The sequence below is a fragment of the Rhinatrema bivittatum genome, chromosome 4, assembly GCF_901001135.1.
Source record: "Rhinatrema bivittatum chromosome 4, aRhiBiv1.1, whole genome shotgun sequence".
Taxonomy (NCBI): Eukaryota; Metazoa; Chordata; class Amphibia; order Gymnophiona; family Rhinatrematidae; genus Rhinatrema; species Rhinatrema bivittatum.
The window spans coordinates 236,124,531-237,196,416 of NC_042618.1; the positions used below are offsets into that span (position 1 = coordinate 236,124,531).

General features: G+C 44.9%; 3 protein-coding genes across 7 annotated transcripts; 2 read left to right on the forward strand and 1 right to left on the reverse strand.

Moving 5' to 3' along the window:
• Positions 1-59,352: 59,352 nt before the first annotated feature.
• CCDC77 (coiled-coil domain containing 77) lies at positions 59,353-364,749 on the reverse strand. Of its 4 annotated transcripts, none has more exons than XM_029599936.1 (12): positions 364,589-364,749; positions 318,682-318,737; positions 307,893-308,136; positions 278,326-278,468; positions 260,553-260,649; positions 230,852-230,924; positions 214,694-214,788; positions 188,472-188,620; positions 162,859-163,141; positions 138,165-138,290; positions 99,769-99,921; positions 59,353-61,261 (listed from the first exon to the last, which is right to left on the reverse strand). In XM_029599936.1, the coding sequence occupies exons 2-12, from the start codon at positions 318,711-318,713 to the stop codon at positions 61,115-61,117; spliced, it is 1,542 nt and encodes a 513-aa protein (XP_029455796.1). In that variant the 5' UTR covers positions 318,714-318,737; positions 364,589-364,749; the 3' UTR covers positions 59,353-61,114. The 4 variants fall into 4 exon arrangements, with proteins under 4 accessions (XP_029455796.1, XP_029455798.1, XP_029455797.1 ...); XM_029599938.1 differs by having other exon boundaries at positions 307,893-308,118; positions 364,589-364,747; XM_029599937.1 differs by lacking the exon at positions 364,589-364,749 and adding an exon at positions 356,289-356,477 and having other exon boundaries at positions 307,893-308,118.
• A 16,124-nt stretch (positions 364,750-380,873) lies between these two features.
• On the forward strand, positions 380,874-712,378 carry KDM5A (lysine demethylase 5A). 2 transcript variants are annotated; one of them, XM_029599940.1, is made up of 28 exons: positions 380,874-381,290; positions 391,501-391,578; positions 399,767-399,889; positions 401,378-401,548; positions 420,530-420,664; positions 444,740-444,845; positions 462,984-463,072; positions 464,229-464,387; positions 501,856-501,975; positions 506,407-506,565; positions 544,135-544,316; positions 545,495-545,657; positions 567,668-567,787; positions 586,255-586,449; positions 588,317-588,498; positions 602,968-603,092; positions 608,921-609,071; positions 614,866-614,983; positions 626,591-626,946; positions 627,192-627,330; positions 639,764-639,943; positions 641,504-641,653; positions 651,661-652,212; positions 658,149-658,292; positions 681,015-681,174; positions 689,992-690,212; positions 703,159-703,572; positions 711,227-712,378. In XM_029599940.1, the coding sequence occupies exons 1-28, from the start codon at positions 381,144-381,146 to the stop codon at positions 711,434-711,436; spliced, it is 5,049 nt and encodes a 1,682-aa protein (XP_029455800.1). In that variant the 5' UTR covers positions 380,874-381,143; the 3' UTR covers positions 711,437-712,378. The 2 variants fall into 2 exon arrangements, with proteins under 2 accessions (XP_029455800.1, XP_029455801.1); XM_029599941.1 differs by lacking the exon at positions 420,530-420,664 and having other exon boundaries at positions 711,227-711,436.
• A 74,047-nt stretch (positions 712,379-786,425) lies between these two features.
• LOC115090602 (sodium- and chloride-dependent GABA transporter 2-like) lies at positions 786,426-990,685 on the forward strand. Its single transcript, XM_029599942.1, has 16 exons — positions 786,426-786,494; positions 790,959-791,177; positions 798,100-798,234; positions 830,807-830,947; positions 835,314-835,395; positions 859,641-859,773; positions 860,504-860,638; positions 901,161-901,264; positions 902,682-902,689; positions 909,001-909,126; positions 925,025-925,137; positions 930,973-931,110; positions 937,649-937,751; positions 942,364-942,464; positions 954,267-954,437; positions 989,926-990,685. The coding sequence occupies exons 2-16, from the start codon at positions 790,964-790,966 to the stop codon at positions 990,061-990,063; spliced, it is 1,842 nt and encodes a 613-aa protein (XP_029455802.1). The 5' UTR covers positions 786,426-786,494; positions 790,959-790,963; the 3' UTR covers positions 990,064-990,685.
• The last annotated feature ends 81,201 nt before the right edge of the window (positions 990,686-1,071,886 follow it).

Below are 1,071,886 nucleotides of genomic sequence, written 5' to 3' on the forward strand. Positions count from 1 at the left end.
CTTGCACTGTCCACAGGGCCCCACCCCTTCTCTCCCCCCCCTGCTGCACATACTTTCATAGCAGGGCTGGCAACTGGTTCTAGTTTTTCAGGGCACACTGATTCCGTTCTAGTTTTACACCACTGCATATGTGGATCTGTAATCCAGCCTTTCTTCTGAGAGTCAATGAAGAAATCACAGCTGCAGCATACAACTACATTACAAGAATATTAGAATTCAGCATATACAGAAATCCAAATGTTCCAAACCTATAGTACCCCTATTAGTAATCATTAATCCCAGTTATATTTTTAAATTAAAGTTGCTAAACAAAACTGGGCAAATATTCCACCCATGAATATCCCATGTAAACACCCCAACAACTCGCATTTGAAAAATATCTGTGCCAAGAGATCTTGTGGGAAAAAAATACCACCCCTGTGTTTAAACATTAACAAAACCACCAACTGTCCTCTTAACCCAGTGCCAAACCTCCCTGGCTTCATTTTTTCAATCGCCATGAAAACTGGATATTCTGCACATGATGTCAAGCATACAGTTGGATTGGAGAATGAAAGTAACTAAACTATTTACAATAAGGCATACTAGCCAATCAAAAACAACTCCAATAAAGCTTCTCAGCTGCTTTTCACACTTTCTCACTGACTGAAAATGATGGGAAATGCCACCATTTTGTGCGCATTCAGTAAAATCCACTGCGATTCATGTAAACGTCCAAAAAACACCAAATAGTTCCAAACCATCTTAAAACCATGCAAAAAGCCACCTGGACCCCATATTGGGTCCTCCTTTATGTAGTTGGTGTGTTGGTGTGTTTTAGGTTTCCTAAAATTAGTACTGTATGTGAATTCTTGGTAGAGTTGGTCAAGAAAGTATTATAGTAGATCATAAGTGTCAAAGCAGACTACACAGTTCTCAGGGCAAATCTGTGCTCTCATCCTGTTATTCTTTTCTACAAACAGACCACTTGGTGGTTGTGTTCCGAATATGGCTGATTTATTAATTGAATATACCAAATAGGATTTTAACAGGAGTCAGTACTTTCATCATTTTTCAGTCAAATTCCTTTCAAACACTGTACACTGTTTAAATAGATCATTCCTCACCTTTAGAAAGCAGCAGAGCGCAAGCATGCATGAAAAACAGGAATTTTATTCATTTCTTTTTAAATGCTTAAATATCACACCCTGAAATCTGATCAGTGTGGTGTACAACAATGAGAAAACAACAAAATACAATAGAAACATTAAAAGCAAAAGGACTTTTTTCTCAACCACCTCTTTCCTGGTCAGTATTAGTATTCCTGAAGCTCCTCAGGTTCTTCTTGGGCTTTTTACATAGTCATTGACAGGGGCGCATTGCTAGGTGCTTCAAAGATCTGGGCTTAGGTTCACAGTCTCTCTCCACACTAGAGCTGCTAACTTTTCCATAGACTAGGACTGGACACATGATGATCAGGAAGGGGAGGTGGGGGACATGAACAATCTACCAATGGACAAATAGAACCAACAGGGCTATCAGTGATGAGTGATGCACTCATGAATCAACTTGAAATACCATAAGAATGACTGAGCTTAATCTGCAGATTGTTGCATTGCATTAATTATGTGCGCACATACCTGTATTATGGGTGCATTGTTCATTTTTCCAATTGTTTATTTATTTATTTATTTAACAATTTTATATACCGACCTTCATAGTAGATTACCATATCGGATCGGTTTACAGTTTAACAGAGGGAAAAAACTAGAGTAACAAATTCACGTAAACGAAAGATAACCAAAGCAGGAATAAGTCAAAGTTACAATCAACAGGGGGCGGGAACTTGGAAGCTTGCAACAAGCTGGAAAGAAGAAAAGGCCAGTAAAGTAATTTTACCGTAGAGTACAAGTTACAAACTTAAGAACGGTGCTTTAATCTGAAGTCTAAGAATCCATTTTTTTTTTTCTTTGAGAAACGGAGTGACAGGCTGGGTAAGAAAGAAGGCCAGCTAGTGATTGTCTGGTGGTTCAGGGAAGGCTTGGAGAAAGAGCCAGGTTTTAAGTCTTTTCCTGAAAGTTAATAGGCATGGCTCCAGTCTGAGGTTTGATGGGATACTGTTCCAGATGGAAGGGCCTGCTGTTGAAAAGGCTCTGTCTTTGGTCGTAGCGAGGCGTGTAGCTTTAGTGGGTGGAACATTAAGAGTGCCTTTGTAAATGTCTCTAGTTGGTCTGTTAGAGGAGTAAAGTTTGAAAGGTATTTCTAGGTCAAGTTGAAGTTGATGATGGATGGTTTTATGGATTAAGGTGATTGATTTGTATAGAATTCTGTAATTTACTGGTAACCAGTGTTGGTTCCTGAGAATTGGTGATATGTGTTCGTAGCGGCTGGTACTGGTCAACAATCTTGCTGCCGCATTTTGAATCATCTGAAGAGGTTTGGTAGTGGATTTGGGGAGTCCTAGTAGAAGGGCGCTGCAGTAGTCTATTTTGGCGAACAGTAGCGCTTGGAGGACTGTCCTGAAGTCGTGGAAGAATAAGAGAGGTTTAAGTCGTTTTAAGACCTGTAATCTGTAAAAGCAATCTTTCGTTGTTGAATTGACCATTTTCCTTAGGTTTAGTCGATTGTCTAGAATCACCCCAAGATCTCTAACCTGCTTACATGTGATGTGGGGGTTGAGTGGTGTTGGTTGGTGGATATTGATATCATTTGAGGAGATGAGGAGAAGCTCTGTCTTAGAAGCGTTGAGGACCAAGTTTAAGCTGTTGAGTAGGTTGGTGATGGATAAAAGGCAGTTATTCCAATGGGAGAGCGCTTTTGAGAGTGATTCTGTTATGGGGATTAGAATCTGTACGTCGTCTGCGTACAGATAATGAGTTAGATTGAGATCTGTTAACAATTGGCTGAGGGGGAGGAGGTATATGTTAAAGAGGGTTGGGGATAACGAAGATCCTTGTGGTACGCCCAGATTAGATTTTGTTAGAGGTGACTCTTTATTATTGATTTTGACTTTGTAAGTCCTATTGCTGAGGAAGGACTTGAACCAGTTGTACGCAGAACCAGAGATGCCAATATCTGCTAGGCGATCCAACAAGATGGAGTGATTGACGGTGTCGAAAGCCGCCGAGATGTCTAATAAGACTAGTAAGAAGGAGTGTCCTTTATCTAACCCTATAATAATATGGTCTGTTAGTGAGATGAGGAGGGTTTCAGTATTGCGTGATTTACGGAAACCATATTGCGAAGGGTGTAAGATCTTGTGGTCTTCCAGATAGTCAGAAAGCTGTGTGTTTACCAGTTTCTCCGTTAGTTTAGCGACGAATGGGAGGTTAGAGATGGGTCTGAAATTTGCTGGTACGTTTGGGTCTAGATTGTGTTTCTTGAGGAGGGGCTTGAGTGAAGCGGTTTTTAGGATATCTGGGTAGCTTCCTTGGGATAGGAGGCTGTTTATTATGTTGGTCAGAGGTCCTGAGATCAAGTTTGGGATGAGAAGCAGGAGTCTCGATGGAATATTGTCAGCTGGATGGCTAGAAGGTTTCTGTCTTTTTAGAAGAGATTCAATCTCTTTGGTGGAGATTGATTCGAAACAGTCAAATTTGGGTCTGTTTAGAGAATTGGAATTCTCACCTGACTTGATGGGAGTTGTATTTGTAGGAAGGAGGGCGAGGGTATTTAAGATCTTCTGTTGGAAGTAAGAAGCAAGTTCTATGGCTTTGGAGAGAGCTTGTTCATCAGGAATAGGTGGTGGGGTTGATTTGGTGATTTGTGATACGTAAGAGAAAAGGGCCTGAGCATCATATGTAATATGAGTAATGTAATCATATGTAATATGAGTTAATGTAATATGAGTGTATAATCATCCATACACTTTACTGATCTCTTTTTAGGTAGCTCTCACTAGGGATGTGAATCATTTTTTGACAATTTAAAATATCGTCCGATATATTTTAAATCGTCAAAAATCGTTAGAGCCGCGATACAATAACAATTCCCCAGATTTATCGTCAAAAATTCATAAATCGGGGGAAGGGGGAGGGCGGGAAAACCGGCACACTAAAACAACCCTAAAACCCACCCCGACCCTTTAAAATAAATCCCCCACCCTCCCGAACCCCCCCAAAATGCCTTAAATTACCTGGGGTCCAGAGGAAGGGTCCCGGTGTGATCTTTTACTCTCGGACTTCCGGTGCATTGTAGAAATGGCGCCGGCGCTACCTTTGACTGTCATATGACAGGGCAAAGGTAGCGCCGGCGCCATTTTGTTTTTTTGTCCCCCGACGGCAGGAGCGTAGGAGATCGCTCCCGGACCCCCGCTGGACCCCCAGGGACTTTTGGCCAGCTTGGGGGGCCTCCTGACCCCCACAAGACTTGCCAAAAGTCCAGCGGGGGTCCGGGAATGACTTCCTGCACGCGAATCGTTTTTCCGTACGGAAAAACGATTCGCGGTAGGAGATCGCTCCCGGACCCCCGCTGGACCCCCAGGGACTTTTGGCCAGCTTGGGGGGGGCCTCCTGACCCCCACAAGACTTGCCAAAATCCAGCAGGGGTCCGGAATGACCTCCTGCAGTCGAATCGTGTTGCCGTACGGCCGGCGCCATTTTGCGCAAAATGCCTTAAATTACCTGGGGTCCAGAGGAAGGGTCCCGGTGTGATCTTTTACTCTCGGACTTCCGGTGCGTTGTAGAAATGGCGCCGGCGCCATTTTGTTTTTTTGTCCCCCGACGGCAGGAGCGTAGGGGGTCAGGAGGCCCCCCCAAGCTGGCCAAAAGTCCCTGGGGGTCCAGCGGGGGTCCGGGAGCGATCTACTACAGCAAATCATTTTTCCGTACGGAAAAACGATTCGCGTGCAGGAAGTCGTTCCCGGACCCCCGCTGGACTTTTGGCAAGTCTTGTGGGGGTCAGGAGGCCCCCCCAAGCAAGCCAAAAGTCCCTGGGGGTCCAGCGGGGGTCCGGGAGCGATCTCCTACGCTCCTGACGTCGGGGGACAAAAAACAAAATGGCGCCGGTGCTACCTTTGACCTGTCATATGACAAGGCAAAGGTAGCGCCGGCACCATTTCTACAATTTAAAATATATCGGACGATATTTTAAATCGTCAAAAAACGATTCACATCCCTACTACTTTGCACCTCTGTTAAAGCACTCTTGCCACTCCTGGTACCCCTTTGCCTCTTTACATTGCCTTAGGCTATTCATGCCACTTTGGTGCCACTTTGCCACAGTCTAAGTACCTTGGAGCTCTTTTCTCATTCTTTTTTTTTTATAATTTATTCTTTATTAAATTTTTCAAAAATTATTACATCCAAAAATATTCACATTACAGTGCATAATCCAGGAATATAAATATAACAGCAATAATTTTCAAATATCTGAAAATATTCTTAATACAATAAAACAAAACTACTGTTATATTTAAACATATAATGTGGGGGCCCCATCATATAAAGAAAACATTTCATACTAAATAACATACCTTCAAATAGGTTGGAGCTATGACAATTTATTCTATTTGGCTCAACCTAGGTGATACATCGTTCTCTAATTTTTCTTGATTTTTATCTCTCAAGAATTTTTCCAAGTGTGAGGGCTATGAGAAAATACATTTTTTTCCCTTGAAAATTAATGTAGCTTTTGCTGGGGTACTTTAAGAAAAAAGTAGCCCCCAGCTCTAATGCTACATTTTTCATGGCTAAAACCTGCCTTCTCCTAACCTGAGTTGGTTTGGAGACATCCGGGAACATAAAAACCTTCTGTCCACAAAACAATATATCTTTATTCTTGAAAATGTTTTCCATAATTATCTCCTTATCTTTCTAAGACAAAAGACACAAATAATGTTGCTCTTTTATTTATCAAATCTATAAGATTCCTCCAAAAAGGTAGATATACCTGGAGTATTCTTTCCCTCCCTTCCAGGTGTATTGCCTATTTGGAGGGGAAAATAATACATTTTCGAGATAGCTAGTAACTCCTCACATGCCAAGATTTCTCTTGCATACTTCGCAAACATCTCGAATGGTTAAAGCAATCTGGTAATCGGGAAATTTACAATTCTCAGATTTTTTATTCGCATAAAATGTTCCACATTTGCATGTAAAATAACATTATCTGTCGTATGTAGCACTTCCATTTTCTTAACATTATCTACTTCCATAGTTAGATTCAACACAGATCTTTCAATACCATTTAACCTTTTCCCCTGCTCTTGTATAAGAATCTTATTTCGATTAACAATAGCACCTAGAGATAGATTCATCTGTTGCATGTTAGAGTCCAATCTAATCATCATCCTCCAAATATACCCCAACATCACATTGGCTGCATCAACGGTATCCAACCTTGCACTACCAATGCTAGGTATTGGAGTATCCTCTACTGATCCTTGTTGATCTAATTCTGGGCAGGAGGACCCAACAACATTCAGTGACTGAGAAACTAAGTCTAAATCACTTACTCTTGTGCGATCTTCAAAATTGCTTCCTCCTGATGTTCCAGGTGGGGGTTGTAGAGGCGTTGGGCCGGTGCCGGGACTCAGCGAGGCTTCAGATGAGTCCCCATTGCAGTCCCTTTGCGGCAAAATCCTGCAAACATGAGCGTCGATGGGGCAGGATCTTTGTGGGGCTGGGGAGGAGGTAACAAATTTTGCCTTTCTTTTACGCCACATAAAACAACTATATTTCTCCCAAAGCGATCCAAGGCAATCAAAGTTGATCTAAGTCGCGCACACCAAAGGGGCGTGCGCGGCTTAGGTGACGCGCCGCTATCCTTCGGGCTTTTCAGCTCGCAGTCACTGGCGGATGACGTCAGAGGCAGGAGACCTACAGCTGTAGTTGATCTTTCAATAATTCTCACCACTTCTCTGTGCCAGGCAGGCCGGGTCTGCTCCTTCCCTCCTCACAGGTCAGGGCCCTACTCTCAGCTCTATCCTGCGGGCTTTTCAGCTCATGGTCACTGGCGGATGACGTCAGAGGTAGGAGTCCCACAGCTGTAGTTGCTGCAAATACTTCCCTCCCCCCCCCCCCCGCTTTGCCCCCCCCACCCCTCGTTACCGCGGGATTCACCATTCTGTGCGAAGATGGTGAATCCCGCGGCTAGTTGGTTTATTTTAGTTATTTATTTATTAGTTTGATATACCGTCATTCGGTAAAACCATCATAACAGTTTATAAAATAAAAACAGAAGGCAACAGTACAATATATTATAAAAAATAAATTATTATGAAGTTTAAGAGCAATTTTAAAACAAGGAGTAAAAAGCACTAAAAATAATATAACAATTCAGAATAAAAGGGAGACAAATCTGGGCTATGATATAAAGAGTCTCATGTGTTTGGCAGCACCACACTAATTTTGCCCTTATTTTGCACTTGTATATAGAGGGATCTGGTCCATTGTAATGAGTTCATATGTATTTTTGCTTTGTCGCTTCATTATAAAATTTGGAAGAGAGAATGGTGGGGCTTTCAGTGCTTCCCTAGGTCTTCTTTTGGCGATATGAGTCCTCACCATGTCCTCACTGCCTACTCCATGCAGGTTGGTGTGCCACACAACAATTTTGTAAATGTAGGTATGCCTTGGGCTTGAAAAGGTTGGGAAACACTGGCCTAGAGGTTTAAAAGCAAGGATGATCTGGAAGATCAGCTGGAGGATCTTTAAAATTTGTATTACTAAATTATATTGCAGGTTTGCATTTATATTTCAGTTGGGAAGAGGACAATTTTCCATGTTGTTTCCATGTGTTAGCGCTTTGTGTGCATACATTGGCTGTCTAATAATGGCCTTTCCTTAATATGGCTCAAAGCATATGTGTTCTCACATTTCAGGGGCCTTCCCAGGGATGTGGATTGGGTGGGATCGGAAAATGATTTCTAAAAGTTTTAGCCCACACAATCCAAATTATTTGGTGGGCTAAAATTAAACATACATAATAATGCTTATAGATTATATTTTAGAGTCTTCATAGGTTATTGTTTGTTAAAGAAAAACAAATCTACCTGCAAAGATCTGCACGTACTTTCTACCTGCAGCAGTTTTCAAAGTGAAAGTAACAGTGCAAGGTTTCTGATGGAAAATCCTACCTATGGGCTTTATCCCCAAGTGGAACATTTCAAACTAACCCTCATATTGATATCATATCTAAAATCACAGAATGATAAATGGCATAAGACATTTTCTTATCCTGTTTTTAACTTAAAAATAACTCACTTCAGTTGCCATCGACTGGAATGGAGAACTTAAAAAAAAAAATACTGATTGAAATAAATTACATAATTAAAGAAATCCACATGTAGAATTGGAGAAATCCCATTTCGCATTAACATATAACAAGTCATATTCTTTCTTATATTTTTTTGTACTTACTATATTATAAACAATTTCTTGTCTGGACAGACATATCTGAGATTATACTGGAGCTATTTATGCTGGGACAGCTGATGAGTAATTTGCATAAAATATGCAGATATAATTGTAATGAGCAGATTCTTGCCAAAAAAAATCCCACACTGTTTTTGAAATATTAATTTATTAATTTTATCTGTCTGTCATTAATTGTTAAAAGGTTATATCCTTCCCTTCTCACAAGATTTCTTATGATGCTTCTAGAGATGTGTGAACATTTGACAAAAAAAAAAAAAGTTCACAAACCAGTTTACAGAACCTGTAAGAATGGTCAAGCTTAATCCCATTATTTTGGAAAACTCTCTCCCTTCCCTCCCCAAAAAAGCTGATGCAGAGTCTTAAAAAATGATGAACCTGCACTGGCAATCGGACAGATTTGCCCGATTCACAGGGATCTGCAGCAGCCTGATTCAACATAGATTGCCATCAGTTGGTGATCCTACATCAAATTTATTGGATCTTCTCCAGATTCAATGGGAACATTTTCTATAAATCTGAAGAAAATCTATAACTTCAGACAAACTCAAACCAGACAAAATTCAGACTGGAAATTGGTTCTGTTTGGTTTCGAATTATTTGCACTTCCCTAGATGCTAGTAGATTAATTCATCAAGAAAGGGTGGTTCCTAATACCAAAACAGCAATAGCTATATAGTCTGTGGTCCCTCCACCTCCTCCTCTTCTTGCTTATTGATGCACCAGGGCAGCAATGAGATGAGCAAGAAGGAAGGAAATTGAACAGTTTTGGGGGGATGTGGCATAGGATTAGAAACTGGAGCTGTGGAGAGAGGGGCAGAATGTGGGGAGGTGAAGAGAGGAGCAGAATTTTCACACTTGCCTATAGAGTAACAAAATATTTGCGCTGTCCCTGCCTCTACTCTGTTCCATTTCCCTGCCCCATGGCTTATCTGAATCCCTTTTTCTATTTTACTGTGCACATCAGTTTAAGTTTGATCTGTGTGGTAGTGCTGACTGAGCTGGCACTGTAACAGTGCCATGATGCCAAGCTCAAATAAAAAAAAAATACACAAAAATAATCAGAGTCCTTTTATGCACGTGATTGGTGGCGGTGGTGGCTGGGTTAGTTAGTTTAATTTATCACCACTTCCTTAGGAGCATTAATGAATTGTAGGACCTCTAACATCTTATGCCTAGAATCTTGCTCTGTTAAGAGCTGGAAAGGCACTGACTCCACCATGGCCTTTAAAAATCCAGCAAAGGTCAGATCATCTGGCCTCTCCTCTGGTGGAGAGGGTTCAGAAGGCAAGTCCTCAGATTTGTCGGTCGAGGAAATGGATGCCTCTCCCTCCCAGGGATTGTAGGGGGCATCCTCCTCACTCTGAATGCCTGGAGACACTTGAGGTGGGGCCCCCAGTAGGATTTTATGCCGAGACCCCAGCGGTCTCAGGACCATTGGTGAAACTGGTGTAGGAACAGAAGGCACCAAGGGGACCTGTGGGTGCATAGGCACCGATAGCCCCATAGGCATCAGGAGCGCCGGGGGAATCGGCGGCTCTGATGGCATTAGGTCCGAAGGCCCCGGTAGGGCTAGCACCAGCCAGGTGCCTTGTGCGGCAGGGGTGCCGGTGACCCCGATGAACCTTCCTCATCAGAGGAATCACTCAACAGGATAGGCACCGGTGGCGGCTGCAGTGATGCCCCCTTCAATAACGAAGGGACTTGAGGCATCTGGACAGGCTGCATTAGTTAGACACTGAGCAGCAGGTCCAGCCACTCCAACAGAGGTGCAAGCATCAATGGAGACGGCTCCTGTGGCATGGTGGTCCCAGTGGAACCGGAGGCTCGATGCCCTCCAGGGTCCAGCTGACCACCAACCACACATGTCTCTCCAACTCCTCCTCAAAGGCTGCCGAGGACAGGACAGTTTGAGGAGGAAGAGGCGGTGAAATCAGATCGCCTCCGGAACAGTGGCAGGGAGCCGTATCCTTCACTGGTATCGGTGGGGATCGCCGTGGTTCCTCAGGCTGTTCGAAGAGTACATCCTCAACCCGGGACCGCTTAGAGGGAGGCATGGACGATGTCAGTGCTTTCCCGTGGTTCAACGCCTTTTATGACGAAGACCGGTGCTGGAGCTGAGGCAGAAGGAGAGGAACCCAATCTGGAATGTGAGGACATCGATTTCAGATGGTCCCCAGCCCCTATTTCTGGACTGGGAACTGTTATCAGAGGGGACACTGAGGAGGTCATGACCGAGATCTCCTTACCCTGTGGTGTCGAAGTCCCGGACGCCGATGTCGACAGCTCCGATTTCTTGGCACCGAATAATTTCTCCATTTTATCCAGGCATGCCCAACGATCCTTGGGGTCATCTGGGCATAAAGATTGCAGCCACAAACATCATGCAATGCCTCCAGGCACAGGACACAGACCTCGTGGGGTCTGTGATGGACATAGTCCGGGGGCACTGGGGGCAACAGTGGAAGCCAGATGATGCCATGGGGGAAAAAACACGGCACATGGTCGATGCCCTGCGGCCACTGGGAGGCGACACTGTTGGTAATTGACCACAAACTATGAGGGAAATTTACCACAGACAGAGAAAACACCCTGAAAAAACACAGAGAGACCTGACAGAACGAGAGGAAAAAAAGAAGATAGTTTTCCACAGCAAAAAAGTGTGAGCTCCACAGCTGTGAGGCATCAGCATCGTAGAAAAAGAGAGACTGAAGAGGGACCCCGCATGGACGCATGGATAATGGCATGCTGGGCATGTTCAGTGTGTCAGTCAAAGTTTCTAGAAACTTTGATAAATGTTTTCTGTGCTGGGCTCCATCTGATGATGTCATCCCATATGTGAGGACTACCATCCTGATTGTCCATGGAGAAATCAATGGGGCGGATTTTAAGAGCCCTGCTCGCGTAAATCCGCCCGGATTTACACGAGCAGGGCCCTGCGCGCCTATGTTCAATAGGCCTACCGGCGCGCGCAGAGCCCCGGGACTCGCGTAAGTCCCAGGGTTTTCCAAGGGGGGCGTGTCGGGGGCGGGCCCGGGGGGGCGTGGTTTCGGCCCGGGGCGGTCCAGGGGCGTGGCCGCGCCTTCCAGAACCACCCCCGGGTTGTGTCTAGGTGCGCCAGCGGCCCACTGGCGCGCGGGGATTTACTTCTCCCTCTGGGAGGCGTAAATCCCCCAACAAAGGTAGGGGGGGGTTTAGACAGGGCCGGGGGGGTGGGTTAGGTAGAGGAAGGGAGGGGAAGGTGAGGGGAGGGCGTTAGCGAATTCCCTCCGAGGCCGCTCCGATTTCGGAGCGGCCTCGGAGGGAACGGAGGTAGGCTGCGCGGCTCGGCGCGCGCCGGCTACACGGAATCGGTAGCCTTGCGCGCGCCGATCCAGGATTTGCGCGGCTACGCGCGTATCTACTAAAATCCCGCGTACTTTTGTTGGCGCCTGGAGCGCCAACAAAAGTACACCAACGCGCCGTTTTTGAAAATCTACCCCAATGTGATTTACAATAAAAACAAAACATATTAGATTATAAACTGACTCAAGACCAATGCAATTTGTAAGGTATGGAGGAGGTCCGGGCGGGGGAGGGGGGTGTCACTAAACTACCAGGGACCTGAGCTATAGAAGGAGGGGCAGGGGAGGAACTGGGAAGATATTTTTGGAAAGGGGTGGGGATTGGGAAGAGGGCAGGGTAACACCAGGATTATTTTTTTATATTTTTTAAACTTTTCAGCCTGCTAGACTGTCTCTAGAAGTGGTGGGAGGGGGTGGGTGGGTGGATGGTCTTCCAAAACCCCCTGGGGGATTTTTTTTCACTTTGGGAGGGTTGTTTTTTTGGGTTTTATGGCCCTTTAAATTTTGCTGCGGGAGCATCGGGATGTGCTCCCAGGCATCCCAATGATTCCACTGCAAATTATCTACACTTCCTCAATTTTCTTTAAAATAACATGGCTTCCCTTTTTTTCACAAGCCCTTCGGGAGGAGGGGAGAGAGGACTGGCAGTGTAAAGCAACGAAGCGACTTACTTTTTTTGCAGCCCCCCTCCGGAGACGGCCATCGGCGAAGACGACCGCGGTTCCCCTGCCTCCAGCTGCCCGCGAAGATGGACGCATCGCACGGGCGAAAGCGGCCCCTGTGCGTTATTTTATTATTATAGGATTACCTGTTCATTAGCTGTTTTTCATGCATTTGAAAAATGTATGCATGCAAATGCATACAAAGCAGTTCATTTCAATAGGGGCGGATTTTTGAACAGAATATAACGCAATATTGTCACAATATGGGTATATCATACGATAAACAGCATTTTTATTGCACAACAAACATTGACACAGATATTAAAAAAAAGCTGAGCTCCTAAATTTAGGCCTTTAAATTAGGTCCCTAAGTTAGGCACCCATTTTCAGTTGAATTTAGATCCCTAAGTTTTCAGCTGAAAGTTCACATACATTTAAAGGCCTATAAGTTAACCCCCTAAATTTAAGCCTGGTATTTATTTTCCTAGATTTAGGTTCCTAAATTAGATGCTTAATTCTGAAAATCAGTGCTAAGTTCTTAACTTTGTTTCCTGCCCTAACTCCACCCCCATAACCACCTCCTTTTTAGGATTTAAATTTAGGACCTAATGAAACTAGGAGCCTGAATTTAGGTACTCAGCCATAGTAACTTTCAAAAGGGTTAATTTAGGGACTTAACTCTAAAACAGGCCGATACAGTAAGGAGCGGTAGGAAGAGCTGGGTTAGTGCCGGGCGCACCCGTAGTTGCCGCATGCACAGTCCAGCTCACTTACCGCTCGATACTGTATATAAATTGTTTGCAAATGCAAGCCGCGTCTAAGAAGCATCCGTGAAGCATTAGGCCCGCGCAACCCATTTTACTGTATAGAGCACTATACAGTATCCTGGGTGCGCTGGCCTAACGCTTCACGGACACGCTGGTATCTGTCATTTCAAATGTCATTTCAAATGACATTTGAAATGACAGGTATCAGGAAGTGGACGGTTCTCCGACGCTCGGGATTGCCAGTCCTCTCTCCCCTCCTTCCGAAGCAAGCAATGAAAGCGGAAAAAAGCGAAAAAGCGAAAAAAAAAAAAAAAAGTGAAAAAGCGAAAAAAAAAAGAAGCAAAAGAGAGAGGGGAGAGAGGACGGGCAATCCTACGCTCGGGATTGCCAGTCCTCTCTCCCCTCCTCCCGGAGCAAGGTGCGAAAAGCAGCCTTGCTTCGGGAGGAGGGGAGAGAGGACTGGCAGTGTAAAGCAACGAAGCGACTTACTTTTTTTGCAGCCCCCCTCCGGAGACGGACATCGGCGAAGACGACCGCGGTTCCCCTGCCTCCAGCTGCCCGCGAAGATGGACGCATCGCACGGGCGAAAGCGGTCCCTGTGCGTGCAATTGGGCCGCTCAAGACGTGACGTCACATACCGTGATGCCAAACGTCGTGACGTCACGCCTTGAGAGGCCCAATTGCACGCATAGGGGCCGCTTTCACCTGTGCAGGCGTCCATCTTCGCAGGCAGCTGGAGGCAGGGGAGCCGCGGTCGTCTTCGCCGATGTCTGTCTCCGGAGGAGGGCTGCAAAAAAAGTAAGTCGCTTCGTTGCTTTACACTGCCAGTCCTCTCTCCCCTCCTCCCGAAGCAAGGCTGCTTTTTGCGCCTTGCTTCGGGAGGAGGGGAGAGAGGACTGGCAATCCCGAGCGTAGGATTGCCCGTCCCTCTCTCCCCTCTCTCTCTTGCAACTTTTTTTTTTTGCTTTTTCGCTTTTTTCCGCTTTCGTTGCTTTGGGAGGAGGGGAGAGGACTGGGGCTGCCCTGGAGACCAGCACCCATGGAAGCGGCCAGGGCAGGTGAGCGGGGCTGGGGGAAAGTTTGCCGCCTACCCTTACCCCTGCCTCTAACGCAGGGGGGTAAGGGTAGGCGGTAAGTTAGCAGGTTAAAAGCGCGGCAAAATGGCAGGGTAAAAAAGCGATAGTCGGGGCACGTGTTACTGTATGGGAGGGAATAGCTAATTCGATCGTTTACATGTAATATACATGCCGCGGGCGGAAGGGGTTACCCGGTGATTTAAGGACGCGGTAAGAGTAGGTTAAAGGGGATAGTGTATTAAGGGTTGGACTAATGCGGCCAAAAAGTGGGTAGAAAGCGGGTTAGGAGCAGGGTAACCACGGCCGCACTTTACTGTATTGACCTGAAAGTTAGGAGGCTAAAGCCTTTGAAAATTGTCTCTCACTGTTTTTAGTGTGTTATAGCCTTATCACAGCTTAGTAAATGACCCCTTAACAGGCCGATTCAATATAAAGTGCGGGAGAGCCAGCGCTCCGTGTTGAGTGTCTGCTCTCCCGACCCGCGCCCAGGCACCTCTGCTGGGCGCGCGATTCTCTATTTAAATTAGGGCCCATGCTAATAAAGAGGCGCAAGGGACAATAACGCATCCCTAGCGCCTCCTTATTAGCGGAAGTGGCGGTTGTCAGCGGGTCCTACAACTGACGCTTAATTTTACCGGCATTGGTTTTTGAACCCGCTGATAGCCACAGGTTCGGAAAACGGATGCAAAATTGAGCGTCTGTTTTCAAACCCGCCGACTGGCGGGCAGATTTTTTATTTTTTTGGGACCTCAGACTTAATATCATTATGATATTAAATTGGAGGGTGTACAGAAAAGCAGTTTTTTCTGCTTTTCTGTACACTTTCCTGGTGTTGTCTTTGATTAACGCCTGCCTTTGGGCAGGCGTTAATTTCTGAGAGTAAAATGCGCGGCTTGGCCGCACATTTTACTTTCAGTATCCCGGGCGACTAAATTATAGGGTCATCAACATGCATTTGCATGTGATGAGTGCTATTAGTTTTCGCAAGATTGGCCGTGCATTTTCAATGCGCTATTACCTCTTACAGTATAAAGGGTAATAGACGCGCGTCGAAAACACACGGCCAAACGGGTGCTCGAGCGCACCATACTGAATCAGCCTGTAAGTTAGGTAAAAGCAATAAATAAAAACTGCGAACAAAACAGAGGACAAGACAGAAACTAAAAACTAAAGACAGTTGGGTGATAATTTTTTCATGTTTAGCTCATCCTCTGTGGAAGACAATAAGCTAGGTAGTAGGTTCAAATTGGCTTTCAGCCTGCCAAGACTCAGCCAGGTCTACACCTAATTATTTAAAGTAGTAGTGCTAGCATAAAAGTTATTAAAACAATTGTTGAAAGGTAAACAAAGTTATAAATTTCCATCTTGTTTTGCTCTAAATTGTCTGTCATTTGAAATTTTTCATAACTCCTCTGACTTAACCACTGCTACTATTTTGAATCTAAATAAATTAGGAAGTTTTTCATTCTTTTCTGAATCCCATATATACATAAGGCAGAAACAAGGCGTGATCATCTGAAAGGAAATTGATTAAAGCAGGGGGGTAGAAGTCACTATTTTTTCATTTCTCATTTTCCCTATTCAATTCTCTGCCTTCCCCAGCAAACTGTATGCCTGGGCAACATACAGGATCCCTTGCTGGCTAGGAAGGCTGGAGCAAAGTCTCCTCTAAGATTTACCCTCAGTGCCGCTCCTTTGATCAACAGAAGTGTCAATCATTTTTCCTTCCTCCCTGGGATCGAGTGTGTCATCTCCACAGTGCAGTGCAGTGCAGCCAACCCTAGCCAATCTTGAAACACTGGAGTCTCAAACCTCCTGCAGCTTAAGTTAAGGGGCTAGTTCCAGAGATGCATGATTTTTAGTCAAATAATTGTAAAATGTAAAAATATAAAATACATGCAAGATAGGACCCACCTGGCGATTTGCTGTGGCATGGAAAACCCAGAGTTGCTCCTTTGTCTGCTGAGGCTGGATGGCCCTGGGCAGGCCACTAAGGTGATGCACTCAGGGCCAGGGAGGGAGGGAAGGCAGATGCTGCAGAGGTGGCAACTGCAGGCCAACAGACAGTGCTGAGGAGGTGCTCTTCCAGCTCTGAGGCCAGCAAGGGTCACCTGGATAACACAATGACAAAACAAAAATATTAGGGCGAAAACGGTAAAAACCTAAAAGCAAAACCAACAAGGGGAAACAGCAAAGTCCAGAAATAGATACGTTCACATTTTGAAGAGCCTAGCTTGTATTGCTTCTTTACAAATCACTGGATTACTGTGCGGCACATTTTTCTCCAGATTGTAATGGCGACCTCTGCTGGTTACTAACATTTAACTTTTTTTTTTTTTTTATATATACCGATATTTATTGGGATCATATCGGTTTTCATACAACATTAAAATAGCGAACATAGCTTTACATGGAACAGAAATAAACTAAAATATTTGTAACCATAATGCTTAGACAACATGGAAATTAAATTAGTTTAACATGACTATAATAGGGGTCGAAGGTAAAAGAATAGTATTTGTAATAATAGGCTTGGGTAACTATGTTAATGAATTGAGATTAAGAAAATTTTAGTTGTTATGAAAATAGTATTTATAGTTATTTACAATTATGAAAATAATATTTACAATTATGAAAATAGTATTTACAACATTAGGAGCGGGTGAAGAAGATGTTTATGAGATAGCAGCATTGGGTGTGTGGGAGAGGCGAGATAACAGCATTAGAGGTGTGGGAGAGGCGAGGGGGGATGGGAAAGTGATGAAATGTGGAAGTATTAGCCGAAGGCTTGCTTGAATAGCCATGTTTTCAATTTATTTTTTAATTTCTTAGGGCAAAGTTCTTGTCTCATGTCTGTTGGCATGGAATTCCAAAGTGTTGGTCCCGCAAGTGAGAGTGCATGTTGTTTCGTGGTATTGTAGTGTGTTGCTTTGTGATTTGGCATGCACAGAGTAAGCTTGGTATTGTGTTCTGGTGGGTCTGGTGAAGGTGCGAAATTTCAGTGAGTCGTTGAACCATTGCATATTTTGATTATGTAGAGATTTTTGTATTAAAGTTAGGGCCTTATATTGTATTCGGTATGTTACTGGTAGCCAGTGTAGATCCCTGAGAATTGGGGTAATGTGTTCCTTTTTATGGGTGCTGGTGAGGATCCGTGCAGTAACATTTTGTAATATTTGTAGGGGGTAAGTCGTGTTTTTAGGAAGGCCTAAGAGTAGGGTATTGCAGTAGTCGATTTTTGAGAAAATGGTGGACTGTAGAACTGTCCGGAAGTCGTTAAGGTGCAGCAGGGGTTTTAGTTTTTTTAATGTGTGGAGTTTGAAGTAACATTGTTTAATAGTAGTGTTGATACATTTTTTTAGGTTAATTTGGTCATCCAATGTAACGCCTAAATCTCTTGCATGTTGCGTAAAGGATAGTGGAGTGTGAGGTACGTTGGGAGGGTGAAGGTTGTTAGAGATGTGTTGAGGTGAAATTAACATGAGTTCGGTCTTGGTTGCATTGAGGGCAAGATTGAGGTTCGCGAGAAGGTCGTTTTCCCATGTTTTGATGGCTTTGGGTAGGGTGTCTGTGACGGGGATGAGAATTTGAACGTCATCCACGTATATGAAGTGTGGGAGACCCAGCTTGGATAGTAGTTGGCAGAGAGGAAGTAGGTCTATATTAAAAAGGGTTGAGGATAGGGAAGACCCTTGTGGCACACCTCTTGGTAGATCAATGGCTTTGGATTCATTATTGCCTATTTTCACTCTGTATTGTCTGTTTTGTGGGTAGGATTTGAACCACAGTAGTGGGTTCCGGTGATGCCAATATCTATGAGTCTTTCAATTAGTATGTTGTGGCTTATAGTATCAAAGGTTGAGGAAATATAAAGTAATGTGAGGATGTATGTATGGCCTTTGTCTAGGCCTTTGAGGATATAATCTGTTAGTGAGATGAGAAGTACCTCAGTGCTTTGGTATTTTCGGAAAGCGTATTGAGATGGGAATAGTATGTGTTTCTTTTCTAGGTGGTCAGTGAGTTGCATGTTAAACCGTTTTTTTCGAGGATTTTTGCCAGGAAAGGTAGGTTGGATAAAGGGCGATAATTAGAGGGATCGGCAGGGTTGAGTTTGGGGGTTTTTTAGTATAGGTTTAATTATGGCTTGTTTTAGTGAATGTGGAACTGAGCCAAGGATAAGAGAATAGTTAATGATGTTTGCAATAGGTTTGGATATAGTATTTGTGATGGACAGTAGGTATTTGGAGGGTATCATGTCTATGAGTGAGAGGATGGTCTCACTTTCTTCAGAATGGCTTCTATTTCTGTGGAGGCAGTGGTTTCAAAGGTATTTAGTTTGGTGTTAGGGTTGATTGTGAGGGTTTTCATGGGGTGTGGTATAGTGGGAAATTGGGTTGTGAGTTTTGTGATTTTATTGTGGAAGAATAGGGCTAGATCATCACATTTAGATCCGGTGCTCTCGTCTGGTGTGGGTGTAGATAAGGTTTTAGATAAGGTTGAGACATACTCAAAGAGGGCACGGGCATTGAATTGTAGATTATGAATTCTTTGAGCATAGAAATCTCATTTGGCTTTATTTATGGTTTCACGGAAAGTGTGGAGGGCAAATTTGAATTTCATAAGTAGTGTGGTGGATATTTCTTTACGCCATTTCCTTTCTTGGTTTCTTAGATTGTGTTTCATAATCTTGAGTTCTTGAGTGTACCAGGGTTTTCTTGTGTTATGCGATGGGTATATTTCTTTAGTTTGTAAAGGACAAATTTTGTCAGAGGTGATCTTGGTGGAGTTGTTCCATGATGTGATGGCAGAGTCCGCATCAGTTAAGTCTAGGTTGTCAAGTTCGTTAGTCAGAGCTGAGATTAAGTCGTCTCTATTACATGGCTTTCTGAAATGGATGGTGGTTTTAGAATGTGAGGAGATGGGTGTGTTTAGTATGGAGCAGGTAGTTCTAATGATGAAGTGGTCAGACCAGGGAACAGGTGTGAATGAGGGGGTGTCTGTGATGATTTGGGAGTTTTTAAAGATAAGGTCTAGTGTGAGACCTAATTTGTGTGTGGGTTTTGTAATGATCTGTTTGAGGCCAATTGCGCTGAGGAAATGAGCGCTTCGCAGGTGTGTGATAGTGGTGATGAGTCAATGTGGATGTTAAAATCTCCTAGGATAATTGCAGGGGAGTCAATGGTTATATTTTTTGTGATGAATTCAATGAGGATGGGTCCTCTTTCTACAGTACCTGGTGGGGAGTATATTAGATATGTTGCTCGGGACAGGCCTCATGTCGCTGGGCGGAGCAGGCCTCAAATGCCTCGGGAGTCGGCCGGGAATTGCTGCGGCGGTTCGGTGCGGCCTCCACCGACCCCGACGGGTCCTCACCGATCGCAGTGGAGGGAGACGGATGGTCTGAGGGCAAAGAGAAGGAGCCTGAGGTAAGGGCAGGGATTTAAATCCCCTTATCTGGCGTTTCCAGTGACGCATTGCTCGGGGCGGGCCTCATGTCGCTGGGCGGAGTAGGCCTCAAATTCCTCGGGAGTTTGCTGGGGATCGCTGCGGTGGTTCAGTGCGGCCGCCACTGACCCCGACAGGTCCTCGCTGATCGCGGTGGAGGGAGATGGATGGTCCGAGAGCAAAGAGAAGGCGCCTGAGGTAAGGGCAGGGATTTAAATCCCCTTACCCAGCGCTTCCTGTGATGCATTGCTCGGGGCGGGCCTCATGTCACTGGGCTGAGCAGGCCTCAAATGCCTCAGGAGTCGGCCGGGGATCGCTGCAGCAGTTCAGTGCGGCCTCTACTGACCCCGAAGGGTCCTCACCGATCGCGGTGGAGGGAGATGGACGGTCCAAGGGCAAAGAGGGACAGTCCGAGGGCTGTACAAAAACTATTGATGTTTCCTGTCCTTCCACATATTTTTGATGTCTTACGCCTTTAAATTGAAATCCTCTAACATGCTCTACATAATTCTAGCATTTGAGATTGCAAAAATGGGTAGTTTAGGCAGATGAAAGGCTTGAGGTACTAAATACTTTTTTCCCCCATTTTGGGGACCATTTTCATTACTGTCTGTGTTAGGGCAAAGACCTCACATACCTTTTACCCAAGGGCTTTGCACCAACTTTGAAAGCAACAGTATGCTTCAAAACTTTCCATGGGTCCAAAGTAAAATGCAGGTCACCTACAACTTTTTTCTGCCCTTTAGATCTTTTGCTGGGAAAGTAAAGGCAAATATTAGGAAATGATGGTAGAAAAAGATGAAATGGACCATCCAGTCTGCCCAGCAAGTTTCTTATGGTAGTAACTGCTGCTTTGTGCAGGTTATCCGCAAGCCTTATGTTAAGGTTGGTAACATTTACAATCAAAACTAAGCAACTGTCAAACTCATAACTAAATTACTGCTAGCAACATTTTTTTACAGGGCAAGTAGCTTTCTCAATGTTGCTTGAACATGCTTTATTTATTTTATTTATTTATCGAGTTTTATATACTGTCATTCGGTTTCGCCATCACAACAGTTTACAAAGTTTCGATTTTAACATAGTTTCCAAAGAATCATGTGATTGTGGACATAAGTATTATAGGCTTTATGCACGTAGATCGTATTTCGAACTATGCGGTTTTAGTTATTTTTTGTATTATGTGCTTGCATTGGTCCCACATATTTGTATAGGGCTAGGAGGAGTGAAGTAATATCTGAGAATCATTGGGTATGCTTTGGTAAACATCCAGGTTTTTAGTTCTTTTTTGAAGGTTTTTAAATTTTCTGTGTTCTAACTTTGGTTGGAAGGGTGTTCCAAAGTTTGGGACTTCCTAGAGATATGGCTCTCTTCCGAGTTGAGGTAAGTTGTTTGGAGCGAGTCGGTGGAATCTTTAGTAGACCTTTGTTGGCTGAGCGGAGGTTTCTGTTAGGGGAGTGTAGTTTTATGGATGTACTTAGCCAGTTTGTTTGTTATTGTTGAGATTACTTACCTGATAATCTCCTTTTCCTTAGTGTAGACAGATGGACTCAGAACAAGTGGGTATAGTGTGCTCGTGCTAGCAGTTGGAGACAGATCTGACGTCAGCATGGGTACATATACCCCCACAGGAAGTGAAGCCACTCAGTAATCTTCCTTGCAAAAGCTGTTATGGATATATGTGTACTGACCGATCAATTAATTAGTGAAACAGGATTCCCCTGACCGATTGATAGTAGCTGGAGACCGCCAGTGTTCCCAACCGAAAGACGTCGACACCTGGTAGAGTGGACGCACTCATGTAAGAACTGATAAGGCTTACCTTGAATCGGTGAAACCCCATGTATACTGGCAGCCGGGCGGGATGCTGAGTCCATCTGTCTACACTAAGGAAAAGGAGATTATCAGGTAAGTAATCTCAACATTTCCTAGCGTGTAGCCAGATGGACTCAGAACAAGTGGGATGTACAAAAGTTACTCCCGAACTGGGTGGGAGGCTGCCTGAGGACCACATAGGACTGCCCTCGCAAATGCTGTGTCCTCCCTGGCCTGGACATCCAGACGGTAAAATCTGGAAAAGGTATGGAGGGAGGACCACGTCGCCGCCTTACATATCTCCGCGGGCGACAGCATCCTTGATTCTCCCCAAGAGGCCGCCTGCGCTCTGGTAGAATGAGCCTTGACCTGCAGAGGCGGTGACTTCCCGGCCTCTACATAGCCACTCTGATAACTTCTTTGATCCAGCGGGCGATGGTGGGCCGTGAGGCCACTTCTCCTTGTTTCTTCCCGCTGTGAAGGACGAACAGATGGTCAGTCTTTCGTACTGCTTCTGTCATTTCCAGGTATCTGGGCAGCAATCTGCCGATGTCGAGATGGCGTAGCAAACGCCCTTCTTCTGATTTCTTCAAACCTGCCTTGGTTGGCAAGGATATGGTTTGGTTGAGGTGAAATTGTGAGACTACTTTAGGTAGAAAAGAGGGAACCGTGCGAAGATGGATAGCCTCAGGAGTGATTCTGAGAAAGGGATCACGGCCGGACAGCGCTTGTAGCTCCGAGATGCGGTGTGCTGAACACACAGCCAGCAAGAACACCATCTTCAAAGTTAGCGAACGGAGAGACAGGCCCCGAAGGGGTCTGAAGGTGGATCCCGCGAGGAAATCCAAAACGAGGTTGAGGTTCCACAGGGGCCCTGGCCACTTCAGTGGCGGACGAATGTGCTTGACTCCTTTCAGGAAGCGAGAAACATCTGGGTGCGTGGCAATGGTCTTGCCATCCCTCCTGGGACCGTAGCAAGACAGCGCAGCCACCTGAACCTTAATGGAGCTTAGGGAGAGACCCTTCTGAAGCCCATCCTGCAGGAAATCCAGAACAATAGGGATAGTAGTTGCATGTGGAGTGGTGCCACGAGTGTCGCACCAGGCTTCAAATACTCTCCAGATCCTTATGTAGGTGAGGGATGTGGAAAACTTGCGCGCTCGGAGGAGTGTATCTATCACCGGCTCCGAGTAACCTCTTTTCTTCAGTCTAGCCCTCTCAATGGCCAGACCATAAGAGAGAATTGAGCTGGATCCTCGTGGAGGATGGGACCTTGACACAGCAGGTCTCTGAGCGGAGGCAGGGGAAGAGGCTCCCCTGTCAGTAGTCTTCTCATGTCCGCGTACCAGGGTCTTCTTGGCCAGTCTAGTGCCACTAGAAGAACTAGGCCCCTGTGCCTCTGAATCTTGTGTATAAGGGCGCCCAGCAGGAGCCACGGAGGAAAGGCATATAGCAGGGTCCCTGGAGGCCATGGCTGAACCAGGGCGTCGATCCCGTGAGAGAACGGATCTCGCTTGCGGCTGAAGTATCTGGGTACTTGAGCATTGGACCTGTCCACTAGTAGGTCCATGTCCGGAGTCCCCCACTGATCCACGATCATCTGGAAGGCTGTGGGGGACAGCTGCCATTCTCCCGGATTTAGGCTTTCCCGGCTGAGGAAGTCTGCCGCGGTGTTGTCCCTTCCGGCAATGTGGACGGCGGAGATGTCCTGGAGATTCGCCTCTGCCCAAGCCATCAGTGGGGCTATCTCTAGGGACACCTGTTGGCTTCTGGTTCCGCCCTGTCCGTTGATGTATGCCACCGTGGTGGCGTTGTCGGACATCACTCTGACTGCTCTGTTCCGCAGTCTGGGAGCAAATTGCAGGCAGGCTAACCGGACTGCCCGTGCCTCTAGACGGTTGATGTTCCACCCCGACTCTTCTCTGCTCCACCGCCCCTGGGCGGTGAGCTCTTCGCAGTGTGCTCCCCATCCGCTCAGGCTGGCATCTGTGGTGAGCAGAGTCCATGTGGGGGAGGACATCTTCGACCCCTTGCTCATGTGGTCGGACTGCAACCACCACCGTAGCTGGGTCCGCACTCTGGCTGGTAGAGGTAGATGCACGGAGTAATTCCGGAAGCGTGGGCTCCATCGAGAGAGAAGGGAGCGTTGTAGTGGTCTCATATGGGCCCGCGCCCAGGGTACCACTTCCAGGGTGGATGCCATGAGACCGAGAACCTGCAGATAATCCCAAGCTATGGGCCAGCTGGCTCCCATCAAGAACCGTAGACGCGTCTGGAGTTTTAATCTTCTCTTGGTGGTGAGACTGACTTTGTCTGCCTGGGTGTCGAACTGGACTCCCAGGTATTCCAGTGATTGGGAAGGCTGTAGGCAACTCTTGCTCAGGTTGACTACCCATCCCAGGCTTTCCAGAAGGGCGATCACTCTGTTGGTTGCCCGATGGCTCTCCTCTCGGGATTTCGCCCTGATCAGCCAATCGTCTAGGTAGGGATGGTCAAGGATTCCTTCCCGTCTGAGCGCCGCTGCTACCACTACAATCACCTTGGTGAAGGTCCGCGGCACCGTGGCTAACCCGAAGGGCAAAGCCCGGAATTGGAAGTGTCGTCCCAGAACCTTGAAGCGTAGGTAACGCTGATGATCCTGATGGATCGGGATATGCAGGTAGGCTTCTGACAAGTCTAAGGCCGTGAGGAACTCCCCTGGCTGTACTGCGGTCTTGACTGAGCGCAGAGTTTCCATGCGAAACCTCGGGACCCTTAAGTATCGGTTGACTGACTTGAGGTCTAATACGGGCCGGAAAGTGCCCTCTTTCTTGGGCACTATGAAATAAATGGAATAGTGCCCAGAATCCATTTCCCATGCAGGTACTGGGATTATGGCTTTCAAGGACAGGAGCCTCGCCAAGGTAACTTCTAATGCCGCCTTCTTGTGGATTGGACACGGAGACTCCACAAACCTGTCCGGAGGGGTGTGATGGAAGTCCAGATAATAGCCCTCTTGGATGATGGCGAGGACCCACTGGTCCGACGTAATCTCGACCCATCTGGGGTAGAAGAGGGTTAACCTGCCCCCTATGGCTCCGTCCCCCAGATGGATCGGCTGATTCTCATTGTGAGGCGCGGCCGGGACCTGAACCCGAGCCGGCTCCCCTCTTGCGCTGCTTGGTGTGAAAGGACTGGTTCCTGGCCTGAGGACGAGGTGCCTGGTAGCGACTCCTATAGGGAGTGAAGCGTTGGGAGCTTCTACCTCTGGAGGGCCTCGGAAAGATGCGCTGGTTCCTCTTGGACCTGTCTTCCGGCAGTCGAGGTACTGGAGAGGCGCCCCATGTGCTGGCCAGTTTATCTAGGGCGCTGCCGAACAGGAGAGAACCCTTGAACGGCATTCTAGTGAGACGTGTCTTAGAAGGAGCATCGGCTGACCAATTCCAAATCCAGAGCTGCCTCCTGGCTGCTACTGAGGATGAGACCCCCTTGGCTGTTGTACGGACTAGGTCGGAGGCGGCATCTGTAAGGAACGAGAGAGCTGACTCCAAGTCCGCTGCCGGAGCATTGTTCTGGACCTGTGACAAACAGGAACGCGTCACCACTGAGCAGCAGGTTGCGATTCGTAGAGACAGAGCTGCCACCTCAAAGGTTTGTTTCAGGATGGCGTCCAGGTGTCGGTCATCAGCCTCCTTGAGGGCCGCCCCCCCACCCTCCACTGGAATGGTAGTGCGCCTGACCACAGCGCTAACCAAGGCGTCCACGTTAGGGCACGCCAGCATATCCTTGATTGCCGGGTCCAGGGGGTACATGCCGGACAGGGCCCGACCCCCTTTGAACGAGGCCTCCGGCGCATTCCACTCCAAATCTATCAGCTGTTGCGCCGCTTGCAGGAAGGGGAAATGGCGGGCTGTGGGACGAAGACCCTCCAGCAGGGGTTCTGCGTAGATGCCTCCATGGTGCTGGGGCCTGGAATAGCCAACTCCATCAGGCACTGAGAGACCAGGTCGGAGAGATCTTCCTTGGGAAAAAACCGCCTCATAGTTCGATATGGCGCTATCCCCGAGGGAAGTTCCCCCCTCCTCAGGGGGTTCGGACTCGTCCTCCGAGATATCAGGGTCCGCATGAGCCAGACTGCCCGGAGGCTGGTGCTCACGATAAGGGCGAGAAGGTCCGGGGGCAGAGTCAGCCGGAGCAGCAGCGGGTCCAGGACGGGAAGCCGACTGCATCTGTACAAAGGCGTAGATCCCCTTAAATAAGTCCACCCAGGAAATGGAAGCGGTCTCCAGCCATCGGGATACCAGGTCCCCCGGGATTACTGGCTGTTTGAGACGGCCCACTAGATCCGGGGTGGCCCCTGGGGAACTGTCGGTAAACCTCGGTTGAGACTGGTCCTGGCCGGAGGCTCTCGCTGCCTCCTCACATTGGGCACAAAGGGAGTCTGGCTCCTCGCTCTGCGTGGCTCTAAGCTGGCACGCTGAGCACAGGCCAAGAGCTTTCACGCCGGAATCAGGAGGTGCCGCCTCTAGAGACGCCGGGGCGTTTAAGTGTTCCATGGCGCCGGCGCTTATGCTGTCAGCAATATGCGCTCAAGAATAATATGAGCCCAAGAACAATATGCGCTCAATAGTATGCGTTCAGCAATATGTGCTCAATACTCAACAGTATGCGCTCAATAATATGCGATCAGCAATATGCGCTCAATAATAAACAATATGCGCTCAATAATATGCGATCAGCAATATGCGCTCAATAATAAATAATATGCGCTCAATAATATGCGATCAGCAATATGCGCTCAATAATAAATAATATGCGCTCAATAATATGCGTTCAGCAATATGTGCTCAATAATAAACAATATGCGCTCAATAATATGCGCTCAGCAATATACGCTAAATAATAAACAGTATGCATTCAATAATATGCGTTCAGCAATGTACGCTAAATAATAAACAATATGCGCTCAATAATATACAATATGCGCTCAATAACATACGCTTAGCAATATATATGCTGCGTTGTGCGCCTATCCACAGGCGCCTATCCGTGGGCGCTCAATACCTGAACAAGGCAGACAAAATGGTGACCTCCACGGCGTACCGCATGCAGGCAACGCCGCCGATCCTCGTACCTCGGAGACCAAAAGTAAGAGATGTACGCCTTACCTGATCCTCGGCGCTTCCCGGCTGTAACCCGGGCGGTCTCCGGCTGCGGGGGGAGGGGAAATACCTTCACCGCCGCGCTTGAGGAAGTGCACCTGCTGCCTCTAAGCCGCCGAACTCGTCTCGCTCGGGGCTAAGTCCACGCCGGGACCGAGGCGCCTCTCAGCCAGGCCCGAGCCCTTCTCGCTCGGGGGCTAGATCCCTGCCGCGATTCGGCCACCGGACCGAGGCCTAAAACCTCCGAGGGACCACGGAAATCACCTCGGGAAATTCGACTGGGGGAGGGACCCGAGGGTATCACCGCAGGAGTGCAGGGCTCGTCGTCTGAGAAATTTGGAAAGTAGAAAGTTGTATTGGAAAACGCGCTCAGCGAGCGTGCAGGCTCTCCAAACTGCTTTGAAGACGGAAATTACTGAGTGGCTTCACTTCCTGTGGGGGTATATGTACCCCTGCTGACGTCAGATCCGTCTCCAACTGCTAGCACGAGCACACTATACCCACTTGTTCTGAGTCCATCTGGCTACACGCTAGGAAATCATATATTATTTTGTGTAATATGGATAGTATTTTGTATTCTATCCTGAATTTTAATGGGAGCCAGTGTAGTGAAATAAGAGTAGGAGTAATGTGATCATGTTTTTCAGTTCCAGTGAGTATTCTGGCAGCTGTATTTTGGAGTATTTGGAGTGGTCGGATTGTGGTGAGAGCTAAGTTGAATAGCAGGGAGTTGCAGTAGTCCAGGTTGGAGAAAGCAAATGTTGCTTACCTGATGTAACAGGTGTTCTCACAGGACAGCAGGATGTTAGTCCTCACAAATGGGTGACATCGAGGATGGAGCCCAACCACGGAAAACTTCTGTCAAAGTTTCAGGAACTTTGACTGGCCCCTACTGGGCATGCCCAGCACGGCACTAACCCTGCAGCCAGCAGGGGTCTCCCTTCAGTCTTGTTTTCAAAGCTACAGGCAGTGCCGAAAAGATAAATAAAAACGAACCCAACACCGCGGGGTGGCGGGCGGGTTTCGTGAGGACTAACATCCTGCTGTCCTGTGAGAACACCTGTTACATCAGGTAAGCAACATTTGCTTTCTCACAGGACAAGCAGGATGGTTGTCCTCACAAATGGGTGAGTACCGAGCTGAGGATGTCCTGACTTGCACCAAATGTACCCAACGGCGTGCAACAGGCACAACAACTGGGGTGGAATTTGGTAAGGACATCCGCACCCTACCGGGAGGTGGAAGGGTGTTGGTACATCAAGTTGGAAAAAGGTTATGCAAGACAGATTGGCCGAAGATGGAATCCTGTCTTCCAGCTTTATCCAAACAATAGTGGGCTGCAAAGGTATGGAGGGAACTCCAGGTTGCAGCTTTGCAGATGTCAGGAAGCGGCACCGATCGAAGGTGTGCTACCGAAGTCGCCATGGCCCTCACAGAGTGTGCCTTAACACGGTCTTGGAAAGGAATGCCAGCTTGCTGATAGCAGAAGGTAATGCAGTCCGCCAACCAGGAGGAAAGAGCCTGCTTACCCACAGGTTGTCCTAACTTGTTAGGATGGAAAGAGACGAATAATTGAGTGCTCTTTCTGTGAGAAACTGTGCGGTCTAGATAAAAAGCCAGAGTTCGTTTACAGTCTAGGGTATGCAGAGTCTGTTCCCCTGAGTTGGAGTGGGGCCTGGGAAAGAAGATAGGTAGTATGATGGATTGATTGATATGAAACTCCGAAACTACCTTAGGTAAAAATTTAGGGTGAGTGCGGAGCACCGCCCGGTCCTGCAGGAGTTTAGTGTAAGGCGGATAGGTAACTAGGGCCTGTAATTCACTAACCCTGCGAGCTGAAGTGATAGCCAAAAGGAATAACACTTTCCATGTGAGATATTTTAGGTCACAGGAGTGTAGAGGTTCGAAAGGTGGTTTCATAAGGCGACCAAGAACCAGATTAAGGTCCCAAGATGGGGCCGGAGGATGTAAAGGTGGCTTCAAATGGAGTAAGCCTTTAAGAAAACGTGTAACAAGGGGTTGCCCTGAGATAGGGACACCCCCGATACCTTTATGGAAGGCGGCTACCGCACTAACATGCATTCTAATGGAAGAGGTCTTTAGACTTGATTCTGATAGATGCCATAAATAGTCCAAGAATTTAGAGATTGGACAGGAAAGGGGATCAAGGGACTGAGAAGTGCACCATGATGTGTACCGTTTCCATTTGTATGAGTAAGATTTTCTTGTGGAAGGCTTTCGTGAAGCGATCAGGACACGAGAAACTGAATCCGAAAGGTTAAGTGGCTGAAGGACTAACCTTTCAACATCCATGCCGTCAGTGACAATGCTTGGAGGTTGGGATGGAGGAGGCATCCGTCATTTTGAGTGAGCAGATGCGGGTCCGTTCCCAGAGGAATGTGTCTGCGGATGGAGAGATCCTGTAGTATGGGAAACCACACTTGGCGTGGCCAGTGTGGCGCTATCAGGATCATAGTTCCCCTGTCCTGACGCAGCTTCACGAGAGTCTTCGACAGAAGAGGAAGTGGAGGGAATGCATAGAGCAGACCGGTTGTCCACGTGAGGGAGAACGCATCCCTCGGCCGAGAGTGCTGACTCCGTATAAGAGAGCAGTAATTGTCCACTTTGTGGTTCTGAGGGGACGCAAAGAGGTCTATGTGGGGATAACCCCACTTGAGAAATAGAGAAGTCGCTACCAAGGGATTGAGTGACCACTCGTGTGGTTGGAAGACACGGCTCAGTTGGTCTGCCAATACATTGTCCACTCCCGGGAGGTAGGTGGCTCTGAGGTACATGGAGCGGGAGAGGGCTTCCGCCCAAATCTGCGCAGCTTCCTGACACAGAAGGAAGGAGCCTGTGCCTCCCTGCTTGTTTATGTACCACATGGCCACCTGGTTGTCTGTTTGAATTAAGATTGCGTGGTTCGATAGGCAATCTTGAAAGGTCCTGAGAGCATAGCGGATTGCTCGTAGCTCCAGGAAATTTATCTGGTGTTTGGCTTCCTCTAGTGACCAGCATCCTTGAGTTTGCAGATTGTGTAGATGCGCTCCCCACCCGATGTTGGAAGCGTCGGTGGTGAGGATTATCTGGGGTTCTGGTGGAAGAAAGGACAAGCCCTGTAGGAGGTTGCTTTGATTTGTCCACCAGGCAAGAGACAGACTGAGTGCGTCGGTGATTGTAACAATGGAGGACAGAGGCTGAAGAGCTTGTGTCCATTGCTGTCTCAGAGTCCATTGTGTGACTCTCATGGCCAAACGGGCCATGGGAGTTACTTGAACTGAGGAGGCCATATGTCCTAGTAGAATGAGTAATTGGCGAGCCGTGGCTGTGTGTTGAGACCGCAGCTGGCGAGCTAGGGACACCAGAGTCTTGGCCCGTTGATGAGGGAGGAAGGCTTTTGTTTGTAAGGTGTCCAAGTCTGCCCCAATGAAAGATAAGGTCTGAGATGGGACCAAGTAGGATTTCTCGTAATTGACAAGAAATCCTAGAGAAAGCAAAGTATGAATTGTTAGAGTCAGGGAGGACCGAGCTATTTGCTGGGTTGGGGCCCTGATTAACCAATCGTCCAGGTAGGGGTAGACGTGGACACCTTCCTTCCTGAGGAATGCTGCTACCACCACAAGGCATTTGGTAAAGACTCGTGGTGCGGACGCCAGGCCGAAAGGTAGTACTCGGTATTGGTAGTGGTTTCGGCCTACTAGAAAACGCAGGTATTTGCGATGAGATTCTGTGATCGCAATGTGGGTATATGCGTCTTTCAGGTCTAGAGAGCATAGCCAATCCCCTCTTTGCAGCAGAGGGAGCAAAGAGCCCAGGGTTACCATCTTGAACTTCTCCTTGGAAAGGTACTTGTTCAGGGCCCGTAGGTCCAGGATTGGACGAAGTCCTCCTGACTTTTTTGGTATCAGGAAGTACCTGGAGTAGAACCCTAGCCCTTGCTGTAAGGGAGGAACGGGTTCTATAGCGTTTGACTGTAGGAGAAGAGAAACTTCCTGCTCTAAAAGAACAGAGTGATCGGTGAGTCTCCACGCCTGCAAAGGTGGGGAGTCGGCAGGAAGGGATAGGAAGTTGAGGTGGTAACCCTGTGCAATGATTGCTATCACCCATTGATCTGTGGTGATTTGATGCCACTTTTCTAGGAAGAGGCACAGCCGCCCTCCTACCGGTATGGCTGGAAGAGGGGTTTGGCAACTGCTCTCTAAGTGAAAGTCAAAAACCCGCCGCAGGGCCCGGTTGTGGAGCTGCTGTAGGTTTTTGTTTACGAGCCTGGCGAGGCTGAGTCTTATGGTAAGACCGTGCAGGCCTAGGTTTTGTTGATGGGGGATAATACTTTCGTGGCCTAAAGAAAGACTTCTTGGAGTCCTTTCTAAAGGGCTGTTTAGAAGGCAAGTCAGGAGGAATGGATGAGAGCTGTTTAAGTGTCTCATGATGATCCTTCAATTCAGCAACAATTTGTTGAATTTGCTCACCAAACAAATTATCCCCTAGGCAGGGTAAATCAGAGAGCCTGTCCTGAACTTCTGGACGAAGGTCAGATGATTTAAGCCAAGCCCAACGTCTGGCAGAGATGGCCGTAGCAGAAATTCTAGTGGAAGCATCAAAGATGTCATAGGCTGTTCGTATTTCATGCTTCCCAGCTTCAAACCCTTTATTTAGAAGGGATTGAAGCTGTGGTTGGAACTGCTCAGGCAAGGCATCAGTATATTCCTGCATCTGTTTCAGGATGACCCTATTATATTGAGTCATATAAAGTTGATAAGAAGCTATTCTGGAAATCAGCATAGCTCCATGATACACTTTCCTACCTATACTATCTAGGAATTTGTTTTCCTTAGTAGGAGGCATGGAAGAGTGTGGCATTAGTCGCTTAGCTTTCTTTTGAGCTGATTCTACGACTACAGAGTGATGGTCTAACTGAGGTTTTTGAAAACCGGGTGCTGACTGTACAAGATATGTAGAGTCAACTTTTTTGTTGAACGGGGAAACAGATCCGGGAAATTCCCAATTCTTTTTAAGAAGGTCTAGAAAAACCTGGTGAATGGGAATAGAAGTGATGACTTTTGGGGCATCCAAAAATTGGAGCAATTCCATCATCTGGTGCCTGTCATCTTGTTCAGATTGAAGTTGGAATGGGACCAACTCTGACATTTCCTTCACAAAATTTATGAAAGAAGGTCCTCAGGGGGAGAACGCTTTCTACTCTCCGCAGGAGAGGGCGGTGAAGGCAAATCATCGGTGTCAGTAGAGGTATCATTACCCCAAGTATCATAGGGATCTGGATGATGACCTGCAGGACCTCGAGGGGGCTGAACACCTGAAGGCCCAGGCTGAGGTTCCGAAATATCGATTGGAATCACCGGGGGCATCGAGAAAATCCTCGAAGGAATCGGTGCCGGTGTAGGCATCGAGGGAACCGGTGTCGGTCTCAATGGAATCTGTGTCGGCATCGGAAACCTCGGTGGAGCAGAGGTGCGTATCGCCCCCGAAGAAGAAATCGGTGGCGAGGGACGAACTGGCATCGATTGAACAATTCCCGAAGGGGGAATTCGATACGGTGTTTCTCCGCTTGATGATAAACCTGTCGGTGACAGCGGTCTTACCGGTGTCGGTGACTGAGGTATCACCGGTGGAAGGGCTGTCATGAGCGCCTCCATGCGGTGTAGCAGCGGTGCCAGTGCTGCTGCAATCGGCTCGGTGACCGGTTCCACTCTCTGTGCCGGAGTCGGTGCCGGAGGAGTCTGGAACCGTAGCATCACCTTGTCGATGGCCTCCTGGACCAGCCGGTCCAGTTCTACCCGGAGACCAGGGGTAACAAGACCCGGCTCGACAGGAGAGGGAGGCTGAGGCTGAGCCGGAGGGACCACCGTCACCGGTGGGATCACGGCTCCCAAACCCTGAGGGGGTGAGGGTTGCCTCGGTGCCTGCGAAACAGTAGTGGACGGTGCCACTTCTGATCGAGACTTTTTTGGCGGTGGCTCGGTCGGTGCTGAGGTCGATGACGTCGATTCCTCGACAGGCCGAGACTTATGACGTCGATGGCGATGTTTTTCTTTCCGATCCCCTCGATCATCAGGGGAAGGAACGGGAGTCTATGGCCGCGAAGTCATCGATGGCGGACGGTCACCGAAGGGTTGTCGATGATGATGAGACCTCGACGGTGCCGGTTCCGATGACGTCGATGCAATCAATGGCGTTGGGGTACGAGCTTGGAAGAGGAGCCCCATCTTCTCCATTCTGGCCTTGCGACCCTTTGGTGTCATTAGGGCACATTTGGTGCAAGTCAGAACATCATGCTCGCTCCCCAAACACAAAACACAGACTCTATGAGGGTCTGTGATTGACATAGTTTGGGTACAGTCCGGACACCGACGGAACCCCGACGCCATGGCGAAAGGCCAAAAATTTAGCCGCGGGACTGTCGAGTGCCAACGGGCCTCAAGGGCCAAACTCGACGGAAGTCGACCAAACGACGGCAAAAACTTATCGAAGTTCCACGGACCGAAAAATTCGTCGAAGGGAGACCCCTGAGGGGCAAATTTTTCTCAGAATTAGTTATTCGAATTTCCTGTCAGGAACGTGGTTAAGAGCTCTTCTACCACGTGGCTACTGCTGCGCGGAAAAAAGAAGACTGAAGGGAGACCCCTGCTGGCTGCAGGGTTAGTGCCGTGCTGGGCATGCCCAGTAGGGGCCAGTCAAAGTTCCTGAAACTTTGACAGAAGTTTTCCGTGGTTGGGCTCCATCCTCGATGTCACCCATTTGTGAGGACAACCATCCTGCTTGTCCTGTGAGAAGATGAGTAGTTGAAGGACTGTTCTGAAGTTGTTGGGGGATAGGAAAGGTTTTAGACAGTGTAGGGTTAGGAGTTTATGATATCCATCTTTGATTTTAGAAGAAATGTGGTTCTTGAAGGATAGTTCATTGTCAATTATGACTCCCAGGTTGCTTTACTTTAGGACTTGGCCATAGAAGCAGTCCTGCGCTTTATCCCTGTCTGTGTATCAGTACCCCAGACCATAAAAGTCTGGGCCCAGCGTTGGCTGTTACCTGAATCCAATTCCCCTCCTCCGCCATGCTGAAGTGGAAAGCAATGTTGCTTTTGACTCAACTGTATCAAGGCTAATTGGTTAAAGATAGTAATTCTCTTGCCTTCTATTAAGGTACTAACTGCCACTCCGTGCAGGTTACCCCCATGCACTCTTTTCATTTTCAACCTCAGTGTTTATCCCATGCCCTTGTGAATTTGTCTACTGCTTTTGTCCTCACCTCCTCTTCCGGAAGAGCATTCTAGGTACCAACCACCATCTTCATGAAGAACTATTTCCTGATGTTGGTTCTGAGTCATCTACCCTGGAGTTTCATTTCGTGACCCCTAGTTCTACAGTTTGTTTTCCAACAGAAAATATTTGAAGTTTGTGCATCATTAAAACCTTCCAGGTATCTGAAGCTCTGCATTTTATCTTCCCTGCACTTCCTCTCTTCCAGGGTAAGCATATTTAGATCCTATAAATCTTCCAATACAAACCACCCACAAACATTTTGGTCACCCGTCTCTGGATTGCTTCTGTCCTATCTCTATCCTTTCCCAGCAAAAATACAGCCCCGGGAACACCTCCTCTCAATATGGCTAAAAGTCTGTGCAGTGTGTAGCAACACATGCACTGCTAGCCGCATTGAGGGAGGTCAATTTTCAGATGGGTAGAATTCATTTTTGCTTGCATAAATTGAATTTGAACATTATCCACTGTGTCTGAGAAAAAGGCTTAGCACATAAGGCCCCTAAGTGAGTGGACTCTCAAGGGGGATGCAGGGCATAAAGACAAACAGTACAATTTTGTCTGCCTCAAGAGTACATTCTAAGCAGTCTGGCAGAGTGGCAGGGGAGGAACACAAAATGAGAGTGAGAGGAGGCTACTGGTTACTCTTGAGAAAGACTCTAACCTTCTGCCATGTACTCTTTCATGTCACTTTCAAAACTGATCCATGTGAGTTATTGGTTGTCCCCAAAACATCCAAATAGATATAAGACATCCTGAGACATGAATCAGGTACAAGATGTTAAAATTAGGTCCTGAACCTGATACAGCCTCCCTAAGAATCTCTTTTTGTTGAGGAATTTCTTGGAAAAAGCAAATGTTGCTTACCTGTAACAGATGTTCTCACAGGACAGCAGGATGTTAGTCCTCACATATGGGGTGACATCACAGGTTGGAGCCCAATCACGGAACACTTTTGTCAAAGTTTCTAGAACTTTGACTGGCACCTACTGAGCATGCCCAGCATGGCACTAAACCTGCAGCCGCAGGGGTCCCCCTTCAGTCTTGTTTAAAGCTACAGGAAGTGCCGAAAAATAAAATAAGAAAACGTAACGAACCCAACACCGCGGGGTAGTGGGCGGGTTTCGTGAGGACTAACATTCTGCTGTCTTGTGAGAACACCTGTTACAGGTAAGCAACATTTGCTTTCTCACAGGACAAGTAGGATGGTAGTCCTCACATATGGGTGAGTACCAAGCTGAGGATGTCCGAACATGCACCAAATGTACCCAAAATGTACAACAGGCACAAGGACTGGGGTGGAATTAGGGTTCAGGATGCCCTCTACCAAACGGGCAGGTGGAATGGTGTTGGTACATCAAGTTGTAAAAAGGTTGCGCAAGACAGACTGGCCGAAGATGGAATCTTGTCTTCAGGCTTTGTCTAAGCAATAATGGGCTATAAAGGTTTGGAGAGAACTCCAAGTAGCAGCCCTGCAAATGTCAGGAAGTGGCACAGAGCATAGGTGTGCTACTGAAGTTGCCATGACCCTCACTGAGTGTGCTTTAACACGGTCTTGAAGTGGAATGCCTGCTTGTTGATAACAAAAGGATATGCAGTCCGCTAACCAGGAGGAGAGAATCTGCTTACCCACAGGCTGCCCCAATTTAATGGAATGGAAAGAGACAAACAATTGAGTGCTTTTCCTGTGGGCAGCTGTACAGTCTAGATAGAATGCTAGAGCATGTTTACAGTCAAGGGTATGCAGGGCCTGTTCTCCTGGATTGGAGTGGGGCCTGGGAAAGAAGGTAGGTAGAATAATGGATTGATTAATGTGAAACTCCGATACTACCTTAGGTAAGAACTTAGGGTGAGTGCGGAGTACTGCCCGGTCCTGCAGAAGTTTAGTGTAAGGCGGATAGGTAACTAGGGCCTGTAACTCACTAACTCTGCGAGCAGATGTTATTGCCAAATGAAAAATCACTTTCCATGTGAGACAGCAAAGATCACAGGATTGGAGAAGTTCGAATGGTGGTTTCATGAGCCGACCTAAAACCAGATTGAGGTCCCAAGAAGGGGCCGGAGGGCGCAGGGGAGGCTTGAGGTGAAGCAAGCCCTTCAGAAAACGTGTTACGAGGGGTTGTACTGAAATAGGAACATCCCTGACACCTTTGTGGAAGGCAGCCACCGCACTGAAATGCATTCTGATGGAGGAAGTTTTTAGACCTGATTCTGACAAGTGCTAAAGATAGTCCAGAAACTTTGTGGTGGAATAGGTAAAGGGATCAAGGGATTGAGAAGAACACCATGATTTAAACCTGTTCCATTTGTAAAGATAATATTTTCTTGTGGAAGGCTTCCATGAAGCAATCAGGACACGGGAAACTGGCTCCGAAAGGTTAAGTGGCTGAAGAATTAACCTTTCAACATCCAGACCGTCAGGGACAAGGCCTGAAGATTGGGGTGGCGTAGGCACCCGTCGTTCTGAGTGATCAGAAGCGGGTCCTTTCCCAAGGGAATGTGCCTGCGAATGGAGAGGTCCTGAAGTATTGGAAACCACACTTGGCGAGACCAGTGAGGTGCTATCAGGATCATGCGTCCCTTGTCCTGACGTAACTTCACGAGAGTCTTTGAGAGAAGTGGAAGTGGAGGGAATGCATATAGGAGACCGATTGCCCATGAGAGGGAGAACGCATCTCTTGGCTGAGAGTGTTGACTGCGAGTGAGAGAGCAAAAGTTCTCTACTTTGCGGTTTTGAGATGACGCAAAGAGGTCTATGTGAGGATAACACCCAACGTTGGAATATTGAATCCGCCACTGTGGGGTCGAGGGACCACTCATGCAGTTGAAAGGCGCGACTCAGCTTGTCTGCCAACACATTGTCCACTCCCAGCAAGTAGGTGGCTCTGAGGTACATCGAATGGGAGAGGGCCTCAGCCCATATCTGCGCAGCTTCCTGACACAGTAGGTAGGAGCCCCTCCCTCCGTGTTTGTTGATGTTCCACATGGCCACCTGGTTGTCCGTCTGAATCAGGATGACCTGGTTGGAAAGGTGATCCTGAAACACCCTGAGAACATATGTGATTGCTCACAGCTCCATGAAATTGATTTGGTGTTTGGCTTCCTCTGGAGACCAAGCTCCTTGTGTCTGCAAATTGGTGACATGAGCTCCCCAGCCGAGGTTGGAAGCATCAGTGGTGAGAATTATTTGAGGGTCTGGAGCCTGGAAGGGTAGGCCTTGGAGGAGATTGATCTGATTTTACTACCAGGCTACAGACTGACGAAGTGGGTCGGTGATGTGGACAATGGTCGATAGAGGTTGGACAGATTGAGTCCACTATGACCTTAGCATCCACTGCATGACTCATGGGCAAGCGGGCCATTGGGGTAACCTGTACTGAGGACGCCATGTGTCCCAGCAGGATGAGGAAGTGGCATGCAGTCGAGCGGTGCTGAGACTGTAGCTGGTGTGCAAGAGAAATGAGAGTGAGAGCTCTCTGTTGAGGCAGAAATGCCTTTGCTTGAAGGGTGTCCAAGTCTGCCCCTATGAAGGACAAAGTTTGAGATGGAACTAAGCAGGATTTCTCGTAGTTGAAGAGAAATCCTAGCGAAATCAGAGTGTGTAAGGTAAGATGTAGGGACGACAGAGCAGTTTGCTGAGTGGAAGCCCTGATCAACCAATCATCTAGATAGGGGTAGATGTGAGTACCTTGAGTCCTGAGGAAGGCTATTACTACTACGAGGCACTTGGTGAAGACTCGTGATGCAGATGCCAGGCCAAATGGTAGCACTCAGTACTAATAGTGCTTGGGACCTACCAGAAATCTCAGAAATTTGCGATGAGATGGAGTTATCGCAATGTGTGTGTTTGCGTCCTGGAGATCTAGAGAGCAGAGCCAGTCTCCTCTTTGCAGAAGAGGAAGAAGGGAACCCAAGATTACCATCTTGACCTTTTCTCGGCGGAGGTACTTGTTGAAGGCACCTAGGTCCAGAATTGGACGAACGCCACCTGATTTTTTGGGGATTAGAAAGTACCGGTAATAGAATCCTAGGCCTTGTTGGGAGTAGGGCACTGGTTCTATTGCCCTGGACTGGAGGAGGAGGGAGACCTCCTGTTCCAGGAGTGGTGAATGGTCGGATGTTCCCCACGTCAGCAGAGGTGGGGAGTCCGGTGGGATGGAGAGAAAGTTCAGGTGATAACCCTGAGAGATTATGGCAAGGACCCACTGATCTGAGGTGATTGTGTGCCACCTGTTGTGGAAATGTCACAATCGACCTCCCACTGGTATCTGAGGCCGTGGAGGCTGGCTGATGCTCTCTATGCAGGAGTCAAAAACTGGAAGCAGGGCCCGGCTGAGGAGCTGCTTGCGGCTTTTGTTTCCGAGGTTGACGAGACTGGGCCTTTTGGAAAGGTCTCGTGGAACGAGTTCTAGACGGTGGTGGATAGGTAAAGGGACGGAAGAATAACTTTTTAGTATCCTTCCTGAATGGCTGTTTGGAGGAATAATCAGAAGGCATCCAAGAGAGTTGACGAAGGGTCTCATGATGCTCCTTGATTTCTGCCACCATCCGTTGAATCTGTTCGCCAAACAGATTGTCTTCTATGCACGGCAGATCAGACAATCTGTCCTGTACTTCAGGGCGCAAGTCTGAAGACTTAAGCCAAGCCCATCTTCTTGCAGAAATAGCAGCTGCAGATACCCTAGAAGTGGTGTCGAAGATATCATAAGAGGATCTTATTTCATGCTTCCCAGCCTCAAAACCCTTGTGTACCAGGGTTTGAACTGTTCGTGGAATTGCTGAGGCAGGGACTCTGCAAAGTCTTGTATCTGCTTGAATAAGACCCTATTATATTGGGTCATATAGAGCTGGTAAGAGGCGATCAGAGATGAGCATTGAACCCTGGAAGACACATCGGCCAATGGCATCCAGGAATTTCTGCTCCTTACCTGGGAAGGAAGGAAGAATGGTGTTTTGAGCATCTTGCCCTCTTTTGGGCAGATTACAACCACAGATTGGTGATCCAGCTGAGGTTTCTGGAACCCTGGGGCTGACTGTTCCAAGTAAGTGGTATCTGCCTTTCGGTTGACTGGGACTACGGAACCAGGGTGTTCCCAATTCTTTTTGAGAAGATCCAAAAGAACCTGGTGAATAGGAATGGAGGTTATTTCCTTGGGAGCTTCCAGGAATTCTAACAGCTCCATCATTTGGTGCCTATCATCTTGCTCAGTCTGCAATTGGAAGGGAACCAATTCAGACATGTCCTTCACAAAATTTATGAAGGACAAGTCCTCTGGAGGAGAATGGTTCCTACTTTCAGTAGGAGAAGGTGGCGATGGTGAATCATCGGTGTCTTGAGATGAATCATCAGTCTAGGGGTCATAGGGATCAGCACCTGCCCCTCTAGGAACCTGAGAAGGACAGGACGATGGTATTCCTGAAGGTCCCAGTTTAGGCTCTGAAGGCATTGAGGGAAGTACTGGAGGCACCGGTGCAGGCATTGAGGGCATCGATGGATGGATCGGTGGCGCCGATGGGCGCATCGGCATCGATGGTTGAGGCATCGGCAGGACTCCCGATGGAGGAATGCAGAATGGTGTTTCTCCTCCCAATGACAGGGTAAGCAGGGAAGGCACCAGAGCCATCAGTGACCCAGGATCATCGGTGGAAAAGCGGCTATAAGCACTTCCATCCTCGAGAGTAGTGGTGCCAATGCTGCCGGAATGGGATCAATGGTCGGTTCTGCGACCGGCACCGATTTCGGTGCCAGGGGAACTTGGAGTCTGTGCATTGCTTTATTGATGGCCTCCTGAACCATCCGGTCCAGTTCTTCACGGAGACCTGGAGTAAGCATCCCCGGCTCTGGAAGGGAAGAAGGAGGCAGAGGCATAGCCGGAGGGACCCCCATTAAAGGCAGAGTCGTGGCTCCCGATACCCGTCCAGGTGAGGGTTGCCTCACTGACCTAGTCGCAGAAAGGGTCGATGCCTTTTCTGGATGGGGTTTCTTCGATGGCGGCTCGGACGATGGCGAGGTCGATGATTTTCCTTCATCGATGGTCCGAGACTTCCGGTGTTGATGCCGATGTTTCTCTCTATGATCCCCTCAGTCCTGAGGGGGAGTAGAGGTAGTTGAAGGCCGAGAAGTCGTCGATGCCGGACGGTCACCGGCCGGTGGCCGATACTGGCGTGAAGTGGACAGTGCCGGTTCAGACGACGTCGATGCAATAGACTGCATCGGAGTTTGAGAACGGAAGAGAAGTTCCATTTTCTCCATTCTGGCTTTGCGACCTTTTGGTGTCATTAAGGCACATTTGGTGCAAGTCAGGACATCATGCTCGCACCCGAGACTCATTACACAGACTTTATGAGGGTCTGTTATGGACATGGTGCGAGTACAGTCCGGGCACCGACAGAACCCCGACGCCATGGCCTTTGAAAAATTGAGCCGTGGTGCAGTCGATGGCCAGTAGGCCGCGAGGGCCAAACTCGACGGGAATTGACCGAAAACGGGTAAAAAAACTTACCGGAGTACCGCGGAGTCAACAATTCGAAAGAGGGACCCCTGTGGGGTATGAAAGTTTTTAGTAATTCTGTGAGGAAAATTCCTGTCAGGAATCTCTGTGGAGCTCCTTAACCTGCTTGGTTACTGCTGCGCGGAAAAAAGAAGACTGAAGGGTGACCCCTGCTGGCTGCATGTTTAGTGCCATGCTGGGCATGCCCAGTAGGTGCCAGTCAAAGTTCTAGAAACTTTGACAAAAGTGTTCCGTGATTGGGCTCCATCCTGTGATGTCACCCCATATGTGAGGACTACCATCCTACTTGTCCTGTGAGAATATAGGTTAATCTGTGATCAGTCCTATGCCCTGTATTCTTATGCATCTATGTACAAAACAGAGATGCCCCATTTTAAAATTTATATCATTACTAATTTACAGGATATTATTTGTTTACATTTTATTGTATTTTTTGCCATGCAGTTTCTTCCTGATCCTTTGGACTTGCAGCTTAACTGAAACTGATGTCTATTGGGCTATTGCCGCATCATGTGGAACTACCTATTTTTACAATCCTCCTCTTCCCCTAAATAAACCTAACCCAGTCATTGCAGTGATAGTCCTTAAGGAGCATGTTACCTGTACACACTAAATCAGAGCAGCAGATGTCACCATTGAGCAATGATTGGAATCCTGTTCGCTCAGGACCTATGAATTCTGTTTCTACATTTATCTGCTGCTATAGTCTATGTTTCTCCATTTATTAGATTACTAAATGATTGATCATTTACTTATAAAAGAAAAAAATAAATCAGTAGCTAGCTAGTTCATAAATGTACTGTAAAATGAAAACAGAAATGCTTATGTAATTAAAGCACAACATAAATGATAATAATGATTATGATGGTGAATTGAGCAGATGAATATTCCCTTACAAAGAGAAAACACTTCATATCTTTTTATTTATAATCATGCTTTTCATATAAGAGAGCTCAAAGCATGTTATTGCAAATTAGGATTTACAATGGGTACAACTAAAATAAGAATGGTCCAGTACAGTACAAAGGGTACTGTTATGGCAGGTAGAACGATTAATATAAATTAAATTACAATACATTACTATAGGACTATGACATTATATAATGTATAATACATAACTACTATAGGACAGTGACAGTACAATAAATAGTACAATACAGAGAGTTCATTAGGTTACTATTGAGGAGAAACAAACATAAGACCAGCTGCAGATACAATGAATGAAATACATTGAGAAGGTAGACATTTGAGGTAGGGCCTCAGTCATATTTAATTTGCTTGGGGCAGTTTTTCTGTAGGTATCAGCTCTGATAGATGTGCTAATGATTAGGGGTTCACCTATAATGAGTGGGCTAAGAAGGGAGAAGAGGAAATAAAAGCCAGGCGGCAAGAGATCCCTACATAGAAACTACACGCTAGCAGAATACCTCACCTCAGTCATATATGCAGGACATAGATATACCCTCTTCAAATACAGAATAAAGTGATAAATTATAAATAGAAATGTGCAGACAAAAAGTAAACTAGAAACCGCAACAAGGCAAACTCTGTTTGCAGTACAACAATGGAAAAACAGAAACATCACCATTCCTCATTATACATCAATTAATAAAATCAAGAAATATAAATTATCAATAATAGTAAAACCATTCTAATAAACATTTAAAAAATAGCTGAGTAGAATAAAATCCACTAATTAAAAACTCAATATTTAAATTTTCAAAACAGCAATACAATATTTCAAAACATCAGACACAACACTCAATTAAAAATAAGAATAAAAAATTTCCCCACTCTCCATTCTCGAGAACCTTTGATTTCAAGTTGCCCTATGATTATTGCAAATGAGCAGATAGAGATGGTTGTTGTACACTTTCTCCTCTCTCATGTACACACTCGCTCTCAGACATATGCTCATCCACATGCACACAATCTCTCTCTCTCACACACACACGCTCACATATTACCTCCCTCTCTTTCACATGTTCTCACCCACAAACATGCTCACTGATATACTCCTTCACTCACACTCTATCATGCTTCTCTAGTTCTGACATAAATGTTCACTCACTGTTCTTGTCCTCTGGAATGCATAAGTGGCAGCAGTTTCTTCCTTCAGCCAGCATGGTTGACAGAATTTCTCTTCTTTCTTCAGAACATGCAGGCTGATGCTGCTCCTTTCTTTGGCTGTGTGGGTTGATGCTGCACCACCTCTTGTAGTTGGCCAATGCAAATGCTGCAGCCTGCTTCTGCTTATTCCAGCAATTACATCTCCTTTCTGCCTGCATGGCTCCAGAAGAGGAAGTCATGTCATGTGGATAGGAAGGAGGAGATACAATTGCTGCGGCATGCCAAAAAGGACACTCTAGGTAGCTGACTAGTCTGCCTAGAGCTTCCAATGGCCATGCTCTGTACTTTTTGGCATTGGATCTTAACTACCAAACATTCAATCACTCCTCAAACTTTTATAGATCACTTCTCATTCTATCTACTCCCTCAGGGAGGTCCACTCTATTGCAGATCTTTGTGTCATCTGCAAAACAGCAAACGTTTCCTTCTGACTCCTCTGCCATATTGTTCACAATGATATTGAACAGAACCAGCACTAATCCCTGAGGCACTCCACTAATCATCTTTCTCTTCTCAGAGTTAATTTCAGTTACCATTATACTCTACCATCTTTCAACCCATTTTTGATTGTTACCATCTTGTGACTCATCTCCAGGCTACTCAGTTTATTGAGTCTCCTGTGTGGGATAGTATCAAAAGCTTTGCTGAATCCAAGTGTAACCCCCTTTTGAGGCACATAAAATAATATCATGTCTGATGCTGGATTTGGAGCCTCACACCAGTCTCTATGGGTTTATAATACAAAAATGGTTGAGGGGATAGTGAAGCAGACCTGGACCAGAGGCAAATGCTGTGTTTCTCCATGATTCCTCCTAGGTGGCTCAATGGTACTGCTCACTCATCTAGTCTTCCAATCCTGGAGCCATGGCCTTGCTGGACTCTGGCCAGTTGCATTCAGGAAAGGTGAGCAATTTCCCCACCCTAGATCCACTCCAGCTTCTCCAAATCTAGCCCAAAGAATGAGAAATTTCTACTTACCTGATAATTTCCTTTCCTTTAGTATAGACAGGTGGGTTATGTATCTCTACCAGCAGATGGAAATGGAGCAAAGCTGACATCACAGTCAACAGTAACAGCTTGCCCTGTTTACTTCCACTGTGGAGAACAAACAGGCAATCCGTCTTCCTGAGAGGTTTAGAAACCTCCAGATATCTCACGATATATGTCTCTTGACATCCAAGGGCTGCAACTGGCAAAATTTCCCTGACAAGAGATAGCTGGGAAATGAACTGATTTAAGTGAAAATCTGAAACCACTTTTGCCAAAAAGGAAGGAACAGTACACGCAGCTGTATCGCCCCTAGAGTCACCCGAAGGAACAGCTCCTGGCAAGACAAAGCCTGCAGTTCAGAAACTCTATGTGCAGAATAAATGACCTTAAGAAACACCGATTTCAAGGTCAGTAACCACAAGGAAAGGTTATGCATTGGTCAAAAAGTAGGGCTCGCTAAGAAATCCAAAACCAGATTAAGACTCCACAAGTGCACCAGCAACCGCAAGGGATGACGAAGATGCTTCATTCCTTTCAAGAAACGAGCCACAACTGGAAGAGCCAATAAGGTTCCACCGTTCACCTGACCCCTGAAACAGACAAGAGCCGCTACCTGTACCATTATGGAATTAAGGGCCAATCCTTACTGGCTTCCCAGTCTTTTGCATCGAGTGTCACATGTATGATTTTTTACCCACCGGTGAGAAGTTGTACATGTGCATGCGATGCAAAGAGCTCCTAGCTCTCAGAGAAAGAGTCCGATCTCTGGAGGCTAGAGTGGCAGACCTGGAGGAGCTGAGGCAGACAGAGAGGTATATAGATGAGACCTTCAGGGACATAGTAGTCAAGTCCCAACTTCAGACTGGCAGCCCTGGTGCTGCCTTGGAGGAAGAAGGTCTCATAATGGGAGAGCACCAACCAGGTGTAGCAGGAAAGGATCCTGTAGCAAGGACCTGCTCTCTAGGTGATGCATTGTCCTTTCGCACTGAGGATATCTCCCCAAGGCCTACTGCCCAGGAGGGAAGGATTAGGTCAGCCGTCATAGTTGGTGATTCGATTATTAGGAATGTAGATAGCTGGGTGGCTGGTGGGCGTGAAGATTGCCTGGTAACATGCCTACCTGGTGCGAAGGTGGCGGACCTCACGCGTCACCTAGATAGGATTTTAGACAGTGCTGGGGAGGAGCCGGCTGTCGTGGTACACGTGGGCACCAACGACATAGGAAAATGTGGGAGGGAGGTTCTGGAAGCCAAATTTAGGCTCTTAGGTAGAAAGCTTAAATCCAGAACCTCCAGGGTAGCATTCTCTGAAATGCTCCCTGTTCCACGCGCAGGTCACCAGAGGCAGGCAGAGCTCCGGAGTCTCAATGCGTGGATGAGACGATGGTGCAAGGAAGAGGGATTCAGTTTTGTTAGGAACTGGGGAACCTTTTGGGGAAGGGGGAGTCTCTTCCGAAGGGATGGGCTCCACCTTAACCAGGGTGGAACCAGACTGCTGGCGCTAACCTTTAAAAAGGAGATAGAGCAGCTTTTAAACTAGAACAAAGGGGAAAGCCGACAGTCGCTCAGCAGCGCATGGTTCGGAGAGATGTATCTTTAAAGGATACTAATGATGCATTAGAATTAGGGTATCCCGACAGTGAGGTTCCAATAATTAGAAAAGTAGTCCAAGTGCCTGTAACTAAAAACTCACCTGAGCTAAAAAATTCTAACTTATCCCTATCAATTAAAAAGCAGAATAAAAATACAAACAAAAAACAAACTTTGAAATGTTTGTATGCTAATGCCAAAAGTCTAAGAAGTAAGATGGGAGAATTAGAATGTATAGCAGTAAATGATGACATAGACTTAATTGGCATCTCAGAGACATGGTGGAAAGAGGATAACCAATAGGACAGTGCTATACCGGGGTACAAATTATATCGCAATGACAGAGAGGAGCAGTCGGGAGGAGGTGTGGCGCTTTATGTCCGGGATGGCATAGAGTCCAACAGGATAAACATCCTGCATGAGACTAAATACAAAATTGAATCTTTATGGGTAGAAATCCCTTGTGTGTCAGGGAAGACTACAGTGATAGGGGTATACTACTGTCCACCTGGTCAAGATGGTGAGATGGACAGTGAAATGCTAAGAGAAATTAGGGAAGCTAACCAAATTGGTAGTGCAGTAATAATGGGAGACTTCAATTACCACAAAAATATATCAAGGAGAGTCAACACAGTAACCCAATAGGAAAACTGTAAACAAAAAAGGGGAACTGTACTTTAATTCAAAATATTGCCTATAGTGACGGTGTCAGCAAGCCAGACATTGTGATTCAATCCCGAATCCAACCGGACCTCTAATCATTCACCATCACTTAAAAAACTCTTTAATTATTTTTGTATGAAAATATTTTTTTTATGTGTTTTTCTTTTTATTTTTGTATGAAAATATTTTTGTATGTGTTTTTCTTTTTCTTTAAAAATTAGTCAAAACGACTTATATATTTCACTCCATTAATGACGTGAAGACAAGAAGTGGATGGCATTCTCTCAATGTGTTGTATACAAAAACGCCCAACACGGCCGATGTTTCACTTATTTAAGCTTCCTCAGGGGCATCTAGATGGATATCAACATAGGAGTGTTTTGCCTAGAAATTTAAAGAGACAGTCTTAGCAGCTTTCAATAGGGAAAAATAAAGAACAGTACTTATCTGACCGCCGTAGGCTACCGATTCAAAATGCTGATCTGGAATTACATCCTTTTTTAGGATAAAGAAAACAATTCTTTTCTTATACATTCACAATGTTTTAATTTTTCCCAGGATTTAGTGCTTGATTACTAATCAATCAAAAAAATTTTGACACATGATACGTCATCTTCATGACGTCACACCTGTTGTATACTTAATAGGATGTAAACGTTAGCCTCGTTTCCTCCCTGCGACGCAGAAGAATGATTGAGACGTCGGGTCCATTTTGAATCGTTCGATATGGCTCAATCCCCGAGGGAAGTTCCCCCTCCTCGGAAGGTTCGGACTCGTCCTCTTAAACATCAGGGTCCGCCTGAACCGTACTGCCCGGAGGCGGGTGTGCTTGCCCACGATAAGGGCGCGAAGGTCCAGGGGCAGGATCCACTGGAGCAGCAACAGCAGCAGCAGCAGGGCCTGGACGGGAAGCTGATTGCATCTGTACAAAGGCATGGATCCCCTTAAAGAGATCCACCCAGGAAATGGAAGCGGTCTCAAGTCGTCGGGGTACCAGGTCCCCCGGGATCCCAGGTTGTTCGAGACTGCCCGCTAGATCCGGGGTGGCCCCTGGGGAACTATCAGCAAACCTCGGTTGAGACTGGTCCTGGCCCGAGGCTCCCACTGCCTCCTCACATTGGGCACAAAGGGAGTCTGGCTCCTCGCTGTGCGTGGCTCTGAGCTGGCATGCTGAGCAGAGGCCGAGAGCTTTCACGCCAGAATGAGGCGCCGCCGCCGGAGATGCCGGGGCGTTCGAATGTTCCATTGCGCGCTGAAGAATATGCGCTCAATAATATGCGGCAGCAATATGCGCTCAATACAATAAGCGCTCAATACAATATGCGGTCAGCAATATACGCTCATTACAATATGCGCTCAATAATAAGCAGCAGCTATATTCGCTTAATACAATATGCGCTCAATAATATGCGGTCAACAATATACGCTCACTACAATATGCGCTCAATAATATGCGGTCAGCAATATACGCTTAATACAATATGCGCTCAATAACATGCGGTCAGCAATATACGCTCAATACAATATGTGCTCAACAATATGCGGTCAGCAATGTACGCTCAATACAATATATGCTCAATAAAATGCGGTCAGTAATATACGCTAAATGATATACAATATACGCTCAATAAGCAATAAGATACAGGCGCCTATCATGGGCGCTCAATACCTTAACAAGGCCGACAAAATGGCGACCTCCGCGGCATGCTTCATACAGGCAACGCCGCCGATCCTCGTACCTCGGAGACAAAAAGTAAGAGATGTATGCCTTACCTGATCCTCGGCGCTTCCCGGCTGGAACCCGGGTGGTCTCCGGCTGCGGGGGGAGAGGGGAAATACCTTCACCGCCGCGCTTGAGGAAATGCACCCGCTGCCTCTAGGTCCACGCCAGGACCGAGGCGCCTCTCAGCCCGACCCAAGCCCTTCTCGCTCGGGGGCTAGGTCCCTGCCGCTATTCGGCCACCGGACCGGGCCTAAACCTCCGAGGGATCGCGGAAATCACCCCGGGAAACTCAACTGGGGGAGCGACCCGAGGGTATCACAGCAGGAATGCGGAGCTCGATGTTCCTGTAGAAAATTTAGTAAGTAGAAAGTAGAAAATAGAAAGTAGATTGGAAACACGGTCAGCGAGCGTGCAGGCTCTCCAAACTGCTTTGGAGACGGAAATTACTGAAGTGCTTCACTTCCTGTGGGGGTATATGTACCCGTGCTGACATCAGATCCGTTTCCAACTGCTAGCACGAGCACACTATACCCACTTGTTCTGAGTCCATCTGGCTACACGCTAGGAAATCTAATTTGCCATAGAATCTTGAAAAATCTGCTGCACAAAACCAGAGTTCTGCCTATAATCTAGATAAAAATTACTTTTGTTTTCCTGTTCTGTTTGTACACATTTTTTATACCAGCTGTAGCCACACTCTGTTCAAGGATACACACACAATCAAATGCTCAAAAGGAAAATTGGTATATATGCACATTCAAAATAAATGACAATTCTAGTTTAGAGCATTGTTTATACCAAAGTGACTGTTCTGACCAGATAATTTTGCTATGGAAATTATTACTGAAATGAGGTAGCTGGCTGTGTAGGATGGCTGGAGTATGGACAATAGCATGGTGTCAAAGGCTAGTTCAAATGGGACTGGGAAAATGTTTTTTGACTAAGTTAGATCAAGGTGGGTGAATTGAGATTAGTTCAGTATGAAAAAAAGAGAAAAACCTGTAGCACTGTACTCTCTCTCTCAGGTTTGATGATATTCGTGTTTGTAATTTGAGCCTGCGTGCCCAAGATGCTATTTGAATTTGTGAGCAGCTACATAATAAACAATGTGTTGCAAAAAAAAAAAAAAGGTATCAAATATATTGGATGGAAAAAAAATCTCTCTCCAGTATTTACAAAAGGAATGTTTATTGTTTAATTAAGGAATGTAAAGATTCCACACATTTCAATATTTTATAGAAAACAATTCACAATTCCACTAAAGCATAAACTGAAAGGGAAGCAGAAAATCTGGACACATTTCTTATATCTAAAATGAAACTTAGCAGTTGCCATGCTAGAGCCATCCAGATTTATTTTATTTCATCCACATGAGGAAAATGAATTTTATACGTCATGGGGAACAACCTTTAGTAGCCTTCACACAGGAGGAGAGAAAATGGTTGGGATATGAACTATTCCAAGGAATCTGTTTCAGCAACCTTGTTTAAAAAGTTTTCTAAAGCAGCGCAAGAGTTTTAAAAAGAATGATTTATCTTTCCTTAAAAAATAAGCTGTGATTTGGTCAACCCTGTTATACACTATAAATATCCCAGCAGACATAGTAAATACCTTCTCTCTCAATAAACAATACACTATAAAAATTTATATTATGTAAGGATTAACACACCTCACCTTATGCTTCCACCAATGAAAAATATTTCTCCAGCATATAGGCCAAACAGTAGCACAATTCTGTTGGTGAGAAAAAAATATTCTTCGTTATCCTGCTACACCAGTCCAGACCTATGGGTGTATTCCAGCAAATAGAGTCAGACCTATGGGTGTCTGCCAGCAAATAGAGTCAGAGAACAGAGCTTTTCCAATGACACCATCATTGCTCCTAATAGCGATGCAGCACAGTGAGGTGCCAGATTCTCTGTTTCCAGCAGATGATATGAACTGGTCTAGTGCAGCAGGTTAAGCTCTCAGAGTGGGCTCAGGCCTTCTTTGGTTGAGACCGGACTGAGGTCTCTCCCATGGTATCAGTCTTTTGGCTGTTCTACCCTGGTAGCAGGGAAGTCCAGGCTCCCGGTGCAATACTTTCGGGTGTTTCCCCAGTGAGCAGGCTGGGGTTTAGCTAAGAAATATCTCCTAGTTGACCATGGTCCTAGGGGCTTCCTGGTGCTCCAGCCCTGGTTAAGTTGAGAACTGGATGGGCACAGGAAAGTCTCTAGGAGTTCTCTCCTTTTTAGTATTACTTTCCTCATAGCCCTCTCCAATTCCCTTCCCCCAATACCTTGGGCCTTCATTCTGTACAAGGTATGATGAGCAACATACAGCTGTGGGCTAGGGGAAGGGGAGGATCAGTTTGTTTGTTTACCATAGCATTTTCAGCAGCACCCAAGAGTAAGACCTTGCAGCAGCATCTTGTCTTGTGCAGGCCAACATGGCGGAAGGTACACTACGCTGCTAGCACTATTGCCATGCTGTTAAAGGGAGGAAAGATCTTTTGGGGGAGGTGGGGGATTTGCCCTTGGTAGCTTTATGGTTTAGCTGGGTGGTGAAGGAAGTATGCTGGACTGGGACCAGCATTAGGAGTGTGTGCGGAGGCCAGCATCTGGTAGGTGCATTGGGCTCTTCCTACCCCGCCTGTAATTCATCTTCATCTGCAGGTAATTCAACAGCAGAGTAGGAAGTTCTACAGCCACTACTGTAGGAGAGTCAGTTATGGCAGGAACAGCCACCATTTTAATTTTCCTGAGCAACTTGATTCAGTAAGAAGAGGCCCCAGATGGAGTCCCTAAGCCAGGGGTCAGGAACCTTTTTGGCTGAGAGAGCCATGAACGCCACATATTTTAAAATGTAATTCCATGAGAGCCATACAATATGTTTAAAACTAAATACAAGTAAATGTGTGCATTTTATGTAAGATCAACACTTTTAAAGTACAATAAGTCTCTGAAAATATTACACCAGGCCTTAAGATATAGAGTCCTACACAGAAACTACACGCCAGCAGAAAACCTCACCTGAATCACGTGCTGACCCTCACCTAACATAGAATAAAGAGACCAAAACGCATAACTAGAAGCATGCAGAAAAAACTGAATTGGAAACAGCAACAAGCCAGAGTCTCTGTATGCAGTGTAACAAAGGAAAAAAGAAACATCACCCATCCTTATAAAACAAATCAAGAAATATAAAATCATCAGCAGTAAAACTGCACTAACAAAAAGAACATATTTCGAAACAGCTGATGAGTGGAATATCCAATAATTAAAAACTCATATAAAAAATTTCCAGATACCAACAAAATATTTCAAAATAGCAGACACAAAGACCCAGTAATGAAAAATAATAAGGATACAAAACTTTTTTTGCTCTGCATACCTGGGAACGTTTGATATCCAGGTGTCCTGAGATTGTTCTGAATTAGCAGGAGGAGGGGTGGTTTGCTTGGAACTTTCTCCTCTCTCTCAGTCACATACCAGCACTCTCTCTCACACTGGCTCTCAATTACACATCTATACACACATGCTCTCAGTCACTCACTTATACACATGCTTTTTCTCTCACTTATATAGGCTCTTAATTACACATTTACACACATGCTGTCTATCTTTTCACGCTTACACACACACACACAGGCTTTCAATCACAAATACATGCTGTCTTTTTCTCTCACACACAGACTCTCATTCACATGCTTACAAACATGTCCTCTCTTTCTCTCATTTACACACAGACTCTCAATCACATACTCAAATGCTCCATCACCTAAACCAGCTCTCAATCACACACAGACACACATGCTCTCTCTTACTTCTACACACAGGCTCTTAATCATACATACACATGATCTCTCTCACACACAAAGGATCTCAATCATACACACATACTCTTTCACACAAACATGTTTTCAATCACAAACTTACACATACAGGTTCCCAATCGTAAACTTACATTCATGCTCTCTCTCACAGGCAGGCTCTCAATCACTCTCTTTCACAGATACAGGCTCTCAATCATTCACGTACATGCTATCTCACTCACACAGAAAAGATCTCAAACACACATGCTTGCTCGCTCATTCACTCTCTCTCTCCCCCACCCCGGGAACTTGCGGCAGCAGCAGCCTCCTCCCAAAGCTAACCTCCTTCATTTTCAGCCCTCGTGGAGGAGGAGTCCCATCGGCTGCGGTTGAAGCTCTTTATTTTCCTCCGAGCCGCGCTGCACAGTCTTCTTTTCGTCGGACCGACGCTGACCACACTAGCGTGGTCTCTTCTTCCCGCGCATGCATCCGATGCTCACCACTTCCTCTTCCGGGCCGCGTGGGGGGGGGGGGGGGAGGGAAGAAGAGAGCATGCCGGTGCCGCCGACTCCAGCTATTCTGCCGCGTTCTGCCCGGGCTGACAGCATTTTAAGCTCGGGCGGAGGAGGACCGGGGAGCAGCTGGGTCAGCGGGGGACTGGAAAGTGTGGCGACACACTGATTTAGTAGATTTGTCTGCAAGCCAGATGCAGCCATCAAAAGAGCCATATCTGGCTCGCGAGCCATTGGTTCCCGACCCCTGCCCTAAGCCCTTTGATTTTGACTCTGGAGGAGGAGGGGATGGTAAAATCAGATCGGAGTCCTTGCTTCCAACAGGAGTCATTTGCTGGATATATGGTTCAGGCCCTAGTGCACTAGTCCCAGCAGTTCCCAGAAAGTTTGGACATGACCCTGCTAGAATCCGGGACTGCCTTTGTGGTAGACACTTTATATGACCTAGTTAGGATATGTTCTTCAGTGATAGCTGTAGTGGTTCCAGTACACAGGTTACTTTGGCTGTGCAATTGGGCTAAACACACAGCATCTAAACAAGATTCCGAAGCAGAAGCTGCTATTTAGAGAGGGTATGGAGAAGTTAATTAAAGATCTGGAAGAACATCTGGTTATGGTGCCTCACTGAGCAGATACAGAGGGTTGAAGCTCCCACAGCGCTTCCCACAAACTTTAAAAGCTATCAGGCCAATACAGTAAATTGCGCGGGAGAGCCGGCGCACAGAGGCGAGCGCCTGCTCTCCTGGGCGCGTGATTCAGTATTTAAATTAGGGCCCGCGCTAATAAGGAGGCGCTAGGGACACTAGTGCGTCCCTAGTACCTCCTTATTGGCAGAAGCTGCGGCTGTCAACGGGTTTGACTGTCAACGGGTTTGACAGCCGACACAATTTTACCGGCGTCGATTGTCGAACCCGCTGACAGCCACAGGTTTGGAACACGGATGCCAGCAAATTTGAGCATCCTTTTTCCAACCCGTGGGCAGATTTTTATTTATTTATTTATTTATTTAAGATTTGTTTGGTTTTTTTTTTTGGGGCCTTTGACCTAATATTGCTATGATATTAAGTCGGAGGGTGTACAGAAAAGCAGTTTTTTCTGCTTTTCTGTACACTTGCACAGTGCCGTCTGAAATTAACGCAGGAGTTAATTTCTGAAAGTAAAATGTGTGGCTTGGCCGCACATTTTGCTTTTTGTATTGCGGGTGAATACCTAATAGGCTCATCAACATGCATTTGCATGTGATGAGCGCTATTAGTTTCGGGGGGGTTGTCCGCGCGTTTTCCACGTGCTATTACCCCTTACTGTATAAGGGGTAATAATAGCGCGTCAAACACACGAGTCCAAACGGGGGCTAACTGTGCACTCGGCCGATACCGTTCTGTATTGGCCTGTATGTGATGGGAACTAACCGCTGTCTGAACAAAGCTACTGTTCTCCCTTATCATTACGGAACAGGAATTGCAAAGCAACAACGTATATCAAGTTTAGAACGACAATAAAATTATGAGCACCAAACAAGGGAATATGCGACAAGCTGAAGGTCAGAGAAGCTAACAGGGCCAGAGGATCTCATCCAGCAGATTACTAATATTGTAACTGCGGCATTGGATAAGCATCTAAACTTCAGACATCCATGGAGATCAAGGAGCGGCTAAGAAAGCCACTCTCAGAGGACTGAGACTGCAGACCATCATATCTCCTCTCAGGATAGAATAGCTCAGATTGAGGCACAGATAGAGTTGCAAACGCGAAATGTACCGTTCCTAGATTGTTTAGATGATCACGAGAACCGAAGGAACAACCTATGTAATGCTTGGCCTTCTTGAATCTGTGAAGGACCTGAGCTAGCTGCATTCATTGAAAACTGGTTACAGGGTGAACTGGGCCTCGTAGCCCCTGAAGATAAGCCATGCTGCGAAAGGCCCTACAGAGTAGGGGAGAAAAGAGAAAACAGTGGTAGACCTTGGCCAGTCATCACCTTAATTCTTAATTGGGTGCACAAACTCAAAATATTAAATACCTACCGGAAGGCTGGAACACTTGAGTGTGCAAGGCAATATATAATACATAGCAACTGGCATTAGCTACTTATACAGTTTGCAGATATGTTCTATGTTGTGCTCCTGCAGACGGCAGTTTCTGAAATACTAAATATTGGCTTCAGAAGATAACTGGTAAGGGGGTATTCTATACCTAGTATTCTAACTCAGGGCTACATACTTTGTTGGTGAATGGGAAATTTGTTGGGACACACCATAGAGTGAGAGATGATGGCAGGGTGCGTGGGCCTTCGGGGAGTGATGAGAAATGTAACTGGAGTGGGATATGTGTGTGTAATGAATGTGTATGGATGTTATGTATAGAGTATGTTTGTGAATACCTGATGATGAATGCAGCAAACTGCAGGGAAAAATGTAAAAGGGAATGGAGACGCAGTCAGAGGCTTATCAATTTCTTGTGATCTTTGGGTTGCAGTCTCAGGTACTTATAGACTGAGGACACTCAGGGCAAGGTTAAATATCATGGGTTATTTTGGTGAGTCATGAAGTTGTTATAATTGTATTTTTCTTTTTTCCTTTCACAAAATGGTGTAAGCCTTGTGAACCATTGTGGCTGTGGTAAGGTTGATGCAGCCTATGGGGCAAAACCATATCGACAGCTGGCGGAGGATGGCCGGCAAGAAACTGGTCTAAGGCTTCACCTATATCAGCCCCTTCCTTCCCTGAAGAAGTTCAGCACTTGGGATTGCTGCAGGAGGCCATCAGGTCCATCACTGGCTCTCCTCTTCTGTCCGTAGTCATTGAAATGCTTCCTTTGACAGAGACCACTCTCTTAGATCCAAAGAGTTCTGGCTGAGAAAGTCTGCCTGCATATTCTCTACACCCGCTATGTGAGGCACTGAGAGAGACCTTAGATGTCTCTCCAACATCATCATCAACTGGGCAGTTTCCTGCTCCATCTGCAGACTTCTGGTCCCTCCTTGATGATTCACATAGACTGCTGCCATTACATATTGGACAAGATCCTCACCTCACCACCTGACCCTTGAGAATAGGGGTAAATTGCAAAAGAGCTCATTGCTCTTATGTCCAAGAAATTAATTTGTCACTGGTCTCCTCCAACATCCATACTCCCTGGGCCATCTGACCTTGACAATGCACCCCCAACCAAGGAAACTGGAGTCTGTTGTTCCCATGACCAACAAGGGAGACTTCAACTTCCAGATTCTCGGCAACTAGCCACCAAGCCAAGCTCTGCCTAGCTCCCTCCGGCAACACTAATCTTTTGCAGTAGGTATGTGACTGACGAAACCACCTTAACAGCAAGGACCTCTAACAGGCAGCAGATTCAATGTCACCACCCTTGAAACCACCACCTATAGATAACTCCAGGCTGTTGGGCTCCAAACTTTCATTAATGCTCTCACCTGTCTCTGCAATTTCCAAATCCTCTCTCCTGTCAGGCGAAATCAATCTTCCTTCGTGTTGAAAAATGCTCCCAAATATTCCAGGGTCTTGGACAAGACCAGCCTATTCTTCTGAAAAATATGGATATGCATTTGTTTCATGACATTTTCAAAATGAAATGAAAGAAAAACCAATGAAATTTCAGTTTACTTCCATTTCATTTTGAAAATATAAAAAAAGAAAAAGCCCTCCAGGGAAGATTGGATACTTCCCCAAGGCCAAACAAACTGCACTTCCAATTTTTCCCACTCTCACACCCAAAAGGTACTGCTGGACTTGCAAGAAAATGGCATTGGCCAGCCCTGAGAAGGTGCCAGTCTCAGGGCTCTCTGCTTCCATTGCCATATGGTCGACCTCAGGGCAGATGAGTGGGCATCCCTCCTGTCCCACTAGACTTCCATGGATAGGGTAAGTGGAGACTGGGCTGCTTCCTAGCCCTGGGACTATTTTGAGGATGGTAAGTGGGAACAGGGAGGCCTGGGAAGGCACTGCTTAGTTTTCTTGAGGGGGGGGGGGGTGTTAATTTTATTTTGTTTCTGCAAAGAAACAGAAATAAAATAAATATTAACCAAAATGATACCTTCTTGATGCAGGACCATTGCCACCACTACCATCACCTTAGTAAAGGTTTTCTTGGGGCAGTGCCAACTTAAAAAGCAGAGTCTGAAACTGATGATCCCTTCTTATTTGGCTACAAAATAAGCTTCTGAAAGATCCAAAGATGTTAGGAATTCTCTTCATCTCAGTGCTACCATTACCATCCCTTCAAACTTTTCATCTTCAAATGAGTGAGTCTTAAAGCCCTGTTTGAGATCCAGTATGAGATGAAAGGTACTCTTTGTTTTTTTGGGATCACAAAGTAAATGGATTGCCTTCTTTGACCTCTCTGAGGGGCCGATGTAATAAGACCCGTGGCAAAACAGGTGGTAGGTGTGAGCGCGGGTTTTGATCACCGTGCACAGCTGAATCTGCTGCTTCTGCAGGATGTAAAAAAAAGTAATTATGCAAATGCTTTGCACGCAGAAATCTGCGCACATACGAGAAAATGCGTGTACCTAAGCGTGGTAAGGCCCTGTGTAATAAGTGGCCACATCAGTGTTCAAAACCTGCACCGATAATCCATGCATAAAAGCGAGCGAACGGGTCCCTATTACATGAAAGTATGACCCTGGAAAGTAATTTTAATATTTCTACTAACTGTGCTACAGAAAACATGCAAATATTTTTGCATGCTAATTCACACTAACATAGTAGTGAGATAGGTACTCAGTTTGGATGTGAGTTAATTAACAATCTTGCCGCTCTTCTGGCCGTTTATCTGTCGCTCAGGGAAGCGCCTACCTAAGCTGACCATTCGGATGCCAAGAAAAGCACCTAGCTAAGCTGGCCACTTGGGTGCCGAGACAGGCACTCAACTAGGTGGTTTTCAGGATGCTCAGATGCCAACTTAGGCCCCCCGAGTCAGCGCTGACATTTAACTTGTGCCCTGACTGTGGCAGTAAATAACCTGCATTAAAAAAACCTGCACTGGCATTAGCGTGGCTCCCTGCATTACTTATGATTAGCTAATCGTTTCCTTTGCATGCTGATATTAAATTTCTTTCTTCCTGACAAAGTCTTCAACATTTATTCCCTTCCCCTTGCTTAGACTTAAACATGTAAACAAAAAACAAAGAGCCAAAATCGATCCTGCGTATATAATAACACTAAAAACAAAAGGGATCCGCCAATGCACTAATTCAAAAGATGCTCATCACCATCTCAACAGGTTTATTTCAATCTATGTATAGGAACCGCATCAGAAAGCCTGGCAAACATGCTTTGCAAAATTCAAAGCCATCCAAGTCTGTTCAATCATCTGCGGTTATAAAGGATCACCAAAAAGTGCTTCAGACAATTTTTAGAAATATTTTTAAGCAAAGATTATTGTCCATCTGTGCCTGTGAGTGTTTGACAATAATAGAAGGACTAGGGGGCATTCCATGAAGTTAGCAAGTAGCATATTTAAGACTAATCGGAGAAAATTCTTTTTCACTCAACGCACAATAAAGCTCTGGAATTTGTTGCCAGAGGATGTGGTTAGTGCAGTTAGCGTAGCTGGGTTCAAAAAAGGTTTGGATAAGTTCTTGGAGGAGAAGTCCATTAACGGCTATTAATCAAGTTTAGTTAGGGAACAGCCACAGCTATTAATTGCATCAGTAGCATGGGATCTTCTTAAAGTTTGGGTAATTGCCAGGTTCTTGTGGCCTGGTTTGGCCTCTGTTGAAAACAGGATGCTGGGCTTGATGGACCCTTGGTCTGACCCAGCAAGGCAATATATGTTCTTATATTCTTATGTTCTGACTGCCAACTGGTTTTGTTTAATTTCTCTTTTCACTTTATTTAAAAGGGAAGCAAAAAGGAGGATGAAAGGGGAGGCAAATTCAGGAGAGACCATGGAAAATAGACAGGCAAGACCCCCAAACAAAGACAGAAGGGATGTTGGGGGGGGGGGGGGGGGAGTACTCACAGCCTAAGAGACCCAGTTTTAGTTCCCAAAGGAAGCCCTGTAGTCTTTAAGCTAAGCTCCAAAGGGGGAGAAAGTCATAAGACTATTATCCTAAAAGCAGCTAAACCACAGGACGGAGTCCCGAGATTAAACTTCCCAGGAGCAAGCTGTATCCAGATTTCCTCTTCATTTGGCCTAAAAACCAGGACTCACACAGCATGGGATGTTTGTCTACCAATTGCTGGAGAGAGAATACTGGTAGGCTGAATGCAGCATGGGGCCCTATAAGGGATGATGTCAGCGAGCCTTTTGCTCTCTGTCTCCATCTGCTGGCTGGACAGCATAACCCAAGCATCTGATCTGGCTGGATGAAGAGGAAGGAAATGTTTCTTTACAGAGGGGCTAGTGGATGCATGAAAGAGCTTCCCTGTGGAGGTGGAAAAGACAAGGGCAATATCTGAATTCAAACACCATGGAGAAAATAGAGGATTTCTGACGAAGTAGTAGGGATTGTAAAGCTGAATGGTTTATCTGATTTTTATATTCTGCTTTTTGGAACATCAAAGTGGATTACATTCAGGTAGTGTAATTGGAGTCAATGGGCCGACTAGATAGGCAGTATAGTCTTTTTCTGCAGTCACGTTTATGTGGTGGTACTCACGCTTCTGGACTGCTGTAACAAGATAAGGAAGGAAAAATGTAGTTTTATCTGTTAATATTTTCTTGAATTCTGTTATATCCCGCCTAGGAAATAAGAGTCTGTGGATGGCACTTGCTCTCATAGAGAGCCTTATGATGTCACAAAGTTCATACTAGTGTTGCCTCTCCTCCCAGAGAACCCGTCTGAATCTGTCATGTCTGTTTTTGTTTGATCCTCCTACCCTGCAGGGTCTGCAGAGAGGGTTTTTCTTGAGTTCTCCAACTGTGTTCTTAAAAAGAAAAATATATATAAAAATGGGTTTGGTAAGAGTTTTCTAACGGGTTGATTTAGTTTACTCCATGGCTTTGTCAAGAATATACTGGCTCCTCACTTTGATGCACCACTACTAATACCGATGTTATCACTGGAAAAGTTGTGTCCTCTGTGTCCATCTGTTGGCAGGATGGAATATACAACTGGACTGGTATAGCAGGATTCAAGGAAAGTAAATTACAATTAAGACTAAGTTTCTCATTTTTCTTTAGATCTACTTCCAGCGCTGCCATTTGACCTGTGTCTTAACTGCTGACTTAAACAATACTAGACTATCTATCATCCGGGGCTAACAGGGCAACTTTAAAAAATGTTAAAATGTGAAGACCTAATTTTTTTTACATTTAACAAGTTTAAGAAATTACTTTCTTATTTGCTTGTATTTTGAATTGTAACTGTTGATGGAGGTTGCGTACATTGTTTTGTATTTTAATTTAATCTTAAATTGGTCCCGCCATCTGATTCATGTTTAACTACAACAGCATTATTACAAGGTTGTAATCTACTGAAGCCTCTGCATGGCACAGCAATGATTATAAATTCAATAAATACTAAACTGTAGACTACCCTCCAAACTTTACTCTTTTTGGATATAATTTTTTTTTTAAAAACAAAATCTCCAATAGCCATAGAGGAAAATTAACTTCATTTTTAATTGAGGCTAATCAAGTCACACAGAAATATTAACTCTTGATGGAACCAAAACAATAACTAATTTATATGCTATGATATAATTTCATTATTTACCATTCAGTTTTTTTAAGTAGTACATGGTGTCTTTACTACTACCTTTGCCTTGCAAGATAGATCAGTGGAATGAGATCTGCCAAAGACAATTGCCTGCAATGATCAAACATTGTTGAAAATTGTACATAAGTTTGAAGCAGCAATATCAACTTGTCTGTTTCTTCATTGTATTGCTTCATTCTTTGGTCTTGGTCATGGGTTGTCTTTGATAAAATAAAATATATAATACAAGAAATAAAATATGCATATTAAGGTCACATCCTCTATTTTTTAAATCTCCATTCTTGAGTTCACTGTTCAGTTGCTCATGCTATACTCATTTTTCATTTTGACACCTGCATAGTTTCTGATGAGGGGCAAAATACCATTACAATTTGTATATATTTGTAGTAGAGAGAGGCGCTAAATAGAAGACACTGAAAAACATATCAGGCATGAGTAAAAAAATATGAATGAAAAAGGAGATCTTTTATCTGACAATTGAATTATTAATAATTTTGTAGCACCATTGCTTCAAAAGAACCACTAATTGGTTGTATTATTCTTGCATGGTGTTGAACACTGTGCAGAGTTCACCAGTGTTCGGGCCTTTTGTTGTACTTATTGTTGAAATCAATAAAAAAAATGTAACCATAAAAGAACCACTATAAAGCTTACTTAGAGGAAAGAACTTCTGAGAACTGGGCTAAAACAGGGAACTTCAAAGCAGTCCTATAGGCCTCCCTAGGCAGTTGGATTTTCAGGAAATCCCTAATGAATATACATGAGAAATATTTTGCCCATAGGGCTGGTTTGAGCATTCTTGGGCTAGAAGGTGGTTTGTTGTTATGATCCTGCAAGCTGATATAAGCCTTACATCTTTAAAAGAAGACCTTTTAAAAAGCACAAAAGGTAGACTTTACAAAACCTTACATCTCATCCTAAACTTGGAAGTGTGTACATACATAAAGGTTGAAAGTGTGATCACTGTTTAATAATGTCTTAAAAAACAGGCTGCTCTCTATAATTATCAATAAAAATATGATTTTAAGATGACCCTGCAGCTTGGAAAGAATGAGGAGGTATATTTGTATTTCCAATTGGGGGGCAGCTACATAAGTGGTGCACACTGGTCTTAGGGAAGGAATCGTACTTGTGCATAGCTTAGGCACAAGTGGCATAATATGAAATCAACCCTTGAATATTTCCTCTCTAGTATTCTGCCAGTTGATAAGCTTGGACTTCCTTCTGTAGTTTTGTACTTTGTTCAATTTTGCTTCATGGTTAGTTGAATTTTGTCTATTCCATTCTTTTAACTGTAGCCTTGACTAGCAGAAACTGTATTGATAAGAGAGGATGCACACAACTCAGCCTGTGAATATTTAAGGGTTGTCAGGAAGAAAAATGGAATAGCAGCATTATAAGAAAGAGGAAGACATTGCTGTAAAGGAAAAATATGCCTTGACTGAATTTTGACTTAGCAGACTGAACCTGCATTTACTCTCCTACTGTCCATTACTGCTATTTAATATTCTGAAGCTGGAGCAAATCATTGTTCAGTGTTCCATAACCAATTAGTTGCAATCTTCCACACTGCAAAAGATCTGACACTCACATTGACTAAAATAGTAATAAAATGATCATGAGAATATTGTCACTCAAGATTCATGTCAACCAATTCGTAGGTCATTCTCTAAACCGTAGATTTTTGCCTTGAGGTTTCTCAGCTCCTCTTGGATTTTTCTTGTTCTCACGTTACCCTGGCGCACCGCGTGCAGGATTGCAAGGTCCTGGTCAGGACCTATGTTCAAAGTTACCTGGAACAAAATATAAAACCACCAGTAAAAAGTCAGTTGCAGCAGATGAAAGAATGGGAACCAGTTTCCCCACAATTCATCAAAAGTACATGAAGGAAAATCCTTTTTGAAGCAGTTGTGACCATGGGTTACAGAGGCATTGATAGTATTTGCATGAGAATTAGAAATTCCAATTCTCGTGTCCTAAAAAAGGTCTAGTTTTCACATTATACAAAATCACAGCCATTATATGTAAATAAACCTCAAATATTCATTGTGGATGTTTTGAAAAAGCAAAGGTTGCTTACCTGTAACAGGTGTTCTCACAGGACAGCAGGATGTTAGTCCTCACATATGGGTGACATCACAGGATGGAGCCCAATCACGGCACATTTCTGTCAAAGTTTCCAGAACTTTGACTGGCCCCTACTGGGCGTGCCCAGCATGGCACTAACCCTGCAGCCAGCAGGGGTCCTCCTTCAGTCTTGTTAAAAAGATACAGGTAGTGCCGAAAATAAAATAAGAAACCCAACACCGCGGGGTGGCGGGTGGGTTTCGTGAGGACCAACATCCTGCTGTCCTGTGAGAACACCTGTTACAGGTAAGCAACATTTGCTTTCTCACAGGACAAGCAGGATGGTAGTCTTCACATATGGGTGAGTACCGAGCTAAGGATGTCCGAGAATGCACCAAATGTACTCAGGCATGGAAGGCATTAGGCCTGGGATGAAATTTGGGTGAGGGCATCCTGAACCCCACCGGGCAGGCGGAAGGGTGTTGGTACGTCACGTCGTAAATAGGTTGCACAAGACAGACTGGCCAAAGATGGAATCTTGTCTTCCGGCTTTGTCTAAGCAATAACGGGCTGTAAAGATATGGAGAGAACTCCAGGTGGCAGCCCTGCAAATGTCAGGAAGCGGCACAGAGTGTTGGTGTGCTACTGAAGTCGCCATGGCCCTCACAGAGTGTGCTTTAACACGGTCTTGAAGTGGAATGCCCGCTTGCTGATAGCAAAAGGATATGCAGTCTGCCAACCAGGAGGAGAGAGTCTGTTTACCCACAGGCTGCCCCAATTTGATAGGATGGAAAGAGATAAACATTTGAGTGCTTTTCCTGTGGGCAGCTGTACAGTCTAGGTAGAACGCTAGAGCCCGTTTGTAGTCAAGGGTATGCAGAGCCTCCTCTCCTGGATTGGAATGGGGTCTGGGAAAAAAGGTAGGTAGTATAATGGATTGATTGAGATGAAACTCCGAAGCTACCTTAGGTAAGAATTTAGGGTGAGTGCCCGGTCCTGCAGAAGTTTAGTGTAAGGCGGATAGGTAACTAGAGCCTGTAATTCACTAACTCTGCGAGGCAAAGTGATTGCCAAAAGGAAAATCACTTTCCATATGATGTATCGAAGGTCACAGGATTGAAGAGGCTTAAATGGTGGTTTCATGAGCCGACCCAGAACTAGGTTGAGGTCCCAAGAAGGGGCCGGAGGACGCAGAGGAGGCTTGAGGTGAAGCAAGCCTTTCAAAAAACATGCTACAAGAGGTTGTACTGATATGGGAACATCCCGACACCTTTATGGAAGGCGGCTACCGCACTGACACGCATCCTGATGGAGGAAGTTTTCAGACCTGACTCTGACAAGTGCCAGAGATACTCCAGAAACTTCATGATTGGACAGGTAAAGGGGTCTCGTGGAAGGCTTCCATGAAGCAATCAGGACAAGGAAAACTGGTTCAGAAAGGTTAAGTGGCTGAAGGATTAACCTTTCAACATCCATGCAGTCAGGGACAATGCTTGAAGATTGGGGTGGCGTAGGCACCCGTCGTTTTGAGTGATTAGAAGCAGGTCCTTTCCCAAGGGAATGTGCCTGTGAATGGAGAGATCCTGAAGTATTGGAAACCACACTTGGCGCGGCCAGTGGGATGCTATCAGGATCATGATTCCCTTGTCCTGACGTAACTTCATGAGAGTCTTCGAGAGACGTGGAAGTGGAGGGAATGCATCTAGGAGACCGGTTGCCCATGATAGGGAGAACGCGTCTCTTGGTTGATAGTGTTGGCTGCGAGTGAGAGAGCAGAAGTTGTCTACTTTGCGATTTTGAGGTGACGCAAAGAGATCTATTTGAGGATAACCCTATTATTGGAAGATCGAGTTCGCTACTGAGCGGTTGAGACACCACTCGTGCGGTTTGAAAGGTGCGACTCAGCTTGTCTGCCAACACATTGTCCATTCCCGGCAAGTAGGTGGCCCTGAGGTACATCGAGTGGGAGAGGGCCTCCGCCCATAACTGCGCAGCTTCCTGACACAGAAGGTAGGAGCCCGTCCCTCCCTGTTTGTTGATGTACCACATGGCCACCTGGTTGTCATCTGGATCAGGATGACTTGATTGGAGAGGCGATCCTGAAATACCCTGAGAGCATATCTGATTGCTTGCAGCTCCAGGAAATTTATTTGGTGTTTGGCTTCCTCTGGAGACCAAGATCCTTGTGTTTGCAGATCGGCCACGTGGGATCCCCAGCCGAGGTTGGAAACATCGGTAGTGAGAGTTATTTGAGGGTCTGGAGCCTGGAAGGGCAAGCCCTGGAGGAGATTGACAGGATTTCTTCACCAGGCGAGAGACTGATGGAGTGAGTCAGTTATGTGGACAATGGTAGACAGGAGCTGAGTGGATTGAGTCCATTGTGACCTTAGAGTCCACTGCATGACTCTCATGGCCAAGCGGGCCATTGGGGTGACCTGAACTGAGGACGCCATGTGTCCCAGGAGGATGAGAAAGTGGTGTGCAGTCGTGGAGTGCTGAGACTGCAGCTGGTGTACAAGAGACACGAGAGTGAGAGCTCGCTGTCGAGGCAGAAAAGCCTTTGCCTGCAAGGTGTCCAAATCTGCCCCAATGAACAATAAGGTTTGAGATGGGACTAAGTAGGATTTGTCATAGTTGGCAAGAAATCCGAGTGAAATTAGAGTATGTAAAGTAAGATGTATGAACGACAGAGCAGCTTGCTGAGTGGGAGCCCTGATTAACCAATCGTCTAGATAGGGGTAGACGTGAACACCTTGAGTCCTGAGGAAGGCTGCAACTACGATGAGGCATTTTGTGAAGACTCGTGGTGCAGGTACTGATAGTGCTTGGTATTTACGATGAGATGGAATTATCGCGATATAAGTATATGCGTCCTGGAGTTCTAGAGAGCAGAGCTAGTCTCCTCTTTGTAGAAGAGGAAGAAGAGAGCCCAAGGTTACCATTTTGAACTTCTCTCGCTGGAGGTACCTGTTGAGGACACGTAGATCCAGAATTGTACAAACGCCTCCCGATTTTTTGGGAATTAAAAAGTACCGGGAATAGAACCCTAGGCCTTGCTAGGAATAGGGTACTGGTTCTATTGCCTTGGACTGGAGGAGGAGGGAGACCTCCTGTTCCAGAAGGATGGAGTGATCGGATGTTCTCCACTTCAGTAGAGGTGGGGAGTCCGGTGGAATGGAGAGAAAGTTCAGACAATAACCTTGAGCAATTATTGCTAGGATCCACTGGTCTGAGGTGATTAAGTGCCACCTGTTGTTGAAATGGCACAATGACCTCCCACTGATATGTGGGGCAATGGAAGCTGGCTGCTGCTCTCTATGCAGGAGTCAAAAACCGGAAGCAGGCCCCGGCTGAGAAGCTGCTTGCAGTTTTTGTTTTTGTGTCTGACGAGACTGAGCTTTTTGAAACGGTCTCGTAGAATGGGTTCTAGTTGGTGGCAGGTAAGACTTCTTCGGGCGGAAGAATGACTTCTTAGAGTCCTTTCTGAAGGGCTGTTTTGAAGAGTACTCAGAAGGCATCAGAGAGCTGTCTTAGGGTCTCATGATGGTCCTTGAGTTCCGCCACTGTCCGTTGAATCTGCTCGCCAAACAGATTATCTCCTACACAGGGCAGGTCAGATAATCTGTCTTGTACTTCAGGGTGAAGGTCGGAAGACTTGAGCCAGGCCCTTCATCTTGCTGAGACAGCAGCTGCAGATACCCTGGTAGCAGTGTCAAAGATATCGTAAGATGATCTGATCTCATGCTTGCCTGCCTCAAAACCCTGGTTTACTAGGGTTTGGAGTTGCTCTTGAAATTACTGAAGCAGGGAGTCTGTTAAGTCTTGTATCTACTTAAATAAGACCCTATTATATTGGGTCATATAGAGCTGATAAGAGGCAATTCTGGAGATGAGCATTGATCCCTGGAAAGCACAGCGACCAATGGCATCTAGAAATTTCTGTTCCTTGCCTGGGGGAAAGGAAGTGTGAGGTTTTGATCTCCTTGCTCTTTTCTGGGCAGATTCGACAACCACAGATTGGTGATCCAATTGAGGTTTGCGAAAGCCTGGAGCTGACTGAACGAGATAGGTGGTGTCAGTTTTCCTGTGGACTGGAGCCACAGAGCCAGGATGTTCCCAGTTCTTTTTAAGGAGATCCAGAAGAACCTCGTGGATAGGGATGGAGGTTATTTCCTTGGGAGCATCCAGGAATTGTAACAGCTCCATCATTTGATGCCTGTCATCTTGTTCAGTCTGTAATTGGAAGGGAACCAATTCAGACATCTCCTCTGGAGGAGAACGCTTTCTGCTTTCAGTAGGTGAAGGTGGTGAAGGCAAATCATCGGTGTCTGGTGAAGAATCATCAGTCCAGGTGTCGTAGGGATCAGCACCTGCTCCTCTAGGAACTAGAGGAGGACGGGGCGGTGGGATTCCTGAAGGTCCTGGTCGAGGCTCCGAAGGACTCGAAGGAATAACGGGAGGCACCAATGAGGGCATCGAAGGCACCTGTGCAGGCATCGAGGGCATCGATGGATGCGCTGGCACCAATGGGTGGATCGGTGGCACCGACGGATGTATCGGCATCGACAGCTGAGGCATCGGCAGAACTCCCGATGGAGGGATGCGGAACGGTTTCTTCTCCCGATGACAAAGCAAGCGGGGAGGGCACCGGAGCCATCGGTGACCTGGGGTCCATTGGTGGAAAAGCGGCCATAAGAGCTTCCATCCTTGAGAGCAGTGGAGCCAACGCTGCTGGAATCGGGTCAGTGGTCGGTTCCGCAATCGGTCCCGGTGTCGGAGGAACCTGGAGTCAATGGCCTCCTGAACCATCCGGTCCAGTTCTTCTCGGAGACCTGGAGCAAGCAGCCCCGGCTCCGGAACAGAAGAAGGAGGCAGAGGCATAGCCGGAGGGACCACCGTTAAAGGCGGAATCGTGGCTCCTGATATCCTGTCGGGTGAGGGTTGCCTCGGTAACCCGGTCACCGAAAAGGTCGGTGCCTTTTCTTTACGGGGCTTCTTCGACGGCGGCTCGGACGATGGCAAGGTCGATGATTTCGCTTCCTCGATGATCCAAGACTTTCGATGCCGGTGGCGATGTTTATCTCTACAATACCCTCGGTCCTGAGGGGGAGTAGAGGGTGTCAAAGGCTGAGAAGTCGTCGATGCCGGATGGTCACCAGCCGGAGGTCGATGCTGGCACAAAGTTGACTGTGCCAGTTCTGACGACGTCAATGCAGTAGATGGCATCGGGGTTTGAGCATGGAAGAGAAGTTCCATCTTCTCCATTCTAGCCTTGCAACCTTTTGGTGTCATAAGGGCACATTTGGTACAGGTTAGGACATCATGCTCACATCCGAGACACATTACACAGACTTTGTGAGGGTCTGTGATGGACATGGTGCGATTACAGTCCGGGCACCAGCGGAACCCCGACGCCATGGCCATGAAAAAATTGAGCCGCGGTACGGTCGACGGCCAGTAGGCCGTGAGGGCCAAACTTGACGGAAAACGGGTAAAAAACTTACCGGAGTACTGCGGCTTGAAAAAGTTGAAGGAGGGACCCCTGTTGGGTAAATTAAATTTTAGTAATTCCGTGAGGAAAATTCCTGTCAGGAATCTCTGCAGAGCTCCTTAACCGCGTGGCTACTGCTGTGCGGAAAAAAGAAGACTGAAGGGGGACCCCTGCTGGCTGCAGGGTTAGTGCCATGCTGGGCATGCCCAGTAGGGGCCAGTCAAAGTTCTGGAAACTTTGACAGAATGTTCTGTGATTGGGTTCCATCCTGTGATGTCACCCATATGTGAGGACTACCATCCTGCTTGTCCTGTGAGAAACTGATCTCTTTTTGGCATTCAAGGACAAACAATGCTAACCCACGCACTCAAGGGAGACATCTAAACATATCTATATAGCGTTTATTAGATAATTGGGCACTTTGATGATGATATTCAAAGACCGACTGAGAAGATAAAGATAACGGACTTATTTTAGCTGGTTATTTTTAGAGGACTACTGCACGGAGCGGCAGTAGCCACAGAGGCATTCACGGAGCGGGATGCCAGTGGCCAGTGGTTGGTGTTCCACCTTCACGGAGCGGAAGGATGGAGGGCTGCCATCTCAAAAAAATAAAAAACAAACAAGCAAGCAAACAAAACAGGGGTGGGTAAGGGGCAGGGGTGTGGCCTGCTGGTTGCGGCAGTTGCTACCCCTGATTGAGCTGGATGTTCACTAGGATGGCGCTGCTCTCTGCATTGGTGGAGGGGTGGAAGGGAATTGGGGCCGGAGGGTGCTGGAAGCCAATAGAGACGGGTGGGAGGGAGAAAAAAGGGGGGGGGGGGGGGAATGGATAAACTGCGTAGCTTGCTGGGCAGACTGGATGGGCCGTTGGTCTTCTTCTGCCGTCACTTCTATGTTTCTATATGTTTCTATATATTCAGCTGAACTTAAACCAGCTAGGTTTTCAGCTAAATATTACCTAAATCTAGCTGATCAAACTTTGACTGGTTAGATTTAGTGCAGCTGGGGTTCCCTGGTTAAACTCAACCAGTTAGTGCTGCAAATTGAATACTAAGTTTTCTTTTACTTTGGTTTTCTTTTTTTTTTAAACTGCATCTCCTTCCCTCCCTCCTCACTCTTAGGGGCCGATGCAATAAAACACACGCCCAACCACCTCTCCTAGGCGCGCAATGCATTATTTTAATGAGATGCTGCACTAAAAAGGATGCACTAGGAATCAATTGTGCGTCCCTAGCACGTCTTTGGCATTGGACACCCAGGAGGCGTAGCTGTGCATGGGTTAGGAAAACAGCCATTCATAAACTGAGTGTCCGTTTTCCTAACCTGACTGCTGTCAAGACTTTTTTTCCTGATGATGCTGCTTTCTGTAGGTTCCTCCTTAGCATTCTGACTAGGGGTGGATTGCAGGAAAATATAGGCCCGGGTTTTTTTTGCAAAACTGGCCCATGAGGTATCTGATGCCCTCATGCTCTTTCCCTGCAGCACATGTATCTTCCGGATGCGACAGGATGGGCTCTTCCATGGCCTTGCAGGCCTCCAGGGCCGGTGCTAGCTTTTTTGCTGCCCTGTGCAAACAATTACTGTGCTGCCTCTCTTCCCGTGCCCATCAAAAAAAGCCCAGCTCCCTCCAGCAAGCTATTTTTTAAAAACTGATACCCCCCCAAATGGAACCCATGGTCAAGCAAACCTTACAGCCTTGCGCACACATATATCCTCACCAGACACACACACAATTCATTATGCATTTATAACAGATTTTAAATGAAAAATAAACATTCACAAGTACAGTCTTCTGGGCAAAATATCACTTACAACATGCATATTATATTTATACGCACTGCTGTGGTGCCAACCAGAAAATCCTGCAAAAAAAGACACATGAACTCCTATGAAATTACATTTTTGTAATGCGTGATATTGGCCCTGAGAAAGCCATGAATAAACGGAATTACAATTACAATATAGTAAACTTCCCATACCAAAACAACTCTAACTGCCAGCACTCAAACAGTAACAATCTTTTCTATGAAAAGTAACACTGTTCATATTACACCATGCCCTAGAACACCAATACACTTCCTATTAGGAAAACAGAACAAATCAGATTGCTATAGATCACTACAGATAAATTATATGGAAGCCGAATATCTCACCTCGGTCACATATGGAGAACACTGTCAGACCCTGACCAAATACAGAATATAGAGACCAGAAAGAATAAAAAGAAACATGCTGAGAACTGAAATGGAACCCACAACAAGCCAGCCTCTATATGCAGAGCAACAAAACATTATTATCCTTCATAAAACATTAAAAAACAAAATCAAGAAATATAAAACATGAGCCAGGCCAGTGGCGAAGCCAGAACTGAGTTTTTGGGTGGGCCCAAGATTAACAAGGGTGGGCAGTAAGCATACAGTTCTGAACCCTACTAGCTGTACTCTTATTGATAAATAATATCTTAGCATCCATTTTACAAAAGGTTCCTAATAGTCTACAACAGCCCTTATGCATCATGAGTAAATTTTTTATAATATTTTAACTTATTTCAAGCACTTATCAACATTAACAATTCCTTATTAATCTGTATTAATTTATTTTATATTTATTGCAATTGATTACATAAACAAGAATATCAGGTAAAAAGCAAAGAACACAAACATCAGATCCAATCAATTATGTCATAAAATAAATATCAATGTATTCTCTCTCAAATACTCTTTCCAGAAAGGCAGAGATCACCATAACTAAAATAAAATAGCAATAATCATAAGAATGAGTGCAGAGCAAAACTATGACATTTCACATTACAACTCAACATGAAAAAAAAAGCTGTATTCAAATTCTGGGGTCACCTCACCCAAAAAAAAAAGACCCCCTCCACTACTATACATTTTGGGATAGATTTTCAAAGAAGAGCATGCAAGTCCATGTGCGAGCACTACCTGGCGCACACACATAGCTGCCTGATTTTATAACATGCACGCGCATGTTATAAAAGCGGGGGTCGGCGCGTGCAAGGGGATGCACACTTGTGCATTCTGCGCGCGCCGACACCCACGGCCTTCCTCAGTTCCCTCCCAGTCTGCTCCAATTTCAGAGTGGACTGAGAGGGAACTTCCCAAACCCCCTACACTAACCTCCCTTCCCCCTAACCTACCCGCCCCCCCCAAACTATCTTACCTTTTGCGCCTGCTTCAGGGCAGGTTGCGTTTGCCGGCAGCCTGCCGGCACGCGATCCCCCAGCACAGCAGCAAATGGCCGCTGTGCTGGGGCCCTCTAGCCCTGACCCACCCACCCCCCAGACTGCCCCACCCCTTTCCCGAAGCCTTGGGACTTACACGTGTCCCGGAACTTTAAGCGCATGGCCAGGCCTTTGAAAATAGGCCCAGCGCGCGTAGGTCTTTTAAAATCCGGCCCTTTGTGAAGTAACACAAACCCCTGCAAAAAAAATAGGCTCCTAGAACCTTGCAATACCATAACACAGAACTGACTCTCAGAACATTAATACACCACCTACTGGGATAACAGAACAAGCCAGACTGCTACAAATCTCTACAAAGAAACTACATGCTAGCAGCAATACTGCACCTCAGTCACACACAGGTAGAACACAGACTGACCCTTACCTAATACAGAAATAAGGGACTATAAATTAGAAATAGAAACATGCAAACAAAACCGAAATAGAAAGCCTGAGAAACCAGACTCTGAACAGTGGAAGGCTAAAGAGCAAAATACAAAATTATAAGAAATGCATATACCCAAAGATGGCATATTCCAATTGCTAAAATCTCAAAATATATATATTTTTTACCTTTGTCTTAACTTTTTATTTTTCTAATCAATTGGTCCAGGTCTCTTTTTTCCACTTTCCCCTTGTCAGTCTTTTCCTAATTCTTTCTCCAGGGTCACTCTTCTCATTCTGCTTCTTCTCTCTCCTATCTTCTTCCCTTCCTCTCTCTCACACTCACACAAAGGCTCATGCTTTCTCTCAAAGACTCCCTTACACACATAAGCTCTCACTTTCATATGTTCTAACACACAAAGCTCTCTCTCACACACCCAGGCGCCCATTCCCTCATACTCACACCCAGGCACCCATTCTCACAAGCACACACCAGGGCTCACTGTAAACCTTCTTCGCCGTTACAGGGATGGGCTCCTGTGGCGGCCTTACTTTGGCGGGTCTTCACCGCCACGGGGACGGGATCCCATGGCAGCTTTGCTTCGGTGGGGGGTCTTCGCCACCACGGGGATGGACTCTCGTGGCGGCCTTGCTTTGGCAGGTCTTCGCCGCCTTGCAGCCTCTCCTGCTACTGCCTCCGCCCTCCCAATTGTGCCGGTAATTAAAAAAAAAAAATGACATGATGGGAGCGACTGGCCCACCTGGGGAAGCCCGATCCTCCGATAGGGCAATCTGCCCCTAACTGTGACTATATTAAGTAGGAAGAACCAGAGAAAAGCAGTATTTTTTGCTTTTTGTTGAGGCTTGGGGCACATCATGACTTAATGCCAGCTCCGGGGCTGGCATTAATTTTTGCGTGTTAAAACATGCACATCAGGCGTACAGAGGTTTTTTGCATTGGGGTTATAGATAATAGCCTCATCTACATGGCATTTACATGTTATAAGTGCTATTAGCTACGCATTGGTTTTGACTTGCGTTTTGGATGCACTAATCCCATTATTGCTTTAGGAGTTATTCTAGCACATCCAAAACGCACATCCAACCGCATGTCAAGCTGTGCGCTAGACTGAGAGCAGTATATTGCATCGGCCCCTTTAAATTAAAAAAATTACCTCCCCTGCAACCTGAATCCTTCCCCTCCCCCCCAGCTCTCTAAAATGTAAAAAATATTATCCCCCCAGTCAGCTTTCCCATTCCCTCTTTCTCCTACCCACCAAAGAAATGAATGGCACCCTGGTATTTCCCTCCTGCCCCCACAATAATTTAAAACAAAGATAGTGGCCAAAAAGTAACCTGCCAAGATTTAAAAAAAAAAAAAAAAAAAAAGTAACAGCCAATTGGTACCCTGCTCCTGCCGCCTTTTCGGTCACTTAAGAAAAGTTGAAATTGGCTGAATATTAAATGTCTGTAAGTTTGACAGCTTCCAGCACTTAATATTCATGTATTCACTGTACTTGGGGTGAATATACCACTCCGGTTCAGAAGTCAGTGCTGACTAGCTAAAGTTTAATTATGCCCTAGGAATGCTCCCAGGTAAATTTTGAGGGGACAACAATTTGCTTGAATAAAATTTAGCTGAGAGCACTGGGGTTCATTTTGCCAACTATAAAAGTTAGCCAGAAAAACCATTTGAATAACAATATCTCAAGAACGGCAGCATCTCCCAAGTACTGAGATAAAGTTTGCACTATCAAGAGCACCTCTTAACACCAATAAGATGAACTTTCATGGAACTGATGTTAAAGAATTTTTGAAACTCTGCAAATAAAAACAGCAAAAGAAAGGTATTGCCTCTAGGATACAAGTTCCAATGAAGGCATTTTTTCCCATGTATTCAAACTGAGAAGCAATTAAAACAAGACCTCAATGAATGCATGGATTTTTCATCTCTTTCTGGGTTAAAGCAACTCCAAAATGAAGTTAGGAGACCTATTTGTACCAGGTGTGTTTCAGGGGAAACTACCACAAGAGTACCAGATATACATGAATTGAGTGCGAGTGGCCAGGATCAGGGCCAGCCAAACAGAGAAAGATGGTATTTTTGCTCTCTAGTGATTTTTTCCTAATGTGAAGAACAGCACCGGAAATGATGTATTTTTTTTACATCATGGTACTGAAATTGTCTTATTACTGCACAGCAATATAAAAATGCAGAAAATGTCAAACACCACCACCAGGATGGATACCAAATCTGATTTATGTCTTAAATTGATATGTTTTCTCCTCTTTGCAGATATAGGCAGCATGATGCTCAAGGAATAGAAACCCGAGCATGTAATGCAGGATATCTCCCAATCTCAATTGAGATGAATGTCGGTATATAAAAATAATTAATAAATAAATAAATAAATAAATAAATAAAATGGTACTAGCAAATATTCCTCCCTTATTAAAGTACGTAAGGGGAGTGCCTTGCTAAAAAATTACAAGGGTAGTGTTGTTATGATTTTTCCATTTGTCCAGCTCAGTCATCCCCACCCAAACACTTGTGTGCTATATTAAATAAACTGGTATTGAAGTGTGTGTGTGTGTATATGTGAAATTGGAAAAGGGAGCTTACTTTTTCAGCAAGGAAACTGTCTTCCTTAAAGTAATCAGATTATATAAAATGAGTATTGAGATTCTCACAACTGAGATTCTATGCTCATAATGTTGCTAAATTAGTAGGGGAATTTTAAATCTGGTTTGTGTGGCACAATTGTAAATAAAGAAAAACTTTGGTGAATTCAGATTGTATGTATCTAGGCCCTCAAAAAAACTTGTGTGTCAGAAGTCCAAATGAATCCTGTTTTTTTTTAATTTACATATACCTGTGGACACATGTACAGTACATGCACTCTGGGAAGTGGAGACATTTAGGTCTGATAATTTCCTTTCCTTAAGTCCAGCCAGACCAGTCCAGAAACCAACAAGCATATAGACAGACTAACAGGTTTGCTGACATGACTTCTTAGAGGCCTCTGTGCTGATCATAGCTGCCATTATACGCTAGCAACCTAAGAATAATTTACAAAAACTCCCCCTCCCCCTAACCAGGAGGCTTCCCAGAGAGAACAGAAAAATCAGAGGGAAAACAACCAACATGATGAAACTAATGCAAAACATGAACCAGCTAAAAATATGTTTGGCAGAATAGGGCAGATTCTGGACTGGTGTGGCTGGACTCAAGGAAAGGAAATTAAGTAAGCCCACATTTCTCCTTCCTCTTCATCCAGCCAGACCAGTCCAGACAAATAGACAGTACCCAAACGAACTCTGGAATGGGTGGGACATTATTAAACCCACTCTTCAGACCAAAAGGAAGCTTTGAAAAAGAATTTAAGAAAGGCCAGGTTGCCGCTCTGCAAATTTCTACCAGCAAAACTAAATGAAGTTCCTCCCAGCAAGTCATCTGTGCTCTCACAATGTTCACTCATGTTTTTGGGCATAGACAACCTTTATTTATGTGGGCTGCTTCAGTCACTTCATTAGCATGCAATTGAAGCCTTTGTAACTGCCTCATCTTTTCTAGAGCTACCAAACAGCATAAAGAGATGATCTGACTTTCAGAACCCACTTGTAACCTTCAAATATCAAAAGAGTTCTAACATCCAAACAATGCAGCTGAGTATTTTCTTCCCCATATGAGTCCCTACAGAAAGGAGAGATACCACCTGATTAAGCTAAAAGCAGTAAATACCGGTACCTTTTTCACCATTTCCTCCAAGATGATTAAAATCGAGGGCCTGCATCTCCAAAATATGCCTAGCTGAACAGATCACCATCAAAAATACCACCTTAAGAGTGTGAAGCTTGCTCGAAACTTCCCTCTAAGGTTCAAAAGGAGAGCCTGCCAAAAAGGTAAAGACCAAATACTAATTCCATGAAGGGATCGGATCCCTCATCAGAGGTCAGATATGCTTCACACTCCTAAGAAAACAGGACACATCAGGAAACCCTACCTCTGTAACAGGCAACTGTCGCTACTTAAACCTTTAAGGAATTAAAAGCCAAACTTTTTCTCAAACCATTTTACAGAAAAGTCCAAAATGTAAGGCACAGAAATACTTCTGGGAGATGAAATTTCAAAAAAATCTCCAAATTCTTATATACGCCAAGGAAGTAGGCTTTATTCTTGAGCGCAAAAGGGCATTCATAATTTCACAACCATAGCCCATCTTAATCAAACAAGACTTCTCAAAGGCCAGGTCACAAGATAAAATTGATCCACTGAACTGTGGACTAACAAAACCCAATCCTGAAGCAACATCAAAGGATCTCCATTGAATATTTTGATCAAATCAGCATACCAGGGACACAGTGACAGTCTGGAATCACCAAAATCATGAGCCCCTGATGTAATGAGATCTTCTGCAGAACCTTGCCTACCAGAAGGGGAAAGCAAGAAGGTCTTTTATCAGCCAGGATTGTATTAGGGCATCCAAACCAAAAGATCTCCTTTTCTTTCTGTGACTGAAAAATCTTTCCACCTTTGCATTTTTGCTATCACCACTGCTGGCTCCCCTATCTGTGAACAATCTTCATGAATGCCTTCTGTGACAGAGTCTATTCTCTGGGATCTAGAGAGTTGCAGTGGAGAACAGTTTGCAAATCTCCTCCACTCTATGTGCGATCCAGAAATTACACTTAAGTGATTTTTCTGCCCAAGACAACAGAAGTCTTGCCTTTTCTGCCACCTGTGGATTTTGGTCCCTCCTTGGTGATTTATATATGCTACTACACCACAAAAAGTGTGGAGAACATACAGAACACACCAAATAGTATAAAAAAAAATTAGTGTGTTGCAAGTAATTTTATGGTCTGATAATTCATTTCCGACCTGATTTTTAATCCCCCATGCACGTAAAAAATGAGGGTTACGTGCGTGGCTAGGCCTTGCGTGCCGCGTTCATCTAAAAAAAGGGCACTGCCATGCACGTAACCCCCGTTATGCACCAAAGTGCCGGGTTGTATAAAGGGGCGATCTGAGGGGCAAGGAGGGGCGGGGCTCGAGGCGGCCGGACAGCAGCACATGGACACTCGTACGCACCTTTCAAAATCTACCCGATAGTGACCAAAAACGTGACTGTAGTGCCAAAAATGTAATTAGTGATAATCAGAAGGAACAAATCTACAGAGAAAGCAAATGCTGCTTACCTGTAACAGGTGTTCTCACAGGACAGCAGGATGTTAGTCCTCACATATGGGTGACATCATCAGGATGGAGCCCAATCACGGAAAACTTCTGTCAAAGTTTCCAGAACTTTGACTGGCCCGTACTGGGCATGCCCAGCATGGCACTAACTCTGCAGCCAGCAGGGGTCCCCCTTCAGTCTTATTTGAAAGCTACAGGCAGTGCCGAAAAATAAACAACAAAACGTTACGAACCCAACACCGCAGGGCGGCAGGCGGGTTTCGTGAGGACTAACATCCTGCTGTCCTGTGAGAACCCCTGTTACAGGTAAGCAACATTTGCTTTCTCACAGGACAAGCAGGATGGTAGTCCTCACATATGGGTGGGTACCGAGCTGAGGATGTCCGAATATGCACCAAATGTACCCAACGGCGTGCAACAGGCACAACAACTGGGGTGGAATTTGGTAGAGGGCATCCTGAACCCCACCGGGCAGGCGAAAGGGTGTAGGTACGTCACGTTGGAAATAAGTTACGCAGGACAGACTGGCCGAAGATGGAATCTTGTCTTCCGGCTTTGTCCAAGCAATCGTGGGCTGCGAAAGTGTGGAGAGAACTCCATGTGGCAGCCCTGCAAATGTCAGGAAGCGGCACCGATCGTAGGTGTGCTACTGAAGTCGCCATGGCCCTCACAGAGTGTGCTTTGACACTGTCTTGAAAAGGAATGCCTGCTTGCTGATAGCAAAGAGATATGCAGTCCGCCAACCAGGAGGAGAGAGTCTGCTTACCCACAGGTTGCCCTAATTTATTGGGATGGAAAGAGACGAACAACTGAGTACTCTTCCTGTGGGCAACTGTACGGTTTAGGTAGAACGCTAGAGCCCGTTTACAGTCAAGGGTATGCAGAGCCTGTTCCCCTGGATTGGAATGGGGCCTGGGAAAGAAGGTAGGTAGTATGATGGATTGATTAATATGAAACTCCGAAACTACCTTAGGTAAAAATTTATGGTGAGTGCGGAGTACCGCCCGGTCCAGCAGGAGTTTAGTGTAAGGCGGATAGGTAACTAGGGCCTGTAACTCACTAACCCTGCGAGCTGAAGTGATAGCCAAAAGGAAAATCACTTTCCATGTGAGATATTTTAGGTCACAGGAGTGAAGAGGCTCGAATGGTGGTTTCATGAGCCGACCTAGAACCAGATTAAGGTCCCAAGAAGGGGCTGGAGGATGTAAAGGTGGCTTGACATGGAGCAAGCCCTTTAAAAAGCGTGTTACGAGGGGTTGTACTGATATAGGAACATCCCTGACACCCTTATGGAAGGCGGCTACCGCACTGACATGCATTCTGATTGAAGATGTCTTTAAACCTGACTCTGACAAATGCCAGAGATAGTCCAAAAACCTTGGGATTGGACAGGTAAAGGGATCAAGGGACTGTGAAGTGCACCATGATGTGTACCTTTTCCATTTATAGGAATAAGATTTTCTTGTGGAAGGCTTTCACGAAGCAATCAGGACACGAGAAACCGAATCTGAAAGGTTAAGTGGTTGAAGGATTAACCTTTCAAAATCCATGCCTTCAGGGACAAGGCCCGAAGATTGGGATGGCGTAGGCATCCGTCGTTTTGAGTGATCAGATTCAGGTCCATTCCCAAGGAAATGTGTCTGCGGAATGAGAGATCCTGGAGTATAGGAAACCACACTTGGCGTGGCCAGTGACGTGCTATCAGGATCATGGTTCCCTTGTCCTGACGGAGCTTCACGAGAGTCTTCGAGAGAAGAGGAAGTGGAGGGAATGCATAAAGCAGACCAGTTGCCCACGAGAGGGAGAATGCATCTCTGGGCTGAGAGCGCTCGCTCCGAATGAGGGAGCAGTAGTTGTCCACTTTGTGGTTCTGAGGGGACGCAAAGAGATCTGTCTGGGGGTACTCCATTGGCGAAAGATTGCCGAGGGGTTGAGAGACCACTCGTGTGGCTAGAAGACACGACTCAGTTTGTCTGCCAAGACATTGTCCACTCCAGGCAAGTAGGTGGCCCTGAGGTACATCGAGTGGGAGAGCGCTTCCGGCCAATATGCGCAGCTTTCTGACACAGAAGGAAGGAGCCTGTGCCTCCCAGCTTGTTGATGTACCACATGGCCACCTGGTTGTCCGTCTGAATCAGGATGACGTGATTTGACAGGCATTCCTGAAACGCCCTGAGAGCATATCGCATTGCTCGAAGTTCTAGGAAGTTTATTTGATGTTTGGCTTTCTCTGGAGACCAAGACCCTTGTGTCTGTAGATTGTCCACGTGGGCTCCCCACCCGAGGTTGGAAGCGTCGGTGGTGAGAATGAGTTGAGGATCTGGCACTTGAAAGGGCAGACCCTGGAGGAGATTGTTGAGATTTTTCCAAAAGGCGAGAGACAGCCGGAGTGAGTCGGTGATGTTGACAATGGTCGACAGAGGCTGAACAGCTTGAATCCTCAGAGTCCAATGCATAAGTCTCATGGCCAGGCGGGCCATTGGTGTGACATGGACTGAGGACACCATGTGTCCTAAAAGGACGAGGAATTGGCAAGCTGTTGCTGTATGCCGAGACTGCAACTGGTGAGCGAGACACGAGAGTTAGCGCTCGTTGTTGAGGGAGCAAGGCTTTTGCCTGCAAGGTGTCCAAGTCTGCCCCAATGAACGACAAGGTTTGAGATGGGACTAAATAGGATTTTTCGTAATTGACGAGAAATCCTAGAGAAATTAGAGTGTGTAGGGTCAAATTGAGGGACGACAGAGCGGCTTGCTGGGTTGGAGCCCTGATTAACCAGTCGTCCAGATAGGGGTAGACGTGAACACCTTCTCTCCTGAGAAAAGCTGCAACAACTACGAGACATTTGGTAAAGACGCGTGGTGCCGATGCTAGGCCGAACGGAAGCACGCGGTATTGATAGTGCTTTGGGCCTACTAAAAACCTGAGGTACTTGCGATGTGCTGGAGTTATCGCAATATGTGTGTATGCGTCCTGAAGGTCCAGAGAGCAGAGCCAGTCTCCTCTTTGCAGAAGAGGTAGAAGAGAGCCCAAGGTTATCATCTTGAACTTTTCTTGCTGTAGGTACTTGTTGAGAGCACGTAGATCCAGAATTGGATGAACTCCCCCGGATTTTTTGGGGATCAAAAAGTACCGGGAATAGAACCCTAGGCCTTGCTGCGAGAGTGCGACGGGTTCTATTGCTCTTAACTGGAGAAGAAGGGAAACCTCCTGCTCCAGAGGACAGAATGCTCGGATACTCTCCATGCTTGCAGAGGTGGTGAGTCCGGTGGAAGAGCAAGAAAGTTTAGGTGGTAACCCTGAGCAATGATTGCTAGCACCCATTGGTCGGTTGTGATTGATTGCCACATGCCGTGAAAGTGGCACAATCGACCTCCCACTGGTATGCTTGGCAGAGGAACCAGGCTGCTGCTCTCCAAGTGAAAGTAAAAAACCTGAAGCAGGCCCCGGCTGGGGAGCTGCTTGCGGCTTTTGCTTTCGGGCCTGGCGAGGCTGAGGTTTTTGAGAAGGACTTGTAGTTCGGGACCTTGCTGATGGAGGATAGTACTTCCTTGGACGGAAGAATGACTTCTTAGAGTCCTTCCTAAAGGGCTGTCTTGAGGAGAAGTTGGAAGGTATCGATGAGAACTGTTTAAGGGTCTCATGACGGTCCTTTAATTCAGCCACTATTTGCTGGATCTGTTCACCGAACAGATTGTCTCCTACACATGGTAGGTCAGTTAGCCTGTCTTGTACTTCTGGCCGAAAGTCAGAAGATTTGAGCCTGGCCCATCGTCTTGCAGAAATGGCAGCTGCAGACACTCTAGTAGAGGTGTCGAAGATTTCGTAAGCTGTTCTTATCTCATGCTTTCCTGCTTCAAACCCCTTGTTGACAAGGATTTGAAGTTGTTGGAATTGTTCAGGCAGGGTTTCAGAGAAATCCTGTATCTGCTAGAAAATGATACAGGACTTGAAAATTCTGGAAATGAGCATGGCCCCTTGGAACACTCGTCGACCAATATTGTCTAGGAACTTGTGTTCCTTAACAGGAGGGGTAGATGAGTGAGGCTTCGTCCTTTTTGCTTTCTTCTGAGCCGATTCCACCACAACTGAGTGGTGGTCAAGCTGAGATTTTTGAAAGCCAAGGGCTGACTGTACTAAACAGGTAGTGTCAGCTTTTCTGTGGACTGGGGCAATGGATCCTGGGTTTTCCCAATTCTTTTTGAGGAGGTCAAGAAGAACTTGATGAATGGGAATAGAAGTGATCACTTTAGGGGCATCCAGGAATTGGAGGAGCTCCATCATCTGGTGCCTATCATCCTGCTCTGTCTGAAGCTGAAAAGGGACCAACTCAGACATTTCCTTCACAAAATTAATGAAAGAAAGGTCCTCTGGAGGAGAACGCTTTCTACTTCAGTAGGAGAGGGAGGTGAAGGTAAGTCATCGGTGTCTGTGGAAGTATCATCACCCCAGGTGTCATAAGGATCAGCAGACTGACCTGTAGGACGAGAAGGGGGGTTGGATACCCGAAGGCCCCGGCTGAGGCTCCAAGAAAATCGAAGGAATCGCTGGGGGCACCGTGGACGGCCTGGAAGGCATCAGTGCCGGTATCGAAGGCATCAATGGCGCCGATGTGTGTATCGCTCCCGATGAATGAATTGGTGGTGAGGGACGAAATGGCATAGATGGCTGAGGCAATACTCCCTAAGGAGGAATGCAGAATGGTGTTTCTCCTCCCGATGAAGCTGTCCGGTGTGTACCGGAGCTGTCCGGTGTGTACCGGAGCATTCGGAGACCCGGGAATCACCGGTGGAAGGGCGGTCATGAGCGCCTCCATCCGGGATAGCAGCGGTGCCAGCGCTGCTGTCATCGGGTCGTGGCCGGTTCCACTCTCGGTGCCGGTGCCGGAGGAACCTGGAGCCGTTGCATCGCCTTGTCGATGGCCTCCTGGACCAGCCGATCCAGTTCTTCCCGGAGACCTGGAGCAAGCAGCCCCGGCTCCGTGATGGAAGAGGGAGGCAGAGGCAGAGTCGGAGGGACCACCTTTACAGGCGAAATCACAACTCCCAAACCCCTATCGGGTGAGGGTGGCTTCGATGTCCCGGTCGCAGGAATGGTCGATGCCATTTCTGGACGGGGCTTCTTCGATGGTGGCTCGGACGGTGGCGAGGTCGATGATTTCGTTCCCTCGACAGTCCGAGACTTACGATGTTGATGGCAATGTTTCTCCCTATGATCCCCTCGATCTTGAGGGGGAGTAACGGGAGTCAATGGTCGTGAAGACGTCGATGGCGGACGGTCACCGGACGGAGGTCGATGCTGGTGCGACTTCGACGGTGCCGGTTCCGATGAGGTCGATGTGATGGACGGCGTTGGGGTGTGAGCATGGAAGAGGAGTCCCATCTTCTCCATTCTGGCTTTGCGACCTTTTGGTGTAATGGGGGGCACATTTGGTACAAGTCAGGACATCATGCTCATGGCTTAAACACAGTACACAGACTCCATGAGGGTCTGTGATAGACATGGTGCGAGTACAGTATGGGCACCGATGAAACCCCAACGCCATGGCCATAGAAAAAAATCGAGCCACGGTACGGTCGATGGCCAGTAGGCCGCGAGGATCAAACTCGACGGTAATTGACAGAAAACGAGTAAAAACTTACCGGAGTACTGCGGCCTGAGAAAAGTTAGAGGAGGGACCGCTGTAGGGCAATTTAAGTTTAATTAACTCTGTGAGGAAAATTCCTGTCAGGAATCTCTTCAGAGCTCTTAAACCGCGAGGCGGAAAAAAGAAGACTGAAGGGGGACCCCTGCTGGCTGCAGGGTTAGTGCCATGCTGGGCATATGCCCAGTACGGGCCAGTCAAAGTTCTGGAAACTTTGACAGAAGTTTTCCGTGATTGGGCTCCATCCTGATGACGTCACCCATATGTGAGGACTACCATCCTGCTTGTCCTGTGTGAAAATTAATGTAAAAAAATTGTTTGTAAGTATATTACAATAAATAGACCAGAAATAGGCTACAACAATTTTTTCCTTTTGCTGTAACCTATTTCTGGTCTGTTCATTGTAAAATATTTACAAACAATTTTTCGACATTTTCGCTGTAGATTTGTTCCTCCCGATGAAGCTTTGGCGAAACACAGTCCCATGTTGGGGGACAGAGGACCTTTAATACACATTGTTGATTTTGTTTTGATTTACCTACAATTGTCACTAATTAAATTTTTGACATCACAGTTATATATGCTACTGCCATCACCATTGTCTGACAGAATCCTGATTGGCTAATGCAAAAGAAGAAGGGAGAACTAAAGCAGAGCCAATCTTATTGCTCATGTTTCTAAGCGATGAATAGATCACTTGGCTTCCTCCACCATCCAAGTTCCTTGAAAAACAAGACCCTGACAATGAGCCTCCCAACTCAACTGACTAGCATCTATCATCACTCTTATCTGGGAAGGAGACTTCAGGTCTCCCTTTTCCAGATTCTCAGTTACAAGTCACTAGTTCAAGCTCCTTCTCACCTGTGTTGGCACCGAAAGCCTTAACCTGAGATTGAGGGTTCCATCTGGAAAGTAAGTCCTTCTGAAGGGCCTCATATGGGCCCTTGTCCAGGGTACAAGATCCAGGATCACCATCATGAATCCCAACACCTGAAGGTAATTTCACATGGTAAGAATCTTCTCCTTCAACAACAATCTTACCTGACTGCAGTTTCTGAATTCTCATCATCAACTGTGTTGAAACAAACTCCCAAATACTCCTGTACCTGAGAGAGCTGCAATTTGATCTTGGAAAAGTTAATTATCCAGCCCAGCTCCTGAAACAATTGAAGCACTCTGGCTGTGGCTATCTCACTTTCCTAAGCAGACTTTGCACAATCGTCCAGATAAGGATGAACCAGAATTCCTTCTTGGTGCAGGGCAGCCCTTGGTGCAGGGCAGCCCTTTTGGATTGGCCACAACCCCAGGAACCTTGGAAAAGGTTCCTGGGGTTGTGGCCAATCCAAAAGGGCACAAAACTGAAAATGGCCCCCTAGCACCACAAAATGAAGAAACATCTGATGACTATCCCTTATTGGAATGTGCAGGTAAGCTTCTGTCAAATCTAAGAATGTTAGAAATTCCCCTGGTCTTACCGCCACAATGACCAACTTCAAAGTCTCCATCCTGAAATGAGGTACTTTCAGGGCCTTGTTGACCTGCTTCAGATCTAGAATAGGACTAAAGACTCCTTCCTTCTTTAGAACCACAAATCGAAATCAAATACCAACCCTGACCCCACTGCACTACAGAAACTTATATACCCTATACGTAGAAGCTGATTGAGAGTTTCACTGACTGCCTTTATTTATTTTTAGAGTGGAATGACAAGGGGAAACCATAAAAGCATCTGAAATATGACATGAAAACTCCAAAGCATACCCATCTCAAACTATGTTCAAGACCTGCTGGTCCTGAAGTGATGTGGGCCCATCTTCAGTAAAATTCTAATAAATGATTGCTGATCATTTGATCCAGAGAAAGGGTCCCTAAATCTTCCTTGCGAACTATGGGAGGTCCTTGAACTTCCCTCTTTACCTCCTCTCCTGGAGTTCCAAAAGGACTAGAATCCGCTGAAGAGTCTACATTTCTACCCACTCAATGGGTGATTCAACTTATTCCTTTCTCAAGTCTCAAAAATGATTCTGGAAATACACCTGACAGGACCACTTTATGGCTTATCTTCTGGCAGCCTGGACACTTTAGATCCCACCCAGGCTTTCTCCATTTTCTCAAGTTCTTCTCAAAAAGCAGATGCTCCTTAAGGTTTGATCAAATTCTTCTTGGAAATTGTGTCTGCTGACCAGTTCCGTAACCAAACTAAGAGCCTAGCTGCCATAATAGAGGTCATACTACTGGCTGAAAAGGATACTAAATAAAAGGAGGTGTCTGCCATATAAGGTTGCCTCTAGTTTCGTTTGAGATGCCTTGTCTAGAGCCCAATACTTACTCTCCAAGGAACCTTTCTGAACACGTGGAATGGAAACAAATGCAATTCTGCCCTTGCCACAATGTAGCTATATACTACTGCTGCATTGCCATACTAGATCCCCTATGTGGAAATGCTAAAGAGGTTACGGCTGTTCAGGTTGGAGAAGAGATGGCTGAGGGGGGGGATAAGATGTAAATATGTTTTGTAAATATGTTTTGAATTGTACTTTATTTTAGCTAATCGTGTTTTTGAATTGCAGTCCATTTGTTTCACTGTAAGTTCATTTTCAACCTGTTCCAATGTATCCGCCCCAGAGGCGACAGTTCAGTTCTCTGTAAACCGGTGCGATATGTATTCTATACAGGAACATCGGTATATAAAAACTTAAAAATAAATAAATACATAAATAAGATAGAGGTCTATAAAATCATGAGTGGATTAGAATGAGTAAAAGTGAATTGGTCATTCACTCGTTCAGAAAACGCAAAGACCAGAGAAAACTCCATGAGGTTAGAAAGTAGCACATTTAGGGGAGGAGGTGTAGCCTTCGCGCATGATAGCTGCTTGAATCTGAGCTCCAGCAAACCTCGAGACAATTTTACTGCAATCCCTGCACATCTCTTAGTATCCAGGCTGATCTTGGGGACCAGACCATGCCAGCACACAATGCTAATGGCTACTAAAAGAAAAGGACCGGATTTCAAACCGTATTCTTACATTAAATGACTCCAGAGACACAAGAGCCTGTAGGCCCCGATGAGACCGTGGAACCGAGCACCCCGACCATGGTGGACATTGCAGAAAATGACAGGTTAGAGACGCAACATCCAGATCTCCTGACCCGGGACGAATTCTGGCAATGGTTCTGTGAACTGTGAAAGGATATGCACAATTCCAAATGGGATCTTATGGCTATGATCTCCAAATTGAAGGAGAAATGGCGGATATTGGCTGCAGGGTGGATGAATGTGATGTGCGCCTGGAGGTCCACATGGAAAATTGAAGAAATTACAAAACAGCTACGATCATCTGTCTCTGGACTCCATAGATGTCCACACAAAAATGGAAGACCTGGAGAATCGGAATCGCTGTTGTAATCTTCGATTTTGTGGTGTATCCGAGTTGGAGGACTATAAAGATTGCTGCGAAATGGTGCAAAATGTATGTGCATTTTTTCTGGGCCAGAACAAAGACCGAGTCTCTCCCCATTCTATAATACTGGTGGAAACAGAGAGCACATCGATCCCTAGGCCCGAAAGTAGGGAACAGGCCCTGGGATATTGTGGCTTGTTTTCTCTGGTTCCCAATTAAAGAACAAGTTTTGGCGGTGGCCAGGAAACAACAAACATGGCTGTGGGAGTTGCACTCGATAACAGCTTTTGAAGATCTATCACCGATTACTATAAAGAAGATGTTGGACTTCAGAGAAGTGACTTCTGCTTTGTGAAAGGAGGGATTCTGATACTGGTGGCTGTATCCCCTAGGTCTAGCAATAACGTACATGGTACCACCTATAAGGCCAAAACTGTACCAGAAGCGGAGGCCATCTTGGCTGCAGTAGGTGTCATGGTCAAGACCCCATCCATGCCGAAAACGCCGGCACTCACTTCTAAAGGTGATGTACCTCACTTGCAAAGAGTGAAGAAGGGAGGTCGCAGACTATGGAGAAACTCTGGACAGTGGGAAAGGCTGAAATGCCCGCTCCAATTTCTAATTGCCTTTTTTCTCTAGGCTACTAGTTTCACAAATGGCCAGTATTTTTGGTTACCTTTCTATTAATATAATTAGGTGGCTTGTTTATTAAAAGGTGCAGGGATTCATGCTGCCTGTTTATCATACTGATATTCCTACATTGTGGGGGTGGCTTGGCTCTGCTGTTTGGGCTCAGTTTTATACCTCGTTTTCTAAGCTGCTATTGTTCTCTTCCATGACTGCATTTGCGGTTCTGCTAGAGTGTACTAGCAGTTGGATTGGGGGTGGGGAAGGGGTTTTTTAGGTATGTTTCTTGGTCACCATGGGGACATTGATGTTGTTCATAGATTTTACGAATTGGGGTGTTTTTCTGGTGCTTGTTCATTCTAGATGGCTGATTTCAGAATTTTATTTCTGAATGTACAGGGAATCAATACATCTTGCAAGATGCAGCTCTTCAAATCAGATCTTCTAGCTGGGGGGGGGGGGGGGGGCATCTATACTGCTTTTCCAAGAAACATTATGAACACCTTTTGCGCTGGCATGTTTTTCTTCCCAGGTTTTTGCTGCTTTACTAGATCTTCAAAGTTTGCAGGTGTGGGGATAATGTTTCACAAGGATTTTAAGGGAACAATTGTTAAAAGTGTTGCTGATCCTTTGGGGAGGTTTCTTCTGGTTCAGTTCCAGTTAGAGGGGGAGCTATATTCTCTGGTGAATGTCTATGCTCCCATTGAGGGGAAAGGAGCTAGGTCCACCATTAAAACGTTAATGAAGAGATGGGATTTGGTAGTCTCCTGGCATCATTTTTCCCAAGTCTAGAAACTATTCTTTCTATTCCATCCCTTATGAATCCTATTCTAGGATTGGTTTTTCCTAGTGGACAAAATATTGCTTTCCCGGCTTTCTCAAGCAGAGGTCTGATCATGCCCCAGTGTGGATGGCTCTGCACTATCACTGACAGGAGGAGGGTGGGAGATAAGGAAAACTGAATGATACCCTGCTGGGAGATGAGATCTTTTGCTCTCAACTCCTGCGTGATATTAGGGATTATAAGGTAATGAATGATGTGGATGGCATTAAGCCCTCTCTTCTCTGGGATAGTTTGAAGGCTGTTCTTTGGGGGAGATTGATCTCCAGGGCAGCTTTTGTCAAGAAACAGAAATTGCAAAAGAAAAAGCAACTGACGGCGGAGCTTCTGCTCCTGGAAAAGAGATATAAAAATACCTTGTCTGATTCTGTTTATAGACAAATTTTGCAATTGAGGGACAAACTGTAAGCTCTGAGATTGATCAGATAGTGCTTCAAATACAAAGGGCCCAGCAGGAGTATTTTGAGTGGGGTAACAAAGCAAGCCGACAGTTGGCCCGTCGGCTAAAGAAGTGTGTATCCCAACAATTGGTCACCAAGATCAAATCAGGTAGGGGAGAGCTGCTTATGTCACCCAACGAGATTCACCAATAATTTATACTTTTTTTATGGGGATTTTTATAAGGCAGACTCTTCCATATCTAGGGCTCGGATGGACCATTACCTTCATGAGATCAATATGCCTTCCCTCTGTCAGAAGAGGAATGACAGTTTTTTGATGCCGAAATATCCTTTGAGATTTCTCAGGTGATTAAAGATCTAAAGGTGAATAAAGCCCTGGGTCTAGCTGGTTTTACTGCCCTTTTTAAATAAAAAGTTTTCCTCAGAATTAATACCTCTCCTACTGAAGTGGTATAATTTATTACGTATGGGCAATTCGCTAATTCCAAGGTCTAATGTAGTTGGGATAACTATTCTTGCTAACCCAGGGAGGGATCTGACCTTATATGGTTCTTACCTGCCTATTTCATTGCTCAATGTGGATCTTAAGATTCTAGCAAAAATTTTGGCCAACCGCCTTAACAGGATAATGGCTCGTGTAGTGCATCCTGACTAGTCAGGATTTAGACTTGGCCGAATGGCCGCCGACAATGTGCGGAAGATCATTGTCTGCTCTTTAACAGGGACCAGTGCTGCTATGAGTACATTCAGTGGAGTCTCTGGCTTTAAGTTAAAAATAGAAAAATCTGAATTACTTAACCTTACTGTTCCTAGTGACCAGCTTCCACTGCTGAAAAATATGTTCTCCTTCAAGTGGGCTAGAAAGTGCATTAAGTACTTGGGCATACGGATTAGCAGCTCCCTGGATGAGTTACTTGAGTTAAATTACTCCCTGCGCCTAAAGAATATATTTCATGATTTAGATTTGTGGTCTGGCCCCTCATTGTCCTGGCTGGGAAGGATAGCAACTATTAAAAACTATAAAAAAAAATCGTGGCTGGGATATTTTTTCCAGTCTCTCCCAATCCATATGCCCACTGCTATTTATTTATTTAACAGATTTTTTTATACCGACATTAAAATGCACATCATATCGGTTTACATTATAACAAAAAAGAGATGGAAATGGAAGTTACAATGAACAGGGGAAAAGGGTAACAGGACAAAACAATAAAGGAGATTAAAGTAAAGGCAGAAGTGAGATTAAAAGAGAGGTACAAAGGAACGAAAGGTAAAAACTAATGGAAAACAAAACTATTTACAGAATGCAGCGAGAGGCATAAAATTACATATTTACAGAATTGTTGAAGTGTTGGCAAAGACAAATATATTTGCCTTCATTTGGAAACACAAACCACAGCGAAGAGCCAGTAAGGACATGTTCCGTCAAATTCCAGGGTGGTTTGGGTGTGTCTTATATTCACTGGTATTATGCGGCAGCACAACTCCACGCTATTCTGGACTGGCACAGGAAAAGAGAAATTAAGCATTGGGTTTGGAAAGAATGGGCTATGATGGGAGGAACACCTTTAAGGGTTTTAGGTGGCAGCTAATATCCTCGTGGTCATCGCTGCATTTATGCCCCTAACTACCAGCACTACTTTGAAGGTTTGGCGACAATGGAAAAATAAACTGGTGGGCTCCCGTAGATATTTTTTCAATTCTGCAGTTAACTATAATTCTTGTTTCCCAGCCAGACAGTCCATTACTTTCAGCATTGGGTGTCTAAAGCTCTTACCTACTTTGAATCCTTTGGGGGGGAGGGGCACGGAGCTATGTTACTTTTCAGGAGCTACAAGATAAATCTGAATTAGGGCGGGGAAATTTTTTTTATTTCTTCAGATTAGGAATGTTCTAGTTTCGGAAAGGGATGGGGGTCAGATTTATCATTGGGAAAGACTCAATTGCAGCATTAGTGTGATCATGCCGACTCCATGAAAAGGATGATCTCAAATCTATATAGATTTCTTAATCAGGACCTATTTTGGAAATTGACCTTTACTGTGGCCTGGGAGGATTTGGCACGAGAGCTATCGGATGAAGCTTGGGACCAAATTTTCGTATGAATGAAAAAGTTCCATCTCTGTGTATCTGCAGGAAAACAGTTATGAAGTCATGTTGAGGTGGTACCTCACTCAGGTGCACCTTCATAAGAGGCCTTCCCAGTTCAGACTGACCTTTGTTGGAAGGGATGTGGAGAAAGGAGGTCTTATTTTCATATGTGGTGGCAGTGTCCTCAGATCAAGGTGTTTTGGGCGGCGGTTTTCTCCCTTGATCATAAGTTACTGGGTACTCCTATAAACCCTCTCTCCTGAAAATGCCTTATTGAATTTGCCCCTTGATGTAGACGCGCATAAGGGGGCATTGTTCCATCAGATTATGCTCCCAGCCCGCTGTGTACTGGCTCACAGGTGGAAATCTGATCTTGACCCACCTTGGATGATGTCCTGTAGAAACTAGATAGGATATGTCTCTTCTCCAAATTGAAAGCGATTAAAATCCATGCTTTCTACGTTTCATAAAATATGGGATCCATGGTTAAGGAGGGGGGTCGGTCCACCCATAGATTCCTCCCCAGACTCTTATTTATAATAGTCCTTTTAGTTCCTTAGCATGCCTTATATCCCACGTGCTTATCGTCAAATTGCTATACATAGGTATCCTTTGTATTTCTTTTATCTCTACCGGCCATGTTTGATATACAAGGGGGAGAGGGGAGGGGGGGGGGGGATGTACTGTTTGTAACTTCAAGCATTGGTTCACTTTTGGTATTGTGTCCTTATCTGTAGGCCAGTTTGTTATGACCGTTTTTGTTTGTATTGTATTTACTTGCTGTTTCTACAATAAAACTATAATTTATAGAAAAAAGTAGCAAATTTAAAACAAATAGGAGAAAATTCTTTTTCACTCAATGCACTATTAACCACATCCTCCGGCAATGAATCTGAATTTAACACAGTTAGTGGAGTTGGATTTAAAAAAGGTTGGACAAGCTACTAGAGGAGAAGTCCATAAACTGTTATTGACCAGGTGGACTTTGGGAAAGCCACTACTTAGTGCCGAGCATTAGCAACATGAGATCTTGCCAGGTACTTATGACCTGGATGGACCACTGTTGGAGATAGGATACTGGGCTTGATGGACCCTTGGTCTAACCCAGTATGGCAATTATGACCACCAAGGATCCCTCTAACCTGGAAGATTTACCTTCTTCTACCTTGTTGTATCCTCTTTCTGCTTTACTCTCTTCTGACCCATGCCCCCTGAATTGGAAAAGGGGGAAGACATGACAGAAGGGATTCCAGAAACTGAACTCTGCCTTTGCAGGAAGGCTAATGTAGATAAGCAAATGTTGCTTACCTGTAACAGGTGTTCTCACAGGACAGCAGGATGTTAGTCCTCACATATGGGTGACATCACAGGATGGAGCCCTGTACGGAAAACGTTTCTGTCAAAGTTTCTACAAAGCTTTGACTGTCACTGAGTGCACTGAGCATGCTCAGCCTGCAATTATCCCTGTGAGACACAAGTGTCTCCCTCAGTCTCGTCTTATAGCTAAAAGTGCAAACAAAACTAAAATAAAAGTAAAAACGTATACAGATCCAATTCTGCGGGGTGGCGGGTGGGTTTCGTGAGGACTAACATCCTGCTGTCCTGTGAGAACACCTGTTTCAGGTAAGCAACATTTGCTTTCTCACAGGACAAGCAGGATGGTAGTCCTCACATATGGGTGAGTACCGAGCTGAGGATGTCCGAGAGTGCACCAAATGCACCCAAGACGCGCGAAAGGCGCAATGATGGGGGTGGAATTTGGAACAGAGGGCATCCGGAAACCCTTAATGGGTTGGTGGAAGGATGTTGGGTAGTTAAAAGAAAAGAATAAGAGTAGACGGACTGGCCAAACATGGAGCATGACGGCTAGTCGTATCTAAGCAATAATGGGCTGCAAATGTATGGAGAGAGCTCCAGGTTGCAGCCTGATAAATATGTACAAGCAGCAGCGGCCGAGGGGAAGCTATTGAGGCTGGGACGGACACAACAGAGTGTGGTTACACACAGTGTTGTAGTGAAATGCCTGCTTGTTGGTAGGAAAAACGATACAGACCGTCAATTGGGAAGAATAGGTCTGTTTGCCCACTGGAACTCGCAGCTTGACTCTTGCCACAGAAGGAAAGAGTTAGGTGGAATTCCTATGGAATGTAGTGCGATCTAGATTGCAAGTGCACTATTATTGTCCAAGAAGTGGAAAAACCCTCTTGCTTTGGTGAGAGAGAGAGGTGTTGGGAAAAATGGGCAGAGTATATTCTGAGTAAGGTGAGATGCAACGTCTACCTTAAGAAGGATATGAAGTTGAATACGTAAAACCACTCAGTCACGGAGGAACGCAGGGTCGGATGAGTATGTAATAAGGTGTGTAACTCACTGAACCTGTTGGCAGAAATGACATTTATGAGGGAAAGAATTTCCCATGTCAAATTGTGAAATGAGAGGAATGGAAAGGCTCGAAAGGAGAACATATGAGACTTATAAGGATAAGATATAGGTTCCATTCCGTGACTAGTGAAAATAGAGGCGGCTTGATCAGTGGATAATCCATGATAAGCTGACTCAGAAGAGGTTTACCGTTAATTGGGTATCCCAAACAATACACCAATTGGAACAGAGGTGTACCTATGTGGAGGATGTCTGGGGAACAGAATCCAAGGGAGCAAGAGAAAAGAGTGGTGTAGAAAAAGAAAAAGGGTAATACCCTTTTGTATGCGTGATGTGGTAAATCATGCCATTTTGAATGGTAGGATTTATGTGTGGAAGGTTTTGTGACGCTACCAGTACCTGAGAACATCAGTGAGTCTAAGATTTGAGACTGACTTGTGAGAAGGCAAATTGGTTACTCGTGTGATAGACTGAGAAGTATGGGAAGCATACTGGTCTCAGCCAGGACGTGGGTCTGAGGAACAGTGAACCCCCGTCCAGGTTCAACATTAGAAGAGTGCTGGCTATGAGAGGCAGCAGAAGAGACACATTTAAGAGGCCCTTGATGGAAGAAAGGCGTCTATGGAAACGCATTGGAAACATGTGTAGGGAGTAGAATCTGTGCACCATATGGTTCGATTCGGACACAGAGGGCAAGTTCGGTTGACCTCAGCATTAGAAGATTTTTCCCGCTACATATGTAGTCTGAGACCATTCAAGAGGATGGAAACCTACATGGAGAAGGTCTGCTAGTGCGTTCAGTGAATCTCTTAGATAAGTGGCCCAAGGATGCTTGAAGTGAGCAAGGGCCAAGGGTAGAGCTGCGCAGCTTCCTTGCAGAGCAGTGAAGAGGTTGTGCGTGCTTGTGTGTTGGAAAGCACATTGTCCCTATGCTGGCTGTCTGTCTGTATGCACAAAGATTTGCTGCAGAGGCAGTATTGAAAGGCATAAGGGTATAACTCATGGTTACAAGCTCCAGGAAGTTCATGTGAAACTGTGCCTGGAGTGGAACAGACGCATATTGGGTTGAGAAGCTTTTAGGTCAAACTTTACAACCCTGAATAAATGCGAGCATGAGCAGAATCAGACTAGGTTTTGGTTCTAGATCTGCAATATGGATGAGGGACGAAAGCGGTTGAACAGCTTAGACCCACTGATAATGGAAATTCACTGAATCTAACCCATAGCAGTTTTGGATCTATGAGGAAAGTGCATAGTGAAAAAACCCCATGGCCCGACAATGAAGAATTGAGGGGCTGAGGTTATGGAAAATGCACGCAGGGACATGTAAGAATTCATTAGAATGTCTGCGCAGTTGCTGGACAGGAAGGTCATTGTGACTGTGGTGTCCAGAAGTGTTGTATAAGGGATTTATGGCAGTGACATAATCCCAGGTAGTAAATGTATAGTGAGTCATGAAGAAGTTAGAGCTCCTTGCGTGGACTGACTGTGGTTATGCAGCTGTGCATGCAAGGAAGGGGTGAATGATGTTGCATTCCATAGAGAAACAGCAGTCACCGATAGTGATTCAATGAAATACCCTAGTTGCCGAAGCTGGTGCAACCGGCAGAGCTTGGGATTGTAATATTGTTGACTCACCATGAAGCACATAGAAAGATTAGAGGTAATGTATTTACTGCGATATGGAAGCATGGTGACGAGAGATACCATTTTACCTGTGCCTTCTGAAGAAAGTTGGTATTTCTGAGGTCCAGGATGGGCGGAGAGTAACTACTTTCTGTTGAAAGAAAGAATAGTATAATTAAAACTCCCCAAACCCCCCACCCCCTGCGCTTTGTAGCATCTGGGGGAGTGTACTGGGAACCTTGGTACGAAGTGGGGTGGATGCTCTGATATCTGGCCAGTTGGGAGACCAGAAGGTTTCCAACTGGAGGGGCTGATGTAATCTGGATATCATTTAACCTCCCATGGGAGCGTGAGCGGTAAAGTCTTACCCGCATTTCTGTATTCTGTACAAGGAGACATCTAGACCTGTCATCAGGCTTCGAGGTGTACTTGCACTTGAGGTAGTAGTTGCTGGATCTCGTGTTTAGTTGATCAGCGAATGCATCTGGAACTTTAGTTCTGAATTAGGAACCAGAAGCCAGAGTATTAATCAGCATAGAGCCCCGTTGCTGAAAATGGGAGGATGTCCTGATGCAATCCCAAGGAAATGATAGAGGTTCTCTTGGTATTGTGGCTGATATAGCTGGCATAGCGATATGTGACACTAATACGGTTCTTGGAAGGTACATGACCTAGAACTTTTTGAACCATGTGGTCCGAATTAGAGAACACATCTCAATGGGAATGCCGCAGAAGCGGGTACTTACCATCCGACGTGAATCGCCGAAGGACGAGCCGGTGAAGTTTGCTGGCTCCGTGGATTTCAGGAGTCATTGAGGGAATAGACGCCCGTCTCAACTCTGATGCCTGATATGGTGGCGCAGGTATAGAAGAAACAGGCTGAGCGTAGCTGGCGCTACCACCGTAATTAGTGGAGGGCCACAATCCCACACCCATGTCAGTGGGGCATGCCTCGGGAACAGGGGAGCCAATTAACAGCTCGTGAACCTGGCCCTCGTCACAGCGGCTCGATGTCTCGTGACACCAGTGCAGAATTCTTCGGAACTTGTTCTGGTGTTTCTGGAGCACTAAGGACTGCCGATACTGTGCGGAACAGTGTTGATGGCAGAGTGATGTTGCTCGGCCCGAGCATTCTCCAGCATCGAGAAGGATAGCACCGATGTGCTGGATGGCGTTGGTGGCGGACTGTCACCGTGTCGGTGACGATGCATGCCACGGTGCTCGGCCTAGTCTTTCCCCATCACCGAGATGGATTCCCTCGCTGTCTTGGATGGCGACTGATGGACTTGTTAGCATGCCTGCACTGCTCCTAGCACTATATAGTGTTGAAGGCTAATATGGGGCTTTAATAAGAACCCAAGCATGGAGCACTGTTTTTATCGAGGGCATTAATGGCTATGTCGGTATTGACGGTGTCGATGGCGGCCGAAGCAGCCTCGAGGGTATCGTTAAAAATATATATGAAAAAACATCGATGATCCGGGCAGCAATGATGACAGTGACAGAAGCACTGATGGCATCGGCGTAGGTATCTATGAAAATGATGTGGCATTGAATAATTGAAAAAACATCGTTGGTATCGGAAAAATAATACCGGCATCAACGGAGTCGATGACCGCATCGATAGGAACGAAGACACCGATGGAAGCAACGTGGGCCTCGACGCCCATCGATGTTGGCCTCAACGCCCATCGATGGAATCGATGGGCGTTAATAAAAAACAATGGCATCGATGGAAATGACCCTGGCATTGATGGAAGTGCCCTGGTCAACGATGGCATCGACCCGGGCATGGATGGCACCGACGACACAAAGTGTGGGTCAATGGCATCCATCCGGGTGATGATGGCACCGATGAAACCCAAGGAAAAATCAGTGCCATGGATGAAAACATGGATGGCACTGATAGAAATGATGCAGGGACCGATGGCATCAGTGTACCGCAGGGGGAGGGGTACCGATGGCATCTAAGAATCCAGGATGGTCTGAAGGGGGTACCAACGGTAGCAATGGGGGCATCGACTGCGCGAGGGTAATGAGGAAATCGAAGGACCTGAAATCGACAGGGGCCCTGGCGGCAACGGAAACCGTGGAAGTCCCTGTCCCACTAGCGCTAATAACCAGGCAGAGTGTAACAGAGGATCACTCGCAGGCTAAGTGTGGCTAACTGAAAACATAGGGAGAGGGAAGGCCGCAGTCGGTTGGCAGGCCAGGGAGGTGACAGGAACCAACCGAAAAAGCAGGGAATAGTACTCACCGAGCATCGAATAAACATACGCGAAGGGAAACCCGTGCAGGGAAAAGTGTTTGTGAAGTAAAAGTTTAAGTGTTTCCATGTGGAAAAAGTGTTAGAATTTCTCACAGAGCTCCTAACCGCTATGCTTACTGCAGAGTGGAAAAAAGAAGACTGAGGGAGACACCTATGGCTCACAGGGATAACTGCAGGCTGAGCATGCTCAGTGCACTCAGTGTGCCAGTGTCAGTCAAAGCTTTGTAGAAACTTTGACAGAAAAGTTTTCCGTACAGGGCTCCATCCTGTGATGTCACCCATATGTGAGGACTACCATCCTGCTTGTTCTGTGAGAACTTTAAAAACTGTGGAGATAGAAGCCTAAGCAAAGGGAGACATTGACTTGGGGAGAGAGAGAAGGAGCTGTGTCTGAGTGCGGTTAAAACCTCAGCTCCAGACAAGATAAATGCTGAATACTGACTCACAGGAAGCAAGGAGGGAGGCCCTGGATCAGATTCTCCTCCCTGCTGCACTTATAATATGGAAATATCAAAAATACACCTGTACAGCGAACTACTATACCAGTGATGGCCAACCTTTTGCGCTCAGTGTGTCAAAATTCATAAAAAAACCGAGCATAACTCAGGTGGTGTGTCACTTCTAGAAAAATCCATAATTTTGTGATATTTGTAGCTCTAATATTAATAACAAAAAGTTTTAATTAATATATGTTCTGTATTTATTAATAATGCAAAAAATAAATAATTATTTACCTTACCTGCTTAGTGACTTTTTTTTGCTGAATTTCATTGGCTAAATCTTCAATTAAAACACTCTCTCCCCCCCACCCCCCCAAAATCTCACTCCCCTGGATTTTCTCACACACTCATGCTTTCACACTCACTGGTTCCCTCACACACACACTGAACCCCAGGCAGGCTCCCATTCATTTTCACACCACTCCCTCCTCATCTCCCATTCATTCTCACACACACAGACCCCCAGGCAGGCACCCATGCATTCACACACATACACCCCCATGCAGAGTCCCATTCATTCACATGCACACACTAAAGGCAGACCCCCCTTCTCTTTTGCCAGCAACCTCAGAGCCTCTCTCATTCCTCTGCTGCCACTGTCACTGCTGCCGCATGGCTATTGGGGAGGTGCCGATTGCTGCTACTGACACTGAAGCCCATTCTGCTGCCTCCTCTGTGCAGGCCCCGTGGGCTTCCATTTTCTCCATGCTGATCTCGTACATTGTGAGATCTGCATAGAGAAAGTGCTATTCTTGCACATTCCCAAAATTACATGTGCCAATCACTAAAAAGTAATTTATTTTGTTTTTTTTACCTTTGCTGTCTGATCTTCATTTTCTAATTGGTTGGTCACAGGCTTTTTTTTCCCACCTTCCCTTTCTTATTTTTTTTGCCAATTCCTTTTATATTGTCTTTTTTTGTTTCTTTTCTCTCCATCTTCTTCCCTCACACAGGTTCTCATTCTCACATGCTCTTCTCTCTCTCACACACAGTCTCTCACTGGCACATGCTGTCTGACTCTCACACACACAGGCTCTCTCTCACTCCCACATGCTGTCTTGCTCAAGCACATGCCATCTCTGCAAACATTCAGGTCCTCACTCACACACAATCTCTCAACTCATCTCATACACGCACACACACACACTCTACAGACCCTCAGCCTCTCTCTCTCACCTCTGGGCCTCCTCTTCGCGGGTCGTCGCAGGATGGGCTCTGCGGCAGCCCTGCCACCAGGCCTCTTCCTCTTCTCGGGCCGCTGTGACTTGGGATTCGCGGCTGCCCGTAAACGCAAGCACTACTCTTCTTCTGCTCGCGCCGATGCTTCACCTCCTTCCAGCCCACGTGGCTCCGGCAACGTTTACTTCTGGGGCCGCACAGGCAGGAAGGAGGAGGAGCATCAGTGCGTTTAAACGTGATCTTTTTCTTCGGGCCGCAGCCCTGCCTATCTGCCTTTCGCTGCGCCTGGGGGCATACTAAAAAACTAGTTTTAAAGGGTCGGCACAGCCGATAAAAAAAAAAAAAAAAATTCGATAGTCCACGCAACGCTGCGCGTGTCAGCAAAAAGTCTCGGCGGGTCACCTCTGACACGCGTGTCATAGGTTAGCCATCACTGTACTATACTAAACAAAAACAATCAAGAGCTGTGCTCTGTCGCTGACATTAAAATGAACTTTTAATAAATAATGTATTTATGTTTTATGTTTGTTTTAATAAAGTGAATACCTACACTATAAATGGGAAATTTTGTGAAAATTGTGTGTATGAATTCTTCCCGGCGATCGACAGAGGAAGATCGCCTAGTGGCAAAAGCTCTGGAGGAATCGTCGAGCAAAGGGGCACAGACTCCATGAAGTTGGTTCCAGTAAACATCAAACTCCCTTAGGAAAGGCACTCATGTCTGAAACATGTCGGGATAATTTACAACGAGATGGACACACCAACTAGAATCGGGGAAGTCTGTTTTTATACCCTTTATTGACATTTCATAGAGTTTTATTTAGTTAATTTTTGCGGGTATGCATTTGAAAACATTACACTGCCACGGAAGAGTCTTCAGGTGTCCTTCGGGACAACACTAATTACAAACAAAATTCTTAAAAAACAAATGTTAAAAACACTTGAGGAGGAGGAGGAAGGTTAATGATTATAAGATCACCTTACAGAGGTGCTGGGCACCTACACTACGTATGAAACCTTTCTCTGACTCCATTCACCATTCGTCAAATTAATTCATACACACAATTTTCACAAAATTTCCCATTTATAGTGTAGGTATTCACTTTATTAAAACAAACATAAAACATAAATACATTATTTATTAAAAGTTCATTTTAATGTCAGCGACAGAGCACAGCTCTTGATTGTTTTTGCACTTATAATATGGCCATTGTTCCTGCTGCAGCAGCAAGCTCACCAGCTGGAACAGGCCTCCCCAGGCAGTTATTTTCCATTTTTGCCCATGCTCCTCTTCCTCCTCTCCTTAAGCTCTGCACAAACAGCCTCCCCCTCCTACCTGTCGATGAGATCCATATACTGTACACAGCACAGCTGTCTTCCTGTGCTAAAAAGCAGACATTTTTTAATTATCCTAAACTCCACAAACTGATCAGCTGAGTTAAAGACAGCACTCCGCAGAACACTGCACTGCTGAATGGGAATCCTCCAGAAAACAGCCTCTTTGTTGTCTTTTTTACTTCTTTTAAACTTTGTCAAGGGCAGGAATAGCAGGCAGAGAAAGCAGAATAGGAATAAATTCCTTTTTTTTTATATTGGGAAGGAGAAGTCTACAGAACAGGACAGCCTAGGACAGAAAGGGAAGATGGAAAGGCAAACCACAGACTTGATGTCTTGGTTGCTTTATTCCAAAAATGGAAGCCCCTGGTTTCAGGATTTTCACTTTAGATTCTTTCTTCACCTGGCCTAACCAGCCCTGACTCACAGAACAAAATACTCATCTACCATCTGCTGGAGAAAGAGAATACTGGCAGGTTCAGGTCAGCACAGGAGCCTATAAGAAGTGATATCAGCAACCTTCAGGTCGATACTGTAAGACCGCGGGAGAGCGGACGAACACCCGCTCTCCCGGCGCGCGCACCGGCCCTTCGCCGGTGCGGGCGATTCAGTATTTAAATGAGGTGACGCGGGAAAAACGGGGAAAAGGAGGCGCTAGGGACACTAGCGCGTCCCTAGCGCCTCCTTTTTGTCAGGAGTGGCGGCTGTCAGCGGATTTGACAGCCGACGCTCAATTTTGCCGGCGTCGGTTCTCGAGCCCGCTGACAGCCACGGGCTCGGAAACCGGACGCCGGCAAAATTGAGCGTCCGGTTTTCAGCCCGACAGCCGCGGGCCGAATTCAAATTTTTTTGTTTTTACTTTTTTTTACTTTTGGGGACCTCCGACTTAATATCGCTATGATATTAAGTCGGAGGGTGCACAGAAAAGCAGTTTTTACTGCTTTTCTGTGCACTTTCCTGGCGCTGGAAGAAATTAGCGCCGACCCAAAGGTTGGCGCTAATTTCTTAGAGTAAAATGTGCGGCTTGGCTGCACATTTTACTTACTGGATCCCGCGCGCATACCTAATAGGGCCATCAACATGCATTTGCATGTTGAGGGCGCTATTAGGTGCCGCGGGTGGGCCGCGTGTTTTCCTCCCCTTACTGAATAAGGGGTAAGGGAAAACACGCGTCCAGAGCAGGCTGACAGTGTGCTCCGACGGAGCACACTTTACTGTATCGACCTGCTTGTTAGTCTGTCTCCATCTGCAAAACAATTACACCTGGACTGATCTGGCTGGCTGAAGAGGAAAGGCTCTATTAGTTCCGTGTGGAATTAGATTAGTTCCATCACAGTGCCTCGCCATGATTAATATTAGGTTATTGTAACCCTACCTTCTTGAGTTTAATTATTTAAAAACACTTGGTAGCGTTTTCAGTTTGCACAGTGGTTAATATGTACATCCTATCAAGAAGTTGAATCTTAAAGCTTTATTTACACTATTTTCCTCTCCTTGTGGTCAAATATTTAACTATAATAAAAGGCTCAGAGTAAGCCAGCCTTGTTAGACAGAAGTGTTTCTATTTTCACCCATATCTAGATGCAGTTTTACATTTCCAGCCCAGCAAAATCCTTTACCTTGAAGAGTTGTTTCTCCACCTCCTTCAGCTTTTGTCGAAGGTGTTTGATGTCTGTTTTGAAGCCCTCCACCTCCATACACCGGCGTTTCTCTAGAGCCTCATAACGCTGGGTCATTAGCTGCAAACGTTTTACTGCCTTATCAGACCTCTCCTGCAGTAGGAAGTTAGAGCCAAGTAAGAGTCACAGAATGCACCAACATTTTTGTCTGTATTTGAATTCAGTTTTATAGTTTTAGTTCAATTTTAGAGCTGATAAAATTTTCTGGAAGATCACAGATCAGTAAAAATAAAAGGTCCCTCTCTCTTGTCCCCTAATCTTCACATCCAAAAGAACTGGGCATCCTCACACATCCTCCCTCTACTACTTCTAGCTAGTTAGTTTATTCTGTCCCTTCTAATAACCTTCAGTTATTAGTACAAATACAGAATATAATTCAAGCTCTGGTCCAAAGATATAACATTAGCTGGCAAGAATCTGGGATTGCTGATTAAAGCACAGCAGCTTGCAGATAAATTACTGACAAGTAATAACAAATTCATATTTCTCTTATTTTTATTCAAAACATTACTTTCAGAAAATATCAATATACTTGACTTACAAGTTTCTGGAACACAAATTAATTTGGTATTTTAGTATGAGGATCATCACCTTCGTGATTACAGATTAAACCATATCTCTGTGTACTTTTTGAGGGGGAATATAGACATTGAATAGGTTACTATTTATCTTACTCCTTCTAAAAATGTGAGTTATATTCATGAAGGTAAGACTGAAAGTCAAAGGCAAACATGATAAGATAATTGAGAATTAGGACATACAGGTTAGTGGAATATATTCCTTTGCAGACGGCTGTGACCAATTAGGTCTTGTACTGCCCTGCTTCCCTCTCCAGGTCTGCTCGCGGTGGCTGGGACGCTGCTGCTATCCACGCCGACTCTGGGCCTTCCTAGGTGCGCGCCACCGGGCCCTCTTTTGAAGTTGCTACGGCGGGAACCTCAGGGGCGTCTCTGACTGATGACATCACTGAGTCAGGGTTCTTAAGCACCGCCTTCGCCCCCTACTAGCCGACTTGGCAACAAGTTCCATCGCTACTCTACTAGCTCCTGTCTCCTCGGACCTGTGGTGAATGCCTCGGACCCTGGTTCAGGTATCCGATTCTCAGGGGCCTGTGTGCGCTATCTCTGGAGACCTGGTCTCCTGGCTTCCCCCGCTCCTCGGGCTAGCCCTGCGCCTCTCAGGAAATCTATACGCCAGCTTCCTGCACCTCGGAGTTGCCTTAGGGAACACTCTCACCACTTGGGAGACCTATTTCCACACTTCCCTGCTCCTCGGGGCAGTGCTGTTTTACATCAGAGACTGCCTGTGCTCCCCCGCTCCTCGAGGCAGTGCCTACGTTCTACATCAGAGACTGTCTGTGCTTCCCTGCTCCTCGGGGTAGTGCCTACATTCTAAATCACACACATTCTGTGCTTCCCCGCTCCTCAGGGCGGTGCCTACGTTCTACTCCAGAGACTATCCAGGCTTCCCCGCTTTTCAGGGTTGCCTAAGTCATTACTTGTAGACCAGACTCGGGCTTCCCCGCTCCGCGGGTTAGCCTACGTCATTGCATCAGTACCTTCCTCGCTATGCAGCTCCGCCCCTCAGGGTTGCCTCTGCAATATACCTCTTGCTCTTTTGGCCTCGCACTTCCTGCTCGTCGGGCCTGCCTAGCACCACCCTCTCGGAGGTCTTCACCCAGGTACTGCTCTCCACTCCAACCTGCTTACTGTGGGGTCCCTCACTGCTGTACCTCCCCACAGATTCTCTCCCAGAGCTCCACCTGTACTTGACTTTGCCTCCCGACGGTGTGAACATGTGGGGCTTCTCCCCACAGGCCATAACAACTCTCACCTTGGGCCAAGGGTCCACGAAACCCACAAGCCATAACAACTCTCACCTCAGTCCAAGGGTCCACGAAACCCACAAGCCATAACACCTTTTATCTCTGAATTTGCTGATCTATACAGAATCAATTGCCAGATTACTGTCAGATACTCTTTAATTTGGTATTAGTTTTTCAAAATAAAAGCCTATATTTATAACAAGTTTTTCACAGATTAGCTGTAAGAAAAATAGGGAACAGTCGATTATAAAAGAGTAAAACAAAGGAGGAGAGAGACTAAACATCCAAATAAGAACTTTCTCTGTCCTTGTAACTTCCTTTGTATGCCGTTGCTGAGGAAATGACAAACTCAAATCATGTGAGATGTTTTTCAGAAACTTGCATTATCTGAGAACTCACCTTCTACTTACTAAATTATAGCGGTGATTGCATTGCTTTCTCTATATAATATCTATAAGGAACTGTCTTTTTTATTGGTTATGACAGGGTCCATGTAACCCTGCACAGAATTATGAAAATTACAGCCCCAGGGAAGAGTTAATCTTTAATTATGCCCTAAGAGTCTAGCCTCTACAATGGGTCTCTGGGATAGAGTTCCAATTTGGTAGGCTTCACAAGGAGAGAAGAGTCTGCAATTAAAGGATTGCAGCAGACAATCTGCAAGCTGCTGATTCACCTTCTAGTATCTTCTGTGGAACAGGAAACTGTTCAGGAAGCAAAATGCTAGTGACAAACTTCTCAAAACAGCCCTTAAAATAAAAACAGCCCCCCCTCCTGAATCAGATGTAAGGCTGCCTTCACACTGCTCTCCCCTTTTTTCTTTCCTCTTATATATTAAAAAAAAAAAAAGACAGAAACAAAACACTTTACTCATCAAAATCAAGAGTGAAGACGTTGGACACATCCATAGTAACAACAATTTGAAATAGAGATGTTTGGATTGGTATACCTCTTGTCACACTGAAGTTGTCCTACACTCAGGACAGATTATCTGAGCGGCTGTGTGACATGGATGCTGTCTTGGAGATCATGAGTGGCCTATAGCCACTGAGATTGGAAGGTCCATTGGGCTGTTCTCATGTGGAGACATGCCAAGGAAATGACATGTACTATGGACGCCATATGGCCCAAATTCGTCAACATAATCCCATGCTGAAGTCCATGGACTCATTTGTATCCTTTCCATGGTGGACATCAAGGCAATAGCCCTCTGTTTTGGAAGAAAGGCTTTTGCCTGATTCATGTCTAGCAAAGCCCCAATGAACTCCAGTTGAGATAACGGGTTCAAGTGGGATTTCAGGTAGTTCACAGTGAACCCTAGTAACGCCAACATCCGGATGGTCTTGTGCATTAATTCTGTGGCACCTGTCTGTGATGTGCTCTTGGACCAGCTAATTGTCCAAATAGGGATACAAATGTATCCCAACTTGTGTACATGCATCACCACTATGACAATATAGTACATCAAAATAATCCATTTTGAAGTGCCAAAAGGCAGACTATATTTATTTAAAAAAATGTGTAGCCTGCATGTTTCTGTATAGTTCACAGCAGTTTATATATTACACATATAATTAAAAAAGACAAATTACATTAAAAGCATCTAAAAAGACATGAAAAATCATTCTGAACAAACCTGCAATGTACTTTAAATCATGCTGATGCTCCAGAGTCTTTAAAGGCAAGTGTAAATAAATGAGACTAAAGATCAAATAAATAAGGCATTTAGTAAAGGCACATGGGGTTAATGCTAGGCCAAAAGGCAGTAAGTGATACTGGTGGTGATGGTTCCCCATCATGAATCTCAGATATTTCCTGTGATGAGGAAAAGTTATGTGTGTGTGTATAAGCATCCTTGATATTGACAGTATAGTCAGTTCCCTTTTTGAATAAAGGGAATTAAGGTGTCCAGGGAAAACATCTTGAATTTTTCATTTTTGATAAATCTGTTCAAAGCCCTTAGGTCTAGGATGGAATGAAATCCCTCCTGATTTCTTGTGAATCAGGAAACATTTGGCATAAAATTCCCACCCTCTTTCTCCTGGTAGAATAGGTTCAACTGTGCTGGGCTCCAAAAGGAAGGAGAGTTCCTTTTGCAACACTTCCTAATGTACATATGATCCCATTTTGGGTCTACAGGATGAGTTGCTGGTATATCTAATAGATTCAATTCTTATGATGTCAAGGACCCACTAGTCTGAAGTTATATGGGGGTCAATGGTTTATATGTAAAACCTCAACCTGCATCCGACCAGGAGGTCCTCTGGCAAGGTACTGGGATGCAGGCTAAGCTCTTGGCGATTTAGTCAAAATCCCATTCCAAGAATTGACTGGGATTGCTGGCAGTGGCTTAGAGGTCTCAGGTACCACCTCGAAGAGGATGATGGGTCTGGAGCAGTCCCTAGTGTTGCTGCAGTGCTCACTGTGGCCTTCACCTTATCTCTAAAAGGATTCTCTAGTACATGGCATGTTAACAAGTCTTTTCTGGACCTCAGGTCAGAGATGTGAGGTCTGCAGCCAGGCAAGTCTGTAGATACCAATCCCTATGGCAGACACTCAATTCCCTGACCACCAGTGACTGGAGGATGTTCTTGCTGCTTCTAAGGAAGCTGATCAGCTACCCCCTGCATCTACTTTAGTAGGTCCTGCATATACTGGCTCTTGGTGTTTGGGTAATTGCCAGGTTCTTGTGGCCTGGTTGACCTCTGTTGGAAACAGGATGCTGGCCTTGATGGACCCTTGGTCTGACCCAGCATGGCAATTTCTTATGTTCTTATGAAGTGCTGGTAAGAGACTATGCGGGCATTCAGCATACCTCACTGAAAGACTTTTCATCTAAGAGTGTCCAGGTGCCAAGATTCCTTCCCCCAGGACACCAGTGAATGAGTTTCTCTGCCACTTGGTTCTCTTGAGAGCAGAGTTGACCATCAGGGATTAGTGTGGTAGTTGTCTGGCTTAAAATTCCGGAGTCTTCTGGACAAGGAAAACCGAATCCAACTTCCTATTAGCAAGAACCAGAGAGAGGGGGATTCTTCCACATCATCATATGCACATCCTGAAGGATTTCATGGACTGGAACTGCCATGACCTCCTTAGGCAGCTTCACAAACTGGAGGATGTCCAGCATCTTGGTCCTAGTTTCATCCTCCATCTGCAAAGTAAAGGGAATGGCTGCCTTTATTCTTCAGACAAAAACTGTGAAGGTCCCCAGAAGGGGATTCATTCTCTCTGCGGTAGGAAAGGGCTTAAAGGGGAGACCCATTGATGACTATTCTTCGGAGGCATCATTCAATCCATAGAAGCACTCCCTTGAGTACTCACAATCCGATTTCTTGTGGATCTGCTGGGGGTGAGGATTCCAATGGTGTCCTCAGCCAAAGTCTCAAAGGGGGGGGAGGGGGGGTACTTGGCTATTTTGGCCTGGACCCTAAGGGACTCCAATGCCCCGGGGAAGCTTCCTCCCCAATGAACTGGAGATCACAAAAAAACAGCAGGAATCAACCCCAATCCCCCTCTGGGAATCAGCATCAATACAGACATCAGTGCTTATACTTGGCTACCAGGCAATTGAAGGGACTCTAGCAGCACTTCAGGACGGTCAGTGCTGGTCCTGGTGCTCTTGATGTCAATGAATCAAGGCCCTGCAGCACCTTCTCCAAGGCCTGCTGGATCTTCTTGTCCAATTCCTCCTTGAAAATCGCTAATGCCAACACTAACTGGGAGTCAGAAGGGGTGGCCATGTCATCCTTAGGTGTATCTGTGCTGCGAATCCCAAAACTTTTGGGAGGATGAGCTCTTCTCATCACAGATCCGCTTAGGGGGATTTCTCGGCAGCCATCACACCATCCTCCCTCCTGGCATCACACAGAGTTATTTGCTGATGCTTCTTTAGCTTCCCTCTATGTTTGGCATTAGAATTCCACAATGCCAATATCATAGAAGCAGAACCCATCACAGTCTTTGATCAGGAGGAGTCAGATAACGCCTACCCCTGGGTTCCCTATTTGCAGCAATGGCTTCTCCAATTCCAATGATGCTTTATCTACTGGTGCAGTTCCGAGGTCCTTCAATGTCAATACGTCTGATGCCAGTAGATCAGACTTCCAATGCCCAAAGTGCACCTCCCATCAGTTCTTCAGGAGAATCATCCTTTTGGGGTCATGGCCACACACTCATGACATCCCCAGACATCATGAGATGCCTCCAGGCACAGGACATCTATTATGAGGGTGACAGACATGACCTTGGCACACCGGCACATTGGAACCTGCTAGACATATTTTACTGAAAAATAATCAAACTCGAGTAGCAGCAACTGATGCCAGCAAGGCACAGACAGCACACCGACCCAGCATCGAGATAAAGAAAACTTTTAAAACGCTCAAAAAATATATCTAGGGAAAGTAAAGGTTTAGCACAATACTGCAGGCCCCACGATGAATGATCCTGCTTCCAGAAACCACAGAGACCTAAGCAGAAGTGAATAAAACCATGAGCGAAGGATCTGTGGCAAAAAAAAAAAAAAAAAGACTGAAGGGACCCCTCTGTAAATACATGGTATGTTAGTAAGCATAAGCATGCTCTATGAGACACACTCAAAGTTCTAGAAACTTTAACACTAAAGTTCTGTGCTGGGCTCCATCAGTTGATGTCACTCGTGTGAGGACTGCTACCCTGCTTGTCCTCGAAGAATAAATAAAAAGACCAATTCTGATTTTTTTTTTTATTTTTTTTTAAAGTTGCTACATTTTTTTTAAAAAGGTGCATTCTATTGGGCTTGCCACTGGGCTAAAGCAGCAACAGCAGCAGCTGCACAGGGTACAACTGCAAGGAAGAGGTGAGCACAAAGAAAATGGGAGCACATGACCTTGCAGGTCCTGACAGCTACACAAAGATTTGCTAGTGCTTATATTGCTTCATGTTTATTGCACATACAAACAACCACCACATCAAGTACTGCTTTTCATCATAGTTTTACCTTTCTTTTAGGCATTTTTTTAAACTGATTCACTTTGAGGTCAACATTCAAAGGGTTTGTTAACTTCTGCAGTTACATGCACAAAACCTGAGATTTGAATATTCCCCCCTCCCCCCAGCTAAATTTTGTGTGAATATCTAGTTACCTGTGCAAAATTTACCTGGGTACAAAGAGGAAGCATTGGGATAAGTTCTTGGAGGAGAAGTCCATTAATTACTTTACTGGCCTTTTCTTCTTTCCAGCTTGTTGCAAGCTTCCAAGTTCCCGCCCCCTGTTGATTGTAACTTTGACTTATTCCTGCTTTGGTTATCTTTCGTTTACGTGAATTTGTTACTCTAGTTTTTTCCCTCTGTTAAACTGTAAACCGATCCGATATGGTAATCTACTATGAAGGTCGGTATATAAAATTGTTAAATAAATAAATAAATAAACTGCTATTAATCAAGTTTACTTAGAGAATAGCCACTGCTATTAATTGCATCAGTAGCATGGGATCTTCTTGGTGTTTGGGTAATTGCCAGGTTCTTGTGGCCTGGTTTGGCCTCTGTTGGAAATAGGATGCTGGGCTTGATAGACCCTTGGTCTGACCCAGCATGGTAATTTCTTATGTTCTTATGATTTCGTTTTGTCCAGGTAGCACTGATATTCAGTGTGGACCTCTTTGGATCTATAACTCTAACAAGACCCTAACTGGTGTCTTTCCTTGGGATCTTTGCACTTTTCCCAGGGGATTAAGAAACAACCATAAATTCTCCCTGGAAAGGAGGCGTATAGAAAGTTATAACTACTCTTTTTAGTCTGCTTTCCTTTTTTCCCTCTACAGCCATAGTAATTGGAGATGGAAACTGTAGCGTTTCAAGTCTCTCCTTTCTGCATTAACAACTCTTTTTCTTTGCTTGGGAGTTCCTAACTGCAGCAAACCCTACTCACCTTCTCTCTCTTCTGAAAGGGGCCTGTTTTGAAAGGCAGTGCCATATTTCTTCTCTTGTGAACAGGGGCTGCTCGAGGGCAAATAGTGCCTTAAGTGAAAATTGTTGATGGCTTTATACCTGGAAAGCTCTTCTTGCGCTCCCCTCTCTCCCACATTCCCCACCTCCCCTCCCTCCAGACATTGTCCCTCATCCCTTCCCTCCATGAACTTTTTCCCCTTTCACATTAAGCCATTCCCTCCCCCTTCCTCCACAACTCCAGGTATTCTCTCTCTCTTTCCTCCCAGCACTCACACTCTCTTAAAAAAAAAGGGGGGGGGGGGGAAGAGCAGCAGCAACTATGCAGGCTTCCTGTAATCTCCAGGCCCTTCCCTCTTACTTTTGCCTGGTGGTTCCTCTTCTTTCTGCTTGTATAGGTGGGTGCAGCCATTGATTCTTCTCCTGCCTACCCAAGCCTGGCTGCTCTGCTTCTCCTCACTCATGGTAGGTGCCCCCTTCTATCTTGGATTGGGGCAGCTGCACTGCAGACTGTGTCTCTTGCTCCTCGTTCATGGTCAGTACTCTTCCTGGTGCCACTGAGGAACTGCATGTTCTCTTCAAATCTGCCCCCTTAAATGATCAGGGACCCATAGGCCAGTGGTGTTTATAATACTGCCAGCCTGGAATCACCTGCACCTAGGTTTCCTTGCAAAAGTTGCCTCTACCACCAGCCCCATGTTCAGTTGCCTAGCCTGCCTGCTGACCAGCCAAATTGAGACACCCCTCGTCTCCTGGCACCCTGGGCAACCACCCTATTCACTTACCAAAAAGGCCAGCACTTTGCTCAGCATATAGTGAGCACATAGTGCCAGAAGCTGGACACTTACCTGCTAAGTACCTGAGCTCTGATGTGTGTACATAGATAAGAGATGGGCAAACTATATTGTCTGAGGGTCACATTAAAGGCTCTTCCTGGAAGAGGGTGGTTCAGAATTCCAGCTGAAATGTTGGGGGGGGGGGGGGGGGGGGGGAAATCTCTCCAAATTCCAGCAGAGGCATGCAGCAGGGTTCTGCTTGCCCTGCAACATCAACATCACTTCTAGCCTTCTGATGTCACTTATGAGGCAGAAGTGACATGCTCTCACCAGTGTAGTGCGCGACCCATCTTGTCACCATGGCCTGTGACCGTAATTTGCCATCCTCTGATACTGAAGGACTTTGTAAGAGAGTATGCTGGACCTAAAGAACTGGGAACTATTTAACAAACTATAGTTTGGATGATAATGAACCATTACTATCTCTGGACTTGTATACTAGAAAATTTATTTTTCTGTTTGGGAAAAAAAAAGTTCTAGATTGCAATTTAAAATTCACATCTGAGTGAAAACCTCTGTTTTGACTACTGATAACAGCCTGGATTAAATAATTAAACAAGGAAAATTAATGGAACAGTTTTGCACAAGAAAAAGGAATGTGTTTTTGTTTTTAACAGGCAAAACAGGCCTGGCATGAGAGACGCAAGCAGTTTGTGTGGAGCCAGCTCAAGGCCTAGGATACCAGATAACGGTACTTTTACATCATTAATTTAGGTAAAAGATCTCCGCTCCAAAAAAGGGAGCCTTCCCAAAACAAGAGATAACATTGTATTAGTATATAAGGATGTAAAGTATAGCTTAGAAACTGAGAAGGCTTTGGCAATACATCACGATTAGACACTCCAAGCTACTCCCAGGAAACTGTATCTTTCTTGTATTCCTCTTCTGGCTTTCCTTTGCTTACTGTAATAAAGAGTATTATTGAGAAATATAAAGGTTGTGAGTGTTTTTCTATAACAAACCAGCCTGCGCAGCGAAACCTCTGAGTGCCACGAGTCTCAGATAGTAAATTGGGAACTTTCTGTGAGGAAAGAAAGGTAAAGTCCCTGCCCTGCTGGTAAGGCAGGTAGGGAAGTAGATAGTCGCTGAGACAGTCTCCCTCAGGACACCAACATAGTGGTGCATGTGACTCGGATGATTTAAGGCGGCTGCTGAACTTGCTGACGAAATGACAGGTGCCATCACTGGGGTAAGTTTCAGTTTTGTTTTAATTAATTCATGCGCTCTACTTCTTAGTTTAGTGATTTATCTTTTGCATTTCTTACTTAAAATGAGACAGTTTTGTTCAGAGAGGGCTGCCCCCGTCCCGGCAGTGGTACAAATGCCCACACCGGTTGCACAAATAATTAATTGCTATAAAAAGCAGGCTAACACCCTGCCGAGAGCCCTTAATAGATTTAGAGGGTTTTTTTTCCTTCTTCGTAGCTGCAGGAGCTGTTATGCTTAGCTTTAGCATACCCCATCCTTAGGAATTCACTTATCTCAGTAGTATGAAAAAACAAAAGAGAAAAAAAGCTAGAAGCACAGAGCAGGCAGTTTGTGTAGAGTTAAAGCGTGAAGCAAACGTAAAGCTTTTATTAATGACACGATTCAGCAACAATTTGCTTTGATTAATTTTAGGTTATTAAGGTGCTTATCTTAGATGCATGTATAATCCGTCCTTTATTTTCATTTTCTTTTTGCTGAATTCTTGTTTCATTACTGACTGTTACATAGTAGCTTAAAGTTGGTAATTTGTTTTTCCTAAAGCATTCTACATTTAAATTTATTATATCACAAGGTACAGGAAAATTACAAGCAGTGCTAAGTATCAGGGTTTTTTTCTTCCCAAAAGTTATCCCTTCCCCCTTACGAGAGCAGAAAGCAAATAAGTTTAGAACTTGAAAGGACAAGGCAATTAAGGGTTAACAACAGACAATCAGTAACAAGAGAAGGGGGGCGAGCCAGCGTGGGGGAATACAGAGAAGTATTTTTTTTTTTCAAGAGAAGATGAACAGAAAAGAAAAGAACTCCATTCAATGAATCAATCCTTTAAGTTTAGAAACAGATTCGTGAAGAATTTAAAGATATTAAAATTAATAATAGCTTTGATCTAGCAAGAAAGTTAAATTTCGTTTACAGTGAATAAAAAATCTGTGTCTTGCCAGTGCAGGAAATGCAAAGTTGAAAAGGCTTTTTCCTTCTGGAAGAAGATTTGTTTGTTTAAAAAGAGCGTCATTATTGGAAGTTGTTTGAAGGTGTGCATATGTGAATAAGATAGAGTTGTGACATGGTAATGTTAATTATGGGAAAAAAGAAAGAGAATTGAGATTGTTTTGAAAGTACAGAGAGACACTGAAAGTTACGATTCCTTGGCATGCAATCACTGGTGGTGGTTGGTATAAAGCAAACCCCCAGGCCTTTTTCTTGCAAATCCAAATTGATTTCATTAAATTGTATAGTAGAATTTATTCTCCAAGGTTAAAAACTAAAACTGATATTATTTCACAGAGCAACTTGCGGTAGCGCCTCCTAGAGGCATAACAATAGAAATAAGAAAATAACTTCATGACTGCTATTTGCTGATCAGAATGTTTAGATTTTATATTTTCCAGACTGACAGCCTTCCTGCCATGAAAGAAGTGAGGCTGACATTTTTTCCAAATTTTTCACAGTTTAGTTTATTTTTATTTTTAAACAGAATTCTGATTTTTGTTTTACCCTGGATCGATCCAAACATTTTTCAAACATTTTCCACACTTTTTACCCCCAAATATTTCCCAAACACTTTTTGATTTAATTTTTGAGCTCAAATATGTGTTCATTGTTTGTCTTCTGTCCTTTGTCTTTTATGTTATGAGTTCTATGTATTGTCTGGGTACCTGAATTGTTTGTGGTTCTGATTATTGCAAATTACCTTATAATAAAGTGGGAACATTATATAGATTAGAGTTATAGCCATAATGGAATCTTCTCATTGATTAATTTGAATTTGTGCTGCTCTCATATTAGGTTTTTTGAATCCATAAACACACACATATCATTTATGCTTCGATGACAAAAGAAATACACCATACTGAGAGAACTGAATACGCCATTGATTTTCAGAAATCATCCCATGAAGCCTTTTCCATGCCTTTGCCACAGAAGACATCTTGCACCCTTCATTAATTGAAATGAACTGTTACTGCTTTTTGCCTGATTTTCTATTTGTGTTTGTTTTGCTCTAGATGATTGTTTCCCTTCTTAAAGATTGCAATCAGTATTATCCTTTATTAGATGCACTTAGTTATACCTTCTGCTCAACCCGCAGTAGCTGCTGAATTAGGAATGACTACTAGAAGATTGCAATCAGTAGTGCATGTAGTGAAAGCTTTGCAACAAACTGTTGACTTACTATTGTTTCTATGTATAACCGACATGGCTTAGATTATATGCTTGTAGCACAGGATGGCTTATGCACTACTGTAAACAGTTCAGAGTATTTTGAGAGAAGATTAACAGTGCCAATGGGACATTCTCTTTTCCTGGTTCTCTAGGCCTTGATAGTTTTATTTTTTTATCCTATGCTTACTGTTATGTTTCTGTGTCTCATGCCTTTGCTCATGCCTGTAACTCCGATCAAGGATGCCTTTCATTATCTCTCAGAATACCGTAGTGCAAACCCAATATGCAGAGCCATGTGCTCCTGATCCAGAATCCCCTATATAAACCTGGTGGTAAAAACAGTATGCTAAGGCAAGGATGGGTAAGATCTGGTGAGCCCACCACTAGGATGGGCAGTGCTGGGCAACCTAAGACAGCCAGGTACGGGCCATTCGGAGAGAAGAGTTAGTAGCGTTAATTCTTCAAGAGGGGAATGATAATAACCTGGATTAAATAATTAAATAATGAAAATTAATGGAACAGTTTTGCACAAGAAAAAGGAATGTGTTTTCGTTTTTAACAGGCAAAACAGGCCTGGCATGAGAGACGCAAGCAGTTTGTGTGGAGCCAGCTCAAGGCCTAGTATACCAGATAACGGTACTTTTACATCATTAATTTAGGTAAAAGGTCTCCGCTCCAAAAAAGGGAGCCTTCCCAAAACAAGAGAGAAAGTTGTATTAGTATATAAGGATGTAAAGTATAGCTTAGAAACTGAGAAGGCTTTGGCAATACGTCACGATTAGATACTCCAAGCCACTCCCAGGAAACTGTATCTTTCCTGTATTCTTCTTCTGGCTTTCTTTCGCTTACTATAATAAAGAGTATTATTGAGAAATAGAAAGATTGTGAGTGTTTTTCTATAACAAACCAGTCTGCGCAGCGAAACCTCTGAGTGCCACGAGCCTCAGATAGTAAATTGGGATCTTCCTGTGAGGTAAGAAAGGTAAAGTCCCTGCCCTGCTGGTAAGGCAGGTAGGGAAGTAGATAGTCGCCAAGATAGCCGCCCTCGGGACATCAACACTACCTGGGCAGAGGACTGTCACAAACATCTAAATTGGAATAAATCAACACATTAATGTAAAGGTGGTGGCAGAGGGACTATATATTGAATGCTTTTCTCTCCCCAGTAAGTGTGCACACCCTCACATCCCACCCTGGTGCAGCTCCTTCACTCTTCTCCACTCCATCCCCCATACCACCCACCCTGATACAGCCTTCTCACTTTCCTCCTCCACTCTCCTCCTCCACTCCACTCTGGAGCAGTGCTCTATCACTCCTGCACACCACATTCCCTCCTTTCCTTATCTCCCAGGATCAGCTCTCTTTTTCTTCCTCCAGCCTGCCCCCCCCCCCCCCCCATATCAACAGCTCTTTCGTCTCTCTAACTCCTCATTCTCTTCTATCCCCTCAGCCCTCATTTCTCCCCAGGACCTTGATCAATTCTGAAGATGCTCCCCTCCTCCCTTACTGGTCCCCCATCCTTAGGCTGAAGATACTACTGCTGCCTTTCCCAATCCTGGCTCTTGTTTCTTTATCCCCAGTCAGGGTCAAGGTACATCTGTGGTCTCTGCTGTTCAATCCAAGCGAGTAAGTGCATTTTCACCATCCTGCTGAGAGAAATGCCATCAGTAACCAGGGTCTCTGAGACAGTGTCACCAAATAGGTTTGTTTTGCACAAGCCTTGAAGAAATGAGCCTCATTCCTAAGCCAAAGTATGCAGGGAATGATCTCAACCTCTCAAATTGATTGCTGGGGTTCTTCTTAAATACTTGCATGGTGCCAAAGAGAGCCTCTTCCTGGAATTTATACAATGTAATACATATAGACTATATATATCACGGTGCACCAGGAAATTCCTTTTAATCAGGCTGGTGGTGCTCTATGCACTTGGGACAATTTCTGTACTGGATCTTTCTGCCACTGAGTAAGGATAATTTTAGGCAAGCTAGTTAGATCTCAGGAAGATTTTGTAACGGAAATGACAGCTATGGATCAGAACAGACTTCACTGATTGATAAGTATGAATCAATATATTGCATATGATTTGAGTGCAGGGATGTTACAAAGGCATGACACCATTTTTTCCCTCATTCCTGACACTTCCTGGCACCAATGTGCTGATAAAGAGTAGGAATGGCCCCAAAGAACATTTGGTGTCCTTGGGAACATCAAAGGCCATGACATTTGGTATTTCTTATCACCTGGGAAGATCAAATTCTAAATACTAGTACCTATACCAATGAGCTAATAAGTTAAACTGGTGACCTTTACCAAATAGAAGATCAAAGGACTGATACTGAAATACCTTCTTGAGTAAAAGTGCAAATTGAGGCACCTAACTTGCAGAGAGGGATATAAGACTTAGCATTTGCTAATTTTAGTTAGATAAGCTGAGGAGGAACAGAGAGCGGACAAGCTGGTTCTTTCTTCAGAGTTTCCTGGCCTGTAAAGTCCTCCAGATTTCCTATGAACGCTGGCTTATAAAAAAGGAGTTCCCTGATGTGTGGTGATGTGCGGTCGCTACTTCTAAGACAACCACTTTGTGATTGTCTCAATAGATAGCTCCCGTATTTATTTTTCAAATACTTTATTGTATAAGTTTTTCAATTTTTTATTTATTTTCTACTTCCATGGGCTTAATATCCTCTCCCTGGTGGATAGCCAGACCCTCCCTAAGCATTATCGCTTTTCTGTGAGTACTTATCAGTTTCCTTTGATCCAAATAGATTCCTGCTGCTTCTGTGTTGGCACACATTCTAGATGAAGTTTCAAATGAGTCATAGGCTGCACGGACTTCATGTTTTCCAGCTTCTAGACCCTTATGAATGATGGAGTTAAAAGTCTTGATGCTGTTGTGGAAGGGTTTCTGAAAAGTCCAGCATTTGTTTCCATAAATTCTGCTGGTATTGTGCCATATATAGTTGATATGAGGCAATACAGGATAATAAGAGAGAACCTTGGAACATTTTACGACCTAAAGTATCTAAGAATTTTTGTTCCTTTCCAGGAGGTGTGAAGAGTGTGCTTTAATCCTTTTTGATCTCTTCTGCGCAGACTCTACCACCACAGACTGATGTGGGAGTTGCGGCTTCTGAAACCCAGGAATATGTTGCACTAAATAGGTGGCATCTGTTCTCTTATTTACAGGTGGCACTGTGCATGGATGCTCCCAAAGGCATCTTTGAAGATCAACTAGAACCTCATGCACAGTTATGGCAACAATCTCTTTAGGAGCCTCAACAAACTGTAGGACTTCTAACGTTTTATGTCTAGTGTCCTCTTCTGTAGCCAGCTCGAAAGGAATCATAGCAAACAATTCCTTCACAAAGTTAGAGAAGGAGAGATCTTCAGGAGGTGATTTTCTCCTTTCTTCTGGTGGTGACGGGTCCGACACGATGTCCTTAGTGGAGGAATCAGAGTCCACATCCTCCCAGGTGTCTGAGAACATGTGTGGACGTGGACTAGCAGGAGGAATGGAGAATGGCATCGATGGTGACTTGATTTTTGATGGTTCCATCAATGATTTTTGTTTCTTTTTACCTGGCATTGATGATAATGGAATTGGCATCGATGGAATCGGTGCTGGAATCGGGCGGCTTGATCCTGAGAGACCCTACGGTTCTGGTATTGGCTGATCGGAGTCGGTAGAATCAGCATCCGAAGAGTCCGGAATAGACACCGGTGGAGACTGATGCTTAATCAGTGTCTTTGGCCTCAATGGCATCGGTTGAGTCAGCAAGGCACCGATCAAGGAATCGAGCCAGGACAGTAATGGCTGAAGCATCAATGCCTCTGGAGTCGGTGGAGGTATGGGAACCGGCACCGGTGGATGGAGGTCACGGAGGGCACAGACTACTGCCTGGCGGATAAATCCGTCCAGTTCCTCCCTGATAGCTGATGTGGACAGAACAGCTATAGGGGGTGGCAGAGAAGGCAAAACTGGCTGCACCACAGGGCCCTGTGGGGGCTCAGTAACCGGCACCGATGTCGGTGGGGGTCGCCTCGGTTCTGGAATCGATGGCGTCGAAGCATCTTCAATCCCGGGCTTTTTAATGGATGGGTCGTTAGGAATTGAACTCACCCTCTGATCGGAATCGTCACCAGGCGGTTCCCATCTATGCCGATGAGTGTTTGTCATGGTGATCTCTTTTTTCAAGCACCAATGCTGACTTCATCGATGCCTTCGATGGAGTTGGGGATAGTAGGTCCCCACTACCCCTATGCACCCGGTTGGTTTTTAGGATTACCTTTTTTGTAACTCCTGCTGGTGACGACTGCGTCGATGACGATGAAACGAGCTGGATATTGAAAAGATGCTCCATTTTATCTAAGCGGGCCCATCTACCTTTGGAAGTCATCTCAGCACATTGGGGACATGAGGAAACATTATGTCCGGGGCGGAGGCACAAAACACACTCGATGTGTGGACCAGTAAGACATGGTACCGGGGCAATTAGGGCATTTTTTGAAACCGGTTGCCATTGTGAAAGGCTGGACAGCCGTCGATGGCCTGTGATCACCGGTGAAATCAAAGAATGGAATCGACCGCAAATATTAGATTAGTCACCGATCAAGAAAAAAAAATTGATCAGAGACTGGGAGACCCCCAAAGAGGGGATTTTTTTCTGAGGAAAATAGTAATTTTTCCGTGAGGAAAAGTTGTGTGAAAATACACAGGGCTCCTTAACCACGAGGCTAACTGCAGCGAGGAAAAAAGAAGACTGAAGGGAGACCCCTGTGGCTCAAGGGATAATGGCATGCTCAGTGGGCCAGTCAAAAGTTTCTAGAAACTTTGACAGAAAGTTTTCCGTGATAGGGCTCCGTCCACTGATGTCACCCATATGTGAGGACTAGCATCCTGCTTGTCCTGGGATAATGATAATTCTGCGCAGGACTGCCTTAAAGGCATCCCACCTGAAGAAGAGGAAGCATCTTCTATATGATTAAACTGAAAATATTCTGTGAATTTATCATTAGTGACGGCTGAGGGGAGATATGATAGAGGTCCTTAAAATCATGAGAGGTGTAGAATGGGTAAATGTGAATCGGTTATTTACTCTTTCGGATAATAGAAGGACTAGGGGGGGCACTCCATGAAATTAGCAAATAGCACATTTAAAACTAATTGGAGAAAATTCTTTTTCACTTAACGCACAATTAAGCTCTGGAATATGTTGCCAGAGGATGTGGTTAGTGCAGTCAGTGTAGCTGGGTTTAAAAAAGGTTTGGATAAGTTCTTGAAGGAGAAGTCCATTAACTGTTATTAATCAAACTGACTTAGGGAATAGCCACTGCAATTACTGGCATCAGTAGCATGGGATTTACTTAGTGTTTGGATACTTGCCAGGTACTTGCAGCCTGGATTGGTCACTGTTGGAAACAGGATGCAGGGCTTGATGGACCCTTGGTCTGAGCCAGTATGGCAATTTCTTATGTTCTTATGTTTTTAGCAAAGTTGGGGTGTCCAAGCAAATCTGTATTAAATCTACATTAAGTAGAAGGCCTTTAGGGGCAGTCACACTCAAAGACTAATCCTATGAAGGCATGGTCAGAAACAATACTATTAATAGTGGAGTCGTGGATACTGGGCAGTAGAAAAACCAGAAAATCTATCAGAGTGAGATTGATGGGGCAAAGTAAAAAAGTATAAGCCTTATCCATGGGATGCTGAAGTCTTCCCGAGTCAGAAAGAGCTAGTGAACCAATTACAGACTGTAGAACAGCATCAGAACAGGAACACCCCAGTCATACCTTCAACTGCTGATCCAAAACCAGATTAAATGGAATATTAAAATCACTCCCTGCCAAAAAGAGAACCACTCCCTCTTCAGCAACCACAGCAGCCAATGTATGAAAAAACTCAGGATCATTTGTGAGGGCATAAACATTTAACAACAACAGAGGTTCCTAATGAATCTCATGCTTCACCTTAACCCATCTCCTTTCATCTTCCAAAGTCTGTGATTATTAAAAGGACATCTAATTACTTCTTACACAGTATGGCCACCCTGTTCTTTTTACCCAAGACCTTAGAGAAAGCTAAGACTATGTAAACATGATGGGAACAGCTTAGATACATTTCCTGTAAATAAACATCATTAGGGTGGAAACGTTTTAAATGCAGTATCACTTTTTTCTCTTTGATGGAGTTCTGCAATATTTAACATTCAAGGAAATAATTTTCACTGAGGGATCCTTTACAACAACTTACGTCGGCACTGTTGGAATCAAGGTGGTTTGCAACAAGTGTAAGTAATCATTGTTCAACATATCACAAAGATGAAGCCAAGCAGAAAAACATTAAAAAAGAAAATTGTAGGGAACAACCCATTCCAATCCCACCAAGACTAATATTACCGGGTCTTGGCGAGCAGCATAAGGGCACCCAGTTCCCATTCCCATAATCCGCTCCCTTGTAAACTGTGTGGCACAAATTTGCCGTTAAAGCAGTTATAATGTAAAGCAAAGCAGTCTCCTCTAATAGACAACAGAAGTAAGCACTCTCCTTTCTCCCCAGCTACATTCGAAACATTTGCGGTCACAAAACAAAAAATCAGAAAAGAAAAAAAAAAGGGGGGGGGCAGGGGCATATCTCAGGGAAAGCCAGCAGATCATCACCAATCACACAACATTGGTTTTTCAAAACACACTGCAAGCAAGCCATCCACTCACTACCACTAAACAATCACACTTCAAACATCCAACAACAAAAAGCAAATAAGTCAAACTACTCTGACACAAACACTAGCAGCCCCCAAAGTTAGACTGAAGAAATATTCTAATCAGTCAATTAATAAACAATCAACTAGCACAGAAGATTATCAGAATGCACCATGACTGGCATTGAACTACACAGTCAAAAAGTCAACGAATAATCCAACTTTAACAGCTGAGCCTTCAGGCCATGCTTCCTTGAGGACAGTAGTAATATTTACAATCAAAACCAAGCAACTCAAACCCATAAATATTAATGCTAGCAAATTTTTACTGGGTGAATAGCCTTCTTGAAAATTCAGACAATGCTGCTTCACAAGTTTTGCTTTTGGACTTAGCCATAGAAGCAGTCCTGTATTTTTTTCCCTTATGTCTGTGTATCAGTACCCTATACTGTAAATTTCAGGGCCAGTGTTGGTTGTCTGAATCCAATTCCCCTTTTCTTCCCCTGCTGAAACGGATAGTGATGTTGCAGTTGTATCAAAAGCATCAAGGTCTACAGTCACTCTCTGGCTCCTCCCTGGGACACCAGTTGCAGACCCTCCGGTTGGCACGCTTATGCAAGGAGGAGGAGTTTCACTCTATAAAGAGAGGTGCCCAGTGGTGCATCGAAGCTGCCTGCTTAAGGGGTACGCTCCTTGGTGCCTAGTTTTGTTTTTTTTGGATTGCAGGAGCTTTTCCTAACTGACTGTTGAGCTACTGTTCTATTTTTTTTTTTTAATAATATGGTGACGAGACAGGGTCGGCTTCAGTCATCCTGTCCAATGCTTGTTTCTTCTCAAACTATCATGCCTCAATTTTTTGGAATTTCAGGCCAGTAATAGTCAGGAATTTCACTTGTTGCAGAATCAGCTGTTACTACAGCTGTTGCTCTGCCAGAGCATGAAGTGACCTTAAGCTCCAATCGTCCTCCTCCATTGTCATTGGATATGAGGAATAGTGCTGAGTCTAACTTAGCTTCAGAAGAGGGGGCTGATTCTGTGGGTTTCCGCTTCTTCGGAGAGAATTTCTTCTTTATCTCTGCCAGCACTCCCTTGGAGGTCCAGTTTGAAGAGAACAGCAATTATCACATTTGGAAGACTATCACGTCTTTGGAGAGAACAGTGAGTAACAGACTTGAAGATGTGTCTTCTTCTGTGCAGTTAGTAAAGGGACAAGTGACAGTTCTACAAAACACTTTAAATGATCACAATGAAAAATTCAAGACTAGAGTCTCACAACTCTCAATTGTTGGAGTTTAAAGCAGCTGTGGCTAATGATTCTGTTGTGAATCACAGGAAATTGGATACTTATGAGAATAGTCTCGTTTGCTAAATTTGCAAATACTTAATTTTCAGTGTACCCTTCTGCTTTCCCTGTTAGATTTGTTACAGAAATACCTTAAAAAGTCTTTGTACAGTATATCTGAGGAGTCTCTTCCCTCTTTTGTGATGGTTTTTTTTTAATCTTCTAAGATGAGAGGATAATGCTGAAGGAGATTTACCTTTGCAAGAAATTGATACTTTCAAACTTACTGGGGTATTTTTTGGAAAATTTTATGGTTATTCAGAAACAGGCTACATTATTAGTTACTTGTGTGTGTGAAGCTGATGAGAATCTTATGTGGCTTTTTTTTCTTTAACAGAAAATTTTTTTCATGGGTCAAAAAGTTTGCGTATTTCCAGATTTTTGTAAGTAAACCCAGGTTAGGAAGAAGGTTTATATATTGGGGGCACTTTTTCTTTAAGATATGCTTCAACATAATGTTGCGTTTCGCAGTCCAAGGGTCTTCCCTGCGAAATGCTGTACTTACCTCCAAGCCCGAGCCACGGCCACTGGTGCCTGACACAACCAAAGATCACTCGTGCAGCCATGTGGTGAGTCGCCGTGTTCCGACAGGTCAAATGCTTCCGATGTGGCTCATGGCAGGATGCTGCCAACATTCTCCCAGGCCTCCCCTAGGCAGGCATCTGTCACCATATTTAAAGGGCCCGCAGCGGAAATCCCCTGCAATGCCCATAGATGACCTCAAAAGCTCTGGCCTATAAAAGGCCTTCACTTCCCTACAGTCCTCGCCTTGGCAACAGGTCTCCCTATGTTCTAGTAGTGAGTTACCCAGTGTTGCTTGTCCTCATTCTCCAGCTCCTGTATGTCTTCAATTCAGTGGTCCTTTTCATTTTCAGTTCTAGTGGTCCTTGTCTTCATCTTCAGTATCTGTGGCCCTTCTTTAGTTCTTCGCCTGCCTGTTCTGCTCCTTGCCTTTCTGCCTTGCCTATCCATCCCTCCCTCCTTCCCAATGGACAGATACCCAGTATTGACCTCGGCCTGATTCCTGGACACTCTTGCCTGCCATTGACTACTGCCTGACTCCTGGACACTCCCGACCGCTGCCTGTCTCTAACCATAGCCTGCCACCAAATATGCCTTGATGGATCTCTCCATTCACAGAGGCCCCCACCTAAAGGCTCAACCCAAGGGAACATAGACTGGTAAAGGCGAAGCTCCAGCTGGGCCTCTGCCTCATCTGGGTCCGCCTACAGACAGCAGGGACCTGCAGGGTTCCTCCATATAGGTTGCATTAACCCTGCCTCGATCTAAGGGTCCATGTCTGCAACAGATTGCTGAGGCCATGATCTTGGCAGATATGACATCCTTGCAAGCTATCCTGGGTCTCGCTCAAAAGTTGCAAGAGCAGCAGAAATTTCTGGAGATCCTGGCTGCTTCTATGGAATGAATCTCCACATGGCTGGATGCATCCTCTAATTCACCAGCCCCATCAACTCCTGCATCTGTGCCATTGCCCATGGCACCTTGCCACCCCATATCGCAATTGCCAGCTTCACCCCGGTATGCTGGGAATCCCAAGCAATGCCAGAGTTTTCTGAACCAGTGCCACATGTACTTGACTTTGCAAGAGCCATTGTTCCCAGACGACCTGACCAAGACCACAAATATTCTCTTTCTTTTAGACGGGAAGGCATTGGTGTAGGCCTCTCCTCTCTAGGAACATAAAGACCCACTCTTGCACAGCATGCAACAATTCAAGGAATTAATCAAGACGGTCTGTGAGGAATCTGGCCAGATGGCTACCATGGGGTCCAAGTTACTCCACCTCAGCCAGAGCACTAGAACCCTGGCAGAGCATGCTATTGAATTTAGGACCTTGGCTACAGAGCTCAATTGGTGAGAGGACTGTCTCCTCACCATTTTCCTCGAAGGTGTGTCCCCCAGGATAAAGATGAGCTTGCTGCTTGAGACCTCCGAAGTTCCTTGGAGGGACTTATCGAGCTGATCGGCAATATCGACCACCTACTCCAGCAAAGGACACGAGAGTTTCGCCTTCTTCAAAGTAGCATCATGCTAGCACCTACATTCCAGCAGACGTTTTCATCCCCGGCGCCTGCTCCTCCAATAGTGATTTCTTCTGAGGAACCTAATCAGGTAGGCTGCAGCTGATTAGCCCCCGAGGAAAGGCTCTGCTGGAGACAATTGGGCCTGTGTTTGTATTGCATGGGCCGAAGATATTTACTAGCTCAATGCCTGCTGAATTCAGGAAACTCTAGCACCTAGGGTCCGGTGGGGTATGACCCTAGGTCTTTCTATCCCAGCTTCCCAACTACTATTTCCTATGACCTTAAACTTGGGTTCCATAAGCTTCGCCACACAGGCATTTGTGGACTCTGGTTCTGGTGGAAACTTCATCATGCAAGAACTTGTGGACCAACTCTTTATTCCCACCATACAGAGGACTTTGCCCTTGATAATCTCTTCTATTATGGAGATCCTCTCCCTGGCCAGATCACCAGACTACCATACCACTGACCTTATGCACTGGTCTCCTCCACCAAAAAGAGATTAGTTTATATGTAATTGCCAGGGCCATTCAGCCCCTTTGACCTGGGATTACCCTGGTTCCAACATCGTCCCCAATTTGATTGGACTACCCGACAACTCACCAGGTGTGACCGAGTGTAGGGATTCTTGCATGGAGCATGTGGAACCTCCTCGCCACCTGACTGTAACCATAACACTTCCAGGTCTCCCTCTGCAGAACACAGACTTCGAAGACAGAGTCTCAAACTTTTTCTTTGAGAAGACATCTCCCCAACGCTCATACGACTGCGGAATCAAGCACCTCCCAGATACCAAGTCCCCACGAGGAAGGGTCTTTATTCCTTGTCACTTTCTGAGATTCGATCCATGTCGGACTATATCTGGGAGAAGCTGGAAAGGGGGCTTTATCCGACCTATTTCCTCCCCGGCAGGAGCCAGGTTTTTCTTCATGGCTAAGAAGGACGGCTCTCTCAGGCCTTGTAATGATCACCAGGGATTGAACACCATCACTAAAATGGACCATTTCCCCTTACCATTAATATCAGAGCTCTTTGACCACCTCCAAGGTGCAAAGACTTTCAACAAACTGGATCTCAGGGGAGCATATAATCTTCTCCGAATCAAGGCTGGCGATGAATGGAAAACAGTGTTTAATACTCAAGCGGGCATGAGTACTTCGTTATACCCTTTGGGCTTTGCAATGCACTAATAGTCTTCCAAAAGATGTTCAATGATGTCTTTTGTGGCCTACTCTATACTTGTGTGATCATTTATCTAGATGACATACTGATCTTCTCTCAAAACCCCAACACCTACCGCACCATCCTGCAATACTAGCGAAAGAACAATCTGGTAGTGTGTTTATTTTTTAAAAGTCTGCCTGACTATTAAAGTGTCCTCCAGACTTTTAAAGAGCTAAGTGTTTTATTTAATAAATAACTGAGTGCATTGTATTGAAAAACAAAAAAAAACACAAACCCCCCCCCCCCCCCCACAAAAAAGTAGCCAGAAGCTAGAAATAAGCTAGGAGCAGTATATACCAAAGTAAAAAAGTTGAATAGTTCAGCTCAGTTACTCACCTTGGAAAGGTGTTGAGGTAGTGTGATTAGGTTTGAATAGGGAACAACATTTGTTAATCAAGGGAGCTGTGAGTCACTCAGGCTGACTAACTAAAGTTAGCGCATGGTTCGGAGAGATGTATCTTTAAAGGATACTAATGATGCATTAGAATTAGGGCATCCAGACAGTGAGGTTCCAATAATTAGAAAAGTAGTCCAAGTGCCTGTAACTAAAAACTCACCTGAGCTAAAAAATTCTAACTTATCCCTATCAATTAAAAAGCAGAATAAAAATACAATCAAAAAACAAACTTTGAAATGTTTGTATGCTAATGCCAGAAGTCTAAGAAGTAAGATGGGAGAATTAGAATGTATAGCAGTAAATGATGACATAGACTTAATTGGCATCTCAGAGACATGGTGGAAAGAGGATAACCAATGGGACAGTGCTATACCGGGGTACAAATTATATCGCAATGACAGAGAGGAGCAGTCGGGAGGAGGTGTGGCGCTTTATGTCCAGGATGGCATAGAGTCCAACAGGATAAAGATCCTGCATGAGACTAAATACAAAATTGAATCTTTATGGGTAGAAATCCCTTGTGTATCAGGGAAGACTACAGTGATAGGGGTATACTACCGTCCACCTGGTCAAGATGGTGAGATGGACAGTGAAATGCTAAGAGAAATTAGGGAAGCTAACCAAATTGGTAGTGCAGTAATAATGGGAGACTTCAATTACCCCAATATAGACTGGGTAAATGTATCATCGGGTCACGCTAGAGAGATAACGTTCCTGGATGGAATAAATGAGAGCTTTATGGAGCAATTGGTTCAGGAACCGACGAGAGAGGGAGCAATTTTAGATCTAATTCTCAGTGGAGCACAGGACTTGGTGAGAGAGGTAACGGTGGTGGGGCCACTTGGCAATAGTGATCATAATATGATCAAATTTGATTTAATGACTGGAAAAGGAACAGTGTGCAAATCCAAGGCTCTCGTGCTAAACTTTCAAAAGGGAAACTTTGATAAAATGAGAAAAATTGTTAGAAAAAAACTGAAAGGAGCAGCTACAAAAGTAAAAAATGTCCAAGAGGCGTGGTCATTGTTAAAAAATACCATTCTAGAAGCACAGTCCAGATGTATTCCACACATTAAGAAAGGTGGAAAGAAGGCAAAACAATTACCGGCATGGTTAAAAGGGGAGGTGAAAGAAGCTATTTTAGCCAAAAGATCTTCATTCAAAAATTGGAAGAAGGATCCAACAGAAGAAAATAGGATAAAGCATAAACATTGGCAAGTTAAATGTAAGACATTGATAAGACAGGCTAAGAGAGAATTTGAAAAGAAGTTGGCTGTAGAGGCAAAAACTCACAGTAAAAACTTTTTTTAAATATATCCGAAGCAGAAAGCCTGTGAGGGAGTCAGTTGGACCGTTAGATGATCGAGGGGTTAAAGGGGCACTTAGAGAAGATAAGGCCATCGCGGAAAGATTAAATGATTTCTTTGCTTCGGTGTTTACTGAAGAGGATGTTGGGGAGGTACCCTAATGGAGAAGGTTTTCATGGGTAATGATTCAGATGGACTGAATCAAATCACGGTGAACCTAGAAGATGTGGTAGGCCTGATTGACAAACTGAAGAGTAGTAAATCACCTGGACCGGATGGTATACACCCCAGAGTTCTGAAGGAACTAAAAAATGAAATTTCAGACCTATTAGTAAAAATTTGTAACTTATCATTAAAATCATCCATTGTACCTGAAGACTGGAGGATAGCAAATGTAACCCCAATATTTAAAAAGGGCTCCAGGGGCGATCCGGGAAACTACAGACCGGTTAGCCTGACTTCAGTGCCAGGAAAAATAGTGGAAAGTGTTCTAAACATCAAAATCACAGAACATATAGAAAGACATGGTTTAATGGAACAAAGTCAGCATGGCTTTACCCAGGGCAAGTCTTGCCTCACAAATCTGCTTCACTTTTTTGAAGGAGTTAATAAACATGTGGATAAAGGTGAACCGGTAGATATAGTATACTTGGATTTTCAGAAGGCGTTTGACAAAGTTCCTCATGAGAGGCTTCTAGGAAAAGTAAAAAGTCATGGGATAGGTGGCGATGTCCTTTCGTGGATTGCAAACTGGCTAAAAGACAGGAAACAGAGAGTAGGATTAAATGGGCAATTTTCTCAGTGGAAGGGAGTGGACAGTGGAGTGCCTCAGGGATCTGTATTGGGACCCTTACTGTTCAATATATTTATAAATGATCTGGAAAGAAATACGACGAGTGAGATAATCAAATTTGCAGATGACACAAAATTGTGCAGAGTAGTTAAATCACAAGCAGATTGTGATAAATTGCAGGAAGACCTTGTGAGACTGGAAAATTGGGCATCCAAATGGCAGATGAAATTTAATGTGGATAAGTGCAAGGTGATGCATATAGGGAAAAATAACCCATGCTATAATTACACGATGTTGGGTTCCATATTAGGTGCTACAACCCAAGAAAGAGATCTAGGTGTCATAGTGGATAACACATTGAAATCGTCGGTTCAGTGTGCTGCGGCAGTCAAAAAAGCAAACAGAATGTTGGGAATTATTAGAAAAGGAATGATGAATAAAACGGAAAATGTCATAATGCCTCTGTATCGCTCCATGGTGAGACCGCACCTTGAATACTGTGTACAATTCTGGTCGCCGCATCTCAAAAAAGATATAATTGCGATGGAGAAGGTACAGAGAAGGGCTACCAAAATGATAAGGGGAATGGAACAACTCCCCTATGAGGAAAGACTAAAGAGGTTAGGACTTTTCAGCTTGGAGAAGAGACGATTGAGGGGGGATATGATAGAGGTGTTTAAAATCATGAGAGGTCTAGAACGGGTAGATGTGAATCGGTTATTTACTCTTTCGGATAGTAGAAAGGCTAGGGGGCACTCCATGAAGTTAGCATGGGGCACATTTAAAACTAATCGGAGAAAGTTCTTTTTTACTCAACGCACAATTAAACTCTGGAATTTGTTGCCAGAGAATGTGGTTCGTGCAGTTAGTATAGCTGTGTTTAAAAAAGGATTGGATAAGTTCTTGGAGGAGAAGTCCATTACCTGCTATTAAGTTCACTTAGAGAATAGCCACTGCCATTAGCAATGGTTACATGGAATAGACTTAGTTTTTGGGTACTTGCCAGGTTCTTATGGCCTGGATTGGCCACTGTTGGAAACAGGATGCTGGGCTTGATGGACCCTTGGTCTGACCCAGTATGGCATTTTCTTATGTTCTTATGTTTCGCCAGCATGGCTTGTCAAAGCACATATTGTCAGCCCGAGGGGTGAAATTTACTGCCAAATACTAGCACTCGCTCTGTAACAAATTTGGTATGCTAGACTACACCACGGCTTATCACCCCCAAGGAAACTGACGAACTGAATGCACAAACCACACCCTCAAGACCTTCCTCCATGTAAAGGCCAACAAGCACCAGACAACTGGGCTACCCTCTTACCCTGGGCGGAGTTCTCTCACAATATCTATATTAATGCAGCCACTGGGTCCTCTCCGTTTCAACTGGTTTGCAGGAAACAGCCTCTGCTGCCACTCCATGTGATAGCTCCCTCACCAGCGGTCCAACTGTCTGCCCAGGAACTGCAAGAACTAAGGGCACGAACCAACATCTGCATTCAGAAGGCCGCTGACAGGGCCAAGAGAACTACAGATACCCACAGAAGACCAGCTCCTTGGTTTAAGATGGGTGAAAAGGTATGGCTGAGCACATGGTACCTTTGCTTGAGAGTTTCTTCCATGCTTCTAGCTCCCCACTACATGGGCTTTTTTCAGTACTCCGGTAAGTGGGACCCATTACATATCAATTGAGATTATCACTCACATCAAGGATACAGAATGTTTTTCATGTATTGTTACTTAAGCTGGTAATACTCTCATGGCACTCCAGGGTATCCCTGGAACCACAGAAGGTGATCAGCAATGGTGTCACAGTTTATGAAGTCGAAGAAGTCTTGGACTGACACTGCAGGGGCAAAAGGATCAAATATTTCCTATCTTGGTAGGGATACGGCTGGAGGAGAACTCGTGGAAGCCAGCCTCCAACATCCTGGATCGTAACCTACTATCTATGCTACCCCAAGAAACCTCGAGCCTCAGGAAGGGGGCTTAAGAGGCGGGTACTGTTGAGTTTGGCAGTCCACAGGTCTCTCCCGTGAACCGCTGCACTTACCTCCAGGCCCAAGCCACCATCATTGGCCCCCAACACCACCAAGGATCCTCTGTGCAGCAGGCTGCCATGTTCTGACAGGCCAAATGCTCCCAATGTGGCAAGTGGCAGGATGCAGACACTCTTCCAGGCCTTGCCTGACATCACCATATTTAAAGGGCTTGTGGTGCCTACAGATGTCCTCACAAACTCTGCCCTATAAAAGGCCCTCGCTTCCCTACAATCCTTGCCTCAGCAACAGGTCTTCCTCTGTTTCTGTAGTGGGAGTTGCCCCAGCATTCCTTGTCTTCATTTTCCAGTTCCTGCCTTCTGAGTCTTTGGATCCAGTGGCTGTGGCCCTTCTTCAGTTCTTTGGTTCCTCTCTGACCTATTCTGCTCCTTGCCTTGCTGCCCTGCCTATCCATCCCTCCTTCCCCATGCACAGATACCCAGTATTGAACTCAGCCTGACTTCCTGGACACTTGCCTTTCTTCCAATACCATATTTTTTCTTTTTTCATGGTACATTCATTTGTAATCCTCATTCCTGCCAAGTACAGTTTACTTATGTATGTATGGTTTATACATAAATAAAGAGTTAAAAAATACATTTTGCAGCACAGTACTATATCCAGGTACTGTATTTATTTCAATGTTATTGATAGATGGTATTTTATGCAGGTTATGGCATTGTTCATCTGAGTTATCATGCTTTTTACTTTGGGTTTCAGGTTTATCTTAGGTAGTCTCTCTCTCTCCTGAACCCATCTCTATGTAAGCCAGGAGCTCAATTGCCAACTCCTCAATTGCCTGGTCTCTTTCCTGTCTTTCCTTTTCACTTTGTTTCCTGGCCCATCTTACACTGCTCTTGTTCTCCTGTGTTGCACCATTATCTTTCACTGTAACCCACCCACTATTCTCTTCCAATTGCTCTGGCTATTCCAGCACCTCTCTTCTGGTACTTCTCTCCAGATCTCCTTTTTCACTTGTTATTTCTCTTTTTGCATGATCTATCAGCTGTTATAAGATGTCGTCACTTAGGTACTTCTATTTTATAATTTGTCCAATTAAAGATCCGTTGCCTTTTGCAGTTTCGCATTTGATATTATTGCTTTTTTTCCATTTTTTGGTAGGCTCTCTTTGCATGCCCTACAGTTTTTTTTTTTTTTTTTTTTCGATTTAAAATTTTTATTAGAAACATCATGAACAGAAATACATGACAAAATATGCAGCAAACGTGAAATGCCGAAATGCAATAAACTTCAAAACACAAAAATGAGTTTCTATGTAATTATTGTGTTATTGTGTTATTCCCCCCCCTCCCCCCCCCCATCTTGCAGAAACCATCATATCATCACATCCAATCTCAATAGCCTGAATACATAGCATAACAAAAAGCCCAAGATCAACCCCGTACCCTGGACAGAATAATAAAGAGGCAACCACTAGTGCGCAATCTTTAAACTGTGACACTCACTGAGCGAGAAGCTCCGCTCGCCAGCGCTGATATGGCTGCCAAACCTTCTGAAAAGAGGGCAAACTGTGTTGTTTATGAGCTGTTATCTTACACATATGATAAACCTTATCCACTCTCGCCTTAATAGCCGCCAATGTGGGGAATACTGTGCCCTTCCAATGGTGTGCAATTACACACCTGGTAGCCGATACAACAAACTTGACAAACCTTGAAAGATACATATCCCCGGACCCCAGGTCCCCATTGAGAAAGGCCTGCATTGGTGTAAGTAGCACAGACTCCCCCAATACTGTTGAAAGCCAGGCAGAGACGTCCTCCCATAACCGGGATATCATGGGACATTCCCACCATAAATGAAAAAAGGTACCCGTCGCCCCACAACCCTTCCAGCATTTGTCCGACACCTGAGGGGTAATACGGTGAAGACGTTCAGGGGTGTAGTACCATCTGTAGAGTATTTTAAAATCATTTTCAATGAGAGTGGCGGATATGATTCCCTTCCCCATCTTTGAATAAATATCAACCCAGTCGTCAGTCGCCAGGGTCACCCCCAAATCAGTTTCCCACGCAGCAACATACGCCGGGGGGGAATGCAAATCCCGATTGAGCAATTTATATATTTTGGATAATAAACTGGGGATTTTCTCTACTGCCCTGCAATACGATTCGAATAGAGATACCGGAGACTGAAGGTCGCTCCTCAATCCGGAATGCGCACTGTAGTTTTGTAGCTGACTATAACGATAGCGATCCCAAGGATCTAGGCCAAATTTAGTCTGGATAGTCTCAAAGGGCAACCATCTCCCATTATCCCATAACTGGCCACAATTAGTGATACCCCTATCGAGCCAGCCTTTAAAAACCTTATGCGCTTTCCCGTTTAGGAAATCCGCATGATAGAAGGGGGAGGAGTTAATAGACCCAATCCGCTTACCTAGGAAAACTCGCCTCCACGCGTACCACATTTGAACTGTATGCTGCATAGGCAGGGATATCTCCCGCATATTAGGCCAATCCGAGCGAGGCCGCCACACCAGAGAGGATAACGGACGGATCCCCACAATTGCTTGCTCTAGAGCTATCCAAGGCTTCCCCCTCTCCGACCTGTGCCACTCCGCGACTATACGTAGATGCGCTGCCGCATGGTACCACACCAAATTGGGAACAGCCAGCCCCCCATGTATTTTGGGGCGATAAAGTACCTTACGTGCCACCCTGGGACATTTGCCCTGCCAAATATACTTCATAAAACGTCTTTGCCATTTCACCAACAGCACCTCCGGCACCCTGACAGGTAAAGTTTGGAATAGGTAACATAATCTTGGCAAGATATTCATTTTAAAGGCTGCTATACGCCCTAGCCAAGAAATGTGGTATCTGCTCCACTCTTCCAGTTCTTTGTATATTTTGGCCAGCAAAGGGGGGTAATTAAGAGTAAAAGCATCTCCCTTATTTCCAATATACACCCCCAAATACTTCAGTTTATCCTTAGCCCACCGAAAGGGGAAAGCTGCCTTAAGTTCAGACACCTGTGAACCCGAAAGGGAAATATTGAGGATCTCAGTTTTATCCCAATTTATGGAATATCCGGAGACCTTACTAAAGGCTTTTATGAGGTCCACGACCACTGGGAGTGAGCGCAGAGGGTGCGTGAGTGTTAAAATCACATCGTCCGCAAACATTGCCAATTTGGACGAAAAGGTCCCCACCTCAATGCCAGTGATGGTCGTATTCTCCCGAATCTTCTGAGCTAGGGGTTCAATAAAGATGGCAAATAAAAGAGGGGACAGCGGACACCCCTGCCGAGTACCCCGCTCCACAGAAAAGTAGGTAGAGTACCCGCCATTTACTTTTATGCATGCCTTGGGCTCCTCATACAATCTTTGTATCCATTGGGTGAAAAAGGGGCCAAAACCCATAGCGGCTAAAGTCCGAAAAAGAAAGGGCCAATGGACCAGATCGAAAGCTTTTTCCGCGTCCATGGCCATTAACAAAAAGGGAAGCTTGTTATGCTGAGCCCACCATAAGGAATCCATGACTTTCCGAACATTGTCGGAGGCCATACGCCCCGGGATAAAACCCGCTTGATCAGGATGTATCAGCTGCGCTATATAATGATTAAGCCGGTTGGCCAATATTTTAGCCAGTAACTTAAGGTCTATATTCAACAAAGATATAGGCCGGTAGGAGCCACACTGAGTGGCATCTCGGCCCGGCTTTGCCAATATGGTGATCCCGGCTACGTTGGAATTAGCGGCTAAATGACCCTCTCCTCGCAGGGCATTAAACATCCGTGCCAGGGGACCGGAAAGCTCAGCCGAGAAACATTGATAAAACCGAGCTGTATAGCCATCTAAACCAGGAGCTTTGTTCACCTTCAGCTGCTTAATGGTGAGGGAGACCTCCAAAGGAGTAATAACAGCATCCAAAGCCGCGCTTTGGTCGGCCACTAAACGGGGCAAGGAAATATCCCGCAAAAAGGCCTCTATGTCCTCCCCTACAATATGAGGATTCCGTTGGTATAGAGTGGCATAGAATCTAAGAAAGCGAGAACGTATATCCTCGTTGGACGTAAGGGGGGTACCCTGTTCATCTTTAATTTTAGTAATAAGGTTCTGCATGCGCTTCACCTTTAATTTATTGGCCAAGAGCTTACCAGCCTTGTTACCCCCCTCAAAATACGCTTGCTCCACCCGCTCCAAAGCAAGCGCTATCTGAGCAGCATCCAAGGCTGCCACTTGTGAGCGACAGCAGTCAATCCGCTCCTTCACGGACTCCATGGGCTGTAATTTATGCCGTTGCTCCAAAGCCACTAAGTTACGCATAAGGGCCACTCGTTCTTGTGTCTCAGTCTTCCTAACAAATGAGGCACGTGCGATAAGCTCTCCCCTCACTACCGCCTTCAAACAGTCCCATATAGTGATAGGAGAAATATCCGGGGTCTCATTAAGATGTAAGTACTCTTGGATACGTCTCTTACATTGTGACACAAACACTTTATCCTCCAGAAGGCCATCATTCATCTTCCAAAACCTCTGACCCTTATCATATAGAGGAAACATTAGATCCACCCACTGAGGTGCGTGGTCGGACCACGTAATGGCATCTACTGCGGGTCTGACCACCCTGTGGAGAAAACCCCTATCCACAAAAATATAATCAATTCTCGTATAGAGATTATGGGGGTGGGAGTAAAATGTATATTCCCTTTGCTGGGGGTGAAAAAATCGCCATACATCCTCCAACATAAAATGGTGAAGGAAAGTTATAAGGCTACGCCTATCCTTCTTAGGGATAGATCCCCGTCCCGCCGAAGAATCTAGCTTAGGGTTAAGCAAAATGTTACAATCCCCCACCATTAAAAGATGGCCCTCTAGATGGTTCTGTACAGTCCCAAGTAACTTAGTAAAAAAAACTGCTTGACCCGTGTTAGGAGCATACACGTTAACCAACGTGTATTTTTCCCCCGCCACCAAGATATTAAGCAAGAGGAATCGCCCCTCAGGATCAGCAACACATTTGAGTAGTTCAAAAGCAAAGTCTTTCTGGAACATAATTCCCACCCCTGCATAGCGAGAAGACTTGGAGCTCGCCGCCCAGAACTGATGAGGGTAGTACGGAGAACGCATCAGGTGTTCATGCCGTCGCTTAAGATGAGTTTCTTGCACCATGGCCACGGCCACCTGCCCCCTCTGTAAGTCTTTAAACAAAAGTTTACGCTTACGTGGAGAGTTTAATCCCTTCACATTCAGAGAAAATAGCCGAAACTTCGTCATGGCAGGATATGATAAGAAAGACACTGGCTACACAGCCCAACCGGGGATAGGTGCAGAATCCAGGGCCTCATAAGAGGAACCAGGCCCGCCAGAGAGATTGGATACCAGAAAGCGTAACCCACAAAGGCCTGCAAGATTAGAAAACCCCATTCCCCCCCCCCTCCTCCCCCACTCGACCGCAGTCGATGGGCACACAGCCCAACGATTAGAGGCATGGCACAGCAGAACTCCCGCTGCCCCGTCCGGTGGGAATCATCAAAGAAAAATAAACAGCTTTCAACAACGCAGCCATCCAGGTTGCAGTGAACAGGAACTGAAGAAACTTCTGAATCCGCCGATCCCTTCAAGTAGTATCAGCTGTCGGCTGTATTGGATCCGGCGTTGGAGTACGGCGCAATCTTTTTCCACCCTTTCCCGTCCTCTGCCATCGCGGTTCCTCCCTCTGTTGGTTCGCGGGGGATGGCGGAGAAGGGAAATCCGGAACACTGAGCCCCGCTTCCTTCAGACAGCCAGCCGCTTCCCGGAGAGACTGGGCTTTATAGGTCCGACCTTGACAGGCAAAGCTGATCCCAAAAGGAAACAGCCAGCGGTACCGGAGGTTCTCTTTCACCAATATCTCTGTGACAGGTCGCAATTCAGCGCGCCGTTTTAGCGTAATAGGGGAAAGGTCCGCAAAGAGCTGAACCTCATGGCCATCCAGCATAATGGGCCCCTGTTTTCTTGCCGCCAGCAGCACCCTTTCTTTCACAGCATATTCATGGAAGCAGACAATAATGTCCTTCACTCTGTTAGCAAGCCGAGGTCCCAGGGCCCGATGAGCCCTCTCAATTTTCACTGTATGATGTATAATTGACCCATCGCCTCCCGAAGATTCCTGCTTTTGCAGAATAGTAATGCAAAGTTTGGAGATAACCTGGACGCAGTCAGCGTATTCTGGAGTGTCCGGAATGCCGCGGAATCGCAAATTCATCCTGCGGCTCCTATTTTCCAAGTCCTCCACTTTCAGGGCAAGTTGCTGGAGTTCCTGGGAGGTATTTTTATTGTCAGCAGCTAGGGTTTTCACTGCTTCTGCCTGGGCTTCAGTGAGAGTCTCATACTCAAAAATCCTCCGGCCCATATCACTGACCTCTTCCCGGAGCTCTCCCACCACCTCCCGAATTTCTTTCTTAAACGCCTGCAAGTCGTGTCTCAACTCTCGGAACCACATTTTAAACTCACCCCGATTAGGGATGTCCGAGTCGGCCGCTGCGTGCCGATCTTCCTCCCCCTCAGAAAGCTCCGGGGCAGTCGCGGCCGCCATCTTGGATTTTTCGGCCCGATTTTCACGATCCACTTTTTGATAGGAGAATTTGTGGAAATCAATATCTTTTTTGCGGCACGACATGGGCTGAGTGCTGCCTTGAATTTCGCCGGGTTTTTCGCAAAAAATGAGCCCTGGATGGCCGCAGATTAGGGCGATTCCCACCGGTTCAGTCGGGAGCCGTGGGTTAAGCTACCACTCGCTCCGCTGACGTCATCAGCCTCCAGCGCATGCCCTACAGATTTAAATGCAGAGTTGTTGACATAAAAATAGCAGTACATTATGTCCATTTGATCTTCGGAGGTCCACCTAACTGGAGTTAGTCCTCCTAATTTTTTTCATTAGCTTCTGTAGTCTGTCTTATTTGTGCTGATGCAGGTACGAATCACAGTATGTGATTGTGAAGGGGTATACAAGAAAAAACCCGTAACACCTTAAAAGACCGGCTTCAGAAATCTGGTCCGGTCCTTCTTAAGCCCTGTAGTAGGAGGGATTCCTGGGCCGTGGGCAGTTTCCAAGAGAGAGAAGGAACATAGGGAAGACCCAGATTGTGAAGTTGTAAACACCAATGGGGTTTTCTTTTGTTTAAGACTGCAAAGGTAAGCATAGCTATTTTCTGTTATTAATGAAAGTTTATTAAAGACAATCCAGAATCTAGCCTAGGTCTAGTCTCTGGCCACAATACCACAGTGATATTGAAGGTAGTGTTTCCATATTAAAATCTGAGATAATTCCTATGACTTGAATGTCTCTCTATGTGGGTGTAAATACTCTCCAGGTCCAGGGAACATAGTTTATCTCCTTTTTCTAGAAACGGAAAACCATTTTGAACTTTTCCTTCAACAGGTACTAGGTCTACATAGGAAGGAGTCCTCTTGCCTTTTTAAGGGTCAGGAAATACTTGTACTAAAAACCTGCCTTCTTTTCCAAAGTGGAATGAGCTCAACTGCTCTGACCACTAAGGGGGAGACTTCCTTAAATGGTTCCTGATGCTAAGAGGTGCACCAAGATGAAGTCTGCATCCATTTTGTATTACACCGAGGACCTAGCTGTCTGAAGTTATACTGGGCCAATGGTTTACCTAAAACCTCAGCCTTCATCTCACAGGAGATTTCCCTGGGAAAGATACTGAAATATTGGATATGTTTTCCTGGATTCAGTCAAAACCCCATCCCAAGCTTTGACTGGCAATCTGTCTGTGGCTTTGAGGCACCCTGCTCTCCAAGATGAGATTGAGGGAGACAAGGGGGCAGCTTCTTGAGGAGAAAAGTGCTTCCTCGTTGCTTGAATACCTCCTAGATGTGAAGGGCAGGTCAGAAGTGGCTGCAGAAAATATGAAGCTTAGCACAGTGATTTATTTGATCCACCACTTTCTTGACTTTAAAGAGATTTTCTCTCTTGCAGAGTATATCCACAAACGTATCCTGAACATCTGACTTGAGGTCTGAAGACTACAATCTTGAGCGTCTTTGGGTACAAATACTAATGGCAGAAGCTCTTGGTGCCATTTTGAAAACATCATAGATCTGACAGTGTTTTCCACTCTCTACTCATATCCACCAGTGATTCTTCGTCATCACATTTGTTCTAAGGAAGAAACTCTGACAAGCATTTCAACTTCTGCAGGGTGTCATGCATATATAGGCCACTTAAGAGTTGGTGAGATTCTATGCGAGGGAGTATAGCATTTTGATAAACCTTTCTCCCAATAAGTTCAGAAGTACGATGATCTCTTCTTGGAACAAGAAGTGCGACTCTCTGAACTTCTGGCCTTGAGAGAGAATTTACTACTGACTGATGTGGCAGCTATTTCTCAAATCTGGGAGCCCTCTGACATGATACATAGCAACCACCTTCTTGACGACAAGTGGTTTGGCGGGGGGGGGGGGGGGGGTGTCTCCCACATTTTTATCTGCACCTTTCTGAGGACGTTATGCATGGGCATTGCCATGACATTCTTGGATAGGAGTTGCTGAACTGGAGAATGTCCAATAAATTTGGGCGCAGTTTCCTTCTTCAATGTAAATGGAATAGTCTATGCTATCTAAAATGAGACCTGTTGACTTCTCATAACGGGACTAATTCTCAGATTCATATTCATACTCCCAGGGGTGCACAGTCTCTGAATCAATACCATATACTGTGGAGCTGTCAGAGTCTGCACCCAGCTAGCAGCTAAGGCCTTGGTGAGGATTCTCCTTGACTGCTGGGGGTCTGATTCTGATGTTAAACAATGCCTTGGTGAAGCTTCCTCCCTGGTGTACTGAAAATGGACACCAATACAGTTGGTACCAATGCCCCTTTTATTAATACCATCAAGTATTGCTAGAGTTTTCAGGATATCATGTCCTTGGAAACTGCCAGAGTTTCCAGAATAAAGAGCTCTTGGAGACTGATTCAATCCCCAAGAATACCTCAAGGGTGAGTGGTTCTCTTTGTTGGTTGTTTAAGAGGATGTATTGAACTGCCATTATCTCCCTGCTCTTGGCACCATACATTAATAGGGATGGATGCTGATGCTTATTTATTTATTTAAAAGAATTCTTACCTGCCTTTCCAAGGTTCAGGGTGGAGTACAATAAAAACATCCATAACAGGTCAAAAAACATGGCAGCAACAAATACAAGTAATCAAATAGAAAACTGCTGTAAGCATTAAGCAGATCAGTTATTGGAATTATAAACCATTTAGAAAAGATAAGTCTAATGCTTTCCTGAAGAATTTAGTATCTGAAATGGATTGTATCTCTCTTGGGAGAGAATTCCAAAATGTGGAAACAGCCATCGAGAAGGAACAATCCCTGGTCTTATCGTCTGCTTCTTGGCTTTTGCCTAATACCGATGAAGCTAAACCCTTTGCTTTCATCAGGTAGAAGGAACTAGAGAATGCTCTGTTCCCTTTTTCTTTACTGTTGTTCAATTCTGCGAGGAGGATCAATGTTTTTCAATGCCAATGCACCACCAGAGCCCAAGGTCCAGGGACCTTGAAGATTGATGCTGCCAATGCCAATAAATCTGGATTGAAAAGCCTGTCCATGTGCTCTTAACAGTTACAAAGACCTCTAGGAGACAGCTTCTGATGGACATTACAACTAGGGATATCATGTCTAACAGACACAGCACACACATCATGAAGGTCAATTATGGACATTATGTGGCTGCACGAGCTGCATTTCCTTGAAGCAGCTTGCCGCCTTCTGCTAAAATGGATGAAAAATTGCAGCAAAATCAAATAACTCAATTAAAAAAAGGCTGTCTGATGCAGCTCTTTGCACCTGCAGCTACAAAAAAAGAAAGCAAAGTTTAAAAGTTGCCAAGAAACTTACCTCAGGCAATCTAAAGGGAGAGGGAATCCCAAAGTGAAGGAAGCACACAGTAAAAAAAGGTTACTTACAAACAGGTCTGAGAAACCAGCACAAAAGAATTTCCTACTGTTGGCACTTTGGATAAAATAGACTGAGGGCACCCAAGCAAACATCATGATCTGAGACAACCCTCCAAGCTCAGTAAAACAGCTTAGAAAACTCTAGTAGCTTGTCAGTCATTTCTCTGGCTCAGGCTCCTCAGATGGCATCCCCCATCTGTGACTGATTACCCTATTTATCCTCATAGAAATTGTGATTTACCCATTTACACTGCCTGTCTGAAAATTACCCTCCCCAATGCAGCTAACAAAATGCATATCGCTTCACAATATCTGTACTATTAGCTACACAGTCATCAATCACGTCATATAAAACTGGAATTTCTTTTGGTCTCTTATTGTTTTGTGGCTATATAATACTGGTTAGAAATCCATGCTGAGAAAGACAAAGTAAATCTTCTTTGGAGACTGACCCCTTCACATGTCTATTTTTGTCAGAGGTGTTCAGCTAGACAGTATGGAGTTGTCACTTTTCACCCATGCCTTTAGCAGGAGTGCCATCATCTTCCCTACAAGCAGCATTCCTGCCTGACAAGACAGACATAATACCAGTCTGATTTATTTTGTTCTTTTTTACCTTAAAGATTTCTCTTCCAACATCACCTTCCTCACGCATACGAGCCAGCTCATCCTCAAGGGTGACACACTGCTCCCGGTACATATCTGCTAGTCGATTTGCTTGTGTCAGTTGATTCTCTAACAACTGAAGCCAAATAGAATGAACAAATATTAAACAGGAAAGTATTACATGTGACAAGTTTTAGTGTGAAAATGGTACTGAGATAGAAAGAAAACTTTCACATTCAACCCTGTAAGCTACTGTCAAAGTGTGGTAGCTATAATGACAAAAGCAAGTTTGCTTACCATAAACAATATTTTCCATAGATAACAGGATGAATTAGCCATGCTTCATGGATGACGTCATTGAGTGGCACTAGGCAGAGCTGTCTCATAAGAACATGCCATACTGGGTTAGATCAAGGGTCTATCAAGCCCAGCATCCTGTTTCCAACAGAGGCCAATCCAGGCCATAAGAACCTGGCAAGTACCCAAAAACTAAGTCTAGTCCATGTTACTGTTGCTAATAATAGCAGTGAATATTCTCTAAGTAAACTTAATTAATAGCAGGTAATGGACTTCTCCAAGAACTTATCCAATCCTTTTTTAAACACAGTAACACTAACTGCACTAACCACATCCTCTGGCAACAAATTGCAGAGTTTAATTGTGCGTTGAGTGAAAAAGAACTTTCTCCAATTAGTTTTAAATGTGCCACATGCTAACTTCAAGAAGTGCCCCCTAGTCTTTTTATTATCAGAAAGAGTAAATAACGAATTCACATTTACCCGTTCTAGACCTCTCATGATTTTAAACACCTCTATCATATCCCCCCTCAGCCGTCTCTTCTCCAAGCTGAAAAGTCCTAACCTCTTTAGTCTTTCCTCTACTGGCATGTGCGGCGGTTCCCATGTAAACCATAATTCCAGAAAGCTCTTCAGTTTTTATTCAAAGCAAAAGAAAAAAAAATCCAGATGTGTAAAGAAAGCTGTCCAGGGAGGAGGGCAGGAATGCATGGCTAATTCATCCTGCTATCTATGGAAAACACCATTTATAGTAAGCAAACTTGCTTTTTTCTGTTGCTAAACAGGTTGAATTAGCCATGCTTTATGGGGAGTCCCAAGCTGAGGGTTGTTAAAGAAAAACAAACTCCAAGTCATTTTAGAAGCCTAGTGTTTCTTTCCTTTATTTTATTTTTTTTACAACCTAGACTCCTCTGTGAACTGCATTTATCTAGATGAAAGTTGGTTCAGTATTGCTTTTCCCAATAAGCCATCCTTGGCTGTCATTTTATCTAGGCAGTAATGGGAAGTGAAGGTGTGCACAAAAGACCAGGTAGCTGCCTTACAGATTTCTTCTATTGGTATATTGTGCAAGTGCGCTAATGAAGCTGCTGAGGCCTGTACCTCGTGAGTTTGTACAGGATATTGTAATGGAATAGACCAGGACTTGTAACAATACTGTCTGCATGAGGTTATCCAATTAGAAAGATTTTGTTTTGCAACTAGAGTTCCCAACCTATTGGGATCGTGTGACACAAATAGTTGAGATGACCGTCTATGACTTTGTGATCTCTGCTTCTAATAGGCCAATGCCCGGTTGCAGTCTAAGATATGAAGCTGGCGGTCCCAGTCTTGTGTGTGAGGTTTTGGAAAGAAAGTGGGAAGCGTAAGATTGGTTCAAGTGAAATGCTGATTCTACCTTTGGTAAGAATTTGGGATGGGTCTGTAGGCCTACTTTGTCATGGAAGAATTGTAGATATGGAAGGTAGTGTACAAACGCTTGCAACTCGTTCACTCTTCTGGCTTATGTAATTGCCACTAGAAAGACTATCTTCCAAGTTAGATATTTTAATATGGCCGATTCTAGAGGTTTGAAGGGTGGATTCATCAATGCGGTGAGAACTATGCTTAAGTCCAAGGTAGTGGGGGGTTTTGTACTGTAGGATGAATTTGAATCAGGCCCTTCATGAACCTAGAGATAAGGGAGTATATCGATATTGGGCTTCCCTCTTATGATCATAAGCAGCTATTGCACTTAGATGCACCCGGAATTGATGAAGTAGCCAGACCTCCTTTGGAAAGTAGACAGAGTAATCCAATAACTGTTGAGGTTGACAGAATAGTCTTTACACCAGGTGGAATAACAAATCCACTTAGAAGCATAGTTAAGGTGTCTGGAAGGCTTCCTAGCAGATAGTAAAAGTTTTCAATGTCAGTAACTAAATGTAAATGCGCTATCATCGAGCATTCAAAATCCATGCTGTTAGGCTGAGTAAAGATTTAAGGGGATGAAGGAGCGACCCCCCTCCTCCTGAGTCAGTAACAATGGTCTGCTTTCCAATCTTTGAGGGGGGAGTTCTGACAGTTGTATGAGATATGCATACCACTGTTGTCTCGGCCACGCTGGAACTATTAATATTAGTCTGGCCCGATTTTGCATGCATTTCTGTATTGTTTTGGCTATGAATGGAATCGGAGGGAATGCATAAAAAAGCACCCAAGCCAAGAGACTGAAAGGCATCCAGGGCTTTCCTATATAAGATGGGACAAATGGAGCAAAAATGTTCACTTTTTTGTTCTCCTCTGTTGTGAAAAGGTCTATCCAAGGTCATCCCCATTTTTTAAAAAGGATGTTTGCTACAGTCTGTGACAGGGACCACTCGTGTGGTTGGAATATTCTGCTGAGTCTGTCTGCTTCTATATTTGCGATCCCTGGAAGGTAAACTGACTGGAGAGTCACTCAATTCAACTTGGCCCAATTCCAGATCTTTAAAGCTTCCTGGCAGAGGGCCCAAGAACTTGTTCCTCCTTGCTTATGTAAAACATTGCTAGTTGGTTGTCTGTGTGAATCATATTTTTGTCTTGAAGTGCTGGAAGACTTGAAGGGCAAGTTGAACTGCTCTGAGCTCTAGCAGATTTATTTGGTACCTGGGGGGACCAGAGTCCTTGTGATTTTAAGTGAATGAGGTGGGCTCCCCAGCCCCAAGTGGAGGCATCCATGGTGAGTATGATCTGATGAGTTGTGGCTGGAACAGGGCTCCAACTTCCAGTACTCCACCATTTGACATACATTTTCATGAAACTGGTAATTTCTATTTTGAATGACAGAGATTGTAGCAACTGATTCCAGTGTGTTTGTAGGTCCCACTGGAGAAGTCTCATGTGTAGTCTGGTTAAAAGAACCATATGGGAAAATTAATGGAGACTCTGCTGAAGGAAAGGATAGTGAACTATCTACAGTCCGATTGCTGGACCCAAGGCAGCATGGACTCACCAGGGGAAGGTCCTGTCAGATAAATCTGATTGATTTTTTTGATTGGGTGTCTAAAGAATTGGATCGAGGAAGAGCACTCAATGTGATCTACTTGGATTTCAGCAAAGCTTTTGATACGGTCCAGCATAGGCAGCTTGTGGCCTGTATTACAAACTGGTTGATGAATAGAAGTCAGCGCGTAATGGTAAATGGAACCTACTCTGAAGAGAAAGCAGTGTTAAGCAGAGTGCCACAAGAATCAGTGTTGGGACTGGTTCTGTTCAATATCTTTGTGAGCAACACTGCAGAAGGGATAGAAGGTAAAGTTTGTCTATTTGCAGATGATACTAAGATCTGCAACAGGGTGGACACACTGGAAGGAGCAGAGAGAATGAGACGTGATTTAAGGAAGCTTGAACAGTGGTCAAAGATATGGCAGCTAGAATTCATTGCCAAGATGTGCAGAGTCATGCATAGGGGTCCCATAATGAAACTCGAGGGAGGACGACTCAGAACCAACATCTGGAAATATTTCTTCATGGAGAGGGTGGTGGATGCCTGGAATGCCCTTCCGGAGGAGGTGATGAAGAGAAAAACAGTGAAAGATTTCAAAGGGGCATGGGATAAAAACAGTGCATCCCTAAAGGCTAGAGGAAATGAAGAAAAGAATACATGGGGATAACTTGCTGGTGTGGCTGTTACTACCCTTAACCAATAAGCCTTCATACTATTGATGCAATTCAATTATTGATCTCTGCTTCAACAGCAGGGGGAAAAGGGGAATTAGATTCAGACAGCAACCAACAAGGACATTGAATTTTATGGTCTGGGAAAACAAATTAGCATAGGGGTAACTTGCTGATTACTACCCTTAACCAATAAGTTTGATATTTTTGATGCAACTCCAACATTGCCCTCTGCTTCAACAGCAAGAGGTAACAGGGAATTGGACTCACACAGCAACCAACAAGGGCCCTGATGGTCTGGGAAATTAAGTATGGGGGTGGGCAGACTGGATGGATCATTTGGTCCTTTTTCTGCCATAATTTCTACGTGTCTTTGTCCGACATATAAGAGTGCTGCAGGATGTTGTTTGCCAGAAGTTGAAGCTTGATTGCTCTGTCCTCTAGAAGGAAAGCTCTGGATTGTAGGAAGTCTATTCATGCTCCTATGAACTGGAATGACTGGGTTGGAAGCAAATTTGACTTTTCGTAATTTATAACAAAGCCTAGAATGTCTAGGTAATGTATGATGGATTCTGTATGAAACCGTAGAATGTTTTTTTGGGGGGGCCATTATTAGCCAGTTGGACAGATAAGGAAAAATTCTTATCCCTGAACGGCATAAATGGGCTACCATCACAGCTAGGCATTTCGCGAAGACTCTCATTACTGATAACAGTCCAAAAGGGAGTACCTTGTACTGGTAGTGCTCGTCTCCCACTGTGAAACAGAGGTAACACCAAGAACATGGGTGGATAGGGAAACATGCATATGCATCCTTGAGGTCCAGGAAACATATCCAGTTGTGTGGTTTGATAAAAGGCAAGATGCTTCCCAGAGATGTCATTTTGAATTTCTATCAGTGCAGGTATTTGTCGAGAGAGCTGCGATCCAAAACGGGACGTAAACCACTCGACCTTTTCGCAATGAGGAAGTATTTTGAGTAATAGTCCTGACTGTATTCTGAGTGGGCTAATTCCCTGATGGCGTTCTGCTGTAGAAGTGATTGAACTATCTGCAACAATGGGATCTGAGAATAGTTTGGCGGAAGCGATGCCAGTAGAGGTGCTGTGGCTGGCTGTCGAAATTCAGATAATATCAGTTTTGTACTATGGCTAGAACCCATTTGTCTGTCATTATTTTGAATTAGTAGTCTTTGAAGTGATGAATTCTTCTCCTGACTGGCGTGCATTGCTGTGGTGGTAATGGTTCTAAAAACCCTGTTGCGATTTTGAAATTGACTATGACAACTCTTTTTGCTGGGATCTATCCCTCTGCCTTCCATCGGGTTGAGCAGTTGATTGTTTAGAGTGTGGAGGATGGCACAGGGTTTGACGGTAACCTTGGTTTAGACTGTATAACCTCTTGGGGAAGAAGGGTCTCTTGCAAGTAAAAGCACCGAGCCCCGGTCAAGTAATCACTGCTTGAGGAGAGGGTTTGCACAGCAACGTTCTGTTCTTTCAGTTGCGTTACCTTTTCTTTTAGCTTCTCTCCAAAGAGATTGTCTCCTAGACAGGAATGATCAGACAACTCGTATGTCATGCAGCAATGGATGATTCTGAGATTCTAGCTGCTGAGTCAAAGCCCTCATATACCGCTCTTAGAAGATGTCTGAAACCTTCATCCATGTCATGTAGTGGTTGTGGTGAGGAAGGTTGGCCATCCTCTGATATATACAGTTTCAGGGTTTGCAATGTTTCTTAAAAAATACCAAACAATGTAAAACTGGTGTTGTATGCACATGCTAAGCATGGAGCTTTGGAATACCTCCTTGCGAAGTCATCCAACAGTTTGTGGTCCATCCCCGGGGGTAAGTTTGAGTGAAGATGTGATTTTTTTTGCCTTCTTCATGGCAGATTCTACAAATACTGAGTTATGGGGTAGCTGTACAATTCGGTAGCGTGGTGTTTTTTGTAACCTGAATTTAAGATTTAGTTTACGGGCAACGATGACTCTGAAGGAGGGAGATGCCCACACTTTCATTAGAGCTTTTTGAAGTACTAGGTGGGATTGGAGAACAGCGGGCTCTGATGGAAGCTCTAGAATTTTAAGGATCCCCATAACCTCTGAACGAGAGTCTGGTTCCTTCTTTACATCTAGCTTCAAGGTGGTGCCTACTTTTTTTTGACAAACTGCAAGTAGGTCAGAGCCTCTATAGTTGAGGAGTGTTCTGAGAGTTCCTCTTGAGGGTCTGAAGGAAGGCCCAAAGAGTTTGCTGGAGACTCCTCTGTTCCAATGGGCTTTCTCATCTCAGAGAACTTGGCAGAGAAGGTACCTTTGAAGGTGTGAGAGGAAGAGGGGGTCCTTCCTCATTACTCTCTGACTCTGATGCTGTCAGCAGAGTTGCCCCCCCCCAATATAACCAGTATTTTTTCTTTAGGCATTTTTGTTGCCTGAGTGGTAGGTAGCAATAACTCTGGCGCTGAATGGGTTTTAGAAGCTGGTGTTGATTTTAAGGATTGAGACTCTGCATTGGGGAACTCATGTGCCATTTTTGACTGCTGGTGCACTGTTATAGATACATCATCTTTGCCACTTTTTGCACCGTCTTTGATGCTCTGTGCACCACCTTTGTCGCTTCATGCACTGTACTTGGCGTTCCATGCACCATGCTTGACTCCTCGCTTGTTGTCTTTGATACTTCATGTGCTGCCTCCGATGCTGCGTCATGAGTTGTATGGCGCATTCTCAATGAACTCTGCATTGTTTACGATGGAAGAAGCACTATACTGGAAACTATGCGAGCTGTTGACTCTTTAAGAGCCCCTGACTGTCTCGACTTCATTCTGACCTCTCCCACAGAGGCTGGCCTGCACTGCTCAATGTGAGAGTGCCTTAACTGATCTGGGGGAGATTTTGTAGATCTACATTGGTCTTCCTAGCCAGCTGAAGAGGATGTGGAGGCCGACGAATGCTCAGATGATGGGGCGTTGTTTGCTTTCAATCTCACTATTTTTTCCCTCTCTCTGCCGTTGAGCTCTTGGGGACATCTGTCCACAGTCTACTCCTGGGGGAATTCTGCGCACAAAAACTGAAAATTCTGCAAACTTTATATTGGTCAAAATAACACAATTTACATGACAGTCTTTAAGTAATTACATTTTAAATTATGACAGAAAAAAGTTATTACTTAAAGTTGCAGAATTTCCCTAGAAATTCACTGTAAGAGTATCCCTTCCACATACACACACCTTCATACAGGCTCCCTCACTCTCTGGAACACACACACATCCCCACATACAGGGCCCTCTCTCTTGCAAACACACCCACACAAGCTCCCTTTCTCTTTCACACATACATCCTCACACAGGCTACCTATGTCTCTCTCACGCAGCCCTGTACACAGGCTCTGTTTCACACATACACAATCCCTTCACACAGGCTAGTACCCTCACATACACACAATCCCTTTTTCATACACAGAGCTCTCAATCTCTCACACACATACACACTCCTTCACAATCTCCTCATATAGGCTCCCTCTCTCTGAAACCCACATTCATGCATCCCCCAACCCCTCTCTCTTACCTCCATTGCTCTCACACCCTCCTGCTCTCTGTCACCCTTCCCCACATTCCTCCCCTCATATAGGCTCCCTCTCTGAAACCCACACTCAAGCATCCCCCCCACTCCCCTCTCTTACCAACCAAGCTGTCTCTCACCCTCCCCCACACCCCCTTCTCCTCTCACACACACACATTCTCTCTCACTGGCATCCCCCTCCCTTCATATAGGCTCCCTTTTTCTGAAACTTACACTCAAGCATTCCCCCCCCCACCCTCTCTTACCTCCCATGCTCTCTCTCACACCCTCTTGCTCTCTCACCCTTCTCACCCCCCCTTACCAACTATGCTCTCTGTCACCCTCCCCTCTCTCACACACACATTCTCTCTCTCCGGCATCCCCCCCCCCCCATGCTCTCTCTCACCCTCCCCTCCCTGACACACATTCTCTCTCACCGGCATGCCACGGGACATGCTCCGTTTGCGGCGAAGATGAAGGCCCGGTGTGCCGTTCGCAGCAAAAAAGGAAGGCCCCCGTGTGCTGCGGGACACGCACCGTTCGCGGCGAAGATGAAGGCCTGGCGCGCCGTTCATGGCACGTGGGGGCCTTCCATTTTCACCTTGAGCGGAGTACAGTCCGTTCATGGCACACAGGGGTCTTCCCTTTTCGCCGTGAAAAGGGAAGACCTTTTCTGCACAGAAAATGGCAATTCTGCGCAGGGGGGGAATTCTGTGCAAATTCTGCGCTCTGTAGTAGCGCAGAATTTCCCCAGGAGTAACAGTCGCAGCAGTTTGCCTGATCGTGGTCAGCCCCAGGCAGAGGTAAAGCAGAGTTGCTTACCTGTAACAGGTGTTCTCCCAGGACAGCAGGATGTTAGTCCTCACATGTGGGTGACATCATCAGATGGAGCCCTGTCACGGAATACTTTTGTCAAAGTTTTTAGAACTTTGACTGGCACACTGAGCATGCCCAGCATGCCACTAACCCTGTGGCCACACGGGGTCCCTCTTCAGTCTCGTTTGTAGCAAAAAGTACGAGCGAAAAATAAAATAAGAAAATGTTATCGAACCCAACTCTGCAGGGTGGCGGGCGGGTTTTGTGAGGACTAACACCCTGCTGCCCGGGGGGAACAACTGATACAGGTAAGCAACTCTGCTTTCTCCCTGGACAAGCAAGATGGAGGTCCTCACATGTGGGTGAATAGCAAGCTCTAGGCTGACTCATAATGAAGCAGGCCATCCAGCACCGAACATGTGCAACAGGCACAACAACTGGGGTGCTGTTAGCAATGATAAGGCAGTCTGAAATTCACAGCAGGTCGAGGTAGGAAGAGATGGGTTTTTACACTGGGAATAAGTTCCTTAGGACAGATTGGCCAAAGACTGAGTCTTGTCACCCAGCCTTGTCAAGACAGTAGTGGGCTGCGAAGGTGTGGAGAGAGCTCCATGTCACAGCCCTGCAGACGTTGGCAATCGGTACTGAACGGTAGTGTGCTACTGACGTTGCCATGGCCCTGAGTGCGCCTTCACTCGTCCCTGAAGTGGAAGGCCTGCTTGTTGGTAGTAGAATTTAATGCAGTCTGCCAACCAGTTGGAGAGAGTTTGCTTGCCCACCACAACTCCAAGCTTGTTTTTGTCAAAAGAAACAGAGTTGTGTGGACTTCCTGTGGGCCGTAGTGCGGTCTAAATAAAATGCCAGCGCACGCTTACAGTCCAAGGTGTGCAGAGCTTGCTCACCTGGATGAGCGTGAGGCCTTGGGAAGAAAGTGGGCAAGACTATGGACTGATTTAAGTGGAAATCTGTTACCTTAGGAAGGAATTTAGGGTGAGTTCGGAGAAGCACCCGGTCATGGAGGAATCTTGTGTAAGGTGAGTAGGTCACAAGGGCCTGTAACTCACTTACCCTGCGAGCAGATGTGATTGCTACTAGGAAAATTACTTTCCATGTAAGATATCGGAGTTCGCAGGAGTGCAGTGGCTCAAAAGGAGGACGCATGAGCCGTGCAAGTACCACATTGAGGTCTTATGCCACAACTGGCGGACGTAGAGGCGGCTTAAGCTGTATTAAGCCTCTCATGAATCGACTCACCGGGGATTGAGCAGTTATCGTGGCAACCCCTACTCCTAGATAGGAAGCAGAGATGGCACTGAGGTGTACCCGTATGGAAGAAGTCTGTAGGCCAGATTCTGAGAGATGCCAGAGATAATCCAAGAGTGCTGGTGTGGAGCAAGAAAAGGGGTTTAGGGCCTTCTGTGTGCACCACACAGTAAACCTCTTCCACTTAGAGAGGTAAGACTTCCGCGTGGAAGGCTTTCGTGAAGCCACAAGGACTTGAGAGATGCTATTAGAAAGGTTGAGAGGCTGTAGTATCAACCTTTCAACATCCAGGCCATCAGGTAGAGTCTGGGGTTCGGGTGGCGTAACTTACCGTAATTCTGTGTTATGAGGTTGGGCGCTGTGCCCAGGCGAACGGGTTCCTGGACAGAGAGGTCAAGAAGTATGGGAAACCAGACTTGTCGAGGCCAATACAGGGCTATGAGTATCATTAAGCCTCGGTCCTGTTGTAGCTTCACAAGAGTCTTGCTGATTAGCGGAATTGGAGGTTACACATATAGCAGAACTGCGTTCCAGAGGCGAGCGAAGGCATTCATGGTTGGTGCTCTTCGGTCCCTGTGTAGGAAGCAGAAGCGTTCCACTTTGCGGTTCTGATAGGATGCAAAGAGGTTGATGTTTGGCTGACCCCACCGGTGGAAGATTCTGTTCGCAACATAGGGATCCAGAGACCACGCGTGGGGCTGGAAACTTTGGCTGAGGCCGTCCGCCACTGCATTCTGTGTGCCTGCCAGATAAGTGGCTCGCAGTAGTATTGAGTGCGACAGGGCCCAGGCCCAGATCTGTGCCGCCTCTTGGCAGAGCAGGTAAGAGCCTGTGCCCCTCTGTTTGTTCAGGTACCACACTGCAACTTGGTTTTCTGTTTGAATCAAGACTACTTTGTTCAAGAGGCAGTCCATGAATGCATGATGTGCGTACCACATCGCTTGAAGCTCTAGGAAGTTGATCTGATAGGTCACTTCGGCTTTTGTCCAAGTCCCTTGGGTTTGAAAGCCTTCGATATGGGCCCCCCAACCTAGGTTGGAGGCGTCTGTGGTTAAGGTCACCTGAGGAGCTGGTTACAGGAAAGGAAGACCTGGTTGTAAGTTGTCCTTGTGAGTCCACCAGGCAAGAGACAGTCGAAGCTGGGTCATTATGTGGACAAGGGACAAATACGGTTGAGTGGCTTGATGCCACTGAGATTTTAGAGTCCATTGGGGTGACATGGACTGTTGACGCCATGTGGCCGAGTAATGTGAGCAACTGGCGAGCCAAGCCTTTTCGTTGACTGCGGATAAAGCTGCAAGGCTGGACAGCGTAGTTGCGCGGTTGTTGGGTAAGAACCCTTTTGTCAGTTTGGTGTCTAGATCTGCTCCTATAAAGGAGATATGGTGAGACTGTGTGTAGTGGGATTTTGAGTAGTTGATCAGAAATCCAAATGATCGTAGAAGGTTCGTGGTAAGGGCAAGGGAGTCTAGGACTCCTTGCCTGAACTGGCTTTTTATGAGTCAGTTGTCGAGATATGGAAAGACGTGAACGTCCTTGCTGTGCAGCTGTGCCAAGACTGCTAGGCACTTTGTGAATACTCGTGGAGCTGAAGCCAGGCCAAATGGCAGTGCCTTGTATTGATAGTGTCCGTGACCTACTATAAATCGCAGGTATTTGCGATGAGGAGGGAAGATGGCAATATGGGCATAAGCGTCCTGAAGGTCCAGAGAGCAGAGCCAATCCCCTTGCTGTAGGAGGGGGAGCATGGTACCGAGGGATACCATTCTGAACCGTTCCTTGTGAAGAAATATGTTCAGGGCACGGAGATCTAGAATAGGCCGGAGGCCGCCGGTCTTTTTTGGGATTAGAAAATAGCAGGAGTAGAACCCTTTCTCTTGTTGAGTCGAGGGAACCTGTTCCACAGCCCTGGCTGAGAGAAGGGTCGAGAGCTCTGACTCGAGAAGCCCTGTGTGATCATCCCAGCTCCAGGCTGGAATGGGCGGGGAATTCGGGGGTATAGCTGATAAATTTAGACTGTAACCATGGGTTATTATGGAGAGTACCCATTGGTCCATTGTGATTTGGTACCAATTGGTTATGAAGTGGCATAAGCGGCCTCCCACTGGTAAGTTGGGTCGAGGGATTAGGGTGCGGTGGCTGCTGCTCTCTGGAAAGAAGTCAAAACCCAGCCGCAGCACCAGCCTGTGGGGCTGGATGCGCCCTAGGAGTTCGTGTTTGACGTGCTTGTCCTCTCTGAGGGGCCTGAGCTGGATGAGCACAAGACGCAGGAGGATAGTACCTGCGTGGTCTATAAAATTGCTTTCTGCGGGCTATAGAGGGTGCTTCTGAGGTGACAGTTGAAAGCTGACGCAGGGTCTCATGTTGGTCTTTCAACTGGGCCACTGCGTCTTGAATCTTGTCCCCGAACAGGTTTTCACCTGTACATGGGAGATCAGCTAGTTTATCCTGCACTTCGGGACGTAGGTCTGAGGTATGAGCCAGACCCAACACCTAACACTGATGCCTGCTGCTGAGACTATAGATGCTGTTTCAAAAGAATTATAAGCAGCTCTTACCTCATGCTTATCAGCCTCTAATCCCTTCTGAAGGATGTAGGTTAAGGTCTCTTGATATTGTTGAGATAGGGTGTCTGTGACTTGAGATAGGGTGTCTGTGACTTGAGATAGGGTGTCTGTGACTTGAGATAGGTGACTTGTTTCCTTAGATTTCTCTTATATTGAGTCATGTATAGTTGATATGCAGCTATGTGTGCGAGTAACATGGACCCTTGAAAGACTCTCCACCCCAGTGCGTCCAAAGCCTATTGTTCCTTACCAGGAGGAGCAGAGGAGTGTGGACAGGACCTTTTAGTCTTCTTTTGGGCTGATTCCACTACCACAGAACGGTGGGGTAGTTGGCTTTTTTGAAATCCTGGGGCCTGCTGAACCAGGTACGTAGCATCAGTTTTTCTATTTACTGGTGGAACAGTACCCGGATGATCCCATAGGCTGTGCAAAAGGTCCAGTAGAACCTCATGGATTGGTATTGCCATTATCTCCTTTGGAGCATCTATGAATTGTAAGATCTTCAACATTTTGTGACGAGAATCCTCATCTGTTACTAATGGAAATGGGATGGTTTCAGACATTTCTTTGACAAAGCTGGCAAAGGAGAGGTCTTCTGGAGGAGAGTGATGTCTTTCCTCCAGGGGAGAAAGCTCTGAAAGTAGGTCCTCGGAAACTTGAGAGGAATGGTCCGAGGATGCATCCCTCCCATGGATTATAGGGAGGTTCTCCTTCTCCCGGTGGACTTCCTAAGGGAGGAAGTGTACCAAAGCCGAGAGGCCGAGAAAGCATCGATGGATGACCAGGTGGCATCGATGGAAGTTGACCCGGCATCGATAGTACCGAGGCAGATGAGGTGCGGTTAGGCAACGATAGCCCCGGAATGGGTTCCGGCATCGGGTGGGGAATCGCCTTGTGGTCCTCCGAGGAATCCGGAAGGGGGATCGATACCGGCGGAGGCTTTGATGTTCGACTCTGTGCCAGCGTTTCCGATGGCGCAGGTTGAGTCGGCAGGGCACCAATGAGCCTATCTAGGCGCTCGAGGAGTGGTGCGAACATCGATGGCACAGGTGCCGACTGGAAACCCCAAAAGGCATTCAGCACTGCCTGTTGGACTAGTTTGTCCAATTCCTCCCTAAAGGCTGGTGTGGATAACACTGCACCAGGGGTAGGAGGCAGGCTAGGCGTTACTGCAGCTTCCACAGGGGTCTGTGGAGGCTCAGTACCCGGCACCAATGTTGGTGGGGAACACCTTAGGGTCCCGAGGAGGATGGGGGCTCCTCTCCCCGGGCCCTCTTCGCAGGCGGCTCAATGGAAGTCTATGCAGCTGCGGTATAGGCGATGATGTTTCCCCTCAGTGCTCGGTCCGGTAATTTTCTGGCACCGAGGATGATGACGCCGATGCCTTAGATGGGGGTCGGTGACAGACGGCCACCCACTTCCCCACTGTTCCTGGCGCGGTGTCTCAGATGTCGATGGATGTGCTCCGGCTGGTGTAACTTGAACTGGAGTCAATGGAGCAGAACGTTTTGAGCCAAACGGGTGCTCCATCTTGTCCAGTCGAGCGCGGCGGCCTTTGGGAGTCATTTGTGCACAACTAGGGCATCAATGGACGTCATGCGACAGGCCTAAGCACAAAACACATACATTGTGTGGGTCCGTTATGGACATGGTCCTCTGACACTTGGGGCACTTTCGAAAACCGGTCACCATGTCGAAAAATTGGCGGGCGAACGGTCGGTGACCTTCGGGCACCGAAGGAATGCCGCCGGGAACCGACTGCAACTGCGGTTAAAACACTTACCAAGCTTCGAAGGAAACGGAGCACGATGGGGGACCGCAGCGAGGGTAAATTAGGAAGATAAACTTCAATTTTTTCCGTGAGGAAAATTGTGAGAAATTTCTCACAGAGCTCCTAAACTGCAAGGCAACTTGCTGCGCGGAAAAAAAAAGAGACTGAAGGGGGAGCCCGTGTGGCCACAGGGTTGTGGCATGCTGGGCATGCTCAGTGTGCCAGTCAAAGTTCTAGAAACTTTGACAAAAGTATTCCGTGACAGGGCTCCATCTGATGATGTCACCCATATGTGAGGACTACCATCCTGTTTGTCCTGGGAGAACAGTAGTTGTGGCCATCTGTTATGGACATGATATGGTCACAACTACAATATTTAAACCTGAATGCTTTCCTTAGGGCCATGAAAAGCACTGAAAAGTGCTGTTTTGAAGTTCGCGGAAGCAAAGTTTTTTGTTTTTTTTGAGGAGCTGAATCTGAGAGACATATTCCTCCATCCATACTCTGCGCAAACAAAAAAGAACTGAGGAGCCTTCTGGTACTATCATTTGTGCAGGAACTGCTGTGCATGTCCAGTAGGGCAAAAGCTCCAAAGCTTTGAGAGACAGCTCCACCTAATGCCTCTCAATGACATCACCCATGACAGCATGGCTAATTCAGCCCTGCTGTCAACGGGAAAAAGCACGTTTGCTTACCGTAAACGGTATTTCCGTAGATAGCAGGATGAATTAGCCATGCTGTCATGGGAACTGTCATTCAGGGCCCGGGAGGCGGAGCTTCCTAAGCAAAGGTTACAGCTTTGCTCTCTGCGGTTGCACGTGTGTTCCCACGCAGGAAAACAGAATCTCCTCAGTCCGTAATTAAGAATTGTCTGACTAACCAGGGAGGAGGGAGGGTCAGCATGGCTAATTCATCCTGCTATCTACGGAAACACCGTTTATGGTAAGCAAACTTGCTTTTTCCCGTTGACAGCAGGGCTGAATTAGCCATGCTGTCATGGGTGTCCCAAGCTCCCGATCACGCTATGTCATCTGTGCCTTTATGTCCATGCGTGATCTGTTCATGGTGGTAGTCGACATGGTTATGATAGAGACTGCAGAACTGCTCGCCCTAATTTGGCGTCGTCAGCTGTCTGCTGATCTAGACAGTAGTGGGACATGAATGTGTGTAGGGAGGACCATGTAGCCGCTTTGCAAATGTCCACAGGTTGTACCTGTCTCAGATGTGCTACTGAGGTGGCTACTGCTCTGACTTGATGAGCCTTTGGATGGGAAGTTAGAGGTAATTTTTGCTTTTCATAGCAGAATTGAATACATTGTGCAATCCAGCTTGAGATCGTTCACTTGGCCACCGGAAGGCCCGGTGCATTTGGGTTGAAAGATACAAACAATTGAGATGAATGGGAATCGGATTGTATCCTTTCGCTTGCAGTCCAATGTGTGTAATAAGAGTTCCCTATCATTGTGATGTGGTTTAGGGAAGAACGTTGGTAGTTCTATTGATTAGTTCAAGTGGAACTATAAAACTACTTTTGGAAGAAAGGCAGGATGAGTTCGGAGAACTGCTTTGTGATGATAAAACTATAGATATGGACTGTAATGGACCAAGGCCTGGAGATCCCTAACTCTGCGAATGGAGGTTACTGCTACGAGAAAGACTACTTTCCACGTGAGGTACTGTATGTGGGCTGAATCCATTGGTTCAAATGGAAATAGCATGGAGTTGCTCTAAGACAAGGTTCAGGTTCCACGGTACTGGTGGCTTGGAGGTCAGTGATCAAAGGTAGGATAGACCTTTGAGAAATCGAGATATCAAAGGGTGAGTGGAGATCAGTTGACCTCTGTGTAGTCTATGATATGCTGCTATAGTGCTAAGGTGAACCCTGATTGAGGAAGTTGCTAAGCCAGACGTATATAACGTATGGAGGTAGTCAAGAAGCAACTCAGGTGAACAGTCTAAGGCAGGGGTCGGGAACCTTTTTGGCTGAGAGAGCCATGAACGCCACATATTTTAAAATGTAATTCCGTGAGAGCCATACTTACTACAACCCCCTACTCTCCTGACGCCCCCAAGACCTGCCAAATTAATTTATTACAACCCCCCATCCTCCTAACCCCCCCCCCCAAGACCTGCCAAAAGTCCCTGGGGGTCCGGGAGCGATCTCCTGGACTTGGGCTGTCGGCTGACAGTAGTCAAAATGGCGCCGACGGCCCTTTGCCCTCACTATGTCACTGGGGTTGACCAATGGCGGTGGTAGCCCCTGTGACATAGTAAGGGCAAAGGGCCGTCGACGCCATTTTGATTACTGGCAGCCGACGACCCTTTGCCCTTACTATGTCACAGGGGCTACCGCCACCATTGGTCGACCCCAGTGACATAGTGAGGGCAAAGGTCCGTCGGCGCCATTTTGACTACTGGCAGCCGACAGCCCAAGTCCAGGAGATCGCTCCAGGACCACTCCTGGACCCCCACTGGACCACCAGGGACTTTTGGCAGGTCTTTTGGGGGGGGGGGCGTCAGGAGGGTGGGGGATTTTGTTAGATTTTTATTTTTATTAAAGATTTATCTGCGAGCCAGATGCAGCCATCAAAAGAGCCATATCTGGCTCCCGAGCCATAGGTTCCTGACCCCTAGTCTAAGGCTTGAACCCCTTTGGACATGCCCCAGGGGAGTAACGTTTCCATTTAAAACTGTAATTCCTTTGAGTTGATGGTTTCCTGGATTCCAACAAGACATTTTGTGCTGCGATGGAGATGCCCTGTTCCGTCAGGAGGAATCACTCAATCTCCATGCTGTTAAATGGAGAGATGAATGTAGTGGGTGGAGAAGGGTTCCCCCTTCCTGCGCTAAAAGATCTGGTCGATCTGGCAACCAAATTGGTTCTTCGATGGAGAGTTGTAACAGGTAGCTCTACCAAGGCTGTCTGGGCCAAGCTGGAGCTATTAGTTTTAGTTGAGCTGCATCTGCTATGCATTGCTGTATTGTCCTTGTAATAAGAGGTATGGGTGGAAAAGCGTACATTATGCTCTCTGTCCAAGGGACGAGAAAGGCATCCTGCGCTGTCCGTCTCTGACTGGGCCATACTGAACAGAAACGAGGAATTTGCGCGTTTGTCTCGTTAGCGAAGAGGTCCATCGTTGGAACTCCCCACCTGATGAATATCTCTTGAGCCACTTGTTGGTTGAGTGACCATTTGTGGGGGTGGAATATTCGGCTTAATATGTCCACCCGGGTATTGACAATTCCCGGAAGGTATGTCGCTTGCAGATGGATCGAATGCCGATGTTCGTGATCGAAGATGAGAAGTGCCTCCTTGCATAGGGACCGTTAACCGGACCCTCCTTGTTTGTTTATGTAGAACATTGCTCCTTGGTTGTCCGTGTATACCATGACCCTGCGGTCCTGCAAATGATGTAGGAATCCTTGCAAGGCGTTTTATATTGCTCTGAGTTCCAACAAATTGATCTGTAGGTTCTGCTCTTGGTGAGACCACAGTCCTTGTGTTTGCTAGAGGTCCAGATGTGCTCTCCAGCCCTTGCGAGAAGCATTGGTGGTAAGCACTGCGTTGTGCGGGGGGAGACTGAACAACAGCCCTTTGGATAGTGTCGATTTGCTGAGCCACCAGTCTATATCCTTCGTCATTTCTGAAGTGAGTAGTAGATGTGTCATTAACGGCTGTGAGTGTTGTTTCCATTGCCGTTTCAAACCCCACTGCAGACGACGCATATGCAACCTGGTGTTGGGTACCGTAAAAATGGCTGCTGCCATGTGACCCAATGCTGTTAGGATTTGACGTGCTGAAGGTCTGTGCGTAATTTTGAGGGAGCGCAGTAGCTGCTGCATCTCCCATTTCCTGTCCTCCGGCAGGAATGCTCTACTCCTTGTGGTGTCTAATCGAGCTCCTATGAACTGTAAAACTTGTGTTGGGTTCAAGGTCGACTTCTGGTAGTTGATCACGAGTCCCAAATTGTCCAAACATTTGATCACCTGTTGAAGATGCTCGATGAGTGTTGTGGGAGTCGAGGCTACTAGAAGCCAATCGTCCAGGTATGGAAAGATTCTCATGCCCCGTTGCAAGAGGTATGCTACCACCACCATTGCACTTGGTGAAAACTCTGGGGGCTGCCGATAGGCCAAACGGAAGAACCTTGTATTGGTAGTGCTGATCCTTGTATCAGAAGCTCAGGTAGCGATGATGGGTTGATAGGAATGTGGGTATAGGCATCCTTCAGATCTATTGAGCACATCCAGTCGTTGGGTTGAAGGAGTGGTAGAATGGATTTGAGGGATACCATTTTGAATTTCTCCTTGATGAGACACTTGTTCAACTCGCAGAGATCCAGAATTGGACGAAGGCCACCGGATTTCTTGGGAATTAGGAAATACGGTGAGTAGAAGCCTTTGTCCCAGGCAGAGATGGGATGACTTGAATTGCCCGTTGTTGTCGGAGTGATATCTCTTCTCCGAGTCGAGGATGTAACACGCTGGCTTTCTTAACTGCGAGGTGAGAAGTGAGGGTTTCTTTGTAAATTGGAGCTGACAGCCCTTCTGTACAATGCCTAGAACCCAATGATCAGTTGGTTATTGCTTCCCACCTGAGCCTCCAGGCTAGCCAAGGACATTGTTTTCTTTTTTTCTATTATCTATTTTTCTATTTATAATCTGCCTTTTCCAAAAGGAGCCTAAGGCAGAGAATATCAAACAGTACAATAAATGACAAAACAAATTCTTAAAAATCATTAACACAAGACATAATGTAGAGATTACTTACCTGATAATCTCCTTTTCCTTAGTGTATGCAGATGGACTCAAAACAAGTGGGTATAGTGTGCTCGTGCTAGCAGTTGGAGACGGATCGGACGTCAGCACGGGTACATATAACCCCGCAGGAAGTGCAGCAATTCAGTAATCTTCCTTGCAAAAGCTTTATGGATATATTTGTAGCTGACCGATCGATTAAATGAACAGGATTACCCTGACCGATTGATAGTAGCTGGAGACCGCCAGTGTTCTCAACCGGAAGGAGTTGACTCCCGGCAGGGTGGATGCCCTATCATAAGAAAACATGGCTTACCGTGAGTTGGTGAATCCCCATGTATGCCGGCAGCCGGGCGGGATGCCAAGTCCATCTGCATACACTAAGGAAAAGGAGATTATCAGGTAAGTAATCTCTACATTTCCTAGCATGTAGCAGATGGACTCAAAACAAGTGGGATGTACAAAAGCTACTCCCGGACTGGGCGGGAGGCTGCCCGAGGACCGCTTAGGATTGCCCTCGCGAATGCTGTGTCCTCCCTGGCCTGGACGTCCAGACGGTAGAATCTGGAGAAGGTATGGAGGGAGGACCACGTCGCCGCTTTACATATCTCTGCAGGCGACAGCACCCTAGTTTCTGCCCAAGAGGCTGCTTGCGCTCTGGTAGAGTGAGCCTTGACCCGTAGAGGCGGTGGTTTTTCCTGCTTCTACGTAGGCTGCCTTGATAACTTCTTTGATCCAGTGGGCAATGGTTGCCCGTGAGGCCGCTTTCACTTGCTTCTTCCCGCTGTGTAGGACGAACAGGTGGTCCGTCTTTCGTACTGCTTCTGACATTTCCAGGTATCTGGACAACAGCCTGCCGATGTCGAGATGGCGCAGTATTCGACCTTCTTCCGACTTCTTCAAACCTTCCGTGGTTGGCAAGGATATGGTTTGGTTGAGGTGAAAGTGTGAGACTATTTTGAGGAAGAAGGAAGGGACCGTGCGAAGATGGATAGCCTCTGGAGTGATTCTGAGAAACGGATCACGGCAGGACAGGGCTTGTAGCTCTGAGATGCGGCGTGCTGAACACACAGCCAGCAAGAACACCATCTTCAAGGTTAACACACGGAGAGACAGGCCTCGAAGGGGTCTGAAGGCGGATCCCGCTAGAAATTCCAACATTAGGTTGAGGTTCCACAGGGGCAATGGCCACTTCAGTGGCGGACGAATGTGTTTGACTCCTTTCAGGAAACGTGAGACATCTGAGTGTTTAGCAATGGTGTTGCCGTCACTCCTGGGACCGTAACAAGACAGCGCTGCCACCTGAACCTTGATGGAGCTGAGGGACAGACCCTTCTGAAGTCCATCTTGCAGAAAATCCAAAATGATAGGGATTTTAGTGGCATGTGGATTGGTGCTGTGAGTGTCGCACCAGGCTTCAAAAACTCTCCAGACCCTTATATATGTGAGTGATGTGGAGAACTTGCGTGCTCGGAGAAGAGTATCTATTACCGGCTCCGAGTATCCCCTTTTCTTCAGTCTAGCCCTCTCAATGGCCAGACCGTAAGAGAGAATTGAGCTGGATCCTCGCGTAGGATGGGACCTTGCCGCAGCAGGTCCTGTGTGGAGGCAGGGGTAGAGGACTCCCTGCCAGTAAGTAGTCTTCTCATATCTGCGTACCAGGGTCTTATTGGCCAATCCGGGGCCACTAGAAGAACTAGGCCTCTGTGCCACCGAATCTTGTGTATAATGGCGCCCAGCAGGGGCCATGGAGGAAAGGCATATAGCAGGATCCCGAGGCCATGGCTGTACCAGGGCATCGATTCCCCTGTGATAGCGGATCCCGCCTGCGGCTGAAATATCTGGGTACTTGAGCGTTAGACCTGTCTGCTAATAGGTCCATGCCTGACGTCCCCCACTGATCCACAATCATCTGGAAAGCTGTGGGCGACAGCTGCCATTCCCCTGGATTTAGGCTTTCTCTGCTGAGGAAGTCTGCCGTGGTGTTGTCCTTCCCGGCGATGTGAACGGCGGAGATGTCCTGGAGATTCGCTTCCGCCCAAGTCATCAGGGGGGCTATTTCTAGGGATACCTGTTGGCTTCTGGTTCCGCCCTGTCGGTTGATGTATGCCACCGTGGTGGCGTTGTCTGACATCACTCTGACCGCTCTGTTGCGAAGTCTGTGGGCAAATCGCAGGAACGCTAGCCTGACTGCCCGTGCCTCTAGTCGGTTGATGTTCCACCTTGACTCTTCTCTGTTCCACCACCCTTGGGCGGTGAGTTCTTCGCAGTGTGCTCCCCATCCGTTCAGGCTGGCATCTGTAGTGAGCAGGGTCCAGGTTGGGGAGGACATTCTTGACCCCCGGCTCATGTGGCCGGGCTGCAACCACCACCGTATCAGATTCCGCACTCTGGCTGGTAGAGGTAGGTGTGTGGTGTAGTTCTGTGATCGTGGGCTCCACCGAGATAGGAGGGTGCGTTGTAATGGTCTCATATGAGCCCGCGCCCATGGTATCACCTCCAGAGTGGATGCCATAAGGCCGAGGACCTGTAGGTAATCCCAAGCTGTGGGCCGGGTGGCGCTCAGCAGGGCCTGCAGACGATTCCGGAGCTTTAATCTTCTCTTGGAGGTCAGGCTGACCTTGTCTTCCTGGGTGTCGAATCGGACCCCTAGGTATTCCAGCGACTGAGAAGGCTGTAGGGAACTCTTGTTCAAGTTTACTACCCATCCTAGGCTTTCCAAAAGAGCAATAACTCTGTTGGTTGCCTGGTGGCTCTCCTCCGGTGACTTTGCCCTGATCAGCCAATCGTCCAGGTAGGGATGGACGAGGATTCCTTCCTTCCCGAGTGCCGCCGCCACTACTACTATGACCTTGGTAAAGATCCACGGCGCGGTGGCTAACCCGAAGGGTAAAGCTCGGAACTGGAAGTGCTGATTCGGGACTTTGAAGCGTAAATAGTGCTGGTGATCCCAATGGATTGGGATATGCAAATAGGCTTCCGACAGATCTAGGGAGGTGAGAAACTCCCCTGGCTGTACCGCATTCTTGACAGACCGCAGAGTTTCCATGCGAAAGCTGGGGACCCGTAGGTGTTGGTTGACTGACTTGAGGTCCAGGACGGGCCTGAAAGTGCCCTCCTTCTTGGGTACTATGAAATAAATGGAATAATGCCCAGAATTTATCTCCACTGCAGGCACTGGGATTATGGCTTTTAGGGCCAGGAGCCTCTGCAAGGTAACTTCTAGTGCCGCCTTCTTGAGAGGTGAACAAGGAGATTCCACAAACTTGGCCGGCGGAAGCCAAAGAAAATCCAGGTAATACCCTTCTCGGATGATGGAGAGGACCCACTGGTCCGAGGTAATCTCGACCCACCTGCGGTAGAAGAGGGTTAGCCTGCCCCCTATGGCTGCTACCCCCGGATGGGTCGGTTGAATGTCATTGTGGATTGCGGCTGGGACCAGAATCCGAGCCGGTTCTCCTCTTGCTGTGCTTAGCCTGAAAGGGCTGGTTCCTGGCCTGAGAACGAGGTGCTTGGTAGCGAGCCCTGTAAGGGTTGAAGCGCTGAGAGTTTCTACCTCTGGATGGTCTAGAAAAAGAACGCTGGCTCCTCCTCGACCTGTCTTCTGGTAGACGAGGTAATGGAGAGGCACCCCATTTATTAGCCAATTTCTCGAGATTGTTGCCGAACAGTAAGGATCCCTTAAAGGGCATTCTTGTGAGGCGCGTCTTGGAGGAAGAGTCGGCCGCCCAATTACGTAGCCAGAGCTGTCTCCTGGCTGCCACTGAGGATGACACTCCCTTGGCTGCCGTACGGACGAGGTCGGAGGCTGCGTCAGTGAGGAATGCGAGAGCTGATTCCATGTCTTCTCCCGGGGTGTTGTTTCCAGCTTGCGATAAACAGGAACGCGTCACCACGGTGCAGCAGGTCGCGATTCGTAGTGACATGGCTGCTACCTCAAAGGCTTGTTTCAGAATGGTGTCCATGCGCCGGTCATGTGCATCCTTGAGAGCCGCTCCCCCCTCAACCGGAATGGTGGTGCGCTTCACAATTGCGTTAACTATGGCGTCTACCTTGGGGCATGTCAGCAGCTCCTTGGATGCCGGGTCCAGAGGGTACATGCCTGACAAGGCCCGACCCCCTTTAAATGCGGCCTCCGGTGCAGTCCATTCCAGATCCATTAGCTGCTGTGCTGCTTGTAGGAGGGGAAAATGTTGAGCCGTTTGGCGCAGGCTCTCTTAACAGGGGGTTCATTTTAGGGTCCCCTGGGGTGTCCTGGCCCAGAATAGCCAGTTCTGATAGGCATTGTGAGACCAGGCCTGGAAGATCCTCTTTCCGAAAGAAGCGTCTCATGGTCCGATAGGGTTCTATCTCCGAGGGAAGTTCTCCCTCCTCGGGGGGCTCCTCATCTTCCTCGGAGCAATCTGAATCCGCATAAGTGGGGCTTCCGGGTGGCGAGTGGCCGTGCCTAGGTCTCGAGGGTCCAGGGGCCGGATCATCCGGAACAGAAAAGGCCATTCGAGGAGCAGATTGCATCTGGACAAAGGCGTGGATCCCCTTGAATAATTCCACCCAGGAGAGTGAGGCCGGATCTGGCCTTAGGGGCACCAGGTCTCTCGGGTTCCCTGGCTGCTCACCGCGGCCTGCTAAGTCCGAAGTGTTCCCTGAGGAACCGCTGGGCTGGGACCGGTCCTGTCCTGGAACTCCCATGGCCTCCTCACATTGGGCACATAGTGAGTCTGCTTCCTCACTCTGTGTGGCTCTGAGGTTGCATGCTGAGCAGAGGCTTAGAGCTCTTATGCCTGATTCTGGAGGTGCCGGCTCTGCGGGCGTATGGGCTCTCTTATGCTCCATATGCTTTGCAATATGTATCGCCTACTAATATGCGCTTGTCTTATGAGTGTGCACTTATCAACCTGCGCTTAGCTGCATGTGCCTATGATCGGGCGTCTTATGGACGTGCGCCTAAGAACGTGCGCCTCCCAACAGGCATCTTATGGTCGTGCGCCTAAGAACGTGCACCTCCCAACAGGCGTCTTATGAATCTGCGCCTACAAACGGGCGTCTTATGAACGTGTGCCTATGAACGGCATCTTATGAACGTGCGCCTATGAACGTGCGCCTACCAACGGCGTCTTATGAAAGTGCGCCTACCAATGGGCGTCTTATGAATGTGCGCCTATGAACGTGCGCCTAACCTAGCGGCGTGTGCCTATCCGCATGCGCTTAGCGACGGGCGCCTATCTCAGCATGCGTACAGCAACGTGCGTCTAGGTGGCGAAGGCGAGTAGGCAGGTAAAATGGCGACCTCCTTGGCGGGCTGCCACGTAGGCAGGCCCCGCAAATCCTCACTTCCTCGGAGACCACAGTAAAGATGTACGCCTTACCTTGTCTTCGGCGCTTCCCGGCTGCGACCCGGGCGGTCTCCGGCTGCGGGGGGAGAGAGTAAGTACCTTCACCGCCGTGCTAGAGAAAGTGCACCCGCTGCCTCTAGGCCACACCCGAATTCGTCTTTCTAGGAATTTAGTCGTTTAGAATTTGGAAACACACTCAGCGAGCGTGAGGTAGCTCCAAACTGCTTTGGAGACGGAAATTACTTAATTGCTGCACTTCCTGCGGGGGTATATGTACCCGTGCTGACGTCAGATCCGTCTCCAACTGCTAGCACGAGCACACTATACCCACTTGTTTTGAGTCCATCTGCTACACGCTAGGAAAAATATATTTATAAAACTTCCATAGCCTGCCAAATAATTCCAAAACACTCAAAAATACATACTTCTAATATCCAGCCCTAAAACCAACTTTTAATCTTCAGTTATTTAATTCTTAGCCACAGCTCCTTCTGAGCAGTAGGATCACACTTAATTTTGCAAATCCCTTATCCATAGCATTCTACTGACAACTGTATGCTGCTAACTATCCCAGATCATTTGTTTCCCCCATCTCAATATATACAAGTAGAAATATTTTGGAAAATACTCTTTTGCCTTGTGGTACTTTTTTTTTTTAATACTATTGCAAATGAAAGATGATAATTTTTAGGAAAAGAGACTTTACCTGGATTTCTTCCATTTGTGCATTACGAGCTCTACACTCTGCTTGTGAAAGGCGCAGAATTTCTTGTTCATGCTCTCTTTGACGTGCCTGTTCTTTTTCACGCTCATGTTCCCTTTCGCCTTGGGGATCTATGCTGAAGCAAAGGTGATCCTTGCATTTGTCCAGCTCCCTCAATAGGTGATCCTTCTCAGCCATCCATAATTTCTCATGTGCTCTTCCATCAAATTTCAATTGCAGGTAATCCCTGGTGCTCTCATATAACAAATTCTGGGTCTTGTGGAGCCTAGAAACAAAAATACATCACTTCCATATCATCCTCCATAGTTTCCTTCTTTTGGAGGGGTGGGACAAAGCAGCGCATGTTGTTGAATCTTTGCACCAATTTATTATTTCTTTAAATTAAAACATCCTTATGCAGGAAGACCATTGCTTCCTTAATTAAATGAAATGTGAAGTTATCAAAGGAAAACATAATCCCTCTACACTCTTATGTAAGTCAATACCGTACCTTGTAAAAGTCTTCACACACTTGTTAATTTTTTACATTCTGTCTAACAGTCGCCATTAGTTTAATTGTGGCTAGTCTAGATGCTGAAAAAGCCTTTGACAAAGTCCAATGGCAATATATTTTTGGGTTTTAGAGAAATACGGCATACCAGATTATTTTCTCTCATGGATTAAACTACTATATGCTTCTCTCCAGGCCCATCTGCGGGTGAATAGATATGTCTCAGATAAGTTTCCATTATTTAGCAGAACCAGACAGGGTTGTCCTCTATCCTCGCTGTTATATTTATTAACTATTGAACCTCTTGCAATCAAAATTAGGGAATCGCCATCTAATTTGTGGGCTTACAATTGGTGGAGATGACTATCATATTTGTTTATTTGTGGATGACATTTTTTTTAGGTAATCCGCAAAATTTGATTCCGCTTGTGCTTCGTTTATTTCATAGTTTTGGGCCAAGTATTACCCCTTTATGAGGCTGCAAAAATACAGTGGTCAGGCGAATTTCCCCGAGTTGGGCCGACAGGAAAATAAAATATTTGGAGATTTGGGTGCCACAAGAAAAAGCAGATTGTATTCTCTTAACATCAGTAGTACGATAGTGGAGATTGGGTCTCAGTTTCAGGCCTGGAAGGACTTACCTCTTTCTTTATTGGGGAACAGTGCATTATTTAAAATGTTTTTTTCCAGAACTTTTATATAAACTTCAAATGGTACCATGCTGTGTTCATAATAAGGATATAACAGCTCATGAATCTATGCTAGGCCAAGTCCTTTGATGTGGGAAAATAGCTCGTCGGTCTCCTAATGCTAACCAGACCTAGATGTTATGGGGCCTTAATTTCCCTGATATTCACGTCTATAATGTGGCGGGCCAACTATGCTTTTTTTGGGAATGGTATACCTCTTATCATCAATTTTGTACTCCTAACCTAATTGCCTCTAAAGCTTATCCCCTTTCCCTTCTTGGCCTTCTCCATGTGGAAGACTCAGAACTGCCCGCTATCTTGTGGAGTTGTTTATTTCGTCCAGTTTGGTTGGCTCGGCGCTATGTATGTAAATGGTGGGGATTTTCTCAATGTCTCTAGGTTTCTTCCACTACAGGGCAATTTATCCTTTGATTATCAGGACAAATTTTTAAAGATTGGTACACACAAGGCATTGTAGATGTATCATATCTTTATTGTTCTGATACAGAAGCAATATATTCTTTTTAACAAAGCAAGAACAATATAATCTGCCCCAAATACAATTTTATGATTTTCTTCAAGCTAGACATTATGTGCTACCTCTCCTAAGAATTCTGCTGATTTAATTTACCCTATGGCATTGAATTCAGCACTTCGCACTTTAGAAGAAAAAAAGAGAAACAAGTTGTCTGGCTGGTATGAATTACAGTTATAGATGTTTACCAGTGACTCTTTGTTAGACAACACATTATTGGACTCACTCATTGGGGATTACAGTATGTACTTCCATATTCAATGATTTTTTTGAATATACATCATTATCTACAGATGCCAAGTACCAAGAAATTTTCTTTAAATTTTTGCATCATAGTTATACTGATAATGTAAAAGCTTTTAAATTTGGCATTGCTACTAATGCTGTATGCAACAAATGCACAAAGTGGGGAGTAGCTGGCTTGTTACGGCGGTTACTACCCCAAACCAAATGTGCCTGATACTTCACTTTCGATGCATATCCAGCATAGCTCTCTGCTTCAACGGCAGGGGAGAAGAAAAAACTGATACTTCACGCATATCCAGCATAGCTCTCTGCTTCAACGGCAGGGGAGAAGAAAAACAACCAATAAGGGCTGTATAACATAGTCTGGGTTAAAACAAATAAGCATGGGTGTAGCTTGCTTATTGCGGCAGTTACTACCCCTACTACCCCCTAACTAATCAAGCTAGATATTTCACTTGGATGCAGCTCCATCACTGCTCTCTACATTAATGGTGGGGGAGGAAGGGAAATAGAACCAAGAGCTAAAAGAAACAGATAAGTATGAGAGAAAAAATGTGTGAAGCTTGCTGGGCAGACTGGATGGGCCGTTTGGCCTTCTTCTGCCGTCATTTCTATGTTTCTATGTTTAAGGGTTCTTCTCATCCATAAATTCCTCCTGTGCCATTTACTTTTCCCATTCTAGGTGGTGGTTTTTTCAGTGGTGGAAAAAGTAACCTACTGGCGGCCATCATTTGATGGTCGATTAATATTCTTGGGGCCATCCCAGTTTGCTCTGCCCACTCCCAAAGGATGTGAAAAGTTTATTTTTGCGGCATTACTAATGGCTTTTGTTATGATTCTTAAATACTGGTTACAACAGGAGGCTCCATCTTTTGAATCCTGGTGGAATACTATGGCGGAATGGATGCATACTGAAAGATCAGATGCAATATTTCTACAATGGTCTTTGCCTAAGGATTATCCCAGAGCAAGGGCCAAATTATCTGTGTATTATTACCTATTGATATACAGGATAAATTTCAAGTTTTGAGTTACAGTACTTATTGGGGACCATAATCTTAATCTCACTAGACACATTTTGTTATATGATACTGGTGCATTTCTATGTGCGATGTAATTAGTTGGAATGGATGTGTGAATGGGTGTGAATGTCTTGAGTTTATATTCTGTATCGTGAGAGTCACTTTTTGTTGTTCAAGTTGGCTGAGGATCATCTATTGACTTTAGTCTTCAATTCTTGCCACAGATTTTTCATTGGATTCAGGTTTGAGCTTTGAGTGGGCCACTCAAGGACATTCATTTCTTCTTGCTGACTCACACCATTGTTGCATTTCCTTTGGATCATTAACCTACTGAAAGGTGAATCTTCTCCCCAGTCCTAAGTCTATGGCAGACTATGATTCTCTGATGACATCACTCTTCCTGCCTTACAAAGTTAAAAGACAACCCTCAGGATCTTTTAAAAGCACGTTACACTTTTTCCTGAACACTGCTAATGTGACCTCTCTGCTGCTGGTGAACTCCAACTTCCAGCTGGAATCCTGACCCTCTGCTGGCTTATTCCATGCCAGGCTCTAAGGGCACTCTCTGATGACATCAGTCTCCATGTCTTACAAAGTTTGAAAGGATGACTGATTGGCAGGTTTTCCCACCAGAGGGCTCTGTCATAGGGCCTGCAAAAGGGCCTGTTCCTTTGAGCACCCCTGCCAGCAGACCCTGAGAGTTTTCATTTCATATACTACTGGCTTTTTCTGGTCCTTTCCTTTCGGAATATTAAAACTAAGATTTTACAGTAACATTGTTTTCACTAATAAGAGGGTCATTCCTATCACCAATTTACAATTTACCAAGCAAATAGAATTTTATTCACCCTGTTTAACACCTCCCACTCAAGTTCCTTCAATTTCTATATTCTCTCATTTACATGTAGAAAACCTTTAAAGCTAAACTGGCAAAAAATCATTTTTGTGTCATTTAATCCCAACTTGTAGTAATCAGAATAAATGTAAGTTCCAATCAAGAAAATCTTGATGTTAAAAGAACAGGATTGTTAAATGTGCATGCTAGGACGTCAAAGGGGTAAATTTTAGAGCCTGCTCATGTAAAAGTCCCATATACGCAACTATCTGGGCCATGCATGAGCAATGTGTATTTTAAAAGCCACAAATTACACACATATATACCCAGGTGCAAGTTTTAAAAAGGGCAGAGTTAGGACAGGTCAGGGCGTTCTGGGCTCCCTCCCTCTCTCACACACAAATATCCCCTCATACAGGCTCTCTCTCATGTATCCTCACCTTCAAACAGCCTCCTTCTCTCTCTCTTGCACTCACACTTTCCTTCACAGGTTCCCTTTTCTCTCACACACCCCCTTCACACAGGCTCCCTTTCTCGCAAGAACAAGCGCCCTTACTCTCTCACATACACACAATCCCTATTTGACACACATTAGCTCCCACTCTTTCTCTCATATATACACACTCCCTCAATCTCCTCACATAGGCTCCCTCTCACACAGACACCCTTGTACACAGGCTCTCTCTCACACACACACACACACCCATGAACACAGGCTCCCTTCTCTCAAACAGCCCCCCCCAAGCTTGTAGTCTTTCACACACACCTCTACATATAGGCTCACTCTCACTGGGGCCTTCACCATCTTCGCCACAAGCAGGATGGGCTTCACTCACAGCCATCGAGGCCTGCAACATCTTTGCCATGAGCAGAACGGGCTCTGCTCAAGGCTGCCTGGGCCTGCCTCATCTTTGCCACATGTGGGATGGGCTCTGCTCACAGCCTATAGGGCTTTCACCACTTTTTCTGCAAGCAGGATGGGTTCCACTCGCGGCTGACAGTATCTATTCCATCTTCACTGCAAGCAGGATAGGCTCCGCTCGAGGCATGACGGGGCTTGCTCAGTCATGCCTCGAGCGGAGCCTATCCTGGAATTTCTGCACAAGAGGGAATTCTGTGCAAGTTCTGCTCTCCACAGTAGCACATAATTCCCCCAGGATTACATAGGAAGAAATGCGAAGTAGGTTTGCTCAAGTAATGGCTCAAAATACATGTGGTAGTTGTATTTAAAATCATACGCATGCAACTGTGCGCATGATTTAAAATTCCAGTATATTTCTTACACGCTCATATGCATGTGTATGGATGCCCTCGTGCTTGTTTTAAAGTTACCATCTCAATGTGCACTTATTTCTGACCTCATTGTACATCAGCTTCACTTACTATGCTTAGCTGAAATCTGGGTAATGAATAGAGAAACAGTCTGCTTAGTTCAGGCTTGTCCTTCTAGCTATTCATTTATAAGTAAAGAAATTGTTGTATTTATAAACTTTTCCAAAATTTACAAAGCAAGCAAAAATGTTCTTAAGAAAACAGCAGGTAACAAAAAAAATTTATAACAAAAAATTGATCTAAAGGTAATTACTGCAAGATGGTACACAAAATATAGGCTAAAGGAGAGTTGGAACAGAGAAAATAAAAATCAACATAAGTAACTGTTGTATCCGTTGCTGCTCGACACCCTCACTCCGCTTTCTTTACCTCTGTGGCGACTCCCTCCGGGTCTGATGGACGGCTGGCTGCCGCGGCGTCTCCATGCCATCTCACTCCGGCGTCCCCGGACCAGCTCGACATTGCAGATCTGCCAGGTTGCCTGATGACCTAGGGCGCGCGCACTCTGACTGAAGTACCAGCAAGGGTGCAAACCTCAGGGGCGTCCCAGAAATGACATCATCCGCTTCCAATATTTAAAGGTCTCCAATTCACTATCTAACTGAGTTAGCAAGGAAAGGATTCGGATACGGATTCGGCTACGTTTCCTCCAAGCTACTCTGCCTCCTCGGACTTCCAGAGGTACCCGCTCCTCGGGGGCCTCGCTCTTTTCTTTACTTTCAGATTACAGATAGGAACCGGTACTCGCTCCTCGAGGGCCCATGTTCCTGGATACTCTGAAGATTCTCTACTGCCTGGAAGCTATCGCTGCTACAAATAATTGTGAGTTACCATCGTTCTCTCAGAGCTTTCCCTGGAACCAGGTACTCGCTCCTCGAGGGCCTAAACCTTTCCAGCTCCTGAGCTTCCTTGAGACCTTATGTGAGTTTTTGTCATCTAGTTCTATTCATGAACCTTGTCTACTCTACCTACTCACTTTCTACAGTTTCTCAACAGCTCAGCCATCCTGGATCGCGATTCCAGAGCCTGAGGGACTACAGCCCTGTCGGGCATATCAGCTCACTACTGCCACCTCTGGTGGCTTCCAAAACCTGTTTAATAAAAGAACTAATGTGTGTCTGTCTCCATACTCAAGCCTAGCAGGTGGTCCCTCTCGGGATATCCTCCCGGGGGCGTGGTCATCTGCCACCAGCCCAGGGATTCACCACTACTATCTCAGATTTAATAACAGATTGCTAACTACCAGCATAGCGGAATATAACAAAATCTGAGACACTACAAGATAGTGACTCCTTCTTAGGAGCCATTCATTTAGATTGCTCCTCCCTTCTACGCCCAGTTTTCTTAACAGATATAACAGATTGCTACTCCTCACGGAGAACCCTAACAGATTGCTACTCCCTAGCAAATTCACAATAGATTGCTAACTCTCTAGCAAATTTATAACAGTAACCCTAGGTGAGCTGGCTATAACAATTCAAAAGGCAGAAAAACAATGAGCCTAGGTAGTCTATTTTTCTGGAGAAGATGGCATAATTTTATTGGCCAAGAAAGCTGACAATTGTGGAAGGTTAAAAAAAAATCTATATCTATATCCATCTATATACATACATACACACACACACACACACACAATATATATATATATATATATATATATATATATATCACTATTGTAGGAACCCAAAAATCTTTTATCATCTTTTCTTTTTATTATATATAATACAGTATTCAAACATAAGAACACTTATTCCTTAAAAAATACATAAAAGGGATTTTTCACAAATTTTTAAATACCCATTTCCTATGGATCAATATCCAAAACTTAACACACTGTTCTGCTTATAATATTCATGAAGCATAACCTGTTTAGCTGGTGTGTGAATTCTTTAATTTAAGAAGTTAATAACTATTTTAATTTATTTATTTTATTTAACACTTTTTTATACCGACCTTCATAGTAATAACCATATCGGATCGGTTTACATTTAACAAGGATATAACTGAAGCGCCAACTAAAGTAATTAAACAATAGAGGTGAATAAGGCAAAAGTTACATTCAACAAGGAGTAAAGAACTTGGAAGCTTAGATAGCTGGAATGAAGGTAAAGGCAGGTAATAATTATGAATACAATATAGAATACGGGTTAAAGCTTAAAGTGCTTTAACCTGGAAGTGCCAGAGTCCATCGTTCATGAAGATAAAAGACCATCGTCCAGGTAAGAGTAAGGGCAACTAGTGATTGTCTGGGGGATCAGAGAAGGCTTGGTGAAAGAGCCACGTCTTGAGTTTTTTTCTAATGTTAAAAGGCAGGGTTCCAATCTGAGATCTGATGGGATGTTATTCCAGATAGATGGGCCTATCGAAAACGCTCGGACTTTGGTCGAGGAGAGGCGTGTGGCTTTAGTAGGGGGAAATTTCAGAGTTCCTTTGTGAATATCTCTAGTTGGTCTGTTGGAGGAGTGTAGTTTGAAGGGGAATTCAAGGTCAAGTTGAAGCTGATGGTGGATGGATTTGTGTATAAGGGTGATTGATTTGTATAGGATTCTAAAATTCACTGGTAACCAATGTAGGTTTCTGAGGATGGGTGAGATGTGTTCACTACGGCTGGTGTTGGTCAGCAATCTCGCTGCGGCATTTTGTATCATCTGCAGTGGTTTGGTGGTAGATTTGGGGAGGCCTAGGAAGAGGGCACTGCAGTAGTCTATCTTGGCGAATAGCAACGCTTGGAGGACTGTCCTGAAGTCATAGAAAAATAGGAGTGGTTTGAGCCATTTTAGAACCTGTAGTCTGAGAAGCAGTCTTTGGATGTGGTGTTGACCATTTCTTTAGGTTTAGTCGATTATCTAGAATTACCCCAAGGTCTCTAACATGCTTATGGGTGATGTCGGAGTTGTGTGGGGATGGTGGGGGGATATTGTCTTCGTTTGAAGAGATGAGGAGGAGCTCCGTCTTCAAGGCATTGAGGACCAAGTTTAAGCTGTTGAGAAGACTGGTGATAGATAGAAGGCAGTTATTCCAGTGGGTGAGAGCTTTTGAGATAGAATCTGTTATAGGGATTAGAATCTGCACGTCGTCTGCGTACAGATAATGAATTAGATTAAGATCGGTTAGCAATTGGCAGAGGGGGAGGAGGTAGATGTTAAAGAGGGTTGGAGATAAGGAGGATCCTTGTGGTACACCAAGAGTGGACTTTGTTAAGGGTGACTCTTTATTATTGATTTTGACTTTGAAGGTTCTGTTGCAGAGGAAGGACTTGAACCAACTGTGGGCTGATCCAGAGATACCGATATCTGCTAGGCGATCCAGAAGGATGGAGTGGTTGACGGTGTCAAATGCCGCCGAGATGTCCAGCAGGACTAATAAAAAGGAGTAGCCTTTGTCTAAACCCATTATAATATGGTCTGTAAGAGAAATGAGGAGGGTTTCCGTGTTGCGTGATTTGCGGAAACCATATTGCGAAGGGTATAGGATATTGTGATCTTCTAGATACTCTGAAAGCTGGGTGTTTACCAGTTTCTCCGTTAGTTTGGCTAAGAATGGGAGATTAGAGATGGGTCTGAAATTGGCTGGATCATTAGGGTCTAGATTGTGTTTCTTAAGGAGGGGTCTGAGTGAAGCGGTTTTTAGTCTGTCTGGGTAAATCCCTTGAGTTAGAAGGCAGTTTATGATACTTGTCAGAGGTCCTGAGATCGTGTTTGGGATGAGAAGCAAGAGTTTCGACGGGATATTATCTGCTGGGTGGCTAGATGGTTTCTGTCTTTTTAGGAGGGATTCGATCTCTTTGGTGGAGATTGATTCGAAACTGGCAAGCTTGGCTCTCATGAGGGAATGAAGATTCTCGCCTGAAGTGAGAGGTGTCGTAGTTGGAGGTAGGAGGGCGAGCGTATTTGAGATCTTCTGTTGAAAAAATGAAGCGAGCTCATTAGCCTTGGATAGTGCTTGTTCGTCTGGAATAGACAGAGGGGTTGATTTAGTGATTTGTGCTACGTATGAGAACAGTGCCTGGGCATCATACTGGAGATGGTGTATTTTGTTGGCATAGTATTCCCTTTTTGTTAGTAGAATAGAGGTCCTGTAGTGATGTAGAAATCCTTTGTAAGTTGAAAGGGTAGATGTGTTGGGGGTTTTGCGCCATCTATTTTCCTTATGACGTAGGTCCTGTTTCATGACATCGTTGGGGTGAAAAATCTATCTAAGTGACATTGTTGTGGTAGAAGATCTTTTTAAATGACAGCATCGAAGTAGAAGACAGCCTTAGAAGATTATGTTTCTTGAAAACTTGGAAAATGTTGGTGTTATGAAACTTTGTGGTTCTATATACTTGAAGAAATCTTAGTACTATTAGACTTTGTGATCTTATTAAATTATATATATATATATATATATATATATATATATATATATATATATATATATATTGTACTCCTCTGAAACTAACCACACCTTTACTTTGAAATCAAAATAAACGAGACACCCATCTGCAATACCTGAGAATGCATTAGCAAATACAATTCTTTATTGTGTATCCTAAGCTATATCATTAAACATATGAATTTTAAATCTCCAAAACTCAACATCTCTATTTTTAAGAAACATCTTAAGTAGCAACTCACTATCTGAATCCAAGGTTAAGTTAGTTGCTGAAACAGGAGACTCAGAATCTGACCATTCTAAAATAGCAGACAAACCTAGGCAAAACAAGAGAAACCGAAGCCTGTCTACCCTCAGAAGATTCTTTACATACAAGCAGGGAACATCAATAAGCAATTTATTAGCATATACAATCATATATAGTATCCCTAGAACCCATTGTAATACCTCATATTAATACCTTCAGAAGAAACAATTTTGCCCTAAGGAAATAGCAGAGTTGCTTACCTGTAACAGGGTGTTCTCCTAGGACAGCAGGATGCTAGTCCTCACAGATGTGTGACATCATCAGATGGAGCCCAGCACGAAAACACTGTGTCAAAGTTTCTAGAACTTTGACTGGCATGCTGAGCATGCCCAGCATGCTACTATCTACGCGTCCACGTGGGGTCCTCTTTAGTCTCGTAACATAGGATTTACGAGCGAAAAACAAAATAACAAAACTCAGGAGAACCCAACTCCACAGGGTGGTGGGCGGGGTTCCTGAGGACTAACATCCTGCTGTCCTAAGAGAAAGCATATGTTGCTTACCTGATGTAACAGGTGTTCTCACAGGACAGCAGGATGTTAGTCCTCACAAATGGGTGACATCGAGGATGGAGCCCACCACGGAAAACTTCTGTCAAAGTTTAAACAGAACTTTGACTGGCCCCTACTGGGCATGCCCAGCAAGGCACTGACCCTGCAGCCAGCAGGGGTCTCCCTTCAGTCTGGTTTTCAAAGCTACAGGCAGTGCCTAAAAAGTAAAAACAAAACGAACCCAACACCGCGGGGTGGCGGGCGGGTTTCGTGAGGACTAACATCCTGCTGTCCTGTGAGAACACCTGTTACATCAGGTAAGCAACATATGCTTTCTCACAGGACAAGCAGGATGGTTGTCCTCACAAATGGGTGAGTACCGAGCTGAGGATGTCCTGACCTGCACCAAATGTACCCAACGATGTGCAACAGGCACAACAACTGGGGTGGAATTTGGGAAAGGGCATCCGCACCCTACCGGGAAGGTGGAAGGGTGTTGGTACATCATGTTGGAAAAAGGTTACGCAAGACAGATTGGCCGAAGATGGAGTCTTGTCTTCCAGCTTTGTCCAAACAATAATGGGCTGCAAAGGTATGGAGAGAACTCCAGGTTGCAGCCTTACAGATGTCAGGAAGCGGCACCGATCGAAGGTGTGCTACTGAAGTCGCCATGGCCCTCACAGAGTGTGCTTTGACACGGTCTTGGAAAGGAATGCCAGCTTGCTGATAACAGAAGGAAATGCAGTCCGCCAACCAGGAGGAAAGAGCCTGCTTACCCACAGGTTGTCCTAACTTGTTAGGATGGAAGGAGACAAACAATTGAGTGCTCTTTCTGTAAGCAACTGTACGGTCTAGATAAAACGCTAGAGCTCGTTTACAGTCTAGGGTATGCAGAGTCTGTTCCCCAGAGTTGGAATGGGGCCTGGGAAAAAAGATAGGTAGTATGATGGATTGATTGATATGAAATTCAGAAACTACCTTGGGTAAAAATTTAGGGTGAGTGCGGAGTACCGCCCTGTCCTGCAGGAGTTTAGTGTAAGGCGGATAGGTGACTAAGGCCTGTAACTCACTAACCCTGCGAGCTGAAGTAATAGCCAACAGGAATAATACTTTCCATGTGAGATACTTCAATTCACAGGAGTGCAGAGGTTCGAAAGGTGGTTTCATAAGACGACCAAGAACCAGATTAAGGTCCCAAGATGGGGCCGGAGGACGTAAGGGTGGCTTCAGATGGAGTAAACCCTTAAGAAAGCGTGTTACTAGGGGTTGTACTGAAATAGGAGTACCCCCAATACCTTTATGGAAGGCGGCTACCGCACTGACATGCATTCTGATAGAAGAGGTTTTAAGACCTGATTCAGAGAGATGCCATAAATAGTCCAAGAATTTGGAGAGTGGACAGGAAAGGGGATCAAGGGACTGAGAAGTGCACCATGATGTGTACCTTTTCCATTTGTATGAGTAAGACTGTCTTGTGGAAGGCTTTCGTGAAGCTATGAGGACCCGAGAAACTGAATCCGAAAGGTTAAATGGTTGAAGGACTAACCTTTCAACATCCATGCCGTCAGGGACAAGGCTTGGAGGTTGGGATGGAGGAGGCATCCGTCGTTTTGAGTGAGAAGATGCGGGTCCATTCCTAGAGGAATGTGCCTGTGGATGGAGAGATCCTGGAGTATTGGAAACCATACTTGGCGTGGCCAGTAAGGTGCAATCAGGATCATGGTTCCTCCGTCCTGGCGTAGCTTCACGAGAGTCTTTGACACAAGAGGAAGTGGAGGGAATGCATAGAGTAGACCGGTTGTCCACTTGAGGGAGAATGCATCCCTCGGCCGAGAGTGCTGGCTCCGAATGAGAGAGCAGTAATCGTCCACTTTGTGGTTCTGAGGGGACGCAAAGAGGTCTATGCGGGGAGAACCCCACTTGTGAAACAGAGAGGTCGCTACTAGAGGATCGAGTGACCACTCGTGTGGTTGGAAGACACGGCTCAGCTGGTCTGCCAAAACATTTTCTACTCCCGGCAAGTAAGTGGCCCTGAGGTACATGGAGTGGGAGAGGGCTTCCGCCCAGATCTGCGCAGCTTCCTGACACAGAAGGAAGGAGCCTGTGCCTCCCTGCTTGTTTATGTACCACATGGCCACTTGGTTGTCCGTCTGGATTAAGATTATCTGATGGAATAGATGATCTTTGAAAGTTCGGAGCGCATAGCGGATTGCTCGAAGTTCCAGGAAATTGATCTGGTGTTCGGCTTCCTCTTTGGACCATAACCCTTGGGTTTGGAAGTCGTCCACATGGGCTCCCCAACCGATGTGAGAAGCGTCGGTGGTTAGGATTACTTGCGGATCCGGTGGAAGAAAGGGTAAGCCCTGAAGGAGGTTGACCTGAGTCGTCCACCAGGTTAAGGATAGGCGTAGCGCCTGTGTGACTGTGATAATGGAGGACAGAGGCTGAAAAGCTTGAATCCATTGGTGTCGTAGAGTCCATTGCGTTACTCTCATGGCTAGTCGGGTCATGGGAGTAACTTGAACCGAGGATGCCATGTGTCCTAGGAGAATGAGGAACTGGCGAGCCGTGGCAGTGTGTTGCGACTGGAGCTGGCGAGCTAAGGACATGAGAGTGTGGACTCGTTGAATTGGAAGGTAGGCTTTTGCCTGTAAGGTGTCCAAGTCTGCCCCAATGAAGGATAAGGTCTGAGATGGGACCAAGCAAGATTTCTCGTAATTGACAAGAAACCCTAAGGAAAGGAGTGTGTGAATTGTCAATTTTAGGGAGGATTGAGCAAACTGAGGGGTAGAGGCCCTGATGAGCCAATCGTCCAGATAGGGGTAGACGTGGACACCTTCCTTCCTGAGAAATGCTGCTACTACTACGAGACACTTGGTAAAGACTCGTGGAGCAGATGCCAGACCGAAAGGTAGTACCCGGTATTGATAATGGTCGTGGCCTATCAGAAAACGCAGATACTTGCGATGAGATTGTGTTATCGCAATGTGGGTATAAGCGTCCTTGAGGTCGAGAGAGCACAGCCAATCCCCCTTTTGCAACAGAGGGAGCAAGGCGCCCAGGGTTACCATCTTGAACTTTTCTTTTTGCAGATACTTGTTGAGGGCTCGAAGGTCCAGAATTGGACGAAGCCCCCCTGATTTCTTTGGTATTAGGAAGTATCTGGAATAGAATCCTTTCCCTTGTTGACAAGGAGGGACGGGTTCTATAGCATTTGATTGTAGAAGAAGGAATACTTCTTGTTGTAATTGAGTCAAATGGCTGGTTAGACTCCATGCCTGAAGGGGCGGGGAGTCTGGCGGAAGTGTTATAAAGTTGAGGTGGTAACCCTGTGCGATAATTGCTAGCACCCACTGATCTGAGGTGATCTGTTTCCAACGGTGTAAGAAGTGGTACAGACGACCTCCCACAGGGATGTGCGGAAGAGGGATTTGGCTTGTGCTCAATACAGGGAAGTCAAAGGCCCGCCGCAGGCCCAGGAGGTGGGGCTACAGTAGGCCTTTGCTTTCGCGGCTGACGAGGCTGAGGCCTGTTAGAGGACCGTGCAGGACGAGCCCTAGTTGACGGAGGGTAGTAGCGACGTGGTCGAAAGAACGACTTTTTAGAGTCTTTCTTTTGCGGTTGCTTGGAGGTCACCTCAGGTGGGATAGACGAGAGTTGTTTCAACGTCTCATGGTGGTCTTTTAACTCTGCCACAATCTGTTGAATTTGTTCTCCAAACAAATTGTCACCTAATCAGGGTAAATCAGCAAGACGATCTTGGACCTCTGGGCGAAGGTTGGATGACTTTAACCAAGCCCAACGTCTGGCTGAAATAGCTGTGGCTGAAACCTTCGTGGAAGCATCGAATATATCGTAGGCAGTCCTAATCTCGTGCTTCCCTGCCTCAAATCCCTTGTGAAGAAGGGCTTGAAGCTGCGGTTGGTACTGGTCCGGTAACGTGTCAGCGTAGTCTTGCATCTGCTTAAGGATAGCTCTGTTGTATTGAATCATATAGAGCTGATATGAAGCTATGCGTGAAATCAACATAGCTCCATGGTACACTTTTCGTCCCACACTATCCAGGAACTTGTTGTCCCTGGTAGGTGGGGTAGAAGAGTGTGGCTTAAGACGCTTGGCCTTCTTCTGCGCAGACTCAACTACAACAGAGCGATGATCCAGTTGAGGCTTTTGGAAACCTGGTGCTGACTGGACAAGGTATGTGGAGTCAGCTTTCTTATTAACTGGAGACACCGATGAAGGAGATTCCCAGTTTTTCTTGAGCAGATCCAAAAACACCTGGTGTATAGGGATGGAAGCGATGATTTTTGGAGCATCCAGAAATTGAAGTAGTTCCATCATCTAGTGTCTATCATCGGCTTCAGATTGTAACTGAAAAGGTACAACTTCTGACATCTCTTTTACAAAATTAATGAAAGAGAGATCCTCAGGAGGAGATCTTTTTCTACTCTCTGTAGGAGATGGCAGCGAAGGCAAATCTGTGTCAGAAGATGTATCATCATCATCACCCCAGGTATCGTAGGGATCATGTGGGGCTTGTAGCCCTGATGGACCTGGCTGAGGTTCTGAGGGCATCGATGGAAACCGAGGTGGAATCGGTGCCGTAGGTGGAATCAGAAATGGCATCGATGGCTTCGGTGCTGCCGATGGAATCGGTGCCTGGCGCGGAATCGATGGAGCCGAAGGATATATCGGTGGAGATATGCCAGGAGGTACCGATGGAACCACCCCGGAAGGGGGAATCCGAAACGGTGTTTCTCCTGCCGATGAGAATCCAGTCGGAGACGGTGGTGTTGTCGATGGCACTGGAATCACCGATGGAAGGGCCGTCATGAGCGCCTCCATACGGCTGAGTAGCGGTGCTAACGCTTGTACCAACGGCTCGGTGGTCGGTTCCCTCCTCGGTGGCGAAGCCGGTGCCGGTGTCGGTGCTGGGGGCGGCACTGGAACCGGTGCCGGAGACGGTGCCGATGGAGGTTGTAATTTCTTCATCGCTTTCTCGATGGCCTCCTGGACCAGCCGGTCCAGTTCTGCCCGGAGACCAGGGGTAACTATACCCGGCTCAACGGGAGAGGGAGGCTGAGGCAGGGCCGGAAGGACCACCGTAACCGGTGGGATCACGGCCCCCGCACCCCGGGAGGGTGAGGGTTTCCTCGATGCCGGCGAACGAGACGTGGAGGGTGTCCGGTCTGTTCGCGGCTTCTTTGTCGGTGGCTCGGCTTGAACAGAGGTCGATGGCTGTGGATCCTCGACAGGCCGAGACTTGTGCCGTCGATGGCGATGCTTTTCTTTCCGATCCCCTCGCCCATCCGGGGAAGGGACGGGAGTCGACGGCCGAGAAGCGATCGATGGCGGACGGTCACCGGAGGGTTGGCGATGATGGTACAACTTCGACGGTGCCGGTTCCGATGACGTCGATGCTATCGATGGCGTTGGGGTGGGTGCATGGAAGAGGAGCCCCATCTTCTCCATCCTGGCTTTGCGACCCTTGGGTGTCATTAAGGCACATTTGGTGCAAGTCAGGACATCATGCTCACTACCCAAACACATTACACAAACCCTGTGGGGGTCTGTGATGGACATAGTCCGGGTACAATCCGGACAACGGCGGAACCCCGTTGCCATGGCTGGAAGCCAAAATTTAGGCTGGGGATCGGTAAGTGCCAACAGGCCTCAAGGGCCAAAATCGATGGCAGTCGATGGAAGAAGGCAAAAAACTTACCGGGTTCCGAAAGATGACTAAAAAATTTGTCGAAGGGAGACCCCTGAGGGGCAAATTTTCTTAGGAAATTAATTTCCAAATTCCTGTCAGGAACGTGGTTAGAGAGCTCCTTTCACCGCGTGGCAACTGCTGCGCGGAAAAAAGAAGACTGAAGGGAGACCCCTGCTGGCTGCAGGGTCAGTGCCTTGCTGGGCATGCCCAGTAGGGGCCAGTCAAAGTTCTGTTTAAACTTTGACAGAAGTTTTCCGTGGTGGGCTCCATCCTCGATGTCACCCATTTGTGAGGACAACCATCCTGCTTGTCCTGTGAGAACACCTGTTACAGGTAAGCAATTCTGCTTTCTCCTAGGACAAGTAGGATGGTAGTCCTCACAGATGGGTGAATACCAAGCTATAGGCTGTTCCCGGTAAGGCTTATGACCAACAGGCACCAAACCAGGTGTCAACGGACACAAAAATAACTGCGGTGCTGTTGGTAACACAGGGAGACAGCATGAACCCAAACAATGGGCCCTAGGTAGGGAGAGCTGGGTTTTTAAGCCTAGAAGAGGTCACAAAGGACAGATTAGCCAAAGTTACTGTCATGTCGACCATCCTTGTCCTAGCAGTAGTGAGCAGCAAACATGTGTAGGGAACTCCACGTTGCGGCTCTGCAGATTTCAGCAATAGGAACCACTCGCAAGTGGGCTACTGATAATGCCATGGCTCTCAGCGAGTGAGCCTTATCGCGGCTTCCAAGCTGAAGGTCTGCCTGCGATACCAGAAGGAGATGCAATCCGCCATCCAGCTGGACAGAGTTTGTTTGCCCATCACAGCACCCATTCTGCTCTTGTCAAAGGATATGAAGAGTTACATGAACTTCCTGTGGCCTGCAGAGTGTTCGAGATAGAAGGCCAAAGCCCTCCTACAGTCCAAACTGTGTACAGCCTGTTCGCCTTGGTGAGAATGAGGTCTTGGGAAAAAGGTGGGCGGAACAGTAGACTGATTAAGATGAAAATCAGTCACCACCTTAGGCAGAAACTTAGAGTGAGTACACAGGACTGCCCTATCATGAAAGAACTTCGTGTAGGGCAGATATGTCATCAACGCCTGAAGCTCACTAACTCTGCGAGCTGAAGTGACCACCATGAGGAAGAGAACCTTCCAGGTTAGGTACTTCAGATCACAGGAGTGCATAGGCTCGAACGTGTCACGCATGAGCCATGCTAGCACCACGGTGAGGTCCCAGGACACAATAGGACGACGTATGCGGGGGCTTCATCTGAAGCAACCCCCGCATAAATCGTCCTATTATGGGCTGCACAGAGATGAGCATACCACCAATACCTTGATTGTAAGCGCTGATGGCACTCAGGTGGACCCTGACTGAGTTGGTCTTCAACTTCCTGAGTGGTGCCACAGGTAGTGTAGCAACTGCAGCATGGGGCAGGCGAATGGATCCAAGCCATGACCCCCTCCACTTTAGCCTATAAGACTTCCTGGTGGAAGGCTTTCTTGAAGCTACCAGTACCTGACACACGTCAGAGAGGGCGAGGGACTGCAGGACTAGCCTATCAACATCCAGGTTGTCAGAGCTAATGAACTGAGATTTAGATAGCGCAGCCTGTCCCGCATAATCAGATCAGGGAAGATCAGGGAAGAACCACAGACAGATGGGCTCTCTGACCAACAGGTCCTGCAGGATTGGAAACCAGACCTGCCTCGGCCAATATGGGGGGGACCCAAAAAACAAACCGGAAGATGGTCCATCAAAGCCAGAAGGCACAATGAAAGCAAGAGAGACCTGTCGCCTTAGGATCAAGAGATTTTATTTGTCCAAAATTGTAGTAGTTAAAAGAGCTCAATTCTGGCTGAGTTTTGCACATTGGCTGCGTCAGGGGCTAAAACATGAGAATAAAAAGAATAAATGAATAAAAAAATAAATACATGAAAATATATGACAAAACTCAGACACAGGATGATAAGCATATAGATATAAAATAATAAAAATACGCACACAAGGAAACAGAATACACTGATTAAATCATTAATATGTAAAAAATGTAAAAGATATTACTATGTGATAAATATTATACAGTAATCAATAAATATATACATAAAAATACATTGATAACCTCTTGTTACTATATTATGTCATTTTTACATGTATAAGAAATCGACACAAATTATTTTATAAATAGTGGATAATTCATAAAATTATTATTTCTAATCAGACGGCGAGGAGGCAAATAAATACCTTATCTGGAATCAAGTACTCTTATTGACCCTTAGGAGTAGTGCCTGATCATTAGGCAAAGTTACTATTGCTAGAGAGATGAAAAAATAAACGCTAAAACTAGGCTATCAATTGCAGAAAAATTATATGAAAGAGAAAAAAATATATTACAAAATATCAAGAATCCATATGTATAAGAAACAGATAACCGTGGGCAAAGGCATCCGAGGCTGGCTTCCTATTGCTCCTGTACAGGAAGTGTTATGGTTATTGATGTTTGGGTGGATCCTTGGACACTGTGGCAGCTGACCACGCCCCACAGGGGGCAGTCCCATGAGGGACCACAGTGTCAGGCTAGACCAGGGGTCAGGAACCTATGGCTCGGGAGCCAGATATGGCTCTTTTGATGGCTGCATCTGGTCCGCAGACAAATCTTTAATAAAAAAGTAAAAATCTAACAAAATCCCCCACCCTCCTGATGCCCCCCCAAGGCCTCCAAAATTAATTTACTACACCCCCACCCTCCTGACCCCCCCCAAGACCTGCCAAACGTCCCTGGTGGTCCAGTGGGGGTCCAGGAGCGATCTCCTGGACTTGGGCTGTCGGCTGCCAGTAGTCAAAATGGCGCCAACGGCCCTTTGCCCTCACTATGTCACTGGGGTCGACCAATGGTGGCGGTAGCCCCTGTGACATAGTAAGGGCAAAGGGCCGTCGGCTGCCAGTAATCAAAATGGCGTCGACGGCCCTTTGCCCTTACTATGTCACAGGGGCTACCGCCGCCATTGGTCAACCCCAGTGACATAGTGAGGGCAAAGGGCCGTCAGCGCCATTTTGACTACTGGCAACCGACAGCCCAAGTCCAGGAGATCGCTCCTGGACCCCCACTGGATCACCAGGGACTTTTGGCAGGTCTTGGGGGCGCCAGGAGGGTGGGGGGGGGGGGTTTATTAGATTTTTACTTTTTTATTAAAGATTTGTCTGCGAGCCCTGGACCCCCGCTGGATCACCAGGGACTTTTGGCAGGTCTTGGGGGGGGGTTGTAATAAATTAATTTGGCAGGTCTTGGGGGCGTCAGGAGAGTAGGGGGTTGTAGTAAGTATGGCTCTCACGGAATTACATTTTAAAATATGTGGCGTTCATGGCTCTCTCAGCCAAAAAGGTTCCCGACCCCTGGGCTAGACTCTGGACACACAAACACAGATTTGAATCTTTTATTAAACAGTTTTGGAAACCACCAGAGGTGGCAGTAGTGAGTAGTGGATGTTAAGCCCGGCTGGGCAGGTCTCCCACAGAACACTGGAACAGCAAATCCTCTGCTAGGCTTTGCTGTAGTGGAAAGAGACTGAGAGTTATGAGTACACAATAAGAAGCATTCAGAGTCCCAGGTAGAATTAGGAGAAGCTCAGAGACAGGGAGAGCAAGCCCTCAAGAAGCGAGTACCTGATCCCTTAGAGCAGAGAGACTCAGCTGTATTGTACTTATGTAGCAGTAACAGAGATTCCACTAGACGAGAGGTCTGGCACAGGAACAGAGGGCAGGCCCTTGAGGAGCGAGTACCTGATTCCAGTGAAGCAGTACTGTGGAATAGATGGTAGTTGTACTGACAGACGGAAACTGTTAGTGAAGTCCGCCAAGTAGAAAGGTTTGAAGATGCAGGCAGCGACTCAGGGAACATGGGCCCTCAAGGAGCGAGTACCGGTTTCCTGATAGCACCTGAAAAAAGTAGAAGAGGCCCCCCGAGGAGCAGGTACCCCATTAGCAACCCCGAAGGGTGTAAGACTTCCAGATAGAGCTGGAGTGGCAGAGCAGCTTCGGTACGGAGAGCGAATCCCATCCGTAGAGTTACCGTTGCTAACTCGATGAGCTAGCAAATACTGTAGGCTTAAATATCCGGGCAGCGTGACGTCAGATCAGGGGGACGCCCCTGAGGTTCGCGCCAACGTGGAAATAAAGATGAGGGTGGCATGCGTGCCCTAAGGTACCTTGGAGGAGCATGGCAGGAGGCAGCACCAAAGCCGGTCCGGGGACGCCGGAGAGGACGGCAAACAGACGCCGCGGCAGCCAGTAGTCCGAGGTGAGCAGGAAGAGCTGCAAGTAGTGAGAGGTAGGCGGGGCAAAGCCGTCGAAGACCGACGATCGCAACAGGAACCAGAAGTGGCTCATTTTGCTGTTGCAAGAGGGAGACAAAGAGATCCACATCTGGGGTTCCCCACAGGCAGAAAATTTGGTCCACTACCGAGGGGTCCAGCGACAACTTGTGTCGTCGAAACGTCCAACTCAAGGTGGTCCGCCACCACATTTTCCATCCCAGCCAGGTAAATCGCTCGTAAAAGCATGCCTTGGGATAGGGCCCAGGACCACATCTGTACTGCCTCCTGACAAAGGTTGAAGTAGCCCATGCCTCCCTGTTTGTTGATGTACCACATTGCAACCTGATTGTCCATTTGGATCAGGACAGCTCTGTGGGACAAACAGTCCCGAAACACCCAGAGAGTGTAATGGATTGCTCGGAGCTCCAGGAAGTTGACCTGGCAGCGAGCTTCCTGTACCATCCATTGACCCTGTGTATGGAGGCTGTCCAAATGGGCCCCCCAACCCAGGGTGGATGCATTGGTGGTGTGGACAAATCTGGTGCGGGAGAGCTTGAAATGGAAGTCCCTGCTCCAGAGTGGAAAGATTTTCCCACCAAGAGAGGGAGCCCTGAAGAGGCTGTGTGATGCAGACACATGTGTTGAGGTCCTGGGCTGCCTGCAGGGTCCATTAAGCACTGCGCATACACAAGCGGGCGAATAGACAGATGCAGGCATGTGACCCAGAAGACGGAGCAACAGGAGAGCGGAAACCTGATGAATGCGACGGACCAAACCCGGCAGTGACGCCAGGGCAAGCGCTCGGCCGTGGGGCAGCAACACCTTGGCCTGAACCGTATCCAGTCTGGCTCCAATAAAGCCCAGATGTGGAGATGGGCTGAAATGGGACTTGGGGTAGTTGATGACAAACCCCAGAGACTGGAGCCCACAAGCAGTTAGCGTCAGGGAGCGGAACGCCTCCTGCTGGGTGCTGCATCTGCTTAACCAATCATCCAGGCACTTGGGGAAGACCCATGGGGCCGAAGGGCAACACACAGTATTGGAAATGCTCTTTGCCCTCTAGAAAGTGGAGATACTTCCTGTGGCTGGGGAAGACCTCGATGTGAGCGTAGGCATCCTTTAGGTTGAGGGAGCAGAGCCAGTCTCCTTTTTGCAGGAGAGGGATCAGGGTGCTCAAAGAGATCACCTTGAACTTTTCTCTTTGAAGAAACTTGTTCAAGGCATTCAGATCGAGAATAAGGTGCAGGCCCCTTGTTTTCCTTAGTATGAGGAAGTACTGAGAGTAGAACCCCTGGCCCCGCTGGTGAGGGGGGACTGTTTCGACCGCCCCCACCATTAGTAGGGCGAAGAACTCTTGTCATAAGCACTTCCTGATTTGAGGACAAACCCCACGATGGACATGGGAGAGAGTCCGTGGGGACAACCCTGAAGTTCAGCTGGTACCCTTGGCGAATGATAGCGCGAACCCACTGATCTGACATAATGCTGGGCCAGGGGTCCGCAAATAGACGTAGGTGGCCCCCAAATGGGGGGCGGGGGCAGAGGGTACGGCAAACTGGCACATGCTCCCTCGTCTGCAGTCAAAACCCCGGCTTTGCTGGGGGGCAGACTGAGGCCTGAGGGTCTGTTGTTGACGTGAGCGACCCTGAGAGCTGGCACGTGACATGCGTGTCCATGAGGAAGGAGAGTAGTACTTTCTCTGGTGATAAAAGGACTTCTTGGAGCCCTGTCAGAAGGATTTCCTGATCGAGGACGGAAGATCTGAGGTACCCAATGAGAAGTGTTGCAGGGTCTTGTGGTGTTCTTTTAACTGGACCACTGCATCACTAACTTTATCTCCGAAGAGATTCTCCCCTCTGCAGGGTAAATCCGCCTGTTGCCTGTCTCCAGGCCTTGCTGCACTACAACTATGAAAGCAACCTGCTCCTGCTGGCGCAGGTGCTCTGACAATTCCTAGACGTGTTTCCACAGGTTCCGGTGGTATTGGGTCATATACAGTTGGGTAGGACGCAATATAGGTGATGAGAATAGCACCCTGAAAGACCTTCCTACCCAGGGCATCTATGGCCCTGTGTTCTCGACCTGGCAGGGCAGAGGCATGGGTGTGAGAGCGCTTGGCCTTCTTGAGGGCAGAATCCACCACCACAGACTGGTGCGGGAGGTAGAACCTTTCAAAGCCCAAGGCTTGTTGCACCAGGTAATTGGTGTCGCCTTCCGACTGACTGAAGGAACGGACACAGGGTGCTCCCAGATCCTAAGAAGTTCCTTGAAGATCTCATGGGCTGGGACAGCTACTATTTCCTTTGGGGCATCAACAAACTAGAGGACCTCCAGCATTTTGTGCCAAGTGTCCTCTTCATTGAGGAGCTGGAACGGGAATGGCCTCGGCCATAGCCCAGACAAAGCCCACAAAGGAAAGATCCTCCGGGGGGAGACAGACGCCTCTCATTCGGCGGAGACGGCTCAGAAGGAAGGTCGTCTGGATGTTCCGAGGAAGACTGATGTGTCATCTGCCCAGGGATCATACAGGGGCTCCTCCTCGCTAAGGTCCTTTGGGGATTAGCATGGAAGGTCCCTGCCCAAACCACTCGGTTTTGGCATTGAGGGCACCATGGGCATTGATGGCCCCGAGATCCCCGGTGGTCCGGGAACGAGATCAGGGAACCCCGGCTGCAGTACTAAGGGCCCCGAGGGCACCATTGGCCACATGGATTCTTCCTCCTCCTCGGACCCGATAATGGGAATTGTTCCGGAGGGGGGCATCAGTGGCCTCTGGGGAACCGATGGTCCCTGGGCACCAGCTTGATCAGAGGTACGCCCAGAAGAACGTCTAGATGCTCTAGCAGGGGCGCCAAGAGAGATGGCGCAGGCTCCAACACCGGCATGGAGATCAGTGCCAACGGCAGCTTGATACCCCTCAGGGCTCGGTGCACTGCCTGCTGAACCCTGCAATCCAACTCATCCTGAAAGTCCATTGTAGTTAAGACGGATAGCGGAGGAGGCGTCACACCAGAGCCTCCTTGGAGCCCCGAAGAGGCTTGGTGTCCAGCACCGCAACCGGTGGGGAACCCCTTGGACTCCCGGGTCTGATAGAGGATGGTGCCTCTTCCTTATGGGGTCACTTCGGTGGTGGCACGGTGGCCGCCGATGCTGCACCTGTCCCGGATCGATGTGCCGATGGCAACTGGTGATGATGCTTGTGGGACTTCCCTCAGTGCTCAGCCTGGTCTTTCCCCGGAATGGAAGAAGGTGAAGATCCTGATGTCCTTGAGTGCGACAACACCGTAGATGGCCTATCGCCGGCTCCCCTCTCACGAGAGAGGCACACTGAAGGGGGATGTCGACGTCCCCTGATGCCGGAGTAAATGGATCAGACTTTCTGGCAAAAAGCTTTTCCATCATATCCAGTGGGGCATGACAGCCTTTGTATAAACAAAGGACATGAATTCCATAACATTCGGCCTGTGGTTGAGGCGGCCCTTTTTCTGGTTTCTTCTAAATGTACTATTCTAAAGAAAAGAACCTTTAATGAGTGCTGCTTAGATGACCTAAGGTTACGTGATGGAATGTAAACTTGCAGTATGGCAGCAATCCATGGGGATGAGACACTAGACAGGAGATTGTGGATAACAGCCATTTTGAGCCAATGCAGTAAGTGTAGAACAGGAGTTATGTGATTGTGAATTTTTGAGCCAATGAACAATCGAGCAGAGGAATTCTAAACAATTTGCATGGACTTAAGGGTATAGATAGGCAAACCAATAAATAGAGAGTTGCAGTAATTTAATCCAGAAAATAACAGCGATTGGAGAATGGTATGGAAATCAGAATTATTAAGAAGTGGCTATAGGTGTTGTAATAGACATAGCTTAGCAAAAAGGCTTAATGTAAGATTTAAAGGAAAGAGCTGGATCAAGAATTACGCCTCCCTTTTCCTTCAGAAAGAATGGGAATGTGCTGATTGTCAAATACCAGACTTGATGGTATATTTTCTGTGGAAAACCACGATAAAATAATGATTTTGGACTTGTCGTCAACATTTAGCATTAACCTGTTATGACAAAGCCAGCAATGAATAGTGGACAGACACAGAGAGCTAACTGAGTAGTCAGTTCTCGAAGATTTCAATAGGAACAGAAACTGGATATTGTCAATATATAGTTTATAGTGGTCCCCAAGGTTCCAGATTAAACAAGAAAAAAAAAAGGAATTATATATAAATAAGGTGAAGTAGGTGGAAAACTGTCCTATCAACTTTTAAAAATTGTTGCTGATTTATCAAACAGTTCTAGAAATAGGCAATCTTTCTGCAATTATTTTTCTGAAATTTTTAGCAAAATAGTAAAGGTACAACAGGTTTGGTCCAACTTCAACTCTTCAACAAACTAAGAACATAAGAAGTGACATGCAGGGTCAATCCAAAGTCCATCAAGCCCAGCATTCTGTATCTGACAGTGGCCAGCAGAACCCCAATAATTGATCTATTTTTTTATATCTCATTCCCAGAGATAAGCGCTGGCTTTCCCAAGTCTACCTGGCTAATAACTGTTTATGGACTTTTCCTTCAGAAACTTGTCCAAGCCTCTTTTGGGTTAAGAAAGCAGCAAGGAAGGCTATCTAACAAAGCCGTGGGGGCAACAAAATGAGGATCAGAAGCCAAGATGTCCAAAATTCAATCCTTTATTGGAGACTTAAAATCTTAAAAACGCCCGACTCAGGCTGAGTTTCGCCCTCTGTCAAAGGGGCTGCATCAGGGGCTTTGTTATATCAAATAAAATTCATATATTGCACAGATGGAGTGTGGAAAATACAACATATGGTCTCTTTATAGAAATGTCATTCAACATATGAGCAATGAACTGTGATCAATTGTTGTTCATTAGTGGATACATAGACTGCATACCATTCATTTGTAAACAGTAAGTCACGTATAGAAACATAGAAATGACGGCAGAAGAAGACCAAACGGCCCATCCAGTCTGTACGTGTCGCACACACGTACAGTGTCGCACACACGTACAGTGAAGTTACTGGAATTGGCATTCTTTCTTAATATGATGGAAACTGGTTTTAGAAAGCTGTCTTTGAAGGGACTATGTCAATTTAGTGAGAGAGACAAATTTGTGGGACAATAATCAAACTATCCACATAGTTTTGCTTTATATTGGCAAACCACACTGGGTAAAACCTACTTACATGGTTTACTTAGACTACGGGTAGTTAATTATCTATCCCTTCGTGTACTCACTTATCTGTGAGGGTTTTGATTCTCTCCTGGTCTTTCTGATGCTGAGCTTTTGTCTCTTCAACACGAATACGTCTGTCCTCCAGGAGTCCCTCAAGCTGTTCCTTAGATAAACGTGTCTGTTCCTCTAACTGGGCCTGGAGTGCCTCCACCTGGGAATTGAAAACAATCAAGCACTGGTAAGCTCAGAGAAGAGATGATACTTCCTTCTCTTGAAACACTAGAATTACCACTCTGCAGACTGACATCGTACTAGTCTGAATGGGTCACAAGAATATTCCTACTCATTTCCACCAGTTTCATATCAGTTTCTCTCTCAAACATTCTTTATAGGAACACGATGGCAGAAAATGACCACATAGCCCATCTAGACTGCCCATCTGTCCAATTTATGTAGCCCTTATTATTCCCATCACTCCCTCAGAAAACCCCTGTATTTATCCAATGCTTTCTTGAATTCAAAATTTATTAAAATTTGTAAACCACAAATTTTAATGTTATTGTATTAAGTGGTATACAGTTAATGCATAGACCATCAATTTTCACAAATTCATAAAAACAATCATATTAACTAAAATCATATAAAATACACTATTCAATTTTAAACAGTAACTTCCAATTCATCTAAATGCCTCCATGAATAAATACAGTTTTTCTCTTCACTACCTCCAGTGAGAGGCCATTCCATTCATCAACTACTCTCTCTATAAAGAAATACTGACCTAAGATTACGCGAGTCTACCCCCGTTTCACACATCCCATAATCCCTTGTTCTAGAGCCTCCTTTCCACTGAAAGGGGCTAGCCTATTGGGTATGGCAACCTTTGAGATATGTAAATGTCTCATCATATTTCCCTGAACTCACCTTTCCTCAGTCTAGGATATACGTTTAGATCTTTAAGTCTATCACCATATACTTCAGAAAGAAGACCACTGATTATTTTAGAAGCCAATCTCTGGGACCGAATTCAACTGATTTATATCCTTTACTCCTGGGGGAATTCTGCGCAAAAAGATTTAAAATTCTGCAAACTTTATATTGGTCAAAATAACACAATTTACATGACAGTCTTTAAGTAATTACATTTTATGTTTAATTATTTTTATTGAGAAATCAAAAGATAGGTACAGAAATGGTATCAAGGTGCACATGGTTTAACACATCATAAAAAAACCAGAGAAAAATTGTATGTTATTAGATGAGGAGAAAGGGAGAAGGAAGAAAGAGAAAGAAGAATTAAAGAGTTAGAGCAAAGAGTAAGAGCTGGCTGCCGATCTAAACAAACATTTATTACAATGAATCAATGTATATTACAAGAGGCTTCCACACCTGCGCCCAGGATGTCATTTTATTGAATTTAATCGCCATTGCTTTTTTGTATTTACTGTACAAACAGATGGAGTTCCACCATAAGTGTGCAGAAAGCAGATCACTATGCTTCCAGTTAGCCAGGATGTTATGCTCAGCTACTGTTGTTAAAAAAATCTAAAAGTTTAAGATGGGTAAGTGGAAGACCTAAAGACTGATTCGCCCCACGGAGTATAACTATAGAATAAGTTACAGGTTGGGCAAGACCAATTATTGCTGAGATAATGGTCCAGATTTGTTGCCAAAATGTGTGTACATAGGGGCAGGAGAACAGCATATGTGATAGGGTGGCCTTAGTAGCTAGGCAGGACCAACAAGCATGCGAGTTAAGCAAACCCGCTCGGTGTAATTTCCATGGAGTCCAAACCGCTCTACGGAACACAAAGAAAGAAGTCTGGGTTAGGCTGGAAGATAGTGAAATGCGTAGATACATTCCAAAAATAGTCCCATTTTACTGGGCTAGATACATTGGTAAATTCAGATAGCCACAACGGATATAGGTCTTGTATATGCCACGAAGGAGAGAGAGATTTAAGAAACTTGTATAACCTAGAGGCCAGATATCCTAGAGAGCCATATTCCTGATAAATAGTAAAAATAAAAGGCAGGTTATCACTAGATATATTAGGCAGAGAGATAGTTTGTAGCGTGCTACGGAGTTGTAGCCAGGCATAAAACTGAGATGTATGTAAGTAGAACTTTTCTCTTAATGTAACAAAAGAGAGCAGGGCGTTATCCTGTATTACAGATGAGAAGAGCCAAATTCCTTTACGCTGCCATATCGGCCAATAGAGTTATCATAGGGTTATGCCATAGTGGGGTAAACTTAGACGCTCGCCACGGGCAGGTATTAGGCAGACGATTGTGGTCAAACTCTGAAAATGCCCAGTGCAAGCACTGCAAGATAGAGTTGGAAGCATGCCTGGGAATAAGCGACATACCTGGAAAACTTTCAGACGGGTAAGGGAGAAGGAGTTGTTGTTCAATAGATAACCAGCGAGGGTGTTCAGTTGATGTATTCCAGTGTATATAAAGGTGGTATAGATAAAAATCTGGAAAATTGACCCCACCATTCTTTTTCCCCGCCTTTAACTTAGATAATGCGATACAAGAGCCTTGTTGCGCCACAAGAAGCACCTTAAAAGTCTGCCCACTTGTTGGTAAAAATCTCTAGAGAGAAAGATAGGAATCATGGACAGAACATAGTTTACCCTAGGAGTAAGAACCATTTTGATGGTATCAAGTCTTCCCCACCAGGTTAGATGTAGAGGAGACCATTGTAATGAGGCATCGTGCAACTGTTGCAGTACAGTCAATTCACACTGAGTAATCGTGGTCAAGCTATCCATGTAGAATCTTATACCCAGATATTTAAGGGCTTGGGCCACCTTTTGTATAGGGTAACGAGAGAGGTCTACTAAAGCCCCCAAGGGGTTTAAGGGGAGCATCTCAGTTTTATGCCAATTTATTTGATAGTCAGAAATATGAGAGTAAGAAGATATTAAAGCAAATAAGTGAGAGAGTAACGATTCAGGATTAGTTAAGAAAAGGAGATCATCAGTGCATGCAGACAGTTTATAGGTATCTGGACCCATAGTCACTCCTCCTATTGCATTCTCTTGCCTGATAGCTAGAAGTAGTGGTTCCAAAGCCAGGTTACATAGTAGCAGCGAGAGAGGGCAGCCTTGCCGCGTACCTCTAAACAAAGAAAAAGAGTTAGTGGCACGATTGTTGATATATAGGAATGCTGACGGGGAATGGTAAAGAAACTGTATCCAGGACAAAAAATTGGGGCCAAAGCCAAACCAACGAAGCATGTCAAACAGAAAATTCCATTTGACACAATCGAAGGCTTTTTCCGCGTCTAAGGAAAGGGCAACCACAGGTGACTTAATTGAAAGAACATGTTCTTGAATATGGAAAAAGAGGCGGGTATTATTAACAATAAGTCGATTTTTAATAAATCCCGATTGTCAGAATGGATGAGAGAGCACATAAGCTGGGAGAGCCTAGTGGCCAAAATGTTTGCAAAAATTTTATAATCCGTATTCAACAATGAAATGGGCCTATAGTTAGATACATATGTGTCATCTCTACCTGGCACTGGAAGCACCACTATGCAAGCTTCGGTGAAGACGGAGGCTGCATTGGATTGGGAGAGCACTGAGGAGGAAAAACATGCAGATGTGGAGTGAGATCTTTCTTAAAGGCATGGTAAAAGTCAGATGTGAAGCCATCGGGGCCAGGTGCCTTTCCACTAGAGAGAATCGAGATGGCCAAACTTATTTCTTCTGGAGAGATGGGATTATCCAGTAAAGCTTTTTGAGCCCCGTTGAGAGAGGGATGAGAGAGTTTCGATAAAAACTGACTGATAACATTACTAGATGCTGCAGTTTCTGACAGGTACAAGTTAACATAGAAGTCTCAGAAGGCTTGTAGGATTTCTTCATCTGAGGTTAGAATTTAACCAGAGGGAGACGAAACTTTGACTATATGCTTTTTCTCTTTCCGTTTTTTAAGATATGAAGGCTTAAATTTGTGTACTCAATAGTTGATTATAATGGTATCGGGCCTTAAGTAGACCGTTCATAGAACTTGGCGTTGGGGATGCCATATGAGATTTTTCGAGGCGAGTAACTTCCACCTGGAGAGCATTTAAAGCAGTTCTTTGGGTTTTCCTTTGTTGTATAATATAGCTAATGTCATCAACCCTTATGGTAGCTTTAAAAGCCGCCCATATCGAAGCTTCCGAAATATCAGGGGTATTGTTAAATAGGAAATATTCTGAGATTTTGATCCTGAGAGTTTCCATAAAGGATGTATCAGCCAGCAAGGTTGAGTTGAAGCAACTTGTATTGGGGGAATGAAGCTGATACGTAAGCGTCACTGCCGCGTGGTCTGATATCAAGATGGGACAAATAGTAGCAGACTGTAACAAGGGGACCATCTTATGGGAAATGAGGAAATGAGAGTATGATGAGTGTGGAAAGGAATAGAATGTAAAATCTTTGTCTGTGGGGTGTAGTATTCGCCAAGGGTCAGACAGGCCAAGAGATGTGGTAAGATGATGTAAGGCTTTGCAGGATTTAGAGATAGAACGCCTGATGGTGGATTTTTTTTAATCTAAAAAAGGATCCAATGGTTGATTAAAATCTCCTCCAATGATGTGATTTGAAGAATCTGTAACCAGTAGTTGTGCAAAAACTGTATGAAAGAAATCAGGGTCATCTGCGTCTGGAGCATATAGATTGAGAAGGTTAAAGGATTCTGTGCCAAGATCCACCGGCCATCCAGACCTGCAGTATGTTGAGTTATCTGAGCTCCCAGACCTTTATGAAGTAGAATAGCTACTCCTCTCTTCTTGTATAGAGCAGGGCTGTACAGAACTTGGCCTACCCATTGTTGTTTTAATTTAAACGATTCAGATGAAGAGAGATGGGTTTCTTGGATAAAGGTGATGTCCGTATGAAGAGATTGCAGATAAGTCAGTATTTTCTTACGCTTGATGGGGTGTGAAAGGCCATTGACATTCAGGGAAACCGTCGTAATGGAGCTAATGTTTGACGCCATGATAGAAAAGTAATGTTGAGATTACATACTTGATAATCTCGTTTTCCTTAGTGTAGACAGATGGACTCAGAACAAGTGGGTATAGTGTGCTCGTGCTAGCAGTTGGAGACGGATCTGACGTCAGCACGGGTACATATACCCCCACAGGAAGTGAGGCAATTCAGTAATCTTCCTTGCAAAGCTGTTATGGATATATGTGTACTGACGATCAATAAATTAGTGAAACAGGATTCCCCTGACCGATTGACAGTAGCTGGAGACCGCCAGCGTTCCCAACCGGAAGGCGTCGACACCTGGCGAAGGGGATGCTCGTATGTAAGAAAATGACATGGCCTACCGTGAATCGGTGAAACCCATGTATACCGGCAGCCGGGCGGGATGCTGAGTCCATCTGTCTACACTAAGGAAAACGAGATTATCAGGTAAGTAATCTCAACATTTCCTAGCGTGTAGCCAGATGGACTCAGAACAAGTGGGATGTACAAAAGCTACTCCCGAAGCAGGCGGGAGGCTGCCTGAGGACCACGTAGGACCGCCCTCGCAAATGCTGTGTCCTCCCTGGCCTGGACATCCAGACGATAAAACCTGGAGAAGGTATGGAGGGAGGACCATGTCGCCGCTTTACATATTTCTGTGAGTGACAGCATCCTAGATTCTGCCCAAGATGCTGCTTGGGCTCTGGTAGAATGAGCCTTGACTTGTAGAGGTGGTGACTTCCCGGCCTCTACGTAGGCCGCTCTGATAACTTCTTTAATCCAGCGGGCGATGGTGGGCCGAGAGGCCGCTTCTCCTTGTTTTTTGCCGCTGTCTTTTCCAGATATCTGGGCAGCAATCTGCCGATGTCGAGATGGCGTAGCAAACGCCCTTCTTCTGATTTCTTCAAACCCGCCGTGGTTGGCAAGGATATGGTCTGGTTGAGGTGAAAGTGTGAGACTACCTTAGGCAAGAAGGATGGAACCGTGCGAAGATGGATAGCCTTTGGAGTGATTCTAAGAAAGGGATCATGGCAGGACAGCACTTGTAGTTCCGAAATGCGGCGTGCTGAACATACAGCCAGCAAGAACACCATCTTCAAAGTGAGAGAACGGAGAGACAGGCCCCGAAGGGGTCTGAAGGTGGATCCCGCGAGGAAATCCAAAACAAGGTTGAGGTTCCACAGGGGCACTGGCCACTTCAGTGGCGGACGAATGTGCTTGACTCCTTTCAGGAAGCGGGAAACATCTGGGTGCGTGGCAATGGTCTTGCCCTCCCTCCTGGGACCGTAGCAAGACAGCGCAGCCACCTGAACCTTAATGGAGCTTAGAGAGAGACCCTTCTGAAGCCCATCCTGCAGGAAATCCAGAACAATAGGGATTGTGGTCGCGTGAGGATTGGTGCCATGAGTGTCGCACCAGGCTTCAAATACTCTCCAGATCCTTATGTAGGTGAGGGATGTGGAAAACTTGCGAGCTCGGAGGAGTGTATCTATCACCGGCTCCGAGTAACCTCTTTTCTTCAGTCTAGCCCTCTCAATGGCCAGACCGTAAGAGAGAATTGAGCCGGATCCTCGTGAAGGATGAGACCTTGACGTAGCAGGTCCCTGAGCGGAGGCAGGGGAAGAGGCTTCCCTGCCAGTAGTCTTCTCATGTCCACGTACCAGGGTCTTCTTGGCCAATCTGGTGCCACTAGAAGAACTAGGCCCTTGTGCCTCTGAATCTTGTGTATAAGGGCGCCCAGCAGGAGCCACGGAGGAAAGGCGTATAGCAGGGTCCCTGGAGGCCATGGCTGAACCAGGGCGTCGATCCCGTGAGCGAACGGATCTCGCTTGCGGCTGAAGTATCTGGGTACTTGAGCATTGGACCTGTCCGCTAGTAGGTCCAGGTCTGGAGTCCCCCACTGATCCACAATCATCTGGAAGGCTGTGGGGGACAGCTGCCATTCTCCCGGATTTAGGCTTTCCCTGCTGAGGAAATCTGCCGCGGTGTTGTCCCTTCCGGCAATGTGGACGGTGGAGATGTCCTGGAGATTGCCTCTGCCCAAGCCATCAGCGGGGCTATCTCTAGGGATACCTGTTGACTTCTGGTTCCGCCCTGTCGGTTGATGTATGCCACCGTGGTGGCGTTGTCTGACATCACTCTGACTGCTCTGTTCCTCAGTCTGTGAGCAAATTGCAGGCAGGCTAACCGGACTGCCCGTGCCTCTAGTCGGTTGATGTTCCACCCCGACTCTTCTCTGTTCCACCGCCCTTGGGCAGTGAGCTCTTCGCAGTGTGCTCCCCATCCGCTCAAGCTGGCATCTGTGGTGAGCAGAGTCCACGTGGGGGAGGACATCTTCGACCCCCTGCTCGTGTGGACGGACTGCAACCACCACCGTAGCTGAGTCCGCACTCTGGCTGGTAGAGGGAGATGCACGGAGTAATTCCAGAAGCGGGGGCTCCATCGAGAGAGCAGGGAGCGTTGTAGAGGTCTCATATGGGCCCTTGCCCAGGGTACCACTTCCAGGGTGGATGCCATGAGATCGAGAACCTGCAGATAATCCCAAGCTATGGGCCGACTGGCTCCCATCAAGGACCGTAGACGCGTCTGGAGTTTTAACCTCCCCTTGGTAGTGAGACTGACTTTGCTGCCTGGGTGTCGAACTGGACTCCCAGGTATTCCAGTGTTTGGGAAGGCTGTAGGCAGCTCTTGTTTAGGTTGACTACCCATCCCAGGCTTTCCAGAAGAGCGATCACTCGGTTGGTTGCCCGATGGCTCTCCTCTCGTGATTTCGCCCTGATCAGCCAATCGTCTAGGTAGGGATGGACAAGGATTCCTTCCCGTCTGAGCGCCGCTGCTACCACTACGATCACCTTGGTGAAGGTCCGCGGCGCCGTGGCTAACCCGAAGGGCAAAGCCCGGAATTGGAAGTGTCATCCCAGAACCTTGAAGCGTAGATAGCGCTGATGATCCTGATGGATCGGGATATGCAGGTAGGCTTCTGACAAGTCTAAGGCCGTGAGGAACTCCCCTGGCTGTACTGCGGTCTTAACTGAGCGCAGAGTTTCCATGCGAAATCTCGGGACCCTTAAGTATCTGTTGACTGACTTGAGGTCCAATACGGGCCGGAAAGTGCCCTCTTTCTTGGATACCATGAAATAAATGGAATAGTGCCCAGAATCCATGTCCCATGCAGCTACTGGTATTATGGCTTTCAAGGACAGGAGCCTCGCCAGGGTAGCTTCCAATGCTGCCTTCTTGTGGATTGGACACTGGGATTCCACAAACCTGTCTGGAGGGATGCGATGGAAGTCCAGATAATAGCCCTCTCGGATGATGGCGAGGACCCACTGGTCCGACGTTATCTCGACCCATCTGGGGTAGAAGAGGGTTAACCTGCCCCCTATGGCTCCGTCCCCTGGATGGATCGGCTGATTCTCATTGGGAGGCGCGGCCGGGACCTGAACCCGAGCCGGCTCCCCTCTTGTGCTGCTTGGTCCGAAAGGCCTGGTTTCTGGCCTGAGGACGAGGTGCCTGGTAGCGAGTCCTATAGGGAATAAAGCGTTGGTAGCTTCTGCCTCTGGTTGGCCTTGGAAAGGCGCGCTGGTTCCTTTTGAACCTGTCTTCCGGCAGTCGAGGTACTGGAGAGGTGCCCCATGTGCTGGCCAGTTTATCAAGGTCGCTGCCGAACAGGAGAGAGCCCTTAAAGGGCATTCTGGTGAGGTGTGTCTTAGAAGGAGCATCGGCTGACCAGTTCCGTATCCAGAGCTGCCTCCTGGCTGCTACTGAGGATGAGACCCCCTTGGCTGTTGTACGGACTAGGTCGGATGCAGCATCCATGAGGAACGAGAGAGCGGACTCCATGTCCGCTGCCGGAGCATTGTTCCTGACCTGTGACAAACAGGAACGCGTCACCACTGTGCAACAGGTTGCGATCCGCAAAGATGGAGCTGCCACCTCAAAGGTCTGTTTCAGGATGGCGTCCAGTCGCCGGTCGTGAGCCTCCTTGAGGGCCGCCCCCCCCTCAACTGGAATGGTAGTGCGCTTGACCACAGCGCTAACCAAGGCATCCACCTGAGGGCACGCCAGCATATCCTTGATTGCCGGGTCCAGGGGGTACATGCCCGTCAGGGCCCGACCCCTTTGAAGGAGGCCGCTGGCGCAGTCCACTCCAAATCTATCAGTTGTTGTGCTGCTTGCAGGAAGGGAAAATGGCGGGCTATAGGACGAAGACCTTCCAGCACGGGGTTCTGCGTAGCTGCCTCCATAGTGCTGGGGCCTGGAATAGCCAACTCAGTCAGGCACTGAGATACCAGGTCGGAGAGATCTTCCTTGGGAAAGAACCGCCTCATAGTTCGATATGGCTCAATCCCCGAGGGAAGTTCTCCCTTCTCGGGGGGTTCGGACTCGTCCTCCGAGACATCAGGGTCCGCATGAGCTGGACTGCCCGGAGGCGGGTGCCCACGGTAAGGGCGAGAGGCTCCAGGGGCAGGGTCAGCTGGAGCAGCCGCAGGGCCTGGACGGGAAGCTGACTGCATCTGTACAAAGGCATGGATCCCCTTAAATAAATCCACCCAGGAAATGGAAGCGGTCTCTAGCCGTCGGGGTACCAGGTCCCCCGGTATTCCTGGATGTTCGAGACTGCCCGCTAGATCCGGGGTGGCCCCTGGGGAACTGTCAACAAACCTCGGTTGAGACTGGTCCTGGCCCGAGGCTCCCACGGCCTCTTCACATTGGGCACAAAGGGAGTCTGGCTCCTCGCTCTGCGTGGCTCTAAGCTGGCATGCTGAGCAGAGGCCGAGAGCTTTCACGCCGGAATCAGGAGGTGCCACCGCAGGAGACGCCGGGGCGTTTAAATGTTCCATCGTGGCTTGCGAATACAGGGCGCCGGCGCTTATGCAGCCAAGAATATCGCTCAATAATAATATGCGCTTAACAATATGCGCTCAATAATATGCGCTCAATAATATGTGGTGAGCAATATGCGCTCAATAATATACAATCTGCTCTCAATAATATGCGGTCAGCAATATACACAATAATATGCGCACAATAATGTGCGGTGAGCAATATACGCTCAATAATATACAATATGCGCTCAATAATATGCGGTCAGCAATATACGCTCAATAATATGCGCTCAACAATATGCGATCAACAATATACAATATGCGCTCAATAATATGTGGTCAGCAATATCCGCACAATAATATACAATATGCGCTCAATAATATGCGGTCAGCAATATACATTCAATAATATACAATACGCGCTCAATAATACGCGCTCAATAATATGCGGTGAGCAATATACGCTCAGTAATATACAATATGCGCTCAATAATATGCGGTCAGCAATATACATGCAATAATATACAATATGCGCTCAATAATATGCGGTCAGCAATATATGCCCATCAACAGGCGCCTATCATGGGCGCTCAATACCTGAACAAGGCCGACAAAATGGCGACCTCCACGGCGTGCCGCATGCAGGCAACGTCGCCGATCCTCGTACCTCGGAGACCAAAAGTAAGAGATATACGCCTTACCTGATCCTCGGCGCTTCCTGGCTGGAACCCGGGCGGTCTCCGGCTGCGGGGGGAGAGGGGAAATACCTTCACCGCCGTGCTTGAGGAAATGCACCCGCTGCCTCTAAGTCCACGCCGGGACCGAGGCGCCTCTCAGCCACGCCCGAGCCCTTCTCGCTCGGGGGCTAGATCCCTGCCGCGATTCGGCCACCGGACCGAGGCGTAGACCTCCGAGGGATCGCGGAAATCACCCCGGGAAACTCAACTGGGGGAGGGACCCGAGGGTATCACCGCAGGAGTGCGGGGCTCGTTGTTCTGTAGAAATTTAGTAAGTAGAATATAGAAAGTAGAAAGTAGTATTGGAAACACACTCAGCGAGCATGCAGGCTCTCCAAACTGCTTTGGAGACGGAAATTACTGAATTGCCTCACTTCCTGTGGGGGTATATGTACCCCTGCTGACGTCAGATCCGTCTCCAACTTCTAGCACGAGCACACTATACCCACTTGTTCTGAGTCCATCTGGCTACATGCTAGGAAAAGACAGTTGAATGATTATGATCGGTAGTGGCTTCCACTCTCTGCATAGCTGTAGGAAGTAGCATGGTGAGGTCATAGTTATAGTGTCTTGGTAGAGAAAAAAAGATGAAGAAGAAGAAAAATAAAGAACAAAAATTAGGAAGTGCACAAGACAGCAAGCATAATAGTCCAAATAGCGCCAAAAATGGCACCATGCACCAAAAAGAGCCTCAGGGTGGGCCAGTGGCTAGCAAAATCTCGTAGCTCAACTTGTGTAACAGACAATTGCAAAAAACCCAACAAGGTAAATATTGTGGAATAATTAGTCGTGGCTGTCTCACAGGGAAAAAGGAGTTCCTCAAGACAAGTGTCAGCCAGCAAGAGAAAAGAAAAGTAAAAAAAGGGGCTCACTTAAAAATAGCGAACTCTATTGGAATTAGGAACTCGCTGTTCGCATTATTTGAATGTTAAAAAGTAATCAGATGTTCAAGTGATCATGCCCTGTGTTTGTTCTTGTGACAAAAGGAACTCTTCAAGTTCTGCTGGCTGGTGAAATAATTTAGTTTGGTTATGGCAGGTAACTTTCATTTGAGCTGGATATAATAGGCCATATTTCGCCCCTAAGGCTTGTAGCAGAGGGCGCAAGGCCAAAAAGGCTTTCTTCCTAATGGCCGTGGTTTTTGCCAGGTCTGGTACAAAAATAAGCGAATTGCCTTGAAAATTAATGGGAGACTTACTTCGAGCCGCCATGAGGGTGGTAAGCACCTGAGGGGATCGCAGTTCTTTGAATATTATAGGCCTGGGATATTTTGTATTACGAGGAGGCTGAGACGGCACTCTATGCGCCCTTTCAATTTCGAACGGGTGATCAAATTTTACCTGCAAACAGGAGGGCACCAAATTTGAGAGAAAGTCCATCAGGTCAGTTCCTTTGGCATCCTCAGGGACACCGAAGATTCAGATATTGTTGCAGCGGTTTCGGTTGGAAAGATCCTCAAAGTCTTGTTGCAATCTCTCTACATCGCGAACAATGCGAGGAAGCGGAGCGGTGGCCAGCAGCAACAAAGAGGTTTGTGATTCTACATCGTCCAGCCTCAGTTGAAAGGTTGACATCTGCTGCGCCATAGACTGCAAATCTCCGCGGATAGCTGACATTGCATCTATGTTAAGTTGAATCATGTCTTTCAATTGTTTCAGTTCCAACAGAACTAAATCTACCGACTCCATTGCTTTGGGTGTTGGCAGCTTCTTATCTTGCTTTGCTTGTGATTGGGTGACTAGGGAATTGGATCGAGGAAGAGCGCTCGATGTCATCTACTTGGATTTCAGCAAAGCTTTTGATACGGTCCCGCACAGGAGGCTTGTGAATAAAATGAGAAGCTTGGGAGTAAGTGCCAAGGTGGTGACCTGGATAGCAACATATTGTTTTCTGTCCTTTCTGAAGGACAGAAAACAATATGTGATGGTAAATGGAATTTACTCGGACGAGAGAGCAGTGATGAATGGAGTGCCGCAAGGGTCGGTGTTGGGACCGGTCCTGTTCAATATCTTCGTGAGCGACATCGCAGATTGGATAGAAGGTAAGGTTTGTCTATTTGCAGATGATACTAAGATCTGCAACAGAGTGGACTCGCTGGAAGGAGTGGAGAGAATGAGACGGGATTTAAGGAAGCTGGAAGACTGGTCGAAGGTATGGCAGCTGAGATTCAATGCCAAGAAATGCAGAGTCATGCATATGGGGTGTGGAAATCTGAAAGAAATGTATTTGATGGGGGGTGAAAGGCTGATGTGCATGGAGCAGGAGAGAGACCTTGGGGTGATTGTGTCTAACGATCTGAAATCGGTGAAACAATGTTACAAGGCGATAGCTAAAGCCAGAAGAATGTTGAGCTGCATAAAGAGAGGAATATCGAGAAAGAAAAGGGAGGTGATTATCCCCTTTTCAGGTCCTTGGTGAGGCCTCACCTGGAGTACTGTGCTCAGTTCTGGAGACTGTATATCCAAAGGAACAGAGACAGGATGGAGGCTGTCCAGAGAAGGGCGACCAAAAAGATGGATGGTCTTCATCAAATGACTTATGAGGAGAGATTGAAGAACTTAAATATGTATACCCTGGAGGAAAGGAGGAGCAGGGGTGATATGATACAGACTTTCAGATACTTAAAAGGTTTTAATGATCCAAAGTCAACGATAAACCTTTTCCGTTGGAAAAAAGTCAGCAGAACTAGGGGTCACGATTTAAAACTCCAGGGAGGAAGACTCAGAACCAATGTCAGGAAGTATTTCTTCATGGAGAGGGTGGTGGATGCCTGGAACGCCCTTCCGGAGGAAGTGGTGAAGACCAAAACTGTGAATGATTTCAAAGGGGCGTGGGATAAACACTATGTTATTTATTTATTTAGAGCTTTTTTATACCGGCATTCATGATACAATCATATCATGCCGGTTTACAGATAACAAGGGGTGCAGTAACTTCGTACATATAGGGTTGCTAGAACTGGTGGAGCAAGGAGACAATAATTAAAGAACATTATACAGAAGTAAAATATTTACAATAAGCAGTATTTACATTATGCAGCAATGGTCTGTTAATGGATATTAGACTCGGGAAAAGCTTGTTTAAATAGCCAAGTCTTAAGCCTTTTTCTGAATGTTAATAAACATGGCTCTAGTCTGAGATCAGGTGGTAATGTGTTCCAGAGAGAGGGGCCCGCCGTGGAAAAGGCCCAATTTCTGAGTTGTAGATGGTGTGTGGATTTGGTAGGGGGAATGAGCAGGGACCCTCTGTAGGCTTCTCTGATGGGTCTGGATGATGTGTGTAGTCTAAGGGGGATTTGGAGGTTGAAAGGGGCTTGGGAATGGATGGTTTTATGGATGATGGTGATGGACTTGTGTAGAATTCTGAAGTGTATAGGTAGCCAGTGTAGATTTTTTTAAAATAGGAGTGATGTGGTCTCTTCTTCTGGCATTTGTCAGGATTCTAGCTGCCGCATTCTGGAGCATCTGAAGTGGTTTTATGGATGAGGCCGGGAGACCTAGCAAGATAGAGTTGCAATAATCTATTTTGGAGAATATAACGGCTTGAAGGACTGTTCTGAAGTCATGAAAGTGTAGGAGAGGTTTCATTCTTTTTATTACCTGTAGCTTGTAGAAGCAATTCTTGGTCGTACTGTTGATAAATGTTTTTAGATTCAGGTGATTGTCTATTATTACTCCTAGATCTCTTGCTTGTGTGACAATGGTATTAGAAGGGGCAATTTGCAGGGAGTTGCTGTGTTCGGGAGTGATGAGGAGGAGTTCTGTTTTGGCTGAGTTTAGAATTAGGTTTAGGTTGGCGAGGAGACTATTTATCTCTCGGAGGCAGTTATCCCAGTGTTTCAGTGTTTTGGTGATAGATTCTTTGACGGGTATCAGAATTTGCACGTCGTCGGCGTATAGGAAATGTTTTAGTTGTAGTTTGGTTAGCAATTGGCATAGAGGAAGAAGGTAAATGTTGAATAAAGTAGGGGATAGGGAGGAACCTTGAGGAACTCCTAGCGAGGAATTGTAGCGGGGGGATTCTTTGTTATTGATTCTCACTTTGTAACCTCTGTTACAAAGGAATGTTTTGAACCATGTGTGTGCCGAGCCTGTTATTCCAATGTCTGATAGGTGATTGAGGAGAATGGTATGGTTTACAGTGTTGAATGCCGCCAACAGGTCTAGGAGAATTAAAAGAAAGATTGTCCTTTGTCCAAACCCATGGTGAGGTGGTCTGTTAGCGATAAGAGTAAGGTTTCAGTGCTTAAAGCCTTGCGGAACCCATATTGGGAGGGGTATAGTATTTCGTGATCTTCAAGGTAGTCTGAGAGTTGTGAATAGACCAGCTTTTCCAAAATCTTTGCTACGAAAGGCAGGTTGGAAATTGGGCGGAAGTTGTTGGGATTCTTGGGATCCAAGTCTGATTTCTTCAGTAGAGGTTTAAGAGAGGCAATTTTTAGGGGGTCAGGGAAGATTCCCTGTGTTAAGGAACAGTTTATGATGTCTGCTAGTGGTTTGGCGATTGTTTCAGGTATTAGCAGAAGGAGTTTTGACGGTATAAGGTCGAGGGGATGGGAAGAAGGCTTCATTTTCTTTAATAGAGACTGGATCTCTGAAGTGGTGGTGGGTTCGAATGCATCCAGCGAGGTTCTTTTGCTGAGGAGGTGGTAGGAGGTAGTCGGCGATGTGGGGCTAGGAGGTAGGCAGGTTAGGAGATTGGAGATTTTGCTTTGGAAGAATAGGACTAGTTCGTCGGCTTTGGCTTCTGCTTGTTCATTAGGGATAGGTGGTGTGTTATGTTGAGTTAACTCGGAAACGAAAGAGAAGAGTGCTTTTGCGTCAAAGGTAAGGTCGTGAATCTTGTGGGCGTAGAAATCCCTTTTTGCCTTTATGGTTGAATTCCTGTAAAGATGGAGGGCAGCTTTGTAGGCGGAAAGTGTGTTGGGACAAGGAGTTTTGCGCCATTTGTTTTCCTTTTTTCTAAGGACTTGTTTGAGTTTCCATAGATCATTAGTGAACCATGGTTGTCTCTTAGGGGAATTTGGTTAGAGTTTTTTTGTTGATAGTGGACATAATTTATTTGCTATTTCCTCTGTGATATTGTTCCAGGATGATAAGGCTGAGTTGGGATCTGAGAGGTTTAAGTGTGGAAGTTCTTTAGCCAGGTGGATGCTGAGGTCAGCGGAAGAACATGATCTTCTGAAGGTAAATGAAGATTGATGGGGGTGAGGGTTACAGGATTCAGATATTGAGAAAGTACCGGATATTAGTGAGTGATCAGACCAGGAGACCGGTGTGCATTCAGGAGGGGACGAGTGCTTGATGCCAGCGTAAATGAAAATGAGGTCCAGAGTGTGGCCTGCTTTGTGGGTAGGTTCCTTGATAATCTGTTGGAAGCCCATGGCTGTAAGTGTGGAGAGTAGGGATTCACAGTTGGTTGAGAGTGTAGAGTTGTCAACATGTAGGTTGAAATCTCCTAGTATCAAGGCGGGGGAGTCGAGGTTTATGTATTTTGCAATTAATTCTACTATGGGGGAGGCATCTGAGTCAAGGAGTCCTGGTGGGGCGTAGACTAAGAGGATTTGGAGTTGGTCTGTTTTGAAGAGGCCTATTTCTAATTTCGAATCTGATCTTACTGGAAGTTGGGAGACTCTCAATTCTTTTTTGGTTGCTAGAAGGAGGCCCCCGCCCCTTTTCTTTGGTCGTGGGAGGGAAAAGAAGTCATACATCTGTGTGGGGAGTTGATTTATTAGAGCTATGTCTGTTGGTTTCAGCCAAGTTTCTGTTATGGCGCAGATGTCCGGTTTGGCGTCTAGGAGATAGTCATTGAGGACCAGAGTTTTTTTTGTGATGGATTGTGCGTTGAATAGTGTCAGGGAGAATAGAGTGAAACCTAGGAGTTGGGTAAGAGGTGAAATCAAGATCGGAATGAGAGATTTAGAAGAGCGTGGGTGGTATTGCATTGTTGCTCTTCCTGTGTTGTAGAAGTTGTGGTGAAGAATAGGGATTGGGAGTCCCGGAAGCATTATGATCTAGTTGTGTGCTAGATGATTGCTGGATTAATGCTGGAAGGCGCTGGGAGAGGCTGGATGAATGCTGGAAGAGGCTGGATGAATGTTGGAAGAGGCTGGAAGAGGCTGGGTGAATGTTGGATTAATGATGGAAGAGGCAGATGAATGCTGGAAGAGGCGGGTGACTGTGTTGGCTGCGTGTTGCGTGTAGCAATGTTGAGGCGAGGGTGTCTATCAAAGGGAGGCCTTTGTCCTAATTTCTTAGGCTCACAAAGGGGCGCACTAAGGGGCAGGCCCCTTAGGTCGCGCTCCTTCGGGTGCGCGACGCCGCGGGGATTGAGCATGCGTTTAAAGGGGCAGTAGGCGCCCTTCGATTGGCCCGGTGGCTGCTTTGGGGGTGCGGCTCCCTCCCCGCGAGGCTTTCTGGGCCTGGAGCAGGTTTCTTTATTTTTTTAGATTTCAAAATTTTTTCTTTTCTCTTTTCCCGTTCACTTCTGTCTCCCCCTGCATGGCTTACCTGATTTAATTGGAGATCGGACGGAAGGTGAGCAGGCTCTCGCCCCGAGTGGGCCGCGCCGAAAAGAACGCCGCCGGGATTGAGCCTGCGTTTAAAGGGGCATTAGGCGCCCTTCGATTGGCCCGGTGGCTGCTTTGGAGGTGCGGCTCCCTCCCCGCGAGGCTTTCTGGGCCTGGAGCAGGTTTCTTTATTTTTTTAGATTTCAAAATTTTTTCTTTTCTCTTTTCCCGTTCGCTTCTGTCTCCCCCTGCACGGCTCACCTGATTTAATTGGAGATCGGACGGAAGGTGAGCAGGCTCTCGCCCCGAGTGGGCCGCGCCGACCACGTGAGCCTCGGCAGGGGAAGTGGAGAGAGCTGGACGTCGAGAGCGGGTGGGCACCGAAAAGTCTTATGGATCCATAAAGTCTTGAGAATGTGAATGAAGAGAAGATGCATGGGGGTGGCTTGCAGGAATGTCGGCTGCTACCTGGTGATTAATACCCTTATTGAATCAACATACACACGGTTAATGAGACTCCAACATTGCTCTATGCTTCAACGGCAATAGGAAATGTGGGAAAAAGGATTTGCATTCACAAATAAGCGTGGAAGTAGCTTGCTTGTTGTGACGGTTACTACCCCAAACCAAATAATCCTTATACTTCACTTTCAATGCATATCCAGTATAGCTCTCTGCTTCAATGGCAGGGAGGAACGAAGATAAGAGGATTTATATTCCGACAACAACCAAGGACTAAATTGCACAGGTTGGGTAAACAAATAAGCGTGGGTGTAGCTTGCTTATTGCAGCAGTTACTACCCCTAACCAATTAGGCTTGATACTTCACTTTGATGCAGCTCCAGCACTGCTCTCTACATCAATGGTGGGGATGGAAGGAAATTAGAACCAAAAAGTTACCAATAAGGGCCCTGACCTCAGCGGTCAGATAAGTATGAGAAAAATAAGTGTGAAAGCTTGTTGGGCAGACTGGATGGGCCGTTTGGTCTTCTTCTGCCGTCATTTCTATGTTTTGAGCCCGATGATGCCGCGAAGGCAGCTTCAATTTTCCCAAGATTTGGGGGTAGTCATTCTAAAAGCAGGTGGAGATATCCAGCAACTTAAGTGCGACAGCAATGTGGGTTTTTTCAGATGATAGCTCTGAGATTGTGCGGAGCCACGAGATTAGGCAGCCATTTTGGTCGCTGCTCGAGAGCGCCCCCAGTAATTACGTTTTAAATTAATACAGAATACAATTACAATACAATTAATACAGAAAAAAGTTATTACTTGCAGAATTTTAAATATTTTGAGCAGAATTTCCCTAGAAATTCACTGTTAGAGTGTCCCTTCCACTCTCTCTCCCTACTCCCCTGGCCACTTTGCCCTCTCAGGCCTCAATTCCACCTGCCAGTATCTCTCCCCTCCACCTCTAGGCTCAACCCGTTCCACTCTATTGCCAGTCCCAGAGTTTGACCCCGTTCTCAGTACTGCCCCTCACACAGGCTCCCTCTCTGTCCCTCCCTCTCTCACACACATGCTCCATCTCTCTAATACACATACACACACACACTCTCATACATGCTCCCTCATTCTCTCGCACACACACACATCCCCTCATACAGGGCCCTCTTTCTTGCATACACACCCACACAAGCTCCCTTTCTCTCTCTCACATACCCCTTCACACAGGCTCTGTTTCACACATATACAATCCCTTCACACAAGCTAGCACCCTCACATAAACACAACCCCTTTTTCATACACACGAGCTCCCAATCTCTCATACATATACACACTCCTTCACAATCTCCTCATATAGTGTTCCTCTCTCTGAAACTCACACTCAAGCATCCCCACCCCGCTATCTTAACTCCCATGCTCTCTCACACCCTCCTGCTCTCTCTCTCTCCCCTTCCCCACACCCCCTCTCCTCATATAGGCTCCCTCTCTCTGAAACCCACACTCAAGCATTCCCCCACTCCCCCTCTCCTCGGGAACTTCCATCTTCGCTGCAAGCGGAGCACATTCCGTTCGCAGCACATGGGGGCCTTCCATCTTCGCCGTAAACGGCGCGCCGGGGCCTTCATCTTCACCATGAACGGAGCGCATCCCATGGCACATTTGGGACGCGCTGGCTTGCCAGGGTCTCCTCTGCTATTTTCTGCGCAGAAAATGGCAATTCTGCGCAGGGGGAGAATTCTGCGCTCCGCAGTAGCACAGAATTCCCCCAGGACTAATCCTTTTGAAGGTGTGATCTCCAGAATTGTACACAGTATTACAAATGAGGTATACAGGGGCAATATCATCTCCTTTTTTCTGCTGACCATTCCTTTCCCTATGCAGCCAAGACTTTTTCTGGCTTTTGTCATCACTTTAACCACTTGTTTGGCCATCTTAAGATCATTAGATGTAATCACTCTGAGATGTAACTCTTTTGTGCTTAGAAGAATTTCGCCTCCAATACTACACCTCTCCCTTGGGTTTTTGTATCCTAAATGTATTACAAGGAAATTGGTTTTTACCTGCTAATTTACGTTCCTATAATACCACAGATCAGTTCAGACAAGTGAGTTTATGCATTCCTATGAGCAGATGGAGGCAGAGAACAAAACCTTGAGGAACTGCTACATAACTAAGTGTGCCACCTGCAGTCCCTCAGTATTGACCAGTACCCAAGACAAGATTCTAACAAGAAAAAAACATTCCCCTAAAATAGGGTGAACAAAAACCCCAGGATTGGAAACACCGGAAAAAAATTGCTAACAACTCTTAGTAACAGTTGAGCTTGAAAGTACTAGTACGTTCTATTGAAATAACTTCGGAAAGCATTCAAGTGAACAACAGGACAATCAGTCTTTCGGAAGTATCTACAGGGTGGGCCTCTGGAATGATCTGTAGTATTACAGGAACAGAAATTAGCAGGTAAGAACAAATTTCCCTTTCCTGAACATACCCAGATCAGTCCAAACAAGTGGGATGTACCAAAGCACCCCTATACCGGGCAGAACCCAAAAGACCCGCTCCTAGCACACTCTCACCAAAGGATGCCACCTCTGGCTAGCGCACGTCCAAACGATAATGCTTAGAGAAAGCGTGTAGTAAGGACCACGCCACGGCCCAACATATCTCCTGAGGAGAGACCAAATGACACTCGGCCCATGACGCCACTTGGGCGCACGTAGAATGAGCTTTAAACCCCACTGGCACCGCACGGCCCTTAGAAACATAGACCGAGGAAATAGTTTCCATCAACCAGCAGTCTAAGGAAGCCTTAGACGCCTTCTCTCCCTTCTTAGGACCACCAAATAAAAACAAAAAGTTGATCTGATCATTGGAAAGAATTGGTGACCTTCAAATATCGCAACAGGGTGCGCCGTACATCCAAAAGATGGAGATCCCTACTCAGAGAGGAATCTCGATCCCAGTCCGGAAACCCCAGTAACTCCACTGTCTGATTCACATGAAAGGCAGACACTACCTTGGGAAGGAACGAAGGCACCGTCCATAAAGAAACCTTGTCTGAGGAGATCCGCAGGAAAGGATAGTGGCAAGAAAGGGCTTGCAATTTGGAGATCCTCCTGGCTGAGCAAATGGCAACCAAAAAGACAGTCGTCAAGATAAGGACTTTTAAAGATGCTCAACACAAAGGCTCAAAGGGGGCCTCACAGAGGACCCGCAAAACCAGATTGAGAATCCAGTCAGGACACACCTTCCGGGCCAGGGGCTTCAAATGCTTTACCCCTTTCAGGAAACAGACGATGTTGGGATGAGAGGTCAATGGCCTGCCCTGAACCTTACCCCTAAGGCAACCGAGGGCCGACACTTGAACTCTCAGCGAACTATAAGGCAAACCCTTTGACAAGCAGAAAAGACAAAGTATGTGGAACAAAGGACACCAGCGGATCTATTCGTTGCTGAACACACCAGGTCTCAAACACCTTCCATACTTGGACATATGCCATGGAGGTTGCCGGATGCCTGGCCTGAACAAAGGTAGTAATATCAGACTCAGAAAAGCCCTTCAGTTGCAACTGCCGCCTCTCAAAAGCCAGGCCGCGAGACAAAAGTGATTCCTCCCCATCTGAGAAGATGGGACCTTGACGCAACAGCCCCTGCAGATGAGCTGAACGAAGGGGTCCGTCTACAGCCAGATAAACCAAATCCATGAACCACGACCACCACAGCCACTTGGGAGCCACCAGAACCACAGAGCCAGGATGGGTATTCTATGTGCTGTAGCATGTGCCCTATAAGGGGCCACGGTGGGAAAACAAAGAATAATCCCCCTCAGCAACAGGCACACCAGAGCGTAGAGACCCACTGAACCAACATCCCGCTACAACTGAAGAACCGAGCCATCTTTGCATTGAGCCACATCGCTATGAGGTCCAGTAGAGGAATCCCCTACCGGGCACAAATGAGTTTCCAGGCTTCCAGGGACAGCTCCTACTCCCCTGGATCCAGCTGATGATGGCTGAGGAAATCCGCTTGCACATTGTCTACTCTGGTGACGTGGGAAGCTGCGATCCCTTCTAGGTGTTGTTCCACCCACGCAAACAGCAATTGAGCTTCCTGAGCCACCGCTTCACTCCTGATGCAAGCCACCATAGTCGCATTGTCGGAGAAAACCCAAACCATGTGACCTTGCACCATCGCAGAAATTCTTCCAAGGCTCTGTGCATGGTCCTCGTCTCCAAGTGGTTGATTGACCAGGACTTCTCCTCCAGTGACCAAAGTCCCTGAGCCGAGCGACCCAGGCACACTACTCCCCAGCCCCTGAGACTGGTATCCGTGGTCACCACACCCAATCCGGGATTTCAAAACTCACTCCTTTCTCCTAATGGGGCCGGGATAGCCACCACGACAGGCTGGCCCTGGCTTCCCTTCCCTAGTGGCAGTTGAAGGTGGTATTACTCAGACATTGGATTCCAGCTGAACAGGAATCTCTGCAGTGGATGCATGTGAGCAAATGCCCATGGGACCAGCTTCAATGGCGAGGCCTTAGAGCCTAGGACCTGTAATCCCATACCTTCGGAACTCGGAGGTGTAGCAGCTGCTCAACCTGCCGATGCAACTTGGTCAACCTGTCTGCTGTCAGGAACACCCAGCCGGACCAGATATCGAATCGGGCCCCAAGGTACTCCAGGAATTGCGAGGGTGTCAGCTGACTCTTCGCCAGGTTGATAACCCAACCCAGAGAGGGTAACGTCTGGAGAACGCGGTCCACTGTCCGAACACACTCCTCCTGTGTCTTGCCCTGGATGAGCAAATCGAGGTACGGGTGCACCAGCACCCCTCCCCTTCCTTAAGACTGCCGCTACCACCACCATCACCTTGTTGAAGGTTCGCGGAACCGTGGCAAATCCAAATGGACACGTCCAGAACTGGAAGTGCTGCCCCAGCAACTTGAACCATAGAAACCTCTGATGACCCTGCCATATGGGGATGTGCAAGTAGGCCTCAGTGAGACCCAACTATGCCAGAAACTCCCCCTTGCAGACTGCCGCAATCACCATGCGTAGTGTCTCCATCCGGAAGCGTGAGACCTTCAAGCTCCTGTTCACCTTCTGGAGATTCAAGATGGGACGGAAGGTTCCCTCCTTTGGAACCACGAAGTAGACGGAGAACGATCCTTGACCCTGCTTGTTCTTTGCCACCAGGAGAATAGCCTCCAGACTTAATCTCTGCAGGGTTCCTTCCACGGCCTCTCGCTTGCTGAGGGAAACAGTGCGATTCCAGAAAGGCATCTTTGAGCGATTGAGAAAACTAAGGCGCAGCCATCCCTGATCAGCTCGAGAACCCACTGATTGGATGTATTCTTCACCCACTCCTCGTAAAACCAGGACAAGCGGCCCCCGACCACCGGAGAGGAGTGGGTGGGCCGGATCTCATTGGGCTGGCTTACTGCCTCCAACCCCCTGGCCGGAGCTGCCCCTGGAGGGTCAAATGGAAGATCAAAAGGACTGCTGGCGGCCGGCCAGCTGTTTAGATCCCGAGGGAGCCGCTCCTCTTCCAGAAAAAAAAAACGCCTCGACTCCCGAAAACGAGAGCAGCCAGAGAAAGACTTCTTAACATTCTTTCTATCTTCTGGCAATTTATTGCCCTTAGTTTTTCCCAAGGACTTCATAAGCTGGTCCAGATCCTCCCTGGGGAGAAGCTTCCCCTTAAAAAGAAGGCGACATAACGAGGACTTGGACCACGTCTGCCAATCAGTTGTGCAGCCACAAAAGGCACCTTGCCACCATTGCCGAAAGAATACTGCGAGCCGCTGTGCGCACCAAATCATACAAAGCGTACGCCACAAAGGCCACCCCCGCCTAGAGACGGGCTGACTGAACAAGGGAGAGTACTCCTGAAGCCGCTGGTTCCTGAGGCATCTGAATCCAACATAGGCGGGTGTGCTGAATCATACCAGCACAAACCGCAGCGTGGAGACCCAATGCGGAGACCTCGAACATCCGCTTGAGTTGAATCTCCAGGTTGCGATCCTGCACATCCTTCATAGTGGCAGCCCCTGCCACCGGAATCGTTATCTTCTTGGTCACCGCCAAGACAGCAGCATCCACATTAGGAGTCTTAAGGCGGTCCAAATGCTCCTCCAATAGGGGGTAGAGCTTCGTCATCGCTCTCCCCACTTTCAATCCCGCTTCCGGGATATCCCACTCCCGGCTAATCAGCTTTTGAATCTTCTTTGGAATAGGGAAATTTCTTGGCGGGCCTTTTATACCATCCAGGACTTGATTAACTTCTTTGCTATTTGACTCCTCCTGAGCCAGCTTTACTCCCAATTCCTCCAAAACCTGGGGGATAAGAGGTCTCAGCTCCTCCCTCTTAAATAGGCAGACCACCAGGGGGTCGTCTCAGTCAGGCCCAGCACCTTCAAGGAGGGTCTGATTGTCTTTACTGGCATCCGTACCGTGGGCGAGATCTCCATCTGGCTCATCCGGGTCCACTACAGGAGAGGAGTCCCCCTCACCCTGCAGATCTTCTGAGTCCATCCCGTCCTCCCTGTCCACTTCTGGACATCCAGGACGAGGTTCCCGCATCTTTGGAGAGATCACCTAGGAGCAACAAGGCCTCTTAGAGGAACCCAGCCTGTCTCCCTGGGTCTACGCTTAGCTGCCTTCTTAGCCAAGAAGGCCTCATGTAGTAGGATGACGAATTTGGGCGAAAACCCCCCAGGGCCCAGAGGCATGTCCTCAGAATCACTGGAGGTCGATCTAGGACCTACATCATCCCCCTGCTCGACACCCTGGACCACAGGAGAGAAGAGTGGGAGGGCCATCGGCCGAAGCTCTGTCGGCTGAAACGGTGCGGTCACAGCCCCTTCAGAGGTCTCAGGCACAGAAACCCTCACCTTGGGCCCTGCCGCAGTCCCTGAGGACCAAAAATCCTTCCTGAGGCTTCTGAGGCTTAGAGGAGGATCCCTCTCTCCCCAAAACACAAGAAGAGCAAAGGGAGAGGGAGTTTAGGTGGGCAGACCACACTCCATAACTTTGCAAGCCGCCATCTGCGGCTTGTTCACCATCTTGCCAACCCCACAGGAAAAATCCGTTCCCAAATGGCTGGCCCACGTAGCCTGAAAGTTGCCGGAGACACTGCCGCTCTAAAACTGCAGGCACGCGGGAGAAGTGGCACAGGAGAGGAGAAGCGTGCACGTGTGCCAAAAATAGCCTCACTGAATGTGGTGCAGGTCGGCGCATCATCCCCAACCTCCCCGGGGAAAATACCACACCATCCTCTGCCAGCATGCCTCTCTGGTGTGTCGTCTCCCCCCGACACGGCCCCGTAACACCGGGCCCGCCTGCTCGCGGCACTGCCATGCAAGCCGACTGTCCCACTGAGCCTCGCTAATCCCAAAGATAAGAAAACTTTTTTTTTTTTTAAACAAAATTTTACAGAAACTGAAGAGTCAGAAAGAAATAAGAGCCCCAAAGGGGAATATTTTCCTGAGTGAGTCAGCAGCAGCTAAGAGGGGACCTCAGGACCCCAAGAGGGAGCTAGTCCCCTGGCTATCAGGGGCCTTGGGACTTACGGACTAGCACAGGCAGGGGTATCCCACCCCCATTCGCCCAGCTCGACCTGTGGGATGGCCCAAAGAATGGAACTTGCCACCTCGGGGAGCACTTTCCAGTCTCCAACACCAAACCAGTCAGGACTGCAGGGATTGCACTTCTACCATCTACTGGAGACAGAGAAATACTGAGGGACTGCAGGTGGTACTCTCGATTATGTAGCAGTGCCTCAAGGTTTTAGGAATGCATAAATCCACTTGTCTGGATTAAACTGGGTATGTTCAGGAATCTGCATTTTTTCAGCATTAAATTTTAGCTGCCATTCTCTAAACCATTCCTCAAGCTTTACTAGATCCCTTCTCCTTTTCTGCACAACTTCCTGGCTGTTACCCTGTTGCAGATTTTAGAATGATTGGCAAAAAGACAAACCTTTCCTGATAATCCTTCCGCTATGTTGCCCACGAAAATGCTGAAAAGAACTGGCTCCACTAGTAACAACCCCCTCCTCCGAGTAATCTCCATTTACCATTTCCCTTCATCGCTTCTCACTCAGCCAGTTTCTAAACCCAGTCAGTCACTCTAGGTTCCAAAACAAAGATGCTCAACTTTATTTGTATGTTTCTTATGCGGTATCGTGTCAAAGGCCTTTCTCAAATTCAAGTACACTACATCTAGCACTCTCACTCAATCAAAGAAATTCATCAGATTCGTCTAACAAGATTTACTGCTAGTAAAACCATGCTGCCTTGGATTATGCAATTCATTGGATTCCAGAAACTGCACTATTCACTGTTTTAGCAGCAATTCCATTAATTTGCTCACGACAGAGGTCAGACTAACTGGTCTATAGTTCCCAGCCTCCTCCTTACTTCCACTTTTTTGAATAGGAACCATATCTGTCCCTCTCTAGAACTGGTGGAAAGGAGAGGCAAGACAACTGCATCATTACAACAAAATCTATTAAAGTTATCAACTAGCAACTGCTAGCCAATATTAAAAATTAAACTGGTAGCTTTCAGTTAATGCTAAAGTTTGCTATAGTCATCTCTTCCCAGTTGTTAGTGGACTTGATGATTTTGTATATTCCTTCTCTACAGTTAAGAGTTTGGAGGCATTGAACATCTTTTCTCGTTATAGTATTATTGCTTTAGGTATTTTGGTTGTGATCCACACTGAACAATACAGATTTACAGAATACAAAATGTGCAATAAATAAATTCTTCTTGGTGACAGTCTTTACCTGCAGCAATAGTGTTTGGTTATCTCTCTGGTAATCATCAGAACCAGCTGGTTTTGCTTCATTTGTTGCTGATTTTGAAGTGGTCCTTTTAAAGCCTATTGTAGAAAAGATTTAGAATTCAATTTTAACTCAAGCATACCCAAAGATAATGGAAGCGGTGATGTAACTAGACATTTTTGCACCTCAGGCTCCACTCACCTCCCACCATGGGCCTTTATAATCCCCTCACCTTATAGCTCTTGAAGTGGGAGAAGCTGTTGGGGGCTGGTCCTGGACCTGCCAGCAGTGGTAGTTAATGAGCATGAGGCCTAAGCCAGTATACATCTAGAGACCAGCCTCTCCCTTATGCACAGTCTTTCTGCTTGGAAAGGAGACTTGAGAGGAAGACCAAACAACTTGTTTAGGCTCCATGCTCAGGGATTCTACCACCATTACTGCTGACCCTACGGCAAGTCTCAACAGCTTCCATTTCAACATATACAAGATGGAGAGAGGCAGCAGCGCAAAGAACTGAAGCAAAGGGGAGCTCTGTACCCAGGGCAGCTACTCCACTCTTGTTATGCCACTAGTTGGGAGTATTTGATATCCCTCTCAAATACAGACTGATCTACGAAAGATGAAATTATCTTATTATGAAAAGCTTTAGGCAGGGAAAGAAATAGGAGCTCTTGCTGGAATAGAGGCAGTGTGATTAGCTTCTCTGAAGCCAGGCTTTCTGATCAAGGATATTATCAGTGTGGCCCTTGATTCATGAAGGTAGCCTGCAATGGATGCAGGGGACACAGTTTCAGGGATGAGTTCTCAGACAGTCTTACAATAGTCCTGGGGTATGGTGGGGGGATGGAGAATGAACCTCTAGGACCCAAGGCTTACAGGGGAAATCTCTCTTTTTAATTACACGGGTGTACTCAGTTGAATGACCTCTTCGCACTATTTCTGCACTAGTACCAATAATTCACAGGATACTCAATTGAGGTGTTCGAAAAAATAAATTTTACTGTAACCAATTTTGAAAATCAATCAGCAGGATGCCTCTCATTTAATCTTTAAAAATCAAATTCAGGTGTGAAAACGGTCTCAGTCCTGTTCCTCCCAGCAAGTGCCCCTTCAAGGCAGCAGGCATGAGGAAAGCCCATTCTTTCAGAGGGTGGAAACTAGGCTCCTAATGGGGGTACTACTGTCTCCTCTGATGTTTCCAGGGACTTCTTTGGTGGAAAGTCCTACAGGCAGCAACTGAAGAACTCCTCAGCTCTTTGTCCTTGGATAGAATGGTGGACAAAAATTCCTCCCAACAAGAAGGAAAAAAAAAAGTTCTCTAACTCAGGAAAATCTTCTCTGATGGCAAAATAATGCTGTCCCCTCCTTGTGTTGCAGGATGGGAATCACAGGGTTTTTTTCCCTGACCTCATCCAGGCAAGGAAGAAAAAAAAAAAATCCTTCCAAAGGCAAAAATCCCACCAAAATCACAAAAAAACCCCCTCCTCCACAATTACTCATGTCACTTTGAGATAACCAAATGCAGACAAGTAAGTTACTGGATAGGGACATGCCTCTTCCCCTCTCTCAAGAATCAGGCTGTAGCATCTATTTTTGGGGTCTAAGAGTGCTCAAAAAAAAAAACAAAAACCAAACCCCAAACACACAGCACTGACCATTCCTCTTTCCATAAAACCAACTTAAAACTAGCACACTGCTTTCATACTCTGCCTGTTTTTATACAGACTGTGTTGATCAATTCAGCAGTATCAACGGAGATGCTGGTCCACCCGCTCCTCCTCCCTATATCCTAACCTAGGGCTTGAGCTGTGGCCATATAGTGGAGACCTAGGGGTTTCTACATCAGGAGTGAATCGCCTTAGCAACAAAAGCAAAAAATAAGCAAAGCCACCAATAGCAAAACACTGACCCCGGCTAATGAATCAACCATAGGGAAAATTACACCTCGAAAAATAAATGAAGCAAGCTAGCAGATCACCACTCAAGTATATGAATGAATATAAAATAAGCAATCTAAACATACAATATCAGCATTAAACCACCAGGCAGGGAACAGAAAAAGGAATCATGGTAAAAATGGGAGGCATATAAAATTGTACTTTATAACAATGTGCATCCTAATCAGGCCTCGAGAATTTTACTGTTTTCCATAAAAATCTTATTTTTATTTGATTTGATTTTTACATCTTTTTTTAATTTTATTTTTAAATCTTTTTAAAGTGTTGCTGAATACCTGTCACCTTTTCTGTCTCGCTGAAGGATGCCACTGTCTCAAGACTTTGGACTCAGTAACCAACAAGGGCCCTGACTTTAATGGTTTGGGAAACTAAGTATGGGGGTAACTTGTATGCCATGGCAGATGCCACCCTCTGATGCTACCATTATAGGGGAGACCTGTATGGTGCAGCTAATGCTACCATAAGCTTGCTGGGCAGACTGATGGACTGTTTGGTCCTTTTCTGCAGTCGTTTCTATGTTTCTAAGACTTGACCAACTAGAGCTCTATAAGCAGCAAGATTTTCATTTAAATTTTAAAAGATTTGTTACCCACACTCTTCAAGATTCAAAATGGGATACAGTGCAACATGCCTAAAAGCTCTCCAACATACAAATAAACAGTAATAAAACTGAATAGTTATACAAACAATAAATCTTAAAATTGCAATGAAAAATTTTAAAGACTGCAGTTTAGCCACTCACCAAGGCCGAATAGAAGGAGCATATTATTTAAGGAGCTGGAAAAATCAAGGAGTGAAACAGCCGTTCAAAAATCAAATCATGCTGATAAATTAAAAGCATCCCTAAAAAGAAATCTCTTTAGAGCTTTTTTAAAACCTGGATTATCAGCTGAGAAAGGTGGGCACCGACAACTGCCAGACATTTGGTAAACACTCAGGGCGCAGATGCCAGGCCGAAGGGCAGGACTTGGTATGGATAGTGGGTGACTCGCCAGAATGATGGCTACTACCTGGAGACAATACCCTTATTCAATAAACATACACATGGTTACTGTGACTCCAACATCACTCTAAGCTTCAACAGCAAGAGGAAATGTGGAAAAAAGGATTTGCACTCACAAAGACGGGAGTAGCTGGCTTGTTACGGCGGTTACTACCCCAAACCAAATATCCAAATTACTACCTCCACCTTCCTCTATTCCTGATGCCTTTCAACTAGCTTGATCACTCCATTCTTATACTTCACTTTCAATGCATATCCAGCATAGTTCTCTGCTTCAACAGCAGGGGAAAAGAAAAACTGTTACTTCACACATCCAGCAGAGCTCTCTGCTTAAACGGCAGGGGAGAAGAAAAAAGGGTTCGCACTCACAAAGCGGGGAGTAGCTGGCTTGTTACGGCGGTTACTACCCCAAACCAAATGTACCTGATACTTCACTCTCGACGCATATCCAGCATGGCTCTCTGCTTCAACGACATGGGAGAAAGACTGATACATCACAAATTTCCAGCATAGCTCTCTGCTTCAACGGCAGGGGAAAAGAAAAACTGATACTTCACGCATATCCAGCATAACTTCAACGGCAGGGGAGAAGAAAAAAGGATTCACACTCACAAAGCGGGGAGTAGCTGGCTTGTTACGGCGGTTACTACCCCAAACCAAATGTGCCTGATACTTCACTTTCGATGCACATCCAGCATAGCTCTCTGCTTCAACGGCAGGGGAGAAGAAAAAAACTGATACCTCACGCATATCCAGCATAGCTCCCTGCTTCAACGGCAGGGGAGAAGATAAACAACCAATAAGGGCTGTATAACATAATCTGGGTAAAAACAAATAAGCATGGGTGTAGCTTGCTTATTGCGGCGGTTACTACCCCTACTACCTCTAACTAATCAAGCTAGATATTTCACTTGGATGCAGCTCCATCACCGCTCTCTACATTAATGGCGGGGGTGGAAGGGAATTAGAACCAAGAGCTAAGAGAAACAGATAAGTATGGGAGAAGAAATGAGGGAAGCTTGCTGGGCAGACTGGATGGGCCATTGGTCTTCTTCTGCCGTCATTTCTATGTTTCTATAGTGTTTGCTGACCAGAAATCTGAGGTACTGCAGATCCCCATGGAAGATGGGGATACGAGTGTAGGCATCTTGCAGATTGAGGGAGCAGAGCCAGTCCCCCCCCTTTAAGAAGAGGAATTAGGGTGCCCAGCAAGACCATCTTGAATTTCTCCTTCACCAAGAAGCAGTTTAGAGCTCTCAGGTCCAGTATGAGCTGGAGGCCACCCGTTTTCTTGGTAATTAGGAAATACCTGGAGTAGAACCCTCTGCCCTGTGGGCCAGTCGACGCAGGCTCGACTGCTTGAGCAGCAACAAGGGCAGAGTGCTGTGCTCGAAGTATTTGATCATCCCCTGCTGTTCCACAATTGGGAGACGGAGGGGAGCAGAGTGGAAGTCGCTTAGCAAATGATGGACAGGACCCAGAGGTCTGATGTGATTGAAATCCAACAATCCGCAAAAAGTTGAAGATAACATCCAACCAGAAGGCCAGGGAACTGTGGCTGGCTCATACTCCCTCACCGCCAGTCAAAACCCCATAGCGGGATTCTGTGGCAGAACCGTGGGCACCCAAGGGGGCCTAGATTGCCTTTGTCTGTTCTTTACAACAGGTCTCTGAGACCTGGATCTTGCAGCAGGAGGGTAATACCTGCGAGGTCGGTAGAAAGGCCACTTCAAATATTTCCGTGTGGGTTTTCTGGTGGGCTGGGTGTCAGAAGTACTAGCCGACAATTGTTGAAGGGTCTTGATAGTCCTTCAATTGAGCTCCCGCCTCTTTAATCCGTTTGCCAAACAAGTTCTCCCCCGTACAGGGCAGGTCGGCTAGACTGTCCTGGACCTCTGGACGCAGGCTGGAGGCTCATAACCAAGCCGTTCACCGGACCCCCAATGCCTGCTGCAGCAGATCGAATGGCTGTTTCAAAAACACATCATAAGCTTCACGGACCTTGTGTTTATCACACTCCAGGCCCTGCTGGACGACAGCCTGAAAATTCTCTCTGGAATTTGTTGCCAGAGGATGTGGTTAGTGCAGTTAGTATAGCTGTGTTTAAAAAAGGATTGGATAAGTTCTTTGAGGAGAAGTCCATTACCTGCTATTAATTAAGTTGACTTAGAAAATAGCCACTGCTATTATTAGCAACAGTAACATGGAATAGACTTAGTTTTTGGGTACTTGCCAGGTTCTTATGGCCTGGATTGGCCACTGTTGGAGACAGGATGCTGGGCTTGATGGACCCTTGGTCTGACCCAGTATAGCATGTTCTTATGTTCTTAACTGTTGAGGCAAGTACTCACTGAATTCCAGGGCCTGCTTCCACAAATTCTGAGAATACTGCCTCATGTAAAGCTGATAGTAAGCTATGCAGGCAACCAGCATGGCACCCTGAAACACTTGCGGCCCAAGGCATCTAGAGCTTTGTGTTCACGCCCTGGCGGGGCTGAGGCATGGGTGCGAACCCTCTTAGCCTTTTACAGGGTTGACTCAACTACCACCGATTGGTGGGGGAGTTGGTGGCAGTCAAACCCAGTAGATGGTTGAAACAGGTACACCGCATTGGTCTTCCTACTGACCAGTGACACAGAGATGAGATGCTCCCATAAGCGGGTCACCAAGTCTTTGAAAACCTTATAGAAGGGTAGTGCCACCATCTCCTTCGGGGCATCCATGAACTGCAGGATCTCGAGCATTTTGTGTCTAGAGTCCTGTTCCATCAGCAATTGAAAGGGTACTTGTCTCAGCCATGGCTTTGACAAACCCTGTGAAGGAGAGATCCTCAGGGGGGAATCGTCGCCGTTCCTCCGAGGGGAGGGTTTGGAAGGCAAATCCTCCAATTCCTCTGAAGAAAGTACGGAAGCTTCCCCTTCCCAGGGGTCGTAGGGGGCTTCCCCCTCGCTGCGACCCTCCGGGGATGCAGGAGGATAAAGGCTCACCATGGTTGCGTGGCCTGGTCCTCAATGGCAGAGGGAGGCACCGGAGGGCCTCAAATTCTCGAGGGATCCGATGGTGGCATCAGGGGCACTGAGGGAATCTGTGGAATCGACCTCCAAGGGCCCTGGGAGAGCTGGATGGTGAAGTCACCGCAAGCCTCTGGCACACCATTGAGCCCAATGGCCTGTCCTCTTCTATTCTTGGTAGAATTTGATGTCAGGACAGGATTTTTTATTTTTGGTGAGTAGACATTTTCTCAATGCCTCTATTTTGCAGATAGCTTACAAATTCTCCATCCCATAGATTGCAGAAGGTAAAGAGCAGTTTAAAATGACAAACACCCTATGCTTTCTGTCACTGAAGGAATTATTCCTTAGGCATGCTTTTCCCAATCTTGACTTATCTTAAGACAACCAGCAATTTTTTTCACTATTGGGCTGAGCAAGCCCCATCAGGTTAGTATATGATTTTACAAACTACAATGACAATTTTCTTTAGAGCACTGTGAATTTCCTCCTGACCCCTGAACAATTAACACTTTTTTTACATTGGTTTTTTTGTAGTTTCTCTCTCTTTCAATCATCTCTTTCTCCCAGTAATTGTTTTCAACAGCTATTTTTTAGTATGGATTTCCTGTTTAATGTCTTACAAATGGCCCATGAGTAAAAAACAAACAAAAAAAAAGCATTTTTTTAAAATTCATAGGACATTTATATGCTAATAGCTTACTGTATCCTGTGTTCTACTACATGCTATTTATATATTTCAAATGTATAGACCACCCATCTAATATTCTGAGCAGTTTACAAGTAAACATTCAAAACTGAGTAAAAACATTAAAAAAAACTTATACAAAGGCAACTTATATAACTATATAATACCATAGAACACAAAATAAAAACAATTAAAACAAAACAAAACCCAAGAAAACAAATAACAGGTTGCATATTTCTGTTTAAAAAAAATAAAAAGTCCTCACAAACGTTTAAAAAGCTATACATTTCCCTTGGGGGGGGGGGGGGGGGGGGGTTAAGGGACCTTCTCATCCGGCAAGTTAAAAGCGTTTTTAAAAAGAAATGCTTTCAACAGCTTCCTAAATTTCAACAGTGAGCTCTCTTCCTTTAATCCTAAAGGTAGAGCATTCTACCACAGTGGATGCTCCTGGGATTGAGTCTTATCTGTTTAAATATGAGAACATTCAGAAGGTGCTGGGAAGCTGATCTTAATGATCTTGACGATTAATCAAGCTTCAAGGCAGCATTAAAATAAGGGGACACCAGGCCATGGAGCCCCTTAATTACCAGCAATACAACTTTAAACTTTATTTACCACATGACATATTTTCCAATGATATTTCATTAGCACAGGAGAAATATGTTGGCACAATAGAATTCTAGACACAACTCTGGTGGCCACATTTTGAACAAACTGCAATGCTGTAGTGTGGTCTGAGGCAATACTAAATATTATTTTATTTTATTTATTTAACGCTTTTCTATACCGGCATTCATGATACAATCATATCATGCCGGTTTACAAATAACAGGGGGTGCAATAACTTTGTTCTTTTAACAAGTGCAGAGGAAGCAAAAGTTACAATATAACAGGGTTGTTGAAACTGGGGGGGGCGGGGGGGGGGGGGGAGGAGACAAGAATAGACAAGTATAATAGAAACTTTACAGAGGTAAATTATTTACATTGTGCAGTAATGCCTCTTTATGGATATTAAATATAGAACATTACAATAATCTAAAGATGGCCAGACAAAGGAATAAGTCACTGTTGTACTCATTTTAAAAAAGGCCGTAATCTACAAATCATGCATAGCTTAAAAAAGACATTTTTGACCATCTTATTAATTTGGGGATGAAGAGAGTGCGCTAAAGCCATTATAAAACCAAGATTCCGAACCTGATTAGAGATGGGTATCTGAATTCATTCCACAGATAAATGCTTTGGTAATTCATCTGGGGGGTATTTTGCAAAATATAAAACTGCGGTCTTTCCCATGTTCAATGATAATTTATTATTTGTTAGCCAATTTTTAAGAGTTGCCAATCAAATCTTTCTCAGGGCCTCAATGAAAGAGTGTTTAATAGCAATATAAAACTGAATATCGTCCACAAAGATGCGATATTCAACGTCTAGACTGGAAAGCACTTGACAAATAAGAACTGTGTAAATGTTAAACAGGGATGCAGCACATAGTTAAGCTCTGGAATTCATTGCCAGGGGATGTGGTTATGGCAGTTAGTGTAACTGGGTTTAAAAAAGGTTTGGATAAGTTCCTAGAGGAAAAATCCATAAACTGCTATTAATTAACAAGCAATAGTAGCTTGAGATTTATTTAATGTTTGGGTACTTCCCAGGTACTTGAGACTTGGATTGGCCACTGTTGAGAGGCAGGATGCTGGGCTTGACGGAGCCTTGGTCTGATCCAGTATGGCTTATCTTATGTTCTTATGAGGAACCCCAGTCTTAACCTCAAAACACAGAAGATTTGGAATTATGGATGATTATTTGTTGCAATTGTCCTTTCAAAAAGGACTCAAACCATCTGAGTACACAACTACCAAGACCAATGGGGTAGATATTAAAAGCCCTGTGCGCTGGCGCGCCTATTTTGCATAGGCCGCCGGCGTGCGCAAAGCCCTGGGGCGCGCGTAAGTCCCGGGTCTTCGTAAAAGGGGCGGGAGGGGGCGTGTCCGGGGGCGTGTCGGGCAGCCGGGGGGGGGTGTCCGGGTGAGGGGGCGGTCCGAGGCGGATCCGGGGGCGTGGCGACGGTTCGGGGGCGGGCCGGGAGAGTGGTCCCGAGTCCCCCGGCACTGCGGCCTATGCCGGGGGATGCTGAGGCGGCGCGCGTATCTTATAAAATCCAGCATACTTTTGTTTGCGCCAGTTGCGCGTACTTTTTAAAGATCTACCTCAGCATCTCTAAGCCTTTTTAATAAAAGCTCATAGTCAACGGTGTCAAATGCTGCTGGGAGATCGAACAATATTAGGAAAAATGTTTGGTCTTTGTCAGATCCTCTTCTAAATATATCAAACAGGGATAGCAAATGTTGCTTACCTGATGAAACAGGTGTTCTCACAGGACAGCAGGATGTTAGTCCTCACAAATGGGTGACATCGAGGATGGAGCCCAACCACAGAAAACTTCTGTCAAAGGCATGCTCAGCACGGCACCAACCCTGCAGCCAGCAGGGATCCCCCTTCAGTCTTGTTTGAAAGCTACAGGCAGTGCCTAAAAACGAAATAAGAAACGAACCCAACACCGCGGGGCGGCGGGCGGGTTTCGTGAGGACTAACATCCTGCTGTCCTGTGAGAACACCTGTTACATCAGGTAAGCAACATTTGCTTTCTCACAGGACAAGCAGGATTGGTTGTCCTCACCAACGGGTGAGTCCCGAGCTGAGGATGTCTGAACAAGCACTAAATGTACCCAACAGCGTGCAACAGGCACAACAACTGGGGTGGAATTTGGTAGAGGGCATCCACACCCCACCGGGTAGGCGGAAGGATGTTGGTACGTTATGTTGGAAAAAGGTTACGCAAGACAGATTGGCCGAAGATGGAATCCTGTCTTCCGGCTTTCTCCAAGCAGTAGTGGGCTGCAAATGTATGGAGAGAACTCCAGGTAGCAGCCCTGCAGATGTCAGGAAGCGGCACCGATCGAAGGTGTGCTACTGAAGTCGCCATGGCCCTCACAGAGTGTGCTTTAACACGGTCTTGAAAAGGAATGCCAGCTTGCTGATAGCAAAAAGCGATGCAGTCCGCCAACCAGGAGGAAAGACCTTGCTTACCCACAGGTTGCCCTAACTTGTTGGGATGGAAAGAGACGAATAACTGAGTGCTCTTCCTGTGGGCAACTGTACGGTCTAGATAGAATGCTAGAGCCCGCTTATAGTCGAGGGTGTGCAGAGTCTGTTCCCCGGTGTTGGAGTGGGGCCTGGGAAAGAAAATAGGTAGTATGATGGATTGATTAATATGAAACTCTGAAACTACCTTAGGTAAGAATTTTGGGTGAGTGCGGAGTACCGCCCGGTCCTGCAGGAGTTTAGTGTAAGGCGGATAGGTAACTAGGGCCTGTAACTCACTAACCCTGCGAGCTGAAGTGATAGCCAAAAGGAAAAATCACTTTCCATGTGAGATATTTTAGGTCACAGGAGTGAAGAGGCTCGAAAGGTGGTTTCATAAGGTGACCAAGAACCAGATTAAGGTCCCAAGATGGGGCCGGAGGACGTAGTGGAGGCTTCAAATGGAGCAAGCCTTTAAGAAAGCGTGTTACAAGGGGTTGTACTGAAATAGGACACCCCCAATACCTTTATGGAAGGCAGCTACCGCACTGACATGCATTCTAATGGAAGAGGTCTTTAGACCTGATTCTGATAAATGCCAAAGATAGTCCAAAAATTTAGAAATTGGACAGGAAAGGGGATCAAGGGACTGAGAAGTGCACCATGATGTGTACCTTTTCCATTTATAAGAATAAGATTTTCTTGTGGAAGGCTTTTGCGAAGCGATCAGGGCACGAGAAACTGAATCCGAAAGGTTAAGTGGTTGAAGGACTAACCTTTCAACATCCATGCCGTCAGAGACAAGGCTTGGAGGTTGGGATGGAGGAGGCATCCGTCGTTCTGAGTGATCAGATGCGGGTCCTTTCCCAGGGGAATGTGTCTGCGGATGGAGAGATCCTGGAGTATAGGAAACCACACTTGGCAGGCCAGTGCGGTGCTATCAGGATCATGGTTCCCTTGTCCTGACGTAGCTTCACGAGAGTCTTCGACAGAAGAGGAAGTGGAGAGAATGCATACAGCAGACCAATTGTCCACGTTAGGAAGAATGATTCCCTGGGCCGAGAGTGCTGACTCCGAATGAGAGAGCAGTAATTGTCCACTTTGTGGTTCTGAGGGACGCAAAGAGGTCTATGTGGGGATAACCCCATTTCTGGAAAAGAGAGGTCGCTACCAAGGGATTGAGTGACCACTTGTGTGGTTGGAAGACACGGCTCAGCCGGTCTGCCAAGACATTGTCCACCCCCGGCAAGTAGGTGGCCCTGAGGTACATCGAACGGGAGAGGGCTTCTGCCCAAATCTGTGCAGTTTCCTGACAGAGAAGGAAGGAGCCTGTGCCTCCCTGCTTGTTGATGTACCACATGGCCACCTGGTTGTCCGTCTGAATCAAGATTATGTGATTTGATAGGCAATCTTGAAAAGCCCTGAGAGCGTATCGGATTGCTCGAAGCTCCAGGAAATTTATCTGGTGTTTGGCTTCCTCTAGAGACCAGAATCCTTGGGTTTGTAAACTGTTTACATGGGCTCCCCAGCCGACGTTGGAAGCGTCGGTGGTGAGAATTATTTGAGGATCTGGTGGATGAAAGGGCAAGCCTTGTAGGAGGTTTGATTGATTTTTCCACCAGGCAAGAGACAGACGGAGTGCATCGGTGATGCAAACAATGGTCGACAGAGGCTGAGTGGCTTGGATCCATTGTGATTTCAGAGTCCATTGCATGACTCTCAAGGCCAGACGGGCCATTGGAGTCACAAACTGAAGAGGTCATGTGTCCCAGCAGAATGAGAAATTGGCGAGCTGTTGCTGTGCGTTGAGACTGCAACTGGCAACCTAGGGACACAAGGGTTTGGACACGTTGATGAGGAAGGAAGGCTTTTTCCTGTAAGGTGTCCAAGTCTGCTCCAATGAAGGATAAGGTTTGAGATGGGACTAAGTAGGATTTCTCGTAGTTGACAAGAAACCCTAGAGAAATTAGAGTTTGAATTGTCAGGGTCAGGGAAGACCGAGCGACTTGCTGGGTTGGGGCCCTGATTAACCAATCGTCCAAGTAGGGGTAGACATGGACACCTTCCTTCCTGAGGAACGCTGCAACCACTACGAGACATTTGGTGAAAACTCATGGTGCGGATGCTAGGCCAAATGGGAGCACTCGGTATTGATAGTGGTTTTGGCCTACTAGAAATCGGAGGTATTTGCGATGAGCCTGAGTTATCGCAATGTGGGTATAAGCGTCTTTCAGGTCTAGAGAGCAGAGCCAGTCCCCTCTTTGCAGCAGAGGGAGAAGCGAGCCCAGGGTTACCATCTTGAACTTCTCTCTGTGAAGGTACTTGTTGAGGGCCCGTAGGTCTAGGATTGGTCGAAGTCCTCCTGACTTTTTTGGGATCAGAAAGTACCTGGAATAGAACCCTAGTCCTTGTTGTAAGAGTGGAATGGGTTCTATAGCGTTTGACTGGAGGAGAAGGGAAACTTCCTGCTCTAGAAGAACAGAGTGGTCGGTAAGTCTCCACGCTTGCAGAGGTGGAGAGTCCGAAGGAAGAGTTAGGAAGTTTAGATGGTAACCCTGTGCAATTATCGCTAGCACCCATTGATCTGTGGTGATGTGATGCCATTTTTCTGTAAAATGGCTTAATCGACCTCCTACTGGTATGCTTGGTAGAGGGATTAGGCATCTGCTCTCTAAGTGAAAGTCAAAACCCCGACGCAGGTCCTGGTTGCGGAGCTGCTGTGGGCTTTTGCTTTCGAGGTTGGCGAGGCTGAGGTTTTTGATACAGCCTCGTTGACCTAGACTTGGTTTGTGGGGGATAGTACTTCCGTGGACGGAAGAATGACTTTTTAGGTTCCTTCTTAAATGGTTGTTTAGAAGGGAAGTCAGAAGGAATCGATGAGAGCTGTTTAAGGATCTCATGATGATCCTTTAATTCAGCAACTATTTGTTGAATTTGCTCACCAAACAAATTATCCCCTTAACAGGGCAGGTCAGAGAGCCTGTCCTGAACCTCTGGGCGAAGGTCAGAGGACTTAAGCCAAGCCCAGCGTCTTGCTGAGATGGCCGTAGCAGACAGTCTAGTGGAAGCATCGAAGATGCCATAAGATGTTCTTATCTCATGCTTCCCAGCTTCAAATCCCTTAGTTACGAGGGTTTGAAGGTGTTGTTGGAATTGTTCTGGTAAGGTATCTGAAAATTCTTGTATCTGCTTGAAAATGACCCTGTTGTATTGGGTCATGTACAGCTGATAAGGAGCTATCCTGGAAATGAGCATGGCCCCTTGATATACTCTTCTGCCTATACTATCTAGGAACTTGTTTTCCTTAGTAGGAGGTATGGATGAGTATGGCTTCATTCTTTTAGCTTTCTTTTGAGCTGACTCTACCACAACAGAGTGGTGGTCTAGCTGAGGTTTTTGAAAGCCAGGTGCTGACTGTACCAGGTAAGTAGAGTTAGCTTTTTTGTTTACTGGAGCAACAGATCCAGGAGTTTCCCAATTCTTTTTTAGAAGGTCCAGAAAAACCTGATGAATTGGAATGGAAGTGATGACTTTTGGGGCATCCAGAAATTGGAGTAATTCCATCATTTGGTGCCTGTCATCTTGCTCCGATTGAAGCTGAAAAGGGACCAATTCCGACATTTCCTTCACAAAATTGATGAAAGAAAGGTCCCTCAGGGAGAGAACGCTTTCTGCTTTCAGCAGGCGAGGGTGGTGAAGGTAAATCATCGGTGTCTGTGGAAGTATCATCACCCCAGGTGTCATAAGGATCAGGTTGCTGACCTGTATGACCACGAGGGGGTTGGATACCCGAAGGTCCTGGTTGAGGCTCCGAGAAACCCGAAGGAATCACCGGGGGCATCGAAAATACCTTCGGAGGCATCGGTGCCGGCATCGAAAGCATCGGTGGAGCCGATGTGCGTATCGCCCCGGAGGAATGAATTGGTGGCAAGGGACGACACGGCATCGATGGAACCACTCCCAAAGGAGGAATTCGGTACGGTGTTTCTCCACCAGATGAAATTGCCACCGGGGAGCGCACCGGTGCTGTCGGTGACCCAGGTATCACCGGAAGGGCGGTCATGAGCGCTTCCATCCGGGAAAGCAGCGGTGCCAGAGTTGCTGTAATCGGGTCGGTGACCGGTTCTATTCTCGGTGCCGGAGTCGGTGCCGAAGGAATCTGGAACCGTTGCATCGCCTTGTCGATGGCCTCCTGGACCAGCCGGTCCAGTTCTTCCTGGAGACCTGGGGTAACGAGACCCGGCTCCGCGGAAGAGGGAGGCTGAGGCTGAGCCGGAGGGACCACCGTCACCGGTGGAATCGCAGCTCCCAAACCCCGACGGGGTGAGGGTTGCCTCGGTGTCTCAGAAACAGAAGTGGACGGTGCCGTTTCTGATCGAGACTTCTTCGGTGGAGGCTCGGACGGTACCGAGGTCGATGACTTTGATTCCTCGACGGTCCGAAACTTGTGATGTCGATGGCGTTGCTTCTCCCTCCGATCCCCTCGATCCTCGGGGGAAGGGACGAAAGTCGATGGCTGTGGAGACGTCTATGGCAGACGGTCACCGGGAGGTTGCCAACGATGGTATGACTTTGACGGTGCCGGTTCCGAGAACCTCGATGCGATGGACGGCGTCGGAGTGTGAGCATGGAAAAGGATTCCCATCTTCTCCATCCTGGCTTTGCGACCTTTTGGTGTCATAAGGGCACATTTGGTGCAAGTCAGGACATCATGCTCACTCCCTAAGCATAATACACAGACTCTGTGAGGGTCTGTGATAGACATGGTGCGCGTACAGTCTGGGCACTGACGGAAACCTGACGCGATGGCCACTGACCAAAAATTTAGCCACGGGACGGTCGACGGCCAGCAGGCTGCAAGGGTCAAAGTCGACGGTAATCGATGGAAAAAACGGCAAAAACTTACCGGGCACCGCGGGCTAAACTTAAATAGAGGAGGGACCCCTGTGGGGCGAATTTTACTTCAAAGAAGTCCGTGAAGAAATTCCTGTCAGGAATGTGGTAAGAGCTCCTTCACCGCGTGGCTACTGCTGCGCGGAAAAAAGAAGACTGAAAGGGGACCCCTGCTGGCTGCAGGGTTGGTGCCATGCTGAGCATGCCCAGTAGGGGCCAGTCAAAGTTCCAGAAACTTTGACAGAAGTTTTCCGTGGTTGGGCTCCATCCTCGATGTCACCCATTTGTGAGGACAACCATCCTGCTTGTCCTGTGAGAAAAGAAAAGTGTCTTGGTATATTGCCTTGCCCTGAAGCCATACTGATGGTGGTCTAAAACGAAATGTCATTTAGGAAAGACTGAAGTTGTTTAAGTACAGCTTTCTCTAAATGTTTGCTTAAATTAAAAAAAAAAAAAATATGGGGATTCGAGATAGGGTCATAATTTTTCAAATATAAAGTGTCCAAGGACTTTTCTTCTTTTTTTTTTTTTTTTTTTAAAACACAGGTTGCACTAGAGCTCTTTTGAGGCCAACAGGAATATGGCCTTTGCTCAGAGAAAAATTAGAGATTTTATATATGGGCCGATTCAGTAAAATTCGCGGGACAGCCACTCTCCTGGGCGCACGATTCTGTATTTAAATTAGGGCCCGCGGTAATAAGGAGGCACTAGGGACATTAGTGCGTCTCTAGCGCCTCCTTATTGACAAAAATGGCGGCTGTCAGCGGGTTTGACAGCCGACGCTTAATTTTACCGGTGTCAGTTGTGGAACCCGCTGACAGCCACGGGTTCGGAAAACGGACGCCGGCAAAATTGAGCATCCGTCTTCCAGCCCGCGGGCAGATTTGTTTTTTTATTTTTGGGGCCTCCGACTTGATATCGCTATGATATTAAGTCGGAGGGTGTAGAGAAAAGCAGTTTCTTCTGCTTTTCTGTACACTTTCCCAGTGCCGGCCGAAATTAACTCCTGCCTTTGGGCAAGCGTTAATTTCTGAAAGTAAAATGTGCGGCTTGGCTACACATTTTACTTTCTGTATCTCGTGGGACTAACTAATAGGCTCATCAACATGCATTTGCATGTTGCGGGCGCTATTAGTTTTTGGGGGGTTGGACATGCGTTTCCTCGCGCTATTAACCCTTACTGTATAAGGGGTAATATTAACGCGTCGAAAATGTGCGTCTAGACAGGGGCTAATGGTGCGCGAGCGCACCATACTGAATCGGCCTGACAGTTTGCTAACTTGGAACTCAAACATTTAATTGAAGCATTTGAACTTTCATTCATTGTGCAAAAATTAGTTTTAAATTTCTCATGTCAGTTGCCTCATTTGATATTTCTTGAAATGTATCCCATAAAATGGGAGATTTGTTGCCATTATTTGATGTTAAAGTGAAGAGAGAACTCACAGCTATTTTGTCACCTTAGAATCTTATTGTATCCATCTATACAACTCTGAGCAGGAATCATTCATACTTGTTTTGTACCTGTTTTGGATACTTGTGCATTTTTTCTTTCATAAGGGTCACCAGGCTGGGGTCTGCGTTGAGGAATAGTTACCTGCAGAACAAAAAGGACTCTTTAAGAGTTTACTAGTTTGCCTTCTTTTAAATGTATGTCTTTATTGGCATTTAAACATCAAAGAATAAAACAAGAAAAGGAGATGTCCTACCAGAATAGAGAAATAATCAAACCTAAGTGCAAGAGGTTAAACATTCCCACAAAAGTCCTCTTTACATTGGAACTCAATAAAAAAATTAACTAAAGGAAAAACAAATTTTCTTTTAATCTCCAGCTTGCAGATCAAATAGTAATAATTGATCCCAAACTATTTTCCACTTCTTTCCATTTAGATAATAATGCTAATTTACTAAAGATTTATCAACAATAAAGGTTTCCAAATGTACAGAGTCAGTGAAAATAATCTTATTACCCTGATGGGTTATTAGATATTTGCATGGAAATTAAAAAAAAAAAAAAAAAAGTTTCCCCAATGGAAAGAACCAGAGATTTCAATTGCAAGAAAGATCTCCTGCGCATTTGAGTTTCCAGGGAAACATCCGGAGAAATCTGCACCTTATATCCACAGAAAGCAATGTCTGCATACTTAAAATATTGCCAAAGGACTAGTTCCTTATCCAAATCTAATATAAAGATAACAACCAGAGTAGCTCTAATAGCAATATTATCCTGTGAAGCCTGCGAGAAGGCAGTAAGATTGGAACTATCAAAAGGAGTCCAAATATCTATACTACCTTCCTCTTTAGTTTCTTTCTTCAACACAGGGACATAAAAGTATCTTGATAAAGCTATTTTATCCTAATAATTCCTAACATTCTGTTTGCTTTTTTGACTGCCGCAGCACACTGAGCTGACGATTTCAATGTATTATTCACTATGACGCCTAGATCTCTTTCTTGGGTGGTAGCTCCTAATATGGAACCTAACATTGTGTAACTATAGCATGGGATAACTTGCACTTATCCACATTAAATTTCATCTGCCATTTGGATGCCCAATTTTTCAGTCTCACAAGGTTCTCCTGCAATTTATCACAATCCACTTGTGATTTAACTACTCTGAATAATTTTGTATCATCTGCAAATTTGATTACCTCACTCGTCGTATTCCTTTCCAGATAATTTATAAATATATTGTAAAGCATGGGTCCCAGTACAGATCCCTGAGGCACTCCACTCCCCACCCCCCACCCCCTCTCCACTGAGAAAATTGGACATGTTATATATTTTTATACACTTAAAACATACACTTAAAACATACACTTGTAAGTTTTATAAAACAGATAGAGAAAGTAAAATGTCTGGCATTGGAAATGTGTGTGTTTACTATAACATATGTGCATACTTTCAGGCAGAAATAGGGAGAATTTCATGAACCCGCCACTCAATTCATAAAATAATTGTATAAATCTCTGCATGTCCAGTTATGCACACAAATTGTGTATCGTGGACAGTTTTGAAAAGGCTCTATAAGGAAGGAGAACTTTTATTATCTATTACACCAGTTCAGACAAGTGGGTTATGGCCCCCTACCAGCAGATGGCAGCAGAGCACACAGCTTTCTTTGTGACATTGCCACTACTTAGGGATGTGCAGCACAGAGAAAACCCATATTCCTATGACAAAGCACTAAACATGACAAACATTCAACTTGTTTAAAAACTTCAAAATTGGGAGGAAGATCTTCTTAGATATGGACAGATATCCTGAAAAAAAAAAATAAAACCAGGAACAAAATCATGTCATAAGAGTAACAGGAATTAGCAGATAAAGACAAGTTTGCTTACCGTAAACGTTGTTTCCGTAGATAACAGGATGAATTAGCCATGCTGTCATGGGATCTGTCCATCAGGTCCGGGAGGCGGAGCTTGATAAAGCAGAGGTTGGTTTTTGTATCCTCTGCGGCTGCGCATGTGTTCCCGCGCAGGAAGTACCGATTCTCCTCAGTCTGTGATTAAGCAGTAATGGTATGAAGTAGTATGTGATTGCCAGGGAGGAGGGTGGGTCAGCATGGCTAATTCATGGCTAATTCATCCTGCTATCTACGGAAACAACGTTTACGGTAAACAAACTTGTCTTTTCCCGTCGATAGCAGGGCTGAATTAGCCATGCTGTCATGGGAGTCACAAGCTCCCAATCACGTTTAGTATTATTATTAATCTTTTTTTTTTTTTTTTTTTTTTTTAAACGTGATGACAGAGTGTGGCAATCACTTGGTATGCTCTGTTGCAGATTGCAGGACTGTTTGACCTAAACTTGCATCTGCTGAAGTTTGTTGATCTAGGCAATAATGCATAGTAAACGTGTGTAAGGAAGTCCAAGTAGCCGCCTTACAAATGTCTATGGATTGTATGTTCTTGAGGTGAGCCCATGACGTCGTCAGGGCACGAACCTGATGAGCCTTTGGCTTGTGCGAAAGAAGCTTATTTTGTTTGTCGTAACAGAATTGAATACATTGGACTATCCAGCTGGATATGGTACGTTTCGAGACTGGTAGTCCTGGTGCCTTAGGATCGAAGGATAGAAACAGTTGCGATGGACGTGTTGAAGAGGTCGTCCTATTTCTGTAGTAAGCTAGCGCCCTTTTACAGTCCAGGATGTGAAGCAACGTTTCTCTAGGCGTTGTATGGGGTTTTGGAAAAAACGTCGGTATTTCTATACTTTGGTTAAGGTGAAATTGAGAAATGACCTTCGGTAAGAAGGAGGGGTGCGTTCTAAGTACCACTTTTTGATGAAAGAATTGTAAGTATGGTTCATAGTGTACCAGTGCTTGCAGTTCACTGACCCGTCTAGCTGAGGTGACTGCTACTAGGAATACAACTTTCCATGTAAGGAATTTCATATGCGCCGATTTCATTGGTTCAAAAGGGGAAAGCATTAGTTGTTCTAAGACCTTGTTGATATTCCAAGGAATCGCTGGTTTGGCAGTGGGGGGTCTAATGTGTAATAGTCCTTTGAGGAAACGTGCAAGCAAAGGATGAGCTGCTATAGTGCCTTGATTATATGGCCTGTGGTAGGCCACGATGGCACTGAGGTGAACTCTAATCGAAGCCGTGGCTAAGCCTGTTTCGAATAAGGTATGAAGATAGTCCAACAACTGTTGCGGTGAACAATCTATAGGTGATATGTGCTGGGCTACACACCATGTGGTATACCTCTTCCATTTGTAATGGTAATTGCGTCGGGTGGAGGGTTTCCTAGATTCTAGTAGGATACGTTGAGCGTTACGGGATACGTTTTGTTCTGTTAGTAACCACCTGTCAATCTCCACGCTGTTAAGTGGAGGGATAAATGCAGTGGATGTAAAAGAGCTCCCTGGTCCTGCAACAGGAGATCCGGTCGATGTGGAAGTCGCATTGGTGTGTCGCTGGAGAGGTGCAGGAGGTAACTGTACCATGGCTGTCGTGGCCAACTTAAAGAACATTTCTAAGTCTTCTTCAAATAACTACTTTCCCTTGAAAAGGAGCTTGCTTAGACAGATTTTGGAATACATATTTGCCATCCATTGACATAACGGCAACTGCAGTCAAACTGCCATGGAAGAAGCCATCAATGTAGAAGAGGCTTAACGAGATCATCTGCTACGTTATCTCTCTAGCGTGTCCCATTGATATATTCACCCAGTCAATATTGGGGTAATTGAAGTCTCTCATTATTATCGCACTACCAATTTGGTTAGCTTCCCTAATTTCTCTTAGCATTTCACTGTCAGTCTCACTATCTTGACCAGGTGGACGGTAGTATACTCCTATCACTATAGTCTTCCCCAACACACAAGGGATTTCTACCCATAAAGATTCAATTGTGCATTTAGTCTCATGCAGGATGTTTATCCTGTTGGACTCTATGCCATCTCGGACATAAAGCGTCACACTGCCTCCCGGGTGCTCCTCTCTTTCATTGCGATATAATTTGTACCCCGGGATAGCACTGTCCCATTGGTTGTTCTCCTTCCACCATGTCTTTGAGATGCCAATTAAATCTATGTCCTCATTCACTGCTATACATTCTAATTCTCTCATCTTACTTCTTAGACTTCTGGCATTAGCATACAAACATTTCAAAGTTTGTTTTTTGTTTGTATCTCCATTCTGCTTTTTAATTGATAGGGATAAGTTAGAATTTTTTTTAACTCAGATGAGTTTTTAGTTACAGGCACTTGGACTACTTTTCTAATTATTGGAACCTCACTGTCAGGATGCCCTAATTCTAATGCATCATTAGTATCCTTTGAAGATACCTCTCTCCGAACCACGCGCTGCTGAGCTACTGTCGGCTTTCCCCTTTGTTCTAGTTTAAAAGCTGCTCTATCTCCTTTTTGAAGGTTAGCGCCAGCAGTCTGGTTCCACCCTGGTTAAGGTGCAGCTTAACTTATAGACCTCCTGAACAACAGGATTCCATACCGGAATCTTCTGGCCTAGACAGATAGCCTGAGAGATGTAGTTACAAGCAAAATAAAAAGCAAATTCATTTGCAAGATAAAAAAGTCATTTCATCTTCAGATGATTGTTCCCCCTCCTCCACAGCTGTGTATAACCGGGTTTTCCTCATGGACAGAGGCCAGTGGCATTGTCATAGTCAGGCGGCATAGCTTAAAACAGTTTGCTGTTTCATGCTCAAGTCCATGACTCTGAAGTTGTTCACTAATTAAATTCTTGATTCAACAGCATTAAAATAACACACGGAAGATTCAAGAAATAAGGTTTAAAAAAAAAAGTTTAAAAAAAGGAGGTTATAAGACTGGTGATTGCAATGACTAGCCAATCAGTTTCTGTATAAATCAGATTCCTTGCCAGTACTGAGGTCTTTCCCTTCTATAAAAATCTTTAATAAAATTATTTCAAAACAAAAAATATTAATACAGTCATGATTTAATAATAAAGGAAAAACATTTTAATTGCTTATAACAACTTAATTTAATTGATGGAGACATTTTTTGTCAACTATTGGTTGCATTAACTAGTCATTGCAATAGTTTAATTAGAAACTAGTTTAATTAGAAACTGAATTTTCATATAGTATTAAAGTGAACAGCTCTGACACCAACTTGGCCCAATTAGCTGCCACCTTGTGCAGGAAGAGTAGTGCAATGAGCCTTGAGCTGTAAGAAAGAAGCTGCTCTTTCCTCATCAAATCTCTGGAGCAAACAAAAGACCTGGTGCAAAAAATGAACAGACTCTGGTGAGAAATTTCTTTTGGAGGAAAACCTATTGTTCTGTGGACTCTTGGTCGTTGCAGCGATGACTCCTCCCATGGGGAGAGGCCCCGTGGGGAACCACAACGATAGGCTGAACTCTTGAGTAAGCGGACACAGGAGAAGGAAGTTTTATTATACAGCAAAAGATGCTGTCCGAGGGACAGACAGTGGTTGTTGACTGAGTACCTCAAGGAATGATTCCAGTCCTGACACAGGATGTTCAAGTGTCGGGTAGCTCTCACCCAGGCAGGAGACGAGGGTCCGGTAGTGGTCCGCGAACGGGGTAACCCGAGAACCCAGGTCCCAGTAGTAGAATGGCAGAGACAGATCTGGTAGTGGTCCGCGAACGGAGTACGCCAAGAATCTGATGGGTGAAGCAAAACAGAGAGTCTGGAGAGGAGAGGTACTCACAGAGTTGGTAGCTGTAATCAAGGCTGTAGCTTCTCTTGTAAAGCTGAGCAGATGCAGGACCCGAGGTCCGTGGTGCAGGAAACCCAAGGTGTAGGAGCAGGTAGGCCCTCGAGGAGCGAGTACCCAGGTTTCCTTCCGGCAGGGTTCCTGAAGAAGAACAGACAAGACCCCTAAGGAGCGGGTGTCCTGAGTAGTTAGAGCGAGGCAAACCCCGGAGGGTGGATGGAAGCGGAAGAGCCCCTGAGGAGCGGGTACCCAGAACTTCCAGGAGGCAGCGAATACCCCGGAGGGTAGGAAGCGGTGTTCCAAACGGGCAGCTTAGAAGCGGTCAGAAGTAGCTGGACCATAATCCTTGCTAACTCGAAGCAATGTTGGAAATCGGATGCTAAGTACCCGGAGGTAGTGACGTCATGCAGTGGGGCCGCCCCCGAGGTTCCCGTCATGACGAATTCAAAAGCGTGGGTGGCACGCGCACTCGCACCCTAGGAATCCTCAGGAGGAAACATGGCAAATGCAATCACCCATGCTGGTCCGGGGATGCTGGAGAAATCGGCAATCAGCAGCGGAGGCAGCCATCTTTCCCAGAGGAGAGAAGAGAGGAAGAAAAGAGGTGAGGCAGAGAGGGCACAGCCGTCTGCGACCGACGGACGCAACAGTACCCCCTTTCAAAGGGCCCCCTCCAGGCCTCCTTCCTGGAGGTTTGGGTTTCTAAGGATGCGTCTGATGGAAACGACGGATCATGTCCTTGGTTATGATGTTGACAAGTGGTTCCTATGAATTATCCTCTGGTCCATATCCCTCCCAGGGGATGAGATACTCCCAAGTCTTGCCTCTCTTGCGAACATCCAAGATGTCATCAACTTTGTACTCTATATCTTCTTCAGCATCCAGATCAGTGGGTTCCGGAGTCTTTTTAGAAAACTCAGAGTATAAGTGGCTTTAGCAGAGTCACATGAAAGGCGTTGTGTATTTTCATGGATGGAGGAAGTTTCAGGCTGTGCGTTAGATTCCCCAAGTGTCGGAGAATAGCAAAGGGTCTGACATAGCAAGGTGTAAAACGTGCCGAAGGCAGCTTGAGGCAGAAGAATTTGGTACTAGACAAGACTTTGTCTCCAGGTTGAAATTGAGGTGCCTTCCTAAGGTGAGCATCATAGGTCTTCTTGGCTCTTAGGCCTGCTTTAAGAAGCAGTTCTTTACTTTCTCCCCAGAGTTTGCGTAACTCCACTGCAGTGGTCTGAGCTGCTGGTGAAGCCACAGATAAGGGTAGCGGCAGAGGAGGTAGATGTTGACGACCGTAGACGACTTGGAATGGAGTGGATCCTGTGGATGTGGCAGAATGGGAATTTATGGCGAACTCTGCCCATGATAAAAGTTCTGCCCAGTCGTTTTATCTTGAACCCACATAAGACCGCAGGAATTGTTTAAGCGTTCTATTCATCCTTTCGGTTTGTCCATTAGACTGTGGGTGATAAGCAGAGGTTAAATCCAGGGATATGTCAAATTTTTGACAAAGAGCTTTCCAGAATTTTGCGCTGAATTGAACACCTCTGTCGGACAAGATGTGTTTAGGCATCCCATGGAGGCGGAAAATATGCTTGACAAAATGCTTTGCAAGTTCAGCAGCAGATGGTAAGCCTGGTAGAGCCACAAAATGTGCCATTTTAGAGAATCGATCAATGGTGACCCAAATTGTATTGTTCCCATTGGAGAGTGGTAAATCTACAACAAAGTCAGTCACTATATGTGTCCAAGGCTCATCTGAAACTGGCAGAGGTTGTAGGAGACCCCAGAGATGTCCAGTAGGAGGTTTTTGTTTTGCACAGGTAGCACAGGAAGATACATAAGCTTGCACATCTTCCTTCATTGTTGGCCACCAGTAGTATCGTTGAAGCATGGTAAGTGTACGGCTCTGTCCAGGGTGGTCAGCCAAGCAAGAGTCATGTACCCATCTCAATAATGTCTTCCTCAGGTTCCGGGCCACAATAGTCTTCCCAGGAGGTATAGTATTTGTGGCTGCAAGAATCACCTTTTCGGGGTTGATGATATGCAGAGGTTCATCCGGCAGATCTTCTGGGGAGAAGGATCTTGAGAGGGCGTCTGCTCGTACGATTTTGTCTCCTGGACGTATTTTAGCAGGAAATCAAACCTGTTGAAGTACAGTGACCACCTAGCCTGTCTGTGATTGAGCCGTTGAGCATGTCGAAGATACTTCAAGTTTTTGTGATCGGTAAATACTAGAATTTGATGTTGAGCACCATCCAGCCAGAGACACCACTCCTCAAAGGCCAGTTTTATAGCGAGCAATTCTTTGTCTCCGATCTCATAAGTGTTTTCAGGGCGAGAAGAAGGAACAAGGATGGAGTACATTGGATTTGCTGTACTGACTTAAGACCACTCTCACGCAGACATCAGAAGCGTCGACCTAGACTATGAACAGGCGATGCGGGTCTGGATGGTGGAGACAAGGTTTCTTCTGAAAGGCTTCTTTGAGGATCTGGAAGGCTGATACTGCCTCCGAAGAACATTTGGCTGGGTTAGCTCCCTTCTTGGTCATGGCTGTGAGTGGAACTGTCAATGAGGAATAGTTCTGTTGCGACCGGTCTCAGACGGCTTCGACCTCTGTGTCTTACCTTTTTTTCGCCTCTCTCCTCAAGCCTTGGGAAGATGGCTGCCTCCGCGTCTCCTTGCCGCATTCTCCAGTCTCCCCGGAGAGGCTCTGACGATGGCGTCCATGTTGTTCCCAAGAGCCTCCTAGGGTGTGCGCGCGCACGCCACCCACGTCTAAATGCACGTAATGGCGCAAACCTCAGAGGCGTTCCCTCGGGGTGACGTCACATGCTCCATGTATAAAGCCTCATTTAGTTTGCTAGCTATTTGAGTTAGCAAGGATCGGACTTGTCTCCATCTACGCTACTCTGCTGCTTCCAGTTGCGACTACAAAGCTTTACCTAACCTACTCTAGGGTACCCGCTCCTCGGGGGCCCTCTTTTGCTGTCTTACAGGTGCCTGACTTGGACTCTGGGTACTCGCTCCTCGAGGGCCCAGCTCTTCCATCCTGGCTCCTGCATTGGATCACCAACTACCACCGAGACCTTACCATCATACAGCATTCTTCAGGCAGTGAGTACAAGTTCTATCAAGTCTGTCTCTGCTCAGCTACTATTTGGCGTCCCTACATCCGGGCTCTGCCCCATGCCAATACGCTGCTTCTTCTGACTATCAAGACAGAGACTGACCTCCGCCGCCGAGGATATCTGGGTGATCTCCTGCTGGATCTCTATACCTGCTACTGTCCGCTCCACGGACAGCACCATTGCTGTGTAATAAAGTCTGAACCTCGGTGTCCCTGTGTATCGAGTCTAGCCTGCTCTGCGGTTCCCCTCGGGGCTCCTCCCCGTGGAAGTATCCAACTCCGCAGAGCCCAAGAATCCACACTACCACCTCACAAACACTACAAGTTCTTAATGAAGGAACGGTAGTAGTTCGTGAAGCCCAGGAAGCGGCGTAAAGTCTTTAGGCCTGTGGGTTGAGGCCAGTCTTGAATATTCTTTAGTTTCTGGGGGTCCATTTGAAAACCCATCTTGGAGATGATGTAACCCAGAAATGGTACAGATTCCTTAAGAAATTCGCATTTCTCAAGTTTCGCGTACAGATGAGTCTCACACAACCTCTTTAGTATTTTCTTAATATCCTCTTAAGAACATAAGAACATAAGAAAATGCCATTCTGGGTCAGACCAAGGGTCCATCAAGCCCAGCATCCTGTTTCCAACAATGGCCAATCCAGGCCATAAGAACCTGGCAAGTACCCAAAAACTAAGTCTATTACATGATACCATTGCTAATGGCAGTGGCTATTCTCTAAGTGAACTTAATAGCAGGTAATGGACTTCTCCCTCCAAGAACTTATCCAACCCTTTTTTAAACACAGCTATACTAACTGCACTAACCACATCCTCTGGCAACAAATTCCAGAGTTTAATTGTGCGCTGAGTGAAAAAGAACTTTCTCCGATTAGTTTTAAATGTGCCCCAGTGCCCCCTAGTCTTTCTACTATCCGAAAGAGTAAATAACCGATTCACATCTAGACCTCTCATGATTTTAAACATCTCTATCATATCCCCCCTCAGCAGTCTCTTCTCCTAACCACTTTAGTCTTTCCTCATAGGGGAGCTGTTCCATTCCCCTTATCATTTTGGTAGCCCTTCTCTGTACCTTCTCCATCGCAATTATATCTTTTTTGAGATGCAGCGACCAGAATTGTACACAGTATTCAAAGTGCGGTCTCACCATGGAGCGATATAGAGGCATTATGACATTTTCCGTTTTCTTCACCATTCCCTTTCTAATAATTCCCAACATTCTGTTTGCTTTTTTGACTGCCGCAGCACACTGAACCGACGATTTCAATGTGTTATCCACTATGATGCCTAGATCTCTTTCTTGGGTTGTAGCACCTAATATGGAACCCAACATTGTGTAATTATAGCATGGGTTATTTTTCCCTATATGCATCACCTTGCACTTATCCACATTAAATTTCATCTGCCATTTGGATGCCCAATTTTCCAGTCTCACAATGTCTTCCTGCAATTTATCACAATCTGCTTGTGATTTAACTACTCTGAACAATTTTGTGTCATCTGCAAATCTGATTCTCTCACTCATCGTATTTCTTTCCAGATCATTTATAAATATATTGAAAAGTAAGGGTCCCAATACAGATCACTGAGGCACTCCACTGTCCACTCCCTTCCACTGAGAAAATTGCCCATTTAATCCTACTCTCTGTTTCCTGTCTTTTAGCCAGTTTGCAATCCACGAAAGGACATCGCCACCTATCCCATGACTTTTTACTTTTCCTAGAAGCCTCTAATGAGGAACTTTGTCAAACGCCTTCTGAAAATCCAAGTATACTACATCTACCGGTTCACCTTTATCCACATGTTTAACAACTCCTTCAAAAAAGTGAAGCAGATTTGTGAGGCAAGACTTGCCCTGGGTAAAGCCATGCTGACTTTGTTCCATTAAACCATGTCTTTCTATATGTTCTGTGATTTTGATGTTTAGAATACTTTCCACTATTTTTCCTGGCACTGAAGTCAGGCTAACTGTTCTGTAGTTTCCCAGATCGCCCCTGGAGCCCTTTTTAAATATTGGGGTTCCATTTGCTATCCTCCAGTCTTCAGGTACAATGGATGATTTTAATGATAGGTTACAAATTTTTACTAATAGGTCTGAATTTTCATTTTTTAGTTCCTTCAGAACTCTGGGGTGTATACCATCCGGTCCAGGTGATTCACTACTCTTCAGTTTGTCAGTCAGGCCTACCACATCATCTAGGTTCACCGTGATTTGATTCAGACCATCTGAATCATTACCCATGAAAACCTTCTCCATTACGGGTACCTCCCCAACATCCTCTTCAGTAAACAGCGAAGCAAAGAAATCATTTAATCTTTCCGCGATGGCCTTATCTTCTCTAAGTGCCCCTTTAACCCCTCGATCATCTAAAGGTCCAACTGACTCCCTCACAGGCTTTCTGCTTCGGATATATTTTAAAAAGTTTTTACTGTTAGCTTTTGCCTCTACAGCCAACTTCTTTTCAAATTCTTTCTTAGCCTGTCTTATCAATGTCTTACATTTAACTTGCCAACGTTTATGCTTTATCCCATTTTCTTCTCTTGGTGTGTTTGCAGATCTTGAGAGAAGATCAGGATATCGTCAAGGTACACCACTACACACTGATATAGGAGATTACGTAGGATGTCGTTCATCATATTTTGAAACACTGCTGGTGCGTTGCTCAAGCTGAAAGGCATGATGAGATACTCGAAGTGTCCCTCGCGGGTGTTAAAAGCTATTTTCCACTCGTCTCCTGAACGGATCCGCACCAGACTGTAAGCCCCCTTAAGGTCCAATTTAGAGAATATCTTGGCTCCCTGAAGCCTGTCAAACAATTCCGATATTAGCGGTAAGGGATAGCGGTCTTTGATAGTAATGTGATTCAGATCTCTGTAATCAATGCAAGGACGAAGGGTGCCATCTTTCTTCTCAACCAAGAAATATCCTGTGCCAGCCGTGGATTTAGAGGGTCTGATGAATCCCTTTTGGAGGTTTTCTTGTATATAGGCTGATATGGCCTTAGTCTCTGCGGACGAAAGGGGATAAACCCTTCATTTGGGAGGCTCAGAGTTGGGCTTTAGGTTAATAGCGCAGTCAAAAACTCTGTGAGGTGGTAATATGTCTGCTGCTTGTTTCGAGAATACATCTTGGAATGAAGCATATTGAGGCGGCAGACCAGGCAAAGATGGTGTAAGTTGGCATACAGGCCACTTGAGAAACTTCTGAAAGGCATCTGCCATGACAGCCAGGACCCCATCATGATAGTTCCAGCATTGCCCAGTTGAACTGCGGCATGTGGTTCTGTAGCCAGGTCAACCCGAGTACCACTGGGTGCATAGCCTTCTCTAGTACCAGAAAGGAGATGTTTTCTGAATGTAGAACTCCGGTGCATAGGCCTACAGGCTGTGTGGTTAGCGAGACCTCCCCAGGAAGTGGATCTCCGTGTATAGACGATAGCAGCAGTAGCATGGCCATAGGCGGCATAGGAATTTGCAAATGTTTCACCAAGCGTTTTAAAATAAAATTTCCTCCGGTCCTGGAGTCCACGAGGGCAAGGGTTTGAAATTCGAGATTACCGCAAATAAGTGAGACTGGAATAGATAATGGAGGAGTAGGAGTAGTCGGACCTAGGAAGAGTCCTCCTGCGTATCCTAGGTCTGCAAGTTTCCCGGACAGATGGGACAAGTCTGGACATCATGGCCGGATTGACCACAGTACATGCATAACCCCATACGTTTGCGAAAACGTCTCTCCTTTGAAGTTAAATGGCTGCGGCCTAGTTGCATAGGCTCGGCTCTTCAATAGGAGAAGATGGTGGGTTAGGAGCAATGTGCAAGGCTTTAGGATGATTACCTCCCGGGACGTGCTTACGAGGGCTCTTAGTCTCTTGAGTTCGGTCTCGAATGCGGCGGTCAATTCTCCCAGCCAATTCCATGAGAGACTCTAGAGTATCGGGTAAATCTCGAGCCACCAATTTGTCCTTCAATCGGGAGTTGAGACCTTCCAAGAAAATAGCATGCAGACATCCCAAGTCCCAATGTAGTTCGGATGATAAAGTTTTGAATTCAATCACATAGTCTGGTAAAGGTTTGTTACCTTGCTGGAGATGTAGCAGGGTGGATCCTGCAACGGTTTGACGAGCTGGGTCGACAAATACAGACTTGAAAAGATCCAAGAAGCCTGTCAAGTCACTCAATATCGGGTCACTGCATTCCCATAGTGGTGAAGTCCAGGCCAGGGCTCTTCTATCAAGCAATGATAAGATATAGGTGGTCTTAGTGATAGCTGTGGGGAAGTAGTTAGGTTGCAAAGAGAAATGCATACTACATTGGTTAATAAATCCTCTACACAATTGTGCATTCCCAGAGAAGCGTGTAGGCGCAGACAGAGGTACTGTAGTTCTAACAGTAACTACTGGAGATATAGGTTCTTTAACTGAAGCTGTCGGAGGTTTCAGTTGTGCGTGCAACTGATTGAAGGTGGCCGCCAGATTTTCCAAGGACATTTGTTGCTCGGTGATCCGCTGGGCCGGGCCAGACCAGGAATGGCCTGTAGTGCTGTGAGCTGAGCCGAGTCCATGGAGTTAGCAATCTGTTGTGTTTGTGGCATGTTTTGTGGACTCTTGGTCATTGCAGCGATGACTCCTCCCACAACGATAGGCTGAACTCGAGTAAGCGGACACAGGAGAAGGAAGCTTTATTATACAGAAAAAGATGCTGTCTGAGGGACAGACAGTGGTTGTTGACTTTGAGTACCTCAAGGAATAGATCCAGACCTGACACAGGATGTTCAAGTGTCTGGTAGCTCTCACCCAGGCAGGGAGACGAGGGTCCGGTTGTGGTCCGCGAACGGGGTAACCCGAGAACCCAGGTCCCAGTAGTAGAATGACAGAGACAGATCAGGTAGTGGTCCGCGAGCAGAGTACAGCGAGAATCTGATGGGTGAAGCAAAACAGAGTCTGGAGAGGAGAGGTACTCACAGAGTTGGTAGCTGTAGTCAAGGTGTAGCTTCTCTTGTAAAGTTGAGCAGATGCAGGACCTGAGGTCCGTGGTGCAGAAAACCCAAGGTGTAGGAGCAGGTAGGCCCTCGAGGAGAGAGTACCCAGGTTTCCTTCCGGCAAGGTTCCTGAAGAAGAACAGACAAGACCCCCAAGGAGCAGGTGTCCTGAGTAGTTAGAGCGAGGCAAACCCCGGAAGAGCCCCCGAGGAGCGGGTACCCAGAACTACCAGGAGGCAGCGAATACCTCAGAGGGTAGGAAGCGGTGTTCCAAGCAGGCAGCTTAGAAGCGGTCAGAAGTAGCTGGACTGTAATCCTTGCTAACTCGTAAGGAGGCCAAGTACCCGGAGGTATTGACGTCATGCGGTGCGGCCGCCCCTGGAGGTTCCCGCCATGACGTATTCAAAAGCGTGGGTGGCGCGCACTCGGGTGTACCCTAGGAGGCCTCAGGAGGAAACATGGCGAACGCAATCACCCATGCTGGACTGGGGACACCGGAGAGGTCGGCAATCAGCAGTGTAGGCAGCCATCTTTCCCAGAGAGGAGAGGAGAGAGGAAGAAAAGAGGTGAGGCAGAGAGAGCGCAACCGTCTGCGACCGATGGACGCAACACCTATAGCCTGAAGTGAATCAAAGACAGAAAACTCCGACAGGAATTAATACTGGGTCACCCGGAGTTACTGGCATAGAAGGCACAGGAGGGAAGGCTGCCTGAGGAGATGACAAAATGGCAGCTGTTCCCACTGAAATCAGTGCCTCAGTCTCCATTTCTAAAGCTTTCCTCAGCACAACTCTCCAAAGTTGCCGCTAAAAGAAGAGGGCCCTGCTGAATCCATCTGCCCTGCTCTGCCGGGTTTAGAATAAAACTCAGGCTCCGAGGAACAGCATTACTTTCCCTGCATAGTGGGCAGTAGAAGCCAGCAATTCTGCAGATGGGCAGGCTCACTAGCACTGTGGTGCTGACAGGTAGCCACCCCAATTAGAGGCCTCCCAACAGCTGAGGAAAGAACTGGAAGGAATAAACCCAGAGGCCAATGTGGGAGATGGGACTTCACTTCCTCTCCACATCACTGAGACTTACTGCCAGCAAACAATCACAAGGACCCAGCAGACATTGCCTGAAATTGTTCTGCTTTTCCCCCCCTCTTCTTTTAAGTTTCATTATCCTTTGGCTGGCGAAGTAAATAAGAAGCAGAATAGTGGGAGTGGGGGGGAATGGGAGAGAAAGGAACAATCTTCTCAGAGAATCAATTCAAGCCTAAAGCTCTCCCACTATTCTATCAAATCCTCTCTAGGACTAAGAGTTTCCATAAATGGGCATCCTGGCCTGTAGCTCAAGCAACAAATGCTCAAAACACTCAAGTAGGCTGAACAAGCCAAACCTGGAAACCACAGATCTGCTGCACCAGATGAGAAAGCAGAGTTGCTTACCTGTAACAGGTGTTATCCCAGGACAGCAGGATGTAGTCCTCATGTATGGGTGACGTCACTGCACGGAGCCCTATCACGGAAAACTTTCTGTCAAAGTTTCTTGAAACTTTTGACTGGTACACTGAGCATGCCATTATCCCTCGAGCCAGATTCTCCCTTTAGTCTCGTTTGTAGCAATAAGTGCGAGTGAAAAATTTGAAATAAAAAACGTTTCGGACCCAACTCCGCGGGGTGGCGGGTGGGTTTCGTGAGGACTACATCCTGCTGTCCTGGGATAACACCTGTTACAGGTAAGCAATTCTGCTTTATCCCAGGACAAGCAGGATGATAGTCCTCACATATGGGTGATTAGCAAGCTACAGGCTGAGTCATCTTTGGTTTGGACCAACAGCATACAACCTGTGCAACAGACACAACTGGTGTACTGTTGGGAAAAATGAGGCAGCCTGAAATCACAGCAGGGTGGATGTGGAAGGAGATGGGATTATACTGGAAATAAGTTCTTTAAGACAGATTGTCCAAAGGCTGAATCCTGTCGTCCTTCTTTGTCCAAGCAGTAATGAGCTGCAAATGTGTGAAGAGAGCTCCATGTTGCAGCCTTACAAATCTCAGCAATCGGTACTGTGAGTATGTGCGCTACTGAGGTTGACATTGCTCTGAGTGCGCCTTTACTCGTCCTTGGAGAGGAAGGCCTGCTTTCTCATAGCATAACTCTTTACAATCTGCTAGCCAGTTGGAGAGAGTTTGTTTGCCCACTGCCCTACCTGGTTTGTTTTTATCTAAAGAAACAAAGAGCTGGGTGGATTTCCCATGGACTGCAGTGCGGTCTAGGTAATAGGCAAGTGCACGTTTACAGTCTTAGGTGTGTAAAACCCTTTCACCTTGGTGAGAGTGAGGTCTTGGGAAGAAAGTGGGCAAGACTATGGACTGATTCAAGTGGAAGTCAGTAACCACTTTGGGAAGGAATTTTGGGTGAGTACGTAGGACCACTCGGTCACGTAGGAACCTTGTATAGGGTGAGTATGTGACAAGTGTTTGTAACTCACTAATCCTTCTAGAAGAGGTAATAGCTATTATGAAGAGAACTTCCACGTAAGAAATTTAATATCGCATGAATCTATAGGCTCAAAAGGAGAACGCATGAGACTTGTTAATACTACATTAAGATCCCATTCTGTGACTGGTGGCTGTAACGGGGGTTTTAACTGAATTAAACTCTCATGAAACTATTGACAAGGGGTTGCACTGATATCGGGGCATCCCCTACTCCTTTGTGGTAGACTGAGATAGCACTCAGATGCACCCTTACTGACGTACTCTGAAGACCAGAGTCTGAAAGGTGCCAAAGATAGTCTAATAAAGATGATGTGGGGCAGGAAAAGGGGTCAATACTGTTTTGCGTGCACCACGTGGTGAATCTTTTCCACTTACGACAATAGGATTTTCGTGTGAAAGGTTTCTGTGAAGCTACAAGCACTTGAGAGACATTAGTTGAAAGCTTGAGTGGTTGAGTGGTTGAAGGATAAAGCTTTCAACATCCATGCTGTGAGGGATAGGATTTGAAGGTTGGGATGGCGTAACCTGCCCTGGTCCTGAATTATGAGAGTGGGTGCTGTGCCCAGGCGAATTGGTTCCTTGATCGAGAGGTCGAGAAGTATGGGAAACCACACTTGTTGAGGCCAATACGGGGCTATGAGTATCATTGATCCTTCGTCCTGTTGTAGCTTCATGAGAGTTTTGGTTATCAGTGGTATCGGGGGATACTCGAATAGGAGGCCTGAGTTCCAGGGGAAAGCAAAGGCATCCATGGCTAACTGGTTTCTCTGCTTGTGTAAGGAGCAGAATCTGTCCACTTTGTGATTCAGTTCAGATGCAAAGAGGTCTATTGTTGGTTGACCCCAACGCTGGAATATTCTGGCCGTTACTAAAGGATCCAGGGACCACTCGAGGGGATGGAACTGATGACTGAGGCGATCTGCAATGCCTGCTAGATAAATGGCCCGGAGACACATGGAATGTGTCAGGGCCCAGTCCCAAATTTGCGCGGCTTCTTGGCAAAGGAGATAAGAGCCCATACCCTCCTTGTTTGTTCAGGTACCACATGGCAACTGTGTTGTCTGTTTGTATTAGAACAGTCTTGTGTGAAAGGCAGTCCTTGAATGCATATAGAGCATAACGTATTGCTCGAAGCTCCAGGAAGTTGATTTGAAATGTTGCTTCGAGACTTGTCCAAGTACCTTGAGTCTGAAGATTGTTCATATGTGCTCTCCAACCTAAGGTGGGTGCATCTGTAGTTAAGGTCACTTGTGGGACTGATTGCTGGAACGGTAGGCCTGTTAGTAAGTTGTTTGTGTTCATCCACCAAAGGAGAGTTGAACATAACTGGTGGTTTATTTGAACTGGAGACAACAGTGGTTGAATGGCTTGGTGCCACTGTGATCTCAAAGTCCATTGCATTATTCTCATGGCTAATCTGGCCATAGGGGTGATGTGGATTGTGGAAACCATGTGGCCCAGCAGAGTTAGGAACTGATGGGCTGTAGCTGTTTTCTTTGCGCGCAGAGATTTCTCTAATCTGGAGAGTACGTCTGCGTGGTCTTTTGGTAGGAAGGCTTTTGATATGGTGGTGTTCAATTCTGCTCTGATGAACTGTAGAAGGCGAGATGGTATAAGGTGGGATTTTTGGTAATTGATAAGAAATCCCAAAAAGTGAAGCAGATTGGTTGCGAGCTTGAGAGAATCGAGAGCTCCTTGTTTTGATTGGCTCTTGATGAGCCAGTCGTCCAGATAAAGAAAAATGTGTATACTTTCCTTGCGTAAATGGGCCGCTGCCACTGCTAGGCACTTTGTGAATACTCGGGGTGCTGATGCAAGTCCGAATGGCAGAACCCGGTATTGAAAGTGTTGATGACCCACCAGGAAATGCAGGAACTCGCGCTGAGGAGGGAATATAGAAATGTGAGCGTAAGCGTCTTGAAGATCCAAGGAACAGAGCCAATCTCCTGCTTGAAGAATGGGAATCATGGTGCCTAAGGACACCATCCTGAATTTTTCTTTCGTAGAAATTTGTTGAGATTTCGGAGGTCTAAGATGGGACGTAGTCCTCCTGTTTTCCTTTGGAATGAGAAAATAGCGGGAGTAGAATCCTCTGCCCTGCTGAGGTCGAAGAACTGGTTCCATGGCCCTGGCTCTCAGAAGGGTGGATAATTCTGTTTCTAAAAGAGTGGTATGGTCTTTGTGTACCCAGAGGGAGTTTGGTGGGGAATCTCTGGGTACTGTGAGAAAATACAGATGGTAACCTTGTGTTCTAATGGATAATACCCATTGATCTGTTGTGATGTTTATCCAATTGGTAGAAAGAATGAGACCCGGCCTCAAACTGGTAAATTTTGAATGGGGTTTTTGGAGTGGCTGCTGTTCTCCAGTAGGTTTTCAAAACCCAGATGCTTGGCCTGTCTGAGGGGGAGGTTGAGGTCTAGATGCTTTTGGCTGTCTGGGATGGCTCCTTTGTGATAGCCTTGTAGTTCTACCATGAGAAGCTGGTGGATAATATCTTTGTGGTCGATAGAAAGGCTTTCTTGTATCTTTTCTGGATGGGCGTCTTGCAGAAGATGGAGTCTCTGCAGTAATTATAGAGAGTTGGCGCAGAGTTTCGTTATGAACTTTCAGCTGTGCAACTGCATCTTGCACTTTTTCACCAAACAGGTTCTCACCTGTGCAAGGAAGATCAGCCAATTTCTCTTGTACATCAGGCCTGAGGTCGGATGCCTTCAACCATGCCCATCTTTGGGCACTAATTCCAGTCGCTGACATTCTGGAGGATGTCTCAAATGAGTCATAGGCAGAACGTACCTTGTGTTTGCCAGCTTCTAGACCTTTGTGTATGATAGAACTGAAAGTGTCTTGATGCTGATGTGGAAGGGTTTCAGATAATTTTTGCATTTGTTTCCACAAATTTCTTTGGTATTGTGTCATATATAACTGGTATGAGGCAATTCTTGATAAGAGCATGGAACCTTGGAACATTTTACGTCCTAAATTATCTAAGAATTTTTGCTCTTTTCCCAGTGGTGTGGAAGAGTGTGGTCAAATCCTCTTTGATCTTTTTTGCATGGACTCTACCACAACAGATTGATGTGGGAGCTGAGGTTTTTGAAACCCATGTATGTGCTGCACTAAATATGCGGCATTTGTCCTCCTGTTTACCGGTGGCACAGTGCAGGGATGTTCCCAAAGGCGATGTTGAAGGTCAACTAGCACTTCATGTACTGGTATGGTGACAATTTCTTTAGGAGCATCCACAAATTGAAGGACTTCTAAAGTCCTGTGTCTTGTATCCTCTTCTGTTAGTAATTGAAAGGGGATTGTGTCAGACATTTCCCGAACAAAGTTTGAGCAGGAGAGGTCCTCAGAAGGTGATTTTCTCCTTTCCTCTGGTGGTGAAGGGTCCGACAAGATGTCTTCAGTAGAAGAATCGGTGTCCACATCCTCCCAGGTGTCTGATAAAGTGTGTGGATGTGGACTGGAAGGAGGAAGTGAAAATGGCATCGACGGAGGCATGGTCTTCGATGAATCCATCGGTGGTTTTTGTTTATGCCTTGGTAGCATTGATGGTGATGGATATGGCACTGATGGTATCGACAGTGGCATCGGGCGTCTCGATCCCGAGAGTCCTGACAGTCCTGGCATCGGCAGAGGCATCAATGGCTGTTGGTCAGAATCGGTGCCTCCTTTGTCCGAAGAGCCCAGTATCGGTATCGGGTGCTTGATCGGTGTCTTAGGCATCGATAGAGCAGGTTGCGTCGGCAGGGCACTGATCAATGTATCAAGCCTAGATAGCAGTGGAGCAAGAATTGATGGCTCCGGCACCGGTGGAGGAATGGGAACCGGCATTGGTGGATAAAGTTCTCGGAGGGCATCGATAAATGCCTGGCGGATAAATCCATCCAGTTCCTCCCGTATAGCTGATGAGGACAGAGCAGCTATAGGGGGTGGCAGAGTAGGCAAAACTAGTTCCTCCACAGGTCCCTGTGGGGGCACAGTACCCGGCACCGATATCGGTGGGGATTGCCTTGGATCTTGTGGCATCAAGGGCATCGACGAATCGCCTACCCTGGCCTTCTTGGGAGGTGGCTCAATAGCCATCGAGACCGCTCCCGAATCGGATCTGGCACCAGATGTTTCTCGTCGATGTCGGTATCGATGCTTTTCTCTGTGCTCGGTTCTTCTTTCAAGCACCGAAGCAGACTTAGTCGACGCCTTAGATGGAGTCGGGGATAGTGGGTCACCACTACCCTCGTGTACTCGGCAGGTTTTTATGATTACCTTTTTGGAAACTCCTGCCGGTGAAGACTGCATTGATGTCGATGGAAGCAGTTGAATTTTAAAGAGATGCTCCATTTTTTCTAGACGGGCCCGTCTACCTTTTGAAGTCATCTCAGCGCATTGAGGACATGAAGAAACATTATGTCCTGCGCCCAGGCATAGAACACATTCGATGTGAGGATCGGTGATCGACATCGTGTGAGGGCAATTTGGGCATTTTTTGAACCCAGTTGCCATAATGACAAATTTAAGGCCGGACAGCCGTCGACGGCCTGTGGTCACCGAGGAAATTTAGGACCAGTATCAACTGCAAATAATTGGTTTTAGTCACCGATCGAAGAAAAGTAACCCGAGATTGAGAGACCCCTATTAAGGGATAGTTTTCTGAAGAAAATTATTACTTTTTCCCCTAAGGAAATATTGTATAAAAAAATCACATAGGGCTCCTGACTGCGAGGCTAACTGCAGTGCGGAAAAAAAGAGACTAAAGGGAGACCCCTGTGGCTCGAGGGATAATGGCATGCTGGGCATGCTCAGTGGGCTCAGTGTGCCAGTCAAATGTTTCTAGAAACTTTGACAGAAAGTTTTCCATGATAGGGCTCCGTCCAGTGACGTCACCCATATGTGAGGACTATCATCCTGCTTGTCCTGGGATAATGTCCTATCTGCTGGAAACATTGTTTTTGTTTTTTCTTCGGTGCAGCACCACTCCTCAGTAGAGGTGGTGATGTTACAAAGAAAGCTATGTGCTCTGCCTCCATCTCTTAGGAGGAGACATAACCCATTTGTTTGGACTGGTGTAGCAGAATGAAATGGAATGTTGATCTTGTCCCCTGATGCGGGCATTTAGCCAAAACACAGAACATACTGGGTTCATGATATCTGGGAGACCGTATATTTCTGTGATGTTTTGTACATAGACATTTTATTTTTCACATTATTGAATAGTTTTCACTAGTTTAATTTCCAAAACTTTGGGATGATTGGAGAAATTTTAAGATGACAAAATTATTTTCATCACAAATATGAGTCCACAGTGTATTTTACTAATTTAGTTTCTATCACTGTTTTGTAGGACAATCTTTCAGTGGAGGTGAGGGGGTAAAAATGGTATCTAAATTCCAAAAAGGAATGGAACAGGCACAGAGGATCCATACAGATGGGAATATGAAAACAAAACTGGAATTTGTTACATCTGTGACATTGCAGTAGGCAGGGAAAATGGGCCGACTGAATTGTCCAGGCAATTTTCTTCTCCCATCAATTTGTGTTTTTAGATTCTGCCCTTATTACTGTTTTCTGGCCGACCTTTCTCCCTTTAATCCTTGGATTTAGATTTCCTCAATGAGCATTCAAGTTTGTGGACATAGATAGAGTGCTTCAGTTTCACAGATAAGCACTTAAACAGCGTGCTGGATCAAACCAAGGTCCATCAAGCCCAGCATTCTGTCTCAGAAAGTGGCCAGTCCAGGTACCAAGTACCCATCGTATCCCAAAAGTAGAATTCTTGTTAATCACTCTCAGGGATAGAATTAGCTCTCTCTAGTCTACCTGGTTAATAATGTTTTAAAGACATTTCCTCCAGGAACTTGCCCAAACTTCTTTTTAACCCTGCTATGCTCCTTGACCACATGCTCTGGCAACAGATTCCACATTTCGTGCGCTGAGTGTAAAAGTACTTTCTCTGATTTGTTTTAAATCTGTTAGTTGTTAGTTTCATGATATGTCCCCTTGTTTTAGTATTATTTGAACTATCTTTTATACTTACCTGTTCCACTCAACTCATGATTTAAAAAAAAAAAAAATCGATCATGTCTTTTCTCATACTTTTATTTTCAAAGCTGAAGAGCTTTAACCTGCGAAGCCTCTCATCTTAGGGAACCCATTCCATCCCCTTTACCATTTTTGTCACCTTCCTCTGCACTTTTTCTGGCTCCACTATGTCTCTTGAGTGGCCACACTGTTTCACTGATCATTTCATTGCTCCATGGATGAAATTTAATAATCATGGACCAGAAGTGCTTTTGAACCCATACTAGGACGTGGCCTGTTTGGAGATCTAAGAAGAACCACAAGTATGAAGCAAAGAAGGATCACAAACTTGGTCTTCCCAACGATATGTACTACTTCTTCCACTGCATCCTCCTGTTTAATGTTTACTCTGCTACTATTAAATGTCAAACTATATTTTAAAAATCCCATTGATTGGTGACCTGCTAGAAGATTTACAGTCCACTATTTTTTGCATCTCTGAAACCTGTTTGACTGAGAAAGATAATGTAATCCTTAACTAAATTTCCCACCCTAAATATGAAGTATTTCACTTTCCAAGGCCTAATCGTAAAGGTGGGGGGTCTACAAATAATTATTTATTTAACTTTTTTTATATACCGTTATTCGTGGGAACATCATATCGGTTTACATATAACTTGTAACAAGAAGGCACATTGAACAGGGAGAATGTAACTTGGGGGGGAGCAGCAGAGCTTAAGACAGAACATTGCAACTTTATTTACAAGTAGCGACAGCTATTATTGCTGGCAACAGGGGAGAGGGGCAGAATGGGGGGGGAGGGAAGATGTGGAGAGATACTGGGTAATGGGGGATGAGGAGGGTGTACAAGAAGTGCGAGGGAGGGGAGAAGGGTGCATAGAGAGAGGATTGTGTGGGCTTGATGGAGGCACTGGGATCAGTGATGCTGAACATTGAGGAGTAATTGCAGTATAATTGTGATGGGCATAGGGTAATTGTGGAGGGCATAGAGTTTAGTCCGGGAATGCTTGTTTAAAAAGCCATGTTTTTAGCTTTTTTTTTTTTTTTAAACTTTTGAGTACATGACTCAAGACAAAGGACTGGCTATAGAGAAGGTGCACTCTTTTGTGGATGTCAGGCGATATCTGTTCTCTACTCTTCCCATACTAGTGCCGAAAGCGGTCCTCACAGTCTGGCAAAGAAAGCTCTTTGGCTACATATGGAGAAGGTGACTGCCCAGGGTGGCGCGAGCTGTTCTCTACATCCCTCGCAAAAGTGGCGGGAGAGGGGTCCCAAATTTAGCCTGGTATCATGGAGCAGCCCACTTGTGAGCAATTGTTGCCACTTACCAGCAGCGCGATATTAAGCAATGGGTCCGTCTAGAGCAGGCAATGATAGAGGTAATGCCCATTCAGGCGTTATTTTGGCAGCCTAAACATACATATCGGCCTTTAGCTTTCTTTCCGGTGGCGCTATGGACCACTCTTAACATATGGTCCCAGTGGCAAAGTCAGATTGTGGGTTCCCATACCTATTATCAGCTGACGCACCTATTCCTGATGGGCTGGAGCTCCCCGGTTTTCCACAACTGGATGCAGCAGGGAGTAGTAACTATCAGTCATCTGTGGCGGGAGGGGGACTTGATCTCAGCGCATGATTTCACGGACAGATTCAAGGGGGGTATGAGGGACTTTTTGGGGGTAGCTCAGGTCCGACATTTCTTACAAAAGGTCCGGGACACACATTCAGTGCGCTCTACTTAATCATTATTCGAGAACTACTGTGATCATGCTGATAAAATCCAAGGAGTAATTTCCAAATTGTATTCTCTCCTAAACCCACAATCACCCTACGCTTTTGCACATATCAAAGCCTGGGAGACTGAGTTGGGTGTTGTAATTATGGAAGAGGAATGGGATGTTGTGTTTCAGAAAACTGCAAAAAGTTCTATTTCCGCTGCAGTTCAGGAGCATTGTTATAAATTATTGTATAGATGGCATTTGACTCCGGTTCGCTTGCATGCTATGTTCCCCCACATTGCTGATCAGTGTTGGAGACATTATGGACAGGTGGGCTCCTATCTGCATATCTGGTGGTCATGCCCAGTTGTGACTATCTTTTGGGATAAACCATAAACCATATCCTTGCCAACTACGGCAGGTTTGAAGAAATCAGAAGAAGGGCGTTTGCTACGCCATCTCGACATAGGCAGATTGCTGCCCAGATTCCTGGAAATGACAGAAGCAGTACGAAAGACGGACCATCTGTTCGTCCTTTCTAAACGCCCTTCTTCTGATTTCTTCAAACCTGCCGTAGTTGGCAAGGATATGGTTTGGTTGAGGTGAAATTGTGAGACCACTTTAGGTAAAAAGGAGGGAACCATGCGAAGATGGATAGCCTCTGGAGTGATTCTGAGAAAGGGATCACGGCAGGACAGCGCTTGCAGCTCCGAGATGCGGCGTGCTGAACACACTGCCAGCAAGAACACCATCTTCAAAGTTAGAGAACGGAGAGACAGGCCCCGGAGGGGTCTGAAGGTGGATCCCGCGAGGAAATCCAAAACTATGTTGAGGTTCCACAGGGGCACTGGCCACTTCAGTGGCGGACGAATGTGCTTGACTCCTTTCAGGAAGCGGGAAACATCTGGGTGCGTGGCAATGGTCTTGCCATCCCCTCCTGGGACCATAGCAAGACAGCGCAGCCACCTGAACTTTGATGGAGCTTAGGGAGAGACCCTTCTGAAGCCCATCCTGCAGGAAATCCAGAACAATAGGGATTGTGGTCGCATGTGGATCGGTGCCATGAGTGTCGCACCAGGCTTCAAATACTCTCCAGATCCTTATGTAGGTGAGGGATGTGGAAAACTTGCGAGCTCGGAGGAATGTATCTATCACCGGCTCCGAGTAACCTCTTTTCTTCAGTCTAGCCCTCTCAATGGCCAGACCGTAAGAGAGAATTGAGCTGGATCCTCGTGAAGGATGGGACCTTGATGTAGCAGGTCCCGGAGCGGAGGCATGGGAAGAGGCTCCCCTGCCAGTAGTCTTCTCATGTCCGCGTACCAGGGTCTTCTTGGCCAGTCTGGTGCCACTAGAAGAACTAGGCCCCTGTGCCTCTGAATCTTGTGTATAAGGGCGCCCAGCAGGGGCCACGGAGGAAAGGCGTATAGCAGGGTCCCTGGAGGCCATGGCTGAACCAGGGCATTGATCCCGTGAGAGAACGGATCTCGCTTGCGGCTGAAGTATCTGGGTACTTGAGCATTGGACCTGTCCGCCAGTAAGTCCATGTCCGGAGTCCCCCACTGATCCACAATCATCTGGAAGGCTGTGGGAGGCAGCTGCCATTCTCCCGGATTTAGGCTTTCCCTGCTGAGAAAGTCTGCCGCGGTGTTGTCCCTTCCGGCAATGTGGACGGCGGAGATGTCCTGGAGATTCGCCTCTGCCCAAGCCATCAGCGGAGCTATCTCTAGGGACACCTGTTGGCTTCTGGTTCCGCCCTGTCGGTTGATGTATGCCACCGTGGTGGCGTTGTCTGACATCACTCTGACTGCTCTGTTCCTCAATCTGTGAGCAAATTGCAGGCAGGCCAACCGGACTGCCCGTGCCTCTAGTCGGTTGATGTTCCACCCCGACTCTTCTCTGTTCCACCGCCCTTGGGTGGTGACCTCTTCGCAGTGTGCTCCCCATCCGCTCAGGCTGGCATCTGTGGTGAGCAGAGTCCACGTGGGGGAGGACATCTTCGACCCCGTGCTCGTGTGGTTGGACTGCAACCACCACCGTAGCTGGGTCCGCACTCTGGCTGGTAGAGGGAGATGCACGGAGTAATTCCGGAAGCGGGGACTCCATCGAGAGAGGAGGGAGCGTTGTAGAGGTCTCATATGGGCCCTTGCCCAGGGTACCACTTCCAGGGTGGATGCCATGAGACCGAGAACCTGCAGATAATCCCAAGCTATGGGCCGACTGGCTCCCATCAAGGACCGTAGACGCGTCTGGAGTTTTAACCTTCTCTTGGTGGTGAGACTGACTTTGTCTGCCTGGGTGTCGAACCAGACTCCCAGGTATTCCAGTGATTGGGAAGGCTGTAGGCAACTCTTGTTTAGGTTGACTACCCATCCCAGGCTTTCCAGAAGAGCGATCACCCTGTTGGTTGCCCCATGGCTCTCTTCTCGTGATTTCGCCCTGATCAGCCAATCGTCTAGGTAGGGATGGACCAGGATTCCTTCCTGTCTGAGCGCCGCTGCTACCACTATGATCACCTTGGTGAAGGTCCGCGGCGCCGTGGCTAACCCGAAGGGCAAAGCCCGGAATTGGAAGTGTCGTCCCAGAACCTTGAAGCGTAGGTAGCGCTAATGATCCTGATGGATCGGGATATGCAGGTAGGCTTCTGACAAGTCTAAGGCCGTGAGGAACTCCCCTGGCTGTACTGCGGTCTTGACTGAGCGCAGAGTTTCCTTGCGAAACCTCGGGACCCTTAAGTATCGGTTGACTGACTTGAGGTCCAATACAGGTCGGAAAGTGCCCTCTTTCTTGGGTACCATGAAATAAATGGAATAGTGCCCAGAATCCATTTCCCATGCAGGTACTGGGATTATGGCTTTCAAGGACAGGAGCCTCGCCAGGGTAGCTTCCAATGCTGCCTTCTTGTGGATTGGACACGGGGATTCCACAAACCTGTCTGGAGGGATGTGATGGAAGTCCAGATAATACCCCTCTCGGATGATGGTAAGGACCCACTGGTCCGAAGTAATCTCGACCCATCTGGGGTAGAAGAGGGTTAACCTGCCCCCTATGGCTCCGTCCCCCGGATGTTTCGGCTGATTCTCATTGTGGGGTGCAGCCGGGACCCGAACCCGAGCCGGCTCCCCTCTTGTGCTGCTTGGCCCGAAAGGACTGGTTCCTGGCCTGAGGACGAGGTGCCTGGTAGCGAGTCCTATAGGGAGTGAAGCGTTGGGAGCTTCTACCTCTGGATGGCCTCGGGAAGGCGCGCTGGTTCCTCTTGGACCTGTCTTCTGGCAGTCGAGGTACTGGAGAGGCGCCCCATGTGCTGGCAGTTTATCTAGGTCACTGCCGAACAGGAGAGAACCCTTGAACGGCATTCTAGTGAGACGTTTCTTCGAAGGAGCATCGGCTGACCAATTCCGTATCCAGAGCTGCTTCCTGGCTGCTACTGAGGATGAGATCCCCTTAGCTGTTGTACGGACTAGGTCGGAGGCGGCATCCATAAGGAACGAGAGAGCGGACTCCATATCCGCTGCCGGAGCATTGTTCCTGACCTGTGACAAACAGGAACGCGTCATCACTGTGCAGCAGGTTGCGATTCGCAAAGACAGGGCTGCCACCTCAAAGGTTTGTTTCAGGATGGCATCCAGGCGGTCATGAGCCTCCTTGAGGGCCGCCCCCCCTCCACTGGAATGGTAGTGCGCTTGACCACAGCGCTAACCAAGGCGTCCACCGTAGGGCACGCCAGCATATCCTTGATTGCCAGATCTAGGGGGTACATACCAGATAGCCCCGACCCCCTTTGAATGAGGCCTCCGGCGCATTCCACTCTAAATCGATCAGCTGTTGCTCCGCTTGCAGGAAGGGGAAATGGCGGGCTGTGGGATGAAGACCCTCCAGCAGGGGGTTCTGCGTAGATGCCTCCATGGTACTGGGGCCTGGAATAGCCAACTCCATCAGGCACTGAGAAACCAGGTCGGAGAGATCTTCCTTGGGAAAGAACCGCCTCATGGTTCGATATGGCTCAATCCCCGAGGGAAGTTCCCCCTCCTCGGGGGGGTTCGGACTCGTCCTCCGAGACATCAGGGTCCGCATGAGCCGGACTGCCCGGAGGCGGGTGCCCGCGATAAGGGCGAGGAGGTCCAGGGGCAGGGGCAGCCGGGGCAGCAGCCGGGCCTGGACGGGAAGCTGACTGCATTTGTACAAAGGCATGGATCCCCTTAAATAAATCCACCCAGGAAATGGAAGCGGTCTCTAGCCGTCGGGGTACCAGGTCCCCCGGGATTCCTGGTTGTTCGAGACGGCCCGCTAAGTCCGGGGTGGCCCCTGGGGAACTGTCGGCAAACCTCGGTTGAGACTGGTCCTGGCCCGAGGCTCCCACGGCCTCCTCACATTGGGCACAAAGGGAGTCTGGCTCCTCACTCTGCGTGGCTCTGAGCTGGCATGCTGAACAGAGGCCGAGAGCTTTCACGCCGGAATCAGGAGGTGCCACCTCTGGAGACGCCGGGTCGTTTAAATGTTCCATCGCGTCTTGCGAATGCAGGGCGCCGGCGCTTATGCTGCCAAAAATATCGCTCAATAATAATACGCTTTCAATAACATGCGCCCAATAATATGCGGTCAGCAATATGCGCTCAATAATATGCGGTCAGGAATATGCGCTCAATAATATACAATATGCGTTCAATAATATACAATATGCGATATGCTATGTTGTGCGCCCATCAACAGGCGCCTATCATGGGCGCTCAATACCTGAACAAGGCAGACAAAATGGCGACCTCCACGGCGTGCCGCATGCAGGCAACGCCGCCGATCCTCGTACCTCGGAGACCAAAAGTAAGAGATGTACGCCTTACCTGATCCTCGGCGCTTTCCGGCTGGAACCCGGGCGGTCTCCGGCTGCGGGGGGGAGAGGGGAAATACCGTCACCGCCGCGCTTGAGGAAATGCACCCGCTGCCTCTAAGCCGCCGAACTCGTCTCGCTCGGGGCTAAGTCCACGCCGGGACCGAGGCGCCTCTCAGCCAGGCCCGAGACCTTCTCGCTTGTGGGCTAGATCCCTGCCGCGATTCGGCCACCGGACCGGGGCGTAGACCTCCGAGGGATCGCGGAAATCACCCCGGGAAACTCAACTGGGGGAGGGACCCGAGGGTATCACTGCAGGAGTGCGGGGCTCGACTTCTGAGAAATTTGGAAAGTAGAAAGTAGATTTGGAAAACACGCTCAGCGAGCGTGCAGGCGCTCCAAACTGCTTTGGAGACGGAAATTACTGAGTTGCTTCACTTCCTGTGGGGGTATATGTACCCGTGCTGATGTCAGATCAGTCTCCAACTGCTAGCACGAGCACACTATACCCACTTGTTCTGAGTCCATCTGGCTACACGCTAGGAAATATATGACATTCTTTTATTTTACAAGCAGTTGAAAGCATTCCTGTTTTTAACAGCCTGAAAATGGTTGCCAGTAGCTGAAAATATTGTATAAGATTTGCCTTCAGAAGTATGGATTACATGTAGATATTAATAATGTGTATCTATTTTATGTAATTTGTTACACAAGTTGATGTGATTTTATTGTAATTTTTATTTCTCCATTTGCAAACTTACCATTGAATCCTACCCTCTATTTCATGGGGTTTTTTTAACCAGTTATCAATCCATAATAGGACACTGCCTCCTATCTCACGAGTTTTAAATATAAAAATATACATTCTTCACCTTGTTTGGAGGCTCCTTGAAAAAATAGGTCATTTCTCCAGTGTCATTTCCCACAAGGGCCAACAGTTGTTGAATTTTCTTCCTGTCTTCCAGCTCCCTGTAAATCAGGAACAAGGATCAAAATTACAGAATCCAAAAGGAAACAAAAGCCCAACAAAAGCACTGACACGTTCACTTACACCCTCAATATGACCACATGCCAAACACTCCATTTTTTTCAGAACAAGTTCATTCAATCTTGATTTTATCTCACTGCATAAAAAGTAGGATGACAAACAAGCAGGAGATGGGGCAACTCGATTATTAGAAATATAGATAGCTGGGTGGCTGGTGGACGTGAGGACCGCCTGGTAACTTGCCTGCCTGGTGCGAAGGTGGCAGACCTCAATCGTCACCTAGATAAGATTCTAGACAGTGCTGGGGAGGAGCCAACTGTTGTGGTACATGTGGGCACCAACGACACAGGAACATGTGGGAGGGAGATTCTGGAAGCCAAATTTAGGATTTTAGGTAGAAAGCTTAAATCCAGAACCTTCAGGGTGGCATTCTCTGAAATGCTCCCTGTTCCACGTGCTGGTACCCAGAGGTAGGCAGAGCTCTGGAGTCTCAATGCATGGATGAGACGATGATGCAGGGAAGAGGGATTCAGTTTTGTAAGGAACTGGATAACCTTTTGGGGAAGAGGGAGACTTTTCCAAAAAGACAGGCTCCACCTTAACCAGGAGTAACAAGGCTGCTGGTCCTAACTTTTAAAAAGGAGATAGAGCAGCTTTTAAACTAGAACAAGGGGAAAAGCCGACAATTACTCAGAAGTGCATGATTTGGAGGAAGGTATATCTTCGAAGGATACTAATGAAACAGGAGAGTTAGGGGAGATAAGGTCATTGCAGAAACACTAAATGCCTAAATCCACAATACATCTAAAGCTGCAGGCTTTTCACCTCCACCTTCTGCTGGAGACAGAGAAATATTGAAGGGCTGCAAGGTATAGAGTGCCCTATATTGTGCGATGTCAGCAAAACACTTGTTCTCTGTCTCCATCTGCTGGCAAGGGGAGGGGTGGGGGGAACTCAGGAGTTCTGAACTAGTCTGGTGTATGATAAGGAAACTGAATTTACAATGCAGCTTAACCTATGTGGGCAACTAAATGCAATTTTGTTTTCTTTTTAATAAAATGTTTATTGAAACAATTTCACATATCAAGTAACTATAGAACCTCCAGACAACATAAAACAAAATAGCACAACATCCCACATTGTACTCACATTATACTATCATTTCTTATCCACTATCCCACCAACTCCCCCTTTAAACACTGACTTCTGTGTGCCCTTGAGTGCCTAGCGGAAACCAGTCTAATGGGTGCTCCCCTCTGAGTGGCTGAACTTGATTTGTTTCCTTTCTTTCTTATTTCGAGTGGATCTTCCTCAGATATCGTTTCTTTTCAAACTTCAGTCCTCACTCCCAAAATCTGGAGCACTAATAGCTGCGTAGGATTTTCCATATTTTGTTAAATAGCTGGAGGGTGGGAACTTTTTTGTGTGGACCCCTATAGGGTAACTAGCCCAGGGTTTCTAGGTTGAAGTCAGCCTTTACCCTAGCAGCACAAGGGATCCCCGTCACAGTGAGTGCAGGGAAGCTTTTCAGTTCATTTCTTTTCTGGAGTTTATATTGTGTGAATTTTTGTGACTTTAATCATTTCTATAATAAGGGGGTGTGAGTGTGCAAGGAAGGCAGCACAAATGCATTGGCCCCTGTGCATCAGAGACCCTTGGTATGCCTCTTCAGGATCTGTGTGCTCTTATAGACCCTGAAATATCAGACTGCATTCCTGAACAGCAATGGGTCCTTGCTCAACAGCCTCACTAGATCTGCATATTAGGGTTGGCAGCATCATGATTACGAGACCCCGATACTTTTTAATCTCCTGCAGGACCCTGTCCCCCAGGGGGGAAACATAGTAGACCTGCCACCAGCTAGATCTGCATTAAGGCATCCAACCCTAAGGATCTCCTCTCCTTCCTTTGACTGAATAACCTGTCCATCTAGCATTTTTGATGGTCAAAATTAGGCCCATCACCTGGTTCCCCCACCTACATACAGAGGGGCTGATACAAAAATGTTGTGCTGAAAGAGGGCGCTGAGTGTTTTTTCTGCTTTTCTGTACTAATTTTAGGAGCGCTCAGCAATTAACGCCTGCTCTGGGCAGGCATTAATTTCTGATCACTAAAATCTGCGTCCTAGACGCTAAGGATGTGCATTCGTTCAGGACGAATTAGACAATTTCAACGAAATTGCCTAATTCGTCCTATTCCAGGAAAAATATGTTTTAGGGTTAGCGCGCACTAACCAGAAATTCGGGTCCCCCCGAATTTTAAAGGCCCGAACCGCGGGAAATACAATATTTCCTGCAGCGGGCCAAAAATGAAGGTTTGGGCTTTGCACATCACTACTAGACGCACATTTTTTTTTTTTTTGCATTGGGAGTGGATAGCTAATAGCCTCATTCACATGCATTTGCATTTGATAAGCATTATTAGTTTCATTCCGTGTTGGACGCGTGTTTTAGAGGCGCTAATCCCCTTATTGCATAAGGGGATTAGTTAGCGCCTATACAACCCTCGTCCAACTGCGGGTTATACAGTGCGCTTGGCTGAGCGCACTGTATTGCATCGGCCCCAGAGTGAACATATTCTGGGATCCAGAGAATTGTGGATGAGGAAATCCGCTTGTACGTTCTATTCCGGCTATGCGAGCTGCAGAAATTGCTTTTGCATTCTTTTCTGTCCAGAATAACAGATGTTCTGCTTCTTCTGCCACCTGAGTATTTTTGAGCAGTGGTTTACATATGCCTCCTCTTGGAGGAGAGATGCCAGCCAAAGGAGAGTCAATTTGATCACTCTGGTTTTCAAGCAAATGATAGACCACTTGTCCTCATCTGTCCAAGAACCCTGAGCCACTAGAACATAGGCTTCCCAACCCAACAGGTTGGCATTTGTCGTCATTATCACCTAAGAGAAGTAATGCCAGGTCCACTCCCGTCTCCAAATTCTGATTGACAAGCCACCAATCCTGCTTGCTCTGGAACTGAAAGCCTCATCACAATCTTGTGACCAAGTACCCAATCTGGAAAGCAAAGCCTTCTGCAAGGGTCTCATAGGGACCCTTGGCCAGAGAACTAGATCACAAGTTGCTGCCATAGAATCCAACACCTGTAAATAAGAGCAAGTTTGCGTACTGTAAACGGTGTTTTCCATAGATAGCAGATGAATTAGCCATGCTGTATGGTACGTCCTCCGTGCCACTAATTGGCAGAGCTCTCAAAGTCTAGTAAAGACTTTTTGCCAGGTACTCCCTCCCTCCTGTATCCTGACAGGATCACCTCAGGCTCCTCAGTAGTATCAAAGCAAGGTAGGTGTGCTAGAACTGTCCGGGGAGGCGGGCGGGTCAGCATGGCTAATTCATCTGCTATCTACGGAAAACACAGTTTACGGTAAGCAAACTTGTTCTTTTCAAGTAGATAAGCAGCTGAATTAGCCATGCTGTATGGGAGTCCCCAGCTGACGTATTGAGCAGTTAGTATGTGTTCTTTAAAATTTTTTTTTTTTTTTGCTCAATACGATAATAGTGGCGGACAGTTCCTATGAAGGCTGTATTTGTTTGGAATTTTGCACTTTTGTAGGATAGTCCGTCGCAAAGGGAGCATCCTCTGTCTGTGTAAACTCTGGTGGAATGTGAAAAATGTGTAGCGGTGACTGTGTCACTGCTGCACAGATGCCTATGAAAGGCAGTTGACAGAGAGACAATCGAGGTGGTCAACTTATGAACATGATGTGTTCTTAGGGTCATAGATAATGTGTGCGACTTTGTATTTTCTCTGAAAAAAGGATAGAATTGGATATCTCTTTGGATAAAGTTGTTCTTGTCACTGGATGCCCTTTGAGCATTTGGATTGACGAAGAATATAGTTATGAGGGTCGATTGGGTGACAGAGTGCACTTTCGCAACATGCCAGCGCACAGTTACCAAAGGTATGTAAACTTGTCTTATTGTCAATTGCAAGATCTTTGGATGGGCGTGGGTAAGGCGATGGCTTGGTTAATGCACAAACCGTACATTACCATTAGTAGAAATTTCAGGAAGTGTGCAAGCGCAGCTTGCCGTGGTGAAATTAAAGATAAAGAGGGCAGTGAACCAAGGTTTGTAATTCACTTGGTCTTCTGGAAGGAGTTAAATCGACCAGGAAATGCACCTGCTATGAGAGGTAGCGAAGGCGACAAGTGTGTAGAGGTGCAAAGGAAGAAGTATTAGCTGCTCGAGATTCATGTTAATGCGCCACGTAGGGGTAATAGTCCCTACATGAATCTGTATACCAAGAAATAACATGAAAGAGGTCCTTCCTCTAGATAAAGGTGAGTAACTGTAACGGTGTGTACAGGAACTCGTAGCGAGGAGTTGCAATGTCCTTACTGCATCATAGATGGAGGAAGGACAGAAGTTGGCCAGGTGGGAAGAAGCAGTGCAGCGGGACAACCTTCCTGGTATTTTAATGTGATGGAGAGTTGTCCTGAGGATAGGAGAAAATGTAGATAAAGGAGCTCGTTTAATCTCCATGCCATAAGGTGTGGGTAGGCGTGGAGAGGATGTTCCCTCGTCTTAGGGAAGAAGCTATGAGCTGCATCCAGGCGAATTGGGTTGCGAATTGAAAGCCGTCATGGGTAACAGTACCATGAACGTCTTGGCTATGCTGGTGTGATGAGGAACAGATGCGCTGTCTTTTTTTTTTTTTTAATGCATATCCGCTATATGGCAGATTCGCCTGGTCGTGTATGCATCTCTGGAGAGTTCGAGAGATGAGTGGTATCGGAGGGAATGCAGAAATATGCCTTGTGACCAATCAATGAGAAAGGCGTCTGAGTGAGCTCAGAGAAATCGAATAAAGTTCTCCATTTTCTCGTTGTACCATGGTGCAAGAGATCCTCTGTAGTGAGACGTCTTAGTGAGAGTGGTTTTTGAGTTACCTTTGCAGTTAGTTTCCCTTTGTGGGAGCGAAACTGATGTTGAGTTTGTCTGGTCTGGAATCGTCAATTCCGGGCAGATAATTGAGTGAAGTGAGATGGATATTCGATGAACGTGATCCAAACTCTGAACTGCCTCTTCGTAGAGGATCCAGGGGCCGGATACTGTTCTTCTTTTTCTTTTTTTTTTTAAATAATGGAAGTCAGATTCTGTGTGAATGATGACTATCTTTCCCTTGTAAGGAATCGTGAAGGTTTATGTGTAAGCTTGTACGAAGTTGATAGAACTTGTGTCTGAAATTCTGGCAGATGCTGTGGTGAGAATTATTTGAAGGCCTAGGGAAGGCAAGGGTGAGCATGTTGAAATGTCAACAGGAGTAGCCACCAATCCCTTTTTTTTTTACTGCAGGCCAAGGAATGTGAGTAGTCAATGCCTGAGGCCGCATGCAGTCGGCGGATATGGCGGCGCACATGCGGAATGATGCATGTAGCTGCCTTTCGTGGTCCAGAAATAGTGAAGTAATTGGATGTTGCGGCGAGGTTAGGAAAGAACCGCTGTTTTCTGCTCTTTAAGTTTTGTTACGGTAGCAGTGAACTGGTCTCCAAACAAATTTTCTGGACGACATGTTAAATTTGCCAACTTGTCATGGACATCGTCCCTTATGGCACTAGACCGTAACCATGCAAGGCGTCTGGCTGCTAAGGAGTTTGTTGAAGTCTTAGATGAAACATCAAAGCCTTCGTAGATGGATATCAGTAAATGATGTAAGCCTTCCTCAAGGTTATAGTAATGAGAAGGTAAGGAAGTGTCTGCAGAAGCTTGCTGTAGATGCGGTTGCAAAGCCTGCAGATTCTCAAATAGATATTGTGTTATGTAAAACTGATGGTTTTGAATGCGGGCATTAAGCATCGCAGATGAATATGACTTCTTTGCGAAGGCATCTAATGTCTTATTATCTTTAGTTGGTGGCATGTTGGAATGGAGTCTGGATTTACGAGCCTTTTGCATTGCCGACTCAACTACCACTGACTGGTGTGGAAGTTGAACAGCAGTATAGAAAGGAGAATCTTTCATTCTGTATGTTAGGTTAACCTTGCGAGATGTTGGAGGAACTGTCAAGTGAGTATCCCAAGATTTCTCCATTAAAGCTGTCTAAGCAGTGTGCTGTGGGAGGGCCATTGGCTCAGCTGGCATGTCCAAATCTTTAGGATACCTAGCATCTCTTGATGAGGATCTGGTATCCTCTTAGTTTGTATGTTAAGTAATTGACCCACTTTCTCTAAGAATTGAGAATAGGTAAGGTCCTCTGGAGGCGAAGAAGGCTCAGGAGATATTTCATCTTGGCCAGACTGGTAAGCAGTTGATGAATTGGAAAAGGATACCTCCAAATAAGACGCTGGGGAGGTTGAGACGTCCCTTGGCGCTGGAGGAATCTTTGAAGGTTGTACCAGATCTGCTTGTGGTATGGAAGGAAGCAGCCTTCCATACCACAAGCAGTAAATTAGGTTTCTCTATTGACCGTAGAAATTGAGTCAGAAGAGTAGTAATCTGAGAAATAGCTTGATTTGCCAACCCTGACGTAGACTGATCTGGTGGGGGTCTTACGACAGGTGGAAGAATGGGTGGAAGTAGATCTTTTTGTGGTGAAGGAGAATCGTCAGCACCCTTGGAATTAATGGAAGTATGAGACTTACCCATTTGCTGCCTATGTATATACCTCTTTTAGTGGAACGTGTGCTGGAGCACGAGACGTATGCATCATCGACTCAATTAACCTGGAGAGGTGGAAGGTGAAAGTTAGTGTGGAAAAACAAAACTTTCAGTCGAACTTCTAGGCAATGTTAGAAAATAATTGGAGGATCCCACAAAGGAGTCTTTCAGGGAAATTCCCTGAATGCTGTGTGCACTGGGAGTTATGATAGGTTATTGGTTCAGCAGGAACTCTAAAGTCCAAGATGCCCCCAGCCACGTCCGTGGAAGTGGAATGCAACTGCTGCTTAGAATAGTCATTGCTCGACTTATATTGACTGCATAGGTGGTATACTGTTTTTTCTTTTTTTTTTTAATGCCTAGTGGTAGGCTTTGCACTGGTTTGAGGGGCCTTTCGCCCTCTTTTTTTTGGCAAACGTAGAAAAGATCGTTTGCGTTTGGCGGGCATTAATGCGTGTGCAAGCCTGGCACCTGCATAGAAGTTCTGGCGCAACCGGCGTCCACGCCTATGTTCGGCGTGCTCGGTGAGCCCTGTGCTCACAAGCCAGCTGTGTGCTGCGCCCCCTTTTCCCTTTTTTTTTTTTTTTTTTTTTTTTTTACACGCCTTGGTGTCAGGAGACGCTTGATGAGCACAATTGCGTTTGCATGCTCTGCAGTTGTACAGATGTCTACTGCCCATACCAATGCTCCGGCGAACTTGGTGAGCCGTGCTTATCTTCCAGCTTGCGCTGTGCCGCCTTACAATGTCGAAGGCAACAGTGGGACCATGGGTCATCTGCGTCAATGTCTCTTGCGTCGGGGCGCCCGCATTGATGTGTCGGCATGCCTGCAGTCACACCGATGTGCCGGTGCTGCGTGATTGCGTCAGCGCCTGCGACGGTATTTCGGCGCTCTGGCGTTGCACTGATGGGCTCAGCTCGCCCATGGCCACGTCGATGCGCCGGCACTCACTTGGATGTGTCTGTACTAGCGTTGATATCTCGGCGCTCCGGTGCCTATGCTGACGCTTCGGCACTGCAGCGGTCTCAGCGCGCCAGCGGCCGCGTCGATGCGCTGGCGCCGCATGGATGCGTTGGTGCCCATGTCAAACAGTTAGGCACTCCGGCGCTGCATCGAGGTATGAGTGTGTCTGAGCATGCCCTCGGGCGTCGGCACAGACTCCAGGCATTGGCACAGGCTCTGGGTGATAGCGCAGGCTCCAGCCATCGGCCGTATGGTGCACGCTCCATGCGTTGGCGCCTTTGGCGCACTTTCCGGGCATCGGCGCCTTCGCCGCACTGTCCCTGCAGCAGTGCCTTTGGCACACGCCCCGGGCATCAGTGCTTTCGGCGCACACTGCAGTCTTCGGCACGCCTGCGGTGATTTGGCGCTCTTTTCTGCCGGTGAGTTGATTGGCGACCCTCCCCCCCTCTCTACTCGGTACCCGCCCGGTGGAACCGAGGAGACGAAATAAGAGCAGCAAGACTCAGGAAGGGGAGGGTCGAAGCAGAAGTAATGTTCAGCGCTTCCAATCATGATGTTACCCTTCTTCAGCTGGTAAGAGAAATATGCGGCTAGAATCGCACCCCTCCCCCAGTCTCTACTCGGTGCCAGCCCAGGTAAATCGGGGGGCAATCCGAGGAGACAAGTAGGTAATAGTCCATCGGAGGGGGAGGGGGTGCCCCGAGAAGTTTGTAGCATCTCGTGAGGGCCGTGCCAGAGAAAGATTTTTTTTTTTTGTAGTTTCCTCCTCTTCTTTTTCCTTCTTATGAAGAAGTATCTTTTTTTTTTTTTTTTAAACTTTAGTAAGGTTAGTGAGGAGAGATAGAGAGCTCTGCGCACTATGTTGCGCGGAAACATTTAGACTGAGGAGCCTGAGGTGATCCTGTCAGGATACAGGAGGGAGGGAGTACCTGGCTAAAAGTCTTTACTAGACTTTGAGAGCTCCGTCACCTAGTGGTATGGAGGACGTACCCATACAGCATGGCTAGTTCAGCTGCTTATCTACGTGAAAACTCCACATTACTGATTTCATAACCTCCAAAGACCTTATTTGTCTCTTCAGTTTCTGGATCCTCTGCAGTATTAGCTGAACATGACCTACAGTATCTTTATATCAAACTGATCTCCCAAATAATGTCAGAGACTACGAAGGTGACAACCTGCTTTTAGCAAAATTTATCACTCAACCCAGGTCTTCCAACAACTGAACCACTCGAAGCTGCTGTCTCGCTCTCCTGAGTGGTCTTCGTATGGATCAACTATTTGTCCAGATATTTATGCACCAACATCCCTTCTTGGCAGAGCGCAGCCACCACCCCCATCATGACATCTGAAAAAAAGTCAAGGGTTCAAAACTGAAAATGTTCTCACAATACAGCAAAACAAAGATACTTCTGATGGCTCAGTTTTATGGACGTGTAGAGATATGTCTTAGTCAGATCTAAAGACATCAGAATTTCCCTTGCCCCACTGCCACTATAACAGACTTTAAAGTCTCATCCTGAAATGAGGCACTTTAGGTTCAGGATAGGATGAAAATTCCTTTCCTTCGAGGACCACAAAATAAAATGAATACCTGCTGTGACTCCGCTGCGCAAAAGAAACCACCACTTCTCTATAAAGGAGCCACCTAAGCATTGTCCTGACTGCTTCCTTCTTCAGAGCAGAATAAGGGGAAACCATAAGTATCTGAAAACAGGTATGAGAGAGTTCTATGACATAACCATCTCAGACTATGCTCAAGACCCACTAATCTTAAGTTAGGTGGATCCATCACCAGTAAAAGTCTGACAACTGACCTTCAATTTCTGAACTAAAGAAATGGTCTCTAAACCTTTATTGAGGAAGTTCCCACAGTCCCTGAACCTTGTTTCTTACCTCTTCCAGAGTTTCGAAAGGACTGGTATCTTCTAAAAGGTTTAGACCTCTGTCCAGTCAAAGATTGAACTAACTTATTCCTCTGAGTCATGATGATGATTCCGGAAAGTCGCCTGATGTGATAACTCCCTCAGTCTATCTTCTGGAAGCCTGGACACCTCTGACGCCCCCTAGGCTTTCACCATCTTCAAATTCCTTGCCAAAGAGTAAGGACCTCAAACTCTGTCAAATTTGTCTTAGAAATTGATTCTGCTGACCAGTTCCACAGCTACAGTAATGGAGGTCATAATCCTGGAGGAAGTGCGCACCAAATAAAAAAAAAAACAGGCATCTGCCAAAAAGGCTGCTCTAGGTTCCATATAAGATGCTTTTTCTAACACTGAGCCCTTGCCTTCTAAGGCATATGCTGAGATAAACACAAACCTACCATTGTGATTATACAGATAAATGCCACAACCTGTAAAGCTATACTAGAAGCTTCAAAATCTTGTTTGAGAACAGCTTCTATCTTCCTGTCTTGAACAATCTTCAGGGCAGCACCTCCCTCCACAGGGATGATTGTCCTCTTCATACCTGCACATAGCTTCTCCCTTTCCTGGGAAACAAGGGATATAACTTAGCCATAAACTGTCTCTTAATAGAAAATATTTATTAGGCTCAACATATTATCATAATTGGGTCCAAAAGAGAATCAGGACCCTTCTCTCCTTTCTCTTCCATAATATTCAACACCTTAAAAGGAGATAGAAATCGAAAAAGAGAACTCATTCCTGAGAAAGAAAGGAACACAGCTGACCCTTCTTCATCTACTAGAATGTCTCCCTTTACCTAACTCCTCTTTGCTGCCGTTCTCTCTTGGAAATCCATCAAAGCCCCTTCTGACTTGGAAGATTTCTCTTCCTCCAAGAACTCCCAGAAGATAAATTATGAGGGGGAGAAACCAAAGAAAAGAGCTCAGGGGAAAGTCTGGTGTAAATACTTCAAGATATCCACATGCAGAGAAGTCCAGGCAAAGGAAGACACTGCTTCCGCAATTGCAGCAGAAGAGGGCACTGTCTCTTTAAGAGATGCAGCCAGCGCTGTCCTTGAAAAGACAAACACTGTTTCCTGGAGCAAAGGAAACAGAGAGAAAGGCCCAGGATCTGAATCACAAGAGTGCTGCTGCTCTAAAATGGCCATCATTCCCTACTGCGGCAGGCAGCCTGACGGCAGGAATTGGCTACACCACTGACCCTGCCGATGCGGTCCCTCCCCCAACCCCCAGGACAGTCATTACTTCTCTTTGTCCATTCTCCTTATCCTCCCCACACTGTCATAAGAACATAAGATATGCCATACTGGATCAGACCAACAGTTGATCAAGCCCAGCATCCTGCTTCCAACAATGGCCAATCCAAGTCACAAGTACATGGCAAGTATCCAAACATTAAATGGATCTCAAACTACTATTCCTTATTGATTAATAGCAGTTTATGGATTTTTCCTCTAGGAAATTATCCAATCCTTTTTAAACCCAGTTACACTATTTGCCGTAACCTCATTCTCTGGCAGTGAATTCCAGAGCTTAACTATGCACTGAGTGAAAAACGTTTCTTCGATTTATTTTAAATGAGCTACTAGCTAACCTCATGGAGTGCCCCCTATTCCTTCTATTATCTGAGAGAGTAAATAACTGATTTACATTAACCTACTCAAGTCCTTTCATGATTTTCTAGGCCTCTATCATATCCCCCACTCAGTCGTCTCTTCTCCAAACCTAACAGCACTAACCTCTTTAGCCTTTCCTCATAGAGGAACCATTCCATTTTGGTCGCCCTTCTCTGCACTCTCTCTAGTGCAACTATATCTTTTTTTGAGATGCAGTGACCAGAATTGCACACAGTATTCAAGGTGCGGTCTCTCCATTGTGACAACCACTGTTTTATTTGCCATTCCCTTCCTAATAATTCCTAACGTTGTTTGCTTTTTTGACTGCCACAGCACAAGATGACGATTTCAGTGTATTATCCACTATGATGTCCAGATCTCTTTCCTGGGTGGTAACTCCTAAGGCAGAACTTAACATTGTGTAACTACAGCAACGGTTATTTTTCCCTACATGTATCACCTTGCACTTGTACACATTAAACTGCATTTGCCATTTGGAAGCCCAATCTTCCAGTCTCACAAGGGCCTCCTTCAATTTATCACAATCCACTTGAGATTTAACTACTCTGCACAATTTTGTGTCATCTACAAATTTAATCACCTCACTTGTCTTACCCCTTTCCAGATCATTTATAAATATATTAAAAAGCACCAGTCCAAGTACAGATCCCTGAGACATGCCATTGTTTACCTTTTTCCACTGTAAAAACAGACCATTTAATCCTACACTGTTTCCTGTCTTTTAACCAGTATGCAATCCATAAAAGAACATTGCCTCCTATCCCATGACTTTTTAGTTTTCTTAGACACCTCTCATGAGGGAATTTGTCGAACGTCTTCTGAAAATCCAAATATGCACCACATTTACCAGTTCACCTTTGTCCACGTTTATTCAACCCTTCAAAAACTGTAGATTTGAGAGGCAAGACTTCCCTGGGGTATATCCATGCTGGCTGTGTCCAATTAAACCATGGCTATCTAAATGTTTTGTGATTTTATTCTTTATAACAGTTTCCACGATTCTTCCCAGCACTGTTGTCAGGCTCACTGGTCTATAGTTTCCAGGATCACCCCTGGAGCCCTTTTTAAATAACGGGGTTATATTATCCACCTTCAAGTCTTCAGGTACAACAGATGATTTTAATGATAGGTTACAAATTAAGGGCCGGATTTTAAAACGGTTATGCGTGCTGGGCCTATTTTCAAAAGGCCTGGCAATGCGCATTAAGCCCTGGGATGCATGTAAGTCTCGGGGCTTTACTAAAGGGGCGGGGCGTGGGCGGGGTCAGAGGCTCCAGGCACAGCGGCCGGAGGCAGGCGCAAAATGTAAAATAAAAATTGGGGGGGGGGGAGGGGGGGGGTTAGAGTAGGGCTAGGGGGAGGAAAGGTTAGGGGAAGGGAATGGGGGAAGGCAGTGTGGCTCGGCACGTGCAAGGTGCACAATTGTGCACCCCCTTGCGCGCGCCGACCCCTGATTTTAAAATCGGGTATACATGAGCGCTCGCCGGGTAGCGCATGCACATATATGCCCATGCGCACCTTTTTAAAATCTACCCCCAACTGCAATAGGTCTGAAATTTAATGTTTTTTTTTTTTTTTTTTAAATGTTTATTAATTTTCAATCAATGATTAACATCATGAACAGGAAAATATGTTTTACAACAAAAGCAAAGTTATATAAATATAAACTATTAACACCAATTCCAGTTGTAACATATTCCATAATATGGGGGATAATTCAAGAAAAAATAAAAAGAAACATTTCATACCTTAAGGAGAAGGAGAATACATTCATTTTTTACACACCATTGACCTTTAAAACCTCAGCCGGTGCCTGACTCTTATCAAAAAGAAAAGTTTCCAAGTGTGTTGGGTCTACAAAACCAAATTTTTTACCCCTATAATTAATTAAACATAAACACGGAAATTTAAGAAAAAAGGTAGCACCTATAGCAATTACCCGCTCTTTCAAAGACAAGAAGTGTTTTCTTCTTGCCTGAGTGGCTCTGGCCACATCCGGAAATATCTGCACTTTTTGTCCGCAAAACATAATATCTTTATATCCAAAAAATTTTTTAAACAATTTCTCCTTGTCTTGTTCAACTACAAATGAGATAAATAAAGTAGCTCTATTATTTATAACATCTAATGATTCTTCAAGAAAAGTTGATACACCCAATGTATCTGGGGCATCAGCATTATCTTTTTGCCCCTCTGTACCTTTAAGTGGATTTTTAATTAGGTAATAAATCTTCGAGATACTAGGGAAATCTTCCTCAGAATACATTAGAAACTCTCTTAAAATTTTTTTGAACATTTCCCAAGGTGAGAGTAGTCTAGTAATTGGAAAATTTATTATTCTTAAATTTTTTGATCTTTGTAAATTCTCTATGTGCTCTATTTCCTTATGCATAGTGATGCTATCCCGAATAAAAACATTTTCTGAAGATTGCATCAGTTGTATCTTATTAGTCATCTTTGTTATTTCCTCCTGATGTTTTTCTAATTTCTTCCCTTAGAATTAATAGCTAACAACAAAGATTCATTCATTTTAGCAACATTATTATCTAATTTACAAATCATCCTACCCAAATCTACAAGTGTAACATTTTCAGGAATAACCATCGGTTCGAAGTCAGGCACTAAATTAACAGGTGGAATAGATTGTTGTATATTTAAAGTAGAAGTAATAATATTTTCAGTTCCTTGAAGCACCATCGTACTTCCTTGAACTTTTCCTACCAGTACTTGTGATGTTTCCGCTGCTGATGGTTGCAATAAGGGCAAAGATGTTTCGCCGGGACTAGAGGAGGATACAGACGAACCTCCTACTCTGTCCCCTTGTGGCGTTTCCAGCCGTCTTATAACGTGCTGGTCCATCGGGCCTGTGCGATGTTGCTGCACTGGAGAGGAGGTGGTAAACTTCGCCTTCCGTTTCTTTCCCATCCGGATAACAAAAAACAAAAAGTCCAGCCGGCCTCCGGCCTTCGCCGGCCTAAGCCGACCAAAGCCGCTCGCCCCTTCGGCGCGAGCGGCTTAGGCGTCGCGCCGGTGGCGGCGGGGCGCCGCCCAACCGCAGTTTAAGTAGTCAGTCGGGACGCGCACAGCTGACGTCACCCGCCGGCGACTCAGCCTCGCCCACTGCCAGGTCTTAACTCGGAGTCCGGAACAAAAGCAAGGGAGGGTGAGCACCTCCTCCTTCTCCTTCACACTCTCCCCCTGAAATTTAATGTTTTAGCTCTTTCAGAACCCTGGGATATATATACCATCACCAGGTGATTTACTACTCTTCAGTTTAACAATCTGGCCTACCACATCTTCCAGGTTCACCGTGATTTGGTTCAGTTCACCTGAATACTCATCCTTGAAAACCGTCTTTGGAATGGGTACCTCCCCAACATCCTCTTCAGTAAACACCGAAGCAAAATATTTGTTCAGTCTTTCCGTGATGGCCTTTATCTTCCCTAAGTGCCCCTTTAACCACTCGATCACCTATGGTCCAACCAACTCCCTTGCAGGTTTTCTGCTATGGATATTTTTAAAAAGGTTTTATTTTGATTTTTGCCTATATAGCTGACTTGTTTTAAAATTCTCTCTTAGCCTGTCTTATCAATGTCTTACATTTAACTTGTCAAGGCTTATGCTTTATCCTATTTTCTTCAGATGGATCCTTCTTCCAATTTTTGAATGAAGATCTTTTGGTTAAAATAGCCTCTTTCGCCTCACTTTTTAGCCATGCCAGCAATCGTTTGACCTTCCTTCCACCTTTCTTAATGTGTGGAATTCATCTGATCTATGCTTCTAAGATGGTATATTTTAACAATGTCTTCGCCTGTTGCACACTCTCAACCTTTATAGCCGCACCTTTCAGGCTTTTTTTTTTTTTTTTAACTATTTTTCTCATTTTATCAAAGTTTCCCTTTTGAAAGTTTAGTGCTAGAGTCGTGTATTTATTTACTGTCCCCCTTCCAGACATTAATTCAAATTTGATCGTATTATGATCACTACTGCCAAGTGGCCCCAGTACCGTTCCTCTCTCACCAAATTCTGCACTCCACTGAGAATTAGATTTAAAATTGCTTCCTCTCTCGTTGTTTCCTGAACTGTCATTTATTCCATCCAGGAACATTATCTCTGTATTATGTCCTGATGTTACACTTACCACGTCAATATTGGGTTAATTGAAATCTCCCACTAATACTGCACAATCAATTTGGTTAATTTCCCTAAGTTCTCTTAGCATTTTACTGTCCGTTTCATCATTTTGACCAGGTGGATGGCAGTATACGCCTATCCCCTTATCTATGTTGGGCAGTTTATCGTTATATGTAAACCGGAGTGATTTATAGTCTCTATAAGAACCTCGGTATATAAAAATTAAAAATAAATAAATAAATAAATCTCTATACTCTTCCTCAAAACACAAGGGATTTCTCCCCATAAAGCTTCAATTATGCATTTAATCTCTTGCAGGATCTTTACCCTTTGAACTCTATACCATTCCGGACATAAAGAGCCACCCCGCCATTCCTATCATTAAGATATAATTTGTACTCTGGTATAGCACTATCCTATTGGTTATTCTCTTTCCACCATATCTCCGAGATGCCAATTAAGTCTATGTCATCTTTTACTGCTACATATTCTAACTCTCCCATCATACTTTTTAGACTTCTGGCATTAGCATACAAACATTTCAAAGTGTGTTTTTTGTTTTATTATCATTCTGTTTTTCAGTTGACAGGGATAAATTTGAATATTTTAGCTCAGGTGAGTCTTTAATTCTAGGCACTTGGACTACTTTTCTTATTATTGGAACCTCTCTGTTGGGATGCCCTAACTCTAATGCTTTATTAGTATCCTTCGAAGATACCTCCCTCCGAACGGTGCACTGCTGAGCTGTCTGCTTTCCCCTTTGATTTAGTTTAAAAGCTGCTCTATCTCCTTTTTAAAGGTTAGCACAGAAGCCTGGTTCCACCCTGGTTAAGGTGGAGCCTATCCCTTTGGAAAAAGACTCCCCCCTTCCCCAAAATGTTTCCCCACAAAACTGAATTCCTCTTCCTTGCACCATCATCTTATTCATGCATTGGGACTCCAGAGCTCTGCCTGCCTTTGGGGACCTACATGTGGAATAGGGAGCATTTCAGAGAATGCTACTGTGGAGGTTCTGGATTTCAGCTTTCTACCTAAGAGCCTAAATTTGGCTTCCAGAACCTCCCCTCCCACATTTTCCTATGACGCTGGTGTCCACATGTATCACGAAAGCTGGTGCCTCCCCAGCACTGTCTAAAATCCAATCAAGGTGAGACGTGAGGTCCGCCACTTTCGCACCAGGTAGGCGATACTCACACCCACCAGCCACCCAGCTATCTACATTCCTAATAATCAAATTACCAACTATGATGGCCGACCTAACCCTTCCTCTCCTGGGCAGCAGCCCTGGAAGACATATCCTTGGTGCAAGAGGACAATGTAGCACCTGGAGAGCAGGTCCTTGCTACAGGATAATTTTCTGCTACACCAGGTGCTGAGTGCAGTCCACTTCCTGAATGAGAGGAGACACCATTGCCTTCCTTTCCTGCCCCAACTGTTCCCAATTACCGCAACCCAATAGGAAAATTGCCACAACCCAATAGGAAAATAGAAACCAGGTACATCCTGAAGCTGCTGACAACTGATCCAATGGAGGAAAGCACTGTCCTTGTTAACCCCAATCATGTTTACCCCCCCCCCTTTATTTTTTTTAAATCAACTTTAACAACAACAAAGGGTTAATCAAGAGCAGGAAGGGATTTTTTTGTCTTAAAGTATGAGGAGGAAGACCAAAAAAAAGCAAAAGCAAAAAAAAAAAAAGAAAAGATAACAAAGATGAGGAGGAATGGGGGGGGGGGGGGAGGCAGACAGAATAAGTCTGAAGCCTATAAGATCCAGAAAAATATTCCTGGAAGCCCCCTTCTCTAAAGGTTATACTCATCTGAGAGATGGAGCCCAGGTTTTCACTGCAGGAGCTTCCTAAATTCAAAATTGTATTCTCTTCATTCAGCCTAACCAGGCCTCAGCTTAGAATGCTTGCATACCATCTTCTGGTGACAGAGAATACAGAAGATACTGGCAGGCTGTGGTCAACAGGGAGACTATAAGGATAAGGAGTGATGTTAAAGTTTCTGTCTCCATTTGCTGGTTAGTGGGCATAACCAATGTGTCTGGACTGGTCTGGCTGAATGATGAGGAAAGCTCCCTTTTTCAGCCTAGTATAAATCACATTCTACACTAGTCAGTGGGTATCACTACTCTGGACAGCCAGAACTCCCTCCTCTCCACAGGCTTTGAACACTATTCTCCACAGCTGTTCCAACTGGCCTGAGGAGCAGGAGCTGGGTATGAAACTGAACCCCCATCTCCCACAAAGAAGCACAGAGCTCTGCTAATGACTAACTTTATTACAGCCAAATTCTTAGAAGCATCATATCAGCTCAGCTAAGAAATACGAACTCTCTTCCCAGTCCAGTAATTCAGTCTGTCCAATTCCTTTGTTCACCTGATTTTCAGCCTGTCGTTCTCAGAGTAAAGGCGCAGAACATGTTCCCTCTCTTGGAACAGGTAAACCTGCATATCGCCTAGAGCAGTCTGCAACTCTGCTAACTCCTCTTCTCGCTGGTGCAGCTCCCACTGCAGCTTATGCTGTGAAATGAGATAAAGTGTTAGATTAAGATAGCCCAGTATCTGAAAGACAGCATTTAAGATTTGTTTAAAAAGAGGTTTGTTTTGAATTCCAATTATATCTATAATTACTCCTGGGGGAATTCTGTGCACAAAAACTTAAAATTCTGCAAACTTTATATTGGTCAAAATAACACAATTTACATGACAGTCTAACTAATTACATTTTAAATTAATAAAGAAAAAAGTTATTACTTAAAGATACAGAATTTTAAATATTTTGAGCAGAATTTCCCTAGAAATTCACTGTAAGAGTGTCCCTTCTATTCGCTCTCCCTACTCCCCTGACCACTTTGCCCTCTGAGGCCCAAACTCCTCCACCTGTCAGTTTCTCTCCCCTCCACCTCTAGGCTCAACCCCTTCCATTCTATTGCCAGTCCCAGAGTTTGATCCCATTCTCAGTACTGCCCCTCACACATGCTCTCTTCTGTCCCTCCCTCTCTCACACACATCCTCGTACAGGCTCCCTCACACTCTCGCACACACACATCCCCTCATACAGGGCCCTCTTTCTTGCATACACACCCACACAAGCTCTGTTTCTCTCACACAGGCTACCTATGTCTCTCTCTCTCTCTCATGCACCCCTTCACACAGGCTCTGTCTCACACATACACAATCCCTTCATACAAGCTAGCACCCTCACATACACACGAGCTACCAACCTCTCTCACACACATACACACTCCTTCACAATCTCCTCATATAGGCTCCCTCTCTCTGAAACGCACACTCAAGCATCCCCCCCCCCCCGCTCTTACCTCCCATGCTCTCTCTTAACCTTCCCTCCCCCTCTCCTCTCTCACACACACACATTCTCTCTCACCAGGGCCTTCCTTCTTCGCCGCAAGCGGAGCACACTCCATTCACGGCACACAGGGGTCTTCAGTCTTCACCGCGAATGGTGCGCCGGGGTCATCTTCGCTGCGGAGCGTGTCCCGCAGCACACGCTCCATTTGCAGCATGCCGGATCTCCTTTGCTATTTTCTGCGCAGAATTTGGCAATTCTGCGCAGAGGGAGAATTCTGCGCAAATTCTGCGCTCCGCAGTAGCGCAGAATTCCCCCAGGACTATACAATACATTAAACGAATCATTCCTTCACTGTCCTAGCAGTGATTCCCTCAAAGTCAAGACCTTTAAAAACAATATTAGGAAAGGACAGTTTTACCTGAAGATTTCTTTTTCTTGCATCCAGTCAGAATCAGTCCAGACGAGTGGGTTATGCTCAACTGCCAGCAGATGGAGACAGAGATCAAAAAGCTCGCTATAACACCATTCCTTTTAGGAATCCGGGCTGACAGCCTGCCAATATTATCTATAATGATCGAACTCTAATATGTAACAACAACCAAAGGACTTTCAACATATATAAACATTACAAGAACACATTTACTTTGAAGCTAAGCAAGATTATGCACCTGCAGCTCCTAGCAATACCTACCTGTGCCTATCTTCATAATCTACATTCTTTATTTTTATTTATTTTTAAAGTGACTGGAAATCAGAGAATAGTTTGGGAGGAAGACTTGGAGAATTCTGGACCAGTCAGATGAGTGGAATATATTCAAGCTACCACTGCACGAGGTGGGAACCTACCAAACCTATTCAAAACCACTGGAGCAAAAACAGCTTCTTCCTTGGCCTGCGCATCCAAACAATAATGCTTTGAAAAATAATTAAAGGAGGAACACACTGCTGCCTTACAAATCTCCTACAGAGATACCAACCACAATTTAGCTCAAGAAGCTGTTTGTGCTCTAGTGGAATCTGCATTAATATGCCAAGGAAATATCTTCCTTGCATCAACAAAAGCTGCCGTAATGACCTGTATAATCCAACACGCTTTCGTAGCTTTCATTGCTGTGTGAACTTAACAATCCCCTGCCAAACAAAATAAAGGATAAGTATTCTTGTAAATTATTAGTTATCTTCAAATAGCACAATAGAACACTTCAACCATCTAGACAAATCAGAGTGATGTACTACCTATGATCTTCTGTAAGTTTATTAAAAGACAGTAGACAGAACATCTTGATTCAGATGGAACACCAACACTAGCTTCAAAAGAAATGAGGGAACTGTGAGAATCCTCACCATGTCCCTTGAAATTTCCAACAAGATTCCCTACAATTCTGAAATCCACCTGCCCTAAAAATCACTACCAGAAAAAATGCCTTTATGGAAAGCGAATTCTGGGAAATCCCCTTATGACGTTCAAAGGAAGAACCTGTTAAAAAGAATATTATTATGGAACTCCATGCCTGAAAACCTTAGATTATTGTTAATTATGAATGCTTTTAAGAAATCAATAAAATCTCGGTTACATAATCAAGCTTTTGAGTCTGTGACCAAGAGCAGTGACGAATGATTAGCTATGTGACTAGCTGTGATCAGAGCATGTTCTGAACTTAGGTAGATGCAATGAATGCAGTATATGAAATTTAAAATGACAGGATACGGGGCCAGTATGTATGAGTTATAGCAAAAAACTATTCAAAGAGCACCAATGTAAAATATGGAGCTGAAACAGGACAATGCAGACATCTGGAATAATAAGCTGCTTTATTATTCAGAAGCAGTACTACAGTTGTGCTCATAAGTTATATACCCTTGGCAGAATTGTAACATGTGTAGCATTTTAAGATAACATGAGTGATCAGACAAAACATCAATTATTTTATGCATCACAGAATAGCACAATCATTAAACAAACCAAAGCAATAAAGGATAATAATAAAATGGTCCCATTCAAAGGTTTACAAACCATTAGTTCTTAATATCATGTATTGCTCCCTTCTGCATCAATGACAGCTTGCAGCCTTTTGTGATAGTTGTGAATGAGGCCCTTTATTTTCTTATGTGGTAGGGCTGCCCATTCCTTTTGGCAAAAAGCCTCCAGATCTTGTAAATTCTTTGGTTGTCTAGCATGAATTGAATGCTTGAGTTCTCCCCAAAGTGGCTCAATGATGTTGAGGTTAGGAGACTGTGATGGCCACTCCAAAACCTTCACTTTCTTCTGCTGGTCAACTTGGCCTTATGTTTCAGATCACTGTCATGTTGGAAAGTCCAAGTGTGCCCCATGCGCATCTTCCTGGCTGATAAATACAAATTCTCCTCCAATATTTTCTAATAAGATGCTGCATTCATCCTGCCATCAATTTTGCTAAATTCTCTGTGCTGCAGTAGCTCACACACTTCCAAAATAGCAAATATCCACTTTTCCATGCTTCATGGTAGAGATGGTGTTGACTCCTCTTCAAACATAGCATTTAAAGTTGTGACCATAAAGTTCCATTTCAGTCTCATCACTCCAAATTATTTTGTTCCAGAAATTCTGAGGCTTCTCTTGGTACTGTTTGGCATATTGCAGCGTTGGTGCAGGAATGGCTTTTTTCTGGCAACTCTGCCATACTTGAACAAAAATGCGCTGCATCTCCTTATTGTGCATGCTGAAATACCCACACCACTTTGTTTCGGAGAGACTTGTATTTCAGCAGAAGTTGCTTGTGGGTTTCTCTTTGTATCCTAACAAATTATCCTGGCAGTTGTGTCTGTAATCTTTCTTGGTCTGGTTTGGTATTAACCGAACCCATAATTTTCTACTTCTTGATCAGAGTTTGAAGAGTACTGAGTGACATTTTCAAATCTTTGGATATCTTTTTATATCCTTTTCCTGATTTATAAAGTTGAGCTACTTTTGCTCGCAGATCCTTTGACAGTTCTTTTGCTTTTCCCATGCTTCAGTAATCATCAGTCACTGCAGCCCTAGATGAAATGCAAAAGGGTTTCTCAAGAGCTAAGAACATAAGAACATAAGAACATAAGAAAATGCCATACTGGGTCAGACCAAGGGTCCATCAAGCCCAGCATCCTGTTTCCAACAGTGGCCAATCCAGGCCATAAGAACCTGGCAAGTACCCAAAAACTAAGTCTATTCCATGTAACCATTGCTAATGGCAGTGGCTATTCTCTAAGTGAACCTAATAGCAGGTAATGGACTTCTCCTCCAAGAACTTATCCAATCCTTTTTTAAACACAGCTATACTACCTGCACGAACCACATTCTCTGGCAACAAATTCCAGAGTTTAATTGTGCGTTGAGTAAAAAAGAACTTTCTCCGATTAGTTTTAAATGTGCCCCATGCTAACTTCATGGAGTGTCCCCTAGTCCTTCTACTATCTGAAAGAGTAAATAACCGATTCACATCTACCCGTTCTAGACCTCTCATGATTTTAAACACCTCTATCATATCCCCCCTCAGTCGTCTCTTCTCCAAGCTGAAAAGTCCTAATCTCTTTAGTCTTTCCTCATAGGGGAGTTGTTCCATTCCCCTTATCATTTTGGTAGCCCTTCTCTGTACCTTCTCCATCGCAATTATATCTTTTTTGAGATGCGGCGACCAGAATTGTACACAGTATTCAAGGTGCGGTCTCACCATGGAGCGATACAGAGGCATTATGACATTTTCCGTTTTATTCATCATTCCTTTTCTAATAATTCCCAACATTCTGTTTGCTTTTTTGACTGCCGCAGCACACTGAACCGACGATTTCAATGTGTTATCCACTATGACACCTAGATCTCTTTCTTGGGTTGTAGCACCTAATATGGAACCCAACATCGTGTAATTATAGCATGGGTTATTTTTCCCTATATGCATCACCTTGCACTTTTCCACATTAAATTTCATCTGCCATTTGGATGCCCAATTTTCCAGTCTCACAAGGTCTTCCTGCAATTTATCACAATCTGCTTGTGATTTAACTACTCTGCACAATTTTGTGTCATCTGCAAATTTGATTATCTCACTCGTCGTATTTCTTTCCAGATCATTTATAAATATATTGAACAGTAAGGGTCCCAATACAGATCCCTGAGGCACTCCACTGTCCACTCCCTTCCACTGAGAAAATTGCCCATTTAATCCTACTCTCTGTTTCCTGTCTTTTAGCCAGTTTGCAATCCACGAAAGGACATCGCCACCTATCCCATGACTTTTTACTTTTCCTAGAAGCCTCTCATGAGGAACTTTGTCAAACGCCTTCTGAAAATCCAAGTATACTATATCTACCGGTTCACCTTTATCCACATGTTTATTAACTCCTTCAAAAAAGTGAAGCAGATTTGTGAGGCAAGACTTGCCCTGGGTAAAGCCATGCTGACTTTGTTCCATTAAACCATGTCTTTCTATATGTTCTGTGATTTTGATGTTTAGAACACTTTCCACTATTTTTCCTGGCACTGAAGTCAGGCTAACCGGTCTGTAGTTTCCCGGATCGCCCCTGGAGCCCTTTTTAAATATTGGGGTTACATTTGCTATCCTCCAGTCTTCAGGTACAATGGATGATTTTAATGATAAGTTACAAATTTTTACTAATAGGTCTGAAATTTCATTTTTTAGTTCCTTCAGAACTCTGGGGTGTATACCATCCGGTCCAGGTGATTTACTACTCTTCAGTTTGTCAATCAGGCCTACCACATCTTCTAGGTTCACCGTGATTTGATTCAGTCCATCTGAATCATTACCCATGAAAACCTTCTCCATTACGGGTACCTCCCCAACATCCTCTTCAGTAAACACCGAAGCAAAGAAATCATTTAATCTTTCCGCGATGGCCTTATCTTCTCTAAGTGCCCCTTTAACCCCTCGATCATCTAAAGGTCCAACTGACTCCCTCACAGGCTTTCTGCTTCGGATATATTTAAAAAAGTTTTTACTGTGAGTTTTTGCCTCTACAGCCAACTTCTTTTCAAATTCTCTCTTAGCCTGTCTTATCAATGTCTTACATTTAACTTGCCAATGTTTATGCTTTATCCTATTTTCTTCTGTTGGATCCTTCTTCCAATTTTTGAATGAAGATCTTTTGGCTAAAATAGCTTCTTTCACCTCCCCTTTTAACCATGCCGGTAATCGTTTTGCCTTCTTTCCACCTTTCTTAATGTGTGGAATACATCTGGACTGTGCTTCTAGAATGGTATTTTTTAACAATGACCACGCCTCTTGGACATTTTTTACTTTTGTAGCTGCTCCTTTCAGTTTTTTTCTAACAATTTTTCTCATTTTATCAAAGTTTCCCTTTTGAAAGTTTAGCACGAGAGCTTTGGATTTGCACACTGTTCCTTTTCCAGTCATTAAATCAAATCTGATCATATTATGATCACTATTGCCAAGCGGCCCCACCACCGTTACCTCTCTCACCAAGTCCTGTGCTCCACTGAGAATTAGATCTAAAATTGCTCCCTCTCTCGTCGGTTCCTGAACCATTTGCTCCATAAAGCTATCATTTATTCCATCCAGGAACGTTATCTCTCTAGCGTGACCCGATGATACATTTACCCAGTCTATATTGGGGTAATTGAAGTCTCCCATTATTACTGCACTACCAATTTGGTTGGCTTCCCTAATTTCTCTTAGCATTTCACTGTCCATCTCACCATCTTGACCAGGTGGACGGTAGTATACCCCTATCACTGTAGTCTTCCCTGATACACAAGGGATTTCTACCCATAAAGATTCAATTTTGTATTTAGTCTCATGCAGGATGTTTATCCTGTTGGACTCTATGCCATCCCGGACATAAAGCGCCACACCTCCTCCCGACTGCTCCTCTCTGTCATTGCGATATAATTTGTACCCCGGTATAGCACTGTCCCATTGGTTATCCTCTTTCCACCATGTCTCTGAGATGCCAATTAAGTCTATGTCATCATTTACTGCTATACATTCTAATTCTCCCATCTTACTTCTTAGACTTCTGGCATTAGCATACAAACATTTCAAAGTTTGTTTTTTGATTGTATTTTTATTCTGCTTTTTAATTGATAGGGATAAGTTAGAATTTTTTAGCTCAGGTGAATTTTTAGTTACAGGCATTTGGACTACTTTTCTAATTATTGGAACCTCACTGTCGGGATGCCCTAATTCTAGTGCATCATTAGTATCCTTTAAAGATACATCTCTCCGAACCATGCGCTGCTGAGCGACTGTCGGCTTTCCCCTTTGTTCTAGTTTAAAAGCTGCTCTATCTCCTTTTTAAGGGTTAGCGCCAGCAGTCTGGTTCCATCCTGGTTAAGGTGGAGCCCATCCCTTCGGAAGAGACTCCCCCTTCCCCAAAAGGTTCCCCAGTTCCTAACAAAACTGAATCCCTCTTCCTTGCACCATCGTCTCATCCACGCATTGAGACTCCGGAGCTCTGCCTGCCTCTGGTGACCTGCGCGTGGAACAGGGAGCATTTCAGAGAATGCTACCCTGGAGGTTCTGGATTTAATCTTTCTACCTAAGAGCCTAAATTTGGCTTCCAGAACCTCCCTCCCACATTTTCCTATGTCGTTGGTGCCCACGTGTACCACGACAGCCGGCTCCTCCCCAGCACTGTCTAAAATCCTATCTAGGTGACGCGTGAGGTCCGCCACCTTCGCACCAGGTAGGCATGTTACCAGGCGATCCTCACGCCCACCAGCCACCCAGCTATCTACATTCCTAATAATCGAATCACCAACTATGACGGCCGACCTAACCCTTCCCTCCTGGGCAGTAGGCCTTGGGGAGATATCCTCAGTGCGAAAGGACAATGCATCACCTAGAGAGCAGGTCCTTGCTACAGGATCCTTTCCTGCTACATCTGGTTGGTGCTCTCCCATTATGAGACCTTCTTCCTCCAAGGCAGCACCAGGGCTGCCAGTCTGAAGTTGGGACTGGACTACTATGTCCCTGAAGGTCTCATCTATATACCTCTCTGTCTCCCTCAGCTCCTCCAGGTCTGCCACTCTAGCCTCCAGAGATCGGACTCGTTCTCTGAGAGCCAGGAGCTCTTTGCATCGCGTGCACATGTACAACTTCTCACCGGTGGGTAAAAAATCATACATGTGACACTCGATGCAAAAGACTGGGAAGCCCCCCTCTTGCTGCTGGACTGCTGCCTTCATCTCAATTTTGATCAGTTCCTAGTTAAGTTTTAGGTTGCTATGGGATTAGGAATGTGTCTAAGTTCCTTTAAATGTATTAGTGAATTCACTATATGTCTGGTAGTGGCCTACTGGGGTCTGATCGAATTCTCAATAAAGTTTTTGTTGATGGGGTTTTTTTTTTTTTTTTTTTTTTTTTTGGGGTTTTTTTTTGTGCAAGTGGCACCTGCCTATAAATTAAGGGATGAGCTTGGGGTGGGTGGGCGAGGGGTGGGAGGGTTGGGAATTACAAACAGTCTAACTTTAGTTAGTCAGCCTGAGTGACTCACAGCTCCCTTGATTAACAAATGTTGTTCCCTATTCAAACCTAATCACACTACCTCAACACCTTTCCAAGGTGAGTAACTGAGCTGAAATATTCAACTTTTTTACTTTGGTATATACTGCTCCTAGCTTATTTCTAGCTTCTGGCTACTTTTTTGTTGGGTTTTTTTTTTTTTTTTTTTTGTGGATTTTTTTGTTTTTCAATACAATGCACTCAGTTATTTATTAAATAAAACACTTAGCTCTTTAAAAGTCTGGAGGACACTTTAATAGTCAGGCAGACTTTTTAAAAAATAAACACACTACCTACTGCTACCTTATTGACTGACTATTTAAAAATGCAAACAGTCTAACTTGTTTTATTTACTGACTGACTATTAAAGGCACAAACACACAAACACACTAAATAATATTCCCAAATAGTTAACTTTGCCCCAATACTTTTAAAAAAGTCAATGTCAATGTCCCAAGCAAAAACTTACTGATTCCTTTCAGCCACCAGCAAGGTGATCCTCTCCTCTCAGTGTTTCCACTGGAATGTGGGTTACTGAGCTCTTTCCTTCTAATTTATAATGTGCTTCTAAAGTAAATTAGTGCAAAATAATCCCTTAGGAGATGTACACGTCAGTTAGATTTCCTGAGTGACCTTTCAGTTAGATTTCCTGCGTGACCTTTCAGTTAGATTTCCTGAGTGACTCACTGCTGTGCTGATTAACAAAGAATAGCACCTATTCACAAATACACAATAGTACCTATTAACAAAACACACAATCTTCACACTTAGTTAGTCAGCCTGAGTGACTCACAGCTCCCTTGATTAACAAATGTTGTTCCCTATTCAAACCTAATCACACTACCTCAACACATCATTGACTACACAGACACTAATTACAATCAAACAAGGAACAGATGTGGATACCTACCCTTCATTGCCATCATAACCTGTGCATATTATCAGCCTAATCATTCAAAGGTATGTAAACTTTTGAATAGGGCCATTTTATTATTTCCTTTATTTCTATGGTTTGTTTAATGATTGTGCTATTCTGTGACGCATAAAATAGTTTAATTTGAAACATTAAAAATAGATTTACTTTGTCTGATCTCTCATGTTTTCTGCCAGGGGTATGTAAATTTATGGTTACGAATGTAAATTTATGGTTACGAATGTGGACAAACACTGACGTAGAAATTTAAAACAGAAGCACTACAATATCATTGTTTTATAATTATATCGTTTGTAATTATGTAGGTTTTTTTTAAATGTCTTTTATTATGTGAGCCACCACGATCTTGGGTGTGAGCGGCTGATAAATACATTTTTAATTCAAATTCAATAAAAACTAAAATTTAAGTCCCACAAAGGAATCTGATTCCTAACCAGAGGCCTAATATGTTAACTCCTCTCAAAAATCAGGAAACATCCATCTGAGTTGACAAGAATATGCTCTGCATATGTCCTCTATCAAATGCAATAGCTGTTACCTGTACCTTTAAGGAATTTTAGAGCCAGCCCCTTCACTAGACCATCCTAGGATACAGGAAATAAAAGCATACCTGAGCACTGTTTATCAGAACACCAATACTCACATGCCTTCCAAACTGAAATGTATGCCCAAGACAGAAGTTTTCCTAGCTTTCAACAGTGTCCACTACTTGCAGGGAGTAGCTCTTCTTAATTAGTTGCAACCTCTCTAGGGCCAGGCCATAAGACAAAATCAAACTGTGACCTTGTGAAGAACCAGCCACTGCGACAGAAGATTCCCATCCAAATGCAGCTGCAGAGGATGTCTGTCCAACAAATGAATGAGGTCCATATACCAGGGACGACTCAACCAATCCAGAGCCACCAGAATCACTAGCCCCTGATGACAGGAAATCCAGTGAAGAACTCTCCGTAACGTAGGCCACAGTGGAAGGACATACAGGAGTACTCCTGACGGCCAATACTGAACTAAAGTATCTAGACCCGAAAAGCTTTCTTCCCTTCAGCGACTGAAAAAAATTTGTACCTTTGCATTTTTGGAAATCGCCATTATGTCCATCACCGGAGTGACCTATCAGTCAAAAGACTTCCTGAGACAGGGATCATTCCCCTGGACTGATGACATTCCAAATGGGCTAATCCACCCAAACATATTCCACATCGGCTATGTAGAAGGCAGAGAGAAATTACAGATTTACCTCCGCCCACTGAAGATTCACATCAATTTCCTCTGGCACCTGAGGACTCTTCATGCTACTCTGATTCACATTGTCTGAAGAATCTTGACAGTCTGGCCCCTGAGATCTGTAAAACTTACCAGAACCAACTGAACTGCCCTGGTTTCCAAACGATTGATGGACCACTTCACCTCATCTTGTGACCAAAAGCCCTGCAGATACAATCCAGACAATGAGCTCCCCATCCAGATAGGCTGGTATCCATTGTTACTATGATCCCACCAGTGAGTCGAACTCCTTTCCTCCATCCAAGTTTCTGGTGTTCAACCACCAGCGAAGTCCAATCTTCACCTGTAGTGGAACGGGTAAGGAGTAATTCTGACTCTGAGGCTCCCACTTGGATAGAACACTCTGAAGAGGCCTCATATGAGACCTTGCTCAGGGAATTTTATTTATATATTAAGAGATTTATATGCCACAAAATATACAGCTCTAACTGGCTTACAAAGCACATGTTCAGAGTTAAAATAAACAAATCAAACAATACCCACACTCTGATGCCATGGAACCCAGAAGCCGTAGATAACTCTACACTATCTGACATCTGTCCAAAATCAAAGAATGAACCACACTGCAACATTTGACATCTTTAACTTGTCAATCAAACACGCCCTCTTTCCATGTCAAAGACGGTTCCCAAGTACTCCAATATCCGAGATAGAACAAGAATGCTCTTGGAGTTCACCACCCAGCCTAATTCTGCAACAAGTGAACCACCTTTTGGGTAAACTCAATTCTTTCCTCTGCCAATTTTGCTCTGATTAGCCAATCATTCAGGTAAGTCTGAACCGGAACCCCATGCTTTCTCAATGCTGCTGCCATCACCACCAGTACCTTTGTGAAGGTCTGTGGCACCACTGCCAGGCCAAACGGTACAGACAAACTGAGAATGATCCCCTAATACCACAAGCAAAGAAACATCTGGTGCTCTTTATATCCTGATGAGGATATAAAGATATACATTTGTCAGGTCCAAGGAAGTAAAAGAATTCTCAATTTCTTTCTACATCTCCTCCATTGGACTGCTGGAGATCCTCCTGAACATACTGAGATAAATGCAAACCAGATCTGGCAACAATGCAGCTACACTGCCCAGCCAGATCTTGTTTGTATTTGTCTACAAAGCCATGCTTGTTAGTTCAAAGACTTGTTTCAAAACAAACTATCTTCCTAATTTGTGCATTTTCCAAGGCAGCTACACCTTCTACAGAAGTAGTGGTCTATTTGATTATGGAGCATAGCAAGGCATCCACCATTGGGAACTTTTGCTGGGATGCCAAAGGATATAATTTAGACAAGAGCGTCCTTTTTTAAAGTCACCTCAGTGGAACCTACTCTAAATCATTAAGTCTTGGACAGCCTGATGCAAAGGAAAACCCTTTAGATGGCTTTCTGATGCTGACCATAATGGTGTCCTATTCTAAGGAAGCTGCTCCTTTCTTCTTCTCATCCTCAATATTCAGAGTCTGCAAGGACTGAGTTATTGAGAAAGACCACTGAAGATCCATCCTCCCCCACTTGAGGGAATTCTTCCTCTTCTAGCTCTTCCAGACCTCCAGTATCGCTTGGAACTTGAAAACTTTCCAAGGAATCCTCAGATCTATAGAAAAAAAGTATTCCTATGTTCTTTTTTTTGGGCTCCCCTCTGATTCAACTAGGGCAGAATTAAAAAAAAACAATGAAATTACTACTTATCTGATAATTTCCTTTCCTCTAGGACAGGCAGGCCAGTCCACACAAATGGGGTTATGCATGCCAACTGACTTGCTGATGTCCCTCTCATATAACACTGCACTGACATGAGCCTGCCAGTATTCCTAGAAAAGCCAATTATGGACAACTGAACAAATACTTGAACTAACTTCAGCAATATATATTTCCTCCCCTAACCATTTACTGTTTTTTGGCTTTTTATCTTCCAGTGAGGAAAAGCACTAGACTCGGAAGAGAAGGAAATGCCATAATGGTAACAGGTAAAAAAAGCACATACTAGGTCCTTCAGTGACCCAGAGATATGCATTGGCCTTAGATTTATGCATCTGAGAACATTCCTGAGAAGGTTAAAGACAATAGAGCACAGTACAATACAATACAAGCAGCCCAGGGAGGGAGTGCAAACTGACTTGCCTGTCCTAGAGCAAAGGAAATTATCAGATAAGTAGTAAATTTCACCACCTTCTGCATTCTGTTCTGCCGCCGTTACTATGTTACTGAATTCAGGCAGACCAGTCCACGCAAGTGGTGTTGCAGTGCTTACAGCCCCCATCACAGATATGAAAGCAGTGAAGAGGCAGTGAAACATTTTTTGACATGTTACACATGAAGTCATTATTCTTGTTCTCCTAAGTTTTTGATTTTTTGATCTTAGGCAGTTTTGTAATTACTAACATTCAGCCTTGTACTTGTTTTCCTAGACAAATAGACGCTCTAAGTTAGATAAAGATGCTGAGCTACAAGGTTATAGAACATTTTTGGGCAAACAAGGCCAGTGGACATTCCATCTAAGATTATAGAACATTTTTGAACAGAGATAAATTGTCTCCCAACATGGACACCATGTTTCGCCCCAAAGGCTGTGTCAGGAGGGACTCATGTGTTCATTTTTCTATTCACAGGAGTGAATAGAAGAAGAATGTACCTATGACAGCATATGAACCTTGGTTTCTTGTCCCTCCCGACGCAGCCTTTGGGGCGAAGCTTAAGAGTTTCTTCTGAATAAAGATATAAAAGACTATGAACTTGTAAGGACTATTTCATTCTCTCTACATTCATCTTTTATTGTGTGATTATATACAGAGTGTGGGTTTATTCTCTGCCTTTTTCTTTGAACAGAGATAAGGCCAGTTGACATTCCATCTAATTGCAAGCCATAGATATCATCACTTACATATGAGGTGGGGAAATTAGCATGGAGACAGAGAGCAAATTACCATATGCCCATTCAGATTAGTTGTTTATAATAGAAAACCAATCATAGAAATTTTGACATTATTAAAACCTAGTTTAGAGGTGGATGAAACATGTAGAAATCTTACATATAGCCTTGCTATCAGTAAAATCACTTACATATAGAAACATAGAAAGGGCGGCAGAAAAAGACCAAACAGCCCATCCAGTCTGCCCAGCAAGCTCCCATAGTTATGTTTCCCATACTTATCAGTTTCATAACCCGCCAAGGTCAGGGCTCTTTGTTGGTTACTGTTTGATTCCAATTTCCTGCCACCCCCTGCCAATGAAGTAGAGTAATGTTGGAGTTGCATCAAAAGTGAGGTATCAGGCTTATTGGTTAAGGGTAGTAACTGCCGCATCAAGTAAGTTACCCCCATGCTTATTTGTATTCCCAGACAGTATAGTTCAATGTCCTTGTTGGTTGTTGTCTGAATATAAATCCTCTTTTCCATATTTAAATGTTATATCGATGCTTTGCGTAGAATGCCACATCTCTCTCTCTCTCTAAGGTATAGCTTATATTATTTTGCAGCATTTTAATAAAAAAAAGTTTATTTTCTCTACAGCTGTTAGCTTTAAGTATTTTATTTCAGTGAACCTTATTAACTGGTGCCCCATCAGGACATGGAAACCCCTGGAGACTGAATAAAACTGCATGCTTGGCTACTCTGTTTAAGAGAGACATGATCTTTCTCCCCTGTTGGCTGGCTTGCTCTCTCTTTTTCTTGATTTTAGTTTTTTTCTTGCAAAGTCACAGCTGGAGAAAACTTTATTAGGATAAGTTTAAGATTTATAGAGTTAGGCAGGGATGGTATCCTCAAGACCAGAAGACTGGCATGCTTGTACTTGTACTGAAGTGACCATGGATGGAGGAGGACAATGCACTCAGGCTGGCCGTGGGAAGGTTATTCTGTAAATAATTAGATTAGGATAAGATAGTAAGATAAGTACATCACAAAACTAACAGGTTTATTGAATACTCCCTTTAGTTTCGGCCAAATATCGTAAAGTTTTTCTTCGCATAAAAGCATATAAATGTGATTCAAATTTCTAATGAAAATGTTTATTACCTAATGAACAAGGGGTTTTTTTGCATGCTTTTCCTTTTCCGAAGTATGCATGTAATATTTTGTGAAAATTAATAAAGTATTAATTTAAAAAAAAAAACTAACAGATTTAAAGTTTTAAGGGTACAGTGCTCAACTTTAGGATAAGGCATAACGAGACATCTAATATGATTTAAATTAATAATTGCAGTGTGCTTGCTTATTAGTGTGAATGTATTTTAAATGGTGGCTTTTTCTGGGTAATGTGAGAAAAATTAATTATTTTCAAAGCAGTAACAGTTTTAATAGTTTTTCTAAATTTAAGGTAATGATTAATACTTAAGTTGTTTTCATGTTTGTCTGCCAAATGATAAGAAATCGATAACTGAAAGTATTATGTTCTATGTGTTTTTGTCCAGCCTGTCTGCTGGCCAAAAGGCACGCATGACTTTGAAATAAGAGAAAAATAATAGCTAGGATTAGAGGAGATTCCTTACTGAGAACGTGCATATGGTTCTTCACTGTGATTTACTTGTAATTTACAGTACAAGGAAAAACTGCTGACTCAGTAAGCAGGCTAAATTCTGTCTAAGATAGTTAGGTAAAATAAAGACAGAACTAGCAAGATTTTGGACATTACAAAACATTATAATGCACTATGAATACACCTCTGATAATAGTTAATTAGCGAGATAAATAACGCAAAGGGTCCATTGTGTTGACATGAACACAATATGAGAAAATGCAGCGATAATTTATACACAACTAGCTGTTTATCCAAGTAAGATTAACTAAAAGACGGATGTCATGAAATATGAATATAATTCATTGCAGAGTAAAATTGCTTAATTGAAAAGATACTTGGTGTGTCTATGTTTACATGCTTGACAGTGTGCTGCAGAAAGCTTCTGAGCTTCCATTTAACTCTCTGTTTTCCTTTGCTCTTCAGCGTGTGAGTAAAAGCAAGTTTGCTTATCCTAAATGGTGTTTTCCATAGATAGCAGGATGAATTAGCCAAGATGGGAGTGCCCCCCTAGCGGCTTGAGGCGGGAACTTTTCCTAGCATTAGCAGAGCTTTGCTGGTGCAAGCCCGCGTGGTGCCTTCCCGAACGATTACTGACATCTTATCAATTGGTCTCAAAGCACAGAAACGGAGTGCAGGATAGTAAGGTAGAGTAGGAAAAGGTACAGACTGTCCAGGGAAGAGGCAGGGAACGTATGGCTAATTCATCTTGCTATCTACAGAAAACACCGTTTACGGTAAGCAAACTTGCTTCCCCCCGTAGATAAGCAGGCTGAATTAGTCATGCTGTCTGGGAGTCCCCAGCCCAAGGATTCGGAGCCCAGCTCAGTGTGTATTGTATAGAACAGAAGTGGTCTTCTTTTCAGGTTTTGTCCAGGTTCAGCTGTGCAGAGGATCCCATAGTTTGGGGGACAAACAAGTGTTAGTGGAATGCTGCAGTATTTCCTGCCCCATGAGCGAATCCAATCTAGCGTGTTGCTGGAGGTAGTAATGGGAGATGAAAGTATGTAAAGACAACCCTGTGGCTGCCCTGCATATGTCTTGAACAGGAACCTGACATAGGTGTGCGATGGAGGCAGCCATCGCTCTCAGTTGATGCGCTTTCACCTTTGATGTTAAAGCTTCTGACCAATTTGCACAGCAGAAGTGGATGCACTGGTTTAACCAATTAGCTAGTGTGCATTTAGACACCAGAAGTCCTGGAGCATTTGAATTGAAGGAAAGAAAAAGTTGTGAAGACCTGTTTGGCATGTGGGTTCTCTGCTTGTAGTAGGCCAGCACGCTCTTGCAATCCAACGTATGCAGCAATGCCTCCCATTCGGAGGCATAAGGTTTCAGAAAAAAGGTTGGTAGCGTGATTGTCTGATTTAGATGGAAGGCCAAGACAATCTTAGGGAGGAATGATGGATGAGTCTGTAAGGTTACTTTGTCGTGGGAGAATTGCAGATAGGGGAGTAGTGTATCAGCACTTGCCGTGATGGCCACTAAAAAAAAGCACTTTCCATGCAAGAAAATTCAACAAGGCTGTCTGCATGGGCTCAAAAGGGGAAAGCATTAAGGCCTTTAGGACTACATTCAAGTCCCAAGGAATAGCCGGCCTCAAGACTGGAAGCCAGAGCTGCAGAGTGCCCCTCATGAAGCGATATATTAGTGGGTGCATGGAGATGGAGGTGCCCTGAATAGACGAATGGTATACCACAATGGCACTAAGGTGGACTCTTACGGATGAGATTGCCAATCCAGATATGAAGAGTAAGGGGCGGATTTTCAGAGCCCTGCTCGCGTAAATCCGCCCGGTTTTGGGCGGATTTACGCGAGCAGGGCCCTGCGCGCCGGGAAGCCTATTTTACATAGGCCTCCCTGCGCGCGCAGAGCCCCGGGACTCGCGTACGTCCCGGGGTTCTCGGAGGGGGGCGTGTCGGGGGGCGGGGCCGGAGCGCGCGGCGTTGCGGGGGCGTGTCGGCAGCGTTTTGGGGGCGGGTATGGGGCGTGGCTACGGCCCGGGGGCGTGGCCGCGCCCTCCGTACCCGCCCCCAGGTCGCGGCCCGGCGCGCAGCAGGCCCGCTGGCGCGTGGGGATTTACGTCTCCCTCCGGGAGGCGTAAATCCCCCGACAAAGGTAAGGGGGGGGTGTAGACAGGGCCGGGTGGGTGGGTTAGGTAGGGGAAGGGAGGGTAAGGTGAGGGGAGGGCAAAGGAAAGTTCCCTCCGAGGCCGCTCCGATTTCGGAGCGGCCTTGGAGGGAACGGGGGGAGGCAGCGCGGCTCGGCGCGCGCAGGCTATACAAAATCGATAGCCTTGCGCGCGCCGATCCAGGATTTTAGTGGATACGCGCGGCTCCGCGCGTATCTACTAAAATCCAGCGTACTTTTGCTTGAGTCTGATGCGCAAGCAAAAGTAGGCTGATCGCGCTTCTTTTAAAATCTACCCCTAAGTGTAGGTACTTGAGCAACTGTTCTGGTGAGGACCGAAAAGGGTCAAGGGAAGCCGCAATGCACCAGTGACGGTACCTTAACCACTTAGCAGCATAATTCCTTTTTGTGGAGGGCCTCCTTGCCGAGATGAGGATGTCTTGAATTTCTCATGTAATGGAAAGGTGACTTAATAGTTCCCTTTCAATCTCCACGCTGTCAAGTGAAGGGAGTCCTGCATGGGATACAGCAGTGTCCCACCTTCCTGAGTTAGGAGATCGATTCTGTTTCAAAGGGGAATTGGCTGCTGTATGGACAAGTGTATCAGGTAGGCATACCACGGCTGTCTGGGCCATGCTGAGGCAATCAGGATGAGGTCTGAGTTGTCTGTGATGCACTTTTGTATTACCCACCCTATCAGCAGTATTGGAGGGAATGCACAGAACAGATTTCCGGACCAGGTTATTAGGAAGGTGTCTTGAGCCATTCTTCGGTCGCTCAGATATAGGGAGCAGAACTGTGGTATCTTTGCATTGTGCTCGGTGCCAAAGAGATGAACTTGAGGTATCCCCCAGCCGTAGAAGATGTTGGACGCTATGATTCTGTCTAATTCCCAATCGAGTGGATGAAATATTCTGCTCAGCCTGTCGGCCTCCATGTTTCTTATGCCCTGTAGATAAGTGGGCCTGCAGCTGTATTGAATGTGTTAGCACCCACTCCAGAAGTACTGATTCTCTGCACAAAGTCCTGGAACTGGACCTTTCTTCTTTGTTTATGTAATACATAGCTACTTGATTATCCATGTATAACATGACTGATTTGTTTAGGAGGCGGCATGAGAAAGCGTGGATGGCATAAAGAATGGATCGCAGCTCCAGGAGATTGATTTGGAATCTTTTCTCTGTGGGTGACCATTGACCCTGGGTCTTGAGGTGGAGCACATGAGCACCCCACCCTGTTGTGGAGGCATCTGTGGTTAGAACCATCTGATAAGGCGGGTGCCGAAAAGGCACACCAGACTGCAAAGTATCCATCTGTCCACATCTGTCGCCATTGATTTTGTGAGTCACCTTGAGTGACACTGGGTGAAAATGCTGGGGCAATTGGGACTTTAAACCCCATTGAAGACCACGCATGTGGGACCATATATGTTGCTGCTGCCATGTGACCCAATAATATGAGAATTTGATGCGCCGTTGGTTGTGCTAGACTTCTCAGAGTGGTGGCCAGGGTTTGAAAGGTGGAGATCCTGTCTCTCGGAAGAAAAGATTTACAGAGGTGTGTGTTGATGAGCGCACCTATAAATTGCAGTGTCTGAGAAGGGTCGAGGTGAAACTTCTCATAGTTCACAAGGAAACTCAGGCTTTCCAAGCAAGTTAGAAGCCAAATTTGATGGCTACAAATCAACTCCCGGCTCGGGGATTCTAGCAACCAATCATCAAGATAGGGAAAAAAGTTTTATGCCCTCCCTTCGTAGGTGGGCGACAGCTACGGCTAGACATTTGGTGAATACCCTGGTAGAACCTTGTACTGATAATGTTGATTGTGAACCTGGAAGCACAGGTAGCACCAGGAGGAGGGGTGCATAGGTATGTGAGCATAAGCATCCTTGAGGTCTAAAGCGAGCATCAAAGTCATTGGGTTGCAGGTATGGAAAAATGTTCTTGAGAGAGGTCATCTTGAACTTCTCTCACACAAATTTGTTGAGTGCTCTGAGGTCCAGTATGAGCCGCAGCCCCCCGCTTTTCTTGGACTGAGGAAGTATTGGGAGTAAAATCTCCGAAATTGGTGAGAAGGGGGCACCCACCTTATTGCCCCTTGTTGTAGCATGGATTTGACATCTTGCAAAAGGGGAAGAACATTGCCTCCTTGCGAGGGGAAGGCGACCTGCGGCAAGAGGGGGAGGTCTTCTGAAATTTAGACAGTGGCCATTCCAGATGTTGAGAACCCAACGATCATATGTGATCTGGCCCCACGCTGATGCAATTTAAACACGGCGACCGCCTACTGCTTCCTGTAGCTGTGGCCGCTATAGAATAAAAAAGACAATTGGGTTTTGGTGGCAGCACCCGGAGTTCTTTTTGAGACTGGACATCCTGGTGCGTTTGGATTGAAGGAGAGAAAGAGTTGTGAGGCTCTGTTGGGAGAACGGGTGCGCTTTTTGTAAAAGGCAAGCTCACGCTTACAATCCAGAGTGTGAAGTTTTATTTCGTTGTCATTGGCGTGAGGGCTTTAGATAGAAAGTGGGTAAAGTGATGGTTTGGTTAATGTAAGAACATAAGAACATGCTATACTGGGTCAGACCAAGGGTCCATCAAGCCCAGCATCCTGTTTCCAACAGTGGCCAATCCAGGCCATAAGAACCTGGCAAGTACCCAAACATTAAGTCTATTTCATGTTAGCCACTACTATTACTAGCAACGGTATTTTCTAAGTCAACTTAATTAATAGCAAGTAATGGACTTCTCCAAGAACTTAACCAATCCTTTTTTAAACACAGTTATACTAACTGCACTACCAAATCCTCTGGCAACAAATTCCAGAGTTTAATTGTGCGTTGAGTGAAGAAGAACTTTCTCCGATTAGTTTTAAATGTGCCACATGCTAACTTCATGAAGTGCCCCCTAGTCTTTCTATTATCTGAAAGACTAAATAACCGATTCACATATACCCGTTCTAGACCTCTCATGATTTTAAATACCTCGATCATATCCCCCCTCAGCCGTCTCTTCTCCAAGTTGAAAAGTCCTAACCTCTTTAGTCTTTCCTCATGGGGGAGCTGTTCCATTCCCCTTATTTTGGTAGCCCTTCTCTGTACCTTCTCCATCGCAATTATATCTTTTTTGAGATGTGGCGACCAGAATTGTACACAGTATTCAAGGTGGGGTCTCACCATGGAGCGATACAGAGGCATTATGACATTTTCCGTTTTATTCAAAATTCCCTTCCTAATAATTCCCAACATTGTTTGCTTTTTTGAATGCTGCAGCATACTAAACCGACGATTTCAATGTGTTATCCACTATGACGCCTAGATCTCTTTCTTGGATGGTAGCACCTAATATGGAACCTAACATTGTGTAACTATAGCATGGGTTATTTTTCTCTATATGCATCACCTTGCACTTATCCACATTAAATTTCATCTGCCATTTGGATGCCCAATTTTCCAGTCTCACAAGGTCTTCCTGCAATTTATCACAATCTGCTTGTGATTTAACTACTCTGAACAATTTTGTATCATCTGCAAATTTGATTACCTCACTCGTCGTATGTCTTTCCAGATCATTTATAAATATATTGAAAAGTAAGGGTCCCAATACAGATCCCTGAGGCACTCCACTGCCCATTCTCTTCCACTGAGAAACTTGTCCATTAAATCCTACTCTCTGTTTCCCATCTTTTAGCCAGTTTGTAATCCACGAAAGGACATCGCCACCTATACCATGACTTTTTAATTTTCCTAGAAGCCTCTCATGAGGAACTTTATCAAACGCCTTCTGAAAATCCAAGTACACTACATCTACAGGTTCACCTTTATCTCCATGTTTATTAACGCCTTCAAAAATGTGAAGCAGATTTGTGAGGCAAGTCTTGCCTTGGGTAAAGCCATGCTAACTTTGTTCCATTAAACCATGTCTTTCTATATGTTCTGTGATTTTGATGCTTAGAACACTTTCCACTATCTTGGAATTGAACTGAGCTTCATGGTATTCCAAGGACAGAGTACAAAGAAGTTTGCTCTTGGCAAAATTGTCCACCCCGTCCAGGCCTTCTAAATACTCAGACTACTCTGTTGGACACCTGAAGGCCTTCATGACAGAACTTGGCCCTGATCAGCCAAGCTTCTAAATAAGGAAGAACCATAATGCACGCTCTCCTCAAAGAGGTTGCAATAAACTAGCACCACTCTGGAAAAAGTTTGTGAAGCCGTGGCAAGACCAACAGAAAGGCGCTCTGAACTGAAAACAATCCAGCAGAAGAGCAAGTTTGCTTATTGTAAACGGTGTTTTCCATAGATAGGAGATGAATTAGCCATGCTGTATGGGTACGTCCTCCTTGCCCCTAGGTGGCGAAACTCTCAAAGTCAAGTAAAAGCTTTTAGCTAGGTGCCCCCTCCCCTCCTGTATAGTGACAGGATTACCTCAGGCTCCCTCAGTCAGTATCCAAGCAAGGTAGGTGCTAGAACTGTCCGGGGAGGCGGGCGAGTCAGCATGGCTAATTCATTTGCTATCTACGTAAAACACCGTTTATGGTAAGCAAATTTGCTCTTTTCACATAGATAAGCAGCTGAATTAGCCATGCTGTACAGGAGTCCCCAGCTGACATATTGAGCAGGTAAGGTATGTAATTTAAAATTTTTTTTTGCTCAATACGATAAAAAAACATAGCGGACAGTTCCCATGAAGGCTGTAATTATATGGAATCTGTGCTCTTCTGTAGGATAGTCCGCCCCACTAGGGCATCATTCGCCGTTTGTTTGTCTAAACAATAGTGGGATGTGAATGAGTGAGGCGACGACCATGTCGCCGCTTTACAGATTTCTATAATAGGTACTTGATGTAAAGAGGCGATCGAGGCTGCCATTGCACGCACTTGTTGGTTATCTCTGTGGATAAAGTTCTCTTTATCACTGGACACCCTTGTGCATTTGGATTAAATGACAGAAATAGTTGGGAAGGTCGGTTAGGCGAAAACGTGCGGTTTTTATAGTACACTAGAGTACGTTTGCAATCTAAGATATGTAACCTTTTCTCATTAGCGTTAGTATGAGGTTTAGGATGGAATGTGGGTAAGGTAATGGTCTGCTAATGTGGAAACTGGAGATTTATTTATTTAAGTCATTTCTATACCGTTTTTTCAGCAAAAAATTACTGTTCAAAGCGGTTTACAAATAGAGATCACCTTTGGTATAAAATTTAGGATGAGTGCACAGGTTCACCTTGCCATGGTGAAATTGAAGATAAGGAGGGTAGTGAACTAAAACTTGTAATTCACTAACTCTCCTTGCAGAAGTTAAAACAACCAGGAAAAGCACCTTCCATGAGAGGTAGCGAAGGTGACAAGTGTCAAAAGGTTCAAAGGGCGAAAGCATCAGTTGTTCGAGAACTATATTAATGTCCCACGGTACTGCTGGTTTATGTACAGGTGGGCGGAGATGTAATACTCCTTTTATGAACCTGGATAGTAAGGTATATATGATATGATATAGGTTCTCCATCTAGAGGTGTGTGATACGTGGCTATTGCGCTTAGATCAGGAGATAAGCCGTTCAGGTGGACAAGTTAACAGATCGATACCTAGTGATGTACACCAGGAAGTGTAGCGTGATCACTTTCTTCGGTAATTGAGTCTGGTTGACATTTTTCTAGTGAACAATAGGATGGCCTGAAGGGTAGGAGAAATGCTTAAACGCAGGTTCAAGGAGAACGACCAACCCTTTTGATGGCCCAGAATCCATGTTCTGACCAAGCTAGCCACTGCTATTAATTGCATCATAAGAACATAAAAAATTTCCATGCTGGGTCAGACCAAGGGTCCATCAAGCCCAGCATCCTGTTTCCAGCAGAGGCCAAAACAGGCCACAAGAGCCTGGCAATTACCCAAACACTAAGAAGATCCCATGCTACTGATGCAATTAATAGCAGTAGCTATTCCCTAAGTCAACTTGATTAATAGCAGTTAATGGACTTCTCCTCCAAGAACTTATCCAAACCTTTTTTGAACCCAGCTACACTAATTGCACTAACCACATCCTCTGGCAACAAATTCCAGAGCTTTACTGTGCATTGAGTGAAAAAGAATTTTCTCCAATTAGTCTTAAATGTGCTACTTGCTAACTTCATGGAATGCCCCCTAGTCCTTCTATTATTCGAAAGTGTAAATAACCGAGTCACATCTACTCTTTCAAGACTTCTCATGATCTTAAAGACCTCTATCATATCCCCCCTCAGCCGTCTCTTCTCCAAGCTGAACAGACCTAACCTCTTCAGCCTTTCCTCATAGGGGAGCTGTTCCATCCCCTTTATCATTTTGGTTCCCTTCTCTGTACCTTCTCCATCGCAACTATATCTTTTTTGAGATGCGGCGACCAGAATTGTACACAGTATTCAAGGTGAGGTCTCACCATGGAGCGATATAGAGGCATTATGACATTTTCTGTTTTATTAACCATTCCCTTTCTAATAATTCCTAACATTCTGTTTGCTTTTTTGACTGCTGCAGCACACTGAGCCGACAATTTTAAAGTATTATCCACTATGATGCCTAGATCTTTTTCCTGGGTGGTAGCCCCTAATATGGAACCTAACATCGTGTAACTACAGCAAGGGTTATTTTTCCCTATATGCAACACCTTGCACTTGTCCACATTAAATTTCATCCTCCATTTGGATGCCCAATCTTCCAGTCTTGCAAGGTCCTCCTGTAATGTATCACAGTCCGCTTGTGATTTAACTACTCTGAATAATTTTGTATCATCCACAAATCTGATAACCTTACTTATCATATTCCTTTCCAGATCATTTATATATATATTGAAAAGCACCGGTCCAAGTACAGATCCCTGAGGCACTCTACTGTTTACCCTTTTCCACTGAGAAAATTGACCATTTAATCCTACTCTCTGTTTCCTGTCTTTTAACCAGTTTGTAATCCACGAAAGACATCGCCTCCTATCCCATGACTTTTTAGTTTTCGTAGAAGTCTCTCATGAGGGACTTTGTCAAATGCCTTCTGAAAATCCAAATACACTGCATCTACCGGTTCACCTTTATCCACATGTTTATTAACCCCTTCAAAAAAATGAAGCAGATTTGTTAGGCAAGACTTCCCTTGGGTAAATCCATGTTGACTGTGTTCCATTAAACCATGTCTTTCTATATGCTCTACGATTTTGATCTTGAGAATAGTTTCCAATATTTTTCCAGCACTGAAGTCAGGCTCTCTGGTCTATAGTTACCCAGATCGCCCCTGGAGCCTTTATTAAATATTGGGGTTTCATTGGCCACCCTCCAGTCTTCAAGAACAATGGATTATTTTAATGATAGGTTACAAATTTTAACTAATAGATCAGAAATTTCATTTTTTAGTTCCTTCAGTACCCTAGGATGCATACCATCCAGACAAGGTGATTTGCTACTCTTTAGTTTGTCAATCTGCCTACTACATCTTCCAGGTTCACAGTGATTTCGTTCAGTTCGTCTGACTCATCACCCCTGAAAACCATCTCCGGAAATAGTATCTCCCCAATATCCTCATTAGTAAACACTGAAGCAAAGAATTCATTTAGTATTTCTGCAATGGCCTTATCTTCCCTAAGAGCCCCTTTAACCCCTCGATCATCTAATGGTCCAACCAACTCCCTCAGTAGCATGGGATCTTCTTAGTGTTTGCGTAATTGCCAGGTTCTTGTGGCTTGGTTTGGCCTCTGTTGGAAACAGGATGCTGGGCTTGATGGACCCTTGGTCTGACCCAGCATGGCAATTTCTTATGTTCTAATGCATATTTGTGTTCAGCTTCTTAAAATCTACTTGTTTCACTGAAGGTCGTGGAGGAAAGAAAATGTTCCCACAAATTTGTTTACCAGTGATCGAGGAACCGATGATTCGCACCACTTACTGGACAGATTCTCCAAATCGCTCCCAAAGAAGAGCGAGCCTTTAAAGGGCAATTTTGTGATTAGCCTTGGAGGTCGCATCAGCCAACCAATTTCTCAACCATAACTGACACCTGGCCACTATTACCAAAGCCCCTTTGGTTGAGATGCGGACCAAATCGCAGCCTGCATCTGCCAAGAAGCCAGCTGCTGGCTCCATATCTGCCTTGGAATGCACCTCAACCTCTTGAGGTGAAGTAAACAGAGCGAGCCACCAGGGAATAACAAGAAGCTACCTGCAATGTCATTGCCACTGCTTCAGATGCCTGCTTAAGGATAGTTTCAATCCTCCTATTGTGTATATCATTTACATAAGAACATAAGATATGCCATACTGGGTTAGACCAAGGGTCCATTAAGCCCAGTATCCTGTTTCCAACAGTGGCCAATCCAAGTCACAAATACCTGGCAAGCACCTAAATATTAGATAAACCACAAGCTACTACTGTTTATTAATTACCGTAATAGCAGTTTATGGATTTTTCCTCTAGGAACTTATCCAAACCTTTTTTAAACACAGTTACACTAACTGCTGTAACCACATCCTCTGGCAATGAATTCCAGAGCTTAACTATGCACTGAGTGAAAAAGAATTTTCTTCGATTTGTTTTAAATTTGGTACTTGCTAACTTCATGGAGTGCCCCCTGGTCCTTCTATTATCTGAGAGAGTAAATAACTGATTTACATTAACTTGTTCAAGTCCCTTCATAATTTTGTAGACTTATATCATATCCCCCCTCAGTCGTTTCTTCTCCAAACTGAACAGCCCTAACTGCTTTAGCCTTTCCTCATAGGGCAACCGTTCCATGTCCCTTATCATTTTGGTCGTCCTTCTCTGCACTTTTTCCAGTGCAGTTATATCCTTTTTGAGATGCGGTGACCAGAACTGTACACAGTATTCAAGGTGCGGTCTCACCATGGAGCGATACAGAGGCATTATGACCTCCTCTGTTTTATTTGTCATTCCCTTTTTAATAATTCCTAACATTCTGTTTGATTTTTGATCGCCACAGCACACTGAGCTGACGATTTCAATGTACTGTCCATTATGATGCCTAGTTCTCTTTCCTGGGGGTAACTCCTAAGATAGAACCTAACATTGTATAACTACAGCAAGGGTTATTTTTCCCTCTATGCATCATTTTGCACTTGTCCATGTTAAATTTCATCTGCTATTTGGAAGCCCATCTTCCAGTCTCGGAAGGTACACCTGCAATTCATCACAATCCACTTGAGATTTAACTATTCTGCATAATTTTGTGTCATCCACAGGTTTGATCACCTCACTCGTCGTACCCCTTTCCAGATCATTTATAAATATATTAAAAAGCAATGGTCCAAGTACATATCCCCGAGGCACTCCACTGTTTACCTTTTTCCAGCGTGAAAACTGACCATTTAATCCTACTCTCTGTTTCCTGTTTTTTAACCAACTTGCAATCCACAAAAGGACATTGCTTCCTACCCCATGACATTTTAGTTTTTTTTAGAAGCCTCTCATGCGGGACTTTGTCGAACACCATCTGGAAATCCAAATACATCACATCTACTGGTTCACCTTTGTCCACATGTTTATTCACCCCATCAAAAAAATGTAGGAGAATTGTGAGGTCGCTCCTCCCTCTACAGCAAACGTCATCTGCTTGAAGATTGCACGTACAAGTGCATCCATCTTCGGAAAACATAAACACTCACTCACCACCGGATCCAGAGGTACAGGCCTTCCAAAACCCGACCTACTCTGAAATTAGCCTCTGGGGTACCCCACTCAAGATCAATCAATTCTTGAATAAACTCCATCACAGGAAAAAACAAAAGGCTTTATGCAGAGAAACCAAAACGGAATTTTTAATTGGCTCAGACATGGAATCTGCCCCAGGCACTCCAGCATTTTCAGGGTCTGGGAAATCAGGGCTAGCAGTTCATCTCTATGGAAGAACCATAGCATGGTTCTATACGGTTCTAATCATGGAGGAATTTCACCATCCTCAAAAGAGTCAGGATCGGCGTAATCATCCGTGCCATCTGTATCTCTATCGGGCAGTCCCGCTGCCGCTCTAGGAGTACTCCGGCACTTAACAGTAAGTCCAGGCAAGGTTTGTGCCTGCGACTCTGCCCTGGAAGCATTGGATGGGGCTGAGGACTGCACCTGAAGAAAGGATTGCAATCCCTTGAAAAATTCTACCCATGAAAATGTAGAAGTAACCAGACCAGGAAGCACATGAGGCAACAATCCTGTACAGGGCAGCCTAAAGAAAGTGTGCAAAACTCTGTTGAGACCCACCACCCAGCGCGCAGTGAAAAAGCCTCAGAGCAGGACCTAGCCTACACCAGGGCCTAGCCCCCACCAGGCTGCCCCTCATCCTTCGACCTCCCATGGAGCAGGACGGATGTTGGAACAGTGCGCCAAGCACGGAGAGCAGGGGAAGGAGGAAGCCCTACAGCAAAAAACCCTCCTTCTCTATCTCTGTAATTTGTATTTATTTATTTTTTTAAACTTATTTTAGCTTAACTTTACCTGGCTGAGTACAGAGACAGTCTCCGGTTGCAGGGGGAGAGGGCATATGCCATCACTGCCACGCTCGGCTTCCTGCACCCGCTGCCTTTCAGCTGCTTAACAGCTAAGTCCACGCCGGATGAAAACCCAGCTACTGGACCAAGGCACTCATCTGAGGGATCACAGAAATCACCTCAGGAATTCTCAACTGGGGGCGGGACCTTTTGGTATCACCGCAGGAGAGTGGGGCGAATTTATTTTCCTTATTTCTCCTTCTTAAAACTGAAGCAATCCCCAGTAGGCAGATGCATGTCCACCATCTTCTGGAGATGGAGAATAATGGCAGGCTGTCACTTCAGGGGTATATATACTGTGCCGCCAGTTTGCTCCATCTCTATCTGTTGGTAGAGATGCATAACCCACTTGTTCTGAGTTCATCTGACTGGACGCTAAGAAATCATGAGTCCCCTCAACTTTGGGAACAGCAATTCACAACAATGAAACAGATTGAATAGTGTCCCAATCTTATCCTTATGAAAGAGACAAACAATTGTCTCCAAGGGCTTCTTTCCCTCCTCCAAGGAAGCATAGCTAGCTTTCTCAAAGAGTGTCTCGTCAGTAAAAGAAAAAGCAGCCTTCTGAAGAAATTTTGTTTTAGGTTTACAGGGCATTTAATCCCCACCTGAGGCCTGGAGCAAAGCTCTGGATCTGCAGATCTCCCCTTCCAAACCAGGCTTCTGAACCATAGAGAACTGGTGCATAAATCTAAAACAATTCAGGATAATCTTTCAGAGAATGCACACTCTGAGGGAGAGGTGGACTTGCTTTAACTCCAACAGGGGCTAACACCAGGGGATCCCCCAAAGAACCAAACCCCTCCAAATCATTCTCTTGGAGCTGGGAGGTTGGGAGACTCACCAAGAGAATCCAAAAAGGCAGCCGAACCCACCAAGCTAGCGATTCTGCTCTGACCATGGCATATCTAAGGAGTCCTTTCTTCACTGGCCAAATATTTCAAGGCCCAAGACGACTCCTCAGGAACCTCCCCATTTCAGGGGCACAAAGCACAAATGAGGCCTATCACACAAGCAGCGCATTTCCATCTGCAGGTTCCTTAGTGGCAGCCAAGCTTCATTTTGTTCACGAGGAGGCCAAGGCATATTTCCCTCCCTCACACAAGCAGTGCGGGACAGACAAATCAGAGCCAGATGAAAAACAAAATCTTTCCCAAATCACTTACCCAAAGCAGGCAAGTCACCTCAGCTCCTTTTGTTCCCTTTTTCTTTTCCCCAACTTTAGCAAGCCTTCAAGTCTGAGCTGAAGTAGATGGGGGGTGGGGGAGAAGAGGGAAGTAATTTGAGGAAGATCTTTTAAACACAGGACTCCTTCACATATTTTAATACTTTCCAAATTAAACCCCTCTGGGCTCTAGCAAGTCCCCTTTGAAACAGAGCTCTCATTGCGGGCTCGCAACACTGAGCATACCTGGCGCCTGGCCCTTAACTACTGCTGCTGCCGCCGAACCACAAGAAAAAAGGGGAGGCAGGCCTAGTGAAAATCCTGCTGCATACCAATATATCCTATCATCTGCTGGAAGCAGAAAATACTGAGTTACTCCTGTGCTGCACCACTTCTAAATAGTGGCAATGATGTCACCAAGGAAAATTGTATTCTCTGCCTCCATCTGCAGGTAGGGGGACATAACCCACTTGTCTTAACTTGACTGGTGTAGCAGGATGAAATGGAATTGTGATTCATTTCAAAGATCCTATAATAAAGTCTCTTTCATTAGTGAGCAGAGTGAAGAGGGTACAGAAACAGGATTCTCTCCCAGTGTCCTCTCTCTCACCTGCTCCTCATTGGTTGATTTGTATTTCTCTAGTCTCTTCACAAGCTCTTCATGCTCTTCATCAAACTCAGCAATTTTCTTGCGATAGTATTCCAATAGTTCTCTGGATGGACGCAAGAATGCCAGACGCTCATTGATGGAGGGAAGTGGAGTAGAATCCCCCCTTTCTGGAGCAGGAAAAGCAGAGTACCTATGAGACGAGTCAAGTGATGATCCTGATTGGTACCTGTACAATGACAATGGACTAACTCAGATATGAGAGATCTGAAAAAGAAATACTAGTTAACAACTGACAATAGTCTAACAAACTACAGAAATATTACATCTTGACTCCCTATAGTATACTGTATTTGTACTTCCATTTTCATTGAACAATTACATATTTTTCACTCACTACTGTACTGCAAATTTTAGTAGGTTTTGTTTGACAGTAAAAATGTTAAGGCATTCTTTTACATCTTTCTTTCAATTATATTTCTAAAAATAGCAGCACTTTTTCAGCAGGCCATACTATTGAAATGTCCCAAAACATTGGTTCAGCAGGTATAACTTGGGTATAATCCTCTTACAACAGGTAATGTGGAATCTGTTGTAGAGATTACTTACCTGATAATCTCCTTTTCCTTAGTGTATGCAGATGGACTCAAAACAAGTGGATATAGTGTGCTCGTGCTAGCAGTTGGAGACGGATCTGACGTCAGCACGGGTACATATACCCCCGCAGGAAGTGCAGCAATTCAGTAATCTTCCTTGCAAAAGCTTTATGGATATATGTGTAACTGACCGATCGATTAAATGAACAGGATTACCCTGACCGATTGATAGTAACTGGAGACCGCCAGTGTTCTCAACCGGAAGGCGTCGACACCCGGCAGGGTGGATGCCCTATATAAGAAAACATGGCTTACCGTGAGTCTGTGAATCCCCATGTATACCGGCAGCCGGACAGGATGCTGAGTCCATCTGCATACACTAAGGAAAAGGAGATTATCAGGTAAGTAATCTCTACATTTCCTAGCGTGTAGCAGATGGACTCAAAACAAGTGGGATGTACAAAAGCTACTCCCGGACTGGGCGGGAGGCTGCCTGAGGTCCGTTCAGGATTGCCCTCGCAAATGCTGTGTCCTCCCTGGCCTGGACATCCAGACGGTAGAATCTGGAGAAAGTCTGGAGGGAGGACCACGTCGCCGCTTTACATATCTCTGCAGGCGACAGCATCCTAGTTTCTGCCCAAGAGGCTGCTTGCGCTCTGGTAGAGTGAGCCTTGACCCGTAGAGACGGTGGTTTCCCTGCTTCTACGTAGGCTGCCTTGATAACTTCTTTGATCCAGCGGCCGATGGTTGCCCGTGAGGCCGCTTCCCCTTGCTTCTTCCCGCTGTGAAGGACGAACAGGTGGTCCGTCTTTCATACTGCTTCTGACATTTCCAGGTATCTGGACAGTAGCCTGCCGATGTCGCGATGGCGTAGTATTCGACCTTCTTCTGACTTCTTCAAACCTTCCGTGGTAGGCAAGGATATGGTTTGGTTGAGGTGGAAGTGTGAGACTACTTTGGGTAAGAAGGAAGGAACCGTGCGAAGATGGATGGCCTCTGGAGTGATTCGGAGAAACGGATCACGGCAGGACACCACTTGTAGCTCTGACATGCGGTGTGCTGAGCATACGGCCAGCAGGAACACCATCTTCAAGGTTAGCAAACGGAGGGACAGGCCTCGAAGTGGTCTAAAGGCGTGTCCCGCTAGAAATTCCAACACTAGGTTGAGGTTCCACAGGGGTACTGGCCACTTCAGTGGCGGGCGAATGTGTTTGATTCCTTTCAGGAAACGTGAAACATCTGGGTGTGTGGCGATGCTGTTGCCGTCACTCCGGGGACCGTAGCAGGATAGAGCTGCCACTTGAACCTTTATGGAATTGAGGGACAAACCCTTCTGAAGTCCATCTTGCAGGAAATCCAAAATGATAGGGATCTTAGCGGCATGTGGATTGGTGCTGTGAGTTTCGCACCAGGCTTCAAATACTCTCCAGATCCTTATATATGTTAGTGATGTGGAGAACTTGCGTGCTCGGAGGAGTGTATCTATTACCGGCCCCGAGTATCCTCTTTTCTTCAGTCTAGCCCTCTCAATGGCCAGACCGTAAGAGAGAATTGAGCTGGATCCTCGTGAAGGATGGGACCTTGCCGCAGCAGGTCCCTGTGTGGAGGCAGAGGAAATGGAGTCCCTGCCAGTAATCTTCTCATGTCTGCGTACCAGGGTCTTCTTGGCCAGTCCGGGGCCACTAGAAGAACTAGGCCTCTGTGCCGCTGAATCTTGTGTACAATGGCGCCCAGCAGGGGCCATGGAGGAAAGGCATATAGCAGGATCCCCTGAGGCCATGGCTGTACCAGGGCATTGATCCCCTGGGATAGCGGATCCCGCCTGCGGCTGAAATATCTGGGTACTTGAGCGTTGGACCTGTCTGCTAGTAGGTCCATGCCCGGCGTCCCCCACGGATCCACAATCATCTGGAAAGCTGTGGGCGACAGCTGCCATTCCCCTGGATTTAGGCTTTCTCTGCTGAGGAAGTCTGCCGTGGTGTTGTCCTTCCCGGCGATGTGAACGGCGGAGATGTCCTGGAGATTTGCTTCTGCCCAAGTCATCAGGGGGGCTATTTCTAGGGATACCTGTTGGCTTCTGGTTCCGCCCTGTCAGTTGATGTATGCCACCGTGGTGGCGTTGTCTGACATCACTCTGACCGCTCTGTTGCGAATTCTGTGGGCAAATCGCAGGCACGCTAGCCTGACTGCCCGTGCCTCTAGTCGGTTGATGTTCCACCCCGACTCTTCTCTGTTCCACCGCCCTTAGGAGGTGAGTTCTTCGCAATGTGCTCCCCATCCGTTCAGGCTGGCATCTGTAGTGAGCAGGGTCCAGGTTGGGGAGGACATTCTTGACCCCCGGCTCATGTGGCCGGGCTGCAACCACCACCGTATCTGATTCCGCACTCTGGCTGGTAGAGGTAGGTGTACGGTGTAGTTCTGTGATCGTGGGCTCCACCGAGATAGGAGGGTGCGTTGTAACGGTCTCATATGAGCTCGCGCCCATGGTATCACCTCCAGAGTGGATGCCATAAGGCCGAGGACCTGTAAGTAATCCCAAGCTGTGGGCTGGGTGGCGCTCAGCAGGGCCTGCAGACGATTCCGGAGCTTTGATCTTCTCTTGGAGGTCAGGCTGACCTTGTCTTCCTGGGTGTCGAATCGGACTCCTAGGTATTCCAGCGACTGAGAAGGCTGTAGGGAACTCTTGTTCAAGTTTACTACCCATCCTAGGCTTTCCAGAAGAGCTATAACTCTGTTGGTTGCCTGGTGGCTCTCCTCCGGTGACTTTGCCCTGATCAGCCAATCGTCCAGGTAGGGATGGACGAGGATTCCTTCCTTCCTGAGGGACGCCACCACTACTACTATGACCTTGGTAAAGGTCCGCGGCGCGGTGGCCAACCCGAAGGGTAAAGCTCGGAACTGGAAGTGTTGGTTCAGGACTTTGAAGCGTAAATAGCGCTGGTGATCCCGATGGATTGGGATATGCAAGTAGGCTTCAGACAGATCTAGGGATGTGAGAAACTCCCCTGGCTGTACTGAATTTTTGACAGACCGCAGGGTTTCCATGCGAAAGCTGGGGACCTGTAGTTGTCGGTTGACCGACTTGAGGTCCAGGACGGGCCTGAAAGTGCCCTCCTTCTTGGGCACTATGAAATAAATGGAATAATGCCCAGAATTTATCTCCCCTGCAGGCACTGGGATTATGGCTTTTAGGGACAGGAGCCTCTGCAAGGTAACTTCTAGTGCCGTCCTCTTGAGAGGTGAGCAAGGAGATTCCACAAACTTGTCCGGCGGGAGCCGAAGAAAGTCCAGGTAATACCCTTCTTGGATGATGGCGAGGACCCACTGGTCAGAGGTAATCTCGACCCACCTGCGGTAGAAGAGGGTTAGCCTGCCCACTATGGCTGCTACCCCCGGATGGGTCGGCTGATTGTCATTGTGGGGTACGGCCGGGACCCGAACCTGAGCCGGTTCCCCTCTTGTTGCGCTTAGTCCGAAAGGACTGGTTCCTGGCCTGTGGACGAGGTGCTTGGTAGCGAGTCCTGTAAGGGTTGAAGCGCTGAGAGTTCCTACCTCTGGATGGTCTAGGAAAAGGGCGCTGGCTCCTCCTTGGCCTGTCTTCTGGTAGACAGGGTAATGGAGAGGCGCCCCATTTATTGGCCAGTTTCTCGAGGTCGCTGCCGAACAGGAGGGATCCCTTAAAGGGCATTCTCGTGAGACGTGTCTTGGAAGAGGAGTCGGCCGACCAATTACGTAGCCAGAGCTGCCTCCTGGCTGCCACTGCGGATGATACTCCTTTGGCTGCCGTACAGACTAGGTCGGAGGCTGCGTCAGTGAGGAACGAGAGAGCTGATTCCATCTCTTCTCCCGGGGTGTTATTCCTAGCCTGTGATAAACAGGAACGCGTCACCACTGTGCTGCAGGTCGCAATTCGTAGGGACATGGCTGCCACCTCAAAGGCTTGTTTCAGAATGGCATCCATGCGCCGGTCATGTGTATCCTTGAGGGCCGTCCCCTCTTCCACTGGAATGGTGGTGCGCTTCACAATTGCGCTAACTATGGCGTCTACCTGAGGGCACGCCAGCATTTCTTTAGCTGCCGGGTCTAGGGGATACATGCCAGCCAAGGCCCGACCCCCTTTGAATGAGGCCTCCGGCGCATTCCATTCCAGATCGATTAGCTGCTGTGCTGCTTGTAGGAGGGGAAAATGGTGAGTCATTTGACGCAGGCCCTCTATAACAGGGGTTTCATTCTCGGTTCCCCTGGGGTGTCATGGCCCAGAAGAGCCAGTTCAGACAGGCATTGAGAGATCAGGCCTGGAAGATCCTCTTTCAGAAAGAAGCACCTCATGGTTCGATATGGTTCAATCCCCGAGGGAAATTCTCCCTCCTCGGGGGGCTCTTCGTCTTCCTCAGGGCAATCTGAATCCCCATAAGTGGGGGTTCCGGGTGGCGAGTGGCCGTGCCTAGGCCTTGAGGGTCCAGGGACCGGGTCATCCGGTACGTATGGACCCGTTCGGGGCGCAGCCTGCATTGTGACAAAGGCATGAATCCCTTTGAATAATTCCACCCAGGAAAGCGAAGCCGGATCTGGCCTTAGGGGCACCAGGTCTCTCTGGTTTCCTGGCAGCTCCCTGCTGCCTGCTAGGTCCGGGGTGTTCCCTGAGGAACTGGCAAGTACGCTGGGCTGCGACCGGTCCTGGCCTGGAACTCCCAGGGCCTCTTCACATTGGGCACATAGGGAGTCTGCTTCCTCGCTCTGTGTGGCTCTGAGGTTGCATGCAGAGCAGAGGCTTATGCCTGATTCCGGAGGTGCCGGCTCCGCTGACGCATGGGCTCTCTTACGCTCCATCTCGTCTGTTAACTCAGCTAGAGTCTGCGCTTTGTAATATGTGCGAAAGATGTGCGCCTACCAATATGCGCTACGTGCGCCTATCAGCAGGCGCCTATCAGCGGGCGCCTATGAACGTGCGCCTATCAGCGGGAGCCTATGAACGTGCGCCTATCAGCGGGAGCCTATGAACGTGCGCCTATCAGCGGGAGCCTATCAGCGGGCGCCTATGAACGTGCGCTTAGCAGCGGGCGCCTAACAGCATGCGCTGAGCGACGGGCGCCGAACAGTATGCGCTTAGCGACGGGCGCCGAACAGTATGCGCTGAGCAACGGGCGCCGAACAGTAATGCGCTTAGCGACGGGCACCGAACAGTATGCGCTTAGCGACGGGACGTGCGCCTATCCAGAAGCAGACAGGCAAAATGGCAACCCCCTTGGCGGGTTGCCACGTAGGCAGACTCTGCTACTCCTCGGTTCCTCGGAGACCAACAAGAAAATGTACACCTTACCTTGTCTTCGGCGCTTCCCGGCTGCAACCCGGGCAGTCTCCAGCTGCAGGGGGAGAGGGTGATTACCGTCACCGCCGCGCTCGAGGAGGTGCACCCGCTGCCTCTAGGCCGCGCCCGAACTAGTCTCGCTCGGGGGTCAAGTCCACGCCGGGACCGAGGCTGCCTCTAGGCCGCGTCCGAACTCGTCTCGCTCGGGGGCCAAGCCGCGCTTGAGCCCTTCTCACTCGGGGGCTAGGTCCCTGCCGCGATTCGGCCACCGGACCGAGGCACTTACCTCCGAGGGACCACGGAAATCGCCTTGGGAAACTCAACTGGGCGAGGGACCGAATGGTATCACCGCAGGAGTGCGGGGCTCTTCTTCAGGTAGGTGTCTTCTATGAATTTAGACGTTAGAATTTGGAAAAACGCTCAGCAAGCGTGAAGTAGCTCCAAACTGCTTTGGAGACGGAAATTACTGAATTGCTGCACTTCCTGCGGGAGTATATGTACCCGTGCTGACGTCAGATCCGTCTCCAACTGCTAGCACAAGCACACTATACCCACTTGTTTTGAGTCCATCTGCTACAAGCTAGGAAAAGTTCAGTTATTAATTCCACACACTATATCATTCATAACAGATGACTCATAGGAGCCATGAACAACTGTTAAAACTTCTTTATAATATAGGGGATCCAAGATGGCCGACCCTGCTGGCAGTGCATGAGCGAACTCTGATCGAGTCTGGGGATTAATTTCCAAAAAATGCCTCATTCTACAACAAAACACTGAGCTAGGGAAAGAGAACCCCTGCCCGTGCCCTCCGGGAGCTTATGAACCTTATTGTCCCCCAAGGAATCCTTAAGCTTCTTGAGGTCCTCACCAAAAAGGAGCTTACCTTTGAAAGGCAACGTGCCCAGCTGGGCTTTGGAGGACGGATCGGCTGACCAATTGCGCAGCCAGAGCAGTCGTCTGGCGGAGACCGCCGAGGCCATCGCCTTAGACTGAACGCGAATGAGGTCGTAAAGCGCATCAGCCCCATAAGCGACATAGGCTTCAAGACGCTCAGCCTGTTCCGCCTCTGCCGACAGGAGGTCCTGGTTGCAGAGTAACTGTTGAACCCACCTGAGACATGCCCGTAGCATGAGACTGCTGCAAAAAGTCGCACGAACCCCCAGTGCCAAGACATCAAAAATGCGCTTCATATGGGCCTCGAGCTTGCGGTGCAGGGCGTCTTTCAGGGCTGTCGATCCCTCCACAGGGATGGTGGTATGTTTGGTGACCGCAGAGACAGAGGAGTCCACGGAGGGATTTTTTTAAAATTTCCAAACACTCCTCCGGGAGGGGGTAGAGCATATCCATGGCCCGCACCACCCAGAGGCCCGCTTCGGGAGCCTCCCATTATTCCCGCAGGAGCAACAGCTTGTGCATGGGATGAAAAGGGAAGGCGTAGCCGGAGCCCTGAGTCCCGCCAGGACCGGGTCCATATCTTTAGGCAAAGAGGCCGTAAGGGTTTCCATGGGGGGCCCCTCCAACCCCAATTCCTGGACGACAAAACGGATGAGGGGTTCCAGCTCCTCCCTGCGGAACATCCATAGGACCCTGAGGTCGTCCCCCTCCAGGGAAGGAAGGGTACCCTCTGCATCAAGGGAGGAGTCAGGATCCGGGAGTACCGGGTCCACCGGGGGGGGGGGGCACTCCCGGTACCACCCGCATCCGAATAGGCCCTGGGGGCTCCGCAGCCGGGCCAACAGTCAACGGCATGGAGCAGGGAATTTTTTTATTTTTTTGCTGGGGGGGGGTCAAGGGGGGGGACCTTCCTCCTCCTGCAGGCTGGCTAAATAGGATTTATGCAGGAGGAGGACAAATTCCCTTGAAAAACGGGCCCTTGATTTCCCGGGTGGGGGAGGGGGGGCGAGGGGGGTCAGGGAATTCATCCTGGGGGCCCACGGGGCCCAAATCGGGGAGAGACTGAGAAAAAAAATCGGCCCCACCCCCAGGCAGTTCCGAAAACAGAGCCGCTGAAAAATCGGCCTGGCCATGCTGTGGGGACTCGATCCCCAGACTAAATTTGCCTGCCCTGCCGGCAGGCAAGCAGAACAGAGACCCTCTCGCAAAAATCGCGACAAGGGCTGACCACAGGAAAGGCAGGCAGCCTGCCTCGGCATAAAGAGAGCTGCTCTGAAGAAAAAAACTGCAGAAAAAAAAGTTTGATTGGCAGCTTGCAGGCCCGGAGTGAAGCAGGAGGGAATCCTGCTGACTCCTGCCTTTCTGGCTGCTGGTTGAAGCTCTCTGAAGACCAAAATGAAAAACAAAATGGGTCTACTGCTGTAAGGTAAGTTAAAAAGCACTTTGAATACTTTTAACTGTTTTTTTGGTCTTTTTTTTTTTTTTTTTAAATACAGACTGAGCACAGCAGAGGGGAACTAAGCCCCTTCAGCAGCCAGAGGAGGGGGAGACTAGACCTGGACCTTCAGACTCGGTCCCCACACCTGGAAGCGGCTACGAACTCAGGCTATGCAGTGCACAAGGGGCAAAGCCCCCCTGAATCCGGCAAGAGCCAGGAGACGTGACCGTCTCCTGCACCAAAGAAAAGCTACAACTCCCTGTCAGAGTTTTTTTTTGTTTTGTTTTTTTTACAGGAAGAAGATCACACTAGATCCCTAAGGAATAAGTACTTGCTTGATCCATGAAGAAAAGAAAAGGCTGACTAGCCTAGAGCAGGAGACCGAAGGGTGAGCTGCTACACCTGCTGGAGACAGATGAATACTGAAGGGTTAAAGGATAGGCTCTGTCCTCATATAGGATATCCTTTCAGTTTTAGTCTGTCTCCACCTGCAGGAAAGGAGGCTCAACCCACAGTCTGGACTGATCCGGGTACGTACAGGGAACAGGAGTTTAAAAAGAAGGATTCTGCAGATCAAAAAGTAGTCCTTTAAAAAAATCTTTTTAAAATCCTTTTAAAAAGAAGGATTCTGCAGATCAAAAAGTAGTTCAGGTTTTATCTCCTGTAGTGACTCCTCAATTAAACCTTACGGAAATTCTTGAAACATCGCAGAAGGATTCTGTCTCTTCATTTTGGAAACTGATAAAGAATGGAAATTGAAAATGTTTTTCGATATTGTTTAGAGACTTTTATGGGTCTCAAAATTAGTATTTTCCCAAATTTGTCTAGGGCAACGCAAAAAGAAGAAAACAATTTTTACTGTTAAGGCCTAAGGTTATAGAGCTTGGAGCAATGTTTTTGCTTAAATTTCCTTGTAAATGTATTATTAAGTATCAGGGTTTTTCCTATTCCTTTTTCCTGCCAAACCAGCTCTCTACTTTTCTTTCAGATAAAGGTGTACCAGCTCTTAGTTCTTCTCCTATCATGTCTGAGTGAGTGTAATTGCCAGCACTTAGATCCGTATTAATAGAGTAGCACTCCGTACAGCAGGTTTTTTCCTCTCTCTTTGATTAATTTTGCCTGAGGTTGTGGTATTGGATGTTGCGCACCCCATCCACGCACAGGTCAGCTCACCTCACTAACTCCTCTGCTGGCCCCGGGTCGGCCTCCCCCGCAGCGGCTACAAGTTCCACGAGGCCTTGGCGTCCCGCGGCGGCGGTTGCCGGGCCTTCAACACGGCCGTCCTCACGCCGAGGTGCGGCGCCCTCCATGACGTCAGCCCCGCCCCTAGACGCACCCGTGTGGACTGCCCAGTCCCTTATAGGGCCAGGGGTGGGTCCTAGCTCCTCAGCGTGCCCTGATTGAACCTCGCATATAAGGAAGTACATGCCTGCACTTCCTTGCCTTGGCAATTGGGTCAACACTGTGTGTGTACTAGTTTGCCTACGTGTCTCATCGCTTGTTCCAGTCTTGTTCCAGCGTCTGTCTTCTCCTATGTCTCCCCAGGTAGTACCTCTCGGACTGACTCTCTGGTACTGACCTCGGCTTGTCCTTGACTTCGTTGACCACTGTCTGCTTCTTGTTCACGCCTACCCTCCGGAACCTGACTTCTGCCTTTCTCCTTGACTACATCTGCTCTCTGGAACATGACCTCGGCCTGCCTCCTCGACTACGCCTGACCCCTGCTTTGATTGACTACTCTTGGACTGACCTCTGGATCTTGACCACAGCTATTCCTGACCACGCCTCCTTGAGTCTAGCTCTGCTCCTCGCCTTGTCATCGCAGACTCTGTTCTGACCTTCCTTGTGTCCACAGACTTCCAACCCGGACATCGACCGCACACCCTTGATTTTGGTGGGCACACCTTTGAATTTCCTTTCTGGGAGAACCTGCGAGGCCCACCTAAGTCCAAGCAGCCCGGTCCCTACAGGCTCCACCCACCTCGGGCTTCCAGTGGTGAAGCTCCAGCTAGCCTCTGTCTCCTCTTGTGCTCCGCCCCCTGGTGGCAGGAGCTTCCTGGGTCCGACCAGGGAGCCGTCCCCTACTGTCCCAGGACAAAGATCCACCTCCAAGCGCTACACTGGATCCTCTTATTGAGGACTTGAAGTAGGAACAGAGATATTAAGAATATTTACCTTGTTTTTGCATTGTTCTTTTCCTGTGTTATCTCTGATTTCAAATCAAGATGTTTTTTCTTAAAGTATATTTGTTAAAATTATAAACAATAAAAAAAAATTCTTTATAATATTAACTTTTGAAAGTATCAGACTTCATTTTAGAATTTTTTTGTTCAATCTAAAGGGCAGTTATGGATTTTTAGTCTGATAATAATGAATGCACATTTCACCTACTCTGCTGCAGAAGGAAAAGAAAGTTTATGTCTCGATACTATCTTAGCATTTATTTGAAAATCCATAATTTGCTCCTATATCCTGTCAAGAGCTACTGAGCTTCTCTGTTCTAATCATTGTCATCGACTGCCTTAAGGTAACCACATGTAAGAATGATCTTACCTTTTGGGGATGGAATTTTGTGGGGTATCCATGTTTCACAGTGTTTTTCTAATTACCTGAATATGTAGAACAAAGACCAGAAAAAATCATTTTAACTTTAGTTACAGTAGCAAAATATATGAAAAAAGTAAGGAATCGATGGGCAAGGCCTTTAAAGCTAAGAACATAAGAAAATGCCATACTGGGTCAGACCAAATGTCCATCAAGCCCAGCATCCTGTTTCCAACAGTGGCCAATCCAGGCAATAAGAACCTGGCAAGTACCCAAAAACTAAGTCTATTCCATGTTACCATTGCTAATGGCAGTGGCTATTCTCTAAGTGAACTTAATAGCAGGTAATGGACTTCTTCTCCAAGAACTTATCCAATCCTTTTTTAAACACAGCTTTACTACCTGCACTAACTGCACTAACACTGTCTTATTACTAAAAATTAAATTGACGACTCCACATGGGTTCCTAAAACTTGCAACCAGATGACTATTTATTTATTTATTTAAAAACTTTTCTATACCGTCGCTAAGTTATATACCATCACAACGGTTTACAAATAGGCACATAGACTAAGGTAAGTAAATGTAGAATATCTTACATTCTAACAGGTGCCAATAAAGTTCGGTTACAATTTCATAAATAAAATCATTATTTGAGTAATGTTGGTCAAGTCCAGGTATATTATTGAGTTACTATCGCTTTGAAATATTACTTCTTAAAAGTAGGATTGATTAAATTCACTCTCATCTGCATTGCCTTGTACTTTCATTCTCTCTCTACCCTCCCCACTCTTTAGTGAAGGCTTTTTTAAAGAGCCATGTTTTTAGATTTTTCTTAAAAGTTTTGAGATTATTCTGTAATTTGAGTTCGGGTGGCATCGTGTTCCATAGTATGGGCCAGCCAATGATAAAGCCCTTTCTCTCACTTGGGTTAATTTTGCTGACTTTACTGAAGGGATTGTTAGTAGTGCTTTGTTTGCTGAGCGGAGGTTTCTTTGTGGAACGTGTACTCGTAAGGCTGTGTTTAGCCAGTCTGCTTCTTTATCATATATTAGTTTGTGTATGGTGCATAAGGCTTTGTATTTTATCCTGTATTCGATGGGTAACCAATGTAAGTCTGCTAGAGTTTCGGTTATATGGTCCCTCCTCTTTTTTCCCCGTTAGTATTCTGGCTGCAGTATTTTGAAGTATCTGGAGTGGTCTTATCGATGTGCTTGGGAGTCCTAGTAAGAGTGTGTTGCAGTAGTCAGTGCTGGAAAAGATAAGTGTTTGCAATACTGTTCTGAAGTGGGCAGGTGTGAGTAATGGTTTCAATCTTCTGAGGACCATAAGTTTTGCGTAGCCTTCTCTTACTTTTATAGATATGTGTTGCTTCAGGTTGATTTCTGGGTCCATTATTACTCCCAGATTCCTTACTTTTTCGGCTAGCTCAATTTTTTGGTTATTTCTTAGGGTTATCGGTGTTTGAATGATTTTAGTATGTTTTCTCTCAAGGTGAAGGAATTCAGTTTTGTCAATGTTGATAACCAGTTCCATTTGGTTTAGTAGTTGTTTAATTATGTCTAGGTACATGTTAGCTAGGCTTAATGTTTTTTCAATTGTGTCGTCTATTGGTAGAATTAATTGAATGTCGTCTGCGTAAATGTAATGTATTATCCCTAGGCCTGCCAGCAGATGACATAAGGGTAGCATATATATGTTAAAGAGGGTAGCAGACAGCACTGAACCCTGAGGTACTCCTGTTTCAAGTTTAAATTTTTCTGATAATGTGTTTTTTATCTGGACTTGAAAGAACCTGTTGTTTAGGTAGGATCTGAACCAGTTAATTGTTTTGTCACATAATCCAATTTCTTCAATTTGTCACATAATCCAATTTCTGATTAATACCTGACAAAAATAAACGCCAGATGGGCAAGAGACCATTAGATGATATAGCAATGCAATGACTAAATGGATTATTAAGATACACATATTTTTCAGTATTACAGTTTTAGGATTTGCATTGGTTTAGAGAGGCAGATTAATTATTTGTAGGGGCATTTGTTTTCAGTTATTTTATTTTTCCTGGGAATTTCAATGTTACAACAAAAAAGAAATTAGTGGATAAAAGCAAGTTTGCTTACCGTAAACGTTGTTTCCGTAGATAGCAGGATGAATTAGCCATGCTGTCATGGGAATTGACAATCAGGGCCCGGGATGTGGAGCTTTACCAAGCAGAGTGTTGAGTTTTCAGTCTCTGCGGCTGCGCATATGTTCCCACGCTGGAAAGTAACAGATTCTCCTCGGTCTGTATTTAAGCTTGAGCGTTGCTGAATAGAAGTAGACTACCAGGGAGGAGGGAGGGTCCGCATGGCTAATTCGTCCTGCTATCTACAGAAACACCGTTTAGGGTAAGCAAACTTGCTTTTTCCCGTTGATAGCAGGGCTGAATTAGCTGTCATGGGAGTCCCAAGCTCCTGATCACGCTGTGGAATAGTCGTAAAAGTTTGCGTGATCACTGAAGTGTGGTAGTCAAGTATGTTAAGTTGAAAAAGCCTGTAGTACTGCCTGTCCTAACTTCGCATCCGCTACTGTGTTTCTATGCAGTAATGAGAAGTGAAGGTATGAAGCGACGACCACGTGGCCGCTTTGCAGACATCCATTGGCTGTACATTCCTGAGATGTGCTATTGAGGTTGACATGGCTCTGACCTGATGAGCACGGGGAATGGAAGGGAGGCATAAGTTTCGTTTGTTATAGCAAAACTGTATACACTGTACAATCCAACTGGATATGGTTCTTTTGGCTACTGGTAATCCCAGGGCGTTCGGGTTAAAGGAGACAAAAAGCTGAGATGTACGATCAGTCATTTGTGTTCTTGCTTTGTAATACACCAATGCATGTTTACAGTCCAGCGTGTACAATAAACGCTCCCTATTATTAGAATGAGGCTTTGGGAAGAAAATTGGAAGTTCTATTGATTGATTGAGGTGAAATTGAGAGACTACCTTTGGAAGAAAAGTTGGATGAGTTCTGAGGACCATTTTGTTGTGATAAAATTGTAGGTATGGTTCCTAGTGAACCAATGCTTGAAGATCACTAACCCGTCGTGCGGATGTTACTGCTACTAGGAAGACAACTTTCCAGGTGAGGTATTTGATATGCGCAGAATCTAGTGGTTCAAATGGTGCGAGCATTAATTGTTCTAATAGTATGTTGAGGTTCCATGGAACCGGTGGCTTAGCAACCAAAGATGTGTTAAGCCCTTGAGAAAACGAGATAACGGATGTCCAGCGACAGAATGATTGTTAACTGGTCTATGATAGGCGGAGATAGCACTCAGGTGAACTCTAATGGATGATGTTTCCAAGTCTGCCCTGTAAAGGGAATGGAGACAGTCCATGAGTAATTCCGGCAAACAGTATATTGGTAGAATACCTTTTCTTATACACCAGATAGAGTAACGCTTCCATCTGAAATTATAACTGCGTCTGGTCAATGGTTTTCTGGATTCCAGAAGAATCGTTTGGGCTGCAGGTGAAACTCCTTGGGCAGTTAATAGTGACCGTTCAATCTCCATGCAGTCAGATGGAGGGATGAGTGAAGTGGGTGAAGGAGCATGCCCTGTTCTTGAATTAAAAGATCTGGTCGATCTGGTAATCGAATCGGAGGTTCGATCGAAAGACGTAAGAGATAGCTGTACCATGGTTGTCTTGGCCAAGCTGGGGCAATGAGAATCAGTTGACTTCTGTCCGTTATGCATTTTTGAATTGTCCTGGTGATAAGTAGAATCGGCGGAAAGGCATATAGGAGATTGGATGTCCACGGAATGAGGAAGGCGTCCTGAGCTAACCGCAGGTGACTGGGTTGAATCGAACAGAACCTTGGAAGTTGAGTGTTTGCTTCTGTAGCAAATAGGACTATCAACAGAACACCCCAGCGAGAGAAAATAGTCTGTATTATTTCTGGATTGAGCGACCATTCGTGTGGATGGAATATGCGACTTAACCTGTCCGCTCTGGTGTTGGCCACTCCTGGCAGGTAAGTTGCTTGTAAATCTATGGAATGCCGATGTGCATGGTGGAAGATCTGGAGGGCTTCCTTGCAGAGAGACCATGAACTGGACCATCCTTGTTTATGTAAAACATCGCTACTTGGTTGTCCGTGTAGATCAAGACTCTGCGACCTTGTAAATACGCTTGAAAGGTCTGTAGAGCATTGCGTATCGCTCTGAGTTCTAGCAAGTTTATTTGAAGGGTCTGTTCTGACACTGACCAGAGGCCCTGTGCTTCTAACCGGTCGAGATGTGCTCCCCAACCTTTGCGCCAAGCATCATGGTGAGGACTGCATTGTTTGTCGGAGGGTTGAATAGCGCTCCCTTGTCTAATGTGGGCTCGAGGAGCCACCAATTTATGTCCTCCTTTATGTGGGCTGTTAGTGTTAGACGTTTCATCAATGGTTGTGATTGTTGTTTCCATTGGCATTTCAGACCCCACTGTAAGAGTCTCATGTGAAGTCTCGTGTTCGGAACAGTGAAGTTGGCTGCTGCCATGTGGCCCAAAACTGTTAACATTTGTCGAGCCGTCGGGTACTGAGTTGCATGTAGGGAGCGGAACAGATAACACATTTCTTGTTTCCTGTCATCCAGGAGAAACGCTCTGTTGCGTGTGGTGTCCAGACGAGCTCCGATAAATTGTAGAATTTGAGTAGGTTGCAATGTTGATTTTGGAAAGTTGATTACCAACCCCAGATCCTGTAAACAACTGATTACTTGTCGAAGATGGATCCGCAGTAGGGTCGGAGTTGAAGCTACTATTAACCAATCGTCCGGATATGGAAAGATAGTCATTCCCTGCTGACGAAGGTAGGCCACCACCACTACCATACATTTTGTGAATACTCTGGGCGCTGCAGAGAGGCCAAAGGGGAGAACTTGGTATTGGTAATGCTGATGTTTGTATTGAAAACAAAGGTATTGCCAGGAGAATGGATGGATTGGAATACGGATGTATGCATCCTTCAGGTCTATGGAGCACATCCAATCATTGGGTTGTAAGAGGGGGAGAATGGATTTCAATGATATCATCTTGAATTTTTCTTTGACAGTTAATTTGTTCAATTCCCGAAGATCTAGAATTGGGCAATAGCCTCCTGATTTCTTGGGAATTAGGAAATATAGGGAGTAGAAGCCCTTGCAACGGGTCGCCCAAGGAATCTGTCTGATTGCTCGTTGATGTTGAAGTAGGGGTATTTCTTGGGCGAGCTGGGGGTGAAGTGTTGTTGGCCTCCGAATGGACAGATGCGGAAGTGTGGGCTTGGCTATGAATTGAAGTTGATAGCCGTTCTTTACTATTTCTAATACCCACTGGTCCGATGTTATGGCCTGCCAGGCGGAAAAACGAGCTCTGATCCTTCCCAGGGGTGCTTCTGTAGGGAACGGTGGTGGCCGGGCATTTAAAAAGACTGAATCATTTTTAGTGGGGCTGTTTGTTGTCGTTGAGACCTAGGTTTGCCCCTTCTTTGTTGTTGCTGTTGAGGTGGATGTGATTGTGGCCTCTGATACGCAGAATATGAAGGTGTTCTGAACTGTTGGTAAGAACGGTATGGTCTGTGTGAGAACTGTTGTCGACGAGAAGAATGAAAATATCGTTTGGAAGATGGGAACGTAGTCTGAGTCGTTAACGACTGAACTGCAAGAGCTTGGTCTTTAAGCTTGGTGACGGTGTCATGAAGACGTTCTCCAAACAGATTGTCTCCCGTACATGGCAAATTGGCCAATTTGTCATGCAATTCTTCTCTTATGGCACTAGCCTTTCGCCAAACCAATCTGCGTGCCGTGATCGCTGTAGCTGATGCTCTGGATGAAGTTTCAAAGCCTTCATATACGGTTCTTAAAAGATGATGAGAGCATTCCTCCATATCTAGAAGTGGAGATGGAATATTTTCTCCAGTTGAGGTAAGCATACCCTTGGTTGCTTGGATGCATTCATACATATACTGGACCATATAAAATTGGTGATGATGGATGCGAGCGATCAACATCGCATTCTGATATATGGGAAGCCTAACATGAAGACTTTGGCTCAGACTTTGGTTCACTCAGCTTATCCAGAATCCTTTGCTGTCTCTGGCCTAACTGAAAATTCTGGCTACAAAGAACTCAGACTGACTCGAGCTTGAACAGACATCTGGAATGAATGTAGAGCTGTTTGAATATGATGAAGGATCATGAGGTCACAAAGAGCACACAGATGAGGCCAGTCTCACAGAATTCCATCTTGACTGAGGTGCCCAGTGTAACTGGAGATCCCCCGGAGATTAGGAGTCTGATCAAGACACTGAAAAGACTGACAGCACAAAGAACTACCAGAAAATTGACAGTAATCAGCAGACACGTGGGTCTCTTCTAGGCTTAATTGGATCTCAAGATGGGAGGCGGGACCAGGGCATCTTAGACACAATTTGTCTGATTTGGACACAGGACACGTGGTACCTGATACTCAAATGTATGGAGTCCTATCAGGGATCATTGTATGTTTTACCTATAAAAACCAGCACTTACTGACAAACGCTGAGACACACAGGGAGAGCTTTGAAAAAGCTGGAGCTCTCACTCCAGGTCTTCCAGAGGTCTCCTGATTTAAGTTTATTATTGCATATAAAAGTAATTTGTACGTACTAAATTTGGTATTGGACCTCTGTATTATTGGGGCAGCACAGTTAAGCTGTTTCTAATGGCCCCAAAGAATAAGAGAAAAGGCTTGTGCAGAGGCAGCAACAGTAACAGTCATGTATTTAACATAAGCTGGCATAGCAAAATAAAACAAAATAAATATATATATAAAACTCCCAAAGAAATCTTTGGGGAAAAAGGGGGAAAAAAGCACTACTGCTTATAAATTTACCATACCAAAAATTTCATTTTTTACTAAAATTATAATACTTTATTGAAAATACAATGAAATATTAATTTTTCCAATTTTTACATAAAACCAATATCAATCCCTAATATGGATATGTTATTTACTACTTCATTTCAACATAGTAACAATTTTCAATAAACATATCATTTTAAACCCAACTACTGATGGCCCTCAACTCTATTCTACTTCTTACCTCAATCTTTCCCTTAACTCCTTTTACATCCCCAGAAATTTAATATTGTTGTTGGTCTTCTATGATGGAAAACACCACTCTATATTGAAGATCTTATACAGATATCCCCATCGTCAAGTTTAAATCATATTACAATGTGATGCCTAGATCACTCATCCTATTCATTACCACATTTGGATATCCAAAAACATAATTCTAAATCCCTCATCTGTGGTGTATCCCACTTATATGATTTGTCTTCTGTCCCAACAAGGGCCTTGTTTCGCCGACCTGGCTTCTTCAGGGGAATTGACTGGGAGAGACCAAACACCAATAAAAAATTGTCACTCCCGCCTCACGGTTCTGAACAAAAAGGAGTGGATCAGAAAAAGCACACTCGATTCACTATGGCCATACGGCTCCCACTGCTCTGTGTGATCAACAAGAACTCCTGAATCCAAGTGTGCGCTGACACAACGGCTCTTTAACCTCTCTATATCGTCAGAAGCAAACCTCCACGCACATCACCATGTATATACAGAGGGCTTTTATGCCCTATGGAATATCACCTTGATGTGAACTTGAAACTTTAAATCTTCAAAGCAGGATCAGGGTTTAAATTAACGGCTAACACTTCCTCCTTAAGCTATTAGATTCAACTCGGGGTGAGCGTTTTAACACGTCTTATTCAAAGATATCCCGGTTGTCCTTTGCCATTTAGATGTTTATACAAGTACCTCACCGTCCTTATGGCGGCATACGGTCTCTCAGCATTGATTCATAACATTAGGAGGTGGAAGTACCAGTGATGGTGAAGGTTCCACCGGAGACGTATTTGCAGTCTTTGTTGGCTCTTTAGGGCTGGACTGCATGTCTGGAGGTAAGGTGAAAGAGGACTGTAAAGTCTTAAATAATCCTTTTAGTGACCGAGTCAAATCCCAAAACGCCTATCGAGTTTGCGGCGTCATTTGAGGTTTGTCGTGATGTGTCGATAATGGTAACGCTTTGTGTGGTTCTAATTTTTGATGATAAGACTGTGGGGTTTTATCCCGTGAACTCCTGTCGACGATGGAGGGATCAATGTCGTTTCCCAACGGACATAAGGAGGAATCTCCTGTCCAATTGGATGCGAGGAGGAAGAAGATGGAACATGTATTACCCCCTTTTTGAAAGGGCCTGTAGCCCCTGATAGCATATTTTATTTATTTATTTAACACTTTTTTATACCGACCTTCATAGTAATAACCATATCGGATCGGTTTACATAGAACAAGGGTATAACTGAAGCAATAAATAAAGTAATTAACAATAGAGGTGAATAAGGCAAAGTTACATTTAACAAGGAGTAAAAACTTGGAAGCTTAAATAGCTGGAAGAAAGGAAAAGGCAGGAGGTAATTATAACATAATACAATAAAGAATATGGGTTAAAGCTTAAGGTGCTTTAACCTGGAAGTGCCAGAGTCCATCGTTCGAGAGGATAGATGACCATGCGTCCAGGTGAGAATAATGACGATTAGTGAGTGTCTGGAGGATCATCGAAGGCTTGGTGAAAGAGCCACGTCTTGAGTTTTTTCCTGAACGTTATGAAGTAGGGTTCTAATCTGAGGCTTGAAGGGATGTTATTCCAAATAGATGGTCCTGCTATTGAAAAAGCTCGGACTTTGGTCGAGGAAAGGCGTGTGGCTTTAGTTGGGGGGAAATTCAAAGTACCCTTGTGAATATCTCTTATTGGTCTGTTGGAGGAGTGTAGTTTAAAGGGGATTTCGAGGTCGAGTTGGAGTTGATGGATGGATTTGTGTGTTAGGGTGATTGATTTGTAAAGGATTGATTTGTAAAGGATTGATTTGTAGGATTAGGGTGATTTGATTTGTAAAGGATTCTATTGCATAGTATTGCGGGATGAGCCCGATGCCGGTGGGCTTACCGCAGACAGTAAATGTCGGGAATATTTAGAATGATGTTTGCGTTTATGTCTATGGACATGTCTGTGGTGATGTTCAGAAGATGATGAAGTCCGATGATGACGTCTCGGACGTTTAGAGGAATCCTGTGAAGTGAAACTCCTTGAGGAAGAATGTCTTCTCTTCAAAGGAGACGTCTGTCTTGTATCTATCTGCCGTTGATTGGCTGGCAGTATCGTGTCATCTTGAGACTGAGGTTCTTCAGCCCTCTGCGCCGTTCCCGGCACCATGTGCGCCATCCCCGGCGCTGTGTGCACCTCAGAAGGTAAATTGACCATTCGTAGTTCCTTCATCTTGTAGGCCCGATGACGCTAGGCTCGAGGCGACATTTGCCGACAAAATTCACAGTCCGCCTGACTGTGGTCCGGTCCCAGGCAGCGGTAACAACGGTCATGTCAGTCAGTGACCAACATGACCTTACCGGAGGGACACAGCTTAAACCCGGAGGGGTTTTTGAACATTATTTGTGACAAGAAAAAGTTAGAGAAAGGAGATTCAAGCTCCACGAGCGCTCCCGCGCGCGGAAAAAACAGCCTGTGGAGAATCTGTTACTTTCCTGCGCAGGAACATACGCGCAGCTGCAGAGACTGAAAACTCTACACTCTGCTTGGTAAAGCTCCGCCTCCCAGGCCCTGATTGGCAGTTCCCATGACAGCATGGCTAATTCAGCCCTGCTATCAACGGGAAAATGATTTTTCCACTGACTTTTCTCCCGTGCATTGTATCAAAGTCATTATTCTACTGAGATCTTATGTTACAACTTTGAAATTCCCAAGCAAAATAAAATAAAAACTGAAAACCAAGGTCCCTAACTATACTTCTGCATTTCTAGGTCTCTTGATAATATATCTATTAATCAAGTCTATGATCCATGGTTACCAATTTAATATTGAATAGCAGAATGAATCCTGCTCTATAGTACTTTGCCTATCTTTAGGCCTAAAGAGAATACTTCTGGCTTAAACCTGGCACAAGCATATCGTCCCTAAAATTTTCTCAAACATCTTTGTACTGTTGGATACACAAAAATACAACAAACTTTGAGAACTGTATTACTATGCCATCAGGGGCGGCCCATGGGTTATCTGACACACGCATGCACTTTCCCTGAGGCACATTGGTCAACAGCTCCCAAAAGCATAGCCAAGTCAACCTGAAACCCAGCAGAATTGAGCCAAAATATCTACAGTAAGCAAACTTGCTTTTTTGGAAACGGTGTTTTCCGTAGATAGCAGCTGAATTAGCCATACTCTCTGGGTACGTCTTCCGTGCCACTAGGTGGCGGAGCTCTCTAAAGTCTAGTAAAGTCTTTCAGCTAGGTACTCCCTCTTGTATCCTCCCTGGTTTGCCTGAGGCTCCTCAGTCCATATCAAAGCAAGTTAGTATGCCATGTCGGAACTGTCCGGGGAGGCGGGCGGGTTAGCATAGCTAATTCATCTGCTATCTACGGAAAACACCGTTTACGGTAAGCAAACTTGCTTTTTTCATGTAGATAAGCAGCTGAATTAGCCATGCTGTCTGGGAATCCCCAGCTGTCGTATTGAGCAGGGATATCATTGCAGTTTGTTTATTGTTGTGCTCAATACGTGAATTATAGGCGGACAGTGAATTATAGGCGGACAGTCCATCCCATATGCGCATCGTCCATCGACTGTTTATCTAAACAGTAATGGGATGTGAAAGTATGCAGAGATGACCATGTCACAGTTTTACAGATGTCTGTGAGAGGCACTTCATGGATGTAAGCGATTGATGCAGCCATTGCACGAACCTGATGAGCTTTCGGTGTTGATGATACATGTTCTGAATGTTTCTGGTAGCAGCACTGTATGCAATTGGATATCCAGGAAGATAAAGTTTGTTTTGTGACTGGAAGTCCTGATGCATTTGGATTAAAGGGTAGGAAGATTTGTGAGGATCTGTTAGGCATGTGGGTGCGCTGTTTATAATAGGCAAGTGTCCGTTTACAGTCCAGGGTGTGAAGTTTTCACTCATTGTCATTGGTATGAGGTTTTGGATAAAAAGTGGGTAATGTGATGGTTTGGTTTAAGTGAAAAGTGGAGACCACGTTTGGTAGAAAACTTGGGTGTGTACGTAATGTCACTTTGTCATGATAAAATTGTAGGTAAGGAGGGTATTGAACTAAGGCTTGAAGTTCACTAACCCATCTGGCTGATGTTAGGGCAGTCATGAAGAGAACTTTCCAGGAGAGGTATCTTAGTTGACAAGTGTCCGTTGGTTCAAAGGGCGGTAGCCTTAATTGTTCCGGGACTATGTTAATGTCCCAGGGCACTGGTGGCTTTTTGATGGGGGGGCGTAAGCATAATACCCCTTTCATGAATCTGGATACGAGAGAGTGACAGGATATGGGCTCATCGTTCAAAGGGGTATGATAAGCTGCTATAGCACTTAAATGTATTCGTAGAGAGGCTGTCGCTAGGCCTTCTGTGTAGAGTAAATGAAAGTAGGAGAGAAGGCGTTCTGGTGGGCAGGTAAATGGATCAATATCTGCCTCTGCACACCAGAAGCATAGCATGACCATTTTCTTTGGTAGTTGAGTCTAGTGGACAGTTTTCTAGAGGAAACTAAAATGCCTTGAAGTGGAGGAGCAATGTTTAAGTTTTTGAAAGTGAGCCGCTCAACCTCCATGCCGTGAGGTGCAGGAGGAATGCAGTGGGTGAAGGAGTGATCTGTTATACTGTGTAAGTAGATGAGGATAGTTGCCCAGAGGAACAGGGTTCATCGTTATTAGTTGTACTTAACACTCAGCATGAAGAAAGACCTACAATGGTGGCTACTACCATCAACACTCTCTACGGGATCGCCTCTACGACCCCTGTGACATCAAGTAATACTCACCACAGATGCCTCCCCCACGGGCCGGGGAGCCCACCTAAACCATCTTCAGACTCAAGGGTTATGGTCCACGATGGAGCGCAACCAGCACATAAACCTATTGGAGCTCTGAGCGGTACGAACAGCCTTCGAGCACTTCTTAAAAGGACAAACAATAATGATTCACACAGACAATCAAGTCACGATGTTCTACATAAACAAAGAAGGAGGGTCAGGTTCCTGGAACCTGTGCAGAGAAACAATACAGATCCTAGAATGGGCTCACAACAGATCCATCCACCTACAAGCAAACAACTCAAAGCAGACAAATTGAGCAGAATATTTCATCCTCACGAATGGGAACTGCATCAGGAGGCAAGAGATCACATATTCTCCATATGGGGTCTCCCCTGCATCGATCTGTTCGCAACAGAACGCAACAGAAAAGTGAAAGCCTTCTGTTCAGTGTACCCAAGCACTTCTCGACTAGCGTTTCCTCCAGTACCACTAATTTCTCACACGATTCAACGATGCATCGAAGACGAAGCACAGTTGATTCTGATAGCACCAGCCTGGCCAAGACAACCCTGGTACGACGAGTGAGATAATCAAATTTACAGATGACACAAAATTGTTCAGAGTAGTTAAATCACAAGCAGATTGTGATAAATTGCAGGAAGACCTTGTGAGACTGGAAAATTGGGCATCCAAATGGCAGATGAAATTTAATGTGGATAAGTGCAAGGTGATGCATGTAGGGAAAAATAACCCATGCTATAATTACACAATGTTGGGTTCCATATTAGGTGCTACAACCCAAGAAAGATCTAGGTGTCATAGTGGATAACACATTGAAATTGTCGGTACAGTGTGCTGCGGCAGTCAAAAAAGCAAACAGAATGTTGGGAATTATTAGAAAGGGAATGGTGAATAAAACGGAAAATGTCATAATGCCTCTGTATCGCTCCATGGTGAGACCGCACCTTGAATACTGTGTACAATTCTGGTCGCCGCATCTCAAAAAAGATATAATTGCGATGGAGAAGGTACAGAGAAGGGCTATCAAAATGATAAGGGGAATGGAACAGCTCCCTTAAGAGGAAAGACTAAAGAGGTTAGGACTTTTCAGCTTGGAGAAGAGACGACTAAGGGGGGATATGATAGAGGTGTTTAAAATCATGAGAGGTCTAGAACGGGTAGATGTGAATCGGTTATTTACTCTTTCGGATAATAGAAAGACTAGGGGGCACTCCATGAAGTTAGCATGGGGCACATTTAAAACTAATCGGAGAAAGTTCTTTTTTACTCAACGCACAATTAAACTCTGGAATTTGTTGCCAGAGGATGTGGTTAGTTTAGTTAGTATAGCTGTGTTTAAAAAAGGATTGGATAAGTTCTTGGAGGAGAAGTCCATTACCTGCTATTAAGTTCACTTTGCTAATGGCAGTGGCTATTCTCTATGGTAACATGGAATAGACTTAGTTTTTGGCTACTTGCCAGGTTCTTATGGCCTGGATTGGCCACTGTTGGAAACAGGATGCTGGGCTTGATGGACCCTTGGTCTGACCCAGTCTGGCATTTTCTTATGAAATAGGTTCACCATTAAGAGGAGAGTGGTAAGCTGCAATGGCGCTTAAATGAACTTGGAGGGAAGAAGTGGCGAGGCTGTCACTGTAAAGCAAACGAAGGCAGGATAGAAGTTGTTCTGGTGAGCAAGTGAATAGGTCATTACCCGTGGAGGAACACCAGGAATTGTAGCAAGTCCATTTTCTTTGGTAATTTAGCCTGGTGGATAGCTTTCTAGAGGATAGTAAAATGTCCTGGAGAGAAGGAGAAATGTTTAAGTGCTGGTATGCGAGCCTTTCAATCTCCATGCCGTGAGGTGTAGGGAAGAGTGAAGGGGATGTAACAGTGTTCCGTTGTCCTGGGTAAGAAGGTGCGTGCTGTCTCCCAGGGACATTGAGTTGCGAACTGATAGACGTAGGAGGTAGCTGTACCATGGCTGTCTGGGCCATGCTGATGCGATTAGTATTAGATCCGCTTGGTCTTCGATACATCTCTGTATTGTGAGAGAAATGAGCGGTATCGGAGGGAATGCATACAGTAGACTGTGTGACCAACTTATCAAGAAGGCGTCTGGAGCAAGTCTGTGTGGGCTCGGGTAAACTGAACAAAAGGGTTTTAGTTTCCTGTTTTTCTCTGTTGCAAAGAGGTCGATGGAAGGGAGCCCTCAAACAAAGAAAATGTGCTGAGTCTCCTCCGGATTCAGTTCCCATTTGCGGGGATGAAAAATCCTGCTGAGTTTGTCTGCTCTGGAATTGTGAATCCCAGGTAGGTAAGTCGCTTAGAGCAAGATGGATCTGTGGTGGGCCCATTCCAGAATTTGAACCGCTTCTTTGCAAAGGTTCCATGAACCAGACCCTCCTTCTTTGTTTATGTAAAACATTGTAACTTGATTGTCCGTGTGAATCATAACTATTTTCCTCTGTAGGGAGTCCTCGAAGGGCGTACTCGAAGGGCGTAACGCACTGTGTAGTGCTCGCTCTTATGAAGTCCACTGACCCTCTTATGAAGTCCAGGTGTGCCCCCCATCCCTTGGAGGACGCGTCTGTGGTTAATACGATTTGATGCCACAAGGAGCGAGGGGCGAACCTGTTAGAAGCGTTAATGGAAGTAGCCACCACTGTAGGTCCTGTTTCATGCTACTGGAGCGCACTGTTAACCTGCCCTTGGACATGCATTTTCCCTTACCCCTTATTCAGTAAGGGGCGGAAATCGCGCGTCCAACCCGCGGCACCTAATAGCGCCCTCAACATGCAAATGCTTCATCTATCAGTAGCGGATCCCATGCTACTGCCAAACAGGGAAGACCTTCTGACACAAAACAGAGGAGCCCTGGTACATCCCATGCACACCTCCTTACACCTGACGGTGTGGAGATTGAAAGGCGTGTTGCATGTTGATGGCCCTATTAGGTATGCACGCGGGATACAGTAAGTAGCAGTTGGTGAACAAACTTGCTGAATATCCAGGGAGGTGGGTGGGTCAGCATGGCTAATTCATCCTATCTACGGAAACACCGTTTATGGTTAGCAAACTTGCTTTTTCCCATTGATAGCAGGGCTGAATTAGCCATGCTGTTATGGGAGTACTAAGCTCCTGATCACGCAATTACAGCACTTCATACGAAGACTCTCTTTGTCCTCTTTCCTTCCTCTTTTTGTTTCTATTTTTTTTTTTTTTGCGTGATCCAAAGCGTGGATAGTCAGGTGCAGATCAGGAAGATATTGTCTGTAAAACCACCTTCCCGAGGTTGGCGTCCTTTGATGCCTGTTGATCCAGGCAGTAGTGGGACGTGAATGTATGTAATGAAGACCACATAGCCGCCTTGCAGATGTCTATTGGTGGTACTTGTGCAAGATGAGCCAGTGAGACGGACATTGCTCGTACCTGGTGCGCCTTTGGGTGAGAAGGTAAGCTGAAGTTCTTCTTATGGTGTCAAAATTGAATACATTGGGCAATCCAGTTGGATATAGTCTGTTTGGCTACTGGAAGCCCTGGCGCGTTCGGATTAAAAGAGACGAACAATTGCGATACACGGGTCTCTGACTGTGTGCGTTGTTTATAATACGCCAACGCCCTTTTGCAGTCCAAAGAGTACAACAATCGTTCTCTATCGTTCTGATGCGGTTTGGGAAAGAACGTTGGTAATTCGATGGATTGCTTCAAATGGAATTGAGTGATTACTTTCGGTAGGAAGGATGGATGAGTCCAAAGTACTACCTTGTTATGAAAGAACTGCAGGTATGGAGAGTAGTGTACTAACGCCTGCAGTTCACTCACTCTGCGGGCTGTCGTCAGCGCGATTAGAACACCACTTTCCCGGTTAGGTATTTGTTGTGAGCCTCTTCCAATGGTTCAAATGGTGCCACCATTAATTGTTCCAGCACCAAGCTGACATTCCACGGAATCGGAGGCTTTGCAATGGGAGGTCGGAGATGCATGAGGCCTTTCAGAAACCTTGAGATAAACAGATGAGCAGAAATAGGATGTCCGTTGTATGGTCTGTGGTAAGCGGTTATGGCATTTAGGTGTACTCTGATTGACGAGGTGGTGAGACCCGCCTGATACAAGGTGTGGAGGTAATCCAATAAATTTCCGGCGAGCAATTCAAGGGAGTTATCCCTTCCGAGGAACACCATGTCAGATAACGCTTCCATTTGAAACTGTAGTTGCTACAGGTAATGGGTTTCCTTTATGCTAGAAGGATGGTTTGCGCTGAGTGCGATATACCTTGTTCCCTCCATAAGTGCCTTTCAATCTCCACGCCATCAGGTGTAAGGAGGTGTGCATGGGATGTACCAGGGCTCCTCCACTTTGCGTCAGAAGGTCTTCCCTGTTTGGCAGTAGCATGGCATCCGCTACTGATAGATGAAGTAGATGAGTGTACCACGGTTGACGTGGAGGGAATGCATACATGAGGGCTTCCGTCCATGGTAGGAGGAATGCATCCTGATCTGAGTGTCGCTGGCCCACACGGAGCAAAAATGCAGACGTTTCGTGTTGAATTCCATGGCGAAGAGGTCCATGGTCGGAACTCCCCACTGCTGGAACAACCCGTCCGTTACTTGTTGATGAAGGGTCCATTCGTGCGGATGAAATATTCTGCTGAGGCAGTTGGCTTGCGTTTTACTGCTCCCGGCAGGTATATGGCCTGCAGACATATGGAGTGTTGGGCCGCATGTTCCAGGATTTGCAGTGTTTCCCTGCAAAGGGACCAGGAACCAGACCCTCCTTGCTTGTTGATGTAGTACATCGCGACTTGGTTGTCGGTGTAGACCATCACCCTGTGGCCTCTTAAGTGCGGAAGGAATGTCTGTAGGGCATTTTTTATTGCCCTGAGTTCCAAAAGGTTGATTTGTAGGACTTGTTTTTGTGGCGACCACCTGCCTTGTGTTTGTAGGTGGTCTAGATGTGCCCCCCAGCCCTTCCGGGAAGCATCTGTGGTAAGGACAGTATTGTGCTGAGGAGTGGAGAACAACGCTCCTGTCCGTAAATTTGTCCCTTGGAGCCACCACTGAATATCTCATAGCATTGCCTGTGTGAATTTCACCCGGGTCGAGAGTGGTTGTGTGTGTTGCTTCCATTGTCTTTTGAGTCCCCATTGCAGGCGACGCATGTGAAGTCATGTGTTGGGAACGGTGTAAATGGCCGCTGCCATGTGCCCCAGAACGGTTAATATCTATCTCGCGGATGGTGTCCTGATTAGGCTTGTGGCTCGAAAGAGGCGGCACATATCTAGCCTCCTCTCTCTGGGTAGGAACGCCCTGGCTCTGAGGGTGTCGACAGCCGCTCTGATGAACTGAATAGACTGTGTCAGAACGAGAATGGATTTCTGATAATTGATGAGGATCCCCAAGCCATGCAGGCACTGCATTGTCTGATGCAGGTCGTTGCGGAGAATCTGGGGTTCGGAGGCCACAATCAGTCAATCGTCCAAGTAGGGAAAAATCGTTATGCCCCGTTGACAAAGGTGGGCCACCACCACTGCCATACACTTGGTGAAGACTCTGGGGGCTGCTGAGAGTCCAAAGGGGAGTACCCGATACTGGTAATGTTGATTCTGAAACTGGAACGACAGGTATTGCCATGACAACTGGTGCATTGGAATACGCGTATAGGCATCTTTCAAGTCTATGGAGCACATTCAATCCCCGGGTTGCAGAAGCGGAAGGATTGTTTTCAGGGATACCATCTTGAATTTCTCCTTGACCAAGTGTTTGTTCAATTCTCTGAGATCTAGTATAGGCCTCACACCCCCTGATTTCTTGGGAATTAGGAAATATGGTGAGTAGAATCCCTTGTCGCGAGTCCGAGTTCGTATTTGCCCGATCGCTCGCTGTTGGAGGAGGGATGTGATTTCCTGTTTTAACTGTAGCTGCCGGCCCCGGGCTTGGGGCGGCAATAGGTGTGGTAGATTGGGTTTGACCTTGAAGTGGAGTTGGTACCCCTGTCTTACTATCTCCAGAACCCATTGATCCAATGCGATGGCTTCCCAGTACGGTAGGCATAATACAATCCTGCCCGGCGGGTGTGGTGGCAGCGATGATGGCAGTGGCCCTAAAAAGAGGGCATCGACTTTGCAGCTACCTGCGGTTGTTGAGGGGTTTGTCTTTGCGGTCTCGGTCTCCCTCGTCTAGGGAGAGGAGTCTGTGATGCTGTCCTCTGCTGATGCTGAAGTGCGTGCCGATTCGAAACCCTCATACACCGTCCGGAGGAGGTGCCGAATCCCTTCGTCCAGGTTTTGAATTGGCAGGTGTATTGCCTCTGGTGCCACGTCGAAGTTGGGTAACGCCCCTTTCAAGGTCTGTAAACTTTCATAGAGGTACTGCACCAGATAAAATTGGTGCTGGTTGATCCGAGCCGAAAGCATTGAAGACTGGTACTCCTTCTTACCAAAGTCGTCCAAGAGGTGCTGTTCCTTTCCAGGCGGTGCCGAGCCATGTAATTTGGATCTCTTGGCTTGTCGCATCGCTGATTCTTGTTGCATCGCTGATTCTACGACCAGCGACAAGTGTGGAAGTTGAGGCGAATAATAAAACTGGGACTTTTGCATGTGGAATTTCAAATCTAATTTCCGGGATACCGGTGTTGTAGTGTAAGGGGACTCCCACCTTTTCTCCAGGACGGAGTCAAGCACCTTGTGCGACGGAAGTGTGGTAGGTTCCGCCGGAACATCAAAAATCTTTAGGATTCCCAGTGTTTCCGCCCGTGGGTCGGGTACCTTCTGTACCTCTAGATTGAGAAGGGTTCCCATCTTATCCAGAAATTTGGGGTACGATAGATCCTCTGGAGGCGAGTACGGTTCCGCCTCATCCTCTGTGGGATCGAAAGGATATCCCGTGGATGACGCCGGGGACAATGGCAGTGACTCCGGATCCCTTACCGGGGGTGACCGCACCCTTCTCGGGGCTATGGGAGAGAAGCCCATGGAGAGAAACCTTTGGGAGTCTCTGCGAATGATGTGCTCGGTTCTGGTTCCCCTTGAGGGGAGGGGGGGCGTGCTTTCCTTAGAAGTCGGCGAAAGATGGAAAGTGGAGTCGAGAACTTCAAAGAAACCCACTAAGGGCGGTGGATAGCTGAGAAAAAGCTTCCTTCGTCTGTGGGGGCATTTTCAGCTTCCGGTCTGCGCCACTGGCAGGTGGTGCTGGGGCGTCATCCCCAATTCCAATCTTCGCTTCTTTGGTACCGGTTGATCTTTGGCCGAGTCATCCGTGCCATGATCGGAGCCCTGTGATGGAACCGGCGATCTTCCTACCAGGGAGAACGAAGACGAGGAAGTAAGATGGACATACTCCTCGTCCGAGTGCATCGAGGATCTGCCATATCCCCCACTCCTACGAGACCCCGACCTGTCTGACGCCCTAGGATTAGGGTGCTCTTGTCTCGGGGAGGCTTCACCCGATGTACCCGGCCCCACGTGAGGCTGGTGTTTCAGCTTCCCTTGCCTTTTATGCTTTTCCGTCCTCCCCCGACTATGTGGGGCATGTGGGGGCGTGTATTGGCTCTTTATCAGTGAATCCGGCGAGGTTGACCGGATCCCGATGTTCTGCGCTGTCTTTGAAGGGACTGAGGAGCCTGAGGCAATCCTGACAGGATGCAGTAGGGAGCACCTAGCTGAAAAACTTTACTAGACTTAGAGAGCTCCGCCACCTAGTGGCACGGAAGACGTACCCAGACAGCATGGCTAATTCAACTGCTTATCTATGTGAAAATGTTTATCTCCAGTAGGAGAGGTCTCTTGTGCACTGCTCGATGTTTCTGTGACACTAAGTGTGGTATGGCTGGAACCGATGTAAAATGAAGAGAATAACCTTCTTTTATTATTGTGAGAACCCATTGATCAGATATGATTGTGGACCATGCTGGGAGGAATGTGGTCAATGTCAAAGCCGGTGGCGAAAGCATCCTCAAAAAGATTGCTGAGTTTTTGCTAGTTGGGATTCTGTTGCTGGGTGAGCTTGTCTAGGTGCTCTTGGTCTAGGACGCGAACCCTGTTGCTGGTAAGGTTGTTGTCAAGTTGGCTGAGGCCTATAATAAGAATATGGCCTGTAGCTGCGCTGATAAGTTTGTTTTCTGTATGTTGGGTATTATCTCCTAAACGATCCAGGTTGATGTGGAGATGTTAGGGATAATACAGCCGTCTTGTTCTTTCAGCTTTGTGACTTTCAGTAAATTTGTCACCGAATAAATTATCCGGTCGACATGGGAGATTAGCCAGTTTATCGTGGACGTCGTCCCTTATTGTGCTTGACCGGAGCCATGCTAAGCGTCTTGCAGCTATAGAATTTGCAGACGTTTTGGAAGACATCTCGAAATCTTCATATATGGATCTTAGGAGATGTCGTAAACCTTCCTCTATATTATGGAATTCAGGAGGCAGGGTAGAATCTGAAGAGGCCTGTGTCAGGTATGGTCTAAGATTCAGCAAAGTTTCGAAGAGGTACTGGACAATAAAAAACTGATGGTTTTGTATTTTGGCGCTGATCATACTGGATTGATACGATCTTCTCGCAAAGTCGTCTAATAATTTGGCATCTCTGGATGGTGGTGTATTAGAATGCAATTTAGACTTCTTTGCCTTTTGCATTGCCGATTCTACCACAACTGTATGGTCGCATAATAGGAGTAGTCCCTCATGCAATATTTAAAATCTGTTTTGCATGAAGTGGACGGAGTGGTGAGGGGTGTGTCCCATGACTTCTCCATGAGGGCATTGAGCACTTTGTGTTGTTGAGACAGTGCAACTGGTTCACTTGGATTTTCAAATATTTTTAAAATGCCCATCATTTCCTGTCTAGGATTGTGGTGTTTTCTTGTCTCCACATTTAGAAGTAGACCAAATTTTTCTATAAACTGGGAGTAGGTTAAATCCTCCGGTGGGGATGCCGGCTCAGGTGGAACCTCAGCTGGGTCTGAGGGGTATCCTGTGGAAGAATCATCTGAGGAAGATGTCAAATTAAATTCTTCTAGTGGTGTTGACGGCTGTCTTGGTTGTTCCTTCAGTGATGGACCCTGAATGGATGGGTCTTCCGGTACAGAAGGAACTTCCACTGGAGGAGGTGGTGAAGGCGGGATTTGTTGTTGTTGTTCGATCGATTTCAGAAAATGCAATAGGAACTCAGTTATCTGGTCATAGCTTGTGAAGCTAGTCTAGACGTTGATGGTGTAAACGGCAGAGGTTGTATCGGTGGTAGCGTAGGAGGTACTGTGGTTAATGAGCCTTTTGGATGTACTGGTGTGTCTGGTTCGACCCTAGGGGAGGATGAAAGACTGTCTGAAAAATGAGTTGGAGACATGTCTTCATCAGAGTCGACCAGTAGTAATGGAGAAGGCTCCCTAGGTCTTTTATGACCAGAAAAAATTTTTTTGGGCGCAATTGTTTTTGTTTTAACCCTGCGTCGACGTGCGTCGGTTGCCCTTGTCCCTGCAAACCTGCGTCGACTTGCATTGGATGCGGTGTTGCGTCGACTCGATGCATCTGCGACGCACCTTGCGCCAGTGCTTCGATGCTGTTTTGGTGCGTTGATGCTTCAATGTTCGCGAGGCGCGTCGGTGCTTTGGACACGGTTCCTTATCTTTGCTTCGGGAAGCCGCTGGCGTCAATGAGGCATGTGGCCATGACGCCATCGACACATCTCCCGATTTTTGCCCTTGATCTTGAAGGGGCATCGTTTGTGGGTATTGTACCCTGGAGGGTTTGACAGAAGCAGCCCTTCTGTGGGATGTTGCCTTCTTTTTCCTCTCTGGCCCCGGAGCTGACCTAACAGAAGCCTCTGAAGGAGCATAGCCTGATGGTGGTGCTGTAGTTGCTGTATTCGAGCAGCGCGCTGTCGCTGCGCTCTGGGGAACATACATCCGCAGTCCCTGCAACTTTCCTGATCATGATCAGGTCCCAGGCATATGTAACAGGACTGATGGCCATCAGTCACTGACATTATTTTGCCACAAGCGCAGAATTTAAATTCTGGGCGAGGCATGATGATAATTTTAGCCTTTCTTGTGGTAAAAAAGTTTTATTTTCTTCTTGTTTTACCTCACAACTGTAACTCAGAGTCTGGAGAGACAGAGCTCCGCATGCTATCAGTTGCGCGGAAAAAAAGGATTGAGGAGCCTCAGGCAAATCAGGGAGGATAGAAGAGGGAGTACCTAGCTGAAAGACTTTACTAGACTTAGGGAGCTCCGCCACGTACCCAGACAGCATGGCTCATTCAGCTGCTTATCTAAGTGAAAATAAACTTCATCTTTCCTAAATAACTAAGAAGTTAAATAACTAAGAACCTAAATAACTCCACAACCTTGCATCCACTAAAGCTCGCTCACTGTCTATTGCCAGTCCTGCGCTTTGGAACTCTATGCCAGCTAGTCTATGCCAAGAATTCTACCCAAAGAAATTTAAGCAGAACTTAAAGACCTGGCTATTTAAACAGGCATACACCTAAAACAGGCAGACTCTTATATTCTTACATCTTGCCCCCTCAATTCAGGTCCCCCCGGTCTCTTTCCCTCTACATCTCCTTCTCGCAATGCCCCCCCCCTCCCTCCATCCTCTTTCACTCATCTGTAAATCCCCTCTCCCCCTGCTTCCATATATCTGTTCTATCTCCCCTGTTTTTACTCTTCTATATTTCCCTACACTCCATGCTATCAAATTCTCCAAATAATTGCCTCTGTAACGTAGTATTCAGTTGCTCAAATAACTATTCGTTGTACTTAAAACAGAAACCCTGTCATCCTTAGTTACCTTACACTCCTCCTTATAATAATTTGCACTTATAGTTCATGTTTCCCGCTTTAAACTAAGTTAAGTTCATGTTTTGTTTGCATTTATAATTAGTTCATATTACTCGCATTTATCAAGAATTCTCTGGAAAGCATTTATAAGCTAAGTTCTGTTTAATGTAAACCGATGTGATACTCACAGTGAATGTCAGTATATAAAAACTTTCAGGGGAGTGGAGAGAGTGGGACTTAGTGCTGGAGGTAGCCCTCCCTTTACCTACCCTGCGCTGAAAAAGATTTCTTCAATTTCTCTGTTTCTGCCTGGTGGAGGAGAGATTCGGGCTGGGGGCGGAACCCGGAAGTGACATCACCGGGAGGCACCCCGAGGCCCGATAAAGAGCGGCGTCCCACGGCACTAAAGTCGGGAGTGGAGAGAGTGGGACTTAGTGCTGGAGGTAGCCCTCCCTTTACCTACCCTGCGCTGAAAAAGATTTCTTCAATTTCTCTGTTTCTGCCTGGTGGAGGAGAGATTCGGGCTGGGGGCGGAACCCGGAAGTGACATCACCGGGAGGCACCCCGAGGCCCGATAAAGAGCGGCGTCCCATGGCGCGCAGCCGAAGCCGCGCGCCAAAGGGGCGCGCCCCTGGAGGAGAAAATAGCATGGGAAGGAAACGTAAGTCAAAAAATTATACCTCTTCTCCTACATCTCTGGTGTCAAAACGAGTAGGACCAATGGACTCGCACATTATTAGGGTGTGTGAGTCCACTGAAGGGGGAATAATAGAAGGGGCTACAAATATAGGTACCACTTCTACCCCCAAGTCCTCACAACATCCATCAGAATACCCTACTGAGCCTGCTGTTATTCAAGATATAATTGATTCTAGGACTGAGAACATGGTGAGGAATACCACTGTCCCTTGTCCAAGGGCTTTGGAATTTGAAGTAGTGGTGGAAGAAAAAGTTGTGGAACCAGAGAGTGTTTCACTGCTAGACTTGTGGAGACTGATGTCGAATTTGGATAAAAAGTTTACAGGGACGATGTCTAGAGTACATGTTTTCTCGGAAGAAACAAGGAAAAAACTGGAGGATCTAGACATCAGAACTGAAAAAACTGAATTATCTCTGGTGAGTTTAAATCCAATAGTTAAGAACATTCAAGCGACTAATGTGACCTTTATAAAAGATAACCTTGCACTTCATACCAGAATGGAAATAATGGAAAATGACATGAGATCTTGTAATTTGCGATTATTGAATTTCCCAAAGTCCAGACTAATGTCAACAACCTTCTATTTCCATCACAATACGGATTCCGTAAAACCTTAAGCACGGAAGCCCTCCTCATCTCTATGACTGACCACATCATCCTAGGATTAGACAAAGGACAAGCCTTCCTTCTGATACTACTCGACCTCTCGTCTGCATTTGACACGGTCAATCACTCCCTTCTCGTCAACCAATTATCAGCCATAGGTATCTCAGGCACTGCCCTATCATGGTTCAGAACCTTCCTCAGCAACAGAGGTTATAAGGTTAAGATTCATAATAAAGAATCCTCTATACACCCCGCATCAGTAGGAGTCCCTCAGGGCTCATCCCTGTCTCCTACATTGTTTAACATTTATCTATTACCCTTATGTAAACTTCTCACTGACCTCAATCTCAAACATTTTCTCTACGCTGACGATATTCAGGTCCTGATCCCCATCGACGAGTCGCTCGCAAAAACACTGTTGCACTGGGAATCCTGCCTCCAAAATATCAAACAACTTCTTACAAGTCTCAACCTGATACTAAATTCATCAAAAACAGAACTTCTACTCATCACACCAGAAAACAGCTCCATCTCATACACCCATCCTACCGTACCAAACACCACACAAGTGAGAGATCTAGGAGTTCAAATTGACAATCACCTAAACCTGAAAGCTAACATCAACAAAACCACCAGAGACTGCTTTTATAAGCTCCAAGTGCTGAAAAGAATACGACCCCTCTTCCACACACATGACTTCAGAACAATCCTACAATCAATCATTTTCGCAAAGCTGGACTATTGTAACACCATCATGCTTGGTCTCCCTTCATCACACACCAAACCATTACAAATGGTCCAAAACGCCTCCGCCCGTATACTCACCAACACCAGGAGAAGAGAACACATAACACCTATCTTGATGGACCTCCATTGGCTGCCCATCCACTTCAGAATAATCTACAAGGCCATTCTCACCATTTTCAAAAACATCCATCAATTAGCCCCAATCGATCTACATATCCCCCTCCGATTACACCATTCCACAAGACCGACAAGAGATGCTTACAAAGGATCACTTCAAGTACCTCCAGCCAAGACTACCTGACACATCACGCTCAGAGATCGGGCATTCTCCACAGCCGGTCCAATATTATGGAACTCTATTCCCCCGGATCTTAGAATGGAACCCAACATCTCAACATTCAAGAAAAGACTCAAGACGTGGCTGTTCACGCAGGCCTTTCCTAACTCCAATTCCATCTAACTTCCTTCTTTCAACACGCTCCGCTAGCATTAGCGTTAATAGCCACCTCTTACAATGTTATTTATACTTATATATAACTATCTGATCTTCATTTCCCTTCTCATTCCAAGTTATTGTTTTCCTTGTTATTTGTAACTGCTTTTCTGCACTATTGTTTAAATGGTAAAGTTTATTATAATTACACCCCTGTTTCTTGTGAACCAGCATGATGGGACCACCGTCTTGAATGTTGGTATATAAAAGAGTTAAAAAAAATAAAAAAAATAAATGTCAGAGGTTGAATTATTTAGGAAGTATACATTGGAAATCCTTTCCTATGATTCTCAGAATATACCTATCATATCTATATTGTATTATTTACCTCTAAGGAGAATCAATCAAGTAACTGAAGGAGGTGTGGATACACTAGAGAGTCCGGGTGTATCAACCTTCCTTGAGGATTCTTTAGATAATATTGAAACTCGTGCCACCTTGCTTGTGACATTTTCATTAAAAAAAGATAAAGATTTGGGGTTTTTTTAGCCATTTTCTTGAAATTCCCATGTAAATGTCAAATTACGTATCAAACTAATAAGTTTATCTTTTTTGATCCTTCACAATTGCAACGTTTTATTGGGGATAAAAGTTGAAAATTAATCAGTGGGATTAGAAAGTTGGATGAAAAACAAAAAGATTGACAGAAATGCACTTAGTCTTTATAGCTCCTTCTCCCCTAGATGTGGGCTAGATCAGATAATTTTTCTTGAAAAGACATGTATAAAATGATAATTACTTTTGGATTCTGTATTCATGATTATATCATTGGATGTAAATGTTATAATTTGAAAAATTGCAAATAAAAAAAAAAACCAAAACTTTCAAATAAATAAATAAATAAGTTGAATACATTCTGGACCAGGGTTAAGCAGAGCTGCAGCCCCCATTCCATCCATGCAAATTGATTGGACCCCTTACACATCTGCTTATATCTCTTATAGATTTATATCCTGGATTCCCAGTCTGGCTTTTGAACCAGTTGCAAGTAATGACATTGCCAGCCAGTCTGCTCAGTAACAAACAGATTTTTAGATTGCAGAAACTTTACTGGCACATACACTAGTACCTGGGATCCTGCCAGGTACTTGTTACCTGGATTGGCCACTGTTGGAAACAGAATACTGGGCTTGATGGAGCTTTGGTCTGACCCAGTATGGCAAGTCTTATGTTAATATATAAATCAAAAACAACAAAACATCAGGACTTGTTAGAAAAACCACATAAATCAAAGTATGTTAGAATATAAAAAGACTGGCAAACTTTGGGAGATTTTGGACACTATAGAATAGAGACAGTATTTTTTTGCTCCATAAGACTTACCTAGGATTCAGAGTGGGAAAATTAAAAAAAAAAAATGGTGCGCTAAACCGGCTCTGTTCCCTGGCATCTGTGCGTCTTATGGAGCAAATTAGGGGAGGGCATAAAATATTTTTTTTGTCCCCATTTCATTTTCGAATCTAGGGAGGGCCATTTCTGTCCACTCCCCAGATCAGAAAACTTTTATCGTTCTTTGTTGGGAAAAAAAAAATACAACAAAAAAACCCCATCCCAACCCTTTAAAATGTAATTAACTATAACCTCCCCCCCCCCCCCCACCACTTGCCAAAAGTCCCTGGTGGTCCAGCGGGGGTCCGGAAGCATTCTCCTGCACTTGAACCGTTGGCTGCCAGTACTCAAAATGGCGCCGATAGCCGTTGCCCTTACTATGTCACAGGGGCTACCGGTGCCATTGATTGGCTCCTGTCACATGGTAGGAGCAATGGATGGCTGGTGCCATCTTGTGGGCCATCCATTACTCCTACCATGTGACAGGGGCCGACCAATGGTAACCCCTGTGACATAGTAAGGGCAAAGACTGTCGGCACCATTTTGAATACTGGCAGCTAACGGCCCACGTGCAGGAGATTGCTCCCGGACCCCCGCTGGACCACCAGGGACTTTTGGCAAGTCTTGGGGGGGGAGGGGGGGGTCAGGAGAGTGGGGAGTTGTAGTTTTTTTTTTAATATTCGCACAGAAGTGTGTCTTATGGAGCAAAAAATACGGTATGTAGTATTTGTGATCTATTACAACTTGTCACTGTAATAGAGTTTTTATGTAAATCCCCTGGAATCCTGCTGACTATGCCAAGTTTGTTCTGTGTCATGCCATGTATGTGTGTGGCAAACACATGAGCACACAAAGGGGTCCGAATTCTGCAGCTTCCCTATCTTACAGGCTTCGGTGCACTTCACAGCATACATTGTACACATGCTAACGCACACATACACACACGCTGGAATGATAGCAGATCACAATGGATATTTATTATATGTGTCCAGTTATGAAAATAATGCAAGAAGAAATATATAGAGTAGGAAATAGGAATAATAATGATACAGTGTAACAAAAGCTGCCAAGTCTGTGGAAGAGAACAGGAGCACAGGATGTTTCTCAGTCTATCTGCTTTTTTTTTTCTTTCTTGATGGTGTCAGTCTGCTGAGTCTCTTATTATACTATGCTGCTGGGGGTGCTATTCCCCCTACCCGAAACTTCAACACACAGAACAACTGCCACGTAGTTATTCTGTGCATGACGAAAGCAAATTGTGTCAGAGGTCTGTTAACCTATAAACTTAAGTGTATGTGGTTTTTTGCCTGCAGAAAGCAATTGAGTGGGGATTTGCAAGCAGAACAATTGTGTCAGGAATTAACTATTAACCTGGGTGTTAGGGACAGTTCTCTGTGGCCCTGTACTTTTGTAAGTTAACCAGTTCTTGTTGGCCAGGCCTGAACCAGTATCCTTAAAGTACACTGGAGGAGCAATATCATAATTACTATCCAATTACAGCTAATCAAACTGAAGCACAGGGAAATAGAATTTTTACTATTTGATTTTATGTTTATTGCTTTGATTTATGCTAGGAAAGGAGTATATTATATAAATAAAATAGAATGATGACTCTAGGGTCACAGAAAATCAGTGGCAAAGTAAGAATTGGATTATAAGAGTTCTTCTGACTCCCAGTCTTCCAATGGCACTTATGGTTTCCCACCATAATTAATGTAATTATAATCCCCAAATAGCACATAAAACAAGAGAGTACCTGATGCTTGTTTTGGAAGTACCAGTCTCTGTGGGTTCAAAATCAATTATGGTGAAACAGATGGCACAGTAGACCTGGCACAGAAGGCAAGATTTATCAAGCTGGAAAGGGAAACCCAAACACCCCGTTTCCCCTCTGTGACCCCCCCTTCTGACTGCTTCCCCATTCCTTTGGTACTGATACAAACTGCTGACAAATCCACACTTTGGGATAAAGAAGGGTCTCACACAGACACTGATTTGATCAGGGTTCATAGGTTTCTACTGAAGACTGTAGCAGCTCCTCCTTGAATACATAAAGCATGAACAAAATGCTACTTAACCCCTATATACGCAGTATCCTCTATATGAAAAATACTAAAAGTACACTCCAACTCTCCTCTTCACTGGAAAAGACTATTCCCATTTCTCTCAATGCTCACTTCACATATAAACACTGCATTACTCTCCCACTTGAAAAATGTATAACTCATCTCACCATCTAAGGCAATCCAGCATCCTTTCCAAACAGGCTCCTGATTCCTTCTTAAGGCATTTGCAAGGGATTCCCCAGCATCCCAACTTATACCCTGATGAACCCCTGTACTCTTTGGTCTTCCCCTGATGATGGAACCTCCTCTCACCCCTCAATCTTCAGGACCAAATCATGATCACCAAGTTGTTTCCCCTTGGGAGAAACGTTCCTCCCTCCTTGGGCCTTTCCTCTTCAGGGGGGAAAGCCTCTGGTGAGCCCTTTGCTCGAGAGGTGACACTCTGGGCAACCCACCCTTCTCAGAGTACCTTTATTTTTCCCCCATCAAACTCTGAACACAGGCTTATATCAGTCTCAGAATACTCCCATTAGAGGATCCTCCTCCCCACAACTAAGAGGACACTAGGTAAATCATCTAAAGTATACCCAGCATGACTTTCCCATTCACTTACATACAGAAGAAAGTTAAGTAACCTCCAAATACCATTTAACAGAAAAACTAGACCTCATGGTCTCCTCATTATTCCTTACTAACCCTTTCCATAGTCTCTCACATCTCTCAGCAATATACTGTACTTCCATAATTCCAAGGAATCAGAAGTTATTTTAGCTATTATTCAAAACAATCAAACCAAAACCCAAAGTAGAGATTATGTAGCTCCCCCACCCAAACTCTTTCCAAGGGCCATGTAAGATGACATGGAGGTAACATTTAGTAAGCCAGTGAGCAGACAAGATATCCTGCTACAATTAGCCGTATAACTTGTCTCGGATACTTAGTGGAATAAATTCCCACTGAATATCATTTATACTGTATAAAGTTATCCAGCTACTTATAGCCAGAGAACTTTAAAACCTAACTGGATATCTTTTGAATATTGCCACTTGTTTAAAGTTATCAGGCCCTGTGGGACCAGATAGCTAAAAAACAACCAACTATATTCAAAAGAATTTAGCTAATTAAGTGGAGTTACAGGTTTTTTTTTGGTTTTTTTTTAAAGGTCACAGGCCTAGTGGCTCTGTCCCAACCCCCACCCAAGCTCTAAATCCAGGGCCCTGCCAGGTCAACCATGTGCCCCCCCCCCAACCCCACTCAAGTTCATATATAAAAAGTTAATTTTAAAGGGTTGGTCCCAGCCTTCCCCACCTGTTCCTGGTGCTGCCAAAATGAATTAAAATTTGCCCTCTCGGGCCCCCTCCCTCCCCAGCCCCCCACTCCAACCTTAACCCTTCCATCTTCCCAGTAGCTTAAAATTGAAAGATTTTCACTCCAGATTGTGGTAGTAGCCTACAACGGATCCAGGCCCAGTGCTTCTAGCATTGCTAGGAAAGCTACTCTGGAAGCAAAAATCGGCCTTTTTCCTTTAAATTTAGCTGATTAGGTCTTTAGTTATCTGGCCATACAAAGCCAAATAATTTTAAGTAAGTTATCCAGCTGAATGGCTTTCAATATTGTTAGGGAAAAAGTGATATAGCTGGACTTGAGCCAGTGTTTGCTCAGTTAATAGCGGGTATGTTATGCTTGGATTCACAGAAATCCAGGCTCAGACTACTTATAGCCTGGTGTCTTGCTCTACCTCTGAGGCTCCAGATTGGTCCTCAAGAGATTCAAAAGGTATCCTAAGACACCTGGAAAGTTTTCCATGTATTTAGATGGCTAGGAGGCCAAATTACAGTGTGGAATCCTGGAGAAAGACCCGTGAGCTCATCTCCCTGTGTATACTAATGTGTTTATGTGATATGAAAGTCTTAAAACTCTATATTGTCCTGTAAGTAGAAGTTGTGTCAATTGTGTCCATGAAGAGGAATTACTGTGGAAACTGACCTGAAACTGGGTAAGTGGATTGGATTTAAGCTTTACCTTAATTCAGAGTTTTGCAACCCTGATTGAAGTTACCTGTTGATTTGTACCTGACCTGCATCGCAAGTCAGGGAATGTTTATGCTATTGCCTTATCTAGTAGTAAACCAGCACTGAGACACCATCCCAGCATAGCTTCTAATGCAGGAGCTCCCAACTTGACACACAGGGCCCGGTTTCAAGCACCATCACAATGTTTTGTAACCAAGAATAAGCAACTAGAGAGCAAAGTTTTGAGGCTTAGCATTTCTCAATTTATGTCAAGTTGAATTCTGTAGTCTTATTGAAAAATGTACAACTATATGTAAAGCTGTCCAGGCATCATTGCAGATTAAATTGGCAACTTTCTAGTAATGGGAGGTTCTATGGGCATAGTGTCATTTAGGAGCGACAGGAGAGTTCATAACTTAACATTATAACTTGGTTAACTTGATTAAATTGAACTGGTTGAATTGGCTATAGCTGGAGACCGCCAGTGCCCTCAACCGGGAAACGTAGACACCTGGTAGGATGGGTGTCCTAGGTGAAGGAAGCATGACTTACCCATCAATCACTCGCTCCCGGGGATGTCCCCCGAGAATTCCATGCGTAACGGCAGCCGTGGGTGGGATGCTGAGACCATCTGTCTACACTAAGGAAAACGAAATTATCAGGTAAGTAATTTCTCTATTTCCTAGCGTGTAGCAGAAGGACCCAGGACCAATGGGATGTATAAAAGCTACTCCCGAACCGGGTGGGAGGCTGCCCGTGACCCACTTAGTACTGCCCTTGCGAATGCTGTGTCCTCCCGAGCCTGAACATCCAGGCGGAAAAACCTGGAGAAGGTGTGGATGGAGGACCATGTTGCCGCCCTGCAGATCTCGGCGGGCGACAGCATATTGGTTTCCACCCAGGACACTGCCTGGGCTCTAGTAGAGTGGGCCTTGACTAATAGAGGCGGCGGCTTGCCTGCTTCTACGTAGGCCGCCTTGATAACTTCTTTAATCCAGCAGGCAATGGTTGCTCGCGAGGCCGCTTCCCCATGCTTCTTCCTGCTGTGAAGGACGAATAGGTAGTCCGTTTTCCTTTCGGGTCCCAATATTTCCAGGTATCTGGATAGGAGCCTGCCGATGTTGAGGTGGCGAAGACTTCAAGCCTCTTCCGAATTCTTATGTTCATCTGGCGATGGTAGCTAAATGGTTTGGTTGAGGTGGAAGTGAGACACCACTTTGGGGAGGAACGAGGAGACTGTGCGTAACTGGATGGTTCCCGGGGTGAGCCTGAGAAACGGCTCACAGCAGGACAGTGCTTGTAGCTCGGATATGCGACGGGCTGAACACAATTCCAGTAGGAAGGCTATTTTCAATGTTAATAGTCGGAGACACAGGCCGCGTAGAGGTCTGAAGGAGGCTCCTGCTAAGAAATCTAGAACCAGGTTGAGGTTCCAAAGAGTTACTGGCCACTTTAGGGGTGGTCGGATGTGCTTGACTCCTTTCAGGAAGCGGGAAACATCTGGGTGTGAGGCTACGCTGTCGCTCTGGTTCTTGGTTCTGTAGCATGAAAATGCGGCCACCTGTACCTTGATGGAATTGAGGGACAATCCCTTCTGTAGGCCGCTCTGTAGGAATTCCAAGATCGCAGGAATTTTGACTGAGCGCGGTATGATGTCGTGGTCCTCGCACCAGGCTTCGAATACTCTCCAAATTCGAATGTATGTTAGAGATGTGGAGAACTTGCGTGCTCAGAGTAGCGGGTCAATTACCGCTCCCGAGTATCCGCTCTTCCTCAGGCGAGTCCTCTCAATGGCCAGACCGTAAGAGAGAATCGAGCTGGGTCCTCGTGGAGGATCGGCCCTTGTCGGAGCAGGTCTCTGTGTGGAGGTAGTGGCAGGGGGGGGGGCCCTGTCAGTAGTCTTCGCATGTCTGCGTACCATGGTCTTCTTGGCCAGTCCGGGGCCACCAGAAGAACTGGTCCCCTGTGTTGTTCTATCTTGTGAATGATTGCGCCCAATAGAGGCCACGGCGGGAAGGCGTATAACAGAGTCTCCTGTGGCCAGGTCTGTACCAGGGTATCGATTCCCTGGGACTAAGGTTCCCGCCTGCGGCTGAAGAAACTGGGTACTTGTGCATTGGACCGGTTTGCCAGAAGGTCCATGGTCTGTGTTCCAACGGTTCACTATCAGTTGGAACGCTGCGGGCGACAGCATCCATTCCCCTGGGTCTAGACTTTTTCTGCTGAGATAATTTGCCATGATGTTGTCTTTCCCGGCGACAAGGACGGCCGAGATCTCCTGGAGATTTGCTTCTGCCCACGCCATTAGGGGGTCTATTTCCAGAGACACCTGTTGGCTTCTGGTTCCTCCTTGACGGTTGATGTAGGCCACTGTTGTAGCGTTGTCCGACATTATTCTGACCTCTTGGAGGGATCATGGCAGGAGGATTCCAAGAACTTGTCCGGAGGGGTTCGGAGGAAATCTAGGTAGTACCCTCTTGAATGATGTTTAGGACCCACTTGTCCAAAGTTCTCTCGACCCATCTTTGGTAGAATAGGGCAAGTCTGCCCCCTATGGCTTCTTCCTTTGGACAGGTCGCCTGATTCTCATTGTGGAGTGTGGCTGGGGCCTGGTCCCTAGCTGGTTCCCCTTTTGTTGTGCTTGTTCCGGAAGGACTGGCTCCTGCCTGTAGGACGAGGTGCTTGATAAGCATTTCTGTATGGGTTGAAGCGCTGTGAACCTCTGCCCCTGGAAGATCGGGGGAAGGGTCACTAGTTTCTCTTATTCCTGTCCTCCGGTAGTCGCGGCAGTGGGGACTCGCCTCATTTGTTAGCGAGTTTCTCTAGTTCGCTTCCTAACAGGAGGGATCCCTTGAAGGGCATCCTTGTGAGTCTCGTTTTGGAAGATGCATCGGCTGACCAGCTTCGGAGCCAGAGTTGCCTCTTGGCTGCCACGGCTGATGACACTCCTCTAGCTGCGGTGCGCACCAGATCGGAAGCAGTGTCCGCGAGGAAGGATACCGCTGATTCCATGGCTTCCCCAGGAGTATTGCTCCTGGTCTGAGATAGGCAGGCATGTGTCACCACAGCACAGCAGGCCGCTATCTGTAGAGACATAGTGGCGACGTCAAATGACTGTTTGAGGATGGATTCCAGACGTCTGTCTTGAGCATCTCTGAGTGCTGCACCTCCCTCCACTGGGATGGTAGTGCGCTTCGAGACTGCGCAGACCATGGCATCCACTTTTGGGATGGGTCTTTGGCCGCCGGGTCCAGAGGGTACATGGCTGCCAGAGCTCGTCCCCCTTTGAATGTAGACTTTGGTGCAACCCATTCCAGGTCGATTAGCTGTTGGATGGCTTGTAAGAGGGGGAAATGGCGGGAGGTCTGACGGAGTCCCTCTAGCAGGAGGTTCGTCTTAGGCTCCCCCGAGGCACTTGTGTCCGGGATAGCCAGCTCCTTCAGGCTGTGGGTGACCAGTCTGGAAGCTCGTTCTTGGTGAAGAAGCGCCAATGGCCCGGTGAGGCTCTGTCCCCAGAGGGAGTTCCCCTTCCTCCAGGGGCTCTGATTCCTCCTCCGAGTTTTCCGTGTCCCCGTAAGTGGGGATCCTGGGCGGTGGATTCACATCTCTGGGCCTAGAGGGGCTCGGGGCATAAAGGTCCTCTGGTGGAGGCTGTGGCTGTGTTGCTGGGGACTCCGTCTGCGTGTGAACGAAGGTGCGCAGGCCTTTGAAGAATTCCACCCAGGAGATAGACGCTGGGTCCAAGCTAAGAGGCGCTGTGTCCTGGGGGGGGGGGGGGGGTGTCTCGCTGTGGTTCGCTAGGTCCGGGGTACTGGTTGAGGAGCTAGACCCCAGTCCCAACTAGTGCTGGCTCTGGGCTGGATCCCCCATGGCCTCCTCGCACTGGATACACAGGGCGTTGGCCTCTCCGTTTTGTGCGGCCCTGATGTGGCATGCTGGGCAAAGGCCCTGAGCCTTGAGCTCCTTTTCCGGTGGTGCCATGGATATAGGCGCGTAAAATCTGTTATGCGCTCCAGTGCGTGGATTGTGTGCACTCAGGATGTGCGCGCTGGTGTGCGCACAAGTCGCAGTTATGCGCTCGACCCAGTAAGCGCGCGATATGCGCCTATCTTGTGCGCCCAGTACTTATGCGTGCAAGATTGTGCGCACAGGTAAATTTGTGCGAACGGATCGAGACGGCGAACAGGGCCAAAATGGCGACGGCGACCACACGGGCAATATGGCGACCACCTCGGAGGGTCTCCACATGGGAGGACCCTTGGATCTAACCGGGGCCTAGCCCTGCTAGGGCAGATCAACCCGATGGCACTGGTCCCAGCCGGCGACCTGTGCAACTCCTCGACCTTCGGAGACCAGAGACTTTAAAGAAGATTTCTACCTTACCTTGTCTTCGGCGCTTCCCGGTTTCGTTCTGGGCGGTCTCTGGCTGCGGGGGGAGAGGGCAAATACCTTCACCGCTGCGCTCTAAGTTGCACCCGCTGCCTCTCAGCCGCACCCGAAATTGGGGGCTAGGTCCCCGCCGAGGGTCGGCCTCCAGTCCGAGGTTTACCTCCGAGGGACCATGGAAATCACCTCAGGAATTCTCAACTGGGGGAGGGACCCGAGAGTGTCACCGCAGGAAAGCGAGGCTCGCCTGTAGAGGTAAGATTTTCTTCGTATTTTGGGTTTTCTCCGTTGAATTTACTCTAATGCTGTGAGAGCGTGCAGGTAGTCCCTAATTGCTATGGAGACGGAAAATACTGAAGAGCTGCACTTCCTGCAGGGGTATATGTACTAGGGCTGACATCAGATTGAAATCTGATCAGTCTCCAACTGCTATCAGGAGTACACTATACCCATTGGTCCTGAGTCCATCTGCTACATGCTAGAAAATGTTAAAATTTCACAAACACCAATAAAACATTTCAAAACAGCAAATACATCAAATAAGCAATAATCAAAATAAGGATAAAAAAAAATCACCTGCTTTCCATACCTGGGAACATTTGATTTCCAGTCATCCTGAGTCTGTTGAAGATTAACAGGGGAGTGGGAGGGAGGCATGCAGACTTTCTCCTCACACGTATTCACACACATTCTCCCTCCCCCATATGTTCTCTCATGTTCACTCTCACGTACGTACACAAACAGATGCTCTCTCTCCCGCTAATATAGAGGAGCAGCAGCTTCCTCCTTGGGCCTGGTGCAGCATCTCTCACTCACACACATGCGGTCTCTCCCTGGAAACTGTAGGCAGCAGCCTCCTTGGGCCCACACAGCATCACTCACATACACATACATGCTAATGTTCATATTCAAGCTCTCACATATGCTATCTCTCTCACTCACTAGTTCTCATATGTCACTCACATATGCTCTTGCTCATAGACACACACACAAGTTCTCATACATGCTATTGCTTACACACACACACATGCTCTCATCCTCTCGCTGTCCCTGGAATATGCACAGTACACCAGCAGCAGTCTCGCCCTTTCTTCAGCCGCATGGCCCAGCCCATTGCAGCAGCCTTCTCCCTTAAGTAGTGCGGCCCAGACTGAAGCGGCAGCCTCATCTCTTATGCGCAGGGGTCGAACAGACGCCAGTCTCTCTCACTTACTCACTGGATTTCTTCATCAGTGCCGGCAGCACAAAGGAAGTCCCGTCTGCCACCAGCTGCAAAGAGGGGCTTCTTCTTTTGCCACCTGCTGAAGGTGAAACACCGGCAGCACCACTGGACTGCTTCTGCTGCCAGCTGCAAGAGAATCTTCTGCTGCCAGCTGCAGGAGAAATGCCAGCGGCCCCGCTGGATTTTCCTACTGCTGGCAGGGAGTGGGAACCCTGCCAGCACATCATTTCGCAGTGCCGCAGGACCTTCTCTAGTGTAGAAGGGAGTAAGAGCCTCTCCAAAACGTCATTTCGCAGTACTGCTGATTTTCTTGCCAGCAGGGTGTAGGAACCTCTGGCTTTAGTAATCAAAAACCATAGTGAGGCAGCTACCACGGGGTGATTTTTTTTAGGAGAGATACCTGCTTCGCCCAAAATTTTGCCACCTGAAGTGGCTGTCTCACCCTACCTCATAGAACCACCCGTGGCAGCCTTGCAGACCTCTGTTGGGGCGCAGCAGTCCTTTTTTTTTTTTTTTTTTGACAGGAAAGCAGAAAAAAACACCCACATGATGGGAGCGATCAGCCCACTGGGGGAAGCCTGATCCCCCGATAGGCCAGTCCGCCTCATATGCCATCCACAGAACCCAATATTTGATGATCCTCTGTAAATTCAGCCTGGTAATGGAACAGTTATTTGAAACTGATCTGTCTGAGTAAAGTTATTTTTTAAATTTGACTGTTAATCAGCTTGCCTGGGTTAGGGTTTCCAAACCAGGTTTGTCTGTGTACCTGCCACAACCGGGCAGGGAAGTAGAGGGGAAAAAAAGAGGACCAATGCTGGACCCCTGAGGAAAAAGAGATGGGATTCACCCTGCCTGCTAGAAGGAGGGAGGCAAGAGACAGATATACAAGTTGTAAGTGATACACGGTAATACAGCAAATGTTGGTGGTCTATTCTTCTGCCCAGCAAGTTGTTTTATGTTAAAAGTAGTAACTACTTCTCCCTGCAGGCTACCCCTTTTCATTTCTATTCTTTAGCCACTTGGGATCCTGTGTTTATATGCTATGCCTTTTTTAATTCCCTTACCATTTTTGTCTTCACTGCCTCTTCTGGGAAGGGTATTATTCCATGCATCCACCACCCAGTGAAGAAATATTTCCTCTTTTAGCAGACTAAATCAATATAAATGCTTCCTACTTTTCATCAGATTTGCGTAAATTGAAACATTAATCTTAACTTTTCCAAGGTTAAAGGTACTCTATAAACAAGAAAATTAATTCTAAAGAGAAAACGCAAACTACGTACTCCCCCCGTTCCCCTACAAAAAAATGTAAAAGGATCTCATAAAACATAAGCTCACACTCTTTTTCGAAGGGTTTGACTATTATTGTCCGAGTAGGACTCGTACCTCAGCACAGAAATAAGACAGGTTATTCTAAAGGGAGACCCATAAGTACTGGAGGACTACAGACACCAGCTCCCAGCCACACTCTTTGCTTCCCTCTTCAGTAGGATGAGAAGTGGCTTCAGCTCTCAACCGAAACAACCGAATTCGCAGACTTAACCCGCCTTCCCTTCGACAGCCAATCAGAGAGGATTTTACTGGCTGCATCATAACTCTTCAGATCTTATCCAATTGACACTAAGTCTTCTGGTGAATAGCGACAATGCACCTCTCCCATGAGTTACTGGGACTTGTAGTTTGGGTCCAGTGTTGCCAACCTCGCTTATTTACCGCGAGATTGGGCTTCTTTTTGTAGTCATTCGCGGGGTTTTTTTTCCGATTCGCGGGTTGCTTTTAATTGGGCTATTTTTTCTGCCAGTCGCGTTTTTTGGGGCTTGTTGAGCGGGACTTGTGCTCTGAATCATGTTACAGTGATTGGCTGCTGCTGCTGCTGCGATGAAGCCTGTCCATAGCAGGCGCACCCTATTCCTATATTGCAGCAGTAAGCCAATCAGAGCAGAATGCAAGCCTTGTTGATGCACACGACACATTTTGTGGGCAGACCCAGCCAGCACAGCATCGCACGTGGGCGGAACGGGAAGGCCAGTAGTACAGCATTGGAGTGCAACAGCAAAGGAATCCAGAGTGTGCAGCTACAGCCAGGTATCAGGAGGGAAGGAATTAGTATGTTGGGAGGGGGAAATGAGAGTGTGGGGGTCAGAGATGTGCTTGGAGGGGGCTGGGGAGAGGGGAATGAGTATGTGAGGGACAGAGATGTGCTCAGAGGGGGGAAATCAGTGTGTGTGGGGCCAGAGATGTGCTCTGAGGAGTTAGGGAGGGGGGAAATCAGTGTGTGCGGGGCCAGAGATGTGCTCTGAGGGGTTAGGGAGGGGGGAATGAGAGTATGGGGGCCAGAGATGTGCTCGGAGGGGGGAATGAGTGTGTGGGGGCCAGAGATGTGCTCGGAGGGGGGAATGAGTGTGTGGGGGCCAGAGATGTGCTCGGAGGGGGGAATGAGTGTGTGGGGGCCAGAGATGTGCTCGGAGGGGGGTGGGGAGAGGGGAATGAGAGTGGAGGCCAGAGATGTGCTTGGGGGGGGGAGAGGGGAACGAGTGTGTGGGGGCCAGAGATGTGCTCGGAGGGGGGTGGGGGGAGGGGAACGAGTGTGTGGGGGCCAGAGATGTGCTCGGAGGGGAACGAGTGTGTGAGGGCCAGAGATGTGCTTGGAGGGGGGTGGGGAGAGGGGAACGAGTGTGTGAGGGCCAGAGATGTGCTCGGAGGGGGGAATGAGTGTGTGGGGGGCCAGAGATGTGCTCAGAAGGGGGTGGGGAGAGGGGAATGAGTGTGTGAGGGCCAGAGATGTGCTTGGAGGGGGGAATGAGTGTGTGGGGGGCCAGAGATGTGCTCGGAGGGGGGAATGAGTGTGTGGGGGGCCAGAGATGTGCTCGGAGGGGGGAATGAGTGTGTGGGGGGCCAGAGATGTGCTCAGAAGGGGGTGGGGAGAGGGAAATGAGTATGCGAGGGCGTTAAATGCTATAAAAAATAAAAAGTTTCAATCTCACGTGTTTTGGGCTTGTTTTTTTGGAAAAAAGTGCTTGTTCTTTCATGAAAACCTGGCAACACTGTTTGGGTCTATAACGCTCTGTGCACCTGAAAATTGCTTTAAGTCTAGAGGCCTTTTAGTTTCGCAAGGGGGAACACTGAAAGAACGTTGTTTGAAATCACGGCTCAAGACCGCTATTGCACATTGGGAAGGGCCAATAAGTCTTCATCTTTAAAAGATGAGATATCGCATCCTGCCTGTATCTTATCTTAGGATGAGGCTATGATTTTTTTTTCTAGACAATAAATAGATCGATCATGGTTCTGATATTTAGAAGGGTAATGTCACTTAATTATGGGATATGCATGCTATATTTTGTATTTCGGTTGCTAGTAAAACTGAATAAAGCAGTGTGATTACCTGGTCAGACCACTTCTATATTGTTACTCCAGTAAAAAGCATTTATAACTTATTTGTTTACCATTATTTCTAAGCATAACTGGATAAATTGGTGTGCTTGCCAAAGTATAACCATGTAACTGAAATATATATAATGACAGAGTAACTTAGTAAACAACAGCAGATAAAGACCAAAATCGTCTACCCAGTTTGCCCAGAAAGGTTATAACTGTTGCTCTAAACAGGCTATCCCAATGCTTTCTGTTTAGGGTTATAACTAGGGTTGCCAACTTTTCTACGGAGCAGGACCAGACACTTAAAGGAAGTAGGCCAATACTAGATGCCAGAGCAAGGGCTAAAGATACAGATGCTAGAACTAGGAACACAAGACTTCTAAGATGCGGCAACGAGTAACTGGTGAGGCAGGCTTTAAAAGGCGAGGCAGTGCAGTGCCATGGAGTCTTCGACATGAGTTTCTGCAGCTCAGACTGCTGCTCACTGATGGCCCCTACAGGCAGGAGGGCCGCACTGCAGTCAGGGTTCTCAGCCTGGTATTTGCTTGGGCACTTCTGCCATCTCTCCTAGCCCAACCATGAAAATTTTAGGGTATGGTTTGATAGCTTATGGAAAATTAAAAAGCTCTGTAGTGCAATCATGCTTCTTTCATTTATGGAATATTCAATCTCTTCATTTTTTAGGAAAGAAGATTTACATTCATTAATACAGGCAGTAGTAACAGTGCAAATTTATTATTATAATTCTTTATTGGCAGAGCTGCCAAAATACAAACTGCATAGACTACAACTGATTCAGAATACTGCAGCCTGGCTAATTGCAGGTGCAAAAATGTATGAGCATATACAGCAAGTATTTCAAATCCTGCAATGGTTAACACTTATTGCCCAGAGAGCTGATTTTTAAATATGCTGTATGATTTTTTAATTGACTATTTAATTTAGCTCCATTATACTTACAAAACGAAATTTGCCATTATCAGCCAGATCATTTACTGCATTCTTCTCAGCAGTCTTTACAGAGGATTCCCAATATTAAGTTGCTAGATACAAAATAGAGGGCCTTTTTTTGTGCAGACCTTTTGTTGTGGAACAGCTCACTATTGATATTAAGATTGGAAAGTGATTATGCTTTCAGAAATCTTGTAAAATATGGTCATTGTCATGGCCATCATGTCCCTGGATGGGGGCTATCACGCTCAGGGGTGGTGAGCTCTCAGGCTGCTGCAGCGTTGATGCTGCTTAACCCATGTAAACACAAGCTAGGTCCCAGCAAGCAGCAGCAGATATGCCAGCAAACTCAGTATGGAGGATGGGTGTCTTCACCTGTACCAGTCACTTCCTTCCTTGGGATGAGTCTTTGGATTCTGGAGGCTGGCAGCATTTAGAAGAGTACAGAGTCTGGGTCCAGGCATAGGTCAAGGGAGGCTGAAGACAAGCAAGGTCGGTGTCCAGGCAGAGATGAAAAGCAAGATCAGAAGGCAATGCAGGTCAGCAACAGTAGAAACAATCCAAGGAAGGCAGACAGGAGAGGTAAGACAAAGCAAGGCAGAACAGGAGAATGGAAGTGCAAGACTGAACAAAGGCAGGACTAGTGCAAGGCAAGGTACGAGCATAGCAAGGTTGGCCAAGGCAGGAACACAGTAAGGCACCACACACTGCAGACAAGAGCAAAGCAGGAGACCTGTTGCTGAGGCACTGGCTAGAAGCAGAGAGTTTGCATATATAGTTAGACAGGATGTGATGTCATTAGCCAGTGCCCCAGAAAGTCCTGGTAGCAGGCCTCTAAGAGGAGCTCCTGGCCCAGGAAGTGATATACATGGCCCTTGGATGCTGCACGGAGTGGGAATCTATGCCAGAAGCACTTGGAGGTAAGGGGCAGTACAGGGACCTAGGGCTGCAGGGAAGGTCTAGGTCATAAGCTGAACTCCAATGGAGTTAGATAGGCCTTCACAGGTAGTAGCTGATGGGTAGGACCTGAGGCGTGGTCATTCAATCTGAGGTCAAGGTAGCCAGTGTTCAGACATAAGCAAGAGACAGTCCAAGGTCAGGGCAGGCAGCATTCAGGTACAGGCAAGAGTTATTCTGAGGTCAGGGCAAGCAGTGTTCGGGCAGAGGTGACAGTCAGTTTGAGGTCAAGGCAAGCAGGGAGCAGAACAAGGCCAGGACACAAGGAGAAAGAACAGGTACAGCAAAGAGATACAGGAGCAGGGAGCAAGACCTAGTGCTAAGACACCCGCTCAGTGCAATGGGCTTCTATGTATACAGGAGTAATGGTGACATCAGCCAGTGCCACAGTAAGTTCAGGAAATCAGACCTATCAAACCCAGAAGTAATATTGTGCCCCAAATAGAGTGACATGTAGAGCAGAAGCCAGATGCAGGGAGCCTTGCTGGAGGACCTCAACAGGCCGCAGGTTTCAGCAGCAGAACCTTGATGATGAGTCAAGAGCATGTGTTACAGTTATTTTCCAAAGTATTTAATTGATGTATTTTATTTGTGTATTGTTTTGATTTTTTTTTTCATTATTTTAGATTTGTATTTTATACTGTTGTATACTGCCTTTCAGCCTTCGAGGAAGAGGCAGTTTATAAATTTGAAAATAAATACATAAAATAAATAGGTATAGACAGCAGGGGATTTCTTTAATCCTTATTAGTTGTAATTCTTTGGTGTTATTTTGTGTCTGCTCTTTTGAAACATTTTATTGGTGTTTGGTAAATTTTTAATTCTCCATCGACAAGCATGGCTGAATTAGCCATGACATGTGGATGACATCATCTGATGGTGCCAAACGGACCCTTCCTTCTTAGCTCATAGAGTGGGTGTTGCCTCATGAGCCCCTCAGTCTTTTTTTGGCCAAGCATTTATATGGACATGTACCCTATCTTTCATTTTCATTAAGTGACATTTCTTAGTATCTTAATTTTTTCTCTAAATTATTTTATTTCTACATTGTCTCACTACCTCAGCAGCCCCCAAAACAGTACTTTTCAGTGCTAATATTAAAAAAAAAAAAGTTCTTCGGAGAAATGTCCCGCTCAAAGAAGTCTATCAGCAGTGGCTTCAAGGATTGTGTATGTGACAGATATTGTGTCCATTGGTAATGGACATTTTCCTGTTATTGTTGCCTAGGACCAAATCATGACAGTCCAGAGCTTGGAAAATGGAAGAGCTGTAGTCATTCTTCATCCCAGAGCCTATTCTATCTTCCCGGGTGCAAAGTTGAGCTGGAGCTCTTCAAATAAGCCTCTCCTCATTGGAGCAGGCCTAGGGTCCCTCTACCTTGTCAGGGTTAAGTAAACAGAAAAAAGGCCATTCAAGGCATTGACAAGCCCTTCACATACATAGTGGAGCTCAGGGCCTAGTAAAAAGAGGAAGTGTCATTCCTCGGAGCGGCCAGTGCAACAGATGCTGAAGAAGCACTAAGTCAACAGAGTTGATGCACATAGCGCCAGTGCACCATTCATCACCTCATTGAGCCCCAGTGCCTTCAATGCATCAAGCACCAGTGCAGCTGGAGCATCAGGCTTTTGTGCTGATGCCGCATCCTACTTCAGGGTCGTTGAAGCATCAAGCTTTGACACACATGATGCTTCCTCCATTCATGCCACACGCCTTTGAGAAAGAATCGGTTCCATCGACACTTAGGGAACATGGCAGGTACACAGGCAGATATGGTCCATTTACCTACTCTTATCTCAAAGAAAACGTCCCCATTGAGTCTTCGGGAGCAAGGCCCATATCTGGATATTCCAGATCCCATCTGTTATTTGGTGTCAAACTAGGGCCCAGGGCAAATTTTGCAAAGTCCTGAGGGTTTTCAAAAGATTCCATCTTGGTCTCTGAAGAGGAAGTTTCATCCCCAACACCTGGCCAGAGAGCATGCTAGCCCTTGGACCAAGTGGCAGAGTTGGTGAAAACTTTCTTTACCTCAGTGCTCCCTCGGAAAGGAGTCCCTTCTACACTTGCTCCAAAGGGTACATGCAAGGTGATTCCTCATCATTCTCTTGCAGTGAAGTCTAGCCAGTCAGAGTATGTTCACTAGGAATACTCCCCTCTGAAGCAAGCAAAGACCCTTCCTCAGTCATCTACTTCATCACTGGGGGTATTGTGTCCGTCGCTGCTCGACGCCCTCACTCCGCCCTCTTTACCTTTGTGGCGACTCCCTCTGGGTCTGATGGACGGCTGACTGCCGTGGCATCTCCATGCCGTCTCCCTCTGGCATCCCCGGACCGGCTCGACGTTGCAGATCCGCCATGTTGCCTGATGACCTAGGGTGTGCGTGCGCTGATTGAAGTCCAGCAAGGGCGCGAACCTCAGGGTCGTCCCCCTGAGATGACGTCATCCGCTTCCAATATTTAAAGGTCTCTAATTCACTATCTAACTGAGTTAGCAAGGGGATTGCTTCGGCTTTTCTCCCAAGCTACTCTGCCTCCTCGGACTTACCAGAGGTACTTGCTCCTTTTTCCTAAATTGGTACTGGCGGGGCTCAGTGCGGAGTTCAGTGGGGAGAGCATTCCAATGGGAGGGTCCTGCAACAGAAAGGGCTCGCTCTCTTGTGGTGGTGAGATGAGCATTCTGGAGGGAGGGGGTGTGGAGGGTAGCTTTGTGGGTAGTTCTGTTGGGGCGCTTGTGGAGGATAAGAACATGCCATACTGGGTCAGACCAAGGGTCTATCAAGCCCAGCATCTTGTTTCCAACAGTGGCCAATCCAAGCCATAAGAGCCTGGCAAGTACCCAAAAACTAAGTCTAATCCATGTTACTGTTGCTAGTAATAGCAGTGGCTATTTTCTAAGTCAACTTAATTAATAGCAGGTAATGGACTTCTCCTCCAAGAACTTATCCAATCCTTTTTTAAACACACTAAGAGGTAGATTTTATAAATTTGCGCGAGGGCGTACTTTTGTTTGCGCACCAGGCGCGAACAAAAGTATGCTGGATTTTATAAGATACGCGCGTATCTTATAAAATCCGGGGTCGGCACGCACAAGGGGGTGCACATTTGTGCAACCTGCGCGCGCCGAGCTCGGCGCGCGTTGCCTGTTCCCTCCGAGGCCGCTCCCAAATCGGAGCGGCTTCGGAGGGAACTTTCCTTCGCCCTCCCCCCACTTCCCCTCCCTTCCCCTCCCTAACCCACCCCCCCCCCCGGCCCTATCTAAACCCCCCCTACCTTTGTTGCCAAATATACGCCTGCCAGCGGGCTGCTGGCGCGCCATCACCCGACCCGGGGGCTGGTCCGGAGGCCTCGACCACGCCCCTGGGCTGGCGCCACGCCCCTGGTCCCGCCCCGAACCTCCCCCGCCCCTTTTATGAAGCCCCGGGACTTATGCGCGTCCCAGGGCTGTGCGCTCGCCGGCAGCCTATGCAAAATAGGCGTGCCGGCGCGTGAGGGCCCTGCGAGCGTAAATCCAGTCGGATTTACGCGCGCAGGGCATTTAAAATCCGGCCCTAACTGCACTAACCTCATCCTCTGGCAACAAATTCCAGAGTTTAATTGTGCGTTGAGTAAAAAAGAACTTTCTCCGATTAGTTTTAAATGTGCCACATGCTAACTTCATGGAGTGCCCCCTAGTCAATGGCTCCTCAAGCCAATTGGAATTGTGATACATAAATACAGAATAAAAGACCACAAATTACAAATGTGGAAACAAAAACTGGAATGGAACCTCCAAGAGGATCTTCTGCATGCAGTGCAAAACTGAAGTACTAGAAACAGAAATGTATTTCCTCCTTCATTAAGCAAACTTCAAAGAGAGAAGAAATGCATATTCTCAAAACTGACATAGTATGACTCTTATACCTAGTCACTCCCTTCCATGCACCCATCACCCTTCATTTCTCCCAACTATTCAATCATCTCTTCACATGTTCATATCCCTGTCCAACATTCCTGGCACCTCCCACCCCCACATCCTCTTCCCCGTGCTCTCTCCCTTGCTTTTCTCCCTGCCCAGCATACATCAGACCACCTCTTTCCTACTCCATCCTGCTCAGCATTCTCCAACTTCCCCTCTCCCCCAATCCAGCAGCCCCACACCACCATCTCCCTCCACTTCCATCCACTCCCCCCTTCACCTCTCCCTACTCAGGAACCCCAACCTCCTTTCTCTCACCTTTCCTCCCTATCTTCAGCGGCCTTCCTGCCCAGCACATTTCCCCTTCTGGCTCCCAGCCAGCAGAAAAGCCTTCAATCCAATCCAGAGTCTCCCTCACTCTTTACCAGCAGCAGATGAGGGCAAGAAGCATTAAGGAGAGGAAGAGGTTGAAGCAGTGGAAGTCGGCAATGGATTTACACAGCACGTACCTCTCTCCATCATGCTCCTGCTTTCACATTCAGGCCCCCATGGGATAAAGAAAGCATCAGCAGCTTCACTGCCAGGTCAGTCAGGGGAAGATAAAGTTGGTGTCCATCTGGGCCCCTATGAACAGGAATTAGTGATATTTCGCTCTGATCTGGGTGAAGAAGGAAGGAACAACCTCCCACTGGGCCAGGAAAAGAAGGAAGCAAGAACAGCTTCCTGTCACACCCAATAAAGGGCCCAAAAAACAGAGAGGAAGGCGATCAAGAAAAGCCGTGAGGAACAAAAAAGAAAGTGACCGGAGGTCCTTCAAAAGTTCTTTATTAGTTGCCCGACTCTAGGCCTGAGTTTCGCCTAAAAAGGCTGCTTCAGGGGCTTCTTTAAATATCTCCAATGGATTTAGAGATATGTTCTTTAATGCAAGCGGGTGTTATTTATCCTTACATCAATCGGGAATTCCTCGATTGTGGTCAAGAGCAATTTAAAATTCAATGCGCGTCTGGAGTCACACAAAATTAAACCAAAAAACACCCAATAAAGGAGAAGTCAGCCAAATCCTGCCCAGACTGATGAGGAAAGAGCAAACATCTGCTGGCCTTGTGACACACCCTCCGGCACCTTGTGAAACATTAATGTGTCCCGACACACCTGTTGAGAACCACTGCCTTACGGTATAGTTTTTTGGGTTTTTCTTTACTTGTTTGCATGTATGTCTGCTTGTTGTGGTCTGACTGTAATGTGTTTGTGTTTGTCTGGTTGGGGGGCATCTCTGTGGATGGGACCCTTTCTTTGAAGCAGCTCTCTCTTCGGAGGTTTGTTTTTTTTTAAATGATTGGCTTGCAGCAGCCCTATGGAAACTTGTTCATGTTACTCCCTTCCCTTGGGAAAGCATGCCCTGTTTATGCCTGCCTGCCGTAAAAGAACTAATTGGGCTGAGATGAATATCACCCCCCCCCCCCCCCCCCAAGTAATGTCAAAACTCTGGAGGGTTTCCCGCACTGCCTCTTGAAGCAGCCAAAGTAAAAGAAAAACAATTTTAGAAATTTTCTTCCCTCCCAGGAGCACATAAAAACATATTCTTGCCATCCTAGTTCAGACCAAACTTCCATCAAACCCAGTATCTTGTTTCCAACAGTGGCCAATCCAGGTCACAGTACCTGGCAGGATCCCAAAAGCTAAGTAGATGCCATACTGCTTATTCTAGGCATAAGCAGTGGATTTTCCCCAAGTCCACCTTAATATCGGTTGAAGGACTTTCCTTCCAGGAACTTGTCTAAACCTTTTTTTAATCCCAGCTATACTAACAGTATCACCAGCAACAAAATCCAGAGTTGAATTGTGTTGAGTAAAAAAATATTTTCTCCTATTTATCTTAAATATATCACCTAGTAACTTCACTGAATGACCTCTAGACTGTAGTTTTTGAAAGACTAAATAACTAATTCACGTTTACCCATTCCATTCAATTTTTAAAACAGTTTATTGACCAACGAAAAGAAACATATGCTCAACATACATTGGTTTCTGATACATATCAAGCAAAAAAAGAACAAGTCATGAAGAACAAGTTTTTGTTATAAAAAAATTTTCATCCCATCCTCCCTGCCCTGTCCTAGTGACATGGTGTCTAGGTCTCCTATACCTCTAGAAAACAGAAGTATGAAAACAAATGAATCCCAAACATGACTTGTGCATTTCTATTTTTATTTTTTTTCCTTTCTTCTCTCTCTTCTATGGACCATGTGCAGCTTTTAGACTGGGACGATAGCCAATGCTTTAAGTAAGGTATGAAGCAGATAATGACCTTCACCTTTACTGTAGTTTAGCCTGGCAAAGCTCCCAGAGCTTGGGTCATCATTGGCACCAGACTTCAGATAAAAAAGAATGAGCTTTCAACTGTTAAAATCTGTTACAGACATATGCCTGCTAAAAGCAGTATTACACATTTATTTAAAAACTTTTCTATACCGTCGTTAAGTTAAATAACCATCACAACAGTTTACAGAAGGGCACGATAAAGAGAAATATGGGTGGTATAGATTATAAATTAATTATGTGCCAACCTAGTACGGTTACAATTTAAAATAATAAACTAAGTGTGTAAGTTAATCCTGATTGTTAGGAACAAATTAGGCAGGCGGTTTGTTTATGAGATTATAACAACATTTCTTTACTTATGCGTTGAAGCTAGAAAAATGTAATCAGTGCTCTTCTGCTAATAAAATAGATTAAATATATAATTAGAATTAGAAGCATTAATTAGTTGAATAATAATGAAGCAAAACAAAGCACTCAGCTTGACTAAGCATATATGATGCAAAAACTATTATATCTGAGGTCAATTAATTTTTATAGCTAAATTCTCCTGGCCACGTAACCTGATTTATATACACTGAATATTGGAAATTATGTGATTTTTAGTAAGAAAAATTTGAGGCCATGTGTCTGAGATAATGACAACCTATATTGAAATAAAATCACTACTTAAATCTTTGGACCATGAGTCCATAAATGGTCAACAAGAAAAAAAAAAAGAGTATATATACAATGAGACATAAGCACTCAAGGCTGCTATACTATCCAGAGTATAGTATGCCAGAGATTCTGGCCAACTTAACTCATATGGTAGGAAACCATTTTTTATTTTTTAAATATTTCTGTATCTATGACATGACTTGATCAATTAAATAAGTTCCTCATAGAATATGATTTTTATTTTACTTTTTAAGAATATATCTGCATTATTGAAGTGGCTCTGATCTTATAAAAAATAATTAACTGAGGTCAACATAATGCATCATTTCTAGGAAATGCTGATATGTTAGATCTCCATGTCACATAAGTTTAAGTAAAAGAGAATAACTCTTAAGGGAAATCTTTATTAACTTTTTTCTTACTTAGATCTACCTATCAGAGCAGAACGGAGACACCAGTACTCCCAAGCATAGGTAGACAATCAAAACATGCAATTGCCCCTAGGGGCTTTGGACACTCCATCAAAACCTGAGGGTGATAATCCCCAGAAATACTGTACCAAGAGTCAATCATACTCCCCTCCCCCTTTCCCTCCCCCCTCCCTTTTGTTGAGAAGGTCTATAGTGGGGAGAAAAATACCTAAGAAACCTGTACCTTGCACCACATTCGTGTCATGTCGTCAGGATAATTAATCACCTTGCTTCTAGCTTGCGGAGAGAGCTGCTGTAATTGACCCATACCCTGATGAATTTAAGCTTGCTTTAAAAAAAAAAAAAAAAAAAAAGGGGGGCTATTTTTTTATTTTTCCATCTGCATTATTTTATAGACCTCTATCCTATCTCCCCCTCAGCCATCTTTTCTCCAAACTGAAGAATCCTAACATTTTTACCCTTTCCTCATAGGGGAAGTGTTCCATCCCCTTTATCATTTTGGTCGCCCTTCTCTGTACCTTTTCTAATTCCATCTTTTTTGAGATGCAGCGAGCAGAATTGCACACAATACTCAAGGTGCAGTCGCACCATGGAGCGATACAGATGCATTATGATAGTTTGTTTTATTCTCCATTCCTTTCCTAATAATTCCTAACATTCTATTTGCTTTCTTGGGTATTGCCATAAATTGAGCAGAGGATTTCAACATATTTTCCACTATGACACTTAAATCCTTTTCCTGGGTGGTGATTCCCAATGCGGAACTTTGCAATTTGTAGCCATAATTTGGGTTGCTCTTTCCTAGGGATGTGAATCGTTTTTTGACGATTTAAAATATCGTCCGATATATTTTAAATCGTCAAAAATCGTTATAAGTGATATTTAATAGGAATTCCCCCGATTTATCGTCAAAAATCGTAAATCGGGGGAAGGGGGAGGGGGAGGGCGGGAAAACCGGCACACTAAAACATCCCTAAAACCCACCCCGACCCTTTAAAATAAATCCCCCACCCTCCCGAACCCCCCCCAAAATGTCTTAAATTACCTGGGGTCCAGTGGGGGGGTCCCGTTGTGATCGTCCACTCTCGGGCCACGAGTGCGTTGATAGAAAATGGCACCGGCGCTACCTTTGCCCTGTCATATGACAGGGCAAAGGTAGCGCCGGCGCCATTTTGGTTCCTGTCCCCGACATCACGAGCGTAGAAGATGGCTCCCGGACCCCCAGGGACTTTTGGCCAGCTTGGGGGGGCCTCCTGACCCCCACAAGACTTGTCAAAAGTCCAGCGGGGGTCCAGGAACGACCTCCTGCGCTCGAGTCGTGTTGCCGTAATGAAAAATGGCGCCGGCCATATTGCCATATGGCCTTCCAAAATTCAACTCCCTTTGAAAATAGCCTCTAGGGTGCTCCACTCAAGATCAATTAATTCCTGAGTGGCTTCCATCACAGGGAAGAAACAAGAGGCTTTCTGCAAAGAAGCCAAAATGGGATTTCTCTTTGGATCAGACACCGAATCTGCCCCAGGAACTCCAAGCAATTTTCAAGGTCTGGGAAATCAGAGCTGGCAGTTCATCTCTATGAAAGAACCACAACATAGTTCCATATGGTTCTAATCCAGGGGAATTTCACTAGCCTCAAAAGAGGCAGGATCAGTGTCCTCATCCGTGCTGTCTGAATCTCCATCTAAAGGACCCACTGCCGCTCCAAGAGTACTCTGGTGTCCAACAAAAAATCCAGGCAAGGTTTTCCCCTTGCACCTCTGCTCTAGGAGCATGGGACAGGGCCAAGGACTGCGCCTGATTAAAGGACTGCAACCCTGGAAAATTTCTACACATGAAAAAGTAGAAGCATCCAGACTGGGAGGACATGAGGTGTACTCACAGAGCTACCTTCCCCTGCTGAGGAACCAGTTAGGGTTTCTTCCCTGTGATGGAAGCCATTCAGGAATTAATTGATCTTGAGTGGAGCGCCCTAGAGGCTATTTTCAAAGGGAGTTGGATTTTGGAAGGCCTGTACCCTCTGGATCCAGTGGTAAGAGAGCACTTATGTTTTTTCCCAAGGTGGAAATGTATGCAGTCTTCAAGTGGATCACTATTCGCATGGAAGGAGAAGTGGTCTTGAAGGATGCTCATGCTAAAAAGATTGAGACTATCCTTAAGCGAGCATTTGAAGCACTGGCAATTACCTTGCACATTGCTTCTTGTTATTACTTGGTGGCTCGCTCTTGTTTGCTTCTCTCCCAGGAGGTTGATGACTCGGGGGTAAACTCAGGGCAGTTGTGGAACCAGCTGCTGCCTTCTTGGCAGAGGCGGGCTGTGATTTGGTCCGCATTTCAGCCAGAAGGATGGCTTCGATGATATTGGCCAGGTGTCAGTTATGGTTGAAAAATTGCTCAGTTGATGCAACCTCAAAGGCTAACCTTACCACATTGCCCCTTAACGGCTTGTCTTTGTTTGGTTGCGAGTTGGAGAAACTAACCAGTATTTGGGTGAATCACCGGTTCCTCGTCTGCTGGAGAATAAGAAGCAGGCGCAGCGCTCCCTTCACATGAGAGGTCATGCTATCAGATCCAAGCGATTTCAACCCTATAGAGCAGCGATTTTCAGATGACTCTTTGGTGGGTCTCAGTCCTTTCATCCCCGACAAGCCAGAAGAGGTGCAGGCTTAGGTAGTGGAACCTCCCGAGCCTCCCAATGAAGGTTTGTTGACCCACCCCCGGGAACAGGAGATAGGGGGACACGTCTCTCTATCAGAAGTGGGTTGAAATCACATCGAATCAGTGGGTCCTGGAGGTAATACGAGAGGAATATGCGCTGGGGTTTTGCAGAGTTCCAAAATCAGGTACCCCATTTGAATAGTCTTTACCCAGACTGACATCTAGCTAGGAAGAACCAGGCATAGTGAAATCAGAGGAAGACAATTTACCCTAAGCCTCCAAACAGTGCTGGCACAAATCAGCGGGCACTCCTGGCTGAGATGCCCGTAAATAATAAGCAGTGCAAAGAGAAAGATGCTTAGGTTTCTTAGGAACAGGGGCCATGATGGCCCACAATGCACTGAGCAGCAGCCAAAGGCGTGCATCTAGCTGTTTTTTTTTCTTTTGAGATAAGTGCTCAGCTAGGCACCTAGAAATTATGCATCCAACACTTATGTGCACACACCCAGGTGGCCAAAAATTACACCCACAGTACCACTTGTGCACATAGGTAAGCGTGCGACCACTACATGTCGCTTAACTTGGGCGCACAGACTACAAGGCCCCACTGTGCACCCAAAAAACGGGCGCATAACCTGGACGCATAGTGAGACGCACACACTGTACCAACAATCCTGTAGAGGGCAGCCTTAGAAAGCGCGTGAAAAGCCTTTGTGGTCTACTGCGCAGCAAACAGCTGCTCAACCCGTCAGGCTGCCCATGTCCCTTGATCTTCCACAGAGCGGAACGAACGTTGGACTGGCATGCCAAACACGGAGACCGGGGGAGGAGGAAACCCTGTACAACAAAAAAACCTCCTAAGTCTCTGTATCTCTCTTTTTTTTAAACTTACCGGAGCTCAGCCGTACCTGGCTGAACAAAGAGACTGTCTCCAGCTATGGGGGAAGTCTGCTCAAGCAGCTTAAGTCCATGCCAGCAAAACCAGCTACTGGACCAAGGCACATATCTGAGGGACCACGGCAATCACCTCAGGATTTCTCACCTAGGGAAGGACCATTTGGTATCATCGCAGGAGAGCAGGGCGAATTTTATCCTTAATTTTCTTTTATTTTAAAATGAAGCAATCCCCAGTGTGGAGATGCATGTCCACCATCTGCTGGAGATGGAGAATACTGGCAGGTTGATGTAACTGCAGGGGTGTATATACTGGGACGTCAGATATTCTGTCTCCATCTGAGGGTAGGCATGCATAACCCACTTATTCTGCATTCATCTAACTGGACGCTAAGAAAGTTAAAATTTAAAGAAAATTAGGTAGATCTGCGAGGGTTTTAAGGGTCAGGGCTAACTTGGGGGCTGTGATGGCTATCAAATTGGGGTGGGGGGAGGGTTGGAGGACATCTCTCTTAACTGGGCTAACTGGGGATGAACGTCTAAAATGGGAATGGCGTTGGTGCACACCCCTTTTAAAATCCAATTTATGCGATAGAAGTGGGATTTATGCACATGCCCATTTATTTTATAACATGTATGCGTATGCACATGTATGTTATAAAATGGCCATGTATCTGGGCATGGGCAGATGTCTGTGCGCAAGTGCGACGGTTTGAAAACTACCATCCTTATAGGTTAGTTTAGGGATTTGATGATTTTGCCATGAGAAACTTCATACTATTTACCTTCAGTAAGCAATCAATTATTTCTACCTGGAGATCTTTACCCACTGTTTAAAAGATTAGACACCGCTCATTTTCATATCACAACGTAGGATCTATTTGGCTAAGCTCACGCCTAGTGAAACTTGCTTAAAAGGTCTGCAACATTGGGGGCCACACCTTGTGGTTGTGAGGGGTAACTCAAAGATTCTGGCCAAGCTTCTCTCTTATATGGGCGAGATTCTTGGTTTTCGTATTCCTTGTAATCCAGTCTTTGTTTTGTTTGAAGATTTTTCTTCTTTTCCTGAAGATAACAAATATAATAAATTGTGGTTGTAGAAAGGGGGTTTTTCCCCCTAAGAAAACCTATTTTTTATTTTTGGCATGTTTTACTTATTAGAAGAATCCTCTATTTACGGTGGCGGTAATAGAGAAACTGAGCAAAATAGTTCACTCGTAACTAAGGCAGAATTTTTATTACAGACTGGGTTTTCTTATTTGGATCCTGTGTCTTGTAAAGTGAGAAGCCTAATCCTTAATAATCTTGGCTGAGTAGCTCTTTGCACATAGTAACAAATCTTGTAAGAAGATGTATATCCAGCATGGCTCTCTGCTTCAACATCATGGGAGAAGAAAAACAACCAATAAGGGCTGTATAACATAGTCTGGGTAAAACAAATAAGCATGGGTGTAGCTTGCTTATTGCGGCGGCTACTACCCCTAACTAATCAAGCTAGATATTTCACTTGGATGCAGCTCCATCACTGCTCTCTACATTAAGGGTGGGGGTGGAAGGGAAATAGAACCAAGAGCTAAGAGAAACAGATAAGTATGAGAGAAAAAAATGTGTGAAGCTTGCTGGGCAGACTGGATGGGCCATTTGGTCTTCTTCTGCCGTCATTTCTATGTTTCTATGTAATCTAGGTCACTTATCAATTTGCATTAGGGCTTTAACGTGTGTGTACAAATCAACTCCTCCAGTTATACTTTTCATCCATTATAATGACTACAAATCTTTAGTGATGTCAATTTTACTACAAATACCTCAGAATGTTTCTGTAACACCACCCCCCCACCTTCTAAAACCCACCGCGATTCAAAGGGCCCCTCTACAGTGGTACAGAGTGTCAGACTGACTCTATACAGAGGCATTCTCTCTCTCTGCGATGTATTAGTCAGCGTGCGAAGTGAAAATGTTCGCACTTGCGCTATTTTATCATGCCTTGTAGAAATTGCTTAAGCGATGCAAGAGCAGAATAATTAGCCTAACCACACCCCTTTTTATCATGGGTGCTATTTCTGCTGTATTTATAGCATTTTGATAAATCTAGGCCTATGATTGTAACATGGATTTGTGCTTTTATTATTGGTTTGCTACTGAAATAGCTTGGGGGTGGGATGGATGGATGTTGGGTTTATGTTTTGTATTGTAGCACATTTATATAATGTTTTCTCTCTTTTTTTTTTTTTAAGATATGATAGGTTTTGAACATATCACTTCCATGTTATATGTTGATTGGATCTTTGCAATTCTAATAAAAATATTTAAACATAAAAAATTAGATCAGGAACTAAGGTAGTTTGGAGTTTTATAAGAATACAGTTCCCATACAGTCATTTATTTAATTTTTATATCTAAGTTTAGATTCTACTACGTCCAATATTTAGTTCAGGGTATATTAGAACATCACAGTCAAATCATAAAACATTATGACCAATAAAATATCTTGTCATTGTATCAAATTTGGGCTTTCACAGAAAAGATGTTTTCCTCTCTCCAAGTTCAAAATTTTATTTCTACAAGATTTAAAGACACAGTTACCAATTGCATATAATTTATTTTCTAATCCGCCTTTAAGCCACTTCAAAGCGGATTATATTCAGGTACTGCAGCTATTCTGCTGCATATAAAAGATCATTACATAAGCTTCTACCAGTTGTATAATTATCACTACATCTTTATACATTTATTCACACTTATAATGTATACAACTCTTTAAAAAATCTAGCAGTGTGAAAAATAGATCTTAATATAAACATAAATGAAGGAAATGTACAAATGTAATTTAATGATATATGAAATTACTGAGAATGTAGCATTACATGAATTACAGTTGAGAACTGTGATCAAAACAATGTTTTCACCTTATAAAACAACAAGAGCCAAACCATATAATTGTTTAAAACATGCCAAACAAAAAGCCACTCTTTCATTGTCTGTATGAATGTCCCAAGATCCAAAACATTTGGCAGGATATTTTACATTTTCTGGCTGTTTCAAAAAAAGTGTTCCAGGATCTTCTGCCTTTGTCAGAAAATATACTTACTGGCAAATATCACAATTTTTTTATTGAATAAAGGGAATCTTATAGCAAAGCAATGCATTTTATTATTTATTTAAAAATGTTTATATTCTGCAAAATTGATACTATTCAATGTGATTAGCAATATTGCACTCATAGGGACAGATTTTATAACATGCGCGCGAGTGTAGATTTGTTCGCGCAACCCGGCGAACAAATCTACACCCGATTTTATAACATGCGCAGGTTATAAAATCCAGGGTTGGCGCGCGCGCAAGGGGTGCACAATTGTGCAACTTGCGCGCGCCGAGCAGCCTTCCTCCGTTCCCTCTGCCCCCCCCCCCCCCGCACCTTCCCCTCCCCTATCTAACCCGCCCCCCAGCCCTAACTAAACACCCCCCGACCTTTGTCGAGGAAGTTACACCTGCCGGCTCTCCATCCCCTGGCCCAGTGGCTGTTCCGGAGGCCTTGGTCACGCCCCCGGAACGTCCCGGGGCTGGCGCCCCGCCCATGGCTCTGGAACGCCCATTTTTTCAAGCCATGGGACTTATGCACGCCGCCGAGCCTATGCAATATAGGCTCAGCGCGCGCAGGGGGAGGCAGGGGGAGGTTTTTGGGGGTTGCGTGCGTACCTTATGCCCCAACCCTTTGAAAATCTACCCAATAATTCATAAAGCATAGAACAAAAGCAATATATAAAAATCACTTAAAACTAACCGATTTTTAAAAAATGGTATAGGCAGTCAAGTTTCATCAAAAGTTTTCCTAAAAAGCATTTTGGCAAAAATAGTTGGATAAGGAAGGACCTGACTGTCGGATATGGAAAGCTGGCATGTGGATTTATTTCTTTTAGCATTCAGGACTTTGGTTACAAAATCATTTAAATCTAAAAATGATACATTTTTTTATTCTACCTGTTGATGTGTAAAATAAATTGAGATCTTTTGTACATAATCTTATCTGTGAATGTGTTATCTAAGATATATTGGGTTTCTTTTTAATCTATTTTGATTTGTGCCCTCCCAGTGAAAGTAGAATTGTTTTGTTTTGCCTGTGTTGGGGATTTTGTTATAAATTGGGAAGAAAATGGAAAACAAATTGAGACTGTGGGTTCAAATTAGACAGCAGGGAGTGCTGAAGTCGACGCATATGTGTCTTCGCCTACTGCTCCACTTCTAGGGTTGCCGCCATTAACCAGATACCTGTAGATAGGACCACATAGTCAGGCATATAGTGCTGACCAAGAGATGCACCTGAGTCATCAACTTTTGAGTACAAGCTTCTGGCTGAAATACTTTGCCCTGCATCGTGTCGAATCGCACAACCAGATACTCCAACGACTGAGATGGCTGAAGACTGCTCTTGGCTAGGTTCACCACCCAACCGAGCTCCTTTAACAGGGCGATCACTTTGTGGGTCACCAGACGGCTCTCTTCCAGACACCTGGCCCAAATCAATAAGTCATCTAAATACAGGTGTACTAGGATTCCCATCCTCTTAGTTCTGCTGCCACCACCACCACCATAATCTGGGAGCAGTGGCTAGACCAAAAGGCAGTGCCCGAAACTGATAATGGCACCCCAACACCACAAAATTCTGAAAAAGTTGGTGCACTAGTTGGATTAGAATATGGAGGTAAGCCTCAGACAGATCCAAGGAAGTCAGAAATTCTCCAGACTGCATGGCCATTATCACTGAGCACAATGGTTCCATGTGAAAATGAGTCACCTACAAATGATGCTTGACCCCTCTGAAATCCAGGACGGGCCGAAAGGAGCCCTCCTTCTTGGGCACAATGAAATAAATGGAATATTGAACTGTATTTTCTGGACATGGATACTGGAATATCAGCTCTTAGGCTGAGAAGCCTTGACAGTGTACACTCCACCACCTGCTTCTTCTGCGGGGAGTGGCAAGAAGACACCATGAACACATCCTGAGGAACACTGAAATTCCAGTGCATATCCTTCTCATATCATATCATTACCTCCACGAGAGAAAGGGCCTTTACCATAGCAGGCCCTTCACTCTGGAACACCCTCCTCACCTTTCTCCGCCTTGAACCCTGCCTGGCCACCTTCAAAAAAGGCATAAAAACGTGGCTTTTCAGAAAGGCCTATCCGGAAACCAATCAAACCTAGACACACCTACCTAGATCCTCACATACAGTCCCTCAGCCTCAATCCCTCTCACCCTGCCCGCCCTTTCCCCCCCCTCTTAAGGCAATTTCTCATCGCCCTTCCTTTGCCCGCCCTCGTTCTGCAAATTTACAAAATTGCGCATTGTGTCCAATGTAATTAATCTTATCCCAATTGTAACTACTGTATATAGCTCCTTCTGTAAATAAGTTCCTCCTATTTCTTATTTTGACGGTTGTTTTTTACTCTCTCTCACGCTACCTATCTTTCCCTCCCTTCTCCTGTCTCCCTTACCCCCCTCCTTTTTTCTGGCCTGCTCCCATCCCCGCCCCCTGTTTATTGTAATTTCCTCCTTTAATTGAGTTACTTGTAAACCGGCGTGATGTGCCATACGAACGTCGGTATATTAAAAGTTGTTAAATAAATAAATAAATAAATATCATTTCTAGGACCCACTCCTCTGATGTGATCTAGATCCACCTGTGATAAAAGAGAGAGGCGTCCCCCTATCTCCTGTTCCTAGGGGTGGGTTGGCAAACCTTCATTGGGAGAGTCAGAAGCGCGCACAACCCAAACCCCGGCCTCACCTGGGACGAAATGACTGAGATCTGCCAAAAGGCAGAGTTCTCTGAAAGATCTTCCCTCTGTAGAGATGAAAAACACTTGGAACATCTGAGACCCCTCATACCAAAGGGGCATGGCAACTGCTTCTTATCCTCCGGCAACCAAGGAATTGGAGATTCGCCCCTCTTACTGGCCACTTTCTCCAACTCTATCCTAAACAAAAGCAAGCCTTTAAAATGCATTTTTGTATAGTTAGCCTTAGAGGCCACATCGGCTGACCAATTTCTCAGCCATAACTGGCGTCTGACCGCTAATACCAAAGACACTCCTCTGGCTGAGGTGCGGACCAAATCGCAGCCAGCAACTTCTAAGAAGGCAGTTCCACAACTGCCTTAGACACTCCAGAGTCATCAACCTCCTGAGAGAGAAGCAAACAAGAGCGAGCTACCTGGGAACAACAGGAAGCTATCTGCAAAGTCATTGCCACTGCTTCAAAAGTCTGCTTAAGGATGGCCTTAATTCTCCTATCATGCACATCCTTCAAGGACGCTCCGCCCTCCACAGGGATAGACATCCGTGTAGTGGTGGCACAGACCAGCGCATCCACTTTTGAGAAACGCAGACACTCTCTTGTCATTAGATCCAGGGGGGGGGGGGGGGGGGGTCGAGGCCTTCCAAGGACCGACCCCCCTTTAAAATTTGCTTCTGGAGTATCCCATTCAAGATCAATCAATTCTTGAATGGCCTCCATAACCTGGAAAAAACAAAAAGCTTTACACAAAAAGACCAAAATGGGATTTTTCATTGGCTCAGACATGGAATCTGCTCCAGGAACTCCCAGCATGTTCAATTAGGAAATCAGGGCCAGAAATTCATCTCTATGAAAGAACCACAACAGAGTCCTACACGATTCTAATCTCGGAGGAATTTTCCCATCTTCCACATAGTCAGGATCCTGACAGGAACACCTACAGCTCGAGGAGTACTTTGGCACTTAAATGTAGGACCACAAGAGGAAGAGGCCACCGCTTGAGGAACTGAACTAACAGGATTGGACAGGGCTGAGGACTGTACCTGCAGAAAGGAGCGGAGGAGCAGCCTAGTGGTTACAGCAGCAGGCTATAACCCAGGAAAACCAGGGCTCAAATCCTGCTCCTTGTGACCTTGGGCAAGTCTGGAAGGAGCATCAGGGAATTGTTCCTTGGGGAAGGCATTCTTGCTGCTGGCTTTTCAAACACCATCAACCTCTGTATCCAGCATTTCCAGCCCTGCAGGTTCTATCACCTGGGATTCTTCAGTTTGGAAGAGCACCTTCCACTTCCCTTCCCATCCTTTATATAGTGCTGCAGCACACTTTCTTCCTTTTCTGTCTTTTAAATTTAGTCTTATTCATTTTTGTTCTCCTTAATTCACCTTGTCCCTCTCCCTCCTTTTCCCTAGGTGTTGCCCTCTGAGGTCCTTAGCCTTTGTCTCCACTGGGGCGGAGACGCTAAAGCCTTGCTGAGTAAGAGCAGGAGGTAAGGTGGAGAGGGGCTGCCTTAGGGCCATTCCTTTCTTCTTCTTCCCTCCTTTTACTTTTTCGTTAGCTTTGTCCAGGCTCAAGGTTTATTCTTTTTTTCCTCTTCTTCCCCCCCCCTCTGGCTAATCGAAAGATGAAAGAAGGAGTCCCTTTTTCCCCTGTCCCTCCGTGCTGAAAGGCCATGGAGGGAGTCTTTTTCCCCCTTCTCCTGCCCACAGAAAGGAAGAGGCAGGAGGCCCCTCTAGCCATCCCCTCTGAAAAGTGGAGGGGAGAACATTTTCTTTCTTCTGGTCCGCTGTAAAGCAGGAGGAAGAATTCCTTTCCCTTCCCCTTCTTCCGGTTCACTGAAAAGTGAAGGAAGGAGTCCCTATTTTCCTTGTCCCTCCCTCGGTGACAGGTTACGGAGGGTGTCTTTCTTCCCCTTCTCCCGCCCACCAAAAGGAAGAGGGAGGAGACCCCTCTATCCATCCCTTTCCCACTGAAAAGTGGAAGGGGGTCCCCCTTTTTCCTCTCTTCTGGTCTGCCACAAAGCAGGAGGAAGAGGAGTTTCCCATCCCCCTCTTTCCTTCTTCCGGTTCACTGAAAAGTGATAGGAGACCCTTTTTCCCTTAACCCTCCCCGCTAAAAAGCAATGGAGCGGTTTCTTTTCTCCCCTTCTCCCGCCCTGCTAAAAACCATGGGAAGAAGGTCCTTCATTCCCTTCCCTCCCCTGCTGAAGAGTGGAGGGTGGAAATCTCCTTTTTCTCTTTTCATCCCAGTCTGCTGAAAAGCCGGAGGGAGGAGAATACCCTTCCCCTTTTTCAGAAGAGGAAAGGATTTGGTAATAGTATGTAGTAAGAAATGATTTGCATGTTTGTCTTTGCGACTCAAAGTTGAGTAGCTTGGTCTCCTATCCCGGGGGGGGGGGGGGGGGGGGGGGGAGGAGGAGGAGGGAGTCCTTCCCTCCCTGCTGAAAAGCAGGGTGGGGGGATTTACTCTCCTCTCCTTCTGGACTGCTGAAAAGTGGAGAAAGGAGATTCCCTTTCCTGTTAATTAAAAAAAATAGTTTTGGACCATAAAGTTAATATAAAAGAGTAGGGAGAATATTCTCCCTCCTCTCACTGCAAAGTGGAGAGAGGGGACCTCCCAAGCTTTCTTTGTTCCCCCTTTCTCCCAATCCACTGAAAAGCTGAGGAAGAGACCTTGTTCCTTTTCTCCTTCTGCTGAAAAGCAGTGGAGAATTTTCTTTCCTTCGCTGAAAAGTGGAGGATGGGACTTTGGGGTTTCTCCCCCCCCCCCCCCCTCCTCTGCTGAAAAGCAGGGGAAGACTTGTTTCCCCTCCTTCTGGACCACTGAAAAGTGGAAGAATGAGAATTCTTTTCCTACTGTCCCTCTCCACTGAAGAGCAGAGGGGGGGAGGAAAAACTCTACATATTATTGAAATATAAAAGTAAAAAAGAATTAGATAACTTCAAAGCTGTTTTGAAACATCAAAATAATTTGATTTCAGCCTTAGTTTTGAGGTTATGTAGTTTTTTTTGTTTTAAAGTAGTCCTGGTGCCTCATTAAGGGAAGCAGAGGAAAATAACCATAGAATTAAGAAAAAGAGTAGGTGGCTTTTCGGGGGCGGGGGAAGCTCGGTTGATTCATTAAGCAGTCAGCAGATGGGCTGATGCTGGCTCAGTGAGCTGAGTGCCTTTTTTTATTTCCCACTCCACACAATCTAAGGTGGGACGTGCAGAGAAAAAAAATAGTGTGAGGATTAAACAAAAATCCAGCTTTCAGGGCTTTCTGTAATTGAAAGTGAGTTTAAACTATCTGAACTTAAAGGTGAGGGAAAAAGGAGCAGGAGGTACGGAATCTAGGATGGGGGAATAATACAGCATTAACAGCTAAAATCAACGCATTCCCTCTCTTCAGTTGTTACCTGACCGTTACGTTGCATCTCTGCCTGCAGGACTTGCTGTACCTCCTACTCCCTTAATATAACCCCAGGAGGGCTTGTGCTGTAAAAGGAAAGTGGTATAAACATGAGGAGAGGTATGGGAGGAGGAGTTGTTAACAACAAAAAAACCCTAGCTGCCGCGGCGGTGTTTGAGGGAAGGGGAGACGCTTCGGTTTTTTTTTTCTTCTCTGTCCTGGGAGGGAGGGCTGGTAAATTCCGCAACTTCTTTCTGCTCTCTCCTTCTCTGAAGTTCTGGAGCTTGTAGGAAACTGACTTCTGCAGTTGCTGGGATGGATTCAGACTAGAGACGTCCCTATTCTTGGTCAGCTGCTGAGAAAGATGAGGAGGCTGCGCTGATTCCTGAGTGTCTCAGAGAAAAATCCCTCCTCTCCTTCTGCAGATCTGGGGCTTACAGGGATTTCCAGTCCTTTGTTTTCCTGTCCCAGGTAGCAGTTGGGTTAGGATGAGAGGGGAAGTCAGAAAGTCCAGAGTTAAAAGCAGAAAGCTTTGCTTTTAAAACAGAACTGATAACAGCGCAATGCTGCGAGCTCTCCCTCTATGCAGCTGCGTACACCCTCCTCCTTCCTTCCGTGTCCTACAACAACAACCGCCTTCAGTTCCTTTCACCTCTGATTGGCTGCTGCTGACGATGAGTCATCACTCTGCGACTGCTGGCTGGGCTACCCGGGGCAAACAACAAAAGGGCCCAACAACATAGAGGGCCGCTAGCCCTCAGCTACTCAGTCCCCTAGCCTGAGTCGCAGAAAAATATTTTTTCAGCACAACGGGGGGGAAAAAGTAACTCGATTGGGCCTGAAATAGCCCAACCTGGCAACACCGCCTAGGGATTCCTTCTTCCTATTAGTCACACTCTCTCTCCTACCCCCGCCACCCAACATGTCCGCTTACACGGAGTTCGTGCCCCCGCCGGAGTGCCCCGTCTTTGAGCCCACCTGGGAGGAGTTCTCTGATCCGCTGGGCTTCATCGGGCGGATTCGGCCCATCGCCGAGAAAACAGGGATCTGCAAGATCCGGCCCCCCAAGGTACAGTGTCGGTCATGGGGATTGGTATCGCTGAAAAGGAGTGGAAAGAGGAAGAGAGAGGTTCCTAGGGCGATAAAAGGGTGGCAGTTGTAGGGGGCATCCGAATAAAGAGGAAATCGCGGACTAGGGAAGGGTCTGAAATAGAGCTGGGGAGGAGTGGTGGATGGAAACAAGTGCTGGCGTTGGTTGTGAAAGGGGAGAGAGCTGGGTGTCTGGAAAAAGGAGTACAAAGAGCTACCGTAGTAGTATTTGGGTGGGGCAGGCACGAGTGGGTACGATGGGACGTGTGTGAGCACCCCATCAAATTTTCACTCAGGTTTGATTAAAGCAGCAGTACTAATTAGACTTAATCTTCCAAATATTAACTTTTTTTTTTTCGCTTGCACTATATTGCTTGATTTTTTAGTTTTATTCTTAGGTCCTTTTTTGTCTTAGTATTTGAGATTTTATTTTTTAACATTTATTTTTTCTTTCTTTTTATAGTTCTTATAATCCACAATTCTAACATTTATTACACAGTAATTCTGAATATTGAAATAACACAAAAATTAATAAATTAGTCGTATCTATTTAAAAAAAAACCCAGTAATGTCATTACAATGAAATTACAAGTTCTAAAAGGAATGGCATAGTAGTACTTTAATTTGAAGTCACTCATCCCATAAGTAATTTAAGAGGTGCTATCAGACGCTTCAAACTCCAGTATCTTCTCAGGAATAAAATAAAAATCAAAATGGATGAAGGAAATCTTAAATAATGTTTTTGTCAACTGAATTGTCCTTTTTTTTTGGCTTTGTATTGCTTTAAGAGCGGCCTTGCTGTAGAATTACAGGCTCAATCAGGAAACCAAATAAAAAGGTAGTGGCTGTAATTCCTGAGAGAGGTATGTGTGTGTGTGTGTGTTGCAGTAAAACTGCCAGCTTGTGGTGATGCAGCAAAAGTTTGCTGGCTGCAGGCTAAGTTGTATCTAATGAATAGAGGTCTGTTTATTAATAAGTAGGCATGTGTGACAGTGTTGGAAGCAGCTTTGTGTGCAGAATGTTAGATTTAGTTTAGGGTCTGGCTCAACTTTTCTCCACATGCTGTATTTTGAGACATAGCTTTATGGAAATTAAAGGGATGTGAAAGAAGGTCCTTAAGAATCTTTATATAGCAGCAGGTGCACCTGCTTCGACTCCTTACTTTACTTTTTTCTCTGCATTCAACCCTGTGTCCTTACAAAAACCCTGTTTTTATAAGGACACAAAACTAAAATACTTGTCATCTTGTTGGGTATGATTTAATGTTTTGATATTTTGGTTGTGTCTGCATTGTACCTCCCAAACCTGCTTGTGCCTGCAGTGACATCTGCTCTGCACCCTTCTTTGAGAAAGCTTGTTGGTTTTTATTAGGACAGGGTGCTTTGCCCATAAATGGATCATGTATAACTTTTCAGTTTTAATGCATTCATTTTCTCTCCCCCCCAAACTTAACCAATGTTCTCAGAATTGTCAGAATGCTGAAAGAGAGTCTCTAATTGTTATTGCTTAATGTATTTCCAGATGCTGTTGCACATTATTTTGTAATGCACCTTCTGTTTGTTACCAGGTAGTTTTTAGTGATATCGTTTGAAATGTTTACATTTAACAGAATCCATGCCGCGAATTGAATCCTTATGACTGAGAGGTTTTTAAGGAACAGCAGTTTTCAACTTTGAGGTGTGTTTAAAAAAAAAAGCCTATGAGTGCCAATGAGCTGGTAAAACTCCGAAGTTGGTTGGAAGTACAGTTTTGAAGCAGCTCCAGGATAAAATCTTTGAGTTTAAAGGGTCCCCTGATGCAGGTGGCAGAACGGCTGCCGAAACACCATGGCGTCGGGCAGGTTGTAACGTACACCATTTGATGAATTGCAATAAGATGTAATTGACAGTGCGACACATGCAATGCAGGTTGTTATATACACCTTTTGATGAACTGCATTGAGAGTTATTTGACAGTGTGGCGTATCCAGATGTTGTAAAACAGCTCAGAATGAAGCAAGCACGAATTGCAAAAGTGGAGTTATTGCTGTTCATCTTCTAAAAATTATTTACAATTAAAGGGGTAGATTTTCAAAGGGTTATGCGCGTAATCCCCGAAAACCTACCCCAAACCCCCCCCTGCGCACGCTGAGCCTATCTTGCATAGGCTGCCGGCGCATAAGTCCCGGGGCTTTCCTGTGGGGGGGGCGTGTCGCGGCCGGCGTGGCCACGGCCTCCGGACCATGGCGCGCCAGTGGCCGACCCGGCGCTCGCAAGTTTCGCCTGCCTCGGGCAGGTGTAACTTGTGCAACAAAGGTAGGGGGGTTAGGGAGGGGAAGGTGCGGGGGGGGGGTGGTGGAAGAAAAGTTCCCTCCGAGGCAGGCTGTGCGGCTCGGCGCGTGCAAGCTGCCGATTTTGGGCAGCCGTGTGCGCGCCGACCCCGGATTTTAACAGATACGCGCTGCTACGCACGTATCTATTGAAATCTGGTGTACTTTTGTTTGCACCTGGTGCGCGAACAAAAGTGCACGCGTAGTTTTATAAAATGTACCCCAAAACGAATAAGACTTTATTCAAAAGCTTTATTCCATGAGAATTTTGATCTAGTACATTCATGTTCAGGATACTTATGCTGTAAAGGCAGAAAAGTGTTGGGTAAATCGCCGTTTAAAGAATATACCTATTCAAAAGATATTGTGATGTGCATTGATACTGATCATGTATGAGCTAATATTTTACAGGGGTTTTGGGGATGTAGTGTGCATGGGATATAGTTGTGAAAGGTATGTGTGGGAATGATGGATGAAACACTTTTGAAATATATTTAAGGGAATATTAATATATATATATATAAAACATGTAAACATTTTTTTGAATAAATAAATGACAAAGATTTGATCTTGAATATAGAGCCTTTAATATATAGGTATGTGGTGAGCATTAGATGTGATGACCTGTTGGTGATTCATTAGTTGTTACCAGGCAGTGCCAAGAACACTTTTAGAGGGGCACATTCAGGAGGAGTTGGCCTATTAGTGAAGGAAAAGAAGGTTTATGAGATCAGTGTCTGTGGATATCCTACCCAATAACTTTTTGTTTTGTATCTAGTCCACAATAGATTTTCAGGAAATATCAGGGGGACATGAGAACTCTGTCAGAGAGGTCCTTCTCCCCCCTCCCCCTCGGAAAGTAGGTTTCTTTAGTTTTGGTAGAAGTTATACAATAACAGATTGTACAGATTTTGTTGAAAGGAAAGATCATCTTATTCTGAGTATTTTTAAAATCATTTGTGAAGCCTTGCATTGTTTTGTAGCTCTGTTAATTTTGCTTTTCTTTTTTTTTTATATAAATTTCAGGGCATCAGCTAATTAATGTGCCACTACTTCAGCACCTGATATTTGCTGCCAAGTTGAGTGTTAATGTTTTTGGAGTTCAACAGGCTGGCCAGTCAGTTTTCATATATTTGCTTCTATACCAATAGAGGAAGTTGTAAATAATGAAATTTGCAAAGAGAATTAATTACAGTTAAAACTTAGAATTAGAAATTAAATACATGTCTGTTCATTTTGAAGCAAAAAGCTCAGTATATATCATCTGTGCTTGAATTTTTCATTGTGATGCATCCTTGTGACTCATTTTTCTAATGAGCTGCTATGGAAATTTTCTTTGATTTGCATATGTTTGCTGCTTTAGTGTGGTTGTGAACATATGGCAGATCCTATTTTTCAAGCCCTGCCAATCTCCCTTTAATGCAGAGCTGCCAGGTGGCAGCAAAATATTCTAAACCTTAAGTAAGAATGGTCAGTGCTTCCCAAAATGAGTATATGAAAGAGCTGGAAGTCATCTCATGGAGCTCCTGAATGGTCTTTACATGCAATATGTTTAGAAGAAGGGGTGAAATCTAAATATATATATTTTTTTATACTTTTAATCCACCCTTTCTCATATATAACCCAGTACAGGAAAACTCACATTTATGTAAAAATATTGCAAACAAAATAATACTTATTAAGAATGGGTAAAGGCAGAGAAAAGAGAAAAAGATAAAGATAGAAGGGAAAGATCATTGTCTGATATATGTAGGAGAGGAAGTGAAGAAGATAGAATGAGAAGAAATGGAAATGCTAAGGAGATTCTGAACAGGGTTCTGTAGAAAACTGACAAGGTGAAAGCAGAAAAAGAGTGGAAACAACCTGATTAGAAAAATAAAATGTCCAGATAACAAAGACAGAAAAAACCATATTTTAGATTTTTAGTAACAGGAATATGTTAGCTTTGGAAATGTGCATCTCTTATACTTCCTAATTTTGTTCCATTTAAAAAAACTAATTCATTTCTGTTTACTTTTCTCCAGTATTGTACTACATGTTGGCTTCTTGGGGTTTCCAAGAATTTCTAATTTGCAATTCCTTATTCTGTATTAGGTGAGGGTCTGCCTATATTCTGCATGTGTGAGAAAGAGGAGAGGTATCTTACTAATGCTTAATTTCTATGTAGATATCTGTATCAGCCTAGCTGATTTGGTTTTTCCAGTAGGAGGTATATTGGTATTAACATATAGTAACATAGTAATGATGGCAGAAAAAGACCATATGGTCCATTCAGTCTGCCCAGCAAGTTTCTTATGGTAGTAACTGCTGCTCCATGCACATTACTCCTGAGCCTTATGTTAAGGGTAGTAATATTAATTATCAAAACCAAGTAACTGTCAAACCCATAAAAAAATTACTGCTAGCAACATTTTTACAGGGTAAGCAGCTTGTTTGAACATGCTTTGCTTATGGACTTTTAGACTTGGCTGTAGAAGTATTCCTGCGCTTTTCTTCTAATGTCTGCGTATCAGTACCTTGGACCGTAAAAGTTAGGGCCCAGCGTTGGGCCTGAATCCAATTTCCCTTCCCCTCCCCCTGTTGAAGTGGAAAATGATGTTGCATTAAAGTCATGAAAACTAATTGGTTAACAATAGTAATTCCCATGCCTTCTGTTAGGGGTATTAGCTGCTGGTTACCCCCATGCATCCTTTTCTTCATTTCTACCTCTAGCCTTTAGGGCTCCACAGTGTTTATCCCATGCCTTTTTGAATTTATTTACTGTTTTTGCCTCATCACCTTCTCCAGAATAGGATTCCAGGCATCCACCACCCTCTCTGTGAAGAAATACTGTATTTCCTTATGTTGATTCTGAGTTGTGTGTCCCCTCCCCCTAGAGTTTCATTTTTACTGTTTGCTTCCAATGGAAAATGTTCGAGGATTGTGCATCATTAAAACCTTTCAGGTATCTGAAGGTCTGTTTCATATTTCTCCTGCACCTCTTCTCTTCCAGGGTTTACATATTTAGATTCTTCAGCCTCTCCTCATAAGTCTACCGCTACACCATTGTGGACATCCTTCTCTGGGCCGCCTGTGTCCTGTCTCTCTGTTCTTTTTGAGATATTGTGTCCAGAACTGAACTTAGTATTCTAGGTGAGGCCTCACCAAGGACCTGTACAAGGGCATTATTGCCTCCCTTTTCTTACTGATTATTCCTGTCTCTGTGCAGCCCAGCATTCTTCTGGCTTTAGCTATCGCCTTGTCACATTGTTTTGCCGCCTTTTGATTGCCAAACACCATTATCCCAAGATCTCTCTCCCAACCTGTGATAATTACTTTCATCCTCCATCACATACCTTTCTTTATCTCTTAAGAAAACTTGAAGAGTTTGTAAGACTTAGCAACTGGGCTTCAATACCAAGAAGTGCAGAGTTATGCATCTGGAGTGTGCTAATGGAATGTTCTAAGGCCTGTAGTAATATTTGTAGTGTAGCTTTTTCTTAGGTAGGGTTAGTGCTGTTATGATATGAGAGGTTTGTTACATATATATCAAGTGGTTTTTTTGGTTGGTTTTTTTTTTTGTTTTTTTTAAGGGTTTTGTGTTGTCACATTTGTGGAGGGAGTTTGTTAGAGTGATGTAATTAGAATTTGAATATTTTTTTGTAAGATGAGTTGTTAAGAGAAAAAACCCTAGTCTGCTCTGCACCCACTGTTGGGGGAGTTTCTATGAATGCATAGGGCATGTTTATAGAACTCGAGATGCAGATTTTATATTGAGGTTCTGTCCCAAAGGCTTTCGGGATTTTTTTCTCTTGTCGTGTTTTTTGTATAGCCAGCCTAAAGGCCGAGGGTGAGTGTGATTTGTGGAAATGTCACTTTGCCCCTCTCCATATCTAGTTTTTTTCCTGTTGTCTCCCCACTACTTCTGTTTAGAGATGTCACTAATCCAACATTCCGTGTTCTCATCTACAAAAAAAGTTCTAAATGAACCATTCTATTTTTATCATTTATAATAAAATATATATAGAAGAACGAGGCTAGTTTCATATTATTGGTGCATACCTCCACGGCCTTGCATCCTTCTTGTGCTATAATCAACTTGCCTCCTTCCTCCTTTTGTTCTTTTTATTTATTTTATAAATTATTTTAATGTGATATTAATACAAAAAATTTTTTTTAAAAAACAATTGTAATCTCCACTGTGCATGAAAAAGGATAATCTAATTTATATTTTTCTATCGAATACTTCAATTACGCTATCCCCTTGCTTGTGGAAGATTATATCTTAATCTCCGTTTATATATACGCCTTACGCCTTTCCTTTAAATTCCCCAAAAGGGTTTTGTGAACGCCATGGTCTTATATCTTAGACTACCAATGTCCAAATAAAAACTGTTAGAGACTTATCTCCCGACACAGCTGCGTTTCGTTTGGACATTGGTAGTCTAAGATATAAGACCATGGCGTTCACAAAACCCTTTTGGGGAATTTAAAGGAAAGGCGTAAGGCGTATATATAAACGGAGATTAAGATATAATCTTCCACAAGCAAGGGGATAGCGTAATTGAAGTATTCGATAGAAAAATATAAATTAGATTATCCTTTTTCATGCACAGTGGAGATTACAATTGTTTTTTAAAAAAAAATTTTTGTATTAATATCACATTAAAATAATTTATAAAATAAATAAAAAGAACAAAAAGAGGAAGGAGGCAAGTTGATGATTATAGCACAAGAAGGATGCAAGGCCGTGGAGGTATGCACCAATAATATGAAACTAGCCTCGTTCTTCTATATATATTTTATTATAAATGATAAAAATAGAATGGTTCATTTAGAACTTTTTTTGTAGATGAGAACACGGGAGTTTGGGAAGACATACATAGATATTTCTCATCACATGCGGAGAAGGATACGGACTAATCCAACATTGTCATTTTGTGAAAATTGACACACTTTGATCTTCAGTATTTGTATTTCTGTAAGTGTTAGATCTGCTTCAATAGTTTAAGTTAATTTATAAATGTTGTTGCAGAAAATTGGTGTTCCTTGTTGTTTGCTTATCAGAAAGCTAATAAGCCAGAATTTCCCAACTGTTGTGCCATGGCTGCAGTCTCATTTTCTATTTCCTTCCTGACCTGCAGGAGGTCCTCCTGCCAGGTGGGAGGGGGGTGGGGGGATGTTGGAGAGCAGTGCCTATCGGCAGCTGCTTCTGCTTTCCTCTGCAATAGAAACTGCACATAAGAACTTGATGCTAAGGCACAGTTCCGTTGTTCCTTCCCAAAGTGGTGTCTCACTTCCATCTCAACCAAACCATCTCGCTACCATCGCCAGATGAGCATAAGAATTCGGAAGAGGCTCGAAGTCTACGCCATCTCAACGTCGGCAGACTCCTAGTCAGATACCTGGAAAGGTCGGAATCCGTACAAAAGAAGGACCATCTATTCGTCCTTCACAGTGGGAAGAAGCAAGGGGAAGCGGCCTCGCGAGCAACCATAGCCCGCTGGATCAAAGAAGTCATCAAGGCGGCCTACGTGGAAGCAGGCAAGCCACCGCCTTTACAAGTCAAGGCCCATTCTACTAGAGCCCAGGCAGTGTCCTGGGCGGAAACCAAGATGCTGCCACCCACCGAGATCTGCAGGGCGGCGACATGGTCCTCCATCCACACCTTCTCCAGGTTTCACTGCCTGGATGTTCAGGCTCGGGTGGTCACAGCATTTGCAAGGGCAGTACTAAGTGGGTCATGGGCAGCCTCCCACCCGGTTCGGGAATAGATTTTATACATCCCATTGGTCCTGGGTCCATCTGCTACACGCTAGGAAATGGAGAAATTACTTACCTGATAATTTCGTTTTCCTTAGTGTAGACAGATGGACTCAGCATCCCACCCACGGCTGTCGTTACTCATGGAATTCTCGGGGGACATCCCCGGGAGCGAGTGATTCATGTGTATACAAGCCATGCTTTCCTTCATCTGGGACACCCACCCTACCGGGTGTCGACGTTTCTCGGTTGAGGGCACTGGCGGTCTCCAGCTATAGCCAATTCAACCAGTTCAAATTAACAAGTTAACCAAGTTATAAAGATAATCAAGTTATTCAAATTATTCAGTCATACATATATCCACAATGCTTTTCGAGGAGAATACTGAAGAGATGCACTTCCTGCAGGGGTATATGCACTAGGACTGACGTCAAATTGAAATCTGATCGGTCTCCAACTGCTATCAGGAGTACACTCTACCCATTGGTCCTGAGTCCATCTGTCTACACTAAGGAAAACTAAATTATCGGGTAAGTAATTTCTCCATTGGGGCATCATTGGTAAACAGGAGATATCGCCCTACAGGATGCTGAGCTTGATGGACCCTCGGGCTGACCCGATATGGCAACTTATGGCAACTTATGTTCTTATAGTGATAATGCTTTTGTAGTGTACTCTTCAATTATGATCATTGGTTATGTAAATAAGGGTGTTGTTTCTGTAGATAAGGGCTTTTTTTCTAATTTATATTTTTTAACTGGAAAATGTATTTTCTTGCTTGTTTGCTTCATAACTTCTGATTTTAATGTGTCTACTTGTTATAAGTAAGGATGAAAATATATAAATCTATTTAATGCACTGTAGTGGTAGAAAGTTAATTGCCTCTTGTTTTGTTTACTTATGTTCCTTGCCAGATTTTTTAAAATGTTGTTTGATGGTTATGCTCTTTATGTATGTATATGAGAAGAAAACTTGGGCTTGTAGGTACAGCAGATTTTTCCAGGAGGGACTCCTCTGGTCTCTTCCTTACTTCTGCTGGTTTCCTCCCTATGGGGCCGATGCAATAAAAAGCGTGGAAAGCGGGCGCTGAAAAGTCAGCGCCCGCTTTCCTAATGTGTGCATGGCGCCCGCAAGGGGGTCGCGCTAGCAAGGGGGTGCTAGGGTCGCTTTCTGCTTTTCTGTACTTCTTTTACCTGCGCTCAGCTATTAATGTCTGCTCCAGGCAGGCGATAATATCTGAGAGCAAAATGTGTGTCTGAGACGCATCCTTTTTTTTTGCATGCGGAGTGAATGAATAATAGCCTCATTCACATGTATTTGCATGTGTTGAGCGCTATTGCATTCACTCCGCGTCCGACTCGGGTTAAATAGGTGCTAATCCTATTCATTGTTACCTTTATTAATTTACACGTTGTAAATTGTTCTCTGTAAAGCTTGTTGCTATTTTTAGTTATCTGTAAACCGAGATGATGTTCCCAACGTATCCCGGTATATAAAAACACTTAAATAAATCCCCCTATTGTATTAGGGGGTGGATTAGCGCCTATTTAACGTGCATCGGAGTGCGGGTTATACAGTACACTCGGCTGAGCGCACTGTATTGCATTGATCGGCCCCTATGTTAGAAATGCTGATCCCTCTCATCCTGTGAGTTGCTAGTGAGAGAGTCAGCTCTTGGGCCAACAGAGGTCCACTGAGTTACCTAAACATACCGTCTAGGTGGGAAATGTCAGAATTAAAGGGAAGAACCCCTGCCCTCCCCACCAAACTATAATCTCTTTATCTCCTAGGATTACTAATTTTTTTGTTTTTCTCCATTGTAAACTTTCATTGATACCAATTTAGCCAATTTCCCCATTAAAAATATAACCTGCCATTTGGCATGATATGTCCTAAAATCAAGGACTTCGATACATGTTGTCATGGTTTTGTTTTTTTTTAACTTTAGAAGCTTTTTCAGTTTCTGTTTTCAAAACATAACAATAGCTTATTATCTGAAACTAAATGATGATGGCATTAACTTTCAAGGATGGAACTGAGAATAAATCATTAATCAATACTGAAGATTTTCCATTTTTGAGCCTCTTTCTATCATGACAGAAAAACATTTGATTTTTTTTTTCTCTTTCATGCTTTTTAGGATTGGCAGCCTCCATTTGCATGTGAAGTCAAAAGTTTTCGGTTCACTCCAAGAGTCCAGCGCTTGAATGAACTAGAGGTAAGGGAGTGTGAATTACATCATTCTCCTTGCAAAGAAAGTGGGGCAGGTTTTCCATTTGCATCTGGTATGTTATTAAAAATGCATGGAAGTGGATGAGTTAGTGCAGGAGTATGAACTGCACAATTATATAGGAATTTGTGCTAAACATATTTACTTATTAGATTTGCACAGGATTACAATCTTGTTAAAAGTTGAAACGGGAAATAATGCAGTGGTCCTGGGAATGTAACAGTTTTCTGTTGATTTAAGCAGGGTTGAATTAGCCAAAACATGTGGGTGACATCCAGTTGCACCGAACGGATCTTTCTCTTATAGTTAGTAGAGCTTTTGCTTTACTGAGCATGTTCCCAAATTCCTGCCTTTTTTTTTTTTTTGGTCCGAGCACTAGCGCAGACGTATATCTTTCTCTCTCTTTTTTTTTTTCTTTAAATCTTTCAAAACTTTACCTCTAAAGTTGACTTGCCTCAGCAACCCCCCCAAAACAGCACTTTTCAGTGCCACATTTAAAAATAAATAAATAAATAACAATTTTTCATTGGAATATCTTCCAAGAAGAAAGCCACAGTAAGTAGGTTTAAAGACTGTGTCTGTGGCAGGAAAATGTCCATTATGGATTGACGCAAACTCTGCTATTGCTGCTTGGGTCCAGATCCTTGCAACCAAATTGCTACAATTGCAGACGGATGTTCCTGCAAATGCAACGGTCCAGGGCCTGGAAAATGGAGGAACTGCATAAGTCTCATATAAGACGCAATAAGACCTCTTCTTGAACTGCAGTCTCATCTACCTCACCGGGAATAGAGCTGAGCACCAGCTTCTCTAAAATATATCTCCTGTCTGTCACTGGTCAGGGCAAGCTTTTCACTGGAAAAAAAGGGGATATCATCTCCCTTCTGCCACAGATTACTAGAATACTCTTTCCAATGAAATTCTCACAAAGTCTGATTCTAGAAAAACTAGATCCTATAGCTGTCTGGTGCCTCTTATGTCCAGTCAGCCTCTAGTCAAATTCTGCAAAGCCCAGAAGATGTGTAACATTCCATTCTATTATCTGAAGAGGCTGTTCCACCACCTACACCAGGTCAGAGAACATGCCAGCCACTTGACCAAGTAGTAGAGTTAATGAAAGGTTTCTTTACCTCATTGGTGGCTAAGAAAGGTACCATTCAATCTTTTCTTTCCAAGATGTCATCTTTACTTCCATGAGAAGGAGTCACAGAATCCTCAATACACGTGGATTCTCCATTGAAGCCTTCACAAGGGGTTTCCAGCCCATGGCATTTGCATGCAGCAGACTCTAGCCACTCTGCAGATATACACCAGGTGTTCTCTTCTCTGAGGTGACTTAAGGATCCCTCACCAGTCACCAGTTTCATCAGTGGAGTTCTGGATCAGGGTTCTTTCACCTCTAGGCTCCAAAGAGGGATCAACAGGAATTTCATGGGATACTCCTCCAGGACATTCATTTTCCCTGGAAGACATTTCCTACTCCAGGATCTTGGGCAAATTAGGAAAAGCTCTTGCAATGAATGTATCTAAGGGCAAAGACCGTCATGCAGATGTTTTTGGGTCTCTGGGTTCAGGAAACTCCAACAGATCAAGCAGTGATCCTGGTTCATCATACCATGCAAGATTTACAATTGAGAATATGGGGGAAATCCCATTTCCTGTGCCCCAGTAGCAAGGAAACTTGACCTCAAGTAGAGAGTTAAAAAAAAATCCCAGAGCTTCAGAGTAATACAAATACCCCCATCAGTCATTAGTGTTAGAATTAGCTCTTAAAAGAGAGAAGAAAACAAAAATATATTCAAATACACCTCCAGGGAAGGATACCACGCTACTGTACAATTTTGGCAAAAAGATGTTTCAAAGCTTTTTAATTAATGCTTGGATCATTGCTCATCAGTTGTATATGGTTCAGTACTTATATGATTGTATAAGGAATCTGGAGCCATTTCTTCTGGTCGATGATGCTATATCCTCAACCACTATTGGATGCCGATGAGTATATATGCCATCTTCTTTGATCTGCCTGAGGCATTCAGTACACGTCACACTCCTTGTCAAAATCCATTGCAGCTTGCCTCTTAGCCTGCTTGAGAACCACAATCCTAAGCAAGGATGTTCATGAAAAGTTGCCTGACATGGCTTCAGAGATGAGCTGAGAGAAACAGTGGCCCAGATTAAGGAGCAATAAATAGTGATCCAGTCCTTCTCCATGGAACCAGAACAGTAGTCTTCTACAAAGTGTCCATTCTATGCTTTTAAAAGACCTTTTTCCATAAACTCCCCTTCTGGAAATACTAATACTACTGGATGCCATCCCTTCTTCTGCAACAGCAACTTCTGACTTGCTTCGACAACTTGAATACCGTCAAAGCAGCGCAACAGGTGCAGCGCAAACCTGGGCCAAGTTTTTGACCTCTTTAGACCCAGGAAGGTATGCCCTCTGGTAGGAGATCGAATCCACCACTACCTAGAAGAAGAATAGTGCAAGATTACCAAAAGACAGCTGGCTTCTGAAGATTATGGAGTCTGGATACTGCTTGCATTTCTCCTGGCTTCCTATTCTTCCTCACCGCTCAGCTTTCAATCTGGAACTGCCTCAATTGACACTGTTCTGCCTGGAAGTGGAGTGGCAGTGGCTCCTCAAATAGCGAGTGATGGAACTGGTTCCTCCCCATTTCCATGGCCCGGGGCTCTACTGTGGAAATGATATTGAAAGGGAAATGACTAGCAAGGTGTTAATTTTGTGTTTACAAGTTTTATTTTGAGCTGTTAAATCGCAAGTGGATTGTAAGAAATTGTAGGAGGATCTTGTGAAACTGGAAGACTGGACTTTCAAATGGGAGATGAAATTTAATGTGGACAAGTGCCAAGTGATGCACATAGGGAAATGTAACCCACATTATAGTTACATGATAAGTTTTACATTAGGAGTTACCACCCAGAAAAAGGATCTGGGAATCATTGTTGTCAAACCTTTGAAATCCTCAGCTCAGTGTGTGGCAACAGTCAAAAGTATCAAACAGAATGTCAGAAGTTATTAGGAAAGGAATGGAAAATAAAACAGAGAATTTCATAATACTTCTGTATTGCTCCATGGTGAGACAGTCCCTAGAGTCTGTGCGCAGTTCTGGTTGCCACATCTCAAAATATGTATAGTTAAACTGGAGAAGGTACAGGGAATGACTACCAAAATGATAAAGAACATGGAACGATTCCCCTATGAGGAAAGGCTAAAGAAGCTAGGGTTTTTCAGCTTGATGATTGAGCGGGGATATAATAGAGGTCTATAAATCATGAGTAGATTAGAATGAGTAAATGTTAATTGGTTATTTACTCTTTAAAAATAATACAAAGATGAGGGGACACTCCAAGAAGTTAGCAAATAGCACATTTAAAACAAATAGGAGAAGAATCTTTTTCACTCAACACTCCATTAAGCTCTGGAATTCCTTGGCAGAGGATGTGGTTAAGGAAATTAATGTAGTTGGGTTTAAAAAAGGTTTGGACACGTTCCTGGAAAAGAAGTCCATAAACTGTTATTGACTAGATGGACTTGGTGAAAACCACTACTTATTGCTGATCATTAGCAATATGGGATCTGTTTACTGTTTGGGATCTTATCAGGTACTTGTGACCTGGATTGGCCACTGTTGGAGACAGAATACTTAACTTAATGGACCCTTGGTCTAACTTACTGTGGGGCTGATGCAATATTATTTGCGGAAAGCGGGTGCTGACTTTTCAGCACCCGCTTTCTTAACTCATGCATGGCGCCCGCAAGGCAGGCAGGCGTTAATAGCTGAGCGATAAATGTGTGTCTGAGACGCACATTTATTTTTTTGCTTTTGGAGTGAATGAGTAATAGCCTCATTCACATGCATTTGCATGTGATGAGCACTAACTCATTCACTCTGCGTTGGACGCGCGTTAAATAGGCACTAATCCCCCTATTGCATTATGTATTTCTGCTATTTCCTCATCCCCCAAAAATATGGGGGACTGAGACCAATCCTGGATTTAAGAAGCCTGAACAAGCATATACTCTAAGAGAAATTCAAAATGAATTCCATTCAAACAATTCTCCCCTTTATCCAGAAAAGGGAGGGGATGTGTGCTCCTGATCTAAAAGATGCTTATGCTCACATCCCATCCACCCCCCCACTGACAATTCTTATGTTTTTGGTGGATTCTTCTCACTAGCTTTACAAAGTGCTTCTCTTTGACCTCTCAGCTTCACAAAGAGTTTTCACCAAATGCTTGCTGTAGTAGCAGCGCATCTATGCCGTCAGGGCATCCAAGTCGTCTTCTCTTACCAGGATGACTGGCTTTTGACAGCGAAGGAGTTCTAACCTCTCTGGAGAAACAGATACATCTTACAGTTGCTAGGCTTCCTTGTGAAATTCGAGAAATTGACTGATTCTGTTCCAAAAATCAAGTTCATTGGAACATGTACAGATTCTCTGCAGGAGAGAGCTTTTCTTCCTTCAGATCGAGCACACACTTTGGAGACATTGGCTTACAGACTGTTGAACGCTGATCAATCAACTGCCAGAGAAGTGCTGGTTGTTCTTGGTCACATCGGCGTCTGTCAAAGTAGTGTTACCGACTCGCCTACACATATGTTGCCTATAGTGAGGCCTTCAATTCTAATGGTACCAGCTTAACTAAGCCCCTAACAATCAAATATTTCAACAGAAATGAATCAGGAATTAACTTGGTGGATGGATCCCTTCGTTTTACAGGAAGGAGCACCGCTGTGCTTAAGCTCTTCAGCAAGTAACCTTTTTAATGGATGCTTCCACAAAGGGTTGGGGTGTCCTCAGAGTCTTCTTTCAAACTCAAGTTACTTGGCCATTCCTGGAGAAACCATTTTAAGTCTATTTCCTGGAGTTTAGAGCGATTAGGTATACTCTAACAACTTTCAGTCACCTCCTTTAAGGAAAAAACATTCTTGTCCAGATAATCAAGTAACCATATTCTACATGGACAAACAAGGAAGCATGGGATCTTGAACTCTGTACCAGGAGCGATAAAGAAATGAGAGTGGGAATGCAGATATCAAGCGGTACTGTAAGCAGTCTACCTTCCTGGAATCTCCAGCCCATTGGAATCTTTCATCCATGCAAATAGTTCCTTCAGCAGTCCACAGCTGAGAAACTGTTCAGTCTCTGGAGATTTTCAGCAATCAACCTATTTGCGTCAGAAAAAAACTGAAAACAGAAACGTTTTTCTCCATTCTTCCCAGCAAACTTGGATCCACTGAAGATGCTATTCTGCTTGACTGGAATACAGTTATCATCATGTATGTTTTCCCACCAATTCCGCTAATAGCCAGAACTGTGCAGAAAGTACTGAAGGACCATGCCTGTCTGATCCTCATATCTCTAACGTGGGTCATATAAGTCTGGTTCATTTATCTAGTAGCGCTCTCCAATCATCCTCTGCTTCCTCTCGGATCAGATCCTTACTTATTAACTCAAGAAGAGGGGCATCTATTTCATACAAATCTTTTCTCAGTCAGCTTGATAGCTTGAATATTGAATTCTCAACGATAAGGCTTCTTATGTAAAACAGTGGAGGACATATTAGTGTCTGTGAGAAAAACTTCAACCAGAAGAGCTTACAGTTTCAAATGGAAAAGGTTTTTCATGTAGTGTCAACGCAATAATTTGGATCTGTACATATATGAACCACAAAAAGCTAATAAATGATCTTCTCTCACTTTCTGAGTCTGGCCTTATCACCTCATCAGTAAGAGTACATCTCACTGCCAAAGCAGCTTATCAAGCTCAAACCAAAGGTAAGGCTATATCCATTCATCCATTAGTATCAAAATTTATGACAGGCTTGTGGCATGTAAACCACTAGTTGTAAAATCTTCTGTTGTGGGATCTAAATGTTATCTTGGCACAACTGATGGAGCCCCTTCCCTTTGAGCTCATGGAGACTGCCTCACTAAAATTTCTAGCAAGGAAAGTAATATTTCTGATTGCTCACTCTTCTGACTGAAGTTATTGCTAACTTCAGGCTTTAGTTCATTATTTGACTTATATGCAGTTTCTTTTCACAATAGGGTGCTCCTCTGCACCCACCAAAATTTCTGTCAAAGATTGTATCAGCATTCCATATTAATCAAATCATTGTGCTACCTACGTTCTTACCAAAAAACTCCACACATGAAGGCAAAAGAGTCCTTCTTGCCTTGGCTTACTAAAAGCGAAGAACTTAATCTCTTTGCCAGGCTTCTGAACTACTTGTCTCTTACGATCCCAATAGATTGGGCAAGGCCATGGCCAAAAGTACATTGTCTAAATGTATTGCAGACTGCATCTTGCACTGCTATAGGCTAGGAGGCCTACAAAGTACAAAACGTCATCAAATTAGAGCTATGGCTGCATCAGAGGCTCATCTACAAGCCATGCCTCTCAACATCTGCAAAACTGCAGTGTGGTCTTTAGAACATACCTTTACGTTCCATTACTATCTGAACAATTTCTCAAAGAGTGACAGTAAATTCAGGCAAACAGTTTTGCACAGCCAGTTCACCCAATAGTCTACTCTGCATGGTGGGGTCCGGGCTGCTTATTCAATAAAGTTCTGTAACCCTCCACGTTGGACTCCCCACATGTTATGGCTAATTCAGCCCTACTTTTCGACGGAAAAAGCAAATTAGCCGTACTAAATATCCGAATGCTTCCCTGGAGAGTTGACTGCCTAGCTAGATTTAGCTCTAACATCAATTGAGGGGGCTCATGAGGCAACTCCCAAGCAGTAATATCTGCACATACTCAGTAGAGCGAATGCTCCTCTAGCTATGAGAGAGTGGTCTGTTCGGTGCTGCTGGTTGATGTCACCCACATGTTATAGCTAATTCATCCTGCTAGCAACAGAAAACAGTTTATGGTAAACAAACTTGCTGTTCATGCAATGGGTAAACAGGGAGGCTGAAGGAGGGGGTGTTTATTGCTTCTAAATGCTGCTCTGCTTGAGTCCTGGTTCTCTAAGGTGGTGGTAGCTTTATTTTGTTGCACAAGAATTCCCCAGAAAAAAAGTATAAAAGTGCCTTAGAGTTTGGAATGGCTAGTTTTCACCCTCATGTTTTTTTTAAACACTCACTCTGCCAGGATTGGCAACTTGCAACAGAAGTGCCCAGAATGTCCCACTTGCACTTTTACCTGCCCTGTACATGTAAAACCCTGCTTGTTGGTTGCTTGCATTGCTGTATAATAACATTTGTGTGACGCCTGTGAAATTTGAATGTGGGCAACAAAGTGGGCAGAGATAATCTGAAACTTCTAGGATCGTAAGGCAAGTTAGCAATACTGTTGCATTGTTTTAACCAGTTCAAGAGAATAGGAACAAAGGGCTTGGTAGGCTTCATTCTAGCAATTTTTTAAGCTGATTGATGGCTTAGGTGTAAAATGATCTTATCTGGTTGTGCTGTGTCAGTGATATTTTATTGAACACTTGTTACAAGGATCTACTCTTCATTCTTTGTTTAAACTGCTTCAGCTATGAAAGAAGCATGATGGTAGCAACTCAAGATCTGGTGAAGGATAAACAGGAAGGGAATGGAAATAAATAAATGAAGAACCGAAACAGATAGTGGGGGTCAGAATCTGTTTTAAAAGACTGAATTCATGATTTCGTGTTGAATAATACCAGCCAGACCACACTTAAAGTTGATGTTTCCTCTTGCCCAGCATCAGCTGAAGTTCATTGCATTGGTTCATGTGAAGTGAGATGATGGCCTTGGATTGTTCATGTAGCTAATGTTGACATAACAGTTAAGCAGCCTCATGGTGTCCAAGAATGGAATGACTAAGAAGGTAAAGATACCCTGCGAGGTAGTTCAAAGTGGGAATGAGGCAAATTGGTTGAATAGTATGTAAAGTGTGTCCTGTTGCTGTTCTGTATAGCTTTTTGCTTGACTCAAGGGAAAAGGGCGCATTTCTAATGCTCTGTTACTTTTTTTTTATTAATATTGAATTCCATAAAGAAATATTTCCTTTCTTTCTTGGGATTAACTTGTTGCTGATTTTGGAAATTGAAGTCGCTGGGAATAATTAGGATGGATAATGTCCATGCTGTGTGCCGTAATATATCTTCATATAGGTTTGACCCAGAGAAGCAAGAGTGTGTATGTATATATCCATTTCTACTCTCTTTGTTGTAGGCAATTACTAGAGTGAAATTGGATTTCTTGGATCAGTTGGCAAAATTTTGGGAACTTCAAGGATCTACTTTGAAAATCCCTGTGGTGGAGAGAAAACTCTTGGACATATATGCACTGAGCAAGGTAGGTATGTTGGAAAGGCAGGTAATTGCTGAGAGAATGTATTGCAAGGGAGTAAACTGGAGTATGATTTGTTAGACTAACTTGGAAGAGAGGTTATCCTATGTGTGCACAGTGATAAGGTTCTGTAATGAGAAGTAATGTTGTGTTGATGTTAAAATAGAACTGTCAGATATTTGCATATCCCAGGCATCATTTAGAATATTTCCATGATTGGCAGTAGTATCAAGCCATGGTGCAACTGCACTGTGAGTACTGTGTGCAGGTCTGGTTGCCTCACCTCAAGAAAGACATAGCGGAACTAAAAAAAAAAAAGGCACAGAGGAAGGTGACAAAAATGATAAAGGGGATGGAACATCTCTTCTATGAGGAGAGGCTGCGCAGACTAGTGTTCTTCAGCTTGGAAAAGAGATGGTTGAGAGGGGACATGATAGACATTTATAAAATCATGACAGGGTGGAAAGGGTAAATAAAGGACTATTTGTCTTTTCAAATAATAAAACAAGGGAATGTTCCATGAAAATAACAACATAGCAGATTCAAAACAAATTGTAGAAAGTATTTTTTCTCTCAACACACTTTGAAGCTGTGGAATCTGTTGCCAGAAGATGTGATCAAGGCGACTAGCATAGTGGGGTTTAAAGGAGGTTTGGACAAGTTCCAGGAGAATAGTCCATAATACAGTATTGGCTTTCTTTAGTCTACCTGGCTATTGCTATCCCTGGGAGCGAGTAACAGGAATTAGATCTACTTTATGGTATCTGCCAGTACTTGTGACCTGGATTGGCTAATGTTGAAGACTGGATGCTGGGCTTGATGGGCTTTGATCTGACCCAGCGTGGCAATTTTCATGTTCTTATATATTATGTTTGAGTTTACTTGTGGGTAATGCTGTGTATGGCCAATATTTTGGTCATAAAAGAATGCCCATAACTTATTTCCAGCTGAATATCTTTATGGACATGCAGTTTGTTTGTATCTTGGTTCCCCATTTTCTAAGAATAGAAGAAGTCTGTTTTTAGAATATGGAACTGTTCCAACAGTGGCCTGTCCAAATTGCCTGGAAGTACCTGGCAGATCCAAATAGGGAGTCATTCTTTGTTGCAATCCCCGAAGCCTATCTTGGTGTTAATTGTTAATTCACCTATCCTCCGGAAATATTTTCAAACCTTTTTAAACTCAGCCTTGATCACACCTTCTGGCAATAAATTTGACAGTTTGTGCTAACTGGAAAAAATACTTTCTTAGATTTATTTTAACTTTCCTACCAGTAATTGTAGAGTTTATTTTTGCATGTATTTCCTTTTTAGTCAGAGCACAGTAGTAAAATCATTTTCTTCCTTTTATTGATTGGAAGGTGCCTGGACTTCAGTTGACATCAACCATGTATTCTTTACATGATTAGGATGATGATAGAAAAAGGGAAACGTTTAATATCTTAAGAGACTGGTCGTGTTCTGAAATGCTGAAACCTTATTTATTGTATTTAAGGTCGTTGCCAGTGAAGGAGGGTTTGAGATGGTCACCAAAGAGAAAAAGTGGTCCAAAGTTGGCAGTTGCCTAGGTTACCTGCCAGGGAAGGGAACAGGGTCTCTGCTGAAGACACATTATGACCGAATCCTTTATCCATATGAACTTTTCCAGTCGGGAGTGAGCCTCATGGTGAGTGTAAACGGAGGCAGGAATGATGACAAGCTTGAAGATTGGAGTATATGTAATATACTGTTTTATAATTGATACTGCTGAACCAGTTCCCTATCCTTTTGTCTTTGTTGTGTACACAATTTGAATGTAATTCTGAATAGTGGTGATTTGAGAATTAGCATTGCTTCTATTAGTACATGATTGAAGGTGGTGATTTTTGCTATAGTATAGATGATATATCATATCTAAAGTGCTGAAAATATATATTCTGACCTAGAAAAGAGGAGGACTGATTTATCAAATATTGGCTTTCTGTTCCATGTCTGTAGATGAGGTTGGGCCTACAGTTAAGGTTTGGGTTTCACTGGGAATAGTATGTTCCCTTCTTGGTTTTGCACTTCAGTATGACCTTGGGAAAATATCTTTCTTTTTTCCAAAGGCGTGCAGTCTTGGATGGATTCACATAGCTAGGTCATATGACTGATTTCATGCCATCCTGAGAAACTTACCAAGCTAAGAATTCCAGAATTTAGAACTGTTTCATACCAATTGCCTTTTGCTCTTTCCAGATATCTGTTCCTTTTTGGCTCACAGGTGAATGAGGAGCTTTGTTCATTTGCCTTGATTTCTCTTAATTTATCATAAAATACTTTGGTGTACTTAGGTATTTGAAATAGAGATTTGTCAAAATGTCTTCTCCTACTGAATATTTCTCTTTGGGAGTTTACTGCCTTGGCTAACTGTTTTGCTTCTTTAGAGTTGCTCATGCAACTGTCGTCTTAGCATTAGTTCATTTAGACCTTGACTGTGCCTTTCATATAGCACTTCTGGTCCCTATGTTTTCTGTTATCCTTCTCTGATGTCCACATGTTCATAGGAGAATGGGTTCCAAAAGTGTTGGCAGCTTGAGTCTGTCATGCACATGACCCCTTCTTTGAATACTTTGGCTTGTTATCAGTGCTCTAGACCAGTGATTCCTAAACCTGTCCTCAGGGATTCCCAGCCAATTGAATTTTAGGATACCCACAATGAGTATGCATTTGAGAGATTTGTATGCACATCTCAGGTATTTTCACTGTGGATATCCTGACAACTTAGCTGGCTGGGGCTGCTTAATCAGGTTTGGGAACCACTGCTTTAGTGAGTTAATGTACAGCACTTAGTGCCGTAATGCCTCAAGCTTACTTAATCAAGTACATTGTTATCTTAAGAATACCGCCACACAGTGGTTTCTTGAGTGCTGCTTCTGTTGGTGTGCTTTCTTTGTAAACTCTCTTAATTTTAAATAAAGGCTTTGTGGCATATAAAAGCAGGGGTCCAACTCTTAGTGGCCTGTCACCTGCTACAGTGGGTCTTTGAACAGGGTCACCATGGCCTTCCGTTGAGACAGGGTTGTTTATCCTCATGTGCAGGTTCTGCACTATCACTAACATCATGATTAGCCTTACTGGTGAAGCTAAAGATGGACACGTTTTTTGTTTTTTTTAATCCTGGGCAAAATGTGGCCAGAATGAATGTTTCTTTTTCCTTCCTGTCATACTTCAACAGTAGTGATCACCTTGCTGAGTTTTGGTCTAGATGTTATATAATGTGTGAAGATACTTGGCAACACTTGGTGAGAGAAACTTACTCTAGTCAATTCTTCTCTTCCATTCAAAACTTTGTTCCTTTGTTTCTCAGGGGTAATGTCTCCAGATGGGTCAGTATACGATGACAGGAAAGAACCTTGCTCGTAAACCAGTGTATGTTGGATATGAGGTGCTAATATACCCTTTTTGATATTTGTATTGTACCAAAGAGAGCTGCCTCCTAGAGTTCATAGGATGTGATATGCATAGACAACATATCAAGGGGTACTTGGGAGTACTTTCGGATGAGGCCAGTGGCACGCAATACAGTTGGGATTTGTGTCTTTTTGTCATGTTTTCTGATTGCGTCTTTTGGTATTTGAGGATCTTTTCTCTCTCCATATGTTCCACAGAATAATGGCTTGGTACTGACACTTCTTTGAGCAATACTACAATGTCTGGTTTTCTTGTATAAAACTTTTTTCCCGTCGATAGCAGGGCTGAATTAGCCATGCTGTATGGGAACTGTCCATCAGGGCCCAGGAAGGCGGAGCTTTGTAGCAGAGTGTAGATCTTTGATCCTCTGCGGCTGCGCGTGGGTTCCCGCGCAGTATCAACGGTTCTCCTCAGTCTGTTTTTTTCCGCGCGCGGGAGCGCACGCGGAGCCTTTTTCTCCTCAGAAAAAAAAAAAAGAGAATGTCAACGCAGAAGTCGGGGTTCAAGCCGTGTCCGTGCGGTAAGATCATGTCCGTCACTGACGGACATGATCGCTGCTACCGCTGCCTGGGACGCGATCATGACCAGTCCGACTGCGAACATTGTGCGAAAATGTCCCCGAGGGCCCGTCGACACAGGAGCTACCGTTGGCTGGCGCTCTCTGCGGAGGACAAGGTGTCCACAACTCACTCCTCTCCGGCCCCAAAATCCAAGACATCAAAAGCGGGTAAGAGAGCAACTTCGTGGGACCCACAGTCGCCAAAAATCCGAGAAGCAAAGCGGAAGCCCAAGGAGAAAGGAGACCAGGGACCTGGTCTTAATTCCGAGCCACTGCACGTGGGGAAACAGAGGCCTTTCAGGTTGACTGAGCCTAGTACCCTAGCGCCTAGCAAAGACAACCCGGTCCGATCCTTATTGTTATCGCAACGGGAGGACCCACATAGAGGCACAGAACCTCTGAAAAAGGTTCAAAAGAGGGCCGAAAGGGCGCCGGAGAAGTCACAGGCGGCGCTGAAGCGTTCAATGAAGCCCCAGTTGGAGCCCAAATCTTACTCGGCGCCGAAACCTCTGTCGGCTCCGAAGACTCTGTCGGCTCCGAAGACTCTGTCGGCGCCGAAGATCCACTCGGCGCCGAAACAACAATCGGCGCCGAAACCGCACCCGGCTCCGAAATCTCAGTCGGCGCCGAAATCTCGATCGGCGCCGGAGTCTCAGTCGGCGCGGGAACCTCAGTCGGCGCCGAAAATTCAATCGGGGCCGCAGCCTCAACCATCGCACTCCAGATCAGCAGCAGCACCAAGGCCTACATCTCGCCAAACCGCTGCAGCGGACACCGGGTCATCACTTGCACCCAAACAACGGGAGCCCTGGTCAGAATCCCTGACAGAGGACAAAAATTCCCAGGGGGATCGACTTTTTAAAGATCCAGGGCGGAACTCACGGAGTACCACGGGCACTCACCATGAGCACTCGGATCACACTTCAAAGCAGTTGATAGGATGGGCGGTATCCCCTCCTCAACGGAGTGCTGACTCGCATAGGGACAAAAGACAAGATTGTCACCAGCGTGTAGAAACGCATGCAGACAGGAAATCCCGAGACAGTACACGGTCTTCAACTCAAAAAAGGCATCGGCATCATTCGGGCTCTTCCAGATCCACCACTAGAGAGCCGGGTCCTGCAAAACGACATCATGCCTCTCATCATAAAGAAGGGAGATCCTCTTCTTCCTCGTCTTCACGCCATAAGAGTAAATCTGAGAGATCGGGCTCGATTTCTCAGGGAATTATTCCAATTTCTTCATCATCATCAAGCAGATCGAGGAGTATACAGTCCACTCGTCAAGGAGGAATGGAGTGGAGTGAAGATTCGGACGGGGAAGGTACTTATGGTCCTCCACCAGGAGACGTACCATATCAATCCACGCAGATGGAAAAACCCCCATCGATGCCGCCCCATACATCGAAAGCTTTTTGGGACTTGACACACTCCCTAGCCGGGTTATTTGAAACATTACAGTCGACATACACTCTACCACCAGAGTCTACGAGCCCGGCAGGCAACACTAGCCCGGCTCCACAGTATGCGCAAGGGGATCTACCATCTTCCCGATCCCCATCTCCACAGGGATCGGTTATCCACTCACCGTCTCCGACAAGGGCTTCAGAATCTATGCATTCCTCGCCCCTCTCTTCAACGGGATACCCGTCTGATCCTCCAGAGCAACCAGCGGAACCTTATTCCCCTCCGGAGGATCTCACCTATCCCAAGTTCATTGCAAAGATGGGAAATATCCTAAAGTTAGAGGTTCAAAAACTACCGGAACCAAGGGCAGAAACATTGGGATTGCTAAAGATTTTTGATGCGCCTGGAGAGCCGGCTGCTCTCCCACCTCATGCAATACTCCATGGTGTCCTGCAAAAATCATGGGAGACACCATTTAATCTACAATCTGTATCCAGAAAGACTGATTTAAAATTTAAGCTCCAAAAGCCTTCAATGTATGCGACTCCACAACTACCACATGACTCCATTGTGGTGGAATCCGCCTTACAAAAATCTAAGAAAGCGAAGACGCATGCATCCGCCCCACCGGGGAAGGACAATAAGTCCTTGGACGACTTTGCCAAGCGCGTCTACCAAAACGCTATGCTGACAGCGAGAATTCAACACCATAATTTTTATATGGTACAATATATGTATGAGTGCCTGCAAGCCACTAAGGGTCTGTTCACGTCCTTAGGGGAGTCAACACCGGCAGTGATTTCGGATATGGAGGAGTGCACTCGACATATGCTGAGGGCAGTATACGAGGGATTCGAAAACTCATCCAGGGCTTCAGCCATGGCGATAGCAGCTAGACGTCTGGCCTGGCTCAAAGCTAGTGCTATTAGAGAGGACCTTCATGAGAAGCTCGCAAATTTGCCATGCACGGGGGAGAACCTTTTTGGAGACCGCCTCCAGGACACTGTGAGTAAGCTAAAAGATCAAGCGCTGGCGGTCCAGTCACTCGCTGCCCCAGTGCCAGTGAAACAATTTTTCTCCTCAACGCGCCGACAACAGTTTCCCAGGAAACAGTACAGGAGCTATCAAAATTTTAGACAGCAAAACTATCTACCGTACAACCGGCAGCCAACCAGCAACCCTCCACAGCAACAACATCAGAGGAGGGGATGGCCGCGCGCTCAACGCCAACAACAGCCGCAACAGTCAGCAGTTCCGGCAAAGACCACACAGTCTTTTTGAACTCCCGGCCACCACCAACACCCAGTTTACCGGAACATCCCCCGGGCAGGTTAACGGCTTGCCTGACCGAATGGCAGGCCATCATGACGGATCAATGGGTACTCGACATCGTAAAGGAGGGATATCGGTTACATTTCCTATCCCAACCCGTCACACCTCATTGCCCCCTAAATCAGAGACACCTAACACATCCACAACTGGCCCAGGAGTTAACCAATCTTCTCCATCAGAACGCCATCCGCATAATCCCGCGGACGCTGAAGGGCCAGGGTTTCTATTCTCCATACTTCCTCATTCCAAAGAAAACGGGGGGCGATCGACCCATCCTCGATCTCAGAGAGCTCAACAAGTGCTTGGTACGCGAGAAGTTCAAGATGGTATCTCTGAAATCCATCCTACCTTTAATTCAACCCAAGGATTGGATGTGCTCTTTAGACCTCAAGGATGCGTACACGCACATTCCTATCCACAAATCCTGTTGGCAGTACCTATGTTTCCAGTATCGCAACAAACATTACCAATACAAGGTCCTGCCGTTTGGACTCTCAGCAGCCCCCAGGGTATTTACCAAGTGTATGGTGGTGGTGGTGGCCCACCTTCGTCTACAGGGTCTGACCATATTTCCTTACCTCGACGACTGGTTAATAATAGCATCGGACCCGAACGTCCTGAAGTCGCATCTCAGCATAACGATAACATGCTTACAACGCCTAGGATTAATGATCAATTATCCAAAATCCCACTTACAACCCTCGCAGATCCTACAATTCATAGGAGCTCGACTGGACACAATTCGAGTCAGGGCTTTTCTGCCAGAGGACAGGAGATTCCAGATGTGCTCATTACTCAGGGCTCTACAACACATAAGATGTACCACAGCCCGGTCCATCTTGAAAATTCTGGGGCATATGGCAGCAGCGATATTTACGGTCCCGAATACCAGACTCCACATGCGACTCCTGCAGTGGGGTCTCAAGAGACAATGGGCACAACACTCTCAACCATTACACAAACGGGTTCAAGTAACCAACCCGATGCGACAAGATATCGACTGGTGGCTCAGGAAACCCACTCTCGAAAAAGGGGCACCGCTAAACCCCCCACCTCACAATGCAGTCCTCACGACGGATGCTTCGCGGAAGGGATGGGGGGCACATTTAGACCACCTGGAGACGCAAGGCCTCTGGTCCCCTTCAGAACAGGAGCTGCAGATAAACCTCCTAGAACTCCGGGCAATCCGGAATGCCCTACTCACGTTTCAAGACTATCTGCGGGGGCGAAGAGTGATGGTTTACACGGACAACCAGGTGGCGATGTTCTACATAAACAAACAAGGCGGGTCGGGATCATGGCCCCTTTGCAGGGAGACTCTTCAGATCTTTTCTCATGCTCACAGACATTCCATTCATCTTCAGGCGACCTATCTTCCGGGTATAGCAAACACCAGAGCGGACAGATTGAGCCGCGTCTTCTACCCCCACGAATGGCAATTGAATCCCGAAGTACTACAAGGGATCTTCAACAGTTGGGGAACACCAACCATAGACCTCTTTGCCACGGAAGAAAATGCCCAACTACCACAATTCTGCTCAGTCCGACCCAGCCCGTCCCGCTTAACGCAGGACGCCTTCCTAATTCCTTGGTCGTCAAGTCTCCTATACGCCTTTCCGCCAATCCCATTAATAACGAGAACCATACAAAAATGTATAGCGGATCACAGTCAGCTCATACTCATCGCGCCAGCGTGGCCTCGACAACCGTGGTACAGCTATCTGTTACGGCTCTCAGTGACGACCCCAATCCGCTTTCCGGACAGGCCAGACCTTCTCCTACAAGAAAACTGAGTGCTCATTCACCCACTTCTATCCTCCCTCCATCTAACTGCATGGAGATTGAGCGGGCATCTTTAACGGAGCAGGGGGTATCTCAGACGGTACAAACCATTCTTCTCGAATCTCGGAAACCGTCCACAAGAAGGTGTTACTCGTTCAAATGGAAGCGCTACTACAACTGGTGCAGCGAAAGGAGTATCTCACCTACGGACTGTTCCCCAGCATCGTTACTGGATTATCTACAGTCTCTCTATGACTCGGGGTTGGCAACCTCGTCGATCAGAGTGCATCTCAGTGCAATAGCGGCATATCATAAACCAATGAATAGCCACTCGGTGGCGGAACACCCGTTGCTATCCAGATTCTTTAAAGGTCTTCTACGTTTACGCCCACCGGTTGTAAAACCACCAATACCGTGGAATCTTAATGTAGTCCTAGAACAACTAACCCTACCGCCATTCGAACCCTTGGAATCGGCACACCTGAAGTTTCTCACCTGGAAGGTAGTGTTTTTGGTAGCCATAACGTCAGCACGACGGGTCAGTGAACTACAAGCACTGGTACACTATGAACCGTATTTACAATTTCATCACGACAAAGTTGTCCTGCGAACTCACCCTTCGTTCCTACCAAAAGTTATTTCCACATTCCATCTCAATCAAACTATAGATTTGCCGATATTTTTTCCCAAACCACACGCTAACGACAGGGAACGCTTGTTACACACCTTAGATTGTAAAAGAGCATTGGCATACTATAAAAGGAGAACACACTCCCCGAACAGGACATCACAACTGTTTGTGTCATTTAATCCAAATGCTCCAGGCTTAGCAGTAGCTAAACGTACCATAGCCAGCTGGATAGTACAATGCATCAAGTTTTGCTATTCCAAAAAAGGAGCTCCGCTACTTGCACAACCCAAGGCTCACCAATTGAGAGCCGTGGCGACATCGGTAGCACATCTCCGCAACGTTCAGCCAGTAGATATATGCAAAGCAGCCACTTGGTCTTCACTGCACACCTTCACATCTCACTACTGCATAGATAAACAATCGGCGGGAGATGCAATTCTGGGTCACACAATTTTACACACAGTCGCTAAGTGATCTACGACTGCCACAACAACTCACGCTACCGGAAGATAACAGCGTGTAAGGAGGCTTGGGACTCCCATACAGCATGGCTAATTCAGCCCTGCTATCGACGGGAAAAAGCAAGTTTGCTTACCGTAAACGGTGTTTCCGTAGATAGCAGGATGAATTAGCCATGCTGACCCACCCGCCTCCCTGGCAGTCGACATGTCCGCGATACGCTCTAGCTTAAATACAGACTGAGGAGAACCGTTGATACTGCGCGGGAACCCACGCGCAGCCGCAGAGGATCAAAGATCTACACTCTGCTACAAAGCTCCGCCTTCCTGGGCCCTGATGGACAGTTCCCATACAGCATGGCTAATTCATCCTGCTATCTACGGAAACACCGTTTACGGTAAGCAAACTTGCTTTTATCAGTTGGAAAATGAATTTCCTGTCAAGAAGCAAGATTAAATTGGCCATAACTAGTAGGTGTAGGTGATGTAATCTGATTGACAAGGACACTGCTGTCAAAGTTCTGAAGTCTTTTGGAGCATGTGTGGTATTGCGGTCACTGCTTTGTGAGCTCCTCAGTTTTTTTGTCTGAGTTACATGATGGACATATTCCCACATTCTTAATTTTCTCCTGTGTTTCAATTTTTACCAATTTTTGGAATTTTATTTCTTCATCACTGCTTTGACAGCTTCTCAAACTTTTTTTTTTTTTTTTAAAGTACTGAAAAGTTTTTAGTATGGAGAATCCGAAGGCAAAGAAACCCACAGCGGGTTCAAGGCTTGTGGGTATGGGTACTGTATGTCCATCATGAACACCCACACTGGGGTCGATGCAATAAAGTGCACCCAGCCCAGTGCACAGGTTAACAAACGTTTGGACATGTGTTTTGGATGTAATAAGGAGATCAGTGCTTCCAAAATGAGCATCCGAACTCGCATCTAGCTAACAGCACTCATCACATGTAAATTTCATGTAGCTGAGGCTATTAGCTATTACCTCATGATGCAAAAAATCCCCGCGCGCCCGAGGTGCACTTTTTAACTCATTAAATTTTACACCTGCCCTGTAGCAGGCATAAAGTCTTCCCATATTTCAAGGGCTCCACTTAAAAATAAAGTACCTTTCTGTGGTTCCTCCTGCTTAGTATCATGGTGATACTAAGTAGGAAGAACCACAGAAAGCAGCACCATGCAAAAAAGTCTTGATGTAAAAAAAAAAAAAAAAATAAAATATTGGGGGGGGGGGCGCGCACAATATATACCCACAATATACATGCTCCAGGTCGTGATTATTGTGTGTGCATATTATACTGGTAAATTAGCTGCCGCAGGCTAAAACAGATGCTCGTAAATTGAGCATCTGTTTTCCTAACCCACATATAGCCACGTCTCCTTGGCGCCGGATGCCATGGATACGCTAGGGATGCACAATTTATCCCTAGTGCGTCCTTTTTTTTTTTTTTTTTTTAGCGCAGCTGCTCATTTGCTTATTGAATCTTGTGCCCAGGAGATGTGATTGTGCATGCGTAAAAAAAACCCCAAAACGTGCCCAGTTTGGATGCATGTTTTTAGCGTGTCCGTATTGCATCAGCCTAAGTGTACGTTATTGCTGCCTGTGCCCTGACCACAGTGCTTCGAATTGACCCAGTTGTAATAGGATGTCTGCCTGGGCACTTCAGAATCACACCTGGAAATGAAAGATCTCCTGAAGTTTCTCTTGGGTAATGCCCCAAAGACTCTGTGTAAGAGTGGCAGCACAAAGTATCTGATGGTTCTAGCCATGCAGCTATGGAAGCAGGGAGTTTGTTTGTTCCCCTAGTTGGATGATTGGTTAGTGATAGATCCTTTCCTATTGGGTGATCTGGAATCACTCTGCATGATGATTCTGCTAATGCAGTCACTGGGATTCACTATCAATTTTTCAAAGTCCAACTTAATTCTGATCCAGATTACCCAGTTTAGAGGAGTCTGGATTGATTCCAAGCCTTTCTGCCTGTCGAGAGTACCAGGACTGTAATGGGTCTCTCAAGTCCCTTTTGAGGCAGGATCGTATATCCGCAAGATTGGTCCTTGTCTAGCTGGGCTATATGGTGGTAGCAGTCCATGTGCTTCCTCTGACGTGCCTTCACATGTGGAACCTCTAGTGGACCTTTTAGCAGCAATGGATCAATTTCTTCAACTGTTATCTCATCAGGTATCTGTGACTCCCAAGATGCGAGCCTCTCTTCAGTGGTGAATGAACCTGGAGATTCTGATGATAGGACTTCTATGCATGTCCCAGGGCATCAAATGGTGCTATCCACCAACGCCTCCACTAGAGGGTAAGGGGCACACATCAGTCTTTCGTGGACCCAAGGGATCTTGTCCTGAGTGGAAAGTCATCTGCAAATTAACTTGCTCGAACTGTGGGGCCATCTGATATGTGTTTAGAGCCTCCTGCCTGAGATTCTTGATCTAAATGGCAATCGGGCGGCCATGTTTTATATAAGCAAACAAGAAAGCACAGGCTCGTATGCCCTCAGCAGATATGGTCATGGGCCTATCATCTCAATTCCATACCTTCAGGTGACCTATCTTCCACACATTCAGAATACACTTGTGGATCGGCCCAGCAGAATTCTCCAACCCCATGAGTGATCCCTAGATTAGTAGGTTGTAGGTGACCTGCTCTCTATTGGGATCCCTGGTGATCAACCTGTTTACATCGGAGGACAACTGGAAGGTAAGTTGCTTTTATTCTCTGAGACTGAGCAGCTACAGATCAGGTCCTAATGCTTTCGTGCTAACCTAGAGCGTTGGTTTGCTCTATATATACTCTACAAATCCTCTCATCACCAGGACTTGTCTGGAAGATTCTTCAGTATATGGCAAGGGTCATTCTCCTTTATTGGCTTGGCCACATAAGGTGTGATACCCTTTCCTCTTCCATCTGTCAGTTCAGTCTCCAATCCACTGGTTTATTTCTGGCTTTCTTCAACCAGAAAAATGGGAAACTCTGCTACCTGCATCTTCCATCCTTGGCACTCACAGCGTGGCTGTTGAGTGCAAGTATTATCTTTCTTGCTCCTTCCAAGGGACATGGAGGACATTCTAATCTCGATGTGGTTAGTGCAGTTAGTGTAGCTGTATTTTAAAAAGGATTGGAAAAGTTATTGGAGGAGAAATCCATTACCTGCTATTAATTAAGTTGACTTAGAAAATAGCCACTGCTATTACTAGCAACAGTAACAGTAACTTAGTTTTTGGGAACTTGCCAGGTTCTTATGGGCTGGATTGGCCACTGTTGGAGACAGGATGCTGGGCTTGATGGACCCTTGGTCTGACCCAGTATGGCATGTTCTTATGTTCTTACCAGGAAGTCCTACAGTGTCAAGTGAAGAGGTTCTCTGCATGCTATGAGACCAATCATTTGGACCCCTTGTGGTCCAAGAGACCTTCTTCAGTATGCTTTCTTTCTCTCATCATTAGGCGTCAACACCTCTTTGGTTAAGGTACATCTCAGTACAATTTGTGCACTCCTTCGTGTGTGATGAGTGCCTGCGATTGTTTCTCTTGTCTCTACTACGGACTCGATTTTACCATCATCTGCAAATGAGGTATGTTACACAATTCCAGTTCTGACTGGCCATGGGAGATATGGTGATCTTCAAACAGTATACCAAACTAAGCACTTTCGGCAGCCATCTTGTCTAACCCAGATCGCGATCTTGTAGCTCTTTCTTAATGTCGAATCCAAATCGATCTGTATCTACCTGATTTTAATGCTCAATCGGTTAGAAAAAAATCTGCCTTGCTACATGACTTATTGTTAACTGGTTCACCAGCATGCTCTGTATCACTGTCATGGCTATTAGATTCAGATGCTGTGATCATTAATCAGATATGTCCTCCAAATTATACTGCTGTGTCACAACCACGCATGAAGAAGTGGCGGGGTGGGCTACTCGCTGTGTTTAAGTCATGCTGGGATTTTACCCATGAAAACTTGACTTTTGATACACAATATGAGATGTTTTTGTCATCTGCTGTTAGTGTTTGCTGGGTGTTATGGAGCATAATTGCTCGCCTATTTTTGAGCAATTCTTGAAAACAATTGCTGACCTGAACATTACCTTTTTATTAGGTGACTTTAACTTACATGCCAATAAGTATCCTTTATCTCCTACATGTCTCCTTCTTAGACATCATAGAAAGTTTAAGCTGGTCCCAAATATCAACAGGCCCTACACATTCTGGTGGGAATATTCTTGACTTGGTTTTTATTAATTCTTCTTTGGTCACAACTCAGAATTATTCTTGGTCTGCTGAATCTGTACCTTGGTCAGATCACTTTTTGTAGGTTTAGCTAGAACAGCAGATACAGGTAAGGAGCATGATAATGTAGTTCTGAGACAAGGAATGATTGACAACGGAGGCTTTTAAGTCCACTTTAGAGATCGATTTTGACCTGACCTCATGTTCTGACAGTGAATCAACTTTAGCTACATAGAATAAAACTTTGAATATTCTAGACAAGATTGCTCCAGTTCATGTTAGTAAGTATAAATATACAACAACACAGGGCTGGCTCTCACAGGAACTCAGATCCATGAGGCATCAATTGAGACAGTATGAAAGGAAATGGCAGATGAATAGATCTGAGAGCAATTTAAGTGCATTCAAATACTTTTTGAATCAGTATGAGAATCAGACTGAGGAAGCAAAAAAGCATTACTTTACATCACTGATCTGAGATGCAGGAAATAACATGAAGCTTCCGTTTAGTATGGTCAAGAATCTAACATCTACTGGATATCGATCTCATGAACAGCACAATATAGCTGCTCAAACGATTGAGGAGAACGCATTTATGCAATTTTTAGCTTTAAAGCTAGCTAAAATTTCAGCAACACTTGCTAGTGCTACTGTCCCTGATGCGAGGAGCCATAAAAAGATGATAGCTAAATGGGACTCATTTGAGCCATCCTCTTATCAGGGAGGTGTCTAATACCATAATGGCTATGAATGCAGCTAATTGCCCTGCAAGGTGAGTGCCCTAAAAGAGGCTAGAGAGAGCAATGCCCCATCAATTAGCCATCTGATTAACTTTTTCCTGTTGGAAGGTTATGTCCCTATCTCTCTTAAATCAGCTGCTGTCCAACCTGTTCTTAAAAAGTCTGTCCTTGACCAGACTGATCTTTCAAATTATAGTCCTGTTTCTTCGTTGCTGTTTTTGACAAAGATTCTTGAGGCTGTAGTTTTGACCCAACTAGAGGAGTTTGTGGAGGAACACATGGTATTGACTCCGTTTAATTATGGCTTCAGAAAATCCTTAAGCACAGAGATCCTGCTGGTTTTTTTGACTCAATCAAACGTGGCTTTGATCAGGGACAGAACTACATTTTTATGTTGGATCTGTCGGCTCTTTTGATTCTGTCGACCACCAGGTTCTTTTGGGTCGCCTGCAAGATCTCTGTATTACTGGCTGTGTTTTAGACTGGTTTGGATCTTACATCAGTGAGAGAAAACAGGCCGGTATTAATGAAATTTGGTCTAAATGGTTTCTAATGCTTTCAGGAGTCCCTCAGGTTCATCCTTTGATTTTGGCTGACCTCTGTGAGGGTTTTTGAATCTATGCAGATGATATCCAGGTTTATATACCAGTGAATGGGACTTGGTTGGAAATGCAAACCAGGATTTCCGCCATTATGGCCACAATTAATTCTTGGCTAATTTCAAATAAACTAGCTTTGAATTTATCAAAGACCAAGATAATACAGCGTCGTTCTTTGGTTCCCACTCCATTATCAATGCCGATTGATGACAACAAGATGAAAATTTATGACTAAGCAAGAAGCCTAGAAGTCGTGTTTTACTCAAAATTGTCATTCATTCCTCAAATTAAAGCAGTAGTTAAATCTGGATTTTTATAAGCTATGATTACTGTGACTAGTGAAAGTCCTTTGCCAACCTACTAACTTTCGCTTAGTAGTCCAGGCTTTACTGACACCACTGATCGATTACTGTAACAGTTTGTTTTTAGGTCTCACTGTCTGTGCTATCCAGTCTCTGCAGTTCTTACAGAATCTGCTGCCCATCTCATATTTAGCTGCCCAATTAGATAGCATATAACTCCGATCTTGGTTACCTTACATTCGTTACCTATTGCTTCCAGAACTAAATTTAAGATGGCCTGCTTGGTCTACAGGCTAAGAACTTGCATAGCAACACTATGGATTTCAATGATGCTGAAGCCTTATTGCCCATCGAGATCCTTGTGCTCTTCACAGAGACCTTTGCTAGAGGTACCTTCCATTAAGCAAGTTCATCTATCTGAAATTCGAAAATTGGCATTTTCAGTTGCAGGCCCAGATTTTTGGAATAGCCTATCAGATGGGGTGAGATCAGTAGTCTGCCTGAAAGCTTTTTAGAAACTTTTAAAAACCTTTCTCTTTGAGCAGGTATTTATTAAAGATATCTTCCTTTTGAACATTAATTGCTTTTTTTATTTTTTAACCTATTCCCCTCTGTATTTCGGTTGTGGTACTTTCACAGAACAACTTTGATTTGATGTGATTTTATCTTATTATTCTTATTATTGTGAGGCTTGTTATACCTTTTATATTGTTTTTTACAACCAACCATTAAGGGAACTCCCCAGTGTGTGGGATGTGCGGTAGCTGCATCTAAGCTGCATCTACTCATTGAGACAATCACTTTGTGATTGTCTCAATGAGTAGCTTCCGTGTTATATTCTTCAAATACTTTCTTATTTTTCTTATTTTTTATTTTTTCTTTCATGTGCTTTGTTAATATCCTCTCCCTGGTGGATATCCCGACCCTCCCTGAGTGATTTTGCTTTTCTGTTGGTACTTATCCGTTTCCTTGCTCCCGAACGGAGTCCTGTCACTTCTATATGGTTGGAACTGCCTGCCCGACATCGGCCATGTTTCGGCAGTGATCTGCCTGCTTCAGGGACCTCAGGAGGATTTGTCTTCCAATGCACCGTATGGTTTCAACGCTACTAAAGCACATGAAGGCGTCTGCTCACGAAATTGATTTTTAAAGAAAAACTATATGTGCTTTAGTAGCGTTCATCTGGCATTCATGGGGTATTATATGCACAGGTAGCATATCTGGTTGCACCTGGAAGTTTTTTTAATCAAGCCAATGGGACGCAGTATGATGGGAAGAATTTCTGTATCTTCCTCCCACATTTTCTTGGTCTCTCATTGCATCATTTGGTACTTGAGGATCTTCTCTTTTGCCACAGAATAGTCGCTTGATTCTGACACTTCTTTGAGCAATGCTTTTCTTGCATCAAGCTTATCTTTTGGAATAAGAATGTTCCGGGTGATAACTTCTTCATCATCTACAATTCACTCTTGGTTGTGGTTCCAGTGATGTTCTAGTGTTTACACAATTTCCAGTGGTTGAGCCATTTCACCTTATTAAGCTTTTATGTATACAGGTACATATGATATTCAGCAACAAGTTGTATAACACTTGACATACATTGATGAGGTGTGTTACTGCTTCTAGTTCTGTTTTACAGAATCTGTATTTATTTTACTGGGGCTTTTTTGGTGTTTGTTTTCTATATTGGCTGTGATCCATCTTTTCCGTACAACACTATCCTGTGCTGCATATAGCTCTCATCTTCAGGTTTAAGCTCACCTTTCCTTAGCCATTCCTGTGTCAGGTTTTGATCCAAGTGCGTTTCTGAAGCAATTCTGTATTTCCTGCTCTGTTTATGTTTTTGCCAGTTGATTTTCCTTGTTTGCTAGTCAGATTCTTTAAAAAGTTTATTTTCTTCTTGTTTTGCTATGCTTCTTTACCATCATTCTCACTCATTCCTTTCACTTAACGAAATGATTATTCAGCCTTAAGGATGGAGACCAGTTTGGCTGTTTGCTTTTGTACTTCAGCACTTTTTAAGTATGTGGGTCTGTTGATGCCGGCAGGCATATTTGAGGCCTGTAATAGCAGTTCTATATAAATAATCTATTTCTATAGGGCCTATATCGTGTTCAGCTCTTGGAATGTACAATCTCGCTGTACACTGATTCTTAGAAATTACTTGATATATATGGATAAGTTTTCTTGTTCTTACATCTGTTTAAGATCTTTCAGACCGGTCTACTGTGTCAGTTACATTTTGCATCTTTTCTTCCAGGTTTTGGTGTGCTCTCTTTGTAAACCATCTTGAGTTGTGGCATAAAAATAACAATATATTAGCTCTTTTGTGTCCTCGGGGGAGAGGAGCACATAACTATATATCGTTTCCTCAATTTTGTTCATTAAATTCCATGGTCTTGTCAACTGCTACAACTGGTCCATGATCAAGATCACCATGGCCTATTGCTGTACCAAGGTTATTATCTTTGCTTGAAGGGTCTGCACCATCATTAGCCCTATTACTGAAGCCAAGGGTGGGCACCATTTTTTATCCTGGGTGTTGTGCAGCCAGTATGCATTCTTCTTTCCTGAGATACTTTAGTAGTGTTCATTTTGCTGTGATTTAGTACAGATGTTACACAATGAGATCACCATGTGAAGGCACTCAGGACATGGTGAGAGAAATTTTACTCTTTTCAGTTTTCTCTCACTTCTGACCTCCAGTCTAATGTGCTGTGAGAGTGCTTTGATATCTTGAGAGCCCTAGCATAGCAGTATTTTATTGAAGCTCTGCTTTGAATTTACCTCTGTGATGTAACAGATCTGGTCATCATTCTTGCTATATTCTGCTGATTACTGGCTCTTGATACTAAAATTTTGACCCATGTATACTTTGACCTGGGTATGTAGGCTATGAATTTCCTGCAAACTCTGCGTTTACAAAATGCCTTAATAGCCTGTTTTAACAACGATAAGGTCTAAGAAGCCATTCTCTGTTTTCATGATGAATTTGAGCATTTCAGGATTTCACTTATTGCTCACGATGTTTTCTTCACAAGCTTCATCTTTGCCATTTTGGGATGTGTTACTGTAAATGCAGGCCTACTTCTCTCCATTCTATTGTTTTGGTTGCTTTCATGCTTTGAACATGTAGGGAGTTCTTATTCCTTGAGGGCTGATTTGTGACTCTTAGCCTTCAGCACAACTAAGAGGTTTTGGTTTCCTTCTGCAGCGTAATATGTTTGTTTTCCTTTCTGCACATTCAGGGCCTTGACATGCTGCAGCTTAAATGCGAAAGTCATGTTTTCAGAATGCTTTTGGTGTGTATGGGGGGGTGTCTGAAACTCCAACCTATAATTCATTTGAATTATGGTGTTTGTTTGTATTGCTTTTTCTTATTTACTTTGTGTTGATTTGTGGTCCCTTTTCTTGCCTAGGTATTTTGTTTTGATTCCAGGATCAGATATTGATGAGCCATGTGGCTTATGTTGATTTGTGCCCTGTTTCAGTAGCTATTTAAGGAATTTGCATGTGCATTTCTTGATATTTAGTGTTACCCTGGCCTATTCCATTTTGGGTTTGGCCCCTGTTTTTTTTTTTCCTTGTCTTGTTTCTAAGGCCCCGATAACTCTTAAGTATGTTACACTGAGGGAGGTTTTACTACCAGCTCTCCAGTTATTTTCTGAGATGGTCTGATCTTAAACCTCAACCGGTACACTTTGTGTAAATTGGAATTTGCCGAAACATCCCATCTTCTGTGAACTTGCATGACTGCTGAAACATAGCCATATGTTTCATTTTCAACAATTGTTTCCTTTCCTGTGCTAAGCTTTATTCAGGAGAATCTCTTCTTTCAAGTTACGCACTTATTTGAGAGTACATCACTATTTTACCATAGTTAACGCCATTGTATTTTTATGAAATCTGTAATATTACAGCGCACACAACTCGCTTTTCCGCATGAGCTCTATTTTATTTCAGAGGGAGGTCTTTTGAGATGGGTTGCCTTATTATTAGAAAACGTTTGAGTGCTAATCCCCAGAGCAGTGCAAGTCCATTGAAAATATTTACCTCCAATAGTAGTGTTTTTCCTGAATTCACACAGCTGTCCTGCCTTTCCTTTGGGAGTTGTGCACATTAGGCCTAGCTTCACTTAAGTTGAAAAGAAATTGCTCTTTGGTGTGAATAGCAGGCAGTTGGTTTAAAACCTAGTGCCAAGTTCTGCTATTCTAAGTTTGGGAAGGTTCTTGGGATGGCACATGACCTATCGGTGTCAATCCACAAAAATATCTGCAGAGGTAAGTAATTTATACTCTTGTTAGTCTGCAGTTGGGTTTAATAATAGGAGTATAAACTCCTATGGGAGAAGATTAATGTTCTGCAAAAAATAATAACAATATTAGAAGTTGTAACAATTCTGTTTTGGTCAACCACTCCATTTTCAGGGATAGGGAAAGGAAACTTTTTATTACAGTCCACTTAATTGGGGCAGATGCTTTTTTATTTCTGCTGGTGGAAAACCAATTTATTGACTTTGACAATTTAATATTTAATAAATAAATTTAATATTTATTTCTACGTTAAATAGTTATACTGCTTATATTAAATAATATAATTTATTTATTTATTACCAGTTAAACTATTATTTTAAGTTATCATTATGTTAAATTGTCTAACAGTTATACTGTTCCATATGTTCTACAGTTCCATGTAAAGCTCCGCTCTCTGTTGAGCAGTTCTTTGTTCTATGTAAACCGGAGTGATTTGTAGTCCCTACAAGAACTTCGGTATATAAAAAATTAAAAATAAATAAATAAATAAAATAAAAATCACTTTTGTATTTATGGTGTGTGCACAAAGCCTTGCGTGACTAAAGTAGATTAAAGTGCATGTTTGTTGAATGCATGTTCCTGTGAGTCAATAGCGTAGCCCAGCTTATCTTTTTGTATTTCAGACCACCCAAAATTCCTGCTTGGGAATGTTGGTCTGGGTTTAGCTCTCATCTTATTCATGCACTAGCATTTTAGAGCTTGAGGGATTCCTTTAGCGGTGCAGGGAGAATGGATCAGAAGCCATATAATTTTAGTAAAAGGCATGATGCTGTAGCTGTGGCTTGGATAGCCAGGCCCTTCATCAGTGAGCCTGATATCCTTCTGTGCTCTGGTCCTTTAGGGTATACAAAAGCCAAGCTTGAAACTTGATGAAAAAGTGGAGGTGAACGAGCCCTGCACTGACATCCGTGCTTCCCCAGATCAGGGCATGCGAATGAACATCCCGCTGAAAAGAACCAGGCGTGTCAAGTCAGAGGTACGCACATTGTGTATCCAGGATGCAGCGGCCCGACAATTGGAATTGTTTCACCAGTGCAGTTATGCTACAGCTATTTTGGCAATTCTGGGATCCTGGGACTGTTAGGTGCCACTAGGATTTTCACAGCTTTATAGTATCCTTGCCGTTTCCTAGTTTAAATATAACTCTGAAAAGAAATACAAACCCATCTTTGGTTTCAGACATTTGAAGGTATCTGCTGGGGTTTTTTTCCCGGGAGTATTCCTCTTAAAGCGTAGAGAGCCCAATTACTTCACTTTGACATTCCTTTATTCAAGCCCACAAAATAATAGTGGCATAGTAAAATCATCCTTTCTATTAAACTTAAAGGAAGATAGTTTTGCTTTCAGAGGGATTATGGTAAAATTGGAACAGATTCCTCACTGCCGGACTAGTAATATCAAGTCTCTGCAGTTGAGAGGACATTTAAAGCCAGGCAACCTGCTCTGTAGGGGCAGGAAAAGCAGTGGGATGTGAGGGTACTTTGAGGGGTTAAATTTAGGTTAAAGGAAACAGTACTCATACTGAGATTTTGCTTGTTTCTAAATTTTTTAGGTGTTTCAAGGCCTCTGGAAGACTTGAAGGTCTGCTGTACTCCTTGGTTTATTATGAATAGGGTCTTTCGTTTTCAGTTTAAACCAATATTCATCCATAAATTCCTCGATTTCTCCTAAGGTGACAGTTGATTTAAATGGATATTCACCCTAATTTTAAGCTGATTAAAAAGCTGCTCCAGAGCTGTAGAGGCTCCAGAGCTGTAGAGGCTTCAAGGCCTCCAGTCACTGCTGGAAGCCAGTGTAGACCAAAGCACCTGCTGTGTTTCAAGTCCCACCCCCACACCAATGAAAGCACTTGCCCTCTAGTGCTACCCATGCTATGTCAAGTCCCAGCTCCTCAGCCCCTAAGCAATCACAGTGCCTGCTGGCTGGTGCTGCGAATACATTTGAAGCAGGCCCTGTCCACCAGAAGCACTTCTGTCAGGCTCCCTGGCCCTACACAATTGCAGAAGTGCAGTGCTGCAGAGCACAGGAGCATCAGTAAGCAGGCTGCTGAAGGAGAGAGGAAAAGCCTAGAGCCACCACACCAGTAAGGATAAATGTTGTTGCAGTGCAGGTTTGGGGGGGGGGGAGGGATATTCTCGGCAAGGGTGTGGAAAAAGAGAGAGGGACATGTTTGTCAGGGGATGGGAGTAGAGATGGGGATTCTACTGAATAGATGGGTGGGAGAATCTGCTTAATATTGTTTTGTTCTGGCTTCTGTCCACCAAAATAAACTCCAGTATTTACTCTGAAAAATGAGTCCCTTTTTTTCCAATTGATTTTCTCCAGTTTTGTTCTTGTCATAATAAACCCTGATGAATTCCTAGGAAAAATAAAGAACCTAATTGTGAAGTATTTTGAAAGCCTTAATGCTTGCCCAGAGTTGTTTAGAAATGTTACTGTTAATTCATTAATTTTGAAATCTTTATATTGCTTCCCTATAATTGCTTTGAACCCCTAGGGATATCAGTAGACAATTTGGGCCAGTCTGAACCTATGCCACATGAGAAAATTGTTAATTCATAAATTTATTTTATTTTTTTATTTTAAGTCTTTTCTATACCGTCGTTTGGTGGGGACCGTCACAACGGTTTAATATCAGCAGCAAGTTTAATATCTAGGGATTTAAAAAATCTTCTAGGATTTATGCACCAGGGATAAAAGAAACTTGCCATGTATATGTGCCTGCGTCCTTCCCATCCCATAAATTTTGTTTTCTAGTGAGGAGAAGGGGGGCAGGGTGGCGAGTACATTTCTTCCCTGGTGAAGCGCACATCAGCTCCACCCCACCCCACCCTGCTACATTCCCTTCTTTTTATTTCTCATCCAGCCTCTCCCTACTGCAGCCCTTGCTTGCTTGCTTTCTCTTTCTCACAGTTTTCCCCCTCCCCCCCCCCCCCCCCCCCCCCACACTCTCTCTCTCTGTTCTCTTCTCCTTCTTATCTGACTCTGTCTCCTCCTAGACCTTGATGCCTTTCTTGGGGGCCAAAGCCACGTCTGCCACCATCTGCTCTCCAGGCCGTCTGGACGTGTGTGTTTTCAAAACATTGTTAATATGCATTAAATGTGAATACTTATTCTGTGTCTATAAACTCCTTATTCAGAATATTACAGTATGAGAAATATATTACATAAGGCTTGCCATACTGGGTCAGACCAAGGGTCCATCAAGTCCAGTATCCTGTCTCCAACAGTGGCCAAGCCAAGTTACAAGTACTTGGCAGGATTCCAAAGGGTGGACAGATTCCAAGCTACTTATTTTAAGAATAAGCAGTGGATTTCTACAACTCTTCCTTAATAATTGTTAATGGACTTTTCTTCCTGGAACTTGTCCAAACCTTTTTTAAACATTTCTACACTAATAGCTTTCACCACATCCTCTGGCAATGAGTTCCAGAGCGTAATAATGCGATGAATAAAAAAATATTTTCTCATATTAATTTTAAATGTATTACCCAGTAACTTAATTGTGTCTCCTGGTCTTTGTACTTTTCGAAAGGGTAAAAAAGATGAATGTTTATTTGTTCCGTTCCACTCATTATTTTACTGACCTCTATCATATCTCCCCTCAGCTGTTTCTTTTCCAAGCTGAAGAGTCCTAACCTCTTTCGTCTTTCTTCACAGGGGAATTGTTCCATCCCCTTTATCATTTTGGTCACCCTTTCTGTACCTTTTCTAATTCTGCTATATCTTTTTCGAGATGTGGTGACCAGAATTGAACACAGTACTCAAGATGAGGTTGCACCATGGAGCAATACAGAGGCATTATGATATTCTCTGTTTTATTCTCCTTTCCTTTCCTAATAATCCCTAGCATTCTATCTTCTTTCTTGGTTGCTGCTGCACACTGAGCAGAAGATTTCGATGTATTTTCATCGATGACACACAGATCTTTTTCCTAAGTGGTGACTCCTAATGAGGAACCTTGTGTTTTATAGCTATAATTTGGATTACTCTTAAGTGCATCACTTTGCACTTGTCTACATTTAAATTTAATTTGCCATTTGTTTGCCCAGTCTCCCAGTTTTGCAATGTCCTCTTGCAATTTCTCACAATCCTCTTGTGATTTGACAACTTTGAATAATTGTGTGTCATTGACAAATTTAATCACCTCACTTGTTCCCATTTCCAGGTCATTTATAAATATATTAAAAAGCATCTGTCCCAGAACAGATCCCTGGGATACTCCACTATTCACCTTTTTCCATTGGGAAAATTTACCATTTAGCCCTACTCTCTGTTTTCTATTTTTTAACCAGCTGGCAATCCACAAAGGATACTGCCACCTATTCCATGATTTTTTAATTTCCTAAGAAGTTTCTCATGAAGGACTTTGTCAAATGCTTTCTGAAAATCCAGATACACTATATCGACTGGCTCACCTTTATCCACATGTTTGTTTACGCCTTTAAAAAAATGATGTAGCAAATTTGTGAGGCAAGTCTTAATTAACCAGACTGTGTTCTAAAATAGTAAGTGAATGGAATATACAATTTGCATGAGATGTGGGGAACATGGCAGCATTCCAAAATTTCCTTCCGTCCAAAATTTCAGTGAGGGAATATTTTGCAGTTTCCTTTTCGCATACTAGACCTATTCACTACTCTTGGGATTTCCCCCCTGTTTCTCAGCTGTCATAGACAAAGGGCACACCCTTTTTATGATCTCACTTCTGGTCATAAAAGAGGAGTGGTCGTAGCCCCTGCCAGTTGTTTGTCTCCTGCAGCTGTGGACAAGGGTACTCCGATTCATCATGCTCCCAGACAAGCTAATGCATAAAGCTGTGCATTCAAATTGTGCACTGAAATTCAGCTTACAGTTTCCTCATGTACAAGCTACTTTTATTGTTTTGAATTCCTGATGCAGTAAGTTAATGCTATGCTAATGCATCGGGAATTTAAACATGCACATGCCTAGTTAAAATGTGCATTCAGCACACCCTTGAAATGAATAGCTGGCTTTGGCAGTGGCAATGTGTGGGTGAGTTTGCACCGTGTAAAGAAAAAAAAACAAACAACCCTGAATGCAGAGGGTTTAATAAAGTGGGTGGGCGGGAGAAGGTCCTGTTTTGAGCAGTTGAAAAAGTTGTGCTTAGGCAAAGGCTGCCTGAAGCGGGGAGGCCCTTGCAACAGGAATGGAAGTGGTGCAGCAGCAGCAGCCTTTTTGTACGGGCCAGTCCCCATACGTGCCAGCACAGCAGTGCTGTGGAACTTTACATTATCTCTGACCAGGAGAAAAGTTGCCAGCACATCTCTCTGCATTGGCAGGTAATGCTTAATGCCCTCATTTGCATTGGATTGCCATGCGAGGGTGCTAAGAAGGTCACGGTTTTAGATGCACATTCTGCGCATGTAAAACTCCTTGCTACATCTGCAGTTAGGTTTACATACGCAAAATATGCGCACAACCACTGGTAAAATTGTGCGTTCTGTTTAATGCATCTTATAGAGACCATTGAGCTCCTGTGGCAACAATCTCTTAGGGTTGATTTCCTCAGTGTAATTGCCTCAATAAGGGGTCTTCCTAGAAGGGGCACTCAATCCCTGCTCCCTCCTAGCAGGACCCTTCACTTTCTAGAGATTAGGGGATCCTAGAAGGACGTAGGCCTATTGAAAAGAAAAGTAGATAAGATGCTTATTGGCTTGTGGTCACTCTCCCCCACCTTCCACCTCTCTCTCTCTGTCTCTCTCTTTTTCTGCCCCTCTTCTCCTGGGTGCTCTTATTGGAAGCCTCTTAAAAAAAAACCAAACAAACAAAACACAGCAAATGGAGCAGGTCAAGAAGAGAGAAGCCATGCGCCCAAGACAGGAATGTGGTCATGGCATGCAGGCCAGGTGGCTGCCAGTATCCAGCATTTGCAGTCTCCCCAGAGAGGTGATGAGTTTTCTGGGGGCCAGGAGTGGGAGGAGAAATGAGGGCTGCATTTAGCTGCACAGCTGTAACATTTGGCCGACCATGGCATGCCTACTGCAGCTGGCTATCTCTTATCCCGGACTCCAGGCCAGAATGAGGCACCTCTGAAAACATTCGAATGCTGTCTGAGTTTCTGCCCTGCTCCTCCGTGAGGTGTGCACGCATCTTTATTAAAGATCCTATGGCGAGAACAGACTCCGTGGTGCACACCAATGATGTCATCGTGCTAGGGTATTTTAAATGCACTCTTACAGCAGTCTGGCAGCTCAGCAACAGATTCTCCTGCATTCTTGCTGGTGTTTGTTGCTCTCCAGTCCTGCCTTGCTCCAGTTCCTCCCGCGTTCCTTCCTCTTTCCAGTATTGCTCTGCTCTTGCCTTGCTCTCCTTCCTGCCTTGTTTCTAGTCCATGCCTTTCTTCCAATCCTTCCTTGTCCACTTTTTCTTCTTGCCTCCTCAGACTATTTCCTTGTGCTTTGACCTCTGTTATGATTCAGATCCTGCTTGGACTGCCATCTGACCTGACCTAGACTTGAATCCTGTTTCTGACTGCCTCGACCTATTGCCTGGACACTGATGATGCCTGACCTCCGCCTGCTTCGACCTATTGCCTGGCTACCACTCCTTTCTGACCACTGCCTACCTGATCTGTGGAGCGTTGTTCTGCTGTGGAAATTTGCTCAAGTCCTGCCAGCCTCTGAACCCAAGGGTTCAACCTATGGGGGAAGAGACTGGTATAAGTGAAGCCACTTTATCCCAGCTGCAGCGGGCCTGCCTGCTGTTGACGTGGGCCCAGCCATTTTCGCAATCTGGGTAATACCAACCATGCCTCAGCCTAAGGACTCGCACTCCATGACAGTAGCAGATTGAGCACAGGGCCATGGGACTGCTGCAGTTTAAAAAAAAAAAAATTAAATAAATGAGGAAGTAATGTGTTAGCTTCTCTGATGTAGTAGCTGATATTCAGCGTGCAATAACACTGCTAGAACTTAACTTAATGAAGCTGGCTCCTTCTTTTTCACCTATGATAATGGTCCAGGGCTTGACCCTTCAGAAGTAGTGTGAACTATGCCCTTTGCAGAAGAAGGTCGGTGAGAAGGAATAGGACTGGTATCGAATGTTCCACCCCTGGCTATAGGGAAGGAGGAAACATTGCCTCCGGGGCAAATGGGGCTGATGCTCTCTTCAAGGGAAGGGAACCCAAGGCTTATAATAGGAGACCTAGTACAAAGTATCACCTTAGATCTCATTAGGTGCCTAGCAGAGGCCTATAATATGTGTTTTTCACCAGGCTTTGTACTGGTAATACACCATGCCTTTTGTGCAGTTAGAGAGCAGATTCCCTGGGGGATTCAAAATGCTGGAACTAGGGTGCTGTAGAAGATAAAAACAGAAGGCTTAAGTGCCTGTGAGAGATGTTGGGATGGAAATCCTCTCCTGCCTTGACTGTTTTGTCAAATTCAAGTGGGGAAGAGTGGTTAGTGGATGCCTTAGGGTCCAGTGCACCCCTGATCTCCAACGGGGAAGGGGAATATTTATTGAAAGAGGCGGATTTCTCGATAGGTTGTCCCAGAAAGAGGAACTTGCAGCCCTTATTTCCAGTGTGCAGGTAGCTTTGAAAATTTAATGATCCAAGGCAGAAGACTCGATGGATGGGGATCCCCATCCTTCAAGGAATAAGGAGGCCATCTAGGTCCTTCCCTTTGCCATGAGGCTCTAAGACAAATGATTCTGACAGAATGAGACTCCTCTCAGAGAAGGCAGGATAATGGATAAATTATACCCCCTCCCTGTGAAAGAAAAGAACAGGCTGTGGCAAGTCCTGAAGGTTTTGGCAGTGGCCTGTAGTACTACCATCCTGGTAGAGGGAGGTACAATGCTAAGAAACCTTTAGAATAGGAAGATAAATGGTCCTAAAACAGTTCTTCTCCATGAGGGCCATGGCAATCCAGACCTTCATATATGGAGGCCACATGGCATGTGCAGCTTTATGCTGGGTTCAGCAATTGCCCGAGAATCAAGAAGCCACACATCTGGAATCAGCAACAAACGTTTTGGTGGACACCTTTTACGATCTGGTTAGATTAACCTTCAGGTCAGTCACCTTTAGGGTGGCAACCATGAGGTTTCTTTGACTCCGTAATTGGGAGGTGGATGTAGCCTCCAAGTCATGTCCGTAGAAACACCTTTAGAGGGGGGACTCCTAGTCAGAGAAGACGTTGGAGAAATTAGTAAAGGTCTTCTGTGCAACCAAGCCCCAAAGACTCCCAGAGGATAGAAAGCACAGAGTGCCTATGGCTTTAAAAGACAGCAGTTCAAATACCAAAGCAAGGGTAAAGCATCAGGCATGACAGCAGCATACACATCAAGAGGTAAATCTCAGTCCCTTTGTGGGGCCAAGAGGTCAAGGTCAGATCTGCCTGCAGCTGCAGATAGTGGTCACCCTCCACAATGATATTAGCCAGGTCCCTCTGTTGGTAATACCACTAGGCGGGCGCCTAGCCCAGTATTACATGGAGTGGGCCCAGATTACAATGGACCGGTGGGTACTTGAGATGATCTTAAGGGGGCATGCATCTGAGTGTATTTCCACAGGGCCAAACTATCTTCAGATTCCCATGAAACATTTATTTCAAGGTTTCCTTTATTTTTGTGTTTTAGGCCAGCCATTTCAGTTTCAAGCCTTGCCCTTTGGATTTTTGATGGTACTGAGGTCTCTCCCCAAAATAATGGTGCTGTGGTGGCAGCTCTACACATGCAGTGGATAACAGTTCATCCATACTTGGACAATTAACTCATCAAAGCACAATCTGCCCAGGAGAGCCAGCAGGCTTGGCCATGGTGATCAGCTCCTAGAAAGACTGGGTTGGTTAGTGAACTATGTAAAAAGCAGCCTGAAATCTTCCCAGTCACTAGAAGTCTTAGGTGCACACTTCATTACAAGGGAAGTGGTGTGTACTTGTCACCCAAAAGAATCTTCAAAATAGTAAAACAAGTGAAGACATTTTCATGCCAAAGAAGTATGCAGGGTATTGAATTAACCTTCAGGTACTGGGATTAATGACTGCTGCATTACACTTAGTCCCATGGGCCAGAGCACATATGTGTCTGTTGCAGCAGTCACTACTAATCTGTTGGTTGCCAGCGTCCCAGATGTACGATCATCGTCTACAGGTTCCCTGGGTGATGAGAAAGCTTGAACTGGTGACTGGAACCTAGCAACCTCTTAAAGGGGGTAGACATATCCACCTGACTTTGTCATGCTAATAACTGATGCCATTATGGTCCAGTAGGGAGCACATTGCCAAGGTCAAATGGGTCAGAGAACGTGATCAGAAGAGGAAGCTCTATGGCCAATAAATAGGTTAGAGTTGAGGGCACTTCTCTAAACTTGGCACTTAAGGCCTTCCTGCCAAGGTTACAGGAGAAAGCAGTCTGACTCCTGTTGGACAGCGCCATGGAGGTAGCATATGTGAACAAGCAGGGAGGCGCACACAGCTCCAGGTTTGCAGAGGAAGTGAGTGAGATAATTATTTAGCAAAGAAGTACCTAATCCAGTTGTTGGTGTCCTATATTGTAGAAGGAAAAATGTGCAAGCAGATTTTCCAAGCAGGAACCAACTGGATCCAGGTGAATGAGAGCTCAGCTGAGAGGCATGCCAGATGATAGGAATAATTGAAGCTACTATGGATGGACTTAATGGTGACTGAAGCCAACACCAAGACAGACTAGTTCTTCAGTCAAGGGAAAGAAGCAGGATCCAGGGGGCTAGATGCCTTGTTCAAACCTTGGCTCAAGAGTAGATTTTGCTATGTATTTTTACTTTAGTCATTGATAGGCAATATGATGGAGGGTAGAATGTCATCCCTCAAAGGTGATGCTGGTAGCCCCGGATTGGCCAATGACACTGTGGTATGTGAACCTAATAAGGCTGTTAGCAGTGATGCCCCTGCAATTTCCCAGAGACCAGGGATTGCTCTGTCAAGGTTCAGTACCAACGGAGGATCTATCTTCATTTTGTCTTACAGCCTGGCCCTTGAAAGGGCCCGGACGCAAAGCAGAGAGTACTTGTAAACTGTAGTGGCTACTATGCTGAAAGCTCATAAAAACTCAACCTCGTCAATGTTTGGAGGGGAGAGAGGTTGTCTTTCTGTGTGTATGTGGAGGAGAAAGCCTGTGTGTTTGTGGGGGAGAGGGAGAACTTGTATGCATGTATGTGTGTGTGATAGGGGGGAAGAGAGGACCTGTGTGTGTTTGTGAGAGAGAGAGAGGATACAGTTTGTGTGGCCCGCCTCCTTCCCAATGTATGACAATTATAGGGTGGCTGGAAATCAAAAAATTCCATGTAGGGAGATTTTTTTAAAAACCTTATTAATTTCATTATTGGATGTTATTTGATGTCTGCTTTTTTGAAATATTATATTGGTGTTTTGGAACATTTATAAACATTTTTGAGGTTTTAATTATTGGATGCTGTATTCAACTACACTAACAGCTTTCACCACTTCCTCTGACAACGAATTCCAGAGTTTTAATTATTCCTTGAGTAAAGAAATATTTTCTCCTAATTGTCTTAAATGTATTACATAGTAACTTCATTGAATGTCCTTTTAGTCTTTTACTTTTTGAAAGAGTAAACGACTGATTCGTGTTTACTTGTTCCACCCCACATTATTATTTTACAGACCTCTATCATATCTCTTCTCAGCCATCTGTTCTCCAAACTGAAGACCCCTACCTTCAGAAGGAAATCATTCCATCCTTTTTATCGTTTTTGTCTCCCTTCTCTGTACCTTTTCTAATTCCGCTATATCTTTTGTGAGATGCGGTAACCACAATACTTAAGGTGCGGTTACACTATGGAGCGATACAGAGGTGTTATGATATTCTTCTTTTTATTCTCCATTCCTTTCCTACTTATTCCTAGTATTTTATTTGCTTTCTTGGCCGCAGCCACACACTGAGCAGAGGATTTCAACATATTATTCACTTTGACGCCTAGATGCATTTCTTGGGTGGTGACTCCCAATGTGGAACCTTGCATTGTGTAGCTATAATCTTGGTTGCTCTTTCCTACATGGATCACTTTTTATAGATGTTGCATTCCTTTCTTCAGGTGCAGTCCTCTACCCTGTCCCATGCTCCTAGAGCAGAGGTGCAGGGAGAAAACCTTGCCTGGATTTTTTTGTTGGGTGCCAGAGTATTCCTGGAGCACCAGCTTGTCCTCTGGATGGAGATCCAAATGGCATAGATGATGATGCTGATCCTGCCTCTCTTGAGGATGGTGAAATTCCCCTGGATTAGAACTGTATGGAACTATGTTGTGGTTCTTTCATAGAGATGAACTGCCAGCTCTGATTTCCCAGACCTTGAAAATTGCTTGGAGTTCCTGGGGCAGATTCAGTGTCTGATCCAAAGAGAAATCCCATTTTGGTTTCCTTGCGTAAAGCCTCTTGTTTCTTCCCTGTGATGGAAGCCATCAAGAATTAATTGGTCTTGAGTGTGGTGCCTCAGAGGCTATTTTCAAAGGGGGCAGATTTTGAGAGCGCTTATGTTTTTCCCAAGGAGGAAATGCACTTGTGTTTGCGGTTTCCAAGCAGATCACTATTCCCGAGGAAGAAGTGGTCTTGAAGGATGTTAAAGCTAAAAAGATTGAGACTATCCTTAAGCGAGCATTTGAAGCCATGGCAATTACCTTGCAGATCACTTCTTGTTATTCCTTGGTGGCTCACTCTTGTTTGCTCCTCTCCCAGGAGGTTGATGACTCTGGGGTAAACTCCAGGGCAGTTGTGGAACCAACTGCTGCCCGCCTTGGGTAGAGGTGGGCTGTGATTTGGTCCACACTTCAGCCAGAGGGGTGGCTTCGATATAATGTCCAGGCATCAGTTATGGTTGAGAAATTGGTTGGCTGATGTGACCTCCAAGGCTAACCTCACCTTGTTGCCCCTTAACGGCTCGCTTTTGTTTGGTTGTGAATTGGAGAAACTGGCCAGTAAGTGGTGCAAATCTCTGGTTCCCCGTTTGCCAAAGGATGAGAAGCAGGTGCAGTACTCCTTTCACATGAGAGGTCATTCTAGAGGATCCAAGCGTTTTCGACCATGTAGAGGACCCGACTCTGGTGGGTCTCAGTCCTTTTGTCCCAGACAACCTAGAAGAGGTGCAGGCTCGGATAGTGGAACCTCCCGAGCTTCCCAATAAAGGTTTGCCGACCCACCTCTGGGAACAGTAGATAGGGGGACGTATCTCTCTCTTATCAGAGGTGGGTCAAAATCACATCAGATCAGTGGGTTCTTGAGGTGAAAAGAAGAATATGCACTGTGGTTTCACAATGTTCAACTGAACATGTTCATGGTGTCTCCTGCCACTAGCCACAATAAAAAAAAAAAAAAAAGAGCAGTGGAAACTTCTTTGGCTATGCTCCTCAGTATGAGGGTTGTCGTCCCAGTGTCCACGTCTCATGAAAATATGAGGCGATTTTCCATTATTGAGTTATGCCAAAGGAGGAGGACTCTTTTCATCCCATCCTGGACCTCAAAGGCATCACTCATCACCTGTGAGTGAAGCATTTTTGCATGAAGACATTGCGCTTGATGATATTGGCTGTGCAGTCGGGGAAATTTCTTACCTTTTTAAGGATCTGTCAGGGGCATATCTCCACATTCACATCCGACTAAAACATCAACACTTCCTGTGGTTCGCAGTTCTGGGACGCCACTTTCAGTTTCGGGTGTGGCCCTTGGTCTGGCCACTGCTCCCAGAATCTATTCCAAGGTAATGGTGGTAGCTGCAGCAGAGTTGAGAGAGGATGGACTCCTAGTACATCTGTTTTTGGATAACTGGCTAATTCGCACCAATTCGCTGGAAGAGAGCTGCCTGGTGATTCGCAAGGTAATTTTTCCTGTTGCAGGAGCTTAGCCAGGTGGAGAACCTAGCTAAGAGCAGTCTTCAGCCTACTCAGTCACTAGAATATCTGGGGGTTCAGTTAGACACGAAGCAGGCCAAGGTGTTCCTGCCAGAAGCTCGAATTGAGAAGTTGCTAGCTCAACTCTCAGTTGAACACTCTGTGCCCGACCGTATGGTTTTACCTGCAGGTCCTTGGCTTAATGGTGGCGACCCTGGAAGTGGTGCCATGAGCAAGGGTGCATATGCATCCTCTTCAGTGCTCCCTGTTGTCTTGGTGGAATCCACAGTCTTAGGACTATTTGATTCGACTCCACCTGCTGATGGAGGTCTTCTTCCACCTGCAGTGGTGGCTGCAGGCAGATCACCTACAGAAGGGAGTTTCGCTGTTCTCTCCGGACTGGCTAGTCCTGATAACGGATGTGAGTCTCCTTGGTTGGGGAGCTCACTTTCAGGAGCTGACGGCGCTGGAGTGCAGAGGGTCTCTCTGGAACATTGATCGCCTGGAGGCCAGGGCAGTCCGGTTGGCATGTTTACAATTTGGCGACAGGCTGCAGGGTCACTCAGTCCACATAATGTCGGACAATGCAATGACTATGGCTTAAATCAGTCGGCAGGCAGGTACCAAGAACCAGCGAATGTCGTATGAAATAGATCATCTTATTGAATGGGCAGAAGTGCATCTCCAGAGGATCTCAGCCTCGCACATCGCAGACTAAGACAATGTAGGAGCAGATTTTCTCAGCAGGGAGAATCTGGACCAGGAGAGTGGGCATTGTCAGGTGAGCTGTCTCAGCTGATTTGGGATTGCTGGGGGGTCTCGATTTTGCGCACTGCATAAGTTTTGAGATTCTTTAGCCGCAGAAGAGATCTGAGGTCATTGGGGATCGATGCCCTAGTGCAGGAGTAGTTAAAAGACAAGTTGCTGTATGCCTTTCCTCCATGGCCCAGGTTGGGCAGATTGATTCGAAGGATCGAATGCCAAAGATTGGATGGTGCTCTTGGTTGCTCCAGGTTGGCCTAGGAGACCATGGTATGCAGATCTGTGGAGGCTCTTAGTGGATTTGCCTCTTTAACTTCCAGTGCACAGGAACCTATTGCACCTCTGTGGCAGTGATCTCCGCCTTGCTAAAAGCTAGAAAGTTCTCCTCTTCCTTGGCCTATGTGTGGATTTGAAGAGTGTTTGAGGCCTGGGGTGAGGATCGCGGTACTTTTCCTTGTTCGGTCAAAATACTGTTCATTTTGGATTTTTTTGCAGGATTGCATGACTAAAGGCTTGACCCTTTATTCCTTAAGGGTACAAGTAACTGCTCTCACCTGTTTCAGGGTTTTGGTCAATGGTGGATCCTTGTTGGCTCATTTTCTGAAACAGACCACATTTCCAGTGCTCCTATGGAGTCTCAATTTGGTTTTGGTATTTTTGGTAGGCCCTACGTTTCGTCCACTATGTACTCTGCCCTTGCAGGTTCTGACCTTGACAATAGTGTTCCTTGTGGCAAATTATTCTGCGTGAAGGGTTTCCGAGTTGCAGGCCTGGTCTGGTCAGGAGCGATTTCTTTTTTTTACCAAAAGTGGTCTCTGAGTTTCAGTTGAACTAGTCTGGTCAGGGAGAGAGATGTAGAAGAGTCTCATCTGTTGCGGCCCTTGGATGTCAAGTGGCATATTGTGAGGTATCTAGAGGACACTGAACCTTTGCATGGGTTGAATCACCTGTTTGTCCTCCATGGCAGTTCTAGACAGGGAGAGCCAGTCTTGCGAGCTACAATAGCTTGCTGGATTTAGGAGGTAGTCATGACCGCATATGTGAATGCTGGGAAGCCATTACCTAGTCAGGTTCGGGCTCATTCCACTCCAGCTCAGGCATTTTCATGGCCATGAGTTAGATTGTTGTCTCCCGTCGACATTTGCTGAGCTGCAACGTGGTCCTCCTTACACACCTTTCCAGGTATTATCGTTTGGATGTGCAAGCCTGGGAGGATGAATCCTTTGCATGTGCCTACGGTCCAGTTTTGACTGGTCCGTGGGCAGCCCCCGCCCTATTCGGGAGTAGCTTGGGTACATCCCATCTGTTTTGGATTCATCTGACTGGACGCTAAGAAATGAGAAATTACTACTTACCTGATAATTTCCTCTTCTTTAGGACAATCTGATGAATCCAGCTTCTCTCCCTTCGCTGCTATATGATTGTATGATGATCCTCCTGTGTGTCTACGTGTTACAGGGCTTACTGGTAAGTGTTACTCCAGTCCCTAGATTAGTGTTATTACATTCTTCTCTGAGCTCAATGTTACCTATTGGCTGATTATTGCAGTGGTTACCTGTTTTTCATCAAGTTTTTTGCTAGTCTGTCCACAGAAGCGTTTGAAGAGAATACTCGTAGGCTGATGTAACTGTAGGGGTGTATATAGTGTGATGACAGTTTACTCCACCTCCATCTGCTGTTAGGAATACATAACCCACTTCTTCTGGATTCATCCGATTATCCTAAAGAAAAAGAAATTATTAGGTAAATAGTAATTTCTCAATATGTTAAAATGCAGCAGTGCCCTTTCAGATCACCTTTCTCTTTTGAGAAAATTGACCATTTAGCCCTACTCTGTCTTCTATCGTTTAATCAGTTTTCAGTCCACAACAAAACGTTGCTCCTGTCCCGTGACTTTTTAGTTTCCTCAAGAGTCTCTAATGAGGTACTTTGTCAAATGCTTTCTGAAAATACAAATACCCTATATCAACTGGCTCACCTTTATCTACATGTTTGTCCATACCTTCAAAAAAAATGTAGCAAATTGTTGAGGCAAGAATTCCTAGTTTTAAGTGGACAAGATTTTCAGCTTGGTATTGAGCAAGTTTCTTTGACTTGTTCGCTTGCAAGCTAAGGGAGAAGGGAGTTGCTTCTGTACTTATTCTCCTTCTCTTCTTTGGGTCTTAGTATGTCATTGGCCATAATGCATTTTGGTGCCATAGCGGCTTATCGTGTTCAAGTGGATGGCATGAGGCCACCATTGTATTGAGATCTAATTGGGCTGCAAAGCAACTAATGCCCATCAACTTTGTAAGTTCAATTTAACAAAGCCACAGAAATCTTACCTAACCTCTAACATAGCAGCTAGTCACTGAAAGCCATTGCAAATAAATAGGTGTTTAGCTGCTTTCTAAACCAAGGCAGTGATGATTCATTTTTAAGTTCTTCTGGAATAGAATTCCAGAAAAAGTGGTCAGCAATTCCGAACAGTCATTTGCGTGACTCAACAAGATGGAACAGTTTGATGGACGAAATATCTAATAGACTCAAAAGGGATAAGTGGAGCATACAACAAGGCTGATAAATCTTAAGCACAGCATTAAAACATCTGATGCTAAGCAGTTAATGACTTTAAAGATAAGAATAAGCATGTTAAACTTGATCCACCACTCGCAGTAACATAATAATGATAGCAGAAAAAGACCAAATGGTCTATTCAGTCTGCTCAGCAAATTTTTTATGGGAGAAACTGCTGCTCCGTGCAGGTTACCCCATGTTTCTGTTAAGGGTAGTAACAGCCATTTTTTGCTGGTTACCTCCAAGCCTTATGTTAAGGGTAGTAATATTTACAATCAAAACCAAGCAACTATCAAAACCATAACAAAACTACTGCCAGCAATATTTTTATGTGGTGAGAAGCCTTCTTGATAATTCAAAGTTGCTTGAAATTGCTTTGCTTTTGCCCTTGGCCATAGAAGCAGTCCTGAGCTTTTTCCCTAATGTCTGTGTATCAGTATCCCAGACCATAAAAGTCAGGACCCAGCGTTAGCTGCTGTCTGAATCCATTCCGCCCCCCCCCCCCCCCTCAGTAGGGAGCCAATGCAAGTTGGAGAGTACACGTGATGTATGTTCTCCCGTTGGTGTCCTAGTTACCACACAGGCAGTGATATTTATGGATTAGTTGTAAAGCTGTCTGTGATGCATGTGGGAGACCCAAGCATAAGGCGTTAGAATATTTGATAAGTGAAATGATTAGAGCTTGAATAGCTAGTCTCAAATCACTCAGTAAGATGGGGTTTAAAATTCCACGGAAGACAGTGTTTCCAGAATACATTTTTATTTTATTTTATTTATTTTTTTACTAGCTGAATGTGTGACTGCAAAGAAAAGAATCAATAAGAATTCCCAAAGTATGAGCCTGATGGGAGATAGGAATATTTGATTTCTGAAAAGAGAATGAATAAGGCAGCTGTCAGTTTTATTCAGATTAAGAGCTGGTCTATTTGTGGCTAAGCAGTTGTGGACTACAGTAAGGCAATCGTAAATCTTGGTCAGAACAATGTGAATAGTGGAAGTGACAGGAAAGTGAAACTGTAGTTAGTATAAATTCTCTAGCTGACATCCAAGTTGGCTGGGTCCTGACAGATAAGAGAGATTTTATTTATATATATGTATATGCAACAGAAAGAGTTGGCCTCCAGATTACAGACTCTGTCGAGGCTCATCAAGGGAGAGCAATGGCTCCCTCAGTGGCTCACCAGTGAGCTGTGCCCGTCGAAGAAATTTGTATAACTGCAACTTGGTTATCAGTTCATATCTTCACATCCCATTACTGTCTGGACAGTCTATCAAGAAGTGACAGTAACTTTGGACAAGCAGTTTTGCATAGTCTGTCCTTCTAGGACAAGCAGGATGGTAGTCCTCGCATGTGGGTGACATCATCCGATGGAGCCCAGCATGGAAAACTTTTTTGTCAAAGTTTCTAGAAGCTTTGACCAGGACACCTAGCATGCCCAGCATTCTGCTATCGCATGTCCATGTGAGGTCCCCCTTCAGTCTCCTCTTTTCCGAGGTGCAGTTGCCTTACGGTTCATGGAGCTCTCAGTTTTTCTTTTCTTTTCGATATTTTTTTCCTAAATTCCTCATCTGGTCCCCCTTCGCGGTCTGTGCTTTCTCAGTGTGGTAGGTCGTTTTTCTACCTTTCTTCCAACTTTGCAATCGATTCCCGACTTTTCACCATATGGTGACTGCGTAACCAAATGACCTCCAAGGGGCATCGGGCACACCTCGATAAGATGGAGAAAGTTTTCGGGGACCCAAAGTCTGCTTCTTCTACTCCTGCGTCAGCTTCATTGACGCCGAGAGGTCACGGGGAGCTCCTTGACATGCTTCTCCTGCCTGTTCCTCTCGTCAGTACCTCCAAAGATCGCGGGGATGGTGACAGATCATCAATGATTTCTCCGCTCTCCCGAACATCAGGATCTTCCACTTCCTCGGCACTGAGGAAAGATCGGGCCGAGCACAGAGTGAGATCCCACAAGCATCGCCACCGGTTGCCATCGACATACGGCTGTGGTTCTGTGCAGCACCAGCAGCTGTCAGGCCGCCATCGAAGTGACACCAGCTCTGCCCCTAGTAGTCTTAGGCGTTCCCCACCAATACCAGTGCTGGACACCGTGCCACCTCGGAGGCCCGAGGAAGAGCTGGTGACACCTCGTCCTTCTCCCTCAGTCCTGGCCACTCCGCTTTTAGGAGGAGTTGGACCGCATGGTGCAGTCTGTGGTGCTTAAGGCTCTCCAGAGCTTTGAGCTGCTGGTGCCACCGGCCCCCATGCTGGTGCCCGAGCCTCTGCCATCGATGCTAGCACCCCTGCTGGAGTGCCTGAACATCCTCCTGGGCACCCTTCCAACACAGCCAGTGCCCGAGGGACCCTCTGTTCCCCAGCGGCCACCGATGCCCCTCATGGAAGTGTTCCCTATTCTTGGGTCCTCTGAGGAGGAAGATACGGCTGGTGCCGTGTTTCCTAGACCACGGTTCCCCGAGCCCTTTCCGGGTCCTTCCAGCCTCCTGCAGCCTCTGGTCCCCTCGATGCCAGGGGAATGGTCTATTCCCGCAATGCGCTCAAGGCCTCTGACATCGGAGCCCAGGACTGATGCCCCTCACGGACCTCACCCATGGCATGCTGGTCCCAGTGAGAAGGAAGGGCCTTGTGACCCTTGGGATGATGACTCCACGGAGTTGTCCTCAGTTTATTCAGGCAACCCCCTCTCGGAGCCCTCCCCTCCAGAGGAGCGGTGCTGGTTGCCCCCCGAGGACCTGTCATTTGCAGGATTTGTCAGGGCTCTAGCTGAGGCCATTCCCTTTCAAGTGCTCACCGTGGAGGATGCGTGACAGATGCTGGAGATTCTCCAGTTCGTCGATGCTCCTAAGGAGATCGTGGCTGTTCCTATCCATGACATTTTCAAGGACCTCCTCCTCCACATCTGGGAGCACCCCATTTCTATTTCTCCCATCAATAGAAAGGCTGATGTTACCTACTTGGTGCAGTAGGCCGTGGGGTTTGAGAAGCGGCACCTCCCCCACTAGTCTGTGGTTGTGGAGTCCGCCCTAAAAAAGGCCCGACACTCTCACACCCATGCCTCCAGGATGTGAGCACAGGGAGCTGGATGCCCTGGGGCAGGAAAGTCTTCCAAGGCACCGTGCTGGTGGCACGCATCGCCGCCTACCAGCTCTATATGACCCAATACTACCGCAGTCTCTGGAAACGGGTCCAGGACTTTGCAGGGGGCCTAAATCAACAACAGGAGGCCCTCTTGGTTATTGTCCTGCTGGGTCTCCAGACCGGGAAGCATGAGATGCGTTCCACCTATGATGTTTTCAAGACTGTGGCCTGTGGAGCTGTGGTTGGCATCCATGCCAGGAGAATGGCATGGCTCAGAGCCTCTGACCTCCAGCTGGAGGTCCAAGACAGGCTAGCCAATCTCCCCTGCACAGGTGAAAACCTCTTCGGGGATAAAGTCCGGGATGTAGTAGCGCAATTGAAGGACCATCATGGCACCCTTCAGCAGCTTTCCGCTAATGCTTCTGATGCCTCGTCCTTGGCCAGGATCCCGGAAGCCCTTCTACAGGCAGAAGAAGTGTTATCCTTCAGCCTCCAAGGCTTGCACACCTCGCACCAGCTCCAGGGTTTGCCCTCGCCAGCAACAAGCGCCTATGCCCCAGCTAACACCCCAGCAAGCCCTGACCACGGGCTTTTGAGTGGCGACGAGGGAGCAAAAGTCAGTTGACTATACCCCTGACATCTGATCCCCCGGTCGGATGCTGGCTCTTGCACTTTTCCCATCGCTGGGAAGAGATCACTTCAGATCGATGGGTCCTCACTATCATCCGGGAGGGGTACTGTCTAAACTTCAGTCTGCTCCCAGAGACCTTTCCCCCATGACCATTGTGGCGTTCGACCGCCCACCAGGTTATACTTCAGACAGACCTCGCCACACTCCTCGTGGTGGGCACAGTTGAACCAGTCCCTCGCCTTCATTGGGGCCGAGCGTTTTATTCGAGGTATTTCCTCATTCCGAAAAAGAATGGGGGCTTGCGCCCCATTCTCAACCTCCTGGGCATTGAACAAGTTTCTCGTAAGAGAAAAATTCAAGATGGTCTCTCTGGGCATGCTGTTTCCGCTCTTCATAAGAGGAGACTAGCTTTGCTCCCTTGATTTCAAGGAGGCTTACGCACACATTGCTATCTGTCCCAGCCACTGGAAGTTCTTCGGCTTTGTGATGGGGAACCAGTACATTACCAGTACATTACCAGCATATTACCAGTACAAAGTGTTGCCCTTCGGGCTGGCATTGGGCCCCCCCACGTTTTTACCAAATGCCTAGCAGTGGTCACCGTCTACCTCAGGCATTGCTCGGTGCACGTGTTCCCCTACCTGGACGACTGGTTGCTCAAGAGCGACTCCCACTCAGGAGCCTTGCATGCTCTGGTCCTGACGGTGCGGACGCTGCAGACTTTGGGGTTTGTTATCAAGTTCCCCAAGTCTCATCTCAGCCAGTTTCCTCAGCTGGACTTCATAGGCACCAGACGAGATATGGCACAGGCAAAATTTTTTTTGCCCAGGGACTGAGCAATCGCCCTTGCCTCGCTGGCTACCCTTATCTAGAACTGCCGGGGGGTACCAGCCCACCTTCTGCTCCACCTGCTGGGCCACATGGCAGCTTTTGTCCATTTGACCCCTCTGGCTCACCTCTGCATGAGAAGGGCCTTTTAGATCTTGCAGTCCCAGTGGTGACAGGTTTCTCAGGATCTCGAGGATCCTGTCATGATCACAGACCCTCCGAGTGTCTATCCTGGTGGGAAGATCTTTCCAACCTGGAAAAAGGACTTCCCTTCCAGACCTTTCCGCCCTAGGCGATTCTCACTACTGATGCTTCCCCTCAGGGCTGGGGAGCCCATATGAACGGTATCCACACGCAAGGTCTCTGAACTGCCTCCAAAGCCCGCTGTCAGATAAACTTCCTGGAGCTTTGGGCAATCCGGTACGCCCTGTGGGCATTCAGGGAACAGTTGTCATCCAAGAAAGTCCTGATTCGGACAGACAACTAAGTTGCAATGTGGTATATCAACAAGCAGGGGGGCACAGACTCATTCCTGCTGTGCCTGAAGGCGGTGCAAGTGTGAACTTGGGTCCTCTTGCAGGGGATGTGTCTGCTTGCCACATACCTGCCGGGTCACCTGAATGTCCTGGCAGATCGCTTAAGCCGCTCCTTTCAGCCTCACGAGTTGTCCCTCCACCCGGGGCTGGCAGCTGAGCTGTTTCGCTGCTGGGGCATGCTGGATGTGGACCTCTTCGCCTCCTCTCACAACTACAAAGTGAGCAAGTTCTGCTCCCTGTTGGGGGACAAGCATCCAGCCTGTGATGCCTTCTCCCTCCACTGGGGGAGAGGCCTGCTATGTGCGTACCCACCTCTGCCGCTTTTGCTGAAGATTTTGCTGAAGCTTCAACAAGACAGCGGGACCATGATCCTGGTGGCGCCCTTCTGGCTACGTCAAGTCTGGTTTCTGCTTCTGCAGGACTTGGTGTGGGCCCCCATCTAGCTGGGGACGGCACTCGATCTCATCTCAGAATCGGGGCACCCTATGCCATCCGAACCTCTGGGCGTTGGCCCTGACATCTTGGATGTTGAGTGCATAGTCCTTCAGCCTCTGGCACTCTCGGACTGCATATCCCAGGTACTGGTGGCATCCCGAATACCCTCCATCAGAAAGTCCTACAGCTTGAAGTGGAAAAGATTTTCCATCTGGTGTGCAGGGTATGACTTGGATCCCTTCTCCTGCCCCTTCTCTCAGGTGTTGGACTGCTGTGGCACCTCTCCAAGTCTGGGCTTTAGACCAGCTCAGTCAGGGTCCACCTGAGTGCTGTTAGTGCGTACTATCAGGGTATTTGCTGGCATGCCGGTTTCCATGCAACCTCTGGTAGACCGGTTCATGTGGGGTCTCCTCCAGCTGAAGCCTCCTGTCACAGCCTGGGATCTCAACATGGCTCATGCGACCTCCTTTTGAGTCAGTGCACTCTTGCGACCTGAAGTTTCTCACCTGGAAAGTTTTGTTCCTGGTGGCGATTACTTCAGCTTGTAGGGTCAGTGAGCTTCAAGCTCTGACCTACCCACCATATATGAAGCTCTTCCATGATCATGTGGTATGCATCCGAAATTCCTGCCTAAGGTGGTATCAAATTTCCACCTTGATCAGTCCATCGTGTTACCCACCTTCTTCCCCAGGCCTCGTTCCCACTTGGGGGAGTGAGCCTTTCATACCTTGGACTGCAAAAGAGACGGCTTTCTTTCTGGATCGTACAGCAAGCCACAGACAGTCCACCCAGCTCTTTGTATCTTTTGATTCCAACAGACTGGGAAGGGCGGTGGGTAAGCAGACCCTATCGACCTGGTTGGTGGATTGCATTGCCTTTTGCTAATACTCTGCTGGTGAGCGGGAGGCCTGCCTGCTAAAGACTCACTCTTTGCAGGCCATAGCGGCATCAATAGCTCATTTGTATGCAATCCCCGTTGCCGAGATTTGCCAGGCTGCAACCTGAAGTTCGCTTCACATGTTTGAGGCTCATTACCGTTTGGACAAGAACGGATGACAGGACAGTGCCTTTGGTCAATCCGTCCTCCGCAACCTGTTCCAGTCCTGAACCCAACTTTTCCTTCCATGCTTTGTGGGAACCAGACAGTCCCTTTTTGGCCCATGACGCCGCAGTTGTTGTTGTGCCCATTGGCACTTTGGTCGGTTGCTCTGGTCCCTATGGTGGCCAGGGAAAGTCTGGAGCTTGGTACTCACCCACACGTGAGGACTACCATCCTGCTTGTCCTAGGAGAAATCGCAGGATATTAGTCCTCAGTAATCCCGCCCACCTGCCTCCCCTCAGAGTTGGGTTCTCCTTTCGGTTTGTATTTATTTTTTTTTTGCTCGTATTTTTTCATCTGTATTACGAAACTGAAGGAGGACCTCTCGGACGCGCGGATTGCAGCATGCTGGATATACTCATTTTTCTGGTCAAAGCTTCTAGAAACTTTGGCAAAAGTTTTCTGTGCCAGGCTCCATCGGATGATGTCACCCACATTTGAGGAGTAACATCCTGCTGTCCTAGGAGAACACCTGTTACAGGTAAGCAACTGCGCTTTCTCCCAGAAGTCTACTTTCTACAGTGCAGTCTGGGTTTGCTTTTTCAATAATTGCTCCTCCATGCAACCCTTGGCTTGGGACTTCTTACGTGTCATGGCTAATTCAGTCCTGCTTGTCAACAAAGAAAGCAAGTTGGATTACCATAAATAGGATTCTCTGTAGACAGCAGGATGAATTAACCATGCTTAATACTAACTCACCTCGTTGGAGAGTTGGCTTCTGAGCTAAATCCAAATTCTACAATCAACTGACTGGCTCTTAAGGCATCACCGACATGGGAACTCCCGTGCATGCCCAGTAGAATAAAAGCTCTATGAGTTGAGAGAAGAGTCCATTTGATGCCATTAGATGACATCACCCCTTATGTTATGGCTAATTCATCCTGCTGTTAAGGAGACCCACATTTATGGAAAGTAAACTTGCTACATCTGAGGCAGAAACCTAGGCTTGTTTCTTTATCTCAAAGACTGTTCATAGGTGCTTGAGAAAATATAATATATTACTAATGGGCATTTCTTTATTTTCTTATTCATATATGTCTGCATGATAGGTAGATTGAAGTCAATCGTGGCTAGTATAATCATATTCATCTTGGAACAATCCCTGGGGATGTTCTGACAGCACCTCTTTGAATAAGATTTCTGCATTTCTCCATGACTTAATCGTACCTTTTCTATGTCTACTGAATCACTTTGATTCAAGCCATCTAGAAAACTTTTATAACCTCATTTTTGTAACATGTCTGCCTGACTTAACCTTGTTAACTGGTCATGTTTTTATCCAAGACCACAAACCTTGACCAGTTCCCAAAGACAATTGTGTCTGTTTTCAATCCATATTCAGGTTAACAAACAGCATTGTTAACAACCCCTATATGTCAACATCCACAAGGTTATTTCATTCTTTCAATCTTTTCAATTTGCAGGCACATACAAAGGTGTTTACTTTTCAGTATTTTATTTCACAGAAGTTACATTCTAACATTCTCCCTCTTTGTCAATTCATTGAATATCTCTTGCATCCAGTATTGTAGATGGCTTTTCTTTCTTTCTGGTCATTTATCTCCCATTCTTTTTCTCTTCTCACTTAAATCATGTCAGTCCTCTAGGCAGATTGGGATTTGAATTGGAAACCTTATCTAAAACTCAGCCCATCAATCCCTTTATTACAGTGATTGAAGTATTCAGGCTAAGTTTCATCTCTACCACCAGGGATGTGAACCATGGGAGCAAGATGCTTTGAGCTAGAGTTTCCATCTGATTCTATGCCTAATTTTCTTTCAGTTCTGCTTTTGACTCCCTAGGGTTGGAAGTCGGGGATGCACAATGATTTGGGGTGGGAAGGCATCTAGCACTGTAAATTAGGTGCATACCATATGCATGTGAAGTGGTGAAAATGCCAACCAAATCCCAAAATTCTTCACCTTCAATATTCCATTGAGTGGATAATGATTTGCAAAATTTTCTGACTTTCTGTGTTTTTAGCGTTACTGTTTTTTTGTAGAATTGTCAAATTGTTTATATTTCATACTGGCTTAAAAAAAAGAATAAATGCATACAAATGAGCCTTGTGCTTCGATTCTTTTGAATGTTGTATGCATTAGTATGGTAACATCTGACCTGAGTAAGAGGCCTTGCTTGTCAACCCTGGTTTCTAGGGTAGGGTAAGCATAAAAGACTGTAGTTGAAGTCATCTGCAGGTGAGGGAGGTGGAGCAGAATCCCAGTAGAGAAAACCCACAAGTTTGCTGATTTTATTTTGGTCTTATTTACAGACGGATGTAGGAGAAATGAGTAAAAATACAGAACTAAAGAAACTTCAGATCTTTGGAGCAGGTCCCAAGATGATGGGCATGGCTGTTGGCATAAAAGAAAGAGCAGGTAAATGGCATACTATGTATTATGCTTCACATTTGGTCTTAAAGATGTGTGTACCTGTGGAAGAGAGTACTGTGAAATGCTTAAGAGGCACTCTTTTTCAAACTTTGTATTATGTCTAGTCACAACACTCCTAAACACATTTTTTTCTGTCCATAAGCAGAACTTAATTAGCCATAACGTGGTTGATGTCATCCAGCAGCAGCGAATGGGCTCTCTGTAATAGCTAGTTTTGCTCTGTTGAGTATGTGTGGGAATTCCTGCTTGGGCATTGCTTCTTGAGCCCTCTCAGTCTTTTTTTTTTTTTTTTGTCTAAGCACAGACATGTACGGTACCTCTATCTCTTTTTTGTTTTCTGTGGAATACTTCTAATTCTATCTTTAAAAAAAAAAAAAAAGCCCTCAAAACAGCATATTTCAGTGCTATCTCCTAAAAAAAAAAAAAAAAAAAGAAGGAAGAGAAGAATTTTTTTCTCAGAATGTTTGGAAAGAAAAAGACCACAATAAGTGGGTTTAAGGACTGTGTGATAGAAAAATGTCCTGAGCCCCCTCAGTCTTCTTTTTTTTTTTTTTTGTCTAAGCAAAGCACGGACATGTACCTCTATCTCTCTCTATTTTTTACCAGTCGATAAGCAGGCTGAATTAGCCATGTTGTCTGGGACATCCTCTGGTGGCCCTGGGTGAAACTTCTTGCCAAGATCACAGAGCTTTGACTGTGCTCCTGCCTCAGTCTTTCTTCTTCAACACTGCTAGCTGCACACGGAGCTCTTCTCTCCTCTCCTCAGAAGACTTTTTCATGCAAGTAAATCACCCAAACAGCACTTTTAAGTGCTACCTTGGTGCCCAAGCTGCCTGGATTTAAATATTGTCAATGCAGCAAGATTATGTCCATCACAGATGGGCATAATTATTGCTACATTTGCCTGGGCCCTAAACATGACCAATCCACCTGTAGGGACTGTGGTTGGATGTCGCCCAGAGACAGAGGGCCCAGAAAATTGTGAGACTAGAGGAGGACGCTAGCTCTTATGCCCCAGCGTTGGGGCATTTATCCCCGGGGCCAAAGACACATCAACCAGAAAAGTCAAAAAGAGCCTTCTCCCTGGGCCCAGAGATTGGAAAAACGAGGCAGAGCCAGGTGGGACATGTTCCTACAGCCCTCCATCTCTCCCATCCCCCAAAGAAACACCAGGCATTGGAGGATGTGTCAGCAAGACCTGCGCCAAAAACAGCGTCAACAGCTGTCGGCAGCGTCGAGATCCACGGACCAACGTAAGTATCAAAACAGAGTAAGCATGACACTCGACGCAAGACCAACTTGACACTTGTGTTTGAAGAAGGAAGGTCCCAACGCACAATGCAGGGATACGTTGCAGAGCCACAATACACTAAAGCATGGCTCCCGAGCCCTGCTTACATTGATGCAGATACCTCCCAAACATAGGACGATACAGAACCACGTATCGAAGCATCTATCCATATTGCACACGACATAGACGGGCCGTGTGTTGAACCCGATGGTGGGGAAGCACAAACCTCTCAAGAAGCAGGCTTCTAACAAAGGGAAACCAAAGAAGGATCCTCAAGTGATGGTCTTGCCGGAAGAGCTCCTTGAGCTAGGTTCTTAGATGTGGAGCCGCTCTCAGATGACCATTTTTCTGTGGGATCCTCTGGTTCAACCCAGAGAGTGTACTCTGAAATATCTTCGGTGTCAAGAAGGAAGAGGTACTCGCCTCAATTACAGGAGCCCCTGGCAAAAAGGCACAAACTGTCCTACAAGGACGAGAATCCAACAGAACACGGTAGGGGGCCTGATTCCACCATCCTCTTAGCCTCTGTGCCTCCACCAACCAGAAGGGCCAAGTCTACCCTGGACAAAGGGGCAGGAGGAACTCACACCCACTGTCCAGAAGAAGAGACAGCAAAATCCCCAGAGAGGGGAGGATTAGCTTCCCAAGCGATGTCTCAGATCGCCTGAATTCTGAGCAATTTCTTCACGTCCCAGGAGAGTGGCAAGCAAGGGTGTCAACCACCCAGCCCCTCGATGGAAGAATTCTCCCCTACAAGGGAGTCCCCATCCCCACAATGGGAGGATTGTAGCCCACAGGATGAGACGGTGGACCCCCATCCACAGTTCTCCCTGCAACCAGACTCGGAACCCAGGGACTCCCCACCTCCCCACCCCAACTTCACCGGAATCCTCCACGTGAATCCCATTGGACCCGCCAGAGGAACCACCGGAACTGTCTTTGCCCCCAGAGGACCTATCATACTCTAAATTAGAGAAGATGGGGGCATTTCTGAAGATCAAGACCAAAAAGGTGCCAGACCCAAGAGCGGAGGTCTTGAGGATTTTAAAGATCTTCTAGGATCCAGCTGAGTTTACAGCCTTGCCCTCCCATGCAGTCCTGGACGCTATAATGGACAAGACCTCAGAATCCCCCTTCTCGGGGCCAGCAGCGATCAGGAAAACTGACCTTAAGCTCCAGATGAGGAAGTCCCCTTATGCCGGAACAGTGCAACTGCCACTTGCTTCTGTAGTTGTAGAACTGGCCATGAAGAAGTCTAAAAAATCTAGGCTACACTCGAACCCTCTGCCAGGTAGGGACAACCATTACCTGGATGAGTTCAGAAGGAAAGCCTTCCAAGTGGTAATGCTGAATGCCAAGATTCAGCAACATCAATTCTGCATCACTCAATACTTATACAAATGTCCACAGTCCCTCAAGCTGCATTTCACGGCTGACACATCAGACAACGTGCTGCCTCAGCTCTTCATGGATCTGGAGGAAGGATTGCGCCAACTCCTTTACATGGTGTATGAAGCGTTTGAAACATCGGTGGTGGTCGCTGCAGCTTGCAGAATGGCCTCGATGAGGGCCAGCAACATACGTGAAGATGTCCATGAGAAGCTGGCAGATCTGCCATGTAAGGGGAGACAAGCTGTGGGAGACAGTCTCCTAGTCTTGTTCCTAGCTTCCCTGATGGAACAACATCCCACTGCCAGGAGATATTACTCAAACTACAGGAAATCTTATTATCAAAGGCGCCCTTTCTGGATGGTTATGTTTAGTTAGCACCTAAGTTCTATGTAAACCGGTCTGATATGAATCTTGTCATGAAGTTCGGTATAGAAACATGTTAGTTAAATAAATAAATAAATAAATAAATAAATAAATAAATAAATGTACACACCTTATCTTACACTGGCATTCCAGCAGCCTAGGCAGCAGCCACAGCCTTCACAGCCCAGAAATAGGCCAAGGGGCCAGCGTCAGCAGAGGCAACAACAAGGCACCAACTAGAAGCCACAACAGGGTTTTTGAGGAAAGCCCGACCATGGCTACCACTATGGGTTGGGGGCAGAATATACAAATTTTATGGCTCTTGGGCGGCAATCACATCGGACCATTGGGTATTGAGCATTGTCCGCGAGGGGTACAGGCTGAACTTCAAAAGGAACCTGACTCTCCTGCAACTGGTTCCTTGACCACAGGACTGCCTACACGAGTGACTATTGCTAGAGGAAGTGAACTCACTACTTCAACAGCAAGCAATCCAAATGGTGCCTTCACACCAGTGCAGTAAGGGTTTCTCTTCCCAATACTTCCTCATTCCAAAAAAATCAGGAGGTCTCGGTCCAGTTTTTTGGATTTACTGGCCCTCAATAAATTCATCGCAAGGAGAAGTTCAAGGTGACATCCCTCAAATCCATTCTGCCTTTTCTGCAACTCAACGATTGGATGTGCTCACTGGATCTCAAGGATGCTTACTCCCACATTCCAATGCACCATTTTTTATGGTGTTACCTATGTTCCGGGTCAGTGCACGGCATTACCATTACAAGGTCCACCCTGAGAATTTTCATAGTGTTTTGTGGTAGCAGTGGCCCACCTGAGAAGGAAGGAGATTAAACTGTTCCCTTATCTGGTCAGTTGGCTTCTGGTGGCATCAGAGGCGAGTATTCTTCAAACACATTTAAGGGACACAATAAATTGCTAGAAGGGCTAGGATTCCTAATAAACTACAAGAAATCCAGCCTTTAACTGACACGCATTCTTCAGTTCATAGGAGCCATTATGAACACCATCGTGGGGAAAGCGTTCCTGATGGGAGACAGGGCTCAGACCCTTCGCACTCTAGCTACACAACTGAAGAATTGTGTATGTCCCTCTGCACATCAAAATTTAACTCTTCTGGGATACATGGCAGCGATATGTGGGTCCCACACACTCGACTACATAAAGGCTTAATGGACCCAATTCACTTAACCATTGTCCAAAGTGGTGATACTAACCCGGGCCATGCAAAGAGACATTGCATGGTGGCTGTTCCCGCCAATCCTTACTATAGGAGCCCCATTCCGCAGCCTGGCACACCAACTAGTTCTGACCACAGATGCATCAACCAGAGGTTGGGGAGCTCATTTAAAGCAATTAAAGACGCAAGGTTTATGGTTGCCATCAGAGAGAACCCAACAAATCTCCTAGAGTTGAAAGCGATAAGGAATGCCCTCCAAATGTTCTGCAACCATCTTTGAGGAAGAAACATCATGGTCCACACAGACAACCAGGTGGCCATGTTTTACATAAACAAAGAAGGAGGGTCAGGTTCCTGGATCGTATGCAGGGAATTGATTGAGATCATGGAATGGGCAGAGGCACACTGTCTCCCTGCAGGTGACCTTTCTCCCGGGGATTGTGAACACTGAAGGTGGCAGACTCTGCAGGATATTCCATCCGCACGAATGGGCTCTCAACAAGAAGGAAGCGGATGATTTCTTCGCGGCAAGAGGTTTCCCAAGCATGGACCTCTTTGCAACAATACTCAACAGGAAGGTTCGAACGTTCCGCTTGGTCTATCCCAGCCAGGAACGATTTGCACAGGATGTGTTCCTCATCCCTTGGTTGGAGGGACTCCATTATGCTTACCCTCAGATACCGCTAATATCCCAGACGATCCATAAATGCATTATAGACATAGCAGACCTGATCCTTATCGCTCCAGCATGGCTAAGATAACCTTGGTACGCCTATCTAGTTTGGCTATCCATCTCGTTGGGAGACAGCAGGGATCTATTGACCCAGGAAGGGGGCATGCTGCTACACCCCATGCACTCCTCACTTCATCTCACCGTTTGGAGATTGAGAGGTCAGTATTGAATCACCTGCAGTTGTCCACAGGAGTCCAAAACATTTTAATCTCAGCTAGGAAAGTTTTTTTTTTTTTTTTTTTTCCCTTGTGGAAACTATCAAGGCAAGTGGCAGCATCACATGGCCTAGTGTTTGAACAAGGGAATAGACCCATTCTCCTCACCCGAAGCTCTATTAGAATACCTGCATACACTCTTATCAGTCAGGGTTGGCGACAGCATTCATCAGGGTCTATGTGAGTGCCATAGTGGTGTATCATAACCCATGCAATGGCCTTCATGTTTCGAACCATCCTCTGGTGTTATGCTTCATGAAAGGGATCTTGAAACTGAGGCCATCCATAATAAAACCTCCAGTGTTCCTTGGGACATAAATCTGGTTTTCAAGCAGTTCATGCTGCCGCCCTTTGAACCCATGGACAGTGCTCACATGAAATATCTAACTTGGAAAGTAGTATTCCTGGTGCCATTGACTTTGGCAAGACGAGTTAGTGAGCTATAGGCCCTAGTTTGCTACCCTCCATATTTGCATTTCCACTGTGATAAGATTACCTTGAGAACTCATCCCTCTTTCTTACCTAAGGTAATCTCCGCTTTCCACTTAAACCAAACTATCACATTACCTACCTTCTTTCCGAAGCCACATAAAAATAACGGGGAGAGACTCCTCCACGCAAAAGGGCACTGGCTTACTACAAGCAAAGGACACAGCCAGAAGGGAGAACTTCACAACTTTTTGTGTCCTTCAACCCAACTGCACCAGGACTTCTGGTTGCAAAGCAGACTTTATTGAATTGGAAATCCCAGTGCATTCACTTAGTACTCAAGTCGCTTGACACAACTTTCTGACCCGGTCAAAGCACATCAAGTAAGAGCAGTAGGGACTTCAATTGCATATCTTCATGATGTGCTGGATATATGCAAAGCAGCCACGTGGTCATCTTCTGCATACTTTGACATTGCACTACTGTCTGGACAAACAGACATCTTTGGACACAACTCTGGGTTCAGCAGTATTGAAGCACACAACCAGACGATGAGGCTATTCATCACAGTTGTGGGTTGCGCACTCGAGGACAATTACTTCTCTGAGGGCTAGACACCCACTCCTGCATCGGCATACCACAGTGTGTGGCAGTCAACCCTGAGCTGGCAACTCCCAGACAGCATGGCTTATCGACAGGAAAAAAGCAAGTTTGCTTGCTGTAAACAGTGTTTTCCGTAGATAGCAGGATGAATTAGCCATGCTAACCCCCCCACCTCCCTGGGTAGCCTCCCCATTCCTGCTGTGCTGGATAAGCTGTGTTACAGGCTGAGGAGAAGTGGAAATCGCGCGGGAAGACCCGCACAGGCGCAGAGTGTCAAAAGCTCTGTGATCTTGGAGAGGAGCTCCACCCAGGGCCACTGGAAGACACCTGAGACAGCACAGCTAATTCATCCTGCTGTCTACGGAAAACACAGTTTATATTAATCAAACTTGCTTTTTTCTGTGGAATATTTCTAATTTTATCTTTAAAAAGAAAAAAGCAGCCCTCAAAACAGCATATTTCAGTGCTATCTCATCTCCTAAAAAAGAAGAAAGTGAAGAATTTTTTCCTCAGAATGTCTGGAAAGAAAAAGGCACAGTAAGTGGGTTTAAGGGCTGTGTGGTAGAAAAATGTCCTTTACAGATGACCACGACTTCTGTTACCTTTGTTTAGGTTCAGACTATAAACAAGCCAGTTGTTAGATTTGTGGACAAATGTCCCCGTCAATGCAAAGATCCAGGGTCTGGAAAATGTAGGAACTGCACAAGTGTCAAAAGCCACAGGGAGGGGGTTACAGCTGCATATGCTCAGGAGAGCATGCTGGAAGCTCTGTAATCTTTGAGATCAAAGTTCTGTGCCGGGCTCCATCAGATGATGTCATCCATGTGTGAGAATTGACATCCTGCTGTCTTCGGAGAACACCTGTTACAGATAAGCAATTCTGCTTCACAAATGAGAATGTGGTAAAATTCCATTTTTGGTGCCCGAGTAGCAAGGAAACTTAATCTCAAATACTGATTAAAAAATCCCTATGTTTTGGAATTGTACAGTTGCCCCACCAATCAGTTGTGATGGAATCAGCTCTTAAAAGAGTAAAAAATAAAACAAAACATATTCAAATACTCTACCAGGAAATGATCCTAGGAAACTGGACAATTTTAGCAAGAAAATATTTCAAAGCTCCATGCTTAATGCACAGATTCCTGCTTTACCGCTACATGGTTTGCACGATTGTATACAAAAACTAACCCTTTTCTTCTGGCCAGTGATGGTGGAATGTAATACCCTCAGCCGCACTTGGATGCTGAAGAGTGTATACTCCATCTGATTTGATCTGTCTACAAAGCATTGGATACTACTAACTGCTCCTCCTCCAATTCCATTGCAGCTCACTGCATGGGCTCTTTGTGAGCCGATATACTTTGCAAGGATATCCATGAAAACTTATCAGATGTACCCTGCCTGGGTGATAACCTTTTTGGAGAAAAGCTCAGAGAAATAGTAGTTCCAATAAAGGAGCAGCATGTGGCAGTGCAGTCTCTTTCCACGGGACCTAAACAGTCTGGTTCGGCATACTTACCTTGCTTTTAAAAGACAATATTTCCAGAAACTTCTCTTCTGGCTATTGCAGTGCTACGGGATGTGGTCTCTATTTCTGCAACATCAACAACATCCAACTCATCCTTGACAGCAAGAACACAGTGAACAAAAACAATGCAACAAGTCCAGTCCAAGTCTGGGCCAAGTGTTTTTACCAGCTTGCAGACCCAGCAACTATCCTCCCCAGTAGGGAAGAGAATCCATCACTACCTAGAGAAGTGGCACAAGTTCAAAGGACAGCTGGGTTTTCAAGATTGTGGAGTTTGGATGCTGTTTGCAATTCTCCCAGCTTTCCATGCTTCCTTATTGCTAAGCCTTCAATCCAGATCTGTCTCACTTGACGCAACTCTTCCTGGAAGTGGGCTTGCTCCTCAAACAGTGAACCAATAGAACCAGTTCTACTCCTGCTACTTCCTCATACCCAAGAAATCTGGGGAAATGAGATCCATCCTGGATTTAAGAAGTCTGAACAAGCATGTACTCTGAGGAAAAATTCAAAATGAATTCCCTCCAAACAATTCTCCCCTTCATCTAGAAGGGGGGAGTGGATGTGTGCTCTAGATCTAAAAGATGCTTATGCTGAAATTCCTATCCATCTTTCCCACTGTCAGTACCTGCACTTTATGGTGGATTCTTCTTGTTGAATACCTTCAGCCTGTCAGCAGTTCTGAGGGTATTTACCAAATGCCTAGTTGTGCATCTATGACTTTGGATTATCAGTCTTCCCATACCTCCTTGCAGAAAACCATACAGCTCTTATAGTTGTTCGACTTCCTCATGAACTTTGAGAAATCGACTTTGATTCCCTTCCAGAAAATCAAATTCATAGTCATAGATAGATTTTCTGCAGGAGAGAACTTCCCATCAGATCAAGTGCTAACTCACTGGGCACTAATTGACTGTTGAACACAAATCGGTCCACAGCCAGGAAGGTATTCTTGGCCACATGGCAGCAGCAATCCCTGTAGTCTTACTGACACATCTACACATATGTCTCCTATAGTGTTCCCAGGGGACCAGCTAACTCAGTTCCTAACAACCAAAGTGGAAATTTCAACATAAATGAAATAGAAATTTTTGGTGGCTAGATCTTCTTCTTTAGGAAGTGGCACCACTATAACTACCTCCTCACCAAGTAACCGTGGCCACAGATGCTTCTACAAAGGACTGAGGGGCTCACACAGGCCTTTTTAGGATTCAGGGGACATGGTCATTCCTAGAGAAACAATTTCAAATCAGTCTCCTTGAGCTGAGAGTGATAAGATATCCTCTAACAACTTTCACTCCCATCCTTAAGGGGAAGAGCATTCTCATTCAAATAGGCAATCAAGTTACTATGTTCTAGGTGACCAAATAAGGAGGCACAGGATCATGGCATTGTTGCCAAGAAGTGTTAAAGAAATGGGAATGCATGCAAATATTACACTGTCCTGTAAGTGATCTGTCTTCCTGGAATCTCCAACACATTGGCAGTTCACTTTAGCAGGATCTTTCGACTATACAAGTGGTCTGTCCAGCAATCAACAGCCAATAGACTGTTTAGTCTCTGGGGATTTCCAACAATCTGTCTGTTTGAGTTGGAGGAAAACAGAAAACTAGAAAAGTTTTGTTCCATGCTTTCCAGCAAACTCAGATCCACTCAGGATGCTTTTCTTTCTTTCTTTCTTTTTTTTTTTAATGTAATTAAAGTGTTTATTCAAACCAGACAATCAAATACAAATTGTCAAAGAAAAGGAAAAAAGAACTACAGATCACAATACCAAAACATAGCCTAATACATTGTCACAATTCCTTCCCAACATGGCTCATTTGTCAAATACACATTACATAACTCAAAGATTCCCTTTGTCAAACAAACAGACTACATTTGGTATTTTTCTGGGAAAAACCAGCATAAGGCTAAGAAGGTTATATTATACTATATAGTAAAACACAATTCTTTACTACAATTTTTACCTTCCTTCCCTTTCATTTTCTTTTTTCCCATATCACCTTACCCTCCCCCTCTTTTTAATATTATCATCTTACCAACAAAGGGAATTGCACAACTGATTAGAGAATCAGTCCGAAGCCAGTGGGGTCACTACTTTTAGATGGGCTTTACCAAAGATCTTTCCGTTCACATAGGATGGCCAAAGTAATTCAAATTTACCCACTTGCTTCTTTTTCACTGCTGTTAGTTTGCTCATATAGTACTCTACCTAGTCATAACCCACCATTGACAGCGAGGTTAATGTGGAATCCTTCCATTGACAAATCACTTCATATCTGGCTGCCAAAATGATTTGTTGTGCCACAAATCATATTTATCACTTTCAAAGTTGAGTACATTCAAGAGCAGGGGTGGGCAATTCCAGTCCTCGAGGGCCACAAACCTGTCGAGGTTTTAGGATATCCTAATGAATATGCATGACATAGATTTGCATACAACTGAGGCAGAGTGCATGCAAATCTCTCTCATGCATATTCATTAGGGATATCCTGAAAACCAGACTGGTTTGTGGCTCTCGAGGACCGGAAGTGCCCACCCCTGTTCAAGAGGTAGACTACTGGACTCAGGAATTTTCTTTCCCAATATATCATATATAAGTTGAACAATCATGTCCCAGAATTTCTCCACATAAATGCACTCCTACCACATATGAAAAAAAAGTTCCCTGCTTACCACACTCTCTCCAGCACTTGTCCTCAAATTTAGGTTATAGCTTATGCAGACTGACTGGAGACATATACCACCTATATAGCAATTTATAACTATTTTCTACAAGATTAGCGAAAATAGAGCCCCCCCTTTTTTTTTTTAACCTGCCCAAAGCACATCCCCCGCCCATTTTCACCCAGATCCATCCCTAAATCTTTCTCCCACGCCACAATATGAGAAGGCTTATATTTCAAAACTCCATTTAGTAAGGCATAAAGTTTAGATATATCCCTAGTTACCCTATGAGCTTGACCAAAATAACCTTCAAATAGTGATTTTTCCCTTTCTTAACTCTTCTGCCATCTCCTTAGACTATACCTAGTTCTCCACCTGCAAGTAAAAAATAGTGGTCTGCCTTAGAGAGACCAAGGAACCTCTGAGTCACCTCAAAATACAAAATCTGATGTCCATCCCAAATGTGTTAAAGCCTAGAGCAGGGGTCCCCAAACCTTTTACACAGGGGGTCGGTTCACTGTCCCTCAGACCGTTGGAGGGCCGGACTATAAAAAAAAAATCTATGAACAAATCCCTATGCACACTGCACATATCTTATTTTAAAGTAAAAAAAAACAAAACAGGAACAAATACAATATTTAAAATAAAGAACAAGTAAATTTAAATCAACAAACTGACCAGTATTTCAATGGGAACTATGGGCACTATTAGCTTGGCAACTTGAAAACTTGCTCGCAGTGATGAAATATTTAGCTGCTTCTGCTTCACAAAAGTATTTTACTGAGTTGTCAATGTATTTTTCAGTTTTAATATTTTATCTTTTCTCACATCTCCGACCAAACAATCATATTTATCTTTATGTTGAGTTTGATAGTGTCGACGCAAATTGTATTCTTTGAACACAGACAGTGTATTCTGGCATATCAAACACACAGCTCTTTCCTTGTACTGCATGAAAAAGTAATCATAAGTCCACTGTTCTTTGAATATCCTACATTCCGAGTCAATTTTTCTCTTTCTTGACGTCATTGTTTCCTAGGGATTCAAAATTGCTATTAGTAAAATACCAATAGATATATATATATACAGCCCTACAAAAACAATATACCAACAATAATTTTGCCCACACAGAGGCATACAGACTGCACTGCCCATCAATGCAGTCTGATCTGGGTCCATCAATGCAGCCTTCCCAGTCCACATCATTTCAGCCTCACCAGTGGCCATATTGGTGGAACTCCACTTTTACCTCAGGCTCACACTGGTGCGGTGATGTGGGGCGCCGCAGTCGCAGACTGGATGTGTGTTATATGATGCGCTTCCGGAGCCGTGACACATGCGTCCTGCGTCACCGGAAGTAGTACTTGTACGTGAGCGATGCCGCGCTTTGCGGCGCCGCCACATACAGTACTCCAGGAGCACAGGATGCGGATGCATCCTGTGCTCCTCTCACTGACCACCAATGAAAGAGGTGCCCCTTCCGGAAGTGTGGCGGGGGCTGGATAAATGGCCTCAGGGGGCCGCATGTGGCCCGCGGGTTGTAGTTTGGGGACCCCTGGCCTAGAGCATCCCTTATTTCTCCACCTTGAGGCAACAGCTGATGTATAACCTTTAACAAATTGCTTATTATGGTGAAAAGAGGTGCTAGGAAAAAACTTCTTTGTTCTACCAAATGTATCATCCATCTGTCCCACAAATCAAGTGTTAGGTCTATTACTGTAGAAAGCACTCTGGGCAACATTCTCACCTGTTTTGGTAGCTACATCATAACTGCGAGGGATATATCATTCAATATTGTCTTTTCCATATTAATACATCTTTTGCAGCTTTCCCCCTTATACCATTCCAATACCATTTTTAGTTGAACTGCCGCATAATACCACTGCAAACTAGGTGCCCCTAGCCCCCTCCTGTATCCTTGGGTAAATTTAATACAAGTCTCTTCACCCTGGGAGGCCTATGTTTCCAAATAGATTGAATCAATTTGTGTTGCCGTAAGCCCATGCAACCTTCCAAAATGAAAACTGGTAGGGTCTGAAATAAATAGGAAATCCTAGGGAGCACATTCATTTTTATAATGGCAATCCTGCCTGACCATGAGAAATTACCCCTTTCCCACCTTATCAGATCTGCCTCCACTTTTTTCCAAATATGCCCATAATTTAGATCAGATAGATCTTTCAACTTGGAGCTGATCTTCACTTCCAAATATTTCACCCTTTTCTTAACTAATTTAAATGGGAAATTAAGTTTAATGCGAGCCTCCTGCTCTTCTGAGAGAGTGATATTCAAAAATTCTAACTTAGCAGCATTCATTTTAGACCCTGATATCTTACCGAATTGCCGCAATTCAGTTAGCAAAGGGGGTAGAGACTGCTCTGGTTCTGTCAAAGTAAATAAAGCATCATCTGCAAACATGGACAATCTATAAACCTCTTTCTCCACTCTGATTCCCTGTATTTCATCTAGATACCGTATTCTCACAGCCAAGGGTTTTAAATATAATGCAAAAAGCAAAGAACACAAAGGGCATCCCTGTCTCATGCCCCATTCTGTCTGAAACATAGGTGAATATTCCCCTTTATCCAATATAGGCACTTCGGTCGATATACAATTTTTTAATCCACATTGAAAAATTTCCCCCTAAAACCAACTTTTCCAGGACCATAAAAAGATAATCCCATATCAATTGACCATATCAAAAGCTTTTTCAGCATCTACAGTTAATAGGAAAGCTGGGCATTGCTGCCTCTCAGTCCACCAAACCAAATGTATCACCCTCCAAACATTATCTGATGCTAGACTCCCCGGGGCAAACCCTGTTCGGTCTAGGTAAATTTAACCCTGGAGCTACAGATCCCAATCTCAAAGCTAAAATGTTTGCCAGTATCATCAGGTCTAAATTAATTAAAGAAATTGGTCTATAAAACCCACAAAGTGTTGCATCTGTACCTGGTTTGGCCAGGATCATGATCCCTGCCCTATTGGAATCCTTTGCTATATTATTATCCCCTCATAGGGGAGTTATACAAAGCTGCCAAAGGAGCCACAATAATTTTTGACATAGAAACCTGCAGAAAACCCATCAATACCTGGGACCTTCCCGTTCTTTAGATCCTTACTCACTTGTTGAACCTCTACTAGTTATTTCCTTATTTAGCCTTAAATACTGATCCTCATTAACCTGAGAAAGGGAGACACCTTTCACATAGCCTTCTATATCCTCCCAGTTGACATCCTTCTGTCCTGCATACAACTCCTGATAAAACTGGGAAAACGTCTGCTATACCTTGCCTTTAATTTTCAGAATCTGATTTTGAAATTTGTTCTTTCCGTTTCTTAGCTAGTATAAGACCAGCCCTATTCCCTCTTTCAAAATATCCTTGCTTCACTTTATCTAATTGGAAAAGTATATCTCCCATATTCAAATACCTTAAATCAGTTCTTAGAGACTCCAATTTTGAGCCTATAACAGAAGAAGCCCTCCACATGTTCAAAACTTTCGATTTACCTATTTCTCGCATTATCAATCTTTTATGTTCCTTCTGCTTTTTCATCTGGGACACCTTTGCTATAATCTTCCCTCTTAGCTACTGCTTTTAAACTGTCCCATAAGATCACTCTGAGATCTCTCCATTGTCATTAACCCTCAGGTACTTCTCTAATTCCAATTTTAACTGTGTGCAGTATTCTACATCCTCCAAAAGGCTTTCATTAAGTTTCCAACACTGTCTTCCCAGTGGACTCCATACCTATTACAGTCATCCATTTTGTGCATGATCTGACCATGTTAACAATATACTTTGCGCAGTTTAGAATAAAAAGTATAATTACGAGCTGAAGGGTGCATCAGTCACCAAGCATTGATCAGCCCCCACTCTGTCATCAAAGTCTTTAAACACTTCTATGTGAGCTGGTGGGCAGATGATGGCCTCCACTGTTATCCAAATATGCATAACATATTAAATGAATATCGCTTCCATTGATCCAAGACCTTTGATAAGTTCTCCAGAAAGTGCCCTTGTGAGATATTAGGCACATTTACATTTACTAATGTATATGTCTTTATGCATTCTAAATTTTACTATATTTTACCTCCATATCTTTAACAGTGGATAGAATATCTACTACTACCCTGTTTCCCCGAAAATAAGACAGTGTCTTATATTAATTTTTGCTACCAAAGATGCGCTAGGCCTTATTTTCAGGGGATGTCTAATAGAGCTGCTGGCTGCCCCTGCGTCAGCCATGCCTCACCAGTGTGCTGTCAGAGAGAGGTAGGAGTGTGCAGCATTCATGGTAGTCAGCTTGGGCTGACTCTGCTGCTTTTGAACCTCTGCACACTGCTTGGAAGGGGTCCCCTGACTGGTACTGCCACCATCCCCAGATGTCAGTAATCTTGCTGCCACTGTCACTGATGCCGCGTGGCTATTGGGGAGGCGCCGGTTACTGCTACTGACACTGAAGCCCATTCTGCTGCCTCCTCTGTGCAGGCCCCGTGGGCTTCTACTTCCTCCATGCTGATCTCGTACATTGTGAGATCCGCATGGAGAAAGTGCTATTCTTGCACATTCCCAAAGATTACATGTGCCAATCACTAAAAAGTAATTTTTTTTTTTTTTACCTTTGCTGGCTGATGTTAGTTTTCTAATCGGTTGGTCACAGGCTTTTTTTTTTCCACCTTCCCTTTCTTATTTTTTTGCCAATTCCTTTTATATTGTCCTTTTTTCTTCCGTATTTCTTTTCTCTCCATCTTCTTCCCTCAAACACAGTCAGGTTCTCATTCTCACATGCATTTCTCTCTCTCACACACACACAGACTCTCACTGTCACATGCTGTCTCTCATACAATCATTCATACACACAGCCTCTCACTGGCACATGCTGTCTGACGCTCACACACACAGGCTCTCTCTCATTCCCACATGCTGTCTTGCTCAAGCAAAGGCTCTCACCGTCACACGCTGTCTCTCTCACACACACAGAGGCTCTCACATGCTGCCTCTGCAAACATTCAGATCCTCACTCCCACACACAATCTCTCAACTCATCTCATACACGCACGCACACACACTCTACAGACCCTCAGCCTCTCTCTCACCTCTGGGCATCTCTTCGCGGGTCGCCGCAGGATGGGCTCTGCAGCGGCCCTGAACTTCTCGGGCCTCTTCCTCTTCTTGGGCCGCTGCGACTTGGGATTCGCAGCAGCCCGCGGCGGCTCCTCTTCTGCACGCGCTGATGCTCTCTCCTTCCTGCCCATGCGGCTCCGGCAACGTTTACTTCCGGGGCCGCACAGGCAGGAAGGAGAAAGAGCATCAGCGCATTCGATTGCGCGATCTTTTTCTTCGGGCAAGGAGGCTCAGCGGCCGCATGAGCCTCCTTGCGCCCGGGCGCATCGGCTCCCCTCCGGATACCACTGCAGGCCTTCTCTTCGCGGGTCGCCGCAGGATGGGCTCTGCAGTGGCCCTGAACCTCTTGGGCCTCTTCCTCGGCCCTCTTCCTCTTCTTGGGCCGCTGCGACTTGGGATTCGCAGCAGCCCGCGGCGGTTCCTCTTCTGCACGCGCTGATGCTCTTTCTCCTTCCTGCCCATGCGGCTCCGGCAACGTTTACTTCCGGGGCCGCACAGGCAGGAAGGAGAAAGAGCATCAGCGCATTTGAACGCGATCTTTTTCTTCGGGCAAGGAGGCTCAGCGGCCGCATGAGCCTCCTTGCGCCCGGGCGCATCGGCTCCCCTCCGGATACCACTGCTCGCGTCTGCCCCTAATACTTTGGCAAACTTTATTTTAAAAAAATTAAAAAAAAATGACGTCACAGGATTGACCGGCCCACCGGGGGAAGGCCGATCCCCCGATAGGTCAATCCGCCCCTGTTTACAAGGGATGTCTTACTTTCGGGGGAGGTCTTATATTTAAGAATTCGGCAAAATCCCTACTAGGTCTTATTTTTGGGGGATGTCTTATTTTCGGGGAAACACGGTATATCCTTTGAGAATAACACCCCCACCTCTGAATGTTTATTTTTCACTGTGGCAGGCGCAAAAAACTGTTGGGGGGAAAAGCCGCATAGCTATTAGCCTCTCATGTTTTTTTTTTAAGTGTGTTTCCTGACACATCAGTGTCAGCCTGTATTTGTACTACATCCTTCAAGAGGAACTTCCTCTTTCCAAAAGTATTAAGCCCCTTTACATTCCAAGAAACAATCTTTATTGGCCCCATTTTCCCAAACCCATTACATTGAAATACAAACACCTACTTGATAATTCCCATCTCACTATTCCCAAAACATCCCCGCTTCAACCATGTTCTCTTCCACAATTACACCCCTCCTCCACCCACTTACCACCCACCCCACCTCTGCCAGCCTTCCACTTCCATGAGGAATAAGTTCACTCATACCGAATACACACCCATCCATACTCCCTCCCACGATTGCAATCTTACAATTTTCCAACTTGATCCCTAAAAGGATCTGCAAACTGTTTTACGTAGCTAGCAGATTGAATTAGCCATACTAAATACCTGCTGCCTTCCTGAAAAGTTGACTACCTAGCTAGATTTAGCTCTAGAATCAACTGAGGTGGCTCACGAAGCAAAGTCCAAGTGGGAGTTCCCACAAATGCTCTGTAGAGCAAAGGCTGTACTAGCTATGCGAGAGAGAGAGAAGTCTGTTTGCTTAGTTCTGCTAGATGGTATCACCTCCAAATGTTATGGCTAATTCATCCTGCTATCTATGGGAAAAAATCATATACAGTAAACAATCTTGCTATTTTGGGAGTGTTTTTTTGTCTTTCTGCTGGAATCAGCTCCCCAAAACATGACGGCTTATGAAAGAATTTTCAGTGTTTTCTGTTCTCACTAATGTCACAAACTCTGCATTACTTACATTTTTACTGCCTTCAAAATTCACTATTATAAGAGGCACTAAACATCTTTAAAGGTGAATTAGATTGGGGTTCTCAACTCAGATCCTTGGGGGCCATAAACAAACCTGATTTTTAAGGTGGCCATAACAAATATTCATCAGATATATTTGCATAGTATTGGTTAATTTGCACATTTTGGTTATTCTGAAAACAAAATGTGCTTGCTGTTCTTGGGGACTGGAGGTGAGACCCACTGCTTTAGCACTCACAAAACCTGAATTATGAGGATGGTGCTGTGAAGAGGATAGTTTGCGAGCAGAAATATGCATGGATATGAACTAGTCCATGCTAACATTTTTATGAAAGTTGCCTGAATTTACTCTAGGCTCAGAATCAGAGCCATTGGGAAGGGTGGACAAGGTAGATGTTTGCCTGGGGTTGGGGCCCATCATGTCACTGGGGTGAACCTAAGGTTTGTTGCGCCTGCTTCCTTGTGTCATAGGAGTGACTTTCTTTATTGGGGCCAACTGTGTTATTGAAGCGGAACCTCTCTCCCCTTCCCTATACTCCCACCCGGAGCCACCCAGTGCACCATTAAGAATTCTGAAGACTGTCACCAGCCTTATCTTTCCTCCCCTGCCATCCCCTCCTACCTACCTCTGAAATCTTGTCACCTTGTAGGGAGAAATCTCAGCTCATCAAATCTGCTATAAGGAGGATTTACTGCTAGGGGTATTTCAATAGAATTGATGGAGTTAAGGACGGGAAACTACAGCTTGTTACTATTGGGAATTTTCTAATGTGGAAGGGAGCCTACTAACTGATGTATAACCTTTTTTTTCAGAGGAGGTCTTGAAAAAGCGTAAAGGGTTCAAACTGGAAGCCTTTGGCATGCAGATGAGGCATCGGAAAGAAACCCTTTCTGTCAACTTTGTAAGTTTGTTTATATTTTTCCTTCCAGTTCATGCATAACCAGTGAATCTTCATTCACAACTTCCTAAGGATTTTGTCCCATATTTTAATGATTCTCACTCCTGCTGATCCTTGTCTGGTCTTTGTAACAATTGTCTTGAGACCAGGAGCCATGCATCAGGACACCTTCTGGAAATCCTGTAGCATGGACTCTAAATTCAGCCTTCAGGTGTCTCCCTTAATGATGACCACAAATCCCATTCTCCCGGGGCTGTGAACACTGCCTGTACAGCTTCTCTAGCTGACTGAAGATGTGGAAGACCCAACTTGGGAGATCATACCAGGGATCTTCTGCATAGCTGTGTTCAGCATTACCATTGGGCCGGCAACTTTGTAAGTTTCTTTCCATCCCATCCCACAGTTTATAATATACTAGCATAAATCTCTGCGGGTCCACTTATGTGGGCAAATGTCTATACTCCAACCAGTTTTGAAAAACTGTGCTCTGTAATGCTAATCCAATACAGCCTTTCACTTAGTGCCGAGCTGCCAACTGTCTAAGTTCTTTTTTTGCTGCATCACCATTTGAAACTTCTCGTCCCTTTTATTATTCCTTTCATTTCTCAAGTTTGTTGGATTGCCCCTTGGAAACTTTCCTTCCCTGTGACATAGGTTTTGACTTGCCTGTTTGAAGTTTTTGGTTCATTTCCCTTTTACTGCTCTGAACTTTGTTGTTACTCCTCTTCAATTTTTTTTTTTCATTCTGTTACCAAACCCATTTAGTTTGTGAAGTGTCATAGATTTTAGAAGCAAGCTAGCAGTTCAGATTGTGCATTCGCTCCTCATGACTCCTCATGACTTGTCATGATTAATTTTCTTGGCATTTGGGGAAGGATCAAGCCTAAGATTTGCCTTAAGAAGAGTTGCGTTCATAAGAAGCTCCTCTCTTGATGTGACAGAGCAGGTCGTGTGCCACCCCTGTCTCATCAGCCTGGCAGTGGCATTGGAAATTCATGTAAGGCATCACCACCTTGTGTGGTGCTGGAATATGCCGGAATTTTCGATCTGTTTCAGTTTGAACTGCGTTAACTGCCAAGAAATGACCTGAGCAAGAAGGTGCTTTATCATGCAGCCTGGATATAAATGTGATGGTTCATCCACTTTTTTTTTTTTCCAGGTCGATTTGTATGTATGTTTGTTTTGTGGTCGAGGAGACTGTGAAGACAGATTGCTGCTGTGTGATGGGTGTGATGATAGTTATCACACGTTCTGCCTTATCCCACCACTCTCTGAGGTGCCCAAAGGAGACTGGAGATGTCCCAAATGTATTGCTGAGGTAAGTTAATCAACTCCCATCCCCCACCCTCTCCCCCAGATTGAAGCAAAGGAGCAAACCCTTTTCTTCTGAAAACAACGTTACATGAGAAGGAATCAGCATAGAAATAGCTAAGCTCATCAATTTTTGTTAGTCTGATCATGTATACTTCAAGGTCTTCATTATTTATGTACGACTTTATTGGTATTATCATTTCTTTGCTACTTGTACTCTGATCTTTCTGTCATTACCTGTCCTTCACTAAATCTCCTCCTGACTCGCAGATATATAATTAAATGACTACCATCTGGACCTTAGCTTAGGTAAAAAACAAGCTTTTGTCTTTCCCCATGATTTCTCCTACTGCTTGTGTCGTCCTTTCACCATTATTTACTGCCCTCCCACCCCACCTCAGCATCATCATTTCTCATTCAGTTCTGGTCTGCGGTCTTCGTATCATTATGGATCCTACATTTTTACATAGAAAAGTGATGGTAGAAAAAGTCTATATGGCGTGTCTTTTCTGCCCAGCCACTCAACTAATCCAGCTTTACAATTTCTACCACACCCTCTGAGATCCCCTGTGTTTATCCCATTGAATTCAGATACTATTCTTGTTATATTCATGGTGAGGTCCATGCATCCATTACCATCTCTGTAAAGACATATTTCCTTAGAGTATTCCGAGGCTATCCCCTTTCACCCTCATGCCATAGTCCCTTGTTCTAGAACATCACTTCCATTGAAAGTTTCTGTACATATAAACCTTGGAGGTATTTAAATGTTTTTAATATATCTCCCCTATTTTGCCATTCCTCTAAGGCAGGGATGGCCATCGCCAATCCTTGAGAGCCATAAACAGATCCAGTTTTCAGGATATCCACAATGAATGTGCACGAGATAGATCTGCATGCACTGCCTCCATTCCGTGCAAATCTATCTCATGCATATTCATTGTGGATATCCTAAAAACTTGGCTTGATTGTGCCTCTTGAAGACTGACGTTGGCCATGCTCTGCTCTGACCATTTTAGTAGCCACCCTTTGGACCAAGTTTATATTCTTTTGAAAGCATGGTCTCCAGAATTTTACACAATATGCCAAATGAAATTTCACCAGAGACCTATACAGTGACAGTATCACCTCTCTGTTGCCACTGAATATTGGTACTTTTCTCATAATAGGCTTATTCTTCAGCATGCATCTTCACCAGTGCATTAATTCTCTCCTTGTCGTTTGTAATGACTGACTTCTGGCATACTTCGGTATACATGCCCCTTGCAAGGCTCACATATCCACTGTTAAAAAGGAAACTGTATTTTTTATTTACAGTTAATCAAAAGGTACATTTGACATGCATACCCTGTATATAAATTTCAATATTGGGTCAGTCACTTTGAGTTTCTTCTTCACAATTACCCTGCACCTGTAGAATTAGCCATGTTAAGAAAAGTGTAACAATTTACTTCACATTCACTATATCTGATTGGTCCCTATTGGCTGTGATGTCATAAAAGATATACAATTCTTTCAATGGCACCCAATAAATTATGAGGGATTCCTACCAAAATTTGAATAAACCACACTCGAAACCCTCTTGGAAATTTTTTTTTACCACAATTTATATAATATTGATTGCCCCAATCCAGGGTAAAGCATTCAAACTAGCATTCAGAAAAAATTTTTTTTAGTCACAGAAAATTTTTTTTTGATAAGAAGAGGAACGTTTCTTATATTGGTATCATGAACCCCCCGAAGGGTGATACAGTTATATTATATTCATAAACTGACCTCCTCCATCCATATTTTTTTAAAAGTATAGTGTAAAAACACCAAGTGATGAAATCCTTCATTTTTTTTTCAAAAAGAATTTTTGCTGAAACTGTGAATTTCACATCATAAGAAACTGAAACAATTAATGTAACTGTCCCGGTAATCTGTGAAATACCCCAATATGTTTATAGTGCTTAAACAAGCTGTATCGACCTCTCAAGCATTATAAATGTGAAAAAGGCTTGAACACAAGCTCAATCAACATCCCGACTTATCTGATGTTGTAAATCAATGACCGACGCAGCCACGTTTCAAGTCTGTCCAGGGACCTTTCATCAGGGAATTCGTCCTCGTTAAATCCTCTGTCGGTGAGTGTTGAGATGTTGCCTGATCAATTTTATATGTAGTCTTCAACGTGAGTCAGAAAATGACTCTACCCAAATCAGAGTTCCCTGTACGTACCTGGATCAGTCCAGACAGTGGGTTATGTCCCCAATCCAGCAGATGGAGTCAGCCAAAGCTTTGAGGGGGCGTCACCAGGAGTGCTACTACCCCCTCTGCAGGAGTTCAGTATCTTCTGACTCCAGCAGATGCGAGTAGTGAATCCGGGTTGCTCCCGATTACCTCAGGCAGTTCTTGTATTTCTTCTCTGATTTGCTTTTCTCTCTGCCTACTTCTTTTTGGATCAAGTTTGTTTAAAAAAAAAAAAAAAAAAAAAAAGTTTAGAGGGCTCTAATTGGGAGGCGTGGCTTCCCTCGGTGTTTGTCTTGCTCTCTCTTCTTCTTCTCTCCTTGCGAGCGGGGTAGGTAAGTGTTGTTTTGCCTTTACTTTTCTCCTTGCTTGCAGCTGATCTTCGACGGAGGGGCTCGCGGAGGACATTAGAACCGGCCCCTCCGCGTTTTCTCTCCCTTGCCCGCGGCCATTTTCGCGGCTCCTCGTGGGCTGCAGAGGCAGGCAGGGAGAGCGTCGTCGGCGGGTCGCGCGGCCAGGAGGCCCCCCCGCGGTGCCGTTTTTCCTCCTTTCGGGTTGTGCAGGCCGTCCGGGCCCCCTCCCGCAGCGGCGCTTCCGTTCTCGGCCCCCCCCGAGGCTCTGCCGAGTGGTTTATTCTGCCGGGCCTGTTTACCTGCTCAGCCCCGATGCCGCGGCCAGAGCGCTGCTCTGCTTGCGGCGAGCTGGGCTCGCGGATCTCGAGGGAGGGCATTTGTGCGAGGTGTCTCCCCGGGGGGGAGGGCACCTCGCGGCCCCTCATCGATTTCCCCCGCTTAGCAGGTCTGCCCGGGCGGCGGGGGCCGGCCCCTCCCCCATTCCTGGCGGGAACGGCGGCCATTTTACACTCTGCACCCCCTGAAGGGGAACAGACGGCGTTTGGGACCGGGGATGCGGGGGAGTCCCCGCCACATTTACTCCCCGAATCGGACCCGGAGACAGTCCCACCGGGGGCCCCCCCCTCGGAGCCCCCCTCCGGGAGACAGGGGTTTTCCCCAGAGTTTATACTTTTGCTGCACACGGCATATCTGCAGAGCCTTGAGCCTCCCACGGGGCCTCCTCCACACAAGATACCGCGGCCCTCCCTACCCGCGGGGGCCCCTCTGCCTCCCCCGGCCCCCCCCGCTCCGGCGGGTGTGGGGGCCCCCCTCCCTCCCGCTCGCGCCCGGCTCCCGGGAAGCTCGGGGACTGCGGGCACAGGACCAGGTTCCCCTGGATCGGATCCGGCAGACCCGGGTCAAGGGGACTCCACTTCAGAAGGTGATGATCCGCACACGCTGCGTCTGTTCCAGAGGGAAGAGCTGGAGGACCTCCTGCCACAGGTTATTAAGGAGTTGGACCTCGATCCACCACCGGAGCCGCCCGCGCCCGTAGCGCCCGCTGTGGTCACTTCCTCTAGGAAGGGGGATCCGGTCCTGGCAGCCCGGAGGCCGAGGGCTCGGGCTTTTCCCATTCATGATTCTTTCCTCCAGCTTCTCACCGGGGAGTGGGATGCCCCGGAAGCTTCCTTCAAGGGCAGCCGGACCATGGAGAGGCTCTACCCACTGCCGGACGATTTTCTCGATCTCATCAAGGTACCGAAAGTGGACTCCGCGGTGACAGCGGTCACGAAGAGGACAACCATCCCAGTGACAGGGGGTGCGGCCTTACGAGACGCACAAGATCGCAAGTTGGAGGTCTTCCTCAAGCGGGTCTTCGAGGTCTCCGCGGTAGGCTTGCGAGCGGTGATGTGTAGCTCGCTGGTCCAGCGGGCCAGCCTTCTCTGGGTTCAACAACTGCTCACCTCTCAGGTCCTACCGGCTGGGGAGGCCGCCCAGGCGGATAGACTGGAAGCGGCGGTTGCTTATGGCGCTGACGCCTCCTATGACCTGTTTCGGGTCCTCGCCCGCTCCATGGCCTCGGTGGTAGCGGCACGGCGCCTTCTATGGCTCCGCAACTGGGCGGCGGACACATCCTCCAAGTCGAGCCTGGGCTCCCTGCCATTCAGGGGCAAGTTCCTGTTCGGGGAGGATTTGGATCAAATCATCAAGACGCTGGGGGAAAATGCGGTTCATCGCCTGCCGGAGGACAGGTATCGTTCCACCAGGACTTTTCCGTCCACTCGGACCAGAGCCAGAGCGCAACGGCGCTACCGGAACTACAGACCGGCGGCAACCAGGCCCTCTGCCCCCAGGTCTCAGCCCTGGTCTCGCTCCTTTCGCGGGCGCCGCCCCGCGCGTCCCGCCCCCGCAGCTGGACAACCTCCGCCCAAGTCCTCGCAATGATGTTCAGCTCGCCCACTCCGCCGTCCCCAGGATCGGGGGGCGACTGGCGTTCTTCTACGAGGAGTGGGCGCGAATCACCTCGGATCAGTGGGTCTTGGACACCATCGGACAAGGTTACGCGTTGGAGTTTGTACGCGCTCCAAAGGGACGGTTCATATTCTCCCCTTGCGGCTCGGACACCAAGCGACAGGCGGTGCAGTTGACCCTGGACAGACTTTGGGAGATAGGCGCCATTGCGCCCGTGCCCTTCGGAGAGGTGGGATCGGGCCATTATTCCATCTACTTCGTGGTGCCAAAGAAGGACGGTTCCTACCGGCCCATTCTGGACTTGAAAGAAGTCAACAAATCACTTCGGGTGGTTCGGTTCCGCATGGAAACGCTGCGGTCCGTGATCGCGGCGGTGCATCGGGGGGAATTCCTGGCCTCCTTGGACCTGACGGAGGCCTACCTCCACATCCCCATTCGCCGGGAGCATCATTGTCTACTACGGTTCAAGATTCTGGATCAACATTTCCAGTTTGTGGCTCTCCCGTTCGGGCTGGCAACGGCTCCGCGCACTTTCACCAAGATCATGGTGGTGGTAGCGGCTGCCTTGCGGAAGGAGGGGATCCTAGTTCATCCTTACCTGGACGATTGGCTCATTCGAGCGAAGTCTTTTCGGCATGGACAGGAGGCGGTGGCCAGAGTCATAGAGTTTCTGCAGTCCCTAGGATGGGTGGTGAACTTTTCCAAGAGCTCCCTGGTGCCCTCGCAGCGCTTGGATTTCCTGGGGGCGACCTTCGACACCCGTGTGGGCGCGGTCTTTCTACGCCAGGACAAGGCGCAAGCTCTACGGGAACACATACAACGGTTTTCTGCGTTATCGGTTCCCACCTCCTGGGACTACCTGCAGCTCCTAGGGGTGATGGGTTCCACCATCGACATGGTCCCTTGGGCATTTGCGCACCTCAGGCCTCTACAGAGAGCGCTTCTATCCCGCTGGAAGCCGCTTTCGCAGGACTACCAGGTGCTCCTTCCCCTACCGCTGTTTGCCAGAAACAGTCTGACCTGGTGGATGAATCCGGAGAATTTGGCCCGCGGCGTGTCTCTCGATCTGCCAAATTGGGTCGTGGTAACCACCGACGCCAGTCTTGTAGGCTGGGGAGCGGTCTGCGACCGCAGCGCCACGCAAGGAACGTGGTCCTCGGAGGAATCAAAGTGGTCCATCAATCTACTGGAGACCAGAGCGGTCAGATTAGCGCTCCAGCACTTCCTGCCTCTCCTCCAGAACCGGGAGGTCAGGATCTTATCGGACAATGCGACAACGGTGGCCTATATCAACCGGCAGGGCGGCACCCGCAGTCCGCAGGTCGCGCTCGAAACAGAGATGCTGATGCAGTGGGCGGAGCGGCATCTGGCCCGTCTGGCGGCCTCGCACATCGCGGGCGTGGACAACATCCAGGCCGATTACCTCAGCCGTCAGTTTTTGGACCCCGGGGAATGGTCCCTCTCCGACGAGGCGATGCAGCTGCTCGTTCGGCGGTGGGGATCCCCCCACCTCGACCTCATGGCGTCCGCACGAAACACCAAGGCTCCCCGGTTCTTCAGCCGCCGGAGAGAGCGGGGAGCGGAGGGCGTGGACGCTCTCGTACTCCCGTGGCCGGCCAACCTGCTCCTTTACGCGTTCCCGCCGTGGCCACTGGTGGGAAGACTACTCCGCCGCGTAGAGGTCTACCAGGGACCGGTGATCTTCGTCGCCCCGGAGTGGCCAAGACGACCTTGGTTTGCGGACCTGATCCAACTGGTGATCGACGGACCCATCCGTCTAGGACATCTCCCCCGCCTCCTTCACCAAGGCCCGGTATTTTTCGACCAGGCAGAACTCTTCTGTCTTGCGGCCTGGCTTTTGAGAGGCGCCGCCTCCGGCGCCGGGGCTACCAGGAGGCGGTAGTCTCAACACTGCTGCGTTCTCGGAAGACTTCGACGTCGGTAGCCTATGTGCGAGTCTGGAAGGTGTTCGAGCTGTGGTGTGCCGGCCTGAACACGAGTCCCGCTGAGGCTTCGGTTCCTCAGATACTTCAGTTCCTGCAAGCAGGGGTGGACAAGGGGCTTGCATACAACTCTCTCCGGGTTCAGGTGGCCGCCCTTGGCTCGCTCCTGCGGGACGGGGGATCCCGGCTACAACACCCGGATATTCTCCGTTTTCTCAAAGGGGTCAAACACATGCGGCCTCCGGTGCGGAATCCTTGTCCTTCCTGGAGTCTCAACCTGGTGCTACGGGCCATGTCTGGCCCTCCGTTTGAACCACTGCGGAATGCGACGATCAAGGATCTCACTCTCAAGACGGTGTTTCTGGTGGCTATCTGCTCCGCTCGGCGCATCTCGGAGCTGCAGGCCCTGTCGTGCAGGGAACCCTACCTCCGGTTCTCGGACTCCGGGGTTTCGATTCGCACTGTTCCCTCCTTTCTCCCGAAGGTGGTGTCCGCGTTCCATGTGAATCAGACGGTGGAGCTCCCTTCCTTCTCCTCCTCGGAACCGAGGTCTCTCCGCCTTCTGGACGTCAAGCGCACCCTACACCTCTATCTGGAGGCTACGAATGATTTCCGGACTTCTGACCATCTCTTCGTCCTCTGGTCCGGCCCTCGGAAGGGAGCTCAGGCCACGAAGACGACCATTGCCAGATGGTTGAAGGCTGGCATTGCCGCTTCCTACATTGGGGTGGGACGGACTCCCCCGCCCGGTATTGTTGCGCATTCTACACGCTCTCAGGCGGCCTCTTGGGCGGAGACCCGCTCGGTCTCCTCTCAAGAAATCTGTAGGGCAGCCACCTGGAAGTCGTTACACACGTTCTCCAGACACTATCGTCTTCACCTCGCTTCCTCGGTCTTTGGACACTTTGGTGAGCAGGTTCTACGAGCGGGTCTCGCAGGACCCCACCCGGTTTAGGGACGCTTGGGTACATCCCACTGTCTGGACTGATCCAGGTACGTACAGGGAAAAGAAAATTATTCCTTACCTGCTAATTTTCGTTCCTGTAGTACCATGGATCAGTCCAGACGCCCACCGCATTTGGGTCCTATTCCTGCTCGACGGGGTTTTTTTCTCATACGGGACGGTAGTATTTTCTGTCTCTCATGATTGCTCAGTTCTTCCCTGTTTTGTCACAGTTCTGTTTTGGGGCTGACACGCTGACCTTTTTGTCCCCCCACCCGTTGGTGGGAAGGGTTCTACGGCTGATTGTTGCCGTTCATTAAACTTGATCCAATATGGGGGTTCTTGTTTTTACTCGGGCTTGGATATTCTCGATACTGAACTCCTGCAGAGGGGGTAGTAGCACTCCTGGTGACGCCCCCTCAAAGCTTTGGCTGACTCCATCTGCTGGATTGGGGACATAACCCACTGTCTGGACTGATCCATGGTACTACAGGAACGAAAATTAGCAGGTAAGGAATAATTTTCTTATATACATTCACTGCAAGAACAAATCAAATCTCATTTCATGCAAGTCAATTTAGGATACTGTTCCCAATTCCCAAAAAAAATTGACTTAATAATCAGCAGACTTTGACCAAGTAATATTTCCCATGAAAATCTCAAGTTTTAAATTTCTCACCTTGCCAGGGGCTAAATTTTTACCCGAGTAAGTCCTTATCTGGATACAATTTACTCAGATAAAGCCAGGCATGGCAGGAGGCATTCGGAGAACATGGCTAGTACTGCCGAAATCCATCCAACATTATTCTGTACAAATCCCATGATGAAGAATCAGGTTGGATAAAATTAGATGCTGGACAAAATCTTAAATTATTGCTTACCAGTGTTATCAGAAATTAAAGCAATTGCTTATATAGAATCTGATATAGCTAAGGACCATAACACACAACTAGCTTCCCCAATTTTTTTTTTTTTTAATTTAAAGATTTTTATTGAAACAACAACATAAAGCAACCTACAGACCGGACCATATAATCAGGAGAACAACATGCTTAAGAAACAGCCCGGATATGAAAACAAAACCGTTATCTGCTGTAGGTTATACATCAAAGGTTTGCAACGAAGTTGTTCACATTGAATTTATATAATCCACCCCACCCCCCACCCCCCATGCTTCACAGTTACAATGTCAAAATTTGCACAAACATAGTATAAATGGTGTCACACCAGAGAGAATAGATATGCCTATAGGGTTACCCCCAAGAGGATTAAAGGAGCCAAAGGATTTCCGCTACACATTCACTATTTAAGTCGGAATACCCAGGGATACACTAGAAAGCCAAGTGTGATAGGGATGCCAAATTGATGTAAAGCGAGAGACTTTCTTATGTTTAAATGCTGTGATTTTGGATAATAAAAAGATTTTACGCACTCTGTGTTGAATGTCCTCTAACTTGGGAATACTAGTAGCCTTCCATAAGCGCGCTATCTCACAACGACTAGCAGTGGAGATATACTGAACTAACTGATTGGAGTCCTGCGACAGCCCTGGGGGTGCCTGACCCAGCAATGCCTGTGCCGGTGTGAGAGATGGCAGCCCTGGAAAAAGAATACTCAGCCATTGAAAGACCTGCCTCCAAACCACCTGAATTTGGGAATAGGTCCACCACATATGATAAAACGTGCCCTCCTCTATACAGCCTCGCCAACAAACATCTGGATAGAGAGGCATGAATTTGTGTATCTGTGAAGGACACTTGTACCAGCGGTATAACATCTTGTAAGAGTTCTCAATAAGAGAAGCAGCAATATGCCCCTTACCCATACTTTGAAAAATAGACTTCCATATCCGGGGCGACCAGCTTACCCGAAGGTCCTGCTCCCAAGCTTTCTGAAAGGTATAACTGGGGGGGTCTTGTACCAATAACAATTGATAAAGTCTGGATAATATTTTAGGGTAGCTATGAGCCCTCTCACATAACTTCTCAAAGTCGGATTGTTCCTGAGCAAAGTGAGATGAAAGCATATTGGCCTTGGCAAAATGGGCTAGTTGCATATAAGAGTATATTGCTGATTCAGGTAAGTCATAAGTTCGTTTAAGATCAGCAAAAGGACGTAAAGCTGCAGAACCCCAAATATGTCCCCATGTTGTAATGCCCCGTTTCCTCCAAGCTAAAAAAGCCGAGCTCTCATAGCCTGGACGAAAAGCTTTATTGTGGAATAAGTGTGTACTGAGATGGTATTCCCTATTTCCCACCAGGAATGTACCATAATGCTGCCACAAATAAAGCAGCAGAAGCGTAGAGGGAGGTAACACCGCACCCAGGTCTACCACCCAGGTGTGCTTGGGCTGCCATATAAGACTACCAAGAGGAACAGTACCTAGAAGTTCCTGATTAATAAGAACCCATGGCTTCTGTCTGCGAGACGAGTTCAGGTCAACCAGTTTTTTAAACTGAGCAGCACGGTAGTAACGGATCAAATCCGGTACGCCCAGTCCACCTCTACTTTTAGGTTGTGTGAGTGCCCTGCGGGCTACCCGGGGCCGCCTTCCTGCCCAAATAAAAGCCATACACCGTCTTTGCCACTGTTTTAACATAGACACAGAAACCAGTACTGGGAGTGTCTGAAAAAGATACAATAATTTCGGAAGTATAGTCATCTTAAAGACAGCCATTCTACCCAGCCAGGATATCTGATAGCGATTCCACTCTTCCATATCCTTGGATAGTTTGTTCCAAAGCGGAGTATAGTTAATGGGAAGCAAATCGTGCGTAGCGCTGAGCTGAATGCCCAAATATTTAATTTGCGTTTTGGCCCACTTAAAGGGAAACAGCTCTTGAAGTAGACGGACCGTACGGGAGTGTAAATTGATATTGAGAACTTCTGATTTATCCCAATTTACTGTGAAACCAGAGACCTTACCGAAAGTCTCCATCTCAGCAATAACTGATTCAAGGGAATTGGCTGGGTCGGAGAGCGTAAACAAAATGTCATCAGCATAGAGGGATATCTTAGTAGAAATATTACCTATAGTCACTCCGGAGATATCAGCATTTCCACGAATAGAAATAGCAAACGGTTCAAGAAATAAAGCAAAGAGTAGAGGGGACAGCGGGCAACCCTGTCTAGTCCCCCTTCCCACCTCAAAAGGAGCTGAATAGCCTCCATTTACCTTCAAGCAGGCCCTGGGGGAATGATAAAGCTGCCCCAGCCACTGTAGATAGGAGGAGCCAAATCCCATATACTCCAAGGTTTGAAAAAGATAAGGCCAGTGCACTCGATCAAATGCTTTGTCCGCATCGATTGACAATGCCACGGCAGGGATTATGTGTTTTTGGGCATACCAGATAGTGTCCATAATTTTGTGAACATTATCAGCCGTAGTTCTCCCAGGGATAAAACCTGCCTGATCTACCCCCACCAATTGGGTTATAAAACAATTTAAACGGTTCGCCAAAATTTTGGCCAGTAATTTAACATCAATGTTCAACAAAGAAATGGGCCTGTATGAACCACAGACTGAGGGGTCCCGGCCAGGTTTAAGTAAGAGCGTAATCCCCGCTAAATTGGCCTGTGTAGACAAGGTAGACCCCGCCTTCAAAGAGTTAAAGTAATTCAACAGCAAGGGAGTAAGGGTTGTAGCAAATAATTTGTAAAACCGTGGAGTATACCCATCGAGGCCTGGTGATTTTCCCAGTTTAAGTGAGGCGATAGCTTCCTGTACTTCTACAGCGGTAATGTCCCTGTCTAAAAATTGTCTCTGAGCCGTCGTCAGAGTAGGGAGGGGAATCCGAGAAAGATAGGCCTCTATCGAAGCTATCGGTATGTCAGCGTCCCCACAATATAGATCAGAATAAAACTTTTGAAAGCAACTCCTAATGGAGGTATTATCTGTGAGGAGCCCCCCAGAAGAATCCTTAATTTTTGAAATAGTGGCCTGTGCCTGCTTCCGTCTGAGGCTATGAGCTAAATACCGTCCTGCCTTATTCCCACCCTCAAAAAATCGCTGTTGGGCTAATTCCAAGTGGTGGGCAATACGAGCTGAATCTAACGCCATGATCTTATCCCTCAACTCCTGAATGGGGCCCCGGGACGTAGAACTAGCTCCATCCCTCATATGGGCCCGCTCCAACTTAGATAAAGACATCAAAAGCTTCTGGCGCTCTCGCTCTCGTTGTCGTTTAACATATGAAGCCCGCGCAATACAGGAACCTCGGATTACACATTTTAAACAGTCCCATAAGGTCCCAGCTCCCACCTCCCCGGTATCATTATGACGGATGTAATCTTGAATTTCCTGAGTCAGCTGCTTCTGGAAGGTATCATCCTCCAGCAGCGAATCATTCAGCCGCCAATAACGTTGACCTGAGTCAGCGAGGCCAGTAGTTAGTTTAAACCAGATAGGTGCGTGATCGGACCAAACTATGGGCTCAATATCTACCGCAGTAACTGTATTAAGTTTAGTCCGATCAAGCAAAAACATATCTAAGCGAGAATAGCTGTTATGCGGGGATGAGAAATAGGTATAGCTACGAGAGGTAGGAAAGCGAGAACGCCAGATATCCACCCCGGCAATAAGCGTGATCACCTGTTTAAACGCCCTCCGAGCCAAAGCCGGGTCAGAACTGGATCCCGCCGAATTATCAATCCGAGGATTGAGCGTCAAATTAAAGTCCCCACCCAGGATAACACTGCCTTCCATGTGGTCTGCTAATATCTTATGCAATTTAGTATAAAAAGCTTCCTTCTGAGAAGTAGGACCATACACGGAACAAAGTGTATAAGACTCCCCACCCAAAACCACATGAAGGAGAAGGTATCTGCCTTGTGGGTCAGATAGTATATTCTGTACCTCAAATTGAATATCTTTGTGTATTAAAATACCCACACCCGAATATTTAGAGGCAGGTGTTGCTGCCGCCCAGAATTGATTCGGATATTTGTCAGAACGTAATAGGCCCTCATAGCGCTTAAGAAGGTGAGTTTCTTGTACATAAACCACGTGTGCTGATAGCCTTTCCATTTCCTGAAATAAAAGTTTCCTTTTCCTACCAGAGTTTAAACCCTTAACATTAAGGGAGAGGAAAGTAATTGTGGCCATATTCTTAGTATCCCATCTCCTCCCCTCTACCCAACCCATAACCCAATGCCAGGAACCAAAGAGGCCAGCATGTTTTGTGCCAAAAAAGAAAATTCAAACCCTGCGGTGCCATAAAAAGGCTCTTAACTCCATCCAATATAAGGGGAACCCCAGACCATACCACCCACCTAACAACTCTCCATATATGTGCGAAACCGGTCAATGTGAAGCCCAACTCCCCCCTCCCCCTCCCCCCCCCCCTCCCACCAAGTATCCTGGAGGGTTTCTCTCCCTCCAGAGAGGAATATGGAGGAAGAAACCATGCCGGGTAGTGGATTCTACCCCTCCCCCGGAGCGGTCACCAAATGATCCAATAACAATAGCAAACATAACAGTAACTGAATGTACCCACCATATGGTATAACTGACCATATATGCTAAAGCAAAACTGAATAAGCAACCAGTTTTTGAAACAGTCATAAAGACCCTCAACAAACAAACTGTCTAGTTATATCAGGTGAGAGTCTCCGCCACCCCGATGTCGCTGGCATTCCGTCGAAGTCTGCGGCCTCCCTTGGTAACACGTTGCCAGCGTGGCGCTGCTGGTCTGGAACTGGAAGGAGCCATCTCTTTTGGCACAGGTATGTCCGCTGTGATGCCCGCCGCCTTCAGGGCTTGCACCGCTGCATCCAAACTACGGACCTTATAAGATTTCCCATCCACTTGGAACCAAAGGTTGAAAGGAAACAGCCATCTATAGCGAATGGATGCCTGAGCCAAAGCAGTGGTAACCGGTCGAAGAGTCATTCGCTTGCGTAGAGTGCTGGAAGCTAAATCTGCAGAGATAGAAACTTCATTCCCTTCCCAACTCCAGACCCGCTGCTTCCTAGCCGCTGCTGCAAGCTTTTCCTTATAAGCATAGGAATGAAAGCAGACGACAATGTCACGTGCCTTATTGCCAGGTTTAGGTCCCAGTGACCGATGGGCACGCTCTATCCCAGGGTCAGATGTAGTGTCCCCAGGTCCACTCTCAGGAGTCCCCAGAATCCAAAGACAAATTTTTTGAATAATTAATGTACAGTCCTGATATTCCTCGGTTTCTGGAATACCCTTAAATCTTAAGTTACAGCGCCTGGATCTGTTCTCCAGATCTTCAAGTTTGTCCTCCAATTCCGTTTGTGTTAATTTTAGGGCTTTGACCTCCTGCTGTTGCTGCTGCCATCGCTCCTCGTGTTCATCCAAGCGAAGGTCTGCTTCGTCCACTCTGCGGCCCAGGGCTGCGTTATCCTCCCTCATTTCCTGGAGTGTTTCTGTGATCTCTGTTTTGAACCCCTTAATATCACGCCGCAGCTCCATAAACCACGCTCGCATCTCTGAGCGAAGGGGGCGCTCCGAGTCCGGGAAGTCCGGATCGGAATCCACATGCTCCGTGTCTTCCATCGCGGCCGCCGCCGACATTTTAGGGTCCTGGAGCTCCGAGGCATCTCCCCCTTTCATGTAGGAGAACTTAGCAAAATCCACGGGTTTTTTTTTTTGCGCCATGGTCCTGGTTGCTGTCCGCTTGCAGAGCGCGAAGAAACGCTGCGATTTGGGTGGGTTTTCAGTTTGGTTGGCAAAAAAAAACCCAAAAAAAAAACCGCTCCGGGGGCAGAGAGCCCCGCTAAGAAGCAGCCGGCATGGGAAGTGATGTCACCTCCTCCTCCCTCCCTTTTATCTAGTAGAATACACTACTTTAAATCACTCAAGTAGTCAGCCCCCCCCCCCCCCCCCCCCCCCCCCCCCGCAGCTGACCCACTACGGAGACGCTGCAAGATGGTGATTAGAGGACTCAGATATGCAAACAGTCCTGGCTCAATTTTTTCATCTCAATGTGTGCTGACCTTTGTTTTCTGTTTATTTTCTTCTTTCCTCTCCTCTCTCTCTCCCTCCCTTCCCTCCCCCTTTGAGACGAAAATGCCCCACAGCACTTGCTCAGTCTGTTCCTGCAATTAAGCTCCGCTTGTAGATGTATTTGCTGCGTATATTTAGGGCATCGTTTATAGGTGTTGTAGAGCCTCAGACTCAAGCAGCCCTCCTCCTGCACAGCGAACAGCCGGGTCCCGTGCTAGTGATTTTAAACTGCCTGCTTGCTGGGACTTTTTACCTCAGGTAATCACCGGAACAAAATGAAATTTCTTTTGGAGCTTCAGGCTGTGACAGCCAGCTTTGCACGCAGCAAACATCTATGGCTGCAGTACTTTGTCAGCGGTAACTCCTCTCCGACTCCTCTCAACCCTGTCGCCCCCACGACAGTCTCGAGGGAGGGAGCAGGAGGACAGGAGTCTCCAAAAGTCAGTTAGTTATGCCGATCAACTCTGTTTATCTCCAGCTTCCCCAATTTAATGCCTGTTGTATTGTCCCCAGTTCATATGTCGTCCCCTTCACACTTTTGTAACTAAGGATCCTCTGTGTTTATCCCATGCTTCATTCAATTCTTGTAAAATTTCCACATTTGTTGCATCAACTCCTGAATAATGTTTGTACATATTTTGTCACATTCTTCTGTAGATAAGAAGTCCATTTTCTTCTCTCCAAGTAGGATGGATCTTCCCAGTTGTGCCCCTTAATACTGGAACTATTAAGGCACAGCTTCTAAGTGTGACCTAGTTGTGCATGTGCAGTTTATACTATGCATCTGCAAGTTAAAAAATAATGATATACCCTAACAAAGATATCTCTTGAGTTGAGCCAAAAAAAGTATGTCTTGCTGCTAAATACTAGATTAAAACCACAGAACATAATTATTGGTTAGATCCTTAACCAAGAAAGGTCCCATTCATGGTGATCCTACTCAGGAAAGATTTGGTGCCAAAGGATCAGTCTTATGTAATTAGTGTCACCTAAATTTATTTTATTTATTTAGATTTTTTATATTCAGCTTTTCACACTTTTTTTCAGTGCTTCAAAGTGGATTACATTCAGGTACTGTAGGTATTTCTCTAATTCCAGAGGGTTTACAATCTAAGTTTGTACCTGAGGCAATGGAGGGTAAAGTGATTAGCCTAAGGTCACAAGGAGCGACAGCTGCTCTCAGCAATAAGTCAAAATTGGGCATTTGCTTTTAGCTGGTATAGATTCTGACTATGGAACAGTTTCATTTTCTGCAGAGTGTTGATGTGATTGGAAATTTGTCTTGAAATATAGAGGGCAATATCCAGTTAACTTAGTTGAAATATTCAGTGGCGTAGGCATGCCAATTAATATAATCTGCTGTCTTATAGTTAGACAGATAAGTTTGTCTAGCTATATATAGGATAATCAAATAACTGCCCTAGACTTATCTAGCTAACTAAGGGGATCATTTTCCAAAGTGATCGCACGCGAAAAGGGACTTTCGCTCGTGATCACTAAATGGGGGCGGAGTCGGCCCCGGAAGAGGAGGAATTGGGGCGGCACTGGGGCTGACTCTGCGAAGATGTCAATGACTGCGAAAAGTAAGGGCCCTTTTCTCCGCTAGTTTCACACCCAATAGCACCACCTTTTACAATGGCGCTATTGGGTGCGAAAGCCGGCAGCGATTGCACCGCGGAGGTGCGATCGCTGCCGGCTTTCGCAGGCCTGCCTCCCGCTTCACCACCTTGTCCCCCGTTATCGCTGGATTTTCTAAGGTCTGTGACCTTAGAAAATCCAGGCCTAAGCCAGATATGGCTGAAAATTGGCACTTATCTGGTTAAATTAGCCAGATAAATAGCTCCACCCTGGAACTCCCCCATTTTAGCTGGTTAAACAGCAGGCTAAGTAGCAGGCGGACAGTGTGGCTGAATTTTCTGCCAGCATCACTTATCTCGCTAAGAGGTGCAGAATATCTACTTCATAGTTTTTAAACCATTATACTAAATGTAGAAGTGAAAATAGAGCAGCGAGAAATCACCTGATTTTGGCTCGTCTAAATTTCAACACAAACTCTGCAAATTATTTGTCAAGTTTTCTAAAGCAAAATGTAGGCTTCATTACTGGAAGCACTGAGAATAAATATAAAATACTCATCAGCCAGATGATTTTTAATTGCATTAATTCTTCCTATCCAACTAACAGTTGTAGTATGCCATCTAATTGTGTCTCTATTCGCTGGTCCAGTAATAGGGGATGGTAGCTATGTATAATTGTCCAGATCCAGTGTTACACAATTTCCCATATTAGGAGACCAATAGTTATAATATTTATGTTTATATTTATTTATATATATATATATATATATACATATATATAGGTTATAGTATGTAAATCAATACCCCCCTCCAATGTATTTCTTCCTTGGTTTTTGTTAAGGGCTATGCCCTAAAGTTAACTGTATTTATCTGTTCCTTGTAAGGGCTTCGCCCATAAAGTTCATGTTTTACTGTGAACCGATGCGATGTGCAAACGGACATCGGTATATAAGAGACATTAAATAAATAAATAAATAAATATAGTTCTTTGGTTTTCATCTCTAGCCAAAGGTGATTTTTCATATTTGGTAAATTGATTTTATAACTGTATTTGTCAATATTTGCTAAAATTTGGGGACTTTATCATTTTGTTGGTGCCAGATATAACTGTATGTCATTGGCATGCAAAGCAAGTTTATTACCAGATTTAGCTTGGCTGAGTCTCCCCTTATGTAACTTATTTGCTTAATTTTTGCAGCCAGGAGCTTTACGACTAATGCAAGTGCTAGAGACAGAAGGAAAGATCCTTATCTTGTGCCCCTACCTAGTTCAAAAGGTTTTAAATTGACATTGTTTACCTAGATCTCACATTAGGTTTTTATAAAGAGCTACTACACATTTATAGAAGCTCAAGTAGAGTCAAACTAGACGCTCTACATGAAATTCCATTCTGCCCTGATATCTGTTTCTGCACTTAAAGGTATACCAATTTAACATTTCAGCTCTTGACTTGGCAAGGTAGACTATGCCCAGAATATGATAGAAAATCTTTGGATAATCTCGATCTGGAGTTCTGGTATTTTAATGTCCATATTAAGAAGAGTATATTATCAAATAATTGGACTAGGAATGAAGCTTCTCTCTTTGTATATTTTTAAGAGAATTTAATTGTAAACTCGTATGCACTTGGTGCTTTGCTCAACTTTAAAACATTTATTACAGTGATATTGTCAGTGATAGGTGGTTTGAAGGTTTCATTATCCTCTACAGAAATCTGTGAGATTAAGTAGAACTATTACTGACCTCAGGAGCAAGTTTACTGGTTAACTATCCTACTTGATGTGTGCACTTTCTTAGTAACTTGATAGCAAGTAAAACCTCTTAATAATTTGGCAAAAAATTCCTCTGGTCCAAAATAATAAAGCCCTTTTGTGCATTCTATATAGTATTTTAACATATTTGAGAGAATATTATTTTATTTCTGCTTGTTTTGATTAGCTGTCTTAGTAATGCTCAGTTTTATCAAGCTGTTTTCCTTCTAACTTTAGTGGCGTCTAGCGTGGACTACTGTTCCCTTTTGTGCCCTAGAAGATAGTTGTATTAAGTGTCGTTATTTTACTGCATTTCCAAATCAACACACCTTGCCTTTAAATATGAGTATTCCTCATCATCCTGCAGACCAGTCCTGGCAAGTGGGATATGGCCTCTGGCCAGCAGAAGGCAGCCGAGACAAAGCGCAGAGCTGATTTCAATCTTCATAGGGGGTCTGATGCTGCCTCAGCTCTTCACTATTGTCTCTGCCTTAGCAGTTGTGCAGATATGTTGACTGGTGCTGCAGCTAAGAGTAGGCTGCTCCTGAGGAGGCTCAAATCCCAGATTCCAGGTAGGAAAAATCAATCACAAGACAAAAACAAAATACCGAGGTGCAAACAGTACTAGACAAAAAGAATAACCATGCATAACAGAGCTTATGAAGAGACCATCATATTAGGGGTATAAATATTCGCTAAAGGAACAATTTCACCCAACACGGCTGGATCATCCAGCGTAATTATTTTCCCCTGTTTTTTCTTAATCATAGGTCTCAAAGAATGTCCACAGCACCAAAAAGGCTCTCTACATTTACAAACGTTTTTTTTTAAATATTTTCTTTTTTTTTATTATCTGACTCATTATATATTTATTAAATCTTCAAAGAAGAAATCACTTATCTTTGCAAAAATGCCAGCATGGTTGATATACTTTTTCTGTCCTTTTGAAATAGAAACACTAACAGGAACTGCTGATATTGTGCCATGAAAACACGCCATTTTGTTTCATAAGAAGAAAAGAGTGGAACTTGCAATGCCCCTGATGAAGAACCGAAACATGTAGCGCGTTAGCTGTGTTTTCATGGCATAATATCAGCAGTTCCTGTTAGTGTTTCTATTTCAAAAGGAAAGAAACAAAGTGGACCAACTATGCTGGCAAAGATAAGTGATTTCTTCTTTGAAGATTTAATAAATATATGTCAGATAATAGAAAAAGAAAATATTAATACTTTTTTTTTTTTGTAAATATAGAGATCCTTTTTGATGCTGTGGACATTCTTTGAAACCTATGATTAAGAAAAACAGGGGAAAATAATTACGCTGGATTGTTCAGCCGTGTTGGATGAAACTGTCCTTTAGCGAATATTTATACCCCTACTATGATGATCTCTTCATAAGCTTTGTTACCCTTGGATATTCTTTATGTCCAGATTCCAGGAAAAGCATGAGCCAAGTCCGGGGGGTGCTTTAAGCAAATGACCAGATGGATTGACTCACCCTTCCCCCACCTTGGAACAGTCACTAGGAAGTCTGAATTCCTACATCAATGGGTCAGGCACTGGAATAGCCAATAGTTGTTTTCCCTTGGTGTCGTCAGCAGCAGGAGCTGCGGACTGGACTCCCAGGGCAACAGGCAAAGGGCACTGAATTTCCTGGTAGAGTGGACTCCCAGGACAAAAAGCAGCGCACAGTAGAGCAGGAGCTGAAGAAGATGACACTACAGGTAAGTCTTAGAGGTGTCAGGATGTGCAAGCTACTATAAGCAAACTGGGTGGGTTCCCCAGTTCAAGCTGGAGCCACTATGGGAGATATGTGTGCTATAGTACAATTTGGCTTGGCTTGTGCTGTTATATGACTAGGTAACCCTGTGAGCCGGCTTCAGGTAATCAGGTAGAGACAGTAATTGACTGCTAAGTTTTGGAGTTGTCGCAGCTGTGGGAAATTCCTTGATGAGCGTGTCACAGCAGCAGGCTGGATAGACCAGTTAGGAGGTTCAGAGCAATTAAACAGCAGCTTTAATGACGAGGCTTTGCAGCTGGGTACATTTGCACTCAAGTAACCTTCTAGCATGATTCAGAACCACGGCTGCAATCTATCATCCTGGAATCAGGCTTTGAGCTTCAAGTTCCAGTGCCTTGCTTTACTCCAGCTCCTTGCCAGATTCCCATTTGCCTGATCCAGATTCCCTTGCCTGACCCAGAAGTTCCAGTATCTTGTTGGGAAAAATATCTTAGGTTCTATAGACGGGGCTAAACTGAGTAAGATATAAGCAACCCTCTGAAAGGTAGGGGTGCCTCATTTTTGGCAGGTTTTGTGGCCTCCTGGTGCCAAGAAAAGTGTGTGTATGTGTGTAGATATATATTAAGGCAGTCAAGCCACATTCTTTCCTCTCACTTCTTTCCTGATAGTCTATTGGAGAAGTGCCGTAGGAAGGCTATATAATGATTTTCAGGCATGGTAGAGCTGCACAGCTCCTGTTCTCTATGGAGTTGTTAGTGCAGCAAGGGTCATTCAAGCGTGTTGGAGCTCTTTTCTCTCACCCTCTCTGCCAAGGAAACAATGGTGGGAATAACCTGTGGAACCGGCTCTCTTCCCCTTCTGTATGAAAGAGGCTTCCTAGAAGAATAGATTAAGCTGGTACTATTGAAGATATTGACAGGCTATTAAAAAAAAAAAAAAAAAAAGCAACTTAATCCTATACCACATCAATATCTTTAATGAGAGATTCATTAGATTTTTCCAGAATTAGAACTCTAGATTCAACATTATTAATCTTATAGTGTTGGGGGAGGAGGTGGAACTTTTAGGAGGGAATGACTACTCCCTTATGGTTAGGGCTTCTGGATTTTAGGGATTTTCATTTGAGCATGGGTGGAGCCCAAGGGGAGCCGCAGGCAGCATGACAATTGTGAGTACATCACAGACATCACTGTACTACAGCAAGCATTGGCAGCTGTAAGAATTCAGCACTTCCTGCAATTTCGAGCTTCCCATAGGCTCTGTGGATTGCTAAAATAAAATCCCCAAAAATCAAGGCCCTAGGTATAGTGTGGTATTACTATACTCCTAGAAGAATTTGCACCAAAAATTAAAAAAACATTTTGCATCTTTGAATAAAAACCTCTTTGTTTTGAAGTTTAAATACAAAAACACAGTGATGAGATTGCATTATTTTGATAAATATAGTAGCAGAATTTTGCAGAATATTAAAAGATCATGTCTAGAATGTGTTAAAACCTTTTGTGTATAATTCCCACTGGAGTAGTAACTGTCAGTGTGGGCCATACCAAGTTATTTTCTCCCTTAAATAGAGTGTAACATTTCCCTTCGTTACTCAAAACTTCAAAGATAATAATTTGTATGCAGGCTTGAATTGGAAACAGATTTAAGTATCTCAAAACTAGGGTCATCCTTGAGCATTCAAGACAGCTGTTCACCACTCTAGCAAATGCATTCTGAGTAACATGTAATTTATACAAGAGCCTCACTGGCAGGCCCATCATAAACAATTACAATAATCTAATTGTGACATTAAAGCTTGAACTACTATGTGAAATGACTTGCAATCTGAAAAGGGGTGATGGTTTTTAACCAACTTCAATTGAAAAAGAAACAAAACCCTTTTTACCATCTGGGAGACTTGAGGGATCCAATTAATTCTGTATCCAATTTTTACTCCTTAACTCTTAACTATATTTGATGTTAGCTTATTCAGTTCAATCTCAGTGGCGATGGGAGCTAATTCTGTTTTATAATCCAGCTCTCAAGAGTTTGGTTTTCTGAACATTTAAAACCATCTTGCTCTTAAGGAGCCAGTTCGCAATCATCTCTAGATCGAATTTCAGTTTTGTCATGAATTAATTTTGCTCCTTATCCAAGGTAACAAGAATCTGTATGTTATCGGTATATCCTTTTTAAACCCAACTCTGCTAATAATTTCCCTAATGGCTTCATAAATACTAAATAAAAGGGGGTGATAATGGAAACTTTCTGGGACTCCACAGGTCAGTTCAAAAGAGGCAGAACATATACCCCCTTTGAAGACACTGCAGTTCTCTCAGAAAGAAATGACTTCATCTATTGAATCACCACAACCCCTAAACCCACCGTTTGACATCTTTCAAGGAGAATTGAGTGGCCAACCAATATAAACGCTGCGGTTAAATCCAAAAGGATTTACAGCATTTGCCCCCTTTCCCCTATCCAACTGCCTATGCACATCATTAGTAATATCAGGAAGGTTTCCATGCTTTGGCCTGCACAGAAACTTGTCTGAAAAGGGTCCAGCCTACTCTACTCCGCTACTGAGCGGTAGCTTGAGCATGCTGAAATGTCTAATGAAGAGTTTTTCAAAATAGGTATATCTAGTGAATTACGCCAACAATTAGCCTTTTTAAAGAGAGCCATCTTAATACATGTTAACCATTCTTAACACATATTTCGGAACCCAAATCTGAACATTTTTTTTTCAGCAAGTTAGTAAGACATGAATCTAATTTGCAATGAGTGGCTCATTGCTCATATTTTAACTAAACATTTTTTTAATTTTTTTGTCCCTAATAGAATTTAAGATCTCACCATAATTTGCTGATCTACCTCTTCCTGGATTACAGGTTTTGTCCTCGTTCTGAATCAGTAGTGGACCTCCCCCAGTCTGAATTGGGGGGGTCCATTTATAACCTGTGAACTATTTAAAATCTTTGTCTAAAGTCTTCAAAGCATTGTTCACCTTGGTCCTGAAAAATAAAGTAAGATCTTCATTCTTTGATAATACTGAAATACACCACCAAGTCCTTGCCCAACAGACTATCAGCTCTAATGAATACTTCTCTCAAGTCATTTTTTGCCCTCTTCATAGCTTCCATATAAAATTTCATTTTTGCTTTTACTGTTTATAATAGTGATTAGCTGCTGTCTGTCACTCACTTCTAACATTCAGCTCTTGCATTTCACCTACTTTATTTCTAATTGATTAATTCTGGAAATTATTTTTGCCCCATTTACCCATGGATGGGGTAAGCTAGATTTAGGGGTGGGGTTAGGTATCAACTTTTAAAGTTTGAATCCTGGAGGGAGCTAGACTTTCAGCAAAGAAAGATTGGGGGGGGGGGGGGGGCGACAGGGACCAGGAACTGAAAGAGAGAAAAAGAATGTGTATGTAGGAGGCTGAGACACAGACTTTCTATTGTGTGATGGTTATTGGAAAACCAAAAAGAAAGCATTAAAAAAAACGAGAAGAGGCAGCAGAGTAATAGGTTATACAGGGCAGCAAACAAGCTAGCACTGGCCCTGTGAAGTGCAAATAAAATTTGGCTTTTTAGAGAGGAGAATGGCCTCTCCTTGACATTTCAAAACCATTTTTCCTCTTCTGCCCACCTTTTTCAAAGTGCTTTTTTTTTTTTTTTAGTTTTGGACCAGCAGTTTTTTCCTGCTCCTTTTGTACTTCAGGCTCAGTCAGAACTGGAGCCTTCATTCACAACTACCTAGAGATTTTTTCCCTAATTTTATATTTCCCCCTCCCCCCAAGCATACAGTACATTCAGAAAGTATTTAGACCCTTTCGCTTTTTCCACATTTTATTTTACAGCCGTATCCTAAAATGGATAATATACATTTTTCCCTTCCTCAATCTAAACATAATACCCCATAATGACATAGCAAAATCAGGTTTGTAGAAATTTGTGCAAATTAATTTAAAAAAAAAAATCACATTTACATAAATATTTAGACCCTTTGCTATGACACTCAGAGTTGAGCTTAGGTGCATCCTGTCTCCATTGATTAGCTTTAAGATGATTTTCAAACTTGATTGGGTCCATCGCTGGTAAATTCAGTTGATTGGACACGATTTGTAAAGGCATACTTCTGTCTAGATAAGGTCCCACAGTTGACAGTGCAAGTCAGAGCAAAATCAAAGCCATGAAGTTGAAGGAATTGTCTGTAGACCTCGGAGACAGGATTGTGTCAAGGCACAGATCTGGGAAAGGGTACAAAAAAAATTGCTGCAGCATTGTGAATCTCCCGGAGAACACAGTGGCCTCCATCATTCTTAAATGGAAGAAGTTCAGAACTACCAGGACTTTTCCTAAAGCTGGCCACCCACCTAAACTGAGCAATCAGAGGAGAAGGGCCTTGGTCAGGGAGGTGACCAAGAAACCGATGGTCACTCTGACAGAGCTCCAGAGTTCCGCTCTGGAGATGGGAGAACCTTCCAGAAGGACGACCATCTCTACAGCACTTCACCCATCAGGACTTTAAGATAGAGCAGCCAGACGGAAGCCACTCCTCAGTAAAAGGCACATGACAGCCTGCTTAGAGTTTGCCGAAAGGCACTTAAAGGACTTAGAGGATAAGAAACAAGATTCTCTGATCTGATGATACCAAGACTGAACTTTTTGGCTTGAATACCAAGCGTCATATCCGGAGGAAACCAGGCACTGCTAATCACCTAGCAAATACTATCCATGTGGTGAAGCATGGTGTTGTCACCATCATGCTGTGGGGATGTTTTTCAGCTGCAGTAACTGGCAGACAAGCCAGGATTGAGGGAAAGATGAACCAAACAAAGTACAGAGAGATCCTTGATGAAAACCTGTTCTAGAATGCTCTGGACCTCAGACCTGGGTGACAGTTGACCTTTTAACAGGACAATAACCCTAAGCACACAGCCAAGACACAAAGCAGGAATGGTTTTGGCCCAAGTCTGTGAATGCCCTTGAGAGACCCAGCCAGAGCCTGGACTTAAACCCCATCAAACAATTCTGGAGAAACCTGAAAATAACTGTGCATCTATACTCCCTGCAGAGCTTGAGAGGATCTGTAGAGAAGAATGGAAGAAAATCCCCAAATCAGGTGTGCCAAGGTTGTAGTATCATACCAAAGAAGACTTGAGGCTGTAATAGCTGCAAAAAGTGCCTCAACAAAGTAGTGAGTAAAGGGTCTGAATACTTATGTAAATGCGAAATTTCAGTTGTTTTTTTCAATTAATTTGCCAAAAGTTTTACAAAACTAATTTTGCTTTGTCATTAATGGGGTATTGTGTGTAGACTGAGGAGGGAAAAATGCATATCATCCATTTTAGAATAAGGTTGTTACATAACAATGTGGAAAAAGTGAAGGGGTCTGAATACTTTTTGAATAAATTGTATCTAATCTGGTCATTGCAACTTGGGCCTGTGAGGTTATGGAGCAAGGCTCCTTCTAGAACCCTGCAATGTGGCCAGTAGGCTGGGGAATGCAGCTCCCACAGCATCCCCAGTCCCAGCCAACCCTGGGAGTGGATGACCTGTGATTGAAGTAGGGACTCTCCTCATTGCCACCAGGTTGGCCCATTGATTAGTTTTAGATAAATGACCAAATAAATAATATTTTTTTCTTTTCATTTTGACTGTTTAGAGGGACCCTTGACATTCCAGGATAAATTCTTAAGTGCATCATTTGTAATTTAACTTAAAGGGCCAGTATGGCAATTCTGGCCACAGAAAGGAAGAGACAGGGACCCTAAACCTCTTTTCAGAAAGCAAAGAGTTAAATAGTTCCCCTCAGTTCTCCCTAAAGCTTCAGCCTTCTACCTATTGGAAAATAATAATACCAATCAGAAAACTAAATTAAACCAAACAACTTGTCTACACAGTATCATCTGCTTTTGCCCCTCCCCTCCCCCAGAAAACAAACATTAATACCTGGCTATTCTGAGCAGCATGTTAATTTCCATGTGGGCATTGCCTCATGAGTCTTCTCAGTCATTTTTGTCCAATCACAGTACATGAACATGAACTCTCTCTCCTCTTAATTTTTCTGTAAAAATCTTTAAAACTTTTTTTAATTCAATATTTTTTCTTAAGTGTCTTCTTAAGTTGCCTCACTGCTTCTGCAACCCCCCAAAACAGCACTTTTTCAGTGCTACTAAAAAAAAAAAAATACAAATAAAAAAAACCATCCCACTGAAATGTGGCCTTCTCTTATAACATGTCTGGATGGAAAAAGAAATCAACTATGGTTTCAAAAGTTGTATCTGTGGGAAAATTGTCCCTCACTGATGGGCACAAACTGTATTAACAATGCCTTAGGATTAATAACCAGGGTACTCATCATCCCACTGCCTAAGATTAGTGGCAGAAGGATTTTGCGTGGAGACTGCAAAACCAGTGACCTCCATAATGCCACATACTTCTAACAGGCTGCCCATTCTCATGCAGGAGCCTATCCTCTGAAGAGGATGTAGCACCACTAATGCCAGACCAGAGGACACATCAATCATTCAACCAGATCGCAAACTTGGTGAGGAATTTCTTTACTCCTCTATCTAACCAAGGAGATGGAAGAAACTTTCCAGCCCCTCCTTTCATTTAGCACTACAGTAGTACCACAGACCGGAGTCCCGATATCATCTATAGGGTCTCTTCATCTATTGCAGTGGATTCTAGTAGGTCAGAGGTGTTAGCCCAGGCTGCTGTTCTCCGAGTCAATGAGAAGCTCCTCCCAATTTACTCTTGTCTTCACTGGAGTCCTGGGTAAACAACTCAGTACCTTGAAGCTTAGATAAAGAATCTATGGTGTATCCTTTGATCTTCTTCCAGATACTCCGGACTACACTTCACTACCAGAGGATCTCACCTGTTCTAAGTTTATGGAAAAGAAGAGTATAGTGCTGGGTATCCATGTCTGCTGTGAGCTTCTTGGACTTCTTTAAATATTAATTTCCTAGCATGTAGCAGATGGGCTCAGGACCAATGGGAATAGTGTACTCCTGATAGCAGTTGGAGACGGATCAGATTTCAATCTGATGTTAGCCCTGGTACATATACCCCTGCAGGAAGTGCAGCTCCCAAGTATTTTCCGTCTCCATAGCAGTTCAGGACTCTATGCACGCTAGCACAGCGTTAGAGTAATTTAGCAAAGAAAACCAAAACAAGAAGAAATCTTACCTCTACGGATGAGCCCCGTTGTCCTGTGGTGACACCCATTGGGTCCCTCCCCCAATTGAGAATTCCCGAGGTGATTTCCGCGATCCCTCGGAGGTAAGCCTCGGTCCGGCGGCCGATCCTTGGCGGGGACCTAGCCCCTGACATCGGGTAAGGCTAAGAGGCAGCGGGTGCAAATTCGAGCGCGGCGGTGAAGGTATTTCCCTCTCCCCCCGCAGCCGGAGACTGCCCGGAACGAGACCGGGAAGCGCCGAGACAAGGTAAAGTAGAAATCTATTTAAAAGTCTCCAGTCTCTGAAGCTCGAGGAGTCGCACAGGTCGCCAGCTTGGACCAGTGCTACCGAGTTGATCTGCTTTAGCAGGGCTAGACCCCGGTCAGATCAGAGGGTCCTCCCACGTGGAGACCCTCCGAGGTGGTCGCCATATTGTCTGCGTGGTCGCTGTCACCATTTTGATCTGTTCGCCGCCCTGTCCACCGCCCCGATCTGTGCGCACAGAGGCGAACTATGCGAATAAATACATTGTGCGCACAAAGTTCAGTGCCCAAGTACCATGCGCACAAGCGACGCGCATAGCCACGCGCTTACTGTGCCGGGCGCATAACTTCGATCTGTGCGCACAACAGCGCGCACATCCCCTGAGCGCGTACCAATCCTACGCGCACAACTTCGACGCACTGGAGCGCATAACTGTATTTTACGCACACAAGCCATGGCACCACCGGAAAAGAAGCTCAAGGCTCAGGGCCTTTGCCCAGCATGCTACATTAGAGCTGCACAGCATGAGGATACAGTGTCAGGAGGCCCTGGGGGATCCAGCCCAGGGCCATCCCCAGCCGGAACCGGGTTCCAGCTTCTCAAACAGTACGCTGGACCTAGCGTTTCCCAGCGGGACCCTCCCTCAAACGGGGCTCCCCAGGGACACAGCGCCTCTTAATTTAGACCCAGCATCTATGTCCTGGGTGGAATTATTCAAAGGCCTGCATACCTTCATCCACATGCAACTGGGGCCTCCGATAATACGGCCACAAGCTCCGCCAGAGGACCTCAACATCCCGGGACCCTCTATGCCCAGGGAAGCGATTCCAACACCCAGAAGCCCCACCTTCGGGGACATGGACAACTCAGATGAGGAATAAGAACCCCTGGAGGAAGGGGAACTCCCTCCGGGGACAGAGCCTCACCGAACCATGAGGCGCTTCTTCACCAAGGACGAGCTTCCAGACCTGGTCATACAAAGCTTGAAAGAGCTCGCTATTCCGGGCACAAGTGCCTCAGGGGAACCTAAGACGAATCCCCTACTAGAGGGACTCCGTCAGACTTCCCGTCATTTCCCACTATTGCAAGCCGTCCAGCAGCTAATTGACCTGGAATGGGATGCCCTGGAGACTACATTAAAAGGGGGGCGTGCCCTGGCAGCCATGTACCCTCTGGACCCAGCTGCCAAAGATCTCTTGGCATGTCCAAAAGTGGATGCTATGGTCTGCGCGTCTCGAAGTGCACTACTATCCCAGTTGAGGGAGGAGCAGCACTTAAGGATGCTCAAGACAGATGTCTGGAATCCATCCTCACAGTCCTTTGATGTCTCCGCTATGTCTCTACAGATCGTGGCCTGCTGTGCCGTGGTGACACGTGCCTGCTTATCACAGACCAGGAACAACACTCCTGGGGAGGCCCTGGAACCAGCAGTATCATTCCTCATGGATGCCGCTTCTGATCTGGTGCGCAACTCAGCTAGAGGAGTGTCATCAGCCGTGGCAGCCAGAAGACAACTCTGGCTCTGAAGCTGGTCGGCCGACGCATTTTCCAAAACGAGACTCACAAGGATGCCCTTCAAGGGAACCCTCCTGTTCGGAAGCGATCTAGAGAAACTAGCCAACAAATGGGGCAAATCCCCACTGCCACGGCTACTGGAGGACAGGAATAAGAGAAACCAGTGACCCTTCCCCGGAACTTCCAGGGGCAGAGAATCACAGCGCTTCAACCCATATAGAAGCACATATCAAGCGGCTCGCCCCACAGGCAGGAGCCAGTCCTTTCGGAACAAGCACAACAAAAGCGGAGCCAGCTCGGGCCTAGGCCCCAGCTGCACCTCATGATGAAAATCAGCTGACTCGTCCAAAGGAAGAAGCTATAGGGGGCAGATTTGCCCTATTCTACCAAAGATGGGTCGAGATAACTTCGGACAAGTGGGTCCTAGCCATCATTCGAGAGAGATATTACCTGGATTTCCACCACCTCCCTCCGGACATGTTTGTGGAATCCCCCTGCCACGACCCTTCCAAGAGGATGGCAGTGGAAGCTACACTGACCAGATTGCTAGCCTTAGAGGCTATAACACCGGTGCCCGCACAACAAATAAATACTGGACATTATTCCATCTATTTTATCGTTCCCAAGAAAGAAGGAATGTTCAGGCCCATCCTGGACCTCATGTCAGTCAACCGCCACCTGAAGATTCCTCGCTTCCACATGGAAACCCTACGCTCGGTAATAAGGGCGATACAACCGGGAGAGTTCCTTACATCCCTTGATCTGTCGGAAGCCTACCTACACATCCCGATCCACCAAGAGCATCAGCGTTTTCTACGCGTCACGATCCTAGACAGTCACTACCAGTTCCGGGCACTACCATTTGGGTTAGCCACAGCACCCCGGACGTTCACCAAGATCATGGTGGTAGTGGCAGCAACACTGAGGAAGGAAGGAATCCTCGTACACCCTTATCTAGATAATTGGCTGATCCGGGCGAAATCCCCAGAGGAAAGCCACCAGGCAACCAACAGAGTCAAAACTCTACTGGAGAGCCTCGGGTGTTACGATCCCGGTCACTAACCTAGTGACCGGGCTCTTACCTTCCTCCGTGGCGCCGCGAACCGCCGGGTTTCTGGCCTCCAGGGCCGCATGGCAGCGGCGTCTCCTCGTGGAGAGGCTGTCAGGAACTCCTCCCCCCAGCCCTGGTACGCGCGCGCGAGGAGCCGTGTTTTGAGGCGTCTGCACCCGGATGTGCAGACACGCCTCTTTTGACGTCAGCTGATTGAGCAGGGGATTTAAGCCGGGACTTCTGAAGTTGCAATTCGCCTTGCAACGAGGTTTCTCTTCGGAGTGCTAGTTGCCATCGTTTATCTGCCTGCCTGGTTCCTGACTTCTGCCTGCCTGACTCTGGTATCGTTTATCTGCCTGCCTGGTTCCTGACTTCTGCCTGCCTGACTCTGGTATCGTTTATCTGCCTGCCTGGTTCCTGACTTCTGCCTGCCTGACTCTGGTATCGTTTATCTGCCTGCCTGGTTCCTGACTTCTGCCTGCCTGACTCTGGTATCGTTTATCTGCCTGCCTGGTTCCTGACTTCTGCCTGCCTGACTCCGGTATCGTTTATCTGCCTGCCTGGTTCCTGACTTCTGCCTGTCTGACTCCGGTATCGTTTGCCTGCCTGGTTCCTGATCTCTGCCTGCCTGACTCCGCTCTCTGCCTGCTTGTACCCCGGTTCGTATCGCTTCCTTGGATTCTTCTGTTTTCACCTAAGACCCAGCGGTCCGGGTCCCTACAGGCTCCTCCTGGGGGGATCTCGGGCTTCCAGGGCGAAGACTCCTAAGCCCTAGCGACCCGGGCCTCTACAGCTCCTCTGGAGGGGTCACGGGTTTCCAGGTGAAGATTCATCGTTTCATCTAGTCTGCCTCCCGTCCGTCTCCCTCCGGCGGTCGGCCCAAGGATCCACTTCCGGATTGGTCAATCACAACATCGGGTGGGTGGTCAACACAAATAAGAGCTGCCTGCAGCCCTCCCAATCTCTAGAATACTTGGGAGTCCGGTTCGACACCAAACAAGACAAGGTCATCCTGACACGGACAAGGAGATCAAAACTGATGACCCAGTTGCGAACCCTGTTGCGCGAGCTTTGCCCCACGGCATGGGACTACCTCCAAGTCCTCGGCCTCATGGCATCCACACTGGAAGTAGTGCCATGGGCAAGAGCTCACATGAGACCCCTACAGCGCTCACTACTATCACGAGGGAACTCGCTGTCCCAGAACTACACCAGAAAAAGTTCGGACCCAACTACGATGGTGGCTACAAGAAAGCCATCTGAGCCAGGGAGTGAGACTATCCTCACCAACCTGGATCCTACTCACCATGGACACCAGCCTTCGAGGATGGGGAGCCCACTGCCAGGACCTAACCGCCCAGGGGCAATGGAACAAAGAAGAGTCGGGATGGAACATCAGTTGCCTAGAAGCCCCGGCAGTCAGACTAGCCTGCCTTCGGTTCGGTCACAGACTACGAGACAAATCTGTCAGAGTCATGTCGGACAACGCCACAACATTGGCCTACATTAACCGTCAGGGACCAGAAGCCAACAGGTGTCTCTGGAAATAGACCCCCTAATGTCAAGAGATCTCAGCCGTCCACATCGCGGGGAAACACAATGTCACTGTGGATTACCTCAGCAGAGAAAGTCTAAATCCAGGAGAATGGAGGCTGTCGACCACCGCATTCCAATTGATAGTAAACCGTTGGGGAACTCCAACTATGGACCTCCTGGCAAACCGGTCCAATGCCCAAGTGCCCAACTTCTTCATCCGCAGGCGGGAACCTCAGTCCCAGGGAATCGATGCCCTGAAACAGACCTGGCCACAGGAAACTATTATACGCCTTCCCACCGTTGCCCCTATTGGGCGCAATCATCCACAAGATAGAACACTACAGGGAACCAGTACTTCTAGTGGCCCCGGACTGGCCAAGAAGACCTTGGTACGCAGACGTGCGAAGGCTGCTGACAGGGAGCCCCCTCCCGCTACCCCCACACAGAAACCTACTCCAACAAGGACCGATCCTCCGCGAGGATCCAGCTCGATTCTCTCTTATGGCCTGGCCATTGAGAGGACTCACTTGAGGAAGAGCGGATACTCGAGGGCAGTAATTGACACCCTGCTCCGAGCACACAAGTTCTCCACATCCCTAACATACATAAGGATTTGGAGAGTATTCGAAGCCTGGTGTGAGGACCGCGACATCATTCCACGCTCAGTCAAAATTCCTGCGATTTTGGAATTCCTGCAGAACGGACTGCAGAAGGGATTGTCCCTCAACTCCATCAAGGTTCAGGTGGCCGCATTGTCATGCTACGGAACCAAGAGCGAGAGCAGCAGCCTAGCCTCCCACCCGGATGTCTCCCGCTTTCTGAAAGGAGTCAAGCAGATCCGATCACCCCTAAAATGGCCGGTGCCTCTTTGGAACCTCAACCTGGTCCTAGATTTCTTAGCAGGAGCCTCCTTCAGACCTCTTCGCGGCCTGTCTCTCTGACTATTAACATTGAAGACAGCCTTCCTGGTGGCAGTCTGTTCGGCCCATCGTATCTCTGAGCTACGAGCACTGTCCTGCCGGGAGCCGTTCTTAAGACTCACCCCAGGAGCCATTCAGTTATGCACAGTCCCGTCCTTCCTCCCCAAAGTGGTTTCTCACTTCCATCTCAACCAAACTATCTCGCTACCATCGCCAGATGAGCATAAGAATTCGGAAGAGTCTCGCAGTCTACGCCTCCTCAACATCGGCAGACTCCTAGTCCGATACCTGGAAAGGTCGGAATCCGTTCAAAAGGCGGACCATCTATTTGTCTTTCACAGCGGGAAGAAGCAAGGGGAAGCGGTCTCGTGAGTAACCATAGCCCGCTGGATCAAAGAAGTCATCAAGACGGCCTATGTAGAAGCAGGCAAGCCACCGCCTTTACAAGTGAAGGCCCATTCCACTAGAGCCCAGGCAGTGTCCTGGGTGGAAACCAAGATGCTGTCACCCGCAGAGATCTGTCGGGCGGCAACATGGTCCTCCATCCACACCTTCTCCAGGTTTTACCACCTGGATGTTCAGGCTCGAGAGGACACAGCATTTGCAAGGGCAGTACTAAGTGGGCCACAGGCAGCCTCCCACCCTGTTCGGGAGTAGCTTTTATACATCCCATTGGTCCTGAGTCCATCTGCTACACGCTAGGAAATGGAGAAATTACTTATCTGATAATTTCATTTTTCTTAGTGTAGACAGATGGACTCAGCATCTCACCCATGGCTGCCGTTCATGGAATTCTCAAGTGACATCCCCGAGAGCGAGTGATTCATGGGTAAGCCATGCTTTCCTCCAACTTGGACACCTATCCTACCGAGTGTTGACATTTCTCGGTTAAGGAAACTGGCGGTCTCCAGCTATGACCAATTCAACCAGTTCAAATTAATCAAGTTATTCAAATTATTCAGTCATACATATATCCACAATTGCTTTTCGAGGAGAATCCTGGAGAGCTGCACTTCCTGCAGAGGTATATGTACTAGGGCTGACGTCAGATTGAAATCTGATCCGTCTCCAACTGCTATCAGGAGTACACTATACCCATTGGTCCTGAATCTGTCTGTCTACACTAAGGAAAACGAAATTATCAGGTAAGTAATTTCTCCAACATTCCAGATGAATCAGCAGCATTTCCATAAACAACATCATTAATGTTCTACAGATGAGAATGTGGGAAATGCCCACGTCAGTTGCTCCTCCAGCTAGAAAGTTGGATCTCTGTTTTAGAGACCGGCACTTATCGGGTTTTGGCTTCATCCAGCTGCCACACCAGCCCTTAGTATTAGAATCTACTGTGAAGAAAAAGAAAGAAAACACTGATTCATTTAAATTCTCCCATAGGAAAAGACAAACTTTTAATAATAATTTTGGCAAAAAGATTTTTCAAAGCTCATTGCTTTCTGCATACATTACCATCCACCAATTCTACATGGTACAGCATATTCAATTGACTACATTCAAAGGTTGAAGCCTTTCTTGCCTGCCACGGAGCGATGCAATTACTATCCCCAACCACTCCTGGAATGGAAGAGGGCATTTGCCGTCTTCTCCAATCCAATTCCAATACTGGAATCCAATATATGAATCCTTTGATTCCATAAGTATTCTTCCTCTGCCTCTATTGGGGCTAGATGTATGGCGTGGCTTTGAGCGAGTAGCATCAGAGAAAACATTCACGAAAAACTTGTGGAATTCCCTTACTTGGGAGTCAGTCTTTTTGGTGAAAAGCTTCAAGAGACAATCGTTCAGGTAAAGGATCAGAATGGGGCAGGGCATTCACTCTCAACAGCTCCTGAATAGCTCTCCAATGTGCAATGTCACTTCTACCCATACAAATAACCATACTTTCACAGGATGCCTTATCGTTCTTTTCAGTAGTACCGTCTGTCATGCCTTCTGGCTCAACGGCAACTGCCACTTAAAGCCAGGCCTTGACAAAGAGACCACCTTCAACGGAAAACTATATAATAGGCCCAGCCAAACCGGAGCCTAGTTTTTGATCCCTCCAAACAATGTTTGTGACTCTCCCAGTAGGGGAAATAATCCAACATTTTGTGGAGGAGTGGCATCAGATTACCAAGGACTCCTGACTCTTCCAAAATGTGCAGTCTGGGTACCAGTTGCATTTCTTTCAGCCTCCACATTGCTCAGCACTCCATTCTAATCCCTCTCATTTACTGCAGCTTCGACTGGAAGTCCAATCGCTTCTGCAACAACGAGCAATAGAACTGTTCCTATTATCTCAACTTGCTCCCAATTTCTATTCCCGATACTTCCTTATCCCCAAGAAAAAATAACTTTAACATATACTCAGAAAAATTCAGTGAACCTCCCTCAGCTCAATCCTGCTTTATATACAGAAGGACAAATAGATATAGATGTTCACATATCCATCCACCTGTCAAACTGGCACTCTCTCAATTTCCAGTTGGATACTTCCTACTACCAGTATAGAGTACTCTTTTGGTCTCTCATCAGCCTCAAGGGTCTTTATGAAATGCCTTGCAGTAGTGGCAGCTCATCTGTGTCATTGTGGAAAGCAAGTCTTCCCATACCTGGATGATTGGCTTATGTCAGCAAACTCAATGGGTGCTCATAGCAGATTTTAAGAAAACATTCATAGTAATATCATGACACTAAAAATATAAAAACAACAAAAACAAGTTCAAATTTTGGCCCTATAATCAGACTTCAAGGCAGAAATAAAAATGTTTTCAACTGTTGTTTTCTTTTAAAGATTTCAAAGTAGGAAAACGTCGTAACTGTTCAGAGATTCTGTTCCATAATCAGGGCCCAGCAACTGATATGCTCTGTTTCTAGTGATGCCTAGTCTTGCTAGTTTTATGGTTGGAACGTCAGGAAGGTTTTTTTATTTTGGATCGTAGTTGCCTTGAACATTTATACCTTCAAAGCATGGGCATAAGCCAAGCAGATGAGTTATTATGAATAAGGCAACCTCCTCTGCTTTTCATGCTCATCCACCAGACAACTCCTAGTATTCCTTGATCACCTGGCAGCAGCCATCCTTGTGATTCTGCTGACCCGTCTTCACATCTGCTAACTTCAGTGGGTCTATGTACCCAGTAAGATGAGCTAACTCAACTATTGTCAATCATGAAGTTACAATGGTGACTACACCTGCAAGTTCTCAAGGAAAGAGCCCCTCTTTGCTTGGTCCCCTGTCAAGTGGTTCTGGCAATCAATGCCTCCACCAAAAGTTGGGAAGTGCACACAAGATCATTTCGAACATGAGACTCTTCAAGAACATAACTATCAAACCAATCTTCTAGAGTTGAAAGCAGTCAGATATGCTCTTTCAACATTCACACTTCTTCAAGGGAAGAGCATCCTGATTCAAACAAACAACCAGGTTGCAATGTTTTACATCAATATGCAAGGAAGAACAGGATCATGGCCTTTGTTCCAAGAAGCTCTGAAATTGGGTAGAATGAAATTGAGCTGTTCTACAGGCCACCTTTCGGCCAGGCATCGCCAACATGCAAGCAGATTGACTCAGCAGAGTGTTTTAGCCTCACAAGTGGTCTCCGCAGTAGTCCGTGACTGACGAACTTTCAGTTCTAGTATCTACCATTGGTGGACATCTTTGCATCACAGCAAAGCCCAAAACTAAATCAATTTTGCTCAGTTCTGCCAAATGATCACAGACTAATTCAAAACGCTTTCCTCCTCAATTGGAGATAATGCTTCAGGTATGCTTTTCCACCATTACTGCTTATTGCCAGAACAGTGTAGAAGGAGGTTCAGGGCTGCGCTCATCTGGTCTTTATAGCTCCAACATGGCCCATAGATTTCTGATATGTGTATGTAGTACAACTTTCCAGCAGGCCTCCCATACCTCTGGGAACAGACCCTGCATTGTCTTAGGAAGACAGGACTTTGTATCATCCCAACTTTTCAACCTTCAACCTCTGTTTGGATGTTGAGCTTTCAGTGATCGCTGACCTTCACTTATCTACAAAAATTGTGGACATACTAGTCTCATCTAGAAAACTTTAAACTAGAAGAATATGTGCCTTCAAATGGAATAGATACTCCAAATGCTGTCAAAATGCTTTAGACCTATTTTCTTGTGACCTTAAGCACCTGCTGAAATACCTTCTCCACCTTTCTGACTCTAGTCTCACCACCTCTTAAAAGCTTTAACGGCTTACCATACTCATATAGATAGCAAACTGATGTCTATTCATACACTGATATCTTGTTTCATGAATGTTTTATGGCATTTCAAGCCCCTGGTACAAAAGCCACCTGTTTCATGGGACTTGAATGTGGTCTTTCTCAATTAATATGCCTTCCTTCGAGCTATTGGAGTCAACTTCTCTTAAGTACTTAACATGGAAGACTGCAATGACTTCAGCTAGGAGAGTCAACAAACTCAAAATTTCTCATCCACTATCCTCCGTACATGCAGTTCTTCCATAACTGGGTTGTTCTCTGTATTCACCTGAAATTTTTGCCAAAGGTCGTCTCTGATTTCCATATCACTCAAGCCATTGTATTGCCAATCTTCTTTCCTAAGTCTTATGCGCATGAAGACAACAGGCTAGGAGTAGCGATTGCCAAGCATATCATATCTTATTGACTGGCTGAATGCATTCACCACTGCTACACTTTGGAAAAATTGTAAGTCACGGTCTCTGTAAAGGCTCATCAAGTGAGAACCATGGCTGCTTCCATTGTTTATCTTTGAGAAGTTATCTGTTGAAGATATCTGCAAAGCTGCAACTTAGTCTTCCATTCATATCTTAATGTCCCAATAATTTCTTAATAACTTTTCAATGAAAAATGTGGATGATCAGTTTTGCAAAATCTCTTCTCACTATAGTCCACTCTCTACAGTGGGGGCTGGGCTACTTACTAAGTAAACACTCTGCTGTAATCTTCAGTTTGGAACTCTGCACTAATTCGGCCTGCTTTTCAATGGAAAAAGCAAGTTTGTTTTCTGTAGATAGCAGGAAGAATTAATCATGAAATACCCACCTGCCTCCCTTGGGAGTTGACTACATGTTTAGATTAGCTCTGGTACAGAATGAAGAGTTTCATGAAGCAATGCCCATTTGGAAACTCCCGCATGTGCTCAGTAGAGCTTAAACCACTAATAGTTTGGAGAGATGAATCCATTCAGTGCTGCCAGATGATGGCACCCCCATGTCATGCTATCTACGGAAAACGCGTTTATGATAAGTAAACTTACTGTACCTTCATGATGGCAATCTGAAAATTTTATTTTTACTATGATCTTTGTTGCCTTCTGTAATTGAGGTTATGGTGCATATATAAATATAAAGTGCAAGAAACACTAACATGCTGCTTTTAGCTCTTTGCTTTTTTTTGTCTATTTAATTATTTTTATATAATTTTCTAATATGATTTATTAGCTGTTTTATGTAATTCTGTCTTGATCTATACTCTGTGATACATAATATGCTAGTTTTCTGTTGCCAATAAGATGACATTTTATATTGCTCTTTATAGGAGTGCAATAAACCAAGAGAAGCATTTGGATTTGAGCAGGCTGTGAGAGAATACACCCTTCAGAGTTTTGGTGAAATGGCAGATAACTTCAAATCTGACTACTTCAACATGCCTGTACATGTGAGTCTTCTGCAATCAGTTTCGTATTTCTCTTTTAATAATGGTGTAGTTTATATATTGAGACCAGAAGGCTTGTAGCTTTAATATCTTCTGCAGCTTTTGGAACAAAGCCTATGTTAGCTTGAAGAGTAGAAGCCAGGACTAAAACATGACTCTCCCTTGCACTGCCTTTGAACTGGTCTGTGAGTTTGGAGAAGTGGGGTGGGGGATGTTGTTGCATTTTTAAAAATGTATCCTAGAAGACCATTTCTTATTGGGTCTTTATGGAATGAATTTTCTCAGAGGTCAAGTAAGATGAATCAACTACACAAGTGGGTAGCATCATCCAATGACATGTGGAGCATTTCCTAGAGAGTTCTGGAAAAGCCTTAAAAAAAAAACTTTGCTGTTCACAAAATTGTGGCCTAGATGGAAGCTAGTCACTGGAGACTGAGCCTGTCCTTCTTCCTCAGTTTCGATGCGGAAAAAGCATTTGCATAGATTGGTCTTATATGTTTGCTACTTTTAAGGAGGTTGGCTTAGAAGGGCAATTCCGACAGGTTATTGAGGTTTTGTATAGTAAGGCAATAGCCTCTGTTTTGGTCAATGGGACCCAATCAGAGTACTTTCAATTGGAAAGAGGCACACGGACAAGGCTGCCCATTATCTCTTTTATTTTTTCTCATCTCCTTGAAGCCGCCTTTGAAAAGCATATGAGAGAATGGGCCCATTAAGGGGATACCCGCTGGGAATAGAGTAGCTGCACAATTTAAAGTAGCAGCCTTCGTGGATGACATCTTTGGTGCATATCATGGATCCAGAAACATCACTACTAGCCCCGTTAAAAGAATTTTCCTCTTTTGGGAAGTTGGCTGGGCTAAAACTAAACTTAGGGAATCTAAAGCCTAGCCAATTATAGATTTAGTTAAAGAAATGTTTGGGAATGATTTCCCTATACCTTGGGCTCAAGGAATACAATTACACAAGGAGCCCATTAAGATGCCGACTATGAATTACAAAGTCTAATTGCAAAATTAGATGGATTATCCATTGTACTTGGCACATCTGGTTAATCTCTACCAAATGATTATTCTCCCACAATGGTTATATCTAATGCAAACAATATCTATTTGTTGGAAAAAACAAGAGATAGCAGAGATAGGGACTTTGTCAAATGCCTTCTGAAAATCCAAATACACTACATCTACTGGTTCACCTTTATCCACATGTTTATTAACCCCTTCACAAAAATGTAGCAGATTTGTGAGGTAAAACTTCCCTTGGGTAAATCGATTCTGAATGTGTTCTTATCAAACCATGTCTTTCTATATGCTCTGAGATTTTGATCTTTAGAATAGTTTCCACAATTTTTCCCGGCATTGAAGTCAGGCTTACTGGTCTTTAGTTTCCCAGATCACCCCGGAGCCCTTTTTAAATATCGGGGTTATGTTGGCCATCCTCCAGTCTTCAGGTACAATGGATGATTTTAATGATATGTTACAAATTTTAACTAATAGATCTGAAATTTCATTTTTTAGTTCCTTCAGGACCCTGGGTGCATACCATTGGTCCAGGTGATTTTGCTACTCATTAGTTTCAGTCTGGCCTACTACATCTTCCAGGTTCACAGTGATTTGGTTCAGTTCATCTGACTCACCCTTGAAAAACATCTCCAGAACTGGTACCTCCCCAACATCCTCATTAGTAAACAGAAGCAAATAATTCATTTAGTCTGTCTGCAATGGCTTTATCTTCCCATAGAAGAAAGACAATGACTTCAGTAAGTGCCTTCATGTCTTGCACAGATTCCAATGATAGATTTGTACTCTGCCTAGGGGATAACCATGACATCGAGTAGTGCTTTATATGACATCATTCCCATTTGGAGCTCATGGATTAGCTCTTAGTGGGGTCTAAAGCCAGCCCATTAGCATCAGTGATTGAAGGGCTCAGAAGCTTCATGGGACGCTGGCGGTACATTTAACAGAGCAAGTATCTATCTCCCCTGACATTGTACACCCATAGAGGCCAGGAAGACATAGTCTAGCTTCCCCCATCCAATGAAAGCAAAAATTCTGCTTCATTGGTACCAGCAATGAGGAGCATCATTTCTGGGCAGCTAGCAAAGAAGAATTATCGGTATTGGTCCCCATTGGTGCATAATGCTGGGAGCATGGAACTTCTGGCTGTGGCCCTAAATCTTCTGAAGCCTTCCCTTATAGAGGAAGCTCATCCTCACATTGGTCTTGGGAATTGTAACAGCTTTCAAGGGCCTGGATACAAGCCACTAATCTTCAAGTAACCTAGAAAGAATTGACTATTCCTCCAGCTTCCCATTCAGTATTGACATTGGCAATTTTTTAGGAAGATTTCTAGAAAAAGATCCTCACAGCATTATATTGCAGAGCTGCAGATGCCAGTGCATCAGCATTGAGAGTTGGTTATCATGCAGACGGAGGTCTATCTGCTTCTTGACTCTGTTAGCATAGGGTGGAAGGGCCCTAATGTTGGTTCTGGAGAGGCATCAGTACCAGTGCATCAGTGTCTATTTGCAGTGCATTAGTGGGATAGGGGGGGGGGGGGGAGCTTCCCCAGATCTAGATGCATAGACAAGGAATACCATCACTGAGGCCGTGTGTCATGTAGTCAGATGCAAATGGAGCCTGAATTGCCAACCCAAGATTCTGGTTTCACCTGAACAGTTAACAGGACTTCCCTCTGATGCAGTTCCTCTATAAGAAAGGAGAAAGTCTTCAGAGAACCTTGCCTTTGCTGATTTTTGTTAAAGCATGGTGGAGACCATTCTCTTTTGACTTATAAAAAGAGGAAAAGGCCAAGGCAAAAATGATTGAAATTCTCCAGTTTATGCCTCTCCTCCAAAGGAAATTGTGGCATTTCTTGTCCTTGAGATCTGCAGGAGATGCAGATGAGAATGTGAGAGCCCTTCCCCACTCTGTGTCTCCAGTGAATAAGACAGGAGACACATTATATCATGTCTAGAAGGCTCCCACATTTGAAAAGCAGTCATGTTAGAATCTGTTCTCAAAAGGGCCAAGATATTTAGACCCACTCCTCTGTGCCCCTGGGGGAAGGCTTTCCATACCCTTGACCTTCTCAGGAGATAGGTTTATCAGAGAGCTATGCTCAATACCTGCATAGCATTCTACTAACTCAACATGGGGCAGTATATGCAAAACATACTGAAAGAGGTGAAAGGTTTGTCATAGCATCTCCTCAGGAGATGCATGATGCCCTAAAATCACTGGAAGAGAATGGAGTGTGAAAAATGCATGGTTTGTTCAACCTACGATGTTTTCAAAACTGCATCAAGAGTGTCTGCAGTAGGTATTGGTACTTGCAGACTCGCAGCATGCTTCAAGCCTTAGACAAAATGTCCAGGAAAAACTCCTCTATGCAGTGGAGAGAATCTCTTTGGAGATAATGTCAAGGAAGCGGTGACTCAAAAACCACTGTGCTATGCTTAAGATTCTCTCCACTGCCACTCTAGATCCACCCTCCACATTTATTTATTTAGACACCAAGAAAACCCTTCTATCTTCCAAGGAAGCATTATCCTTCAGGACTTTGTCTCCCTCAGCAACACGGACCTTGCTCTTGTCCCTCACAGCAGAGGGTCTAATCCATAGCCAGCATCCAACTAAAACTTGTGATGGGGTTTCGACTGCATCCAGGATAGCGTAGCCAGAGTCCCAGTATCCATGCCAAAGAACCTTCCTGTATGGGGGAAAGTGGAATTTTTATGTAAATTGTTGGCCCAGAACTGGGTTTTCATCATAATGAGAAAAGGATACAGATCATGCCTTTTGGAAATGTATATTAAAAAATGTTGTTCTAGTCAATTCATAATGCACAACCGTATACAGATAGAACTGAAGGGCAGAGTTGGGCTTACGATGCAAAGAGAAGCTTACCATGCACACTTTCTATTGTGTGCTTGTGAGAGGTGTGTGGAAAGGACACTAATGTAAATGAGCTTGGTTTCCAAATGCTAGAGAGAGTCCATTGGTTTTAGTAGATAACTCACTCTTATTTTAAAGCTCGCATGATACATTGTTGCATGTCATTGATTACGTGTTTTAAAACCATGCCTTGTCATCCTTGGTTGTATTTTCAGTTCATTGCTACTATGTTCCATAATTTTTCAAATTCAGGAAAAATGTTTTCACTGAACCTCCGTATGGTTTTTTTTTTTTAAAGTGCAGATTCACTGAAACATTTATTTTTTAAATTTTCTCTGAGGTTCTCATTCCTTGATATCTCTGTAAGGTACTGGAGCCCAAAATAGTTGAGCACATCTTGCATTAAGTCTGGGAAGCAAGAAGGTTATTAGCTAGCCTCATGGCCTGTTGGTGATACTGTAAGCTGTGGGTTTTGTTGACTTGACAACTGATCTTTCTTCTCCCTCCTATCTTCTGGATATTGGTATTTCAGATGGTACCCACAGAGCTAGTGGAGAAGGAGTTCTGGCGTTTGGTGAGCAGCATTGAAGAGGATGTCATTGTGGAATATGGGGCTGACATCTCATCAAGGGACTTTGGGAGTGGCTTCCCTGTTATGGATGGCCGAAGAAAGCTGATGCCAGATGAAGAGGTGTGCATAAATATGATCTTATTTTCCTTGTGTTATGTTGCACACTCTCCTACTCTTTCTCTTCTGTCTTTCCTCTCGCTCCCCTATTGTCTCAAGTGCAGCCTGTTCAATTTAAATGGCATCTTTAATACACATAAATCCAAAACATTTTTGACATATAAAATGTGAAAATCTGTAGTGTAAATCAAAAGTTAAAATGGGAAAGAAAAGAGGTTCCCAGCCTTTTGGAGAGTGTGGACCCCCTTTTTAGCCTCCAAAAAATTCACAGACCCCCCCCATATGCATTTCTTTAATTTTTATATGTATTTAAATGTCATACGAACAACTGATTAGAGCAATAAATATTATGCAGTCCAGAATTATTTGTAATGTATACAACTTAATATTAAATAAGGAATGGCTTCTGATAAACTGCGCTCTCCCTCTTGCTCTCCCTTCATGAGTGCTATTCCCCATCTCCACCATAACCTCTTCCCTCATGCCCTGTTTCTCTCCACTTATGGACCTTTCCTGAGTGCTCTCACTCTTGTACTTTCCTCCCTGCAGTCCCTTCTCTGGTTCTGTCCCTCCTGCCTTTCTCACATGACCCTTCTGTGAGTGCTCACCCTCCTGCCCTCTTCCTTTCATGTGCTTTTTCCTCCTGCCCTGTTTGCCTTCACCCATGACCCTTTCCCAAATGCCTTTCCTTCTGAACTCTGCCTCCTGTGTCTTCTTCCCTGATCCACCCCCTCAAGGTCCTTTTCTAAGTGCTTCCCTTCCTCCATTGTCCCTTTGTGAGTGCTGTAACCCCCTGCCATGGCCCCTTCCCAAGTGAGTTGCCTCACGTTCTTGTACCCTTGTGGTCCCTTCCATGGTCCTCTCAATCATGATACCATCTCAAATGTATGTCTATTTATTTAGATTTATTACCCAGCTCTTCACACTTACAAATGTCTGATATAACCATTAGAGAGAGCAAATAATTTGCCCACCTCAGGTGGTCACCGCATTTAGATCATGCAAGAAAAATCTAACAGCTGTGTTTTGCCACCATAACATACTTTTAATTTTGCAGGGTATTGTAAAGCAAATCTAACATTACACTGAACCAGTTATGAGCACACCTGCAAAAACTCTTTGTGCTTGTTCACAATGCTACTCAAAAAGTCCTGGAAAATAAGGATTTTTTTGCCCTTGGTGCAGGACCCCTTTACATTTTCTGTATACTTGCAAAATCTCAACTTTGTAAGAATAATTTAAAAATTTGGCGATTACTGCCCATGGTCATCCTTGGCCTCTGATTTGACTCCAGTTCTATGGGCCTGTTTCACATTCAGGTTATCCATCAGGTCTGCAGCCTCTACTTTCCATGAAAGCCATTTCCAATAACCTAGGTAACACCGATTCCCTGTACGTACCCGGATCAGTCCAGACACCTGGGTTGTGACTCCGCACCAGCAGATGGAGACAGAGCAAAACTTGACGGGCTCCCTACATATAGTAAGGTGCCACCCACAGCCCCTCAGTCTTTCTCTGTCTCTAGCAGATGGGGCAGGTCCACCCACAGTCTCGGGGATCCTTGGTTGTTTTTGTGGCTCGGGGTAGGCAGTCAGGGATCTATTTGTATTTAAGCCTAAGTTGCTAGGGCAGTGTGTGTTTTAAAAAAAAAAAAAAAAAAAAAGAAGAAAGAAGACATAAAGAAGAAGACAGAAGTCTCCCGTCGGGGGAGCCTCCCAGGAGGGTTGGAAGGTCCTGAGAGGACCATCCCCTCCAGGTCGAGGCCGCTGCTGAGGGTCGAGGACCCGGCCTGTGCTGGCAGCAGCGTCAGGGGTGACACCGGGGAGCCCGGTTCACTCACCCCCGCTGGAGCTGAAGACTGCAGGACCACGGCTAGCGGCTAAGTAAAAAAAAAAAACAAAAAAAAAAACAGCGTGTTTAATTTTGTGCTGCCGGCTCTCTCTCCCTCTTCGCCGTCCCTTCGCCGGTCGGGTCGATCGTTCGCGGAGAGGGGGCGCTGGTTGGGGAGCCTGGTCGCCGAGGTGGTCCAGCATGCCGAGGGGGACGACTTGCCGCGCGTGCGGCTCTCCAGGGACGGAGTCTGCTCCGGATGCGTTGCAGGTGGCGAGGGTTCGTCTGAGGTCGCCTGGGGGGGTCGATCGCGGGGGGCCCGTTCGCCATCGCGCGCCGGAGCTTCAGAGGCCGCGACCTTTGATCCGTTCCCGCTTAGCGCGGGAACGGACGCCATTTTGTCTACAGTAAGGGAAGCCACGAGGAGGGCACTCCAAGATGGTGCCCAGCCTCCCGCGCTGTCGCCACAGCCCAGGGTTTCGGGGGGAGAGCCCCCAGGGACCCGTGGCTCGGGGAGCCCTTGTGCAGGGGAGGACTCCTCCGGATCGGAGGGCTCGTTTTCGGAGGATTTTTCCCTTTTGATGCAGAAACTGGCGAAATATAAAAAGTCAAGAATAAAGGCTGGGAAGGCTTCAGGGGGCAGGGAAGCACACTCCCAGCCCCGGAAGAGAGCTGCTCGGACCCGGGACGCCCGGGGGGTGCCACGGGAGAAGAGGCAGCCGCGTGGCGACCTGCAGGAGTCGGAGTCAGCGTCCACCGCCTCCTCGGACGAGGAGGCGCTGTTGGGAGCCCCTGAGGGCCAGGAGGGCCACGAAAACGAGGGGCAGGCCCAGCCGGGAGCCGGCAAGGGGCCGCAGGCGGCAGAGGGGGATGACCCCAAGGTCGTCCGCCTGTTTCGTCGGGAGGAACTTTCTCCACTTATCCCAGCCATTCTGGACGAGATCGGCGTGGATCCTCCTCCAGTGGAGTCCAGGCAGGGGGTCAAGATGGATCCGGTGCTGTTGGGCCTGGCGGGCCCTGCACTGGCCTTCCCTTTTCACTTCTCGGCCTCTGATATATTGTTTCGGGAATGGGATACCCCGGAACTGGGGCTGAAGGTGAGTAAGGCTATGGACAAGCTTTATCCCCTCCCAGAGGACGCGCTTGAACTGCTGCGTCTCCCGCGGGTGGACGCGGCGGTGTCAGCGGTTACAAAGAGATCCACCATCCCGGTTACGGGGGCTACTGCCCTCCGTGATATCCAGGATAGGAAGCTGGAGGTGCAATTGAAGAAGATCTTCGAAGTGTCCGCACTGGGAGTGCGGGCAGCCATTTGTAGTACCTTTGCACTGCGAGCGGGGCTCCGGTGGGCCCAGGTACTGCAAGCGAACGCCGACCTCTCCTCGGGGGAGGCTACTCAGGCGGATAACTTGGAGGCGGTGATTGCCTACACCGCCGATGCGATGCACGATTTAATCAGAACATCGGCCAGAGCGATGGTGTCGGCGGTCTCGGCGCGTCGTCTCCTTTGGCTTCGCAACTGGGCTGCTGATGGAGCGTCCAAGGCCCACCTGGGGTCCTTACCATTTAAGGGTAAGCTCCTGTTTGGCAAGCAGCTGGACGATCTGATGCAGTTCCTGAGCGAGAACAAGGCTTTTAAGTTGCCGGAGGATAGGCCCAGGCAGCGGTCGTCCTTTTCTGGAAGGAACAGGTTCCGGTCCAACCGCCGTCAGCGGCCGCAGAGGGCGGCGGGGTCGGGCCAGTCCTATCGGTCCGGCTCAGCTAGATCGTCCTCCTGGTCCCAGTCCTTTCGAGGGAAGAAATTCAACAGAACCGGTGGACCCTCGTCCGGCTCGGGGGCCAAGTCGTCCCAATGAAACGAGACGGGTCCATTCCTCATTGCCCCCAGCCCTCGTACCTTACGTGGGCGCGAGGCTCACCTTGTTTTACGAGGCATGGACCAGAATAACTTCCGACCAGTGGGTCCTCGCTGTGATAAGAGACGGTTACGCGTTAGATTTTGTTCGGCTCCCGGTGGACAAGTTCCTCGTCTCACCCTGCAAGGCCCTCGTCAAGCGCGCCGCTGTCCGGACCACCCTTCGGCGTCTAGTGGACCTGGGCGCAATTACTCCCGTGCCGCAGGATCAGCAGGGCAAGGGAAGGTACTCCATTTACTTCGTGGTCCCAAAGAAGGATGGAGCTTTTCGGCCCATTCTCGATCTAAAGGGCGTCAACCGGTGCCTGCGGGTGCCGCGGTTCAAGATGGAGACGATCCGCTCGGTGATTGCCGCGGTTCGTCCGGGCGAGTTCCTCGCTTCGCTGGACCTTACGGAGGCGTACCTTCACATCGGGATTCAGCCGGCTTATCACCGGTACCTGAGATTCTGCATCCTGGGCGGCCATTACCAGTTCAGGGCTCTTCCCTTCGGCCTCGCCACGGCTCCACGCACTTTCACCAAGGTGATGGTGGTGGTGGCTGCTCAGCTCCGGAGGGAAGGGCTGCTGGTGCATCCTTACTTGGACGATTGGCTCATCCGGGCAAAATGGGAGGCCGAGTGTCGGCAGGCGATTGCCAGGGTCCTACAACTCTTGCGATCGCTCGGTTGGGTGGTCAACTTGTCCAAGAGTCATCTGCAGCCTACGCAGCGGTTGGAGTATCTGGGGGCCCTGTTCGACACCGAGAGGGCCATGGTGTCGCTGACTCAGGAGAGAGTGGTCAAGCTCCAGCGACAGGTGCGCCACATTTTGTCCATGCGGTGCCCGCTGGTCTGCGATTACCTGAGGGTCTTGGGTTCCATGGCGTCGACCCTCGCTCTGGTTCCTTGGGCATTCGCTCACCTGCGACCGTTACAATCAGCGTTACTTTCCCGCTGGAAGCCGGTTTCGGAGGAGTTTCATCTTCCGTTGCCTCTCACGCCCTGTGCCAGGGCCAGTCTGCACTGGTGGCTCTCCCGAGATCATCTGTCCTGCGGGGTGTCTCTGGTCATGCCCACCTGGACGGTAGTGACGACGGATGCCAGTCTACTCGGCTGGGGGGCGGTCTGCGGAGGCCGCTCGGTCCAGGGGCAGTGGTCGAGCCAGCAGTCAAGGTGGTCCATCAACCGCTTGGAGACAAGGGCGGTGTCGTTGGCCCTGCAAGCGTTTCTTCCGTGGATACGGGGCCAGGCGGTTCGGGTGCTCTCGGACAACACAACCACGGTGGCGTATATCAATCGTCAAGGGGGCACGAGGAGCCAGCAAGTGGCGGAGGAGGCAAGGCAGCTCATGATCTGGGCGGAGCAACACCTCAGCGGCTTGGCGGCGTCTCACATCGCAGGTGTGGACAACGTGCAGGCGGATTTTCTCAGCCGGCATCGGCTGGATCCAGGCGAGTGGGAGCTACCAGACATGGCGTATCGCCTCATCTGTGCCAGGTGGGGAACGCCACGCCTGGACCTGATGGCCACCGCTCACAACGCAAAGGCCCCAAGGTTCTTCAGCCGTCGGAGGGAACGGGGCGCAGAAGGAGTCGATGCTCTAGTACTTCCCTGGCCCACGGACGTGTTGATATGTGTTTCCCCCGTGGCCGCTGATAGGCAAGGTTCTTCGCCGAATCGAGTTACATCCGGCGGACGTGATCCTGGTGGCGCCGGAGTGGCCAAGGCGCCCGTGGTTCGCGGACCTCATTCAGCTGGCGGCGGAGCCTCCGCTTCGGTTTCACGGGGCCGCATCTCTTCTGCGACAAGGACCCGTCTGTTTGGAGGATGTGGATCACTTTTGTCTCGCGGCATGGCTTTTGAAAGGGCGCGCTTAAGGACTAAGGGGTACTCTGAGGCTGTGATTGCTACCTTGTTGAGGGCTCGAAAACAGTCTACGTCCTTAGCCTATATGAGGGTGTGGACGGTTTTTGAGGACTGGTGTAGTACTCATGAGGTGGATCCTGTACGCCCACCGGTGCCGGGGGTCCTCGCCTTTCTTCAAGAGGGCCTCTCGAAGGGGCTGGCCTGGAGTACCCTGAAGGTCCAGATAGCTGCGCTTGGTTGTCTGCGCGGTAAGGTTCGCGGAGTGTCCTTGGCGTGTCATCCGGATGTGGTGCGTTTTCTTCGCGGGGCTAAGCATTTACGCCCTCCGGTACGGAATCCTTGTCCGTCTTGGAATTTGAATTGCGTGCTCTCGGCGCTTGGGGCAGCACCGTTTGAGCCTCTTAAGCGGGCGACGCTGAAAGATCTTACTTTGAAGACCGTGTTTCTAGTAGCCATTACGTCTGCTCGTCGGGTCTCGGAGTTGCAGGCCTTGTCCTGTCGGGAACCGTTCTTGCGATTCTCGCAGGGCGGGGTTTCCCTGCGGACTGTGCCGTCCTTTTTGCCTAAGGTGGTGTCCTCGTTTCACTTAAATCAGTCAGTGGACCTTCCAGGTTTTGAGGTCGGGGATCAGATGGACAAGGGGATGAAAGAGTTAAGGAAGCTCGATGTTCGCAGGGTCCTGCTTCGGTATCTGGAGGTTACGAATCCTTTCCGGGTTTCCGACCATCTGTTCGTCCTCTGGTCCGGGCCTCGCCGGGGGTCTGCTGCGTCGCGGGCCACTATTGCGCGTTGGCTCAAAGAGGCCATTAGCTCCGCATATCTTCTGCACGGCAAGGTGGCACCTAGGGGGCTTCGTGCTCATTCCACTCGGGCGCAAGCCACGTCCTGGGCCGAGGTCTCTCAGGTGTCCACGCAGGAGATCTGTAGAGCTGCGACGTGGAAGTCCTTGCATACTTTCACTAGGCATTACAGGCTTGATGTCCAGGCGTCTGAAGCGCCGGGGTTTGGAGCGAGTGACCTCCGAGCGAGACTCTCTGCTTCCCACCCTCGGTAGTTGGCTCTGGTACATCCCAGGTGTCTGGACTGATCCGGGTACGTACAGGGAAAGGAAAATTAGTTCTTACCTGATAATTTTCGTTCCTGTAGTACCACGGATCAGTCCAGGCTCCCGCCCGTCTGTTCGGTACGATGAAGAGAGAGAGAGTCCGCTCGTTTGGTTATTTGTACTGCAATTGTTCCAGTTCTTGGCATAAAGCCGCTTGCCTCTGGTCTGATGTTTTCGGTTTTCAGCCAGGGGGTGTTTGAATTGGTTTAAAATGGTTCTAGTTAGTTAGTCGGGCACTGGTTTGCTTTGACAGTTCGTTCGACTGAGGGGCTGTGGGTGGCACCTTACTATATGTAGGGAGCCCGTCAAGTTTTGCTCTGTCTCCATCTGCTGGTGCGGAGTCACAACCCAGGTGTCTGGACTGATCCGTGGTACTACAGGAACGAAAATTATCAGGAAAGAACTAATTTTCCTATTTGCCACAGTTTCACTAATGCCTATAAAATACACATAAGAACATAAGAACAGATCAGTTTCAAGGTCTTCAATTTTATCCACTTGTCCCATTATCGTCTATCATTCCTTTGTTGGAAGTTACAGTGACTTTGGGGGTGGCATTGGAATGCAAAGAATGTGACTTTCTGACTCTCACAGGAGTCCACGAAAGGTTAAAGTTCCAGAAATGGATTGCATTTGAGGTGATATAGTGTATCTGTTGTGGAAGGTGGGAGTTGGGGGAGGGGGGGTGGAGCTTGGGGTATTGGAACATTAATGTCCTGTTTGATTTTTCTTTGCTCCTGATGTTTATATCTGCAAGAGCTGTTGCTCATTATGTAACAAGACAGCCCCTGCAATGTATCGTTTGTAATTTATGCAGTATCTTGTGGATTTGTTCTAGAGCTGCAACTTAAAGTGATATCATGGAATGTAACAGGGCTGAGAACTCCGATTGAAAGAGAAAGTTTTTAATCTCCAGAGGCTTAAGTGCAATTTAGCACTATTGAAGAAAGCACGTCTCTCTGATGGGCTTGACAAGTGTTCTTTGGTACTGGGAATACAAAAAGCAGTGGAGTAGCAATTCTGATGCACAAAAATGTCTCCTTTAAGTTGAAAATTTCTGTCTCAGATCTGGATGGGAGATATTTTTATATTGGAGGAATTACAAGGCCAGCTAGTTATTTTGCCGTTTATGCTCCCAACAAATACGATCATGGCTTCTTCTCTGCAGTGGTCACTAAGCTTCTACCCTTAGGATTATGTCCTATGATAGTAGGTGGTGACTTAAACTGTGTAGTAGATGCTGAATTGGACAGATGGCCAGGAGCTGCAATGAATGTTGTATTTGAGTATAAGGGGGTTCCATTTTCGAGTAAAAATCTGGGAGTGCGCTTAAGCCATTTGTAGAAGATTTCATACACCTAGCCAGAGTACACAAACGCAAACATGAATAGAGTTTAAAACCGATGTCAGAATCCTCAAGATTAATTGGCACAAACATTGAGAGCCAACGTATTTCTGATCATTGTCCATTATTATGTATTCTGCAAATTGGTGGTTGGTCAGAAACAGCAGCTGTTTGAAAAATATCTTTGAATTTGCAGCCAGATAAGGATTGCTAAGGGTTTTCGGTTAAAAAAAAAAAAAAATGGCAGCAATATGAAAACACTAATGAACAATTTAGAGACAACCTTATAATGTCACCCCTTAGACATTATAAGGTTTGTGCACATTCAGAGAAAAAGGGTACAGTTCCCGGATTTTGGAATTAGGCAGACGAACTCTGCCAAAAGACAGATGATTCTTATCAGATTTCAGGAATCTTGAACAATTTTAAACAACTTCAAAGTATTTAATTGATCTTTTGCAACAAAAGATGGAGTGGTCTTATAGTCCTTGCAGCACAAATTTTATCTATATAGTAACAAGTCTAATAAATTCCTGGCTAATGTTGTGAAAAATCAGGCTACTTCCAAATTTATAACCTTCATTTGGGATAGAAGAGTGCTAGTAAACACATAGGGGTAGATTTTCAAACCGCGCGATTTGGCCTACTTTTGCTGGCGCATCAGGCGCAAGCAAAAGTACGCTGGATTTTAGTAGATATGCGCGGAGCCGCTAAAATCCGGGATCGGCGCGCGCAAGGTTATGGATTCTGTATAGCCGGCGCGCGCCAAGCCACGCAGCCTACCTCAGTTCCCTCCCTCCGAGGCCGCTCCGAAATCGGAGCGGCCTCGGAGGGAACTTTCTTTTGCCCTCCCCTCCCCTCCCCTCACCTTCCCCTCACCTTCCCCTCCCTTCCCCAACCTAACCCACCCGCCCGGCCCTGTCTAAACCCCATCCTTACCTTTGTCGGGGGATTTACGCCTCCCAGAGGGAGGCGTAAATCCCCGCGCGCCAGCGGGCCGCTAGCGCGCCGGGACGCGACCTGGGGGCGGGTACGGAGGGCGCGGCCACGCCCCCGGACCGCCCCGGGCCGTAACCACGCCCCCGTACCCGCCCCCAAAACGCTGCCGACACGCCCCCTAAATGCCGTGACGACCGGGCCCGCCCCCGACACGCCCCCCTCGGAGAACCCCGGGACTTACGCGAGTCCCGGGGCTCTGCGCACTCCGGTAGGCCTATGTAAAATAGGCTCACCGGCGCGCAGGGCCCTGCTCGCCTAAATCCGCCCGGATTTGGGCGGATTTAGGCGAGCAGGGCTCTTAAAATCCGCCCCATACTTTTTAGGGATGTTCAATCGTTTTTGCCGAATTGGAAAATTTCAAAGAAATAGTCCAATTCGGCATAGGTTGGAGGACCCGAATCCCGAGATGGATTTTCCCAGAACTTCGGGGAACATTCGTTGTTCGGGTTAGCGTGGGGGGGAGGGGCACGTTTATTTAAAAAAATAAAATAAACTCACCCAACCCTTCAAATTTAGTTAATTACAACCCCCCCCCCAAAAAATAAAACTTGCCTAAAGTCCCTGGTGGTCCAGCGGGGGTCCCTGGAGCGATCTCCCGCTCTCGGGCCATCGGCTGCCAGTAAACAAAATGGTGCCGGTGGCCCTTTGCCCTTACCATGTGATGGGCTACCGGTGTCATTGGTCGGCCCCTCTCACATGGTAGGAGCAATGGACGGCCGGCGCCATCTTAGAAAATGGTGCGGGCCATCCATTGCTCCTTCCATGTGTCAGGGGCCGACCAATGGCACCGGTAGCCCCTGTCACATGGTAAGGGCAAAGGGCCACTGGCGCCATTTTGTTTACTGGCAGCCGACGGTCCGAGAGCGGGAGATCACCCCCGGGGGGGGGGGGGGGGGGGTCGGGAGGATGGGGGGTTGTAATTAACTAAATTTGAAGGGTTGGGGTGGATCTTTTTTTTTTTTTGGCGAAAATTGCCGAGAAAAAAAAAAGACCTCTTGGAAAATGAAATTTTCCATGAGTCACCCAACCCGTAGCCCGACCTGTCAGAAAAAAACGATGCACATCCCTAATACCTTTACCAACTGCTCTAAACAGCAAAAAAGGAGAATTTGTCAACTAGACAAGTTTACGCAGTGTGTCCATCTTCCGAAAATTTCAAATGGAGATTTGGCGAAAATTAATGCTCCAATTTTCTTCACTAAAATTGGAAGGAATATTAAAGAACTGCCTAATTTTAAATCCCCAGGGTCATAAGAACTTAAAAAGTCACCATACTGGGTCAGACTGAGGGTCCATCAAGCCCAGCATCCTGTTTCCAACAGTGGCTAATCTAGCTTACAAGTACCTGGCATTTATCAGTCGATAAGCAGGCTGAATTAGCCATGCTGTCTTGGGTGACGTCATCCGACGGCACACGATGTGGAGCCTTCTCAAAGTAGTGGAGGTTTAATGCTCTGCTCAAGCACAGCAGTTCCCACGTGATTGTCCAGCTCATAAACTCTTCAGTTGCTTTTTTTTCCATGTCAAGGTATGGACATGGAGATCCTTCAACTTTTGTTTTTTGCTACTGCGATCCCCAAAACAGCACTTTTAAGTGCTCACTGTGTCGAAGAGGTCTGCCAGTGCAGACACTTTATATCTCCTACAGATTGCCATAATTATTATCTTTGTTTGGGCCCAGACCATGACCAAGCCAAATGTCGCCTGGGGCCCAATGTCAGTGAGCCCAGAAAATTGTCCGGCTATGGGATGAAGATATCTTATCCTCTGCATCAGGCAGCTATGTGCCCAGCCTTCGACATTCCACACCGTCTTCGCAGGGCCCACAGTCTCAACATCGAGACTCTGAACAACATGCTGCAGCCATAGGACCGCCAGCAGATCATCAGGGGCTTTGAAACTGAAATCGAAACATCTAAATCCTCCTGGAGCCAGACTTCCTCCAGTGCTTCAGTGACGGGGCTGGCAGTGCATAAGAAAGGAAAAGCACTATCAATTGTGTCCTCCAGTTCATCCTGCTGAAAGGCCGCATTGAAAGACTTGCCCCACAACACATCCCAGCCCTACACATCTCGATGTGACTCTCATTCTTATGTCATAGAGCAGAGCATCGACAAAAATCGACAATGCACCTACAACAGCGCTGAACGATGCATCTTCCATACCAGCGAAGCATGCGATGTACCACGTGACCAAAGCTGCTTCAGTTTCTAAACACACAATACACCACAGCCCAAAATGACCAAAAGTCATTTGTGTTACACTCACTGCCCTCGGCAGCCCCACGGTGCGGCCCTTTCACCTTTCCAAGCAACTTCCAGGCTCCAGCTCCCTGTCACTGGCGGCAGTGGCTGCCTGCTCCGACCTCGGGCTCCTGCCAGCACCTCCGGCCCTGCTCCACTTCCCGGGACTTCCAGCCAGGATGCCTCCATCTATCGGGCCTCTCCACGGGGTTCGCGGAGTGTTATTATTTGTGATAGTTGTGGGTGGATCCTTGGGCCGGTGGCAGATGACCACGCCCATGGGGGAAGATCCCGAGAGGGACCACCGGTCAGGCTCAGAGTTGGGAGACAGACACACACTAGTTCTTTTATTAAACAGTTTTAAGAACCACAAGAGGTGGCAGTAGTGAGCTGGAAGAACCCGGCTGGGCTGTAGTCCCTCAGGCACTGGAACAGCGATCCCAGGATGGCAGAGCTGTAGAGAAACTGAGATAGTGAGTAGGCAGAGTATGCAGAGTTCAGGAACAGAACCTTGATGGTAACACTCACACAATAGTCTCTTCGAACAGCCCCGGAGCTGGAATGAAGTAGGCCCTCGAGGAGCGAATACTTGGTTCCAGGGAAAGCTCTGAGAGAGAGATGGTAACTCACTGGTGTTGTAGGCAGCAGTGACTTCCTGGCAGAAGTTATTCGGTAGCGGGTTTGGGAACATGGGTTCTCGAGAAGCAAGTACTGGTTCCAGACTGTGACCTGAAAAGCAAGAGAGAAAGCGAGGCCCCCGAGGAGCGGGTACCCCTGGTAAAGTCCGAGGAGGCAGAGTAGCACGGTAAGCAGAGAGCGAATTCCATCCGCAGCGATACCTGGAGGCAGCTAGGTAGGAAACCCTTTGCTAACTCGATTAGCTAGCAAAACAAGAGACCTTAAATATCTGGTGATGATGACGTCATCTCAGGGGGCCGCCCCTAAGGTTCGCGCCACAGCTGCTACTTGAGTCAGGGCTGCAACGCGCACGCGCCCTTAAGCCTCAGGAGAACATGGCGGAAGGCAGTGTCTAGCCGGTCTGGGAACGCCTGAGGAGGTCGGCAAGATGACGCTGCAGCAGCCAAACTTCCATCGACCAAAGAGGGAGTCGCCAAAGAGGTTAGGTGGATGGAGTGGGGATGTCGGGCAGCGACGGTCGCAACACGAAGAGACACGCCGCCAGGAGCTCTATACTCCTCCCTAGGCGTGCGCGTGCATCAGTAAAACTTTTAAAGGGCCCGCGGTCGGAAACTGGCCACAGACCTGGATGCTGACGTCAGATCTTTCAGCGTATTTAAACTCAATCCGAGCACCGAAGCTTTGCCTTTGCAACCGGTCTCCTCGGTTCCCTGTTTGGTTCTAAGTACTTGTTGCCTCCATGCTTCCTCGTTCTGTGTTGCTGAGTGTCTTCCTGTTCCTGTGTCTTCGTTCGTCTCGTCTGTATTTCGACTGATCTCCTGGTACCGACCTCTGCTATGTCCGACCTTGCCTGCCTTCTCCAAGCCTGACCTCTGCTACGTCTGACCTTGCCTGCCTTCTCCAAGCCTGACCACTGCTACGCCTGACCACACCAGCCTTCTCGTGCCTTGACCTCTGCTACGCCTGACTACGATTGCCTTCTCCGTGCCTTGACCATTCCTATGCGTGACCACGCCTGCCTTCTCCGTGCCCTGACCATGTCTACGAACGACTATGCTATAGACTTTGTGTCCAGAGTTCTACGATTACTTGCTTTATCCTTCCATTGCCACCAGCTCTCATTTGAGTTTGATAGTGACACCTCTTTCCCTATGCTCTGGACTTGGACTCTGAAGGCTCCGGCCTTTCTCTGTTCAAGCACAGTCAGTCAAACCTCATTCCTTGGTGCTTGAGTTCCTGTACTGGGACCAGTCCAGGATAACACTACGCCACCTGCTGGCTGCTGTCCCTGAGCTAAACTGTTTGCCTTTGTTTTTCTACCTCGAGGCCTGCCTAAGTCCTGCCGGCCCCGGCACCCAAAGGCTCAACCAGAGGGGAACGTGGGCTGGTATAGGTGAAGCTCCAGTGGCCTCTAGCTTCAGCTCACACCACCTGCTGACGGTGGGGACCCGTAGGCCCTTGCCTACGGGTTGCGTCAACCCCACCTCAGCCCAAGAATCCACCTCCAGCGCAACAATTTTGTCCATAGAAAAGCAACCTCCAACTACAGAAACCGCTAGGTCTCTTGATTGGCAAAGGAAAAAAAAAGCCATCTTGGTTAATGTGGAGCCTGTTCTTCACATCATATTCTCAAGGATCATGGACGTCTCCTCTGAGACTGCCATCAGTTGTCTGCTCTGGCGTAGACACTCATTTAAAGGAGGAACTTCTTTCTGAGAGACAGAACACCATGGGAAGAACCTTTTAGAATATGTCTTGTCATTCTCCAGCTTCAGACATCCAGCTAGTGGCTATTCCTCTGTCCAGGGTCCACAGATGTCCTGTAAATTCCTCACCTCACATTATTGCACCATTGAAGAAGGGCCTGCCATTATCTCCAGGGTCCAAATCCACGCAGGTAATGGAACAGATCTCTTCGATAATTAGAAATCTTTTCATGTCCCTACACCCACAAATGTAGCCATCAGAATTCCATTTACAGGTTCAGACCGAGAATGGGATGAACCCCAACCTCAGCGTGCACCACCTATAGTGGAGAGTCCACAAACTTCTTCACCATAAGATGGCTACCCTAAGCCAAGGGAAAAATCCAGTCCACTGGTCTCTTCTCCATTAGGCCAATTTCCTCATCTATCTCCATCGTCTACAGACTTTCTTTCAGGCATTCGTGATGAAACCCCCCCCCCCCCCTTGAAAAACTCATCACCACGGGAGGACCTTACCTACTCTAGATTCATAGAGAAAAATGGGTGTTGCATTGTGGGAAAGAACAGTGTTTCCCATAGGCCTGGAGACATGAAGGCATCAGACTCCAGCCTTTCTTAAAACATAATCTTTATTCACAGCTTCAGTTATATACACACAACAGTAGACTGCCTTTACCTTCAGCTCAGTGAACTCTCTCTTCTCACAGTTTGTACTTCTTTGTCTCAGCTTAGTGTTTGGACAGTTACATTATAGGAGTTGCCTTTCTCCCAGAGACCTGGACCTGTTCTGCTTTTTCCCACCTGGACCCCAGCTGTTATTCACCAGTCTCTGGTTATGCCCTCTGAACCCCACTCGCCTGGCAGGATCCCACCATACAGCATATGTCCTTAAGGCAATTAAGGTGGACCAAGCATCTAGCACAGGTACATAGGGGAACACTGTGGGCACTGCCTCATATACCCCTCCCCTCATCTTGGACCCATGGGGCAAAGCATTCCTATTCCCTCCTGGATCTCATCCAGGAGAGTCCAAGACATCCTAAGTCATCCCATTCCCCTTCCTCTGGCTTCCCACCAGCTATGCTTGGGAACAGGGAGCTAGTAACATGCTCACCCCCATCTCTTAGGGTTTCCTTTGACACTCCCAACAGACACCTCCTTGGAGGCTGGGGGTTTTTTTCCTGTGCAAAGCTTTAGAAAAAATCCCATGCATGACATACAGAAATGTTTGGTATCTTGAAAATATTAGACATACCGTCCAAACACACGGAGTTTCCATCTCACACATTTCTTGATGCCGTCTTACTGAAGTCAAGGGATTCCCCACAATCTAACCTACCAGTGGCTAGAAAACTGGACCTTAAATTCCATCTAAAAAAAACAAAACTCATGGTTCGGTGATGGTGGAGTCTGCCATGAAAAAGCCAAAGAAATTAAGACTTCACTCCAGGACTCCACCAGGCAAAGAGAACACCCTTTGAAACGTTTCATGAGGAGCTTTATCTCCATCCTCCAGTAGGAAAATCACCATGCATGACACTATCTGAAGGAACGAGTAATGATTCCCACAGGCCTGGAGACATGAACTAGTCAGTCTTAAAACATAATCTTTACTCACAGTTTCAGTCATATACACAACAGTAGATTGCCTTTACCTTCAGATAGTATACTCTTTCTACTCAGTTTCTTCTGCTTCATCTCAGCTTAGTGTTTGGACAGTGTTACGTTACAGGAGCTGCCTTCCTCCTGGAGACCTGGGCCTGGTCTGCTTATCCCCATCTGGATCCCAGCTCTTATTCACCAGTCTCTGGTTACGCCCTCAGAGCCTCATCTGCCCCGCAGGATCCCGCCCATAGAGCAAACTCTCCTTAAGGCATTCTAGTTGCACCAGGCATCTAGCCTGGTCCTGCACAGGTAAATAGGGGAACACTAGGGGCACTGCCTCACATGCATTAAAGGTGGAGATTTGTAAGATACCCGACTCACATACACTTTCTGAAAATCCAAATACACCACATATACTGGCTCACCTTTATCCACATGTTTATTAACCCCTTCAAAAAAATATAGCAGATTTGTGAGGCAAGACTTCCTTTGGTTATATCCATGCTGACTGTGAACCCATTAAACCATGTGTATCTATATGGTCTGATGGCCTAGATGCCTTTTACAAATCCTTAAGTGATAACCTTTACAGTGACCTCCAAAGTCTTTTTGAAGCAGTGGACTAACAATGTGTAATGCTGTATACATTAAGTGAAGCTATTATAACAGTTATTTCTAAAGCAGGTAGAAACCAGGTAATCTGGCATCGTATAGACCGATCTCCCTGCTAAATCTGGACATAAAACTTTATGCAAAAAATCTTAGCAAGAAGGCTAAAATAAATCATGCCTAAATTTGTATCTCTTGATCAGGCAGGATTTTTGTGTCGACGGTGCTGTAGTGCCAAATTCATAAACTTTTGCTATCCCTAGAAACTTGTTGTAGGGGCCTTGTGGTAGACCCTAGGTTTGTGGGGTGTGATGCAGAAAAGGCCCTTGACGGGGTTTTCCTTTTTTTTTTTTTTTTTTGCATTACATTCTGCATTGTTTTGGGCTTCAAGGGGAATAAATGAGTATTAACTATGTTAAATAATGATCCAAGTGCAAGGGTCTTTGCTAATGACTGTTTATCCAAACAGTTTAGTTTACAATGTGGCACTAGACTAAGTTGCCTGCTATCCCTTTATTGTTTATATTGACCTTGGAACTCCTAATTGAAAAACTGAAGCTAGAAGAGAAGTGATGGGGGTAGGGTTGAAACTCTCTCCTATTTGCTGATGATATGTTACTGCTTATTTCAAATGTGAGGGATACTAACTATGGAAAATTTCAAGTTTTACATTAAACTTGGCAAAACTGAGGCTTTGGATATATGGGATTCACAACAAGATTGCTGGGATAATTTTCCTTTGAACTGGATGAGATTAAATATTTAGGGCTACAAATACATAGGATTCCAAAATATTGGTACTCGCTTAATATTCATCCCATTATTTAGAGTTTAAAGTGATAATAGAGAGCTAGAAGGAGTTTCCGCTTTCTTTACCAGGTAGGATACTGCTAGTTAAAATGGTTTTATCCCCAAAATTGTTATATGTAATGCAAATGATCCCACTGACTGTTTTCAAGAAAGGTATTAAACTCATTAATTACATATGCAATAAATTTTTGTGGAAAGGGAAAAAGTTGAGGATCCTCATATGTAAGTTGATGATTTCTAAGGAGGGAGGAGGGATGTTTTTTCCTAACTTCAGATTTTACATTATGGCATGTTAAATGCATTACTTGGGAGACTGATTGTTAGACCATAGTGATTACACAGCAATAGAAGTGGAAAGGACTACATTTCTCCCTTTTAGGTTTAAAGTATATATTGCATGCCCGTAATGGTGCACTACCCAATTTGGTGGCTAAAAATCAGTGGTAATTAGATCAGTGAGGGATACATGGTGATTGATTAGACACTTTATTTTCTTGACTGGCCATATTTCCTCTTACTTACATCTCACAAGTAACTTAGATTTTCCCCCAGGATATGTGTATGCTATCTATAAAAAAATAAAATAAAAATAATAATAACCTTCAAGACCAACTGTGGGTTATTACTGACTTTATTGACATAGTTACTAAACAGATACACAGCTTTGAGTATTTCAAAACTCGGTTTGCTGAAATAGATTTTTTTATATATATCTATCTACAAGTTAGGAACTACAATACTCACCTGACACAGGGTGTCCAATTACCCATTACGTCCTCTGCATTTGAGGCTTTGATTAAACTGCTTCCCATAAGTGTGCTGTCTCTTGGCTGTATTACTTTCTTAACTTATGCCATGCTCAGTCTTAGCAGCAGTATGATAGAAAAATGTGGGTACCCCTCTAGAAGAACATATCAGAGACTGTACCCTGTTAGTTTATCATAGCACAGAAAATGCGGTATGGTGGGAAATGCAATTGTGGATTTTACAAAGAATGATATTTTTACCCTTAAGAGCACATAGGATGGGATTTATTCAATCCAGCCAGTATCTGAAAGGTCATAAGCTAGAAGCGACTTTGTTGCATTGCCTGGGAATGTCCATTGATTCTGGGATTTTGAAAGGCCTTAATAAGAGAGTTGGCCATTATGACCCAAAAATCCATAACTATATCATGCATATTTTCAATACTAGGTCATGTGGCTGAAGGAACTTTTCTGGGTAAGTCACATAAAGCTTTTCTAGTTAAAGTGGGTGTGATTGCACAAAGATGCATTTTGCTCAAATGGCTAAAAGAGGATCCTCCAGATTTAGCAATGTGGAGACTGCACATGCTGGAGATGTTATCAGTGTCATTGAAAAAGAATAAAGCAAAATACTTTTTCTGTGTAACTTGGGACCTTTTTATAAAGTCTCTGGCCATGGAAGTACAAGGTTGTTACTGTTTCTCACAATAAAACATATTTGAGAGGAGGCTCTATATCTGTCTTCAGGGATGGATATTAGGTTTAATCAGCTGTGCTACATCTGTTGGATGCATTCATGGACTCAGCTTTTGGTATTTGACACTACTCTTGTGCAACTATTTTTGGTTGATGCTATATTAGTTATTGGTATGTGTGGGGAGGAAAGGGTGAAATTGGTTTGTACTGATATTATGATAAAGTTTGTTTTCTGAATAAAGATGGTTTAAAAACAAATCCAGCCAAAAATTGCAGTAGTTCAGAGCTTAATGGTTTTAATGCTATAAAAATTATCGAAGGTAAAAATAAAGGGAAAAAGAACAGAGTTCAAGAAGTATAAAGGATTCCAAAAAGAGGAACATAGGGAAGAATACCTGGTATAACTGAGAGTGACAAAGAAAGAAATCAGGAGAGCAAAAAGTCAAGCAGAAGAAAGGATTGTCAAAGAGGGTAAAGCAAGGTGACAAAACATTTTTCAGATATATCAGAGAAAGAAAGAAGGTCCAAAGTGGTATAGTGAAATTGAAAGGCAACAAGGAGCCATGTGTGGAGAGAGATGAAGAAATGGCAGAAATATTAAACAAATTATTCAGTTCGGTGTTCACTAAAGAAGTCCCTGGAGAAGGACCATTGCACATTAACGAGAATGTAAATGGAGGGGTGGAGTAGACGAAACTCAATTTACAGAAAATAATGTATGGGAAGAACTAGGAAAACTGAAAATGGATAAGGCCATGGGGTTGGATGAGGTATATCCCAGGATAATGAGGGAGCTCAGAGATGCTCCAGGAGATGTATTGATCTCTCGCACTGAGGACAAGTCTCCCAGGGCTACTGCCCAAGAGGAAGGGTTAGGCCGGCCATCATAGTCTGTGATTCAATCATTAGAAATGTAGATAGGGTGGCTGGTGGACATGAGGTCCGCCTGGTAACTTGCCTGCCTGGTGCGAAGGTGGCAGACTTCACATGTCACCCAGATAGGATTATAGACAGTGCTGGGAGGAGCCGGCTGTCGTGGTACATGTGGGCACCAACGACATAGGAAAATGTGGGAGAGAGGTTCTGGAAGCCAAATTTAGGATTTTAGGTAGAAAGCTGAAATCCAGAACATCCAGGGTGGCATTCTCTGAAATGCTTCCTGTTCCACGTGCAGGTCCCCAGAGGCAGGCAGAGCTCCAGAGTTTCAATGCATGGATGAGATGATGGTGCGGGGAAGGGGGAAACTTTTCCCAAAGGATGGGCTCCAGCTTAACCAGAGTGAAACCAAGCTACTGGCACTAACTTTTAAAAAGGAGAGAGAGTAGCTTTTAAACTAGAACAAGGGGGAAAGCCAACAGTCACTCAGCAGTGCATGGTTCGGAGGAATGTATCCTTGAAGGATACTAATGAAACAGGAGAGTTAGGGCATCCCAACAGAGAGGTTCCAATAAAAACAAATGTAATCCATGTGCCTATATGTAAAAAAAAAATCACCTGAGCTAAAGATTTTCAAATTATCCCTATCAACTGAAAAGCAGGTTGTTAACACAAACAAAAAACACACTTTGAAATGTCTGTATGCCAATGCCAGAAGTCTAAGAAGTAAGATGGGAGAGTTAGTGTATAGCAGTAAATGATGATATTGACATAATTGGCTATGATAGGGAGGATCAACTTGGTGGCAGTGTGGCACTTTATGTCTGGGAGAGTATAGAGTCCAACAGGATAAAGATCATACAAGAGATTAAATGCTCAGTAGAATCTATATGGGTAGAAATCCCATGTGTGTTGGGTAAGAGTATAATGATAGGAGTATACTACCGTCCATCTGGACAAAATGGTCAGACAGATGACAAAATGGTAAAAGAAATCAGGGAAGCTAACCAATTTGGCAGTGCAGTAATAATGGGAGATTTCAGTTATCCCAGTATTGACTGGGTAAATGTAATATCAGGACTTGCTAGAGACATAAAGTTCCTGGATGTAATAAACGACTGCTTCATGGAGCAATTTGTTCAGGAATCAATGAGAGAGGGAGCTATTTTAGATTTACCGTATTTTTCGCTCCATAAGACGCACCTGACCATAAGACGCACCTAGGATTCAGAGGGGGGAAATAAAAAAAAAAAAAAAAAATTGTGCTAAACCGGCTCTGCGTCTGGGCGTCTTATGGAGCAAATTAGGGGAGTGCATAGCTTTTTTTTTTCTCCCCATTTTGTTTTCGGGTCTGGGGAGGGCCATTTCGGTCCACTCCCCAGATCAGAAAACGTTTCTTTCTCTCGGAACCCCCCCCCCCCCCCCCCCCCCCCCCCCCCATCCCAACCCTTTAAATTAACAACCCCCACCTCCTGACCCCCCCCAAGACCTGCCGACTTAATTTACTGCAACCCCCCACCCTCCTGACCCCCCAAGACCTGCCAAACGTCCCTGGTGGTCCAGCGGGGGTCCAGGAGCGGTCCGGGAACGATCTCCTCGGCTTTGGCTGTCGGCTGCCAGTAATCAAAATGGCGCCGACGGCCCTTTGCCCTCACTATGTCACTGGGACCGACCGCTGCTATTGGTCGGTCTCAGTGACATAGTGAGGGAAAAGGGCCGTCGGCGCCATTTTGTTTACTGGCAGCCGACAGCCAAAGCCGAGGAGATCGTTCCCGGACCGCTCCTGGACCCCCGCTGGACCACCAGGGACGTTTGGCAGGTCTTGGGGGAGTCAGGGGGGGGGTTGTTAGATTTTTGTTTGGTTTTTTTTTATATTCGCTCCATAAGACGCACATACATTTCCCCCCCATTTTTGGGGGAAAAAAAGTGCGTCTTATAGAGCGAAAAATACGGTAATTCTTAGTGGAACGCAGGATTTGGTGAAACAGGTAACAGTGGTGGGGCCACTTGGCAATGGTGATCATAACATGATCAAATTTAAAGTAATAACTGGAAGGGGGACAATAAGTAAATCTACAGTTCTAACACTAAGTTTTCAAAAGGGAAACTTTGTTAAAATGAGGAAAATAAAAAAAAACTGAAAGATGCAGCTGCAAAGGTTAAAAGTGTTCAACAGGCATGAACATTGTTTAAATATACAATGATAGACGCACATTCCAGATGTATTCCACGCATTAAGAAAGGTGGAAGGAAGGCAAAACGATTACCAGCATGGTTTAAAGGTGAGGTAAAAGAGGCTATTTTAGCCTAAAAAAATCGTTCAAAAATTGTAAGAAGGATCTATCTGAAGAAAATAGAAAAAAGCATAATCATTGTCAAGTTAAGTGTAAAACATTGATAAGACAGGCAAAGAGAGAATTTGAAATGAAGTTGGCCGTAGAGGCAAAAACTCGTAATAACTAACTTTTTAAAATATATCCGAAGCAAGAAACCTGTGAGGGAGTTGGTTGGACCGTTAGATGACTGAGGGTTTAAAAGGGCTCTTAGGGAAGATAAGGCCATTGCAGAAAGACTAAATGAATTCTTTGCTTCCGTGTTTACTAATGAGGATGTCGGGGAAATTCCAGTTCTGGAGATGGTTTTTAAGGGTGATGAGTCAGATGAACTGAGCCAAATCACTGTGAACCTGAAAGATGTAGTAGGCCAGATTGACAAACTAAAGAGTAGCAAATCAACAGGCCCGAATGGTATTCATCCTAGGGTACTGAAGGAACTTAAAAATTTAATTTCCGATCTATTAGTTAAAATTTGTAACCTATCTTTAAAATCATCCATTGTACCTGAAGACTGGAATGTGGCTAATGTAACCCCAATATTTAAAAAGGGCTTCAGGGGCAATCTGGGAAACTATAGACCAGTGAGCTTGACTTCAGTGCCAGGAAAAATAGTGGAATCTATTCTAAAGATCAAAATCATAGAGCATATAGAAAGACATTGTTTAATGGAACACAGTCAACATGTATTTACCCAAGGGAAGTCTTGCCTAACAAATCTGCTTCATTTTTTTGAAGGGGTTAATAAACGTGGATAAAGGTGAACCAGTAGATGTAGTGTATTTGGATTTTCAGAAGGTATTTGACAAAGTCCCTCATGAGAAGCATCTAAGAAAACTAAAAAGTCATGGGATTGGAGGCGATGTCCTTTCGTGGATTACAAACTGGTTAAAAGACAGGAAACAGAGAGTAGGATTAAATGGTCAATTTTCTCAGTGGAAAAGGGTAAACAGTGGAGTGCCTCAGAGATCTGTACTTGGACCAGTGCTTTTCAATATATTATTATATGATCTAGAAAGGAATATGACGAGTAAGGTTATCAAATTTGCAGATGATACAAAATTCTTCAGAGTAATTAAATCACAAGTGGATTGTGATACATTACAGGAGAACCTTGCGAGACAGGAAGATTGGGCATCTAAATGGCAGATAAATTTAATGTGGACAAGAGCAAGGTGTTGCATATAGGGAAAAATAATCCTTGCTGTAGTTACATGATGTTTAGTGTTATGTTACATAGTTATGTTATGTTACATAGTTACATAGTGTTACATAGTGTTAGAACTGTAGATTTACTTAGTTACATAGTTACATAGTGTTAGAACTGTAGATTTACTTATTGTCCCCCTTCCAATTATTACTTTAAATTTGATCATGTTATGATCACTATTGCCAAGTGGCCCCACCACTGTTACCTGTTTCACCAAATCATGCGTTCCACTAAGAATTAAATCTAAAATAGCTCCCTCTCTCGTTGATTCCTCGTTGATTCATTATAGAATACTATATAAGTCCATCACCACAATATTCAAAGCCATCCAACAAATCGCTCCGCTCAACCTTCAAATCCCTTTCAAAAAACTCACATCCTCCAGACCCACAAGAGAGCACTATAAAGATTCTCTTCAGGTACCTCAGTCCAAAACCACCCATCACATAACGTTCAGAGACAGAGCATTCTCCACAGCAGGACCTCCTCTTTGGAACTCTATCCCAACGGAGCTAAGGCAGGAACCTTGCCTCCCAACATTCAGGAAAAGACTCAAAACGTGGCTTTTCAAACAAGCCTTCCCAGACTCTGATTAAATTCATTACTCACCTAACAACCTACCTTCAAGCACTACCAATATCCAGAAAACCATTACTTCTGATCTCTACCCCTATGTAAAAAACTCTACCTTTCTATTTTCCACCCTTATGTTTAAAACTGCAATTACCTCAAATGAACATGTCATTGCAAATCACAAAATGCTTTATTTTGTACCCCGTCATACTTCAGGTTAATACTCGATGTTAAAGTTCCTATTATTTTTTTCTCAATCCTAGTTTTACGCCTCCCTGTTTTATTGTAACTGTAACTATATTATTGTTTTAGCACCATTCACTGTTTTCCGTTTATCACCCCACTGTTTATTGTAAACCGGCATGATGTGATACCCTCACGAATGCCGGTATAGAAAAAAATTAAAATAAATAAATAAATAACTAAATAAATAAATAAATAAATGTTAAGTTCCATATAAGGAGCTACCACCTAGGAAAAAGATTTAGGCATCATAGTGGGTAATACTTTGAAATAGTCGGCTCAGTGTGCCGCAGCAGCCAAAAAAGCAAACAGAATGTTAGGAATTATTAGGAAGGGAATGGTTAATAAAATGGAAAATGCCCTGCAAGGAACCTTACGCACCCAACCCATCAAATCTTTCAAACTATCCTCCACCATAAGCAGAGCCTTCTCTCTCGCCGGCCCCACTATATGGAACTCCTTGCCCCATGACATACGCATGGAGTCCTACACTCCCAAATTCAAAAAAAAATTGAAAACCTGGCTTTTCCAGCAAGCCTACCCCTTGACACCGCCCAATTCATAAAATCACCCTCTAAATGATCCAGCGACCCATGATTAAGTATGCTCTACGACTAAGAATGCCTTATGACCAACGATTTATGACTTTTGCTTTTATGACTACTGATGCTTTGTATATAGTTGTTATGTATGTTATATTTATAGTTTTCACTATTTATTGATCTATTAATTTGCATTGCCTACTCCCCCGGTTATTTGTATTGTTATCGGTTATATGTAAGGGCGCTGCCCAAAGGTTTTTTGTTCATTGTGAACCGATGCGATGTGCGAACGGCTATCGGTATATAAGAGACTTTAAATAAATAAATAAATAATAAATAAATAATGCCTCTGTATCGCTCCATGGTGAGACTGCACCTTGAATACTGTGTACAGTTCTGGTCGCCGCATCTCAAAAAAGATATAGTTGTGATGGAGAAGGTACAGAGAGAGGGCAACCAAAATTATAAAGGGGATGGAACTGCTCCCCTATGAGGAAAGGCTGAAGAGGTTAGGGCTGTTCGGCTTTGAGAAGAGACGGCTGAGGAGGGGGGGTGGGGGTGGGGGGATATGATAGAGGTCTTTAAAGTCATCCGAGCCCGAAATCGAGGCAGAGGCTGTGGCCTACCTTGATCGAATCCGATTGGCTACCCAACATCTCCCCTGGACCGCCCACTACGCTGACCTCATCCCGGACGCAGCAGGGCCTACAAAGCTGGTAAGCAGGTCTCCATCCCGTCCTTTCTTCGCTGCACCCGATCCGGAGCGTGCCCGACCCGACGTCCTGGCTCTACGCGATCGGCGTATGAGACCTGCCAGGGTCCGAAGCCGAGACTGCGGCCTACCTCGATCGAATCTGATTGGCTACCCTATGTCGCCCCTGGACCTGCGCCGGGTGTCTCGTGCAGAAGGAGCGTGACTAAGGGGCCTGCCCCTTAGTGTGCCCCTTCGTGCTGCCCCCTTTGGTGCCATATCCTGTCCCTTTGCCCCTCTTAAACTACCTCGGACCTTTACTACTAAAGCCACGTCAGTGCCTACTCTCCCTCCCTCCAATATTGGTCTTCACATAGCTTGTCCCCTTCTTTAAGTATCTGTCCCCAAGACCCTCACCTCTCCTTCAGGCAACCTTTCTACCCTCCCTCTTCCATTCTACCAACCTTTGATTACTCTTCACTCCTTCTAGACCTCATTAACGCCCAATAGGCTCCCCCGCCTTAACTATGCGCACCCACCCTATTCCCACTCTCAAGCACTACGCTCCTACAGTTTGTGCTTCCCAACCCAAAAACCTCTATGAACACCATAGAATACTCCTCCCCATCATGATCACCCCTCTCACCCAAATAATTGGGCTTACCACTTTCACAATCCTTCTCTTACATGTGCAGTCAATTGTCAAAAAAACAGTTTTACTCAATTACATTCTCCTTGACAATAGCCCTGACATCTGTGCTATCACCGAAACATGGCTAAAGAACTCTGACTCCGTTCTACTAAACCAACTTCCAACCGATTCCTATGACATTTTCTCTATCCCTAGACCCAAAAAAAGAGGAGGAAGTCTCCTTCTCGCAGCAAAAAAGGTCTTTAGATTAACATTACAACCTATCTCTCTGCCTCACAAACTGGAAATCAGTATATTTAAATCGCCCAACCTCCAAATCTGCATAATATATGCCCCGCCATGGCTTCTTGACAATAACCCATCCTCCTTTATTGAATACATTACCAAAAATATGGATATACACGTGCTTGCAATTATCCTTGGAGATTTCAATCTCCACATTGACACTGTTCCCTTATCCTCCTGCTATTCCATCCTAGCCTCATTTAACGCCCTAGGTTTCAAACAGATAATTTCTAACCCCACACATAAGGCAGGCCACACTCTTGATCTTATATTTACCAACTCACTCATCCGACCAGACCCTCCTACATGCAATCACATCCCCTATCCGTATCGAAACCACTTGCTCCATAAAAAATACGATTACTCCTACATGCACCAAAAAAAACATCCACTTCAAAAGATCTTGCAAAAGAGACGACCTTATCACAGCCCTCTGGAATGAACTCAGCAAACTAGACTTGACAGACTCCGACTCTGCCCTCTCCTCTTGGAATCAACTTACCAGCATTATTGCTAATAAGATCTGCCCCATACAATCTCGAGAAATTAACCCATCAAATAGTAAAAAAAAAACCCATGGTACACGGCTGAGCTGAAAACCATGAACACAACCTAAGAAAGCTAGAAAAGAGCTGGCGTAAGGATCCATCTCCTACACAATTGGCTAAGTATAGATCCCACCTCCACACCTATCGAGAAGCTATAGACAAAACTAAAAAGGGACTTTTATGCCCAAAGAATTCATCATCTCCAATTTAATGCCAGAGTCCTATTTGAATACGTAACAAATTTAACTAAAACCACTCCTATCCCCACCCCAGATACAGATGACAAGGCCAAATGTGAAGACCGTGTTCTATTTTTCCACAAAAAAACAGATAAAATTATGTCACGCTTCTCTTCTACATTCACGCCCACAATAACCCAAGCAATTAATACTACTGGTGTACTTAATTCATTCGAAACCACCACATCATCAGAAATAGAATCCATTCTAAAGAAAATTAAACCCTCATTGCACCCCTCAGACACCATCCCTACAAAAGCCCTCCTCACCATCCCTAACATCATCTCCAAACCTATATCCAACATCATCAACAGATCCATCGCACTTGGTACAGTCCCAAACCAACTTAAACAAGCCATAGTAAAACCTATTTTAAAAAAACCTACCCTTGACCTTGCTGATCCGGCCAACTTTCGCCCCATATCCAACCTACCCTTTATAACAGAAATCTTAGAAAAAACAATTAATCGTCAACTTACAGACTACTTAGAATAGATGAACATCACATCCTCTTCCCTTCCCATCCCAATATGGTTTCCGTAAATACCACAGCACCAAAACCCTCCTCATATCCCTTACTGACCACATCCTGAAAGGCTTAGACAAAGGCCAATCGTACATCTTGGCCCTCCTAGACATATCTTCCGTATTTGATACCGTCAACCACAACATTCTAATAGAACGCCTTAAAGAAATTGGCATCTCCGGCATCGCACTTCGCTGGTTTCAATCATACCTTAGCGATAGACAATACAGAGTAAAAATTGGGAATAGTGAATCTAAACCAACTAACCTGACACAAGGCGCCTCGCAAGGCTCCTCATTGTCTTCCACCCTATTCAATATATACATCCTTCCCCTCTGCCATCTCCTTTCTGAGCTTGGTCTTTCGCATTTTATATATGCAGACGACGTACAGATCCTTATACCTGTAACTGACACATTACCCGAAGCCATTAAGACCTGGGAAACTGCCCTAGCTGCAATCAGCACCTTGCTCTCAAACAACTACCTGGTGCTCAACACCGCTAAAACTGAGCACTTATACATCTCACCCAACAATGTTAACTTAAACTTATGATGTCACAAGAGGGGGTTTTCTGTTTCAAAGTGAGTGAGGCGTGATAGTAAAATGTCTACGGCCTGCATGTGATTTCTAATACTCCCATCATTATTAATATAAGAGCAGCAAGAAGAATTAATGAATTGGCAAACCCCTCCTATGTCAGTAAGTAACATATTCAACGCTACACGATTATCTAGAACTATTTCTTTGAGACATAATCTCTTGTTGCATTAGTCTCATAATCTTCATTGTTTCATTCATTGTGACTCACAGTGGTTTAAAGATTTTTTTTTTAAGTACTTTCAAGTTCAAAAACTCCTAAATCAGGGAAAAAAGTTCTTAAAATACGGTGAAAGGGATCGTTGTCCAAATGGAAATCAAATAAGGACCTTTGTCTCCTCTTAGAAGTGAACCAGTTCCGGTGATATTTATCCAGGGAAAATAATGGGAGATTGTATCTGAAAGGTGGCAAAGTAAACCTTTGAAATGTTTCCTCCACTGACATCAGGAAGGCCCAATACCGAGCAGTCCTATACTTAAATGTAAACCTTGGCAAGCAGGAACATGGGGGAAAGGGTGTACTCATCATGAGTGTTAATACCAGTACATCTGAGGTTGCTTCCATATCCTGTAGAACATGTCCCTCAGATGAGGCTTCCAGCTTCCACAGAGCAAAACTGTCAAACGGAATGTACTGAACCACTACCCCCACCATAATCGCAACACAGAGTCCTGTAAAGCATGGAGGATAGGTGGGGCACTTGTGTCAGTAGTCCCCACAGTACGAAGGATGTGCTCCAGGAAGGGGCACCATTCTGTTGTTGAGCTTGTACAAATGAACAGTCATGTTTAGTTCATGGTCGAAGCATATGTGCAAAAAGTTCCATCGTGTAGTAAAGTGGTATTTTGCCACACAGTAGGACCCTTTCTTCTTGGTCACTGTCATGATGTCAGCACAGTTTGCCCAAAGTGTGGCATTCTCAGGCTGAAAACAACATCCTGCCTGTTTGGTGTGCAGCGGTAGGGCATAAGGATTAGAGTGGGTAAGAGAGACAGCAGCGATTGCAAGATAGGTATCTCAGTTAAGGATGGAGGATTCATTGAAAGGTACAAGAACAAACCTAGAGCTGTCCGGCTTCTAGTGCCAGTATAGCCAGCAGTCTGAAAGATTCAGAGCTTTCTGCAATGTCTTAGTATAATCCAGGTAAGCCTGCACATATGGTCTCAGATGTGGCCATGCTGTTGTGGAGTGCAGACAAACCAGGAGAAGAAGCAGGATAATGTTGCTGGAGGGCTAAGTCTTTTAAGCACAGAGTCAAAAAAAGCCCAGAGAAACAGTCAATGATCAGGTGCCTCTCATTATTTCAGCACTTTAGGCTTTCTTACAGTGTGAGAGATGAACCCATGTAGGATGACCTAATTTTAAAGCAGAATTCCACCTGGGGGCCAGGGAATTCTTCTGCCAAAAAATCTCCAGAAAAACAAAATCACCTGTTTGCACACTCTCAGTAGGTGCAGGGTCCACTGGAGGAAAAGACGCTCATACTTTCTGTCAGTGTGAAGTCAAGACTTTCTGCAAGGTAAACACATAATGGTTTAAAAACTCCTGAGAAAATATGAGAACAGTGGAGGGTTTTGGTATTGGGCCAATAGCCATCGGCTGACCAGTGACTATTTCAAATGGGGTAAGTCTTGTCTTGGAATGAGGTGATGTGCACAAGGCCATTAGTGCTAAAGAGAGAGCCCATATCCAAATTAATTTTGCTGTGGCCATTATGATACCCAGCTTGGTTTTTAATCTGTTGTTGAAATTCTCTATGAGAGCAGAGGCTTGTGGCCTGTAAGGGGTATGGAATCTGAGAGAGATGCCTACCGCCTTACTTAATGACACTACTATGTCATTTACAAAATGTGTCCCTTGATCACAAACTGGTTAAAAGACAGGAAACAGAGAGTAGGACTAAATGGTCAATTTTCTCAGTGGAAAAGGGTAAACAGTGGAGTGCCTCAGGGATCTGTACTTGGACCGGTGCTTTCCAATATATATATCAATGATCTGGAAAGGAATACGACGAGTGACGTTATCAAATTTGCGGATGATACAAAATTATTCAGAGTAGTTAAATCACAAGCAGACTGTGATACATTACAGGAGGACCTTGCAAGACTGGAAGATTGGGCATCCAAATGGCAGATGAAATTTAATGTGGACAAGTGCAAGTGTTGCATATAGGGAAAAATAACCCTTGCTGTAGTTACACGATGTTAGGTTCCATATTAGGAGCTACCACCCAAGAAAGAGATCTAGGGGTCATAGTAGATAATACATTGAAATCGTCGGCTCAGTGTGCTGCAGCAGTCAAAAAAGCAAATAGAATGTTAGGAATTATTAGGAAGGGAATGGTTAATAAAACGGAAAATGTCATAATGCCTCTGTATCGCTCCATGGTGAGACCGCACCGTGATTACTGTGTACAGTTCTGGTCGCCGCATCTCAAAAAAGATATAGTTGCGATGGAGAAGGTACAGAGAAGGGCAACCAAAATGATAAAGGGGATGGAACAGCTCCCCTATGAGGAAAGGCTGAAGAGGTTAGGGCTGTTCAGCTTGGAGAAGAGACGGCTGAGGGGGGGATATGATAGAGGTCATTAAGATCATGAGAGGTCTTGAATGAGTAGATGTGACTCGGTTATTTACACTTTCGAATAATAGAAGGACTAGGGGGCATTCCATGAAGTTAGCAAGTAGCACATTTAAGACTAATTGGAGAAAATTCTTTTTCACTCAAGGCACAATAAAGCTCTGGAATTTGTTGCCAGAGGATGTGGTTAGTGCAGTTAGTGTAGCTGAGTTAAAAAAAGGTTTGGATAAGTTCTTGGAGGAGAAGTCTATTAATGGCTATTAATCAAGTTTACTTAGGGAATAGCCACTGGTATTAATTGCATCAGTAGCATGGGATCTTCGTGGTGTTTGGGTAATTGCCAGGTTCTTGTGGCTTGGTTTTGGCCTCTGTTGGAAACAGGATTCTGGGCTTGATGGACCCTTGGTCTGACCCAGCATGGCAATTTCTTATGTTCTTATGTTCTTATCTTTTAAACCTTCCCTGATATTCCTTGACTGTAAAAGAAGTTCATATTTTTGTCATACATTCCAAGGTAATTACCTGTATCTTTGTATTGTTTAAAACTATGAACAAAGCATGTGGCAAGCAGAGATGCAAAGGGTGATATAGGATTAATGACCGTCTTGTGGCTTATCTCTGTCTTGTAGTACTTGGTACAGAGGTTTAGCCAAAGAGTTAAAATCAGGAAGCCACATTTTACAAAAATTTACCAATCCCAGAAATGCTCATAACTTCTTTAATGTTGTAGGGACCTGTACTTTTAAAGCAGCTTTAGTTCGCTCAGTGATCATGCATTTCTCCCACTTAGACAGCAAAAGACCTAAATATTTCACTTGTAATTGACACATTTGAAGTTTACCTTTTGACACCTTAAGACCTAATGAATGCAGGAAACACAGCACTACTTCAGAATTGCCTAGGCAAAACTGAGTGAGACAATACAAGAAGATCATTAACATACTGAAGTACCGTATATTAACTCCTGGGGATAACTGTTTCAGTTGAGATAGAATACATGAAACTATAAATACTATAAATCATGGTTAATTCTGAATCCTTTAATTTAAAACTGGCCAGGAATTATTTCTGTGTGATTAACTCTAATTACAGCCACTTAGAAAAACAGGGGTGTGGTACATATGGTATCATTAGGATATGACATTTTAATTAATAACTACTTTAGTATTGAATATATATAAACATATTTTTTACAACTGTTTAAATACTTCTTATCTTTAGTTCCTGTTTTTTTTCCTTACATATTACCATGCCATAACTCACTTCTTCAAATAACTTACAGTAGTAACCCTCTTAAATAAACAAAACTCTCCCCAAAAAGGAGCGCTCATAAAGAAAACAAACATCATAACAATGTCTTTCAAAAATATATCAAACTGTTAATTTTGAAGTCTATTAAGATGTCTGACAAATTATTACTGGACAGGGTAAACGATAATAAGTTTAAATGGGTGCATATAAGATAAACATTCAGATTCAGCAAAAGAAACTCTATAACAGGAAGAAATCCCCCTCTATAATTTCTGAAGCCAAAAAAAATCTTATATCAGATCTCCGTATAAGCAGCTACAAACATCTGCTTTGTTCAAAGATCAAGGTACTCAGAAAACTAAACTGTATGTTTCAATTCATTCTGCCATACAAATTCCGTCCCTAAATAATATTTCCTTATATATAATAGGGATAATATAAACATTTATGACCACAGTTAGTCATGTGACAGGCATTTCAGTCTGTTCATTCAGGACCAGGAGAATTTTCTTTCAATCTTGTTTCCCTTTCTTGTAGCGGGGTCCTTGCTATCAGAAATAGAGACTACATTGCCCATATGCCTGATGCAGAAATGAAAAAGAAGGCTTAAATAAACAAGACAGATCAGAACCGTAAAACAATGCTGATCCATTTCATATAAGTTTAGCTACCCAATGCTTAAAGAAACCAAACCTTATTAGTTGCCGTACAAATTAAATGCTAGTCATTAAGAGGGGTATACATTCCCTGTTCTGACAAGATACAGATTTCAATTCACTGTAAACAAAATTAAACATTCTTGCTAAATCAAGGTAATTTTCTACAAATATATTTAATTCTCCATCAGTCTGTTCATAACTTTTAAACTGAAAGATCAATTCACTGAAAAGAGTTTTCTCCTCCCAGTTGTATCTTCCTCTGGGAAACACCTTCCTGCCTCCCCCACTTGCTTCCTTTTCTCTCTACTTCTAACCCCTTAACTGCTGTGTACTTTGAAGTTCTAAAACTTTAACTCTAGTAATTGCTTCTACAGCAATCAAATTGTCAATATTCCCAATAGAGGAGCCTCCGTGTTCCCCCATGACCGAATTCTGAAGCCCTACACAATTGTACAAGTCTACTACAAGTATAAATTGAGACTGGGCTGTGATTTCTGGATCTGGAGCCGTTCCCTGCTCCGCGAGTTGATCTTATGCTTGTCTGATTGCCTTTGCATTGAAGACAGCAATTATTCACTGCAAGAACAATCAGACAAGCATAAGACCTGATTCCAAACAGTTCCTGGCATTTGCCAACCTTTGCTGTGGAAAAACAGCAATCTCTGAAAACAAATCAGAGTTTTTGTCCTAAGCTATAAAGTCCCTTAAATCTGCAGTGTCTGGTTCAGTAATTGTGCTAGAACATTAAACTGTTCTTAACTAGTACAGCCAGACATGCTATCAAAAGCCTGGTCACCAGGAGTAGTGCAAGACTTACACATGATCCCAGCATTAACAGCAAAAGGACAACACATATTTTTTGTCACTTTCTGAATATGTTTAAAACAATCAATAATTCCCCTAGGAATTCCTTTTAATTCAGGAACAAGTGAAAGCAATGTATCCTTTTCTGATTACAAATTAAATACTCATAGCCTTTCTAAATCTAATTTTTATATGAAAACTGCTTCAGATGAGCACATTTTGCATAAACACGCCTCACAATTCTATAGTGCAGAGCAGGAAGGCTGATAGATAATATCCAAAATAAAGTCAAATCGTAAAAACACTTTCTTACCGCAGAAGCAACTCTAGAGTTTCTAATACATCAAAAACATTTCATTTTATTCTTCAACTACTAGTTTGTTTTTTGGCACAACACTTTCCTAATTGATTTGTAAGCAGCTTTGGGATATAACTTAGCTTGGTATGTGTTGTCGTCTAAGATATCCTGCATCATAATAGATACCTTTTCCGTGTATACATAGCTGTAACTAATGCGGAGATTGTAGAGGAACCATCTAACAGTAAAAATTCTTAATTGTTACAGCTTTTTGAAAGTACCTTCAGCTGGAAATATTCCCTTAGTGGCATGATATGAACATAAGAAATTGCCATGCTGGGTCAAGCTCAGCATCCTGTTTCCAACAGAGGCCAAACCAGGCCACAAGAACCTGGCAATTACCCAAACAATAAGAAGATCCCATGCTACTGATGCAATTAATAGCAGTGGCTATTCCCTAAGTAAACTTGATTAATAGCTGTTAATGGACTTCTCCTCCAAGAACTTATCCAAACCTTTTTTGAACCCAGCTACAGTAACTGCACTAACCACATCCTCTGGCAACAAATTCCAGAGCTTTATTGTGCGTTGAGTGAAAAAGAATGTTCTCCGATTAGTCTTAAATGTGTTACTTGCTAACTTCATGGCATGCCCCCTTGTCCTTCTATTATTCAAAAGTGTAAATAACCGATTCACATCTACTCGTTCAAGACCTCTCATGATCTTAAAGACCTCTATCATATCCCCCCTCAGCCATCTCTTCTCCAAGCTGAACAGCCCTAACCTCTTCAGCCTTTCCTCATAGGGGAGCTGTTCCATCCTCTTTATCATTTTGGTTGCCCTTCTCTGTACCTTCTCCATTGCAACTATATCATTTTTTAGATGCGGCGACCAGAATTGTACACAGTATTCAAGGTGCGGTCTCACCATGGAGCGATAGATGTATTTATTTGTTTGTTTGTTTGTTTTTGTGGCTTTTATATACCGAACTTCGTAAAGAACATCAGATCGGTTTACAGTAGAACTTCAAAATCAGCAAACAAGGGCTTTACATAGAGGCTTCTAGGAAAAGTAAAAAGTCATGGGATAGGTGGCGATGTCCTTTCGTGGATTGCAAACTGGCTAAAAGACAGGAAACAGAGAGTAGGATTAAATGGGCAATTTTCTCAGTGGAAGGGAGTGGACAGTGGAGTGCCCCAGGGATCTGTATTGGGACCCTTACTTTTCAATATATTTATAAATGATCTGGAAAGAAATACGACGAGTGAGATAATCAGATTTGCAGATGACACAAAATTGTTCAGAGTAGTTAAATCACAAGCGGATTGTGATAAATTGCAGGAAGACCTTGTGAGACTGGAAAATTGGGCATCCAAATGGCAGATGAAATTTAATGTGGATAAGTGCAAGGTGATGCATATAGGGAAAAATAACCCATGCTATAATTACACAATGTTGGGTTCCATATTAGGTGCTACAACCCAAGAAAGAGATCTAGGTGTCATAGTGGATAACACATTGAAATCGTCGGTACAGTGTGCTGCGGCAGTCAAAAAAGCAAACAGAATGTTGGGAATTATTAGGAAGGGAATTTTGAATAAAACGGAAAATGTCATAATGCCTCTGTATCGCTCCATGGTGAGACCGCACCTTGAATACTGTGTACAATTCTGGTCGCCGCATCTCAAAAAAGATATAATTGCGATGGAGAAGGAACAGAGAAGGGCTACCAAAATGATAAGGGGAATGGAACAACTCCCCTATGAGGAAAGACTAAAGAGGTTAGGACTCTTCAGTTTGGAGAAGAGACGACTGAGGGGGGATATGATAGAGATGTTTAAAATCATGAGAGGTCTAGAACGGGTAGATGTGAATCGGTTATTTACTCTTTCGGATAGTAGAAAGACTAGGGGGCACTCCATGAAGTTAGCATGGGGCACATTTAAAACTAATCGAAGAAAGTTCTTTTTTACTCAACGCACAATTAAACTCTGGAATTTGTTGCCAGAGGATGTGGTTAGTGCAGTTAGTATAGCTGTGTTTAAAAAAGGATTGGATAAGTTCTTGGAGGAGAAGTCCATTACCTGCTATTAAGTTCACTTAGAGAATAGCCACTGCCCTTAGCAATGGTAACATGGAATAGACTTAGTTTTTGGGTACTTGCCAGGTTCTTATGGCTTGGATTGGCCACTGTTGGAAACAGGATGCTGGGCTTGATGGACCCTTGGTCTGACCCAGTATGGCATTTTCTTATGTTCTTATATTCTTAACTTATAAGAAGATAGTGATAAAAACTTCAAAATTAGCAACTGAGGCTTAACATAGGAATTTAAATAGTAATTATAGGTAAACATAGATAACATTGGGGGAAATGTTTGGGAGCAGAAGCAAGAAGGAAAGATTGGGAGGAGGAGGGAAAGGTGGAGGGGGGAGGGGAAGGCAAAGTTGCATAGGTTACAAGGGTTTATTTACAAACTATACATTTGTGTGGATATATAAATAAAGACATAATAGGTGGATTTACAAGATAATTGCAACTGTGAGTAATAGACATTAGAAAGCGGCATTATGACATTTTCTGTTTTATTAACCATTCCCTTCCTAATAATTCCTAACATTCTGTTTGCTTTTTTGACTGCTGCAGCACACTGAGCCGACGATTTTAAAGTATTATCCACTATGATGCCTAGATCTTTTTCCTGGGTGGTAGTTCCTAATATGGAACCTAACATCGTGTAACTACAGCAAGGGTTATTTTTCCCTATATGCAACACCTTGCACTTGTCCACATTAAATTTCATCTGCCATTTGGATGCCCAAATTTCCAGTCTTGCAAGGTCCTCCTGTAATGTATCACAATCTGCTTGTGATTTAACTACTCTGAATAATTTTGTATCATCCGCAAATTTGATAACCTCACTCGTCATATTCCTTTCCAGATCATTTATATATATATTGAAAAGCACTGGTCCAAGTACAGATCCCTGAGGAACTCCACTGTTTACCCTTTTCCACTGAGAAAATTGACCATTTAATCCTACTCTGTTTCCTGTCTTTTAACCATTCATCATTCAAACATATACTGTATTGTTTCTAGCCCTTATTTCTACATATGCTGAGCGGGGGTGTGTGTGTGGTGTTTGGAATCTCTTTATTGGGTAGGTCTCTCATGCTTGACAGCCCCTTTCATATCACAAACACACTATGCATTCAAGACCTCCCAAGCAGGAATGGGATCAGGGTTTCCCTTCTCATTATTATTATTTATATAGTTTTCTCTTTCTCTCTCTTTTTTTTTTTTTTTCACATAAGCAGTGGTGCCCTTACCATACTTATCCCAGTGTAATTACCTAGACTCCCCAGCCTACATACCTAGGCTGTATTCTCAGGGATTTCACCTCCCTGTAATCCACCGGGCCCAGTATTTTTCCAGGAATCAAACTCCCTGAATTCCTTTTCTGGAGCCCTGCTCCCTGAATTCACCCACCAGCTATATCAGGCCTTAATCTTTCAACTAAATTACTTGTAATTCAGAGGAACACACTAGCCTCCATATAATACTACAAAAATAATATGTAAGCAACATCTCCCTTGAAGGTCTCAATGTTAGTGCAATATAAGTGGCATGGCACAAAAAGAACAAGGAGATAAATAGATAAATAGCTTCAGGGATCCTGTCCTGTATTCCATTCAAATCAAGAGAAGGGCTCTCAGCCAGTGGAGCTGTGCTGCTTCAGGTCAGTTGGCATCCTCCCTTCTTCGATTCCCGGCCAACGCACCAATCTGTAATAAATAATTATACCAAGGACACAGCAAGCAGTGGAGACAATATGTTTCTCGACTTTCTCGACTGCAGGGCTTTCTCGACTGCAGGGCCCTTACTCTGGAATTCCATCCCCACGAATCTGCGCCAGGAACCCTGCTTACCAACGTTCCGGAAGAGATTGAAGACTTGGTTATTTAAGCAAGCCTTCCCAGACAACTCTTAACCACCTCCAGTTCCACCCAAACAATGCAGCCTCCTGGCAATGTAAATAATTAACTTATGTTAACCTATACTGCTCTCCTCTTCTTCTTCCAGTTTTATTACCTTGTTTCATTGTAACTGCAACCCTGATGCACCAGTTTATAGTTTTATTGTTCTATGCACCCGTTGTTTGAATGTAAACCGGCATGATGTGATCTGTTCATGAATGCCGGTATAGAAGAAACCTAAATAAATAAATGTTCCTCACAATTAAAAGCGCATAAAGAAGCCGGCTTGCAGAGTCTGACTTGATTAGGTATCCAATTGACCTCACTTAAATGCACTTTCCTTCCAGGATGTTACTATTAACTCTTTTTTGATTTAAGATTACAAGGTGAAAACATATAATTCCAAAACATACATATAAAAATGTGAACACAGCTGAATGCACTCTATATCATCCTGACAATGAGCTGCTCTGTTTCATGTATACATGATAACGTGATGATGGGATTTTCTCCCTATCTGCCATATTGTGGGCAGCAGGAGAGTTTTGCTGTATGTTGATCTTTCTTTACCTTTCTCTTTTTTTCATGGCAGGATTATGCAAATTCTGGCTGGAACCTAAATAACATGCCGGTGCTGGAACAGTCCGTGCTTACCCACATCAATGTGGATATCTCTGGCATGAAGGTACCATGGCTTTATGTTGGGATGTGCTTTTCCTCTTTCTGTTGGCACATTGAAGATCATTGGAGCTACTCCATAAACTACCTTCACTGGTAAGAACTATTGTTTTGAATAACTGCTTTTTGTTTTTCACCCACTCCACTTGATATGGGCTGTGGTGTTTGGGTTCTGCCTGTTGAGTAGTTATTTCCAGGAAAGACTGTAGGAGAAAATGAATGGATAGGATTCCAGGCCTTGTTTCAGGGCTTAATGAAAGGATATTTTAATTTTATAAATCCTGGCTTTTCAATAGACCCAAAACTTCCACACATACACATTAGGAAATTATATAGTGAATTAGAGTGCAAGCAACTTGCTTTCCTCTTCCACTGCATCATTTTAGTACCTGGGATATCAAAGGGAAATGATGACTATGGGGCATTGATTTTTTTTGTCATGATTTAACAATTGTAAAAACTTTGGAGATCATGTGCACTTTAAATCATGCATTGGTCTTATTCTTCCATCTTTTCTTATTCCATTCTGTCATCACTTCACATTTTTCTATATTCATGAGGAATGAAAGTTATCTGGGAGATTATAGTGCTGCTGGGAAAAGGGCAACTTGTACAGCTTACTTGTTTTTTTCTTAGATGCTGACCATCTCTTCCTCACAACTTCTGACAAGTATAGCATGGGGCACATCTGGGCACAACATCTGACAAGTATAGCATGGGGCACAACTTCTGACAAGTTAGCATGGGGCACATTTAAAACTAATCGGAGAAAGTTCTTTTTCACTCAACGCACAATTAAACTCTGGAATTTGTTGCCAGAGGATGTGGTTAGTGCAGTTAGTATAGCTGTGTTAAAAAGGATTGGATGAGTTCTTGGAGGAGAAGTCCATTACCTGCTATTAATTAAGTTGACTTAGATAATAACCACTGCTATTACTAGCAAAGGTAACATGGAATAGACTTAGTTTTTGGGTACTTGCCTGGTTCTTATGGCCTGGATTAGCCACTGTTGGAAACAGGATGCTGGGCTTGATGGACCCTTGGTCTGACCCAGTATGGCATGTTCTTATGTTCTTATAGACTGCTTGTCCTTGAATGCTGGTCCTGCACAGTCTACTGGCTTCCTTCAAAATTCTTAAGAATCTAAACAGCTGCAATATCCATGCAACAAATACAACAGAGTATTTAGATTTTTCACTAAGGTGTAGCTTACTTTGAAATCATACATTTACATAATTTCACTTTTTTCTTCTCCCTTATTTTGTCTTTGATAGGGGAGAACCAAAAACTTGGTATGGTGTGCCTTCTCAAGCTGCTGAACAATTGGAGGAAGTGATGAAAGAGCTAGCCCCTGAACTCTTTGAGTCACAGCCAGATCTTCTGCATCAGCTAGTCACCATTATGAATCCTAATGTATTGATGGACCATGGAGTGCCTGTGAGTACTCTGTGTTTTGTTTTATTTTTTTTAACTTTATATGCATGCTGACCTCCATCCCGTCACTCTTGCCTCTCTGCCCTCTCACTTGCTCTTCTCCAATTTCCCTCACATCCCTCTCTCATGTTCCCTCTCCCCAAAACCCCTCAGATGCCATCATTTTTCTGCCACTCCTACCCATTCCCCTCACTCATTCTTCTCCCCCTGTACCTATCATTCACTTTTCCTCTCCTTGAAATCCCTCAGATTTCCTCACTCTTGACCCCCATCCACTCTACCTCTCATAACAGCAGTGTAATTACTGAGACCGCATTATCTTTCTCTTCTGCCTGGAGCCCCTGTCACATTTTGAACCGTGCAGGTCACTGTAGCACTGCACTGCTCCAAGTGCAAAATTGTGGTCTGGCAGCAGAGGAAGTAAACTACAGCTTAAAGCTCTGCACTTCAGCTGTGCTCTTCTTCCTCCTCTAGGTCAAGATTGAGGCGAGGGGGGAGAGGAGGACCGATGTGATGCTCCAGTCATGCTATGCCCTTGATGCAATGCTGTGTCCCTAGTTTCCTGCCACGATTCCATGGGAACTGGGTATTCCGTGGGAAGACCCAGATTTTGCAGCCAATAAATTATGGGAAACTAGGGGCCTTGATAATCTGATGGGTCTTTTGGGGGAGGCTGGGAATGATCATTTTAATGTTGATATTATATATTAACTTGATATTGTTTTTGTTTATATTGTGACATTTATTGTGGACTGTTGTACATTGCCTTGTGTGATCAACAAATGTAGATAAACGATCTGCAGTTATGTCACATCTATAGTGCTTATGCCACATCTTAAAAATATAGACTTATTGAGGAAGTGACATCAGCGACCAGGTAGAACTACCTGATCAAATTAAATAAAATCCCTGAAGTTAATGCTAGTTGACCTCTCTCAGTATCACAAATCTTAATAGGAAAGTGAAATTAAGCTATCCATGTCCACTAGATGTAAAATTGTGGATTTAAAGCAATTCTCCTATCTGAAGAATGGCGGACTTGCTGATAGCTCAGGGAACATGGCATTGAGTGGCATGGAGGAGAAAAAGATGCTGTGCTCGGAGGTGGGCAGAGATGCTGGACTCACGAATATGGGAGAGACTGCCTCCAGAGAAGAACTCTGATCCTGGTTTCAGGACTTAAAATGAGATATTGTGGAAGAAATTCTTGAAATAATTAATTATTTGAGAGGAGACATTACCGAAATAGGTTAGCAAGTGGAGGACGCTGAATCAAAACTAGAGAAACATTCAGAAAATATGATGAAATTGAAATCTTCCCTTATTGAGTTGGAGAAAGTGAATAATGACTTGTTTGAAAAACTGAGGCTCTTGAAAATAGATCCTGTAGGGGTAAGCTGACATTTGTTGGGATCCCAGAATCTGATGATTAAACAGACTGTGTCCAAGTAGTCAAGCAGATTGGCAAGGCCATATTGATAGGAGAGGACCACTCTAATAAAGCGGTGGAATTTATGGTAGAACATGCATATCAAGTTCTGCAGGTGCCTAAATATGTTGCCTCTAGGGACATCATTACTTGTCTACATGATTTCCTGCTGAAGGAAGCCATTTTACAACAGGCCAGATCTTTCGGGTCACTAGACTAGGAAGGCAACAAAGTGGAAACTTACAATATCTCTCTGACTACACTGCAAAAATGGAGGGAGTTCAAGGATATTACAACCTTATTGCAGAAAGAAAACATCCATTATCACTGGTTATTTCCTTTTACGCTGGTGTTTACCATTAGCGGAGTTACATCTAGAGTTAGAACTTCTGAGGAAGTGCTTCCAATATTAAATGTGACATGTCTGGTGGTAAAACTCTCCTCTTCTTCAAATACTTCACCTGCAAATAGAGACCCTTCCAAATGACAGCAAAGGAATAAGGGAGGTGAGCTGATTGCATCAGAACAGGAGGATCAGAGTCACCCAAGGAAAGTGTGACCTGAGCTGATGGATCATGATATTGGATATTCAGGATGAAACTATTGACTTGTGATGGATATACTGGATGAACTTTTTTTATTTTAATGCTCACTTTTTCTCTGAACTATAGTGATACATCAGGCAGTTGAAGGGAGATGGCTCGCTGGTGGAGGAACTACCTTGCTCCTTATGATAAATTAGATCAGGGTGTGGTACAATGGATGATTGAACAGGGTGATTTTTAATTGCTAATGGCATTCTTCTTGCTTTTTTCTTGGGTCTGTGCTGGGACAGGGAGATAGATCTATTTGGGAAGGCATAAAGAATGGTGGGGTCAATTTTGTGGCATGGATTTGGGGAAAAAATGGTTGACAGATGTTCTTTGATAAATTCAGTTTGGGAAGGATTATTTTGTGGAGTTGTAGCCATCAGTAGCCAAGTGTAGGGTATGTGTGGAAACATAGCTTGTGTTGGTTCTATGGGTGTCCTCTTGCTTATGTTTGATTTCTCATAATTTCTGGGTATGAGGCCTATTAAGATTGTTTCTCTTAATGTTAAGGGTCTGTGTGCCAATGAAAAGACAACTTTAATTTAAAAAAGCAGCTGCTTTCTAATTGAAAAAACTCTCCTAAAAAAAAAAGGATGAAAAATTAAGAAGTAAAGTTTCCTAACCATACGTTTTGCATCTAGCACTCTAAAGAATAAATATTGTGGAGTAGGGGTATTAATTTCCATGGATTTTAATAATAGATATCCAGGTGTTATGTTTGGTGGCTCACAGGATGGTTCTGCAAGCCACTGCACTCACCCCTGCTGCCGTCAGAGGCCTCCCGTTGTGATAGTGTTTCGCTGTCACCGCCATCCTTGCCAGGCTGCTGCCTTGCCATTGGCACGCACACATAATATGGGTGCCATGGTGGGAAACCCTGAGCGGCGCCTCCAGATGACATCAATCTCCTGGCCTATATAAGCTAAGATCCCGCAGCAGTTCCTCACCTCAGCAATGGGTCATCTGCCTTTGCAGCATTTGCATTCCTGTTTCCTGCATTCTTGATTCCTTCCCTGCCACTTCCATTCTTATCTTCTCCAGCCTTCCTTGTCCAGCCTGCATTGTCCAGTACCTTCTGTGTGTTTACATCTTCCCTTAGCCTGACTTTCCATATATTGATCTGCCTGGACCTAACCACCCTTGTCTGCCGCTTGCCCCGACCTTGGCCTGTCTCTGACTCCATTAGTCTGCTGCCTGCCCTGACCCTCGGGTGCCATTGGATTCTTGCTCTAGCCACCGCTCTAGGGTCCCACGTAAGACCTGCCAGCCATCACAACCCAAGGGCTCGGCCTGTGGGGGGCTGCGGCTGGTATAGGTGAAGTTCTAGGTTGTCCAGCTACAGGGTGCATTCACCAGCTGCCAGCATAGGCCTTGTAGGTTCACCTACGAGGCTTATCAACTACACCGCAGCACAAAGGGCTCACATCTATGCCACCCTTCACACCAGGATATAAGGAAAGATAAAGAGGATAGATTTATTATGGTTAAAATGAAGCTTGACTCTCTGTTGTATACAGTATTAAATATTTATGTCCCTAATAATGAACAGAACAAATTCTTTGATCTTTTAAGTGAAATGTCCTTCCAGAAAAGTAACCAACATGTTATTGGGTGGGATTTCTGTATTACTAGGTCCTTGCCTATAGATAATTTGGCGGGCCGTGCATAACACTGAAATTGAAAAATTCTGGTTTTGAAATTGAATCTTATTGATGTTTGGTGAATGGTAAATCTATCTAGGCAGGATTACACTTTCTTTTCTAAACCTCATAATTCCTTCTCTATATTAAATTATTTCTTGGTGGATAAGGAAATGATTTTGGGATAACCTCACTGAAATAGGTAATATCGCTTGTTCAGAGTAGTTAAATCACAAGCAGATTGTGATAAATTGCAGGAAGACCTTGTGAGACTGGAAAATTGGGCATCGAAATGGCAGATGAAATTTAATGTGGATGAGTGCAAGGTGATGCATATAGGGAAAAATAACCCATGCTATAGTTACACAATGTTAGGTTCCATATTGGGTGCTACTACCCAAGAAAGAGATCTAGGCGTCATAGTGGCTAGCACATTGAAATCGTCGGTTCAGTGTGCTGCGGCAGTCAAAAAAGCAAACAGAATGTTGGGAATTATTAGAAAGGGAATGGTGAATAAAATGGAAAATGTCATAATGCCTCTGTATCGCTCCATGGTGAGACCGCACCTTAAATACTGTGTACAATTCTGGTCACCGTATCTCAAAAAAGATATAATTGCGATGGAGAAGGTACAGAGAAGGGCTACCAAAATAAGGGGAATGGAACAGCTCCCCTATGAGGAAAGACTAAAGAGGTTAGGACTTTTCAGCTTGGAGAAGAGACGGCTGAGGGGGGATGTGATAGAGGTGTTTACAATCATGAGAGGTCTAGTACGGGTAGATGTGAATCGGTTATTTACTCTTTCAGATAATAGAAAGACTAGGGGATACTCCATGAAGTTAGCATGTGGCACATTTATAACTAATCGGAGAAAGTTCTTTTTCACTCAACGCACAATTAAACTCTGGAATTTGTTGCCAGAGGATGTGGTTAGTGCAGTTAGTATAGCTGTGTTTAAAAAAGGATTGGATAAGTTATTGGAGGAGAAGTCCATTACTTGCTATTAATTAAGTTGACAACCACTGCTATTACAAGCAACAGTAACATGGAATAGACTTAGTTTTTGAGTACTTGCCAGGTTCTTATGGTCTGGATTGGCCACTGTTGGAAACAGGATGCTGGGCTTGATGGACCCTTGGTCTGACCCAGTATGGCATGTTCTTATGCCCCAATATAGTTAGATTTTCATCCTGTCCAGAGAGACTTAGGCAGCCACTTTTGGTGGTTTAACAATAGTTAATTAAATGATACTAAAATTTGCCAACAAATACATTGGGATATTTTGGATTATTTGCAGCTTAATAACAATGGGGAATCTTTACCATAGATGGTTTGGGACAGTCTTAGTGGTTATTCGGGGAAAGCTGATTGCTTGGGTTGTTAAGAAAAACCATATATTGGCACCAATTTACAGAGGTTACTTAAATCACAATTACATAATCTCTGAACCCTGATACTCTTAAGACAATTGAGAGTCAATAGAAATAAATTATGTTCCCTATATGCTGAGGATTTTGCCCACCATTTGAATTTAATATATCAGCAATATTTTGTATATCGCAATAAGGCAAGCAGATTGCTGGCTTTGAAACTGAAGAAACAGTTATCTCTGAATCGTATTGTCTTTATTAAAAGTAGACAAGAGACTCCACTATTAGGGAATGCAGAGATTTGTGATCGATTTGCCCAATATTTCAATTAGTGGGGCTGCGATAGATTTGAAACATATATAGTAACATAGTAATGACGGCAGAAAAAGACCAAATGGTCCATCCAGTCTGTCCAGCAAGCTTCCCATGGTAGTAAATGCCACTCCATGCAGGTTAACCCCCACGATTCTGTTAAGGGTAGTAATTGCCGCTCTGTACAGGTTACCCCAGGCCCACTACCCCCATGCTTCTTTTCATTCATTCCTATCCTCTAGCCTTTAGGGATCCACAGTGTTTTTCCCATATCCCTTTGAAATCCTTCACGGTTTTAGTCTTCACCACTTCCTCTGGAAGGTCATTCCAGGTATCCACCACCCTCTCCGTGAAGAAATATTTCCTGACATTGGTTCTAAGTCTTCCTCCCTGGAGTTTCAAATCGTGACCCCTAGTTCTACTAAATTGTTTCCAATGGAATAGGTCTGTTGTTGAACATGAATCATTAAAACCTTTCAAGTATCTGAAGGTCTGTATCATATTACCCCTGCTCTTCCTCTCCTCCAGGGTATTCATTTTCAGGTCCTTCAACCTCTCCTCATAAGTAATTTGATAGAGACCACCCACCATTTTGGTTGCCCTTCTCTGGACCGCCTCCATCCTGTCTCTGTCGCTTTTGAGATACGGTCTCCAGAACTGAACACAGTACTCCAGGTGAAGCCTCACCAAGGACCTGTACATGGGAATTATCACTTCCCTTTTCTTACTAGATATTCCACTCTCTATGCAGACCAGCATTCTTCTGGCTTTAGCTATCGCCCTGTCACATTGCTTCGCCAACTTCAAGTCATAAGCCACCATCACTCCAAGGTCTCTCTTCTGTTCCGTGCACATCAGCCCTTCAGCCCCCAACAAATACAGTTCTTTCAGGTTACCACACCCCATATGCATGACTCTGCACTTCTTGGCATTGAATCCCAGCTGCCATATCTTCAACCACTCTTCCAGCTTCCTTAAATCCCGTCTCATTCTCTCTACTCCTTCTGGTGTGTCCACTCTGTTGCAGATCTTAGTATCATCCACAAATAGACGAACTTTATCTTCTGTCCCTTCCGCAATATCACTCACAAATGTGTTGAACAGAACCGGTCCCAACACCGATCCCTGTGGCACTCCACTTAACACCATTCTCTCTGTAGAGAGAATTTGGAATCTGTATTTGCAATCTGTTACTGTGCCTCAGGTACCACAAGCAGTACAAGAGAGGCTGAATAAAGAAATTACTAAATTTTGAAGTTTTTCAAGCTATTTTGAGCCTAAAATTAGAAAAATCTTCTGCTGGGTCCCTTAACTCAGATATTTAATGCGTTACTTGGGGAAGGTGGCTTACCACCCTCTATGAATTTAGCAGGAATTACAATAATACCCAAGAAGGGAAAGGATTGTACACTTCTTGGATCATACTGACCAATCTCTATTAGATTTAGATATTACATTACTGGCAAAAATTTTAACATTGAGATTATGCAGATTGGCCTCGATTTAGCTCATGAAGATCATTCAGGATTCCGGTAGGCAAGTTGCTGACAATATTCATTGTGTATTAAATCTGATTTGGTAGCTAAGTAACAGGGAATGCCTTCAAACCTTTTTACAGGCGATGCTGAGAAAGTTTTCAACAGGTTACCCTGGTCCTTTAAGTTCAAAGTTTTGAAAAAAAGAAAATGAGAATAGGCTCTAATTTCATCACTTGGTTCGTAAATTGTATACAATCCCTATGGCATATATTAAAGTCAATGGTGAGTACTCACATTTTTTCACAATTGGGCGGAACATTCGGCAGGGGTGTGCCCATTGTCATGCCTGCTTTTTATGTTGGTTATGGAACATTTCGCTGAGAGGATTAGATAGAATACTGATATCAAGGGTTTTAAATTCAGGTTGTATGGAATATAAAATGTCCTTGTTTGCTGATGACCTTATGTTCGTTTGGGTTAATCTATGTTGTCATTAACATTTTTGGTTAAGTAAAAGATTTTGGGTGGGTTTCTGGATTTAAGATGCACATGGACAAATAAGAAATATTAAATATTAATCTTTCATCCCAGTTCACGCTACATCTGAAAGAGAAGTATTCCTTTAAGTGGGCCAAAGATTGTAATAGATATTTGGGGGTTAAAATCATGATGGCCTGGGAAAAACTCTCTTTTTGAATTATATTCCACTCTAAGAATTTCTCACAAGAGTTTGAGGCCTGGTCACAATTGCAGCTCTCTTGACTATAGGTAGGATTGTAGCAGTTAAAATGTTGTGGCTTCCTCATTTGTGTTCCTTATTTCAGACTTTGCTGGTACAGATTCTGGATACTTAAATACTGCAAAAGAAAATGTTGGGGTTCATCTGGAAATTTATATTCCCAAAGTGGTGAGATCTGTGCTATTTCAGACTAAACCCTATAAAGATCTAGGGGTCCTAATGTAATAAAATATTATATGGTTGTGCAATTACAAGTTCTTCTAGATTGGCATAGTAAGGCTAAACGTAAGCAATAGGTCCAGATGGAGCAAATGCTTTTGGGCACAACTCCTCTGCGGGTCTATTTATAGCTTCCCAGACAAGCTTGTATACCAAGCATTATAAGTTACCCTTTTTTTGCATTTTCTTTGCACAAGTGATTCGCAAGAAGGATTATTTACTTTTAACACCAATTGGTTATAAAAACATTTCTTTCTGGGATTGCAATCTAATACCTTTAAGACTTGGTAACAGTTAGCGCTTAATCAGCTTGGTCATTTATGAGACTAGAATACTTTTTTTTTTTTTTTTAACCTTTTTCACTTAGATTTGCATTTCTTTGCTCACCCCATCCTTCCTCCAGCCTGTCCTTTTCTATTTGGCCAGGAACAGGGAACTGCCCAGGGCTGGCCACAACTGAACTCTGCCCTTAGCCAGTGGCAGGTCCCAGGTGTTGAATGTTAGGCACAGACTCAGGAATTTTGACATATCTGCCAGAGGATATATAGAAAGAAAATTATTCTTAAATTTAAAAGCTTGGCATGCTTATTGCTTTTCTGGTAACATTTCAAATATCTGCATATCTTAGGCAACTCTGCAGAAGGATAGAAGATTGTTGGCTATGCAGTACCTAAAAGCAATTTTTTTTCTGCTTTGACATTTGTTTAGTATGGTTTTAGCACCATTCTTTCTTGGGGAGAATTGTATATTTGCTGATTGCCTCTTAAATTGTAAAAAAAAACTGATACCAGTAGGCACTTCTCTGCTTCTAATAATATCACAAGATAATGTTTGGCACCATCTCAAAAAAAGTGAGTTTGCTTATTGTAAATGGGGTTCTTCGTAGACAGCAGGATGTGTTAGCCATGACATATGGGTGACATCATCCGGGGCCGAAAGGACCCCTCTCTTTGAGCTCTGTAGAGCTTTTACTCCACTGAGTTCCCGCATTAGTGCTACCTGGTGAGCCCCTCAGTCCATTATAGAATTTAGCTTTAACTCTATAGTCAATTCTCCAGGGAGGTGGACAGGTATTAAGCATGGCTAATTGATTCTGCTGTCTATGGAGAACCCTGTTTATGATAAGCAAACTCACACACATGGGGAGCCCCAAGCTTAGGGTTAGGTTGCAGAGCACGCACAGAGAGTACCTTGGCTCCCCCATAGAGAGTGGACTGCTAGGTGAACAGATTATATAAAATTGCCTGCCCAAAGTTGCTGTCTCTTTGAAAGACTGTCTAGACAGTAATGGGATGTGAAGGTGTGTACAGATGACCAAGATGCAGCTTTACAGATGCCCTCAATGGAGATGGCCCTAAGATGAGCAACAGAAATCGCCATGGCCTTCACTTGAGTTCATGATCTGGAAGCTAGACAATGTACAGTAATGTGCAAAGCAACTCGCTAACCAGTTCGACAGTCTATTTAGTCACTACCTTGCCCATCTATTGGTGTCATAAGAGACAAAGAGATGGCACACTTGCCATTGCGGTTGTTCTTTGAAGATAGTAAGTTATAGCCCTCTTATAGTCCAATGAATGAAGGGCTTTCTCACCCTTGTGTGTGGTTTTAGAAAAAATGTCAGTAAGACGATAGCTCTATTGATGTGGAACATAAGTACAACTTTCAGAAGAAATTAGGGGTGAGTACATAGCCACCACCCTATTGTGAAAAAACTACAGATAAGGTGAGTAAGAGACCAAAGCTTGTAACTCACTTATCCTTCTCACTGAAACGATTGCCACTAAAAATACCACTTTCAAGGTGGCAATACCAGGCTATAACTTGTTAAGGAAGGACAGAGAGGATAGGAAAGGGGGAGGAGTGGCACTTTGTCAGCAACAATATCCAAGCATCTGAGCTGCAAGGAAGATGGGGCAATGAAGAAGCACTATGGGCCGACCTTAAAAAAGATGATGGGGCATCCATTTATATTGGAGTGGTCTACAGGCCTCCAAATCCAAAAGGAAGAGCATGACAGAGATCTGGTTGAAGACATCCAAAAGATGGGAAAGAAGGGAGAAGTGGTGATCGTTGGAGACTATAATATGCCGGATGTAGACTGGAGTATCCCTTCTGCAGAATCTAACAATAGTAGAGAAATAGTGGATGCCCTGCAAGGGGCTTTGTTCAAACAAATGGTAATGGAACCCACAAGAGAGGGAGCTATACTCGATTTAGTGCTCACTAATGGAGATAATGTCTCTGATGTCCAGGTGAGGGCCCACCTCAGCACCAGTGATCATCAAACGGTACAGTTTCATGTCAAACAAAGGATACGGAGAAGAAGCACGAAGACCCGAGTTTTGCAGTTCAAAAACACGGACTTTGATGAAATGGGGAAGTACCTGGAGGAAGAACTTGAAGGTTGGGAGAACGAGAGAGATGTGGAACAACAGTGGACCAAACTAAAAGGAGCAATTACCAAGGCAACTAATCTATATGTTAGAAAAGTAAAGAAAAGTAAAAGAAAAATGAAACCTATCTGGTTTTCAAAGGAGGTAGCTGACAAAATAAAGGCTAAAAGAACAGCGTTCAAGAAATATAAAGGATCCCAAAGGGAGGAGCACAAAGAAGAATTATCTGTTGGAACTGAGGGAGACGAAGAAAGTAATCAAGAAGGCAAAAAGTCAAGCAGAAGAAAGGATTGCCAGAGGTAAAGCGAGGTGACAAACATTTTTCAGATACATCTGAGAAAGGAGAAAAGTCCAAAGTGGTATAGTGAAATTGAAAGGTGGAAAAGATCAATGTGTGGAGAGAGACGAAGAAATGGCAGAAATATTAAATAAATAGTTCAGTTCGGTGTTCACTAAAGAGGACCCTGGAGAAAGGACCGTTGTTAGTTAAAAAGAAACCGGAGGGGAGTGGAGTAGATGTAACTCCATTTACAGTAGAGAATGTATGGGAAGAGCTGGGGAAACTGAAAGTGGAAAAAGCCATGGGACCTGATGAGGTTCATCCCAGGATACTGAAAGAGCTCAGAGATGTGCTGGCGGCTCCGCTGAGTGACCTGTTCAATAGATCCATGGAAACAGAAGTGGTGCCGAGAGATTGGAGAAGAGCGGTGGTGGTCCCACTTCACAAGATTGGGAGCAGAGAGGAGGCTGGTAACTACAGACCGGTTAGCCTCACCTCGGTGGTGGGAAAAGTAATGGAGTCGCTGCTGAAAGAAAGAATAGTGAACTATCTACAGTTGGGAGAATTGCTGAACCAGAGGCAGCATGGATTCACCAGGGGAAGATCCTATCAGACAAATCTGTTAGACTTTTTTGACTGGGTGACTAGGGAATTGGATAGAGGAAGAGCATGCTGACATCTACTTGGATTTCAGCAAAGCTTTTGATACGGTCCCGCACAGGAGGCTGGTGAGTAAAATGAGAAGCTTAGGAGTGAGTGCCAAGGTGGTGGCCTGGATTGCAAACTGGTTGACAGACAGAAGGCAATGTGTGATGGTAAATGGAACTTACTCTGAAGAGAGAGCGGTGTTAAGTGGAGTGCCACAAGGATCGGTATTGGGACCGGTCCTGTTCAATATCTATATGAGCAACATAGCGGACGAGATAGAAGGTAAGGTTTGTCTTTTTGCGGATGACACTAAGATCTGCAACAGAATGGACACGCCGGAAGGAGTGGAAAGAATGAGACGGGATTTAAGGAAGCTGGAAAAGTGGTCGAATATATGGCAGCTGAGATTCAGTGCCAAGAAGTGCAGAGTCATGCATATGGGGTGCGGAAATCTGAAAGAACTGTATTCGATGAGGGGGTGAAGGGCTGATGTGCACGGAGCAGGAGAGAGACCTTGGGGTGATAGTGTCAAATGATCTGAAGTCAGGGAAACAATGTGACAAGGGATAGCTAAAGCCAGAAGAATGCTGGGCTGCATAGAGAGAGGTATATAGAGTAAGAAAAGGGAAGTGATTATCCGCTTGTACAGATCCTTGGTGAGGCCTCTCCTGGAGTACTATGCTCAGTTCTGGAGACCGTATCTCTGAAGGGACAGAGACAGGATGGAGGCGGTCCAGAGAAGGGTGACGAAAAAGGTGGAGGGTCTTCATCGAATGACTTATGAGGAACAGAGGTGATATGATACAGACTTTCAGATACTTGAAAGTTTTTAATGATCCAAAGACAATGACAAACCTTTTCTGTTGGAAAAAAATCAGCAGAACCAGGGGTCACGATTTGAAGCTCCAAGGAGGAAGACTCAGAACCAATGTCAGGAAGTATTTCTTCACGGAGAGGGTGGTGGATGCCTGGAACGCCCTTCCGGAGGAAGTGGTGAAGACCAAAACTGTGAAGGACTTCAAAGGGGTGTGAGATAAACACTGTGGATCCATAAAGTCTAGAGGATGTGAATGAAGAGAGGGTGGCTTGCGGGAAAGACAGCTAATATCTAGCGATAATACCCTTACTCAATAGACATACACACGGTAATGCGACTCCGACAGTGCTCTATGCTTCAACGGCAAGAGGAAATGTGGATAAAAGATTTTGCATTCACAAAAAAGCAGGGAGTAGCTTATTTGTTAAGGCGGTTACTACCCCAAACCAAACAAGCCTGATACTTCACTTTCAATGCATATCCAGTGTAGCTCTCTGCTTCAACGGCAGGGGGGAATGAAGAAAAGATGATTTTATATTCAGACAACAACCAACAAGGAATGAACTACACAGTCTGGGTAAACAAATAAGAATGGGTGTAGCTTGCATGTTACGGCGGTTACTACTCCAAACCAAACAAGCCTGATACTTCACTTTCAATACATATCCAGAGTTGCTCTCTGCTTCAACGGCGGGGGGGAATGAATAAAAGAGGATTTATATTCAGATAACAACCAACAAGGACTGAATTGCACAGGCTGGGTAAACAAATAAGTGTGGGAGTAGCTTGCATATTGCAGCGGTTACTACCCCTAACCAATTAAGCTAGATACTTCACTTAGAAGCAGTTCCAGCACTGCTCTCTACATTAATGGCAGAGGTGGAAGGGAAATAGAACCAAAAGGTTACATTAATGGCGGGGGTGGATGGGAAATAAAACCAAAAGGTTACTAAATACCAAGAGTAACAGATAAGTATGAGCAAGAGAGAGAAAAAAGTGTGAAAGCTTGCTGGGCAGACTGGATGGGCCATTTGGTTTTCTTCTGCTGTCATTTCTATGTTTCTATGTAGATTGGGATGATGTAGCTGGTCTCCTTCCTAGGTGAGGAGCAATGGCAAGATCCTAATTGAATTGTTTAATTTATTTAAAGGCATTTTTTACCCGCCCTTCCTACGTTCAGGACAGGGTACAATATAAATATACACAGTCGAATGAATAGGGGAGGCAATATAATATATAGATCATTCAAGAGCAGGGTACAATACAAACATACACAGTCGAATGAATAGGGGGAGACAATACAATATTTAGATCATCCGAGATGGGAGGGGGGAATGACATAAGTCTTCACGACAAAAGATAAATTGGAGGATGTATCGAGAGTTAGACCAGTTTGGAGAATCACACTTGTCTGGGCCAGGCTGTAGCAATGAGTATCATTTCCATTTGTTCCTGTATCACCTTTTGAATTGTTTTGCCTGCTAATGGTAGCAGCCAAAATGCATACAGTAGACCAACCAGGGCTGGCTCTAGGGCAAACACAGTGCCCTTTGTGAAAATCACTGATCAAGCCCCCTCAACCTTGCTGCAACTGATCCTTGCTCCTTGGGCATGAAGGATAAGGAATTCAGATTGAGAGGAAAGGAGAAGGGCAAACACCCCACTCCTCAGATTGATATGGATTAGCGGTAGTGGACGCATTTTATCTCTCCCCCTAATCTTAGCACTCTCCCTGTTCTCCCCCAAACCACTTTAGTGCTGGCCTTAGAAATATAGAAATACACATTCTCTAGATATAGAAATGCTGCATCTACAGAATAAAAAGATGATATTTTCATTTTTTATCAGTTGTTCATCCCTAAATCTCACATCACCAGACGAATTGAGCCAACAAGCCTCCAACACAAATGTCAAATTTTATCTAAATAATCAAGAAGTAGAGTACACCCCTAGACAGTGCATACCTTAGCCTGATAGTTAACTGTATTTGGCAATGTGGCTATAAGACATTACAAGAAAAGGTCCTAAATGCAATAAAGAAAGCCCTGGCCAGTTCTAGCCACCCAGCAAAACAATTTTTTAAATCATTTGACAGCATTGCATCAACAGTTTTAGAAAATGGTTACAAGATCTTATTCAGATGATATTTAATACCTTATAGATTATACAAAATAGATTGTACAAAAACAGAATAAAGAGACCATACAGCATAAATAGAAATGTGCAGACCAAAACTGAACTGGAAATTGCAACAAGCCATATGCTGTATGCAGTACAACATTACCATTCCTCATAAAACATCAAACAATAAAATAAATAAATTTAAATCATGAATCATAATAGTAAAAAACCATACTAATAAAAAGAATAAATATTTCTAAACATTTATTTGATTTATATTCCACTTTGCAGACGTTTCAAAGTGGATTACATTCAGGTACCTCTGAGGACTTACAGTTTAAGGCCTAGATTCATCATTTTGTGATAAATATAGCAATAATAGCGCCTGCAATAAAAAAGGGGTGTGGTTAGGCAAATTTTCCTGGTACCACATTGCATAGTAATGCAAGTTAAGTTTATCACACAGCATTACTGACAGGCTTTTATTGCATTTTATGATTTGGGCTGCTAGAGAGAGAGAGAGAGACTCTGTAGAGGCTCACCAAACAGTTAAACTTTTTATACCACTGTAAGAGGGGCCACTAGTAACATGGGGTGAGGTTTGTGGGGTGGAGTGGGTTCTGGGGGCCAGTTTTTCATACATACACAGTCATACATACGAACAGCACAGTTACCATCAGTGAAGATTTAATGTGATTTGAAGGGATGAAAGTTGAAAGAAAAGATTTGTACCATGTTCTCTCTACCTAGCTTGATACACAAACCCAATTCACCCCACAAACCTGACCCAAGATCGTAATGCCCCCTTCTTACAGTGGTATAAAGAGTTTAAAAACCAGTGACTCTCTGAGGAGGCATGCTTTTTCTCTCTCTCCCCCCTCTCCCTCCTGAAACAAGATTTGCGATAAATCCCATTTCAGCTGTAACGCCACAGCTATTGCAAGCATAATACTCAAGAAAGATGCCATTGTTTCCGGCGTTAAATTGCACAATAGTGTGCATTAAGTTATCACATGCAGCATTAACCAGCCCCCATTTCCATTTTCTCTGCCCAAACTCCTCCCACTTGAATAACATTTTCAAATTTGATTATGCATTTCGTGATGTGGTATTTATTGCATGCGTTATGGCGTTATTGCAGGCATTAGGGCATGTGTGAGAGAGAGCACGCCTTTTGTAAGCATGTGAGCACTTATATATCACACACAGGCTCTCATGTATATATATAAACAGACACAGGCTCACACCCAATGTGTGTGTATGTGAGAGAGAGAGAGGGTGTGTGTATATGGGAGTGTTAGTGAGAGCATTGGCGAGTGTGTGAGGGAGGGAGAGAACGAATATATATATGTGTGTGTGAGGGAGGGAGACAATGAACATATGTGTGTGTGAGGGAGGGAGAGAGAGAGAACAAATGTGTGTGTATGTGAGAGAGAGACACCAGGAATGGAGAACAGATTTTTTTTATTCCTTAGTAGTTTTAATTATTGGGTGTTTGATATTTCTGCAATTCTGAAATAATTTATTGGTGTTTTGGGAAATTTACTGGGCAACAAATTTTCACAAAAGTCATGTTACGGAAATGAAATTAGTCAATTCTTATAAATTTCCATGTGCTAAACATGAATGTGACTGTGAAAATGCAAAATTGGCTCTAGTTTTTTTGTAATATGCAATAATATAATTACATCGTGAACTGTATACCAATAGCTCACTGAGCAACACATTTTCACAAAAGTCATGTTACTGAAATGAAATTAGTCAATTCTTATAAATTTCCATGCGCTAAACATGAATGTGACTGTGAAAATGCAAAATTGGCTCTAGTTTTTTTGTAATATGCAATAATATAATTACATCTTGAATTGTATGCCAATGGTAGGAGACCTATGATTAATACCATTTGAAAAATGAAGTCATAGACTACGTCTTAGATTTCTTTGCTTGTCTCTTGTACACCTGTTTGAGAGCATCTCTGCGGAGTGTCCAGCAGTAGTCAGCTAGCATGAATATTTCAAATGCTCACCCTTTCTGACTGGGCTTCATATAGTACACTGCTGACGTCAGCTTACTCAGCAGTAGCATGGCAGTAGAACTGCATTGCATCAGAAAATGATGTAATAAACTCTGGATGATGTGTGCATGATGGTATTATGCAATATGATACAATATTACATCATTCTAGGCTTATTTACAGTCCTACTGGATAAATTTACATGACTAGAAAGTGAACTATATTAAATATCTTCAAAACGAGAGCCAATAAAAACTTTTCATGGTCATATTCGTGTTCAGCACATCAAGATACTACAGAGTAGGACCTTTTTAGGTCAGTAACACTTTCATTGTTGCCCGGTATTGGGTGTTCTAGTCAAATGTGGAGTAGTCGTCTAGCGTTTCTATTCATCAGATGTGAAGAAGTAGCCTAGAGGCTAAGTTAGTACCTGAGGCAATGGAGGTTTATCTCGCAGGTTTGAATTTCTGGGGAATACTTCTCGCAGACCTAATCTCAGGATTATGAACTTTCCCAAGATTTTGGGTGAACTTCCTATGGTTACCTTAAAAAATATATATTTCTTTCAAGTCTAGGGTATTACACCAAAAGAATTTCCTTCTATAAATAAAACAATTTTCTTGCCGCTATCTTCTCAAGTCACAAGGAGTAGCAGTGGGATTTGCACCCAAGCTTCTCGTGATTCACAGCCCACTGCCCTAACCTCTAGGCTACTTCTCCACATCTGATGAATAGAACCACTAGACGACTATTCCACATTTGACTAGAACACCCAATAATTAAAAAGTGTTAAATTTCCCAAAACACTAATAAATTATTTCAGAATTCTTCCACTGGCTGAAAGACATGCATCCTCCAGTGATGTTGCAGAGACAATGGCAGGTATATTGGCGCCGGTGTCCGTGCGGGTGGGAGTGTTAAATTTCCCATAACACTAATAAATTATTTCAGAATTGCAGAAATATCAAACACCCAAGAATTAAAACCACTAAAGAATAAAAAATCTGTTCTCCATTCCTGGTGTCTTTCTCTCACATACACACACGTTTGTTTTCTCTCTCATTGTGTATGTGTGTGTGTATATACATGAGAGCCTATGCATGATATATAAGTTCTCACGCTTACACACAGGCGTGCTGTCTTTCACACATGCGCGCTCACACGCGTTCATTCTCTCACACACTCCCTCTCTTATACACATACCTATGATCTCACACACACTGGCTCTCTCACATACATGTTCATTCACACACTCATGGATGCATGCAGGCTGCCTCACAAACACACAGGCTCTTTGTTTTGGGCCTGCGCTTACTCTTAAGGTTCCCGCGATGATTTCGCCGAGGGCAGTATCTCCTCTGGCGCCTGGTGTATAGATATTGATGGTGCTGCTGGAGCCAGTTATTGCAATATGGTTGTCTGGCCTGGATGGGTTGATAGCACCAGGCTCTACTGCACCAATAGTGCTGATTGCACTGACACCTTGTGCTTCAATGGCGCCAACTTCACAGAGTCCCAATACTCAAATAGTGCCAATTGCTCAAAGTCCTTTGACTTCAGTGCTGATCCTGCTGAATGTGTATGTGTCACTGGTACTGAGGCGTTTGGCTTAATGGAAACAGAAAGCTTCTGCTTAGTCGATGCATTGGAGTTCTGCACCAATGGCACTGTGGGGCCCCATACCTGCTTTTTGAGCTCCATTTGAAGCTCAATGTTTCTTTGAGCCACTTGACTGATACGTCTATAACTGGATGAATCCTGGATTTAGATTCCCTGCTAGACTCACCCCTCATGAAGCCCACAGATGACAGTGAGCTCAGAGACAGCCCCAGAGCTCAACTGTTTTGTAGACCAGGTTCTTCTGAGTTCTGTAGGGCATCCAGCCACAACTACAATAGTTAGAGGGGTCAAGGTATAAACACAGACACATGTAGGACAGACGGTGTCCATCCGTGATAGACATTTTTCGTCCTCTGATGCAATCCTTGAAACCATTAATGGTGGACTTCTTGGGTCCAGGCATCTTTCCTTTAGTAATTTTTTTTTTTTATAGCACTGAAAAGTGCTGTTAAAGGGATGCCAAAGCAGCAATATGAAAAAAGAGGGGATAAACTCTACAGAATCTTAGTGAAACTGTCCAAAAGGAGAGAGTTAGATGGCTGGATGGTAGTGCATACAAAATATAACTGAGGGGCTCTTGAGGCAGTACATGTGCAGGAGCTCCCACACATGCTCTGTGGTACAAAAGCCCTACTGAGCTCAGAGGAATCTGTTCAGCACCGTTGGATGATGCCATCCGTGTGTCATACCTAAATTCAACCCTGCTTGTCAATGGAGAAACAACTATATCCAAGCAATAGAAACAGGCTGGAGTGAAAACAAATTTCCATGAGGCTTGTTTCAGCACAATAAATACCATTTCAGTGCATCTATCATTTCTCTAGTGCTTTTGTCTGCACTCATTAATTTAATTTAAATTAAATTTCCTTTAATTCAGGAATTCTATTCCACCTTCCAAGGCTTTTTCAAGCCAATATTAAGCTGTTCACAAAACATGCCAAGACGTGCAGAGCCATTAATCTGGAATGCGGTAATCCGAAAGATCTGTATGTGATGGGGGGTGAAAGACAAACGTGCATGACCCAGAGAGAGGGATCTTGGGGTAATAGTCTGGTGATCAAAAGATGGCAAAGCAGTATGACAAGGCGATAGCTAAAGCCAGAAGAATGCTGGGCTGCATAGAGAGAGGAGTAACCAGTAAGAAAAAAGAGATGATGATGCCCTTGTACAGGTCTTTGGTGAGGTCCTTGGTGAGGTCTCACCTGGAGTATTGTGTTCAGTTCTGGAGATCTTATCTCAGAAAAGGATATGGACAGGATGGAAGCTGTCCAGAGAAGGGTCTCCAAAATGGTGTGGGGTCTGTATCTGAAGACTTATGAGGAGAAGCTGAAGGATCTGAATATGTATACCCTGGAAGAGAGGAGGTGCAGGGGAGATATGATACAGATGTTCAGATACATAAAAGGTTTTAATTTTGCACAAATTTTGAACGTTTTCCTTTGGAAAGAAAACAGTTGAACTAGGGGGTCATGAAATGAAATTCTATGGGGGACAACTCAGAACCAACATCGAGAAATATTTCTTTACAGAGAGGGTGGTGGATGCCTGGAATGCCCTTCCGGAGGAGGTGGTGAAGACGCAAGCAGTTAAAGAATTCAATGGGGCATGGAATAAACACTTAGGGATCTGTAAAGGCTAGAGGACAGAAATGAAGAAAAGTGTCTAGGGGGATAACTTGCTGATGTGGCAGTTACTATCCTTAGCAGAAGGCATGTAGATTACTACTCTTAACTAATAAGCCTTGATGCTTTTAATGCAACTGCAACATTTTTCCCGCTTAGATGGCAGGGGGAAAAAGGGGAATTGGATTTAGACAGCAATCAAAGGGGCTCCAATTTTTACAGTCTGGGTTACTGATATGCAGACATAAGGGGAAAAGCACAGGACTGCTTCTATTGCCAAGTCCATAAGCAAAGCACGTCAAGCAGCACTGACTGAATTTTCAAAAATGCTCGTCCAGTAAAAAATGTTGCTAGCGGAAATTTTTATGGATTATCATAAGGCTTGGGGATAACTGCATGGAGCGACAGGTACTTCCCTTAAGAGAAACATGAGCGTGACCTGCACAGAGTGGCAGTTACTAATTAGTTTACTGGGCAGACTGGACAGACCATTTGCTCCTTTTCTGCCTTCATTACTATGTTACAACAGAACAAACTACATAAAAGTAAATAATTATAAATAACACAGGTCTACATCAATTTTGCTGATTACAAGATAACAGGTGATCTTTATGTATTTTAGTGTGCTGAATCCAAAAATCACATCAGTTTCCTCCAGTCACATCCGGTTTTTCCGCAAAACGCTCTCTACTCATAAACTCTTATAGCAATAACGTAACATTATTATTTAGAAATGCTGAGTACGCAAAAAGATAATTAATGGACAGAAAGACATGCTGAATATGCAATCGGTATAACCAATAGGAAGACTGCTTATTAAACAGTTTAAAACTGCTGATGTCTGCATTTTATGGCCTTATAAGCAGCGTGATAACCGGCAGCATTTAGTCGTTCAAGAAGCTTAGAAGTCGCAGCAAATTTAACTCTGTTAAATCTGTTTTTTTTTAATATGTCATCCAACACTTGAATAGTTTGTGGATGGTGCCAGAATGATCCTGATATATTCTGTTACATTTGTAGTTGTTTTACAACCCCCAAAGGACAAATATATCTGACTTTGTAGGAAAAGCTTATCATGCATATTTCAGGGTTAAACCGGGTGACCAGGGCAAACCTTGGGCACCACATAAAGTGTGCAGGACATGTGTTGAAAACCTGAGATAGTGGACTAAAGGTCAGAGAAAAAGTCTCAGCTTCGGAGTTCCAATGGTGTGGCGAGAGCCCCAAAACCATGTTGATGGCTGCTACTTCTTCATGGTAATTATTAAAGGCATAAACACAAAGACAAAATCTTCCATCCAGAACCCAAATCTCCCCTCAGCTATAGGTCACAAACATGATGGCAGACTACTGCTGGCATTTACAGCGTGACAACCCTGATCATAACTATTCCAGAGCATCCCTAACAATTAAAATTTGCACAACTATTGCTCTCTTGGCTAGACGATTGACTTGTTTTTTGCATGAAACAAATATATTACATGCTATTGCTTCTTCAGAATTTCTTATTACCCTTGATATTCGACTTTATAATTTTTAATCAAACATTTCTCATTTGTGAAAAAATTTGACGTATTGCATATTTTTTGACTTCATATTTGGAATCAGCACCTTTCATTTGGGTAAAATCAGCAAAAATAATTAGGTCAGCAGAAAACCTTTTTTTAAATGTAGGCCAGTGTAATAGATTGCCACCCACCATGGCAAGTTAACCAATACATAGAAATATAAATCTTGTTTCTAGTAATGTAAAATATTTTATTTGACAAACAGTTCCATGGAAAAAACAATGAAACTACAGGACAAAAGTATTCAAAAACAACTGCTTCAAAGCTGCCAGCAAATGGAAAAACAGTGATTAATCAAAGATGTAAAATATGTGGGAAAATAGTGTTGGTGATCTGGTTTGTTTCTTAGGTGACTGATTTTTATTTTATTTTATTTTATTTTTTTAATATAAAGTGCCTGACAAAAAATGAGTGGCCCAGGAGAGAACTTTTGGTCATTTTCTTTGATGTCTGCTTTGAACTATGCAACTTTTCCTTTCTTACTATATAGATGCAAGGGACTCCGAATAATCAAAAACAGATCTCCATTGGGTATTTAGGTGCAAAAACAAAGAGAGTCAAGTAACAAACCTGATGTATAATTCACATGTTGTGCTGTGTTCATGAGTTTAAAAGTGTTTTGTTTCTTAATGTTTACCAGCCATTTTCAAAGCCTATTCAAACCACTTTACAGCTGTTGCGGCCAAGGCAAGATAGTTTTCAACTGGTGTAACTGATCTGCTATTGCTAACTGTGCTTCCTCTTGTGCCATCTGCAGCTTTTCTTCCTATGACATGTCTGGCTTTGTTGCTCTCATTTTAGTATATGACAGATGAATATATTCAGCTGACCTTTTATAGTATGAACCAAATCTAAGCAAAGAGTGTATTGGGATGTTTTAAGTAATTGTTTCTTCTATTCCATTCCTCTGTGGTAGGAAAATAATTTGGGCATTTATAGTCCTTTTGTAAATGAGCTCTCCTGTCTTTCTCCCTCTGTTCACATACTGTAACCCTTATTTCCTAATTTTTATAGATTGCTGTGAAAAAGAGTATTTTTAATTAATGTGTGTAGCCATTTTTTTTATAAAGTATTTTTAAAGATCTAGCTAGGCTATGGTATACTAATTGCTTTTTAAAACAATTTTTCTAACTCTGACTTGTATTATTAGGTGTATAGGACCAACCAATGTGCTGGTGAGTTTGTGGTCACCTTTCCCCGGGCTTATCACTCTGGATTTAACCAGGGCTACAACTTTGCAGAGGCCGTGAACTTCTGCACTGCGGACTGGGTATGCTTTTTAATATAATCTCATACCGTAGAATTATAATAAAGGGATCTTTTATATTGAACTGTTGGTTGTAGAAATCCATTATTTTTACTAAACCATTCAAAATAATTGAATTAGCTCAAGTTTGCCCCTACTGCTCCCATGTTTCAGTCATTAAGTTCTTAACCTTAGGTACTGACTATTTGCACATCTTTCATAGGAGTTCAGAATTCAGTTACCTAAAACAATTACGAAAGTATCTTGCAAGTATGTTACATAAGATGTGTATAGGATTAAAAGGAGGATAAAATTCAAAACCCTATGCTTTATCTTTGAATTAATGGACAGGCCCCTGAGTATCTTTCACAATTTTATTTCTCCTGTACTTCACAAGAGATCTCCATTCCTCTGAAAAGATCTTTTTCTTCTTTTCTCCAAGCTTCCACCAGATTGACCTATGCAAGACTTTATTCTTTCTACTGCTATGCACCAAATGTTTTGAACAAAGTACCACTACCCCTATGCCTCGAGCCATGTTAGTTCACTTTCTGGGAAAAAAAAAAAAAGCTAAGGCATGGCTCATCAAACAAGCCTTCCTATAAAGTCCCCAAAAGAGCTTTCTCATTTTATGACATGCCTACCAGAACTTCAATCCAAAACTTTAACTTAGATGCCACTGAGCTTTGTCAAGTTCTTGCTTTGTCTACTGCAGGCACAAGCCTTATTGTAATTTTCTCTACTGTAAATATGATTTAATTATAATTTCAAGTTGACCTTACAATTATTGTTATTGTACTGCACTGCATTTCTAAATCTGATTTAATTTTAACTGTAATCCACTTGAGTCTATTCTTGGAAAAAAAGGCAGGATATCAAATGGTTATAAGTTAGTTAAAAAAATTTAATTAATTTTTTTTTTAAACTGAGCTAGAATGCCCAGCCTTTTTTATTATTATTATTAATCCAAGTATGAGGTAAGTGAAAAGTTTATTTCTTAGCGTTTAGACAGGTAGATCCAGAACAAGCAGATGGAGATGGAGCAAAGCTGACATCACAGTATATATTCCCCTGTAGTGACATCATCAGCCTGCCTGTATTCTCTGTCTCCAGCAGGTGGTGGATGTGCATCTCCCTACTTGGGGATTGCTTAAAGTTTTTAGAAGGAGAAAAGAAGAAGGAAAATAATTTGCCTTGCTTTCCTGTGGTGATACCATATGGTCCCGCTCTCATTTGAGAATTCCTGAGGTGAAATATATTGGATCCCTCCTTCAGCTGAGTGCCTTGGTCTGGTAGCTGGTTTCCAGCTGGCGTGGTCTTAGCTGTATATAAAAAAAAAAAAAAAAAAGCTGAAAGGCAAGCAGGTGCAGAAAGCTGAGTGCGTTGGTGAAGATATATGCCCTTTTCCCCTATGGCCAGAGACCAACTCTGTACTCAGCTGGGACGGGCTGAGCTCAGGAAAAGAATTTAAAAAAAAAAAAAGGTTTTTGTTGTAGGGATTTCTCTTCCCTTCAGTCTCCGTGCTCTGTGTGCCGATCTGACGTTTGTTCCCACCTCTGGAAGAGCTTGGGAGCTGTGAGCAGCCTGCCAGGTTGAGCAGCCATTTTTGGTTAGGCCCCACTCTCAGGTTTTACTTGTTAACTGCATGGTAGGCCGCAGCGGCGTTTTACGCACTTATCCTGCGCATTAGGCTTCCCTCTGCAGTTCCGTCGGTTCATGTGAGTGCATCTGGCTGTGCCCCCAGTTTATGCACCTAATTGGGCACCTAGTTGGATGTTTAGTTTGGCGCCTGGTTGGACATCCAGTGATGGGGCGTCTATCTGAGCATTTATACACATGCACTTACCGCCACGCACAATCTGAGCAGCTTTTGTGGTAACTCCGTTTTTGGGCACTCATAGAGGCACAGATTTGTACGCCTATGTTTTTTGCTTTTTTTTTTTTCAGCGCAGTTACAGCTGAATACACACGTCTCAGTTGCCTGTTAAAGCATATCTATAGACTAGTGTCTATAAGTCCAGAGGACAAGCTGCTGAAGAAACCTAAGTGCCTTACCTCTGTGCTGCTTGTCATATTCAGGCATCTCCAGCCTGGCATCCCCTCTAACTTATGTCAGCGCTGCTTGAAAGTTCAGGGGAATTGCCTTTGTCTGATTTTACTAAGCCTGGTTCTTCCCAGCCTGATGCAGGCTTGGGTAAAGAGATGCCAGAAAGGTTGCCTGACTTTGGAGCTCCCCTAACTGGTTCATCAGCAGGGGAAGGTAGCTTAGTAGGCACAGACAGGTGCCCCCTAGATTTGGCATGGATCCCTCTCCCTTTTCTTGGGTGGAATTTTTTCAAGGATTACAGTATTTTCTTCACGCGCAGTCCTCGGCCCTGACCAATTTTACCAAGTCAGAGTCACAGGCGGTGAAATCCCGCACACCTGGTGCTGTAGCTTAGTGTCAGAGCATGCCTTGATCAGTTACCATTTTTCCCGATAGGGATCCAAATGGCACAGATGATGAAGCTGATCCTTACTCCTTGGAGGATGGGGAAATTCCTCGGGATTGGAGCCATATAGAACTTTATTGCGGTTCTTTCATAGGGATGATTTACCAGCTCTGATTTCCCAGATTTTGAAGATGCTGGGCATTCCTGGTGCTGAATCCAAGTCTGAGCTGAGAAAGATCTCATTTTGATTTCTTTGTGTAAAGCCTCATGTTTCTTCTCGATTATGGAGGTCAGTCAAGCATTGATTGATCTTGAGTGGGGCACCCCGGAAGCTAATTTCAAAGGGGGATGAGTCTTGGAAGGACTGTACTCCCTAGATCCAGCGGTGAGAAAGCAATTACGTTTTCCGAAAGTGGATGCGCTTGTGTATGCCTTCACCTAGAGGACAACTATTCCCATAGAGGAAGGAGCGGCCTTGAAGGATGCACATGATAGGAGAACTTAAATCCATCCTTAAGTAAGCCTTTGAAGCAATGATAGTGACTTTGCAGATAGCTTTTTGTTGTTTTCTGGTGGCTCGCTCTTGTTTACTTCTCTCTCAGGAGGTCAGTGAATCTGGTGTGAATTCCAGAGTAGTGATGGAATTGGCAGCTGCCTTTTTGGCAGATGCGAGCTGCAATTTGGTCCCGCGGAGGTCTAATTTTGAAAAGATCTTTGCTCCTTGAAGTCTGTCGAAGAGCTCAGGGATGAGCGGCAGTGGGTAGCGATCCTTGAGGGTTATCTCATTTAGGCCACAGTAGTCTATGCAGGGGTGCAGGGAGCCATCTTTTTTGCCTACAAAGAAGAACCCTGCACCTGCAGGGGATTTGGAGGGCTGGATGAATCTTTTGTCCAGGTTTTCACGAATGTATTCTGAAATGGCTTGAGTCTCCATCCCTAGCCTTGCGCAAAGGATCAGCAAAGAGCAAAAATTCTTGGAGTCTCTGGCCACAGCCATAGACAACCTGAGCTCTTGTCTAGATGCTATTGTGACTGCCATTACCACATCTATCAATCTCAATACCTCTACTTCTATGCTGGCTCCTCGGTTGACTGTGCCTTGCCGGCACCACCACATTTTTCTGGGAACCCTCTCTTGTGCCGGGGGTTCCTGAACCAATGCAATATGCACTTCTGCCTGCAATCTTCTTACTTCCCAGATGTGATCACCAAGACCACATACATCCTGGCCCTTCTGGATGGTAAGGCCTTGGCCTGGGCGTCGCCTCTCTGGGAGCGAGCAGACCTGGTTCTCCGAGACCTTCCAGGGTTCCTGGCCCTGTTTTGGTCCGTCTTTGAAGACCCTGGTCGACGAGCCGTGTCCGGTTCCTCCCTTCTGCATCTTCAGCAAGGCTCTCGCCCTTTAATAGACTATGTCATTGTGTTCCGAACCCTTGCTTTGGAATTACATTGGGACTCCAACTGCTTACGTTCCATATTTCTCAAAGGGCTGAGTCCACGGATTAAGGATGAGCTGGCGGCTCGCGAATTGCCCTCCTCCTTGGACTCTTTGATTGACCTTACTAGGTGTGTCGACCATCGATTACGCTCTCTGGAGTCCAGAGCATCCTAGAAGTCTGCACCAGGACCATCCCGAGCTAGACTTTCATCCTCCTCTAGACCTAACCCACCGCTGAATCCAGCGGAGGAGGAACCCATGCAGATGGGTAGGAGTAGACTTTCTCCAAAAGAACATCGTCGTTGACAGCAGTCAGGCCTCTGCTTGTACTGCGGCCAGCCTTGTCATGCCATTGCCTCGTGTCCAGTCTGTCCGGGAAACGTCCGTGCCTAAGATCTGATGGAGGACTTCTCCTAGGCCTAACTTCGCCATCTCCTCCACTGACCATTCCCGTATCCATAAAGATGGACAATCAGGAGTTCCACACCTTGGCATTGTGGTCTCCGGGGCCGGTGGGAACTTCATTCTGAAGCAGCTCACAGAACATCTGTGGATCCCTACCATCCGTTCTCCGGTACCCCTACTACTTTCCTCGATTCATGGGGAACCTCTACTTGGTGAGGTTACCCACACTACAGCTCCCATCGAACTATTCACCGGAACCTTACATGTGGATACCATCTCGTTCCCTATCTCAAGGCCCTCCAGAGATTCCTTGGCTTCGCCAATTACTATCGCTTTTTTATTCACCATTATTCCACCCTGACTGCACCACTCACAGCCATGACTCGCAAGGGGGCCAATCCCTCTTAATGGACACCCAAAGCTATGACGGCTTTTCAGGATATCAAGGCCGCCTTTCTTAAAGAACCCTGTCTCCGTCATCCGGACACTATGCACCTGTTTGGGGTTGAGGTCGACGATAATATTGGTGGCCTACAATTCGAAAGGACACCCAAGCATACGTCTAATCCTGTCCCACATGCGCCCGTCATAAGCATCCAGTTGGGAAGCCCTGGGGACTCTTGCAACACTCCCCATTCCGAGTGAACCCTGGACCCATATCGCCATGGATTTTATAGTGGACCTGCCTGTCTCCAGTGGGAAGAACACCATATGGGTCACTGTCGACCACTTCTCTAAGATGGCGCACTTTGTGGATCTACCTGGCCTCCCAACAGCACCTCAGCTGGCCAAACTTTTATTTCTGCATGTGTTCCTACTCCACGGCCTCCCCAAACATATTCTCTCTGACCGTGAGGTTCAATTCACTGCACGTTTCTGGAAATCTCTTTGCAAGAAGTTTGATATTTCCTTAGACTTCACCTCGGCCTACCACCCTCAAGCCAACGGCCAAACTGAGAGGACCAATAGAACTCTAAAACAATTCCTACGAGCCTACGTGAATCTGCGGCAGGGCGACTGGGCCAACCTCCTGCCTTGGGCGGAGTTTGCATTAAATTCTCATGTGTCCACGTCCACCAGTTTGTCTCCTTTCCAGCTGGTCTACGGCCCCCAACCTTTGCCACCACTTCCTCTCCCGCTGTCCGTGGCCTCTCCGTCTCCTTTCCAGCTGGTCTACGGGCACCAACCTTTGCCACCACTTCCTCTCCCACTGTCCGTGGCCTCTCCGGCAGCACAGGCAACTGTCCAAGAGTTACACCAACTGTGGCGAAGTACCCAACAGCTGCTCGAACAAGCTGCCCAGAGATCAAAAAAGGCCTTCGATGCCCATCATCACACAGCACCCCAGTTTCAACCTGGGGATAAGGTATGGCTTAGCACCAAGTTCATTCGCCTCAAGCTGCCTTCAACATGCTTTGCTCCTAGGTATATTGGCCCCTTTCCAATATTATGCCGCCTGGGCCCTGTTACCTACCGACTTCAGTTGCCTTCCTCACTCAAAATTCACAGTGCCTTTCACGTTTCCCTGCTAAAGCCTCTGGTTCTCTCTGGATCTTTGAAGAAACCACTTACCAAGTCCGAGACATCTTGGACATCAGGAAACATGGCAGGAGATGGGAATACCTCCTGTCATGGGAGGGCTTTGGGCCTGAAGAGAACAACTGGGAGCCCATGGAAAATATCCTGGACAAGGATCTCATTCGACAGTTCCATGCCAAGCATCCTCACAAACCCAAACCCCTGGGGAGGGGCCTTAAGAGGGGGGGGGGGGTACTGTTATGCCCGTCAGTTGCAGACCGCTGCGACCGCGTGTACTTATTTCCTGCACTGCTCTCCTGCCCTCCCCGGGGCTGCTCGCAGCTCAGGCCAACCTCCGCCACTGTGTTCCCTGGGACTCCTTATGGCGGCCTGGACGCCGCCGCCACCCTCATCGACTTTGGGCCTTCCTAGGTGCGCACGCGTGCCACCGGGCCTTCCTTTGAAGTCTCTTTGGCGGGAACCTCGGGGGCATCCCTGTTTGATGATATCATCAGACCTGTGTATTTAAGCTCCACCTTTGCCCTCAGCTAGCCAACTTGGCAACAAGTTCCGTATGTCTTCAACTATTGCCTTCGTGTTCCTGTGACTATGCTATTGGGCCTGTGGACTTGGACCCTGTCTGGTACCTGCTCCTCGGGGGCCAGTGAGCGCACTGGGGACTCACTCTCCTCATCTACCCCGCTCCTTGGGTAATAAAAAGAAGAAGAAGAAGAAAATAAAAAGGAAAACAAAAATATCATATCCAATTATATATTCTATTTTATCCAAATATGTATACAGGAAATTTATTATTATTATCCCAATTAATACAAACAATAGATATATATAGAATGAAAAAAAGTATACCAGGGAGTAATAAGTAAAGAAATACGAAGAAAATGCCAGTAACAAGTAAGGACCCTAATATATTAATACTGGACATCATATAACACTATGAATCAGTCTGAGCTGCAGAAGAGGTAATATCCATCCTAGCATTGAGAGAGGATTGTAGCTGCTCAGGTGCGAAAAAACAAAAGTATCTGAATGAAACTTTATAAGACATTTACAAGGATAACACAAATCAAAAGAAGCTGCCAAATTAAGAGTATCTTTCCTGACAGCAAATAAACCCTTTCTCTTCTACTGAGTAAGCAGAGTAATATCTGGAAAAATCCTCAGATTTTGGCATAAAAAGGAGAATTTAAATTCTGAAAATACAAAGACATCACTTTAGACAAATTTGAATCGGCTACCACAGATACTAATAAGGTAGCCCTGTCTATGATTTTCAGATCAGATGATTCTAAAAATTCTGTGAGATTCAACAGAGGAAGTTGATTCAAATCAGAAACACTCGCATAAACTTGAAGTTGGCGGCAAAAAAGTTGTTTTATTTATAGAAGGAAATTCTTTTGGTGTAATATCCAGGACTTGAAGGAAATATTTTTTTTAAGGTAACTATAGGAAGTTCACTCAAAATCTTGGGAAAGTTCATAATCCTCAGATTAGGTCGGCGAGAAGTACTCCCCAGAAATTCAAGCCTGCGGGATAAAACTCCTTTATCCCGAATAAGCTTTGACTGGACCCCCTGAATTTTAACTATAATCTTGTTTAACTGCAGAAATTTGCCTTGAGTGCTCTTGGATAGAACTTTCATGCTGGATAACTGAGTTCAGTTTTACTTTGGAAAGAGACAAAATCTTGGCAAAGTTCTCCATAAGTTCCCACAACGATTCCTGTGTTACCGCTGGTTTTGGAAGCATCTGAAAGGATTCCTGTGGCATTGGAGCCACAATAGTAGGAGAATCAGCTTCAGGAAAATAATTATCCTGACCTCTTACCAGCCCAGTGCCTTCGGAGGTAGAAGAAACAGATGCAATTCCAGCCGCAGTCGGCCCATCGGAGACTTTCAAAGCTGACGCAAAGGACGCTGTATTCTCCTCAGCTCCCACCCGCACCGACACCTGCGTCAATATACCTGCCAGTGTCTCTGCAGCGTCACTGGAGGACGCGTGTCTTTCAGCCGGTGGAAGAACCAGTTCTCAGGGGCTGAGGGGACACCTCCTCCCCAGGAAGCACCAATGCTCCCTTGCCAAATGCTTCAACGAGGACCTCACCACCGAGAAGCCCAGGGTCCACAGAAGACGCGAAGGAGAAAATTGATTGCTGGCTGGGTAATAATGAGGATATGGTGGGAAAACCCTGATTTCCTCTTTCTCTTTGGCACATAGCAGTTGAAATGTAGAAATTAGAGAGGAAAAAAGAGCACAGCAGGTCCGCATTTACGGCCATCTTTCTTGCCCCCCTTCTCCCCCCCCCCCCCCCCCCCCCCCCCCCCCCCAAAAAAAGGTACTTGGAATTTTTTTTTTTGTTGGCTGTGTTTATCGCTTGCTGATTAATAAATTAAAAAAAAATTCCTGCTCATTTTGGAATTTTTACAGAATGGATTGAATAAAGGTTTGGCCCTTAATTCATTAAAGGTACAGGTGGCGACTCTTGCCTGTTTCAAGGGTCAGGTGAATGGTGGATCTTTGTCGACTCATCCAGATGTTCCCCGTTTCTTGAAAGGAGTGAAACATCTTTGTCCTTCCTTGCGGTTACCAGTGCCCTTGTGGAGTCTTAATCTGGTTTTGGATTTTTAGCGGGCCCTACTTTTTGACCTATGCGTGCCCTCTCTTTGTGGTTACTGACCTTGAAAACAGTGTTTCCTGTGGCAATTTGTTCGGCGTGTAGAGTGTTTGAACTGCAGGCTGTGTCTTGCCGGGAGCCGTTCCTTCGAGTAACTCTGGGGGTGATAGAGCTCTGTACTGTTCCTTTCTTTTTGCCAAAAGTGGTTTCAGATTTTCACTTGAATCAGTCCATTTCCCTGCTGTTTCTGGACAGGGAAAGAGATGCGGAGGAATATCGCCTGTTACAGCCCTTGGATGTCAAGAGGCATATTGTGTGAGGTATTTGGAGGTTTCTAAACCTCTCAGGAAGATGGATCGTCTGTTTGTTCTCCATAGTGGAAGTAAGCAGGGTGAGCCGGCATCACGGGCTACAGTAGCCCCCTGGATTAAAGAGGTAGTCACAGCTGTGTACATGGATGCTGGTCAGCTGTTGCCTAGTCAGGTTAGGGCTCATTCCGCTAGGGATCAGGCAGTGTCATGGGTGGAGGTTAGATTGTTGTTTTCCATTGACATTTGTCAGCTTGTGACGTGGTCCTCCTTACATACCTTTTGCAGGTATTATCGTTTGGATGAGCAGGCCTGGGAGGACACAGCCTTCGCACATGCGGTTTTGACTGAACCACGGGCAGCCTCCCGCTCTCTTCAGGAGTAGCTTTGGTGCATCCCACTTGTTCTGGATCCACCTGTCTAAACGCTAAGAAATGAGAAATTACTACTTACCTGATAATTTCCTTTTCTTTAGTGTAGACAGGTGGATCCACCTTCCCGCCCTTGGCTGCTGGTGGGTTGAACTATTGTCCTCCTGTGTTCCAGGGGTTACTGATAAGTGTTAGTCCAGTCCTTAGACTAATTTTAATACAGTCTTTGTCTGAACTCAGTATTTTCCTTTTGGCTGAGTGCTGCAATGGCTATCTGTTAATAATCAAGTTCTGTTAGTCTGTCCACAGTTGGCTTTTGCACTGAATACTGGCGGGCTGATGTCACTGCAGGGGTATATACACCGTGATGTCAGCTTTTCTCCGTCTCCATCTGCTGGTAGAGGTGCATAACACGCTTGTTCTGGATCCACCTGTCTATACTAAAGAAAAGAAAATTATCAGGTAAGTAGTAATTTCTTATTTTTTATATTTTTAGCTATATTTTTGTCAGTTTGAATTTTAAAGGCTTATGAATGATGCACAAATAGAGTACCTAAGGTTGAAGCTTTGAAAATTGGTGCTGCTGCTCGTGTTCCAAACTGGTGCCAATTCAACTCTTACATGTGTCTGCTATCATGTATCTAACATATGTGCATGTATTTTTCTCACTAATCCATGTTTCTGAAGCATAGTGATGTTTAGTAATCAAATTAGAACTCTGATTAATCATTATGACAGGATAGCACTGTATGTTTTTATCTCAAGCACAGACTGATAGAGAAATTCTCAGCTCGGTCCTCAGGACACACCTAGCCAGTCAAGTTTTCAGGATAGCCATGCTGAATATGCAGGAAATAGATCTGCATAAAGTGGATGCAGTACATGTAAATCAGTCTTATGCATATTCATCGTGGCTATCCTGAAAACCTGACTGGCTAGGTGTCCTGAGAACTGGGTTGAAAACCCCTGGATTAATATATAACATGGAAGACCAAATTTGTCTCTCTAGGGACCAGAGTTAACTAAGACTTTTTTCCCGCTTTCTACCTGTGAATTAGACCCTAGATGGCTGTGCATATAAATTCTGTGGTCAGATTAGGTGATAACTCTCCTAAGGGACAATCTCTGTTTTTTGGTCCTGCCCCATGAAATCTAGCTTCCTGTATTCCTCTCTTGTTCTGAGGCTGAAGAAGATACTGATATTTGAAAATTTCTGCTGCCCACTTTCATAATGAACATTAAGACTTTTTTCAGTAAGCAAACGTCTTGGTGTTTGCAAGCTGGTGGACTATCCAGTTTATCCGTGGTATGCAGTGTATGCTATTTTATAGTGTGTTTAATATTTTCTTCCTTATCGTCAGTATCAGACTAGTCCAGACAAGTGGGTTATGTCGCCCCGTCAGCAGATGGAGACAGAGAGAAAAAAACCCTCAAAATTGCTGTCATTCTCCCTTATAGGGGTCTGGTGCTGCCTTCAGCTCTTCACTGTTTCTCTGTCTCCAGTAGATGATGCAGATGTGTGCTGCAGCTGTGAGTAGGCTGCTTCCCAGGACAGCTTTAGACCCAGGTTTCCGGTGAAGCGAAGGCAGAATCTTGGACGCTCTGGGTGATGGTCCTGCTGGACTGTTTATCCCGTCTCCCTTGGGAACCGATTCAGTTGGGGCCTGAGTTCCCGAACAATGGATCAAACACCAGGTAGTGCCAGGTGACTTCCCTCCCTTGGAGGGTCAAGTATCAGGAGCTACTGACAGGGCACTTTCCTTTTATTCTTGGAGAGCAGCAGGGAAGGCAGTAAAGTTTATCAAAAACAAACCAAAAAAAACCCCCAAACCTTGCACCAATGCCGTTTTACTGGACTGCCTCTTATGGAGTTGTCAGATTTGAACTTGGTCAGGAGGTCTGAAGTAATCACTGTCCTCCCTCCCTTCCTTAGTTTGCTTCTGGTAAGGTGGTGAAAAGAGGGAGGCATGGTAGCTCAGCATGTCTTCCGGTGTTTTCTGTATGATTTGTGAGTAGGCACTTGCCAGAGACAGAAGCAATCTGTGGAGGGTCGGCACCTGGCCAAGAGCAAAACTAGGTAGGTTCCCCGAATTGAACCTTGCCCTTACTTTGGAAAGCAACACTGTAGTGCACATGGAACAGGGCCTGGTTGACACTCCCATTTTGGCTGGCTCAGTATACATTTTATTGCTGCTTTGCACTAAAATCAATAAATTAAACATTACCTCCTTCTTCCCTCCAGTAGCTGAACAGGGAAGTTCCATGAGAGCTACATATTTTCCCTCAGGCACAGCAGAGCCTGCACAACTCCAGTTCTTTACTGAGTTTATTTCAGCAAGGGGACCTCACAGGCATGTTGGAGCTCTTATCTCCTGCCCACGCTGGTAGCTGAGCAATGAAGGGAACAGCCTTGCAAAAATGGCTCTCTTCCCCTCTATGCAAATGAAGCTTCTCAGAGGGTGTGTTAAGGCTAAATTACACTTGCAAGGTTGTAGTTTGCTGTAGCTTGTTATAAAGAAAAAATCCCGAGCTGTATGAGAAGTTACCTGCTCTCGTGCCTTGTTTCTCACAGCTTTCCGGCCAGCTCAGCTGTTGTGTCCTGCCTGCTGATGTTATCAAGAGGCCCACTGATATCAGCATATAAGGTGATGCCGTGAAGTTATGCCTCCGCCGGCACGCAGCCAAAACGGCGAGATCCTTCTAGAGGGTTTCCTAATTTCCTTGTGTCAGAGCTAACTTTTTGAAATTAGTCTGTGCTGCTCCCTTCCTGCTGATTTTTATTGGCAGTATGGTGAAGAGAGAGGCTCACATTCAGGGTCCCTCAGTGCCATCCGTTTCTTCCTCAAATGCTGCTGGGAAGTTCAGAGCTTATCTCAGGTGAGCTCTCACTCAGGCCGATGCAATATGTGGCCTTCCCCAGGCTAGTTTCTGCAGTGTTTATAGCCATGCTTCGTAGAAGTGCCTCCATATAGTAATGGCTATTGCAATCGCAACCTTTTTCTACAATTTTTACCCTCTCTGAGAATAACTGTGCTCTGGAGTAGTTCTGGAAGTTTAGGGACCAAGGTTTAGAGGCCAGCTAAGAGTGCTTAACAGAAGCCCCTCCAGCCCCTTAATACCAGTCCTGGTCCAGGCCATTTCAGAGGCTACAAGCATTCTGCTTAGGCAGCTCCCTCCGTTTCTTAGGGAGGTGTTCCAGAATAATGGGTTCGCTAGTTATGTACTTGATGTACTTCCTCACAGCAACTTTGGAGTCTTTTGCTCCAGCGGTGGTCAGACACCACTCGGGGGTATCTCCCTGTCACTCTGTAAGCTTTGGAGGTGATAGTATTATGCTGGTTCGATCAGCCAAAGGTTTTGGAGCCCTCTGTCTCCCTTGAAAAGAGGTCAGTGGCATAGTACTATTTATTTGAGGTCTCCCAGGAAGGGCTGAGTGTTCTCCTATACATTCCCTTCCCAGGAAATTAGCAAAGATGTTTAGCTAATACGATTCATTCATTGTTTAACTAATATGATGTGAACCGTTCTGATGGTGAAACCGAAGGACGGTATACAGAACATGTTAAATAAATAAATACTTCAGGTCTCCATGCAAAATGGCAGATCTCTTCTTAAGTGGTTCCCCATATAAATATTCAGGAGCATTCTCCTTTATCTCCTTCAGTGGATATTAACAGATATTTCTTGCATAGATCAATTACCAACAGCTATCAGGCTGTCCCCTTGTGCTAACCATGACCCTGATTACCTGCTGGTCAAGGGGTAGTAAAGGCCTCCCTATGCAGGGAAGAACTGTTGTTCCTCCTTTATTCAGACATCTGACTACTCAGGCTTAGTCAGAGCAGGGAAGCCATTCGGCCACAACCAGGCTTATGCAAGTGCGGAACCCATAGGCTGATATCCCGAACATGAATTAGTCTTTCCCACTCTCTGGGAAGCCCTCTTGAATCCAAAGAAGAAAATAGTCTTATGGCTTTGACTTCAAGAGATGAAAGCCTTACTCCTGGTGCCCAGATCTCCCATTTCCATGTCTGCCCTGAGCATGGCCTGTTCTGCAGATCTTAGGCTACAGGGCAAGGGAATATAGTACCCTGAGCACAGACCCACAATTCTGTCCCCTAATTCAGTGGTTCTCAACCTTTTTTTGGCCGGGACACACCTGACAGATGGTTCTCACATGCGTGACACACTGAACATGTGACCATCACGGGGCTAAATATAAACATTTTATTTTTTTTATTTATTAAATTTCTATACCGATATTAGTGGGAACATCATATCGGTTTACATCAAAACAATGAACATAAGGAAAGATAGTTACATTAAACAGGGAGCTGGGGAGGGAATGATAGGAACTGTGAGAAAGAATGGCAATGTTACCATTGCCATTAGCAATGGTAACATGGAATAGACTTGGTTTTTGGGTACTTGCCAGGTTCTTATGGCCTGGATTGGCCACTGTTGGAAACAGGATGCTGGGCTTGATGGACCCTTGGTCTGACCCAGTATGGCATGTTCTTATGTTCTTATGTTCTTAAGTACATAGGAAACAGGCTACTCTGTAACAGATGATAGCCAAATAAATTAACATTGAGTATACAATTTGGAGAAACAATAAGAACTATGTACAACGGGTGTAAGGAGGGTTTACATGGAAGGTTCGGGTGTGTTTACATGGTTCAGGTATGTTTGCAAGGGGTGAGAAGGGTGTTATTGTTGATAGGCTTGTTTGAAAAGCCAAGTTTTCAAGTTGGCTCTGAATTTTGCACTCTGCGTCCACAGGAATCCCCTCAACCCCCAGCAATGAGTGCAGATCAGATCTAGGGCATTACCCTGTACAACTCGCCATACAAAAAAGATACTCTGGTTCTGATGACATCCCAGTAAAAGCAAAACAATCTCCCTTTACTAACTGGCACAATAGCCTTCCTTATGAAAAGACAGTAATTTACCACTAATGCATATCCTATTGAGAAAACACAACAAATAAGATTGATACAAATGCCTACACGCTAGTAAAATACCTCAACTCGGTCACACACCCAGAACTGACCTTCACCAAGTACTGAAAAACCACAAATTATAAATATGGAGACAGAAACTGGAATGGAAAACAAAAAAAAACCACTCTGCATGCAGTTCAAACCTGGAGAAATGGAAAGAGAAATATAGCACCTAACAGACTCTCAGGATTTGCAGTAATGCACACAAACTAACCTGCACAAAGTTACACTTGTATTATGGAACACAATCAAACAGTAACAACCCTATCTAAGAAATACAACTATTAAACCAGGCCCTATAACTAATACATTTCCTGTTGGGAAAACAGAATAAGCCAAGCTGCTATAGAGCCCCACACAGAAATAATTGTAAAGCTATACTAAAAATGTTACAAAACAGCTGCTGAACAGAATAATATCCAACAATTAAAAACTCATAAAAAGTATTAAAACGTCCAAATATCAATAAAATATTTCAAAACAGACCGCATAATACCCAATAATTAAAATGGCAGTCAATCAAGAAAAATAAATTTAAAAAGCCACGTTTACTTACCCTCTCCAGCAACTTTCCTACTCTTTTCCCTTCTAGGCCAATAGCACTCACCAGAAACAGCAAGGGCTGCTGAAGCTCTGTCCTCACAGTCCTCTTCCTTAGCGCCCACAACCAGACAGACGGACAGACAGACACACACACACACACTCACACTCACACACTCTCTCTCTCTCTCTCTCTCTCTCTCTCTCTCTCTCTCTCACACCAGTCATCTTCCTGACCAGTCTCAGTCTCACACAGAAACACACCACACCAGTCTCTCTCTCAATCACACTCATGCTCTCTTATATACAAGCTCTCAATCACACACACACATGCTCCCGCACTCATTCACACCAGCTCTCACCCAGGCACCCATTCACACCCACACACACCAGCTCTCACCCAGGCACCCATTCAGACCCACGCACACAAGCTCTCACCAAAAACTTCTTCTTCCTTAACTGCGGGGATGGGCTCCAGTTCCGCTGCGGCTTTACTCCGGTGGGCCTTCTTTTTTCGTCGCCACAGGGATGGGTTCCCGTAGTGGCCTCAGTCAAGGTCAGGTTTCCTCTTCGCCGCCACAGGGATGGGCTCCCGTGGCAGCCTTGCTTGGTCGGGGTCGGGTTTCCTCTTCGCTCCCACTGGGATGGGCTCCCGTGGCAGCCTTGCTTGGTCGGGGTCGGGTTTCCTCTTCGCTCCCACTGGGATGGGCTCCCGTGGCAGCCTTGCTTGGTCGGGGTCGGGTTTCCTCTTCGCTCCCACTGGGATGGGCTCCCGTGGCAGCCTTGCTTGGTCGGGGTCGGGTTTCCTCTTCGCTCCCACTGGGATGGGCTCCCGTGGCAGCCTTGCTTGGTCGGGGTCGGGTTTCCTCTTCGCTCCCACTGGGATGGGCTCCCGTGGCAGCCTTGCTTGGTCGGGGTCGGGTTTCCTCTTCGCTCCCACTGGGATGGGCTCCCGTGGCAGCCTTGCTTGGTCGGGGTTGGGTTGCCTCTTCGCCGCCACGGGGATGGGCCCCCGTGGTGGCCTTGCTTTGGCAGGGTTCCACACTGCCATCCCTCCCACCCCACCCCCGGGCTATGCGATGCCTGCCTCACTGGCCAATCAAAGGCTTCCTCCCTTCTTCCTACTCCCACTGGTAAGTAGAAGGGGGCTTCCCATTGGGAAGTGGGGGTAGGAAGAAAGGAGGCTTCCAATTGGCCCGTGGGGGCTGGAAAAAGGGAGAAGGAAAGTACAACGGGGCAGTGGGACACCAGGAGACGCAACACACCTGCCGGTGTTTGACGACACATTGGTTGAGAAGCGCTGCCCTAATTCACACTCCTCTTAGGGTGATATCCATTAATCCACTGCCATAAATCTTTCTCCCCTTTCTCTTTGGAGATTAGAAGGAGCCTGAGTAGATTGCTTTTCATAGTTTTCTCCTGCATGGAATGGATTTGCAGTCTCTTTCATTGTTATTTTGCAGCATAAGTGTAAGCTGTGTAGGTTAGGAGGTATTATGGTCCAGGGCAGCTGAACTCAGGACCGGAATTCTATTGGAGAAATAATGGATCCAGGTCTAGGATGAGGGCTAGAGCTAGCTATCTAGAGCTCCAGAAATCCTGCCTGTGGCTCAGGAGAAGGCAGCATGGGTGGCAGCAGTCAATGTAATGCCATTAGTTATAGTGAACAAGCTGAGAGAATCTAGTAGCCCTCGGATATCCTGGTAAGTGAGTCAGATTTGGTCTGGGATAGTTTCCTTGCAGTACTTAGCAGCAGCTCATATGGCCAATACCATCATCATATAAGCAAATGTTTTGAGCTGATACTCTTGTGATCCCCCCAAAGTGTAAGAACTGGCAGAAGCAGCCTTTGCTCTAACAGTTAAATGGGGCACCAGTGTGAGTGGATTTAAGATCAGCGTGGAGAAGCTCCAAGACGAGTAAGTTCTTCAGGTGAAAAAGGAATGTAGGAGCTCGGGTGTTTGGATGTCCTTGTTAGAACCATGACTGGTATCCTGTCTCCTGTGTGTGTTCCCAACAGGAGCTCAGACATTCTCTAGATCGAGTTCTGAAAGTGCAAGCAGGGGTGCTTCTTTGCCATTTCCACTGTTCAGAGGATTGTTCCTCAGAAGATCCCTTCCATTCTCTTTTACAGTCTTGGCTGTTGAAAGAACCAGGCTACATAATTAGGATATTTTGGTGGCATGAAAGAGGACCATGTAACAGACCTGAAATAGTTTGGAACCTCTGTGAGGTCAATTTATGGAGATGACTGTTTCATTTTGAGAGATCCATTCTTTCAATCTTGTTCTTTCACCAGAGGAGACTGGGATAAAGGCATAACTTGCAGAGGGCAAGACCTGCTCTGGCTTGCTGCAAGGGACAGTCACAGAAGCGAACTCACTATTTTCTCAAATGAGATGCGTTCTTCTAGAGAGACAGGAATAGCAGGGCAGTGTCCTTGTCTCTATTGCATCCCTGTTCTAAACACATCAGTGGGGATATGCAGGCCAGGAAAATTATGCCTTGAATGCGGGAGTCCTGAGAGCTATTGTGGCTTCCTTCCACCCGGTCTGGGTGGAGCTTGGTATGTTCCACTTGTCTGGACTGGTCCAGCATGGATGATAAGGAAGGTGAAATTTAAAGGTACCTGTTGATTTCCTTTCCTTTAGTCCTGCCAGACCAGTCCAGATCCTCCCCATAGAATCCACAACAGTCAAGGGCTCTCTGTCTGACAAGTTCAGAAAACTAACAGAGTATTTTGTTGCCTACTTTGAAAGTAGCTGGCCTAATCACGATCTTTGTGTAGGGATTATCTAATTACTGCATAATGATTATGCAGTGAATTTTCTTGGCTAAATCAGGTTTTGTTAATGGTAGTGACTTGGAAACTAAAACAAACAATTGCCTTCGGTTGTCTTAGCTTTGACATAGGGTACAGAAAATCTGAAGGCAGCACTAGATCCCTATGGGGGGAATGAAATCAGCTTTGAATTTTTTTTTCTCTGTCTCCATCTGCTGGTAGAAGGGACAAAACCCATTTGTCTGGACTGGTTTGGCAGGACTAAAGAAAAGGACATTTACAGGTCAGTTTAAATTTCACCATATGTCTATGGATAGGTATTGATTTTTCTAATAATTTTAGTTATAAAGTCTTATTTTACATGCTAATGGAATTACTTACAACACTTTCATCTATAAGTGTGGCCAGGTACTCATTCTTTTGATATGAGAACTGCCACGGAGAGCAATACTGACTTGAAAAAGTAATTACCCCCATTTTTAAATATAAGATCTCATTTAACTTCATTAACTTACTATTAATGAAAAAGGAGATAATTTGCCATGCTTCACTCTGGTCAATTTGTAGAAATAAGAGGGTTAGACATGCAATGTAATAGTCTAATGCCTCACCAAGCAGTACTTTCTAAACTTGTCGTGGTGACCTCACAATCAGTTGGGTTTTCAGAATATCCACAGTGAATATGCATGAGATGTATTTCCATATATTGAAGACCCGGTATATACAAATTGTTCTTATGCATATTCATTATGGATATCCTGAAAACCTAGTTAGCTGTGTGGGGTCTAGAGCATTTGTATACTGACACTCACATGCACTGTCTGATTGATTTGAATGCTTTGTGTTTGGAATATGTAGAAAATGATTTCATGTCTACACTTTAGTGAGCACTGATATTTCTTGTAAATAACATTTAGAATGTGTTCTTAGATTAACCTCTCTGCTGTTCTCTGACACACAATCCCTGATTGAGTGCTCTCATGGGCTGAGAGAAGAGCAAGGGCCAAGAGTGGTGAATTCACCTCAGATTCAGTCACAAGATATTTATCTCCCTTTTTCTTAGCTGCCCATTGGGCGCCAGTGTGTGAACCATTATCGTCGGCTGAGGCGACATTGTGTCTTCTCACATGAAGAACTCATCTTCAAGATGGCAGCAGACCCAGATTCGCTGGACGTAGGGTTAGCAGCTGTGGTCTGTAAAGAAATGACTCTTATGATAGAAGAGGAAACACGGCTCAGGGAATCTGTTATGCGGCTAGTAAGTACAATTCTGTCTATCATGTGATTCAGACAGTGCTGATTTAACTGCTTTTGAAGTCCTAGGATCATTACCGTTGTGGGCTTTGTTGGTCTTGAATAGAATGCTTCCATCTAGAAACTGCTTCTTGCCAAGAATGAAATGATGACACCAGGGCAGGGGACTGGAGGAGAAAGAGAGGAATTTTGGGGTGTTGCAAATCCTTATCATCTTGAAAACTGATTCATATGTTCTTCCTAGAGAGTATGAGACCCATATCTACTCTCTTGTGCAGGTTAATTTTACTTGTGAACCATTCCTATCATTAGGGGTCAAATTAATAAAAGCACACTGAAGTGCTGGCATGGTGGTTCAGTTGGCAAGTACTGCACATTGCTATACGGAAAGTCCTGTTTTGATCCTCAAGTCAGGTCTTTCACTCCCTGGATTGGTTGGCCAACTCTGGGGATGCTGCAGAGGCAGCTGTTACAGCTGCAGTGGATGGGGGCAGTGGGAAAGTTGGGAGTCATGGTTAATGCATAAGGGTGACACCTAGTGGCTGGACTCAGGGCCCCAATATTGCAGAATTCTAGAAGGAGCCCTGGTGGATGGCCCCTGGCCGTGAAGAGTCACTGCAATGGGGGATAGAAAATCCTAGGTAGTTATGAATGAAGGCTCGTGGTGCCAGATCCCAGCCCTGGTTCCAAGTGAGCTGAAAGTACAAAAGAGCAGGAAGAAACTGCTGGGTCAAAAGAAAAAAAAAGTGTGTGAAAAATTAGCACACGTTATTTAGTACATTAATAATTAGCTTTACTACCATTGTAGTAAACTAATGACATGAATAGCACATGATCTTTATGAAAAGTATGCCTTTAAAAGCATGCCAAGCATAGGGCACGTGTGTTATGCACAGCGGTAAAATTAGTAGATAGGCTAGCATGGTCCAAAATAAATGTAAATATGCTCCCCTCTTTCACCCGATTTATAAAAATAAATAAATAAATAAATAAATATGCTGTTCTCTCACCCCATCTGCCTGACTGAAAAACTAGTGAAACCTCCTGCCATTCCAAAAATCCCTAAAACAGCTCCTAATGCTGAGCCAGCAGGAGGACCCAGGCTTGCCTCCTATTAGCAACATCTATTGCCTTCTGATGTCTTGAACGCTGAATCTTTCATAGACTGCAACAGAGCAATGCTGGGTCAGTAAAAGGTAAGGCTGTGTCATCCTTCTGGCTGGCATTAGGAACTTTTTGGAGGACTCTGTGGAGGTTGCTTGGTTTGGGGTTTCATTAGTTTTTCAGTCAGGTGGATGGGGTTGAAGGCATTTTATTTTTTAGATGTTGTTATGAGGGAAGGCTGAGGATATGGCCTCCCTCTAGTAGTAAATTGCTAGTTGGCTTCTTAGCTAAATAGAACATTTTTTTTCAAAATGAGGGGCATATATATGTGTATATATATATGTATGTATATGTACATATATAGATACACACACACACACACATATATATATATATATATATATATATATATGTGTGTGTGTGGGTATGTATGTATATATATGTACGTAGGTAGGCAAATGGGCATAGCTAGCACCTATTCTAATAATCTATATATACGTATGAGTGTGTGTATATAATGTGAGTCTTAACATGTGTTAGTGCTCTCTCACTGGCCCATTAGACTTATTATAGTAGACATACTATACTAATAGTTATTTTGGTGCTGTGTATATAATAGTGGTTACCTTGATTAGATAATTGAAGTAAGGTTATGAAACAAAAGCAGGGAGTATGGTGTCTGGGAGAGACTGGGAATCGACAGCAGCTTTTCCTTGTACATCTTAAACTAATCCTCCACTGATGATTTTTGCCTGTCTGTCTTTCAGGGGGTGCTTATGTCAGAAGAGGAAGTCTTTGAATTGGTTCCGGATGATGAACGGCAGTGTGCAGCCTGCAGAACCACCTGCTTTCTGTCTGCTCTCACTTGCCCATGCAACCCAGAAAGGCTTGTTTGTCTGTACCATCCCACAGACTTGTGTTCTTGTCCCATGCAGGACAAGTGCCTCAGGTAGGCAAATAGGCATAGCTCCTATCTATTCTAATAATCTAGTTATGCTGGGCAAGCTTTGTTGCATCCACATACAAATACAAAATCATATAGTAGAACCTTTGGAGCTAATTTTCAAAGGAGTTATGCATGTAAATGTAGCATACTATCGTAGTTCCGGCCGCTCCACGCGTCGTTGGGGGTCCCGCGGTTCGCAAGCTCCGCCCGTGGGTGTGTGCTCAACTGAAACGGGGGTTTCCCCCGCAGTTACTGGACCCCTTCGGCGGGTTGTTAGGGCCATTTCCAGGCCCCCCCGCGGCACTAGCTCGTCTTTGGCCCCCCCCCCCCCCCCCCCCCCCCCGAGGCTTTTCTTTTTCCCCGGTGTTGACATGCCGCGGTCATCGAGGTGTGAGGCCTGCGGCGAGCCGGGGAATCAATTTCTGAGGGAGGGGCTTTGTGAGCGGTGCTTCCCCGACGGGGAAGGCACCCTGCAGTCCTCCGGTGCGATTTCGGACCTGCCTCCTTCTCAGCCTGGATGGTGCGGGCCGGCCACGACGCCGCCTTTGGCGGGAACGGCGGCCATTTTAGGGGGTCAGCGTGAGACGGACTCGCTCCCAGATGCAGACAGGATTGGTGGCACTGGCTCTCAACAGGCTTTGCCCCCGGCGGGAGGTTTGCCCGACCGGGGCTCCCAGGACGGTCCCCCCCCAGGGATTCCAATCAGCTCTCCGTTTTTCTCACCTGACTTTATTCTGGCAATGCACATGGCCTATTTGCAGGGTATGGGAGCGCAGGCGTCTAATCCCCTGGGGGCCCCTCCCCCCAAGGTTCCTAAACTTGCCGTTGGTCTCACCGCCTCGTCCGTTACGCCTGGATCCCTGCCAGGTCCCTCTCCCGTGCCAGCCCGACGTACCACGGGGGCAGCTTCGCCGGTGAGAGACATCTCCCCGGAACCCCCGGAGGTGCATCCGGATGGACATACGGAGGGGGACGACCCTCGAGCCCTACGGATTTTTCAAAAAGAAGAGCTGGATGAACTCATCCACCATATTATTCAGGAGCTGGACCTCGACCCACCTCCAGATCCGCCGATCCCTGTGGCTCCTGCCGTCGCCACCTCGTCTTGCAAAGGGGATCCAGTACTTGCCGCCCTCCGTCCTAGGGCAAGAGCTTTCCCTATCCATGAGTCCTTCCTACAGCTTCTCACCAGGGAGTGGGACACTCCCAAGGCATCCTTGAAAGTCACACGCGCCATGGAAAAGCTATACCCGCTCCCTGAGGATTTTTTGGATCCAGGATTTTTTGGATCCAGGATTTTTTGGATCCAGCCGACCACGCGTCTCCATCCACCGACGCCCGCGACGTAGGAGCTGGGAGCCAGGGCCGCGCAGCCGGCGCCGGGACCTATCGGGGTAAGGCCTGTAACGCTCGCCCTACCACCGACAGCCCACCGCCGGCCACGAGGCCAAAAAAGATTACTTACCTCAGCGCACAAGCTCCGATCCGCGAGCTCCGACCCCCATCCAGGCGCGCACCCGATGACGTCACAGAGACGCGACCGGGAGGGGATTTAAATCCCGGCGCGATATCCAGGCGTCGCGCGCCGGGCGTCGCGCGCCGAAGGAGCGCGACAAAGGGGCCTGCCCCTTTGTTTCGCCCCTTCGTGTCGCCCCTCGCTCTCCCCGAGCAGTACCCCACAAGCACCGTACCAGTGCTAACCCAGCGCTCACCCTGCAGCAACCATCCAGCGCTCACCCTGCAGCAACCACCCAGCGCTCACCCTGCAGCAACCACCCAGCGCTCACCCTGCAGCAACCACCCAGCGCTCACCCTGCAGCAACCACCCAGCGCTCACCCTGCAGCAACCACCCAGCGCTCACCCTGCAGCAACCATCCAGCGCTCACCCTGCAGCAACCATCCAGCGCTCACCCTGCAGCAACCACCCAGCGCTCACCCTGCAGCAACCACCCAGCGCTCACCCTGCAGCAACCACCCAGCGCTCATCCGGCAACAACCACCCAGCGCTCACCCTGCAGCAACCATCCAGCGCTCATCCGGCAACAACCATCCAGCGCTCACCCTGCAGCAACCACCCAGCGCTCACCCTGCAGCAACCACCCAGCGCTCATCCGGCAACAACCATCCAGCGCTCACCCTGCAGCAACCATCCAGCGCTCATCCGGCAACAACCATCCAGCGCTCACCCTGCAGCAACCACCCAGCTAACCATCCAAAATGTATCCAGCTCTTCCAATACCAATTTTGCAACACCACCTCCTACCTAAAAGACCATCTGCCAGACAAGCCCTTCACTACAACTTGAAAACACTCACCCCTATTCTGATTGCACCAATCACCCAGCTTTTAGGCCTCACCCTCTTTTCACTTTCACTCTTCAATGCACAATCCCTAACAAAAAAATCTCTAATTTTCAATGATTACCTCACCGACGCCAAGCCAGATATTTGCGCTGTAACCGAAACATGGCTCAAGCCCTCAGATACAGCTTTAATAAACCAACTCCCTACGCTGACCTATGACTTCTTCTCACTCCCAAGACTGAAAAAAAGAGGAGGGGGAATCCTTCTGGCTACCAAAAAAAGCCTTAACTTCTCCCAACACCCATTCAGTTCTAACACAAAACTGGAAGTCGGTCTCTTCACATCACAACATCTTCAAATCCTTCTTGTCTACGCCCCCCCAGGGCTCCTAGAATCCGATGTCTCCCCCATCCTTGAAATCACCACTACGCTCATCAACCTGGATTCTCCAGCAATCATCTTAGGAGATTTCAATCTGCACATAGACAATCCTTCACCTTCTAACAGCTGCGTAACCCTCCTCACAGCCCTGTCAGCAATGGGATTCCAACAATTAGTCAACGAACCCACACACAAAGCGGGTCACACTCTGGACTTGATTTTCATCAACAAAGGCATTACTACTACATCCAATTTGAAGAACATAAAGGTCCCATGGTCGGATCACACTCTCATCTCTACCTCTTTCGCTCTGAAAGAAACCAACTCTCCTAATATCCGCTCACCTTCATTCCAATACAGGAGGCGATGCCCCCCAGAAGACCTTCACAACCAGCTGGATTCACAGCTCCCTCTATTAGATCTCACCGACCCGAACACTGCCATTCGTTCCTGGAACAACATAACAGAAAACATAGCTAACAAGCTCTGCCCTTCAACTATAAAAAAATCCCACACCAACGCCTCCAACAGACAGCCTTGGTTCACCAATGAACTTAGAAAACTAAAACAAAGCTTAAGAAAGAAAGAAGCGACCTGGCGTAAAACCCCTTGTGACAGCACCATTTCTTCATACAAATCCTCACTATATCAGTACAAAGCCCTCACCTCAAAATCTAAAAAAGATTATTTTGCATCTAAGATTCACAACCTGGTCTTTGATGCTAAAGCTCTCTTCGCTTATGTCTCCAGCCTCACTCAAACCATACCGCGAGAAATCCCCTGCGACATGGCACAGTCTAAAGTTGATGAACTCGCTCAGTTTTTCCAAAATAAAATCAACAATCTTTTAACTCAACTGCCTTCCAATACCGCTGACGCCTTTCCATTATATCAACACCCAACCTTCAAAAACTCCAGCCTAAACACTTTTGAGCCCGTCTCTTCCACTGAGATACATGCCATCTTGAGAAGAATGAAACCTTCGTCTCACCCCGCAGACCACATCCCTACCAAACTACTTCTATCTATTCCAGACACAATAGCCACATCATTGACAAACATCATTAACTGCTCTCTAGCCCAAGGATCCTTCCCAGATGATCTCAAAATGGCTTCAATCTCACCACTCCTAAAGAAACCCAACCTTGATCCGAAGGACCCTAACAACTTCCGCCCCATAGCTAACCTTCCATTCATCGCCAAGATCATGGAAAGACTAGTCAACTCTCAACTTTCAAACTACATCGAAGACAACAATCTTCTCTTCGCCCCACAACACGGATTCCGAAAAAATCGAGGCACAGAATCCCTCCTTATCTCTTTGACAGACCATATCCTACTGGGCCTTGACAAAGGAAATTCATACCTATTGATCTTGCTGGACCTGTCCGCAGCGTTCGACACGGTCAACCACGCTATCCTCCTTAACCAGTTGTCATCCATAGGAATCAGCGGCACCGTCCTTTCCTGGTTTAAAACCTTTCTCAACAATAGAGGTTACAAAATTAAACTCCAAAACAAGGAATCCTCAAGATTCAACTCTGCCATAGGAGTCCCACAAGGTTCGTCTTTATCTCCGACTCTATTCAATATTTACCTTCTTCCTCTCTGCCAACTTCTCACCGACCTCAATCTAAAGTTTTTCCTATACGCAGATGATATTCAAATCATCATCCCTATCAAAGACACATACTCTAATACTCTTGACTACTGGGAATCATGCCACAAAAAAATCAAACAACTACTCAACAGCCTACACCTCATCTTAAATTCCTCTAAGACTGAAATCCTACTCATCTCTCCTGAGAACAACACCTCCAACAGTTCTCTTCCTACCAATCTGCCTACCACACAAGCTAGAGACCTAGGAGTAATAATAGACAACCGGCTAAACTTCAAGGCACACATCAACAAAACAACCAAAGACTGCTTCTATAAACTTCAGGTCCTGAAAAGGATAAGACCCCTTTTCCACGCTCAAGACTTCAGAACGATCATCCAAGCAGTCATTTTTTCGAAACTAGACTATTGCAATTCCCTATTGCTAGGTCTACCATCATCATACTCCAAACCCCTACAGATGGTTCAAAATTCAGCAGCCCGAATCTTGACAGGCGCAAGGAAAAGAGACCACATATCCCCCGTCCTGAAAGAGCTTCACTGGTTACCAGTCTACTTCCGCATCATGTACAAAGCCTTAACCATCACCTACAAAACTATACATCAACTTACCACTCTCGATCTTCAATTCCCTCTCCAAACACATAATTCTACCAGACCTACTAGAGATGCTTATAGAGGCTCCCTCCAAGTTCCCCCAGCGAAAACGACCAGACACATCACCATAAGAGATCGCGCCACCTCCACAGTTGGCCCTCTTTTGTGGAATTCCATTCCTACAGACCTCAGACAGGAGCCCTGCCTCCCAACTTTTAGGAAAAAACTTAAGACTTGGTTATTCAAACAAGCATTTCCGGACACAACCCAATGACACATTCCAATGACTCCTAAAACTCCACTCCTCTTGTATATAACATTTATTCTGTATACTATATTTAAATTGTATATTGTTTAACCATCTCTTTTCTCTCCTCTCTTCTTCCTTCTCCAAGTTCGGCTACCCTTGTTAAATGTAACTGTACTTTCGGACACCACAGTTCTAGTTTTTTGTTTATAATGCACTCCTGTTCGATGTAAACCAGCAAGATATGTTTTCATGATTGCCGGTATATAAAAACTCTAAATAAATAAAATAAATAAATAAATAAATGGAAAAGCTATACCCGCTCCCTGAGGATTTTTTGGATCTTATCAAGGTGCCCAAGGTGGATTCAGCAGTGTCGGCAGTGACCAAGAGGACAACCATCCCGGTCACGGGGGGAATGGCCCTGCGGGATACGCAGGACCGTAAACTAGAGACCTTTCTCAAGAGGGTCTTCGAAGTCTCCGCCCTAGGTATGCAGGCCGTGATGTGCAGTTCGCTCGCGCAAAGGGCCAGCTTACTCTGGGTACAGTAGCTTCTCACCTCTCAGGAATTGCCCCCGAAGAGGCCGCCCAGGCGGACCGGCTGGAATCTGCCATAGCATACGGAGCGGACGCCCTGTATGATCTCTTTCGCGTAACTGTTGTAGCAGCCCGACGGCTCTTGTGGTTTCGCAAATGGGCAGCGGATGCTTCCTCCAAGTCGAGCCTTGGCTCCCTCCCCTTTCGGGGGAAGTTCTTATTTGGAGAGGACCTGGATCAGATCATCAAGTCACTGGGGGAAAATTCGGTGCATCGGCTGCCGGAGGATAGACAGCGTTCCTTCAGATCATTTTCTTCCGGCAGAACCAGGGCCAGGGCACAGCGACGTTATAGGTCTTACCGGCAGTCCGCTTCCCGGACGCAGCAGACAAGATCCCAGCCTTGGTCTCGTTCCTTTCGTGGGCGGAGGCCCGCGAGAGAGGGTCCAGGGCAGGGAATTCCGCCCACAAAGTCATCCCAATGATGCCAAAGGAGCCCACTTCTCACCTCCCCGGATTGGAGGCCGCCTCATGGACTTCCACGAGGAGTGGGCAGTTATCTCCACGGACCAGTGGGTGCTGGACACCATAAGAGACGGTTACGCCTTGGAATTTGTCCGCCCCCCGAGGGACCGGTTCATCTTCTCCCCCTGCGGTTCGGATCTCAAGAGGATAGCGGTTCAACAAACACTAGACCGGCTGCAGGAAATAGGGGCCATCGTTCCCGTCCCCTTCGACGAGGTGGGCTTGGGCCACTATTCCATTTACTTCAAAAAGGACGGTTCCTTTCGCCCCATCCTGGACTTGAAGGAGGTAAACAAGGCCCTCAGGGTCACCCAGTTCCGCATGGAGACTCTTCGATCAGTGATTGCCGCAGTGCACAAGGGAGAATTCCTCGCTTCACTGGACCTCTCGGAAGCGTACTTGCACATTCCCATCCTGCCGGCTCACCGGCGGTATCTTCGCTTCAAGATTCTAGGTCAACAAGATTCTAGGTCAATCAAGATGGCAAAAAGTCAAGCGGAAGAGAGGATTGCCAAAGAGGTAAAGAGTGGTAACAAAACATTTTTCAGATACATCAGTGAAAAGAGAAAAGTTCAAAGTGGTATAGTGAAATTGAAAGGTGGAAAGGATCAATGTGTGGAGAGAGACGAAGAAATGGCAGAAATATTAAATGAATACTTCAGTTCTGTGTTCACTAAAGAGGACCCTGGAGAAGGACCGACACTAGTTAACAAGAAACTGGAGGGGAATGGAGTAGATGTAACTCCATTCACAGTAGAAAATGTATGGGAAGAGCTGGTGAAACTGAAAGTGGACAAAGCCATGGGGCCTGATGAAGTTCATCCCAGAATACTGAGGGAGCTCAGAGATGTGCTGGCGGGTCCGCTGTGTGACCTATTCAATAGATCCCTAGAAACGGGAGTGGTGCCGAATGATTGGAGGAGAGCGGTGGTGGTCCCGCTTCACAAGAGTGGGAACAGAGAAGAGGCTGGTAACTACAGACCGGTTAGCCTCACTTCGGTGGTGGGAAAAGTAATGGAGTCACTGTTGAAAGAGAGAATAGTGAACTATCTACAGTCAGGAGAATTGCTGGACCAGAGGCAGCATGGATTCACCATTGGAAGATCCTGTCAGACAAATCTGATTGACTTTTTTGACTGGGTAACCAAGGAATTGGATCGAGGAAGAGCACTCGATGTCATCTACTTGGATTTCAGCAAAGCTTTTGACACTGTCCCGCACAGGAGACTGGTGAATAAAATGAAAAGCTTAGGAGTGAGTGCCGAGGTGGTGGCCTGGATTGCAAACTGGTTGACGGACAGAAGACAATGTGTGATGGTAAATGGAACTCTCTCTGAAGAGAGAGCGGTTTTAAGCGGTGTACCGCAGGGATAGGTGTTGTGACCGGTCCTTTTCAATATCTTTGTGAGCGACATTGCGGAAGGGATAGAAGGTAAGGTATGTCTTTTTGCGGATGACACTAAGATCTGCAACAGAGTGGACTCGCCGGAAGGAGTGGAGAGAATGAGACGGGATTTAAGGAAGATGGAAGAGTGGTCGAAGACATGGCAGCTGACATTCAATGCCAAGAAGTGCAAAGTCATGCATATGGGGAATGGAAATCCGAATGAACTGTATTCGATGGGGGGAGAAAGGCTGATGTGCACGGAGCAGGAGAGAGACCTTGGGGTGATGGTGTCTAATGATCTGAAGTCGGCGAAACAATGTGACAAGGCGATAGCTAAAGCCAGAAGAATGCTGGGCTGCATAGAGAGAGGAATATCGAGTAAGAAAAGGGAAGTGATTATCCCCTTGTACAGGTCCTTGGTGAGACCTCACCTGGAGTATTGTGTTCAGTTCTGGAGACCGTATCTCCGAAGAGACAGAGACAAGATGGAGGCGGTCCAGAGAAGGGTGACCAAAAAGGTGGAAGGTCTTCATCAAATGACTTATGAGGAGAGATTGAAGAATCTAAATATGTACACCCTGGAGGAAAGGAGGAGCAGAGGTGATATGATACAGACTTTCAGATACTTGAAAGGTTTTAATGATCCAAAGACAACGACAAACCTTTTCCATAGGAAAAAAATCAGCAGAACCAGGGGTCACGATTTGAAGCTCCAGGGAGGAAGATTCAGAACCAATGTCAGGAAGTATTTCTTCACGGAGAGGGTGGTGGATGCCTGGAATGCCCTTCCAGAGGAAGTGGTGAAGACCAGAACTGTGAAGGACTTCAAAGGGGCGTGGGATAAACACTGTGGATCCATAAAATCAAGAGGCCGTCAATAAAGAGTGGGTGGCTAGCCAGAATGACGGCTACTGCCTGGAGACAATACCCTTATTCAATAAACATACACATGGTTACTGTGACTCCAACATCGCTCTAAGCTACAACAGCAAGAGGAAATGTGGAAAAAAGGATTTGCACTCACAAAGTGGGGAGTAGCTGGCTTGTTACGGCGGTTACTACCCCAAACCAAATAAGCCTGATACTTCACTTTCAATGCATATCCAGCATAGCTCTCTGCTTCAACGGCAGGGGAGAAGAAAACCTGATACTTCACGCATATCCAGCATAGCTCCCTGCTTCAACAGCAGGGGAGAAGAAAAACTGATACTTCACGCATATCCAGCATAGCTCTCTGCTTCAACGGCAGGGGAGAAGAAAAACTGATACTTCACGCATATCCAGCATAGCTCTCTGCTTCAACGGCAGGGGAGAAGAAAAACTGATACTTCACGCATATCCAGCATAGCTCTCTGCTTCAACGGCAGGGGAGAAGAAAAACTGATACTTCACGCATATCCAGCATAGCTCTCTGCTTCAACAGCAGGGGAGAAGAAAAAAGGATTCGCACTCACAAAGCGGGGAGTAGCTGGCTTGTTACGGCGGTTACTACCCCAAACCAAATAAGCCTGATACTTCACTTTCAATGCATATCCTGCTTCAACGGCAGGGGAGAAGAAAAACTGATACTACAAGCATATCCAGCATAGCTCCCTGCTTCAACAGCAGGGGAGAAGAAAAACAACCAATAAGGGCTGAATAACACAGTCTGGGTAAAACAAATAAGCATGGGTGTAGCTTGCTTATTGCGGCGGTTACTTCCCCTACTACCCGTAACTAATCAAGCTTGATATTTCACTTGGTTGCAGCTCCATCACTGCTCTCTACATTAATGGTGGGGGTGGAAGGGAAATAGAACCAAAGAGCTAAGAGAAACAGATAAGTGTGAGAAAAAAATGTGAAGCTTGCTGGGCAGACTGGATGGGCCGTTTGGTCTTCTTCTGCCGTCATTTCTATGTTTCTATGTTTCTATGTTTCTATAACACTTTCAGTTCAAGGCGCTTCCCTTCGGTTTGGTGACCGCACCTCGGACCTTCACAAAGATCATGGTAGTGGTGGCAGTGGCCCTCCACAAGGAGGGTATCCTAGTACATCCGTACCTAGACTACTGGCTAATTCGAGCGAAGTCCTTCTCACATGGTCAGACCTCAGTGGCCAGAGTAGTACAATTCCTACGCTCTCTGGGCTGGGTGGTGAACCTTCCAAAGAGTTCCCTTGTGCCCTCGCAACACCTGGATTTCTTAGGAGCGAGCTTCGATACCCGGCGGGGTATGGTGTTCCTGCGCCAGGACAAGGCACAAGCCCTGAGAGAGCATGTGTCTCGGTTTTCGGCTCTGGAAGAACCAACCGCCTGGAATTATCTGCAGCTCCTGGGAGTAATGGCCTCCGCCATCGACATGGTACCCTGGGCGTTTGCACACCTGCGTCCACTGCAGGCGTCCCTACTATCCCGCTGGAAACCAGTCTCCCAGGAGTATCAGGTGATCCTGCCGCTTCCACCATTAGCCAGGAAAAGCCTGGATTGGTGGCTTGTCCCCTCGCATCTGGCTCGGGGAGTCTCGCTCGAGGTTCCCAATTGGGTGGTGGTGACCACCGATGCCAGCCTCGCGGGATGGGGCGCCGTCTGCGAAAGAAGCGCCACTCAAGGGACTTGGACGCCAGAGGAGGCAAAGTGGCCGATAAATTGCCTAGAAACGAGAGCCGTGCGTTTCGCTCTCCAGCGTTTTCTTCCCCTGGTGCGACACAGAGAGGTGAGGATCCTCTCGGACAACGCCACCACCGTGGCCTACATCAATCGCCAAGGGGGGACAAGAAGCAAGCATGTCTCCCTCGAGTCTACTCCCCTGATGGAGTGGGCGGAGAGCAATCTCGTCCGGATAGCGGCCTCTCACATCGCCGGGGTGGACAACATTCAGGCGGACTTCCTGAGTCGTCAACAGCTAGACCCCGGCGAGTGGGCTCTCTCCGACGAGGCAATGCATCTCATCATCCGTCGTTGGGGGACTCCACGCCTCGATCTAATGGCGACCTTTCTCAACGCCAAGGCTCCACGCTTCTTCAGCCGCAGAAGAGAGCGCGGCGCGGAGGGGGTGGATGCCCTCGCCCTTCCGTGGCCGTCGGATCAACTGCTCTATGTGTTTCCTCCTTGGCCTCTGGTCGGCAAGGTTCTCCGCAGGTTGGAACATCATCGAGGGACTGTAATTCTCGTCGCCCCGGAATGGCCCCGTCAGCCATGGTTCACAGATCTACTTCAGATGACAGTGGACGGTCCACTTCGCCTGTCCCATCTTCCTCATCTTCTGCGCCAGGGTCCGGTATTTTTCGAGCAGGCAGAACTCTTCTGTCTTGCGGCCTGGCTTTTGAACGGCGCCGTCTCCGCCACAGAGGCTACCCGGAGACAGTGATCTCAACGATGCTTCATTCCTGCAAGCCTTCGACCTCCGTCGCTTACGTTCGAGTTTGGAAGGTCTTCGAAGCATGGTGCTCCGACCGCGGAGTCCAAACCATGGAGGCAACTGTCCCGCTGATCCTTCATTTCCTACAGGATGGTCTGGATAAGGGTCTCGCCTATAATTCGCTCCGGGTTCAGGTGGCGGCCTTGAATGTCTTGGTACAGAAGGACTGCTCTCTACCCCTTCAGCCGGATATCGCACGTTTTCTGAAGGGTGCCAAACACCTACGGCCACCGGTCTGGGATCCTTTCCCTTCTTGGAGCCTCAACTTGGTGCTGCGAACGCTGTCGGGTCCTCCTTTTGAACCCCTGAGGGGGTCCACCCTCAAGGACCTGACCCTCAAGACTGTTTTCCTGGTAGCCATCTCTTCTGCTCGCCGGATCTCAGAACTTCAAGCCTTGTCCTGCCGGGACCCTTATCTGCGTTTCTCCGACTCCGGGGTTTCCCTTCGTACGGTGCCATCCTTCCTACCAAAGGTGGTCTCGGCCTTCCACGTCAATCAAACGGTGGAGCTTCCAGCGTTTGCTCCAGAGGAACCCCGGTCTCTCCGGCTCCTGGACATCAAGCGTGTACTGCTCCGTTACCTGGAGGTTACCAATGACTTCCGGGTATCCGATCATTTGTTTGTCCTCTAGTCAGGACCGAGGAGAGGTTCTCAGGCATCCAAGATGACTATTGCTCGCTGGATAAAGGACGCCATCTCATCGGCTTACATTACGGCGGGGTGGGTGCCGCCTCGCAGCGTCTCGGCTCATTCCACGCGATCCCAAGCGGCGTCCTGGGCGGAATCTCGCTCCGTTTCCTCCCAGGAAATCTGCCGTGTGGCGACATGGAAGTCGTTGCACACTTTTTCCAGACATTACAGACTACACCTGGCGCCTCAGTGCACGGGTTCTTTTGGCGATCAAGTTCTCCGAGCAGGTCTCTCAGGATTCCACCCGGTTTAGGGAAGCTTGGGTACATCCCACTGTCTGGACTGATCCAGGTACGTACAGGGAAAAGAAAATTATTCCTTACCTGCTAATTTTCGTTCCTGTAGTACCATGGATCAGTCCAGACGCCCACCACTAGGGGTTTCATTAGGTCCTGCTCGGATTCTTCCAGGTATCTTTCATTCTGTTTGTCTCTGATTATTGTTACTGTTCACAGCTCCTCACAAGTTGACTGTTGCTGGTCCCGTTGACCGTTTGTTTACTTATATCTTTCTCTGTTCCTTTTTGGGTACAGTTCTGGATCCAAAATGTTGTGTTTTGCTTTTGGGCTTTGCTATGCGTAATACTGAGCTCCAGCATAGGGTGCACTACTCTATATGCTGACGCTCTCAAACTCTGTTCTGACTCCATCTGCTGGTCGGGGGATATAACCCACTGTCTGGACTGATCAATGGTACTACAGGAACGAAAATTAGCAGGTAAGGAATAATTTTCTTATCTGTCTCCATACAGCAGGCATTACTTTAAGTAAAGTCTCCCATCAAGTGTCCCTCTAAGTCAAGGGACATCAGTATGGTATTAACACAACTGATAAAAGCTCGATTTGAGCCACTGGACTCTTGTGAGCTGAAATAACTGACCTGGAAGGCCATATTTTTGGTCGCAGGCAATTAGGTCAGGCCCTAGTGATTTATACACCATTATACTAAGTTTTTCAACATTAGGGTGATTGTGTGCACGCAGACTAAATTCCTGCCCAAGGTAGTGTCTGACTTCCACCTTTCTCCCAGGCCACATGCCCACAAGAGTGAATGGGTGTTGCACAGTTTGGATTGCAAAAGACTTAGCCTTCTATCTGGAGTAGAATGAGGCCCTTAGAAAGTCCAACTAGCTTCTTGTTTTGTTTTCCACCAAACCAGAAATTGCCTTTGCCAAGCACATTCTTTCTAATTGGCTAGCAGATTTCATCACCTTCTGTTATGCCCAGGCAAATCTGAATCTGTAGGGGCATGCAAAGTCTCATAGTGTCTGAGCCACGTTAGTGTCAGTAGCCCACCCAAAATCAACCTCCATGGAAATCTGCAAGGCTGTGACTTGAGTTCTTTCCACACATTCTCATCACACTTTACTTGGACAGAAGCTCCCGAGAAGGCAGATCTGGCCAGTTTGTCCTGCAGAGTCTCTTTGAGGTGTAGAACTTATTTTGGTTATCTGGCCTGTTGCCACCAAAATAAAATGGAGAATGTCATATTGCCTGTATCACTCCATGGTGAGACTACCCCTTGAGTACTATGTTAATTTCTAGTTGCTGTATCTCAGAAAAGATATTGATGTACTGGAGAAAGTACAGAGAAGGATGACCAGAATGATAAAGGGATGAAACGGCTCCCCTATGAGGAAAGGCTAAAGAAGTTAGAGCTGTTCAGCTTGGAGAAGAGATGGCTGAGGAGGAATAAGATGGAGGTCTATAAAATCATGAGAGGACTAGAATGGGTTAATGTAAATTGGTTGTTTAGTCTTTAAGATAATACAAGGACTAGGGGGCATACCATGAAGTTAGCAAGTAGCACATTTAAAACAAATTGAAGAAAATTCTTTTTCACTCAATGTATAATTAAGCTCTGGAATTCGTTGCCAGAAGATGTGGTTGAGGCAGTTAGCTTAACTGTTTACAAAAGGTTTAGACAAATTCTTGTAGGAGAAGTCTTTAAACTGCTATTAGTGAAATTGACTTAGAAAATAGAGACTGCTTATTACCAGCATTAATAAATGGGATCTATTTAATGTTTGGGTACTTGCCAGGTACTTGTATCTAGGATTGGTCACTGTTGGAAACAGGATACTGGGCTTGATGGGCCCAGAATGCCAACTTCTTATGTTCTTAAAACAATTCTTTGCCTGTTAACATTGTTCTTTGGTTATTTCCCCCTTTTTCATTTGGGCTCTCTGTAGCTAGGGATTCCCCACAGGTGAAAACTGCCATCCTGCTTGTCCTTGAAGAAAGTTGTTCCCAGAGGACAGGAGGATATCAGTCCTCACATATGGGTAACATCATCATATGGAACCCAGCGCAGAAGTTTTAGTTCAAAGCATCTAGAAGTTTTGGATGTGCCTGACTGGGCATGTGCAGTTCCACAACGTGTTATCACCTTACATACTGGGTCCCCCCTAGTTCTATACAAAGTTAAAGACTCGGAGAACCAACTCCAAGGGGAAAAGGGCTTTGTGAGGACTGACATCCTGCTGTCCTCGGAGAATGTCTGTTACAGGTCAGCCATTTAGCTTTACAGGTGTGTCTTAGTAGTAGTCCCATTACCTCCCATCTTTAGAATTAGTTTTAACATTCCTTTCAAAGTCGATGATAGATTGCCCTTTGCCTTGTCTATGGCTGCTAGCACTTCCTAACTCAGAACTAAAAAGTTTCCCTGTTACTAATTTAAGAATTTGAGAGGCTGTATGTGTCAAAGTAGATTTTTTGCCGCGCATATGTTCAGGTTTGTCAGTTTGTGTTGATGTAATTTTTTTCTTTATGTAATTTCTGTTTTAAGATATCGGTACCCATTGGAGGATCTCCCTTCTCTGTTGTATGGAGTGAAATCTCGAGCACAATCCTATGACACCTGGGTCAGTCGAGTTACAGAAGCACTGGCAGCTAACCTCAACCACAAGAAAGGTTAGGGATCAGTTCTTTCTGTTTGTAGAAAATTTGGGATTGCAAATAATTAGTATGCTACAAAGATAGGTGGCCAGGTGTTATTTGTCTGTTAATAAATGCAACACAAGATGTCTACATAGTATGATAAGCATGGACTATATATTTTTAATAAACTAAACTCTTGTGGCATGAGAGACTTCTTGTGCTGGTTCAGGGAGGGCATACCATGCTAACTGGTGTTTGAGATGTCTCTTATAATATGGGTCACTACTAATAGTGCAGGTCACCTTTGGGCTGTAAGTTTCTCGGCAACAGGAAAAAATGAAAAGTTGAATATATGATATTGCTTTGGCAATACCATTTACCCTTTTGCTTTTTTAATTCTGACTCTTGCCACCCTTAGCATGTTCCTGTTTTATCCCAGGCAAGCAGGATGATAGTCCTCACATATGGGTGACATCACTGGACGGATCCCTATCACGGAAAACTTTCTGTCAAAGTTTCTAGAAACTTTTGACTGGCACACTGAGCCCACTGAGCATGCTCAGCATGCCATTATCCCTCGAGCCACAGGGGTCTCCCTTCAGTCTTCTTTTTTCTGCGCTGCAGTTAGCCTCGCAGTTAAGGAGCCCTGTGTGTTTTCACACAACTTTTCCTCACGGAAAAACTAATAGTTTTTCTCAGAAAAATCCCCTCATTGGGGTCTCCCAGTCTCGGATCAATTTTTCTTCGATCGGTGACTAAAACAAATATTTCGCGGTCGATACCGTTCCAAATTTTTATCGGTGACTGCAGGCTGTCGACAGCTGTCCGGCCTTTCACAATGGCAACCGGCTTAAAAAAATGCCCTAATTGCCCCCGTACATCGTCTATCACCGATCCTCAAATTGAGTGTGTCTTGTGCCTCAGCCCCGAACACAACATTTTATATTGTCACTAATGTGCTGAGATGACTTCCAAAGGTAGACGGGCCCGTCTAGATAAAATGGAACATCTTTTCAATATTCAGCACATTCCATCGTCATCGACGCAGTCATCACCGGCAGGAGTTACAAAAAAGGTAATCTTAAAAACCTGCCGGGTGCATGGGGGTAGTGGGGACCCACTATCCCCATCTCCATCGAAGGCATCGACGAAATCAGCATCTGTGCTCGAAAAAAGGGAGCACTGTGAGAAACAGTCATTGGCATCGATAGGAACAGCCCGGTGCCGATTCCGATCCGGGGGTGAGTTCGATACCTATCGACCCACCCGCTAAAAAGCCCAGGATCGAAGATACTTCGCCATCGATGCCAAAACTGAGGCAATCCCGGTGCTGGTTACTGAGCTCCACAGGGGCCTGTGGTGCTGCCAGTGACCTCAGACGTCCAGCCGGGCTCTCAGGTCACGACGTGCATTCATGCACTGCCATGAGCGCACACCGTGACCTCGGACGTCCAGCTGGGTGCTCAGGTCACAGCGTGCGCTCATGCACCTTCGCCGGCGAGGGCTGCTGGAAGCTGCGCCTCGCATGGGGAGCGCCCGTCCGCCCCGGGCTGTTGAAGCCGCTCTCACCGCCGGCTGCCCCCGGGAGGAGGGGAGAGAGGACTGGGGCTCCTCCGGAGACTGGCACCCAAGGACGCGGCCAGGGCAGGTGAGCGGGGGCTGGGGGAAAGTTTGCCCGATCCTATTGAGTGCAGGTTTTATCAAGCAGAACAATGCTCCACCACCCTGGGTTTGAAAGTTATTTTTCAGAATACTGTTCGCATTGCAGTGGAAAGGAGAATGCATTGATATAGCGGAGAGAGGAACTGGGATGCTTAAAAAAAAATCTTTCGTCCTTCCAGTGATGGGATTAGTCGCGATCTGAAGAGTAGCTTTCCCGGTGCGTTGGATTTTAGGTTGGGCAGGCAAGAGTTTAGGTTATGCCTGGAAACAACAGGTCCTTCCTTCCTGCTCCGGAGCTGTCAGCGCGCCCGCACGGGAGACCGGCACCCATGGACGCGACCAGGGCAGGTGAGCGGGGACTGGGGGAAAGTTTGCCCAATCCTGGCTCCTCTAAAGGTCTTGTCCCGGGGGGTGAGGGGATCGTTTGCCCGTGAAATTTCGTCTCTCTGACCTGAAGCTCCACACTAACGCAGGGGTAAGGATAGGCTGTAAATTAGCAGGTTAAACATGCGGCAAAACTGCAGGTTAAAAAGGCAATAATCGGGGCGCACGTTACTGTATGGGAGGGAATAGCTAATCCGATCGTTTACATACTATATACATGCCGTGGGCGGAAAGGGTTTCCCGTTGATTTAAAGAAGCGGTAAGGATGGGTTAAAAGGGATAATAAATCGCGGGTTGGACTTACGCGGCCAAATTGTGGGTACAAAGCGGGTTAGAAGCAGGGTAACTACGGCCACACTTTACTGTATCGGCCTGAAAGTGCCTAGCATTGGCTGCGACCCATCTATGGAAGAACAGCATACACATCTTTCCTTACCTAGATGACTGGCTGATCAAAAGCCCTTTCCAAGCAAGGGGCTCTCAACGCTCTCAAGCTCACTATCAATCTACTACGCTCGTTGGGATTTCTCATCAACTACCAAAAATCCCACCTGACTCCATCTCACCTCCTTACTTTCATCGGAGCAGATTTGAACACCACAGTCGCAAAGGCCTTCCTGCCCAACGACTGCGCAGTCACACTCTCCAAGCTAGCTTTGTCTCTGTGCACAAAAGAAACAGCCTCAGTCCATCAATTCCTAACGTTGCTGGGCCACATGGCTTCCACGGCCCACGTCACTCCTATGGTCATACTGGCCATGAGAATAACTCAATGGTCTTTGAAATCTCAGTGGCTCCAAGCCACTCAGCCTCTTTCATCCCAGATTCATGTAACCCACCAGTTACGGTTATCGCTTCTCTGGTGGACAAACAAAGCCAACTTGCTGTCAGGTCTACCCTTCCAGCAACCAGTTCCACAAGTAATTTTAACCACAGACTCATCCAACTTGGGTTGGGGAGCTCATGTGAACAATCTTCAAACTCAAGGTACTTGGATACAGCTCGAAGCAACGTTTCAGATCAACTTCCTAGAGCTTCGAGCTATACATTATGCTCTATATGCGTTCAAGGACTGCCTTTCAAACAAGACTGTTCTCATACAAACAGACAACACAGTTGCATTGTGGTACTTGAACAAGTAGGACGGCACAGGATCTTATCTCCTTTGCCAAGAAGCCACGCAGATCTGGGCCCGGGCCCGGGCTCTTGCGCACTCCATGCATCTGCGGGCCACTTATCTGGCAGGCATACAAAACATAGTAGCAGATCGCCTCAGTCGACAGTTACATCCCCACGAGTGGTCTCTGGATCCTATGGTAATGACCAGAATCTTCCAACGCTGGGGTCAACCAACAAATAGACCTCTTTGAATTCGAACTGAATCATAAAGTGGACAGATTCTGCTCCCTGCACAGGCAACAGAACACATTAGCCATGGACGCCTTCGCTCACCCCTGGAACACAGGCCTCCTATATGCATATCCCCCGATACAGCTGATAGCCAAAACTCTCGTGAAGTTACAACAGGAAAAAGGGTGAATGATACTCCTAGCCCTGTATAAGCCTCGACAAGTATGGTTTCCCATGCATCTCAACCTCTCAATCAAAGAACCTATTCGCCTGGGCACAGCACTCACTCTCATAACTCAGAACCTAGGCATGTTACGCCATCCGAACCTTCAAACCCTATCCCAACACAGCCTGGATGTTCAAAGCTTGATCCTCCCAACTGCTCAACCTTTCAACTGATGCCTCTCAAGTGCTTGTAGCCTCACGAAAGCCTTCCACACAAAAATCCTATCGTTCTAAGTGGAATAGATTTACCATATGGTGCACGCAAAAAGGTATCGACCCCTTTTCCTGCCCTACTCCATCTCTATTAGACTATGTCTGGCACAGACAGACTCTGGTCTCCAGACTTCTTCGGTGAGGGTACACCTGAGTGCCATCTCAGCGTACCACAAGGGAGTTGGGGATGTCCCGGTAACAGCGCAACCCCTTGTGAGTAGGTTTATGAGGGGTCTATTACAACTTAAGCCCCCTCTACGGCCACCAGTCACTGAATGGGACCTAAATGTAGTACTTACAAGGCTCATGCGCTCCCCGTTTGAGCCTTTGCATTCCTGCGATGTTAAATTTCTTACATGGAAAGTTTCTAGTAGCCATTATATCCACTCGAAGGGTTAGTGAGTTACAAGCACTTGTCACATACTCACCCTATACCAGGTTCCTACCTGACAGAGTGGTCCTCCTTACTCACCCTAAATTCCTTCCCAAGGTGGTTACTGACTTCCACTTGAATCAGTCTATAGTCTTGCCCACATTTTTCCCAAGGCCTCACTCTCACCAAGGCGAGAGGGTTTTACCTAGACTGCACTGCAGTCCATAGGAAATCCACCCAACTCTTTTTTTCTTTCAATAAAAACAAACCGGGAGTTGCAGTGGGCAAACAAACTCTCTCCAATTGGCTAGCAGACTGTATTGAATTCTGCTATGAGAAAGAGGGCCTTCCTCTCCAGGGACGAGTGAAGGCATACTCAGTGAGAGCCATGGCAACCTCGTAGCACACTATCGTTCAGTACTGATTGCTGAGATCTGTAAAGCTGCAACACGGAGCTCTCTTCACACATTTGCAGCACATTACTGCCTGGACAAGGAAGAACGTCAAGACTCTGCCTTTGGCCAATCCGTCTTGAAGAATTTATTTCCAGTATAATCCCAACTCCTTCCACATCCAATCTGCTGTGATTTTCAGGCTGCCTCATTTTTCCCAAAGGTACACCAGTTGTGCCTGTTGCACAAGTTGTACGCTGTTGGTCCAAACAAATATGAGTCAGCCTGTAGCTTGCTAATCACCCACATGTGAGGACTACCATCCTGCTTGTCCTGGGAGAAAGCAGAGTTGCTTACCTGTAACAGGTATTCTCCCAGGACAGCAGGATGTAGTCCTCACAAAACCCACCCGCCACCCAGCGGAGTTGGGTCTGAAACCATTTTATTTTTTCACTCGCACCTTTTGCTACAAATTAGACTGAAGGGAGACCCCTGTGGCTACAGGGATTATGGCATGCTGGGCATGCTCAGTGTGCCAGTCAAAAGTTCTAGAAACTTTGACAGAAAAGTTTTCCATCATAGGGCTCCATCCAGTGACATCTCCCACAAGTGAGGACTACACCCTGCTGTCCTGGGAGAACACCTGTTACAGGTAAGCAACTCTGCTATATCCCTGGCTATTAATATTATTACTTTATTTTGAAAATAGTCACCAATACCAAGTTCCTCATACAGAATCATTGTGAGTGAAAAATCATGTTGAAAAAGATTGACATACATGATGGTCAATTTCTTTATGACAGAAAAATAATTAAGCTTGAAAGTAATTTTGTGGGCATTTTTTAATATCAGTGAAGCAGAGAGTATGCTGCTTCCTTACAGGAACCTAAATATACATATGCTGGGAATTATTTTTCCTTTTGTACAGAAAATGTGGTTCATGTGATAAAGCTATGCCTACTGCACCAGATTTTTCCTGCACTGGTAAATTTGAAAGACAGAATTTTCAAACCTTGAGCAAAGGCATGGAATTAAAATTAAATGTGTGAATAGGAGCTATATTTTCAGAAAAGATGACAAACTCCTAGCAGAACTTATACAAAGAGAAAAATGGTAATTTTCAGTATATGTGCTAGATTGGCCAGTGAATATGTATAGCGCCTGTCTGAGTTCTTGTGTAGCTGTGTAGTCATATGGGAATGTATGTCAGCTGTGTATGATTGTAGATATTTTGTGTAATTCTTATACATATTTTGTTGCAGATGTGATCGAGCTGAAAGTGATGATGGAGGATGCTGAAGACAGGAAGTTTCCAGAAAATGATCTGTATCGTAGACTCAGGGATGCTGTAAAAGAGGCAGAGACTTGTGCATCCGTAGCTCAACTTCTTCTGAGCAAAAAGCAGAAGCATAGGTAAAGGAACTTGAGTATGCAAATATGAAGGGGATTTTCTCTAAATGCCCCGACTATCTCCTTTTACAAGGAAACCCTACTGGAAGAAGTGGGACTAGAGGATTTGAAAACTTCTGAAATATTTCTCCATGTGGAACTGTGTAGGAGCCCAGGCTAACATTTAGTAGTGTAAATAACAAAGGCTGGTGGAACCTTTTACATTAACTGATTTACCCTTGAAAGCTCATATCTCGAGTCCATTTCTTCAGATGCAATAAAGTATCTGATTATTTTCTGTCGATAACAGGACTGAATTAGTCATAACATGTGGGTGACATCATCCAGCAGTACCAAATGGACCTCTCTGACAAAGCTAGTACAGCTTTTGTTCTACTGAGCATGTATGGGAATTCTCTTGGACATTTTCTTGTAAGCCCCCTCTGTCTTTTTTCGTCCAAGTTCTAGCATTGATGTGTACCTTGTCTCTCTCTGTTCTTTAAAAAATTCAAAACTTTAACTGTAAAAGTTGCCTTGCTGCCTCAGGAGCTGCCCAAATGGCACTTTTCAGTGCTATCTTTAAAAAAAACAAACAAACAAAAACCCCTTTTTTCTCAGAACATCTTCTAAGAAGAAAGCCACAGGAAGTAAGCTTTAAAGACTGTTTGTGGCAGGAAAATGTCCATTATGGATGGACACAAACTCTGCTACAGCTGCCTGGGTCCAGACCATGACCAAGAGAATTGTTACAATTGTGGGTGGATGTCCTCTCATACACAATGGTCCAGGGCCTGGAAAATGGAAGAATTGCAGAAATCTTGTAGATGCTGCAGTAAATCATCTTCCCAAAAAGCAGCCTTGTCTGCCTCAAGGGAATAGAGTTGAACTCCAGCATCTCTAAAATATCTTCCCCATTAGTAGAACGGGCCGAATCCTCAGGGTCAAGTAAATATAGCTGTCAGGCATAGAAGAAAAGGGAGCACTACTCTGCAGAACCACTGGAATATCAGGCACCGGAAAAACAGAGGCCACACTACCGATTCACAAGTCTTTGACCCATCAAGCCTCGAAACTTTGATCATCAATGCTTTTGCCTATTCAACCACTGGAAGTATTAGAATATCATACCACAAATCTTCCTACGCATCTACATGCTGGTTGGGGCAAGCATTTCATTGCGCAGAGAGGGATATAATCTTCCTTCCACCACTGACTACTAGAGCACTCTAGCCAACAAAATTGTTACAAGGTCTGCAGCTAGAAACACCAGATCCTATTTGGTCTGCCTCTTATTTCTACTCAGCCTCCAGTGCAAATTCTACAAAGCCAAGAACATACACAACATTCCATTCTAGTATCTGAAGAGGATGTTCCACCACCTACACCAGGTCAGAGACCACGTCAGCCACTTGACCAAGTAGTGAAAGATATCTTTGCTTCATTAGTGGCTACTGATAAAGTAGAGTACCATTCAACCTTTCCTTCCCAGGATGTCATCTTTATTTCCATGAGAAGGAGACCCAGAATCTTCAATATATGTGGATTCTCCATAGGAACCTTCGCAAGGGGATTCGAGTCCACCACATTCACATGTAGTGGTCTCTAGCCACTCCAAGGATATGCACCAGGGATTTTGTCCTCCGAGGTGACCGAGGATTTCTCCTTAGTCACCAGCTTCATCATTGATCCAGGACTCCAGTGTTCCCTCACCTCTAGGCTCCAAAGAGGGATTGATGGGAATTCTTTCTGACCTCCCCCCTTTGGAACACTTGTCTCTCTAGATGATCTTTCCTACTCCAGGTTTCTGAGCAAATTAGGAATAGCTTTTGGAGTGAATGTGAATAAGGGCAAAGACCCTCTTGCAGACATCTTGGGCCTCAGTTCTGGAAGCTCTAGCGGACCCAGCAGCAATCCCGGATCATCACATCCCTCAAGATTTACAAATGAGAATGTGGGAAAATCCTATTTCCTCTGCCCTAGTAGTAAAGAAACTTGACTTCAAGTGAATAGTTAAAAAAAATTCTCAGGCTTCTGAATAGTACAATTGCCCCATCAATCAGTAGTAGTAGAATCCACTCTTAAGAGTGAAGAAAACAAGAGATATTCAAATATGCTGCCAGGGAAAAATCACAGGCTACTGGACAATTTTGGCAAAAAAGATATTTCAAAGTTCCATACTTAATGCATGGATCACTGCTTATCAATTTTATATGGTTCAATAGTTTCATGACTGTATTCCCCCAATAATAGAGGAATACATACCTTCAGCAATTATTGAATGCCAAAGAGTGTATGCACTATTTTTTTTGATCTGTCTATGAGGCATTCAATATCACGCTCCTTGTCAAACTTCATTATAGCTTGCCTTATGGCCTGGTTGAGAGCCAATACCCTATGCGAGGCTGTCTATGAAAAGTTGGTAGATATGCCCTGCCTCAGTGAATACTTAGGAGATAAGCTGAGAGAAACATTGGCTCAGATTAAAGAACAACATTTAGCGGTGCAGTTCCCTCTCTACGGGACCAGGCCAAATTGGTTTTGTCGGGGGGAGATATGCCTCAGTGAATCTTCGTAAATTGTTGTCTGCCATTTCACTCTGTACTAGCAAAGCTCTGCTGTTTATGGTAGTTAGTTTCGATGTGGAGAAAGCATTTGATAGGGTGGAATGGCAGTGTCTATTTGAGGTGTTGCACCATATGCAATTGAGTGGATTATTTCTGGGTGGAGTTTGATTATTATACACTAACCCCTTAACTAACATCACTGTGAATGGAGATGTCTCCCTGACCTTTGCTGTTCAAAGGGGTATGAGGCAGGGCTGCCCTCTTTCCCCTTTGTTCTTTCTTTTAGCCATGAAACCTTTATTGGTCACGCTTCAACAATCCGATGAGATTCAGGGCATTCAAATGGGGTCTTCTCTTTTTAAATACGCTGCTTTTGCAGATGACCTTTTGGGTTTTTTTACACGACCCGTTACTTTCTCTTACCAACTTAAGGACTTTTCAGTTATTTGGGGAATTCTGAGGATTTAAATCAAATCAGGACAAGTCAGAGGCCCTGATTTTTCCAGCTATGCTTAAGGAGCAGTGGGTGGGAGAATTTCCTTTCAAATGGGCAAAGGGATCCTTTCGTTATTTGGGGATAATTATCACGCTGAATCTAGCTTGTTTAATATTTCTCCGTTGCTGGCATTAACTAAAGACAAATTGGTGGTACGGCAAAATTTACCCCTGTCCTTGGGAGGGCGGGTTAATCTTTTCAAGATTACTTTGTTTCCTGCGTGGTTATATGTGTTGCAGGCGGTGCCCCTATTAATGTGTACAGATGCCCTCGCATTGGATCAGTTACTTTTGCGTTTAATTTGTGCTGGTAAGAGGTCCAGAATCACACTATCTCGACTCAAACAGTCATGGTCCACAGGTGGGTTGGGTCTCCTCGACTTCAAGAATTATAATTTGGCCTGTCTTTTATGTGTAGTTCATGACTGGTTGCATGACGGCTCTGTTTTCACTGTTCTTGAGTACAACAGGGCAATTCTGCATAATTTGGATCTCCGCTATTTATTACAAGCATCTTCACAGAGTCTTCCTTCTGGTCTAGCTAAACATCAGTTGCTGTTTCCTTTATGTTGGCCATGAAGAACTTATAATTATAATGAAGAAATTATAATTATTTGCCTCTTGTACACTGTTTTTGACCATTCAGGGGAATTTAGATTTCCCCGCGGGAACTCAGTCTCAGGGTATTATATAGCTCCAGCAGGTGCTGTCCATAGATGGGTCTGTTTTGCCTTTTCAGACTTTACAAAAACAGTTTGGGTTGAGAGCCCAAGAATTTTTCGCCTGTCTACAACTGTGGCACTATGTTCAGCCTTTACCTGCCGTTGATTTAGCCTTCACTGTAGTGCATAAAATAGATGACTTTTTCCATATTGAGCGAAGGAAAACTTTCTTTGTCTCGGATTCATAAAGTCTTACAGAACTTAGAACTGGGAGACTGGATCATGCCTATTTTGGACCACTGGCGATTAGTTGATGGGTTTCAATTGACCAGCCAACATTTACTCAACTGCTTTAAGACCTTGAAATCAGAGTCTTCTAATAGTTATCTACGTGAAATGCAATTTAAGTTCTTTCATAGGGCGTTGTTCCCAAACACTGCCATTTACAGCTAAGCTCACTCTCACTACTGACTGTTTAAAATGCTCTTCAGCCAGAGGCTCTCTTGCACATGTTTGGTACTTTCCTGTCATTTTGCATTTTTGGGGGAAGGCTCTGAATTTTATTAACTCCTTATTATGCAGTAATATTACCTTACTTCCAGAAGTGTTTATTATTTACTATGGACTTGCTGCAATGCACTTGGAAAGAAAGTGAGCGGGTGTTGACTAAGGCATTACTGGTTCATTGAAAACGTTCCATTTTGTTGGTCTGGAGGGACACTACTCCTCCTTCCTTTTGGCAGTGGAGGAACGTGATACACAACGTGATGTGGGATTTGTACCTTTTCAGCATTTCCCCTAGAACTAGAAGTTTAATTTTAAATACTTTATTTAGCCTGTTTCTGAATGGATGGGATCGGGGTGGGTTGGGACGGGTTTTCAGAGGGGGGGGGGGGGGGAGATGTAGGTCATCCATGTGTTTTCTTTTAGGGATCCAATGTACCAAAGTCCGACATCGGTCCTGTTGATTGTAAATTTCGGTTTTTATACCTACTATGGATGTGGGAGGAGGGGATCATTGTAAAAAATTGTTCTTGAACATGTTCTTTATCAGTTGTTTGTTCTGTTTTCAATAAAGGGGGTCCTTCTTTTAAGGATCCTCAGGACAGAAAGATTGAGATTCCTCTGAAACATGTATTTACATCTTCTGCTGTGACAGTACAAATTATGGTATGTGGCAGGCTTGTGGCACGAGCCCTTAGCTGGATTCAGCAGCTCTTGAGAATGCTAAAGCTTCCCGTTTGGAATTGGGAGCAGCATTCTTGGCTGATGTTTCCTATGATCTTATCAGAATCTCATCTTCGTCAGTTGCTTTGGCAATGGCAGCTAGGAGTCCTGGACCCTTGTCTTTTACTTTTTTCTTGGGTTCTGTGTACTTTCAGGATACTTTTGCTTATCCTCTGGTGCACTACATGAATCTGTTGAAGCCCTACAGCAGACTAAGGATTGTTGTCAGTTGCCTCTTTCCCCTTCTGATGGATGGCTGCCAGGTGCTGACTTTAGCATTGTAGTAAATTACTTTAGAAACACTATTATTGATTTTATTCTTTGAATAACTTTAAAAATGAAAATATTAATCTATGTTAAATGGAAGAGAAGCATGTGGAAATTAATGAAACAAGTTCAATCATGGGCTAATTTTTATTTTTAAAATTGTCCTTTGAAAGTTAAAGTACCATTGTTTATCAAAACTACACTTGTTTGAAAGTGTTAAGTATTTTCAGTAAACTGTGTCCTTTATAAAAAGTCACTTTACCTTTTCTGTAATATGCAACTTTACTACAGTAATACTTTTAATTATGTAAGTAGGACATAAGAACATAATTAATGCCATATGTGGTCAAATCAAAGGTCCATCAAGCCCAACATCCTGTCTCTTGACAGCGGCCAATCCAGGTATCAAATACCAAAGAATAGATCCAATCCTTCTTGCTTACCAGGGTAAGCAGAGGTTTCCCCAAGTTTACATCACTAATAGCAATTTATGGCCTTATTGCATGCTTGCATATTTATTTACAGATAACAAGCAATCACAATGTTGTCTCAGATCAAACACAGAATATACTTGTTCATTTTAACCTTTTTATTTTTTTGCAGCAAGCAGAGTTCTGAAAGTGGGAGGACACGTACAAAGTTAACTATGGAAGAGCTGAAAGCATTTGTCCAGCAACTGTTTAGCCTTCCCTGTATAATCAGTCAGGCGCGACAGGTCAAAGTGAGTCATTCCTCATTTTTGTTTTCTCTATATGTTGTGAGAGCTGTTGTGCTTATTCTTTCACCCTTTCGTTTAAATTCAACTTTTATTTATAAACTGCTTTTCCTATGTTCAAAGTGGTGAACATAATAAAACGAAAAATATAAACAAAGTTACAATATACAAGACAGACTAAATAGTTGAATAGTAACAAAATAGAGTAAAACTTAAAAAACAATGCATAAATCAAATATAAAGCATAGAATAAAATGATCAGCATTAAATAAAATAATCACAGGGAAGTGGTGTTGATGGTGCTTGCTGTACTGTGACCCAGGTGTTTTTGTATATGTGGGAATCTCTTCATTCTCTGTCATCCTGTTTAGTCCAATAGTTCTAAGTGCTCTTGGGTTTATAAATGCTAGTTGTCTTGAAGCACCTCATGTTTCAACTGCTTTGAGCTGCTTCTGCTTTTCACATTTCTTGAGTTAGCTTGGTACAGTGAATGCATATTTGCATGGTTACCTTGATACCTCCTGTACCTCTGGCTGCTAGGGAAACTCTTAGGAGATGCTTTGTTATACTAAGCACATCTGCACCCTTGAATTGGGATACAGTGTTACTCATCTGGTGTAGTAGAGTGTATCTTTGTTGGATGTCTTGATATTTTTTTGATACAATATACTGTTAGTCTGCTAATAATAAAATTAGTTAAAAAAAAAAAGCAAGCAAAGTAGTTGGGTAGAGACAATACCTTTAATCAAGTTAACAGATGTTTAAGGATGCAAGCTTTTAAGACAACAGTTCCTTCTCAGGAATTCTGTCTTGGTATTGGTTCTATTCACCTACTTTGTTTTTTTATTTTTTGTGGGTGGGTTTCAACTAATTGTAATTTTGGTGGGCTAAATGATTTGCCCACTTTCTCTTTGCTTTTTGAAATGTGTTTATCAAACTGAACTGAAAAAAAGTATTTTGGTACATGTGTAGGTATACATCCACAGGTGTTGGTTCATGATGTTCTTAAGTTCAGATACTTCTTTTTGATTGATGTACTTATAATCTCTGAGTTAACATGATTGGTATTATATATAAAGTGTTTACAACATCTTTCATGCAGTGTCTGTCAACATTTTCCCCTGTGAGTCTGTTGGTTTAGTGCATGTATTCTCAAACAATGAACAGTTCATCTTAGTCATACAGATGGATAATGCCATCATCAGTCCTTATGATCTCTCTGGGCATGTATAGTAAGTAGTTCCTACAACTGAGTGGCAGGCACATCTGTCTGTCCTTTTGCATTGTCATATTTCCTGAAATTGCAGCTTTTTGTGGCATTTTTTTGGCAGGCTGTGGATTCCAGCTCCCCTCATTAGGGAGCAACATGCCTTAGTATTTTTTCTTCCCCCTTTAGGAGGCAATATTCAAAAATTACCTAGCATATAGGCAGATGGACTCAGGACCAATGGGTATGCTCCCCTGCCAGCAGATGGAGACGGAGTCAGATTTCGAAGCTGATGTCACCCTAGATACACCCCTACAGTATTTCTCTGTCTCCAGCAAATGGTGGACGTATCTCTCCCTATGGGGATTGCTGTACTTTTTAGAAGGAGAAATTCTACATTTAAATTGGAGAAAAAAATTGAGCCCCACTCTCCTGCAGTGATACCTAAATGTCCCTCCCAATTGAGAATTCCTGAGGCGATTTCCGAGATCCCTTAGAGGTGTGCCTTGGTTTGGTAGCTGGTTCCCGGTGTGGACTCTGCTGCTTAAGTATCTGAAAGGCAGAGGGTGCAAAAAGCCAAGCGTGGCGGTGATGGCCAAAGCCCTCTCCCTCCGCAGCCAGAGACATCTCTGCACTCAGCCAGTAAGCGCTGAGCCCAGGTAACTTTAAAAAAAAAAAAAAAAGAGAGAAGATTTGCCTCCCAATTCAGAGACATTGGAGGGGTTTTGGTAAGGCTTCCTCCTGTCTCCTTGCTCGGCGTGCCATATCGACATCGTTCTCAATCCTGTTGGGGTAAGGGGAAGTGGGCTTCTGAATGGGTTGAGCTGCCCTCCGGTGAGCTAGGCCTCACTTTAGGCTTGGTCAGCACGCTGCATGGTAGGCCGCGGAAGCGCCATCTTGTGCGTGTCTTTGTGCATGCGATATTGCCCTCCCTAGACCGTCGTACTCGCAGTGTGTCAACTCTGCACACAGCGTCGCGCATGAATATGCACACAACCTACTAAGCGCAGAATATAAGGTAAAGCTGGACACACAGGCTGTGCGTGTGCCACGCCGCATCCCACTTAGGAGCCCAAAATCTGTGCGCATAAAATTTTAAACGGGAACTGATAGAACACACAGTTATTGCCGCCAGTGGCTCTGGCAGCCAAGGAACATAAGTGTTTTTCTCTCTGTGCTGCTTGTCATATTAAGGCTTCACAGTCTGACCTGAATTCCAACTTATGTCAGCACTGTGAGGAAGCCCAGGGAGAGTTAGCCTCCCTGGACTTTGCTAAGCCCAGCTCCTCCCATTCAGAGGATGGGTTAGCCAAAGATTATGGTGGTCATAGCGGTGGCATTGAGAAAAGAGGGAATCCTGGTGCACCCGTGCTTGGACTGGTTGATCCGGGCAAGTCCGTAGAAGAGGATCTCCGGGTGACGAACAGGGTGACCTCCTTGCTTCAGGAACTCGGTTGAATCTAAAACCTGGACAAAAGCAGTGTCAAGCCCTCCCAGCCCTTGGAATATCTTGGAGTCTGGTTAGACACCAAGCAGGGCAAGATCTTCCATCCGACCATGCGGATAAGGAAGTTGTTGTCCCAAGTGCATCAGGTGATGAGCACGATACGCCCGATGGTGTGGAGCTATCTCAAAGTTCTCGGTTTGATGGCAACAACCTTGGAGGTAGTGCTGTGGGTGAAGGCACACATGCGACCACTTCAATGCTCACTACTGTCACGTTGGAACCCGCAGTCTCAAGACTATTCTATTCGCCTCCACTTACTGATAGGAATATGCACTTGGCTCCAGTGGTGGCTACAGGAAGCTCATCTGAGCAGGGGTGTACCCCTGTTCCCTCTGAACTGGCTGGTCCTCATACAGATGCGAGCCTCCGGGGCTGGGGAGCTCACTGTCAGGAACTGAAGGCCCGGGGACGTTGGAGCATGGAAGAGACCCTCTGGAACATCAACCGCCTGGAAGCCTGGGCAGTCAGATTGGCATGTCTACAATTCAGCAACAGACTCCAGGGTCAAGCGGTCCATGGAAAGTCATACAATGCAACGACAGCCTACATCAACTGCCAGAGTGGAATCAAAAGCCAGCAAGTGTCACAGGTCCATAAGTGTCCTTATGGAATGGGCGGAAATACATCTACAGATGATCTCAGCTTCCCACATTGCAGGAAAAGACATCAGAGCAGACTTTCTAAGCAGGGAGAGTCTGGATCGAGGAGAGTGGGCGTTGTTGGCCAAAGCCTTTCAGCTGATAGTAGATCGCTGGTTCTCCTGCCCGTATATCTGCTGGCCGCATCTCACAGTGCAAAGGTTCCCCAATTCTTCAGTTGCAGAAGAGATTAGTGGTCCCTTGGGATCAACACTCTCGTTCAGACCTGGCCGGAAGAAGTGTTGCTATATGCCTTCCCTCAGTGGCCCCTACTGGGCAGAGTCATTCGCAGAATCGAGCATCACAGGGGATTAGTCCTACTAATAGCTCCAGATTGGCCCAAACGTCCATGGTTTGCAGACATTGCGAGACTCCTGGTGGAGACACCCCTGTGCCTACCACCGCACAGGGACCTGCTACAGCAGGGATGGGTCCTTCACGAGGATCCAACTCAATTCTGTTTTACAGTCTGGCCCTTGAGAGGGCTCACCTGATGAAGCAAGGATATTCTGTGGCAGTAATTGCCACCTTATTCCATGCTCTGAAGTTCTCTACATCCTTAGCATATGTGTGGGTCTGGAGAGTATTTGAGGCCTGGTATGAGGATCACCGTGTCCTCCTTAGTTTGGTCAAAATCCCACTAATTCTGGAATTTTTGCAGGACAGCTTGAATAAATGTTTGATCCTTAACTCCTTGAAGGTCCAGGTAGCAGCTCTCTTCAGTTTGATGGGTGAGGTGAATGGAACCCGCCTGTCAGCTCATCCGGACGTGGCCTGTTTTCTGAAACGGGTGAAGCACCTCCAGCCACCCCTATGGTGGCTGGCTCCTTTGTGGAATCTTACTCTAGAATTAGAATTTTTGGCAGGGCCCTCCTTTCAGGCGCTGTGCAGTCTTCCCTTGTGCCTATTAACCTTGAAAACAGTATTCCTGGTGGCTATATGCTCGGCATGTCACATCTCTGAACTACCGACATTGTCATGTTGGGAGCCATTCCTCCGGATGACTCCAGGAGCATTACAGCTTCGTACTGTTCCATCCTTCTTGCCCAAGGTAGTCTGAGTTTAATTTGAATCAGTCCATTTTGTTGCCATCCCTAGATAAGCTCAAGGACACGGAAGAATATCACCTCCTCCGTCATTTGAATGTCAGTAGTCTTTTGGTGCGGTATCTGGAAGTTTCAGAACCGATCTGAAAGATGGATCTTCTATTTATCCTTCACGGTGGAAGAAAGCAGAGTGAATCAGCTTTGCGGGCTACCAAAACTCGCTGGATTAAGGAGGTGGTCACGGGACCCTACGTGGAGAAAGGAAAGCCATTAACTTCTCAGGTTAAAGCTGTTTCCATTAGGGCTCAGGCAGTCTCATGGGCAGAAGCTAGACTGCTGTCTCCCGTGGATATCTGCATGTGGCGATGTGGTCCTCCTTGCACATCTTCTTCAGGTTCCTTTGCTTTGGACATACAGGCCCGAGAGGATTCAGCCTTTGTGAGAGTGGTGTTAATCGGACCACGGGCAGCCTCCCACCCTGATCGGGAGAGGCTGTTAAACATCCCATTGGTCCTGAGTCCATCTGAATACACAGTAGGAAATGGAGAAATTACTTACCTGATAATTTTGTTTTCCTTAGTGTAGACAGATAGACTCAGCATCCTGCCCACAGCTGCCCAAGAACGGTGCTAAGGATTCAGCCGTGGAGTGAATATAGAGTCCAAGAGATTATGGGTAAGCCATCATCCAGTCCCTAGATCAAGACATCTATATTCTTACTGGGGTTCAGTATTTATGATTGGTTGAGTACAGTTACAGTTAACCGTTTTTAATCCTACTTTAAATCAAGTTTTTTCAATAGTATGATCACAGTGGCTTTTGAAGAGAATACTGATGGTCTGAGGTCACTGTAGGGGTGTATCTAGGGTGACGTCAGCTTTGAAATCTGACTCCGTCTCCATCTGCTGGCAGGGGAGCATAGCCTATTGCTCCTGAGTCCATCTGTCTACACTAAGGAAAACAAAATTATCAGTTAAGTAATTTCTCTATTTTTACACAGGCAAGTTTCTGAAAAAAGTCACTCCTTCTGCTGAGTCTCGCTCCCATCAATTCTTCTGATTATCAATCTTCAAAGATAAACTTCAGAGATAGATATACCATAAGTAGTCACTCAGCACATAAAGCACTGGGCAACAGGCATCTACTGGCTTGACTCCACTCAGAGCACTGAGTGACTCACCTACTCCTAGCTTCCCCATGCAGGCAAGCATTTTTGGCTCATCTTCAGTCAGGGTTTGATGTTGGCATTGAACCGTAATTGAATGGCTTCCAAGAGGGAAACATCTCGTATGTTTGACAACCACTTCTGATGTCACAAGAGCTATCCACCAGTGCTGAAAGGCAGTTGACTCTACTATTGGTGTTCTCCTAGAAGCCACCTCTACTTTGCAAAGAGTGGTTCTAAGCATTTATGGGAGTCAGAAAAGATTTCTTTTGAAGATGAATTCTTACGTGAAATTGCCTTGGACCTCACTCCTCCACAGGCAAGGACTAGGCCCCCACCTGAGCACCTTTCCTTTTTAGATTTTTCTCAAACTATGGCCATCATTTTTAAAGTCTGTGAGCTTTTGTGAAATATAAGAGGGAATCATGCTATTTTGACCCCTGATGATGGCAATGGTTTTGCCAAAACATTGGCCATGTCCAGATATTGAAGAGAATCAAAACATAAATTCAAGGAAAATAGGCAATCTATTTACAAATGGTCCTTGCTAAACTATAACACAAATGATGGAATCTCCCTATTCTGCAGAAAGCCTTCCAATTGACTTAGATCGAAGAAAATATATGTATTACCTCAAATTTAATATGCATTTACAGGGGAACCTAAGAGAAAAGGTACCCCAAAGGCAAGAGCCCTGTTTCATCAACAAAAAAGCTTTAAGCTGCTACTGAGTCTCTCTGGTGATATCTGAGAAGATAGAAATTTTCTGTCCTAAAAAACACTTATCTTTAAGATGTAAAAATAATCTTAAAGTCATTTATTTATTAGTTTCTGCACTAAAAGAAACCAACATGGTAGCTCTTTCTTTATTGTTAAACTGTGAATGCTTTAAAAAATTAGAGATATCCAAACTCTCTACCTTAGATTCAATTCTACCTAAATTCTCCCTAGAAGCAACATTCTTTTTATCCACAAAATAATTCCTGCCTTTTCTAAAGTTTATTATCTCCTTTGGAGTTTTCAAAAATTCTAAATAAAATTTCTTTTGCATTTCTACAGGAGAAATTAAGATACAATGAGGAAAATTCAGAAATCTCAAATTTAACTTCCTAAACTGATTACCAAAATTTTCTAATTACTGGTGTTAACAATTTACTATCTTTAACTAAAGTCAATTGACAGTCATTCAAAGCAGAACACTTATTCCCTTAATCAATTTCTCAGCCTGTTCTTGTATTAATTTAGAATGAACAGTAACTTTTAAGGACAAGATTTCAAGAGAATTATCAGTAATTTCAATTTGTATAGAAATAGATCTCTGCAGGGTAGTTATCAATGTCCACAGTGAATCTAGTGATATCACTGCAGGTTGTGTAACTAGTTCAGTTACATGATGTCTTAGAGGAGACGATGTAACAATCTCATTGCTGGAGACTCCCCACCAGGGCCAGGAAGAGGCATAGACATCTCAGACTGTGTGAAAACCAGTCCAGGCCCAATAAATACTAAGGCATTATCTTGCAATGAAGAAGAGCCCCCAGGAGTCGAGGACACAGATGATGATGTGAGACCAGAGCTAGCAGCTCCAAGCTTATGACTGCTGAAACTTGCTGTTGAAATTGAAAGGCCTCAAGAGTTGGTTAGGCAAGAGAGGCTGGCACTAAAGGCCTGGAGGGAAAGGCACGAACATTGGCCTTCCTTTTCTTGCCCATTACCAAATTATGGGCTAAGAAACAGAGGATACTGTAAGCAGAAGAATTTCCCTAAGCTGTGTGCCCCTTAGGAACGCAACTTTGGCACACTGCAGAGCAGCAGGTTTTTATGGCGGCAGGAATCCATTTGAGATTACATTAAGCTGCCTTAGTCCTCACAGGAGCCCCAGAAAATCTCTTCTCTTCTCCCAACTCACCCTGCAGGGTAACATCAGCCTTTCCCTTCTTAACGCACTTATCCTTCATAATTTCCAAGCCTAAAGTTGTATATATATTGACTCAGTAATCTTATCTTGAAAACTAAAACCAACAATTTTAAGCATCAGTTTGACTACATTCATTTCGGAAGCATTTTGGCTGTAGACCAGTTGTTTTGTTTGTGGCCTAAAAGTATGAGACCCAAGTTTGTAGCCTCTGAGATTATCTGAATGTGGGTAGCTTCATAATTTAAAGTTGCTAATGGTTCCTGTGGTGGAGTTTTTCTTACCCACAAAAGAAAGGTTTTAGTCACATTTAATACTAGATCATTATCCAATAACCACATATTAATTGCCCTCATAGAGTACTTAAATAATGATACAGGGAAAAAAACATTCCTTTCACCTGGGATAAAAAAAAAAAAGAATGTCAATGAAGATAAAAGGTTTTAAACCAACTGTATTTAAAAAGTATATGCAAACATTAATTTTAAAAAGAAAGCACGTTTGCCCATAAACGCATGTATTAGCAAGCGAATGGAGAGATGCTGCAATTTTAAATTGCACTCACAAGTATGCACGTATCATTTAAAGTACCCCTCCCATGCATATTTCAGCTAGGGCTTTAGTGGCTGTTACGTGCCTATGCAGGAGGATTTTAAGACATGCTCGTATGAGGGAAAAACCAATTTATTCAAGTAGTCCACCAGTTTGCCCAGTTCATTTTGAGGTCTTCAAGACCCCTCTCGTTCTTCATCCTGCAAGCCCCCCTCTTGACCCCAAACCCTCATGCTATGCTGAATACTCTGAAACTCAAGATCTCCAGACTTTCTCCTCATAAGGACTAGAAATAAAGTTAACAGATGATAAACCGACACGCACCATGGTCAGCTTTTTTTAAAATGCGGACTTACATGCGTAAGTCTTGGCCCCACCCCGGAGCGTTCATGTCCCGCCCCTATTCCACCCCATTCTTCATGAAGTATGCACGAGTATGTATTTGCATACTTCGCGGCTTCTTAAAAAACATGTTGCTCTCACGAGGCCCGCAAAGCATATATGTGGCCATTTTTATGCGAGCAACACTTTTTTAAAATCGACCCGTAAGGCTACAAATAAATATTAAATAAAACAGGGCATAAGGAAGAATCCTGTGGAATTCCTGATGAAATATTCCGCTATTCAAAACAGTTTCCACCTATGTACACTATGTCTCCTGTCAGATAAAAATGATTTAAACCAGGAAAGGACTACTCACTCCCACATCCAGCTGCATAAGGTGAAATATGTCTGTCATGGTTTACCATGTCAAACACTGCAGAGGTATCTAATTGAGCTAGTGGACCTGACCTTCCATGTAGTAGTTTGCAATTCAAAAAATCCAGCAAAGAAAGCTACAGCGACTCAGTTCTTTAATTTTTCCTAAATCCAAACTTGTGGGTCCAATGCTTTATGTTCCTTCAAAAATGCATTTAATTGTAGAAGAATACATTTCTCAAGAATTTTCCCAAGTGTCAGAAGAATTGATATAGCTTTAAAATTTGACACTATATCCAATAGTAAAGCCTGATGTTTATAAGCCAGCCAATTAGTTGCTAACTTAAACTAAGCTGGCACACTTCCTTCTAATAGTGACCTATTAAATACCAACTGAATAATACTATAGGTACTGTCTTTCAATCTGCTTATAACAGCATATGGGCAAAGGTCTAAAATGGAATAGGTAGACCTTAACTTACAAATCATCAGTGTTAAATCTACCAGAGAAAATCCTCCTAAATTTACAGTATTTGTCCCTCTTCAGTTCCCCTACGTCTAACATTTCATGTCGCACACCATATGTATGTAGTTGAACTTGAATTTTTTTCTGTGATAAACTGCACTGCTAAATCACAACTAGGGGGAGACTGATTATGATCCTTTGGCTTAGCAAGAATTCTCTTTACAACAGAGAAGAGCTCTAATGGAAGATTTAGAGAATTTTCAATTTTTTCTATAACAGACTCCTTTTGCATCCTGACATTGATTCTTTTAGTCTTTCAATAAAGATAAATATTGCTGGAATCCTTATCTCCTGTTTCCTCCATCATCTCTCCTCTTTTTCTTAAACTTCTTTGGAACATTATGAAATCATGTGAATACCATTCACTTTTTTACACTTAAATCCAAGCTCTATCTTTCTTTTTCTGGCGCTAGCCTATTATAAATGTTGGACAAGGAGCCATGCCATTCATCCACCAATTCATCTCACAGTAAGCATTCCAATATTATATTTAAAAAATGACAAATATTTCCTTTTTTAAAATCATTTAATTCATAGAAGGATCTAACCTTTTTGTCCTTCTGATGTCCACTATAATTATCTACTGTATTATTGCCCAACTGAAATAGAATCAGTGCATGGTCAGTCCACAATTGCTGTAAAACAGCTGATCAGGATTCTTTCTTTCAGGTACCCTCAGAAATAATGTGTGTCATGTAGGTAGGCAAAGCAGCAGGCAAAGTGTCACACAAAAGCCCAGGAATCAGCAAAGGCACTGTCCTTAATGAGCCTAGGGGCCTCCTTCATTTAATCATTGATTTACCACTTACAGTGGCAGGGACATTTGATCAGTCCTTCCTGCCTGGGCAAACACCTCTGGAGTTACATCCTTGGTGCAAGAGGGTAAGCCATCACCTGATAGGTCCTAGTTATAGGATCACTTCTATCCACACCAAGGTGATGGTCTTCTTCCAGGTGATCTTGCTCCTCCAAAGCAGTACCTGCGCTGCCAAATTAGAATTGGGACAGAGTATGTACCTAAAAACGTATACCTCTCTGCCTCAACTAATCTGGATCTGCCACTAGAAGCTCTTTGCACCTGGTGCACATATATACAACCTCTCACCAAAAGGTACATAATCATCCCTGTGGCACCTAGTGCAATAGGCTGAATAGCCTGCATCTCACTGCTGGATCTCTCTGCATCTTAATGTTTTTGAACTGTCAAAGTTATTGAAAGCTGTTTAAGGGAGTGGTTATACTTAATCAAGCATAGTTGAGTTTTATGTTAGCTTGCCAATGACCTGTAATAGGACTAAAATCAGTCAATTACTAAAATCAAGGTGAATTGTCTTGATGTAAATTCCTAATTAATTCTTAGTGTGAAAAAAAAATTATTCTTTATTGGGACAATAATTACATATCAAAAACTTTGATTGGCAAGAGTAGATGAGAATCAAAGAGGGGTTTGGGAGGATTTGGGCGAAGTAAATGGAAATGAGGGTCAGTTAGCATGGCGTACGATAGAGTAACGCACAGCAATGCAGGTTTTAATGCTGGAAATAACTACACCTTTTTCCTTTGTGTTGTTCCTGCGTTAGCTGTGCGTTACCAGCCGATAACATTTTATCACGAATTGCAGTTCGGGAAGAGAGAGAGAGAGAGAGAGATTCTGTGGAGGCTCACTTATATCTGAACTTTTTATACCACTGTAAGTGGGGACACTAGTAACTCGGAGTGAGGTTTCTGCACAGTTATACATACGAACAGCACAGTTACCATCAGTGAAGATTTAATGTGATTTGGAGTGATGAGAGGTGAAAAGAGTAGATTTGTTTCATGTTCTTTCTACCTAGCTTGATTGCAGCTAGTCATTTTACATGAACTATGCATGTAAAACTGTCCCCCAAAACCCAACTCATCCCACAAATCTCACTCCCTAGTTATTAGTGCCCCCTTTTTACAGTGGTATAAAAAGTTAACTTTTTGGTGAGCCTCAGAGTCTCTCTCGTTCTCAGCCCAAAATGCTAAAAGCCTGTCCAGTCAGTAAAGCAGCGGGTGATGGTCTTCTCGGCTTGTGATGTGAAATAAACATTGCGGTAAAATACCTATGCGATGTGGTACCAGGAAAATTAGCCTAACCATGTCCCTTTTTTTTTTTTTTTTTAAATTGCAAGCGCTATTTTTGCTATATTTGTCACAAAATGGTTTCTTGTAAATTGCCAGAGTTTAATTTTATTGTTTCTAAGCTCTGTGCAGATAAACTGAGCAGTAAAAAAAAAAAAAAAAAGCCGTAGCTGCCCGAATAGTTTTTGCCTTTTTATGTTTTCCCTGCTGGATGATCTTGTAAGAATCTGATTGCTGTCTTTTAAATTTCAGAATTTGCTGGATGATGTGGAAGAGTTTCATGAGCGTGCACAGGAAGCTGTGATGGATGAAACTCCAGACTCCTCCAAATTACAGGCTCTGATTGACATGGGAAGTGGCCTCTATGTAGAACTCCCAGAGCTGCCTCGGCTTAAACAAGAACTGTTGCAGGCTCGCTGGTTGGATGAGGTCCGGCTCACACTCTCAGATCCTCAGAGGGTTACCCTGGATGTGATGAAGAAGCTAATTGATTCTGGTGTGGGCTTGGCACCACACCATGCTGTAGAGAAGGCCATGGCAGATCTGCAGGAGCTTCTTACTGTCTCTGAGAGATGGGAAGAAAAAGCTAAAGTCTGTCTACAAGCAAGGTGAAGGTCTCTCTGTACCTCTCCTGTATTGTCTTTTCTTTTTCTTAATGGCATGCTTGGAGCGTAACTTCAGAAAGTTTCTGAATAAGCACTCATAATGTTAGGACTATGTTAAGTTGCCTTTTTCAAAACCGTTTGATGCCAACAAAGTTTTTTAGTATTTTCTGTGTTGCTGTAATTAATTAGATCTCCTTGGATGTACAGAAAAGGCGAATAAAGTTGTAATTTTATTTTTATCTTCTAAGGCCACGACACAGCATGACAAGCCTTGAGAGTATTGTGAATGAGTCCAGGAACATACCGGCCTATTTGCCTAATGTACTGGCTCTGAAGGAAGCGCTACAGCAAGCTCGAGAATGGACTGCTAAGATGGAGGCAATTCAAGTAAGGAGTATTTCCAGTTTTCTCCTTAGGATGTATGCCATGATATTTGGGAACTGTCCACCCTGTCAATGGCACAGGATCAGAAGGGTTTTTTGGCTTTACTAAATATAATGGAGGTTCCATATTCAGCCACTGAGTGGCTAGATAAGTTAGCTGGATACACCTATCTGGCTATCTTAACCAGGATACTCAGCACTGTGGAAGCACTGCTGAATATACCCAGCTATCTTAAAAGTTAGCCAGATAGGTATATCTGGCTAACTTTAGACCTACCTGCAGCGCAGCCAGAGTTAGCCGGTTAGGTTCACCAGCTAACTCCAAATATCTGAACACCGGCTAAATCCGCTCCTCCCTGGAATGCTTACCACCTGCTCCAGAAATGCCCCAACATATCTGGCTAAATTGTAGCCAGATAAGCTACTAAATATTGCGGCTAAGCCATTTAGATGGATAACTTTTCAGTTATCCATCTAAATGGCTTTTGAATATCTACCCCAATGTTTAGTTTGGAGATCGATAAGTTTTACTCAGTAGACCAGCTCCATTTGGGTAAAAATTACTGGTATTTTGAAGGAAAAGTCAATCACTGTATATAAATGCCCTGGTTTGGGGTGCGAGTAGAAGCATTGTGCAATGCTGATATTACAGTAAGGCTTTTTTATTTTTTATTTTTTTTGCAAAATGAGTACTAAATTGATATTATATTGCTACTGGAACACATGGGAGGCATTGCAAATAGGAAAATGGTTACTTTGACAAGGATAGACCACTAATAAAATGACTTGCAAAACCATTTTTCTCCAAGGACAAGTAGAATGATAGTCCTCATGCATGAGTGATGACATCAGATGGAGCTTGGTATGGAAATTTGATTTCAGATTTTCTAGAAATTATGAGACTGCCCTTCTGGGCATGGGTGGCATCCTTATTTGCCATATTTCCACACAGTGGCTCAGTCTTATCTTTTCCACGGAGCCCACAGGTCACAGTTTTTTTTTGTCTCCCGCTGTTAGGAAACAGTCTTGCTTCTTGAATCTTCCTTTGCAGGGCACCACGGTCTTTTGTCTCCCTTTAGTCACCTAGCTATGCTTTATTTTTATTTTTTTGGGGGGGGGGGGGTGTTGGTTCTAAATTTTCTTTATTTTTGGTGGTCGCTTGTGCCACCGGCATTAGTACATCGAGGTGGCACCAGTTACACTTTTATTTTTAGACATCAAGTTATTTGATTTCACTGTGTTGATTTTTCGTCCGATGTTTCTAAAGGAGAAGGCAGCCAGTGGCTTCTTCATCCATGAGATCCTTCAGGAGGTGCAGATGAGGATGTGGGAGAACTCCATCTCTCTGGCTCCAATGAACAATAAGATATATATATTTTGTGCTTAGAAGGTTCCAGAATTTGAGAAGCAACAGCTGCTGCATCAGTCATTGGTGGTTGAATCTTCTGACAAGAAGAGGTCTAGAAGCCAGGGAAGGATTCTTGTACCCTGGACTCACTTGATTGGAAGATTTTCAATGAGCTATGTTCAGTGCCCACATAGCGTTCTATTAGCTATTAGCTATTATTCAATGCTATCTATACTTATATATAATTATCTGATCTTCATTTTCCTTCTCACTCCAAGTTATTGATTTCCTTGTTATATGTAACTGCTTTTTCTGCACTATTGTTCAAATTGTAAAGTTTTATTATTATTGCACCCCTGTTTCTTGTGAACCAGCATGATGGGACTATCGTCCTGAATGTTGGTATATAAAAAAAACTTAAATAAATTAAAATAAAAAATTAGCATGAGCCAGTATATGAAGGACATTCTGAAGAGCCTTAAAAGGGGGAGCAGATCATCATCTTCATCAGAAGCAGCATAATGACTTTGAAGCACTGGTGGACTGTAATGTTTGCCTGTCACAGGGTCATTCCATGACCGGTAGCACTCACCCCAGGATGCCAATGGCTCCCTTATGTGTACTCACATATGGCAAGGTGCTTTATGGGAGTCCCTGTGATGGGAGACCGGGCTGCTGGCTATCAGAGATGACATCACGCGGCTGGGTATTAAATGCTCAGTTGCGCTCCACAGGATAGCCTCAACAGGTCTCCCTGCTCGGATGCAGTGCATGTTGCTCCTGCATTGGTTTTTGATCCTTCTTTGGTTCCTGTCTGCCTTGCCCAGTCTGACCAGCCTTTGTCCAGCCTGCCTGTCCTGCATTGCTCAGTCCAGCCTGCTCTCTCCCTTCTTTAGTTTGTTTGCCACTGATCTGAGCCTTGGACCAGGATCTCCCTCTTGCTTGCCACTGACCTCATCTTTGGACCCAGATCTTTCTCTTGCCTGCTTGCCTGCCTCTCATCTCAGCTACAAACTGCCTACACCCCGTTGACCGCCTGCCTTGACCTCTGGCTAGCTCCTAGTAATTGTCTCAATTTAGCCTGTCCAGACCTTGGACTTCTTCCGATCTTTCTCTCTCTATACAACCTGCGGGACTCTTGCCTAAGTCCTGTTGGCCTCTGGAACCAGGGAATGGGGCTGGTATAGGTGAAGCTTCAGTCAAGTCACTGTCCAGGGTGCATTCGCCACTTGCTGGCATAGGGCCTAGTAGGTTCACCAACTAGGCTGCATCAACCACACCTCAGCACAAGGACTTGTCCTCGTTTCAGGCCATACCCAGTCTAGCTCAGCATATCCAACAACAGGACATGCTGAGCCAAGTGACTGGTCTACTTGAGAGGATGGCAGTTCCAAATGGACTCTATGCAGGTACAGCTGCCGTCACTGGCTCAGTTCCCATTCCTGCAGCTTTGCCTTTACCCAAGCATGCTTGCCCTTTGCTGCAGCTTCTACCACCATCCAGATATCTGGGGAATGCCAAGGAGTGTAGGAGCTTTATAAACCAGTGTAGAATGCACTTCAAGTTTCAGGCGGTTTTCTTTCCCACTGGTTGCTCAAAGGTGATGTACATATTGTCTTTCTTGGGTGGATCTGCTCTTGCCCCTGGCCTCCCTGCTGTGGGAGAGTGAAGATCCGATTTTTCAGAACTTGAATCTCTTCTTACAAGAGCTAGACTGGGGAGAAGATAGCCAGATGGCCATTTTTTGTCAAGGATTGTTGGGGGCAATTCAATACTGAGCTAGCAGGCCGGGATATCCCTTCAGTGCTAGAGGACCTGATAGCCCTATCTTTCAGGGTGGACCTTAGGTTCCAAGAGTGGACATGAGTAAACGGTGTCTTGCCTTCCTATCTGTCTGGTGCCTCAGTCCCAGCATTTCATGTCTTCCTTGCCCAGCCTGGGGCAGACCGTCCCAGCAGAGGAACCCATGCAGCTGGGTTGCTCTGAGTCCTGAGGAAGAAAAACTTAGGCGAAGACAACTGACCCTCTGTCTATACTGTGCCGGACAGCGGTATATTGCTAATTGTTGTCCCGAGAAGTCAGGAAACTCGTACTCCTAGGGTTGGTTGAAGAAGCAACCCTAGGCTGGACTCTTTCCTCTCCACAACTGGTGGTTCCTGTATGTCTCACCTTCAGAGAAACCATGATATTTACAGAGGTCTTCTTAGGAAGGAGAAAACTTTATTGAAGAGGCACTTGTATGAAAACATAATCTGCCCATTACCATGTTGACTAAAGCCCTCACAATCTCTTCCATTTATGGAGACCCCCTGCCTGGTCACCTGACATTGGTTACTCCCACACTTAAGATGCAGACAGGCCTTCTTCACAATGAATGTATCACTTTTATATGTTGCCCAAGGCAGTTAATCCCATTATCCTTGGGTTTGCCTGGCTTTGCCTTCACCAGCCAGTTATAGATTGGAACACACTGCAAATCACTGTCTGGAGCGCATCTTACTCACAAAATTGCCTATCTCCTGTCTTGTCAGCAGTTACCATAGCTCGGGCGGCTTCTCCAGACATTCCAGGTTTGCCGCCTCAAAATGCATTCTTCTTGGATGTTTTCAGTAAATAGCAGGCTGAGACATTGCCTTCTCATCGGTCCTATGATTGTCTGATTGATCTTTTACCTGGGAAGATGCCCCCAAGAGGATGTGTTTACCCTTTGTCAGGACCTGAGACACAGGCCATGTCTAAGTATATTCAGGAAAACTTAGACAGGGGCTTCATCTGACCATCTTCCCCAGCAGGTGCAGACTGCTGCTTTATGGGAAAAATGATGGTTCTCTTAGGCCCTGCATCGATTATAGGGGCCTCAATGCTATCACAAGGAAGAACCGCTATCCGCTGCCCTTTATATCAGAGTTATTTGACAGTTTCAGAGGAGCACAAATTTTCACCAAGCTTGACCTGCATGGGGCCTATAACCTTATAATGATCTGTGAGGGCAATGAGTGGAAGATTGTCTTCAACACCGGGAATGGCCATTATGAATATTTGGTGATGCTTTTCAGCTTATAAAAACATAGAAATGACGGCAGAAAAAGACCAATCGGCCCAACCAGTCTGCCCAGCAAGCTCCCACACTTATTTTCCCATACTTATCTGTTTCACCGACCACCAAGTTCAGGACCATTGTTGGTAACTGTTTGATTCAAATTTCCTGCCACCCCCAGCCATTGATTCAGAGAGTAATGTGTTGGAGTTGCATCAAAGGTGAGCATAAAGCTTAATGGTTAAGGGTAGTAACCGCCGCATCAAGCAAGTTACCCATATGCTTGTTTACCCAGACTGCACAGATCAATGCCTTGTTGGATGTTGTCTGAATATAAATCCTCTTTTCCACATTTCTCCCTGCCATTGAAGCAGAGCTGTATATGCATTCAAAGTGAAGTATCAGGCTTAGTTGATTTAGTGTAGTAACCACCGCAATAAGCAAGCTACCCCCACGCTTATTTGTTTACCCAGACTGTGTAGTTCAGTCCTTGTTGGTTGTTGTCTGAATGCAAATCCTCTTTTCCACATTTCCCCTTGCCATTGAAGCAAGGGGAAATGGAGAGTTTTCCCAGATGGTACAGGTATGGCGGTAGTAGCCACAACTCTATAATATACTGAGAAGCCTGGGGGCATCTATGGTCTCAAATGATTATGAGAAAACATCTGCATATTGATTCTTTTTTGCAGGATGGTAGTGTAATTAGCTCCTGCTATCTTTACTCTCATGTGGTAGTGTACCTCGATGATATTCTCACCTTCTCTCAATCCCTGGCCAAACATCGACAGCACGTAAAGCAGGTTCTGCAGAGGCTTAGAGAGTACCGTCTTTATGCCAAGAGAGTACCATCTTTATGCCAAGATAGAAAAATGTATTTTTGAACAAGAATTACCATTCTTATTTCCTGGCACAGGTTCTGTATGGATCCTGAAAAGCATAAAGTCATCCTGAGCTGGCCTCAACCTGTGGGGTTTAAGGCTTTACAACTCTTTCTGGGCTTCGCCAATTATTATAGACAGTTCATACCTGGATATTCCTTGCTGGCGGCTCCTCTCACCTCTCGTATGAAAAAGGACACTGATTCAAGAAGAGGCCATTCAGGTCTTAAAGTATCTACATCAAGAATTTCTCAAGGAACCCTGCCTTCATCATCTGGACTTATCAAAACCTTTTGTTCTTGAGGTAGATTCTTCTGCTTGCTCAACATGATGAACACAAACTCTTTTTCCATGCTCATACTTTTCATTAAAAAAAAAAAAAAAAAGTTTTCCCCAACAGGGGAAAACTACACCATTGGGGATTGTGAGCTCCTGGCAGTTAAGCTGGCGTTGGAAGAATGACACCATCTATTAGAAGGAGCCCGACATCCAATCACAATATATACGGAGAACAAGAATCTAGAATATCTGCTACAGGCTCAAACTCTTCGTAGAGTCCTTGGGAGGGGGCTTATTAGAGACGGAACTGTAATGTTTGCCGATCATGGGGTCATCCCACAACTAATAGCACTCATCTTAGGACGCTGACAGCCTCCAAAGAGGCAGGAACGCCGCCATGACACAGTCAGCAACACTGCTTCCTGGGATTTACTAGGTGCACGCATGGTACGGTGCCTTATGAAGCCCCCTTGGCAGGAGACCTAGCTGCTGGTGCTCAGCAATGATGTCACGCGGCTGGGTATATAAAGCCCAGTTGCACTTCATAGGTTTGCCTCAGCAACAGGTCTCCTTGCTCAGATGCCGTGCATTGTGCAAGAGTAACAGAAAAGTATGAAAAAAAAAAAGTGTGAAAGCTTGCTGTGCAGACTGGATGGACCATTTGGTCGTCTTCTGCCTTCATTTCTATGTTATGTTTCTATGTTGGTTCCTGATCCTGCTTTAGTTCCTGTTGCTCAGTCCAGCTTGCTCTGTCCCTGGATTCACTTCATCCTGGTCCTTCTTCAGTCTATTTGCAACTATCCTCACCTTTGGACCTGGATCCTCCATCTTGCCTGCTGCCTGCCATTGACCTCAGCCTTGGACCCGGATCTCCCTTTTGTCTTCTGCCTGCCTCTGACATCAGGTACAAACTCTGTCTATGCCCCTTTGGCTGCCTGCCTTGACCTCTGGCTAGCTTCTAGTAATTGTCTCACTGCAGCCTGTCCAGACCTTGGCCTTGGCTCTCTCTCGCTCGCTCTCTCTCTCTTCACCCTGTAGGACCCTCGCCTAAGTCCTTCTGGTCCCTGGAACCCAAAAGCTCAACCTGCGGGAAACAGGGCTGGTATAGGTGAAGCTTCAGTCTAGTCCCTGTCCAGGATGTATTCACCAGCTGTCAGCATGGGCCTAGTAGATTTACTTACCAGGCTGTGTCAACCATGCTGCGGTAGAAGTGTCCACTATCCTTACATGGGCAAGGGTATGGAATGTGAGAATAAATATCGTCCAATTGACCTTCAGTGTTTTCAAAGCAGCTTTGAGGGTCTCTGCAGTGGATACTGGCACCCACAAGCTCACCTGGTTACAGTCCTTAGACCTTCAAATGGATATCCAGGAAAGACTCACTGACATGCCATGCAATATAGAGAATCTCTTTGGAGATGAGGTCAAGGAAGCAATGGCTCAAATGATAGACCACTGTACAACACTTCAGACTCTCTCCAGACCCACTGTTGTCAGCTAAGAGGTACACAAGTGGAACAACTAGAAGGCATGTCTGTCAATCAAGAAGATGATTTCCTCTACCCTCTTGGTCCAGTCAACGGCAGGGTCCTTATGTGTGCCTTTGGCAGCTGAGGGGCCTCAAAACCACAACCAGTGCCCCAACCAAATCCTGGGACAGGATTTTGACTGGTTCATAAGAGAGCATAGCCAAGATCCCAGTGCCCATGCCAGATGACTTTCCTGATGGAGGTAGGCTGTTTTACATAAACATTTGGCCCAGGTTAACTTCAGACACTTGGGTCCTTGGCATAATACAAAAAGGGTGCAGACTATTTAATGGATATCTCTCCAACATGCCCACCAAAACTCAATTTGATTGGTGCCTTATCAGAAACTGATACAAATGGACCTGTCCTGCCTCTTAGAAGCCAGTGTGGTTAGAAGCCAGGAAAGTGGGTATTCTACTCCCAAGAATTTCCTAATCTCAAAGAAATCAGGGGTATTCCATTCCATCCTAGACCTAAAGGTGTTGTGCAGATTTCTAAAATGAGAAAAGTTCAAGATGGTTTTCCTGGGCATCTTGATTCATTTTCTCAAAAAAAAAAAAAAAGACTTTCTATGCTCTCTAGATCTAAAGGATGCCTATACCCCCCACATAAAGATATTTCCAAGTCACAGAATATACCTCAAGTTTATAGTAGGGGAACACCACCTTCAATAGTATGTGCTCCCCTAAGGCCTGGTGTCAGCATCATACATTTTATGAAAGTTGGAGGTACATATGTTCCCCCTACCTGAACTATTGTCTGGTCAAGAGCACATTTCAAGGTGGTGCCACATAATCAATGAGCATAACTATCTGGGTGTTTTGAGTTACTAGTTATCAACTAACCCAAATCCCATGTAAGCCCATTATTTCAATTGGAATTTATAAGAGCACTGCTAGATATGATTCAGGCAAGAACCTTTCTCCCACAGGTGAGTATTGTCAAATTAATATATGTAGTGGAGAAGATAAGAATGAGTCAGCAGGTATCAACAGTTCATGTTACTCTCTTGGCACATGTTAACATGAGAAGAGCCCAGGGTCTTCAGGTTGCCATGTATTCAGGCCACTGAAGAACTTTGGGTCAACATCTAAATCACTCAGCTTCTGAAGGACTCCCTGTCCTAGAGATTGATCTATTACAATCTGGCAGGGTTATATCCTTCCATGTTCCTTCAGTTCAAATTTATCCTTATCACATATGCATCCAATCTGGGATTGGGAGCCCATATGGAGGGGCTCTGCACCCAGGTCCTTTGATCAGTTCAGGATAAGCTTCATCAAAGTTCTAGTGCAAGGGCAATTTGGTATGCTCTAAAGGCCTTCTGTTGGCCAACAAAATTATCCTTGTCCAGATGAACAATCAACTGACAATGCTGTACATTGACAAGCAGGGAGAAACAAGATCGTACCTCCTGTGGTAGGAAATTGTCCATATGTGGGATTGGGCCATCTCTCAGGGAATGGTCCTCTGAGTTGCATATCTGGCAGGCGAGGAGAATGTCCTGGTAGACAAGCCAAGTCAGATCCTGGAACGATAGGGGTGCAGCAAACCAGATATTCTTCTAGTGGGGCTCACGTGTGGTAGATCTGTTTGTCTTCTCTGAACAGAAAGGTCCCACTCTTCTGTGCTAGAAAGGGGACTCAAGGCAAACTTGCATAAAACACCTTTGCCCTAAATTGGGGCTAGGATATATTGTACGTATTTCCTCTAATTCCTCAAATCACAAAGACCTTGTTAGACTAGTGGACTATGATTCTCATAGGACCATTTTGGTGAGACAGATTTGGTTTGTATTCCTGTGGGAGATAATCATCAGAAACCCAATCAGGGAATTCCCCACCTCTGATCACTCAAGATCGTGGAATATTGCGCTATCCCAACATCTGGTCCCTAGCTCTCAGCCTGAATGTTTAGAAGGTAGTTCTCAACCCTTGAACCATTCTAAGAATGTGACTTGTGTTCTTCTGGCTTCCAGGAAAGACTCCACAAGTACTATGGGTCGAAGTGGAGGAGGTTTGCCTTTTGGTATAAGGGAGAGCCCCTAGATCCTTTCTTCTGATGAATACAAAAAACTGCTCAGTTATCTTCTGCATCTTTGAGTCAGGTTTTAAAATTAACTATTTATTTACTTTGAAAATGTATAGGCTTCTTACAATAAAATATTTGTAACATAAAAATCATAATAGATACAACTTTTTTTTACAACTTCCAGAGCTAATCACAGACCTACGGAATAACACCCTGAGAGCTAGCCAGTACTATTCTGCAAAAACCTGCTGAAATAAAAATGTCTTTCAGCATTTTCTTAAGTATTGATACACCCCTTTCCAACAGCGAGTTCCAAAGAATTGGTCCAGCCACCAGAAATACCCTTGCACAGATCTCTCCGAGATGGACCAAAGGGACAGAGCTTCTTTTTGTGACGATCTAAAAGCTTGACTAGGGTTATAAATGCATAGCATTAAATTCATGCATGGGAATGAGCTCTCATTAAGCATTTTGTGGACAAATGTGATGATTTTAAATGTCACCCGCTGTTCTACAGGCAGCCAGTGCAAGTCCTTCAGTACTGGAGTAATATATGTTCTTTTACCTTGTACAGAAATCAAATGAGCAGCTGAGTTCTGAAAGATGTGGCGAGCTCATAAAGCTGTTGACAGTATGTCTACCAGTAATGAATTGCAATAGTTAGGGTTCACCTTACTGAAAGTGGTGCTTATGACTGCCACCTAGACCATCTCTGACAAGCCTTTAGTTATCAGTTTCATGAGTGGCTTGCTTCACTTGAAGACTCCAATCAGGCTTCCCACAGTGTCATGGGACCTCAGTGTGGTATAGGCTCAGCTGATGATTGCATTCTTTGAGCCTTGTGAGTTGAACTACCTGACCTGGAAGATGATAATTTTGATGGTGATCGCTTCAGCCTGCAGAGTCATTGAGTTCCAGGCCCTAGTGACTTATCCATCTTATACCAAGTTTTTTCACAATAGGGTGGTTCTGCACATGCATTCTTAGAAATTTCACTGAGTTTTTTGTTTATTTTGACATCAACAAACTTCAAATTGCCGTTGCCAAATGCACTCTATCAAATGGGCTAATGGATTGTATCTTCTCCTGTTATGCCCAGGAAGGCTTAAATCTGGTAGCCCACATCAAGGCTCATAATGTTAGTCATGACTGCCTCTGTAGCCCACCTAAGATCAGCTTCTTTAGCCCACCTAAGATCAGCCTCTTTGGAGGAGCTCTGCAAGGCCGCAACATGAAGTTTTCTCCATGTATTCATTTATATTATACTATTTTTTGGACTGAGACTGCCAACATGATGATAGGTTTAGCCAATCTCCCCTGAGGAGTCTGTGAGGGCATGTTTTGGTTCCAGGCTTCCCCCTTTAAAAAAAAAAAAAAAAAATGGCATGTTACCACCAAAAACGTTTTTGTCCATTGACACTGGTTCAGGTTTTTTTCCCCTTTTTCGTCCTTGGCAATCTAGCTAGGGATTTCCCATATGTGAGGACTGCCATCCAGCTTGATCTCAGAGAAACCAAAGTTGCTTATCTGTAGCAATTGTTTTCTGAGGACAGCAGGATGTCATTCCACAAAAGATCTGACCACCTCCCCTTTAAACTGGTTTCTCCAAGTTTAAGCTAATTTATAGCTTGAAGGAGGCTATACCGCTACGCACATGGATCTGTGGCAGTATAGCATGCTGTACATGCCCATTAGGGCATGTTCAAAATTTCTGGAAACTCTGAAATTAATTTTCCATGCCTGACTCCATGTGATGATGTCACCCATGTGTGAGGACTGACATCCTGCTGTCCTTGGAAAATATATGGTACAGGTAAGCAACTCTGTTTTCTCCTTTTTACTCTGATGATAAAGAGAGAAACTCTCTTGTTGACTTCAGTTTGACCAAATATGTGTAGCCCAGATGTCACCTTCCTAAGGCACTGATCCATGTTATTAAATTGTTCTGAGTGGAGCTGTAGTATTGTGCTGTTTACTCACATTTCTATTCTGGTTTTCCACTTTCCCTTTAGCATTAAAGAGGACTGATGATCCCTCTTTAATGCTCACTGAATAGAAATGACTTGATTGACAATATCAAAGTTATCTTCTCCATAGGCTGAATATGCTCTTGTCATGGAGAAAACAGTAAACATCAGATAAGATTATAGGCAAGCACTGGAATCCAGAATCTGAAAATCAAGCCACTATTTGAAAAATAAATAAAAAGTAATACTGATTCACTCGTCACTAAGATATCTTTTAACTGGGTCCTGAGGCTCAATTTGTATAATGTTCTTTTTATTTTAGCATATTTAAAAATGGAGCCACTTTGGTAGAGAGTACTTTTCATTATAGTTCCAGGGCCTGTTTTCTCAATATTTATTAATTTCATTGAAATAACTAGGGCCTATCATAATGCCTCTGAATTACTCTATGGTGTGACTGCACCTTGAGTGTTGTTTGCAGTTCTGGCCACTGCATTTCAAATAAGATATAGCAGAATTTGAAAAGGTGCAGAGAAGGGTGACCAAAAAATGATAAAGGGGATACAAGGATTCTCCTATGGGAAAGGCTAAAGAAGTTAGGGCTCTTCAGCTTGGAGAAAAGGCGGCTGAGAGGAGATAGGATAGAGGTCTATAAAATAAGTGGAGTGGAAGGGTAAATGAAAATCAGTTGTTTACTCTTTCAAAGAGTACACAGATTATGGGACATGCAATAAAATTACTAAGTAATACATTTAAGACAAATTGGAGAAATTATTCTTTTTACTTAACATATAATTAAGCTCTGGAATTCATGCCAGAGGATGTGGTGAAAGCTGTTAGTGTAGCTGGGTTTCAATAAAAAGTCCATAAACCATTATTAAGGTGGACTTGGGGAAATCCACTGTTTATCCTTGGTATAAGCAGCATGGAATCTACTGACCTTTTGGGATCCTGCCAGGTACCTGTGACCTGGATTGGCCACTATCGAAAACAGATACTGGGATTAATGGACCTTTTGGTCTGAACAAGTATGGTAAATCTTATGTTTTTATGCAGTCTTTTGACTGGATTGACATGCTTACTGCAGACTTTATCTATATATTTTTGACAGAGTAATTCTCCTTTGTATAATTCCATTCTTCACCTGCCCAAGGTATCCGACCTGTTACTAACTCTGAATGAAAAAAATTCAGATAGTGTGACTTTTTTTTTTTTCTTTTCTAAATTACCAGATATGAACATTTGCCGCTTGCAAACTTACCGTAAGCATTTGCATTTTGAGTCTTGCATTGTAAAATATAAAAACAGTGGTGGTGGACTTGAGAGAGTCCTTATGATACTAATGCAGTACTGTCAATCATTACATAGAATGGCAGCAACTACGCTTACCTGGAACAGCTGGAGAGCTTATTGGTGAAAGGTCGTCCTATTCCTGTGCGCCTTGATGCTCTGCCACAGGTAGAATCCCAAGTAGCAGCAGCTCGGTCCTGGAGGGAACGCACAGAACGGACTTTCCTAAAGAAGAACTCTAGTTACACCCTGCTACAGGTAATGCCATTTACATTGCTTGCCGTTAAAGGTGAGCTTCCTCTAACTCTAGCAGCTGCGACAGTAGCGCTGGCCTGGCTGCACCCCACCCCTACAACCATGACACAAAATACCAACATGTAACATATGCACGGCAATGGAAAATAGGACATGAGCATGCAAATTGGATGTAAAAGGCCGCAGCTCTATTCAACAACATGTTACCGTAAAATAACCTGTACCTGAGCTGAGATGGTAATAGCCAAGTGGGCTATACCCTGCCTCCGCCGCCTACTCTGTACCAAGTAAAGCAGCATCTTAACCTAGCCCCCTGCCTTGTCCCCAAGCAAGGGGGCTGCACCTCCCGAGGCATAACAATGCCCCACTATTCGTTGTCAAGCTACCAGCCTGCCGCTGACCTGCACCGTGATGCACACCTGCACCATGTCCGAAATCCCCTGCCAGCGCAGGTACCCACCCGCTCCCAGTTACGACATTAATCAGTAAGTACATTTGTCAAACTAACACATGCTACTGTCTGTGCTATATATATAAAATTTGCAAGAAACAGGCAGCAACTAACTAACATTGGAAGTTTCCTAATGATATATACAAAGAATAGTAAGCTTGTTTGTACCCAAACTGTATTTACCGAAGCACCTGCCTCTAGCACTTTAATGTGCATTAACAATAATGAGAACTTGCCCTAAAAGGATGTTTACCAGGATGGGATGGTAAGAAAAGCCGGCTGGAATCAGAGGATGACTGCACCCTAGGCCCAGTCTTGTAAGGCGGCCGTGACATCATAGGGCTGCAACCACTGCACCTCCCCCCTCCCCGGAGCCAATTCATTGCGGTGCCAGCGGTACCAGGAAAAACAGCATGAGGAGGAGGGGGAAGGGGGAGCGGAGAGGAACATGTTGCCACCAGAGCCCCAATGCAGCACCTGGCAGTGGGTCGCAGCTGGCCTCCATGCATGGCGCCCACTTACAGGTGGGTACAAGCCCACATATTTCCCTTCAGCCCCTCACCACCTTTTTAGGCTTTTTGTGTAAGTGCTCTCCTAGCACTTTTATTTAAATGTTACAGTAACAGTTTTACAAGCTGTGACACTTTAGCTACTTGTGAGTCTACAGAGCCCCACTGTGGAACATTTATACCATAAGTCATTAAAAAGAATGGAATTAGAACTCAGATTTTAAGGTGTTAAATAAAAAGGTGGCTTTTTTTTTTTTTTTTAGACCCAGGTTATTGTTGATGTGGCTTTTTGGTAGCAGTGTCATAATAGTAATATAAAAATTATACACTTTGCTACCCATATCAGGAGACTTGGTGATACTGTTGCTTTAAAAACAAAACATAAAAACTATGTAAAAATATTAATAGCACTTTTCAAAACTTTTTATCTAGTTGTCTCAGGAGCTGTCCAGACCATGGTGCTGAAAAGCAGTGAAACATGCTTCAGTATCTCAAGGTTTATTGGCAATTTTTGTAATCTGTTGATGCTTCTACAAATAAATAATAATGTGCTGTTTGAAATCATACCCTTTCGATTTTGCCATAGTTGTGCTTTGCTTTTAGGTGTTGAGCCCTCGTAGTGATATAGGTATTTATGGAAGCAGCAAAAATAAACGGAAAAAAGTTAAAGAGTTAATGGAAAAAGATCTCGACTTGGATACCTTGAGTGAGATGGAGGAGGGGATGGAAGACACTAAGGATACAGCATCTGTGGTAAGAGGATGACCCATACCTTTTGACATCAGACAGGTGATAAGTACATGCATATCAAAGCACATAATTCATACACAGCACTTACAGTTCTGTTTGTTCACAGGCCTTTATAATGTTAGTCTTGCATTCAAAATTTTAATGTACATTGGAGGTGGGGGGGCAGTGTGTGTGGGGTGGTGTTTGTATTTTACAATGGAATGAGAAGGGTGGTTTTCAGTATTTTATGTCATTGGGTGATATGGTCAAAGCTTCCAACAATATTGCAAAATCTTTTTTGTTTTAGTTTTCCCAATGTACTGTCTTAAAAAGTATAACCACCATACAAATCCTCCGTAATAAATTATTTGTAGAAGAATTATTTGTAAAAAACTCTAAACCTTCTAAATCCCACACTAGGGTAAAAAAGTTTAAACATCCTTCTAAATGTGTTCAAGAATGTATTTAAGAAAAAATATTTAAGACAAAGGGAGGAACGTTTCATATATTGTCATAAATCCCCACCAGGGGTAATGTGACTATAGATTATAATCATAAACGGACCCCCTCAGTCCAATGTTTTTCTATATGTGATGAACACCAAGTGCTAACTTTTAAGTGTATATTTTAAAAAATATTTTTCACTATTGCTAATGGTGAAAAAACTTTCCTCCAAGGGTTATAAAGCAACGATTGTAAATGTCCTGGCAAAATTATAATCCCAAGAATGGGTATTGATAGATGATGTTAATAATTGTAATCAACCCCATAGGCATAAAAGATTTTCAATAAGGCTTAAAGAATAAGCTCTTTCAACATCCCGACTTATCTGATGTCTGTAATAGGTCACCGACGCAGCCGCGTTTCAGGTCCATCCAGGGACCTTTCATTAGGGGTTTCAACCTCCTTCCACGTTCAGTCGGTGGGTGTTGAATTGTTGCCTACACAGGTCTCGCACATAGGTCTCGTTAGACTCTATCCGGGTATGATCTTTAGGAATCCCTCCAAAGCATTTTGGTGCTCACTGTGAGTTTTGCTGTCTTAAAAAGTAGACATAACTTAGTAGATGATGACAGAAAAAACTGTTGGGCAATCCAGTCTGCCCAGTTTTTCCAGTCCACACTATAAGGAATGTCCCAACTGCCAGTCATAGAATATTATCACTTATAGAATATCACTCCTTATCCAGGTTAGATTTTGTCATCCTCATTTGTACTCTGTCATCTCGGATGAGCATACAGGATCTCCACTTTGTTCATATCCAGCACCTCTTCTCATCCCATGTCTAAATCACAAAGCTTTATAAGGTGAGGTGAGGGAATTCTGGTGTTATAGTAAATGCTTGTTTATTGTCTGGGGAGTGTTTTTTTTTAACCAGACTAGTCCAGACACACGCTCCCCAACCAGCAGATGGAGACAGAAAACAAAAGGCTTGCTGACATAATTCTACATAGGGTCCCATGCTGTGCTCAGCCTGCTAATATATTCTCTATCGCCAGCAATGGTAGGCAAGCATCCTGTACTGTCTGAGTCCAGATGTAGACCAGTGAAGGAGATGTGGATTCAACTCCTCCTGGCATGATAATCTGTGACTCCCTCAGGATCCTTAGGTGACAGTCTGTGACTCCCTCTCCCAGTTGAGCAGTTACTGGGGTGTGACAGTGGTAGAATCCCTCCCCCACTGGAGCAATGTCTGGTCACCAAAGGGCTTCTGAAGGAATTGGGTGGGTTGCCCTTCTGTTCTCCTCCTTTTTTCCCTTCCCTTCCTTATCTAGGCCCTCCCTTGCTCTCTCCTCCCCTCTCTCTGCCAGTTCCTGTCTTTTCAGTCAGCCTGCTTCTATCTGGCCAGTAAAGTGGGCAAAGAAAATAAAAGGACTTCATTTAAGCTGAGAAGCTGTTGCTGGGAACTTGTCCATCTGAGCAGGAGACCAGGTAAGGCCTTTTCTTCGCTGCAGGCTGACTGAAGGGAGGTGAGGCCTAATAGCATCTCAGGGGGAGCACAGGAAGAAAAGCCTATTCTGCGCTGTGTGTGAAACACGTTGAGCCATCTCAATGGGAACGCCCTGCAGGAGCTCATGGCAAGAGGGAGAGAGAGAGCATTGGAAGGGACATGATGGTTGCCAGGGAATCTGATTCAGTGCAACTGTTGAGTCAGGCCATTCCTGCCAGAGGAGTTACAGCCACAACGGGAACAATGGCCATTTTGAAATCATGGGAGGGGAGCCTTGTGGAACCAGGGTCTCCTACGCAATTTTCTGGGGGTTATATACAGGTACTGGGCATTCCAGGTATTCAGGTACGGTGGCAAAGAGAATGACTGGGAGTAGCACTTTGGGACAAGGATCGACTGCTGCTCAATCCTGATCAGCATTATCTGCAGAATTTTTTAAATGCCTGCACCAAACATTGTGCATGAGGCATTGTTTGGCTCCTGGGGGGTTGCTCTTCTTTGGCTGCTTCTTGGGCAATCCATTGTTGGTCAAAAGCAAGTGATAAAAGGAGAAGACTAGATAAGAGAAGAAGGGCTTCTAAAGGTTGGACATTTCTCTTCTGGACTTAGGAGGGCCTAAGGACAGTGATGATGCAGAAGGGGAATACTGTCCAGTAGAAGAGGGTTAATCTGCTCTGGTTCTGATTTTTCATAAAGAGCTCCCTTAAGTTCACAATCATTAAACATGTTGAATATTGCAGAGGAGAAGGGTGAAGAAGATCCTAATTCATTTGAAGACCCTATTAGGGTCGGTTTAAGGAAGCCATCCAAGGCCTTTCTACTGCATTGGTCAATCAGAGAATTCATTTCAGTAGAGTGGAACTAACCAGAGGCCAATTTCGGAAGAGGAAAAACCTTAGCTAGACTTTATCCTCTGTATACTCACGAAAGAGAAAAACGTCATTCTCCTAAGGTGGATATACTCATTTGTACCATCACAATAAGGGCTACTATCTCAGTAGAAGATGGTTCCTCCCTTAAGGATGTTCAGGACAGGAAGATTGAACCAGTACTTAAGCAGGCATTTGAGGTGGCTGGTTTGGCGTACAAGGGCTGGTCTGTGTTTATCGCAACATATCCAGGAAAGTTCCTTGGGAAGGTATTGGCTTGGTCTTGGATGATGCGACCCAGATGGAACCGGTTCAACATTTTTTTGAAGGCTTCCTATGGTATGATTTGGGGTTTGACCAGCACTATGTCTTCTATTGTGGTACTGTGGTGAAGAACTTTGGGGAGTCAAAGGCTCCTTAGTTGCCAGACGATAAGCCCAAGGGGACTGCTAGGTCTGTGTCAACTAGGAGACAAAGAGAGGGAGACCTGTTAGGTCTTCAGATGGCCAGCTAGCTAGGCCTTATAGTACAATTCAGTACTATAAACAAAAGGGGTAAAAACAAGGACAGAGATTCTGCCAATGCCACAGGGTCTCGGAATTCCCAATGAAGGTGCTCATGCCCAGCCTTTGGAACTCATAGACAGGCAGCTGTCTACCTTTTACTGGAGATGGGCCCAAATAGTATCAGTTCAGTGGGATCTGGAAGTGGTAAAAAAAACCAGCTATGTTGTAGAACCTTCCTTCCCTATTTCTGACATTTTTATGCTATCCTCTTATCACTCCATCCAAAAAGTGGTCCCAGCTTCTCAGAGAGGTCAAAGAAGGTATTAGATTTATTTCATAGTGCCAAAGATGGAAGAAATCTTTCTTCCTATTGTGAATCTCAAACAGGTCAACAAAGCTCTGAGAGTGACTCATTTCAAAATGGAAACCTTGAGGTCTGTAATGGTAGCAGTATGACAAGAGGAATTCCTGATGTCCTTAGATATGACAGAAGGCTACCTTCATAATCCAATAAAGGAGAAAGATAAGAAATATCTTTGTTTTACAGAATTAGGAGGTCACTTTCAATTTTGAGCCTTGCTATTTGATCTAGCCACTGCTCCAAAACCATCTCAAAGGTGATAGAGATAGCAGCGGCTCTTCATTGAGAGGGAATTTTGATTCATCCTTATCTGGATGATTGCTTAATCAGAGTGAAGTCAGCTCAAGACAGCAGAATAGCTATGACCAGAGTTGTGCAGTTGTTGCAGGATTTCAGCTGGGTTGTCAACTTCATCAAGAGCAATGTGGCTCCTTCTCAGTCCTTGAAATATCTGGGGGTGTTTGACACAAAGGCTGGTTGGGTGCAGCTGACAGAAGAGAGGATTCAAAAGCTGCAGGATCAGGTGAGAATGTTGTTCAAGTCTTGACATCCCTCAGCATTCAGCTGTCTAAAGGGGTTGGGGTCCATGGTGGCAATGTTGGATTTAGTCCCTTGGGCAAGGACCCAAAAAACAGTAAGGCAGGCGATCTAACAAAGCCGTGAGGAAACAACAAAGAAGAAAGAACAAAGAAATAGATGCCCTTGGGCATCTATTTCTTTGTTGGTCCCTTGGGCAAGAACTTACATGAGCCTTTTTGCAGAGGGTGTAGCTTTTGAGGTGATCCCCTCATTCTCAGACTTGTTCTGTCAGACTTCCGTTGCTGGACCAAACCAAGAAGAGACTGGAGTGGTGACTAGTGTCTAAGAACTTGGAACAGGGATTGGCTCTCAACTCTCCCTCATGGATTACATTGATGATCAATGCCAGTCTTCTCGGTTGGGGACATGCACTGTCAAGATCGGGCTGTTCCGGGCACTTGAACTTGGAAAGAGGCCAGATGGTCCATCAATCAGTTAAAAGCGAGGGCAATAAGGAAAGCTCTATTACATTTCGCTTCTCTGCTTTGGAGACAGGCGATCAGGATCCTGTGTGATGAGACTACAGCGGTGACGTACATAAATCATCAAGGACGATCCAAAAGTCCACAGGTAGCAGAAGAAGCAGAGCAGCTGATGATCTAGGTAGGAAAATATGTGAGAGTGCTCTCCGCAGGGCACATCTCTCAAAAAGAAAACATGCAGGCAGACTTTCTCAGTCAGAACTCCTTAGATCCAGGGGAGTGGGCTCTGTCGTTGGAGGCCATTTCCATAATGGTAAACAGGAGGGGTAAGGCCAGTAATGGATTTGATGGTTTCCAATGCCAAAGTGAACTTGGATTTGATGGTTTCCAATGCCAAAGTGAACTTGTTTTTTAGTTGAAAGAAGGAATGGGGGTCTTTGGGTTTAGAAGTTCTAATTCAGGGTTGGCTCTTGCAAGGCCCTCTTTATGTGTTTCTGTCCTGGCCTTTTATTGGCAAGATTTTGCAGAAGATCTCCAAACATTGGGGCCTCATGATTTTGGTGGTACTCAATTGGCTGAGATGTCCTGGTATGCAGATCTAGTAAGGATGCTATATGGCAATCTAGTGGTGTTACCGTGGTCCAGGGGATTATTACACTAGGGTCTGTAGTACACCAGGATCCAGCTCAGTTTTGTCTTATGACCTGGCCTGGTGCGCTTAGTCAGAAGGGGTTATTCCTAAGGGGTGGTGAATATTTTATTAAGGGCCAAGAAAATTTCAGCATCTATAACTTATGGTAGAGTCTGGAAAATCTTTGAAATCTGATGTTACAGGTAAGGGATTGTCAGCTAAGAGATCATGTTGCCTTCGAATTTTTTTTTATAAACTTTGGTTGGTGAGATCTTTGTAGAATTATTTATCTCCTATAGATTTCTAGTTGTTTGTTCAAGCTTTAGTATTTAATTTTCTGAATCACTCCTTACAATCTGAATCTTAGCAGTTACTAAGTATTCCTTCTAACCAGGAGTTTAAGTTGCAGTTTATTCTAAGGCTTTTTCAAGTACTGGCCCTACTCAGTGGAACAAATTGCTGTTTGACTTGCACAAGGAAAATGATTATATGAATTTTCGAAAGAAACTAAAAATCAATTTATTCCTATAAGCGTATTCAGGTTAAACTTTGTTGCAGTTTTCTAGAAAATGTGGTTACTGTGCTTATATGCTGTTTAAAATTATTCTCTTGTTTCATTATATGTTTATTTTTTTCCCCACTTTTATTTTTATTGCAATTTATAATTAAACTTAAGACAACTTGTTAGACATTCGGGCCTATAGACATTAGAAATTAAGCAATCATTATAGGAAAAGGAAAAAAGAACAAATCCCAATTCCATATGGTCCTATATCTAAGGAAAAAAAGGAGGAGCCATGATAAAATAAAGCAAGTATAATCAAAAGAAGTAATAATAATTTAAAAAAAGCAAATATGAAAAGACAGCATCAGCTAATATTTATATAACTGATTAATTAGCACTGGTCACCGATACTTTATGAGACTCTAGAAATTCTCAGCTGAGAAGGCTCAAAGTACACATTTTCTAACATCAAGCAGTTTCAAGATACGTTTATATAGTTATCAAACAATAAACAATAAACTGGTGCACTAAGGGCCTGAGTATCTTGGTGCATAGCCAAACATTTTTTTCTATAGTCCTGCATTGATCTTGTAATATCTGGATAAAGCCATATTTTTGTCCATAATATAGAATAGATCTATTACGGAAAATTAATCTCATAATATCACGATCTTGAGGAAAAATAAAGGAAACCAAAAGAGTGCTTTTATTTATTACCTCCATAGGTTCTGAGCTTTCTATAGAAAATCAGTCAAATTGGAACCAATTCCAACCCATTGGAATTCCCTGGGGATATATTAATTGAACCCCCTTTCTTCTCACCACGTAGGAAATATGCTTCGGCAATAAGCGGAATTGCCTCGAAGGGAATCTTTAAAATTTCAAGCAAATACTTTTTAAACTGATCCAACAATGAAATATGATCCATAATTGGAAAATTCAGCACTCTTAAGTTTTAAATATCTGATGAAATTCTCTAGATTTTCCATTATTTTAGCTTGAACCAAACCACCTTGTACCAAATTCAGCTGGGTATTCTGAATTACAGTAGGTGAGTGCTGGCAATTATGATATGGAAGGCTTACTATATTGGAATTTTAGTTCAGTTTATTCCTGGCTTTCTGTGGGCCAATTCCACACCCAATGCACTTTACCATAGCCCCAGTACCAAATGGGATCCAGTAAACTGCCTTGATTACTATGAGAAAGGTAGTTTATTAAGTCTATTAAATTATTATTATTGAAAGTGTGTGTTTTTGCAGTGAATGCCTATATAATATATATGTTGTTGTAAGTGATATTTTAACTTCAGAAGATTGTACTTTGAATGTCTATTTTCCATATGCAATCTGCCTGTTTAGGTTGGGGAAGTTAATACATTTTAAAATGGAAAAGAATGCATAAGTTTTAATTATGTGGGGAGGGGAGGTAAGGGGGAATGAAAGCCTGTAAGGTTTATCTAGGGCATCTAATACCCTTGTATTAGCCCTAAGAGAGAGTATGTGTCACTCCCTCATTTCACCAATCTCTCACACCCCCAGGGGGCAGATCCTGGAGAAGGGCAGGAGGCAGGCAATAGGGAATGGTGGAGTCCTATTTCTAGACCCAGGAGGTGGGGAAGCTAAAGGCCTAGTGTAGACACCGAAGACTGAGAACAAAAAATAATAGGCCCAAAAACTGAGTGGTTAAAGCAGTGGGCTGCAAACAAGGGAAGCCAGGGTTCAAATCCTATTGCCATTCCTTGTGACCTTGTGCAAGTCATTTCACCCTCCATTGCCTTCCCCCTGCCCTGGCCCTTAGTGATGCACCGAGCAATGGGGGTGGGGTGGGGGGAGGGCACCATTTCATCCTTCGCCTCAAGCAGCAGATTGCCTTGAGCTGCCCCTGATTTCCCCCATCCTCCAGCAGGGTCTGTTGTTCTCTTGGCAAAGGTGCACCATCTGCCAAACTTCCTGGCACTGCACTCACGATGTCAGGAAGAAATGTTGCCCCAGCTACACCCATAACCATTGCCTGTTCCTGCAGGTCACTGCAGCGGCTCTATCAACTCAATTTTCCACTGCGGAGGGGAAGGAGTTGTCGGAGCTCCGGGACTCAATGTTGTCTCAAGTTCCAGCAGCAATGCTGCTTGCTCCCCAGCGTCTACCACTAAGAACTCCATACCCAGAGAAATCACTGATGCAAACCCACAATCTTCTGCTGAATCGAGCTGTTCTAGGGAGTAGCTGGCATATTTCCCCTCAATCTGCTCTTCCTTTTAGTATAAGACATTTAGACTGTGGTAAGATTTAAGCCGACATGGAGCTCACAAACCTATGTTTTAACAGTTTGCCGCCATGGTGTATTTTATTTTATTATGTTTTAAATTGTGTATATATTTTGAAAACTTCATTGAACAAACCAAGATTTGTGGAGTATACTCACTTTGGAAAGATGTTAAGGTAGTATGATTTTGTTTCATTAGGTACCAACATTTATTAATCAAAAGAGCAGTGAGTCACTCTGGCTGACTAACTGAAATGTTAAGGTTGTGTGACTGATTTGATTAGGTACCATCATTTGTTAATCAGAACAGCAGTGAGTCACTCAGGACAACTAACTGTAGTGTAAATCTCCAAAGGGATTGTTTTGCACTAATTTACCTTAGAAACACAATATATATTGCAAGGGAAGAGCTCAGTAACCCACAATCCAGTGGGAGCACTGAGAGGAGAGGATCACCTTGCTGGTGGCTGAAAGGAATCAGTAAGGTTTTTGCTTGGGAAATTTTCTTTTTAAAAATTTTTGGGGCAAAGTTAACTATTTGGGAATATTATTTAGTGTGTTTGTGCTTTTAATAGTCAGTAAGGCAGCGAATAAACAGATGGTCGCTCAGCAGCGCATGGTTCGGAGTGAGGTATCTTCAAAGGATACTAATGATGCATTAGAATTAGGACATCCCGACAGTGAGGTTCCAATAATAAGAAAAGTAGTCCAAGTGCCTGTAACTAAAAACTCACCTGAGCTAAAAAATTCTAACTTATCCCTATCAATTAAAAAGAGAATGAAAATACAAACAAAACAAACTTTGAAATGTTTGTATGCTAATGCCAGAAGTCTAAGAAGTAAGATGGGACAATTAGAATGTATAGCAGTGAATGATGACATAGACTTAATTGGCATCTCAGAGACATGGTGGAAGGAGGACAACCAATGGGACAGTGCTATACCGGGATACAAACTATATCGCAGTGACAGAGAGGAGCACCCGGGAGGCGGTGTGGCGCTTTATGCCCTGTGAAAGAGCCACATTTTGAGGTCCCTTTTAAATTCTTTCATATTTTGTTGAAATCTTAGCTGTTCTGGTAACATATAGTAAATGATTTTACAAAAGCAAAGTTTAAGAATTAGAATCAGAATTAGAAAAATAATTAGAATCAGAATACTATTTAAAACCCTCACTATAATTCACCAAACACTCCACAATCCAAACATGCACTGGCTAAACAACTTTCTACACTTCCATACCCCCACCAGACTCACCAGATCAGCTAACACTGACACCTTATTCATTCCCCCCGCTAAACTCACACACCTCATCTCCACCAAAGACAGAGCACTATCCATTGCTGGCCCCTCCCTCTGGAACTCAATGCCCACCAACATACGACTTGAGCCCTGCACTCAAACATTCAAAAAGAAACTAAAGACTTGACTCTTTAAACAAGCCTTCTCTTAACCCCCGCACCACTCCCCTTGCCAGCATGTGTCCCTTATCTCCTGTATATTCCTCCTTACACGTCGATCCAATTCTCCTGTAAATACTCCCTCTAAAAGTTTATTTTTATCATGTTGATCGTTACTATATTACTATTGTTCTACCTCTTCTCTGCCTACCCTTCCTCCACTATCCTCTTTACCTTCTTTTATTACAACCTTCTACTCATTGTTCATTATTGTTTCAACCAGTTATTGTTTAATGTAACTTTCTCTTCCATTTCCTCCTCTCTGTCCGTTCCTTGTAAACCGATGTGACGTACATACGAACTTCGGTATATAAAAGTGTTTGTTTGATTAATTAATTAATTAATTAATTAATTAATTAATTTTTATATTCTTCATTGACTAGCATATGAATAAACAATGATTGTGAATTAAACATATTACAGTCATGAAATAACCCCAATTTGATCTCATAATAGATCTTTCCTCTTCTGTTCTTGTGCAGGTGGCAATGTTTAAGGACCTAGAGCACAAGGAGATTGATGCAATGCATTCTCTTAGAGCAGCCAATCTGGCCAAAATGGCAATTGTGGACCGTATTGAAGAAGTCAAATTCTGCATATGCCGCAAAATGGCCAGTGGATTCATGTTGCAGTGTGAACTTTGTAAAGACTGGTTCCACAGCACTTGTGTGCCTTTGCCTAAAACCAGTTCTCAAAAAAAGGGTTCCAGCTGGCAGTCCAAAGAAGTAAAATTCCTGTGCTCATTATGTATGCGTTCCAGAAGACCTCGATTAGAGACTATTCTATCACTGCTGGTGTCCTTGCAGAAGCTGCCTGTGCGATTGCCAGAAGGAGAGGCGCTACAGTGTCTGACAGAGCGAGCAATGAGTTGGCAGGATCGGGCACGGCAGGCATTGGCTACAGATGAACTGTCATCTGCTTTGGCTAAGCTGTCAGTATTGAGCCAGCGGATGGTCGAACAAGCAGCCAGAGAGAAAACAGAGAAGATCATCAGTGCTGAGCTACAGAAAGCAGCAGCAAACCCAGACTTGCAGGTTTGTGGAATTATGTATTTTACATCTCTCTTATTTTCTTTGTGTGCTAAGGAGTAACGTGTCCAAACGGATTAGTTTTGTGCATTCTACCACCATATAAATATTATGCCACTTAAATGGAAAAGCATGTAAAAAAAAAAAAAAAAAAATACATACTGATCAGCAAGTTATATTCTGATATGTAGGACCTTTATATTTGGGGCTTGAAGCATCACAAATAGCTTTTACAGTGGCATATTAGTCGCAAATGCCCAATAAAATATAATAGGTCCTCCATGAAATTTCTGATCATTTTTTAAAATGCTTTTATCAACTTGCAAATAAAATTCGCTGAACGCTATGAGATGTGGAAGTGTTTTACGTTGGGCAACATTGTTTCCCCTGAAGTAAAAAGTGCCATCTTTCAAAATACGGACCGTGTCAGGTCCTGGACAGTGTTTTACAGGGTTTAAGATGCGTCATCAAAATCAACATAAATTAACATTCGAGCTTTGCAATATAAGTGAAATTCATACAGTCCAAAGAGACCAAAATCATAATGAGATAAGTACAAATGTTAGTAAGTTGATAAAACATTAAAAAAAAAAATAAGAATGTAATGATTGTGAGCCCTTGTGCTGTGGTGGTGAGGTCATTGCAGCCCAGTAGGTGAACCTACTAGGCCCCCACCGACAGCTGATGAACACGCCCTGGTCTGTGACAAACTGGAGTTTTGCCTAAACTAACCATTTCCATGCAGGTTGAGCCCTTGAGTTCCAGGGGCCAACAGGAATTAGGTGGGTCCCAAGGGCAGTCCAAGAGTCTAGAGACGCCAAATGTCAGGGCAGTAGGTGGGAAGTTAATGTTCATGGTTGAAGTCAGATCCAGTTGAGCAGTCAGAAGGACTGGAAAGGTTGAAAGGATGAGGAAAGGCTGGATGTAGCAGGCTTGGAAGAAGCAAGGCAAGACTGGGACCAGAGCAACACATCTTGTGTTAAATATGGGACTCGTTGCTGAGGTGAAGTGCAGGATTTGTGGCTGGGTTTAAATACCCAGTTACATGACATCATCGGGAGGCTCTTGCTGAGAGGTCTCCTGCTATGGGGCCTTTAAAAAGCACTGCAACAGTGGTCCTGGAGCGTCAGCAACGTCAGGGTTAGTGTGCCCGGTTGTGGCCTTCCTGTGGACGGCGAAACGTAACAGTACCCCCTCTTCTAATCCTCTCCCCAGGCCTCCTGTCTTCAACTTCTGGAGAGAACGTTGATGGAATACTTTTACTATCAGGGGAAACTAGGAAGTTAAGCACAAGTTCCAGAGGAGGTTCCAAGAATTCTTCAGTTTCTGAGGATCCTTTTCTGCAGAAAGGGAATCCTTTGGAATTAGGAAAACATGGCTTGTGGGTCCCTGGGATGAGTGAGGCCAGTCTCTGCTTCAATGGATGTGGCTTCTAACTTCAGGACGAAAGGCTTTGAGGAATCCGAGCAGTCAGCAGAGCTGTGAGGCAACAGAATCCTAGGCTGTGGCTCATTGTACAGGTCGGTAAGTGTTGTGTACTGAAGTGGCCGACCCATCAGATCAGCAGGATGGTCTAAGCCATCGGAATCGGAGGCAGTTCCGAGCGGAACAATGCTCTTGGCAGGGGGGGTCCCAATGGGTAATCTGCAGTGTAGGCCAGTCAATAGAAAGTTGGTGGAGTTTTGAGCTAGGACAATCCAAGAATGACAGGGTTGATCACCTTGGGTAGTACATAAAACTCGATACTTTACTGATGTGAACCAATATGCATGGTGATTCACCATAGACAGAAAAAATGGTACGGTCTGTGATCAAGCTGGTAAGGGGCCAGTCATACTAGTGCAACAAGTCCTGGATGAAATTGCCCACAGCTCCGGAATCAAGTAATTCCTTGTTCTGAATGGTGTACTTCCCGATGGTGAGGCACACAGGTACCACCGGCTGCAGAGAGGAAGCCGGGTGACTCAGGACTGTCTTCCCGACTAAGCTCCCATTTTTAGGTTTGCCTGACTTCTCAGAGTAGCAGCTAACGAAATGCCCCATGAGGTGCAGTAGATGTGGAGTTTATGCTGTCGTCTCCTCCATTTCGCTTCCTCCAAGAGACAAGACCTACCCAGCTGCATGGATTCTTCGAAGACAATAACCATCATGGGGTCTGAGGTAGTCTTCAGGAGGTGCCGGAAGTCAGTAATCAAATGGATAGGTTGGTGGGATGTCTTTTTCCTTTGCGCTTGTTCCTGGAATCTTAAATCCATGTGGATCACTATGGTATTGAGTGCCTTCAGAGAGAGAGTGGAAGATCTTGGCCTGCCAGCTCGTCCTTTATTCTCCTAGTTAGCCCTTGCCAGAAGATGGCTATTTGGCTGTCTTCAACCAGCCAAGTTCAGAGGCCAAGGTGTGAAATTCTACTGCATACTCACCCATGGTGCAAGTGCCTTGGTGAGTACATAGTAGTTCCATGGCTGCAGATGAGACATAACCAGACTTGTCAAAAATCAGGTGAGAAAACTGTTGTACAAAGTTGTCAAAGTTCCCAAAAAGTGGGTCGTCTCATTCCCATAAGGGAGAAGCCCAGGCAAGGGCTGGTCCATCCAGTAAGTAGAGTAAGTATGTCTCCTTGACATGGGCAGATGGAAAACAAGATGCCTGAAATTTGAAGTGCATCTTGCAAAAGCTGAGGAAATCCTTGTATCCCCTGGGATCATCATCGTACTTGGGAGGTGGCAGAAGATGCAGCATGGATTCTGAGACCCAAGCAGATGTGGGTAGGATTCACCATTGCTGGGACTAGAGCTGGTAGTTGGACCTGCACAGCATTCAAACTCTGGACCAGACCCTGTAAGTAATCTGGTCATGTGATTAAGCTGATGATGGGCTTGCTGAGTTAGACTTTGAAGGAGACCAGCCAACAATTTCAACTGGCCCTGTTGCACCTGGAGTGCCAATCCGGCAGTGGCCTGAACTGGGGATGAGTCTGCCCCGAGCTCATTGCTTCACAATCTTTAATGATTGTAAGCCCTTGTGCTGTGTGGTGAGGTTGATGCAACTTACTAGGTTCACCTACTGGGTCCCCGCCGATAACTGATGAACTGGCCCTAGTCTGGGACAAGCTGGAACTTCATCTAAACCAGCCCCATTCCCAGAAAGTTGAGCCCTTGGGTTCCAGGGGCCAGCAGGACTTAGATGGGTCCCAAGGGCAGTCCAAGAGAGAGTCCAGAGATGGGCCAAAAGTTAGGGCAGGCAGTGGGCAGGGCATAGTCAGGGTTCATGGCAAGATCAGGTCCAGGCAGCAGGCAAGGGAGTAGTCAGTGTTCAAGTTGAGGTCAGATCCAGTTGAGCAGTCGAAGGACTAGAAAGTAAGGATGAGGAAGGCTTGGAGGAGGCAAGGATGGATGAGGCAGGCTTGGACGAAGCAAGGAAAGGCAAGAATGGGACTGGAACAACATATACTGTGCTAGACAAAGGGCCCTGTTGCTGAGGTAAAGTGCAGGAGTCTAGACTGGGTTTAAATACCCAGCTGCATGTTGTTATCAGGAGGCACCTGCTGAGAGGTTTCCTTCTGCAGGGCCTTTTAAGAGGCGCTGCATGACGCATGCACGCACCTAAGGAGGCAGCAGTCTGGGAACATCAGAGGCATCAGGGTGAGTGCAGCCGATTGGCCAAACATAACACAGAAATTTCACAGAGGATCTATGATTATATTTTACTGGGCAATTACGACTAATATGCTGCTGAAAAAGCTATTTGTGATGCTTCAATATGAATGTTCTATATATATCAGAATATAACTTGCTGATCACTGTGTACTTTTTGCATTTAAGTGGCATCATAATTATAGAGTGGTAGAATTCTCATTATCATGGATTTTTTTCTATCTTCAGAATACATTAACTGTTAGTTTTCTGTATACAATAACAGGAGTGAACCTCACTTGTAAGCCCAAGTATGTTGGATATGATCTCAGTCTGTCAAATTTAGTGCTAATGCTCTTCTTAATACTTGCATTGTACAAAAGAGGGCTTATTTCTGGAGTTCATAGGATGTAATATATATATTCCCTTGTCCTAATGAATCTTGACTACTGTAATTCAGTTTCCCTTGGCCTTCCTAATCCTGTGATAAGTGCACAACAGATGATTCAGAATTCTGTAGCAAGTGTCTTAACTGGGACTACCTGGAATGAACATATATTACTCCTGTCTTGTAATGTCTCCATTGGCTACCAGTCAAAGGGAGAGTAAAATACAAGATTTTGACTCAGATTCATAAAGCATTAAGCAATGACTCATCGCAATATATCTGCATGCTCCAAAAGATTTTTAGACTAACTAAGAACTTAAGGTCAGTTGGACACTGTTTTCTGGATGTGCCATCTATTCGAGCAATTCGTTTAGCAGAACATCACGAAGCAACTTTTACTGTTGCCATATCATTTTGTGACATTTTCTACCTGAGTAATTATGGAAGGAACCATGCTTCCTTGCTTTAAAAAAAAAACCTGCTTAAAAACCTCTCTTTTTCAAAAAGGCTTTTGAGCGTTGACCATTGTGAGATAAGTATATTTATACCTTGTGAATTTATGAGCTAGCAGACCAGCTGATATAGTGACCTTTACTATTCTAGTCAGTGGCATATACCATATACGTAATCTTAGCAGGTTTATTTGTTTTGTTGTATTGTTTTATGTAATTATGCACATTTTATTGTAAGCTGCCAAGAACATTAGATTGTCGTGGCATATAAATATTTTAAATAAATACAGGCAATGTATATGAAGGTGCACTTGGAAGATTTTAAATCAGGCCATTGACACCCAATACAATTAGGACTATTTCTGCATCTTTTTGCCACGTTTTCTTGCAATCAGAGACCATGTCTTGATACTTAAGGATTTTTCCTTCCATACGTTGTACAGAGTACTTGATACTAATCCTCCTGTTAGCAATGCCATTCTTGTGTTTTTCTCCTTTACAATGTTTGGTTTTCTTGTCTCCAGTTTTTTATCAGTTGGAATGTGAATGTCCCAGGGATCACGTCTTCATTCCCTACAATTCTGTCAGAATCATGATTTTAGTGTTATTTTGGTACAGCGATGTTATAGTTGTTACATAGTTTCCAGAGTATGGGTGTGGTTTTCCATATACGGTTCTCCTGACTTCAGTATGTCATGCCCAGCAGCAAGATGTGAAGCTATTAACTGTTCTGTTTTACAAATGTGAATATGTCTGTACTATGCAGGTGGTGAACCATCATGTCCCTAGTCCACTGCCTGTACTGCAGTTATCATTTTTGAATCTTTTGGTTTAAGTTCATCTTTCCTTAGCTATTGCTGTGTCAAGTTTTGATCAACATATGATTTCTAAAGTAAAACTATATATTTCCTTCTGTACTTATGCTTTTGCCGATTGTGTTTTCTTGCTTGCTGATCTGGTTCTTTTAAAGAGATGTTTTGCAAATTTTGTTGCCTCTTTCCACATATGTGCTGGTAGATTCTCACTCGTCATAACGCTTTTCTGAATGTAAGTGTGTCTGTGTGTGCATCCTGGTTTACATAGGGGATTCTGAACAAAAGCAAAGGAATGACTGGAAGATGTTTTTCCATGGAGTCATCCCTGAGCACATAGCATGTAAGTCTTCTTTTATTGGTAGCCTGCAGAGAAGGGACAGGCTGAGTTCAGTGAATCCATAGAGTCCCTCTGTACCCATTCCACAGCCTTAAAGTCCTTCACCATTTGCTTATTCGTATCCATGAGTGGACGCTACTAAGTCTGTCCCTTCTACAGCGAAACTTCTCATTGATTTCATGTCCTTCATAGCTCCAGTTCTGAGCTGGTTTTATCTTCTTCCTTAGACTGAGTTACTCCTTTATAGGCAAGCTGATCTTCTCATTTTGACATGTTTTTGATGAGTTTTTATTCACTGTTCTGCTGTTTGTGTCTTAGGGTCACTTGCCCAGTTTCCAGCAGTCTGCCTTCAACCGTGTGATGGGCAGCTTAGTTTCATCCCCACGACCAACTTTGGACTATGATGATGAGGAAACTGATTCAGATGAAGATATTAGGGAAACATATGGCTATGATATAAAGGTAATATATCTTTGTATGATGCTGAAGTACTTGCTGTGTTCGGGAAATAAATTATACCAATGTTTGAGGTTAGTACATTATGTAAACCATACAGGTAAAAGCTTAAAAGAATAGCAATGTATGATATACCATGTTGAGTCAGATCAAAGGTACTCAAGCCTAGCATCTTATGTCAGTTGGTGGCCAATCTGAGTCTTACATAGGGATATGCATTCGTTGGCCATTCGTTGATTTGTTTCACCACTACATGCGTACCTCAAAATATGTGTGCATTTATGCGGGTACTTGCCCACATAACCATGTATGCGCATATGTTGAGGCATGTGCGTAGCGCTGTGTAATGGCAAAACGAATGGCAGGCAGATCCTGAAAAACAGATCTATTATTTGTTGGTCATTTCTGGAATAAGTGATGGCTTTGCCAAATTTATCTGGCTAATGGATTTTATGGATTTTTCTACTATACCAATAAAGGTAGGCTTAAACCTATGTATGAAATGAATATCAGAATCCTACTTCTGGCAAAGCTAAACTATTTTGATGGACAGTATGGAAAAATCATAAAGACCATCATACCTGGTCTTCAACTACTGTCAGATTCAAAGACAGCTACCGTCTGCCATTTAATCGGTCTTTACTGTTGATCTTCCATAAGCATGCTGTTACTTTTTTTTTTTTTAATAATTTTTTGTTATTGCAATAAAATTTCACCATCATATATTAGTATAACCACACTTATCTAGTACTGACTTTACAGACTTTTCCTCCAGGAACTTGTCCAAACCCCTTTTAAGCCCAGCTACGTGGGATATCTTGATCACATCCTCCGGCAACAAATTCCACAGCTTGATTATATGCTGAGTGGAAAAGAAAACTTTCTCTCCTAACCACCTAATTTGGATAACAGTCTATATATAAAGCTGTATGACCAGGGTGGATGGGAGATGAAGAGGATATGTGGGGAAAATAAAAAACTACTGATTATTTCAAGTAACAGTTCTTATGCCTTCCTACAGCAAAATAATTGACTTTTGCAAGTTCTTAACACAAACAGAATAACCCTCTATTTTTCTTAGCACACCTTCTAGAAACACAAAATTAATTTAACTATTTGTTTTGCAAGCTTTAAACACATGCTTTCCCCAGCAAACCAATACTCTCAAGTCTGCTTACCAACCAGCAGATGTTGCTTCTACTATCAGCAATCCCTCAGAACCTATACACAAGGCGAAAGGTATAAAGAGGCACAACTCTAAGAACCAGCTTAGTCATACAATGGCAATATAAAGTCTGCACTTCTTTCCAAATTGTTCACCCTTTGTTTCTTTATAGCCTGGAAGTAAAATAAATGAAACTAATGTTTGTTCCATGTATACTCGCATCCTATCGCACAACTGCCAAGTGAAAGATATTTTCCAAAATTCCTTAGAAAATGAAGTAGAAGGGAGGAGTGATGTCATGGATGGAGAGTGGCTGCTTGAGCATGAATCTTTCACCGGGCACACCTTAAAGCTTTTTTAAACTTATAAAAGCATCATAAACATATCAATTCACTTCTCTAGATCTTTTGTCAATGGCATGACTACCTAGTGGAGAGCTAACATTTCCAAACATTTTGCTGGCCCCGGTGATGCTCCTTGACGAAAAGTGAAAGGCATGGGGATGTGGTCAACTTTCCTCATTTGGAGGTTGAAGATGATGAGGTACACAGCATGGGGCAGATTACTACAAAATCTGAACTGAAATTGTGTTTTAAGGAACTTAAAAACAAAACAGAAAAAAACAAACAATATTGTAACCGTGAAAAAAGATGTGCTTGACATTGACGACTTATTCAAAGATATAAATGATAGCAGTTCTAGAGAATGAGATTGAAAAGAAAATGGAGGAGCAAAAGGAGTTCATTCAAGAGTTGCAGAAGTTGCAGAAAAAAATGGATAAGGTGTATGAAGCCAGTAGTTGTTGTTGAAACTAGAGGAATTGGAGAACAGGTCCAGAAGAAATAACTTGAGGATCAGAAGGATTCCAGAAACAAATGATGTGGACTTCTTTGATGGGGTGTAAAGACTGTGGAGCAAGATGGAGGTTCAATAGCAGAGTTTATGGTGAAAATAGATTGTGCTCATTGAACTTTGGGGCCTCAGCACAATAATATGCCAAGAGATATGGTGGTATGTACCCATAATTTCACACACAAGTTACAAATTTTGAAGAAAGCACATTCCCTTGGAAAAATAGTATGGAAAGGCATCCAGATTGAAATATATTATGATCTACCTGCATTAACTCTCTAGAAACATTGAGATCTGAAAGAAGTGACCAATATTTTGAGGAACGTAAATGTGAAAGACCACTGGCTATATCCTTTTGGCATTGTCACCAGAACTTTAAGACAACATTCAACCTCCCCACTGAAGAGGGATTTTTCCAAATGGCAACTGTTGAACGGGATTGTTTTAAAATGTTAACCCTGAACTTACCCTGCTTGTTTCCTCCCCAGAGATAGACAGAGATGAGATAGACTTTCAGTTTTAAAATCATAGCATTTATTAAGTAGCTTAGAGATTTTATAAAAGCTGGCAGGCTTTGTTCATTTCATTGCAAGCATACACAAATCAAGATAGTGGAACAATAAGGAAAGTCAAGATTGTGTTTCCTTACGGAAGTAAAAGGAGCCCCATTTTACAGAATATACTGTTCTAGGAGCAGTGCCAATTACTCAATGTTTCAAAATTTGAATTACCTTTTTATAGACTGAAAAAGCATGGCTCTCATAATAATTCCCCTCCCTTCACACATCTCTTACATCAGCTGGTCATGCGCATTTCGGACATCACACATTCTGCTTATGTTAGTGCTTTGTTTCTTGTTTAACTTTTCTCGGCGCCTTTCTTATCTCATTTATTTCTGCACTCACATTCCATTCTCAGCCTCAGTTGTTCTGTCTCTGGGCAGAATATTTTCTCTTCAGGCTTTGTTATTTCAATTACTAGTCAACATGAGGTAGATTTTTATTAAAGCAGCAATTAACAAATAACCTAAATCTCTACACAACATATTTCTCAATAGAGAAGGAGGACACAGAAGAAATCCAAAGAGAATATGAATGAAGACTAAATCTGAAGTGATTGGGCAACCTCTGAAGGGTCTCCTCCATTTGTTAAATGGTACTGGCAATACAGCACTTCAGCTCTAAGCAGAACTTGGCAAGGATTGCATAGTTTGGACTTTTTTTTTTTTTTACATTGACTGGAAATTTTGGAGTTTTTGGAAATCAGACCTTAATTATATCCAGGGTATTCATGCCACTTGATAAGAGATCAGGGGAATGTTTTCTTTTTTTTTTTTTTCTTTTTTTCTTTCTTTTTCTAATAGCTGTTACTTTGAATGTGATTTTCAGTGGTTACTTACTCATTTAAATGTGGCTTCTCCTATATAAACACTTGCACTGTGAGGGCAGGAGAAGGTGGTGTTTATGAGGGATGAGGGAAGGGGGTTTCAGAAGGGGGTTGAAGGGAGATAAATGAGATATGGGTTGGATATGAAAGGGATTCATTTGAGTGGTGTGTGGGAGGAAAACTTGTATATGACTGGGTTAGTATCATGGGAAGTAAGGCTCCACTATCAAGGGTTGAACTTTATTTTACGTAATGCCTTCCGTTTTTTGCATACTGTCTCTGAATGTAAGGGGCTTAAATAATCATATGATTAGACAATTTTTTGAAAAAGCTTCATTGGTTACCAGTTAGTGCTAGAACAAAATTTAAATTGCTAGCTACGATGCATTAAGTGGTTTATGAGGAGACGCATAACTTAAGAAATATGATTTCTACTTATGTGCCCAAACGAGAATTGTGATCCTGAAGTCAGAGGCTTCTGGCAATTCCGTCAGTATCTGAATATTGGATGCATTAATCAAGAGCAGGGCATTTTCTATTGCTGGGCTGGGCATGTGGAATAGACTACCAGTGGCAATCAGGAGTGAATCTGAGTATCTGAAATTCAGAAAATTATTGAAAGCAGAACTATTTTGTAGAGCTTTTGCAGAGAATGATTTAGAAATGTAGAGACAGCCGTAGGTGAGTATGTGCCAGTATTTTGTTGCAGTTTTAATGGGTTTTTTTCTTCAAATCTTTTTATTGAGGAATATAAAACAAAGACACAAAACATATCATGAAATCCCACTGATAAAGATTCCCCATCATTTTCTAAGAAGTTACCTCGGAGAACCCCCTTCCCCCCACCCCAACCTTCACCATCCAGTATGCAGGAAAGTTCTCAGGAGTCCGATATCAACATCCATAGAGTCTTTGAACAATCGCCAAAGTGACAAGGAAATTAACTTAATGTCCACAGACTATGTAAGCTGTGTAGTAGTTTTCCACTAGGCAGAGAGGCACTCAGTTATCAAGCGGGAAAATGCTCTGAATCACACCAGGCAAAGTGGAATTAAAGCTCCTCAAATTTCCTTAAAGTACGTCTTCTTTTTTTCGAGAAAATTTGCGATAGAGAGAGCCATATTCCAGTTGAAATAATTCTGGCATTAATGATTTCCATATTTCAACAGAAGGAGTAGTCGCTTTTATCCAATGAGATAATATACATTTTTTGGCAATAAGACAAACATTCTCAGAGTTCACACTATCTTCCCCAGAGTCAATGCCCAAAATACAAAAAGCTTTAGACCAGGTTAATTGTAAGCCGAGAATTTGGCTGACACATCTATCCAGAAACTCTGGATTGGAGGACATTCCCATAAACAATGATTCAGTGAAGCCTCCTCAGATTTACACTTTAAGCAAGATCCGTCCGCTATCAACCCTATCAGCTTTGCACGCTGAGGAGAAAAGATAGTTTTATGAAAAATGCGTAAGTGCTATTCCCGTAAGCTCACATTATAGGAGACTTTATAAATCATGTCATGACAGTCATGGAACATAAGTGCATCCAATTCCTCCTCCACATCACTCTGCCACTTCTGCACCAAATTATCAAAAATTTCTTGCTTTGCAACAAGAAACGAAAGAGATGTGAAAGCATCCCTTGTCTTAGAACAAAAGGTTTCACCAGGGTCTGATAAGAGGTATTGGTTAAGGCACTGTGGCTACCAGATATAGCTGTCGTAAAATATGCTCTGATTTGCCCTTGGAGTAAAAAATTATTACTCTGAAAACCAAGATGATGGCAGTATTGAAAGGAATGCAACTGATCTGTATTGCTATTTAAAAAATCAGCCAGTGACCAATCCAGTCATACCTTAAGGGTATGTCTCTTAGGCAAGCAGTATGAAGGAAAATTAGGATTCCCAGGGAGAGGCAACTGAGGAAATACCTGAACAGCTAATGACATCTCAGTACGCACCAATAACCATGCTTTCCTGACCATACTGATCAAAAGGGAGGGCATAAGAACCCCTCGTATTTCTTCTGCTTTAGCATGAATAGTGTATTTGGGACCTAAGAGGGAAACAAAAGCTTGTACCAGCTGCCGATCAGTGCAGTCAGATGTCATTTAGCCAATCGCCCAAAAACCTCAAATTAGCTGCCCATGTTTACGTGTGAAAATGTCAGAGTCCCAGCTCTCCTTGAGCTTTTGGAGCCATTAAGTTGGAATAAGACAAATGAGCCCTCTTATCTCTCCATAGAAACCTCCCACATATCTGCTGTATATTTCTTTGATCTTTTACTTTTAAAAAGATGGGGAGCATCATTAGCAAGTATAATAGTTTAGGTGCCAACACCAACTTGATCAGTGCAACACAGCCCATTAACATTAAAAAGAGATTGCCAATTATCTAATTGCTTACAAAGTTTTTCTAATAGAGGGGGAAATATTAGAGGCTTACCAAAGTACAGGTTTCCTATGAAGCCTTAAACCTAAATATTTAATATGGTATCTGCTCATTGAACTGAAAGATTCACCCAGTTGTGACATAAAGAGTCAGATACATCAAGAGCTTCTGTCTTATCCAGATTGTTTGAAATCTGAAACCCGTTGGTATTCCAAAAAGATCTGAAGGGCTGCAGGCAAAGCTGTTTTGGTATTCAACAACAACAAAAGAATTTCCTCTGCAAAGAGTAAGGTTTTAATTTGAAAATCATGTAACTGTATCCCTGTGACCGCAGCTGAGTTCTGCAGTTTTGACACTAGCGATTCCAATGTTAATACCCCTATTGAGTTCCTCTCTGGAAATAAAAGGTCTCAGAGAGCTGCCCATTTACTAAGATTCTGGCTGAGGGGTTCGAATTTAATAGCGCAATATAATCAGAAATCTTCCCAAGGAGACCCACTTTTTAAAAAACTCAAAACAATAAGGACCAGGACACCCTGTCAAATGCATTTTTGGCATCACTACTAGGGATTCTGGAATTGATCTGTAAGTACAACATTCTAACACGATACATACTTTGTGAACATTAGCCATGGAGCACCTTCCATACACAAAACCTATTTGGTCGATGGATATTAGTTTGGGCATAATAAACTTTAATTGTGTTGCTATAATTTTAGCAAATATTTTAAAATCTAGATTGAGAAGAGAAATGGGCCTATATGATGAAGGAAGCTGAGCATCTCTACCCAGTTTAGGTAAGACAATTATAGTTGCTTCTCTCATCGTATTTGGCATTTTACCGTTAATACACTGATTCAAAGGTTAAATACATGATATCCGGTACCTCTTCCAATAAGACCTTGTAAAAAAAGAGCATCAAAACCTTCGAGGCCAAGGGCTTTCATAGATAGCAAGGATAAAATAGCTGCCCTGACTTCTCCTATTTCAATGGGTCAATTACGTTTTTTGAAGGTCTATCTCGGGGACTTCAGAACATTCAATCTCCTCCAAACACATATCCATCTCCTGAACACCTCTAGAGTCATCCATGTACAGTTTTTGATAATATACAGAAAACACTGCGGCAATTTGCTCCATAGTAGACAGGCATTTCCCTTCCCCATTTTTTATAGATGAGATAAATTTAGAGTGCTCTTGACGTGTAGCCATCTGTTTCTGAGATGAGGAGGTCATAGATCAAACTATGAAATGTTCAGGCATCATCTTCCCTTACAGAGAAGACATAAAAGTAAGAAAACACAGAGGCAGTAAAACAAGCTACCTATGCAGTCTGTAAGCACATATTACCATAAACCAGAGCCCATGTAGAATCATAAATCCACTTTGGCAAGATGGTCATTTTAAATAAATTGATCTGGCCAGTGAGCGAAAGAGGTAAGTTATGCCAGTTCGCCAAACTATCAACTGTGGACTGCAACCGCCGTGGGACATTAGCCTGATATATGTGATCAGGGTTCACTGGGAGATAGACCCCTAAATAACATATATAGTCAGTGGCCTATGTAACGGAAAAGGATCTGGCCAGCTATTGGGTAGAGTGGAGGGATAGGCCAGTGCAGAAGACTTTGATTCATTCAATTTGAGCCCAGAAAAAACACCAAACTCCCAAATCAAACGCAGCAACCGGGGCAGAGATTTCTGCAGATCTGTAATGAACACTAATAAGTCATCTGCGAAAACCACACCTTTGAAAATTTGCGAACCAAACCGCACTCCTAGAATCTCGTGACAATGATGAATTGCAAGCAAAAGGGATTCCAACTGTAAAATAAATAAGAGAGGCGACAAAGGACACCCCTGTCTGGTGCCCCTGGACACCTCAAAGGGTTCAGACTGTGCCCCATTGGCTATGATAACGGCTCTGGGATCTGTGTACAATAACCGCACTGCTTGAAGAAAGAAACCATCAAACCCCATCTTATGTAAGATACCAAATAGATATCGCCTTTCCCCCCTATCGAATGCCTTTTCAGCATCAAAACGTATGGCTAAATAGGGGACATCCATTTGACGACATATAGTCATAGCAGTCAAAACCTGTCGAATATTAGCGAGCGCATAGCACTTGCGAACAAACCCCACCTGATGGTCCCTGACCAAACCGGGCAAAATGGTAGCCAATCTATCTGCCAATATCTTAGCTAATAGTTTGTGGTCAAGGTTTAAGAGCGATATCGGGCGATAAGACTCAGGTAAAAGCGGTTCCTTGCTGGCCTTAGGTATAAGAGTAATTTGAGCCAAATTTTCCCGAGCAGGAAAAGAACCACGAGTAATCATTTCGGAAAACCCCGCAGCCAAGGGACCTGGCACTTGGTCTACTAATAATTTAAAGAATTCTGTGGTATATCCATTCGGGCCTGGAGCTTTAAAAACGCGCGCACTGCTAATAACTCATTTTCCGTTATGGGCTGATTGAGCCTCTCCTTTTGATCTGTATTTAAACACGGTAGAGAAACCTCAGAGCAGAACTGTTCACAAAGGTCATCACTCCCCCCCCTCGGAGGCATAAAAATCCCAAAATCCCCGCAAAATAGAGGGAGTGTCCTGTCAAGAAACTCTTTAAAAAAAAAAAAAAAGTTCTTCCTTTCATGAATGAATTGATTGGGTAGCCCATAAACTGATAGACACACCAGCAGGCTTGCTGACACCTTGAAATATTTGTATGCCTAATCTTAGATTGATCTTGAAACTATAGTGTTTCTTGTTTCCCTCTTTTTTAATGAGATCAGTTCAAGGAAACCCACCATGGAGTCTTGGGGTATGGGTCTCATTGGAAATGGAGGAGGGGCAGACCAACCCTGAAGAAACAGAAACAATGGCTGTTGCAGAGGAGCCTGACAGAGGCATCACAAAGAGGCCTTAAAAGGCCATGATAAAGACCAGAACAGAAATAGAACCTGTAATAGTAGAAAAGGAAGAAATACAGGTCATGGAACAAGAAAAAATAAGTCCTGAGGAAGGAGTGAAATTTTCCCTGGGGCCTCAGCAGTTCCCCAAGGAGTATAAGCCAGTCCTCTTGGAAAGAGTCCCAGAAATAATCTGCTTTGGGGAGGAGAAATGGAACTCTGAGCTTCAGTGTGGGGACACTAGGCAAAGAACACAGTGGGTAGTTGTGAAAGTTGGGGCACTTTTAAAGTATCCGTAATGGGAAGAGAACGTGGAGACCCTATAGCCCTTACCCCAAGTTTACTGGGCAAGAGGTTCAGAGAATTTCATAGAAAACATATAAAGCTAAAGATAATGTCAGATGCCAAAGGCCTGGTTTTGTCTTGGCCCCACAATGAGAAAGACAAGTCACCTCCCTGTAAGATATTCAAGGTGGGTAAGGACACTCGCCCTAACAAGACCAAGCTGAGGGGGAGGAGGGAATGTATCTCTTAAAAAAAAAAAAAAAAGTTCTGGACCAGGCATCTGGTCCAGAACAGACAGGGGAACAGACAGGCCCTGCTCCAGGAAAAGGCAGCTCCTGACACATGTGTGTCCTTAAGGTAAATGCTGAATGGGAATATTGTTGAAAGTAAGCTATGTTAAAACATTTGCTTGTGAAGAATAAAGTTTTAAGTGAGATGACCAGAGTCCAGAGTGTCTCTATCCTCTGGAAAGCTACAGACCACTTGTGCTGACCCACTCATTCCCCAGAAGCATGGGTGAAAGTAAATGGGGTTAGATTTCCTCTTTTTAAAGGACTCAGTAGGGGTGACCTTTGTCTAACTTATTTATTTTATTTGTTTTAACTGTGGAACCACTGGCAGAAAAAGTTAGAGGGCAAGGGGTAGGAAAAGAGGACTAGAATACATCATAATTCGTGGTTGACATGTTTACTTTTCTGTCTTTTCCTATTTTAATTCAAGAGCTTCACAAATAAAGTAGCTGGCTTCAAAGTACCGTATTTTTTGCTCCATAAGATGCACCTGACCATAAGACACACCTAGGATTCAGAGGGGGGAAAATTTAAAAAAAAAAAAATTTGTGCTAAACCGGCTCTGTTCCTGGAATTCTGTGCGTCTTATGGAGCAAATTAGGGGAGTGCATAGCTTTTTTTTTTTTTTTCTCTCCATTTTGTTTTCGGGTCTGGGGAGGGCCATTTCGGTCCACTCCCCAGATCAGAAAACTTTTCTTTCTCTGGGAACCCCCCCAACCCTTTAAATTAATTAACAACCCCCCACCCTCCTGACCCACCTCCAAGACCTGCCAAATTAATTTACTACAACCCCCCACCCTCCTGACCCCCCCAAGACCTGCCAAAAGTCCATGGTGGTCCAGCGGGGGTCCAGGAGCGGTCCGGGAGCAATCTCCTGGGCTTGGGCCATCAGCTGCCAGTAAACAAAATGGCGCCGACGGCCCTTTGCCCTCACTATGTCACTGAGGCCGACTAATGGCAGCGGTCGGCCCCAGTGACATAGTAAGGGCAAAGGACTGTCGGCGCCATTTTGATTACTGGCAGCCGATGGCCCTTTGCCCTTACTATGTCACAGGGACTACCGCTGCCATTGGTCGGCCCCAGTGACATAGTAAGGGCAAAGGGCCGTTGGCGCCATTTTGATTACTGGCAGCCGACAGCCCAAGTCCAGGAGATCGCGCCCGGACCGTTCCTGGACCCCCGCTGGACCACCAGGGACTTTTGGCAGGTCTTGGGGGGGGGTGTCAGGAGGGTGGGGAGTTGTAGTAAATTAAGTTGGTAGGTCTTGGGGGAGTCAGGAGGGTGGGGGGGGGGTTTGTTAGATTTTTAGCTTTATATTCGCTCCATAAGATGCACATACATTTTCCCCCCACTTTGGGGGGGGGGGGGAAGTGCGTCTTATGGAGCGAAAAATATGGTAAATATGAGGAAGTCAGAGGTATTGAATATTACAGTCCTTGAACTGGTTAATCTGAAAACAAGTTTCCTATTTAAATGGGCCATGGATGTTCTGCAGTATTTGAGTGTTAAAATAACTACAGTTTGAAAGATTTATTATAGGCCAAATATTTGCCCTTAATAAACTGGCTGTCAAAGGATTTAGGGAACTGGGCTAACTGAATCTTTTAGGTTTGGTAGTGCAGCTAGTGTGAAAATGAATGTTTTACCTCGCTTTTGTCATCTTTTTTCAAACAATACTGAAAACAGTGGTATAGAAATTTTTAGAAGTCGTCTGCTTCAGTGATAAAATGTGCCATTTATTATTGATATTGATGTGCTGAATTCAAATATGACAATTAAACCAGCTGATTGGCTACTGTTTTCATGATATTTAAGTTTTTACATGTTATGTGTCAATTGCGTAGATAATGCATAGTAGTTTTAATCATAAATTGTAAACTTACATCTTTTTGTGTATTTATGGTTGCATAATATTTCACCTGTCCTGTTTATATAACACTTTACAAAATAAATCAGCAAAAGGATTATAGAAATAAAATTTACAAGGAAACAAAAGGTCAAAAACTATTGGGCCGGATTTTTAAAAGGTTACACGCGCCGGGCCTATTTTAAAAAGGCCCGGCGACGCACGTAAAGCCCCGGGCCGCGCGTAAGTCCCGGGCCTTGCATAAAGTGGAGAGGGGCGGGGCTGGAGGCTTCGGGCACAGTGGCCATTTGTTGCTATGCTTGGGATCGCGTGCTGGCAGTCGGCTGGCGTGCACAACTTCAGCCCCAGGGCTGAAGTAAGATTTGCAACAATAAAAACAAATCAACAAAGGTAGTGGGGAAGGGAAGGCAGCGCGGCTCGGAGCAGACTCAGCACGCACAAGGTGCACAATTGTGTGCAGCCCCTTGCGCGCTCCAACCCTGGATTTTATAACGTGCACGCATGTTATAAATTGACAAGGTGATAGTTAAAGCCAGAAGATTGCTGGGCTACATAGAGAGAGGAACAACCAGTAAGAAAAAGGAGGTGATAATGCCCTTGGACAGATCCTTGGTGAGGCCTCACTTGGAGTACTGTGTTCAGTTCTAGAGTCCATATCTCAAAAGGGTCAAAGACAGGATGGAGGCAGTCCAGAGAAGAGCGACCAGAATGCTGTGGGGTCTGTATGAGAATACCAATGAGGAGAGGCTGAAGGATCTGAAAAGAGAGTTGCCAGGGAGATATGATACAGACTTTCATTTACTTGAAAGGTTTTAATGATGCTCATTTTCTTGAAAGGTTTTAATGATGCTCATTTACTGTTGGAAAAAAGGTTTTAATGATGCTCCAACCTTTTCTGTTGGAACGAAATCAGGAGAACTAGGGGTCACAAAATGAAACTCCAGAGAGGACAACTCAGAACCAATGTCAGGAAATATTTCTTCACAGAGAGGGTGGTAGATGCCTGGAATGCCCTTCCAGAGGAGGTGGTGAAGACTAAAACAGTGAAAGAATTCAAAGGGGTTTGGGATAAACACTGTGGATCCCTAAAAACTAGAGGATGGAAATGAAGAAAAGAGCGCATGGGGTAACTTGCTGGTGCGGCAGTTACTACCCTTAACCAATAAGCCTTCATACTATTAATGCAGCTCTATCATTGCTCTCTGCTTCAACTGGGAAAAGGGGAATGGGATTCAGACAGCAACCAATGAAGGTCCCGACTTTTATAGTCTGGGGAAACAAGCATGGGGGAAACTTGCTAGTGCGGTAGTTACTACCTTTAACCAATAAGCCTGATACTTTTGATGTAACTTCAATATTTGTTCTCTACTTCAATGGCAGGGGGTAACAGAGAATTGGATTCATATAGTAACCGAGGACCCTGACTTTTAGTTTGGGAAATTGATAAGCATTAGTGTAATCTCATGGCATGACAAATACTACCATAAGCTTGCTGGGCAGACTGGATGGACTGGTTGGTCCTTTTCTGCTGTCATTTCTATGTTTCTATGGGTTTGACTACTATGTCACAGAAGGTCTCTTCTATGAACCTCTATCTGCCTCAACTCCTCCAAATTTGCTACAGACTTATAAGCCAGGAGGTCATTGCATCAAGTGCACACATACAACCACTCACCAACTGAATGAGTTCAAATTAAAAGCAGAGTCCATAAAGCAACTATTTTTTACCGATAGAATTGTTTTTTATAGTCAAATATTTTGCTTCTTCCTCTGATGATGATGATGATAATATTTCGTTTCATAATTGTGATACTGAAGATTTGGGAAATGTTTCTGTAAGAAAATTGAAAAGGTAATTGATTCATTTTTTTCATCAACAGCGGTACAATTAAGGGAACTTAATTTAAACTATGAATGTTATGTAGGGTGTGACCTTTTTTGGATAATAGTCTGAGAACTGTTATGCACACACCTGTTTTGACTTTACTAGATTATTGCAATAAGTTACATGCAATACGTACAGAACTCTGCTGCTCACATAATTACAGGGGTCCCAATCCAAGAGCATATCACAACAGTACTTGCAGAGTTACACTGACTTCCTGTTAAATGGCGGATTACGTTTCAAATTTTAGTTCTTGCTTTTAAAGGAATTAATGGTTTAGTCTCTCCAACCTTCAATGCAGCCTTGAAATTTTTCCAGCCTACTTGTAGTCTAAGGTTGGCCTCTCAGGGTTTACTATACATATACCATCTTTTAAACAAATCAGATTGGATGAGGCCCGTGAGCATATATTTTATGCTCAAGGGACGCTTCTTTGAAATACATTGGTAAAAGAAATTAAAGATGAAGGTGTCTTATTAAAATTTTGCAAGATGGTAATAGTGCATTTATTTCAACAAGCTTTCTTTTAGACAATGTTCTATTCTGTGATCTTATTGTATTTAAAGTAGAGGGTAATGTGATAATATGATAATGTAATAAAGCATTTTAAGCAGAGGGCAATGTGATAATGTGTTCTGTTTTTCTAAGTTATTTATATTGGTCCTATGTTTTTATGGATTTTATTGCTTTTGTTGATTTTATTTCTGTCCATTTGTTTTTAATTATTTATTTTTATATTTTATTTGTATTATGTATTTAATTGGAAAATTATATGAATGTTTTTTGTAAACCACTTAACAGTGTTGATAGGCAGTATTTAAATTTAATAAATAAATAATCATATATGTGGCACTCAGTGTGAAAGACTGCAAGGCCACCATTTCACTGCTGAACTGCTGACTGTATATTAATATTGTCAATTTTCTAGTTAATTAAAATTGCTAAGGGAGTAGAGATACTTAATCTAATCTATGTTTACATTTTTTTGGTGTTTTTAATGTTAGTTTGGCAATGACCTGCAAGGGGACAGCAGTTAATCTTTTGATAGGGAAAGGATTCTTCCTTGTTTTATCTAAATCCCTGATTGATTCTTTTTGTAAAAAATGTTCCTCTTGTTTTGTTAACTGTATTAACAGCTTATAAATCAAAGAATGTGTCTGGAGTGGGTGGGAGGGAGCAAGAAAAGACACTAAAATTAACCCATCTGTCTCTATTAAATCAAACACAGACAAGATATCAGTTTACCCCACAATCTCTTTTCTCTCCCAAGCTTTAGGTCACAAACTTTCTCAGCAAAACAATACTTACAGATCCTCTTCTGTTTACCAGCAAAATCACTTTCTGTTCCGAGTACTCCCTTTGGGATTCAATGTCCCGGTAAATTTCCTAGAATGGCCAAGTTAGAACCCTGACTTCACTACAATTGAAAATCTGTGGCATAATCTGAAGATTGCTTTCCATCAGTGTTCCCAAAGGAACTTGACCGAGCTTGAACAGTTTTGTAGAGAAGGGTCTCATATTGTACAAAGTTGATGGAGACATATCCCAACAGTCACAGCTGTTACTGCTGCCAAAGGTGCTTCCACCAAGTATTGCCTCTGGGGTGGAAGCAGTTTAGGCCTTGATATTTATCTTTGTTATCTGAAATAGAGCCATCACAGAGAAGCAAAAACTATTACTTTTAAGGCTTTCACATACAAGGTATTCTTTTACACTGGTATTCACTGGGTACAGAAGAATGTAAGTGCTATGCTGGGTTAAGGCCAATGATACATTGAACCCAGCATCCTGTCTTTGGGGCCCAAACTGAATAACTTGGAAGTACCCAGGAAATCCACTAGGGAGATTTATTCTCTGTTGCTTGCTCCCTCCCACAAGTTTAGTGTTAGTGATCCACACAGCTACCTGGCTGCTAATGGTTAATGAACCTATCCTCCAAAATTTGTCCAGCCTTTTTTAAATCCAGTTACAATATTAGCCATAAGAACATAAGAAACTGACATATTTGGTCAGACCAAGGGTCCATCAAGCCCAGCATCCTGTTTCCAACAGAGGCCAAACTGGGCCACAAGATCCTGGCAATTACCCAAACACTAAGAAGATCCCATGCTACTGATGCAATTAATAGCAGTGGCTGTTCTCTAAGTAAACTTGATTAATAGCAGTTAATGGACTTCTCTTCCATGAAATTATCAAAACCCTTTTTAAACCCAGCTATGCTAACTGCACTAACCACATCCTCTGGCAACAAATTCCAGAGCGATAGACAAGGGCAATGGAAAAATAATTTTCTCCGATTAGTTTTAAATGTGCTCCTTCTTCATGGAGTGCCCCCTAGTCCTTCTATTATCTGAAATAGTAAATAACTGATTCACATTTACCCGTTCTAGACCTCTCATGATTTTAAAGACCTCTATCATATCCCCCCTCAGCCATCTCTTCTCCAAGCTGAACAGCCCTAATCTCTTTAGCCTTTCCTCATAGGGGAGCTGTTCCATCCCCTTTATCATTTTGGTCGCCCTTCTCTGTATCTTCTCCATCGCATCTGTCTTTTTTGAGATGCAGCGACCAGAATTGTACACAGTACTCAAGGTGTGATCTCAACATGGAGCGATACAGAGGCAATATGACATTTTCTGTTTTATTAACCATTCTCTTCCTAATAATTCCTAACATTCTGTTTGCTTTTTTGACTACCGCAGCACTCTGAGCTGACAATCACATTCTCTGGTAATAAATTCCACAGATTGTGTGTTGCATGAAAAAATATTGTGGTAAATTAAATCAAGTACCAGTTAATTTCCTGGTTTATCTTCCTAATCCTATTACTGTTTGAAAGGGTAAATAACTATTCCTTATCAACTTGTTCAATACCACTCATGATTTGATAAATTTCTATCATTTCTGTTGTATCCCGTTTTCATCTCATTTCCAAGTTGAAGAGCCCTAATCTGTTAAACCTTTCTTCATAAGGAATCAGTTCCATTCCATTTAGCCATTTTTGTTGCTCTACTCTGTACCTTTTTTAGTTCTGCTATAATTTTTTTGAGATGTCGAGATAGATATTGAGCCACTGTGCGAGTCTCAGATAGTTAGCCGGATAAACTTATCCAGCTAACTTACCCATATATTCAGCTATACGGCTGCACTGCTGAATATATCCAGCTGTCAAAGTTAATTGGATAAGGTCATCTAGCCAACTTTAGGACAGCCCTGTGGGCTGACCAGACTCTGAATATCCAAGTTAAATGGATAACTTATTCGGCTAAGTCAGCCCCTCCATGGCTCGCTCCACCCACCACTTAGCCGGCTAACTATTTAGCTAGGTAACTAGCTATTCAGCTAAGTGATGGCCATTCAGCGGGGCTGGATATTCAGTTGCCACTACATAGCCAGATGTCTAATTTATCTTGCTAAGTAGTGCTGAATATCGCCCTCATGGTAACCAGAACTGTCCTGTAATTGCTTGTACTCTTAGATTACTGCAGTTTTGTACATTGTACCAGGATCTACCCCTGTAGGCCCTTCAGTTGGTACAGAATGCTATTGCTAGAGTACTGTCAGGAACACACCTAAGGTTTACCCCAGTCTGAAAATCCCTTCCTTTAATAACAGTAGCATGGTGAATCAAATTTAAGATTCTAACTTTAACACAGAAAGCCTGTGTGGTGAGATCCCAGTTTGGATGAGTGCTTTATTGAAAATCTACACGCTATCAATGCCCTTAAGATCTGCTGGGCATAATCTAGAAGTTCCATCAGTGCAATTGGCGCTTTTGAAGAAACACACCGATGTTTGCAGTTAGTAGGATCACAGTTATAGAAAGCTCTTTTGAATGATATAAGGGCAGCTGAGTGTACTTTGACATTCAGAAAGAAGCTGAAAGCCCTCTTCTTTAAGGAAACATTTAATTAAGAAGCTGATGGGTTTTGAGACTAGGTATTCTACCTCTTTATCTGTGTAAATGGACTCAGTTTAACACCTTGAGGTGATTTATAGTCCATAGACTGTTAGCAGTCAGGCCTGCTCAATGCAGAGCTTAAGAGGTAATACGTTTATGGTCATCTGTCATCATATGTTTTGTATTGTATCCTATTTTGTTGTTTTGCTGTTCTCACAACTGTTATATATGATTTTGTTGTTTGCTGCTGAGAATATAGGATTATGTGGGTTATCAATATTTTAAAACAAGCAAACTGTACAGTTACTCTAGTTGTAAAAATGTGGTTGGAGAGGCACTGTAATACGGTTTTGAAGGGATTCTAAAATTTCTCTAGGACTTACTTGCCAGGGATGAAGTGCACTTACCATGTACTCTTGTCAGGCCTTTCCCCAGCCAAAGAATTTATTTTTGGAGAGGGGGTCATGGTGAGTGTACACCCCCACCTCATGTAGTTCTGTTACTTCAGTCCTCCAGTGTCAATGCAGACCTCTGTCTCCCTTTCTCCCTTGTCCATCTACCTCAGCCTTCTCACTCACCTGCTTCAGTCCCTACAGCTTTCTCTCTTCTCCCAAACTGTGAAAAGGCCAAAGATGCCATCTCCTTTCTCTCCTGCTGTGGCCCTGATCAGCCAAAGACTTGATCTTCTTCTTGGACACTACTGGGGGTAAAGTCTCCACTCCTTCCTCTTTCTCCTACCAGGGTTCCTGATAAAGCTGAGGATGCCATTGCTTTGTCTGCTGAGAAAATCCACTCGACGTAGGCAAGCAGACAAGTGGATTTCCTAAATCCAGTGATTGTTTTCTGTTTCTTTCCAAATAATTCCTAACATATTCTTTACTTTTTTGAACAATTCAACACACTGAGAGGGCAATATTCAGTAAACCAGTGAGCAGAGAAGTTATCTGGCTAAAGTTAGCTGGATAACGTGTCCTAGATATTCAGCAGATAAAACATCCTCCTGAATATCCCCAATTACAAATTATCCTTTGAATAGCAACATGGGTAGCTTATGCGTTCAGTGTTGCTAACATAGCAACAGAGAAAACGCTGGCTGGTATCGCAGTAACAGCATATTGTGATCCCGGCAGAAGACTGAGAATTTAAAAGATTAGGAGAGTTAAGGGTGGGGGGTGGGAGGTGTGGAGTAGGGGGAGGCACAGGAAGTTTGAAACTTGGAAATTTTTGTGGAACCAGGGAGAGGGGGTAAGGGGTAGGCTGACCGTGGACCACTTGCATTTATGGGAAATTGATATCAGAGGGGTTTGGGGGGGATAGAATCTCAATTGATTAGGGCCTTTGTTTTGCTGCTTGGGTCAGGAGGCTTGTGAGATACTTTTTTCTTTTTGTGAGATACTTTTTTCTTTTTAAGTCTGTACTTAATTGGCTATATTATTTTGAATATAGCTGGTTAAGTCTAAAGTTACCCGGCCACATAAGGCTTGATAACTTAGGGTCCTATTTACTAAGTTTTTTTCCCACAGACACAGAGTGGGAGAAAACCTTTAGTAAACAGGGAGCCTATTTAGCTAAATATGCTGAAAATCGGTTGTTAGCCAGATAATGTAGGCCCCCCTCCCCCATCAGTAAGCCTGTTTATTTTAAAATCTGGCTAAAATGTAATAAGTGCTCCAATGTTCAAATATTTTATTTATTTATTTATTTGGGTGTTTTATATGCCGTCGTTCCAAAAGAAGATCACAACAGTTTACAAAATCAGTATTTATATTCTTGGTCAACTTTCACATTCTGGTTCTACATTCATTCAGCATTGCAGCAAAATACATATTCTAGTGTGACTGTAAATACAAATTCTAATTCTGGTGTTGAGGCTGTCTTAACTGTCCGATGTTAGTGACGTCATGGAGGGGCGGGTCTAATGATCGCAGCACTTACATTGCTGCTTCTTTCCAGTTCCAGGAGAAGATCAAGAAACAGGTTATGTTTCAGGCGAAATTTCCCAGGCTCCTTTGGTACCACCGGCAAGGGCAACAAGACTATCCCCTGGAATGGAGACGCCACAAAAGGACCTGCGATTCTCCCCAACTTAATTTCCCCCCGCAATGTGTCCATAATCACATGTGCCAGTTTCTGAACTGAAGGACAATTTTGTCCGCCCCCCCCCCCCCCCCATCCCAACAGGCCCCAAGAAAGGGATCCGGAAACCATACTCAAACCCACGAAACAAAAGAAGGGCAACCTCTACCTTTGGATACGCCTCAAGCCAGGGTAACAAAGCAGCAACCCGAATCGGCATGAGGGCCCGAAAGAAACTCTCACTTAGATGCCCCTTTCGCAGGAGCCCTTCCGAGAGCGCCATTGCTTGCCCGCATAGGACACTTGGAGACTGGATGACCAGCTCCACAACCCGAACACACGTGCTGGAATTTACAATCTGGGAAGTTGCAAGTGGAACGGTTAAAGCACCAGCACACATCAAGGGGTCTGGTCCCCACTCAAAAGGGCCGCCCGCCCGATCCACTATCTACCCTACCCGCATTACCAGCTGAAGAGGAAGAGACCTTGGTATTCATCTGAGTCAACCACAACTCCATGTCCTGTGGCCTTACGGCATAAATTTATTCTCTTCCATCCGGTCATGAATACGCTCATCATAATTGAGCGAAGACCACCCCTCGTATTCTCTACTGGCAGCCAGAATAGCATCGGCATAAGCCAATAGAGGCCCGTATTGTGAAGGATCATGACGCCTGACAACACTAGCCAAATGCAGATAGTATCTGATCCAATTAAGAACATTACTTGCCACCTTCTTTTGAGTCCCTGGGAAATGCTCAACACTTCCCTTCTTCTTTTCCCTCCTCCTACCTCTATGGCCTTCCAATAATTGAAAAATATCAATATACTTCTGCTGCCTTATTTTCTTCCTAAGGTACATCCTAAGGTACATCCTCTGACAATTTGGAGGTAACCAGTGCAGGGACCCTTCTATCAGCCCCTTTATCACCTGACACCCCCCCCCCCACACACACACACACACACCACCTGAAGAGCCAGAAGAGAAAGAAGAAGAGGACGATGAGGAATCAGAAGAGCTGGACTTATTCCACCTTTTAACCTCTGAAGAATCACCTGACGTACCCTTAGCGACAGTAGACTCTCCTACCACACCACCACCAATGGACAAACTCCCAACCATAGTCACCGAAACAGATTGAGATGAGGCCTCGTGCCCTCTACCAGGATCCCCAGGCAACTCACCCTGCTACTCAGCACTTGGGTCGACTTCTCTCGGAGTCAAGATCGAAGACTAGCTGTATTGGCTGCTGCAGACACAGGGTCATTCTGCGATTCTTCCTGCCGCAAAGGACCTGGACCATCCAATGACTCATGAAGGATGTACCTGCGGAAGAACAGAAACAGCCAAAACAGCAGGCCCAAAAGACCCTGGCCTCCTGCAGACCCCCAGGAAACCTCAGAGAAAGGGCCCCCAACCCAATGAGTAACTAGAAGTAGCCCGCCAAGGACCCTGACCTGTAGAGCCCGAAGTAGCTCCACCAACGTCAAAACTGGATGGCCAAAATCATGTAGGGCTACCCCAGCTCCCCCCACCCAGAGAAGGAAACCTCCCCTGAAGACAAGGCCCCAACCAAGGTGCCAAGGGACCTTCCCCCCCCCCCCAACAGGAAAATATGGGCCCCAATTATCCCATAAACCCCTAAAATTAGCCACCAGACCACCGGCCCCCAACCCCCAGTCATCAGGAAAGCTGGCACCCATAAAAGATTCCATAGAGACCTCAGCACCAGGACGCAAAGCCCCCCAAACACTATGCCCACCCCACTCTGACCACAAACTACCCAGATCCCCTAACACAGAGTCCATGCCACGGCCCACACCCATCTCATAGGCTCGCCCCCCCCCCTCCCCCCCCAGGAGCAGCAACTAAAGTACCCCCTGCTTCAGCACCGGACAGCTCTGGCTGACCTGCAGCAGCAGAGGCAGCCGCAGACAACCGAAGATCAGACTTACTGCATGAAGGAAAAAGAGCAGGCCCGTGAACAGTCCACACCGTGACAGGAGTTGTGGCCTTCTCACCAGAAAGGGATCCCGGGAGGTGTCAACGCGCACTCCAACTTCCCAGGTCACCCTGGGAACCAGCGCACTCAACAGCTGGCAGCACAGGCAAAACAGACTCTCCCCGGCTAACAGCTAAAGGGCGCACTTACCACCAGGAGCTCAGAAACACTAATAGGACCCGAGACACGTCCACCGCCACAAGCCACTGCCGTCAAAACCTGCAGACTGCCTCTCGACTTGAGGACCACCTCAGCCGCCATCGCTGCCTCCTCTGATTCCATCAGAATGACAGGAAAACTGCCAGGGAAACGCCAATATGCAAACAGCAGAAAGGGATACAAACCACACAGCCCCTGCCTAACGGACTGGAATAAACTAATCACCACCAACCCCCCTCACCCCCCCAAAGCAGGCCTGCTCACGAAGTGAGCCCGGTACCATATTACTACGGGCAAACAGGTACGAAAACCAGCCTGCCCATCCATTCATAAATTAATTTTTTTTTAGGTAGTATTCTATCAGCTGGAAGCTGTACAAGTGAGATCTTGTGAGGGGCATTAACTCTGAGAGCATCCTTTGTGAGCCATTTTACTCTGTATGAAGTTGGACTCCTGTTAACGTTTGAAATGCATGCATATCTTTAACAACACAGATACAGCCACAAAGTGAAACATGTGACGAGTCCTGTCTAAGAACCAGTGGCACAGAGTGTACTTGAGGGCAGTAGCTGTCATTTTAGGAGCAGCACATGGGAACTCTCTTCATGGTGGGATGGGAGTGCCTCTGCAGCATTCCAGCCCTGGTCAGCTTGAGCTGGTCTGGTAATCAGATCTAGAAATTTGCACTAAAGACAACATATTGCTCAGCTGAACAAGCAATATAGATCTTAATAGCAGCAAAATTGTCTGTATTGTCACTAAATCTCCTATTTCCCTTAGTGAGGAGTGCTGTCTGATGTCATTACTTCACTGCTGCAAGCATAAACTATATTTCCAGCAGCAGTAAGATGTTTTCAAGGTAAGCTAGCTTCAAAATGTGCATCAGTCTGAATCATAGTATTTACCTGAGGATTACTCTCATTTGACCAGACAATCGTCCACCTTGAATTTTGAGTATGAAGGTCTCCTTTTAACGGCTGAAGTAGTACATTTTGGGTTGTTTTTTTTTTTTTTTTTTTAACTGGTTCTCATCGGCTTTCTTGGATGCTTTTTGTAGTAGTAAAAACATCTCTAATAGCCTATGTGAATTGCACTTTGGCTCAGCAAACATGCCTTTCTACAAATCTCTCCTTTAACAGATAAAGAAGTTCTCTTGTGCAACCTTTACTAATTATCTCGAATCCACCTTCACTGAGTAAAAAAAATACCACCTTGTTCATCTAGGTCACTACTCCTATGAGTCTGATTCTGGCCTGACAATTCATGATTACCATTTTCTTTATGTAATGTAATGTTTTACAGTATGTATGCATGACATTTTAGATCCTTCTGCCCGAAGGCCTAAATGATTCTGCAGGATGCTATTATCATAGTTAGTCTGCTCTTCTCTTTTATTGCTAGCTGCATACCTTTTATACCCTCCTGCCTCTCACTGTCCGGATTATGAAAGACTGTGTTCCAGTATGGAATTAGTGTACTGGCTAATACTATGTGCTAAAATGGCTGTAACCTGATAGAGTTTTTCTCTTTTTCTTCTTTCCATGTTGCCCCATGCAGGATAATGCCAGTGTGAAATCCTCCAGCAGCCTGGAGCCCAACCTCTTCTGTGATGAGGAGATCCCCATAAAGTCTGAAGAGGTGGTGACGCACATGTGGAGTGCACCTTCATTCTGTGCAGAACACGCATATTCATCTGCTTCCAAGAGTTGTTCTCAAGGTACCACCTTTCTCTATCACTGAGGTGGGGGCTAGAGATGAAGTGGATGATATATCAGTTTGTCTTCCCTACTTTGGAGGAGCCATTGAGTGTTAATTTGTGAACCTCATTTTGGAGAGATATAAAACACACTGCATCATCATTGCACATAATTTTGCTTTTAGTGTAGCTATTTTGTTTAGATGAGAACCGCAGAACAAAGCTTTCTTTCTCTGATCAGTGATAATCAGAATCCTGTGTTTAGCATGTTAGCTTGTTGGGGTGGAAATGATTGTGACGCCTCATAATCTATATTGGGATTTAACAAAGGTAAAACAGAAGGAAAAATGCCCTCTCCTGCTTTCATCTTCGAATCCCCCTCTCCTCATCACTGTAAGGCTGTCATTCTAAAGTGACTCTGAGCCCTTGCTGGCCTGAACATTGGGTGGGCTCCGTCTCCTAGTTGCACCCTTAGCATTGTTCATTAACCGATAAAAGCAATCACTACAGTGCCAGCTGTCTTTCTGGCCCACCTGCCCTCCATCCTCTGAGACACATCCAGGCCCAAATGACTGAAGAAGGATTACCAGAGAAAATGTTTTTTAAGCATAAATATGGTGAATAATAGACGTAAAAAAAAAATTTTGAATTCTTTTGTCGTGATTGCTGTTGTTAAAATGTAACAGTCGTCCCAAAGAAAATATTGAACATTTGCATTTTGAGTTTGGTATATGATCAAGTAGGGAGAAGCATGAGAGTATGGGATAACATAGTAAATGGTGAAGGAAAAAAAACCAAATTGGACTATCCAGACTGCCCCCCAGTTGTGGTGATTCCACTTTTGGTAGATAAGTATACAAATTTCCTCACTTGACCCAAAACCCAATACCAACTGCTACCCCCATGGCATTTGCTTGAACCTTCAACTCCTTTCCTACTGCTGTCATGCGTATCAGTCCCAAGTATGCCCAGAATCTGTTAAAGTCCTACTGTCCATCACCTCCCCTGGTAGGCTGTTTCAGCCTTTATCTTCCTCTGATTCTTGAAACCAACACTAAATCCAATACACAGCTTCCCTTCCATGTCTTACTACCTAGCTTTCTAATAATCCACACAGCTGCCAAAACCAACAAAGTCATAACGTAGTAATGACTGCAGAAAAAGATCAAATGATCATTCCAGTCTGCCCAGCAAGCTTCTTATGGTAGTAACTGCAACTCCATGCAGGTTACCCTCATGTTTCTGTTAAGGGTAATAACTGCCGCTTTGTGCAGGTTAACCCCCAGCCTTATGTTAAGGGTAGTAATTTTACAAATCAAACCAAGCAACTGTCAAACTCATAACAAAATCACTGCTAGCAACATTCTTACAGGGTGGGCAACCTTCCTTATGATTCATGCAATGCTGCTGCTTGAATGTGATTTTCTTTTGGGCTTGGCCGTAGAAGCAGTCCTGTGCAAAATATATGGCTTCTCCATGCCATTGAAGTTTGCTTTATTGTCAGGGTTATTCCAGTGCCGCCTTGGTAGTCATTAAGAATAAGAGTCACATTACTCTCATGGTTTTTAATATAAGGAATACCCTCATACCAGGGCCAGTGCACACTTCCGCCTACCGGCGTCTTTTACCTTTATGTACCACCGCCACTCTGGCTGCCCAATATCAAATAATCATAGGGTAACCTCTATTTTATTTAAAACCATGATGTACTGCCGCACACTTCTTAGCAGTTCAATTCATTTTTCATGTTTTTTGTATATTTTTTATGTTTTTTTTCAAAATATCTTATTTACTTATTTATCTTTCAATGACGCTTACAAGTCTAGATATTTTTCTTTTTTTTGAGAATATCTTGTTAACGTATTTATTTTTCAATGACGCTAAAGGTCCCAGAATCTCATTTGCTCTCTTTCATTTCAACTTATAACTTGAAAAGTGCAATATCTTTTGAAAGAAATATTTGTATCTGGCACTTATCTTATTCTTTAGAGGCAATGCTCTGCCTATTCATTGGAGCCGAAGTTTCAATGCTCTGCAAGGATAGCCCAGAGACAATGCTCTGGTTGCCCAGAAACAATGCTCTGCCAATTTGCTGGAGCCCAAGTTTCAATGCTGGCGTTTTCACAATGAAATTAGCGCGGCAGTTGTGAAAACGCCAGCATTGAAACTTGGGCTCCAGCAAATTGGCAGAGCATTGTCTCTGGGCTATCCTTGCAGAGCATTGAAACTTCGGCTCCAATGAATAGGCAGAGCATTGCCTCTAAAGAATAAGATAAGTGCCAGATACAAATATTTCTTTCAAAAGATATTGCACTTTTCAAGTTATAAGTTGAAATGAAAGAGAGCAAATGAGATTCTGGGACCTTTAGCGTCATTGAAAAATAAATACGTTAACAAGATATTCTCAAAAAAAAGAAAAATATCTAGACTTGTAAGCGTCATTGAAAGATAAATAAGTAAATAAGATATTTTGAAAAAAAACATAAAAAATATACAAAAAACATGAAAAATGAATTGAACTGCTAAGAAGTGTGCGGCAGTACATCATGGTTTTAAATAAAATAGAGGTTACCCTATGATTATTTGATATTGGGCAGCCAGAGTGGTGGTGGTACATAAAGGTAAAAGACGCCGGTAGGCGGAAGTGTGCACTGGCCCTGGTATGAGGGTATTCCTTATATTAAAAACCATGAGAGTAATGTGACTCTTATTCTTAATGATATCATTTTGTCACATTGGTGCCAGTTTTTTTTCAATTTTGAGCCTTGGTAGTCATAGCACTGATGTTAGGGTTGCAGCCAATGCTCTCTCTTAAGCTGTGTGGGAGTCCACTGCTCACATTCCAACCGCAGGGTGTGCTGCAGCCTTCTTGCAGTTTGAATGTGCAGGGTAGGTAAGTCCCATGCGATTTCCATGGGATCCTCCTGCTTGACGTTTAAATGTAGGAGGGTTGTAGCATGCCCCATGGTTATAACATGAGCAGTGGACTCCCAAGTAGCTTAGAGTGAACACTGATTGTAACCATCACTGCTCAGATTAGCCTTTGGCCACGTCCATGGCATGTGGGGCTGCTGCTGTTCCTTCACTTTTTGCGAGTAAGCATCCTCTTTGTTTATCCCATAAAGTTTATTACTATTTTAGTGTACAGCACCCCTTTTGGGAGGCATTTCACACATTCACTACCCTTTCTATGAAACGAAATATTTCCTGAGTCAACTTCTGTGGTGCTTCATATCATGATCCCTAGTTCTACAACTTCTTTTCCACTGAAAAATGTTTACTTCTTGTCAGTTAATATTTTTCAGGTATTTAAATGTCTCTATAATATCCCAACTGTCTCTCCTCTCCTCTACATATTTAGTTCCTTAAGTCATTTCATATAACTTTTGGTGCAGACCTTGCTTCATTTTGATTGCTTTTCTCTGGACTGCAACTTCTACAAAGGCATTATTGTCTCTTTTTTCTGCTAAGTAAGCCTCTGCCTATGCACCCTAACATCTCTCTGGCTGTGGCCATTGCCTTATCACACTGTTTCACTACCTTGAGATCATCAGATACTATCATGCTAAGGTCTGATCAATACAAATCAACTTTTCAACTCCCATCATGCATTGCTCCCTCAGATTTCTGCACCACAAATGCATGACTGCAGTGCTTTGCATTGAATCATTACTGTCGAGCATTCAAATCCACCTCAAACTATCTTTGATCTCTTCTCTTTCTGTTTACTCCCCCAGGAGTGTCCTTCGTTTTGCAGATCTTGGTGTAATCTGCAAAAAGGCACACTTGTCCTTATAATCTGTCTGCAATATGGCTCATAAAGATATTGCAATATCACATACCCAGAGAGATCACACATATATTCAAATTATCAAAAATTTTTATTAGAAATCACAAGGTGTTTTCCCTATCTAGACATTTAAAATCTGAACTCACACACTCATTCATCAATCACACTTCATATAAAAACATCTACATACACAGATAATGTTCACTGGTTAATTAATTACAATTGATTATAATCAGTATAACAACATGTCATATTATTTTTATATATATCCAAACCCTTCTCTTATTTATCCAATTGATTATAATCATATAGCAATATCGCACATGTAATGCTATTTGAACAGGACTGATGCCTGAGGTGCTCCAGTAATCACTTTGCTCAGAGTAAATTCCTTTTACCACTACCTTCTGTAATCCAGTCTATTCCCAGGTTGCTCAGTTTATTAATGAGTCTCTCAAGTGGGATAGTATCAAAAGCTTTGCTGAATTCTAAGTCAACCATATCCAGCACACATCTTTGATCTAATTCTGTAGTTATTGAGTCAAAAAAAATAATGAGATTTGTTTGACAACATCTGTCTCTGGTAAAAACACGCTGCCTCAAATCTTTCAACCCACTGGATTATAGATAGCTCATTTGAGTAGAGCTTCCATTAATTTAAGGTAAGACTAACTGGCCTGTAGTTTCCAACCTCCTCTGTTACCACTTTTATAAAGAAGGACCATATCTTCGCTTTAGTCTTGTGGGGCCACTCCTGTCTACAAAGAGCTATTGAACGGGTCCTTCAGCAGATCCACCAGAACTTCTCTTAGCTCCCTTGATATCCATTTGGCCCCATGGATTTGTTTATTTTCATATTTTCTAGTTCCACATTAACAGTCTTCAGTAAATGGAGTCATATCTCACATATACCTTTACCAACAAGCAACAGATCTTCTCCAAACCATTCTTCAGTGAATACCAAACAGAAATATTTGTTTAGCATGTCTTCTTTTTCCTAGTCTCTCTCCACACATTGCTTCTTGTTTCCTTGCAATCTTAAAACTCCATCTCTAGCCCTCCTCTTTTCACTTACATATCAGAAAAAAGTATTGTCATTTTGCTTTACCTCTTCAGCAATCTTTTCTTCCACTTGTGCTTTTTTGCCATCCTGAGTTTTGTCCTCTCTTTTAGCTTTACCAGATATTCTTCTCTCTACTTTTTCAGCGCTAAACTTTTTGCCCTTACGTTTTCAGCCACCTCTTTGGGGAACCATTCCGATTTCCTTTTTCCTTTTGTTTACTTTCTTGATATGAGGCTTAGTTGCCATTACTATCGCTACTGCTAGTTCAACCCACTGTTCTTCCATTCACCTATCTCCTCCCATCTTGCCACTGCCTCCTTAAGGTACTTCCCAATTTCACCAAAGTCAGTATTAAAAACTCACCTTCCACTTAGGTTGGATTGTAACATAGTAAATAATAACCAATTGACCCATCTAGTCTGCAGTGGAAGTCATCTGATTAAAAAAAATTGCATCAGCTGTTAGTATTTATTTACTCACGCAAGCACAGTGTGAACACTATAAGAGAGGGAAATAGTATCTTAACTATTCACCCAACCATACATTAAACTAGACTGGAGACAATATCATAGGCAAAATGCTCACAACCAGTTCTCGATCTGCTGTCTCTCGCCCTCAATGGGCCGCAGGCAGTAATCAGCCTGTGAGCTCAAATGGTTTTTTTATTTACTGACATATTCATAGAAACAGAGAAAAATGACAGCAGAAAAAGACTGTATGGCCCATCTAATCTGCCCATCCAATTTATCTAGCCTTTACAATTCCCATCACTCCCTCAGAGATCCCATGCTTTCTTAAATTCAATACAGTTTTTTGCCTCCATGACCTCTGCTTGGCCATTCTGTGCATGCACTACTCTTTCTGTAAAGGAATATTTCCTAAGATTACTCCTGAATCTACCTTCCTTTCACCCTCATCCCATGACCCCTTGTTCTAAGCTTCTTGCCTTTCTTCTAGGGTGTACGTGTTTAGATCTTTAAGTGTATTCCCATATACTTTAGAACAAAGACCACTGATCATTTTTGTAGCCACTCTCTGGACAGACTCCAACCGGTTTATATCCTTTTGAAGGGGCAATCTCCAGAATTGTACATAGTATTCCAAATGGGGTCTCACCAGAGACCTATACAGGGGTAGTATCACCTCCCTTTTTCTGCTGACCATTCCTTTCCCTATGCAGCCAAGAATCTCTCCGACTTTTACCATCGCTTTATCCATCTGTTTGGCCACCTTTAAGATCATCAGATACAGTCACTCCCAGAACCCACTCTTTTTGTGCTTAGAAGAATTTTGCCTCCAACTCTGTACTTTTCCCTTGGGTTTTTGCATTAAATCTTAGCTACCAGCCTCTAGACCAGTGATGGTGAACTACAGTCCTCAAGTGCCACAAACAGGCTAGGTTTTCAGGATATGCACAATGAATATGCTTGAGATAGATTTGCATACACTAGAGGCAGGTGCTTACAAATCTTTCTCTTGCATATTCGCTGTAGATATCCTGAAAACCTGGCCTGTTTTGGCACTCAATGGACTGGAGCCTGCCATCACTGCTCTAGTCCATTCCTCAAGCTTCATTAGATCCCTCCTCATGTTTTCCACACCTTCCTGGCTGTCTACCCTGTTGCAAATTTTGGTGCCATCGGCAAAAAGACAAACCTTTCCCGACAATCCTTCTGTTATGTTGCTTATGAAAATGTTGAAAAGAACAGGTCCTAGGACTGATCCATGAGGCACACCACTAGTAATCATACCTGGGAGCTCTCTGGATCTGTACCGGAGACTCCAGAATTCTGAACAAATCACTGGATCTCTGGGCCAACACCCGAAAACTCCAGCTGCCCTGCTACAGAAGGCTGGAAGAAAAAGGGCCTGGAGCAGCGCGGGCTCGAAGAAGGAGCATCGGCACTTGTTCCCCCTGGAAGACGATGTGAAGCACAGAGCTGCACGGCAGGAGCAAGACCAGCAGGAGTCTTGCCCTTGTGAAACAAGAATCTGTTGCGGCCGCACACCAAAAATGAAACCAGGGCAGAGTGTGCTCAAAGCTGGAGGAGGAGGAGGAAGTGGAGTGCTTGTCCCGCAGGCCTGAGGAAATGAGGATCGAGAAGAGAAATTGAGAGTGCATGTATATGTGGAAGAGGCTGAGAAATGAATGAATGTGTATGTGTGAGCGTGTGGAAGAGGAAGAGAAGTGAGTGAGTGTGTGTGTGAGTGTACATGTATGTATGTGGAAGAGAGAGAGAGAAGTGAGTGTGTGTGTGTGTGTTTGTGTGTATGAAAAAGGGAAGAAGTGGGTCCATGTATGTATGAGTGCATGTATGTGTATGGAAGAAGGAGAGAAGTGAGTATGCGAGAATGAGCATGTTTGTGTGTGAGTGAGCAAGTAAGTGTGCTAGTGTGAAACAAAGTTTGCGAGCATGCTGCTACTACCCCACCCACCATGGCAATCTCAGGGTGACAGGAAAACAGAAGTTCCCAGGTATGCTAGTAATGCCCTCCCCTTCAGAGTAAATTCCATTTATCACTACCTTTGTCACTTACCACTCAGTCATTTTAGGTTTCATACCAAGGGCACTCAATTTATAAGTTTCCTGTGTGGAACCGTGTCAAAGATCTTACCGAAATCCTAGAACAGATAAGATGGCCTTATCTAATGATTGCAGTTGCTGAAACAATCATCCTAAGCCCCAAAGTAAAGTTACATGCAAAATAGTAAGTGCTAATTAGTAAGCCCTGCAGATGCTAGCTGGAACAACATGGGACTCTGTACCAGGTTTTCTCTCTTGCTTGCTAGTATTTGATTTGCTTCTTTTACAGTAACTCTTTAGACAGTAGACTTCACCTTCACACAGGTTTATGGTACATTTGTTTTCTCTGTGTATCTGCAGAAGATGGCAGCCCATCTCTCATGCACATAAGACAAAAATGTATTTTTATAAAACGGTATATAAATGCCTTTAAATAAATAAATAAATTTACAGCAAGAAAACCGTTTCAGTTACTGGTTTACTTTAGGCAGTAGCCTTTCCTACCAGTTCTAGGACCTTCTTTGGTTAAGTTCTCCAGTTAGGTTTCCTGGCTCTCCTTAGCTAGGCTTGCTTCTCTGTGGCTCAGGTCTATAGTTAGCTTGGCCTTGACTCCATTCACTCCTTGCTTCAGAACTCCTAGGCTTCTTCCTGTCTGCCTCCAGGCTGTCACACTTCCTACTTCTTCCCAGTACTTTTTAAACTGTAGAACTCCCCCAGTGAGTCAGCAGATTTCTGTTTAAGGTGGATCAATCTAATTTCTCTTAAGGGTATCTTCCCCTACCCCTTTTACAGCTTCCTGTAAGTAACCAGAATTTTCAATTTTGTAAACTGACTTTTAATGTGGCAGGCCTAATTTGTAGTAAGAAGGGAGAACAAACCATGCCCGGTTTTGAAATTCTGTTCAACTTCCTCCCTTTTAAAACTGATCTATCCCTTTATCGGGTTGAGTCCATTTTCTAACAGGGTAAATGCCAAGCTTGGTCCACTTTCAGCATATAATCGTGCTTCTGCATGGATGGCTTTATCCACTGCCCTAGCACGCACTAGCCTAGTGTTAAAAAGTGGTGAAAAAGCATTGATTCAGATAGGTAAGACATTTTGCATATAAATCATAATAATTGCAAAAACGTAGTGCTGTATTACAATAAAAAATAATTTCAGCATGTATAAATACAATGTACAAACATTTACAGAATCAAACCAGACTTTCATTAAAATGACATTTCAATGAGTAATTTGTATTAAACTAGATCTATATCTGTTTATAGATATAGATTAAAAAAATAATTGAAGGGGCGTTTCTTCTGCAATTGTCATCAGTCAGCATTGAAAAACATTCAACATTTTCTTTTCATTCCACTGATACATGGGGTTGAAAGTTGTATAGACGCTTGTATAAATAACTGAGCAAAGATATGTTTAAGTTCTTTTGAAAAGCCTCTCCTTTTCCTACCCTAAAGGTTCAGGAACTCCCAGGAAGCAACCCAGAAAGACACCACTGGTTCCTCGCAGCCTGGAGCCTCCTGTTCTTGAGCTGTCTCCTGGAGCCAAGGCCCAACTGGAGCAGCTCATGATGGTCGGGGACTTGTTAGAGGTGTCTTTAGATGAGACACAGCACATTTGGCGGATATTACAAGCCACTCACCCTCCGTCAGAGGACAGATTCCTTCATATTATGGAGGTATGGCATTACTCCTTATGTATTCAGCATAACAACTTGTTCAAAATGGCTCTCGAGGGTGACATTGAGACCTGCGGTTTGTATCAGTTTTATCTAATACAGAGCAGATGCAACCTGTCAGACGGTAGGTCAGAGATACACAGCCAACCTTAAAGTTTCATTTTACTGTGTGATTTTCACCAGAAAGCTTTGTTTTCCTTAAAACAATCTAAATTTTAAGTTGTAGTTTCCTACAAGTGATTAAAGATCACATCAGACCTTTTGAACTAAGATAAAAATGTTCATTGGTTCTGCGACAATTGGACGTCTTTATTTTAAAAACGTATATCTCTCTCCAGCCGCAGCTCTGGAACTAATATATTCTGACTTTGCTCCAGAAAACACAGAATGAGAGAATAATTCCATAGAATGGCCTTTTCTACATTGACACCGCAAAGTTTCCCTATTGTAAAGAGGGTGAAAAGTTGATGTATGATGATATTTTCTGTGTGTGCATCATCTGGGAATTGAACATATTTAAAACATGTGTTTGAATCCTGCTGTCATGTGCTAGGGGGAGCCTGTACTCTGACTGCTTAAGCTCCTTTTTAGCTGGAATTTACAGAAGGTTCTCCTGTGTACCTTGTCCCTCTATCTTAGTTTGTGGGCATTATTTTTCTTCATATCTGACCTGTGTGAAGCATATTTCTTATTTTCATTTATTCTTGAGTTTTGTTCAGATCTTCTGTTTATTATAAATCTTTCTTGCACTGCTTTTCTGCTCAGTTGCTATCAGCTTTATCACCTTTAAATATGCTTATTGGAAACTTTCTTGGCTGCAGTATATTTAATGCAGCTTTAAAGAATGGCACCTATAAGTAGGTAATTTCTCTTTCCTGATGAATTTAGGTGCTGGGCACATTCATTCACAAATTTATCTAAACACCACCATTCATGGGCCTCAACCTGTGATTGCAGGAACCTCCTTGGTTAAAAATGAATTTCTTTCTCTGTGGACAAACAGCACAAGTAGCCATACAAGATGGGTGGTGATATACAACGGCACCAAATCTGTCATTTCTCTCTCATCTCAGAGCTTTTCAGTTTGCTTTGAGCATGTGCAACAAAACCCACGCTGCTGTTGCTTTATGATCCTTCCTCGGTATTTTTTCATCTGTTTATGTGAATGGTCAGACTTCTCTCTCACAGGTTGTCACTGCTTTTTCTTGTCAGGAAAATGTCCTCAAAGACTGCATCTGAGAAAAGAAAGAGCCCTTTTAAATCTTGCATAGAATGTGACAAGAAAATGGCTATGGCAGATCTACATGATATTTGCCTCTGATATCTAGGTTCAAAACATTACAGCGCAAACTGTGGCAGAATATCCCCATGGGCCATAGCATTCTGAAACCATAGACTTAAATATGAGTGTCAAGCTCAACAGAAAAAAGGTCAGAGAGGCATTGAGAAATATTACCATCTAATTCCTCTTCAGAAAAATCGCAAGAAAATCGAAGAATCGAAACTCAGCTACCTTGGACCATAATGGCTCCTCAGCATGGAAGTGTCATTGTGCAGAAGGGTCAAACAGTAGTGTCTCCAGTTCAGAAGTACCATGACACAGAATCTTTGGTGCCAAAATACCACGGCACAGAGAAATCAGCCCCAAGACATTATGACACTGACCATTTGGTGCCAAATATAGCATATTCATCTTCACAACATTAATCATAGGGATTCCAAGAGTAAGAGAAAATCTGCATAAAAGAGGTTGTATTCTGATCTTGACAAAAAAGACAAAACCTCAAGCAATGGTTTTACTTCACCTCTGGTTTTACAGCTGGAAAACCACCTGGATGTGAAGATTCAGTATTACTACCACCAATGCTGGAAATGTATTCTTTAGCCCAAAAGCTCTGGACAGATTTCTTTAAAAAATATATGAAAGGACTACCAAATAAAGAAGACTTTATTCAGACTCCAATTCTGCAAAAATTTAGAGAAAAACTTAAAGCTGGAGAGACCCAGCAAGAAGGAAACAGCTGTTGCTCACTGTGAGACTGTCTTTAGGCGGGTGGAAAGAGTGCCGCAGATCCTTAGCATGCTTGGTGCCTTAAAAGACCCATTGGCCTACAGTGTAAGTGAGAGACCTGGCAAGAAGGAAACAGCTGCTGCTTCCCATGAGACTGACTCCAGATGACTGGAAAGAGTATCGTGAATCACCAGCTGATGCCATCAGAATGCCCGGTGCTATAAAAGACTTTTGGCTTATAACGCACAGTCTACGGCATGTGCCCCTTGGGGAGCCCAGCAGGGAATCAAGCAGATTCCTGAATCCATCTTTGGTGATTTGTAATTTCCCTCTTCCTAGGTTTGGCAAGTGGTTACCCTTGGCTAGCAAGAAGAGGACGGGACAAAATTTGGCATCTCCTGCGGTGACTTCGGTGACTGTTCCAGGTCCCTTAGACTCTTGGGTAGTTAAAAGCCAACCAAGTGTCACCTCCAAGCAATGTTTGTTTTCCTAGCATGTAGCAGATGGACTCGGGACCAGTGGGTATAGTATACTCCTGATAGCAGTTGGAGACGGATCAGATTTCAATCTGACGTCAGCCCTAGTACATATTTATTTATTTATTTATTAACTTTTTATTTACCGACATTCGTGAAACACATCATGCCGGTTTACAAAGAACTCAGGCGGGAAATACAATAAAACAATATAACAATATAACATTAATAACAGAAACAAAATTCAGAATACAAAATGAACCAAAGGAGCAATAACAGAAGGGGGGAGGAAGGGGGAGGGAGAGGTGGGGGAGGATAGGCAGGGGGGCAGGGCATGGGGATATAGTACATATACCCCTGCAGGAAGTGCAGCTCTTCAGTATTTTCCGTCTCCATAGCAGTTAGGGACTCTATGCACGCTCGCCCAGCGTTAGAGTAATTTTACCAAAGAAAACCAAATTAAGAAGAAATCTTACCTCTACAGATGAGCCCCGCTCTCCTGCGGTGACACCTATTGGGTCCCTCCCCTAGTTGAGAATTCCCAAGGTGATTTCCGCGAACCCTCGGAGGTAAGCCTCTGTCCGGCGGCCGACCCTTGGCAGGGACCTAGCCCCCAACATCGGGTGAGGCTGAGAGGCAGCAGGTGCAACTTCGAGCGTGGCAGTGAAGGTATTTCCCCTCTTCCCCCGCAGCCGGAGACCACCCGGAACGAAACCAAGAAGCGCCAAGACAAGGTAAGGTAGAAATCTATTTAAAAGTCTCCGGTCTCCAAAGCTCGAAGAGTCGCACAGGTCGCCAGCCGGGACCAGTGCCACCGGGTTGATCTGCCCTAGCAGGGCTAGACCCCAGTCAGATCCGAGAGTCCTCCCACGTGGAGACCCTCCAAGGTGGTCGCCATATTGTCCGCGTGGTCGCCATCACCATTTTGATCTGTTCGCCGCCCTGTCCACCGTTTCGATCCGTGCGCACAGAGGCGAGCCGTGCGCACAACGTCGCGCGCCCAAGTACCATGTGCACAAGCGACGCGCATAGCCACGTGCTTACTGTGCCGGGCGCATAACTCCGATTTGTGTGCACAACAGTGCGCACATCTCCCTGAGCGCGCACCAATCTACGTGCACAACTTCGACGCACCGGAGCGCATAACTGTATTTTGTGCGCAGAAGCCATGGCACCACCGGAAAAGAAACTCAAGGCTCAGGGTCTTTGCCCAGCATGCCACATTAGAGCTATGGCCCTGTGTATACAGTGCGAAGAGGCCCTAGGGGATCCATCTCATGGCCCTCCCCAGCCAGTACCGGGTTTCAGCCTCTCGAACAGTACGCCGGACCTAGCATTGCACAGCGGGACCTCCCCCCTCAAATGGGGCTCCCCAGGGACACGGCGCCCCTTAGTCTAGACCCAGCATCTATCTCCTAGGTGGAATTCTTCAAAGGTGTGCATACCTTCGTCCACATGCAACCGGGGCCACCGATATTACGGCCACAAGCTCCACCAGAGGACCTCAACATCCCGGGATCCTCTATGCCCAGGGAAGTGATCCCACCGCCCAGAAGCCCCACCTTCAGGGAAACGGACAACTCGGATGAGGATTCAGAACCCATGGAGGAAGGGGAACTCCCTCTGGGGACAGAGCCCCACCGAACCATGAGAAGCTTCTTCACCAAGGACGAGCTTCCAGACCTGGTCACACACAGCTTAAAAGAGCATGCTATCCCGGACACAAGTACCTCAGGGAACCTAAGACGAACCCCCTACTAGAGGGACTCCGTCAGACCTTCCGTCATTTCCCACTATTACAAGCTGTCCAGCAACTAATTGACCTGGAATGGGATGCCCTGGAAACTGTTCAAAAGGGGGAAGGCTCTGGCAGCCATGTACCCTCTGGACCCAGCTGCCAAAGATCTCCTGGCATGTCTGAGAGTGGATGCCATGGTCTGCGCAGTCTCGAAGCACACTACTATCCCGGTGGAGGGAAGCGCAGCACTCAAGGATGCTCAAGACAGACGCCTGGAATCTATCCTCAAACAGTCCTTTGACGTCTCTGCTATGTCTTTACAGATCGCGGCCTGCTGTGCCGTGGTGACACGCGCCCGCTTATCACAGACTAGGAACAACACTCCTGGGGAGTCCCTGGAACCAGCAGTATCATTCCTCGTGGACGCCGCTTCTGATCTGGTGTGCACCACAGCTAGAGGAGTGTCATCCGCCGTGGCAGTCAGAAGACAACTCTGGCTCCGAAACTGGTCGGCCGACGCATCCTCCAAAACGAGACTCACAAGGATGCCTTTCAAGGGAACACTCCTGTTCGGAAGCGAACTAGAGAAACTAGCCAACAAATGGGGCGAGTCCCCACTGCCAAGGCTACCAGAGGACAGGAGTAAGAAAAACCAGCGATCCTTCCCCCGAACCCCCAGGGGCAGAGGATCATAGCGCTTCAACCCATATAGAAGCACATATCAAACGGCCTGCCCTGCAGGCCGAAGCCAGTCCTTTCAGAACAAGCATAACAAAAGGGGAGCCAGCTTGAGCCCAAGCCCCAGCCCCAGCCGCACCCATCCATAGGGGCAGACTTGCCCTATTCTACCAAAGATGGGTCGAGATAACTTCGGACAAGTGGGTCCTATCCATCATTCAAGAGGGATATTACCTGGATTTCCACCACCTCCCTCTGGGCAAGTTTGTGGAATCCCCCTGCCAAGACCCTTCCAAGAGGCTGGCAGTGGAAGCTACTCTGACCAGATTGCTAGCCTTAGAGGCTAAAACACCGGTGCCTCCACAACAAATAAATACTGGACATTATTCCATCTATTTTATCGTCCCCAAGAAAGAAGGAAAGTTCAGACCCATCCTGGACCTCAAGGCGGTCAACCGTCACCTGAAGATTCCTCGCTTCTGCATGGAAACCCTATGCTCGGTAATAAGAGCGATACAACCGGGAGAGTTCCTTACATCCCTGGATCTGTCAGAAGCCTACCTACACATTCTGATCCATCAAGAGCATCAGCGTTTTCTACGCTTCTCGATCCTGGACCGTCACTACCAGTTCCGGGCACTACCATTAGGGTTAGCCACTGCACCCCGGACATTCACCCAGATCATAGTGGTGGTGGCAACAACACTGAGGAAGGAAGGAATCCACATGCACCCTTATCTAGACGATTGGCTGGTCAGGGCAAAATCCCCAGAGGAAAGCCACCAGGCAACCAACAGAGTCAGAACTCTACTGGAGAGAGCCTCGGGTGGGTGGTCAACACAAACAAGAGCTGCCTGCAGCCCTCCCAATCTCTAGAATATTTTGGAGTCCGGTTCGACACCAAACAAGACAAGGTCATCCTGACACCGACAAGGAGATCAAAACTGATGACCCAGTTACGAACCCTGTTGAGCGAACTTCGCCCCACAGCATGGGTCTACCTACAAGTCCTCGGCCTCATGGCATCCACCCTGGAAGTAGTGCCATGGGCATGAGCTCACATGAGATCCCTACAACGCTCACTACTATCACAATGGAATCCACTGTCTCAGAACTACACCGTACGTCTTCAGCTCCCGGACAGAGTTCGGGCCCAACTACGATGGTGGCTACAAGAAGGCCATCTGAGCCAGGGAACAAGACTATCCTCCTCAACCTGGATCCTGCTCACCACGGATGCCAGCCTACGAGGATGGGGAGCACACAGCCAGGAGCTAACCGCCCAAGGGCAATGGAACAAAGAAGAGTCGGGATGGAACATCAATCGCCTAGAAGCTCAGGCAGTCAGGCTAGCCTGCCTACGGTTCGGTCACAGACTCCGAGACAAAGCAGTCAGAGTAATGTCAGACAACGCCACAACAGTGGCCTACATCAACCATTAGGGAGGAACCAGAAGCCAACAGGTGTCTCTGGAAATAGATCTCCTAATGTCATAGGCGGAAGCGAATCTTCAAGAGATCTCGGCCGTCCACATCACCGGGAAAGACAACGTCGCTGCGGATTACCTCAGCAGAGAAAGTCTAGACCCAGGAGAATGGAGGCTGTCGACCACAGCATTCCAATTGATAGTAAACCGTTGGGGAACACCAACCATGAACCTCCTGGCAAAACCGGTCCAGCGCCCAAGTGCCCAGTTTCTTCAGCCGCAGGCGGGAACCCCAGTCCCAGGGACTCGATACCCTGGTACAGACCTGGTCACAGGAGACTCTGTTATATGCCTTCCCGCCGTGGCCCCTATTGGGCACAATCAACAAGATAGAACACCACAGGGGACCAGTACTTCTAGTGGCCCCAGACTGGCCAAGAAGACCGTGGTACGCAGACATGCGAAGACTGCTGACAGGGAGCCCCCTCCCACTACCTCCACACAGAGACCTGCTCCAACAGGGACCGATCCTCCACGAGGATCCAGCTCGATTCTCTCTTATGGTCTGGACATTGAGAGGACTCGCCTGAGGAAGAGCGGATACTCGGGAGCAGCAATTGACACCCTACTCCGAGCACGCATGTTCTCCACATCCCTAACATACATAAGGATTTGGAGAGTATTTGAAGCCTGGTGTGAGGACCGTGACATCATACCATGCTCAGTCAAAATTCCTGCAATTTTGGAATTCCTGCAGAACGGCCTACAGAAGGAATTGTCTCTCAATTCCATCAAGGTACAGGTGGCCGCATTGTCATGTTACGGAACCAAGGGCAAGAGCAGCAGCATAGCCTCTCACCCGGATGTTTCCTGCGTTCTGAAAGGAGTCAAGCAGATCCGATCACCCCTAAAGTGGCCGGTGCCCCTTTGAAACTTCAACCTGGTCCTAGATTTCTTAGCAGGAACCTCCTTCAGACTTCTACGTGGCCTGTCTCTCCGACTATTAACATTGAAGACAGCCTTCCTGCTGGCAGTCTGTTAGGCCCGTCGTATATCCGAGCTACAAGCACTGTCCTGCCAGGAGCCGTTCCTCAGACTCACCCTGGGAATCATCCCAGGGTGAGTCTGAGGAACGGCTCACAGTTCACAGTTCCGTCGTTCCTCCCCAAAGTGGTGTCTCACTTCCGTCTCAACCAAATCATCTCGCTACCATTGCCAGATGAGCATAAGAATTTGGAAGAGGCTCGAAGTCTATGCCATCTCAACGTCGGCAGACTCTTAGTCCGATACCTGGAAAGGTCGGAATCTGTACAAAAGACGGACCATCTATTCGTCCTTCACAGCAGGAAGAAGCAAGGGGAAGCGGCCTCGCGAGCAACCATAGCCCGCTGGATCAAAGAAGTCATCAAGGCGGCCTACGTAGAAGCAGGCAAGCCACCACCTTTACAAGTCAAGGCCCATTCTACTAGAGCCCAGGCAGTGTCCTGGGCGGAAACCAAGATGCTGTCACCCGCCGAGATCTGCAGGGCGGCGACATGGTCCTCCATCCACACCTTCTCCGGGTTTTACTGCCAGGATGTTCAGGCTCGGGAGGACACAGCATTTGCAAGGGCAGTACTAAGTGGGTCACGGGCAGCTCCCACCCGGTTCGGGAGTAGCTTTTATCCATCCCATTGGTTCTGAGTCCATCTGCTACACGCTAGGAAATGGAGAAATTACTTACCTGATAATTTCGTTTTCCTTAGTGTAGATAGATGGACTCAGCATCCCACCCACGGCTGCTGTTACTCATGGAATTCTCGGGTGACATCCCCAAGAGCGAGTGATTCACAGGTAAGCCATGCTTTCCTTCAACTAGGACACCCATCCTACCGGGTGTCGACGTTTCTCGGTTGAGGGCACTGGCGGTCTCCAGCGATAATCAATTCAACTGGTTCAAATTAATTAAGTTAACCAAGTTATAACGTTAACCAAGTTATAAAGTTAATCAAGTTATTCAGATTATTCAGTCATACATATATCCACAATGTTTTTCGAGGACAATACTGAAGAGCTGCACTTGCAGGGGCATATGTACTAGGGCTGACGTCAGATTGAAATCTAATCCATCTCCAACTGCTATCAGGAGTACACTATACCCATTGGTCCTGAGTCCATCTGTCTACACTAAGGAAAATGAAATTATCAGGTAAGTAATTTCTCCAATTTTGAGCCCAAAAAATCAGAACCCTTCTTTGGTTACAATTGACTCTTCTGTGGATTCCCAACTGAGTGCTCCAGATATGATTGGAGAAGGAGCAGCTGTAGGGTCTCTATTAGTGGAGGATTATGATGCATTGTCTCTCGAGTTAATTATAGGAGATAGTTTTTCTTCTCTCCCTAAAATTATTGCAGTAGTTAGTCCTGACAGTGGCAAAGGATAGATGTTGTTGTTCTCTTTTTTAAATTCAGCTCCTCGCCTGTTTCTACAATTAAGAAAAATATATCTCTTGAAGATTTACCTGTTACCCTATAGTGAGTGGAAGGTATACTAGAGGGTTGTGTGGGCACAATTATGTAAATTATCAGCTGATAGTTCAGCTCAGATTAAATCACATTCTTCCTTATTAGCCAATCAAAATCCAGAATCCCTTTCTAAACAGGTTTCTGAATTTTCTTCTCTTCATGTAGCTTTGATTAGGGCATACTAAAGTTCAAATACCACACGATAAGGAAAAAGATCTTCCAAGGAGCCATCCTACAATCAAGGATAGATGCCCACTAGATACAAGTGATCCATACAACAATTTACAGAAGCTTAAAGTGCATGCAAAAAATCTCTACGAGAAGAAACTTATTCTCCAGTGTTATGATCACCTGATCTATTTATGACTCTTTTGACACAGCTTCCTGGATTTCTGAATGTGCAGTAGCAGTGAGAAGAATAGCATGGCTTAGAGCATCTGACCTAAGGGAGGCTGTATCTAGGTGACACCGTTTTTGGGGAAAAAGTGAACAAAACGTGGAGTTTATTAAAAAACAAAGTTTGGCTCTACAATCCGTCTCCTCCTCACACATGGATGCATCGTCCCAAAGAAGATTCAGGCAGGAGCCATACCTTTAAACCAATGGTTCTCAACTTTGTTCCCATCGTGTCACACCTGACAGACCACGTTCACATGTGTGACACACTGCTCATTACAATTTATGGCGGAAATAAAAAATAAAGGTCCAGTATTATTTTTATTGTTAAGAATGACACTAGGAAAAGATACATATTATATCTGAACAGAAATTGTATAAACGTTAAACATCCCACACCAAACAGCACCAATTTCCAACACTTAACAGTAACCACCTTACCTAAGAAAAGGCAACACTGAAAATATTACACCAGGCCTTAAGACAATACATCTCCTATTAGGAAAACGGACCAAGTCAGGCTGCTATAGAGTCCTACTCAGAAACTACACCCCAGCAGAGAACCTCACCTGAATCACATGTGCTGACTCTCACCTAACAAAGAATAAAGAGACCAAAACGCATAACTAGAAGCATGCAGACAAAAACTGAATTGGAAACCGCAACAAGCCAGAGTCTCTGTATGCAGTGCAACAAAGGAAAAAAGAAACATCACCCATCTTTATAAAACAAATCAAGAAATATAAAATCAGTAGCAGTAAAACCATACTAACAAAAAGAACAGATTATTTCAAAACAGCGGATGAATGGAATATCCAGTAATTAAAAACTCATATCAAACATTTCTAGATACCAATAAAATATTTTAAAATAGTAGACACAAAGACCCAGTAATGGAAAATAACAAGGATACAAAAATGTTTTGCTCTGCATACCTGGGAACATTTGATATCCAGGTGCCCTGAGATTGTTTTGAATTAGCAGGAGGAGGGATAGTTTGCTTGCAACTTTCTCCTCTCTCTCTCTCACACACTGGTTCTCAGTCACTCACATATACGCATGCTTTTTCTCTCTTACTTATATAGGCTCTTAATTACACATTTACACACATGCTGTCTATCTTTTCAGGCTTACACACACAGGCTTTCAATCACACACATACATGCTGTCCTTTTCTCTCACACACAGACTCTCATTCACATGCTTACAAACTTGCTCCCTCTTTCTCTCATTTATACACAGGCTCTCAATCACATACTCACATGCTCTCTCACCTAAACCAGCTCTCAATCACACAGACACACATGTTGTCTTTCTCTCACTTTCACATGTGCTCTCAATCACATACTCACATGCTCCTTCACCTAAACCAGCTCTCAATCACACGCAGACACACATGCTGTCTTTCTCTCACTTTCACACGTGCTGTCAATCACATTCTCCCTCACCTAAACCAGCTCTGTCACACACAGACACACATGCTCTCTTTCTTTCTCTCATTTACACACAGGCTCTCAATCACATACTCACATGCTCCTTCACCTAAACCATCTCTCAATCACACAGACACACATGCTGTCTTTCTCTCACTTTCACACATGTCTCAATCACATACTCACATGCTCCCTGACCTAAACCAGCTCTCAATCACACACAGACACACATGCTGTCTTTCTCTCACTTTCACATATGCTGTCAATCACATACTCACATGCTCCTTCACCTAAACCAGCTCTCAATCACACACATACTCTCTTTCACATGTACAGGCTCTCAATCATATCTCACTCACACACACACAGGATCTCAAACACACATGCTTGCTCATTCACTCACTCTCCCCCCTCCCCCGAACTAGCGGCAGCAGCAGCCTCCTTCACTTCTAACCCTAAAGGCAGCAGCAATTACTTCATTTTCAGCCCTCGCGGAGCAAGGAGTCCCATTGGCCGCGGGGGTTGACGACATTCTTCATTTTTCTCTGAGCCGCACTGCTCATTCTTCAGACCGCACCTCTCTTCTTTTCTTTGGGCCGATGCCGAGCGCACTAGCAAGGTCTCTTCTTCCCACGCACGTAACCGCTGCTCACCAATTCCTCTTCCGGGCCACGAGGGGGGGGGGGCAGGAAGAAGAGAGCATGCCGTGCCGCTGACTCCTGCTCTCCTGCCGTGTTCCGCCTGGACTTTCAGCGTTTTAAGCCTGGGTGTAGGGCCTGTCTTGCTCGGGTAGGGGGGAGCAGCTGGGTCAGCAGGGGACCGGGAAGTGTGGCGACACACCTGCATGTGTTTGGCGACACACCGGTTGAGAACCACTGCCTTAAACCATATTACTGCTCCCAAAGATGAATCTCTAACCAAAGATGAAGATACATTCTGTTTCACTATTAATGACAATCTCCGACCCTACTACATTAGATGCAGCAGTCACCACAACAGGAACTTTTCTGCCAAGCCATATAAGTTTGACTAAAAATTTCAAACTCTTTAAGCAATAATTAAAAATGCATTTATTCCAGCTGGCCTTTCCTGATAATTAGCCTCTATGGATATGCTTTCTCTGGTTACATATAAATGAGCATCCCTACGACTCCATCCTCACCTACTTTAACTATTTACAACTATAATTCTTTTGATCCCACAACCATGATGCATCTTTGCAATCCATCTTGCGCAGATATTTATATTTTGTTGTTTTTATGTTATTTTGTTTTAATGATTATGTATGTTCTTATTGTACCTTGCTCTGAACTATTAGGAGGGGCAGGCAACAAATAATTTTAAATAAATAAATTCAGCATAAAACACAGGCTTCCACAACCAGTAAAAACCCATCAAATCAGAGCTGTTGCAACCTCAATGGTGCACCTTAACTTGGTGTTAATGCAAGCCATTTGCAGGACAGCCAGATGGACAACAATTTCATCAGACACTACTGAATAGAGTAGGATAGCAACTTGGACTATAACTATGGGCATGCTGTACTGACATTCATTAAAAAAAAATGTATGAACTTCTCACACATGGTGTTGGATTGCAAAAAAAAAAACTGACAAAGAAAATTATAACTCCATTGCACTCTCAGCTCTGGAATCCCAAATTGTGTGGTTCTTTATGCTGCTTGTCCACAGAGAAAGCGAAGAAGCTTACTTGTATTAGCTGCTCTCCGTGGATGGCAGAACACAGCCTCACAATCCCTCCCTCCCTCCCTGAGAAGTTGAGCTCAACTGCAGAAAAGACAGAGAGGGTTGTGTGGCAATGGTAGCATGGGGGGTGCCATACATGCTCAAAGCAAACTAAAAAGCTTTGAGCTGAGAGAGATATGGCCAATTCGGCGCCATCGGAAGATATCACCCATCCTGTGTGACTGTTTGCCCTTCTGTCTACGTAGTACACTTGTGACAGGTAAGCAACTTTGCTTTCCCCAACTCTGACCGTGATCTGAAGGGACCCATGCCCACATGATGGGAATTCACCGTTCTACATTAAATGGGAGAATGCTTCTCTTTTACCTTGTAAGAGGGTACAGAAGGTATGTTGTGTATTGTTTGCGGGAAACAAACACTTGGAACAGTTTATTGAGGTTGAATTTGTTATAGGGTGGTAATTATGAGGATGAAAACCAAAAGTATAGGAGTTTTTTTATATTGGAAAGTTTTAATATACATAGCTTGTAAATGTGTATTACTGATTTGTAATGCTGTTTTAATTCTGTTCTCGAAGGATGATAGCCTGGAGGAGAAGCCGCTGAAAATTAAAATGAAAGATTCTTCTGAGAAGAAACGTAAACGGAAGTTAGAAAAGGCTGAGCACCTTTTTGCAGAAGGAAAGCAAAAATCCAAGGAGCTGAAGAAGCTAGACAAACCCAAAAAGAAGAAACTGAAACTGAATGTGGACAAAACAAAAGAGCTGAACAAACTCGCCAAGAAGCTAGCCAAAGAAGAGGAGAAGAAGAAGAAGAAAGAGAAGGCAGTAGCAGCAGCAAAAGCAGAGCTGGCAAAAGAGAGCACCGAGAAGAAGAGAGAGAAAAAAGTGCTCGACATCCCATCCAAGTATGACTGGTCAGGGGCAGAAGAGTCAGATGATGAGAATGCTGTGTGTGCTGCACAGAACTGTCAGCGGCCTTGCAAGGACAAGGTGAGTTCAAAGAACATACCTGACTGACTAAACCCTTGGTAGATCTGCTTGACGAAACTTTGCAAAACAAGATATCGTTTGTGGGACACTAAATTTAAAAAAATTTTTTAAATGTATATCTCGCTTCTTTTAAAAAAATATATATTTCTAGAAGTGAGTTATAGAATCAAATTTTAAAAATACATAACATAAAACAAATTAGCAAAAAATGTCTGCTTTCATAAGCATTCTATCAACTACAACATTACAGTAATATCTACCTAACGGACAAAGACCCTACCAATCCATCCTGAGTCCTCCAATACCCACAGGACAAAAATCCCTTCAGGGGCTTCAATTCCTCCCCATACAGTAAGCTTTTTTTTTATGGGGCCAGCAGTTTCCTCTTGCTTCTTCGGGTTTCCAGTTCAATTAGAACTGCCCTTTAATGGATTATGGCACCATGAGCCTTCATTCACAATTTCCCAGTTGCTCAGCCATTGCAGTGATGGCCTCTGGCTCCTTCTGGAATCCAATATATGTGCACCTTGGCCATTAGGTGTTGCTGTTGTGCAATAGTGGAGACTCCCTCCTTCAAGGGGCTGTGCACGCTGCCTGAGCTGAAGCCAGGTTCAGAAAGTGAACCCAGGTTTTCTGCATGGCAGAGCACAGCACTGCCACTAGGCTAGCAAGCTGGTCCAGTGGCACATCGACTTCTTTGAAATTTCTGAGTTACAGAAGGGTCAGGTTGCGAACTATATTTTCCTGTTGTGTCCCCAGAAAAGACTCTTACTTCATTAGGTCTTTGCTTTCCCGTCCTAATATTTCCTAAAGTCATGTAGCCCAAGATATGCTTCTTTCCCTTGGGATGTGCCCCTTAAAGTGATTACGGGCAGAAGCAGTTTTCTCTCTCTTTGAAGAAGAAGCATAGAATTCAATTCTAGTAATAATTTTAGAATCCAACAAAGAGTTTATTATAGAGCTATAATCCCTGCAGTGCCAGATCTTGCTGATCCCCTGTGATTAATCCTTTTTAGGATTTTGACAGTGACAGAGGGCTGGTTGATAATGCCCTCCTTGGACATTTGTCAGCTGTGATTAAGGTAAAAGGGGACTAGGAAATACCGACAATATTTGAATGTAATCTGCTTTGAAGAGGCTGATCAGTCATGAAAGGTGGAATATAAAAATTAAATTAAAAAAAAAAAAATTAGCTGTGAGAAACTGCTTTGGGACAGTGCCCAAATTCTAACTAGCAGCCAGGCACTTTATCATGGTTCCTGATTCTAATTAGATAGAAGCCATTGAAAGTTAGAAGCAAAAAAATGTGCATGCTTGCGCAAAATTGGTGAACTTAGGTTGAATTCTAGCTTCAAATGAGGATAAACAAGGACATCATAAGAAATGCCAAGCTGAATCTGGCCAGTGCTTCCATCAAGCCCAGCATCCTGTCTCCAACAGTGACCAGTCCACATTGTTCGAAATCTGTTTCAATGTTGCTGTCCTTTAGAATTAAGAGAAGTTAAAACCAAAGTCTATCTGGTAATCATTTATGGACCTGGCCCCCAGAAACTTTTCCAAACTATTTTTAAACTCCGTTATACTACTGGCCATAACCACATTTTCTGACAAGTTCCATAACTTAATTGTGCATTGACTGAAATTTGTTTTAAATTTGCTACTTGTAAGTTTCAGGGGCCATCCCCTAGTCCTAGTATTATTTGATAGTGTATATAACCATAACCTATTTACCTGTTCCATACCACAAGTAATTTTGATCATGTCCCCTCTAAGATGTGTCTCTTCCAAGCTGAAGAGCCCTAACCTGTTTAGTCTTCTTCATAATGGAGCCAATCCATCCCCATAATCATTTAAGTTGCCCTTCTCTGTACTTTTTTGTAGTTCTACTATTGAGGTGCAGTGACCAAAACTGCATACAACACTCAAGGTGCAGCTGCACTACAGAGGCATTATTATATTTCCAGTTTTGTTTTCTTTTTTTTTTCTTTTTATCATTTTAATCATTACAGCAAGATACTTCTCACTTACAGAAAAAAACAGAAATGCAATAAGGCACAACCACATATTCAAATAAGTAAATTATAAAACTTTCACTTAATCAAGCATTATTGCACTCCCCCTTAAGGAAATATATGAGAGGAAGGCAGGTAATTTTAAAGAGAGTCAAAAGGAAATAGCACATGAAAAAGGCTTAACATGAAATAAGGCATTCATTTATCTATGATCTTCTCACTAAAGTCACTTATTGGAGGTAATTATTACTCTCCTGGCATTAAGGAAGGATTTTAACTGCTCAGGGTAAAAAAAAATATAACATTCTGTTGGAGTTTTCACGAAACATTTACAGGGATATTTTAGAACAAATGAGTACCCCAAGGCTACAACCTGGGACCTCAGTGCGATAAACTCACGTCTCCTGTCTTGTGTGACTGGAGCGAAATCTGGAAATACCCGTATCTGTAAACTCCGAAAAGGCAATTCAATGTTTCTAAAATATCTTTTCATAATTTCTGCAATATCTTTTTCTGAAATAAAAGAAACCATCAACATAGCACATTCATAATATTCAGCGGTAGAATCTTCTAGAAATGTTGTCAAATTCCCCTTATTTACACTGACTTGTAATATATCTCTATTTCTAGCTGTTACTGGTAAATAATATAACTTATTCACAGAAAGTAACTCTCCCTCCTGAAATTTCAAGATCTCCATAAAGTATTTTTTAAGTGTAATATAAGGGAGTTCTGCAACTATCTTTGGGAAATTGAGAAATCTTAAATTTAAATGTATAGAATGGTTTTCTAAATGTTCCAATCTGAGAGAAATCACATTAAGATCCTTCACAACTTTCACATTACAATCTTGGGACTTTATCAATCCAGCTTCTACTGTTTCCAGTCTCGGCTTAATTTCTTGTAGCTGAGTTTCGTGATTATCCAACTTACAATCAACAGTTTCAAGTTTATCTTGAAAATCCCTGACTGACTTCACTAATGCCACCATTAGGTCCCAGATTGCTTCCAGCGTGATTTTTTCTGGCTTGCTGGGCATCTGAAGGCGAGGCCGCTGGGAAAACTCACCCGCCTTCACCACAGGCGATAGACCGGTCAGATAAACTTCTCCTGTGATAGATGCCGTCGCTCCTTCCAAGACCTCCGTTCTTCTCTCCCGTGTCGGAGTAGACTCGGGAGGCGTAGAAGTTAACACTTCCACTCCTGATAGATGTAGGCTCATAGAAGGCTGTGGGAGTGCTCCGGCGACCTCTACCCTCCAGCTTCCTTCTGCTGCTGTCGCACTTGTCACGGCTCTGCGACTCAGCCGCCTGAGAGGAGCAGAGGAAAGAAGCAATCTCAGGCATATGAAGATACGGGGAACTTAGAGTAACCTCTCCTGGTGAGACCAAAGCTTCCTCGCCGGTTCCCGCAGCAGAGACTTCTCCTCCCGATTCTAATGCCTTAGCAGACACGAACGAGGTAATTAAACGCTGAGTTGCAGCAATCTCCGAGTCTGAAGGAAAGACTCGGAGCTTTCCTTTCCTTTTTGCCGGCATCATGAACGTAAAACTTGCAAGTGTCGGAAGCTCAGCGATCCGTGTCTGCTCATGCCGCCATCTTGCCTCCGTCCCTCCCAGTTTTGTTTTCTATTCTTTTCTGATTAATTCCTAACATTGTTTGCTTTCTTGATTATTGTTGCACACTGACTGAGCTTAAAATTTCAGTGTGTTGCCCACAATGACCCCCAAGATAACCTTTTCCTGAGTGGTAGCGCCTAATGTGGCTGGTTAAGAATATTTTTCCCTATGTGCGTCACTTTGGACTTGTCCACATTAAACTTTGTCTGCCATTTAGATACCTAGTCTCACAATGTTGACCTGCAGTTCCTCATAATTAGCTTGTGTTTTAACTAATTTGAATAATTTTGTATCGCCTCACTCATTGCTCCTTTTTCTAGATCATTTATAAATATGTTAAACACTAGTCCTGGTATAGATTCCTGGGGCATTCCACTATTCACGGGTCTCCATTGGAAAAACAGAAAAATAGTCACTTTTATGTTCATTTAGCAATAGTCATAACCTGAAAAAAAATCAAATATATCAAAATTGCTTCCTAATTTCACTATCTTTACTTGGATCCACAGCTCCTTATTTTCCTGCTTAAGTCTGATGTTCTGCTTATATTTCCTATATGAAACCATTTTACATGTTTTATTTGGCTTTATAGACAATAATAAAACTTAATAATGTAATCTTGAAAGTCATGCATTTAAACTTGTTTTGCTGTCTTCTACCATCTATAAATCGGGCAATGAAACAATCTAGGCATAATCTGTTGTGTTAAAGGATCATTGTATTCTGGAGCCCTGTCTGCACTATCCTTGAATCGCTTGAACTCTTGCCTGTACCTGTGTACCTGCTCCTGTCCTAGCAACCTCTCACCTGCTAACTGGGTTTCCGCTTGCTTCTAGGCAAGTACCCTGCCCATAGCTATTCTCTGAGGCTTTCTTAGGACACACTGCAACCTCACAACCACCTGAAATCACTGGGTTCTTAGATATTCGCAGACTATTTACTAAAAATACTGAGATCCTCTAACACTTACCTGGATCACTAAACATAGAACTAATAAACAGTTTATTATTTAAAAAAGTAGTTACAGTGAACAAAAAGATTAAACATTTTTACGACATTCAAGGGAAAGGAAAAGGGATTTTCACAGTAGCACTAATATATTTAAATCAGATGTCTACAGAGTTGAATGCTGTAACTTTTACAGTTAAGTCTTAGGATCTTGATAATCTCCCAGCCACTATCTGGCTAGGTTCTTAGGCTGATTTGAGAGACAAATGCCGATCACGTTACATTTCTTGTCAACTCCCAACTGTAAATTCCCTAGCTGAAAGGATTACATTCTCTCTGTCAGCCGTATATTCTGTCTCTCAGTTCTGATAGTCTTTCGCAAAAACTGAAACTGAAAAACTTAGACTTGCAGCAGAGGCGTGATGTCAGCAGCTCATTCTGACTCTGGGATTAACCCCATCAATTCCAGCTTCTGGAGTCTATGGAACAAGCATTGTTATAATATTTAAAATAACTTCCACCGACGACCTTTGAAATCAGAAGACCTCCAGTTACTGGAACCCCTTGGTCCCTTGGCTGTGCTTGACGAATGGCGGGTAGGGGTAGGGACCAGCCCCAAAGACCGCTGCCCCAGGACCACCATCACTTCATCTGACTAGTTTATGCTTGTAAGTTTATGCGCTCAAGGATTCTTAGAGAGTGGTGATGTGATGTACTTATAGCCCTTAGCATCTGGCAGTACCCATGCAGCTCACTTTTGAACAACTTTGTAGAGCCTGCAATGAAAATTTTCTTCCCCAATTTTGTGTTAGGAACTATAGGAAAGGTTTACTCCGAATTTGTGGACCACTGATGAAACATCCAGATTGCCAGTACATGAGATTACTATATAATTGAGAGATTTTTTTTTCTATTTTTTTGGGACCAGCTCCTTTTTTTCTTTTGATTCCTGCTGTTGAAACCAGGACTGGGATCCAGAGCCATGAGCCTTTATTAGCAACTATGTAGGGATTTCGTTTTCCCCCTTATTTTAGATTTCCTGCCAGCTAGTTCACTATTGCAACATGATTGAGACTCCTGAAACCAGGAATATGAAAGCTGCCTCTACAGCATCCCCAGTCCCAGCCAGCTCAGGAAGTGGAAGACCTGAGCAGAATCTAACTCGGGACCCCTCCTGCATGTCAGTGCACAGCACTGATACTGAGCCACCATGCTGGCATGGACTCTTCTATAATTGTATAAAATATTGTTTAATCACTTTTACATGCTGAGTTGCTTAATGACAAAACAAAAATAGTTTGTGGCCAGTGTCATCAATTAAACAAATAGTTAATATCTAAAAAACTATGCTCTTGCTTAACATTGGCTATGAAAAGCCATATCCTGAGTTTGAGACATTGTTCACACTGTAATAATGTTAGCTGCAGATTTTCGGGATATCCCTATCAGATATGCATGAGACAGATTTGCAAGCATACTACCTCAATTGTATAGAGATCAATCTCAAGCATATTCTTTAAGTATTTCCTGAAACCCCAACCAATTTTCAGTGCTCAAGGACTAGAGAATTAGAGGAGCCACATGCTGGCAAATGGAAGTTTAATTTTATATACTGACTTATCACACATTAGTAGCCACTGAAAACTGTCCTGGAGCCTCAGTAATTTTATTAGGAAATAGTAGATGTCTATTTCTTGCTTCTTTCATCAGTTTATTATCCACCAATCTAATCAAGCTCAGTGTGGATTACAAGTACAGAAAACTAAGGAAGTAAAAATAAATTCATATACAAACCCTTGAACTAATAAACAATACCAATATTAACAAAACCAATAAAACACATGCAGCAGCAATTCAAAAATAACAAGCAATAAAATCCCCGCATATTAATGATAACATAAAACTATATCTGCTCTTGTTAAATATGTAAGTTGTAGGTCCAGAGCAGAGCCAAAGGCTGTTCTTATATCTCTCTCTTAGGAAGTAAATCTGTATTTGGTATAGATTTAATAGGATCTCCCTCACTATAATCTGATCTGCTATTTCAGCAGCTTTGAAAAACCATTTATTTTCTCAAATATCAAGTCTAAATCAGACAGATTTTCAAACTTGTTCTTTTGCTTTCTTTCTTAAGTCTGTTTCCATTAAAATACTGTAATGATCCATCTGTAAACATGGGGAAAATAGACTGGGTGAAAAATCCCTGGGTAGCTGCAAATGAAGGCTTCTGACACCAGATCCCAGCCCTTGTTCCAATAGAACTGGAGGCCCAAAGGAGCTGGATCAGGAGCAAAATAAAAGTTGAAACACACTTAGTAGCTGCTATGGTAGCAATGACCAGAAAGCAGAAGTTGTAAAAATTAGAGAGACGTGTTTCATGGAGAAATTTGCGGCTGTCTCCTATGACATACTACATATAATCACACTTGATTGCCCTTTCTATTTGTTTGGAGTGTTTTTTTGACTCACTAGTTTCCTCCAGGTCCTTTGTATTTCTAACTCATTTGGAACCAGGGCTGAGATCTAGCACCATGAACCTTTATTTGCAACTGTGTGTGGAATTCTCCCCCCCCCCCCCCCTCCCCTATTTTATATCCCCGCTGCCAGCAGCACACCTAGTCTGGTGATTACAGTGTCGATCCTGGGTCCAGGGGCCATGTACCAGAGCGCCTTCTGGAATCGTCCAGTCTTGGGCTCCAAATCCAGCCATTAGGTATCACCCTTAAGCAAGGATGATGACCCCCTCTCTCTGGGGTCTGTGAACGATACCTCCGTAGCATTCCTAGCCCCAGACCTGACTGTTGGATTAAAGCTGAGCCTTTTGTATGGCCCTCTTTTTTTTTTTTTTTTTTTTTTTAAGTTTAGTAACTTGTCGCCAGGAAGCCTTTTCAACTCTTATGTCTTGCCAATTTTTGAGTCTTCTGGAAGTATAATCAAATCTTTCCTACTCCGTTAAACTTCCAGAAGACGATTTTCAAAGTAAGTAGTTACTTTGTGTATAAATTGGTTGTCTGAAAATTGCCTTCTCTCTTACAGGGATTTTCCATAAAGCTTTCTGCCTTTTGTTTGTTACAGGTGGATTGGGTGCAATGTGATGGCGGGTGTGACGAGTGGTTTCATCAGATATGTGTCGGCGTCTCTCCAGAAATGGCTGAAAATGAGGACTACATTTGCATAAACTGTACAAGGAAGCAAGTGCGTACTTCAGACAGCCCTGGCCATCTCTCTCTCCCCTTTACACCAAACTTTCAGCTACCATTGGAGGACCTTAAGGAAATCAGCTAGCGGTAGTTCAGTTTTGGTTGGACCTTGTAGAAATGGACATCTGAGAATTTATTCAAAGAGAGAAGGCGTTTATGAGCTGATGTGCCCATTCTAAGAGATTCACTCCAAAGTTACGAGTACCTATGTGGAGAAAATCCCTTAATGACCATCTTCTTCAGCATCCCAGGATTACATTGGAGCCGCAGTTTCCAAACTCGTTTGTGGAGACGTCTCGTTAAAATATGAAGCCAGTATTTTAAGCAGAGTATTTTTTTTTAAGCATGTAACATGACATGCTATATCCAGATATGAGACTCAGCTCTTAGATTAGGCATTTAGGGCTGTAGCAGTACGAGTGACTTGGAGAGAGGAATGTGTTAGCAGAGAGAGAGGAGCTTGGTCCCAGTGTTGGGCACTATGGTGGAAGCTTGGAAATTCAGAAGGGGCCAGGTCTGAGCACAGTTCAGTCACTCTGGTAGTTGCATCCAGTCAATAGTAACTAGCACTATACAGGTTGGGCCTAATTTTCAAAAGCATTTACATGCTTAAAACTGCATTTTACATGTGTAAATGCACATTGCCCACATTAAGTGGCTTTTGCAAATTGCTATGATATATGCTATTGAATTGTCAATAAGTTTTACACGTGTTAAGTGCATTTCACATGCGTAAATGGCTTTTTAAAATTGCTGCAATAGTATGTTACATTTACATGTGTAACTCCTTTTAAAATTACCTCCATTATGTATAAGATTTCAGTTTTAGATTTTTAGTAATGGAAAAAAGAGTTTGAAAAGCCCCTGGATTGATATCAGTTGTGGCAGCAATCAGAACAGCAGTGAGAGTGCTGAGAGAACAAGTTGGGTCCATGAAATGTTTATAGATTTTAAAATAATGTTAGCCTGTCTGACACTCGCCACCTTAAAAAAAAAAAAAAAAAAAAAAAAAGGCAGCCCCTTTATTGAGGCTGTTTAGTCACTTGTTAGACATGGATTTCCCTTGCCTGGTAAACTTACAGTTTTACTGTGGTGTGTAATCTGTTGGTAAAAAGAGTAGGATTGTGCATCTATACTCGTGTAGATGGAGAGGGCTGTGATAGGGGAATAAATATTCCACAGAAAATGGGGGAGGTATATCAAATTGAGAGGCCCAAAAAGACATAGGCAAAGAGCCATAGACAGTTTCAGATCAATTTAATAAATATATCACAGACCACGAAAGGCAGGTTACCTCTAAATCATTTAAAGACAAAAAGCAACATATTACCAATAACTCCTGTTTACAGTAGGGGGAATGTGTTATACACACATGGGCTTTGAAGCAGGGCAGAAATGGAAGATGTCATGCTTTAGATGTTCATGTGGAAGAAATATGCAAGGGAGGTGATAGAAAAGGGAGCTTGTTAGTTCTTCCCCATAAAAACAGCACCCCACTCCTACAATGTGGTGTTCCAGCATAAACCCCGAAACATAGCACATTCCATTTCTGTCTTCCTCCAATGCCCATGTGTATGTATGCACATATTTCCTGCGCGCTTGTAATGCGTGTGCATGTGAGTAGATGTGAGAAAAAAGAACCCATTATGTTTTGTTTCGTGGGATTTCTACTGGATGAGTATAAATGCAGTTCTTATGTGAACTGGAGAATATTAGGCAGGAGTCATCAATATTGCAGACTTATAATGTCCTGTTTTAGGAAAGGTTGGAAAGGGAACACAGTCAGCACATCTCATGAGTTTTTGTACCGAAGGAATGTACATGAATTGAGGGAATGAAATGTGGTTGGATCTGTTCAGCTTAGGCAGCTCTAAGCTTTTCCGGAAACAATTTTTCAGGCGTGTCTTCAGTGTGCCCATCTCTCAGAAATGCAATGCTAGCGATGCCAGCCTATGACAGACAGATACTGTTCTAAACGCCTTTTCTGCTTTTGCTCGGGAAGATAAAGAAGCTATTGATGTTCCTGGGTAAGGGCAACACTTGATAAAAATGTTTTAGTAAATCATTTTTTAAAGCAGACTTGTTTTTACTTTTTTCTAAATGTCTGACTACTGACTGTTTAACTAGATTATTATTTTTTTTGTTTGTTTTTATACTTGCCACTGTTCCCAGCAGTGCAGAGACTGAGGTGTTCAAATAGATACCTCCCTGGAACTAGGTTTGACTCCATTCCTTCCTTGTAGTACAAGGACTTAAGCTGTATCTCCTCCTCCTAACTGGGACCAAACCTGCCAGGTGCTTGTGGTCCATCAGTTGCCCACCTTTAGTGTGCCGCCTCCTGCGTTGGGTTTGTGTCCCCTTCATTGTGGATTTGGTTGGTTGTTTTTTTGTTTTGTTTTTTTTTTTGCGGTCTGTGCTGGCTATATGTATATGAATGTTGGAAACTGGCTGGTATTGTCTCCATTTTCCTTTTGTGTCACCATTGCTCTGTAAATCTACACCTATGTAGAGCATAGTCTTGCTAGGAGATGAATTGGAATTTGAAAGAAAATTATAACAAAACTGAGATGTGTATGTCTTAATTGTGTCACTTTTTGAGTAAATACTTTATAAAATGTTTGTTTGTTTAAAATTGTTTTAAAATATAAATTCAGCTTGACTTGATAAGTTATTTAATGCCAACAAACCTTCCCTTAATATTAACCAGTGACTGAGCAATCCTGTTGGCTGCTAATATCATTTGAGGGGGACTAAGGCAATAATCTCCCTCTGACCATACATGTATATCTTTGACTGCACCATTCAAATATAGCTTTTATTCATCACTGTCCCTCAGTCTATACACCCAGGAATGGAAAACGCCTTTTGCTGAATTTTGTTTTCAGTTGGTCATTCTTAAAATTGAAGTGCCTATAAAATTCTGCTCTTCTCTTTTTTTATCCTTTTTAAAATGATTAGACATTTGCTTTCTTATGGAATTATTTGGCAGTTTTGATACTTTTTTTGTGATGTAGCCTTGTTCTGGATTTAATCATTTTCGTTGTCCTCCGGCCATCACTGGGCTCATGAAGTACAGCCTTTGATAGGTTACAGCAGAAATAATATGAAGGAGCATTAGACAATCTGGTATATTAGTCTCTAAGTTATGGGTGTAATTCCTCTTCTTCTATAAAATAAATTTTACCTCCTGGGGCTGTGTAGCTATATAAATTTGCACTTTACACACATGCACCAGTAGTTTTTATCTTTGTCTTCATCTAAATTCTTGAAAGAAGAGCAGTGTCCACTCTAAAGTCTGGCAAGTTAAATATGGTCATATCCATACTCAAGGAGATGGGCCTTTATTAAAATCAAACATGTCAGCTCCCAGTGCTCTTCTTCTCTCTCTAAAGTCTTATAGGAGTACTGCACAAAATGTGAGCTACCGCTTTATGGCAGCCTTTGTCACTGTATGGATATAAGACTATTTTGTTTTTCAAACATGGACCCTGATTTACTAAGGCTTTTCTCCTATTCTGAGGATAAATGCTTAGTAAATGAGGCCCTTAGATACATTTTTTTGTTCCTCCCTAATGTGGACTATGTGGGAGAAGCCCAGTAATTGCTAAAGAATCTTTCAGTAGAGCTCTAGACCGGTTAACAGAATGAAAGGTGATTATACTGAGGCCAGTATTCAATAGGCCGTGTAGTGGATACATTTTCCGACTAAAGTTAGCTGGATAACTTGTCCTACTGAATATATAAACTTGAAGTTATCCGGCTTCCAGCACTGACATACACATCTCGGCTATAAAATATCGGGGGGGGGGGCGCCATCATCTTATAAATCATTGCAGGGGTGGGAGGGGAAGGTAGGGGGCAGCCTGATTTGGAAGTTTGAAAACCACTGGGATATGGGGGTCTCAGGGACATTTTAAGGATCTGGGAGGTAAGGTGGGCACAGCCCAACAGGGCCTTTGTAAGATTTTTTTGGGAGGGAGGAAGGGGATGACCTGTTGGCTCGGTTATTTATTTTTTGCTTTCATTTTATGACAGTGCTACTTAGCCGGATATCTTTAAAGATATCCGATTAAGGAGCATGTTATCTGGCCACAGAAGGCCGGATAACTTTAGCCCTGCTCAGAAGCAGGGCTAAAGTTATCCGGCTAACCTAGCCAGATATTCCCAGTATTCAGCTAGGTTATCCAGTTAATGCCCCTGAAATTCTCCTTTTTAGATAGATAACAAGAGTAACCGTCTAAATCTTCTTTGAATATTGACCTCACTGTTGCCAGCTCTAAGTGAATTGGTGAGTGGGATGCTTGCGGTGGAAGTCTCTTCCCTGCTTTCTCAAGGGATTTTCCTGTTGGCTTAGAATGGGAGAATACCTTTGATACATTGAACTCCTTATGTTACTGATTTAGAATAAGAGAAGGTTCTGCAAACAGAAGCATAATTGCACATTATACAGCGCTGTATATTGTAATCTCTAATGAAAAAACGCCAAAGAAAACCCCAGAAATCCACCAAAACAAAATCAACTAAATAACACCAGGGATTGGTCAAGACAAAAACTAGTTTACTTTAGTGGCACAAATATTCACAATGAAGATGAAGTGGAACTAGGCATTCATAAATAGCAGATCGAGGTATCCTTTGGGATAAACTTTATCCTTTCAAATGCCCATCAATGAGATCTATAATCAGCACAAGAGCCACTACTTTAATCCATGGTTTTTCAAAGTCATAACCATCAATAATTTTTCAAAACTTTTCTTATTGCAATATAAAAATTGTCCATACAAGAATATAAAATTCCCTCAATTTTCACATACACATATACAATAGTGCTTCCTCTACACTCGGGCAGACCAATCCACACCAGTGGATTATGCATTCCTTCCAGTAGATGGACTTGCTGATGTCACTGACATATAGCCCTGCCCAGACATCATCTCCAGAAGATGATGGAAATGCATCTCTTTACTGGGGACTGCTTGTTTGAAAAAAAATATATATATTCTAAAGCAGTGGTTCTCAACCCTGTCCTGGGGACCCCCCCAGCCAGTCGGGTTTTCAGGATATCCACAATGAATATGCATGAGAGAAAATTTGCATGAATGCAAATTTTGCATGGAACTTTCTCTGAAGAGAGAGCGGTTTTAAGTGGTGTACCGCAAGGATCGGTGTTGGGACCGGTCCTGTTCAATATCTTTGTGAGCGACATTGCGGACGGGATAGAAGGTAAGGTTTGTCTTTTTGCGGATGACACTAAGATCTGCAACAGAGTGGACACGCCGGAAGGAGTGGAGAGAATGAGACTGGATTTAAGGAAACTGGAAGAGTGGTCGAAGATATGGCAGCTGAGATTCAATGCCAAGAAGTGCAAAGTCATGCATATGGGGAGTGGAAATCCGAATGAACTGTATTCGATGGGGGGGGGGGGGGGGGGAAGGCTGATGTGCACGGAGCAGGAGAGGGACCTTGGGGGTGATAGTGTCTAATGATATGAAGTCTGCGAAACAATGCGACAAGGCGATAGCAAAAGCCAGAAGAATGCTGGGCTGCATAGAGAGAGGAATATCGAGTAAGAAAAGGGAAGTGATTATCCCCTTGTACAGGTCCTTGGTGAAGCCTCACCTGGAGTACTGTGTTCAGTTCTGGAGACCGTATCTACAAAGAGACAAAGACAAGATGGAAGCGGTACAGAGAAGGGCGACCAGGAAGGTGGAGGATCTTCATCGGATGACATACGAGGAGAGATTGAAGAATCTAAATATGTACACCCTGGAGGAAAGGAGGAGCAGGGTTGATATGATTCAGACTTTCAGATACTTGAAAACTTTAATGATCCAAAGACAACGACAAACCTTTTCCGTCAGAAAAAAATCAGCAGAACCAGAGGTCACGAGCTGAGGCTTCAGGGAGGAAGACTAAGAACCAATGTCAGGAAGTATTTCTTCACGGAAAGGGTGGTGGATGCCTGGAATGCCCTTCCGGAGGAAGTGGTGAAGTCTAAAACTGTGAAGGACTTCAAAGGGGCGTGGGATAAACACTGTGGATCCATCAAGTCTAGTGGGCGTAAATAAAGAGGAGGCAGCAAAACACTGCACGGAGCGGCAGTAGCCACAGAGGCATTCACGGAGCGGGATGCCAGTGGCCAGTAGTTGGTGTTCCACCTTCAGGCAGCAAAACACTGCACGGAGCGGCAGTAGCCACAGAGGCATTCACGGAGCGGGATGCCAGTGGCCAGTGGTTGGTGTTCCGCCTTCACGGAGCGGAGGGATGGAGGGCTGCCATCTCCAAAAAAAACAAAAAACAAACAAACAAAGCAGGGGTGGGTAAGAGTATGGGGCAGGGGTGTGGCCTGCTTGTTGCGGCAGTTGCTACCCCTTATTGAGCTGGATGTTCACTGGGATGCGGATAGGCGCTGCTCTCTGCATTGGTGGAGGGGTGGAAGGGAGTTGGGGCCGGAGGGTGCTGGAAGCCAATAGTGACGGGTGGGAGGGAGAAAAAGGGGGGGGGGGGGGAATGGATAAACTGCGTGGCTTGCTGGGCAGACTGGATGGGCCGTTTGGTCTTCTTCTGCCGTCATTTCTATGTTTCTATGTTTCATCTCGGGCTCAGTGGGTTGAGCAACTTTTGAGCTAGATCCCATTTCTCTGGCTTAGTTCAGTCAGCTGCGTAGTAGGCCACAGCGGCAAATTTTTTCATGCACAAGTAGGTGTTTGCATGTGTACTTGTGTGCATAAGGCCGTGACCTAGTTTTGAGAGCATATTTGCATGTAGGGCATACTTGTGCGCATAACCCGTGTCCAGTTTTGGGTGCATATTTGCATGCGAACATCTGGGTGTGGTTGTATTCATGCAGCAGGCCACCTTGAGCCGAGTGCAGAAAAGTTATGGCACCAGGGACATAAAAGTCTAAGCATCTTGCTATCTGTGAAGCTTGTTATGTCTTTAAGCCTGTGTCAGCACTGTTGAGATGCTCAAGGCAATTTGTCTGCTACAGATTTTAGATGTTGGAACATCCCCTCGGGCTATGGTGACTCCAGAGGAGAGTGAGGGGAAGGCGACACAACGGATGGGTCCCCTCCCTCCTTGTCCCCAGTGACAGAGGCATCTCTGAGGGAAGGGTCGGAGTTTGTCAGATTTGGGCCTATGGGCCCTCGTATTGATTCTCCTTTTCCTGGGTGGAATTTTTCCAAGGCCTGCAGAATTTTCTGCAGGGGCGCCCAGCAGAGGTGGCACAAACTTCTAAGAGGCACATGCTCAGGCCTCCCACTTGTCAGTCACTGAAGGCAAGTGATGTAGGGAGGCTGTCCCTGGAGATGTTCAGGGAGATGTGGATCATGATATGTTAGATGACTCCGATGGGGGGACTTGGCTTTGTCAGAAGGACAAGCAGGATGGTAGTACTCACACATGGGTGACGACATCAGATGGAGCCCCGATGCAGAAAACCACGCAGGGTCCTTTTCCACTCTTTTTCCACGGAGCTGTAAGCCTTGCAGTGTGAGTGAGCTCACTTTTGGCTGTTTTCGGCCTTGTGGAAAACTTTCCTTTTCTCATGTTTTTTGCAGGTTTTTTCATATTATTCCATCGCTGGGTCTCTCTCTGTGCCTTCCCGTAGAGATCCTAGTCAGGGTTTTTGACGATTCTGGTAAGTTTCCTATCGTGGTCACTTTCCGGTGGCGGCGGTGCCTTGGTGCCCGCCGCCATCGTTTTCAGTTTGTGTCCCTTTTGTTTCATCCAACATGGCCCCAACCTGTTTTTGACAATGCAACCAGTGCCCAAGGACCGTATCCATCACTCATCCGCATGAGATATGTGTCCTCTGCCTGGGGACATCGCATGACATCCGGGGTTGCCGTGTATAAGAACATAAGAAATTGCCATGCTGGGTCAGACCAAGGGTCCATCAAGCCCAGCATCCTGTTTCCAACAAAGGCCAAACTAGGCCACAAGAACCTGGCAATTACCCAATCACTAAGAAGATCCCATGTTACTGATGCAATTAATAGCAGTGGCTATTCCCTAAGTAAACTTGATTAATAGCCATTAATGGACTTCTCCTCCAAGAACTTATCCAAACATTTTTTGAACCCAGCTACACTAACTGCACTAACTACATCCTCTGGCAACAAATTCCAGAGCGTTATTGTGCAGTGAGTGAAAAAGAATTTTCTCCAATTAGTCTTAAATGTGCTACTTGCTAACTTCATGGAATGCCCCCTGGTCCTTCTATTATTCGAAAGTGTAAATATCAGAGTCACATCTACTCGTTCAAGACCTCTCATGACCTTAAAGACCTCTTATCATATCCTCCCCCCCCCCCCCCCCCCCCCTCAGCTGCCTCTTCTCCAAGCTGAACAGCCCTAACCTCTTCAGCCTTTCCTCATAAGGAAGCTGTTCGATGCCCTTTATCATTTTGGTTGCCCTTCTCTGTACCTTCTCCATCGCAACTATATCTTTTTTGAGATGCGGCGACCAGAATTGTACACAGTATTCAAGGTGCGGTCTCACCATGGAGCAATATAGAGGCATTATGACATTTTCTGTTTTATTAACCATTCCCTTCCTAATAATTCCTAACATTCTGTTTGCTTTTTTGACTGCTGCAGCACACTGAGCCGACTATTTTAAAGTATTATCCACTATGATGCCTAGATCTTTTTCCTGGGTGGTAGCTCCTAATATGGAACCTAACATCGTGTAACTAAAGCAAGAGTTATTTTTCCCTATATGCAACACCTTGCACTTGTCCACATTAAATTTCATCTGCCATTTGGATGCCCAATCTTCCAGTCTTGCAAGGTCCTCCTGTATTGTATCACAGTCCGCTTGTGATTTAACTACTCTGAATAATTTTGTATCATCCGCAAATTTGATAACCTCACTCGTCGTATTCCTTTCCAGATCATTTATATATATATTGAAAAGCACCGGTCCAAGTACAGATCCCTGAGGCATTCCACTGTTTACCCTTTTCCACTGAGAAAATTGACCATTTAATCCTACTCTGTTTCCTGTCTTTTAACCAGTTTGTAATCAACGAAAGGACATCGCCTCCTATCCCATGACTTTTTAGTTTTCGTAGAAGCCTCTCAGGAGGGACTTTGTCAAAAGCCTTCTGAAAATCCAAATACACTACATCTACCGGTTCACCTTTATCCACATGTTTATTATCCCCTTCAAAAAAATGAAGCAGATTTGTTAGGCAAGTCTTCCCTTGGGTAAATCCATGTTGACTGTTCCATTAAACCATGTCTTTCTATATGCTCTACGATTTTGATCTTGAGAATAGTTTCCAGTATTTTTCCCGGCACTGAAGTCAGGCTCACTGGTCTATAGTTACCCGGATCACCCCTGGAGCCTTTTTTAAATATTGGGGTTACATTACTCCCAGATGACCCCAGAAGGACATCGGCTTTGACTCAACAAGATGGAACAGCTCTTTGGGTTTAAGAAGTCTGAGCCATCAGTATCGACAGCATCAAAGGACCAAGGAGTTGCAGTGATGGACACGGAGCCATCGACATCGATGGGACCGTTAATTCCATCAGTGCTGTTAGCAGATAGGGGTACTGGAAATGGACCACCATTGATCTTCTCCAGGCCGAGGACGTCAGGTTTCTCGTTATCGGCCTCGGCACCAGGAAATGTCCAGGCCGAGGATCAAGGAAAGCCAAAGAAGCATTGACACCTGTCCGCGTCAATGCATGATGCCAGGCACATGGATGCCCTGGCTCATGCTGCAATGCCCCCGAAGCAACCCCAAGGCGAGGAGTGCTAGTCCTCCTTCAGTGCTTGGGGTCTGCAGTGGTCTCCACCAGTCCTGTTGCTAGTCACAGATACATCTCGTGGGTCCAAAGAAGATTTGGCCACCCCTCCTTCCTCCCAGATGGTGTTGGCATTTGCTACGTTTGAGGAGGAGCTGGAGCACTGAGTCCAGCTGGCAGTGGAGTGGGTGCTGCAGGGCTTTGGTCCTGTGACACAGATGGTACAACCCAGTTGGAATCGGTTTCCAGGTCAGCATCAGTGCTCAGCGGGGCACCGAGGCTGTCCCGATAGTGGTCATTACCAGTTCCTCCAAGGAGGAAACTCCACCAGGGCTGGTAGAGACACCAAAGCCTGCATTTCCCCATCCAGTTTTATCAGTGCCTGCACCCCTGGACAAAGGCTGAGCACCTAGGGCCCTAGCCCTGTAGCTTACAGTGAGGATGAGGACCCCTATGACCCCTAGAGGGATGATGCTTTAGAGTCTTCCTCCAAGGTCTGCGAGGATCTCCCATCAGACCCTTATCCTTCAGAGGAGTGAAGGAACTCTCCACCTGAGCACTTGATCTTCTCAGGGTTTGTAAAGGTGATGGCAGAGGAGGATGCCAGGCACAAAATGCTTGAGATCCTCCAGTTTGTGGAGCCTCCTAAAGAGATCGTGGTGGTCCCACTGCACACGATCCTTAAGGAGCTGCTGCTGAGGATATGGGAGCACCCCCTTACAGTGCCTTATGTTAATAAGAAGGCAGACGGGGGTCTACCTCATCCTGAAAGCTTCTGGATTTGATAAGTGTCAGCTGCCCCACTAGTCAGTGGTAGACTCATTCCTCAGCACTCCCGGGAAAGGACCACAGAGCAATGGACGCTCTTGGGAGAAAGGTGTTTCAGGGAGCCATGCTCATTGCCTGCATTGCTGCCTATCAACTCTTCATGAGCCAGTACTTGCAGGACATCTGGAAGCAGATGCAAGAGGTAGCTGAGCAGCTTCCTCAACAGCAGCAGGACACCCTTATGAGGCTGGTGCATAAGGGCCTGGAGTGCAGAAAACACGAAATCTGAGCAACATATGTTTTTGAGACGGCATTGAGAGTCTCTGACCAATGGGTTATTTCCATCATCTGTCACGTTTATCAATTGAACCTATTAGATGTCCCACCAAATTGCCCTCCATGCCCATTTTGGGGCTGATAGCACATCAGGAGGAACTACAAGCAGAGCTCTCCTCCCTCTTAACGGCCAGGGCGGTCAAGCCCATATCACCAGGGCAAAGAGGGTGGGGATTCTACTTCAGGTACTTCCTGATTCCAAAGAGAACAGGAGGAAACCGTCCCATCCTAGACCTAAGGGCTTTGAACAAGTTTCTAAAAAAAAAAAAAAGTTCAAGATAGATTCCCTGAACTCCTTGATCCCCCTTTTACAAAAAGGGGACTGGTTATGCTCCCTCGATCTAAAGGACCCATAAACTCACATCGAGATTTTCCTCAGTCACAGGAAGTATCTTCAATTTGTGGAGGGAAAATTGCACTTCCAGTACCCGGTGTTGCCGTTTGGGCTAGCATCAGCTCCACGAGTCTTTACAAAATTTCTGGCCATGGTAGCTGCGCACCTCCACAGGCTGGGAGTGCATGTTTTCCCTTATCTGGACGATTAGCTGGTCAGGAGCACATCTCAGGCAGGAGCCGCTAGGTCCATGTTCTTGACCATCTAGGTGTTGGTGTCATCAGAGTTAGTTTTCAACTACCCGAAGTCCCATCTCAGCCCGTCACTTCAATTGGAGTTCATAGGAGCCCTACTAGACATGGCTCTGGCCAAAGCTTTCCTGCCTCATCAGAGGGCCATCATTTTGATGACCATCGCGGCAGAGATTCAGCAGAGCCAGCAAATGTCAGCCTGACACATGTTGAGATTGTTGGCCATATGGCTGCAACCATCCATGTTACTCCCTTGGCACATTTGCACATGTGCAGAGCCCAATGGACCCTGAGGTCACAGTGGCACCAGGACACTCAGAGCCTCCAGGATTGCATCAGAGTCATCCCGCCTCTCCAGGACTCATTGTCCTGGTGGCAGGGACTTTCAAATCTGGAACGGAGGATCTCTTTTTGAAGTCTCCCTATCCAAATTGTCCTAACCACAGATGTGTCCACCGTGGGGTGGGGAGCTCATGTAGATGGGCTCAGAACCCAGGGTCTCTGGTCCGCTTAGGAACATTCTTGTCAAATCAACTTCCTGGAGCTTCAGGTGATCAGGTACGCGCTGTGCATTTTCAGAGACCGGCTGTCCCACAAAGTTGTCCTGATCCAAAGTGACAACCAGGTAGCCATGTGGAATGTCAGCAGGCAGGGAGGCATGGGATTGTACCTCCTGTGTCAGAAAGTGGTCCAGATCTGGTCATAGGCCCTGTCCCACGGGATTGTGCTCAGGGCCATGTACCTTGCTGGGATTGAGAACGTGGGTGCAGACAGTCTGAGTCAAGCCTTCAGACTCCACATGTCCTTAGACCAGGGGGTAGCCTGGAAGTAGCTCTGTTTGTATCCCCTTGCAACAGAAAGGTGCCTCTGTTCTGCTCCCTGTACAAGTCTGACAAACCAGCCTGGGTCACTCTTGCCCATCACTGGGGCAAGGGTTTTCTGTACACATATCCTCCGATTCCCTTAATGGCAAAGACTCTCCTGAAGCTTTGCAAGGACAAGGGGACTGGTTTCCACTCCTACGGTAATTGTCCAAACGGAGACCAATCAGTCTGGGGACTTCCCCAGATCTCATCATGCAAGATTGAGGCAGGTTGCAACATCCCAACCTCCAGGCCCCGTCGCTCATAGTCTGTATGTTGAGAGGTTAATCCTGCAACCGCTCAATCTCTCAGAGGATGTGTCTCGGGTCCTGGTGGCTTCTAGAAAGCCTTCCACTAGAAAGTCCTATCGACAGAAGTAGAGGAGATTTTCCATGTGGCTCTCACAAAAACTGCTTGATTACTTTCTACACCTATCAGAAGCTGGCTTAAAAACCAACTCCGTTAGTTCATCTCAGTGTAACTGGTGCATACCACCAATGTGTAGATAGTATGCCCATCTCTGTACAGCCTATAATTATACGATTCATGTGGAGCCTACTTCAATTGAAACCTCCCCTAAGGCCTCCTGCTGTGTCCTGGGACCTCAACGTGGTGTTAGCTCAGCTGATGAAAGCTCTTTTTAAGCTGCTGTGCACCTATGACCTGAAGTACCTGACCTGGAAGGTCATATTTTTGGTGGCAGTCACCTCAGTGTACAGGGTCAACAAGCTCCAGGCCTTAATGATTTATCCACCTATCCGATCCTATAACCGATCCGATATGGTTATTACTATGAAGGTCGGTATAAAAAAGTGTTAAATAAATAAATAAATAATGCTAAGTTTTATCATGACAGGGTAGTCTTGTATATGCACTAGGGTGGCCCTTATTTTTCAACTTTTGAAATTCTTTGCTCCCAACCCCTAATCTTGCTTTAATATATGAAAAGTGCTCCTTGCCAAATTTCAGTTCAATTGAACTATTTTAAGGTGACCCCCAAGGCCTTAAAGTTTCAAATTTCACCAAAAATTAGTATTTCTTATTTAAAACTGTTGTATTTCATTTTCAAACGTTGTTTGGGAAAATAAGTCAAGCATAATTGAAAGCAATTTTATTTATAACTATTTTCTTCATAGTTATTTACATGAAATAAAAATTAGCCAAGATATTGAGCAAAAATTGAAACCAAAAGAAACATACATACTTCACAAAATAACGTCTAAAATGGAAATAACAATAAAAATGTAATAAAATACCAGATTTTACTGCTTCGTTAGGCCAGTTTTGGTAGCATCTAGGTACTTTTTTTCTGTTTTTACTAACAATATGCTCAATGTATTGCTTTTCTTTTTCATTCTTGGTCAGAATGTTCTGACATTCTTGGAATACCTTCATGTTGGAAGTTGACATCATCTTTCCAAGTAGATGGGCAGTTTTTTAGAAAATTTGTATTTATTGAAAATCTTGAGAAGCACATCTTCAATTCTGCGGAAATAAAATCATAGAAGTGTTTTTCTTTTAAATAGTTAAGGTCTTCACTACAAACTGTATCGTTTTATTTGATTTTCTGCATCGCTGTCTTCTGTAGTCATTATAGTAGCCATTTTTTGCTTAATGTCTAGTGAAACTTCATCATCAAAGAATGCGAATGCTGCAGTTTCTGGTGATAGATACCATAAATCAGGGGTCAGGAACCTATGGCTCGGGAGCCAGATATGGCTCTTTTGATGGCTGCATCTGGCTCGCAGACAAATCTTTAATAAAAAAAGTAAAAAATCTAACAAAATCCCCCACCCTCCTGACGCCCCCCAAGACCTCCAAAATTAATTTACTACAACCCCCACCCTCCTGACCCCCCCCAGACCTGCCAAACGTCCCTGGTGGTCCAGCGGGGGTCCAGGAGCAGTCCGGGAGCGATCGCCTGGACTTGGGTTGTCGGCTGCCAGTAGTCAAAATGGCGCCGACGGCCCTTTGCCCTTACTATGTCACAGGGGCTACCGCCGCCATTGGTCAACCCAGTGACATAGTGAGGGCAAAGGGCCATCGGCGCCATTTTGACTACTGGCAGCCGACAGCCCAAGTCCAGGAGATCACTCCCGGTCCCCCGCTGGACCACCAGGGACTTTTGGAGGTCTTGGGGGTGTCAGGAGGGTAGGGGGTTGTAGTAAATTAATTTTGGAGGTCTTGGGGGGCGTCAGGAGGGTGGGGGGTTTTGTTAGATTTTTACTTTTTTATTAAAGATTTGTCTGCGAGCCCTGGACCCCCGCTCGATCACCAGGGACTTTTGGCAGGTCTTGGGGGGGGGGGGGGTTAGGAGGATGGGGGGTTGTAGTAAATTAATTTGGCAGGTCTTGGGGCATCAGGAGAGTAGGGGGTTGTAGTAAATTAATTTGGTAGGTCTTGGGGGAGTCAGGAGGGTGGGGGGGGGGGGGTTGTAGTTAGTATGGCTCTCACAGAATTACATTTTAAAATATGTAGCGTTCATGGCTCTCTCAGCCAAAAAGGTTCCCGACCCCTGCCATAAATTGTTTGCAAATATTTTCACGCCAGCACTGCTAATTTCTGGATCTACGTTCTTATACTAGATTAATTTCAATAAAAAATTGTAATCTAGATATGGAGCTTTCAGAGCTAGCGGTGCTAGGAACCAGGCTCGTAAATGGAGTCTGACAAGAAAAATGCATGTTCTTCTGATTGAATCATTCTCTTTTTTGGTCAGTTTAAATTGATCTTGGAATAAATATATTTTAAAGGCATAAATAGCCTTTGCCATCCACCGAGCGTGGCTCAAGGCTCCAGGAACGCAAAATGAGACTTCTTTTGGGGGAGTACCACCGAGGAAAGTCATGCCCAGGCAGGGCTGCATCTTGTGGGTCATTCAAGGCTCATTCTGTCAGAGCCATGGCAGCTTCGGTGGCCCACTTGTGAGCAGTTCCCATGGAGAAGATCTGCAAAGCTGTGACATGGAGTTCTCTCCACACATTCATATCTCACTATTGTCTGGATAGGGAGGTCCAATGTGACAGTAGGTTCAATCAGTCTGTCCTTCGAAACCTGTTTGAGGTGTAGAACCAAACTCTCCCTGCCTAGGGCCTGTTGTTTGGTTTCAGGCTGTCTCCCTCCTCTGTTACCAACAGCACTGTTGATGTGCCCGTTGGCACCTGGTTTGCTATCTGTTGGTTCCTTTTTGTGTTGGGGAGCAGCCTGATGCTAGAGATTCACCCATGTTTGAGGACTACCATCCTGCTTGTCCTTAGAGAAAGTAGGGTTGCTTACCTGTAACAGGTGTTCTCTGAGGACATCAGGATGTTAGTCCTCACGAAACCCACCCGCCACCCCGTGGAGTTGGCTTTCACCTATTTTTTATTTTAATCATAATTATATGTTACAAGACCCCGCGTGGATGCATGGTATAAGGCATGCTGGGTATGCTCAATGTGTGTAGTCAGAGTTCTAGAAACTTTAACATAAATTTTGTGCATAAGGCTCCATTTGATTATATCACCCATATGTGAGGACTAACATCCTGCTGTCCTTGGAGGACACCTGTTACAGGTAAGCAACTCTGCTTTCTCTCCTCTACAAGAGGGAGAAATTCCACCTGATTTAGAGCCACATCAGACTCTACACTGGTTTTTTTTCACAGAGATGTTGCTGAGTCTGTTGACTCGGACTCTGAAGACGCTTGATGTGGACAGGGGTGACACTTCAGGCTTACAAAAGAAAGATCCTATGTTGGTCACCTTACACAAAGCATCCTGTTTCTTTCCTCCCCCTGGATCCCATTCAAGAGTTAATTGATCTTGAGTGGAGTGTACCGGAGGCAACTTTTAAGGGAGGGCGGGCATGCTTTATCAGGTTTATACCCCTTGGATCCGAAGGCAAGGGATCAGTTGCGATTCCCAAAGGTGGATGCCTTGGTATATGCTGTGACTAAGCAAATTACCATTTCAGTGAAGGAGGGGCAGCTCTAAAAGATGCTCAGGATAGAAGGATTGAAGCTATCCTTAAGCAGGTCTTTGAGGCCATGACAATGAATTTGCAAATTGCTTCTTGCTGCTGCCTGGTAGCTCAGGCTGGTTTGTGTCTCTCAAGAGGCACAAGGAGTGGGGTCCACTGGCAGATCAGTGATGGAACCGGGGGGGGTCAGCATTCTTAGCTGATGCAGGCTGTAACTTGGTGCGGATGGCTGCTTAAGGGGTTGCTTCTGTGATAGTGGTTGGCACTTGTGGCTGCAAAATTGGTCAGCAGACACTATTTCCAAGTCCAGTCTCACAAGGTTATCCTTTAAGGGTTCTCTCTTATTTGGCAGTGAGTTGGAAAAGATGGCAAATACCTGGGGGGAATCCAAGTTTCCTCAATTGCCGGAGGACAAGAAGGTGGTATCTCATCCTTTTGAGGAGAGGGGACGCTCTAGGGATTCCCGTCAGTTTCATCCTTACAGAGGAGCACCTACTTAAAGGTATCCCTTCGGAAGATCTCAGTCCTTTCGCCCCAAGAAGCCTTGAGAAGATGTGGGCTCTGGGACCGGAGCACCTCGATCTTTACAATGAAGGTGTGGGGCTCACTTACTGAATCAGGAATTAGGCGGGCGTCTATCTCACTTTTTTCACTGATGGGCCCTGATTACGATGGACCAGAGGGTTTTGGAAATAAGGGATGGTTATACTCTAGAATTTCTCTGAATTCCTCCATATACCTTTATGATCTCTCCATGCAACTCACTGCAGAAGATAGTGGCAGTGGACTCTACATTAAGGAGGCTGTTAGATTTGAAGGCCGTAATTCCTGTTCCCAGATCTCAGGAAAATACAGGACACTGTTCCATTTATTTTGTAATTCTCAAGAAAGAAGAGGGGTCTTTTCAGCCCAGCCTGGATCTGAAAGGGGTCAATCGACATTTTGTGTGACTCATTTCAGAAAGGAAATTCTATGCTCCATCATAATGGCAGTACAAACGGGAATTTCTTACATCTCTCAAACTGAAAGAGGACTAGCTACATATTCCCATTCACCAAGAATATCAACTTTTCTACGCTTCACCATTCTGGGACATCGTCATTAATTTCAGGCCCTGCCCTTCAGGCTGGCTACAGTACCTAGTACTGTACTTTCGCAATGCTGACAGTACAGGAGGGCATTCTGGTCCATCCGTATCTGGATAGCTGGTTGATTCAGTCCAGAAGTGCAGATGAGAGTCACTTTGCATCTCACAAGGTGATCTCCTTGCTTCAAGAGCTAGGCTGGGTGGTGAACTTGGCCAAGAGCAGTTTACAGCTATCTCAGACACTAGAGTATCTCGGTGTACGATTCGGTATGGAGCAGGGTAGAGTGTTTCTGCCAGAGAGTCACATTCAGAAGTTAATCACTCAAGTTCAGGCCCTGAGAAGAACTATTCGCTCGATGGTGTGGTTTTATTTGCAGTTCCTGGTATCGATGACAGCCATATTGGACATAGTCTACTGGGCGAGGGCACACATGTGACCCCTTCAGTATGCATTGCTCTCCCGGTGGAATCCGCAGTCCTAAGAGTACACAGTGAGACTCCACTTGCCTTTGGAGGTGAGCATCCAGTTGCAGTGGTGGTTACAAGCAGATCATCTCAGGAAGGGGATTTCCTTGGAGACACTGGACTGGTTAGTGCTCACGACAGATGCAAGCCTTCTGGGTTCAGGGCTCACTGTCAAGAGTTGTGGCGCAAGGTCACTGAAATGTGGTGTGCTTGTGGTTCACTGAGCAATTGGAAGCTCAAGCGGTAAGGATAATGTTGGACAATGCCACAATGGTAGCCAAATCAATCATCAAGGCGGAAACAGAAGCTAACAGATGTCAGTGGAGGTAGATGCGCTCATGGTGTGGCAGAACAGCATCTCTAGTACATATCTGTCTCCCACATTGCTGGGAAGGGCAGACTTCAGCAGGTAGACCTTGGACCCAGAAGAGTGGGCATTGGCAGACAAAGCCTTTCAACTCATAGTGAAGTGCTGGGGTTGCCCTTACCTAGATTTACTGGCAACCTCCAGCAGCGCAAAGGTACCACAGTCCTTCAGTCACAGAAGGGATCCGAGAGCACTGGGCATCGATGCTTTCATTCAGGTTTGACCACGGAGTGGGGTGTTTTATGCCTTTCTGCCATGGCTGGTGATAGGCAGGGTCATTCGGAAGATTGCAAGTCAAACCGAAACTGTTCTTCTGGTAGCTCCGGATTGGCCCTGGAGGCCGTGGTATGCCAATCTTCAGAGGCTACTGGTGGAGAGTCCTCTGACTACCACTCAGGAAGGATCTATTGCATCAGGGGTGCATACTGCACGATGATCCGGGTTGCTTTTGTCTTATGGTTTGGCCTTTGAGAGGCTTGGTTGCTGAAGCAGGATTATTCTTCTGCAGTGATGTCCACTTTGCTTCAGGCCAGGAGATTTTTTACATTGCTAGCTTACATTCAGGATTAAAGAGTGTTCAAGAGCTGGTGTGAGGAGTGATGTTCTCATCCGCTCAAAGTTGAAATTCCACTGATATTTGATGTTTTGAGGAGGGCTTGGTTAAAGGATTGGCCCTTAACACTCTGAAGGTACAGGTAGCTGCTCTTGCTTACTACAGGGGGTGAGTCAATGGTGCAACCTTGCCCTCCCATCCAGATGTGTCCAAGTTTTTGAAGGGAGTTGAGCATCTATGCCCTCCCTTGTGATTCTTAGTGACTCTTTGGGACCTTAATTTGGTCTTGCATTTTTTGGTGGGTCCTATGTTTCAGCCACTGCATGATCTCTTTGCGGCTGCTCACCGTGAAAACAGTTTTTCTCGTGGCAATTTATTCAGCATGACTGGTATCTGAGCTCCAAGCTCTTTCTTGCTGTGAGTTGTTTCTACGATTGACTCTGGGGACGGTGCAGCTTAGGTCTGTGCCATCCTTTTTGACAAAAGTGGTTTCTGAGTTTCATTTGAATCAATCTATTTCCCTGCCCATGCTGGACTGGGATAAAGATGAGCGTGATTATCGTCTGTAACATGCCTTGGATGTTAAGTGGCATCTGTTGCCATACTTGAAGGTTACTTGCTCTTTCAGGAAGTTTGATCGACTGTGCTCCATGGTTGGAGGTAAACAAGGTGAACCAGTGACACGGGCAACTATAGCCTGTTGAGTGAAAGAAGTCATCACAGCCGCTTATGTGGATGCAGATCTCCCTTTACTTAGCCAGGTCAGGGCACATTCCACTAGGGCTCAGGCACTTTCATGGGCAGAGCCTCGGTTATTGTCTCCTGTTGGAATTTGTCAAACAGTGACATGGTCCTCCTTACACACTTTCTACAAGCATTACTGCTTGGATGTTAGGGCTCAGGAGGACGTGGCTTTTGCATGTGCGATGTTGATGGGACCGTGGGCAACCTTCCACCCTTTTTGGGAGTAGCTTTGGTGCGGATGGCCTGCCTGAGTGCAGAGGAAGAAGAAATTACTACTTATCTGATAATTTCCTTTCCTTTAAGGAAGGCAGGCCAATCCACAACCCACCCTGGACTGCCTACTTGCTTTTGGGTTTATCTGTTATATGCATACAATGTAGAGTGTTATTCCTGTTAATTCATTTGAAAGACTGAGTGACATAACTAGCCCCTAAGATTAGTTGATGATGATTTTTTTTGTTGAGCTCAGTGTTTTCCAGTTGGTTGGAAGCATGAGTGGCTGACTGTTAAGTCATGTTGAAGTATAATTTCTGTGTCCACAGTTTGACTTTTCTAGAGATACTGGTGGGCTGCTGTTGGGGCAGGGCTATATGTCATAGATGTCAGTGAATCAGTTACACTCCATCTCCATCTGCTGGTAGGAGTGCATAACCACCAGTGTGGATTGGCCTGCCTTAGAGGAAAATAAATTATCAGGTATGTAGTAATTTTTCCTTGTCTTATAGTAGTAAAGCAGTAGTCAGTTCAGTTCAAACATCACTGTTCACACATAAGCAGTAGTCACTTATCTTGTCATAATAGAACAGCAATAGTCAGTTTGCTGCCTGACCCAGCTGTGTTTCAGTAGAAATCTCACCTGTTTTGGGGGGCTCCATGCTTTGACTGCTGCAACTCTCAGTCATACTGGAGAGACACAAAATTAAGTAAAATTAGTTTGAAGTCACATGATATTTTCTGGCCAATAAGCTAAAAGTCATGATATCACCATAACCATGTGATAGGTTTTTTTTAAGTGAATGGACAATCAATGGAGCACCTACTCTGTCACATGGCTAGAATTCATCAATAATAACAGGAATCTTATTGACTAATGGAGAAGGGAAGCACTTTTTTCACAAAATTCCTAAGTATGGAAAATGACATCCCTATTCAAAATGAATATTTAAAGAAGAGCTTTCCACTCCATATTTAGTTTGTCTCAAGGGTTTCACTATCTGCAAGCTAATTTTGGACAAATAAAGAATTATTTCAGACTGAACTTCTTCATATGACAATTACTAATACTGCAAACATCGTAGAATACCCAAGATTTGTGAATATACAAGGGTCTGAAACTTTATATCACTGAAACTGATTTTTTTTCCAAATGGAACACGAAAGTTAACAAGTATCTTTATCACATGTACGCCCGCGCGCACCCTTTTAAAATCTATCCCTATACTATTAGCATTAATAAAAAAAAAACTATCTGGAAGTTAGCATGGAACATATTGAAACACATACATCAAGCAAGGAAAGATATTCACTTTCAGAATTACAATCCTGCCTCCCCAGCATACAAAATTAAAATTCCAATCTGCCAGATCCTTTTGTATTTTGCCCACAACAGGGGCTACATCAGCTCTAAAGAGAGCCACTATATCCCAGGGACATAAGTAATAGTGGCCTCTGCTTCCCTGAATCTATAAAAGCTGTCGGGAATGTCTTGAAGTCTAACCCACCTAGGAGGAAAATTTCAGACTTGTTAAAATTAACTTTATAGCCAACTATCCTGCTGTATTTTTCCAGGATACAAAGGAGAGCTGGACCTGATGATCTAGGGTTTTAAAGGAATAAGACCATATAATCTGCATATAAAGAGATAACATGGGTATGAGCCCCCATTCTAAACCCTGTAATAGTAGGGCATGCTCTGACCCTTTATGTTAAAACTTCAATAGCCAGGTCGAACAGCAAGGGTAAGAGCGGGCAGCCTTGTTGCATACCTCTTAATCTGGGAAAGGGCCAGGGCCTATTTCCATTAGTTATTATCCTGGCTGTAGAGCAATAACGAAGAGCTCAGACCCAGTCACTAAAAGGATCCGGTATCCCAAAATTTTTCAGAATAGCAAACATAACCAACTATTCCAGCCAATCAAAGGCTTTTTCAGCATATAATGCAATTACCAACCCTGGTATCTTGTCTCTCTTAGCTAGTGACATTACATCAAATAACCAGCGAGTATTAGTCGTGGATGACCACGCTTTGACAAAGCCAGTTTGGTCAGCATTGCATAAGTACTCCAAAGTAGATTCTAATTGTAGTTGAAGTGCCTTAGCTAGAAGTTTCATGTCTGCATTAAGTAAGGAGATAAGACAGTAAGAAATTGTATCCATTTTATCTTTACCCTTTATATGAATTAACACTATATCTACATTGAGCAAAGAGCTCTCCATCTCTGGGAATTGCTGCAGATAAGTAAATAGGTGTAGTAATTTAGAACCCAGTTCAGGTGGAAACCTATTATAAAAATCTAGTGAATGGCTATCTGGGTCCAGGCATTTGCCATTAGGTAAGCTCATTGGGCATTTCCTCAATGGAGATAGGAGCAGCTAACCTATCCTGCTGATGTTCAGTGAGACTTGGCAACTGCATCTGCTCTAAATAAGCAGAAATCTCTAAACAACATTCATACCCTGCCTTGTATAGCTCCTAAAAAAAACCCCAAACAAAAGAATATGGCATTTTATCTCTGAAAGCTGATGTTGTATTTCCCCTTTCTTATCCATTATCCCACGACTATGTGTTTTGGACACTCTTCTACATATGGAATGAGCTAATAAGGCACCTGCTTTATCCCCATGCTTGTGAAAACTCTGCTTAGTGTATTTAAAAGCCTTCTTTATCTTGCTCACCTGCAACATTTGTAGTTGCCTAACAGCTAGGACAGCAATTAACCTTGCCCTGATATTCCCAGAATTTTAATCCTCCTCTCCAGAGCTTTCTCTCTCTCTCTAGTCTCTGTTTATTAAAGTGACTTGCAAAGCTGATATGTCCTCTAAAAACCACTTTAAGAGTTTCCCAGAGCCTGACGGGGGACTGTGTGCGGCCTCTGTGTTTACCTTCTGAAAATTCTTAATGACCCTCACCATTATTGAGCAGCAGTTCTCATTATGCAGCAGTGAGGTGTTAAATCTCCAGGACCTGTCAGCAACCAAGCTCTGAAGAATGTTTAATGGTAACAACATGGGGTAGTGATCTGGAATTTGGAAAGTCAGTATATCCATTCGACCAAATAAACTCCTCAATGCAGCGGCACAGAGAAGACAACAATATTTTACATGCTAACCAACACGGATTTAGAAAAGGACACAGTATTGAATCTTTGCTCCTTTCATCATTTGACAATATTTTAAGAGGATTTGATTCAAACACAGATTACATCATGGTGCTGCTTGACATTTCGGCAGCGTTTGATACTTTAAATCATGGCATACTAACACTAAACCTTAAAACAAATAGGAATTACAGACACTGTTTTACAATGGTTCACCTCCTTCATACAAGGACATCCCCAAAGAATAACATTAGGAACGTCAAAATCTAATTGGTATACCACCAAATCTGGAGTTCCGCAAGGATCATCGCTCTCTTTTTAACATATATCTACTACCACTATGCCATTTACTATCTGGACTCAAACTATCTTTTAAAATTTACGCTGACGACAACCAGTTTATCTTACCTTTCACTGATTCCAGGAAAAATACATTCTCGCTATTACACTTATACCTATCTACGACAAAAATTTGGCTGTCTCACAGCAGATTAAAATTAAAACATCAAAAACTGAAGTACTTTTCTTATCCACAATTCCTGATTCAATTCACCAACCGCCCAAAACCTTCACTTCTGAAGGACAAACACTAACAAAATCACATGTTAAAAACCTAGGTACAGTTATTGATTCCCGACTATCCATGTCCAACAATATAATATATATCAACATTAGTAAAGAAATCCTTTTATAAATTTCATATGCTTAAAAAAACTTAAACCTCTATTACACCCATCAGATTTTCAATCTATAACACAAGCACTCGTTCTGACAAGCTTAGATTATTGTAATTCCCTATATATAGGATTACCAGCTTCTACTACTCACCCACATCAACTCATTCAGAACTCCACAGCCCGCGTACTATATAATGTATCCCGTCGAGACCATATCACTCCAATACTACAACTACTACACTGGCTCCCGATATCCTACCAAGTCACATAAAAAATTCTTACAATGATACATAATTTACTTTACAACCCAACCACAATATGGCTCTGCACCATACTATGGATTTACAAACCTACTCGCCAGCTGCGTTCAATGGACAAATGTATTCTCAAAGTACCTTCAGTGAAATCTGCACACCTGATCTAACTCGTAAAAGAGCATTTTCAGTAGCAGGCCCAACTCTTTGGAACTCCATCCCCGAAGAAATCCACTTAACATCCAACACAAAAGAATTTTAAAAACTTCTCAAAACATACCTTTTTACTTTAGCATACAAAATCAGTTAACAGATCAATATACACATTCTTAAAGATAAAAAAATATTAGATTAAAATGTTATGTGATAATTTAAACTGATGTTCTTAATGTATTAATTGTAATGTATTTTATTTTATTATGTATGTTACATTGTAAACCGCTTTGACGGTCAGTTCTCTGCCCATACAGCGCTATATAAAATCCTATAAATAAATAAATAAAATAAAATAGTCTATGTGACTATAAGTAGCATGCAACTGGAAGCAATGAGTCCCGGCTCGTTGGGTACTGGATCCTCCATACATCAATCAGCCCCAGGCATGACATAAAATACTTCACCCCAAGCGATTGGCTTATTCCTTCTTCCAATGGAGGAACTATCCATAGCAGGGTCCAGACTTACATTCCAGTCCCGTTATAAAAGGGGCAGACAAAAACACCTTCACTCTCTTTGCTAGCTGCCTGAAATAGGCCTGCTGGCTGTCATTTGGCCCATAGCCTTTGACCAGCACAAATATCTTGCTATACAGGGAGCATTCAAGGCCAATGAAATGACTCTCTGGGTCTGTCAAAGATTTAGTGACATCTAGCAAACAATTCTTATGATTAAGAATATACACTCCTCTGCTCTTACTATTAAAGGAAGAAAAGAATACTTGCCCCACCCAGACCCTCACCAGTTTGGTGTGTTCTGAGACAGAGAGATGCATTTCCTATAAGAAAGCAATCATGTCCTCTTGTCTTTTCAGGGAGTTCAAAATCCTTTTCCACTTAGTTGGGGTACTAATCCCATGCACATTAAGAGAAACAATATTTATATGCTTACTCATCCTTGATACATAAAACATTAGTACTTTGCCTGATATCATACTGTACTTCATCTCTGTTTTAACATTATTGACCAACAGGGTCAAAACCAAAAACACCCATATCCCTTTAAGCCAAAACAATTTACCCTCCCAAAAAACATCCCTCTGAAAATTGCAGCCTCCAGAAGACAGGGGAAAGCCCCCCATACCTTTACCCTATCTCTCTGTCATCAATGCTTCATCCTGGAAACTACATCCAACCAGCATCTTAACACTGGGCAGAGAAACACCTGGGGCCCAGTCTCTACGGTGCTCACATCATGTACTCCATAACTCCACTCTAATCCCCAAATATCTAAATCGCATCTACCCATACCCTCCCCTTCGCATAGCGACCCAGTTCGTGTCTGATGAAAAGTCAGTCCCTGCCCAGATATAAAACAATCGCACTTCTCCTTCCTGCACAGATCCACCCCTTTTCAGCCCCTGTGTGCTCCAGCAGCCACTCCAATCACCATCTTCCTTCACAGTCTGAGATGTGCATATAATAAACAGCTAATATGACCACACGCTATCCCACCATCTCCTGCATGATCGCTGCAGTGTTTGGCAGGCTTGATTAACCAGTGATCCAGGGATGTAAAATATATCTGACCACACACATAGGCGAGGACACATAACAATAGGTACAGGTCATGATGCCCTCCCTCCCTTCCTCCCACCCCATCCTCCCCCCAGGAAGCCCAACAATGAAATTAATATGAAATAAAAAAGAAAATAAACCCTTCTGCCCTCCCTTTTTATGCATGACTTATATTGTATATACACCTTAAAGTAGAAAACAGTTACAAAAGAATATATAGCATGATAACACCACATCATGTGCTGGCCTCCACTCTCTCTCCTTCCTTAAGCTGTTGAATGAAGGCAGCAACCACCTTTGCATCCGTAAAGAACTTAAGCTGGCCCTTGTGTTCCACTCGTAGGCACGCTGGATAAAGCAGAGTGTAGGAAAAACTTATATTACACAGCTCCTTCTTCACCTCGACAAAGCTCTGCCTCCGCTTCTGAATGTCCATTGAAAAATCCTGGAAAAAGTACACCTTTCACCCCTTAAAGAGCACCTATTGTTTCCGTCAACTTGCCTAAGCACCCAACCCTTATCCTGATATCAATGAAGCCAAAGAATCAGAGCTCTGGGGCATCCTGCTTCAACGTGCTAAAAATCCCACCAGGTCTCCTCCCTCAACCTTCTCCAGCAGCCCCACAATCCACAAATTATTGCATCTGCTCCTGTTCTCTAGGTCATTCAGCTTGTCTTCTATCCACTTGTGATTATGTTCCAGAACATCCAGACTTCTGCCGGCCAAGGTGAGGGACATATCTATGTCTTCCATGCATTCTACCACTGTTTCAAGTTTTGCATTTGTCCAACCCAGTATAGAGACTAATTGACCAACTCTGTCCACAACGAACTCCAGTTTAGCCTCTATATTGTTATAGATTTTGTCCCCCCAATTGCTTCATAACCAGCTTAACAGCCTCGTCCATCTCAGCTGGCAGGATATCTTCAGAGATGGCCTTATCATCTGACACCATATCTTCCACGCCAGTTGTTCTTTCCAACAGGGCTTTTCTACACAATCTCTTTGGTTGTACCATTTGTTCGCCTCAGAATATGGGCAACCATTTTTTGGGCCCTTTATCAGACATCTTTCCCCAATTATTTTGATTCAGGAGAGGATAGCAATTACCAATTAATTTTGGCTAGAGCAGGAGCTAGTCAGGAGTGCACGCTATTGCTCCATCACACGACCCCTGGAAAACAGATTCTATAGCTTTATTGTATGCTGAGTGAATAAATACTTCCTACAATTTGTTTTAAATCTGCTGGTTGCTAGTTTCATGGAGTGTCCCCTAGTTCTAGTGTTAGTTGACAGGATAAATAACTGTTTCCTATTTATCTATTCCACTCCACTCATGATTTTATAAATCTCAATCATATTCTCTCTGACATCCCTTTTCCAACCTAAAGAGCCCTGATCTGTTTAGCCTTTCTCCATAAAGGCGCTTTTCCATCCCTTTATCATTTTTGTTGCCCTTCTCTGTACATTTTCTATTTCTTTTTTGAGATGAGGTTACTAGCATTGCACACAGTACTTAAGGTGCAGTTGCACCATGAATTTATATAAAGGCATTATGATTTCTTTAGTTTTGTTCTCTATTACTTTCCAAATAATTCCTAACATTCTATTTGCCTTTTTGACCGCCATCACACATTGAACTGAAGATTTCAAGAAATTCCTAGGTCTTTTTCATGGGTGGTGACTCCTAATATGAAACCCAGTATAATGCATTACTTTGCATTTGTCTACATTCAATTGCATCTTCCTAATCTCACAAGTTTCTTCTGTAGTTCCTCACTATCTGCTGCTGTTTTAACAACTTAAAACAATTGTGTCCTCTGCAAATCTGGTCACCTGACTTGTTTTTCTTTCTTGGGATCATTTATGAATATGCTAGATAGCACAGGTCCCAGTACAGGCCCCTGAGGCACTCTACTAACAATCTTTGTCCATCTGGTAAACTGACTATTTAGTCCTACAGTCTGCTTCCTCTCTTTTATCCAGTTACCAATCCACAATAGAACACTGCCTCCAATTCCATGAACTAACACTTTCCTGAAGAGCCTCTCACGAGGGACTGTCAAATGCCTTCTGAAAATTGAAATACACTCAATCAATTGGCTTATCTTTATCCATATGTTTATTTACACATTCAAAAAAAGTCTAGTAAATTGGTAAGGCAGGACTTTGCTTAGCAAAAAATGTTTACCCTCCCCAATTAAACCATGTCTATCTATGTTGTCAATAATTTTGTTTTTAACAATAGCTTTTACCATTTTGCCCAGCACCAATTGAAACTCACAGGTGTATGGTTTCCCTGAAGCCCTTTTTAAAAATTGGTGTCATATTGGTCACCTTCCAGTCTTAAGATAATGTGGCTGTTTTAAATGATAGGTTGCAAATCAGCAGAACAGATCTACAATTTCATGTTGAGTACCTTCAGAACTCAGGGGTGAATGCCATCCAGTCCCAGTGATTTATTATTCTTTAGTCTGTCAATCTGATTTATTACATCTTCCAGTTTCACAGTGATTTCATTTAGTCACTCAGAGTCATCACCATCAAAAATGTTTCTGGTGTAGGTATGACCCCCAATATCCGCAGTGAAGATGGAAGCAAAGAATTAATTTAGTTTTACCGCTATTTCCTTGTCTTCCCTGAGAAAGGGGGTGGCCAATTCTAGTCCTCGAGAGCTACAAACAGGCCTGGTTTTCAGGGTATCCACAATGAATATGCATGAGATAGTTGCATACAATGGAGACAGTGCATGCAAATCTGTCTGAAGCACCATTCACTGTGGATCTCCTGAAAACCCGGCCTTTTTGTGGCTCTCCAGGACTGGGGATGGCCACTCCTGTTCCTGGGCACCCCTTATACTTGTCTGTCATCTAGCGGCCCAACTGATGCCCTCACAGGCGTTTTGCTTCGAATGTACTTGAAAAAGTTTTTATTACTTGTTTTTATTTTTATGGCAAGCTTATTTTGAAATTCAGTTTTAGCCTGATTTAATTAACTTTTTTATATAAAACTTGCCAGTGCCTACGCTCTTCCCTGTTTTCCTCATTTAGGTCTGCTTTCTATGTTTGAAAGAGGGCCTTTTGGCTGTAATTGTCTTTCTTATCTCACTATTAAACCACAAACTGCAGTTATTTGGTTTTCCTTTGACCTTTTTTAATACATGGTATAGTTTAATTTATTCAATTTGATGAATCGCCTTTCTTACAGTTAATCAAAGTAATGGTAATTTAAACCATGCCCATGCTTCCTGCAAGCTTTTAAGCTTGTGAATGCTCCTTTTAGGGGGTTTTTTTCTATCAAATTTCCTCATTTTATCGATCTCTTTTCCTATAGTTAAATGCTATTTTAGTAGTTTTCCTTAGTATTCGCCCTGCAGTGAATATACCAAATTTAATTACATTATCATCACTGTTGCCAAGCCAATCCACCACATTTAGCTCTTGCACCAGGGCCTGTGTCCACAGAGAGCTAGATGAGATATAGTTCCCCCTTTCATTGGTTCTATGACTAGCTACTGCATGAACTGGTCATTGATGGCATCTAGAAAGTTTACCTCCCTTGCATCAATACTTAGATAATTGAAGTCTCCTATTATTATTGTGCTGACCATTTTATTAGCCAGTCTAATCTCTGTTAGCCATTTACAGTCTTTCCTCATCAGGGCCAAGTTGGGTGCTAATATATACCTACTACTATTCCCTTTTACCTTTGACTTCATAATGATTCTAGGTTTGTTTCCTGCAAAACGTTTATCCTGCTTGACTCTATGCTATCCTTAACATATGATTCTACCCTTCCACCAATTTTATCTGCTCTGTCGTGTAGACATACCTTGTGCCCTGGTATTACAGTGTCCTATTAGTTCTTTGTCTCCATTTGCTGGCAGGGAGGTCAAACCCATGCATTGTGGACTGCTCTGGTAGGACTCAAGGAAAGACAATGAGTAGGTAAGAAATCTAATTACTTTTTTAAAGTAATACTTTACATGCCTGAATGATTACTTACAAAAGAGTATTGTTAATACATAAATTGTTTCAAGTTACAATTTTAACATTTCTCTATGGGGAAAATGCTCAGTATATCTATCTGCTATGGCTTCTGACATGCTCTCATTTGTACAAACTGTTAGAGTGAAGTGAAAATGGATGTTAAAGTTCCACAAGTCTCCTTTTAGAGTAGATATCATCTAGCAATTGCCATCCTAATATCTAATGACATTAGCACAGTGTGCTTGGAGAAAAGCACTCAAGCATGTTCACCCCTCTCTCGCTTCTACCACCTCCCCTACACACTGCATCTAGTAAATACTGAGTCATCTCCCAAAGCACAATCATCTTTTTCTTGCTTTGTCATATCAAACATCATGAGAAACAGAAGCATCCAATCTAAAGATAATGAAAAGCCAGGACAAATATACTGTGAAGCATTAAGTGTTTTATGGAGAAATTGAGTTTTATCTGTTAATTTCTTTCCTTGAATCCTGCTAGACAAATCCAGACACATGGGTTATCACTGCCTACTAGCAGCCTGAGACAGATGGCACACCTTTTCCAGTGATATAATCATTTAGTTTATAGGACAATACAGTGTAGGCAAAGGCCCATATCTTACTTCAAAGTGATAGAAGTGAAAACATCTACAAGAAAAGCCTTAGAAACCTAAAAAAAACCAGCAAAAAAATCCTCAAGCTAAATCATTTTCCTACACCCCCCCCCCCCCCCCAACAAAAAAATTCCAACTGGGTAAATCAAAAGGCAAGAATGAAAGCAGACAGAAGACATCTCAGGCTGCAACAGAGGGGATACCACCACCCCATGTACCAAAATACTCCCCTCCCCTCTCCCCCATCAGAGCAGAGGAATATAAGATCGTACTTCTCCCTGTTACAGAGTCACTGATATTGCTCACTGCTCACAATTACAGCAGTAGGTATGGAGGATGAAAAACAGTCTTCTGCCCTCATCCTTCAGGCCTCAGCATCTGAGGGGTGGGGGCCACCCACCCACCCCCACCCCCACAGTCCTCTCTCCTCTCCTGCACTTACTACACTACACAGATTGTTAGAGTATGTATGCATGTGCTGTAGCCATGCTCATGTGGTCTCGGCTGTTCTAACTGATGCAGGAAAAGCACCGCTTGGTGTTTATTTGGCAGTTCTGAGGCTGCATCTGTGCAGGGATCCCCTGCAATGCCACTGCTGTAAAGACTGAATGGCACATGCTCCATAGGAAGAACCATTGTGACAGCTGGGGTTGGGACAAGTGGAGTTAGTGAACGCTGAGAAGCGGGGTGCCTTCAAAATCTGGCACTCTGCCAGGGGAAAGTTGCTGCTGACGACGCTAAGGGCATGGCAGTACGCCTTGCACTCTGGACTACATTTATCTATGGGCCCCCTTTTATGCAGGTCCGAGGGCAACTGCCCCTTTTCCCTATAGGTTAAAGCGGCCTTAATGATTGGATGCTGTATGAAATGGCAAGGACCAGCTGAGTAACTCACTTGCAAATGATGTTAATAGCAAAGGGCACTGTACTATCCCTTTTTTGATTCTAGTCATGTCCTCTTGATATCAATTCCCTGCCAACGATCCTCTTTAACTAAGAGTGTATCCCTTTGTTCCTGTTTTTCATTATTATTTACAATTTATAACAGCTGTGACACGGCATGTTGTGGGGTTTTTGTTTGTTCAGTTGGTTTAATTTCTTTTTATGCTCAGATAATATTGCACTTCCCAGCAGAAGATAGAACATACTGAAGATGTTTAATAATGTTCCACTTTCTTGCCAGAAACCTACCGTGTACTGTGTTTTACTGGAAAGTAGATGCAAGCTTGAACTCATGTTGAAACAAATGATGGTCCTGATAGGTGTGAAGCTACTGCAATGTGTCCCAACCAGTGTGCCAGCAGCTCTGGTTAGGAATGCCACGGAAAAGTCATCACTACCTGCTGCTCAGGTGCAAACCAGTACCTGGGCTCTATTTGGCAACAAGAGACACCAGCAGTGGCTCTTAAACGTGCAGGAGCTCCCTTCTGAGCACATGTAGTCACGCATGCCTCTCCTTCCTAGCTACAGCATGCGCCCCGGGGTGTGGGAATTAATGGGCAGCATGCAGAGCGTGGATAGCTGGGCCCCACTTTGTGTAGCACAAATTATATGCCTCCTCTTCCCACTTCCTGAGCCTGACTAAATTCTTAATCCAGTGTTGGCTCAAATACAACACCTGAAACAGTGCTGACTGCTTCAGTAAAAGATATATAACAAAACGTGAAATGGATGAAGTGCTAACTTTCTAAATAAAACAGGTACCATGTGCACCCTAGCAGTGGCCTCCACCTTTTACTTTTTCCCCAATCGGATATTCCTAGAGTCCAGCATACCTCAGAAATGAGACCCAGCGTGCTCTTTAAACCAGTTGCCTTGGTGAAAGATGCTCCATGCTCTTCATAAGACCACTAGATGGCCTCCAGATATTGACATGGTCACTTTTGTTTTACAATCTTGGTCTCTTCACAAGGTCAGCAAAATAAGTTGATATATATATTTTTTTTTTAAGTTGCTGGCTCTGTTCTACTGCCTTTAATGAGTTCTAAAATATTTGGGATATTAGTTATCTCACAACAAAAACATATCATTGCTCTGCCTATGGTTTGCGAAACAAGCAACAAGCTGGACGCATAAGGACACACTGCATCTTCTTCACATGGGTGCTTTGATCCAAATGTGTCCTGTGGATCAAGGAGTTCAAAAGAATAGCAGGGTAGCCGCCCACTAAGAAGTCAAAAACATTTATGTAAACTTCCCTCATATCAGAAGGGATACACAAAGCCTTTAGCAGGATCAAAGAAGAAGACAATGCCGCTTCCAATAAAGTCATGCAAAACCTAGTGCAATGCAAATGGCGAGGAGAGCTTTTTTATTAGGAGATGAAGGAATGATTTGCACCCACCACTTGTATAAGTGCTTATATTATCATTTGCACAGGTATGCACGTTAATGTAATAGAGAAAAAAAATCAAAAAATGATTTTGCTATTATCTACAGCATTGTGTGCCACTTACTAGAATCAAGAATGAAAACAGTTACATTCCAAGAACAGATGGGTTTATATCTAGCAAGAGCAACATGTGCCACTTTGGAGCTTTCAGTGTAATTTTTTTCATGCAATTATTTTTTTTAAGGCACACGATAACATTTTGTTATGGACTAGCCTGATAACCTAGTGGCTGTACGCAACCTTGCTGTGTGAGAGAGTCCTACTGCTCAGACCAGCAGGCGATGGAAATGCAATGTTCAGGTATTTAGCAACAGCTACATCTACTGGGTTCTTGAGGGAACTGAGTTCCATATTTCTTAGTCTGTGAATAACTGCTGATATGGCTGGGTTAAATGTAAGATGTGGAAAGAGATTCAAAAAAACTGGAGGATTCTGCTGATTCTAGTGAGGCCATGCTGCTTTTCCTCTTACTAAGGCCGCTCTTAACACACCATCAACTTCAGCGGGTTCGCACTGCTTTTCCACTTGCTAAGGCTGTGCTTACCATGCCATCAATTTCGATGGGGCTGCACTACTTTTGAGAAGGAGGAGTGCACACTGCCCTGCCAGAAGTAATCCAATACTAAAGCTGGCTTGGCAATGTGACTGGAAGTTGTTCCCTTGGCCATGGGGACTGAAGAAAGAGACTACTGCTGCCTGCTACATCAAGGAGGAAGTGAGAGAGAGCATGTGTGCATGAGTGTGAGAATATGTATGTGGGAGAGTTGAGAGAGCATGTGTGCCTGTGTGTGGGAAATTGAGAACATATGTGCATGTATGTGAGGCAGAGAGAACGTGTATGTATGACAGGGAACATGTGTGTGCATAACTACCACAATTACTCTCTGCCTGCTGATCCATGACAATTTCAGGGCATCTGGAAATCAAAAGTTCCAAGGTATGGATAACGGGGAATTTTTTAAAATCCTTATTTTAATTGTTTAATTTTATTGATGTTTGGAAGATTTCATATGAGTTTTTAATTATTGAATGTTATTCATTAATTGTTTTGAATTATTCTTTTTATTGGTATGGTTTTACAAATTTTGTTTTATGAGGAATGGTAATGTTTCTGTTTTTTTACATTGTTGCAGTGCATACAGAATTTGGCTTTTTGCGGTATCCAGGTTTTATCTATATATTTCTGTTTATACTGTATGCTCTCTCTATTCTGTATTTGAGCTTCTATCTGTGTTTTGCATGTGTGACTGAAGTGAGTTATTCCATTGGGGTAGACTTTCAAAAGGTTACATGCGTAACCCCCAAAAACCTGCCCTTGCGCACGTGCCCCAGGATGCACATATGTCCCCGGGGCTTCGAAAAAGGGGTGCAGATTGGGGCGGGGCCGTGGGCGGGGTGCCGGGCCGTGGGCGTTCTGGGGGCGGGGCCGAGGCTTCCTCCGTTGCGGCCCTGCTGAGGGATGGCGCACCGGCAGCCAGCCGGTGCGTACAACTTTGACAATAAAGGTCAGGGGGGGGGGGGGTTAGATAGCGTTGGGGGCGGGTTAGGTAGGGGAAGGTGGGGGGAGGCGGAGGGAACGGAGGAAAGCTACACGACTCGGCACTCGCAAGTTGCACAATTGTGCACCCCCCTTGAGCGCGAGGACCCTGTATTTTATAACATGCACGTGGCTGCGCGCGCATGTTATAAAATCGGGAGTAGATTTGTTCGCGCCCCACAGTGTATAGTTTCTATATAGGGATCTATAGCAGTTTGGCTTGTTCTGTTTTCCTAATAAGGGGTGTATTACTCTTTTAGACCTGGTATAGTATTCACTTTTAGATAGGGTTGTTGCTGTTTAAGAGCTGGCAGTTAGTGCTGTTTCTATATAGAAATGCTTTTTTCTCGTGGCTCTCTGAGGGTCATGCCCATTCCCAAGATGCATTACAGTAGGCCTAATACCATATACTTTCCAAGTGTCTCTTGCTTTTTTGCAGGGTTTTCTAGTTGGAACCTCAGCAATGCATGTAAATATAATATACATATTGTAAGTCACATTTTTACCTCAGAAGACTGCTTTGAACGTTTTTTCATGTAAAATCTGTTATTATAAATGCATAATTTTTAATTGTGTGTGAGTAGGGTGTAAAGGGGTGGGGGTGGGTGCAAGGCACCTAAGACCCTTGCACTGGCCATGGGCATTGCCTTACAAATATATAACAAAGTCTCCCAACTCATGGTGTCATGTGTTGTATAATGTGTGAGGGCGCAATTTTTCAATTAGCCTTAGGTGCCAAATTGCCTGGCTATGGCTCTGCACCAGAGAGACAAGATGTAGATTATTCCCTCCCTGGTGAGGCTTCCCTGTGTCACCAGTTTCACTTTTTGGAAGAGGGTTCACTGTGAACACTCTGCCAATGGATTTCTAGGTATTTAGTTGCAGTAAGGATATCTTTTTGGCCTGAAATCTTTTGGAGCTTACAGAACCTAACTGAAGACCAGAGAACTTATTCACTCCCTGAAAGAGGCAAGCACCAGTGACAGGCTTGGCTGTGTGATGTGTGTGAAGGCTGGAAGAACTCTACCACAGAAGGGACTGTATTTCACTCTGTTCCTCTGATGAAGGGCATCCTCGCTGGCTGGATTCAGAGTGCAGGGGCTGAAGATCAGTGAGTCCATTCACCCCATGAATGTGGCAAGCACCTGTGACAAGAGAAGTCCAGTCTAGAAAGGTTTTGTAGAAATTATTTCTCTTTTGTTGTGAGGAGGTTTTTTGGCCACCCCTCTTCATTGGGAACTTGGCTAATTCACATGTTCCCACCCTCAGACTTTTCAACCCAATGTTAGAAGGGGACCCCAACCTGGGAATCCCAGTTAAGCCGCTGGGAGAGCTTTGAGTGCACAATTTATACCACCATGGAAAGCTCAACCAGTTTGCTGAAATAAAAGGACATCTACCCATATTGAAACACTCTAGCTATAAAGAAATCAACTGTAACTGCACAAGTATTTAAAGATGGACTTTAATTTGCCTTATTTCAATCAGTAAATTATTATTTAACACTCAATTCCTGGTCCTGCCTGTTCTTTTGCAGCATCTATCTCCTGGAGATGCCCTAGCTGCAACCAAACTTACAGGATCACACACCATTGTCTGGGCCATAGATGAGTCTTCCCCCATAGAAGGAATCCCCCCTCCCCCCCCCCCCCCCCCCCCCCCCCCCCCCCCCCCCCCCCCCCCCCCCCCCCGAGATAGAGTCAAACTTGGGAAGAAGTTAGCTAGCCAGAACAGCCCCGAAGGTTATACATAAAATTGTGTACCCTTGGGGTTAAACATCCCGGGAAAGGGTTACTGTCACATTAGTAACCTTGTGGGTTTGCAGCTTCCCCATGCAGAAGCTTGCAATGGATGTATCCCTCTGGCTTATAAAGCGTGACCACCATTTTACTGTATGGATTCCCTTTTGTTTTTACAGAGACAGCATGTCTTGACTGTTCTCTGATTTTTCTGTTAATTGAGTTGATGCTTCCATGGATATCTTTTTACTTGGATGGGAGTTTCTTTCCACCCTCCCAGTCCATTCTGTATTCTTAAATAGATTTATTTATATTTGAAGTACCCAGTAATTTGGGACAGAGCAAACTTAAATTAGTTTAACTATCATCAAATGGGAGAGGTTCCCTTTGTGCATTAGGAATCTGTGATCATCAAGATCCAAAGAGAAGGTTGACTTTCAGCCATCCTGCTGAACGGAGGAAGGAGAAAAATGGAGAGAGAGGAGAGGAAAGGAGTTGGACCCCATCCAAGGCCCATATACATCTATTGAAGATTTAGAGAAGAGAGAAAAAAGTATCATCCTGATACTGAAAAGGCAAGGAGGAAGAGTCATGCCTTTCAGGTACTGTAAGGAGATGAAGGCATGAGAGGAGAAAACGTGGAGGAGATACATGACGTATAAAACAAATTCCATCTTTAGTACCCTCACCTTAATCCACAAAACCCTCTACAACCCAGACATGCAATGGCTAAACACATCCCTATTCTTCCACACTCCCACCAGACTCACCAAATCCTCTTACACTGGCACACTATTCATTCCCCCCGCCAAACACTTACACCTCAGCTCCACCAAAAACCGTGCTTTATCCATTGCCGGCCCCATCACTGGAACTCGATGTCCCCTGATATTCGACTTGAGCCTTGCACCCAGACCTTCAAAAAGAAATTAAAAACCTGGCTCTTTAAACAGGCCTTCGCATAACACCACGCCAGTCTTATTTGACAGCTCCCTCCCTTCCACTGTACATATTATTCCCCCTTTTGAGTTTATTCTATGTTTTGTTAAACCAATTACCTGTTCCTTTAACCTCTCCCCCTTCTTCTTTCCACTTTACTCTATCCTTTTCTCTTTTATTTAATCAGTTATGTTATAATGTAACTTCTTTCTTCCAATTTCTCTTCCTTCTCTCCACTTTCATTTTATGTAAACCGATGTGATGTCCATATGAACATCGGTATATAAAAAAGTTTAAATAAATAAATAAATAATACTTCACCAGCATTGGAAGGGGATTCATTAACTTGCTCTGAATCCAATGGGAGGTAAGAAATCATTAACTTAAAGAACTACATCAATTGGATTTAACATATGAACTGGAGAATGACTGTAAGAACTAAGAAGTCACAAATTTATATAAAAATATTTGTAACATTTAAAAGTAAATTAAACTGTTGCAAAGAAATTTAAATCATCACTTTGCACCTTATAAGTAAAGCGTACTGTTGGAAACCATCATAGACTCTCAGTTGTTACATTTAATAATGACTACAATGCTCATTTGTGCTGTTATCATATATGCTGCATGTAAAGACTTTAAAATGGGAAAAAAAAACAATAGCAGTGTGAAGGGCCTTGAAAGAAAGCGTCATCACACACACACACACACACACACACACGAAACTCTGGAATTTCATCTTGTTGCATAATTACAGTGTTCCATCTAAAATTCAAATTTGACATACAGCCTCTGGAACTAATCTCTGGGTTCAACCATCACAGAGGTTACACTAATATGGTTCACTGGATAACAAAGATTGAGGAAAACTGGTTTATAATTATGGTATGTTCCCTTGCAAAATATTTGAAAATTTCCAAATAAAACACACTTTCCAGAAATTTAAATATTCATATAGTATGTTGCAATTTACACTTCTTGATATACAATTTTTGCTTGTGTGTGCTGAGTTGGCTCCACCAAAAGAAGTCAACAAAGTATACATTATAGCTATAATGCTTTAGCCACTTCTAATATGTCATCAGCAATACATGTGGTAGCTCTAGATAATCCTCAGCCAACAGTTTAGTTAGAGAATAAATCCCACGGCCGATTGATGTATTTCTGTTTTAATAGGGCCTTTGTGGAAATTCTTCCCACTGTCATGTTTGCCCTCTTTGACACAAAATGTATGCAGCTGGCTTTATAATGATGTGAGCTAACTGACCACACTCAGAGTGAATGCATACTGGCTTCCAGTCAGAAGCCATGGTGTGTGGCTCCTGGCCAGGGACTGTTGCTGTGATTGTTGAGTTCTGAAATGCAAGGTGGGAGGGGGTAGTTGCAAAGAAAAGGTGGGTGGTACTGTCGCCCAGCAGAGGCCTGTTCTGATTCAGCTGGGAAGCCCAAAGTAGCAGTTGGGGGTTTTTCCAGCAAACTGAGAAATAAAGACTTGCAAAAATGATGCATCCTAAACAGCTTTTCAGACTCCAACATGATAAATACCATTGCTCTTGTTGTGGCACCACGTTCTGTAGGGGGGATGATTGTGCAGCATTCAGAATTAGTACTTATAAGCTCAGCTGGGGAAGTCTTGCAGTTAAGAAAAACTGGCTACGAATTAGGTTCAACGTGTAATATCATAGTTGGGAGTAATGTGGCCACGATATTAAGCTTATTGCATGTTTTTTATAGCACTTTTTTTTATAGCACTTTAATAAAAGTATGACAGTAGTTTGTGCTATATGAGGTAAATTTTCAAAGGGTTTAGGTTCCTAACATTTGAAGTTGGCTGCTAAATTAAGTTCCCAAGTCTAGGCTCCCAGTTTTACTAGGGCTCCTAAATTTATGAGCCTAAAAAACAAAGTTAGGAGCTTACTTAGAGCTAGAGTCATCAAAAAGCTATAAATATAGCGAAAATAGCGTCCATGATTAATAAACAAAAAAAAAAAAAAAAGGGGCATGGTTAGGCTAATTTGCAGGCTCCTGCATCGCATAGGTAAATAATGCACGGTGTGTTGTGTCAGCGCATGGCGCGTTGTGTCAGTACGTCGCATCACTGCGTGCCACATCATTTTGCGCAGCTAGTGTAACTTAATGCATGGTGCATTATTTATTCAGTTTATATTTTCTGGCTTCCTGCAGCTGACTCTTTGAGGGTGTGTCAAGCGTGGGAGAGAGAGGAGAGGAGAGTTGGTGAGTGGTTTGGTGGAAGTAGGAGCCTTTTCTGATTTGATTACCCAAGTGCATTTTCTGGTCTTTTGTTGCCATCTGTTTCCTTTTCCCTTGGTCTTTTGTCTTCTTTGTTGGAGTGAAAGTTTTTGTTTGTCCAGTTTGTTTGTCTTTTGGTGTGGAGTGAGGAATGGTGTGAGTGGAGGAGTGGTGGTGTTTGTGGTGAGGAGGATGGAACATGAGAGGCGTTGGGAGAGAGGTGAGGAGAGGCGGCGGGAGGACAAGGACTGCTAGGAGGAGGAATAGGAGTAGGGACAGGAGTAGAGATAGGCAGGAGGGAAGGGATAGGAGGAGATGGGAGGAGGAGGAGGATGGCAGACTCGGGATAGAGAGAGAGGGAAGAGGGGAAGGGAGTCTGAAGGGCAGGGAGGGGGAGAGGAGAGTGAGAGGGAGAGTGAGGAAAGGGAGGACACCTCTCCAGAAGCGGAAGTGGCATCCCCCTTCTGGCTGGCAGGCACCAGGATGTCCTCGACTTGGGGCTATCAAGTTCAGTGTGCAGGATAATGAGATGGTCATTGCAGAGTTCCTGGAGCATTATGCCATGCTGTTCGGCAACTAGGCAGTCAAGACCTCAAAGGTAGCCAAAGGCCAGATCTGGCGCAACATAGTCTAGGGCTTCTCTAGGCGCAGCGGAGTGCAATGAAGCGGTTAGCAGGTGGCCCATAGGTACCGAGTCATCAAGGCACAGTTGAAAGCCAAAGTGGCAGCCAGAAATAAATATAAATGGTGGACCAGAGGGAAGAGCCCCTTGTCTCATCATCCTCATCCCCATGGAGAAGCGCCTCATGCAAAGGCTGGGACTGGATGTCTTTGAGGGCATGGCTGAGTGGCTGGACACTACACAAGCTGCAGCCGGTAAGTTCACCTCACCTGTAAATGGGCAGTCTGCAATGAAGCCACACATCATTTGGCATAAGATGTTCACAATGCTTAAGAAGCAAAGTGCACCTCTGATACCAAATGAAAAAAGGATACTTGCTGCCATTGGTACTTATGTCTTATGTTTAGTATCCACAGCTCTCACTCACAAAGCTGCCGGTCCTAGCCAGGAAGCCCGAGGGACCAGCAGCACAGCAGCTCTTTTGCACAGGGCCTTCCTGATAGATGCCCAGACCCAGGTGAGCAAGGAGGAGGAGCAGCCACAGGCTCAGGAGGCATCACAGATGCTGCAACCCCTGGGTTCACCCAGCCTACTCAATGTGTCCCTTTCTGGCTTCATGGAGGAACCTAGCTTTGAGTGGGACCCAATAGTTTCATCACAACCTCAAGCCAGCACACCACAGTGCCAGAATGAAGCACCATGCCCTCAGCAGAAGCAGCCCAGAAGCCCCATTTAGAGGCCTAAATTCCTCCACATCACCATCACAGCACCACTACCAGCACTAACAACATCCCTGCCACCAACAGAGGATTCCACACAGGAGTAGCTGGACCAGCTGGAAAGGAGGCATGGGGTATACCTCATACACATATGGGCAGAGCTAGTGTGCCTCAGGAGGGCTGTCAACAGGCAGAACTTGTGGGTTCAGACTGCTGCAAACACGCAGAATGTAACAACGCTGGCCGCAGCAGTCGATAGTTTGACAAAAGTGCTGACGCATCAAATGCCAAATAAGAAGAGTTGTACCAACAATCCTGCCCAGGCCACTCTACAGTTCCTGTGCCGGCTAGGTGGAAGAAGCCTGCTGGGCCTGTCCTCACTACAGAGTTCCTGTGCCAGCACACAGATGGTCTACTTTCAGCCATTGTGGTCCAGCAGCATAACTCTAAAGCCCATCTCGATGCTCTGCCTGTATTCCATCCTCCTTGATGTGGCCTCCAGTCATGGTCCAGCTGCTGCCTCTTCTCATCTCTCGTCTCCTGCTCCGGATGCTGGTGTCTCATCTCAGTTCATGCTGCTGCTGCCTCCATGCTGTTGTGTCTTCTCCTGGGCCTCCTGCCTTCATGCTGCTGTATCTTCTCCTGAACCTCCTGCCTCCAAGCTGTGCTCTTTGGTCCTGTTCTTGCTGATCCCTGATGTTGACCCTTGAGTGTACTCTTTCAACATGGACTGTCTGGGGCCTTCACTTGAACTCTGCTGCCTTGACCCTTAGGCTGTCCCCTTGAGTGCATTCTTTCAACATGGACTGTCTGGGGCTTTTTCCTAGCAATCACATAGAAAGGCTGTTATCAGCTCCAACATTAGAGCTGTACTGTAGCTATTGGGGTTGCTATTTCCACATTCTTTGTTCTTTGTTGTAATCATGATTGTGCCAAAAAAATAAGATGCTAAGCCTGTATATGTATTATATAATGATGCCATTTCAAACAATGTATGTACAGATCTACACAGAAGGTGTTGTTCATGTAATTTACAATGTTTTGTGCTATTTGCTATCTTGTCCATAAAAAATGTGATTACCTAAGACTTTGACTTTATTTCAAACAGTGGACTGTATGTCTTTGCTAATAAAGTGGTCACTGGTTTGAAAAATACACTTCCTGGTTGGCTTCTTTCAATGTGTGGTTTTTGTGTTAACTGTTCACTAGGTACAAGGTTTTCCCTCCATGTGACCTTGCATGTGTCATGACTGACCCTGCCCAACGTCTCCACTCCACCCTCCTTACCTCTTTGGTGACTCCTCCTGCGGTTGATGGACGTTTGGCTGCCGCGGTGTCTTCCTGCCATCCACTCCGGCGTCCCCGGACCGGCTTGGGCGCTACCTCCCGCCATGCTGTTCAGCTGCCTAAGGGCGCACGCACTGTGTGGCCCTGCTTCAAGTACCTTCAGTGGCGCGAACCTCAGGGGCGTCCCCCTGTGTTAACGTCATGCATCCAGGATACAAATAGCCTATGCGATTGCTAGCTTACGAGTTAGCAAAGGTTTCACTACAGATGGGATTCGCTCTCCGAACCTAGCTGCTCTGCCTCCACTTGGACTACTCTATTGGGGTACCCGCTCCTCGGGGGCCTCTTTCTCTTTTCTCTTTCAGGTCGCTGTCTGGAACCAGTACTCACTCCTCGAGGGCCCATGTTCCTGGACTTGCTACCTGGACTTCACTTCTGCCTGGAAGACACCGCTGCCTATACCATCTGTGAGTTACCATCTATCTCTCTCAGAGCTGTTCCCTGGAACCAGGTACTCGCTCCTCAAGGGCCTGAATTTACTTCAGCTATTGTGCTCCATACTGAGAGACCACTGCATGAGTACATTACCGAGGTTCTAATCCTGAACTCTGCATTCACTGCTGCTACTCACGATATCAGTTTCTCTCCAGAACAGCACAGCCATTGTGGGATCGCTGTTCCAGAGCCTGAGGGACTACAAGCCAGCCGGGCTATATTCCAGCTCACTACCGCCACCTCTGGTGGCTCACCATCACTGTCTAGTAAAAGATCTAACCTGTGTGTGTGTCCTAAGCTGAGCCTGACCTGTGGCCCTCACGGACCTTCCCCCGTGGGCATGGTCATCTGCCACAGAGTCCAGGGGTCCACCCAAAATCCTTACAAACAATAACAGCATGCTAGAATGCTGTTGCAATTTTCCAACTAGCCACTTATGTAGAAGGCAAGACCATATGGGCTAGGCCATACACCTGAATGCTCAATGTATGTTCCTAAGGAAGACAGCAAGAGCTAAAGAAGAAGTTTATTACAAGGGACCTTCAGTATTGCCTCTTGTTGCCTTCTTCACACTGCATACTCTTAGCTAACTACTGCTTACATGGGCCTGTATGTGAGATGGACAGAACTAGCTGCCCAAAACAGTATATTGTATACATGTAGAGCTTGTGTGGTGTTAAGGGGAAGTTAGTCATCATCATCACAAGACTTGATCTATGGCCCCCTCACTTGTATCATGACTGAAAGGCTATCTGTACTCATTTGTAGTCCATGGCATAGAGCAGAGCTTTCCAAACTTTTCATGTTGGTGACACACTTTTTAGACAAACATAATTTCACGACACGGTAATTCAGTCTACTAGTAAACCAGAGGTTAAAGGTTAAAACGAATGAAACATATTTCTACAATTTATGTATGTTTCCTTAAATATATACATAAATAAAATGTTTCACGACACAACCTATCTCATGAAAACCTTAAATTTATATTAAAAATATATATTCCAAGATTCATGTTATTGTTATAATTTATGAGAAACAATAATAAAACAAATTGTCTGTCCCCCACACACTCATCTCTCTCCTCCCCCCAGCACATGTCTGGCCCCCACACACTCATATCTCTCCCCCTCAAGCACATGTCTGTCCCCCCAGCACGTTTGCCCCCCACTCACTCATCTCTCTCCCCCCAGCACATGTCTGGCCCCCACACTCATGTACCTCGTCTTTTTGATTGTTGCCAGTTAAGTGCTTCACTCCCTTCCATGATCACCAGACACTGCTGCTTGCAGTCAGTACTCCTCATGGCCAGGCCTCATCGGCAGCAGCAGCCAATGCAAGGATGGCTGGGCTCGTTCCACCCACCAAGCCCCCCAAAAAAACGGGATTGACAGCAAAAATCACCCAATAATAAGCAACCCATAAACTGAAAAAAAAAAGTGAATCTCTAGAAAAAAAAGCGCCCAAACTCGCATCAGAGTTGACCGGGCTTGCGCGACACACCTGCACACTGCAGGCGACACACTAACGTGTCCCGACACACAGTTTGGAAAGCTCTGGCATAGAGTGAGATTATGGAAGACACAGCAGAGCAGCACTATATCTCCAACTTTGGGTGGGGCATACATTAAAGCTTCACCCATTTTTCCAATCAGCGAAATCGACTTTTGAGAACTCTGAAGGTGTGTTTGTTGACACAGCGGGTAGCACATAAAGCCTCATTGTACCTCATCTCTGCCGATGTGTTAGAAATGGCAATGGGGGTGAGAAGCCAGGTTCAAAAAAGGTTTGGATAAGTTCTTGGAGGAGAAGTCCATTAATGGCTATTAATCAAATTTACTTAGGGGTAGATTTTCAAAGGGGTACGCACGTACCCCCCGAAAACCTACCCCAACCCCCCCCCTGCGCGCGCCGAGTCTATTTTGCATAGGCTCGGCGGCATGCGCAAGCCCCTGTATGCGCGTAAGTCCCGGGGCTTGCATGGAGAGGCGTGTCGGGGGGCATGCCGCGAGTGACGCGGCATTTCGGGGGCGGGCCAGGGGCATGGCGCCGGCCCGGGGGCGTGGTCGAGGCCTCCGGACCAGCCCCCGGGTCGGGTGATGGCGAGCCAGGAGCCCGCTGGCGCGTGCAGATTTACACCTGCTTTCCGCAGGCATAAATCTGCCAACAAAGGTAGGGGGGGTTAGGTAGGGGAAGGTGAGGGGAGGCGGAAGGAAAGTTCCCTCCGAGGCCACGCCGATTTCAGAGTGGCCTCAGAGGGAACAGGCAGGTGCGCTGGGCTCGGCGTGCGCAGGTTGCACAAATGTGCACCCCCTTGCATGCGCCGACCCCGGATTTTATAAGATACTCGTGGCTACGCGCGTATCTTATAAAATCCAGCGTACTTTTGTTCGCGCCTGGTGCACGAACAAAAGTACGCCCGAGCGTTCATTTATAAAATCTACCCCTTAGGGAATAGCCACTGCTATTAATTGAATCAGTGGCATGGGATCTTCTTAGTGTTTGGGTAATTGCCAGTTTCTTGTGGCCTGGTTTGGCCTCTGTTGGACCCAGCATGGCAATTTCTTATGTTCTTATATTCTTATGTCCTGCAACCATACCCAGAATCTCCTGCGGCAAAGATGGATTTTAGCCATCAATCATAGCATTGTTACTTGCAGATCTGGCTTGCAAACCACAGCATCCTATAAAATACTATGGAAGCCTGTACCTTTCCCTGAGCCTTAAAGGCCGATTTGCCTAGCCTAAGTGCAAGTCACATTGTTCTGGGCTAGTATATGTGCAGGATAGCAGTAGCTAAAAGTACTCAGCTCGTCCAGACTACTAAATCGAATCTGGATGTTCCAACAATTGCATGCCAGGCCCTCGCAACTGAGCTAAGGCTACTGATGTGTAGCAGTCTCCCAACCTTGAACCAATACATAAGAGCTGCCATACCTGTGTTAACTGAAAAAACGGTACCTCATAATGTGATTACAAATATCCCTGTCTGCTCTGCAGTATGGCCTCCATAGAAAGCAATTTGCGAGTCCCAACACAGGGAATATGCCAGGCCACTAACATGCACAGGACACTGCTACTGGTTCAGCTGTGTGAAGGTCAAGACAAACTGTGGCCGACAATCTGGATGACGCATCACGTGATCGTGTATTACCAGCAATGTGGACACTTCAAACTTGTGATTAACAAATGAGATTTAAATAGCTCCCAATGGGACGATAGGAACAGGGCCATTTTGAAAATGAACACATTGAAAGTGTATAGTGCTTGCTCACACAACAAGTTCTAAGGCAGATACATTGTTTGCCCTCACAAGATTAGCAGGTCTGTGCAGAATGGGGAGAAAAAGCCAGGCCCTGGGGCAATGGCCTGCAGACGTAACTGTACAAGCACTTAAAAACATTTTATACTGTGTCAGACCAAGGGTCCATCAAGCCCAGCATCCTGTTTCCAACAGTGGCCAATCCAGGCCATAAGAACCTGGCAAGTACCCAAAAACTAAGTCTATTCCATGTTACCGTTGCTACTAATAGCAATGGTTATTATCTAAGTCAACTTAATTAATAGCAGGTAATGGACTTCTTCTCCAAGAACTTATCCAATCCTTTTTTAAACACAGCTATACTAACTGCACTAACCACATCTTCTGGCAATAAATTCCAGAGTTTAATTGTACGTTGAGTGAAAAAGAACTTTCTCCGATTAGTTTTAAATGTGCCACATGCTAACTTCATGGAGTGTCCCCTAGTCTTTCTATTATCCGAAATAGTAAAAAACCGATTCACATCTACCTGTTCTAGACCTCTCATGATTTTAAACACCTCTATCATATCCCCCCTCAGCCGTCTCTTCTCCAAGCTGAAAAGTCCTAACCTCTTTAGTCTTTCTTCATAGGGGAGCTGTTCCATTCCCTTTATCATTTTGGTGGCCCTTCTCTGTACCTTCTCCATCGCAATTATATCTTTTTTGAGATGCGGCGACCAGAATTGTACACAGTATTTAAGATGTGGTCTCACCATGGAGCGATACAGAGGCATTATGACATTTTCCATTTTATTCACCATTCCCTTCCTAATAATTCCCAACATTCTGTTTGCTTTTTTGACTGAACCAACGATTTCAATGTGTTATCCACTATGACGCCTAGATCTCTTTCTTGTCATGGCAGCGATTCTGTTACCTCCCCCCAAGCCACCACCCATGTCCGTGCCATTTGCCACAAACACATAGTCAGAGATGGAATACAGAAAGAAGCGTCTCTCTTACCTATAAGCCAACCATGACCGTACAAGCTGTCCTCAAAAGTTTCACATAGGCCCAGTTGCCTAAGTATAAAAGAATCATTTGTGGCTCCCAGATACCTGGCCATCACGTTGAGGATCCGTATTCAAGCTTCACAGACCACTTGCACCTTGATGGAGTGGAAGAGCTTTCTGTTGCGGAACATCTCCTTCCTGTCACTGGGTGGAATGATAAGAACATAAGAAAATGCCATACTGGGTCAGACCAAAGGTCCATCAAGCCCAGTATCCTGTTTCTAACAGTGGCCAATCCAAGTCACAAGTACCTGGCAAGTACCCAAACATTAAATAGATCACAAGCTACTATTGCTTATTAATTACTGTCACAGCAGTTTATGGATTTGTCCTCTAGGAACTTATCCAAACCTTTTTTAAACCCAGTCACACTAACTGCTGTAACCGTATCCACTGGCAATAAATTCCAGAGCTTGACTATGTGCTGAGTGAGAGAGAATTTTCTTCAATTTGTTTTAAATGAGCTACTTGCTAACTTCATGGAGTGCCCCCTGGTTCTTCTATTATCTGAGAGAGTAAATAACGGATTTACATTATCTTGTTCAAGTCCTTTCATGATTTTGTAGACTTCTATCATATCCCCCCTCAGTTGTCTCTTCTCCAAACTGAACAGCCCTAGCTTCTTTAGCCTTTCCTCATTGGGCAGCCATTCCATGCCCCTTATCATTTTGGTCGCCCTTCTCTGCACTTTCTCTAGTGCAGCTATATCCTTTTTGAGATGAGGTGACCAGAACTGCACACAGTATTCAACTACATTCTCACCATGGAGCGATACAGAGTCATTATGACATCCTCCATTTTATTTTCCATTTCCTTCTTAATAATTTGTAACATTCTGTTTGCTTTTTTTTTTTTTATCACTACACCACACTGGGCCGACGATTTTAATGTATTGTCCACTATGATGCCTAGATCTCTTTCCTGGGTGGTAACTCCTAAGATAGAACCTAACATTGTGTAACTACAGCAAGGGTTATTTTTCCCTATATGCATCACTTTGCACTTGTCGACGTAAAATTTCATCTCCTATTTGGAAGCCCAATCTTCCAGTCTCGCAAGGTCCTCCTGTAATTCATCACAATCTGCTTGAGATTTAACTACTCTGCTTAATTTTGTGTCATCAGCAAATTTGATCACCTCACTCTTCGTACCCCTTTCCAGATCATTTATAAATATATTAAAAAGCACCGGTCCAAGTACAGATCCCTGAGGCACTCCACTATTTACCTTTTTCCACTGTGAAAACTGACCATTTAATCCTACTCTGTTTCCTGTCTTTTAACCAACTTGCAATCCACAAAAGGACATCACCTCCTATCCCATGACATTTTAGTTTTCTTAGAAGCCTCTCATGCGGGACTTTGTGGAATGCCTTCTGAAAATCCAAATACACCACATCTACTGGTTCACTTTTGTCCACATTTATTCACCCCTTCAAAAAAATGTAGATTTGTGAGGCAAGACTTCCCTTGGGTAAATCATTGCTGTCTGTGTCCTATCAAACCGTGTCTATCTAAATGTTTTTGATTTTATTCTTTATAACAGTTGCCACGATTTTTCCCAGCACGGAAGTCAGGTTCACCGGTCTATAGTTTCCTGGATCACCCCTGGATCCCTTTTTAAATATAGGGGTTATATTGGCCATCTTCCAATCTTTAGGTTCATCGGCTAGGTTACACATTTTTACTAATAGGTTTGAAATTTAATTTTTTAGCTCTTTCACAACCCTGGGGTGTATACCATCCAGTCCAGGTGATTTACTACTCTTCAGTTTGTCAGTCAGGCCTACCACATCTTCCAGGTTCACCGTGATTTAGTTCAGTTGATCCGAATCATCACCCATGAAAACCATCTCTGGAATGGGTATCTCTCCAATATCCTCTTCAGTAAACACTGAAGCAAAGAAATTGTTTAATCTTTCCATGATGGCCTTATCTTCTCTAACGGGCGGATTTTAAAAGCCCTGCTCACGTAAATCCGCCCGGATTTACGCGAGCAGGGCCTTGTGCGCCAGCGCGCCTATTTTCCATAGGCCGCCGGCACGCGCAGAGCCCCGGGACGTGCGTAGGTCCCGGGGTTTTTGGAAGGGGGCGGGACCCGATGATGCGGCATTTCGGGGGCGGGGCGTGGTGTTTCGGGGGCAGGACCGGGGGCGTGGTTTCGGCCCGGGGCATTTCGGGGGCATGGCCGCGCCCTCCGGAACCGCCCCCGGGTCGAGTCTCGGCACGCGTGGATTTACGTCTCCCTCCAGGAAGCGTAAATCAGTGGATAAAGGTAGGGGGGGTTTTTAGATAGGGCCGGGGGGTGGGTTAGGTAGGGGAAGGGAGGGGAAGGTGAGGGGAGGGCAAAAGAAAGTTCCCTCCGAGGCCGCTCCTATTTCGGAGCGGCCTCGGAGGGAACGGAGACAGGCTGCGCGGCTCGGCGCGCACCGGCTGCCCAAAATTGGCAGCCTTGCGCGCGCCGATCCAGCGTACTTTTGTTTGCGCCTGCTGCGCAAACAAAAGTACGCAATCACGCAGTTTTTAAAAATCTACCCCTAAGTGTCCCTTTAACCCCTTGATCATCCAATGGTCCAACCGACTTCCTTGCAGGCTTTTTGCTTTGGACATATTTTTAAAAGTTTTTATTGTGAGTTTTGCCTCTATGATCAACTTCTTTTTAAATTTTCTCTTAGACTGTCTTATCAATGTCTTACATTTAACTTGCCAATGCTTATGCTTTATCCTATTTTCTTCTGTTGTATCCTTCTTCCAATTTTTGAATGAAAACCTTTTGGCTAAAATAGCCTCTTTCACCTCACCTTTACAAACACACACACTTCTGTTTGTTGCCTGCCTTTCTTTCTGACTACCTATTTAAAACATAAGAACATAAAAAATTGCCATGCTGGGTCAGACCAAGGGTCCATCAAGTCCAGCATCCTGTTTCCAACAGAGGCCAAACCAGGCCACAAGAACCTGGCAATTACCCAAACACTAAGAAGATCCCATGTTACTGTTGCAATTAATAGCAGTGGCTATTCACTAAGTAAACTTGATTAATAGCAGTTAATGGACTTCTCCTCCTAGAATGTATCCAAAACTTTTTTGAACCCAGCTACACTAACTGCACTAACAAATTCTGGGAACAAATTCCAGAGCTTAATTGTGCGTTGAGTGAAAAAGAATTTTCTCCGATTAATCTTAAATGTGCTACTTGCTAACTTCATGGAATGCCCCCTAGTCCTTCTATTATTCGAAAGTGTAAATAACAGATTCACATCTACTCGTTCAAGACCTCTCATGATCTTAAAGACCTCTATCATATCCCCCTTCAGTCGTCTCTTCTCCAAGCTGAACAGCCCTAACCTCTTCAGCCTTTCCTCATAGGGGAGCTGTTCCATCCCCTTTATCATTTTGGTTGCCCTTCTCTGTACCTTCTCATTCGCAACTATCTTTTTTGGGATGCAGCGACCAGAATTGTACACAGAATTCAAACAAAACACAAGAACACACTAAATAAAATACCCCAATAGTTTACTTCTCCTCAATACTTTTAAGTTTTAAAAATTTCTCCAAGCAGTACTTACTGATTCTTTCCAGCCACCAGCAAGGTGATCCTCTTCTCTCAATGCTCCCATGTGAGTGCAGTCAATAGCTCCCAGAACATTGGGAAAGTTTACACAGGCATAATCATCTCTCTTCAAGTCCATCAAGTCCTGCCTGTCCTGAGGAGATGCTATGTAGCGATTAATGTGGTTAGAGACTGCTGGTCCAGACAGCGGGAAAAAGTGGTTTGGGACATTCCCCCCCACAACCTCTACTGTCGTTTGGAAGGAGCCGGATGCCATGAAATGCAGGGTGGCCAACAGTTTGGTGAGGCCCGGCACAGCGTGGGACCTTTCGGTGACCAGATCAAATCCACTCAGATTTCTTAATATAATTTCAGGATAGCCCGAGAGCTGAGGTGACACCTGCAAACCACATAGTCCTCTGGCATGCCCAGCAAGGATGTTCATGGCCAGTTGCCTGATTTTGAGATTTCCAGCTCTTGCAGCTAGATTTAGTTTGCAAAATTTTAATTGTATATGATCTTCAGTGAGGGCCTAATGCAGTTTCCATCAGGAAGAATTTGGTTTTGATTGGCATTTTGTGATCAAAACCAATAGAAAAGCCTGCAACTATTAGAATGCTCTGACCAAGATATCTTGATTATTATTAAGATTTACAATTGCTACAGTTAGTCTCAGGTTTTGAAAAAAAAAAATAAAGTAACTGAGGACTTAGTTTTTATTATGTGATACATGCTCATTGGTGACCTTTATGATAGTCTTATATCTAGTGGGAGCTGTGATTTTTGTTTGAGAGTGGGGTCCCCTATTCACTTAATGGCCTGTACTATTCTTAGGAGAGGGAGTAGAATATTAGAGGTTGGTGGCATTGGGGGAATTGGATGGGAGGGATGGTGGAGGGCTTGCTTTTGGGGAATGGTTTTGTGAGTTTTTCAGCTTGACTGTCTGCCATCTTTCACAATGCATGTTTCATAGTGCACCAGCTCAGTGAAGTTTACTTAAATGGCATGGGCTGTTGTGGTATTTAAGTGGGCCAGACCTAAGTTGGGAGGTCTGGACTGTACTTGATTTTGGATATAATGTTCATGAGGCAGATGAAATGTTCAAATGGCAGATGAAATTTAATGTGGACAAGTGCAAGGTGTTGCATATAGGGAAAAATAATCCTTGCTGTAGTTACACGACGCTAGGTTCTATATTAGGAGCTACCACCCAGGAAAAAGATCTAGGCATCATAGTGGATAATACTTTAAAATCGTCGGCTCAGTGTGCTGCAGCAGTCAAAAAAGCAAATAGAATGTTAGGGATTATTAGGAAGGGAATGGTAAATAAAACAGAAACTGTCATAATGCCTCTGTATCGCTCCCTGGTGAGACCGCACCTTGAATACTGTGTACAATTCTGGTCGCCGCATCTCAAAAAAGATATAGTTGCGATGGAGAAGGTACAGAGAAGGGCAACCAAAATGATAAAGGGGATGGAACAGCTCCCCTATGAGGAAAGGCTGAAGAGGTTAGGGCTGTTCAGCTTGGAGAAGAGACGACTGAGAGGGGATAAGATAGAGTCTTTAAGATCATGAGAGGTCTTGAACGAGTAGATGTGAATCGGTTATTTACACTTTCGGATAATCGAATGACTCAGGGGCATTCCATGAAGTTAGCAAGTAGTACATTTAAGACTAATCGTAGAAAATTCTTTTTCACTCAAGGCACAATTAAGTTCTGGAATTTGTTGCCAGAGGATGTGGTTAGTGCAGTTAGTGTAGCTGGGATCAAAAAAGGTTTGGATAAGTCCATTAACTGCTATTAATCAAGTTTACTTAGGGAATAGCCACTGCTATTAATTGCATCAGTAGCATGGGATTTTCTTAGTGTTTGGGTAATTGCCAGGTTCTTGTGGCCTGGTTTGGCCTCTGTTGGAAACAGGATGCTGGGCTTGATGGACCCTTGGTCCGACCCAGCATGGCAATTTCTTATGTCCTTATGTTCTTATGTGTTATCTTTAACTTTTAATGAATAAATCAACTGTAATATATATCACCTGGAATGTGGCAGGTATATGGTCGGTGGTTAAGAGATATAAAATTCTCCAGGCCTTGCAGAGGGCAAGGGAAGACATTGCATTGTTACAGGAGACACACTTAACAAAGCAGGAACACTTGGAGCTTAAGCGACAGTGGGTGGGTGACATTTATTCTTCCCAATCTGGAACACAGAAAGCAGGGGTGACCATTTTGGTAGGAAAGAGGATCCCTTTTCAAATGATTAGAATCATAGATGATCTGGAGGGGAGATTCATTGTGGTGGTGGGCAAGTTATATATTGGAGGCCTATGGTGTTGTATAATCTGTATGCTCCTAATGATTATGATCAATCTTTTTTTATTAAAATCTATAAACCTTTGTTGAGCATGCGCAATCCACCTTTTAATTGATGGTGATTTTAATTTCCTACATGATCCTACTTTGGATAAGACAACTCCAGGAATAGGACACAGTCAGAAAAAACTAGTGGGTATTCCATATTTGTGTCAACTCATCTCAGAGTGTGGATTTTTTAATTGAATTTCCTGAGTTAACCTTCCAAAGGGCAGGATTCTGGCATCTCTGAATAGAGCCATGGGACAAGAAAGGAGACAGAGGGGCCGATGTAATAAGATCCACAGTGAAATCAGCGCTAGTTGTTTGCATGTATTATTTTATCATGTGCAACAAAAGCAGGCATCTCCATGGGATGTAATAAAGGCCGCGTATGTAAATGAGATGTGCACAGAAAATGCACACTGATGTGAAACCCATGGAAAAGTGAGCACAAACACGTGCTCACAGCCCTATGTAATAAACCACGCACAAACCAGTGCTGAAACCTGCAGTAATGTGGTATCGGTGAGTGAATCTCAGGGAGCCTTCCCCTTTCAATAAAACCCTGAAGAAATTAGTGGGTCGGGAGAGGAACTGAAGGTGGGTAGAGCAATGTCCATCCCCTTCATATTCCATCTCCAACCGCATGGCAGCTGTTTCGGCGGAGGTCGGTAGGCACGGATTTTTCAGCAGAGATTTTTTCTGCTGACCCGCAGAAAGAAATAAACATCCGGAAAAAGTGAAGGTAATCCACGATTACCCCAGAGCTGCAAGGACAATCACACTAATGTCAGCAAAACCCATCTTCAGACACGTGCTTTAACTTACCTCCTGCCTTGACCAAGGTGCTAAAAAAAATCCAGCGTACAAAAATCCGCACTAACCGATGCGCATCTTACTGCATAGCCCGTGAATAGTTAATTTGCCTCATTTGCATGCACTAGCACTAAACTAGTAGTAGCCATGAGTTTTTAAGTGGGTTTTTGCACGCGTTATTCCCACGCTGAATATGTGGGAAAATCGAGCACAGAAACCTGCGCAAGTACGCACAAAAACCCATGGCAGCTTTAGCGCCGCTCATTACATCGGCCCCAGAGTGCCTTATCCCTGCATTTTTTGCCCACGAGTTACTGGGTTGTTTTTTTTGCCAGAGGAGGAAGTTATTCACACCCTTTCTTCTTGTTTTGCTGCCCCTTTCATAAAATTGTTTGTAACTGAGAACCCGAAGGCCTAGGAACTTACTGATTTTTTTTATTCAGAAGAAGAGGTGTCTTTCACCTAGAAAGGCCCTAAGGAGTAATTTTGCCATTGAAGAGGAATGGATTCCCATCCATTACCAGCTAGAAGGAGTACTGAAGTATTATTCAAGAGTTTTACTGCTGGCCCATGTAAGATTCGCTCGGGGAAGAGATGTGATCCAGTACCACCCTAGCACTATTGATTAGAAAAGGAGAATAGTGAAGACTTCAGGAGAGGTATGAGGTCTGGGACTTTCCATCCTGATAATAATTGAGATACATTTTCTAACCATTACCTAATGAGGAGAAGAGATCAATTTACAAACTGAGAAGAAGTAGAAAGCCAAGGTACTCAAGGAATTGGCTTAATTTTTCTAAATATTGTTTCTGGAAGAATAAGGTCACAAATTTATTAAATTTCAGCTTGTAAGAATTAATTGGGCTATATTCAAGAATCATTCATTCACTTTACAAACTTATCAGTATACCTGAGTTTGAACCAATATAGCTACCAGTGTGATTACTGCTGCTATTTAATTCTAAGAGATTTTCAGTGCTGTTTACACAGGATGAAAGGGCAGTTATGGGCTAAGCAATGAAAAAGGACCTAGAAGTTAATCTCTCCCCCTCAGGGAACCTTGCACTGTCAGATGATATGAGCCCTTTGGACAGCTATCTGGAACCTCCCACTCAGGGGTTTCACTTAAACTGTATGTAGACGTGAAGATACAGAGCCAATATAATGACTTGAAAAGGGCGGGAGTTACATAGTCATAACTAGTGGTAATTTTCTAAATAAAAATAAAATATCAGGTCAGGTCCGGTGGCAGCTTCCATCATCCACTTTTTCCTAATGGGGAAAAGGAAGCCAGGTAAAAAAGGTTCTGAGTTGGTGGCCTGGCATAAAATCACCATTGGTCATAGCAAAACCAGCTAGTCATGATTGATCTGGGTCGAGCGACAACCCTATATGCTTTCCTAAAAGTAAATAACAGCTTCTAGGTACACCCCAGTATCAATTACATTTCCTGCAGATTCTCATGCCTTAACTATAAATATACTCAGTGATGCTTTCTTTACTATGAAAGCATGAGCGTGACCATGTTTTCAGAATTTGCATTACACTATAATATTAGCCAACATAAACTGAGGAAAAACTCATTGTAGCAGGCTTATTCGGTTAAGGTGCTTCTGATCTGGTGGTAAACCAGTTGTCATTTGCACTATATGCGATCATATGTATGTCTGTCAATCACAGTCTTGGGACTCAGTAGTGACTGTTGCTTGGGTATGTTTTCTCTCTTCACCTCTCTGCAGCACAGCTCAGATCTTACTTCTAACAGGAGTGCACAAAGACCAGCATAAGATCCTTGTTAAACCTTGCCTGTATTTAGTATCATGCTGCAGAGAAATCTGGATTTATTTATTTTTTTGGCATTAGAAGGACGATTTTCACAAGTGCCCTCACTAATACAATTTAATCCCTGGGCTTTGCACCACTTTTCAAAGGGAATATAGGAGCAAGCCTTCCTTTTGAAAATTGCTCTGGGAAAAAGTACCTACGGGGATTTGCACCTGCTTTCTTTCTATGGGTATGTTTTCCTTGGAAAATGTAATCTATGTGTGTGTATTCCCTTCCCCAATTTAAACATTCCCCAAGACTGCCTGCTTTTTACTCAGGTTAAAAGTATCTATGTTGTTGATCCCTGTGCATACTTTCATCCGGGTGAGCGGTGGGTAATTTTCTGATAGCCGAGTTATCTAGAGAAATAGGCATTTACATGTGTAAATGGTTTTTGAAAATTGCCCATCCCATTCCTTTGTATGACTGGGGGAAAAAATGGGCAGCCTTTCCCCTTGGATAAATGACAGTAGTCCAGGGAGGACGTAGTTCGGCAGTGGCCAGGAATGTGGGATGGGCTAAGTTTAGAATTACATGGTGTTAGAATTCCTGCCTTTATCCTTTAAATAGCCAATGCACTACTGCTTCCTAATGTTTCTACAAACGGATCTCTGAGTGCTCTCTCCAAAAGGTAACCTCTGGCTTCATTTCATATGTCTCTCACTCTTTTTCAACCTTTGCTGTGCTGGAATCAAGGGCAGATTGTTATTCCTAAGATATTCGTGATTTAGAGCACAGGCTAGATTTAGGGTGAAAGAATTTCTTTTCTTTAGAGCTTGGAATTATTCTGGTGTGCACGTGGCGTGCATAAATAGAACATTTTAAAATATTTATTTCTAATGCATTTATACTCCGCTGATTGCCTGTCTTCTTTTCTATTGTAACCCACAAGAGACTGCAGTTGAAATGAAGAATTAAAGACTTGACTCAAACATTTTTAATGGGACAGGACTGTTGTGCCCTGACTGCTGCAGTGTACAGGGCTGGGTACTGCCTCAGATCAGCCAGCTGCCACTCACTTCTGCTGCTGAACAGTGCCTTCCAAATGTCTGCACCATGTATCAGGGTGGGCACCAGAAAATAAATGTTGCAAATATTCATTCAAACCACCATAATTTCTTCTCAAAATGTCCTCTCTCTCTAATTTCTTTCTCTTTTCTTCATGCTGTAATACTGCATGTCTAATTTTATTGCCAAGCCAACCAGATATTAAGAAACCCATCTCTCTAGAGTTTTATCTGAGTGATGGAGCCTTTAATCTGGGTCTTTCACCTTCTTAAAATCTATTAAGATTTAGCCCAATATCGCTTAAATTCATTTAATGGCCATAATTGTTGATTATATAATTGGTACAATTACTGATCTTTTTAGTCTTTTATACCTTTTGGTTTTAAATATGTTTTCTGTCCCATACGCTCATACTACAATGAATTCTTCCTCGGCCATGTACATCCCTCATGAAATACAGGTTTGAATTCTTGGGTGGAAGTATATTATTTTTAGTATGATTGCTATTTTTCTAGGATCTTCATTTTCAGGGGAAAAAAATAGCAATGCTCCAAAATCCAGTATTTTTGGTGAAAATGGACCCTACCTATGGCAGAAAAATGTCAAGTGAGAATCGTAATTTTATGCAGGCGAGATCAGATAAATTTGGTTCAGGCATTCCATCTACCAATGCAACCCCACCACTAAAAAACAAAATCTGTTTAATCTGAATCATTGGGTGCATTCTACTCATTCCATCCTTTTCATCCTAAAAAACGGAACTACTAATTACTGTGACTATGTGCAGATTAAAGCATTCAGTGATACCTTTAGGGTGCTAGGGCTCAAGGTAGAGTTTTCGATTATCTGAGCTGAGCCTGAGGGTACCAGAGTTCTCACAATTATTAGTTTTGTACTGGTACATAGTTGACAGCTGATATATTTCAAGATGGAGGGGATTTATTTACTTTTTCTGCCCAGTGATCTCTGCTTTTTCTCCCACCCAAGATGGCACACCTGGGCAATTCATGGGTTTGTCATTAGCCCAAGGACTGTTTACCTCCTCTGAGGCACATTGTCAACTACCTTCTATTTGCTGTCAGAGTAGTGATAACTGTCTTCCCTCAGCCACCACAAAAACAGCTTGCCTAAGCTCTGCCAGCGTTGATAGAGAGAAAATCTGAACCTGAATACTCAAGCCACAGTGCAGAATGCCACAACTTGAGTCATGAGACTAGCTGTTTCAGGTGACTTTATTTTGTGATGCAGATATGAATCAGCCAAGTCAGGTCCCTGTATCACCTTGCATCAAACCACCATATTTCCCGTTTTTGGCAAGATGGCCCCTCTTCTCCTCCTAAGCATCTAATATTACGTAATACGTATATGCTGTCATGAAAAGCAACATTTGCTTTCATTTTGCATTGTTTCCTATTTGAAATAACAAAAAATACCAAAAGGTTTAGTGCATGCAAAATGATTTTTTACAAAAAAAACAAAACAAAATGAAAGCACACAAAATAGGAAATAAAATTAAATATTTTTTCCCATGTCCATCTCTAACACAACCAAAGCCTGCTTCAGGCCGTCGTAAGGCCATAATACCGAAGGCCAAGCCCTATCATTTTATATTGATAATCTAGTTTTCCTCTTTATTTAACTTACTTATTAGCTAGCTCATGCAGTCCAGTGGATATACTCCGGTGAAGAAATCTGCATTTCTTTTGAGCAGGGTCATAGGTGTCACTGCTGAATGATAACCAGTGGTCAGCTATAAAACTGCAAATGGCTTTACTGTTCTATAAAGTAAAAAATACCTGGGTCTGTAGTCTTTCTGTACTAATGAGCAAACAAGGGATATTTGTTTTCACTCTGACCGCAGTGCCAGTTCTTTTTTTAGCATTTTCTTTCTACCTGTTCCTTAAATTTGCACATATCAGTTGATAACTCTCCCTTTTTAGGAAGGAGACACAATCTTTAACTGTTCAAAAAAAGCAGTTAGTATATTTCACTGCCTCTGCCTAAACATTCTCGTATGGTATTAGTGCAGTTTAGTGAAAGACTGTGGTTTCTCTCTCTTAAGATATTGCAAATATGGAGGGTAATTTTCAAAAGGATTTGCATGCTTAAAACTGGGTTTTACATGCGTAAATGGACTTCTGAAAAATAAGATATATGCTATTGAATTGTCAATGTTTTTACGTGCATAAGTGCACCTGAAGTGCACAAACGCGCTTTTGAAAATTGCTACAATACATGCTATTACGTGTATAAATCTTTTTGAAAATGATCCCCATGGATCATTTCCAAAATTTCACATGCTAATCCAGTTCATACATTAGAATGTTGACTCCTGGGGATAGACTTGATAAAATTAGATAGGATCTGGACAGCAACAAAGAGAAATGACCTAGTTCAGTCAATACAATTACCTATTTACAGAGTCTAATTTCTGGCCATAATCCCAACAGAAAACTAGTAATTTTTTTAGTCTTAGCTGTTGAATATATTATGTTTACTTTCTTTACCATCTATCAGACATCATTTGTAAGTGTGATGCATCCCTTTCTCACCAGGGACTGCACAATAATAGTGAGTTTATTTTTTCACAGCAACATGAACTATCAGGTGAGGCACCATATACCATTCAGTTGCCATTACAATATGGATCAAATCACTCACTGTTAGGGACATGGATCCTTGGACCGACAGGGAGTTGGTACCACCAGTGGGGAGGAGCCCCACGAATGCCCATTGTCGGCAGGCGAGGCTGGAGAAGCCTGAGACCCTGCTGAGGTTTCACCAATACCAGCCCTTGTTTCCCTCAGGTTGAGCCCTTGGGTACCGGGGCCAGCTGGACTTACATGAGGTCTCAGGCGATGAGCCAGAGGGTCTGAACGAACGGCATCTCTCGTGGTCTGGTAGGCAAGGGTCTTGGCAGGTAGCGTATCTCATGGTCAGGCAGGCAAGGGTCTTGGCACGAAGTAGACAGTAGTACAGGAACTCAGGAACAGATGAACAGAGCTTCCAAAGGCAAGCAGGAGCCAGGAGTAACCAAGGCAAGGCCTAAGGTCTGGGAGGAGGAGTCCTGGCTCCTCCCGCGGTGGACCCTGAAAAGAGGTCACGTGGCAAGCACGAGTGCCTGGGAGCCTGGGGGTCAGCTGGGAGGCCCGAGCGGAGCCCGGCTACGGCCTGGTCGGCGCATGGTGTCGGCATGGGCGGCCCAGAGAGGAGGCAGTGCGGCGGGGAGCGCCTGCGGGAGTTCCCAGCCACTGCAAGGCTTCCGGGACTGGCAAGACGGGGGCGGCTGTGCTGGTAAGTGTAGGGGACCGGTCGCGGGCCTCTGCGGCTGGTTCCTATAACACTCACTGCTAGAAAAAAAATCTAACTAACAACTGGGTCTGCATGGCAGGCTACAAGTACAATAATAACTTGAAGTCCTAGTGGAAACACAGGTGCTCACATAGCTGAATCCATCTGGTAGACTACACAGGGCACTTAGGAGGCAACATGTTTGGATAATGGCTTTGTAGTTTCTTTGTAGAGCTCTATAGCAGCCTGGTTTGTTCTGTTTTCCTAATAGATGTATTTGATGTTTTGGACTTGGTATAATATTTGCAGTGTTGCTTATTCATAGGTAGGTTTGTTATTGTTTGAATACTAGCAGTTATTAGTGTTGTTTTGGTATAGGGGGGGGCTTAATGTATTGTAACTGTAATTCAGTTTACTCATGGCTTTGAGGGTCAAGCCCATACCTAAGATGCATTACAATACCATATGGGTTCTAAGTGAATTTTTTTGCTTTTTTGCCGGATTTCTGGTTCGTATCAAAACAGTGCATGTAAATGTAATGTATGTGTTGTTACTATTTTAGCTCATACGACTGTGCTTTGAATGTCCTTTTTTATGTGAAATCTGTTGTTATAAATGCTTAATGACCTCCGCACAGTCCTGCAGGCAACTAATTTAACTAAACTGGACTATTGCAATTCTTTATTGCTGGGCCTCCCTCTCTCCTGTTGTGTCCCGCGGCCGTGGCAGGCCATGACCGCGGTCCCCTACCTCGTCTGCGGTGGCGACCCGCCGAAGCAGCCTCAGGGGAAACCCCTGACCCGGGTGTGCGTTGCCCCGGCACGGGTCCCTGGTCTGACCACCGGGTGGAGAGCCGTCTCTGCTCTATCCCCGCGCCATCCCTGCAGCCTTTCCTCCGCGGAGGAAATTCAAGATGGCCGCTGCCATCCTTAGGCACGAGGCCACGCCCCCTTCAGAGATTTAAAGGGACCTGATCCATTTAACAAGCCTCACCTGTCCTTGATCAGCCTGAGCAGGGGAAGTATATAGGGAAGCTTCCTCTGCTCATTCCCTGACTTGGTAACGTCCTCCAACGCTGTCTAGTCTGCTTGCTTCGGTGAGTTCCTTGCACTTGGATTCTGTGTCCTATTTCGTCTTGGCGTTCCTGGTTCCTGACTTCGGATTGGCTTACGGTGATTCTCTGGTTCCTGACTTCGGATTGGCAAGCGATGATTCTCTGGTGTACGACTTCGGACTGGTGAGCGACAACCCTCTGGCACTCGACCTAGGACTCCTTCAAGACTACCGTCTCCAAGGGCCCACCTAAGTCCCAGCGGCCCGGGTCCCCACGGGCTCCTCCCGGGGGGACCGCGGGCTTCCAGGGCGAAGCTCCAGTCAGCCCTTGCACCGACACCTGACCTCTCAAAGGTTCACCTAAGTCCCAGCGGTCTGGGTCCCTACGGGCTCCTCCTGGGGGACCACAGACTTCTAGGGGTGAAGACACAGCTCCTCTTCTTGTCTTATCATCCGTCTCCGCCACCACCTCAGTCTCCAGTGCCAAGGGTCAGCTCGTCCCGTCTTCTGCTCTGCCTTGCCTCCCGACGAGAGAACCTATGGATCCTCGGAAAGGTATACCATCCTCCGTCGGCCAAGGGTCCACAAGCCTGAGTGTAACATCTCCACTATCAAACCCCTCCAACTTTTACAGAATGCCATGGCCAGAATCCTAACAAACGCACGTAAATCGGATCACATTACCCCTATCCTAAAAACCTCCACTGGTTACCCAAAACCTCACGCATAAAATACAAAACACTCACCATCCTCCACAATTTATTGTACAATCAAAATCACACTTGGCTCGAGAATGCACCACTTTTCCGAACGTCTACCCGCCCCTCCAGATCCAACCTTGCTGGTACCCTATACACCCCCTCCCTAAAAACTGCTCACCACATCTCAACCAGAGAAAGGGCTTTCTCTATTGCCGGTCCTTCCCTATGGAACACCCTGCCCACGGCCCTCCGTCTAGAACCTAACCTGTCTAAATTTAAAAAAGGGCTCAAAACCTGGCTCTTTACATTAGCTTACCCAGACGTTGACCAAACTTAGCTTGCACTCTAACCCCGCAGCCCACCCTTTCCCCTCTCCTTTTCTCCCCCTTTCTTCACCCCAAGCAAAGACTCCAAAATATAGTGTTTCTCCCCCCTAAGCAATGATGCTAAATTCTGTTATTAGTTTCCCCTCACCCTCCTTTAATCCTACCCTACCATTCCCCCCTTCACCTCTTGTTATTTTGTTACAGTGTAAACCAGCATGATGTTCCGACGAATGTCGGTATATAAAAATCAACAAATAAATAAAATAAATAAATAATGTTTAATTGTGTGGGGAGAAGGCATTTGTAGGGGAGAGCAGAGGCACAAGGCTATAAGGTTCAGCTAGGGCACCTACAACCCTTACACTAACGCTGGTATAAAATATCCTGGGACCTTGTTCAAAGTCTCTGATCAGGATTTGATGCCTTCACAGAATTTATATTATTTGTTTTTTGTCATTATTCTTTATTGATTTGTTTTAGAATTTACATGTTGATAACAGCTAGATTTTGTTGACTGATTTTAATTTTTCTGGTGCATGTTTTATTTCCTTATATAGGTCATACCCATCAGTCTTGAAGACTTGTATTGAGTTTGAAACATGTATTGATTTCAAAATTCAAAAATTTTGCTTTCTAGATATATTTGGACAGTGGATTATTTTGGTTTTGTATGGAGAAGGTCCAACAGATAACCACTCAACCTTGCAAATAAATTACTTGCCCATTATTGGCACTACAGGGAGGAAGTGTCCAAAATTTGCACACCTGAAATCTGGTAGTCTATTCTAAGCTCACTGCAAGTATAAATGATGTTCAGACAAAAAGTTATTGTTAGAAAAAAAGAAAATCCGTGAATGGTTCCATTAGAATCTACTGGGTTTGGTGATGGTTGTGGAGGGCTTAAAATCAGATCCTAAGTTTTTTCTTACTTCTTCAGTCACTTCTTACTTCTTCAGTCACTCTCGCCTCCAAAATTTGCCATTCTATCACCCAAGCTGAGAGAAAAGTCAGGACTTTTTCCAGTAAGTACAGTAATTCCGATTTAACCTGATATCCATGGGTAGTGAGTTCCAAAGGGACAGAGCAACTGTTGAAAAAGCCCTTGCCTAAAGTTGGACTTGCCTTATCTCTTTTTAAACATCCACAACCAACCATCAAGGAAACTCCCCGATGCATGGTAATGTGCGGTTGCTATATATGAGGGAACCTTTGTGATTCCCTCTTTTAATAGCTGCCGACTTCATTCTATAATGGTTTTATTTTTCTGTTTTTTAATTTTTTATTTATGCAGTCCTTTATTTCATATTCCACAATGAATCGTGTCTGTAGCTTTTGTTTCAATAAGTATCCTCCCCCTGGCGGTCAACCCGCTCTTTTAAATGAATACTTATCGGTTCTGCCCGAACTCCTGTGCTTTTGTAAGGTCGAAGCCGCCTGCCCGACGCCGGCCGTGTTTCGACTGCTTGTCTGCTTCAAGGACCAAGTATTCACTTAAAAGAGCGGGAATGCTAAAGAGGGTCGGGTTGACTGCCAGGTGGAAGATACTTACATACAACCACTGGGGGGACCATTTTAACCTGCTGGAGATCCAGCCTAGCTATCAGGGCCCTTCTACAACCACTGGGGTGGGGGGGAGAGAGAGAGCACGTGCCTAACCATAATGCCCTCATACTAGGTAGGTATTTATACCTCTATATGAGGCCTACCTAGTCACTAGAGGTGAGGTTTAGGTATTAGTGTAGAGGTTAGGGGCCACTTTGACATTCAAAGTGAGACGTACGAACAGAACAGTGCTCTCTTGTGAAAATTTGATGACCTTCGGAGTGAGGAAACTCACCCAAAGATGAGATTTGTGCAATGTTCTCTCAACCTAGCTTGATGGTCTCTCTACCTGGGTAACATAAGCTAGGTTGAGAGAACATTGCACAAATCTCATCTTTGGGTGAGTTTCCTCAGTCCGAAGGTCATCAAATCTTCACAAGAGAGCACTGTTCTGTTCATGCATCTCACTTTGAATGTCAAAGTGGTCCCTAACCCCACTACACTAATATTTAAACCTCACCTCGCTTGTCTAGGTAGGCCTCATATAGAGGTATAAATATCTACCTAGTATGAGGGCACTACGGCTAGTCTCATTCTCTCTCTCCCTCTCCCCCCCCCCGTGGTTGTAGAAGGGCCCTGATAGCTAGGATGGATCTCTAGGAGCTTAAAACTACTAAAAATGACACAATAGTTAAAGGAGTTTTTTTCATGCGAAAACACCATACCTATTTATTTATTTATTTATTTAAAGTTTTTGCTATACCGACATTCGTTAGAAACATCATTTTGGTTTACATTAAAACATAACAGTAGCAAGAAGATGCTTTACAAAAAAAAACACAGTGATATTAAAACAGAGGTTGTGGCTTTACAGAAAACACATATATTTTAAAACAGGGGTTGTAACTACAGGGGGGAAGGAACAGGGGGGAACTATATACAAAAAAGACATATAGATAGTAAAAAACATTTGTATGACTAGGATTCTTCCGGGGTTTGGAATGGCTAATAGAAGTAGGAGGGAGTAGGGTTGGAAATGAAAATAAAACAGAAAGTTATATAAGTACCTGGTGAGGGGGGAGAGGATGTTGAAAGAGAGGGTTAGGTGTATGCTAGTATGAAGAGCCAGGTTTTTAGTTTTTGTTTGAATTTTTGTGGGCTTGTTTCTTGTCGAAGGTCAGGGGGTAGAGTATTCCATAGTGCGGGAACTGCGATGGAGAGGGTACACTCTTTGGTAGAGTTGTAGTGGGTTAGTCTGGGTGAGGGTGTGTTTAAAGTTGCTGCGTATTGGGGGCAGGTTGGTCTATTATTATTGCGGAAGGCTAAAGAGTCATTTAGCCATTTCATGTCTTGGTTATGTAGGGTTTTGTGTATAATGTTGAGTGTTTTGTATTGGATGCGTTGTTGTATGGGAAGCCAGTGTAGTTGTTTGAGGATTGGGGTGATGTGCTCGTTCCTTCTGGTATTGGTGAGAATATGAGAGACTGCGTTCTGGAGTAATTGGAGGGGGGCAATATAGGTTTTGGGGAGGCCAAGTAGGAGGGAGTTGCAGTAGTCTATTTTTGAAAATATGGTTGCTTGGAGCACTGTTCTGAAGTCAGTGAAGTGGAGGAAGGGTTTCAATTTTTTTTAGGGTTTATAGCTTAAAGTAATAGTCTTTCATGGTAGTGGAGATGAATTTTTTAAGGTTGACTTGCTCATCAATGATGACGCCAAGGTTTCTTATATGATGTGTGATTGTGATTATGATTGCTGATGGGGTGGGGGCTGGATTTGGGTGGGTGAGTTCATGTTGTGTTGGGGTGAGATTATCATGAATTCGGTTTTTGAGGAGTTGAATGCAAGATTGAGGTTGGTGAGGAGGTTATTTATAGCGGAGACTGCAATTTCCCAGGTTTTGATTGCATTGGCTATGGAGTCTGTGATAGGGATGATGATTTGTACATCGTCTGCATAGATGAAGTGGGTGAGGCCGAGTTCGGAAAGGAGATGGCAGAGGGGTAGTAGGTATATATTAAACAGAGTCGAGGAGAGTGAAAAGCCTTGGGGGACTCCTTGGGCAAGGTTGATTGCATTAAAGTCATGATTCCCTATTCTGACTTTGTATTGGCAGCCTTCTAGGTATGAGGAGAACCATTGAAGTGGGGTACCTGATATGCCAATTTCAGAGAGGCGGTCCAGTAGGATTTTATGACTTATGGTATCAAAAGCCGCGGATATGTCTAGTAAAGCAAGGAGGTATGACTGGCCTTTGTCTAATCCTTTGAGTAGGTGGTCGGTGAAGGAGAGGAGGAGGGTTTCTGTGTTGAAATATTTGCGGAAGCCAAATTGTGATTTTTGGAGGATATTATTATTTTCTAAGTATTCAGTAAGTTGTATGTTGACAACTTTGATAAATGACCCCTTTAATGTCTAAAAAGCAGTGGGCGTGGTCAGCTGCCACAGTGTCCAAGGATCCACCCAAACACCTATAATCATAACACTCATTATAGAACCATCCCTGGATCTTCCATTGAGGTTGCTGGAATAACCAGCCCCCTGCTGTTTATAAAAGCAGCATGCAGTATTGCACAGTGTGGCATTTGTGTTAGAGAGCTGGTGAGTAGGAGTGATTACCTTATTTAGAGTTTGTTCCCCTGCTCTTGACGTTAGGTTTCAAGGCTGAAAGGGGACAGGTACATTCTGGTGCTAATTCTAGAAGATTGGTAGCTGATTTTGGACATATTTTTGAGGTTTCCTTCCTGTGAGAACCCTGATACCTCTGGTTGGAGGATTTCAGGGAGTCCAACAGCTAATACTGATCAGAAGGTAGGGAAGATGTTGCTGTTCTCCATCCCACAAACCATGGATTGGACTGGGGGTCATTCGCTACAGGAGGATTCCAAATTTTCCCATTTATGTGAAGATTTTGTCTTGAGTTATTGGGAAGGAAGTTTGATGTCACCCTTCTTACCCTGAAAAGGGAACATCTAAGAGAGATGCTGTTTTCCCTGTTGTCTGGACTTTTCCTAACAAAAGACCCTGTTTTGTTATCTACAAGGGAGAACTCTGAGTAAAACCTTTGATACATCTGAAGACCCCCATCTGTAGTCTTCACCCTGGGAGAGATGTATGTTTTGGGCGGGGCGGGGCGGGGGGGGGGGGGTCTGTTTGCAGACTGAGACTTTAGATTTTTCCATCAGTAATTTGGAAAGGGATTTTTCCGCTCACCTATGATACCCCTTCCCACCTGGGAAGCCATAAGAACATAAGAACATGCTGGGTCATGACCAAGGGACCATCAAGCCCAGCATCCTGTTTCCAACAGTGGCCAATCCAGGCCATAAGAACCTGAAGTACCCAAAAACTAAGTCTAATCCATGTTACAGTTGCTAGTAATAGCAGTGGCTAATTTCTAAGTCAACTTAATTAATAGCAGGTAATGGACTTCTCCTCCAAGAACTTATCCAATCCTTTTTTAAACACAGCTATACTAACTGCACTAACCACATCCTCTGGCAACAAATTCCAGAGTTTAATTGTGCATTGAGTGAAAAAGAACTTTCTCTTATTAGTTTTAAATGTGCCACATGCTAACTTCATGAAGTGCCCCCTAGTCTTTCTATTATCCGAAAACATAAATAACTGATTCACATCTACCCGTTCTAGACCTCTCATGATTTTAAACACCTCTATCATATCCCCCCCTTGCTTTTCCATATCCTGGAGGGTAAGAGTTTTTCTGGCCCAGATACTGAGAGATCTTTGCACAAATAGAGAAAAGATTGGAGACCTGTGATTTCCATCTGTTTGTGCCAAGAAATGATAGAAACATAGAAATGATGGCAGAAAAGGACCAAATGATTTACCCAGTCTGCCCAGCAGGCTTCTGCTTATGCCAGAATCTGCTATACTGTGCAGGTTACTCTCATGCTTATCAGTTTCCCAGAACGTAAAAGTCTGCGCCCTTAGAAGCAGTTTGAATCTAATTTCCCTTAACCCTTGCCGTGGAAGCAGAGAGCAATGATGGAGCTGCATCAAAATTATCAGGCTTAGTGATTAAGGGTAGTAAAAGCCGCATCAGCAAGTTCCCCACAGTTACCTCCATGCACTTTTTTCATTTCCATCCTCTAGCCTTTAGGGATCCCAGTGTTTATCCCTTGCCCCTTTGAATTCCTTCACTGTTTTCATCTTCAACACCTCCTCCAGAAGGGCATTCCAGGCATTCACCACCCTCTCCATGAAGAAATATTTCCTGACATTGGTTCTGAGTCAATATCCTTGGAGTTTCATTTCATGACCTCTATTTCTATTGATTTCTTTCCAACAGAAAAGGTTTGACGATTGTGCATCATTAAAACCTTTCAGGTATTTGAAGGTCAGTATCATATCTCCCCTGCACCTCCTCTCTTCCAGGGTATACGTATTCAAATCCTTCAGCCTCTCCTCATACGTCTTCCAATGCTGACCCCTCACCATTTTGGTCACTGTTCTTTGGACTGCCTCTATTATGTCTTTAAATTTTTTGAGATACGGGCACCAGTTCTGAACACAGTACTCCAGGTGAGGCCTCACCAAGGACCTGTACAAGGGCATTATCACCTCTTTTTTCTTACTGGTTATTCCTCTCTAGTCTCTATGCAGCCCAGCAACTCTCTTTTCCAGGGTATACATATTCAGATCCTTCAGTCTTGCCTCATAGGTGTTCTCATACAGACCCCACACCATTTTGGACACTCTTCTCTGGACCGCCTCCATCCTGTCTTTGACCCTTTTGAGATATGAACTCAAGAACTGAACACAGTACTCCAAGTGAGGTCTCACCAAGGACCTGTACAAGGGCATTATCACCTCCTTTTTCTGGTTAATCCTCTCTATACAGCCGAGCATTCTTCTGGCTTTAGCTATCGCCTTGGGATATTGCTTCACCATCTTCATATCTCCATACATTATTACCCCAAGATCCCTCTCTTGGTCTGTGCACATCAGTCTTTCACCATCCATTACATACAGCTCTTTTGGATTACTGCACCCCAGATACATGACTCTGCACTTCTTGGCATTGAATCCCAGCTGCCAAATCTTCGACCAGTCTTCCAGCTTTCTTAAATCTCTTTTCATTCTTTCTACTCCTTCAGGCATGTCCACTCTATTGCAGATCTTAGTATCATCTGCAAATAGACACATTTTATCTCTCAGAATAGGTTCCATTTACCATTACACTTTGTCTCCTATCAGTCAACCAATTTCTAATACACACCACCACCTTGGTGCTCACTCCCAAGCTTTTCATTTTATTCATAATCCTCCTACACAGGACCATATCAAAAGCTTTGCTAAAATCCAAGTAGATCACATTGAGCACTCTTTCTCGATCCAATTCTCTAGTCACCCAATCAAAAAAATCAAGCAGATTTATCTGACAGGACCTTCCCCTGGTGAATACATGCTGCCTTGGTCTAGGATTGGAGATAGCTCACTATCCTTTCCTTCAGCAGAGTCTCCATTAATTTTCCCACCACTGAGGTGAGGCTAAGTGGCCTGTAGTTTTCGGCCTCCTCTCTGCTACCACTCTTGTGAAGTGAGACCACCACCGCTCTTCTCCAATCCTGTGGCACCACTCCTGTTTCCAGGGATCTATTTAATAGGTCCTTCAGCTGACCCGCAAACCCATCTCTGACCTCTCTCAGTATCCTGGGGTATATTTCATCTGGCCCCATAACCTTGTCCAGTTTGTTTGCCTAGCTCCTCCTATACATTTTCTTCTGTAAATGGAGTTTCGTCTATTTCACCCCCATCTACCATCTTGTTAACCAGCAACGGTACTTCTCTAGGGTCTTCTTTAGTGAATACCAAACTTAAATATTTGTTTAATACTTCTGCCTGTTTTCGTACTCTCTACACATAGCTCCTTGTCATCTTTCAATTTCACTATACCTCTTCTGACCTTGCTTTACCTCTTTGGCCATCCTTTCTTCTGTTTGACATTTTGCTTTCCTTATTTCTTTCTTTGTCTCCCTCAGTTATAACAGATATTCTTTTCTGTGTTCCTTTTATTGGGATCCTTTATACTTCTTGAACACTATTCTTTTTCCCTTTATTTTTTCAGCCTCTTCTTTGGTTTCTTTTTCCTCTTACTGTTGTTTACTTTTCTAACACAGATTTGTTGCCTTTGTAATAGCTCCTTTTAACTTTGCCCACTGTTGTTCTACCTAATCCATTTTCTTCCAGTCTTCCAGTTTTTCCTCCAGGTATGTCCATATTTTGACAAAGTCCATATTTTTGAAATTCAAAACTCAAGTCTTCATGTGACTTCAAAACTCAGGTCTTCATATGGCTTCTCTGGGTCCTATTTTCAAAATCAGATCATACCATCTGATGATCACTGATGCTTAGGTGAGCCCCTACCCAAACATTAGAGACATTATCACCATTAGTGAACACCAGATTGAGTATTATACACTCTCTTGTGGGTTCCATTACCATTTGTTTGAACAGAGCCCCTTGAATGGCATCCGTTATCTCTCTACTTCTCATAGATTCTGCAGAAGGGATGCTCCAATCCACATCCGGTAGATTAAGATCTCCAACGAGCAAACACTTCGCCCTTCTTTTCCACCTTTTGGATGTTTTCAATAAGTTCTCTGTCCAGTTCTTCTTTTTGAGTCAGTAGCCTGTAGATCACACTAGTAAAAATGGAAGCACCATCTTCTTTTTTTTTTTTTTTTAGGATGATCCACAATGCTTCTTCTCTACCCCCACATCCCTTGCAATTTAGTTGTTTGGATATTGTTTTTGACATAAAGAGCTACTCCTCCCCCTTTTCTGTCCCCTGTCCTTTCTTACCAAGTTATAGCCCAGATTGGTCGTATCCCAATCATGAGAATCAGGGAACCAGGTCTCTATAACAGCAATGATGTTCAAATCCGCCTCCACCATTAGGGTCTTCAGGTCTGGGATTTTGTCACCCAGTCAACGAGCATTTGTAGCATTGCTTTCCATCTGCTCTTTGTATTCATCTTTTTTGCTTTTTTTGAACTGATTGATTTTGATACTTTCTCTTCCCTCTTCCTATTTTGCTTAGGGGTGACATGTCAAATTCACTGGCCACCTCCTGCCACCCCCACTCTCTAGTTTAAATTCCTGATAATGTATAATCTGAATTTTTCACTTAGCATCCTCTTTCCCTGCCATTGACAGATGTAGACATCCTTACCTTTTAAACTTTTCTTGTTCCATATGTCCATACTTTTCCCCCATCCCAGATTCTTAATTCATCGCAGTAGGAAACTGTGTGACTGTGCCTTAGATCTTCTGGTTTCTGTTGCTTGACTTTCTTGGACATAGGAGGGGGCTGATAGCACCAACAGTGCCTAGGGGTGGTGCAGACCTAACTCCATCACTGACACTTATGAAGCAATCAGAAAAGTCAAAAAAGGCCAAAGGAGATGGAACTGCTCTCCTATAATGAGAGGCTATGTATGCAGCTTGGAAAAAAAGACAGTTGCGAGGGGACATGATAGAAGTTTATAAAATCATGAATGGAGTGAAACAGGTAAATAAAGGATGGTTATTTACTCTTTCAAAATATACTAAAGAAAGGGGACATTCCATGAAACTAGCAGCCAGCAGATTTAAAACAAATAGTTAAAAGGTTTTTCTTACTCAGTACACAATTATGCTGTGGAATCTGTTGCCAGAGGACGTGGTCAAAGCAATTAGCATAGCAGAGCAATTAGCAGAGCAATTAGCATAGCAGTTCCTAGAGGAAAAGTCTATGCTGACTTTTCCTCTAGGAACTTGTCCAGAGGTCTTTTATGCCCTGCTATGCTAATTGCTTTGACCACGTCCTCTGGCAACAGATTCCACAGCATAATTGTGCACTGAGTAAGAAAAATCTTTTGACTATTTGTTTTAAATCTGCTGGGTGCTAGTTTCATGGACTGTCCCCTTTCTTTAGTATATTTTGAAAGAGTAAATAACCATCCTTTATTTACCTGTTTCACTCCACTCATGATTTTATAAACTTCTATCATGTCCCCTCTCAACTGTCTTTTTTTCCAAGCTGCATACATAGCCTCTCATTATAGGAGAGCAGTTCCATCTCCTTTGGTCTTTTTTTACTTTTCTGATTGCTTCATAAGTGTCAGTGATGGAGTTAGGTCTGCACCACCCCTAGGCACTGTTGGTGCTGTCAGCCCCCTCCTATGTCCAAGAAAGTTAAGCAACAGAAACCAGAAGATCTAAGGCACAGTCACACAGTTTCCTACTGCGATGAATTAGGAAGTTCTGAGGCGCACGGGCCATCTTTCCCATCTTTTATATTACATTCTATAAGTTTTCTATCTTTGCTTGTCTGTAGAATGTAATTTTGTTTTTATTGTCTGAGGAAAAGGGATCTCAAGTATCACCACAGGGAGGAGATCTCAGGGATGAGGGGAGGACAAGAAGAGGTTGAAAGGACCAAGGACATGGTGAGGAGAGGGAGGACAGCGAATTGGGGAGGGGAGAGTGAAATGGGGGGGATAGGGATGAATGGTGGTGAAGAAGTTGGGGGGAAATAAAAGGGGGAGCATCGGGAATCTGGGATGGGGGAAAAGTATGGATAAAGAGGTAAGAGGAAGATTAGAGCTGGGAGAAAGGAGAGTTAGGAAGAAAGGAAGGTTCCAGGATCTGGGAACTAGAATAAAAGATCAAGGGAGTGAGGATCAGATTACAGTGGGGGAGAGAAGTTGGGGGTGCCCCTATCAATTTTTATTTTATTTATTTAGATTTATGTTCTGCTTTTCACACTTTTTTCAGCACTTCAAAGTGGATTACATTCAGGTACATGCTTCACTCCTCTCCCACTTGCATCCCCTCTCTAACATCCCACTCAGTCTGGCATACATACACACACATCTGGCATCAATCCCTTTTCTCACACACAAATGCTTTCCTCTTCCCCATCTCTCTCTCACACACACAGATACATCCCCCCCCCCCCCCCCGCCCTGCTGGTCCTCTCTGATCCCATTCCCAGTGATCCCAAAATTATCCCTCTGCTATGTCTGCTCCAGGCTCACCTCCTCCTTTCCTGTCCTCTGCTAGCTGCCTGGGAGGGGAGGGCCTGAATCAGGAAGTAGTAGGCTGTTCTCTGCTGATTGAGATTCAGCACAGCTGGAAGGCAGCAATTCTTCAGCCAGCCTGCTACCCCCAGATTTTTGCCCTCCTAGGCACAGGCCTAGTGTGTCTATAAACAAATCCAGGCCTGATAAGTGTGAAAGGTGTTTGATGTCTGCTAGAAATGCTATCTTCTGCTACAAAGGGAGCACTCTGCCCCTCACCCGCCCCTATTATCTGCTTCTCTTATATAGATAAGTTTATGAGCAAAGATTTAATTTTTTGCTGATTCACTTTTAGGTTAACAACTTCCTTATAGCTTTACTCAATAAAGGCTGCCTCTCCCTCAATTAATACCATATGGTTTTGTGCCTTCCTATAGATTTACAATGGAAGGAGTAATTAAAAACCTTTTATAAGCAGAGTGTGGAAGTATTCCATAACTTATTGCAATAAATAATAATAGGCTGATCAGTAACATCCATAACCAGAGTTCTTAAACATTTACAGCCCCAACATCACAAGTAACTCAACCAAAATCCTCCATTATATGTATTGACTGTCTGTCTTGACTAATTTGTAAGCTCCGTGGAGAGGAAACTGGTCCACTATGAGGTGAAATTAAAAGTCCGATGTGTGCATTAATTAGGGGATGCACGAAGAAGTCGGGCTTGCTCATGTCGAATGAATTTTAAGAGCCACCAAGATATACGCATATCTCCCGCCGCGCGCACATCTCGAAAGTTTTCAAAAAGGGGCGGAGTGTGAGCGCGGTCTGGGCAGCACATGGGCATTTCGGGGCATGAATCGAAAAGGTGCACATAAATACTGATGTGGCCTGGCACATGTCGAGGCCCCCTGCCATGTAACTTTACTTCTGATATGGATGCCGTGTAAGTTAAAATAAAAATAAAACTGGGCAGATCTATAGGGTTTTAAGGGTCGGAGCTAGTGGGGGGGGGGGGGGCCTGCTCTCCCGGCGCGCGCACAGGACACTCTCCTGTGCGCGTGATACAGTAAATTAATTTATTTAAATTAGGCCCGGCAGTAAAAAGTGGCGCTAGGGACACTGGCGCGTCCCTGGCGCCTCTTTTTGGACAGGAGCAGCGGCTGTCAGCGGGTTTGACAGCCGACGCTGAATTTTGCCGGCGTCGGTTCTCGAGCCCGCTGACAGCCACGGGCTCGGAAACCGGATGCCGGCAAAATTGAGCGTCCGGTTTTCGGCCCAACAGCCGCGGGCCGAATTCAAATTTATTTTTTTTTTTTTACTTTTTTTTACTCTTCGGGACCTCTGACTTAATATCGCTATGATATTAAGTCAGAGGGTGCACAGAAAAGCAGTTTTTACTGCTTTTCTGTGCACTTTCCCGGTGCCGGAAAAAATTAGCGCCAACTTTTGGATTGGCGCTAATTTCTGAAAGTAAAATATGCGGTTTGGCCCTATTAGGTATCCCGCGCGCATACCTAATAGGGCCATCAACATGCATTTGCATGTTGAGGGCGCTATTAGGTGCCGTGGGTTGGACGAGCGTTTTCCTTCCCTTACTGAATAAGGGGTAAGGAAAAACGTGCGTCCAAGAGCAGGCTAACGGTGCGCTCCATCGGAGCGCACTGTACTGTATCGGCCTGCTAGAGAGAGACCCTGTAGCCTACCCCAGGTTGACTCAGCAGCACAGAAGCTGCTCATCAGCCTCTGTATCCCCAGGGCACAGGCAAGGACCGGGCTTTGGATTCTTGCTGGAGTGAGGCTCTCTTTATTTCTTTAGTATGCCACAAGTGATGAAGATATTTCTTAGCTCTCAAAAATTATCACCTTCACACATAGCAAAGTTTGCCTTGCCAGAGCTGCAGATTGTTCTAAATCTGTCACTGCTCCTTTAGCTCTGAACTCCACCCTGTTCTTGCATTGCATTTAATCCTTTGGGAAACTCGGGGGCCGATGCAATATTTGTGTGCTGAAAGCGGGCGCTGAACAGTCAGCACCCACTTTCCTAACGCACCCCCAGGCCGCCCCTCCTGGGGGCACCATGCAATATTGAAATTAGCGGTCGCGTTATCAAGGAGCCCGCGAGCGTTGGCTGTCTGCCGGTTAGGAAAACAGACGCCGAATTTATCAGCGTTTGTTTTCCTAAACGACGGACAGCCAGGGGTTCAGGAAATGGATGCTTGTCAATGTGTCCGTTTCCTGCACCTGACTGCTGGCGCTTTTTTTTTTTTTAAACTGTTTTTCAAAAGATTTCTTCCTCCTACTTAATATCGCAACGATATTAAATAAGATGCTGTACAGAAAAGCAGTTTTTTTCTGCCTTGATTTGGTGCCTTCTCTCTCTTCTCCAAGTTTCTTCCTCTCTTCAGCCTCCTATTCCTTTCCCATAATCCAAACCCTTACTGAAATTTAAATTTCCCAGTGAAGAACGCAGAGCCTTACCTGACAAAGCTCACTTTCTGTTTCCTAGTCTTTTTCCCAGCCTCTGTCCCTGTTGCATGAGTCAGATGTAGCAATATGGAATGCATAAGGGGATTACCTAGCACCTCTACAACCCATGTCCAACTGTGGAGTTATCCAGTGCGCTCGGCTGAGCGTACTGTATTGTATCGGCCCCTCAGTTATTGGCAATGAACTTAATCGGATGGGTTCATTTTGGTACTGCACTCATTACGGACAATCCTCCCTTTTCCCTGTGCATAATGGAGAGATGTTACTCGTTCTCCTAAAAGGGAAGTGATTTTGATGCACATATAAATGCATGATATGGTGTGTCAATGGGGGCTGCAAATTATGTCGCTTATGGTATAGGGGACATCATTTTGCAGGGTTTGGGTGCTCAGTTTTGTTTTTCAAAAAGACAGAAGTACTCAGTTTTATTTTGCAGTCCTTCTTGCTCAGCTGCTGTCATATGATATTTCCTGCAGCATAAGATACATCATCCTTAATAACAGTAGTAACATAACTTCCACAATTTCCTCCTACACTGCATTCTTTGGGAGCACAAACAGTTGACTTAGTACTAGTGTGAAACTCACAAGCAATAGCGCCAGTCATCCAGGTTTCAGCCTTTGCCACAGTAACATTTCCCTCACCTTTGGTAAACAGTCATAAATCATTCACCTTTAATAAACGTGCATATGTTCACTCATCTTTCTCCATACTGCTACATCTGACTCATGCAACAGGGACAGAGGCTGGGAAAAAGACAAGGAAATAGAAGGTGATGTTTGTCAGGTAAGGCTCTGCGTTCTTCACTGTGAAATTTAAATTTCAGTAAGGGCTTGGATTATGGGAAAGGAATAAGAGGCTGAAGGGAGGAAGAAACCTGGAGAAGAGAGAGAAGGCACTAAATCTAGGAAGAAAATCATAAATTGCCATGCATCCTGCCACATTCCCTACCATCTTCCTAGATAAGTTTCTAAAACTTGGCTACTTTTAAGGGTATAAGTCGCAGTTTTTTAAATTCAGCTCGGAGGGTGCGACCTATACAAAGGGGTGACTTATTTATGAAGTTTACAAAAAAAAAATAATTGCCACATTTGTTTAAGAATTTTTGGAGACTGGCAGATGGCAGACAAAGGCTTTGTCCCCGGATTCTAAAAGTGTTGACTGGCGAGCCCTGCCCGGGATGTATTAGGCCTGGCGCCGTTTGAGGACACAGGGGTGCCAGGTTTAAATGTGCAGACGGCGAGGGCTTTTGAAAAGATTCCTGACTGTAGTGGAGGCATTGGAATGTAAGTTGATTTTTTTTGCGCTGTCGGGGGATCGAGGCTGATAAATGTTTGGCGGTATCGGGTGTGTGCGCTCATGGTTTGGGTGCAACCTATATTAAGCGGCGACTTATTTATTAAATTTACAAGATTTTTGCCATTTTTTCACTAATGTGACTTATACTCAACAATGTCTTATACTGTGAATATGGTAATTTGAAGTGATCCTTCTGAATGGAAAGTCCACCTGGATGTCTTCGCATTTACCTCCCCAGAAGCTTTGAAGTTGCTTAGCAAAAGGTCTAACTCTTGCTCCCCTACTTCATGCTGGCTCCTCTATAACATTGCTCTCTCTGGAGCATGCACAGATCAGCCCAGGCAGGACCACTACCTATGTTTTTCTTTTTCACCCCTGCCTCATCTTATCAACGGCTACATTCCTCAAGTCTGCAGCTCCAACTTCATTTTGGGCAATTGGCTGTGTAGTCTATCCAGACTCATACAGAGGAGGGGCTCACATACTCATTTCTGGAGCTGCATGTGATTTTAGGGGATTTTCCCCTTTTAGGATCCCTGCTTACTTTTTCCTGAACTTAATTCAGATATCACAGTGATCACCTTTGCCCAAAAGGGCAGGATGTAGCAGTACCACTCTAAACCTGGTCAGCAATTGTCACTGTTAAGTGTGACATCTGACTTTTCCCCTATTCTAGGGAGCAGAACTGACTCTATAGTCCTTTCTCAAGGTGCAGAAGCCAGACTTTATATGTAGGCACAGGATGTTTGCGGTGTAGCATGTCTCTGAAACTGATCCCTTCCATAACACACATTGACTGTCCATAAAGCTGACTCTTACATAACTCATGTTGAAAATATTGGGTAAGTATATGGCTCCCATCTTGATAGTGGTTGTCATAATAGGCCCTACCAGCTTATTCACCTTAGTTTGCCTTTCGTTTGTCATAGTCCATTGTAAGTCTTTAGTATTTTTTTTATTATAATTTTCTTTTTCTATTTAATGCAAATAAAATCATAGCACTTATCTGCTGGCAAATAGTTGCACTGTGGATCCTCCAGCAATGTGCCCTTATGCACCGCTTCATTGAACTTCAAGACATCAACCTGTCTTGACAGTATATTCAAGATGGCATTTATACTTATTATGGCGCCAAAATCTTCACCTGAAGTAAACCCAGAGAGAGTGAGCTTTTTATACACTTTGATTGACATTATAGGTACTGCTTCTGATAGGATCTTCTCAGCAAGCTAAATAATGAAATATGATTCATTCTGTAAATTTAAACCTTGCGGGTACTGTGGTATTTAAATAAAAGGTCCAAAATAGCTCTCTAAGGCCTAGATTCATCAAATTGCTAAAAGTTTTGCATGAATAACTCCTGTGATAAGGAAAAGGGGCATGCAATGATAATTTTACAGTTACCACTCCATGTGCTATTATAGCGCTTTGCATAGTTATTTTATCTCAATGTGCATTAAATTTATCTGTGAGATTTTCACTTTACAAGCTGTAAAGTGCTAGACAGGCATTTTCTTATGGGGGGGGGGCGCGGGGGAGAGAGAGAAGGCCAGCTAATAACTCGAGGTGAGGTTTTGGTGGTGGTTTAGGGTTTTGGGACCAGTTTTACATGCAGATTGAGCCGTACAAACAGCACAGTACACCTCGCTGAAGATTTGACGTCATTTTGAGTGAGGAAAATCTCACAAAGATGAGGTTTCTACAGTGTTCTCTCACCCTAGCTTGATGGACTCTATAACAAGGTACCATCAAGCTAGGACGAGAGAACATTGTAGAAATCTCATCTTTGTGAGACTATGCTCACTCCACATGCTTCCTATAGTGATATAAATAGTTGAATACCGTGAAGGCCTCCCCAGAGGCTCTCTCTCACAACTCTCTCTCTTTCTCTTCTCCTCTCCCAGCCCAGAAATGGCCAAAATGCAATTTGCAATCTTTATCGCAAATTGCATTCCAGCTGTTTCGGGCATATCACACAGCTTAATACCAAGAAAAAAGGTGTAGTTATTTCCAGAAATAAAAACATGTGATAATGCCCCTCATTTTCATTAATCCTGCCCAAACTCCTCCCTGATCCTGCCCCTTTCAAAAATTTGCATTTGCGCCATGCGGTACCGTGATTATTGCATGCGTTGTGGTTTTAATGCATGCGTTATGCCATTATTGTGGGCATTAACGCCATAACGCATTTTGATGAATAACCTTGTAAGATTTAAGCAAGCTTGGTGATTGCCTCCCCAAGGAAAATCAGAAATCTGTTCTAGAATGCCTCATTGCAGATCACTAAATGTGTGCCCCTTATTGAGCAACTTTTAATTTCTGTCAGCTACAGCCTAATTTTCCTCTTAAACCTGCCAATATATGTACTTTGGAACGAAAGCAGTCAATCAAATAGATGACAAAAGATGAAGAACAATTTGTAGAACCTTTGAGCTTTATCATTCTTCCAGAAAGGGGATCTTCCCACACAGTAACTACTATGGTTTGTGCACAGAATGAGCAATGACCATGTTAAAGAGTACGGGCAATCTATGGTTGGCTGGAGGACAGAATTACAGTCTGGACTCCAGTTTTCCTCTTGCACAACTGTATTCTTTTCACACAAACAGAATATAAGGCTGCTTACCTTGTAGTATAACAGCAAAAGAACTTCAATAGGTCAGTTATCTTTAAGGAGCTGCCTTCTCCTTCTCCCTAGGGCCTGTCTTGCTCTCCTCTAAGCCTACACTTTATTCCTGCTCAGAGGAGACACCCTGTACCCAGAATGCCCTGTGTTAAGATGGACTAGGCCCAGACTGCTGGGACCGGTCTATTAAGTTGTTCTGAGGGTTTCTATAGGACACTCTGTCACAGACCACAAGGAGCATGTCCTATTGACGGTGGTGTTTGCAAAGAAGAAATGGAGGGTAAATTTGATTGAACCAAGAAGTCTCTGATACTTTTGCCATGAGAATAAGCAATAGTTGGTGGAATGAAGAAAAAGTCGGATCAAGTTTCAAAGTAGCCCAATGTTTAAAAATGATAGACATGGTCTATGTGTGTGTGTATTTCAAAATATATACCAAACCTGGACCATTTGTCTCATCATGGTCCAACAGTAATCATGTTCTGTCTGCATTTAAAGTTCTCTTATAGACTTTCTTAACAACTGCAAAAAGATATCCTCTTGCCAACAACTTTCAAGATATGTAGCTAATCCTGGTTTCTCTACCACAAGCCCTAGTAGGAAATGGTGCAGAAAAACTGACTTAAGCTAGTAGGACCCACTTCAGTAATTCTAACCCTTCTTGGCAGGAGATGTTAGAACATAGGCTGGGAAATGTAGAAAACTTATAGCAGTATGTTGTTCTAATCCAAGTCTCTCCCACCAAGAGTGAATGCAGAAAGGCAGTAAGGTGTTTGTTACCACTTCTAGCAAATATGTCTGCAGAGATGGTTGCCTGTGTACTAATAATGATGATTTTATAGCTACTTCAGTATCAGCCTCAGATTTTAATCCTCCTTCTTTGGCAGTGGTCTTAATGTAATTGAGTTCCTAATGGGGGGGCTGTGTGTTATTCCCTGCCAAGTCTAAGTCTCAGCCATAAGAGCTTATAGTTGGCTCTTAGCCAAAGGACTGAGAAGTGATCCCTAAAATGCCAATATTATAGAGCTGTGGTTCTCAAACCGGTTATAAAGACCTGTCCATTCAGTCTGGGTTTCAAGATGTCCCCAATGAATATGCATGAGATATCTGTATACGCTGTCTCCAATGTATGCAAATATATCTCATGCATATTCATTGGGGATATCCTGAAAACCGAACTGGTTGAATAGATCCCAAGCACTGGGTTGAGAACCATTTTAGATAATATCCTTAGTTGATTGGAGACTTTTGGAGCATACCGAACCCAGTAAGTGCTGTACTGATATGAACAAAATGATTAAAACAGTGTTTATATTATTTTGAAGGTGTGATGGATAACAAGGTCCCTGGTGCTGTTAGCAATGGAGGAATAACACCTGTTTATCCCCTCATGGAAAAGAAGGAAAAGGAAGCAAACAAGCAGGAGATGATGGAGCGAGGGCAATGGAACAACAAGTTGGAGTTTGTACTCTCTGTGGCTGGAGAGATCATTGGTTTGGGAAATGTCTGGCGGTTCCCTTATCTCTGCTACAAAAATGGAGGAGGTTAGTCACCTTACTGCTCTAGATTTTCAGATTGTAATCACTAATTTATTTCCTCCAGATTATAACTAAACTTCCTTTGTTGTCTCTTTTGAAGTTTCAGAGGGACCACTTTGATTTATGCTATATACACATCTTTTGTGATATTATGAGTCAATATTAATTTGAGTCAATATTGATTTAACTCTGATAAGAGAGTGCCTTCATCAGCATAAAGATCACATAGTCTATAAGCTGCTCAAAGAAAAGTTTCATCACATTGTCAGGATTAATGGCGCTTGAATGAGCAACCATAGAAGGCAGAGGCCAGAAAACTGAAGAAGGAACCACAGGGGATACTGAGGCAGGGAAAGGCCAGGGGATATTTACGCACTGGTTGCCAGGTTGTTAAACACACCTTTAGAAGGTCCCATTGTTTAGCATAGGGTATGACCTCATTAGTGTAAGGAGAGCAACAGAAGAATACCTTTGCTGGATCAGCAGATACCTGAGGTGCATCCTTCGGAACCTCTGCTCACCTGGTCTTGTTGCTACATTTCAGCCAGCTCTGCAGTCCTGCTCCATGGTTTCTACTCTGCTTCTAGCTCCACAGAATTATTCCAGTGTTCTTGCTTTGTATCCGGTTCTACATTCCTGCTCTACGCCTTTGCCCAGGTTTCCTGATCCTGAGCCTGCTCTAGTTTTACAGCTCCATGCTTAGACATCTCCCAAGCTAAGCCTGGTTTTGCCAACCATAGCTCAAACTTCATCCAGCCTCTTCAATTATGCCTCTTCCTAACTTACTGTTCATTAGCAATCAGACGTACCATGACAGCCATGTTTTTGAATCCCCTATGTGTGCATATAGAAGACGTGTTATGGAATAAATATACTCTAAGGACCCTCATTTAGCAAAGAGGTTTAGAGATACAGCATGGAAAAATTCCATAGAGTATTTGCTTATCCAAGATTGGTAGTTGGACATCAATACAGTAAAAGTTGGCCCTAGACTTATGGCAGATCAGGGGTAGATCCTTTTATGTCCTAACAGCTTGTACCAACCCAAAAGCAGAGGCTAGGATAGGATGCCTGGCACTTTGAAGAACTTAAATGACATTCAAACAATGGAGATCCAACTACACAGCCTCAAGCAGTGTTGCATCTGTCGGTCTTCGACGACTTCGCCACACCTACCTCTCTCAGGAGGCCCCCCCAAGCTGGCCAATAGTTCCTTTTGGGTGCAACGAGGATCCCGGAGCGATCGCGCGGGGAATCACTCCGACGTGACGCCGACGTCACGTGCTCCTCGCAAAGGAGCAGAAATGGCGTCCTGACTCCCTGCTGTACCACCAGGGAGTTTTGGTAAGTCTCTGGTGGGGGGGGGGATTAAGGAGGGTGAGGGGTTTAAATTTTTATTTAGGATCAACAATCGCGATTTCCAACTTATTCAACATAGCTATGTTGAATAAGTTGGAAATCTGATCGTTTTCGCGTTTTACATTTAAGTTCAAAACGAATGCACACCCTTAATATACACTAATTAAGTATTTAAATGTTCAAAACACTGGAAAAGCTTAAGTGTTTAGGTCAGGTTATTTTATAATCATCGGGTTTTTATAACGTCATTACTCATGCCACAACATATTACCACTTTTTCATACTTTACTTTTTTTTTGTTTTTTTTTAACTTTACTTGTAATCTGCTTTACATTTCAAAATTAAGCAAGAAAATGTTTTTTTTTTACTTACCTTTTCAAGAAAATGTCCATAGGCAAATCCATGACTCTCTCTGAACTTCTTTCAATGAATGTTTCTACGAACACTACAGCCGGTTAAAGCTGCCCGACTTAAACAGAAGCCGTTCTTAAACAACGCTTATGAAAACAATGCCCGACACCGCTGGTGTTTCACGACCTTCATCAGGGGCTGTAAGCTTCTGCGGAGAAACATATATATCATGAGTGTTTATTCAAAAAAATGAGATTGAAAAAAATACTCACATTTGCGTCTGGAACTAGGATAGCCAAAAACCTTTTCAATGTGGCGTTACAGGAACCGGACCAGCCATCTTTAAAGAGACTGTTTAAAAGCTTGCTTATGGCCTATAGGACAACCAATCAAAAAGAAGCATTTGATTTGACCAATAGGAAACCAGTAGAATTAAATTAAAGACGCCCATTCAATGGTGTCATTCATGCCCTCAGGTGATTCAGTATGTAAGTCAAAAATCCATTTCTGTTCTTTAAAATTTAGAACAGAATGATTGTCACCTCCCCTAATGTTAGGAGGAACTAATTCTAAAATCGTCTATTGAAGATCAAGAAAAGTATGATGTGCTTGCTGGCAATGTTTAACCATTGGAGCTTCAATGTTTCCTGTGTTTAAGCGGCTACGATGTTCTCCAAGTCGAATTCTCATTGCTCTTGAAGTGCGTCCCACGTATAAAAGGGGACAATTACATTGAATAAGATAAACTATGTTTTTGGCATTACAATCAGTGAAAAATCTCTTTTGATATGCTACTCCAGTAATAGGATGTATCCATTCATTACCTGTCATTGAGTTTTGACAAAAATCGAACTTACCACATTGTGCATGATTGCCATTGAAGTTATGATGGTTATTATCTGGCAACGCTGCTCTCACAATCCGATTCTTTATATTAGGACCCCGCTGAAAAGAAATTAATGGTGGGTCCGAAAACACGGGATGCAATTGAAGGATGTGCCAGTGTTTGTGAATACTTTGAACAATGGCAGAAGAACGATTTGTGTGTTGTAACACAAGCATCTTGTGGTGATGTATTTTTTGCGCGATGCATGAGTAATGAGTCTCTCGCAAGTTGTGCGTGCACGCTTGTATGCTGCACGCACAACTTGATAAGGATACCCTCTTTCAAAAAATCGTCACGCCAAATTTACTGCCTGATGTTTAAAATCAAAGACTGAAGAACAGATGCGCTGAAGTCGAAAAAAACTGGCTCACGGGCAATCTGTTTTTAAATGCTCTTGGATGAAAGCTCTGATATTGGAGGAAATTATTCCTCTAAATGGTTTTACGATATGTTGATATCAAAGGGAATGGGCTTGGCACGCGCAAGTTGCACAAATGTGCACCCCCTTGTGCGCGCCGACCCCGGATTTTATAAGATACGTGTGGCTACGCGTGTATCTTATAAAATCCGGCATACTTTTGTTCGCAAGCGCTGTGTTTTAAAATGTACACCTAAATCATTAACAAGATAAAAATCAGGTAAATCAATAGTTATAAAATAATAAATAATTAGGATCTAATATAAATAGTAAAATCAATAAATCATAACAAGGCACAACTACAATATATATTACCGGTGTTAAAAGAAAGTGAATTAAGAAAATAAAAGTTTCTTAAAAAGGTAATAAAACAGAAGGGATGAAATCATTTGTTAGTTAGTATCTGCGTATGCACATTCGAAAAGCCATGTCTTAAGCTGAGTCTTAAATTTCTTAATGTCTGCTTGTAATCTTATCTGGACTGATAGCATGTTCCAGAGTTTGGGGCCGGCTATTGATATCGCTCGATCTCGCACCTGACTTAAGTGTGCTGACTTTAAGGAAGGGATTGTTAATAAGCCCTTATTTGTCGACCTCAAATTTCTTTAGGGGATGTGCAATTATATTGCAGTATTTAGCCATTTGTTTTTTTCACCATAAATAATATTATATACAATGCAAGCAGTTTTATATTGTGTGCAATATATAATTGGTAATCAGTGTAGGGAAGTTAAGATTGGTGTAATATGATCGCATTTTTTGCTTCCCATCAGCACTCTAGTGGCAGTATTCTGTAATACCTGAAGTGTACGTAGTGAGGATTGAGGGAGTCCTAGAAACAATGAGTTGCAATAATCGGTGTTAGCAAAAATCAGCGCTTTAAGAACCATCCTAAAATCATTCACTTTCAGTTCTGATATAGTACTCATCCTTTTGGGAGCGTTAGAAGGATTTGGAGGGTTACCTCTTGGATCATGTCCTCTGAGTGAGGAAGTATCCTGCCTGGAATATGAACTTTATGTTAAATCATAACTTGGGTTAATCAGAAGGCAAGTACCCCTTTTTACATAAAGCTTCAGTCACAAGGGCCATTGCTGGTGAAGTTCAAATACATCAAACTTTATGATTTATGCCTTAATGGGGTTAATAATTATAATCTGAGTTAGTTGTTACTAAGCTATTAAATATTGGTTTGGCAGGTTGATGTGTTGTAATGCCGCTCAGGCTGGTACAGTAAAAGCAGGTTAGGATCAGGTGTTCTGAAATACTGATAGCTAGTAGAGACGACGTGGTGAATTGGTAGCTTGTGTACTTTCTATTCTGATAATATTTTTTTAAATGTCCCTCAGTCCACAGAATGGTGTTCCTTTAGGGTGATCACACCAATATTGTAAGAGAAAAGCACACAATTTTATTATCTCAAATTTTTAAATAATTTAGGAAATGTGCCCTAAAATGCAAACACTCCCTTAAGGAATAGCAACCTTGTCCTTCCTTAGGTTTCCTCTTTATCTTACCTCTTTATTAAGTGATTGACAATCTCTGATGTTTGTTATTAATTTGTCTCTTCAAGCATTAAAACACCCTTTTTTACCTATTCAAACAAGGTGAAGTTTCCTTGCAGTATATGAGTTTAAATGCGCAGTGTTTCCCAGAGAGAGAGAGTAAGATGAAACTCAACATTTTCTGGCGACCACGAAAGGACCTGTAGGGGCCACAGGCAAGACTAGGTGACACCCAGAAGGGGGACCTATTGGGGCCACGGGGATGACTAGGTGACGTACAGCGAGTACACATGAGGTCACGGACGCACGAGGCATGAACAAGATGAAAATCCACTATCCATTGTCCCAGTCGGTGACAAGGTCCTAAGGTGAAATTTCACACACAAATCCTGGAAAGAGCCTGTTTACATGGTACCATACACAGTCACAGCCCACACAGCAACTGCTGTCCTATTGGATGGTGACACAGTTTGGACTCATTTAAAGGACATTCGCATTCCCACGCAAGTAGAACCAAAGGTCTGAAAGAGTGATGATTATTGTTTGGTATCATGATGCAGTTATCTGCTTCCTTTATTAGTTGCTTATATTTCACTATTGTCACCAGTGTTTATCAAGAGAACTTAACACTGAAAGCTAAGTGATTAGTTGTAAATAGTACTAATGCCTCTAATTGTTGGATTTGTACAACTAACCCTGGATCTGCTTTATATGGGCACCCTTCTTGGTCATACCCATGCCAGTAGCTAGCTTAGCGGGATGGGGTTCAATTTGGCATAATGCAACATCTTTTCAACTGTTCACCTGGGACAACACATCTGTTAGCACCACTAAACATAACCCATTTATTGTACGGATTATACAACAGGTGCGACAGTTGTGTTTTTCTAGCAATGGAACACAGATAATTTTAGGGAACTCAACTAATTGTCTATGGTCCAAGATGTACACCCCAGTCATCCCCGACTAAAGAGGGAGTTACAACAATCTCTAGATTTCCATAACTCTAACAAGACCTCCCCATTCACCGAAGCACAGAATATGGGGCTAGCCATAGCAGTTATAATCCCATTAGTTACTGGAGTTCCATTTGCAATCTATGGTACTAAAATACAATGCTGGCAAACCATTTTAGAGGTTATGGCTTATGAGTATGAGGATGCTTTTAACAAAACCATCAATGAATTATCACAGCTGAGGATTTATAGTATGCAGAACTGAATGGCATTAGATTATCTGTTATTATTCCAAGGTAGAGTATGTGCTATTGTAAAAGGCCAATGTTGTGTTTTTGTAGATGATAACTCAGAATTGGTATTGGATTCAATTGAATGCGCCAAAATGGCAGCTTCTGTCCCCAAGTATGACCATTGGTCTACCTGGTAGGAACAACTGGTAAACTGGCTCACATTCCTAGGGGAGATTGGCAGGGGTTTCTTGTGGTTTTCTCTGGTCTTCCTTGTGGTTGTGATAGCGGTGTGTATGTGCTTGCCTACATGTTTACTGCTCGGCCGGCAGGTAATGCAACGTTGTTGGGCCCAAACATACAGTGGTCAGTCATGATACAGAACCTCTTTGCTTCCCTCAATACAGCAGCTGCCCAAGAACAGTACCAGGTGCTGGAAAAGTGACCTCCTCAGGATGAGTCATGTTGACAATGACGGATAAGATCAGAGTACGCCCTCTGACAACCTAAGACAATTGCATGCCCCTGATGGTGATGATTGTCCCAATCATCAAGAGGGAAATGAGGAGTTAAAATCATTGTGACCTTCATTAAAAATGCATAATTGCTAGCAGGGACAGGAACAAAGGCTGTGTGATTGCATTCAAGGGCGTGTGTAAATTAAATGGGTGCAGATAGGAGGATGCCAGACGGAAATCACACGAACAAAAGGAACAAAAGAAAAGCAGAATAAGCACATCTCATGGTGTATGAACAGCCATCCTGTGAGGCCCCCCGGGGGGGGGGGGGGGGGCACAACAGTGTACGTGGCAAGACAGAGCACTCTATATGTGAACCAGGGTTTGCAGGCTATAAAAAAAACTTGCTTGAACACAGAAAAAGGAGCAACACCATTGCCAGAGGAGCAGTATATTCTGTCATTTGGCTCTGTTTGCTCCCTTAAGGAATAGCAACCTTGTCCTTCCTTAGGTTTCCTCTTTATCTAACCTCTTTATTAAGTGATTGACAATCTCTGCTGTTGTATGAATTTGTCTCTTAAAGCATTAAAATACCTTTTATTACCTATTCAAACAAGTTGAAGTTTCCTTGCAGTATATGAGTTTAAATGCACGGTGTTTCCCAGAGAGAGAGAGTAAGCCGAAACTCAACAGATGATATTGGGAAACTGGAGATAAGAATTGGTATGTAAACTATATCAAGCTCTTTGTTGATTTACCTGGCAGGTGCTTTCTTCATCCCTTACCTAATATTCCTCTTCTCATGTGGGATACCGATGTTCTTTTTGGAGATTGCCCTTGGACAGTACACAAGCCAGGGAGGCATCACTTGCTGGAGACGGCTCTGCCCGCTCTTTGAAGGTGAGTTAGATCTTCCAGCAGCCTCCTATTGTTTTAAAATGTAAGGAATTGGGTGAGGGTGCAATGCTGAGTTGTCAATGGCCCTCTTCATCTGGAAATAACCTTAGTCTTTCCGCTCCTTTACAAAGATGGATTCTTTGCTGGTTGTGATACCTTTGGGACCCATATTTGAACTATCCAGAAAGGTCTTGCATCAGTTGAGACATCCTTCCAAATGTTTTAATTTTGTTTTATGTATTGTTCTATTTTTCAATTTTAGTGTTATACGTTTATTTTATTATGTGCTTTTTCTGTAAATTGTTCTGAGTGATATTTTAAGTCTGGAAAGGGCGATTTCATAAATAATTTTACATAAATAAATAAGGATAATCTGTATCCTGGTCATAATTCGGAGCTAATTTAGGGAAGCAATTTTCAAACTGTCAGTAATGAGACCAGGTCTGCATGTAGTTTGTACCTGTGGGCTTTGCATCAAGTTTTAAAACAAAAGGTATATGTGTACGCTAGCTTTGAAATGTGCCATGGGTTCAAAGTACATGCCTACACTTCCATCTGCGGGTAGAGTATCTGCGGGTAGAGTTGAAAATGCTATCTAGACACATACTTATTCTCCACCAAGCTAAACATGGCCCCCTCACCACGCAAATGTCTCCTCTCAGTGTGGCTAAAAGTTTGCACATTGTGAAACAATGCACATATTTTTAGTTGCCTTGAGGGAGAACAGTTTTCCTACAGCTAATTAACATGGGCAAAATGCTTTTTGTCTGGGTGAATCATTTTGAAAATTGTCTTCAGGGAGGGTAATGTAATAATTGTGCAGGTAAGACTAAAGTTTTTGTACACATAGGCCCAGATTTTCAAAAGCCTACGCACGCCGGGCCTATTTTAAAAAGGCCTGGCCATGCGAGTAAGTCATGGGGCTTCGGAAAAGATGCAGGGAGGGGGCAGGGCAGTCCGTGGACTGAGGTCAGAGGCAGGCGCAAAAGGTAATACAAAGGTTGGGGGGGGGGGGTCTAGGTTAGGGCTAGGGGGCGCGAAGGATAGGAGAAGGGGAAGGGAGTTTAGCGAAGGAGGTTGGGAATTTCGGAGAGGCCTGGGAGGGAACGGGGAAAGGTTGTGGGCGTCGTTGCGCACAAGTTGCACTAATGTGCACCCCCTTGCGTGCACCGACGCCCGATTTTATAACATGCACACACGTTATAAAATCGGGCGTCCATGTGTGGGCACTGGGTAGCGTGCACTTCTTTGAAAATCTACCCCATAGCCTTTAGCTAGCAGTTTCAAAGCAAACTTGTGTGTATGAGTTAGCTTTAAAAATGCTTGAGTAATTGATCTGCTACACACATTGATTAACTTGCGTAAAGTTACAGCTCATCTTCAGAGGGTATCTCCAACAGTGGCCAATCCAGGTTACAAGTACCCAGTAGATCTCATAAAGTAGATATAATTCCTGTTTTTCAATCCTAGGCATAGTGTTATGGTTATTGGTGTTTGGGTGGATCCTTGGACACTGTGGCAGCTGACCACGCCCACGGGGGGGGCAGTCCCGTGAGGGACCACAGTGTCAGGCTAGACTCTGGACACACTAACACAGATTGAATCTTTATTTAAACAGTTTTGGAAACCACCAGAGGTGGCAGTAGTGAGTAGTATATGTTGAGCCCGGCTGGGCGAGTATCCCACAGGTCGCTGGAACAGCAGATCCTCTGCTTGGCTGTGCTGTAGTGGAAAGAGACTGAGAGTTATGAGTACACAGTGAGAAATATACAGAGTCCCAGGTAGAATTGGTGCAGGGCCTCGAGGAGCGAGTACTGTGGAATAGATGGTAGTTGTACTCACAAATGGATACAGTTAGTGAAGTCTTCCAAGTAGAGAAGATGGTTGATGCAGGCAGCGACTCAGGGAACATGGGCCCTTGAGGAGCGAGTACCGGTTCCTGAAAGAAGCAGAAGAGGCCCCCGAGGAGCGGGTACCCCGTTAGCAGTAAGAGTTCCAGAAAACAATTAGCTAGCAAAAGAGGTAGGCTTAAATATCCGGGCAGCGTGATGTCATCTCAGGGGGACGCCCTTGAGGTTTGCGCCAATGAGGAAATAAAGACGACGGCGGTGTGTGCGCTCGCGCGCCCTATGGTACCTTGGAGCAGCATGGCGGGAAGCAGCACCAAAGCCGTTCCGGGGACGCCGGAGAGGTCGGCAGACAGACTCTGCGGCAGCCAGTAGTCCGAGGTGAGCGGGAGGAGCCGCAAGAAGAATAAGGTAGGCGGGGCGAAGCCATCACAGACCGGTCGCAACTGATAACAATAACTTTCTTTAGTCCATTTGCCTTATATGGATTTATGGACTTTTCCTCCAGGAACTTGTCCAAACCTCTTTTAAACTCTGCTATGCTAGTCACCTTGATCACATCCTTTGGCAACAGATTCCACAGCTTGATAGTGTGCTGAGTGAAAAAGCACTCTCTACAATTTATTTTGAATCTGCTGGTTGTTAATTTCATGGAGTCCTCTTGTTTTAGTATTATTTGAAAGGGTAAGTAAATGTTCCACCCTATTCATGATTTTATAAACTTCTATCATGTCCCCTCTCAGCTATCTCTTTTCCAAGCTAAAGAGTCCTAGATTGCATAGCCTCTCATCATAGAAGAGATGTTCCATCTAATCCCATTTATCATCTTTGTCATCCTTCTCTGCATTTTGTATAGTTCTCCTATGTTTTTTTGAGATGGGGGTGACCAGAACTTCACACAGTACTCAAAGTGCAGTGAAACCATTACTTGATAAAGAGGCAATATGATATTTTCCATTTTATTCTCTATTCCTTTTTGGATCATTCCTAACATTCTATTTGCCTTTTTGACTGCCACTGCACAACGAGCCAAGGAGTACAATGTATTGTCCACAAGGAATCCAAGTTCCTTTTCCTGGGTAGTAACTCCCAGTATATAACCTAGCATTCTGTACTTCTAGATGGGATTATTTTTCCCTATGTACATCACTTTGCATTGTTATACATCTAATTTAATCTGCTATTCAATTGTCCATTCTCCTAGTCTCACAAGGTCTTTCTGCAGTTTCTTGAATAATTTTGCGTCTTCTGCAAATTTGATCACATCACTTATTGTTCCCTTTTCCAGATCATTTATCGATATGTTAGGCAGCACAGGTTCCAGTACGATTCCTGTGGTACTCAACTAACTACCTTTCTCCATCTGGTAAAACTGACCAGTTAGTCCTACCCTCTGTTTCCAGCCTTTTAGCCATTTACCAATGCACAGTAGAACACTGCCTCCTATCCCATGATTTTACAATTTCATGAGGAGTCTTTCATGGGAGACTTTGTCAAATATCTTCTGAAAATCCAACTTTATCTAAATGTTTATTTACAACATTTTTTTTTTAAAAGATTGGTAAGACAAGACTTCCCTTGCTAAAACCACATCGACTCTGTCTTCACTATTAAGCCACGTCTATCTATATGGTCAGTGAATTTGATTTAAGAATGGCTTCTACCATTTTACCTGGCACTGATGTCAGGCTCACCAGTCTCCAGTTTCCCAGATAACCCTTGGAGCCCTTTATAAAAACTAGCAATCTTCCATTCTTCAAGAATCATGGCTGTTTTAAATGAAAGGTTACAGATTGCTAGTAACAGGTTAGCTATTTCATGTTATAGTTCTTTTAGAGATCTGGAGTGGATGCTGTCTGGTTCCAGAGATTTGTGTCACTTTAGTTTGTTAATCTTATCTATTTCATCCTCCATTGTCACATATATTTGTTTGAATTGCTTAGAATCTCCACCATTAAAAAATGTTTCAGGTGTGGGTATGTTCCCAATATCCTAATCAGTAAAGATTGAAGCAAAGAATTAATTCAGGTTTTCTGCTATTTCCTTGTTCTCCATAAGCACCCCTTTGGCTTCTCAGTCATCTAGCAGTCCAATTGACTCCCTCACAAGCTTTTTGCTTTGAATGTACTTGAAAAATTATTAGTTTTTGCCTCACTGGCAAGCTTTTCCTCAGTCTCTCTTGGTCTGTCTACTGTTTTACACCTAACTTGCCAGTGCTCTTGCCTATTTTTATCATTTGGGTGTGTTTTCCATTTTTTGAATCAAACACTTTTAGCTTTAACTGCTTCCTTTAACTCACCATTTATCCACTCTAGTAATCATTTAGTCTTCATTCAAACATTTTTCATACATGGAATACATTTATTTGTATTTTATTTTTATAAATTTTAAACTTTACAGCAAGTCAAAGAGCTCACTTACAGAAAATGAGAATACAATATCAAAGTAATACTATTACAAGATATTTAAACCTTCAACTAATTCATATTTGCATTCTCCTATAAAGAAACTTTAAGAGGAGGCAGAAATAAAGAGAGTAACTCACTGAAAAAACATGCAAGTAATAAGCTTAATGCAGAAAAAGGCATTCATTTATATTATGATCCTATCCCTCAGGTGTTGACATGGAGGTAACAGTTACCCTCCTAGCATTGATGAATGGTTTTAACTGCTCAGGATAGTAGAAAATAAAACATTCTTTTGGTGATTTTATGACACATTTGCAAGGATATTTTAAAACATATTAAAACCCTAATGCAATTACTTGAGATCTCAATGCAAGGAATTCTCGTCTCCTGTCTTGAGTGACAGGAGCGAAATCTGGGAAAGCACGTATCTGTACTCCCCTGAAGGAGAGATCAATATTTCTAAAATATTTTTTCATAATTTCAGTGAGGTCTCTTTCAGAAATAAAAGAAACCATTAATGTGGCACATTCGTAGAATTCAGCAGTAGAATCCTCCCAAAATTTGGTCAAGTTCCCTTTATTTCCACTTATCTGTAGCATTTCTCTATTTCTTGCTGATACAGGAAGGTAATATAACTTATTCACTGAGGGGAGTTCTCCTTCTTGAAATTTCAGAACTTCAATGAAATATTTCTTAAGTGTGATATAGGGAAGCTCACCAACAATCTTAGGGAAATTCAAGAACCTCAGGTTTAAGTGTCTTGAGAAATTCTCTAGCTACTTCAACCTTCGTGACACCACATTAATGTTTTTAACCATTTTTGCATTGCATTCTTGGGATTTCACTACACCAGCCTCCACTGTTTCCAGTCTTGGCTTAATTTCTTCCATCTGATAGTCGTGAGTCTCCATTTTTTGCTCGACAACTTCTAATTTATCTTGGTACTCCCCGATCGAATTCACCAATGCAGCCATTATGTCCCAAATAGCCTCCAAGGTGATCCTTTCTCGCTTACAGGGCATCCGAAAGCGGGTTTTTAAAGATAACTCACCCGCTTTCTCCACTGGAGATATTCCGGCCAGCAAATCTTCTCCTTCTAATGGCGCTGCTGCTCCTTCCAACTCCTCAGTCTCCCTCTCCTGAGTCGGAGTAGACGCAGGAGGCGCAGAATTCAAACTTTCCACTCCTGATGGTTGCTGGCACACTAAGAATTGTATCGGAGTTCCAGCGTCTGCCACCCTCTGACCTCCTCCTGTTGGCGTCGCACACACCTCATCATGGGTCAGTGACCCAGCGGCCTGAGAACGACTGGGAAGCGAGGCAATTTCGGGCTTACGAGGAACCGGGGGACTCAGTGTGGCTTCTCCTGGTGAGACCATTGCTCCCTCAGTGGTTCCCACAACGGAAACCTCTCCTCTGGTTTCGAGTGCCTTTGCAGGCACGTATGAGGTAATTAATCATTTAGTAGCCATTGCCTCTGATTCCGAAGGAAAGATTCGGAAGTTTCCTTTCCTTTTTGCAGGCATTTTTCTGACACCAAAAGTTGCAAGTAACGGAGCTCAACGTATCCGTGCCTGCCTACACCGCCATCTTGCCTCCTCTCCCTGGAATACATTTTATCTGGGCTTCCAAAATGATAGTTTTAAACAATGTTAATGGGTGGAGGCAAGATGTAAACTTCCTGAGAGGATGTTGTTTGAGCTCCTCCTCGACATTGATTTCTTTACCACTACAGACTGTCTCATACCAAAAGGAAAGCTAGGATTTGGGAGAGTTCCCCAGCCTTTCCCTTGATAGACCTGTCACATGGTACTCGCTCCCCCAAGACTTGCCAAGAGTCCCTGGTGGTCCAGCAGGGGTCCGGGAGTGATCTCCTGCACTCGGGCCGTCGGCTGCCAGTAATCAAAATGGCGCCAATAGCCTTTGCCCTTACTATGTCACAGGGGCTACCAGTGCTATTGGTCGCCCCCTGTCACATGGTAGGAGCACAAGATGGCACTGGCCATCATTCGACCTGTGATGGCCCAATTAGAATAATGAAGCATCCTAAAGGGTCTTTAATTTATTTAGTGAGTGTAAACGAAAGAGATTTATGCAATAAGATGGCTACACCTGCTTTTTTACCCTGTGCATTGGAGAAAAAACAAGACCCAACCCACTCTCATTTCAATATTTTATGCTTCAGTTCTGTGAATTGTGTTTCTTGGAGACATGCAATTTGTATTTTATGTCTATTCAAAAATTGCAAAATTTTTGCCTTTTTAATGGGTGATCCCAAGCCATTAACATTTAAGGATGCCAACCTTAGGGGATTACCCATTGTCATACAACAATCTCGATGGACCAATCAAATCAGTTAAATGTCTCATTCCCAGAGTTTCCCAGCCTAAACTCAGGGAAAAATTTAGGACTATCCTGAGAGAAAAGCTTAGTATCACTGGCTTTGATGTTTGGCCAGTAAAGAGTGCTGTAATGTAAAAGATCATTATGTGCTGAGTTATAAAAGCAAAACAGAATACTAGGATCCATACCTCCCCCTCCCCCCTCCTATTACCAATAACTTCTTCATGGGCGGCAAACAGCCCATAGCGAGTGGAGGCACGATCCTGCAGTGAGGACCCCAGTGCACCTAGAAGTTGCAAGAAATTGCCATTAGTATTAGTGTGCTTTTTTTCCATTTCTTTCTGTTTCCTCCCCAGAAAAACAATAGTCTCGAAACTTGCTTATCTGATCAGTCTCACATAGCGGGGCTTAACTGGGCTCCATATAATAACTTAGGTAGTCATCTATTCCTCGGTTCTAATCTCAAAGCTAGTCAGTCTGTGTGACTGGTCTGGCGTAATCTTGATTTCGCTGACCACTAGTTTTTGTCCCAAATCCTACCCTGTTTAGGGTGGTTGCTGATGGAGGAAAAGTGACAGAGTGTCCGTTACTATGTAGATCCAGTTGTTTGAAGATCCTCAACATACCCAGTTCTAGCTGGGCAGGGAGCAGCACTTCCAGCAACTAGCTGAGCGTGTTCCAAACAGAGTTATATGGAAGGGCAACGCCCCGCAGAAGGAGGAGGCCACAGTGCTCCCTTACACTCGGAGGTGTCGTGACTCAAGGAAATGCCTGCTCATTCTTTATATGCAAATCTTCATCCGGACCCATGCTCCTCTTAAGGATCTCATCTTCGCCGACGTCTATAGTGATGAGCACTGACGTGGTTTGACTAACGTTGAGTAGGGCTTGAAAAATGTTATTGGCACCACGTGGGCGAACAGTTCGGCAATTTAAGCAACTAAAAGTTTTAAACAAGATTCCAAATTTTAACGAACTTGTAAACCTTTGCTTTAAACATTTCTAGGATGAGCTTACAGTCTGGTGTGAACGCTGACCTGTGTTATTGTCCTTCACTTCAGACTCTCTAGAAATGCTTTCGCTGGTGCCGGCTCTTCAAAGAGCTGAGTTACGTTCACGTGCCAAATTTTTAACTTCGCCGGGAACTGCAAAGCAAATTTAATTTGCTTAGCTACTAGTGCAGAACAGATTGGGGAGAACAATTTGTGGCTCTGAGAAACAGAGGCAGAATAGTCCTGGAAAAGACGCACAGTGTTCCCCTGGAAGGTTAGCTTGCGGCTTTGGCAATAAGGCTCTGCTATACTCTTACCCGCCATACAAGGAATTTCTACCCATAAGGATTTCATATTGCATTTTTTTTTCTGCAGGATTTTTATCAAGCTTGACTGTCATTTTTTACATATAATGCCACTCCTTCACCAGTTTGATCTGCCTTATCATGACACTATAATTTAAGCCCTGGTATCACAGTGTATTATTGGTTATCCTCCTTGTACCATGTCTCTGAAATGCCTATAATGACTATATAATGCCATACATTCTGCTGCTGAGCTGCCACTTCCGCCGCCATGGCAGTGGCTGTCTCTTCTCTTTTGCTGCCGTGGCTGCTGCCCCTGGTGTCCCTAGGCCCCCCGCCTAGTTCACCTAGTGCTTCCGCCGGCCTTGCCCCCAAATCCTAGTCTTCCATTTCACCTCCATTTCACCTCCAATACTGTACCTTTTCCTTGTGTTTTTTTCATCCTAAATACATTCCTTCTCATTTTTTAGCTGCCAGGTATTATACCATTCCTTGACCCCTTTACAATTAAAATTAGTTAATCAGGGTTAATTGTATCTTATGCTAAATCACTAATTTACTTTTATTTTGAAAATTTTTCTCCTGACTGGTTGGGGTGGTAATCTATATAACATGAAAAGTGACTGGGGTCGATGGCAGATGGAGAGGTGGAGTGTAACCAAGATGCATGCATATTTTTACACACAGAAAGCTCCGATCTAATTTGTAAGAGCCATTTACGTTCATAAAATGGGTTTTATGTGCGAAAACAGCTTTGAAAATCAACCTCTTAATGTAAAATGTTAGCTGCAGCTGTCCCTCTTAGTGTGTCATGACTGCGTCACAGCACCAACTGTGGCACTGGGGCATGACAGCATTACCTCTGCCATATTGCAATCTGATACCCAGGAACCTCCAGCAAATTGTAATTCAAGATAGATAGATCAGGTCTAAAATGAGATACTGTAGTATTGGTTCCACTAAAATTCCTACACTGGTCTCTAGGGTTTATGTTTGGAGGGTGCTAGGAAGTGCTTAATTTGCCCACAGCCTATGTTCCTTCACTATTATATCCATAGTAACTTCTGTCAATAGAGAAGTGCGTGCTTAAAATGTAGGGGAAATATACTGGGAAAATATAGACCCAGTCCCTTCAAAATGCACTAAATTACCCACAAGTAGTATCCCAGAACATCTTATCTCAGAAGGTTCTAGAGTCCTTTTCCTTTATAAAATAATGTTCCTTGAGTATCCTTCCTTTAAGTGCTGGATAGGATCAGGGAGAAGGTATACAGCTAGAAGAGATGCTAATGAGACCCAGACCAGCTGAAAGATAACATATCTTGAAAAGGATTTTGTGATGATGCTGGGGCCACCAATTTTATATTTCAGTAGCAGAGCAATGATGTCAGCTAGTTCCAAGCCACGTGGGAAGCATTAAACATAGTGTGGTGATGGCATGCTCCATGGATTTCCTTGCTTCTACTGGAACAAAATAGACACACTCAGCAGGAGTATCTGAAGGATGCACTATGCAAGGGAACTTAGTGCATGGGTCTTGTGGGTGTAAAATCTCTTGTGCAGACAGAGCATTTTCAGCTCTTTGAGAAATAAATCACCTTGGATTATGAGTATAAGAATTCCTTTGTAACTGTAGAAAACAGGCTTAGTATGGTAAGTGGAAGTAATTGGTGGGGTGCCAGCATCCAGTCACTTGACATTTGTAATCCCTGATACTGGTACACTTTTCTGAACTGATCCATTGAATAAAACTGGTCCGGTGGCTCAGTGCTACTTAGTGCCAATCCAAGGACCTGAATTCAATTCCTATTCCAGGTCTTCACTCCCCCCCCCCCCCCCTCCAATGGATTAGGGGAGCTGGAAATGCTTCAGAGGAGTGTTCACAGCCTCTGAAGTAGGAAGGGAGTCAGCCATCGCACAACAGCAACCCTTAGTAGACAGATTTATGACCCATGATTGCAGGGTTCTAGAAGGAGCCCTGGTGCATGACTTCTGGTCAAGGACTATCCCTGCAGTAATTAGACTAGGCAGAGTCATAGCTATGCAGTTTGGCATTTATGGCCAAGTGAAAAACTGCACCCTCACCCCATTATACAACACAGGACACCACAAATTGGGAGACTCTGTTAAATGTTTGTACAACAATACCCAAGGCCAATGCAAGGGTATTAGGTGCCAAGGGAAAAACGTATAAACTTGTCCCCCGCACCCCTATCACGTCCTCCCTACACACAATTAAAAATTATAGATTTATAATAATTTTATATGAAACAGAATATTCAAAGAACAGTTCTGAGGTAAAAATACACTTACTGTTACGCCTGTTGGTCGCAGAGAGCTGCAACCTCTCATGCTCCCCTCTTTTTTCTCCGCTCCATCTAGTCTAGGAAGAATGGTGGTGTCTGCCAGTTCACGCCGACCTCTCCGGCGTTCCTGGGACAGCGTAGGTGCTGCTGGCCTCCATCTTAGACCTGGAGTTACCTAGGTGCACGCGTGCACGCAACGGCCTTATTTGAATACGTCATGGTGGGAACCTCGGGGGCGTCCCCACCTGATGATGTCAACCCACTAAGCGTATTTAATGGAGCCAGCCCTTGCCTTCCTCGAGTTAGCAAGGAGTTCCATCTTGCTGTACTCTGCTCATTCAAGGACTTCCTTTTCCTGTTACAGCTTTGGCAATTGGACGCTCTGAGTACCTGCTACTTGGGGGCTCCCCTGCGTTCACGGCTATCCACTCCTCGGAGGGCCTTCCTGCGTATCTGCTACTGATCTGCTTCTCTGATCTACTTGCTCCAGGAACCACCTACGAATTCCCACCATCTGGACACCTACACCACTGCTACTATCTTCCATACATGGTGAACCACTTCCTGGTGAGGTCACGTATTCTATTCAACCCATTTGTTTCCGCACGGGATCGCTCCACTCGGAGACCATCTCGTTCCTGGTCTTGGATAAAGCTATTCACCCAATCGCACTTGGTATACCATGGTTACAGATGCATTCACCCCAGTTTGACTGGAACACTTTGGAACTGTCCCAATGGGGAAATGACTGTCCGGGAGATACCTTCAAGAAGTCACCCTCATGCCATGCCTAACCACCATCACCTCACTTCCGGGCCTACCTCAGCAATATTCATCCTACCAGGACGTCTTTTCAAAGAAAGCAGCAGATACTCTGCTGCCTCACCGGTCCTTCGACTGCACTATTAATTTAATACCCAATTCAGAACCTCCCAGAGGAAGGGAATACTCACTTTCTCTCTCTGAGGCGATGTCGACCTACATTCAAGAGAACTTGACTAAGGGCTTCATTAGAACTTCTAAATCTCCAGCTGGGGCAGATTTATTTTTTGTGGGTCCCTTTGCCCGTGTATAGACTACCATGGACTAAATGAGATCACCATGAAGGACTGCTACCCACTGCCACTGATCACTGAACCTTTTGATCAGTTCCAAGGGGCCAAAATATTCACAAAGCTGGACCTCAGAGGGGCATACAATTTGGTCTGCATACACCAGGGAGATGAGTGGAAAACTGCTTTTAATACCCGCGATGGCCATTTTGAATATTTAGTCATGCCCTTTGGCCTTTGCAATCCCCCAGCTGTATTTTAAAACATGATGAATGACATTTTCAAGGACATGGTGTACAGTTGTGTGGTTGTATATCTCGAAGACATACTGGTCTCCCAAAACCTGCAGCACCATCAAGTAGATGTTGCTAATGTTCTTCAAAGGCTCTGGGATAATCACCTCTATGCCAAATTAGAGAAGTGCTCCTTCCATCAAGAATCCGTTCCATTTCTTGGCTATGTGGTATCCAGCCGAGGGTTCCAAATGGACCCGCAAAAGACCAAAAGTATCCGGGACTGGCCCCAACCTACTGGTCTCAAGGCTTTGCGGAGATTTCTCGGGTTCACAAACTATTACAGGTCCTTTATACATCATGACTCCACCTTGACAGCGCCTCTTACAGCCATGATGCAGAAGGGAGCCAATCCCTCTCACTGGTCTGCTGAAACCATTGACGCCTTCGAGAAACTTAAAGAAGCGTTCATCCAGGAGCCATGTCTATGTCATCCCAAACCCCATCAACCATTTATTGTCAAGGTAGATGCTTCGGATGTTGGAGTTGGTGCTGTCCTTAGTCAACACAGTGACACCCACACATTACATCCCTGCTCCTTCTTTTCTTGGAGGCTCTCCCCCGCCGAGCGGAATTATGGGATAAGAGACAAGGAGCTACTCGCCATCAAATTAGCATTTGAAGAATGGCGCCCATGGCTTGAAGGTACCAATACTAGATAACGGTCTAAAAAATCTTGAATACCTTCATGATGCGCAACACTTGAACCATAGACAAGCGCGTTGGTCCTTATTTTTTAATCGATTTGATTTCTTACTGAAGTATCGTCCTGAGGACAAGAATACCAGGGCATATGCACTCTCCTGTTCTTTCGTCTTAGAGGACGTACCAGACACACTGCGACAAATCATTGATCCTACAAAAGTACTGCTTGCAAATACCCACATGGTTCCCGCCGGGAAGACAGTGGTACCTCTCTCTCTTAGGAAGAAGATCCTCAGATGGGCCCATGAGACTCTGCTTGCAGGTCACCCTGGACAGTCCAGAACTCTCATCACCTTACAGAGATACTATTGGTGGCCTTCTATGAAGGAAGATGTTTGGGCTTACATTGAGTCATGTCCTACCTGTGCTAGACAGAAACCTCCAGCTGGCCATCCCTGGGGACTTCTCCAACCACTGCCCGCTCCTAGCGAACCATGGACACACATTGCAATGGACTTTGTTGTCGACTTGTCCCTATCCAACGGTAATAATACCATCTGGGTCACCATTGATTGTTTTTCTAAAATGGCACATTTTGTGGCATTGCCCAGCTTACCATCTGCTCCAGAATTAGCAAAGTTGTTTATCCGGCACATCTTCCATCTACATGGCATGCCGAAGCATATCCTCTCGGACAGAGGGGTTCAGTTTACAGCCAAGTTCTGGAGATCTTTGTGCAAGAAATTCGATATCTCATTGGATTTGACATCAGCGTATCACCCATAAGCCAACGGACAAACAGAGAGAACGAACCACAAGTTAAAACAATTCCTTCATGCCGATGTCAACTCCAGACAAAGCGATTGGTCAGAATTGCTTCCTTGGGCTGAATTCGCTCTGAACTCACACCAGTCTGCCTCAACTTGGTCATCTCCGTTCCAACTAGTCTACGGACGCCAGCCCTTACCTCCACTACCTATGCCACTATCAGTAGCCTCTCCTGCTGCCCAGGCATCAGCACAAGAATTACACCAGTTGTGGGAACACACGAAAGAATTCCAGAAGACTGGACAACAAGCCAAAAGGTTCTATGATGCCCAGCACAGAGCCGCACCACAGTTACAGCCTGGCGATAAGGTATGGCTGAGTACTCTGTTCATCCGCATTAAACTTCCATCAGTCCAGTTTGCGTCAAAGTACATAGGACCTTTTTCAGTACTTCGTCACCTGGGTCCAGTTACGTACAGCTTGAAGCTACCACCGGCACTTCGAATACATAATGTTTTTCATATCTCTCTTCTGAAGCCTCTCATCCTGTCCATGTTCATCAGGAAGACTCTGGAGCCCCAGCCTCTCTCTGCTGAAGAAGATATCACATATCAACTAGAAGACATCCTTGATATAAGAAAATGTGGCAGACGATGGGAATATCTCTTTTCCTGGGAGGGATTTGGCCCAGAGGAAAATAGTTGGGAGCCAGCATGTAACAACCTGGACAAGGACTTGATCTAACAGTTCCACAGGACACATCCCCAGAAGCCGAAACCCCCGGGGAGGGGCCCTAAGAAGGGGAGTACTGTTATGCCTGTCAGTCGCAGATGGCTGCGACCTCTCATGCTCACCTCTTTTTTTTTTCTCCGCTCCATCTAGTCTAGGAAGAATGGTAGTGTCGGCCAGTTCACGCCGACCTCTCCGGCGTTCCCAGGACAGTGTGGGTGCTGCCGGCCATCATCTTGGACCTGGAGTTACCTAGGCGCGTGCGCAAGGGCCTTATTTGAATACGTCATGGCAGGAACCTCGGGGGCATCCCCACCCGATGACGTCAACTCACTAAGCATATTTAATGGAGCCAGCCCTTGCCTTCCTAGAGTTAGCAAGGAGTTCCGTCTTGCTATACTCTGCTCATTCAAGGACTTCCTGTTCCTGTTACAGCTTTGGCAATTGGATGCTCTGAGTACCCGCTCCTCGGGGGCTCCCCTGTGTTCACGGCTATCTGCTCCTCAGAGGGTCTTCCTGCCTATCTGCTACTGATCTGCTTCTCAGATCTACTTGCTCCAGGAAGATGTGGAAGAAATATATGATAGAAATATTAAAGATTTCTGATCAGGCTTTACCTGTAACGTCGAGGATTTACTATATACCATCTAATAAAAATAATCCTGTAAATGGTAAAGAAAGTAATATAACACCTATTGTTGATCCATTACAGTTAAATTTAACCGAAATATTGGAAACATCTCAGAAAGATCAGGTTACCCCAGCCACATTGGTGGTTACATTTCTGCTTGAAGCAGATAAAGAGTGGACATTAAAAATGTTCTTTAGACATAGATTAGACAATTTTCTGGGCCTCAAGGTGAATGTTTTTCTGATTTATCTAAGGTTACTCAAAAGAGAAGGAAGCAGTTTTTGTTGTTAAGACCTAGAGTAATGGAAATTGGTAGAGATGTGAATCGTGTCCTCGATCGTCTTAACGATCGATTTTGGCTGGGAGGGGGAGGGAATCGTATTGTTGCCGTTTGGGTGTGTAAACTATCATGAAAAATCGTTAAAATCGTGAGCCGGCACACTAAACCCCCCTAAAACCCACCCCGACCCTTTAAATTAAATCCCCCACCCTCCCGAACCCCCCCCCCAAATGCTTTAAATTACCTGGGGATCCGGCGGTGGTCCAGAACGGCGGCGGTCCGGAACGGCCCCCTCAATAGAATCGTGTTGTCTTCAGCCGGCGCCATTTTTCAAAATGGCCACCGCAAAATGGCGGCGGCCATAGACAAAAACTATTTCGACGCAGGAGGTCGTTCCGGACCCCCGCTGGACTTTTGGCAAGTCTTGTGGGGGTCAGGAGGCCCCCCCAAGCTGGCCAAAATTTTCCTGGGAGTCCAGCGGGGTTCCGGGAGCGATTTCTTGCCACGAATCGTTTTCGTACGGAAAATGGCGCCGGCAGGAGATCGACTGCAGGAGGTCGTTCAGCGGGGGTTCCGGACCGCCGCTGAACGACCTCCTGCAGTCGATCTCCTGCCGGCGCCATTTTCCAGTACGAAAACGATTCGCGGCAAGAAATCGCTCCCGGAACCCCGCTGGACTCCCAGGAAACTTTTGGCCAGCTTGGGGGGGCCTCCTGACCCCCACAAGACTTGCCAAAAGTCCAGCGGGGGTCCGGAACGACCTCCTGCGTCGAATCGTTTTTGTCTATGGCCGCCGCCATTTTGCGGCGGCCATTTTGAAAAATGGCACCGGCTGAAGACAACACGATTCTATTGAGGGGGCCGTTCCGGACCGCCGCCGTTCTGGACCACCGCCGGATCCCCAGGTAATTTAAAGCATTGGGGGGGGGGGGTTCGGGAGGGCGGGGGATTTAATTTAAAGGGTCGGGGGTGGGTTTTAGGGGGTTTTAGTGTGCCGGTTTTCCTGCCCTCCCCCTTCCCCTGATTTACGATTTTTTAACGATAAATCGGGGGAATTGGTATTGTATCGTGGCCCTAACGATTTTTTGACGATTTAAAATATATCGGACGATATTTTAAATCGTCAAAAAACGATTCACATCCCTAGAAATTGGGGCTATGTTTCTGATAAAATATCCATGCAAATGTCTTATAAAATATCAAGGGATGTCATATGTTTTTTATCAACCGAATCAACTTACTGCTTTCTTGGTGGGGAAAAACATATTACCAGGAACTTCCTCTCCTATAGAATGAATGTTAGGTCCGCCAGTGGGTAAATCACGTACCCAGATATATCTCATAGCTTCTTTTTCTTTAAATTTAAAATTGTAATTTACAATTCTTTTTTCCTTAGGTTATAGTCTTGGGATCTAGTATTGTGGGCTTTGATTTGAGATCAAAATGGTTTTTTCTCAATAGTAATGTTATATTTCCTGTTAAGATATTTAACATGATGTATCTCTTTTTTCAAACAAGAAGTGTTTTCTTGAAAATAATTGTTAAACTTATAAAAATAAAAAAAAATAAAAAAAAGAAGAAGATGAAAGAATCTACATTCTTATTATTGGGTTGTGCCAGTCCTTCCGAGACCCCCTTGTTTTTTTGCCTTGAGGATCGACCATGCTTAGGAGACTTTCCTTTGTCTATGTGGATGTTAATCTGTAGTGCCGGCTGTGTCACCATGTTGATGTCTATTGCTTTGCTTCAGTCATATCAGGAGTCTCTGGCCAAGTGACCTCTCCTTCCACAATTGAAGCAGGCAAGAGAGGATGTGGCCTGGATGCTAGGCCCAGCCCCCAAACTGTCCACTTCAGAGGGCTGTTTCTGGGGTCCTCCACTCTTATTACTGCACCCCAATTCCTGTAGTCCCTATTCTCCACACCACATCAGGCATTAGCTGGGCCTGTAGAAGGCATCTGCCTATTCTAGACCTTTTTATTAGTGGAGCCCAGGGTTGCAACAGACCCTATTCCACATGGGTCGGTTGAACCTGTCTAGGAAATGTTCCAGAAGCACCTGGTTGGCTACCTTGATGCAGGTCTTTGCCTTGGGCTGCAGCCATTTCCATCCAGTGTCTTTCAGTTGTGTGAAATAGATTGCGGGAACTTTCCCTGGGCTGCATTATGCCCGACTGAAACTTTTGCTGGAAGGTTTTTGAAGTATAGCCTGCCCTATCTTAGATGGAGGTCTTGACTTCTGCATAGGTGGCCCTTCCCTCTGGATTGACTGCTTGAAAAATTGCTTGGCTTTTGATTGTGAGCAAATTTGCTAGGTATGTATTCCAATTAGTTTATGGCCAAACCATCAAGAATGCAGTCCTTTCAAAGGTTCTCAGAAATATCTCCAGGTCTTCCCCTGCCTTCATCTCAAACAGGACGGGAGGTGGTAGATTTCCCGACATATTGGCAGCTTGCAGCTGAATGAGCTGTTCATATAGATTTTGAATGACTTTCTGAAACTGCTGCTGGTCTTCTGCCAGGGTTTGTAACATCTGCTCTATGTTGGCTTATTGGGCTAGGTTGCCCAGTGAATCTGTGAAAGTCTCTGTGCTGCTCCCAAGCACCTTCACAAGAAGACTTCCTCTTTCTTTCTTTTTTTAAAACTAAATCCTGCCTTTTTGGCACTGACTTACTATTAATTCCCTCTCTACAGGCAGAGCTATTTTCCTTAGCCTGTTTAAATCCCTATCCCGGGCAGCCACTGTCTCTGAGCCCCAGGAAACAGAGAAAAGAAAAAAATAATAATTTTCTTCTGTTTGGCACGGATTTCTGACTTTACAAACACAGTTCAGAAATCCCACTTCTTAAACCATATGTGGGACCTTGTGCAGTCAGAATGGCTAGGGAATAGATGCAGACTAGGCTCTGGCAGAATATTCAGGAACTTTATTAAGTCACAACAAAAAAACACTCTGCATATCTTTGCAGCTTACAAAGAAGCAATATAACACAGTCTCTCAGTCTGGGTCTTTCCTAAGGTTCTTCCTGTTCCTCTGGGGCCTCCTGTTCCCTCTTGGGCCTGGCTAGATACACACTTTCCCAGAGACCTCTTCCCTGACCAGGATTCCCTGTTGTTTGGGGTTTAAGGTGGACTGGGCCAGATCTATGGATCTCATTCCCTTAAGGGATTCTAGGATTTTCTTTCTCATCCCCCTATTAAGAAAACAGAACAAGCCAAGCTACTTATAGATATCTATGAAGAAACTACACAGTAGCAGAATACCTCACCTCAGTCACACATGAAGAACACAGATACACTCAAATACAGAATAAAAAAAACTATAAAAATATAAATACAAACATGCAGACACAAACTGAACTGGAAACTGCAACAAGCCAAATTCTGTATGTATTACAACAATGGAAAAACAGAAACAGTATGTCATGATCCAGGCTGCTAGGCATCCTCTCCACTAGCAGAGATCTTCATGGAACCACCCTCTCTCATGTGCTAGCCACCTTCTTGATGCTCCCATAAAGTAGCAGGGCCAGCCCTATTTAGCCCTGCCTTTCCCACAACTTGGTGCTTCTTCATTGAGTCATCTTGTTTTACATTGCCCACCTTGCCTTACTTTCCTTGTGCATGGCCTATGTGGACTTCTGCCTTGGTCTGTGGCCTTCTTGCCTTTCTGCTTTGTTTTGTGGACTTTGTGGCCTTCTGCTTTGCTTTCTGGCCTTCCCAGCCTTGTTCTGTAGCCTCCTTGCCCTACCATATGGCTTTTGGGCTTACTAGTCCCATTCTGCCTTCTCTTGTGGCCTATAGCTGAGGCCACATTGGCCATAGGCACACTGTGACTCTGGGACTAGGTACATTGGGAGGGGATATAAAATAGAGGAAAAAAAAATCTCTTGGTACTTGCAAATGAAGGCTTGTGGCACCAGATCCCAGCCTTGGTTGAAATCAAGCTTGTGACAGATTCACAAGTAATCATTACAAATATCCTACAGCTTATGTACTCTTTCCACCTGCTTAGCTGACTGATGCTTACAATTGCAAACAACAAGAAATTGTAACCTTTCTGCCAGCCTTCGTTTCCTTACTAGTTTGCAACCATGAAGGGTTCTCACTTCCCACTACCCAAAGGGTAGTGGGAAGTGAGAGGCCCCTGAGGAGCAGGTGCCCAGAGCTTCTTCAGGAGCGAGATACCCCGGAGGGTAGCGAGGAGTCTATGCGTGCAGCTTAGAAGCGGTCAGAGTAGCTAAACCAAAGTCCTTGCTAACTCGTTTGTTGGAAGTGGAGCGGAGGCTTAAATACCCAGAGGTATTGACATCATGCAGTGGGGACGCCCCCGAGATTCCCGCCGTGAATAAAACGGAAAATGTCATAATGCCTCTGTATCGCTCTATGGTGAGACCGCACCTTGAATACTGTGTACAATTCTGGTCGCCGCATCTCAAAAAAGATATAATTGCGATGGAGAAGGTACAGAGAAGGGCAACCAAAATGATAAGGGGAATGGAACAGCTCCCCTATGAGGAAAGACTAAAGAGGTTAGGACTTTTCAGCTTGGAGAAGAGACGACTGAGGGGGGATATGATAGAGCTGTTTAAAATCATGAGAGGTGTGATGTAGTGCAGCGCTGCCGGGGGGGCAGGAATGGATAAGATACCATAAGGCGGCTAGTAATACTAGAGCCAGCCAGCAGGGGGCGCAGGTGAAGGCGAGAAACTACAAATCCCAGGTTCCTAGAACCACCACCTGACCTGGAGGAGAGCAGGTGGCAGACTTGGACTAATGAGTCACACAGGTGAGCCTAGGGAGCTAGAGGAAGAGGGCGTGCCTAGGTAGCGGCAGTGGCCAGAAAAAGCCAGTGCCAGGAAGCAAGAGGGGAAGGAAATGGAGGTAGGTTCCAGGGGAGAGGAATCCTCCAGCTGCCTCATGGGTACAGCCTAGCCAGAAAAGGGAAACTGATAACCTGTACCGTAAGGGAAGTTAGGGCAGGGGTGTTTGCTGGTGAACTGGAGAACGGGGGGGGGGCTCAACAGTACCTTTGATCCAGCACATGTGTTAAGGGGTGTTTGCTGGTGAACTGGAGAGCCAGGGGGGCTCAAACAGTACCTTTGATCCAGCACGTGTGTTAAGGGGTGTTTGCTGGTGAACTGGAGAGCCGGGGGGGGCTCAAACAGAACAGTACCTTTGCTCCAGCACGTGTGTTAAGGGATTAGAATGCTGGAGAGTGGGGGCAGGGTCATTTGTTCAGCTCCTGAGGTGACGGAGCAAATGTACTAGACTCAGCTACTTTGCTTTATAAAAATACTTTGAGGAACCTCTGTCTCTCTCCATGTTATCTTTGGGGGTTGGGGGACTGCTTCAACCCCACTCCCTACAAGGAGAACCCAGAAGCCCCGCAAAACCAGGGCCTGCGGAGACCTGAACCAAGGGAGTTCTGTATGACTGAGGGACTCCAGGGATATCCAGGCCTCGCGAGAGGCCTGAACTGGAGGCAGCGGAGCGGCACTTAGGGCAGCACGGGCGGTGAGCCTTCACAGAGGTCTAGAACGGGTAGATGTGAATCGGTTATTTACTCTTTCGGATAATAGAAAGACTAGGGGGCACTCCATGAAGTTAGCATGGGGCACTTTTAAAACTAATCAGAGAAAGTTCTTTTTTACTCAACGCACAATTAAACTCTGGAATTTGTTGCCAGAGGATGTGGTTAGTGCTGTTAGTATAACTGTGTTTAAAAAAGGATTGGATAAGTTCTTGGAGGAGAAATCCATTACCTGCTATTAAGTTCACCTAGAGAATAGCCACTGCCATTAGCAATGGTAACATGGAATAGACTTAGTTTTTGGGTACTTGCCAGGTTCTTGTGGCCTGGATTGGCCACTGTTGGAAGCAGGATGCTGGGCTTGATGGACCCTTGGTCTGACCCAGTATGGCATTTTCTTATGTTCTTATTAAAGTGGAAAAAGTTACTCTCTGCTGCAGTAAGGACTGTGGAGTTGAATTATTTGCAAAAGCATACATAAGTACACAAGAGCCCTGCAATAAAGGGTGAAAACCCCAGATGGGTCTGTGGCGGCACCCTGAGTGGTCTTAGGGTAGCTAGAGGACAGATTCAAACTGGCAAAAATATTTCATAATCTTCTTTATTTAGTGACAAGAGAAAACAAAAGCAGCTCTGCTGTGCTTCACAGTTCAACAAAACAAACATACAGGGTCATTCATCAAAATTGCGTTAGGGCCCTATCATGTAATAAATGGGGTTTAACGTGCGGTAGATGTGTGATATTAATTGTGTCATGCGTAAGTATGCAAATATGATAATGAGCACGCAAAAACTAGAAAATTATGCAAATTAGGGACTCCTACCACATATCACGGTGAAATAACGTGCAATAACACAGGTTTTAATGTGGGAAATAACACTTTTTTGGGGGGTTTTTTTTGCAGTAGAGGGGAAAAAAGATTTTATCTTGTGACAGTGGCCATAATCGTGGTTCGCAACTATTATCTCATGCAGTGAAATGAGGCACACATACAAAGCTCCCCCTAGGCCAATAAAAATACCTTTTCTCACCTGCCCTGTCTTCCTAAAGCTACAATGTTAGGGGGAAGTTTACTTGTAGTGGGATACAGGCTGCTTCAGGATGCTCGGTGGCAACAAGAACCACAACAATAGCAAGGGAAGTTCAAACCCCTCCTAGGGAAGTCCCTGCAATGGAGCCTGAGCCACGCTGGTACAGCGTCCTGGCCCACGGCAGGACTTGCCACACAGGAGGGCATGGCAGTGATACAGGGAGCATATCTTTCATTCACGAACTGCATTGATGGCCATGCTGGAAGAGGACACAGTTACCAGGCTATCAGGCTATCATGGAATTATATCAAGAACTCAGAGGGGATCTGGATCTGCTCAAGGAAAAGTCCCAAGCTATACCGACCTCACCAAACTATTGTGCGCCCTGCATTTCCCAGCATCTGGCTCCTTCCAAACTACAGTCGGAGTCATTGGGGGAATGTCGCAAACATCTTTTTCCCGCTGTCTGGGTTAGGTCATAACACGGTACGTGGCCGCATTAATCACTACATAACATTCCTTTGTGAAAGGCAGGACTTAATGGTATTGAAGAGAGGGTTTTATGCCATTGCAACTTTCCAAATGTTCTGGGAGCTATTGACTGCACACACGTAGCCAAACTAGCCATCATTCCACCCCGTTGCAGGAAGGAAATCTACCGCAACAGAAAGCTCTTCTACTCCATCAACGTGCAAGTGGTCTGTGCTGCTCAAATGCGTATCCTTGATGCAGTCACCAGGTACCCGGGAACCGTGCATGATTCCTTTATACTTAGGCAACCAGTCCTGTTTGAATTTTTTGAAGATGGCCTCTATGGTGACAGCTGGTTCGTAAGAAAGAGTGATGCTTCTTTCTTTAGTCCCTCTCTGGCTGTGTGTTTCCAGCAAATGGCAGTGACACAGGGGGCTGTTGAGGATATGACAGCACCATTGTCATGACAAGTGGCTTGTACAATTAGGTCTATAAGCCGTTGAGCCAGGGCCTGGCTTTCTCTCCCCAATCTGGAGAGGCCTGCTAATGTTTCATGCCCACACAATATCTTTGCCATAAAGCTCTGAGTGTGACCAGCACTGCACACTTTCTACTGGTTACTTTAGGCAAGTAGCTTTTCAAATCCTCCCATTTGGAGGTGTCAAAATGTCACTTGTAAATCAAAATCTTTTTTTCACCACATTGCAGGGATTCCCAGATCAGGTGTGCCCTGTTAGTGATCTGTCAGCCAGGATGTCAGCCACAGTTTGTCTTGACCATCACATAGGTTAAAGAGAAGCTGGAGGCTGTGCCTTTTGGCTCTCTCATAGTCACTGTGTCATGTCAGACAAATGTGTATCTCTGGAGGACATACTGCAAAACAGCCAGGGACATGCACAATCATACCAGGAGCTTGCTGTATTTCTGCAGTGACATGTGTGGCAGATGTGATGCACAGCTTCAGTGTTAGACAAGTGCTAGAAACAGGTAGCGATAGCTTGATTGTGAGTCATAAGAACCCTCTGCTACCCCCCCCCCCCCCCCACCTTCCAACCCCCTTCCAATCCCTCATTCCTACCCCCTCCCTTGGAATACCTTGTTACCCCAAAAAGCCAACTCTTATCAGTTCTTACCAGTTTTGACACGTTACTCCCCATGCTTAAGCTGTATCCAAGTTTTTCTCTCCCCCTGTTCTATGTAAGACAACTTTGTCACTGTTTTTTATGGTTGCAATGTAAACCGGAGTGATAATTAACTCTGTTATTTGAACTTCGGTATAGAAAAATTATAAATAAATAAATAAATAAAATAAATTGTGTAGGAACCCCAGAAGCTGTTTCCCATTCAGGAACATCTTTTGCAGCATAAGCAAGCGCTATAACGTCGTGATCGCCAATGTTCGGGGCGGTGCTCCGTTCGCTATCACTCAGGTATTTCATAGATAGAATAGGAACAATACGAGACAGACACTTCTTGTGTGGTAATAAAGACCGCAGCTTTATTATCTCTAGTTAACAACCTTGTGATGCACGAGTCTCCCATCATATCACGTCAGTAGCAAACTAGCAATCCAGGGTGCCACCCGCCGTGTCTCCGAGCAAGGCGGACCCTTCCACTGGCCCCCCGCCGTGCTCCTCGTAGCAAGGGGACCCCCTCTCTGGCCTACTAAATTCAGCCATGACTCGTGCACCCGCTCGCCTAAAGCTGCGACATATGTTCGTACATTTGTACACTGTAATAATTAACAGAGAACTAAGCAATGTTAAAATGCAAAACTAACAGACTTTATAACTATAACCATAAACATAATCACTCTAGGAACTCCTTAACTGACATTTGTTATTCGTATGCATATAAACAATTGAGATGGGGTGGGTGGGTGGGTTTTTTCAGCCTGGCCTCGCCGCTGCAGGAAAAGGGCTATGTCGGCGGCGAGGCGGGCTTATATCTGTGCTGAGACGCGCCAACGGAGCGTGTCGCATCCCGATGACATTGTGGGCATGTCGGGGGAGAGGGGGGGGCGCACGTTCGTGAGCGCCCCATCCCCCGATGTGCCCGGAAGAGGAAAGCAGCGCTGGAGGATGTTGCTGATAGTCCCGATGGCACGCTGTTAAGGGCGGGCGCGTTAAGCACGCTAGCCCTTTTATTAACGTCACAACCGCCGATGTTCTGGGCGGTGCTCTGTTCGCTATCACTGAGGTATTTCATAGATAGAATAGGAACAATACGAGACAGACACTTCTTGTGTGGTATTAAAGGCCGCAGCTTTATTATCTCAAGTTAACAACCTTGAGATGCACAGGTCTCCCATCATGTCATGTCAGTAGCAAACTAGCAATCCAGGGTGCCACCCACTGTGTCTCCAAGCAAGGCGGCCCCTTCCACTGGCCCCCCCGCCATGCTCCTCATAGCAATGGGACCCCCTCTCTGGCCTACTAAATTCAGCCATGACTCGTGCACCCGCCACCAGCATGAGGTAGTGACTACTTGCCTCATGCCCACCCCCTCCAAGCTAAGAATAGTTCGATAGCTTCCTGTATGGAATTGTTGAATAAATCACTGCCGATATCTGATAGGTGTATCTTATCCGACCAGTAGAAACCTTCTCATATGTCCTCTGCCCATTCGTGGCGTATGTGCATCCCTCCAAGACTTCTAGCCCAATGACCAACCTGTCGGTTAACCTTTTTTCGCCCTCTTGTCCATAGCCTGCTATCGCGCCATTTCAGTCGCAGTATAATCTCGGCCCACATCATGCAGGTATTAGGAAACATAGCTACTAATTTGCTCCAATCTTGTTTAATACGTTTAATTAATGCCTTGCATGATATAGTCCCCAAGTCATTGCCACCGAGTGGATGACCACTGCATCTGATTTGGCTAACGTTTCTTTGCTATGTTGTAATCTCTGTAGCAGTTTATCCCAAGTCATTCCTCTATGACCCATCCAGATTATTCTTACTTTTCTTGGTGCTAGACCCAAGTGAGTCCCATAGGAGCGAAACTGTGCCCTCTTGGCTGCCCAGTGAATAAAGGAGTGCCGATAACCCAGACAGACTTTTGCCATTGTAATGTCTCTGAAAAAAAAGAGTTCGCAAATAAAGATATGAGGTCACAGTATACTAGGCCTGATGTACGTGTAGACAGCATCAGACTTCCATCTCCCAATTTTTTGGATTGTGAAAACGTTAGCCCGGCTTGTGCTGCGCTGTTGGCCATGCCTATCCTGAAGGAGTGGGTCCCGAAGTCCTTAGTGTTGTGCCCTATTTGTTGGAGTGTAAGTCTGAGAACTGCAGCAAACTGATATCTTGTCAGTGGGGTATGATCGTTGTGTATGATCGCTGTGTATGATCGCCTGCAGGGCGAGCTGATAAGTATGTCCTAAGATTTTTTACGGGGCAAGTGTTGACATTCTCGATGGCCCCTCTAGCAGCTTGGTCTGTTTTTGAATTCTGTATTATTATCTGTACCACACGTTCGGATAATGTGATGTTATTTATTTATTTTTATTTATTTATGGTTTTTATATACCGGAGCTCCTGTATACAATACATATCGCTCCGGTTCACAGAGAACAGTAATAATTACTGCCGGGTGGCAGTTTACATGGAACAGTTTACAAGGAACAGTTTACAAGGAACAGTTAACATGGCCATTTACATGGAACAAATCAGAATACTCGATCTAAGTAATAAGAAGACAGGAACTAATTAGTCTCAACTTTAAACATATAAATAAGGCAATTTATAATCTTGGCCCACTTTCTTTTTAGATGTGGCCACCAGCTTGCATATTCTCAGTGCTCCAAAAAAAGCTAGTGAAAATGCAGTTCTAAATAATTTAACTTCAAACGGTGACGTGCATACCGATGGTAACGCCGACCACAACTGCAACAGCAACTCGTGAGTAATAGGCTTACGTGAATCAATGACATGTCCAGATTTTTTGGCCCATTCCGCCATAATCTTCCTAATTAGGAAAGACTTTGATGGGTCACCCCAACCTCTTGTCTTTGAGAAAAAGGCAAAGCCCGCTAAATGACTTATAACCACGCTCCTTGATATACCGCTCTCCTTTGACCAATAGATCTTGTTGAACTGGTCCTAGATTCCAACCTCTCTCTTTAAGGAAGTCGGATACGGTTTCATATGTTGTGCTGTACGCTCTCCACGTGGAAGGAGTGACCGATCTCTTCAGGAGGTCTCTCGTGGCATTGTCCCAATGTTCCACAATCTCTTGGTTACCGATGTGCCTTCCTTGTCTGCTCCGGGAACCTGTTTGTGAAATAAATCCCATTTAGCTCTGGATAGTGTATCAGCAACCGTATTATGGACACTCATGATGTGACGTGCTTTCATGGTCATGTTTAAAGGTAAACTGGTCAATATCACCTCTCTCAGTAACTCTGCCACTCTTGGACATTTGGCCGATTGTTTGTTGAGAACTTGCACAACCGCCATGTTGTCGCACCAAAAAATTATGTATTTATTTTGGAGTTTGTGACCCCATATAACTAGTGCTACCAAAATGGGAAACAACTCAAGGAAGGTGATGTTACATGTTAAACCATTCTGAACCCACCCCTGTGGCCATTGCTCGGCCGCTCAGGAGCCCTGCCAGTATACTCCGAAACCCCAACCACCAGATGCATCTGAATATATATACCGAGGTCTTGGTTTGATACAGGAGGGTCTTGCCAAACTGATATCCCATTGAACCTGTCGAGGAATGAAGACCATAAGTACAAATCTTCCTTCATTGCCTTAGTGACTCTGATGCGATGCTTTGGGCGTGAAACTCCTATCGTGTTTACGATTAACCTCCTCAGGAAGACTCTCCCCATCGGTATGATACGACATGCGAAATTCAAACTGCCTATTAGTGACTGCATTTTGACCATCGCATTGTTCAACTTGTTGTGGATGTCATGAAGTTTTTCCTGGGGCAATCTGGACTCCATCTTCTTAGAGTCAAGTTCTATTCCCAGAAATGTGATTGACGTGGCAGGCCTTTCTGTCTTGTCATGTGCTATGGGGACTCTGAAGTCAGATGCGATTGTATGAAACTTTTTTAGCAGTCTCGCGCAGGCAGGAGTGTTTTTGGGTCCAACAAAGAGGAAATCGTCGAGATAATGCATGATGTTGTTTGTTCCAGCTTGTTGCACTGTAACCCATTGGAGGAATGAACTGAATGCCTTGAAGGTAACGCATGATACTGTGCACCCCATAGGCATACATTTGTCAAAGTAATAATCTCCCTCGAAGCGAAATCCAAGCAATGGGAAATTGCTTGGGTGCACGGGGAGAAGGCGGAAGGCTGATCCAATGTCTGTTTTCGCCATGAGTGCTTCTCTCCCGCATTTGCGCAATATATCTATAGCGCTGTCGAAGGAGGCATACTGTACTGTGCACTCTTCCGCTGGTAAGTGGTCATTAACTGAGGAACCCCTTGGCTATGAAAGGTTTTGAATCAGCCTGAATTTTCCTAGCTCTTTTTTCAGGATAATGGCCAATGGAGATATTATCATTTTTTGAAATGGTGGAGCTATTCTGCCTTATGCGATTTCTTCTTCAATTTTCTCTTGAATGATTGCTTGATGTTTAAATGCTGAGGTTGCATTATCTGTCCGTGTTTCCTCTATGGTCCCTTGGAAAGATATTTTGAATCCAGAGCGAAATCCCTCTGTTATCTGCGCTGCCTGTTTTTTGCATGGGTAATGATTTAACCACGGGAGCATGGCTTCATTGTTGATCAGGGATGGCGCTTTGATGAATGTGCTGTCCACTTCCCTTTGGGATTACTCCCTGTGTCACCCTTCTTGTTGCATTTAAATGCTGGATGTGTAGACGAGCAAATCGAGCAAATGTGCTTGAATTTGCAGTCATGGAAAGAACATGATGATCTGTTGTATCTCAGCACGATCCATTGTTACTGTTGGACGCAGCCTGTCCTATATGTGTGTTGTTTTGGCTTAGTCTGTAGGATGAACGGAGGCTGCTTGTAGGATCCTGCTTCTTACTCATGTGCCTGAGCCACAGACTGATGTCCTGTGTTCCCCAAGACATGAAGCGGTTCTCTTCCATTTTGTCTCTGAAGCGCTTGTTGTAATTAAGCCATGCGAATCCTTTGTATTCCCTGTAAGTGTCCAAAATAGTGTCTGCATAGCTAAGCATTGGGCCATATTGTGATGGGTCTTCTTTTCCCATGACGCTTATCATGCGCAAAAATGCTCTTGTCACGTTTATGATATTTTTGGCAATAGGTTTGTTGGTTCTGTGTGGATGTTCGTTCTTTCTATTAAATTTTTTGTCGACTGGATTTCTTCTTCCTTCGAGAATTTTAAAAATGTCAATGTATTTGCGCTTCCGTATCTTTTTACGCAAGTGTTTGGGCACACTCTCCCATAATTGTGACGGTGCCGTCAATGCCGGTGGTGCGCGTGATGCATTCTCATCCTTTGCACTGGGCGTTTGTTGTTCGTTCTCAGATGATGATTCAGAGTCAGAGGATGATGTTGTACTGGAAGTGGGAAGAATCAGATTCTCTCTCTGTTCTTGCCTTCTTACTCTTTTTGATTTTTTTTTTTAACATTTTTTATGGCGACCGTTAACCCCTTGTATTAATTCGCACTCACCTTTTGCGTAGCTTCATTCTCATGTGATGTGTTCTCGCGGGTGTGTTCTTTTATGACCGCCTGAGTAGACAGAGCCGTGTTGATAGAAGTGAAGTTATGTTGCGAGGAGATAATTTCTTGTTTTGGTACAGTGCCCGTGCTTTCGGCCGGGTTGCTGGCGGCTTGCGTGCCAGCGGTGATATGTCCTGGGGCTGCTTGATCTGGTGCTGCTTGTCCTGGCCAAGGCCACCATCCTCAAGGGGGGAACTGTAAGTTGTTCTCAGGTGTAGCCTGATTGCCTATGTTTCCGTTGGCGAATGGATTTGCACCAGGCCAGAATGGAAATAGCATGTTCCATGAAGGCTGTGTGACATTCTGTCCTTGATTATTCACCTGTCCAGCCATCAACAGTGGCCCTGTTGGTGTCGATACTCCACTCGTGTTGTCAGCTCTTTTGCGTTTTTGCCTACTGGCATTCTGTCGTACGCGTGTTTTGGCTGTTGCCATCTTGTCTCCAAGCACTGTTGCTGCGTCTTCCTTCACTGGTGCTTCATCCTCCTTGGGAACGTCTGGTGTGATGTTCTTGTCCATGGGTTCTTTCGAGTCAGCTTCCATGGATTGACTTGTGTTGGTTAATTACTGAATGATTCTGGTACCGCAGATTGCACAAGTCCCGTACCAAAAAGCAAGAGAAAAGCTTGACTAGTACCAACTTTTCGCCCCCCTCCTTTATTTGCCTGGGCTGTTTTCGAGATCATGCCACCTGGCACTCTGAGGACCCAGCCCTTACTGCCCCGGCCACCAGCATCCAGACATATGGGTCAACTCAATCAGCCAGGACCACAAAGGGAGGAAAGGGGGTTTTAATCAATCCTTGAATTCTGATTAGATTCTGTCCCAATGGAGCAGTAATAAAATTAAACTGAAAAACCATGCAGTGTGCACTCCTTTTCCTGCTTGGCCCCTTTAAGGGCTGATTATATTAACAATGAAGTTGGGGGGGGGGGGTTTGAGGGAGGCGCATACGTGTGCCATGTGGGAAGTCCTCCAATGAGCAGAAGGGCCAGTTTTCAAATCCCCCAGTCTGCCAGCGTTTCTCTCTCCCCTTCCACCCTATATATCGGCGTAAATCATTCACTTTACCCCTGGGCATTTGCAGGGCCCTCCCCCCATGCGCTGGGAGCGCAATACTTGCGGCCTGCAACGTCTGGTGTTCCGAGGTCTGGCAATTTTTGAAATAATGACCGTGTAGGAGATGCTGCGGGCCCTGCCTCGCTCTGTCCGTGTAGGAGACGCTGAGGGCCCTGCCTTGCCCGCCCTCGTCACTGCTCACGATCTTCCCTTCTTTTTGCAAGTCGGCTGCCGATCGCGACCGGGAGTCGAAGAAGTCCGTGAGAAGCTGTTAGCATTTTTTCAGCCTGGCCTTGCTGCCACAGGAAAAGGGCTATGGTGGCGGCGAGGCAGGTTTATATGTGTGCTGCGACTCGCCGACAGAGCACGTCGCAGCCCGATGACGTTGTGGGCACGTCGGGGGGGGGGGGGGGGGGGAGCACGTTTGCGAGTGCCCCGCCCCCGACGTGCGCGGAAGAGGAAAGCAGCGCCGGAGGACGTCGCTGACAGTCCCGGCAGTCCGCCATCAAGGGCAGGCATGTTAGGCACGCTAGCCCTTTTATTTGTGTTAATATTGTGTCACAGTAAAAGGCAGCATGGACTTTGGGCTTGGCAAAAGCCGTTTAAGGCTCCTGTCAGGGTAGAGCCTAGACTCTAGTATCTTATAGCATGCAGTGTGTTGGCAACAAGATCACAAAGTCACATTGGTGTGAAAGATACAGTCGTTCTCTCTTTGCCTCAGGAGATTCCAGATACGGTTGCAGGACATGGGTTCTCACACTAGTCGCAGTTCCTAACATGCTGGCTGAGATGAGGTATAACAAAAGCTTATGTTCTACCTGCTGTGTCATAGAACACACCTTCATAGTTCTCAAAATTGTGAGTTTACTCCTCCTTGGACGCAGGAATTTAATTTGCAGTATAAGCTCTCAAGGTGGGCACCTACAATTGAACAGTACACTGGTGATGTACATCCCAGCGTTTTCATACTGTTTAGCTATAGGAGCCCACTCCAAGCAGAGAGCAAATTTTTGTATTCAAGGCACAAACTCTGGAATGGGAAACTATAGCCATTAGGGATGCACAGCACCAGAGTACATACTGTTTGGCTGTAGGTGCCCTTCCTAGAGAGCTTACCTTTTGATTTCACTTGGCATGCCTTGCCCAAATGGCTTTGCATGCGAGATTGTGCCCAAGTTGGGATGCCCACTGCCAATCTTGCATACAAGATCATTTTGGTCATATTCCTTCTAACTTCAAGCACTTAGCTCTTTATTCATGTTTTAAAGCACTTTTCTGCATTTCACGATAACTCACATTTTAGCGTGTTTTTTTTCATTTAACATGCTTTTTTACTGTTTGATTTGCATCCCATTAGCTTACTGCATCTTGCGGGGGGCCCTGTTTTTAACACGCTTGCTAAGTAAAACCCCGCACTAAAAGTTAACTCATTAGTAGCAAGGGACCAACTTAATGTTTGGGTACTTGTTAACCTGGATTGGCCACTGTTGGAAACAGGATGCTGGGCTTGATGGACCCTCGATTTGACCCAGTATGGCAACTTCTTATGTTCTTATGTTCTTTATTACACCAGCCCCTATATTTGAGTGTCAATCATAATGCAAATACCATATTAATTCTTTCACCTTTTCCCTTCCAGGAGCAATAAGGTACCAAAAACATGCTACCAGTCCAGCACGCCTGGGAGCTCTCTAGATTTCCCCTGGAGACTCAAAGAATTTGCATCAATTGCTGGGTCTCTGGGGAAACACTAAAAAGCTCAGGACTTTCTATTTACAGCCCCAGCCACTCCCCTTCCTCTGTAAACCTTCAGGGAACAGAATGAGAGGGCTAATTCTGGAACAGACACCACAGGCAGTGGATGGGGAGAAACTGAAAGGCACTGCAACAGAAACAGCTCAGTCTGAAGCTGTAATTCCAGGACTTGGGACTCACTCAGCTGAGGCTACAGTGAGGGTGCATAAGTCAAGGAGTTGTGACTTATGGGAGGGTGGGAGCGAAGAGAGTGCTGTGGTCATGGAGTGAGGAAGGGAAAGAATGCTGGGGTCATCCCTGGATGGTGGGGAGAGAGAAAGTGTGAATTAGTTGGGGGGGGGGGGGGGGGCTATGGAAGAGAGAAAGCTGATATGCATTAGTCCACTCCCTTCTTGACATCCACTAATCTACGACAATCTCAGGGTGCCCACAACCCTAAAATTCCCACATATGCCTATAAGTGGCTGTAGGTTGCTAACTAGAAAGTGCATTGAATTCCAGTATCCGGAGGGAGACTTTTAGTAATTCCTGTTGTATTTTGGGCTTCGTTCTAATTCACTGTGTTATTCATGTCTGGATGTAGAATGATTAAGAATCTCACCAGTTTATCCTAGACTTCACCAGCGCCTTATACAACCTTCTTAAAGTGTGTAACAGTGCATTTCTCAGACATTCAGAAGTGTTATGTTCTGTTGCCCTTCCCATGCATACAAACGTCTTCTGTTCCAAGACATTTTATTTATTTATTTATTTATTTATTATTTTTATATACCGACATTCATCTCAATTGAGATATCACACCGGTTTACATTCAGGTATGTAAACTTTTTCAAAACAGGTTTGTAAAAGCCATTCGCTGAACCTTGGAAAATGTAAATAGCTCATCAATTTGTACTTCAGACCTTTTCAAATAAATCCGAAGTGTTTTTGAAAACTTTGAGGTGCATTTTCAAAAGTTTCAAAGCAGATTTCATCATGTTTTCAAAGAATCCAAATGTGTTTTGGATTTTTAAAATTTCTGTTGCCTTTCCCCCATGCCTGCTGGTAAAAAAAAAAAAAAGAGAAATCTAACAGGCTGGGAAAAAATCAAGGACTGAGATCTGCATTGAATTGGTTGCACATTTCTATCCGTAAATATTCAGGTGTTTCTCTGCTTATAATGTCAAGTTTCATTCCTGCAGAATATGCAGCTCCTTAGAAAGCTAGAGCAGAGCAGCAGATTACAGATTGAAAGGAGCACAGACAGAAAAGGGCAGTGAAAGGGGAAGAGACCATGACTAGAATTGGAAATTGCTGAGTAATGACAAGAAGGGACAGAGGCATTGCATCTGACCTGATCTCGAATGTGTTCTGTAAATGTGAAGGTTCACGGTTTTCAGGGTTTATTTTTGTTCTGCTTGTTGCTTATTCGTCCTTATAGTGTCCTTTCTCCTCTCTGCAGGAATTGGGTATGCCTCACAGGTGATTGTTGCTCTGCTGAACTTCTATTACATTATTGTCCTAGCTTGGGCCTTTTTCTACCTCTTCAGCTCTTTCACCACTGAGCTTCCTTGGGCTAGCTGTGGTCATGAGTGGAACTCAGGTAAATCTTTCTCCTTTGTACTCCTCACTTCCAAAATGTTTTATAATTCCACCAGTTAAGTTAATGACGCAATAAGATTCTCAATCTTGGTTATGTTTATTTGGTCTTTTAATTCTTGGTGCCCTCACATTTTGCTCCAGACCTGGCTTGGAGGCAAATTTGGCCTTCCATGATCCTTCAGGTAAAGCCTTGTGCGGAAAGCTCTCCTAACTGTAGGCACAGAACTAACCATTCTGAGGTGAGAGAGAGCTAAAGTATCCCTAGTAGCATGGGGAGGTTGGGGAAGGGGGAAGGTTTATTTTTCTGGATTTTCTTGACTAATTTTTTGTAAGTATTTTACTATTTTTATGATTTTGTTTTATACTTTTCTATTTTTATTTTTATTTTTTATATTTTATTTGGGTACCCTGCCCAGTAGTGAAATCTTGGGCTTCCTCAAATTGATTCATCACCGCAGTACACTTCTGAAAACTTCCAGGATGCCAACAAAGGGAAAACCTAGAAAATATATATTTTTTTTGTTTTGACCCAGTAGTTCCCCCTTTCTCTTCCACCTCAGTTGGAAACAGGGCTGGGATTCTGGTGCTGTGAGTTTTGAATAAACTACCCGGAGATTTTTTCTCTATTGTAATAGACCCTCCTAGTCTGACCATTACAACAACAATCCTGGGGCTGAGAGCCATAGATCAGGGCTCCTGCTGGAACCCTGTATCATGGGCTCCAAATCTGGCCAGCAAGTTTTCCCTTAATGAGGGCTGCGACTCCTACCACAACATTCCCAGCCCCAGTCGATCTGGGCTGTAGGAGTCATAACTAAGGGACTGAACTTGAGACCTTCCACATGAGAATGCATTTGCCAGTGAGCCAGCCTAGAAAATCTTGTCGAAGCTTACAACAGTGAGAATTCTCTAACTTACAACCAGAGGAGGCTCTGTGCATATACATGCCAATGATTTTCTTAGTTCTTACGGTGGTCATCAGATCGCATGAACATGACTTTCTGACTGTACTTGCTTTTCTACTGAAAGCCCAAGAAGTTCTGCAAATGCAAAAGCTAGATCAAAGTACACTGGGTTAATGAATGCCCTGCATTGCTCGGTTTGTTTCAAAGCAACAGCTAAAGTCTCAGCCTGGGTCAAATACAGGAAACCTAGTTATTCTCATGATTTCAGCCTTCCAGCAGTATGCAAAGTTCTCACATGGGAAGTTAGCAGCAGCATAAATCCTCTGTGTCTGCTAACTCTGCAGGGTGTTGCATTCTGCGTATAGTTCCCAGTAGAGGACCCTGGAGGGGGGCCCTCTTTCTCTCTCAGAGTCAAAAAGAACAATTATTTCCATTTGTGGCCAAGCCTGGGTTTACCTTAGCTCTAATCCTACCATAGTGTTAATTGCTGGCCTGGAGTGACTATGAGTTTCTCCTAGTTTGCAGATGGAAATATGTGAGACGGTTATACGGTTATAGCCACATATGCTTTCTTATATATATATATATATATATATATATATACACAGTATACATATCATCTTAGCCCTTTCCTTCTGCTCCTTTGGGCTTCCAGCTAAATGAGAACCAAAATCCACTAGCGCTGAAATGCCATGAGCCTTCATTTGGAGATTTTGCCCCATTTTCTCTTTTTATTCTCTCAGGCTTCTCTCTAAAATCTAATGACAGTCCTTGTTAGGGCCCACAGATCACAAGTCCCTGTATAACCCACTATAGTCTTTAAATCCCACCTGTAAATGTCATTGTTGTGCAATAGCTGGTTTCCCTACCTCCATGAGCTGTGAAGCTGACATAGGGTCTGAGGGCTCAGATATATTTCATCGGCATGGTGGTGCACAGCGCTGAAACTCAGGGCATCAGGCTGGCCAATAACAATACTATTCATACCCAAAAGAGGCTTCCTGACAGCACCTTTAAAACATTTTAAATTGCACAGCCTTATATTGGAAGTCTGTGCAGCTTTTGCTGTATTTAATTTATTTATTTTGAACCACAAGGAACATATTTGTCTACTAGTATACTGCATTTGTCATAAAGAATTTTTCAACAACTATCTGCCAGTAAAGTTGATTTCTGCTGAATCTTGCTGTACAATGTGATTTATTGTATACCACCTTGTGAAACAGCATGCCTTTGTGACCGTACCTGGGAATTCTCTGGATTTCACCCAGAGACTCAGGAAATTTGCATCAATTGCTGGATCTCGGGGAAACCTACTGAAAAGCTCCAGGCTTCTCTGTTTACTGCTCTAGCCACTCCCCTTCAGTAAGCCTGCAGGTAGGAGAGAAGCAAGCCTGGAGCACGCACACTGTATGCAGCAAGTGGGGAGAAACTGCAGCCGTGATTCCAGGGCTTGGGACTCAGCTGAGGGTATGGTAAAGGTACACAAGTATGTGAGCTGTGGTGGGAGCAAAGAGAGTGCTGGGGTCAGGGAAGGGAAAAAATGTGGGTCAGCCCTGGAGGGGGAAAAGTAGTGGTGGTGTTGGTGGAAGGGAGAGATAGTGTGGATTAGCAGGGAGGGGGTGGAACAGAGAAAGATGATGGGATGAGGGTGAAAGGGGGTAGACTCAGCAGTAATCTAATGATATAGTTTTTTTTTTTAAAAGAGGGTAGTAGATGCATTGAACAGCTTCCCTGTGGACGTGGTGAAGAAAAGTTCCCAGGTATTTTTGTGACATGTGTCAGATGATTCACGAAAATAAGAGGATCTGCACTGCAAGATCATTTCTTTTATTTTTTTGTTTGTATTTTGACCCAGCAGTTTCCTTCTGCTTTTTTGGGCCTCCAGCTCAGTCAGAACCAGGGCTGGGATTCTGGCATCATGAACCTTCATTGACAAGTCCCCAGGGACATTTTTCTTCGATGTACCTTGTCTGGTCAATACAGTGACCATCTTTGGCCAGGGGTCAGAACATGGCTCCCTTCAGAATCCTATAATCCATAGGTCCTGAATCCAGCTCCTAGATCAGCAATGATCATCATGACATTCTCTTTCATTAGGCTATGAACAGTGTCTTTGCAGCATCCCCATCCCCAGTTGACCTCACAAGGTCATTTCTAAATTTTGTTTTAATGGAGCAGAATTCCTTTGTTGCTTTTTAAAATTTTTTTTAGATGTATCAAGCGAATTTAATGTTCATAAAGGTACCATGTTAACAGCAGTGGAAATTGAATGGAAGTCCTCCATTTATCCCCAGATAGACAGTTACATGTCCATCCAATGTGCCTCAACCCTGCTCTAGAGGGACACCTCAAATAGTGTGAAGGCAATTAATTCCTCTTGTCTGTGCAACTTTTGGCTTCTGCAGAGACTGCTGGCAATCATACTGATTAGTGCCAAATTCTGAAAGTGTTTTTTGTGATAAGAACACCTGGCCACTGATAGTTTGACTGAAACCATTGACTCATTTCACATATGCCATCAAACAGCATTAAGAAGGCAATGACTTTTGATCACCACCAGCCTGTTTGGATTTGAGCTGGTAACCTAGACGTGAAAGTTTGTGTAGCCCTGGCTGTACCCAGGGGCGGTTCTATAATGAGGCAGGGTGAGGCGGCGGCTTCAGGTGGCAGAATTTTAAGATGGCAAAAAATGCCGCTCTCAGAACGCCACTATGGCGTCAGCCGCACCCTTCTTCCCCTGCCGTGGCTGCCAACCCAGGCCGGTGGCGGCAGAAAAGAGGAGGGTAGTTGCCGTGAGCCACTGTCGCTGGAGGCCAGGCTGAAGGCGGGGAGGAGGGATGATGACGATGCTGCCAGAGGCCAGGCCGACAGCAGCTGAAGGGAGGAGGGACGGGGAGAGGAGCGAATGGGGGGTGGAATGAGAGAGGTTGGGATGAGCGGGGGCAGGGTGAGAGGGTGCCATCTCATCCCTCGCCTCAGGTGGAAGATTGCCTTGAGTCGCCCCTGGCTGTACCAATTCTTTTGAACCATCCACTTCCTCCTCACATGTAAGATAATGAAGACATCTAATTGATTGGTGCTTTTATCACTATTTACAAATATGTTATTGTGGAATTAGGAATATATAAAATACTTTTCATGCTTATTGAATTTATATAAAAAAAATACCTATAAGTCTGTTCTTAACCCGAACACTCCTGACAATAGTACACTCCATGGAAGCAAATCTAAAAAATATTTCATTGGATGCACTCAATCTTGTTGGGGAAACTTGTTACTATGTTTTGTTTTAATGTTATGTTGATTATGCTGTTTATGATGGTAAGATGCTATGATCATGATGTCATACTGTAACAATACTGGATAGTTATTACTTCTCCATGGAGGAAAACTGGTCAGCTACACCAAACACTTCTAAAATTTAATGTTTATTGATTTCATTTGACATGGAATCTGCAGATACCTGTGTGGAGTTCCAGAGGAGCAACTCGTCTCACAATTTGACAGCAAATAGCACTTCAGCCGTCATTGAATTCTGGGAGTAAGTGAAACCCTCTTTTTCTAGGACATGGATTGTTCAGTGCTAACAGTAAACATTGTAGCCTTGAGCTGTTAGTCTTGCAGTAAGGATTTAAAACATCATGGGCCTGATATTGAAAACGCATTTAGCGCTCAATAGCCGGATAATATCAGCAGCCACTAGATAGCTGGGCAGCGGGTGGATCAGGGTGGTGCTACTTAGCTGGCATAACTTATCTGACTAAGTAGTGATATTTAGCCTAGCCAGATAAGTTATGCAGGTAAGTTATACCTGCCAACGAGCAGGTTTAACTTAGCCAGATATAACTTATCCAGTTAAGTAGCAGCTTGTACACAGATATTAAGCGGCATAGCCATGTTGCTGAATATCCCTTGTACCTTAGCTGGGTAAGTCATATCTGGTAGGGGTGTGCATTCGTTTTCACAGTGACTCACAGGAAAGGGTCGGACAGGTCAGCATGGATAACGAAATGCAGCATATCAGCGCTGACATTTTGTGAAATGCACTGAATGCAGCCAATCGCGCTGTCATTCAGTGCTCTCTGTGGATTTTACTGATGAGCCAGCACTATACATCAGCACGAGGAGAACCACTCACTTTACAGCGGTGGTGTTGGGAGGTGGGGTTGGTATAAGGAGGCTGCTGCACTGAGAGATAGGCTAGTAGTAGACTAAAGAGATAGAAACATCAATTTATTCTTTATTTTGCTGCAGTGCCAGCTAGTCCTGTTTCTGTTTGTTTCAAGCAGTTTATTTAGGTGATCTGACTGAGACGCTGTGCCAGGGAGAGAAGCTGCTAGGGTGTTGTGGCTGGCTGGGAGAGCTATATTTTCATCCATTTTCCTGGTGTGACAAAAATTCCTGCTTTTTTAAACTGAGTTTTTTAAAATTCAAGTCACAGTCTCTCTGTGCACTGAGCTTCAGTGGGCAGTAGGTAGTTTAACAGACTGAACTTTATTATTGGGACGGTCTGTGCAGTGAAATCCCCAGTCTGCCTCTTTTGTACTTACAAGCAAGCAGCGTCTGTGTGCACATCACACACCTTAGATTAGTGCACAGCAAGGCACCGTGACAGTGGGCAGTGGGTAGGCACTACTCAGTGATATTATATCCATAATGTCAGGGAAAGCTAGATGTAGTCGAGTGATTGGGACTGGCAGAGGAGGCACCTCAAAAGACACTAGTGCAACTCCCCCATTAAAATTAAAAAGGCACCTGTCGCAATCTAAACTCTTTGTAGGGGCCGGCAGTTCCATCTCGAAAAAAATGAAATCTGACCATGATGCATCGCCATCACCACCACATGTTTCTGGCCCTGTAGTTTTGGAGGTGAGGGAAGGGGAGGAAGAGTCATGCCAGACAAAATGTTGACACCCAAAAGCAGCAAGGGGACAGAAGTATCAACTAACACTTAGCGTTGACAAGGTAGCGTAGTCACTGTTTGCTTCTGATTCAGATGAAGAATCTTCTTGTGTGGGATTCTCATCAGAAACGGAAGAAGTAATAAGTGAAGAATCTTCAGGAGGATCAGTTAGTCCTGTCTTAGCCTCCACTTCAGTGCAGCAGGAGAGAGATGAAACTGATGATGAGGAGGAAGAGCAGTCAGCACAGTCACAGAGGGTGACTGAGGCCCCTGGCTTTGCTTCTCAGGGTGCACCCACTACCTCAGCTCCAGTGGCAGCTTCCACCCCCAAGGCTTTAGAGAGGGGAGGATCACGAAAGACATCTGTGATCTGGAGCCACTTTAAAGTGACGGAAGACCCGCGTTTTACTCGGTGTAATTACTGTGCCAGGGATATTAGCAGAGGCAAGCAAATGGGACACCTATCTAATTTTGGCATGAACCATCATATGAAGAGGCAACACCCAACAAGATTACTGCCATCTGGGGATGGTGGCAGTATCAGTTGAGGGACCTCTTCCAAGCAGTGTGCAGTGGTTCAAAAGCAGCAGAGTCAGTCCACGCCCACATCCCCTTCTAGCAGTCAGGTGGCATGCCAGCAACCCCCTGACATGTGGCAGAAGCGACAACCCACCATGGAGGAAATGGGGTGGAGTGTGGTAATGCTATCTGGGGTAGGAGGCAGGCAGTCTCAAAAGTTGTAACCAGGACCATTGGGGAAATGATTGCCCTTGATGACCAGCCCTTGCAGTTAGTGGAGAATGTGGGTTTCAAGCGTTTTCTGAAGGTCGTACTTCCAAATTACAAAGTCCACTCCAGAACCACATTTAGTAGAAAGGTCATCCCCAGCCTGTACAAGCAGTGTCGCAGTCGCATGCAAGCGCTGCTAGCTAAGGCAGAGGGGAGAGTGCATTTCACCTGCGATATCTGGACCGCCATGAATGCTGCACACTCTTACCTCTCCCTGACAGCACACTGGTGGGACCTGGCTGAGGCAGGGGCAGCCAGCAGCTCTATTACTGAAGAAGTATCAGGGTGGAGGTGGGCTTTACTGCACACCCACCTGACGGACCAGACCCATACCGCAGCCAATATTCTAGCATGCATCAGACAGATGCTGGAGGGCTGGCAACTACACCAGCAAGACAGGAAAACTCAGGCAGTGTTCTTTGTCACAGACAATGGTGCAAACATGGTTAAGGCAATAAATGACGGGCACTTTAAGAACATCCAATGTTTTGCACACACTGCACCTGGTAGTGAAGTCAGCTCTGGGGTTGGATTCCAATGACAAAGAGAATCAATATCTGCATAGGTTAATACAGAAGTGCAGGAACATAGCAGCATACTTCCACAGAAGTGTGAAGGCGGGGCAGGTTCTCTGACAAAAGAAGACTGATTTGGATATGCCTCACAAGCGTCTCATTCAAGACATTGCCACCCGCTGGAATTCCACCTTTATGATGCTGGAGAGGTTAGTCTAGCTGCAGACACCCCTTCATGAACTTTCTGGTTCAATGGACATAGGTGCGCAGAATCCCCTAGGGCATCATGATCGGTTAGTCATGAGTCAGCTGGTAAAAATCCTGCAGCCCTTCAAGGATGTCACGGAGATGCTGAGTTCCAGAAGTGCCACCTTGGCTGACATCATCCCTATAGTTCATCTCCTGGATGAACATTTGGAGGCCTTAAAACAGGAAGAGGGAATGACAGTTGAGGTGCTGGATTGTCTGGACGTTTTGCAGCAACAGGTGAAAGAGAGATTAACACCTTTAACAGAAGACCGCACATACATGCTCGCCACAGTCTGTGATCCCCGTGTGAAAGGGAAACTCGCCCTACAGTATGATTGTCTCTTATTGGTGAAGGACCTGCTGTTAGCAAAAGTCCGTGAACAGGAGCGCCATAGGCAGAGACAGATTAGGCTTGAAGCAGAGGTGGAAACAGCGGGCACTTCAGAGAGTTGTGCTGCTAGCTCAAGCAGGAGCAGCACTGTATCAGTGACAGATATTTATTTTATTTATTTATTTAAAATCTTTTCTAATCCGTCGCTAAGTTATATACCATCGCAACGGTTTACATATAGGCACATATTTAATGTAGGGTAAAAGTGTACTATAGTACATTCTAACAGGTGCCGTCAAAGGTTCGGTTACAATATATCACTAGACAAAATAATTTTTAGAGGAGTGGGTCATGACTGAGTGTATCGAAGGTATTTTCACGGGTAAATTTATCATACATGGTGTTATCAATATGCTTATTGTGATGTGTAGTTCAGGGACTACTCTACTGTACCGTCCTAAGTACTGTGTGTCGGTGCTTATCTGCCTATTCCTGAATAATTTCTATTCTCCCGTCTCTTCGTAAAATGCTTGTTTAAAAAGCCATGTTTTTAAACTTTTCTTAAATGCCTTGAGATCACTTTGTAATCTGATCTCTGGAGGCATTGTGTTCCATATTGTGGGTCCTGCTAATGATAAGGCCCTTTCCCTCACTTGGGTTAGTCTTGCTGTTTTTACTGAAGGAATGGTTAGGAGTGCTTTATTTGCTGATCGAAGGTTTCTGTGAGGGACCTGTACCCGTAATGCTGTGTTTCGCCAGTCTGATTTCTCATCATGAATTAGTTTATGGATGGTACATAGGGTTTTGTATTTAATTCTGTGTTCAATCGGTAACCAATGTAGTTCCGCTAGGGTTTCGGTTATATGGTCCCTCCTCCTTTTTCCGGTTAGTATTCTAGCTGCTGTGTTCTGAAGTATTTGAAGTGGTCTTAATGTTGTATTTGGTAGTCCTAGCAGCAGGGCATTACAGTAATCCGTGCTGGAGAAAATTAGTGCCTGTAGAATTGTTTGGAAGTCCTTTTGAGTTAGTAGTGGTTTTAGTTTTCTGAGTACCATGAGTTTTGCATATCCTTCCTTTACTTTTAGTGATATGTGCTGTTTTAGATTGATTTCAGGGTCCATTATTATTCCAAGGTTACGTACTTTTCCAGCTAGTTCAATTTTCTGGTTGTCTTTGAGGATTATTGAGGTTTGGCTGATTTCAGTACTTTTCCTTTCTAGGTGTAGAAATTCTGTTTTATCAATATTAATTACAAGTTCCATTTGGGTTAGTAGCTGTTTTATAATGCTAAGGTACATGTTAGCTAGATTTAATGTTTTCTCTATTGTGTCATCTATAGGTAGAATTAGTTGGATATCGTCAGCATAAATGTAATGTATAATTCCTAGTCCTGCCAGTAAGTGGCATAATGGCAGCATGTATATGTTAAAAAGGGTCGCAGACAGGGCTGATCCCTGCGGAACGCCTGTTTTGAGATTGATTTTTTCTGATAATGTGTTATTGATCTGAACTTGGAAAAACCTGTTTTTTAGATATGAACTGAACCAGTTTAATGTTTTGCCTTGTAATCCGATTTCTTCTAGTCTATTTAGTAGTATTTTATAGTTAACTGTGTCAAAGGCTGCTGATAGGTCGAGCATTATTAGAATATAGTGTTTACCACTATCAAAACCTCTTAGAATGTTATCTGTTAGAGAGAGGAGCAATGTCTCCGAGCTGTAGTGTTTTCGAAATCCATGTTGAGATGGATACAGTATGTTATTGTCAACCAGGTGTTCAGCCAGCTGTTTCTGTACTGTTTTCTCAATTAGTTTAGCTAATAAGGGAAGATTTGATACTGGCCTGTTGTTATTCAGGATAAGGGGATCATTGTTTTTTTTCTTAATGATTGGTTTTATCATTGCTCCTTTCAGTATATCTGGCATCGTTCCTTCTTCAAGGGATAGGTTTATGATTTTAGTCAGTGTGTGGGTGACTGTGTTAGCTGATTTCTTAAGTTCAATTGTTGGTATTGCGTCAATTTTGTGTGGGGCGGGGTTTACATTTTTTAGCATTTGTTCCACTTCCATTTCAGATATCTCAGTGAATGATGTCCATTGGTTGACATCTCTTTTTTTTTTTTTGCATTTTGATTTCTTGGTTGGCAGTGTTTGGAAGTTTGTCTCTTAATTTAGTAATGTTGTCACTGAAAAATTTGGCGATTTCATTACATTTTGCTTCTGGTAGGTTTTGTGGTGATTCTTGTTTGTCACTGGTTAGGATTGAAACTATTGAGAATAGTGTTCTTGGATTGTTCGCAAACCTTTCTATTTTATTGCTGAAATATTCTCTCTTAGCATTGAGTATTAAATGTTTGTAAAAAGCTAGATGTTTTCTATATTTGGTTAGGTTATCGGTTGTTTTGTGTTTTCTCCATCTTTTTTCCATTGATCTGAGAGTCCTTTTTGCATCTTTTACTTTTACATTATGCCAGGGGTTATTTTGTCTTGCTTCTTTTTCCTGTATTGATTTGATGGGGTTTATTTCGTCAGCTATTTTTTTGGTTGTTTCTAACCATGTTTCTGTGGCAGAACTACAGTTGTTGTAGTCAATATCAGTTAGTTTTTCCTCTAGTTTGTCGTTTAGTTTTTCAGTATTAAAAGGTGGTCTGTATTTAAATTCTATGGGTTTATGGTTTTATTTGAATTGAGGTTTAAGGAATTTTACATCGGAATGAATAAGGAAGTGGTCAGACCATGGAATTTGTGTGTATTCAGTTTTACAGTGTTCTAAACAGTTGTGGTACCTCCTCCTCCACTTCAGAATGCCCAAGGCATGTTGCCCATAGAAATTCATCTGTTGTGCGATGGGCGAGAGAGAAAGCAGCTGGCATGAGTGACTCTCAGCCTGCCCAAGCAAAGGAAACACCAGCACAGATGTCAGTGACACGGTATCTCTCAGAGCCGATAGAGAACATGCAGACAGATCCGCTGGCATATTGGGCATACAAGTCCACTGTCTGGACACACCCAGCCAAAGTGGCTTAGCGATACCTGTCATGTCCACCAACTAGTGTGCCCAGTGAACGTGTCTTTTCAATGACAGGGGATATCTAGAGCCCTCACTGCTCAAGGCTGGCACCAGAGTTGATGGAAATGCTAGTGTTTTTGAAAGTAAACCTGCCTTTGCTTGGGTTTCCAAATTTTCCCTGTGAATGGCAAGATGAATAAAAGCAATTGAAAGCCTTGCAGCAGCTCCAACTGCCTCCTATGCTCCAGATCATATAAGCACTGCAGCACATGTACCTGAGCTGAAACGCTGTGCCTGACCGTCCACTGTCAAGGCTCTACTTACCTACAAGGGCCTGATCTCTAACGCTGTGCCTGACCGTCCACTGTCCAGGCCGTACGTCCCTACAAGGGCCTGACCTCAAACGCTGTGCCTGACCGTCCACTGCACACTCTTACTTCTCCCTGATAGTACACTGGTGGGACCTTGCTGAGGCAAGGGCAGCCAGCAGCTCTATTACTGAACAAGTATCAGGGTGGGGGTGGGCTTTACTGCACACCCACCTGACGGACCAGGCCCATACCGCAGCCAATATTCTAGCATGCATCAGACAGATGCTGGAAGGCTGGAATCTACTTATGTCCATACGTGGGCTTGACCTCTGTCCTCGAATGCTATGCCTGTCAGTCCAGGCCTTATGTTCCTACAAGGGTTTGACTTAGATTGTAAGCCCTCTGGGGATAGGGAACTACCTACAGTACCTGAGTTTAATAGACTATGAAGTGCTGGAAACATTTGAAAATAGGAATATAAATAAATTAAGAACAAAAACCTGCTGTGCCTGTCCATCCAGGGCTTGTGTCCCTACAAGGGTGTGACCTTGACTGCTGTGCCTGTCTGTCCAGGCCTTATGTTCCTACAAATGTTTGACCTCGATTGCTGTGCCTGTCCGTCCATACCTTATGTTCCTACAAGTGTTTGACCTAGATTGCTGTGCCTGTCCGTCCATGCCTTATGTTCCTAGGTGGGCTTGACCTCTGTCCTCGATTGCTGTGCCTGTCTGTCCAGGCCTTATGTCCCTAGGTGGGCTTGACCTCTGTCCTCGATTGCTGTGCCTGTCCATCCAGGCCTTATGTCCCTAGGTGGGCTTGACCTCTGTCCTCGACTGCTTTGCCTGTCCGTCCATGCCTTATGTTCCTACAAGGGTTTGACTTAGATTGTAAGCCCTCTGGGGATAGGGAAATACCTACAGTACCTGAGTGTAATTGACTATGAAATGCTGGAAACCTTTGAAAATAGGAAGATAAATTAATTAAGAAAAAGAACCTGCTGTGCCTGTCCATCCAGGGCTTGTGTTCCTACAAGGGTGTGACCTCGACTGCTGTGCTTGTCCATCCAGGCCTTATGTCCCTAGGTGGGCTTGACCTCTGTCCTCGATTGCTGTGCCTGTCCGTCCAGGCCTTATGTCCTTAGGTTGGCTTGACCTCTGTCCTCGATTGCTGTGTCTGTCCATCCAGGCCTTATGTCCCTAGGTGGGCTTGACCTCTGTCCTCGACTGATTTGCCTGTCCGTCTATGCCTTATGTTCCTACAAGGGTTTGACTTAGATTGTAAGCCCTCTGGGGATAGGGAGATACCTACAGTACCTGAGTGTAATTGACTATGAAGTGCTGGAAACCTTTGAAAATAGGAAGATAAATAAATTAAAAAAAACCTGCTGTGCCTGTCCGTTCAGGGCTTGTGTCCCTACAAGGGTGTGACCTCGATTGCTGTGCCTGTCCGTCCATGCCTTATGTCCCTAGGTGGGATTGACTCTGTCCTCGACTGCTGTGCTTGTTTGTCCATGCCTTATGTCCAGTCCTAATGGTTGAACCCTTGTTGCAAAGGGAAACCTCAGTTTCTGGCAATTAAAACTAGTAATCCTTCACAGCATGGATCCTTAAATAAAACAAACAGTTTTCTTTACTTTCAGGGCAGAGAAGAGAACTTCCTCCGTCTTGCTTATGATGTCATGATCTGTTTGCAAATGCTTAAATCCTAACAATTTGTTCCATTATGCACTCTAGGGGCCAATCCACTCCAGGGTGCCCTTTCCTGCTCAAAGAAAGGGAACTGTCCCCGGTGTTGCAGCCTATCTCTTAGTATCTGTTGACCCATGCTCAGAACGAGAAAAAGATGTCCAAGGTACTTAGACTGTGGAAAACACAGTGAGACCATGCTCACAGTAAGACCCTGCTCCATGTCGCCATGCTTTGAAGGCTCGTGCTCCACTCTAGGGGCCAACCCATTCCAAGGAAGCCCTTTCCTGCTCTTAGGAAAGGGAAGTCTCCCCGGTGTTGCAGCCTATCTCTTAGGACCTGTTGACCCATGTTCAACCACTGTTCACATGGCACCCTGCTCCATGTCCCCACGCTTTGAAGGCTCATGCTCCACTCTAGGGGCCAACCCATTCCAAGGAAGCCCTTTCCTGCTCTTAGGAAAGGGAAGTCTCCCCAGTGTTGCAGCCTATCTCTTAGGACCTGTTGACCCATGTTCAACCGCTGTTCACATGGTACCCTCCTCCACCTCAGCCTTGAAAACTCTCATTTGTATATTCTAGGGATGTGAATCGTTTTTTGACGATTTAAAATATCGTCCGATATATTTTAAATCGTCAAAAAATCGTTAGGGCCACGATACAATACCAATTCCCCCGATTTATCGTTAAAAAATCGTAAATCGGGGGAAGGGGGAGGGCAGGAAAACCGGCACACTAAAACCCCCTAAAACCCCCCCCCGACCCTTTAAATTAAATCCCCCACCCTCCCGAACCCCCCCCCCCCATGCTTTAAATTACCTGGGAATCCGGCTGTGGTCCAGAACGGTGGCGGTCCAGAACGGCCCCCTCAATAGAATCGTGTTGTCTTCAGCCGGCGCCATTTTTCAAAATGGCCGCCGCAAAATGGCGGCGGCCATAGACAAAAACAATTCGACACAGGAGGTCGTTCCGGACCCCCGCTGGACTTTTGGCAAGTCTTGTGGGGGTCAGGAGGCCCCCCCAAGCTGGCCAAAATTTTCCTGGGAGTCCAGCGGGGTTCCGGGAGCGATTTCTTGCCGCGAATCGTTTTCGTACGGAAAATAGCGCCGGCAGGAGATCAACTGCAGGAGGTCATTCAGCGGGGGTTCCAGACCGCCACTGAACGACCTCCTGCAGTCGATCTCCTGCCGGCACCACTTTCCGTACGAAAACGATTCGCGGCAAGAAATCGCTCCCGGAACCCCGCTGGACTCCCAGGAAAATTTTGGCCAGCTTGGGGGGGCCTCCTGACCCCCACAAGACTTGCCAAAAGTCCAGCGGGGGTCCGGAACGAGCTCCTGCGTCGAATCGTTTTTGTCTATGGCCGCCGCCATTTTGCGGCGGCCATTTTGAAAAATGGCGCCGGCTGAAGACAACACGATTCTATTGAGGGGGCCATTCCGGACTGCCGCCGTTCTGGACCACCGCCGGATCCCCAGGTAATTTAAAGCATGGGGGGGGGGGGTTCGGGAGGGTGGGGGATTTAATTTAAAGGGTCGGGGTGGGTTTTAGGGGGGTTTAGTGTGCCGGCTCATGATTTTAACGATTTTTCACGATAGTTTACACACCCAAACGGCAACAATACGATTCCCTCCCCCTCCCAGCCGAAATCGATCGTTAAGACGATCGAGGACACGATTCACATCTCTAGTATATTCAAGTTTCATATCACGAAAATGCCAGGAAGAGTGCAGATGATAGCACATATCAAATCTTGATTCTTCTAAAGAATAATTCATCTGTATGTACTCTCTTCTATCTGAGTTGCAAGGAGCCAAGCACACTTTATTAGTACTTCTTCTTAGCTTCGGAATAGTAAAGTTCTTCAAAGCCTCTGTTTCTACTAACACAACAGCTGGCATTTGGGATTTTACTTCACTTGATGAAGTCCTTTTTATTAGTGTTTTACCTCCAGTCATTTCCTCCATTTTGAAATCAGCCTCTTTCTATGCCAAGCAGTACTCTGACTGCTTTCCAGCCTCCCTGTCTTTTGTCAAGGATATTCTCATACTACAGTCCCTGGGGATCCCGTGTGCAGCCAGCCTGATTTTAAAAGACCAGCGAGAGCCCACTGGACCCCAATGGAAACCCCCCACTTTAGGGGCGAACCCATTCTAGGGAGCCCTTTCCTGCGCAAAGGAAAGGGAACTCTCCCAGGGTGTAGCCTGCCTGTATCTATCTTCCCTCTGACCCATGTTGAACCGCTGTTTACAAGGCGACCTCCTCGGCCTTGACAAATCTCGTCTGTATATTCAAGTTTCATATCACGAAAATGCCAGGAAGAGTGCAGATGATAGCACATAACAAATCTTGATTCTTCTAAAGTATAATTCATCTGTATGTACTCTCTTCTATCTGAGTTGCAAGGTGCCAAGCACACTTTATTAGTACTTCTTCTTAGCTTCGGAATAGTAAAGTTCTTCAAAGCCTCTGTTTCTACTAACACAACAGCTGGCATTTGGGATTTTACTTCACTTGATGAAGTCCTTTTTATTAGTGTTTTACCTCCAGTCGTTTCCTCCATTTTGAAATCAGCCTCTTTCTATGCCAAGCAGTACTCTGACTGCTTTCCAGCCTCCCTGTCTTTTGTCAAGGATATTCTCATACTACAGTCCCTGGGGATCCCGTGTGCAGCCAGCCTGATTTTAAAAGACCAGCGAGAGCCCACTGGACCCCAATGGAAACCCCCCACTTTAGGGGCGAACCCATTCTAGGGAGCCCTTTCCTGCGCAAAGGAAAGGGAACTCTCCCAGGGTGTAGCCTGCCTGTATCTATCTTCCCTCTGACCCATGTTGAACCGCTGTTTACAAGGCGACCTCCTCGGCCTTGACAAATCTCGTCTGTATATTCAAGTTTCATATCACGAAAATGCCAGGAAGAGTGCAGATGATAGCACATAACAAATCTTGATTCTTCTAAAGTATAATTCATCTGTATGTACTCTCTTCTATCTGAGTTGCAAGGTGCCAAGCACACTTTATTAGTACTTCTTCTTAGCTTCGGAATAGTAAAGTTCTTCAAAGCCTCTGTTTCTACTAACACAACAGCTGGCATTTGGGATTTTACTTCACTTGATGAAGTCCTTTTTATTAGTGTTTTACCTCCGGTCATTTCCTCCATTTTGAAATCAGCCTCTTTCTATGCCAAGCAGTACTCTGACTGCTTTCCGGCCTACCTGTCTTTTGTCAAGGATATTCTCACACTAAAGTCCCTCGGGGTCCCATGTGTAGCCTGCCTGTTTCTACCCTCCGACCCATGTTGAACCGCTGTTTAGGGGCAAACACATTCTAGGGAGCCCTTTCCTGCGCAAAGGAAAGGGAACTCTCCCCGGGTGTAGCCTGCCTGTTTCTACCCTCCGACCCATGTTGAACCGCTGTTTAGGGGCGAACCCATTCTATGGAGCCCTTTCCTGCTCATAGGAAAGGGAACTCTCCCCAGGGCTCTTGTTTGAATATTTGCTACTACCACCAAAATCTGCACCCGCAGATGCTCTACCCCACCCAGGCATAGTTCATCATGTTTCAGGTCCTAGCACTCGTGTTAGACTCCCTGGTCCCTGTTTCAAGACGGGTCGGGTGCACAGTATGACCAGTTGACAGTCCCGCCACATGCTGAACCTCGTCTTGGCTTGCCTTCTTGTCTTTTCCTTATCAAACCACAGCGACATGACTACCTCGGCTCTGCCAGCCTGTCTTGCCCCTATCAACTTTCTGCCACTCTGCCTTGCTGCCAATCACCAGATGACTCACTCAACTCCTTGTGGTGTTCTTGCCACTATCATGGTTCCTCAGTGTGTTGGTGCTAGTCTTTCTGCTTGCTATGTTCCCCCTTCATTGTGCTGTAGGATGTCGATGCCACTTGTCTTGCCGCTTTGCCTGTCGTTCTGCCTTCAAGGGTTCATGCATCTGTTATCGGTGCTCTCTTTTGAAGCTGTGGTGTGTTTTTTTGACACTCTCGCTGCTGCTTTGTGCCTCTGTTAAAGCACTCTTGCCACTTCTAGTACCCCTTTGCCCCTTTAAATTACCTTAGGCTATTCATGCCACTTTGGTGCCACTTTGCCACAGTCTAAGTACCTTGGAGCTCTTTTGTTGTTCTGATGATTGCTCCCCATAAGTTTCAGCAAAATTGATAATAAAACCACAATTCTGCAGCCAAAAATAGGCTGGAAATCCTTCCCCCATTGACTTTAATGGGAACCGGAAAACGAATTCATGTATCGACGTATCGGGGCGCCAATCGTCCGAAATCAATGGAAATGACCCCCGACGAATACGCATCCTGAATGCAACGAATACTTTCTGGCTGCACATCCCTAATATCTGGCTAAGTTACTTAAACAGCCAGCTTTCAATTTCGGGCTCTATGTTACTTTTGTGAAGATTTTATATAATTGATACTGTAATAACAAAGGGGATACGTCATACGCTCCTACTAGATCTTGAATTTATAAATCCCTATATAGGTAACACAAAAATCAACAATTTTCTGTACCACACATTTTGATAATAAAGGGACCCCCAAATAGGGTCCACATCTTTGAGTAAGGATGGGAGGAATCTTTGGATGAGGGAGCCTTAAATGTGACTGAAAAAATTTGACAAAGGGTAAAAGTGTATATGTATATTACTAGTAAACTGCCACCAGATGGCAAAATAAATAACTGAATTGGTATATTTTGTAATGGAAATGTTCTGAATAAAGTTATTCAGAGTTGTGGGTCATTTAAAAGGGTGATAAGTATATCCTCTAGAGGAATGGTTCATGAGAGTTATATATTTTTGAATCTGAGGAGATTCGGAGTTGACATTCAAGGACAGCTCACCTTGGATTAAGGGTGGGGAGGAGCTGCCAGCCAAGGCTGATAGGCCCAGGGACCCCTCCTGGGTTTTGGAATAGGCCCTGCAGGGGGGCTTTTCATCTCAAGGGGAGAAGCTTGAGGCTGAAGAGTGATCCTTTTCACAAGAGTTTACCCTGGGAACCCAAGCCTCAGTAGCAGTTTACCCAGTGGCGCAACGTAAAGATGAAAAAGTGTTGAAGACAAAGCAGATCCTTGTGGTATCCCCATACCAATCTCACACCACTTTGAGCAGGAGTCCCCATTACAAATTTGCTATTTCCTTCCATGCAACAAATGATTCAAACCATTGTAAACCTTTCCCTGAAATCCCATAGGTTTCAAGCCTGGACAACATGACAGAATGACTGTCTGTGTCAAAAGCACTTGACACATCAAGTTGGATCGAGATAAGCCTCCCTTCCCTGGTCCAGACAACACAATAAAGTGTCCATGAAAGATAACAGCAGTAATTCCGTATTATGTCCTCTGCGAAATCCAAATTGGTTTTCATTGAGTACTTCATGTTCCTCAATAAAATCATCTAATTGTATCAATACTGCCTTCTCAATAATCTTAGCTAAAGAGGGAGAATGTTGATGGCAGGTTCCGAGCTGTTTTCCTCAGGGCCGTATCATTCCCATGAAATTTAGTACTCACAAGGCTTTCCACTCTTACGCACATCCAAAATGTCATCTACTTTGTATGCAATGTCCTCTTCAGTATCCAGGGACTGTGGATCTGGAGTCTTGCGAGAGAATTCAGAGAGGATGAGAGGTTTCAGCACTGAAATGTGGGAAGCGTTGTGTATTTTCATGGATGATGGTAACTTTAGGCTGTAGGTCAGAGGACCTAGGTGGCGAAGGACAGAGAAGGGTCCAATGTAGCATGGAGCGAATCTAAGTGAAGGTAATTTAAGGCGAAGTTACTTGGTACTGAGTCAAACCTTGTCTCCTGGCTCAAACTGAGGTGCTGCTCTGTGATGAGCATTGAATTGCTTTTTGGCCCATTGTCCTGCTTTGTATAGAAGGTCCTTAGTTTGAGTCCAGAGTTGGTGAATCTCCTCAGCTGTAGCCTGAGCTGCTAGTGATGTACCTGCCAAAGGTATAGGAAGTGGTGGTAATGGTTGACAACCATAAACAATCTGGAATGGAGTGGATCCAGTGGTAGAAGCAGGATGAGAGCTCAGGGCGAATTCAGCCCAGGGTAAAAGTTCTGCCCAATCACTCTGCCTAGTGTTGACATAGGCACGAATGAACTGTTTGAGAGTCCGATTCATTCTTTCTGTTTGCCCATTTGATTGGGGGTGATACGCTGATGTTAGGTCTAATGCAATGTCAAATTTATGACACAGTGCCCTCCAGAACTTGGCGGTGAATTGAACACCTCTGTCAGAGACGATGTTCTTAGGCATTCCATGCAGGTGGAATATATGTTGTATGAACAGTTTGGCGAGTTCTGGGGCAGATGGTAGTCTGCATAAAGCCACAAAGTGTGCCATTTTTGAGAAGCGGTCCATTGTGACCCATATCATATTGTTCCCACTTGAAGGTGGAAAATCTACAATGAAGTCAGTCATGATGTGCATCCATGGTTCATCTGAAACTGGTAACGGCTGTAAGAGACCCCAAGGGCGACCGGCAGGAGGCTTTTATCTGGTGCAAGTAGCACAGGATTCAACGTACGCTTGTACGTCCTTTTTCATTGACGGCCACCAATAAATTGTTGAAGGGTGGCAAGTGTACGGGCCTGTCCAGGATGACCGGCTAACTGGGAGACATGAGCCCAGTTCAGGAGTTTCTTCCAAAGATTTTGAGGAACCACTGTTTTACCCGCTGGAACAGAATGGGAAACAGCCAGAACTATTTTCTCCAGGTTGATGATATGACGGAGTGCGTCAGGGACATCTTCAGGTGTGAAGGAGCATGAGAGGGCATCTTCCCGGATGTTTTTATCAGCAGGACGATATTTGAGCAAGAAATCAAATCGGTTGAAGAATAAAGACCATCGAGCTTGGCGATGGTTAAGTCTCTGGGCATGACGTAAATATTCCAAGTTCTTGTGATCAGTGAACACTGTTATCTGGTGTTGAGCACCTTCTAACCAGGGATGCCATTCCTCGAATGCAAGTTTGATAGTGAGCAATTCTTTGTCGCCGATGCCATAATTTCTCTTGGCTGGTGAAAAGCATCTTGAAAAAAATGAGCAGGGATGAAGCATATGCGTATCACTGTGCTGTCTGAGCACGGCCCCTATGCGGACATCTGAGACGTCGACTTCCACGATGAATGGCCGAAGAGGGTCAGGATGATATAGGCAGGGTGTTTTGAGGAATGCCTCTTTAAGAGCTTAAAAGGCAGAGATGGCATCCGAAGACCACTGTGATGGGTTGACTCCTTTTCTTGTTATGGCAGTAAGTGGTGCCGTTAAGGTCGAGTAATTCTTGATAAATGTGCGATAATAGTTAGTGAAGCCTAGGAAACGGCGGAGTGCTTTAATACCAGTAGGCTGAGGCCAGTCTTGTATGCTTTTGGTCTTCTGGGGGTCCATTTGAAAGCCTTTTTTGGACACAATGTAACACAGGAATGGAACAGACTCTTGATGGAATGCACACTTCTCGAGCTTGGCGTATAAACGATGATCTCGCAGCCTCTGCAGGACTTTGATAACATCAGCTTGATGGCTCTGGACATTACTGGAAAAAATGAGGATGTTGTCCAAGTATACGACCACACACTGGTATAGCAAGTCTCGCAGGATGTTGTTCATCATATTTTGAAAAACAGCCGGAATGTTGCACAGGCCAAATGGCATCACTAAATACGCAACGTGGCCATTGTGAGTATTAAAGGCCGTTTTCCACTCATCCCCTTGACGAATGCGAACCAGGTTGTAAGTGCCCTTTAAATCTAACTTTGTGAAGATTTTTGCGCCTTGGAGCCGATCAAACAATTCTGAAATTAGTGGTAGAGGATATTGATCCTTGATGCTAATTTCGTTCAGACCTCTATAGTCAATGCAAGGGCAAAGGGATCCATCCTTCTTGCTGACAAAAAAGAATATGGCCCTTGCCGACAACTTAGATGGTCTAATGAACCCTTTCTGTAGATTTTCTTGAATGTAGGCTGACATGGCCTTGGTCTCAGATAATGAGAGTGGATAAACTCTTCCTCTGAGTGGCTCTGTGTTCGGTTTCAGGTTAATTGCACAGTTGAATGATCTGTGTGGTGGAAGGACATCAGCTGCTTGTTTAGAAAATACATCTTGGAATGATGCATACTGCAATGGTAGACCAGGGAATGCAGTAGAAGTGGCCAAGCATGGCAATGGTGTTACCTTTTTTAAGCATCTGTCATGGCAGGTCGGACCCCATTGAGATAACTCCATTGAAGACCAGTTGAACTGGGATGAATAGTCTTGCTTACCATGGGATACCCAGTACTAAAGGGTGGATAGTTTTCTCGAGGATCAAGAACATGATGGTCTCAGTATGGCGGGACCCAGTTCATAGGCAGACAGGTTGTATGGGAAGCGAAATGGCTTGCCGAGTATGGATGAGAGATGCAGTGGTGTGGGTTCTAGTTCAGTAGGAATGCGTAGCTGTTCTACCAATCTTTTCAGAATAAAATTCCCACCTGCACCGGAATCAACTAGTGCTTGTTTGGTGAACTCGTGCGGCCCAGAGATGATAGAGACCGGGAGAGTCAATGGAGGAGATGGTATAGTCAGACCTAGGAAGAGTCCTCCAGCGGATCCTAGGTCTACATGTTTCCCGGACAGATGGGACAAGTTTGGACTGCATGGCCAGTCTTTCCTCAATACATGCAGAGGCCCGTCTTTTTGCGAAAGCGCCTCTTCTTGGAGGTTAAGTGACTCCGGCCTAATTGCATGGGTTCGTCCTATTCTTCAGGATTGGGTAGTGTCTGAATCGGAGCTGAAGACAAGGAGCGAGTGCGATTACCTCCAGAAGGATGTTTCTTGGGAGGCTTTACCTCAGTAGATCGCTCTTGGATACGTTGGTCAGTCCTTCCAGCGAGATCCATAAGAGAGTGTCAGGCAACTCCCGTGCCGCAAGTTCATCTTTTATACAAGAGTTGAGGCTTTCTAAAAAGATAGCTCTTAAACAACCCGAATCTCATAGGAGTTCAGAAGACAGGGTTTTAAATTCAATTACATAGTCCGGGAGTGGTTTAGTCCCTAGTTGGAGGTGTAGGAGTGCTGAACCAGCTACAGACTGGCGTGCAGGATCATCAAATACAGATTTGAAGAGAGTCAGAAAGCCAGGCAAGTCATTCAGGACTGGATCATTGTGTTCCCATAATGGTGAAGCCCAAGCCATGGCTTTTCCATCCAACAAGGTTCCCAGCTGGTTTTCAGCTACTTACAAACATGTTGCCCATTCTACAGCACACAAGTGAGTCCTAATAACTGTTGTATTTCTAAGGTTTTTTAGCAATTACCCACAGGCTTCTCCTCCCCCCTTTCCCCCCTCCTTGTTGAAGTTTAACCCTCCTCACTTGACAAATCTTCAGACCGTACACCTCCTATCTGCTTTGTAGTTTCACTTCATGTTTCATTCTCTGTGTCCTGGTTCCCTCCTTCCTATTTGAAGTTTAATTCATAACTGTACTTTTGTGGTCGCCAACCTGTACAATAACTGTATAATTTTTATTATTATAGATTTGTGAATCTTCCTGTCCCCCTGACGCTGCCCTGATGCGAAACACGGCTGTGTCACATTTACACTAATGTTGATTGTGGCATTTAGTTTCATGCACAGTGTCTGGTGTGCATATGTAAAATAAAAATAATTCTCTATTGATGAACTGTTATTGTCCAGTACAATTTTTGGCCACACATTTCTCCTCTGAGAGATATACCTATGCCAGAAATGATATTGAAAGATGATGATTCAGAGGAGCTGAAACAAATTTCAGTGAACCTGGAAGATATACTAGGGCAAGTTAATAAACTAGAGTAGCAAATCACCTGGCCAGATGGTATACATCCCAGAGTGCTGAAAGAACTGAGAAATTAAATTGTGGACTGAAGGACTGCCAATGTAATGCCAGTTTTTAAAAAGGGATCAAGAAATGATCCAAGAAACTACAAATTAATGAGTCTATCATAAAGAACAAAGTTGTGAACATATAGATAGACATAGTTTAATGGGACAAAGCCAACATGGACTTAGCCAAGGAAAGTCTTGCCTCACAAATCTGCTACATGTTTTTGAGGGTATAAATAAACATGTGGATAAAGGTAAGCCACTTATTATAGTATATCTGGACTTCCAGAAAGCACTTGACAAAGTCACTCATGAGAGACTTCTTAGGAAATTAAAAAGTCATGGGATAGGGTCAGTGTCCTATTATGGATTGCCAACTGGTTAAAAGATAGAAAACAGAGTAGAGCTAAATTATACATTTTTCCAATGGAGAAAGGTGAATACTGGCATGCTCAGGGATCTGTTCTGGGACCACTGTATTTTTTTTTTAAATTTATACTTTATTTTAATTTATCAATTTTACATCAATAAAAACATAAGAAAATATAAAGAATAACAAATTAAAACAGGAAAATATAATAAAGAAGTAACTATTGCTTTTCTATCTGTTACCTTTCTTAAGTCCCAATTGGGGAGTATTATAACAAGAAATATTAAATCAACTAGAAAATATAACTTTTATCCAATGAGAGACATTTATTCAAGGGAGTAGTTCTAATTTAACATCCTTTTTGGAAGCATCAATGGATGATATTCCAACTAGGGCTACTCTATTAGTTACTTTTAATAGTGAAATGGATAAAAATCTTGTTTTGCAAAAATACTTTAAAAATAAAGACTTTTTGTTTTGTGGAAAGAAAATCCAGATATTTCCAGATGTGGCCAAAAGTACACAGATGAGAAGGAAACAATTCCTATTATTAAAAGATAGGGTTCTCTCCTTAGGAGCGATATTTTTTTTTTAATTTCCATGTAAGTGTTGTGTAACACTTTCCAGAAATAAATTTATCTTCTGTAAACCTTCACACCTTGAAACTTTTCTTCTTGACAAAGAATCAAAAAAGTAATTTTGCTTTGTTTAAAAAAAAATTGGTTTTGAGGTATGGATGGACCACTGCATTTTAATATATTTATAAACAAACTGGAAATGGGAACAAGAGAGATGATCAAATTTGCCAATGACACAAAATTATTCAAAGTTGTTAAATCACAAGAGGATTGTGAGAAATTGCAAGAGGGCCTTGCAAAACTGGGAGACTGGGCATGCGCATGCAAATGAAATTTAATGTGTACAAGTGCAAAGTGATGCACTTAGGGAAGAGTAACCCGAATTATGGATACTCAATGCAAGGTTGGTTCCACATTAGGTGTCACTGCTCATGAAAAGGATCTAGGGGGTATTATCAAAAATCTGTTGAAATCTTCTGCTCAGTGTGCAGCAGCAGCCAAGAAAGCAAAAGAATCCTAGGGATTATTAGGAAAGGAATGGAGAATAAAACAGAGAATATCATAATGCCTCTGTATCGCTCCATAGTGTGATCTCATCTTGAGTATTGTATGCAGTTCTGGTCACCACATCTCAAAAAGATGTAGCAGCATTAGAAAAGGTACACAGAAGGGGATAAATGGAATGGAACATAGAAATATATAGAAATGATGGCAGAAAAAGACCAATCAGCCCATCCAGTCTGCCCAGCAAGCTCCCACACTTTCTTTCTCATACTTATCTGTTTCACTGACCACCAAGTTCAGGGCCCTTGTTGGTAACTGGAACAATTCCCCTATGAAGAAAGGATAAAGTCATTAGGACTCTTCAGCCTGAAGAAGAGACGGGTGAGGGGAGATACGATAGAGTCTATGAAATAATGAGTGGAATGGAATGAGTAAATGTTAATCAATTTTTATTCTTTCAAAAAGTACAAAGACCAGGAGACACACAATGAAGTTACTAGGTAAGACATTTAAAACTAAAAGAACATATTTTTTTCTTTAATGCATAATTAAGCTCTGGAATTTATTGCCAGATAATGTGGCGAATGCTATTAGTGTAGTTGTATTTAAAAAAAAAGTTTGGACAAGTTCCTGGAGGAAAAGTCCATTAACTATTATTAAGATGGAGTTGTAGAAATCATAAGAACATAAGAAATTGCCATACTGGGTCAGACCAAGGGTCCATCAAGCCCAGCATCCTGTTTCCAACAACGGCCAATCCAGGCTACTGGTACCTGGCAAGTACCCAAACACTAAGCAGATCCACCTCTTATTCTTGGGATAAACAGCTTGGAAGCTATCTATCCTTTGGTATCCTGCCAGGCACTTGTGACTTGGATTGGCCACTGTTGAAAACAGGATACTGGGCTGGATGGACCTTTGGTCTCATCCAGTATGACAAGTCTTATGTTCTTAAACCTGTTACTAGGTCTCAGGAATTGAGTTATTATATGTAGCTAGTAGCAGAAATGGAATTTCTATGTATCATTTTGTGGGATTCCTAGACCTTTCTTCTGTAGGGTTGTCAAATGACCAGTGCAGCTCCTCATTTTCGGGAAAAGATATGGTCATTTACATATTTTTTTGCTGGCTCCTGCAAATAAACCATGTAATCCAGTGCATTTCAATAGGGCTTTTTCTCATACCCCAAACATCCCTCCCAAGACCATTTGAAAGCTGGTCATTCTATTCACTGGCTTATGTTGGTTGCAAGAGCCTGTGTGTCATTTTTTGCCCTGACTCTTTTGCATGACCAATGTCAAAAAGTAGTGCAGTGGATTTCAGATATGTGTATATGCTGAGACCCATTGAAAGAGTAAACACCATGCCAGGGATCTGCAACACCAGTCTTAAACAAGTCTGTTTTTCTGGATAGTTAGAGTGAATATACATCAGACACATTTACATGTATTTGACCTAGGGGCCTGGTTAATTTGTCCATTTTTCTTATTCTTGAAACCAAACCTGTTTGTGCGCTTGAGGACTGGAGTCGTCTATCCCTGCACTATACTTGCAGATGACAAGACGTTTACAAACAACTAACTTCAAATCATGAGTAGAATTTTGAGCTAAGCCTGTTTAATAAAATCTCTCTTCTATTATTTTTCCATTGACAGAACAAGTGATATCTCAGAATTAGGAAGGGAGATTTAAATCATCAATGCTAAGTCAATATTTTGTAGTTATTCAGCAATTCTGTGCACTCTGCCACGATGATGATAATTCAAAGAGGAGAAACCAACCCAAGGAGAGTTGTATTAGCTGTGCAGCAGCCTATATTCCTTTAAAATAAGTTGCTTATTATTGTGATCACTTCTTCTGGAGTCTTCTCTTTTACCCAGCAGTTTTTCCTCCTGGGGTTTCCTTCTTTTGGCTTTCAGCTCAGTTGGAATTACAGCTGGGTTCTGGTTCAATAAACCTTCATTTGCAACTAACTGAGGATTTTTTTCTCCTATTTTGTATTTCCTTCCAGTTTACTTTAGTCTAGCCCTTGCAGAGATGCTCCTTGGCTGGAGGCCATGCACTTTACGGAATCCTGCAACTGTGGGCTGTAAATCCAGTCACTTGGTGTCACCATTGCACAAGGACTATGACTCAGACCTCCTTAGGGATTTTGAACACTGCCTCCATAGCATCTCAAGCCACTGGCTAACCTGGGGAGCAGAAGAAACCTAGCCACAAATCAAACCTTAGGTCCCTTTGTATGAACCATCAGGTTGGCCCCTGGTGTCTTTTCTTACAGATTGTTGGATTATTGAAGATGTTCCCTTCCAACTTACTTTAGTGTCTTCATTGCAGCAAGTGTCTTCAGCTAGGGGCCATACATTTTCCAGAACCCTGCAGCTGGGGGCCTTAAATCCAGCCGCAGGATGTTGCTGTTGTACAATGACTATGATTCTACCCCCCAACTTCCCCAAGGGATATTGAACACTGCCTCCATAGCATCCCAAGCCCCAGCTGACCTGGGGAGCAGAGAACCTGAACCAGAAATTTAATTTAGCACCCTTTGCATGAGCCTCAAGGCTGGCCCCTCGAGTTATTTATTAAAGATTGTTGGATTATTGGAGATGCTTTATCAGGAACAAGCTTTATACACTGCAGGAAACTGCATATCTCAATGTTGGCTCTTAACACTAGGACTGGCATGGACTTCTGATGAGCATAAACTTTGTTTTCTTATAAGATTCCATACAGGATGCTTCATTTTAGATGTTACTTTCATTTACTACTCTTTGTTGTTGTTGTGATAAGAGCCACAGTTAAGCAATTGGAAGTTTGGAAAAGGTCAAGAAAAATATGTACTCTGGTAAGCACCATGGAATATGTAGTTCAGAAGGCTACCTTCATCACAGGAAATGTAGACATTGGAATTACATTTGCCTTGAAACTTGGCTAGCAAAATGGCGCCGGCCGTATGGCCATTTTGCAATACGGCAATACGATTCAAGTGCAGGAGGTCGCTTCCGGACCCCCGCTGGACTTTTGGCAAGTCTTGTGGGGGTCAGGAGGCCCCCCAAAGCTGGCCAAAAGTCCCTGGGGATCCAGCGGGGGTCCGGGAGCGATCTCCTGCGCTCGTGACGTCGGGGGACAGGAACCAAAATGGCGCCGGCGCTACCTTTGCCCTGTCATATGACAGGGCAAAGGTAGCGCCGGCGCCATTTCTATTAACGCACCCGTGGCCCGAGAGTGGAAGATCACACCGGGACCCCCCCACTGGACCCCAGGTAATTTAAGACATTTTGGGGGGGTTTGGGAGGGTGGGGGATTTATTTTAAAGGGTCGGGGTGGGTTTTAGGGTTGTTTTAGTGTGCCGGTTTTCCCGCCCTCCCCCTTCCCCTCCCCCTTCCCCCGATTTATGATTTTTGACGATAAATCGGGGGAATTCCTATTGTATATCGTCTCTAATGATTTTTGACGATTTAAAATATATCGGACGATATTTTAAATCGTCAAAAAATGATTCACATCCCTAGTAAACACTAACACTGCTCCTCCTCCTTTTCTTCTTCCTCCTCTATCTCCCCCTCCAATTCTGGCATTGCTTTTATTCCTATGCTTTGGGCGTGGAAGTCCATCCCAGTCTGCAAGAAATGCTTCTTAACTCTGAATTCAGAAAATGACTCTAGTCTGAAATAAATGTTTCTCCTCTTCTTCCTTGATCTTTGGGTCCAGGAGCCTCTTCTGCTTGTGGCTGCTGTTGAGTTACCACTAAAAAGTGATCAGTGAATTTTTCTGGGAATAGGGTTCAGTAAGTGCCTTTCTGAGAAATGGAAAAAGTAGTGAATACTCTTTTTGGGATAGGGGAAAAATAGCAATGGGTGATTGTCACCTAGGGAAAGGGAAAAAACAGCAGTGAGTAATTATTGCCAGAAAAGTGGTCAACGATGGCCTATCTAAGGAAGATGACGATCAGAGATCAGTGAGTGTCTTAAAAAAGAGGGAATTGGTGTTAGTAAATGTCTGTTTTAAAAGAGGGGATCATGTGATCGGTGCGTGATGAATGTAGGATTACAGTGAGTGCTATCTGAAATGGAGAAAATGGGTCAACAAGTGCTTTCCTGTGAAAAGGGGGGAGGTGGGTTCATGAGTGCATGAGATTTTGTATGAGGAAGGATGGGACCATTGAGTGGAAGAGAGTTAGTGTTTCTGGGTTGTTGGGGACGACATCGTAAAAGATTAGAAGGGCAGTGAGTATCTAGAAGGAATGAACATGATACATCAGTATGACTGCACATTTAGCATAGAATACTGGTGGGTTTTTACAGTGTAGCTGACTAAGGACCAGACTTACTATGACTTTTTTCCCCTATTCTTTATTATGGGAGAAAAATTTAGTAAATCAGGCCCTATGATTGAGAAGTGTATATAATCAAAGCCAAAATTGCATTATGCCACAGCATATCCCATCACAGTCTGTAAGCTATGCTTATAAAGAGCTAATCTTCCTCACTGTTTTGCTATTAGCTTTGCAAATCATTAGAATAGTGGTCTTAAAAGAAGCCTTATGCCCTCAACAAGATTAGAGAGAAGTTGAAAAGAACCCAGACATAGTTTGGGGAACATGGAAGCAAATGTGAAACATTCTATCTATCTACATTCAGATTTCTTTTGTCTTACACTCAGAAGGCGAGTGCTAAACATTTCTGATGGGATCGAGCACATAGGTAGCTTGCAGTGGAAGCTAGCCCTTTGTCTTCTGCTGGCCTGGATTATTTGCTACTTCTGCATCTGGAAAGGAGTGAAATCCACAGGCAAGGTAAGGACCTAGTCCATATTCACTCCAAGCTAATAAAAGTCTGAAAAATTGCAGCTCATATTTGCGAGCAATGTCTTTCATCCTGGCCTCTCCCATCCAGCTTTCCTCCATATAATGAACATAGGATATTTCATGTCCTTATAATCATATGCTTGCCTTCAGGCTTAATCATACATTAATGGAACAGATGATGTATACCAAATATTCTTTAATTCTTTGCTTTGTTCATTCTTATATTGGAACACGCATTCCTGCAGTCTAAAACTCCCCATACCACAGAGATCTTATGGAAATTTTCGTCACCTTCCTCCATATTGGCATTACTGACAATACTATATCCGGCCCTAGATGGCATTACTGGGATCATCTTACTACAATCCCCAGACATTACTGTGATATTTTCCATCCCCAGTCTGGCATTACTGTGATACTTTCCATCCCCAGAATGGCATTACTGTAGTCTTCATGCTCCCACCTCTAGACCAGCATTATTGTGATCCATACACATCCACCCTCAGCTGTCTTTCCTCTATTTCCTTAGACTGACAATGTGATCACCATTAAACTCATCAAGTTGTTTTTTTATATTATTTGGGCTTTTCTAGTCAATGACCTTTGTGGCCATGGTGGGTAATATTTTGGTCAATCTGTTAATTTAAAATCATTTACTTTGATTTTTTACATTTTTGTGCCTTGGATCCTGTTGCTTCTGCATTATATCTCCTGCCAGGTTGTGTACATCACTGCTACATTCCCATACCTCATGTTGGTCATTCTGCTGATCAGAGGGGTTTCTCTGCCTGGGGCTTTACAGGGCATCCAGTTCTATCTGTATCCAGACTTGAGTCGACTCAAGGACCCCCAGGTAAGAGGAAGGATTGTCTGTAACTTTGTGTACATAGGATACTACCAGTTCTCTCTTCAAGGGCAAGTTATCAGCAGTCCGTAACCTGTATTGCGGGATCCCACATGGGACAATTTTATCCTCCACGTTGTATGTTTATCTTTGCCCATTACTAGATGCTGTTAGATCTCATGGATTTAATCTACAATATTGTGCTGATGGTCTGCAAATTCATTGTACTTGCGAATCTGACATTTTTGCTTTTATGGGGTGGGTCAATGACTGTTTTACAATTGCTTGCTGGATGAGAAATAATAGATTAACACTCAATGTCTCAGACAGAGAGAGGTTCTTTAGACTAGTAACCCAGATCCTGGCATGTCCTTGGTGTGCCTGGAGGTCACTAGTGGGAAGGTCAGTGATGGATCTGTTTTTGAACCTAGAAAAATACATTACAGCAGTTAGCAAAATGGCCTGGTTTAAACTTTGTTTATTTCATGTATTACAGTCTTTCCCCCCAAGCTGAAAGCTAAGAAATGTACTTTATGTACTATTGCAGCTCATTTTTTGTAGAGGTTGCTGATCAAGGTTTTCCATAATTTTTTAGCTGATTCAGAATTTAGCAGCCAAGTTGATTACAATCAGTAGATTGCAGGAGACAATATCACACTTGTTTTGGCATAACTACATTAGCTGCCGGTGTCTTCAAGTTCATTGTTAAGCTTTTCTGTCTGACTTGTAGAGCACTGCATAATTTATGTCCTCAGAATCTTTCTAACAAACTATAGAGATACATTCCAGGTTGTAAGTTATGCACAGAATCTGATTTTCTACTTTGTATGGCCTCAAATAATGTAAGTTGGTTCACACTTGATCTAGAGCTTTCTCTTGTGCAGCACCAATTCTCTGGAGTTGTTTCTGAAAAAGCTTGGCCTGGAGAAAGAAATTCAGAAAACTGGTAAAGGTAAATAAGCTTTAGCTCAAAATTGTGCCTTTAATTTTATCCATCAAGCAGCTAGGAGATGGGTTATTTTTAAAATATATAGTATTATTATCATATGTTGGTTATACTGAAAATCTTTTTATATTTTTTGCTTGATATTTATGTTTGGTTTTATATGTTGATAGTTCTAGAAATTTCATATTTTATCAGTGTGATTCTGCTATTTGGTTTAATTTTGATGTATTTAGCTTGCATGCATCTTGCATTGAACCCATAGGTTGGGTGATAAATCAAATGTAATTAATTACATATTTGTACTTGTGAGCTGTGTTATTTGTTTGTACTCAGCTTAGGATCATGTATATCTCTTGCTGTGGGATCTTGGATGTGCATATCCATTCTAATCACCTATGTGCGGGCATCAAATGCAGTGCAACTATGTGGCTAATTTTCAGTGTCGGCCAGCTGGATCCTGCGGGATGAAAGTTATCATCTTGCAGAGCAGCTAAATTAGACTGGCTAGGTTCACTTGAAGTGTTCCTGGAGCAGGTTTCCAACTTAGCCATCCAGTGTAGATTTTTATGCTAGCAGGCTAAGTTGTGCCGGATAAGTTGGGCGGCTCAAATGATAATCCTAAATCTAGCTGGCCAAATCTTGACTGGCTAGATTTAGCATGATTTTCAGCTGAAATCTAGCCAATTAGGTTAGTTTGACTGAAAATTAACTAACTAACCCCTAGATTAATCAAAATGCTATAATAATGCCTGCGGTAAGAAAAAGGGGCATGCTTATGGTAATTTTACAATTACCATACCACATAGGTAGTGTATCACAGGGTGTGGTAAAGAGAGAGAGAGAGACTATAAGGCCTTCAAAGTAGTCAACTATTTATATCTCTATAGGAGAAGCAGCTACTAGCTCGAGGTGAGGTGGTGGTTTAGGGGCCAGTTTTAGATGCAGAGTGAGATGTACGAACAGCACAGTACACCAAAGTGAAGATTTGACATCATTTGGAGTAAGGCAAGTCTCACAAAGATGAGATTTCTATTATGTTATCTCACCTTAGCTTGATGGTACCCTGTTATCTTGCCCTAGCTTGATGGTACCCTGTTATCTTGCCCTAGCTTGATGGTACCCTGTTATAGAGTCCATCAAGCTAGGGCAAGAGAACATTGTAGAAATCTCATCTTTGTGAGACTTTCCTCACTCCCAATGACGTCAAATCTTCACCTCTGTGTACTGTGCTGTTCGTATATCTCACTCTGCATCTAAAACTGACCCCTAAACCCTAAACCACCACTAACATCTCACTTCGAGTTATTAGCTGGCCCTCCTATAGTGATATAAATATTTGAATACTGTGAAGGCCTCCACAGAGGCTCTCTCTCTCCCCCTCCCCCCACTTCACTCTCCCTCAACCCAGAAATGGCTGATATGCATTTGCAATCTTTAACGCAATTTGTGTTATGGCTGTTTCAGGCATATTGCATAGCTTAATGCTAGGAAAAAAGGTGAAGTTATTTCCGGTGTTAAAACCATGCAATAGCATGCATTATGCTATCGCACAGTGTGATATTGCCCCTCATTTTACTTTATCCTGCCCAAACTTCTCCCCAATCCCACCCTTTCTAAAAATTTGCATTCATTGCATGCGGTAACACAATTATCGCATGTGTTATGGCGTTAACGCCTTATCATGTGCGTCAACGTCATAATGCATGTTGATGAATGACCCTGTTAGTAGGCTAGATTTTAGTTGGCTAAGTTGGATGCCGTGAGGCAGTAGCCCCAAGTGTTCTCCTATTTACCTGTGTAGGATCAGGCTAGACGCCTGGTCCACCTTAAATTCCTTAAGGAGAGTATGCTCTATGGGTGGGATCCTGCAGGGCAGGTGGGGCTCAGAGGGCATAACCAGAGACTGGGGAATAAGAGCTGGGATCCAGGTGGGGATAACTAGACCAGGCCCAGGTCTTCAGGAGGAAGGCAGCTCCTATAAAATAACACTATCCAAACACTGAGCTGAGACAAAGTTGAATTGTGAGTACTGAGGAAAGCAGTACTGATCTGTAAGTAAAGAGAGCACATTGTTCTGAAGGGAAGACAGTCTATTGTTGAAGGTGTATGAAGCTGTAATAAAGATGTATTGTTTTAAGAAAGGCTGGAGTCAGATTAGTTTGTCTCCAGGCCTGAGGGAATTACCACTTGATCCCACAGATGCACAACAACTTTTTCAAACTTAGTCCATATATGTCTGAATCCTTGCCATACCAGTTTCTGTCTGCATTATACAGTATTGCTTGTGCATTTTTTTTTTTAAATGGAGGCACAGAAGACTCACTTCAAAATTACCAAGTCATTTTACTGTGAACAGGACATCACTCCATGAATGGATATTCTGGGGTCATAGCTCATTTGTCAAGATAACTGTAACCCCAGAATGTTAACTTCCTTGATCCAGGTATTGATCGTGTTCTTTCGGAGTCATCTCTTTTTTTAAAATAAGAGATTGTGAAGCTCCTGTTCCCACAAATAAACGCTCCTGTAGTGGCACTACTGTAAAATAAAGTAATGGGGAGGCCAGGTTTAAAATGGCTTGTCTAAAGATTGTATTACAGAAAAGAGCCTTAATGATTTCCACGTATTCTCAGAAAAAGTATTCAGACACGATGACAGTCTTGCTGATGCGGTTTATATATACATAAAATTTAAATCAAACAAAATTTTTTTGAAAATAAAAATAGTGACATTTTTTGTATAATTGACAAATTATTTTGTTTTTTGATTTCCTTTTGGATTTGTCTAAAGATCGCCCATCTTTGGCTGTCTAAAGGCATGTTTGGTCTTCCATAGCATGCAAGGTTTTAGTCTTCCTGCGAAGAGGTGTGCCCAGAGGCGTGTATAGGCTGATGGAAGAAAAGTGTGTAAAGATGACATCTTTACAAATGCGTGCACTATTCCCCCCCTCTCCCGCCCTCCATCTTGGCCTCCTACATAAAACAGCAGATGCAAAGTATGTGGCAAAGTACTTTTTCCAAGGGAAACTGCCCTCACTGGTTTTTTGTTTTTTTTTAATTAACATAAAATGTGCTCTACAGGCTATTGAAAATTGTCCCCATAATGGATCCAAGGTATATATTTTAGGAATCAAAAAAATCTTTGATATACTCTGACACTTTACTAATGCTGTAATAGTCTAAGACCCATATAACCCTGTTTCCTCCTCCTCCTCCTCCCATTCCCTCCCCCCTCCATGTTGATTAGACATTCTTAACATTTTAATTCAAAGTTCTCAGCAGTGAGTGCCTTTTAATCTCCCTAGGACAAGTTATGTCACGTTAAATTCTTCTTTCAACAGAGCCATTGTTATACCAGCTATTGTTTCAAAGTGGCTCAAAGTAGATTAAGCAGCACCTGAAAAAAAATAGATCAGTACAACCCTTATTAACCTTTTTACCTCAGGGCAAAAATTTAATTGGCATGGAGAAGTGGCCTATGGTTAGAGCAGCAGGGCGAGAATCAGGGAAACCAGGATTCAAATCCCACTGACAAACAATGTGACCTTGGGTAAGTCACTTTATTTTCCAGGTACAACTTGGGCAGGGAATTAACTGCAATACGTGAATTATAATTTACCTTGAGCTCCGATTTTCACATGGGGGAGCTATCTAACAACATTATTATTTATGTTTCCTCCCCGCACAAGAAATGGTTCAATACTAACCTCATAGGCAACCAAAAGCAACTCTACATGGGCAGGAATTTTCCAGAGCTTTCTGGAAAGGCAAAAGCCTTCCATTGTACAGGTGGGATAGATCCCATATGCAGTGGCCCTGAAGATTTCCTCATTTCAGTTTTTTTCAAGATCATTGGATGTGCTCTTTTGTAGCCCTGTAGTACTTAAGGAATTGTTTTCTTTCTTTCTTTTTTTTTTTTTACTCTGACCTTCCTAATGAAATCCCCTAGAACTGTCCTACTTACACTGTTTGGCATTTCTTCAGTTTTATTTTCTTCTTCATCGATTCTGCTGGCTGTAACATAAGAGCATGCCATACTGGGTCAGACCAAGGATCCATCAAGCCCAGCATCCTGTCTCCAACAGTGGCCAATCCAGGCCATAAGAATCTGGTTCCCAAAAACTAAGTCTATTCCATGTTACTATTGCTAGTAATAGCAGTGGCTATTTTCTAAGTCAACTTAATTAACAGCAGGTAATGGACTTCTCCTCCAAGAACTTATCCAATCCTTTTTTAAACCCAGCTACACTAACTGCACTAACCACATCCCCTGGCAACAAATTCCAGAGTTTAATTGTGCATTGAGTGAAAAAGAACTTTCTACGATTAGTTTTAAATGTGCCACATGCTAACTTCATGGAGTGCCCCCTAGTCCTTCTATTATCCGAAAGAATAAATAACCGATTCACATTTACCCGTTCTTTTTTTTTTTTAATTTAAATTTTTATTGAAGACACAATAATGCACATTCAACATGTAATATTAACCCGTGGTATAAACATAATATATATCATATAAATTCCATATAAGAACATTGATAGTAACATCTATGCATCATATTATACCCTGTAACAACCAAGATGTATGTTAAGGAAATTGGTTAAAATAAAAGATCCAATAACAAAACAGTGTATTGTCCTTCTTCAAGTCATCCCATAAGACCGCCCACCACCCCCCTTCCCCTGTTCTGCCCCCCCCCCCCGGTTCCCTCACTTTACTAGTTCTAAGGTGGTAGAAATGAAGCATTGCTTCACTACTCAGAGGTGGATATGAACATTGGGATGTAATGATGAAGGGATTGTTGACCGCTATGACATTCCTTCTCTATGATCCTGCCTTCCATGTGCAATAGGGCTGCCAAGTTCTCTGGAACCGCCCAAGAGTTTTCTTGGTATGTGCAGTAATTTCCATTAAGATATATATTTTCCCAAGTTTATGTTGAACTTCAACTAATGTGGATGTTTGGGGCGATTTCCATTTCCGAGCAATTTCAATTCTAGTTTATGTAAAAATATACTTGACCAATCCATTTTCATACTTCCTTTCCGGGAAGGCGAGAGATACCTAGGAGAGCGTGGTAGGGATGGATCACCAAAGAGGCTCCGAGCAACTGATGAAGCCATGCCTCAATTTTAGTCCATAGAAGTTGGATCAGTGCACATTCCCACCACATATATAAGAAACTGCCTGCTATGGGACACCCTCTCCAACATTTTATGGATATGGCAGGAATCATTCTATGGAGTCATACTGGATAGTAGTGCCATCGAAACAACAATTATAGGGAGTTTTCAATCATATAGGCCACAAGCAGTCCTTTACTCAGGTGTCTGAAAATCTCATCCCATTCCCGTTGAGAGAAGTTTTTATGTAGGTCACTTTCCCATGCTAACATGTGTGTGGACTTCATGAATATCTCTTGTCCCAGTTATGTATACACGATCGAAAGCAATTTAGTGGCATGATCAGCTTTGCAGCACAAAATTTCAAATTCAGACTTTCCTTGTTGCAAATGAACGCTGATCATGGAGGCAAGTGCAAAGTGTCTTAATTGGAGGTAAGGATAAATATCAGAATCTGCCAAGTCGTATTTCATTTCCAGGGCTTGAAAAGGGACTAGATCCTTAGGTCCCCCCACACATGCTCCCAGGTCCGTATCCCTTTAGTTTCCAGCCCCTGAAATTAGGGTTCTCCTATCCTGGAGAAAAAGCGCTATTCGCATATAAATATGTGCTATGATGATATGCCCTTGTTCTTAAAAGTAAGTGGCTTTTAGCTATCCAAAGATCTAGAGGGAGTGTCATTCAGGGTGGGAGTAGATCCCGAGGTTGTATGCACTATGCTCTATGTTTTCTTAGGTTTCCATAATACACTGGGTAAAGGTATGTCTCCTAGTAATTGTTGACTGAAGTGAACCCAGGGCTTAGGATTACTCTGCCTGTGCCAATCCACTAACATTTTAAATTGTGCAGCCATGAAGTATCTTTCCAGATTGGGGACACCCAAGCCTCCCTGTAGTCTAGCTTTAAACATAGTGTGCCAAGCTATCCGAGGTCTTTTTCCTCCCCAAATATAGGCCATTATTCTCTTCTGCCAGTATGCCAACCACTTTCGTGGGATTGCGATTGGCAAGGTTTGGAAAAGATATAGCAATTTGGGCAAGACTGTCATCTTAACAGCGGCAATTTGCCAATCCACGATATCCTGTATCTATTCCATTCCTCTAGCTCCTGAAAGATCTTAAACCAGAGTGGATCGTAATTCAATTGGAGTAAGTCTTGAGAGGCACTTATGTACACACCTAAATATTTTAATTTCGTATGTTCCCATTTAAATCGGAATCGTGATTTAAGTAGGGACTCCAACTGAGAAGTGGTATTGATGTTGAGGATCTCAGACTTCTCCCAAATGATCCGGAAAACAGATACTTTACTAAAGTCTTCTAATGTGGAGGTCAGACTTGGTAGGGATGACTCAAGCTCTGTGACCATTATCAAAATGTTATCTGCAAAGAGTGACAATTTTGATGAGAACTGCCCCACTTCTATGCCCCTAATATCTGAGTGGTTCCTAACATGAGTAGCAAAGGGCTCTAAAAAAATAGTGAATAAGAGTGGTGACAAAGGGCAGCCCTGCCTGTTGCCGCATTTTACTGAAAAGGTGGGAGAGTAGCCTCCATTTATCTTAATACAGGCCAAGGGGTCGCTATAAAGCTGCTGTATCCATTGTAAGAAATGGTCACCAAATTAAAATTTCCACAACAGTGCAAAATGATAAGGCCAGTGCACCATATCAAAGGCTTTCTTGGTGTCGACCGAGAGAGCCAGGGTAGGGATGTCCTGCTTTGTCACCCACCAAATCATGTCCAGTATTTTATGGACATTGTCACTCACTTGTCATCCCGGAATGAATCCTGCTTGATCGAGGTGTATAATTTGCGCTATAAAACTGTTCAATCGGGTTGCTAGTATTTTAGCTAATAGTTTTCGGTCGATGTTTATTAAAGAGATCGGTCTATACTAACCACACAGGGTCGGATCTCTACCCGGTTTAGCTATGACCGTGATACCGGCTGTATTGGCAAGAGATGAGAGTGGAGTCCCCTCTCTCAAAGCCATAAAAAAATTCACCAAGATAGGGGCTATTTGTGGGGCAAATACTTGGTAAAATATACCAGTGTAACTGTCAAGTCCCGGTGATTTGCTGGGTTTTAAGGATTTTATGGCAATTAATACTTCTTCTTTGGATATATCTTTATTCAATATGTTTTGTTGGGGGCCAGATAATTCTGGTAATGTGGAAGATTCTAGGTATCTATCTATCTCTTCTGGTTTAATGGTCTCATCCATGGAATATAGCTCTGAATAAAACTGGTGAAAGCGTTGGCGAATAGATTTGTTGTCTGTCAACATGACACCATCCTGATTTTTTATCTTTACTATGGTGGTTTGGGCCTGCTTGCATTTAAGTGTGTGGGCCAACAACTTTTCCCGCCTTATTGCCTCCTTCAAAGTATTTTTGCTGCGTCATTTGCAATTGGTGTGCTATTATCGCTGCGTCTAAGGATGCTATACAAGCCCGTATTTCATCTAATTGGGTAAGAGTAGCGTGTGAAGATCAGTAGTTTTATGGATCTTTTCCAGACCTTGTAACTTAAGGAGTAGTTTGACTCGGTCACTGTTCTTTGTTTTTTTAGGAATGCAGCTCGGGTGATAAATTTGCCCCGCAAAACCGCCTTTAGACAGTTCCAAACCACCACCGGATTGACTTCCCCGGTATCATTCATGTGTAAATATTCTTTAATATCGGCTACTACCTGGGAAGCATAATTAGTGTCATCTATGATGGAATCATTAAGCCTCCAAAACTGAAGGCCTCTATCATAATCCTGGATCCACAGTGTGAACCAGATGGGAGCATGGTCAGACCACAGGATAGATTCAATATCCACTGCCATAACCCTAGGAATCAAACCAGCACTTCCTAGAAACATATCTAAGCGGGAGTAAATCCCATGAGGATGAGAAAAAAATGTATAGTTCCAGGACCTAGGAAACCTGGACCTCCATTTGTCCATCACACCCTGACTGTTCATAAGCGCTTTCAATGCTAGTCTGGCTAGTTTGGGGTCTGTGCTATGTCCAGATGAGTTATCTAATCTTGGGTTAAGGGTCAGTTAAAGTCCCCTCCTATTATTGATTGTCCCTCAATCTTAAGGGCTAATGTATGGGTTAAAGACTGGAAGAATAAATCCTTATGGGAAGTGGGACCATAAATCGAAACCAAGGTAAATAGTTCCCCACCCACTGATAGTTTAACCATTAAGAATCTGCCCTGAGGGTCAGAGTAAGTCTCCTTCAACTCAAAATGAAAGTCTTTGTGACTCATAATTCCCACCCCAGCATATTTAGTTGTGACGGATGCTGCTGCCCAATATTGATGGGGAAATTTAGCATTTCTCATCAACCCTTGATAACGTTTCCACATATGTGTCTCTTGTATTAGCACTACATCCGCACACATTCTATTCAATTCTTTGAACAGCAGTCGTCTCTTTCGTGGGGTTTTGAGACCTTTCACGATCAGGGAAAAAAATTTAAAAGTCGCCATGAGGATATACCAGCCCCCCCGCCTCCTGGGAATAAATGTCCCTGCACAGATGGCTCACTCATATAACAAAATGATTATTACCTCCCCCATTAGAATGCGTTATGGGAAGTCTAGTTATCATGCCAATGGAGGCTGTGATCAGCAGTTTTCCCTCGTAATAATCAGTCACAGTAAAATCTATAACCCACACCCGTAAAGTAAACAAAACCACTATCACATAGTAAAACAGTTTTCCCTTTCCTGCCCCCTCCCCCTCCCACCCAACACCTTTTCCTGGGAGGCTATCTCCGCATCCCAGAAATCCTCGGAGGAAGCCATGCAGTATCCTCATGTCTCCCGGTACCGGTTCTCCACATCTGATAAACAAAGCTCACCTGTTAAGCTGATGTGAAGCAAGTTGTGAGCCCATAATTAATTGACCCTATGTAACAAACATAACTCAGTGCCATTATTCTCTGTCCGCTGCATACTCAGCAGCTAAGATCTTGAACTGATAGGTAATACCACTTGACCACAGCTGTTCACGCAGGTTTGCTGTCTCTCTCATTCCCGATCGAGTTCCTCTGAAGCTTCCTCCTGCCCTTCATGGCCCTCTGCCAGTGGGGTTGTGCCATGCTTGCAATGTTTGCGTTGCTCTAGGCCTGGGATTCATGCTGCGGGATCTCGATGGGCATACCGGCCTCTTGCAGGATCCTTGCTGCTTCCTCAACAGTTTTAACATGGTGGGATGCTCCCTGGATCATAAATACTAGCCCACCCGGGAAGAGCCACCAATATCGAATGTTGGCCGCGGTTAGATGGGTGGTGATGCAAAGGAAATCTTGCCGCTTCTTCAGGGTGGCTTATGAGAGGTCCGCAAAGATGGCGATGTCATGACCTTCCCATTGCCATAAGCATTGCCGCTGTGCTGCGTTGTACATTTTCTCCTTTTGAGTGAAGGAGTGATAGCACACCACTATGTCACGTGGCTTGTTCGCTAACTTCGGCCCTAGGGTTCTATGGGCCCTGTCAAATTTAATAAATTGTTCTGTGGCGTTTGCGTTGCTCATGCTGTCCCCGAGGAAAAATGTAGATATTTTTTCCACTACTGCCATACAGTTAGAAAACTCCTCAGTTTCCGGAACACCTTGAATATGGATATTGCACTGGCGGCTGCGGTTTTCTAAGTCCTCAAGTTTATCTGTTAATGTTTGGCGTGTCTCCTGGAGGGCATCGTGGTCTCTCTGCAGGTTATGCCAGCTTTCCCCCTGCATGTCCAAGCGGATCTCAGCCTCGTCAATCATCCTGCCTAAATCTGCTGTTTCTTCCCTTATCTCGGAGATGAGAGCTTCAACTTCCAATATAATGTCTGTGATCTTGTCTCAGCTCCCCAAACCATCCCCGCATCTCCGCATGAATAGGATAATCGCCGCTTAATTCGCTCGTTTCTTCTATGATCTCCTCCATTTCTTCTATGATCTCCTCTGGCACCATATTGGATCATCCTGCCTCGGGCTCGTCTCCATTCTTGGAGTACGAATATTTGAGTAAATCTGCTGTTTTTCTCTTCGTAGACATCGGCGGTGAGTAGAGAAAGGTCTTTTCAGGCACTGAGCTTGATTGGTGGACTCTTTTGCTGCCAAAAGGCGTGCGTTAAACCCAGTATGCTCGGGAAGCAAGAAGTTAAACTACTCACATGAGGAGTGACGTCCCCACATTTACCTGTTCTAGACCTGTCATGATTTTAAATACCTCTATCATATCCCCCCTTAGCCATCTCTTCTCCAAGCTGAACAGTCCTAACCTCTTCAGCCTTTCCTCATATGGGAGCTGTTCCATCCCCTTTATCATTTTGGTTGCCCTTCCATCGCAACTATATCTTTTTTGAGATGCGGCAACCAGAAATGTACACAGTATTCAAGGTGCGGTCTCACCACATTTTATTTCTTTAGCATGGCCATCATCTGTAGGCCAATCAGTCACATTTTTTTTCTTTTTGGACAGTCTCCTATTAAAAGGACATTTTCATCATTCAATTTTGCCTTAATGATTTTATATACTGTCTGAGAAGCAGATTAGCATCTTCAAGTTTTATTCCAAGTGCGAAGAGAAGACGTTTATAACTAATCACCCCAAAGTTCACTCCAAAGGCAATACTGGACTGTGATATGAATGCCAGGAGACTTTATTTTGGAGACATTTCTGTTTCCTGGCTCTGCCCAGAACTGTTATTACTCAAGACTTTCTTGAGTTCTATATTCTATATGTCTCTTGTATTTTCATATATGAATCACCAGGGTTGAAGTTCACTGTCTATATGGGATGGTACTTTGTGATGGCTGAACTTAAATCCTAGAGTGTCCTTGGGATGCCTGGAGGTCACCAGTGGGAAGGTCAGTGATGGTAAAGACAAAAAAAGCTCTGGCTGCCCTCAGACTAGCAGACTTCTGGGCTGAGAGGATGAAGCTTTGTCTGGGAGCCACTGGGTGGCTCTGATAATTACAACCCTCATCTCTGAGCAGCCAGATTGGTCCTCAAGGATTACAAAAGTAAGTGCTGGGAGCAACACTTTGTTCCTGGCTATTTGAGGGTTGTTGAGTGTGTGTGGTGAACCAGATAGGAAATTCCTTAATTATTCAATGGTTAAGTCTGTTATCTGCCTGTACCGTATGATTCTGAACCCTGAAATGGACCTGATGTGAATAATTCAAATGGGACATGTATATAGATGCTTGTGTAATCCCTGTTATAGTAGAACCTGGATAATAGTACTGGAGCCATATATCACATTTATATTCAGTTGGACATTGTTCTAGAGTCATTGAATTTACTTTACAAGGTTTCCTGAACAGGGGGGAAGTTTCCATTCAGGGCCCTCACATTGCTCTTTACTTTGCCTATAGTTAAGTCTCTTTTCACACAGCACTGATAATCTCAACATTAAACAAAGTCACTACTCAATATGACACATGAGAGTTGTTTTGTGGTTTCCAACATTTCTCTTTACAGATAAGATGCAATGATGAGTTTTAAAGTCTTTACAGCTCTGTACTTCACTTTCAAGTTGGTATAGAATATGTTTAGTAAGTTTGGTGACTTCTTAAAATCTTTCTTAAATTCAGATGTCTCTTCAGTGCAACTAGTTCTTAGTTACTTATTTCCTTCCCTCCCATTGGAATATAGGACAAGTCTGGATGCTTCCCTCTCATGGTAGTCAAAGTATCAAACTATACTTTATTATTTCTTTATTGGTTTTAAATCATATTTACAAAATATGATAGAAACCAGGGAAAAACAGGATAAATCAGGTAAATACAAATAGAGAATAATAACCACAACAAGTCCTATAAAGTCCACATTACTGGAGCAGCTTAACAAATCAGAAAAACAAATTATGTTAGATCAGCCCACTAACCAATACCAGATATCCACTAACATCAAGAGGATTTGTCTTAAATTAAAGTTTCTAGGTGCATAAGATCCACAAAAATAAACTTGCTACCCTGGTAAGTAATTATGTACATGCTAGGAAATAAAAAAAAAAAAAAAATGAGGCACCTAAAGTTAGAACATGAGCCTTTACCTGAAGGAACTGCTTCCTCATAGTCTGAATTTCTCTAGAGACATCAAGAAACACATGAACATTTTTCCCACAGAATAAAGAATCCTTATATTTAAAATATTGTTGAAATAAAATCTCTTTATTGATAGTTAAGGTGAAAGAGATCATAAAAGGTGAATTTTAAAAGCCCGATGCCGCATAAATTAGGGGATGTGCGCACTGAATTTTAAAAGCCACCCAGATGCACAAGTATATCCCATGGCATGCACATCTCACCCAATTCAAAAAGGGGTGGAGTGTGGGTGTGGTCTGGGCAAGGCATAGGTGTTCCAGGGCGGGGCCATGAGATGTGCACATAAATATTGCAATTCCAGCCACTGTGCGCTAGGGATGTGGAGAGGGACGCCATACGTTGCATTCGTGATCCGTATTCATCAGGGGCAGATACGTTGCATTCAGCAAGGCCCCCCCCCCCCCCCCCGATACGTTCATATGTTGATTCTTATTCGTTTCCAACTAAAATTAAATTAACTACGATCCCCCCCCAAAGACCTCCCAAAACACCCTGGTGGTCCAGCGGGAGGTCCCGGAGCCATCTCCTGCACTCACACCCTCGGTGCCGGTATTCAAAATGGCGCCAATAGCCTTTTACCTACTATGTCACAGGGGCTACCGGTGCCATTGGTCAGCCCCTGTCACATGGCCATCTGCGCCATCTTGTGCTCCTACCATGTGACAGGGGCTGATCAATGGCACCGGTAGCCCCTGTGACATAGTAAGGGCAAAGGCTATCGGTGCCATTTTGATTACTGGCAGCCGACGGCCCGAGTGCAGGAGATCGCTCCCGGACCCCCGCTGGACCACCAGGGACTTTTGACAAGTCTTGGAGGACCCTCCTGACCCCCACAAGACTTGCCAAAAGTCCAGCGGGGGTCCGGGAGTGACCTCCTGCACTCGGGCCTTTGGCTGCCAGTATTCAAAATGGCGCCGATAGCCTTTGCCCTCACTATGTCACAGGGGCTGACCATCGGCTCCTGTGACATAGTGAGGGCAAAGGCTATAGGCACCATTTTGAATACTGGCAGCCAACGGCCCGAGTGCAGGAGGTCACTCCTGGACCCCCGCTGAACTTTTGGCAAGTCTTGTGGGGGGTCAGGAGGGTCCCCCAAGACTTTCCAAAAGTCCCTGGTGGTCCTGCGGGGGTCCGGGAGCGATCTCCTGCACTCGGGCCGTCGGCTGCCAGTAATCAAAATGGCGCCGATAGCCTTTGCCCTTACTATGTCACAGGGGCTACCGGTGCCATTAGTTAGCCCTTGACAAATGGTAGGAGAACAAGATGGCGCCGATGGCCATGTGACAGGGGCTGACCAATGGCACCGGTAGCCCCTGTGACATAGTAGGTCAAAGGCTATCGGCGCCATTTTGAATACCGGCACCGAGGGTGTGAGTGCAGGAGATGGCTCCCGGACCCCCTGCTGGACCACCAGGGAGTTTTGGTAAGTCTTGGGGGGGTCAGGAGGGTGGGGGGTTTGTTTAAATTGGGTCTTTTAGGCGGCAGAATAATTCAGCGAGATTTGTTATATTCGTGGGGAATCGCGATACGTTTCGCTTCCCCACGAATACAACGAATATGGTCCTATATGTTGCAGAGTGCCAATTCATAGGGAACAAATGCACACAGTGTGCGCCTCCCCTCCACCAGAGAACCCCAGTGAGCTTGGCTCTGAAATATTCTCAAGTATTCTCTGGCTCCTGTCCTTGGCCTGTGCTTCAGCCTCCATGTCAGCAGGAGCTCTTTCCCCTGGCTATCCCAGTCCCCCTTGCCTGCCTGTACTACACCCAGACTTCTTCCCTACTTAGTCCAGTCTGTTCTTCCCCTCAGTGCTTTGGTATAGGGTCCTTCTTGGTTCCCTGGAACATGCTACTAAACGTTTTTAAATTGTGATCTACTGTCCCTCCCGATACAGCCTGTGTGCGAAACATGGTGACCATGTCGGGGGACATTAATTTACTCTAAACTGAACATTTTTATTGAGAATTGTGGAGTATTCTTAATAAAGATTAATATTTCCTTCCAAGAACTTTGTAAGGACTATTTAGTTTGCCCCATGCTTTCTTCCTTCTGCTGATTGATTTTTGAGCGTATGATTTTTCTCCGCCATTTTTGTGGCTTACCAGAAATTAAACAAGAATAAGGAAAATTCAAAAGACGTAAATTATTAGACCTACATTTACTCTCAAGAGATTCACATTTAAGATGACTACTCAAATTATCTTTAATTCCAGTGGCTAAGGGCAGTTGTACATTGGAAATAGCTGTAGCTTGAGCAGGAAAATTAGTTTCTAAGGAGTCCAACCTAGAATTGACCTCCAGGATCTTATTAGATATATCTGAGGAAAATTGGCATACATGAGCAACAGTATTAGACAAATTAGAATCCTTGCAAACAATAATTTTCCAACTATCCTTTCAAGAAATATCCCTACACCCAGACGAAACACTTGAGTCTGCAACTTTGGATCTTAAAGGAAGAGGGGACTGGTGCTGGGTCTGGGAAGGTGGACTTTCTAAGAACCAAAGGTGATGCAGAGGCTGCAGTAGCACAAACATACCTTCAATAGAATTTGGAGCAGAATTAAGTACTTGAATATCAAACGTTTGCAGTATCAAGGCTGAAGAAATATTCAAAGAAGAAGAATCCTGATCCAGGTTCCCAACTTGATGCAAAATAAGTGGATCTAAGGGCTTGGGAGCAGGTGATCTGACCTCAGAACATAAGGAGAACTTCTCCAGTTCAGTACTCATGTTTCTGTACAGTGTGGAATTGGGGTACAAAACGTGTAGATCCATTGGGCCACGAAAAGTGCTTGAAATCTGGGAAGGAGTTAAAATGTTTCCCTTCCTCTTTTTACCCATCCTCAGTCAGTAGAAAACCGACATAACGGGCGCACCCCTTAGGTGCTTGGCTTCATCGTACCTGCGTGGATCTACACCACCTTTTGTAGGCACCTGGTGGTTTGATGGTCTCCACACTGGGATGGCATCAGTAGTGCCTGGTGGTAATTGGTTCCCCAAGGTCCTCTGGATGCAAGGCAAGTGAGGGATAGCAGCTTCTCAAACTATACTTTTAAAGTATTTGGTCTTTTATCTTCTACCTCCTCTTGTAGTATCAAGGATAATTTCATGTTTTTCCTTCTCCTCATCAGATTCCATAGGCCATTGATGTGGTCAAGCCCCTCTCCTTCTCTCTTCTTTTTCTCAGGATGTCTGAAAGTCATCCTCTCCTTGGAATCTGATGATCTCAGTTTCTTCTGTTAAAAATTTACCTTCTCCTTGGTTTTAGAAGAAAACTCAAACTAGCTTAGTTGAATCCAAAAAGATTTGGTACTCCCAGCTCAAATAAGTGGACTGAGAGGGTGGAAATAAACTCTCATCCAAAACAGAAGTCTCTATGGAGCTTAAGGTTAAGGCTTAGAAAAATAAGAGCACAGCTTAGGATATGCTGCCTTCTTGAAAGCAAAAAGGATCCATGAGAGCAAAATGGTGATCTCTCTAGAAAAACACTGGGGGCACTACCGTTGCTAGCTGCCACATGGGGGAGCTGCAAACCAGTATATTCCTGTACAAGTATTAATAGGAGACTAACAGGGTTCCTATACTTGGAACAAAAACCTTATTATGCACATATCCTTGGAAGATAAGGGTATTGCTTAGGGATGTGAATCGTGTTCCATATCGTCTTAACGATAGAAATCGTGTGGCAGGAGAAGAAAATCGTGTTAGGCACGATTTTTTAGTTAAAAAATCGTTAAAAATCGTTTTTTCCGATTAGTGCGCACTACCTCCCGTTACTGCGCACTAACAGAAAATGATACAATTTGACACTTTTCAGGTCAGTTAAGGTCAGTTTAGGAATGAATATGTATTCCTATTGGCTGCCCTCTTATTTATTCATGTTACCAAGGTTCCCACTGACAATATATGGGGGATGGGAAATGGAAACAGTTGGTAGCTTGACAAAAAAAGTAATGTGATCAGTCAATGTGACTAGAACTTGTGCCCTAACCCTGATACCAGGGGTGTTGTGATCTTCCTGCACACAGTGCCCTAACCCTGACACCAGGGGTGTTGTGATCTTCCTGCACACAGTGCCCTATCCCTATTAATACCAGGAGTGTTGTGATCTTCTTGCACACAGTGCCCTAACCCTGGCACCAGGGGTGTTGTGATCTTCATGTACACAGTGCCCTATCCCTATTAATACCAGGAGTGTTGTGATCTTCCTGCACACAGTGCCCTATCCCTGACACCAGGGGTGTTGTGATCTTCCTGCACACAGTGCCCTATCCCTATTAATACCAGGAGTGTTGTGATCTTCTTGCACACAGTGCCCTAACCCTGGCACCAGGGGTGTTGTGATCTTCCTGCACACAGTGCCCTAACCCTGACACCAGGGGTGTTGTGATCTTCATGTACACAGTGCCCTATCCCTATTAATACCAGGGGTGTTGTGATCTTCCTGCACACAGTGCCCTATTCCTGATACTGGGGGTGTTGTGATCTTCCTGCACACAGTGCCCTATTCCTGATACCGGGGGTGTTGTGATCTTCCTGCACGCAGTGCCCTATTCCTGATACCGGGGGTGTTGTGATCTTCTTGCACACATCCCGGTATCAGGGATAGGGCACTGCGTGCAGGAAGATCACAACACTCCTGGTATCAGGAATAGGGCACTGTGTGCAGGAAGATCACAACACTCCTGGTATTAATAGGGATAGGGCACTGCATGCAGGAAGATCACAACACCCCTGGTATCAGGGATAGGGCACTGTGTGCAGGAAGATCACAATACCCCAGAGGAGTGAGGGTCAGGCAGCTCCCCCCTGTCTGTGAAGCCAGCCTTTCACTAGTAATGCAGGGAGGGAGCTGCCTCAGACGTCACCATCCTCCCCCCCCCCCCCCCTCACCCACACACCATTCACTGGCTGGGACATGGGGGAAGTCAGGAGTGAGGGTCAGGCAGCTCCCCCCTGTCTGTGAAGCCAGCCTCTCACTAGTAATGCAGGGAGGGAGCTGTCTCAGACTTCACCATCCTCCCCCCCCCCTCACCCACACACCATTCACTTGCTGGGACATGGGGGAAGTCAGGAGTGAGGGTCAGGCAGCTCCCCCTGTCTGTGAAGCCAGCCTCTCACTAATAATGCAGGGAGGGAGCTGTCTCAGACTTCACCATCCTCCCCCCCCCCTCACCCACACACCATTCACTGGCTGGGACATGGGGGAAGTCAGGAGTGAGGGTCAGGCAGCTCCCCCCTGTCTGTGAAGCCAGCCTCTCACTAGTAATGCAGGGAGGGAGCTGTCTCAGCTTCACCATCCTAGGGCACAAGTTCTAGTCATATTGACTGATCACATTACTTTTTTTGTCAACTACCAACAGTTTCCATTTCCCATCCCCCCAACCATCACATCAGTTGGAACCTTGGTAACATCAATAGATAAGAGGGCAGCCAGCCAATAGGAATACATATTCATTCCTAACTGACCTTTACTGACCTGGAAAGTGTCAATAATTTGTATCATTTTCTGTTAGTGTTCCTGAGTTTCCATTTCCATTTCCCATCCCCCCCCCAACCATAACCTCAGTGGGAACCTTGGTAACATCAATAGATAAGAGGGCAGCCAGCCAATAGGAATACATATTCATTCCTAACTGACCTTTACTGACCTGGAAAGTGTCAATTTGTATCATTTTCTGTTAGTGCGCACTAACGGGAGTTAGTGCGCACTAACACGATTTAACGATTTTTAACGATAAATCGTTAGAATTTCTATTGTATTGTGTTCTATAACGATTTAAGACGATATTAAAATTATCGGACGATAATTTTAATCGTTGAAAAACGATTCACATCCCTAGTATTGCTTATGTTTAAACCAGCAAACTGTAATCCACAATGCCAGTATCAATAAAGCAAGATTGGACTTTTCAAATTGTGGCTTGCAGTTTTAGAGGGTCAAATCCTGGCAGGAAGATTCATGCCCATTTGGTGCCATGTGCAGTCATGTAACCCATTTGTATGACTGGCAAACTGCTGTCTTTGGAGAATACCTATTAATAATAATAGACTTCTCTTTCTGCTTAATGTATATGCCATATGCATAAATGGAGAACACTAGGATAGTAAATTTCATCTGAATGTATGCCTATGTTGTTGGGTTTTTTTGTAAACTGTTTATTTAGAAACACAGCTCATAAAAACAATCAGATAACAATAAACAGAAAGGGATACTGCTACATTTCCAGAAATACAGGAAACTAAGAATAAAAACAATTATATCTTAGCCTTCCTCCAGGCCCAAATTGATGCCAGGTCTTCTCATACTTGTCCAACTTGTTTCGTAGGCCCGCAGTAATCGGTTCCAGGGCCACAATTTCTGCAACTTGTTTATACCAATATTCCATCGAAGGGCTCATCTTCCAGTATTACGCACGCATTTTTGATCTTGTATTTGTAATGTATGCATCCAGTGAATGTTCAACAATGTGTTGTGCTGTGTGAGCGTTGTCATTTTAGTCTGTTTGGTACTTGCTCTTCCAACTTGGAAGGATCAGATCTGAGAAGACATCATTTTAATTGCTAGAATAGAGTGATGGCCTGGCTAGAGAGTAGAAGGGGAATTTTGGAAAGGGGATGAGGTAAGCAAAAAGATTTCATACAACTAGATAGCTGGAGTCTTTGTAGGTTTTGGATATGTTTGAAACGATTGTCAAAAAAAAAAGTAATATATGAGCTTTTGGGATAACAAAGGTCCATTCTTGAGTAACACATTTTATCTGCAAAACCCTAATGATATTAATAGTGGCATTCTTTTATTATTCTCATACCGCTTTGATGGTCAGTCCTCTGCCCATACTGCGGTATATGAAAATCTATAAATAAAAATAAATAAATTAAAAAAAAAAGTTCTAGTATTCTTTTTTATAGCTAGACAGGCTCTATCCCTTGTTAAGTCCTGTTTCTTTGTATTTGAAAACTGTTCATGCCACTTACAGAATATGAACAGTATGTGATATGAAGCAGAGAAATGTGAAGGGGAAGACAGGGGCAGGACTTTATTAGACTCCTGAGATTATCTGAGACTCATTATTCCTGTTAAATCTCTTTTAAAATGGTCCCTATGAGCTCTCTAGTATTTCCATGTTGATTTCACCATGATGGAGGTATGGATGTATAAGAGGGGACTTGTGTATGCAGGAGCATACTAGCCTTAAAAATGAGGAAAGAAGTCTAATGTGTTCTAAACTCATCTGCAAAGTCCAAAAGTTTCCCATCACTGTTTCCAATTAAGGTAGGAGGAAGCTGTGGACAGGCCAGTATTGTTTCAGCTGTTGCTTTTCGGGAAACTCTCTCTGCAGAACCGAGATAACTAATCTGTTTAATTTGCCCTGCTCTGCCCCCCACCAAGCTATTAAAGATGAATAGCATGCAGCAGCTAGAAGTTGTGAGGTTTGTCAGTTATACAGGAGGAGTACACTGGTGTTTCAGGTCATTTTTTGGTCTGGGTTCAATGTCTTAACCTTGCTTCTATCTGTTTGGAGTCTGCTGCTATGGGTGAGAATGATAAAGATCATTCTGCCTTCACCTTCTCTTTGAAAGCCTTCCTGATCTAGCCAGTTCAAAGGGCTTGTGTATTTTGGCCTGCAGCTGCTTAGATGCTGAGCTTTCCTGTGTGCTCACATCGGTGGAACAAATTAGTGAAATATTTTAAATCCAGAAAACTACAGGAAGAAGAAGAATTTAGCCAAACTCAGCTAGGTCTGTCAAATTTCACTTCTCCGTCTGGCTGACCCAGGGCAAGATTTCTTCTAATTGTTGCAAACTTAATTTTAAGAATGTTATTTATCTTAGTGCAGTCAGCCATGAAAAACTTTCTTAAAGTGCAACATGTTCAAACAGGCCGTTTGCTCCCCCTAGATATTAGGTCAATATTCAAAGAGGTTTGTCTGGATAACTTTTCAGTTACCTGGACAAATATCTTTAATAAACATTTCCCCCCTCACTGGCTAAATTTTACCTGGATTAAAAAAAGAAGGGTGTGGGATTTCATTTTAATCCAGAAACAAAAAAGGACCCACTAACAATTAGACTTTTAAACTAATGGAGAAAACTGAAAAATAGGAGGAAGAAGACCTCAGAGCTTGAGTAGAAGAGGTAAAAACCTTGTAGCTGCTCACTGATTCCATCATAGGTCACAAAACCTCCTTAAACATTTTTTAAATGCTATCTTTTTTTTAATATGCAACAATTTTTAAGTTCTCTCAAATAAATAATGCAATTTCCTCAAAAATGTTCACTTGTGTGTGCATGAAAAACTTTTTTGCTGATCAAAGTTTATACTTGTTCAGTACTGTGATAGTATTATGCTGTACATTTTAACTTGCCCCAATACAAACTGTGCATTAAAATAACTTATCTCAAATTTTGCTGTTTGCAGATTGCAGTGAAACATACTGAAAGCTGATGAAAAGGGAAATAACATTGCTAGAAAAAAAAATGCTGATGTTGCTAACTTTTTGCTGAATCACTGCTTCAGAGTGATTCAGTGCAGATAATTTTAAAATGTTGCATAAGAGTAAGAGATCACGCGGTGCAGTGATTCCTCTTCTTGGCTTGCCTTTTGACTGATCCACCCCCATCGAATGCAATAAAAGCTGCAAAGTATGTTTCTGCAATGGAGATTCACAAATTCTCTAAACATCGTGAACTGCCTTGGAAGCTATGTCTATGTGAACGGCCCAAAAAAAAAAAAAGAAAATGACAAACCTAAATCACCTGAATTTAATATGGCAGAGGAGGCCGCTAACCCAGAATCCTTACCTCTTCAGACCGTGGCGATCGCGGATATGAAGGTGGCTGATATTGAAGCTTTAGAACCCAAACTTCACAAGATATATGACAACTTGAAGGAGGTCTCTGTAACTATGAATGGTTTTGAAAGAAATTTCACCAAAGTAGGGCAGAGAGTCTCGGATACTCAAGATGGCCTCCTCTTAGTGCAAACTGAGGTCTCCCAGTTGACGTCGGCCTTGAAGAATCAATCCAAGCGGCTTGAAGATCTGGAATATAGATCTCGTCAGGATAATTTAAGATTTTTTGGGCTGCCTGATTCATTGGAAGGGTGGGACCTACAAAATGTTTTGGATTCCTGGATTACTACAGAATTGGGACTTTCAGAGAAGAATGACAAATTGAGATTTCAATGTGCGCATTGACTGGGCCCCAAGAAAGATTCCGAGTACCCCATGTTGTCATCGCAAAAGTACTCAATTTTGCTCACAAAAATGAGATTTTGCAAGCACTTAGATCCGGAAAGCAACTTTGCCATAATAACAAAAAGATTTTAGTCTTTCAAGACTACTCAGCTGAACTTTCAGCACAACACTGAGCGTTTGTGTGTTTGTGCAGCAAGCTTTTCAATTTGAGCATTCGGGCCATGTTAATTTACCTGGCGAAGTTGCAGGTGGCCACTTCTGAGGGCGTTAGATGGGTTTTGCAGTGTAGTCAAGGCCCAAAAGTTTGACAATTAAAATGACGGCTAACAAGAATATGAGTCAACACCCGGCTCTTGATGCTACATGAATCAGGAATGTGCTATTTCGATATTTGCAAGTACTACATCTACTGGGAGCCTATGAGAGAGAGTCAGAAGCTTTGCAATGATTGTTTCAACTCCTTGTTATTTGACTTAGTGGCTTAATGGCTGCAGTTTTCATTCTCTGTTTCACTTTAATGGTTTAACATTTTTGATGTTTTCCCAATTCTTGGATTGTCTTTCACAGATTTTGGTGTATTTTGTTGCAATGCTTGAAGTTTTCTGTGCTGTGGTTAAAGTTGGAAGGGGGTGGGGAGGGGATGGGGAGTTCCGTTTGCACTGAGTGTGATCTCTATTAGTGAAATATGGTGAAGATTTCTGTGTTTGGGGTTGGGGTAAAGAAGCAGGGGGTGGGTGTTATTTCAATCATTTTTTAATGGATCAACTAATGTCATTTTTGTACAATTTGCAATCCTGGGAGTATTGGTAAAGCTGTAGGGTGGAGGTCCAATGCTGGGATGGTTCCTAACTTTTAGGGTAATTTATCAAAATGCTATAAGGCGTTTTTGCATGCATTAAGGGCTTATCGCATGCGAAAAGTGCCGTTAACGCATGTGATAAGCCCTATCACACGGCTTTAATGCTGATTTTAGCTTTTTCAGTAGCATTAAGCTGTGTGATAGGTTGCATTATGGCTGTTTTGGTAGTTTGAAGCTCCCAACCTAGCTATCAGGGACCTCAGGGGAGGGAAAGAGAGAGTGAGAGAGAGACTGACTAGCCATAATGCCCTCACACCAGATAGGTATTTATATCCCTATGGGAGGCCCACCTAGTAACTTGAGGTGAGGTTTAGGTATTAGTGTAGGGGTTAGGAGCCACTTTGACATTCAAAGTGTGATGTACGAACAGAACAGTGCTCTCTAGTGAAGATTTGATGACCCTCGGAGTGAGGACACTCACCCAAAGATGAGATTTGTGCAATGTTCCCTCAACCTAGCTTGATGTTACCCAGGTAGAGAGTCCTACATTAATACCTAAACCTCACATCAAGTTACTAGGTGGGCCTCCCATAGGGATATAAATACCTATCTAGTGTGAGGGCATTATGGCTAGTCTCTCTTTCTCTCTCTCCCCCCCCCCTCAAAAATGGTCCACCCAGTGGGGTAGATTTTCAGACCGCGCGAATAGGCGTACTTTTGCTGGCGCATCAGGCGCAAGCAAAAGTACGCGGGATTTTAGTAGATACGCGCGGAGCCGCGCGTATCTGCTAAAATCCGGGATCGGCGCGCGCAAGGCTATGGATTCTGTATAGCCGGCGCGCGCCGAGCCGCGCAGCCTACCTCCGTTCCCTCCCCTCACCTTCCCCTCCCTTCCCCTACTTAACCCACCCGCCCGGCCCTGTCTAAACCCCATCCTTACCTTTGTCGGGGGATTTACGCCTCCCTCTGGGAGGCGTAAATCCCCGCGCGCCAGCGGGCCGCTAGCGCGCCGGGACGCAACCTGGGGGCAGGTCCGGAGGGCGCGGCCACGCCCCCGGACCGCCCCGGATCGTAACCACGCCCCTGGACCCGCCCCCGAAACGCTCCCGACACGCCCCCAAAACGGCGCTGTGCTCGGTCCCGCCCCCGACACGCCCCGACACGCCCCCCTCCGAAAACCCCGGGACTTACGCGAGTCCCGGGGCTCTGCGCGCGCCGGTAGGCCTATGTAAAATAGGCTCACCGGCGAGCAGGGCTCTTAAAATCCGCCCCAGTGGTTGTATGTAGGAATGTATGTATGTTGGGAGTTGGATTCATTTTGCACAAAGGTGTCAAAGTAGTTTCCTGGAATGCATGTGGGATAAATTTGGTAGTTAAATAGGCTAAAATTCTTACTTCATTAAAAAAAGAAATCAGTGGATTTTGTTTTTCTACAAGAAACTCATTTGAGTGATCTTGAACATGTCAAGCTGAACAGGGATTGGGTAGGCACTGTTCATTATGCTTCGGCAACCACAAGATCTGCTGAAGTAGTGATCTTAATCCATAAAAAATATTAATATCTACTAAACAGGAAATTAAGGATCCTAATGGGAAATAGTTGATTCTGGTGGCTGTTTTTGATCACAGACCTTTATTCTTTACTAATAAATAAATACTCCCCTAACAATTAGGATACACATTTTTTCATAGCCTCTATAATCAGTTGCTTCCATATGTAGACACTGGATTATTATTGGGCGGAGATTTTAATATTGTCAGAGACCCAACCTTGGATAGATCAATTCCGATCAGAGGGGATAAGAAATTTTCTAATGGGATTATTTTATTTTATGAGGATACTTTATACTTGGTGGATGCTTGGAGATTGCTCCATTCACTTGAGAAAGACTTTATGCACTTATCAAGAACTCATTCCACCTATTCCAGGTTGGATTACACTCTGGTTGGTAAAGACATTTTTTCCAAGCTTACTGACATGGGCATTGATGAGACTTTGATTTCTGATCATGCTCCTGTTTGGATTCTACTCAGTTTTCGAGTTGGTGATCAGTTGGTTAAGAGTTGTGCTTCCCTTATTATTTGGTGACCAATCTACAGTTTCAAAATTACTTACAAAAAAAATGGAAAGGCTATATAACACATAATGAAGTTCATGCAGATGACCTATTTTGTTTTAGTATATTGCAAAGGCTGTTTTAAGGGGTGACATTATTTCTTATATTACCCAGAGGGAGAGAGTTCTTAATAAGCGGCTGTTGCATTTGGAAACTCAGCTCAAAAAAACTAAACGCTCTTTATTATTGTCTAATTCCATTATGAACAAGGAAAATTATCTCATGATACAGGTAGCATTGAATTCACTTATTCACCAATGAACTAGACAGAGTATATTATAATATCAGTTTAAGCTTTATCAGTTTAGTAACAAGGCAGGAAAATTCATGGCAAATCTGATTAGGACCAACTAGAGATCTAAATATGTCTCTGTCTTATGGACTAAAACAGGTCAGCTAACAAATTCCAATAAAGAAATCCTTAAAAGTTTTCAAAGTTTTTATGCTGATCTTTATTCTTCAGAGGGTTGGGACCAGTGAAAATGTATGGATTTCTGCAAAAAATTGAGGATACCTAAATTTACAGACCAGTTGAATTGGCTGAATAGACCTATCAGTAGTGAAGAGATTGCTGTTGGCATTCACCATGCTAAGCATCTAAAAGCTCCTGGCCCTGATGGTATAGTGCAGAATTTTTCAAGATCCTTTCTGATTCTGTGAATGCCATTTTGTGTCTGGTATATAATGCTTTGATAGATAAAGGTGAATATCCAGTACATGTCAACATGGCACAGATAATAGTCATCCCTAAACCTGGGAAGGATGTGCTCTCCCCGCCCTCATATCAGCCTATATCCCTTTTAGATTTTGACTAAAAGCTGTGTTCTAAGATATTAGATCGTCTAGGGGTGCTTCTTCATAAGCTTATCAGACCAGGTCAAGTAGGTTTTGTCCATAGACGTTTTGCTTTGACTAATGTGAGGTTATTGCTGATGGGAATGAAACTCTGTCAGAGATCGAGAGAGCCTTTTTTGGTGGTCAGCCTTGATGCAGAAAATGTGTTGATAGAATAGAATGGGGGGCCATTTTTTAAATGTTGTAAAATTATTATACCAGCAACCTAGAGCATAAAATGTGGTTAATGGTATGCAATTGGATTTGTTTCCGATAGCTCGGGGTACCAGACAAGACCTTCTGCTGCCCCGCTCTTATTTTTATTGACTTTGGAATCTTTGGATTATATTCAAACTTTAGATACAGTGAAAGGGATATAAATGGACAAGCATATGTTTAAATATGCAGCCTTTGTTGATGACATTGTTTTTTTTTAACTGATCTGATCCAATTACTTGATTCCTTGTTAGATATCTTTGGGACATTTTGGGTGTTCTCTGGGTTAAGATTGAATAAAGATAAATTGGAAGCATTGGCATTCCCAGAATTAGTCCAAGCGAGTTGGGGAGACTGTTTTCCTGGGGTTATAAATTTCAATGGATTTGTCAGCCCTATATAATTTGAATATTTCTAAACTCTTAGCAGTCTCTAGGGATAAACTACAAGCTTGGCAGGATTTGCCATTGTCACTGGGAGGGTGAATTAATATTTTTAAAATGATTCTTTTCTCAAAGTGGCTCTACATATTCCAAAATCTTCCTAGGCAGTTAAAGCAAAGAGATAAAAAGTCTTTGGGTAAGCTTTTGCAGAAATTTATTTGGAGGGGGAAAAGGCAGGATCCCTTTGGAATAGTTAAAAAGGGATTGGGTTCATGGAGGAATGGGGATTCTGGATTTAGAGACCTATAACAATTCATTAGAGATAGGTTGTTGGATAAATCCTACTATGTGAACCTACAAGGTGAGAGAGCTTTGGTGTCCCCCCTTGATTTGCGTTATGTCTTACGGGAGCAGCATAAGCAGCTTCCAAAACATTATTTAAATAGCACCCTGATTGTTCCATTAAGATGAGTATGGTTACAATTATCAAAGCTTCTATGGACCCCAGCTCATTGTTCACCTTTGTTACCAAGAGAACCAAGATTTTACTCCTGGAATTAATTCAGTAGGGTTTCATTTATGAACAAGTAAGGGCATTACACAATTAACTCATGTACTGGATGATGAGGGCCAAATGTTCTCTTTTAGGGGAGAGAAGGAGAAATTTGGGCTGAACGACAATAGTTATTTTCCTTATTTGCAATTATGATACTATATCGGGTCTTTGCCTGGGACAGATCTAAATTAATCAATTTTAGACCTTTTTGTTGATTTTTTCTATTTGAAGACTTTAAATGTTTATACTTCTCAAAAATGAACAAAAAGGAAATTAACTAATGAGGCCATATGCCAAGTTTCAGCTGATAGATGGAACAGTGAAGAGGTGTATAATATTCAATCAAAAATTTTATAATCTGGCTTTAAGAATTTTTCAGAAGTATCATCCATATTATATTTTAGGGAAATACAAAATAAATTTCCCAGAAGGGCATACGTGTCCCAAAATTTGTCTTTTAAAGCTCATTTCTCTCCAACTGAGATATGTGAAAAAATATAATTTAAGTGTTAGCAATTTAGCCCATGCCTTCTGGACATGCCTGCCAATTAAACACTTTTGGGACAAAAGTGTGGCCTATTTGGAGAAGCTGTTAGAGGTTTATATTCCTTTTACTCCGAATATACCGCTTTTTGATAGCCTTCCTCCATTGGTCATTTGGGGAATGGATGTTTGTTGGTTAAAAAAGTTTGTGCCTTGGGGAAAAAAATAATTTTAATGCATTGGAGAGAGAAGGATGTTCCTTCATTTTGGCATTGGAGGAACTTACTATACAATATGATGCAGATGAATAATATGTTATCCCACATTTCCTTTAAATGCCAGAAATTGTTTTTGTCAATTTGGGAGAAGTACATTTAAACTCTCTCATCATGCTCGTAGAATAGTCCTTAATGATAATTAACCTGGTTTAACAGAGCATGACTGTTTGAACTCACTTCATGTTGTTAAAGATTTTTCTCTAATTCTTTAAGTATTCACTTACTTCCTTTCTTTGGGAATGAAGAAAGGATTATAATGATTATTTGTTGATCGTGTGATCCTGTTATATTTGTATCTATTTTTGGGGTAAATGATAGGGGGTTCAGGGAGGAATAGATCGATACTTTCTTAACGCATTGTGATGAGGTTTGTATCATGGGGAGCTACTAGATTTTTGTGGTTTTTTTTTAAATTTCAGCATTGGTATGTAATGCTGTATATGGGAGTTTCTCCTCAACTCTCAATATGTTACTCTGTATAATTAGTATGATAATTAGAAAAATTGTTAATCATTTGTTTTTGCTTGGTGTACGTTGGAGTCTGCTGTACGTCAAGAGTTGGATTCTTTGGTCTTTTCAATAAAATGATTGAACATATAAAAGGAGTTACACATGTAAATATAATATCGAAGCAATTTAAGAAAGCTATTTACACATATAAAATGCACTTATGTGTGTAAAACCTATGGACAATTAAATGGTATATATTGTAGCAATATTCAAAAGTGTATTTACACATGTAAAACCCAGTTTTAAGCATGTAAATGTTTTTTTAAAAGCAGGCCCTTTATGTGTTTCTTAATAACAATTATTGTGCAAATATTTACTAATGCAAGATCAATTCTTCATAAAACAAAAATTTTGATCAGTGATTAGTGCTGCTACCTCCATTTCAAGAAACTGGTGACAATACCTATATGTACTGGATGAATTTAAATCTCCTGAGCATGCTGGAATAGGCAAGGAAAATAATGCTTCCAACTTTTGTATCATCCAAGGGAATTAGAGAAAAGACTGAATGAAATTGAAATTAACCAGTCAAAATCTATCTTTATATCCAAATCACAATGAATGCAGAGATAGCAAATGTTGCTTACCTGATGTAACAGGTGTTCTCACAGGACAGCAGGATGTTAGTCCTCACAAATGGGTGACATCGAGGATGGAGCCCACCACGGAAAACTTCTGTCAAAGTTTAAACAGAACTTTGACTGGCCCCTACTGGGCATGCCCAGCAAGGCACTGACCCTGCAGCCAGCAGGGGTCTCCCTTCAGTCTGATTTTCAAAGCTACAGGCAGTGCCTAGAAAGTAAAAATAAAACGAACCCAACACCGCGGGGAGGCGGGCGGGTTTCGTGAGGACTAACATCCTGCTGTCCTGTGAGAACACCTGTTACATCAGGTAAGCAACATTTGCTTTCTCACAGGACAAGCAGGATGGTTGTCCTCACAAATGGGTGAGTACCGAGCTGAGGATGTCCCGACCTGCACCAAATGTACCCAACGGTGTGCAGTAGGCACAACAACTGAGGAGAAATTTGGGAAAGGGCATCCGCACCCTACCGGGTAGGTGGAAGGGTGTTGGTACATCACGTTGGAAAAAGGTTACGCAAGACAGATTGGCCGAAGATGGAGTCCTGTCTTCCAGCTTTGTCCAAACAATAGTGGGCTGCAAAGGTATGGAGAGAACTCCAGGTTGCAGCTTTGCAGATGTCAGGAAGCGGCACCGATCGAAGGTGTGCCACTGACGTCGCCATGGCCCTCACAGAGTGTGCTTTCACACGGTCTTGAAAAGGAATGCCAGCTTGCTGATAGCAAAAAGAAATGCAGTCCGCCAACCAGGAGGAAAGAGCCTGCTTACCCACAGGATGTCCTAACTTGTTAGGATGGAAAGAGACGAATAATTGAGTGCTCTTCCTGTGAGTAACTGTACGGTCTAGATAAAAAGCTAGAGCTCGTTTGCAGTCTAGGGTATGCAGAGTCTGTTCCCCGGAGTTGGAGTGGGGCCTGGGAAAAAAGATAGGTAGTATGATGGATTGATTGATGTGAAACTCCGAAACTACCTTAGGTAAAAATTTAGGGTGAGTGCGGAGTACCGCCCGGTCCTGCAGGAGCTTAGTGTAAGGCGGATAGGTAACTAGGGCCTGCAATTCACTAACCCTGCGAGCTGAAGTGATAGCCAAAAGGAATAACACTTTCCATGTGAGATACTTTAATTCACAGGAGTGCAGAGGTTCGAAAGGAGGTTTCATTAGACGACCAAGAACCAGGTTAAGGTCCCAAGATGGGGCCGGAGGACGTAAGGGTGGCTTCAGATGGAGCAAGCCTTTAAGGAAACGTGTTACAAGGGGTTGTACTGAAATCGGGACACCCTGTACACCTTTATGGAAGGCGGCTACCGCACTGACATGCATCCTAATGGAAGAGGTCTTTAGACCGGATTCTGATAGGTGCCATAAATAGTCCAAGAACTTAGAGATTGGACAGGAAAGGGGATCAAGGGACTGAGAAGTGCACCATGATGTGTACCTTTTCCATTTATAGGAATAGGATCTTCTGGTAGAGGGCTTTCGTGAAGCTATCAGGACACGAGAAACCGAATCCGAAAGGTTAAAAGGCTGAAGGACTAACCTTTCAACATCCATGCCGTCAGGGACAAGGCTTGGAGGTTGGGATGGAGGAGGCATCCGTCGTTTTGAGTGAGCAGATGCGGATCCGTTCCCAGAGGGATGTGCCTGCGGATGGAGAGATCCTGGAGTATGGGAAACCACACTTGGCGTGGCCAGTGGGGTGCTATCAGGATCATGGTCCCTCCGTCCTGGCGTAGCTTCACGAGAGTCCTTGACAGAAGAGGAAGTGGAGGGAATGCATAAAGCAGACCTGTCGTCCACTTGAGGGAGAAGGCATCTCTCGGCTGAAAGTGTTGGCTCCGAATGAGAGAGCAGTAATCGTCCACTTTGTGGTTCTGAGGGGACGCAAAGAGGTCTATGCGGGGAAAACCCCACTTGTGAAACAGAGAGGTCACTACCAGAGGATCGAGAGACCACTCGTGTGGCTTGAAGACACGGCTCAGCTGGTCTGCCAATACATTGTCTACTCCCGGCAGGTAAGTGGCCCTGAGGTACACAGAGTGGGAGAGGGCTTCCGCCCAAATCTGCGCAGCTTCCTGACACAGAAGGAAGGAGCCTGTGCCTCCCTGCTTGTTCATGTACCACATGGCCACTTGGTTGTCCGTCTGGATTAAGATTATCTGATGGAATAGATGATCTTTGAAAGTTCGGCGCGCATAGCGGATTGCGCTAAGTTCCAGGAAATTTATCTGGTGTTCGGCTTCCTCTTTGGACCATAACCCTTGGGTTTGTAATTCGTCCACATGGGCTCCCCAACCGATGTGAGAAGCGTCGGTGGTTAGGATTACCTGCGGATCCGGTGGAAGAAAAGGTAAGCCCTGAAGGAGGTTGACCTGAGTTGTCCACCAGGTTAAGGATAGGCGCAGGGCCTGTGTGACTGTGACTATGGAGGACAGAGGCTGAAAAGCTTGAATCCATTGGTGTCGTAGAGTCCATTGTGTTACTCTCATGGCTAGTCGGGTCATGGGAGTGACTTGAACCGAGGATGCCATGTGTCCTAGGAGAATGAGGAACTGGCGAGCCGTGGCAGTGTTTTGAGACTGGAGCTGGCGAGCCAGGGATATTAGGGTGTGGACCCTCTGAAGAGGAAGGTAAGCCTTTGCCTGTAAGGTGTCCAAGTCTGCTCCAATGAAGGATAAGGTTTGAGACGGGACTAAGCAAGATTTCTCGTAATTGACAAGAAACCCTAAGGAAAGGAGTGTTTGAATTGTCAATTTTAGGGAGGATTGAGCTATGTGTTGGGTGGAGGCCCTGATTAGCCAATCGTCCAGGTAGGGGTAGACGTGGACACCTTCCTTCCTTAGGAATGCTGCTGCCACCACGAGACATTTGGTAAAGACTCGTGGGGCAGAAGCCAGACCGAAAGGTAGGACACGGTATTGATAATGGTCGTGGCCTACAAGAAACCGCAGATATTTGCGATGGGATTGTGTGATCGCAATGTGGGTATAAGCGTCCTTGAGGTCGAGAGAGCACAGCCAATCCCCCTTTTGCAACAGAGGGAGCAAGGCGCCCAGGGTTACCATCTTGAACTTTTCTTTTTGCAGATACTTGTTGAGGGCCCGAAGGTCCAGAATTGGACGTAGCCCCCCTGATTTCTTTGGTATTAGGAAGTATCTGGAATAGAATCCTTTCCCTTGTTGACAAGGAGGGACGGGTTCTATAGCATTTGATTGTAGAAGAAGGGATACTTCTTGATGTAATTGAGTGAAATGGCTGGTTAGACTCCATGGCTGAAGGGGCGGGGAGTCTGGCGGAAGTGTTATGAAGTTGAGGTGGTAACCCTGTGCGATAATTGCTAGCACCCACTGATCTGAGGTGATCTGTTTCCAACGGTGTAAGAAGTGGAACAGTCGACCCCCCACAGGGATGTGTGGAAGAGGGAGATGACATGTGCTCAATACAGGGAAGTCAAAGGCCCGCCGTAGGCCCAGGAGGTGGGGCTACAGTAGGTCTTTGCTTTCTCGGCTGACGAGGCTGAGGCCTGTTAGAGGACCGTGCAGGACGAGTCCTAGTTGACGGAGGGTAGTAGCGACGTGGTCGAAAGAATGACTTCTTAGAGTCCTTCTTTTGCGGTTGCTTGGAGGTCACCTCAGGTGGGACAGATGAGAGTTGTTTTAACGTCTCATGGTGGTCTTTTAACTCCGCCACAATCTGTTGAATTTGTTCTCCAAACAAATTGTCGCCTAAGCAGGGCAAATCAGCAAGACGATCTTGGACTTCTGGGCGAAGGTTGGATGACTTTAACCAAGCCCAACGTCTGGCTGAGATGGCTGTGGCTGAAACCTTCGTGGAAGCATCGAATATGTCATAGGCAGTCCTAATCTCGTGCTTCCCTGCCTCAAATCCCTTGTGAAGAAGGGCTTGAAGCTGTGGTTGGTATTGGTCTGGTAACGTGTCAGCATAGTCTTGCATCTGCTTAAAGATGGCTCTGTTGTATTGAGTCATGTAAAGTTGATATGAAGCTATGCGTGAAATCAACGTAGCTCCATGATACACTTTCCGTCCTACACTATCTAGGAACTTGTTGTCCCTGGTAGGTGGGGTAGAAGAGTGCGGCTTAAGACGCTTGGCCTTCTTCTGCGCGGACTCAACCACAACAGAGCGATGATCCAGTTGAGGTTTTTGGAAACCTGGTGCTGACTGGACAAGGTATGTGGAGTCAGCTTTCTTGTTAACTGGTGACACCGATGAAGGAGATTCCCAGTTTTTCTTGAGCAGATCCAAAAACACCTGGTGTATAGGGATGGAAGCGATGATTTTTGGAGCATCCAGAAATTGAAGTAGTTCCATCATCTGGTGTCTGTCATCAGCTTCAGATTGTAGTTGAAAAGGTACAACTTCTGACATCTCTTTCACAAAGTTAATGAAAGATAGATCCTCAGGAGGAGATCTTTTTCTACTCTCTGTAGGAGATGGCGGCGAAGGCAATTCTGTGTCAGAAGAGGTATCATCATCATCACCCCAGGTATCGTAGGGATCATGTGGGGCTTGTAGCCCTGATGGACCTGGCTGAGGCTCTGAAGGCATCGATGGAAACCGAGGTGGAATCGGTGCGGTAGGTGGAACCAGAAATGGCATCGATGGCTTCGGTGCTACCGATGGAATCGGTGCCTGGCGCGGAATCGATGGAGCCGAAGGATAAATCGGTGGAGATATACCAGAAGGTACCGATGGAACTACCCCGGAAGGGGGAATTCGAAACGGTGTTTCTCCTGCCGATGAGAAACCAGTCGGAGACGGTGGTGTTGTCGATGGCACTGGAATCACCGATGGAAGGGCCGTCATGAGTGCCTCCATGCGGCTCAGTAGCGGTGCTAGTGCTTGGATCAACGGCTCGGTGGTCGGTTCCCTCCTCGGTGGCGAAGCCGGTGCCGGTGTCGGTGCTGGGGGCGGCACTGGAACCGGTGCCGGAGACGGTGCCGATGGAGGTTGTAATTTCTTCATCGCTTTCTCGATGGCCTCCTGGACCAGCCGGTCCAGTTCTGCCCGGAGACCAGGGGTAACTATACCCAGGCTCGACGGGAGAGGGAGGCTGAGGCAGGGCAGGAGGGACCACCGTAACCGGTGGGATCACGGCCCCACACCCCGAGAGGGTGAGGGTTTCCTCGATGCCGGCGAACGAGACGTGGAGGGTATCCGGTCTGTTCGTGGCTTCTTTGTCGGTGGCTCGGCTTGAGCAGAGGTCGATGGCTGTGGATCCTCGACAGGCCGAGACTTGTGCCGTCGATGGCGGTGCTTTTCCTTTCGATCCCCTCGCCCATCCGGGGAAGGGACGGGAGTCGACGGCCGAGAAGCGATCGATGGCGGACGGTCACCGGAGGGTTGACGATGATGGTACAACTTCGACGGTGCCGGTTCCGATGACGTCGATGCTATCGATGGCGTTGGGGTGGGTGCATGGAAGAGGAGCCCCATCTTCTCCATCCTGGCTTTGCGACCCTTGGGTGTCATTAAGGCACATTTGGTGCAAGTCAGGACATCATGCTCACTACCCAAACACATGACACAAACCCTGTGGGGGTCTGTGATGGACATAGTCTGGGTACAATCCGGACAACGACGGAACCCCGTTGCCATGGCTGGAAGTCAAAATTTAGGCTGGGGATCGGTAAGTGCCAACAGGCCTCGAGGCCAAAATCGACAGAAGTCGATGGAAAAAGGCAAAAACTTACCGGGTTCCGTAAGATGACTAAAAAAATTTGTCGAAGGGAGACCCCTGAGGGGCAAATTTTCTTAGGAAATTAATTTCCAAATTCCTGTCAGGAACGTGGTTAGAGAGCTCCTTTCACCGCGTGGCAACTGCTGCGCGGAAAAAAGAAGACTGAAGGGAGACCCCTGCTGGCTGCAGGGTCAGTGCCTTGCTGGGCATGCCCAGTAGGGGCCAGTCAAAGTTCTGTTTAAACTTTGACAGAAGTTTTCCATGGTGGGCTCCATCCTCGATGTCACCCAATTGTGAGGACAACCATCCTGCTTGTCCTGTGAGAAAATGTGCTACTCATTGATACATGCAATCTTTTACACTTTATAACTGAAAGTCCTAATAAATGTATACATTTCAAATTACAGAGATGGTGAAAGATCACAAAAAAAGAGTATGTTTACAATATTTATGTGGTTCAATGAACAAAACTTTTGTAGCATCTATCCTTTTAATATAATGTGAACAATATGTCTACAAGATAAATTATATGAGTGATGTCCGATCCATTCTACATTTATATTTAACCCTGCTGATTCCATTGAATTCAACTCATGAATCCATCTCTGCTCCTGTCAAAATAATAGAAGTTCATGGTTGCCTCCCCACGGTAAAACAGGATTGTGGTCAATTGCAAAACATATGAGATCTTCAAAAACATGGCAATTTGGGGCACAATGAGAAGCTAAAGGTGCATCCAGCCTCTCATTTTTTAAACAATTGTGATGCTCAATCATTCTGTTTCAGAGGCCGCTTTGTCTTGTTCACATAAATCATGTTACAAGAACATGTTGTTATGTAAACCACGATACACATGTAGTAAAAACTTTTAAAATATACTTCTTATTACATGTTGGGGGATGTATAAATTCCTTAAGCTTCAACATGTGGTGCCACTCAGAATAGTGACCTCATTTGTGGTGATCGTGTAGTTTTTCACCGATGGTTTCTGTGTGGACAATGAAGGCAAAAAAGCTGGACATAAGATCTCTCTCACAAATTCTTAGAGTGGGAAAATACTATACTTAAATGAATGCCCTTAAAACAGGGAAGTGGATTTAGAATCTGCCAGTGATGATGGATGCTTTTAACAACGGCATGGGAGAGAGGTGAATAGTTGAGCAGCAGATTTAAATATAAATGAAGAATGGGCATCACTCACATAAATTATCTTGTGGACATATTACTCATATTATATATTTAAAAGGATGGATAATTCAAAGTTTTGTTCATTGAACCACATAAACATTGCAAGCATAGGGGTACATTTTCAAAAACAGCGCGCTCGTACTTTTGTTCGCGCACCACGCGCAAACAAAAGTACGCTGGATTTTATAAGATACGCGTGTAGCCGCGCGTATCTTATAAAATCCGGGGTTGGCGCATGCAAGGGGGTGCACAGTTGTGCAACCTGCGCGCGCCGAGCCCGGCGCACGCTGCCTGTTCCCTCCGAGGCCGCTCCGAAATCAGAGCGGCCTCGGAGGGAACTTTCCTTCCGCCTCCCCTCAGCTTCCCCTCCCTTCCCCTACCTAACCCACCCCCCCAACCCTATCTAAAACCCCCCTACCATTTTTGGCAGATTTACGCCTACCAGAGGCAGGCGTAAATCTGTGCGCGCCAGCGGGCTGCTGGCGCGCCATCACCCAACCCGGGGGCTGGTCGGCAGGCCTCGACCATGCCCCCGGGCTGGCGTCATGCCCCCGACATGCCTCCCGCCCCGCCCCGAAATTCACGCCACCCATCCGACATGCCCCCAACATGCCCCTTTTGCAAAGCCCCGGGTCATACGCGCATACCGGGGCTTGCGCGCACTGCCGAGCCTATGCAAAATAGGCTCGTCGCGTGCAGGGGCCTTTTAAGAGGGTTACGCGCATAACTTACGTGCGTAACCCTTTTAAAATCTGGCCCATAATCTTTTATGTGATTTTTCACCATCTGTGTATTTTGAAACAAGTCTACATTCATTAGGATTTTCAGTTATAAAGTGTAATGGATTTCATGTATCAATGAGGAGCAACATTGTCTCCACATCCATTAAGATTTCTATCTAAAGACAGAATTTAATTGGCTAGTTTCAATTTTATTCAATTTTTTTCCTTCTAATTCTATTGGACGATACAAAAGATGGGAACATTGTTTTTATTAGCTACTCCAACATACTTGGGAGATTTAAGTCCTTGCAATATGAACTGGTATTGTCACTAGTTTTTTTTAAATGAATCTTTTTTGAGATTTTTCATGACCTGTGTTTTTTAAAATAAACGTACATAAGTCTTTATTTTGTCATACAAAGGAAAGGACTGCTTGTATCAATGAGTAGCACAAATGTTTCTGTATTCGTTGTGATTTGTATCTAAAGGCAGATTTTAACTGGCTAGTTTCAGTTTCATTTATACTTTTCTCTAATTCCATTGAATGATACAAAAATTGGGAGCATTACATTCATTGGCTATTCCAGCATGCTTGGGAGATTTAAGTTCTTGCAATAAGTGCAGGTGTTGTCACCAGTTTCTTGAAATGGAAGTAGACAGCATTAATCATTAATCAAGATTTATGTTTTATGGAGAATTTATTTTATATTAGTATTTACATAAGAGTTTTTATTAAGAAACAAATAAAAATTTTGCTATTGCAATTTCTTTTTTTATTTAGGAAAGCCTTCAAACAGCGATTCTGCAAAACATTGGCAACATCAGCGTTTTTTGTTTCCAGCAACTTTATTTCCCTTTTCATCAGCTTTCAGAGTGTTTCACTGAAATGCAAAACAACAAAGTTTGAGATAAGTGACTTTAAGGCACAAGTTAAAATATATAATGCTATCATAATGTTGATGAACTATAAGTTTTGATCAGCAAAAAAAGTTTTTTATGCAGATGAAATTTAATGTGGATAAGTGCAAGGTGATGCATATAGGGAAAAATAACCCATGCTATAGTTACACGATATTAGATTCCATATTAGGATCTACCACCCAGGAAAGAGATCTAGGTGTCATAGTGGATAACACATTGAAATCATCGGTTCAGTGTGCTGCGGCAGTCAAAAAAGCAAACAGAATGTTAGGAATTATTAGGAAGAGAATGGTGAATAAAACAGAAAATGTCATAATGCCTCTGTACTGCTCCATGGTGAGACCGTACAGAGAAGGGCAACCAAAATGATAAAGGGGATGGAACAGCTCCCCTATGAGGAAAGACTAAAGAGATTAGGACTGTTCAGCTTGGAGAAGAGACGGCTGAGGGGGGATATGATAGAGGTGTTTTAAAATCATGAGAGGTCTAGACCGGGTAATGTGAATCAGTTATTTACTCTTTCGGATAATAGAAGGACTAGGGGCACTCCATGAAGTTAGCATGTAATACATTTAAAACTAATCAGAGAAAGTTTCTTTTTCACTCAACGCACAATTAAACGCTGGAATTTGGTTGCCAGAGGATGTAGTTAGTGCAGTTAGGGCAGGATTTTAGTATCTACGCCCGATTTTTTAACATGTGTGCGCAGCCATTCGCATGTTATAAAATCCGGGATTGGCGCGTGCAAGGAGGTACACACTTGGGCACCTTGCACGTGCCGAGCCCTAGGGGAGCCCCGATGGCTTTCCCTGTTTCCTCCAAGGCCACTCTGAACTTTCCTTCCACCCTCCCCCACCTTCCCCTCCCTTCCCCTCCCTAAACCCCCCCCCAACCTTTTTTTAGCAAGTTGCACCTGCCTCTGGGCTAGCGTAGGTTGCACCCGCCGGCCAAATGCCAGCGTGCGATCCCTCGGCCTAGTGGCCCTAGAGAGGCCTCTGGCCACGCCCCCACCCCGCCCCTTTTTTCAAGTCCTGGGACATAAGCGCATCCTGGGGCTTGCGCGCATCGCCGGACCTATGCAAAATAGGCTTGGCATGCATAACCCCCCTGCACACATAAATCCAGCTGGATTTACGCGCATGGGGCAAATCTTTAAACTTACGCGAGGGCGCAGATTTGTTCGCGCAACCCGGCACGAATAAATCTATGCCCGATTTTAAAACATGCGCGCACTGCTGTGCGCATGTTATAAAATCCAGGGTCGATGCGCGCGGGGGGGGGGGGGGGTGGTGTGCACAATTGTGCAACCTGCACGAGCCGAGCAGCCTCCATCCGTTCCCTCCGAGGCCGCTCCGAAATCGGAGCGGCCTTGGAGAGAACTTTTTTTTTTGTCCACCCCACCTTTTCCTCCCTTCCCCTATCTAACCCACCCCCCAGCCCTAACTAAATCCCCCCCCCTACCTTATTTGGTGGAGTTTCGCCTGCTGCTGGCTCCCTGCCCCAGCACAGGCCATTGTGCCGGAGCACTCGGCCCCACCCCTGGCCCGCCGTCATGCCTCCGGCCCTACCCCTGACCGCCGCCACGCCCCCGGCCCACCGGCACGCCCTCGGCCAGCCCCTTATTCGACGTGCGTCCTGGGCCTTGCGCACGCCGCTGAGCCTATGCAAGATAGGCTCGGTGTACGCAGGGGGAGGCAGGGGGAGGTTTTCGGGGGTTGCGCGCGAATCTTACGTGCGCAACCCTTTGAAAATCTACCCCATAGGGCTTTTAAAATTTGCCCCTTAGTGTAGCTAGGTTTAAAAAAGGTTTGGATAAGTTCTTGGAGGAGACGTCTATTACCTGCTATTAATCAAGTTGACTTAGAAAATAGCCACTGCTATTACTAACATCAGTAGCATGGGATAGACTTAGTTTTTGGGTACTTGCCAGGTACTTATAGCCTGGATTGGCCACTGTTGGAAACAGGATACTGGGCTTGATGGACCCTTGGTCTGACCCAGTATGGCATGTTCTTAAGTGATCATTTTATAGGAAATTGCATTAAATCTTAAATCTGTTGCTTGTTCACAAAAGATTGCATTTAAAAAATGTATAAGGAATTTATTGACCTATGATCAAATCAGCGAGCAACTACAAAACCTTTACCTGTTTTGCTTAAGCTCTGAGGTCCTTTTCCTCCTATTTTTCATTTTCCTCCATTGGCTTAAAAGTATAATTGTTTAGTGTGTCATATTTTTGTTTTGGACAATTTCATGTAATGTCCTTTTGCTACCCTTGTCACTTACCAGGCCACTTGATGGTGCCAGGGAGAACTGCACAGGCCTTGCAAACATGCCTTTCTCCTGGCAACCTCCCACCCTCCAGTTGATTTTCCGCTTGCCTCTTGGTAAGTACCCTGTCCATAAGCTGCTCTCTGAGGATTTCAAGGGACACTGTAACCTCATAACAAATTGAGGTCAAAAGGTTTTCAGAAAGACATTCACAGAGCATTTACTAAAATACTGTGATCTTATAGTTCTCTGTTAGTTGGGTCACTAATTGGTTGCAAAATACAGGGCTAATAAACTAAATAGTTTAAAATTAAAAATGAATTACAGTGAACTCAAAAGATTGAAACACTGGAAACAATAAATAGGGAAAAAGAAAATGAATTGCTCTAGTACACTAATTTATGCTTAAATCAGTTTGCTTAAATATTTAAACAACTTCTTTCTCAGCAAATACTGTAAATGCCATGCATATTCATTATAGACTTTCTGAAAATCAGACCAGTTTGTAATCTTCCATTATTGGCTTTGGGGAGCCATGTAGCTAGATACCTGATTTTAGCATTCTGCTTGCATATCAACTATGTTTGTCTCCTTCTCAGGTGTGGATGGATGCCGGAACACAGATCTTCTTCTCGTATGCCATATGTCTGGGGTGTCTTACTGCATTAGGCAGCTATAACAAATACAATAATAACTGTTACAGGTAAGAGAACATTATTTTATTTACAGGAAGATTTTCTGTTCTGTCCAGCTAAAACTTAATTTAGCTTGTCAGATACCATACTCTTGTAATACACTTTATTGTTATAACATATCTATCTCTCCAAAGCATATTTAATAGGGATGTGAATCGTTTTAGGACGATTAAAATTATCGTCCGATAATTTTAATATCGTCTTAAACCGTTATGGAACTCAATACAATAGAGATTCTAACGATTTATCGTTATAAATCGTTAGAATCGTGAGCCGGCACACTAAAACCCCCTAAAACCCACCCCCGACCCTTTAAATTAAATCCCCCACCCTCCCGAACCCCCCCCAAATGACTTAAATAACCTGCGGGTCCAGCGGCGGTCCGGAACGGCAGCGGTCCGGAACGGGCTCCTGCTCCTGAATCTTGTTGTCTTCAGCCGGCGCCATTTTCCAAAATGGCGCCGAAAAATGGCGGCGGCCATAGACGAACACGATTGGACGGCAGGAGGTCCTTCCGGACCCCCGCTGGACTTTTGGCAAGTCTCGTGGGGATCAGGAGGCCCCCCACAAGCTGGCCAAAAGTTCCTGGAGGTCCAGCGGGGGTCAGGGAGCGATTTCCCGCCGCAAATCGTTTTCGTACGGAAAATGGCGCCGGCAGGAGATCGACTGCAGGAGGTTGTTCAGTGAGGCACCGGAACCCTCGCTGAACGACCTCCTGCAGTCGATCTCCTGCCGGCGCCATTTTCCGTACGAAAACGATTCGCGGCGGGAAATCGCTCCCTGACCCCCGCTGGACCTCCAGGAACTTTTGGCCAGCTTGTGGGGGGCCTCCTGACCCCCACGAGACTTGCCAAAAGTCCAGCAGGGGTCCGGAAGGACCTCCTGCCGTCCAATCGTGTTCGTCTATGGCCGCCGCCATTTTTCGGCGCCATTTTGGAAAATGGCGCCGGCTGAAGACAACAAGATTCAGGAGCAGGAGCCCGTTCCGGACCGCTGCCGTTCCGGACCGCCGCTGGACCCGCAGGTTATTTAAGTCATTTGGGGGGGGGGTTCGGGAGGATGGGGGATTTAATTTAAAGGGTCGGGGTGGGTTTTAGGGGGTTTTAATGTGCCGGTTTTGCGATTTTTCGATTTTTCACGATTTTTCACGATATTTTACCCCCCCAAACGGCAACAATACGATTCCCTCCCCCTCCCAGCCGAAATCGATCGTTAAGACGATCGAGGACACGATTCACATCCCTAATATTTAAAGATATTGTGGGTTTCAGTAACAATGGATTACTAACAACTTATTTTTGCTTTGGTTTTCTACATGCTCTTATTAGACTGCTGTTATGCATCATTTTCAGCCATTTCTTTGTCTTTCTCTCATATACCTGCCCACATCAGTATCTAAGTACTGCAGTAACCCATGCCATTGAGAGAGTGTAGTTCTGCTCTCTAGAACCACTTTCAGTACTCCATTTTTATCAGCTACTCAGTGCTATCATAACAGCAGTATGAACTGGTTGTGAATTGTCATGGCTAGAATACAGAGCTATGAACACAGAGGCTGTTTTCCTTTGAGAAAGTTATTTGAGCTAAATTAATTATGCTTAAACTTAGATTTCAGTTGCTTTTGGGTAAAAAGACATTTCTCCCTCTGATAAGAGGGAAAGCAATCAGAGTCCTGTCAAATAATACCAAGGCAGTGGCACATGTGAACAAGCCCCACATTGGCAGACAAAGTGGCCCAGCATTGGCAGCCCCACATTGGCAGACAAAGTAGCCCAGCTATGCAAATGGGCAGAAGAAAACCTGCTCTTCCTCTCGGCAACCTACAGTTTAGGGAAGGAGAATCTCCAGGCCAACATTCTCAGCAGAAACAGGTTAGACCCAGGGGAATGGAAACTGAGCCTGGAGGCCTTCAAAAGGACAGTGGATCAGTGGGGTCACTTGGGTGCAGACTTAATGGTAACCCATTCACGTTCCAGAGCCAACATATTTCTCAGCCACTGTGCAGAGGCAGGTACAATGGAATAGTGCCCTTCTCTGTCCATGGCCAAGATACAGCCTTCTGTTTGTCTTCCTAATGTAGCTTCTCATAGAGTGATAAAAATGATAGAGGACCATCCCTCAATAGTCATTCTGGCTGCCCTGGATGGATGAGGAGACTTTGGTATACAGACCTAATAAGGTTGCTGGATGTAACTCATCTATGCTTGCCCAGGTCCAGTCCCAATGGAAGATCCATCTCCATACTCTCTTATGGCCTGGTCCTTGAAAGGGCATACCTGTGTGGAAGAGGGTACTCCCCAGCAGTAATATCAACCATGCTAAAGGCATGTAAGATCTCTATATCACTAGCATATATCAGGATCTGGTGAATGTTGAAAAGGTTCTGCCATGACCATGGAGTCTTCCCTAGGATATCATTTGTCATACTATAAGGCCTGAATTAAAGGCACCTAGGTGGCAGCTCACCCGATAGAGTATGATTCCTAATGCAGTAAAATATATTCAGCCTCCCTTTACACCAATAGTTCAGCAATGGGACCCTAAATTGGTCTTAGAGGCCTTGGTGAAATCCGCCTTTGAGCCAGTGAAGCAGGCATCCATGAAGGACCTGTCCCTGAAAACTGATTTTTTTTGTAGCTATCTGCACAACTAAGCACATCCGGAACTACAGGCCCTCTCATGTAGGGACCTTTATTGTTTTTTTTCTTTGGACTCTTTCATCTTTCGTCCGGTACCATCTAATTGTGCCCAAGGTGGTGTCTTCATTTCATTTAAATCAGTCCAGCATTTAGGAGCAGTGAGTATCGATAGAAAGATAACAGCCTACATCTTCTGGATTTGTGTTGTATACACCCCAGAAAGGAAACAATAGCTTAGGCCTACTTTCTTTCTGGAAGACAAGCACTGGCCACACTCCACAAGGCACCAGCATTGTCATGAATGGAGGTATCTTAAGCCTACCAGGAAGAAAATCTATGAGGCAGTCACTTGGTCATTCTTACACTCCTTTGTGAGGTATTATAGACTGGAAGTGCAAGCCACAGCAGATGATGCCTTCAGGGATAGAAATCCTTAAAGCAGCCTTGTCTTCCTCTCTCTCTGCCAACACACAACTTAGGTATCTCCCATGCATAAGAATTGGTCTAGTAGGAAGAAAAGGAAGGAGACATCTGTTTTACCTTATAATTTCCTTTTTTTGAGTCCTGCTAGTCCAGTTCAGGAGCCATCCACACTTTCTCTACCCATTTTAGAAAAATACGCCTTTATACTTTACGCATGTAATATTTTTAATATATGCACATAATAACCATCAATTATATGCAAAAGTAGGCATTTTAGAAAGTATGCATGTACTATACTTATGTGTGTATTTGGAATCACTAGTTTGCTGACACTTCAACCAGCTTATCTAAACCTCCACCAGTTCACCTAAACTCTCCAGCACCTTTATCCTGAATCCCTACCATTTCATCCAGAACTTCCACCCTAAAACTACAGACAAAACACAAGTGCGATTTCAATTGCATGACTCAATCAGTAGGTGTAAAAGCACATATATACGTTTGATAATGTATATGCATATACCTCTTATAAAATTCCAACTTCTATACACATTTCTGAACCTTACTCTGAACTGCCTTTTTTTCCCTCATACATGTATGTGTGACACATGAATTTTAGGCCTCTGAAAAATTCTACTTACATTCATTCTTGCCACTTGCACACATATAGCTAAATTTTAAATCCCCTGCGCATGGGGGGAAAACGGGGGGTTACGCTGTGGCTGGGCCTTGCACTCGCTGCGAGCATTTTAGAAGAGTCTCAGTCATGCGCGTAACCCCCGTTATGCGCATAAGAGCCAGGCTTCTATCAAGGAGCGGTCTGGGGTAGGGGAGGGGTGGTCCAGGGGGGGCAGGGTGGAGCTGGAGGCCACCAGTACAGCGGCCAATTGCTGCTGTGCTGGGGGATCGCACGCCGGCAACCTGATGGCGCCTGCAACTTACGCCAGCTCAGGAGTTGGCGTAAGTTCCAAAAGAATGAAAATTACACAGGGTAGGGCCTTCAAAGGGGTCAGGGAAGAGGGAAAGAGGGTCAGTAAGGGGGAGGAAAAGTGCCCTCCCAGTCCGCTCTTTAATTGTCTCTCTCTCCGCACTCTCACAAATTGTCTCTCTCCTTAACTGACGCGGATTGGGATGGGAACTGGTGGAGGCCCGATCTCGTCGCCGCGCGGTAAACTGGGGAAATCTACCCTCCCTGCGCATGCTGGCCTGGATTTTATAACATGCACACGCTGGCGTGCGCATGTTATAAAATCACACATCCATGTGTGCTCACATGGACGCGTGCATTTTTTTTAAAAATCTACCTGATACTTTCCAATTTTATACATTGAAACTTTTTGAAAATTCACCCCTAAATGCTAAGAGCTCTATTTAGAAAAACTGATACAAGCTAAGTATACTATGCAATGAAATAAAACAAGGAATACAGAGTAATAATCAACTAAATTTGCCTAGATTTTAGGAAGAAATATTTTTCTAATAATCTCTTCATATAATATATCTCAGCTAATAGTCTTAACTTGTAGCCTTTAATAACTCCTTGTATAATGAGCCTTAGCCTTGTTGGATATGTATTTTAATTGGACTCTTTTGTATGTGTGTTACATTAGCTCATTGTGCATGCAGATAAGGCGGAAATTGTGGATCAGAGGACTATAAGTTATATAATAAATAGATAAAAGTGTAAAGTAACTCTTGCATTAACATACGGTTAATGTGCATTAAGCATGGGTATTTATTCAAGGTTGAATCATAGTATAAGACAGCAGAAAAAGACCAGTTGGCCCATTCAGACTGCTGAGTTACTGTGCACATTGCAAAAGACATTATCCCAGCTGCCACTCACAGAAGCTTGATCGCTTCTAGAATATTACTTCTTAACCAAGTCACTTTTTATGTCATCACTATTTCTCCCAATATAAGCCCATAATAGTAATAACTAACTCTGAGACCTTAAACCGGTCATAGATATATGAAAACAAAACAAGAGTCTTGATCATATAATTCAATGGAGGTGAAAACATAACAAATTCGTATGAATAAGAATATCTGTATGACCGTCATATGCTCAGCTTATACAAACAATGTATGCTGAAAATCAATGGTCCACTCTTTTGATTTCTTTTAGTAATTTTAGTGTGAATGCATATAAAATCATTGTCACTGATACATTTTATTAATCCAGGTAGGACCCATATTGACATAGTTCAAAACATATATTGTGAGCGAAAGTACAACAATATCAAACTGCAAACTTAGCTTATGTCCAGCAACTTGAAAGGATCCTTGACATGGAGCCATGTTTCGGAAACAACCTGCATCAGGGGGATTTTACTCCATTAGACGCTCAGCCGTAGACAGTCTTACCATGCTCAAACTTTAAAATTCTCTGAAAACCATGGAGAAAACCTGCTGTGTGTTTAAAAGGAAACCGAAAGTGATTCAAAAACTACGTAAGAATTCTCTACAATACATTTTGCATGAAATTACAGAGTACTAATTGACCAACTCATTGAGGCCCTTAGAGGTCACCATATGCATCGTGGTCCACTAGAACTCTGATTCAATGAAAGAAGCTAGAGGCCCATTTTAGATCAAGGTCACCATCCTTGTGGCCATTGTAATATGTATTCCAACTCTTTTTCTGGTTCAATATGAGTAACATCCACAATCAGGACGGGTGGTTAAACTTAAATCTAACACAAATTGTCTCTCACAAAGAGTTGTCCTTGCAATCTGATTTACATAGGTTGAATGAAAAGGGGCATCAGAGTGAGACTTATCAAACACAGGAGCTGTATTAACACATTTAAATTATCAGCCCCCATGGTATCACACTGTTTGAAATATTCACATGCTTTCTAGGACTTTAGGTGGACTGTACTTGAACAACTCAATCTACAATGGCGCGGTAATGTACAAAGATTATTGAATAGATGGGAATCCATCCTGGATTTTTTCTTTGTATACTGTGACTCCTGAGGGGCTCAATGAATTGGTCAATTGGTACTCTCTGATTTGAAGCAAAATGTATTGTGGGGAATTTCTTACGAAACTTTTGTGTCACTTCCGATTTCCTTTTAAACACAGTGGTTTTTCTCCATTTTTCAGAGAATTTTAAAGTTTGAGCCACGGTATGGACTGTCTATGGCTGAGTATCTAATGAAGCAAAATCCCTCTGAAGTAGATTGTTTCTGAAACATGGTTCGATGTTGTGGAACCTTTCAAAGTTGATATATACTGAGAACTACTTGCAGTTGACATTGTTATACTTCTGATCACCCATTTGTTTTGTTTTCGTATATCTATCATTATTTCTCCACCAACCTCCATAGATGACAATACAAGATCCCATACTTAATCCAATACCTAGCAACTCACCCTGCTATGTCTTTTTTCCAAGCTTTGTAATAATCTAGACAACTACCTAAACTAATAATACTGTTGCCCAAACATTTAATTTCTTAGTTCCCTGTAGCCTTACTGGACAATACACATGAAACACCAATACACCTGAAGCACCAGCCCTGTTGGTTTCTGGGGAATTGTAGCCTGCTGGTATGAATCCAGCTGCTCTATGTCTTGCAGTATCACTAGGTCATGATTCTTTTTCCCATCCTTTGTTTTGTCCCTATCATGTCTCCCCTGTCCTCTGCTCTTGAGGGAGTGAAGGATGGGTTGTTTACAGTGCCGCAACCTCTCAAATCTGCTCTTACCAATGTCATAGAAAGCAACAGTAGATAATGATCATTATGCCTATCTAATCTGCCCAATCTCACTCATGATTTGGTGCCTCAGACTCCAGCCAATCTCTGGTTTTCCTCTCAATCATTTGCCTATGGATTCTCTGTGTCTATCTCCTGCTTCTGTGAATTCTGTTTCTATTTTTGTACCCACCATCTGTACTGTGCATTCATTCTTGCCGTCAACACCCTTTCAGAAGCCCCCTACTTACCAATATCTATTTCCTCTAAAATTTGTCCAGTTAGATTTTGAATTGATTTACTATTACTACTAATATATATCCTTTTTATAGTGCTACTGGATCTCTGCAGTACTATTTACTTAAGAGACAAGTTAGAGATTGAGGAGATTTAATACAGTAAACATCCTTAAATGAACAAGGCTCTGATCAGTAAGAGAAGAATAGAAAAGGGCTGTCGTCAGGTTAAATGGTGCCCCGGATGGATGAGGAGAGGGAGGTTCCCCTCTGATGATGCAGCTGGCTAGTCTCTTTCAAAGATGAGGAAGCACAGGAGTGACAGAACAGATGGTTATTTCCACCAATACGGTGACAGCAGCAATGGTGGCATGACATCCCTCCCAGTTTTGATGGCAATTCCCCCTGGTCTGGCATCCCTGGCAGGCACCCATTTTTCCCATCCCTTCCGATAGCCCTAGACTTATGGTCAGAGAGGTGACATAATGCTCCAACTAAGGGAGGCTTGTTTTAAGCATAAAGCAAAGCAAGGTGATAATTGTGGAGTTGGGAGCTGACTTTGGAGTAGGGCACAGATAAGAACAACTTGCATGATGAATGGAGATCATGCAGAGGGGTAATAAGGGGAGATAAAGGTTTCACTTGTGCTGACTATTGTGCTGGTGCTTTTTAAGCTGTTGCATGTTAAGGTAATCATGAAAAGTATTATAAGACTGATTCTTGTCACTATTGCATTTCTCAGGGATTTCTATTGCTCTCTGCTTCCTGAACAGTGGTACTAGCTTTGTTGCTGGTATTGCCATCTTCTCTATCTTGGGCTTTATGGCACAAGAACAAGGAGTACATATTTCTGAGGTGGCTGAATCAGGTGAGTATACCCAGCTTTGGAAGTGATTGTGTAACTGAAGATACAGCCAGGGCAGTCACTGGAAAGAATGGAGCCCCGAAAAGGGTTACTTTTAGCACCCCATTTCCTTTTGGGCTTATGAATTTGTAGACCAACTCAAAAGGATGGTTTGGTACAGCTATCTCCCTCTTCTGGTTTGGTGCCCATGCTGGTTGCTTCTCCTGCCCACCCCTTGTAACAGCTGTAGGAATGGGAAATCTGACTGTTGGAGGTGCGGATGATCCATTATGCGATTTCTTCTTCTATTTTGTATAGTTTGATTACAGCAATAGTAGAATCTACCACACATTGGCCGGATTTTAAAAGGGTTACGCGCATAAGTTATGCGCGTAACCCTTTTAAAAGCCCCCTGCGCACGCTGAGCCTATTTTGCATAGGCTCGGCAGCACGCACAAGCCCCGGGACGTGCGTAAGTCCCGGGGCTTTCGCCGGGGGGTTAAAGTAAAGGAGAGATGGGGGCGGAGTCAGAACATTCAGGATTGGCTGAAGCGGGTGGTTCAAATAGGTAGCTGTAAGGCAGCTCCCCTTTTCTATCAGCATGGCCTGGTGGTCAGCGTCCTGCCTTGTTTTATGGGGTCGGTTAGGGAATTTAGCAGTGGGGTAGTTGCAGCATTTAGGCATGGTGAACAGCGACGTAATAGAGCGTCCCAAAACCTACCAGGTATTCTATCATAGTTAAGGGGCAGCAGTTCACGTGAAGGAAATTGGGGGGGGGGGGGGGGGGTGGGGGGGGTGGCAAGAAAGTCACAGGGCCAGCAGGTGCTTTGACACAGCCAGGGGAGAAGAAAAGGGGCACCGGCATATGAACAGCGCTCAACAAAGGTCGGGTGACTTCTACGGTCAAGACCTCAGCCTGCCAGTGACCCCATCAACATATTTGGCTTCTGCAGCTGGATTTGTATAGGCTACAAAAGGCTTGTTGGCTTAGTGGATAGGACGCTGGTCATCTAAGGAGAGATTTTTCTAGATGCGTTGATATGTCAAGACATGATGTTGTTTGTATTAGTTCTGTTTGTATTTAGTTCAGTTATATTGTTCAGTTGCCTTGATGCTGCAGCCTTAATCTGTCCATTAAAATACTGTTTGAATTTCATCTGGTGTGGTGATCTTATTCACAGGAAAAGGGGAGAGTGGGGTGGGGGGAGGAAGAGCAGGAGGTAAAAGTGAAGGCCTTAACTCTGCCCTATTGTGCCTTCATTACCCTAAGAAGCAGTAATAATGGAAGAGGATGGTCCTGGTTCTGGGTGCTGTACTTGTGCAGTCCCTGCCTTTTGCTGTGGTATAATCCAGCAAAGGTAAATATCAGATCAGACTAATAGTCATAAGAACCATAAGAGAAGGGATTCTGAAGAAAAAGTCCAAAAGAACATGAAACTGTTAAAGATAACTGGGTAAGGTCTGCATTGCCAGGACTGTAAGGAAAGTGAATTTTGAAAGAACTGTAAAACGCCAGAGCAGAGGTAGAACCACATAAAATGAAAGAAGCTAGAGGCCATTTTAGATCTCAAAACCCTTTTAGAGGTATAAATCCGGTAGTAATATTAAAGTAAGGGTCCTAGAAAATGTTTGCCTTGTAAGTTTAACCTTAAAATTAACGCTCAAAGAAATATAAAGATTTTACTTTATATTTGCCTAATATAAGTGGCTGATTGAGAAAACAGATACTGATATGGGATTGTTTTTCCTTTTCGTATAAAATATCAATCAGGAGCTATGATATGGGTAATTGGCTATATATTGTTGTTTTGAATGATTTTAAAAGCAATAAATAAAGAATTGAAAAAAAGAAAAAAATATAGTAATGATGGTAAAAAAGGACCAGATGGTCCATCCAGTCTGCCCACCAAGATTCTTATGGTAGTATCTGCTGTTCTGTGCAGGATACTTCCATGTTTCTCTTAAGGGTGGTAACTTCTCTGCTCCATACAGTTACCTCCAATCCTTATGATAAGAGTAGTAATATTTACAATCAAAACCAAGCAACACTCAAACCCATACCAAATTACTGCTAGCAACATTTTTACTAGATAAGGAGCCTTCTTGATAATTCAGACAATGCTGCTTGGTATTCTTTGCTTTGGGAATTGGCCATAGAAGCAGTCCTCTGTTTTTTCTCTATGTTCTACATGTCAGTAGCCTAACCCATAAAAGTCAGGGCCCATGTTGGTTCTCGATTGTATCTAATTCCCTTTTTATTTTTTTCCCCTCCCCCCTGCCATCAAAGCGGGGAGCGATGTTGCAGTTGTGTCAAAAGCATCAAAGCTTTTGGTTGAGGGTAGTAATCCCCATGCCGTCTATTAAGGGTAGTAACTGCCTCTCCATTCGGGTTACCCCATGCACCCTCCTCTTCATTTTCATGCTCTAGCCTTTAGGGATCCACAGTGTTTATCCCATACCTCTTTGAATTCATTGACTGTTTTCTTTTTCACCACTGCCTCCAGAAGGGCATTACAAGCATCCACCACCCTCTCTGTGAGGAAATATTTCCTGTTGTTGGTTCTGAGACATCCCCTGGAGTTTCATTTCATGACCCCTAGTTCTACTGTTTCCTTTCCGATGAAAAAGATTTGAAGTTTGTGTACCATTAAAACCTTTCAGGTATCTGAAGGTTTTGTACCATGTCTCCCCCTGCATCTCCTCTCTTCTAGGGTATACATATTTAGATCCTTCAGCCTCTCCTCATAAGTCTTCTGATACAGACCCCCACACCCTTTGGATACCCTTCCCTGGACTGCCTCCATCTTATCTCTATCCTTTTTGAGATATGGTCTCCAGAACTGAACACAGTACTCCAGGTAAGGCCTCTACAAGATCTATGCAAGGGCATTATCACCTGCTGATTATTCCTCTGTACAGCTCGGCATTCTTCTGTCTTTAGCTATCACCTTATCACATGCTTCACCATCTTCAGATCACCAGATACTATTACCCCAAGGTCCATGCACATAAGTATTTCACTCCCCATCACATTCAGGTCTTTCGGATTACCAAACTCTGAAGCATGACTCTGAAATTCTTGGCACTGAATCCCAGCTGCCATATATTCGACCACTCTTTAAGCTTTCTTAAATCACTTTTCATTCTCTCTACTCCTTCAGGCATGTTCACTCTGTTGCAGATCTTAGTATCATCCACAAACAGACAAACTTTACCTTCTATCCCTTCCATAATGTCACTCACAAAGATATTGAACAGAACCGGTCCCAATACTGATCACTGTTGCACTCCACTTAATATGGTTCACTCTTCAGAGTAGGTTCTGTTTACCATTACATGCTATCTCCTATCTTTCAACCAGTTTGTAATCTATGCCACCACCTTGGTGCTCACTCCAAAGCTTCTCATTTTATACCCAAGCCTACTATGCAGGACTGTATAAAAAGCTTTGCTGAAATCCAAGTAGATCACATCAAGCCACTCTTCCTCAATCCAATTCTAGTCACCCAATCAAAAAGTCAGTGATTTGTCTGACAAGACCTTCCCCTGGTGAATCCATGTTGCATCAGGTTCAGCAAGCCATCTGATTGTAAATAGTTCACTATGCACTCAAAGTACCAAGAGTTGCTTAGAGCAGCAGCTGCTCCAGCACTGGCACTAGACATTAAAAGCACAAAGAGTAGATGCAGAACAATACTGCAAGAAGAGTGGCAGCAAGACCCTAAGATGTACAGTGAGGGCTGAGGCAGGAAGAAGAATGGCATCAAAAGCAAAATACCAAGAGAGCAAGCGGTTTTATGAGTAGCACAAAGGGCCTAAAAGTCCATGAATGGTACAGCAAGTGTACAAAGCATTGGGATTACCGGGGTAAGACCAAAAGTCATCAAGTACAATAAGGAAGGTAATTTTAAAAGAACCTCAAAGCAGCTGGAGCTAAGGTAGAACCACCCAAAGGTACCAAGTGTGGCTTGGAGAAGCAACAGCTGCAGCAGTGGTGCTAGAGATTATAATTACAAATGGCAGGTGCAGAGCAATGCAAAAAGAAGAGTGGCAGCAAGGCCCCAAAATATACAACGAGGGCTGAGGCAGGAGGAAGAATAGCATCAAAATCCAAGGCACCAAGAGTGGCAAAGCAGTATCAGGAGTGGCATGAAAGGGCTCAAGGATCCATGAGTGGCACTGCAAGTGTGCAAAGTATCGGATTGCCAGTGCAAGGCCAAGAATTGCAATTACTGAAGGAAGGTAATTTGAAAAGAACTCAAATACAGCTGGAGCAGAGGCAGAACCAAGGTACCAAGAGTAGCTTGAAGCAACAGCAGTAGAAGTAGTGGCATTGGAGATTGAAATCACAAATGGAAAGTGCAGCAAGAAGAATGGCACTACTTCACAAGGAGAGTTAAAATGTTTGGCAGCGGCACATATATCTACTTGCTGGCTAACCTATGTGATATATCACAGTTGAACAATACAATACCACCCCCAGCATTTTTCACAATGCATGCAACATATTTCTTACACTGTGTATGTGTGCTGATTTCTTGTGCATACACATAAACTAAGAAACAAAGAAGATATAGGTAAGGCTCAGAGTGGTGTTTCACTGTAATCTGCCTCTGAAATTATAGCATACGCACCATATTAGAAGTAAGATGGAAGAAAACAAAGTAAGATAGAAAGATAGAGTAGAATCAAAACCTCCAATCAAACAGTGCAGGAAATCACAAAAAGCATAGGGGCATCAAAACCACCAAGGTGCAGAGTATGGGTGGTGTATCGCAAATAAACAGAGGGATCAAAATTAGTATCACAAATAGGGCAGATGCACCAAAACCCCTAAGTACAGAGTACGGGTAAGGTATTAGAAAACAACACAGAGGCATTAAAAACCACCAAGGTATTGAGATTTAGCAGGATATCCCAAATAGTATTTATTTATTTATTTGCTTTATATACCGACATTCATTGGGTATATCACATCGTTTACATGTTAACACGGAGAATAATAGGACTAAGGTGTATTATTATTATTACAATTGTAATAGTAAGGAACTAAAAAACATATATTATTATGTTATAATGGTCTTATTATTATTACATTATAACCTTCAGAAACTCAAAACCAGTATCACAAACATTACAGAAGCATCAATATCTTCAAAGTGCACAGTGTGTGGGGGGTATTATAAACAGCATAGAGGCATAAAATATGCAAGAATTCAAGCAAGCTATTAAACAGCACAGAGGTATCAAAAATCCCCAAAGTAGCAGAGTGTGAATAGGATATTATAAACAGCAGCAAGGCATCAAAACCCCAAGGCATAAAATTTAGTCAGGGGTATCACAAACACTCCCAGCCATCAAAACCAGTATTGCAAAACAGCACAGAACCATCAAATCAGCAGGGTATCACAAACAGATAGAGGAATCAAAGCTCCAAGGCACAGAGTGCAGGTGAGGTATCACAAACATCACAGAGTCCTTAAAATACCCAAAGTAGTGAGCATGAGTGGGGTATTGCAAATAGCACAGAGAGATCAATACTCCCAACACATAGACTTTTGATATCACAAACAGTACAGAGGCATCAAAAGTCCAAGGTATAGATTTGGGAAGAGCAGGGGCAGTTCTATAATGAGGCAGGGTGAGGCAGCCGCCTCAAGTGGCCAAATTTGGGGGCAAAAAAAGTGCCCCCAAAATTCATAGTGGCTACCTCACCTTGCCACCAGATTACATATTAGATAAACATTGGTGGGGTCCCACCCCTGCTGGTGAATCAAAAAAAGAGGACTCGTAAGCTGCCAGCAGAAGCCAAACCCACTGGTGACAGGAGGAGGAAAACAGGCCTTGTGCACCACCAGGGAACACAGCCTGCCAGCAGTAGGAGGAGGAGAGCAGGCATTGTGCCACTGGTAGAGCCCAACCTGCCGGTGGAGAGCTGCAAGTCTTGCTTGCCACACCACTGGCAGCAGGAGGAGGAGGGGAGCAGGCCTTGCACGAGTGGAGCCCAACCCACCAGAGGGAAGAGGAAGACATATGAAGCCTTGTGTGCCACCAGCAGAGGCCAATCTAACCGGCAGCAGGAGGAGGAGAGCAAGGTCTTACTTCATGGTGGAGCCCAACCTGCCAACGGCAGAGATGAAGTCCTGCCAGCAACCAAAAAAAAAAAAAAAAAAGGAAGAGAGCACGTCAGTGAGTTAGAGGGAATGTGTAATGTGTGTTTGTGAGACAGCATATGAATGGGTGTATATAAGAGAAAGCATGTGCGTGTGGGTGACAGCATGTGGTTGTCTGTGTGTAAAAGAGCATGTGAGCATCTGTATGTGCTTGAAAGCTTCTGTGTGTGAAAGACTATGTGTGTGAACATATGTGGGAACATCTGTGTGTGGTGAGAGTATCTTTGTGTGTGTGTGTGTGAAACAGCATATGTGAAAGCATTTGTGAGCAAGTGTGAGAATGTGTGAGCGTCTGCGAGAAGTAGCATGTTTGTGAGCATGTGTGAGCATCTGTGTGTGAGAGAGCATGTGTGAATTAGCGTGCACTAAGTCCCGTTAGTGTGCACTAACTCTGAAATTAGGGAAACCAGAAATAAACACCCATAAACCATTTAAAAAAATGAAATCAAACAGATAACAACACAAAAAAAAATGACATGAAAAAAAATCAATGCACATCCATACTATCTGCTACTCCTCTGGAACTCTGACTCCTGATTTCCCCCTTCTGCAAGCATTTAAAATCACCGAAAGGGCCAGACTACAAAGAGACAACCAACCCTTGCCCTTCTTGATGATTTGACCTGTAACTGTGATTTGAGAGAGAGGGAGAGGAAGGAGATGGTACTGTCTCATCCCTCCCCTCAGGCAGCAGGTTGCCTTGAGCTGCCCCTGTGGCAGAGTATCACAAATAGCACAGAAGCATCAAACCCTCCAAGGCACAGAGTGCAAGCAGGGTATCAAAAAACAGGTTAGAGGCATCAAAATCTCCCAGGCATCATGAGGGGGCAAAGGGAACCACAAAGTTGTATGAATAGCCCAAAGCGAGAGAAAAGCTCCAAAAGAGCAGCAAAGGCAACACCAACAGTGGCATGAATTTCCTAAGGCACTGCAAAGCAGAAAAATGGTACCCATAATGGCAGGTGTTATCCCAGCCATGAGCAAGCTGGGAAGTCACAAAAGCATAGAGCCAAGTAAAGAGATAGGGAGAAAACTTGTATAATTTTCTTACATTTTATTTGGAGGCAAAAACACCCCATTATAAACAAAGGAGAGTGTTATGGTAGTGGACCCTTGGGTCAAGGCAAAGGTTGGCACTACCTGCAGGGAGGAGTCCCTGCATGCCCTCACTGTCGACAGATGGACCTGACTGGAGCAGAGACCCAACAGGACCTTCATCAATACCAGCCCTTGTTCCCTGCAGGTTGAGACATTGGGTGCCAGGGCCGGCTGGACTTAGGTGCAAGTGTCTGGATGGTGAAGAATCCGATGCAGGCTGGAGATCCACTGAGAGTCGTTGGTACAAAGCTAAGGTCAGTCAGACCACAGGTGGAGTCAAGAGGTACCAAAGGTCAGGGCAGGTGGCAAGCAGCAAGAATGGAGAGAGCCAAGGGATTGGGACAGGCAGAAGACTAGCAAAGTCCAGACAAGATCTTAGGTCAGCCAGGAGTCAATCCAGAAGAGAACAAAATATCTGAAGCCAATGAATCAGAAGTCCAATGAGTCCAGGAGTCAGGACCTGTTGCTGAGGTGTCCGAGTTGGCAGGCCTAGGTTTAAATACCCATGCCCTGTTGATATCATCGGGGGGGAGAGGGGGGGGGGGGGGGGGGGGGGGGGGGGGGGATGGGGGGGGGGGGGGGGGGGTGGGTCGGCAATCGTGGGAGTTTTCCTGCTGCGGGCCCTTAAAAAGCCCGCCAAGCATACACGCACCTAAGGCCACTTCCCCGCGCCTTCACCACAGCATCGGGAGCACTAAAGGTGTGCCAGCCATGGGGTGGGCTTGTGGTCGCCAAATGCAACAGAGAGAACCAAGGTAGAAGAACTAGGCCAGGATCCTAGGGGGTGAACAATGAGAGTAAGGCAAATTACCAGAACAGAGGTAGGGTGGGAGAGAAAAGCTGTTCTTTCTTTTAGATTTTGGAGAAAACCAAACAATAATCAAGAGGTAAGGGAATGAAGTTTCAAATATACACAAAACCTCCTCCCCCAAAGACATTTTAAAAACATTGCTAATGATTATGAATAATTTTCATAAAAATCAAGGAGAAGACTTCAGAATGCCGAACACAGGCAGTACCCCCTGCAAGATTTATAAAGGGAAACACAATCAGTCAAATAATCTTATGAAAATGTGGCAAACAAATCTCCCCAAGCTTTTGAAAACTTAACTACCTGAAACTTAACTTCAAGATGGAATGAAGACAGATATCAGCTGTAACAATTCTATCAACTCAAATGTGGCACATGTTTTGGCTGTTAAGACTGCATCAAGATATGATGTTATAAAATCCTCAACTTTCTCCTTTCTTTCTATCATACACACAACCTCCAAAATACCCATTCACTTACACATGCTCCACAGACATGCTCTTCTCTCTTTCATATGTGTTATTGTTTGTAAGGTTTGGGTGGACCCTTGGACACTGTGGCTGCTGACCACGCCCATGGGGGAAGTTCCATGAGGGGCCACAGGTCAGGCTCAGCTTTAGACACACAACACAGAATTATCTTTTATTAAACAGAATTGAGAAGCCACCAGAGGTGGCAGTAGTGAGTAGAGATGAAGCCCGGCTGGGCTTGTAGTCCCTCAGGGCACTGGAACAAGCGATCCCTCAATAGCTGTGCTGTAGTGGAAGAGAAACTGAGATAGTGAGTACAGTGGAGCATACACTGGGTTCTGGGATAGAGCCCTCATTGGTAGATTACTCACACAGCGGTTTCTCCCGGAAGATAACACAGCAGCTGAATAAAGGCAGCTCCTCGAGGAGCGCGTACCTGGTTCCAGGTAATAGCTCTGAGGAATAGTTGGTAACACACTGATGGTGTAGGCAGCAGTTTCTTGCAAGCAGAAGTGAAGCTCAGCAGCGAGTCCGGGAACATGGGCCCTCGAGGAGCGAGTACCGGTTCCAGACAGTGACCTGAAAGAAAAGAGAGAGGCCCCCGAGGAGCAGGTACCCCGATAGAGTAAGCCCAATTAAGGAGAGGCAGAGTAGCTAGGTGCGGAGAGCGAATCCCATCCGTAAGGAATCCCTTGCTAACTCAATTAGATAGCAAACAGAGTAGGCTTTTGTATCTGGGATGCGTGACGTCATCACAGGGGGACTCCCCTGAGGTTCGCGCCAAAGAAGGAATAAGAAGCAGGGCCGCGCGGCACGTGCGCCCTATGGTAGCTGAACAACATGGCGGGATGCAGCGCCCAAGCCGGACCGGGGACGCTGGAGAGGATGGAAGGCAAAAGCCGCGGCAGCCAGACGTCCATCAACCGTGGGAGGAGTCGCAAAAGAGGTAAGGAGGGCGGAGTGGAGATGTCGGGCAGCGACAGTTGTAACAGTACCCCCCTTCAAAGGGTGGTCTCCTCTGCGGGGTACCAGGTTTAGGCTTCAAGGATGCGTGAGGTGAAAATGACGGAGCACCTCTGTATTAAGGGTGTTAGCCTGAGGCTTCCAAGAGTTTCTTCGGGGCCGAAACCTTCCCAAGAAAGAAGGATTCAAGTGTTTTGCCTCATCTTCGGACATCAAGAATCTCTTCGACCTTAAATTCTAGATCATCTTCTGCATTGATGGGAGATGGTTCCTGAGTCTTGGAAGAGAATTCACTGAGTTTGAGAGGTTTCAAGAGTGAACGTGAAAAAGCGTTGTGGATGTTTAGTCCAGGTGGTAGCTTCAGACTGTAAGTGATGTTGCCAAGATGTCGGAGGATTGGAAATGGTCCAACGTAGCGAGGAGCAAAACGAGTGGAGGGTAAATTCAGTCTGAGATGTTTGGTAGATAACCAGACTTTGTCACCGGGTTTGAAGACAGGCGCTTGAGAATGGTGAGCGTTATAAAGCTTCTAGCACGGTCACTCGCTTTAACTAGCATGTCTTTCGTCTGAGTCCACAGGTTATGGATTTCATCAGCAGTAGATTGAGCTGCTGGGGACGTCACTGAGAACTTCAGTGGAAGTGGCGGTGTGGAGAGCATCCATATACCACTTTAAAAGGTGTTGATCCAGTTGATGTTGCTGGATGAGAATTGATGGCGAATTCAGCCCAAGGTAACAGTTCAGCCCAGTTATTCTGACGGCAGCTCACGTAGGCTCGAATGAACTGTTTTAAGGTTCTATTCATCCGTTCTGTTTGGCCATTTGATTGTGGATGATAGGCTGAAGTGTAGTCTAGAGAGATGTCGAATAACTTGCACAAGGCCCTCCAGAAACTTGCCGTGAATTGAGATCCTCGGTAACTGAACATGGCGGGATGCAGCGCCCAAGCCGGACCGGGGACGCCGGAGAGGACGGCAGGCAGACGCCGCAGCAGCCAGACGTCCATCAACCGTGGGAGGAATCGCAAAAGAGGTAAGGAGGGCGGAGTGGAGACATCAGGCAGCAACAGTCGTAACAATATGTTCTCTCACATAAAAACACATTCTCTCTATCAGACATATATGCTTTCTTACATGCTGTTTCTCTCTTTTCCTGGAACATGCAGACAAAAGCAGCCTCCTCCTTGGGCCAGGGTCTCTCACACACACAAATGCTCTCTATCACATAAGAACATAAGATATGCCATATTGGGTCTGCCAAGGGTCCATAAAGCCCAATATCCTGTTTCCAACACTGGCCAATCGAAGTCACAAGTACCCAAACATTAATAAATCTCAAGCTATTATTGCTTATTAAATTAATAGCAGTTTATGTTTTTTCCTCTAGGAACTTATCCAAAACTTTTTAAACCCAGTTATACTATCTGCTGTAACCACATCCTCTGGCAATGAATTCTCATTTTTCTCATGTTATCAAAGTTTCCCTTTTAAAAGTTTAGTGCTAGAGCCATGGATTTACTTACTGTCCCTCTTCCAGTCATTAATTCAAATTTGATCATATTATGATCACTATTGCCAAGCGGCTCCACCACCGTTACTCCTCTCACCAAATCCTGCACTCCTGAGAGCTAGATCTAAAATTGTTCCCTTTCGTATCTGTTCCTAAACCAATTGCTCCATAAAACTGTCATTTATTCCATCCAGGAACTTATCTCTCTAGCATGTCCTGATGTTTCACTTACCCAGTCAATACTGGGGTAACTGAAATCTCCATTACTGCACTACCAATTTGGTTAGCTTCCCTAATTTCTCTTAGCATTTTACTGTCTGTCTCACCTTCTTGCCCAGGTAGACAGTAGTATACTACTATCACTATATCTTCCCCACATGCAAGGGATTTCTACCCATAAAGATTTGATTGTGCATTTAGTCTCATGCAGCATTTTTATCCTGTTGGACTCTATGCCATCCCGGACATAAAGCGTCACCCCGCCAAGATGCTCTTTTCTATCATTGCAATGTAATTTGTACCCCGGTATAGCACTATCCCATTGGTTATCCTATTTCCACCATGTCTCTGAGATGCCAATTAAGTCTATGTCATCATTCACTGCTAAAACTCTAATTCTCCCATCTTATGTCTTAGACTTCTGGCATTAGCATATGAACATTTCAAAGTGTGTTTTTTTGTTTGTATTAACATTCTGCTTTTTAGTTGACAGGGATAAATTGGAATCTTTTAGCTCAGGTGAGTTTGTCATTATAGGCACTTGGACTACTTTTCTATTGGAACCTCTCAGTTGGGATGTCCTAAATCTAATGCTTCATTAGTATCCTTTGAAGATACCTCCTTCCAAACCATGCGCTGCTGAGCGGCTATCGGCATTTCCCTTTGATCTAGTTTAAAAGCTGCTCTATCTCCTTTTTAAAGGTTAGCGCCAGTAGCCTGGTTCCACCCTGGTTAAAGTGGAGTCCATCCTTTCGGAAAAGACTCCCCCTTCCCCAAAATGTTCCCCAGTTCCTTACAAAATCGAAATTCCTCTTCTTTGCACCATCATCTCATCCACACATGGAGGCTCCAGAGCTCTGCCTGCCTCTGGGGACCTGTGCATGGAACAGAAAGCATTTCAGAGAACACTACCCTGGAGGTTCTGGACTTCAGCCTAAATTTGGCTTCCAGAACCTCCCTCCCACATTTTCCTATGTCACACATACACACATGCTGTCACACATGCTTACACACTCTCACCCATATGCTGTTTCTCACACACACATATATGCTCTGTCACTCATGCTCTCACACACAAATGTGATTTCTCTCTATCACACAAACATATGTTTCTCTCTCTCTCTCTCACACACACACACACACACTCTCACACACACACACACACTCTCACACACTCACACACACACACACACTCACACACACACACACACACATGCTCTCTCTCTTTTCAGAATGTGCAAGCAGAAGCAGCCTTCTCCTTGGGCCAGAATCTCTTTCACACATAAATGCTTTCTCGCTCTCTCTCTCTCACTCACATACACACATATTCTCTCTATCTCACACACACATGCTCTCTCTCAAACACACATTTTCATGCATGCTTTTTCAGATGCTCACATACATTCTCTTTCTCTCTAACACACTGTAACGAGCGATGCCCAGCCTTGGAGTGGTATGATGGAGTCTGAGGGCAAGTTAGTGCATTCTGGGTAAGAGGATTGGAGTTATTTGATCTCGTTAGCTTTGAGAGGTTAATACACCTCTGATCAGCATGCCCTAGTTCCAGCTGATTCTTCCTAGATAGGTACCATGGGACTGGTGCACTGTGAAAGCATGGAACCCTAAATGCTAGCCTAGGTCTACCTGGGTCTTTAGAGACCTCTTGAAAACAAAGGAAGGGTTCTGCCTGGGCCTGGACCTCTGTTATACCTTCTTTGTTCCCTTCAGCCCCAATAAGTCTCACTGACTCACAAGCTAGAGGTTTAAACACCTTTTTAGTACATCTTTCTAGGCAGTTTTGCAGGAACTTCAAAATCACCAGTTCTTCCCAAAACATAAATTGTACAGGGCACTTTCCAGAAGACTATCACATAACCTTTTCCCCTTTAACCCTTCATAGATGACACCATGGCACTTAGGGCTAGCTTCTGTTCACCAGCAGTGTTTTGGATTCGTGGACCCTTGAGCCGGCTGGGATAGATGATGACATATCGTGGGAAGACCCACAGTGGAAGTCGAAGCCAGGAGACGGCACAGGGCAGGAGACTGGAGGGATCTTCACCACTGGAAGCCCGAGGTCCCCCCAGGAGGAGCCTGTGAGGACCCGAGCCACTTGGACTTACATGCGGTCTTCTGTGGGTCGTGTCTGAAGAAGAGTTCCAGAGGATAGAGACGAGTAGAGCTGAAGCCAGGAGGCCAACTGGAACTTCACCACTGGAAGCCCTCGGTCCCAAGAGGAGCTCATGAGGACCTGAGCCGCTTGGACTTAGGCGAGGCCTCCTGGAAGAAAGCTGGAGACAGGAACCAGTGGACGAAAACTGGAGTCAGAAGCCAGTGGACGAGCCTAAGTCAGAAGCCAATAGTCGGAAGCAGCAACTAGTAACTCTAACAAAGAGTGAACCTTATTGCAAGGCAAGACATAGGCCTAGCTGCAGGGTTTAAATACCCCTGCAGCGTCTGACGTCATCTGTGGGCTGTTCCCTCTCTTCCTGCGCTGGTCCCTTTAAATCTGGAGCCCCTGCGCGCGTGAGCACCTGGGGGGCAGGGCCAGGCGTGGTGGATTGCTGGCATCTCCTTCGAGGAGGGAGCACCACGGCAGAGGCCGGGATGGGCCTTGCCGGCCGAGGAGGTGTTGCAGCGGCCCGGGCCAGCCCCGAGGTAGGTGACGGGACCGGGACCGTAACACAGTGTCATATGTACATTGGAATACTCTGCTTCTATTTATTAGGATGCACAACCTTAGCCCCAGTTAATCACTATCCCTGATTCATAATCAAAGAGCTCGCTTTGCTACAGGGTCTTGCTCCTACCATACAAATCAAGTAATAAGAATATTTAAATCTAGCATTCATAATCCTTGGGAATGGTTTTGCTACAGCTACTCAGCCCAGGCTGACTAGCTGTAGCAAACTTACTTCAACCCCCAGAGTTTGTCTTTAACTTTTCCAGGAACACAGTTTCATTTTAGACAGCAAAACTAAGCTTCATTTTCACTAACAAAGTGGTTTAATTCCAGAGCACTACTGCATTTTTACCCAGCCAAACCCAGCTTCAGTTAACAAGCACAGTGGGTTCAATTCCTTAGTTTCTACGTTAGCGTTGCTGCACTCTTCCCCAGCTGAACCTAGCTTCTATTCAACTAACATACTGGGTTTAATGTTTTAGTTTCCACAGGAGTTCTGCTGCATTTTACACAGCTAAACTCCACTTTAATTACCCAACACCCCAGGTTCCATGCTTTCCTTTTCACTGGAGAACTACTCAAAAGACAAACGTAACTTAACTCAAAGATTTATTTTATTTATTTATTATATACCAACATTCAATCTGAGATATCACATCGGTTTACATTCAGGTACTGTAGGTATATTTCCCTAGCCCCAGAGGGCTTACAATCTAAGTTTGTACCCGAGGCAATGGAGGGTAAAGTGACTTGCCTAAGGTCACAAGGAGCACCTGGTCTCCTGGTTCGTAGCCCACTGCTCTAACCACTAGGCTATTCCTCCTCCCTGGCTCAGGCTTCTCATCCTCCAGGAGCTGCTCTGTGGCAGCTAACCTAGGCTCAGCTGAGCGGTCCTCCTCCCCAAGGTTCATTGAAAATTTCAGCCTATAGTACCAAGATGGGGGGGGGGGCCCTCCTCCCTGATCAGACGTTCACTGGTGACATCAGCCTACAGGCTGCCCCCTAGGAATCCTGGGATATGTAGTTCCATAGGTGCGGGATTATCGCAGCTTCAGATTAACCTGTTCTTAAGTACATGCTGCCTCAGGAACTTTAAATCCTCAATCGTGCAGAGTCTCATATCAAAATCGCCAAACACATACATGCCCTTTTTTTCATATGCTATCTGTTCACACACATACATGTTCTCACATATAAGTACATACTCAATCACTCTATCTCTTTCTCACAAATGCTCTCACACGCACAGTCACGCACTCTCCCCAAAACATGCAGATTGCATATAGCAGCAGCTTCTTTTCTTCAGTGGTGCAGACAACAACAGACTTCTGTCTTCAGCTATGCAGCCTGGCTAATGCAGCAGTTTCCTTCGGCCGTGCAGGCATGACCCACAGCAGCAGATTCATTTCCTGCACGGGCCTGGCCGATTACAGGAGCCTCTTTTGGCAGCATGGGCCCCACAGACAGCAGCCTCCTCTCTTCTCTTGGCAAGAAGCAGGTACCAAGCAGAGCACAAGCGACCTTGACTCCCAAAGAAGTGCAGCAATACTGGATTGTGCAGGCAAAATATGTCAGGGATTGAACTAATTTTATAAAGGGCCAGGGCTGATACTTGAGGCTTTTAGAAAATTGCCCTCCCTATGTGCGGGTAATGCCACTTCACGTGTAACTTTACCCGCAGTGAGCAGAGATGTTCTCGGGGGTAGGGGGTAGGGTTGTAGAGGGGCTTTCACTTATGCACATACTTTAGAACTCTCAAAAATATGTATGTAATTTTTCTTGTGGAAAAAACTGCCTGCAAAAATGAGCAGGGGTAAATGTGTGTGGGATGTTTTGGTGGACTAATTTTCAAAGTGAAAACTGCAGACTTTGTACCAATACACACAGTTATAAAGTTAGACCCCACCAACCACCTCCACCACTTGGAGGCTTGCCCTGGTAACATATTCAGACTTTTGTTGGCTTTTTCTCACATAATTCCTGATGTCATTGCAGGGCCTGGCCTGGCATTTATTGCATATCCACGAGCTGTCGCCATGATGCCCTTTTCACCACTTTGGGCATGTTTCTTTTTTCTGATGATTGTTCTGCTGGGACTGGATAGTCAGGTAAAACTTCTATAATAGCAGGGATGCTCAAACACAATTCGGTCTTAGTCAACAGAGATGTTTTCCAACTGCAAAGAATGAGGAAATGTTTTTCTAGAATAAGGTCCAGTGATTCTTAACTGTGCTCACTAATTAATGGCATCTCACTGACTTAGTTACAGACAGGGATCAGTTTCCTGATCAGGCCTGGACAGCTTCTGATTATTTAATTGGGATGTGAATTGTTTTTTGACAATTTAAAATATCGTCATTAATCGTTAAAGAGTGCGATACAATAGAAATTCCACCGATTTATCGTGAAAAAAATCGTTAATCGGGTTAGTGCACATTAATGGGAGTTAGGACACAACCTAAAAACCCACCCGACCCTTTAAAACCACTCCCTTAGCCTCCACCACCCTCCCAACCCCCCCATAAACGTTTTAAAATTACCTGGTGGTCCAGCGGGGGTCCCGGGAGCGTTCTCTTGCACTCGGGCTGTCAGCCAATAAACAAAAAACCCACCCTGACCTTTTAAAACCCCTCCCTTAGCCTCCACCACCCTCCCGACCCCCCAAAAAATGTTTTAAAATTACCTGGTGGTCCAGCGGGGGTCCCGGGAGCGTTCTCTTGCACTCGGGCTGTCAGCCAATAAACAAAAAACCCACCCTGACCTTTTAAAACCCCTCCCTTAGCCTCCACCACCCTCCCGACCCCCCAAAAAATGTTTTAAAATTACCTGGTGGTCCAGTGGGCCCCGGAAGCGATCTCCCGCTCTCGGGCCGTCGGCTGCCACTAATAAAAATGGCGACGATGGCCCTTTGCCCTTACCATGTGACAGGGTAACCGTACCATTGGCCGGCCCCTGTCACATGGTAGGAGCACTGGACAGCTGGCGCCATCTTTAAAAATGGCGCAGGCCATCCAGTGGACCACCAGGTAATTTAAAAACTTTTTTGGGGGGTCGGGAGGGTGGTGGAGGCTAAGGGAGCGGTTTTAAAGGGTCGGGGTGGGTTTTTTGTTTATTGTCCGACAGCCCGAGCGCAAGAGAACGCTCCCGGGACCCCCGCTGGACCACCAGGTAATTTTAAAACGTTTGGGGGGGGGGGGGGGGGTTGGGAGGGTGGTGGAGGCTAAGGAAGCTTTTTTAAAGGGTCGGGGTGGGTTTTTTGTTTATCGGATCGGACGCAGCTGATAAAAAAAACCAAAAAACCGATCGGGCCGGATGAAAAAAAAATGCACGATTTGAATCGGAACCAGAACTGAACTGATTCCGGTTCCGATTCACATCTCTATTATTTAACATTTAGGAAGTGCATTGAAACGTTTTGTTTACCAAAGCTTTTATTTAATTTGATGGTAATTTGCTTTGCTTAATGCTTGGTCTATGTGATACTTGTTCTAAAACTGTTTTATTTAATTGTCTGTCTGTTTTATTTTGGATTATGTATTTTAATACTGTATGCTAGATTTATGTTAGGTTGTTTATTTTTTGCTGCACCTCTCCCGGAGTACTGTGGTATGTGGAGCAAGTGCTAAATCTAATGAAATAAAATAATTCCTCCTTCTAAAATGCCAGTGATTGAAGTTCTTACAGAGGCATATAAACTTGCCTGACCTAAACACTGATTAATTCGATAGTTTTCAACTCCAGGTCATACAGTTGTAGGCAGTTGTACCTGAACTATAACTCACCTTGAACTCGGATTTGAAAAGGTGAGTAATTGCAACCCAAATACAAACCTTACAGGAGATGGTACATTTTAAATAAAGTGTTAGTTTCTCTATGATTCAGGGCTGTCCCCTGGGGCATAGCATTGGGCTTCTCTCTAAGCCAAGCCCTCTCCTGGAGGCACATCTACCTAGTATCTAATTAGGTTTACAGGATTGCCACAATGAATATGCATGAGATAGTTTTGTATACATTGAGTCGCAGTATATGTAAGTCTACAGTATCTAGTGCATATTCATTATGTATATCCTGAAAATCTGACTGTTTAGGTGTACTTCCAGAAGGTGATTGGGAAACATTATTATAAACCATTGCTGAGCTTATCAGGAGCTACAGTTCTCAGCTGGGCTCAGTGGGATATTGAGGCACCATTGAGTAGGAAACAGGAGTCCTCTTGGGTATGCATCCACCCATAAGACACACAGAAATGAATATTGTATTACCAAAGTTATTTTATTCTATATTATTTATGTAGGTACATTTATATTATATTATATCACTACACATCCTCTGAAAATGGGAAAAGTAGTTCAATTAAACTTGCTTCTGAGTCAGTAAAACTGAACTACCTCTCTTAGGGGTATTTCCTAAGCAGCATGTAATGGTTTTAGAGCATTATTTCCCAATTCTCTTCTGGAAGCACACTTAACTAGTCAGATTTACAAATGCTGGATCTCAATGTATATTTCATGCATATTCACTGTGACAATCCTAAAAACCTGACTGGATATTAGGTAGATATGCCTCCAGAAGAGAGTTTGGCTTACAGAGAGAAGCCTAATGCTATGTTCTGCATGGTAAATGCCTTGCAGTAGTGATAACGCATGGTATTAAAAATACCATGTGTTATTTTATCTCGAATATTGTGAACATGTTAATGAACTTCTTTGCAAATGCATGCAAAGCAGCTCATTACTAGTAAATTCTATGATAATAAAATAACACAGCTTGCCCAAATATTTGCAAGCCATGTTATTTTCCTGAAATTTAGCTATCACTCTGGTGTTGTAACTAACGTTTCCTGGGAGCATCCCAATGCCCCCAGGCAGTTTCTTGAAGGATCTTAGCAGCCTGATCAAACACCCTCCCCGGGGGTCTTGTGAGACCTCCACCACATCTAGAGGAAGTCCTAATGGGAAAAAGAAAATAATGTATAATTCACATGGCAAATTCCCCACCCTTCACAATCTTGTCTCTTTGCTATAAAAGCCCTCACTAGCTCCAAGTTTCCACCCTCTGGCCTTGAGGCGCCCACCCTTCTAACCCACCCTAGCCCATCCACCCCAGGCATTTATGATCTAGTGGCCTAGCAGGGCCTAATATGTCCCTTAGGCTCTAGGCCTGTCGCTGACTGAAACCATGTGATGGGGCAGCCAGTAGCATTTTGATTTCAGACGGCGATAGTCCTGGATCCTAGGAGGCGTTCCGGGTGCTGTCAGGCCATCAGGTTGCTAAAGATGTGCCTGGGGAGAGTGTTGGGCTAGAGTGGGTCTGAAGAACAGGGGAGGAGGGTAGAGGAGTCAAGGTCAGAGGATGGAAATTAGGAACCAGGTAGGGTGTTTAGTAAATCCCAATGGTATTTCCCCCTCTGAGGGGAAAAATCACATCTTAGTAAATGATCCTTTAGAGATGGTGAGAGGAAGAGAACTCAAACTCAGAGAACTCAGTTTAAAGAAAAACACAAAATTGCGTCATATATGAGACTTATTTTAAATAATTTTCTTAGGAAACAAAATCTTCAAATGCCATTTTTAAGTAACGTTAATTATTCTCCAATCACTATTATCAGTAATAAGAGCCTTTCAAACCGGCGCGCAGGTACACATGTGAGCAAATTCATTGGCCTGCGCCCAGGGATGCAGATATTTTATAACTTGTGCACATATATGCACGCATCTTATAAAATAGCTTGGCAGCATGCATATGTGCGCCAATTTTGGAAACAGTTATAAAGAATAAAATCACAGAACATTTAGATAGACATGGTTTAATGGGACACAGCCAGCATTGATTTACCTAAGGGAAATCTTACCTTACAAATCTCCTACATTTTTATGAAGGGGTGAATAAACATGTGGACAAAGGTGAACCAGTAGATGTGGTGTATTTGGATTTTCAGAAGGAGTTCGACAAAGTCCCTCTTGAGAGGCTTCTAAGAAAACTAAAAAGTCATGGGATGGGAGGTGATGTCCTTTTGTGGATTGCAAACTGGTTAAAAGACAGGAAACAGAGAACAGGATATTTAATCTGTTATCACAGTGGAAAAAGGTAAACAGTAAAGTGCCTCAGAGTTCTGTACTAGAACCGGTGCTTTTTAATATATTTATAAATGATCTGGAAAGGGACACAATGAGTGAAGTGCTTAGATTTGCGGATGATACAAAATTATGCAGAGTAGTTAAATCTCAAACAGATTGTGATAAATTGCAGAAGGACCTTGTGAGACTGGATGATTGGGTGTCCAAATGGCAGATGAAATTTAATGTGGACAAGTGCAAGGTGATGCATATAGGGAAAAATAACCCTTGCTGTGGTTACATGATGTTAGGTTCCATATTAGGAGTTACCACCCAGGAAAGAGATCTAGTCGTCATAGTGGATAATACTTTGAAATTGTTGGCTCAGTGTTCTGTGGTGGTCAAAAAAGTAAACAGAATATTAGGAATTATTAGGAAGGGAATGGCGAATAAAATGGTGATGTCATCATGCCTCTGTATCGCTTCATGGTGAGACTACACCTTGAATTCTGTGTGCAGTTCTGGTCGCCGCATATCAAAAAAGACATAGTTGCATTGGAGAAATTACTGAGAAGGGTGACCAAAATGATAAAGGAGATGGAATGGTTTCCCTATGAGGAAAGGCTAAAGAAGTTAGGGCTGTTCAGCTTGGAGAAGAGCCGGCTGAGGGGGGATATGATAGAGGTCTATAGAATCATGAAAGGACTTGAAAGGGTACATGTGAATAGGCTATTTACTCTTTTGGATAAATCAAGGATTAGGCAGACTCCATGAAGTTAGTAAGTAGTTCATTTAAAACAAATCAGAGAAAATTCTTTTTCACTCAATGCATAATTAAGCTCTGGAATTCATTGCTAGAGGATGTGCTTATGGAAGGTAGTATAGCTGGGTTTAAAAAAGGTTTGGTTAAGTTCCTAGAGCAGAAGCCCATAAAGTGCTATTAATCAATAAGGATTCATAGCTTGGGATCTATTCATTTAGGGCCAGATTTTAAAACATATGCGCAGTCGCGCACATGTTATAAAATCCGGGGTCGGTGAGCGCAAGAGGGTGCACACTTGTGCACCTTGCACGTGCCGAGCCCTAGGGGAGCCCCGATGGCTTTCCCCATTCTCTACGAGACTGCTCCGAAATCGGAGCAGCCTCAGAGGGAACTTTTTTTCTGTCCCCCCCCCACCTTCCCCTCCCTTCCCCTATCTAACCCACCCCCCAGCCCTACCTAAATCCCCCACCTACCTTATTTTATTTCTTATGCCTGCCCTGGCCGGTTGCAACGAAGGAGGCCTCGGGACTACCACCGGACCGCCGTCACGCCCCAGGATCCGCCCCCAGACCACCCCTGGACCCGCCCCAAACCGCCACCGTGCCCCCAGACCCCAGATTGCGTAAGTATTTATGTGAACATCTCAGCTTCACGCCACGAAACACCCATGCCCAGTCCAGCCCATGCCCAACCCTTTTTAAAAATTTCCAAAATGTACACACTGTAGCATTAATGCACGTATCCAGCCGGCTTTGAAAATCCACTCAGGGTGCTCAAGCCCGACATATTCGTGTATCCCCTAATTAATGCACGTGTCGGGCTTTTAAAATTCACCTTTAAGTGTCTCATATGCCCAATTCAGACAAGTGTCAAGTATATACCGGTAAGTGCCCGAAGGGCATGCATGTACTTATCCATAAAATCTGATTGATGCTCTTTTCAGTTTTGTTTGCTTGCAGGGCATCTCATCTCAGACTAAGCAAATCACAAATATCTTGCTGCCCGACTCGCTTCATCTGAGATAAGATGTCGTGCAAATAAACAGAAAAGCGAGAGTCATTGATTTACTAACATGATGGCTGAAAGAAGGACTTTGATGGTTCTTTGCCTTGATATCCTTTCAGTTTGTCTGTGTTGAGAGCCTGGCGACAGCCGTGGTCGACATGTACCCTAACATATTCCGGAAGAAGAACCGCAGGGAGATCCTGATTTTGTTCATCTCCATTTTTTCCTATCTAATTGGCCTGGCCATGCTCACTGAGGTACAGTGAAGGAAACTAATTTTGTCTCATGTACGGTTAGAAATGTACCACGAGAAAACTGGATCTGAGCAAGGGAGCGAGAACAGGAAAATGACTACATTGAAAGCAGAAGAAATAGGCCAGGAATTTTAAGTTGCTAAGTGTCACCAGGTTGTCAAGAATGTTGTTTTTTCTTAAGCTCCCCATGTGCTGAATTGTAGAACTTTTCCATTACTTTACTGTTTGTAAAAAAAAAAAAAAAAAAAATCCATGCCAGATTCCATTGGGGCAGGAGTTTAAAAGGTAAGGTGAAGGGAGAAGAGATGCATCCTATGTAATGATTGTTTTCATGGTACATGAGATTAGACTTGAATTTGTAAAAAATGATGCTTTTATTAAGTACCTATTCAATACATGGAGAGAGAGGAAAACAACTCACACCAGGAATGTGCAATAAAGAATTTTAACACATTTTCGAGATGCACTTCAACCTTGTGCCTTTAGCACCTGGTAAAATGTAAAGAGAAAATGTAGGTGATAATTTTCATTGGGTGAAAAGTCTGAAGGAACTTTTTAGTTGCAGACTTTACATTAATTTGCAGAGCAAAAGTACACATAGAACACTACTTTGAAAATTATCCTGGCATAACTACATGCATAACGATATCAATCACAAACAACCCACACACACCAAAAAGTGTATTCTAGTATACTGATTTGTAAACAAAATATAAAACAAGAATATACTGGTGTAACTTATATAGCACCCTACTACCGAATTTTTGTTGGACCTTTCAATCTCGAGTCAGGATTTATAAACAGACTCGTTCGTGATAAAGGGTCACTTTACTTTTTTATTTTACTAACAATTCTATTTGATGCATCTTATTTGTATATTTTTAATTTTTCATAAAAATTCAAAACCCAAAAGTGCTGATGAATATGCAAATAAATATGGCAAGGCAATTCACTCGGTCACAATCCCAAGAGTTGTAGTGTATTTTCTAGTACTTATCGCCAAACAAGAGTCCCGAGGGTCCCGACATGGCCATGTTTCGGACCGAAGTCCTGCTTCAGGGGAACTGGTCCGATAATCCAATCCGAAAATATATATCAATCCGTCATTACGCTGCTCATTCCATCAGCATCTTAAAGCGGTTAATCCTGTGCACATATTTTCTGCATGCGGTCTGAACTCAGACACGCATAGTTTAAACAATGCGTGTCTGCATCGGACCTGATGGAGAACTTCAGTTAATCCTTTTGTTGGGAAGTAGAGGACCTGATGGAGAACTTCAGCTGTAGACGTGTTTCCGGTGGAGGCCTATACATTTCCGGTTGTGTCGCCATTGTTTAAACTATGCGTGTCTGAGTTCAGACCGCATGCAGAAAATATGTGCACAGGATTAACCGCTTTAAGATGCTGATGGAATGAGCAGCGTAATGACGGATTGATATATATTTTCGGATTGGATTATCGGACCAGTTCCTCTGAAGCAGGACTTTGGTCCGAAACATGGCCATGTCAGGACCCTCGGAACTCTTGTTTGGCGATAAGTACTAGAAAATACACTAAAACTCTTGGGATTGTGACCGAGTGAATTGCCTTGCCATATTTATTTGCATATCCATCAGCACTTTTGGGTTTTGAATTTTTATGAAAAATTAAAAATATACAAATAAGATGCATCAAATAGAAATGTTAGTAAAATAAAAAAGTAAAGTGACCCTTTATCATGAACGAGTCTGTTTATAAATCCTGACTCGAGATTGAAAGGTCCAACAAAATTCGGTAGTAGGGTGCTATATAAGTTACACCAGTATATTCTTGTTTTATATTTTGTTTACATAACTACATGCATACCATTATACCTGCTATTTGGTGCGCATAGTTGTGCCGAGAGAATTTATGAATCAAAAAGCATGCATGTAAATCCCAACCCTGCTCCTGACTCCGCCCCTTGGAATGCCTCTCCCCTTGCATGTATATGTACATGCATATGATGTGTGTGTGTGTATTATTTTATGCACATATCGCTCACACAATTTTCTAAAGGGCCATTTCTGCAGATTAAGCACTACTTTACCTGCAGAAATCCCTTTTGAAAATTAAGCTCTTAATAGAAACTGAAATTTAAGACACATAAAATGGATAGGCAGGGTATTTTTAGCTTAAAAGCAAAATGTATCATTTTGTCTTCAAACTGAAATGTATTAGCCAAATGTACAATTAAATATAGGCCTATGCTTGAACTTCTGCCAAGTAAGAAATTCATAAGAACAGTACCTTGAAAATCCAAAGTTAGGAGTCTTTGGTAGCCCTAAGGAAGCTGTGTGCATCAAAATGAGATCCAGGGAGCAGTAGGAGTATGGGCTATAGAATATCTCTTCTTGTAAGGTGGCTAATTGGTTATAACCTACTTCTATTAAATGCAGATCTTATTAACATGAAAAATAGGGCACTTCTTCACCATGTTGTCCACTTGCTGCTGAGGAGAGCAGTTTGAGTGGGCAGCAGAGACCTCCAGTGGCTGGAGCTGGTACGATGCTTCAATGAAACTAGAAAACTTGACTCACAAATTATGATGTCATTGATCAAGTCTACTCATTTAAGTAAAATACTGAGGCATTCAAACAAGAAAATTACAAATAAATGCAAAAGAGACTTGTTTTATCTTTTTTCATCGATATACACTGTAGTACAGATGTATAATAAGTTAAAAATAATTATACAAGACTGACTTTCTCAAGTCACAATAGCTGAGCTTTGCAACAGATCACTATTAACTTTGGTTGCACTATATAACTGTTAGAAGATAGGAAGATATAAATACAGACACAGCTCTGTGTCTCTCTGTGTCACACACACACCTACACCTACACAGCATCACTCAAACTCAAACAGCCTCTACCTCACAATATTGCAGACAAATGTCACCATTCATCTGTGTCATAGCCTTCATCTCTTATCAACTTCCTGCTACGATCCCCAATTCTAAGTTCCTGCTCCTGCTTACCAATTCTATCCTCAACTCTGACTTCCTTCTCTTCTTTCTTTTCCATCCCTATCTCCCTTACCTATCCTCAGCAACTATTTGTTTTCTTCTTCTCTGCTCCCCCAACTCTATTTCTGCCCTTTCAAGCTACAGTGCCCCTCTTCGTCTACTCTCATCCCCTCTCCTCCCTTTGCTCTTGCCCCATCCTTGTTCTCCATATGCATGTACCTTATGGTTTGATTTAAAAGGCAGATTTCAACTTTGGTATATTTTTAAAGCATTTCCAGCAAGTAGTATCATAAGAAATTATTTCGGAAGACTATATGTCTTTGAAATAGATTTACCATGATGTTGTTGAATAAATTGGTTCATATCATTTACTCCTCATCTCTACTCACTTTTCATTGATGATTCCTTTAATCTTTTATCAAAGGCATTGGAACGGGGGCATCCAGGGGGCCAGGGCACCCCCCCAAAATTTCCATGTCACTCCTGACATACTGCTGCCATTACTGCTGCCCCTGCCCCAATTCCCTCACTCACCCTCCGTTGTGAAAGAGTAAGAGTATTGTGGCTTTGAGTGTCTCTGGCCACCTCCTTCTCCTCGCCTGCTGGTGCTTACTCTTCCTCCTTCCTCCTTTCCTTCCTATCTCCCTCATGCACTCAGCTCTCATTTTCTCTCCTTCCTTCTTACTAAGAAGAGAGGGGAGGAAAGGAGAGGAGCTGAGTAAGTGAAATAGAAAGGAGTGAGAAGAAGAAGCGTGAGTGAGGAGAGAGAGGGAAGGGGGAGTGAGTGAGGGGAAGGGAAGGGGATGAATGAGATGGGAAGGAAGGAAAGAGGAGGAGGGGGTGAGAGGGGAAGGAAGGAAAGGGAAAGGAGTGGGTGAGAGGGAAGGTAGTGAGAAGGAGAGAAGAAAAGGAGTGGGTGAGTGGGAAGGGGATGAGAGGGGAGGAAAGAAAAGGAAAAGAAGGAGACATTGGTAAGAGGGAAGGAAAGGGAGGAGGAGTGGGTGTGGGGGAAGGGGAGGGAAGGAAAAGAAAAGAAAGGGGAAGGAAAGGGGAATGAAGGGGGTGGGTGAGTGAGAGGGAAGGATCAGGAGCAGCATTGGCCCATGTGGCCAGAAGAAAGGAGCAGAAGCAGCATTGATCCACACCCTGAGAGGAAAGAGTAGTCTTCTGGGTTGATGATGGAAGCTGCTAAAATTTGTGCATTCCGGAGGGGAAGAAGAGTGTGTATGTGTGAGAGTGTGAGCATATATGAACAACTGAATGAACATGTGTGTGTGTTAGTGTGAGTATATGAGAGAGAGAGCGCAGGCAAAGTTTATTCACCCTCTCCTCCCCCAATTAGGGGCGGATTTTAAAAGGCGCGCGAATAGCCTACTTTTGTTTGCGCTCCAGGCGCAAACAAAAGTACGCTGGATTTTAGTAGATACGCGCGGAGCCGCGCGTATCTACTAAAAAACCTGGATTGGCGCGCGCAAGGCTATCATTTTGTATAGCCGGCGCGCGCCGAGCAGCCTACCCCCGTTCCCTCCGAGGCCGCTCCGAAATCGGAGCAGCCTCGGAGGGAATCCTCTAACACCCTCCCCTCACCTTCCCCTCCCTTCCTCTACCTAACCCACCCGCCCGGCCCTGTCTACACCCCCCCCTTACCTTTGTTGGGGGATTTACGCCTCCCAGAGGGAGGCGTAAATCCCCGCGCGCCAGCGGGCCTCCTGCGCGCCGGGCCGCGACCTGGGGGCGGGTACGGAGGGCGCGGCCACGCCCCCGGACCGCCCCGGGCCGTAGCCACGCCCCCGCACCCGCCCCCAAAACGCTGCCGACACGCCCCCGAAACGCCACGACGACCGGGCCCGCCCCCCGACACGCCCCGACACGCCCCCCTCTGAGAACCCCGGGACTTACGCGAGTCCCGTGGCTCTGCGCGCGCCGGGAGGCCTATGTAAAATAGGCTTCCCGGCGCGCAGGGCCCTGCTCGCGTAAATCCGCCCGGTTTTGGGCGGATTTACGCGAGCAGGGCTCTGAAAATCCGCCCCTTAATGTACAACAATGTCAGGGTGACTGAAAATCAAATGTTCCCAGGCATGGAGAGTGGCAAATTTCTTTTATTCTTACTAGTTTTAGTTTTAATTATTGGGTGTTATTTCATGTGTCTGCTTTTTTGAACTATTTAATTGATTTTTTGGAACTTCTTACACATTTTTATAAGAGTTTAATTATTGAATGCTATATTTGTCAGCTGGTTTCAAATAATATTTTTGTTAGTATCTTTTTACTTTTATAACTGTTTTATATTTTTTTTAATTTTGTACTTTGATGTCTTAGGACTGGTGATGTTTCTGTTTTTCCATTGTTGGACTACATACAGAGACTAGTTTGTTGTAGTTTCCAGTACAGGTTTTGTTGGTACCTTTGCTATAGTCTCTTTATTCTGTTTTTGGTGAGGGTTTGTCTGTGTTCTGCATATGTGACCGAGGTGAGGTATTCTGCTAGCATGTAGTTTCTATGTCGAGATCTATAGTAGCTTGGCTTGTTCTGTTTTGGTTGGTTTCTCTTCTACTACTATGTCTGGTTTTCTAGCATCATGCTTATAATTGGTCCAGGAATGAATAATTATACTCTGTGGGGTAGATTTTCAAATGTACGAGCGGGCATACATGTGCGCGCGCTACCCGGCACACACATGTACGCCCGATTTTATAACATGCGCGCACAGGCACGCGCAAGGGTGTGCACAATTGTGCACCTTGTCCGCGCTGAGCCACGCTGCCTTCCCCCATTCCCTACCAGACTGCTCCGAAATCGGAGTGGTCTCGGAGGGAACTTCCCTACCCCCAACCCACTTTCCCACTTTCCCTTTTCTTCTCTTCCCCTACCTCCCCCACCCTTTCTCCCCTACCTTTTTCATCTGTTTTTTTTGTTTCCAAACTTACTTCAGCGCGCGATCCCTGGCACAGCGGCAAATGGCTGCTGTGCCGGGAGCCTCTGACCCCGCCCCTGGACCGCCCCTTTAGTAAAGCCCCGGGACTTACATGCGTGCCGGGCCTTTTGAAAATAGGCCCGGTACGCGTAACACCGGTTACGCACGTAAATGCTCCAAAATCCGGCCCTATGATTTATGCAAAAAATGTTTGTAAAATAGAATGACATTAACTGTAAATAAAATTTAATTAATTAGTAATGGGAATGTGGATGGAGCGTAGGTGGAATTGAGGGCAGAGTTTGGTTGGACACCCCACCTCCCCATCAAAAAGTGTTCTGCTGTCCACGCATTTTATTTAATATTATGTCCCCACATTTCTTTCTCTCCTTCTGCGTTGTGGTTCTCTAATGTTCTTTTTTTCCTCTTTTTTCTTCAGGATGTCATTTCTTATTCTGAGTGTCATTGTCTGTTGTTTGTTTGTTTCCTCCTTCTGTTTCTCTGTTTTCCCCCCTCTTATTTTAATTTGGTCCCTCTCCACAATTCCTTCTGTATCTTTTTGCGGTTCATATATACATTGTTGTTTTGCAATTGACTCCAATTTCCTTTTTCTCCCCCTTCCTGTGTCTGCGCCTTGTAGGGTGGAATGTACGTGTTCCAGCTCTTTGATTACTATGCTGCCAGTGGGATGTGTCTGCTTTTCGTTGCTATTTTTGAAACCATCTGCATTGGATGGGTGTATGGTGAGTACTCAGGTGACAGCATACAGGACTAGGGATGTTTTCTCCACATGGGTGTGATTGTGAGGTATCGTAGCTAACTAGTGGATACGTTAGTTAAAGTTTCCCCTGAAAATATATAAATGGCCAGGAAAGTTCATATATTAATTCTGAAAATCATCTTAAAAAAACACAACTTGCAAGGTAGAGGTGGATGAAGTTGTGGAATCTGCTGTTTGGTCAAAAAACATGAAATGAAAAAAACTTGGAGATCCATATTCAAACGCTGTTTAGATTGATAATGTAATAGTTATCTGTCTAAATTGCTTCCCCAACTATATTCAACCTGTATCTGAATAGATCCTACATAATTCTAAATTCTGGATAATTTAGGGGCTTAGCAGCAAACACAGATTTTATTGAAGTTTGCCCATAAAAAATCTTGTTTTACACCGATCCAGCTATCTGTGTTGTTGCTGACATCCAACTGGATCGATTACCAGTTTGTTTGCTTGGACCTAATTTAGGGGCTTTCCAGGAGTGGGCGGGAGGCATTCAGGGGAGGAGTGGAGTTAGCCAGATAAGTTAACTGGCTAACTCTGATATTCAGATATACTCTGGTCAGGTTGGTTATAAATAACTAGCCTACTTTAAGATAGCTGAGTATATTCAGTGGTGCAATTGCGCTACTGAATATACAAAGCTAGTTAGCTGGTTAGGTATAACCAGCTAACTAGCACAGCAACTGAATATGGACCTCGTGGTGTCTCATATAGCAATCAGAGAAAATTTGTCATAAATAAAAGTATGTTTCACAATCTAAAATCTAGATTTTCAATGGTCCACACACGTGTGCCAGATTTTAATATCCATGCATGCATTTGCGAGCAGATGGCCTCTCACGTGTGTCAGGTTTTTTTTTTTAAAAAACAACTCTAGTAGGCTTTTCTCTGTTCCCTCTTCCCCTAACTACCCTTCCTACATTTTTCCCTCTCCTCCCCGACCCCTAAACCCACCCTAACTCCTTTAAATGTTTTTGTTTTTCAACTTACCTGCTCTAAGGAGCAGAAGTAAGTTGTGCGCGCCAGCTAGATGATGGCACGCGCTTCCCCAGGACAGCACAAAATGGCACTGTCCCTGCCAGCCCCCGCCATGCCTCCTGGCCCGCCCCTTTTGAATGGCCTGGCATTTCTGAGCGTACCAGGAGATATGCGTGTGGCCGCACCATTTCTAAAATGCACTCAGCGTGTGCAGGGCGCAGCCACGCGCGTATCTCCGGGTATTTGTGCACGTGCCAGGCTTTGAAAATTTGCCCGTAAGTAAATTTAGCTTTTTAGCTGTTTCCCATGAAATATACTAAAGTTATTACTGACAAATTCATATCCTTGGTCATGGTATACTTCATATGTAGTTGTGGAATGACAGCCACTAAAGATTTCTCTATCATGACAATTTTGCTGCCTGTTTTACCAATATGTGATTATAGAGGGAAGGGACAGGGTTACGGCGGGGAATATAAGAAGTAAAATATATACTGTAATATGTAGTTTATGTCTTGACTTCAGAGTGCATAAGAAACCACTGTACTCCGGGGGAGTGTTTGTATATTGACGATGTTTAATAAATAGTTTGAACATAAAATGACAATAGGGAATTTGCTGAACGGTGGTACAATTTCCATTAATGTACAGAATCCCTTGAAGTATATTGGCATTGATTTGACCTACAATGGCATTATGAATTAACTTAGATGTGAACACAATGGAAGTCATTTTCAAAGGAATTATGTGGGTAAAAGTAACCTATATTGTAGTTATTTTCAAAAGCGCATTTATCTGTGTAAAGTGCATTAACATGTATAGAACCTTTTGATAATTCAGCCCTATAGACAGCCCTGGATTTGTCGAAAAGCACTCATTATGCTTGTGCCTAGGGTGGCAAACATTTTGGGCAGCAGGATGGCTAAGATTTTTTACCTTTCATTCTAATGTAGCAAAATGTTTCAATAATGTCTGGGATTATGCTAAATATTTTAAAAATGGAGGAAAATGACCTCAGACTCATGACAAAACTTGTTCTATCGAACTATGAATGTCAGTGTTTTTTTATTTTGTAATCATTGGTCAAAAAAACTCCACCTATCCATAACTCTTTTATTAATTTCTATTCTTGATATTTACTTAAACTTTTTAATTTTTTCTTTATTTTCTTAAAATTTGAAGCTTTTCATAACTGGACATACTTTTCTAAAGAAAAGGAACCATCAGGAAACTTATCTTGTTTAACCTTTCCTTTTTTCTAACAGCCTAGTTCCACATTCCCTGTTATAATGTAACTTTTGCTTTCTTTGTTAACTGGTTCACCCCCTAGTTTATTGTAAACCGGTAAGATAAGACCTGGTCTTGAGCATCGGTATATTAAAAGAATTTAAATAAATAAATAAAACTTAAAATTGTGTTCCTCTTCAACACCCGACACACAAAAGCCTTATTAAATAATCTCAGACATTATTTAAATATTTTGCTACATTCGAGTGAAAGATTTTTTCTTTTTATGTCTAAATTGTTTTCTTTCACTAGTCCAATATTATTATTTTTTTAATCCAGCTCTGTTAAAGCTCATTCAGCAAAGCATAGTTCTCCTCTCCCTGTAACAGATTCTTACAGAATATGGAGTGAAAACACCAAAAGTGCCAAGAAGTGCCAAAATCCTAAATCTGTTCCTGCCTATGGAGTCAGTTTTCAAAGGAGTTAAGCATGTAAAAGCAGCAATTTTCAGAAGCTGTTTTACATGTGTACATCCTTTTGAAAATTACCTCCATAATAAATAGGGGCTTTCATTTTTAGTTTTGTTAATTTTCCTTAGGAATTTATCAATGTTTATTTTAACTAACCAAATGGCACAAAATCAGTGGAAAAAAATTGATTCCTCCCCCACCCCAATTATTTTCTCCTATTTTTATTGATTGTAATAAATACTGATAATTTTTTGGGAAAAATAAAATCTAAAAGCGAAGGTCCCTAAATATATTGCACCATATGAGTTTAACTGAAACCATTTTTTTTCTCTTGGCTCAAATTGACTTCCTTTCACACTTATGAGTTATTGTGTAGTGGCCTTTCCATAAAACATCATGAGATATTTTTAGCTTAACGGATGCTGCTCTCTTAAGGCTTTCCCTGGTTGTGCTGGGAGAGGGAAGCTATTACAACAACAAACCTATTGCCCACTTTGCTTTGGGCCTGATTTTCAAAAGTATTTGCACACTTAAAACTGGGTTATACACATGTAAATGCACTTCATACATATAAGTGGACTTTTGAAAATTGCTACAATATATGCCATTGAATTATCAATAGGTTTTACACACGTAAGTGCACTTTATACATGTAAATGGGCTTTTGAAAATTGCTATATTATTATTATTACTATTAAAACTTTATATGTCACCTGTAAATCGTGTTAACCAAGAGGAGGTACAATAAAACATAAGTGGAGCTAAAATCAAAATATAAAACAGAAGGAAATACAGTATAAATAATTAAAAAAGAAAATCATAACAATAAACCCAATCTAAAAATATAAATTACAAAATTTAAATTTGAAATAAAAATTAAATCATAAATGATATACATAAACTAATAGAATAACTGTGTCCACTTAGTTGTTACATGATATTATCAAATGCCTGATTAAAAACCAAAGGGGCGGATTTTAAAAGGAGCGCGAATAGCCTACTTTTGTTTGCGCTCCAGGCGCGGAGCCGCGCGTATCTGCTAAAAACCTGGATCGGCGCGCGCAAGGCTATGGATTTTGTATAGCCGGCGCGCGCCGAGCCGCGCAGCCTACCCCCGTTCCCTCCAAGGCCGCTCCGAAATCGGAGCGGCCTCGGAGGGAACTTTCCTTTGCCCTCCCCTCACCTTCCCCTCCCTTCCCCTACCTAACCCACCCACCCGGCCCTGTCTAAACCCCCCCCTTACCTTTGTCGGGGGATTTACGCCTCCCTCTGGGAGGCGTAAATCCCCGCGCGCCAGCGGGCCTCTTGCGTGCCGGGCCGCGACCTGGGGGCGGGTACGGAGGGCGCGGCCACGCCCCCGGACCGCCCCGGGCCGTAGCCATGCCCCCGTACCCGCCCCCAAAACGCTGCCGACACGCCCCCGAAACGCCGCGACGACCGGGCCCGCCCCCGACACGCCCCTGACACGCCCCCCTCGGAGAACCCCCGGGACTTACGCGAGTCCCGGGGCTCTGCGCGCGCCGGTAGGCCTATGTAAAATAGGCTTCCCGGCGCACAGGGCCCTGCTCGCCTAAATCCGCCCAGTTTTGGGCGGATTTAGGCGATCAGGGCTCTGAAAATCCGCCCCAAAGTTTTTACTGACTTTCTAAGTTTTATATAGTTTGCTTCTCAATGAATATCAAATGGTAATGCACACTATGATAGTATGTTACATTTACACACATAACGTTTTTGATAATTCCCCTTTTTCTGTTCAAATTTTCATCTATAATGAACAATGACTCCACAAAAAACTCCCGGTCCATTCTGAGCACCTTACTCAGCCATATCATGTCCTTTCAAATCCACCTGTTTTTTTGAAATGCTTATTAAACAGATAAATATTTCCCTATTTTACAGGTGCCAATAATTTCTATAACAACATTGAAGATATGATTGGCTACAGGCCATTACCTTTGATAAAATACTGTTGGTTATTCATTACGCCAGCAGTGTGCATGGTAAGAACCTAAGGATGGTTTGATGAAAGAGAGGAATGAAGAAGCAAAAATTTTAAGAAAAGAGTTATAGAGAAAATAAATTGTGTCCAAGTAAGAGTGAAGGTATCAGATTTTAATGAAAATTATTTGATGATACCTACCTGCATGTGTGTGTAAGACAGATGCATATAATAACATATAAACTGTACCTTTATGACCGATCTGAGCTGACAGAAAATAAGATAATATTGTTTGTCTTAGATCAGGAGTAGGCAACCTTTTTGAAGTGGTAGGTAATTCTGGTCCTTGAGTACTACAAGCTGGTCTGCAGCCTAATCCACCAGTTTCCTTTCACACAACTCTTGAATATTCATTTTGACATTAATTTTCAGTTAAAATATTCAAGAGTTATGTAAAAATATGATTGAAACTAATATGTTTTCCCCCATGTAAAAACAAAATTATGAAAAGGAGAAAAGAAAAAATATCTCCCTCCCTCCCCACTCCTTGATAGTTCACCCCCTATTAGGAAAAAAGAAGAAGCCAGGCTCCGATAGATCCCTACATGGAAATTACATGCTAGTTAGCAGAATACCTCACCTCAGTTCCACATGCAGAACCACACCAAATACAGAATAAAGTGACCATAAAAAAGTATACATAGAAACACTGCATGCAGTGTAACAATGAAAAAAGGGAAACAATAGCATGCCTCATAAAACATCAAACAACAAAATTAAGACATATAAAACATCAATCATAATAGTAAAACCATATCAATAAAAAGAATAAATGTTTCAAAACAGCTGACAAACAGAATAACATCCAATAATTAAAAATTCATACATACATTTTTTTTGGTTCAATACTTTTTATTCGCACTGTAAAGCACATATTACAGAACAATAGCACATTTAGCATTCATACATGTGGGTCAGCAAGATGTGCTGCTGATTATTGACAATGCAGTTCTCTTACATTTTACTTATTCAGGTTCATAGAAACATGATACAGCATTGCAATAGTTCTTTGTTATAGATTTACTTTTTATATATAACCAGTTCCCTCCCCAACCCTCCCACCCCTCCACCCCAACAACTAACTAACAATTGAGGTATGGTTGAATCATATCCCATATGATATTGAATTATCTTTGAGTATGGCATCTGTGGATTCCTTTGGTATTAGCTAAAATGTAAAGGAGATAAGGCAAAGGAAAAGAGGCATTCACTGCCCTAGGCCTGGTTAGCCAACATACACCTTTGAAAGGAGAAGGGGAGAAGAAAGGAGGGAAACAAAGAAAGACAGGAACAGGTACAAGCATATATATGCAGATGTGACAGTGGTTATTTTCTATAGCGCAGCTAGTTTGTGGAAGAGCAACAGTCCAACCAGGCATGGACATAGTCCTTTAGCAAAGTTGTGAGATACTCTCCCCCTATGGAAGATGTTTGTGAGAGTCTTTTTGGAGACATCTTCTGGGCTGTGAAGCATTCCATAACTAATAATTTGTTGACAATTTGTTTCCAGGTTGGGAACAGAGCAGAGGTGGGGACCATCCATTGGGCCAAGATAGCTGTTCTTGCAGAGAAAGTGACCTTATCCAGGAATGATCGTCGGGGCAGATCAATGTCCAGTAGTTTGTCCCCGTAAAGGCCCAGCAACCAAATTAGAGTGTCCAGGGGGATATCATGGTCCCACAATTTTGACACATATGCTGCCAGTGTTGTGGTCCCGGTCACGAGGTTCGCGACCGGGTCCTTACCTCTTCCTTCCCCAAGGGAGTCAGCCGCAGGCTCCGGGATCCTCTGGGCCTACTCAGCCTCTCCGCAGCGGTGTCTCCACGAGGGAGACGCCGCCGAGCTCCGAGTCCTGGCTCCGCCCCTCATAGGTGCGCGCGGGCAAGGGGGGACCTTTTAAAGTGGCTCTGGCGCGAAACTGCAGCCAGCCCCCAGCGATGACATCAGACGCCGGCAGGGATTTAAACCCGGCGTCTGACCAAAAACCTTTGCCTTGCAAAGTGGTCGACTCTTGGTGAGTGATAGTTGCTGCTCCTTATCCTACCTTCTCTCCAGTTCCAGTTCCACTCCTGCTCCTGTTTCTGCTCCTGCTTCAGTCTGCTGTTCCAGGTTCCAGCCGTGCCCTTCCTCCGGGTAGTTTTCCTGGTTTTGGCTCTGGTTCGTTTTCTCATTCTTCTGGTTGCCGCTTGCCCTGAACTTGGATTGTCTTCATGCTGCCGTTCCTCATCCCAAGGTATTCACCTAATTCCCAGTGGTCCAGGTCCTCACGGGCTCCTCCCAGGGGGATCTTGGGCTTCCAGGGTGAAGTATCCTGCATCTGCCTGTCGTCTCCAGGGAATCCACCTAAGTCCCAGCAGTCCGGATCCTCATGGGCTCCTCCTGGGGGGATCTCGGGCTTCCAGGGTGAAGTATCTACTTGGTCTTCTGACTTCGAGCCCCCACCCGGCCTCCTCGTCACAGCGGAGCTCACCTGTTCTTCCAACTCATCTCCGCACGGCCGGCCCAAGGGTCCACATCCCTGGTCACAAGAGTTTGCAAGGCCATGGACCCAGCGGACATTTCTGGTCTTCAGGCCATCCCAGGAATGGCCCAACGCTTGCAGCAGCAGCAGCACTGCCTGGACGTACTGGCTGCCACCATCGAACGGTTGGCAAACCGTTTGGATGCCACGCCTCCAGAGCCACCCCTCATGCAACCTCCTGCTCCTGTGGTGAGTGTGAACACACCAACTCAACTGCCCGCTCCTTCTCGCTACTCTGGGGATGCTAAGGGCTGCCGGGCATTTTTGAACCAATGCTACATAAGGTTCTCCCTCCTACCTAGCCAGTTCCCTGCAGACTCCGTAAAGGTGGCTTAATTCTGTCTGTGCTGGATGGGAAGACGCTGAGTTGGGCTTCGCCCATGTGGGAACGTAATGATCCGCTATTAAATAATTTGCAACAGTTCATAATTAACTTCAAGCACGCCTTCGATGAACCCGCACGCCTGTCTACAGCAACGTCTGAGCTACTACAGTTACGACAGGGACCCCGCTCTTTGGAAGACTATCCAATTGAGTTCTGCACCCTTGCTTTGGAGGTAGGGTGGCGTGACGATAGTCTGCGGGGAGTCTACTTGGAGGGTCTGTCAGCACGTATCAAGGACAAGTTGGCCGCCAGGGATATCCCTGACAATCTCAAAGGAGTAATCGACTTGGCTGGGCGAATTGACCGCCGCCTTAAGCAAAGGGCGAGGGAAGGACGACCGCCTCATCAAACAGTACCATTGGCTCCTGTTTTCTCCAGACCCATGACGTCATCATCAGGTCAAGGAGCAGCGCATCCTAAAATGTCAACGGAGGAGCCCATGCAGTTAGGACGTACACCGTTGTCTGCAGAGGAGAGGCGACGTTGCCAAGCTCTGGGCTTATGTCTATATTGTGGCAACAAAGGCCACTTTCTAGCCCAATGTAAGGAGCGTCCGGAAAACGCCAAAGCCTAGGCTGTACCGGGGAGCTGCTCCTAGGCTGTGTTAATTCTGCTCCTCAATGTACTGTTCCTGTCACCTTGGAATACCCTGGAGGGTCCTTCGAAACTCTCGCCTTCATTGACTCTGGGGCAGGTGGGAATTTCATTCTGTCTGATTTGGTGCAACAACTTCGGATTCCCATTCTTCCCCGTAATCCTCTGCTGCGTATCACCTCTATCCGAGGGACAGTTCTCCCTGGAAGTATCTCGACCTCCATGGCTCCTCTCACTCTCCAAACCGGAGTCCTGCATTCTGAGGAGATTTCTTTCTTGATCCTGGAGAGAGTAGTACACCCAGTAGTACTGTGATTACCGCGGTTGCAGCAACACTCTCCAGTTATCCATTGGGACACATTACAAATTGCGCAATAGAGTTCCTTTTGCTTCGCCAACTGCCTCAAGGTTCCGTGCACTCCGTGCGTGCCTCTGCTGCACACTTTCGTCTTGCCTCCCATGCCTTACGCATACTTTGCAGACGTATTTTCCAAAAAGAAGGCGGAGATCTTGCCACAGCAATAGTTCTATTACCCGGAACCATGCCGCCCCGAGGAAGGGTTTATCCCTTATCTCTGCCAGAGACACGAGCCATGTCAGAATACATTTCTGAGAACCTCACTAAGGGGTTCATCAGACCCTTCAAGTCACCTGCAGGGGCGGGATTCTTCTTTGTAGGGAAAAAGGATGGCTCCCTAAGGCCACGCATTGATTACAGAGGCCTAAAAGTCATTAATAAGTGGGATCGTTATCCTCTCCCCGTAAATCCCTGAACTCTTGGATAGATTACAAGGAGCTAAGATCTTCACCAAACGTGACCTGCGGGGTGCTTACAATCTGCTTCGGATCCGTCCTGGAGATGAAAGGAAGACTGCCTTCAACACTAGGGACGGGCATTACAAGTATTTAGTAATGCCATTCGGACTATGCAACGCTCCGGCAGTCTTCCAGCATCTTATGACCGAGGTGCTTCGCGAGATGTTACATTCCTCAGTCATAGTGTATTTGGATGACGTTCTAATTTACTCCCGGGACCTGGAGTCTCATTGACTGCATGTAAAGCAAGTGCTACAAGTTCTCAAGGACAACCACCTGTACACAAAACTTGAAAAGTGCATGTTTGAATGAGAGTCTCTTCCTTTTCTAGGATACATTGTCTTGGCGACAGGGTTTCATATGGACCCAGAGAAGGTGTCAGCCATTAAAGACTGGCCTCGCCCAAGAGGAATAAAAGCTTTACAGCGTTTCCTCGGATTCGCGAATTTCTATAGACAATTCATTCCTCATTATTCCCTCAAGGTGGCTCCACTTACTGCCCTTATTAGGAAGGAGGCCAATGCCATGGAATGGCCGAAGGCGGCCTGTCAGGCCTTTGAGGACCTTAAGGAGGCTTTTTTATTGGATACTTGCCTTCACCATCCAGATCCGCTACACCCTTTTATAGTGAAAGTGGATGCCTCCAACATAGCGGTAGGTGCCGTACTCAGCCAGAGCTCCAGTACGGGAAAACTACTACCTTGCTCGTATTTCTCCAAAAGATTCTCTGCAGCTGAATGTAACTACAGTATAGGAGAAAGAAACTCTTGGCAATTAAGTTAGCATTTGAAGAGTGGAGACAATGGCTAGAGGGGGCTGTTCCTTCTATCACAGTCTACATGGATCGTAAGAATCTAGAGTATTTGTGTCAAGCACAGTGCCTAAACCCCAGGCAAGCTCGTTGGTCTCCCTTCTTCAATCGCTTTTACTTCATGCTTTGTTACCGACCCGCATCCAAAAACATCCGAGCAGATGCGTTGTCCCGTACTTCGGAGCTGGAGGGAGAGGGGGAACTCCCTCAGTACATCCTGGATCCGGCGAGGATCAACTTATCCAGTATGGTCGTAAGTTCTCTAGGGAAGACAGTAGCCTGTGACATCGAAAAAGAGTTCTGGTTTGGGCCCATGACTCCCTCACTGTCTGTCATGCTGGCCGCAAAGGAACCCTGGACCCACATTGCCACAGATTTTGTGGTGGACTTGCCTGCTTCTGAGGGGAACACAGTCATCTGGGTGACAGTGGATTGTTTCTCCAAGATGGCCCACTTTGTCCCACTTCCCAAATTACCCTCTGCACCGGAGCTAGCCCAGCTCTTCACACAGCATATCCTCTGAACTCATGGTCTTCCACAAAGCATCCTTTCGGATCGAGGACCCCAATTTACCACCCGATACTGGAGGGCGTTATGCAAGAAATTTGGAGTCCAGCTCAATCTGTCTACAGCCTTTTACCCTCAGAGTAATGGGCAAACCGAACGTATGAATCACTCCTTAAAGACATTCCTGCACATCTTTGCTACTGAAAGACAAAACAACTGGGTAACGTTACTACCTTGGGCCGAGTTCTCTTACAGCAATCACACCCATTCGGTCACTGGGAAGTTGCCCTTTCAAGTAGTGTATGGTCGGCAACTCAAGCCTCCAATTCCTCTGCCTGTACCTGTTCCTTCATTTTTCTGGCATGCATCTTGGAAGAAATGGGTTAGTGGGTTGAGGAGTTGGTGACATAGTATTTTGTAAAAGTCCACCGGGAACCCATCTGGGCCTGGTGCTTTGTGTGATTTTCCAGTTTTGATTACATTTTGGACCTCAGCTGCAGAGATTGGGCAGTTAAGGTATTCCAGTTGTGTCTCAGTTAACTTAGGGAGTGGGAGATTATAAAAAAATTGGTCCTCATCTAGGTTGTTTCCCTGATCCTCTGCATATAAGGTTTCATAAAATTGCCTGAAGTTTTCACAAATTTCTGGACTTGTTGTAAGTATTTCTCTGGATTTATTTTTTAGGCCCTTGATGTGTGATCTCCATTACCTAATAGTGACAAGTCTGGCTAGTAATATTGTAGACTTATTGCCAAACCTAAAGAAGGAATGCTCGTATATCTTTAAGGCTTTTTGAGCTCTGAGATGTAAGGAAGTGTTCACAGTGTTTAGACATTCCCGATATATTTCCTTGTTTTGCTGAGTTGGATTGTGCGCCAAGTTGGATTTGGCATTTTGAACTTTTAATTCCAATTCTAAAATGGCTTTATTCAGCTGCTTGTTTCTATTGGAGACATAAGCTATGATGTCTCCTCTCTCTCAGTACTGCTTTGCGGGTTTTCCAAAACAGTGTGGGATTATCTTGGTATTGGGAGTTGTTGTGAGCAAAAGGATCCCATTTTTTGTATAGGAATTGGTGGAAGTACTTATCACCTGCTAAATAACTGGGGAATCACCAAGGTTTGGGGGGGGGGGAGGGTTCTCATTGTAGAGACTGAGGTCCACCCATATTGGCATATGATCTGCAATTTCTATTGGACCCTGTCTATTTTTGGAAATAAATCTTGGGATGCGAGTATATAGTCAATTCGTGACATGGTCATGTGAGCCCGAGAGACATGGGTATATTCTCTTACTTCTGAGTGAAGTACTCACCATAAGTCTAATAGTTGGAAGTGTTTGGTTACGTAATGAACTCCGGATGTCAAGGGTTGTTTGTAGCCCGTGGGGATATGTGATTTGTCCAGCTTGGGATCCTGGGTGTTGTTGAAATCCCCGAGTACCAATAGAGAACCTTGTATGTGGGTAATCAAAAGAGATATAAGTAGTTGGTAAAAACTAGGATCTTGGGCATTGGGTGCATAAACGTTACATATAGTAAGGGGGTTACCTTCTAGCTGGCCTTGCACAATAAGGTAGCGCCCATCCGGATCTTGTATTTCTTTTGTTATCTCAAAATCTGTGTCTTTGCTTATCGGTATTGCTACCCTCCTTTCTTGCCTTTAGCAGGAGCAAAGAGCATGTCTGCACCCATTCCCTACACAATTTGGCGCTTTCCATGGCGTTCAGGTGCATTTCTTGTAGGCATACCAGGTTAGCTTTAAAACGCCTAAGGGCTTGGTACATTTTTTTTCTTTTTAACGGTGAGCCCAGGCTGTCTATGTTCCAGGTCAAAAATCTGTGTTTACCCTATATCCTCTGGAGCATTTGTTAGTAGGCCTGTAAAGCATGTGAGAGTCGCAGAGGAGGGAGCCCCCAGCCTAGCTCCCCCCATGTCAAGTTGACAGATGCATAGTAAGTTACTAGAAAGCAATACAAGGGGCAGATTACCAGTGATTGCCTTAGCCCCCCAGATACCATCCTCCCTGTAAAATACAAACCATACCTCAAATCCCTGCAATTTTGCTCCCTCCCCCCAACTATCAACTTAGAAACCTATTGACTTCTCTGGTCAACTGTGAAGATCATGTATTGATGTGACTGGTGCTACATCCCAATGTCTGCATTGCATCACCTCATCTCAGCGTGGAAATAGCCTTTCAAGTGGTAGAGGAGTTTGAAAGTGCATTAATCCATGTTTGTGCTGTTTCTGGCGTTTTGTATTGTGCCCATTTCCCATCGTGAAATATCCTAAGTTTGCTGGGAAAAACAAAGAAAAGCGTATATGCCTTTTTATTAGCTCACCACAGGCTGGGGAGAACGCTCTCCATAGTGTAGATACCTTTGCTGAATAATCCGATGCAAAGCGAACGGGCGATCCCCGGAAGAGAAGCTCCTGGGTTTTTTTTCGAGCCGCTTGCAATATTTGTTGTTTATGGAAAAAATTCAGTACTTTAAAGATTACGGTCCTCGGCCGGTTCGCCTTTTCATGGCGCGGCCCTACTCAGTGGGCTCTCTCAATTTCCAGGATATCCTGTAGTTCCAGTAGGCCCAAAACCTCTGGGATCCACTCGAGGAGAAGGCCACGCAACTCTTGTTCCTCCACCGTCTTGGGCACTCCGATTAGGCGCACATTAGAACTTCTGGATCTATTTTCGAGTTCATCAATTTTATCTTCGTGCTCCTTGAGTATTTTTTCCAACTTTATGATTTTGCGGGTAATACCGAGGATGTCATCTTCGAGGACTGACGACCGTCCCTCGACTTGGTCGATACAGGGAGCAAATTCTGATATAGAGGCTTGAAGCGAAGAGATTTGAGATGATAGACGGGCTAATTTGTTGTCCAGTGCCGCTATTACTGCTTCTTTGATTTCCAGTGTTGCAGGTTGGAGTGGTAGCGCTTTGTCCCTCTCGAGACCCGTGCTCGCCGCCATCTTGGCCTCCATTACTCGAGGTTTTTCTTTTTCTTTTTTAGCAGTCTTTGGAGGCATCAAAGTAGGGGATCTTTGCATATAGGCAGTAATCGACATATGAGGTAGCTGGTAAGTCGGTTGTTGTTAGTCTTGAGGCAGTTAAAGAGGTGGATTGTCTCGGATTGAGGGATGAGGCACCCAGAGCTGGCTCAGACGCATCCGTCCCCGCTCACCACATCACATGATCTCCCATACATAAATTTTTAAACATTTTCCAAACACCAATAAAATATTTCAAAACAGAAAACATATCAAATAATACCCAATAATTAAAACTTCTAAGGATAAAAAAACCTGTTCTCCATACCTGGGAACTTTTGATTTCCAGTCACCCTGAGATTGTCATATAAATAAGTTGGTGGAGGAGGGGGCTCAAAAATGTTTTCTTCTCTCTCACACATGCACACACTCTCCAATGTGCACACACACACACACACATACACACACACACACACACACTCTCTCTCTGTCATTCCCCACATGCACTCACACACACACACCTGCTCACTATCTCTCCCACATGCAATCACACAACATGCTCTCTCCCTTAAATGCAATCACACACACGCTTGCTCTCTCTCCCTCATTTAATCACACACACACTTGCTTTCTCTCCCTCATATAATAACACACACGTTTGTTCTCTCTCCCTCATAGAATCACACACACACTCTCTCTCTCACATGCAAACTCACACACGCTCCTTTCTTTCTTTCCAAGTAATCACACAGACATATGCTTTCTCTCTCACATGTAATTACACACACACATGCTCTCTCTCCCTCTCCCACATGCAGTCTCCCACACACATGCACAGGCTCACATCCACACCCACACCCAGGCAAACACCTACCCACCCATATCGGCTCACAATACTTGCATAGGTTCACATGCTCAAGGCTTGGGCCTCTTCTTCAGCCGCCAGGTGACGGAGTCTATTGGCGACCTCTGGATCCTCCTCTTCTCTGTGGTGCTGCAGATTGGGCTCCACAGCAGCTGGCGGGGCCTCTTATTCTTCAGCTGCCAGTGAGATCAGATCCGCTGGTTAACTCTGGATATTCTTTCGCTCTCTTTTTCTTCTGTCTCTACAGTGGCCTGCCAGATTGTGGAGTGCATGGCAACAGGAGTTGTGTTTAATTGAATGTCATCTCCTGCTGCTGGTGCAAGGGATTTGAGATTTGTATCATCATCCTGTAGGCTGCATATGAGGCTCAGGGCTGCCTGCTTGAATCAGTACTGATGGTGGTCCGCATCTGCACTCATTTTTTTATTTAGCAACATGTCACAGTGCACTGCCACTGCCGTGCTACTAAAAACGCATGCCATAGGTTACTGACCCCTGTCTTAGATAATGGATATTTTATTAGAGATTTCTTCAGGACTAACACAGTGATCGTTTTGCTATAAATGTATTAGTTGCCAGATTTACAAAGATCGCAGATTCAGAAAGTATTACAAAAAGAAAATATTTTGTTATAAAATCAGTGAGATACTATCATATCAAATCAACTGTAGCTTACACTTAGAAATTATCAATGTAATAGTCTTACTACCCATAGGAACATAAATGCCCACCTTGCAACGGAGTCTTTGTTTGACTCATCTGGGCTGCTGTGCTTTGTCACTGCTCTAGAAGTAGCTGGATTAACCAGTTCTGCATTTGGGGTTATCCTAGCTTTAGGTGCATTCTTAAAGTTTAGGGAGGTGGGCTGTCAAAGTAGGAGTGCAGAAGAGACATGAAAGTCCTTGAAAATGTTACACGTGGCCAAGAACAAAACTAATCCTTTGTCTCTCTTTATATAGGGACTAGCCGTTAAGCCCGTAACAACAGGCTACATTAACATTTTTTTTTTCAGTCCATTTCCTTATCCCTCATTCTCCCCTCCCTCCCCTCATTCTCCCTCACCCTCTAGTCTCCCTCCCCCTCCCCTCCTCCCTCCCCTCATTCTCCCTCCCCCTCTAGTCTCCCTCCCCCTCCACTCCTCCCTCCTCCTCCCCTCACTCTCCTCCCCTCCCCCCCCTCCCCTCACTCTCCTCCCCCTCCCCCCCCCCTCACTCTCCTCCCCTCCTCCCTCCCCTCACTCTCCTCCCCTCTCCCTCCCTCAGTCACTCTCTCCTCCCTCCCCTGTCAGTCACTCTCTCCCCTCCTCCCCTCAGTCACTCTCTCCCTGCCCCCCTCCCCCACTCTCTCCTCCCCCCTCAGTCACTCTCTCCTCCTTCCCCCCTCCCCTCAGTCACTCTCTCCTCCCTCCTCCCTCCTCCCCTCCCCTCCCCTCAGTCACTTCCTCCTCCCTCCCCTCATTCACAACCCCTTCGGATGGCGCAGATGGAAGATCTCCGGGGGAGGTCCCTCCCTCCCTCGCGCCGCCGCCACTACTGCTCGCCGCCGCCGTTACTGCTCGCCGCCGCTGCTGCCGCCGTTACTGCTCATGCTACTCGCCGCGCCATTTTGGTTACTGGCAAGCTCTGACCGACGTGCTGCCCGCGCATGCACGGTAGAGTTGCTCTCTACTGCGCATTTGCGGCACGTCGGTCAAGCTTCATTTATCTAGTAGATTCATTTGGATTTCTTAGTTCATTACTGCAGAGCATTTAGCTTTCAGATGGGCAATCCAATTGGTTCAACACTTCCAGGTTTTATTTTTGTTTTAAAGTGGCTCAATCTTAGGCCAGTGTGACACTGACCAGGCTTTTGAAGCAAACATGTTTCTGATAAGTTCACAAATGCTGACTGATAGATTTGAGGAGCAAAGCTGTAAATCCCTGCCACATAGGTGCCTAGCCTACTCTGGATTTGCAGGTACACGGGTCTTCATTATTCATCTGTGTATAAAGCAGTTTTTTTTCTTGGGCAGAGAAGAATGCCAACTTCCATGCAGCCTTGTAGCAGAGATGACATTTTTGTTAGCCACATAGTCATAAGTTTTGTTTTACAGGGCCTTGCTCCTACATGTACATTTTTTGAAATAATGTGTTGATGTGGGGACATTTGGGTTGAACAATAGAGGCCCTCTCCAAATGTTATTTACTAGCTTTGGCTATTAATTACCAAGCCTTTAAAATGAAATAGATTGGAACAAAAACTTCCATTTCACATTTTGCTTTCAACAAATTAAATAAATACATCTTTTGCTTTCTCCGCTTATTTTTCCCAAGGCAACTTTCCTCTTCTCAGTGATTAAATACATACCCCTGACATACAACAAGAAATATGTCTACCCTTGGTGGGGTGATATGATGGGCTGGCTGCTTGCCGTCTCATCAATGATATGCATTCCTCTCTGGATCCTCTACAAACTCTGCACCATCAAAGGGTCTTTGGCAGAGGTGAGTTTTAATGTCCTCAGTGGTTTACTTACAGGCAAACATCCTGAAAAGGACTAGTAAGCATAATAGGCATGTTTCTATAAATTAGATGTGTGTAGAGGGACTTTAAAATATGGAGGTGCAGTAATAAAAACATGAATAAAAGCATCTGTAAGATCTTGAAATAAGTAGAGTCAAGAAACAGATGGCATGGACAATATATAGATGATTAAAGTAAGATTCATACATATTGGAGAAATGAAGTGTGAAAGATACTTCTAGATCCTATATGACACAATGTTATAGACAGAGAAAGTAGGTAAGTAAATCAAAGTCAAGCAGAAAAACCAATATGAAAGCCACTGACTTGACTATCAGGAAATGTGTATGGAATACAATAGGATTTAAGAGACTAACCAGAAGTACTGTAACTTTATTGTAACTCTGATATACATATCACAGGAACCTACGGTAAGCCAACCTTTAAAAGAAATGTTTTTCTGTGTCTGACTATCTACCCAAGTCAACTGAATCCATGTTTTTGTGAAGAGCACAGATCAGGAACTTTGCTGCTGGAATCAGGAACTGGTCATTGGCTCTGTTTGATCATGAAGAAAGAAAAAAAAAGAACTGCTCACACGCATGGATGATAGTTCCTTATATTTTCACATAGACAGAAATACTCATGATAGAGTCTGTGTGCATGTAGGTATAGTTTTCTTGCAATGATTAGCAAAACCTAGTTGGCTGCCATCCACACTAAGGATCAGTGGTTTGAGTAGTTATTTTATTTATTTATTTAAATTCTTTTAATATACTGATGATCAAGACGAAGTCTTATCGTACCGGTTTACAGCAGAACCAGGGGAAAACCATTTAACAAGAAGAAAGAAAGTTACAATAAACAGGGAGTATAAATTCAGGATCAGAGAGAAAGAATTAGTTTAACCTAACTCAACTAAAGAGGTAATGTAAAATAGCAGAAAACAATTGATCAGCATAGGGTGCTGATTTAGCAGCTGATTTAAATAAGCAGTTCGAGCATAACAGATCCTTTGGATTGGGGCAGAGGATGCGTCTGAAGGGGCGATGGAGGGCCGGGAACGGGGTGGGAGCAGGGGGGAAGTGGTTATAGGGCCAGGAGAGGAGGAAGGTGATAGGGAGGAGGTGAAGAGCGTCAATACTAGTTGGGGAGTGACCCATTAAGGGTAGGCTTGAGAGAACAGCCAGGTTTTCGGTTTCTTTCTGAAGGACAGATGGCATTGTTCCTGGCGTAGATCCGGGGGTAGTGAATTCCAATGATGAGGTCCAGCGGTGGACAGTGCTTGTTTTTGAATGGAGTTGTGAATGGAAGATTTGATTGGGGGAGCCTGGTTCTGCTGTGCTCTGTTCAATTGTTGCTGATAAGCATGTTCATAAATGGAGTTCCTGCAGATAGTCAGTTCTCAACAAATGCTCTTGAGGTGGCAGTATACATACAAAGATGAGCAGACTTTCTTCAACTGGAAGTTGACTGTCACCAAGATGTTAAACATAAGTGTTCTTGCTCTTGGCACAAGCATGAGAGGCTAAGTATTCTAATTTAACTTAGACCTCACTGTGGTAACCAATAATGTCCACTCTAGCATTACATTAATTCTAACAATGAAACTGTGGCTGATGAGAGACTTCTTACCTGAAAGGACTCTAATCTTAGACATTTTTTACTTCAGGGAGTTGAAATGAAGCTGTGGATTGACTTCAAGGGATTGGAATAGATTCTAGAGTACAGGATCACTTAGTCAATCAAGTGTCACAAATATCCATTTTCAGTTAATATTTTATATGTTCCCTATTAGAGAGGTCAGGGACAGAGAAAAGCAGTTGGTGAATGGATAATGGGTTAGTAGACAGAAAAGCATTCACCACAGGAAAGAAGAAGAAATTCCACCCAGAACTACAGGAAGCTACTTTTCAGGATGCATGTGTCCAGGGTCCACAGATAAATATGGATCCAAAAGAAACACCCCTGTCTACCCCAAGCACACACACAAAGTGAACTCATAAGCCTTCTTTGTTTTCAGAATGTAGGATAAAAATGAAGTGGTTCAAGTGATGAGTGGAATAGTGCAATAAAGAAGCCAGAGACATCACTATAATTTCAAAGTAAGAACATAAGATGCCATGCAGACCAAGATTTATCAAGCCCAGCATCCTGTCCATGATAGTGACTAGTTTGTGTTACAAGTACCCAAAAGATACCAAAAAATAGAGCCACAACATAAATACTTTTAGTTCCATTTAGGGGAGGTATTCCCAGTGGCTTGTTTTGGGCAGGATTGGAAAATAGCACACACAGATTGTATTTTCAAGACTGTGTGTGTTGTTTTCTGAAGAAATCCCACTGCTCAAAAAGCAGGGGCAAATGTCTGCTGGTACTTTTGTGGTAAATTTCTAAGTCAAAGTACACATGCACTTTCTCTTTGAAAACTGGCGCGAAGTCAATGGGTAAAAAGTTCCCATGGACTTAATCCCAAGGTACAGTTTGAAAGTTAGCCCCCCTCAATCTGCTACCATATTTTTGACGAGCAGATAAAACCAGAGAAATACTGAACAAGTAAAGTGAATTTTCAAAGGAGCTCCAGGCGTAAAAATAGCATATATGCACATAAGTGTCGTGTACATTCATATATGCAATTTTATAAACAATAAGCGTACACATGTATTTTAGATTTCATGTGTAGATTTTATATGGGGAAAAAAGGGACAGTCTAGGCATGTTCCAGGGTGAGGTTCTGAAGTATGCTTGTAGTTGCTATGTTGTAAGCGATAAACTCATATATTACCAAATTTTATTTGTATACTTTTACACCTGTTAATTGAATCGCATAAGTGAAATCAGACTTGTCTTCAATTTTTGGGAGGGAGGTCTGGATGAAGTGGTACAGTTCAGGGTGAAGTTCTAGAGCAGTGCTTCTCAACGCAGTCCTCAGGGAATGAACGCCTAGCCAGTCGGGTTTTCATTATATCCACAATGAATATGCATGAGATAGATTTGCATACAGTGCATGCAAATTAATTTCATGCATTTTCATTGTGGATATTCTGAAAACCTGACTGGTTAGGTATGCCCCAAGGTCTGGGTTGAGAAGCACTGTTCTAAAGGATCTTGGTGAACTGGAGAAGGACTGGGTGAACTGGTGGAAGTATTGGCAAATTGATAATTCCAATTATATGTGCATGTGTTTTTCAAAGCATTTATACACTTAAAACGGGGATTTACATATGTAAATGCCCTTTACCAATGTAAGTGGTTTTTTGAAAATTTCTACAATATATGTCATTGAATTGTCAATAGGTTTTACCTGCATTATGTGCACTTAATATGGTAAACGGCTTTTGAAAATTGCTATGTTAGTATGCTATATTAATACATGTGTTAACTCTTCTGAAAATTCAGTTGAAAGGATCTGATTTTCAGAAGCATTTACATGTTTAAAACTTGGTTTTATATATGTAAATACACTTTATTCATGTAAATGGGCTTTTGAAAATTGCAATAATAAATGCCATATAAATTGTCACTAGGGTTTACTTACATATAAGGCACTTAGAGGTGAATTTTAAAAGGTGGGCGCATGCCAAAATCGGGAGATATGAGCACATCCACCCGAATTTATAAGGCGCCCAGATGCTCACACAAGTGCCAATCTATTCATATCTTGCACTGGAGGGGAAAAGGGGCTTGGTTTGGGTGGGGCATGGATGTTCTGGGGCGGAGCCAAGAGACATGCATGTATGGGCCTGGGCACTCGCCCGTGTCCAGTGCTGTGTAACTTTACTTCTGCCAAGAATGAGGTGTGAGTTAAGAAAAACAAAAGTTACAGGCATCTGCGAGGGGTTTATTTATTTATTTATTTATTTTATATACCTGAAGGATCTGGGTTAACTGGCGGGGAGTGCAGACTAAAGAACCACAGGGTTTTGGAAGGACCTAGCTGTAGAGTGGGGAAACTGATGGACAAATTGGTAAAACTGGTCATGGCGTGGATGCACACCTGTTATAAAATTCCCTCACTTGCACGGTTCAAACCTGACATTGTGTGGCTGTGTGCACAAGCTTGTAAAATTAGGCACACACTTAAGCATACCAGTGATATTTTATAACATACTCGCATATGTGCATGCATATTATAAAAAGGACACATATTTGGGTACTCACCAATACTAGGGATGTGCAGAAGAAAACATTTGTTTCAGTTTCTTTATTCAATTTATTGGGACCCAAATTTGTTTCATTAGTTTCAAAACAAGAAAAAAGTGTTTGTTTCATTAATTTATTCGTTATCCATTAAAAGCTATGAGGGAAGCACTGCAACCTATTCAGGGCTCCAGAATGGTGATGTTCATATCAATTCTAATGAAACTTGTGAGAAGAAATCATCAGAAGGGGGAAAGAACTGCAAGGTACTTAGACTGTGGCATCTAAAGTGGCAGAAATATTAGCCTAAGGCTCCACAAAGGGGAAAAGGGGTACCAGGCTTCCCTCATTGGCAGGCATTCTCCAAAGCACCATGAGAGAGGATCAAAGAAGCAGCAAGAGGAGGAAGAACACTCCAAGGTGCAAAAAGAGGATGCCAGCAATAGTGACATGAACACTAGATGGCATCACAAGAGGTACCGAAAGTGGCATCATCACCCTAAGGGACCATGAAGGGGAATAAAGCAAAAAATGTGGCAAAAAAAAAAATCCCAAGGTACATATAAAGAGACCAAGAATCAGAAAGAGTTATATCATGATTTCAAAAGCATAGGAGAGGTGCACCGCAGTACCCTAGATTGGCAAAAAGACCTCAAGGCGTAAGAGCTGGAGTATGCCAACTCCGTCCTTGGGCCTCCCCCAGTGCCTCCGGCCCCGCTGCAGCTTCCAGCTTTTCTGGTCCTGATGCCAATACTCATTGGGCTTTCCGCGTGGCCCGCGGAGAGATGCCACTACTTGCGCAGTGCCCCTCCCTAGGTGTGCATGCATCGATGATCTTTATGAAGGAACCGTGGCTGGAACTACGCTACAGCCTATCTCCAGACCCAGACCTCTGCTTTGCCTGAGCACGTATTGCCTATCTTCAGACCTAGACCACCGCTTCGTCCGACTACGCTATTGACTTCTCCTTGATTTGACCTCAGCCTTGATTGACTACACTACTAACTATCTCCGTGATCAGACCTCAACATTGCTTGCCACAGCCCCTGGATTGATGCCGGCCCTGACTCAAGTCTACTCCATGGATGTGGACTTACTAGGTTTTGGCCTATCTTTGCTCGAGCACCCCCAGTCTGCCTTTGTTTCATTGGCGCTCGAGTTTCCAGAACCTTACCCAGTCCAGAGTGGGACTATTCCATCCCTTGCCTGCTGTCTCTGGGCTGAACCAGCTTCTCTTACTATCCTATCTTGAGGCCCACCTAAGTCCTCCCGGCCCCAGCACCCAAAGGCTCAATCCGCGGGGTATGAGGGCTGGTATAGGTGAAGCTCCAGTGGCCTCTGCCTATCATCCCACTCCACCTGCCGACAGTGGGGACTCGTAGGTTCTTGCCTATGGGTTGTGTCAACCTCACCTCAGCCCAAGGATCCATCTCCGATGCAGCACCAATGACCAGGAACAGGAACCGGGTCAATACGGATTTATCCTCAGGATGGTCATCTGGAGGTGCAATCCGGCAGTGGAGGCTAGGCAGGAATACCCGGAGCCAGGAACTGGAAAAACTAGGACACAGGCACTGGAACTCGGAACATCAGGAACTTCTGGACAAGGAACATCGGAACTTCTGGACAAGGAACATCAGGTCACCAGAGAGACAATGAAGGAGCTCCAACGAGGAACAGGACCAGGAGCATCAGGATGAAGGAGACCAGGAACATCAAACAAGAAGCCATCAAGACATGAGAAGACCACGGAAGACCTTGACTGGAAGAGGAGCACAGGCAACTGTGAAGTTTGGATTTGAAGGCCCCGAGGAGTGAATGCTGAGCCCTTTTATAGGGCTGGACAAGGGCAAGGACTGATGACATCATCCAGTGGGGCCGTGGGCCTTTCCTGCCACTGGCCCTTTAAATGAAGTGGAGAGGTGCGTGCCCACGTCTAGAAGAGGCTGGGAGGCAGGAAGTTGGCGGCGGCACCAGGGCTGCAAAGAGGAGCATTGATGGCGGCCCCTAGCCACATGAAGTGATATCCCGGCAGCAGCTTCCACGCCACGAAGATGAGGCATCCCGGCGGAAGCTCCATGCCGCGAAGAAGATGAAGACAGCGGTGGCTCCATGCCACAAAGGTGAAGGATGGTGGCGTCACTCCGCCATGAAAGGGAGGTATCCCAGTGGCGGCTCATGCCGCAAAGAGCTACAGTGGCCCCTCCTGCTGTAACCAGCAGCGTTGGGCCACAAGGAGCGGCAGTGACGGACCGGGGGCAGCCTAGACTGCACGAAGACGTTGGGCCAAGGTGAGTGAGAGGCTTGCTTGCGGTATGGGCTCCGTAAGCAGGATCGTAACAGTACATAGTCTGATATTGAATGATAAGACATAAGTATGGTGATCACCACTATTTCTTTCTCTCACCACTCTGTACAATTATTGCTAAGATGTAAAGGAGTGGGGTGGGGGGAATATGTTGTTGATGAGTTCATATGGGTTTACCTTTTGATACTGTATAATGTATCCTACTGTACTCCCTGATGGTGGGCAAAAACCATTCACCATTTTGAACTAGTATGTTGAAATATGTGAAAATTTAATAAAAAAGAATAGGGGAGAACCTGTGATGCACTGGGTAAGGTGAGATGTGATTCACTTTGCTTCTATCACCTCCTCAGCTAAATCCACCTCCACCCCATTCTCCTGGCCTAATTATAGCTAAGAAGTGGATCATAAATCTAACTACAACCATCTCAAGTGGCAACAAAGGTATGTCGGCTCGATTAGTTAAAAAAGCGAAGGAAAAAGAAAAAGAGAAGCCTAGCCTGGGAAATGAGAAAATGGCAGACGCACAGCAAACTTCGGAGAGAACAGTGATGCATGAGTTGGTGATTATGGAGCTGAAAACTGCAGTGGTTGATGCTGTGGAACCAGAATTTTAAAAGATTATGGATAGATTGGAAGAAATGAATGTTTGTGTGGCACTTATGAGCAGTATTTTGGAGAGATTGAGCAGCAAGTCTTGGATAATCAGATCACCATTAGTGCAGCTGGGGAAGAGCTTCGCAGTGTAAAAACGGAAGTGTAGAAGCAAGAGGAATGGCTAGAAGAGCTAGAAAATCACTCTTGCCATAACAATCCGAGATTTGTAGGATTACCTGAATCTCTTGAAGATAAAGAATTGGCCCAGTTTTTGAGTCCTGACTGGTGAGTGAGCTCAGCCTACCACTGTCACGTGGCTCTTTACATATCGAATGGGCTCATCATCTGGGAGGTTGGCAGTGGTGATCACCAGGATTCTTGGCTTTGCGTATAAAATGGAGATTTTGCAAGCATTGAGAACTGGGAAAAAGTTAACATACAATAACAAAAATGTGCTGGTGTTTCAAGACTACTCGGTTAAACTTTCAGCACAAAGAAGGGAGTTTGTACAGATATGCTCCTGCTTGTACACACTGGGCCTGCGATTTGAATTAAAGTATCCTACAAAACTCAAGGTTATTCTTCCTGAAGGAGTGAAGGAGTCTAAGTGGCCTGAAGGAGTGCAATGGTTCCAGTCGGTAGAGGAAACAAAAAAGTTGGCAAATATATTAGAAGCAGCCAAACCACCTGTAACATCAGGCTAGTTGCATGCCAAATGCTATGTGTTATTAGCCTGCTAGTGAAAACTGAATGTGTGCAGGAAATTCATGAGGAACTTTGTGGGTTCTTTGTACCTGAGAAATGTGAGGTGTGCATTTCCTACATTGCCCTAGATCTGAAGGGGATGGGCCTTAGTTACTGATGGTTCACGAAACCCACAAACCATAATGTTATGGCTGCGACCATAACATTATGGTTTGTGGGTTTCGTGGACCCTTGGCCCGAGGTGAGAGTTGTTACCACCTGTGGGGAGGAGCCCCACAGGTCCACACCGTTGAGGAGCGAGGTCAGTTACAGCCCCACAGTAAGCAGGTTGGGCTGGAGAGCAGTACCTGGCAGAGACCTCCGAGAGGGTGGCGCTAGGCAGGCCCGAGGAGCGGGAAGCGCAAGGCAGGAAGCGCAGGAGATATACTGCAGAAGCAACCCCGAGGGGCAGAGCTGCATAGCGAGGAGGGTACTGATGCGATGATGTAGGCTAACCCGCAGAGCGGGGAAGCCCGAATCGGGTCTCCAGGTGATGACGTAGACAACCCCGAGAAGTGGGGAAGGGACGGCAATCACCGGTAGTTAGAACGTAGACGCTGCCCTGAGGAGCAGGGAAGCACAGACAGTCTCTGGTGAAGAACGTAGGCACTGCCCCGAGGAGCGGGAAGCTCAGACAGTCTCTGGAGTAGAACGTAGGCACTGCCCCGAGGAGCGGGGAGCACGGAGATACGTCTCACAAGAGGTGAGAGCACTCCCAGAGGCAACCCGGAGGAGTTGGAAACCAGCGGGTAGGACTCCTGGAAGGCACAGGACTAGCTGAAGGAGTGGGGAAAGCCAGGAGACCGGGTCTAAGGAGAGAGCACACACAAGCCCCCGAGGAGCGGGTACCCGAGCCAGGTTCCAGTCTCCAAGAAGGGTCCGAGACAATCACCACAGGTCCGAGGAGACAGGAGCTAGTAGCGTAGTGATGGAACTCGTTGCCAAGTCGGCTAGCAGGGGGCAAAGGCGGTGCTTAAGAACCCTGACCAAATGATGTCATCAGTCAGGGATGCCCCTGAGGTTCCTGCCATAGCAAATTCAAAAGAGGGCCCGGTGGCACGTGCACCTAGGAAGGCCCAGAGTTGGCATGGGTGGTGGCAGTGTCCTGGCCGCCATGAGGAACCATGAGATACGCAGCGGTAGAGTCTCCCCCCCCCCCCCCCCGCCATGAACAGGCCCGGAGAGGGAAACTGAGCAGTACAAGACATGAGTAGATGCGGTCGCAGCCATTTGCGACCGACAGTCATAACACATGACTCTGTTTTCATTTATAGTTCCAGCAATTGAGGTCAAAAGACTTCTTTTGCTTGATGTGATAGCCTCGTGGGAGATTGCTGAATGCTTTGTACCAGGAACGCAGAGTTTAAAATTATAACACAAGTTCTGGATTTTTGTTTCCTGTTAATATGATGTTGACATGGTGGAGTAACTCAGTCTTTGGATACATGTGGAATATTATTTTTTGCTATGCATATCTGTTATGCTTTCATCTTGTTGAAAAGCTGGGTAAAATATAAGGGGGTGGGTTTCTGGAGGTGGATGGATGTAGAGGAGGTGGTCATTACGAAATATGGAAGGGCGGCCTTCAAGTGTCAACTAGAGGTTCCCATATTATCTAGCTAAGGTTACCTCTTTTCAGGATTTTTTAAAAATGAGATTAAGAAAATAATAATAATAAATAAAAATAAAACAAACAAACAAAAAATCCCGAGATGGCCAGACTGTATAGCGAACAATGCCGTACATTTCGAAGGGGAGCAGGCTTTGGCATGGTATACCATTTTAAGGGGAAATATCTCATTTCTTATTAGGAGATGGAGGGACATAGATAATAAAGCATTAGCTTTGGAATCTTTTTTGTGTAAACAGAAATACATTTTAGCTGTTGCAAATACAGAGGCTAATATAGAGGCTTATCTTTCAGTCTAAGTGGCCTTAAATACACTCTTACATCAAAGGGCAAAGAAAAGTATAATATATATTAAATTTAAGTTATAGCAATAAAGCTGGCAAGCTTTTGGCACAATTGATAAAGACTGCTTCAGGGTCATGCTTCATATCTCATTTAAAAACATGGGAAGGAAGAGTTTTGAATTCCATCCAAGCTATATTAAAATCATTTGAGGATTTTTACACTCATCTGTACACTTCTGAAGGCTTTGATAGAACAAAGTGTCAGATGTTTTTGCAGAACTTGGGATTACGTTCCTTTGAAGAGTGGCATTGACAAAAATTGAATAGGCCTATTAGCTCTGAAAAAATACTACTGGGATTTCAAAAGGCCAAATTGTTGAAAGCTCCAGGCCATGATGGGTATAATGCTGAATTTTATAAGATATTGACAGAACAAATTACCCCACTGCTTGGTAGAATGTTTGCAGCATTGATTAATAAAGGGTGCTTTCTCCTTGATGCTAATAAAAAGGTGATCTTGGTTATCCCTAAACCTGGGAAAGATTGTACTTCTGAGTCTTCCTATCGTCTGATTTCCCTGCTAAATTTTGATAAAAAATTACTGGCTAAGATAATGGCAGATTGTTTGGCATTGGTCTTGCCGGACTTTATTGGTCTGGGACTGGTGAGTTTTGTTAGGGGCAGATATGCCATGGTAAACTTGCATAGAATACTTGCTGCCATTGCCCATGTACAAGTAATAACTCTCCCTTCATTTTTGTTAGCTTTGATGCTGGAAAGGCATTTGATAGTGTGAAATGGCAATATTTATTTCAATTATTGGTTCATATGAAGCTGGAGGGTTTTTTTAAACAGGGGATCCAATTATTGTATAAGCACCCCATGGCTGGGGTGACAGCAAATGGAGAATGCTCTTCTACCTTTTCTGTTTTCAGAGGGTCATGATAAGGATGGCCCCTCTCTCTGTTGGTGTTCCTTTTGGCACTGGAACCTTTGTTAGTATCAAAACAATGGGATCCAGAGGTCAGAGATGTGTCCCTGGGCCCCATGATTTTCAAATATGCTGCGTTGTTGATGATCTATTAGTATTATTGTGTGTTCCAGTTGGATCTCTTATGAAACTGCTGGGAATGTTTAATGTCTTTGGGGAATTTTCAGGGTTCAAATTCAATAAAAACAAATCAGAAGCCTTAGCTGTTAGGAATCGGAGAGTGGACCCCTGTTCCGAGGTAGAGTCAGCACTGCCGAGAAGGAAGTTAACCCTCATCGGTCTCTACCGTCGGATGGCAAGGCCTGTTGAAGATGTTGAGATGAAGGCTTCACCCTGGAAGCTCGTGATCCCTCCAGGAGGAGCCCGTAGGGACACGGCCGCTGGGACTTAGGAGACTCCCTGAAGAATGAAGATGATCTGGATGCAGGCGCCTCCTGCAGGTCGTGAGTTCCAGATGGCTGGTGCCTCCAGCAGGTCGTGAGAAGTCTGGGAGTATACATTAAAGAATAGTCCCAATCCAGTCCAAGGGTCGAAGTCCAGAGAGAGGTCGAGAGCCGGTCCAGGAGCAGACGGGAGAATGGTCCGAAGCCAATCCAGGAGCAAAGAAGGAGAAGGGTCCAGAGCCAGTCCAAGTCAATACCAGAAGATCACCACCACCGGTCCGAGGGTCAGGAGCCAAAGAATCAGTCCAACGAGGAAAAGAGCAGAAGTGGAACAAAGAGCGGATCCGGAACACCGACACAGGAACCAAGCACAGAGCCTCAATACCAAGGCAAGGTCTGAGTGTCAGACCTTGCCTTAAGTACAGGAACCAGGAGGCGGAGTCCCAGGAGGAGCCATGACCATATCCTGTCATGGCTCCTTTAAATAGCTTCTTCAGCCATGCGTGCGGCCCTTAGCAGCAACAGAGGGGGAGGAGCCAGCCCGGCCGAGAGGAACCATGCGGCTGGGCTGGGCAGCAGTAGCAGTCCCGCGGAAAGGTCGAGGAAGGCTGCCTGCCACCGCAGGAGCCTCCGGCAGGACCCGACACTCAAGGTGAGCACTGTTGCTGCAGCCGTCGGCCCGACCTGGGTCGCGACCCGCCGCGGCCGTCGGCCATGACACCTGGTCCCAGTTGCGGGCTGCCGCGACCGGAGACCCTAACATTAGCGTGTCCAGCCAATATCAAGAATAATTTGGTGGGAGATTTCCAATTCAGTGGGCTCCGAGTTCTTTTAGATATTTAGGGATTAAAATAACCTTAGAATTAGAACATTTATATGCATCTAATGAAACCTCTTTACCTGAATGTTTGGCAAAATTTACTCTCTTCTTTGGTAGGGCACATAAATATCTTTAAAATGGTCCTGTTTCCTAAATGGCTGTATATAATACAAACTTTACCAATCTGTATTCAACGGAGGCATATAAAAACTTTGAAAAATTTATTTCAAAATTTATATGGTCGGGTAAGAAACCTAGAATAGCGCTTCAAAAGCTGAAAAAAAGCTGGTCTCAGGGTGGGTTGGGATTGCTAGATATGGAAATGTACAATTTAGCCAGCCTGTTAAGGGTGATTAGGGACTGGTTGTATAATGGTTCCACTTATATAAATATTGATAGCGAATGTGCTGTAACATCCAATTTGGATTTTTGATTATGTACTTCACACTGCCCTGGTAGACTGCCCACCAGTCTAGCGAATAATGTATTGTGGCATCGCTATGTTGGGTGTGGATGAAATTTACAGCTATGTTGAAGATGACTAGTGAATGTTCTCCATTTTTGCCAATACAGGGAAATTTAGATTAGATTAGATTTAGACATTCTTAGTCCGAATGTTTAATTTTCTGGAAGGACCAAAGTATCACGCAGATCCAACATGTATTGGCAAATAATGGAGCATTATTTTCTTTCCAATTGTTAAAGAATCAATTTGAATTGAGAAACTCTGACTTCTATTCATATGTGCAATTGCATCACTATGTCCTTTCATTGTGAAAGGAAGACTTGGATATGAATAAGGTTGAGATATTTGATAATTTCTTTCATATAGAATGTATGAAACTTTCCCTTTCCCAAATTTTCAAAGAGCTGCAAAAAATAGACCAACATTCCTGGATTGGTTCTCTTTAGAATAGATGGAAAGTAGAGAACAATTTTGCTATTTCTAAAAATGTTTTAGTAACCTGTTTTAAGAACTTGAAGAATGTATCCTCAATTATTTACTTGCAGGAGATGTAATTTATATTTTTACATGGAGCATATATCTCTCCAGTGTTGGCCTTTAAGGCATATATTACTCATTCTGAGATTTATCAAAATGCTCACATGGGAATGGATCAATTACGCATGCTTTTTGGACATGCCCTGAAATATTGAAATTTTGGGAGAAGATCTTGTCTTATGTGGGTGATCTTTTGGATTGTAATATCCCCTTATGTCCAGAATTGGTGTTGTTTGGCATGGAGCTATCTAAATGTGTAAAGAAGGAAGGGGATAGATTATTTGTTAGTAAAGCACTGGTTTTGGGCAAGAAATCTAGTTTATTAGTCTGGTGTGAGATCAGTCCATCCTCTTATTGGCAATGGCGGAATGCCTTACATAACATGATGTTTATAGAATCATTAGCGGTTCATACCTCTTTTGCTGATAGAAAAAGATTTTTGAACACTTAGGGGTACATTTTAAAACACAGTGTGCACGCGTACTTTTGTTCACGCACCAGGCGCAAACAAAAGTATGCTGAATTTTATAAGATACGCGCGTAGCAGCACGTATCTTATAAAATCCGGGGTCGGCGCGTGCAATGGGGTGCACATTTGTGCAACTTGTGCGCACCGAGCCCTGCGCATGCTGCCCGTTCCCTCTGAGGCCGCTCCAAAATCGGAGCGGCCTCGGAGGGAACTTTCCTTCCACCTCCCCCCACCTTCTCCTCCCTTCCCCTACCTAACCCACCCCCCAGCCCTATCTAAACCCCCCTACCTCTGTCGCGAAAGTTACTCTTGCTTGAGGCAGGCGTAACTTTACGCACGCCAGGCCGACTGCCGCGCACCATGTTCTGGTCCGGAGGCCGCAGCCATGCCCCCGGGCTACTCCCAGGCCGAAACCACGCCCACGGCGCTGCCCCCAGATGACGTGACAGCCGCTTCACACCCCTGATACGCCCCCGATGATGCGCGGATCGCAACAGCCCCTCGACACGCCCCCCAGGAAAGCCCCGGGACTTACGTGCGTCCCGGGGCTTTGCGCGCGCCGGAAGCCTATGCAAAATAGGCTCGGCGAGCGCAGGGGCGTTTTAAAAGGGTTACGCGCATACCTTATGCGCGTAACCCTTTTAAAATCCGGCCCATAGAATAATTATATTCAAAGTCTATCTGGCAGAGCAAGAAGTTTGATTTTGAATAGAGCGACAAATTGACAGTGTTCAAGAAATATAAAGGATCTCAAAATGAGGAACACAGGGAAGAATATCTGGTGAAACTGAGGAAGATGAAGAAAGAACTCAAGAAAGCAAAAAGTCAGGCGGAAGAAAGGATTGCCAAAGAGGTAAAGAGAGGTGACAAAACATTTTTCAGATATATTAGATAAAGGAGAAAGGTCCGAAGTGGTAGAGTTAAAATTGAAAGGTGCCAAAGATCAATGTGTGGAGAGAGACAAAGAAATGGCAGAAATATTAACAAATACTTCAGTTTGGTGTTCGCTAAAGAAGACCCTGGAGAAGGACTGTCACTAGTTAACAAGACTGTGGATGGGGTGGAGTACATAAAACTCCATTTACAAAAGAGAATGTATGGGAAGAACTAGGAAAACAAAGTGGACAAGACCATGGAGGCTGGATAAGGTACATCGTAGGATACTGAGGGAGCTCAGAGATGTGCTAGCGGGTCCGCTGAAGGACCTATTCAATAGATCCCTGGAAACAGGAGAGGTGCTGCAAGATTGGAGAAGAATGGTGGTGGTCCCGCTTCATAAGAGTAGGAGCAGAAAGGAGGCTGGAAACTACAGGCCAGTTAGCCTCACCTCGATGGTGGGAAAATTAATGGAGAATTGGCTGAAGGAAAGGATAGTAAATTATCTACAATGGGTTGCTTGATCTGAGGCAGCATGGATTCACCAGTGGAAGGTCCTGTCAGAAAAGTCTAATTGATGTTTTTTGATTGGGGGACTAGAGAATTGTATCAGGGAAGAGCGCTCGATATGATTTACTTGGATTTTTGTAAAGCTTTTGATACGGTCCCACATAAAAGACTCGTGTTCAAAATGAGAAGCTTGGGAGTGGGAGCCAAGGTAGGAGCATGGATTGCAAACTGATTGCCTGACAGGAGACTGCGTGAAAGGTTAAATGGAACCTTCTCTGAAGAAAGAACAGTGTTAAATGGAGTGTCACAGGGATCAGTTTTGGGACTGATTCTTTTTAAAATCTTTGTGAGCGACCTGGTGGAAGGGATAGAAGGTAAAGTTTGTCTATTTGCAGATGATACTAAGATCTGCAACAGAATGGATACATCTGAAGGAGTAGAGAGAATGAAAAATGATTTAAGAAAACTTGAAGAGTGGTCAAAGATTTGGCAGCTGGAATTCAATGCCAAGAAATGCAGTGTCATGCATTTGGGGTGCGGCAATTGAAAATAGCTTTATGTGATGGGTGGTGAAAGACTAATGTGCATGGACTGGGAGAGGAGCCTTGGTGTGATAGTGTGATGGCGAAGCAATGTGACAAGGTAATAGCAAAAGCCAGAAGAATGCTAGGCTGCATAGAGAGAGGAATAACCAGTGAGAAAAAAAAGGTGATAATGCGTTAAATACTGGTGCCCGTATCTCAAAATTTTAAGTCAGGATAGAGGCGTCCAAAGAAGAGAGACCAAAATGGTGAGGGATCAGCATTGGAAGACTTATGAGGAGAGGCTGAAGGATCTGAATATGAACACCCTGGAAGAAAGTAGGTGCAGGGGAGATATGATACAGACTTTCAGATGACTGAAAGGTTTTAATTATGCACAATCATCAAACCTTTCCCATTGGAAAGAAATCAGTAGAACTGGGTGTCATGAAATGAAACTCCAGGGAGGTTAACTCAGAACCAATGTCAGGAAGTATTTTTTCATGGAGACGGTGCTGCAATGCCCTTTCAGAAGAGGTAGTGAAGATGAAAACAGTCAAGGAATTCAAAGGGGCATGAGATAAACACTGTGGATCCCTAAAGGTTAGAGGTTAGAAATAAAGAAAAGAGTGCATGGGGTAACTGGGGGTAACTTGCTGGTGTGGCAGTTGCTACCCTTAACAAATAACAGCATCAAGACTTAATGCAGCTCTATCATTGCTCTCTGCTTCAATGGCAGTGAGTGAGAAAAGGGGAATTGAATTCAGACAGCAACCAACAAGGGACCCCAACTTTTATGGTTTGGGGAACAAATACACACGGGGGTAACTAGCTGTTGCGTGGTTACTACCCTTAATCACAAAGTCTGATACTTTTTGATGCAACTCCAACATTGCTCTCTGCTTCCTCAGCAATGGTTAAGGGAAATTGGATTAAAACAGCATTTCCTGGCGTGTAGCCAGATGGACTCAGAACGAATGGGTATAGTGTGCTCGTGCCAGCAGTTGGAGACGGATCTGACGTCAGCACGGGTATATATACCCCCACAGGAAGCGTAGCAACTTAGTAATTTCCGTCTCCAAAGCAGTTTGGAGAGCCTGCACGCTCGCTGAGCGTGTTTCCAATCTACTTTCTATTTTCTACTTTCTTCTTACTAAATTTCTACAGCAACATCGAGCCCCGCACTCCTGCGGTGATACCCTTGGGGTCCCTCCCCCAGTTGAGTTTCCCGGGGTGATTTCCGCGATCCCCCGGAGGTTTAAGACCTCGGTCCGGTGGCCGAATCGCGGCAGGGACGTTGCCCCCGGGCGAGGCTCGGGCGTGGCGAATGAGGCGCCTCGGTCCCGGCGTGGACAAGGCAGCGGGTGCATTTCCTCAAGCGCGGCGGTGAAGGTACTTGCCCTCTCCCCCCGCAGCCAGAGACCGCCCGGGTTCTAGCCGGGAAGCGCCGAGGATCAGGTAAGGTGTACATCTCTTACTTTTTGGTCTCCGAGAAACGAGGATCGGCGGCGTTGCCTACATGTGGCACGCTGTGGAGGTCGCCATTTTGTCTGCCTTGTTCAGGTATTGAGTGCCCATGATAGGCGCCTGTCTCTGCTTAAGCGCATATGGGATATCCTTGAGTGGATTTTGCATACTGTTGAGCACATATTGTATATCATTTGTGCGTATATTGCTGACCGCAGACTATTGCGCGCATATTGGATAGCATTAAACATCCATTGCTGACCGCATACTAATGAGCGCCTGTTGTATTAAGCGTATATTGCTGCCGCATATTACTGAGCGCCTGTTGTATTAAGCGTATATTGCTGCCGCATATTATTGAGCGCCTGTTATATTGAGCGCCTATTGCTGCCGCATTTTATTAAGCGCCTGTTATATTGAGCGCCTATTGCTGCCGCATATTATTAAGCACCTGTTATATTGAGCGCCTATTGCTGCCGCATATTATTAAGCGCATACTTTTCAATGGAACAGAATGCCTCAGCGTCTTCAGCGGCGGCACCTCCTGCTTCCGGCATTAAAGCCCTCGGCCTCTGCTCAGCATGCCAGCTTAGAGCCACGCACAGTGAAGAGCCAGACTCCCTTTGTGCCCAATGTGAGGAGGCAGTGGGAGCCTCGGGCCAGGACCAGTCTCAACCAAGGTTTGTTGACAGTTCCCCAGGGGCTACCCCTGGATCTAGCGGGCAGTCTTGACCAACCTGGAATCCCGGGGGACCTGGTACCCCGGTGATTAGAGACCGCTTCCATTTCCTGGGTGGATCTCTTTAAGGGAATTCATGCCTTTGATCAGCTTCCTGTCCAGGCCCTGCTGCTGCTGCTGTGGCTGCTCCTACTGTTGCAGCTCCTGTGGATCCTGTCCCTGGACCTTCACGCCCTTATCGTGGGCAGGACCTCCCGCCTCCAGACAGTCCGATTCAGACGGACCCTGATGTTTCACCGGACGAGTCTGAACCCCCGGACGAGGGGGAACTTCCCTCAGGGATTGAGCCATACAGAACCATGAGGCGGTTCTTCCATAAAGAGGATCTCTCCGACCTGGTATCTCAGTGCCTGGCGGAGTTGGCTATTACAGGTCCCAGCGCTATGGTACCCTCTGCGCAGAACCCTCTGCTGGAAGGCCTTTGTCCTACAGCCCGCCATTTTCCTTTCTTACAAGCAGCACAGCAACTGATAGATTTAGAATGGGCTGCACCAGCGGCCTCATTCAAAGGGGGTCGGGCCCTGATGGGCATGTACCCCCTGGCACCGGCTATCCAGGAGCTGCTGGCGTGCCCTCAGGTGGACGCCTTGATTACCGCTGTGGTCAAGCGCACTACCATTCCAGTTGAGGGGGGGGGTGGCCCTCAAGGAGCCTCATGACCGGCAACTGGACGCCATTCTGAAACAGACCTTTGAGGTGGCAGCTCTATCTTTGCGGATCGCAACCTGCTGCACAGTGGTGACGCGTTCCTGTTTGTCACAGGTCAGGAACAATGCTCCAGCAGCAGACATGGAGTCAGCTCTCTCGTTCCTCACGGATGCTGCATCAGGCCTAGTCTGGACAACAGCCAAGGGGATCTCATCCTCCGTAGCCACCAGGAGGCAGCTCTGGATCCGGAATTGGTCAGCCGATGCTCCTTCGAAGACACGCCTCACCAGAATGCCCTTTAGGGGCTCTTTCCTGTTTGGCAGCGACCTTGATAGACTGGCCAGCACATGGGGCGCCTCTCCAGTACCTCGCCTGCCGGAAGATCGGTTCAGAAGGAACCAGCGCGCCTTTCCAAGGCACTCCAGAGGTAGAAGCTCCCAGCGCTTCACTCCCTATAGGGGTCGCTACCAGGCACCTCGTCCTCAGGCCAGGAATCAGTCCTTTCGGGCCAAGCAGCGCAAGAGGGGAGCCGGCTCGGGCTCAGGTCCCGGCCGCGCCTCACAATGAGAATCAGCCGATCCATCTGGGGGACGGAGCCATAGGGGGCAGGTTAACCCTCTTCTACCCCAGATGGGTCGAGATTACGTCGGACCAGTGGGTCCTCGCCATCATCCGAGAGGGGTATTATCTGGACTTTCATCATCTCCCTCCAGACAGGTTTGTGGAATCCTCATGTCCCATACACAAGAAGGCAGCATTGGAAGCTACCCTGGCGAGGCTCCTGTCCTTGAAGGCCATCATCCCAGTACCTGCATGGGAAATGAATTCTGGACACTATTCCATTTATTTCATGATGCCCAAGAAAGAGGGCACCTTCCGGCCCGTATTGGACCTCAAGTCGGTCAACCGATACTTAAGGGTCCCGAGGTTTCGCATGGAAACTCTGCGCTCAGTCAAGACCGCAGTACAGCCAGGAGAATTCCTCACGGCCTTAGACTTATCAGAAGCCTACCTGCATATCCCGATCCATCCGGATCATCAGCGCTACCTACGCTTCAAAGTTCTGGGACACCACTTCCAATTCTGGGCTCTGCCCTTTGGGTTAGCCACGGCACCGCGGACCTTCACCAAGGTGGTCGTAGTGGTAGCAGCGGCACTCAGACGGGAAGGAATCCTTGTCCATCCCTACCTAGACAATTGGCTGATCAGGGCGAAATCACGAGAGGAGAGCCATCGGGCAACCGACAGAGTGATCGCCCTTCTGGAAAGCTTGGGCTGGGTAGTCAACCTCAGCAAGAGTTGCCTACAGCCTTCCCAGTCACTGGAATACCTGGGAGTACAGTTCGACACCCAGGCAGACACAGTCAGTCTCACTACCAAGAGAAGGTTAAAACTTCAGACGCGTCTCCGGTACTTGATGGGAGCCAGTCGGCCCATAGCTTGGGATTATCTGCAGGTTCTCGGCCTTATGGCCTCCACCCTGGAAGTGGTACCTTGGGCAAGAGCCCATATGAGACCTCTACAGCACTCCCTGCTCTCTCGCTGGAGCCCCCGCTTTCGGAATTATTCCACGCACCTACCTCTGCCAGCCAGAGTACGGACCCAGTTATGGTGGTGGTTGCAGTCCAACCACACGAGCAGGGGGTCGAAGATGTCCTCCCCCACGTGGACTCTGCTCACCACAGATGCCAGCCTGAGCGGCTGGGGAGCACACTGCGAAGAACTCACCGCTCAAGGGCGGTGGAACAGAGAAGAGTCAGGGTAGAACATCAACCGTCTAGAGGCCCAGGCAGTCCGATTGGCATGCCTACGATTTGCTCACAGACTGAGGAACAGAGCAGTCAGAGTAATGTCCGACAACGCCACCATGGTGGCATACATCAACCGTCAGGGCGGAACCAGAAGCCGACAGGTATCTCTAGAGATAGCCCCGCTGATGGCTTGGGCAGAGGCGAATCTTCAGGACATCTCCGCCGTCCACATTGCCGGGAAGGACAACACCCCGGCAGACTTCCTCAGTAGAGAAAGCCTAAATCCGGGAGAGTGGCAGCTGTCACCCACAGTCTTCCAGATGATTGTCGATCACTGGGGGATTCCGGACATGGACTTACTGGCGGACGAGTCCAATGCTCAAGTACCCAGATACTTCAGCCGCAAGTGCGATCCATTCTCACACGGAATCGATGCCCTGGTTCAGCCATGGCCTCCAGGGACCCTGCTATATGCCTTTCCTCCGTGGCCTCTGCTGGGCGCCATCATCCACAAGATTCAGAAACATCGGGGCCTAGTTCTTCTAGTGGCACCAGACTGGCCAAGAAGACCCTGGTACGCGGACATGAGAAGACTACTGGCAGGGGAGCCCCTTCCCCTGCCTCCTCTCCGGGACCTTCTACGTCAAGGTCCCATCCTCCACGAGGATCCAGCTCAATTCTCTCTTACGGTCTGGCCATTGAGAGGGCTAGTCTGAAGAAAAGAGGTTACTCGGAGCCAGTGATAGATACACTCTTCCGAGCTCGCAAGTTTTCCACATCCCTCACCTACGTAAGGATCTGGAGAGTATTTGAAGCATGGTGCGACTCTCATGGCACCAACCCACATGCGACCACAATTCCGATTGTTTTAGATTTCCTGCAGGATGGGCTTCAGAAGGGTCTCTCCCTAAGCTCCATCAAGGTTCAGGTGGCTGCACTGTCTTGCTACGGTCCCAGGAGGGACGGCAAGACTATTGCCAAGCACCCAGATGTTTCTCGCTTCCTGAAAGGAGTCAAGCATATTCGTCCGCCACTGAAGTGGCCAGTGCCCCTATGGAACCTCAACCTTGTTTTGGATTTCCTCGCGGGATCCACCTTCAGATCCCTTTGGGGCTTGTCTCTCCGTTCTCTAACTTTGAAGATGGTGTTCTTACTGGCGGCGTGTTCAGCACGCCGCATCTCAGAGCTACAAGCGCTGTCCTGCCGTGATCCCTTTCTCAGGATCACTCCTGAGGCTATCCATCTTCGCATGGTTCCTTCCTTTCTACCTAAAGTGGTCTCACAATTTCACCTTAACCAAACCATTTCCTTACCTACCACGGCAGGTTTGAAGAAATCTGAAGAAGGGTGTTTACTGCGCCATCTCGACATAGGCAGATTGCTGCCCAGATATCTGGAAATGACACAAGAAGTACGAAAGACAGACCATCTGTTCGTCCTACACAGCGGAAAGAAACAAGGTGAAGCGGCCTCTCGGCCCACCATCGCCCGCTGGATTAAAGAAGTTATCCGAGCAGCTTACGTAGAGGCCGGGAAGTCTCCGCCTCTACAGGTCAAGGCTCATTCTACCAGAGCACAAGCGGCATCTTGGGCAGAATCCAGGATGCTGTCACCTGCAGAAATATGCAAAGCGGTGACATGGTCCTCCCTCCATACCTTCTCCAGGTTCTACCGTCTGGATGTCCAGGCCAGGGAGGACACAGCATTTGCGAGGGCAGTCCTACAAGGTCCTCAGGCAGCCTCCCGCCCAGTCCGGGAATAAAACTTTTGAACATCCCATTCATTCTGAATCCATCTGGCTACACGCTAGGAAATGCTGAGATTACTTACCTGATAATCTCCTTTTCCTTAGTGTAGACAGATGGACTCAGCATCCTGCCCAGCTGCCAGTATACATGGGTTTCGCCGATTCAAGGTACGCCATGTCCTTTGTTTACATAAGAGCGTCCCCTTTGCCAGGTGTCGATGCGTTCCGGTTGGGAATGCTGGCGGTCTCCAGCTCACATCAATCGGTCAGGGGAATCCTGTTTCACTATTTCACTGAGCGTCAGTACACACATCCATAACAGCTTTTGCAAGGAAGATTACTAAGTTGCTACGCTTCCTGTGGGGGTAAATATACCCGTGCTGACGTCAGATCCGCCTCCAACTGCTAGCACGAGCATACTATACTCATTCGTTCTGAGTCCATCTGTCTACACTAAGGAAAAGGAGATTATCAGGTAAGTAATCTCAGCATTCGAGGGCCCTGACTTTTATGGTCTGGTAAACTGATAAGCATGGGGGTAACCTGTACAGTTCAGCAGATACTGGCACAATGCAGCAGATTTTGGCATAAACTTGCTAGGCAGACTGGGTGGATCATTTGGTCCTTTTCTTCTGTCATTTTATGTTTCTATGTTTATGATATTTGAGAAATTTGGTGTACACTGGGTATATGTAGGAAATTTTGCATTAGGGTATGATAGGGGAGGGGAGGGGAGGGGAGGGTCTCATATTTGTGGGATCCTTAAAATGTATGGGAGCTGGGATTTGCCAGAAAAAGATATCCAGGCAAAGTTGTTTACATGTAATTAATTGGAGATTTATGGGATCCTGAAAAGAGGGAAGTAAAAAAATTCAGAAATGAAGAGAAACTAGTCAAATATAAGCTATTGACTATAATTGACCTTGCTTTTTTCGAGGACTGTATTGGATGTGATAAGCTATTATTCTTTATTTGATGTCAATGCAGTCTGTTTTCAAAGTTTTGTGTTATTTTGTTATTTCAATAAAGATATTTAAACATAAAAAAGAATTTTAATTGATTTAAGATGGCGTTTTAGCAGAGACACGATGTGTTAGGAGTTCCTCATTTTTTCCTGTGTTCAATTTTCATCATGCTTCATACTAAAAGGAAAGCAAACTTTCGAGAATTGTCCCCAGCTACTCCCAAATTTGATCCTTTCCAGCCTAAAATTATTAGGTTTCTAGCCCCCACACTGCTACCTTTGCCAGTTTCTGGTTCCTTCATCAGGGGAGCCGAGGAGTGTGTAGCCCTCCTCCCAAATGCTGATGTCACCTTGAGTCCCAGCACACCAATCACTCCGTCTCCTTCACGGAGGGAATTATTGGTGGGATCTTCCTTGTCGCTGTGTGGGTTGATTCAGAGCCCTGTATCTGCAACTACTGAGGAGGTCTTTCCTGCCTGCAATGTGAGACTCCATGCGAGGATACGCCGATTGGATCTGTAGCACCCACAGGAGTCCTTGGACCTCTGGTTTTGCTGCAGAGACAGCAGCAATCTCGCAGGTGCAGGTCTCGATGCCGCTGCGGAGTGCAGAGGAGCTAGGAGGCCTTCCATTGCCTCCAAATAGACAAGGTTTGGAAAATCCTCTTGTTTACTCTACTTTGGATAAGCCTACAGTGATTAGATTCAGTCTGGTCAGCCTTGATGACTTTGGAAAAATCTATTTCTTCGTTGGTAGGTGTTGGTAGGTGTTACTTCAAACATTTTCAACTGTATTCAAGGTTCAACAGGGGAAAAGACAGCTGATTTGGGCAATCAAATAGCTGCTTGTCAGATTGTACAGGCAAATATAATTCAATCAGACAATTCACTCTAGGAAATTAGAGAATATTGAGAACTCCCTTTGTTATTTAAATTTGAGGGTCTTGAATTTTCCACTGTGCAATTTGCTTTCTCCTATGGGCATGTTTAAGAAATATATTTCTGAAGTACTTGGGATTCCATCGGATGCTGTGCCTACCATCGCTAAGCTTTATTTTCTGAAGAATTCAAATGTGGATCTAATGTCTCAAGTCGCCAACCAAGCCTGAATTTAATGGAGTTTTTAGAATCTTTCACTGATCTACCAATCTCTAATTGGGGACATTACTTGACTCTTTTTTTTCCTAAAGAACGAGATTTTGTCCTGAAAATGTTTTTTCGCTATAGAATATCATTATTCTTTGGTCAGCGTGATTGGATTTTCCCAGATATTATGTGCACTATGCAGGAAAGAAGGAGAAAATTCCTTATCATGCATCAAGACGTCATTTCCCTTGGAGCTCATTTCATTCATTGGATTCCCTTGCAAATGTATTTTTACTCATTTAAGTTCCGAATTTGTATATTTTGACCCTACATAGCTGAGATTATATCTGGATGCTCATCTTGTCTCTGATAGATTTTTTTCATCTTTAAGACTGGGTAACTTTTTTTTTGATTCAATGCTTAAAGTCTTTGCTTGTTTTCTTTCTTTCAATGTATTTCTTTGATCCCCCTGCATTTTTCTTTTTAATTTAATTGAGACTTTGGTTTTGGTGTTATAGTACTGTTTATGCCAATTTCAAAATTACTTGTATTTTTATGTTTTCAGAGTCTCAATGCTTTTCTGTTACAAGTGTATTCTTGCGTTATCATTGGAAATTAATAAATAAATAATAATAAAAAAAAAGAATTGAACTAAAAAAACAATTTGAAGCATGTAAATCCTTTTAAAAATGACCACATAAATGTGCATAGTTTATAAAATACTTGCCTCCATGTTTAATTCTGGGCGCTTATTTATTTTCTTTATTTAATAATTTTTGTATACCGTCATTTGGGAACCATCACGATGGTTTACATAAAATTATAAAACAAGCATAATAAAAATAAAGATATAATTACAATAAAATAAAATGCTAGCTAACTGAGACAAAAACTGTGTTATTTTGTAAATGTTAAAATGTTATTGAATAAAACTGTAAAAGAAAGGGTGATTATATAAATAAAAAGCCGAAGGCGTTTAGAGTTAATTAATTTATTTTATTTTTATTTATTAAAGGCTTTTATATACCGACTTTCTTGATACAAATCAAATCAACTCGGTTTACAATGAACTAAGCAGAAAATATAATTAACCAATCAACAAGAGATACAGAGCATACAGTTACATTATAACAAGGATGCCTTAACTTGGAGTAAGAAATAAAGAAGGGGTGAACGGAAAAGTAAATAAATAAAATAAATACTATATACAGAAGAGGGGGCAAGGGGCCAACCTCTTTAATAGATACTATGCATGAGAAATATGGAAAATTTGTTTACATAGGTGAGTGGTGGACAATTCTAGATCAGGCAATGGGGTTTGTAGTGGGGAAGGCTTGGCTGAACAGCCATGTCTTTAGTTTCTTTTTAAAAGTTGTTAGACAGGTCTCCAGTCTGAGGTCCGGAGGCATGGCCTTCCAAATGGAAGGGCCTGCGGTAGAGAATGACCGGTCTCTGATGTTTGCGTGGTGCACTAATTTGATTGGAGGAACGTGTAAAGATCCCTTGTAGGCATCCCTTAAAGGCCTGGCCGTCGAGTGCAGTCTGAGAGGATGAAACAGATCAAGAGGGGTCTGATAGTGGATATTTTTGTGAATGATAGTGAGAGATTTATGAAGGATCCGGAAGTTTACTGGGAGCCAGTGGAGATCTTTTAGAATAGGAGAGATATGCTCTCTCCGATTGGTATTTGTCAAAATTCTTGCCGCTGCATTTTGTAGCAACTGGAGAGGTTTAATAGTAGAGGCTGGAGGACCATGCAGAATGGAATTGCAATAGTCGATCTTGGAGAACAGAATGGCTTGGAGGACGGATCTGAAATCGTAGTGGAATAGGAGCGGTTTGAGTTTTTTGAGTACTTGTAACTTGTAGAAGCACTCCTTAGTAGTGTGTTTTATAAAATGCTTTAGGTTCAGGTGACTGTCGATTAAGACTCCAAGATCTCTGGCGTGTGATATATGTGGAATATTTTGTGATTGGAGTAGTATGGGACTGCCTTCTGGAGTAATTATTTATTTATTTATTTATTTTTAGATTTTTATATACCGGTGTTCCTATATGAAATAAAGATCACATCGGTTTACATTGAAACAGAACATGAAAATTAGCAAGAGTTCGGTTTTAGAAGTGTTGAGCACGAGGTTTAGGCTGGATAAGTAATGGTTTATAGTTTGTAGATGAGAGTTCCATAACCTGAGTGTTGAGTCCAGTGAGTTGGATATAGGGATTAAAATTTGAACGTCATCTGCGTAAATATAAAATTTGAGTTTGAGGTTTGAGAGTAGATGACAGAGGGGGAGTATGTAGATATTAAACAGGGTGGGTGATAAGGAGGAGCCCTGGGGGACGCCAAAAGGAGCATTAGTATGAGGTGATTCCTTGTTTTTAATTTTTACCTTATAGCCTCTATTGCTAAGGAAGGATTCGAACCATCTGAGGGCTGAACCTGTAATTCCTATGTCTGAAAGCCGGTTTAGAAGGATATTGTTTTACCGTATCAAAAGCTGCGGAGATGTCGAGGAGAGCTAAGAGAAACGACTGTCCTTTATCAAAACCAATATATAGTTGATCCAGGAGAGAGGTGAGGAGGGTTTCAGTATTGTGTTCTTTTCGGAAACCATATTGAGACGTGTGAAGTATATTGTGGTCTTCTAGGTAATTTGAAAGTTGCTTATTTACAATTTTCTCCATGATCTTAGCTACAAATGGGAGATTTGATATGGGGCGGTAATTGTTGAGGTCTTCCGGGGCCAGGTTGGATTTTTTGAGTATGGGTTTGAGCGTGGCCAATTTGAGAGCGTCCGGGAATGTTCCTTGTGAAAGGGAACAATTGATGATATCGGCCAGATATTTGGATATGTATTCTGGTATGAGAATCAGTAACTTGGAAGGTATTTGGTCCAGCGGGTGGGTCGAAGTTTTCATTCTTTTTATCAGGGATTCTACCTCTAAAGTGTGGGTAGGATCAAAAAATAATAGAACATTAAGGCAGACTGGAGGGTAAGGGGAGAGCATTTAAAGAATAAAATTATAAAATTATGTCGCATCCTGATGGGCCTTCATAAATAGCCATGTTTTTACTTCTTTTCTAAAACTTTTTAGCTCAGACTGAAGACATGATTATCTTGCGCTATGTTTATAAAATGAGTAGAGAAAGTATGTTATCTTACATTGCAAATATAATACTGAAACTTACATAAATACTTTTGGTGCAGAAATATGTAGTTTTTGATAAACAGTTTAGTTCCTGCCACACAGTTTATAAAATAATAGATTAATCTTCACACTTTCACTTATGTGCACAAATGCTGTACCACGGATAGTTTTGACAATTGTGCTCTTACTTTAACTAAAGTAACATTTTGACAATATGACATTCCTGAACATACCCAGATCAGTCCAGAAAAGTGGGTTATATATCCCTGCCAGCAGGTGGAGTCAGAGAACAATTAGAACTTTGGGCACTGCTACATAACGAGAGTGCCACCTGCAGTCACTCAGTATTTCTCTGACTCCAGCGGGTGATACAGATGCACACCTGCAGTCTTTAGTTATATTTTTTATTTAGTTAGTTTGAATTTAATTTTTTGGTTTACGGTCGCTTCCTGAGGTGTTAGGCTCCTTCGTGGGCCATCCCTCAGTAGAAGCCGGGCATCCGGGGAATTGGATATTCCTGTCAGGGTTTCGCCCACCACAGTTTGGTGTCTGATGACCAGGGGCTCCTGGCTACTCACCACCATCTCTGCTACAGCTGCTCCCTTGTCTCCTGCAACAGCTTTTCTCTGTGCCTTGGTAAAGTTTATTTAAAAAAAAAAAAAAAAAAGCAGCTGTTTTCACTGCGGCTGACTGACAGTCTTCAGTGCTGAGGTAAGGAGAGGTGCAGGAGGGACCGGGTCTTTTAAGGCCGGCCGGGGAAGCTGTCAACAGTGTTCTCCGTGTGCCTTGTTTACTCGCCGCTTCCCTGCTGGGGCCTTGCGATTTCACTATAGACATGCTCCTTTCCCGCGGCACGGCTGCGCGCATTTTTTTCTCCTCAGCCGGTAGTCTCTTAGCCTGTAGGACGAAAAGTTTGTTTTTCTGGGCCTGCCTAACTGAAATTTTATCTGCGTCATGACTCCGAGCGTTTCTCTTTTTTTATTCGTGCCCTTTTCTATTTCACTTCAGACTATCGATGTGCTGCTGCGGATGGCACTGAAAACAGAATCGCAGGCCTGCCGCATGTGTGGGTCATGCAGCCAAGCGTTATATGTGGCCTCTTTATGCACAGCATGTTCCCTGGGGTTAGAGGGCTCTTCAGGGCTTCTTACCTCCTCCCTCGGGGAAGGAACATCTGTCTCGCCTTCAGCTTCGCGGGAAGAGGATTCTCCGCCTGTTCTAACCCCGGTGAGGGAAGACCTCACCGGGGGAACTGATGATATCACCCCAGCTGAATCTCCGGTGGGGGAGGGGGACCAGGAGGGGTTTTCCCCAGAATTTGTCCTCCTTATGCACCAGGCTTTCCTGGCAAGGAAACATTCGGCGGTAAAGCGGCCTGGTCTCCTGGGGGCAGGTTCAGACCCGCCTGAGAAAAGAGGTCAGGGTGCGGATCCTCGTCAGCGCCTCCCTGATCAGGCTCACCCCACAGGGGATTCTCCCCAGGGTACACGAGATCCGATTCTGGGGTCTGGGGCGACGCCGGCTTCTGGGGAAGTAGGGGCAGCAGACCCAGATCTGCAGCCAGATATGGCTGATGTGGATACTGATGATCCGGATGAGCCCGATGACCCTCCTGCGGAGGGGGATGACCCCAGCGTGGTGCGTTTGTTCAAGCGGGATGAGTTAACACCCCTTATTCCCCAGGTCCTTGAAGTTCTGGGACTTAAGGTTTCTCAAGAAGAGTCTGACAACGAGGGCGTTAGGGGTCCCACAACATCTTTTCCTTTGCCTAAGAAGGTTCGCAAACTAGTGACCCGGGAGTGGGAGACTGGATTCCGGCTTGAAGGTGGGCAGAGCTATGGTGAAACTGTACCCGTTATCGTCTGATGTTTTGGATTTACTGAAGATTCCAAAGGTGGACATCGCGGTCTCGGCAGTCATGAAAAAGACCACTATCCTGGTTGCTGGGGTGGCTGCCCTTAAGGATATGCAGGATCGCAAGCTGGAGATCCAGTTGAAGCGAGCATTCGAGGTTGCCGCGCTAAGCCTTCAGGCAGCGGTTTGCGCTAGCCTCATGCAGAAGGGCCTGTCTGTGTTGGGTCCAGGAATCGGCTGCCAGGGCCAGTATGGGCGATAGTGGGGCTCTAAAGTCCACCCACCTAGAAGCAGGCATTGTTTATGTTGCAGATGCTTTGTATGATCTGGTAAGGACCTTGGCGAGAGGTATGGTGTCCTTGGTGTCAGTGCGGCTTCTCCTCTGGCTGCGAAATTGGGCGGCGGATTTGTCCTCCAAGTCCCAGCTTTGTAATCTACCCTTTAAGGGCAAGCTCCTGTTTGGGGAGGATCTGGATCAGCTGGTAAAACCGCTTGCCGAATTCAAGGACAATCGGTTGCCGGAAGATAAAAGATCTTCTAAGAAAGTCTTCCCTCCTTGAGCTAGGTTTCGGGACTCTCGCCGCTTCAGAGTGGATAGATACTCCGCACCTCCTGCTTCTAAACCTGCTTCAGGGTGCTAGCAGTCCTTTCGAGGGGGTCGCCAGCCCGGAAGAGATTCGGGACATCTTGGTGCAAGAAGTAATTTAAAAACCCCAATGAAGCCACGAGCACCCATTCCGTCTTTGAAGTTGTCGGATGCAGATTATCCAACTTTTACATGGAATGGGCAAGAATTACATCAAACCGCTGGGTCTTAGAAGTGATCAAAGACGGGTATGCACTGGAGTTCTCGCGCCCGGTCCAGGAGGTTTTTGTGGAGTCCCGAGTGGCCTCAAGTGTCAAGCGAGAGGCAGTCCGGGTGACTCTACAATGACTTCTCAAGCTCAAAGCTATTGTCCCAGTTCCGGAAGCTCAACAGGGATGAGGTTGGTACTCCGTGTACTTTGTGGTCCCCAAGAAGGAGGGCACATTTTGGCCCATCCTCAATCTGCAGAAGGTAAACCGTTGACTTCGGGTTCCTCGCTTTCATAGGGAAACCCTGAGGACAGTGATGGCTGCGGTTTGAAAAGGAGAATTGCTCGCTTCTCTGGCCCTCATGGAGGCGTATTTACACATTCTGATTTGTCTGAATCACCAGAGGTTTCTGCAGTTCAAGGACTTGGGATGACACTTCCAATTTTTAGCCCTCCCATTTGGTCTCGCAACAGCTCCTCACACGTTCACCAAGGTGATGGTGGTGGTGGCAGCCTTCCTTCGTCAGGAGGGAATCTTGGTCCGTTTGTACCTGGAAGACTGGTTGATTCGCGCGAAGTCTCTGGAGGACTGCGAGAGATCAGTGCACATGGTGATGTTCACATTGCAATCTCTAGATTGGGTAATCAATGTGCAGAAGAGTCACTTGGAACCCTCTCAGAAGTTGATTTATCTCGGAGCACAATTCAATACCTTGCTGGGCAAAGTGTTTCTAGCGGCGGACCGAATTGGGAAGTTGCAGGAACAAATACATTCCCTTCTTCATCATCATCTTCAGGTCCTGGGCTCCATGGCTTCAACCTTGGACTTGGCTCCTTGGGTGTTCGCTCACTTAAGACCTTTACATCATGTGCTTTTGTCTCGCTGGAGCCTGGTGTTGCAAAAATTCCATCTACCAATGCCTCCACTTCCGGAATCCAGAGCCAGTATGTCATGGTGGCTGTCACTGGACAATCTGGAACGGGGGGTGGATTTTGACACTCCGAATTGGCTGATAATCTCCATCGATGCCAACCTCTCAGGTTGGGGGACGGTGTGTGCAGACAGGTTCGCCCAAGAGCTCTGGTCGGCGATGGAAAGATCCTGGTCCATAAACTGGCTCGAGACCAGGGCTGTACATCTGGCCCTGTGGACGTTTCTTCCCTGGATCCAGGGCAGAATGGTGCAAGTCTTCTCGGACAATGCGACAACAGTGGCGTACATCAACTGGCAAGGTGGGACTCAAAGTCCCGCTGTAGCACTGGAGGCACAGCTTCTGTTCACCTGGGCGGAGTGCCATCTCGAGGGCATTGCCACATCCCATGTTGCGGGAGTAGAGAATGTGCAAGTCGATTATCTCAGCTGTTAGCAAATAGCCCCAGGGGAATGGGAACTATCTCTTGAGGCGTGGAATCTCATTTGTGCCAGATGGGGAACTCCTTAGCTGGATCTGATGGCAACGCAGGCGAACGCAAAAACAGTTCGTTTTTTCAGCCATCACCGAGAACAGGGCTCAGTGGGCATAGATGCTCTTGTGTGTCCTTGGCCCACGGGGATTCTTCTGTATGCCTTCCCACCCTGGCCCATCATAGGTCGGCTTCTCCATTGCATAGAGCGGCACCCGGGAAGGATGATTCTTGTGGCACCGGAGTGGCCACATTGTCCGTGGTTCACGGATCTGGTACACTTGGCTCTAGAGGGTTCACTTCAGCTGGCTCATTTAACGCATCTACTCCGTCAGGGGCCCATATTTTCAGATTGGTAGGATCACTTTTCTCTCGCGGCTTGGCTTTTGAGAGGTGACATTTACGCTTGAGGGGTTTTTCAGAGCCTGTAGGACCTCTGTACGGTCCTACAGGCTACTATTCTATCTAAACTGGATTATTGCAACTCCTTACTCCTGGGCCTCCCTTTCTCCATGATCAAACCTCTCCAACTACTACAAAATGCTGTGGCCAGAATACTCACAAACACCCGTAAATCCGACCATATTACCCCTATCCTAAAAGACCTCCACTGGTTACCTATTGTCTCCCGCATAAAATTCAAAACACTCACTATACTCCACAATCTACTGTACAATCAAAATCATACCTGGCTCGAGGACGCACCACACTTCCAATCTTCCACCCGCCCCTCCAGATCCAACCTTGCTGGAACCCTATACACCCCCACCCTAAAAACTGCACACCACACTTCCACCAGAGAAAGGGATTTCTCCATTGCTGGCCCTTCCCTAGTCTGTGCAAATTTATAAAAGGACTCAAAACATGGCTTTTTAAACTGGCTTATCCAGATGTTGACCAAACATAGCTTAGATCACTAGTCACTTAGCCCACTCATCTTCTCCTCCTCCCCTCACAGTTGACCTATCTCAGCTTAGACCACTATTCACCTAGCCCACTCTCTCTCTCCTCCTCCCCTCAGCTACCCTGCCTCTAATTCTCACCCTCTCCTCCTCCCCTCATCTACCTTGCCTCCTTTCCTTCCCCCCCCCAGCTACCCTGCCCTCTGTCCTCCTCCCCCAGCTACCCCTGCCTCCATCTTTTCCCGCCCGTCCATCAATGGTTTTGTACTCCTCCAGTTAACCTGCATATTTATTGTTTCTAGTTTTTAATATGCATGCTTTACAGTTCCTATCATTTTCTCTCTTTCCCTATCCTTCCTTCTGCTGTCCTCTCTCTTCCTTTCGCCACTGCTCTCCCTTCCCCCTCCCTGTTATAATGTATTTTCACTCTTTTTGTTTAAGCAGTTGTAATGTGAACCAGCATGATGTTCTGACGAATGTCGGTATATATAAAATCCACCAATAAATAAATAAAATAAATAAGTCATTTCCACCCTCCTACAGGCGAGACGTCCAGCCACCTCTATGGCCTATGTGAGAGTTTGGAAGCTTTATGAGACGTTTGGAAGCTTTATAAGGTGTCATCAGCATTCCTGCGACCCTTTAGTGGTACATGTTCCTCGGGTGCTTGACTTTCTGCAACAGGGCCTCGCTAAGGGCTTGGCGTTCAATTCCCTTTGTGTAAAATTTGCAGCTCTAGGTGCCTTGCGGGGAAACTTTGACGGCTGTTCGCTGGCAGCGCATCCGGATATTGCTCGGTTTTTAAGGGGGTCAAACATTTGCACTCTCCTATCTGTTTGGTGTGTCCGGATTGCAGTTTGAATTCAGTCCTGCGAATTCTAAGTGGCGATCCTTTCGAGCCTCTTCGTGGAGTTTCCCTGAAAGATCAGACTTTGAAAACGGTGTTTTTGGTGGCCATTTGCTCGGCCCGTCTGATGTCTGAGTTGCAGACGCTGTCTTGTAGGGATCCTTTTCTTTGGTTTACGACGATTGGGTATCATTACGTACGGTTCCGTCTTTTGTCCCTAAGGTGGTTTTAGCCTTTCATGTCAATCAAACTGTGGAGCTTCCGGGGTTCCCTAACTGGTCCCGGGAGTCTTCTCAGAACAGAGACCTTCATTTTTTGGATGTGCGGCGCATCTTATTGCATTATCTGGAGGTTACCAATGACTTCAGATGTTCTGATCATTTTGTTCGTTCTCTTTGGTGACCCAAAGAAGGGGGACAAAGCATCAAAGGCGACCATATCTCAGTGGATTAAGGAAGCCATTTGCACGGCATACATAGCCCGAGGGATTCAGGTACCTTTGAGTCTCAGAGCTCATTCCACTAGGGCTCAGGCTACCTCCTGGGCAAAGTGTCAGTTACTGTCATCTCAGGAGATCTGTAGGGCGGCGGTGTGGTCGTCTATTCACACTTTTATGAAACATTACCGACTGGACATTAAGGCTTCTAATGAGCCGTCCTTCGGGGAGAGTGTGCTTTGTGTGGGTCTTTCGGGTTCCTGCCCAGTGTAGGGTGGCTTGGGTACATCCCACTTTTCTGGACTGATCTGGGTATGTTCAGGAAATTAAAATTGGTTCTTACCTGATAATTTTCGTTCCTGTAATCCCACAGATCAGTTCAGAGGCCCACCCCTTTCTTCAGATACCGAAAGACTGTCTTGGCCAGAACCTGCTTAAGCTTTTTATTGTTGAAGCTCCTTTTTTGCAGACATGATTCATGGAGCATGTTTTAGCAGTTGTTCGGTCTGGTTTTTTGCCAGCGGCGAAGTGGTAGTCCGGAAATTTGGTTGGGTGCTACCCTTCATTATTTAGTTCTGTTAGCATGGGCTTAGGTACAGGTCAATACTGAGTGACTGCAGGTGGCACTCTCATTATGTAGCAGTGCCCAAAGTTCTAATTGTTCTCTGACTCCACCTGCTGGTAGGGATACACAACCCAATTTTCTGGACTGATCTGTGGTATTACAGGAATGAAAATTAGCAGGTAAGAACCAATTTTCATATAGTACCACATTTACTTAACACAACAAAATGGTCATCAATTGTGTTATTCATTTAGGGGTAGATTTTAAAAGGGTGCACGCGGGTGTACATGTGCGCATGCTACCCGGCATGTACACATGTATGCCTGATTTTATAACTTGCACACTCAGGCATGTGCAAGTTATAAATTGGGGGGTCGGTGCGCGCAAGGGGATGCACAATTGTGCACCTTGTGTGCGCCGAGCCCGCGCCAAGCCGAGCTGCCTTCCCCTGTTCCCTACCCCCCCACTCCACCCCATCTTCCCTTCCCTTCCCCTACCTGCCCCGCCCTTTCCCCCTACCTTTTTTTTTATCTTACTGGGGCCGAAGTAAGTTGCGCGCGCCAACCGAGCAGCAAATGTGTCTGAAGCCTCTGACCCTGACCCCACCCCGCCCCCTTCCTGCCCCTTTAATAAAGCCCCGGGACTTACACGCGTCCCGGGGCTTTACGCATATCACCGGGCCTTTTGAAAATAGGCCTGGTGTGTGTAACCCTTTGAAAATCCGGCCCTTACTTACAAAAGTAACTGAATAGAAACTAATAGTGATTTGTAAATAGCTATATAATAACATTGCATTTAACCTAGTCCTCTCTTGCAGAAAATTAATTGATGGATGCATAGGTTCTTGTATACTGGTGTAATTTAATCTTGAATGACTACATATTATCATTGTTCAATATTAATGATCTCAGCAGAACCATTAGATATGATTACTTGTAGTTCTGTAGCTATTTAGTGTCTGAAGAGCGATCTCTTGAGAAAGATTCTTTATATACCATAAAACAAATCAATTTGATATAACTGAAAACATCTCATTACTGAGACAGCAAGTTTTACAGAAAGGAGCAAATGTCCTTCTGCTCTCTTTACACGTCTTTTAGTTTGTACATTTTTATTGCTGATTTCTTGGTCAACATTGTCAATTGGCATAATTCTAAGACATGCTATCACGGCCAGCTTAAATTCAAACACATTCCTTTTCTCCTTGGAGAACATCAGTGATTTTCAGCCTGTGGTCTGGGAATCAGCAATGGGTTTTGAGGATTTATAGGTGGATCGTAAGCAGGGCCGGATTTAAGATTTTCACACCTACAAGCAGAGTGCCATGGCAGTGCCTCCTTGATGCTGTACCAGCACATAGCCGTAAAACAAGCATAAACAAGATCCTCTTTAGTCTTGAATATTGTTACCTTCAAAATTTGACACTCTACGCAGCTGCATATTCCTAAATCCGGGCCTGATCATAAGATGAAGTCCTATTGACAAAAAGAGTAAAACACAGAGCAAGTCAGTCTAATGATGTTTTCTGAAACAAATTGGTATAATCTGAGGTATTTGACAAATCTTCCAATATAAAATTGGAAATGAAACACACATTGAAATTCAAAGTGGTTTGAAGTTATGTTTGATTTTGCAACTTCCTTGTATTTCTTAAAACAGGTAGGAAGCAGGAAAAGGATGGAAACTACTGCTGGAGGCCTTACTTCCATCCTATATACTTGGATATTGTGAATAAAAGCATATCTGCTTCATATGTTTGTACTTGGGACATATTCGCAGCTGGTAATACTATGACAGGAACTGAAGTGTAATAGTATTTGTTTTCCTCTTCTTTCAGAGACTGCATCAGCTAACCTGTCCAGAAGCAGATTTGCCACAGAGGCTGCAAGAGCAGGAGCGAATTGGTTCAGGCCAATCCCTTTTACCTGCCCAGACATTTAATCTGGTGGTGACAGAACAGGAGTCAAATTGTTAGGAGGATGGCAGCTGCACAAAGACAGATTTATTTTTATACCTTTTTTTTTTTCTTCACAGATTGCTGACTATATTGCTATTTCTTATAGACCTGAGAGCTGTAGCTCTCCCTAATGTTCAGGGATCTGATGATCTTAACAGATTCCCTTAAGGAAATCCCAGTTGAAGCATGGAGTTTATGAACTCCTCTGCCTCTGTCCTCTTGAGAAACAAGTCGCTCACTTCATTTTTGTGGACAGAAGGGGAGTAATTACATTTTGAAATGGGGCTAATGTAGAAGCCCCAACATTTGAGGAGTTAATGATGAGTTCAAGCAGGAACAATGTAAACATTTTGCAAGGGCTTTTCTTTTTTCATAACAACTGGAAATCTTTGGGACCTCTTAAAATTCATTCCGTTAAATCCTTCTTACTATGGCGCACTATATCTGGATGGTGTCTCTCTTTCTTTTTTTTTTATAAAATGATTTTCTTAATTCTGTACCTTCTAAAGATGTATTTGTATTTATGACGTATAAAACATTGTAGAAAAAGGTACTACAGGAAAGAATTGGCTCAGAAAATTCACATCTATTGTACCTGACTGTTTCATGCTAATAATCAAAAGGATATTCTTGTTCCTTGCATAGATGGATGCTGCAATTTGCTTATGAAAATGGATAATGCATTTACTTCATACAAATAGTAAAAAAAATGCAATGACTGAGGATATATTTGGTTCCTAGGAATTAGCCTCAGATGAAAATACCTCCAAATCTTTGGGTGTTTTCATATTCATGTGGGGGTGGGGGGGAGGTGGAATGAGCCTTTGGCAGGACCAGGCTTTGGAATTGTGCTGTCCCTGAGGCCCAACCCAAGGCGAGGTCCCATCGCCAATCCTCAGGCGCAGGCCTGGGTCCGATGCTGGGCACTGGCCAAGACCATATCATGTCACCTTGCCACTGGCCTGATGCTGGGTCTCTGCCAAAGCCTCATCCCATTAGCTTAGGCCTAGGACCGAGGTGTGCACCCAATGCCTAGGCCCGGATCCAATGCCAGCACTTGATGTCAAGCCCGATACCAGTGCCCAGTCAAGGCCAGACCCCAGGCCCTGCCAAGGCTGGGTCCCAGTCATTGACACCCAGGTCTGGGCCTAGGCTTAGGCTTGATGCCAGGGCCTGGCCCAATACTGGGTTCCAGTTGCCTAGGCTGAGGCCTAAGTCCAAGGCGTAGCCTGGGTCAGATGTTGGGGCCTGGCCAAGATCTGGTCCAATGCTAAGGCCCAGGTCCAGGCCTGATGCCAGGGCCTGGCCTAAGGCTGGGTCCCAGTCACCTAGACGCAGGCCTAAGTCAGGGTCCTTAACATTTGTTTTGGTTCTTTGGTTCATTTTGTGGTGCACCTATTCATTTCTTTAGTTTTGTAAGAAAAAAAATGTGTTTTTGTTCCATTCGCTTTTCATTTTTCAATGTAAAAGAAAAACAAAGGCCTATGCCCAGGTCCAAGGATAACTTTAGACCTGCTTTCTACCATTATGATTCTTACACAGCTAAATGTCCTCCATCATGGCATCCCAGCCCTCCATTTCTGTTATTTCTGTCCCACCCAGTCACCTTTCTTTTACCCCTCAACCAGATGTTCACCCCCTCACCTTTACGCTCCTTTCCAGCCTTCCATTTCTTGATCTCCCTCTTGCTCTATCTGGCTCTCTCCCCTTCCTCCTCATATGCCCTCTATTCCTCTCCCTTTGTGCCCTATTTCTCTTTATATCTCCCCTGTACCCTTCCCTACTCCTATGCTTCTTACTTAATTCTTTCCCTCTTTCCCCCTCTGTCTTGTTCCTTCTGCTTCTTTTTTCCTTCTTTTGTGGTCATCCTCTCACCCGCTCTCCTTCCTTCCTCTTCTGTGTATTTTTTGCCCTTCTCCTTCCTTTTCTGATACTCCACCCTCCCATTTGCCCTTTCTGTACTTTCCTGTGTCTCTTCTATCTCTCTCCCTTCACTCCAAGCTTTAGTTTTTTCAGCAACAACAAGCAATATTCTGTTAGAAGGCAATTATAATAAAAAATCAACAACAGGGGGACATTCTTAAATGCACTAATTCTACTAGGAAGCCTCTGAAGGTAGTAACAGTTAGGGAAGGAGCCAAAATAAAAAGTTGTATGGGTATTAAAGCAGAAATTAGAGACTTAATAGGAGAAATAATGCAGTTTATTAATGACTGTGACATCCGCCTGCCAGTATTCTCTACAAAAGGAACTGTGGACAAGCTAGCAAAACTTGATTAAAAACAGATAGCCATTTCAGTAATCAGCCAACAGGCAACACTGAGCTCAGATAATAATGTATTAACACTAGTCTAGGGACAGGACGAACACTTACCAGTAATCCCTGTAACATGTAACGACATAGGAGGACCATAATGCAATCATTTGGCAGCCAAGAGAGAGAAACTGGATTCATCTGACAGTCCTAAAGAAAATAAAATTATCAGATAAGTAGTAATTTCTCATTTCTTAGCATCCAGTCAGATGAATCCAGAACAAGTGGGAAGTATCCAAGCTACTCCTAAATAGGGCAGGAGGCTACCTGCAATCCATTCAAAACCGCATGTGCAAAGGTTGCTTCCTCCTGGGTTTGCACATGAGACAATAATACCTGGGAAAAGTGTGTAATGAGGACCACATCCAGCTTGGCAAATGTTGACGGGAGACAACAATCTAATCTCTGCCCATGACATTGCCTGAACTCTAGTAGAATGAGCCCTGATCTGACTAGGTAATAGGGATGTGAATCGTGTGCCCGATCGTTTTAAAGATCAGGTTCGGCTGGAGGGAGAAAAAAATCTGATCGGTAGAGATGTGAATCAGAATTGGTTCCGATTCCAATTCACATTGCTAACTTTTTTTAGTGAGGCCCAAGCCGATAAAAAAAAACAACCCACCCCGACCCTTTAAAATTGACCCCTTAGCTTCCCCCACCCTCCCGAACCCCCCAAAACATTTTACAAATACCTGGTGATCTAGCGGAAGTCCCGGGAGCGACCTCCCGTTCTCGGGCCATTGGCTGCCACTAATAAAAATGGCGCCGATGGCCCTTTGCCCTTAACATGTGACAGGGTATCCGTGCCATTGGCTGGTCCCTGTCACATGGTAGGAGCACTGGATGGCCGGCGCCATTTTTAAAGATGGCATCGGCCATCCAGTGCTCCTACCATGTGACAGGGGCTGGCCAATGGCACAGATACCCTGTCACATGGTAAGGGCAAAGGGCCATTGGCGCCATTTTTATTAGTGCAGCCGACGGCCTGAGAACGGGAGATCGCTCCCGGGACCACCACTGGACCACCAGGTAATTTTAAAATGTTTTGGGGGGATCGGGAGGGTGGGGGAAGCTAAGGGGGCGCTTTTAAAGGGTCGGGTGGGTTTTTTTTTATCGGGCTATCGGCGCCATTTTTATGAGTGGCAGCCGACGGCCCGAGAGTGGGCGATCGGTCCCGGGGCTTCCACTGGACCACCAGGTACATGTAAAAAGTTTTGGGGGGGTTGGGAGGGTGGGGGAAGGTAAGGGATTAGTTTTAAAGGGTCAGGGTGGGTTTAGGGGTTGTTTTGGTGTGCCGGTTTTCCCACCCTCCCTCCAAATAATTCCCTTTAGTGGACACTATCCCGATTAACGATTTTTTCAAGATAAATCGGGGGAATTTCTATTGTATCGCACTCTTTAACGATTTTTGACGATTTAAAAAATATCGGATGATATTTTAAATCGTCAAAAAACGATTCCCAACCCTACTAGGTAACGGCTTCCCAGCATCAATGTATGCAGCTGTGACTACCTCCTTAATCCAGCGAGCTATTGTAGCACATGAGGCTGACTTTCCCTACCTAATACCGCCGTGACAGACAAATAGGTGATCCGTCTTCAGTAAAGGCTTAGTAAACTCCAGATACCTAACAATATGTCTCTTGACATCCAAAGGTCGCAATAGATGATACTCCTCTACATCTCTTTCTCTGTCCAGAGACAGCAGGGAAATAGACTGATTCAAGTGAAAGTCAGTGACCACCTCCGGTAGAAAAGAAGAAATACTACGTAGCTGTACAACCCTGGAGGCACCTGGCAGAATGGCTCCTGGCAAGAAAAGGCCTGCAGTTTGGAAACCCTACGTGCAGAACAACTTGCTACAAGAAACACAGTTTTCAAGGTCAGTAACTACAAGGTCAGGTTACACATCAGCTTAAACAAAGAGCCAGCTAAGAAATCCAATACCAAATTAAGATTCCATAAGGGTACCGGAAACCACAAAGGAGGACGAAGATATTTAACTCCTTTCAGGACACAGGCTACATCAGAATGAGCCAACAGGGAACCACCATTCACCTGATCCCTGAAACAGGCGAGAGCCGCTACTTGTACCTTTAAGGAATTGAGGGTCAAACCTTTCTTCAAGCCATCCTGAAGAAATTCCAAAATGAGTGGGATTTTGACCGAACAAGGAAATACCTCAATCCTCACATCAGGCCTCAAACACTCACCAAACCTGCACATAGGCCAATGGAGTGGAGAATTTTCTAGCTCTCAGCAAAGTGGTAATCATTGCCTCAGAGTATCCACACTTCAGCAAGTGAGCTCTTTCAAGGGCCATACCATAAGACAAAATCAAGTCTGATCTTCATGAAGAACAGGTCCCTGCCGCACCAGGTTCCTGTGGATCAGAAGTCGAGAGTCAAGTCCACCAGTAAACTCCACAGATCCACATACCATGGTCTCTTGGGCCAATGTAGAGTGACCAAGAGCACCACCCCTATGTGGCGATTGATCCTTCGAACCAATCTGCCCAACATGGGCCATGGAGGAAGGCATACAGTAACCTGTCTTCTGACCACTCCTGCATCAGGGCATCGATCTCCAATGTCTTTGGATCTCTCTTGCGACTGAAGAATCACAGAACTTTCGCATTGCAAGACGTTGGCAGCAGGACTAGAAATGGGAGACCCAGAGATCAAGAATCAGCTGAAATGTTTTGTCTAACAGCACCCATTCTCCTGGATCCAGACTTTCCCTGTTGAGAAAGTCTGCTCTTACATTGTCTTTTCCTGCTATGTGTGAGGCTGAAATCATCAGGAGATGCACTTTGGCCAATTCCATAAGATCTATTTCCTGCAACACTTGTGTCTCTTGTTTCCTCCCCGCTGATTTATATAAGCCATAGTTGTTGCATTGTCCTACATTATCCGGACCGATCGACTCTGCAGCCTGTCACTGAACTGCGAACATGCCAACTAGACTGCCCTGTTCCAGAGAGACTCTTCTGCACTTTGGCACCCTTGCACTGTCAGCTCCTGACAGTAAGCTCCCCAACCATGGAGGCTCACATCTGTTGTCAGTACTAGCCAGTCCAGTGGTGCTAGGGAAACTCCCTTCCTTAAATGATCCACCTGTAGCCACCACTGCAGTTGGGAGGAGACCTCCATCAGGAGGTGGAGCTGAATTGAATAGTCTTGAGATTACAGGTTCCACCGAGACAGCAGGAAGTTCTGGAGAGGACGCATATGCACCCTCACCCATGGTACCAATTACAGGGTTGCTGCTATTAAACCAAGCACTTGCAGGTAGGACCATATGGTCGGACACAAATTGTTTATCAACAGATGTAGCTGTGCCATCTGAATACGAGCATCTGGCAGGAAAACCTTGCCCTACTTTGTGTCGAACCAAACCCTGAGGTATTCCAATGACTGAACAGGCTGACGACTGATCTTGGACAGGTTTACCACCCAGCTGAGCTTCTGCAACAGGGAGATCACCTTGCAGGTCACCAGGCAGCTCTCTTCCAGTGACTTAGCTCAAATTAGCCAGTCATCCAAATACAGATGTACCAGTTTCCCATCCTTTCTCAACTCTGCTGCAAATACTCCAATTACCTTGGAAAAGATCCTGGGAATAGTGGGCAGACCAAAGGGCAGTGAACCTCAGAAAATGTTGATGTTCTAGTCGGATGGGAATGTGAAAATACACTTCAGAGAGGTCAGGAATTCCCCCGACTGCATGGCCATTATAACCGAGCACAAAGTTTCCATGCGAAAATGCTGCACTCGCAGATGACGGTTGACATCTTTGAGATCCAGGATGGAATGAAAGGAGTCTTCTTACTTGGGCACAATGAAATAAATGGAATATCACCCCATATTTTCTTGAGATGTGGGCACTGGAACCATATCCCTCAGACTGAGGAGCCTTGCCAATGTATTCTCTACTGCCTGCTTCTTCTGCAGAAAGTGGCAGGGTGACATCTATGAGCACATCCCGAGGAACACTGCGAAACTCCATTGCATATCCTTCCCGTATCACTTTCAGGACCCATTGATCTGTTGTGATTTTGACCCACCTCTTATAGAAGAGAGAGAGGCATATCCCTATCTCCTGTTCCTTTGAGTGGGTCGGCAAACCTTCCTTGGGAGGCTCGGGAGTTTCCACTACCCAAATCTGCAACCCTTCTGAGTTGTCTAGAATGAAGTCCTATCGAAGAATTGTAAGGGCTCCTCTATTGGGTCGAAAACGCTTGGATCCTATAGCATGACCTCTCATGTTAAAGGAGTGAGGCATCACTAGGGGTGTGTATTCGGTCCCTATGTATTGGCAATCCGCAATGGATGTGGCCATATTCGTTGTATTCGTGGGGAAGCGAAAAGTATCGCAATTCCCCACGAATACACGAATCTTCACTGAATTATTCGGCCGCCTAAAGAAGCCAATTTAAACAAAACCCCCACCCTCCTGACCCCCCCAAGACTTACCAAACTCCCTGGTGGTCCAGCGGGGGGTCCGGGAGCCATCTCCTGCACTCACACCATGGGCTGCCGGTTTCAAAATGGCGCCGATTGCCTTTGACCTACCATGTCACAGGGGCTACCGGTGCCATTGGTCAGCCCCTGTCACATGGATGGCTGGTGCCATCTTGTGCTCCTACCATGTGACAGGGGCTGACCAATGGCACCGGTAGCCCCTGTGACATAGTAAGGGCACAGACTATCGGCGCCATTTTGATTACTGGCAGCTGACTGCCCGAGTGCATGAGATCGCTCCTGGACCCCTGCTGGACCACCAGAGACTTTTGGCAAGTCTTGGGGGACCCTGATGACCCCCACAAGACTTGCCAAAATTCCAGCGGGGGTCTGGGAGCGACCTCCTGTGACATAGTGTGGGCAAAGGCTATCGGCGCCATTTTGAATAATGGCAGGCGACGGCCCGAGTGCAGGAGGTCGCTCCCGGACCCCCGCTGAACTTTTGGCAAGTCTCGTGGGGGTCATCAGGGTCCCCCAAAACTTGCCAAAAGTCTCTGGTGGTCCAGCGGGGGTCCGGGAGCGATCTCCTGCACTCGGGCCATCGACGGCCAGGAATCAAAATGGCGCCGATAGTCTTTGCCCTTACTATGTCACAGGGGCTACCGGTGCCATTGATCAGCCCCTGTCACATGGTAGGAGCACAAGATGGCGCCGATGGCCATGTGACAGGGGCTGACCAATGGCACCGGTAGCCCCTGTGACATAGTAGGTCAAAGGCTATCGGTGCCATTTTGAAACCGGCAGCTGACGGTATGAGTGCAGGGGATGGCTCCCGGACCCCCCCGCTGGACCACCAGGGAGTTTTGGTAAGTCTTGGGGGGGGGCAGGAGGGTGGGGGAAACAAATAGAAATCGACGTATTACCGTATCAGGGCGCCATACGCCCGAATACAACGTATCTGCCCCCCGACGAATCCAAATCCCGAATGCAATGTATGGCGTCCCTCTACACATCCTTAGCATCTGGTTCTTATCCTCCAGCAAATGAGGAACCGGTGATTCACCCTACTTACTGGCCAGTTTCCCCAACTTGCTCCCAAATAAGAGCGGACCTTTAAAAGGCAATTTTTGAGGTTAGCCTTGGAAGTCGCATCGGCTGACCAATTTCTCAGCCATAACTGACGCCTGACCGCTATTACCGAAGCCACCCCTCTGGCTGAAGTGTGGACCAAATCACAGCCCGCATCTGCCAAGAAGGCAGGAGCAGGCTCCATAACTGCCCTGGAGTTTACCCCAGAGTCATCGATCTCATGGAAAAGTAAACAAGAGTGAGCCACCAGGGAACAACAAGAAGGGATCTGCAACATCACTGCCACTGCTTCAAATGCTTACTTAAGGATAGTCTCAATCCTTCTATCATGAACATCCTTCAAGGCTGCTCCTCCTTCCATGGGAATAGTGATCCATTTAGAGACTGCACACACTAGTGCATCTACCTTCAGAAAATGTAAATGCTCTCTTACCACTGGATCCAGAGGGTAAAGGCCTTCCAAAATCTGACCCTCTTTGAAATTAGCCTCTAGGGTGCCTCACTCAAGATCAATCAATTCTTGAATAGCCTCCATTACAGGGAAAAAAAATAAGAGGCTTTATGCAACGAAACCAAAATGGGATTTTTCTTTGGCACAGACATGGAATCTGCCCCAGGAGCCCTGAGCATATTCAAGGTCTGGGAAATCACAGCTGGCAGTTCATCTCTATGAAAGAACCACTGCATAGTCCTGTACGGTTCTAATCCTGAAGAAATTTCACCATCCTCTAGAAAGTAAGGATTGGTCTCATCATCCATGCCATCCAGATCTCTCTCAGGCAGTCCCGCTGCTGATTTAGGTATACCCCAGCGTTTAACAGTAGGTCCAGGCAAGGTACCCACCTGCGACTCTCCTCTGGGAGCATTGGATAGATCCTTTGAACCAATCTGCCCAACATGGGCCATGGAGGAAGGTATACAGTAACCTGTCTTCTGACCACTCCTGCATCAGGGCATCGATCTCCAATGTCTTTGGATCTCTCTTGCGACTGAAGACTGAGGACTGCACCTGAAGAAAGGATTGTAATCCCTGGAAAAATTTACCCATGAAAATGTAGAAGTATCCATATCAAAACCAGGCGATACCTAAGCATACTCACTGAGCCTCCCTCCCCTGCTGAAGAAACAGGGGAGTTCCAAAATCAGGTGGCCCACATGACACATCTTTACCCAGGCCTAAATCTGGCTGGGAAGAACCAGATTTAATGAAATCAGAGGAAGACAATTCTCCCTGAGCCTCCAAACAGCGCAGGCACAAGTTAGCGGGCAATCCAGGCTCGATGTCCGAATATGACAAGCAGCGCATAGAGAAAGACGCTTAGGTTTCTTAGATATAGGTACCATTAGGCTGACAGTACGCTGAGTGGCGAGCGAAGGCATGCATCTAGTTGATTTTTTTTTTTAAGGTGTCCAAAAAATCTAGGCGTCCAACCTGGGTGTCCAAAAAATTAGGCATGCAAAACGTAGGTGTCTCAATACCTAGGCATCTAAAACTCAGGTGTCCCTAGGATAGGCACCACAAAAAAATTTAAGTGCATAGCAATGCTCAACTTGTGCGCACAGGTAAGTGTGCCACCACTAAAGGCACCACTTAACTTTGATGCACAAAATGAGGTCCAACTAAGCGTCCATAACCTGGATGCACAGCTAGATGCACACACCGAACCGACAAACCTATAAAAGGCAGCCTATAACAAGTGCGTGAAATGCCATTGAGACCTAGCACGCGGTGTATAGCAAAAAGGCCTCAGAGCAGGGCCTAGCCTACAGAGGCTGCTCAACCCACCAGGCTGCCCATGTCCCTTGACCTTCCATGGAGTGGGACGAATGTTGGAATGGCGCGCCTAGCACAGAGACCGGGAGAAGGAGAAAGCCCTACACCAAAATACACTCTTTCTCTGTCTCTATATTTATTTTATTTTTTTTTTAAACTTACCTGAGCTCAGCCCTACCTGGCTGAGTACAGAGACAGTCTCCGGCTGCAAGGGGGACGGAGCATATGGCATCACCGCCACGCTCGGCTTCCTGCACCTGCTGCCTTTCAGCTGCTTACTCAGCTAAGTTCACGCCGGCTGAAAAACCAGCTAACAAACAGTAGATAAGTGAGAAAAGTATAAATAAATAAATACCTGTATTCCCGGTGGTGACTGGTGACACCTGTTATTTTTAGGATGAGAGCTGGTCTTGATGTGTGGGAGGGCTGTCCTGAAGAAAAATGTTTTAGTGGCATGTTCGCCACGTTTGTAGGAGGGAGGGGCCATGTGAGAAGCAGGCAGTGGCGGCTGAAACACCACATTGATTTTTTTTTTTTTTTTTAAGCAGCGTGTGCTGCGTGTGGATGAGTGGTGAGACAGCTGAGAGTGCAAGGAGATTTCAGTGGCTAGAGCTGCATTTTTTTAAAGTGAAAAGCAGCATGTGTGCTGTGGGTGGTTGAATGGAAAGAGATGTCGGGACCGGAGCAGGCGGCTATTTTTGGGGCTGTGGCTGCTTCGAGGCTCCCGATGCATCTCCTGATGCGTTGAGGTGCCGCGGAAGAATGGGGACTCCTGCCGACACAGGAAAGTAAAAGTATTGAAGGAGCCAGCCAGAAGAGGTAGCGAATGTCAGCATTGCTGCTGCTCTGGGTCTCTCTGCACCAGAAAGTGCCATAGCTGTTGTTGCAAAAGATTAATAAAAGTAAAAACAATAAATATATTCGGTGGGAGAGTTCCTGGTGCATGGGAAGTTAGGACCCTGGCTGATGACATCAATAGTGACATCAGGGATTACTAATTTAATGCCTGTATGCTCTTTTTGAGTAAAAATAAATGTTTTTGAGACATTTTAAGATTCTAAAACCTAGCGTTTTTAATATGTAAAAGTGCTTTACCCTAGGCAAGTCTTGCTTCATAAATCTGCTTCACTTTTTTGAAGGAGTTAATAAACATGTAGATAAAGGTGAATGGTAGATGTAGTATATTTGGATTTTCAGAAGGCGTTTGACAAAGTTCCTCATGAGAGGCTTCTACGAAAACTAAAATGTAATGGGATAGGTGGCGATGTCCTTTCGTGGATTACAAACTGGCTAAAAGACAGGAAATAGAGAGTAGGTTTAAATGGACAATTTTCTCAGTGGAAGGGAATGGGCAGTGGAGTACCTCAGGGATCTGTATTGGGACCCGTACTTTTCAATATATTTATAAATGATCTGGAAAGAAATATGACGAGTAAGGTAATCAAATTTGCAGATGATACAAAATTGTTCAGAGTAGTTAAATCATAAGCAGATTGTGATAAATTGTAGGAAGACCTTCTGAGACTGGCACATTGGGCATCCAAATGGCAGATGAAATGTAATGTGGATAAGTGCAAGGTGATGCATATAGGGAAAAATAACCCATGCTATAGTTACACAATGTTAGGTTCCATATTAGGAGCTACCACCCAAGAAAGAGATCTAGGCATCATACTGGATAACACATTGAAATCATCAGTTCAGTGTGCTGCGGCAGTCAAAAAAGAAAACAGAATGTTGAGAATTATTAGAAAGGGAATGGTGAATAAAACGGAAAATGTCATAATGCCTCTGCATCGCTCCATGGTAAGACCGCATCTTGAATACTGTGTACAATTCTTGTCACCGGATCTCAAAAAAGATATAGTTGCGATGGAGAAGGTACAGAGAAGGGTGACCAAAATGATAAAGGGAATGGAACAGCTCCCCTATGAGGAAAGACTAAAGAGGTTAGGACTTTTCAGCTTGGAGAAGAGACTGCTGAGGGGGGGATATGATAGAGGTTTAAAATCATGAGAGGTCTAGAATGGATTAATGTGAATCAGTTATTTACTCTTTCGGATAATAGAAAGACTAGGGGGCACTCCATGAAGTTAGCATGTGGCACATTTAAAACTAATCGGAGAAAGTTCTTTTTCACTCAACGCACAATTAAACTCTGGAATTTGTTGCCAGAGGATGTGGTTAGTGCAGTTACTAGGGATGTGAATCGGTACCGGACTCGTTTCCGGTATTGGGTTTGGGTAAAAACCGCGGGCAATCTTCGTTCCCACGGTTTTTACCTTTTAAATCGGTTGTGTCGTGCCAAAAAACAAAACAAAACACCCCGACCGTTTAAATTTAATTCTTTCTAATCCCCCACCCTCCCGACCCCCCCCCCCAAACTTTTTTAAAGTACCTGGTGGTCCAGCGGGAGTCCCGGGAGCGATCTCCTGCTTTCAGGCCGATGGCTGCCAGTAAACAAAATGGCGCCGACAGCCCTTTGCCCTTAGCATGTGACACGGTATCCGTGCCATTGGCCGGCCCCTGTCACATGATAGGAGTAATGGACGGCCGGTGCCATCTTTAAAAATGGTGCAGGCCATCCAGTGCTCCTACCATGTGACAGGGGCCGGCCAATGGCATGGATACCCTGTCACATGCTAAGGGCAAAGGGCCGTCGGCGCCATTTTGTTTACTGGCAGCCGACGGTCCAAGAGCAGGAGATCATTCCCGGGACCCCCACTGGACCACCAGGTACTTTAAAAAAGTTTGGGGGGGGGGGGTCCGGAGGGTGGGGGATTAGAAAGAATTAAATTTAAACGGTCGGGGTGGGTTTGGGATTTTTTTTTAACTGCCCTTTCTTCCCGCCCCCCCAAAAACGATAAGAGAACCCCACGAAAATTTCGTGGGGTTTTCCTATCGGGTTCGGGGGCCCCCAAATTCTGACGAGTTTGAAAATATCTTCTGATATTTTCAATCGTCAGAAAAACAATTCACATCCCTAGCAGTTAGTGTAGCTGTGTTCCAAAAAGGATTGGATAAGTTCTTGGAGGAGAAGTCCATTATCTGCTATTGATTAAGTTGACTATGGGCCAGATTTTAAAATCTACGCCCGATTTTATAACATGCGTGCGCAGTCGCGCGCATGTTATAAAATCCAGGGTCGGCGCGCACAAGGGGGTGCACAATTGTGCAACTTGCACATGCCGAGCCATGCAGCCTTCCTACATTCCCTCCTTTCCTTCCGCCCCCCCCCACCTTCCCCTCCCTTCCCCTACCTAACCTGTCCCCCCCAGCCCTACCTTAAACCCTCCCTTACCTTTGTCCTATAAGTTGCGCTTGCCTCCGGGCAGGCGTAGATTGCGTGCGCCGGCCGATGGCCAGCCCGCGATCCCAGGCACAGCGGCAAATGGCCGCTGTGCCTCTAGGCTCCGCCCCTGCCCTGCCCCCGGACCGCCCCACCCCACCCCTTTTCAGAGCCCCGGGACATATGCGCGTCCCAGGGCTTGCGCGCATCGCTGAGCCTATGCAAAATAGGTTCTGCACGCACAGGAGCGCGTTTTCGGGGTTACACGTGTGACCCTTTGAAAATCCACCCCTTAGAGAATAGCCACTGCTATTAAAAGCAACAGTAGCATTGGATAGTTTTTGGGTACTCGTCAGGTTCTTATGGCCTGGATTGGCCACTGTTAGAAACAGGATGCTGGGCTTGATGGACCTTTGGTCTGACCCAGTATGGCATGTTCTTATGAAGAGGCTCACATAAAATTTTTAAAGGGATACACATTCATTTTCAAACTTGGGCCAGGTGGGGCAATATGTATTACAGCACATATACTTGTCACTCCCTGTATATGACCGCTGATACTGAACATTTCCACAGTCTATCAATTGGCACACATTGAAAACAACTGTTTGGGGCTGGTCTTTTGCATTCAAATTTTTTGTGAACTTTATAGGGCCCCCATACTCATCTTTCAAATACCGGAAGCCACCTTGGCCAGGGACCGTGGCGTAACCACTTCTAACCCCAGACTCTACCCCTGGCCATCCGGCTACTATCATCATCCTTATCATAATCCTTTTAAGGGGATACCCTACTCCTTCCATTCTTCATGCTGACCTCATTCTCTCTTGGGTTAAGGCATACGTAACTGTCCCCTCTATATACCTCCCCATGTTCTGTTCTTTATTTTTTCCCACACAATCTTTCTCTTATATACCCAGCAAAAGAAAATTAATGCTATCACAAGCAATGGTATTAATGTCCCAATTTCTAATTCCTCTGTCTACATAAGGACTAAAGGTTTAAGCAGATTTCTCAAGGAATATGCCAACTTATGGCCCATAAACTGGGAGCCAAAGGTTCGCCTACACAAATTAATTCAAAGTATTCAAGAACTCTGTTTCCCCTTTTCCTTAAGAAATACCACAGGTACCTTCTATCTCCCAAGTCTTTATAAGTAGTGTACCAAAATGTTACCAATTCTCCAGTGATAGGTCTAATTAGTGACACATCCCCTTGTTCAATTCTTACTCCCCTTAATCCATAAAATTCCCCCTCCCACACTATGAATGTTCCTGGTCCTGTAGTCCATGTATCCAGCAATGGTTCACACAATATATTAAATCTGGTTATGGTGTCCCAAAGAGGGTTATCATCAGGACTTGGATCCCAGCCCAAAAAGAGTGTTCAAAATATAGTTATCCATGCAAAATTTCTAGTCTTTTCTAGTGATTCTTATCTTGAGTGGATTATCTGTACTTATCACTGTCCACTGGAAAAGGTCTGCAGCGGCTCCACAGGTCCCTTGACTCAGGAATGATGAGTCCGCCCTTTCTTTGCAGTCTGCACCGCTGTTCCTGTGTTCAGAAGGATTTAAAATGGTCCTTCCCACTTTGTCTGTAACTTGGACTCCTTCCACACTTTTATCAACACCCAGTCTCCGGGCCAGAACCGGCGTACCACAAAATCCAGTGGAGGGGTCTGGGCTAATAGCCCCTTTCCCCTTAAGTGAGATAAAGAAGAAGACAGTGCCAGTATATAGTTCTTTAAAAATAGGTCTTTTGTTTCGAATACTGGTATTTCTCCAGGCCCTCCCAAATAGGGTAATCCAAACATCATTTCATAGGGGGATATTCCCAAATCCTTCCTGGGATGAGTCCTTACCCGTAGCAATGCCAGGGGTAAGCACTTAGTCCAGGGCATCTTAGTTTCTAACTTAATTTTAGAAATTTGCTGTTTCAGAGTCTGATTCATCCTTTCCACTTTTCCAGAAGTTTGTGGGTGCCAGGGAATATGAAAGTGCCAGTTTATTTTATTTATTTATTTATAGAGTTTTATATACCGTTATTCGGGAAGCCATCATAACGGTTTACAAGGTGAATAAATTTTTTAACAAAGAGGTTTTGAGATATCATAACATGTTGTAATTACAATAATAATAAACATAACCAAGTAAGTAAGTCTCTGAAGAAATAAGGTTGAATGTGGAGGGAGGATATTTCGGATGAGAATTAATGTTAAGAGTTCATTTGAGAGTTGGTCTGTGTAGATGATTGTGGATCCATGAAGAAGGTTTTGATATTGTGTTGAGATCTTAGGTCTTCAGGTAGTGTGTTCCAAAGATTAGGGGAGGCGATGGAGCAGGCTCTCTCTCTTGTTGTTGTTAGATGAGCATCTTTGACAGTGGGGATTGATAAGAGGTTTGAATTGCTGGATCGTAGGTTTGAATTGCTGGATCGTAGGTTTCTTGAGGAGTTTTGAGGAGTTATATTAAGGGTGTTAAGTCCTTGATGATCATTGTTAAGGACTTTATGGATGATAGCCATGGATTTGTAAGCGATTCGTGCAGTGATAGGGAGCCAGTGAAGAGAGGACAAGATGGGCGAAATATGGTCATTTCTTTTTGTTCCAGTTAGGACTCTAGCAGCAGAGTTTTGAAGTATTTGAAGTGGTTTGAGGGATGAGAAGGGTATACCAATTAGAAGGGAGTTACAATAGTCGAAGGTGGAGAAGATAAGTATTTGAAGTACAGTTCTGAAATCATCAGCGTTGAGAAATGGTTTTAAATGTCTTAGGGTTAGGAGTCTGTGGTAACCTTCTTTGGTTTTGTTTGATATGTGGTTCTTAAACGACAAGTCTTTGTCGATGATGATTCCGAGGTTCCTGGAGTGGGATGTAAGAATTATAGTTGTCATATGTTTGTCATGAATTATCAGGGGTGGTGGAGCTGGGTTTTGTTTTTTGTCCATCAATATAATTTCGGTTTTGTCAAAATTGATAATGAGTTGAGCCTCAATCCCTCCATTACTCCTTGTAGGACCTTGGAGGTGAAATGACTCTACTGATCTGAGTCAATATGTTCGACTAGACCATACCTTGGGATTATCTACTCCAAGAGCACTTTCACTACTCCTCTAGCTGAGGCAGATATCATAGGGAAGGCCTCAACCCATCCGGTGAGATGGTCAACTATTACTAAAAGGAATTTGAGTTTCTTGGATGGGGGAAGTTCAGTAAAGTCTATTTGTATACTTTGAAAAGGCCTTAGGCCTGGGTCCCTCCCCCCTGGACCTGCCTTTCTCAGAATTTTCCTGTTAATTTTCTGACATGGAGCACCTCTTACATATTTGTTTAGCCACAGTGTAAATACCTATGCAACCATATTTCCTAAGGACTGTGTCACAAAGAGCCTGAGCTCCCCAATGGCTCCCCTGGTGGAGGATTGTATAATTTCCTTTACTACTGGCTTGTTTAGCATCTAGCATCTGTCAGGGAGGAGCCAGGTTCCTGCTTCATTCTGAACTGCCTCCATTTCAGTGAGTTGAACTTGCTCTTTTGAGTTAAACTCTGGCACAGCCCTAATTGGGGCTAAAGTTGGTACCAATGTATACAGACTTATGCCTTCCTTTCTCAGCACTGCCTCCTAAGCAGCCTCATCTGCCATCTGATTTCCCCTTGCCTCCGGGGTGGTGGCGGCTTTTTGATGCCCAGGTACATGTATGACTGCTACCTCCCTTGGTAGCATCAAATTTTCCAATAGCCGGGTAACTAGTTCCTCATGTACTAATTCCTTACCCCTATTTATTAAGCCTCTTTCCTTCCAAATGTTTCCACTACTCCAAAGGCATATTGTGAGTCTGTATACACTGTTCCTTCCTTTCCTTTAATCAGCTGCAGTGCTCTATCCAGGGCATATAATTCACAGGTCTGAGCCGACCAAATATTGGGCAGCCTCCCTGACTCTATCACCTCCAGGGTCTCCCCATCCACTATAGCATACCCACTATGCCATTTCCCTTGAATGCACTTGGATGATTCATCCACAAATAACCTTTTCTTGGTACAGGGGCTTATCAGCCAGGTCCATTCTCACTTTAGTCTGGTATTCAATGATATCCAGGCAGTTATGTGTAAAATTTATCCCATCCCCCTCCCCTTTTGAGAGGAAAGCTGCCGGATTTGTGCAAGGGTCTGTAGCTAGAACTAAACCATTCTGCTCTAGTAATATAGCTTCATACTTTAATATTCTGGAGTCTGCGAGCCACCTATGAGCTCGCTGCGTCAGAATGGACCTGACTGAGTGTGGGGTACTCACCACTAACGCTCCCCCAAACGTCAATTTTCTGCTTTCTTCCACCAATAAAGCTTTCGCTACAACAGCCTCAATGCAGCTTGGCCATCCCCTGGATACTGGGTCTAGTAATTTGGAGAGAAACGCTACCGGTTGTCTTTTCCCTTCTCATGTTTGTGTAAGCACTCCTAGTGCTGTTCCATCATCTATAGCTACAAACAGATGAAGAGGTTTTTCTAAAGAGGGTAAAGCCAGGACTGGGGTAGATTAAATCCTTTTTCAGACCCTCTATCACCTCTTCCTCCTCTTTTGACCACCTTAAATTTGCTCCTTCCTCAGTCAGCTTAGCATAGAGATTTAGTTTTCTGTGCATATGAATCTATCCAGATTCTACAGTAGAGATGTGTATCGTGTGATCGATCGTCTTAATGATCGATTTCGGCTGGGGGGGGGGGGGAGGGAATCGGATCGTCGCGGTTTTGTTTTTTTAAATATCGTGTAAAACGTAAATCGTTGTGATCTTCCACTCTCGGGCCACGGGTGCGTTGATAGAAATGGCGCCGGCGCTACCTTTGCAAAATGGCGCCGGCCGTATGGCCATATTGATGTACTGCAAAATGGCGCCGGCCATACGGCCGGCGCCATTTTTCATTACAGCAACACGATTCGAGGGCAGGAGGTCGTTCCCAGACCCCCGCTGGACTTTTGGCAAGTCTTGTGGGGGTCAGGAGGCCCTCCCAAGCTGGCCAAAAGTCCCTGGGGGTCCAGCGGGGGTCCGGGAGCGATCTCCTATGCTCGTGACGTCGGGGGACAGGAACCAAAATGGCGCCGGCGCCATTTCTATCAACGCACCCGTGGCCCGAGAGTGGAAGATCACAACGGGACCCCCCCACTGGACCCCAGGTAATTTAAGACATTTTGGGGGGGTTCGGGAGGGTGGGGGATTTATTTTAAAGGGTCGGGGTGGGTTTTAGGGATGTTTTAGTGTGCCGGTTTTTCCCGCCCTCCCACTGGACCCCAGGTAATTTAAGACATTTGGGGGGGGGGGGGTTCGGGAGGGTGGGGGATTTATTTTAAAGGGTCGGGGTGGTTTTTAGGGATGTTTTAGTGTGCCGGTTTTCCCGCCCTCCCCCGATTTACGATTTACACAATATTTAAAAAAACAAAACTGCGACGATCCGATTCCCTCCCCCCCCCAGCCGAAATCGATCGTTAAGACGATCGATCACACGATTCACATCTCTAGTAATCATCCACATATTGTAAGAGATATATTCCCGAGGGCAACAAGAATTCTCCTAGAACCTGTCCAGAACCTGTCCGAACAGATTCGGGGACTCCTTGAAGCCCTGGGGAAGAACCTTCCATTGGAATTGTTGTTTTCTCCCTGTATCGGGTTCTCCCATTCAAAGGCAAATACATCTTGACTTTCCTCAGCTAAGGGACATGCCCAAAAAGCATTGTTTAAATTTATTACGCTAAACCACTTGAAGTCTCATGGTATTCTGCCCAATAAAGTATATGGATTCGGAACTACTGGGTGCCTGACTTAGACTATATTATTTAATTCCCTCAAGCCCCGTACTAACCTGTAACTACCATCTGATTTTCTTACAGGCAGAATTGGGGTATTATATGGTGACATGCAGGGTTCAATTAACCCATCCTTTAATAATTCATTTATAACTGATTGTAACCCTATTCTTCCTTCCAGACTTGCAATTTAGATGATTGAACAGTATTTTTCAACACACTCCTAGGCCTACTCAACCTATCTGATGCCTTCATTTCAATCTTATCTCTGCTTCAGGCATTTCTCATGCATTTTAGACTTCCAAATATGGGGATATCATGCTTCTATGGTCTGCTTCAATTTCTTCTTACATTTTGCTTAAACAACATATTCTAATGCCAAGTTTCAACTTTCAATTTTAACCTAAAAATTGGATGTACATTTGCTGCATCCTTCATCTTGTCTGCCTACATGCTGTTCCTAAATGGCAATTTTTCTTGTTAGTTTGTACTGCTATGAAAAAAGTCTTTGTTAAAATCAGGTGCAGGAAGGGATGTGGGAGGAGATACAGCCTTACACATTCCTTTCCTTGTCTGTAGCTATATGTGCCAGCCTAAGCATAATATATTATGCTGTGTAGTTAGTGTTTCTCAGCAAGAAGGGGGGTGGCTGGCTGGGTTTTGCAGCTCGGCTTTCTACAGCTAGAGATTTCTTTAACAGAAATTAGAATATAAGGGGTAGATTTTATAATTTTGTGCGAGCGCGTACTTTTGTTTGTGCACCAGGCGCGAACAAGAGTACGCGGGATTTCAATAGATACGTGCGTAGCCACGCGTATCCATTAAAATCCGGGATCGGCGCATGCAAGACTGCCGATTTTGGGCAGACTGCGCGCGCCGAGCCATGCATCCTGCCTCCGTTCCCGCCGAGACCGCTCCGAAATCGGAGCGGCCTCGGAGGGAACTTTCTTTCGCCCTCCCCTCACCTTCCCCTACCTAACCCACCCCCCCGGACCTATCTAAACCCCCCCCCTACCTTTATCGCTGGATTTACGCCTGCCGGAGGCGGCGCCGCCCCCGAAACGTCGCGTCACCCGCGCCACACCCCTGAAACGCCGTGTCATGACCGCCACGCCCCCTGGCACGCCTCTCCATGCAAGCCCCGGGACTTACGCGCGTCCTGGGGCTTGCGCGCGCCGCCGAGCCTATGCAAAATAGGCTCGGCGCGCGCAGGGGGGTTTGGGGTAGGTTTTCGGGGGGTACGTGCGTACCCCTTTGAAAATCTACCCCTAAGAGAATAAAGAAATACAATTCTATTTCTATATTGTATTACCCTTTCTGAGAGCAACATCAGTGAGCCCTTGCTCATAGGGGGGTAGATTTTCAAATAGCGCGATTTGGTGTACTTTTGTTGGCGCATCAGGCGCCAACAAAAGTACGCTGGATTTTAGTAGATACGCGCGTAGCTGCTAAAATCCAGGATCGGCACGCGCAGCCTAACTCCGTTCCCTCCGAGGCCGCTCCGATTTCGGAGCGGCCTCGGAGGGAACTTTCTTTTGCCCTCCCCTCACCTTCCCCTCCCTTCCCCTACCTAACCCACCCGCCCGGCCCTGTCTAAACCCCCCCCTTACCTTTGTCGGGGGATTTACGCCTCCCGGAGGGAGACGTAAATCCCCACGCGCCATCGGGCCGCTAGCGCGCCGGGACGTGACCTGGGGGCGGGTCCGGAGGGCGCGGCCACACCCCCGGACCGCCCCGGGCCGTAACCACGCCCCCGGGCCCGCCCCCGAAACGCTACATCCCGCCCCGAAAATGCCGCGCGGATCGGGCCCGCCCCCGACACGCCCCCCTCGGAAAACCCCGGGACTTACGCGAGTCCTGGGGTCTGCGCGCGCCGGTAGGCCTATTGAACATAGGCGCACCGGCGCGCAGGGCCCTGCTCGCCTAAATCCGGGCTCTGAAAATCCGCCCCAGGGAGTTAGGATATCCCTTATTGGTTTACTAAGTGAGAATTGTAGTTAAAAGAAATTAGACTACGAGTTCAAGTGGTGCCAGACTGAATAGGAGTATCAGAATTTCAAGTTATGTGGGTAGAATTTCAGTTCCAGCCTGCGCTAGCTAGCATCGCAAGCCAGCATCTTCTCACAAGCTTCTAAAGCTTCCCATCTGCCTAGGATAAAAGTTAACCCATGCTAGCCAGCTTCAGTCACAAGCATGGAACTCAATCATCTATTGCAGACTAAAGCTAAGTTCAGTACATATTGTGACATGAGACATAAGATATTTCACATCCAAGCTCAATGCAAGTTTGGTACCAAATTAAATGCTAGTTTAATTATAATAGTCTGTTAATATATATCCATTTGAGATATAGAATACCTAGATACAGGGTATACACTTTACTTGACCATTGGTGATTCATGATTGTTATTTGAATTATATGTCATGATAATCTATGTACATATTTAGTGTATTCAAGTATATGTCAAGAGTTAATACTAGAATGAATACATATGTATGAAAAATATATAGTGAATGAATATTACTTGATAATTGTTGAAAGAAATTCTTATCGTCACTTGGAGGGAACAAATTGTTTTAATTGGAACAATTGAACATTGTTATTGCAAAGATCTCTCTAACTTCTCTTGTACTTTTGGTCACTTTGGAATTAATAAATTGTGAGTTATAGATTTGTTTTTTGACAATTTCTTATTCTCCTTCATGAAGACAACTGGCATGGGAATTGTTTTAATATTTTATTATATGGGGAAACATTCTTAACTGCTTGGCTACTGACACATGACACTGTGCTTAGTTAAACAATACTGTACCAGGTACACTACAAAACCAAGGCACTCATCTGCGGGACCACGGAAATCACCTCAGGAATTCTCATCTGGGGGAGGGACCATTTGGTATCACCACAGGGTGAATTTATTTTCTTTATTTCTTTTTTTTTCTAAATCGAATCAATCCCCAGTAGGGATATGCACGTCCACCATCTGCTGGAGATGGAGAATACTACCAGTAGCAGGCTGATGTTACTGCAGGGATGTATATACTGTGATGTCAGTTTGCTCTGTCTCCATCTGCTGGTAGAGGTGCATAACCCACTTGTTCTGGATTCATCTGACTGGACGCTAGGAAAGCTCTCTTTTTCCAGGGGAAATTTTACCTCACTCCTTAAGCCCCTGGTAGCATTTTGTGTCTTGGAGGTTTAGAGACACAGTAAGTCAACTGTCAAACAACCTAGAAAATCATAAAACCTGAATCAGAAAAATAAAGCCAGGGTGAAAAGTAGTACTTTGTGTAGCTGTTGATTGTACAAATAATGGATGTGAAAAGGAAGTGATGTAAAGCATTGACAGTTTTCTCAGTTTAATGGACTGTTTTGTTGTGTTTTCAGCTGCTTTTTGCTGCCCTCAAAAGCTGCCACCCTGTGCTAATACACATTGGGGTAGATTTTAAAAGAAGCGCGATCAGCCTACTTTTGCTTGCGCATCAGACTCAAGCAAAAGTACGCTGGATTTTAGTAGATACGCGCGGAGATGCGCGTATCCACTAAAATCCTGGATCGGCGCGCGCAAGGCTATCGATTTTGTATAGCCTGCGCGCGCCGAGCCGCGCTGCCTCCCCCCGTTCCCTCCAAGGCCGCTCCGAAATCGGAGCGGCCTCGGAGGGAACTTTCCTTTGCCCTCCCCTCACCTTACCCTCCCTTCCCCTACCTAACCCACCCACCCGGCCCTGTCTACAGCCCCCCCTTACCTTTGTCGGGGGATTTACGCCTCCCGGAGGGAGACGTAAATCCCCGCGTGCCAGCGGGCCTGCTGCGCGCCGGGCCGCGACCTGGGGGCGGGTACGGAGGGCGCGGCCACGCCCCCGGGCCGTAGCCACGCCCCCGTACCCGCCCCCAAAACGCTGCCGACACGCCCCCGGAACGCCGCGACGACCGGGCCCGCCCCCCGACACGCCCCCCTCCGAGAACCCCGGGACTTACGCGAGTCCCGGGGCTCTGCGCGCGCCGGGAGGCCTATGTAAAATAGGCTTCCCGGCGCGCAGGGCCCTGCTCGCGTAAATCCGCCCGGTTTTGGGCGGATTTACGCGAGCAGGGCTCTGCAAATCCGCCCCACTTTGCATATAATGCAGCACCAACCTTGGGAATGCCCTTTTTTTTTTTTTAAATGCAGCTAATTTTACATATGATAAGGGGAATGGAACAGCTCCCCTATGAGGAAAGACTAAAGAGGTTAGGACTTTTCAGCTTGGAGAAGAGACGGCTGAGGGGGGATATGATAGAGGTGTTTAAAATCATGAGAGGTCTAGAACGGGTAAATGTGAATCAGTTATTTACTCTTTCAGATAATAGAAAGACTAGGGGGCACTCCATGAAGTTAGCATGTGGCACATTTAAAACTAATTGGAGAAAGTTCTTTTTTACTCAACGCACAATTAAACTCTGGAATTTGTTGCCAGAGGATGTGGTTAGTGCAGTTAGTATAGCTGTGTTTAAAAAAGGATTGGATAAGTTCTTGGAGGAGAAGTCCATTACCTGCTATTAATTAAGTTGACTTAGAAAATAGCCACTGCTATTACTAGCAACGGTAACATGGAATAGACTTAGTTTTTGGGTACTTGCCAGGTTCTTATGGCCTGGATTGGCCACTGTTGGAAACAGGATGCTGGGCTTGATGGATCCTTGATCTGACACAGTATGGCATGTTCTTATGAAATGAACCCACGTGTACTTTTTATTTAGTTAGAGCAATTTCCGGATAGGTCAGTTTACCCAGATAAATGGCTTTGAAAATTGACCTGTAAATTAGGAAACTAACAATCCTTGATCGATCAAATTTAAAACCTGAGGTTCTACATAAAAATTTGTTCTAAAACTATTTTTCATGCCTTAACATTGGTAGGCTAGAGATGAATTACAATCTCTGCACATTGCTCAGATGGACAGGTCTCTAAGATACATGAAGCAAAAGTATTATGAATTTGATAGCAATTCTGGAACCGTGCTAGTCAGCGCAATGTGCATATTCTGAGCTTATATTAAAGTAGAGATAAGGCCTACCCTGTTAAAGGAAAATTAGGTGAAATAACTTGGTTTTCTTTGACCATTTTGCCTTCCTATACCTAAAGGAACTGATATCCCATAACAGGCTATGATTGTTTTTTAGTAGTCTGAACCATCCCAAGTTTGGGTCTGAAGCAAAGGTCAATACTGAAATCAGTCTGGGAACAGGATAGGCATGAGGATCTGGACCAGGCAGGCTGGGCTAGGCAAGACAGGGTGGACTAGGCAAGGCAGGATCAGGAACCCAGAAGCAACACATACAAGCAGGAAGACCTGTTGCTGAAGTGAGGAAGGGAGCATGGATGGGGACCTTTATACTCAGCTGCACAATGTCATCAGAGCATACCAGTCAGGCTGTTTCCCACCACAGGGACTACAAAGAGTATTGCGCCACGCACACGCGTAGGATAACCCAAGGAGCAGGGGTGCTGGTGGCATCATTGTAACATCCTCGCCACTTCAGGGGAGGTTGGCATCCTAGAGTGAGTGCTTCCAGAGGTGCCCATGGAGCAGAAATGCCAGTGGCATCATGGTGACATTCTGGCCACTTTGAAGGTGGTCTGTGTCCTGGGGTGAGTGCTGCCGGTTGCGAGCTGACCCCATGACTAGCAAATGTTACATTAAGATACATCTTTTTGCGATTAAGAAGGATTTCCATAAGAATAAAATAAAATGAGAGTTAACTATTGTAAGACTTTAAGTGCTCTCCAAGAGATGCTGTATAAAGCCACCATTTGAACAACATTATAGCCAGTAGTTGAAGAGATATGTGCAAATACTATGTCTCAAAAAACTTAGGGATGTGTAGAAGAAAAAAATTATTTCTGTTCATTTATTCCTTTACCTCTGACTCAAGTTCATTTAATTAGTTTCAAAACATAGAAAATATTTGTTCATTCATTTCATTAGTTAATTCATTTTCCATTAAAATCAGTGGAGGAAGTATTGCAGCCTATTTTGGGGTCCTAGAATTGTGGTTTTCTTATCAATTCTCATGAAAGAATGCCAGGGTAGATTTTAAAAGGGCTGTGTGTATGCCCATAAAAATACTCTTCATATGCACCACATTATGTTGCACCGGAGGTGGACCCTTGGGCCAAGGTGGGGTTGACGCTACCCGTAGGAGGGATCCTACAGGTCCCCACCATCGGCAGGCAGAGAGGGCTGATGGACGGAGGCCCCACCATCGGCAGGCAGAGAGGGCTGATGGACGGAGGCACTTCACCAATACCAACCCTTGTTCCCCGCGGGTTGAGCCTTTGGGTGCCAGGGCCGGCTGGACTTATGTGGCTTCTGTCGGTGGTCGTCGATGGATGGATCGAGGTCAGCCCAGAGGCAGGAACAGGGATAAGGATCAGTCTGTACTGGACCAGATGGAATCCTGGAGACCCGGGCGCCAATAGGAACACAGTCTGACAGGGGGTGCCCGAACAAAAGCAGGCCGAAGCCTGAATAAGCCACGTCCAGGACAAAGACTGAAGAGGCGTGTTGAGCAGGCTGGGTTCAAGGCTGGTGGCAATCAGGAAAAGGTGGCAAGCAAGGCTGAGGACTGGATGAGGAGAGAATCAATGGTCAGGCAATGCAGAGGTCTGGGAACTGGAACACAGGAATGAGGAAACAGGATCACAGGAATGAGGAAAAAGGAACAAGGAACTCAGGGTCAGGAACCAGGAACAGATGAAGCAACAAGCACTTGACTAGCGAGGGGACCTGCTACAAAGGCAATCTGAGGAAGCGGAGCCCGGGCTTATGTACCGGTGCTCTACTGACGTCATCATCCGGGGCCTGCGGCTAGGTTTCTGCCGCGGGCTCTACTTAAGGTTTGGCTGTGCACTCGCGCCTAGGGAGGGGTGCGGCACTGGTTGGGATGGCATCTCTCCATGGGCCATGCGAAGAGGCCCCACGCGGAGCGCCAAGAGCTGCAGCAGAGTCAGAGGCACCAGGGGCGGCCCGAGGATGGAGCTGGCAGCCCACAGCCACCCGAGACGAGGGACCAGGCACTGGATTGCTTTGGAAGAGGTGAGGGGGCCGAGCCACAAAGCTGCTGCGGCCGGCGCACGTAACACATTAAGTGCAGGAGTCCAGTGAACGTAAGAGAGAGAGAAACTCTTTATAGGGGGTCAGTCTGATACTCTATATCACCTTATAAGTGATGAAAATTCTAAAAAGAGGAGTTGATTTGTACACTGCAGTCTGTGCTAGCTGCATTGTACAAATCAACTACTTTTCATCGCTTATGTTTTAAAATTCTTGACTGATGTCAATTTTACAATGGATACTTCTGAATGTGTCTGTAACACCACTCTCTAACCCCTTCCCACTTCCCAAAAACTCATCCCGAATGACAATGCCCCCTTACAATGGTCAATATTTTTAGAGTATCAGGCTGAGCCCTATAAAGAGTCTCTCTCTCTTTCCCCCCCCCCCCCCCATGTCTACTTTTTCTGGGTGCGCGTACTCCAGCTATTTAAAATGTGCGTAGCTTCCGCTCAGGCCACTTACGTGCGTATGTGGCCGTTTTTGTGTGCAAAGCTTTTAAAATGTACCTTTTAGACTGTAACAAACTGACACCACAAGTAGCATGAATAGCCTAAAGCTCCACAAAAAGGCAAAGACCAGCACTGGCAAGAGTTCTCCAAGGCACTGGGAGAGCAGCAAAGAAGCAGCAAGAGGGGAAAGAACACCTCAAAGCTCCATACGAGGGCACCAGCAATAATGAAACAAACTCTTGATGGCATCATAAGAGGGAAAGTGGCATCAACATGCTATGGCATAGGGATGTGCATTCGTCCTGGATTGGGGAGGCCGAAACCTGAAGGAATTTTTCCCGAAATTTCCGGAAAAATTTGTTTCGGGGTTAGTGCGCGCTAACGAAAAAAGTTTAGCACGCACTAATGGGAGTTAGTGTGTACTAAACCGAAATTCGGGCCTCCCCGAATTTTAAAGGCCTGAACCATGGGAAATACGAGATTTCCTGCAGCAGGCCAAAAACGAAGCCCGAACCAATAGGTTCGGGCTTTGCTCATCCCAACTATGGCATCATGAAGGAAGAATGGAGCAGAAACAGTTGCAGGAAAAACCCCAGGGTTCTGGTAAAGGGACCAAGCAGTAGAAAGAGTGGCATTAAGACTTCAAAAGAATATGAGAGATGCACAGCAGCCCTCCAGACTGGCAAGAACACTCAAGGTGTAAGGGCTGAGGTACTGCAGCAAGGCACAGTGGCAAAGGGAACCCGAAGGTGTAACATCTGGTTATGCCAGCATGGCTGAGTGGCACAAAGACTCTGAAGATGTAGCATGAGAAGCATAGCAGTAGAGCAGAGTGGTATGTAGATGCCAGTCATTCTGTTCAAGTACATTTGCCAATTGTCAGAATCAGTACAAGAGAATGAATTGTGATAAGTATTTTCTGGACATAAGCTTTGATTACATTCCCTGCTGGAACTTGATCTAGCTGCTGGGTGGAATAGTGATTTTCTTGTGACTGGACTGTCTGAATCCTGTGATCACATGCAACACATCTAAATGGCCTCTATTAAATGTGGTGTAATATTTCTGAAAAGTAGTGAGGATTGCTCTTTTTAGAAACCATTTCCCATAGACCATAGCTGAAGTCTGGCTGTTCTATTTTCTGGTTTTGCACAAGGTAACTCTGCCTGACTGAAACTCTAACCACACCCAGAACATGTAAATAGTTATTTTCTTCTATGTATTCTATTTTGTGTGTATTTCTTCCTTTTGACTGAAGGCTTTTGAAGATAAACCACTCTAGTATCATAAACAAAAAGCAAGGTAGGAGAACCAGGCTGGGACTGGAGGGGTAGAAGAAAATGAAGAACCATAAAATAGATGGTGTGGGAGGAGAAATGTGTATCCTTGATGTTTCTCATTGTGATCTGATGACTCAACATTCCAGTGTAATCAATAAAGAGGAAAGCTAGAGTGGAAAGAACACTCCAAGGCTTCAGAAGTGGTGTCAACAAGTTTGGTATGAACTCTCTAAGGCTTCATGACAGGGGCAAAGTGGCACCATGTGCAGTATGAAGAATAGCAAAGGGGGAACAAAGCACCAGAAGAGTCAGAAAATCCCTCAAGGCTGTATTTAGAGGATGAATGCAACTGCAGAGTAGCATGAAGAAACCAAAGCACCATAACAGGCACAAAGCTGTCACCCAAAGTGACAAGTGTACCCCTAGACTCCAAATAAGGGTCAAAGGACACCAAGTAAATTGATAGAAAGTGACAAACATGGAGGTGAGGGATAAGGGAGTTCAAGCCTGAGAAAGGAGCTGGAACTGCAGAGAATCAATTTCACAATTTCTTGCTGCTGCGGGTGAGGAGAGATTGCTCCGACGATTCAATTTTCACTTCCAGTTTCTGACGTCAGAGGGGCCTTTAAAATCGGCCCGCCTAAGGCTCTCTTATGAGGTGAGGGAGAAGGGAGTACAAGCCTGAGAATGGAGCCGGAACTGCAGAGAATCAATTCCACAATTTCTTGCTGCTGTGGGTGAGAAGGAGAGCTTGCCCTGACAATTCAATTTTCACTTCCGGTTTCTGACATCAGAGAGGCCTTTAAAATCGGCCCACTTATGGCATGTGTGGCTTAGTGTGGAACAACCTCCCGAAGTCTCCTTCACTTCAAAAGTGAGTAATTTAAAGATTTTATCTTATCCCTCTCTAAACCTCCATTTGGGGAATCAAGATGGTCCCTAGCAAGAGAAGTACGAAAGAAGTTTTTGGTACTGATTTTTTGTTTCCACTGAATTTGGCATGCTCCATACGAAAAGAAAGGGCAAGATACGGGTGGCAACCCCGACCACGCCGTTAACAGCCCCTTCGCAACAAGTATCAACAACTTCTTTGCTCAGATGGTGAGTTCAGCCCCTAGTGTAATGTCTGTAGCGATGGGAGGTAAGGCGCATACACCAAACTCACAGGACTTATTAACCTCTTTGAGCCCCGGGGCTCCCATAACACCTTTACCTCCATGTTTGGGGCAGTCACAGGATTCTGGACTAGTTAGTCAACCGAAGCTGCCGAGGAATCCAGTGGAGCTAGCCTTAAACACATTTAGTCCTGGAGCTACTGGAACTGTAGAACACATGTCACAGCATGTGCTGGAATTGACTGTGAATAAAGAGCTGGAACCAGTTACCCCAGAGTATATAACTCAGAAAGAAGGCATGACGGCGCCCCCAGTATTGGGAGCAGAAAGCCATCATGAGAGTATAGTGAATGCTTTCTCCACTCTAACTGCTGTAAATTTGCAAAACATAACTCTAGAGTCTGTTTGGAAAGCTATACTTTCCTTGGAATCCTCCATGGTCAATTTATCTAAAATTATGATGGATACACAAAAACATATCCGCCAAATTGATCCTTTGTTAAAAGTACCTAATGATAAAATACAGGGTCTGCAAAATCAAGTATCTGCACTTCAAATTACATAAAATAAGTTGGTACAAAGAGGTCTGATGAATTCTAGGAAAATAGAGAATTTAGAAAATGAAATGAGATCTAGGAATTTAAGAATACTGAACTTCCCATATATAAGTTTAATTGCACCATTGGAACAACTTAAAAAGTAGTTAGTGGAAAGATTACAAATGCCTAGAGAACAGATTCCATCTATTGTTAAGGTATTTTATACCAAAACTGAGAAGAAAGAAGGGTAAGGAACTCCAATATTAAATTTGGGCATTGGAAATTTAACAAATTTCCTAGAGCAACCATCTGAACAGCAAATAGACTATAGTGGGACGTTACTTTTTCATCTGTAGCAGATAGAGATCAAATCCTAAAGTTATTTCTCTGAAATAGAGAAAAATTGTATTTAGGACACAAGTTATGGATCTTTCCAGACCTGACAAAGATTACTCAACAAAGGAGGAAACATTTTTTTGTCTATGTGTTAGGAGGCTAGGGATATGGGAGCCCAGATCACAATCTGATACCCCTGTAAATGTGTATTGCGTTTTAACATTCAAGATATGTTTTTTTTTTATCCACAGCAATTAAGATTATTTCTTGATTCACATTGCCGCGCTAACTAAAACCTGTTATGAGAATATATAATTTAACACTGTCTATATCTTGCTTATTAAATTTGTTTCTTATGATTTTTTTCCTTTATGTAGTTCCTAGTAAATTGATTCTCCAAGTTTCTTTACAACGAACCTGGAGTATATTGGAAAAATGTTATTGTTAAATTAATTTACTTATAAAATTTGTTATATGATTTTTTTGATGTAATGTGAATGAAATATTACCTCATGGTTCAATTTAATGATATGCATGTATTACTATCTAAGAATGTAAAAATGCAATAAATAATAAATTTAAAAAAAAAGAAAGTGACAAGCATGTAGGAAGAAGGCAGAGAAAATCCATGGAGGATGCCTGATGTTATTTCTAAAAGATCTGGCTGTTAGGACTTAGATTTGGTCTTCACTGGAGACCAAGAATCTCTTGACTAGAGACACAGCAAAATTGCTTACCTTGTAATAGGTGTTATCCCAGGACAGCAGGATGGAGTCCTCACATATGGGTGACGTCACTGAACGGAGCCCAGGCGGGAAAGCTTTCTGTCAAAGTTTCTAGAAACTTTTGACTGGCCCTGTGAGGCCACTGAGCATGCTCGGCATGCTATGATATTCTCTGCCACAGGTGTCTCTCTTCAGTCTGTTATATAGCATAAGCGTTAGCAAAAAATAAAATAATAAAGGTATGAGGCCCAACTCCGCGGGGTGGCGGGTGGGTTCTGTGAGGACTACATCCTGCTGTCCTGGGATAACACCTATTACAAGGTAAGCAATTTTGCTTTATCCCAGGACAAGCAGGATGCTAGTCCTCACAAATGGGTGAATAGCGAGCTAGAGGCTGAGTCATGTGGTATTGAGGCAACAGTGAAGTATTGTTGTTGAATGAGTCAGCCGAAGATCACAGAACATTGGATGTAGAAGGAGTTGGGATTAAACTGGAAACAAGTTCTTTAAGACAGATTGTCCGTAGGCTGAATCTTGTCTTCCTTCTTTGTCCAAGCAGTAGTGGGCTGCAAAAGTGTGACGAGAAGTCCATGTTGCTGCTCTGCATATGTCTAGGATTGGCACAGAACGAAAATGTGCTACTGAAGTTGACATTGCTCTTACTGAATGTGCCTTTACTCGCCCTTGAAGAGGAAGGCCTGCTTGTTCATAGCAGAACTCTATGCAATCTGCTATCCAATTGGATAGGGTATGTTTACCCACTGCTTTACCTGGTTTGTTTGAGTCATAAGAAACAAAAAGTTGAGTGGATTTTCTGTGGACTGCAGTACGATTTAAGTAGAAAGCAAGTGTACGCTTACAGTCCAAGGTGTGTAAGGCTGTTTCCCCTGGATGGGAATGAGGCCTTGGAAAAAATGTGGGTAAATTTATGGATTGGTTCAAGTGGAATTCCGTAACCACCTTGGGAAGGAATTTAGGATGTGTACGGAGAACCACTCTGTCATGTAGGAACTTTGTATAAGGTTCGTATGTGACAAGTGCTTGTAACTCACTAACTCTTCTAGCTGAAGTGATGGCTATGAGGAAGATAGTCTTCCAGGTGAGAAATTTAAGATTACAAGTGACGATGGGTTCGAAAGGAGAACACATGAGTCTTGTTAGAACCAAATTCAGGTCCCAGCTTGGGATGGGTTTCCGAATTGGTGGTTTAAGGTGAGTTAAACCTTTCATAAATCTACTTACGAGAGGTTGTGTGGAAATAGGTGGATCTCCTATCTTGTTATGGTAAGCAGAGATTGCACTTAAATGTACTCGTACAGATGAAGTCTGGAGCCCAGAGTCCGAAAGATGGTATAAGTATTCTAATAGAGAAGCTGTGGGGCAAGTGAAAGGATTTATATCTTTTGCTGAGCACCAGAAAGTGAATCTCTTCCATTTAGAAGAATAATTCTTTCTTGTGGAAGGTTTATGTGAAGCTATAAGCACTTGAGATATATGGGATGAAAGATTGAGTGGTTGTAATATTAAGCTTTCAACATCCATGCTGTCAGGGATAGGGACTGAAGGTTGGGATGGCGCAACCGGCCCTGATCCTGAGTTATGAGAGTGGGAGCTACTCCCAGACGAATTGGATCCCTGACTGAGAGGTCTAGGAGTGTGGGAAACCATACTTGTCGAGGCCAATACGGGGCTATGAGTATCATGGTCCCTTTGTCTTGCTGTAGCTTCACTAGAGTTTTGGTTATAAGCGGTATTGGAGGATACGCGTATAGTAGGCCTGAGTTCCAAGGGCGAGCAAAAGCGTCCTTGGCTGGTTGATGGTTCTGTTTGTGTAGAGAACAGAACTTGTCCACTTTGTGATTCAGAGGTGAAGCAAAGAGGTCTATTGTTGGTTGACCCCAATGCTGAAATATCCTGGTTGTTACTGCAGTATCCAGGGACCATTTGTGTGGTTGGAACTGATGACTGAGTCGATCCGCTACTACATTGTGTATGCCTGCCTGCAGGAACATTGAATGATTCAGGGCCCATCCCCAAATTTGTGCAGCTTCTTGACAAAGGAGATACGAGCCCGTACCTCCCTGTTTGTTGATGTACCACATGGCAACTGTGTTGTCTGTTTGGATGAGAATTGCCTTGTGTGAAAGGCAGTCCTGGAATGCATGCAGTGCATAACGTATCGCTCGAAGCTCCAGAAAATTGATTTGATATGTCGCTTCGAGTTTTGTCCAAGTCCCTTGAGTGTGGAGATTGTCTACATGAGCTCCCCATCCCAAGGTGGATGCATCTGTAGTTAAAGTAATCTCTGGGACCGGTTGTTGGAAAGGTAGGCCTTTGCACAGGTTGTCCTTGTTGGTCCACCAAAGTAGAGATGATCTTAGTTGGTGGGTCACTTGAATTGGATAGTGAAGTGGTTGAATGGCTTGAATCCATTGTGACCTTAAAGTCCATTGGGTAACTTGCATGGCTAGCCTTGCCATAGGAGTAACATGAACTGTGGAGGCCATGTGACCCAGCAGTATGAGAAACTGATGAGCTGTGGTTTGTGTCATTAGGGAAATGGACTTTGCTAGTAGAATGAGGGCCTCTGCTCATTCTATAGGTAGAACGGCCTTTGCTAGATCTGTGTTCAACTCTGCTCCTATGAATTGAAGTAGATGAGTTGGAGTAAGATGGGATTTTTGATAATTGATGAGAAACCTCATGGAATGAATTAGAGTAACTGTCCGGTTGAGAGACATTATTGCTCCTTTTTGGGATGGACTCTTTATGAGCCAGTCGTCTAGATATGGAAAAACATGGACACCTTCTTTGTGCAAGTGTCCTGCTATTACTGCTAGACATTTGGTGAAGACTCTTGGAGCAGATGCTAGTCCAAATGGTAGAACTCTATATTGGTAATGTTGATGGAGTACCATGAAGCGCAGGTACTTGCGATAAGGAGGGTATATTGGAATGTGAGCATAAGCATCTTGAAGATCCAGAGAACAAAGCCAGTCCCTTGCTTGAAGAAGTGGAAGTATGGTGCCTAGAGAAACCATTCTGAATTTTTCTCGCTTTAGAAATTTGTTGAGATTTCTGAGGTCTAGAATCGGATGTAGGCCTCCGGTTTTCTTTGGAATGAGGAAATATCTGGAGTAGAATCCTCTGCCCTTCTGTGTCCGGGGCACTGGTTGAATGGCCTTGGATCTCAGAAGGGTGGATAATTCTGTTTGTAATTGAGGAAGTTGAGAATTTTGTTGTTGGCAGAATGTTGGTGGACATTCTGGAGGAATGGAAGTGAAATTTAGTTTGTAACCTCAGGCGACTATGGAAAGAACCCATTGATCTGAGGTTATATTTTGCCAATTTGTGTGAAAGAGGGATATTCTGCCTCCCACTGGGAGATTTGGCTTGGGATTGCAAGGCTGAATTTGTCCTCTGGTGTAGTCCTCAAAAGCCTGTTGCAGGCCCTGTCTGTGCAGGTGGTTGTGGACGAGCCGGTCTGGGTTGTCTGGTTTGGGAGCGTTATGTTGGCCTGGTAGATCTACCCCTATTTGCTTGTTGGTAATACCTGCGAGGTCTGTAATAAGAACGTCTCACATCTCTATGTGGAGGACGACGAGAAGTTTGGTTAGCAGGTTCTTGAGGGGTTTGAGACAGTTGTTTAAGTGTCTCCGTGTGATCTTTCAGCTGTTGTACCCCCTCTTGAATTTTATCTCCAAAGAGATTGTCCCCAAGACAAGGAAGGTCAACAAGCTTATCTTGGACCTCAAGCCTGAGGTCAGATGCTTTGAGCCAGGCCCACCGGCGAGCAGTGATTCCTGCTGCTGCTGATCTTGAAGCAGTTTCAAAGTTATCATACACTGCTCTTACTTCGTGTTTCCCTGCTTCAAGACCTTTTGATATGATTGCTTGAGCAGGTTCTTGAAATTGTGTGGGTAGAGAAGTGATGTATTGTTCCATCTCTTTCCAGAGATTTCTCTGATGTTGAGTTATATAGAGCTGATATGCAGATATTTTTGCACTCAGCATGGAACTCTGGTAAATCTTCTTACCCATTGTGTCCAGGAACCTGTGCTCCCTGCCTGGTGGGATGGAGGAATGTGGGCGCACACGCTTAGATTTTTTCTGTGCTGATTCTACAACAACAGACTGGTGTGGCAATTGTTGTTTTTGGTACCCTGGAGCTGGTTGAACGATGTAGGTGGTTTCCACTCTTTTGTTGATTGCAGGGATTGAAGCTGGGTGTTCCCAGATTCTCTTCTGAAGATCCAGTAAGACTTCATGTACAGGTACTGCTAATACCTGTTTGGGTGGATCCACAAACTGTAACACTTCAAGCATTTGTGCTCTTGTGTCCTCCTCGGCAGTCAACTTGAATGGGATGGAATCAGACATAGTTTGTATGAATGATGAGAAGGAAAGATCTTCTGGGGGTGACTTCTTCCTTCTGTCAGGTGAAGAAGGGTTAGACATGAATTCCTCTGAAGAAAATTGAGAGGGTTCATTATCCCAGGAGTCTTCTGAATCTTTTCTATGAGTTGACTGGGTTGTTGGTGCTGCTGGGACATGAAGTCCTGAAGGCCCAGGCTGAGGATCATCAATGAAAGTTTCTGTAGATGTTCTTGGGGTGATAGGTGGTAAATTGTCGATGACATTCTGGTACCTTTGTAGGAGGCGACAGTAAAAAGCCTCATCTTGTATTTCTGTAGGTTGATCCGGTGTTGGCAGGGATGCTGTCGATGGAATCATCAATGGAATCTGAAATAACATCGATGTGGATTGTGTTTGGAGCCTCGGTGTTGTGGTGATGAATCCCATTGAGGATTTTGGAAGAAAAGATATTGTAGTCATCGGTGTTATCACCGGCATCGATGTTGTAGGAAAAAACATCGGCATCGATACTGAGGATGTAGGTATCGGCATCGATGAGAGAGTCATCGGCATCGATGCTGGGGGCATCGGCATCGATACTGAGGGTATCGGCATCGACCCTGAGGTCGGCATCGACAAGCCTGTCAGAATTTGTTGCTCTTGTAGAGCTTGTAGGACAGCTTGTCTAATAAGTGTAGACAATTCTGGCTGTGAAGACACCGATGGTGTATGCGGTGGCGGTGCCGCGATGTCCATCGATGACATCGTAGGTAGTGGTGACTGTGAAGGCCCAACCACCGGTGTATCTTGATGTTTAGGCCGCTTTGGCATCGACTCGTCCTGGGACACTGATGCGGACGATGATCGATGGCGATGTTTGGCTTTGGAACGGTCTGTCGATTTGGTGGAGATCACAGACGATGGTGAGGACGGACGATCACCGGAGCCATCCGGACACGGTTTCTTCAGTAAAACTCTCTTTGTTGCTCCCGCCAGAGACGACGTCGGTGCTTTTGAGGGAGAAGGGATTAGCTGAAGAGAAAAAAGGTGTTCCATTTTCTCTTGCCTGGCTTTTCTTCCCTTGGCTGTCATTTCTGCGCATTTGGTACATGTGTTGACGTCGTGTTGTTCCCCGAGGAACAGTACACACTCCAAATGCGGATCAGTGATAGACATATTTCGGTTACATACCGGACATTTTTTGAACCCAGTCGCCATTTTCGATTGACGGCCGTCGATGAAACGTACGTGTGTGTGTGTGTGTAAAAAAGTTTCAGCCGAAAACTATTACCAGACAGTACTCACCAGCCGGCGAGGCAGAGACTTCCCCGTGACAGAGAATATTTAAAGAAAATTGACTTTTCAGTCAAAAAGAGATTCCCAACTGAGGGCTATCAGTCCGCGGTGCGAACGGCAGCGTGGAAAAGTGAAGACTGAAGAGGGACACCTGTGGCAGAGAATATCATAGCATGCCAAGCATGCTCAGTGGCCTCACAGGGCCAGTCAAAAGTTTCTAGAAACTTTGACAGAAAGCTTTCTCGCCTGGGCTCCGTTCAGTGACGTCACCCATATGTGAGGACTAGCATCCTGCTTGTCCTGGGATAACAAATGCTTTTCAGCCAGTAGCTGCAGGACATGATTCTTCTTCTGAATCAATATTTGAAAATACTGGCTCCATTACCTCAGAAGTAGTAAGCAGCATGGTTCTAGGTGCTCCACTTCTTCAGCCCAACCCTTGCCTTTTGCTATGGCACAATCCATCAAAGGCTGAATATCTGATGAGTCCAATAATTGCAAGATACATAAGGGTACAGAATTTGAAGAAAATGTGCAAGAGACTATGAAACTGTTGAAGATAAGTGGGTGGGTAAGACCTCTGTAAAGTAACGGATAGTTATGGCAAGAGCAAGATTTGGCAAGTACCATATGGAAAAGTGATTTTTAAGGAACCTCATAGACACTGCAAGTTAGAGTGAGGGATGCCTTTCTTAGTCAAAGGTGTTATGTGGCTGATCCTACTAGTAGCTTCCATGAAATAGTAGAAATCAAACAGCATCTGAAGTGCCATGAAGGGGCCCAGGAGTGATGCAGCAACATGTACAGCAATGGTTGTCCAGGAGAAGACTAGAAGTTAGCAGGTAGCATAGGGGAAGGGGAAGGGAAACAAGAAAGATTCTTGTAGATAGACAGAGTGGGGGATATCTTTCCCAGTCAGAGCCATGAGCTATGATTGACCAGTCCAATAGCGGTCCTGATGTGCAAATTGGTTTTCTGGTCTGGGTTTTGGGGAAAAAGAGTAATCAAACTATCTGGTAACTGGTTTCCTCTGAAATGCTAGCTGGCATGGAAGCAGGCATGGAATGCAAGTTTCTAGTGGGCCACCTTTGGAAAGCACCACTGGCACAAGAGGATGAACCAAACAATGGGATGTGTCCAATGTTGATGCTCAGACACCAAAAAAGACATTGGTTAATATAGAATGCAGGACGGTGGTTATTGAAGGTGGAATCCGCAGAAGAGTATGTTATCAACAAAACTGCTGAATCAACTAGCCTGAAGAATGTTGCAGCAAGCATGCTTGGTAACAGTTGGCAGGTACTCTAGGGGAAGGGGATTTGGAAACTATTCTAAACTATTCTAAAGATCAAAATCACAGAGCATCTAGAAAGACATGGTTTAATGGAACACAGTCAGCATGGATTTAACGAAAGGATATCTAGCCTCACAAATATTCATTTTTTTGAAGGGGTTAATAAACATGCAGATAAAGGTGAACCACTAGATATAGTGTATTTGGATTTTCAGAAGGCGTTTGACAAAGTCCCTCATGAGAGGCTTCTAAGAAAACTAAAAGTCATAGAATAGGAGGCGATGTCCTTTAATGTATTACATGGTTAAAAGACAGGAAACAGAGAGTAGGATTAAATGGTCAATTTTCTCAGTGGAAAAGTGTAAACAGTGGAGTTCCTCAGGGATCTGTACTTGGACCGGTGCATTTCAATATATTTATAAATGATCTAGAAAGGAATACAATGAATGAGGTAATCAAATTTTCAGATGATACAAAATTATTCAGAGTAGTTAAATCACAAGCAGATTGTGATAAATTGCAGGAGGACCTTGTGAGACTGGAAGACTCGGCATCCAAATGGCAGATGAAATTTAATGTGGACATGTGCAAGGTGATGCATATAGGGAAAAAAATCCATGCTGTAGTTACATGACGTTAGGTTCCATATTAGGAGCTACCACCTAGGAAAAAGATCTAGGCATCATAGTGAATAATACATTGAAATAGTCGGCTCAGTGTGCTCAGCAGTCAAAAAAGCATACAGAATGTTAGGAATTATTAGGAAGGGAATGGTGAATAAAACAGAAAATGTCATAATATCTCTGTATCGCTCCATAGTGAGACCGCACCTTGAGTACTATGTGCAATTCTGGTCACCGCATCTAAAAAAAGATATAGTTGCAGTGGAGAAGGTACAGAAAAGGGCAACCAAAATGATAAAGGGGATGGAACAGCTTCCCTATGAGGAAAGGCTAAAGAGGCTAGAGTTGTTCACCTTGGAGAAGAGACGACTGAGACGGATATGATAGAGGTCTTTAAAATCATGAGATGTCTAGAACAGGTAAATGTGAATCAGTTATTTACTCTTTCGGATAATAGAAGGTCTACGGTGCACTCCATGAAGTTAGCAAGTAGCACATTTAAAACTAATCAGAGAAACTTATTTTTCACTCAACATACAATTAAGCTCTGGAATTTGCTGCCAGAGGTTGTGATTAGTGCAGTTAGTGTAGCTGGGTTTAAAAAAGGTTTGGATAAGATATTGGAGAAGTCCATTAACTGCTATTAATCAAGTTGACTTAGGGAATAGCCACTGCTATTGCTGGCATCAGTAACATGGGATCTATTTAGTGTTTGAGTACTTGCCAGGTACTTGTAGCTTGGATTGGTCACTGATGTAAACAGGATGCTGGGCTTGATGGACCCTTGGTCTGACCCAGTATGGCAATTTCTTATGTTCTTAACCTCAAAGACTGCTGGAATAGTGGAGGAAGCATTACAGTATACCTAGAGGTGCTTGGAGTGCCAGTGGCAGCAATGGTGCTGGCGATTATTACAATCTGAAATTGAGAAATGGTAAAGCATTCTGCAGTGAAAATAACACTGAAAGACCATTTACTCTGGCAAAGCGAATGATTAATCTTGGGACTGAAATTATTTCTATCTATTTTCAATGTTTAAATGTGTAAGCTTCTTGGCTTCCTGGCATGGACAGTTTCCTTTTACTTGTGAAGGAGAAGCCACTCTAAAATGGGTTTGTCCTCATAAAGAAGGCCAAATTTTGGAATGTGTTGTAAGGGAAATCATCAAGTCAGATCCGTAATGTCAGGACAAGGATTGGTTCAAAAGCCTGGGTCGCTCAAGCTTCGGTGCAAAGTGAGGTTGGGCACGCATCATAGCTGGATGAGATGCTGCCCATTCATGGGGGTGGTGGTACTCTGGACATGAGCTGGGTTCTTTCTGTGGATTATCCCAGCTGCTGTGGGTGCTTCTCCCTTCCCCTCCCCTCCTCATGTGACTGGCACACTGATTGATACTAGTGCAGAACAGACTATATTAGAAGCAGTCAAAAAGCTATGTTATAAGCTCCATGACAGCTTCACAATACTACATTCTTTTCAGATCAAGTCTAGAGGAAATACACTGCTTCTTGCATATGCTGACAGCAGTGGAGGAAGCACCCTAAGGTACGAAGACTGGCTTGTAGCAGCATCAGCAGCATTGATGCTGGTGATTTACTGAAAAGATAGGAGAAGAGCAATGCAGTGAGAAGAATAACTCTAAAATCCTAAGATGTATCTCAAGGGCAGAGGTGTAGGAAGAATGCATTTGAAGTCTAAGGAGGAGTGCAGCATGTGTGCATTTGCAAAACAACAGATTGACAGCACAAGAGCAAGAATCTCCGTGTATGTAAGTTAAGGTGATTTCGAAGGAACTTCATAGACAACCAGAGTAGGGAATGCCTCTCTCAGTCAGAGATATGGCTACACCTGGCTGATCCACCAGTCCAGTAGCATATGCCTTTAATAAAGAGTAAGGCATACACTGTGTAAGTCATTTGGCTGGCACAGTGAAACAGTCAATGGCTCATGAAATCAGTTATGGTTTTATATGAGTGGTGCCACAACCATGCAGAGCAATGGATGGCCAAGGCAAGAGCAATAGTCAGTAAGCACTGTAAGGGAAGGGGATTGAGTGAGGGATGCTTGTCTCAGTTGGATCTACCAGTAGTATATGTTAATATTAAATAGTCAAGATCAAGCAGCATCTGGAGGGGCATGAAGGGCCCAATGAGTGCTGCAGTGATCATGCAGAGCAATGGATGAGCAGGGCAAGACCAAAGGTCAGCATGGGGCAGCAGCCTGCACAAACTGGCAGTTTCTACCACACTTAACAGAAGATTTGGGGGTAGCCTGCACAGAGTGGCTGCTACTAATACTATAAAAAAATGCTGAGTGGACTAAATGGACCATATAGGTTTTTCTCTGCTATATATTCACCATGTAATTATGTCACTACATTAAGTAATGTAAATGAAGGAGATATGGAATAGAGAATGTATGGCCCAGTCAAATCTATGGATACCTGGCTGATTTACCAGTCCAGTAGCATATATCTGTAATATATATCTGTGTTAAAGAGTAAGCCATGCACCTTAGAAGAACACACAGCAGGAACAGTAAAACTGCACATGAACATGAAATCAGTTATGGTTCTATAGAGTGGCATGGCCAGTTTGCAGAGCAACAGATGACCAGTAGAGGTGTGCAGGGAAAACAAATTTATTTTTAGTTTTTTGGTTAGTTTTTGGAAGTATGTTTTTCTACAAATTTTGGTTTGAGGAATGCTTGATTCATTTCATTCATGTTAAAATGAATCAAATATAAAAAAACCCCAAAACCCAAAAAAATAAAAAATGGGACCTCACAAGGCTTCCCACCCACCCAGAAAAATGCTGGTGCCAGAATTCCCCCAGCCCACACTTACCTGGGGATACGCTGGTCAGGCCTAAGCCCAGGCCAAGGTCTTGGCCTTGCATAGGCAGAGGCCATGGTAGAGTGCTGTGACCTCGGCCTCGGTCTATGCAAGGCTGACGCCCCAGCCTAGGATGAAACAATAGCCCAGGCCCAATGTTGTGGCCCAGACCGAGGCCTGATGCCAGGGTCCAGCCAGAAGAATGGATCTTGATGCCTTGGCTTCAGTCTAGGCCCAGGCTGAAAACTTGGCCTTGTGTAGGCTGAGTCCACGGTAGGTTGCCGTGACCTCGGCCTACTCAAGGCCATCATCTTGGCCTCAGCTTAGCTGGAGCCTGTGCCCAGGCCCAATGCTGCGGCCTGGCCTGGAGACTCAATCCTGATGCCTGGGCCTCAATTCAGACCCAATTGCCGTACATTACTGTACACCTACTGAGGTGAATGCGCTGGAGTTAATGAACTCTGGCATGACCCCAGTGGATGGAGTCAATTAAAAAAGAAAAGAAGACGACATCGGATGCATCAGAGCTGCTCTGAGGCATGGACTATGGGCCTGAGCCTGACCCTAGGTGTCAGGACCCAGCCTTCAGGCCAGGCCCTGGCGTCAGGCCTGGGTCTGGGTTCCGGCCTAAGCTGAGGCCCAGGCATCAGGTCCCACCCTCCAGGCCAGGTCCCAGCATCAGGCCTGTGTTTGGGTCGAGGTCCCAGTTTTGTTATCTGGCCTCCGGGCTAGGCCATGGTGTTTGGCCTGGGGCTGGGCTCTGGCCTAGGCTGAGGCCTAGGTATTGGGCCTGGTGCAGGCCAAGGCCCCAGCATCGGGACTCAGTCTCTAGGTTGGCTGCAGCTTTTGTTCCAGCCTAGGCTGAGTGGATACCCGACGGATCAGGTAAGTTTGTTCAGTGAGGAACTCAGCTGAAGCCCCAGCATCAGACTGGGCTTAGACCAAGCCCCTCGTGTCACGCTCGGGCCTAGGCCACGGCATCTGCTTTGGGCCTTAGCCTATGCCCTATGTAGGATTCTAGCTTCAAGCCTAGGTTGAGGTGCCGGCTTTTTGCTCGGGTGTAGCCCACGGCCCCTGCTTTGGGTCTCAATCTCAACTCTAGGCTAAGGCCTGATGCATTCTTTTAAAATAAATGCAAAGTATAAGGTTTGTTTCATTCTGGGGGGCCAATTCATTTCAGGGCCCCTGAATGAAACAAATCTGCCCTATTTATCATGTTTTCAAATTTGTTTTAAATAAATTCACATTCCTAATGGCCAGGGCGGGACCAAATTTCGGTAAGTAATGTAGGGGAGGGTGATTTCTAAGGAACATTGCAGGCAGCCAGAACAGGAGAGGAAGCACCATAATTTTCCAAGACTGGTTTGGAGTGGCAGCAAAACACTGCTGCTGGCAATTGTTAAAAATTGAAACATTAGGGGCATACAGCAGAGCAACACAGCAAGAAAAGCAAATGTAACCTCAAAGGTGTTACCTCAAGGGCCTACTTGCAAGAAGAATGTTATCAAAAATCCTAGGCGTGGTGTAGTAGTATTGTAATTTTCCTCAGGGTTGAGGGAGATGTCCCCCACTGCACCCTTTATCCCAACACCTTTTTCCTCATGAGGGATTTGGGGTGGTACTTATGGGGCTCATCACTCCCCATGCAATTGTAAACCTAAGCTGACTGTCCTTAGTGCATCCTAGTTGTGTAATGCTGCTGGACAGGCAAGCTCGCACCAGGTGCCAGAAGTTAGCGGCAATGTCAGTGATCCACCTGACTCGTTTTGGAACACAGAGCAAGAAATCCAACAAAACATGCAGACGTTGGAGGGCCTCCTGAAAACCTGTGGCACAATGAAGATGATGGTCAGCACCCACCAGCTGAAGTGGGATCCCGCTAAGATTGGTAGTTGATGCATTACTGGACTGTCTCACCTGCCCCATCAGACAGATGGAACATGACTGTACATGCTTTGCTCCAGAACATGGTTGACTATGCCTGGTCAGGGCCAAGTTACAAAAATCTCTGGTGGAGGTCTGTAGTAGTCCTGATGTGCAAATGGGTAAAAGAGTAATCAAACCATCTGGTAGCTGGTTCCCTCCAAAATGGGTAAGATGCTTGGGTTGCTGCCATGGAAGCGGCCATAGAAAACACGTCTAATGGGACATTCTGGTAAGCAGCACTAGTTCTGTGTCTGAACCAAACCCTGGGTTAAGACGCCAGAGGTCAATGCTCATCAGATGCGATAAAACATGTTGGTTAATATAGACTAGGGGTGTGCATTCATTTGCAACGTATTGGCAATCCGCAACGTATATGCCATATTCGTTGTATTTGTGGGGGTCACGAAACATATGGCGAACCCCCATGAATACAACGTATCACTAACAAATAAACCCCCACCCTCCTGACCCCCCCAAGACTTGCCAAAAGTCCCTGGTAGTCCAGCGGGGGTCCTGGAGCGATCTCCTGCACTCGGGCCGTCGGCTGCCGGTATTCAAAATGGCACTGATAGCCTTTGCCCTTACTATGTCACAGGGGCTACCGGTGCCATTGGTCGGCCCCTGTGACATAGTAAGGGTAAAGGCTATCGTCGCCATTTTAAATACTGGCAGCCAACGACCCGAGTGCAGGAGATCGCTCCAGGACCCCCCGCTGGACTACCAGGGACTTTTGGCAAGTGTTGGGGGGGACTCCTGACCCCCCCCAAGACTTGCCAAAAGTCCCTGGTGGGGCTGATGGATGGAGGCCGGCTGACGATTCACCAATACCAGCCCTCATTCCCCGCAGGTTGATCCTTTGGGTACCGGGGCTGGCTGGACTTAGGTGGGCCTCCATATGTCATCGTCGATGGAAGGATCAAGGTCAGCCCAGAGACAGCAACAGAGAAATAGTACAGTCTATACTGGATGAGGTAGAGTCCCGGAGACCCGGGTGCCAAAGGAACAAAAGTCAGACAGGAGGCGCCCGAACAAGAACAGGCTGAAGCCTGAATAGGCCAAGTCCAGGATGTAGACTGAGGAGGCATCGTAGGGCAAGCTTGAGTCAGGGCTGGCGGCAATCTGGAAGTGGTGGCAAGCATGGATTAGGTCTGAGTGAGGAGATGGTCAAACGTGGTCTGGGTCTGCAGAGAGGCAATGGAGTAGTCAGACAATGCAGAGGTCCGGGTTTGGAGAGAGTCAAAGGCATGGATAGGCAAACCAGAGGTCCGGGCTTGGAGAGAGTCAACGGCATGGTCAGGCAAAGAAGAGGTCGGGATTTGAGAAGGCAATCCGAGGGTAGGTTGGAGAACAGGAAACCAGGAACAGGAGTCAACGAGGATCAGGAACACAGGAATGAGGAAAATCTCTCAGGAGGCAATGAGTACTCGACCAGCAAGGAGACCTGTTGGAAAGGCAATGCTAGGAAGCGAAGCCCGGGCTTATATACCGGAGCTCTGCTGACGTCATCATTTGGGGGCTGCGACTCGGTTCCCGCCGCGGGCCCTACTTAAGTCACAGTGATGTGTGTGCGCGCCTAGGGAGAGGCACAGTGCCGAGTAACAGCGTCTCTCCGTGGGCCACACGGAGGTACCAGGGTCTGTAACTGAGCCGGAGGCACAAGGGGTGGCCGGAGGATGAAGCCGGCGGCCTACTGCTGCCAGAGATGAGGGACCACGCACTGGATTCACTTGAGAGAGGTGAGGGGGCTGAGCTGCGAGTTTGCCATGCTAGCATTAGAGCAGGTCCTGTGGATTGGCAGGAGCAATGATTTTGCCTCTGTTGTGTTCCAGCTATTTTCCTTCTTTGCTGTTTCTTTCTCTCTATTACTTTCTATTTCCAGCCTGCTTCAGCTGCTACCTTTCTTTTCAGATGTTAACTTCTTTCTGGCAAAAGCACATGTAGCCAAACCCTTTTTTCTGACCTAGGGTACCCATCCTCTGCTGATAATGTCAGAGAATAGTACCCAGGGGTCCTCGGGGGTAACATGTACAATTATAAAAATTTTTTATCATTCCTGCTGGCTGTTGTAAGCAGGGGAAAAACATTTTTTTGTAATTGTACATGTTACCCCCGAGGACCCCTGGGTACTATTTTCTCTGTCATTATCAGCAGAGGATGAGTACCCCAGGTCAGAAAAAAGGGTTTGGCTACACGTGCCAAAAATGATCATTCCTGCTGGCTGTTGTAAGCAGGGGGAAAATTTTTGGCACAGTCTGGATCATTCAAATAACTTTCAGTAACTTTAAATTAAATGGAAGCACTGCAGAAAATAGGGTATCCTTCTACTGGCCTCTTCACTGCATTTTCTCACATAGAGAACACCTCATGGAAATTCTAATTACTTGGCAAGCTGGCAAACCTGAATCTCAGCAAGGAAGTCACAGTGAAATTCTGAATTGGATTCTTGCTTAGACTGGAGTCGTAGCACAGGGGCTTTCCTTGGCCACATAAATACACGAAACCAGCCTTGCACACGTATTGGGAGCTAGCACTGGTCACCCCAACACTCAATCTAGTTCATGCATTTATTTTTAAACTATTTTTCCCAGGGGCTACATGGATTGGCTTACTGGGATTCTTCTTTCTCTCCAGGACCCTCTCTCATATAGCTGGGTAGCAGATACTATCCCAGCATCCCTTGCTGCTGTTACTGCTGTGCTATGTGCTTCAATGTGCCTCTGTCACTGCTAGGGAGGGGATCTGTGGTAAGTTGTCACTGCTGCAGGAGCTTGGTAAGTGCCCTTTGCAGCTTGTCCTTCCCCCCCTTGCCTTTATTTTACTCTGTCTTAGCTTTTATTTTTTTACTTTGATTTCTTTTATTTTACTTCTGTGCTTGCCCCTGTGTTGCTCATATAACCTGTCTCCTTTAAGAGTAAAGGCTATGACAGGCTGCTAAACTAAACCAGCAGCAGCTCTATTTGCTCCCTTGGCTTTAACAGCTGATACCGGGGAAGAGGCAGTACCCAAACAAAAGAGCAGCTTGCTGTCTCTGTGTGCCCAGCTTATGCAGCAGCTCAGGTAACTTTTATTTAATAATTTTTTTATCTTGTTAACATACATATGTGCCTTGAGACAAAGCTAGAGTCAGTGGTCAGGGTTGGGCAATTAGTTTCTACTGTTGTGAAGACCAATGCAGCTTTGGACAACATGGTGGAGCACATGAAGGACATGGAAATGTCTCTTGTTTACTAGACGCTCATGGAGACATTGCAGAAGGTGCACATTGCACAAAAGCATCAAGGATAAATTAGAAGATCTCGAGGATGCTGCAATAACCTGAAGATAGTTGGAGTCCCAGAGAAGGCAGAAGGTGGAGACTCCTCAAGGTTCCTAGCACAATCGATCTCTACAGTGCTCAACTTGAAGTGCAAGAATGACGTACTAAGGATTCATCACACGGTCTGGGCTTTGGCTCTGTCCCAAGAAGAGGGTAGGAGACCTCAAACTTTGACCCTGCATTTGCATAATTATAGTGACATATACTGGAGGCCAGCTGGAGATCTTTTACCAGGGCTGCAGAGTTTACTTCTTTCAAGTCTTTTCTATGGAAGTGTAAACTGTAAAAAAACGAAGCAGCACTTTGGGGATATCAAAAAGGAGCTACAGAAATTGAAAATCCCCTACTTGATGATGTATCCAGTGAGACTAAGGGTTCAGCACAATGGGGTGACATCAATCTTTGCAGATCACAAGGCTGCCTCTTCCTTTATACAACAACTATGAGAGAATGAGAATGTGCCTGCTTAAGTTGGAGCATCTACCAGACATAATGAGAAATTACACTGACCTGGTAATTTCCTTTTCTTTAATAAAGACAGGTGGATCCAAAACCAGTAGATTATGCATCTCTACCAGCAGATGGAGATGGAGCAAAGCCAACATCATGGTATATATTCCCCCTGAACTGACATCAGCTCACCAGTATTCTCTGCAAAAGCCAACTGTGGACAAACTTGCAAAACTTGATTATTAACACTTAACCATTCCAGCACTTAGCCAACAGGAAAAATACTGAGCTCATGTCAAAGAGTGTAATAACACTAGTCTAGGGACTGGAGTAACATTTACCAGTAACCCCTGGAACACGCAGCCACACAGGAGGACAATAGCACAACCATCTGGCAGCCATGGGCAGGAAGATAGATCCACATGGCCTTATTAATGAAAAGGAAATTATCAGGTAAGTAGTAATTTCTCTTTTCTTAGAATATGGACAGGTGGATCCAAAACTAGTAGGATGTACCAAAGCTACTCCCGAACAAGGCTGGAGGCTGTCTGAGGTCTGATCAATACCGCACGTGTCCTCCCGGGCCTGCACATCCAGGCGACCACGTCGCAGTTCGGCAAATGTCAATGGGAGACAGCAATCTAACCTCTGCCCATGACACTGCCTGAAACCTAGTGGAATGATCCCTAATCTGACTAGGCAAAGCCATGACTATCTTCTTAGTCCAGTGGGCTATTGTAGCCTGCTACACTGGCTCACCCTGTTTTCTCCCACTATGGAGAGCAAACAGGCTATCCGTCTTCATGAGAGGTTTAGAAACCTCCAAATACCTCAAGATACACCTCTTGACATCCAAGGGCCATAATAGGCGATATTCTTCTACATCTCTTTCCTGTCCAGAGACAGCAGGGAAATTGACTGGTTCAAGTGAAAATTCGAGATCAAAAAAGAAGGAACAGCTGTATCACCCCCAGTGTCACCCTTAAAAATGGCTCCCAGCAAGACAAGGCCTGCAGTTCGGATACTCTATGCACAGAACAAATTGCCACAAGAAACATCATTTTCAAGGTCCGTAACCTCAAGGAAAGGCTACGCATTGGTCAAAAAGTGGGGCCCACCAAAAATCCAAAACTAGACTAAGACTCCACAAAGGCACCTGTAACCTTAAGGGAGGATGAAGATACTTCACTCCTTTAAGAAATGAGCCATATTTGGTTAAACAGACAACGGTCTACCATTCACCTAACCTCAGAAACAGGCAAGAGCCACCACCTGTACCTTTAATGAACTAAGGGCCAATCCTTTATTCAATCCATCCTGCAAAAATTAAAAAATGAGTGGGATCTTAACTGAATGAGGAGGAACCCCTCAATGTTCACACCAAGCCTCAAACACTCGCCAAAAGCGCATATAGGCTAAGGAAATGGAAAACTTTCTCACTTGGAGCAAGGTGGCAATCACCGCAGTAGAATATCCAAGGGCCATAGCGTAAGACATAATTGAGTCAGATCTTCGTGAACAACAGGCTCCTGCTGTAGCAGATCCCTGTGAGATGGAAACCAGAGGGGAGAGTCCACCAGGAGCCTTCACAAATCTGCATACCACAGACTTCTGGGCCAAACCGTAGCCACCAGAAGCACCATCCCCGTGTGACTCTTGCTCCTCCAAATCATTCTGCTCCATATGGGCCATGGGGAAAAGGCATATAATAGCTTGCCCTCTGACCACTCTTGCATGAGGGCATATATGCCCAAGGACTTTTGATCTCTCCTGTGTGTGAAGAAGTGCATTGCGGGAAGTCACCAGCAGGTCCAGAAATGGAAGACCCCACCGATACACTGGATCCAGACTCTATCTGCTGAGAAAGTCTGCTCTTACATTGTCTTTTCCTGCAATGTACGAGGCTTAGATCTCCTGAAAATACACTTCTGCCCATTTCATAAGTTGGGCTGTTTACTGCAACACTTGCTGGCTCTTGTTTCCTCCCTGCTGATTGATGTAAGTCACTCTCGTTGCATTTCGCAACATCTAATCCAGTCATACAAACTTTTGAAGCGCTAATCTTAGAAGAGATTGGTAAGATTGAAGATATGGCAATGAACAAAATATTTTTTAATATAACTAAGAAAGAAAGGGATGCAATGGGAAAGTTAAAAAATGATAACTCAGTTGTGATCAAATCAGCAGACAAAGGAGGTTCTATAGTTATTATGGACACTGTTAACTATATAAAAGAAGTAGAACGTCAATTATCAGATCAAACCTTCTATTTGAAACTTGATAAGAATCCTACCAATATCATTAAAGAAGAAATAGATGATCTATTGAAAATTGCCAGCGAAAGAGGTTTTCTTACAAGAAAAGAATTAAGTTTTCTAAAGGTTGACAATCCAATCATGCCGACCCTTTATATACTACCCAAGGTACACAAATCTTTAATCAACCCCCCTGGTAGACCAATTGTCTCAGCTATAGGATCATTATTAGAACCCATTTCTTCATTTCTTGACATTTTTCTTAAAACATTAGTTTCAGAAGCACCAAGTTACATCCGTGATTCTTCAGATTTTATTCTCACATTAGAATCATTAAATGTTTCAGATGAGATTAATGAGGATGCTGTTATGGTGACACTAGATATTGAATCATTGTATGCAAACATTAGAGATGTGTATCGTGTGATCGATCGTCTTAATGATCGATTTCGGCTGGGGGGGGAGGGAATCGAATCGTCACGGTCTTGTTTTTTTAAATATCGTGTAAATCGTAAATCGGGGAGGGCGGGAAAACCGGCACACTAAAACATCCCTAAAACCCACCCCGACCCTTTAAAATAAATCCCCCACCCTCCCGAACCCCCCCCCCCAATGTCTTAAATTACCTGGGGTCCAGTGGGGGGGTCCCGTTGTGATCTTCCACTCTCGGGCCACGGGTGCGTTGATAGAAAATGGCGCCGGCGCTACCTTTGCCCTGTCATATGACAGGGCAAAGGTAGCGCCGGCGCCATTTTGATTCCTGTACCCCGACGTCACGAGCATAGGAGATCACTCCCGGACCCCCGCTGGACCCCCAGGGACTTTTGGCCAGCTTGGGGGGGCCTCCTGACCCCCACAAGACTTGCCAAAAGTCCAGCGGGGGTCCGGGAACGACCTCCTGCACTCGAATCGTGTTGCCATATGGCCGGCGCCATTTTGCCGTACGGCCCCCCCAAGCTGGTCAAAAGTCCCTGGGGGTCCAGCGGGGATCCGGGAGCGATCTCCTACGCTCGTGACGTCGGGGTACAGGAATCAAAATGGCGCCGGCGCTACCTTTGCCCTGTCATATGACAGGGCAAAGGTAGCGCCGGCGCCATTTTCTATCAACGCACCCGTGGCCCGAGAGTGGAAGATCACAATGGGACCCCCCACTGGACCCCAGGTAATTTAAGACATTTGGGGGGGGGGGGTTCGGGAGGGGGGGGGATTTATTTTAAAGGGTCGGGGTGGGTTTTAGGGATGTTTTAGTGTGCCGGTTTTCCCGCCCTCCCCCTTCCTATTAAATATCAACTCTAACGATTTTTGATGATTTAAAATATATCGCACGATATTTTAAATCGTCAAAAAACGATTCACATCCCTAACAAACATACCTCAGGCTGCAGCATTAGAAATTATGACACAGATCTTTCAGACATGTACAATACACAAACGTATTCCAAACAAATTTTTGATCAATTTGGCGACAATAGCAATGACAAAAAACTTCTTCAGCTTTGATAAAAACATTTATCAACAGATTAAAAGAATTGCAATGGGGTCTAAAATGGCCCCCTCGGTTGCGAATCTATATGTAGCCCAGTTTGAAAAGGACTATCTGAGATCTCATGTATTCACAAGTAATATACTTCTCTGGAGAAGATTCATTGATGACATTTTTCTATTATGGAAAGGAAGTCTACAGAGACTCAATGAATTTTTTATTTGGTTAAATTCACTAGATTTCAATTTGAAATTCACAATGAGTCATAGTGGTTTATCTATTTCATTTTTAGACATCCAGATTACTTTGATTGATGGTAAATTTGTTACAGATATATTTAGGAAACCGACTGACACTAATAAATTGTTGCATTACACGAGCAGCCATAATAGATCCTTGCTAAAGAATCTTCCCTATTCACAGTTTTTAAGATTAAAATGGCTTTGCACTACGGAGGAAATTTTTGAAAAAAGATCTATACAAATGAAGCAGAGATTTTTAGAAAAGGATTATCCCATGCAGCATATCCAGAACGGCTTAGATAGAGCAAAGAAACATGACCAGCGTACTCTATTGAATAACAAAAATAGTAATAAAAATGGAAAGGCTAAAGACTGTTTAGTTTGTCACATTACTTTTACACATATGTCGTACCACATTAATACTGTTTTAAGGAAGTTCTGGCCAATAATACAAGTTATACCAGCTTTTAAAAATAAGAGATTAATGATAGCCAATAAGAGAGATAAAAATTTAAAAGATATATTGGCTCCATCTGCTTTACCAAGAAATGTAATACGTGATAAGAGACCGCCAGGTCACCGTCCATGCGGTAATTGTACAGTATGTAAAGTTAATATGAAGACCAACTCTTTACATATACCAGGACGTAATAAAGACTTTAAGCTTTATTCCTTCACGAACTGTAAAAGTAAGGGAGTGGTTTATGCAGCCATCTGCCCATGCAACAAATTTTATATTGGTAAAACAATCAGAGTATTCAATAAACGTATTTTAGAACATAATAGTAGTATTAAAAGAAGTGTCAGTTCAAAACCTTTGGTTGATCATTCTATTGAATATAATCACAAATTTGAAGAATACAAGTTTTGTGTGATCCAACAACCGAGTTTAAACTGGAGAGGTGGAAATTTGGACAAATTATTATTACAAATTGAGCAAAAATATATTTATGAATTTAACACCATGGCACCGCATGGTTTAAACATGGAGACTGATTTGTCAGTATTTTTATAAATGACAGTTTCTGTGTCATTTGAATTGAATTTTAAATAATTTTTGTCTGTTTGTATGATAATGATTTGGTGTGATTTGTGAACAACCATTATTAATACATTTATTTGAGATAATTTCTCATTTTGTTATTATCTATTTACATCAAAACCATGTGGCAAATATCTGATTTTTATATTTTTATATTTTAGTATTTTTAACATAAATAATGTATTTTATATACATGTTTTATCATATATGCAAGTGGTTATCATTTTTTAGAAGTGTTGTTTTTATCTTTCCATCCATCAAGTTTTATAATAGTAAAAGTACTACTGTTTAAGTATATATATAATTTACAATACAGTTTTAGTGTACTGTCAATTTGAGATCCTCGTCGGCATAGCACAAACCACGCCCATTCATTTGATTGACAGTGCACGATAAACTATTGGTTTTCATTCAAGATTATTTTTCTATAACACAATTTTTAGAATTTATTTTATGCCATATCGGGTTTGTTTGTTTATATTTATTATTTTAGCAATAATGATATTTTTAGTAGTTGTCGATGTTTTTGGCGCCAAATTTGACCATTTAAAAATGGCGGATCAGACACGGTCTAAAATAGATGAAAGCAGAGACTGCAGTGTGATATGCTGGCTTCGAATATAAACCCTGGAGTTTAAGGTATGCGATATATTTCTAAGAAATTCACTACAAAGATATTTTCTGATTAGAATGTATACGAGGTGAGCTTGCTGAATTAGTTACAGTAAAAATTGAATAGCGAGTTAAGAAGTGCTACGAATGATTGCAAGCTTCTTTAACATAATTTGTGCTGCACTGGTTGATTTGTTATCGGCATAGCTTATGACATAGAAGCGTGACAGTGCTATACAAATCAGTTGAGTACCACATTATAATTACTTACCTTCCAATAAGACTGTCGGCGCTTATATTGTGGGCAGTGCATGCACCTTTGATTTTAGAGAAGAATTTAGTAGTATGCTGTATAAGCTTAATCTCAGCGAGGATCACACTAGGTTTTAGCATGCTGCACAAGTTTGAGTAATTGTGTGGTTATCATTGGTTTTCAAAATACACTTCAGCGCGATCAAAAACATCATAAGCAGGAACTATAATTGACAGCGAAGATCGTAAGCAAGCTTGAATGTGCTGCACATGTTTGATTAGGTTTGTGGTTATCAGTTTTTAAATACTTTGTAACATTACTAAATACAACAGAAGCAAGGAAAATAATTGATACAATGATACATAGTATTTACAAGCTGTTTTTTTAATTGTATTGTAATTAAGCAACAAGTTAGAACTTAATATATAACCAAGCTGGATTTAGGCATTGTGATTTTTTTGATTTTTTTGTCTCTAGCTATGCAATCATAATTAAAACGCTACAGATATATATATGAGCCACTTAAATTTGTGATTTAAAATTCACAATGTGATTTTAGCATTTTTAACTATGCATATATGATAAAAACGCTAATGAATATATTTGAGGAATATAAATGTAATATTAGAGTTAGGTTTTGCCACATGTTTATATCAATCAGATTGAATTTTGAACTTGATATGTTTTTTCAATAATGGTTGGTTTTTTCTAGTTGTTCTTGTATTGCTGACAAACCGTTACAAGTTACTGGAAGAAACAGCATCACTGATTTGAATAGTGGAGGTAAATTAGTTATATTTTACCTCAATTTTTAAATACAATTTTTTTAATGGATCAGAAAATATGAAGTTTTGTTTTAAATGGATAGACATGTTTTTCTAGAACTAAACTAGTTCAATTAATCATTTGTTGTCACCTTTTAATTGTGATCATTTTTATTGTGATCCTTTTAATTGTGATCTTATGATTTGTGAACTGTAGATCTTAGTAATGTTTAAAAAGGATGTTTATTCTTTTATATAAAATTCTTTTTAATATTTGTGAGATCTTAATGATGTTATTTATTTTTGAAGAAAATGGTTTGATTGTTTATGAAATATTTATTTTATGCAATTATTCACTTTATTTGTAGCCCCTGAGGCAGCGGCTGTAAAGCTGCGAAACTCGGCCTGAGTCGGGCGCTTTTATTGGATACGTCTCTGCATAATAAAGTGTTGGAAAAGATCCAGGCATCTATTTCTTTGTGTTCACCAGCCCTTACATCACTACAAGGGCATGACCTAACCACTGTGCATCGGGGAAATGATTGCTCTTGATGACCAGCCCCTGCAGGTCCATCCGTTTCTCGCCCCGCCTTGCGCAGTATGGCAGCAGTAATCAACTGAATGGCGAAGAGCTGGAACAAGTTCATCTTCCTAGTGGTGCCCTTCCGTCAATTCAGCGGGTTACCACGTCTGATCTGAGGTCATAGTGGGAGACGAAAAGGAGGTAGCGCCAGCTGCCTTTCCGCGTTCTGTCCGTGGCTCACCTATCTCTTAGTACCCGCTGACCCATGTTGAACCGCTGTTCACATGGAAACCTCCTCCACTTCACCACACTTGCCCAGGCTCGGGCCCCACTCCAGGGGTGAACCCATTCCAGGGAGCCCTTTCCTGAACAAAGGAAAGGGAACTCTCCCCAGGTGTCGGCTATCTCTTAACACCCGCTGACCCATGTTGAACCACTGTTCACATGGAAACCTCCTCCGCCTCGGCCTTCAAAATTCTCGTTTGTATATCTGCTTCATCTACCAGATTTTAAAAGACTGGTGAGAGCTCACTAGTCGCCAACGGAACCACCACACATTTGGGGCAAACCCATTCCAGGGAGCCCTCTCCTGCACAAAGGAAAGGGAACTCTCCCCAGGTGTCGCCTATCTCTTATTACCCGCTGACCCATGTTGAACCGCTGTTCACATGGAAACCTCCTGCACTTCACCACACTTGCCCAGGCTCAGGCCCCACTCTAGGGGTGAACCCATTCCGGGGAGCCCTTTCCTGCACAAAGGAAAGGGAACTCTCCCCGGGCGTCGCCTATTAGAGATGTGAATCGTGTCCTCGATCGTCTTAACGATCGATTTCGGCTGGGAGGGGGAGGGAATCGTATTGTTGCCGTTTGGGTTTTAAAAATATCGTGAAAAATCGTTAAAATCGTGAGCCAACCCCCTAAAACCCACCCCCGACCCTTTAAATTAAATCCCCCACCCTCCCGAACCCCCCCCCCCAAATGCTTTAAATTACCTGGGGATCCAGCTGTGGTCCAGAACGGCGGCGGTCCGGAACGGCCCCCTCAATTGAATCCTTTTGTCTTCAGCCGGCGCCATTTTGCAAAATGGCCGCCGCAAAATGGCGGCGGCCATAGACAAAAACGATTCAAAGCAGGAGGTCGTTCCGGACCCCCGCTGGACTTTTGGCAAGTCTTGTGGGGGTCAGGAGGCCCCCCCAAGCTGGCCAAAAGTTTCTGGGAGTCCAGCGGGGTTCAGGAAGCGATTTCTTGCCGCGAATCGTTTTCCGTACGGAAAATGGCGCCGGCAGGAGATCGACTGCAGGAGGTCGTTCAGCGGGGGTTCCGGACCGCCGCTGAACAACCTCCTGCAGTCGATCTCCTGCCGGCGCCATTTTCCGTACGGAAAACGATTCGCGGCAAGAAATCGCTTCCTGAACCCCGCTGGACTCCCAGAAACTTTTGGCCAGCTTGGGGGGGCCTCCTGACCCCCACAAGACTTGCCAAAAGTCCAGCGGGGGTCCGGAACGACCTCCTGCATCGAATCGTTTTTGTCTATGGCTGCCGCCATTTTGCGGCGGCCATTTTGCAAAATGGCGCCGGCTGAAGACAAAAGGATTCAATTGAGGGGGCCGTTCCGGACCGCCGCCGTTCTGGACCACCGCTGGATCCCCAGGTAATTTAAAGCATTTGGGGGGAGGGTTCGGGAGGGTGGGGGATTTAATTTAAAAGGTCGGGGGTGGGTTTTAGGGGGTTTTAGTGTGCCGGTTTTCCTGCCCTCCCCTTCCCCCGATTTACGATTTTTTAACGATAAATCGGGGGAATTGGTATTGTATCGTGGCCCTAACGATTTTTGACGATTTAAAATATATCGGACGATATTTTAAATCGTCAAAAAACGATTCACATCCCTATTGCCTATCTCTTAACACCCGCTGACCCATGTTGAACCTGTTCACATGGAAACTTTCTCCACTTCATTACACTTCCCGAGGCTCGGGCCCCACTCTTGGGGCCAACCCATTCCAGGGAGCCCAATCCTTCACAAAGAAAAGAGAACTCTCCCCGGGGCTCTTGTTTGAATATTTGCTACTACCACCAAGATCTGCACCTGCAGCAGCTCCACCCCATCCAGGCATAGTTCATCATCTTTCAGGTCCTAGCACGCGTGTTAGACTACTTGGTCCGTATTTCAAGATGGGTCGGGTGGACAGTACGCCTCGGTTGACAATTGCGCCGCATACAGGGGTCCCCGTCCCCCTTCACCACGCTCCCCTCGCGAGGGGGAGGGGATTCTGGAGGAGGGTGCAGTGGCGGTCATCTCCCTCGGCCCCGGGGGAAACGGCAAAGCTGCTGCCAGGGTGGCTATAACACGCTCCACCTTCCCAGCTGAGCCAGAGCCAGTTGCGGCGCACCACCGTGGAGGAAATGTGCACTGCGGGGGCTGGGGCCATGTGGGCAACATTCCCCACCCAAGGGGGATCCGCCACCCCTGTCAGACTAAACTCTTAGCGGTTTCACACTCTCTTGAACTCAAATCATTTTTCTAATTCAGCCAATCACTGCTCTCAGTGCTCTGTGATGCTTTTCCTGATTTTCTACCTTAAGCAAGCATACCACAGTGCACTTTCTTCTTGGGTTCTGAGAAGTTTGTTTGCTGTTTGAGCTCTCTTAGAGTGTCTTAAATCTTTATTCAATTGCTATTGCTAGTTTGCTACTATTAATTTTCTATTGCTGAAAAAGATATTTGTTCTTTTTTGCTGCTGTGCCTGCCAGGCAGCCAGGCTTTCTTTTACTGCACTTTTTTTTTTATTGAACTACTTGTTGACTATCGGTCTCGTGCCGGTATTTAGCCTTAGATGGAGTTTACCACCCACTTTTGGCTGCATTCACAAACAACCCGACTCCGAGAAGTTCTGGTCCTGGCGCGCTGGGGTCACTACTACCAGCCTAACACCGTCCGCGGGCTGAGCCTCATCTTGTCTTGCCTCTTTGTCTTTCCCCTATCAACACCACAGGGACCAGACTACCTCCACTCTGCCAGACTGTCTTGCCCCTATCAAAACCACAGCGACTTGACTACCTCAGCTCTGCCAGCCTGTCTTGCCCCTATCAACACCACATGGACTAGACTACCTCCACTGTGTCTGCCTGTCTTGTTCTTATCAACACCACAGAGACCTGACTACCTCCACTATGCCAGCCTGTCTTGCCCCTATCAACTTTCTGCCACTCTGCCTTGCTGCCACACACCAGACAACTCTACTCCTTGTGGTGTTCTTGCCACTATCATGGTTCCTCAGTGTGTTGGTGCTATTCTTTCTGCTGCTTTGTCCCTTTATCAGCGCCTTGTGGTTTTTTTCTGACACTCTTTCTGCTTGCTATGTTCCCCGTTCATTGTGCTGTAGAATGTTGATGCCACTTGTCTTGCCACTTTGCCTCTCGTGCTGCCTTCGAGGGTTCATGCAACTGTTATCGGTGCTCTCTTTTGAAGCTGTGGTGTGTTTTTGACATTCTCACAGGACAAGCAGGATGATAATCCTCACATATGGGGTGACATCACAGGATGGAGCCCAATCACGGAACACTTCTGTCAAAGTTTTGACGACTTCTCGGCCTTTAACACCCTCTACTCCCCCTCAGGACCGTAGGGATTGTAGAGATAAACATCGCCACCGGCATCGAAAGTCTCGGACCATCGAGGGAGCGAAATCATCGACCTCGTCATCGTTCGAGCCGCTGTCGAAGAAACCCCGTCCAGAAAAGGCACCGACCTTTTCGGCGACTGGTTCACTGAGGCAACCCTCACCCGACAGGGTATCGGGAGCCGCGACTCCGCCTATGCCTCTGACTCCTTCTTCTGTTCCGGAGCTGAGGCTGCTTGCTCCAGGTCTCCGAGAAGAACTGGACCGGATGGTTCAGGAGGCCATCGACAAGGCGATGCATCAACTCCAAGTTCCTCCGGCACCCACACCGGTACCGAATGCGGAACCGACCACCGACCCGATTCCAGCAGCGTTGGCACCGCTGCTCTCGAGGATGGAAGTACTCATGGTCGCTTTTCCACCGATGGACCCTGGGTCACTGAAGGCTCCTGTGCCCTCCCCGCTTACTTTGTCATCGGAAGGAGAAGCACCGTTCCGCATCCCTCCATTGGGAGTTCTGCTGATGCCTCAGCCATCGATGCCGATACATCCATCGATGCCACCGATTCATCCATCGGTGCCGATATATCCGTTGGTGCCACTGAGCCATCCATCGATGCCCTCGATGCCTGCACCAGTGCCTTCGATGCCTTCATCAGTGGCTCCAGTTATTCCTTCAAGTCCTTCAGAGCCTACACCAGGACCTTCAGGGATCCCACCGCCCCATCCTCCACTAGTCTCTAGAGGAGCAGGTGCTGATCTCTATGATACCTGGACTGATGATTCTTCACCAGACACCGATGATCTGCCTTCACCACCTTCACCTACTGAAAGCAGAAAGCGTTCTCCTCCAGAGGACCTTTCCTTTATAAATTTTGTGAAGATGTCTGAATTGGTTCCCTTCTAATTACAGATGGAACAGGACAATAGGCATCAAATGATGGAGTTGCTACAATTCCTGGATGCTCCCAAGGAAATAACCTCCATCCCTATCCAGCAGGTTCTTCTGGATTTCCTCAAAAAGAACTGGTTCTGTTGCTCCAGTCAACAGGAAAGCTGAAACCACCTATCTCGTACAGTCAGCTCTAGGCTTTCACAAACCTCAATTGGATCACTAATTTGTGGTTGTAGAATCTGCCCAGAAAAGAGCAAGGAGATCAAAACCTCACACTTCCTTTACCCCAGGCAAGGAACAGAAATTTCTAGATGCCATTGGTCGCCATGTCTTCCAGGGATCAATGCTCATCTCCAGAATTGCCTCTTATCAGCTCTATATGACCCAATATAATAGAGTCTTATTTAAGCAGATACAAGACTTGACAGACTCCCTGCCTCAGCAATTTCAAGATCAACTCCAAACCCTAGTAAACAAGGGTTTTGAGGCAGGCAGGCATGAGATCAGATCATCTTACGATATCTATCTACCAGGGTATCTGCAGCTGCTATCTCGGCAAGATGATGGGCTTGGCTCAAGTCTTCTGACCTTCGCCCTGAAGTACAAAAGAGATTATCCAACCTGCCTTGTGTAGGAGATAATCTGTTTGGCGAGCAGATTCAACGAACGGTGGCGGAACTCAAGGACCATCAGGAGACCCTAAGACAGCTCTCTCTGATGCCTTCTGAGTACTCTTCAAAACAGCCCTTCCGAAAGGACTCTAAGAAGTCATTCTTCCGCCCGAAGAAATTCTACCCACCACTAGCTAGAACCCGTTCTACGAGACCATTTCAAAAAACCCAGTTTTGTCAGATACGAAAACAAAAACCACAAGCAGCTCCTCAACCAGGTCCTGCTTCCTTTTTTTGACTCCTGCATAGAGAGCAGCAACCAGCTTCCATTGCCCCACATACCAGTGGGAGGTCGATTGTGCCATTTCAACAACAGGTGGCACTCAATCATCTCAGACCAGTGGGTCCTGGTGATAATTGCTCAGGGTTATCTTCTGAACTTTCTCTCCATTCCACCGGACTCCCCACCTCTACTGACTTGGAGAACATCCGATCACTCTATTCTTCTGGAACAGGAGGTCTCCCTCCTCCTCCAGTCCAAGGCAACAGAACCAGTACCCTACTCTCAGCGCGGCCTAGGTTTCTATTCCCGGTACTTTCTAATCCCCCAAAAATCAGGGGGTGTTCATCCAATTCTGGACCTACGTGCCCTCAACAAGTACCTCCAGTGAGAGAAGTTCAAAATGGTAACATTGGGCTTTCTTCTTCCTCTTCTACAAAGAGGAGACTGGCTCTGCTCTCTAGACCTCCAGATGCATATGCTCATATCACGATAATTCCATCCCATTGCAAATACTTGAGGTTTCTACTAGGCCCCAAGCACTATCAGTACTGAGTGCTTCCATTCGGCCTAGCATCTGCACCACTAGTCTTCACAAAATGCCTCGTCATAGTTGAAGCCTTCCTCAGGACTCAAGGTGTTCACATCTACCCCTATCTAGATGATTGGTTAATCAGGGATCCCACTCAGCAAGCTGCTCTGTCATCCCTACATCTTACTTTACACACTCTAATTTTGCTCGGATTTCTCGTCAACTACGACAAATCCTACTTAGTCCCATCTCAAACCTTATCGTTCATTGGGGCAGACTTGGACACCTTGCAGGCAAAGGCTTTTCTGCCTCAACAGTGAGCTCTCACTCTCGTGTCTCTTGCACACCAGCTGCAGTCTCAGCACTCCACGACTGCACACCACTTTCTCATCCTCCTGGGACACATGGCGTCCTCAGTTCAGGTCACCCCAATGGCCCGCTTGGCCATGAGAGTCATGCAGTGGACTCTAAGGTCACAATGGACTCAATCCATTCAGCCCCTGTCAACCATTGTCCATGTAACTGACTCACTCCATCAGTCTCTCGCCTGGTGGAGAAATCAGGTCAATCTCCTCCAAGGCTTGCCCTTCCAGGCTCCAGACCCTCAAATAGCTCTCACCACCGATGCTTCCAACCTCAGCTGGGGAGCCCACGTGGTCGATCTGCACACACAAGGATCTTGGTCTCCAGAGGAAGCCAAACACCAAATAAATTTCCTGGAGCTTCGAGCAATCAGATATGCTCTCAGGGTATTTCAGGATCGCCTCTCCAATCAAGTCATTCTGATCCATTCAGACAACCAGGTGGCCATGTGGTACATCAGCAAACAGGGAGGGACGGGCTCCTACCTTCTTTGTCAGGAAGCTGCACAGATATGGGCGGAGGCCCTCTCCCACTCGATGTACCTCAGGGCCACCTACTTGCCGGGAGTGGACAATGTGTTGGCAGACAAGCTGAGTCGCACCTTTCAACCCCTCAGTAGCGAACTCGATCTTTCCACAATGGGGTTATCCTCAAATAGACCTCTTTGCGTCACCTCAAAATCGCAAAGTAGACAACTTCTGCTCTCTCACGCACAGCCAACACTATCAGCCAAGAGACGCAATCTCCCTCTCATGGACAACCGGTCTCCTATATTTATTTATTTATTTAGTTCTTTTTTTATACCGACATTCATGATACAAATTATATCATATCGGTTTACAAGGAACAAGGGGATTTAACATTAACCATAACATTGACATTAATCACAACGAAGAGGTAAAAAGTTACAATAAAACAAGGGTGATGGAACTCAGAAGAAGAGGAAGCTGCAGCAGATAGGAAACTTGGTAGTTATAGAGAATTATTTACAGAGTTTGACCTGGTGTGCCGTGATCAGTTACAATGTCTGAGATGCCTTGCATTAAATAGAAGGCTTTAGTACATGATCTGAGGTAAGGCTGATATGGCTTAACTTGTGTATGTCTGGGTTAGGGGAAGGCTTGTTGAAAGAGCCAGGTCTTGAGTTTTTTCCTGAAATTCAGCAAACAGGGTTCCTGTCTTAGATCGGGGGGATAGCGTTCCATATGGTTGGTCCCGCCGTTGAGAAGGCCCGTTCTCTAGTGGTTGAAAGATGGGTGGCTTTGGTAGGGTGGGCATGCAGGGATCCTTTGTAAGCTTCCCTGATAGGTCTTGAAGAGGTGTGGAGTCTGAGTGGGAGTTGCAAGTCGATGGGTACCTGGTGGTGAATGGTTTTGTGAATGATGGTAAGGGATTTGTGGAGGATTCTGAAGGTTATTGGTAACCAGTGTAGATCTCTAAGGATGGATGTAATGTGCTCTCTTCTGTTGGTGTTTGTTAGGATTCTGGCGGCTGCGTTTTGGAGCATCTGAAGAGGTTTGGTGGAGGAAGCGGGGAGACCTAATAGAATGGAATTGCTATAGTCGTTCTTAGAGAATATGATAGCTTGGAGGACAGATCTGAAGTCGTGAAGGTGTAGGAGAGGTTCTAGTCTTTTTAGCACCTGTAGTTTAAAGAAGCAGTACTTGGTTGTGTGATTGATGAACTTCTTTAAATTTAAGTGGTTGTCGACTATTATATGCATTCTCTCCACTTCCACTTCTCTCGAAGACTCTCGAGAAGTTATGACAGGACAAGGGAATTATGATCCTGATAGCACCTAACTGGCCTCGCCAAGTGTGGTTTCTAATACTTCAGGATCTCTCCATTCGCAGGCACATTCCCTTGGGAAAGGACCAGCTTCTAATCACTCAAAATGGTGGGTGCCTACGCCACCCCAATCTTCAAGCCTTGTCCCTGATGGCATGGATGTTGAAAGATTAATCCTTCAGCCACTTAACCTTTCTAAACCAGTTTCTCGTGTCCTGATTGCTTCATGGAAGCCTTCCATGAGAAAATCGTATTCTTACAAATGGACCAGGTTTACGTCATGGTGCGCTTCTCAGTCCCTTGACCCCTTTACCTGTCCAATCATGAAGTTTCTGGACTATCTCTGGCACTTGTCAGAGTCAGGTCTAAAAACTTCCTCCATCAGGATGCATGTCAGTACGGTAGCCGCCTTCCATAAAGGTGTCGGGGTTATTCCCATGTCAGTACAACTCCTTGTAACATGCTTTTTGAAGGGCTTGCTTCACCTCAAGCCTCCTCTGCATCCTCCGGCCCCTTCTTGGGACCTCAACCTAGTTTTGGGTTTGCTCATGAAACCACCATTCAAGCTTCTTCAATCCTGTGACCTTCAATATCTCACATGGAAAGTGATTTTCCTTTTGGAAATCACTTCTGCTTGCAGAGTTAGTGAATTACAGGCTCTAGTTACCTATCCGCCTTACACTAAACTTCTGAAGGACCGGGCAGTACTTCGCACTCACCCTAAATTCTTGCCTAAGGTAGTTTCGGAGTTTCATCTCAATCAATCCATTATACTACCTACCTTTTTTCCCAGGCCCCATTCCAATCCAGGAGAGCAGGCTCTGCACACCCTTGACTGCAAATGGGCTCTAGTGTTCTACCTAGACCGTACAGCTGCCCACAGGAAAAGCACTCAATTGTTTGTCTCTTTCCATCCTATCAAATTGGGGCAGCCTGTGGGTAAACAGACTCTCTCCTCCTGGTTGGCGGACTGCATATCCTTTTGCTATCAGCAAGCGGGCATTCCACTTCAAGACCGTGTTAAAGCACTCTGTGAGGGCCATGGCAACTTCAGTAGCACACCTACACTCGGTGCCGCTTCCTGACATTTGCAGGGCTGCCACCTGGAGTTCTCTCCATACCTTTACAGCCCATTATTGCTTAGAAAGCCGGAAGACAAGATTCCATCTTCGGCCAGTCTGTCTTGCGCAACCTATTTACAACGTGACGTACCAACACCCTTCCGCCTGCCCGGTGGGGTTCAGGATGCCCTCGATCAAATTTCATCCCAGGTCCTACTGCCTTGCACGCCTGAGTACATTTGGTGCATACTCGGACATCCTCAGCTCAGTACTCACCCATATGTGAGGACTACCATCCTGCTTGTCCTGTGAGAAAGCAAATGTTGCTTACCTGTAACAGGTGTTCTCACAGGCAGCAGGATGTTAGTCTTCACGAAACCCGCCCGCTGCCCCGCGGTGTTGGGTTCGTAACATTTTCTTATTTTATTTTCGGCACTGCCTGTAGCTTTTTAACAAGACTGAAGGGGGACCCCTGCTGGCTCAGGGTTAGTGCCATGCTGGGCATGCCCAGTAGGGGTCAGTCAAAGTTCTGGAAACTTTGACAGAAGTGTTCCATGATTGGGCTCCATCCTGTGATGTCACCCCATATGTGAGGACTAACATCCTGCTGTCCTGTGAGCACACCTGTTACAGGTAAGCAACAATTGCTCTCTCTCTGCTGCTTTGCACCTCTGTTAAAGCACTCTTGCCACTCCTGGTACCCCTTTGCCTCTTTACATTGCCTTAGGCTATTCATGCCACTTTGGTGCCACTTTGCCACAGTCTAAGTACCTTGGAGCTCTTTTCTCATTCTGATGATTGCTCCCCAGAAGTTTCATCCAAATTGATAAGAAAAACCCAATTCTGCAGCCAAAAATAGGCTGCAAATACTTCCCCCATTGACTTAAATGGCAAATGAAAATGAATGAAACTAATAAATTAATTGGTTTTTTTTCCTATGAAACTAATGAAATGAATTGGGGTCCCCAAAAAATGAAAATACGAAACGAAACAAATTTTTTCCTTCTACACATGCATACTGCTTCTTTACGGTTACTAGACCTAGCTAATGAATGTAAAACAAACAGTTGTATGGACTGCTTGTTAAATATAGCACTCAGGGAACATTGTTTGAGCTGCATATACCTTTACTAACACCCTTATACAGGCAGCACTGTTAGACTGCTGGTACATGGGATTGATAAAGGTGTTGGTTCATGGAAATACCTCTGGAGTATGCATCTGCTTATCCTGACTTCACCATGTCTAACTGGCCCTGCCGCACAACCTTCTCTCTAGTTGATCTATGGCCCCTAAGTGTGTCCCATATTCCTCGATTGTTGGTCCATGCTTTTCCTTAATTTGTCTGCTCAAACACTTCATCACCACACTCAGTCTGGTTCTTTCTCATTAGTCCCATAACCTAAAGAATAGGCATAAAATATCTTTCACAAACTTAACTAACACTGAAAATCTTACTTTTCTATTTTTTTCTAAAGAATTATTATTCCCTGACTGGTACCAGTAATTATTTTAAAAATCTCTTAACAGATAAGTATAACCTTTTATAGTGTTGAACTTAGTCCCAATCAAAACAGATATAAGTGTAAAACTAGCTGTTTTAACCAAGACATTGATTCTTTCCATGTCTTTTCTTTTTCAGGCATTCAGTTTAATTGGCTAGGTTATATGTGTGGAACACTGTCACTTTGTCTCCTTCCTTTTCTTTTCTTTGTTAAAAGTGTCTCAGTCTCTTTCTCAAGATTTCTTTTTCTGTCTAATTAATCCTGTAGTGTTGGTGATAGGTGTTTTGCATTTAGCTGTTCTGAAGTGCTGGCAATATTCTATTGTATACTGAAGAATCTTCTCTGAGCCCAGGTTTCCTTGAGTGTGCTGTTGGGAGTTTTCCTCTCACCGCCGTCTCTGCTAGTCTCTTGCTGCTGGCCTAACTAGCTTTAATTAACAGAAAAGCATGTAACCCTAAATTATTCTATTGCACCCACTCTTCCGAAGATGTGTTTGAAATCTTTCTTTCATGCGGTGTCTTCATGTTACGATGTCGCTTGCAGAGCCCATCCCGTGAGCAGCCTCTTACCTTCCGCGCTGGTCGGGCCCCTGCCCGACCACCTTCCCAGTTTGATGCTGCTGCAGGCCTCTTCCTTCTTTACGGCCTATGCTACCCTGGACCGCCGCTGCTGCTCCCTCTCAGCCCGATGCCACTGTACGTGGCAGGACAGACTGCCGCTGTTTCTTCGCAGCATGAATGCTGCTGCCAGGAAGCCTCTTCTCGTGGCAAGGAGCTGCCATTGTCGCTGCTACCTGAGCAGCAGGGAAACTGCTGCCTTCTCCATCCTCTCACGGCAGGAATGCTGCCGAAGCAGACTTCCTCTCTCTCCTGCTTTGGACTCCACTAGGTGTGCGCCACACCTCTTCTCAATATTTAAAGAGCCAGCGGTGGGAAAAGCCTTGTGGCCCCAATGGATGATGTCATCAGCCTGTTCCTCCACCAGCCCTGTAAAAGGGCTCTGCTTCCAATCCTCGGGGCCTTTGCATGGATCCTCACAGTCATCTGTGCTTCCTTTGCCATGCAAGGTTCTCCGGGTCTCCGCCTGTCTTGATGGTCTTCATGTTTGATGTTCCTGGTCTCCCATGAATGTTCCTGATCTTATCCTTCGTTGGAGCTCCTTCATCGTCTCTCCGGTGTTCCTGATTTTCTTGTTCCTGATGTTCCAGTCCTGGTCCTGATGTTCCCATCTCCGGCTCTTTGTCCTGCTTCTAGGTTTCCTGTTCATCCACCTTTCCTGGTATGCCACCATCATGGTCCGTGACCAGCCTATGGGGAGCTGTGTAGGGCACTTCATGGCACAAGGCCTGTCTTCACGTCTGCAGTGCAAGTCTCCAGAAGGCCCTTGCTTTTGTACCGAGGTCTGTTCCTGAATCCAAGTTCTGAATCCTTGAATCCTGAGTCTTGAATCCGTGAATCTTGTTCCTGATCTTCGGAGTTCCTTGTTCATGCTTCCATCCATGCCCTAGACTCAAGCAAGAACCTGCTCCGCTTCAGCATGGTCCGCAACCAGCCACAGGCGGCTGTGTAGGGTGCGCCTCAGTGCAGGCCTCTCCTGAATCTTCATCATGTTTCCAGTTCCAAGTCTTCACCTTCTCGTCTGGAGTCTGCTTCGCTTCCGGCGCGGTCCGCAACCAGCCGTGGGCTACTGTGTAGATCGTGCTGCGGTGCAGTACTCGCCCTGTACTAGTGCCTGAATCATGAATCCTCATCTGAGTCTTCCAAGTTCCTTGAGTCCTCGTCTGAGTCTTCCAAGTTCCTCAGTTCCATGTCTCTGTTACTACTCATGGACCACTGTGTCATGCCCGACCGCCGAACAGTGCCATTCTGAGGCAGAGAGGTGCTGCCATGGGTCCTTCCAGGCGCGCTTGTGTGCAACAGCCATTTTCTTAAAGGGTCCATGGTGGGAAACCTCAGCGGCACAGGTGATGAACGTCATCAAGCTGCCCCTATTTTAAGGGCAGCTTGATTTGCTTTCGGGGCCTCAGCTACAGGTCCCCTGTCTGAAGCATTTTTCTGTGGTGCCTCTTATTACCTCCTCGGACTGTTACTGGATATTCTTGCTTGCTGCCTGCCCTGACTTGGATTCTGCCTTGGAATCCTCTTACCTGCCGCGTGCCCTGGATTGGATTGTACATTGGATTACTCTTGCTTGCTGCCTGCCCTGACTTGGACTGTACCTCTGACTCCTCTTGCCTGCCGCCTACCCTGGATTTGATTGTACATTGGATTATTCTTGCTTGCTGCCTGCCCTGACTCGGACTGTGCCTTGGACTCCTCTTGCCTGCTGCCTGCCCCGGATTGGATTGTACATTGGATTATTCTTGCTTGCTGCCTGCCCTGACTTGGGCTGTGCTTCAGATTCCTCTTTGCCTGCTGCCTGACCTGGATTGGATTATACTCTGGACACCTTTCGCTGGCCATTGGTCCACTCAGATGACAGCTGTCAGGCCTTTCGCCTAGATCCAGCCTTTGTCGAAGGGTCCGCCTGCTATGGCAGAGAGCCTGGGGGCTCCTTCATGTGGCCTTCCACCCTGTCGCAGTCCAAGAGTCTACGTAAGTAACATTCTCATCTTGTTCCTGCCCTCACGCACTCATCGTTCCCAAACGGCAAGTTCGGAAGGGCTACCGAGTGGCCGGAGGGCTATTCTTGAGACCAGCATTGTATTGCTGGGTCTCACTTGTGTGTGCAGGTCCAATGGAGGTCTGAGCCTGCCTTGTTCCAGTTCCTCGATGTTCCACGTCTTGATCCTGGTCCAGCCTTGTTCCAGCTCCAGCCCATGCTTGGACACTCTCACCTCCCATGGTGTGTGTCTTGGGGCTCCTCCCTGAGCCGCGCCATGGTCCAAGGGATCACATCCCTCTAGAACAAGTGACTGCGCTCGCAACACTTCATTGGCTAGGTGAACTTACGGCTAATTTAGTGAAGAAAACAAAAGCTAAGCACTTTGCTCTGTTCTGTCTAATTGAGGGAATAAATGAAATTTCTTTCACCTAAAGAATATTTTTATACACCATCACAATCACTCTAACTATATGCACTTTGCTATCACTCTATTCCTGGACAATCAGAACAGATGTAAGATTCATGGACCCTTGTTGTTATGGTGAGTGCAGCTCAACCTACATGGAAGGCCCTATAGGTCCTAACTGACAGCTGGCGCACCTAGGCTAGGAAGAGACAGATCAGGAGCTTCACCTATACCAACCCCTTTCCACTTGGGTTGAGCCCTCGGGTTCTGGGGGCTGACAGGCAAGAGTGGGGTAAATTCAATTCAAGTGTGTGCGTGCCTTGATTAAAAACCAGGAAAGGTAAGTAATTTATTTTATTGTGTATGGGTGCCTAATTAAAAAAACAAAAAACAAAAAAAGAAGACCAAAGAGGTAGGTAATTTCTGTTCTAATGTCTCTGTGTGTGCCTTTGATGAAAAAGAAGACCTAGTGTCTGTGTGTGTGCATTTCATTAAAAAAGACCAGGGAGGTAGGTAATTTTTTTTTTTTTTGTGCCTGGGTGTGCACTTTGATTAAGAAATAAAGTCAGAAAAAAGTAAATAACTTACTTTGAAAAGGTGTTAGAGAAGTGTGATTGATATGATAAGTTATTACAAAGGAACAACAGCAGAGGGTTACTGGCAAAATAATTGAAGGTGTATCATTAGAGGGGTTTGTTAGTACAAATTTGCCTTTGAAGTTCAAGATGTATTTCAGGGACTTCCAGGTGATGATGTCACCAGCAAGGAAGCCGGGAGACTGAGCTTCGCGGCCCCCCTCTGGGTTTTCCCTGCTAACCCCCTAATACCGCGGCGTTTTTGCGGTGACCCACCTCGAGACGACTTCTAAGGGGTCCAGGCTCCCGAGGGTGAGAATTAGCGCTGTCGAGGAGGCAGAATAAAAGAGGTCGGGTCGACACATAATACAGCGCTGAGGGATCCGGTCAAGATGGCGGCCGCAGCTATACTTCGTTCCTGCTACCTGACGTTTTAATTCGATTCCTCTTCTGACCCGGCTGCGTTTTGCTATGATCCTGCCTGGGAGCATTTATGCCGGCCGATTGCCTTTGACGAAAGACCGCTGCAGTATTGACGGTAAAAGGTGATCGCGGTGGACAGTGAGCGGGGCAGAGCAAGCACCAACGTGGCCAAGATGGCGGCCGGCAGAGTGAGCCTCCTCCTTAAATAATCCTAGTGGAGATATTAAATGCAGCGTTTTCTATGAGGGAGAGGGGGTATTCTTAAGGCACTCCTTCCCTCCTACAACCACCTACATTAACTCTTTGTTGGGACTAACTTTTATTTTTACTTGGCAGGGAAACTATAGCGGTTAAAAACCAGACTGTGGGCTTCTAGGGGTGACGTCACCCGAAGCGGATGCGTGATTGTGAGCTCTGTGATCCCTGCTGCACAGCTCCCCTTTTTTCTCTCCCGCTGGTGTTCTTGAGCTCTGGCGCGTGGAATCGCGCCGATCCCTGGGAGTTTTTGTGGTAGGGGGGCGTGGTATGCGCCTGCGCCGGCCGAGACCCATCACGGAGCGCTGCAGCCTGAAACCCAAGATGGCGTCCGGGACCGATCAACCAAAGCAGCTGGCGTCGGTGTCAGAGGACGCGCTGCTTCTGATTTCCTCGCAGGTATCCGCAGCCCTTGATGATTGTTTACTCAAGTTGCAATCTGCTATGGATGAAGTAAAAGCGGCTGTGGAGGGTCAGGCATGACGGCTGGATGGTGTGGAGCAGCGCGATGGAGACCAGGAGGACCGTCTCGTAGCCACTGAAAGGCAGGTCCAAGAGCTTAAGGATCAGCACGCGATAATTCTTGAGCGTCTTGAAGATCAGGAGAACAGGAGCCGCAGAAATAACCTCAAAATAGTGGGGATGCCCGAGACCGTTCTGGACAAAGACCTATATAAGTTCTTGGAGGAATGGCTGCCACAGCACCTGGGACTTTCAACTCTGGTAGGGCAACTGCGTTGTGAACGGGCACATAGAATGGGACGACAACAGGAGTCCGGAGGTAGGCCGCGCCCCGTGATGGCGAGAATTCTCAATTGGCAGCACAAAATCCAGATAATGCGAGAATTCTGAAAACAACCTACTTTGGAATATATGGGCTCTCGCATTCTACTCTTCAACGATTTCTCAGCCACAGTGGCAGCGCAGCGCAAGGCTATGGCTCCAACCTGTACCGAGCTCCACAAACGCGGAATCACCTTTGCCCTGCTGTTCCCAGCCAAGCTGCGGGTTCATCATGCGAATAAAATGGTGTTCTTCACTTCCAAGGAGGAGGTGTCACAATTCTTGGCACACCTCCCGCAAGATGAGAACACTTGATGAAGCTGTGGTCCCCTTTCTTTGGAGTAGGAAGTGAGATTTATAGTTATCAGCCTCTGATTTAGAAGTTTATTGTTCGAACTTGGTTAGTGGCGGGATGTGGTGCTTCCATGGTTTATTCTTCTTCCTCCGGCTGGGGGCGCCCGGGCACCAGCACTGGTGTTCTGGGGGCTTGGAGCGGCCCATCTGCCCTTCATCTAATGGCACTTGACTGCAGGGCCGATGTATGATCCATATCGTCACCTTCTCAGGACCCTGTCACGGTCATGCTGGCTGGAGATTCCAATCGATCTGTTATCGTGACCTGGGACCATCAGGCCTATCTGTTCATGTTGACCACTGTTTCTATTCTAGTTATGCGATTTATAAACCCTGATTTTCCATTAACGGGATGTTGGCAGGGGGAGGAGGAGGGGGGTCGGAGGGGGCCTAGGGCACACCCTGCCGGCAGGAGGTGTCCGAGGCCTGTGCCTCCTAGAGCTGTATCTATGGCATTTTGGAATGTATGGATATGTGTGGGATATGTTTGTGTATGGCTGTGGGGACGGGGGGATTTGTGGGTGGGGAATCCGGGGGTTAGGTGCATTGCAGTAGCTCTTGTTGCGTTAGAAGTGGCTTTGTTCTCTGATGCTATGGTGCCAGTCGCCTTTGACCCTGGTGGCTCAGGCTGGGGAGCCCCGGGTGCCCAAATAACGTTTTCTCTTTTTTCTTATTCTTGTGCTGCTCCGGTGGGTGGCTAGGGCCTCCCAAATTTTTTTAAAATGACTGCAATTAAAATTACTTCACTTAATGTTGACGGGATTCACTCCCCCATTAAGCGGAAAAAGTTGTTGCAGTTTTTCCGCCAGGTGGGATCTCAAATAGTGTTTTTGCAAGAGACTCACCTTACTGCGGGGGAGCATGCTAAGCTACAGAGAGAATGGGTGGGACAATGTTTCTCTTTCTCCTATTCCTCCCGGAAGAAGGGAGTAGCTATTTTAATCCACAAGCAGGTGCCTTTTCAGGCGGAGAGAGTGTGGCAGGATGTGGAGGGGCGGTACGTCATAGTTCGGGGACAATGCTGCCAGCAACAAGTGACTCTTTGCAATGTGTACGCGCCAAATGTCTATTCACATGAGTTCTACACCCATCTGACGGGGGTCTTGGCCGAGCTCTCCTCCAGCGCAGTGATTATGGGAGGGGATTTTAACATGGTGCCAAATAAGCAGGAGGATTGTAAACCCCCGAAACCTATTGCACATAATGATTGCCGAGTGGGCGCTAACTTTGTCAGCCAGGAGTTGGGCCTTGTGGATGTGTGGAGAGCTTTACATCCTGGAGAACAAGATTACACTTTCTTTTCACACCCCCATGGCTCTTACTCCCGCCTGGATTATTTCTTGCTCTCTGATTTCTTGTTTCCCAGGGTGACTACAGCCACTATCGGTACTGTATCCATATCCGATCATGCACCAGTGTCGGTTGGTATTACCTGGGACCATCTCCTAAGCCACCCTTCTCCTGGCGAATGCCCCCCGGGCTTATGTTAGATAAGCAGTTTCATCAGTATTTACAGACTCACTGGGATGAATATGTGCGCTTTAATACTCAGCCTGAGATGTCCCCCACAGTCTTATGGGAGGTGGGCAAGGCAGTTATGCGGAGCGCAGTGATAGCTTATGTAGCAACACAAAATAAGAAGCGGAATGCGGCCATTTTGCGCCTGACAGCAGAACTTAAACTTGCGCAACTGCATCATATGCAAACAATGTCGGATTCAAGTAAGAGGGAGGTTGCTCATATACGGGAGACTCTAAATACCCTTTTGTACCAGCGGGTCACCAAGTCCCTCAGATATTACCAATTGCAACTCTATAAACATGGCAATAGGCCAGGTAAATTGCTTGCCAATCTAGTCCGAGCACGGAGACCGAAGTCCCTCATTACTAGTATTAAGGATAGCCAAGGACATCACCAATCTGTGCCTGATGCAATTGCGGCCCGTTTTTTAGAATATTATAAGAGTCTCTATGGGGAGAAGCCTAGCCCGACGGAGGCTGCAGCTACGTTCTTTCAAGATCTCCCCTGGCCGCGGTTGAATCAGTTGCAGTTGGAGGCGTTGAACGCCCTGGTTAAGGATTGTGACGTACACGCCATTATGCATACCCTGAAAGTTGGGAAGGCAGCGGGGCCTGATGGCCTTGGCCCTGAGTTTTATAAAATTCTGAAGTTCCCGTTACTGCCAATCTTGACCTCCTACTTTAATGACTTACTTAAAGATCGGTCTTTAAGTGGCCTTACAAACCAATCTACCATTGTACTTCTCCCTAAGCCGGGGAAGGACCCTTTTGATGTAGGCTCTTATCGCCCTATTTCCCTGATAAATAGCGATTTACAAATATTTGCAGCAGTGCTGGTGGCTCGGCTGGCCCTGATAATTCCAACGTTGATACATCCAGACCAGACAGGCTTTATCAAGGGTAGAAAGGGGGTGAAGAATGTCCGCCGGCTCATTGCAGCTCTAAGTTTCCATCGCCAGACAGACGCATTAGTCCTGAGTCTAGATGCCGAAAAAGCCTTCAACTCCCTCTCTTGGGACTATCTGTTTTGGAGCCTGCGTCAATATGGCTTCGTAGGCAACATCATCACATGGTTGGAGGTGCTATATAGTAACCCTGGCGCACGCCTCCTTATTAATGGCGCACTGACTGAGCCTTTCTCCTTGCATTGTGGGGTGCGCCAGGGTTGCCCCTTGTCCCCGTTGCTGTTTGTGATGGCCATTGAGCCACTTGCCATTAAACTGCGCTTAGACCCTGAGTTCACAGGACTCCGAATAGGGAGACATCAGTTGAAATTGGCGTTGTTTGCAGATGACATCCTGTTATTTGTGGGACGGCCCAGACATAGTGTCCCTGTGATTATTCAGCATTTCTCCCTCTTTAAGGGGATTGCGGGCCTGACTATTAATTATACTAAATCTGAAACCTTGGCGCTCGTGCCTGACACCGTCCGGGCGTGGGGTGACGGGTTCCCCTTTGCCTGGGCCCTGGATAAGTTAAAATATTTGGGGGTGTGGATACTAGGGATGTGAATCGTTTTTTGACGATTTAAAATATCGTCTGATATATTTTAAATCGTCAAAAATCGTTAGAGTCAATATTTAATAGGAATTCCCCCGATTTATCGTCAAAAATCGTAAATCAGGGAAAGGGTGCCGGCCATATGGCCATATTGTCGTACAGCAAAATGGCGCCATTTTTCATTACGGCAACACGATTCGAGTGCAGGTCGTTCCCGGACCCCCGCTGGACTTTTGGCAAGTCTCGTGGGGGTCAGGAGGCCCCCCCAAGCTGGCCAAAAGTCCCTGGGGGTCCAGCGGGGGTCCGGGAGCGATCTCCTACGCTCGTGACGTCGGGGGACAGGAACCAAAATGGCGCCGGCGCTATCTTTGCCCTGTCATATGACAGGGCAAAGGTAGCGCCGGCGCCATTTTCTATCAACGCACCCGTGGCCCGAGAGTGGAAGATCACAACGGGACCCCCCCACTGGACCCCAGGTAATTTAAGACATTGGGGGGGGGGGGGTTCGGGAGGGTAGGGGATTTATTTTAAAGGGTCGGGGTGGGTTTTAGGGATGTTTTAGTGTGCCAGTTTTCCCGCCCTCCCCGATTTACACGATATTTAAAAAAACAAAACTGCGATGATTCGATTCCCTCCCCCCCCAGCCGAAATTGATCGTTAAGACGATCGATCACACGATACACATCTCTAGTGGATACCGAGGAATCTGTCAGACCTTTATGCCCTCAATATTAAGCCCACATTGTCTGCTTTGGGGGCTCAGTTGAATGCATGGCGCACCTTACCGCTGTCCCTCTTTGGGCGTTGTGCCTTGATTATGATGATACTGGTACCAAAATTGCTGTACAAGCTTCACATGTTGCCTTGTTGGCTCTCGCGTACTGATGTCCTGTGGCTACAGCGCTCTTTTCAACAGTTCCTGTGGATGGGGAGGAGAGCTCGGCTGAAATACTCAGTGCTGGTACACTCTAAGGAAACTGGGGGACTGGGTATGCCTGATTTCCATTTGTATAATGCGTCCTGTCAGCTTCGCTTTGTGGGAGAGTGGATCTTGGACCAATACTCATACTGTGAGGATAATTTGCTTATTTCCTAGTATGTAGCAGATGGACTCAAAACAAGTGGGTATAGTGTGCTCGTGCTAGCAGTTGGAGATGGATCTGACGTCAGCACGGGTACATATACCCCCACAGGAAGTGTAGCAATTCAGTAATTTCCGTCTCCAAAGCAGTTTGGAGCTACCTCACGCTCGCTGAGCGTATTTCCAAATTCTAAAACGACTAAATTCCTAGAAGAAACCTACTGAAGACAAGCCCCGCACTCCTGCGGTGATACCATTCGGTCCCTCCCCCAGTTGAGTTTCCCGAGCTGACTTCCATGGTCCCTCGGAGGTAGGAGCCTCGGTCCGGTGGCCGACTCGCGGCAGGGACCTAGCCCCCGAGTGAGAAGGGACCGGGCGCGGCATAGAGGCAGCCTCTGTCCCGGCGAGGATTTGGCCCCCTAGCGAGATGAGTTCGGGCGCGGCCTAGAGGCAGTGGGTGCACTTCCTCGAGCGTGGCGGTGAAGGTACTCACCCTCTCCCCCCGCAGCTGGAGACTGCCCGGGTCGCAGCCGGGAAGCACCGAAGACAAGGTAAGGCGTACATCTTTACTGTGGTCTCCGAGGAAGTGAGGTTTTGCGGGGCCTGCCTACGGGGCAGCCCGCCAAGGAGGTCGCCATTTTACCTGCCTACTTACCTTCGCCACCTAGACGCACGTTGCTGTACGCACGCTGAGTTAGGCGTCCGTTGCTAAGCGCATGCGGATAGGTGCAGGCTGGCTAAGCGCACGCCGCTAGGTTAGGCGCACACTCATAGGCGCACATCCATAAGACGCCCGTTCATAGGCGCACGTCCATAAGACGCCCGTTCATAGGCGCACATTCATAGGCGCACGTCCATAAGACGCCCGTTCATAGGCACACATTCATAGGCGCACGTTCGTAAGACGCCCGTTAGTAGGCGCACGTTCATAAGACGCCATTGGTAGGCGCATGTTCATAAGACGCCGTTGGTATGCGCACGTTCATAGGCGCACGTTCATAAGACGCCTGTTGGTAGGCGCATGTTCATAGGCGCACGTCCATAAGACGCCCGTTCATAGGCACATGCAGCCAAGCGCAGGTTGACAAGCGCACACTCATAAGACAAGCGCATATTGGTAGGTGATACATATTGCAAAGCGTATGGAGCATAAGAGAGCCCATACGTCCACAGAGCCGGCACCTCCAGAATCAGGCATAAGAGCTCTAAGCCTCTGCTCAGCATGCAGCCTCAGAGCCACACAGAGCGAGGAAGCAGACTCACTATGTGCCCAATGTGAGGAGGCCATGGGAATTCCAGGACAGGACAGGACCGGTCCCAGGCCAGCGGTTCCTCAGGAAACACTCCGGACTTAGCAGGCCGTGGTGAGCAGCCAGGGAACCCGAGAGACCTGGTGCCCCTAAGGCCAGATCCGGCTTCACTCTCCTGGGTGGAATTATTCAAGGGGATCCACGCCTTTGTCCAGATGCAGTCTGCTCCTCAAATGGGCTTTTCTGTTCCGGATGATCCGGCCCCTGGACCTTCGAGACCTAGGCACGGCCACTCGCCACCTGGAAGCCCCACTTATGGGGATTTGGATTGCTCTGAGGAAGATGAGGAGCCCCCCGAGGAGGGAGAACTTCCCTCGGAGATAGAACCCTATCGGACCATGAGACGCTTCTTTCGGAAAGAGGATCTTCCAGGCCTGGTCTCACAATGCCTATCAGAACTGGCTATTCTGGGCCAGGACACCCCAGGGGACCCTAAAATGAACCCCCTGTTACAGGGCCTGCGCCAAACGGCTCACCATTTTCCCCTCCTACAAGCAGCACAGCAGCTAATTGATCTGGAATGGACTGCGCCGGAGGCCGCATTTAAAGGGGGTCGGGCCTTGTCGGGCATGTACCCTCTCGACCCGGCGTCCAAGGAGCTGCTGGCGTGCCCCAAGGTAGACGCCATAGTTAACGCAATTGTGAAGCGCACCACCATTCCGGTTGAGGGGGGAGCGGCCCTCAAGGATGCACATGACCGGCACATGGACACCATTTTGAAACAAGCCTTTGAGGTAGCAGCCATGTCACTACGAATCGCGACCTGCTGCACCGTGGTGACGCGTTCCTGTTTATCGCAAGCTAGAAACAACACCCCGGGAGAAGACATGGAATCAGCTCTCGCATTCCTCACTGACGCAGCCTCCGACCTCGTCCGTACGGCAGCCAAGGGAGTGTCATCCTCAGTGGCAGCCAGGAGACAGCTCTGGCTACGTAATTGGGCGGCCGACTCTTCCTCCAAGACGCGCCTCACAAGAATGCCCTTTAAGGGATCCCTACTGTTCGGCAGCGATCTCGAGAAATTGGCTAATAAATGGGGTGCCTCTCCATTACCCCGTCTACCAGAAGACAGGTCGAGGAGGAGCCAGCGTTCTTTTTCTAGACCATCCAGAGGTAGAAACTCTCAGCGCTTCAACCCTTACAGGGCTCGCTACCAAGCACCTCGTTCTCAGGCCAGGAACCAGCCCTTTCGGGCTAAGCACAACAAGAGGAGAACCGGCTCGGGTTCTGGTCCCGGCCGCAACCCACAATGACAGTCAGCCGACCCATGCGGGGTAGCAGCCATAGGGGGCAGGCTAACCCTCTTCTACCGCAGGTGGGTCGAGATTACCTCAGACCAGTGGGTCCTCGCCATCATCCGAGAAGGGTATTACCTAGATTTTCTTTGGCTCCCGCCGGCCAAGTTTGTGGAATCTCCTTGTTCACCTCTCAAGAAGGTGGCACTAGAAGTTACCTTGCAGAGGCTCCTGGCCCTAAAATCCATAATCCCAGTGCCTGCAGGGGAGATAAATTCTGGGCATTATTCCATTTATTTCATAGTACCCAAGAAGGAGGGCACTTTCAGGCCCGTCCTGGATCTCAAGTCAGTCAACCGACACCTACCGGTCCCCAGCTTTCGCATGGAAACTCTGCGGTCTGTCAAGAATGCGGTACAGCCAGGGGAGTTTCTCACCTCCCTAGATCTGTCGGAAGCCTATTTGCATATCCCAATCCATCGGGATCACCAGCGCTATTTACGCTTCAAAGTCCTGAATCAGCACTTCTAGTTCCGAGCTTTACCCGAAGGGTTAGCCACCGCGCCGAGGATCTTTACCAAGGTCATAGTAGTAGTGGCAGCGGCACTCAGGAAGGAAGGAATCCTCGTCCATCCCTACCTGGACGATTGGCTGATCAGGGCAAAGTCACCGGAGGAGAGCCACCAGGCAACCAACAGAGTTATTGCTCTTCTGGAAAGCCTAGGATGGGTAGTAAACTTGAACAAGAGTTCCCTATAGCCTTCTCAGTCGCAGGAATACCTAGGAGTCCGATTCGACACCCAGGAAGACAAGGTCAGCCTGACCTCCAAGAGAAGATCAAAGCTCCGGAATCATCTGCAGGCCCTGCTGAGCGCCACCCGGCCCACAGCTTGGGATTACCTAAAGGTCCTCGGCCTTATGGCATCCACTCTGGAGGTGATACCATGGGCGCGGGCTCATATGAGACCATTACAACGCGCCCTCCTATCTCGGTGGAGCCCACGATCACAGAACTACACCACACACCTACCTCTACCAGCCAGAGTGCGGAATCAGATACGGTGGTGGTTGCAGCCCGGCCACATGAGCCGGGGGTCAAGAATGTCCTCCCCAACCTGGACCCTGCTCACTACAGATGCCAGCCTGAACGGATGGGGAGCACACTGCGAAGAACTCACCGCCCAAGGGCGGTGGAACAGAGAAGAGTCAAGGTGGAACATCAACCGACTAGAGGCACGGGCAGTCAGGCTAGCGTGCCTGCGATTTGCCCACAGACTTCGCAACAGAGCGGTCAGAGTGATGTCAGACAACGCCACCATGGTGGCATACATCAACCGACAGGGCGGAACCAGAAGCCAACAGGTATCCCTAGAAATAGCCCCCCTGATGACTTGGGCGGAAGCGAATCTCCAGGACATCTCCGCTGTTCACATCGCCGGGAAGGACAACACCACGGCAGACTTCCTCAGCAGAGAAAGCTTAAATCCAGGGGAATGGCAGCTGTCGCCCACAGCTTTCCAGATGATTGTGGATCAGTGGGGGACGCCGGGCATGGACCTATTAGCAGACAGGTCCAACGCTCAAGTACCCAGATATTTCAGCCGCAGGCGGGATCCGCTATCCCAGGGGATCGATGCCCTGGTACAGCCATGGCCTCAGGGATCCTGCTATATGCCTGTCCTCCATGGCCCCTGCTGGGCGCCATTATACACATGATTCGGCGGCACAGAGGCCTAGTTCTTCTAATGGCCCCGGATTGGCCAAGAAGACCCTGGTACGCAGACATGAGAAGACTACTGGCAGGGAATCCTCTACCTCTGCCTCCATACAGGGACCTGCTGCGGCAAGGTCCCATCCTCCACGAGGATCCAGCTCAATTCTCTCTAATGGTCTGGCCATTGAGAGGGCTAGACTGAAGAAAAGAGGATATTCGGAGCCGGTAATAGATACACTCCTCCGAGCACGCAAGTTCTCCACATCACTGACATATATCAGGATCTGGAGAGTTTTTGAAGCCTGGTGCGACTCTCACAGCACCAATTCACATGCCGCTAAGATTCCTATCATTTTGGACTTCCTACAAGATGGACTTCAGAAGGGTCTGTCCCTCAGCTCCATCAAGGTTCAGGTAGCAGCGCTGTCTTGCTACGGTCCCAGGAGTGACGGCAACACCATTGCCAAACACCCAGACGTCTCACGTTTCCTGAAAGGAGTCAAACACATTCGCCCGCCACTGAAGTGGCCAGTGCCCCTGTGGAACCTCAACCTAGTGTTGGAATTTCTAGCGGGACCCGCCTTCAGGCCCCTTCGAGGCCTGTCTCTCCGTTTGTTAACCTTGAAGATGGTGTTCTTGCTGGCTGTGTGTTCAGCACGCCGCATCTCAGAGCTACAAGCACTGTCCTGCCGTGATCCATTTCTCAGAATCACTCCAGAGGCTATCCATTTTCGCACGGTTCCTTCTTCTTACCCAAAGTAGTCTCACAATTTCACCTCAACCAAACCATATTCTTGCCAATCACGGAAGGTTTGAAGAAGTCGGAAGAAGGTCGAATACTGCGCCATCTCGACATCGGCAGGTTGCTGTCCAGATACTTGGAAATGTCAGAAGCAGTACGAAAGACGGACCATCTGTTTGTCCTTCACAGCGGGAAGAAGCAAGGGGAAGCGGCCTCACGGCCAACCATCGCCCGCTGGATCAAAGAAGTTATCAAGGCGGCCTATGTAGAGGCAGGAAAACCACCACCTCTACAGGTCAAGACTCATTCTACCAGAGCACAATCGGCCTCTTGGGCAGAAACTAGGATGCTGTCGCCTGCAGAGATATGTAAAGCGGCGACGTGGTCCTCCCTCCATACCTTCTCCAGATTCTACCGTCTGGACGTTCAGGCCAGGGAGGACACAGCATTTGCGAGGGCAATCCTAAACGGACCTCGGGCAACCTCCCGCCCAGTCTGGGAGTAGCTTTTGTACATCCCACTTGTTTTGAGTCCATCTGCTACACGCTAGGAAATGTAGAGATTACTTACCTGATAATCTCCTTTTCCTTAGTGTATGCAGATGGACTCAGCATCCCGCCCGGCTTCCGGTATACATGGGGATTCGCCGACTCACGGTAAGCCATGTTTTCTTATATAGGGCATCCACCCTGCCGGGTGTCGACGCCTTCCGGTTGAGAACACTGGCGGTCTCCAGCTACCATCAATTGGTCAGGGTAATCCTGTTCATTTAATCGATCGGACAGTCACACATATATCCATAAAGCTTTTGCCAGGAAGATTACTGAATTGCTACACTTCCTGTGGGGGTATATGTACCCGTGCTGACGTCAGATCTGTCTCCAACTGCTAGCACGAGCACACTATACCCACTTGTTTTGAGTCCATCTGCATACACTAAGGAAAAGGAGATTATCAGGTAAGTAATCTCTACATTAGTATGGTGGCTCCCTGGTCTCCAGTATACCTTGTTCAAGCTGACACAGCTACCTACAGCGCTCTGAATCTCCCTAAAGAACTTTTGCAACCCTGTCGACAGGCATGGCGTTGGCTTCGTCAGCAGGAGGGGCTCAAAGGTATGACTTCACTGCTTATGCCGCTCCTGGGTAATAAAATATTTTTGCCTGGCTTGGATTGTTGGGCAATTTTTCAAGATTGGCTTCAGAAAGGATTACCATTTATCCTCCATTTTTATCTTCTGGATACTCCGACGATACGGGACTTTGCTTCCTTGGCCCGGGATCACACACTTCTGTCTAGACACTTCTTTGCCTACCTACAAACTCGCCATTACCTCCAATCGTTTAAGTGGACGGCGGAAGACTTTCGACGGGAGTCCAGTTTTGCCCAGCGTTTCTTCGACACAGCTTTTCATCAAAACTCCATAAGGGGATGGAGCATCATGGGGCGGAGATGCAGAGACCCGCGACATCTCCGTAGCCTGGCAAGTTATTGGACGGAAGTCTGGGGGTGGATTATTTCTCCCACCGACATAAGTACTTGTTTTAAAACTTTATCTTACTCTGTGCCTGATCTCACCCTGCGGGAACTTCAATTTCGGATTTTACACCATGTCATCTGTGATGATGTCCGTCGTTACCGTATGGGCCGCTTGTCATCCCCCCAATGCGTTAAATCTAGTGGCGCACTTGGCACGTTGGCTCACAGGCTGTTTCAGTGCCCGACTCTTAAGACATTCTGGGATGGTGTCCTTGCCCATGTGGCCTGCTGCATTACTTCCACTATTTCGCGGTCAGGCAGATTGCTGTTGTCTGGGTTGCGAGGCAATATGTCCTTCTATACTGCTGCTGCTGATCGATTTGGTCACACTATAATCCTGTTAGCTTGCCGGACAATATTGGCCTCCTGGATTGAGCCCACGACGCAACCCACTATGCAAGCCTGGTATTATAGACTGGCGTCCACCATGCAATTGGAATGTCTAGATGCTCGTTCAACAAGACGCACTTTGGACACCTCCTATGTGGCCTACTGGGCTGCCTGTTTTGCACTACTACCTTTGGATATACAAACTCAACTTTTAAACACTGGATATAGTCCCACATGGAACTGATTGCGTCATTTCAACTGGCATACCTGAACTGGGACACATTACCTTTTTGAATAGTTGTTCTTCTGAATATTCAGTTCATTCGTTGTTTGTTCTCAATGCACCATCTCCCGGGGAAGGGGGGGGGGTGGAATCATGGGGGGGGGGGGGGGTTGTATGGGTGGATGTTTGTGTGTGATTGGGATGTTTGGTTTGAGGGTTGAGTGACGGGAGATATACACAAATTGGAAAATGGGGGCTTGCGTGCAGTTGCAGCACTTGCATCGTTTTTAGCACAATTGTTTTGTGACATGCCTATATTTTGTACCTGCGTTAGGCTAATATTGATTACCTTTTATTGAGGCTGCTGTAGTTGTATTCACGCGTTCTTAATAAAAATGATTTTGACATTAAAAAAAAAAGATGTATTTCAGGTGGAGAGCTCCATAACCCTCAATCCTGAGGGAGTATTGAGAGGAAAAGATTTGGCTGGCAGCTGAAGAGGATTGGTAAATATTGCTTGCTGAGCAATATTAGGGCTTAAAAGGTTGGAGAGAGGTAAAATTGTGAGGTAAATTCAATTCAAGTGTGGGTGTATACCTTGATTAAAAACCAGGAAAGATAAATAATTTATTTTAATATGTATGGGTGCATGTTCATGATAAAAAAAAAAAAAAAAAGAAGATGACCAGGGATGTAGATAATTTATTTTTTAGTGTCTGTGTGTGTGCCTTTGACTTAAAAAAAAACAAAACAAAAACAGGGAGGTAGATAATTTCTGTTCTAGTGTCTTTCTTTCCCCTCTACACATCCCAACTCCCACTCAACTCTAATCCTATTCCTTGATTTATAAACTCTTATCCATATAAGCAGACAAGAGTCATTTTCACATAAAAAAGAAATTGGGGCTTGATCTAGAATAAGGGAGTAACCTAGCCCTTATCAATTTGATTAACTGTCCCCCTGCAGGTCATTGCCAAATTAACATTAAAGACATCACATAAATCTGAAGGACCATTAGTTACACATGCCCAGTGTCATTGCAACTTAAA

Bases quoted from the DNA above. Each gene is read 5' to 3' on its own strand.
- KDM5A (XM_029599940.1), top strand. From the start codon at position 381,144: ATGTCCGCTTACACGGAGTTCGTGCCCCCGCCGGAGTGCCCCGTCTTT. The intron at 588,499-602,967 runs GTAGGCAAATAG...TTCTGTTTTAAG, and splicing joins ATGCAGGACAAGTGCCTCAG to ATATCGGTACCCATTGGAGG. The intron at 627,331-639,763 runs GTAAGGAGTATT...ATCATTACATAG, and splicing joins CTAAGATGGAGGCAATTCAA to AATGGCAGCAACTACGCTTA.
- CCDC77 (XM_029599936.1), bottom strand. From the start codon at position 318,713: ATGGATACCCCACAAAATTCCATCCCCAAAAG. The intron at 230,925-260,552 runs GTGAAGAATGTA...TTTGTTCTGCAG, and splicing joins TCAAGGAGCCTCCAAACAAG to GTAACTATTCCTCAACGCAG. The intron at 138,291-162,858 runs GTAAAGTCTCTT...ATTTGGCTTCAG, and splicing joins CACAAATGGAAGAAATCCAG to TTGTTAGAGAATCAACTGAC.
- LOC115090602 (XM_029599942.1), top strand. From the start codon at position 790,964: ATGGATAACAAGGTCCCTGGTGCTGTTAGCAATGGAGGAATAACACCT. The intron at 798,235-830,806 runs GTGAGTTAGATC...TCCTCTCTGCAG, and splicing joins GCTCTGCCCGCTCTTTGAAG to GAATTGGGTATGCCTCACAG. The intron at 909,127-925,024 runs GTGAGTATACCC...ATGTCATTGCAG, and splicing joins TTCTGAGGTGGCTGAATCAG to GGCCTGGCCTGGCATTTATT.